We start from the raw sequence: 1,153,433 nt of genomic DNA on the forward strand, positions 1-1,153,433 counted from the left end.
TGCACATCACCTTTCGAGTCACAGACACCTTCCTGCCAAGATCAGCGCCTCCGGTGAGCGTTACAGCACCTTGGTTAATTGTATCATTGAGTGCCACTATAACTTTCCTTCCACTCCAGTATCGCTGCCGGTGTGTTCATGCAGTATAGCCACCGGCCGCCAGTCAATTAAACACCAGAAAAGAGATATAGGTGCAAGAAACACCCAGGCTTCAGAGCTCCCAATTCAGGCAGCCATCTTGAGCTTTGTGCAACAGCACCCCCTCCTGAAGCAGATTTTACCCCAGGCAGATCTAGTTTCCTAACAGGAGATAGAGCTGGCCAGAATGGTCCACGAGGACTGGGACATGCACTTGAAGATTCTCGCTGGCTCTATGCCTTAAAAACTTTCAAAACTGAGTAAGAAAACTCCCCAAATGTAATTTGACATATTGCCTCTAGAAATATTGCTCTTCTGAGTCCAATGAGTGAGAACATGGGGGATAATTGCCACCAGGTGAGCTCCTTCCAAATGAAATGCTTTACAATTTGAGTGTGAAATGCAGCATTGTGTTTTGTAAGGAACAGTAAAGACATACACAAGTGATCACAGTTCAAGGGTGTTTATTGAACCATAAATGCAGGGTGAAAAAATGCCTAACCTAATCCTAAAACCTAAAACTAAGATGGGAGCAAGCATCGACCGTCAAATGACAAATAAGACCATTGTGTCAAAATAAGATGGCCTATACTAAAAAAAACTATTGCCAATTCCTCACAACTAGTTACAGAAAGATTGTGGGATAGGATTTCAATAAAGAAAGAAGTGTTCACAAATTATAAGTCAGGATGCGATTGCCAGGGTTCTCCTTTCCGCACGTTTTGAGCCCAGGATAAAGTGGATCTCCTGAGCACAGCACACGCTTGAGCTTTCCCAGCACGAGGAGACAGTTCTGTATCAGCTATCAGGTTCTTCGATGGTTGAGTCTCTTTTCAATAAAAAGTCTCTTGTCTTTGAGGCTTGATGTATTCAACAAACAAACATAAAGTTCTGCTTCACATATACCTTTGGTGATGACTTCACTGCTGGGACCCCCTCTTCCAAAGGTAGAACCTTCACAAAATCGTATTCAACAAATAGATTAAACAATTCCCTTTTCAAGGCACTTTGGGCAACAATTTTCCAACCTGGATTCCCCTCTTTTGGGCTCAGACCCCTTTCAGGCATAAGCCTCCCCCCTACGGGCTCACTGTGGCTTGTCTTACTTTCACAAATCTTCATATCTTTTAAACAGCTCTTCAGGTTTAGCCCCTTTCTGTCAGCATCCCTCTGCCGGGTTCAATCTGGCCACCTTTTATATCACACTGTTCATGTGTTCATTTCACCAAGCGGGATTTATTTCCCTTAGCTTCTCAATCATCTGTTGGTCAAAGACTTTCAATGGTACAGATGATTTTACAAGACCCCTGTATGACCACTTTGACCTCTTTTTGCCTCTTCCCAAGGGCTTCTGGTTATGGTAGTTTCTACCATCAGGTACTCACCCAGAGTTTCCTGCTTGAGCACCCACGTGGTGCCGGCCACTTCTGTGGTTGGTTTTCCCCCTCTTTCCTCAATCGTATCTTTAACCCTTTCAAAGTTCAAATTAGCCATTGGCTACTTTTTCGTTCAACACACTTTGGTTTCCTATCGATTCTCCCCTCGGCTCACAGGGTTTGTTAACCGCTTGCCTTTCTTTATCCTTGGAGTCTGTTACGCTCACCTGGTTCCCACAGGGGTGTCGAGCGGAACTGGACAGCCACGGTCTCCACCAACGTGATGCGTAGTGCAGAGATGACTGACTGGACTGGCCCACCTAGCTTCGTCTGCTTGACCTGTAGAAGTAGTCTCCTAAAGGCGGGGAAAGGGAATTAGTCACCTGTGGATTTGAGTAATAGCCCCTCACTGGGTCCCCATTTATCACCTCTGATATTCCCGTTCACAAAGCTCACCTTATAGTTTTGAATGATCAGCTCTCCATCCTGCGAGGAACACAGGGGTGCGTTGATGGCCAGTTACTTCACTGGCTTGAGGATATTGGAAGAGTTCTAGACAAATCTTGGCTCCAAACCTCCTGGCGAAGGACCGTAAGTATATAGTTCTTAAGAGTTCAAAAATGTCTGAATAATCACTCTTGTCCAATTCCTTTGTTTATCTTGCAGCTTAGACCCAAAAGAAGATTGTCTTGTGGCAGCTGAAAGCGTTCAGGTAAGAGTCTGTGTTATCCCACACTGTCCGTTAAATGATGCCAAGGTTTAACTTGATGCTTTCTCTTTTCTTACAGGGGCGGTCTAAGAAGATTTGGCGTGCTGGTGAATAATACCTCCGGCGGTAAAATCAGGTAAGTATATGTTGGCAAGAGATTGTCCTTGTTTGTTCCCTCGGCTCACCTTGTTGTTTTCTTGTCCCCCTTAGGTGCTGGAATGCGGCAACATAATGATGTAGATAGCGCCGGATCGTAGAGATGCTGCGAGGAACGGTGAGTATGGCGCGGCACTGCTGCTGGCGATGCAACGTGTTTAAAATAAAGTCTGTTTCTGGTTCAAAGGTGCGATGAATCCGGAATCAGGTAAGAAACCCAATAATGTTCTTGTTCTAACCTTTCTTCTTCTTTCCCTTCTTTCTAGGCGCTCTGGACTCGAGGTGGGCATGGCAAGAGGCTGGATGCTGACTGCAGGCACGGTGAGTGTTACGCTGCAGGATGCAGAATAACGCGAAGCGTGTGCTGCTCTTCGGGCGTGGTTTAAATAGCCCCCAAAGTAGTCCCAGGTAAGTATTCCTCCACAACCACACCTGAGTAACAAAATAGTCCCTAGGTAAAGTAGTCCCTTCCAAGCCTCACATGGGCTTGGATCTCTTGCAGCATGGTCTGCATCAGGTAAGTTTTAACATATGAGCCTGGCGCCTATGGCGCCAGGGCTGATACCCCATATGAGCCTGGCACCATAGACACCAGGACTGTACCCATATAGCCCCTAACAGGGGTTGCTGGACTTTCTCTGGGTAACATGATGCCTGCTTCCGGGGTTGATGGACTTGGTCTGGATGCCCGGGGGTATGCATCATGACAGAGTCAAGGTTGGTACCACTGAGACCAACGGCCTTCTCTGGCTTGGTTATCAGCGAAGGAGGGTCTTGAGTACTGTAACATGCTGGCTATTATTTGTGGTCTTATAATTCCTTCTGCTGAAGTTTCACAGGACTTTGTCGGAAAGGACAAGCTTGATTCTCTCCTTGTCACCCTCGCTGTATGCGCCGTCTTTCTCCTCCTCTTGAACTGCCATGCCGAGTTAGCTTTCACGTTGTGCGGTCTGCCTTGCTCGTATTGTGCTCTTGTGCTCCACCTTTTATCTCTGTGGGGAAGTGAAAGGGCAATCGGGGGTGTGTGTGTGATTCTGGTCAATTTCCAGACTTTGCCTGACCCTTGTATTGGGACATGTCGGATAAACGGCTCTGGTGTTAGTCTGTTGTCTTTTATGTTGTGAGAAAGGGTTTTGTGTTGGGAAAGCGGGGGGGGGGGCAGTTTCTCAAATATCCTACATGGTAGGATGGGGAAAAAGTGTTGGAAGAAAGGGGATAGCGCATCTCCCCATTCAGTGTTCGACTACCACTCCCCAAGGACCCCCATCCCGGTGATTCTCACTCATTGGTCCATCCCCTGGAACTGGATCCAATAGCAATTGCTGTGTCCTGGCCACCTGGATAACAAATCTTTGGGGACTAGCTATGGAGACAACTTCAGGTTTCTCACACCCCTTCCTCCATGCGATGCAGCCACATTTGTTTCACTGGGGAACCGGGAAAGAAAATCCACATTTCCCTGTCCTTTTCCTTTTCAGTGTTCTGCAGTGAAACAATAGGGTTGTAGGTCTAGAAACATTGCATGACCCTAGGGTTGGAATCTTTGTATTGGCTAATCCAAACTGGGGGTGAATGTTCTGTAACAAGTGTGAACTTTCATCCTAATAGGTAGTGCCCAAAATGGATAATGGCCCACTTAATGGCCAGGGCCTCCAGTTCCAACACAGAGTAATTTTCTTCACGTGGGAATATATGGAATGTTCCAATCCATTGCAAACTTGGGACAAGCCAGCTTCTAACCCTGTGAGGGAGGCATTTGTCTGTAAGACAAACTCCTTAGAGAAGTCGACTACCTTTAGGATTGGGTCCTGACACAGTGTCTGCTTCAAGGTGGTATAACATATCTCATCCTCGTCATTCCAATGAAGTTTCTGGGGTTTTGCATTTTTAAGATTATCTGTCAGCCGCGCTGTTTTGTCCAAAAAGTTGGGGATAAAACTTTAGTAGTATCCTATTAACCTGAGAAAAGCTCAAATATCTCTTTTCGTCATGGGAGTTGGTGTATCTAAGATGGCTTTAACCTTCTCATGTTGTGGTTGTACATTCCCATTCCCTACGACGAAGCCAAGATATTTTATGGCTGATTGGGCCAATCAACACTTAGCTGGATTAGCAGTTAGGCACGTGTTTTTGAGGACTTTCATTATGGTATAAAGATGGAAGAGATGACCCTCCCAAGTCTTACTATAAATGACATCAATATTAGCTCCACAGAAATCAGAATAGGATTGTAGGATTCAATACATGAGGCATTAAAAAGTGGATGGTGCACCTTGTAGACCAAAAGGTAGAACTTTAAATTGTAATAGTCGTAGCGGCGTTGAAAACGCGGTCTTTTCCTTATCTGGTCCATATATGGGATCTTGCCAGTACCCCTGGTTTAATCTAGGGGAGGTAGAACGGTGGCTGCTCCGATTTTATTAATTAGGTCATCGATGTGTGGCATGGGATAGGCATTGAAGACTGATATAGCATTAACTTGATAAATCAATACAGAATCTCCAGGAACGGTCTGGTTTAGTGACCAGCATGATAGGAGAGGACCAGGGACTTGGGAATGGCTCAATAATTTTGGCTTTCAACATTTTGCTGACTTCCTCGATCACTATCTGCTTACAAGCTTTTGGGAGTCGATATGGTTTTAAGTGTACCACTTTACCTTTAGGTGTTCTAATATAGTGGTATGTACCTTTTACTCTTCCTGGTTTTTCCTAGAATACATCCAGAAAGGAAATTACTATATCTTTTAAATCTTGTTGGTGTTGCGTATATAACTCAGAAGGAATTAAATCAAAGTTATATATGTCTTTGGTAACCAGACAGGCTAGGACTTTGGCATGGGTGGCTGATGGGTTCTCCTTCCACTCCAAGAGATATAAGGGATATAATTGGATTTTCTGTTTTCTATCCAGTTGGGCTACTCTATAAGTACAGGTTCCTGTTCTTCCTACTACTTCATAAGTTCCGGACCTTTTGGAGACTAGCTTGTTCTCTGAAGTTGGTAAGAGGACCATTACTTTCTGTCCTATGGAGAATGATCCTAAATTCACTTTCTTGTCATAAGTGGACTTTGGTTGGCTCTGACCCTTTTCCATATGAGTACCAACTAAGTCTCGGAGCAACTTCCTATGTTCTCGCATTTGGGTGGCGGTTTGCGAGATGGGAATAGGATCTTCCTTTCGTTCTTCCCAGGTTTCTTTGAGCATCTTCAGGACATCTCTTGGCTCTCTTCCATAGAGTAATTCAAAGGGAGAGAAACCTGTGGAAGGTTGAGGAATTTTCCTCACTGTAAATAGTGCACATGGGATCATTCAGTCCCAGTCTTTCTTGTCCTTGTATACCAGCTTTCGGAGAATTAGTTTTAGGGTTTTATTGAATCTTTCTACCAAGCCATCGGTCGGGGGATGGTACACACAAGTTTTCAAGGTGGTAATGTGGAGTAGCTCTTTCAGTTCGGCCATAAGCTTACTCATAAAATTCAAGCCCTGGTCCATTAGTATTTCCTTGGGAAAACCGACCTTGGAGAAATATGGTAGAAGATGTTTAAGGATCTACTGGGTGATATTATTTTGCATTGGGAATGCCTTAGGATATTGGATTGCATAATCCACGATCACAAGGACATACCAATTATTGAAAAGGGGATTTCTATAATCGGCAATGGGTTCAGAGGGGCAAGTGATGGAATATGCGTACTGGTCTTTTGAAGTATTTCACATGTTTGTACGAAAGTTTTTACATCTGTGTGGATACCTGGCTAGTAACCCTTTCCACCAATATGCGTCTAGGTTTTAGATTGTCCTAAATGCTCCGGGTAAGATGGAAATGTGCAATTTCTACTACTAACTTTTGATGGCTTTTGGGTGTGACCAGTTGCGTTTTTACCATACCTTCTGGGGAGGTATCTTTACAGTAAAGCAATCCTTGTTTTAGAAAGAAAAAGGGACTCCCCTTCTTCGCAGCACACGCTGGCTATTGTTCACGATCTTATAATTCCATCTGCGCAGGTTTCACGGGCGTTGGTCGGAAAGGTCACTTCTCTCCTTGTCACCCTCGCTGTATGCACTGTCTTTCTCCTCCTCTTGAATTGCTGTGCCGAGTTAGCTCTCACTTTGTGTGGTCTGACTTACTCGGCTTGCTCTTGTGCTCCACCTTTTATCCCTGTGGGGAAGTGGAAGGGTCGTCAGGTGTGTGTGATTCATGTCAATTTATGGAAAGAATGCTGCAATGATATGATATGGCATTTGTAACGCGCCTATACACAAGTGTTTCAAGGTGCGACGAGGCAGGGGGGGGGAACAAGGGGAGACAGACAATGATCCAACTAGGCCAGGTGTCATTCAGATCGCGCAAGTGCAAGGGTAGAGGGGACTGGGAAAAAGTGCAAGGGGAAGGGAGAGGGGGAAAGTGCTGTACATGGTTAGTAGAATACAAGATAAATAATAGGGCCAGCTGGTGGCAAGTGCAAGGTAAGTGCCGGGAGAAGGGGCTGTAGGATACAGAGACAGTCCCGTAGTGCAGGTAGGCAGTTGAGGGAAGAGTGGCTGGGCCAAGGACAGAGATCGCAATCACACACTATGTGTTATATATGTGTTCTGGTATCTTATTTAAGGCTGTAGTGAGGTGCAGAGGAGTGTATCACAACCCTGACACTAGGGTGTTTTAACAAGAACAAAAAGGAGACCGTGTCCACTGTCTGTGGAACACTCACGTCCCCTGCACATTCAAAATGTTTGTCAAGACAAGTGATTGTTACTTATAAGTAGCTATGCAATTTCAATATGGTGTTGTGAAATTCACACATAAATAATTTGTAGACACATGATTTGGGGATACATTTTTAAATAATGAAATCTAAAAACATAGAATATAATAGGCTAACTGATATATTATTTTTATTTATTTAGTTGATTTAATCAAATTAATGATTTTTACAACAGATCGAAATCAAATGAAGTGAAGAATCAGAGTAGAGCTAAGGGCTGAAAGTTGAGAAGAGAAGAAAGGGGTTTTCAGAGAGATAGAATAAACTTCAGAGTCTGTGTAGTGGCGATAGTCCAGGTATTTCTTTCTCCGCTCATCAAACGTGTCCACCACGTTTCTTCTTCCCTGGTATAAGATGCAGAAAGGTGTGGTAGCAGAAATTTCTCGCCTTCGGCTCTGGTTCCGGGGCAATTTAAAAGAAGATGGCGAATGGTTTCTACGTGTGTCTCGCTTTTGCAAAAACGACACGTGTTCAAATCACTTTGTCCTCTGAGTTTTAGGATCTCATTTGTCGGCAGTAGGTTCAGACGCGCTCTCAAGAACAGGTTTCTAGCTGCTTTATTTGGGAACTTGCTCAAATAGTTCGGTACAGTATTTAATTTGTTCTGATAGGAAGGCAAGTGACTGACAGATTTTGCTTTAGAAGCAATGTTCAAGGTTTCAATCCAGTCAAGCTCACTGATTTTCCTTTTTATTTTTAGCGCGTTGCCGATAAGATCCTGCTCCGAAGAGTTTATTTCCACAAGCTTCTTTTTGCGAGCCATTTCCCAGGATTTTAGCACAGAGGGGGAAGGTGTCAATAGTTCCGTGCGTACAATAGCTAGCACATGAGGGCAGTCCGAGAGCAGCAACTTCCTGTACAGTATCATCGATTTGATTTCCACGGTCCCTTCCAACGATAGTAGGCCAAGCTCTCTTCTGATCAAGGGGGCTGATGTTGACTTAGGGAGGCCTAGAACGGTGCGCCAAAATAACCCCTCAAGCTTCAGCCACAGGTTTGTCGGTGTATGAGTGAGGGCTTCTGCAGCATAGGTGAGGGTTGGCACCACCTTCATCTTGTAAAATTTAATCAAAGGTAACAGGGAAAAACCACCGAACTTGTTGTCCAATGCCCGGCCTTGTGCAGCTAGGTTTTTTGCCTTGGTCATTAAGCTGCTTTGGAGGGTTGCATTTATACTCGAGCAGTCCAAAGCTACTCCCAAGTATATGATATTTACAACTTTTTCCAGTGCTGCCCCCTCCAAGTACCAGGCAAGTTTTTCTTTAGGACGTTTGTGTTTCTCCATTATCAAGATCCTGGTTTTGGCTGTATTTATAGTTAGATCGTTTGCTCTAATGTATGTCGCCAGATGGTCGAGCTGACGCTGGAGACCGATAGGAGTCAAGTCCATTAAGATTAAGTCATCAGCATAGAGTAGTCTCGATGTTTTCAACTTGCCCATAGTTGGTGGAAAAGAGCGGATTGATTGCTCCGAGGTTTTGAAACCGCCGAGGTAGGCGATGAAGAGTGACGGAGCCAGTGGGCAACCCTGTTTCACTCCACGGTCAACTGGAATTTCAGATGATAACCGACCAGCCTGGGTTAGTCTCACTCGCATCCTTGTTTCTTGATGTAAAGCTTGGATCGGTAGGAGGAGTTCGTCCGGGCATTTCCAGAGACTCAGTTTTCTCCATAGGCGCTGACGGTTTACTTGATCGAAGGCTTGCGCCAGATCTATGAATGCAAAAAACACTCGTGGGCCTCCTCCCAACACCTTACTTTTGAGTGCGCTGAGGAACATAATATTAGTGGTTGTACCGCTGTTTTTTGTAAATCCTGTTTGAAACGGGTCCGCACATTCGGCCTCCCTCGCCCAGTCCTGGAATGTTTGTAGTAATAGAGAACCAAACACCTTTCCAACCGTATCCAAAAGTGCGATAGGGCGATAGTTTTTTGGATCTTCTTTCCTGCCCTTCTTGAATATCGGGACTATGATAGATGTTGTCCATGAAGACGGGATTTGCCTTGCCTGTTTGCAGCGTCTGAAGATTTTACTTATCAGCCTAGCCCACTGACTTGGGTATTTCTTTAGGTCAAGGTTTGTTATTCCGTCCGGGCCGGGTGCTCGCAATGGCTTTAGTCTATGCAGGATTTTGAGAATCTCAGATTCCCTGCTCAAGTCTATCCATGCTGCCCGTTTAGTATTAAGTTCATAGGCGCTTGACGGTGCTGGTGCTTTGAACAGGTTTGAATAGAATGTTATCCAAGTTATTTCCCCGATAGGATTGGATGGTAGAATCTCGTGGGGCGACAAAAAGGATCTTAGGAGAGCCCAGAATTTGCGGGGGTGGTGGCCGCTTACAAGCTTCAGCATCGCTTCGGCATCTTGTTGGTAAAATTTGCTACGGTGGTGCTTAAGCCATGATTTGTAGGATTTCTTTTCTTGATTCAGGATTGCCTGATTTTCAAGTAAGGGAAGAGTGGCAAATTTTCTTCTAGCTTGTCTTACCGATCTCCGTTTAAGGACCAGTTCTTGACTGTATTGATGTCTAGCACAGTCGTTGTTGTGTCTGAGGCCGGCAAGTTTAGCTCTAAAAGGAACCAAGAGAGGTTGATAGTCTGGTACTTGCGGGTCACTCAAACGGTTGTCCTCATTTCCAATTGCCAGATATTTAGCTTGTATCTTTGAGATTGATGATTCTGAGAGTCTTAAACGATTTTGCTGGTTATTTAGCTCCACTTGTGCTGGCATAACTGAGTTCACTGGCCTTGTAGTCTTCCATTCCAGTACAAGCAGGTTATGGTCGCTGGCCGAGGACCTGCGTACCTCGAACGAAGTGGTCAATGCTGCCAAGAGCCTGCTTACGAAGATGTGGTCGAGGTCCGCTGAGGAGTTACCTCTTTCCCAGGTGGGCGGCCTCTCATCTCTTGGGAATAAATCCTCAGCACAGAGCAGATCACGAGATGACATCAACGACAGCCAAGCCACGCCGCGTTCACTTCTTAGAGTCGAAAAAAGAGGTGGGTCATCGGCAGAATCACGTGGTGACCAGGTAGCGTTTAAATCTCCGCAGATGATCAGCAGGGCCTCAGGACACCCTATTCGTGCTTCATCGATTGAGTCCTCAATCAGTGCTAAGAAGAATGAATCAGTCATAATCGCAGGGTTCCAATATACATTGAAAATGATTAAGGGTTGTGTTCTGGACGTTCTCTTTTCCACCTCTGCCACACTCCAGATAGCTTCTGTGATCAATAAGTGGGATGACACTCTCAAAGTGTTTTTTAAGTGTAGACCGGATCCACAGCGAATTGCAGTTATAAGGCCTGATGACGGTCTGCCAAAAGGTCCTTTAACAGCTGGAGCGAATGTCAAATCATATCCGTCTATGGAGGGGCGTTCTGTCATCCAGGTTTCTTGCAAACAGATGATATCTAAACATCCCAAGTGTAGGTCTCCTTGTTTCGTTAAATGCTGGAAACCACGTGTATTCCATGACCCCAGGGAGATATTTGGTTTACCAGTTTGTTGTGTAGAGGCGAGTGGTGCGGACAGACACGCGACAAATTGCTATTTGTTCTTGTTTATCGTCAGTGCGTTGGGCAACCATGCCCATTGTTCAGCTAGTGGAACTTGTTGTTGAGGTTCATGGGTGCCGGACTCATTGCCCTCCGGTACTTGATGTATGGTCCTTACAATTCTCAACCTGGGTCCTTGAGGGCATCTTCCTGTACCCAAAGGATCATTTAGGGCAATTCCGTCTATCTTTGTTGCCATTTTAAGACACTGGCTCTCCTCTTTGCCACTGGGATTCCAAAGAGAAGACCGGTGGGAGGCCATCTGTAAAGCTGGTTCATTGTGTGTACAAATTTGTCGGAATCCTCTCTCCTTGCCAGGTCTAGAGCACAATTGTGGTTTGTTACTTTTCGCAACTACGGTGCATGGTGTAGCTGGATTTGTTAATTCTGCAGATTTGGTGGGAGGGGTAAATAGTGCACTCTCTTCCAATTCAAACAGGTCAAAGCCCATTTTTAATAGTTGCTCCGCCGCCTCTGAGATTCTCACTTTGGCCCAGTTCGTTTGCACGTGCAGATAAGCGCATGCCATTTTTCCTTGGTGAAAAGGTTTGACCCTGGTAAGGTCATTTGATTCGATTTTCCTGAGCGAAGGTATACATTTGAGCAGTTGTAGCAGGTAGCTTCTATTTAATATCACGTAATTTCTGTTATTTGACAGCTGTTTGATTTTGAAATTTCGTTTTGATTTAGAAGCATATGCCGTTGACCCTCGTCCTTTGTTTACATCAGCTTTGGAGAGGTGCAGCTTTTGCTTGTCTTTCGTATTTGTAACTGGGGAAGGTCGATTTTCCGCAAACCATTTGTCCCGGGTGGCGTACACCCATTTAGTTACAGACGGGGAACTGGATCTTGGAGGAGAGTCGGGTCTTCTTACCCCCGGTCTTAAGCGAGGATTTTCGAAATTGGGCTCTCCCCTTTTCGCTTCTTGGAAGTTAGTATGGTGCCTTTTGGGGCTGCTGTCTTTCGACAGTCCCGCCCCCCAGCTACACTTTTTTTGAAGCTTCTTACAGCGACTTTCCAAAGTACAGAAGGGCGAGGGCTCCTTATCCATATGGCGAGAATTATTTGTTGATTCCTGATCATCAGATAGTGTATAAACACTACAGTTCAATAAGTCCTCGTCAATCACATGCTCTGATTCCTTATTTACGGGAGCACTATCTAGTTCGTTGTGCCCCGACATCAGACTTGGAGTTTCCCGTTCAGCCACTGATTTTGATGTTTCGCAATTAAGGGGGGTCTCGGACCCGCGGTTCTTTTCACCTTGGTCTTTCGCCGATTGTACTTTGTTAATGGTCGGTTGGGGGGGAAAGAACTTTATAATCGTTTGCTTTTGGGTCGTAGGATGACCTTTTGTTACAGAAGTAGCCTCCTTTACTTTCCTGTTCGGAACATGCCCCTGGTCTATGGTGATTTCATTCGGTTCATCACATATTGCTCCATTTCCCTTGGCCTTGGTGGACTGTGGCTTGGTCGGGGTCAGACTCTCACACCGGGGCACGTAACTGACAGTTGTTCTCGGTTCATCAAGTTGAGGTTGCGGACTTGGGGCCGGGGTCTGGGAACTGGCATCCACCAGGGGGCCTTTCGTTGGTTGTACTGAGGACTGACCGAACTCCTCGTCTTTGGTGCCCTTTTCCATTTTGCTGTTCAGAGCGTTGATGTAGCCTTCCAAAAAAATTAGACGGCTATTCATCATCGCTATAATGGAGGTGTGGTCTCTCATTGAGTCGTTTATTGACTCATATAGTTTACAAAAAGGAGCCATGGCCAGGCTTACAGTTGACATAATAAGTCTTAAGTCCGTTTTTTTTGGCGAGGTGTCTTTTGTGGTCTTTCCTCCATTCTCGTTTGAATGTATGGGGCTCGTTAAGCTAGGTACTGTTTGGGTGCTCCCATGCAGCTGGCCAATAGAAGGACTGGTGGTCCCATAGCTTGTTTGTGCCACCACTGCGGAGCCCTTTTCTTGCGTAAGAGGCTCGGTTGGAACTGAGACTTTCCCTTGCTTCTCTGAACCAGGCATCTCGATGGACCCCTGATCAAATTGATCCGGAGTCGAAGGTGCCGAGACACTGATTTCTATTTCATTTCCATGAGAGTAAGTGAAGGCGGGATCTTCGACACCGTTTAAATCGATGAGGGTGGTCACCGGAGATCTTAAGCGAGCCTGTTTTTGCAGAAAAGACTTGGCTATCGATGATGTGGCTGCTGAGACCATCGACCCAACCGGCGGAGGCCTGGCAAAGGGGCCCGTTGCTTCAAGGGCCGTGCCAACAGCCGATGCTGATTGGGGGTTTGAAAAGTTAGTAGCTCTCTCCGGGTCGGATGTAATCTTGGTAGATGGCATTGGCGGAGGTGGTGCAGGGAGGGAGAGCCAAAGTGCCACCTGATGTTTGCTTCTTCCACAGGTCCTGCAAAGGAGAAGCGTGGAGGTTTCAGTGAGAAGGCTGGACGCGAGTCAGGAGAGCCTCTCATAACATTTAAGGGAGCGTTTTGATCCGCTGTTACTTCTAAAATCTCTGCATCCGAAAGTTCCCCTAAGGGTAGGGCTTTCTTTTTTAGGAGATTTGCGAAGAATCTGTTGTTCACCGACAATTGTGTTGTATCATCCTTCTGCTGATTATACTGAAGGTTTGACGAAGCGCAGGAATGTCTTGAGCGCTGTGTTTGCTGGGCTTTTATCCCCAGCTTTTGGTGTGCATGTGCACATCGTTTCTTGCGGATCAGTCTTCCTCTCTTTTTTGGATGTGAGACATGTATGGGGACCTGAGCTGATTTGGTTGCCCTGTCGGCTCTCGCAGCCCTTATCAGAGGGTCGAACAATCCCATGTCGGGCGGAGCCGCTTCAATTGAAACCGCTCGTTTCGCTCCTTCCAGCACGTCCACCTCCAGAGGGCCACCAACATCTGGGGGGGAGGGTGCAGGATCGGTGCCACTGTAAGCCGGTTAGCGTCCAAACTTATCGGAACTGGTGGATCATCTACTGGCGCTGCATCTCCACTGACCTCATCGCCCGCCTGGCAACTGGGGCTACAGGCGCCTGTACGTGACAAGCACGGAGGGTCAGCGGGAGGCAGCTTGTCGCCCGCCGTCCCATCTTCACCCACCAGACCCACCAGACTCTCCTCACCTGCGACATACGGCGCTTCCTCTCCTCCGAGGGGCAACTCCGTAAATGCTTCACACGGCAGACGGTGACTGGCGGTCTCGGGGGACTTCTCCATTGACTGGGGACCGGCAGGAAGACAAACTGGTGTCCAAGCCGACGGTACAGACTCCCGGGCATCCCGGGCATCCATCTGGCGTGCTCCCAGACCCTGGTTCACTGCTGCAGACGGTCCGGGTATGATGGAAGCCAGCCTTAGCACCGAAGAGTCTGCCTCGAGATCCGAGTGAGGCTGGTTGGGCTGGTTAGGCACCTGGATCATCTTTGATTTGGCGCTCCGCAATCGAGGACCTGGGGTATCAGGTTGCAGTGGCGTTGACTCCGGGTGAGTGGCGGGGGTTGAAACTCCCGCCGATGTCAAAGTCTTTTTGGTCACCGCAGCGGCAGGCAATTGAGTCACTCGGGGAGTGCGGCTTTTCCTACTCGCAAGCCGCCCTGCCCTAGCTGCCATAGACTGCAGAGACTGCCACTCTGCGGCCGCTCCGCGGGAAAGAGGGGTTTTGAGTAAAAGTTCAACCCTCTCAGTAGTAGAAACTGGAGACAGACTCCAAAACACAGGAAACCAGCAGGAACTCGCAAGACACTGCAGAGACTGCCACTCTGCAGCCACTCCCATATATATAGATATATTCAAATTATATTTTACTGTGCATATAAATCTATGTAATTCTTTTTCAATAACTAAAACTCTGAGCTCTAAGTGTTTCGGGATTATGATCTTTACATCGGGAGCATTATTCCATGCACTTTTCGTTATCCATATTTCATTTTCAATCTTCAAACTGCGTAATCCATAGCCAGAGTGACTATAGGAACCAGACTGGACTACTGCAACACACTTCTAGCAGGCACATCAAATAAAAACTTAAACAGGCTCCAAATAGTGCAAAGTAATGCCCTCCGTGCTGCACTACTCATCCCCAAAACTGACCATATCTCATAGGCCGGAAGACCCGTACATTGGCTCCCAGTCAAGGAAATAATCAACTTTAAAATACTCACTCTCACATGCATCAATAACACAGCACCCCCTACATATATGAAACCATAACCATGAATTCCTCCTTCCGTCCCAAAAGAAGCAATCACGCTAATCAACTCCGGGTACCCACTGTAAGAATAGTCAAAGCCGGCGGCATTGGATTCCCATACACAGCACCTAAGCTTTGGAACGTTCTCCCCAACTCACTCAGAGCAAAACCCTCACTGTACTCCTTTCACAAATCCCTCAAAACTACACTATTCAATTAACCATTACACTCATTCTCCTGCACCTGCTCTCATACGCTCTGCTAAGTAATGTGGGCGGGAAAAAGAATGATATGCAAATGGATATTTCCCATCTGTGAAAGGTACAGTGAGCAAAAAACATGTGCTGCAAACTCTTATCTCAGAACAGGTTATCATGCCATGTTCTTTCTGGAGAGGAGCGCCTGCTACCTTTTTTGAAATATTTGCAAGGAACTTGGGGTTGGTCACCCTGAGTTACCTGGGGGCAACCAGACGTGGACTCCCTGCTCACTGTGCTCAGAGAGGCACAGCTTCACCTCACTGATGAGGCCCAACAAGGCTGAAACACGTATATGGGGTTGCTGTTGGTACTCTTGTTTAGAGAGGAAATGCCATGGCATTTCGGTGCTGGACTGCCCATGTGGGCGGGACAAAGAATGATATGCAAATGGATATTTCCCATCTGTGAAAGGTACAGTGAGCAAAAAGCGTGTGCTGCAAACTCTCATCTCAGAACAGGTTATCATGCCATGTTCTTTCTGGAGAGGCGCGCCTGCTACCTTTTTTTAAATATTTGCAAGAACTTGGGGTTGGTCACCCTGAGTTACCTGGGGGCAACCAGACATGGACTCCCTGCTCACTGTGCTCAGAGAGGCACAGCTTCACCTCACTGATGAGGCCCAACAAGGCTGAAACACGTGTATGGGGTTGCTGTTGGTACTCTTGTTTAGAGAGGAATTGCCATAGCATTTCAATGCTGGACTGCCCATGTGGGCGGGACAAAGAAGGATATGCAAATGGCTATTTCCCATCTGTAAAAGGTACAGTGAGCAAAATGCGGGTGCTGCAAACTCTAATCTCAGAACAGGTTATCATGTCATGTTCTTTCTGGAGAGGAGCGCCTGCTACCTTTTTTGAAATAACTGCTACGTAATGTGTCCGAAAATACCAGAATCTGTATACTTTATCCTGTAATGAAAATTGCCTGTAAACACTCTCCTTCCACTGTAACCAGATTAATGTCTTAACTGTAACAGCGCCACGATGCCCCTGGACTGATGTGCGCTTTAAATCAAATGTGAATAAATAAATAAATCTGCATAACACTGTGGGAGAAAATAATAAAATGCGTATTTACCTACTCGGCTTCAACAATGACTCTTTCTATTGAATAATACATAATGTATATGTACCCTAACTCTCATGAATGCCATCTGGACACCCCTATGTGAGGGTGGGTTAAAAGGCACTTAGCTAGGAGTGAGGAAAGGCCGGTTGCCTGTCTTTTGTGTATTCTTGACCTGTGCTAAAACGGGAGAAGTTAAAACGAAAATCAGGTTTCTGTGATGTCCAACTACTTTCAAAGGTAGCTAGCATGGTTATTTTGGTAACACCCTATCTGGAGCTACAAGCGATGTTTCAATGTGCTTTGTAAATTTCTCTTAAGTGCCCAGCATTATAACGGGGATCTGTAAATGCTGTGGTTGCTGTTCAGTGAGCCGTTTAGTGTTTTCGTTCACGCTAAGCTGCTCTGTGTATATATAAAGGGATCACTAGTCAAGCGTTCAATAGCGATAATACTGCTGACTGTCTGTAGTCAAGATCTATGCTGCTTACCATATGAAATGTAGTCTCGCAGGAGTGCGGCGCTGTGCCGCGTACAGCGTGCTGAGGTTCTCTCGCTAGTGTCAAGCCGGAAATATTCCTAGTAAAGTGCATGCGCATCTGCGCGGTGACGTAAAGATGTAAACAAGTGACATCACCGTGCGGCGACACAGGGAACCATTTGTAACGTTAAATGTCATATCGTACTCTTATTTATGGCAAATACCACCTGCAGGTAAATAATGAGTTGAGCAGGCATCTAATACGATGAAGCGTGTCCAAAAGGCACCCATGCTGTAGAGGTATCGCGAGAGCCCCGCTCTCGCGAGATCTCGCTCGCGCGATCAGCTCCGCCCCCGCGCGTTACGCGGGATGACGGGACGGAGCTGAGGACGCGGAGAGCAGCGTCTTCCCGGCTCCTCCGAGCACGGGAATATATTTACGAGTTTTGCCGCGAATTAAAGCCACGGCACCCAAACCCCTGTTGGCCACGTTTGGCCCAGTTAATCCTGGACATTATCTATGCTTCATTGATCCAGACTTGTTGGAAATAAAGTCCTGGTGAAAAATCTGCCTGGCTCCTGTCTTCCTTCAGGCACCATTATACAACATAAATTGGCGACGAGGATCACCACTAGAACCGCGCAGAGACATGCAGGGAGCCACACCGCCACCACCCTTTCTACAGACACCAGGTAGGCCTGCCATTCCTTGGCCACAATGGCAGCCCCTGTTCACGACCTACGTGGAGGCAATGGGTGGATCTGGATTTTCAGCAGTGAGACGCAGGGCCATGTTACTTAACGCCTTAGGGGTGGAAGGGCAAAGAATTTTCGAGGGCCTTACCCCGATACCAGTAGATGACGTCAATGACGATGTGTTCATGGAGGCCGTTAGAAGAATCATTAAGAGGTTCGCCAGCAAAGAGAACACTGTACTCCATAGAATAAGGTTTTACACTCGGAAACAGGAGCAGTCCGAACCCGTCGATGACTACGTCACGAAGTTAAGGGAACTAGCAGCCCTGTGTAACTTCGGTACCAACGCGGAAAACCGCATATGCGACATGCTAATCGTCCATACCAACAGTCGCAAAGTCCAGGATAAGTTCATCCTCGAAAAAGAGTTACAGTTAGAAAAGGCCGTGGAAATTGCCAGAGCGGTAGAGGAAACCGCCGGGAGAAGGAAAGAGTTTACAGGGGCCCAAGTCCCCACTGAAATACAAGCAGTTGGATTCCGTCCAAGAAAGGAAAAATCTGCACCAGACACGAGAGAGTCAAGGAACAGCAAGAGAGAACCCCTCAAGTGTCATAGGTGCTCCAGCACCAAACACCTGGCATATGACAGAGAGTGCCCAGCCAGAGACAAGGAGTGTTCAATCTGCAAACGCATAGGACACTTCTCGATAGTGTGTCGATGGAGGAACAAGAAGGTCGCGAGCCTCACCACAGACCACACAAAGGAAAGGGAATCCTCGTCAGATGAGGAGGGGAGACCCACGGTCATAATGGTGAACAGCACCCGAGCCAGGAGAGAGAAGCCTCACTGCGTCATCAGAGTCGATGGAAGAGAGACTCGGGTTATGGCAGATTCCGGGTCGGACCTCACCATCCTACCCCTTCAGACATATAAAGACATGGTGGGTAAAGAGAAAGTGGAAGTGCTCACCACACGACACAAGCCCACGGTGTTTGGCGGGGCCTCAGTCGAACTCTTAGGGTATATCAACGGAAAAGTCGAATTCAAAGGAAGGGAAACCATCACCAGAGTCTACTTCAGCCATGAAGGGCCTGCAGTATTGGGCTGGGATGATCAAGACAAGTTAAAAATCAGACTGGATCCCAGCACAGAAGATCAAGTCCTATCAGTCCATACGAGGAATGAATCTGTTGTCAAGAGCGACTACCCAACACTTTTCTCGGAGGAGCCGGGGCACATTAAAAGTTTCATTCACAAGATCGTGCTCAAAAGAAATGCCGTCCCTGTCAAGCACCGGGTGAGACCAGTACCGGCCACAGCAAGGGACACCCTGAGGCAACAGCTGGACAAAATGAAGATGGAAGGAGTGATAGAAGAGATTGAAGCGTCCGAATGGCTGAGCCCAGTCGTCTTGATAAAGAAACCCCACTCACAGGAATTAAGGGTGTGCATAGACCTGCGCAGCCTAAATTTAGAAGTCATCACGGACAACTACCCGCTCCCAAGCATAAACAAACTCATATTATTAATGAAAGAGGCCAAAATATTTTCAAAGCTTGATATGAGAAATGCATATCATCAGATACAGCTCCATGAAGAGTCGAAACCACTTACCGCATTTATCACGCCCTTTGGCACGTTTCAATTCACTAAAATGCCTTTCGGGTTGTCGTCGGCTGCGTCGGCCTTTCAGCGCATGATGGACGTCCTACTCAGGAAAGTCGAAAATGTAGTATATTTTCAGGATGACATATTGGTTTATGCAAAGGACAAGCAGACGCATGATACCACCCTCAAAGTGGTTCTCAACAAACTACAAGATGCAGGAGTGCGTTTACGTCACGAGAAATGCTCGTTTGGAGTAAAAGAAGTGGAATATCTGGGGTACAAAATTTCGGAAAAGGGGATCAGCCCGAAAGAAAACCTGATGCAAGCCATCACCAAAGCTCCTGAACCAGCCACCAAAGAAGAGGTGAGGTCTTTTCTGGGATTGGCTGAGTATTACGCGAAATTTATACCAAAGTTTTCAGAAACCACGTCACCCCTACGCGATCTACTCAAAAAGGGGACAGAATTTTCTTGGAGGGAACCTCAGAAGAGGGCGATGGACACCATAAAGCAACACATCATGAAAGCTCCATGTCTGCAACCCTTTAACCCAGAGTGGGATACGGTCATTACCACTGACGCCAGTGCATACGGATTAGGAGCAGTGCTAACGCAGAGGAGAGGTGACACCGAACATGTGGTGGCCTTCGCGTCGAAGGCACTATCAGAGGCGGAACGGAATTACTCAACGATTGAAAAGGAAATGCTAGCATGCGCATGGGCAGTCGAACATTTTAGAACATATGTGTGGGGCACAAAGTTCAAGCTGGTGACAGATCACAAGCCGCTCATCCACATGCTCAGCCCGGGAGGCACCAAAACATCCACGCCCAGGCTAGCTCGCATTGCAGCAAAACTACAAGAATACACATTCGAAATCCATCACATATCAGGATGGAAAAACTCGCAAGCCGACTGCATGTCGAGACTGCCAGAGAACAAGGAAAGGGCTACCACATTCCTACATGGGGAATGCATAGTCGCATCCATATCAGACATAAGGGCCCCAGATTACCTGGAACTCAGTGAAAGACACTGGGAAGAAGAAGACGGGAAGGACCCAATCATGGCCAAGATACGCAATTGGATCAAAGAAGGCTGGCCCAATGAGAAAATGCTGCCGGAGGGCATGAGAGCATATTGGAAGGTGCAAGATGAGTTGTCGGAAACGGAGGGAATAATCATGAAAATGGACCAGATCATCCCCCCCACAGGAATGAGGCGCACCATACTCTGCAGGGCCCACGCGGGGCACCTCGGGAACACGATGACTCGCCGCAGGGTGAGAGAAGCTTACTGGTGGCCGTCCATGGACCAGGAAATACGCGCCATGATAGAGCGCTGCCATGAATGCCTAAACAGTGACAAAAGACTTAAGGTCCGACAAGCGCCTCTCATTCCCACGGAGATACCAGAAGCGGTATGGTCCAAAGTGGGCATTGACTTCATAGGGCCCCTGGAGGCGATGGAAACGGAACATAAATATGGCATAGTGCTGGTCGACTACTTATCCAAGTGGGTCGAAGCCGAGTTTGTCCCGAACATAACCACAGAGACGGTCATAGAGGTACTCACTGAAATATTCCAAAGGGAAGGCCTCCCCAAAGAAGTCGTCACAGACAATGGTGTGCAACTAGTATCCAAAGATATGGAAGCATTTTTGAGAAAGAACCACATCAAACAAAAGAAAGCGGCCTTGTATCACCCCCAAGCAAATGGACTGGTGGAGAGGGCGAACAGGTTCATAAAAGGGGCCATCCAACTGGCAACAGCGTCAGGAATGAACCCCCTCAAAACTGCCAAAGAAGCCATAGCGGCTCAAAGGGCTTACGCCAAATGGAATTACTCAAGTATCCCCATTCAAAATGTTGAGAGGGAGGAGTGCGGCATCCACCCTCATTCCTCCATGGCTGGCGAAAGTAAGGGAAGATGAAGCAGTTGACATGACTGAAGTAGTATGGCGCATGGAGAGAAACAAGAAACGCATGAAAGCGTGGAGTGATGAAAGAAGAAGGACGAAGCAAGCGCCCAACATAAGAGAAGGGGACTGGGTCAAAATCAAACTGCCAAGAAAGGACCTAGCCACGGGATCCCGTTACAGTAGGCCCATAAAAGTAACTCACCAAGGGACCAATCACGTCCGCACGGAAGACGGGCGCTCGTGGAATTTGGAAAGGGTAGCATTATACCAGAGAAGGCAAGAAGAAGCGAGGACCCAAGAGACACCCCACTTAGAAACCGAAAGAGATAATTGGAGAAACGAGGAACAAGAAGCAGAAGGAAGCGATGGAGAAAGAGACGCAACCGTAGTGGAACGGGAAGAACCATGTGAAAGTCCTGAACCAGAGCAGCAGAGACCATGCCCTGTAATCAGTGAGAGGCCCCGAAGGGAGCACAGAAGACCGATGAGATACAATGACTATGTAGTACAGTGAACCCGCTCTGCTTTTGGGAAAAGGGAGGTGTGTAGAGGTATCGCGAGAGCCCCGCTCTCGCGAGATCTCGCTCGCGCGATCAGCTCCGCCCCCGCGCATTACGCGGGATGACGGGACGGAGCTGAGGACGCGGAGAGCAGCGTCTTCCCGGCTCCTCCGAGCACGGGAATATATTTACGAGTTTTGCCGCGAATTAAAGCCACGGCACCCAAACCCCTGTTGGCCACGTTTGGCCCAGTTAATCCTGGACATTATCTATGCTTCATTGATCCAGACTTGTTGGAAACAAAGTCCTGGTGAAAAATCTGCCTGGCTCCTGTCTTCCTTCAGGCACCATTATACAACACATGCTCACATTCTGTGTTCTTAATCGTTACATTTTGACTTGTATTTCTTGAAATTGGTAAAGTGCAATATAATTACTAAATTATCCGTCTATACAGACCGGTATATGATGTCAACAGAATTTAAACCAAACAGTCTTGCATGTGAACATTTGTGGTTCAAAACAATAGGCTATGACAGATGTTAGAAATCAAAAAACTGTCTCGTCTGCTGTTACACAGTTGAAATTCAAAGAATCCTAAGTATGAGTGTTTCAAACCTTAAATGATGTGTAAATGTTTCTGATCTTGATCTGTGGGAGGTACTATAAAAGAGAGTGGCACTATTAAATATAATATCATTCCAGGAGATGCAACGTTGTAGCTCAGCGCGTGGAATTACTGAGAGTCGAGCTTACAGAAAAGCGCTGAAATTGAAATCCTCATTCATTTCATATGATGACTCTGGCTTAAGTATTTCAATGTATATAGAAAGGGGATATCTTTGTTCTTGGTTTACTCTTTAGGAGGTCTTCCCGGGTAGTTAGACTGGCTCTGTCCCTTGCTGCTTGGATCACACCTTCCGGATATCCTCTCTCCATGTACTTCAATTTCATTTTATCAATTTTGGGTGTCAGCGTGTTAGCTTCGGATGTGATGCGTTTAGCACGCAGGAATTGGCCATAGGGGAGGTTGTCCTTCAGGAGATTAGGGTGTTAACTCAAATAGTGTAAGCTGTTGTTAACATCAATGGGTTTATGAAAGAGGCTAGTAGTAATGTTAGTATCGCTTAGTTCTAGTTCTACATTCAAGTAGTGAATTGTGGGTGTTCCCACCTCCATGGTGAATCTGTTGCGATTGTCCACAGAATTCAAGTATAGCAAAAAAAACGTGAAGTTCTTCCCTGTTGCCTCCAAATCATAAAAAAATCACCAATGTACCTTTTCCAAATAATTAATTTCCGTTTCCAGTGTTGATGATTGACTATGGATCCGGTCTCCAGATAATACATGTAGAGGTTTGTGTAGGCAGGGGCCATGACAGAACCCATGGTGGTACTGGCTGCTTGCAGATAAAACTGTTGTGAAGTACGAGGAAGTACTGTTAGAAGTACTGTTAGCTGTTTGCACATCATTCTCTGTCTGCTGTGTGCTTCGTGGCAAGTTTCTTCAATTCGAAAATCCGAAGCGATTTCGACGGGAGGAAGTCTTTTGCTGCAACACGGAAGTTGCCTGACCTGGACTTGAAAGTAACTTTACTAACTTGGGCAGGGGGGTAGTCTTAATAACGACTAACAGCTTGGATTAACTATATCCTGACTGTGTCATGCCCCCTTTGTGCCTCTCTCCCCTTACAGCTCCCGCGGGATTTGCCAAGACTCCCAAGACCCTCCTTTAACTCCGCCCCCTTGTGCCTACAAATAACGAGTGCCCTGCGCACCCGCGCGCGCACTCGTGAAATACGAGGAAGTACTGTTAGCTGTTGTCTGTGGGCGGTGCGCGGTGTACAGTGAGCGTCTTAGTCTGTGCTGTTGTATTTTAGGAACTCGTCCTATTTTTGCCCCTGGCATTGATTTTGCTTATAGAATTAGCGAGTCACCTTTGAACAGAGCCGTGTATGCGGGGCTTATACTGTGGTGTCTGTTTGAAGTATTAACTGTTCGACCCTCACTTAAACAAGTCAATGGCTAAAGTGTATACGCTAAAGTCTAACATGCCTAATATTGAGTCCCTTGTGGACAAACCTTATGATTTTCAAACTACCCCAAAGCGTATTGTGAATGGCTCTTACCCCCGCATAATTGTGCGGGGTCGCTCTTTATCCCATACTAGCGACATCAGGAAGTTTTGTGCGGATAGCTCTGCTGGTCAAGCCAATCCTAACTTATGCGAGCAAGATAAGAACCGCAAAAATAATCATAAAGGTGTATTTGGAGTCCCTGCCAGCAGTGAAAAGCTAAGCGAAAATGTTGCTGTGGTAGATTTGAGTATACCTACTTCTACCCCGGCCATATGTGTAGAGGGTTTCTGATTGCGAAAATAGTAACAAGGGTGTACCTGAAGCTTTTGCAAGTGATGAAAGAAATAATGAAAAGGGATCCGATTGCGAAAGTAGTAACAAGGGTGTACCTGAAGTTCTTACAAGTGACGAAAAAATTAATGCAAATGTTGGAGCAATAGATCTTTGTACTCCCTCTGACTCCCTTTTAGCTGCTTTTTCAGAAGAAAATCTGCTGGGGGGTTTTGCGTTGTCATCCAATAAAAAATCCACTGCTGATATTCTTGTACACTCTATTCACATCCCTCCTACGGATGTCAAATCCCCTGAAAGTTTTCCGCCAGAAGTAATTGTAGAGACTGATGAAGCGCCTATAGCGACAGTTGATTCTTCATCTGACAACGTCATAGTTCAACCGTGTGTTGAAGATGATGTTGATCAGTTGTCTCAATCCCCTGTGATATTTCCAGAATGTTCTCAAGAATCCTCTATTTTATCAATTTCCTTTACGCAACACTCCCCTCGGCGTGCTATCTCTTCTAAGGCAGTTTCCCAAAACCTGCAAAAATCCCCTCTCTCCTCTCCCAGTGAAATTGCGTTACAAGCAATGAATACGGCTTTGTTTACTTTAGCTAAGCTATATGAAACCTTAGATGCGAGGCTGATAGATCAAAATTTTCTATTGAAAGAGCTGCTAGAAAGCAAAAATGCGGTCATCTTGCCTGTTGTCTGTCCTGTAAATGAAAATACAAACACTATTTCTAGATCTGTTAGCGGGCCAATAAGTGTGGCGGAAGAAGTATCAAGAATGACCAACCCAGTGCCTTTGCTCCAAGAAGTCAGTGTGAGCAACTTGAGTGAAAAGTGAATCAAGAAAGCAAGCTCTAACTGTGTGGGTCAGGACTTGAGTGTAATTGAGACAATTGACCTGAGAGTGGGGAAAGATGAGGAAATAAAACTAGCAGGTAAAATTGCAGGTGTTAAAATTGATAAACCTGCTTTCTGTCCCGCTATAGACACAGAGACCTACAATATATTCAGTGTTACCAAAAAAGGGAAAAAACATATAAATAATCCCCAATCTGATCTAAAAAAAAACAAAGAATCAAAAGATCACAAAGACGCAAAAGAATAATAATTCTCAACAGTTTATTAAGCACATTACTTTACCTGATAAAAGTTGTCAAGAAAAAAGTGCAGCTATTGTTCGGAAGTATACCGCCATTAAGAGGAACAAAGCTACTCAACCTCCCATTAAGCTATCAGCGGCAAGCTTTTGTAAGTCTAATAACACTGTTCCGATACATGAGCCCCTTGATAATCTGGTGTCCGAAATTACCAAACAGGATTCGAGAGAGGTTTCTTCAAATTCCTTCACCATGGGGCAGCAACCTCTGATGAAGGAGCAGATGAGTTTTCCTGATAGTCAGTTATAAAAACACTCTTTTCTAACCTTAGATGAGAGATGTGAAGAGATCATGAAGTCGATGGGAATTTTCTTCTTCCGTCCCTCTGACCTTTCAAGGGCCCCAATAGATAGATCTTTTGAAGCTGCTTTTAATCAGACAGGTAGGCAGAACCCGTAAGAGCAGGGTTCAACTACTCTCCAGAGAAATAGCTATGATAAGTCAAGCATAAAAACACCATATGTGAACACGATGCCTGCACAGAACCAAAAGACCACAAAAATGATACCGAGGAACAGACATGATAAATGCAATGATCATACTCATGTAAGCTTAATCTTACAATGCAGAGGTGGGGAGTATGGCCTGTATGATTTAAATGGTTCATCTGTGCTTAACATCCTGCGTTCGATCCCAATTTTACAAGGAATTAAATCTTAGGATATGGCTCAAATAGAATTCATAGATGACCAAGATAGAGCAGTTATGAAAATATGGATGACCTCAGACATAGTCAAACACACGATCTGGCAGGCAAGGGATGATATTTTCCATCTAGGATTTCTATTGCACAATCCTTCGGCTACGCCGGCAGTGATCAATACTTTCCCCGCAAATGTAGCCAATATATTCCCTTCAAGTTCTACTAACGGTATAAATGGAACTATACGACGTAGTGACAAATCAGCTGACCCTTTAATGATAAAATGTTTCACAACAGGTGAAAATCAATCACGAATGGTAATGACTGCTGCTTTGAACAAAAGGCTAAATGAATGCTAGCTGTCTTGTAATGGGACTAGAATGAATGTCCATTTGGCCTCTTGGAAAACAAGAGGTCATGCACACCTCAGTTCATCCTCAGCTTCTATTTTTGGTATGTATGACATTGTCATGCTTCAGGAGGTTTGGTTAACTTCTTCCCCAGCCTGGGAGAACCATCAGGTGATCTTGGAACCAGCAATTAAACTTCTGAGAGGTCGTCCCAAGGCGGGCCTTCTTACAGCCGTAAAATTAGATCATAGCTGGAAGATTGAAGCATGGGCCGCCCCTAACAGCTACACCCAGATGGTCCGAATTTCCAATAAGGATCATATTATTGCCTGTATTAACTTGTATTGGAACCATTTAGAGATCTCTGACAACCGTTTTTTCAGGGACTTGAATAACTGCCTGAATATGATTGACAGAGATCCTCTGGTGAAATTCATAATTATTGCAGGTGACTTGAATATGGATTGTGTGTGCTTGAAGGGGGGAAAATTACGAGAAACTAAAGAAAAATGGAAATCACTGATGAAAGAAAGTGGTTTTAACATGATAAATGGTTCTGTTGAGGGCGATGTACCGCCAAAAGCCACATGGCAGCAAGGTAATGTTACATCAACCATTGATAATATATATACCAACTGTGAACTTTTTTCCATGGTTACCTCTTTTGAAGTGCTGTACCAAACTAAAAGTGATCATAATTTGCTCCATCTGTCCTGGCTCACCAGTCAAGACTATTCGAGAATCTGGTTGGAAATATATGCCAAATCTAGAAGTCTCTACCAATGGCAACCGCTTTAAGTGGACTTCGTCGAATCTTAGTAAATTACTGCAGGCGGTTTCATATCCGAAAGATATTATAAACCCTGACTTGCAGTTTATACAAGGGGATTATGTGAGCATGCTTCAGAATTTCAAAAAATCTGCTAGGTGTAATGTCAATGCTCAGAAATCCCACACGCATGCATATGATTAGGAAATAAGGTCTAGGAAAACAGCCCTTAGAAGAGAGATACAATATATTACTCAGCAAAATGCCACTAATAAGGCTCTTATGATATCCAAATGCAAAAACAGATATAGGAACTGGATCAAACAGCGGAAAGCAAAGATGATTTTGCAGGATGCACATACTATTTTGCATTCCATAGCATCTAAGAACTCTGCATTAATATGGGGACTGATTAAAACCTCCTATGGGGATACACAATCCATAAGACAAATTAATCCTGTTCCTGAAGAAGTTGAGTTCAATATTACACCTCTCTGTATGCTGAAACGCATATCCCTGCCCGGTTGTATCAGCTGGATTATATTGGGAAAAACGACATCGAGTATGACAGCATAGATATTGAAATGTATATTAAAAAACTGAGCACATCTAGGGCCCCTGGTCCTGATGGTCTTTCCAATATTATGCTAAAGGGAAATCCAGAGGCGTGGGCTGCCATTTTGGGTGCGATCTTTGATCAAGTAATTACTAGCAGAAGAATTCCTGCCTCTTGGCAGAAATCTATTATTGTACCCATTTATAAAAAAGGAGACAGGCTCAACCCCAAGAATTATAGACCAATTGCTCTCCTTGATGGACCTGGGAACATTTTTGCCCGCTTGATATTGAGGGACTTTAACAAATGGTCTCAGCAGGCGGGAATAAAAGATCCTTTCCAGACGGGGTTTGTAGCTGGCCTAGGCACTTCTGTAAACCTAAAAGTGCTAGATGCCATCAAACAGCACGAACTTCAGCTTAATCAAGCGGTCTTTATGGCCTTCATTGATTTTGAAACTGCTTTCGACTCTGTTTCAAGAAAATTGTTATTTAACAAGCTAGTCAATAATGCATGCCCTGAATACTTAATTCATTGGATAATCCAATTTCATTCACAAACCTCAGTACAAATTTGTTTGAATATGGACGGCTCTCTGTCAAGAGCAATCAGCACGCACAAGGGATTAAAACAGGGATGTCTTTTAGCTTCAACCTTGTTTAATTTCTTTATAGCAGATGTGGTGCAGGATTTCAGAAAGGTTTTGTCAGATGCTCTGCGGCTAGGGAAATGTGCTATCCCTTGGATGTTTTATGCAGATGACTTGGTTCTACTCTCCAAAACATCCTGGGGATTACAGAAGCTACTCGAACAATTGGGAGAATATGTTAAACGAAATGATCTGGTCATAAATGTGTCAAAAACTAAAACTTTAAAAAATGTACCCAATAGAACTTCCAGTGCTGCGCGGTTCTCGTGGTCGTTAATGGCGGCGCCATTAGAAAATGTGACGCAATATAAATATTTAGGGTTAAATGTTAATACATACAAGGCTGATTTCCCCTACTGGGAGGAACTAAAAAATAAAGCTAATACGTCAATCTCCCAGGCTTCCATTATTAAATACAAATACTGTTCTTTATCCATGAAACCTATCATCTTGTTTTACTGTCAGAAAGTAGTACCGACAATTCTTTACGGTGCTGAAACTAGATCGTGGAGAAATGAACTGGCCTGGTCAAAAATGGAAGGCAAGTTTTGGAAAAAGATCTTGAATGTTCCCAAATCTTTGCAGATATGCCTGTTGAGATATGAACTGGGATTATCTTCTCTTTACTGCATGTATATGTGGAAACTATGTAGTCTATATCGTAAATGTCTAATGACTCATCAAGACAACTCTCTTTTGCATGTCCTGTCTGTTTATATGGAAAAAAGCGATCACAAAGTAATGGCCAAATGGCGTCTGCAAGTTGAGCAATTTTTACTAATAACTGAGGTTTCTAAGGAAATGCTGACATCTAACCCATGCAGAGCGAAACAGAAGATCATAATGTGGGACTGGATTAATACTTATGAACAGTGCCAAAAGACCAAACATGCATTTACTCATAGAATAATTGTTAAAAAAATCAGAACAACTGAGAGTTATTTGTTGAAGTTCCCTGATGCTAAAGCTAGACTTTCCTTTTTAAGATTCAGAATGAATTGCTGGCATACAAGGAATATTTTGGCCAAACGGAACCTTATATCTAAGGAAGAGGACATTTGTCGATTTTGCAAAATTCCTAATATATCTGAAACCTTATTTCACTTAGTCGTGGAGTGTCCCTTGTTACTGTACATGAGAATTGAACATTTTAGGAAACACTTTTGTACCTATACACATGTATCTACTGAACTATTTTGGTATAGAATTTTCAATACTCAGCTAACTACTGTGAGAATAGCAATTTTAAATTACATGAAGGCTTTGAAGTTGAAGGAAAATATCTGTGAATCTGACTTGAATTGAGTATACGATACTAAAAGATATTGTCTCATTTTATCTTTATTTATTGCAATTATTATGTTTTAGTATGTTTTACTGTTTATATATATTTTTGGGAGTATTGTCTTAAATGTGTTAAAACAAAATTGTTATACTTTTATAGATGTGAAAATGCTGTTAATCTTGTGTTTTATATTTCTTGTTTTGTTTTGAAAAGTTGATTTTTTCAACTGTGTCAATTAAAAAAAAAAAACTGTTGTCCAAATCTGAAGAAGTTGTTGTATAGAATTATTTTTGTCAATTCCAACACAAGGAGCTTAGAGGCCTTGCAGTGTTCTTCCCTCAGATGTGCTCATTCAAGTGCTTCAAGCCCACCCTCATGGGGAATGGAACTATAAAGACGTTGGACGCCCAACGTCACTAATAGATCACCTTGCTCAAGCTCCCTCAGTTCTTGTAATGTGTTCAAGAAATGTGTCGTGTCTCTCAGCTAAGTGCTGGATATTTGTTCGATTGGTTGTAGAACTTGATCAACATATATAGCCAGGGGATCAAAGATACTGTCCGTACCTGCTACTATTGGTCTGAGGGGTGGGTTAGGGAGATGCTTCTGGTCAATTGTCTGACTTTGCCTGACTTTGCATGACCCTTGTATTGGGGTAAACGGCTCTGGTGTTAGTTACGTGGTAGGATCGGGAAAAGGTTTTGAAAGAAGGGGGATACTGTGTCTCACCTGTTGGTGTCCCATTCCCACTCCCCAAGGACCCCACGTCCAGGTGATCCTCCTTCACTGGTCCACCCCCGGGAGCTGGATCCAATAGCGATGGCCGTGTCTTTGCCACCTGCATGACAGATACCCAGGGACTAGCTAGGGAGACACCTTCAGGTTTCTCAATGTTCTCACTATAATTAGAGCCAAGTGAAGTTTGATTTATTGTAGAACACATAAGCATTTTCCTGTGCACAGTGCACAGTGACTGCTAAACTATCACCGAAAGAATGGGAATAGGATATTGTAGTGTGTTAGTGTAAATTGTATCCTATTTTTGCTGTATTCAACGTCAAGTGAAATTACATTTAAATAAGAATAGAATTGTCTGCCTTTCTATGTGCTGTGTAATATTTCCCAACACAGAGACAGCACAATCTTTTGAAACGATAGCTAAGCAAATGTAACCCCATGTTTTTACAAGTGAAGCCTGATACTGTATTTGTGAAAAAGATGTACAACTTCCACTTCCACATCTCCATGATTGCTTGGTCAATTTTGACCTGTGAAGATCTATCCATTTAAAAAGAGATATTGGGGGATGAATGGGAGCTTAGTTGAACCACTCCCTTCCACAGAGCTGGCATCCCTCTTACACATCAGCTGCAGCCTCGTCTCTTGCACTGCATTCAAACTGCTGCTTCTCATGACTCCTGCTTCTCCTCTTCCTTTTGGTGGCCTGCACCTGAAGGAGCTTTGAGTCCCGCTCAGGAGCGGGTCATCAGAACCACTAGATGGCATATTGTAGTTCTGTACCTCTGAGGCCCTCTTCCTTGTCCTAGTGCCTAATGTTTTATGGGACTTAACGTCCCTAATGTTTTTAGTTAATTTAAACTCATTTTGTTTTACTCTGCTTTACTGTTTTATCAGATATATTCTGAGGGGCTTATTTATTTATTTATTTCATTTGTAGAGCGTGCATACAGCCCAGAGGCATCGAGGCGCTCTGACAGGTACATGTTATCACAGTGGCTTTGCCATACAGTACATTAAGGTAAAAAGATCAGGATATGCACTAGAGTACAATTGGGTCAAAGGGAGCAGGAACTGGTGGAGTAACAGATTAGGAGAAGAGCTATGTTTTGAGTGCTTAAATCAACACCCAGTATGTTTTTTATGCCCTTAGTGAGGGGAGGAGGGAGTTCCATTATTTGGCTGCCGAGAAGGGGAATCTTGAGCTGCCGGCTTTGAATCTTTTTATTTTGGGTAAGATTAGGCGTTCTGTATAGGGTGTCCTAGTGGGTCTTGAAGAGTAAGCTTTGCCAACTCTTTGATAGAGGTATGTGGGGCTGTGTTTGACATGCACTTATGGGTGATGGACAGGGTTTTGAATCTGATGCGCTCCTGGATGTGTAGCTAATGTGCTTCTCTTCTTGCTTTGGAGATATGTTCTCTTTTTGCAATGTTTAGGGCTGCTCAGAGGGCATTATTTTGGATGACTTGGAGTTTGCGGATGCTACCAGAAGAAGTGCCTGCAAATAGGACATTGCAGTAACCAGTCCTTGCTCAGTCAACAGTTAGGCAACTATTTTTACAGATTAAGGGTCTGGCCGCATTTAGGACCTTGGTGGCATAGGCTGCTGATGAGGCAATGGCACTCACTTGTCAGGGCATGGTGAGTGCGGTGTCAAGGTATACCCCAAGGGTTTTTACAGCAGCTGAGACTGGGTGTTTGAGTCATCTGCATAATTACCTGTTAGTGGGATCAGGATCTGGGCGTCATCAACATAGTTGGCGTAGGCTATGCCGAGTGCGTCAAGGAATCTTGAAGAGGGGCCTGGTGAAGACGTTGTATAGAGTCAGGGAAATACAACACGCTTGTGGCGAGGCATTGCCGTTCTCAGAGAATACCCTCATGACTCTTCCTTCTAGGAAGGATGCAATTCAGGCAGTGGCAATCGGGACAAGCTGGCAGAGGTGGTGAGGTGGTGGCAAAGGATTTAGTTTGCAGATCAGGTCAAATGCAGCAGATATATCTAGGAGGGGGAGAAGTGCTGACTTTCCCTCATCCCTGATCTCGTCTAGTGGATTTTTTGGGTCGAGCAGGACTGATTCATTGTTGTGCCTGTGGGGCGGATGCCAGATTGCTGTATTCCAAGGATTTGGTTTGCCTCAAGGAACTGCTGAACTTGCAGGTAGGCTGTCCGATCGAGGATTTTTAATAGGAAGGGGACGGTTGTGATTGTTCTGTAGTTAGAGACAATAGCAGAATCTAACAAAGATTTTTTTTAGGAGAGGGAGTACCCAGGCTTCTTTCAGACTGGCTGGTACTGTGCTTATGTTGAAGGAGGCGTTTAAGAAGGCTGTGATGAATGGGGCTAGTATTTGTCCACAGTCTTTGATGAGGGAAGCTGGCAGATGTCTCCTTCGGATTTTGGAGGGTTTAATACTTTTTTACTAAGTTTAGGACTTCTGTTTCTGATAGGACTCTGAAGAAAAACATGGGGGTGGAGGGGTTTGGGGCGGGGTGGGTGTGATGATGGTGCCTATGGCTTTGTGGTCCTTGTGGTATTTAGCTTAGTGATGAAGAATTTTCTTGTTCAGGGTGTCAATTTTATTTAGCAGTACCATTTGGATGTTTGAGCACTAGGTTTCATCTTTGAGCAGGGTTAGAGGGGGGTGAGGCTGGGGATTCCAGTTGCCTAAAGATTGAAAAGATCTCTCTAGAGTCTGATTTAGCATTGCTGATTCTGGAATTGACGGAGCTGGATTTAGCAGTAATTATCGCAGATTTATAGAGTTTGGAGATTGTGGTGAAGTCGTCTTTCAGGGTGTCACAGGGATTCTAATGCCAGGTTAGTTTTGCCTGGCATTTCTTATTGCATAGTTTTAGAAGGTCGGGGGTGAACCATGAGATGGAGTGTCTTACGGCTTTGGCTTTATGAGGAACTAAGGGGGCAATGGTGTTCACTGATTTTGATAGGGTTGAGGTGTATAAGTCCACCAATGAATTGAGGTTGGTGGTGAATAGGGGCTTAAGGCATGGGGTGTCCAGCAGGGGCATGTTTTCTTTGGTGAGCTTCTGAGAACTGCCTGTGACTGCTGGCGGTAAAAGAATGGGCACTGGTTTAAGTTTTCTAGGCTGTGGGATAGAGAAGTTGATAATGTGGTGGTCTGACCTGGGGCAGGGTGTGTTGGTGCTGGTTTTGATTTCACAGTTGTGGTCAGCAATTCAGTCTAACATGAGACCATTCACCAACCGTGGGTCGGGTTGGTGATAAGTTGGTTGAAGACTTGGGTTTTAAGGGCATTCACCAGTGAGCCAGTGGTCAGTGAGGGTGCATGAGGGTCGTTGGGGTCATGAAGGTTTAAGTTCAGGTCTCTTAATAGGATCATTTTAGAGGAGGCTTTAATGTTATTCTGCAGGATGTGGAGGAGGTTTTCCTCAAAGTTTAGTGAGGGGCCGAGAGGGTGGTAGATGAGGTGGATGGTAATGGTGCATGTGGTTGAGGGTGAGAGCTTGGGAGATAGAAGGTTTATGATGTTGTCTATGGTGGTATTGATCTATCAGAAAGGGAGGGAGTCTCTAGCTATTAGGGCGACACCGCCTCTTCCGGAGGTAGGCCTATGTGAGAAACCAGAAGGTGTCTCACCCGCTAGTGCCCGGACATCTGTCATCTAATGTCAAAATCACCAACTCAATCTCAGTTTGTAGGCTATCTTCAGGAGAGAAACAAACATCCTGCCTCTACCAGACCAAAGGAAACAAAACTTATGGAATATGCAAGAGCATCTGGATACATATTTTCCTTGTTCTCTCCTTGGTCCTAAATTTAGAGGACCTTGGAAAAAACCAAGCATATCCACCTTGCATAGGGGAAGGGTATGTGGAAAAGCAGAAGGTGTCTCACCTGCTAGTCCCTGGGGATTTGTCATCCACGTGGCCAGGGCATGGCCATCGCTTTTGGATCCAGTTGCTGGGGGGGGGACTAGTGCGGGAGGATGATCTGGGTGAGGGGTTCTCGGGGAGTGGGACACCGGATGGTGAGATGTGGTATCCCTATCTTCCCTGTACCACCTTTAACCCATCCTACACAATGGGATATGTAGAAACACAACCCCCACCTCCTCCTGCATTGTGAGTCGTAGATACCAAGGGTCCTCCTGCGTAACTGAGCAAGGCGGGGAGGAGCAGAAGACACTGTGGTATCGTCCTTGACTCCAAGAACATAGAAGCGACAGAGAACAACACAGACTGTGAGTTGGGGAGACTGATGCCACACCGGTCTGTGTTGAAGTCAAGGTTGCAAGTGGCAACATTGAAACTTAGCACTGGAGCGAACATTGTTAAACACATGTAATGAAAGACGCGAGTGAAGCTAAATTGCTGGTGAATATTTGAATATTAGAAGAAAAGATATGATACCAATGAGTGGTCCGGCACTGTGAATATGCTCAGTCAAAAGTCTCTGTTAGTCATCCTGACAAAAGGAAATGAAAGCAGAAGATGGATGTAAAGTGTACATTGTGTGGAGTAAATCTAAGTGGTCCTGTGACGGTTTAAGCAAAACCCATTGCATATTCGAAAGTCTTCAATTCTGGTATCAAAATGGGATCTGAGCCCGGACGAGGGGGATCTATGGTTCGAGCTTGAATGAGGGAGACCAAGTTGTGTATATTGTAGAAAAGCGATCTGAGCTTGGACGAGGAGGATCCAAGGTCCGAGCCTGAATGAGGGAGACAAAATTGCAAACATTGTAGAAAAGGGATCTGAGCCTGGACGAGGGCCCCCCGTGGTCCGAGCCTGAAGGAGGGAGACCAGTCTTGGACTTTTATTTTGACAGACTCCACTAAGAGTGCGTTATTATTATTTGATGGTGATAGCTTGCTCCTATCTTTATATTTAGGGTTAGATAGGCATTTTACCAACCCATTGAAGTTGAATAAACACCCTTGAACTGTGATCACGTGTGTCTGTCTTCACTGTTTGCTACCATGCCTTCCTTACACCCATCATTCTGGAAAATGGTGCAACACGAGAAATGGCTAGGGATAATGCAGGGCCAGAACCCTCATGGAGCCAACTTTCATATATGGCTAGTGCATCAAGGTTCTGGTAGGTGATGAGATTGTTTATGCCCAGAGCATGGTCAGGTAGGGAGTGAGCATTGATGAGGGTGCAGGCCAACAAGGCCCCAGTGTCTGTGGTTGTGGTGCATGGGATTGTTGATGTGCATTCTGTAGGAGGAGGCTGGCATGCCGTGAAGGTGGGTAGCTGGTTTTTTGGTGAGGGGGACTTGAGATTGCTACAGTGTGGGGCAATAACAGTCTTTTCCTTTAGCGAGATGTGGGGAGCATACAGACATATGAGTTGTCAGCAGCATGAGGGTGTATTGTATTTGTACACACATGGTCTACAAAGGCAGCATTTTTACCTATTGGAATACAAGGCACAATACTAACAGCCGCAGTGCATGGTATACATTTCTTGGATGGCATGGTTCTGTCAGCAGAATAATGGCAGGCGTAATGGCAGCAGAAATACAGTCTGATATGTCTGAAGGGTAGCTGGAATCAACACGAGGATGGGGGTACTTAGCATTGTGATGATAGGATGGCTTGTTCCATGCGTGGGCTTAGGGGCCTACATATGCTTGCTGCTAGTTATAAAGTGGTAGGAAGGAGTAGCAAGGGTGGGGTAGCCATATGGTAGGGTGGAGGGCTACAGACATGGCATAATAGAGCGTCAGTCAGCATTACAGTTAGAGACACAGTTTAGGCTGGAATCAGATGGCAATGGTGCACTTTCCTTGTTGCTGCTGGAAGCTGTAGGAGAAAGCAGACTCAGTTGCAAGTCAGTGCATTCAAATGGGGTGAGGGTCACGTCATTGAATCTGGCTGTGGCTGGGTCTCTGCACATCCTGAGTCAGTGATTCCTTTTTTGTGTGTGTTCTGGGAGTGTCTGCAGCAGGGTATTGCAGAAACAAGTCCTTCGCCTGTCATTCTGGGATGTGAGTAATCGATGGGATACTTTATTCGACCACAAAAAGCAAAGAAATTAGGGAGAGTTGTAGAGGGTGGGCTGGGATGTTTGAAAGTACAGCAGCATCCATGTGGCCTCATGTGTGGCCCGTGATTAGAGTGCAGGGGTTCAGCAGTAGCCAGTAGAGGTGAGGGAGTGGTGTCTAATGTTGCGGGACAGCAGGCTTTTTGGCTGTGTAGCAGCATGGTGTTTTTTGCCGGACGGGGACCACTGGGCGAAGTGCCGTAGGTTAATTCTGCGCCCATGCACAGTCACAGAGGATGCCGGGGGATGTAGTCCCGCTTGGTGCGTGAGGCATCTGATGGGAACGTATCTTGTTGGAAGGCTGTGCGGGCATGGATGACGTCTATTGTGCAGCGTATGTCATGGTTTATGCCCTCATCTGGCCAAGTGGTGGTTTTTGAATTTGCCTAACAGCGTTAGCATGGCTTATTTCAACAGAGTCGGAGCGTAAAGGAGGGGAGGAACACTGATTATTCAGGGAGTGGTTTACATCCTGGGGTGGGCTGGTGAGGGTTCTTGCTGGCTTGAGAAAGGTGGTGGTGGCAATGGGATATTGGAATAGCAGTTGAGACATATACATTGTGGGGACAGTGCTGCAAAAAGCTTAGGCTTTCAAGGCAATATAGTGATGCTGGATAGGTATGGCTTACCTCCCTCAGTGGATATGTGGACCTGTGCCTGATGCGAAGAGAGTGCTGGTCGAGGTCTTGTGTGTTGGCCTTCTGTGGAGGCCGGCTTCACCTGCCAGCGCAGGGGGTTGGAGGGTTCAGATCGGATCACCAGCCAATCAGGGTGCTGCAGGTCCAAGGTAGCCTTTGAGCCTGGTGTCTATCGAGGTGTGGTGGTGGCAGTCTCGGAAGGGTCGAGTGGTTCTCCAGACCCAGTGCTTCTTTCAGGACAGATGCTGGTGCAGGTCTCCCTGTGAGGAAGGGGGACCTGTTTCGCAATGAGGTCTAATGAAACTGATAGTTGCTTCTTCACCTTTCAATTCGAATATAATACCGAGCAATGCTAATTAGAAGTGGTATTAGTTCCTGGATTTCTGCCTCCATGTTTATCATACAGATTTCCACATTTCATGTTTAGAGGGCATTTGGGAGGGGAAGTTACATGATAACAACAACCCCTCAAATAGCCAGGTACCAGGGAACCCTCACCCTCAGGAAATTGTGAATATTGTGGTTTCCCTGATGGAGTCCTCACATTCCCCTGATTGTCTTAGCCTCCCATGTGATCCACCTGGCTAATACCACCCCGGGGGTCAAGATCAGGTAGCAGCTGCCTCCCCTGGCCACATGGGAGGAGACTTTAGGCTAGAAATCTGTGAGGAGTCCACAGGATTCATCACACTGGCCTTTAGGGTGTGTGTGGGGTTGAAACCCGGGGCTGGGTCTCATTACCAGTTACATGATGTGTTGGGTTGCCTTCCAAGCGATGGGCCTTGGAATCTTGCCCCTATGCAGTCTTTGGTGAAAAGATGCTGGTTAGGCTTTTTGAAAGTAAACTCTTTCATGTGTGTGTATCATTGAGGCATCTGCTATAGTGTTGGACAGCGCTAAATACACTTTTCACTTTGCGTGCTAGTCTGGGTTTAGCTTTGGTTTCCATGGTGACTTGAACAAGTACAGATGGCAACACTAATCAATTGCCAAGTGGGAAGGCATCATGAACTACGACACAGACAACAAACTTAAAATTCAAACAAAAGATATGTATTAACTTAAATATCAGAATGGTTGGATGCCTAACTTTCCCTATAGTAAGGTGGGATTTCCCTACCTGAACAAAACTAAGGAAAGCCTGAGTCAAAGAGTTCAACTTAAATGTCTGTCTGTATCCAAAACCTATCCTTGCCCTGACAATTAACCAATGTGTAAGAATGTCACAGTCAAAGGAAACAATATTCAACTTAAAGTTCTGAGCTTCTTCCAGCTAACAGCTTACTTTCAGCCTCCCTTCCCCAAGTACAAGAAAGTTCCATAAAAAATCTCACACACGGATTCATGGAAATATTTGCGTGAAAAATGCAGATTTGCACGCCTTTCTGCCCGAAAATCCCCATACTTCAAACAGGGATTTTCGGGCGTAAAGGCGCGCACATCTTCGTTTTTCACGCAAATAATTCCATGAATCAGGCTGTCAAAGTGTTCCTTCTCCCAGTTAAGGGCGGCACAGTTCTGAACCAATCATTGGTGTTCCATTCCACAAGGTTCAACTAACACAATCCAAAAGGGGTCTTGAGACTCCACTCTCAAAACAACAAAGGTAGTTCTTTTAAGTCTCAGTGTTTCGTTCCCCAAGACTTCAATTCTGCCACCTATACTTATTATAGTCTTTCCAAAGGAAAAAAGTCTTAACATATTTTCTTTCTGGATCACCATGCCAGCTTGGATGTAGTGGTTTCCTTTGGCTGTGGTTCAGAGTTCTTATGGTTTACCATGCAGGGCTCTCTGGTCTAGGCATAGTTGTTGGAACACATGATCCACCCATTACAGGTCACACACCCAGGGGCCCAAGACTCCTTGAAATACACACACAGGTTTATTTGGCACTGGCTCCTGTGCAACAAGTCACCTTCACTTGGCTCTTTTTGTTGGCCTCTTGGCTTTGTGGTTATTCTTGTACTTCCTTGGCTGTTCCTCGTGGCCTTGCCACCATGTAGTGCCCCCACCACCTGCCAAGTTGTGGCCTTGCTCCTTTTGTTGGCTTCTTGGCTTTGGGGATAATCGGACACGTCATTGGCTTCTCCTTACTAGCCTTGTTAGCCTTGTGGCCCTGCAAACATGTGTTCCTCACCCCCTTGCCAAGCTGTGGCCTTGTCACACTGCATTCACTCACAAAACGTTCACTGTCTTCAATTGTGCACTTTTATTGTTCACATTTATAAAGTTTTATTCAGTTCAGGATTCAATGTGCATCTTTTTATTGAAATATTTAAGTGTCCCTTTTGGTCGGCAATCAATGAACCTTTAGTTGTTCAAAGTAAAGTTTTTCTTTAGCTCACTCTTCAATGAGCATTTGATAGTTCAAAGTCAAATTGTTCTTTAGCCCGGTATTCAATGAGCATTTAATTGTAGAAAGTCATGTTTCTCGTTAGCTCGGTGTTCAAAAACCACATTATGGTTTCTATACTGTAGACCGGAGTTCCTTTGTGGTATTGTTGGAATGCCCAGAGCCTCTCTTTCCTCCCGACACTCACCAGACTTTATGTACATTACTGGTGTGAGCCCTGCTCGCCGCCCTTGTGCATCTCTCTGCACACGGGCAGCTCCAGTGCCTCAGTTGGCACGTGGGTAGTGTCCTCTCTGCTCCTGCTTCATGGCAGCTCCTGCTACATTCTCAGGGATCTGGAAGTTCCCAGGCTTGGGGAAGTGACACGGCCCACTTGCTTTGGGTCCCACAAGTCTGCTTGGTGTCTTTCTGGCATCTCGGCTTGCTGCTCCAGTTCCACCACGGCTGCCTCTTCACATGTTGCTCCCCGTCTCGTGCTAATTCTACCCCCCTCTATCTGTTTGATTTCCATTTATAGACCTGCAGCCCCTTGACAGGCTGCAGGTGTGGCTGACTCATTAGTCCTACCGGACCAATATCAAAGTGACATTCCTGACTCTCACAACTCTTAGTAGGAATCTTCCTCATCCCATTACCAAAGTGGTGAAAGGAGGTCATCTTCAGTGCTCCTTATGGTCTCTTCTTCGTCCCAGTAATGTTAAGTGTATTATGTAGAAGATTGAGGGGAATTGGCTTATAATGGACCATAAATGTTGGGGGAGGGTTATGTTGGTTGTCATTAGGAAAAGGGGGATACCTTATATCGCCCAAGAGCACCCCACTACCAATCCTCGAGGTCCATCCACCCAGGCGCTACTCCCTCTCTTCTCTGCCCACAGGGTCCGAATCCAAATCAGATGGCTTTTCCCTGGCCACCTGCATAGAGGATGCAAGGGGAGTAAGAGCGAGACTAACCTCGGGTTTCTCACACAAGCCAGAATTCCAGTGGATTGTCATCATTACTGCTTTGGCATGTGCTGAGAACATAGGCACCAGACATTTGGTTTGAAGTGGGACCTCTTTCTTCTCATGTAGACCCAAATGCATAAAGAAAGCTAAACTTGGGTGCAGTCTGTCCCATAGGCTCTTATGTTTTTCCGCTGTTTGAAAACTTGTCACCTGAGCTACTATTAAAAGAAATGCAGAATGAGTGTGCACTGTCAGATAAACTTCCTTTCAGTGATGGTTCCAGCACTGGGTTGTTGATCTCTGACATTTGCCCCTCTCTTCTTGTTCCATCCAGACATTTAAACATCCCTTTGTTGCATACTTAAACATGCCTCTTGCAAAGGACAACCATCTGTGTTTTTGCATCCTCATACACATGCTGTTTAAATGTTGCCACTTTGACTTTAAACTGTGGGTCAAGAATTAATGCCAGTAGATACTTCCGATTACCCTTCATTGCAAACATGCATCAATTCTGTCGGAGGGTTGAGAGCTGGTTCACGGTCTGTTGCCCTGCTGCTTCATAACCATAAAGTTCATGCTCATGTTTATGTTGGATAGTTCTAATCCTAACAGAAAGAAAACTGGCTACGCCTTATTTTGGATATACTGTATAGCCTAAACTCCTGGAGGCCCTCTTCAAAAAGCAGCAGAGAAGAACAGACACTGTCCAATATTTGCCACTGTGTCAGTATTAAGTAGGCTCTCTCCGGTAGCCGGCTGTGGCTATTGCAGTAGTGGATCACTGCATTTGACTGCTCTCTTTGACGCTCGATCGTATGGATAGTTTAATTCCACTCAGCGTTGCAGTTTTCAGCTAGTTATAAGTAAGGCTGTGACATGGCTACTGCATTCCTAACATTTTGTGGCACAGTAGGAACACCTAAGTGTGTCAGATCTTCTAGGACACAGTAGCCACCTCAACCACTGGCCTTCTAGCTTATGAAGTTGATCACCACAAGTCGGAAGAGCATGGCAAAACCAGGGCCTGTGCCTAGTGTTTGCCTACAAAACCCATTTGTAACTTATTGAGAGTGAGCCAGCGAGCCACAACCCTCTTTACTTTTTCCCAGAGATCAACTCCTTTCTGTTCTGTGATGAATCCAATGGAGTCATCACGGGTTCCTCGGCGGTAACCTCCTCCCATGTGGCAAGAGGATGGCAGCCACTATCTGATCCTGAGCATGGGGGCGGCTTTATGAGGGAGGATCACATGGGAGGAGAGAGCCAACAGGGAGATTTCATGGCTTCATTGGATAAGACACAGTGGGCCTCATTACAAGTGTGGTGGTCTGGAATCAAGGGTTCCTTTAAGCTCACCGGCACCCTTGTTTCCAAACTGCCACACTACAAGCCTGCCTGCCGGGGCCGCAGCACCTGACAGATACGACCCTGCCACGCACAGCGGGCCCAGCAGGCAGAGTTGCCATGGAATCAACGTCACCCTCAGCAATGGTGCCAGTGCTTCAGAGTACCCATGGAACCTACAAAATCTGGCACCTAACTTCCCGCTTCACTGGGACTTACAATGTTCCGTTGGCACCGGGAAGTCAGCTGCCAGATTCGATGTTACAGGGTTGGCGGCAAACTGCCGGTGGCACTGGTGGATTACTGCCCACCTCCTAATGAGGCCCGGTATCCCTCTTTTCCCTGTTACCCAATATTCTAATGGCCTATTGCCATGCATAGGGAAAGTAAATAAACCTTTTCCCAGCACCCTTTAGGCCAGACTCTCAACCAAGAACTGATTAATAGAAGCTCCAAAACAACCCCTTTCAGTTCTAGTTTTCTTTTATGTAAAACTGATCTTCCACGTGAAATCATTGAGAAAAGCGCTCCAATAATTATGCATCAGAAACCATCAATGGGCTTTAATTCCCACAACCACCTAAATCCTCAGTTAATATCATTGGACTGCAATTCCCACAATCACCTAAGTTCTGAGACGAGAAGGATGATAGAATTGATACAGAGATGCAAATGTGATGAGCGTGCTAGTTGTTGGATGAAAGCACCTGTGAGCGGGACCTTTAAAAAGATGAACTGTACTATGAGAATGATCTCATGAGAAGACGTGACACCTCCAGATAAGGCAGACCAAGGCTGTAGGCATGATAATGTATGTGGAACATGGAGGAAAGAGTTGGTGTGTGGAAAATGGAGGTGCAGGCTGGTGTTGCAAAGTAAATGAGCTTGCCGGCAGAGAAGGAGAGAAACGTGGTACAACCGAGGCTTGCTGTGGAGAAACCAGAAATCGCAATAGGGTCTTGGGACACCTGGCAGCCAGGAGAAGCAGCGTTGTCCTTACTGAGAGCTGAAGAGAAACCAGGGTGTAGGAGCAAATCTGCTAGACAGCCTGGAGAGATGTCAGACCCACCCACAGTGGGTAGCAAGCGGCAAAGTTATGCCGCATAAGCGCAATCAAGCCTGAACATGCTAGCGAGAGCCAGTGAGTTTGCCAGAGCTTAGTGGGAACGCTGCATTGTTTTGGTGACCACACCAAAGAGAAATAGAACATTGTGAATTTATGGAAAGTAAAATGACAAGAGGATTTTTTATGGATCAAAATGGCAGAAGATATTGTATATTGTGAGATTATGGAACGTAAAGTTAATAAGCAGATTGTTTGAGAATTGGAAGGGCAAAGTTTTAATGCAAATGTGGGGAACGCTTAAAAGAACAGTGAAACAATTAGATGTACCAAGCCACCAAGAAAGGTATATGCTATTTGAATTTTAATAGGATCTATAAGATATGAGATGTCCTAGCAGGGGAGTATATCAGGAAGTTGTGAATACAAGAGACATCCTGGCAGGAGAGTACACCAGGCCATTGTGAATCCAAGAGTAGTCCTGGCAGGAGGGTGCACCAGTGAAGTGGAAGTGCATACATAGTCGTTGCAGGGGAGTATAGAAAGCACATTAAAACTACAAGGAGTGTCAAGCAGACACTGTTTATTAAACAAAGAAGGAATTTGTGTTTAAAAGAAGGGACGTTTGTTACAGAAGAACTTACACGTTTGAGCAGTTTTTATCCAGGAGGATTACTGTGGGCCAGGAAAGGCATAAATAACTGTTAGACCTAGAGAAACTTGTGATTCTAGTGAAGAATTCAGGGTAAGGGAATCACCCTCTGGAATAAAGGTCTTTTCAATTTTCTGAGAACATTTACGTTGAAGCTATTCTGTTTTCATTTAGGAACACATTTGCAAATATCAGGTTAGAGACAGTTCCCTTGTCACTTTATATTTAGTTTTAGTGTGAGGACAGGAGTGTACCCTTCCCCAATCTGAGTAATTTAGATATATTTTGCACTTAAGGAGTTTCCCAATTCCCTTAATAAGGCTGTAGGGCAATGTGCTTTCATTTGGAACACAAGAATCATTCACACTCCATTTGGATTTTGAATTAGACACTTCTCGGGTCTCTTTATTATCTCAATCTCAACAAAAGCAAAATACAAATTAAAAGAAAACAGGAATGCAATACATCACTGTTAGCTTTGAAACACCTCATCTCTCCCACACACTTCACTGGAAACTCCAGGTTGAAAGAGAGTCACTCGCCAATGGGAACAGGCTGAAGGAGCACATCTGCTTCTGTCAGCCCAGCTGAAGTCCAAAGAAGTTAGCGTGACTTGATTTTACTCTGTATGTCTGATGTATTTCACTCTAATGTCAACCTAGTATTTTCCCAGAGAAGTTCACTGTCAGTAAAGTTCCACAGCTGTTTGGCCGGTGCAGCCATCAAACACACTGCTCTGTAAACAACTCTTGGTATCCCAGGAGAGCTGAAAATCTTGCCTTCAGCTTCTTGTGGAATGCACAAAACAAGCAGTCTTTCCACGGCTTCAACAAATGCACATTATGCTCAGCAATGGGCTTTTATTTCAGCTTTGAGTCAAATGTTCACTTGTGGTCTCAGTTTGCATTTCACATATACTCCATATTGGAATCAAAGAAATTACATTTTTTAAATGCATTACAGCAGGATAGAATGTTTGGACACGAGAACAGCTTTTGATTTGCGACATCTTGACAAAGACATATCCTTAAAATTATTGGTTTTTGGGTACGTAATCTCTTCTTTAGAATAGGGTCAGAGAGGCATTTTCCCAACCCATTTATGTTGAATAAAAGACTGTAACCAAAAACATGACAACTTTGTGTCTGGCTTTGATTTCTGACCCCTCACAGTACCTGGTGTCAAACCCTTCGACACAAGGTGGCCTGCTGGTGAATGGCATTGGGAGGCTGTTGTCCTCAGTTTTGCAGATGAGAGGTAGAGGGGAAGATGATCCCAGTGTTGGGTGATGTTCAGTCATGAAATGGGTGCTTTGAGCACTGATCCCCAATGCCATTGTTAAGGGGGCTTTTTCTATCCTCCAAGTGGTCAAATTATGTTTCCACCACTTCCATAACATGGTAGTAGAGGTGTGGGAATGAACGTCATGTGAATTAGCACTGACTCAGAATTTCCCTGCAGGTATCCACAAGGCCATTGAGCAGCCAGTAACCAGGGTGTTCTTCAAAGGAGTAGGTCATTAAATCTATTACCCACAATACACTAAAGTTGTCATTTAGTAGAGTTTTTGTGTCTTCTGTGACATTTTGTAACATGCTAAAAATACTCAGCAGGCGGCCGCTAGGGGCTGTGGCTAAAGATTTTCATCTAAATCCAAGCTCCTATCATCTCTGATCCTCAAGATAATGTAGCATTAATGGCCTCTGTGCAGGAATGATGAGCAGAGGGTGGGGATTCGGGCCCGGTGCAGAGTCAGTAGTCCCTTCAGGAGGGACGGAAAGATGCAGCGAAGCAGTGCCTGAGACGTAGTAGCTGGTGTGACAAGAGCATTGAAGGAAGCTGGGCCAGTCTGGGGAGCAGACTGGGAAGCTAATCAGACTGGGGAGCAGATGTGAGCAGATTGCAGAGGGTCTGCCCCGGGATGTGAGACCAAAGGTTCCCACTGAGGAATGAGTGCAGACATACAGTCCTTCTGTCAGTGAGACGGGCATCCTGAGGTGAGCGGATGGTGCTGATCAGTGCTGCGTGAACTATTGGATACTATGCTGAAAGAAGTAGAAATCAGGAAAAATCCTAACCATTATTTAAAACATTTTTATTCCAGCACTCATTTCGTTGTCTTTCTTTTGTTTCTTTGGGCATTCTTCATAGTTTCCAATGTTCATACATAGCTTTCACCAGTTGAACCATATAGTAGAAAGGGTTGACAGGAGGACAGCAGTGGACTGGATCCGGTCACATTGTAACTGCAGATCCTGATGGTGGAGGGGCGAAAACCTAGCTAGCAGCAAGTAGTGTTCAAGAACCTGTGTCAGAGGCTGTGTGCAAGTTTTTGAAGAGTGAAAAACATAAGAACCTATGGGACAGACTGCAACCCAAGTCTAGCTCCTCTCCCCAAGAGCTCTTGCTGTTTCTTGAAGGGGTGTCTCCACGGTGAAAAATAAGGCAAGCAGGGACATCATTTCAGCAAAATGCCAGGGGTAGCGGAAGTGACATCACACAACCCTTGACCTCTGATGACATCATAGGAAGTGATGTCATTTGGCCCACACCCCTTGAAGTGATATCACGGGAAGCGATGGAACACAACCTTTCACCACTTGACAAAACAGGAAGTGGCATCAAATAGCATTGTTCCCAAGTACACTATGAATAATATGGTTACGATATAATATAATGTGATATACATTTCATACAAGAATGGATCGCCATATGTATCATTAATATCAGTGTGCATAGGCCCATATTACCAAATTACTGTGAATGCAAGCAGACATCCACGGCCAAGAAGCCCGAACAAGAAAGCCCGCCACTCCAGAAGCAAGAGCCACATGGCGCTGGCCACAGCCCAGGAGCTTGTATTACAAAAAAAAATATATACATATATTTTTTAGGGGTAGTAAGGGTGACCACATGGGTAGCAAAGGAGACCTCAGTGGTCGCAGTTGCCACCCATGGCAACCCCTTAATGACGTGCCTGAAGGCAAGGCCCTGGTGAAGATGCTCACGTTTGAGAGCGGTATCCCTGTTGGATATATTGCAGCAAGGCACTGGTCAGAGTTGGGAGCAGTTTATGGAGAGAGCTCTTTGTCGTTACATGTGCTGCCCTATGGAGCCTTCAGAAGGTGTGAAGAGTGGTTGTGCAGGTCTTGCAGGTAGGAACATCACCTAGTTGAGTCAGTCTGAGTTACTAGAGGTGAGCTGGAAGCTAAAAGCCTGCAACAAGTTTTCAGGAAACTGAAACTGGAGACTGAGGGACAAGACATGGTTCAGAAGGAGGTTGAAAAGAATGGACCCTCGACAGTGGTGATGGAGGATGATATATAGGGCATCCACCAGGAAATCAAAGCCCTGAGAGGGGGCATACATACCTCAATCTCTGATTTTAGGGTGAGGGGGACTCACTGGAAAGTAGGAATGAAGCTATTGAGAAGAACCAAATCAGTGGGGACCTGTTAAAGATGCGATACAATGCGAGGCTGTTGGAATTGGAGACCAGGGAGGAAGATGTACGGCTAAAAAACGAATACCTGAAAAATAGGGAGAGGGAGAATAACTTTGGGGTCCCCGGTCTCGAGGAGCAAATAGGAGAAAAAGCAGGAGATGTGGAGAGGAAGATTAAAGAGATAATTAATGTTCTCTTTCACTGAGAAAAGGGTAAAGATGTTACTTTGGGCAGTGCTCACAGAGGAGGAGGAGATAAAGTCCCCAGGTTTGTGGTGGTATGCTACCATTATTATGCAGAAAATGTCACAGTTCTGGAAAGAGTGAGATGCCATCCAGAGCTTCAATATGAAGGAGAATGGATCATTGTATTCCAGGATTTGTCAAGCTTTACACTTGCGAGATGGAGAGAATCTAGACTACTTACAACCTAGTTGAATAACAAAGATGTAAGATATAGATATTTGCCCTAATTCTTTAGGGCAAAGAGGTGGTTTATCGATTACAGCAGGCACAGAAGTGACCCAAGCCCCCCAACATCTCACAGAGGAGGTACAGCATGAGGGGAAAATTTTGCCAGGAGATGGGACAGAGAAGAAGAGGGATTCGCTAAAGGCACTACCCACATGAAAACGTGTCCTAGAAGGAAGAACGCTTTGACAGCTGGGGTGCCCGCCCCAATGAAGTGGCTTTTATTGAGGTGGCTGAGCTCCGGCAGGGGCCTTGACTTATTTGGTCTGTAGGATGTCCATTAGGCATTGTTTCTTGTGGAGGAGATTAAACACAATGATGAGTTTGTTAATGGGTAAGACATGGGATGGAGGGAGGCTTACTATAGCAGGCCATTTTTTACGTGGGCCTCTTGGTTTGGAGTGAGAATGGTTGGTTGATGGGGTAACGGGCTGGGAAGGGTGGTGGGTTGGGTGACAGTGCTGACGGCCATGGAGAGGTGGATATAGGAGGGCAATTGGACCCTGAATGTGAAAGACCTGAACTCTCCAAAAAAGTGATCCTTGGGGCTCAGGAATTTCGAAGGCTGGGTCTGGACATATTGATGTTGAAGGAAACCAGGCTACTGGCAGGGGAGGAATGGTACATCCAAAGGGCATTTATTGGGTAATCTTATCTGGCTTCAGGGTGGTGAAAAAGGGTGGAACTTCTTAACAACTGCCTACTATACTACTTTCTACCTTTAGTCCATTGCAATTCTGCTATTAGGTGTCACACTATTTTGCTTGCATGTTTCCCACTCCAGTTCTGCTTCTAGGAATCCCACTGTGATTCTAGCCACTGGCATTTGCACTGGTGTGTCCCACTGTAATATGTCTCCCATCTATCCTTCTATAATCTTACCCTGCTGTGGCTTTGCCACTATATGCCCATTGTTATTCTGTCTAAATGTGATCTTGTTCATAGATGTACGACTATTGTTTGCTCCAGTGTGATTTTGGTCCAAAGGGCCCTCACTGCAATTATTTTCTTATGTGGATTTCCCACAAAACAATGTCCCCCAGTTTTCTCATGCTACTCACTGCTGACTATGCCTTTATCGGCCTCATTACGAGGGTGGCGGTCTGGAAACAAGGGTGCCCATAACCTTTCTGGCACCCTTGTTTCTGGACCGCCACACTACAAGACTGCCTGCCGGGGGCGCCGCGGGCCCCAGTGGCCAGAGATGTCATGGAAGCACCTGCACCATTAGGAACGGTGCTGGTGCTTCCATGTCCCCATTCATGAGAGGAGTTCACAGGAATGGGGACTGAGCGAATCCCCCGCCTGACTTCCTGCTCTGTTGGGGAGTTTTAATTTCTGTGCCAATTCCCTTTAGCCTTAGAGACCCCCAGATCTTTTGCTGGACTCAGGGCTTTTTCGTTTTAACACCTGAGTGAGTGGGACCTTTTTTCTCACTCTCGCCTGTGTTTTTCTGATTAGGATTTGTGTGTTTCTTACTGTTTAATGTAGTCTGGTAAACTCCATAGGCATCTGCTTTTTGCATGGTGAAACACTGCACCTTTTGTGCAGTGCCATTTAGAAGTCGCTTGGCCTTCTCTTAATGGTTAACTACGTTTTCTTGGGTGAACTACTCTTCTCAAGAATAGTAAGATGACCCATGTCTTACTTCCCTTTTCTTTTGTGGGTCCAGCCAACACCACCCTATGTGGAGTGCTGTTAATGACTCCAATCAAGCATTCTCACTAGGTCAGTGCCTTGTCGGGGATTGCTCAAGGGAAGCCCTTATTTATATATTTTTATGTCCAGTTCGTGTACTCTGGATGACAACCCTTATATAACACCCCTCTCTTAGAACCCCCCTGACCCCACTGAGCCAAGTAGTAAGTTTGTTTTGCAAATTTAAAAGGTTTATTTGAGAATTAAACAATATATATATATATCGCACTTTTATAATAAATTAATAATTGATATCACACTTGTGAATATGAGCAGTAATCAGCAATAAGTAATCGTACAATAGCACGGTTCTGGTGACTTATGACTAGGAACAGGGGAATAAGGTATCAGAGAATGCTTTATGGTTTCAAGGAGATGCAAAGATGAATAAAAGGCAGTACAGAAATGAACTTGATATGATTTCAGCAAAAGATAATGTGATCACTTTTTCTTTGACAATTCACTCCCCCCTATGCAGTGTAAGGAGATGGAAGTAACACACACAATTCTCAGGAATACACACAAATGCAATACAAAGTTCCAGTTCCCCCCAGCGAGCTTAGAGGAAAACAGGATGATTTTAATCACAGGCAAAATCCTTTTAAATGTGGTGGCAATGAAGTGAAAAATATACTCAAATTGCTTTTAATTCCCTATAGGAGGTTCAGGGTGAGTGATAGCTACTTTAAATTAGTTCAGGATCACTTTAGCAATGCTCTATGAATGATTGTCAGGTTGCAAACGAATTTCAGCAAAGGAAAGCAAGGAGCTGCTATTTTGACACGTGAAGAAATTTGAGCCACATCGCAAATCACAGCACTTTTTCCGAGTGCGTCGAGCGTGATTACGGAGGCACTATAAGGAATAGGTTTAGTGCTCGTTGGCAAGCTTAGAATCTTAGCTTTAAGATGAAAGTTAAATTACGTTCCTAGGGCAAACGGTTCCAGGATACAGACGATTTTGTGAAGGTAGATTCTCAAAATGAAATTTTAAAGTTCAGAATGACAGATGACAGTTTTGCAGCTTTGAATCAAATGAAGGGACACAATTTTTATGATGCAGTTCTCAATAGGTTAAAATAGTTTGAATTAGATCATATTAAACAAAGAGATTGGGTTTTTTCACAGTTCTGGCTGAGTACTCACACTATAATTTTGAAAGGAATGGGCCTCTGTCCCCGATCTGGTCAGGTTTGGACTGGACTCCTGACGGTTCTGCTCAAAGCGGTCTGGTCTCTGGTTCTGGCAAAAGTTCTTGGCACTGCACGGATCTCTGGTTCTGGATACAGCTCTGCTTTCTGGTCTAGTCTGTGATTCTGGATTAAGCACTGCTTTCTGGGTACTGGCACAGGGTACTAGCCAGAATCAGACAGCTCAGCCCGGCTGTTTGAATAGTTTGGTTTGGTTGCTAGGTTTTGAAGGCCTGCTGATAGGAGTTCAGCTGTTGGGTTCTAGAGTTCTTGGAGTTTTGTTCTGGAGTCAGTCTGGATGCAAAGTCTGTAGTCTGGATGTGAAATCGTCCCCAAAATGCTCCGCAGAAAGTGAAGAGTGAATGTCCTGCCTGTCCTGCACAGTCTCCTTTTATGTGTTTTGAAAAAGTGGGTGGGCCGGCTCATTCTGCATGCCCAACCCTCTCAACTTATCATTGGCCAGTTCCTCCTCTCTCCCTTGATTGGGGGAACTGGGTTGTGAGTCAGAGTGATGAGGTAGGTTTATGGTCAGAGGATCCTCCCCTTGTCAAATTGCACACAAATCTATTTCTGATCCAAATACATATTTATCTATGTACCATTTGTCTAATATTATATGTCCAGTTAACATATTTTCTGTAGCACCAAACCATCCGATCCCTGTCTTTGTAAGATGTTGTGTCCACTTATGACAGAATTCTGCCCTTTTCATCCAGATAACGACCTCGAAACCTTTCGAGATTTTACACAAATGTGCACCAGGGATATGGGTTTCAGATGATAAAGTGTCAGATTTTTAACATGCATACATTTGGAGTAACAACCTTTTTTTCCGCTTCTATCCCCAAGAACATACCACAGAGTCCTAACACCTCTTAAAATGTGCACAGAAAAATCACAAGAATGATGATATTATTTATATAATTTTTACAAGTCCGCACTATGAATTATCCATCTCTTTTTAAAAATTATGCTCTGGCCTGGTGGGGTGTGGTTTTCCAAAGCGCATAGTGGAATTTCTGGTTTATCCACTTCCCCCAATCTCAGCTTTCTCACAGATGTAGTGCCCCTCCCCGTTTCCTTCCAAGAGGAAGCCATTTACGACCCCCCTAATTTAACATTTGCCTGGGCCAAGGATAGTGCTTTGTTTAGTTTCCTGCAGTCCCCAGGTGCTCCTCCCCTAATTCAATCAGAGATGTGTCATCTCCTTTTGGCAGGGGCAGCAGAATGCAGCCAGGCCTGGGAACACAGCTGCTGATCAGGTTTCAACTCCTGTCGGGGGTAGTTGCCGGCAGAATTCACTCTCTTCAAGCCAGGCTTCAGCCAAATGTCACTTTTGTTCCCAGTTTTCTACATTCAAACCAAACTTGCAATTTTTACACATGCAGCTAGAACACTGATTCTAAGTTCAAAACTATGACATTTAACAGTTGCAAACTATGTGACACTCAACAGTAAATCACTCATTTATTTTAAACATTTAGATTTTAGTGTCTTTCAGTCCAATTTCACTTCAGCTGCTGGCATCCACAGCTCAGCCAGTTTTGTTATAAACATTGTTTTGGGCTCTTTCTCTTTCCAGATTTTGTATGCACACAACTCTACCTTCTGCCAAATGTCTGCTGGTGTTCATTGAGATTTTTGAATATCTTGCAATTTTTAAAATAGGCATTTTTAGCTTGCACTTCAGAGAAACAGAGGTGATTTCAAGGCGCTTTTGATCCAACAGGCACTGCTATTTTTCCTTTGGCACCACACTTCACTCATGGCGCTTCTGGCCTATCACGCTCGCACTGATGGGTGGCAGGTCAGGCGACCATTTTGGCGTACGCAAACCTGCGCGGTTTTCCTGAAAACTGGCACAAATGTGGGCTTTTCCACCCTCTTGGATTTCCTAAGCCCATAGCACAAATGTTGCAGCCTAATAACTTGAACGTGGGTCAAGACACCCAACAAACCCCCCCCGCCCACTGCACTTTGATTTCGAGTTGAGGGGGAGTCGGGTGCAAAGGATGTTTTAATCCACGCGCTGGGATGTCCGCATCATCTTCTTCCAATTCCGCAGATGGCACAGTTCAGCATCTTTTCCTCCATCCGGTTGGATCGATCGGTTCTCCTCGCCTGTCCTGATGGGAGTATTGGGCGGTACCCCGGGCCCCTCGGATCTTTGCTCCTGGTCTCCGGGTCATTCTCCTTGGTCAGTCTCCATGGTTTCATCTCTCCTAGGATGATAAAGCAAAGCGGCAATACACATTCCTAGACATTTTTCCACCACTATTAATGGTGTGGTGAACACATACATTTTATACATCCGGTTACATTTTTCAGTCTTATTTAAAAAACAAGATATAACAGGAAATATTTTCATACCAGAATCATGATATTTTAGAGACTATATGCGGGATATTTTAGGGTTGGAACTGAATTACTCTGGAGCGGACCCCTCTGGGATTCCAGAGGATTCCTCCAATTGCTGCAGAGTGTGCCTGGGATGGCAACACTTTAGTTGATTTATATGGACCCACTTGTCTTCCCCTTCCACCAGACTTCCTTTGGGGATACGGATCATATAAACTACTAGGGAGATCTTGTCTATAATTTCAAACGGTCCCTTCCATGTAGGCAAAGATTTTCGCTGTTTGGGCTGGTTCCTTTGGAAATTATATAGATAGACCCAGTCTCCCACATTATATACTTTCCTGGAAGTTTTCAAATCGTAATGGGTCTTCATGCTATCAGCTGTTCTTTCTAGATTCCGCTGAGCATAGGCAAAAGCATGTTGAAGGTGTTTCCTTAAATTCTCCACATACTCATGAGTTGTGGAGACATTTATCAATGTCTGCTCTTGGGTCCTGTAGAGCAAATGCTGGGGAAGCACCATCTTGCGTCCAGTCATCAGCTCAAACTGTGACATTTTAGTTGCAGATGAAGGGGTAGATCTGATGGCAATTAGGACCAGAGGTAATCGGATATCCCAACTTGGCCCAGAATCTTCCACAAACTTTTTTAAGATGCAATATGTAGCTTCCTTTTGACCCCCAGTATCTCCCACATCTTTGTCATTACCTCGCTGGTGAAATGGCTACCTCTGTCTGACTCAATCCTTTGAGGTAGACCAAAACGGGAAAATATGTGGTTAATCATCAGGGCAGCTGCTGTTTCTGCCTTGCAGTTTGGGGCCGGGAGACATTCCACCCACTTGGTAAACAAGCATGTGACCGTCAACATGTACTTGTTTCCTCTAGATGAGTGAATCACAGGGCCTACGAAGTCGATTTGCAAATCTGACCATGGCAGTGTCATCCCCCTCTTTTGGAGAAGCGCCCGGTGTGTGAGGGATGTTGGCTCAAATTGTGCACACACAAGACACCCCTTCAAATAATGGTCGAGGTCCTGCCCCATGTGTGGCCAGTATGCAACCTCTCTTAAGATTTCCAGTGTTGTGTGAAACCCCCTATGACCGGCGGTGGCCGCATCATGGGCGTGACTTAACATCAGGCTTCGGAATGAGGTAGGAACCACCCACTGATCATGGCCAGCTTGTGATTTCCTTACCAACAAACCGTCTTGGATTTGAAACATTTTTGGACATTTCATCAACACTCTTAGGTCCTCTTTCCCAAAGTAGTCGGTATCCGTCAGGGGAAAGTTCTCAGGGTCCTCAATGTGTTGGTAAAACTTACCAATTATTGGATCCCCCTTCTGAGCCGTAATTAAATCAGCATCAGGGGTCTCCTTACTCCATTGTACAGTTGAAATATTGTTGTGAGCATTTGTCTGGGACCTAGTGATAGCAGTGACCTGGATTTCCCCCAACAGGGACTCTATTTCTATTAGATCCCCTTGGATGGCCCTGGTTTTGTCCAGCTGATCAGTTAAGTCATTTCCAGTTTTGTCTGGTCCCTCTACTTTGGAATGACCCTTGATCTTTTTCCAGTAGATGGTCATCCCATTCGAGGTGACCAGATAATCAATGTTTTGGATTAACTTCCCATGTTTCAAGGGTTTGTTATTAGCACATAACATGCCTCTGGTTTTCCAATTAACCAGGTGCTCCACGAACCCGTTCCGTACATAATCCGAATCTGTGATTATGACCAGTTCGTGGAGTTGATGTTGGACAGCAGTGAGGATGGGCTGATGCACAGCCATCAACTCTGCCACCTGACTACTTCGGGGACCAATTTTGTACCCAGCGGAGGGTTCTGGAACCTCCTTCACCCATACATTCCCTACGCCGTCCACCAGTTCTTTCTCCCCGTTGTTGTCAACATGGTAAGAGCATCCATCCACATAGACAGTGGGCATTCCCTCACACTTGTCTTCTTCAAAGACTTTGTGGGGGAATTAAGGTATGCTTTCATGTTGTCCTTGATTTTTAGACTTTCGTCCTCAAGACAGTTTTCTCGGGCACAATCATGCAAGTCAGCCAGACCTTGCGCGAGGGGACTCTTCTTGTTTTGGCCATATCTGACCTCCACAGGAAAGCCTTGCATTAACAGAATCCAGGAAGTAATTCGGGAATTACTCACATTTCCGGCCCGGATTCTGTTACTTTGGAGGTATTGCAGAAGCTGGTGTGGAGTCTCCACTATGATGTGTTCCCCCTGGATGAACGGGCTGTAATTCTTCAATGCCCACACCGTTGCCAGGAGTGCCTTCTCACAATCGTTGAATTTTTCCTCCACAGAGGATAAAGTTTTGCTCGCATAGGAGATTACTTTATTGACCTTGTCATGCTTTTGTTATAATACTGCTGTCAAGCAGGTATTAGAGAACCCTGTCTCCAGGAAGAACTCCTTGTTTCTGACAGGGTAAGCTAGGCAAGGCGCTTGTGAGAGGCTTCTTTTGAGTTGTCTTACTGCCTCGGATTGTTCTGGACCCCATTCCCACTTGACCCCCCCCCTTCAAGAGATGAATCAGGGGTCTGGTGAACTCTGCGTAGCCCTCAATGAACTTTCTGCTGTAATTAGTCAGTCCAAGGAGGCTCCTTAGTTCCCGCAGAGTTGTGGGCTCTTTTAGTTTCTGAAGTGCTTCCACTTTCTTTTCCTGGGGACAGAGACCCTGAGGAGTAATCTCATGCCCCAAGAAATTAACACGGGTTCTACACCGCCGTGCTTTCTGAAAGGAAAGTTTTGCTCCGGCGGCCCTCAACTGTGCCAGAACATAACGGATCTCTGCTATATGTTCCTCCACAGATGAACTTTTGATGAGGACATCATCTACATAAGCCAGGTTACCCCTCACACCCAGGTCGGGCATGGCCTTATGTAGGAAAATGTTGAATTCATTGCCGGAGTTGAGGTATCCGAAAGGAGTTCGGGTCCATGTGTACTGCTGGCCCCCAAAGGTAAAAGCCAGTTTGTATTGGTCCTCCCTACTGACAGGCACGGTCCAGTATCCATTGGTCAGGTCTATTGCAGTGAATACCTGTGAACCCTGGATCTGGGCCAGCCCTTGGCCAATGTAAGGAAGCGGCCATTGGGAAGAATGGACCCGTTTGTTGAGCTCCCTAAGGTCGGCGCAGAGTCTCCACTGGCCGTTTGGCTTCAATATTCCCAGCACCGGATTATTGAATGTTCTGTGTACTGGACGGATTATTCCCCGGGACTCAAGGTTCTTAATTATTTCAGTAAGGGACTCCATGGATGCGAGAGGCAAGCGATATTGCTTCACAAACAGTGGAGTCATGCCAGGGTCCCTGGGAATTGTTGTTGTGTGGATGTCGGTGCAACCACAGTCATATGAGTCTACCGCAAAGAGATCTTGGAAATCCAAGAAAACTTGTTTCAACTTTTGCTTCTGTTCCAGAGTCACGCAGGCATCAGCTAGGTTGACTCTCTCTTCCACCATCTGCCTGAAGCCTGGAAAGACTTCTGGTTTTGCTATCTCAGCGGCCTCTTCCAGCTGGGTGGAGAAGTCCCTGGTCAGAGTGCTGATTTGGATTGGAGGCTTCAGGTGGGAAAGACTGCCCTCATTGACCTGGAAAATCACCTCTTTCCCTCTAAAGTCACAAGTAACATCTTCCTTACCATAAGGGCAAGAAGTGTACACCAGGAAGTTCCCCCCATGCCGGCTAAAGATCCTGTCTGGTGTTGCATTGTCATCACTGTCACTGTCAAAACAGTCCTTGGGGATTGGTCCTAACAGTTCATTTCCTAAATCAATGGAGAAATGTCGGTCATGAACCGCCATTCCAATAATGGTGCCTGCGGCTAGAGTAATACTCTTTAAGTCGCTGTTATCCACCTCTATCGGAATGGTGTCATGTTCTATGTTGACTAATGGTGTTGGGTTTACCCCTAACCCTTGCTGTTGGAGGAAAGCATTTAAATGAATATAAGCAGATTGTGACTTCCTCTTTAATCTGAATTTCAACTGCATAAGTTAGCAATTGGGCTGACCTAAATGCTTTTTCTGGATCATCAAAGCCCATGGGATTATCCGCTAACCAGGACCAAGCTTTGAAGTTTATTAGGTCCAAACTAATGGCAAAGCGATTGAGAATGTCACTGCCTAAGTAAAAGGCTGCAGTGACGTCTCGCACGACCCAACAATTATGGACTATGCTCTTGTTGCCAATGGAGATTTTGAGCATACACCTGCTTGGCAGGAGATGTTTGGAATTGGGTGCTTCCAGGTCCATTTCCCATTTGTCTATCAGTTTGAATGTGGAAATGGTAGATCTTTTGGATTAGGCCGGAACATGACTTTGCTAATGAAGCTCTTACCGTTGTTCACACACACTCGGGCGAGAACAGAGTCCTTCCCATCATTTAACTGAACAGGGATTAACAACTGCTCTCCAATTTGCTGAATATAAGCCAGGCTCTGAGCTGATTTCACATCTTTCTGGACTATAGGAGTGGGAGTGTCTGATTGTGGATTGGTAAAGAATTTCAGAGGATTTCCTTCCAGTGTGGAATACCACCTTACACTGGAAGGAAGGTTGATTTTCAGAAATAGAGAGGACCCCCATCACCAGTCTGCTGTACTACTGCTATTACTGTCACGTCTGGAATTTGGTTGTTCTGGAAGTGAAATTCAACTTGGTCAGATTTTTGTTCAACCATGTGGCACGTGCCGTTTAAACTAACATGGTTGACACTCTGTTTTAGTTTTATTGGTCGGCTAGTCTAGGTCCAGAGGTCCCTGTTTACGCAATCTATTAGGGGTGACAACCTTCTCAGGAAGTCATTCCCTAGTAAACAAGGGGTGCCCTCTGGAGTCACTACTATGACCGGGTGTTTCACCTTGTGTTGCCCAATTTTGATGTCCAAATCTGCAGTCCCCTCGACAGGAATTTCCTCCCCGTCAAAGTTCTGCAGTTGTCCAGGAAGAGAGGTAAGAGGAATCTGGTATTTCTCCCCCCTTCCTGCATTTAGTTCATCAAAGGCCCTTTTTTCGACAGAAGAGTAGCTTGGGATCCAGTGTCCACCAGTGCCAAAATTGTACCCTGCCCCTGTACTTGTACCGGGGCATAGTATCTTCCCTCCTTCTCCTCAAGGGGGCACAGATAATGCACATTTTTGGACAACTGGTGGGCTAATTTTTTAGTTTTGGACATTGCGAGAGAAGAGATTCAGGCAGAATTCCGTGAAGAGTCTCGGGAATCTGACAGAAAAAGTTGGCAACTTGAAATGGTTTCGGGCTCCCCTGGGTCCGGTTCTGGGCCGGCCCCCCCTTTTTGGAGGCAGTCATCAGGATGGGTTTGAACCAGAGGTTTTCGGTCTTGTAGGTTCTGGGATAGAATGATGGGCGGCAATAGCTCAAACCCCACATCTACCCAGTCTGGGTTGGAATCCCTTGGGACCCATTTTTCCTTGGGAGGAGTTCCCCCATCTCTGAAGGAGAAGATCCTTTTCCCAGGATCCTCTGAGGATCCCTCTCCCTCAAATTGGAAGACCTGTACCTCCTCCACAAAATGGGTCTATTTGGATAATTTGCTTCTCCTACCTCCTCTCTGCTCCTTGGGCGGCAGACTTCCAGGTGTAGGAGATTTTGTTTCTGGTTCCTGAGTTTCCAGGGGCTGTTTACAAGTGGGGAAGGAAGCTTCCTCCAAGGCTTTATACCCCCCTTCCCCTTGTGCCTCCTCCCTGGGAACCGGTGGGTTATCGGGGTGCCGCCCCCCGTCATTGTTCTGGAGCACCAGGCCCAGAGTTTGGGGCATTCTGCGGTGGCATACTGATCTGAGGGTTCTGTTGAGCCCTCAGTATGTGACCCAGATCCCGTGCCATATTTTGGACCTGGCACTCAAGTTGGGAAACCCGCTCAGGCTGATACAGGGTTCTGTTTTCTCCCCTGGGCTGATCCCGGGAAGGGTAGCTATTCCTTCTCTGGTAGTGCCCCAGGTTGGGAAGATTTGGGTACCCCTCCACCCTTGGCCTCCCCTCTCCCGGATTAGGTTGTCTGGGCTCAGGGAATTGGGGAAAGAAGGATGGATGGTTTTGGGGCTGGAAGTTGGGTGGCTACCTGGGGAACAAGTTCTGCCCAGGATTTGGTGAATGTCTGCCCTCCTGGGGGAAGTGCGGAGGGAAGTTCCCTGGGTTGGGCGCTTGGTTGGATCCCCCCCTTGGGCCGGAGGGGTCCACACATAACCCAGGATTGGTCTGTTTCCCTTATAGCAGGGACCTACATAGTCAGGGGTGTGGGGGACCCCATTTGTGGGACTACCTCCTTGACTCCCTGTCTGTGACTGGCCCGAGGGCCTTCTGGGCTGTGAATTATTTGGTGCAGGCAGGTTTTTAGGTCCCCCCATCTCCAAATCTAAAACGGGGGCAACCTTTACCACTGCCACCTTGGCAGCAGCAGGGGTGCTGTTGGTTTTGGAGTTGTTGGCTGATTCTTATTTTCCACCGGTTTCTGCACCTCATAGATGCGGGTGGCTTGCTCAATGACCCAGTCTAAAGATCTTTTCTCATGAAAATCTCTCACAAGCTTGGTCATTATGTATTTGGGGAGAGCATGGAAAAATGTGTTGATGAATTCTCTGCTGTCCGTGCGCATCCTTCTGGTGGTCTGCGCAAAGGCACGCTTCAATTCTTGTACTAATTCTTGTGGGGCCTGATCCTCCCCACATTGCAAATTGTAGGCTGCCTTGCAAGCCTCTTGGGGATTTCTATGAACAGAAAATGTCGCCCTGTATGTGGACCATCTTGAATGGTTTTGGTCCTCCAGCCCCGCAAAGAAACTGGAGTATTCTGGGGACAATGTCCATTTGACGTACTGGATGCAGCTGCTGTCCTTCAAATGGAAGGTCTCCATCATTTGCTCAAAGAGCTCCAAGTGTTCCCACACAGAATACTTGGCGTTCTTGTGATAAGGCGTGATGACACTCCTGATTGCCTTATTCTGTTTTAAGGGGTGCCTTTTTGCCTTATTGGCCTTTTTAGTTCGGGTAACCCTGGTCCACTCATCCTCTGACTCAGAGGCACTGCTCCCAGAGGTGCCCGTCTGATCTTCCATGTTTTCCCGTATTCTGCGAGCCTGGGAATGGCTGGCAGAATGTGGGGACCTGGTCTCCTGTGTCCTGGGCCGCTCAGAGGAATCTTCAGATCCCTCCTTGCTGCCAGGATTTCATGGGTACCCCCCCCCCACTGACCTAACTGGGCAGAGGTTTTCAGGATGCGTTTAGTGGGCCTACTCTCCTGGGGTTCCACACTAAATTGCACTGTGCTTAGGTGCCCATACCCGGATGCCCGCCCATCCATTCCTGGGAGGTACTGGCCTATGAACCCCATACTTTTGGCCAGATAGTAATCTGCCCTCCCTGTGGCCCTGTGCTCATGTGCGCCAGAGGACATGGGGGTGGCAGAGTCCAAGGACTGGGAGAGATGAAGGCCTCTGGTACTAGGGCTCCTGAGGTTATGCTCAGGTGTTTCCCTTTCCCAGCGAACTTCATCTCTATCAGCCCCTGCTCCCTCTTGCAATGCAAGAGCCTGCGCTTTCAGTTCCTTAGTTAAGGCCTTACTAGACTCTATCAGTCTCTCCTGCATGGCTAACTGTTGCTGGAGCCTATCATTGTGCCGACAGAGAGCCTCATTCTCTCTCTGTGCTTCCTGGTTGGTCCTGGAGTACTGGGCCAGTCTTTGCTGCAGGAGGGTTACCTCCCGAGTCCCATCCCTACTGGCCTGCTCCTTTCTTGCCAGAGCATCTTCCACCCTCCTGGTGTGCTCTAACAAGTTCTGATTCTCTTTTTGGAGGTCACCCAGCCCCTGGAGGGTCAGGTGTTTTCCTTCAATTTTTTCTTTTAATTGGCAGACTTCCTGGCCTAAGGTGTCCCTTTCCTGACTAAGAGCCTGCATCTGTGCCGCCAGGTCATCCCTCTGCCTTTGAAAGGCACCAGCTTTCTGGCGTTCTTGATCAAACTCTGCCTGGGTATCCAGGTCTTTCAAAATCAATTTATTGCTTTCCTTTTTCTCTCTGTCTAGTCGGATTTGCAGGGTGGCTACCTGCTCTGTGCATGCCCTGTTAAAGTCTAGTTGTTGCTCCAGCTTTTTCTGGCTGTGCAGTAGGGAGTCCAAACCTTCTTGGTACTCCTTCTACAAGGCCAGAAATCTGATATCCTGGTCAGCCTTTTCCTGTTGCAGGATATCCATATCCTCCTTTATTTTACTAATGTACTGCCTACTATCATTTTCTGACTGCTGGCTCCTCTGCAGCCTCTGCTCAGAAGAGACAAGGTCAGATTGGGCCTTCTCTAATGCCATCAGTTGCCTATTTGCCAGATCCTTGCCTTCAGCACATTTGTCCTGCATGGCTCCCATATATAGATACAAATATGCCGCTATCCTGGCAATCTTATTGTGTTCATCTTTGGCCTTAGAAGCCATATATAGTTCACTCAGGGCCACATGTAAGGGACACTGATCTCTCCACATATCTGACCCAGTTGTAGTGACCTGTTGTGTGATCGCCTGCAACCATACATTTTGGTCCTGTTCAGACCATTCACCTCTCACAAACAGTTTATGTAAGAGGTGCTCCCTAGTTATCTTCATATCTACCAAGGTCGTCATTCTGGAGATTGATTTTCTCCCTGACTTACAGAAGTTTGTATTTTATTTTGCAAAACAGACTGTTTCCTTAGAGCATTCCTTTGAGGAGTGCTTTACAGCGTAACACAGCGTGGTGATCTAACCGGATATGTATCTTGTCAGCTGGCACACTGTATTAATCTGCACAAGTGATAGATCTAATCCAGAATCCCCGGCTACGAGCCCCCACTTTGTTAATGACTCCAATCAAGTATTCCCACTAGGTTAATGCCTTGTTTGGGATTGCTCAAGGGAGGCCCTTATTTATATATTTTTATGTCCAGTTCGTGTACTCTGGATGACAACCCTTATATACCACCCCTCTCTCAGAACCCCCCTAACCCCACTGAGCCATGAAGTAAGTTTGTTTTGGAAATTTAAAAGGTTTATTTGAGAATTAAACAATATATATATATATATATATATATATATATATATATATATATATATATCGCACTTTTACAATAAATTAATAATTGATATCACACTTGTGAATATGAGCAGTAATCAGCAATAGGTAATCGCACAATAGCACGGTTCTGGTGACTTATGACTAGGAACAGGGGAATAAGGTATCAGAGAATGCTTTATGGTTTCAAGGAGATGCAAAGATGAATAGAAGGCATTACAGAAATAAACTTGATATGATTTCAGCAAAAGATAATGTGATCGCTTTTTCTTTGACAATTCACTCCCCCCCTATGCAATGTAAGGAGATGGAAGTAACACACACAATTCTCAGGAATACACACAAATGCAATACAAAGTTCCAGTTCCCCCCAGCGAGCTTAGAGGAAAACAGGATGATTTTAAACACAGGCAAAATCCTTTTAAATGTGGTGGCAATGAAGTGAAAAATATACTCAAATTGCTTTTAATTCCCTATAGGAGGTTCATGGTGAGTGATAGCTACTTTAAATTAGTTCAGGATCACTTTAGCAATGCTCTATGAATGATTGTCAGGTTGCAAACGAATTTCAGCAAAGGAAAGCAAGGAGCTGCTATTTTGACACGTGAAGAAATTTGAGCCAAATCGCAAATTGCTGCACTTTTTCCGAGTGCATCGAGCATGATTACGAAGGCGTAGGAGTAGCACGTCGGTTTAGGGCTCGTTGGAAAGCTTAGAATCTTAGCTTTAAGGTGAAAGTTAAATTACGTTCCTAGGACAAACAGTTCAGGAGATACAGACAATTCTGTGAAGGTAGATTCTCGAAATGAAATTTTGAAGTTCAGAATGACAGATGACAGTTTTGCAGCTTTGAATCAAACGAAGGGACACAATTTTTATGATGCAGTCCTCAATAGGTTAAAATAGTTTGAATTAGATCATATTAAACTAAGATATTGGTTTTTTTCACAGTTCTGGCTGAGTACTCACACTATATTTTTGAAAGGAATGGGCCTCCGTCCCCAATCTGGTCAGGTTTGGACTGGACTCCTGACGGTTCTGCTCACAGCGGTCTGGTCTCTGGTTCTGGCAAAAGTTCTTGGCACTGCACGGATCTCTGGTTCTGGATACAGCTCTGCTTTCTGGTCTAGTCTGTGGTTCTGGATTCAGCACTGCTTGCTGGGTACTGGCACAGGGTACTATCCAGAATCAGACAGCTCAACCCGGCTGTTTGAATAGTTTGGTTTGGTTGCTAGGTTTTGAAGGCCTGCTGATAGGAGTTCAGCTGTTGGGTTCTAGAGTTCTTGGAGTTTTGTTCTGGAGTCAGTCTGGATGCAAAGTCTGTAGTCTGTATGTGAAATCGTCCGCCAAAATGCTCCACAGAAAGTGAAGAGTGAATGTCCTGCCTGTCCTGCACAGTCTCCTTTTATGTGCTTTGAAAAAGTGGATGGGTCGGCTCATTCTGTATGCCCAACCCTCTCAACTTATCATTGGCCAGTTCCTCCTCTCTCCCTTGATTGGGGGAACTGGGTTGTGAGTCAGAGTGATGAGGTAGGTTTATGGTCAGAGGATCCTCCCCTTGTCAAATTGCACACAAATCTATTTCTGATCCAAATACATATTTATCTATGTACCATTTTTCTAATATTATATGTCCAGTTAACATATTTTCTGTAGCACCAAACCATCCGATCCCTGTCTTTGTAAGATGTCGTGTCCGCTTATGACAGAATTCTGCCCTTTTCATCCAGATAACGACCTCTAAACCTTTTGAGATTTTACACAAATGTGCACCAGGGATATGGGTTTCAGATGATAAAGTGTCAGGTTTTTAACATGCATACATTGTGAGTAACAACCTTTTTTTCCGCTACTATCCCCAAGAACATACCACAGAGTCCTAACACCTCTTAAAATATGCACAGAAAAATCACAAGAATGATGATATTATTTATATAATTTTTACAAGTCCGCACTATGAATTATCCTTTTTTTTTTTTTTAATTATGCTCTGGCCTGGTGGGGTGTGGTTTTCCAAAGCACATGGTGGAATTTCTGGTTTATCCACTTCCCCCAAGCTCAGCTTGCTCACAGATGCAGTGCCCCTCCCCGTTTCCTTCCAAGAGGAAGCCATTTACGACCCCCCTAATTTAACATTTGCCTGGGCCAAAGACAGTGCTTTGTTTAGTTTCCTGCAGTCCCCAGGTGCTCCTCCCCTAATTCAATCAGAGAGGTGTCATCTCCTTTTGGCAGGGGCAGCAGAATGCAGCCAGGCCTGGCAACACAGCTGCTGATCAAGTTTCAACTCCTGTCGGGGGTAGTTGCCGGGCAGAATTCACTCTCTTCAAGCCAGGCTTCAGCTAAATGTCACTTTGTTCCCAGTTTTCTACATTCAAACCAAACTTGCAATTTTTACACATGCAGCTAGAACACTGATTCTAAGTTCAAAACTATGACATTTAACAGTTGCAAACTATGTGACACCCAACAGTAGGTCACTCATTTATTTTAAACATTTAGATTTTAGTGTCTTTCAGTCCAATTTCACTTCAGCTGCTCACATCCACAGCTCGGCCAGTTTTGTTATAAACATTGTTTTGGGCTCTTTCTCTTTCCAGATTTTGTATGCACACAAGTCTACCTTCTGCCAAATGTCTGCTGGTGTTCATTGAGATTTTTGAATATCTTGCAATGTTTAAAATAGGCATTTTTAGCTTGCACTTCAGAGAAACAGAGGTGATTTCAAGGTGCTTTTGATCTAACAGGCACTGCTATTTTTCCTTTGGCACCACACTTCACTCATGGCGCTTCTGTCCCATCACGCTCGCACTGATGGGTGGCAGGTCAGGCGACCATTTTGGTGTGCGCAAAACTGTGCGGTTTTCCTGGATTCTGGCGCAAATGTGGGCTTTTCTGCCCTCTTGGATTTCCTAAGCCCACAGCACAAATGTTGTAGCCTAATAACTTGAACGTGGGTCAAGACACCCAACAGTGCTGGGGGACTACATAGTAACTCCTTTATCCCACTCCTCATGCAACATTCTAACTCACTCTAGGGCTGGTGGCAGTGGTTTCTTTTTTACTACTTTGTGCCATGTATCTGCAGGCTGAATCCTCAGGTACAGTACAGCACCCAAGGGTGACAATTTTCCCATAAGGGCACCTATCTTCTTTTTTCACCGTTTCTCCTCAGTTAGTTTCTTCTGGGATTTTACTCTGTTGTTTGAATTGGGTTTGAGTCCTCTGCGCATTTTGCCTTTGGTTGCAGTGTGTCTGTAAAGACAGAAAGTGATGGAGGGTCACAAAACGTCCCTGTCCTATGTCTGTAGGTATTCCTGAGTGAGTGAGCGAGTGATTGGCTGGCTGGCTGTCCAGGAGGACAACCACCCTGCTGTGTGATTGACAGCGTAGTGCTTTATATGAATGGGAACCTGCTTAAAAAGGTCAGGGTTTTGGGATTAGAGGTAGAGCCGACCACTAGAGGACAACATCGAATGAAGAAGGCATGAAGAGATGCCAGCAGCACCCTCTTGGACCGCAAAGTGGCCGGTGAAGCCCTGCAGCTTTGCTGACCCTGTTTTCATTTTTACTGGAAAGATCTGCATCGGAAGACCTCTTCCATTGGACTAATGAGACCAACTAGACTTAAGAGAAACCTAATTTTGGCGCATCCCCCAACTTGCTGTGACTTACCTAGGCCGCAGAATCCCAATACGTGGGGATCCCTGACCATCATTGAGTGCATTATCTTCCAAAGTGCAAATCTGGCCAAAACTTTGTGCACATCCAGAGGACACTACAAAAGCAGAACATCTTCATCCAGTTTCCCCTCAACAGAATCCAGGACCGTGACATCAAGTAACATCTAACCAGAGCTGTTTGTTCTTCTTTGGTGCTGAGAAAAAGGTGGCATTACCACAAAGAGCTGCTGAAACAAGTAACATCCATTGCTGCTGAGTCCCTCTCTCGAGTGCTGCTGCTGGAGCCCGCCAGAAATCCTCCTTTTCATCACCATGACCAATGACCAGGAACATATGTATGCTGCACTGCAACAAGAAGGCATCTAGCTGGAACAAATTCTTCAGTTCACAAGTACTGTGGGGCTTGGGGCACATTTGGGGTGCTTCCTACGTTGGTGAGTGCTATTTTACCCTCTTTAGGGTTGACCTCAACTCACTTCCACTGGCCTTTTTGCTTGTGCTTCTTCAAGGTGACTGCTCTTGAGTTGCAGTGTTTTCTGTTTGAACTACTGACTATTTATGAAGCGAGCATCTGAACTTTGAACTGGCCCATTGACTTTGGCTGTCCTGGCTCCCTAGAGGCCCCCTTCTGAATCTGCTTGGCTTTGGCAGTGCTTGCTCACTTACAGGTTGTAATTGTTGAACACTATATTGCTGGTATAAAATACTGCCTGCATCCCTCTGGGAGAATCTTACTGTTTTTGTAGAATACCACTATGCTCTCATCTAACTATAACCTTTCCCTCCCTTATAACTCAATACTGCAAAGGTGATTCAAAATAAGTGTTATTGCTGTCCTCAAATGACGTCACTCAATGTGCTGGAAAATGCATAACATATGAAATAATTACTTACCTGCTTTATTGGTCTCTTTTTTAATTGAATCCTAAATTGGTATTAATATACCTATTAGTTGCTGCTTTTTAAAGAATGCTTTAAATATCTTTGTGTATATATAAAAACATATTGATACTATACTTTTAAGCGTGTACGTGTTTACTTGGATACCTGTATTTACTGATTTTATTGTACAGTTCTACAGCTCACATTACCCCTCTTAAGATAAGCCTGGCTGCTCAGTCACACTACTAACCTGTGTAGTACAGGCCTATGTTAAAAGGTGGGTTACCTAATACCAAGAGATAAGTCTTGGGTAGTGCCACACCAGTTGGACTGTATACATTCTTACCTAACACGCTGCACCGGATATGTATTGTCCTGGTGGCACTGGGAAGTTAGGCAGCAGACTCTGTGTTTCAAGGTGGGTGGCAACCTGCTGGTAGAACCGGCAGGTTACCGCCAACCTCGTAATGAGGCCCAATGTCTTTTCTGCCATTGTCCAATGTCATTTAGGACATGGATTTGCACATTGTCCACTGCTAAGGACACAATTCTGTGTCTCAATGCCTCAGGGCTTCTTTTCACAATGGCACTATCTGAGGTAACTGTTATTAGATTGTTGCCATGACCATCCCAGATGGATGTTCAAATAGCCAAGCCAAGTGTCCAGACTGCTGCTGGAACAAACACACATGATTTCATAGCAGAATATTCACTGCATATATTTTTCAGTGCAAAATGTCACATGAAATTTTGACATGAACAAAAACATATGATTGATTTGCGAAAGGGGATGGTTCCTTTGTATATGTGGGTGAGGGTGTGGGTGAATGTTAACAGGGGTTTTGTGGAGGAGTTTCTCCAGATAGCGCAACTGAAATTAATTAAAAATTCAGTACGAAATAGGCAGTAAAACACAGCTGTAAAAACACATTAAACCAAATAGATATGCTATGTTCCAGCATACAATACACATATTGTATTCTAGGTAAGCCCAGCCGGACTGAGCTTTATTGGGCTCTGTTTCTTTTTCACTAGTGGCGACCGAGCGAACGAGCGACCATGCAACTGTGCTGCAAAATTAATATATCCCAGGGGGCTGCTCTTAATTCTTGTGGCTTCTGGCTTCTCTTTGGAAGAAGTGACCATGCTGCAATCAGCAACACAGCACGTGGTGTCAAAGGTTTCCCCCCGGCTCACCTGAGTTCTCTTCTTGTGGCGTTCCGCGGAGGACTCCTTCTCCTGGCCGGACCGGGACTTGTATAAGTGCGCGCGAGTCGAGTCTGACTCCAGCGCGAGCGTTCAAGGTTCCAGGAAGTCGCTTGTTCCAGGACGTCCAGGAAGAGGATCGAAGAAAGGTAAGAGATACTGGAAACAGGGGAAAAGGGAAGAATGAATAAGGGAGTTGAAAAACACAAAAGGGGGTCCTGTCTAAGGAAATAAAATTGGTTGCAATTTTAATTATATGCAAAAGGGATTTAAAGTGTATCTGTTCCTATACTGTAGCATAATTTGTACATATCCGAAGGATAAGTGAACAAGCAAAGGAAAAGGTAGTACACGCACTCAAATAGATTAGATAGAATAGAATAGAGACTGAGAGTGGTTTTTTAATTTTTTCTCTTCTCAGTCTTTCAACAAAAACTGGATTGTAAATTCCAGTAAGCAAGGCAGACATTGCATATAAACAGTTATATAATTATTCCGCATTACCAAACAAGAATGCTGCATTGGAAACTCTTGCGGCACATGAGTAACAAGCTTAGGTGAGTAAATACCTAAAGATACCGTGTAATGACGTTTCAAAAAAAAAAAAAAAAAAAAAAAAAAGAGAAAGGTACAAATACAAGCTCAAAATATTTACACATTTATCTCAAACATATATAAACAACATGAACCATTGTTGCTCTAAGTGCAGGACCTTGGATAGGTCTAACAAAAGCCAGGCTAGAGGGTGACCAAAGTGGATCTGACACAAATCGAACCCAAAATTGTAAAAGGGGCGGGGGGACCTAGTAACCGAAGGTTGCAGGGTCCCTGGACGTTTCGGCTAAACAGTGGGTCACAGCCTTCTTCTTGGAGCCAAGGTATGGGGACCCCTTGCTCTGGACTAGAACCTGAGTGTTTTCCGGGTGACTAAATTAGTCAAAGTTCCGCTGGACACTTACAAAGAGGTAAGTGGTTAAATCCTCACATCATGTAGCTGTGGGGGGCTTATTGGGGATCCTGGAGTGTAAACAGGGCTGGGAGACCAAGCTGGGTGAGCCCCAAGATGAATCAAGTCTTATATTCACTGGAAAATGCAGCCGTGTGTGTCCGCGAGGGCAACGCGGTGCCGAGTGAAGCTTGGTCTCCCAGCCCTGTTTACACTCCAGGATCCCCAATAAGCCCCCCACAGCTACATGATGTGAGGATTTAACCACTTACCTCTTTGTAAGTGTCCAGCGGAACTTTGACTAATTTAGTCACCCGGAAAACACTCAGGTTCTAGTCCAGAGCAAGGGGTCCCCATACCTTGGCTCCAAGAAGAAGGCTGTGACCCACTGTTTAGCCGAAACGTCCAGGGACCCTGCAACCTTCGGTTACTAGGTCCCCCCGCCCCTTTTACAATTTTGGGTTCGATTTGTGTCAGATCCACTTTGGTCACCCTCTAGCCTGGCTTTTGTTAGACCTATCCAAGGTCCTGCACTTAGAGCAACAATGGTTCATGTTGTTTATATATGTTTGAGATAAATGTGTAAATATTTTGAGCTTGTATTTGTACCTTTCTCTTTTTTTTTTTTTTTTTTTTTTTTTTGAAACGTCATTACACGGTATCTTTAGGTATTTACTCACCTAAGCTTGTTACTCATGTGCCGCAAGAGTTTCCAATGCAGCATTCTTGTTTGGTAATGCGGAATAATTATATAACTGTTTATATGCAATGTCTGCCTTGCTTACTGGAATTTACAATCCAGTTTTTGTTGAAAGACTGAGAAGAGAAAAAATTAAAAAACCACTCTCAGTCTCTTTTCTATTCTATCTAATCTATTTGAGTGCGTGTACTACCTTTTCCTTTGCTTGTTCACTTATCCTTCGGATATGTACAAATTATGCTACAGTATAGGAACAGATACACTTTAAATCCCTTTTGCATATAATTAAAATTGCAACCAATTTTATTTCCTTAGACAGGACCCCCTTTTGTGTTTTTCTTCCACTGATAGCCCTTGGTCCTGTGCTATAATTCGGGGCTCTCCCTCCAGTATTCCTTTGAATAAGGGAGTTGGCCAGGAACTTGGAAGGGTAACGCCGAGCAGCACACACACGTCGAGAAACTACCTAGAGATAGCGTTGAGACGCGCGGAGGCGCGGGGCGTGGCCCATTTATAGAACGTGCCGTGTCCGACGTACAGGCTAGTACGGAACACGGCACTGGGCACGGCCATGTTGGAAGTATCAAGGAGCACACTCTCCATCTGGACCAGGACCAGGAAGACCAGAAGGGGCTATGTCCATGGTTCATGACAGCATGCCTCCTCCGAAACCCCGTCCCACCAGGCTTGCCAGGGTGTATGAGATGGAATCTTCTCAGCAATCGAGGGGTGTTTAGGTTGGATAGTGGTTCCCATGTTCTCTCGCTAGGAGGATAGCCTTTCCACTTGACCAGGTATTGAAGCCGACCCCGTTTGTACCTGGAGTCACATATTCTGGATACTTCATATTCCAGCTGATTGTCCACAATCACAGGACTGGGTCTGCCGGTTTTCCGGGTGGAGTGGATGTAGGGTTTGAGTAGAGAAGTGTGAAAAACTGGATGTATTCTCTTCCAGGAGTCTGGTAGCTTGAGCCGATAAGAAACAGGATTGATGATTTCTTTTATGGAAAATGGACCATAATATCGGGGGGCTAACTTGTTAGGGCGTAGATGCCGTGGTAATAGTTTCGAGGACAACCAGACCTGGTCACCAATAGAATAGGAGGGTGCTGGTCTTCTTTTGGAATCAGCATATCGCTTAGTGCGAATCTGGGCCTTTCCCAATTGTTCCTTGGCATCCTTGTGGATGTTGAGGAGAGTTTCAATCCAGGAATCAAGTGAAGGTACTGGAGTTGGATGTGGTAGAACTGAAGGTAACACGGAGGGATGAAAACCTTGACTGCAATAGAAGGGGCTAACGTTCATCGCTGAGTGATCTGAATTGTTATAGGCAAATTCGGCCAAGGGTATAAGGAGGGACCAATCATCCTGTACCTTGGTTGCGAAACAATGAAGATATTGCTCCAGGGTTTCATTAACACGTTCTGTGGCCCCGTTGGTCTGTGGGTGATATCCAGATGAAAGAGTGTGTTGAATCCCTAGAACACAACAGAGATATTTCCAGAATTGTGAAATATATTGCGGTCCTCGGTCCGATATGATCTTGGAAGGGAGTCCATGAAGACGGAAAATGTGTTCTAGGAAAATTCCTGCGAGCTCTGAAGAGGAAGGAAGTTTATAGAGAGGCGTGAAATGTGCCATATGAGTAAACAAGTCTATGGTTACCATGATGGTTGTGTAAACCCGGGAAGGTGGTAATTCCACAATGAAGTCTGTAGCTATACATTCCCATGGTCTTGTTGGCAGTGTAGGTTGCAATAGAAGGCCCGCCGGTCTCTTATTGTCGTGCTTATTCTGACTGCAGACAGTACAGGTCTTGATGTACTCTTGTACCTTGCATTTCATTTCCGGCCACCAAAACTGTCTTTGTATTAGACAGAGCATGTTGGTTACACCACGATGTCCAGAATGAAAAGTATCATGGCAGAGAGTTAATTATTTTATGTTGAAGTTTTGGTGTGGGAATGACCAAGGCATTGTCCTTGAATAAGTATCCTTCCTTGATTCTTAAGTTCCAGGGATTCTTCCTAGAGACGTCCTTCCAGAGGTCAGAGGACTGGGTTTTGGCTCGAATCTCTTCCAAGAGGTTGGTCGCTTGAGCTATAAAGATTGTGTTGGGAAACACTGTAGGATAGGTCCTATCTTCAGCAGTGGTCGAAGTGGGCAGGAGCGGTCGGGAGCAGTGCTCCTATACTTATTTTAATTACGTTTTTCCGTTCCTATACTTTTATTTTAAAAAGAAACCGTTCCGGAACGGTTTCTTTTTAAAATAAAAGTGTAGGAAGAAGTTGAAACTTGCACTTTTAGTGCACTGCATAGGACGTTTCCTTAAAGAGCAGGCACATGTTTTTGGGGGTTTTTATTGTGCATGTGAGGGGGAGCGGCGTTGGGGTCTGTGGCGAGCGGTGAAGGCCAGTAGGAAACATAGTTCCACTACTTCTTTTCGTACACTTCGACCACTGATCTTCAGTGGTTAAATAGTCAGGACGTCGGGACAAGGCGTCCGCAATCACGTTTTGTGATCCAGGAACATGAGTGATTTGGAATTGGTACTGGGCGAAGAAGTAGGCCCAACGCGCCTGACGACTGTTCCTGCACTCCATAGATTGGAGAATTTGTAGATTTCGATGGTCCGTACGGACCTGGACTGGATATCTAGCACCCAGGAGTAAATGTCGCCATTCTGTGAAGGCTTGGCGGATTGCCAACAACTCCTTTTCCAGGACGGAGTAATGGGTTTCGCTGGTTGTTAGGGTTCTAGAGAGGTAAGCCACTGGGTGGTCCATCTTGTCCTCAAGCACCTGTTTCAAGACTGCTCCTATGGCATGGTTGGAGGCATCCGTTACCACTATGAAAGGGCGATCTAAGTCAGGCAGAGCCAGGACGGGGGCTTGCGTGAATCTTGTCTTCAAGCGTTGAAAAGCCTTCTCTTGCGAGGAAGACCAGATGAAGGGAACATCCTTCTTCAGCAGAGCAACGATCGGTTGGACGAGCTCAGAAAAGGTAGGAATGAACTTTCGATAAAAGTTAGCAAGTCCCAAGAAAGACTGAACCTGTTTCACCGATGTAGGAGCAGGCCAGGCCAGTATGGCCTTTACCTTTGAAGGGTCCATTCCAACTCCTTCTGGGCTGAGGATGAATCCAAGGTAATGAACTGAAGTCACGTGAAAAAGACATTTCTCAGGTTTGACCAAGAGCTTGTTTTCACGCACCCATTTTAGTACCGCCATGACATGTTCTTCATGTTTCAAGGGATCCTTGGAATAAATCAAAATGTCTTCTAGATAGACAATGAAAAAAAGAAAAAGCATGTCAGAAAACACCCTATCCATGAAACGTTGAAAAACTGCAGGGGCATTAGCTAATCCAAAGGGCATGGCTAGATATTCAAAGTGACCAAAGGGCGTTCTAAAGGCGGTCTTCGATTCGTCCCCTTCCCAGATACGGATTAAGTGATAGGCACCCCGGAGGTCCAACTTCGTGAATATTACGGCGCCTCTGACAGCTTCCAGGATATCTGAAATCAGAGGCAGAGGGTACCGATCTTTGAGGGTGCATTGATTTAGACCACGGTAGTCGAGGCAGGGTCTGAGTTCCTTGGAATCCTTCTTAGGAATGAAGAACAAAGAGGCACCCGCTGGAGATTTTGAGGGTTTTATGGTGCCATTTTCCAAATTGATGTCCAGGTATTCTCGGAGGGCCTTTTTCTCAGGTTCAGAAAGGATAAACATTCTGCCAAAGGGATTTACTGCCGAGGGATCTGTCTCAATGGCACAATCTTCGGGTCTGTGAGGGGGTAAAGCCTGGACTATGGCAGTCGAAAAGACATCAGTATATCCTTGGTAGACCTCTGGGACTTGTACAATGTTGGAAACCATGAGTGAGGTTTTTTGCTCTCCTGAATGTTCAATAGCTGGTGTTAAGGAGAGATCCAGGGATAAACAGTGGGACATACAAAACTCAGAGCCCAGAAACAATGACCCTGCTGTCCAATTAATGTACGGATATATGTCTTTGAAGCCAGGGCATACCCAGAACCATTGGGTAATGGGCTGATTTGATGATGTTGAATGTAATATGCTCTTGGTGGTGGTTTATGGAGAGATGGACTTCTTTTGTCTGTAGGGTTATGGGTCCTGAAGAGAGAGGTCTCCCATCAATTGCTTCTACCGGCTGTTTAATGTTCCGTGACTCATATGGTATTTTATGCCTGATAACCCAGTCTTGATAAATGAAAATTCCCATAGCTCCACAGTCCACCAGGGCCAGTATGGGATAGGTCTTGTGCTTGGAGGGCGATAGAAAGGCCTGTAGCACCACCAGGTTATTCTGTCCAGGAGAGTTCAAGGATGTGATTGATGTGGAGCAGACATCTTTCTCCCGAAACCTCGCTCCATCTAGGGACCGGGAGCTGGCGTTTCCTGAACGCCGTGGTGGGGCTAAAGGACATTCTCTAACGAGATGCTTGTCTGAGGCACAATACATACACAGGCCGGTGTGAATTCTTCTCATCCTTTCTTGTGGAGTAATTGGCCCACGAAAGGCGCCTATTTGCATTGCTTCAGAGTCGTTATCAGGGGTTGAGACAGGATCGGATTTCACAGTCGACTCCGGAGGGGTTCGTTGAAAGGCAGTCTTAGCCTTTTTCCTTTCAGCCCTTCTTTCCTGGATACGAAAGTCTATTTGTAAGGCTAGATCAACCAAAGCCTGAAACGAACTGGGGCGAGCCACTCTGGCTAATTCATCCTTGATATCGTCATTTAGACCCCTGCGAAATAAGGTGAAACTCGCTTCAGGGCCCCAATCAGCCTCCTTTACCAGCCGTTTGAATCTGGTAACGAACGTTAGCATATCCTGGGATCCTTGCCGAAAATCAAGTAGGCATTCCTGGGCGCTGAACACTTGTTCGGAGCGGTCAAACATAGAATTGAGCGCCTGGATAAATGCATCATGATCATCCAGGAGGACGTCTCCAGAGTTCTCTAGGGGAGTGGCCCAAGATAACACATTCCCTGTAACATGGGAAATTATGAAGCCCACCTTGGCCCTGGAAGTTGAAAAATAATAGGGCTTGAATGTAAAATGCACCAAGCAGGAATCCAGAAATCCACGTAAGGATTTTGGCGAGCCATCGTATTTGTCTACCACTCCACCCAGTATCGCGCTGTCCTTATTGGCAGAGTCACGTGACAGCACTAATTGTTTCAAGGCTGCGTTCTCTGCCTTTAAGTTCTGTACCTCGGTTGTTATCTCCTGCATGCCGCGCATGAGGTCCTGGACCGCTTTCTCCGTAGCGGTATTAGTGTTGATCGTTTGGCGTCTCAATCTGTCAAAGGTTCCCCCTCCGGCTCACCTGAGTTCTCTTCTTGTGGCGTTCCGCGGAGGACTCCTTCTCCCGGCCGGACTGGGACTTGTATAGGTGCGCGCGAGTCGAGTCTGACTCCAGCGCGAGCGTTCAAGGTTCCAGGAAGTCGCTTGTTCCAGGACGTCCAGGAAGAGGATCGAAGAAAGGTAAGAGATACTGGAAACAGGGGAAAAAAGAAGAAAGAATAAGGGAGTTGGCCAGGAACTTGGAAGGGTAACGCCGAGCAGCACACACACCTAGAGATAGCGTTGAGACGCGCGGAGGCGCGGGGGCGTGGCCTATTTATAGAACGTGCCGTGTCCGACGTACAGGCTAGTACGGAACATGGCACTGGGCACGGCCATGTTGGAAGTATCAAGGAGCACACTCTCCGTCTGGACCAGGACCAGGAAGACCAGAAGGGGCTATGTCCATGGTTCATGACACATGGGGCTGTTTAATATCTTGAGCCTTGCATCTCTAACAATGCAGTGAAGCCTTTGAAGCCTGCACTACCACCATCCTGATTGGCCCCCACATTATACCTAAGGACCAAGACAGGGAGCTGGCAGGCTTTGCCAGCCTCCTGACAAAGGCCGCTGTCTGTGCCTGTCCAGGACTTGGAGGGCTCGGAGGGCCACCCAATCTTGTGCCCCGCAGCACCACACACTCCACTACCTCTCTGCGTAATGGAATAGCTAGCCAGCATGCAACCTGCTACTTGGAACTTTGATCAACCAACAATACCTGTGAGTCATGTCCTGGACATTGCTATGCCTTTTTACTTACCCACACAGCTGTTGTACCTAGTTGTGCCTATGTCATTCTGCCTTTCTATGCTAACTATATCCCTTCTCCTTAATGCATGTTTGTGCTTTTGGGCCATTCAAATCCTGGTGTGTTTTAAACAACTTTTCACCCACATTTTGCATTGCATTTCTGTGCTCCTGAGTTTATCGAATCTCAGTGCTTTTTTTTAACAAATCTTCACCCTAATTTTGCATTGCATTACTGTGCTTTTGGGCAATTCCAATCCTTGTGGGTTTTTAACAACTGTTCACCCACATTTTGCATTGCATTTCTTTTTTTTTTTAAATATTTATTTTCAACAGGCAGGATAAAGCATTACAAAGTATGATCAATCACGACAAATGGCATAAAGGAGCTACAGAAGGTTGCTCTTCCCTCCCCTCCCCCGGGTCCTAGTATTCTTCTTCCTGTCCCTGCTGGGAGTTATCGTTCCGTAAAGTTCTCCTGGCTAGTTGGGGCTTGTATGTTAGGGCTGGATACTTCTGATCAAAGTCTAGGATTGGGCCCCAAATGTTCTCAAAGCGATGTAGGTGGCCTGCCCCGGCAGCCGTCACCTTCTCTGCGATTAAGATGTCCCAGATTTTTGCCCACCAAAAAGGCATTAGCGGTCCCTCTGCAGTTTTCCAAGTGCGAGCTATTACGTTTCTGCCCGCCAGTAGGCATTGGGATAGTAGTTTGGCCATAGGGCCAGATCTAGGGTAGATCCCGGGGACTGGGGCTCCCAGGAGGATGGGTTCGGGTTCCAGGGGAAGTCGTACCTGAGTGATGTCTGTGATTGTTGCTAGGCATTGTTTCCAAAAGGTTTGGGCCCCCGGGCAGGACCACCACATATGAAAGAAAGTCCCTACTTGGCCGCATTGCCTCCAACAGTTCGGGTTGAGTGTGGGGTTCATATGGTGTAGTCTTAGGGGAAAATAATACCATTGAAGGAGGATTTTGTAGGCGCCTTCTCTGTTCGTAATGCAAGACGAAGAAGTGTGAGCCCGCGACCAAATGTCAACCCATAGCTGGTCTTCGATTGGGCGGCCTAGGTCTGCCTCCCATTGGGCCATGTACCGGGTTTTGGAGATTAAGAAGTCATTTTGGAGGCGTTTGTATAGGGTGGAGATGCTCCCTCTGGTTGGGAGGTCATTTAGGGTCAGTTCAATGGCCGTGGGGGGGCGGGTGGCGGCTTGGCGGGTCTGTGGATGGGAGCACCAGTGGCGCAGCTGAATGTACGTGAATCTGTCCTGTTCCTGCAGTTGGAAGAGTTCTTTACATCGTCTAAAGGTGCAGGGCTGCCCTCCTTCGAAAAGTTGTCCCAGGGTCTCCAGGCCTCCCGCTATCCAGGATCTGAAGTTCCTAGTGGACCAGCCAGGCGAAAAGGCCGGGTTCAGGAACACCGGTGAGGAGGGGCTGAGTCCCACTGGGGTTTTCTTTTGTTTCAGCGCTTTATCCCAGGTAGCAATAGTATGTTTGGTGGACCTCAGGAGGTTCTGCCATTGGCGGCGCTCGGAGGGATTGATATGTGGGAGAAAACGTAGCGGGAGCTGCAGTTGTGCCTGTTCGAGGTCCACCCATCTCGGGCGGTTGGTAAGTGTCTGCCATGTTCTGATGCAGGCGAGTTGGGCCGCCATCTGATATTTTTGTAGGTCTGGAACTCCAAGGCCCCCTAGTCTAGCATTGCCCAGCATCGTGGTCTTAGGGATTCTGGGTTTCCTCCCTTTCCAAATAAATCGTGACATTTTCTTTTGTAGATTTTGAAGGGCCGGTGCCGGGATTGGTACTGGAAGCGAGGAGCAGGCATACAGGAACCTTGGTAGCAAGTTCATTTTACAGGCCGTGATACGACCCATCAGTGAGATTTCTTGCGCCGCCCACCGTTTTAAGTCCGTCTCGAGGTCCGTGAACAGTGGGAGAAAGTTTGCCCGATAGACTTCTCCCGGGTCAGCTGGAATCTGGACACCCAGATAACTGATGCTCTTAGTTGTCCATTGTATCGGACATAGTGGGGCCAGAGCCTCCCGGACCTCTCGGGGAAGGGCCACCCCCATGGCAGCTGACTTCCGGAAGTTGATGGCAAAGCCGGTGACCTTTCCATAGCTCTCTATCTCAGCTAGGGCCTGGGGGAGGGAGGTGCGAGGTTCTGTGATGGTTAGTAAGACGTCGTCTGCATATAGGGCTAGTTTATGGTGTGTTGTGTTTGATTGGAAGCCCTTGATCTCCGGGTTTCACCTGATCCGTTGGGCGAATGGTTCCATGATTAATGCAAAGAGCAGTGGCGATAGCGGGCAGCCCTGTCTGGTTCCACAGGTCAGGTCAATGGGGGGAGAGAGAATGCCATTGACTCTGAGAAAAGTCTTGGGCGCAGAATAGTTAGCCAAAGTCATGGCGCAAAACTCCGGGCCAAAGCCAAAGGCCTCGAGAGTAAGCCTCATGAAGTTCCAGTCCACTTTGTCAAAGGCCTTAATTGCATCCAGGGCCAGAAGCACCAGCTCTTGGGAGTCTCGGGAGGCAAGTTCCACCAGGTTCAAAGCTCTACGAATATTATCCGCGGTAGAGCGGTGTGTGATGAAGCCACTCTGGTCGGCGTCAATTATCTCTGGCAGGATCCGGGACAGGCGGGTTGCTAGAATTTTGGAGTATATGTTGGCATCTATATTGAGCAGAGCAATCGGTCTGTAGGACGCCGGATTTTTCGGGTCGCCGCCAGGTTTGGGCAGCAAGACTGTGATTGATTCTTGCATTGACGGGGTTATAGTGCCTGTGGTTCTGAATGAGTTGAAGAGCTGTACCAGGGGTGGGAGGAGTTGGGGTTTGAAGACTTTATAGAACTTTGCCGTGTAGCCATCCGGGCCAGGGGCTCGAGACTTAAGGGATTTTATTGCCTCATCGACTTCTTCGCCGGTGATTGGGGCTTCCAGTGAGTCCCGGGCTGCGTTCTCCAGTCGGGGGAGCGCCGCCCTTTGCAAGTATTCCCTTTGTTCTTTGACGTTCCGAGGCGGGGCGGTCATTACCTGGGTCAGGTGGGTCGATGCGATTTGAAGCTTGTCGTGATCTGAATATTGAGTCTTGCCCTGCTGATCTCGTAGGCCCACGATTGTGTTATTTCTTCTTATCTTGGCAAGTTTAGCCACCAGTAGTTTGTTTGCTTTATTATTTTTGGCATAATAGAACTGTTTGGCTTTCGTCATTTGATGGGCGGTGTATTCAGCATAGTGGGCTTCAATTTTCTTTCTTGCTATTCGAAGAGCCCGCTGCGTTTTAGGGGTCCAGCCCTTCTCCTTATGGGTCTTTTCTGCCTTCTCCAGTTCTTCTTCGAGGCCCTGACGAATTTGTTGTTTGTGTCTATGATAGGCTGCCCCTTTGGCAATCGGTTCTCCCCGCACCACTGCCTTCATTGCATCCCAGGTGTTGGCTAGGGAGGTATCTCTGCTAGGGTTTTCCTTAAAAAAGTTGTCGATCGTGGTTGCGATTGCGTCTCTGAGTGGCATCTCGTTAAGGATGGGGTCATATAGGGTCCATCTGCGCCGCTGGGGATCAGGAGGTCCCTGGACTCGGATTTCCAAGGTTACCGGGGCGTGGTCGGATAGGATTCTGGAGCCTATGGTCACCTCCTCAGTGAAGGCGAAGATTTGCGGGGATATTAAAAGAAGATCTATCGTGGAGAATGTCCGGTGAACATAAGAATAGAAGGAGAAGTCTTTTTCAGATGGATGGAGCGCCCTCCATGAGTCCACCACCTCTAGAGTCCTGAATAATCGCAGGAGAGCTAAGGCTGTGGTGTAGTCTCCGGCGGAGGGTGGGTGCGATTTGTCCTTTACGGGGTCCGGGACCCCATTAAAGTCCCCACCGATCACTATCCGGCCCTCCAGAAAGGGAGAAAGAGTAGTGGTTAGTGAATCATAGAAGGGCGCTTGGCCCGAGTTCGGCGCGTATACGGAGACCAGGGAGAATAGCTGTCCCGCTAGCAGGCATTTCACTGCAATGTAACGTCCTTCCGGGCAGCTTATGGTGTCCAGAATCTGGGGACTCAGCCCCCTCCGGAACAGGATTGCTGTGCCACCTCGCTTGGAGTTGCCGGATGCGAAGAGTTGCTTTGGAAAGTCGCGAGAGTGTAGGCGGCTGAAGTCTGCCGGTAGGAGGTGAGTTTCCTGTAGCATGGCCACAGCGGCGGTATCATTCTGGAGTTTTTGTAGAATTGATTTGCGTTTAGCCGGTGAGTTCAGTCCCTTGACGTTTAGAGAGACAAACTTCCAGGTTTGCTGTTCCGGAGCGGGACCTGGGGTCGCAGCTGAGGCTTGTGGGAGGGGGGGAGCTACTGAGGAATCAGCCATTATGTCGTGGGAGATGTGACCATCTGTTATCCTGCTTCTGGGGTTTTTGCTCGGACCGCCAACGGGAAGTCCGAGATTTAACTGGGGATGGGGGACCCATTAAGGGGTTGGGCCCTCCCCTGGCCAACGGGGCCGTGTAACGGAGAATAGCCAACATGGCTGAAAGTATGAGTGAGATGCTCCAAGGACTCATAGATGGAATGTACCTTGAAGCTGGGCATGGGCCGTGGGGGGGGGCCCGCTGCATAGGGGATGGAATTTATCCGCGTTTTCAAGAGTGGTGGTCGGCTCCGCCGAGCTGGGTCATAGGGGTCGGGAGAGTCCCTTGTGGGGTCGTTCCAGGTTATCTTCTCTTCCTAAATCTCGGAACCCTCGACCATGTGTTTTGTTTGGACCTAGGGGAGGCTATGAGGTCCGAGTCAGTCGCCGCTTCGGTGGCCTGTGGGGGCGAGGAGTTAGCCGGGACCGGGTGCAGTATACTTCCAGCGTCGTCTAGATGATTGATCCTGCGTATGGTACCCTTATAGGAGAATTGCAAGGCTGTAGGAAAAAGCCATTTGTAGCGAATTTTTTGGGCTTGAAGGAAGGTGGTTAGTGGGCGAAGGGCTCGCCTTTTCTGGAGGGTCAGCGGAGATAGGTCTTGATAGATCTGAAGAGGAATCCCTTGGAAGGTGATTTCGTTCTCGGAGCGACTTATTGCTGATATGGCTTCCTTCGTTGTAAAGAAATGCACCCTGGTGATCACATCAGGAGGGCCGTCTGACTCCACTCCACGGCGGGGGTTTAGTCTGTGAGTGCGATCAAGTAGCAGTAGTGAGTCCTCCATATCTGGGAGGAGAGATTGAAAGAAGAGGCCCACGTATCCGGCAAGCTCTTGGTCTGGGACTGACATAGGAACCCCCGTGATGCGGAGGTTGTTGCGCCGGGCTCTGTTCTCCAAGTTTTCCTGCTTATACTCCAGGATTTCGCATTTGTCCTGCAAAAGCCCCACGGCGCGCTGGATCTCAGTCAGGGAGGAGGCGTGGTCCTGGGCTCGATCCTCAATCTCTCCCACTCTCTGTTCCATCTCTGAGACCCTTTTATCAGTATTCTCCAACTTGGCGGTAAGCTCAGACATACATGATCAAATTCGGTTTTAATGTCAGCCATGAACTCACGGATGTCCTCCTTAGTTGCTAACGGTCCCTTGTTGTCCAGGGATTCTCGTGAGGCGGAGGGAAGAGAGTCCAGTTTCTTTGCTTTGTCGGAAGACATTAGCATTGTTGCTATGTCTGAGGATTTGGTGGATTTCGGTTGCCTGGACATAGTGTGGCCCAGCAAGAGTGGGTCAAGGGCCACTGGCGATTCAGGCGTAATAGTGGCGATGGCTTGAGAGTGGCCTGAGTCACTCAGGGGCTGGGATGCGTGTTCCGATGTCTTGGTTGCACGCGGGAGATTTCAGTGCGAAGGGGAGGAGAGTTGCAGTGTTGTCCCGGACTCTCTGGTACCAAGTTGGGTAGAGGGGATGGCGAACGTGGGCCGGGGCGCCCCAGGAAGCAACAGGGGAACGAGCGGGAGCAGTTTAGGTGCCGGAGCACGCCAGTCCAAGGTGGGCTCTCGGAGTGGAGGGCGCGGATCCAGATCGCCAGGGGTGCCAGCAAGATTCCTGGTGATAGTGGTGGCAGTAGAGGGATTTATTTCTCAGTTAAGAGTGCAGCAGAACGTGGCGCCGCTGACCGAAACCATGAGCCAGGAGGTCCGCTTTCGCAGGGGGTGCAGAGACTGGAGGCGATGTAGTGTCGCAGTCACCCCACAGTTGGAGGGAGAGTTGATCCGTGCTGCCCCCTCGAGGACTCTCCGGTCTCAGCCCCCTCCTCTGGAGTGGAGGCGAGGGGGTGTAGCGGAGGGCGAGAACGGGGGGGACCGCCGCTGCGTGTTGAGGCGCGCCCCCGGTGCGTTTGGGGCGGATGCAGGGACCTCTCTTCCTGGGGTCGTCCGGGACAGGGGCGAAAGCAGAGAAGGCCCGGGGCCCGAGGCACCTACCTCGCCCTCCGCCGCCCGGAATATCAGCTGGATCGCCGGAGTGCGGTCTGGGTCCCTCCGGTCATGTGGGGCGGGAGGTTTCTGGGTCCAGAACAGCTCAGGAGTTCATAGGAGGAGCTCCGAGTTCCCGGGTCCCGTCCGCCATCTTGGATTACGTGGCGGAGGGGCCGCGAGGTAAAAGCGGTCCGATTATCTTCATGTCGGCAAATCTGGGTCCTAGCAGCTCAGCGGCGGGGCTCCGGACCTTCGCACGTCCCCTCACCAAGTCGGGTCCGAAAACGCTGCCTGGGAGCCTTCGAAAGCTGAGATGCAGCGGGCGTCCCACGGAGGCCATCAAGGAGGCGACTGCATAGTCCGCGCTCCAGGCCACGCCCCCCCTGCATTGCATTTTTGTGCTTTTGGTTTCTGTGCTCCTGAGTTAATCGAATCCCGGTGCTTTTTTTTAACAACTGTTCACCCTCATTTTGCATTGCATTGCTGTGCTTTTGGGCAATTCCAATTCTTTTGGTTTATTCGATGCCTGGTGTGTTTTTAACAAGTCTTCACCCCATTTTTAGTACTCAAGTGTTTCTATTGCATGTGTTTTCACGATTTCCATCTACTAGGCCACCTGGTGAGATTGTGTTTGTGCGATGCAGTCTCCCCTCTATTCCCCATCCCTAGATCTCTGCCTCCCCTATGGCACTCACCATCTCTCCTATCTAATCTAACTGTTATACTATCAACTATCCTCCCTCTTTCACGAAGTCTGGAAAGAAAAAGTTTAAGGAAGCCATCCTCACCACTGACCCAGGTCTACCAATTGCAGACACCTACGTCAGCGTAACGTCCAGACAGATTGTCACTGATATCCTCTTTTCTGTCCCCTATCCAGATCTTTGGACTCCTCATTTTATCTCTCCTCTGTCTCCTCTCACATCCTCACCCATTAATGGTGGCACTAGATGGGAAGGACTCTTGACAGACTCCTCATCATCCAGGTGTGTCATTAATATCTATCGCAATGGCACCATCATGGCTCAGGGTCCTCAACCCAAGCTCCTCCTCTTTGACGGGCACTTGCCGTCCCTCATCAAGTTCCATCCCACACCTGCTACTCCTTTTTGTTCTCTCTCTGTGCCCCCTCCTCCGACTGGTGTACCATGCCCCTGTACCCCTCATTGGAAAACCGTCAAATTCAGCGAGCTGTTGTACCTAGCCACGTGTAATGGTTGCTCTGCTGTCACTCTGCTGACATCTACCTCCTCCTTGAAAACTTTGGCCTCAATGTCCTCGCTCTTACAGAGACGTGGTTCAATGCCAGCTCAGTCACTTCTTTTGACTCCATTCTGCCTGATGGCTATACGATCATCTCCAAGCCTCACTCTAACAGTGCTGGTGTTGCCCTGATCGTCCCTGAGTGTGTCCCTGCTTCTCTTATACCCACCTAGCCATACGCCTACTTGAAGAGCCTGGTCTGCAAGATGGTCATGTCTGTGACTTCCTCCCTGTCCATTGCCACTATCTACAGGCCACCTGGCTCTATCACCCTTTTCCTCTCAGATTGGGATGATTTCTCCTTCTCTCTCCTCACATCTACTTCTAAACTCCTTCTCCTGGGTCACTTCAACATCCACCTGACTCCTCAATCATGGCATCACTCTCTTCTGTGACTTCTCCACCTCGCTCTCCCTCTCCATTCTCCCACCTGGTCCTACACACTAGGCTGGACGCACTCTCGATGTCTTGATCCACACTGATCTTTTGCTTTCTGCCCCACTGACCACCCCACTCTCCTGGTCAGACCACTCCCTCCTCTTCTCTCAAACTGGGTCCTCTCTGCCATCTGACTGCACATCCCCCAGATCTGGCAACTTCTTTCACAGACATCCGTCTGATGAAACGAGTGTCAGCGGCTGCCTTCACATCCACCTTCATCTCCCCTCTCCTCCCACTGCAGACTCTACCTCTGACTCATCTCTCAGCAATCTCCATCATTCAATCACTGACACTCTCGACATTCTTGCCCCAGTTATGTGGATCCGCCTGAAACATGCCACCAAGCATAACACCTAGTACAATTCTGAACATGCAGTCCTGAAACGCAAGTGCAGAGCTGCAGAATGGAAGTGGCAGACCCCAGGCTCACCCTCTAACAAACTGGCATGTCACCCTCTCCAAAGGCAATACTGACTCTCCATTTGTTCCAGGAAAAGGGCCCACATCCAGGCTTGGTTCTCTGGTGAATCCAACAATACGGCTGAACTCTTCAAATTCTCCATGGAACTAGCCAACCCTTCCACAGTCTGCACCTAGCCTCTTCCCTCTCAGGCCTTCTGCAGTATATTGGCCACACACTTCACTGCAAAAACTCAGAACATCCTGAGCACTCTCTCTTCCTTTTCCCCCTCACCTCTCTCCGCCCCCTTCCACCTATGCCCTCCAATCCCCCTCTGCATTTCTCTCCTCCTTCTTTCCTTTCACATCCAATGAGGTCACCAGCGATGTCTGCTCTATGAAGGTCTCCTCCAAACTGGTCTCCTCCTGTTCTTCCAGAACTATAAAGGACAATATTGGATCTCTTGACCCTTCACTTGCTGATATCTGTAATCACTATTTTGCTACTGGGTCTTTCCCCTTTTCCCTCAAGCACTCTCTTGTGCTCCCACTCCTGAAAAAACCTTCCGCCGACCCTTCATGTCTGGCTAACTACCATCCCATCTCTATCACCCCCTTCCTTGGAAAACTCTTGGAGAAGCTGGTCTTCCCCTAACTGACCCAGCACACTGAACTTGTTGGTTGCCTACACGACCCTCAATATTTATTCCTAGCATCCAGAAACACAGAAACTCCTCTCATGAACACCCGAGAAGAACTGCTTGCATCTTTTGATTCAAAATCTCCAGCAGTTCTCATTCTACTTGATCTCTCCTCTGCATTTAATGTGGTCAACCACTTCATCCTCATAAAATGGCTCCACGATACCCTTGGTATGTTGGAGCGGCACTGGACTGGTTGACCTCCTTCCTCACTGACCGTCCCTCCCAGATTATCCCAGGTTATTTCTCCTCTCCTCTCCCACCTCTATCTCCACCTGTTGCATTCCCCAGGGCTCCAACCTGCCCCTTTAACATCTATCTTGCTCATCTTGTACACGTAATTTCCACTTTCTCCCCTTACTTCAAGTGTTATGCAGATGAAACACAACTCTTCTTCAAACTTTCCTCTGATCCTCTCCTTACTTCCTCCAGCCACCTATCTGCCACCCTGTCTTGGTGTGCCTCCAATGATCCCTGCCTCAATACCAGTACCTGCATCATCCATAAGGCTTTTGGGGCCGGGGAACATGCTATCTACAACTGGCTCTCACCAAATACTCTAACTCCAGATTTTTACGGTCCTCTGGCGCCAACTTTCTGCATGTCAAATGCTTCTCTAAACAGCAAGCTGGTAGCCAATCTCTTTTCTGATTCTGGCTTTCTCTTCTGGAACAGCCTCCTACTTCCTCTCCGTCTTGAGGTGGATCTCCTCAAATTTCAGAAGCTCCTCAAGACTTTTGTTTTCACCTCCTCCTTCCCCTCTCGCTCCCTTGCTAAATCCCACAATTGCTGAGATTGGTGACCCTTATGTGTTCCTCTGGTTCCTGAACCCCTCCTCCCCCCATAGCCTTCAGCCTCCCCACTCCCAGCACTTGCCTTGGGTGCCCACTGGCCTGTGCTATCTCACAGGCCTGCACTTATTGTATTGGCAGTTGACAACTCTTAACAGTTGATCTCTGCCAGGCCCTTAACTGCTGCTTTCAACATATTCCCTAGCACTTCCCTCTATGGTACTCCCAGCACTTACCCGCCCCCCTCTAATCCCTTATCTCTCTCTGCACTTGCACATTCTGAATGCTCACAAGGCGTAGTAGGACTGCCTCTCTCTTTCATCATTGTTGTTATATCTGCCTTTCATTCCCATGCCTCCCCGCCCCCGTTACCCTGTGTGCGCTTTGAAACACAATTTAATTGATGTGTAAGTGCCTTACAAATGCACAATAAATAAAATAAATAAATATCAGTTAAGTCACCCAACATGGCAATTCAGCAGCTCTTTCAAGGGACGTCAAACATCAGAAAACTGCACCGCTCCAACCAACCTGTATATAAAGTCTAACCTAGCGAAGCCTTGTACTACAGGCACATTGAACACTCCTCTGCACATAGATACCTCAAGTGCTCTCGAAACACAAAAAAAACCCTAGAAGATGACCCAAATACAGTACTCGGGTACGTAAGTGACTTCAATCCAGCACTCCAACTAAGTCAATGCCTAGTATGGGATGCCCAATGGAAGCCCTTATTTATATATTTTTATGTCAAAGTTCTTTAAATCTGGATGATGAACCCTTATATAACGCCCCTCTCTTTGAATCTCCACGACCTCACTGAGCCAAGAAGTAGGTTTGTTTTGCAAATTAAAAGGTTTATTTGAAGAATTGAACAATATATATCACACTTTTATGAATAGAATAATATCTGAGTAGCACACTTATGAATATGTACAGTGAGCAGCAATGGGTAATATTACAATATCAACAATCTCTTTAATCAGTTAGGAGTAGGAATAGAAAGGATAAGGTAGCAGAGAATACTTTATATGATTCAAGGAAATGCAAGAAAGGGAAAATGCAACACAGAAATAAACTTGATGTGATTTCAATCAAAAGATAATATGATCACTTTTTCCCCTGTTATTACTCACTCCCCCCACTATGCAATATGAAGAGATGGAAATGAGGGCACACAGGTTTCAAGAATACAATCAATAATGCAGTTCAATCCCTGTTCCCCCAGCAAGCTTAGAGAAAACAGGTATGATTTTAAAACAGGCAAACATGCTTTTGAATGTGATTGCAATGAAAGGGAAAATATGCTAAAATTATTTTAATTCACTAAAGGAGATTCAGGATGAGTGATAGTTACATTGGATTGGTTCAGCTCAACACTAGCAATGATTCATGAATGATTATCAGATTGAAAACGAATTTCAGCAGTTGAAAACAAGAAGCAGCTATTTTGACATGTATAATGAGAAGAATTCAGGATGGACACAATATTCTATAATGCAGTTCTGGACAGGTTGAGATGGATGGAATAGAATTACTTTAAACTAAGAGATTGATTCTGTACAGTTCTAGACTGGATACTCACTCCTATGGCTTTGGCTTTGGAATGGAGTGGGCCCTGTCAAAGATCTGGTCAAGGGTTTGGCTGGAATTCTCTCTCGCCACCGGGCAGGATGAGGCACTGGGTTCTGCTCTCCGCACGGCATGGCACTCTGGTCTGCGCAGCCTCTTGGACTGGATCTGATGGGTTCAAGATACAGCTCTGCTCTCTAGGTCTGGATCTGGGTTCGAGCACAGGGTTCTTGGCTAGAATAGTAAAACAGCACAACCCGCCTGTTAATGTGAGAGCCCCTTCAAAGTATAGGGATTAGAATCAGGTTGCAAAAGATTCTGAGGCCTCTGAAAAAGGTTCAGCTTGTGGTTTAGGCCTCTCTGCTTCAAGGTTCTAGAGCATCGTTCTAGAGTTTGGTTCTGGAGTCTGGTTTCTGGATCTATGTTTGGATCTTCCTGCAGGGTGCTTCGCAAAGAAATCGATTGAGTAGTGGAAAAGTGTGTGTTATCTGTCCTCAGCAGTCTCTATGTATTTCCGAAGTGGGTGGGGAGCTGATTCTACAATGGCCAACCCTCTAAGATCTGATAGGTTAGAGGATTTCCTGTCCCCTGATTGGAGAAAGGATTAGCGTGTCATCCTGTGTCATCTTTATGGCTTGGGGAAAAACACTCCCCTTTGCCTCTGTACAGTATATCTTACTTTTCATAAAACACATATTTACAATATACACAACTTTTTAATATTACATACATTACATGACAGATTAACTAAGGTACATTTCTGTTCAACTCTCATCTTCCTTAGAGCTTGGGTTCAGAAATGACCACTTTTTGCGCTTTTTGTAGGTTTCTCAATATTATTTCTGCACCAATTTTTAGACGTGCATGCACATCCCATCTGAGCACAATTCTGTAATTTTTATGGTTCCTGGCATAAACACAGTAGCTACAATATGAATAATTCCGGGTATGGTCTCAGAACATCGCACAGAGTCCAGCTTAATCTTAAACTGTGAGCACATTTTTCATTTTACAAATCTCAAAATTTCACATTTTGGTCAGTTCAGTGCAATTTGTTATAAGCATTTTTCTAAACCATACATGTGCTGTGCTTTCTGAATCCACACAATGGTTTGTCTCTGCCCCCAAGGTTTGGGCTGGCTCAGAGGTCACATGTCTCTCCTTCCTGGCAGCAGTTTGTTGTCAGTCACACCCGAATTAGCATTTTCTATTCAGCCCAAGGATTCCTTTGTCTGTACTGAGAGCAACAGGCCAGGGTGCCACTCCCAGTTCCATTTGACACCAGCCTGTCAATCTCTTAGCCATGGGCAGGGGGAAGTTCCCTTTGTCCAGGGAGAAGGTGTGGAATTTGTTTGAACACAGAGTGGGAAACTTTTAACTCTTAACCCAATGTCTAAAAATGGTCTTATCTTATAATATAACTCACATTTGTAACACATGCTTTAAACATTTTCTTGCTTCAAGCCTTTTCAGAATATAGTTTTAAATTGTATCCACCTCTTAGGCTTCTGATAGCAAGTCTTTCTTTGGCATAGTTTGGGCTCAATGTTCAACTTTACACAAAATGGTTTTAAAAAACCAGCGTCTGGTAGAGGTGAGTAACGGTATTACACCCATTTTTGACAGGTTTCTTCCAGCAAGCAATCCTCAAAAGTGGACTTTGTTCAGATATAGATACACTTCTGTGGACCTTATATTTATGTAGATTCTTGCGGGAGAATGATGTTGACAATCCAACAAGGAGGTTGGATCTTTTTGGGTGGTTTGTGAGCGATGATTTGTGCAAATTTGACACCAAATAAAAACGGATTTTTGAAACCAGCTGAGTTTCTTTTGCAATGATTTTGCTCTGTGAGCAGCCGAACGATGGGTTTTGGCAATGGTCTCCTGTGTTACCACTGACATAGGCAAAAGTAGATGGTGGCCTATTTTTCAGGTTTTCACTGCGCACTTTCTGGTGATTTCCGGCGATCAGCATGCTTTCCGGTGGCCATTATAATGTTTCTGCTGCCAGCAATGCACAGTGATGTTGCAGGGCTTGGATTAGTGGGTTAAGACATCCCACAAGCCCCCCTCTTGCGATGACCGTTGATCTTCCATCAATGGAAATTCGCAAGACTGGGATGTCAGCCTCATTTCTCTGGATTCCACAAATGGCAAAGTTCAGCATCTTTTCCTCCATCAGGGGTGGATCGATCGGTTCTCCTTGCCAGTCCTGATGGGAGTAGTGAGCGATACTCCGGGCCGCTTGGATCTTTGCTCCCGGTCCCCGGGTCATCCTCCTTGGTCAGTCTCCATGGTTTATCCCTCTCTCTATCTCTCTCTCTCCCTCTCTCTCCTAGGATGACAAAGCAAAACACATATTTGTAGACATTTCCCAACCACTATTAATGTAGTGGGGCGGACATATACATTTTATAAATCAGTAGACATTTGCATTATTGTATTTTATAGCCTATATGTGGAATATTTTAGGGTTGGAATTTTATGGATATGGAGTGGCCCCCTCTGGGGTTCCAGAAGACTCCTCCATTTGCTGCAGAGTGTGCCTAGGATGGCAACACTTAAGCTGATTAATATGGACCCACTTATCTTCCCCTTCTGCCAACCTGCCTTTGGGGATGCAGATCTTTAGGCGACTGATGAGATCTTGTCTACAATTTCAAAAGGTTCCTTCCAGGTAGGCAGAAATGTTCGCTGTTTACCCTGGTTCCTTTGGAAATTGTATAGATAGACCCGGTCTCCAACATTGTATTCTTTCCTGGTAGTTTTTAAGTCATACTGGGTCTTCATGCTGTCGGCTGATTTTTCTAGATTTCGCTGAGCATAGACAAAAGCATGTTGAAGGTGTTTTCTTACATTTTCAACATACTCATGAGTTGTGGAGGCATTGATCAATGTCTGCTCTTGGGTTCTATAGAGCAGATGCTGGGGAAGCACCATCCTGCGTCCAGTCATCAGCTTAAACGTTGACATTTTAATTGCAAATGAAGGGGTAGATCTGATGGCCATTAGGACAAGCGGTAATCGAATATCCCAACTTGGCCCAGAATCTGCCACAACTTTTTTTAATATGCTCACAATGGTTTTGTTGTATCGTTCTCCTGCACCACTAGAGGATAGCCGGTAAGCAATATGTAGCTTCCTTTTAACCCCAAGTATCTCCCACATCTTAGTCATTACTTCGCTGGTGAAATGGCTACCTCTGTCTGACTCGATCCTTTGGGGTAGTCCAAAACGCGAAAAGATGTGGTTGATCATCAGGGGAGCTGCTGTTTCTGCCTTGCAGTTTGGGGCCGGGAGACATTCCACCCATTTAGTAAATAAGGATGTCACAGTCAACATGTACTTATTTCCCCTAGAGGAGCGAATCACGGGCCCGATGAAATCTACTTGCAAATCTGACCATGGCAGTGTCATCCCCCTCTTTTGGAGAGGCGCACGGTGTGTGAGGGATGTTGCTGGAATTGTGCACACACAAGACACCCCTTCAAGTATTGGTCGAGGTCCTGCCCCAGGTATGGCCAGTATGGAACCTCTCTTAAGATTTCAAGTGTTGTATGAAACCCGCTATGACCGGTGGTGGCCGCATCATGGGCGTGACTTAACATCAGGCTTCGGAATGAGGTAGGAACCACCCACTGATCGTGGCCAGCTAGGGATTTCCTCACCAAAAAACTGTCTTGGATTCGGAACATTTTTGGACATTTCATCAACACTCTGAGGTCCTCTTTCCCAATGTAATCGGTATCCGTCAGGGGAAAGTTCTCAGGGTCCTCAATGTGTTGATAAAACTTACCAATTATCGGATCCTCCTTCTGAGCCGTAATCAAATCAGCGTCAGGGGTCTCGTTACTCCATTGTGCAGTTGAAAGATCATTGTGAGCATTTGTCTGGGACCTAGTGATAGCAGTGACCTGGATTTCCCCCAACAGGGACTCAATCTCTATTAGATCCCCTTGTATGGCCCCAGTTTTGGCCAGCTGATCAGCTAAGTCATTTGAAGTTTTGTCTGGTCCCTCTACTTTGGAAGGACCCTTTATCCTTTTCCAGTAGATGGTCATCCCATTCGAGGTGACCAGATCATCAATATTTTGAATTAACTTCCCATGTTTGAAGGGTTTGTTATTAGCACATAACATGCCTCTGGTTTTCCAGTTAACCAGGTGTTCCACGAACCCGTTCCGTACATAATCTAAATCTGTGAATATGACCAGTTCATGGAGTTGACATTGGACAGCAGTGAGGATGGCTTGATGCACAGCCATCAACTCTGCCACTTGACTACTTCGGGGACCAATCTTGTACCCAGCGGAGGGTTCTGGGGTCTCATTCACACATGCATTCCCTACGCCGGCCACAAGTTCTTTTTCCCCGTTGTTGTCAACATGGTAAGAGCATCCATCCACATAGACAGTGGGCATTCCCTCACACTTGTCTTCTTCAAAAACTTTGTGTGGGGAAATAAGGTATGCCTCCATGTTGTCCTTGATTTTTAGACTCTCGTCCTCGAGGCAGTTTTCTCTGGCAAAATCATGCAAGTCAGCCAGACCTTGCGCGAGGGGACTGTTCTTGATTTGACCATATCTGACCTCCACAGGAAAGCCTTGCATTGACAGAATCTAGGAAGTAATTCGGGAATTACTCCCATTTCCTGCCCGGATTCTGTCACTTTGGAGATATTGCAGAGGCTGGTGTGGAGTCTACACTATGATGTGTTCCCCCTGGATGAACGGGCAATAATTCTTAAATGACCACACCGTTGCCATGAGTGCCTTCTCACAATCGTTGAATTTTTCCTCCACACAGGAAAACGTTTTACTCACATAGGAGATTACTTTATTGACCTTGTCATGCTTTTGGTATAATACTGCAGTCAAGCATGTATTAGAGAACCCTGTCTCCAAGAAGAACTCCTTGTTTCTGACAGGGTAAGCTGGGCAAGGCGCTTGTGAGAGGCTTCTTTTGAGTTGTGTTACTGCCTCGGATTGTTCTGGACCCCATTCCCACTTGACCCCCCGTTCAAAAGATGAATCAGGGGTCTGGTGATCTCTGCGTAGCCCTCAATGAACTTTCTGCTGTAATTAGTCAGTCCAAGGAGGCTCCTTAGTTCCCGCAGAGTTGTGGGGTCCTTCAGTTTCTGGAGTGCTTTCACTTTCCTTTCCTGGGGACAGAGACCCTGAGGAGTAATCTCATGCCCCAAGAAATTAACACGGGTTCTACACCACTGTGCATTCTGAAAGGAAAGTTTTGCTCTGGCCGCCCTCAACTGTGTCAGAACATAACAGATCTCTGCTATGTGTTCCTCCACAGTTGAGCTCTTGATGAGGACATCATCTACATAAGCTAGGTTACCCCTCTCACCCAGGTCGGGCATGGCCTTATGTAGAAAAATGTTGAATTCATTGCCGGAGTTGAGGTATCCGAAGGGAGTACGGGTCCATGTGTACTGCTGGCTCCCAAAGGTAAAAGCCAACTTGTATTGGTCCTCCCTACTGACAGGTACAGTCCAGTATCCATTGGTCAGGTCTATTGCAGTGAATACCTGTGACCCCTGCATCTGGGCCAGCCCTTGGTCAATGTAGGGAAGAGGCCATCGGGAAATATGGACCCATTTGTTGAGCTCCCTAAGGTCGGCGCAGAGTCTCCACTGGCCGTTTGGCTTCAATATCCCCAGCACCGGATTATTGAAGGTGCTGTGGACTGGACGGATTATCCCACAGGACTCAAGGTTCTTAATGATTTCAGTAAGGGACTCCATTGATGCGAGAGGCAAGCGATATTGCTTCACAAACACTGGAGTCATACCAGGGTCCATGGCAATTGTTGTTGTGTGGATGTCAGTGCGACCACAGTCATATGAGTCCACCGCAAAGAGATCCTGAAAATCCAAGAAAACTTGTTTCAACTTTTGCTTCTGCTCCAGAGTCTCACAGGCATCAGCTAGGTTGACTCTCTTCAACCATCTGCCTGAAGCCTGGAAAGACTTCTGGTTTAGCTATTTCAGCGGCCTCCTCCAGCTGGGTGGAGAAGTCCCTGGTCAGAGTGCTGATTTGGACTGGTGGCTTCAGGTGGGAAAGGCAGCCCTCATGGACCTGGAAAATCACCTCATCCCTTCTGAAGTCTCAAGTCACAACTTCCTTGCCATAAGGGCGGGAAGTGTACACCAGGAAGTTCCCCCCATGCCGGGTAAAGATCCTGTCTGGTGTTGTGTTGCCATCACTGTCACTGTCAAAACTGTCCTTGGGGATTGGTCCTAAAAGTTAATTTCCTAAATCAATGGAAAAATGTCGGTCATCAACTGCCATTCCAATAATGGTGCCTGCGGCTAGAGTGATACTCTTTAAGTCGCTGTTATCCACCTCTATTAGAATGGTGTCGTGTTCTATATTGATTAATGGTGTTGGGTTTACCCCCAACCCTTGTTGTTGGAGAGAAGCATTTAGATGAATATAAGCATCAGGGTTTTTCAATTTCTGTCCTCTTTTAACTTTCACTTCCAGGGAGAATTGTCAGGTCCTTTCTGGGATGGTGACTTCCTCTCCAATCTGAATTTCAACTGCATAAGGTAGTAATTGAGCTGACCTAAATGCTTTCTCTGGATCATCAAAGCCCATGGGATTATCCGCTAATCGGGACCAAGCTTTGAAGTTTATTAGGTCCAAACTAATGGCAAAGCGATTGAGAATGTCACCGTCTAAGTAAAAGGCGGTAGAGACGTCTCGCACGACCCAACATTATGGACTATGCTCTTGTTGCCAATGGAGATTTTGAGCATACACCTGCTTGGCAGGAGATGTTTGGAATTGGGGGTTTCCAGATCCATTTCCCATTTGTCTATCAGTTTGAATGTGGGAATGGCTGCATCTTTTGGGAGTTGGCGGAACATGGCTTCGCAGATGAAGCTCTTACCGTTGTTCACACACACTCGGGCGAGAACAGAGTCCTTCCCATCATTTAACTGAACAGGTATGAACAACTGCTCTCCAATTTGCTGAATATCAGCCAGGCTCTGAGCTGATTTCACATCTTTCTGGATTATAGGAGTGGGAATGTCTGATTGTGGATTGGTAAAGAATTTCAGAGTGTTTCCTTCCAGTGTGGAATACCACCTTAAATTGGAAGGAAGGTTGATTTACAGAAATAGAGAGGACCCCCCATCACCAGTCTGTTGTCCTAATGCTATTACTGTCACGTATGGAATTTGATTGTTCTGGAAGTGAAATTCTACTTGGTCAGATGTTTGTTCAACCATGTGGCATGTGCTGTTTAAACTAACATGGTTTATACTCTGTTTCTATTTTATTGGTCGGCTAGTCTGGGTCCAGAGGACCTTGTTTACACAACCTGTTAGGGGTGGCAACCTTCTCAGGAGGTCATTCCCTAGTAAACAAGGGGTGCCCTCTGGAGTCACTACTATGACCGGGTGTTTCACCTTGTGTCACCCATTTTTAATGTCCAAATCCGCAGTCCCCTCAACGGGAATTTCCTTCCCGTCAAAGTTCTGAAGTTGTCCAGGAAGAGAGGTGAGAGGAATTTAGTAATTCTCCCCCCTTCGTGAATTTAGTTCATCACAGGCCTTTTTGGACAGAAGGGTAGCTTGGGATCCAGTGTTCACCAGTGCCAAAATTGTACCCTGCCCCTGTACTTGAACCGGGACATAGTATCTTCCCTCCTTCTCCGCAAGGGGGCACAGATAATGCACATTTTGGACTACTGGTGGGCTAGTTTTTTAGTTTTGGATATACAAAGAGAAGAGATTTGGGCAGAAGTCTGTGGAGAGTCTTGGGAATCTGCAAGAAAAAGGAGGCAACTAGAGATGGGAGAAGTTTTCAGTTCCCCTGGTTCCAGTTCAGGGCCGCCCCCTCCCAGCCCCCCCGGCTCTCCTTTTTGGAGGCAGTAACCAGGATGGGTTTGAACCAGGGGATTTTCTTGCTGTTGGTTCTGGGATGGGATGATGGGCGGCGCTAGCTCAGTCTCCACATCTACCCAGTCTGAATTTGAATCTCTTGGGACCCATTTTTCTTTGGGAGGAGTTCCCCCATCTCTGAAGGAGAAGATCCTTTCTCCAGGATCCTCGGAGGATCCCTCTCCTTCAAATTGGACGATCTGTACCTCCTCCACAAAATGGGTCTGTTTGGGTCCTTTGTTTCTCCTACCCCCTCTCTGCTCCTTGGGTGGCAGACTTTTAGGGGCAGGAGATTTTGTTTCTGGTTCCTGAGTTTCCAGGGGCTATTTACAAGTGGGTAAGGAAACTTCCTCCAAGGCTTTACACCGCCCTGTTAGGCAGAATCCTGTGCAGTTCCCTTAGGGAACACTGCAAAAAGATTAAGACTACAGGAGTAAGCAGTAAACCCAATTGGTAGCAGCCTGCACCACCCAGATTTACCTGGTAGCTGTGGCTGAGCAGTCAGACCTCTCTCAAGAAGAGTAAGGCAGTATAGAGAGTATACACAACAGGGCTAAAAACACAGTAGAGCAAACAAACACTGACCAGAGCTTTGTATAAAAAGTATATAATTATTTATTTAAAACACACTTTAGGCAATATACTAGCACTCTAAATCAAAAGCAAGTTAAAACACAGTAAGGTAAAGTATACACACCTCCCTTGATAACTATCAGACAAGTCAGAGTTAAAACACCACAATTTGTTAAACAGATCTGAGCGCATAACCTGATGCCACTCCAATAGTTCAGTTAAAGGGAGAGGAAAAAGGCAGAGCATAGAAATAAAACAGGTCCCAACACTTTTATGAGTTCTCAGCAAGGGAATAAAAGGCAGTATATACTGTAGAGCCAAAGTTCATAGGCCAGGCCCACTTTAATTGGAGCAAAGCGAAATGTGCCCAGGATCACACGGTTTAACATGCACTAAAAGTCTTTGCAGAATGTTCAAAAGAGGTTGGGGAAATTCAAGAAGATAAAGTTAGAAGGTCTGGGGCCAACCCAGTTGGAAAGCCAAGGATTTAAGGGTCACCTTGGGCAAACCGAAGAAAGGGAGGCCAGGCAGGACACAGTACCTTAAAGAGAGAGGAAGCTCCAGTGGTGGCAGTTGTTCCTGGCAGTGGTTGCAGTTCATTGTTTCGACCAGGGAAAGAGAGGATCTTGTGAAGGAGGAAACGTGGAGTCGTTGCACTGCACAGGGATGAAACCAGCCGCGGAGTTCGTCGATAAAAGGTTGTTCCTTTTATTCACAATCAAAGTGGTGAAGCTTGGCTATCCAGCCGCCGGGGTTCTTGGCACGGGTGATTCGACCAAGAGATGTCTTTGGAAGGTGAAAAAGGTGAACTGGTTGGTCCCACCAGCTCAGAGGAAGAAGACTCGTCCAGCAGAAGATCTTCTCTTGTCGTTGGGAAAGTGGTGAGTTTGTTGCAGCAGGGCTCCACCGGTGGTGTCGTCGTTGCAGATGGCTCAGCTTCTTCCCTCTTCAGATTCCTAGGTCCTGTGGCGACTTCTGAAGTTCCAGTCCCAAAGGCCCTGCTTTTATGCAGAAAAACCCCCATTCAACAGCCTAGCTGTCACTCAAACATGCTAAGTGGTGAGCCGGGTGGCTCACCATTGGCCGAATCAGAACAGAGTGCGACTTGAGTTGCTAAGGCAATGCAGTCCAGGGTGCCAATTCCCTCCCCACCCATCCTGTGGAACCCAGACAGAGTGGCACCATTTGGATGGCTTCTGTGGAGAAGCCCGCCAAAAAGTGGAACAAAGGGCTCGACCTTGGTCAGAGTTACAGAGACGAACACGAACGCCATTTTAGAAAAGAGTTCTGGCAAAAAGACCCAACCGTGAATCTAATATTAAATAAATAAACCGGCGGTATCTTTAACATTGCACCAAAAAGTGGTGCGTTTAAAATCAATGGGAAAATCCCATAGAGAATATTCCGGTGGAATATTTTGCGTGGTAACCACTGCCACCAGCCAGAAACTCAACAAGGGGGGAATGGACAGTGCCCCCTTGAAAACAGACCGAGGGGCAATATAATTAACCCCTTCCAGTACTTCCACAATATGATGGTTTGTACTGGTTCTGTTCACAATTTAAGACTAGTAAAGTCAATGGTGACTTTACATGCCCTGGGAGAGAGTAGCCAGTCCCAGGGTATGGAGTCTATGTTTGGGGGGTCACTATGACACCCCTGTGTTACTGCACTGAGGGTGCTGTGTAACACATACACAAAAAAATGATACCCTATGGAGTAAAAGTCCCCATAGCCCAAAATCACACAAATAGTCAGAGACATACCTCAAATTATGTCTAAGAGTGGGAGTAAAAGAGTCTCACTCTTAGCAGGAGAAAAAAACAACCCCCAAAAATCCAGCAAAGCTGCTGGGGGATTCACTAGGTTTGAGAAATTAGCCTTTTAAGAGAATTCTCCCTAACACCCCCTTTCCCCTAAGCCTCCTCCCTGGGAACCAGTGGGTTATTGGGGTGCTGCCCCCGTTATTGTTCTGGAGAACCAGGTCCAGAGTTTGGGGCATTCTGTGCCAGCATGCTCATATGAGGGTTCTGCTGAGCCCTCAGCATGTGACCCAGATCCTGTGCCATGTTTTGGACCTGACGCTCTAACTGTGAAACCCGCTCAGGCTGATACAAGGTTCTGTTTTCTCCCCTGTGCTGATCCCGGAAAGGGTAGCTATCCCTTCTCTGGTAGTACCCCGGGTTGGGAAGATTTGGGTACCCCTCCACCCTCGGCCTCCCCTCACCCGGATTAGGTTGTCTGGGCTCAGGAAAGTGGGGAAAGAAGGATGGATGATTTTGGGGTTGGAAGTTCTGTGGGTACCTGGGGAAAAGGTTCTGCCCAGGATTTGGGGAATTTCTGCCCTCCTGCGGGGAAGTTCCCTGGGTTAGGTGCCTGGTTGGATCCCCCCCCTTGGGCTGGAGGAGTCCACACATAGCCCAGGATGGGTTGGTTTCCCTTTTAGCGGGGACCTACATAGTCAGGGGAGTGAGGGACCCCATTTGTGGGACTACCTCCTTGGCCCCCTGTCTTTGACTGGCCCGAGGACCTTCTGGGCTTGGAATTGTTCTGTGCAGGCAGGTTTTTAGGCCCCCCCATCTCCAAATCTAAAATGGGGGCAACCTTCAACTTGGCAGCAGCAGGGATGCTGGTTGATTTGGGGCTTTTGGCATTATTTTTGCTTTTTATGGGCTTCTGCACCTCATAGATTCAGGTGGCCTGTTCAATGACCCAGTCTAGTGACCTTTTCTCATGAAAATCTCTCACTAGCTGGGTCATGGTGCATTTCGGCAGCGCATGGAAAAATGTATTAAATTCTTTACTGTCCGTGTGCACCCTTTTGGTAGTCTGCGCAAAGGCACACTTCAACTCCTGCACAAATTCTTGTGGGGCCTGATCCTCCCCACATTGTAAATTGTAGGCTGCCTTGCGAGCCTCTTGGAGATTTCTATGAACAGAAAAGTGCTTTAAGATGGCCGCCCTATATGTGGACCATCTTGAATGATTTTGGTCCTCCAGCCCCGCAAAGAAACTGGAGTATTCTGGGGAGAATGTCCATTTTACCTACTGAATGCAGCTACTGCTGTCTTTCAAATGGAAGGTCTCCATCATTTGCTCAAAGAGTTCTAAGTGTTCCCACACAGAATACTCGGCGTTCTTGTGATAAGGCGTGATGACACTCCTTATTGGCTTAATCTGTTTTAAGGGGTCCTTAAGCAAGGCCCTTTTTTGCCTTATTGACCTTCTTGGTTCGGGTAACCATGGTCCATTCATCCTCTGACTCAGAAGCACTGCTCCCAGAGGTGCCCGTCTGATCTCTCAGGTTTTCCCAGATTCTGCAAGCCTGGGAATGGCTGGCAGAATGTGGGGACCTAGTCTCCTGTGTCCTGGGATGCTCAGAGGAGTCTTCTGATTCCTCCTTGCTCCCAGTCTTTGATTGGGTACCTCCCCACTGACCTAACTGGGCAGAGGTTTTCAGGATACGCCTAGTGGGCCTACTCTCCTGAGGTTCCCCACTAAATTGCACTGTACTTGGGTGCCCATACCCAGATGCCCTCCCATCCATTCCTGGGAGGGACTGGCCTATGAGTCTCATACTTCTGACTGGATAGTCATCTGCCATCCCCGTGGCCCTGGGCTCATGTGTGCCAGGGGATATGGGGGTGTCCAGGGACTGGGAGAGATGAAGGCCTTTGGTACCAGGGCTCCTGAGGTTGTGCTCAGGTGTTTTCCTTTCCCAGTGAACCTCATCTCTATCAGCCCCTGCTCCCTGTTGCCATGCAAGAGCCTGAGCCTTCTGTTCCTCAATCAAGGCCTTACTAGACTCTATCTATCAGTCTCTCTTGCATGGCTAACTGTCGCTGGAGCCTATCATTGTGCTGACAGAGAGCGTCATTCTCTCTCTGTGCTTCCTGGTCTGTCTTGGAGTACTGGGCCAGTCTTTGCTGCAGGAGGGTTACCTCCTGAGTCCCGTCCCTGTTGGCCTGCTCCTTTCTTGCCAGAGCATCTTCCACCCTCCTGGTGTGTTCTAACAAGTTTTGGTGCTCTTTTTGGAGGTCACCCAGTCCCTGGAGGGCCAGGTGATTTTCTCCCAGCTTCCCTTTTAAGTTGCAGACATCCTGGTCTAAGGTGTCCCTTTCCTGAGCAAGAGCCTGCCTCTGCACCGCCAGGTCGTCCCTCTGTCTTTGAAGGGCACCAGCTTTCTGGCGCTCTTCCTCAAATTCTTCCTGGGTGTCCAGGTCTTTCAAAAATAATTTATTGCTCTCTGCCTTCTCTCTATCCACGTGGCTTTGCAGGGTGACTACCTGCTCTGCGCATACCCTTTTGAAATCCAGTTGTTGCTCCAGCTTTTTCTGGCTCTGCAGTAGGGAGTCCAAACCTTCTTGATACTCCTTCTGCAAGGCCAGAATTCTGGTATCCTGGTCTGCCCTTTCCTATTGCAGGATACCCATGACCTCTTTAATTTTAATTAAATACTGCCTACTTTCGTTTTCTGACTCCTGGCTCCTCTGCAGCCTCTTCTCAGAAGAGTCCAGATCATATTGGGCCTTCTCTAATGCCAACAGTTGCCTACTTGCCAGATCTTGGCCTTCAGCACATTTGTCCTGTATGGCTCCCATATATAAATATAAATATGCCGCTATCCTGGCAATCTTGTTGTGCTCATCCTTGGCCTTAGGGGCCATATATAGTTCACTCAGGGCCACATGTAAGGGGCCCTGATCTCTCCAGATATCTAACCCAGTTGCAGTGACCTGTTGTGTGATCGCCTGCAACCACGCATTCCGGTCCTGCTCAGTCCACTCACCTCTCACAAATAGCTTATGTAAAAGGTGCTCTCTAGCTATCTTGATGTCTACCAATGTCGCCATTGTGGAAATTGATTTCCTTCCTGACTTACAGAAGTTTATTATTTTACTTTGCAAAACAGACCTTTCCTGAGAGCGTTTCTTTTTGAGGGGTGCTATTACAGCGTAACACAGCGTGGTAGCCCAACAGGATTTATGTATCCTATTAGTTAGCACACTGTATTAAGCTGCACAAGTGGTAGATCTAATCCAGAAGTCCCGCTACGAGCCCCCAATCTGTAAGTGACTTCAATCCAGCACTCCAACTAAGTCAATGCCTAGTATGGGATGCCCAATGGAAGCCCTTATTTACATATTTTTATGTCAAAGTTCTTTAAATCTGGATGATGAACCCTTATATAATGCCGCTCTCTTTGAATCTCCCCGACTTCACTGAGCCAAGAAGTAGGTTTGTTTTGCAAATTAAAAGGTTTATTTGAAGAATTGAACAATAGATATCACACTTTTATTATGTATAGGATAATATATGAGTAGCACACTTATGAATATGTACAGTGAGCAGCAATGGGTAATATTACAATATCAACAAACTCTTTAATCAGTTAGGAGTAGGAATAGAAAGGATAAGGTAGCAGAGAATACTTTATATGATTCAAGGAAATGCAAGGATGGGAAAATGCAACACAGAAATAAACTTGATATGATTTAAATCAAAAGATAATATGATCACTTTTTCCTATGTTATTACTCACTCCCCCTAGTATGGGATGCCCAATGGAAGCCCTTATTTACATATTGTTATGTCAAAGTTCTTTAAATCTGGATGATGAACCCTTATATAACGCCGCTCTCTTTGAATCTCCCCGACCTCACTGAGCCAAGAAGTAGGTTTGTTTTGCAAATTAAAAGTTTATTTGAAGAATTGAACAATAGATATCACACTTTTATGAATAGGATAATATATGAGTAGCACACTTATGAATATGTACAGTGAGCAGCAATGGGTAATATTACAATATCAACAAACTCTTTTATCAGTTAGGAGTAGGAATAGAAAGGATAAGGTAGCAGAGAATACTTTATATGATTCAAGGAAATGCAAGGATGGGAAAATGCAACACAGAAATAAACTTGATATGATTTAAATCAAAAGATAATATGATCACTTTTTCCCATGTTATTACTCACTCCCCCCACTATGCAATATGAAGAGATGGAAATGAGGACACACAGATTGCAAGAATACAACCAATAATGCAGTTCAATCCCAGTTCCCCCAGCAAGCTTAGAGAAAACAGGTATGATTTTAAAACAGGCAAAAATGCTTTTGAATGTGATTGGCAATGAAAGGGAAAATATGCTAAAATGATTTTAATTCACTAAAGGAGATTCAGGATACGTGATAGTTACTTTGGATTCGTTCAGGTCAACGCTAGCAATGATTCATGAATGATTATCAAATTGAAAACGAATTTCAGCAGTTGAAAACAATTTTAACATGGAGTGAAATGGAGCTAAATTGCAATTGGCGGCAACTTTTCCACATGCAGGAAAAGTGATTGCGGAGAGACTATAAGGAATTGGATCTTAGTTTAGAAATGATGGTTAAATTTTGGTTCTAGGGCGTGCGGTTCAAAAGTTACAGAGGTTTTTGTGAAGGTAGATTTTTCAGAAATAAAATCAAGATTTCAAAAATGACAGATGCGCTTTAAAGATTTACCAACAAGGATAGGCTTATACTAAGAAGCTATGAAGAAGCAAGTCACTCAAAGGGCAGCCACCAGAACAGCGGTGCCTCCGCTCTGATCTCTGTCCGTCAAAACACTTGTCCCTCTTCAGAAATATATCAGCGCAAAGATGATTATTGCTACAATTATCACAGACAATATAATGAGAAGAATTCTGGATGGACACAAGATTCTATAATGCAGTTCTGGACAGGTTGAGATGGATGGAATAGAATTACTTTAAACTAAGGGATTGATTCTGTACAGTTCTAGACTGGATACTCACTCCTATGGCTTTGGAATGGAGTGGGCCCCGTCAAAGATCTGGTCAAGGGTTTGGCTGGGATTCTCTTTCACCACTGAGCAGGATCAGACACTGGGTTCTGCTCTCCGCACAGCACTCTGGTCTGCGCGGCCTCTTGGACTGGATCTGACGGGTTCTGGATACAGCTCTGCTCTCTGGGTCTAGATCTGGGTTCTAGCACAGGGTTCTTGGCTAGAATAGCCAAACAGCACAGCCCGGCTGTTGAATGTGAGAGCCCCTTGGAAGTTTAGGGGTTAGAATCAGGTTGCAAAACATTCTGAGGCCTCTGAAAAAGGTTCAGCTTGTGGTTTAGGCCTCTCTGCTTCAAGGTTCTAGAGTATGGTTGTAGAGGTTGGTTCTGGAGTCTGGTTTCTGGATCTATGTTTGGATCTTCCTGCAGGGTGCTTCGCAAAGAAATCAATTGAGTAGTGGAAAAGTGTGTGTTATCTGTCCTCTGCAGTCTCTATTTATGTATTTCCAAAGTGGGTGGGGAGGCTGATTCTACAATGCCCAACCCTCTAAGATCTGATAGGTTAGAGGATTTCCTGTCCCCTGATTGGAGGAAGGATCAGCATGTCATCCTGTGTCATCTTTATGGCTTGGGGAAAAACACTCCCCTTTGCCTCTGTACAGTATATCTTATTTTTCATAAAACACATATTTACAATATACACAACTTGTTAATATTACATAAATTACATGACAGATTAACCAAGGTACATTTCTGTTCAACTCTCATCTTCCTAAGAGCTTCGGTTCAGAAATGACCACTTTTTGTGAGTTTGGTAGGTTTCTCAATATTATTTCTGCACCAATTTCTAGACATGCATGCACACCCCATCTGAGCACAATTCTGTACTTTTTCTGGTTCCTGGCATAAACACAAGAGCTGCAATTTGAATAATTCCGGGGTTTTGTCTCAGAACATCGCACGGGGTCCAGCTTAGTCTTAAACTGTGAGCAAATTTTTCATTTTAACAATCTCAAAGTTTCACATTTTCGTCAGTTCAGTGCAATTTGTTATAAGCATTTTTCTAAAACATACATGTGCTGTGCTTTCTGAATCCACACAATGGTTTGTCTCCGCCCCCAAGGTCTGAGCTGACTCAGAGGTCACATGTCTCTCCTTCCTGGCAGCAGTTTGTTGTCAGTCACTCCCAAATTAGCATTTTCTATTCAGCCCAAGGATTCCTTTGTCTGCACTGAGAGCAACAGGCCAGGGTGCCACTCCCAGTTCCTTTTGACACCAGCCTGTCAATCTCTTAGCCAAGGGCAGGGGGAAGTCCCCTTTGTACAGGGAGAAGGTGTGGAATTCGTTTGAGCACAGTGTGGGAAACCTTTAACTCTTAACTCAATGTCTAAAAATTGTTTTATCTTATAATATAACTCACATTTGTAACACATACATTAAACAATTTCTTGCTTCAAGCCTTTTCAGAATATATTTTTAAATTGTATCCACCTCTTAGGCTTCTGATAGCAAATCTTTCTTTGGCATAGTTTGGGCTCAATGTTCAACTTTACACAAAATGGTTTTAAAACGCCGGCTTCTGGTAGAGGTGAGTAACGGTATTACACCCATTTTTGACAGGTTTCTTCCAGCAAGCAATCCTCAAAAGTGGACTTTGTTCAGATATAGATACACTTCTGTGGACCTTATATTTATGTAGATTCTTGCGGGAGAATGATGTTGACCACCCAACAAGGAGGTTGGATCTTTTTGGGTGGTTTGTGAGCCGTGATTTGTGCAAATTTGACACCAAATAAAAACGGATATTTGAAACCAGCTCAGTTTCTTTTGCAATGATTTTGCTCTGTTACCAGCCGAATGATGGGTTTTGGCAGTGGTGTCCTGTGTTACCACTGACATAGGCAAAAGTAGATGGTGGCCTATTTTTCAGGTTTTCACTGCGCACTTTGTGGTGATTTCTGGCGATCAGCATGCTTTCCGGCGGCCATTATGATGTTTCTGCTGCCAGCAATGCACAGTGATGTTGCAGGGCTTGGATTAGTGGGTTAAGACATCCAACAGGTACCAATCAACAGAGCAGAAAACCTACCTTGCATGCATCCTCTTCTCTTACTAACCCAACTCAAATAACTGTGTATCCTCTTTGCACAGATGAATCATTTCTAATGTATGCATGGGGGGAACATTTACTCACTTCTTCAATTTGGCCCTCCACCTGCTACCATGCCAAAGTGAAATGACAGTGATTTACAATTTAATTTTGCTGGATCCACAATTTCTATTTTAACCAACACAATGACGTTAAAAAAGTGCCAATGTATCATTAAATCAGTTACAAAACAAAGACATTAATTGTAACATCTCCAGCTGATGTAATTTTAAAGACAGTGACATTACATAACTTTTATCATAAAACATTAAAAAAGAAAGAGTTGCATTGAGAGCATGTTTTAGGCTGACTGGAGAAAGCCTGCTTTGCAAACTAATTCATCTACATATTTAAGGGTATCTGCTGTCAATCAGTAAAACTCTGGAAATAATATTTCTCTCATTAGGGATTTTGACCAGCTTTTAGCACTCTTGAAGGCAAGTCAATAAAAGAGTGCACCACTTTAAAATGAGTTAAATGCTCACCTACATACTTAGGGCCTAATTCATAGAACGTGTAGAGAGGAGATAAGTGACTTTGCACTGAGAAAAAACAAACTCCAATGGGCCTAATTCACAGAGTGGTGCAAAATGTATTTTTGCAGAGCAAGGTCACTTTGCCTGGAAAAATACTCTCTGCATCTTGCTAAATGGCCCTAATTCACAAAATAAAGCGCTACGTCCGTGCTGCTTGTTGCATTTTTGTGAATTAGGCCCAGTGCAAAGCGATTTGAAATTCAGACATATGATGTCATCATAGTTGATGCAGTGGAAGCATCGCAGACGAGGTGTGATTTTTGCTTGTTGAAAACTTTACAGAATAACCCACCGTGACAACATATAACATCACACATATAATCAAACAATGATATCATGGCTGTCATGTCCCACGAGTACTACACACAGGGAATACCCTGAAACCACCATGTCTACACAATCCCTGAATTGACAGTACTCACCGGGCTTGGCCTATGTCTAGGCCATGTGGGCTATGCACATTGGGCATGCCTTGTCGGTAATGAACACAGGGCGTGGCCTTTGGCCATTTCTCTATGCACTATCTTTCCTCACTGTGTGCACAGGTGTATTATGACTTATTTCACTACTTGGCGCCTTCGGCTTTATGGTTAGTAGAATCCTTAGATACCATTAAATTAACATAAAATATAATCAGTGCTTTCATCCCGCCTCTCTAGATCTCTGAAGGACATGTGTGATCCTGTCTTCAGACTGGTATTCTCCTAAACTATGCAACTATTATTGCCCTGATCTAGACATAGTGGAATCTACGGTATTCTGCAACCATTTGCAGACGGAACCGATCCAGAATGGCGTATTCCCACAATTTGAGTCTTTTACTTGTCTGATACCATGGAAAATTTGCACTTTGTAAGGCTACACTGGGTTCCGACTTAGGTTCATCATGTCCCCACACTTCACACGAATCCTGTAATCTGTTAATGTACCACCCTGATAAATTCCAGGTCCAAACTCCAGTTCTTAATCCTTTTCGTTCTTTAGAGTCGTTCTTTCCCTCAGACCAGGCAAAGGACGTGTTCTGGGGGCGAAATGATAATAATTCCTGCAGAGCCACTAATCACCCCTTATATATAACTTCATACCTCTATAACCGTGCCTCACAAATGTGCTTTCTTCTGGACCCTTGTCCAGTTCCAGACCATGTGCATTATTTTGTCTAGTTTTTCCGGTACAGGAGTGCTCTGCCATCCATGTGCGCTTGATTCTACCCTCCTTTTGCTTGAAGCTTCTTTGTTGTTCTAACGTGTCTAACATCACTTTCTTGTTCCCAGTTTCTAGGTTTTCGGATAGAATGCAATTCTGTATGACTACCTGTGCCACTCTAAAACAGTATTTGTAATGAATATGAATTCTCCCTGTGCAATCTACACGACCTTTGCTCCAGTATGCAGGTAACAGCAGTCTGTGTTATTTGGCTGTTACAACGAAGCTTTCTAAGTCTGGGCAGTCTCACTGTCAGCTTATAATGACTTGTGTTTCCTCGGATGTTCCTTCTGTTACTTGTTTGTGTTTCTGTACATTTGATATTAGTTTTCAAGGGGGCATACATACAGAAACCACTTTCCCACACTTTTCCCACACAAAGGCTTGGTCAATGTCAACTGTACCTGGCTATGTGAATTGTAGGTTAATTTTGCAAGTTTACAACTTTAGGCCATACTCATGCAAAAAACTACATGCAATTCGTCTGTGATGCAGTAATAATAGTATTATTGCACTTTCCGCTACCGTTCCCATCCAACTCCAGCCACATACTCCACTATGATTCCTACATGCGTCCAGTTGACAGATATGGTCTACGCTCAGTGATGGCTGCTGCATAACGGGCATTGGGGCACATACTCTCCCATTGTTCACTGGCCATCACAGCTTTCGCTGTCATGCAGAGTCCATCAGCTAACAAGCACTCTGCAAGACAGAGAATTTAATTTGCATGGCGCCTGCACAGTCTTTCCCTTAGGAGGGATTTATCCAAACAAATAGTTGTATTGCCAACAAAGCAAACAAGTTATCTGAAGCCAATGAATAACCAGTCACTGGATATGTTGGGCGTCAAACCCGGTCAGGTCAAATGTATTTAGATTTTACTGGCATGTAGTTTCCTTGAGTATGCGCTGATATTCAGCACTAGCAACTGGCTCATGTTGCTGTAGCTTCATTGATGGAGATGTCTTCAAAAACCTGGAACTTCATGACCTCTGTCCTGCTCTGCTTTCCCCAACACTGTGCTGCTCTCACTTTCCCATGCTGTTTTACATTTCACGTCTCTGTGCTACTCTACCTTTCCTGCCACTGTGCTGCTCTAACTTTCCTTCCACTGTGCTGCTCTATCTTTCTCACTACTGCGCGGCTCCAACTTTTCTGCCACTGCTCTACCTTTGCCGCCACTGTACTGCTCTACCTTTTACTGCCACTGTGCTACTGCCACTTCCCCTCCACTGTGCTGCTCTACTTTTCTTACTTCTCCACTGCTCTCACTTTCCCACCTCTTTGTGGCTCTCACTGTCCCATCATGGTCCTGCTTTACCTTTCCCACCATGGTCCTGGATTACCTTTCCCACCACGGTGCTGCTCTAGCTTTCCCACCACTGTGCTGCTCTAACTTTCCCGCCACTGTGCTGCTCTCTCTTTCCCACCTCTTTGCGGTTCTCACTGTCTTGCCACAGTACTGCTTTGCCTTTTCCACCACACTCCTGCTTTACTTTCCCACCACGGTGTTGCTTTAGCTTTCCTGCCACAGTGCTGCTCTAGCTTTCCCCCACTAGCCGGTCAAGTGGCAAAGCGAGTAGAGCGCTTGCTTTGATATCCGTGCAGAGCCTGCCAACGCAGGTTCGAATCCCGGCAGGGCCAAACTCAGCCTTTCATCCTTCCGAGGTCGATAAATGAGTACCACACACCGTGGGTAATAATAAGCAGCGCTCATATACCTGAGGGTTCGTAGTGCTATATAAATGCCAAATTATTATTATTATTTATTCACTGTGCTGCTCTCACTTTCCCACCTCTTTGCGGCTCTCACTTTCCCACCTCTTTGTGGCTCTCACTGTCCTGCTACGGTCCTGCTTTACCTTTCCCACCACGGTGTTGCTTTAGCTTTCCTGACACTGTGCTGCTCTAGCTTTCCCCCCACTGTGCTGCTCCAACTTTCACGCCACTATGCTGCTCTCACTTTCCGTCCTCCGTGCGGCTCTCAGTCTCTCACCTCTGCTGATCTCCTTTCCGCACATTGTCACTGTTATCGCTTTGCCACTTCCATGCCCCATAACACCAACATGCAGTTTTCACACGCCCTCCTCCATACTATTCTCAATTTCGACTTTTGCCACTTCTGCTGCTGTCCTTTCCCCAAGTTACATGGAAGGCCAATAGCCCTCAAGTGGTCAGCACTTTGGTTCCCTGGAACCTTTTGCAACTTACACTGCACCCGTGGTGACACATTGCAGCCTCTGGAAACAGAACTGACTCCTTCGACATGCATACAAATATCCTAAAGGGTTACATTTAGACTCGTTATGCTAGATATATAAGTCTAATTATGCATTTAGAGTAACACTGAGCATCACAACGCTTAGAAACGGAGTCATTTGGTACAAAGCACTCTATAAAAAGAGGATATTCTTACTATTAAAAGAAGCTCCTAGTAAATTGAAACCAAATGTTATATAGACATAAGAACCACGAGCCCCACCACGCAAGAGTGCACTTGTATACATGTTTGCATGAATTCGAGCGTGGTGGAGACAGGGATCTTGACAGATTTAGAGAGAGAGAGGGAGAGAGGGGGAGAGGGAGGGAGAGAGAGAGAGAGAGAGAGAGAGGAAAAGGGAACATGGAAGAGAGGGAGTGTGATAGAGAGTGGAAGTGTGCTACAGAGAGAAGTTGTGTACTAGTGGGATAGTAGGACAGAGGGAGCGTGTTACTGAAAGAGAGGAAGTGTAGTAGAAAAAGAGAGGTGGTATGTAGAGAGAGAGGGAGTGTGGTAGAAAGAGTGGTAGACCGAGGTAGAGCATTTTAGAAAAAGTAAAATGTGGAAGAGAGAGCAGGACTGTGACAGGGAGAAAGAGTGGTATAGAGGGATGTGTGGTAGACAGAAGGGAAGTGTAGCAACGCCAGATAGGGGGGGTATGGCAGAGAAGGAGGATTTGGCAGAGAAAGAGTGGTAGAGGGAATGTGTTATAGAGGATATTGAGCAATTGGTGAGTGTGGAAGGGAGAAAAAAGCAGAGCGGGGAGTGTGTGCAGATAGGGCGTGTGATAGGGAGGTGAAGAGTAGTAGAGGGGCGACTATAGTGGAGAGAGGGAGATAGAGGATGGGGCAGATAGAGAATCGGCGTAGTAGAGGGTTAGAGGTGTGGTGGTAGAAGGAGAAAGGGAGTGTGGTAGACAGAGAGGGCATATGTTTGAATGAGAGGGCATGTGAGACAGAGAGAGGAGTGTGGTAGCAAGGAAAGGAAGTGCTGTAGTGGGGCAGTGTGGGGTGCAGTGGACGGAGAGAGTGGGTGCAGTAGAAGAAGATACGGTGTGTGGACGAGAGGGGTTGTGGTAGAGGGAGCTGGAGTGTGGTAGAGAGGGAGTGTGGTAGTGAGAGGGAATGTGGTAGAGAGATGAAGTATAGAAGAGATTGGTGTTTGGTAGAGAGAGTTAGAGACGACATATGATAAGAATCAGTGTTGGAGATGGGGAGTGTGGTAGAGAGTGAGTTGGGGTTCAGTACTATGGCAGCAATGGAGCGACTGTGCTAGTGAGAGAGAGAGGGATCTGGTAGAAAGGAAGAGGGGTGTGTTAGAGAGGTAGTGTGATAGAAAGAGTGGTAGAGAGAGGGATTATATTGCAGGAAGAAAGGGACCATGATGTCAAGATGAGAAGATGAGACAGAGAGAAAGGGATTGATGTACAATTGCTTCAAACATATATATATATATATATATATATATATATATATATATATATATATATATATATATATATATTCTTTGGTGAGGAAAACCAGGTAAAAACCCCAAAAATGGGCTCATTCGGAAGTAGTGAGACTCACATTTCTAGAACTGTTCAACTGGAAAGCAAAATGTAGTCTCGCTGAACATCAAATCATAACAACGGTTTAGGAGCTGAATTAATTAGCTTCATGTGGGAAAAGAAAGCAAATGCCAATGTGCAGCTGATTGCATTGAGAGGGTGTCTAGAACGGGGACAATTCCTCTGTGGAGGAAGTGATGCATCGGTTGGGTATTGTTTTTGCTTAGCATACTTTTTTCTGCAAGTCAAAATGTCAACTATGTGTAATGTTAATATATAGCGGTGCAAATGCATTTATTTACAATTACATTTAAATATGGGCAACAAGTGCGGACAGCATTTTAAATGATCTTAAAGAAATACCTTTTGCAGGGCAGTGTGGGAAAGGAAAATATCGAAAGCTGGTTTTCCTTGCTTTCCTCTGTAAACGTTATTATTGTTTTTAGTTTAAGGGTAAGTTCTCTCAGGAATGTTATTCTCCCAATGGACAGGGCATGTATTTTTTAACATATATAGATTGATCCTAAAATATTTCCAATGCATTGTACCTTAGATTTTGGCACATTTACATATGCAAAACTCACTCGTTGGAAACCGCCATCTTTTGCTGATGTTATCCGTTGATCAATCACCCTAAATTCAAGTGCCCCCGCAGCAGTAAATAATAAGACCCACCCATCAAGCTGACATCATTAGAATCTTACGCCCTTTGTAATGAGGCCAGTACTCCTCTCTATTTCCCATCTGTACACCAATTGATGCTGCTCCTGCTTGGCTTCATGGGCAGCAGGATGGAGCCCATCCTGGCTGTAAAACAAAATACAATCAGTAATTCATCTCAGCACGCTGAATGCCACTACTCATTTATCTGGTACCTGTGAAGCTAAGCAGGATCGGCCTCAGTTGATTTGCGGATGGGAGAGCGCTGGGAAATACCAAGCTTACTGATTGCTGCCCATGGATTGTGTTTAAACGTTTTAATTTAATTTGACCATGGCTGATTCCAGAGACCACTAGTTGACTGGTTAGAGCCCGGGTTTACCAGGAGCAGGGTGCAGGTTTCAGTACACGCATTAACTCATCTGTGGGAAAGTTCATTCAAAACCTTTATGATTTAAAAATGTTGGCGTGTAGTAAATACCAATCCTCATGAAGTCCTACAGCACTCCTAAACAGGGAATAACTGAAGCTTCTGCATCACTTGGAATCACGCAGACCCTTTCAATTATTGGATTTAAATTGCATGGATTAACAGTAAATCATTTTGGTAATACCGACAAACGCATGATCAAGTCTGTGTTGTTGAGGTTTGTTATGTTAGACTTTGTTGCACTTTTGTAAGATGTCCACTGATTATTTACATTGGAATATTTACATAGAATGAGCATGATTAAAGGGATCGTATGTGAGAGCAGAGCATGTTCAGAATGAATCAGAAACGAGTCAAACTCAGTGCCCAGATTCTGATGTGTATTAGCTTGCCCAGGAGAGAATTATACAAATAGAAGGGCAGACCACATGCGTTTGTCTTGCTTCATAGAAACTAACTACCACTGAGTTGTATTCTTCATGGTCTTGACGGTTAACCTCTGGCTACTTTGCTTCCAATGTTACTTGTTGGATTTCTTGGATGAATTTGAATCCATTTTTACAGCGGTTTGAGGGTACCTTTAAGGTCAGGGACGTTTCAGGGGCATATTTTGCTGGTGTGTGCCAGACCCAAATATCCTTGGGGGAACGTCAGCTCTATATAACCATTTTGGCTTTTCAGGTTAGCAGAAGAGAAGGTCTAGGGCCAAACATCTGTCTGTCGAGGCATTTCTGTTAAAATTGTGAGTCATGCACAATTCACTCCTTTTGTGGATGATGAAAAATGTGGAGTGCACACAGCTTGCCAAGATTGCATTAACAGTTCTTTTGTGCATTAGAAAGATGTGTTTTAAGTGCAGGAATACGAATAAGCAAGTACTCAGATAAAGGAAATGTTTATGATACTGATGGCCACAATGTCCTGAAATTGTGGTAAGCCATGGTAGTTTTTGCATTGCATGTGATGAGTTTTAGATCTAATTCTGCACAGCTGTATATTGTTTAGAAGGGTAGGTGTGTCAATTTAGTGCTGCCGTACCAAAAGACTCGACTCACTGTGGCACTGTGAACTTTTGTTTATTTTACCAATATTGCCCTGTCATGTTACATTGTACCAACATGGAATCTCACAGGTCCTTGTAAATCACAACAGCAAACGACACTGGACAAGTTGGAGATGGGGCTGGCCTATGTGTACCCACATCTCTGCCAGGTTGGGCCACCTCACTGAGCTACAAACGTGTTCATGAAGTTCCTCTTGCAGTCGAGTTCATTTTCAATGACCCAAGACTATCCTAAGTGGCTCAAAATCATGATAAAGGCAGAGGTGTACTTTACACATTCCATATAATACCTCACGACATTATTCTATATAAAAAGCTCATACCTCCAGTAACACAACTTTTGATCTTGCTCTTTTGGCAAATATAGGCTCATGTGAGTTCCACTTTAGAATAACAATCAGCAATAGATATTCTATTCATCCACCCAGTTTCAATAACATCTAGGCCTCCTACTGCTCCCAGAGAGTAGCTGAGTGGACATTAAAGGTGCTTATTGAACATAGCTATCTGGTCTTTGACATATTAATACACTGCCTATCTATATATATATTATTTCTGGTTTCCCTTTTACATATGATTTTTCAATGCATTTACAGTGCCTACAAACCTGGAAAATACTTGTTATTATTGAAATACTACAAAAGATTGCACATTCCTGGAAATGTTGTAGTCATGCGAGTTGGAGCCATGAACATTGAAAGTGTTGTATCTACAAAGGTCTACTTTGGCAGCCTTGAAAATGGCTTATCTGCGACAGGTTTGTGTCTTTGGTTCTCAAGGTCTGATGTTCTTCGGATTCTAGGAGGAGGCACAGGCCCTTCGGTGTTGCTGCTTTCGGGCAAGTGTTCTTCTCTTACAGTTCCAAACCTTGGCTTAGGAAACAGCGGTTGCCTGGTGACCGCATCTGCTGACTCTTGGTCAATAGCCCTTCTGGGATTTGAAAAGGCCCTGTCGCCAAAGTCTTCATCAACTTCATTTTTCCATGCCATGCTGCTGTTGAAGGGTTGTCGCTTCATCCTCTGCTCCCTGAGGATTGCTCCTGCTCTTGGTTGTAAACTGAGAGCGGAAGATGGGAATTCCACCTCAGAGTCACTGTCGCCAACTAAAAAAAAAAACACAAACGGGACGATTTCATAAGAGCAAAGCCAGCATAGCGCCCATCGCCAAATTACACCCCTTCATACAAAAAAAGAGGACCCTTTAAAACACATCCTCATATCTGCACTTACTTAACAATCAGTGAAAATGTGCTTTACAACCAAGTAATGTAAGCATATAGCTTTAAGTGAGGGGCAACCAATGACATTTTATTTGAAGTGATACAAATATAGTTTCAGGGAACTTTCACATTTTCAATAAGCATGTGCAAACCATAGGATCTTGAGAAAATAGGAACAGCATGGTTGGGGGTTCGACCCTTTAAGCGGTAGACACAATGAAATGCTCAGTCTTGCGGCTCACAGACTTCGCTACATATTGTTTTTATCTTACTATTCTAACTGTAGTTTTTTGTGCATTTCAAGTTTCTGCTGTTATGTGCCCTGGGGTTTCCTACTGGGTCACACACGGGAATTATTGAAAGCACACTTGGGTACAGTGTGTTGGCATCACTCAGTTTTGCCCGTGTGTTCACACCCTTTCTGTGCACCGTACCAAAACAATTTTTCCGGTATTAGGTGGTGGTAACAATTGGATGTAAAAATGAGGAGTTTGGCATTGTATTCACGGTAGTATGCATTATACCTTCAGAACACCACCTACAATAAATCAGACAGACGTATGAGCAGACAGGGAGGATTTCACAAATCACCTGTTTTTACAGTCACTAGCCTTCTGATAATAAAGGCCTTAACTTCCCAGAATGATCTGCTCCTCGTGGAGCAGGGGCGTAAAAGACCCATAAAATCTAGGGGGGACTGGGAACAGCTTGGGGACTTTGCTTTTATTTATTTATTGTATTTCAGTCAAAGAACTCGACTTTTCACAAAGTTAAAATTGCAGTACATATTAAATTACATATATCATCACTATAAAACAAGAGAAAAGAAGAAAACAGAAGAAAATAAAGAAAAAGAAAAGCAGTTCAGAGTATAAAATCCTTCAATTTTGCACCTCACTTCAGAAGGCTCAGTTCAAGTAAAAATGGACTTGACACTGCGATTAGCAGCCATATGGGCTGGGAGGATAGCTAAGGGACAACGCATTTGTTTTGGAAACAAGATAACGCAGAGCAACACAGGTTTGAATCCTGGCCGGTCCCACGCTTAGACACTGGTCTACGGTATTGGGCCTTTATTTATATATATATTGGATATTTAAAATACGCTTATACAACAAAAACAGTGGGCGGGAGAGGCAGGAATAGCCTGCTCCAGATACTCATTTACATCTTTCCCCCGTCACTGACATATGCAGTAGATTGTGCAGGAGCTTACCCAAATGTATGGAAATACTTGGGTCTTAATAATATTCCCCCCACGGGCCTTGTTTTTCTCTTCCACCTCAGTTGGTCTGATGATCCGTTTCACTTTTTGTGTTTCTTCAGGTCTCCCAGCGATGGACCTTTAGAGAGATCTTTTATAATACTCTCACCTGCGCTTTAAGCGCAGATGCTTTATGGAGTTTAGCCAACCCATCCTATCCTATTCCACTTGAACCCTCAATGATGGAACACTTTACAGCAGTGTACGGGCTGCAATCATACTTCAGCACCAGGGTATTCACTGGATTTACATGGATAGCAGAACAAGTGCTGTTGTGAATCTCGAGGCTCTGCTTTATTTTTTTCTGGGTCACCCAAATGGCTTATGATGGCCTCTATTAAGACTTGTCTACAACTCATTATTCAGCTGGTGGTGGGTACCAAAAATGTGATTGCATCCCTATTTTAAAATAAGCATTGGCAACGCCAACAGTTTGGGCTTTAATGTAGGCATCGAAAGGCACTTGCCAGGCACCCCCATAGTGGTATTAGGTACCCACTGATGGTAGCAGCTGCAAAATTGTGCAAGTACCTGGACATATATCAGCAGCGCTAGGCAAACGTGCAATACGTATACACAAGCAAACACTTGCTATTGCTGGTGTTTAGCAGGACTTCAGTGAAGGAAATGCATAGTGCTAATAGAGTGGCTGAAGGCAGCCCTGGATACGACATTTCTATTACACCAGTAGTATGTTCCCAGTTCCAATTAAGTTATTAACTACACAGGGCTTTGTAGTAAACATGCCTAAGTCAATGGCTTTTCTAAACCAAGACTGGCAGTTTACATGCCCTATATTGATCATTCTAGTGTTTTTTAATGGAACAGGTTATGGCGTAAAATGAGTCCACTACCCGCATGCCATCCACCAAAAAACCATGAAAGTTGCTAAAATAGCCCAAATAACATGATACTGTGTCGCAAGACAAGATGCCTTGCACCCTGGCACCAGCTCCCACTAGAGGACAGGCCAGAGGTGAATATATACCTCATTTGAGGTTAGTCCTGACTTCAGACCTAGGCTGCAGGTAGGATTGAGTAAAAAAGGGAGTTGGTGCAGGAGCAGCCAGCTGTGACTCTTCCTGGAGAGGAACCAGACAGGAGTGCAGAGGACACTGGGGCAGTGGGAGAGCGCCAAGCCCAAGCTCCCACGTGTATTATTTGTCTTCCTTCTAGACACCAGAAATTGAGAAATAATTTTACTATTTTGATTTCCTAACCTTGTGATTGTGCATTGCTTAATTGTGATTTACATTTTTAAATACAATCTGCTTGAACATGGCGCTGTGCATGTATCTTTTTCTTCACATAAGAGTAATCAAGTGCATTTAGAATAAACAACTAGCTAATGATAGAAAGGTATGGGCCTCATTACAACCCTGGCGTTGGACCATGGTGCTATTAGCACCATGGTCCATGCCGGATTCCGCCATGGTGGATGGCGGATTTACCGCCCCATTCCAAGGTTGGCGGGGCGGTAAATCCCCATTCACCATGGCCCCTTCCCCATTCCCATTTTTGGCCCATAGGGCTCAATGGGAATGGGGAAGGCGCTAATTACGGCACCGTAAATTACGGTGCCGTAATTAGCACCAAGGTCCCTTAGCGGGTTGTACTTTAACGCCTCCAAAAAGCAGGCGTTAAAGTGTGAATCTGGCGTTAAGGGTTTAACAGCGCCGCAGCCTTTTACGGCGCTGTTAACCCCTTAACGCCAGGGTTGTAATGAGGCCCTATGTGTTTTTTTGGATAAACATTGCAAATGGATCTGTATTGTTAATGGTTTAAAGAGATAACCAAGGAGACTTTCAGGATTGTGCTTTATTATGCATGTCTTTGGTCATAGCATATTTTATGTTCTATTTCAAATACAAGGAACTATTGTTACAACACCGCTTGGTTCTTGTCCCTGAGGGTGTCCATGTATCCAAGGGCAAATGTGCATCAATGGGCATAGAGCCTTGATGCGAAATGGGTGCTGGTCGTTTAGTGAGTAGTGTAGAAAATGTGTAAAATGGAGCAGATCATGATATACATATACATGTCAATGACTCTGCACTCTATTTCACATGGAGGAGCCTGTTAACAAGCAAACATGTCAACAGCACCAGAACAGCATTAAGGCATCTGGTCTGCGAATGGCAGTGTTGAGGACATTGAAAGGACAATTGCCTGTTCAGAAAGATGAGACCAGGTGACCACCACCTAACTGCATTGACACTCTCACCGCTTACCCAGACCTGCCACGATGTGCCCCCAGACGGGAGCACAACAATCACCCTAACTGATGCCCACAGTCTGACTGGAAAGAGGAGATGAGCCATCACCAGCTCTCAATCAGTAGAAGATCTCACTTCCCTCTGATCAACTCACCGTAAGGGCCTGCAAGCAGTTTCCAAAGTGGGTGCTAAAACATCCAAGATTCTTATTTTATTTGTTTAATTTTTATTGTTCATTAATAACACACTTAATACCAGCAAGTGATTTCTGACCACGGGATCAGGATTGAAACCTGTTTTGGGCCTCAATGTCTTGCTTCCAAGTGTTAGGGAGAATTCTCATAAATGTGCTAATTTCCTTCACCTTACAGAGCCCCAGAAACTTTGCTGGATTTTGAGAACTTTATTTTTTTACCTGGAAAGAGTGTTAGCCTTTTTTCCCACTCTTTCATGTATTTTGATGTGTTCTTTGTGTTCTTTGATTATGGAGTTGTAAGATAACTCCATAGGCATCTGTTCATGTGTGTTACACAGCATCCCCAGTACAGTGACACAGGGATGTCCTTTTGGACTTCTCAAATGTTTGAATACCTTCTCTGGGATAAACTACTGTTTCCTAGAGAATGTAAGGTTAAATTGACTTTACTAATCTTTTTAAGTTCCTAGACCGAGCACACACTATCTTCCTATAGGGTGTTGGAGGGGCTACCTAGTATCCCCTGTGTCTAAAAACTCATGTAGCAGTCAAATGCAACCCTTTTCTATCGAAATGGCTGGTGGCAGTGGTTTTACAACAAACTACCATGATTTTTTCCAATCGCGAACACCGATAGCTAAAAATCGTCAGAGCCATGTTTTTCGAGATGGCGACTTAAGCCCCTTTGTTTAAATGGGTCCGTTTCTTCTTTTTTCACCATTTCTTTTTGGAAAGGTCCTTCTAGTGTTTGTCTCTGTGTGCCAAACTGGGTTTGGTCCCTTTGTTTCTATGCCTTTGGTGGGCTTCAGGACTGAAGACTGCCTCTGGCGCCTGAGTGTCTGTGGTGGGCAGGAAGTGAGGGTGGTGCCCGAAACTCCCTGTGCTTCGTCTCCTAGGAGACCCAAATGCACTCTGGCATGATTGGCTGGCTGACTGTCTGTCAAGGACAGCCACCATGCTGGGTGAGTGGCAGCTGGGCTGGAATGAATGGGAGAACACTGTTTAAAAGGCGAGTCTCATGGTGTGGAAAGCAGAGTCGACCACTGGAATGAAAGAACCGAAGACGAGCTGGAAGAGGACGGCTGCTGCAACTCCTGGACTGTTGGTTTGCCCGGTGAAGCCCTGCTGCAGGTCTGCATTGCCAAGTTCATCTCGACAGAGAAGGCCCTTCAAGGACGACTTCTTCCTTTTGAGTTGGTGGGACCAATCAACTCATAAACCACCTGGATACCATTCTCGGAGCTAGTTAGGATTAACTAGGGGGAAGGACAGCAGCGTGTGTGCTTCATGACAGCTACTCGAACCGAAGTAACTAAGTAACTCCATTTTGTCAGCATTTTCCGACAATCCCATGCAGTGCAGGAGTCCCCCGACGTCCTCCCTCTTGTCCCCACGACTGAGGCTCAGGAACAATGAGATGTGCAGGAACTGCCAGGAACCAACGTCTTCAGCTGCATCTTTTGCTTCATATTAAGGTACTGTGCCAACCCGATTGAGAGAACGCCTCTCTCGCGGTGAAAGTTTGTGGAACTTTCCCAACGTGCAGGCCTAATCAGCTTGTTACCCAACATATGATTCTTTTTCGTACAAACTACTTCTGGGAACATGGGCAAAGACTTTACCATTTACTACAGGAACTGCTCTTTCCTATCCAAGACACTAGTCCATTGACTTTGGCCTAGGCCTATTGAACTGAATCAAGTCCTCTAGTGACCTAAAACTATTTGCACTGCCTAAGAAAGTATGTTTTATTTATTCTATTAACTTGTGCCTTTTTACCCCAATTGAAAGTAACTGAAACGCCATTTTGCTCCTATTTCAGGGCAGCCTAATTTACTCAGAAACATATTGGTTTGGTATTGAAGTATAATATTAAGTTGCCTCCTTCTAGTGAATGTTTTCTAAATGATTGTGTAATAAATTAATAAGTGTTTTACCAAGAAATCTTGAGTGTAAGTGTCTACTTGAACCACTGTGATTGTAAGACCTCTGTGTAACATCCTTGTACTGCTCACATTCACTCTTGAGATAAGCCTGGCTGCTGAGCTCGCTACCACAAACTGTGTAGTACAGACGTATACCAAAGGTTGGTTTTTGCTTACACCTGTAGTCCTAATTGTATGTGGTGGGCCCAGAGGCTACTGCATGCAATTCTGCCTAACACCAAGACAAACGCGTTGCACCTCAGCTATAATTCCTCCTATTTTCAGGTACTGGCCGATGAGTTCAGTGAGTCTCACTGTTTAGGTGAGGAGGGCTTTTAGGGAACTGCATACTAGCCAAAAGTGCAAAGCAGGGAGGCTAATCAGCCTGTCTATTTGCAGCATTTTGGCAGCAAGGCTGCATTGCTATAGCAATTTCTAGATGGGAATGTATTTGCAATGATGTCTCAGTGTAGCTGTAATTCCATGGCAAGCGTGACTTCCCTCAGGAAACTGACTCTGCCAACCAAGGCCATTTCACATGCAAGGGCATCTGTTCGTGAAGAAGTTGGCCCTGAGAATAGGCACATTCCTTGCCATAGCAAGAGGCATGTTGCCGGTATCGTTGTATATTCTTCATTTGTTTGACAACATTGGTTTTTCACTTTGGTATTCATGGGGTTAAAGTGTTTTGCTTTTCCTTTTTTCATATTCTGTTTGGATGATAAAACATGCAACTACCTTTGTTCAAGTTGTGTGGCCTCTCATTTCAGTAGATCATGCTGTCCAAGGGGTCAGGGGCTCATGTGGGCAAGTGACATGTGGTAAATGGTGTCCCCCAGTGATGGGGAGCCCTGTGTTCTGATGTCCATTGTCACGTGTGCTGGTTCAGTGTCTAAGCTGGTCATCCTCACCTGCCTCATCTACCAGTGGAAAGATGGTCAGGCTCCTCCTGCATGTTCTTGTACTCCGCATCCTCCGTCTGACACACCAGCATGGTGTTCCCTGGTTCATCCAGGATATGGCTGATATGTATGCCTGGCTGCCCTTTCCACTGTTTGAATGGGGTTTTTTGTCGGATGTGTCAACTGATTTTGTTCTCACTTGACTTGCACACTTTCATGATCCACTTGCTCAACATTCTTTAAATGCAAATGGAGCTGGCTTTTTAAAAAAATATATATTTTGCTTGTAGATTTAATTTGTTAACATGTTTGACTACGTTTGTTGGTCACTCTCCTCTTCGATGCTTAACTAATCTTCTTTCATTGCTTTCCATTCGTTTTGATCCTTGTATTCCCTCCTTTTACTATCTGTTTTGCAATAACACATCTCTGAGATGCACTTTTCTGAACATCAAGTCCATCTATATATGTTGCTCATGTGTGGCACATTTCTCACACATCTCACAATTGCACCCCTTTTTTGTTGATGAGATCTTGCCTCTGTCACATTTGCCATTTATTTCAACATCGTTTTCACAAATAATTTCAATGTCCTATGTGAGATGTATTTGTTTGCAGTATTGTCTGTGTATTTCGGCACCACAGCGAGATCAACAATGGTGCAAGTGCATATTTGCACAATTGCACATCTCATTAAGATGCACATGTTTTTATAATAAAGTAATACATGTTTATGTATTTCACGCCATGAAGATTTCCTCTAATATCTAAGAGAGGACACTAAATCAGGATGGGCTATAATAATACTGGACTTACATTAAAAGGTGAAATCAAGGTCCTGAGAGATCCTAATAAGGACTGACCTTGCAAATTGTCTATTAAATTAAAATTCACTTGGCCATGTCCAAGACCCACTAAAAGCCATGGAATATCCTGGTCATATTTGGTGCAAATAGATCTTTTAACAATTAAGTCAAGGGTGATTTTCTTTTACACTTCTAAATATTTTATCTTTTCATTGCTTAAAATGGTACTGCAATCTTGAGATTTGCCTTGCTTGCTTGTTTAACTTTGGTATGCGTTCTGTTTATTATTCTGACGATGGTGCAGTAATTGGTAGCTTTTATTTGGTATCTTTGACCCGAGGAGGTTGAATTGGATGATTCATGCTGCAGTCCTGACATTATTTGTGTATAATATAAATCTCAACATGTCTAACTGATTCAACACTGATTAACCAAATAGAGGCCTATAAGTCATATACGTCGGGCAACTTCAACAACTTCAAATTCTTTTCGGATAGCAAGGGACAACATGGAGTCTATGTGAATAAAGCGTCCAAATTAGAAGTTAAAAACATAGTAGCTTTGCTGATTAAACATGTTTTAAGGGTTGAGGAATTGACATCATGTCTGTGTTTGTAATTTGCTGAGATGGTGATCCCTGATAAAAGATCGGTTTGACATGGTTACTTAAAAGAAATACAAGAAGTACGAGGGTCCAAGTCCGACAATGTCACAGAGCAAAAAACAACATTGAGATAATATGATACAACACAAGATGTTTCAAAGGCCAATGTTAAGGTATTTAATAATATTATGATTCCTTCAAGGGGGCGTGGCTAGCGGCCCCGCAGAGAGGAAACTACCCGTGTGTGCTCCTGCATGATCCGCCTGTCGATCAGCTTTTCATCGTGGCATATCGATTCTTTGACCTGTTCTGGGTGTCAGAACACCCTGGGACTGCTGTTGCCATTCTGCTGATGTGTTTTTGTGTGGTGCAGTGATTCACGGCCCGCCCAAACTTATCAGAGCTCGCTGGGAAGATAGTGCCTGTCGCACAGATGAGCACTGAATAGGTCCCACCTGGGTGCTGTGGACAGTAACTAGTGTCCTCTGTTGCTGGGTGCAGGAGCGCTGCTCCATTGGGGGATGTGATCCTGCATTGCCCTTTGTGCCTGCTGGTGCAGGGTGAGGGGCTCAGTGCGGTGCTCCATTACGGAGACTGGCTCGGAGGCACCCAGCATGATGCTGGGTAGCCATTGGAGGATCAGCAGAGATGGCGCTCCGGCTGCACGTGAGGTGGAGGGTGCTGTCTTAGGCCTGCGCGGTGTTCGGAGATACTCACTGTTGATGCCCTAGCAATGAGGACCATGTGGGCGGTGGCCACTACAGCCTAGTGGGTTGCTGTAGAGGCACTTGGGTGGCCCACGGCTCGGGAGACATCCCAATAGGGAACCGGGCTCTGCTAGCGGGGTATGGCTGTGGGAGGCCCCACAGCACATTGTTGAAGCCTCCGCACCGGCAGGGTCATCATATGGCATCTTCCTGCAGGAGCTGAACAGGAGCATGGGACCGGCTATAGCTGAGTAGTAGGTCACTTTCAGTGCAATGGGTGAAGGTTTATCTATAGAGGATTGCAACCTCCTCAGGGGCTGGTGACCACAGTGGGGACCTGGGACACGGCTTGGTTGACAATCGCTGTGTGGGGAGGTGGAAGTCTCTGGGAGCTCTGTCAAAGCTTAGATGCAAGTGGTGTCCTATCTTTGATGATGGGCCCTGCTATAGACTCCTCGTGTGAGGCCCGGAGCAACACCTGGAAAACTGTTTCAGAGACCCGATAGTGCCTGGTTAGGGGTGTACCTTGCACCCCATGTCTCTGTGATCAGTGCCCGTATCCTACCTCTGCACCCATGCTGGGGAAACATAAAAAGGGACATGCCAAGCAGACCATGATGGAGGCTTATGCACGCAAGAACGTGGATGGTGGGACACCTCCCAGGGCGACCAACTGGCGACTGTGTCCTCCCCCTGGAGATCAGCATGGTGACTCTCGGATCCGGATGGCGAAAGCAGCGCTGCAGTCATTGCTCGAGCACAAGATCGACGCAGTCATAGTGGATGTAGGCCTGCTCCCGCAGGATGTACGAACATTGGCAGACAAAGTGAACAAGGCGGAAACGCAAGTCCTTGAATAAACCACAAACATCATGGAATTGCAGTTGGAGGTTCGTGAGCAGCCGAATAAAGTCAGGACCCTGGAGCATCATGAGGAATATGAGTAGGCCAGGGTCACGAAGAACACTGTCCGAATACTGGGCCTGCAGGAGGGTGTGGAAGGTGATCACCCCAAAGGGTATGTTGAGATGTTGCAGGATGTAGGCCCTGGCACACTCTCGCAGGGCTTTGCAGTGGAGTGGGTGCACATATCCCTTGCCAAGCGGCATCCTTCTGACCCCGGGGCCACTAATAGTGCGTATCCTGAATTACAAGGACAGTGAAAGAATACTTGCTTTTGGCCAGGATGGTGGGATCATTGAAAGGGCCTCCTCAAGACTCTCCATCTTTCCTTACTTTTCGCTGCAGATCCAAAGGAAAAGAGCTATGTTTAATCCCACCAAGGAGCACTTACGTAAGGCCAATTTGCAATATATGCTTATTTACCCTGCTAAACCTAAGGTGCAGCACCATGGCAAATGCTTAGATGTAGACTGATGGTTTAACTGCACAGGAATAAAATTGAGGTCGCCATGTTGCAAGCACCACACCTCACTTCAGAGCGGCAAAGTGTGCTGGTTAGGAAATGGGTGGGGACGTCCTTTGGCTCTACCTACTCTGCATAGATGAGCGTAGAATGGTGCTGGTTCACCGATACTTAGAAAACAGGGAAATATGCCTTATTTGCACCTATGCGCCCAACCATGAAGCATCTGCCTTTTTCCATTAGTTGTATCCAAGGGTGTCTCCCTAACATGCCTGTCTGTGGATATGGAACAGGGACTTCAACTGCACGCTCAGCCCTTCCATAGATCAGTCCGACACGCCAAGTGTAGAAGACAGGCCCCACCTGCCAGGACCCTGAATGCTTTATGTTTATGTTTATTGAATGTATATAGCGCTTTAAGCCAAAGCGCTTTACAATATAACAACAGGTACAAAGTGAAAAAAGCATATTTACAAACATGAACAGGTCATTAGAACAATAAGTAGAACTATTTACAAGGGGGGGAGGGTGGGGATAGGGTAGAGGACGTAGTAGTTGAAGGAAGTTACGGTGTAGGATTTGAGGTAGGGGGGAGGCAGAAGGGGAAGGGAAGGAAAGGGGGAGTGAGCTGGTGTCCTCATTGCCTTTAAGTAGTATTTGTTAGTAATTTAAGGTCAGAGGGGAAGGAAAGATGATGGGGGAAAGGAGGGGGCAAGGGTAGGAGAGGAGGGGTAGGGAAGGGAAGTCAGGGGGGGAGTGTAGAAGATGAGCTTTCAGGGAGTGGCGGAAGGATGGAGAGCGGGAGGGAGTTCCAGTGTAGGGGGGCCAAGAGTTGGAAGGAGCGGAAGCATGAGGAGGCATATGGGGCTGAGGGTACAGTGAGGAGGTAGAGGTTTGCTGAGTGGAGAGAGCGGGAGGGAGAGTAAAATGAGGAGGGAGGAAAGGTAGGAGGGTGCCAGGTCATGGAGAGATTTATAGACAAGACAGAGGAATTGAAATTTCAGTTATGAGAGGAAGGGAAGCTAGCCAAGTTGAGAGAGAGAGGAAGAAATAGAGTCTCGAGGGCCGAGGAGGCATAGAGTAGGGATAGAGGAGTGGTAGATGTATTTTAGGGGAGTTAGGTAAGAGACAGGGAGTCCAAAGAGGAGAGAGAAGCAGTAGAAGAGGCGGGAGAAAATGAGGGAGGAGATTAGGAGTTTGGAAGCATGGAATGTGAGAGAGGTGCAGATCTTGCAGATGTTATAGAGGTGGTACCGACAAGCACGAGAGGTTAGAGAGATGTGGTTGGAGAAGGAGAGAGAGGAGTTGAGGTGGAGGGTGAGATTGCGGGCATGGGAAGATAAGAGACCTTTGTTAAGAGACCTTTGGTTGTTTAGAGGTCATTGCATGGAGCCACTCTGAGATATTAACACTATTCTGCACCTCACTCCGTACACACTCGCATTGATTATGTGTTTATGGGCAGTGAGCACCTGTGTGAGATTATTGAGGCAGAGTATAGCTCAGTGGTAACGCGTTTGCCTCAGAAGAAAGACGATGCAGAGCAACACATGTTTGATCCGCACGTCTGTGCTTCGAAACCTTTGGGTATTAAGTGCATTATAAAGAACCAATTATAAAAACAATATAAGGCCTGGCTCCTTTTTGACCATGAACTGCTTCTAGTCACATGCCAAAGTACGTCTATCAGGGCTCCGATCCTCACATGGAGACTGTTAGCTGAATCACTACATGACAAGACTTTTAGGGATTACATGGGGGACATGATTTTGGTTTATTTTGAAGTAAATGTTGGTAGTGTGGACAGAGTCAGCATCCTGTGTGATGCCTTTAAGACTGTCATCAGGGGTGTGGCAATAGGGAGAATGGGGGCTGTCCAAAAAAAAAATGAATGCACGCCATCTCTGAGTCTGAACAATCAAGGCTGTAGAGCACCAAAAACGGTGGAATTGACTCCCAGACTCTGAGGTGGGCCTGCTTTCCCCCAGGTTCAGGGAGTCTATTATTGTGCCCATGCTCAAACCTAATAACCCAAGCTGGACTGTAGCTCTTATAGACCACTGTTGATGATCAACCAGGACTGTACCATTCTTAAGACCCTACTGGCGAACCAGCTGAAGACCGTTATCAGCACTCTGATGCATCCGGACCAGGCAGGTTATGTCCAAGGTTGGAGCACAGTGTGGAGCCTGCAGAGGTTGTATCACACCATTGATAGAACCACGTCCTCTGATGCATCATTGGCAGTGGCCCTGCTGGATGCAATTAAGGCCTTTGATTTGATCCGGTGGTACTGGCTGCATACCGCATTGCAGCGATTCGGCTTTGGGGCGGGCTTCAGATAGTGGGTGAAACTGGTGTATGCCAAGCCATTTGCGAGAGCCAATACTAGCAGACACATCTGTAAGAGAAGGGAGCTACAAAAAGGCATCAAGCAGGGATGCTTGATGTCCTCCTTGTTATTCATCCTTGCAATGAAATGGATCACAGTATTTCTGAGAGCTGAATATGCAGAAGCTGGCATCTGGGTGGATGGTATGGCACACGTGGTATCACTGTACGCTGACAACATGCTGCTTTAAGTACAGCACCCGGGGCTCAATTTGCAATATTTATTAGATGGCCTGGACAACTTTGAGGTGCATTACGGTTAATTGTGGCAAATCTAGCTTTTTCCCTTTTACTGGCCTGAGAGGTCAGTTCCATGATCAGCTCCCTTCTCTGGTGTTGCAGTGGTCAGTCAACACTTTCAGATACCTGGGCGGTTAGCATTTGGCATTATCCTAAGGCCTCTGACGAACAATGCAGGCAGCCCTTGATCGGATAGTAGCGTCTATTGACTTGTGGGCATGGCTCCCTCTGTCTATGACTGGCAGGGCGGCTCTCCTGAAGATGGTGGTACTCCCTTGCCTTCCTTATCACTTATTGAATGTTCCCTTTGCAGTTCCTAAGCAGTTCTTGAACCCTTTGATTTCTATTCCTCTGGGATTTTTATGGGGTGGCAGCAGGAACAGGATAGACCTAAGCACACTCCAGAAGTGTTATGAGGAAGGAGGGATCATGATACCCCACTTTGAACTTTATTACCTCACAGGGTAACTTCAATTCGTGATGGGGTGGTTTGCCGATGAACCATGCTTGATAGAATGTTCCTTCAGCCTTCAGTCCTGACCAATTTTCCTGAAGGAGGTGCTAGGGTACCGAGGACCCACTTCACCCTGGCGCGCATTTACTGTCACTGGGTAAGATGATGTGATGTAGTCTCTTGGGTGTTATGGACCCATCCCCCCATGAATACCCCTGATGTTGTTGCTTGAGGACCATTGAGGGGGGTGCAGTGCCTTCAGAGACACTGGGAAGCTAACAGGGTGGCCACTTTGGGGATTTGTCTTTGGAAGGGTTACCGGCTGGGTTTGACACACTGGTCAAACAGTCCAGCATGTCCATGGGTCGGATTCTAATGTACATACGGCTGCTGAGGATCATTGTGAAGTGGTGGCCTGAGCCTCAGCACAGTGCAGGGGGCGACCCAGTCCTGGCAGTTATGTTTTATGTGTCGGAGGGGGGCCATGTGATATCCCGACTCTATGAGTCATTCCTGAGTGCCCATTTTATGCCAAGTCTGGGGGGTAGAGTGAAGTGGGAAGCAGAGCTAGGCATGGAATTCACAGATATTGAGTGGGCACGTATACTCCTCTACACAAAAAAGGTATCCAGGAATGCTGGGTTCAAACAAATACAGTTGTATGCCATGCATAGGGCATATTTGACTCATTACAGGGTCTCACAGTTTCAGGGTGCAGAAGTGTAGGCCTGTCCAAGGTGTGCACATCAGGAGGCTGATTTCATCCACATGTTCTGGTCCAGTCCAGTGATACAGGGTTTCTGGTTAGGGGATGCGGAAAGGGTGTTCAAGGGTGGTGTGGATATACGTGCATGGCTCCCTTGGGCCTGCCTGCTGGGTTTATTCCTGCACAGGCGAGGCGCTATACACGTGGCCAAAATGAAGGCTTTAATGTGTGTACTAGCTAAGTGGAGATTCACATTGGCTTGGAAGTCTGCTGGTGGCAGAGACTGTTATGTGGCACAGGGCTGTGAATAGGGGACTGCGAGAAAGCAGCTTGGATGTGGCATCTTGGAATGCACTGGTACTGGCCATGATCGATTCTTCGGAAGACATGCCCCCAGCGGAGTAACCATTCGGTTCGGTCAGGCACTTCTAATTGAGACCAGATAGACATTGAAGGGGTGGGGGTTAGGGTATTGGGGCATAAATGTATAATTGGCTTGTGGGTGGACTTGGGACACAGAGAGGGGATGGGGCAGCGGGAGGTTTCTTTTTGCTGCGTTTTTGTATTGCTGTTTATTTGTTTTATGTTTTGTGCATGCCTGCATATGCACAATGTGAGTTTGTTTTGTATCTGCATGTGTTAAAATATAATAGAGTCAACATAATATATAATGATTCCTTCAAACAGAATGACAACTGACATGATTTGTATGTATGTAGGTATGCATTTTTATAAGGCAATACTAGCTGGGAAGCAATTAAGCACTGTAAGTTAGGGGGCACACAAAGGGGGTTACAAGTAGGTTGTGGGATAGCAGTGGAGCTGAAATGGGTAGGGACCCACGTCAGTGCATATAAGTCCCACTCGGCTAACTAATGCAAAACAGAAAAGGTGATGGCTGGAAGGTTTGGAATTAATCCTAACCTCTGGCATTCCTGTGGGCAACCCTCCAGACTACCATCACATCTTTTGTTTTGCTATAGTCACACTGAGTGGGACGGGTCTGCCCAGACTTGGGGCCCGCACCTGCTGAGCCTAGAGACCCAATGTACTCCTCACTGATGATGCCCAACAAAGCTGAAACATGTTTGGGAATTCTTGTGGTCTCGTGCAGAAGGGATGTGACCTAGCTGTTTGGGCTGGTCTGCCTCATTTGGGGTGGGACCAATCCTGTTTTGAATATGGTCTTTCTCCTTTTGAAATGGCTTGGTAGGTGAAGAACGATGGTCAGGAGGGTTGCCTAGAACAATGCCACAGGTTGAAATTAATTCTAAACCTTCCGGCCATCAAATCTTTTGTTTTGCATTTGTTACTTTTTGTGACACACTCAAAAATCTCAGCTCTGGTGGGCTGGTGCATTGAGGGAGGATAACGTTCTCTGCGTGTTGTGGGATCTACAGGCAAGGATGATGTTCCAACATGGCTAGTGAATATCTATAAAATCAGCAAAAGGTTCTGGTGTAGTGGTGCGTGGTGCTTTTCCAAATGTGCCCATTTCCTGCAACGTATGGGTCGTAGGGGGTTACCCTATCACCTTTTCCTTTTGCAAAGCATGCAAATGATGCCATCACATGGTGCAAATTGGTATCCGTATTCCCTTGCAAGACACCTTTCGATCATTTGAGGCCGTTGACAAGATGGGTTATTGCTTTTCTGATGTAAAATATCTCTACATTCCTGATTTTTTATGAAGGCGTAGACAGGCCCTTACCTTTCCACTTACTTCAGATCTGCTTGGTGTACTTTGCAGAGGATGCAGTGTGGGTATTGCTGACTGAGCGGCCAGTGCTGTTGATGTGAATCTCTGTAAAGTTGTACTACCACTAGAATGTGTTTTTCCTGGTGGTGTTTGGTAAAGAATGTCGCTGGCACATGGGGTGTGTCTGGAACTTGAACTTGACAATTGCATTGGTTCATCAATACCTTCGCCTTCTTCTTCTGTCTGGTCTTCCTTGCTTTCTGTGGTGTCATCAAAGAAGGTGTGTCTTAGTATCGATTTTGAATCAGGGAATGGAGCAAAGTCTTTGTCATGCTCTTCCTTGCCATCTGTTTCCATCAGAGGTAAAGAATGTTGAGGAATCAATCACATGTTCTTCCTCACTCCTGGATGTGTTGCAGAGCTGATGTCATATATTCTCCCTCCTTTGCCTCTGTTAACAGTTTTTCAATTGCCTCCTCCACCTCCTGCACTCCATTGTCTGGAACATGGTGTTCGTGCAACAGTTCTGCTTTCACAATTACATGTCTTACCAAATTGACTAGATTTAGTGGCATGGATGGCACAGCGATCCACTGAATATGTGTGTTTCTCCAATGCAAACAGCAGCTGCTGTAGCTGGTGAAAGATGCCCAACAGATGCATTCCTCACCCAACCCTAAACCCATCCCCAAACATCTTTGGCACTGCATTGGATTAACTGATCACTTTCCTTGATTAAATGCACATGGGTTTCCCAGTGTATTGACCTAGTAAATGCACACAATGTTCTCAGTGCTGTGGTCTTCTCCTCCACCTACTAAGTGTGCATGGGTTTCAGTGCTTTCTCCTATACCCAATGAATGTAGGGAGGTTTCCAGTGGTATGGCCTTCTCCTCTGCCTATTAATTGCAGATGGGGTTGTCAGCGATTTGGCCTTCATTAAAGCTTAGAAAATGAACAGGGGGTTCTCAGTGCATTGGCCTTCCCTTACACCTAGTGAATGTACGTGGGGTTCTCACTGCTATGACATCCTCCCTGTCTGCTAAGTTTATATTGGATTCAAAATGCTGTATAGTGCCTAATAAATGCATGGGGGATTCTCAGTGCTTTGACCTTCCTGTATGCCAGGCGAATGCAGGTGACGTTCTCAGTGATATGATCTTCTCCTCAACCTTGTACATTCACATGAGGTACTCAGTGCTTTGACATGGGACTCTCAGTGCTATGGCCTTCTCTTCTGCATACTAGGTTCATGTGTTGTACTAAGTTCCTTAGACTTTTTGTATGCCTAGTAAATGCATGTCAGTTACTCAATGCATTGGTTTTCTCCTTTGTCAACTAAATGCATGTGAGGATATCAGTGATACTCCTAGTAAAAGCACACAGGGTTCTCAGCGCTTTGACCATCTCCTTCTGAATGCATATGTGATGCACAGCTACTCACAATTCACACTTCCACCCACCCACAATTCAGGTCCCGCAAACCCACCAAATGATTAAAACCTAATTCCCTAGCTAGGCCCTCTTATTGATTTTAGTCTTCTCTAACCTAACTATCCTACAAATGCCTGCTCTAGGACTCCCAAGCTGCTCATGCCACTTCAAATGCCAACCATCAGCTGTCCCGAGTTTCTTATCTCCTGTCTTTATTTAGGCGAGGGGTCGATCCTCCTATCTCAAACCTTGGGAAACCTCTGTAAAGTCTGAAAGGGTTACACTTCTTGGATGTTCTATGGGTGTAGGTTTTGTTTTAACTGTCTTGCCCATGCCTGTTACAAAGAACCAATCAAACAAATGAATAACATATCAGCACCAACATTATATTGTTACCTATTAAATAAGATGCAACATTGTTAAAGCCAATGCACATCTGTTTTGGAGTTTCAATTTTTCTCGTATACGAATCAAAGCCTTAACAATACCAAAAGATCGTGGCATGAAAAATATATAATTAGAAGATTCTTTACCTGAGAAACACAAATTCTTCCCTTCTCCTCCTCCCGCTGCCAGCTTGGTGTGTCCTGGTAGGGACAGATATCGCGCATGGTGTGTGGTAGCCTACAGTATGTTAAGATGGACACAAAAAAGCAAGAGATGAGTTTGATTACCACATGATCAATCAATTTTGGATTCTTATATATGCCCATCAATATGTGATATACATCAGTTCTGATACATAGTTACACACGAGTCTAGCTTGATAATATGGAACAAATGGTCCTCATGACAGGTTTGGTGGTAATTGAACAGCAAAGCTGACAAATTACTGCCAAACGCCATTACAGTTACTGCCATGTGATCCAGTGTGTTTACCACAGGATTACAAGTGGTGGTAGGGTGGTGTAATTCCACATTTCTGGAGTCCATACGACTCCATGGGAAGTTTTGGCAGACTTACCCCCAGCATGGTAAATCCACCGATTGCTGACGGTAATGTGGCAGATTTACCTCTAGCTTATTAATCCCCGCCCCCATTCAAAGCAAAGCAATATGCATGGAATACACTAATACTACATGCGCTGTAGCATGCTCATATTTACAGATGATCAAACTCTTACATGCTGTCGAGTTGCCATTGTACCATCTCTTGGAAGTGGCTCTCACTCTGACTTGTGGAAGAAGTGTAGATATCCAGGACTAGATATTCTGTGACCCATAGTCCTGTATGTGCACCTTGCGCGAGAAATGCAACAAAAGCCAAGTGGTATTTTTCATGTTTGCAGTCACACGTGGGAATCAGTCTGATTAGCCACGCAATCTGTACAACTAATTTCAAACATTTTTTAGAGGTGGCCAGGCAGGGTGACAGCAGAATAGGGAGTCTAACAGTTTCTCCCAATACCAGTATATCATGAGGATGCACTGGACAATCATTCTAGCAATGTCACTGCTAAGCATGTATTTAAATATCTAAGGTAGCCAGCAATGTATTCATCTTTTAATGTTTCTTACATTTTTACTATTGGGGATGCCTGCTGCCTTGATGCTTTTGGTTATAAATAAAACTAGTAATATCCACCCCATTAGGTGAATAGCATTTGTAAGTGAATTAGTACAATATCATAGTGTCATGATCGACAGGAGGGGTCTGTCCACTCCTCTCTCATTGTTAGTGCACAGGAATGGCTTCCACGTCCCTGACGCAACTATGCCACGTCTGAACCAGATAATGAGGTTGTGCAAAGTTATTCGAGTATGAGACCTCTAGGTTGAAGGAAAAGAAAGAGGCAGACAAAAACCTCGAATCCACAGACATCAATCAATCCAAACTCACAGGAGTATTGCAGTAGAGACTAAGCATTGTGCCACAGCACAACAACAATAAAACAAAAGAATGGTGACAGTGACACGACTTCCTGCATGCCTGATCCGAACTATACCGTCAGCTCATCTCCTACTAGTTCATGAGTGTATATCTGTCATAATGTTCTGGGATCCTTCCTAGAAATCACTCTGAAGGAAAGGCAAAATCAAACAGTGCAACACACATCTTGGAATTGTAAACACAAATGCACAGTCAGGTGGCTAGTCCCAGACTCCTTTACACATTTCAACAATGACTGTGAACCTCAAGGCCAGGTTCTCTTGGTTTTTGGAAATAATCATGATTTCTGTCTTTCCTCAGTTGATTTTTAAGTTGTTGGTGTTCATCCATTCATAGATTTCTTTTAGACATTCTACTAGGGTTGAATGGTCAGCTTGTATACCTTCAAGTTTGTAGATGATTTGAGAGTCATCTGCATAGTTGTAGCACATAATGTTGTATTTTTTGAAAATCCTGATTAACAGAGTCTGGTAGATGTTGAAATTTAATGGTGATAGTGAGGATCCTTGTAGTACTCCACAGTCGGTAACTCGTGGGGTAGATTTGAAGGGTTTTACCATACAATTTCTGTTCTGTCTGCTAGGAATGATTTAATCCATAGTAGTGCCATTTCCATTATATATATATATATATATATATATATATATATATATATATATATATATATCTTTTAATTGTTTGTTTAGGGAGTCATGGCTTACTGTGTCGAAAGCTGCTGAGAGGTCGAGCAGACTCAGAGCTGAGCTTGTGTTGGAGTCTGCGTTTGTTTTTAGGTTGTCCCAGATGGATAGTAGTGCCGATTCTGTTCCTCTTGCGGGTCTGAAGCCGACTTGTGCTTGGTCTAGCAGGTGGTGTTTTTCTATGTGTTCTTGGGTTAGTTTGTATACGTACGTTTCTAGGAATTTTGCCGGGTAGGGAATGTTTGAAATCGGTCTGTAGTTGGAGAGGTCTTCCATGTCACCACTTGTGTTTTTTAGAAGTGGTTTAATGTATGTTGATTTGAGCAATCGTGGTACAGTTCCTGTTGACAGAGACAGACTGAAGATGTTTCTGTGATATTCGGATGCGTTCCTTGTGTGATGATTGATTTGTTGATGTTGGGGGTCAGGGATCCATGGGTGATCCTGCTTTCTTGCTGTGTTTTACCAGCTTGATGAATGTCTCTACTGATATTTCTGGGAAGATGTGGAGTTTATGCTGTGGCTCCTAGTCAGGTGGGGTTGGTTGGGTGTTAGGGTTTGTTGGTCTGTTTTGTATGATTTGTCAGATGTCGTTGATTTTGTTTTTTAAATGGTCTGTCAGGTTGTTTCATAGTTTCTGTGAGTGTATTGGAGTGTTGTCGCAACCTGGTGTGTTTCTCATTTTGTTTATGATGTTGAACATTTCTTTTTGTGTGTTGGTGGCATTGGTAATTCTGTCATCATAATGCCTTTCCTTTGCCTTTTGAATTTCCTTCTTATACAATCGGATTTGACTCTGGAACTGGGTTTTCTTATCTTGGTCATATTCTTTCCTCCATTCTAATTCCAACTTCTTGTTGTTCTTTTTCATGGTGCTTAGTAGTGGGGTGAACAATTTTGCCATCGCTCCTTTTCTTGAGGGGTATATGGTTTTTCCAGGGAGATGTTTTCAATTGTATCAGCATTCCATTTGTTTAATTGCTCCACTTTCCCATCTAGGTCTGCCTTCTCAAGTTCTGCTGTTGAAGGTTTGGTCATCTCCAGTTGTTCTATTAGGTTGCTCGCTTTGATGGTTTTCCAGTTTCTTTTTGTGGTGGTTCGGAGTTGAGGGTTTAGATGCTGACTTTGATTGGTAGTGTGATCACAAATGGAATGATGAGATGGCCGCTCCAAAGTATCTGTGTCAGTGGTGCAATGGTGGTAGGTTTTTTCTTGGCGTAGGTGTGTCCTGCTGGGTGTGTTGCCCCTTTGACCAGCTGTTGTAGTTTTGTGGTTGTTAGTTGCCCGATTAGTGAGTTTTGAGAGTTGGCGTGTTTTTATTCAAACCAAATGTTGAAGTCCCCCAGGATTATCAGATGCTTGTGTTGGATGCATATGTTGGTGATGGCTTCATGAAGTTGTCAACAAAGGTTCCATTGTATGTCAGTGGTCTGTAAACCAGTATGAATTTGATGTTTGTTTTTGGATTCGCTGATAGGTTCAGGACCATGGATTCACAGTTCACAATGTTTAGAGGTTTGTCTGTTTTTACTTTCAGGTGATCTTTAAAAACGATTGCAATTTCTCCTCCTTTTTTATTTTTTTGTTTAACTGAAGGCATTTGAAGTTGGTGGGGAGGCAGCTTTGGAGTGTGATTTTGTAGTTGTCATCCAGCCATGTTACTGTGATGAATAGGATGTCAAAATCGTTGTCACAAAGAAGGTTGAAGATCTCTGTTCAGTGTTTTTACATAGATCTTGCGTTTATTAAGTTTCAGTCGATTTTTAAGGTATAGTTTGGCTTGTGCTTTATTGTCCATCTTGTCTTCGGGCTGGTGTTTAGGTTTTCTTCCAAGTCGATTTCTAGTTGAGGTGTTGGTACAGTTGTGTCTGTGTTGTCGAAAAGCTCTTCTAGGTTCAGTCTTGGGTTTTTGTTTTCATCAGGTTCCTCTTCTAAATGTTGTGGCTGTTGAGGGGAAGGTCCTCTTGTTTTGGTGATATAAGGTGTTAGGGTGTCGATTATGTTCTTGTTATGACTAGCTTTGTCCGTTCTTCTTCTGCATGGTTGTGTTTAGTTGTTGGTAGTTCTTGCTTTGTACATTGGCTTGGTTTGTTCGAGTGAGTGGTTTTTTGCAAGGGATGGTGTTAGGCATAGGGATTTCTCTCTTCTCTCTGCGCTGGTTCTGTTATCATTCTTATCAATTGGAGTGTGTTCTGCAGTTTGGAGTCTTCGGTGGTGTTCAGTTGGGTTTGTTCTTTCTGCACTTTGGCTTTCCTTTGGTCCAATTCATTTTTGGGGCATTTTGAGTTATTTGGCGTTTGCGTTCTTGATAATGGGCCTCATCACGACTTAACGGTAACGCTATTAGCGCGGGCGGTTTTAGCCCTATCGCTGAACTCCCCGGCGCTAATAGCGCCGGATCACGAGTTCGGTGGTAATGTAAGTCCCCATTCCCCACTGAGCCCATTTGGGAATGCCCCATTCCCCATTGGGCTCAATGGGGAATCTTCGCACTAATACCGCCTGCGATTTCCCGCCGACGGTAATAGCACAGATTTTCGGTGGATTTCCCCCCAGTTCAGAGCTGGGGCGAAATCCGCCAAAGCCCTGATTCGGCGGACCCTTAAATCCGGCGGTAATAGCGCTACCGCCAGATTTAAGGGTTACCGCCGAAGTCGTGATGAGGCCCAATGTGTTTTATTTGTCTTTCCTTTGGGTTTCCTTGGGGTTGAAGTAGCCCTCGTGCAGTGCTTTATTTTTGGCTCCTTTTGTTATGATCGTACGGTTGTACGTGTTTTGCTGGTTGGTTTGTTCAGTTTATTGTTGCAGAGTCGGTCTTTGCACTTTTGTTAAGGCTGTCTTGTGGTTTTGGACAGGGTGGCGGGGGTTGTCCGATACAAGCTTGGACTCTGTCTGTTGGGGGTTGGTCTAGTTGGGTTATATCGCTAGGGTGATTCAGTTGCTGTCTCTAGTTTGGGGCTGTCTGGTTGGGTAGGTCTGTTAGGGTTATATTGCTAGGGTATTCCAGTGGCTGTCCCTAATGTGGTGATAATCGCTGTGCTATCCGTGAGAGGCACAGGCTACTAATTCCAGTACTAGTTTTATTCTGGCACTTTCGAAATGTGATTCAGAATAATATCCACAAATCTGTACGGGTGTTGCGGCAGCCAATATTCGCAGTACTATCCGAGATGGTTAGAAGATAGTATTCACTTGCATTCACTATTCTTATTGTGGTGTTTTCTAGATGTGATTCAGATTAACATCCACAAATCTGTATGGGTGTTGTGGCAGCCAATAATCACAGTACTATCCGAGATGGTTACAAGCTAGTACTCACTAGTATTCACTATTCTTATTGTCGTGTTTTCTAGATGTGATTTAGATTAACATCTACAAATCTGTATGGGTGCTGCGGCGGCCAATAATCACAGTAGTATCCAAGATAGGTACAAGCTAGTATTCACACTATCATCATTGAAGCCAATAATCACAGTACTATCTTGAAAAGCACAAGCAAATAATCATAGTACTTTCCTGGAGAGACACAGGCGAAGAATCAGAGTGTTATCCTAGAATGTACAAGCCAATAATCACTGTACTATGCAAGAGAGGCACAATCTAGTAATCACAGTACCATCCTAGAAGGCACAAGCCAATAATGACAGTACTATCTATTGTGGTGGTTTCTAGATGTGATTCAAATTAGTATGTGGTAATCTCTAAGGGTGTGGCACAGTTGATTAATCACAGTACTATCCTAGAAGGCACAAGCTAACAATCAGAGTACTATCCTAGAAGGCACAAGGTAATAATCACAGTACTATCCTAGAGTGCACAAGCTAATAATCACAGTACTATCCTAGAAGGCACAATGGTAATAATCACAGTACTATTCTGTTGTGGTAGTTTCTAGATGTGATTTAAGTTAGTATGTTGTAATCTCCAAGGGTGCAGCGCAGTATAATAATCACGGTACTTCCCTAAAAGGCCCAAGCTAGTAATCACGGTACTTTCCTAGAAGGCATACGCTAATAATCATTGTACTTTCCTAGAAGGCACAAGCTTATAATCATTGTACTGTCCTAAAAGGCACAAGTTAATACAGTACTATTCTATTGTGCAAGTTTCTAGATATGATTCAAGTTAGTAGGTAGTAATTTCTAACGTTGCACGCAGTCTAATAGTCACAGCACTGCCCTAGAGTACACAGGCTAATAATCATGGTACTATCCTAGAAGGCACAAGCTAATAATCACAGTACTAACCTAGAAGGCACAAGGTAATAATCACGGTACTATTCTATTGTGGTGGTTTCTAGATGTGATTTAAATTAATATGTGGTAATCTCTAAGAGTGTGGTGCAGTCAAATAATCACTGTACTTCCCTAGAAGGCACAAGCTTATAATCACGGTACTTTCCCAGAAGGCACAAGCTAATAATCACAGTACTTTCCTAGAAGGCACACTCTAATAATCACAGTACTATCCTAGAAGGTACAAGGTAATAATCAAAGAACTATTCTATTGTGGTGGTTGCTAGATGTGATTTAAGTTAGTATGTGGTAATCTCTAAGGGAACGGCACAGTCTAATAATCGTGGTACTTTCCAAGCAGGCACAAGCAAATAATCACAGTGCTTTCCTAGAAGGCACAAGCTAATAATCACAGTACTTTCCTAGAAGGCACAAGCTAATAATCACAGTACTATCCTACAAGGCACACGGTAATAATTGTGGTGGTTTCTAGATGTGATTTCAGTTAGTATGTGGTAATCTCCAAGGGTGCCGTGCAGTCTAATAATCACGGTACTTCCCTAGAAGGCACAAGCTAGTAATCACAGTACTTTTCTAGAAGGCATAAGCTAATAATCATGGTACTTTCCTAGAAGGTACAAGCTAATAATCACAGTACGATCCTAGAAGGCACAAGGTAATAATCACAGTACTATTCTATTGTGGTGGTTTCTAGATGTAATTCAAGTTAGCATGTGGTAATCTCTAAGGGTTTGGCAGTCTAATAGTCACAGCACTGTCCTAGAAGGCACAAGATAATGATTACAGTACTATTCTACTGTGGTGGTTTCTAGATGTGATTCAAATTATTATGTGGTAATCTCTAAGGGTGTGGCGCAGTCGATTAATCGATTAATCACAGTACTATCCTAGAAGGCACATGCTAATAGTCACAATACTATCGTAGAGGGCACAAGACAATGATCACAATACTATCCTAGAAGACACAAGCTAATAATCACAGTACTAACCTAGAAGTCATAAGGTAATAATCACAGTTTTATTCTATTTTGGTGGTTTCTAGATGTGTTTCAAGCTAGTATGTGGTAATCTCTAAGGGTGCGACACAGTCTAATAATCCCAGTCCTGTACTAGCAGGCAAAGCTAATAATCAGGGTACTATCCTAGAAGGCACAAGGTAATAATCACAGTACTATCCTAGAAGGCACAATGGTAATAATCACAGTACTATTCTGTTGTGTTAGTTTCTAGATGTGATTCAAGTTAGTATGTGGCAATCTCTAATGGTGCTGCATAGTCTAATAATCACAGTCCTGTACTAGCAGGCAAAGCTAATAATCAGGGTACTATCCTAGAAGTCACAAGGTAATAATCAAATTGCTATCCTAGAGTGCACAAGCTAATAATCACAGTACTATCCTAGAAGGCACAATGGTAATAATCACAGTACTATTCTGTTTTGGTGGTTTTTAGATATGATTTAAATTAGTATGTGGTAATCTCCAAGGGTGGGGCACAATCTAATAATCATGGTACTTCCCTAGAAGGCATAAGCTAATAATCATGGTACTTTCCTAGAAGGAACAAGCTAATAATCACTGTACTATCCTAGATGGCACAGGGTAATAATCACAGTACTATTCTATTGTGCTGGTTTCTAGATAAGATTCAAGTGAGTAGGTAGTCATCTCTAAAGTTGCGGCACAGTCTAATAGTCCCAGCACTGTCCTAGAATGCACAGGCTAATAATCACGGTACTATCCAAAAGGCACAAGTTAATATCACAGTACTATCCTAGAAGGCACAAGCTTATAGTCACAGTACTAGCTTACAAGGCAAAAGGTAATAATCACAGTACTATTCTATTGTGGTGATTTCTAGATGTGATTTAAGTTAGTATGTGGTAATCTCTAAGAGTGCGGTGCAGTCTAATAATCACTGTACTTCCCTAGAAGGCACAAGCTAATAATCACAGTACTTTCTTAGAAGGCACAAGGCAATAATCGCAGTACTATTCTATTGTGGTGGTTTCTAGATGTGATTTAAGTTAGTATGTGGTATTCTCACTGTGGGTGAACTGCATGGGCTATCACAACCTTGTTTCTTGTGTGTCCTGTTTCGGGTTATTGATGCAATCCTGCAGCATGTGGCAGATCACATAGGCCTACCAAGAACAGCTGACCAGGTCAATGCTACAAAAATAGTGTTCCATGCCCTTGCAGGCATGCCCAATGAGATTAGTGTATTGGACTGCACACATGTGCAGCTGGTGGCCAGGTATGCCATTGAGGCAGTGTACAGGAACCGAAAACTATACCACTCACTCAATGTGCAGATGGTGTGTGATGCCTGCCACCTCATCACCCGCTGCTGTGCCAGATTCCCGGATTCAGCCCACGATTCCATGGTGCTGCGGAACTCCATGCTGCCAGAGTGCATGGCACGTCACAGCAGAAAGCGTACCTGGCTGTTGGGTGAATGGTTGTATGTTCAACATGTCTGCAATGCAATGTCCAACACATAAATAGCATGCCTAACTTCAAGGCCTTGACTGGCGTTTGTCAAATGGCCAAACATCATGCGCATGCATAACAACATCAAAGCTGTACTGCAACATCAAATGCACTACATGTATCAGAATGCATCACACCAATCAGCCCAAAACCCAGCAAAAACACACTCAGCACAACCCACACCACCTGCAGCACAGACTAATCATTCTTTTATTATTATTATTATTTTTTTGTGACCTGAAGCACAACAATGTAGCCAGACATATCTATGGATGTCTGATATGCCCATCATTGGACTATTATATCGGAACTCAATAAGAACACACAGCAGTCTCATTTGTGTGTGTTGTAGTGAAAGTCAGAAGTCAAGGTGGATGTGAATGGACCATGGAAAAGCAACAGCAAACCACATTTCCGCTGCGCATATTGACAAGGCGTATTGGATGGTTGGCAAACATTAGGCTGTCATCGCCTTCCCCACCCATTCAATTCCTTGTATGCTACCCCTCTGTGAATACATCCACATCCATCATTTTGCCAGAATCATTGATGATGTGCAACCACTCCCATGCATCACATCATGTACATGAAAACACAAGTACACCTTCAGGCATGTACTGAATCACAATTTAATAATAAATCTTATTTTAACTCAGATAAACCTTCTTACCTGTGTCAGCTCTCCCTTCCAGGTCTGTGGCCCCTGTCAGTGTCTGTCGTGTCGGGCACGCCGGCTGTGTCAGGCCAAATACTATTTTGCATGCCCAGAAACTTGCCACCTGGTAATGGCACGCCCACATTTGCATTACATTGACATTGATGACTGCAGACATAAATCCCTAAGAGCACCCTGATTCGGCACAAAAGTGTCCATACAATGCATGGACATCCATTCCCACTGACAATGCACATATTACCATGCTCAACTATGACATATGCAACGTCTTCAGCAAAGCTTGTGAAATTTTGCATTGGTTAGTGAAGACTATACAAACTGTACCAACATGATACAGCCCCAACAATGACCTTTCCCCCATTTCTTTTTGTTCCCGTGCAGGTGATTCTGGATACCCCTTGATGCCATGGCTGATGACCCCTGTGAGGCAACCACAGAACCAGCATGAGCAGGGATACAACTGTGCTCATATCAAGACTCGTTGTAGGATTGAGCAGACATTTGTCTGTTAAAGGCAAGGTTCCTCTGCCTGAGGGGATACTTATGTACATTCCTGTGTAGGTGGGCAAGATAGTCCTAGCCTGTGCCATGTTGCACAACATGTGTAACAGTGCAACATCCCACTACGCCCCGACATGGACATGCACCCACCAGAGGCGGAGGAGGATGACAGTGATGATAAACTGCCATTTGCACATCACAGGGATGCTATGGATGGCTGTGATTTATTTGATGCACTGATTCACCACTATTTTTGATCACTTTACACAAACACCTGGCACAGGCCAGCTAATGCACTGAGCACTGCACAGTAAATGAATCACCCACTTACACTAAAAAAGCAATGTCCAGTTATGATGTCAATGCAACACCAAGTGTAACATGTATAATGGAATGATTAACAAATGTGGAACAACAATAACTGTCAAATATATCCCTCCCCACTTCCCCTCACCAACTACACCCACACGCTCCTTGCGCAACTATCCCTCCCCACTCCCCCTCACCAACTATCTCTCCCCACTCCCCCTCCCCAACTGTCTCTCCACAACTCCTGTCATGTTGTGAAAGTACTCCGTGCAGAAGTCACATACAGGGCACATGTCTGTTCAGGGCCTATTTACGTCCCTGTTTGTGTCTGCCGTGCGACTTTGTGCTGAGCTGGACTGCCGCATGGAACATTGCCTTGGGCTTCTGGGCATGGAACTAGCTGGCGTTGAACTAGTGGATGGTGTGTGGGCCTGTTCCATGGGCCTTCTGTCTAGGAATGCCTAAGGAACATAGCCATTGTCTCAGCAATTGAGGACATAACACTGCTGTCCTACCATACCCGCCTGGACATCTGTACAATGGCATTCGTACAACGGCCAAAGGTACAAGGATTTCAACGCCCACTAGCCTGGACCCACTCTGGGAGGTGCTGCTGCGCTAGGGCAGTCAAGGCATCCTGGTGTTCCTCCATGCGTCGGAGTCTGCCATCCATTTCCCTCACACTGGGGAAGGGTGGGGATTGTGGGCTCATTGGGTCCATGGGGCTGAATACTAATGGCTCATAGGTGCTGTGGTCGGTGGTCCCCCCTTTGTCCACTCCACCATTGTCTGCTATTTCCTCTGCACTGGACAGATGTTCACGTGCATGTGGCTGCTCTGCTGGTGGTGGTGGTATTGCAGCAGCTGGGGCTGACTGGATGGGTGCAGCTGGGATGACCGGTGGTGCCTGGATAGGTGCAGCTGGGGTGACCAGTGCTGCCTGAATGGATGCAGCTGGTGTGACCAGTCCTCGCTGGATGGGTGCAGGTGGGGTGACTGTTGTTATGTTATGTTATGTTATTCAGATTTATAAGGCGCCAAAGCCCATGGGCATCCAGGCGCTGAAAGACAACAGTGGTGGAGAAAGCTAAAGGAAAATCCTAATTAAACAGAAAAGTCTTTATCTGTTTGCGGAAAGGAATATGGTCCTCCGTTTTACGTATCTTGATTGGAAGCGCATTCCAGGCTTGTGCACCCTGAATAGGAAAGGCCCGTCCCAGTCCCTGAGATCTTTTAGTTCGTGGCAGTACCAACAAACAGCCCTCCCTAGATCTCAGACATCTGTTCGGATGGTAAAAATTGATCCTCTCCTTCAAATAGGAAGGGGCATTTCGGTAAAGGCATTTGTGGCACATGATAAGCAATTTAAATTGAATTCGGGCTGCCACCTGGAGCCAATGCAGCTTTCTTCTGGCAGCGCTAGTAGGTTCGGAACTTTTCATCTGGAAAATAATTCGGACCGCTGCATTTTGAATTTTCTGCAACTGTTGAATGTTTGCTTTGCTGGCTCCTCCCAGCAGTGCATTGCAATAGTCAACACGTGGCAGAATTACTGCTCTTACGAGTTTTATGCGGTTTTCCACTGATATTAGCGGGGCAACTTGTCTCAATACCTTAAGATGATAGTTGGTATTAGAGGAGATGGCTGTGACATGTGCCTCGCTGTCAAGGCTATCCTCCATATAGGTGCCCAGAGTCTTGACTTTCTGCGCAGTTTTGATTTGATTGCCTTCAATGGAAAAACAATTATATTTTTGATTCAATTTGGATCGAGCGTGTTGTGGTCCAAAAAGCATCAGCCCAGTTTTAGCGGCATTCAAACAGAGCCAGTTCACTGACATCCATTGTTTAATAACATGATATGTTGCAGTCAGAGTTTGTTGGTCAACTTCATAGCTCCCTGTTATGTCCAAAACCAGCTGAAAATCATCTGCATAATTGCAGAAGAAGATCCCCATGGTTTCCAGGTCAACACATAGTGGTAGTATATAAATATTAAACAACAAAGGTGAAAGGCATGCTCCCTGGGGGACTCCACATGTTATTGTTTGTGGCTCGGAGACACAATCACCCAGTAAACACAAGACTGGCAGCCCTCCAAGAATGATCTGAGCCAAAAGATGGCGTTGCCGGATAAGCCTCCAACAGTGGCCATCCTTTTAAGTAAGATTTTATGATCCAGCAAGTCGAAAGCTGCCGAGAGATCTAATAACATCAGCAGCCCCGACTTGCTGTTCTCCAGTTTGCCAAGCATGTATGTTTGTAAGTCTAAGAGTGCAGATTCAGTTCCATGAAAGCTCCTGAAGCCTGATTGCTTCACATGTAGCTTGCCGGTATTGAGTACGTATGATTGGAGCTGGGTGGTAGCTACCTTATCAATTAGTTTTAGGAAGAACAAAGTGTTTGTAATTGGTCTTAGGTTGGCTGCATCCAACAGATCCAGACCAGGTTTTTTCAGTAGTGGAGTGGCTGCCACACTTTTTATAGATTGAGGAATAGAACAAGTGCGGAAGGATGAGCCAACAAACCGGCAGAGGAATGGGGCGAACAATTCTCGCTGTTCCAGTATGTATTTGGACGGAAAAATTTCTCCTGGACAATTGGTGGGGTGCATATTTTTTAGTAGTTCCAAAATTTCAACTGGGTTAGGTTCAGTGAAATTGAAGGTGCCTGAGGCAGCAGATATAGAGGGGGGATCATGTGGAGGAGGAGTCAATATTTCCTGCTCAATTTTGTTTTGGGGTTTCAGCAGCTTATCTGCGAAAGCCTTCTGAACTCTGTTACAATCATCAGTAGTGGGTTTGATATCAGAGTTACAGACCAGGGGTTTCTCGCAGGTTCTGAAGAGACGGAAAAGTTCCTTAGTCTTATCTCCAGCCTGGTTTATCTGATCATCATAATAAGATTTCTTAGTCTCTATGATCAATGTCTTATATTGCTTTTCAATGAGCTTCCATGCTAGCAAATTCTCATTGGATTTATCTTTATGCCAGGTGTGTTCTGCCTGTCTTTTGTTAGCTTTGAGGTCAGCTAATATAGGAGTGAACCACTTGTGGCGATTAGGCAAATCTTTGATTGTTTTGTCTTTTAGGGGAGCGTGCTTATTCAACATCTCCAACATGACCTCATTATAGGCTTCTGTGAGCCTCTCAGGATTATCCTGTTCTTTGGTTTTATCCATGAGCGAGCCCACGTAAGTCTTTAAAATGTCAGAGGTAATTTTCTTAAAGTTATGCAATTTAACTATATGTGCAGTGGCATGCACTCTTAATGGTTTAACAGGGAGCTCCAAGCAACACGTCAAGAGATAATGATCATACCAGATGCATGGAGTAGTGGAGATAGGCCCAATTTGGACATTTCCTCCTCCTATCCAGTCCAGAGTATGTCCCTTGATATGGGTCGGCTCGGTATTACAATAGACAATATGATGGGTTTTCATCATATTCTCCAACTGTAGTGCTTTTTTATCTGTCTTATCATTTTTCCATAGGTTAAAATCACCTAGTATTACTAGTCGCGAATTAGTAGTCAGCAAGGGCATTACTAGGTTAACTAGGTCGTCATTAAAGTTACCTCCATCGCCTGGTGGACGGTAGAGTAAGACCATATTCAAGCTATAATTCGGGTTCGAGGTCAACTTGACATGGATAATATCGCAGCCCATGCAGTCTATTTTGACCTCATAGAACCCCAACTCTTTTTTACATATTAGGGCTACTCTGCCCCCCATACCATTGTCTCCGCCCCCCATACCATGGTGCTGCCTGAATTGGTGCAGCTGGGGTGACCGTGCTGCCTGGACGGATACAGCTGGGGTGCCCGGTGCTGCCTGGATGGGTGCTGCTGGAGTGACTGGTTGTGCATGGAAGGGTGCAGCTGGGGTGAGCGGTGCTGCCTGAATGGGTGCAACTGGGGTGGCAGTGGCAGTTGTGCCTGTTGAGGCTGTGGTGTCCTGGGTGGAGGTGGTGGTAATGGTCAGTGGTGTCCTCCAGCATCGACGGCTGGTGCCCCTTGAGATACCTGAGGGAGTCTGAAAGGCAGATTGTCAGTGAACAGTGTGGATTAATGAGGCAAAGATACATGCATTATCTTGGTTGTGGCTGTGCTGTGTCAGGGACATGGCAGGGTACATGGCATGGTGCACACATGCTTGTGTCATGCGTACTGTGCGGGAGGGTGTGTGATGTTTGTACATGGTAGAGTAATGCACTTGGGATACTGCTGTGGTGTACTGCCAATTGCTGGGTATGGTGATAGGGGTGGGCCCTTCACGCTGTGGGATGTTGGGGTGGGGAGGGGTGTGGTATGGATGGGGACAGCATGTGCCTGCTGCCTGTAGCAGTTAGAGGGAAAGTTGAGGATTTATGCACATCGGTCAGCCTGGCTGGGACAAGAGGGTCACTTGTTGCCTTTGTGTGTGACACTGGTCATTTGTGGGTAGAGATGGGGCTTAGCACTGATGTGACTTTGTGCCAGGGAAAACATGGTGGCCACACATACATTAAGCTGTGGCAGGGTGATGTGTGTCTGTGTGGAAGCAGAAGCATGTTCTGTTGGCAGTACAGGGTTCCTGGGCTGTGCTCTAGGTGTATTAGTGGGATGTGTCATGTTTTGGGGGCCAGGGTGTATGTGGTTTATGCACCCTGCTTGCTGGCATCTTGTGGGGGGTCATGCAGGTTTTCTTTGGTATTGTGGACTATGCAATTGATATTCATGTCATATGTCGGTACAGTGGTGGGTGCAGGATGAACAGAGAGGTTGACATTACATTGAGGTTATGTGTACTCACCTGCTTCTTCAAGTGCCCCGGCTCCAGCCTCTGCAGCACTGACTCCTTCAATGTCCTTGAGGTGTTCCACACTGCTGCACATCTCCTCCCAGGGCAGCGTGCGTATTGGGGATGCAATCCCACCATCTGTGGCCATACCCTGTCTGCGCTGGGCCGAGAGGAGGTTGCGTACCCTCAATCGCAGGTCGTCCTACCGCTTGTGGCAGTCTCGCACTGTACGGGGGGTAGTGCCGACTGCAGAGATCTTTTGGGCCACCTCCTCCCAGACGCTCTTCACTTGCCTGCGCTGGTCGATGGAGAAGAGCTCTGCAACATGCTGGACAATGGTGTCTGCTAGCATGTTCAACTCGGCCTAACTGAAGCATTGCTTACGCTTTCGGGTCTCACAGACTATTGATGTCATGGTCACAGTGGAGTTTGTGTGGTCAGTAGGGGTGGATGTCGCCTGTGGTTTCAGGATTGCAATGGATTGTGTTTTTATAATGGCCGCTGGCCGATCTCCTCTTCCCAGCAATCAATTGTTTCCGGTCACTGTATTTGCGAGACCCCTGTTACCGGTGCCGGTGAGTCCAGGACGGTGTTGTCGGATTTGGAGTCACGGGCACCAAAGACTACAGTGTTGGCATTTTTGGGGGGTTTTGATGGTGTTTCAGTGATCACGGTAATGCCGTTTCCGGCATGCCGCAATGTGTCTGCATGACAACACGTAATTATCCGGAGATTCCTGCATCACGGGTTGCCGGAAACGGTGGCACCGGCATGCTGGAAACTCGGATTACTTACCGGCATACATGTAATGAGGCCCATTGACATTATCAGAGCACTAAACTGTGCAGATTGATGTTATCAGGCCAACACACAAGGTTTTCTGTTAGAAGAGCGTAGAATACAGGGGTGGAATCTCCTGTAGTGGTAAAGGAGGCATAAAAACATATGTAAAACATTTATGCATGGTTTACCACCTCATTTTCCACTGTGGGTGATTTGCATGTACTTGATAGGCAGAGCAGGGCGTGGATGTAACAACCCACCATCTCCATCGGCTTCACCTTTCAAATTCAAGCCCATCTGCTTCAGCATCTGATTTTGATATCTGCTGAAATGCTCTGGTTTCCAATGCAAGTCGCCAGCTTTTTACATCTGTTCAAAGCTGCCTGATCCCTTAGGAACCCATGTAAAAATCCTCCTCCTGCCCCACCTCCCTGTCAGTTGGAAAAGAATGTAAATGTAACTCCCAAAACAGGATCCACTGGGCTTTTCAGTGTTACAGATACATCCTTGCCCAACATTTCCAATTTTTCGTGGAGGGAACTGCATGCACTCGCTATCAGTCCCTGCCTTGTAATCACAGGGTACTTCGAAAATTAGCTCCCAACAGGTTTAAGAAAATAATGTATTAACTCACTCGTTTTCCTAAAAGGAAGAATAGGCATTACAAGTTTCCAACTGGGCGCTATTACAGCTAAGCAGGTATGGCGGTTAAGCGGGATCCACGCAAATTGGTCACATTCTGAAAATTGACAAAACGGTTGGACTTCATGCATACCCCAACACATCTGAAACCACAGCACACCTTAAACACACTGGCACTGACTATATGGGAATCATTGATATATATATGCTAGTGTACAGTTCGATGTAACACATGCAACAGAATGGAGCAGATTTATATGACTGCACCGTTTCTAGTAGGTATTAATTTGATGTCATCATTATTTACAAATAACTTCTATATTTGTAATGGTTTTGCTCAGGATAGTCCTTGCTGAAGTCAGAATGCACTCATCGCTGCTATTATCTACACGGTACTCAAGTATGACACCACCCTAATCGTGTCAGACATGCCGAGTAAATATACACATGTATTTTTGTTTAGAAACGGGGCAGTCAGTTTCAGATCAGTGCAAATATCAATCAAATAATGTTCTCCATTTTGTAGAATGTGGCTTCCTTCTTTAGTGTTGCCCACATTTCAGCTGCATTTCATTCTCCACATATGCAGAGGGTGTCTCCTTTATGTGTTTGTTCCACCTCTTTATTTCACCATCTTCCAATAATCTTTAGCAATTTGCTATAGCACACCATGCACTTCAGAAATTTCACAATTCTACCACTCTGTTCATTGTATGCTTGAATTGTGTATTGTCCCGAACAGGAGCAATAAGTGACTTCTTAACAAAGACCTTCTTTGCTCCCCAGACATTTAAACCTCAATTGTGCATTTCAGGCAGGATTTATTTTATTTAAATGAGACAGATTCCATATCACGTATTCTGATTTGGGCCACATATAAGCTGCTTTACAGGGCTACAGCCTTGTTTATGTTACATGGAAGAATAGACCAGCAAAGCCGAATATCATAAAGACTCTTAAGGTTATAATGATTTTGGAATTACATTATTTGCAAGCACCACCTCCTAAGAAGCTAAAGGCCCTTATACAGTTGACCCTCGAGTATAATAAACATGGTTCATACGGAGCATCTGGCCTCCTATTGAAATGTCATGCTAAATTGTTCTGCATTGCCAATACAGCTGTATCAATAATGGCTTCCTATTTGAAAGCTACGAGCCAAAATAATAAAGCAGCTGCTCTTAGGTTGGTGGATAGTACTATTGTGACAGGCAAAGAGCTAATACAAACTGTCAGTAAAGGATATGATTCCCTTTACTCTCAGGAAATCAAATCCTCCCAAAAGCGCAATTGACTTCTACTTACAAGGCACTCCTCATATCACATGGCAAACCACTCCTCAATGAATTGACGGGCTTGGAGCAAGATATAATGCTTGATGGAATTGTATTTATTTATTTTGTTTTATTTATTGTGCATTAGGCTCTTATACAACAAGTAAATTGTGTTTCAAAGCACCCACATGGCATCAGGGAGGGAAACCTGGGATTCAAAATATACACTGGCGGATAAAGACGAACCTACTAGGTCTTGTGAGTAGTCATTACGTGCATGTGCAGAGAGAAAAAGAGGGGAAGAAGCAGTGAGGGGTAAGTGCTGGAGTTTCCGTGCTCGTGCGTAAGCAGCAGATGTAAGTGCCACATATAGTAAGTGCTAGTGAGCGTTGTGCTGTAATCAATGGGTAAGTGTAGGCCCACAGTGGCATAGGCCAGTGGGTGCCTAGGCAAGTGATGTGTGTAGGCAGAAGCTGAGGTGATTAGGTGTGGGAGGCAGGGCTCGAGGACAGATAGGGGCCCTGGTCACCAATCACAGGGACTGTGAGGTTAGCAGAGGAGGGGAGAAGGGAAGGAAGAAGTGAAAAGGAAAGCCTTGTCTGGCGCAAGATGAAGAGGAAGGGGGAGGTTGCCACACAAGAGGGAACCAGCTGAAGCAAGAGAAACTCTTCACACAAAGAGAGTTGGTACCACAGGAATGTAGAGGTCTAGAGGGACAATATTTAGTAATAGCAAGTTGTAGATAGCGTGGTCCCCCACCCCAGACAGCCTAGTAGATGATGCAGAGGGATTTGAATTTAATCTGTGCAGCAACCAGGAGCCGGTGAAGAGTTTTTAGGGCAGGAGAGATGCGGTCCCTGGGCTTGAGGCCAAGGATCAGTCTCGCTGCCCTATTCTGGATTAGCTGGACAGGTTGAAGGGAGGAGAAAGGTAGATTCAAAAGATGACTATTCCAATAGTTAAGCCTGGAGAAAACCAGAGCATTGGAAAACAGAGAATTCCTTTAATAAGAAAGAGTTGAAAGTTGGACTTCTATGCAATGTCCTAGATGTGAGGGAGGAAGGAGAGAGAGGAGTCAAAGATGACACCAAGGTTTCTGGCTTTGGATGAAGGAGAAGGGGGAGAGCCCATAGAGGATGGCCAGAGTAAGGGGAAGAAAGAGGGACCCCCCTTGTTTTGCATACATTAACTTTGGGTCTCACCCTAAGTTACCAGGGCGATCCAGACGTGGACCCCTTGCTCACTGTTCTTAGAGAGGTGCAGCTTCACCTCTCTGATGATGCCCAACAAGGCTGAAACATGTGTATGGGGTTGCTGTTGGTACTCTTGTTCAGTGGAGAATTGCCTAGTATTTCGGTGCTGGACTGCCCCTGGGTAGGACAAAGACTGATATGCAGGGAAATGTCTTCTCTGTGAAAGGAACAGTGAGCTAAATACTTGGTAGAGTCTCTACCAGGGGTTATTCACCCAAGAACAGGCCATTGGGTTGTGTTCATGCTGGTAGAGTGATTCCCAGATCCCTCCTTGTTTTGTCCTAATGAGAAGGATCTCAGTCTTGCTGACATTGAGGCATAGATCATTGGATCTGCACCAGGACTGGATGGAATATAGGCAGTTTGGAATGATGGGTGAAGCAAGAGGGTCAGCAGGAAGTTTGAAGAAGTGTTGGGTGTCGTCTGCGTAGCCCTGGAAGTTGGGGGAGGAGGAAATGATGTGTGCCAGCGGAGCAAGGTAAGTGTTAAAGAGCCAGGGGGAGAGGATGGAGCCCTGGGGGACACCACAGGTGGAGAAGGCGGTAGGTGAGGATAAGGTGCCCAGAATACCCAGGGACAGATGGTCAGTTAGGAAGAAGGTCAGCCAGTCCAGTGCCTGCTCTGAGAGACCCAGGGTAACAAGGAGCTGTTTTTATAAGGATGGAGTGTTTGGCCATGTCAAAGGCAGAAGTGAGATCAAGTACAATGAGCACAGCTGGAGAGTTAGAGTCCAGAGATGCTCAGAATAGCAAAGTAAAAAAGTGTAAGGTCAAGGGTTGAGACAGACTCTGTATAGATTTCATTCATACTTTCCTAGATTTACTTTCTCCAATGTTCTTGGCTCCGAGAAAAATCCACCTGGTACCTTCTTTGAAGCCATTATACATGTTATTCAAAACCTTATTTAAATGTAATTTAATGTGTTTTAGTTGGAAATACAATTTTTCATACATTATCGGTTAGCAACTCGCTGAAGCATTCATACAAATCAGACAATTCATATACATTTACTTATCACATCCATAGAAATCGATATGTTAAAAACACAACAGTGATATAAAATTGAATTAATCCGATCAGCCAATGATCACAGGCAATATCCAGTAGTTCCTCAATTGTCAGTCTAAGCCATACACACTATTTTGCAGTTTCTAGTTGAGAAACAACGTTTTTCCACATCTTATATAGTGCCGTTTTACAGAGATTGCTTTTAGCCATAAAGCAATTTCTCCAGAAGAATCTGATTTTATTTTATTCAAATCATGTACAAATTCGCCCAAAATATAAATATGTCCAATCACCATACATTGGGATAAAACATGCCTATTTGTTTCCACTCTGTCCTTATCATTGCAGATCCTACACCATCTATCCTCTTTGGGTGCACAGTCCTAGGGTCCATTACTGAAAGGGTTGGTAACTGATTAAATCAAAGTAATGATATGAATCTTCTTAAAGGTGGCGTAGGCGATATCGTCAGATATTTTTGGGTACAAAAATATCTGTCTGGCAAATTAAGTAATCACTATAAGATCTTAAGTTTACTAAATGTTCATGATTGCAAGACCTGTTCCATACTTTCATTTTACCTGTGAATTTGTTACTTAGTACCTAAATGTTTTCAACCTATTTTCAGGAACACATTTTGATTTAGCCGAGCAAATTCACTTAGGGATGGTCCTGCCAAAACCTTCATATATGAGCTCAGTAGTGTTAGTAAAGGGCAAACCAGATTTTTCAAAACTTTAATATGCAAAAGACCTTGTTGTAAATAAAGATGATCTTTTAGTGAGGCCTAACTCCAACCCTATAGCTACGATCTGCACACACTGTGGCATCCCCATGTATCTTCTCTGTATTCACCCTTCAATCCTCTTTAACAAGGCAACATTGGCCATATAGGTTGCATCTAATTGGTAAACAATTGCTTGCACAATGCTTTGTCTATACACAAAGATGACCGTTTAAAGGGTGTGACCTGCAGTTTTTCTGTGAATGCCTTACTAGTAGCAGTAAAAGCAAACAAGTATTGGTTTTTGCCTCCATCATATCTACATATTTATCATCACAATTGACAGGTATGCCCAAATATTTATAGGAAGGAGTCATCTCGATGCAGTCATATGTACAAAGGCTCTGCTTCCCCATTTTTGTTCTAGTGCCTACATACATTAGATTTATTTTATTGCAGTTGATGACTAGCATACAATATTGAAAGCATGTGGGTCTCCTCAATTTTATTCAGAAAGCATCTGATCTCTGCCAATTTCACAGGGAAATCAAACAGGTACTGGTTGAAGTGCAGGGTCGCCAGCACACCCCCCTTTTTCAACCCCTTAAAAGTGGCGATTATCCTAGATCAGGCACCCATGCTGTTCAACCTGACTTGCACCCTAGTATTCACTTGGAATTGCTTTAGAATTCTGAACAAGGCCAGCGAATGTCCCCAATTCTCTAGTGTCATCCACAGTTGCACTCTATCCATTGTGTTGAATGCAGATTTAAAATTGACATACATCAGGTATAGGGGAGGAGTATTTTTTAGTGTGCCATTTTTATCAATGTTCTCAGGAGAAGACTATTGTAGGCTGTCACACATCCGCTCTGAATATGGTCTCTTGGCCCAGTCTTTCAACACCTTCAGGACAATGCAGGCAAAGATTTTACCAGAAAGGTTGAGCATCTACAAGAAGCAATAATTTGCTGGATCACTCTTCTCATTTTTCTTGAATATTGGAATCAATATTGTCTGCTTTCATTACCTCGTGATGTAACCCTCCTCACAAACTCTTCTAAATGATGTCAGGAATCTCTCCCCCCAAATCTCTGGGTTGCTGAAAAAAGAGTGACACCTGCACAACCATCAGGGCTTGAAGCTCTGCATTTTTTTCATTTTTCTAATCTTGAGTATCATGCCATCTTTATAAACATGTATGTTGAACCTTGGGCTCGCGGATGGGGTTTCCATTTTTCCTTCTATACCTGTGCCACCATAGACCATTATTAGAAATTCAGCCCAATCACCTTCTTTTATAGGGTTGATTGCTATACCATTGGTTGGTTGATTGCTATACCAGCGTTGGACGCATTTATATTGTTTCATGTTTTCCAACGGCTCTTAGTATCACCCTTCCTAATGATGCCGAGCATGTGTTGCTAATGTGTGTTTTTCAATGAAAATTGCTATCCTTTCTGTCACTTTCTACATTTGCACTAGTCTCTTTTAATATGTACCCCATATTTTTACAAAACACATCCACAGTTTAACTTGAAAGCTGGGAATCAATTGTTTCATTATGCTTACTGCTGTAACATGGCTATCAACATTTATGTTTTGCTTGTCCACGCAGTGGGCATTTATGTTGCCACCTAATATTAAAGCTGTATCCTCCTGGCCATGGTACCAGTCAGCTATGACTCCTCCGAGCATCGCATGTAGGCCACAGTGAGTTGGCCCCTGAGGCAATTATAGACGTTGATCACCAATAGCTTGCTCCAACCATTTCTGAGAGGATCTTTTATCTCCATCTTGCTATTTGAAAACAAGAGAAGGAACAACTTTGTGTTCAAAATTACATTGCCATATTCCTAATCAATGCACAAGCAAATATTTACACCAACATTTTGGCCATAGGAATTGAACCCTTACTGCTTCAATTGGTTCATAAGGCTCACACAGGTTTTGTCAAGGGCACACTTTTGTCTGCAGATATTTGTTTAGATGCTGAGAAGGCATTTGGCAGAGTTGATTGGTCAATCTTAGGTAAGGATTTACATTGGCATGGTTTCAACAAGATATTTGTTTTCTTATATGCACTTTATATCAACAACCTAGAGCCACAGTGTTTGTGAATGGTGTATTCTGCCCCTATTTTCCTTTATGACACAGCACCAAACATGGTTTCTCCCAGTCCCCTGTTTTATTTATACTATCAATAGAACTGCTGCGCTAACATATTATGACTAATCATTTGATTAACAGGACAGGGTAATAATCTCTCCAAATCAAATTGTCTGCATATGTAGATGATATTCTAGCAATTATTACACCCTCCCTGCATTTATGGACGGAATACCACAATACTGGAGAATTTCCAGATGTAATATAAATATAGATAAGACAGATGCCAAATACAAATATGGTCTCAAATTTCAAATTGAATTTTATGTTCTCCTCTGGCAACTGGTAACTATTAAATATCTGAGCATTTGATTTACCATTGATGTACAAGATACAATACAAATGAATGCTGATGCTATTAAAACCATGGTTGAGAAACTCCTATCTAAATGGTGCCACTCCTCCTCTCTTAAAGGGGCTGAATAGACCATTGCAATGTCAATTTTCTCTGTGGTTTTATATTGTTTCATAATGTTGCCATTGGCATGTCCATCCGCCTTCTTCAATCGTAAACAGAGCAATTGACCAATTATGTTATGAAGAAAAGGAAATATCACTAAACAGATGATATTGCATTCACCTGAGGGTAGGGTAGGTTTCCCTCTTACCAGACAATACCAAGACATGTTTATGATTAAGTAGGGCCTGCGCTGGTACACAGATATAAATCATGCCCTTTCTGCCAGATGGCTTGATTTGGAAGTAGATCTGGCCACTCCATTTTGCACGCAGGACATTCCATATTTGAAGTCCATTCCATCCCTTCAGAGTATGAGCACAATCTTGAATACTTGTAAGGTCCCGCACACATGCAAATCTATATCTTCAGGATGGAAATCAGAGCGAACAGGCCCACGGCCCTCTGGCTTATCGATGACCAGGAGGTTTTTGGGGCAAGCCTATCTTTTGACATTCCTGGCTGACAATAGGGCTACTATAAACAGATCAAAAATGCTTTCACACTAGTGTGATTGTTTTTCGTCACAGCAACTGACAGCCAACATCCTGGCAAGGGAAGTTGGAGGATACTTTCAACTAATACAATGAAAACACAAGCCAATACAATACTGTAATATTGTCATCAGCAGCCAGACAAATCCCAAACCTAAAGCCTGAAATGTTATGGAATAAGGACTGTGGAGTCATCATCAAAGAGTCTCTTTGAACAATCAGGTGAACATCAGTGCCAGTCTCAAATACTAAAACCCTCTTTTTGATTTACAGTAGAGCTCTCATAACAGTCTCTAGGGTTGACATGTTTAAACCAGTTCCCTATAGCGACCTCTGCTGGTCATGTCCAGCAGAGATGGGACCTTTTAGGCACATGTTATTCGTCCACTTCATTCTACTGAGACTGCTCTCCTTGTTCTCCTTGCTCTCCTTGCTGTTACTAACTCTCTCTGCTCACCATGTCACTGTAAACTATCCTCCATTCTCATTTTATTGGATCTCACTATGGATTGTGACATGGTGGATCATCCGCTTGTTCTATCTTCTTCCTTTGGGATTGATTGGTTCCCAACTTGTTTTGCTCCTGACTGTTCCTTTTCACTCTCTTGGGCTGACAATCTTTTCTCTCTTGTTCCGCTACTTTACAGTGATCCCCAAGGTTCGGGTCTTGGGCCTCTTCTCTCTCTCTACACTTCCTTTATTACTGATATTATTAAGCCCTTTCGTTTATCCACTTCTATGTAAACAACACTCAGATTTCCACCTCTTTTTCCTCCTTTTACAATGCAATCCATGACAATATTTGTGCCTGTCTGCTGTCTGTGCAATTTTAGATGCACTCATGCTTTTTCATCTTAATCTCTTAATCAGTCCAAAACAGAAATGTCTTTCTTCCCTTCTTCCTACATTTCTTCTCTCCCTATCCTTTTTTTTCCTCCTTTTTTCTTGTATCTCTATGTCCCATACTGCTCTGGATCTTGGCGTTACATTTCATTATTCTCTTTTTTTCCACCTACCACATTTCTAGCACTTCCCATGTCTGTGCCCATGTCATTATTCTCTTTTTTTCCACCTACCACATTTCTAACACTTCCCATGTCTGTGGTTTTCAGCTCTTTAATGTTCATATGGTACACTCTGTGATTTCATTTCAAGACACTAAACTTATTATTTCTTCAATGGTTTTGTTAAGATTACATTATCCCTCTGCTCTTCTTATTGGTCTTCCCACTTACCATCTTGGTCCCTTTTGAGCTGTGTATAGCTCTTCTATGAACACTCCTTTATTCTCTCCCTGTATATCGCTATCTCTAATGTTCTATGCTCTACTAGCTGTTTTTTAAATGCACACATGGTATGGCCCCACCTTATCTTTAATCTTTGGTTTCCGTCTATGTCCTTACTCGGTCCCTTTCTTCTTACTACCCACAAACCTCTGAGTACATCATCCCGTTTTCAGTCTTTTCACCCTACTTGCACCCAAGTTCTGGAATTCCTTACCTTTAGCTGTTTATTCTTCCCCTTCTCTAGCCTCTTTTCACTCTTCCCTTAAAGCTAACCTTCATGATCTTTGGTTTTTCAAATTCATTATTTTCTATTTTATGGTACAGTTGGTTTTGCTGTTCAGCGCCTTGGTGAAAGTGCTATACAAAATCAATAAATTAAACGAAATGAAAAGAGAAACTATTCAACTTCTGTATTCTGAAAATCCATACAGTCTCTGATTTTAGGAATCTGTGACATTTCCCTACCATTTTTTATTTTTTCAGTTATGTGTGGCAGCACCAATCCTTCTGCAATAGCAATAGTCATGATCACGTCTAATTGAAAGATCTATACCCGGATCTCAGTGGTTAGCTGGTAGATTTAGGAGGCTTATATGCTTTGCATGGAAAGCTACCTCTCCAAAAAGCTCCCCTGTTCCCCACATAAGCCATGTGTTTGGAATCTGCTGGAAGGTTTTCTAAGGAATCCTACTTAGTGGTTTGAAATTATTATGACTACTGATGTAGTGTTTACAGGTATTGCTACCATTATATTACTTTCTAATATGGTGCAAACCCCGGGGTTCAAATAGCTAGCACCACCTTGTCGAGGGTGGACATAAGCTCGTTTTTTTTTTAAATGTATTGATACAGTAGAAAGGTAGAAAAAGAAAATTAACTTGTCAATATGTATGTTTACAAATTTCTTTCAAATTGACAGATGTGTTTTAGCTCTTAAATGTTATGTAACAATATAAAATTCTAGGAATGTACATATGTTTTCTCGAGAGTGAAGGAAGAGATAAGCAAAATAACAAGAAAATGGATAGACAGATCACCAAGTAAGAATAAAATTCCATTGTGTTCTTTCCATAACATGCTTCAGTTAATGAAATTATGTAAAGTAGTTGTTATCAGATACAATTAAATGACATAAGATAAAATGACATAAAATAAAATTACTGCACAACAAAATCAACATTAGGCATTTGAAAAGCTTGTATAGGGCCAAATTCAAATAATGTATAATTGTCAAAGAGCTACAGAACTAGAAGGTGACTACACTGTTGCTAAAACTGCAGTCAGAACGTTCATAGTAGCTATTCTGTAGCTATTCTTATGCCAGTGTTATTTCTAGTTAATAAAATTTGCCATGCATCATCAGTGTTTATTTCAAAAACGTAAAAGAGTTGCCTGCGAAAGGATTTAATTCTCTGAGATGTTAAAGCCGGGTACTCAGTTAGCAAATGTTTCACAGTTTCTTTATGTTCTGGCCTTTGGCAGAATCTACAAAAATTGTTTTCTTTTTTGATGATAGCACGTCTTTCTAAGATTTCTGTGGATGGGCAGAGATTCAAATTAAATCGCAATATTGCTGACCTATACTCTGTTGATGGATATTTAAGGAAATAAGACTCCACAGTGCGAAGGCGCTTGTCTGCAAATGGATTGTTTTTGAAATCTTTATCTTAATTGCATAGACTTCGTGTGTTTATTCAATCAGCCAGATACAGTTTGTCTTTAGCTCTATCAGGGTCCAACATTAAGAGTTTGATAGTAGCATCAGCGTCCGCTAAGATTTTGGTAATTTGCTCTCTTTCCAGGATCCCACGGAAAATGAGGGCTTGGAAGCACCGGCATCGTTAGTAATGGTGCCAGTGCTTCCATGACAACTGTGCCTACCAGGGCCGATGCGCCCGTCAGGTTAGACCTGCCGCACGCAATGGGGCAGGCAGGCACAGTTGTAGTCTGCCATTCCAGAAAGGGTGCCAGTACGTTGCTACCGGCACCCTTATTGCGGACCGGTAAAGTTGTAATGAGGCCCAATGTTTCCAGAGTTCTGATCCTCTCTAGGCTGGATGACCGCAACAGCCTCTTCCTCAATCTTCCTTTATCCTCGCTTCACCCCCTTCAACTAAGCCAAAATAGAAATGCAAGACTTATCCTTGGCCTAAAGCCCAGGGACTGCATAACTCCAGCCCTAAAATCTCTCTGCTGGCTCCCGGTTGCTGCTAGGATCCAGTTTAAGACCCTCTATATCATCCACAAGCCTTTCTGGGGTCTGGGACCCCGCTACTTCCAACTCTCTTCCAACATACCTCCCTAGTAGAGCCCTTCAATTTCTAGCTCCAACTCTCTGCAGATCAGATGCTTCTCTAAGCAGAGAGTGAGGGGTAGATGTCTCTCTTCTGCAGGAGCCTCCCACTGGAATGGTGTCTCTGCCCCTTTCAGGCTTGAGACGGATCTCCTTAAGTTCTGGATGCTCCTCAAGACCCTCCTTTTCTCTTTTTCCTTCCCTCTACCCCTCCCCTATTAACACCCCTGTCTGCCGCAGTGGCTGGCTACTTGGTTCCCTCTGAGTTCTACAGGCACCAGGCACCCCCTGCCCAGTCCACCCCAATCCTCGAACTTTGCAGGTGGACCCTCACCGACCTGCACCTCATGCAATCCCTGGCACTTGCCCTCCTGGCTTCCCTGTAGCACTCACCTAGACCCTGTGGCCATCTTCACCCGCCTCCACTCCCCTTTCACTTGCACACTCTCCTCTTTACCCTGCACTTTCCTTCCCACCCTAGCACTTTGCACTTCACCCTATGGGCTCTCCCCCCTCCCTTGCACTTCTTGTTACTGCACTTGCATGCTTCAGATGTGATAAAGCTGAGTAGGACCGTTATTGTTATTGTTATCTTTCTCCCTTGCCCCACCCACCATTTGTTGCATAGGCATCTTGCAAATATCCAATAAATAAGGATGGTGGAAAAATCAGAAAACTCTGACTTCTAGGTGCTAGAGTTTTAATCAGACCTGAGTAGGGTGCATGTTAGTCTAGAGTTGGTCTTAACACAGCGTGTCTGTTTTGACAGAGCCTTCTCCTGTTCATAGTGTACATGTTTTTTTCACACGTGTTGTGCTCTGCAGTTTTCCCTTTATTGGGCATACACTGTTTATCAGTATCTTGCCCTTCAAACAGCACTATTGATGAGCTCCATGCTCCTGAACATGCAACCTTGTGTTTATGAACTAGCATTGATTTTCAGTGAATCCCTGTTTCTTGAGTTTGATCTGCTTTTTAAAGTATTCCTGTTCCTAGATATTCTTTCCTACCTTTGCCTGTCTGGGGAAGGGGAGCTTTTGAACTGTGTGCTTGTTTTTCCCTCCCTAGTTCCTCTTTCTCTAGGTGGGAAGCAGGAAGTGTTTAGGTTGTTTGCTGTATTCAACTCGCCTGTGCACCCGATGGCATCTCAACATTCTATTTTGGAATGCCATTGCGTGCAGCTCTCCAGGTAACCTTTGTAATTGACAGTTGTTCTTCTTTTCCCTAGTGCTCCTGGCACACCGGCGTTTAGGGTCTTATTACTATATTTATCTTAATAAATATACTCACGTTACCGGTCTGCGTTTTCTTTTTTACCACATTTATTGACGGCTAGGAGGTAGACCCCAAATAGCAGATCCTGGACCCACTGATTGTTTGGCGGGTCGAGGTAGCCGGCTGTATCCATGGTGGCGTGGAAAGCAGCATGGTTATTGTAATGGTCGCTGGAGGCCGATATGGGAGGTGAGCACCAGTGAAGAGGTGAGTGCTGCTTATCCAAGGGTGCACTGCCTCAGAAGTATTGGTGGTCTCCAGGCTCCTGGAACATTATATCACTGTGGTGTGGAGGTTTCAGGGAGCCGGCAGCTTTCCCGGCATTGTATCAGCTGCGTGTTGTGTTATCAGCACCAGTGAACGGCACATTGGAAAAAGGAGTGATGCTGCGGCAGTAAGCTTGTCACAGGCGGTCAGGGGCTTGCGGAGCTTGCCGTGTGTCATGGTAAAATCAGCCAGCCCAGGGGCATTTGGAGTGCGGCTGGTGTGTGTGGTGAGGGCACCTTGAAGGGAAAAAAACTGACGCCCTCTGTCTGAGACCTTTGGGCATGCACACACATGGCATTTCCCAGGAGCCATTTTAAGGCCAGGAAGTGTTGGAATGCTTCATTTATACCCACGGAGGTCGACCAATTTTAGGTCAGGCACTATATCAGCAGTTAGCTCCAGGTGCAATATCTTAGAGCACCCTGGTTATAATTGACCATACTTTCACTGTATTGGGGGAAAATATAGAGGGACATATATTTGTCCACTCCATCTCTTTAAGTGGCAGTGGTTGAGCACTCCTGCCAGATGAAGATTTTCACATTCATAATTGGCTTCTTTAATGACAGTGCAGAATTTGGATCCACCTCCTAAGTTTTTGGCTTCTTTGAAGGAACCACCAATCCTGCGGGAGGACCGGAAGGACTTGTTTACATTTTATTTTGTAGCATCTGGTGGTAAAAGATTTTCTGGTGCGCGCACATTTTCAACTTTAATGTGCAACTTGGGGGTGGAGGCAACAGAATAATAAAAACATTACTGGATATACAGGATGAAGATGTAGAGGTTGGGGGGAGAGGTGATGGTCTTGGTTTGTATGGTATGGCAATGAAAAAACTAGAGGCACAGTTTGGCAAACATACATGTGGTGTTGGAGAGATATACGTTATTTTCAAGGAAACAAGGTGTGAGCGAATCTGTGGATTCATTTGTGGCTGATCTGAGGGTACTGCTGGCTTCATGTAAATTCATGGGAAGGGAGGATAAAGTACATGTAGTATCAGTTAATGATGCATACGTCAAATCCTACAATTCAGGAACAGTTGTGGCAAAGAATCCACTTTTGCAGGACGCATTGTAAATTGCAAGGGGTGTGGAGTTTACATGCATGTGCTGAAAGGAGGTCAATGCAAAGCGGGTAAAGAATCTGTACATGCCATTAGAGATAATGTGAGTGAAAAGGAACCCAGGGGAGGGGGGTATGGGTGGGGGCTAGGCGAGGATGTATGTGATATGGAAAGATAACAAAAAAGGGTTGGCTATAGATGGGGGACTGTTAGACAGGATTACATGCAGTAACCTTTGGGAACACTAAACACAATTAGAACTACAGGTGTAAGCACAATCTCGCCTTTGGTACAAGCATGTACTACACAGTTATGTGGTAGCATTGGCTGAGCAGCCAGACTTATCTCAAGAGGGATGTGAGCAGTACAAGATGTTACACAAAGGACTTGGAATCATAGTAGTTCAAACAAACACTTAACTCAAGGTTTCTTGGTAAAAGAATATACATTTATTTACCCATTTAGTTAGAAAACATTCCACTAGTAAGAAACAGCTCAATAGCACACTATAATACACTACAGTACACAACCAATAAGTTTCTGAAAAAGTTAGGCTCTCCTGAAGTGGGAGCAAAATGGCACTTCACTAACTTTCAAAAGGGGTAGAAAGTTGCAAGTTAAAATAATTAAAGCACAATTACTTGCATAGGCAGGGCAAATAGTTTCAGTTCACTACAAGAGGCAATTCCATTCAATAGGCCTGGGCCAAAGTCAATGGTTCAGTGTCTTGGATAGGATAGCACAGTTCTGGTAGTAAACGGTTAAGTCTTTGCCAATGTTCGTAGAAGTAGTTTTCCAGGAAAAGAGTTACATGTCGGTTTAGGACCTAACAGGACTCCAAAGTTGGGAAAGTTTCACAAACTTCCACCGCGGCAGAAAGGATTTCCACACCGCGTTTGCACAGTACCTTATTGATGAAGAAAAGCTGTAGCTGAGGCAGTTGTTCCTGGCAGTACCTGCAGATCTCGCTTTTCCTGAGCTTCAGTAGTGGTGACAAGAAGGAGGACGTCGGGAGTTCCTGCACTGGAAGCAGCCACAAGCTTGACTAAACATCGGTTTTAAGGTGTGAGTGCCTTAAAGTCCATAAACTGGTATCCTTCTCACTGGCTATCCAGTTTTCAACAGCACTCTGATGAAAATTCTACCAGTATGGAGACAGTGTCCAGGTGGCTTACGAGTTGGTTGTTCCCACCAGCTCAAGGGAAGAAGTCGTCCTTGAAGGGCTTCTCTGTAGAGGGAGTTTCAGGCAATTCGGACTTGCAGCAGGGCTTCACCGGGCAAACCAACGGTCCAGGATTGGACGCAGTCGTCTTCCTTCAGCTCGTTTTCGGTTCTTTCATTCCACTGGTCGACTCTGCCTTCCATGTCCCAGAGACCTGCTTTTAAACTGTTTTCTCCCATTCATTCCAGCGTAGCTGCACTCTCCCAGCAGGGTGGCTGTCCTTGCCAGACAGTCAGCTAGCCAATCACGCCAGAGTGCATTCAGGTCTCCTAGGAGACTAAGCACAGGGAGTTTCAGGCACTTCCCTCACATCCTGTCCACCCCAGACACTCAGGCACCAGAGGAGGGCTTCAGCACTGAAGCCCACCAAAGGGTATCAAACAAAGGGACAAAACCTGGTTTGGTATGCAGAGTTAAACACAAGAAGGACCTTTACTAAAAGAAACAGCAAAAAAAAGATTACCAAAGTCTGTTTTTACAGAGGGGTCTTGGGCGCCATATTGAAAAACATGGCTGACCCGATTTTTAGCTACCGGATTCGCGGTCAGGAAAAATCATGGTAGTTTGTTCTAAAACCACTGCCACCAGCCACTTCAAGAGGAAAGGATAACATTTGACTGTTCCATGAGTGTTTAGACATTGGGGATGCTAGGCAACCCCTCCAGCACTCTATATGAAGATAGTGTGTGCTGGGTCTATGAATTTAAAAAGACTAGCAAAGTCAATTTAACTTTACATGCACTGGCAGATGGTAGTCAGTCCCACAGAAGGTATTTAAACCTTGGGAAGTCTAAAAGACACCCCTGTGCCACTTCACTGAAGGTGCTGTGTGACACACAAGAGAAAGATGATGCCTATGGAGTTTGTTTAAAAACTCCATATCCACAGAACACAAAAGTAATACACACATCAAAATATATGAAAGAGTGGGAAAAAAGGCTCACACTCTTCCCAGGTAAAAATTAAATTTCCTAGAAATCCAGCAAAGTTGCTGGGGGTCTCAAAAGGTAAGGGAAATTAGCACATTCTTGAGAATTCTCCCTCCCTAACAGGGACAAACCTCTGCATCAGGGTGGGGGCAAGACACATCACAGGACACTCCCAAGGGGCAATGTACTAGGTGTGGTTTTGAGAAGCATGCTATGAAAGCTAAGGAATGTCCTGTCATGAGGGTTAAGTGCAGGAGATGCGGGAAGATGGGATATTTTGTCAGGTTGCATAAATTGACCAGCAAAGTGCTGGAGGGGGACAAAAGCATTCAGTATGTAAGGGAAGAGAAGGTGGAATGGTTGAATAAAATAATACATATTGTTGGTGAGCTAGTGGAGGATGAAGATGTGAATATGTTTCTCCAGAAGCAGAGATTATTGTGGCAGGCCGTTCTCTTAGAGCATTAGCAGATTCAGAGTCTCCTTACACTATTATTTCAGAGGAGAAGTAAAAGGAGATTTGGGGCAAGAAATTGCATATTCTACAATGTAGTGATATGCGTCCAAGAGCTTACGGTGGAGGGAGGATTGACATTTTGGGTTTTGTGTGGAGCAACATTTCTTATGGTACAAATATATATGGGCAAACATATATGTGGCATCCAAGTGTGATTGCTCACTTGGGTGGTGACATCAAGGCAAACTATGTTTGGAGTTACATTCTGCGAAGGAGTTGCAGGTGAAGAGGGCGAGAATTAATAGATCAGAGAAATTCACAAAGAATGTTGAGACTAGCTTCAAGAGTGTGTTTCAGAAGGCCATTGGGAAGTTAAGAGGGCATTGTCACAAGATCCAATTAACTGCAGATGCAATTAACTGCAGATGCTGTGCCATGTGTGAACAAGGTGCCGAATCTTCCATTGAGTGTAAGAGAGAAAGTGAGGGAGGAGTGACATGGTCTATACAAGCAGGATGTGATTGAACCTATCGAGAATAGTGAGTGGGTCTCCTATTGTTGTGACACAGCAACCTGACGGTCGGATCAGATTATGTGTGTATTTGAGAGATCTAAAACACAATATTTTGCCCAAGGTACACGAGATGCTGATAACGATGGAAGAGGCAGAATGGTATAACACTCTTGATCTTTCATCTGCTTATTGTCAGGTAGATGACCATCCTATGTCTTGCGCGTTGACAGCGTTCATTAACCCCATGGGGGCATACCAGTTCAGATGAATGCCATTTGGTTTGGCATCAGTGTCTGCCGTATTTCAGAAGATAATGGAAGATTTACTTGGCGATATTTCTGGGGTAAAATGCTTCCAGGATGATATCTTGATAGGGCCTAAAGTGAAGCTGAGCATTACGCCATAGTGTATGAGGTTTGCACAGATTGTAGAGCGCAGTTTTGACTGTCAAGCAAGGTAAATGTCAGTTCAAGGTACATCTTGTGTCATATTCTGGACATGAACTGACATGGTTGATGCAATTATGAAGGTGAAATCACCAGAAAATAAAGATGAGGTGAGGTAATTTTTGGGGCCTTATCGAGTTGTACACTAAATTTGTGCAGCACTTTGCTGTGAAAAGTGCAGCATTGTGTGAGCTATTGAAAGTGAGAACGGACTTTGTATGGGGCAGGTGGAAGAGGATGCTTTCAAAAAAATGTAGGAGGAGGTAGCCAATACACCTACGTTGTACAAATTTGATCCTGTGGTACAGACAATCATGATTATGGATGTGTGTGTACCCGGGTTGGGTGCTTTGCTCAATCAAGTTAGGACAGGGGAAGGAGTACCTGTTGCTTTTGCATCTCAGGCATTGACGGAGACTGAGTCAAAGTATTCAACTATAGACCATGAAAGTCTGGCATGTTATTGAGCCTCTGCATATTTTAAAACATATATTTAGGGCATACCTTACAGGATCAGGAGTGATCATAAGTCATTGGTTCATTTGGTTTCGACCAAGGTCTGGTTTGGCGGCATTAAAGATTGCAAGGTGGTTGGCTGCATTGCAGAGTTTGAATTTTGAGGTGGAATACATTCTGGGTCGGTTTAATTCTGTGGCTGATTGTCTGTCAAGAGCCCATATCGAGCTCAGTTTACCGGTGGATATGTAATATATGTAATGAATGGATTGTGCAGGTTGAAGGAACTGTGACAAATGTTTTCAAGAAGGAAGTTTGGTTGGAGGGTGTTAAAGAAGACCAGGAGATGAAGGTGGCAATGGATTATTTATTAATTTAATTATTTATTACATTTATTATTTGCCCAGACCCAAAGGTATCACATTCATTATACTGATCACATCATTATACTGATGGTGGGTGGATGACAGGTGAAGTAAAAGATACGTTAAACACTTAATTGTGGGGTTTGGTTAGAGGTTGATTCTGCCATCTTCTTTGTAGCAAAAGTTAACTAGATGCACTCATCGTGGACACTTTGGTAAAAGTTTAACCAAACAGAGATTACGGGCCAGTTTCTGGGGGCTGGGAAAGGATGACATGGTAGATGAGGAAGTTGGGTCGTGCATTCCCTGTAGTATGAGTAACAAATCATATAAGACTCAGAATGTGGAAATGAGCAGAGTGGATATACCTGAGAATGTGTGGGAGAAGGTGGCAATATATTTCATGGGTCCAATTTGTTTTTTGGGGCAGCAGTGAATGTTTGCCATTGTTGTTGTAGACTATGCATCGAGAAGGTTTGAGGTTGAGTTTGTGGAGAGTATCATAACTAAGTGTATGATCAAGTATCTGGAAAGGTTATTTGCAAGGAAAAGTTATCTGAAGATCATCATCTCGGATAATGGTGTCTAACTGGTTTTGCAGGAAATGTGGCAATATCTGGAGTGTCATGGAATTGAGAATCACACTGGATGGCTTTTTTTAACCCCAAGGCTAATGTTTTGGTGGAACGTACAAACGGGACAACTAAGGAGATGATCCATTTGGCTCGGGCTAATGGCATGGACAGGAGAAGTTGTGTGCTTGAAAGGATGATGGCATACTAGGATTCTCCAAATGTCTTGACAGGGGTTTCACCATTTGAAATGAAAGCAAGGGTGGAGAATGTGATCTGAAATATATCCTCATTGGCTTATGGGTATAAGAGATTATAGAGTGGAGGAGTGTGCGGCTGAGGATCATGGAGTGTGTGTAGGCAATGTAATAAGTACCGAAGGGCTGTTCACAGTATTTTGATCCCATAGAAGTGGTAAAGGTGTGCGAAAGACGTGGTGACGGGAGGCATTGGAGCATGGACCATCTCACCATTGTGAGGCATCCTGAATTGAGGAAACGAGTTTCAGTCAGGATGCAGAATAATGTGGCTGAGGATGAGCGGTGTAAGGATGAATCTTTCTTTGATGGTATGGTTCAGGAAGGTTCATGCTGGTGATGCGGGTCATGGAGTGTTTACGAGGAATGGTGTGGTGAGTGAGCATGGATCGGCTTCCGAAAAGGGGCAGAGGAATGATGAAGAAACTACAATATTGTTGCGGAGGAGAGCAGAGCAGCCGGAAAGAAATGTAGGGAAGGATCAATAGGCCGTACGAGGAGAAGGCCTGCAAAACTTGATATTTTATGGCTGCTTATGTAAGCTTTACACTCTCCTTTGGTATATGCAAGCGACATGCACATTAAAAAACACATTTGCCTTTTAGCCGCTAAAATGAAAAAGTAATGTTTGTGCAAAGTATTGTAGAGTACAGTAGTTTGAAAAAAAAGAAAAACATCAATTGAAAAGGGATGTGATGAAAGCAGGATGAGACTCCAGCACCATCCCAACAGCTTACACATACGTCTTAATAATCTAATTATTAAATAATACAATTTTAATATGAAAACGAAAAAGTATCCCAGAGCTCGCAGTTTACCCCTTCTGTTCACATTAACGAATGTCATTTCCAGTGTTTCGCTGCATAGACCTCTTTTGGACTGCACACTTTGTTTGCTTCTACTCATGCTGGATGTTCCTGTGACAATATTATTATGTCACTAGATACTGGTTGAACCTATTGGTCTGTATGAAGATAAAATACAAGCACATTTGTTGGAAATATGAATAATTGTAGCTTTTTTATTTGCTCCTTTATTTGGATACTTTTCTGTGGGAGAAAGCGATTAGATATATTCAGGATTTACAACGGACTGCTATCTCCCTTAGGAAAAATACCTGAAATGTGCACTTGGTGACCGACATTCAATCAATTTGTATAGCTTTTTACCCAATTTTCCACCAAGAGTATCCTTTGAAAGTCACCATTTTGACTCAGTTTTTTTATCAAAAAATTCTCAGGAGGAGAAGGCCCCTGCCACCCACACCCTGATGCCTCTCTTGGTTTTTTAGAACTCCCTTGCTATGTGCGGTCACTCACTCGCATTCAGAGAATAATATGTTTCTCCTGTTATGAATATGTTATGAATATGGGAAGGATTTTTTGGAGAGAAAGTAGATGCTTCATAAATTAAAAATAAAGTGGCCTTTTCAGAATGATTAATTCCAGCACATTCGATCCATAGAAGACTAATTCCAAGAATTTAACGGATGAGCTGTTTTTTATTTCTAAAAGAAGTTTGCTAAACACAATTGATGTAGTTCACTATCATTGTAATACAAAACCTTGTGGTGGTTAAATAAAACTAAGAAAGTGTGTATGCATTGTAGAGTGCAGATCATAGATCTCAAACATATGTTGCATGTAAACAATTGCTTGTGAGATGATTCAGTAAGAGTGAGTAAGTGCAACTGCATAGCACACTCTACTGTGACTAGTATTGTCTATGCTGTAGAGCCTGTGGTGAATCAACAAAAAGCCTCTGTCCTGTTAGGGCAAGGGGGGCAGTGCAACCCTTCAGGAGCTTTATGCTTCATGTTCAGTCTGGTGTACAATGGTGCACAAATAACTCTTGTAGGAAAAGAGTTTGCTTTGTCCCCTTGCAGACGACTTCCGTTTCAGAAACTGCCACGAAAACAAAAAAGAACATCTTCTGAAAAGGCAGTTTATTATTTATTTCTTGTCTACATTATCTATCAATGCTTATATGGTCATAAGTCGCTTTCTTGTTGGTCATTTGAGGAAGAGCACTGTTTTGGGGAGTTTACTGGCATTGTATTTGATCATTAAGAGCATGAATCTTAATTCAAGATGCACTGTTAATGTACAGCCCCCTACTATTTTCTTCCTTGTTTTAAGTATTCAGAGATGATGTGGTCCTCACGGTTCGGTCAGGCGGATAGCGCTGCCATAATGCAGCAGGTATTTTACCCAGATTTTCTCCTGATTTACCGATTTGAAAGTACTGTCAAGAAAAGCAACCCAGTTGGACCCTGTGTTCTTGCGCTTCTCTCTGCTTGATGAGTTGGCAATCATAAGGAACTCAGATAACAAACTTAGTAATGGGGACAGTCATGAAAAACCTGAGATCCATCATTATTAAGGACCTCTCCAGACTGCTTCTACTTTGTTGCTGTTTCAAATAGATGATGGCACTCTCTGAAGCACAAGAACCTTGATCCCATGGAGAGGCATGCGGGTTTCCCATACCACCTGGTAAACCTCCAGCTCAGTATTCCCGCAAGTGGTTCACGCAGTATGGAGAAGTGGCAAAACAACGTAAACAAAAATGATATTGTTTGAAATATATATTTTTGTAATTGTTCATTTATACAGCGCTTATATACAAGTGAAGTGCTTCAAAGCGCTTCAAGGCTTGAAGGGAGCAAGGGGATACAGTAGTCAATCTTAGGCCTTGAAGTTTCTGAATTATCTAACAAAAAAGTAACTAGTGTACTAGGCCTGACTGCCTTTCTCCTAGTGCAAGTGCATGAAATGTTTCAGGCGCAATCAAACTAGGGAAGGGAGAGAAGGGGGACAGGACAGAACTTAGGGTAAATTCAGGTCATGCAAGTGCACAGACGGAGTGCGGGGAGGGCAAGTATGCCCAGTCCAGCAGGGCCCTGGGTTAAGTGCAGAGAGGTTAGCCCTGTCATGGAACATTTGCTGAAAGTGCAGTAGTGCTGAGCACAGCGCAGAGGCCCGCAGGCAAGTGCAAAAGACTGCCGGAGGAACCTGGACCTGTGAAGCTGTTGAGGTGAACCAGGTGACCAGTCAGCAACAACTGAACAGAGTTAGGGAAGGGAATGAGGAGTGAGGCAGGAAGAAAGGGAGAGGAGGTTAGCAGGGGAGAGTTAGAGAGAAAGAACAAGAGAAGAGGAAGGTCTTGAGGAGTTTTCGGAACTTAAGGAACTACGGCTCAAGGCAGAGAGAGGCAGGGAGGCTGTTCCAGAGGGAGGCACCTGCAGAGGATAAAGATCAACTCCCAAATCTCTGCTTGGAAAAGCGGCTCACCCACAAAGAGGTGAAGAAGGATGAGCGGAAGGTTCTAGAAGGAGATTATTTAGGAAGAGAGCTTTATAGATAGTGTGGGCCCCAGCCCAAAAAAGCCTTGTGTACTATGCAGAATGTCTTGCACTTGATCCTAGCAGCCACAGGGAGCCAGTGGAGGGATTTCAGAGCCAGAAAGATGCGGAGAGAACTAGGGCTCTTGAGACGTCAAGCCTTTGGGGGAAAGTGAGAAAAGGTAGAATGCCTCTGGGGAGGTGCAGCTGGCAGTGGGACTTTTTGGAGATGTCCGAGATGTGAGAAGAGAAGGAGAGAGTGAAGTCGAAAAAGACCCCCAGATATTTTGCCTCACTTGTAGGCGGGGGTGCAGGGCCAAGGAAGGCCGGCCAGTGAGAAATTGGGAAAGTGGGAGCATGGGTCCCAATGGGGACAATCTCTGTTTTACTGGCATTGAGGCAGAGATCATTAGCAGCACACCAAGACTGAAATGTGCATAGACAGTCAGGAATGAGCGAGGAGGAGGCGGAGGGTAGCCTGAAAGAGAGCTGCATGTCATTCCCATAGCACTAAAAGTTAGAAGTGAAAGTAGAGATCCTATGGGCCAGAGGGGCCATCTAGACATTGAAGAACCAAGGGGATAGGTTAGATCCCTGTGGGACATCACAAGTAGAGAGAGTGATAGAGGAGAGAAAGGCCCCAAGTTCCATCTTGGAAGGATGGTCAGAGCGAAAGGACGCAAGCCATGCCAGGGCCAGATCAGTGATGCCAGGCTATCGCAGAGACGGAAGATCAGGATGTTGGGGTTTACCATGTCGATGGCCTAAAAGAGATCGAGAAGAATGAGGACAGGAGAGTTAGAGTCAAAATTAGAAAGCAGGTCTTCACAGGTGTTCAGAAGAGCGGTCTCTGTGCCTCTGGGTGCTCTAAAGCCAGACTGATGGTCATGGTGACAACCAACAGGTTGTGGAAAGGACCTGAAATGTCAGGCGAATCAAGTTGGATGATAAGATCCCCCAGCAGGAGGAGTTGGCAGGAGGAGGAAATGAGAGAGGAGGCCAAGGCAGCCCATTCAGAGAGGAAGAGCAGCCGATAGATGGTGGCCAGGGTAAGAGAGGAGACAGGAGAGAGAGGGAGCCTGCAGACCAGATATTCAAAGGAAGAGTAGACCTGAGTGCAAATGATAGAAACAGGGACCACTCGGTAAGGATCAGGCCAACGCCTTCTCCTGGGCTGTTAGGCCTGGGTACAGAGAGGATCTTGTAGCCTTCAGGGAGAAGTGTATCAAAACTTGTGACAGAGCTGTCCTTGAACCATGTCTCAGTAAGGGCAAGGACATTGAGATCCAGGAGTTGAAGGAGGTTGCAGATATCAGAGGAGTGCTTGACAGCAGATCGAGAGTTAAGCGTGGCAACGTGGAGCATATTGCTGTTTCTTAAAGACTTACGAGGGGGGGTACAGGGGATAGTGGTCCCCCCAGTAAGCGGTGAGAGTGTCTGAGAGATAGTAAGGTTCATTGTAAGGGGAATGCTTCCATATACTGTAGACCTGAGGAATACGAAATATCGTAGTAGAAATGTCAAGGGATATATCCTTGTTTCGATGTGCCTGTTTTTGTCACATTAAGTCCTGTAAACTGACATTGCTTTTTGTTCTTTTGTTGCTTTCAAATGCTTTTTCAACATTAAAACATTGCATTTTTGCACAATTAAAGTACAAAACAAGAAAGGTGGGTGAAACCTGAAGCAGAGTAAACATTTCTAAATTACCGGTCTTGTTCTTGATAAGCTGCGGTCTTTCCTCAAACTCTCCCTCATGCTGTGACGGCGGCGGATAAGAATTTCTTTGGCTTGCTTCTCATTTGTTCCTGTGGTCAAGTTATGCCTGTTGTATGACAGCGTCTGTAACAAAATTGGCATTGGAAACCATTAGAAAAATACGATATTGCACGTTACTGGAAGTCTGTATCACATTTATCATTAAAAGTTTTGATTTTTCAGCAATGCCTGTGAAACCAAAGTATAACATTGTGATCCTATGGATCTGACATCTTAATGTTATATTCAGACGCTTAACACCAAATAAGACATTTCTACAAGTTTACTCATTAGGACTTAATTGGTAAGAATCAAATGTTACTGGCCAAATTGAATTGGGTCTATGACAATTGGAGGAGATTTTACACAAACGAAAACAAGAATCTACAGTAGATGTATGTGTTGTTTTTCAATTCAAAGCAGAGTTTGTTTTGGATGCAAATTCTATAAAACTACAGTCGTAAATCATATAAAATCTGCATCAATTAATCTCAAATGACTGATAATTATAGTACATTATGTCATTAATCTATTCTATAAATTCCTGATTCAATTTCAAAAACCTAAAATGGAAGTTTAACACACATTTACAAATTTGCAAATGCCGGCCCACCTCCAAGGCCCATGTGTAAGGCCTCTGTCTGCTCCGTGGCGGCTGTCTGGCTGGGTCTGAGGGCCCTCAACATACAACATCCCGTGTACACGTTGACTACATTCAGTTCCAGTACCCTGGACTTATTAACTTTCCGGACCCCCAAACACTGGCTGAAGTTCACCTCCCACTTCTAACTTTCTCTGTACTGTTCTCCCTTCGTCTGACACTGTACCTCCTATTTTCCCTTCCTTCCGGAATCCAACTAACTGTCCGCACCTAGTTTGCTGCACATTTTTAACTGTGATGGCTAAATTCAAGTCTAGATGTGCCCAGCAGCTAATGTTTTCACCTGCCCATGCCTCAGTTCCTATCTGTATGCATGCACCGTTTTTTTACTGCGCATTTTTACCTGTCTTGGCTAAATTCAAGTCTAGATGTGCCCAGCAGCTAATGTTTTCACCTGCCTATGCCTCAGTTCATCGAGTGTGCCTCCTGTGCATCCACTGCCTGCCCTGTCCCGCCCCCATCTGAATCATGTCACTCTTACCTCTGTTCCCCTTCTCTTCCGATTCTCAGGCTATCCCTACCCCTCTCTTCCCTTGCCTACCTTCTCCTCTTCTCCCCCTTGCCCCACCTTAGTCAATGCTCTTACACTATCAGAATCGCTGTCTGGCCAAGTACGATAGTCCATGTTTGTTCCCTCCCCTTGCTCCCCTCATCTTTGTGATCATTGCTCTTGCACCATCAGAAATGTAGTCATGCCTAGTATGATAGTCTATAGCTTGCCCCCCCCCCCCTTTATTTGCTCCCCTCTTTGTGATCACTACTCTTGTACTATCAGAAATGTCGTCAGGCCTAGTATGCTAATCTATAGCTTGTTCCTCCGCCCCTTTTTTGCTCCCTTCTTTGTGACCATTGCACTTTTACTATCAGAAATGTCATCAGGCCTAGTACATTAGTCTATAGCTTGTTCCTCCCCTCCCCACATTTTTGCTCACCTCTTTGTGATCATTGCTCTTGTACTAACCAAAATGTTGTGAGGCCTAGTACGTTAGTCGATAGCTTGTCCCCCCCGCCCCTTGCTCCCTTCTTGAGTTCAAACTATGTTAAACACACATCCATGAGACCTTTGAGAAAGGGTTATTCTAACATGATTCTCATTCCCAAGAAACGGAAAGTCCGCGCCAGGGGCTCCAGCTTCCCCACAATGGCCGCCTCACACTGGAATGCTCTTCCCACTCACCTATGGATGATTGAGTCCCACCAAGCATTCCGCAAAGCAATGAAAACCAAGTGTTTTGTCTAATTGTTTGTCTAATTGTTATATGCTCTATTAAAACTGCTGTAATAATGATGTATTGCTCACCTGTCATATATGAAGTCACCTACTTATTGCGCCTGTACCCAAGAGACCACCTTGGTCACCTGTAACCACTTAATCAAAATTTCTTACACACTTCATGTAACAGCGCCTCGATGCCCATGGGCTGTAAGTGCGCAGCACAAATGCAAATAAATAAATAAATACATAAATAAATACATATCTGAAATGTTGTCAGGCCTAGTCCGATAGTTAATTTGCCCATTCTCAATGTCTGAAGGCTTTGAAGAATGTCATTGTATCTTCCCTTGCTCCCTTCCCTCTCTTAAAGAGCTTTGAAACATTCGCGAATAGGCGCTATACAAATAAACTATCATATCATATGTTAATATCACAAATATCTGAAACATATAAAACATTAGTCTTTACCATCTATATAGCTAAAAGTACAGCACTTGCCCACTTAATACATTAACATTGTCTAACTCATAATGTAGTACAACCTATTGACATCCAAGTGACATAATTAATAATTACATTTTGGGGGGAATCATAGCTGCGCTATAGTGCCTGTTTCCTTATATAAACTAAATTAACATATCAGGAGATATAGGTGAAACACTACTGTGCTGAAGCCCTACTTTGAAGGTGGGTATGTCTGTGTTACAACTATCCAAGTGGGTAAGTATTATCTTGCCATATTATTTAGCAAGACAACCAAATAAAGAAATAGGACAAAATATTACATGGAGCCAGACAGTACCCTTTTCTAGAAATAGGAATTATACCTGCCCTTCTCTAATTTTCACGAATTATGTGAGGTTTATTTATTCCATTGAAACCTTTTAGCAATAGACATCCAATGATGAACTCTTGTCTAAAAATATCAATCGGCAGATGGTCAGGTCCTGGTGATTTATCTGATTTTTGGGGACAACAAGTTTGCCTTACTTTCTACTTCCATGAAAGTAAAAAAGTCCTCAGTAACCTGGTTGCCAGTTCTTAGAGGCATTATAGGAATCATCCCTATAGCGATAGGAAGAGACACCTTCAACTTGGTCTTATAGCCTCTTAAAATGAATAAACCATCTACCTTGCAAAATATGTGTGTCTGGAGCTAAGTGCTCCATGAAATCCGATCGGACCATAATCTATCAAAATTCCTTCTAGTTCTTAGAATCAATGCTCTGCGTAAGCGACTTCCTCCTTTTATCCTTCACTTTCCTCTTCTTCCTACTAATCTTCTTATTATTGCCGCTATATTAGCTCAGTGTTTTAAGAAAGACACACGGTATAACGCATGGTATGACATTTTTAGTTGTTCTACACTTAACCGTGATTTAACTTTTCAGAAATTACAGGGCTTGCGGTAGCAGCCCTGTAGTTGTGGTTAAGTTGCTGAACTCATAGGAGGAGCACTTTTTGGGTGGCTTATAACCCCCCCCGGTCGAATCCTCACCAAACACTGCAGACACAGTCTATGGCCTGCTCAGTACAGTTAGACGAAGTTTGACATGTTTTTGTCAAGGGGGGTAAAGTTATAGGTGGGTAACCAAATGTGTGGAAATCCTGATAGATGCAATGGAAAAATATTTTGCTTGCGCCTACTGCCCAAACAGCTTAATGGAGTTTCACCAAATCCACACGAGGAGTGGCACCTTGGTCCTGAAAGCGTGCTTTTGTAACTTTGGTGTAACTCCATCCAGCAGTTTTTAAAAAATGGGTAAAACATTGTTAAAAATTATTTGTGATATCTCGGTCCGGTCTGCAGACTCACTTCTTGATTTGGGTCCGCTGGTGCCTCGGGACCAATCGGAGGCCGCGTGACATCCGCGTACATTGAACATGCCCATTGATTGGCTAATGAAAAGCGTGAGGTGTGTCAGATATTTTGAAAAGCTTGTCATGTTGGATCCGCGGACACCTCCGCAGAGTGCAGACTGCGCAGTGAGAAAAAAGTCTAGAAAACACATTTGGGGTTATGTGGTGGCTGAAAGAGGGCCTGGAAAGGATAGGGGAGTGGAATAAAGTTGACACCTGAAAGTGGATCGTAAGTGGCTGTTGGGTTGCTGTGGGGCTGCACGCTACGTTGGACTCTATTCATTTCATTGTGCTCCTGTGCTGCCGAGTCGGCAAGGAGAAGGACTGTTGGCAAGTTGCTGTTCGCAACACGTATATTAAGCGTCATTATCACGCTGCTCTCCCAGCCACGCCCCCACCCAAGTTCAGCCCATTTTTCATCGCAAAGCCGCTTACATAATCCACTGGGGCCGCGCACCTGCACGCGCACCTGCAAGTAGATCGTAAGTGGCTGTTGGGCTGCTGTGGGGCTGCACGCTATGTTGGACTCTATTAATTTCATCGTGCTCCTCTGCTGCCGAGTCGGCAAGGGGAAGGACTGTTGGCAAGGTGCTGTTCGCAACACCTATATTAAGGTGACTTTGCCTGTTCACTAGCAAGCCGTGTTAATTGCTGGAACTTCACTGTTTGGACTCTGTTTGAAGTGTTTGGACTCTAATGCATGACTTGAGCCTCGCTAACCTTTAAGGCTTGCTAATATCTTTTTTTCTTCTCTCTCCGTGCGTCATTTTAATGCAGCGCTGTCATTATCACGCCACACTTCCAGCCGGGCCCCACCACTGAGTCTGGGGGGGGCCAACAACGTAACCTTAGTACCAAGTGAGGACATTAAAATATTAGTTCAACAAGCCCTCACGAATCTCTTGGCAGATTCAAGTAAACTTGGTTTTCAATTTCCGCTCCATTCTAATTGGGCCTCAGAAAAGAACATGCCCCCAGGAAATACTGATATGATTGAAAGAGACTCTACAGTACCCCAACCTAAGAGCGGGACAGAAACAAAAGGGATCCCTCTGGCTCCCAGGCTTATCATTCCATTAAAACATGGGGGAGCGAGGGAGGTTCATCCTGCTCATAATTTGGAAACTATGTGTCCCCTGATAGGACAGGATGTAATGTTAAATCATTCTAGTACGTTTCTGCATAAATCTGGCGTAGAAGCACGATTTACTAGCATTTATCATCAAGAGGAAAGAGACTCTCCCGTAAGGGGCAAAAACTATGCTCAATATAAGGAATGGGAGGAGGGCCCCTGTGAGGCACGAGCAGCCGATACAGGTAATAATAATATCCATTTGCTGGGAGGAAATGCTCATTTAGATGAATTGAGCAACATAATGGAATGGAGGCCACCTCATTTACTTGACTTTCCCAGTGTCATGCTGAGTTTTATGTTCTCCCAAGGTGGTCCGGTGGCACTAAATCGTGAAAAAATGTTACCCTCTTTAGAGAGGTGCCCAGATTATCCTTGATTTCCTCAGAAGACATTAAACTGATCCACTATATGCATCCTGTCAGGTTTGATTACGTAAGGCTGTTTTTTTATTCACAAACTATTTTAGAACTTGTTATGTCGGAAATTGATGCTTTGTACTGCTATCGTTTCAATTTAGAACACTGTAATGATCGTTTCTTAAGGCTGGGGTTGCCATACAGTGGACGAGTTCAAATGTCTAATGCATACAGCAAAACAAACAAAATACGAGCGGGAGACTTCTCTGCTTCCATCATCGGAAGCCGATTTGAAGTGGCTTGCGCAGTCACTTAGAGAATCTTTGGTAAAAATTCAAGCACTTCAAGAAAAGCTATAGATCGCCTCTCCTTATTGTTTAGTATCATGGAATTCTAGAGGCAATCGTGCTCTTGAGCTACCTTCCCCTAGTGCAGCGCTCCTATATGATACTAGTATATTCTGCATTCAGGAATCTTGGGCCTTGTCCCCTCTGGTGTTGGCTGGCTTTTTCATACATCAATTACTTGCTGTCAAAAAAGCCAAAGGTAGACCGTTTGGTGGCCTGCTTATTGCTGTAAGAAATTCCCTCTTATTTAAATGTATTAAATTGTTAACGATTCACAGGGGGTGTATTGCTATGCATTTGAATTCTCTACAACCTGATTTCCTGTGTTACTTACTGATTATTAACTTGTATTGGTGCCCAGATTTGAAATTGAATGAATTTATTGAAATTATAGATGCCATCATTCAAGAGTGTCAAGAGTTATATAAAACACTCAGTATCATTGTTACAGGGGTTTTCAACGCCACAGTGGGTCCTGTGAACCTCCGGTTATACAAGGGTCAACGCACTAATCCCAAAGCGTGCTGTGCTTCTCGTAAAATATTGCAGGGTGCTATATGGTTTCGTGCCCTCTCTGATTGGGGCTTGTTCTGTGTAAATTATCTTTTGGGAATCAACAAGGACTCTAAAACATGGACAAATGGGACTGATTTCTCTACCATTGATTATGTTTTTGTCAGTTCGACTTTATACAAGATAATTTCAAAATTTTGTATAATACCCACAGACGACAGTGATCATTGTCTGCTCAAAGTAACTATTCAAATCCCCCAAGCTCCCCCTATGGGGACCTTTAGGCAATGGTTGGACTTAAACAAAGCAGGCAATAGAATTAATTGGCACAGCGACAATATTCAGAAGGTCAATAAGGTTTTTTTTCAAGATTTTGAAACCAAGGGTTTTGATAATGTCATGATGCCTGCCCCCGGGAAACCAGACCAGGCCCAGCAGCCCCGGAAGCAGGCATCACGCCTTTTGGAGCATGCCCAAAAGCCCCAGTTAGGGGCTGTTTGGGTGCAGTCTTGGCGCCTTTGGCGCCAGGCTCATAAGAACAAAGTCAGTCCTGGCGCCATAGGCGCCAGGCTCATTTATGAGAACTTACCTAAAGCAGACCATGCTGCTTACTCACCTGATGCAGACCATGCTGCATGAAGACCTAAGCCAAATGAGGCTTAGGAGGGATTATTTTAATGCAGGGACTATTTTCTTACCTGGGTTGGGCAGTGGAAGAATACTTACCTGGGACTTCTTCCAAAGCTATTTAAGCCACGCCCGGACAGCCACACGTGCTTCGCGTTATTCTGCAGTAGCAGCGTAACGCTCACCGTGCCTGCAGCAGCTTCCAGTCTTCTGCCACGCCCGTCTACACTCCGGAGCTCCTCAACCCTGCAAGGAAAACAGAAGGAAAGGTTAGAGCAAGAGTTTATTCATACTCACCTGAATCCTGCGTCTTCCCGACTTGGACCTGGAAGAAAGAATCCATTAGTCGCTCTTGCCGCGCCTCCTGCAACGCCGCGCTGAACTCACCTGTTGCCATTTTCAGCATTCCATCATGCTCCTCTTCAGTCCGCGGCCGCTCTTCATCACCTATGGACATAAAAACAATAAGGTGAGCAACAGAGAGTTATCTAAGGCAACAAAGGCAAATATTAAGACTTACTTGAGATCACCGGGGATACTCACCTAATCTCGGGTCGGCACGACCTTTTCCGCATATCCGCTGCACCCCGGCCCCTATGGGGAAACATTCCGTGACAGACTTACCCGGTTGCGGTAAACGCTTCAATCCACGGATCTTCCTCCGAATAGATGCCTGAAAAGGAAAAAGACCACAGATTAGAGCAAGCTTCCCTTTTTATTTCGAACAGCTTTTATAAACACTTACCTGCGCATCTCTGGTTGCCACGTGAACTCTTTCCAGATCCATAAGGGCAACCTAGGGGAATTGGACAGAGTGAATTCCAGACGTTTTTGAACTCTTATAACTATTACCTCTACGGAGTCAACTCTGTCTGCAACTCGCCAACTTCCCACACCAGTGAGGCAACTGGTCATCTACGCGCCCCTGCACTTGAAGCAGGATGGAGAGTTCATCTTTCCAGATTATCAGGTGAGAATCTAAAGGAGTCCCAAAGTAATTCATGGGGAGAAGGTAGGGTTAAGCTTAAACCTCACAGGTGGTTAATTCCCCTTTCTGCATTACAGAAGAGTATTCATACGAGCCACACAGACCAAGCTGGGTGGCCCGGTCCACTCCGTCATCTCCGCGCTCCGAGTATCACTGGAAGAAGTAACATCAGGCTGGTCCAGATCAACGCCCCCGTGGGCACCAGGTGAGCGTAACAGATAACAAATTGTCAATTTATACCCATGATGACTTTGAGAGTTATGTTAAGGGGGTTATTTTGGGAACGGCAGGGATTAAGAAATATAAGGTAGCATGTCACACCCATTCGCATGTTTTTAATCCAACCATGCACCAATTTAAGAAAGACAGGAATAGGGAGATTTGTCTCTTACGAAAAATGACTGTTATTTACCTGTTGAATGGTATGTTATGTAAGGCAAAAAATAAATGGAAAACTAGAGCTAGAATTTGAAGAGCTTCGCTCTATCAGAGGGATGCAGAAAATATACTGCAGGCTCTTGCCCATGTTAACACCCAGAACTTTTGGACACTTATAAATAGGAAAGATGAAGTGCAGGTTGAAGTACAAACAGCAGACATTTCTTCGGGTGTCTGGGCTGGGCATTTCGGCTCTCTGTATTGTCCTCCTGATATTAAGTTGATGGTCGAGTCAATGGAATATTCTGTTTGTTTTAACAGATATACAGAGATTGATTTCTAGCTGTTCTGCATAAAGGGCACCTGGCCCAAATGTGCTTGCAAATGCAGTCTTTAAAGGGAATCCAGATTTATGGGCACAAATTTTGTTCTTCTTATTTAAAGATATTCTATAGACCAGGGTCATTCCGAATAGCTGACACATGTCATACGTAGTCCCGATTTACAAAAAGGGCAACAGGTATGCTCTTTCCAGGTACAGACCCATCGCTTTGCTGGATGCGGATTCGAAGATTTTCCCTTCCTTAATATTGGAATACATACAGTATTGGATGGAGGAACAAAGGATCCTCTCTCCATTTCAATTTGGTTTTAGAAAGTGTGTGGGCACGGATGCAGGCGGGCTTCTGATAAACATCATGCAGCAACAGACCCAGACCCTGGGCAGCACTCCCAATTATTTGGCGTCAATAGATCTGACGTCTGCTTTTGATTCTGTGAATAGAACTACCCTTTGGGGTAAATTGTATGCATTGGGTATGCCCGCTCCTCTGCTTTTGATTCTCTATCACCTCCATGTAGAATCAAAAATATGGGTGCGATTGAGCATTGATGGATCCCTGTTTGAGGAAATCAAGGCCGGTAATGGCCTGAGACAGAGCTGCATCTTTGCTCCCACTGTTTTTAATTTGTATATTTCCGGTGTTGGTCCTTACCTGGAAGAAGCATCCTTCGCAGCACCTAAAGTAGAAGGAGCTAAGGTCGTCTGGTCGGCATATGCAGACAACATCATCTTGTATGATTATACTCCTATCGGTTTGCAGTGTCTATTGGTCTCTGTTAAGAACTATACCCAGGATAACTCTTTAGTAATTAATCAAGCCAAAACCTTTATATTACGCTTAGGTTACAGGAAAAGTCTTATTAGGTATTCATGGTTTATGGATCGTGTATAATTAACAGTGTGCCATTCCTTTAGATATCTAGGTTATCCGATTTTTGAAGCCACTAAAAATATTAATTTCCGTACCTACTTAGATAAGAAAATCAGTCCTTTGACTGCTCAGTTACAAAATATAGACAATAAATATGGGAAATGTTCCCTCTTACCATGCCTTCACATGTATAAATTAAAAACGGTTGCCCAGTTTTGTTATGGACTGGAATTCGCACCGTCTTGATGCAGGAAGGAAATTGTCAAATATGAGGCCCGACTTTTGAGATCCTTGATCTGGTGCCTTCCTAAATGTGTCCCAGCAGCCGCCATTCGTTATGGATTGGGGTTATTCTCCTTATCATGTATAATTGAGTGGTGACACATATTCCTACACAGAAAACTGGTGGTGGGTAAAGATACTAACCTATATGGAATCATCGGTAGGGGACTTTTCAAGGGTAATGCAGTATCCATTGTATTGCAGTAATTGGCAAAGGAGGCATTGGATTCTCTGGCTAAAATGGGGGTCTCACAGGAATCCCGATTATGAATCCAATGAAGGTTAAGAGTCTACTGCAGCGTTGTGACTGGAACACTACGGTCGCTGAATTTTTGGATAAGAAACTTTATTACCAATTAGTATCCAACAAAAAACTGGGTGTCATGGAACAATATTTATGTAAATTTCTGAGTAAAGTGTGGAGGCAAGCATTTATGAGGTTCAGGTTTAATGTATTGGAAACAGGTATGAGATTAAAAATTAGGTCTGTGATCTAGACACTGCTCATCGATGTAGATTTTGTAGAAATGGGGCACAGGAGGAGACTTTGGAATATATTTTAACTGAATGCATTAGTTTAAGACAAGAACGGATTAAATGCTTTATTGAGTTTGTTCCTAACGCCGAATGTGTTGATCTCAAAACTTTATGGCAGGAGATGTTGCATGGAAAGAGAGTTAAGTTCCAACTAGCAGTTCTGCATTTTCTTAAGTTTAACTGTGGACTATGATGGGACTATTGTTTGATGGGACTATTGTTTGATCAACTTTGGGAAATGAATGAACTGGCCATAATGCTGGAATTAATAGATCGAGCATTAGCAGTTTTATCATTTCTATTTATGTTTGTTATTCCTTGTGCCCTTGTTTTAATGTTTTAAGTTGTGGAACTTTTGTGCTTTTGTGCATGCTAAATTTTTATCTGAACTTTTGAGATCTATGCATTTTGTTTACTGGATGTAAATATATCTTGTTTTTGTAAAGGTTACTGTGTAATAAAAAAAAAAATAATAAAATAAAATAAAATTGACATGGAGCTGTTAGTTGGAAAAAAAGGTGAGCAGGTGCAGCCGAGTCTGCTGTCAATTTTAATGTCCGCGAACATCATTTGGAAGGAAGCGGGTTCTGGGTGTGTCTTGTTATTTAAAGGTGTATTGTACTTAATTAGTATATGGTTTAATTTTATTGTGTTGGTTGTGGCCAGTGGCCAGATTCTTGGGAGCATGGCTGATGTCATGCTCCCAAGAATCTGGCCACTGGAAACACACACTATAGTAATATGTGTATAGTAATTATAGGTACTGTACGGGGAGTATACCGTATTTGTTATATGGTGGAATGATATGAAAGAAGTATATGTGGTGTTTATGATAGTAGTACAACTGGGGATAGTTCTTCTTGATCTTTGCTCTGCCTTTGACACAGTCAACCATTCTATCCTCATTAAACGGCGACATGATACCTTCGACATCACGGACTGGGCACTGGACTTGCTGACTTATTTCCCTCACTAACTTCCCTTCCCAGCTGCAACTGGGCTTTTTCTCCTCCACCACCTCACTTTCTACTTGCAGCAACATCTAAGGCTGTATCCTATCGCTGTGGGTCTTCAATATGTATCTCGTCACTCTGGCTCACCTCATCTCCTTCTTCTCTCCTCATTTCCAGTGATATGCTGAGGGCACACAGCTTTCCTTGAAACTTCCCTCACTACTTTCTTCTCCCCGTCTTTCATCTCACCATGTCTAACCGCCATCCAGGCATTGTGTGTGGCTAACAATCCAGGCATTGCGTGTGGTTAACAATCTCTGTCTCAATGACAGTACAATGGAGATCCTTCTTATGGGACATCTGTGCCCTGTTTCCCTCTTACCCTCCCTCTTAATCTCTGTCTGCCCTGCTTGAGCCCTCTTGAGCCCCTCTACCGTCACCATCCTGTGAGGTCGAAAACCTTTGGGTCATCTTTGAGTCCTCCCTCTCCTTCACTCCTTAAATTTTGGACCTTGTCAAGAAGGCTCACTTTCAACTTCACCTCCTTACAGGAATTCTACCTTTCCTCACCTTCTCCCAGAAGCTCAACATCTCTAGAGCCTTGGTCCTGTCTAGGCTGGACTACTGCAACAGTAATTTTAACAACTTAACTTCCCCCTTTGTTCTCTATGCCCGCTTCAGCTAATCCAGAATAGGACTGGAAGACGTATACTTGGACTCAAGCCCAAGGATCATATCTCTGCTGCCCTAAAATCCCTACATTGACTCCTGGTGCTGTAGGATGAAAATCAAGATCCTCTGTATAATCCACATGGCTTTCTGTAGCCTTGGACCACAGTACCTCCACCTTTCTCTCCATAAATACTCCTCTGCTAGAGCCCTCTACCCCCCTGACTCCAATTCTCTGCTTGTCAAATCCTTCTACAAACAGAGAGTGGGAGGGAGGGGTCTTTCTTCGGCTGGTGCCCCTCTTTGGAACAGTTCCCCTGCCTTTCTCAGAGTTGAGCTGGAATTCCTTAGGTTTCGGAAACTTCTGAAAACTCTTACTCGATCCCTCTATCCCTTCCCTGCTAAGTCATAACACTGCCACTGAGACTAGCTGCCTAGTCCTTCATAAACCTCACATGTTCTAGGCCCTATATGTAGCCGACACCAATACCTCCCCCCTTCAGCACTGTCCTTGCGGGTCTACCGCCTGGGGGCTGTGCACTCCACCCTTAGGACTCCTCCGCCCCAGCAGTTAGCCAGCCACCTCCCACCTTGGCATCCCTTGGCACTTAAGTCCTGGGCTCCCATCATGCCCATCCTTACTTCCCCTTCCATTCATGCACTTCTGTTACTGCAGAATGCATTTGTGTATTTAGAGCATCACTGTGTACAATTGTTTTGTATAAGTAAGGGATATGCAGATGTAAAATATTTGTAGAACATTGTGAAGAGGCAGTTGATGAGTGTAAGTTTAATATGTTGGTAGGGTTACATGTAGAGTTTTTGGAAGTGACTGGTGGATGGTTGTTTGACTTATCGAAAGCAGGCAATGAGGGAGTGTTACAAACATAAAAGTAAAAAGGGTAGGTCCTGTGGGATGGTGTGCATGTGCCATCAGGGTCTTTCAATGATGCATGTCCTGGAAAGAGGACTTCAGAGACCACCAATAGTCTTGAAGGTCCATGGATTATGGTTCTTATTGTATGCTAGAGAACATAATTTAGGACAGAAAATTGTTTATGTACTTTTATTTTTTTCTCTAGTATACTGGAAATCCACCTGGAACTAAATCCACCTGGAACTAAAACCATACCCTAAGAAAAAACTTGGAGGCACCTCCTTCTACCACTTATCCGCAAAAACCTGGAACAACTTCCCAAAAGAGATCAGAAACACTGAAGATCACCAACACCAAAATTCAGCAAATTACTAAAAACCTGGCTCTTTAAGACCACAGACTCAACCTGAAAATCGAAACAGGAAAAAAGGATGACGGAACAGGAAAGGACACTAACATCCCTAGAAACGACAGGTAAGCTCCCAATGCCAGGCAGGTGACACAGGATAGACTTAAAACACAGGTAATACCCATTGAGACAGAGTCAACCATCCCAGCCAATCCCCTCTTCACTCTACCTCAATTGCTACCATGTACCAAAATATCAATAGGATTGCAGAGACACTGGCAATCACCACATTAGTTGAGTGGTGGACATTGGCAGGTGCACTGACAGAAAAAAGGGCCGGTAAGGAGGACAGGAGGGGTTGTGAGGGAGGCTGGTTGAGGTGGGGGCAGATGTGAAAGGGACCTCAGTGCAAGATGGGCCCAGTTCAGGACAGAGGAGATTCACGAGAGACTTTGCAAGCCCAGTGCCTCAATTCAGAATAGATTTGCCAACTAACCAATTCTACTAACAATTTCCACCTCTGCACACACCTCTCAAACTCCAAACCAAACACAACCACGAACCTACAGCATAACAAACCGCACAAACTTCACTGCACTGCAACAACAAAACAAAAACACACATAGACCTCCACAACAGTACACAACGACTACTGGCTCCAAACACCCACCGGGCTGTGGCCATCAACAGCACATCACTGCTCTCTTGCACTTTTCCTGCTTCCTCCCACTAACTGACCCCCCCTTCCTCTTTCAGAGCCACCAGTGCGCCAGGGGACCACTCCGGTGGTGATAGTACGTGGAACAAATGACCTTTAACATTAACATTAAAGGGATACTCTAGTAAAAAATTTTATTTCAAAAATAGATAGGCCACATTAAAAAAAAATACTAACATCCTCCGTTTTAAAACTTCCTATGTAAAATTTTGAGATATTTAAGCTCAAAAGCAAGCACAAGGGCGCCGCCATTTTGTGAAATGGAGGCCCTCCTGTGCTGGCTTTTGCGGCACTAATGAAGGAAAAGCCAGCCAGCTGTAGTAAACAAAGTCTACCACTGGGTGGCTTTACCTTCATTAGTGCCGGGACTCGGAGGACGCGGACCGGAGACCAGAGCAGGAAAGCTGCAGCTGAATCTCGGTAGGTGCTATTTATTTTTTTTACAAAAAATAAGCACTAGCTGCGTATTTTTTTTTAAGTTTTCCGGGCTGGAAAACTTAGAAATAAAACCGCAGCTTTAAAAACGTTGTATTTATGTTTGCAGTCGCTTTTGAAGTTTTAAAACCGCAGCGTTTTCCAACACAACCGTGTTGTGTCTGCCTGACACAACGCGGCATTGCAGAAAACAACCGCGTTGTGTCTGCCTGAATCTGCTTTTCCATTTGGAGAGCCCCAAATGGAAAAGCAGATTCAGGCAGACAACGTAGCATTTCCCATTTGGGGCTCTCGGGCTCCCCACAGGGAGCCCGAGAGCCGCAAATGGAAAAGCAGATTCAGGCAGACACAACGCGGCATTGCAGAAAACAACCGCGTTGTGTCTGCCTGAATCTGCTTTTCCATTTGGGGCTCTCGGGCTCCCCACGGGGAGCCCGAGAGCCCCAAATGGAAAAGAAGATTCAGGCAAACAACGTAGCATTTCCCATTTGGGGCTCTCGGGCTCCCCACGGGGAGCCCGAGAGCCCCAAATGGGAAATCAGCTGCAGGTAGAAACACTACGCGGCATGTAAACATAACCGCGTGTGTTTCTGCCTGCTGTGGCTTTCACTTTGGGTCTCCGGTGCTCCTGGGAGCACCGGAGACCCAAAGTGATAGCCACAGCAGGCAGAAACACACGCGGTTGTGTTGGAAAACGCTGCAGTTTTTTGTTCCAAGTCCCAGAGGAGCCTGAGAAACTTGGAACGAAAAACCGCAGCGTTTTCCAACACAAAAACGTTGTATTTATGTTTGCGGTCGCTTCAAAAGCGACCGCAAACAGAAATACAACGTTTTTAAAGCTGTGGTTTTATTTCTAAGTTTTCCGGGCTCCTCCAGCCCGGAAAACTTAGAAAGAAAACCGCAGCTAGTGCTTATTTTTTGTAAAAAAAATAAATAGCACTTACCGAGATTCAGCTGCAGCTTTCCTGCTCTGGTCTCCGGTCCGCGTCCTCCGAGTCCCGGCACTAATGAAGGGAAAGCCACCCAGCGGTAGACTTTGTTTACTACAGCTGGCTGGCTTTTCCTTCATTAGTGCCGCAAAAGCAAAAGCCAGCACAGGAGGGCCTCCATTTCACAAAATGGCGGCCCCCCTGTGCTTGCTTTTTCGAATTTTGAGCTTGAATAGCTCAAAATTTTACATAGGAAGTTTTAAAACGGAGGATGCTAGTATTTTTTTTTTAATGTGGCCTATCTATTTTTGAAATAAAATTTTTTACTAGAGTATCCCTTTAACATTAACATACAATTGTCTATTATTTCCATTAGCATAGTACACAACGCTAATGGAAATGTTGGAGAATCTCATTGAGTCTAACTACTTTACTGAAAAATGTGAAGTAGATGGAGTCTATAAGATTGTTTTGTTGTTCTATTTTAACTGTTAAATGATGGTTTCCAAAGGAACATTTTTTTGGTGTTTTTTGATTTTGCATTTTTTTCCCTTTTTTTCTTTTTGTGCAAGAGAGGCCAGGAAGTAAGGTGGGGGAGGGAAATGAGGGAATCTGCACCAACCACAAATATGGAGGGTCAGGTGGAAAGTGAAGATGTTTGGCGTGCAATAAATGTAAGGTAGGGGCAGTGTTTCTCATGGTCCTTGATTACAGCTTCAAAAGCACTTCAAAACTGTTCTCCTCTGCACAGTTGTGTGTTGCAGTAGATCCAGAGTACCAGTGTAATGGAAATATATGGATCAACAGCCGCTTTTATGGCTCACAAGGCAGCTGGTGGGATCTTGTGACCCACAGTGGTAGCCTGTGTTATGGCAGTATTCATTGAGGGAGATGAGGTAGAGGAAGACAGCCTGCAACTTCTTGAGAAAGGAACAGTATTTCTCAGAGCTTCCCAGTGATTGGATTTGGTGTGGCTGCGCATGGAGGTGGTTTCCTAGGAGCACTGCCCAGATGGTCCGGGACTGAGTACAACGTTGCACTTTTGTACTCAGTACATTTTACCTTGGTAGCCTAAGCCTTCGGTACACCTGCAACAGTGATAAAGAACCACTACACCCATGATTCTTTCGGGGTGCTGGAGGTAGGAATTTCTTGTAACTCATCTTCCTTGTCCTTTTGATTGTTTTCTGCATGATTGCGCTTTTTCCATTGTCCAGGTCCTACACTGGCAGTGGTGGTGGGGTTGTTGGTGATGGTGGCTCATGGGGAGGAGGGATGGCGATGGCTAATGCCATTTCTGAAGTTAACTAGCAGTTGTGCTAATAGTGCCCTATCCTGGATTGCAGATGGAAAACCAGTAAGAATAGGTCTAGGAGCTGTGCAAGGGTAGATGTTCTGCTTGAAACTTCTAGACTGGCTGAAAATGCAGTTTTGAACTGTTTGCGAAGCACAGACCTGTTCATGAAATGCAGACCCATTTGTGAACACGTCATCTTGCGCGCGCACATGCACAGTCACATGATGCTGTTCTGGAAGTCTCTGGTGACGTCAGATGTTTGCGAACATTGGCAAACAAAAAAATTGGTAAAAAGTTGTAGAACGTTGATAGAATTGTTTAGAATGTTACTGTGGAATGGCACAGTTTTTGGTTGAAACTTTCGAGATTGGATGAAAATGCTGATATATTGGGGGCGAGATGATATTAGGAAGTTGAAGCAAATTAGGGTGCACTGGAAAAAACCTATGAAATTCAGTGAAAAACCTTTGATAAAGTGATTTTATTGTTACAAGTAAAACTGAAAACCTCCAGAAATATCACAGTTATGGTAAGCTAAGCAACCATAACTCACACCACCACCACTGTGCTCTGCTAAGACTAACACCCAGGACATCAAAGATGACATCACAAATGCCAAAATGTTAAAGCTCCCTCGGATTTTGCACCCTCTTGACAAAATCCCACTAAATTTAGTAAAAAAAAATGTAATCTGTGTCTAAAAACGTTTTGCAAACTTTTGTGCAGATTAGTCAAACAGCACCAAATTTATAAGACTTTCAAATATTTAGGCCCCCCTCTAATTTTGCCCCCTCTTGACAAAACAGCATTAGGCTTTGCAGAACAATTCAAGGTCATGTCTAAAATGATATTGCAGAATTCATGCAGTTTCATTGGGTTGGTTACAAGCCGATAAAAACTGCTTCTCTGACCCTGTACCGACCCTTTAATGCAGAAATATGCATGGATGTCCCAGAACAGCACAGATGTTTGCAGACTTCGTAGTAGAAATAACACCTGACTTTTGGCTTTTTATGGCCGTATCCCATCCCATCCTAATCTCCCCTCACCTTCACACAGATTGTTTCATTAGTTTGACAAGTACAATGCTGTGTTTTTAATATGTTTTACGCTATGTCTGCAGACTGAGGTGTAGTTCTTGAATCCAACATGGCATCCCTTTAAAAAGTTTTGATGCACCTCATGTTTTTAATTGAAAAATCAATGGGCGCGTATCATGTCCACGAATGTCACGCTGCTCTCTGATTGGTCCAGAGGCATCTGCAGACTCCAAATCAGGAAATTAGTCCATGGACCGGACCCAGATATCACAAATAATTTGTTACCTACTTTTTGGCCATTTAAAAAAATAAATAAATACTGGACAGATTTACACCAAATCTGCAAAAATCACGCTTTTGGGACCAAGTCGCCGCTCCTTGCAAAGGTTTGGTGAAAATCCATCCAGTGGTTTGGGCTGTAGGGGAAAGCAAAACCGTTTTTTCCTTTACGTCTATGAGGATTTCCCAACATTTTGAGACCCCCCTATAACTTTGCCCCCCCTTGACAAACCTTCAGAAATCCTTCTGGGTGGGTTCATATACTCTTTTTGAAAAGTTTGGTGAGGACTCATCCGGGGGCAAAGTTATAAGCCGTCCAAAATTTGCTCTTCCTATGAGTTCAGCAACTCAACCGTAACTACACGGCCTGCAGTAGTGGCCGTGTAGTTATGGTTAAGTTGCTCAACTCATAGGAAGAGCACTTTTTTGGGTGGTTATAACTTTGCTCCCCCTGGACGAATCCTTACCAAACCTTGCAGAAAAAAGTATATGGCCCATTCTTCATTTTTTTGGCAATTTTTGTGAGTTTTCGTGAAGTTGGGGCAAAGTTATAGGGGGGGTTCCACATTTCTTTTCCATAGACATAATGGAAAAAAAATTTTGCTCAGGCCTACAGGCCAAACCTCTGGACGGATTATCACCAAATTTGCGCCAGGAGCGGCGACATGGTCCCGAAAGCGTGCTTTTGTAAATTTGGTGTAAATCTATCCAGTATTTATTTTTTAAAAACGACCAAAAAGTAGGTCCAAAAGAATTAGTTCCATCTGGGTTTGGTCTGCGTACCCATTTCCCTGTTCGGTCGGCAGACAGGCATCCAATTGGCCTAGAGGGTGCCATGATGTCCACGGACATCGGACGCGTCCTCTGATTGGATGGTGAAAAGCGTGAAGTGCGTCTGATTTTTTGAAACACCCACCAAGTTGGATTTGTGGACACATAAAAAAACACAACATTGCACTTGTCAAACTTATCAAACAATCTCTGGGGAGGTGAGAGGTGATGAGGATGGGATGGGATATGGCCATCAGAAGCAAATAAATTTACGTTTTTCATTCCCGAAATCTGCAAATGGTCCGGATGTTTGGGTACAGTCCTGTGATGTCCACGAACACTTCAGATGTTCGGGGGAATGTATGTCTATTTCTTCATTACAGGGTTGGTGAAAAGCAGCAATTGGATGGCTTATAACTTTGATGCCACTCAATGAAACTGCATTACATTTTGGAATATTTTTTCTAGTCCTGATTCTGAATGGTTTAGGAAAGTGTGGAGCTGTTTTGTCAAGAAGGGGGGGTCCCAAAATATTGTGAAGGCTTATACGTGTGATGCCATTTGACGAATCTGCACAAATGCTTGCAACACAATTTTGAATAGAGATATATATGTTGTTGTAAAGTTTGGTAGGAGTTTCTTAGGAGGGGGCTAAATTATAGGTGGGGTCTCAACATTTTTAGATTACTTATAACTTTATTGCCGTTTGACGAATGTGGACACATGTTTTCCGAACGATTATAGAACCATCTGTCAATGTTTGTGTAAAGACTGAATGTATTTTGTCAAGTGGGGCATAAGTTATATGACTATTGTATGTACATACATTTTGACACTTTTGAAAAAATAAAACATGGGCAGATTCCAAGCAAACTTGTGTAAGAAGCATTGGCAAGGACCTTAAAGCATGGTTTCGCAAATGTGCCAGTGTTTTATTTTTTGACAAGTATCATAATGTAGGTACAAAAAATAGTCATGGGCAGTGGCCAGATTGTCCGGGTCGTGGTATAAGGTCATGACCTGGACAATCTGGCTACTGGTCATGACCGCGAGGGACGGAAAATGGTGCCAAAGTGGCCATGTCCACCTGGAAACAGCTGTGTGGTAAAGTTATTCGAAAGTAGGATAGGTTTGAAAGGGAAAAAAAAATAATTTGCTTGTGGTAATATGGTCATAGGTTTCTGACTTCGCCTTCTGCTGGCTGCCATGGAAAGTGAAGAGGGGCTCTGTATGACAAAATGCTAATGGACATGTTGGAAAAACGTTTTGAGTCTATGTACTTTACTGCAAAATGTAAAATAAATGGAGTCTATAAGATTTTATTTTAGTTCTATTTTTTTACTGTGAAAGTTGCTTCCTAAAGGAAGCTTTCTTTTGTTGTTTTTATGAATAGAATGTGTGCAGGAGAGGTTAAAACGTAAGGTGAGGAGGGAAATGAGGAAAGAGGCACCAAGCGCTAATATGGAGGGGCAGGTGGACAGGGGAAGATGTTGCACATGTGTTACTTCTAAGGTAGTGGGCAGTGTTTCTCATGTGCCTTGATTACAGCTTCAAACACATGTCGTAATTGCTGCCCCCTGCAGAGTGGTGTGTTGCAGTATATAGAGAGGACTGTTGTCTTCCAAAGATATGGATCAACAGCCTCTTTTATTTCTTGCAAGGTAGCTGGTGGGATTTTGTGTCCCACAGAAGTAGGCTGTGTGTTTACAGAGTTGGTTGAGGACGATGATGTGGAGGAAGACAGCCTCCTAATTGCTAAGAAAGGAACAATCTTTCTGAGAGCATTGTGATAATTGGATTTGGTGTGGCGGCGCATGGAGGTGGTCAGGTAGTAGTACTATCCAGGTATTCCGTCACCGAGTAGAAATCTGTACCGTAATTAGCACCCTGGTCCCTTTGCGGGTTGGTTTTTAACGCCTGCTAAAAAGCAGGCGTTAAAGTACCAACCCGCAAAGGGACCTCGTAGTAAGGCGGTAAGGGTTAACGGTCACCGGTACCATTACCGGTGACCGTTAACCCTTACCGCCTTCCGTGTAATGAGGCCCATTGTTTTATTTGGGTAAGTATGAAATAAGTAAGTTGTAGGAAAATAGCACGCACTGGTAAAAACCCATGGAATTCTCTGAAAAAAACATTGTTAAAGAGACAATATGGATAAGTTGCGCTAATAAAAACCTATACAATTCACTGAAAAAACTTTGTTAAAGGGACTTTATGGTTCAGTTGCACTAATAAAAATCTATGAAATTGAATGAAGACACTTTGTTAAAGGGACGTTATGGTTAAGTTGCACTAATAAAAACCTATGAAATTCAAAGAAAAAACGTTGCTAGTTATGGTAAGCTAAGCAACCATAACTTGCACCACCACTATGCACTGCTAAGACTAACACCCAGCACATCAAAAGATGACATCACAAATGTCTTAAAATGTTGCCTCAATAGGTTTCTTTGGGGCCCACTAGCCATGGCCTCTGGTCATGGCCAGTGGCTACAGACATTGCATATTGCACCATTTGGTTCCTTAAAGTAACTCACTATCCATAGCCTTCGGCTACACCCATGCTCCTCCCACCTCACTGTAGCTGTAAAATCCCTCATTTTTTGTATTAATCTAATTTTTAACTCTTTTAAAATATATATTTTTTCTCATAACCCCGGTTATGGGAATAGCAATGTACTACAGATAACCGTGGTTATCTTTAAACTTCCGGAAATAACTGCGGTTGTCAGAAAAAAGCAGGCAAAATCCCTTACTCTTGCCTGCCCTCCTAGGCACTCAACAAGTGCCCCCATGCCATGCTCTCCCCACTCCCCTCAAGTCCTTTTTCCTCCCTATCCCTCTCCCATTCCCGCCAACACTCATCCTTTCGTGTGACACACTTTTCTTCCCAGTCGCCTTTTGTATTATTACCTGGGTTTATCCCGCCAGATAACCACTGTTATGTGAAAACGTTCATGCTCTGAACTTGGCCCCAGCCCCCCAAACTCACCAATTTCACATGGTATCCTCTTCCCCCCTTCCCCACCACTACCCTGATGCCATTTCATCCTTTTTACTCCTCCATATGGCTTTTTTTCCACTTTTCATTTTCAGCTAACCACGAAATAACCGTGGTTACACTTGAATCAAGCAAATAAAAGCCTCAGTGATGCATTGTGCGACACATATAGTTAAGCTTCCCCTTCTCTATCAAACATTTTAACAAGTACTGAACGGAATAACTCCAGACCCCTCCCGGAAATGGAGTCAATACTTTGTGTCCAAGTTGTTTCATACCAGGTTTAATTCTGTCCAGTTCAGAAATGTGTACTTCTTCTTTATAGGTGAATGAATGGGAGTAGTCTGAAAATTGTGTTATATTGCTTTCTTAATATCGTTTTCATCAAATCAAACGATATTAGCAATATATTTAAGTTGTGAGTTACATAGGTAATGCGAAAAATGAATTGCTAATAACTTTTGAAGCATGTGACGGGTTTGGCTGACTATTGCAAACAGAATTATACTCACACCCTACACAACCTCCAGACTGGACATTTTGGGAAAGATCTGCTGGAAGATTAAAAGGTTATTAAGAAAGTAAAGAAAACGCTATTTTGCCATAGAGAAAAAATCAGCTGGATATGTTCCCCAAAAATGTTTCTTTTGGACCCCATAGGTGGCCATGGCATTTAGGGCCACTAGCCAGGGCCTTCAGCCATGCCCCCTGTGTATTTTAAAACACTAAAGGGCTACTAGCCATGTCCTTCGGCCGTGTCCAATGTACATGTTCCACCAATATGTTTTTTTGGACCCACTAGGTGGCCACAGCCGAATATATGTCTTTTGGGCCCATTAGTCAGGGGCTTTGGCCCTTTCCAGTCTCCCATACATGCAATCCAGTAACCAGGACCAGCGAGGAAGGGGCCATTCCCCTCAGGCCATGTTGCCTTATAAGTAAAACAAGTTACAAGACTACTTAGAGCAACATGGCCTGAGGGCGTCAGCCCCTTCCTTGAACGGGAGGGAGTGCACAGTCCCGAATGTTGTGTGTTTTCTTCATTTTAAATATCTAATAACACACTAAGAAAACACACGCCACCTGTATTATTATGTTCAATCTGTGCTATTGTCAGTCCTTGAAACTGATGCCCTCAGAGACTGTGGTTTGCCTTTTGCAGAATTGCATTTTGGTATTTGTAGTCTCCAAGTCAAGATGGGGGGAAATAATGCCCACAACTGTACACTTTTGCCTAACATGGTTCTATAAGTATTTATATATTTGAGTGACACTATGGTGTGTGTACTTTTCAAGTTATCTTTATAAAGCAAAGTATTGTTGAAAGCCAGACATGGGGGTGATGAGGCAAAATTATGAGAGGGCAAGTAAGTCATGAGTGTTTTCCCATGATATGGCAAGAGAGTTTGCATTCCTGGACACTGGGGCAGTAAGTTGCCCCGGATACAAGATATCTGAATTATAAATAGGGCACTGCTTAGAATGTTCCTGTGTGTGCCAAATATATCTAAGAAATGTTCACTAAAATATAATCTGTACATACGTTTACAAAAACAATTAGTAGAAATAAATGGAAAGAGACACATATTGGACCCTAATTATTTACTACATTTTAATATAAACATATGTAAATACTCAATTGTTTTATTGTAAGGAACATTTCTACACGTACATCTTCTAAATGCAACATGAGAAGTGCTTTAAAAAAAGGAACAACTATGTATTAGGATATATTTCAAGATGTCCATACATGGGTATTGACACAAAAATGATTATTACTATAAATGTATAGATGTATAGAAAATAAATGACGTTTTAAAATTCAACATTTGCTTGAATGCATGTACATAGATGCACACTTCTTTCTGTGTGTCTTTTTTAGGTGATTAACATGTTAAAATTGAAATAAAACACATTCTGTTCAAAGTAAATGTAATCTTTAAATAGTATCCGCTTTTTTAATGCATTGACTTTTGTGTATGTCATAGATGAAGTCATCAGTGATATCACCGGTGATGTCATCATTGTGGTCATAGGCTGCGCAATAGGGGGTGCAAAGTTAAGGTGGCTTTAGCTGGATTTCAGGGGTTTTGTGGCATTAATGTTGCACCTTAACATCCCTGAAACAAACATTTTTCCTTGAATATATATAATTCAGTGAAAAAAGGTTGTTAAAGGGACGTTATGGTTACAAGTAAAACTAAAAAACCCTAGAAATTCACCAGTTATCACAAGCTAAACAACCGTTACTCACACCACCACTGTGCGCTGCTAAGATGAACACCCAGGACATCAAAGATTGACATCACACATGTTATCGATGACATCACTGATGACATCACATTCCAATTGAATTTTGATGAAAAGTTTCTACAATTGTTTGTGTTTACTGTGTTACTAGCAGGATGGCAGGGGTGATCCGAGACCTGTCATGACCTACTTAATGTATAAAAAAAAAATACTCATCTAAACAAAACATTGTATTGGAGTATTGTTCTTAACAAAGGAGCCTAATACTACCTACAAATGGGCAATGGGTGCAGTATGAACCGTAGAAGTACAGTATTTTTTTATCTGGTAATATTGGCCACTCAAATAATACATGCAAACCTATCAGAATGTTGACTAATATGCAGAGCCACAATGCATAGAAATGTGTGGTGCATACAAGGAAACTCCCTTAAAGAGGAAAGAAACAACATCACTCGAAAATGACAATAACATTCAAGTAGAGGGCATATGAAGTTACATCGAAATTGAGTCCAGGTAGAACCAACACTTCATCAATGTGGATGAATCCAGTAACTAAGGTAACAAACAAAGCCATATTCTGGATAAACTGGTTCGCTGCTGGTATCAGGAAAATCAAAGTTTTATTTGTAGGAGTAAGATGAAAGAACATTCAGAGAGCTGAAAATAGAACACAACTTTGCTGACTGCAAGTATGGAGAATATAGGAGTCTGAAAAGGGCAGTGAATATGCCGACATTAGACAATTCAGAATTAATAAATGATATTAAGAAAATAGGCAGTAACGAAAACATGGCATCTAAGATGTACAACATGTTAAGCGGGTTCTCAGAAGGGAATAAAAATATCCTGGATACATGGACGGCGTGCCTGAAGGAAGAAATGACGCAAAATAGATGGGAAGAGTGTGTGAAAACATCAAAATGATGTCTTTAAACATTGGGGAGAGGGCACGTCAAGTTAAGATCCTGAACAAAGTGTTTTGGACACTGGTCCGAATGCATAAACAAGGTTTAATTATGACAGACATTTGTTGGGGTTGTGGTCATGCTCAAGGAACAATGGAACACATATTCTGGGAGTGTCACAAGGTGAGAGATTTTTGGAGTGGAGTTGCCTGTTTGATGAACAGAGTTCTGAAGGAGAATCTGGATTTCGACTTTGAAACACTGATCTTGGGAGATGCCATGATACTGGAGGACTTGAATCACCATCAAATAACTTGGGTTTTAAAAGGGGGCTTTAGTGGCAAAAAAACTAATTTTGCAAAACTGAAAGTCAACACGTTTTTGACATGGGACTCTTGGATGGAAGAAATGTACACTACTTGTAACATTGAAAAGGTGCTTTTATCTATACAAAAGAAAGAGTCACTGTTTCAAAGAATTTGGGGGGCCTGCTTGTGTTTGGACCTGGACTGAACATGTGCCTCTCCGAGAAGTTTGCCGCTAAGATAAGTAATTATTTCTGATATTCCATATTTGTGTAAATTGGTCATGTAAGATTAGATATTCTTTGAGTATTGATATTTGATTAATGTGAATTTGAACATTGAATATTATTATACCTTGTTTTTTTTCTTCTTTTTTTTTCTCTCTTCCTACCTTCCTTCGATGTGGGATGTGGTCATTATATCGCAATTCATTTTTATGGGTGGGTCTAAAGTACATATAGGGCCTCATTCCGAGTATGGAGGTAATCATGGCCCTATTTGCACCATGACTACCTCCCATACCGGTACCAAGTCAGACCTGGTTCAATGGGGACTTACCGGTCCATTCCGACCTTGGAGGGACTTGTAAATCCCCATTGAAAAAAATTCCCCATTCCCATTTCAGCCCCCATAGGGCTCAATGGGAATGGGGAAGTAGCTAATAACGGTAGTGTTATTAGCTCTCTGGTCCCTTAGCGGATCCCGCTAAGGGCGCTGGTAAAACCAGGCTCCCGCTAAGGGCACGTGGTAAAACCAGGCTCCCATTGCGGGACCCGCTAAGGGACCTCGGAATAGGGCGCAAAGGGATTACCGGCACCAATGTCCTTAACGGTGCCCGGTATCCCTTTGCGCCCTCCTCGGAATGAGGCCCATAGTGTTTTAACATTGGGGAATTTTAGGTATAAATGTGTAAGTTATTGTTTTTAAACTGTTTGTTGGAAATTTTGAATAACATGGTTTAAAAAAAAACATTAGAATTGATCATCATGTACACAAATTAATTGTGTGTTTGTAGTCTGCTTATTGCCCCATGTATGTGCACCATGAGCTGAGGCCAAACCGTAAAGAAAGTAGTTTAACAACATACGACAAGGTTAACATCTAGATATATAGCACCTGGCCTACTGTTACGCTCACATGGTCTCTACGGGGACGCTGGGGCACGGTTGGAGTCCTCCCTGGACTTGGCTCCCCTGGATCCGGGTTTACCCCCAGCTGCTGTATTGTGGACTACTCTGGTCGCTGACAATGCCTTGGGAGAAAGTAAGAGGCAGTGAGAATGCTGCAGTTGAATTGCGGTCCCCCTTTAACACCATGTGCCAGAATGAGATGAGCATGCGTTTTCCCATAAGATATCATCTGTTGTTTTGTAAAGGTGAGCTCTCCGTCCTGCTTCTCTCCAGCAGGGGCGCTGTAGGTAGACCCAGTTGCTTCACTGGTTTGTATGTGTGATGGCCCAGACCGGCTGCAACCAATCCTCTTTGGAGGTACGTTTTCGTAACAATGATTATTGTCCGTCTGCTTTTGTAAAGACTTTTCCAATGATTATTGTCCGTAGCTCTTATAATGTCTTTTCTTTCCCCAATAGGTGTGAAGATGGCCACGCTGCATTGCAGTGTTAGAAGCAAGTCCACACAGTGCCAGAAGGGAATGGAGCAAACCCCACTAGAAGGTAGGTTGGGTTTCAAGGTGGTGCGCAAGGTGTAGGTGTTGCGCTGCCAAGCGTTAAATGTTTATGCAGTTTCTAACATTGTGCGTTCCTTTTCTCTTGCAGGGATGGCCTGGTATCGGATGATGGAGAGCGGCTATCCAAGAACCTATCAGCGGCTGCTAGATGGAAGATCCGAGAGGATGCTGGATGAGAAGAAGACTCCCATGTAGTTGGACGCTCGGACAGGTGAGGAAGAGATACGCTGCAGGCGATGGATTTGCAGAGACAGGTAAGATGCGCGGTGTAGATGCTGAGTTGAGGTTAGCTGCGCTTCGAGTGATGGTATGGCTGGATTCAGGTAAGATACTTGCTGTAGATGCTGAGTTGAAGTTAGCTGCACTTTGAGCAATGGTATGGCTGGATTCAGGTAAGATGCACGCTGAAGATGCAGAGCTGGAATCAGGTAAGAGCTTCAGGGGCCGGTAAGCGTTACGCTGCAGAAAGCAAACCAACACAAAGCCTCTACACACGGGTGGGGCTGGCTTAAATAGCCTGGCCCTAGCCACTCCCCTTTAGCTCCGCCTTGTGGCCCCACCTCACCACTCCCATAGACTTCTGCATGTGCCTTCCCATGTTTCCTAATGGCCACACTCGGCCTGGATGCACGTGCTTTGGACACAAAGTGTGCAGGACACACTTTCTTATGAGCCTGGCACCAAAGGCGCCAGGACAGGGTCCATTTGGACCCTTTGGGGGATGGAAGCAACGTCCCTTGTTTAGTGGCCATGACACCTACATATCTCTGCGAACAAAAACAAGTAGCCCAGATATGTGATGTCATCAGTGATATCATCAATTGCATTTGTGTTGTCATCTTTGATGACCTTGGTGTTAGTCTTAGCAGTGCACGTTGGTGGTGCGAGTTATGGTTGCTTAGCTTACCATAACTGGCGAATTTCAAGGGTTTTTTGGCTTTACTTGTAACCATAACATCCTTTAACAATGTTTTTTCACTGAATTTCATAGGTTTTTATTAGTGCAACTTAACCATAACTTCCCTTTAACAAGTTTTTTTCACTGAATTTCATAGGTTTTACCATTGAACCCTGATTTACTAGCACTTTCTAATATTATACTCACCCCTAACATACCAGCATATCCAGCCAATCTGGAGGTTTCAATTGAAAACGGTGCCATTCCCAACACCCTAGCAACATTCTAAACACTTCTATCAACTTTGTTCAACTTTTTACACTGTTTTTTCTTTGCCGACCTTCGCAGATGTGTGACGTCATTGCAAACTTACCAAACAGCGTCACATGACCCTATGTGCATGCACTGTGGAAGACGTGTTTATGAATGGGTCAGTGCTTTGTGAACAACCTGAAACTGCATTTCCACTCGATCTAGGAAGTTTCAACCTGAAAGTTTACCCTTCCACAGCTCCTAGACCCATCCTTACTAATTTTCCATCTGCAATCCAGGAGAAAGCACCTGCTTGGAAGACTATTAGCAGACCTGCTATTTAACTTCAACAATGGCATCCACCATGTCCATCCCACCTGCCCAAGAGCCACCACCACCACCCGCTGGAGGGGCTAGACAAGGAAAAGGCACAATGATCCACAGGAGGATGAAGAGCACCAGGAAGATGAGATAGAGGAAATGCCTACCCCCAGCACCCATAGAGAATCCTCAGAGTCATGGTACTTTAAGAAGTATGAGGGTACCAAAGGAACGGGCTACCCATGTCGAATGCATTAAGTGTGGAATCATACTCAATTGCAGACAGTGTGTGCAGTACTCTTTTGGTACCATATCCGTGCGCCGCCACACCCAGGTGCTCCAAGAAAAGCTGTTCCTTTCTTAGGAAATAGTAGTCTGTCTTTCTCTACCTCATCTTCCTCAACCGCTACTGCCACCACACCGGCTACTCCTGTGGGGCAGAAGAACCCACCAGCTACATTGTAAGCCATAAAAGAGGCTGCTGATCCATATCTTTCTAAGACATAAGTACTCTGTATGTACTGCAACACACACCGCTCTGGAGAGGGGAGCAGTTTCAAAGTGCTTTCGAGGATGTAATCAAAGAGCATGAGAAACACTGCCTCCTACCTTAGATTTAAAGCATGCCTAACATCTTCCCCTGTTCACCTACCCCTTTGTATTTTTAATGTATAATTTATAATTGGTTATTCATAACAAGCTTGATATCCATAGGTTTCTAAGCGCGAACCCGGGAATCAAATCTGTGTTGCTCTGCGTCGTCTTGCTTCCAAGGCAGGCTTGTTGCCCCTGAGCTATCCTCCCAAGACTTTGTGGTTGTGCCCCTTCCCTCATTTCCCCCACCTTACTTCCTCACCTCTCCTGAAAAAAAAATAAAGTCGTTAGACTCAATAAGATTCTCCAATATTCCCATTGGCATTTTCATCTATGCTAAGAGATCTGATGGCCAATTGTATACTAGAGAAAAAGAAAAAACGACAAACAATTTTCTGTCACAAATACTTTTCTGTAGCATACAGAAAGAACCATAATCCATCGACCTTCATAACTATCAGTGGTCTCCGCCGTCCCCATTGCAATCCAGGCATCATTAAAAGACCTGGATGGTACATGCAAACCTTTACACAGCACAGCCATTCTACCCTTTTTACGTTTATGTTTTTAATACTCCCTCATTACCTTCTTTCAAACAGTCACACATCCATCCACCAATCACTTCAAAGAGGTCTACATGTAACCCTATCAACATATTAAACTTCCACACAGCAACTGACACTTAACAATGTTCCGGAAATATCTTATATCTGTATTTCCCTTACTCATACATAACAATTGTACATAGTACCGCTTTAAATGCACATATGCATTGTGCAGTGACAGAAGTGCATGAATGGAAGGGGGGGTAGGCAGGGGCAAGCACTGATGGGAACCCGGGAGGGAAGTGCAAAGTAGTGCCAAAGTGTCACACCACTAGGTGCTGGGCACACGACTGCCAAGGGTGGCATGCACAACTGCCAAATAGTAAGGTTGCAAGGGCAATGCAGGGGTTCTAGTGTGGACTAGGTATACAGCATGGAACCTGTGAAGTTCATAAGATAGCAAGGTAGCAGTCTCAGTGGCAGAAGTGTAAGTTAGCAGGGAAGAGACAGAAGGAAAGAGGAAAAGAAGAACACAGTTTTAAGAACTTTCCAGAATTTAACAAAGTCCAGTTGAAGTCTGAGAGGAGCATGGAGGCTGTTCCAAAGAGAGGCACCAGCCCGAAGAGAGAAACCTGCCTCACACTCTCTGTTTGGAGAAGCGCTTCACAAGCAGAGAAAGTTGAAGTTGAAGCTAGTGTAATGTAAGACCCCAAAAACCTTGTTATTGATACAGAGGGTCTTCAATTTCATCCTTACAGAGCCAATGTAGAGGTTTTTAGGCTCCACAGATATTGGCCCTGTGCTTGGGGCAGAGAAATAGGAGATCAAATGAGGCAGAGCAGCAAGATAGATATTGAAGAGCCACAACAACGGAATGAAACCCTGGTGGATGCTAGAGGTAGAGAGTGAGGGGTGGAAAACAACGGCTTAGTTCCCGCTGGAAAGAGAGGTTAGTGAGGGAACTCATCAGCCAGTCCAGTGCCCGGTCCATAATGCCAAAGGTATCATGTAGCCATTTAATAAGGATAGAAAGGTTAACCATGTCAAAGGTGGCAGAGAGATCGAAGTGCACTATCCTCAATTGTATTACCATCATAAATTACATATACACTTCAATGAAATCATTCCACCATATTACAAATACAATATGCTCCCTGTAATATAGTACCTATTATAACTATACACATATTACTATTGTGTATGTGCCAGGGCCAGATTCTTGGGGCATGGCTTACTGCCATAACCCCAAGAATCTGGCCACTGGCTACAACCCCCACAACATAATTAATATAACAAGTATATGCAATATACCTTCAAATAACAGGACTCAACAAGATTACCCCCAAGATGAGGTAGAAGAAGCTGGGCTGCCAAGGTTGAATGAATTGAGTGGAAATCCGTACTCCGTTGCAGACAACCTAGGCCGTACCCTTTTATGACAACCTCCTTGCGACACCACAGGTGCTGTTAGAAAGGCTATTCCTTTCTCAGGGATGAGTAGGTTATGTTCCTCTACCCACTCCTATCACCACACAGTCTACTGCTTTGGGGAAGAGGATCCCTCCGGCTGCCTCGCATGCCATGCAGAACACTGTTCACCCTTACCTTTTCGAAAGTCACAAAACTCTGTTTGTACTGTGACACACCACTCTGCAGGGGAGAGCAGTTTTAGAGTGCTTTCAAGGCCACGGTCAAGAAGCAAGAGAAACACTGCCACCAGCCTTAGATTTAAGGCACACTCAACATCTTCCTCTGTCCACCTACCCATCCATATCTGAGGTTGGTGCCCCTTCCCTCCCCACCTTACCTCCCCACCTCTCCTACAAAAAAAACAAAATCCCCAAAAAATATAAATGCCAGAAAGACAAAAAAGGTTCCTTTAGGACCCACCTTTTACAGTTATAATATAGAACAAAAAAACAATCACAGGACCTTTTGCAGTCTGTATAGTCCACAGACAGTATGAAACTACAGTTTTGTAAAATTCTAGGAGTGGGGTGGGGGAATTAAAATCAATCAACTTGTTTTTCATTAAAAAATGGTGGCTCTTAAAAGAACCGTTTTTTGGGGGAGGTTTATGTACTGCATGAACTTAATTTTTTTGGCTAACTTTTACAAAATTACTTTTTTTTCTGTTTTTGTTTTTTATTTCTAACAACTACAAAAAAATACTTCACAACATATTTCATGAGTTCACAAAATAAATGTCAGTGCATTGTGGATATTCAAAAGAAAAATGTGATTTCTGACATCAATCAAATGCTTTGCATCTCCTCGAAAAATATTTACATCATCCAACTTGATATTTGTCAAAAGATGCCATTCCTAAACCAAACATAAAAGCACACACACCTTTATTGACATGCTGTCTAGCTTCTTCCATTTCAGAGCAAAACATGTTTGAACTCCATATTTGAAATTCATGGATTTCAGAAAAAATATCTTTGCATCTGGAAACAGTTCCATTAGGCTTTTGAACATATCCTTCAAGGCAAACTGCAAAGACCATGCAGTCACATAGCCCAAACTGCTGTCTCCACAATGCACAATAATAATTTCTGGACATTTAAAGTGAGCCATACTCTCACAGAATGGTAATGAAGTTGCCTACTTTAATCCACAATCTGCATACCACAAAACCTCCACTTCTTCCAATCAAATAGTTGCAGAGATGCCACGAGATTCAGTATAAACCTTCAATGAATGGATCCAAGACTCTCCCACCATCCACACACTCTGCTTCTTCAAAGCCATAGCCACATCTATCTTCACCACACACAACAAAGAAAAGACTTGCTATCCGGTACTCTGTACACTTCAACTCCTCCTCCACAAGCACAAGACCTGATTGGCTAGTCCCCCAAGGGTATCTTTCCATGCCAGACATCCTTAAAAGACCCAAATTGCACGTGCAGGTCCGCTGACACCATAGCACCTGTACACCTTTTTTTACCTATAAAAACAGCTCCATATCAATGTTATTCCAACCCCCCGCCCCTTCCAGGCTCTCTCTTGTCCACCAAATAACCCAAAATGTTTTTTCCAGACTTTTTTTCACTGCGCTGTCCACAGTCACTGGTGATGTCCGTGGACTCGACAGCACCTGCACACCCTTTTCTCACCTATAAAAATAGCTTCATATTAACTTTATTCCACTCCCGCACCTTTTCCAAGCACTCTTTCAGCCACCAAATGACCCCAAATGAGTTTTCCACACATCTTCCTCAGTGCGCTTTCAATGGACACCGGCGCCTGTCTGCAGACCCAACATGGCAACCGTTTCGGAAAATATTACACACCTCACATTTTTCACCATCCAATCAGCGGGCACGTACTACGTCTGCAGACCTCATGTCGCCCCCTGATTGGCCCAGACGTGTCCATGGACCCTAAATCAGAAAGTGAGTCCACGGACCAGACCCAGATATCACAATTTTTTTTTAACTTACTTTATGCCAATTTTTTTTAATAAAACTACTGGATGGATTTACACCAAATGTACAAGAGCACACTTTCGGAACCAAGCGCTGCTCCTAGCATAAATCTCGTGAAAGTCCATGCAGCGGTTTGGTCCCGAAAGCTGTAGGCCATGCCCCCAAGAATCTGGCCACTGGTAACACATAGTATAGTAATATGTGTATAGTAATTATAGGTACTGTAGGTGGAGTAAACAGTATTTGTCATATGGTTGAATGATATATTGTAACTGGGACAAACCCTGCTTAGCTTCAAAGCTAGGAAAGGGTCAGCCCCCTCAGGCCATGTTGCCCAATAATTGAGCCCACCTTACTAGACCACTTAGAGAAACATGGCCTAAGGGGAATGGATCCTTCCTCGCTTTCAAACTAAGCAGGTTCAGTCCCGGTTACTGCATGGATGGGAGGCAGTCCACAGGCCCGAATGCAGTGTTTTTTCCTAATTTAAAATATCTCATAACACACAGCATCCACATTATTCTTTTTAAACCATGCTAGTGTCAGTCCTGGAAGGTTTTGCACTTATAGACCATTGTTCTACCTTTTGCTGAATTGCTTTCTGGTATTTGTAGTCTTCCAGTCAAGATGGGGGTAATAATGCCACAATTGTACATTTATTGGCTAGTTCTATAAGGAGTTATATATTTGAGTGACACTATGGTATGTGTAATGTTCAAGTTATCTTTATCAGTCACAGATTTGTATTTCGGCGAAGAACCATAAACGTTTACAAACAATACATCACATGATATGATATGTCATTTATAATGTGCCTATACACAAGTGTTTCAAAGCGTGACAAGGAAAGGGAGGGGGACAGAGGGAGGACAAAGACATCGATCTTACTTGGCCAAGTGACATTGAGATCGAGCAGGGGAGAGGGGAGGGGCAGAAGTGCCAGAGGAGTGGGAGTGGGGCAATGCTGTCCATAGGATCAAATAAATAACAAGTAGTGTGGCCAGCAGGTGGCAAGGGTAAGTGCATACTGCGGCTGTACAATAAGTGCAGTTAAGGGGACTGTAGGGTTGCAGATACAGACCCAACTGCAAGGGTTGCCAGGAGGCAGTGTGGGTGTGCAACTGGGAGGGCAGGGTCCTGGGCCCGAAATCAGAGTGTAGCCATGTGACCAGTGCAGTATCAGACAGGAGATCATCAGGGAAGAATAAGAGACAAGGCAGAAGCAAAGAGGATAGTCTTGATGTGCTTCCGGAACTGCCGGAGATGACTCTCCTCAAGTTTCAGAGAGGCTGTTCCAGAGGGAGGCCCCAGCCGAAGACAGAGATCTACCACCAACTCGTTGCTTGGAGAAGCGACTGACCCTGAGGGAGTTGGAGGTGGATGAGCGAAGGGCTCGAGTAGGAAGGTATTTCCGAAGAGAGAGTTAGAGGTATTGAGGACCCAGGCCCCAGAAGGCCTTGTGGACAATGCAAAGGGTCTTGAACTTGATACTTGCAGTCACTGGGAGCCAATGAAGAGATTTCAGTGCTGGCAAGATTCGATCCCTGGGCTTGAGGGCAAGGACAAGTCTTGCAGTCTTCTTCTGGATGAGTTGCAGGGGGCGGAGAGTAGAAGCAGGCAGATTTAGAAAGATGCTGTTGCAGTAGTCCAGCCTAGAGAGCTCTAGAGACAGTGAGCTTCTGGGGGAAGGAGAGGAAAGGAAGAATACCTCTGAGGAGGTGTAGTTGGTAGCTTGACTTCTTAGAGATGTCAGAGATGTGAGGAGAAAAGGAGAGTGTGGAGTCGAAGATGACCCAGAGTTTCTTGGCCTCACAGGTGGGAGCAGAAAGAGGGTCAAGGCGGGCCGGCCAGAGGGTGACATGAACAGAGGGTGCAGGTGTGCTGATGAGGAGGATCTCCATCTTACTGGCATTGAGTCCGATATCATTGATAGCACACCACTCCTGGATAGCAGACAGACAGTCAGAGATGAGAGAGGGAGAAGAGGTGGCAGAGGGGGGGCCTGAAAATGAGCTGAGTGTCATCCGCATAGCACTGAAAGTTGGAGCAGAGAGTGGCAATGCATTGGGTAAGAGGTGCCATGTATTGGTTGAAAAGCCAGGGATAGAGGTTTGACCCCTGGGGCACACCACAGGTAGAGAGTGAGATAGAGGATAGGAAGGACCCAAGTTGGACCTGGGTGGGTCATTCAGAGAGGAAAGAGCTCAGCCAGGCCAGGGCCAGATCGGTGATAGCCAGGTTATAACGGAGACGGTTGAGCAGGATGGCATGGTTGACAATGTCAAAGGCAGAAGAGAGATTGAGAAAGATGAGGACAGAGGGGGGATTAGAATCAAGGTTATAGAGCAGGACTTCACGGATGTTCAGGAGAGGAGTTTCCATTCTTATGGCTGCTCTGAAGCCAGACTGATGGTCATGGAGACAACCAACAGAATCAGTGTGAACATTAAGCTGGGAGATAGTCAGCCTTTCCATAAGTTTGCCCAGGAAAGGAGTGATGGAGATCAGGTGGTAGTTAGCCGGGCAGGAGGGGTCGGCTGAGGGTTTCTTGGGAAGAGGGAGCCCAAGAGAGTGCTTCAAGGGGGAAGGCTCCAGTGGTGAAGGAATGATTGCAGAAGTCGGCCAAGGCAGGAGCAAGGGTGTCATTGTGCTCCTTCATGGTTTTGGAAGAACAGGGAAGAACCTGTTTTGACGAGATTTCCACAGATCAGACTTGTCTAGAAACCTCGTCAGGGGAGAACAGAGGAAATTAAGAGAAAGAGGGAGGATAGGTGGCCACAGGGGGGCCAGAGCTAGAGAAGAGAGTAGAGGGAGGAGGAGGAGAGGACAAGCAGTTGGACAGGATTTCCTGGTTTTTAGAGATGAATACATAAATACAAATATGTACACCCCAATAAGTTTCACAATTTCTCAATCAGATTCACAAGGTAGGGCAACATTGGGTTGGAAGGGCTCAATCATCCCTCTTCGATGGCCATGTTTGGCCTAATGCAACTCAGAATAGGACATGGTAAAGATTCTACAGTTCTAATGGACAGTACACCTTACAGTTCTAGGCCTTAAGGCTTCACTCAAAGGCCTGTTCCCTAACAAAACAGCATTTGCTCCAGAAAGCATAGGCCGGATAGGCTTGCTTTCACAAGCCCAGAGATTGGGTTCAATTGTGGAGTTTGACAGGGGTCGGCATCTCTTGGTGAAGTTCAATAGGTCCTCAGCCAGAACGTAGTCTATCAAATCAGTTCTGATCTAGTCATGTGCATCTGTGCCCTGACTGTGGATCCTAATACATCATGTAAAGTTCTCCCTTGTGATGAAAAAACAGTCCCTCACCACCCAAATCCAGTATATGCACTTATTTGCATCACAGGGTTCATGGTGCTTAGAGGTCAGCTTGGGGACCTCTTGAAGATACAGTGACCTCCCTGCCCGTGACACCATGGGTCTTCTCTTATTGCCAGATGACATGTGGGCCGTACGACCCCCGCGGATGTGACCCTTCCAGATGGAACATTTGCCCCAAGTGGCCTTGCTGTCACAAGGCTCAAGGAATGCATCTGCGGCAAAGGGAGGAGGAAGCAGCAAGCATTCATACCAAGAGCGGGGCCCTTTAGATCTAACATTGGCAATCCATCGATCCCTGCCGATTTGGTGCTGAGTAGAGTATATGTTCTAGAGTCATTGATCGGGTCATTGCCAACCTGAATGGCACCAATGCCATTTGGGCCTGTTTCAGGTGCAGACAGACCAGCTTTCTCTATTTTGTTTTGGACCCTTCCCACTTGACACTGGACAATCGCTTGCCTCTCTTTACACGTGCCCCTGCTCCTATCAACCAGTTCAATTACATGGAAAATTAGTTGTTTTAGGGACACAATTTCATCCAGCACCAAACTGCATTGGCAGACGCTGGTTCTTGACTCCCCTGTCCCCACTGAAGGATTTGATGTAAGATAAGTCACTTACTCACATGGAGTGGGAGAACTCAGTTGACTTTTTTCAGGCACATAGACTCCAAATAACCCCGGCGATAGGGCATATGCCTCAATTTCTGCCATTCCCTCTTCCTCAATCATGAGGGTTTCGTCTGCAGGTGTCACATTGGGACATAGGTTTATCTTGTCTGGGCTTGTGGGACAGATGGACTTGTAAGGAGCAGGCTTCTTTAAGTGCAGAGTGTTCCCCTCGGTTAGTTTTAATGTGTTACAGGGAGCAATCTTGTTACCATTGATCTCCCGCTAAGAGTGTCTCAGGGCCTGGACATATGGAACTGTAGAGGCCACAGACATGGTGCAGCTGCTGATAATAGGGACCCCAAGGTCAGGGTCACAAACCCCCACCTTGCGGAGCAACCGTACACTTCAGCAGTGGCACTATTCCCCCTGTTCCTGGGACTTCAATGGTTGTGCATAAAAGTCTGTTATTTTCATGATTGGTGAGGCCAATAGTGTCTTGAGTAGCAGTTTCCTCACCCCCCCCCCACGGATCAAAACTGATGGGGGTGCTGCATGGGCCCAGGAAGATGTTAATTTCACTGATAAAGGAAAAACACTATCGACGTGTCTAGCGGGTTCTGTGGGGTTAGCTATGGGGTTAGCTAACAAAAAATCTGCCACTGCAATTTTGCTCTTTACTGAGAGAATAATCCTTTTTAATTTGGTTGCCGGCTCTGACACAGGATTTGCTTGCATGACCGTGTTTCCATGTTCCTCATGGGCTTCATGATCCTCAGGGAGTGTGAGGACCTCAGGCAGCAACATAACCATTGGAATCACTAGGTTTAGAATTGGTTGCAAATTAGAGTTAAACACTGCGCACAGCTGCTGTAATCTGCTGGAAACTGGTAGGAGTAAAGGTGTATCGTTGCAGAATAGCAAAGTTAGCATGGCATTAGCTCTTACCTGGGCTCTGGTTTCTGATCACCCTCGCTCTTTTCCCAGCTCCACAATTTCAGTGATGGTACCTGCACACATCGAGGCCCTTGTTGAAATGTCCTTGCCAAAAAATCTACTCGCAGTCATCGGGTCCAGTTCCAGAGCACCCGTGTGCCGCATCGGCAGAACGCGAACACCCAGGTAGGCACAAACACCTGCACCCTTGACCCCCATGGGCTTCACCCTTGCTGGGGTCTCTGAAACTTTATCCTGGAGGGGATGGAGCCACGGGCAGCAGCAGCAGTAAATGAAGACAGACTGGACACGAGGCACCCAGGCATGCGCAAACATCTGCACTCTTGACCCCTGTTAGCTTCACCCTCGTGGGGGTCTCTGCAGACTTTATACTGGAGGGGGCATGGGCAAGTGAGGGCAGACTGCACACCAGGCACCAAGGCAGGCGCAAACACCCAAACCCTTGACCCATGCAGGCTTTTCTTTATAAAGCAGAGTATTGTTGAAAGCCAGACATTGGGGTGAGGAGGGAAAATTATGAGAGAGAAAGAGGGCAAGTAAGTATTTGCCCACAATGTGGCAAGAGAGTTTGCAATCCTGGACACTGGTGCAGTTATTTTGCCCTAATTGTGGCTGCTTTTCAGGGCACAAGTAAAGGACACATATGGGTGGACAGCGTAACTTTTCGCTGGAGGGCAGACGCAACCTCGTGTTTTCTTTTAGGTTGTCAAGCTTGCTCAAGTATTTGGCTAACAGGATTTTACTCAGGTTGTCATGTTCCCAGTGCAGACGCTTACTGACAAGACCAGAAGCACTTGTTTTGTATTGGGATTTAGTTATTGTCAGGATACCTCAGCCCGCTTTACGCACATCTAAGCCATTCTCAGCTGATCGGGATGCTACAAGCTCACACCCATTATTCACCCCTACACACTCAGCTTACGTCTTCCAGAAGTCCCGCAGAAGGGAAGCTCCTCCTCCGTTTTGGTCTGCTTCCTGGTTTCCAACGCGGTCACTGGCTTGGAGGTTTGCGTTGCGTTCCAGCTGGGGGTTGCCAGGGAAATGCTGGAATGCAGGATTCCAAAACAGGAAGTCTCAGAGGCGTGTGTTGCAGCATAACATCTCACTGATTCTTTAAAACACAGCATACAGCCTTACGCACTCGCTTCTGAATACTTGTTCCAAGCATTGTGCATTTTGTTTGTTCTTTGGATTTCCTGGTTTATCGACCTTGTGCTTGCCTTCTTGACCTCCCTTTACCTCAACCCCTCATCTTGTTCATGATTTTCTGTACCTGAACTCTACCTTGTTACTTCGGACTGCCTCAGCTCATTCTCTCGAACCGGACCTCGCCTCATATTTCTGCTGACCTCGGCTTCATTGCCCGGATTGTTTCTGCCGGCCATTTTGTCATTGACGCTTCTCGCTGGTTACCGACCTTGGCTACGTTCCACGGACTTCCTGCATAACGTTCTGCTCCAGGCGCTGCCCCCACGTAGGTGACCTTGCTTTGCTACAGATTGGCTTGGTATATCATCACAGACTTGAGAACCATGTACCCGGCATTAATTGCTACTTTCCCTGAACTTCTCTGCCTTGCATCTCTCATCTTAAAGCTGTCTTCACATCTTCGGACCTTTCCAAAATCTGCAATCACCAGTGTTTATTTCTTCAGCATTACCATCACCAAATGGACATTTCAACTCTTCACCGTCACCTGAATGAACTAGAGGCACGATCCACAGAAGTAGGCATACGTGTGCCGTCGGGTACAGATCGATTTTGGATTGTGTTTGAACTTGGATAGAGAGGTACGCGTGCCGTCGGGAATAGGGTTCTGCTGGAATTGTCTTGGGACCTGAGGAACTCGTTTGAAGCACTCTAGTGCTTCAATTCAGAAGCCTTTAAAATGGACACAACTGACCCCCTGGTAGCTCTAGCCCAGTTAGTCACTGATCTAATGACCGACATGGTAGCTGCTTATGCAGTCACATAGTGGCAGATCACAGAATTACAGTCAGGCAGGCAGGCCTCGACTGCACCACCCATGTCCACGGCACTGTTTGCCGGCCCAAGTTCATGGGCATCTAGGCAGGACTCAGGAACTATGTACATGGCAGCTCTATTTCCGCTTGCTCTGCCTGAACGGTTCTCTGGGAATCCTAAAACGCACCTTCATCAATCAATGCCGTCTGCACTTTTTGTGTAGGCCCGCTTCCTTCCCCAATTTCACGACTAAGGCAGCTTTTGTCTTGTCGTATTTGGGAGGAACGGCCATGATTTGGGCTAATCCATTGTTAGAGCAAAACAGCCATTTGTTGTATGACTGCAATGCTTTTATTACGGCCTTAGGAAGAGTGTTTGACACTCACTATAGAACACAGACAACAGATCATGAGCTACTGAATTTGCAACAGTGGAAGGCATCTTTGCTTTCTTACGTGGCTAGGTTTCATCAGTTGGTCTCCGAGACTGGCTGGCCTGAACAGAAAAGGGCGGCCCTGTTTTACAAAGGTCTATCCGAAGACATTTTGTCCACGGTTCCCGTGGTTCCCACGGTCTTTTCAGAATTATTGGATCTCATTCGACAAATAGATGCTCGTAAAACCGAAAGAAAAGGTGAACATAAGGGAACACCACCACATCCTCTGGCGGTTTCACCACCTTCTGCACGGAACGGGGAACACATGCAGATCAGGGATTTACGTTGTCCCTTATCACCTGATGAACAGGAACTAAGAAAAAAGAACAAGCTATGTTTCTATTGCAGCTCAGTGGAACATTTCCTGCGTTCTTGCCCAAAGAAACCTGTAAAAAAGCTGGGAAATGCCAAAGCCCAGCAATGAATGGCGTCCAGTTGCCGGGCTCTTCACCTCTTGAATCCTGTCTCTCAAGACTCTTTGTTATCGTTGTTGTGTTCTCCACCCCTATGGGGAATGAATGGACAGCACATGCTATTTTGGATTCAGGTGCCCCGGGTAACTACATTGACTCTACGTTTGCCAATGACAATGGCATCCAGTTGGTTCCTAAGCCTTGTCCAGAATTAGTCAATGCGGTTGATGGTAATACCCTGCTCTCGGGTCTGGGCACAGAACAGACCATTGACATGCTTATGACTATGATCGGGCATCATTCTGAATCCAGACCTTTGTCTGAGTTTTTCTTGGTACGCTGTTCTATTAATTGAGCTATCATTTACCCTTGGGATTTTTTTTCTGTTTAAAGGGGAACTTCTGACTGCCTCAATCCTATATTGTCATCTTACCTGACTTATCCCTTGAGGTGAGCCTCTATCCTTGTTTCTCGCATTAGCCAACCTGTTATGTAATGTTGATGCACTAATCTGTGGCATTGCTTGCAGTCTGTGGTGTTCCAGTTGTGTCCCTCCACATCTTTCCATTAATAGACTGCTCTGCTGTACTATTGTAGTAGGCAAAGTGGTACATTATTAGGAAGAATTCATCATCTTCATGACTAGATCAAGTTTCTGGGATCCGGTCAAAACCCAGACGTTCCGGAGGGTGTTCTGTCTGTTATCCAGGGAATATTTCACAACAGATTTCTGGTTTAAAAGGTGAGCACTTTTTATACTTTGCCAGCATATTTATTGGAACAATTCCTCTCTCAGGTTATTTTTCTGGTGTTCATGCTATTTTGTCTTGCCCACTTTTGTCTAAGGAGTAGGTCTATTGAACTACATTTGTATATTTCACTTTAAGATATATGTTACTGTGCATATATTCATGAGTGCCAGCTTTTGATTTTCGCTATGGAGGCAAAAGTACCTGGGCATATGTTATTCTTAACGCTAGTTATTTTCTTTCCTTTTACATGCTGCTTAAATGCAGCTAGTTGTGCGATGTATCAAAACAGTTACCAAGAAACCAGTCATAAAACAAGGGGTTTGTAGTACGCTGATTGACCAAAGTGTGTGGTCCATGGCAATAAAATGAAAATGGTAAAATGGGGAAAGGTATGCAGAGAATGTCATTGTATAAACTACAAAGGGAGCTAACCACACTCCTGAGGAAATATAGGGAGATACAGTCCTCTGTGATGAGATTCCCAGGCCCAAAATATCATTACTTTTATATGCACTTTCGTCTTAACTTACTAGGCTCCCTACAAAGGTGGTGTCCCATAAGAGGTATCCCTTTGCAAGAAAGAAATTGTCGACTTTGTAAAAAGCCGGGGAGGCAGAAACACTAAAACATTGGCAAATTGGCTGTAGTGCAACACTAGGGCCAAGGAAAATTTGATTGGGAAAGTTCATAAGGAGATTAGAGGATTTTAACAGTGAAGTCATGCAGACTAGGCTCTTGTGTGGATATGCTATCTCAATGACCATTACTTTAGTGATTATTTTAATAGTGATACAGATAAAGCTGGAGGAAAACGTTTTTCTTGATTAGTTTACCACAATGAAGTAGGGAAGGGAGTAATTTTTCGTGTAAGTAGAAAATGTAATCTTGGGGGTCAGAAAGGCAGGCCCAGATGGGTATATAGTGTATGGTATTATAATGTTTGTTTTATAATGTTGTGTCTGAAGTAATTTATTGACATTTGTAATGAACTACGAGTTTTGAAGTATATGATTAAACTATAAATAAAAGAAAATAGGCTGAGGCATGACGGATATATGCCACTTCAGCATTGTATAGCCAGTTACTTCCACACTATGCTAATTATAGCTGCATGTCATGTATTGTCATTATATGAAAAGTTGATCCCCTTTGTTGCCAGTTGCTGTGAAAATACAGTATCCAAAATCAAATAGATGCATGTCAGTTCCAGTGCACAGGAGCATTAATGCTTTATTTAATGATAAGGTATTTATATAGTGTGTTCACCAAAGTGCTGTACATAGCACATAGTTACATATGATTATCATCCCAACCGAAGTTGGTGCTCATTTATCAACCTCAGAAGAATTAAAGGCCGAGTTGGCCTTGCCAGAATTTGAACCTGCGACCTGCATATCACACTCAGATTGCAGCAGCGAGCGTTCAACCTGCTGACCTATCTTACTGCTGTGAGGTTAAAAATGCAATGCCACTATAAAAAACATGTCAAAACTGGCTGCACAATGTAGGCCAGACACCTAATAACATGTATCGTGTTTACTGTAGCCTTCATGATGCACAGTAAAAAATGCCATGCCACAGTAAGACATACCTAGACTGGCAGCACCCAAATGCCAATCTAACCATGTAATAACTCTTATCATGCTTACTTTATCATAGATGCCCAGAAGCATATACAATGCTGCAGCATGGACTGGCTGCATTGAAACGCCCATCTAGCCAGGTAATTACACTGATCATGAATGCTTTATCAGAGATGCCCAGTACAACATGTAAAGCCACAGTAAGAAATGGCCAGTATAGCTGCAGCACCATGCTAGTCTAAACAGGTGAAAATACTTATGATTCTTACTTCATTATAGATGCCCAAAAAAATATGCCATGACACAGTAAGAAATGGCTAGACTGGCTGCATCCAAATGCCAGTCTAGACAAGTAATAACACTTATCATGCTTGCTTCATTATATATGCCCTGTAAAAATGTCATGCCCCAGTACAAAATGACTAGACTGGCTGCACCGAAATGCCAGTATGGACAGATAATAACACGTATTATGTTTCCTTTATCATAGATGACCTGTAAAAATGTCATCAAAACATATAAGAGGAATCCCAGTACACACTTAAAAAACACCATGTTTAGAGTGTCTGTTCTATCTGATCCGGGATAGGATAGACATTGAATAATGAGAAAATAGAACATTGAATGACAGGTCTGGTGAGAAGCTAATACAATTCAATATCAAAAAACCAAAACAATTTTAATAAATTAGAACATGGATAAAACAAGTATTACATCAACATACATATAAATCAACAATACAGATGCAAATACTCTTGCTGATATTTCATAACATAGGAATATACCAATATGAAGCCTATGAAGGGCTAAAGTTCAAGTATTGAGTTCAGAATAAGAAGATGCACAGTGGTAAATCACTGTGTGGACAAGTAAATATATGAACAAACCATGCTTGTTTGGAGACTCTGTTGGATACATAGAGTCTCGACATGTTTCAGTTCTTAGGTGTCACATATACAGAATTTCTTCGGGAGAGAGGAGTTCACATCGAATTCCTATCCAGCAAACGGCTTAAGTGTGGACAAAGGACACAACCTTGAAAAGGTTCTTGTTGGGGCGTACAACTCTTGACGTGGGTTGTAGAAGGATAAATAAATATTCCTTCAGCGTGGCTGTAGTAGTGGCTCAGGTTCAAAACGGAGCAGGGGAAAAATCCTGCTGAGACCACATTGGATTGGTTCGCAAAATCTGCGTGGAGTCACCTGAGGTAATCAGGAAGTAATCCCCAAAGGAAAACGGCTTGTGTCGTCACTGTAACCTGAAGTAGAAAAAGCTGCATGAACAGGTATTGGATCCTGTTGAAAAGTTACTGTTCAGGAACACCCAGAAGGGGTCTGGCCAAGAGACTGCAAGGCATCAGGTCTCCATATATTGGAGATAAGGTCTTGAAGGATCTCAAGTATTGTGCACCAATAGGAGCAGGCAGGCCTCTCTGGCTCCCATGCTCGCAAGCTGTCATGTGCACAGCAGGGGAGCCAGACCCTTCCATCTCCTGTGGGGCTAGGGGTTCTTTTTGAAGTCGTTCTGACTTCAAAAAGAAATTCCTGTAACAGAAGAAAGTTTCGGGATGAAGTCAGAGTAACTTCAAAAGTAATTAATGTAAAGAGCTTTCGTTTGAGAGCCCTCTTTACTTTTGGTTTCTCTCTGCCTCTGCAACCCTTAACCAGGGCTCAAAGAGGCAGAGCCAGGGCTCACACAGGAGTTGCCAGGGGTCACAGTTGTGACCGTTGGCAACCCCCAATTGATGTCCCTGGATTGCAGTTGTGTCCCATATTTCAATTGCTGGTCCATTGCCACTCTTCCTGGCATAAACATTTTGCCAATGCAAATATAGGGGATGGGCATTGGGCACATGGGCATGGGCTTTTTGAACCTCTTCTACGCATCTACAGTTTGCACACAAGCAGCACATTTTGCACAGACATTGTGCAAGTCATCTCACAAAGTTGGTTCCATACCCTTGTTTGGAATTAGCCACAATGTGCTGTGAGGGGTCAGCAATGAGAGGTGGATACACAGTTGAATTGTTCTCAATATTCCACATCTTTAGTAAAATAAAAGAGGTTTGGAAAAAGGCCTATCTTGCACTAACCATTGGAGAATGCCCCTACCTATGAATACAAAACTAAAATAAGTTGACCTTGTGTCCAAAATGTCTCTAACCCTCACAATAACATGCAAAAGCAAAAGGTGCAATACATTTTCAATCATTACTTCAATAAAGTTGTGCAAATACTATATATATATACAGTTTCAACAAAACAACCCTTGGCTCTAGGATTAACGTTCCATTAAGAGTAATGCATCTATCTTGTTCCTGAGTATTTTCCTTAAGATGACAAGACAATTGTTCTATTTACAATGTGGATTGAAATATATTGAAAGACAATATTTTATACTGTTTAGGATGGCCAAAGTAAAAATATTGAGTTTTATCAAAGGCTTCAACAAAACCTTGGAATTCCTGGTATACTCCCTGCCAGGAACTCCTTCAATGAAATATGCAATATTAACAAAGACTTAATAGAACAAAAACAAATGTTCATCAAAACAAAGAATTTCCTGGTTTACTGTCCTGCCAGGAATGCCCTCCTTTTAGCTTACACAGGTCACACGGTGTACTCTCCTGCCAGCTATCTTTTCCTTAAGAAGGTTCAACCAAGAACCCTGCATATCCTGGTTTACTCACAGATCCACTAGTGTACTCTCCTGCCAGGTATCTCTCTCAAAAAAGGTTCACTACCTGATGTTCTTATCAAGCCTCTCAGCAAATTCACAATTCTCATACATGTTCCCACAATTGCACATATTCAGTGGTACAACTGACTTTAGATATCTCTTTCACCAATTGTCCCCCATACTGACATTCCTTATATGAGGGTTTGCTCAAGCTTGTCCTTTCAACCTCTTTTAAAATGTCTCTTGGCTCTTGACAATGCTTATTCCAGATTTCCCCAACTGACTTCTCATGTCAGGAGAATTGTATAATTTCGGCCTCTCTGTTTTTCTTACATTGTCTTTTGGCTTATTGCAATGCAGGCTCCAGGTTTCCCCCAACTGAAATCTCCTATCAGGAGAAATGCCCTGTGTTTTCCCTCTTGTTCGCTCTTTCACTCTATTTGGTCAGTAGTCAAACTGTTCAGTTAAGTGTCCAAGTAACTGTCAGAACACCCTGGTGTCACCACTATCAAAAGGCCAACTCACAGGTTTCTCCTAGCGTCTCTGACTTGTGGTGCACTGTAGTGGCAGAGTGTGTGGTGCACTGTAGTGGCAGAGTTTAAGCCCTCTGCTGTCTTCATGTCCCTCGCCAATATGGTTGCGGCTTTCTAGCTTGGCAGCGTTGTGAATAACCTGCCTGCAGTTGCTGATACCTTTGCTGCCCTTTTCTGGAGCCCGTTAACCTCTGTCGGGTCTCCCGCCACTGTGGTATATTGGGGTGACAAATGGCAGTTCAGGAGAACCTCTATCATTCAGCCTGGTGCACTCCCACACGCCTGCCTCTCTCTGCGGCTCTGCTTCCTGCTCCATGCACTCTGCAGCCTGATCAGGCTTCTCCTTCACTGTTTTCTTCTCCTTCCCCTGTCCACAGGTGTTTCCCTGATGTAAATGTCCTGCACAGTTGAATGAATGGACAACAACGAGACCACCCATTACAAATGGCATTACTTTAAATCCTCATTAAATCTTTACCAGTCTTATTCATCCCAGTACTTAAAACATTCTGGGAATTGAAGTCCAAAGGATTACCATAGTGTTTTAAGTTCTGTTGTTGCATATTTTTATCTGCATACCAATTATTATCAACATTAGACATCAAAGGCGTTTTAAAGGGGTTAGGTTCATGTGAAGGATGAATAAAGTTCCGCTTAATGTGAGAAACCAGAGGTTGTCTCAATGTCTAGTCCCAGGGCCAGGGAGTCTCTTTCTCAGGTGGCCTAGGTCATGGCCATCACCTTTGGATCCAGACCTTGGGGGTGCACTAGTGCGGGAGGATAACCTGGGTGAGGAGTCCTCGGGAGTGGGGATGAGATACCCAATGGTGAGACGCGGTATCCCTTCCTTTTCAATACCTTTACCCCATCCTATTTTTTAGGATATTATGATTTTCCAACTCCCTCCCCCTTCCTGCACAAACAATGAGCCGAGGAAGAGGAGGTCTGAGCAAAGATAGACTAACACTCAAACAATACACCAGACATGTCCGATTAGTATAGTCAGGCAGAGTCAGGAGATTGACCACAATTGAATACACCTGATACCTATTGACTTTCCCCACATGGATACAAGGTGGATACCAGGAGCACTGGGACACACTCTAAGCATGGAAAATCACAAGAAGAAGCAGTTCTTCCGGGGCAGCAGCGAAGCAGGTGGAGCAGGATGCCAGGCCAAGAAGCAGAATCAGGGAGTGGAGAGACCTTGGGCGTCCCAGCGAATGATCGTTACCTCCAAAGAATCTTGAAGGCTGCACCCTGATGAAAGAGAATGGTGAATCCTGCATTGTGTGTGAAAGATACCAGCAGCACCCCCCTGGCGAGAGACAGAGTTGGGGAGGTGAAGCAGCAGTTGTGGTATCAACCTTGGCTCCTTGATCAAAGATGCAAGCACAGAAACCAGCACAGCCAGTGAGTTAAAGAAAGCTGTGAAAGGTTGTGTGGAAGATAAAATTTGCAAGCAGCAACAGTGTATCACGAGAATTAATGTTATGCGTATACTGTGAAGACGCAAGTGAAATTAAAATGTGATTAAGCCACTAAAGTATTGCTGAAATGTGAGACATGGAGAGATAACAGAGTCCTCCAACATAGCGAAAATGCCCAATTGAAGGTCTCTGTTTATATGTGCCTAGTGGTGCAAGAGAAAAGTGAAAAGCCAAGAAACCCATGAATGACAAATGTATCTGGCATAAGTGGGAAAATGAATATGGAAAGTGAACTGTAATCGAAGTGGTCACGCTGAGGTATTCCTATAAACCCTTGCACATTTGAAAGTCTTCGACGAGAAAAGCAAAGTGCAAGCAATTGTGATTTGGAGAGTCCAAGCCTGACCGAGGGAGAACAGTAGTAAACTGTGAGCAATTGTGATTCGGAAGTTCTGAGCCCGACACAGGGAGACCTGTAACGAACTGTGAGAAAGTGTGACTGGAAGGTCTGAGCCCGATAGAGGGAGACCTACATGAACTATAAAGTATGAAGTTTGTGAACTATGAATCCTGGAAGAAAGGAACTTTGTTGAATGAACCCAAGTCATTTAGCAAATAAGAGACTTTGTGAGAACAAGAGACGTTTTTCCATGGAAGGCCCTGCATCCTTCAGCTGCATCATTGTGCCTAAACCCAGGATGTGTTCTAAAAATGTGGGGAAAGGAGTTTTGCTCAGTTACCTTGACATATTGTTTTGAACACTGCTTTTTCCTTTACATATACATCTTTCCCTATACAGATTTATTGTAGTAAAGTGAGGGCTTTTCTTTTTAGTGTAGGCCATTTTGTTTTGACTGACAAATGACTAGCACTGTTTTTATTTACTTTGATGGTCGAGAGTACTCCCATCTTTAGCTATAGGGCAAGAGAGGAGTTTTTCAAACGCTGTTCAAGTTACAATAAAGGTTTTTGAACTTGCCAATCTTGTGTCTGTGTCTACTTGTGATACCATGCCTCCCTTACATTAAGATGTTTGACAGCAGTAGGTTATAAGCCCTCACAATGAACGGGTTCTGCATAATGACAATGGGCCATTAGAAACTCTGGGATTAGTGGGTCATCTTAACTTTCAAGGGAAGAATGCTGCATTTCCCCTACCAGAGTCATCACCTTCCCCTGATACCTACCCCCCCTCTACCATCAGAATACCACCCCCAGGGTCAGGATCAGGTTGCAGCTGCCTTCCCCTGGTAACATGGGAAGAGACTTTAGGCTGGGGATCAGCAATGATTTGGCGGGATTCATCACAGTGCATATACAAACTTCACTTTGTTGTGAGCCACCTAGCAAATAACAATCTATTTATTGGAGCCTGTGTTCTTTCACATTGCTTTTAGTTAATCAAAAACATTGCTCATAAATTGTGTGACAAGAGACAAATAACTGAAACAAAGCGGAGATGAGCAGCTCTGGAATGAAACATGGAACATACATTTTGACACAGCTGTAATCTCTCCAAAGTACACTACGATGTTGCTGATTGTTTTGGTTTCATAGATGTATGCCGCTCATGCTGTGTGGTATTATAATGGTTGGAGCCTTGAGCAAAATATATATAATATTTTTGAATCCAGAGGTCAGCAGAAGTTGACCATTATAAAATGTACATCTCCACTTAGTGTAAGTTATTTCTCTCTTGTCATGAACTTGTAGATATGCCCTTGTGACTTGTTAATGTATATTTCAAAAAAAGGTAGCAGGTGCTCCTCTCCAGAAAGAAAATGGCATGATAACCTGTTCTGAGATGAGAGTTTGCAGCACACGCTTTTTGCTCACTGTACCTTTCACAGATGGGAAATATCCATTTGCATATCAGTCTTTGTCCCGCCCACATAGGCAGTCCAGCACCGAAATGCTATGGCAATTTCTCTCTGAACAAGAGTACCAAAAACAACCCCATACACGTGTTTCAGCCTTGTTGGGCCTCATTAGTGAGGTGAAGCTTTGTCTCTCTGAGCACAGTGAGCAGGGAGTCCACGTCTGGTTGCCCCCAGGTAACTCAGGGTGGCCAAACCCAAGTTCCTTTCAAATATTTCAAAAAAAGGTAGCAGAAGCTCCTCTCCAGAAAGAACATGGCATGATAACCTTTTCTGAGATGAGAGTTTGCAGCACACGCTTTTTGCTCACTGTACCTTTCACAGATGGGAAATAGCCATTTGCATATCAGTCTTTGTCCCGCCCACATAGGCAGTCCAGCACCGAAATGCTATGGCAATTCCTCTCTGAACAAGACTACCAAAAGCAACCCCATAAACGTGTTTCAGCCTTGTTGGGCCTCATTAGTGAGGTGAAGCTTTGTCTTTCTGAGCACAGTGAGCAGGGAGTCCACGTCTGGTTGCCCCCATGTAACTCAGGGTGACCAACCCCAAGTTCCTTTCAAATATTTCAAAAAAAGGTAGCAGGCGCTCCTCTCCAGAAAGAACATGGCATGATAACCTGTTCTGAGATGAGTGTTTGCAGCACACGCTTTTTGCTCACTGTACTTTTCACAGATGGGAAATATCCATTTGCATATCAGTCTTTGGGGGTCATTACGACCCAGGCGCTAATTGCGCCAACTTTACCAGCACACACTTTTTTCTCACTGTAGCTTTCACAGATGGGAAATATCCATTTGCATATCAGTCTTTGTCCCGCCCACATAGGCAGTCCAGCACTGAAATGCTATGGCAATTCCACTCTGAACAAGAGTACCAAAAGCAACCCCATACACGTGTTTCAGCCTTGTTGGGCCTCATCAGTGAGGTGAAGCTTTGGGCCTCATTACGAGGTATCCCAGTAAGGTAAAGACGATGCTGGTATGTAAATACCGGCATTGTCCATTGTGCCGTAGCATTCCGACCCGCAAACCCTTTATTAGCGGCACACTAAACAACGGTGCCGCTAATAGCGGCATAGGCGCGTACACACGCCCCTTCAGGGAGCAAATACCGGCATGCCGGTAATAGGGGGAAATTCCAACCCACGCATACATGCAAATACCGGCATCGCGAAGCCGGTAATCACGGGCAGCACAATGCCGGCCATACAGGCATCGCGGACCACCCGCAAACAGCAAGCAGGATACAAGGCAGCTGCCACAGGTGCACACAATCACCACAGGTGGAACCAATGGAGGCTGTGCTAGTATAAACTGAGCACACCCACACACCACAACCCCCCCCCCCAGGTGTAGGCAATGTAGCGTGGCCCAGTACAAAAGGAGCACACCTACACACCACACCCCTTCCTACACCAAAATGCTACCGCTAGCAGTTGCAATCATGGTGCTGGAGGACATGCCTATACTGCTACAACTACAGCAACAACAGAAACAACCACAACAACCACAGCAGCAAGAACAGGCAGCACAGAGGAGACGCAGGAGGAGAAGCAGGGTGAGACAGGCCCAGCAATTACCACCAGGGCAGCCACCACTGCCTCGCAGGCAGCCACCAATCCCTCACACCAGACCCAGCCCATTCAACCTAACCGCTGAGCAGATCCACACCCTGTACCGGCTGGACCGTGACACCATCACCACCATAGTGGACATGATACAGAACGACAATACCAGCCACATAGAAATACGCACTGCCATCCCCCCACTACTAAAGGTGGTATCCGTGCTACACTTCCTGGCCACAGGCACCTACCAACACACAGTGGGCCAGCTGCATGGCATTTCACAACCACTATTTTCATGCATGCTGAACCAAGTGATGGATGCCCTCCTGAAGCATGCAAGCACCCATATATCCCTACCACGGACTGACCAGGAGATAGCCAAAACCAAAGTAGGCTTCCATGCACTGGCAGGCATGCCCAATTGTGTTGGTACCATCGACTGCACCCATGTAGAATTGGTAGTCCCCCATGCCATAGAGGCTGTGTACCGCAATCGCAAGCAATACCACTCCATCAATGTGCAAATGGTATGTGACTCCAGCAAGATCATCACCCATTGCTGCGCCCGATTTCCTGGATCCACACACGATGCCATGGTACTGCGCAACTCCACGCTATCCCGTCACATGGAGCGACATGCTGGACCACGTGCCTGGCTGCTCGGTGAGTTGCACAACAGGCCCATGGCCATGCCGTGGGGTACAGATGTGTGCGGATGCAGAAGGGGGGGTAGCCTACTGCACCAGGATGGGAAAGGGGGGGTAAAAGGTCACCAGGGAGCCAATAGCCAGTGAGTGGAGAATGCATGCAGAGCTAAACACTCCTCACCTGAACCAGCCAAACGGAACAGGACACATCACTGGGCCACATATCACAAATAATGCATATGGATGATAATAAGTAAGAGGCACAACCAGGGCACCATGCTGTTGGCAAGCAATGCATGACTGAATAGGATGCCAACTGTGCCAATGCGGCTAGTGTGACCATGCATAGCAAACAATATCCTGCATGAATTAGAGACTAAACATTGTCGCAATACCACAGCACATCTGCCTCAGCATGCAGGAATACTCCCTGCATTATCTAGTTAATCCCATCCAGTGTACCACACCTCATTACAGTATACATTGCATCTAGGTGATTATTTTCTACACGTACAGGGACATGTGCATGCCCACACCAAGTAGGTGGCAGTTCAGAGTGACACACACCGATTTGTTTCTTCTTGCAGGTGATGGAGGATATCCCTTGAGGGCTTGGATCCTTACCCCTCTGTGGAACCCGCAGAACAGTCATGAAGAGGAGTACAGTCGTGTGCACACTTGCACACGTGTTGTCACTGAGCAGGCCTTTGGCCTGCTGAAGGCGGGGTTCTGCTGCCTAAGCAGGTCTGGTGGGGCACTCCTATATAGGCCTGAGAAGGTTGCAAAGATCACCATGGCCTGTGTCATGCTGCACAACATGTGCGTCCGAAGGAATGTATCACTGCCACCTGACATTGACATGCATGGGCCGGGTGAGGATGAAGGGGATGGAGACGGAGGCGAAGGAGCCTCCCTGCCAGTACGTGATGCACGGGATGGCCATAACTGTTTGCCAAGCACTAATTGACGAATACTTTTGAAATGCATGGACAAAATGTGTGTAATGTGTCTACAACACACTGACTGAATGTGGACATGCACAGTTTTTTGTTTAGAATTGCACCACTGTACACCAACAATAAATGAACATGTACAAAATTAACAATGTCCAACCAATGATTTGCTAGCACACAACAGTGTATTTTCAGCAGACGTGATATGGTGAACATAATCCCCTCACAACACGCAGTAAACTCCCTCACCCACCCCACAAACCCCGGAAAATACCCCTTTAAACTCCCTCATCCACCCCACAAACCCCAGAAAATACCCCTCTAAACTCCCTCACCCACCCCCCAGATCCCAAATCTCCCCATATGTGCAACAAACAGTGCTCCCTTCACCAATGTAGTTCTTCTAAATGTCATTGCCTGTACTGTGATTTCTTGGCAATTTTTGGGTCTGGGGGTGCCATGGCCGAGCGCTGTGCGCTCCTCCGCGTGAACCACACGGCTCGATTGCGCCGAGGTGGAAGGGGTTGTGGTAGTGGAGGTGTCAATTGTCATTCCTATGGCTGGCCCAAGGTGTGGCCGCTGCATTTGCGGGAGATTTGCAAGAAGGGCCTGTGTGAGTGACCCCATGCACTCCCTGAAGGCACACATAGATGCCTCCACAGCAGCAGTATTGGCTGCAATGGCCGTGGCAATGGCCTCATGGCCTCATTCCCAACATCAACCTGTTGCCGCATGAGTTGCAGCATGGACTCTTGGCGGCCCTCTACCCTTGCCAGGCGAGCCTCGAAAGAGTTGCCGGCCACAGGTGTACTGGTGGCTGGCTGGGTGGTGGCTGGCAGGGTGGTGGCTGGAAGGGTGGTGGCTGGAAGGGTGGTGGAAGGCACCTGCATGGGGCCCTCGTCCAGGGCACTGTCCTCCTCAAAGATGGCAATGTCTGATTCTCCTAGGTCCGAGTCATGGAGGCACGGATCGTCCAGGCTCTCAGACTCCGCAGGGGGTTGGGGGCTGGCAATGGGGCTTGGGGTGGGTGTTGCAGACATGATTCCAGCCTCATCATCCACCTCTGTGGACACAACGTCCGTGGTTGTGGGTGCCTGCTGCTGTTCTGTGGCTGCAGGTGTCCCCTGCAGGGTTACTGCCTTGCGTGGCACACTGGCTGTTGCTGCAGGCATTTTCTTGGGCTGGGGGGTGGCAGTGGCCCTGGTCCCTTTGCTTGCACTGGATGTACTTGCACCCCTGTCCTGTGTTCCACCTTCCTCATCGGTGCCTGGGCGATAGAAGAGATGCAGGTCATCAGTGATGTTGTCAAATGGCAGCTATGATGTATTGCAGTGTGATATGTTCACACATTCAGGCATCATTTAATTTCTGGGGTGTGGCAATTGGTGTCCTGAGAGGACATGTGGCCAATCAATGCATGGCTGGTGGCATAGCATTGGTTTGGTGTCTGTGTGGTGGGTTCCATGGGCATGGTTGGGTCATGGTCCACCTCTGTTGGCATTGGGATTGTCACTCAGCATGTGTGTGGGGCAGGGTGTGGCACTCATTCTTCAATGGATATGTTGATGTAGCCTTGGGACATGCATTACCTTGCCTAGTCTCACTTCCACATCACTTGTGCCACATCATGGTTTAGTTTACGTGGATGTGATGGTTCACTCACCTTCCTCTGTGGTAGATGCAGCGCCAACCTCCTGGTCTCCTATTCCCTCAATTGATTCCGGGACAATTAATGCACTTGCGGTCTCCTCCCATGCGTCAACTTCACAGGGGAGTGTGGGCCACCGCCTGTCGCCATTGCGGCCCTCCTGTTCTCTGCCAGGATCTTCCTCACCCGGAGGCCGAGGTCGTCCCAGCACTTCCGGCAGTCACGCACACTCCTTGGGGTGCTCCCCACTGCCGACACCCTCTGTGTGACCTCCTGCCAGACCTCTTTTTTTTGTGTTTGGGCCGCATGCTTGAGCTCTGTGCTCCTGATTGTATCTGCATGCTGTTCGAGGGTGTTGGCAAGCATGGTGAGTTCTGTATCAGAAAAACGTTGCTTTCTCTTCCTTTGGGAGGATTTCCTGGCGGCCTTCGACATCCTGCTTCTGTTATGGCACACAACAACACGAGAGTAGTGGTGGTTATGGAGGATGGCAATGGATTGTGTTTTTAAAGATGGCCGCCGGCCCATTTCCCGTTCCTGCGCAATGATGTAATTTCAGGGTCCTTTTTTTTGCGAACACGGTAATACTGGCACAGTATTGTGCAAAATTCGGTGCAGATTGGTGAAACGATGTGGAATTGAATAAGGAGCAACACTTCGCCAAGCCACAAACCCACAAACAAATGTTGACATTTGCTGAAATTTTGTGAAAGGTTGGGGTGTCCCCATGTCATGTAGCCAGCAGTAATGTCCAGAGGGTTCTAACAAGTGACTGTGCACACTGTGGTGCAGTTTGGGAAACAGTGTGGAATTGTATAGGAAACATACGCAAAGCCACAAACCCAGATGTACATTTTCACTTTTGCTTAAATCTGGGGAAAGGGGTGGGGTGTCCAGATGTCATGGTGCAAGTAATGTCTGGAGGGTCCTAACAGGTGACTGTGCAAAATGTGGTGCAGATTGGTGAAACAGTGTGGAATTATATAGGGAGCATACGCAAAGCCACACACCCAGAGACTTTTGCTAAAATCCAGGGAAAGGGGTGGGGTGTCCAAATGACATGTAGTCAGTAATGTCCAGAGGGTCCTAACAGGTGACTGTGCCAAATGTGGTGCAGATTGGTGAAATGGTGTGGAATGGTATAGGGAACATACTATTTGCCACAATGCCACAAACCCACACATTTTCACTTTTATTACACGGTCCGCAGTAGCAGCCGTGTAGTTATGGTTAAGTTGCTAAACTTATAGGAAGAGCACTTTTCGGCTGGACGGATTTGCACCAAATTTGTGGCAGGAGTGGGGGCTTGGGTCAGAAAGTGTGCTTTTGTGTGTTTGGTGGAAATATTTGACCAGTACCTTTGTTACAAAGGACTGAAATGTACGTCTAAAACAATGAGTGATATTTGGGTCTGCTCTGCAGACCCATTTCCCTGTTCGCTCCGCGGACAGAAGTGTCATTGGCTTGCGGTGCAGCATGCTGTCGGAGAACTTTGGACACGGCCAATGGTTGGCTGGAGGGAAGCGTGCTCTGCAGGAACATTTTTTGGCAAACGCTGCCATGGTGTATCGAAGGACAGTGCACCGGCGGAAGGGTCTGCAAAATATATTGGGCCTCATTCCGAGTATGGCGGTAAGGGATAGCGGCCACCGCTAACGAGAGCGGTGGCGGTAATCCCTTACCGCCATACTCCGAGTTCCCTTAGCGCCATGGTGCTTTTAACACCTGCTTTTAGCAGGCGTTAAATACCATGGCGCTAAGGGACCTTGATGTTAATTACGCCACCGTAATTTACGGTGGCGTAATTGACGCCTTCCCCACTCCCATTATGCCCTATGGGGCAAGAATGGGAATGGGGAAGGGTAAATGGGGATTGGGGAATTACCGCCCCGCCAACCTTGGAATGGGGCGGTAATTCCGCAAACCACCAAGGCGCTGCCGGTCCGGGTACGGCGTCAACCAAGGCGTTAATAGCGCCATTGGTTAGCGCCGTACTCGGAATGAGGCCCATTGTATGCCATGTGTTGGCGACAAGAAGGGACGGAAAGGGTGGGGGAGTGAGAAGTGGTTCATGTGACATATGTAAATAAGTTGAAGAAAACGGAGAAGTGTCTGCCTTATTCGTGCGTATTGCGCCAATTCGCGGGTACCTAGACAGGCGTCTACTTTGTGTGGTGATTGGAGGCAGCTGTCATAACCGCCCGTTAGCTTCTCCCGCGACTTGTTTGCAGCAACCTTTTTCCGTGGTGAGTGGTGGCAGGTGATTTTCAGAAGGGGGGCGAATTGCACATGACATAGGTTGGGTGGGACCGTGGGTGGCTTTGCTCTGCGGATGGATAGCGGTAGTTAGGCACATGGTGGCATGCATGGTTGCATGAAGTTGCGGTGGGTCTGTTGAAGGATTAGACTATTGGGTGCATAGCAGAAGGCCATAGGCCATAGGGCATGCACTCAAGAGCCTAGAGCTTCAGCACACCCACCGCAGCAATGCATGTCTGACTCTGCATCCGGTAGAGGGTGGCGCTTGCATAGTGTGGTGTAAGCACATTGGTTGGAGTAGGGCCAATGTTGCGAACAGTATGTGGGTAGGTTGGCAGTGACACAATACTTTGTGAATGGAAGTGGGTACGGCCGTAGTATGTGAATGAAAGTGCACAGGGGTGCAGGAGACAGTGTTTTTATTGTACCTTAACTGTTGCAATGTTTTCCTGCATAGCTCCATGGCGGTGCACACGTTGGGTAGGAGTGCTGGGGGTAGTGCTGTGTACCTGGTTTGTTGTAGTTGGTGACATGGTGACATGCATGGTGGCATTACGTTGCGATGGGTGTGTACAAGGCCTAGACTATTGGGTGCATGGTCGAAGGCTATGCACTCAAGAGCCTAGGGCTTGAGCACAACCACAGCAGTAATGCAATTTTGACTTTGCATCAGTTAGAGGGTGGTGACTTGTACAGAATGGGTGTGGAGCATATTTTTGATGCAATAAAGCAGCAGAAGTGAGCTGCCAGGTGTGTATGTTTGGTTCCGCAGGTCAGGTGACTGTTAGAAATGGTAACATTTTCCATGTGTGGTTGGAGATGGAGCAGTTAAAAGTGTATCACGACTCTCACCCAAAACCCCCTCTGGCAAACCCATTGGCCAGGTGAAGTCAGGACTCGGGCCTCTAGAGCCTGGCATCCTCTTCAAAAGCCCTCATGGGGCCAGTCCTGGTGCCTATGGCGCCAGGCTCATACACCATGAAAAACAATGTCCTTGGGAACTACTTTATTGTATTGTCAGCCAACATGGAGGCATCCACATAGCTTGGTTCCTAAGAACCAAGCTATGTAGTCTAGTGTTTTGGGTGTGGTAGTCTAGGGACTACATTACCTGGACGATTTTGTTGGGGCTATTTAAACCACACCCGAGCAAGACAACACGCTTTGTGTTACTTTGCAGCTTGCAACGTGACGCTCACTGTGTCCAGCTATTCCCTCGAACCTCGGAGCAGCAGAACCTGCAAGGAGACAAAAGGAACATCATTAGCAGCAGCATCTTACCTGCAGTCTTCATCTTTAAACATTCACAGCTACTGAGAACAGATTCCTCGAATCTACACGCCTCCCAGACAGAACGACCTGAAAGAGGAAGATAGAGGCAACATTAAAGAAAGCAGTAGAGACATTTACAAATTACGAACTGCTCAAAAGGCTTACCTGGCTGGTCGCCTCTCGGCTGGCACCACTCTGGACATTCCACTCGCGCTGAAGAACACCACGACCTACAAGGAAGGAAAACACAGGTTAGCAAAGGCAAGACTTTGCAGCGCTGCACATAGCGCTTACTTACTGTATCATAGCGCTCTTAATGTGCCATCATTTACCAGCGGGGCTCAACCAAGCCAGTTTGCCACGCTGAAGCTCCGCATACCTAAGGGAGAAAAAGGAGACATTTTGAACAAAGAAAGGCATGCAGGATAGCAACAAAACTAAAGAACAGTATTAAGACCTACCTGAACAATATCATACGGGCCGGCGACAGTGAAGAAACTGGACCACACTCGCCCATGAAAGACAACGCACCCCTGCAAAGAAGGCAGGACGGAGAGCATGCCTAATTCTACCACAAGGTGAGGAGAGGGTGCCAGAGGGACTGAAATCATATGGGGTGGAGGGAGAATACTTACCCCAGTCGGTCAGTCTTGAACACAGTCCTCCTGTATTTTCAGGCAGAACCTTCCCTGCAGACCACATCAGGGCAAAGCTGAGAAGCATACCAGTGAGTAACCGGCTGGGTGGCGTCCCTGTGGATACCAGGTGAGCGTAACAAAGTGACAAAGTGTGGGGCTGCAGGGCAGCTTATATGTGCTTGGATAGTGTGCTGTGTGCAGATTGCTTGAAGTATGGCCAATGTTGTGAACACAATACTTTCTGAGTGGAAGTGGGTAAGACAATAGTATGTGAATGAAAGGGCGTGGTGTGCCAGAGACAGTGTAATGTTTGTAAATTATGGTAACGGTTGCATTTAACACTGTGCATATCCATTGCAGTGTGGAGGTTGGGTAGGAGTGCTGGTGCCAGTTCGTGAATGGGTGTTTTATGGTGTGGGGGAGTTGGGTAGAAGTGCTGCTAGGTATGTTACATTTGTGCATAATGCATAATATTAGGTGCCCACATGGTTGCATGCATGGATCCATAGTGTTGTGGTGGGTGTGGAAAGGGCTGCACTGTTGTGTGCATGGCCAAATGTGTGCAGGTGTGCCTCAGGATCTTTGTGGATGCTGCAATCATGCATTCTTTAGCAGAAGTTTCTGGTGGAAGGGCTTTGGAATCAAACGGAACGTGTACTGAGAGTGTTTAACAGTAAATATGGAGTGGTGTACAGAAATGATAGTGTGCAATGCAGAGGTTTTGAATGCGATTGCTGAATGCGTGTTTGAAAATTTGAGAGCACCCTATGGGGGAGTGCTGCAAAAATGCCTATGCAAAGGGAATAAGTACTGTGTGTGCTTTACTGGGCTGTGCCCCTCAGTGTACATGGGAAAGCACACGTGCCACATTCTGCCATTGTGGACATGATGGACATGGAAATGGAATTGTGGGAATTAGGCAATTAGGTGTTTAGGGTGTGATTGACAGGAAGGGGCGGTACCATTTTGTCCCAATACTGTGTCATGAGGTTGGTGGAGATGGAGAGACGCACAGTGTTTATTGTTGTTGATACCTTTGTGCGCCATCTGCACAGGTGTTGTGTGCAAAGAGGCGTTGTTGGTAATTTTGGGTTGGAAGGAGTGGACGCTTTCTGGGGCTGTCAGGGTGACTGCAGTTTCGGCAGGATGGTTTGCTTTTGCAGATATGTGGCGTCCGTCACGAATGTTGACTTTGTCGTGGTGCACTATGGAAATTTACATTCGGGTTCCATGTTGTGTGGATGTTTAATCCGTCACTTGAAGAGGTTGCTGAACGCAGTGATGCAGATTTTTCCTACTGCCAAGATTTTCTCATGCATAACACCAAGAGGAGTATGGGCCCATGTCAGTGTAATTTATCCCCAACCAGAGGTCGTAATGTGTACTATGAACAGAATTATGCATGAATTTATGCAGACTGCTGGCATGTTCTCCACCCACTATGAGATCACAAAATATGCAGTGGTTCTGCAGAAATGGCATTTATTTGAGCGCCATTGGCAATGCCGTTTCATTTTACACTGTGTAAGAAGCACCAGAATGTGATAAAAATGTGAGGAGAGGCATACAGAACCGCATATACAGAGAAAAAACAAAAAAGGTTGTTTGCACACACGTCAAAAAAAAAGGAAAAAAAAACTTTATACATCTATGATGGAAGGCCCAATCCCCTACCCAGCTTTATATTGCTTACCCCGCCACCCCTGACCCTTCCCTCAGTATCACGAAAAGGTAGCGGATTCCACGGTACTTTCAGGATTACATGTGCCACATTCTGGGTGGCCATGTGCATGTATGCCGATGGAGAAATCGTGCATACTTTTACTAAACCTTGTAGTGGACGTGCTTTGGAATGGCTTGACACTTGTACAGTAAATGTGTAACCGTACATTTGAAGTGTTGTATAGGAGTCACAGTGTTGGTAGATGGCGGCTTCGATGCAATTGGTGGATACGTGTGTGCCTTTTTACACGTAACCCAATGAGGTTGTCGTGCAGAGAAGATAGTGCAAAAGGAAGAAGGACTGCTCCAGCTTTACAGGGGTGTGGGTGGCCCTCGCGGTACTTTGGGAGACGCATGTACCAGAATCTGCCCTTCTCACCATGTTGCCCAATTAACATGGCACTGTGGGGATTAGCCAATCAGGTACTGTGGGTGTGGCTAAGAGGAAGGGTGGGGAAACTGCTGTACATTATTCTCTGCATACTGAGGGTGGCTGACATGGCGAAATGCATTTTGTTGACTGTAGGAGATCCATTTGTCATAGATCTGCACAACTATGCCCTGGAAAGACACTTTGAAGGCAAATTTGGTTTGGAAGGAGTGGACGCATTGTGGAACGATGTGTATGAGTGCAATTTCGCCGATATACATGCATTTTGCGAAGACCTAGCCACTTTTGCAGCAGTAGATGTTATCGTCATCCACTACGGTGGCATGCATATGGGTTACCTGGCTTGCTTAGATTTGTCCCGTAGACTGAGGAGATTGCTGGATGTCGTAAAAACACTTTTTCCCACCACCAAGGTCCTTTTCTCATCCATAATACTACAACGAGCATGGACCACTGGTCATGGATGTTGTTCCGAGTCAGACGCAGGAAGGGGTCTCATCAACAGAAGCATGGATACTTTTTTTTCCGCTTGTGGAATGTTCTTCTGCAACAGTGATCTCATTAGTTGTGGAAATGCAGAGTTCTTCCATGAAAATGGCATTTTGTTATCACCCTTGGCAATGTAGTTTTGTTTGCCTGTCTACATGATGCGGTGAAGAGTTTACTGTACTAATGTAAGCACAAGACACACAAAAGCAAATAAAAACCGACTAAAAAGGTGTTTCTGTAGAAGCATAAAAAAAGGCTCTTTTAAGAGCAGCCCCTTACCACGAACTCCCCCTACCCTGGTTGCAAGTTATTCCCCCATGCCCGCACGCAGCAAGAAAGCCACATCCGGGGATTTTGTGGGTGGCGGTATTGGAAATGGGACTGTGGGGATTGTCCAATCAGGTGCTTAGGGTATGCAGCAATAGGATGAAAGACTCCTGCTTCACTCGGGCCCGGCCCTCACCATACCTGGGGAACCACACATGCCACATTCGGCGCTTCTCACCATGCTGACCTATGGAAATGGGACTGTAGGGATTGTCCTATCAGGTGCTCAGGGTGTGCGTCACAGGAAAGCACACCAATAGGAAGAAGGACTCCTCCTGCTTCACAGGGGTGTGACCCTTGCGCCAATTGGGGAAAGGCACGTGCCACATTCTGCGCTTCTCACCATGGTGGCCAATGGAAATGGGAATATGGCCTTTGGCCAATCAGGTGCTCAGAGTGTACATCACAGGGAAGGGTGGCAATAATTTCTTCCATTACTTTGTGTAGTGCGGCTGGCAAACATGGCAGGAGGCACAGTGTTTGTCATGGGTGATGCCTGTGTGGAAGATCTGGTCGTGTATGCCCTCCAAGAAGGCTTTTTTGGCAATTTTGGTTTGGAGGGATTGGAGGCTTTGTGGCAGCGTGTAGAAGCATGCTGTTTCAGTGGAGTGCTTGTAGAATGTCAATGCATGGCCACTTCCGGACCTGTAAATGTTGTGGTCGTGCACTTTGGAGCCTTCTTTTTGGGTTCTATCCCTTGTTCCTGTGTGTACCATCAATTGAAGAAGATGGTGAAAGCAGTGCAGCACATGTTTCCCACTGACAAGGTGCTTTTCTTATGTATACCCCTGAGAATAGTGTGGAACTATTCCAATGATTCCTGTCACCAGCCAGATGTCGGAAGGGGTCTCATCAACAGAAGCATGTGTGACTTCTTGAGTGCTGCTGGGATGTTCTCCTGTGAGAATGACAACATTTGTTCATGATATATACACCTTTTTAAAGGAAATGGCATGTCTATGTTGAATGGTGGCAATGACATTTTCTTTCACAATCTGCAGGCTGCAGTGAAGACCCTATTGTAAGAATATGAGCTGATGTAGAAAACACAGAAATACTTATAAAACAGCACAAAAAGGTGTTTCTATGGAAGCACCTTTAAAAAATAAAAATAAAACACAAAAAAGGTTCTTTTAAGAGTTCCAACAACTAACAACGTCCCCTGCACTGGCTGAAAGTTATTCCCCCACTCCAGCATGTGCACAGCAGGAAAAGTCTGCGAATATCACGATGGCTGCAGGGTGGCAAGTGTTAGATATGCCCCTTTTGGAGATGATGGCCATAGAAATGGGCCTGTAGAGGCTACGTGATTGGTCAACAAGGTATCTGGGTGTGGTGTGTACACACAGACTGTGGTACACAGTGTATTTGTGAACAGAAATGCAGAGGGTGCAGATATGGATGTGAGGTTAAGGAGCCACATTGATTGAAAGTCATTGGAAAACACTGTGCAGTGGCTGCTCATTTTGGAATCTATCATGTGGAGTTGTAGTGCTATGGAGTACCTACAATGAAGTGACTGATTTTGGTTTGTCTGTGTGACACTTTGGTGGCACGCAATGATGCTGACATTATTGTTGTTCATTGTGGAGGGAAAATTGCACAGCATGTTAAACACATTTCAGTGCCGTTTGTGATGAAGGCGGAACTTGCCCAGGTCAATCATTTGTTTCTAATCTTTTGCATAACTTTCTATCGTGTTAGGCAGACACTGATGTGGCTGCATCATTTTTATTTTTGGTACGCAAATGAAGAAAGCGCGGTACACTGCGAAGAAGTGTATTTGTGCCTTTGTACAACATGTGCCATGGCGTACTTCACACATGGGAAAATGAGGTTCCACAGCACAAAAAGATTTCCCCAGCTATGACATTCATCTTACTATGCCTGCCATCCCTATTTCTGCACACCCCATACAAATTGCCTTGGTGCCCTTCTTGAATGTAGTGAAAAATGTTGTAGTACGTGTTGTGCACTGACACTCTCAAAACTCTGTGAAACACATAAAGAAACCACTTTCTACAGCAACTCTCTTTCCAACCGATTGAACTGCTGTGTTTTGCACATTGCCACTCTTCCCACCCTGCATCCGTTCATTGGCAATCCATCTCTGAAAGGTGCTTTTTTTATTTCCCTTTTTTCTTTCCCAGTTCATTTCCATTTATTATGGTCTACTGACACACGCCACAGAAGGAACGGCAGAAAAGGCCCAGTACAGAAGGGGCAGCACCTACATGGATACCATAGGGGACGTGTCGAGAGAAGGAATTATTGGATGGCACTCACCTACATAGGTGACAGTCACTGTTATGCTCCCGGCCGCACCCTTCCCACGCACTTCCAAGTACCTTCCCTCTGAAGAGTAGCGCTTTGCAGTACATGTAGCGTGGCATATGGTTTGCAAGGATGTTTTGGAGCTCCGCTGCCCTACAGGAGTGCCACTTTTGTTGCCCAAAGCAGATGTGGCAAATGCTGTACATGAAATTAGCCTACCTAACTGTTAAAAGGGCAGTAGACTACCCACAGGTCCCTTGTGCTTTCATTCCAGTTGTCGTTACATGCCCTACAAACACTTAATGCTACGCCATTAGTCTTAGGAGTAGCATTCACAGAGATGCATACATTCTGGAATACAAGAATGTTTACAACAATGCGAAACACAGCTTCTTACGTGGAGGACGAAGGCATTTATTCTGTGCGACCCATGCAGGTAGAGTACTTTTCCAAGTACCACTAAGATTGTTTGCGCTCTGCATATTGCACTGTTTGATTAATTGACTTTACATGCACTAGTATGTGCATGACCAAGCTACACCAGCTTTGCCATTTTGCAGACTGACTACAAACTGTTCCACCTGCAGATACATGTTTTCTTCAACTGTAAGACCCGCAGTCAACCTCTTGACACTTTCCGTTACACTGCTCAGTGCAGGCATGATGTGTCATGTGATCAATCAAATGAATACGAGATTTAACACACTCACGTTACACTGTAGGTTGCTGTTCCGTGTTTTCCAGTGGGCATCATACAGTGAGGCGTGCTTTAGCCACGCATTGGTAGGTTTGCAGAGCCAGCCACGTAGTCGGCAGGAGTACTTGAAATGCGTTAGCCTACTGTATGAATTCGTAGGGCTGGCAACAGTGGCATTGCTACCAGCACACAGTGGAGGACGTATGCATGGGTAAAGCTGTGGAGCGGATACACGTGTGCTTCCACAACTACTTAAAAGTGCATTAGAAGATGCAGACATGCAGACACTAATGGAATCCTACGGTTAGTTGCAGTTTGATTGCACATACACCGACCAGGTGCAGTCTCCCTAGTAAACGTCTATATTGTTCATCTGTAGTCATCTTGGCCGGTACTGTGCGGCACGGATTCACCATGCAATGTTAACACAAAAAGAGAAACTACTGAAACACTCACCAACATTTAATATGCACATCTGTCATTGCTAACATACACCAACACTATTCGGAAAAGAAAGGCGTAGCGCAAATGGATACATACACCACAAAACTTTGCCTTTCCACACACTTATCGTGAGGGCAGCCAAGGAATCAGTAACAAAACCATTGTTAACGGGACATTATGGTTCTGTTACAGTACCAAACCGCTATCATGTTTACAGAAAACACTATGCTAAAGCAATGTTCTGGTTACAGTGCCCTACTAAAAACCTATTTAATTCACTAACAAACACATTGATAAGGGACGTTATGGTGACATTTCACTAAAAAAAACCTATGGAATTCAATAGCAAAACGTTGTTACAGGGATGTTATGGTTACAGGTAAAACCGGCAAAAAAAAGAATTGACAGTTATGGTCAGCTAAGCAACTATAACTCGCGCCACCAGTGTGCACTACAAGGACTAATACCCATGACAACAAATATGCCATCACAAATCTCATTGATTACATCACTGATGACATCACATGTGCATTTAATTTTCTTGGAAAGCCTCCATAAGGGATTGTTATTGTAATGATGGCAGACAACTATCAAAGATCAATGCAAAAACTATCACGGGATAAATAGTTCATTGCGCAATGCATTGCTATACACACCATTGTATTAGATACTTGCTTGCACTACAAGAACCAACTCATGTGGTCACATAGCAATTGTCTGCACCATGCCCCATAGAAGTGTAATCTAGAAAATCTTCCTATGTTACATAGTGAAATCATGAATGATTTCGTTTTAGAGTTTCAGTTACTGTGAATCATGTAAGAGGTAGCTACCATTGCCTTAATAACTACATAATTGCACTACTGCACAGAAAACAGAAAGACACCACAATACATATAAACATGAGCATATAAAGGGAAATTACTGTAGGCAAACAAGGAGCAGTATTACCAGAAAGTGTTCATAACATAACTGATTACCTTCATGCACAGAAATGATTGCTCGGTTTTATGCTTTCTTCTTCCCCTATATGTATATGTCTCAAATGATGTGAGTGACCCCTGAGGAAAGTAGTGCAAGAACATATGAGAAGGGTGCCGTACACAAAGATAGAACCTTTTCAATTGTTACTTTCTGACTGGTAGTGAAGAAAAGCACCTGGCCTACTTATGTCGGTGAACAAAAAAGGGGCAGCCACACATGTGATCTCATCAGTGATGTCATTAATGAGATTTGTGATGGCATATTTGATGTCATTGGTGTTAGTCCTTGTAGTGCACACTGGTGGCGCAAATTATGGTTGCTTAGCTTACCATACCTGGGGAATTTCAGGGTTTTTTCGGTTTTACCTGTAACCATAATGTCCCTGTAACAATGATTTGCCATAGAAATTCATAGGTTTTTGCTAGTGCAAGTTAACCATAAGGTCCCTTTAAAAATGTTTTTGTTATTGATATATATATATATATATATATATATATATATATATATATATATATATATATATATATATATATATATATATCTATCTATCTATGGTGGAATATATTAATTTTCTGGAATTCTTTTTATGGGAAAATTACTCTAATTAAATACTCCACCCAGGACAACAATCTTGCCCTGCAATCTTGGTGAAGAAACAGGCCGTTTTCATCAGAATATTTCATTTTATTGTAAATAATTAATCAAGGAATTGAAGGTGGACAACCAAATTACAATGTCAAGATACCCACAATCTTTCAATGAAATCAGAAAGGAAAATACAACCTGCCTGCAGGTGTCTTACTAATGCTTTCTTTCCAATACACATACAAATCCATACATAGAACAACACATATGAATTACTATTCTAGACAATAAACATATGCTTATATTATATTTGTAGAAGAAAATTGACACCGATTGAACAAAAAATGTGAACAGTTAATTGTAAACAAACCAATTCACTATTCACTTAGTTTTCTCTGAAATCATTGACAAGCATTGACCTACAGAAAGCGCCCCTTTTGGACTTCCTGGTCCTTGTCTCAACGGGGCTTGCACTCCCTGGTACTCCCAACATGGCCGTCCGGCGTGAAACACCTTCCTCGTTGGATATAGCATGTTCTATTAATAGACCACGCCCTCTGCGGCTCCGCGCATCTCAATGCTATTGCGAAGTAGCGACCAGACGTGTGCTCCGTAGCTCGCGGTATTGCTTCCCTGATTCTGTCCCTACTAACTCCATTCCTAGTCCCTCTCCTTTCTTTCTTACTTCCTGGACTTGTGTGCTGAGTAGTGCACTTTCTTCATTTCCCGGATTCCTGGATCGTTGCATCCCGGAACTTTGAACGCACGCTGGAGCCGGAAGAGACTCATGCAGCCTTATTCAAGACCCGATCCGTCCGCAGGAAGGCATCGACCAAAAAATCCAGCATTGATATCATAGAAACATATTTACTATAACATATGGTTCACTGCAGTTTGGGCTACTTAAAATCTAAATGTTGGACATTAGAGGTGAATAGCTATTGGATCCTTGCTTATCTTGTGTAATGTTGCATTTTTTTGATATAATGGCAAAGGTGTGGATTTGTTTTTTTTACGTTTCAGTTTAGTTTGGAATGGCGAGAAAGCAATTCCTAATTATCTCACTATTTACAATGAAGCAGGTTCACCTTCACAAACCCCCAGTCAGGGGAGTTGCTAGGTCTGGAAAAGACCCGGGGCTAAGCTGATGTTGGAACTGTTGGGACTGGGGGCTAGATAGTCTTTTGGCTGTAGCTCCTGAGATTCTATCAGGGGCTACAACCAAAAGATCAGGGGCTATAGCCCTCTTAGCCCCCCCCCTAGCAACGCCCCTGCCCCCAGTTACATGTGGGAAATATGTGATTGATATTATTGACAATGACAGACACAAATCAAAGGACCTGTCATTCCAATATTCAATTTGGGATATCTAAGGTCACCAGAGATCCACAATAGCTGGATAATAGCCTTATTATAGTGATGCTACCTGTTGTTTCAATGTTCGTTTTTATTTACAAAGCATATACACTATATACCCCCTTTGAATGATATGGCTTGGAACAGGCTTCCTGAAAATGCATTTAATTGCTATCTTGGATTTAAATAATTCCTGAAATATTTGTCTAAATACTCGATCATTTTCATCACTTTTGTTAGGGAGAGGGTGCTCTGAATCTTAGCTAGTCCTCCACATTTCAACATGGATAAAAGATTGATCCCAGTAGTGAGCAAACGTTTGAGACTCATGTGTGAGACTCAGGCTGAATCTAGTAGATGCCAGTATTGTGAATGCACAGAACAGATACCAGAAAAAATGAAGGTTTTGAATTTGTCATTGCATAACATGATGTTATCATTTTGCACCACTAAAACACAATTATGGGCTGAGTTGCACTGAACACCATGAGACTAACACACACTAAGTTATACTAATATACCCAAACCACTAATATCCCCTACTAATATTCAGAGCCGATGATTTTTATATAATTCCAGTGCAGATTGATAAACTCAATGTGCAAGGCATTTGTGCTGTGCTAAGTTAATTGGAATTGCAAGAAAAATAAGCAGGACATGTTGGATCCGTTTTGCTGCCTTCATGTGGCTTGAAGTGATCTCATTGTTAAGTTCACAAAATTGGAATGCAGTGCAGGAGAAATGTAACTCTCTCATCTGTTTTGCTGCCATTCCAAACAGCTCAGAATAATCATGTTCTTGAGGTTGGTTGATTAAAAGGGAGGTATTCTGATGGAGAATGTCATGTAAATAAAATGTAAATGTGGGCAGTCTCAGGGAGAGGGCTTAATAGCACTGCAATTGTAGGCTGTCTCTCTTGGGCTGGTGCAGGTGTCTCAGAAGAGTCTTGCAGTTTCTGGCACTCTTAATGTCTGGCTGACGCTGAGGGTGTGTGACAAGTGCTGACAGGCAGGCTGGGGGAAAAGACTTTGTGGACTCCTTCCAAACTCAGAGGAGAATAGAAGCAGATGAAGGGAACCTACCGTGCTGGCATTATCCTGATAGACAGTGGTCACAGGCAGTCCGGGAGCGCACATAATTAAGCTTCATTCTTAACTTTCTTTATTGTCATTTTCTTTACATACCAAAAACATACATTAAGATCAACCTCAAAAAACTTTGTAAATGTACCTTTCCTCCCCCCTCCCTCCCTCTCCTCCATGACACATAGATTAGCAGTGGTTGCAGTCTTCACAAGGCCCATATTTGTATATTTGATCGGGACAGATCAGCCCGGTTACGATCTGAGTTGGGCCAGGACGGCCTAAGATCGTGGATAAGAGTTCTTAGTTAGATTTTTGACATACACCGTCCCCTAGTTCTGCTTCCACTGTGATAACTCTCCTGACGATCGGGTTGTACTCATGGTGTGCCTTCCACATCTGGCGATGTATTGCGTGCCCAATTTGCATTAAACTGTCGGAATGGAGGCCAGTAACATAACGGGTGACTGCTGCCCGGCATCATTTGAGTGTATCTGGTTTCCCTTTGTTCACATGTGTGCATGTACTCCACCCATCTCGCAAACCCCGGTGCCAAGCGCTACCCCCATGTGGTGGCTATGAGGTGCCGTGCTGTTGCTGAGGCTATTCCCAGTAGTTTCCTCTCCCCTCTAGAGCCTCCTACAACCAGGGATAAAAGCCATACTGCAGGTGTAAATTCCCACTTCGTTGTCAACATTTCCATCATAGCCTCCTCCACTCTCTCCCACAAGGGACGTATTTGTGGGCAGGACCAGGTTACGTGGTAAAAATCTGCAGCGTCCGCTTTGCATTTCTTACACCCAGATGATCTGTCGGGGTGTTTTCTACTTAATTTATCAGGGGAATAATAAACCTGATGGAGGAATTTATAGAGTGTCAGCTTAAATCTGCTATTCATTTATAATTTACGAGTTTGCATGCATATGACTTTCCAATGTTCGTCGCTTATCACCTCTCCCAGGTCATTTTCCCAGGTGACTCTAAACCTTAAATTTGGCATCCACCTCTTATTCCTAACCAGTTTGTATATGGAGGAAACCAGTTTCTGAGACGACAATGATTTAATCAGGTGCTGTAGCACCGGGTGGGCTTGTGGCATTCTGGAGAATTTGGGCCATTTGGTATGGAGAGTTTCCCTAAATATGTAGTACATAAACAGTATCAGTGCTGTCCAATTCCCTCTCAAACTCAGCGTTTCCCAGGTGATAAAGTTCCCCTCGTGTACCAGGTCTCCCAGTGTCTGAACCCCCAGTCCTTGAAAGTGGATCTGGAATGACCTGTCAGATATGAGTGGTATTCTGTGTATATTATAGATTGGGAGGTCTGGGGAGTAGGTTATCTCTGTACCCGTCAGTTGTGCAATGCGGCCCCAGGCTCTGTACGTCACCATTGTGGGTTGGAACTCTTTCCTGGGTTTCTGTTGTCGGGTGCCCCACAGTGAACCTACTATGTTGTCTGGGGGTGCCTTCTACCTGGCCAGTATGGAGTGTGTGTAGTCTGGAGTGTGGGGTCTCCATCCTGCTATATATTATACCTGTGCTGTTAAATAGTATAGGTGCAAGTCCGGGTATTCCAGTCAGCCCAATTCGAATGGTAGTACCAGCGTATTATAGGATATCCTAGCATGTTTCCCCGCCCATGCAAGCCTCACCATTAGGCTTTTTATTTGTGGCCAAAAGTTTTGAGGGGGCCAAATAGGTACATTATTAAAAATATAGAGCAGTTTGGGGAGGACTATCATTTTGGCTAACAAGATGCGTGCTGCTTGTCACAGGGGGAGATGTATCCATGATTCTACTTTGTGATCTATTATCTCTAGTGTCTTGGAATAATTGTTGTAGTAGAGGTCCCCCTCATTCGTGGTCACCATCAACCCCAGATATCGGATTCACCGGCGGCACCATCGAAACTCCTGTCCGACGTTGGCTTGGGTCATAGTTAGGGTCAGTGGCAGTATTTCGGATTTACTCCAGTTAATTTGGAGCCCCGACAGTTCACCAAATTTTCTAATTTCTAGCATTAATGGGGGGAGGTTCAGTTTTGGGTGTTTCACATATAGCAAGATACCATCGCATATAAGGATATGATATTGAGCTGTTTCTGTAGACGTACTCCCTGGTGGGCATGCAGTTCCCTAACATGGCATGCCAGTGGTTCCATCACTAAAGCAAACGATATCGGGGAGAAGGGGCAGCCCTGGCGCGTCCCCCTCAATGGGTGTATGTATTCCAATGCAATACCATTTGTGTATACCGCCACCCTTGGGGCTGTGTACAACAGTCTAATCCACTGTATAAATGTCAACCCTAAGCCCGAGCAATGCAGCACTTTGAAAAGAAAGGGCCATTCCATGGAATCGAAAGCCCTTTCGGCATATAATGTCGCTATCGCTATGGTGGTCTCCAGAACTATATTGTGCATGAGCTCGAACACTCGTCGCAAATTGTGTTGTGTGGATGGATTGGGTATGAACCCCGCCTGGTCAGGGAGGACCAATGCTTCCATGTGGGCGAGCAGTCTCTCCACTAGTATTTTTGCAAGGATTTTATTATCAATGTTGATCAAAGATAGCGGTCTATATGACATGCATTTCTGGGGGTCCTTCTCGGGTTTAAGCAATACTGTCATGAGTGCCGTTCCAGTGGATTCTGGGAGTGTGCCGGTCACGAGTGAATTATCATACATGTTTCATAGCGCAGGGAGTAGGATATCAACATATGCATTGTAGAATTCGGCAGTTATTCCGTCGGTGCCCGGTGCTTTGCCATTTGGTAAGGCCTGGATCACCTTACGGATCTCCTCATCCTTTATTGGTTTGTTCAGTTCCGGATCTAGCCACCCTAAAGCTACTTCATCTAGATATCCCATCACATCATGGTGACCTGCAGTGATGCGGGTAGAGTACAGCTGATCATAGTACCCTCGAAACACTGAGTTGAGTCAGGCCAGGTCTCGGGTGAGTTGCCCTGTGGAGTCCTCTATCGCAACTATAGAGGCTAATTGTCTTTCTTGTTTTATGGCCCAGGCTAATGTTCTGATCGGCCGATCCCCCACCCCATACCTGCCGGATGCTATTGGGTGGCCCTTGAACCGATCTTCTCTATTTGTTAGTTGACAAAGTTCTTCTCTTTGTTTTTTCATGGAGTCCCGTTTTTCCTTTGAGTTCTGGGATTCTTGATTCTCTAAGCCCCTGATAGATTCCTCCAGTTTACACATAGAACCCTGCAATGCTTTTAGCACCCCTCCCTCCTTCGAGATGCAGCTGCCCCTCACGTCCACCTTAAAGGTCTCCCAAACGATGCCTGGGCTCGCACCATCATTCCACGTGATAATGACCATTAAACACAACGAAGGCACAGACTCTAAACAAGACAAGCAGCACAAAATAAATGCTGCTCTATCGTGCATGGACATCTGTGACTACTTTTAACTACTGAGAAGACAGAGAACATATTGAAACAAAGGCACTTGGAGAATGTTCACCGTTCAGAAATCACAATGCCATAAATATAGAAAAGGAGTGAACAAAGGAACAACTTTGTATGCTTACACATGTGCCATCTGCATCTGTCTCTACTTATAGTTTTTGCTCTAAGTGACACAAAGGCCAACACCTAAAAATAGCTATGCAGCACAGGGAGGCAGGGAATAAAAGCACAACAAACCCAATACTCTCACAAAAATGTTCTATTTGCAAAGCGCTGCAATCATTTTTGAGATTGCTGAAAAAATGTCCATGAATTATGCTTTCAAATAGGGTGTTAGAAGAGATGCTGATTGTATATAAATATGCATAATTAATCAGCAGCATGGAGTTGTGGTAGTGTAGTCGTGATAGATTAGTTCTGAACTTTATGGAGGGCGTACGCGAATAGTCAATCACTGCACCTCATCGATCTCAGTAAAAAAGACTTAAATGGTGCAGCAGGATCTGAAAGGCCAAGGGAATGGGCGTCCTCTTTTAAAATCCTGGGTGAAATGAAAGGAAGGAGGTTGGCCTGCCAATTATCGGTCTATTAAACATTGCCATGCTGTGGAACAATCACGTCATCAGGTATAATGGGCCCGCAGGAACAGCTTTTCTTCTCCAGCAGCTGCAGCTCCATTTCACAGTGTTCCCAGATGAGGCCTTTGGTTGGTGGATTGTAACCTGTGTAGTGGCACAATGGGCCTTTCATCATTTGAGAACGAGGAAGGAAGCCTGCAATGATGCAGGCCGCTTCAGCACAGGCATGTGAGTTGCAGCGCAGTTTGTGCAATTATAAAAGTTTTGTCAGTTCTGTGTGGTTTACGTGATTGAGGGATGCACATAAAGTGAAGGGGTGCAAATACCCATAGCCAGGCACATAATGTTTTTTGTTCAGTGATAAATATTGTTCGTTCAGCACTGGTATACACTTTCAGCTGTTTTAAATTACTTCGGTAGCTTGGAAGCTTTTGGTAGGGGTTTAAAACTTTGGGGCAGTTATGCATACCATGGTAGATAAAGCACATAATGAGTTGGATTTGACAGCTGATGTGGTCTGTGTGCAAATTACTGTGCCGGGATCAAGACTTGTGGTGTCAACCGCTACCCGCTCTTTCCACTGTATTTAACAGCAGCCTGGAGCAGACGCAGGGCGGACTGGGATAAGATTGCCCTTGTTCGTGGGACTGTATTGTATTGCTGTTGAAATACCTTTTTGCTGCCATAATAGAGAGCGTTTTAAAATTGTATTCAGAATAGAATAACATTGCAATTGCCTCTTATTTTGTCTTCCGATCTTCCTGACTGAAAAGTCTTTCTTTTAAAATTACTGCCCCTTCACTGTATTTAAGAGCAGCCTGGAGTGTACTCTGCCAGCAGGTGTGCTGAGAGCACGCAAAAATGGCGCGCGAAAGGCAACCACATCTGTGTGCGTTTGGGCCATGGGCTCAAGCACTTTGCCAAAATGCTGATCATATTAATTCTTTCTATAACATTCCCTAGACAAGGGCTTGACACATTATACTCATTTGGAGCTCCTTAATCTGACCCCACTGGGCTGTTGTATTCCAGCTCGAGTTCAGAGAGAGAACCAGGTCTGTCTGACTGAATTGACTAATCCTTCATTGAAAAACAATGCAAGGATGAGGACCCTAGTGGGAAGAAGTATGGAGAATGGAGGGAAGACTGCTACTGTGACAAACCTCATGGGACTGCTAATAAATGACAAATCAGCTGGGGCACATCACTATGACATCTATAATGTGCTCGATAAAATGGCTCCCGACTTTTTGTGTTGAACTGAGACTTGGTTCTCAGCCAGCTCTGATTGTGACCTGTGCCAAATGATGGCAGATTCATATGCGATGCTATGCTGCGATAGGCATCCCCCCGGTCAGGGATTAGGGGATGGCCTAGCAATGGTCTAACACACTTCCCTTAAATGCTTACGTGTGGCAGAGTGTTTTTGTGGATACCAGAGTCTGCACCCGAGTCTGTCTCTTCTTTCTATTCCCTCCATGTGGTGTTACCCTTTAAAATCCCCTGTCCTAGTGGAGCGGGCGGAGGGGCAGAGTGATTCAGTGGATACCAGAGTCTGTGAGTCTGTCTCTTCTTTCTAGTAACTCCATGTGGGTGTTACCCTTTAAAAATCCTAGTCCTAGCGGAGTGTGAGGAGTGTCGCAGAGTGTTTCTGTGGATACCAGAGTCTGCGCTTGAGTCTGTCTCTTCTGTCTATTCCCTCCAGGTGGGTGTTACCCTTTAAAAACCCCAGTCATAGCAGAGCGGGCTGAGTGTGGCAGATTGTTTTTGTGGATACCAGAGTCTGAACCTGAGCCTGCCTCTTCTTTCTATTCCCCCCAGGTGGGTGTTGCCTTTTAAAAACCCCAGTCCTAGCGGAACGGGCAGAGTGTGGCAGAGTGTTTTTGTGGATACCAGAGTATGCTCCTGAGTCTGTCTCTTCTTTTTATTCCCTACAGGTGAGTATTACCCTTTAAAAAACCCAGTCCTAGCAGAGCCAGCAGAGTGTGGCAGAGTGTTTTTGTGGGTACCAGAGTATGCACCTGAGTCTGTCTCTTCTTTCTATTCCCTACAGGTGGGTGTTATAAAAAACCCAGTCCTAGCGGAGTGGGCAGAGTGTGGCGGAGTGTTTTGTGGATACCAGAGTATGCACTGGAGTCTGTCTCTTCTTTCTATTAACTCCAGGTGGGTGTTACCCTTTAAAAACCCTAGTCCTAGCAGAGCAGGCAAAGTGAGGCAGAATGTTTTTATGGATACCATAGTATGCACCTGACTCTGTCTCTTCTTTCTATTCCCTCCAGGTGGGTGTTAGCCTTTAAAATCCCCAGTCCTAGTGGAGCAGGCAGAGTGTGGCAGAGTGTTTCTGTGGATACCAGAGTCTGCGAGTCTGTCTCTTCTTTCTATTAACTCCAGGTGGGTGTTACCATTTAAAAACCCTAGTCCTAGCGGAGCGTGAGGAGTGTGGCAGAGTGTTTTTGTGGATACCAGAGTATGCACCAGAGTCTGCCTCTTCTTTCTATTCCCCCCAGGTGGGTTTTACCCTTTAAAAACCCCAGTCTTAGCGGAGCGGGCAGAGTGTGGCAGATTGTTTTTGTGGATACCAGAGTCTGGACCTGAGTCTGTCTCTTCTTTCTATTCCCTCCAGGTGGCTGTTATCTTTTAAAAACCCCAGTCCTAGCGGAGCAGGCAGAGTGTTTTTGTGGATACCAGAGTCTTCATCTGAGTCTGTCTCTTCTTTCTATTAACTCCAGGTGGGTGTTACCCTTTAAAATCCCTAGTCCTAGCGGAGCAGGCAATGTGAGGCAGAGTGTTTTTATGGATACCATAGTATGCACCTGAGTCTGTCTCTTCTTTCTATTCACTCCAGGTGGGTGTTGCCTTTTAACAACCCCAGTCCTAGCAGAGCGGGCCGTGTTTTTGTGGATACCAGAGTCTGCACCTGAGTGTGTCTCTTCTTTCTATTCTCTCGAGGTGGGTGTTACCCTTTAAAAACCCCAGTCCTAGCGGAGCAGAAAAGTGTGGCACAGTGTTTCTGTGGAAAACACAGTCTGCACCTGAGTCTGTCTCTTCTTTCCATTCCCTCCAGGTGCGTTTTACCCTTTAAAAACCCCAGTCCTAGCAGAGCGGATGGAGTGTGGCACAGTGTTTTTGTGGATACCAGAGTCGGCACCTAAGTCTGTCTCCTCTTTCCATTGCCTCCAGGTGAGTGTTACCCTTTAAAAACCCAAATCATAGCGAAGCGGGAGGAGTGTGGCAGTGTTTTTTTGTGGATACCAGAGTCTGCAGCTGAGTCTGTCTCTTCTTTCTATTCCCTCCAGGTGGGTGTTATCCTTTTAAAAAAACCTGTCCTAGCGGAGCAGGCGGAGTGTGGCAGAGTGTTTTTGTGGATACCAGAGTCTGCACCTGAGTCTGTCTCTTCGTTCTATTCCCTCCAGTTGGGAATTACCCTTTAAAAAAGCCAGTCCTAGCAGAGTTGGCGGAGTGTGGCAGAGTGTTTTTGTGTTTCTGTGGGTTGTAGGAGTGATCTACAATGCATGCTGTAAGACAAACTTCCCTGTCAACACCCTGCTCTAAGAAGCGATTTTACAAGTTGAACCGGATGCCAACTGACACCTCTATTTGTAGGTAACAATTGATTATGGAGCTGTTTTCTGCTTAGCGGGGGAGGCCTTTTCATGTTCTGTGTTCTTAGTGTTCTCAGCTCTGTTAAGCACTTCTGTAGTTTCTACTCACTCTTGTGTTTTTCTTGTGTTTCATCCAGAAAATATGGGAGTGGTCTGGTAACCTTATAGCCCCCCCCTCATAATCTCTGTAGAGCGTGAGCAGTGTCGATTGTTGGACAGCCAGGGTACATACAGTAACTCTACCTGTGATGCTACTCGACAGTACTCAGTTGGGTGAGTTGCTTTTCTGTAGATTTCACATATTAATTGTCCTTAAGGAGTTAAATTCACAAGCGCACAAGTTCCCTGTGTGAGGGATTGTGTCCGCTGTGTAGCTGTTTAGCATTATAGTTGTAACATACCCCTCCTTTGCACCCTCTGCCATTCCTGTGCGGCTTGTCAGTTCAGTGCACAACGTGTGGCTTGAGTTGAAGTGATATAGTTCACAGCTGCACTTGCGATTTGTAATTGCTACGGAGGCGGTGGTGGCTGTGTGAGAGACCGTGTTTGCTGCTCCTGCTGCCGTTCCTGTGTAGCTTGTCAGTTCAGTAAAGCGCACGACGTGTGGCTTGAGTGGAAGTCGTATAGTCTACAACTGCACTTGAACCGGGGGTTCCATGTGATTTGATCGCGGGATATTTTTTCAGGGTTTTTTTACCACAAATTATTTCACGAAAACCCATTTTTTTATTATTTTTTGGGGGGGCTCCATAAATTGCTTTATATATGCCCAAACACTCACACCCCATACATATAATTTTGTAAGCCCCCTAAAAAATGAGATGGTTTTTTTTTGTAAAAAAATTAATGGTAAAAAACCCACAAAAAAAACATCCCGCGATGAAACAATGTTGTACTGAGCCGGGGAGGTGGGGGTTGCTGGGTGTGTCCAGTTAAGTCGCTTTTGGTCGTTCGGATACTTGTATTTGGTATTTAGCACACTAATCAGTATACCAGTATTGTCCTGTTTAGATGAGAAAACCCTATAAGAAAAAGGTGTGTTTAGCCTATCGTGAATAAGCCACTAGGTGACCCAGTAGTAGTGGTTGTAGGTAATTTCAGTAATTATGGCAGACTGATACACCCCACCACATACTTGAATTTGATGTTGCTGTAGATTTAAGTATTTGGAGTGTAGCTTGTCCCTTAAATTGTGTTGTATTGTTGCTGCTTCTTACATGTGAATATTATTCGGACCTATAGATAGACATTTATTAGACTATTAGAAGTCTCTACCTATGGGTGAGATGAAGTGTGAAGTGAGCCTGCACAAGGTACTAAGTGGAAGGCGGATATGCCTTCCCGAAATTATCAGCAACGCTAAGACATCCGGAATAGCATGTAAACAGTTGACAGAATACTTTCCTAAAAAAACATGTCCTAATAGGCAATTTGAAAGCATGGCTGTAAAACAATTAGTAGTTGACTTAACTTTTGAATTAGGATGTGTAAGCTCAAAGTGTATAGACAATGGCCCTCATTACGACCCTGGCGGAAAGTAACTGACCTGACCGCCATAGCGTAAATAGCGTTTCCGCCATTGCACGATGGAGTAAAGTGCGGCTAATTCTGACCCATCGGGCACGAGCATTACGCCATGGCGGAAGTGCAAAGTCCGCGATGGCGGAAATGTCCCCAAAACGCCCCTCACCGCCGTCGTACGGCGCCCTAGGTGCAATTCCGCCACCCATCATAGCGGTCACCGTAATGAGCGGTAATCGCAAAATACGGTGACCGTAAATATACGGAAATGGAAGTAAAAACATGGGCCCGGAACGGGAAACAGCACGCCGTACACCTATAAAATCAGAATCCCAACACAACCATTAAAAATTCGACCCTGAGACACATCCCAACCCGTTAGCCACCCTAGTTAAAACAATCAAAATGGGAAAAGTTGCTAAAAAAGCGTGCGACCGCAAGCGGCAGGTCCACTTCTCCCATGAGGAACTCACCGTGCTCACAGAGACCCTCCAGGAGAATGCTGCCGTCGTCTTCTCGACGCAAATGACAGGACGGCACTTGCGAACAAGAAGGCCATATGGGCCCTGGTGGCACAGCGGGTAAGTGCGGTGGGGACCGCACCCCGCAACCCACAGCAATGCAGAAAGCGATGGGACGACTTGCGGATACGCGTACGGAGCATACTATCAGCCAACCGTAACATTGCCACAGCTACCGGGGGAGGATCGGAATCACCCATCAAGTTGACCCCCTGGGAAGAAATCTGTGCCTCCACCATTGGAATGGAGAGTATAGAGGGAGTCGGAGGGATGGAGAAAGGAGTGCAGACATCCGAAGAATCAGGTAGGTGGGCCAAATAAAACAATGCTAAATCCACAATGTCCAATCATGTGAAGTACCATGTGTCCACATAGTGCAACAGAAACACATGTCCAGGAGAACGTCCACATACATTGGCCTGATAGCGCACTTTAAAAGTCACATTAAATACATAAATAATTAAAAATCCTAAAAACACCCTCTACACGTGCAGCATGCACACCCTAACTGCAGGCTGCAAAACAACTGCATCCTCAATCCACACAAAAATGAAACCACCTCCAAGGCCCTGACCCAAATCACCCTCAGGTACCACCCCAATGCATGTGATACATTGCCATTCCAATTTCCACAGACCCATAAATAACGCTCGCCCTCCTTTACTCCACCACAGGGTCCGATTCAAACGACGAGCTTCAGGACACCCCTACCAGCACACCTGCAAAGAGGGCCAAGACCAACGGCCAAAGACCTTCCACCTCAGCTGCACGGATCAAGACACGGCAGCAGCACAAATCAAGTGGCAGCACACAGGAGGGGACTTCAACAGGCACCCCAGCAGCCAGCATGCCCACAACAGCAGCACCACAGGTCCCCCCAATGGATGCCACAGAAGGCACTGCTTCTGGTGGCAGCAGCACCATAGGTGACACTGCATTAATGCCAGCATGCTCCGACACAGAAAACGGTGCTGTCGATGTAGGACCCATCCATGACCTGTCTCAATCCCCCTGTTTGTTTCATCCCGTACACCATGAGGATACCACGCAGGGGCACCCACAAGACGACGACTGGCCATCCCCCACAAGCCCTGTGGCAAGGCAACATGAGGTGATCAGCCCCTCTGTGACACCACCGCAAATGGGCATGGCCCAGCAGAGGCAACAGTCCCTCGACCAGGTGATCGTGCAACAGCAGCAACTGGCCACGCTCCTCAAGGAGCATGCTGATGAATGTGGGGGTTCTAAGGCAGCCATAGAAACATCTACTGAGACACTTAGGGCACAAATGGAGTGAAGTACAGAGACACTAAGGGTACAAATGGAGAGAAGTACAGAGACACTAAGGGTACAAATGGAGAGAAGTACAGAGACACTAAGGGTACAAATGGAGAGAAGCACCGAGAGCCTGAGGGGGGAACTGCATGCGACGTCCAAAGACGTATGTGGTGAACTTGCCGCTGTGCGCCGTGTGCTCACTGAGCTCTCACAAACCCTTAGGGACATGCATGGAAGTGAGCAGGCAGAGACATCATCCGTTGCAAGTTCCGTCCAGGGCAGCCCCCAACGTAGATCTGGGAGGAACCTGCGCTCCACAGGCAGGGGTGCCCCTGATACCCGGAGAGGGGGCTTGCAATAGCGTCTGCCCACTGACAATGAGCATCTTTGGACACTGGTGTTCGGGGGGGAGGTAGGAGGGTGGAGAGGGGGTGTTGGGCTTTCTTGGGTGGCGGGTCGATGGAGTGTGTAATATAATTTCACATATGCTATAAACATTTCATAATCATCCAATGAGATGTGTGGACATTGATCTTTGTGTACGAGGCCTTTATAGGCGTACAGTCCACATTGTGCATGTTCCAGACACACACAGTGCCACAAGTCCCGTGTCCATGTATCAGCCACCAGGCGTGAGTGCTAGAAGCATGAATCTATGATATTCTGACGAATTTCACGGGCCTCCTGTGCCTCGCGGACTCCTTGAGGTGCTGCCACATCCCCACCCTCATCATGACCATCTTCAGGTGCTTGCAGTTCTGCGTCAGGGGGCATGGGCACATTAATACGTACGCAGATGTTGTGTAGCATGACACATGCCATGACCATCTTTGCAACCTTCTCATGGCGGTACAGGAGTGCCCCGCCAGACCTGCTGAGGCAGCGGAAACGAGCCTTCAGTAGGCCGAATGCCTGTTCTATGACTCCACGGGTACGTGAGTGGGCATGGTTGTAGTCCTCCTCATGCTGGTTCTGTGGGTTCCGGAGTGGTGTAAGGAGCCATCTCTTCAGTGGATACCCGGCATCACCTGTATGTGGACAATAAAGGATGTTTGTGGAATGACATTGCTACGTACGCATCCCCCCCCCCTTCCTGCCAGGTCATTGCCGCATCACATACCCCACATTATCATGCATGAAATGAGACTCACCGAGTAGCCAGGATCTGTTCCCTGCATGTCGCTCCATGTAGCGTGGTATTGTAGAGTTCCTCAAGACCATAGAATCATGGGTTGATCCAGGAAATCGGGCACAACAATGTGTAAAGATCCTGTTGGAGTCACACACCATTTGTACATTAAGAGAATGATATTGTTTCCGGTTGCGGTACTGGACCTCCATGGCATGTGGGACAACCAATTCCACATGGGTGCAGTCGATGGCACCAATGCAACCCGGTATGCCGGCAAGTGCATGGAATCCCACTTTTGTGTTTGTAATCTCCTGCTCCGAGCGTGGTAAAGAGATGTAGTCGTCTGCGTGCTTCAGGAGGGCATCGAGCACTTGCAATAGTGTCCGTGACAACAGTGGCTGTGAAATGCCATGCAACTGTCCGACTGTGTACTGGTAGGTGCCTGTGGCCAGGAAGTGGAGTACAGACACCACCTTCAGTAGGGGTGGGATGGCGGTTGGGCTATCTATCATGCTGACAAGGTCAGCGTGTGTCATGTTCACAATGGCGGTTATGGTGTCCCGGTCCAAACGGTAGAGGGTGTGGATCTGCTCAGCAGTGAGGTTGAACGGATGAGCTCGGAGGCGTGAGATTGCGGGCTGCCTGCGTGGTGGTAGTGGCTGTGCTGGTGGGCCTTGCTGGCCCTGCCTTGCCCTCCTCCTCCTCCTGCGTCTCCTCTGTGCGGCCGGTTGTTATAGTAGTTGGTGTTCGTCTTCTTCTTGAAGTTGGAGTACTTGCAGTGCTATCAGGTCCCCCAGGGCCAACATCGCTAGTCCTGCCGGTAGCATTTTGGAGTGGGTGTGGTTGTGGGAGGGGGTTGGGTGTGCAATTTATGTGTTTTCAGGCTGTATAGCCTCCACCTGTGGTGATTCATTCCACCTGTGCCAGCTGCAATCCCCTTTGGGCGAGCACGTCCTGCATACAACGCTGCAATTTGACGCATGGCATCTTGCTATTACAATCATGTATTTAATCCCAATGGCAGTGAAATATTGGTTTATATGTTCATTCTGCTATGGTCCCATTGTTTCACATACTATCTTTGCAGTCGCGAACAAACTTGTGAAGGGTCAGTGGAATGTAGTACTCGATTAATGGTGGACCCTCATGCAGCACTGTACCGAGGTTCACCGACGGGCGGGGCGTCCCATTTGTGAGTGAAGCCAGTTGCCATTTTCACACACTGCCGCACTACATGGATGAATTTGTGATTTCAAGCGGTCACAGATGCCTTTTCGACGTGATGTTGCAAATGAGGAATTCGAAGGACAGCGCTTTCGGTTTTCAGCTAGCGGCGAGGAGACGCCCACAGGTCTGACTGCAAATATAACATTCTATTGTTTAATGTCCTTGGGACAGGGGCCATGGCGAGAATGCAATGATTGATATGAATAGTATGGGATGCGCAATAGCGTAGTGGACGATAAGGCAGGACGTTCCCAAATACATGTTACTTCACAACACTAGAATTCCGGGCTGGAGCACAGTGGATTTTGCAGACTGCAATACGCACAGACTGAATGGAAATTTCAAATGTTATGTGAGTAAATAATCAGGCGTTTTTATACCGGGATGAGGGAATGATGTATGGATGCATGGACAGATGATTTAATTGAGAGTTTGCCATGTACATGGCTTTTTGGAATCTATCCCCTTCCCCTGCGCTATGTGATGCAGAGCTGCCATAGTGGGACCATCGTCTATCTGCCCTTGTTGAACCCTCCCTGTCTCGACGCGCCTTCAAACACTTGTGTCTATGCACGTTACTAATCCCATCTAATGGATTCTGTTTTAACAGACGCATGCACACAAACACTCGTTTGTAATAGTGTTTTCACCTCGATTTATATAGTTATGATTCGCAAGTGATTTTTGGGTGGAAATAATCCTTTTGAGTGGGCTAGCATGCATATGGCTGTAGATTTAGTGTGATCATTGAAGTGAGTAATACAAATGAAGTTCTGATGCCCATACTATTCTTTTTCATTTCATTTGGGTGACAGGTATCTCCTCCCCTTTTGCCGCTGCCATCTGTATGCCACTCCTGCAGATGGCTTTTACTCCCGACACCTGCTGCTTCGAGTTAATCAGTGGAGCACCATTACGATCTTATGGGACGATCGCCAATGGGCCACATGCCCTTATGCAGTACTAGTGGCTAGGAGCAACATATCAACCTTTCAGCTGGACTAGTGCCTACCTAATGGGACGGCCCTGCGGTTCTAGGCGCTTCCATGTTGCCTTTTTGAACGTGAATGTAGCCCCTGTGTACCATGAAGGAACAGGGCGTCATACAAGAAGAAGCTGGTCATTTATTGCGGATGCAGCCCACAGTAATGAAAAATATTTTGGAGTTTATGACCTAATAGCTGTATGGGCTTGGTGAATTTGATGTGCATTAAAATTTTATTCTGATATTAACCGTGTAGCGTTATTCTTTGCAAGTAATGTAGCATATTCCTATTTGTGGAGCGATGTATTGTGAGAAGATCTGCATTGGGTTCCGGCTTCTGAGTATAGTTGCGTGGTACTGTACTGTCCGCGTTTGCCTACGAAGCCCAGTAAGGTCAGGGATAGGGGCTGCCATTATGACTGTTTTAATGATGTCATGCTCAGGGGCGGGGGATTAGCTTTTGTGTAACAGATGCCGGTCAGCCGGGTGGATTGGTGGAATGATGTGATTATCAGAAAATGGCTGGTCACAGGTGCCTGTGTTTGCGTGCGTTTCTTGGAGGGAGACTGAGGTCATGTCCATTGGAATAGCTTCTGTATTCGTGCCATCTGTGCCCTGCAGCTCCCATTGGCCCCTCTTGAGATGAGCCTGGCTGCTCAGTCACTCTGCCAACTTGTGTGGTACATGCTTATGCTGATGGTTGGTTTGTTTACTGGCAAGAGTACAGGGCTGGTGCAGTCTCCCTCAGGATACTGCTTTGAATGTTGCCTTACACTGGTGTCAAGCGATGGGGGCCTGTTGTTGTTTTGTCTCATATTTCAGTTCATATTGCTGTACTTGAACCTTCACATGCCTGTGCTGCATCAGTACGGCAATGGTGACATGCCAAATATGGATGGCCACTCACAAGGCACTTGGAGCCCCTACATTCATTTGTTCGTTGGCATGCATGGGTGACTTGTACATTTCACTGGTTATATTGTGTAACTTCATTGCACCTACGAGGAGTTGTGCAATGTGGGCAGGGAGTGGTGTACAGGCACTCAGTAGGGCCATTTACGGTTGGTTCACAATGCCGTAATTCTCACCATGGCGGAATGGTACTTTCCGCCATGCTTGATGGCGTTAAGTAAATGTCCGCTAGGGTCAGAATTCGCGTACCGTTGCGCCATGGTGGTAATTACGGTTTTGCATGGCGCGCATGCGCGTACTTGGTGCAGTTAGCGTTGGCGTTCACTACGGTGTCGCTAATGGCATCGTACTTTACGGTGACGGGTCATAATCGCACCGAGCGGTATTCGATGGCGGTATTACATTTCCGCCATCGTTTTTCGATTTCCGCCAGGGTCGTAATGAGGGCCAATGTAATGTTTGGCACTAATAAGCTTTGGCAGAATGAGCTGAGTGACCATTATAAGCCCCCAGGAAGTGTGAATGGCTAACAGTAATACATCCATTAGATGGGTAACCAGTAGTATAGATCCCTCTGCAGATGGTAGCAAACATAAAGTACAGGCATTGGTACATGAAACAAGAGAGAGTACCTCTCACCCCACCATAGATAGCCAAGATCTGCTTAGTTGTGATCGTGAGGAATTAGACGTAGAATACCTGGGCACCATAATGGATTAATAGGAATGTCCGCTCATAAGGGCTCGCCCTCTGCAAATATGGACCCTAGTGTAATCCCTAGTGTCATGCCTGTATGTCAAGCTAGCCAATTTGACATACACAGTGATACAATGTTTGGAACCTCGGTGTTTGGCTTTGCAGGTAATACTGTGAAAAATGAGCCAGTTACAACCGAGGCAATTTCTGACCCTAATAATGGAACAGATGAAAGGTTTAATGATACAAGCATGTCGTCTGATGTTATGTTTAATGCGTTCAAAAATCCGTTGAAAACATTAATTACCAAATGTGAATGTTTAGAGCGTAAAATGGACATTCAAACATTACTAATGCACAAAAATCTGAACCTGATTCGTAAGAATGTTTGCAACCGTGGTACATGCATATCCCCCCGTAGATCTCGAGGTCTAACTGCACTTGAATTGGGACTGCACTTGAATTGGATATGGTGCTAGAGGTAGATCCAGCAGGCCTGAATGCACCTGAAAAAAGTGGTATGCCTCACACAGCAAAAAAAGGGAAAAAAGTCCAATCATCTGTAAAAAGTAAGCAAACATCAGTAAAACAAGCCTTTATGTATAGTAATAAGGTTAAACTACGAAAGAATATAAAAAACATCAAGAATGTGACAAATATGTTGAACAATCCGATTGAGGGTACACAAATGGGTGGAATATAACCCACGGAAGCGTCTGTCTTAAATACTTACAGACAGAATTGTGTAAATCCAGCTTTGTCAGATGAACAACAGGAAATTATAAGTCTGTCAACTGATAAAGCACTTGTGTTACCCTCTGGTAATCTTTCAGAAAAGGACAATCGGGACAATTTGCTAGCCCAGTCCAAGACTCAGAGCACACTAATAGATCAATGGGCCTTAAAAATATAAAACCTCTGCAAACACACTGCTAGGACACAATGGCAAGGTACCAGAAAATAGCTCTCAAGTAAAAGCCTTACAAACGACACAAGTGTGGCAAGAGGTTGACCAGAGGCCATTAAACAGAGCTGCAGTCCTGTGTACGCTGCATTTGATAGTCCCGCTAAGAACCATATCCACACGCGACAAAAAGATTGTCGATCAAGTTGAAGTAGTAAATGAGTATATTACTAATGTTTGTTTTTTCTCAGAAACCACTTTAGGATACGTCATGTAAGTACGGAGTTGACTTGCTAAAATTGGGATATTCATGTAAAGTGGTGTCAATACCGACTTCAAAACTTTGCCCCCTGCAGCATCTGCATAGCTCTCCACAAGTAACTAACTCATGGGTTTGTAGTTCCTGTGGCAGTAGTTTGGGAGGATGGTATGGGAAAGGACATAAGTAGTAGTATTAGTAAGAAAGTAATAGATACCACCAAACCAGTAGTAAATATGAATGGGAAAAATGGGCTAGATGATGGAAACAGAAAGAGCATAAGCAGTAGGAAGAAAGTAACAGATACTGCCGAACCAGTAGTAAATATAAATGGAAAAAATGGATTAGTAAGCCATGCATCATCCAACATTGGGTATTGGCAGTGGCTCCCCTTAGCTTTTAAATCAAATTTTATGTCAGAGCATCAATGATGTCAATCTTCTACTGACTTGGAACATCAGGGGACGTGCACATTATTTTGATGATGAGGGTTTAGTGTCTGTATTAGATCAATTAGTAATTGTAGCACTTCAGGAGACCTGGTGCACCAATAATATCCAATTTTATGGGCACTGTACAATCCAGACACCAGCAGAGAAGGGGACAAAAGGGAGACCTAAATGATATCAGTAAGATCCCCTTGAGTAACAACCATGATAGGAGACTCGACTTCTTATGTATTGACTGCAATATTGTCCTGCCAACAGGTAGAGATAATATTAGTAAATATGAAAGCAACAAAAGTAAATATAAGAGCTGTAGAACATATTCTTATTCTATATGGGCATAAATATCCAGTCTGGATAATGGGTGACTTAAATGCAAAAATGTGTGCAATTGGAAGTGCCTGTGAGCAACCAAACAAGTATAAATCATCACCTGTTACCATGGGGGGGAAACAAATAAACAAGGCAAGCTGTGGGGTAAGATTATGTTATCACATGTGCTAACTATGTTGAATGGGAGTACTATGAGCGATGCGAAAATGGCATCCACGCATGTCGATGGACGCTCAGCCTCCACAATCGACTATGTAATTGTAAATACTAGTGGTATTACGCACATGGTTGATATGGGCATTGTAAGTAGAGACGAGAGTGATCACCTCCAACTCTGTGTTCTCCTTGATCTTCATGAAGTAGCAATGTAGCCCTCAATTATGACTAGAATGGACAGATCTATTTAAATGAGGGACATAATCGCATCCTGTGGCATACGACTAACCTAGATAAGGCAACCACGTTGGCTACTCAATTATTACCAGTGTTTATATCAGAGAGTCAGACCGCTAGTAATAGTAGTAATAATGGTAATATTTCCAAGTTTTGTGAGATGGTGGCAGCCATTAGTGTTAATGTGCAGGAGAAAAGAACTTATACATTTACTCTAGAAAAATCTAATAAAAGGTAAGGCAGAGCAAAGTCTGGTACCTGGGGACAATGCCTTGAGGATCAGCTATCCAAAAGATCCTGTTGAATGTATTCCAGCTGGTGTTTTCCAGCTAGAACCCATGAATGATGACATGGTCGCCAGGGCTTTGAATCTACTTAAGTTATCATCCCCTCTTGACCCTGTTCCCCTGCATATTTCGAAAGCATTTCTGTTGAAAGCTATATCTCTGTTTACAGTGGCTTTGCAGTACTCATTTTTTTTCAGGGGAGATTCCAGATCCCTGAAGTATGCACTGGTTACCCCTCTTTTAAAAAAACACATGTTGACCCCACTCTGGTTGATAACTACCCGCCTATATCCTTGTTGCTTGTGTTAATGAAGTTTAAAGGAGCAGGCAGAGTCGAGCTGAGTCTTGGGAGCTGTGGAGAGTGTGTGGAGTGTTGTTCATTTATTTCCGTTCATTGAGGTGGAGCTGCCTCACAAATACCCTGACTCACCGCGGAGGGGTCATGGAGTCGAGCTGAGTCTTGGGGGCTGTGGAGAATGTGTGGAGTGTTTCATATGTTTCCATTCATTGAGGCAGAGCTGACTCTCAAATACCCTAACTCACAGCGGAGCGGTCACAGATTCTAAATGAGTCTTGGGGGCTCTAGAGAACGTGTGGGGTGTTTCATTTGTTTCCATTCATTGAGGCAGAGATGACTCTCAAATACCCTGACCCACCGTGCAGCGGTCGCGGAGTCGAACTGAGTCTTGGGAGCTGTGGAGTGTTTCATATATTTCCATTCATTGAGGCAGAGCTGACTCTCAAATACCCTAACTCACAGCGGAGCGGTCGCTGAGTCTTTGGCGTCTTGGATCTCCTGGAGCCTTGCGAGCTCTACACAAGGACTTTTTGGGAGAAAATCGAATCACCGGCCTCGTAAGTAAAACATGGAACCCGGATCCAAGTCATTGATGTCCAGGAGAGAGGAGAGCAAACCCATTCAACAACCTCTGACATGATCTCAGAGGTGGCGTGGGAATTCAGAAACCAAACAGGTGCGCCAAGCATGTCAAGTAAGTCACCCGCTAACTATATCATGCTAAGCCGCAGCAAAGTCATGTGATATTGACAGTAAGAAAAGTCTGAGAGACTGTGAGAGTGCAACTTTGTTTTCTCATGCTCAGTGCGCATAGTGTGGCTGCTCAGTCTCTGGATCTCGTGTTGGAGCAGCCGAAATGAGCAATGCTGACGGCTGCAAAAGTTCAAGCGATAGTAGTGTTGATGCTGCCAATGTTGCTAAGAACGTTATTGATAATGGTATGGAGACCAGGCTGGCCCCTTTGTCAGACCTCTTGTCAGACCACTTGCCTTCCAACTCTGTCATGGTACCCTAATTATGAGTGCTTGCATGGCAGGTTCACAGAGTTGTACGCCATGCGCCCAGTAAAGACCGGGACTTGGCCAGTGTTGTCGACAGCAGCTCTAAAGAAAACAGACCCAATACTCTTTCAGTGAGAGTGAGTCCGCAGTTGCCTTTAGGCTCTGGCCCTGATGCAACGAGAAAAGAAGAGCTGACTAACTTGGGAAACGATCCCAAAGTATCAATGGTTCAGAACTTGTCCCTTGTGAATATTATCAGAAATTCACTTGGTCGTGCCACAGATGAATGTTGTATGGCTGAAATTTATGACGGGTAAGACGGTTTTGAAAATGATATGTTCCAATCACCTGGCATTCAGAGAGAAGACTCAAACAGTGACCCAAAAAAGGACACGACTGAGGGCTTGTTGTTAAATGCCTCAGTCCCAACAACGAATGTGCTGCCTGTTATAATTGACCTGAACGAGGAAGCTCAAGTATATGAGGGTGAGGCTTTTGTGAATAAACACTTACTGTACACATGCAACGAAGTAGATTGTGGGAGCGTAGGAATGAATAAAAGAAGAAATTCCATAGAAGTAGTCAACAAACCTCTATATGATCTAACACAAATAAACCCTGTCATAAACAATAAAAACAGAGAAGTGTATCTGGAAAAGAGAAACCTAGAATGTCAAAGGGCCCTTGCATTCCAGTAATGCCCCCAAGCCCCCAATGAACAAGTGGAAAAGTGGGGCTCTAAAGCAAAGAAGAATTGAAAAGAGTTCCTCGCCCAAGGTCTGTTGTTCTCGTCAGAGAAACATAAAAATTGTAAAACAAATTGGGAAATCAAGACAGGTTGCACAGCAAGGCTAAACTTCTGACACTGTTAAAATAGCCAATAAAGAAGTGAGTGGAATAGAACACGTTCGGAATTTGTCATCCTCGGAAGATTCATCTACAGACTCGTCCTTTGTGGAATGTGAATTTCCAAAAATAAGGCATTGTTTTGCAAAAACATGCAAAATAATGGAGGGGGTTGATCCTGAAGTAGGAGATATTGTCAAGAATGTAATCCAAGAGTTACAACCAAGTTTGGTGTCAGCAATGACTATAACCATCTCCCCATTCTTAAAAATGTATGAACATCTAAATGGGAATGTTAAGGGTTTAACCTCTGATCTCCCTCATGAACTAAACGTTGATTAACAATGAATGTGACAATACCTTCATCAAAAATAAGACCAATGAAGACATAAAAAGAATTGATATCTCACTTAACGCTTTGGCAGAAGAAAAGCATAACAATAGTGAAGATTAAAAACGACTTGCGGAGGTTGCCAAAGAGGCACTTGGACTGTTGAAATATAAACAACAGAGTACATCATGTGAGTTGGTGCAATCAATTAAAGATGGTAAACAATGCATCCATTTGGAAACTTATCAAAACAAGCGAAATGGACTTAATAAAGACACCAGCCATAAATGTCTTCTTGAAGAAGGCTCAGGAGGCGTAGGAGCTCCCAGAGTTGCCAGCCCGGAACTTGCTAACATTAAATCAAATGATTTACGGGCACGACAAGAATAGAACATGGTTTTGGAGACACCTCAAGAAACACCTTCTTAAGCTCCCTGCCAGAGCAAAAGCCCTATGGACTTGGACCCTCAAAATCCTTCTACCTCAGCGGGTGGTGAGGGCTTAATTGGCAACCCCGATGTGGTGATGTGTGATGGTGCTAACTCTAATGAAAGTAAAGATGATATATTTGCTCAAATACCAACAAGAAGACAGTAAATAAACCGCTTCAAACAAAAAAGTACAAAAATCAAATTAAAAGGAAGACCCGCATCTCCAACAACTCAAGACACGCTTTCGATATTATAGATCGCAAAATCCTTTGGACCAAAATGAAAAAGTGGAATTGTCCATTAAGTCTGCTCTTAGCCATCAAAGAATTGCATACCAACACCGAAGTTTGAATCAGGCTTGATCGAGTGGGAACTCTTTCAACTGCGATAAGGACGTTATGTAAAGCAGTGGTGCCCACTACCTTCAATCATAATTAATCTATTTCTGTCTGACATTGGTGACACCATCCAAGCTATTCCAACATTCGCATGCGAGCTGGATCCTTTACACGGATGATTTAATTCTGCTCGATGTGACGCCTATAGGACTTCAACAAAAATGATACACCCTTGAAGAATATGTTAACATCAATGGATTGTGTATTAACATCAACAAATCAGAAATTCTGACATTTCAAGATCTAAGGTAAAAAGGAACACGTAACACAAAATTCCAATGGCATTTTGGAAAAGAGACTTTGAAAATTGTCCAACACACTAGATATCTGGGGAATGACGATCAGCTCAAGCCTGAATGATGCACCTTGGATCGAAAATGTCAAAATTAAGTGTCATCAATTAGCAATTCAAGCAGCTGTGCTAAATAAGAAATATGGCAAATTCACGTTAAAGTCAGTGATTGATTTTTTTAAGCAAAAAGCTGTCCCTGCGTTAATCTATGGAGCTGAGTGTGCTCTGGACTGCTCATTTGCATTGTGGTCCACACTAGAAAACATCTTCTGGTCAAAAGCCCTATTGCTACCAAAGGGAACACCTACGGCGTGCATTTGGTATGAACCAGGTCTCCTTTCAAATGTGTGAATCTGTTGGAATATGCTTACTCTCTATCAAAAGATGTCCTTGGGGATGGTGTCACCACAATTCAAAGTTCTTCAACATCCAAATAGTGGATCTAAACAAAGTAAGATGACGATGTGGGCGGCCCACTGCAAGGAAATACTGGAAAATCTTCACATTGACATACATGTTCTAAGAATTAATCCAAACTTAGCCAAAAAAACATTTATGGCTTCAAGATTGGACAGCAATAGGAGAACACAGATTGAAACATAAGATCATGCAGCATACACCATGCGAATCAAAAGCACTGAACATAACGCAAACATACTTGGTGAAGTTCCCTGATCAGCATCGCAGATTACTGTTCATGAAATGTCACCTTAATTTGTTCAAGACCAAGGAGACCTTAAGTCTATGGGCAAATTATGCTAACATAAAAAGTACTTGTAGGCTTTGTCATCAACAAGATGAAACTTTGAAGCATCTCACACTGTTTTGCATGGCCCTTCAATCAGAAACAACTTAACACATGGGGCTCTTATTTGCAGAGAGGTGGTCGTTAACTGCTGAGGATTGGTGGCAAGTGCTGTTTGATGAATCTGAGAGAAAATTAACAATTGCTTTTACATTTTTTCTGGAGGACATGGTAAAACAATTAACCGAAGGAAATTTCAGCAACTAATCTCACCCAGTGTTAAGCTAAAAATTACCATATGTATGCTTCTGCCTTCACTCTGGATCTTTATTCTCCTTGTTTTAATTTTCTTTGTTATATATTTTCCTTTCCTTTTTTTAATTGTTTTTGACTTTTTCTTTTATTTTTGTCTCATGTTTTTTTATGGTCTTTTGAAAAATGACGTTTGATATGATACTTTTTTAAGATTGTTTTGATGACATTATTGATATTTTAAAGGTTTGTAACAAACCATATAAAATAAAAAATTAAAAAAGGAGCAGGTGATTACTCCACTTTTTCCAAATTTGTTGAAGCTAATGATTGTCTGCAACCATTTCAGTTAGGTTTTAGGCCCCAAAAGGACACAGAATCAGTTATAATCTCACTCCTGGATGATCTCTCACTTTCGTCAGGAGCATGGAAGGGTCGGAGGGCTGATTCTCCTTGACCTTTCTGCGGCCTTCGATACAGTGTATCATGGCATTTTGCTGGCCCGTCTGAAGCAGGTGGGGATCACAGGGGCACCACTGGCATGGTTTACATAATTTCTTGCTGACTGCACACAAACTGTGGCTTTTCAGGCCTGACACTCTGCTCACTCTACTCTTCCCTGCAGTGTCCCCAAGGGGTCCGCTTTATCACCTCTTTTGTTTAACTTGTACTTACCTCCACTGGCAGCCCCTATTGCAGAGTCCGAATTCTTATTCTACACGTATGCCGATGACACACAGTTGGTGTTTCAGCTGGATTCCCTTCGACCTAGCCCCCTGCTAAACTGAGAAACTGTGTCTCCATTATAAGCAGATGGATGTCCTCCAACTGGTTAAAGCTCAATGAGAAAAACACTGAATTGCCAGTGTTCGGTCATCAGACAGCTAATAGCCTGTGGTGTTCTCAGTATTGGCCTGAATCTCTTGGCCTGTGCCTGATGCCTAGCACATCCGTGAAAACCCTTGGGATGAGGCTTTTGGCTAACGGCTCATGCAAAGCCCAGATTGCAGCTGTCTGTGGTACTAGTTTTGGCAAACTTAAAGTTATGAGAAAGATTCTGCCACTGCTCCCTGCCGATAGCCAGACCAAAGTAGTCACTTCAGCAATAATGGGATCATTGGACTATTGCAATGGAGTTTATCTAGATCAACCAAAATACTTGTTACAGCTGCTGCAAGTACTGCAAAATTCAGTAATCAGGCGGGTCCTGAATGCTCTAGACTGACCCGTTCTGCCGGTCTGCTGCGCCCGCTCCATTGGTTACCAGTGAAGGCCTGAGTAGAGTAGAGTTTAAGATTCTGTGTGTGACTAATCAGGCTCTTGATGACACTGGGACCAGGTACTTGAAAAGCAAGGATGAAGGCTACCACCCCACTACATGTCTTTGGTCATCCTTGCTGAGCTCCTTAGAATACTGAGGCATCAGCAAACCCGGTAGTTGTGAAGTATATTATTAAAAATGTGTTAACATTTTAACTATAAACACAAAAAAAGGCTGAGGCACTGCCGTAGATATGCCACTTCAGCATTGTATGGACAGTGATTTCCATATTATAATTATAATAATTATAATTATAGCTGCATGTCGGCTATTGTCATTATTTGAAAAGAAGATCCCCTACATTGCCGGTTGCTAAGATAAAACAGTATCCAAAAATCCAATGGATGCAACTCAATTTCAGAGCACAGGAGCATTAATGCTTTAATGATAATGATTTGTTATTTATATAGTGCTTTGGCCAGAGCACTGTACATAGTTTATATTTACATACAATTATCATCCCAACCAAAGTTGGTACTCATTTGTCAACCTCGGAAGAATGCAAGGCTGAATAGGCCTTGCCAACATTTGATTCTGGGACCTGCAGATCACACACTGATTTTAGCAGCATGTGCTCAACCTGCTGAGCTATATTACCATTGTGCTATTAAAAAGGCAATGCCACCATAAGAAAGCATGTCAAAACTGGCTGCACAATGTAGGCCATGCACGTAATAACATGTATCGTGTTTATTGTAGCCTTGGCAATCTAACCACGTAATAACACGTATCGTGCTTATGTTTTCATAGCTGCCCAGAAAAATATCAAATGCCACAGTAAGGATTGGCTGCACCAAAATGCCAGTCTAGCCAGGTAATAACACTTATCATGATTGCTTTATCAAAGATGGGCAGTAACAAATGTCAAGCCAGAGTAAGAAATGGCTAATCTGGCTGCAGCAAAATGCTAGTCTAGACATGTAATAAGAAGTATTATTCTTACTTAATTATACATGCCCAGAAAATTATGCCATGACCCAGTAAGAAATGGCTAGACTGGCTGCCCCCAAATGTCAGTCTAGACAGGCAATTAGACTTATCATTCTTACTTTATTAGAGATTCCCTGTACAAATGTCATGCCACATTAAGAGAGAACCATGCTAACTGTACCCAAATGCGAGTCTAGACACTAATAACACATAGTATGCCTGATTTATCATGGGTGCCCATTACGTGATACCAATGCCCCCACCTGCGCCACCCTCTTGACACATGCCCTATCCCTCCAACCCTCCTCTTCCATCCCCAAACTCAGCCCCTTGGCCCGGTCTTACCTCCACGTTCCTCTTCCTTGTCACAGTACTTATGTATGAGGCAAGGTGCTTCATAGGCAAGAACTGAGATGCGGAAAAGTAGGGCTAGGAGTAATGAAGATTAAAAGTAAGTAATCTTGATATTGAACACAAGCACACCGTTCACATCCTCATTTATACTGTCCACATCCACCATTCACACACACTCCCAGCCACCCATCATGCACTCACTCACACACATTACATAATATACACACACACACACACATATTTGCAAAACAACACCATTTCTTGCCTTTTCCCAACCATTGTTGCTCCGGCGAGGAACTCCTCTGCAGGCAGGCTTATCTCCCATGGTACATGCATACAAGGAACCAGCTATGGTTCCTGTCTTGCGCAGAGTAGGGGAGACAACACCTTCTTCCATGTCCTGTGCGGGTGTGGGGTAGAGGTTTCTATTTGAAGTCAGTCTAACTTATAGCTATATATAGGAATAGCTGCTTCCTCGTGCTTTTGGCCTTGCTCAAAGTGTGCTCTAATGCTTTGTCTTTTATCCTTGTGGGGAAGGGAAAGGGCCATCAGGTGTGTGTAGTTATCAGCAAAAAGTGGGAGTAGAGTCTCTAAATATCCTAGAGGGTAGGATGAGGAAAAGGTGTCAAAGGGAGTGGGGTACCGCATCTCACCCTTCGGTGTCCCACTTCCACTTCCCAAAGACCCCACATCCAGGTGATCCTCCCACACTGGTGCACCCCCAGGAACTGGATCCATTAGCGATGGCCTGGTCCTGGCCACCTGGATGACAGATCTCCGGGGACTAGCAGGTGAGACACCATCAGGTTTCTCACATACCTGTCCTCCATGTGATGATGCCACATCTGTTTCACAGGGGAACCGAGAAAGGAAATCTAGATTCCCCTGGTCTTTTCCTTTTCGGTGTTCCACAGTGAAACAGTAGGGTTGCAGGTGTAGAAACCATTGCATGACACGAGGATTGGAGTTTTTGCATTGGCTAATCCAAACTAGGGGAGAATGGTGTGTGACTCATGTGAATTTCCTTCCTCAGGAGGTAGTATCTAAGGTGGATTATGACCGACTTGATGGCCAGAGCCTCCAATTCCAACACAAAGTATTTTTTTTCACGTGGGAAAAGCTCGCAACTTGTAAACAAGATGGGATGTTCTAACCCATCACAAAAATGAGATAGGACTGCTCCTAACCCTGTAAGAGAGGCATCTGTTTGCAATATGAAATCTTTAGGGAAATCTACTACCTTTAGGATTGGGTTCTGGCACAGGGTTTGTTACAAGGTGTTATAGCATATATCATCCTCGTCAGCCAAATGAAGTTTCTGGGGTTCAGCGTTCTTAAGTTTATCTGTCAGCCTAGCTGTTTTGTCCGAAAGGTTTGGGATAAACCTATGGTAATATCCTAGTAACCCTAGAAAGGCTCTATGATCCATTTTGGTTTTGGTGGTTGGTGTATCTAAGACAGCTTTCACTTTCTCATGTTGAGGTTGTACGTTCCCATTTCCTACAAAGAAGCTGAGGTATTTTATGGCTGATTGGGCCAGTCTACATTTAGATGGATTAGCAGTCAGGCTGGGTTCCCTGAGAACTTTCATAATAGTATACAAATGGAAGAGATGGTCCTCCCAGGTTTTACTATACATGACAATATCATCAATATAAGGTTCATAGAAATCGGAATAAGGCTGCAAGATTTTATCCATGAGGCGTTGGAAAGTAGCTTGAGCGTCATGTAAGCCGAAAGGGAGGACTTTGAATTGAAACAGTCGTAGGGCATTCAAAATGTTGTCTTTTCTTTATCTGGCCCTTATACTGGGACTTGCCAGTACCCTTTTGTTAAGTCTAGGGTGGATAGAAAGGTGGCGGATCCAAGTTTATCAATTAGGTCATTCATGCGTGGCATGGGATAGGCATGGAATTCGGAGATTGTATTGACTTGATGGAAATCTATGGAAAACCTCCAGGAGTGGTCAGGTTTAGTGACTAATATGATAGGGGAGGACCATGGGTTTGAAGAAGGCTCAAAAATATTGGCTTTCAACATTTTGTTTACTTCCTCCACCACTATCCCTTTACGGGCTTCCGGGAGTCTATAGGCTTCATATGAACCACATTTCCCTTAGGTGTTCTAATAAATTGGTAGGTGCATTTTAGTCATCCTGGTATTTATGAAAATACAATGGGAAATGAGGTAACTACATCTTTTAGATCTTCTTGCTGTTGATTGGATAGCTCTGCAGGAATGAATACAAATCTGTCTTTTCTCTATGGAACCAAACAGGAGAATACTTTGGCATGGGTGGCTGATGGTTTCTCTTTCCACTCCTTTGGGATTTTAACTTGATATAAATGAACTTTTTGTTTCCTGTCCATTTGGGCTACTTTATATGTACAGGTCCCTGTTTGTTCTAATATTTTGTAGGGCCCATGCCACTTAGAGAAAAGCTTGTTTTCTGACGTGGGTAAGAGGACCAATACTTTCTGTCCTATGGAAAACAATCTTAGGCTCACTTTCTTGCCATAAGTGGATTTTTGTTGGCTCTGGGCCTTTTCCATATGAGTACAGACTAGATCTCGAACAAGTGTCACATGCTCTCGCATTTTAGTAGCGGTTTGTGAGATGGGAATGGGGTTCTCCTCTTGTTCTTCCCAGGTTTCCCGGAGCATGTCCAGGACATCTTTGTGCTCTGTGCCATCAAGCAGTTCAAAAGGAAAGAATCCTGTCGAGGCCTGAGGGATTTTCCTTACTGCAAATAATCCCCAAGGGATCATTCGGTCTCAGTCTTTCCTGTCCTTATCTACCAACTGTTCGTAGGATTAATTTCAGAGCTTTATTGAATCTTTCTGCCTTGCCCAAAGTGTGCTCTCTTGTTCTGCCTTTTATCACTGTGGGGAAGGAAAAGGGCCGTCAGGTATGTGTAGCTATCAGCAATTGCCTAACTCTACCTGACTCTTGTGTTGGGACATGTCAGATAAATGGCTCTGCTGTTTGTCTGTTGTCTTTCGCGGTGTGAGAAAGTGTTTCTGTAGCAAAAGTGGTGGGTAGAGTTTCTAACTATCCTACAGTGTAGGATGGATAAAAGGTGTGATAAGGAAGGGTTTACCACATCTCACCCTTTGGTGTCCCACTTCCACTCCCGCACTGGTCCACCCCCAGGAACTGATCAAATAGCAATCGCTGTGTCCTGGCCACCTGATGACAGATCTTCGAGGACTAGCGGGTGAGACACCTTCAGGTGTCTCATAATACCTAATGTAATCTGTTTCTCAATTTTAATTAATGTCAGACCAGAGGGACACTTTTCATAATGCAGTGACAAATCTTCACCCCCCCACCCCCCCAACCAAGAATAATAGCAACCACATTTCCATTTCAGGACCCTAGCCATGTTTAGTATCCATAATCGGTAAACACAAATGTAAAAATGTATCTGCTGCCACCATAGGCACATCTAAAATTAACCAGAAATCTCAAGTGTTAAATACTGGGATGATACAAAAGTATCCCCACTGCAATATATTGTAAGAATCTGCGTGCACTGTTAAAAAGTTACCAAAAAAGGTAAAAGGACAAAAGTGAAACATAGTTTCTCAGTACTAATAGTATGAAGGACAGATTAGTTTCCCCATGACAAAATGAGCAACAGGCACGAGGGGAAATGAGGGGGGAGGGAGCTAAAGGCTTCAGTTCCATGTAAAAAGTCAGGACAGGTGCAAAAACAAAAGCAAGCTTGGGGGTTCATAGAACTTGGAAGGAAAGTTTCCTTAAGAGATATCCTTACTAACAGCTACTAATACCCAAAGCATGATGTATATAAGACCTCAAGTTCTCCCCTTAGGTTAAAATATTCCCAAGTGTTTCTGCCAAATCCAGAAAAAGCAGATAGGCACCCAGCACCTGGCTACTTCTCACCTGCACCGATGAACACCACAGGTTTTGCATCTGCCTCTCCTGCTACTCCAACAGCCGGCCTCCCTCTTTTCTTACAAAGCCATGCTCAGGGAGGTCAGCACTATTTGCGGAGGAAGCTATATAAGATCACTTTTCATTACATTAATTATGTGTTCGCGCTTTTATATATTGCCCTTAAATGTAAGCCCTGCAGTACACTATTCATTCACTTTGAAAGAAAAAGGTAATGCATACCTTATCCATCCAATCAACTCTAATTGGATCAGAAAATATCAGACAATTACCAGGGGTAATTTCATATCCTCTACATTTTATTTATTGTGGACCATTTTCTTTTTATGCTGCTCATCATTTAAGCCCTGCAGTTCACTACTGATCAGTCTGTTCAGTTTTACAGTAGGTGTTTTATCAGGTATATGAAGAGCATCAACAAAACCATTACACAAATCCAACGGTATACTCGCTGACATAAAAAGTAAGTGACGCTGATTAAAAGTATCATCTTGGCCCGGTGGACTATAAATAACTTCATGAACTATCCGGCTGTAGTACTGACATGTTGACCCGAGATGGCAACAATAGAAACATCTGAAATTTCTGACAGGTTGTTGAAGACCGTTTCCACAAAATCGTAACTATCTAAATATCACTGCAACCGCCCCCGTCCCCGTCCCCTTTCTGACCAACTCAATTAATTGGATGAGTCCATACTCCTTTGTCAGAAACTCATCAAATATAGGCAGAGATGTGGTCAAAAAACAAGCTTCTGCAATGGAAATAGCATCCAACAAGATATCAGTTATATAATTCTTAATGTCAAATGCATGCACACTAGCTGACGGAGCATTGCATACATTTGCTACTATACATTTTTTGTGTGGTAGTTTCTTCTCAATTTCTATACCCAGTACTCGGTACTGGTGATGAAAATTGCATATCAACTGGTGAAAACCCCCAAAATATAAAATAGCATTCTAAAAGAGTTTAACTATTTTCCTTACTCATATTTCAATGGTGACCTTAAAGAACCCCCTTTATATAGATATCCTGGTTAAGAGATGTTAGTGATGCAGAAGAAAAAGTGAATAGCCTGTGGTACATTCATGTTAACCTCAATTTCAGCCAACCGGCTGCACCATGATGGTGGGTAAATCAGACTGCCTTGCAGCAAGATGGCAAAGGATAAGGAGAAAGTTCTTCAGGTGGTAAAGAACACAATGCGTGCCACTAACACATATTCGGGTGTAGATGGTTCATTAGTTGCATTTTAGAATTGTTGATTTGAGCACTGTTCATAAGCAGAAAGTCTTGTCACATTTTACCATTAGGTGACCTTCAATTTGAGCCAATCGGGTTCACCAAGCCAGCAAGTTAGGTTGGCTGGCAGGAAACAAAATGACAGGGAATATCAAGCAATGCCAAAACTTGTGACCACTCGGAAGGTAATGCTTGTTATTTGGGATATCATTTTGGAAGATATTAACTCTCAGCTCAATTAGGTGATAAATCGACATTATTATTGTTATGTGTGCTTATTGGTTAAAAACAAACCTTATACACAATTCATATAATGTATTAAAATATTGTTATAATATTTAAATAGAAATACCATATAATCATAAAGTACATAAAATCTCTCACTAAAATTATTAAAAGTCATTAATTAACACACAGGCATTTTTCCAAATAAAATATGCTGCCACCGTAATCACAACTGGTTCTGCCCCCAACAAGGTGCTCCAAAACTGATCTCCTTCTCTACTCGTTTCCCAGGTAATAAAATGAGCATACCCTTTTACATAAAAAGGAGACATAACAGGACACTGTGTTAAGATATGGCGCGCCGACTCAATAGCCCGGTTGCATATTCGGCACATTCTTTCCTCCCTGGGCAATTTCAGCCATCTACCTGTATGTTCCAAAGTGGGTAGGATGTTCATACAAAAGGTAAGTAATAAATCTTCCGATGGAGGTATAATAACATTTCTATAAATAGGTACATGGGACATTCCTGCCAAAACCCTGTGTGCTATATGCAACATATAGTGGCAAGGAGGACAATCGATCCACGTTGTTACAATAATCAAAGAGTTGCGCCTTCTTCTTTAGAACATAGCCCCAATTAGGGAGGATTGTTAATTCATCAAGGGAGAGATTCAAGTCAGTGATTTGACTAGTCATATCCTTACGTAATTGCAGGAGGAACACATTCTTACTAACAGGTGTATTTGCTTCTGATAGATAATAAAGAAGACTATTGGGCTGTTCAATAGCATGTTGTATAGTAATATACATGAGACTATGCTGCGTAAGCCAGCGTGAGTTTAACAGTTGTGCACCCAATTCACACCAGAGAGCCTCCACAGGAACTGACTGGGGAACCCCCAGAATAGATCTGAGTATCTTCCCTTCCAATCTCTTCACCCAATTTATAAGATGGCCCGGGAATTCAGCTAGCCCATACAAAATTCCAGGGATGATACTTTTCTAATAGAGAGCGGTCAGCGCAACAAGATCATTACCTTCCATAAGGCGAATACATTGTTTTTAAAAGAAACCATTTCTTTAAAACCTTACAGCAGATATGGTGATTATAAAATTCCAAAGTGGGAGAATTACATAGGGGAAAACCCAAATATATGTATTGGTTGACCACCTGCATACGAGTCCCATTAATAAAACGCTGTTCTACTGGACCGCGCACCAACTACCAATATTTTTGTTTTGCAGCCATTAATAGTTTGGTTATTATTATAGGCAAATTTGATTACAGCATTAATCGATCGCTGCACCCCTATGGGTGTGCGACCCAGCAGAACAGTGTCGGCATAACCAAGCCAGGACACCGCCTGCGAACCTATTTTAGGGGGGAAAATTATGAACCATTTGGATAGATGGGCCTTTATCACTTACATAGAGATTGTAGAGAATGGGAGCCAGTACGCACCCTTGTCAAATTTCAACATTTACTAATATGTCAGTGGAGGTATGCCCCGCCTGATTAAGTCAAAACCTTACCAAATGAGTAGAATGCAAAGAAATAATAAAGTGCAATATTACTTGATCAATACCCCATTGATGCATTTTATTCCATCGATAATATGAGATGAGTCTTTTTTCCCTTGGTAATTTTTACCTGATTGTAACTGCGAATGACACCCAAGTCAAAAATCCCAAATGTGGAATACAAAATAGTCGCTGAAGTCCACCTGTTTTGAGTAGTCTGGCTGTGGACTGGGAAAAATATCACTAACAACATTGGTAAACAAATTGAGTTTTCAGGAAAACCGTACTCTCTGGGCTGCCTAAGGGAAACTCTGGAATGGAGGTCATAGGAGAGCACCTGCTCGATGCTAGATAACCAGTTTGTGTCTGGCAGGGAGTGCAAAAGAGGAGGCTAAGTCGAGTGGTCATTGAACTGCAGATAGCTGGCTGAACACCTTTGGCAATAGGTCAAGAAAGTGACACCACACAGAAGCGAACAAATGGCAAACAAGGAACCACTTTGCTGGAGAGAAAGAACACCTAAAGAATGTGTAATGAAACTCTGTCATACCACAGATTCAAATAGAGAAACAAATGTAATCAGGACTGGGCGGTCAACAAACAAACTGTGATGCTGGAAAAGCATTGGAGGGACAGGGCCTCCCTGTCCTTGTCCTGTAGTCCTTTTTGATATGTGTTAAGTATTGTTTTCTGCCCAGGAATCCATGTGGGACCCCTGGCAGTGCAGCTCTTCCTATTGTTGGTTTGATGTACAGACCCTTGGGATACCCTTATGGCACCCATGGGTGGGGGTACGTACAACCCTGTGCCCCTAGTGTATGTTTTGGGTGCCTGTCTGTGGCACACAGAGCAGGGTATGGGCTGGTGGCAGCTCCATGCTGAATTTGACAGGTGCTCTGAGTATCCTTCATATTGGGGATACCCAGGCCGTGCCAGTGGAATCAGTTGATTCCCAATAGGTAACAAGATGGCCCCTGTGGCCTCTTGCTTTCTATTACCTGTTACCTTGTTTTTCCCAAAGTCCTGGGAAGCCCTGCCTCTGTCCCTTCCCCCTGACTGTTTTTTGGTGGAAGTTCCATATATGGTATTGTGGGGAAGTCCAGGCCAGACTGGCTGGAGCCTTCCCAGTGATTGTATGTTGTGGGTACACCATGTGGGTGGGACCTGGGTGAATAGAGTGGTAGACCAATATGCACTTCTTGTTATGGGCGTCTAGTTTCTGTTATGTGACACACAGACTGAGACAGCCCTGCACAACACTGGTATGAATGCAGTGTGTAGTGCTGAATGGCTGGGTACTTGTCCCAATACACATTCCTTGTTGTGAGTGTCTGAGAGGGAGGATAATTGCCTGAATACCCTGTGAGCCTGATTGGCTGCCTGCCTGCTGAATGCCCTTCTGAGTGATTGGTTACCTGAGTGTGACCCAGCAGAGTGAATGAGAGTCCAAACAGTATATCTGGGGGGCTCTCACTGCTAGAAATTGTTCAGAAGCTGAAGTCAAAACTGATGCTTGATCTCGACCTCCGAGCCCAAAGAAGAAGGTTAACCGTTGTTATCTTCACCGCAATCTGAAAGCCACGATGATGCCAAGACTGATCCGAGAGAGGACCTGGCTAGGAGACCTCTCCCAGAGCTATGAGGGTCCACTGTGCACCGCTAACCTTTGCAGAAGCTCTGTGGAAGTCAGACTCTCAACAGGTTGCTGACGGGAGATGGGGACTGCCGCGGAGAACGCAGAGAAGCACCGGACATTCCGTACACCGTCATTTGCCAGGGTTTGCAGGTTTGCTATAATACGCAGGAGGCCCGTAGAAGCTGTATTGCCCAGAAGTGGGGACCTCTTGACCCTAGCCACCGACGACCGGAGCCGCAAAGTGCCATTGATTAAAACATTTGAATCCAAGGACACTCTCGCCGCACCGACGACCACTTTGTCCCGCCGGAGATAGTCAGGGCCGCCGACACGCTGCTGAGTATCCGCTGGTGGGTTTTCTGCCACCCGAAGACCGCATCGACGCCGGACAACTCAACGCCCTTGCTGGGCCAAAGTTCTTCATTTACTCTTTGCGGTAACGAATCTTCGACATTAAGGTGCCCCGCACGCCTCGTCTTTGCAGGACGTCCATGACCGATCGTCGACGAGCACTGCCAGGGCCGAAGCTGCTGCCTCAATGCCGTTGTTCACCATTTCTTCGATGATCTCGATGATCCAATGCACATGCCTGAAAGGGAGCCGCTCAAGAAGGATCCGTCGACGACCCGATGTTGAATTCTGCTATTCCAGGTACATTGGGGTTGTAGAACTATTTAGAAGGAAACAAGACTCTTGTGAACAATACATGGACTGGGCTTGTATGATATCTTTATTCATAGGTTGCCCAGGTGGGGGGGATCTCCACACAGAGCTGTGTCTAGTGGTAAGGGCCAGTATTCTGCCTATTGTTCTAATCAACTGCTTTTCCTCCTATGTCTATTGTTGGTTCTCTTTATTACTTGATTTGTGTGACAATTAAACTAAGTACAGTTGATGCACTTTAATGAAATATAATAGTAATTGTGGTACCACGTAGAAATGTGTATATATTTGCCATTGTAGATTAACTGAGCACAAAGTGAGTTATTGTGTATGTAACCTTAAACCTTAATTATATATAGACTGTGTTCTCACTAATACAGTGTGTGGACATTCCTTTGTGGGTGCTTGGGGACTACACTGTACATAAGAACCAGCCTGCATCTCCTCCTGAGAGCTTAGCCTTGGTTGCTTGACCACAGTTACCAAATAGAGAACCTTGGCTGGGGTCCTCTGTGCCTCTCCTCTATCATATAGAGAGCAGGAGTGCAGACACCCCCTCCAGTCTTTACACAAACACTAAGAGCATATTGAAAAAACATGAAGCAAAGAGATTTAGAGGGTCTCCCAAATGTTAAATAAGTGAAGCTTAGTTATGGGAGAAAGAAGTACAGAGCATTCTCACCTAGCCAAGCTCAAGTAAAAGTTAAACACAATTTAAGCAAATGGAGGAAAGAACAAAGACCTTGATTTCAAGAAGCACAGCTGATCAGCTAGATTAATCCGGCCTGAGGCACCTTGCCAAACCACTGGCGTAACAGAGGCCACCACATCACCCGCGGTGCGGGGGGCCCCGCAACGACATGGCATGGGAGGGAGCCCCACATGTAGTAAAAAAAAAAATTAAAAAAAATATATAGTTTTTAATTTTCTTTTTAAATATTTCTTTTTGAATTCACTCTGCCTTTATAAAGAAATAATTTCTGTAACAGAAATAATTTCTTTATGAAGGCAGAGTGAATACAAAAAGAAACTTTCTTTTTGAAGTGCAGGGCCTGTCCCCACCCTATGACATGAAGACCCTAGGCTGGAAACCTCCATGTGATGGGGTGGGGAAGCCCTATGACTTAAAAAAATAAATAGTTTATCTTTTAAGTCACTCTGCCTTCATAAAGAAATTATTTCCATTACGGTTCTGTCCTTAACAGAAACAATTTCTTTATGACGTTAGAGTGACTTCAAAAAGAAACAATTTATTTTTGAAGTATTATGACTTCCCATGATGTGTGTGTGTATGGTGAACGAGTGCACACAAATTTATGCGTGGCTGGGTATGCGTGTGTGCGTGTATGGTGAAAGGATGAACACTTAAATGTAAGGGTAGCTGCCTGGGTGTGCCTGTATGGTAAAATGGTGCACACTTAAATGTATAGTTGACTGTCCCTGTGAATGTATGGTGAAAGGGTGCACACTTAAATGTATAGGTGGGTGCCTATGTGAGTGTATGGTGAAAGGGTGCACAGAAATGTATGGGTGGCTGGGTGTGCATGTACGGTGAATGGATGCACACTTAAATGTACGGGTGGCTGCCTGGGTGTGCCTGTTTGGTGAAAGGGTGCACACTTAAATGTAGGGATGGCTGGGTGTGCGTGTGTATATATGGTGAATGTTGTGTGTGCTTGTGTTCAGGGGTGCAACAAAACCTACATTTCCGGGGGGCTAACCCTTCAAATGTTGGGAGAGGCGGCTAACTTCACGTGTGGTGGGGAGGAGCAAACTTATTTGTGTGGGGGCATCTAACTACTTTATGCATTTTAATGAGACTATTCTAGTGCAGCTTCAATGTTACAAGCAGTTAACTCGCTCCTTTAAGTCTGAAAGCACCCACTTATGGACTGCTGTGTGAGTGACTGGTCTCCTGTTCCCTCTCTACCCTTCCAATCACTCCCCTGGCATGCAAGTACTAAACCCACATCACAATTTCAATTGGCTAAAAAATTTGGTATTTGAATGCAGATACTAACAGTGAGATGCTGTACATTAGTGATTGCTGGACCGGGCCCTTGTTAACAGTGAAACACAGGTGCCGTTTAACATCTGTGTACTTTTCTTTCCAGCAAATGCTCTGTAGGTCAGCAAGGTCAATTCAACATAACCCACAATGTCATGGGGGGAGTGCCGAAGCCCAGGCAACTGAATGGTTTTGCACCACTACTTATGTTTAATGCAATGATTACTTATTGGTAATCTTTATTACTCCTAGCCCTATTCTTCCTCATCCCAGTACTTGTGTATGAGGCATTAGTTGTGAATGAGGCACTATGCCCTTCTGCACTATGCTTCATACACAGTACTGGTTGAGGTAGATGTACATGAAGGCAATGCCTGGCTTAGCTACCTGTCATCATCATTACTCCTAATCCCACTCTTCCTCATCCCAGTACTTACCCATGAGGCAAGGAGCCTCATATGTAAGCACTGGGACAAGGAAGAGGGACATGGAGGTCATCCGGGCCAATGAGCTGATTTTGGAGATTGGGGTAGGGGATGGGAGGGGAAAGTGGGTGGGATTGTGCAATTAATCATAATGGTCTTCCATGTCCATGCTAAGCAGGCAAGATATGTGGTAATAGTGACCAGAGAGGCATTTTGGTGCAGCCAGTCTAATCATTCCTCAATTTGGTGTGACTTTTTTGTAGCTGGGCATTTCTGATAAAGCAGTCCTGCTAAGTGTAATTACCTGGCTAGACTGGCATTTGGGTTCTGCCAGTGTAGCAGTTTCTTACTGTGGCACTGTATATTTTTCTGGGCATCTGTGATAAAATTATATGATATGATAAGTCATATATAACGTGCCTGTACACAAGTTTTTTACGGAAGGAAAACAGAGCGAGGACAAGACAAATGATCTTACTAAGCCTTGTGTCATTCAGATTGTGCAAGTGCGATAACGAGAAGTGTAAGGGGAAAGGGAGGGGGGAAGTGAGAGGGGAGGGGAAAAGAGGGCAGCAATGCTCTGAGTAAGTGCAGCCAGGGCAGCGTGGCTTGAGGTAGTGCAAGGAGAACAAGGGACTGTATGGTCACAGTTACAGCCCCTAACTGCCTGGTAGGCCCGTAGGCAGTGCAAGGGTGACTGATCAAGAAAGAGCCTGGACTCAGTGAGACTGAGGGTAGCCAAGCAACCAGTTGGTACAGCAGACAGGTAGGTCAGCAGGGGAGGGAGAGAGAGAATGCAGAGGAGAAGAAGAACATTTTGAGCTGCTTCCTGAACTTCAGGTGGTCCGGCTCAAGTTTGGGAGGGGCAGGGAGGCCATTCCAGAGGGAGGCACCTTCAGATGAGAGAGGTCTACCCCCAACTCTGCCTGGAGAAGCATCTAAGCCTTAGGGCTCCAGAAGGAAGGTATTTTGGAAGAGAGCATTGTATGTAGTGTGGATCCCAGACCCAAAAAGCCTTGTGCACAATGCAAAGGGTCTTGAACTTTATCCTTGCAGTCACTGGGAGCCAATGGAGAGATTTCATGGCTGGAGAGAAATGGTCCCTTGGCTTGAGGCCAAGGATTAGTCTTGCAGTCCTGATCTGGATTAGTTGCAGAGGCCATAGAGTAGAGGAAGGCAGATTGAGAAAGTGGCTGTTGCAGTAGTCCAGCCTAGAGAGAACCAGGGCTCTAAAGACAGTGACCTTCTGGGGAAAAGTGAGAAAGGGAAGAGTCCCTTTGAGGAGGTGCAGCTGGTAGTGGGACTTCTTGGCGACATCCAAGATGTGAGGAGAGAAAGAGAGTGGAGTTAAAGATAACACCAGGAATGAGCGAGAGAGGAGAGTGGGTTGAGGGGAGCCTGAAAGAAAGCTGAGTGTCACCCGCATAACAATGAAAGTTAGAGAAGAAGGCAGAGATCAGGTGGACCAAAGGGGACGAGTAGAGGTTGAAAAATTAGGGTGAGAGGATAGAGCTCTGTGGAACGCCACAGGTTGAGAAAGGTGTTGGAGTGAAAGGGACCAAGTTGGACCTGGGAGGGGCGGTCCAGGAGGAAGGAGGTCAGCCGCTGCAGGGCCTGATCCATGATGCCCAAGTTCTCTCACAGAGTCGATTCATCAAGATGGCGTGGTTGACCGTGTCTAAAGCAGAGGAAAGTTCAAGGAGGATGAGGACAGAAGGAATGCTGCAATCAAGGTTGGCGATCAGATCTTCACAGGTGTTCAGGAGAGCAGTGTCCGTGCCTCTGGCAGCTCTTAAGCCAAACTGATGGTCAATGACACAACCAACAGATTCAGTGTGGAGAGTAAGCTGGGAGATGGCCAGCTTTTCCAAGAGTTTGAGAAAGGGGAAGTTCCAGTGGGAAAGTTCCAGTGGCCAAAGAATGATTACCAGAATTGGCCAAGGCTGGAGCAAGGGTGTCAATGTGGTCCATGATGGTTCTGGAGGCGCGGGTAAGCACCTGTTTCAACAATGCTTCCATAGATGGGACTTGTCTAGAAACCTTGTCAGGTGTTGGAGAGAAAGAGGAGAAAGGAGGAGGAAAGGGAGAGATGACCAAAGGGAGGCCGAGAGAGAAAGGGGGAGAGGAAGAGGAGATAGTGGACAGGGTGTCCTGTGTTTTAGTGGAGAAGCGAGAGGCCATAGCCGTAGAGAGGGCCTGTTGAGGGAACAGGAGAGGTAGAGACCGCAAAAGGATTGACCAGTTCCTTGCATGTTTTAAAGAGTTTGGCTATGTTGTTGGAGGCAGCAGAGACGCACGCTTGAATGTGGGCTCTCTTCTTGATTAGTCTTATTGCTTCGACTGGCATTTTGGTGCATCCAATCTAGGTATGTCTAAATGTGGCCTGGCCTGCTTTACTGTAATGTTATGATGTTTCTACATTGGTCTACATTGTGCAGCCAGTTGGACATGTTTTCATTGTGGCAGAGCATTTTTAATAGCAAAGCATTCATGTTCATGTGCACTGTTAGTGACTTGCAAGTATTGGATTGGAGTTACCCTACAAAACAATAGCAAACACTGGCTTTTTAGCCAATTTTTCTCAGAAAGTGTGCTGTATATTGTGACCTGGAGAGATTTGGTGGCCACAATTTAAACAACAGATGCAGCAACTGAGGGAAGTGAGTCGGGAACGGAACAGGTACAGACTCTCGGATCTTAATTTGATTGCCACGCAAGGCTTATATTAGGCCAAAGGGAGTGGGGGTTGGGGGGGGTTACAGGGTGAAAAGTGACATGAAACTGTACATACTAAAAGGTTGTTATGATGAGCATTGTCTACTATGTTGTACGACGAAATGTTACAGAAATCTTAATACATTTCTTTTTTTTAAAAACACATATTTATATCTTTCTCCTTGAGCAATGTGCGGCATACTCCTTCAGCAGCACGTTCGTGCATATTGCGCAAGCGTGGTAATCTAGGCCGGCCCAGTGTGTGGCGCGACCTGTGATTTGTTGCCTAGTTGGGGGGGGCCCTCAGCATGGCTCGCAGGAGGGGGGCCAGATCTTGTGTTATGCCACTGTGCCAAACCCTAATGTAGTGAACACAAAAGTGAGCACAGCAAGTCCTCTTTTTTGTACAAGGGGCTTTTTTTAGATGAGGACGTAATAGATCATATATAAACACTTTCCAAAGAAGCTACCCATTGGTTGCACGTATAGCTAGAGAAGCCATCATTGAAACAAAGGTGATGATACCATCTTTCTAATCAAATATAAAGAATGGTAAGTCAAAATGTACAGACTTAATTTATTGCCAAATGAGAATAAAAGACGTACACAACTATGTCATTAAATAATACAATTAAAAAAATAGGTAAAAAAATGACAAAAACAACATGAATCCTGTTTAGCGTCTAACAACCTCATTGTTTTCTTGGTTAGATCACAATTCTTGAACCAATTTTAGAATGAGGGTTTCTTTCATATATATGTCTTTTATGACCCAGGATTTCTAGGTGGATGATAGAATTATTAGCGTATAATTTCAAAATAGTATATGTACCTGGTAAGGAAAATGTTGTAGCGGATTGCCTGTCCAGGCTACCTGTGGAGTGTAAAGATTCAGGTGTAGATGGCATAAGTATTTCAGAAATTGAATATGAGGCCATTGGTAAAGATGAATGGGAAAGAGCTGATGTAGAAGATGTGGTGCTGACACAGGTGAAAACATGGACCAAGACTGGGTGGCCTCACAGAAATTTTGTTGAAAAGAAATTTGACAGATACTATGGCATAAAAGATGAATTGAATATCTCTGAAGATGGTTTCAAACTCAGGAAAGGTAGTAAAGTTATTCCCCCTGACAACATTAGGTCTCGGTTAGTGGACTTAGCCCATCAAGGGCATTTAGGTATGGGTGGCACCAAGAGACATCTCTGTCAATTCATTTGGTGGCCAGGAGTCGACAGTGAGGTTGAGAGGTGTATCAAGAACTGTAGGGAGTGTGAAAGAAGTGATAAGAACAAAGTAGTAAGGGAAACACCCATAACTCCAGTAAGTGTACCTAATGAGCCTTGGAAAAAGTTGCGGTAGACTTGGTGGGGCCTTTACAAAATTTGGGTGATGGCTTTAAATACTTGATTGTCCTTGTTGAATACCACTCAAAGTGGATTGAATGGAAGGCAATTCGGGAAGCCACTACTTCTGAAATGATATTGTTTTTGAAGAGGTATTTCATAGGGAGGGTTTCCCCACAGAACTGGTTTCAGATAATGGCGTTCAGTTCTGTTCTGACAAAATGTTGGCCTTTTTCAAGAAGTATTGTATAAAACATTACAGAACAGCTCTATAGCACCCTAGGGCCAATGGCCTGGTAGAGAGGGCAAACAGATTCATGAAAGGTGGTCTACAACTGGCCATGGCATCGGGTCTAAACCGGCAAAAAGTTCTAAGAGAAATGATTTGGAATTATTGCACTACTCCGCATACGGTCACTAAAATTTGTCCTTTCATGTCGCTCAAAGGTAGGCAGCCAGGCACCAACCTCTGCCCAGGTTGGTTAGATATGGCAAGGAGTGTCAATGTTGATAGTGAAAATATCATGACACTCATTAGAGAAGCGCAACATGAATATAAAGAAAGGTTTGATGTAGAAAAAAAACCCAGAAATGTAGACTGGAGAGAGGGAGACTTGGTACTGGTCAGACATCCCAGATTGACTCCCAAATGCCTGGAAAGTAAATTCATTGGTCCAAAGAAGATAGCCGTGGTGAGAGGCAATGTGGTTATCATGGAGGGTGGAGAATGTTGGTCCATGAGTAAACTGGTAAAATGTAATCAGAATGGTGAAGCAGAGAACCAGGAAGCATATGACAACAATACTGATGATGAGTGTTTGAGTGGAACAAGTTTGAGCAGTAGTGTGTCAAAAGATAACAATATGGATGCAAATTTAGAAAGGACAAGAAACAAACCTATCTGGTTGAAAGACTATTATTTGGAGTAACTTCTTCCACAATTGTAAAGGAGGAGATGTGTTGGGTTTGTTTATCTTATCATACATTACTTATGTATTAGATATATACATACATTGTCAGAATGTTAGGCATGTTCTCATTCCTTAGTTCCATTAACATGTTTTATTTGCGTTGGACTTAGTTAACATTATGATGTCACGTTCTTTCTTAGAGTGTTTATCTTTGCTATGTGTTCCAAGTTGGTCAGTTACAGTCTGCCTGAGAAGGCAGAGCCTGCTGTCGCTGAGCTCTCTTCCAATAAATACTGAAACCACACTTGAGTGTTTGGGAAGCCTTTAATCCTCACAATCACCTAAAATTGGTTCAAGAATTGTGATCTAACCAAGAAAACAATGAGGTTGTTAGATGCTGAATAGGATTCATGTTGTTTAGGTCATTTTTTAACCTATTATTTATTGTATAATTTAATGACGTAGTTGTGTATGTCTTTTATACTCATTTGGCATTAAATTAAGTACATTTTGACTGACCCATTATCATTCTTTATATTTGATTAGAAAGATGGTATCATCACCTTTGTGTCAACGATGGCTTCTTTGGCTATACATGCAACATTTGGGCAATGTAGCATTGACAAGCAGTATGTGTCAGGAAAGGAGAGAGAGAGATGGAGAGAGAGAGAGATAGAGAGAGAGAGACTGACTTGATTGAGGACCCAAAGCACTGCATACAGACAGGCCAAAAGTTTCACATTGCCATGTAAGCCTGGGTGGACACATTTGGCCAAACCCTGAATCAACTATTTGGCTGAACTTTTAAGAGGTTCGGTGACAGATTCGGGTTAAGCTCATGAAATTTCACACCGATTACATGTTGCATTTGGGTGAAGTGGTAAGACCACTTCTTGCCAGCAAATATTTAATGCAATAAAGAATAACGTGAATGGAATAGGTAATATTCTTTCCTGCCACCGATACTCAAAGAAATCAAAGTGCCTTGAACAAACACAAATTAAATCTTTGTTTTCAGGCGACAAAAATGGTAATCTTAAAATGCGTTAGTGCCAAAATCACCAAAAGTGATGCAAACACACATTGTGCAGAATATGCATGTTTTATTTGTATTTATTTGAGAAATGCGCAATTCACCTTATTCACAGGGATGCCATGTGCATTTCCAGGGGAATGGGCTACAGCCCAAATGATACATTGGCCACCCACCCCTTGCATATATGTTAGTGTCTAGTGTAGGTGTGTGCCAAAACTTCGGCTTTCAGTAGCTATTCAGCTGAAATCCAACTAAAAATAGAACAATCGGCTTTGGGCAAATAGTTCTGCATTATATCACTGAAAGCGGAGTACATGTTAAGGCATGGGGACACATGCTGCTGTGTACAGCTCATACTTAAAACTAGAAGAGTATCAACGTGAAACAAACATGAGGCAATTGCATTGCAGAGTCTAAACAAACCCTGCCTGGCAGAAATATGGTGATTCATTGCTTCTGTGATGAAGAGAAAGAGAGGCTGGAAGGAGTAAATGTTTGAGGCCCTGTGCAGGCAGGTGGGCTAAGAGAAGAGGAAGGCTAACAAAAGATTATTTTGAGCCCTTCGTCGCATTCACTGTAAAGTACACATTAAGTGCATTTGCCCATTGTAGTTAAAATACAAAAAGGCGAAATACAGAAAACATACGCATCCGACTTCTGTTATAGAGGACATTGGAAAGTTTCTCATTTAACTGATTCCTTTCCCAATTTATTTGTATATACACTTTTATGGAACTATTTGAGCTTTTTTCAATATAGCTAAAGTGTTCTCCTTGGAGATAATGGAACAGGTGTTCATGCACGCTTAACAGCTGGCTCCTTTAACTCCCCCTATAGCTTATACCCCGAAAGGTATACGGCACACTCAGAATAACAAGTATACGGCCTGCACTCTCATTGTTGTCTCGCTGTACAAGTTTTTTAAGAGACACAGACATGCTGGGCTTAAGTGAAAGGCAAGTTGGGCTGGAAAAATATCAGCAGCATTACAATGAACTGGCATTTGACTGATCCTGCTAATGTCCGACCTGACTTTCAGAAGGTTCAGACTGTCAGAATTACACCCGTTTTTATAGTATGGAAAAAAAGTAAAGTACATTGTGTATGCTACAAGAGAATAATAAGCAACCTCAAAATACCTGGAATTGATGTTAAAGAATGTCCTCCTTATAAAAAGATATGTGATATGTGTACCAATGATGTGTACCTCATGTAGATTGCATGCACTGCATTGTATGAGATAGCTGGTAACATAGCTTATGGAATGAACATGCCTGCTGCACAAACTTGTATGCAACCTGAAAGACACCGTTCTACACCCCAAAAGGCTGATCTGGGGCATCATTATATGCTTGGTGGTATCGGTAGACATGAGTATTTATAGAATACCATAATTCTACCTCCTGCTGGAGGATAGTGTCAAACGTATATATACCTACAAAGTTATTCCAATGCAATACTGTGGGAAGTGGATACCTATAGATGTTCAACCTTAAAATCCACCTTTTCTTTTACCTCTGCTCCAGCCTACAAAATCTACATCTTTTGAGGTTGGTGCAGAGGTAAACAAGGTGGATTTTAAAGCTGACAATCTAGCTTGTTATAGGTAGTTATCTATTTCCCTATAATTGCACCGCTGTACTCCGAGGAACCAGCCTGTTGGGCAGGAAAGTGTGATAGTGTTATATCTTAAGGTCTAAAAATGTCCTTTAATCAAACAAGTCTGTCTGTTGAAAAGGAGCGTCCCGCAGTTTAAGAACTTTTTGTCGAACAAGTGTACATGCATGAGAAGAGTCTCAAAGACAAAGGAGTGCCTTTTGTCAAACCACACTGCAAGCTGTGAAAGAGTCCCACTAAGAACGTTCTATTGCCAAACCAGATTGCACAATGGGAAAGAGTCCTGAACTTCAAGAATTCTTTTGTATGAAACAAAACTGCATGCTGGGAAAGATAGTCTCAAAGTGCATAATCCTTTCTTTGTCAGGCAATGCGGCACACTGGTAAAGGAACCCAACTCTCGTGACGTTCCTCGTTCATAGGCCATTGTCCTAACCATTTGACAGTCTAGCACCAAAGATGTAAAATCCATAGAAGTGGGGAAAAGTTGTAAGTAGTCGCCACCATGTACTTAGCTCAAAAGATTGCATTTGAGCAGCATGGTTTCTGTCTCGCACCACACCATGAGAGAGTGGTGAGGTGCCGATCAGTGACGGAAACAAAAAACATCTTCCAAAGACCACTTGCTGAGACAGCAAGCCTTGTATTGAGTCAAAGGGTGCATCCTGTTCCGGAAGATATCTCAAAGGTCAATAATAAGTACAGTATTCTACCGCTGTGATTCCATTTATCAAAAAGGGGCATTTTGGGGACATTCTGTAATGTTACCATGCATTCACGCTTCAAATTCGTAGAGAAAAAACAATTGGCCAGCTGTCCCTACTGTAGATGTTCTAAATGTATGTATGTATTATTGATGTTATTTATAGCTTACTGGCTGGTTGTAGGTCATTTGGTAGAAAACCAAATTATCGAATGCCATTTGATCGAGAGTCAAATGGTCAAAAAAATTGTCGGTTTTTATTTTTTTTTTTATGGGGGGTTCCCCCAACCCCCCTTTTTCTATATATATATATATTTTTTTTACCAAACAAAACTAAAAAAACATATAAATAAATAAATGAAAAAATTCGACCATTTCTTTTTCGACCATTTGACTTTCGATCAAATGGTTATTCGATCTTTTATTTTCGACCATTTGACCGGACAGCTTACTGGCTAGCACCACTTACAACGTTTGTGACATTTGTGACCCAAAATAATGCATTTGCATTAAATCCAGTAAAATGTGGCTATATTAGTACATTTCGGATGCTTAGAGGGTGCTTTAAACAATAAACAAACTGCCGGTTATAAAAACATAATAATGACAAGCAAAAGTAGTCCTCTTCTTACTCGCTGTCGGATCTGATAGAGATTTCGGGTTAGCAAATCTCGCATTTCATCCAACTCATGAGGCGAACCTGGCTTCACGTTTTCTTCTGGGAAGTTCCTGTTGAGAGATAAACACACATTTATAGGAAAAGAAGAAAATCATGTTATTTGTAAAAATATATATATTGAAAAAACAAGGTCTGGCGAAGATGAGTACTGCTAACAAGTAAACGTGCTTCATATTATTTTAGAAGCATCCTTGAAAATATTTTTCATTATGTATTTGCCTCTGTATTTATGGAATGGTAGATTTAATTAACAGAACGGATTCACTAAAGAATCTGTCCTCTAAAAATAGCAGAGAGCATGCACTTGAGGCCAGATTCTATCAAATGTGCAGGCCACCGTGTGCACAAAGCAAAACTTAACACTCAACACGAACCAGATGTCTCGGGAGGATAGCTCAGGTACAACACACTCGTCTTGGAAGCATGACGACACGGAGCAACACAGGTTCGATCCCCCGGTCCGTGCTTAGAAGTGCGTTATAAATATCATATCATATCCTAACCAGATTCCCCACCCAATCAATCCCCACGAAATCCGGATCTTCACTAAGACAAGAGGTGAAGGATAAATGCCCTTCAATGCTGCTTACTAATTGGACGGTCAACAACTCGCTCCATCACGCACCAAGGATAACCACCCTCAGTTTCGACATGCCACCAGCAAATCACATGTCATGAACCGGATGCCCCATCATATGCCCCTCGAAACCAGGAGCTGCAGGTATCCAAATGACAAGAACAATGCCGGTATGCCTCAATACTGATTATTCAACCAGGATGCCATCCGCAGACATACCCTTGAAAACACAAACTAACTGAGACTAAACTAATCCCGAGCACATCTCGTTCTCCACCTTAAACGCTGTACCTTATCCGGCCTAAACAAACTAAGGAGGGCCCCAACCATTCATATAGTACTCTGCCACAGATGCGAAACTATTCACACTGACCATCATCCCACCACCACCCGGCACTTATCCAGGCATGCTGGCCGATTCTCACCAGTATGCAAGGACCTGTGACACTCACCACTTGGGCCTCCCCTACGGAAATCCAAACCCACACCCAACCCAAATAGCATAGCCGTTACTTCTGATTTACAGAAATCAGCGCCTACGATTTCACATGTTGGCATTCCCGCTACACCCTCCCACTATGTTTGGAGAAGCAAGTGCCAGGAGGTTGCCAACATGGAAGATTGGGCACTGTACTAGAACAAGTTACATTACATCACATTGCATTTCATGGGGTCTGATTGTCATAGCAAATGCTACGCTGACCACCCCACTTGCAAACGATAGAGCCCTTTCTGAGTGGCTAACCCTAAAGTATAACATTCTCCCAGCAACCACACTGGTGCTTGGCGACCATTCCCCTATGGCGGGCCTTTCAAGGCAGACTTACAAGCCGTGAATCAGCATTCCCATCCCTCTCGGAGTGACTTGAAGCAAAATTGAAAGGTGATGGGGAAAGGTTTTGATAATATGATTTAAATGATTGCTCGGTGACATGATACTTAGTGATTGTGATTATTCAGAGGATGTTTGAGTAGATATGATAGACAGCATTCCAGGTTAGACAATAGGTGCACGGATCACATAGCCCTGTCCCGAGGGAAGCTGTCAGAATTCTGACAATTTCAGTCAAAGAAAGTCAGAAAATCGAGATGCCAGAAACATCTCATCAGAGCGAGTCAGGTGTTTTGGTCAGAAGTGCTGTCAGCTCGGCGGAAGGGACTGAATGACCACAGATTTGGCCAAGTGGTTTCTATCTGCCTCTCAGCTTTTACTGCTCTCTCTAGCCTAGGGCACAGTTTTTAATAATGTGAACCCTCAGAGGGCTCTCCTTGGTTTGAAAGCCAGGCTAATAGTTTCTTCTCAGGAGTGAAACAAGAGCAGGCTGTTAGGTAGTGCTCAGCGTCACCAGACAGTCTGAGATTTACCACGTTTCACTTTCATCCCTGTGTACTGTGATGCTAAACGGGATCCCGAGGAAAAATGAAGAGGGGGGCTGCTGGAAGTGAGGTATCTTGACAGTGTTCCACAGCCCGTTGATGGTTATCAAATAGGCCTATAATCAGGGCATTTGGAGATAAGGGGCCCTGTTACAAGTTGGCAGGTGCGGTAACAACATGCCATAATAAAATGCTGGTAATAACGTTTACCGTTGGGGCATCTAATTTACCTCCACCTAAGAGATAGAGGTAAGTCAGATGCCTTACAGGCAAGAATCACCGGACATTAACAGTGCCGGGAATACTGGCAAATCTCCCGTGGAGTCCAATGGGACTTAATGGAATGAGGATTTTCAACTGTTGCCACCACTTGTAAAGTGGCAGAATCCCTTGCATTTTTTTCTTTAATGTAAAAGTAATGTCCTAATGGAACTACCAACCTTTCCTAATATGTTCAATTAGTTGGGGGGAATTTGACAGTGCGGCGACTGCTGCTTTCCTGGATACCTTGGCCATTGGCTGCAAAAGGATTTCCAGGGGCATTGCGAATGTGCCTGGTGGATGCACTTATTCAGCTCCATCTTTGGTGTCCGTCCACTCCCTCCCCTCCTCTGCTCCAAACCCTGATGATTCCTCAGTCCTACACCAGTCACAGGTACTTCCACTAGCCCATCCCCCCCTCCTATGACCATGGCTGCTGACACAGGGGACCCAGGCTGTGAGGGAGCGGGTGAAGAAAAACTGGCTAGCCCCCCGTTAAGCCCCTGGAGTGAGCCCATGCCGGATACTCCCTTTGAGGGCTAGCTCTTTAATACACCTTTGCCCCCTCTGGGTTCCTAAACCCCACATAAAGGGAGATAATCGCCTGCAGGCTTTATCCTCCACTATATCAGCCAACTTGCCAACTTGCTTTTGTCAAAACTTGCTTTCTGAATTGGCTGTGATTAAAAATCTGCTATTGACCCTTATTAAGAGGGTGTTGGGGGCTAGAGGGATGGTAGGTGGGGATTTGTTAGGGGATGGGTCTGAGGGGCCGAACTTAGCCGGTGCCAAAGGGCCAAACCTTTCTTCTCCTTGTCCCCCCCCCCCTCTGTCCCCACGGTTTTGATTTCCCCACCCATGAAGAGCCACACAGCGGTGGTCCAACATCCAGCATTACTCCCTCTGAGGGAGCCCACAGGGAGCCCAGCTGTGGGGGGTGAGTTTCTACCACTGCGAAACCCTGTTGTGATGGTCGAGGGCAGGGTGCATTCAATGGGGCAGGCGGCCAATGTATTAAGCCCCAGCCACAGGAGGTCCTTGTCCAGGCATCATCTATGTGAAGGACGCGGTAGCAATACAGTGTTCCTTCATGGAGTTCCTAAACTTTCCCCTGTTTCAAGAGAGCCAAGGGATGCCCTCTTGAATAAATGCCTTCACTGGATGCGGAATGTGGGGGACTGTGGGTTTGTGTCCAGGGGCTCTCTGCTAAAATGCACTAGGCTTTTTTCATGCCATGCCAAATCGGACACTGTCAAATTGGTTCTAAGGGACTCTTATATGGTTAGGGATGTTATGGAAAAATGCAACCGTCATTGGCGGACGAGACAAAGTAGGATTACGGTCAGCTCCACTTTTGATTCTGGACACATGTTTCCTCTGAGTGTCACCACTGGCAATCAACCCCTGTCAGGGGCAAATCTTATCCCATTGGGCCAAAGGCACGATGGGTTCGATAAGAGACATGGGGGAGGTGGTTGTTGACCATGGGTGAAAAGCTTTGTCTGGTGGCATTTTCTTGTTTTTCCTGTTCTGATGGCTATGTTGTAATTTTGCACAAGAAATGTATTTTTATGATGTACTTTGATGGCCTTTTGGCCAAATAAAGTTGTTGGATTTAATACTGTCTGACACAAGAGGACATTTAATTCATTTTCAAAAATCAATTGGCCTAGATGTTTTCACAAATGCCAAAGACTTAGGTCATCACTCTTGGCCAGATTCATGTTATTGCACTTAACAGGAGAGGAGTATTGCCAATTTAATGAGGAAGAGGTACAAGGACTATGGTGAGGTCTGATGAAGAGGAAGACATATAGAGATAGAGACTAGGAAAAGGGACTATGAAGAGGCTGAGGGTTTAGGAAGAGGGACTAGAAAATGGATTAGGATGAGGATGACGATTAGGATGTGGAAGAGGGAGGAAGATGAAGAGAGACGAGGATGAGAAATAGGGACTAGAATGAGGGAGAGAATGGGGTTATGGTGAGAAGTGGGAGTGTGACTCGGAAGAGGGACTGGGAAGGTGAGAAAGTGGAAGAAGGACTATTCTGAAGGAAAACATGTATGATTAATTGCTCAAAAAATTTCACTTGAAATTGTTCAATACCTATTAGGCCTTCTTTATTTAGTGTTATGTAGTTGGATGAGGACAGGGAATCAGGGTGGGGGAGAGGGACTAGATTGAGATAATAGGGACTAGGATTAGGAAGAGGAAAAAGGACTAAAATGGGGAGGAGAGACTATGATGGGGAGGAGAGACTATGATCTGGACTAGGATGAGGAAGAGGAACTACTAGGAAGAGGGACAGAAATGTGGCAATAGGGTGAGGGAGAGGGACTGGGACAAGGGAGAAAAGGAGGGACTAGGATGAGGAAACATAAATTGGGCTAGGATAAGAAGAAGAGGAAGGCAGGAATAGAAGGAAGAAGGCAAATGAAGAATGAACATAGATGAGGAAGATGTATTAGGGATCTATGTGATCACTGAGACCACACATAATTGCTATGGCCGAAAATGCTGACTTTTTTTATTAAACCTTCTTTGCAACACATAGATATGCGGGGGGAGACCCCCCGCAGTCCCCCATATGACTATAAAATCCCATACCCCCCCACATACATATGTGGTGTAAGGGGGGTATAAAACAAAAAGTCAACATTTTCGGCTGTTGCAATTCTCAGGTTGACATTTATGTACGATTCCTGTATTAGAATGAGGAAGAGGGACAAGGGTCAGTGCAAGGGACACAGACGAGGGAATAGGGTGAGGAAGGGGAATAAGGATAAGGGAAAGGAAGAGAGACTAGGTCAAGGATGAAGAAGAGGAAAAGGGTATAGGTTGAGTAACATAAAGAAGGATAGGATTAAAAATGAGAGGGTCCAGGACTGTGATTAGGACTCCATGAATGAGAGGGCTCTGATGTTTTCTGCTTTCCCCGTGCCTGCAATGAGACATCCCAGGAGAAACATACATTGTGATTGGCAGGAAGCACATGCCAATCGCATTGATAATTTGCATGCCAACCAGACTCTTTTCCTCAACACTCTTGCCCTTCTCTCTCATCTAAGATAGCACTGTTTTGGCCACAAGGAGAAGTTGAAGCATGAAGGTATGGATCAAAACCTAAAGGAGGACCCGCCAGCAACAGATTTGAAACAGAAATACAACACCTCTGCCCCATTAAATGAACATTTTTTAAAGAAACACCATCCAAATGCCAGTGGTAGCGGAAGTGACATCACACTACCCTTGACTTCTGAAGACCTCAAAGGAAGTGATGTTATTTGACCCTGCCCCCAAGTGACATCACAGGAAGTGATGGCACGCAACCTTTCACCCCTTGACAAAACAGACAGTGGCATCACATAGCATTGTTCCTCAGTACACTAAGAAAATATGGTTACAATATCAGCAAGATATTTTAGTTGTTTGACCTCCAAATGGGATGGTGCCATGTTCCCCTGCCCCAATGGACCTTGACAAATAGCCACAGGTACTGGTTGCAGCAAAAGAAAAAAAAATGTTTTTTTTTTTTTGGCCAGGGTTAGCAAGGGAGACAGCATAGGTCACGACCCCCAAATGACATTCCTGCATGAACCCTATTGGATAACCCTACTTCAAATTCACCTGATATAGTGAGGTCCCTTTGGCATCCGCTTTCCTTCTAAAAATGAACAAATTAAGGAAGCGTCTAGGCCGGATGACATATTCCTCGTTTTATATCACCGTCACACCATTTCAAAATAAATTACATGAAGAATTCACTAAGACTGTCTTTTCAATTAATACGTAATGCTTTCAAATAGGCATGCAATAACATAATGATAACCATAAGAACGTAAGACAGGCCTAAATGTTTAGTCTGTTCCACATTTCTAGTATGAATATGTAGACCTTGGATACTGTTTATTTATACCTCTTGCTCTTGCTGCGTAGTCAGTGTACTAAATAAGAAATAACGGTGCGTCCTCACCCATATGCTTCATTCTGCTCAGATCTATGTAAGAGGCATGTATTGATGTAGTGATTTCCACTCTAAGATACCTTTAACTTAGAGGGATTTTCTGTAATGTCTGCTTCTAGCTGCCTATGCACGCATCTATGGTCACATAATAATACCTCCTTCCAAAACAAAGCAACTACTTTCATCTACTATTATACAGATTCAGTCACAATCAAACAAGAATCTCACCCCTATGTAGCAAACGATTTCAGAATAATTCTTCAAATTATCAACCTTTACATGCTTACACCAAAATATGGATTTGTTTATTTTAGTGTTCTACACCAGCTGTGCAATTGCCAATCTGCTCCAGAGTAGATCCCATTTGATTTCCATAGACATTTTGGTGTAAACACTGCAATCTTCACCCACAGCTTCCATTAATACAGGTACGTTAGTGTGAGGAATTGTCATTTCACAAGGGTGCAAAGGCCTGGATTTTTTCTTGTTTTTATGAATACATAAAATGATGCCGTGGTTCCTTCTCCAAAGAGGAAATCTGCTAAGCAGATCCTGCTTTGGCGATACTCCATAAAAAATGCATACTGCATTTATGCCCCGCTGCATCAGTAGCCTGATCCGCAGCACTCGGTCTGCTCGTGGCATAGAGCAGGTTCCAAGGTCACAAGTTGCCCACTCAACATCAGAGTCACTGCAGCACCTGGGTGACATTTAAGCTATGCCCCCTGTACCCAAAGTACATGATCATAGATACCGCATGCCGGTGGCATGGTACTATCTAAAAACAACTGCGCCTGTGTTAAGGGACAATTCATGTTGCTATTTATGATCATGGCTGCCACATCCCAATTGATATCCCACATGTGTCAGCTCCTGTAAGTCAGCTCTGCTGTGGAAGGGACTATGCATTCGGGTTTCATGTGCCGATAGTGCCTGCAACAGGACAGGAACCCAGGGGATGCAGCCTCTATTTGATTCTCTTTGTGAGGGCTTGTATCCCCCTGCCCCAGAGACAGCTGCACAGCATACAGCTGTCCTGGGCACAGGTATCAAAGAAACACCCTCATTCAGGAGGAGGAGCGTCACACCAGGGTGCTGCATGTCTAAATGTCTTTGTCATCCTTTGAAGGCAAGGGAAGTGGGTAGGAGTAGGAGTAGGATAGGCAGGAGTGCTCTGGACACTAGAAGAATCCTTCCACCATCTTGTTTCTCGCTTTCCTGTCTCCTCCATTTCCTCTGGAGAAAAACACTTTGGGTGTGACATTAAGAGGGCAAAGCCCACTCCAGCCAGGAGCAGGGATTGGTCCCAAAAAGCAGGCTAGCTTTAGACTAATCACATGGGGACTTGTGCCCTTAAATGAAGGGGTTTTGCACCCCCTCAGAAGATTCTCCTATGTTCATTGAGTTTCATTTAAGGTCAAAGAGATGTTCTGAAGGTTTTCAGTTAGATTTCCTTTGGGACAGTTGTACTGTGCAAAGCCCTCCACAGGAGGTGAAGAAGGTGTCATCCAAGACAGAAAGAGGATCTGTCCGCTAACCACTCCAAGGGAACATTGGGAGTGACCAGTGCAGTGGACCAGGACCAAACATTCTGCAATGGATCTTTTGTGCTGAAGAGCAGACCCTGAACTGGAGCATCCTGTTCTCAAGTCCTTTGCTAGGGCCTCACAGCAACAGGAGGGTCAGACCAGCCAAAGTACCCTGTTCTCTTGCACTGGTTGCTCCATGTTCCCCACATCCTGAACAATAGGGAAGGCGCTGGTGCTGGTGTCTGTATTCACCCAACCAGCCGAACTATTGCACTGCATCTCAACTAGCTTGACACTTCATTGTGTCCTAGCGAAGTAAGTTACCTGCTAGGCATGAAGTGCCTGCCCAATGCTGGAACCTGAACAAGATCTCTGGAGGGTAACCCGATGACTCTAATCGGGGGTCATAACCATGGTTCGGCTCAGCTAGCCTGAGAACTGCTGCCTCATTGACTGTACATCGATGCGCCCTTGATCACCACTTCAACCACCGTCGCCTGCCAACTAGAACCACTGAAGCATCACTCACCAACCTCTTCCAGCAACCAAAGCCTGACTCAGCCTGGCCAACTGTGAAACATTCTTGGAACTGCCCTGACCTGCATCACTTGAACCTCCCCATTCAACTGCATATAGCACCTGCTCGATGCCCGCTTGGTGTCAGGGCCTCCACAATCCTACATGCCTGACTGAGCCTGATGAGATTGCATCAAAATTCAAACCCAGATGGGATGCATCGGCCCATCAAGGACTGAATTGGGGTCATGTGACACTGAATTGCCCCCACGGTCCACTTGGGCCCTTGAGACGTTTTGGTCATGATCGCTCCTGCTTTTAACACTATATCATTTGTATGGGAGTATCTTACCTATCACCACTGGAACTACACTCAGAGCAATACTTTCTCCCATTTCTTGCATCTCTGGTGTTATTTTCTTTGGGGTGGGTTTTAAATTACAAGCATTCTCAAGCATTCTCACACTTGAAGCCATGACCTATTTTACTGGTGAGGACACTTGTTTGTTTATTTACTGTAATTGTTATGTCCCATTTATCCGTCTCAGCTGAGGGGTTGCCTGGGAGATATTGGGCGCTGGATGGGGGACAACTGGCTGAATCTGAATGGTGACAAGACAAAAATTCTGGTGGTGCTTCTTCCCCTTCGGTATCTCCTTGGTTCAGCTTCATTCCTGGCCCCCACACCAGGTCCTCTTCCTACTCCTGTCTCTGTGGTTAAGGCTCTGGGTGAAAAGATTGCCTCCTCTCTTTCAATGGAGGCTCACATCAGATCTGAGCCACTTCCATCTCAAATTCTTCTGGAAGGTTTTGCCCTTTCTTCCTGAAGCATTACATTCCCCAGTGGTGGCAGCTCGGGTGCTGAGCAGAAGTTACTATTGTAACCTTGCTCAGCCTAAATATCTGCCACACCACCTTTAACTCCTACAGAATGTGACCGCCAGGTTTGCCACTAGCATTCCCTTTGGGTGTCATATCTCCCCAGTGCTTCGCCAGCTCCATTGGCTTACTGTGGAGAGTCGGGTGGCCTTCAAATCTCTTTGTATTGTGCATTGAGCTTTTTATAGGATGGATGTAGAGTACCTGCAGTTGAAACGTTCACGGTATGTTCGGTGGGTGTCTTAGATGCCAAGACAAGTGTTTGCTTCAAGTCCCTCGCTTTATGTTAGCGAGAACTGGTGGCTGTGCTTTTTTGGTTGCGGCTGCAAATGTATGAAATTCAGTTTCCGTTCTTGTTAAGATCTGTAACTAATCATTTGGAGTTTAGACAGGCATTAAACACGTTGGGCCTCATTACGACCCTGGCGGAGGACCATGGCGCTAAGCTGCCAACTCCGCCATGGTGGTTGGCGGATTTACCGCCCCATCCCGACCTTGGCGGGGCGGTAAATCCCCAATCCCCATTTTACCCTTCCCCATTCCCATTCTTGCCCCATAGGGCATAATGGGAGTGGGGAAGGCGTTAATTACGCCACCGTAAATTACGGTGGCGTAATTAACTCCATGGTCCCTTACCGCCATGGATTTTACCGCCTGCAAAAAGCAGGCGTTAAAATCGCCATGGCGGTAAGGGACCTCGTAGTCAGGTGGAAGGGGTCGGCGCTGTTAGCGCCGGCGTAAACCCCTTTCCGCCAGGGTCGTAATGAGGCCCGTTGTGTTTTAGCTTACTTTGGCTTATGCTGTAGCCTTGCTGGTTGGTCCTGCTTAGCGCCAAGATGCATCTGGTGATAGTGCGCTATATAAGTATGATTAACATAACATAACCTTCTAGTGGGGACAAAAGTACAACCCTACTAGAAGTCCTCAATAAGATAAGAGAGCACTATTTTCATGTTTGATCATATTGGGGTTTACTTTACTATTTTCTACTCTTCTCTTCAGTGTTTCAGGGTTATATGAAAGTATTCAATCAAAGTGTTAAAGTATGGCAATAGCAGTGCACACACACGCACACATAAAACACCACGTACACAACATCGTTCATCAATAAAGGAATGGGCACTTTCACCTGTTAAATGGCAGACCTATTGCCTTTGCAAGTGACTGCGGGTACATGTTATCCATCTCCAGTCTCATTTGTGGATCTCGAGAAGGGAGGTTGCACAACTTAAACGCACTTTCATCACAACGTTTCATGTCTTTCCCAGATGTATGTCTCATGAGGATAACATCGATTTGGCAGGAATTCTATGGTCCACGATGGGCCATGTGAAAAGTGTCTCAATGGACCATCTGTAAGAACTAACAACAGCACTAATGGAGAACTATCTATCTGTAATTAGCCAAATCAAGTTTACTTTACCAGTTCCAACATGGTTGTTATTTTGGATTTCTGTTGATATTTTGAATTTTGGAAACTATAAGGCAACTGCTCGTTCACATCCCAGCCGCCACCCACCTACCGAAAGAGACTGCTACCCACCTAGAAACATAATGCTAGTTTCAGATACAAGCACTGTAAATGACCAATCGTTGATATTAATATTCGTGTGAAAAATATACATTTTCTGTGATGCCGTTTTTGCGTTTTTTGGACAGCTTTGAAAACTTCACGCTCACCTGGCAAAGCACATGGTGTCTAGTCAAATGGTCGACAGCCAAATGGTCGAATTTTTGTTTAATTTATATATATACTTTTTAGGTTTTCGTTTAGGGAAAAAAAGGGTTTTTTAGCAAAAAAAAGGGAGTAAGGGGGGACCCCCCCCCAAAAAAAGTGAAAAAACAAACAAACAAAAAATTCGACCATTTGACCTGTCGACCTTTTGGTGTCGACCATTTCCCTTGTCGACCATTTTGATTCGACCAAATGACCTACAACCATATGGAAACAAGCAAAATATAATTAAGACAAAACCTTCAGAGATTCTGCGGGATGAGGTTCTGTCATTGAAGCATAGGTGTATTGTTTAGCAGCTTGCAGTGCGTGCAGCCACCCACCAGGAAAGGTCTTTGGGCGTCCCCACTCTTATACCTGCCAAGCCTTCATAAGGGTGTCCAAGTATGCCCAAGCATCGAGTGACACAAGCCCTCACACTGAGCAAACTTAGCACAGCACACCATGTCTCTATATACCCATCACTTTTGTGGTTATAGTTTGTCTCACTATGTGAGGAAGGGTATGCCCAGGTGTGGGTCCCTTGCTCGCTGTGCCATAGGGAACCAAGCTGCACCTCACTGAGGAGGTCCAACAAGGCTGAAACATGTCTGGGGCTGCTTGTGTTTCCGTGCAGAGGGGACCTGGTCTAGTAGTTCGGGCTGGGCTGCTATCATTGGTGGCAGTACCTGACTGATCTGCATATGGCTGGGCCCCTTTTGCAAAGGTGCAGACAGGCTACAAAACGGTGGTGTGGAAGGTTACCCAGAGCAATGCTAGTAGGTCAGATTCATTCAAAACCTTCCACCATCACTTTTGTGGTTCTAATTTACTTAGCTCTTCAAATAATTCCAGAAGGGCCCGGAGGGATTCAAGGTAAACTTTGACACAGTACTTACACAAGGGACGACAAGGACGGGTCCCTGCTGATTCCCGTCTCCGCCATTTCAATGGCTTGCTTTATTTCCAGCTTCTTATACAGTGAGACGATGCTTGACTTTGGTTGATTCTCCCGAATTAGAAGTTTACGAATGTACTTATTATCAAACTTTTTGAACCTGTGGGTGTAATGGGAAAAAAGCGATTAGGCTTGGTCAGGATAACAATGAGATGGCCAAGGTGGCTCACAGTCTTGGCTCCAGCCTACCGTGAGAGACAGCTGGTTATTTATATAGAAAATGTGCTATGAAACAAGTGGATGAAGCAGCACTTTGTGCTTTGGGGTTAAAATTAGCACTGCGATAATACACAGATAAATAATGAAACAAAAGTACATAAAGCTTCCTACCAAAACATCAACAATGAAGTCATAGCAAAATAAAATGTGGGGGAAATCCTAATTGGCCAGTGGGCTTTCTCTTGCCCCAGTACACTGGAAGGCTCTGTTTGTACCTAAGGACTGGAGGCACAGAGCACTGAATCTCCATGAGGGCCTTGTGAACACCCTGTCTCTCTCTCATCAGATGCAAAAGCTGCGCCCTTTGCAGTGAGAAAGGCAATCGGTCCCTACGTGTAGCCCCAGGATTGTTTTCGTACTTAGCAGCTGCAGTCATGCTTTGCATTACTAAACGCTTGAAGCCGAAAACTTGCAGCATGAGAGCTCCCTGTGTCGTTGCACAAGTAGATAACTTAAGACTTGCAGACCCCTCCCCCACTGATGTAGGAGGTATGTCTCTAGAGAGGCCAGCGAAGTGCGAACTTAGAGCTGTATTTGATTAAATGTGCATATGTCTCTCCACAGCCACTGGGTCCTACTGTGCATGTTGTTAAAACACACTGGTTTTAAAAGTAGCATGACTAGAGCAACATGCCTTTCTTATACTGTCCTTTCACTGAGGCCTTGTGTGACAGCACTAGTCTGGCCTCTGGGCCCTTAGCAGTCATATGCATACAAGTTCGAAAACTGAGATCCATGTTTTAAAGTACTATTTCTCTGTGGCAGTACAATACAGATTTTTCTTTTCAGAATGTTCCTGTAATTCTGTATGAAAAGAACGAACATGGAATTAAATTAACACACAGTTGACTTTAAAACTTAGTTTGTTTTTGTTATAAGGTGGAGCATGTAGTATGAGATCTAGCTAATCAGGGGAGATGTGCAGTAGGTAGATGCACCTCTTTTGAGGTGCCCTGCCAGGGAAAGCTTAAGTTCTCTCTATATATATATCTCTTCTGGGGAAATCAGGATGGGCCATTACAACTTACTGCAGAGTGATGGAGTCCTTTGTTCAAGAATACGGTAGCCTTGGGGCATATAGTGCCTAGCAGAAATAGCTCCCCATGGGGGAGGGGACTGCCAGACGGCTACACTTTACAGTTAAGGGGATGTAGAATTCCTCTAAGGGGTATCTCTGCTCAGTGACTTGAGTCCCCTCCATCTTGGATTAGGGGTCTGACAATTACCTTGGCCCCCCCAAGCGAAGGAAATGACATCACAGTGTGGAAAATGAGAGCGGGCACCATTCATGCACCAGTTAGGACTGGCCACTGTTCTGATCTCCACTGTCCATGGAGAAAGTCTAACAAATCAATGCTGGGGCCTACTTGCTTGGTAACGGTTTGGAGTTTGGTCTGCAAGCAACTTTGTCAGATGTCTGCCGGCCTGGAGACTGCCTGCTTGCCTGCAGATTGTTTGCCAGAGTTGGAGAAGATACATTTTAAATCATTTTACTATGGGACCAGGTGCAAAACAAAATGACTGGGGGCCGACCTGTGTTGATGGGCACATTTTGCCAAGAACTTTCGTGAGGTTGCTGTAGAATCCAGGACAAGTCAATAACACCTAGAGGACTCAGAGAAAGTAGGACAGAACGAGTGCATACCAAGAATTGAAGGGATGTAGATATTTTCTGGACACTTATCCAACTGACGGTTGTGTCATTCATTGACTTTACCATGGTCAGCTGCTAAACGCTGATGAAAAAGAAGCAACAGAGAATTGACCCAAAGACGCTGCCACTTCCAGGGAAAGACTCAACTTCCTTTGGCACCCTAATGATTTTGAATGATGACCAATTTTTTTATTGCCAAGAGAAGTGTTGACTACGAGGATTCCATAAGTGTTTCTAAGGCAGTGGAACCCTGGTCAATTTATTGGGGTAGAGTGGATTTCAACACCTGGTGATAATTTCCCATTCCTTAATGGGAAGCACATTAGAGTGTAGCCTGCAACTTTCTCTCCAAAGGATCACATGTGCGAATATTCTTCTGTGCACAGTCTAAAATAATCAAATCACACAGAATTCTATCCAGAGCAAATATCCGTGGATCCCATAGAGTTGGGTTGGTTATCTTGCAATTCAGTGGTGGACCCATGGCCTAACGGGGAAGAACATAAAATAGCACATAGCTGTTTCCTGAATTCAGCTGTGATTTTGTCTTTTAAAAAGGTCATTGCTCAGCACAAAACAGTCACGTTAATACATCTAATGTAAATTTTAAGATATTTGTGTGGGACAGCATTGGAGACATCTTGTTGTGACAAAAGAAAAACTAGAACAGAAAGTGATGACTGCTTGTCTCCCCATTTCCTTGTTTGTGGATAATTCAATATGTTGAGGTTTGTTATTTGTTTGCCCAAAGAATATTTCCATCTCCTTATTGAAATGTTATGTTTAGTAAGTATGCTTAGCATGGTGTGCGCAAATGTATAGAAAGGGCTAAATGCTTCCCGCTACTGGCCGAGCTTTGAGATTTATCGTGCACCTCGGCCACAAAATTAATCAGGTTAATCATTATATGAGATCTTCCTTTACTTCAAAGTAACTATTAAGTGATTCACATAGCACGTGTCTAATAGTGGAAAGTAACATATGACAAGTAGCATACTTACTTATCCCTCCAGTAGTTGTGACCCCAGTGCCCACATACATCTTCAATTCCAGCCTTTAGATGATCCAAGAACTAAGTAGAAAGATGTAGAAACATTCATGAAACATACTGATTTAGGTCTGCTAATTGTGTTGAAAAGAATTAAAAAATAGCAGCAATATTTTGTCCTGTAGCTATTATATGATTCCCAATGGAGCAGTAAAAAGCACATTCAAACAAATGGATCCATTTGTGAGCACACGCTTTAATGATAATAAAGGCAAGATGGTGACCAAATAGGAGCCCTCATGAAAATCCTCTGGAACCCTCCAGCTTACTCCTGTTTCCCCCCTCCAGCTGCCCCTCGCCCCTCACACCAGCTTTGGCATCCCCTCAGGTAATCACTTTCGGGTTACCTCGAGCCATCATATGTACTCAAATGAAGCAGTAAGAACAGGATGTATCAAAGAAATGTCTTCATTTCTGATCTCACATTTTAATGATAAGCAAGGCAAGATAGAGTTGTAGAGTGTAGATAAAGCTTTCATATGAAACTTCTCACAGCAGGGACTAAGCAGCACACTTCCTAACACCCTCCATACCCCTCTGCCCTCCACCTCATTCTTCTACTTCAATCACTCTTCTCAACTCACTCCAACTCTGGCATTACTTCCAGTAATCCCTTGCAGGTTACCTTGAGCCCTCTGAAGGAGCAGAGGTATCCCCCAAAGGCCAGATCGTTGCGCAGCTTCTTCAACATTAAAAATGACAGAAACTGTCAGAGCATCTCATCCATCCAACTTTTATGGTATGGCCATTCTTTCAGCCTTTACAGAGACCTAAGACCAGAGTTCTGACTCACCGAACTTTGGAGAGTCATGGAGTCTTCGCCCACAGCTGCATCCTGCCTGATGTGTATATCCCCACAGGGGTGGAGCAGACATGGCTTGAGCCCCTTCTCGATCCTCATGAAATGAGAAGACCCCATCTCACCTCTAGATTGTCACTGCCACCAAGGGAAGTGTGCCACTTGTGTGAATAAGATTTGATGTGGTGACTCCCTTTCTCCCCACTGGAGGTGTTTGTCACTGAAACCAGAAAGTGATTATGAACTGTCATTAGACCTGTTCAGTTCTCATAGGCCCCAGCTTAAGTTCGAAAACTCTTTTCCCCCACCAAAAAAATACAACTATTCACTACAATCTGCCCTCCCTAGGTTGGCTGTTTGCATGATATTTACCCACAATAAATACACAATACATAGCCCATTCTTTCCACAAGAATCGGCAACCAGGAACACCTGTTGAATAATCCTCTTGAACAACCTTGATGCTGTGAAATCCTTCACTAGAAACTTGGTATCATTGTTACTGAAAACACAAATTTACATTGTTGAAAAAAAATCTACTGTGAAGGGTTTCATATGAAAGTCATTACATTCTACAAATTTTAGTGAACTTTCACAAGCACTTACTGAACTTTGCCTAAGGGAAAGGCCATATTACAGACCGACCTATAGCTCTGTGAAGATCACTGCACATTTAATTTCTGAAACCCTCATCAATTTACCGGAAATGTACCCATCCTTTGTTCTCATTTTTGCACCTCTTTACTTGGGTTTGTACACAATAATCCTTGTTTGCTACAGTGTGTTTTTGTTGGCATCCATCTCGGTGAAAAATGGTGTAAGAAGTTGGATAAAGAGGAACCAGCCCAAGGGACCCGGACAAGATTTCATCTCCCCCTTTAAAGGTCATCCTCACCTCCAGCAAAACGAATCTCAGACACCAAGATTCCCCAGGGGCACCAGTTGTTTATCTACACAGCACTGGAGATATAGTGCAGCTAGTTGGGAGGGGACATCTCTGGTTCTCTGACTCAAACATTAAAGTAGCTTGAGAAACATATGGTAGGATTGGTCTAAAGTCAGGACTGCAAGCAAACAATTATAAAGAAATCAGCACAAGTGTGGTAACAAAAGAGTTTAGAAGAGTGGTTCTAGAGTTTGAAATCAAAAACTTCACTGGCCCCTATCCAGTGAGTCAGCAGGATGCCATTGCACAGTTGATATGCAGGCTAATTTACATACCCAAACTGGAAGTGTCAAGGAGCTATCACCTGCCAATTCAGGAACAGGCAGGTTTGTGCTGACCCTTAGTAGGATAGAGGATCCACTTCTGCCACCTGAAAACTATCTCCCACATGGTAATGGTGCTAGCATACATAAGCTAATGTATCCGTTCTTTACATGGAGTGGAATTCATGCAGAAACAACAAAATACAAGAAAAAGAGCAGCAGACCGTGTACCTAGATAGAATAATGTATGATCCATTAAACCCCCATCCATTAAAGTGAGAATATATATATGTACAGTTTAAGAAGCAAACATTCCATTGACAGAACCAAACTGGAAAGGACTAACTATGTCAGGAAATATTTATGCAATCAAGGAACAAACAGAAGCTTTATGATTCTTATTTAAAAAGTAAGATAGCAAATATCCCAGAAGAAGTGTAGTTGTTCCAAACACTTGCTGGTCAAAGGACATTGGGAGGATCACAATTTTAGTATGAAGGTGTCAAGGATGGCACTGTGTCAAGAGTGACACAGGGCACCTTGGTAGGTTTTGGGTGGCTGTGCTGATGTAAAGTGACAGATAAGCACACACAGCAGTAAGCTCGACAAGAAAGAAGAATAGGCAACAGTACCTGTGAACAAAAAGGGGCAGGGATTACAAAGGTACAAACAAACTGGATTCCCTCTTGGGGTGTATGCAGAAATGGGAAAGAGTGTTCCACGGACCTTTGGAAACTCCAGCCTTCTGCACAGATTGCTATAACAGGGGCCCACTCTGTATGCTCATGGCTGGGAACAACAGCAGTGGGTGTCTGTACCTGAACCGTAAGGCACGAACAAGGTAACAGTACTTCACAAGACTGAAGCCTGTACGGGTCCAGCAGGAACCAAACAATGACACGAAGAACAACATTGAAAACGCGACAAGGGAAGGGGCAGAGGTTGCCTGCCCGAAACCAACAGTCACGCTCTGTACAAAGGATTTACATAAGACACAAGTGAAGACAAGAACAGACATATCCAGGGAAAAGGAAGTCAAAGAGAACAACGATAAGAACAGAATCCGGAAGAAAGGAAGGGCAGAAACCTAGTATCTAACTGTAGGGAATGCTGACCAGAAACTGTACATGGAATAGTAGCACAGTAACTCAAGACTGGAAAGACAAGAGAAAGCTAGCAGAAGGACATTAATGAAACCGAATAACTGAAATGGATAACCTAAGGAGAGGGCAGAAGACTCAAGGAAGAGAAGGACAGGGATCAAGAACAGGGGGTTGCAAACAAGGAAGAGCACAAGGGAGCAGTAGCCAGGAAACAGGGGGGCTGCAAACAAGGAAGCAGGGCTGCAGTAACGGATGCCACAAGGTACAGGCAAACTGCAGTGGACTACAGAGGACTGTAGTGGGCTGCAAGGCAGGGAGTCCAGAGGAGCAGGTCAACAAGGAGCGAGCTCACAGGAGCAGGGCAGTGAGGCAGGGAGCCCAGAGGAGTAGGGCAGCAAGGAGTGAGCCCAAAGGAGTAGGGCAGCAAGGCAGGGAGCCCAGAGGACCAGGGCTGAAGCGGGATAATACGGCAACAGGAACAGAATAAAAATGGTGGCTCAAGACGAAAAGGGGCTAGGAGAACTCTTGTTGCAAGAGAGTGAGCTCCTGCAGGCAGCGGCTTAAATACAGCCCTGCCCTGTACTGAGGCAGGCTAATTGGCAGCACCTGGAGCAGCACACCTGAAAGTAATCTGCCTCTTCCCTCTCTGGTCCTGAGAAGGTGGAAGCAGTACTGATCGCTAGGGCTTCTGGGGATTGTGGTTCCAATACTGATGAATGGGAATAGCCAGGAATTGATAAATGTAGCAAGGTGCATTATGGTACATGTAGTTAGCGGAATTAAATAAGGAAGTACCAAAGTCGTGCAAATTGAAATTAAGGACCACAGTGCGAATAGGGGTTGTTCAAAGAGTATTCTGAAGATAAACGAGTTCCAAATAGTCCATGATGGTTGCCAATGTGTGCGCCAGTGGCACAGGCATGACAGAAGGAGAGTGTGAGAATAACAAGCATTAAGTGATTAAGATTTATTTTATTAATAACAGTACACACCATTAACAGTTCAGGGCTTTCCCATATATACTTGGATACATGATAAATGACCTTTAACAATAGATACCGAGGTGCCATTTCCTAAAAAAAAGGTGCTGCCCTACCTAATGCTCTCTAATGTAACATGATTGATTGCACAGGAAACACAAACATTGTGTTCTTTGTGATTACACCAAAGATATTTTTGAAAAGTGTAAAGAAGGATGGGACCCCTAAGATAATACAGCCGTGAATGCCTCCTATTTTGCACAAAAAAGCACGGCATGCATGACACTCATTCGGGAGTTGGTTCACCCGAGTCTGAGAGAGGCCAAAGAAAAAGAAAAGAATCAGAGTGTAAGACCCAACTACTGAAGTGCAAGGTGGGGATAAAGGTTGGTTCCTCCTTCCCATTTCAGAGAATAAACTACTAGCTTATTGGCACAGACCCTACCATTTTACCAATGTAATGAGTTGCCTGCATTTAAGTATACAGCGATTTCACCAGAGGAAACCCTCACAAATAATCCATATAGATTAAGGAGGAGGAAGAAGCCTCTGTGGTGATGTTACCTAAGAACATTGAAGACAGAAGAGATAACTTTAAAGAAATGTGTGTCCCACTCATAGATTTCTGGACTTTCGGATGAACCTGATACATTTGGCTCTCCTTGTGTTTTGGGTATTTGTGCATTTGTAAAGGGGCGAGACTTGTTGGGAGCTCCATCTGCATGAAGGTGGCACACCTAATGGAAGCCTGTCTGTGCCATGGCAGAAACACAAAAGTGCTAATGGCAAGCTCTCTGGGTACTCATATTCCTAGCTATATCAGGTGATAGCTTACCTTTAGGACCCTTCTCGTTCTCACCACCAATTTATTAGTTTGCACCACTGGAGGGGTACACCCCCTTTTGGCGCAGCCGTTTCGCCGCGGGCCAGTTCGGCGTGGCCAGTTGGCCGCAGCGGCCAGTTCGCGCGCCCATTTCGGCGCGGGAGCCTTTCTGGCGCCGCCGATTTGGCGCGAGGGACGTTTGGACGTGGCTGACATTGCAGCCACATCTAAGCTCCCTCACGCCAAATTTAAAAGCATAATTATTTTCAAATGCAGCACGTTGACAGGAACTGTGCCTGACAACCTGTTGCATTTGAAAATAATTTGGGGTCAAGTGACTGGCGTGAAGTGTAGTATTTTTTATTGTGATTTTCCCAAATGCTTTATTATTATTATTTTTTTTTATTAGACTGTTCAATTATGCGAGTTAAATATGCAACTTTTGCTGCCGCAGGCACAAGGCCAGTTTGATCTTGTGGTTAAGTTCCAAGCCTCACAATCTTGCAGGCCATGGTTCCTGGCTGGGATAAAGCTTTTAATTTTATTCTATTTGAAAAAAAAATAATGTGATATTTTGCAAATAGAATAAAATTAAAAGCTTTAGACCAGCCACGAACCATGGCCTGCAAGATTGTGAGGCTTGGAACTTATCCACAAGACCAAACTGGCCTTCTGCCTGTGCTGCAAAAGTTACATATTTAACCCCCATGATTGAACAGTCTAATAAAAAAAAAATAATAATAAAGTATTTGGGCAATTCACAATTAAAAAGAACCCTCTGCCCACTACCACCCTTCTCCTCCCACCACCTGCCCACTACCACCTCCCACCACCTGTCAGCTACCACCTCTCCTCCACCCCCTGCCCACTACCACCTCCCACCACCTGCCAGCTACCACCTCGCTCCTCCACCCCTGCCCACTACCATCTCCCCCCTCCCACCACCTGCCCACTACTACCTCCCCCCTCCCACCACCTGCCAGCTACCACCTCGCTCCTCCACCCCCTACCCCCTGCCCACTACCACCTGCCCCCTCCCACCACCTGCCAACTACCACCTCCCCCCTCCTACCCTGTTCCCACTACCACTTCCCCCCTCCCACCACCTGCCAGCTACCACCTCTAAACCCCTGCCAGCTCCCACCTCTCTCCTCCACCCTCTGCGCACTACCGCCTCCCACCACCTGCCAGCTACCACCTCCAAGCTACCACCTCGAAGGTAGTGGTCTTGCGTTAAGTTCTCTACCCCAGAGTTTTGCAGGCCATGGTTTGTGGATAAACAGAACCTTTCGTTAATTCCCCCTTTTAAATAAAAATAATGTGATATTTTGCAAATAGAATAAAATTAAAAGCTTTAGCCCAGCCACGCACCATGGCCTGCAAGATTGTGAGGCTTTGAACTTAACCACAAGACCAAACTGGCCTTGTGCCTGTGCAGCAAAACATTTATATTTAAGTCCCATGATTGAACAATTGATACAGAAAAAAAAATAAGAAAGTATTCGGGCAATTCACAATAAAAAATACTCTAAAGCATGTGCTTCAAAATAAATACTGTAAAAAAATACTGTAACCCCCTCCCCGCGCCAAAACATCATTTGTGCAAATCACATAAATAAATACTATAACCCCCACCCCACGCCAAAACATCCCCACGGCCAAACGTCGTAGCGCCGAATCGGCCCGCGCCGAACTGGCCGCGCCTAATCGTCCTGCTCCGGCACTGGAGCCCCCCTCCATCCTGCCTCTTTGCTTCGGTGCATTGCCAATTCTTTTTTTTTTGTTGCGAGTCATCCCCTTTTCGTCACAAACACTTTCAGTGGCTTTGTCCCCCTTTCTCACTATGACAACATCTATACCCTCCCTATTAATGCCCAGTCCATCCCTAAACATACCCCTGAAGTAATGACTTGCTCTCAGACCATGACCCGGACATCTTTTGTATTACAGAAAAAAGAATCTCGGACACATTTGTCCCTGAAATAGTCCCTTCCGTTCCTCATAGCTACAACATTTTACACCATGACCTTATGTGTTGATGTGGAGGACAAATTGCAATTCTTTAGATGAAATCTTCTTTTCTTACCTTTCTTTCTTTCTTTCTTTCTTTCTTTCTTTCTTTCTTTCTTTCTTTCTTTCTTTCTTTCTTTCTTTCTTTCTTTCTTTCTTTCTTTCTTTCTTTCTCCACTACCGCTAAATGTGAATCAATTAAGGTTACCTTTTCCTCACAATGTGATTCCATTGTGGCTTACTGCTTGGTCATTGTCAGCCTGTACACAATAAGTTAGTCCCCATCTCTTTTACAGACTCGTTGACATCAACCATTCTTGCCTTGCCTAATCCTATTGTCTTAGGCAAGTCAAGATGTATGGGCTGATTACCATTCCTACTGGCACCATAGCTGTGATTTATAATTTGGAAACATTATGTCAATTGGACCTAGACTAGCTCATGTCATCAGTCATACCATTGATCTTATCTTGGTCAGTACCAGATTGGTTTTCCCTTGCTGTCCGCTAGTTTTTCCCTGGGCTGACCACTTGCCTGTCCCATTTCTATTCCTGCTTATATTAAAATTATCTTCCTCTACCATGATCTGCATTTGATCTAAAATGTAAAATGATATGCTCTTGGTGGAATACTTGTGAAAGTGACTTCTTATAAACCGTCATATTTATTTAATTATTGTGCATTGGTTAGGTGCTTACTCAACAAGTAAACTGTGTTTCAAATATCATTCAATATCATTCATATTGGCGCGATATCATATTTTAAAATATTTAAATATTTGGCACTCCTTGCTGAACTGGGATAGGGAGTAATGATCATACTTGCACCAGGCTAAATCATGATATGTACAACTTAGCTCTTATAGTTGCAAAAATAGGTCACCTGACATCATGGGAATATGCAGTGTTTCAAATGATTTGGTTGCAAACAATAGATATATTGGGGATAATATATTAAACTAAACAATCTTTTTAATCTAACGTTGTTTTAGCACTCTTTTTCTGCATCTGCACCTAACTATTGTCTTCTTTGCTTGGTTGCAGTCTCCTTGGGAATGCATATTTGAGAGAGTGGAAATGGAGGTAGTGTCAGACGTAGTTGCTTAGGTATTCTGGGCCTAGATTCCAAAAAATCTTGTCAATGTGAATCAGGAATTTCAGTCTAATTCTTGTCGTGACTGTAAATCAGCAGAGTGATTTCCAAGCTGATGATATATGGTAACATGTCTTTATAGCACAGATAAGATTGGCTGCTCTGTTCAAGGTCAGTCGAACCTGATATATCTGGTATTGTGGGAGCCCAGACACAGAATATCGTGATAATGAAGTTTACTTTGGTATACAATCTTGATGAGTCACACTTTGTAGTCTAATTGTATTTGCATGTTTTCAGCATAGAGATGGAAGCACTACACATAGACCTTTAAAAACTGAGCTAGAGCTGGATGATCTGGCATTACAATTGCTTAATGATTGCAAGTGAAGTCATCTCATCAAGGTTATATATGAAGAATATAGATTTGAGGGCACTGTATTATGGTAATTTGAAAACTGATCAATCGTATCCATCTGGGTATGTTACGGTGACACCCACTTGCATTTTCGAGGTCTCTGCTTTGGTCTATGTCTGTCCGGGATTGGTGTGTTAAAAGTCACTGATTAGCTTGGTGAGAACCACGTTTCTATGAAACTAAGGAAGTCTAGGTTGCGAAAGCTGATTATGCTGTCATTGTGTATGGCAATTCTATTTTATGATGCGGAAAACTTGTTAGGATTAAAGTGCCATAGAATTGTGGTCCTTTTCTCTTGGTTGGTTCAGACAAGCAGGATCAGCTGATGGTCAAAACTATAGGTGTTTCTATGGGACTGTTTGAGTTGCTGGGCTTCCAACTATGTTCAATAATCTTGGATACTCAAGTAACTTTTTCTGTACAATATCTATTTGCCATAGACGTGGCACTTTTAGAATATTGGATAGATTGATTATCCCTAGTTGTATAATATGAAGGCTCGTGTCTCCGTTGAGTGGTGCTTTGTGTCCTGTGATTGGGTCTATTGGTTAGGATATGAATTGTTTTGGTATTAGTTTCCCTATCTAAATAGGGGAATCTTGCTAGGGATAATGGAGTAAAGCCTATGGTAATGATTAAAAAGTATGGTCAAAGAGCTTGAGTATCTTGGGACCTGCTTGGATGAAATTCATTCAATTTAAATAGATGTATACAGTAGTTTTGGTGGACTTTTATCCGAGGTAATTGGCCAGGATTCATTAGCTTAGTTCCTTTGTAGTGGATGTTAAACTTCTGCAATTAGTCTGTTTTAAGGGTTGTTTTCCAAGTCGTATACTGTTTGGAAAAGACCAATATATCTGTGGTCTAGACACTTGATTTCACATTTAGGAAAGTGACAGCAAGGGTGGTTTTCACAATGATTTCTAAAACGTATTTTTCTTAGATAGGCATTACATGGATTTCCATGGACTATGTAATCTCAAAGCAGCCTCATTTTCAAATAAAGATATTAGAAATATTGATCTATGGTCATATAATGTTTTGATATCAAATGTTTTCTAAAGCAAAACTCAGAGGCATCTTTTAATTATTTATGTATTCATTTCTTTTATTTAATATATTTCTTCCATGTCTGAATGTCACCAAAAGGTCCCTTGGAAGTGCTTTGGGTTCACAGTGTCAAGGATCAAGACCAACATGAGATCTCACTTCTGTGAAATTGTGTCCATCATCACTAGTGGTAGAATAACCACTTGGTTTGGAAATACAGGTTCTGGTTACTGAATATGGTAGGTTGGCCTGGTCACTTTTTCAAGACAGTGATTCTATTAGCGGCTTGTTATTAGCGAAGGGTTCCTCAAAAGTAAGGTGTTCAGGGCTTTCTTCACACTAAAAGCCTTGCGGGTGTCCTCAGCGCTGGGTAAAATGTGTACTCTCTTATTTTAAAAGTAATATTGAATAGGGCACGAATGTTAGCTCATAAGAGAACTAAGCTATCGATTATTGAGGCTATGTTATGAAGCAATTATACTTCACCCATCACCATAGTAGTGGTCTTACAGCACCTAAGCTACGTAGCTAAATTCTCAAAGTTAAGAAAATTACTTGCCACTGTTCCAGAAACAATATAAGGACATAATGTCTCACAAGAGGGTCCAAAGTTCTAGCAATGTCGTAATCAAGTGAACTGCTGCTAATATAATTGAAGACCCATGGGCCTGTTGGAGCAGCAATATATGTAGGCATTTTGAGAAAATTATGCCCCTCTTTAAATACTTTAACAAATAGTAAATATAAAGCAGGGTCCATGTAAGTTTCGAAGGAATATTTGTCATATGACAGAGTCATGATACTCAAGGCAAAGTTATTGCATACATCAGAGCACCTCACTGCAGAGTCTTTTGAATGTGTCTGAGAAATAGACATTCGGTTTCCCTTTTTCACCAGCTGTCTCCTCAACAAAGCACTGAGACAATGCTTTTGGTTATGGTGGTGAGCTCACTATCTCCCAGAATAACGCTGATGCACATGCTCTCTCTCTCTTCCAAACTGTACGTGGAGCAGAACTCGGTGGGGGACATTCTGTGCCCCCAGAGGCACTGGGGAGAACATCATGAATATTGAGGATCCATCAGGCCTCCCTTGACAGTGTTTCAAAAGCATCCATGCAGGTAGGATAGGACCCACAGTCTCCTGGGGAAAAGGACATAGTGCTCCAGATAGATGCAAAAAAGGAGAGGACATTATAAAGAAAGGGACCCACATAAGCCAGACATTACCTTTAATTTCATTCATTGTATGACAGCGTATGGCCCTCATCGATTGGATGCAATGTTTGATTAAAAAAAATATTATGTGTTCATTTAGAGATAGTGCATGAATTACAGTCGAATATGTGGGAAATGTGCGGTAATGATAAGACAGAGCATGAGATTGTGGTGAGCAGCACTAAGTCGCCTCCCTACTGTCCACTTGCATCAAACGAACCGAGGTGAAGCATATGTTTGACAATGGGAGCTAATTTGCACCCAAAGAGCTGTTTTTGTATGATTCTGATCACATCAAATTAAGTTGATATGCATCACTGGGAAACGGAATCATATTCCATAGAAATAGAAGTAATCTCATTGCAATTTAGTTTTCATTATAAATCTTTCTTCTTGTCAGCTAATTTTGCCAATGGTATAAAGAATGCAGCAATCTGTAGCTAAGATCTGAAACATATTACATAGTACCTCATCTAAAGACGAGAATGTCATTTGTTACAAATTCTGAGATGGAAATTAAATTATCCTTTCTCCACCTCCAACTTGACCTATTTCATTGTATGGGAACATTGGAGAAATGTGTGTTTTTATGAGTGATGTCACACACGGATGGAACAGAATACATAGCTGCATGTGCATTGCACCAAAATGAGTGTCCGTGAATGTACTCATCATAGTAGCAAATCCATAATTTGACTTCTTCAAAATACTAAGTTACAAATGCATTGCTAAGGAAAAATTAAGGAATTTTTCAATTTCGCAGAATCTTTTCTCTTATTACTAATGGCAGTGGTGTAGCAATGCCTTTGTGCCTTTTGTCTCAGTAACATTCCTAATGACTCATATTGAAAATAGATGTAGGTCCAGGACTCCAGATTGTAAGTGGGGTATTGTATTCCTAAATTGTGAGTAAAATGATTCTTTATGGAGTAATCAAACGAATTCTCAATCCAAACAATGGTAGTTCTTAGCCCAGCAAAAATTCATGTTAACTGCAAAACAAATGTATGTGGGTCTTGGATACTTTTCTGCACCTGTTAGACAATGACTGCTGCTGAGAGGGTGGACACAGTGAGCAGGATCTGATATGTCAATTGTTTCCTGTTTCGTGTTCGTAGTATTTTTGCTTCCTATTTCTTTGCTGCAGGGAAGATTTGTCAGTTTTGGAGAGCAAATGTGGCTGGTACGCCTTTTATTTGTTGTGTGCACGTGTTGGTGATTGTGTATTCATAGTGAAACAAAATTATTAAAAGGTCATTATACTTGCAATGGAAAACATCAAAACAAAAACAAATAGCCAGGATTGTTTGCTAAACATGTCATCCACAAAAATGGTAATTGGCCATAGCCTATGTCCTACTCTAGCACCCATCAAACCACCCAATAGACCCCCTGACTATGTCCTGTGGCTCTGCTGGGGGTTATTCCAACTCACTTTGTGATATACCCACTGGAAATAGCCTTTGGCCATCTAGGCTAGAGCATACACCCACTGAAGTGGACACTAACCATGTCAGGTGGCTATGGGCAGAGCTGAATTTGTCAGGTGTATGAATTTGGCCATACTCTGCACTCCCACAAGTAACCTGAAGTGACCACTGACGAACTGAGGTTATGCAAGTTGCCTTTTTCCCCTCCCAATCGGCTTCAAGCATGAAGCCATGGCCCCCATAGCTCAAGGAGTGGACAGTGGCCTTGGCCTGAGACCATGAGTAGTGGCCCCTATACCTCCAGCAATGGACACATCCTTTAGCCAATCCCCAGGCCCTCCCAAACACTAGAAATTGGCAACTGAGCATGCCCTGCAGTCAGGACCAGTTGACACATTTGGACTTTGTCTTTGGGTCACTAGTGTTCTACAGGCCACCACTCTGCTTCATTTTTAACACCCGCGGTTTGAGACTTGTATGTTGCCTGAAGACCAAGAGGTGGCCGAAATCTTTTAGTATAATGCAAACCCAACAGAGGCCCCACAGACCCCTGAGGCTAAATTACCTATTTTATAAAACAAATTAGGGAATATTGTACCCCTCTATGTATTCCACTTGCCCTCCCTTTGGTAGGGGCAACACCAAAAGAACAGGATCCATCTGGGCACTGCATTAATTCAGGCCCCAATGGCGACCCATTGAATATTGTTTAACCCCTACCCACCAACCAGATCTGGCCTTGTTTGCAGAGCTAATTTGATTATCCATTACTTTCTTTGTGAACACATGTGCAGAGTTACCCAGAAGAGGGATTGCAGTCCAGGATCTAATTAGAAAATGGCTGTCAAAAAGGTTGTATGTGGGTCAGCATATTTTTCCAGGTGAACCAAGATAGCTCGTATTGGTTTTTCTGGCCGCTTTCAGGCATAATATTACTTGCACGACACCACAAAACAATTGTGAGTCAAAAGGCCCTCATAGAGGATTGATGCATATCTGTCCAGTGGTTCAGGGAGTTGGTGAGCGAAAAATTCACCTTTGTAGAATGAATGGGAAACATACATTTTGAGACACCCTATCATCCCACGCCCCCTTCGATTAAGCCATACAAAACATTTGATAATTCAGGTCTATAAGCCTTTGGGAACATTTTGTGAAGATACGTTGAATTGTGTACTCTTCCTGAGTGGAGTTCAACTTAACATTTCTACAGAGCTGCTGTAGCTGACTCTGTAATTCGCTTGTACTGATAGTGGCCAGGGGGGTTCATCCATCTCATCCATTATGGGCGAGGGGGCTCTGACTCACCAGAACTCTTTCCCATTATGGAGGAGCTGTGCCAGCCCAGAGCACTCCCTGCAACCGAGGGAACGTTCCTGGGCTGGCTCAAGTGTCAAACAGTTGACAGTTCTGTTTCTCTGATGTACATGCTCAATGAGCCATGCAAGGCCATGAGCGTTTTGCTTCCCCACCCTTGGATAGCCCATTGTGAATGCTGGCTGGGGAAATGCATGTTTGCATTGGGGGAGGGAGTGCACTGCACCTCCTTGCACATGCAAACTGAACAGGGCGCTGCACCATCGGCGCTCTGGCCTCTGCGCTCTGGCAATGCTTCCTGGTCCCTGTTCAGGTTGTGCAGGAACTAGAGGCTCTCTGGAGGCCATGGCTGAGCTGAATCCGGACCAGAGCGTCATGCAGGTAAGATTTTTATATTTTTTTAAATAATGTATTATAATGTCAATTTGTGTGTGAATGAGTTAGTGTACGGATGGGCGACTGAATTAGTGAGTCAAACCTCTGTGAGAATGTGTTGTGTGAATGTGTATGTATGTTTGTGATGGGCCGGAGAGCGTATGGGGGCATGTCACAATGCAGTTTTTAATGGGTATCTTCCACAGGATGCACCGTAAAAAAATCATCAACCTGTCTTTCCATATAACCGACTGTTTAGCAAAGAAATGAATGAGCAAGCCGATGCTGTGTGAGTGTATGTTTAAATGAGCGACTGAATGAATGATGTATGGATGCTTTCTGAATCTAGTGCTGTGTGAATGTGTGCTTAAATGAGCGACTGAATGAATGATGTACGGATGCTTTCTGAATCTAATGCTGTGTGAATGTGTGCTTAAATGAGCGACTGAATGAATGATGTATGGATGCTTTCTGAATCTAATGCTGTGTGAATGTGTGCTTAAATGAGCGACTGAATGAATGATGTATGGATGCTTTCTGAATCTAATGCTGTGTGAATGTGTGCTTAAATCAGCAACTTTTGCTGTGTGAATACTGATTGAAATTATTGCTGCATGATGGTGTGTTTAAATGAGCAAGTGAATGTTGTGGTAATGCTGTGCGAATGTGTTTAAATGAACCATTGAATTCTGTGTGAATGCTGTTTGAAATCAATGCTGTATGTATGCTGTTAGAATGCGTCAATGTGTGTTTGAAAAAGCAAGTAAATGCTGTTTGAAATGAATGCTGTGTTCATGTGTTTTTGAATGAGTGAGTAAATGTCGGTGTGCTTGTGTTGGGTTTATTCAAGCCCGGGAGGTGGGTAGAGGAAAAGGAGAGATGTTCTAATGGCCATCTGTGATACTGTATCATAGATGCTTAGTAAAAACAATGTCATGCCACAGTAGGAAATGGATAGACTGATTGCATCAACATGCGTTCTAGCCACGTTATAACACTTATTATGCTTGCTTTAACAGCGATTTGCAATGTCATCTTTGATGCCCTGGGCGTTACTCTTGGCAGGGCATTGCAGTGGCACGAGTTGTAGTTGCATAGCTTACCATAACTGGCAACTTTCTTTGTTTTTTTTATTTTACCTTGCAACCATAATGTCCCTTTAACAATTTTTTTTCAATGAATTTCATAGGTTTTTATTAGTGCAAATTTGATGTAATTTCCTTTTAACAAAATATTTTCAGTGAATTTCATGGGTTTTGTATTAGTGCAACGTAACCATAACGTCCCTTTAACAATGTTTTTTCAGTGAATTTCATAGTTTTAATTTAAGCAATGAGCAATGAGCCCCGGGATGAGGGGGCATTATCACTTCAGGTAAAGCCCCCGGACCCATAGTTAGAGCCAAAGTGACAGGGGCTCTAATAGATTATTTTGGGAAGTTGTGAAACTCTGCCAAAAAAGAAAGCTGTCATGGAACGAGGAGAATGCCCTTCTCCCATTGCATGGTAGCCATTCGCACCATTGCAGGGACTTGCCGGGAACACTTCTGTTCCTGGTGCAGGCAGGGGACCAGGAAGCACAGGGTAAGTGGGGTGGTAGTGGCAGGGGGCTAATATGTTTAAAGGGTGGGGGTGGGAGGAAGACGACACAGGGCACAGGGAAGCACTTACCTGAGCACCCGGCGGGGGGAGATGTCGGCCTCCAGCAATGAGGAGGCTTGGAGTGACGGGATTACCGTACAGTAATGCCCCCGCTCTGAGCCTCCTCATCGGCTGGAAGGACTAGGCATGTCCCTGCCAGGTCATAATAGTGCAAATTAACCATAACTTCACTGAATAGATTCATGCATCTTTGTTAATGTTATTCATTCAACATTTCTTCCTTTAATCGGGGCATTGTTCTTCATTTGAAAGGATAAGAAAAGTGAATTGAAATCAAAAACTATCTACACACAACCTACCCGATTGTGAATTTCTTCGCTGACAGCTGCCTGTTTTTGGTTTGCCCTTTTTACATCCAGGAACTCCACTAGTGGACGAATCGTAATTCCCTGTAGAAAACAGAAAGGTTATAATTAACATGGTAGGATTTTCTATACATGTTTATGTTTTGAGGAAAATAGATATATGTATGGCATGTAAGGTAAATTGCTGATGAAAGGATTTTTGCCACCCTCGGTGGAACTTCCTTTTGCTGCCCTGCCTTGAGGCCTCTTTTCCACGCTCATTACCAGACTCAGCACACAGCCATTGTGTCGTGTACTGCAGAAGACTTTGCTCAGTCTCGAAAGGTGTAGGTCTGAACCATTGGGTTCGTACATTTAAAGCACTGGGGCCCCGTCTGGAAATATCATGGTACATCTTCAACTGTGGTGGAGCATCGAGTCTTGGAGACTCATCAACAGTGAAAGCATCGCCCCAGCTAAGCACGCCGAGTAACCTTAACCAGCATATCTAATGCTTCCAACACATACTGGGCATTCCTGTCATTGCAGGGGCCAGGGGCACAAACGTATTTTGAAATTAATACAAAATGGAAAATGGGGCAGAGAAGAGACCACTTTTGGAATGCGGTTAGACTTAAAGAGCTCCAGTTTGGAAAGTCTACATCAATACATATCATTGCATGTGTGTTCAAAATGTAAAGTCATATATATATATATGTATATATACATATATATATATTTTATTAAGTGCATTTGGTCACATTGACCATTACACAAAAAAATTAAACCATATTATCACCTTACAGAATATAAAAAAAGAGTAACACATAGTAAACAGTTCTCTCATAAAATGCAGATAGTACGTGTGTGCACTTCAGATAGTGAATACACTAACGACTTCAATTAATCTCTTATACATTACAATAAAACATTGAAGGGCTGCAGATCATCAATTATACAGTTTATTGTTAAAATTAATTCACTGTGATTTCAATAATATACCCATAACATTGGTCGATCTCTTGTTTTGTGTTGATTATAGATACATGCTTCTGCTGGTCCTGATATCTACTGCAGGTTACCCACGTACTGTATGCAATCTTTTTTTCACCAACAACCATAAATGATATGCTGCTGCCGTCACTACCATTGAGTCTGCCCCATACAGGGAACTCCAGAACTGGTTAGATGAGTAATATACAGGGAACTCCAGAACTGGTTAGATGAGTAATATACAGGGAACTCCAGAACTGGTTAGATGAGTAATATACAGGGAACTCCAGAACTGGTTAGATGAGTAATATACAGGGAACTCCAGAACTGGTTAGATGAGTAATATACAGGGAACTCCAGAACTGGTTAGATGAGTAATATACAGGGAACTCCAGAACTGGTTAGATGAGTAATAGCGTATTTCGTGGTAGCAGTTTTCGTATGCTCCGACAAGTGGTTTACACTGCGGGAGCAGATGCTGTGATGTTTCTACTGCTTGTTCACAGAGGGTGACACAAGCACTTATCCCTGTCAATACCCTGCCACGCCCCCTTATTTGCATATACCAGCATTATTTCCAGTTGTAAGCTATGTATAAAGCGTACAAGTGCAGGCATGTTTAATTTTATTAGGTATTCCCTTGGCAGCGTCTATGCTCATTCCCTGGGTCGAGTACTGGGCATATTTCCGCGTGTTGGATAAATGTTGAATGGACTGTATACGGTCATAATCCCTCGATTTCCTTTCGAAATCTGGGCCAAATACTTCACCCATTGTACCTGGCAGTCCGTTCATTCCATTGTTCACACAGTGTTTCAGCACTCGTCTTTGCATGTCCCTGTGTCTTGTGCTGTGCATGCAGCTAAGACTGTGTTGTTTCATAGACTTAGTAGGCTTTCTTTCTCTTGGCAATTAAAGTGTATTTTTGCCCATAGTTTGCAAAATGCCATCTTCCATAATGTCCGGACAGGCGTTAAGCCTAACTCTAATCGTATGGCTTCCACAGGTACATGAGAATATGATACAGCTGCTGTCTAACATTGCCAGGATTCTGTAGTTGGTGAGGTATTTACGCGTTCCTTTCTTGTATAATGGTGCGACTATCGACTCCAAGCATATAGAAAGAAAGCACCCTGTCTCACACACATGTAAAAACAGGCCCCTCAAGAGTACCGCCCAATTTTCTGGGTCCTTCTTTAATATTTAATTGCTGAACTCATCAGGCCCAATGGCCCTAGAGGATTTTCACTTGATAATTAGTGAGGCTATATTAGCCTGGCTTAGGTGTGACCACAGTAAGGATCCTATCTTGGATTCATCGTGCAAGCATGTCTGGCGAGTAATTTTGGCCAAACACATGTTCTTGATATGGGCTGCCCGTTTACCTTCAGAGACACCACACACCTCCAGGCTCACCTTTGAAGCTCTAAAAGTGCGCAAGAGAAACCAGAACTTTTTAGTGTCCTTCGTCCGGAGTAGGTTTACTATGACTCTCCAATTAGATGAATGTGCACTGTATGTGCTTGCGCAGCCAGTCCTTGTATTTATTTTTTATTGTTACTTTTAATTTCTTTTTCCCGGTGTATGATATATATTTACTTCTATTTCGCAAATTCTCAGAGTTCCACTGTTTCTTTCTTTTGGCTATCTCTGTATCAAACAATAATCCAGTGCTTCCCCTTTGTGTTCCCCTCCGTATTTGTTTTTGAACATTTATGGCATATCCATTTAAGAAATGGTTCTATTCCCAAACATGCTGCTTAAGTCAATCTGGGCTCGTCATGATATCAAATCTTAACCTGGAGTTGAATTTATCAATGTTATATATAGACCATCAAAGTCTATTTCCGTGTAAATTTAGAATGGGATTTTCTCGCAGGCTTGCCCGTTACCCATGTGAAGGAAGCTGACATTTTATACTTTGGACAGCATGATTGCTCCTCTCAATGGGGCTGTTCAACATAGCAGAGTTTACAAAAATAAAGTCCATGCAACTACTGTATACACCATACAACCAGGTCTGGATCAGTTCCCCGCTGCTCAGTGTGACCATATGCTGGTCAAACTCTAAAAGATCTTCCCGCTAGGCCTGTCCATTAAGCAGTACTGCCTGACTTTTACAAGGACCTTAGCTGGATTTGTCCGAATATGTACATTCTACATTAAAGTCGCAGGTTAGAATCACACCTGCATGGGGGTGTTCATTACACCAGTTCGTCAGCGCTTCTTTAACTGTAGACCTTAGAGGCTTTATGAGGGGATCACTAGAGGGATCATACAGCATAACTAGCAGCATTAAACCAAAGGCAAACACGGTCTTCCTTAATGTGGCACAGATCATATTATTGTCTCCAGGTACGTCACATAATTCAATTAACTACGGCTAGGGCTGACTTAAAAATCACACTGTACCCATCCAAGTCAAATGGAGTACTCAACCAGGTTTCCTGCTAGAGGAATACCTGGGCACCTGTTATCATCTCTAAACCGCAATTGTTACTAAGAAAGGAATTGTATCCCCTGGTATTCCAGGAGATCATCTTAAAAGGGGTCAGTTCGTTAGAAAGAGACAATTCCTTAGGAAGGCTTTGGCGATGGCCACCAACCCGTGACCAGCAACTCTCCATCCTTTGCACATGCAGCTTGTAGCCCACTCCTGCAAATTGGCCATATAAGATGTTTGTGGCTCCTGTTCCCTAGTATTTGTTATTCCTCATCAATGGGCAGAACACTGCAAGCTCGAATCCCAAATCTCTAAAGTATTGTGCATATCTAAGGATATGTTCCACTACTATTGGTGAAGTAAATAACACAATTACCCACTTTGCAACACTAGATAAGTGTGGAAGTTCTAGTGTAGTAATGTCTTTTGAGGCAATGGTGCATGGTTTGGGAATATTGTGCAGTAGTTCTAGTAGCCAACATCTGTTAAGATAGGGACTCCATGCCATCGGCGACAGTTCCACTAATTTTATGTATCTAGTGTTGGAATAACGTGAGGGTTATTTGCGGGGTTCTCTGATTTGTTGGTCTTTATAGTGCTTCCACCCATGATAGCCAAGTTCCAGCAGTTTTGCTAGCTGCTTCAAGCGTTTGGGATCTTCTGCCATCATCTATTGGCAGGCAGCCATTTGGGTTTGCGTAAGTTACTCGTCTCCTGGTTTGTTTACAGGTCTTAGCTTTAGCTACTGTGGCAGGTGCTCCTAGTTCAGCGGCTGTATCCCCATTTCTATTGATAATGGTAGTTGACTCGGTGGGACTAGCACTGGGGACCACCCATTTGTCCATAGCTCCCTGCATCATCACCCTCCTTATCTCGCCATTTCACATCTAGTTTGTGACAATATGCTTGACCCCTTAATTGATGAGAGTGTTAAGGTCGGCTTAGGCACACCTTGCTTGAGGCATATTCTCTTGGATTTGGCTACCAGCAGTTTACTCCTATATATTTTCTTCTTTGTTAGTTGTTTTATGAGACCTGGGGATGGCAGAGTATTTAGCATTGACTGTTCGACACACAATGCCATGGTATCCTGTTCCTCAGTATCAGACATCACTCTGACTGTATCCACCCTATTACCCTCTTTCTCATTGGTTTGTGTGGGATCCAGATTTATTGTCGCAGAGTACGGGGGTAGGGGAAGGCGTGCTGGTGCCAAGTATTCTGAGCCAGGCGTGGCAGTTACAGGGATTTGCTGTGGTTTTTGGAAAGTTCCTAGCTTAGTAAACAAACAAGACTTTCCCAAAAAGTTGGTGTGTTGTGCTCCATTGAACTTCTTTGTTTCATTGTGGTTGGTAATGCTCAATGCTGTGGTTACTTCCAGTTCTTTTCCCATGCATTCTTTTACTCGTGTGTGATCCTTGGCAATATTTGAGCACAGACGAAACAAGGCATTCATTTTTGCTTCAATATTTAGAATTTCATCAAGTAGGCACCCTTTCCACAGGGGTTGATTTTTCCCTGGTAATCTGGCTTGTATAGTGGGCTGTCACAGTCAGAATCAGAATCACTAGAAGTGAATTCAGAAGACTTAATCAACTTTTCCAAATCAGGTGTGTCTGAGAGTGTAGTTCCTAGTACATTGTCGTGGTTGCCTTTGCCAATGCCCATTGAGGTTCTGCGTAATTTAATGCAGTGGTTCAATAATGAGCTGTTATTGTCATTGGTGAAGGAACTTGGTGAGAGGTTTATCAAACTGGGATGTGTGCCGCCTGTAGCTCCTTCTATCTACATTGTTGATAGATTCCCTTGAGGAACTTGTCTCTCCAGGCACGCTAGGTCCAAATATGTTGTTATTTTCGGTTGTGTGGCATCTTGTAGACCCAGTCAATTTATTTTCCCTTTCTTTGGGCATGGGGGGGGCATGCCGGGTCTGGTTTTCGATTTGTCAGGTTGCGCAGTTGTTTACTTTTCCACTGTGTGTTGCTGCGCAGCCCATGGGAGTGTTGCTTTTGTTTAGGCATTCTAAGGGTTGAGAATGAGGCTTGCTTTTTCAAGATGGAAAGGTGGTTCATAAATCCGTAACACTTAGAGAGGGTGAGAGGTATGTGTAGACAGAAGCTCCGGCCAGTATCCTGTACAAAATTGAATCAATACAGTGTAATGTTGTATGTCCCACCCAATGTCTGTTTTCCAAGCAGCGTACCCTTTTTTTTCTTGACACTGCTCGCTGCATTCCAGGTCAGAGTGGCTCAGGATGCAGCTCCAATGTTAATGCTGCGTTGCTGCTGCTGGTTTCACGATGCACCATCAACTTTGGGCCCCCTTATTGGGTATATGCACATCCTATGATGTCAACCAAGCATGCACTCATGTGCAACCATCACCTGGCTAAACACTGCCTGTTTCTCACCTAATTGGGATGTGCCGGTTGTTTTTTGGGATGACTCTGTCTCAACACTCAAAAAACCCAATGTAATCAGAATACAAATGTCGTTGGTATACTATATTGTTTTTTGACATCACACATGGTCCAATGCACGAAAATATAGTCTCCAATCAGTCATAAAAAATGTATGCACTTCGTGTTGTGGCGGGCCAGCATGTCGAACCAATACAGACCTATGTAGAAAAAACTTTTGTATGCAAGTAATATGTCCGTGTGCAACTGTGCTCCATTTATTATTTCAGTTGCTCCCAACCACATGCTTTTATGACCAAACGTATCTTTATGTTGAATCATCACCCGTGCATCCCTTTTTAGCACTCACTGGACCACATGTCCCATGATCACCCGGGCCCAGTGTAGTCCGTGCTTCCTAGGGCGGCTTTGTCACTCTCACCCCCCTGCGCATCCCTGATCGGGTGACCCCGACACATCACATGGCTTATGGGGATTGGCTGAGGCACATGCCTCCCAGTTTGACCCCACATCCCCATTGGCTCCCCCTCACCGAAGGGCTTGCTCTTTACTAGGGATCACAACCCAAGCCTCACAGCAACCATTCCATGCTGTGGAACCCACGGTGACACCTGCACCCCCTGGCTTGCGGTAAGTTTTATCCTGTGGACCTTTGCCCACACATGTTTTGTCCCCAGCAGCATGTGTTCCGAAATGCATGCACCACGCAGCTCCTCGAGGCATGCGTATGTGTAATTAGCCTTTCTGTCTCCTCCAGTATTTTACCTGTAGGCACGTTCATTATTTTCAATCTGTGACAATACTCCATCACTTAGTCCACCCTCTGTAAACCACCACACAGAGAAAAAACCATTCAGTTGCCAGTCACACCACTGTGTATTAGGCACAGCACCATTAGCTTCTCTCACAATACCCGCACCACACGGAGCTCCATCAACGACAACCATTCGTAACCAGGCACTGTCAAGACCATCCAGCTGGGTGATCTCACATTTCATGATTCTAGGGGCACCCCCAACTGGCACTTTCAGCCCACTGAGATGTCGCTCCATGACATACATCACGTCGAGCCAAGACACCTTTTACAACTATGAGCACCTACCACCGAGTCCGATCGTTTAATCAGCAACTGGAACCGTCACCCAAGATTTTACCAATGTGTCGGACCGCAATGATACCTTATGGTCCGCATTTTCTTTTTGATTTAGGACCCACACAGGCCCTTTTTTCAGCCCCCGGATCGTGAGACAAATCCAGCCATCAGGAACCCATGGCCAACTCGAAGTGCGTTTCGCACCCACAATCCAGTAACCAATTAAGGATTGTCTACAGCACCCCACTGCTACTGCAGCAGCAGGTAAGCTGTATATTGATACACCATGTTATGTATCATCATGGCACCACTAAGCTATTATTTATTAATTCATGAAATTATTCAACAACTTCCCGAGATCCTTACAGCCTCTATCTCACCCACAGATATTACGGTCAGCACCACATCCGGTGTCAATCCTGATAAAGGCCAACACACCGACAGGCTTCAATCAAGCCCTGCATGGCCGAAACACTCCCGTGTCGATCCCCTGTGACACAACTGAAAAAAAAAACCTTTGTGTATGTTTTGTAGATATTGTTGTGTACACCTTGTGTTAACTACGCCCTGGACTACTTTCCGTCCCTGGTGCACGTCGTTCAACTGTAGGTCTATCCTACCATCATATGTGATTGTGCCCTTATGTGGAGTCTGTACCTCTACATTATAGAGGTTGATACTTAGCTTGAATTTCCACTGTATATAATCACACCTGTCCGTTGTCACTCACTTTCGTGCTTATCGAAAGTTCTGTAAAATAATTGAGAATTCACCCAAAAATTCTGTGTTTCTTGAAATAAATGTATATGTTCAGAACTATGCAGCCGCTTATAGGATCTTTCATCCTGATTTTTTTTATATTTACATGTGTAGCCACCTGGGTATATCAGAACCCCGCCAGGCGCCCTAATATTTACTTGGTTTCCTCAGTGTACCCCTGTCCCAGTGTCCTGCCGGCCCTGGAGACCCTGGAGACACGAGACACACTGCTACACACCGCGTGGCTCCGCGCTGTGATTTTGTTTGAATGTCCTGACTCCAAAGTGACTGAAAGGGAAGAGAGCCTCCCGCAGCACCCTCAGCACCAGACACACTGGTATACACCGAAAAGAGGCGTCAGAGGCATTTGTTTGCATCTCTGCACAACAGCAAATAATGTGCTGCTCACAGAGGTGGACTGGCCAAAATGGAACTCTGGGGATTTCACAGTGGGCCTCTACCTTATGTGCCTCTTACTTGTCATTACTCTGCTTTTCTGCTCTTTTGCCCTCTCTGCTCGTCACATATTGGTCGTATGGTGTAATATAGGGGGCTCCTTTGTAAAACATTTCCAGGGCCTCTTTCAATTACTAGTCCACCCCTGGCTGCTCACCATACGCAATGCTTTTGCGCCACACAACACCTTAAACAAGGACACATATTCCAGGACTCTGGGCCCATGAAATCAACGTAATATTAAATACATCTCTGGCAGTGTTTTGCCATGGTGGCAAGATATCACTGACAAGAAGAAGCACCGAAAGCTTAAGGGAAAGCAAGTACCGTTCATTTGAGGCTAAAGATTCCTATCGGGGGGATGTCTGGATGCCCTGTCCTCTCTCCCCAGGGGAGATGTCTAAATAGGTCTGATATTCTGCACCATACACGTTTGCATACAATAGGCCCAAATGTTTCTGGTATCTCAAAACAGACGTAGCTGCAATGAAACAGCAGCATCAATTGCCTCTCCCCATACATTGTTGACGTTTTAAGCTTTTCACCCTAGGCACGACTGCCTATATTAAGCCTTACACCTGATATGTGACTGTGTGCATTAGAACTTTCATGCGAGTTACAGCTGCGTGGTGCAGACTTTCCACCTTAGACCTGTGAGCATGCATTAGGTCTTCCCCCTCAGACATGGATGCACTCACTAATCTTTACACAGCAGACATTGCTTGATGCAAGCAGGCTTACAGCTCAGAAATAGCTGCATGGGTCGGGCATTGCACTACTGACAGGGCTACTTGTTCTCAGAATCCGCCATAGAAAACTGCTGCATAGACACACTTTTCAATCCCAGACCGTACAGTAAGCATTGAGTTTAGCCGCCAAGAAATGGTCCACGGTTGAAATCTTGCATTTCCAACGAGATTTCAAGAAACATGTCTTCCACCTGAGGTATGACTGCATGGTTTTTGCCTTCCATCCCAGAGATGGCTGCATCCACTAGGCATTCCATGCCTGCTGGATGTCACAGACACAATGGCCGTCATTACAACCTCGGCGCTAAACCATGGCGCTATTAGCACCATGGTTGGTGCCGGTGTTGTAACGAGTCCGCCATGGTGGAATGGGGAAATACCGCCCCATTCCAAGGTTGGCGGGGCGGTATTTCCCCAATTCACCATGGCCCTTCCCCATTCCCATTTTCGCCCATAGGGCTCAATGGAACTGGGGAAGGCGCTAAGTACGGTACCGCAAATTGCGGTACCGTAATTAGCACCGAGGTCCCTTTGCTGCCCCCTACTTTAACGGCTGGTAAAACCAGCCGTTAAGGTCGGGTCCCGCAAAGGGACCTGGCAATCAGACATTAAGGGTTTAATGGCGCCGACACCTTTTACGGCGCCGTTAAACCCTTAACGCCAAGGTCGTAATGACCCCCAATACATTCAACCCCAGACATTGCTGCATGCACACATTCTCACTTACATCTCAAACATGCTACTCATACTGGCCATCATACTAGACCATGTAGTTCAGGCTTCCATATAGGAGAGGGCTGCATGCACTAAAACCTACATCCCAAACATGGCTTCATGTTTCAGGCCTTCTTCCACCAATATGGCAGAATGGCTTTGGCCTTTCACACAGACATCACTTGAAGAACAAAGTGCTAGTGGCCTTGCCACACATGACATACCAGAAGAGGGTAGCATGCTAACCCTCCCTCTTAGAACACATGTAACAGGCATAGGGTGTAAACACTAGTCAGCCTGACCACGCAGACTCTTTACCATGTTCTGACATTTAAAAATCTTCGTTTAATATTCTTACATTATTTTAATCAAACATTAAATGAAAAACAGATTAACAACACTACTGAAATACAAAAGACACACTTATAGATGTACAGGAAAAAGTGCAAGTGTTGCTCAAATGTATTCCAGACCTGGCTCCATGTTTCAGGCCAGCTTCCACCAATATGGCTGCATGGCTTAGGCTATTCACGCAGGCATTACTTGAAGAACATTGTGCTAAGGTCTCAACAGAGCTCTTATGTGTTTACCATCTTAATAAGTTGTGCCTGGCGTTCTCTGTTGGCAAGACCTACTTACTTAAGCCAACATGTTATTCAGATTCTGCTGGGTTGTGACCACGAGCTTCAGAAATTGAAACAAAAAACAACAGTAAGTGGATTTTAACCATGGTTAAAATGTGCTTTTACATGAGAGTGTATCTGTATAGTGGGAGTAGCAGAGGTATCTCCTGTATTTCTCAAGATCTGAACACACTCTGTGTGACCCTGGGCAGCCTAGTGGTCATCAGCAATAAGAGCCGCTTAACAACACTGCTCGAAGGAACACAGTGTGGTCCCGGCTTAAATCCACTTATGAGAGTGAGCCACAAAGAAAAATGATACAAAGCAACACATGTATGAATCTTCAAATCTCTTGGAACCCCTGATTGAACTGTTCCTGCTGAGATATCCCTCACATCTGACCTTAGTAATGGTTATTGATACCGAACAAATCATCAACACCTTGAAATTGTGAAATCTACTAGAGCTGGTGGGCCAGATGAATTGCCAATACCATTCTTGAAATGAATCATACATTTTGGATGGAAAGAATTCATTTGATATACTATTTCTACTACTCTCTTAATCAAACACCAGCACGTTTGAAGTGGAAGATTATGAATCTCGCCAGTACATTGTGGGATATGAGAAATTGAAAAAGCTGTAGATTAATAGCACTACACGATTCAGTAGAAACGTATTTCTCAAAACATCTCCAAGGCTACCTTTCAGAGTGGGCCTACTCAAATAGTGTGATGCCAATCCATCAATCTGGCTTGAAGAAAGAGGCACCCACTGCTGATAATGGAAAATGTATTGTTCATTAATCATCCTATATATACAAAATAAGTACGTTACTCCCAATTGTGCATTGCTAGACCTTTCGAATGTATTTGATAAAGTTGATAAACAAACACTTTAGAAAAACTAGAAAATTAGGGCATTCCTTATTATCACTACTAACAGAATTGCACACTAACAGAGCACTAGTGTCAACCTATCTCGTCAGGGTGGCTTAGCATAAAGAAAAACTTGTAACATACAATGGACTGAAAATGAGCTATCTATTGGCTTTATTGCTATACAGCATATGTACCACCGACTTAGGTGAAGCATTACATAATGGTTCACAATCTAATCCACAGAATATTGTCGAAGAGAAAATATGATGTGTATCTTTTGTGGAGGATACCGTTACCATGAATCGGAGTTCTACGGTACTGCAATGAGATCTGAATTATGCTCTTGGGCTCTTAGTGCTCAACATTACACAGACTCTATTATGATCTTCAATGGAAGAAGCAAAACATGATGTTTAGATGGAAAATGTATAGTAAAATAATTGAGGCTGCAAGTAGCTATAAATATCTTTCAATCACCTTCGATAACCACTTAAAATTAATATCATATAAGAATGCTGTACAATCTGCAAGCCTGTTAGTTTTAAGGAACATACTGACATGTGAGATCTTTATTACAACATCATGGACATTTTCAACTGAACTGTACAAAATTAAACTGGCTCTAACATTATGACAGCTTTGCAGTTTGATGGTATTACTTAATAATTAATTGATTAGACCGTATATTATTGAAGAGAATGTTTCAAATAAGCAAATGGACCATGGGTTTAAGGAATACAATTAAAAATATGTGTTACTAGGATTACTCTGAAGATGACTGAAACAGCTATGTTTTTATTGTGGGCGACCATGTCCAGCTAAACAAGGAATTTCACAGACAATCCTATTTGTGGATCTAAAAATCAAGATAAATTAGATTAAATGTCTGATTGGCATGGCACGGATCTGATTATGCAGAGTTTGATAATATGAAACTGGGTTCTAGAGTCCTCCTGAGCACATTGAGCAAGGAGTTATATCATAGTGTTTACAGCACAAAATAATCATATCACAATTTAAATATTATTCACCATGAATTGAACTATCCTCAGAGATACGTTTGGAAAATATCAAACAAATGAGACTTTTTTTCAAATTGTTTCTCAACCTCCAAAGTATATAGGAGCAAGAGGAGGTGTGTTTTTGGTCTTTGCATTTTAATTGTACTTGCAGATTGTGTAATTCTCAATGTACAATCATTAACCCATGTCGGCCTTTAATGTTCAGAAATTAAAGATGTAAGTGAAATGTCTCATCTAAGCTTGAACCAGAAGATGGATCTTTTTGTACTGTATTTCTTTATAAGAATTGCTTAAATAGTTTTTAAAACAACAGAGGTACAGTAGCACGTGTTCCATGGTGGCATTAGTTAGAGTAAACTGTAAGGTTTTAAAGGAGTTGCAGAAATGATGAATGTCAGAATGGCTTTAAGACGTCTTTATAGTATATAAAAAGCTGATCTCATTTTACTAGCTTTCAGGAAAATCCTGGATCTCAGAATAAAAAGGATAAAACATTCAGTCACACATCCAGCAAGCCATTTCCCGAGGTATGATTGGATGTTTAGTGACGTGTTAATATGCCATTATTAATTATCACCCTTATTAAAAATAACTTAATAAAATGTTGTAATCATGCGTAAGGAAAGTATGAATTAATATTAACTGTATGGTTTTAGAAGCCTGTTTTTATCACACATGCATATTTTGAATAAACAAATACAAATACAAAATATCTTATCCTTCTTTTATAGGACTGAACTTCTCCTGCCCCAAACCTCAACATGCCATGTTAAAAACCCAGGAAAATTACAGAACCCCTCGTTTCTCTAGGCAGACATAGACCAACCTACTTTCATAGAAAGCCTCACGCTTCGCTGGCTCCATAACTACTCAGACTGTGTAAGCAACCATCACTAGCACACCCCTATCAACCAATCTCATCTGGCCGAGCACCACAAACCCACACCTCCAGCACCAGCTTGAGGCAATCATATTAACAGGCTGATGTGCTGAGACACAAAATAAGCTCTCCTGGGAGCATATTCCCCTTTTATAAAATACCTCAAAACATGCCAGATCATCTATTCCTGGTTCAGACTATTCAGACTCGTTTGGCTGTTCCCTAATACTTGCTTTTCCGGACTCAAAATTCCAAACAAAGTGGAAACTATACAATAATACAATAATAAACCTTCCATTACAGACCCCCACACGAAACATGAATTCGGCATTCTGGTGCAGGATTTTCTTCTCCACCTCAATGCATTCTGAGAGATATCTTCTTCCTCCTTTACGTCATCAATAAAGCCTCAAAACCTTAACTGTACATGAAACAACATTTCCTCTTTGCTTTTCTCCTGTAACTGGATGGAAACCAGGCAGAGTAACAACCCCAGGGAGTAGCAACTTTAACATCCTCCACACAGCCACATGGCCCTGGCTGTGTGACAGTTTTGCCCTGCAAGCAAGGAACAGTGTCAGGGGATGAGCCTGAGGTATGCTGCATTCTGCAAGGCTGTGAAAAGAGCATCAAGTGGGGCATAAGAAAGGGGCAAGGGATGCACCCCAGGCATGATTCCACTAGGAAATATGCTCACTTGTGGCACAAAAAGTTGTACCATGTGCACAATCTCTCTGCCTCCACAGAGGCCACTAGCAAACAACTCTCTTTAGCAGTGGTGAGGAGGGAGCGATTCCTAGCACATCCTAGTTCTGGGCTCAGCATAGTGGTGACAGAGCATGCCATGCCCAAATACACACACCCAACTAGCCTGTACAATCAGTGCCAGTGACACAGGCACATTTGGCCAGTAGCAGGCTTCTGCTGCTGGTGCCATCTGAACAAGCATTTGGGGGCAATGTGCCACCATCAGCGGTAATCTTTTGTCAGGTCCCCCTGTAGTACATAATGAGGCATAGAGGGACTTAATGCCTTTATTGGAGGCAAATCCATTAGCAGGGGGGAGCTGGGCCACATAGTGATGGATGGTAGCCTGGGAAAGCATATGGAGACCTACCACCCTACCCTATTGTAGGGTATTGTGTGTGGGGGAAGGAACAAGGCTATCATGGGGATGACCTGATCTCACAGTGACACTACCCACCTATGAGAGTAACAGAGAGCTGGAGAAACTTTAGGAAATGCTCTATGGGATAGCTTGAGAACCGTATTCGGTGCCTGTGCCCTGTGAGAGCACAAGGAACTTAGTGGATAGCTGTACACTTTGGAAGAGCTCTAGAACATTGGGAAGGCTGCACTCTGTGAAAGAGCATGAGAACCTTAGTGGACAGTTGTGCCCTGCAAGAGAGCCCAACATTCCTAGTGGCTGCCTGCACCCAGAATGAAAGTGCCTGAGCACCTAAATGGGTTGCTGCAACTTGTGAAAAACCAGAGTTCCTTAGTGGGTAGCTGTGCATGCAAAAGAAACACCTGCTTCCACCTTGAATTACTCTGGCACCCCTCTTGGGTGTTAGTGGAAAGAAAGGCCAACCAGTGTGCTATGATGGTCATGTGGTCAACGTTCTGCCCACTGGTCTGCATGTCCATTCATAAATAAACCTTATGCACCATATACGGCTGTAGTACCCATGCTACTGTAGCCATAGCCCCATTACACAATTCTGGTACTACTTTGTGAGAGAAAAAAGTCTGGCCAGGAAATTCCCAGTGGTGGTTGAATTTTCCCATAAGGCAAAGAACTCGTAGTTTACTGGTCCGGTAACTACGTTATGGGCAAGCTTAACGGTACCATAGTTACCGGACCTGTAAACTTGTAAGGAGGCCCAATATGTGAATTGTATATTAAGGAATGGTACTAGAAGTACCCTTAGGAGAAGGCAGTCATTCTCCTAAAGTAAGTTCTTTTTTTAGTGGTAGGGTCAGTTAGGGTGGTTATGGACAGCGGACATATTTCTTTGGGCATTCACGACTGACAAACAAGCACCTTAGTTGGTAATATAAATAGGAACCACCCATAGACATAGGGAAAGTTAGGCCTTATATTATTTTAATAAAGTATTGTAGATCATGTCCTCTGAGAGTCTGTGCCCTTCTTCTGAATTGCCACAAAGCCAAAGGGAGTAGAAAAAGAGACCAAACGTTCCTGACCTCACAAACAAAAACAATATGTATAAAATCAAGATGGGTCTGTAAAATCTTGAAAATAATTAAAACATTTAATGTACAAAAAATTTAAAAAGCTACAGTTCTTCCTCATCCAAAATCAATACATAGATCAGTAACTAACTGTGCAATCCTGACACTCTATATGATGTTTCCTCTCTCTCACTGTGAAGAATCACCACCTTGTAACGGTTTAGAAGCCCTGGCATTTTTTATTTGTATCACTTGATAAAATTATGCAGGTAATCCTGGCAATCTGATTTCCCTTCCATAAGCTACATGCCAAAAGCTCAGAGTGCACTTGTGCCCTGATGCATTAGTAGCATGATTTGCTTTGCTTGCTATCCAGTGGCACAGAGCAGGTTCAGAGGTGACAGGTGCCCATTTGACAACAGCAGTGGCTGCTAAGTCTCTCAAGTGCAGGAGCTGCATTTAAGATATGCACCTCTTTGCCAAAACTATGAGGATCCAGACCTGGTAGCAGAGTAATATTTAAATATAAGCTATTCTTGGGTTATAGTATGGTGGATGGTATTTCTCATAATTATTACAGTCACAGCAATTTGATATCATACATGTGTCAGCCCTGTGAGCCCATCTAAGCTCTGAAAGTATTATGTGCATTCCCCCAAAAGTGGCTGCCCTTGCCACGGCTGGCAGGACTGTAGCTTTGAGGATTGCCTCTCTTTGTTCCTTTGTGAGGGCAGGTAACACAGGCCCCAGAGAGACAGCCACTCCACAGGAAGCAGCCCAGGTAATAGGAATCAAAGGGCACACACGTTCACAGCGGAGTAGCCTCATACCAGGGTGCTGCATATCTAAAGGCCTTTGACTCTCTTGAGAAGGTAAGGGGGCAGGGTTAGTGCACACAGAGAGAGCTCTTTATAGGTGGAGGAAGGGTCCAACATTTTGTTTTTCTCTGCCTCTATCATTACTTCCTGTCCCCTCCACTTCCTGTAGCACAAAGCACTTTGGGTTTGATGCCAGAAGGTAGAGTCTTCTTATTTCAAGAACAGGGATTGGACCCTTTACTCCTTAAGTGCCAAGGATGCTCTATCTCATCCTTGACATTACCTCTGTGTTGCCAAGGACGAGACAGCTCATCCTTTTAGGCACAAAACTTAAATCCAACCCCCGGGTAATGTGAGGGGGAGGTCCCTCCTCATGGCGCAGGGGTTGGATTACCTTCAGTTTCACGTCAGCGTGCGCAATGAACAGCAACATGAAACTGAAAGTAAATTCACAGCAGCAGCCATTTTGAGCTGCCATGATGAAGGGAAAAGGTGAGTGCCTTTCTTCCTCTCCCTCGATCTCTGGCTTTTTTGAAGCATTGCTGGGTTCGAGTAAGGCGCAGAGTGCTCGATCCGTGCTCAGCAATGCTGCTGGACCACCAGGGATTTTTCCATGAAAGGGGGGTGGCCCTCTCCCACCCACCCTAAGTGGATGGGGGGAATCCCTTGTAGCGCTCCCTGGGGGCAGATTTCTGGCCATAGGAAGGGGCATCTGACCCCAGGGAGGGCTGAATGAGATGCCCCCAATCCATTTGGGATGGGCGGGAGAGGGCCACCAATCGATGGGGCAGTGGATTTGGGCACCCTGGGGCAGTTTGGCACACTAATGTGTCCATCAGCGCCAAGGGAAGTTGGGTAAAGAAAAAATAAAATTAAAAATGGTAGGCTGCATTTTAGGGGGGCTGAGGGGCACCACCAGGGAATTTTGTAATGGGAAGGGGGGTGGCCTCTCCCCATACCCAAAATGGAGGGGGGTCCATGTCATGCAGCCCTCCCTTGGAGCAGATATCAGCTCCTACGAAGGGGCATCTGACCCCAGGGAGGGCTACATGAGATGCCCCCCCCTTATCTGCCCCCAGGGAGGGCTGGGCTGCCTGATATCCCCCCATCCATTTGGGGTGGGGGGAGAGGGCCACCCCTCTTTGCATTACAACATTTCCTGATGGTTTTGGGTGCCCCTCAGCCCCCCTAAAATGCATCCTACCATTTTCCATTTTTGTTTGTGTTTACCCAACTTACCTTGGCACAGATGGGCACATTAGTACCAGGGTGCCCAAAACCCACTGCACCATCCATTGCGGGGCCTGTCCCACATGTTGTGGTGGCCCTCTCCCCCCACCCCAAATGGATGGGGGGCACCCCATGCAGCCCTTCCTAGGAGCGCCAGGGAGGGATTAGCATTTTAGTTTAGGTAGGTAAACCCCTCACTGAGATAGAGAAAGTTAGGTTTTCGCTTTATTCTTTTGCTGAATAAAAGTCTAAGCAACCACAATGCCAACTGTGGGCCAGTTTCCTCCTTCTGCACCCTTAAACATGCCTCTATAAGAAATGGCTAGACTGGCTGGACTAAAATGCCAGTCTAGTATTTTGATAACACTTAACATGATTGCTTTAACACAGAAGCCTGACAGAAAAATATAAATGCCACGGTAATACATTGCTAGATTGTTAAGAAAATGCCAGTCTAGCCACATAATAACTCTTAATTGTAAAAATTGTAAAAAATGCTCATGTCACAGTAAGAAATAGCTAGACTGGCTGCAACAAAATGGCAGTCGAGTTATGTGATAAAACAAATAATCTTCACTTCACTGGAGGATGCACAAGTCTCAGAGAAGGTTACAAACCTATTGCATCTATTGTTCCCACTTGTCTGTTTCTGTTCAGCATAAAAGCCCTCGCTCATAAATGGATAGGTTTTCTCTTCTCTATAATTATCCAGATCATGGTTTAATTTATGTGTCTTCGTATCTAGAGTTATATGTCTGAATTTTGCAATTTCTTCTTCCAATTTCTCCAATATTTTCTTGGCCACCTGGATTGTTTGGTTCTCCCGAAACAGTTTTTCTCGTTCAACCAGCTGTTCTCCCTGAACCTTGCACTCTTCCTCTGCAGTTTCTATTATAAGAATTAGCCAATTCCGGCTGCACTTATTAGCAGATCTATTTGATTACTACGCAGCCCGAAATTGTGAACCCGAAAACCTCGAATTCTAAAATCGTGCTCTGCAGTGATGACGTTGGTCACTGTACCCAGCATCCAACATCACCGTCCTTCTTCTCCCTCAACATCACTTACATTTTTGGCAGCACACAGAGAAGTGTGCCACCAACTCTCCTGTACCCCTGTGACCAACGTGGGACAGAGCTGGCACCGCAGGGTCCTTTCTTCCATTTCGGCATGTTCAGCATTATGGACTTTTTTGTACAAGCCGACTGCACAGTGAAAGCGCATTCTGCTTTTTTTCAGCCATTTTCAGGCAATAACCTCATTACTACCCCACTGAAATTGCTTTTGAATTTGGGATTATCAATAAAGACACGGGTCCTTTTTTCTAACATGTAGTCCCTCTGGGATAATACCAGCCTTCAGGCATTCAAAATAAACATTACGTGCATCTCAGTTTTTCTAAGCTTCTTCTTCTTTTGATTGATGATCTGAAGATCATTTTATGAGCCACTCAATATATTAGAACCTTGCTTAATCTGAAAAAAACGGGAAAGAACCCATCAATCTCTGGTAGTGCTCCTCTGCAAAAGATACAATGTTAACATAGGCTTTCAATTGAGATTGACTTATTCTAAGAGTACCCACAACCATGGTCTGTACTCAACACAATTAATATTCAGGGGTGAACGTGCACAAGAAATAAGAAAGAGGTGAGCACTATTTTATGACGAATTTAGCTAAGAAGTCAGTTTTAAACCAGAACTGATGATGGGTGTTCAGCACATTTCTTTCATAGGGAAAAGCGTCCACTAGGAGCAACGAATTGGGCACGATTGAAGTGGGTGTCCATAAAGTGTTGGGAGGTAAAACACAGTTGTTTGTTGTGCACTATTAATTTGTCATAATATGTTCAAATATACCTTGTCTTGTCATGCCTAGAAACACTTGCATAGAGGCGCGTTATAAATGCCATATCATATAATATAATATCATATTTATATACATTGTATGACAAGCCACATTGTAAGGCAACATATGTACTAGGGTTTGTCCTTATATGAAGGAGGTGACAAATAACAAGTTGAAACTCTGATGAGTGAGGGGCAACAGATACATAACAATATGTTGTCTATCTTATTCCTGTGTCCATAAAATTGTGGGGGTCATATGGAGTACTTGTTTGAAGTGAGGGTGGTCTTCCATATGTGTCCATATTGTTGATGTCTAAACAAGAGACGATGTGTATGTATTATGTTTAGAATATATATATTTATAAATAACAATATAACTAATAAAGAGGAGTATATTTGTTATAATTAAACTGGTGAGGTATTGAGATCCATACTGTAGGACATCTATCTGGCAAATCCCCCTGATCATATTTTGAGCTCAATACAAGTGCCATCTCCAGAGTTTTGCGAAGGAGGGTGACAAACACCAGTCCGTGTGCATCTCTTCAAGTGAGTGGATGAGAGACTTGCCTTTGTGTAATATCTGGAAGGAGGAGTGGGAGGTGCTGGGACTCCCTGAAGGCAGCTTGTGGTGGGGACACACATGTCTGCTTTGCCGGGCTTGAGAAGCAGAGTTTGGGGGAGTTTGGTGACACACCAGTCAATGTCCATCTCTTGAAGTGAGTAGACAAGACACATACCATCAGGTCACAAATGGAGGATTAGGCGGGTTTGGGAAATCCAGAAGGAGGCTTGTAGGAGAGGCACTGTTGCCTTATTTTAATGGGAAGGAGCAGCAGCGATTCAGGGAGGTGGGTGATATGCTAGTTAATGTTGATCTCTTGAAGAGAGTTGACACCTCCCTTGTGTCATGAGGTGACACATGGGAGGAGGACTGGAAGTACCCAGGAAATCCTGAAGGCTGTTTGTGGGAGAATAATACTCATCTGATTTTTCAGGAATGAAGGAGCAGAAATTGGGGGAGGCTGGTGACACCCACCAGTATGTGTCCTTCTTTTGAGGTGAGTGGGTGAGACACATGCTATTGGGTGACACATGGGATGAGGGATGGGTAGATACAGAAAACCCTGAGGGCAGCCTGTGGGAGTGGCACACTCATCTGATTTTGTTGGGCGAGAGCAGCAGTGTCTCTGGGAGGCAGTGACAATCAGTCTTTTTCTGTTTTATGAAATGAGTGGGTGAGACATGTGACATTGGTTGACACATGGGAGGAGGATTGAGAGGCACAGGAAGAACCAAGGGGCAGCATGTGGGAGAGGAACTCCCACAAGCTCTAAGCGAGCAGCCGATGCTCAGGAAGGCAGTGACACACATTTGGACACATGGGGCCTAATTACAAGTATGGTGGTTAGGCAACAACGGCACCGGTATCACTACCGGCACCGTTACTACCATACCGCCATTCTAGGAGTTCTGCTTGTGGGTGCTCTTGCAGCCACCAGGATTGCCTGGTGGCTGTACCGTCACCCGTGAGCAGAACATGACGGTAACACTGGCAATGGTACCGTTGCTACGACCCTCCCATTCCCATTCGGCCCTATAGGGCCGAATGGTGATGGGGAGTCCCTCATTACCGGCACCCACGAATGGGCAATTACTGGGTCTGCCAAACTCGGCACGACCCGGTAATTGCCCTTTCACGGGTGCCAGATTTTTTCGCAAGTTTGGAGGTAGCCTGCCTGTATTACAGGCATGGCTAACTCCAAACTCGTAATGAGGCCCATAGTCTCTTGTGACATCTTGTATTAGTCTCTACATTTCCCAGAGGGTGAACTTGAGCATTCTTTCTTCACTTGGATTCCCTTTTGCTTGTCTCTTATCAGTAGAAAGTTCAATTTGCCCTTTTGAAGGGATGTGATCATTAATGGTGTTCACTCTTATAATAGTTCTAACTCTCTTGATTCCCTTGATTCTGTATCTGGGATATAGGCATAGACTCAGGACCATGTCTTTCTTTCTCTTCAGTGCGATATAGCTCATGCTCAGTATAACAAGTTAATTTCCCCTTTTCCGAGGGTGCTTTCATCCACTGGATTTCTTTCTCATTAACCAGTTAATCATCAACCTGTTCTCTTGCTTCACAACCTTTATATATACTGGGCTGGTTCCCCCTTTCCCAGGGTATCTTCATCCAATGGCTTTCTTTCTTATTTCCCGGATTTTCATTAACCTTTTCTTTTGGTTAACAGTCTTTATATATATATTTGACTTCAATTTTAAGTTTGTTTCACATTTGCTGCTGTGACGAATTAACTGTGAGGTATAATGATTTCCTTGAGTTATCCTGCACTTTCTGTCATGGCAGAAGGAGAATGTATGTGGAAGGCTTGCTTCTTGGGGACTCTGTTTCCTCTCCTGGGAACATAGGTATCATTCCCGCTCTGGCGTTTGGCTCCTCACTCTCTCACATGTTCTCACTGTGTCTCGGTGTTCATCTGCATGTCTGGACACCCTGTGACCTTTGGTTGATGGTTATGTCGGCAGCATTCTGTGGACTACCAATCCACCACAGATTCCTTTCTGTGGTCTCACCACCACATGTGATTGGGTTCCTGCCCAGCCGGTTCCTTGATTATGGTTCACAACAACTTTGGTGTCCATTGGAGCACTTGCAACTGAGTTTGTAACTTGCAGGTTTTCACTGGTTCCCGTCATCACCAGTTTCTATGCATCTTGGGACCTCCCCTGCTTGCGACTATGATCCTCTCTCTCCCTTTGTGCCTCTCTCTTGTCTTGGGATTCCCCCACTTTCCAGATTTTTATCCCTGCTCGTTATGCATGCACTATCTTTAACATACTGCTCCCAGTGAAGTGAGCATTCTAATCAGAGAACGGTATCCTTTAGGAGTTTCTTTGTTCCACAATTGATAGATCATATTTTCTGATGCTTTAATACATTCCATGTAGGCCATGGTGTATCCATCTGGAGGGAATCCCTAAGGGGAACGGGAGTCCTGGTCCCCAAAGGGGGAGTATCTCCGGATGAGGTCCCACTTGCCTGTACCCCTAGGAAAGGTATTGTGGAGCGAGCGCTCCTCCCTAGCCTCACAGGAGGGGGCTATCCCTTGGAGAGAAGAGACAAATTCCATGGATTCATCACATACCCTTCCCCTTATCTCTGCGGCTTCCCTTTCGGGTATCAAAAGGAAAGTGGCTCAGGAAATCGACATTACACTGTTCTGTCCTTTTTTGATGTTCCACTGAAAAACTGAAAGGTTGTGAGTTTATTAATCACCTCATTATTCTGGCATGGTGTCTTTTCACAAACTCATCCAGGTCAGGTCTCTTATCAATATACATTTTCAGCCAGGTAAGTCATATAGTAAGTGGGTAAGTGACCATTTGATGGTTAAGTTTTCCATTTCCATAGTGGCATAGGACTGTTTCTGGGGAAAAGGTGGTGGCTTATATATAATGCTGGGTGTTCAATTCCCTCATATTCTTGAGAGAGCACAGCTCCAAGTCCAACCTTAATGTCTGGCATCTTAAGGACGGCTCGCTCCAAATAATGTTGCTGAGGCCTTTGATATTTTCCTTTTCCAGATCAGTTTCTGTGGGTGTGTATTTTTTAGCTTATTTACTAGGTTGGCGGTGATAATCAAATAGTTTGGGATGAATCTTCAATAGTAACCTCCCAACTCCAAAAAGGCCCATAGTTGCCACTTTGCCTTGGGTGTAGGTGCTTGTAGGACTGCCTTCACCTTTTCAGTTTGTGGCTGAATGCAGCCGTTCCCCACAAAGAAGCCTAGGTACTTTACAGGGCCCAGATGGCATTTACTTGGGTTTGCTCTGAGACCGGCTTTTCTCAGGGCCTGGGAGAATTTATAGATGTGGTGAAGATGTTCCGGCCAACTTCCACAATATCATCTAGGTAAGCACCACAGAAAGAAGAATAAGGTTTCACTATTCTGTCCAATAAAAGTTGAAACATGGCGAGGGCTTGAGGAGGCTAAAAGGCAAAACCTTGAATTGAAAGATACCCTGTGGGGTTGAGAGGGCTGTTTTTAGTCTGTCATTGGCGGTTCATATATATTTTGCTGAACTTAATTTCTCGATGAGCTCATTGATTTTTGGGATTGGATAATTATTGAATAAGGATATTGAGTTCACTTTCCTGAAGTCAATACAAAAATGCCAATACTAATCAGGCTTTGCAACCAAAACTATAGGGGAACAACAGAAACGTTCATATGGTTAAATTATATCTACCTTGAGCATGCGATCCATTTCCTGTTCAATCACTTTTTTTTGGGCCCCAGGTGTTCTGTATGGTTTAAGATTTAGTCTTCCATGCTAGTGTTCTAATATAATGGTTTGTCTGAGAATGTCTCAGGAAACTGGTCTAACAGATCTTGAATGTCAGCCTGTTGTGAGGGGGACAGCTCTGGGAAGATTAAGGTAATTCCCTTGCTGGAATCAATAAGTAAGGCAGCCATGGTAACAGTTGTTTTCTCAATTGGGTCTATTTTCCACTCCTTAAGTAGATTAACCTGATTGACCTGAATTTTCAGAAATCAGTCTGGTTGTGCCATGAGATAGTTTAGTGGGACTTTCTGTTCTAAGATTTTATTGGGGCCATACCAGAGGGAATTACAAAATGTTCTGAGGTTGGCAAGAGGACCAATATGGATAGACGCATGACTGTGTATTTCTTTCTTTTCCGTACTATGTTGTTCATGCTCAGGATAGCAAGTTATTTTCCCAGAGTGCTATCATCCACTGTCACTCTCATTAACCAGTTTTTCATCAACCTGTTCTTATTGATTCAGAACCTTTATATATGCGCCCTTTCAAAGGGTATCTCCATCAACTGGCTTTCTTTCTTTTTGGCCAGCTTTTCATGAACCTTTTCTTTTAGTTAACAATCTATTTTGTATTTATGTTAAGTTGCTTAACTCATAGAAAGAGAATTTTTTGCATGGCTTATAACTTTGCCCACCAACCTTTGAAAAAAGTATATGGCCCGCTCGAAATGATTCTGCGAAGTTTGGTAAAGTTTTGTTCAGAGGGGACAAAATTATAGTGGGGGCCCACAATATGTGGAAATCCTCATTGCTCGTGCATACAGCCCAAACCTCTGGATGGATTTTCACCAAATTTGCACTAGGAGCGGCGGCTTGGTACTGAATTTGCGTGCTTTTGTAAATTTGGTGTAAATCCATCCAGTATTTTTTTTTTAAATGGCCAAAACGTAGGTAAAAAATAATTAGTGAAATCTGGGTCTGGTTCGTAGACTCACTTCCTGATTTGTACGCGCCCACTGATTGGATGCTCAAAAGCCATGTTGGATCCGCGGACATCCACTGGTGTTGTAAGGAAGGCATTGTATCAACAGTAAGACAGGCACAAGTGACTACAGTTCACGTGTATTTATTGAACTTCAAAAAGGGTTTGTAAAATGCCTATCAAATCCTAAATCTAAAGATGGGAGGAAGCTATGAACATCAAATAATAATGACACAGTTATAGTCGTATCCTGTCAAAATAAAAGGGCCTATACTAATAAACCTATTTCCAATCCTTACCTCTAAATACAATTAGTGTGTGGGAAACAATGTTATGCAAAAGAAAGACGTGTTCAAGAAATGAAATGTTAGGATATTCGGACCGTTGGCCTCCGTTCACCATGTTTTCAGCATGAGACAAGGCGATACACTTAGGCTTAGCACAGTCTCTGGCTTCTCTAGCACAAGGGTGCAGTTCAAACATTAGCATCAGAGCCTTCAGTGTCCAAGTCTCTTTGACTTTCAAATTCTCTTCTTTCTGAGAGCCTGATGTGCCAAACAAACAATAAGTTATTTTCCTCTTAGGAATTCACACATGCTCTATTTCTCAGGTGATTCACTATTCACCTTGGATCCCCATCAGCCGGGCTCAGATCCCCTTAAACACAATGCTCGTAGGATTTCCACGTATCCAATTTCTCAGGGAAAAGATCCATTTTAACACAATATTCAATCAGTCTGATCTCTCTCATTCAGGCTCGTACCAACTTTATCTACTTTGTCATCAACTTTCTTGGCAGTATCAACATCGAAGATGTTTCATTATGCACAGGATTTTGCTTGACCCATTGCAGGACCACTTCGATTCACATCCTTTGCCACTCGTTCGCTTTTGCCACATCTATGTTGGATACGTTACAGAGAACTTTGAATGAGCAGACAAGCTGCCAGACCACTCTGCCAAAGATATTGTATCTTGGTTTCAAAGTTCAAGCACTCATCTGTTGTTCAGTTTTACTTGTGTTGGTTATCACATGCGTTTGTTACACTGTTTGCTTCAGTGCTCATCATACAATGATGCTGCTTGCAACCTTGGCTTCAACACAGACCAGTCTGGCATTGGTTTCCCCAACCCACCAGCTGTGGTGATTTCACTGGTGCTACTTTGTTGTAGGAGACAAGGAAAGTACCACGGTAGCATACGATTGTCCCCAATTTGATTATTAATGTGAGAGGGCCCCGGGTACCTCTGACACACAACGCAGGATTCTTCATCAAGGATTTCTGGTTTTACGCTTTCTATTCTCGAGGTTTCGTGAAAGTAATGGTTCCTTGTTGAAAAGGTCAAGGGAACTTCCTTGCTTGTGATCCCCTTCGGTTTCAACGTCTTTCTACTCGTGTTAAACTGCCATCTTGGAACTGCTATTTCCTTGTGTGTTTTGCTTTGCTCCGAGTGTGCTCCTGTGCTCCACTTTTTTCCATGTTGGGAAGTGTAATGGGAGTCAGGTGTGCATAATGGTCAGTATCTGCCTGACCCTGCCTGACCATTGTATTGGGACATGTCAGGTATAAGGTTTGGGTGTTAGTCTGTTTTCTCACATAGCGATCTGTCCATAGGAAAGTGTTCATGCTGTGAAGTGGGAGGTGGAGTTCCTAAGTATCCTACTTGGTAGGATGAGGTAAATTTGTTAAAGGCAAAGGGAACCGTGCCTCTCCATCACATGTTCCACTCCCACTCTGCAAAAAACCCTCACCCAGGTGATTCTCCCGCACTGGTCCATCCCAGGAACTGGATCCAAAAGCGATGGCTGTGTCCTGTCTACCTGGCTGATAGATCCCTGGGGACTAGTGGGTGAGGCACCTTTTGGTTTTTCACAGTGTCCGTGGATAGCATGGATAGCGCAGTGGGGAAGAATTCTGGAAAACACATTTGGGGTTATTAGGTGGCTGAAAGAGGTGTTGTAAAGGGTGGGGAGTGGAATATAGTTGAATTGGAGCTGTTATTATAGATAAGAAAAGGGTTTCTGTGTGCTGCCGAGTCTGGGGACATAGCTGCTGACCGTGGACCCGGGGTAAGAGGAAGTCTTGGAAACACATTTGTCGTTATTTGATGGCTGAAGGAGAGTTTAGAAAGGGTGGGGGGAGTGCAATAAAGTTGACATGGAGCTGTTTTTATAGGTGAAAAAAAGTGTGCAGGTGCTGCCAAGCCCACAGTCACTTGTAGTGTCCGTGGACATCAATTAGATTGCAAGGAGTTCAGAGCGAGTTTTGTTATTTGAAGGTGTATTGTACATACTTGTTATATGGTTTAATTCTATGTGGTGTTTGTGACCACTGGCCACACACACTATAGTAATATGTATATTCATTATAGGTAAAGAATGGGGCCTACAGAGTATTTATAATATGTTGGAATTATATCCTTGTAGTGTATATGGGATTTATGATTGTAGTACAATTGAGGATAGTGCTTATGGAATATGTCTTTGTTTATACTTGTTAATTGAAGTTGTATTGTGCTTACTTGTTATATGGTTTAATGCTATTGTGGTGGTTGTGGCCAGTTCGGCCGTGCCCCAAAGAATCTGGCCACTGGCCGCAAACCATATAGTAATATATGTATAGTTATTATAGGTACTTTAGGGGGAGTATACTATATGTGTAATATGGTGGAATAATATAACTGAAGTGTATATGGTATTTATGATCGGTATACACGCATTTCGCCGACCTATATTTGGTTGTGGAACTTTTCATCGCCGACCCTTTCATCGCCAACACTTTTATTTGAAAACATTTTTTTAGGGGGGGGTGTTTGTGCGGGTTGGGGAATGATTATTTATGCAAGTGGGGGTATGGGGGGGCACAGCCCCCCCATAAATAAATTAAAAAAATAAATGTTGGCGATGAAAGGGTCGCGATGAAAAGTACCACGACCAAAAATAGGTCGGCGAAATCACGTAGAACCTAATGATCATAGTACGATTGAGGATAGTTCTCCTTGATCTCTCCTCCGCCGTTGACACAGTCAACCATTCTATCCATATGAAGCAGTTAAATGATACCCTAAGATTTATGGACTGGGCACTTGACTGGCTGACCTGTTTTCTACACTAGCCACCCTTCCCAGCTGCAACTGGGCTGTTTCTACTGCATCACCTCATTATTTACCTTTTTCCCTCCTACCCGTTGGCCACCCTCCTTTGTCCCTTTACCCTCACCATCCTGTGAGGCCAAACACATTGTGGTCTTCTGTGACTCCTCTCTCTCCTTCACTCCTGACATCTTGGACCTTGTTATGAATGCCCTCGTTCAGCTTCATCTCCTTATAGGCATTCTACCTTTGATCACCTTCCCTCAGAGACTCAACATCTGAAGAGCCCCGGTCCTGTCTAGGCCGGACTACTGCAACATTCTCTTTGTCAACCTCCCCCTTCATTCCCTACTGCCCCTTAATAAAAAAAATAGGGCTCCAGGACGTATCATTGTCCCCTAAACTCTCTATACTGACTCCTGGTGACAACAAGTATGACATTGAAGACCCTCTATATCATCGTCAAGGCTTTCTGGATTCTGGGACAACGTTATCTCCAACTTTCTCTCCCTAAATACCCCCCTGCTCGAGCCCTCCACTCCTCTAAGTCCAATTCTCTGCTTGTCGAATGCTTTTCCAAAGAGAGAGTGGGAGGCAGGTCTCTTTCTTCGGCTGGTGTTTCTCTTTGGAACAGCCTCCCTGCTCCTCTCAGACTTGAGCCGGACATCATGAAGTTCCATAAATATCTCAAAACTCTGCTTTTCTCTTCCTCTTTTTCTCTGTCCCTTTCCTGCTATCTCATACCACTGCAACCGAGACTGGTGGCCTGGTCCTTCATAAAAATCACACGTTCCACGCCCTATACCTAATCCGCATCACCCTCCCCTTCAGCACAGACCCTCCAGCCTTACGGTCTCATGGCTGTGCACCCCACCCTTGGACTCCTCTGCCCCAGCACTTAGCCAGTGGCCTCATACCTTGGCATCTCTTGGGACTTCCCTTCTGGACTCCCATCAGCACTTGCCCATCCCTACTCCCCCCTTCTATTCATGCACCTCTCTAAATGCACAAATCATATGTGCATGTATAGCAGCAGTGTGTACAATGTGTTTGCGTAAGTAAATAAATGCAGCTAGAAAATATTTCTAGAACATTGTTAAGGGGCAGTTGGTGTGTGGAAGTTTAATATGTGGATAGGGTTACATATAAATTTCTTGGAAGTGATTGGTGGATGGATGCGTGACTGCTTGAAAACAGGCAATGAAGGAGTGTTACAAACATAAAAGTAAAAAGGGTCAAAAGGTTGTTCTGTACGATGGTGTGCACGTTCCATCCAGGTCTTTTCCTGGCCTGAAAAGGGGACTGCAGCGTCTGTGGATAGTCTTCAAGGTCCATTGATTATGGTCTTTATTGTATGCTAGACAAAAGTATTTGTGATGGAAAATTGTTTGTCCTTTTTTTTCTTTTTCTGTAGCATACACTTATCCATTACTTCCATAAGCATAGTACAAAATGCTAATGGAAATGTTGGAGAATCGTATTGAGTCTAACTACTTTATTGAAAAATGTAAAGCTGATGGAACCTATAAGATTATTTTTTGTTCTATTTTTTTACTTTTAAAGTTGGCTCCAAAAGGAACCTTTTTTGTTGTTTTTGTATTTTGTTCTACTTTTTTCCAGGAGAGACCAGGAAGTAAGTTGGGGTAGGAGAATGAGGCACGGGTCACCAAACAGAGATATGGAGGGCAGGTGTACAGGGGAAGATGTTGGGTGAGTGCTAAATCTAAGGTAGGGACATTGTTCCTCATGCTCCTTGAGTACAGCCTCACAAGCACATTGAAACTGCTCCCCCCTGCAGAGTGTGCATTTAGTATATACAGAGTAGGGATGTAACGGTATAACAGTATACCGTTAAAGATACCGTGAACCACTTAATTGAAAAATAATAACCCTCACATTGTTTATACTGGTATACCGTTTATACCATAAAGTGTGCTTTTTAATCTAATTTGTAAAGGCTGTAGTAAGCAAGTGCTGCGCTGTCTTGGTCTTGCACTGTTGGATCTGCCCTCTGCAAAGTAGTTTCAGTTGGAACAGTTTTTAATGACATTCCATAAACCACACGTGCCTGACACAAAATCAATATGTTAGCAATAGGAAGAATTAATACAGTGCCAAGAAGGAAAAGGGTTTACTTTGGGTTGGCGGCTTTGGGGTTTATATATTTATAATGGATAATGTTTGCTAAACATATGACAATGGGGGATTTCCCTGGCTCTATCATTGAATTTACATATAAATCACACTGCGAAATTCACTAATCTCTGTGGGTATTCCCTGCTGCCATACCAAAAGGTAACATGTCCATGATTACTGAACACTTTTTTGGCCCGCAAGTAAATTAAAGGCTGTAACATAAAGAGAGAGAGTGTGTGTGTGTGTGTGTGTGTGCGCACAAGCGTATACTACCATCAGCCTCCATTGTTCTGTGGCCTGCAGGTTATCAAGATGGCAACATGTTCATCTTCACCAGTAGCCAGTGGGGGGGGCTAAAAGCCTAAATGACCACTTAAGAAAAGCTATTCAGTTTGCTTTGCCAGTCGCAGCAGGGCTCCCCACCCCCCCTCCTCCTCTCCACACGTGTGTTTGTGTTTGGTGGAAGCAAGGGGTGGCATTTCAGTGGAAAGTATGTTGAAAAGCCCAATTCTGGTCTTGGCTGCCTGGTTTTGTTTGTGTTGATAAATCTGACAATTTATGACCTTTTAGAAAATATTTGTTAAGATTAGTTAACTCCACCTGCTATACCGCGATAACCATGATATACCGTCATTTGGCAAGAAGGTTATCGTCATAAAACTAATACCGTGACACCCCTAGTACTGTTGTCTTGGAAAGATATGGATCAACAGCCTCTTGTATGGTTTGCAAGGTAGCTTGTGTGATATTTTTCCCATGGGAGTAGCCTGTGTGGTGGCAGTATTGGTTGAGAAAGATGAGGTAGAGGAAGACAGCCTACTACTTTCTGATCAATGAACAGCCTTTCTGAAAGCATACCGGTGGCTGCATTTGGTGTGGTGGTGCATGGAGGTAGTCCCGTAGACTGCCCAGGTTGTCTGCACAGTGTGCATTTCACCTTGGTACCCTTAACCTTCGGTACACCCCTAATTGTGATAAAGAACCGCCACACCCATGATTCTCTCTGGATGCTGGAGGTAGGCATTTCCTCTAGCTCATCTTCCTGGTTCTCTTGATTATTTTGTGCATCATTTCACTTTTTATCATTGTCCAGACCCTACACATGGGGGTGGTTGTGGTGTTGGTTTGGAGAATCCTGGGGAGGAGGGATGGCCAAGGCTGATGCCAGTTTTCAAAGTTAAATAGCATTTGTGCTAATATTCTTGCAAGCATGTGCTTTCCTCTGGATTGCAGATGGAAGATCTATAATAATAGGTCTAGGAGCTGTGCAAGGGTATGTTTTCAGCTTGAAACTTCCTAGATCAGCTGAAAATGCAGTTTTGAACTGTTCCTGAAGCGCAGACCCCTTCACGAACAGGTCATGACATTGCACACGTTGTCACGTGACACTGTTCGGAGAGTCTGCCATGACGTCAGACGTTCGCAAATGTCGGCAGACAAAAAACAGTGCAAAAGGTTACCAAAAGTTTATAGAAGTGTTAGAAAATGTTGCTAGGAGGTGGATAATGGCACAGTTTTCACTTGAATCTTTATAGATTGGCCCAAAATGCTGCTATATTGGGGGTAGGTATGATATTAGGAAGATGTAGCAAATTACGGTGCACTGGTAAAAACCCATGAAATTGAATGAAAAAAACGTTGTTAAAGAGACGTTATGGTCAAATTGCACTAATAAAAACCTATGAAATTCAAAGAAAACACTTTGTTGAAGGGATTTTATGGTTACAAGTAAAACTGAAAAAAAAATGTGCCAGTTATGATAGGATAAGCAACCATAACTCACGCCACCGCTGTGCACTGCTAACACTAACACCCAAGACATCAAAGATTTCATCACAAACGTCATTGATAACATCACTGATGACATCACATATATGGGTCACTTGATTTTGTTGACTGACTTATAGGCCAGGCGGTTTTGTTTACTGACAGTCAGAACATGACATTGAAAAGGTGCTATATATGTACACATTAATCTTCTTGTATGTTCTTAAAGTACTTTCCTTAGGGATTTGTCTCAGCTCATGGTGCACATATATTGAGCAATAAGTAGGCTTCAAATACACAATTCATGTGTATACATGATGATCAACTTTAATGTTGTTGACATTTTCTGATGCTCTTTCATTTATGCTTACTTCACTTTCCCTTATGTGCACCTGATTTGTATACATTGTTGTTCATCATATGTATTGTTTGTACTAAATCAATTATGTAATACGTTTTCAATTATTACTATTTATTCTATGTTTAACATTACTAAAAAAAACCTTTTAAAGTACATTCATTATTTTAGGATCCAAAGTGCTGCAACCATTAACTATGTGTATGTATGATTAGGTTCCTGTATTAAGAACAACACCCCAATATAATATTTGTTTTAGAAGAGTACATTGTTTAATACATGAAGTACTTCATCATAGGTCTCCTAATCACCCTTGACATATTCCTACAAGCATTGCAAACACAACCTCTTGTAGAACATTTTATCACAATTAATTTAATATGTGTTGTCATCAGTGATGTGGTCAATGATATTTGTGATGTCATATTTGATGTCTTTGGTGTTAGTGTTAGCAGTGCACCGTGGTGGGTCGAGCTATGCTTAGCTTACCATAACTGGCAAATTTCTGGGGGTTTTCCGTTTTACTTCCCTTTAACAACATTTTTACACTGAATTTCGTAGGATTTAATTAGTGCAACTTATTTATAATGTCCCTTTAACAACGTTTTTTCACTGAATATATATGTTTGTCTTCTGTTTAAAGTTAATTTCACAATTTTTACTGTGATGAGTTAACTGTGAGGTATAATGATTCCCATGATTCCTCTGCACTTCCTGTTCTGCCTGCTACCTTCCTTCTAGAGGGAGAATGTATTTGGAAGGCTTCCTTCTTGAGGACTCAGTTTCCTCTACTGGAACTATGGTATCATCCCCTCTCTGGCGTTCGGATCCTCGCTCTCTCGCATCTTCTCACAGTGTCACAGTGTTTGGCTGCACATCCGGACACCTGTGACCTTTGTTTGCCGTTGATATCGCCAACGTTCTGTGAATGGCCCGCCCACCCTGGATTCATTTCTGTGGTCGAGCCACTAGCTTCGGTTGTGCTCCTGCAGCACAGGAAGTTCCTTTGGTTTATGGGTTCGTGGAAACTCTGGCATCCCATGGAGCGCTTGCATGCAAGTTCATAAGTCGTGTTTTTTCTGGTTCTTGTTGTCACCAGTTGCTATGCAGCTTAAGGCCTCTGCCGGCTTGCGTATATATGATCCTCTCTCCCTCGTCGTGCCTCTCTATCATCTTGGCCTCCCCCACTTCTCGGATTTCTCTCACTGCTCGTTCTGAAAATGACTCTCTTTAACATACTTGTCCAAGTAAAGTGGGCGTTCTTATTTATTTATTCATTAAATAGTTATAATGTGCCTATACAGCAAATGGTGTGTCCAGGTGCCAAACAAGGGAGATGATCTTTTCTTCTTAGATAATGGTATCCTTTAGGAGTTTCTTCATCCCAGTGTTGACAGTTCATATTTTATGATGCTTCAAAACATCCCTGTATGCCATTGTGTTTCCAGCTGGAGAACGTTCCTCACAGGAGTCCTCTCACAAAACATGTTGAGGACTTGAATAGTTTTGTCTCCATGTTTGATTGAATTAAAAAAAAAAATATTAGATTAACAAATTTAAAAACTTTATTTAGTACATATTTTGGATACATATTTGGAATTATTAGTGTACTTGAGAAATTAAGCTTTGTTTGAACCATCTTAACTCTCTGGATCCCAAGGAAGTGTTTCAGTCTTAATATTATAAAATCCCAGGTTGCATAAGTGAGTTACAAGCGTGCTCTCATAACATGGCATGAACACAATAAATCGTAGATGAAAAGCTTTGTGCACCCTATCCCAGCTTTCTGCATACATTGGGTCTAGTCAGTAAGCGAGTGTATTCTTACAGTGGCAATACTATTCACGGCTGGCATAAGAACGTAGAATTGGCACGCTAAAAATATATTTTCACATCCAGCATCAAAATGTTTCACACTTGCAATACTTGCATATATTTGGCCATGGGTAATATGACAATTCGTTGCATGCTGCACCTGTGTTTGTTGGCGAGCTGGAATCTATTCTAGTTACCTGGCACACTCGTTCTCTCTTTCCCCACCGTCAATCTCTCTTTCTCTCCTTGCATCGACGCTCTTCTACTTCTCGTTTTCTTCCCACACCCTCACCCTCTCTTCCTGCACCCTCACTCACTCTCTTTGTATGCACCGTCTCTGTCTCTCTCTGTCTCTCTCTTTCTCCTAGCACCCTCACTCTCTCCTTGCACAGGATCTATCTTTGCACACTCTCTCTCACAACCTAACATCCTCACACCCTTACTCTCTCTCTCTTCATGCACTGTGTTCTCTTCTAGCACTTTCAGTCTCTGTCTTGTCACACCCTCAATCTAGATCTGGATTGCCAAGGAAAAGGCTCCAGAGGACTGAAGAACATTTATATAAATCCAATGCAGAAAAGGGAGACAGGAGAACATAATGACATTGATAGGCTGATCATTCACTTATTTGAATTCTTTAGGTAGAAAGAAATAGACACTTAGCATAGCAGAGGCTGATTCACACAACCACCCTCTCTCTATGGTGTGCACTTGCTTTGTGTGGCTTGACGCTCCCCTGCTTTGCTGTGATATTTGCTCCTAGGCTGCTTTTCTGCTGGACTCCTGGCACAGCAGGCCTCTTGGCTCACAACCTCTCTCAAGAGGACTAGACGTTTCAAACGTGTAGACTGCCAAGATCTGGCATGTTCCGCGCTCATTCTGTGTCTAATTGTCAGGAGGTCCCCATTGCTTTTGAAAGTAGCCAAGGCTATACAGCCATATCCATCTGCAGCCATGCCCTATCAACTTGCCTACTGCAAGTTTCTTCTCCCCAGCCTGCAAGAGAGTATGCTTGTTTGGTGTCATAGGGTGGCATTGAGTACACGACAGAGTAAGGGTAACTAGTTGGCATGCAGTTTTTCATTAGTGGAAAATGAATATAACTGAAAACATTCTTTCATACGTGAGCTAGTCAAAGGAACTTGATTGTGTAGCCTCTCTTGCAGTTTTACTTTATTTGGGTTTATCTGGCAAGCAGTGCTTGATTTGTAAATAAATGAGTGCCAGGCCCCAAATATGTGTTATCACACCTGTGCCCCATTGTGGTGGCAGTTTCCCGCTCACTGATACCATCACCGGCTATTGGGGGTGATGTGTGTTCTGCCAATGGCAGATGTGTTATGTACGAATGCAGTAAAGTGGTAGAAAAATGCAAACACACATTTCTCAACTGTTGAACTTGTCTGTCAAACACCTGAGCAAGATCTTCATCTAAAGGTTGGCACTGAGCACAGGCATTCATCCTTGGCAGTGGCCTTTTAGCTGGCCTTGCACTTCTGATGGTGCTGTTGAGTGGAAACAATCATGCTTCTGTCCTATGTGTCCCAGGTACCCCTTTGCCTCTCTAATGGCACTGGTAACCATGCAACCCTGATTGAAGTCATGTTCCAGTGTGTGTTTAAGCCATTGATGTACACCATGCTGGCTGCATGCCAGCAGAAAAAGGGAATGCACTCAGCTTAACTATGCCCTACACATGCGGTTCAGTGTCCCACAACCCGCGGCTATGCAACAAAACCAACATCGTGCTAAAACGGGTATATACATATGCATGCCAACCTGCCTGCTAAACTAGTGAGCTGCAGTTGGTACCCAGGCTGCAGCCCACACTACTTGGCAGGGCCACCAACCCTGCTGTAGCAGTGCTGCCAGCTTTTATAGTGGCAGAGTTGCACCACTGTCATGTAGGCTGACTAGAATACTGTACTGGTATGGCCAGAACAACCGCCCAGTACTGTCACCTTATGGCTCATTGTTATTCATGGAACTGGATGAACAGCACAGCAATGCCAGCATGGCTCACACTGTTGCTGCTTGTTGTGTGGCTAAAACTGACTGACAGTTAAACAAATATTGTTTCCAAAACACCACATCGCAATTGAACTGAGTCTGAGACAATAAGTGGCAGTATTCTGAAATAAGTCCCAGATGTGAGCCCTGGCAAACACCCCCACATCATTTTGAGCAGTACTGTCAATTACTGCCTGCATAAGGCTCATGGAATGTTCTGTCATAGCTCTGTGACATTGAATAGTAGAAACAATATGCTTGGATAGTCCACAATGAGGTGTGGTTACATTTAAATCTAGCCTCATCGCTATCATCCACGTCAATTAATTGGAAATATGCCTTTTGATGGATCTATGCATTCTACCTTCACAAAAAACAGAATGCTGTCATTCAGAGTCAGTGTTTTCATGGCATCAGAAAAGGATGTCCACTGTAGTTCAGATAGAAACATCCTGTTTTTGCCAACAGACCCTCATTGTATTTTACATATAGACACTGAACCGCTCCGGTGCAACCCTCTGCATGAGACAAGCACGCTTCCAGAAGTGTTCAGATCTCGTTGGGCATTATCTGTGTGGTGTTCATGGAATCTGCACATACAGCAGACAAGGGATCAGTGAATGGGCAAATCAGAGGAGAGCCAAACATGATGACGTTATTTTGCTAACATAGTGAGAGAACTAGAACTAGTTCTACTAGTTTGGGACACTTTGCTAATTTCGGTTTCATTGACTGCATAGTACTGGAAACAGAAATGTTTTACCAGAAGCCTTATAAGAGTAGATTGACATGCAGATGACCTTTGCTTCCAGTCACAATCTCTTCATAAACCCCCAAGTCTCACCTGCAGCCTAATGATTCTGCATCAGGCCTATGGGTCTCCTTTGGCCGAAAATTCCCTTAGATAAACCCTGCAATACATTGCAGTCTTCCATATCACCCAATTTACCGCCAGGCAGTGGGTGGAGGGAGCTGGATTCTCCTTGGTGGTCTATAACATCAATAATACCGGGTATAGAGTAGCTTTAGTTCATATGTCTTAAAGCAGCTGCAAACAATGTTGCCTAAAGCATCTCCGAATCCCATTGCCAGAAAAGGAAATGAATGCAGGTAATGTACAAACCAAGTTAGTTCAGGGAACAAAACAGACGAAGTACTCTATATTGGCATTTCAGTAGCTAACTTAAGAATGGCATCTACACACAGTTCTTGAGTGCTTGTGTTGAAGGTTATGACAGTGCTTAATCCATGACATTTAACTTTAGGCACACATTACATTCACAAAATATGATTAAACAGGCCCACACCTGAATGAAGACAGTGAAAAAGATCACCACAATGGCAGCAGTTATGAAGAGCTTCTTTCTTGGAAATGACGAAGCAGGAAGGAGGAAGACAAGCGAAAAGCATATGGCTCCTCGAAGTCCGCCATAGGCGATAATAAACTGGTCCTTAAAGGTGAGTGGTATTGTCCGGAAGTGGTTAATGATCTGGGTCAATACAAATACACCTAGGAGACAAAAGTGCTCTACGTTAGATTCCTGGGAACTTTTTCTGAGAACTTAATCTCATGTTTTGTTCTGAAAAAAAGGCCACATTCACACAAACTCACATTTATCTTTGCATACTACGTCATGTGTAATTAATACCCACTTTATGACTGGTCGCTTGATACACAATCATTCACTATCATTTTCGACCTGCGCCTGATTACATGGAGTAAATGTAATTTGAAAGTTGTCCTTACATTATTGCCATATGTTTCTTTTAATAACCCAATGTATGCCTCACACAGCTGAAGAAAAGAGATTTGACAGGTCGTGGAATGTAATGAATGTCCTCAAAACTCTTCAGTTCCTTCACATAGATCCTGTGACAGTGTAACATTTTGGAGCACTTCTCATGCCCTCTGTACTACGGACATCCAAACTGGTCATACGGGAAACACTTTGGAAAGTGTTGTAGTACTGAAACATTTACTTGGAATCGCTCGTTAACATAAATAAAAGTGATTAAACCAACACATGAATAAAATATAAATAAGTCAAAACGTAGAATGATTATACAGTTCATAAACGTCTTAAAAATCAGACTTCTAAGAATTCATAAGCTTCATGAATACAAGTTAAATCATCACAATTCAACAGGAGTAACATAGCCTCAGTACAAGTCCTAATACAAATAAAGTAGGGCCCCACCCATTTCCTTCTCAAGTCATGGAAAAAAAAAATAATACAAAATGGGCACTATCTTCTTCTACACCAAGGCCACGACAACGTTTGCTGTTAGAACACAGCCATTTTGACTGAGCCCTAAGAGGAAGTACATTTAAGCTAATTATTAATATGGGCTGACTACACTTAGGCAATTTGATCTCTCTTACATTTCCTTTGAATCCAGACTAAGCACGTCGTTTTGAATAATACTTCTAAGAAGATAAATGATTTGTGTGTAAACTCGCGGCCTGATTTTCTATCTCTATGCATAAACTTAAGTTGCTTGGATATGTACATGTCAGATAAAACTGATGTCTCAGAAGAGCCCCTTTTACATAAGTCTGCTGCCTTCAGAGTTCAATGTAAATTATGAGTGTGTGTGCTCATGTGTGAACGTGTGGACGTGCCACATTTGCATTATATCAACCCTGCACATTTCGTGAGCAGTCCCTGGAAACTTCGATTTTTGAAGGTGTGCTTTGGGCCAGATTCAGACATAAAAATGTCTCTATTTTCCTGTGCCCGTCACACACATACGCACAAACACAAAGTTGTGGAAACACTTGCTTTCTCTGACTACGTTTAATCACAAAAGTGATTTGCCCTTATACGACATTCACCTTGTGTGTCAGCTCAGCAACAGAATGTGTGGCGTGATAGTGGTTGTCACAGATCAAAGGGCTTCCTAATCCACAAAGGGGTGTGCATTGACCAATGCATCTCTTTATTCTGTGCCTACCCCTCCGCCCCCGGTCGGAAGTCAGATTCAGGGGAAAATGCAATGATCCCACAGGTCTTTTCATCTACTTGCACCTGTACACAACATTCAAACACCCACCATGTTCTGAAAAGGACGTTGACCTTTAAAGCAGGATTACACAGTCCACAGTCTATATCAGGTCACCAGGGGAATTGTCCATCATGAGCAAAGGTGGACCAACCCACCAGTATCCTCACTCATTATGGAGGAGCTGTGGATAAACTGTCAAAGGGGAACATGGTTTTCCTCTGACACACATCATGATTTCAGATTTTCTGTGGTTGAGGAGGTGGTTAGCCGTCATCGAGTGGTCAATCTCTGTGAGGTATGAAGTGAGGTCGGGGGAGGATTTAAAGGGGTCCTTTGGGATTTTGAATATGATTTGGGTATCATCTGCTGGGATCTGTTGGAGAGGAAGGAGGAAATCCACTATAATGCTGCATCCCTGATGCCAAGGGAGTGGAGTCTGCCTGTCAGGGAGCAGTGGTCGATGGTGTCAAAAGCCACTGAGTGGTTGAGAAGGAAGAGTGCAGCACAACCTTCTGAATATTAGGTTCTTTTGAGATCATCCCAGATGGAGACTAGGCACGATTCATGCAGGTCTGAAGCCCGAATGGGTGGGTTTGAGGAGGAGGTTAGGTTCAGTGAAAAGGCATAGTTGGGTGTAGGTTGTTTGGTCGAATAGTTTGGCAAGGAAATAGTTATTTGAGATAGGTAGAAGGGGATCAAGGGAGTTGTTTCTAGCAGGGTTTTGATGTGGAATGTATTGAGTACTGCTGGGAATGTGCCCCTGAATTGAGGGATGTGTTAATGATTGACCTTGCAATGCTGCTGGCACAGGTTGAGGAAAGGATATATTTTAGAAGAGATGGAGGGCAGGGATCTCGAGGAGATCCTAAAGGATGGTTGCTAGCTAGTAGCTTAAAGAATTCAGGAAGGGAGATGGGAGAAACGGAAGAGAAGAGTTGGTGGGTGCAGGTGCATCTGAGAGCACGGACATCGGTACAAGGGGGCGGGAGCAACGCTAATTTAGAGATGATGTTGAGGTTTCTTTCCACAGCTATGTTATGGAAGTGGACAGAGTGTTTGGGTGTGAGATAGGCAGGAGGAATCTATGATATACGGGTGATTGGTTGCATGGGTGAATGAGTGAGTGAATGCTGTGTGAAAGAACAAATTAATGCTGTGTGAAAGAATGAGTGAATGCTGTGTGAATGTTTATTTCAATGAGCAAGTAACGAGTAAGTGAATGATATTTGATATAAACGCTGTGCAAATGAGTGAGTGAATGCTGTTTGAATGCTGATTGAAATGAATGCTGTGTGGATGAGCAAGTGAATACTGTGTGAAAGTCTGCTTGAACGAGAGAGTGAACGAGTGAGTGAATGAATGCTCTGTGGTTGCTCTTTGAAATTAATACTGTTTGAATGCTGCCTGAATGTGTGTTTGAATGAGCAAAATAATGAGTGAGTGAATGCTGTTTGAATACTTTGTGAATGAGCAAGTGAATGCTTCATGAATGTGTGATTAAATGAGCGAGTACTCATTTTGGGTTTGTGCTGGCATGGACATCTGATTTGGGCATGGGGAAAGATTTGTTACTGGACATCTGTGATAAAGCAAACATGATAAGTGTGGCTAAAATGGCCTTTTGGTGCAGCCATTCTAGCTATTTCTTGCTGTGGCATTCCATTTTTTCATCATAGATGCCCAGCAGAAAATGTCATGCCAAAGTAAGAAATGGCTAGACTGACTAGACCAAAAGGCCAGTCTACCCATAGAACAACACTTATCAAAATACTAACCATTTAAAAAAAAATAACTCCTTCACAAGATTGCTCAAGCTATCCTATTCTATGATCAGTGGTAAAAGGAGACCATTTTGTGGTAGAAATAAAGCTTCTTTTGTGTCTGACCATGCTTTAGGTGTTTCTGAAAGACTCTCTCTTATTCACATTGTCCAGCCATGCTCATTCCCATTTTGAATGTGAATATTGGGTGTAAGTAGAGGTCCACCTTGCCCATCCCATCTAGAATGCACACATGTATTTTAACCTCTATAGGTGCAATGCAAGGATCAGAGTGGCAATTGTCTTCCATTCTCACTTTTGTGAATTAGATTGTCAGAAAAAGAATGCAATTTCAGATGAGCCACATGCAATTACATTTATGTAATTTCAATGGCATAGCAAAATGCTAAATTATGCAGTGTTTCCTCAATAGTTAAATCATCAACAATTATATGTATGAATATTTCTGAAATTAAAATTCCCTCCTAATTTTCAATGAACGCAAAAAAACACCTTTTGCTGAGGTTCTTGTGATCTGTTTGTGATGGACATTATCTCATTTATTATTCTGTTTCTTGAAATGTAACTACATTCCTATTCCATTTTAACACAATGCATACATTTCTGAATATATATATTTTTTTCAATAAGGAGTGTGGTCCCTAGTATTTTTGTTTATTTATAGGCAAACTTACCATTTACAACAGACCTTCATCAGCTTATTTACAGCTATGATCAAATGAGCATTTGTGTGAAATGAAAAACAATTCAATCACTGGTCATTTTTAGGATATATACACTGGTCCTTGCATTCAAAGGTGAATGTCCATGACCCACAGCTAGAATACAGGTTTTACTGTGAGCATTCCCTGGGTCACTCTGTGGTAATGATGATTGAGCAGTTGGGTACAACAATTAGAAGTGGAGCAGTGTGGTTTCAAGATACAATGTCAAATTAAAATCATTGAATAAGGAATTGTCTACCAAGTGATGTTAATAAAATAGCACTTCATTTTCTTTAAAAGTGAAAGGTGTGCAGGTTACAGGAGTACACACTGTTTAGAAAGAATCTTTTAAACATTTAGGACACAACCCTTTTTGATAGGGTCACAACTAAAGTCCACAATAAATTGTGTCTTTCAGGTATGACGTTGGCCTAATAGCACTTCAAAAGGTATTAAGAGTCCTATATCCCCTGACATGGGAATTAGTATCTCGTAATCGTAACTTGGAGAGACAGACTTGCTACTGATTGTCTGAGCATGATATTGATCTTGATGTTGCAGTATTCACAATCTTAAGTAGAGGTCCAAGGTCATAAATGGTACAGGGGTTGCACATTATCTGAATACCTTTACAGAGGGCTCTAGAAACCATGTAACTAGGAATCCTCATGGCTTCTTAGCCAATAGCCTTCCATAACCAAGACCAAAATAAGGTTGGTGTTACTCACCGAGCGGACGGTGTGCGTGATCCCAACCTGGATCGAGATGTAGGATGAGCCGTAGACGTCTCCGAAAACCCAGTTCCCCTGATTTCAAGAATCAGGCTTCCTCTTCGAGAGGGGCTCTTTTTCACGATGTACCACTCTGCTATTTATGTTAGAACAGACAGAGTAATCTATAATGCAAACGAGCGGGATTGAGTGCACCGCCAGACCAATGCTGCAAGAGATACAGAAAATGTTTTGAGTATTATGCCTAACTTGTTTCGTTTTAATTAATTCTATTAAACACAATAGAACTGCCTGTACCTGAGATAGTGTCTGTGAGTAGACCTGAGAGGAAATCCTGGACCAGTTTCAATAATGAGAACAAAATCCAAATGGTTGATGAAAACGACAGGGAAAAAATAATAAATGGGAAGGTTAGTATAGGGAGGACAACCCGAACGGCACGAGAGACACACTAGGGCCGGGTTGGTGCATGTTCTGGAAAGCGTCCGTACTTGCACTTCAGTAGAAAAAACAAACAGTCTCTCAGTATGCAAACACAGTTAATCAGGTAGTTGGAGCAAAGGAAGTCCTTGATAAGCAGCACTGGTAAGAATGGTCTTATAGTCCAAATAGATGATTCAGATAGAACAGGAAGAAAGGACCAAGCAACGTCACGCTGAAGCGGATCTCAGTAGATCGTAGAGCTGGAAACTCCAGATGGAAAACAAGGGCTTTTTTGCAAACGTAATATGAATGAAAACTGGAGTTCAGTTTTTGAGCGGAAGTGAAGAACCGCAGAGCCCGTAGAAACTGAAGGTTGAGCGGGGAGGCTCCTGCGGTTTAACGGCAGTAAAGGAAAACTACCGTGGCAACAAGTCCTTAGGCTAATAAAGATAAGCAGAATCAGAGTACAAAGCCGAGGTCTGGTAATGAGAGTTCAGAGTCAAAGGTTCACGGAGGGTAATCCGAGGAAGGCAAATAGTGCCGTAGGCAGGCTACGAAAAGGCACGTAGTAACGTACAATTAGCAGCAACGAAGTTCCCGCGGCTGAAGGCTTTAAGGAACAAGGGGGCGTGGCTTCTGTGTAAGCTAAGCATGTCCGATCAGCTGACTAGCACGTTTACGTGACCAGAACAGTTTCCAAGGCAACTTGTAATGATGTCAAAACGGAGTCCATGGTTGGGAAGGTCTTCGTAAGAACGCTCTTTGCTGTTGTAGTGTAACAGCTCTTTGCTGCCGTAGTGTAACAGCATCCGCCTCCAAAAACGCCGGAAACCCCCGGGCGGCATGGAATTCCCGCAAGAGATCGGGGCAATGCAGATTGGACAAAGGCTCCCAAGTACGATCCTCAGGTCCAAACCCCTTCCAGTCCACTAAATAAAGAGCAGCACCCCTAGAGATCCTACAGTCAAGGATGCGGGAGACCTCATACTCCTCCTCCCCATCCACCATGATAGGCACAAGGTGTGCAGGCATCCGAGTGGACAGAATGAATGACTTTATAAGTGAAACATGAAACACAGGGTGAATATGCCAACTCCTTGGGAGATCCAATTTAACCGCGACAAGATTGATCACAGAAGAAACGCGGAAAGGACCAACAAAGCGTGGCAGCAAGGAACGCCTACCCGCAATACGCAAGTTGCGGGAGGACAACCAGACCTTCATACCAGTCCGATAGTCCGGTGCCGGTAGCCGGCAGGCATCCGCTGCCCTTTTTGCATGCTCCTGAGCCCGAAGTAGATGGCAACGTACATCCCGATGTACTTGGTCTAGGTCTCTTACGCATGCCAACGCAGCAGGAGAGACCTCAGGTAAGGGAAGAGTCACTGTTAAAGACCTCAGGTATAATGCAAAAAAGGGGTATACCCCCGTAGAAGAATGTAAGGAATTGTTATATGCGAATACCGCTTGAGGCAGGGCTGTATACCAAGTCTGTTGGAACGGGAGACAAAGACAGCGCAAATACTGTTCAATAGTGGAATTAAGTCTTTCAGTTTGGCCATCTGTTTGAGGATGATAGGATGAAGAATACCTGTCATTGATACCTAAAGAGGTAGTAAGCGCCCTCCAGAATCTTGAGGTGATATCTGAAGACATTAGCCATAAACAGTCTGGCCAAACAGGAAGCAGAAGGCAACCCCAAACAAGGTACAAAAATGGTGTATTTTGTGAGGTAATCCACAACTACCCATATGGTATCATGTCCCTGAACTTCTGGCAATTCCACAATAAAGTCCATCGATACCATATGCCAGGGTTTATGAGCAATAGGCCCACTGGTTTGGACCTGGCGGATTTACACTGGGCAAATATAGCACAAGAAGCGATGTAATCTTGCACATCACAAGCCATGTTAGGCCACCAAGACCATCGCCGTAGAGATTCCAGTGTTTTCTTTTGACCTGGATGTGCAGCAACCACAGAATCATGTGCCCACTGGAGCGCCAATAAACGAGTCTGACCGGGAGGTATGAAAATACGCCCTTGATTGATGGGCAGACCTTGAGACAAATCCATATTGAGTTCCTGGACCTCTTTTGGATGTTCAATCGCCCATTGCTCAATGATATTACGCAAGGAGGGCTGTACCATGCAGCCACAAACAACCTTGTTTGGGAGAAGCATAGGAGGCTCCGTCTTGGATGGGTCACCCTCCAAATGAAGACGTTATAGCGCGTCAGCTGATACCTGGGCCTTGGCAGGACGATAGGTTATATGGAATTGGTATTGCGAAAAGAACAAATGCCATCTTGCCTGTCTAGCTGTGAGACACTTCATAGATTTGAAAGCCAAAAGACTTCTGTGATCGGAATACACAGTGACTGGATGACGTGCTCCAAGCAAATGATGTCGCCACTCAGCGAAGGCATCCCTGATCTCCAGCAGTTCCCGTTCCGTGATGGAGTAGTTCTTTTCGTATGTTGTTAATTTGCGAGAAAAAAAGGCTACGGGATGCATTTCCCCAGTCTGTGGACATTTTTGGGACAAGACTGCTCCTATAGCGGTCCCTGAGGCGTCAGCTTCCACATAAAAAGGAAGATCAGGATCATGATGTTTAAGGACAGGTGCAGAGACGAAAGCTGATTTTAATTGGTCGAAAGCCTGTTGTGCCGCAGGTGACCAATCGTAGGGCATTTTAACACTGGTAAGTGAGGTAAGAGGAACTGAAAGAGCAGAAAATCCATGAATAAACCATCTATAAAAGTTGGCGAAACCCAAGAAAGATTGGAGGGATTTAACTGTCTTGGGTGCTGGCCATTCAAGTATGGCCTTTACTTTGGATTTGCTCATACACACCCCTTGGTTGGTGAGATCGTAACCCAGGAATTCTACCTCAGAAGCGTGGAATATGCATTTTTCAGCTTTCACGAATAGATGATTCTCTCTTAAACGTTGGAGTACAGTTTTTACGTGTTGAATGTGTTCAGTAAGGGTTTGTGAATAAATCAATATGTCGTCTAAATATATGACAACATACTGGTCTGAGATATCATGAAACAAGTCATTCATGAAAGCCTGAAAAGTGGCCGGGGCATTACAAAGCCCGAAGGGCATCACTAAGTATTCATACAACCCATACCGTGTCTTGAATGAAGTCTTCCACTCGTCCCCTTCTCTCATGCGCACCAGATTGTATGCTCCTCTGAGGTCCAACTTAGTGAAAATCTGAGAAGACCCCAATTGATCGAGAAGAACAGAAATCAATGGAAGTGGATATTGATTTTTTATGGTAACTGCATTCAGGGCTCTGTAATCAATGCAGGGACAAGATCTCCTTCTTTTTTAGGTACAAAGAAGAGTGGGGACACCGCCGGTGATTTAGATGGTCTAATACCCCCATAGCAAGTGCTTTATCGAGATATTCCTTTAGCACAGCATCCTCCTTTAGGGTAAGAGAATACACCCTTCCCACAGGAATCTTTGTCCCGGGCATGAAGTCTATGGGGCAGTCGTAGATCCTATGGGGTGGTAGGGTTTCAGCCATGCCCTTGTCAAACACATCTGGGAAGTCAACATAATCTGTAGAAACAGATGGTGAGGCGACTAGAAATTGCTCCGATGTGCAGGGAAGAAGATGCAAGAGCATTAATAGGAGTATTCTGAATAATACCATTTAAGGGCGTGCACTGAAGGTTACACACAGTAGAAGGGAACTGTATCTGGTCTGTGTCCCAGTCGATAACAGGGTTGTGGAAATGAAGCCATGGAATACCCAGAATGACCCTATAAACTGGAGCCTTAATGACGTCAAATGTAATGGTCTCAGTATGTCTTTCCTGGGTGCACATGACCATGGGCACCGTCTGATGGGTGACCATTCCAGAAACAAGGATTGAACTGTCTACAGAATTAACTGTTTCAGGTTGTTTCTTGAGAATCAAAGGAATCCCTGCAACTGAGACGAAACCATGGTCAATGTAGTTGCCGTGGCTCCTGAATCAATAACTGTCTGGGCCTCAATGTATGGTCCAGGAGTCACAGAAAATGTGACAGGAAGATGAATGAGTTGAGACGATCCAAGGCAAGGTGAGTCCTGATTTGGACCTCCCGACATAGGGACTCTGTCTACTGTCGGGATTTGGCGTTTCCCGCCTTTCTTTTGGGTTTCTTTGGACACTGGTAAAAGATGGTCAGAGGCACCACAGTACATACACAGATTGTGGGACCTACAATATTCCTGTTGAGCTGGCGTTAAAGGACTTTTAACAGCACCTATTTGCATAGGTTCAGGGAGAGGCAGAGGTGCCGAGACGGCTTCTGAGGCCGGTAGCACAGGTGTGGCCTTCTTTTCTCCACGTATTTCTGCCTTTCAGGTGTCCATTTGTAGCACCAAGTCGAGCAACTCCCCAAAAGCTCTAGGTACCACAGGAACAGTGGACAAAATATCCTTAAGTTCCTCCAAAAGTCCTTGATCAAACACTGCCACTTTTTTCACCTCGGGCCACTCGGTTTCCGCCGCCAGCTGGTTAAACTGGGCCAGATAAACCAACAAGGAAGAATTGCCTTGTTGATGTTTGAGTAGCTCTAAATCCGTGGCTTGGGTAGTGTATCTGGTATCAAACACCTTGCTCATCATGGTAAGAAGAGCATCGCAATTGTATAGTACATGACTATTGGACTCAAGCAGGGGATTGGCCCAGGCTGCGGCAGTACCACCTAAATGAGAAAGAACAAAAGCCGCTTTGGTGGTGGAAGTGGTAAAGGAGGTAGGACGGCATAGGAAATGCAATTTGCACTGATTAATGAACGTCCTGTATTGTTTGGGATCTCCCAAAAACCTTTCCGGAGGAGCCAATGGAAACTGGGTAGTAAGCAACACAGGAGCGCTTTCTTGAATGGGTGCTGGAAAACCAGACCCAGAGGCCATAGCACCAGTGCCTGCCTGTTCTGCTGGAGTAGTGACGAGAGACTGAATTGCGTCAATGCGTTGGCGCAATGCTTCTTGTGCACTTGTCAGGTCAGTCCGGAGATCAGTAACCATCTGCACAATTTGGTTTAAAGCATCGGTAGTCTCAGTCGACATCTTTCTAGGCTGCTAATTCTGTTACTCACCGAGCCGGAAGGTGTGGGTGACCCCAACCTGGATCGAGATGTAGGATGAGCCGTAGACGTCTCCGAAAAACCCAGTTCCCCTGATTTCAAGAATCAGGCTTCCTCTTCGAGAGGGGCTCTTTTTCACGATGTACCACTCTGCTATTTATGTAAGAACAGACAGAGTAATCTATAATGCAAAAGAGTGGGATTGAGCACACCGCCAGACCAATGCTGCAAGAGATACAGAAAATGTTTTGAGTATTATGCCTAACTTGTTTCTTTTTAATTAATTCTAAAACTGCCTGTACCTGAGATAGTGTATGTGAGTAGACCTGAGAGGACATCCTGGACCAGTTTCAATAATGAGACAAATATCCAAATGGTTGATGAAAACGACAGGGAAAAAATGATAAATGGGAAGGTTAGTATAGGGAGGACAACCCCGAACGGCACGAGGGATGCACTAGGGCCGGGTTGGTGCATGTTCTGGAAAGCATTCGTAAATGCACTTCAGTAGAAAGAACAAACAGTCTCTCAGTATGCGAACAGAGTTAATCAGGTAGTTTGAGCAAAGTAAGTCCTTGTTAAGCAGCACTGGTAAGAATGGTCTTATAGTCCAAATAGATGATTCAGATAGAACAGGAAGAAAGGACCAAGCAACGTCACGCTGAAGCGGATCTCAGTAGATCGTAGAGCTGGAAACTCCAGATGGAAAACAAGGGCGTTTCTGCAAACGTAATATGAATGAAAACTGGAGTTCAGTTTTTGAGCGGAAGTGAAGAACCGCAGAGCCCGTAGAAACTGAAGGTTGAGTGGGGAGGCTCCTGCGGTTTAATGGCAGTAAAGGAAAACTACTGTGGCAACAAGTCCTTAGGGTAATCCAGATAAGCAGAATCAGAGTACAAAGCCGAGGTCTGGTTACGGGAGTTCAGAGTCAAAGGTTCACGGAGGGTAATCCGAGGAAGGCAAATAGTGCCGTAGGCGGCTACGAAAAGGCACGTAGTAACGTACAATTAGCAGCAACGAAGTTTCCGCGGCTGAAGGCTTTAAGGAACAAGGGGCCGTGGCTTCCGTGTATGCGAAACACGTCCGATCAGCTGACTAGCATGTTTACGTGACCTGAACAGTTTCCAAGCCAACTTGTAACGATGCCAAAACGGAGTCCATGGTTGGGAAGGTCTTCGTAAGAAAGCTCTTTGCTGCCGTAGTGTAACAGCTCTTTGCTGCCGTAGTGTAACAGTTGGAGATCAGTGGAGGTGGTTCCTGGTCTTTGTTGGTGCAGATATGCCCCTTGAGGTGCATGCAACCTCATCTGTTAAATACACACAGAGAAGGTGCTTGATAAGAGTGGAGATGAACTGCTGAGGCTGGGGAGCGGTGTTGCCTTTCCAGAGGTAGGGTCACAGTTCTAGCCCTTACAATTTTTTCACAGCTCTTAGTTTGGGGGTCACTTTTTTGCACTGACATGCCTCAGGCTTTGTTCGGTACGATTACTACTGTTGTCTGGTGCTCCCGTCTCTTTGTCCAAGTACTGTGCAGGGATGAACAGCAAAGCTTTCACTGGTGAACTCAGTTTTAGGAAAGATTGATCTTTCGGCAACTTTCCCTCCATCTTCTATGCCCCCCACAAACCTCATGCATTTGTTTTAGAACCTTTCTTGACTTTTTACAGGGATGTGAAATCTTCAGCATCACTCGTCTGGCCTTTTGCTCATTTTGTTATGGGGACAGTGATCAGTCCTTCAGACTATCAATACTGAGAAACTATGTTTTCCTTTTGTCTTTTTACCTTTTTACCTTTTTGATACGCTTTTGACAGTGCACACAGCATCTTACAATGCAGTGCAGTGGAGATACCTTTGTATCACCCTAGTCTTTTTCACTTGGGGGATTTTTGATTACTTTTATATGTGCCGAAAGACAAGCTTTGGCCACATTGTTTTTGGGCCTTCTTCCTGCCTTCTCAGTTCAGGAAATCCCATATAAGGTCATGTACTTGCCCAGGAAAGCTGCTGCTTTTGCAGGCTATTGATGCCTTGTGTTTGTTTGGCGAGGAAGGGGTGAGACTGTGTAGCTTCACTCCACATCCATGGTGCCTGAGAGTCTGATGGTGGGACATGAGTAAAACCCACAGTGTTACCTCACTTGACCACTGCTGGCTGTTTGAATGGTGCAGATCCTTACCATTGGTGGGCGTGGACCTGCTTACAGCCAGGTTTTAGGATAAGAAGAGGACTCCTGCAGCCGTTGGAGCCAAGTATACTATCGAGATGATCAGCCGACTGAAGATCCGTGGATGATTCCCAGCATCCTTTTCTTTGATTGGCCCAGTTAAACCCTGCTGGATTACGTGATCTGCAAAAGGCCAGAGTGGTGTTTCATCCCTTGGACTGATTTGAAATTTCGAATTTGATTTGGTACCAACCCGTCTCAGTGCTTTCTTGATGATCTTGTCATCAATGGTGAGAAAACCTACCTCCCACAACCTGCAACCGACCCACCTACTCATCTGGGAAAATCAGATTAAGGGAGGTAAGTATTTGCAAGGCATTCACCTGCTATGGTTCTCCTTAGAGTAAACCTCAGAATAAACTTTGGTTATTTCATTTCATTGCTTTTTGATCATCAGATCTGAAAGATTTTATCTAAAAGATAGGATTATAATTGTACCTACCTGTAACTTTGTTGATTATCTTCTGGACCATTTCACCACCACAAGAACACTTCCTACACCAGCTCTTTTTTCCAAATAAGACACTTTTTGTCTCTTGGGCACAAGGTCCCGTACATCATAGGGATTGTATTTATAAAGTGAGGGTATCATTCCTGTGAACTGCTTTCACTTTACTTCATCACTAGTTGCCTTCTGTTTGTTGTCTAAGTTATTGATTTCATTTCTAAGACTCTAAAGGTGACTGTATATATGTGTTTCATAATTGAGTATTGTGCAATATTACTACCTGCTTGCTTTATTTCCTATTGTTTGTTTTTGGGCCTAGAATAAATATATCATTTTTATATATCTGTCTAAATTGAATTATGATGTGCTTCACTGAGTGGACCCTTGACCCCACTCCTACACTTCTCAGAAAAGCCTTGCCACTCTCCATGTTGACCTTATTGAGTTTGGCTAACCTCCCAGAGTTCCCCTGTTCACTATAACTAGGGTGGCCTCCTAAAACCTGTCCACCAGGCCACATTCTGGAAATCTAACTTAACCCTCAGACACGGACTGTGCCTCTCTGTCAGATCACTCTTGGCAAGCTGCTGGCAGACAGAGCATTGGCACAGTTCTATTTGGATTGCCGTCCTCTTCTTTCTTTGATTTGTCCCCAAGCTCAGAATTCAACCTTTCCCATGCATCTTTCCATGGTTTCACTCTGATGTGGACTTTTGCACATACACCTTTAGAGAATTCAAGTATCCAACCAGATCTTCTATTGGCTCCGCTGCCTTCACAATGTATTTCAACACACATGTCCAATTCACTCTGGAACGAACAATGGAGAGGTGGTGGAATGAGCACTGGATTTCCTATGGAGGCTCTTGGCTGGGATACTGCCAATTTGCAACAGACAATGGCCCACCTTGCAATTTTAGTGTGAGCTTTGTGAAGACAGAATATATTTAGCATAGCATGCTTTTTTACATTCATGTAAAACTATTATGTCTCCAAACATTTTTTATAATTGTGAGATTATGGGATTATGGGATTATATGGGTTAGTTTGCTCTCAAAGGCAATCTCAATGTGCTTTCCAATTAACTACATAGTTTGCTTAGCTCATTCCACTTATATGTGAAGGCTACTTCATACCGTTTGCATCAGCTAAAACATACAGTTCTATGCATTTCTGTTCTAATGGGTCTTTTATTCAGAGGTATAGCCGTGCCCTAAATAGAGACATCAGTTACATCTTGTTTATTTATTTATTAATTATTTATTCAATATACATATAACCAAATCGTCTTTGTATATCGATTACAGACAACATATATGTAAACACAAATTATATAGAGTTTTCCAAAAATCAACATTAACAATTACATGTTTAATATTCAATACATTCCCTATTACTAAAAGTTAAGACAAGGATATAAATAACATTTTAATACTATTTTAAAAACAACTTATTTGTGTCATCTGTTCAATCTAAAATCCCCTTAGATAGGTCATTTAAAATTGCTCTACATTTAACGTGGAATTTTACGGTAAAATATATATAACAGTTAAATCATTTTCTTCCATAAATCTGGACCATACAAATGATCTATCATTGCAGTCAATAGCATTGCCATATACTTTCAAATGGTTAGATCTGATCTTGTTTAGACATGCACAATCAGCCAATATGTGTTCAAATGTTTCTAGAACATTATCACCACATAGTGGGCATATGCGGTCAGATCTATCAATACCGATTTTTGAACCTCTACACTCCAGCACTTCACAAATGTTAAATGTAAGTAACAAGTTTTGTCTGATGCCACCACTGTTAGGGTAGGCAGAGATATATTTCAGTTTAGAGGCCTGGAGCATTCTGTGTTGGATATATGGTCCACTATTTACATTTGTTGATAATCGAATCAGATTATTCTCAGTACTACATGTGTTAAGCTTCTGCTTGAGCCAACATTTGCGCGATCTAGAATGTTGGCCACTATTTGTCGGTCTTTACCCTTCTAACCACTTTTTATGAATACTGAATACCTTTGAAGTCCCTGTGTTTTCATATCGGTCTAAATTGGTAAAGGCCGGGAGATAGCTACCCATAATGGTTTCATTCTCCAGGCATAGCAGTCTTTCATAACACATGGTCACTCTATATGTAAAATGTGAGAAGCTACACTTCATGTCTAATTCTAATGGTATATATTCAATAGGAAGTGTGTGTGGCATTCTAAACAATTTCCATAGTAGTTTTGCATCAAATTTAGTTATTTCGTCACACAGCGTGTGACCGCACACTTCAATCCCATACATCATGACTGATACAATCTTAGTATTATATAAGAGTATAATCGTCTTGAGTGAGCAAAAGCACTAATGGTATTTGGTATTTTTGTGTATTTGTTTTTTGTTTCCTTCAATGTGCGTGCCATTTAAGCTGTTCATCAACAGCCACGCCTAGATATTTATAATGCCTTACCAGTCCCATGGCTTGATCATCAATCTTCCATACAATTGTGTTACTTTTTTTCTTATTGCCATTGAACCATGATCTTACTTTTTGAGATATTTACACGTAGGCCATTGTTTTTAGCATATGTACCCAATGCATCTAACATGTTCTGCAGACCCTTGGGGGTATGATCTAGGAGGAGTAATTCATTTGCATTGCCAAGCCAGACAATTATTTCTGTCCCTACATTAACAGGATAGTGGGCTATATTATCAAGGGCAATACCTAGTACAGGTTAAAAAGGATTGCTGCCACTATACATCCCTGCTTCACCCCTCTACTTGTACTGATTTTCTCAGACAGGCCATCTTGTCCATCGAGTTGTACTTTTATACGTGTGTTTTTCGAGTAAAGGCATATTCATCTTTAATTTCATCTTGGGGGATCTGCCATCCAGCAAATTACCTCCACAGTCTATTCCGCATAACTGTATCAAAATCAACACTAAAATCAATGTATGCACCATAAACAGCGGGATATGAGTCATTTTAGAGTTGGCTCTGAAAACCAGTCTGGTTTGGGGGGAGGATATTGTTATCCTTAATCCACTGGTGCATTTCTATCAAAAACACCTTCACAAATATCTTCCCTGGTATGTCCAACATTGCCAACATTCGATAGTTCGAGGGATATAACCATGAGTCCTTCTTATGCACCGGGAGAATGTGACTCTCCCTCCAGGACTACAGGCAGGGAACCACATTCACCAATATGCACAAATAGGAGACTCAGTGCTCAGGCCCACATATCTGGTGAGATATTTTATAGACTATTACAGGTACCGTCTGGACCAGCTGCACGTGAGTTATGAAGCCTCTCTATTATCTTAGCTACTTCACTTACTGAGACGTTACATACCCTTTTGTCTATTGACAAGGCTAGCTCCTCATCTTTCGGTGTATGTGCACCCAGAGTTGCCTCAATATGGGTGCACCCATCTTTCTCCAGGACACTATTAATTGGCAAATCTCTCTTAAATGTACTTCTTAATACTGTCCATATACCATTATGGTTTCCACTAATAGCGTAGTTTGCTAGTTGTTACCATACTCCACCTAGCAATGTCTTCGATGAAGTCTCAGCCATCTGCGATGCTCAGCTTTGACCCGTCATATCTCTGCAGTGGTTTCCTCATGAGTCTGCAAGCCCTTCACTCGACTATGACCTTCCACAATAGTTATACACAGTTGTTCTTTTGCTGCTGCAGTGCATTCTTCATAGCGTTGTCCCTTTTTATGTTTTTATGTCCGTTGTTCCATCTTTCTTGTGTGCTCTTATAATTTCTTTTCTATTTTCTAGCTTCCTTGATACCTTGATACCTGTTGTGAGCTTCAGAAAATCTGCCAGTATGTTTGGGCCACTATTCCCACGGTTCTCATCATGTTGCTCTATAAAAACAGGTAGCAACCTCCTGTGCCTTATTTAGATTTTTTGCATTCCACTGGATGCGGTTCTGGCCATTGTTAACAATGATGACTCCATTCATCCCGCAAGAGTTAGATACACCATTTGGCAGTGTATATGTTATTAAAGTGCATAGTGGCCTATGGTCGCTTTCATCTCTAGTTTTGATTGTCATATCTTCTACCAGTGCTAGTGCTGTCATGTTTGCAAACACATAGTCAATTGCACATTCACTACTCCCGTTCACCCATGTACATGCATTGTGGTCCTCGCCTGGACACAATCCATTTAACCTAGTAAATCTGTGAGCATATAACATGTTAGCCCATGCTTTCCCTTGTCTGTTTGGCTTTTTTAGGTTTAATCGGTGCAGGTGCTATGTTAGCACAATCTAAATTATTTGATTCTATATTTGCATTGAAGTCACCAACTATCCAAACTGGTTAATGACGGTTAATCGTATTTAGAATCTTCTTCACAGTCGTAACATTAAGTTTAGTTGTTATAGCATTAGGTGGATCATATATGTTCACGAGAAACATCTTTGTATGGTTGCTAGCCATTTTTTTATCACCTGTACATTTGTAGATGACCCTGTGACTTTGTTTAGACTCAAGGGGTTACGGATCATAACTAATAGTCCCTGGTTGCTAGGATTTGTAAGGTATTCCTACCCTCAATATGGCATGTCTCTGTCATACAAGTTTCTTGTAGAGCTATAATACTGAAAAGATTGATAGATTTTAATAGACCCTCCTCAACCGTAAAGTTTGAAAAACATCTTGTATTTCAAGAACATATGATGTTACTGTCATCGAGAGATCAATGAGAAATGAGTTTTGAAGAAGGTGGGCAGCCATTGCCAATAGCCCTCACATATGTTACCTTTGTCATCTCTGGCATCGTCTACACTTGGTTTTCTATTAATGTTCTGATAGTTTGGTCTTGGGTCAATTTCTGAACTCAAATTACTGGATTCTTTACTATTACCATTGAGGTAACACCTTGTTACTGCAACTTCTGATTGACCATCTCTATCAGCTCAAATCCAATCAGTGGCTAGTAGCTCATCAACGTAATTCTGGGTGTATACTAGACATCTTTCACTCCCTGCTGTGGGTATGGATTGATATCTATCTAAGAGTCCCTATAGAGCAACATAACGTGAGGTCTAATGAGTTAAATACCAATGTATAGACTAAGAAAATTAAGGAAAGGTCCAACTATGTTCAAACACAAGGAACATATCCGTACAAAAAGGAGTTATAGCTTTCGAGAACAACCCACTAGTTACCAAGAAATTCCTATAGCTCGACCATAGAGTGTGGTTTAGCGACACCTCTTACAGTGCAAGTGAGGACAGTACAGGAACAAGTGATGAAGGATGGGCATTAACAAGTGCAAGGCGGGGCGATAAACAAATCCCCAATATAAGCAAGGTAGCAATTCACAATGAAACAGACATATGACAATCAGTCTTTATTTAGGCCTTTGCTTAGGAACCAATACAGAAAGGGAGGGTAACCCACTACAATATGGTCTATACTGTGGAAAGGTTACTGGTGAGGAACTTGTCTGAATACACACCATGAAACACAGAACTAACAATGCTTGAAAAAGCCTTGGTTTTGCATCAACCAACGCACATGATGCATTTGCATTGTGTACTGAATTTCGGGCTTTTAACTGCAAACTCTGTTTGAACTAGCTCTTTGAAGAGAATTAAGTGAATGTTAGTAACAGTAACAGTAAAAGCACAATAGGTGTAAGAAGCCAATTCAGCTTATTTGCTACATCAGAATCAAGAACATTTGAATCATTGGTTTAGATAGATTATAACTATAGAAGGCTTGCAAACCTGACATGTCTTCAATACGTTGGATGGATACCAAAGAGCTAGCAAATCACTTGGATAGAACAGAACTCTGTTTAGAGCAGCTGACATACAGGGTTCGATGGTCATCAATATTACATTGATAAATGGGCCATGCAACTACACAATCAGACATATAACAACAGCCTGAAGAACGATACATCAGAAACTTTGAGGAGATGATGGAAAACATGCCACAGAAGCATACCCAGAAGAGTATTTATCCAAGTAGGAGTGAAATTACTTGACTTCACATCCTGTCCAAAGTAAAACAACAAAACAAAAACAGGCACTGATTTCAAGCCACTCAGTTGTATGAGAAATGAAATGTCTCTTGGTACCTTGTTCTCAATTTTAACATTTCTTCCTAAAAAATGTAATTCACCAAATGATGTCCTTTCTAAAGGACACCACTAAGATGATCAATGTCATTTGGATCCTGCATCACTGTGCTGATGCATCTGCCAGCAATAGTAAATCTGGAACATTGGAAGGTTTATAGAAATACGGGTCACTCATTTACATGTCCCAATTGTTCTCATCCTGTAGTGCATGTAAATCACATTTACCGAAATCTATCTAAACTAAACATGAAATGGTTTAACATACCTATTGTTTTTTTATATTTTTTTATTGTGTCTGGTTTAAATTATACCTTTACAAATAATTATAAACAAGAATACAAAAAACAGGTTAATACTGCAAACATATATATAAATAGACATCCGGAACAAAACATTTACAAGTGCATATATAACATACGAATTAACAATCCATCAGAAAAATATTTTTTTTTCCATGTAAAATCTTTAACAAAAGAAACCGAAATCAACATTGTCATTAAAAGTAATGCATCTTACTAAATTAACACACCAGAATTAATGTCTAGAAGGTTATGCTCATTAGTCTTTATAGCTAATTAAGGCTTTTAATAAAGCCTCGGATAATCGTAAGCCTTCATGTACATTCTGGATGTTTAGGCATCTTTTCCACATAGTGTCCTCACTACAGCCTAATCAATATTTAAGAAAGGGTGCCATATATAGAGAGCTGCATGCAGTTAATGCTGCACATTCTAGAACCAAATGCTTGATTGTTTCCAAGTCAGAATTACAGAGCCTTCAGCGACTCTCAACTTTGTGATTAAGCTTCTCCTGAGCAAGATCTCCTTGTTCGGGAGCAAATTCCTACATAGCATACGTAACAACCCCCTATGGTAGCGATTAGGGAATTGACTAAGCAGAGTGGATAAAGATCCTCAACATTTGTGCTCATGCGATAATTGTAACATGGAATCATAACAATGGAAAGCATCAATTGTTGTTGCCCAATCAAAATCAAACAGAGCCCTTTTGGTCTTTATTGGGTTGTTAATTAAGGTCTCTAAATCCAAACCAGTTCTTAGAAGGATAGCTTCACATCCCCTCCTAAACAGAGCCTAGTAGGTAGCGTTTCCATGGGGCTTGTTGCTGTTAATAGTCGCACCAAGGGTCTGATAAGAGAAGCGGGAATGGGTAAGGCTAATTTTGAAAATAACATCAGTAGCCGCCACTCGACCCGGGTCCTTAAAAAGTGACCCCGAGTTCAAACCTGATCACTGCCAAGGGCACAGCATTCGGTATACCCAGGATCTTTCTACACAACCTCTACTCATTCCTATCCATTACTTTGTATATTGTGTCAATAATAAGTTCAAAGCCATATATTACTTCAGGGATTATTTTTCCTTCATAAAACATGAGGGCAGGCTTAATGGAGAATCTGCCAAATTTACGATCTGACACTGAAGCTGGGATGCTTTTTGCAAGAGAATATCCATACTGGTTTTTAAACCTTTATGGGCCCAAAAATAAAACCCCAGGTATACAACACTAAGGCTATTTCTGATGTTTACACCTTCAACCTCCCAAGAGGTATTACTACTCTTCAACCTTTTCCTTGAAAATGATAACATTTTAGTTTTCCTTGGATTAATAATTAGCCCATTATCCCTGGCATACCCTTCAACAGTCTCTGTAGGCAAACCCTAGCATGATCAAAGATCAAAACGTTATCGTATAGGCCAGCCATGCAATCTTCGACTTGTTGACCTTAGGAGAAATGAGGCCCCCCTTCACCCAAACAATCAGCAACGTCAGACATATACTGACTGAAGAGCCAGGAGGCCAACACGCAACCTTGCCTGAGCCCACGGTGCGAGGAAATTCTCCTTTTAAGATCACCTTTTTGATTTAGCCGTATCTGTATTCCACAATTTTCATAGACCCCATTTACAAGCCTCAGTAGTCCTGCAGTGTCACGACCACAACCCTTGGCCGGAACGACCGAACTAGATGGGCTGCATCTAGTACCCCCACAAGGCCTCAGGGGCCTTAACATTCGCTCCCAGACTCACTTGGAGTCAGTCCTGGCGCCTTTGGCGCCAGGCTCATGTGATAAAGTAATCTGGGCCCATAGGGCATTGCGCAACAACATGGAAGCTTCCACATGGCTCAGTTCCTGAACTGAACCATGCGGTCTAGCATTTTGGGTGTGGCAGGCCCAGCGATACCTGGGATACCTGCAGGCTACATAAGCCAAGCCCAGACTCCAGCACACGCTTCGTGTTGCTCTGCCTGCGGCAGCGTCACGTTCACCGCGGTCAGCTAGCATCTTTATCCACACGCCGGCCCTGATCGCCTGCGAGAACAAAAGGAGACATCATTAGAGTTCGCTTACCTCCTGGGAGAAGCCTCAGCATTCCGCTCCAGGATCCTGAACAGACAACATCTCTGCGGATCTCGTCCATCAGAAAGCCGCTACTCTAGAAAGGAAAAGACAGAGAAAAGCAACTTAGTAAGCGTTTACTTGGACATTCAGAAAACATATCTTACCTGCATTGAGGGGAAGGCCCGGGCCCGAATCCAGAGTACCAGCAAGTGGTCCACTCTTTTCTACTTACCGCTCTTCATCAGCTCGGCACACGCATTGCGGACAGCATTGCTACTTGAAGAAAGACAAAAAAGGTTAGCACAAAGAAGCACACAGCGCCACGCTTCGCACTAATTTACCATCTTGTGTACAAACCTGTGCGACATCATAAGAACAGCATCCACACCTGCAATATAAGGAAGAGAGAGAAGGGAACAATTACAAAACAAGAACAGCATCCACACCTACCATTTAAGGAAAGGAGAGAAGGGACAATTACAAAACAAGAACGCATGCAAAAGACGGACTTACCTGAACAAACAGAGTCGCAGCTGGCCTGGACCCGTAGTGTTGCCCCAATGAAGTAACTAGGCAGCGACAACTAACCCAACACGCCCCTGCTCGGAGAGGCAGGATGGAGAATGCTCCAAATCAAGAAACAAGGGGAGAAAAGCGCAAAGGGGTTTCTAAGGTCCGGAAGGGAGGCAGGCCTGGGCCACCAGAGACAATTAAGCTTAGTTTTACTCCTGTATTTCAGACCTGGTCTTCAGCCATATGAGGGTCAAAGGAGAAAGGTCCAAGAGTGTGGCAGTCCAGACTGGGTGATGCCCCCGTTGATACCAGGTGAGCGTTACATGCAGGCATGCCCCATCCAGCCAATTTGCCCATTACTGGGTCCAATCGACACAGTCGAAAGCGGCTGATAGATCGACTGAGGCCATATAGGGGCAGCCCTCGGGCATCTGCCAATCCACTTCTTTGATACATTTAACCGCCAGCCCATTAATGTTGGTGGTATGCCCCTTACGGAAACCCGTCTGCAGTTTATTTAAACAATGAGCAGACAATGACCATTGTTCCAGATGAATCAAGATGAATGCCGAAAAAATCTTGCAATCTGCGTCATTTAGGGAAATTGGTTGATTGTTTTTAGGATTGAACCTACTACCACATTTAAAGATCGGGACCACATGCACAGTGCTCCATGAGGTAGGTGTAACACCCGTGTGGATGATATTACCAAATTGTAAATACAACACATTAGCACAATTGAATTGATCAGCCTTAAAGGTGTTGTTGGTTAATCCATTTGGGCCAGAAGGGAGTGGATAGTTGTAATGTCCAAATCCGGCTGCCATGGATGATTAGATGTAGAAAGGTTGAAGCCTGGATTTTCCCCAATATTACTATTGGGAGTCCCAAAGAAGTTTCAAAAAAAGAAATCCAATCTGACTCTGGGATGGGATTTAGTTGAGTAATGACAACATTGGGATCCTGGCCACTAATTAGTGACCAGAAGGTCACTATAACTGCATGGACAATATTCACATTAAAAAAAATCTGAAGTCATTACATTCCATATTGACCCTGAAGGGACATCAATAGAAAATGTTGAAACAAGCTAGCAGGTGAGCTAGTAATAACACCAGAGAGGCACTATTAGTATCTACCAAGAATGATGATGAACAAAAGACCTGGTATGCATTGCCACTTTCTTCAGACTACTGTTTCAACTAAAGAACATTATACAACAACACTGGAAAGTATACAATACCAGGTATCCTCCAGTTGCACCTCCTTTGCTTGTATACAAGAGAAAACACATTTCAATAAACAGATCAGTAGGAATGACATGTGGCTCAAGACTGGGTGGACCAAAGAAAAAGTAGCACACCCTTGGGTCTACTACCAGGAACGGACACCTCCCCTGCGGGTCATGAACAACATGCCCTCAAACAACAAAAATACAAAGGCCAACTTTTTAACAAGACCAACAATACAAACGAAACACACGAAATGTATCACCCAAATGATTACATATTTCCTGTATTTCATATCTTGTGCGTATTCCATATCTTGTGTGGTTATTGTAATGTGGAATCCCCAGGCTGCGTCCCTTAACTGACTTTCTAGAAGAGACCCAGTTGAGAGCAGAGCGGGTGGAAGAAGGAGGAAGGTGGTGGCCATTGTCAGATTCATAAAAAATTGTCACAAAAGTCAATTTACGTGAAGTCTTCATTTGTGCATTGTCTGAAGCCAGAATGCAATATTGCCATATTAGATGTCCCTTCAGCAAAGAGGCAAAACTATCAGGAACATTAAAACTGATTGCCAGAACAAAAAAGTTTCATTAGAAACCATATACAGGCTACCCCACTTGTGACGCACATCTTTGAGAAAGAATGTAGAGCAGAGGACCCTTGGTATCAAATGAAATAGATGGCCAAAGTGGGACTTTGGACTAAAACGGAATACCCAAGAATGATGGCTTATTTTCAACACAGAACCAAATCAGAAGGCTAAATGAAGATATTGAGGTTGAATAACATTGAGTTAGTGTGCTTAATTGTCACACATATTTACAAGCAATGTAGATGTATCGACGAAGAACAGTGATAGATGACGTAGTTCAGGAAGTGTGAATAACATATTCTGCACATTGTAGCAACACACAATCAGTGGGTATATACATAGAAGCATCCAAAACAGGATATATACTAAAGTAATTCACACTAAAGTAAATTTAACTACAACATCCATCTAGATTTGATTGCTCACTGCCAGCAGTACACTCTTTAAAGGTGCCACAAGCAATGCAGTCATGATGGGTAGCAGAAGGTTAAATCCTGCAGTGCATTCAAAATGAAGACAGATCCACTGGATACAATAATGTCACACATAACATGATGTCATCACTACCAGACACAAACCAGGAAGATAAACCCACAGGGACTTACCTTGGATAGGACACTGAGTTTTTAAAAACATGTACAAGACCAGATACCAGTGTGAAGTACAATTCTTCCTTCTATTGGCAAGTTTATAAGAATACTTAGGCAGCTTAGATCCCATACCATGCAGTCTCTGAACCAGGATTATATAATTTCCCTTAATGTTCTTAAAATAAAACTTCTGTCTGTAGAATCTAGGATGCTACTACCCTTACTACTCAGAGGGTGAACAGTGGTAGCGTAGTTAATAATTCAATACATACCAGGTTGTGAGAGAGAACCCTCTCCCATGTACCCTAATATGTTGATGAACCCCATCAAGTCCTCACCAGCTTCCAAATTAAAAATATGCTGCTTCACCTATATTTTTCCAATCAGTATTCTGGTACATTCAATAAATATAAATAGCAGATCAATTCCAGCCTTGGACTCAAATTAAGCATGTTATGGGCCCAGCTTCCTTCCCTTTTTCATTTCAGATTTGACTACACATAGTCAGATCCTCCAATATCCCTCTGGTTGACAGCTGCTTACTTCACTCATAACTTGGCTGATTTCCCCACTAGGCTTGAACTATATTTTCCCCTGAGGAACATCCATGCCCACCGGCAGGATTGAAACATGTTGGGTTATTGATCATAGCATTGAAAATCCTCAGTTCCTTGAGATGTTTCATTGTTTAATATACAGTCGTACACTTCTGAATATAAGCGTGAGATAACTTTTTTAATTTAGATTCTTGGTACCGTCTTTTATCTAAAATAAACTGGCATCATTCTGCACATTGTGTTGGTATGAACAAGAACAGGAAAGGTCCAAAATAAAATGTATAGAGATAACACAAACAACTACATCAGTAATATTAAAAAAACATTACGCCAGACAAACATTATATAACAAACTATGTTTTCCTGCTTCAAGAAGGTATGAGATCTATGGATGGGAGAAAGCATTTAGATCGAGTACCAACTAATCATGCCAAGAAAGACAAGATGCTGAAATAGACCAAAGTGCTTAGCTATGCAGGGACACAGCCTGCCATACTCTGCCCCCTTCTTAAGTTGTGATGTGCTAACCTGATGCTATTTAATTTCTATATTAACTTCATGATGAGAAATTAAAACTAACATGCATAATAGGAGTATGTTACAATCAATAATTCACTGAAGCTAAGCCTCAAATTTGTACGAAAGTAACAAGTGTCCATTAGAAAGACACTACTGCATTTATGTGGTATGAAGAAAGAGTAGCACATATTAGAAGGGTGGGCTCCAGAATTCATACCCCTATATAAATCAGGATAGAGCACTAAAGTACTGTATTATTCTTTCTTTAAGTCTCACTAGGCACAGAAAACAGAAGCCATTCGGAGAGTATTGGTTTTTTGTCCCAATCCATTTTCTATCCTCAGGACTTTGCAACTACTACCTTACCATAGTTGTAGTAGGGGCTGTAGTGAGTGTTTATGAGGAGTTGATAAACCATGCTGCTTCAACTGTAACACTTTTGGACTACTGATACTAATGAATTACACCGATTTTTTACAAGCTCAATAATCACACAGAAAGGAACTCTCTGTCATCTACTAAAAAACCCTAACTTTCAAAAATGTTCTGTTGCGTTTCGCTAACTTCAGAATGTAAACATACCCAGTCCTGATTGCAGGGTCTTCCTCTAGGTTTATACTATTGTAGTAAATGCAAACCTTGAGACCATGCGTTCAATGATTCTCCTAATTTCCAATTTGAGAACTCAAAGTTTGTTTGTGAAAAAAAGGTGGTGAGGATTCCTGTGCTTGGCCAGACTGGTGTTGTGTGTGGTAATGAAGTGTGTTGGGATGAGATAATGGGTATACCTCCGTATGACCCGGATAACATTGTTAAAAGCAATAGCATGGGCCTGTGTCTTTTCGATACATGGTAATCAACAAGTCTCATTATCCATACGTATTATAGGTTTGAAAGCCCATGTCCATTCATGTGAACATGTGTTTCACTCTTCAGAGCTTTCTTGGGCTTTACCATGGGATTGATAATATAACAGTGTATAAATTAGTAACAGTAAAGTGAATAATTATAATATCATAACAGCAACAAGAAATCTGTCAAGAAGAATGCATTAAAGATATCACATGTCTGAGACTATCAGCAGCGTACACCATGCCTGATGTTGTGAAAGGTTTTTGCATTGCATTTTAGAGGACCTTTACAGGAACTTACTTTCAAAGGTCTGAAAGGGCACCCTATGACTAGCCTTATTATTGGCTTGAAACATTACTTAAAAATTACGAATTAAAGCTGACAGACACATGTCCACATTGTGTAGCTGCCCTCAAAGAAATACCAATGAATACGGGTACCAACATGTTATTATTTATAAATATCTATGATTCATCAGTTCAAGAGTTTTTAATAGAAATATGGCATCAGATAAAAAAAGGTTTTAGAAGATTGGAAATAGATGTATCCCTTTATCTCCCATTTTAGTTATGGGTGAACTGAATACAACATGCCGAGTTTTCATACAAGAGTCACGGTGTAGATTTGGGCACTGGATTTGCCATTCAGCAGCTTGTTTATTTCAAGATAAACATTTTGCACAGGGGATATTTTCATTAGCGAATCTGGGTAACTTGGACTTGAACAGGTTGGATGGTGGAGTCTCTGGTCTTGTAACAGGAACATTTACAAGACTGGATGGCCAACATGAATCAACATTGGAATATTTATTTTAGGAATATATTCAGTTTGTTGATTGTAGCACATCACAACAGTGATTGCAGACCACTTGTTTAACTTGAAATCCTAATATACAAACAGACCCAAACCGATATATTGGTGGAAGCTACAGAAATTAAAATCTCTAAAAAAGTCACTTGGTAAAACGAGAACATCAGGGTCATTTCTTTATACCTAAGGGCAAATTAGCTTATGGATGGAGTAATGTGGAATATAGTGTAGTAAGGTTGTAGAATGACACAACTGATACAAGAATAGTATACCTTTATCTCTTGGTAAGTACGCAAAGATTTAGACAAGAGGCCTTTTACCTTTAAGAAAAAGTCTACAAATACTAATGAAAAACCGAGTGAAATTGTGTCAGGGATGGGACAATACAAGGGTGGAGAGTACAAGCCCATCCAATATCTACAATGAGGCTTCCACAAAATCATGACGTGTCCGTTGATCTTAATGTGTCATTGTCTCTGCAGGGACACACTAACCTACATAATAATGTCCAAGAAGGAGGCCAACAGAAACATTGAACCTACTGTAGTATGAGCAAGTCCTTAGTCTCCTGGCTAACTCTTTACTTAAAAATAAAGTTCTATAACGTTGGCCAACAAAAGAGTTTCAAACCTATTCTACAGATGTCCAATTCTACTCTACAAAATATCAGACAAAACATTATCGTGAGAAGGTTCTACTCATCAGGGATTACTCATAGATAAACCTTTTGTTTGTCTTCTGGTTTTCATAATTCACCATTCCTCCTTGCTTTCAGAATTCACAAGTAGGCCTTTCCTCAGGTTCTTATCTTTCTGCTTGTCCTCTCAGACATCTTCAGCACTTTACGCTGCAGTGTTGGGCCTCTCCCCAACCTCCTGTTCTTCATATCACCAGAAAGGTCTCTCCCAAACCTCTTCACTCTTGGCATTCAGGATGGGTCTCTCCCAGACCTCTTCACTTTTAGGTGTAATACTTCCCTTTTAGGCCTTTCCTCAGGCCACATATTATCTTGGTTGTCCTGCCAGGGTTCTTCAGCACCTCTTGCTGCACTGTTTGGTGTCTCTCCAATCTCGGGTTCTCCATGTCACCAGACAGGACTCTCATGGACCTCCTGATTTTCAAATGTAAGCATAGGTATTTATCAGACTTCAGGATTTTCAGCTTTGATCATATGGGTATCTTTCAGATTTCTTGATTCTCAAGATTCAGGATAGGTCTCTCTCAGACTTCTTGATTATCAGAATTCAACTAATAAGCTTCTTGATTAACATCATGCTTTAGGATAGGCCTCTCTCAGACCTCTAAGTTTTCACAACCATGCATCAGGGTCTGAGTTGAAATGATGTCTCTCATAAAAGTGGCCACCTTCTATCAAGTGGTGGTGTCCAGGTCTTGGCAGGGAGGGTCAACGTGCACATTCTTCTCCCGATTCCAAGTGGGGGCATCAGCACCCATATGTTTAATCCAGACCCAGGATTTGACTGGCACATAAAATTGTCTCGGGCAAAAATGAAGAGGTGGCCCAAAGTTGCAAATGGCAGTTCATTTCTTTTGTGACAGAGTGTTTGAATCGTACTCAAGGGGGAGTTTTTTGTTAACATGTCAGGTACATTTTGCATTCAACAACACTGTTCAAAACTACTAGCCACTTAATGAAGTAACACTTTAAATTGGCCCACATTGGCCAAAAAGTGGCCTGCTTTGACCCAACAAATCTGGGCCACACTAGCATTTTCACTTTTGGTTCGGGCACTGCCCTATTGCCCTATAGGCCAGTCCAAGCCTGTCCAGAACTCTAATAGTGGTTTGGCAATGTGTAGGTGTTTTTGTCGTTGTCTGTGAACTTGAGTGTGTTGTATTGCATGTTCTGTTTGCGCTGTTTTCATGGTTCTTCTCAATTGTTCCATAACCACGTGATAGGTCACTTTGTTGGATTGTTCAATCATTGCAGTGACCTCCCCTGTCAGTGCCAGAGCTTTGTAGGTGCAGCTGATGTCATCACCATCTTGGATTTCCTATTGTGGCTGCTCACTGCTTCATGGCATTCAACGTCTCCCCCTGCTCTGACGTTGCTCAGCTTCAGTGTCGGAGTTAACTGTTGTGTTGATGTTTTCTCTGCCCTATGTGTAAGTGTGGGAAATGATTTCCTCATGGTTCATGGTCTCTGCGGGTTTGCAAACTGAGAGAGTCTTTCATTGAACTTCTCTGGTCATGTCCACGGACCACTTTCACAGAGTCTGGAGGGGATTTGAAAATTGTTGTCCCTGTTGCTAGTTGATGTCCTTGATGCACTGTTAGCGCATTTGAGAGTCTGCTCTGAGCCTGCGGGATCCCGCTGCATCCACCATCTGTGAAGCACATCTGGGTACAGTTGGATCATCCCAGTCCCTTGGAGCTCAGCCTATTCCCTTATAATTACGTCGCAGATTAGTGTTTGCATCTGACATATGGGACACAATATTGGAACCTGCACCAGAAGGGTGAAGAAGAGAATGCCCAACATTCCATCATCTATGGAAAATATGTGAGATCTGCAGTACAGTTGCAACGAGGTTTAAATCATAATAATTCTAACCCTAAACAGCATATTACACCCTCCTCAAAGCTACAGTAATTGAAGGCAGCCTGAAAGTTTCAGTTATCTGCAACCTACGATATGTGAAATTAAACTGCAACCAACGAATAACGTGCATGATGTGTATGTCCACTTACCTACACACTTAGCTTTACATTTTAGCAATTTGTTACATTGGTGTTTTGATATCATAGTTCCGTGGCAATTGTATGGACACGGATGTGTGCAGAGTAGCCCTTTTGCTTGCACAATTATTTGCGCGCTCATTTAGCTGCAGATAACAGCACAATGGTGTGAAAGTGCAAATAAACATCTGCTTTGATTGCCACAGAAAAACAACACACATTAAATCAGCCCATGCTTAAATGCATCACGGAGGATGATGATTGGCTCGCTTGACATAGCACGTCCTTTGTTTAGCTGCGTAATAAAGCAAGGCCATTGCTGACACAATCGGTCTTTGTTTACTCCTGTGTGTGGGTGGGATGTGATTGTGCTGTAGTATATGTTAGGTGAATCACTTGCAGCAGCTTGCAGGCAAGGTCGCTGTCTTTTATTTTGAGTGTATTATTGATTGGAGTGCATTGTTGCTGAGATGAAAGACTACTGAGTTTGCTGTGCCAAAGGAGGAATCGCTGATTGTTTGCTTTTGGAATCAAAAGCTAGTATCTAAAGAATTATCCAGGCGTTGCATTATTGCAGTTGAGTTTTAACCTATGATTTTAAGATCACACCTGTTAGTAGTTTTATGGAATTACAGAATTCGTCCTAGGGCTAGCAGTAGCAGTAACAGACCAATAAAACCATAATTGCACTGCATAGACAATCAATACAATGAACATCCATTAAACATCCATGCAAATGTTCAATTCATAGACTACGTCACAATCATTAAAACAACTAAGCAATTAAAACCTACCAAGAAACATTAATTAATCAATATGATTAAAAGAGCATATTCAAATGTTACAATTGAACACAGAGTAATCCCTTTTAAACACACAGCCCCACACAGCGTATTCAAGCTACACTAACAAATAACCGACCCAACTCTAGAGGAGGTGGTGTCGCCATTACTCACAAATGCAGTCTTACTATGAATTAGCTAACAACATCAATGTACCCTCTTGCGAACTACTCTCTGTCAAAGTTCCCATTACAAATACCCAAACCCTCAACATTCATGTGATCTATCGCCCTCCAGGCCCAATAGGCACATTTGATGAGGATCTTAATACGATCCTATCCACCAACCTTAAAAACTCCACTCAGGTACTCACCCTTGGAGACTTTAACATGGGCTTCAACAACCCTGAAGACCAACTTGCCCTCACCACGCTCAATACCCTCACCGAATTAGGATTTACCCAAAGAAGTATGAAACCTACCCATGACAAAGGTAGAATGCTCGATTGAGTGGCTGACTATAATTGTCTAGCTAACATTACGGACATCTCACCACTGGTATCGTTCTCGCTTTCCACCACCAGACCTCCACCCATGCCGATCAGCAGGGCTCCACCCACACTCACGAGAAACAAAAAGAGTATCACTGTGGAGAGACTCATCCCAAACTTACTCCCCACACTCAACACACTCCCGGACAACTTGGACCCTGAGACTCTGGTCGAGGAATACAATAAAATTATGTCCATCTCCACGGGCCTAATCGCTCCTCTCAAACTCAGAACAAGCAAGCCTAAAATGCATCTGGATGAATGGTACACACCATTCCTTAAACACCTAAGACAGCAAAAAAGAAACTGTGAGGCTACTTGGAAAAAAGTCCCAACAGCAGCCAATAAAATCAAACTCACTAAACTAGCGGCCCTATACAAAAAAGAAATCATCCTAGCAAAACATACCTCCTTCGACTCCCGTATCTCACAAGCCAAATCAAACATGAAGGAACTCTTTTCTATCCTCAAAGAAGTAGAAACTCCCATAGCACCACTAGATACCTGCATCAAAAACAAGAATTGGTTTACAGAAATCCAAAATGCCCTAGCCAATAAAATTGCTACTCTACAAAACAAAATCTCCGGCAAAAAAGCCTCCTTGATTAACCCCTACGTGTCCAAACTACCTGAAAAGCAGACCTCAAGGGAACCTACCCGTTTCAACTTCACCAAAGTGACTATACTTGAGTTGAAAAAATCATACTATCTCTGAAACCGTCTACAGCCAGGGAGACTTGTGCCCGGCACAGCTTATTAAAGATGCTGCCCGCAACCTCTCCCCATTCATTACAAAGTTAATTAACGCCTCCTTTTCTACCGGATCCGTCCCAACCAATCTAAAACAATCCTGGGTATTACCCCTACTAAAAAAACCTACACTTGACCCAGCCACTCCCACTAACTACAGACCCATAACGACAGTACCATTCTTGCTAAAAATCCTGCACAAAGTCGCCTATGTACAAATACAGAAGCACTTGGAAGAACATTGCCTGCTAGGAGCCAGACAATCTGGCTTCCGTCCCCAACGTGGGACTGAGACGGCCCTTATCCACCTTTAAACACAGATCGATTTGCTCAGAGATAATGGCCAAGCTGCCTTACTCCTCCTCCTCGACCTCTCTGCAGCATTTGACCTGGTTGACCACTCTGTCCTATGCACACACCTACACACTTCTGCCCACTTCTCCACCGAGGCCATCACATGGATTAGATAATTCCTTAACGGCAGAACCATGAGGGTTTTCTCGCCTACAGATGCAGCAGACCCCATACCTATTACCTGTGGCATACCACAGGGATCCTGTGTCTCCCCCACACTGTACAATATATTTACCAAGCCCCTTTTCGATGATCTGGATCATCTCTGTATCACCTACACTAACTATGCAGATGATACCCAGATCCTCCTTTCAGTTTCTGGAGATTATGAGAAGGATTTGGCCTTGGTGAATAGAGTGTACATCATCATCCAGGCATGTATGGCCACACATGGACTATGGCTGTATGATAATAAAACTGAACTCATCACCTTGGGTACTACTGCCAGCCTAAAGAAACTAAGCCCTGCCTACTCATCTTTCATGATTATGGCAACACCATCAGGGTGGGACACGAGGTCAAAACACTGGGCTTCTACCTGGACTCCAATCTCTCCTTCAATAGACAGGTCAACTCACTAGCCTCCTCTACAGCCTACATTTGCAAACTGATCCGCGCAGCCAAACCTTTTCTATCCGACACCAGTTGCTTGACCCTTGCCAGAGCCCTTATACTGTCTCGCCTGGACTACTGCACCGCTCTTTATCTTCAAAAGCTACCATTAGCAAATTACAAATTCTCAAGAATAACACTCTTAGAGTGGCTCTGGGCATCTCTAGAAGAGATCATATTACAGTACACAGCCAACAGAACAACTGGATCCCCATCAAAGATAACATTTCCTTAAAAACTGTTTCACTCACCCACAAGTCCCTCAATAACGCCGCTCCTATTTACCTGATTGATAGATTTCATAGACAGACTTCTCTGAGACCCACAAGATCAGCCTACAGAGACTGCCTCTCTGTCAGCAAATACAAACGTTGCACTATAGGAGGTAATAGCTTCCCAGTGAAAGCGGCTAAACTGTGGAACTCCTTACCACCAACTCTCAGAATGGACATACCCTACCAAAACTTTCGTTCCAAGATTATTTCCTGGCTGAAGACGTAAGTCTGCTTAACACACCGAGCCCTAAATCCGGTATCTCCCTTGCTTGGACATATTGCACTCACTTGTGTTAACCTGTATATATGTATATTTTCCTGCTACTATTATTACTGTGTATGTGTCTGTATATATCGTTATTGATGTAATTAAGCTTCGCAAATTCTTGTAACTGCTGTGCCCTGTTACCCTAGGGTATTCTGGCGCATTACAAATAAACAAACAAACAAACAAACAAACAAACAAACAAATCTCTTGCATTATTTTGTTTTAAACTCCCGACCCACTATGACTTTTGTGTGTAAGATGTATTTTTAAAAAACTCCCTTGCATCCCGAATGATAAGACAATACCAATTTGGTAAAGGTTGGAAATAATGACATTGGGGAACATCAGGAGTTTGGCAGTAATGTGGCGGTAAATCCACCGAATTACCCCCCAAATCAGGTACTGTTACTGCCACAGCAGTGAAAGTCCCCATTTTTGGAGTCCATACAAGCGGTAAGACTGTTGCATTATTTCTCATGATATCTGAGGTCAAAGTAGAGATCTGCTTCCAGCAAAATGCAGGTGCTAGATCTTGTAATTAGACCCCAAATCTCATCGGAGTATGGCAGATGCTTAATGCAGTGGTAAAGTCACAGTAATGGAATTACTCTCACTTTACTGTCATTATCACACAGCCGTACACGTAATGAGACCTGTAGTTAAGTAGTCCCAGACCCAGCCAAAACAGTTAGCTGGACATGGGAACATTTTCCATTCACATCAGCCTAAGTCTGTAGATTCTGCAGGAGAAATTTGCCATCATTTTCCTCCTCGCTGTTTAATAATGAAATTGCCCTGTAAAAGTGTGGATCAAATCCGCGCTTGAGACAGGAATCTGGCAGAACTCCCAGTGGGCAAAAGTATTATGTTTTGCACCATGTTATACAACCAATACGTGTTGATCTTGCAGAAGCAACATCAAACGTTCCCTGGGGCGCGTCCATTTTTATCTTTCTGGGACTTTATGCTAGAAAAAAAATCTTTCTGCAGAAAATGTTGGAAAACATGTACTGCAAATTGGCTGTATATGACAGATTCACTTCAAAATGTTTTTTTTTCTTTCTATATTCTATTTATATGGCAATTGCTGCTATACTCATTGGGCATATTATTGAAGAGGGCAATTTTATGGGAGTAACTTGTAACCCCAATTCCCCCCCCCAATTGATGTGATGTCATCTTGGAGATTTCTACATTAAACAATTATGATTTGTCTTAAACTTCATGCTCCTCGCATGTGGTCATGTTAGTAATCAGTTCATTATATTGCTCGCACTAAGGTGAGTCAAATGATGCTAGCCTGATTTTGGCATGGCATGTGATGTGCTTGTGACAGACTTTTGGTTTTCTACTCTATGGTACTTTCACACAAAAATCCTATTCCCATCTCAGAATAACAGCAAAGGTGGTACATATATGCTAGTTCATATGAACCACTAATCTCTGACATCTCTGCACAAAATTATCTATATTTGTCTAATTTGCATAATTAAACAAATATCAACTAATAAAGGTTTCGATTCAGCTGAAAGAGTTTTCCCCCGAACAATTTATTTTAAAAATGGTCAGTTGTTACGGCATTCCTATCACAAGATATTTAAGAACATTTGATCTATATGTATAATGTAAGAAGGCAGTTATTTTCCTCTCCATGTAATATGTTAGGCAAAATATTAATGGAATGTCCAAGTTTCTTGCATGAATTCTTCTCAGGATTAGAGTTGGGACATTTTTGAACTTGAGAAACCTGGTTGTCATGGATTCTTTTTCACAAGGTTCTTTGAAGTACAGTTGCCTGCAAAAATGCTAGACTACCTATCTGAGTAAGTGTAAATGTCATCCTTCTGGAAGGACAAGGCTGATGAGAATGTCAGATTACTTTTTTTATGTATTTATTTGTGATATAATTTGTTACAAACTTTACACAAAATAACAAATACACGTTTAAAACAATACATACGTTGATATAATACAATAAGCTTAAACATTAAAACAGAACCATCAATAACTTACAGCACCAACGCATGTTCCAAATGCTCCTAATTCAATTTCTGATTACATAGTGAGAAGACCATGACAGGCCATTTTGAGAATAACCCTATATGTTAGGTTATACTTGCACTCAGTGACAAATGAAGGTTATTAATGAGTATCATTTGTTTTACTTGCAATGCCTGGTTTCTGAAAACAGACAGAACATTTGGTCCTTTGTTGATTCAGGAGTTTCATAACGTTTATAGTCTAGTTTCAAAGGGCTCAGTTTCTCTTCTTTTGGGAAATCCATCCCCCAGCCCTGTAGCAGTTGGGGGAGGCATGACATTTTTTTTTCCAGGCAAAAGTTTTAGTTTCAGTCACAAATGCAGACTTTAAAGTCATTGGGCCTCATTACGGGCCCAGCGGTAACCGTGACGGTGCTACCGGACCCGTAATGATTTACTGACACCTGACTTCCCGGTAACACTGGGGGATTACAACCCCGGTGGTCTGGAAAGTCAGACGCCGGTAAATTGTAAGTCCCTATGGGAATGGGGACCACAGAAGCAACGGCACCATTGTTAACGGTGCCAGTGCTTCCGTGATGGCTTGCCTACCATGGCTGCTGTGCCCAGCAGGGTCAGACCTGTCGGGCACAGCGGCTCACGCAGTCAAATCTGTTGTGAGCTGTTCCGGAAACAACAGTGCCAGTAAGCTTACCAGCACTGTTGTTTCCAAACCGGCATACTTATAATGAGTCCCATTGTCTTTTCCATATTTCCACATTGTAATTGTCACTTTAAAGAGGGGCAAGGTTAAAACATTTTTGTCAGGGATTTAAACTTAAAATTTTATTGTATAATGCTGATTCACAGTCCTGTAAAGAAGAAAACAGAAAAATAATCTAGGCCTTACTTCATACTCTTCTATAACATTTTTTACTTTTCCATCCCTGATTCATTATTGTGCATTTAATAACAGGTTGCTGTATACTTTACGGTAACTGGCAAGATTTATTTTGGGCCTTGACAGTTACTTTGGAAGTATTGTCTTGCTGTAGATGGGCTATTAACTTCACAATATTTCCTTTTCAAATGCTTTGCTCAAGATGTAGTTCACATGTTTTTAAACCAAACATTTTTATCTGCTATCTTGTATACATTTCACTACAGTATAAAGTACAGCGTCCCAACATCCTACAATATACCATACTATACAACACTTACAAATCCTAATGAAATTCCCTTTCTCTGTTGGTGCGCTTTCCCACTGGTGTGGTAGTAGATGCAAGACCACCTAAGGTAAATTCATTCAGTGACAAGCCAGTGCTGGATTTTTGTAATGGGATACCCAGTGCCAAAACACTACGACAGCCTGCTACTTAGATCTGAACAGATTCATTTAGGCAATGTATAGAAGGTACAGCAGCTGAAGCTCATGGGTTGCAATGCTTAAAGAATAACTGTAGCTTTGTCTTCCAAATAGGGTCCTTTAAATGTGATAGAATTGGGGATGGCAATGTAGAGATCTGCATAAAAGCCTGCAGTTTCATTGTTACACCTCGTACCATCTTAAGTACAGCTATCAACACCTGGTGCCTTAATCAGGGCCTATTTTCCTCACAGGCAGACAGAAATTATCCAGTTAAGGAGGTGCTAAGAACCTGTAGGAAGTCAAAAGCAGTACGACCGCTTCCATATTCATATCATTACAGCTTCCTTTCAGACCAGCATCCCAACCCAAAGTTTAAATCGGAAGGTTCAATGAGATATACCTTACGAGATAAAGCATGCACAATACTGCAGAATATACAGAGGGATTTGTACACATTGACCCATGGACACTATAATATGTGTCAATATCTTTCCACATATGCAAGACGTATTGCCACTGCTAGCATGTCTGCCTATGTTATTGTTTATGCTGTTGGCAGATCACGTTTTGATGTTATGAGTGCTATTGTTAAAAAAACAGCACACAAAATAATGATCAAATTCAAAAGGTATTGGCATAGGTCACAGTTCATCCCAGATTCCCTTGTTACTCACCACCATTCTCATCAGCCTTGTCCTTCCAGAAGGATGACATTTACGCTTACTCAGATAGGTAGTCTAGCATTTTTGCTAGCATTGGCATTCTTGCCATTTCACTACCAATGCCATGACTAGGAAGCCCAGAGAATCAAGTATTAATATATTAATATATGTCACCATAAACTCTGCTTTAACAAAGTGTGCAAATGAGCAATGTGGTTTCCATCTTTCCGGTTCTGTCAAATACATGGATAGGCAATCTCCGAAGTTGACACCTTAAGAAAAATGTAATGTGATAGTTGCTGTGAGCCAAATGAATGCCCAAAAATGTAAATTATACATATGATTCAACCTAATACTGTGTTCTCTGTGTAAAATATAAAGAAGTGCAACCAACATTGTATTAAAAGAGAATGTTTATTTTAGTTCTGTAATTCTGTAATAAAAACAATTTTTTAAAAACAAAGACAATTACAAAAAAGTGTTGGCAGAGGTTCTATTCAAGCGCAGATCTCAAGACTGTTCTACATTGTAGAGGTCAGTGCTGTAACCACTTTGTAACCAAATGTGTGAAGCCCGTAGAAGCATGGTTGAGTATTAACATATCCTGATATTGTAGAGGCAGTCCCAAGCACGACCCGCACTCCAGCCGTCCATTTTGAAGTACCAGGAACGTTCACGCCGAAATAGGTTACGTATGACGAGCAAATAAACCAGCAGAGAGCCGCAGTTGGGCTCTGTCCAGTACCTATCAGAAGAGCAGCACCTGTTGAAGTACCGCCACCCAGGAAAACCTGGACAGTAAGGTACCCATTGAGAAAGCCATATTGACAAATGAAACAGAATGAAGATTGTCAGAACGCAGTCCGTGAAGAAGCTAAAAAGATACTGAAGGAAGATGAATGGTGACGTCACAAGAACCCAGACTGACTCGCATATAGAAGATATGACGACCTGTGAATGATGAAAAGAGACAAAACACCATGGATAAGTGAAATCATGAGTTTAAGGTGAAATAACAATGTGAAATGCCAGAATCTTATGCCATGAGCACGATGAAGATATTCAGTTAGTTTAAACGTGTACATATGTATGGAACCGCAAGAAGCAAAGAATTGCGAGGCTTGCTTATGTTTAGTAGTAAAATAGATTTAGTGCCACCTATACATATCTACGTCAAAAGGAGCACTGTATATAAGTATACTTCCACTATGCACAGGAGCAGAATCAACCAAAGGTTACTAAAGGTCTCAAGAGGAGAGCTCTGCAGCAACCCAAACCGAGAATTAAAGACAGAAAGAAACTCAGACAAGGGCAAATCGTGCCAAGAAGCCAAGCTTGTATCGGCTGAAATAGACCAACAGTTGATACAATTTATGAAAGAAGAACAGGGTATCCTGTTCAGAAAGGTTAAGATAAGCCACGGGATGCAGATGGATGGCAGAATTAAATCAAATACTCACTTTGCCTGAAGAATAAGACGATTTCACGGTGTCAGACTCACGTGACCAGCCAAGCGAGAAGGGATGAAACTTTCACACCCACGCATGGCCTCGTGCCATGCAAAGATATCTTAATTTTCCAGATGAAGAAGCAGTCTCGAGGCCAACCACAAAGAAATAATTGACACATGACCATTGAGGTGATGATTGATTGTAGCAATAATTGGAGGGAAAGCTGGGTGTACAGACGAGCTCCCTGCACCTGGTCAGCTATTCTGCATGCTGCTAAGCAAGTGGAAAAGTATGAGTGGGGTTGTTGCCAACCCAATCATAGTGGACCAAGTAATCAAGGGTCCTATATTTAGTAGAACCAATGAGACGTCGTACTTTTAGTGACATTTACAGTAGCCATTTTGAAAGTAGGGCTTAGATGCCCCACCTGACAGTGTTTATCCAATCCCCTCACTCCGTTACCATATACAGATATAGTACCTATATTAAAGTTACCTTCCTAGAATCAGTAGAATTGCATGCAACATTTTAAGCCTTACACATCAGTGATGATGAGTTTTTAGTATAAATTATGGGTTTTTTATGAAGTTTGTTGGAGTTGTTGAAGCGAGAAGGAAGATTGAGCGATTGCTGATATTCATGAACTCCCCGTTTTTTGTACTTGTCATTGAACGGACACCCTTTGCCAAACTATTGAGTTGTCATTATTGATTTGATGCAAGAGCATTAATCTGCATCCCCATCCATCTCACAGATGCTGCTGCCCCATCATAAAGTGCTATTGGGAAATCCCCAGCTCTATGGGCCAGTTGGGGACCTAGTGCACACTTGCTAGCAGGGAGAGGATGCTTTATCGACTATCGATTAATTAAGACACCCATTGGCCGTTGACATAAGTAACTCTAGGTCCTCGCAATATCACAATTCCTTTGGCATCCGGGTAAGTAGACAGAGAAGCTGCCCATAGATAGTGGTTAGACTAAAGTTTAAAACCTGCAGATTGAGGCCTGAAGGAACCTTCTCTCACAAACTCCTTCCCACTTCTATGAGCGGCCGATCGAGCGAAAAGCAGGAGAGGTGGTAACGAAGGCAGTTATCCCGAGTATACAGAGAGGAAGAACATGCAAACGGTGAGTGAAAAAGACTAAATGCTTTGGCAAAAAGTTGCGTGCCTTAGATCAAGTAAGAGAAGGTAATGGAGGGAGGTGGGATAAAATAACATCAGAGTAAGAGTAGAATGTACACATATATAAGGGGAAAGAAATAATGAGTCGAGGGTGACCGAGCCATAGATAGAGGATACCAGGAGGATACCCGAGCAGAGAGAGGATACGCCCAGATAACTGCGCTTTAATATAGCGCTAGAAGAAGCCTGCATTCAAAGTCCTGAAAAGAGCGGGTGCATTAGGAGACCAGAATCAATGAAAGAGGAGATCTGAAAGGGATGGGCTTACATTCCATGTCGGAATAGCAATCGGGGCCGGAGATTTCTGTAGCCGGCCGGAGTCTGTCTAGTCTGTCACATCTGTCATGTATTTTTTTCCCTCTGATGTCATAAAGTAAGAACATTTTTGGGAGCAATTAACATGAAAATTGTGCGATTGTATAGTCAGGATGTTGCATGATATGAATTGATGGTTGTTGTTTGGAAAGGTAAATAGAATGTTTTGTGAAAAAATGGGATTGGAGTTTGCGACGATTGGTGCTTGCGCATATTGTTGGTTTTGTTTGAGAAACGTAAAAGTATAACAAAGTGTTATATGAGGAGAAGGTGAACAGATTTAGGCATGGAAGATGTTACACCATTAAAACATTTGTGCAAACAGATGCCAAAACATGCACCTAAGCTGAAAAAGTACAGTGCATAATGGGTTGAAGGAACCACCCACAAAATGTTTATGTCATGGCCCCAGGGCGGATCGCTATCTAAAACAGTCCTGCAACACATGACGACATATTTGCACGCCACATACACTGTCAAAAAGTCAGATAAACGGCTTGCGAGTTTAGAGCTTTGGAAGATGTACCAAGAGGATAAGGAGGAGGAGCTGCCGTTAGACTGGATACTTAACCAATGCCCAGAGGGGGTGAAACATCTTCCGTGCCACCCGCCCCATCTGAAACAAAAATCGAAGCAGGTAAAGACGAAGGATTATACCCATTGAGGGAACTTAAAGCAGCCATGGGATATAGCAACCCGGCATACCAGTCAGCTATGCAAAGTAGTGACGAAAACCCAGACAAAGCTAGAGATATCACCTCCAAAGTCCCAATGGACAAGGAGAGACGCGAGAAAGAAAGAGGAGACCAGGCACAAGAAAGTACATTTCTAGACACCAATAGAGAGGGCAAAAGATGGAAGGGAGATGAGGACAGAACTGATGAGATTGCATTCACACAGAACAAATGGATGGGAGGTCAGATTCTATTGAAACTCGATGGTAAAGACATTGTGGATGTGAGACAAAAGGGAGAACAAGACGATTCAAAAAGGAAAGAGAAGGAAAAGGAAAAAGGATTTAGAGACGAAAGGAAAAAAGATAGACAAAGACGAGAGCAGTTGTATCGTGAGGAGCAAGAAAGGAAACGTGATCATAAACCAAGAACACCTAACGATCAGAGTAGGCAGGAAAAACAAAGAATAGAGGAAGAAGAACAGAAAATCCAGGAAAAGAGAATAAAGAGACGAAGGGATGAGGAAATATGAAGGGCAAATGAACATAGAGATGCGAAGGAACAGGAAGAAGATAGGGTCAGAGAGGAAGCGAGGAAGCACAGAGAGTTTGATAACGACATAGAACGCAAGCAAAGACAGAGAGCACGGGATCTTGAATATCTAGAGAGAGAGGTTAAAAAACCTGATCCATTAGTAGAATGGGAAGACATCGTAGAATTCTTTCCTGAGTATGATTCAGTACCAGGCACATCCAGGGCAAATATCCAAGATGACTTCGACACCAGAAGCATCAAAGAAATGATTGATAGAATATTTGATGAAATGGGGCTAGAACAAGTACCTCAAGGGAAAGGAGAGGACGAGTGTCTGGAGAGCACTCAGTTGTACGACACTGAGGACACCTCCCGAAGTAGCTGAAATAGAGAGCTTTCCCTAGATAGGTTGATGCTAAATAGACACGAGGAAGATGAAAGAAGTTGCACGAGTTGGTCACAGACAATATCAGATGCAGAAAGAGAGGAATATGAGGAAAAGGAAAAAGAGAGAAGACACGAAAGACGCTTCTCTGGAGGAAAAAGGAATAAGATTGTTAGATTCTAACGAGTCTGTACCTAAGGCATCAGAGTAAGCCACACAGTCAGACTGACCCAAAGGAGGATCTTACTGTCAGACAGGGGTGTCTCCACCGCCCTATGTGAGCCGACTAAGGACATTGCCAGGTAGAATTAGGTGATGCAGGACTATTACCCCTGCAGTGGATACGAAAATGATGAAAGAGGAAAAGGAGTGCCAAGTGTTACAATTCCTGTTGCTCGAAAAAGGAGGAACAAGGACACAGTATATACCATGCCCACACGTGGATAGAGAAAAACTGAAAAATAAGCTTCCGATGTTAACATCGGGAGCCGGAAATGGATACATGAGTTAGAAAAAATAACGGGAGGGAACACATTAGTTATAGGGGATATCAAGGGTCTTTTAATCGCCATACTTGGTGATAGAGCTGACGATGGTTGGACACGTGCATGTTATCCTGGCGTGGCTACAGTTAATAATGTGCATGATGGAGCTCCATTTAACAATTGAAGAGCTGCGGTATGGAAAGCATTACGATTGCTATACCCAGACACTTCTGACATGGGAGCCATAATGACACGAAAAATGAAGGAGTAAGAGGAACTTTTGCTTTACATTCAGAATTTCCAAGATGCCTCAGTGTTGGAAATTTAGGAATCTTGGGGGAAATCTATACCCATGTTTTACCAAATATTATGCCAAGGGCTGCTAGATCAGGTGCAGAAGCAGCTCAAGAGGTTGGTAGGAATCGAGGCCAAACCGTGGTCTGAAATACAGTTGACCACAGCTCACTATTGCAGATTGCTGTTGGAGAAGCATCGCAAAAAAGAGGGTGCATGAAAAGCTGAAGAGGCAAAATTAGTGCAGAAGAAATCGTCAAAGTATGCCATTGAAGGGGTAATGATAACTAGCACCGACGGATCGAAGATACAGCAGGTAAATAATCAACAGCAGATTAATCAGAGCAGTAATGGATTCTACCCTGGGGGAGAGGCTTTTGAGGAAGAGGGTGGCAGAGTAATCAGAGAGGTTTCCAAGGTAATCAGGGAGGTTTTCAAAACATGTAAAATGGCAATCAGGATGTGTCCAATGGGCAAATAATCAGACCACAGCCAATATGTTGGACGTGTGGGATGTCAGGTCATCTAGCTTGCACATGCAGAAGTCAAGGCATGGTGCAAAACGATCAAGGAACAAGAGTAGGGATGGTGAATCCACCTGCATTTTTACAGCAGAGTGGAAATGGAGATGCACAAAATCACACGGTGCAGCAGCAAGCGCTGGGAGCACAACAAAACTTGCAACCTCAGAATATGACACATTTTCCACAAGGACAGTCTCAACAGTCGCCTATGCAACTGTCACAGACAACAAGTGCAGGACAGTTACTGAATTCTTGAATGAGAAATATCACTGGTGATGGAGGAAATCCATTCACTCAGCATGGGACAAAGTTATGTATGGATTAGAACAGTTCACTGGGAAACCTGATGTGTTCTATCCTATCAGTGAGACCGAACCCTCCCGAGGAACCAAGGGTAGATGTCGTTATAGGGGATAAAGAATATTCCTTCTTAGTTGACATGGGTGCAACACGCTCGTGTATACGTGAAGGCAAGTTTTCGGTGTCCGGTGATGCCATAAATACTCAGGGCTTCACAGGAGCAACAAGTTATGTTCCTTTTACAAATGAACTTCCAGTCTCTATAGGAGAATGTGACATGAATGTGCCACTGCTATATTCAAGGCAAACCCCAGTAAATATATTGGGACGAGACCTAATGTCGAAGTTAAACATGACAATCTTATTCACGGAGAAGGGCATAGTATGTTCAACTCCAGGAATGCATTATTTGAACATTTGCAAAATGATTAGAGCATACTCAAACATCTATGAGAGCTGTCCCATTGGAACCAGAAATATTTGCGTTTTGAGTGTGTGTATTAATGGCAGGGCTACCAGGCCTTGCAGACAAAATCATGAGGACCCCCGATGAGTTTCTATTCAGACCAAGAATACCTATGCATGAGGAAAAAGGACAAGTATTTCCCTTGACAATACACACAGCCATAGTGCGAGGGAAAATGCCATTGATCGATGGTTGTGATGATGAAGGCAGACAATGGTGCACAGTAATCGCCATTGAGGAAGGGTACAGATTGACTAACGCCACTGATGATGATATGTTTGACGAACAAACAGGTGTAGAGGAAACAACAGTTGAGGTAAAACTCATTTCTGGGTGAGAATGATCAAAAGAGAGGTGCCCCTGAGATTGATGCTGGCAATAAACCGTCCTGAATATTTTAATGACGACATGGCCCAGGTGCCTGTCTCAGTGTGGGCCACAGGCCCCTATGACGTAGGCTTACTGAAAGGAGTCAGAGAAGTGAGGATTAAATTGAAACCAGGAGCAATTCTACCCAAGGCACGACAATATCCAATGTCTCGGGAAGCAGATGAGGGGATTTTCAAGACAATTTCTGCCATGATGGAGCAGGGAATTTTGTTGACGTCAGAGTCATCATGCAATACCGCAGTGTACCCTATCAAAAAATCAAAGGGAGGGTCGTGGAGACTAATTCAAGATGTACGCCTTATAAATTATATTATAGAGGCCGAGTTCCCTCTAGTCCCTAACCCATCCACAATCCTATGTAATATACCCGTTGAGGCAAAATATTTCATGGTGATTGACTTGAAAAATGCATTTTTCTCAATCCCATTGCACAAGACTCACAAGATTTGACGTCATTCACATTCAGACAGATGCGTCTTCGATTTTCAACAGAGTCCTGCAGATGGACTTGAGCACTATTGCATTAGAGAGTGTTGTCTTGCAATATGTGGATGACATCTTAATTTGCAGCACAGCAGAGGAGACGTGCAGACACGATTCTATTCAGCTATTGACTATATTGGCTGAGAAGGGAAATAAAGTTGACAAGGAGAAGTTACAATATTGTCAACAAGAAGTGCTTTACATAGGCCAGCTGATCACATGAGGGGAAAAGGTTACCCCTAAAAGGGCTGAAGCCATATTGAACACAGCCAAGCAACACACAATAAAACAGATGCAGAGTTTTCTAGGCCTTTGCAATTATGTCAGGGCATGGGTCTTTGACTACAGCTGGTATACCAAGCCCTTGTTACAGGCCCTCAAGAAAGCACAGGTGACGAAAGAAAAAATTGAATGGACTAAGACCATGGAAGAATGGTTTGGTGAACTCAAGAAAGCTATTTGTACTGCACCCGTTTTAGGAATTCCCAATCATGCAGAGGAATTATGCCTCTTTTCACACACGAATGGCAGTGTTATGACGGCAGTACTCACACAAAGAACCACATTGGGGTACAAGCCCCTTGCATACTACAGTGGGAATCTAGACCCAGTAACATGCGAACAAAGTTAAGCTGCTGCAGCGCTCGCCATTGAGAAGGCTACAACCATTGTGATGGGATGCTCAATGACGTTATTCGTCTAGCATGCATTATTTGCCATTCTAGAGAAACCGAAAGGCACATTGACATATCAGAGAGCTTCTGCTTATGAAGTGATCATATCAAATCCATCAATTAAGTTAAATCGATGTAAGATAGTGAACCCAGCTATGTTCATAGCAGAGCCAGTCATTGACAGAGTGCCAATCCATGACTGCGCAAACTATGAAGAATTCTATGATGAGATTCCCAGAGTGAAAGAGAATGCATTGGCAGAAGGAGAAATTGTCTTCGTTGACGGTTCCTCGAGAATCGATCAAAATGATGGGCAAAGATATACAGGCACTGCTGTGGTGAAGTACACAGCAAATGGAGAATTTCAAGTACTCATTAGTGCACGATTCCCATCTCATTATTCAGCACAAGCTGCAGAGTTATTGGCGGTGATACTCACACTCGAGAATCACGCAGACCAGGAAGTGACAGTGTACAGTGACTCTGCCTATGTGAGGTTGACAGTGCACGCAGGCCTAGCACGCTGGAAAAGGATGGGCTACCTCGGAGCGGACGGCACAACAGTGCACCACGCAGCCTTATTGGAGCGGTCGTGAAATGCGCAGCCCACACGAAAGGGACAGATTTTATCTCATGTGGAAATGAAGCAGCAGAAACGGAAGCCAAGCGTATGGCAACCAAAGACAAAGCAATAATGAATGTGGAAATAACTGATCTGCATTAGAAGATGATTGTTGTACGAAGTGAACATGAGGGTTATAGTAACATGGGGCAAACCCAGTTAATGGAACTCTAAGGGGAGGAACCACAAGAGGAGAAGAACCTCTGGAAGCAGCAAGGGTGTTCTTTAAACCCCTCTGAAGGCTTGTGGTGACCAGACAGCACTGGTAAACCGGTGATGCCTATAGCCCTTTTAAAAATCGCATTGGAACAATTGCATTATCCAGTGCACATGACAAAAGAGAATCTAGCAGCACTGATCGCTGAAGACTGGTTTATAACGAACTTAGCTGAGCACGTTGTTTTTTTTATGTTGAACTTTATAATCTGCCGACAGTTCACGGCTGGGCATACACTAAGTGTAATTAGAGGAGTCATCCCAAGGCCCAATCGATATGCTTCAAGTATGTAACGGGTACAGGTATCTAATTGTTGTGTTGTGTCCATTCTCTAGATGGATAGTTCCAGGTCCATGTACACATCCAGACTCTACCTGTGCTGCAACATTTCTAGTAAGAGAAGTATTTCCCATGTGGGGAGTATGTGAGGTCATGAGGTCAGATAATGGGCCTCACTTTGTTAATGCAGTCTTTGAACAGATTAGCTTGCTGCTTGGTATAAAGCACAAGTTCTCGTTGGCGTATCATCTGCAAGGTAATGGGATTTTTTGAGAAGCTCAACAGCTTGTTAAGGGAAAGGATAGCCAAGTTGAAGCTTATTCTAAAGAAGGGATGGTTACACTGCCTTCCATTGGCACTGTATGCACTCAGAAACCAGCCTGGTTCTGACCATCATCATACGCCGCACGAAAAAGCAACAGGCAGAAGCATGCACACTCCATTGACACCCCGAAATAGAGCTAGATGTGATGCTCAGCCAACAGGGGAAATTTTAGGATCACAGATGCAAAATGACTTGAATTGCATGACATCCTGTCTTACTGTAATTTCAGGACAGCTCCAGCGACGACAGAAAGGGTGCAGGGCAGCACAGAACACAGAAGGAGATACAACAGACCCAATTCAATGTTTACATCTACCACCAATTTTCCCTGGAGACATGGTCCTGGTGAGGAACCACACGAGAATAAGTGGGACGAGCCAAGGTTCAACGGACCCTTTACAGTGGAAGACGTCACTCCCTCTGCAGTCAAGCTACAAGGAAGAAGAGCTTGGCTATTCCTGGGTGATATCAAGCCATACAACGGAGAAGCCCCCTGCCCGCACCCCAATGCGTAGAGAATACAGACTACGGGGAAGAACCTCAGCACGTGCAGGTGAGATCCATGACGAGGAAGAAGGACGCACGACCAGCACAGCAAAGACAAATAACTTTTGTGCAAGGCTGTGGCTTAATTTTGGACATTTCCTCTGAGCAAAAAAAGGGACAAGGACATAAGAATGGACACTCTGTGTATTCTAGTTGCAGGGTGAAGAAGACAATTTCATGCATAAGCCACACCATAGGTTATTAACTTTGAACTTTGGACTGAGGCACACTGAAGCCTTGATAAGAAAAGGATATGCCAAATTTCGAACGAGTACACACAAATTGGTAGAAAATACAGTATCCAGACTCTTTACAACCAAGAGCCTTGTTTGGACTCACTTATGGTGTCCCCCAGCAGCGACATCACTAAAGACGTCTTAATTTACTTAGAGCTAGTATTGAGATCATACCCGTTGTTTGTGGGAAGGAACACTAACATAGCTGAATTTCTTCAAGACCCTGAAAACGAAAAGACAATAAGGAGGCTGCTCACTGTGATCGCCAAGCAGTTCCTCCTGCTTCCGAAGTACAGAGAGGAAAAAATAAATGTCCCAAGCAGAAGAAGAAGCGAATAGTCTTGTCAGCGTGCTATTCTTTCGCTTAATTGAAGATTGTCTAGATCTTGCTGGGAGAGACACTGACGTCTTGACAATATTTCAAGATCCAGCAAACACAGAACATTTGAGTATAATCCTGAACGGAATCATAATTCAGGTTGCTCTTCACGCTCATCGAAATCACAGAAGCTACTCATCATAATTGCCGAACAGTTCCTTTCACAGCAAGGACAAGACAAATGTCCCTGTCACTAGAAGATAGCAGACTAGCGAGCAACGTCTTCTTTTGCCTGATTGAGGACTTTCCAGGCCTTGTGGGGAGTCCTGCCGGTGTTGATGTCCTCACTTTCATCAGAGACCCAGCTAATTCTACACAGATGAGCATGTTCCTGCATGGCATTGTGATGCAAATTGAACTTTCTAATCATCATCAGAATTTCCAGAGAAGACTGTAAACTTTCCGCCGAGGGACAGATCGAGAAAGTGTTGCCAGAGAGTTCACTCTTGTTTATACTGGCAAGGACACGACATGTCTTCTGGAGTGAAACAGATTAGAGGAATCGATTGGGAACATGTGTATTTTGAACACACACAGTAAAAAAGACTTGCTGAACTTATTGTCTTAGTTGAAATGTTTCGTATACAGAAAAGAGAACTGTATCCAGAGACAATAGACAATCCATTGTCCAAGCCAAGGACAATTGTTCCAGTACTTGCAACCGACAAGCAGAGACTGCAGATATCCAGAGATATTATTGCCTATAATGTATTAAAAGTTAGTCTTCTTTCCTTAGATGATAGAGTTGGGCAACCAAAGCAGCAGCATTGTCATCCCTAAGGAGGAGAGAAACTCTTATTGTTCGAGAACTAAGTGTTGTCGACTAAACTATAGAAGTATAATGTACCTATGCATTCTACTCTTCGTTATTTTACTGTCACTGATGATTCGAACTGCTTTTATTTTTGGTGCACAAAGTGTTTCGATTCCAGTGCACCCACCTAATGATGTACGCATGACACCCACGAAGGAACCCAGACCCTTTATAGTGATTCCAGTCCCTAGAAGGTCTGACAAAGGAGTGAGTGAACTTGAAATGGATGTGATTAGCAATGTAGTCCTTTGATTGGGTAGTTTTGTTGAGGTCAACCCCTTAGGCCTGCGCCCTTTTTTACTCGTACGGCAAGCGTGTCGCGTCTGTGTGAGGAGTTTTTCAGAGTACCCAATACCCCTACCTCTGAGGTTTTAGACAAGTGGCTATGGTTTCACACTGTGACTGCGCCACATATTAGTCGTAGATAGGATTTGTAAGGTAATAGGCCATCAAAAATGATCAGCAAAAGCCAGTTAGGTATTTGAAAAACTCCCATAGGAGGCCATTTTTATTTGTTAATACGTGTTTCGGCTCATACCTAGCCCTTCTCAAAACAGGGCATATATCAGTGTCGTAGTTACATCACTACAGGGCATATTTCAATGTCTTAGTTTACATCATTCTGATTACTTCAAGTACTCAACGTAAATCGTACTGGTACAGTTTGTATACAAGTCCCTGGGTTAGAATCCCACCTGCAGTATGCAGTGACCCCTTTCCTCCGCGTCGGCCGAGCGAGTCAGTAAAACGTTTATACTAGTGATGTAACTAAGACACTGATATATGCCCTGTTTTGAGAAAGGCTCAGTATGAGCCGAAACGCATGTTAACAAATAAAAAGGGCCTCCTACAGGAGTTTTTCAAATATGGAACCGGCTTCTGCTGATCATTCTTGATGGCCTATTACCTGACAAATCCTATCTACGACTAATATGTGGCTCAGTCACAGTGTGAAACCATAGCCACGTTATTAGCAATGACACACATGTAGTAACAAGAAGTTGAAAAGCCGTAGACAGGGTCGGCAGAGTAAGAATGAGAAAAGGTTACTGACAACCACACACATGTAAACGATGAGTGCACATACACCAGGTCTTGTGTCAATAGCTACAGAACCACAATCCAAAGAAAGGGCGAAGGATAGACAACCAACGATTAGAAGCTCTACTACACGTGAAGTTGAAAGACAAATGGAAAAAGCTGAACTTTTAACGAACCAAAAGGAGTTGGAGAAGAAATCAACAGAGACAGCATTGATAAGCACCCCTGACCCAGCACTGAATGGGGCAAGTGCAAGCCCAGCAAAATTCTCACATGCAGAGATGATAGCAGAATCATTTTGGCTGTTCATAGCCACAGAGAGGAAAAGACAAGAGCACAAGGAAAGAATTACCAGACTTTCTTCTACCCAAATGGTACAGATGAAGGGACCTGAACCATGGATGGAAGTACCTGAGAATCCTCCAGTGAGAAGAAGTTAAATGTAGGCTATTAAAGATGTGATGATAGCAAACTACATGAAAACCCTGAGAGTCTGAAGAAGCATACAAGGAGATGATAAATAACTAAATGACTACCTGGACAGCACAGCACACTTGGGGAATAACATCTGGTACCAACATATGAAAGAAGTTGGAAGACAAATTCAGAGGAGGAATGCTTTGTTTATGCACTCCTACCTTACAGCATGGGGAAATCAAAGATCTTGTAGCTGTAGAAATAGATGTGCAGACAGCGCATTGTGTCCATCACACATAGCAATGTGTGATACTAGAGGCCAATTCATGGGAAGTGATGCCTCATTGAAATGGGCAACTGAAGCAACAGATCCAAATAAAGACAATTATGTCCAGGACATAAAGACAAGAAACAATGGAAAAACAAAACATACTGTGATCAGATATGAGAAGTTAAAGGAGCAGAGATCAGAAGAGAGGCAAATCAAAAACTAAACGTTCAAGGAAAAACTCCAGAAGAAGCTCGGAAGTGGAAGAACAGAGGGCAAATGCAAATTTGGGGAACAGTGCTTTCACCAGACAGATGAGAGAAAGGAGTGGTGATCTGCAGTGCATGGATGTTCTTCGGTCACTATGAGCCCACCATTATTATAGTGCAAAATGGATATAAGACATTATGGCAAAAACTTGCTAAAATGTTCACATGGACCCTTACAGATAGTGCCATTGACGAGCCCAAAATTCTGCTTCAGGAATAATGGCACAAGGAAAATGGGGGAGGATCAAAAATGTGGATGAGTTTTTGATGCCCTAGGAATGGTACATGGTACTGCAGTGATCATGGATCGTTATTGGGCATGTGGATCCAAAGCATATATCAGGCTGCCGAGAAACTGGGGAGGTATGTGCACAATAGTGAATGTCCATGTTCCAGCATTGGTGATTCCAAAAAGTTATCTGAATATTGACAGCTTCCCGAAAGCAGATGCTTACCTGAGGAAGAAGAGATCTGTGGAACTAATGAATCGAATGAAGAGAGTGAATTACTTTTCTGCTAAATCAGAAGAAGCATTTCATGCAATCCTGTATGAACACAGACTGTCCAGCCTCACCTCATCAGTGTTCACGACAATTTTTATGCCAAGAGTTCAGGTTGGAGCAAATACTAAATGGTTGCAGATAACCAGAAGGGAGTTACTGCAAACCATCAACATGACCATAAGGGATTCAACACAATCAAAGAAGAGTTAAGGGAAATCCGACTAATGACTCTCCAGAAAAGATATGTCCTTGACATGATCACAGCTATTGGTGGAGGGTTTGTGCAAAAATCGGAGAATCATGTCGCACATTTATACCATCTCATGACAAAGAAAATGGAACTTTAACAGAGGCCATAGGTATGCTGACAAAACTACAGAATCAAATGATCGATGAAACTGACGAAGTGGACGATGACAGTTGGTTTGGATCACTATTCTCATGGGTTCCACAGTGGATGGCAGATGCATTCAAATTCCTAGGAGCCCTGCTAGTAATGATAATGCTCGGATTCTGTGTTATGAAGATAATAATCTCTCAGTGCCAGAAAACTGTGAAAAAGGCCATAGAGATGAAGATCATGTCGAACCAGGATGGAAACACAAGGACCTGACTGATGAAGAAATAAGGGACTTTGTACCTTCTGCTGCATTTATGCAGCAGAAGGTACAAAATTTCGATATCCCAGGAAACATAGAAATGATGTGGGAAAATGGATCTATTTTAGAGCAATTGGACAATGTCAACTAATGACTTGGAACAAAGATGAGCACGTGAGAACAGCAGGAAGCTTGAAGGGAGTCATAAAGATATGGACCCCAAAGATGCATTTCTTCAAACCTCTATGCGTGGATCCGGAGGAGGAAGTAAAGGTAGATCCAGAGGATGAAGTAAACATGGATACCAAGGAAGAAGTGAAAGTGGTCGATGAATCGCCCAGAGGGGGGAGTGTAGAAGAGGTCCCAAGCTCGTCCCGCACTCCAGCCATCCATTTTAAAGTACCAGGACCGTTCACGCCAAAATATGTGACGTATGATGAGCAGAGCCGCAGTGGGGCTCTGTCCAGTACCTATCAGAAGAACAGCACCCGTTGAAGTACCACCACCCAAGCAAACCTGGACAGTAAGGTACCCATCGAGAAAGCCATATCGACAAATGAAACAGAATGAAGATTGTCAGAATGCAGTCCCTGAAGAAGCTAAAAAGATACTAAAGGAAGACGAATGGTGATGTCACAAGAACCCGGACTGACTCACATATAGAAGATATGACGACCTGCAAATGATGAAAAGAGTCGAAACACCATGGATAAGTGACATCATGAGTTTTAGGTGAAATAACAATGTCAAATGCCAGAATCTTATGCCATGAGCATGATGAAGATATTCAGTTAGTTTAAATGTGTACATGAGCATGGAACCGCAAGAAGCAAATAATTGTGAGGCTTGCTTATGCCTAGTAGTAAAATAGATTGGGGCAAGTGCCACCTATTCATATCTACCTCAAAAGGAGCACTGTATATATGTATATTTCCACTATGCACAAGAGCAGAATCAACCAAATGTTACTAAAGGTCTCAAGAGGAGAGCTCTGCAGCAACCCAAACCGAGATTTAAAGACAGAAAGAAACTCAGACGAGGGCAAATCATGCCAAGAGGCCAAGGTCGTATCGGCTGAAATAGACCAACAGTCGATACAATTTATGAAAGAAGAACAGGTTATCCTGTTCAGAAAGGTCAAGATAAGCCACAGGAGGCATATGGCTGTCAGAATTAAATCAAATAGTCAAATTGCATGAAGAATAAGACGATTTCACAGTGTCGGACTCACGTGACCAACCATGCGAGTAGGGATGAAACTTTCACACCCACGCATGGCCTCGTGCCATGCACACATATCTTAATTTTTCAGACCAAGAAGCAGTCTTGAGGCCAACCACAAAGAAATAATTCACACATGACCACTGAGGAGATGATTGATTGTAGCAATAATTGGAGGGAAAGCTGGGGGTGCAGACAAGCTCCCTGCACCTGGCATGCTATTCTACATGCTGCTAAGCAAGAGGAAAAGTATGAGTGGGGTTGTTGCCAACCCAATCATAGTGGACCAAGTAATCAAGGGTCCTATAGTTAGTAGAGCCAATGATACATCTTACTTTAGTGACATTTACAGTAGCCATTTTGAAGGTAGGGCTTAGAATCCCCATCTGACAGTGTTTATCCAATCCCCTCACTCCATTACCATATACAGATATAGTATCTATATTAAAGTTACCTTCCTAGAACCAGTAGAATTACATGCAACATTTTAAGCATTACATGTCGGTGATGACGAGTTTTTAGTATAAATGATGGGTTTTTTGTGAAGTTCGTTGGAGTTGTTGAAGCGAAAAGGAAGATTGAGCGATTGCTGATATTCATGAACTCCATGTTTTTTGTACTTGTCATTAAACGGACTCCCTTTGCCAAACTATTGAGTTGTCATTATTGATTTGATGCGAGAGTATTAATCTGCATCCCCATCCATCTCACGGGTGCTGCTGCCTCATCTTAAAGTGCTATTGGAATAACCCCAGCTCTTTTGGGGACCTAGTGCACAATAGGTTACAATGCACATGGCTATGGCAAAACCTTATGCGTAATTTATTTATTATTTTTATTTTATTTCACATTTATTTCAAGCACCAAAGCCCTCAGGCATTTAGGCATTAGTTACAGAAAGTGCATGAAACATTTGTGGAGTGCAAGAAAGAGCATATGGTTACAGACATACAATGGTGTGTATACACAGCCTTGAAAAGCCTCACCTCATGTTACGGGCGACTACATCAGGCAGCATAAGAGTCAAATAGGTATGATTACATGGACTGGAAAAGCCTCACCTCGTGTTGCGGGGGCTACATCAGGCAGCATATGAGTCAAATAGGTGTGATTACACAGACTGGCAAAGTCTCACCTCATGTTAAGGGGGGCTACATCAGGCAGCATATGAGTCAAATAGGTGTGATTACATGGACTGGCAAAGCTACACCTCATGTTACTGGCTACATCAGGCAGCATATGAGTCAAATAGCTTTAATTACACAGACTGGCTAAGCCTCACCTCATGTTATGGGCGGGTACATCAGGCAGCATATTGGTCAAATAGGTGTGATTACATGGACTGACAAAGCCTCACCTCAGGTTACGGGGCTACATCAGGCAGCATATGAGTCAAACAGGTGTGATTACACAGACTGACAAAGCCTCATGTTACGGGGACTACATCAGGCAGCATAAGAATCAAATGGGTATGATTACATGGACTGGCAAAGCCTCACCTCATGTTGTGGGGGGCTACATCAGGCAGCATATGAGTCAAATAGGTGTGATTACACAGACTGGCAAAGCCTCACCTCATGTTACGGGAGAGGCACATCAGGGTGCATATGAGTCAAATAGGTTTGACTACATGGACTGGTAAATCCTCACCTCATGTTAAGGGGGGGCTACATCAGGCAGCACATGAGTCAAATAGGTGTGATTACATGGACTGGCAAAGCCTCACCTCATGTTATGGGGCTAAATCAGGCAGCATATGAGTCAAATAGGTGTGATCACACAGACTGGCAAAGCCTCACCTCATATTACTGGGGGCTACATCAGGCAGCATATGAGTCAAATAAATGTGATTACATGGGCTGGCAAAGCCTCACCTAATGTTATGGGGATGCATCAGGCAGCATATGAGTCAAATAGATTTGATTACATGGACTGGCAAAGCCTCATGTTACAGGGCTACATTAGGCAGCATAACAGTCAAATAGGTATGATTACACGGACTGGCAAAGCCTCACCTCATGTTGGAGGGGCTACATCAGGCAGTATATGAGTGAAATAGGTGTGATTACAGAGACTGGCAAAGCCTCACCTCATGTTACGGGGGCTACATCAGGCAGCATATGAATGAAATAAGTGTGATTACATGGACTGACAAAGCCTCACCTCATGTTATGGGACTACATCAGGCAGCATATGAGTCAAATAGGTGTGATTACATGGACTGGCAAAGCCTCACCTCATGTTACGGGGCTACATCAGGCAACATATGAGTCAAATAGGTGTGAATACATGCACTGGCAAAGCCTTGTGTTATGGGGGCTTCATCAGGCAACATATGAGTCCAATAGGTATGATTACACAGATTGGCAAAGCCTTGCCTCATGTTAAGGGGGGTCATCAGGCAGCATATGAGTCAAATAGGTTTCATTACACAGACTGGCAAAGTCTCACCACATGTTACGAGGGCTACATCAGGCAGCATATGAGTCAAATGGGTGTGGTTACATGGACTGGCAAAGCCTCACCTCATGTTACGGGGCTACATCAGGCAGCATATGAGTCAAATAGGTGTGATTACATGGACTGGCAAAGCCTCACGTTATGGGGGCTTCATAAGGCAGCATATGAGTCAAATAGATATGATTACACAGATTGGCAAAGCCTTGCCTCATGTTAAGGGGGGGCTACATCAGGCAGCATATGAGTCAAATAGGTTTCATTACACGTACTGGAAAAGCCTCACCTCGTGTTATGGGGCTACATCAGGCAGCATGTGAGTCAAATAGGTGTGATTACACGCACTGGCAAAGCCTCATGTTACGGGGCCTTCATCAGGCAGCATATGAGTCAAATATGTATGATTACATAGACTGGCAAAGCCTCACCTCATGTTACAGGGGGCTACATCAGACAGCATATAAGTAAAATAGGTTTTGATTACACAGACTGGCAAAGCCTCACCTCATCTTACGGGGGCTACGTCAGGCAGCACACGAGTCAAATAGGTGTTATTACATGGACTGGCAAAGCCTCACCTCATGTTATGGGGGCTAGATCAGGCAGCATATGAGTCAAACAGGTGTGATTACATGGACTGGCAAAGCCTCACCTTATGTTACGGGGGCTAGATCAGGTGCATTTGAGTCAAATAGGTGTGATTGCATGGACTGGCAAAGCCTCACCTCATGTTACGGGGTCTACATCAGGCAGCATATGAGCCAAATAGGTGTGATTGCATGGACTGGCAAAGCCTCATGTTACGGGGGGCTACATCAGGCAGCATAAGAGTCAAATAGGTATGATTACATGGACTGGCAAAGCCTCACCTCATGTTTCAGGGGGCTACATCAGGCAGCATATGAGTCAAATAGGTGTGATTACACAGACTGGCAAAGCCTCACCTCATGTTACAGGGGGCTACATCAGGCAGTATATGAGTCAAATAGGTGTGATTACACAGACTGGCAAAGCCTCACCTCATGTTACGGGGGCTAGATCAGGCAGCATATGAGTCAAACAGGTGTGATTACATGGACTGGCAAAGCCTCACCTTATGTTACGGGGGCTAGATCAGGTGCATTTGAGTCAGATATGTGTAAAAACATGGACTGGCAAAGTCTCACCACATGTTACGAGGGCTACATCAGGCAGCATATGAGTCAAATGGGTGTGGTTACATGGACTGGCAAAGCCTCACCTCATGTTACGGGGCTACATCAGGCAGCATATGAGTCAAATAGGTGTGATTGCATGGACTGGCAAAGCCTCACGTTATGGGGGCTTCATCAGGCAGCATATGAGTCAAATAGATATGATTACACAGATTGGCAAAGCCTTGCCTCATGTTAAGGGGGGCTACATCAGGCAGCATATGAGTCAAATAGGTTTCATTACACGTACTGGAAAAGCCTCACCTCGTGTTATGGGGCTACATCAGGCAGCATGTGAGTCAAATAGGTGTGATTACACGCACTGGCAAAGCCTCATGTTACGGGGCCTTCATCAGGCAGCATATGAGTCAAATATGTATGATTACATAGACTGGCAAAGCCTCACCTCATGTTACAGGGGGCTACATCAGACAGCATATAAGTAAAATAGGTTTTGATTACACAGACTGGCAAAGCCTCACCTCATCTTACGGGGGCTACGTCAGGCAGCACACGAGTCAAATAGGTGTTATTACATGGACTGGCAAAGCCTCACCTCATGTTATGGGGGCTAGATCAGGCAGCATATGAGTCAAACAGGTGTGATTACATGGACTGGCAAAGCCTCACCTTATGTTACGGGGGCTAGATCAGGTGCATTTGAGTCAAATAGGTGTGATTGCATGGACTGGCAAAGCCTCACCTCATGTTACGGGGTCTACATCAGGCAGCATATGAGCCAAATAGGTGTGATTGCATGGACTGGCAAAGCCTCATGTTACGGGGGGCTACATCAGGCAGCATAAGAGTCAAATAGGTATGATTACATGGAATGGCAAAGCCTCACCTCATGTTTCAGGGGGCTACATCAGGCAGCATATGAGTCAAATAGGTGTGATTACACAGACTGGCAAAGCCTCACCTCATGTTACAGGGGGCTACATCAGGCAGTATATGAGTCAAATAGGTGTGATTACACAGACTGGCAAAGCCTCACCTCATGTTACGGGGGCTAGATCAGGCAGCATATGAGTCAAACAGGTGTGATTACATGGACTGGCAAAGCCTCACCTTATGTTACGGGGGCTAGATCAGGTGCATTTGAGTCAGATATGTGTAAAAACATGGACTGGCAAAGCCTCACCTCATGTTACGGGGTCTACATCAGGCAGCATATGAGCCAAATAGGTGTGATTGCATGTACTGGCAAAGCCTCATGTTACGGGGGGCTACATCAGGCAGCATAAGAGTCAAATAGGTATGATTACATGGACTGGCAAAGCCTCACCTCATGTTTCAGGGGGCTACATCAGGCAGCATATGAGTCAAATAGATGTGATTACACAGACTGGCAAAGCCTCAACTCATGTTACAGGGGGCTACATCAGGCAGTATATGAGTCAAATAGGTGTGATTACACAGACTGGCAAAGCCTCACCTCATGTTACGGGGTGCTATAACAGGTCGCATGCGGAAAGGTCTCATCCACATGAATGGCACGTAAAGGTACCCTAAGCACAAAAACAAAAATGCTTGCACAGATCAAAGAGCACCTAGATTAAATGTTTTACACAAGGCACTCTAATAGACAAAAAAACATAAATGCTTGCACAGATTAAAGAGCACCTAAATTCGATTTCTAACACAAGGCTCTAAGGCATGCATAACACGGTGGTGATATGGGCAGTAGTGGACAGCTAGCTAGCAAATGACAAAGGGGAGGAAGATTGCAACAGTAATAAAGACAGAGATAATGTCCAGGCAGGGTGGATGGAACGTTGTGCATTATGGCTGCTTACCAATGCGAGTGGGAGATCATATGGAAACATGAGTTTTGAAAAATTCTGTAAAAGTTAGTGCAGGGAGATGCTCCTTCATATTCTGACAGGCTCAGACATGAGCCTTACAAAAGGGCCTTGGGCAGGGGGCTGGCTATCGCCTGCCGGCTTCCTGGCATTTGCCAGAAATTGATGTAGGCAGCCAATCTGAACCAAGGCTGTGCAGGCACTCCATTGCTCGACTCGATTGTGTGGTGGCCATTTTAGAAAGGAGTTTGCCCCAAATGCTGGTAAGAGCCCAACAGTGCTTGGTGCAGTGCCACATTAATAATGTTTATGCCGGATTTTGCACATTGGATGTAGATTGCACACCCATTGGCACAAATTACATGTGCAGAACGCTTGCTGCCAAGCTTCAAGAGTAAATGCTCTGTAAGCGACCCAAGCCCAACAGGGTTTACCCGATGTGTGTGGGGGTCAGTCCTTTTTCCAGGGAGCCTCGTGGAAATGGAGCTCGAGGCAAAGAGCTTGTGTCATGTGGGAGAGGGTCTGGAAGTGGTTCCAGCCCCTGCATAAGCAGCACAATTTCTGTCTAGTGCCACATTGTGGTACAGATAGTTTCTCTGTAGGCATATCAAAGATGGGAACAAAACATTTTCATCAGCAAAAGGTCACTTGTCAAGGTAATGGGCCTCATTCATGGCAAAAGGTGCATAGTGCATCCGTCAATATTAGAAATGACAATGAAAAGTACTGTATGTAATCCTGCTGGATATTTGTATTAATGTATATCCCTGGCAACTGAAAAGCAACCTAAATCTTCTTTGAAGAAACTCTCAAATATCCTACCTCATTGTCTTTTCATATTTCCTCCCTCTCTATTGTGTGTTGAAGTGATATGCTCTGCATGCAGCACATTACAAAACTTCCATAAATACATATCATAAATAAATATAAATATTTGATGTGCCCAACGTCAAAATGTACTGCTTGCTACAGATAAGAACAGCCTTGTTTGACACTCTCTTTTGTTGCACCTTTCATACAATTTGTAATACAATACTAATTCAATAACAAATGCCATCTTTTGTTTGAAAAAGCAGTTGTGAATTCTGAGAAACATTGTTCTCCTGCCTAGTATAACTATTACTATAGTTGACTGTTTATATTGTTGCAAGGTTTAATGAATCAAGACTGCATTACCCCACAGCTTAAATTCAACTTCAAAAGCAATTTCTAATTTGCCTGACATATGTTTGTGTCTAGGGCAGTGGTTCCTGTCCCTTAAAGCCAAATGTATACACCTTTATTGCTATTTTAATACTTGAAAAATAAATTGAGTTAGTGGCTGTTTTGTTATGTTATGTTGTCTTTTACCGTGACCATTACCATTGCCATGGTCTCCTGGAGCGCATGTGGCTCTGCAAAAAAGAGGGCGGGGTGGGTTAGTGAGGGAAGAGTGATACAATGGTTCAGAACCAGGACAAACTGGCATCCGTGTGTGTTGATTCGCTGATGAGTTGATTGCTTGCACTGTCATGTTGTATCCGTAAGGGTAAGGTCCACTGCATGAGTTGTTTGTTGTATGCTAATGTTAGTTATGTTGGGTGTATGTTTGTGTGTAGTGTGGCTAGCCCATAGGCATCTATAGTACTTGGGAGGTATGTTGGAGGGGATCAGGAGCAGGTTGGTTAGAACATTGGCTACTCTCAAAGTTCTTCCTAGTGTGTCATCCGAGTTCATCCAGCTGCGACACAATGATACGCTGCAATTATTTCAAGTGCAATACACTGGTCACACCCACAACCCCTCCAAGCTGAAAACACTGATTCCTCTAAGTGAAATACGTTAGCTGCTCCAACAAGCCCCTCTGTGTGCATCAAGGATTACTAGACACACATGTGTGCTTCTGAGAGCAGCAAGATTAAACAGCTAATGTGACGCATGGCTACTCTTCACAATTCTTCCGAAATGTGACGCAAGGCTACTCTTCACAGCTCTTTCAAAATGTGACGCATGGCTAATCTTCACAGTTCTTATAAATGTGACACAAGGCTAATCTTTGTGATGTTATTCCTCTACCATTAATGAAAATAAACTTTTCATGAATGAAGATGTGTCAACGTGTTTTAGTTCCCATCTTGCTTTGTTAGCTGACTTGCTTAGAGATCAAACAACAAATCACAGGCCATATTGCGTTGTAAAAATGTCATTATTTATAGGGACATAAACCATGCAGTGAAGGGATGAATCTGATTCATTGGGCAACTGCTTTACACCACTGAATTGCACTATATGTCAAACAAATCTGTCAGAAAAAAAGTTCTCCTCTAATGTGATGCAGAGATTAATTTGCGCTAATGTGGCATTGTGTTGTTAGTATTAGATCAATGGTAAGATGCACTCAGTTGTAATCGTCACATCTAATAGAAAAAAGTGAATGATTCACTATATTGTATCATTACAAGTTACAGCCAAAAGTTGTTGCACACAGGGAAAAGGTGCACTGTATAAAACATTATTACAGAGTTGAAACACTCAAGTAACAATAGCAATATCAGATATTGCATACAATTCCTATATGTGACTGTAAAAATCCGGCTTTAGGAAAAAGTCAAGGGGGGTCATTACGAGTTTGGAGGTAGCCAAGGCGCTATTAGCGCCATGGCTACCTCCAAACCCAGGTCCGGGTCTGGTCTGGTTGAATGGGGACTTACCGGGACATTCCAACCTATGCGGACCCAGTAAATCCCCATTCAGTAACCCATTCCCCATTCCAATTTGAGCCCCCATAGGGCTCAATGGGAATGGGGAAGGCACTAATAACGGGCCCGCAAATTGCGTGCCCGTTATTAGCTCCAAGGTCCCTTAACGGGTCTGCAGAGAACGGGTGCTCAGACCAGCCGTTCTTACTGGGAACCGCTAAGGGACCTCGGAATAGGGCGGTAAGGGTTTACCGGCACCGGCTTCCTTAACGGTGCCGGTAAACCCTTACGGCCCAACTCGTAATGACCCCCAATGACCCAACGAAAGGCACAGTTGCCATCAAATAGCACCCGGTTGTAATTCATTGGGATCATTGTTATTATATTATATGACGACTCTTTAAACATCAATGTGTCAAGTAACATGGAAACCACAAAAAGCTCTTAAAATCAATATTTAACAAATGTTCACCTAATACACAGCCACAGTAGCATCTACAAAATGTTTGACACTGTAACAGAACTTTCACCATGATGCACTCTTTTTGCATCACAGAGCTGCTGATTGAAAACACGACACCCCACACTCCCCCATCATGTACTGCAAAGGTGTTAGTTGGTTCTGGCAGAAAAAGCAAAGCTCTTACTATTGAGAATAACTATACAACTATTGCCGTCATTGACATGCACTGGCTGGTGGACTTCTGTGTGTGAGCGCTTGAATCCTTTATAACACAAAGTTTCATCTGAATTAGAACGCACACTTGTCAACCCCTGTGGCTTACACTGCAGGCATTGAATATGCACTTTAACACCTGCCTATTGGCGTTTTCTCATTGAAGTCAATGGTTGCATTGTAGCATAAAGAGGGTGAGCTTTCTGTAAGGGAACATGTATATAACATGCAAAGAATTCACAGCACTCAAGGTATTTCGGGATCAGCAATGCTTACCTAGTGCACGCCAGATCAGGCAGAAAAGCAGGGTGAAGCACACAAAGGCCCAGTTCCACTCATGGTTTTTACCAACTGTGGACACGCCCATGAAGATGAAAATCAGGGTCTCACTGACGCTGCTCAGCATCTTCATGAAGTACTTGATGGTTGTGTAGGATTTCTGAGACACGTTCTCTTCTACATATTTGTTCATGGTCATAGCACAACTTGTTATCCTGGTGGGGAAAGCAAAGTTATGTTTTAGCTCTAACATGACAAAGGCAACAATGACATTCTTTATCTAATAAAAATAGTACATATGTGAATAAATTCCATTTTAGATGCACACAATGTTGTTATTGGTATGTTGCTATCTACTATGTACACACATTTGATGAATGATAGCAACATGTGAAGTTATTACACAGCAAGATGTAATTTAGAAACTGTTGTCACGGGTGCTACACACTTGCTCATACTTGAGTTATGGATTGGTGAAATAGCATTGCTGCGGTATAGAAAGTCCCATCCCAACACTCAGGAAGGAGGATGTGTATTTTTAAATTTCAATACCTTGTTAACCCAACTGCTGAGTCGTCACCTGAGGAAATATCAGAGACATAAAAAACAACTGTACCCCATGTTAGGGAGAATTCTCATTTCTGTGCTAATTCCCTTCAAAATTCGAGACCCTCAACACTTTTGCTGGACTTTAGGACTTTTTCATTTTAACCCTGGAGTGAGTGGGGCCTTTTTCTCACTCTCTCATGTGTTTTTACCTAATTTGGATTATGTGCTTCCTCTGTTTTTGGAGTCTGACAAACTCCAAAGGCATCTGCATTTTATATGGTGGCACATAGCACCTTCAGTGCAGTGTCACAGAGAAATCCTTTTGATGTCTCATAAGGTTTAGATACCTTTTCTTGTGTGAACTACTGTTCCCAAGAATAATAAAGTGAAATTGACTTAACTTACCTTTACTCTGTGTAGGTCCGCCACACACCACCTTATGTGGAGCGCTGGGGGGAGTTACCTAGTAGCCACTTATACAACATTCTCATGTAAGATTTTGATGTTACCCTCACTACTTTAAATGGCTGGTGGCAGTGGTTTAATGTTCCTACATTGTGCTTTTCTACCGCAGGATTTACCCTTAGCTGCAGTATAGCACCCATGGGTGACCATTTTGCTAAAATGGCTCCAGTCTTCTTTTTTTGCCATTTTCTGTTTGTGAGGTCTTGCTTGGGTTTTACTCTGTGCATTGAGCCAGGTTTATGCCCTTTGTTCATTTTGCCTTTGGCGGGCTACAGCCCTGAAGCCCACCTCTGGCTCCATTGTGTCTGGAAAGGCAGGATGCGAGGGAGGTTCACAAAACTCCCCTGTCCTTTGTCTCTAGGTATGCCGGAATGCAACCAGTCCTGATTGACTGGCTGGATTTCCTTTCAGGACAGCCACCCTGCTGTGTGTTTGACAGCCTGGGCTGTGCATGAATGGGAGAGACCTGCTTAAAAGGCAAGGGTTTTGCGATTAGAGGGAGAGTCGACCACTAGGAAGAAACCCTGAACGAAGCTTGCTGCATCGTCCTGGACCTTTGAATTGGCCATTGAATCCCTGCTGATGTGCTGAAACTCCTTTTTCAATTCGACAGAGAAGTTATGGAAGGGACAACTTCTTCCCTTGGCTTAGTGGGACCAACTAACTCCACTGTACCATCTTTCCTGACTGGCTGTACTTCTTTGCTGCTGCAAGCACAGCGTTCCAAGGTTCGAGAAATCCATAGTTGAGTGCAACATCTGAAATCCCACCAAAACCTCCTAAGGACCCTCCAGAAGCAGTATGACCAGAGCTCAAGTCCCCTCACCAGAGTGCAGGACCCAAGGAATGAAGCAAGTCCAATCAGTATCCGAGATCCGCAGCGGTGCTGTTAACTAAGTTATGAAACCGCAAAGTGCTGCTGAACTCAAAACAGCCCATAGCTGGCTATGACATCCAAACTACTGCCAAAGGAGCCCTCCAGAGGTCTTCCCTCTTCTCCCCACGACTGAGGCTGAGGACCACAGGGTCTGCAACGGTGTAACAGGACAAAATCCAGCTGGACCACTCTTCTTCAAACCAGAGGTACTGTTTAGACTTTGGGCACTTACCTCATTGTCTTTTTAGCTGTGCTCTTCTCAGTTGGGAATTGCATTGTCTTCCCTTTAGAGTTGATTCCAACTCTCCTTCCACAGGCTTAACAGCTTGTGACCCTACAAGTTATTTTATTTGAACTAAATCTCAAACTTTGTGCAAGACTTTGATTCTAAGAAGTGCCTCAGGTCCGTAGACTATTTCCAATTGACTTTGGCTGTCCTGGCTCCCTGCAGAATCTTCTTGCCCATTGACTTTGACATTGCGTCCCTCATAAGTGGTAACTTGTTTTAGACTGTTATTGCTGGGAAGGGCTTGTCTACATTTCATTGGAAGATTTAAGTGTCCTCACATATACTGAGAACCTGTTTAGCCTTTTTCTTCCTTAATCCTTTCCTGTTTGCAACCTCAGAATCTGCAAAGTATACCTAGTGTGATATATAAATGCCATTACTGTCCTTGTGAGTGAAGTCACCTCGGGGTGTAGGAATTGTGTAAGAAGCATATCCTCCAAAGATTATCCACTAACTTGTCTTGATTCTGAAATGTATTGTTAAAATATATTTACATTGTTACATGATTTGCCTTTTTAAAGAATGCATACTTAAAAATTGATAGTTAAATAAATAAATAACTATTTAAAACTGAAACCTTGAGTGTAAGTGTTACTTAGTTACTTGTATTGGTGAATTTCAATGCTACAGCTCTACGGCTCACATTTACCCCTCTTGTGATAGGCCTGGCTGCTTAGTCACACTGCCAGCGTGCTTAGTACAGACATATACCAAAAGGTGGGTTACCTAATACCAAGTAGATAAGTATTATGCAGTCTCACACAGTGTGCCCACATCAATTATTACCTAACACCCATTGAGGGACTGCAAGTACTTCATGGTGAAGGCACAGCATGTACCCCTTTTCCCGTTTGAGTCTGTTCAAGCAGCTGGCTATATGGGTTCCACGGCTTGCTGTCAGCATTTGTATTTTCATAAAGGCGTATTCTTGAGGTGAAGAGGGGTGAGAGGGGTGAATCAATGTATGTGCACTGGTATCCTACAGATGGTATCCTACAGATGCAATATACTTTAAAGGGTTTATAGTTGGACACAGAAGAAAAGAGAGGAGAGAGGGAAGACCGCACTCTTCGCGGATCGGATGGCAGAATCCAAAAAGAAATAAAAGCGCAGCTCACATGAGGAAGGTCATAACAAAATGTAATGAAACAAACACAAAAGCGTGTAAAAAACACGGCTGGGAAAGCAGCAGAAACAGAGGCAGGACGACTGTAGGCTCAACTGAGCGCTTGGTCACATCAATATATATATATATGTAAATACATTTAAAATAAACACATGTTCAAATAGCCAGACCAGATATTCATCTTTAATTCATAAATCCCCTTACGGTACATTGGGTGTATATTATATTGTGAGTATGCACACAATAGGTTCAAAACCAACGTGCAAAGTCCCCTCCTGACTCAGAAGCTCTTCCCCGGTACCAACTACTTTGGTCCTCTATGGTGCTTCCTGTCCTTCAACTAATGAGATGAACTGAGTCACATAGACTTACCATCTTCTTTGGAACCAGAGCATCTTGTGACAGTGGTCGGAAATTGCTGAAGATCCCAATACAGTCTCGGGAGAATAGCTCAGCGGCAACGTGCTCGCCTTGGAAACAAGACGAGACGGAGCAACATAAGTTCGATCCCCGCGTCCACGCTTAGAAACCTCTGGGTATTAAGCACGTTATAAATAATCTATCATATCATCATATCATAACACTTGACACACCCTCTGAAAGTCTCGGGGGTAGTTCGTAGGCAAAATCCTACTCATCACATTAGCCATATCTCTACAATTGGGTACTTTTCTTACAAATGTGGACCACGAAGCATCCGAACTGGTATTGCATTCAGTCAATCAAGACATCACCCATCTCTTCCACTACTTCCTATGAGAGTCTAAGCCCTGGGTAAGTGAATACAGATTTTACGGTAAATCTGAGGTACTCTAGCACTCTATATGAAACATGCTATTTTAAAACTTCTTTAACTTATGCGATTGAAAGTTCCTGACAGGGTGAAGACAATCAAAAGTTTCACTGTGGGACATGGCACTTTCGAAACACACAATTCACCAATGCCTTCATTACTTGCTCTGATATATAAAGTATAGTTTCATATATGTACATATGAACACACCTTTTATTTAAAGTAATAATCTTACCCTGTATCCTACATTTGATCACTTGACCATAGCTACCACTAGGTCAAGCAAGTAAAGACTATAGACAGCATACATGTCTACATTTAGGAGGGGTCGCCTAGACCCTACAAAGAGAGATGGGAGAATCCTTCATTACAAATACAAAACATACCCGACTATCTGTTGATGCATGCACGCATAATCAGAGTTATGGAACTTCCATTCAAAGCACAAGCAATGGGAGGGGGCCACGGTGCTTGTGCTCTCGTGCAGAAGGGATGTGACCTAGCAGTTCGGGCTGGACTGCCCCTTTTGGGGTGGGACCAAGCCTGATTTGCATATGGTCTTTCCCCTTCTGTAATGGCTTGGCAGGCGAAGAATGATGGTCTGGAGGGTTGCCCCCGAGCAATGCCAGTGGTTAAGATTCAGTCTAAACCTTCCAGCCATCACCTCTTTGTTTTTGCTGAGGGGGCCACAGTGACCAGCCCAGAAAGAGACGACTTCTCTGTAGGACACAAAAAAGCTATTTTCAAACCAATATACTTGGACATTTCTGACAGTTTATAACCATCATTCCTTATAGAGATTTTATTGTTATTTCCTTCCCTGGTAAAGGTATACTATTCATGTTACCCTATCCTATATTTTATTAAAATAATATAGCATAACGCATAACATAATATACTTTAACTTAACATAATGGTATATGTGAACCTGAATTATGGCTTTCCTTCACATTTGCCCATGGGATGGTGGTGACAGGCTATCCAAAACGTCTTAAAGACACCTGCATATCCAGAAATACTGGTGTTGATGCATGTGGCACGCATTGCCATGAAATGCCCGTGCACTGATGTCACTTGCCATGCATCATTGTCACATGCCCCACTGCACCTTCGTTTGCCATGCATTGCCTTCCTGTGCAAATATACTCACACGGTATGGCTTACTAAAGTCATTTGCTAAGCATTAAAATCATATTCCCAGGTACTCACATCTTTTCAAAAGTAGTGTCAATGGTACGAACACCATTTGGGATGTTTTGACATAAAACACCCAGGAACCCACAAGAATGACCATTAATTTCCATCCAAAGCCCAAGTTATCTCAACATTTTCCACATCTACCATCAAATGCCGAGGTTTTGACACCCTTTGACATGCAATTGCATTTCATTACAACCATTGTCCTCACCCAGAGTTTATTTTATTAGTACATTTATACACAGCGCGCCGAACCCATGGGCATGTAGGTGCCAGTTGCAAAGTGGTAAGGGAGATGTAAAGGGGGGATGAAAGAGATGAGGGCAAGATCATTGAAAGCTGAAAAGGTAAGTCTTGAGATGCTTTCTGAAGGCGGTGCAAGATGGTTCATCCCGCAAGTGGGGTGGTGGCTCATTCCAGAGTGTGGGAGCCCGGATTGGGAAGAAGGATCCCCCTCCCCGATATTATCCGGTGGAACCTAGGTGTGAATAGGCAGTGTTTGTCGACTGATCTTATAGGCCTTGCATAGGAATGCTTTTTCTTCTCAGCCAGTTATTGCAGTGCGTCATTCAGAAGACATTGGTGGGTGATGGACAGGATCGTAAAGTTGATTCTGTCCTTGACCGGAACCCTGTGCTTAGCTTTTCTCCCCTTTGAAACGTGGCACCGTTTGACCATGTCAAGTGCCACCCTAAGGGCGTTGTTTTGAATTGTTTTGAATTTGTGCAGATTCTTTCAGCAGTGCCGGATTATAAAGAGTTGCAGTAGTCAGGGTTTTGACCCTAGGAGGGCCTGGCAACTTCGAAGTGGTTCTTGGCAGAGAGGAAGGATTTGCTGGTGTTAATGAGCTTAGTGACGCAGCCAGATGAGGAGGCCATGTGGTGGACCTGGCAAGTTAAAATAATTCCAGAGGAATTACTGCCTAACCCCTTTAATCTTGATATTGGTATCACTAATATTCATATTTGTCAGGTTCTGCCATTAAATGCCTAGATACTTAGATCACATTCCAAACTTTGCCCTGATACAAAGACTTTTTGCTAGGTATTGTCATAAAATGCTTTGTTAATCGCAACACGTGTAAAAGTTGAGCGGATTTGATAGAAATCCATTGTTTTAATGTTAGCGGGAATATCTATGCTGACTTGGCAGCTCATTTTAAACATGAGCGCAAATTGCCCGAACGTTTAAACTTATGTGCAAACAGGTCCATCCATGCAATGTTCATCATTTGCGCGGTGGAGTGAAAACGAGAAGTGTAAAGAGGCAGTGAAAGTGCCTTTACGCCCTCGCTTTTGCTCTCCGCAGTGCAAATCGAGTAAACGCTACTTGCCATGCGCACATGCATGGCGCTTACAATGATTTCCTATGCAATCGCCTTGTTTTTTGCTGGTGTAAAAAGCAGGCGGATTTCGTAGGAAATCATTGGTTTTACACCAGCAGGAAAATCTCACGCTGGCGTAAAAGCAAATTGTCGTGAAAGCGGATGACAAAGGGGAGGTGGAAATGTAACTCCTATTCAACCTCCACCCTGTGCCTTAAAAAACAAGGAAAATGCCCTGGGGCTTGAATTGTGGCGTAAATATAGGCGTAATATCTGTCTTTTGGGACTTTATTCACACTCCAGGGACTTCAAAAATGAGCTGGTGTTTTAAGGCACAGCAGGGATACAGTGGACAAAGTGTGTTCATTTAGATCCCCCACTCTGAATGTAAAAGTCACAGGAATCATCATATGGCAAGTGGGTGGTAACTGCCAGGCTACCTAAAACAATATTCATAAATGAAAGTGGTATATCGGTGAAGAAAATAGAGTTAAGGTATTTCCATACTTGTTGCCAAAACTTAAGGGTATAGGCTCTATGATCTCAATGATCTCTTTATTTGTTTGGCTATGAAGAGTATAACTGCCAATTGGAAAGATTCTCGTTCCCTGTGTATAAGAAGCTGGTGGAACAATATATGTCTCACGCAAAAGATGGAAATGTGCATGGCAAACAATCTTAATTCTATACCCAAGTTTAATGCTAAATGGTCATTTTTCATTCGCTATCTGAATCACTTTAATGTAACTACGCACGGAATGTGACATCCTCAAATATCTCATACTCCTTTGATGCTCCCAAGATCTTTACATGTGAATATTGATCCCATCACTCAACTGAATATTTACTGTAATATATGCCAATGTGCCTCTCTTCATTAATATCTACCCCCCCTCTTTTTCCCCCCTCCCTCACATCTCGTGTTTGTCAAATGTCAGTCTTGTGTTTGTCTTCCCCCACTTAAGACATCATAATGCAGAAATCGTTCTAAACTAAGTTTAGCACAACACGGTGCTATGGTTGTTTCGCGTATGTTTTCAATTGTATTGAAAAGTTGTTCTTCAAATGCTTAACTCCTAATTATACACAGAGTACTCAATTAACTGCTTTCTCGGAACACTTTCTTTTACCATTGTTTAACCTATACTATTGTAAAGGTTTCACTGCATTATGTTTATGAAGTTATGACTTTATGATTGTATACTACATACCTTAATAAAAAAAAAAATTATCAAAATAAAAAAAAAAAAAGTCACAGGAATCCTTTGGATCGGGAAAAAAAAAACCTTTTTCTATGCGGTGACTGGAAGATGACCGAATTTCTCTTCTGAATATAATGTGTAATTTAATGTAAATGTGTAAGGAAATCATCTTGCTGTGGCCATTTCACTGTCCTCAAATGCTATATTCTTTTCCATACAGTACATACTGTTTGACACTTTCCCGCTCTAATAAATGTTCGCTGTAATGCACGTAACTGCACTTGGGAGCTATATATGTGCTACACGAATAAAATAAGAGTACACATCGCCTGTGTACTTGCTGGGGGGGGGGGGGTATTATTGAGTCTCTGCAGAAGAGGGACAAGAAATATGAGACCCCTCTTTGGTGAAACGCCACTATTAAGGAAAAGAAGAGGACCGTGACGGAATTGGGAAACACATGCAGCGCGCTGCGTTCCTCTCTCACTTCTGTAAATTGGCTCTCAAAGATTCACATCCAAAATACTGTATGCCTCTGCATATCAAGGTGAGCCAACACACAGTACAATTTTGAATCTTAGGAGAGAACACTGCGACCTAAGAGCCAGAACTAAACAAATAAATCCTGGTATCCAGTTCGTAGTCGCGACTTCTTAGGTGCTTTATATCAGAGGGGGAAACAAAAGTAAATGGTTATGTTATGTTTTAATAATGAACCCCAAGTAAAATACTCGCGTGTGTCCTATATTTCTAAAATCCCATTGCATTACTGGGAAGAACTATGCTTCTACAGTTCTGAAAGTCCATGCCCTCACTTTCACACACAAAGATACCGGAAACCAGTGCCAGATTACCCATTAGGCCAAGTCGGTACCAGCCTATGGGCCCCCTCCTTTTAGGGGCCACGCAACCACAGATCAAAATAAAGCGGTGCAGAAAATTAAAAGCGTATTAGGAGATAATTTGCGAGGGGGGCCCCATCATTTCGACTGCCTAGGGGCTCAAAAGGGTTTAATCTGGCACTGCTGAAAAGCCATGCTTTTCCCATTCATTAATGAAATCCGAATTTCCACCCCGCTGATTCACGGTGTGAGTGAACATGCCGAAAAAAGGCGTCACCACAGAGGACCTTTCACTACCTCGGTTGCCAGAACCATTAATGATTTAGAGTTCCTATTCCGCACAAAAGAATGTGTTTATGGTGGGAAAACGGACTTTTAAACTAAACCTTCTACCAGTCTCTGTAGAGAAGTGAAGGGAGGGTAGTTTATCAGTATTCGGTAGCTACTGCTGGAGGTAAGGCTTGCCAAACTGGTCAAACGGGCACTGATGTGCAAAAGATTGTGCCGCAATGTGTGGCACTCCTATGGATCTTTCACAATGAATTGTAACTTTGCCTAATAAAGTCGTGTGACAGATGGAGAAAAACAAGAAAACAAAACATCAGGTAACAAGAGTCAATGAGACAAACACAGCACATGTGTCTGAACATGGCTGCTAGAGAGCTTTGGCTCGGGCCATCCTTGCAGCCCACGCATCCATAGGGCACGGCAGTTTGGGCAAAGTTCAGAATCCAATCTGATTAGGAACACTTGGTTTCAGGTGCAGTTGCGATTACAAAGAAAATCTGGTTCAACCGGATTTTAATTAGCAGAAACCTCTGAAGGAGCTTGTTGTTTGCCAAAGCTGAAAAGCAACGCTCTCCATGTGTGAGTTAAGTCAGAGGTTGCAGGAATTCTCACGCTGACAACATACTGTAGAAAGGAGCATCCCAGGTGACAATGAAATACTATCTAAGGACATTTTTGACAATAACGCTCCCTGACTCCTCCAGAAAAATGAATTCTACCTCAAAAGGAAAGAACATTGAACACATTACACTATACGTTCTGTTATGGTACCTTGTGTTCACATTGCTAAAAACGGTTCTGTTTGTTAGGTAAGAATTAGTGCAGTCCAACTGGTGTGGGACTACACAAGACTTATCTCTTGGCAATAGGTAACCCGCCTTTTAATAAAGGCCTGTACTACACACGTTGGCAGTGTGACTGAGACGCCGAGCTTATCTTAAGAGGGGTAATGTGAGCTGTAGAACTGTGCAATGAAACAAGAAAACCCAGGTATCCAAGTATACACTTACACACATGGAGTTATAATACATTAATTATTTATTTATACAAAAAAGATATTTAAAGATTTCTTTTGATTGCAGTAATTAGCTGTAACATTAATTCTCAGTTGGGATTCAAATCAACAAGTGAACAACAAGGCAGGTGAGTACTCGTTCATATGTTACACATGTTCCAGCACCCAGAGGTGATGTCATTTGAGATCTCTACAGCATTTATATAGCATCACCTTTGGAATATTGAGTTTTCAAGGAAGGGAAGGTTAGGGTTAGCTTAGAAAAGACTGATATGTTATAAGAATAGTTAGATTCTCCCAAAGGGATGCAGGCAGTCAATCATCTCAGCATTAAACTTTTCATTAAAACTTGTGAGGGAACAACCACGGCCAAAGCCCATAGGTTCAGGAGGTGGCCTTTAGGGAGCCGGGCCCACCAATGTCAATGGACAAAGTCAAAGTTCTGATGCTCTTCTTCATAGAAATGTTTTCTTAGATAGTCAGTGTTCAAAAGAGAAAGCACAGCAACGCAAGATGAGTCACCTTTGGAAAGCACAAGCTGCAAGGCCAATGCAGGTAAGTTGAGGTCAAATTAGTCTGGCGTTAAATCGCACTCCCAAAGATAGGAAGCACCTCCAATGGCAAAAGGATAACATACCCCAAGCCCCACAGTACCTTCAAAGTGAAGAAGTTTTCCAGCTGGTTGCTTTTATGATGCAATGCAGTACACCCTTGTTCCTGGTCCTGGTGATGAAAGGGAAGATGTCTGGTGGGCTCCTGTGGCCTCACTCGAGAGAGGGACTTGGCAGCAATGTATTTCTGTTGATTCAGTGGCTCTTTGTGGTTTTGGTGCCTTTTTCTCAGCGCCAATGAAGAACGTATAGCTCCGGTTAGGAATTCCTTGATCCCTCAGTCCTGGACTCTGGTGAAGGGACTTTGAATGCAGATTTCTTGCTTCTGTAGGGTCCTCTGGATGCCCACAACCACTGCCATCAGCCATTCAAGTGAATAGGTGTAACCAAATGTTACATGAGGATTGGGTTAAAGGAATTACTAGGTAACCCCCAGGCACTCCTCATAGGGCGGTATGTGCTGGACCCGTAAAGTAAAGGTAAGTAAGACAGGGGTCATTTTATTATTCTTGGGAACAGTAGTTCACCCAGAAAAATGTAGTTATACATTAGGAGGACTTCTTAGTGGCACTGCACAAAAGGTGCTGTGTGTCACACTGCAAAAGCAGATGCCTATAGAGTTTACCATACTCCATAAAACAGCGAGGAACATAGAAGATCATAGTCAGAAAAACACATGAGTGAGTGAAAAAAAGGTCTAACTCACTCAGGAGTAAAAAGTTAAAAGCACTGAGTCAGCAAAAGAGCTCGGGGTCTCTGAGGTTAAAGTGAATTGGCACAGAAATGAAAATGTCCCCCTAACATTGTGCATTTGACATGAGTCTACCTCTGCCACCTTTACCTTTAATGTACATTCTTGGAAAGTAGATCTGACTGCCATGTGCGAGCTTTGATGAGGATGCCATGATAAATGAGCTGTAACAACTAGAGGTGGGGATCCAGTTACTAGGTGGAGATGGACCAGAGCCGAACCAAGGGATCCGGCTTGTACCTAACAGCCAAACATGAGCTGAGCCAGCTTTCCAACCATCCCAAAAAACAGACCATACACCTGCTGTTCTACCCCCCTGCCGCCCACAATACAGGACCCACCAATGGCAACCTGTCTTCCCACCCTCCCACACAAGACCATGCGTGGCACTTTGCCTCTACACACCTACCACAAAAGTCACACATGATTGCCAGCCTCCTGTGCCCCAAACACATATCTGGCATCCTAATTTTGGCTTATACAGCACAGCGATATTTCTTTGACATGGGTCACATGTTTCAGATAAGTAGTGAAGTTAGCATTTGAGCACAGTCTTCTATTTAGACCCTTAACCACATATTTTGTCGGATCTAGCTGATACAAATATCAGGCATTGCCACATAATGCAATCCACGGGGGGGATGCCAGTCTGGTCCATTTTATTTTTCTCTCCATTCTGTGACTTTTGGTCTTTGAATCCAAATGTGCTACTCAGGACTATAAGTCCCATGGTGCAAAGTATAAACAATGACTAGACTAAATGATCCCACATGAAATGTGTAATTTTGACATGTTTGCAAACTTCCTAATATATGGCTATTAAGATATACAACAATACTCTGTTTTATAGTGTAGAGGAGCAGCTGTGTGCATATGCAGGAGATCCCGCCCCCCTACCTCCCCTGTATTGGAGACATGAGATTGTGCCGTGCCTAACACCGGCTATAATACCAATACTGCAGCGAGTGTTTGAAAGAAGATACCCATTGAGACAACCTTACCAAATGTACCCTCAACGTGATGATAACCTACAGGAGGAAAAAACTGAAGGAGTATGAAAACTCTAAATGGGTGAATTGATGACATCATAAAGAAGTGTGCGTGCTGTCTCAAGATAAAACAGTATGATAAGGTATGAGTACTAGAGGACAAATTATGATGCAAGAGGTCAAATGAAGTATCGATGTGGACAAGAAGAAACTACACAATGCACAAGATGTTGAAGAAATCAGAAGTTCAATGCATGGCAAGGATGTCTGGCCTGGAGTGAAGACTGAAGCAAATAAGGTTATCCATCTATTCTGGAAAGGAGCGAGCATTCAGAGGATGACTCTTCACTTGTTAAGGTGCAAGGAAGAACACCAAGGATGCCATGTTTTAATTCATTTAGAGCATTTAGAAACCTGCAAAATGGACCAGATAGTGGTCACGTGAGCCAAGGATGGAAATAGAGTTCAAACTTGGAGTCCCAGTGACGATAGTGAGTGCCCAAAGATGAGAATACTCTATAAGGCCAAGTACAAAGACAATTTCATGACAGACGGCAAGGGCGATGAGAGATCCTGGGCTAATTGGGTGGTGGGGTTGTTTCATGCCCTATCTCCTTGCAACTTGGTCTGGCTTACATGCTGCTAAATGAACCACATTTTCCAGACATGGCACAGCATGCCAACCAATTGTATTAATCCATATAACAAAGGTCCTTATAGTTTGAAGACCAATGAGAAACTGTGTACCTAATGTTTCTGAGATTACATGTTTATAAGGGTAGGCATACATTGTCCACCTGATAACGAACAGCCAATAACAATCCTAGTCCCTATAGAAAAGTATACTTATATGTCTCCCTTAACCAATCCCGACCCTTGATAGGTTTTTCACTATTGCCACGTACTATGACATCACTCTGACGTATTTTTCATACAAAAACCATATTCTGTGTAGAGATCATTGAGAGAGTGAGCGTACGTCCGTTGATGTTCATTGTAACCTCCCTGTTTTAGATCATTTTTAATAAAACAGTACTTTACCATCTTCCTGAGTTGGTTCTGTTATTTGGACTCAGAATTACTGTGTTGTAATCCCATACAATCCATATGCACGTCCCTAAGGGCCATTTGCTCAATAGAGAGATGACTTGAAATGTATACACATATATTATAAACCAACGAGACAAATATGTAAATCCATAGCTTTTATTTTATCCAGCTTGAGTGAACACTGCAGGAGCCAGAATGCAGACTAATGGCAGCCAAAATATCTTCTTGGTTTTGGAACTGTACTTTCAAAATGTAAAGACAAAGAGCAACGGAAAAACCCAACTTTGAGTCAAGGTTGGTTGATTTTAGTCATTGTTTGACACAGGTCTGATCACGTAGCTCAAGTGATGTGAACACAATGTGGGATTCCACAAGAAAGCAAACTCCTTGTTTGCGTTAAAACCCACAGATGATATGAAAATTAACGAGACAGTTTAACAAGGACGAGGACGTTTTGTCAGTCACTTTAATTATGTTTGAATAAGGCACAGAGTAGCTCTGTTGGGGTGAAGAGCATTGAGGTACAAATGTTCCAGTCCAGTTCCTATCATCCAAAATTTATACTTGGCTCTGTTGGCTGACCCCATGACCTGGTCTGCCATATACAGAGCTTCCTGCTGAAATCATGGCTGGCGAGACGGGCGAGAGGTACTTCGCTGCCCCTGCTCGGCGTAATGCCTTGTGGGAATACTGACTTCAAAGGCAGCAACAAAAGTTTCAAGACACCCACATGTGAAGGTTTGTACCACGGCAGACCATAAATCAAGCAGCAGTCAACCTCCACCCCAGACCCCCCATGGCAACAAAATGAAGTGTAAGAGAATATGAAGGTATCAAGTTGCATTGCGGTTGCTCGTACAATGAGTACGGTAGTGTGGTAAAAAAAGTGGTTGCATGGAATTAATGTTGCATTTACTGCAACACCATCATATTAGTTGTGTGCTAATGTGGAGGAGATACCTTAGCACTTTTAGTGGTAAAACTAAAGAAAGAACTTTGGAAGAATTACCACCCATGGGAATTTTTCCAAAATCCCCACAGAGCCCTTTGGACCCTTGATATGTGGATAGATCTTGCCATCCTGCAACTTGCAATTATGTGGATTTTGCACAATGACAAATGGCGGTAATTATAATAATAAAGGTCACAAACTGTATCGCTTTCCAACATTCCTGAGCAATACATCTCTTCCTTTTAGGCAACCAAACAGCCAAAGTTTGGAAAATGAATTCCACCAAGGTGAATCCTATTTTGTATTGTTATAGGTTAGTGAACTATGGTGATTCGGTGTAAGATTTAAAGCAAGTAGACCTGTTTCAATTCAGCAAGGAACTCGGCAGGGAATCGTTGCCATTGCCATGCCTATGTTTAACCGTTCTCACAAAGACGAATGTTAGCCATATCCCTAATTTCCACCATGCCAACTGCTCACACTCGCAGAACTCTTCAGTAAGATATTAAGAAACGACGTTGACACACGTCTCTGAGAAACAAAAGCGCTGCTAGCAAAATTAATGCAACATTCGTCAACAGAAACAGAAATAGGTCAGATTGCTTAGTAATACAAATAAATATTGTATCTAAATTCTTCCCTGATTTTTAAAACTCTGGAAAGCAAAATCTCAAATGTCACAGCAAACGTTTATAAACAAATTGAACAATGGACGCTGGGCTCTGTACATTAGGCTCTATTACTGGAGCACAGAACTCCCATTCCCATACTGACAACAATTGACAGATTCCCACAAAGCTTACCTGGAAGTACTTCCTCTTCTTGAAAAAATCATCCACGCACATTTAACTCATGTTTGAATTCAGTGATATCAAATTTGTTTAAAAGAAGGCAGTGGACAAAATTCCGGTACATTTAACTTGCAAAGCGAAACGTTTTTTTTATATCACAATTACTCCCATAATTAAGTCTACGTAAATAACCTTTACAGCCAACATGCTTTTAGAAACCCCCTTTCCGGCATAAGAAATGATTTTGTATTGTACTGAGTGGGTAATTTATCTTTTTCAATGCTCATCTTAGCTATATAGATGTTCAGTAAAAAAAAAAACTTTATTAAAGGGACGTTATGGTTAAGTTGCGCTACTAAAAACCTATGAAATTCACTAAAAACACTTTGTTAATGGGACGTTATGGTTCGAAGTAAAACCAAAAAACCCTTGAAATTCGCCAGTTATGGTAAGCTAAGCAACCATAACTCGTGCCACCACCGTGCACTGCTAAGACTAACACCCAGAACATCAAAGATGACATCACAAATGCCATTGATGACATCACTGATGACATCACATGTCTGGCTCCCCCTTTTTTCCTTTACTGACAAATGTAGGCTACATGGTTTTCTTCAGTAACAGGAATTAAAAATTGAAAAGGTGAATTCCATAGGTTTTTAGTAGCGCAACTTAACCATAACGTCCCTTTAACAAAGTTTTTGTTACTAAAGTTCATCGGTTTCTTGTAGTGGCAACTAACATGTGACTTCATTGCACACCTTGCGGAGAATGCCACATGACCATATGCTGGCGCACATCACTGTGACATGCCAAGAATCCGTACACACTTAACAATAAGATCTATGCCTCGTGGACAGTCTGGAAATACATTTTTTACTGATGTAGGAACTTCCACCTTCAACATTTCCCTCGCACAGCTCCAACACCTATTCGTAGTCAGCCATTAACAATGTAGCACACAGTACATACTTTTAGCAAAAGTACTATTTATCTGAAAATGACATGAGCTAAGGCCATCCCTCCTCCCCAAGAAACAGCACCACTGCTGTAATGAAGGAGCATGAGAAACACTGCCCCTACCTTACAAATCACACACACACAACATTTTCCCCCGTCCAGCTACCCCCCCATATTACTGTTTGGTGCCTCTTTGCTCATTTCTGTCTGCAACTTTCCTTCTTAGCTGCCCTTCCAAAAAAAAAGCCATCCGTAAACAAAGTAAATGTTCCTTTAAGAACCACCTTTTACAGTTTAAAAAAAAATATATTTTTTAAATCACATACACTCCATCTACTTTATATTTCTCAGTAATGGACATAGACGCAATAAGATTGTTCAACATTTCTATTTGCAGTTTGTGTTATGCTAATGGGAATATTGTAGCGTTTGACTTCCTTTCCAGGGACTGGAACGGTGAATAAAGGGCCAGCAGGCCAAGTTATCAGGCCAATGGAAGCGAGAGTCCATAATGCGATCTCTGGATCATTACCCCCGGGGATGAATGCCATTAACAATCTAGATTTGCAAAGCAGTAACGTGTGCTACTAAAAAAGAGGATTTGTCGTTCTAACCTGGCACACCTGGACGTAGCACGTTACATTTTTAAATAATAAACTGTTTTTTAAAAGAAAACATCAACATTTTAGAATTTGTAAAAGTACTTTTATTTCACAATAAACGGTCCGAGACCATCAGACTATTCCCATTTTCAATCAAATAGTATCTTTGTTTCTTCGGTCGTCATTGAAAATGTTCATCGTGAGGCACACGTTGTTCTTTTCGCATACACAAAGTATTCGTTTTCGATAAAGCAACCGCTTCGGTCGCACAGTGATTTCCAAGACGTCAGCATGAACTTTGGCCTACACCACCATAAAAGATGTTATCTTACTCCTAATGGCCACTGCAGCGTATGGACATATGGGTCCTGCCCGATCGTCTCACAAAACAGTGACGGTTAGGCAGCCGGTCACGAGTACGTGCATCTGGCGTGCAAAGAAGCCATCACTTGGCATCCGGAATCCATGGCAATCACAGTAAGGCAGAATGTAGCTGTTGGGAAAACGTAACAGAAAATACGAATCAATATCCAATCTATACCAAACAATTTCAAAAAAGACAAAAAGAACATGGACACTGATACACACATCGGTGTGGTCATACATGACATTTTAGAGAAATATTAGCGTTGAACATGGGTGAATCTAGTGATAGCCTACAAACGCAGAGAATCAACACCCTCCATAACAAAACAAAAAAAAGGACAACTACACAGAAAGATACTACTTCAGTTACATTGCCAAAATTAAGGTTCAGGTAATAAAAACATTAAATCTTGTGATTTCAAAAAAGACAAAAACAATGTGGAAACAAATCTTTGTGGTCATACATAAGAAAATATTAACGTTCAACATGGGTGAATCTAGTGATAGTCTACAAACGCAGAGAATCTGCACTCTCCATAAGTAAAAAAAAATGAAAACAACACAGAAAGATAGTACTTCAGTTACAATGCCAAAAGTAATGTTCAGGTAATCAAAAATTAAATCTCGTGATTTCAAAAAAGACAAAAAGAACGCGGAAACTGATACACAAATCGGTGTGGTCATACATGACATTTTAAAGAAATATTAGTATTGAACATGGGTGAATCTAGTGATAGCCTACAAACGCCGAGAATCTGCACTCTCCATAAGTAAAAAAAAAAATGACAACTACACAGACAGATAGTACTTCAGTTACATTGACAAAATTATTCTTCTGGTAATAAAAAATTAAAAATAGTCCCAGTGTAGAGTCGTCAGAAGTAAACTTACACGATATTTACCACCTCCATTGTCTTGGTTAAACAGAGACAGCAATGTACTTGCACCAAAGAATATTCTTGAACTGATATTACATGTGTCTTACAAACGTTTTGAATACATAACCTTATCAAATTGTATTTTGTGCAAACTTTCACTCCCTGCATTCTTACTGAATTTTCCCTTTCGCTCAAGGTCAAAAAACAGTTGACCCGTATGGGTTCAGTCGGATGCGTGGGCCTACTGAGCTCGCAACCAAAAAAGCAAAGCAAGTGACCTTCACTCAGAATGAAAATACATTCTGACTTTGCAACAACATATCTGAATGCATTCATGAGAACTGCTACTCCCATACACGTGCAGACCCGCTGTTTCCATCAAACAGTGCAGGTGGCTGCCTCAGATTTCAAACTCTAGGACGCCAGTCTGACTGCAATATTATTTTAAATACATTGTAACACAGACGCAGTATATCTTCGCCTGTACTTAATGGACACTATATTGAGCAGCAACTTCCAATTTACCGTATGACTTTGGTGACAAGAAAACACCACTTTTTGACTTACTGCTGCCACATCCCATCCCAGCCTCATTAACCCTCACCTTCCGAAACAGTATTTCATAAGTTTAACAAGTGCAATGGTGTGTTGTTTTATATGTGTTAGCGGCGATGTCCGTGTACAACAAAACACGAATGAAAGATGGCGGCCGCAGCGAAAGAATCTGACGCACTTCACGCCGTTCAACATCCAATCAGTGAACGCGTCACATGTCCGTGGACATGACGCTACAGATTAGCCAATCGGTATCTTATCTGCGGAGCAAACAGGCAAGTGTGTCCGCGGAGTGGACATAGATATCACTAATTGTTTGAGACATACTTTTTGGTCTCATTCAGTCTATGGGAAAAAAAGACGTTTTGGGATCCTCCCTTATAATTCCCCCCCTCCCACCACCCAGGACCAAACATCACCAAACTTTTGCAAAGTTTGGTGTGGATTCGTCCAGGGGGAGCGGAGTTATAAGCCGCACAGAAATTGCTCTTTCTATGGAAACAGCAACTTAACCATAGCTACATGGCCACTACCGTGGCCGTGTAATGAGCTCAAATTGCTAATATTTTAATATTTAGATATATTCAAGAGCGGTGCTATATTAAGAAATTAACAGGCACATACCCAAATTCAATGTCCCAGCCAATTGCTTTGGATGTTCTACTATAAAATAACTAATAAAAGGTTGAGCTACTACTCTGATGTTTTGATATAACATAAAACCAACAAAACAGTTCCGATAAAGAATTCATTGGAACAGACAATGTCTGAAAACACTGCACAAATCTTATGGCAGAAGCTGCAGGAACTATCCCATTAGTCATTTCCTGATGTGAGATATAGAGAACATCAGCCTTTTACAAGCAATCATCTGGTATTATTCGCCAAAACAGTGGCACGATTCTCTAATACAATAGGAGATAAATGTCAGAGACGCCAATTCACAAAGGATGAAGATTTACACGTTTACAAATTAGATCTATAATAGGGACATATACACAAAGCAATCTCTTAGGTTATATGTGCAATGATAACACAGTATTTGCAGTTTATAATTATTGGCCAATCAGTACAAACATTGTTCATTTTTAGAGGAAAATAATACTATTTGTGTTTTATTTATTTATTTATGAGCATTTATAAAGCGCACAGCAGCCCTTAGGCATCGTGGCGCTGTTACAGTGATACTTGCTGGTTACAGGGAAAAAAGGTATGCTTAGTGGTTACATAGGCAGCAGGAAAATACTTGGTTACATGCTTAGCTTAGTGGTTAAAAGGAAAACATATGCTTAGTGGTTACATGGGAGACAGAAAAAGTTAATTACATGCTTAGCTTAGTGGTTACATGGAAGCAGCAAAGAGGACTTAGTTACATGTTTTGCTTGGTAAGCAGAAGCAGCTAGTGGTTTTGAGTGTTTTGCGACAGATGGAGAGGGAGGGTTCCGCTCTGAGTTCTCTGGGTAGTGCATTCCATAATTTGGGAGCTATGTGGGGGAAGCCTAAACCTCCGGCGTTGGCTCTTTTGATGTGTGGGACTTGCAGTTGGTTGGCATGGTGGCTTCTTTTGGGGCGGGTAGAGATGACTCTGTTGATGGTGCTGTGTGACTTATGCATTTGTGCGTGATGGTTAGGTTTTTGAAATTAATCTGTTCCTTGACGGGTAGCCAATGAGCAGCTCGTCTGGCTTGAGTGATGTGTACTCTCTTGGGAATGCTGAGTGCTGCACGGAGCGCGTTTGTTCTGCACTATTTGGAGTCTTGTTAGGGAGAATTCTCTGTTTAGACTGAATTTCCTAACCTAGTGAGTCCCCCAGCGGCTTTGCTGGATTTCTGGAGTTTGTTTTTTCCATCCTGCCAAGAGTGAGACTTTTTTTCTCCCACTCTTGGACATGAATGTGGTTAATTCCTTTGAATGTCAATGTGTTCTATGGGCTATGGGGTCTTTTACTCCATAGGGTCTCATATGTTTTGCTATGTGTGTTACACCGCACCCTCCGTGCCGTAACACTGGGGTGTCCTAGAGGACCCCCACCATAGACTCCATACCCTGGGACTGACTACTGTCTCCCAGGGCATGTAAAGTCACCATTGGCTTTACTAGACCTAAATTTACTAACAGAACTAGTACAAACCATCCTATTGTGGACGTACTGGTAGGGGTAATTCGATTACCCCTGGGTCTGTTGTTCGAGGGGGCACGGTCCCGTCCCCCCTCGTCGAGTTTTGGCTGGTGGCAGCGGAAACTACTTGTTATATTCGACCCCGAATATAATTCTATGGGATTCTTCCCATTGTTGGAGGCTAATACTTTTTCCCGTTAGTCTCTAACATACCGCCGGTTTATTTGTCTTAAATAAATCTATCGGTTGGTATTTTCTGCCAGAACTCAGTTTTTAAAATGGTGTCTGTGTTCGTCTCTGTAACTCCGAACCAAAGGTTGAGCCCTTTGTTCCACTTTTGGTGGGCTTCTGCATAGAAGCCCTCCAAAGTGGTGCCATTCTGTCTGGGTACCACAGGGGGTATGGGAGGGGGTTTCGGCACCCTGGACTGAGTTGCCTTGCCAACTCAAGTCGCACTCTGGTGTGATTGGCCCAAGTGGTGAGCCACCCTGCTCACCACTTAGCATGTGTTGATTGACAGCTAGGCTGAATGAATGGGGGTTTTCTGCATAAAAGCAGGGCTTTTGGGACTGGATCTTCAGAAGTCGCCACAGGACCTAAGAATCCGACGAGGGTAAAGCTGAGCCGACCTGCAATGACGACACCTCTGGTGGAGCCCTGCTGAACCGACTCACCACTTCCCAACGACAGAGGAGATCTCCCGGCCGGAGAGTCTTCTTCCCCTGACAGGTGGGAACAACCAGTCCCCTTTGCTTTTTCTTCGCTTCCAGGACGTAATGGTCGAATTGCTCGTGCTGAGCACCCCGGCAACCGTATAGCCACTAACCACTGTACCGCAACCAAAAGGTGGTGCCTTGTGACGGAGCACTCCGCGGCTGGTCTCTTCCCTGGTGGTGAAACGATCTTCATCTTTCCTTCGACGACGAGAGCATCTCATCTCTTGGCAAAGCCCCGACTTGCATCCACCACCAGGAACAACTGCCCCCGCCGGAGCTGTTTCTCCACATACAAGGTACCGTGTCCGCCTGGCTTCCCTTGTGACGGTTAGCGCAAGGTGTCTTAATCCTTGCCTCTCCATTGGGTCGCCTCCAAGCCTTCTTAACTTTCTGTTCTGAACTGGTCCAATCTTTCTGTGACAATTTGCGACAAAGACTCGAAGTGCATTTCCACTGTGATACTTTTTGGGACATATCGCCTTGCCTCTCTCCGAGTGGGCCTGGCCTCTGAACTTTGTGATCTACAGTAGACCCTGCCTTACTTGCCTTGCATTTGTTTCGTAAAAGTGTTGGTACCGAGTTGGTTTCATACCCTGCCTTTTCTCTCCCGATCTAACAATATTAGAGTGCCATCTAGGTTAAAGCATTCACCTCTGTCTGCAAATAAGTGGTGCCGTTGAACCTAGACTTGTCGAACTATTGTTAGGGGATTGATTTACTTATAGTAATTGTAATTGAAGTTGTTTGCCGTATTAGTGCCAGCGTGTTTTTCATAGATGTGTTTTTATAAATAAATAACTATATATCTTTTCACCCAAGCTCTGTTCCGTGTCTGCTTGTTCTACCGTGTAAATTGCCATATTTTGTACACTCCACATACTGCCTAACTTTTCTTGAGAGAAGTCTGACTGCTCAGCCACAGCTACCAGGTGAATCTGTGTGGTGCAGACGGCTACCAAGTGGGTTTACTGCCAAACACCTGTAGGCCTAAATCTTTTGCAGTGGACCCAGAGGGAACTGCACAGGTTTCCGCTTAACAAGCCTGTTAAGATTTTTGGCTGAGGTGTCTGCAAGGAGGGCATTACAGTAATCCAGTTTAGCTCCAATAGTGGCGCGGGCGATGGATAGGCAGTTTTGGGGGGTTAGAAAAGGTTTAATGGCATTTATGAGTTAGGTGCTGTGGGCCAAAGCTAAAGCAATGGAGAGGGTCGAGAGATGGTCATAGAGAGGGTCGAGTCAAGGTAGACTCCAAGGGTTTTTACAGAGGTGGAAATGGGGATGTTGGTGTTGTCGATGGTAAAGTTGTCATACTTGAGTTTAGGCAGAACTTCTTTGGGACCAAGGAGTATGATCTCGGTTCTGTCCCCATTTAAGCAGAGACCATTGATTGCCATTCAAATTTGGATAGTGGTGTAGATTTGGAGGAGGGCTGCTGCATCTTGGTCATAGTCACCAAAGAGGGCGAGCAGTACTTGTGTGTCATCAGCATAGTTCATGTATGCTATGCCGAGCGAGTCCAGTCTGTCAAAAAATGGCTTTGTAAATAGGTTGTAGAGGGTGGGTGCAGTGCATGATCCTTGGGGCACTCCACAATGAATGATGTCAGGGGCTGCATTGGCCTGGTCGGAGTAGACCTTCATGGCTCTACATTCTAGGAAGGAGGTTATCCATGAGGTTGCTTCTTTTGAGAAGTGGCCTGCTTTGGAGAGGTGGGAGTTCAGGATGTTGTGATCTACATATTCATAAAGTATATACAAGTATACATATGTTTGAAGAGAGATTCGAAATATGGAGAGGCTAGTTCAATCAGACACACCTTTCTTGGATGAGGGCATTTAGATGCTTTTTAATGATGGAAAACTGTCTTGTTAAGAAACAAAATGTTATCAGACATGGGAGAGGCGGAATCTGCACTCAAACAGAAGCAATAATAGATTCAAATCTCTTTGGTTCCACTTTGTCAAGGAATACATTATATTTGGTGCCTATGAGGTCTGGAGGACCGGCCATTAGAGAGTAGTTTGCAGTATATTCGTGACCAAAAGGAAATGCTGCAGAGAGGTGTCACATGTCTGAGACTGAGTGTTACACCAATTATATCAGAGGCCAGAAAACTATGAATTGGGTTGAGTGTATAGCTTTTCTATTACGTGTCATACCATTTTATCAATTTCAGGGAAATTATACAGTATTAAACATTCCGACTAATCTCTTGGTTCAAGTACTTGCCTCACAAATAGACCATGTGCACATAAAGACTGTTGTTACACATAATTTCATTGCATCTACAAAACATTGTGTCTGAAACATTGATAGTTTTCTTCTTTCCAGAGCCACTATCCAGCACTTTCTCCACATGTGTTTGAACTGCTGTTCGATAATAAATAATATCAGTCTTTAATATGAGATAAGAAGGGTGTTTGTGGGGCCAAGTAATAATATTGTTATTGAAAAAGGGTCTTCTAGATTGTGTTGAAAGATTGCAAAGAAATAAAAAAATAAACTTGGAGGTAGGTGGGCCTGAGTGACCGTTGGAGCAATACTCACTATGAAGCTGAGCAATTTGAGAGATGGCAACATGGGGGATAGGCATCTTGAGACATTTAGGAAAATCCAACCAAGTACTCTGTGTCCTTGCATAAAGCTCCTCACTGCAGACAAAGGGTGCATCTAAATCTGCACCTCTGATCCAAACCCATGATAATGATGATGATCTGTTAGTCTGTCAGAAGCTTAATCTCTAATTCTCTAATGATAAGCCATATATCAGTTTTGGTATGGTAACTGATAGTTCACACAATTTTTAAAGTCACATTCACATGCCAACACTCTGATCCTAGGGCAGCTATGGGCAAGTTATGTGGATTTTAGTCAACTGCATGTCTGTGATTAGCCAGCAAGACAATGGCCAGGAAGACAGAGTCTCCTTTGATTCTTTGTGAGTTTGGGTAATACCTCACCAGCCCAGACATCTCCCATCAGGAGCCCCCTGTGAACCAAGCTTCAACGTGGCACAGCCATCACAAAGAGTCCAGTCTCAACCCAGGGAATTGCATAAAAAGAGTGATTAAAGCTACAGGCTTAGTAAGGTGGTGGGATAGGACAGTCAGACAGATCAGAAGTGCTAGAGGAAGGGTTCCTCCATTTTGGTTTTCTGTGGACTTCTCTTTACTTCAGGTCTCCTGAAATTCCTGCAGAAGCAAACCTTTTAGGGTGTGATGCAAGAAAGCAAATGTCACCTGTAACCTTTACAGGAATTGGACCACTTAAAGTAGGCTTGCTTTTACCAAATCCCATGCAGCCTTTTGCCTTCATAAGGACGGGGCCTCCCACTTCTTTCTTGATTCATCTTAGACTTCTACGGACAGAAGTATTTGTTGGGACTCTGTTAGGAGAGCAGAACTTTCCCGAGGGAAAGACAGCTGTACTCCCTACTTATGACCAGGGAACATTGGGATCTGCCATTGGACCAAGACCTACAATCTCTACCAGGTGTACTGGTACAGAGGCACATCACTGGAGGTGAAGAACTCCTGTTGGTGCCTGCTAGGCTCCATGAGTGAAGAAGAAATTGCCCCTGAACCCCCGGAATGAGACATACAGCACCAGAAGGTGCCAAGCAATTGGATTCCTGCACCTGGTATGTTGAGCTATCAATGAACCCAAATAGATCATGTTCAAATGCCTTCGAACCACCTGGACCCACTGTGCTGCCTCTGGCTCTTCTTTGAACCTCAAACCACTGTGTTGCTGCTTCGAACACGTTTGTCACCTCATCTTGACAGGTGAGCATGTCACCTGCTCCAGCTTCAGCAAAGGATTATGAACTATAACATCTCAAACAGTGCCTTGCATCTTCATCATCGGCACAAGCTTGACCGTTGTACTGACCCTGGTGGCCTCATCGACCCGCATCACTCAGTCACTGCACCGAACCTCAAGGAGCATCATCTCAAACCAGACTCAAGTCTGGCTCCCTACTTGGATCACCTTGACACACTACATCCAAACCTGTTTGACCTGCATGCACAGTGCCGAGAGGCCTGATTCAACACTGTGCTATTGGTACTTAGGTTGCTACAGTTATGACATTGCGACCCCTCCTAAAAGCATAGCCTGCCCTAGCCAACTTTACCACAAAAGACAAGAGAGGTATATCTCTTTTCTGTGCTTGTTTTACCTTTTTAATTGGGGTTGGGATTACTGTTGGCTTGGAGTAATGCGAGAGCTGAGTAGGCCTTTTAACCACTATTTATCCTTTTAATACAGCATGGCAGTAGTCATTACATCACAGGTCTACAGGTGTACAGGATAGATGTGCTTAGCATGCTTATCTACAGGGAAAGATAATGTCAAGGCTTGAATTGGCAAGTCTTTACATATAGACATTTAAATGCAATGGTGCATTATTGCAGTACCTCACTAAAAGTCTTCTATGCTCATACGAGGCCATATGGGTCCAACTTCTGTACTGGGATAGTCACAAACACGGGTTACAGCCAACTCATGACTGCTCAGTCTCCACACCATGATCCTAATGGTGACACATGCATGGTGACTATGTGAAGCACACACCACTGGCTTCTGGTTAAAGCAAATCTTTGGCATGCCTGATCTCTTGTTGTTCTGTTTCATCTGAGAGCAGTTTTGGTGAGAGCATAACTATCAGATCTTTGGGTGACAGATTACCTCATATGTGTTTGCTAGACGTGTGCACGTGCTCTAAAATGCATGGCTTTTGGTGCCAGGGACTCTACTGGTTATTGCTCACTAGCCCCATGTTAACTCAGTTTCAGCTCTTGGAGGTGATGTGGAGTCTACACCAAAGTGGAAATACAAAATAGTCCTGGCAGATATCAGAGCTGATGAGAGAGCATGGAGGGCAATCCGATTTGTTTGCATACTTTGCAGATTTTCCAGTCTGTCAGAGACACATGCAGCAGAGCTTCTCTGGCATCAAGGGTGGTGGGCCAGGTGATACCTGATACCTGTATACGTGCAATATCTGTTTGTGCCCTCACAGACAGAACCCTGTGTTGCATTCTTAATTTATAAATCTGTAGTTCTTCACTAACTAGATTATCTAGCAGAAACAATACATATTTATGGAGTGTCAATTCTCAATCAGAGCACAGAACTCTTAAGATATACCATTCCTCGTCTTAAACATGCCCTCTTTCTGCACAAGCTATTTCAGTTGTGGTCCCTCGCATATCCTTACACTTTCTGCTGTTCTTGCTGTTCTCTATTCCTTTTTACCTGACTTTCATAATACATATGTTTCTTGCTTGGTTCCTTTTGTATTTATATAACTGTAGCAATATGGCTTGTTCTGTTGTAGTAACATTGTACATTTTACATTTGTGAATATTTTATTGCACCGTGTTTTGTAACGTTTGGATAAGTTTAATAAATAAATAACTGTGGGGTGTTGTAAATGCCAAAAAAATCCTCTGTGCTAGCAGAGAGATTAACCAAAGGGAACAGCAGGGGAGGATGCCTCTCTTGTAACATCCCTCCTTGCTGGTACCATTAAGATGAAGGAGAAGAACACTAGTCATAGCTTCAGAAAGGAAGTTATGAAGTCCACGGTCAGGAGATCTCAGCAAGTCTTGCAACTTCTTCAACAAGGCTTCTTTACTCCTTCAGATAGGCACTTTATTCCACATATTGAAAATCCCATTCCGCTGATTCTCCATATATATGGGGATGAGGATAGCTGTTGGAGTTGCAATGCACATTCTATTGGCTACATCCATTTAAACTGTTCTGTTGCTACTCAATTATGGTAATCATCACATCCAGCTTTTGGATGATTTTTCTCAGAGACACACATCAGATCCCCAGTCACACTACCTAGTACTGGTTTGGACTTTCCTTTTTGAAATCATAGGTGAGCCATGGTGACATGGTCACATATTTGTCCAATGCACAAACCTTGAATGAGCAATGTCTGACCACAGGACACATGACTAGATGTTGGAAAGGGATGGTCCAGAAGATAATCATAAGAATTAAAGATGTGCTATTCTGCATGCATTGGATTAGAGACCCCCATCAGCAAGGACGCCCTTCAAAGATTCCCAGGTTAATTGACTAACCTGGTAAGCTCAGGAGTACATTTGTGGGATGTTCACATGACATGCTAAGGCACATGTACCAATGTCGAGCTCTGTGATCAGATCATAACATAATAAGTAATACGTCATACGAAAGGCAAAAATACTCTTAAAACAGAACAGGGATGCTGACACAAAGTAACTTGTAACCTTACATTGCAGCAGACTTGAAAAATATTATTTGCAATTTAAAATGATTAAAATTACAATACAATGGGCCTCATTACGACCCTGGCGGTAATCGCCCGTCATTACCGCCATGGCGTAATGAGCGTTTACGCCGTGGGACGATGGCGTAAAGAGCGCCACATCACGACCCATCGCGCACGAGCATTACGCCATGGCGGTAATGCAATTAACGCCATGGCGGAAAAGGCCCCTACCGGCATCGCTAAGCGAGCAAGGTGCCCTTCCGCCAGCGTAAGTAGCGGCCACCGTAATTTACGGCCACCGTAATTAGCGGCGGCCGTAAAAGGCCAAACCGGAAATAGCGTCATCGTGCCGGAACGGGAAGCAGCCCGTCGGCCATCTTTAAAAACACAATCCATCGCCATCCTACCAAACAACACCAGACCCAACCCTGACACCTGTCCCAACCAAACACCCACCCATCCAAGTGCCCGAAAATGCCAAAATCCGTGAAAAAGGCATGTGACCGCCAGCGCCAGGAGCGATTCAGCCGGGAGGAACTCTGCATGCTAGCGGAGACCCTGCAGGACAACGCAGGTGTTGTTTTCTCCCCTGAAATGACCAGGACAGCAATCGGGAAGAAGAAGGCCATCTGGGCCCTGGTGGCTGAGCGCGTCAGCGCGGTGGGGACCGTACCCCGCACCCCACAGCAGTGCCGGAAGCGCTGGGATGACCTGCGCATACGGGTCAGAGCCGTCATCTCGGCAAACCGCAACCTTGCCCAGGGAACCGGTGGAGGGTCGGAATCCCCCCTGAAACTCCAACCGTGGGAGGAGATCTGTGCTACCACCATCGGCATGGAATCCATCGAAGGCGTTGGAGGGATGGAAAGGGGAGCCCCGACATCAGGCGATGAAGGTAGGTGCCTCATACAAGACATGCCATAGTCACAGCAGTCCAATCATGTGTAGCACAAGGTTGCCCTAGAGTGTAAATGCAACACAAATCAATACTGCCCATAGCCACATGCGAGCACCACCCTGCATACACTGCTGGCACCCGCATACCTGCATCCACATACCACACCAAAAGGAGACAACCTGCATGGCACTGCCTGAAATCTGCCTCATCCACTGGCCAAAATAATGTCAACCATTGTCATTCAAAAGTCCGTAGACCCATCAATAACGCCCTCCCACCTTTGCTCCACCACAGGCACAGAATCACACCCAGAGGACCAGGACACACCTGCGCCGAAGAGAGCGAAGTCCAACAACAACCTCCCTGCACCCTCAACCTCAGCTGCAGTGAGGCAGACCCCACGACAAGCAGGTCCCACTGCAGGCATACCGGAGGTCCCACCGGCAAGCACCCCTGTTGGCAGCAGGCCAGCAGCAGCTGCTCCACCTCCACCGACATTGCCTGCCACAGAAGGCAGGGGGTCAGCGGCCAGCAGCAACATCGGGGAGACAGCTGCAACAGCTGCATGTTCTGACTCGGACATGGAGCAGGAGGTCAGAAGCCCCACTGACCAACTACATTCCCCCTGTTTCTCAGACGCCAGCCCCCATGAGGGCGACACACAGGGGCACACTGAGGCAGAGGAGTGGCCTTCCACCCCATGCCCTGTCCACACTCCACAGGAGGGGACCAGCCCCTCCATCACTCCACCTGCACTGGCCATGGGCCAGCACGGCCAGCCGTCCCTCGAGGACATCACTCAACGGCAGCATCAACTGTCCGCAATGCTGGATGAGCATGCCGCGGAATGTGTGGGGGCTAGGTTTAGCATTGAACAGGCCACGGAGACACTAAGGGCGGAAGTGGCGCAGAGCACTGCCACCCTGAGGGATGCCATGCAGGCCATGTCCAGGGATATCTGTGCCGAACTTGCGGGCTTGCGTCATGCGGTCACTGACCTCACCCACACAGTACAGGAGCTGCATGCACAGGGGCAGCCAGGGACATCCTCCACTGCCAGTTCTGCGCAGAGCAGCCCTGTGCGCCGTTCCGGACGCAACCTGCGCTCCACAGCCAGGGGTGCCCCGGGGGCCGGGAGAGGGGGCTTGTGACGGCCTGTGGACACTGTCACAGGCATCTGTTGACAGCTACATGGGGTGTGTTGGGGTGTGCAGGGGGGAGGTGGGAGGTGGGAGGGGGTGTGTTGGGGTGTGCAGGGGGGAGGTGGGAGGTGGGAGGGGGTGTGTTGGGGTGTGCAGGGGGGAGGTGGGAGGTGGGAGGGGGTGTGTTGGGGTGTGCAGGGGGGAGGTGGGAGGTGGGAGGGGGTGTGTTGGGGTGTGCAGGGGGGAGGTGGGAGGTGGGAGGGGGTGTGTTGGGGTGTGCAGGGGGGAGGTGGGAGGGGGTGTGACACGACAGTTCATAGTTCCAATACACTTTTTTCTTTCAAAAAAAGAAATGTGTGGACATTTTCATTGCGTATGTGTGCTTTATTGGTGTACAGTCCACAGTGTGCATGTCCCAGAGACACACAGTGCCCCAAGTGCAGTCTCCATGCGGTAAACACCAGCCGTGTGTGCTAGAAGCAGTGGTCGATGATACTTTGGCGCATGGCACGCCCCTCCTGTGCATCGCCTCCTCCATGTGGTGGCGCCCCATCTGCACACTCCTCATCCTCATCGTCAGGTGGTTGCAGTTCTGCGTCAGGGGGCAGGGGCACATTCCGTCTGACGCACATATTGTGCAGCATGACACATGCCATGACGATCTTTGCCACCTTCTCATGGCCATACAGGAGTGCCCCATCAGACCTGCTGAGGCTTCGGAACAGTGCCTTCAGGAGGCCGAATGTCTGCTCTATGACCACACGAGTACGTGTATATGCACGGTTGAAGTCCTCCTCGTGCTGGTTCTGCGGGTTCCGGACTGGCGTGAGGAGCCACCTCTTCAGGGGATAGGCTGCATCACCTGTATGTAGGCGAGAATGTATGTGTCAGTCATGTTGTCTGATCAGGAACATGATGTTCCACCATGGCTGGCATGGAACTGTTACCTTGGCTCACTTCTACATGCACTAATTGATTCACACTATGCAACCAGTATATGCTCATTGCTGCCATGGCCTGTTTTGCATGCCATCACCCTATGTATGCAGAGGGGTTTTGTGCATTGTGAGTGCCCTTCCTCTGTATCCGTTCTCTGTGTTACTCACAGCCAGGTGGAGTATGCATCATCCCCCCCCCTTTCTGCCAGGTGGAGTATGCATCTTCCCCCCCCCTTTCTGCCAGGTGGAGTATGCATCATCCCCCGCCCCTTTCTGCCAGGTGGAGTATGCATCTTCCCCCCCCCTTTCTGCCAGGTGGAGTATGCATCATCCCCCCCCCCTTTCTGCCAGGTGGAGTATGCTCTGGTACGTCATTCCCATGCCCACTTCCATGACATTGCACTCACCGAGTAGCCAGGATCTTGGGCCTGCATGTCGCTCCATGTAGCGTGGTATTGTGGAGTTCCTCAGGACCAGTGAATCATGGGTTGATCCGGGGAATCGGGCACAACAATGTGTGATGATCTTGTTGGAGTCACAGACCATTTGCACGTTGATAGAGTGGAACTGTTTCCGGTTGCGGTACGGTACCTCCATGGCACGTGGAACCACCAATTCCACATGGGTGCAGTCGATGGCACCAATGCAACCGGGTATGCTGGCTAGTGCATGGAAACCCACTTTGGTGTTTGCAATCTCCTGGGCAGTCCGTGGTAATGAGATGTGGTCGTCTGTGTGCTTGAGGAGGGCATCGAGCACTTGGATGAGTGTTCGTGAGAATAATGGTTGTGAAATGCCATGCAGGTGCCCCACTGTGTGCTGGTAGGTGCCTGTGGCCAGGAAGTGGAGTACAGCCACTACCTTCAGTAGGGGGGGGATGGCGGTTGGACTTTCTATCATGCTGACGATGTCGTCGTGTGTCATGTCTACGATGGCGGTGATGGTGTCCCGGTCCAAACGGTACAGGGTGTGGATCTGCTCAGCAGTGAGGTTGTTTGGATTGGCTCTGATGCGTGGGATTGGGGGCTGCCTGCGTGGTGGCACTGGCTGTGCTTGGGGCTTGCTGGGCCTGCCTTGCCCTCCTTCTCCTCCTGCGTCTCCTCTGTGCTGCCTGTTGTTGTTGTTGTTGCTGTTGTAGTAGCACATGCATTGCTATCAGGTCCTCCAGCCCCAACATTGCTAGTCGTATTGGCATCATTGTGGAGTGTGACTGGGTGTGGGTAGGGGTGGGGTGTGCTCTTTTTGTACTCCCCTGAGTCTGTATTGCCTTCACCTGTGCTGTTTCTGTGCACCTGTGGCAGCTGCATTCACTTGAATTGGCCCTTTACGGTTGGTTCGCGATGGCGTTATTTGCACCATGGCGGTAAGGTACTTAGCGGCCTCGGTGATGGCGTTAGGTGCATGTCCGCTTGGGTCGGCATTTGCGTACCTTTCCGCCATGGCGCTAAGTACGGTGTGGGCGGTCGAGTGCGCGCACCCTTAGCGCAGTTAGCGGCAGCGTTAACTACGATGCCGCTATTGGCATCGTAGTTTACGGTCAGGAGTCATGATCGGACCTGGCGGAAAACGATGGCGGTAACCATTTACCGCCATCGTTTTTCACTTACCGCCAGGGTCGTAATGAGGCCCAATATCTATAATGATAAACAAAGCAATCACCGAAAGTAAATGAAATAGTTGTTGTGGAGAATTGTTTCATTATGAGTCCTGGTGGCATTGAAAAATATAAATTGACAAGAAAAATTCTTAGAATACTTCAGAGGCTTGAGGAGATTATATTCAGTGGCTGTAACTGAGTGTGTCATATTTTGTGTGCAATATCATGCTATGCTTCACGCTGCCGCTTTGTGCCTGTTTCTTTTATCCACCTCCACTTATGAAGGTCAACTTTGACTCTTGTATGCAAATTCACTTCCTCATGGCAGTAACATTAATTTTGAAGCCCCCTCCAACCCATCCTGGTCTTTAGAAAATGCCATTGGCGGTAATGGCAGGGACTCCCCACACTATGGAAACTGAAACTGAGGTTATCTTGATGTGGAGACAGTGGCAGCTGATGGACTTGGTGTAGGTACAGACAGGTCCTAGGAAATTGACAGAATGCTTTAGGGCTCAAGGCTGTTGTCTCAAAAGAAAACACTGGAAGATGGAGAGGAATCATTGAAATAGACTGAAAGGGGGCAAGTAAATAAAAAGGCTGGAATGGCAAGGACAGAGTGGGTCATAGGAACAAGCATAGAGGGAAACATAGTAGTAGAATATAGTCAATCTACGACTGATAGGAATAGTGGCAAAGCGTTGGACTGAGGAAGAGTTTAAGACACAGAGTTCTGGGCCCTGAATTCCTATAAATATTCTAGCTAGACTGGGCGAGAGGCAAAGTCTTGATTCTGCTGTCAGAAATTCAGCAGCCAGGATGTCCACACCATGCATGCATGGAAGGAGGACAGCTGTCCCAGATGACTTTGCAAGCTGAGCAACATGGCAGAAGCCCTAGGCAGGTTCGATGAGGCTGGATCAGTGGAGTACCTGCAACATGTTAAGTGGACAAAATAGCCCCAGTTTCGGTATAGCCACCAACATGTTAGGAGAGGGATCAGTGAGGGGGTATTCAGCAGTTCATAGCACTCTGCCTTCAATTAGGGAAGGTCAGGATGGGCAGCTTGAATAGAAACAGAAGGAAGAAGTGTTGGACCCGCAAGGTACAAGAAACTGTGATACTAGTTCCAAATTTCTCCCACAGCTTGCATGCCCCTTGCAGTTGAATACCTTTGCCGAATCCAAGAACTGCATATCTTCCTTATCTCATAGTGAGGAATTACCATCTGGCAAGGGTGTACAATCTGTGTCTTTTTTAATTGTTTTAATAAATAAAAATGATGTGGGCAATTCCATCTCAGAAAAGGTGGCCTGCTAACCAGACATCCCTTTCATTAAGCTCAATGTGAAAAGCACAGTGACACTTGTATCCTTCTGCATCAGCCTCCTGGTCTGCATTCATTGCTCTCCAGTGGCACAGAGCAGGTTTAAAGGTCACAGATTACCTCTTGTCACTGTAGTGGAGAAGATGCTTATATAATCTGCACCTCTATTCTGAAAATACATAATTATGTTGAATTATCTTAGTGGTGGCAGTTTAATCTTTAAACCTAAGCCATACCTGAGTTGGGGTATGGTGGCTGCTAATTCCCATAATTACTAACACCACATCTGATCAGTATCATACATTTGCCAGCACTGTGACCCAGGCCAGGCTATGTGTATTCTCCCCAGACTGGCTGTCTCTGCTGAAACTATATATCCAAATATCCAGTGGGTGCTGCCTCCATGTTGATCCTGTTACATGTCAGGTAACACCATTCCACCATTCCCCAGCAGGACAGCCCTCAACAGGAGCTGTCCTGTGAACCGTACCAACAGGACTAGCCTCACAACCAGGTGTTGAATACCAAAGGACCTTCGATTATATGTTTCTGAGTAGGGAGCTGGGTTAGTGTGTTCAGACAGAGCTCAGAACAGTTGGGAAAGGTTTCCACCCTCTTGGTTTTCTCTGTTCCTCTCCTTCCTTCTGTTCTGCCTCCAACAGTTCCTTTAGCACAAACCACACTGGTTATGAGGCAACCGAGCAAATACCACTTGTAATAAAACTGGCATTGGAACTCTTAAAGTATGGATTGCTTTCCTCCAATCCCATGTGGCCTTGTGCCTGTAAAGGCGGGTGGACCAGCAAGAAGAAATCATTTGGACATCTTTTGGGAGAGCAGTCTTTTCCAAAGCCCTCTACCAGTGAGGTGATGATTGAGTGTTCCAAGCAGAGGCATGCTTTGCTCCCTACCCACTCCCTGGGAATTTTGGTATGGACCTGCTGCTGAAACAAAACCTAACTCTCATCAAGCAATACTGTACCCAGGACCACACTGGAGCTGAAGGACCCCTGCAAGTGTTTTTCCAGCCTCCCTCATGTTCAGTGTCATGGTCATGAAGTCAGGGGCACAGACATGCAGGGATCGCATGCACAGGAGACCTGGGTGGACACTGTCTTGGCACCTTTGGTGCCAGGCTCATGAACAAAAGTAAACAAGAACATCCATTTAACACCAAAAAGCTGTATTATGGACATAACACTTCAGATGCATTAACCTTGAACATTCCATCCATTAAGCAGGATGCATTAACCTTGAACATTCTATCCATTATGCAGCCCCAAGTGTATTCTTGGGTGTGGCTGCTAATGGATTGCCTTTGCACGTGCTCACTCTCTAGGAGTGGCAGGGTGTGACTGGTAAGCCGGCCCTAATGGGTGTGCCCAGGATCTCAGATATATAAGCTGCCCCGATCCTCAAGACAGACGCTTCGCGTTATTCTGCACTTGCAAACAGCGTAAAGCTCATCATTGCCTGAGGTCAGACTTACCTTTGAAGATCCTGCTTCCTGGATATCCTGCTTCCTGCCAGCATACTTACCAACTGGGGGAAGCTTTTCTTACCTGCACATCTCTTCAGTGAACCAAGTATTCATCTTTACACTTTCTGGAATGCCGAAATCTTCATCTTGGCACCGCAGCACGACACGCTCCATCGTCGACAGCAGCGCCTGCAAGGAAAAACAGAAGACAAGGTTAGACATTGAAAAAAAACAGTCAGTTTAAGGTTGCACTTCGCCATACTTCGCGCTTTTCCTTAAACCATCACTTACTTGCTGTCGAACATCACGGTAGCATCCATCTTCCATCGGGCCACATCTCAGCTGCATTGAGGCCACATTTCCATCTAAGGGAAGAAAACATAAGAGAGACATTATTGCAGGCATAAATAGGAGCAACATATAAAGACATTTAACAGAATGAAGAGCATCAAAAGAGCTCAAGAAAGACTTAACAATCATAATGAGAAGCATAGTTGCAGCTGGACTGGACTAATCCTTATCAGGGATCAGTGAAGGAACTAAATCCCATTTGACGCACCCCTGCCAGAAGTAGCAGGACGGAGAGCTTATCTTTCATAATTCACAGATGAGCTTTATGGGCCGGCGTATGCTCACAGAAACCGTACTTTGGGGTGAAGGGTTTGAGAGGTACAACAATCACAGATTGACGCACTCACACACTCTTATCTCCATGCAGGAGCAGTATCACCACATACCACTACTCACAGCTTTTCTACTGAGGGAGAGGCCTGAAGTGGGTGATTCAAGTTCAGGGGCTGCAACCATGCCCCAACGCCTCAGCAGAGACCAGGTGAGTGTAACAGAATGCAAAGACTCTAATACTCTCTGCCTGGGTGTTATGGAAACTTCAAAAACAGAATAGGTAGCCCTCTTACTAGGGGAATTACGGGCTGAAGTACTTGCTTCAAGACAGGAAACCAATGCATTACAGAGGGATCTTATTGTAACTCGAGAAAGAACTGACGAATTGGCAAGACAAAGGCTACAAGCACAATCAGGAGAGGTTCCACTGCCTGGAGTGACCCATTCTTCTAATTCTTCCACACCACAACAATCAACAAAGATTCAAGTGGTTCTTCCAGGAGCAGTGCCTCTAGCACCTCCCGAACATTTCATCGGCCACCCAAACAAGTTCGCTGTATTTATGAACCAATGTCGCCTCCATTTCTTGTGCAGACCCGGAGCCTTTCCTAATGACCAAGCCAAAGTGGTGTTTTTACTCTCGTATTTATGAGGTAGTGTGGCGGACTGGTCTATACCTTTGGTAAATCAAGATGACCCTTTACTCCAGAACTTTGGGAATTTCCAACATGAGATGGAGAAATTGTTTGCCTGTCATACTCAAGGACAAGTTCTGGACAATGAGTTATTGCCACTCAGACAAGGCAGTCAAGATCTATTAACCTATATTGCAAACTTCAATCATCTCATAGCCCAGACCAACTGGCCAGAAGAGAAGAAGACTACACTCTTTTACCGAGGGTTACGTGGAGAACTTAAGGATGTGTTGGCGCAAGTGGTGAATCCCCCTGAGAGGTGCGCGGACTACATAGACCTGACGGTGCAACTCAATAATAGGTTGCAGAATCAGAAAATGGATCGAGCTAGATCAGAGGGGCGGTCAGTTTACGTACACCTTGTGAGAATCAAACAAAACCACATGAACAGTCATAGCCAATGCAAATTTGTGGATTACGAAGTCCCCTTACCAAAGCAGAAAGGGAAAAAAGAAGACAACAACAGCTTTGCTTATATTGTGGACAAGCAGGTAATTTCCTCTGTGACTGCCTGGTAAAAGCACCAAAGAAAATGGTTGGGGCAATGGACAAAACTGATGAAGAAGAAGAACAGAACTCGGGAAACGCCAATGCCCAGCAAGTGTAGGGGTCCGCTTGTCGAGCATGAAAAAGGAATCTGTACAGACCTCACATCTAGTCCTTTCAGTGATTTTGGTGAATCACAAGCAACCATCATAAATACATGCCTTAGAGGCATATATTGATTGTGGAGCTGTGTGTAACTACATTGACCAAGATTTGGCTCTCCGAATAGGCCTTCCTCTCCGACAGAAGCAGAAATCGGAAAACGTCACTGCTGTGGATGGTTCTCAGCTATCAGGATGTCTTCAAAAAAGAGCAAGCCAACATTCTGCCCCCGCACAGACCCTACGATTGTCAAATAGATCTTGTACGTGGAGTCCAGATCCCTTGCAGCCGAATTTACGCTCTGACAGAACAGGAAAATCAGCACCTTAGAACTTACCTGGATCAGTACCTGGCGAACAGTTTCATTCGCCCATCCAAGTCACCTGCCTGCTCGCCCTTATTCTTCGTGCCTAAAATGGAGGGGGACTTAAGAACTTGCATCGACTATAGAGCCGTCAATCAGATTACAGTAAAAAATCGATATTCTTTACCACTTATACCAGAGCTCCTGGATCAAGTAAGACATGCTCACATCTACACAAAACTGGATTTAAGAAGAGCATACCATCTTGTAAGGGTAAAAGAAGGAGATGAGTGGAAAATGGCCTTCCGCACGAAGTACGGCCTCTTTGAATACCAGTTCATGCCCTTTGAGCTATGCAATGCCCCCGCAGCGTTCCAATTCTTTATGAATGATGTACTCTGTGAACTACTGGATGTTTGCGCTCTTGTTTACATTGACAACATTCTTATCTACTCAAATTCCATGGAAGTACATGTAGGCCATGTCAGGGCAGTCTTAGAGAAGCATCAACAACACCTATTGTAAACCAAGTTGGAAAAATGTTTTTTCCATGTAACCAAGGTTGAGTTTCTCGGTTTCATGCTCACACCACAAGGCGTACATGTGGATACACGAAAGGTGGATGCAATCCTCCACTGGCCCTCACCAACATCCACGAAAGGAGTGCAGAGCGTGCATGGAATTACCAACTTTTACCGTCGGTTTATACCTGGGTTTTCACAAATTGCACAGCCAATTACCTCCTTGTTAAAGAAAAATCAAAAGTTCCATTGGTCGACAGAAGCTGAAGAAGCCTTCCAGAAGTTGAAACTAGCATTCACTATAGCACCAGTCCTTCGACACCCACAACCATATCTACCTTAAAAAGTTGAGACAGATGCTTCAAAAATAGCCATGGGAGCAGTATTGTCACAATGAGACCCTGAAACAGGACAACTACACTCTGTCGCATTCTGATCCTGAAAATGTTCAGCCCCCGAGTTGAACTACGCAATCACAGATAAGGAATTATTGGCGATTAAAGCAGCATTCAAGGCCTGGAGACATTACCTTCTTGGGGCGAGACATACGGTCACTGTCGTCACAGACCACCGTAACTTGCAATACTTGAAAACCGCCACAGCAGAATCTTTGCGTCAACTTCGTTGGGCTCTCTTTTTCACAGAATACGATTTTAGTATCACTTATAGACCTGGAGTACGCAATGGTAAGCAGACACTCTATTATGCCTGAGTGAAGAAAAAGAGGCTTTTACTGCATCCAACCCCGTGGCCATAATTCCTGAGGAAAGGATTCAAACCAGAATAGCTGTCACCACATGTGTGGATGACCAAAGAACCAGTTTGCAATCCCCGATGGATCAATCAACACAACAGGAATTGCTGTTAAAAGGTGACCAGTACACCATCGAACACAATCTACCTTATTTCCAATGACGATTATATGTCCAAGACCAAGAACTGCAAAAGCAAATCATCACAAATTACCACGATTCATTAGTGGAAGGACACACAGGAATAGCCAAAACTCAAGCTGAGGTAAAACAAAACTACTGGTGGCCAACCTGGCAAAAAGACATCGCCCAATTTATTGAAACCTGCGGTGTCTGTGCGCAACACAAGTCTCAGAAACAAAACCCGCTGGCTTACTACATCTCTTAACAGTACCGCCAGCACCTTGGCATACCCTGTCAATGGACTTCATCACGGATCTTCCACCCTGCAATGGATACAACACCATATTAGTCGTAGTGGATTTTATTCTCCAAAATGGCCTATTTCATCCCTCTCAAGGGACTCCCTCCGAACTGCGTCAACTCTCGCTTCTGTGTTCCTAGAGCAAATTGTTCGATTGCATGGATTCCATCAATATTAGTATTTGATTACGGAACTCAATTTGTTTCTGCCTTTTGGAGAAAGTGTTGTACGATTGCCAAAATCGATCTCCGGTTGTCCACAAGCAATCCCCCTCAAACTGATGGGCAAACTGAACAAACTAACCAAACTTTAGAGCAGTATCTTAGGTGTATGTTGCAACAGTCCGAGGATTATTGGAAAAATATACTCTGGATAGATGAGTATGCATACAACTGAGTTCACACAAGCACAGGGCAAACTCCAGTCTACACTGTGCATGGAAGACATTCGAGGACATCAGTATTTGATCCACCCGATACCCTGGAAATGCCAGCCATAAAAAACTTCCATAAAACCATCACTCAGGTTCTTAAGGAGGTGACAGAGCATCTGACCAAGGCTAAGGAAAGACAAAAACTGTTTGCTGATCGATATCGGAAGGAAGCTCCCGCCTACCAGATTGGAGAAAAGGTGTGGTTAGCATCCAAACATATTCCCCTGAAGGGGCCAAGAGCTTTCCTCCCAAGATTCCTGGGTCCCTATACTGCAAAGTCCATAATCAATCCTGTCGCCATTTTAAGATATCTTCTTTCACTGTCCTCTCTGGTCTATACTGTGTGTGAGTAAAGACAGTTTACCTTGTTCACACTCTTTCGAAATTCCTTTCTGTTTCTTTAATGGTTTTGACTGAATTTAACTATAATGGAATCCACTCTAATGTACTTATTGAGTGTGATTTCTGTCTTCCACAGTGGAACAATTGTTAAAACCATATGAGTCCGGGACATGTCTACCGGCCCACTGTTTAATTTCTTATGTCCTAGAATGCGTTGCTTCTGCCTTTTAACGCATTGATAGGGAGTTGGTATTCATGCTGCTCCATTGGGGGCGTTTCCATGGTTACACCAGTGCACTTTTTAGTTTTTATAACATATAACATGTCCTGTATTTAGGTTTATTTAACATACACTAGAGCTCCCACTTGGGAGGTTTCCCACTGTGGCCATAGTACTCAGCACGTATATTCATTTAACCTAGATTATACGTAAAATAATTTATCTGGGGTCCTTTGACAACTAACATAATTAGAATTCTCTATGAGACTCATCCCGAACATACTGTCCAATCTTACAATGTGGATTATTGCTTGTTGTAATCCAACAGCATGCTCTTTTCCGTTGTGCAATACACTTTCCACAATGGCGCTCATTTTAACACCAGCATTTCAGCTATGGTGCACCTGAAGATTTTACTTAGTCCTTTTTTTATCTTCCCCACACACACACTCGGTTGTGGATGGGCTGGTGTCTGTGTAGATCGTTGCCAGGGAGACGCTGAGACCCTCCACAGTCCACACGAGCATCTTATCCCCCCGATCGGGAGGCGCTCGTATTTTAGTTACATTGAGCAACAGAAGCGGCTTCTGCTTTCACACGCGATCGTATAGCTTCATTGAAACTACTTGGCAGAGGTAAATACAACAGGATATCAATGGCGCCTTACCTATTTCAAACTACGATCCATTAGATCCCCTCTTTCCACTGGGGAGCATTCTGAATTGTTTGCTTTTTTCATGTTTACAGCCGAGCACTTTAGATTTTGGTTCCCGAGGATATTTTGGGACATATGAATATTTCCGGGCAAGCAGTGCATCCGCACGTGTAACTCCCGTTTTAACTTGCAGATTGTAAGGTAAGCGAGAGCTCTACATATGCTTCCATTGTTTTTTCACGCCCGTTATGCACTTATGGACCTAATTCATTTCTGCTCATCTCTATTCATAAGGGACTGTTGTCCCTTTATTTCTTTGTTGTTAGCGTTTTCTGTGAACAAACTTTAAATATAATAATTGTTTTTGACCAATTACATGTGTAATGAATATCCAAACTCTTAGAACCGCTTTATTTATGTCTCTTGTATAGGCATCTTGCACGCCTGAGACGAGGGTTTTCTCCACCGCCTGGCGGGTAGAACTGAGAAACACGAGTTCACCAAACTTTGAGGGTTTTCTTACGCCTCACCTCCACTATACTTAAGGTGTGCCGCAACTCTACTTTTTTGGCACACACTCCTTGGAGATGTTTCTCACAGATGGGTAATCACCTCTATTCCTTTGATTATTTCCTGATATAGAACATGGATTTGTTCCTGGTGCACTGGCCACAGTGGGTACCCCTTATTGGGGAGTAACGTTTATGAATACCTCAGATAGTTACATTTGAACTACTCCAGTTAGGATATACCTATATATGTGAATTCGATGTGGGTTCAATAAGGACCACTATGTTTAGCACTTTACATGCGTATATTATGTTTGTTTAAATGTTGTTTTTCATGTCTGTTTAGGTTTTGCAGTCCAAACCCAATAGGCTCAAGAAGAAGGGATGAATATCCCGAAACGCGCCAGCCACGAATTGTACAAATGGACTATCATTGTTTACTGTTTTCATGTTTTTTTGTAGACAGTCATTTTGGCTTTTTCACTTCAAATCTGTATGGTGAATTTACTGTGACATTAATTAAAAACCTCCCCCTGATTTTGGGTTTTTTTACAAAATCACTGAGTGTTCAGTCTTACTACTAACTTGATCAGAATATTATTAATTAACTACAACAAATGCATTTAAAATTGCTGAACCATCAATTGATGGACTTATGATAGAGTGCAGGGGACGGGAGGGTTCCTAATTTTGGATCCTCGTCTTTTGTTTCTACAAACTCACAGCCCTCTCACGGCTTGGACCTAAACAACTCACAACATTTAAACCTGGCTTCACCCGCTTGCACAAGAATAAGAAGCTTGGTTCAATGCTGTTGAACTGTAAATAACTGAATAAGGTATTGTTGGAAAGCCTCAGGCCCTCGGACCACTTGTTCGGGACCCTAGACACTGGCTAATCCCCCTTTGCACCTTCTTCCTACAAGACAGATCCTTTTTGAACTTCTTGTTGCATTTCTGGCCTGTTTCATCTTCCTGCTCAGTATCCAGAGTGCTGCATAACTACATCCTGTATTACTCTGTCTTCCTTTACAGTGGTGTTTTTTTGATAGTTATGTATGCAAGTGTCTTGCGCAATTCAAGTATATATTTTTGTAGAACTGTGGTTGGACATTCTATTATTTTGGAACTGTGTACTATTGCTGTTTGGGTTGCTGCTGGCTTACATTCACACCCCTTCTGAGAGTATAGCCTTCCCTCAGGCCACATTACCACAAAAGCAGATGTATATCTCTTAGCTGGCCCAGTTTTACCTTTAAGATTGGGATCACTGTTGGTTTGTAGAAGTGTGGGGGCAGAGTACACAGGTTAGCCACTACTCATTCTAGTACCCCTGCAGAGCAGAAGTAATTTCTTAACACCTGTATTCCAGTTCTCCTGATATCAATGTTTGATCTGGCCAAGGTTTGACATAAGTCTACATAGCTATTAAACAGAGACACATAGAAAACAGGACATATGTACCATGATGCTGAACACTGAAGACGAAAGATCACAGATGAAAGGGATTGAATAATCCAAAATTGGCTCAAATATTGGGAAGCAAGTATTTTCGGCATATTGTGTAGAGATAGATTCTACAAGCATAGCCACATCTTTCACCTACTTGATAACCTGGATTTAATGTTCGCTTTCTATAAGCATGTTTCTTTTGCTGTTCCTTGATAATAATGAGGACTAGGCTTGCCAATGGATGGCCGTTGTTGTAAGGGCGAAGAATGGGTTTCACTGATAACAATTTTTGGATTTGACCATAACATCATTACAGCAGACAGGACTGAAGCCTGTATCAGAATGTATTTATTTATTTATTTATGTATTTGTTTGTTTGTTTGTTTGTTTGTTTGTTTGTTTGTTTATTTATTTATAAGGAAGGAGATAGATTCTATATTTGCATAAATTATCTCATCAACATAATACAAGGATCACTGTTCTTCCGGCACACTCAGTCCTGAAAAAATAGACTGTATGCATTAATACATCAAAAAACTTCGTAGAATATGTTTATTCAAGACTAAATATGATAATAAAACACATATTGACCCAGACTAAAAAACACAGTGAGTAGAAAAATGAATACATAAAAAGTTCATCTAAAACAACCTCACACAATTCAAAAGACACAAATGACATTCCACTACAACATTCAGCATTCTAAATGTGTCATAAAACAATTCCCAACATGTTTCAGTTCTTCAGAATCAACAATGGGTGAACCTTCTTCAGGGGAACACATTAAAATTGTAGACTGCTTCAACACTGTGTTAAGGGGGTCTTTTCAAACATCCCAATATGGATGCCAATGTACCTACAATACAAACAACACAAGGGATCCTTGAAATCTGAGGTGAGTGCCACAATACTCAATACACAATCCAACACAACAGTGATAACAACCAATGTGTCAAGATTAAAGGATTGGTCCACAAATTGACCAACCCTCGCCCAGTTCCACCAATGAACCAAAAATTACCTTCAATAGGAATTTGATGAATGGCGTTTTCTTAATAGGCATTTGCCAAATGTTCCAATAACTGGATACATGTAATTCTTCACATAGGCGCAATAAGTTACATCAGTATTCTTTGGGAGCACCTGCAGATACAAACAAACCGCATACCAGACTCAATATAAAGAAGAAAAGTCCTTTCATAGTATACCATGCTGGACGTCAACTAACTGATTTCCATATTTACCTTCCATTTTTTTTAGAAGAGTGTACCCCAACTTGGGTGCACTGGTCATTACCACCCCACCATCTACATTCAGTAACCTCGCTCAAAAAGGGCGACCAGTATGAACTTGCACCTGGAACCAAAAAGCCAAATATTACCGCATGGATGATCTGGCCCATGCTCGTGGCTTACTACAACATCACAAATGGCATGCAACAGTGTTGAATGCCGTGATCTTATCCATGCAAATCGAACATGTGCCAAATTGCGTGATGGCCGTTGTGTCACCCAAAACTATGGTGATAAAGTAACATCTAAACCCAAATTGATCACCACCCAAGTGGGTATATCTAAACCACGTAAGTCACCCAGGGTGGAGCTTGATGAAGGCCTGGAACCTCCGTTCACCCGTGACCAGTACTAAGGTAGTAGGAATCTCACCTTACAGACACAAACAAGCGGCATAACAATTCACACGTCGGGGACTGGAATCACTTGATCGACAGCAAAATAGGACTAAGTGTCTAATGTAGGCCTCATCATTGGCACTGCAGAAGGACTCAAAAGATCAGTTGAAAAGCTATACACACAAGTGGGACAACAGCTATCATGCGGGCCTGCGGCCATCTTCAAACTGGTACAGCATGACTCAATCTACACAAGGGGGCTCTGTGGGAGCGTAATAGGAATGTATTTGATGTCTCTCTCCCACCAATACTCAGCCCACTCCAACATTTCCCATATCCAAACATAATTTTAAACCCAACTCTCTGGTCCCCTACCTGGCTGAAGTCAGATCCTGCATCTAAGCCCTCTCTCCCACCAGCATCCTCTTTCAAACAGACATTATAACAACTTCAACTTAGCTCTGAACTAACAGTTCAAGAAACACGGCACTCCACACCGTGTGCCTCAGCAGCAACACTATTTTACCTCTGCGATAGACCAGCTTAATACTGATTTGTGGCTTCCACTTCTCTCCAATTCGTATTGCTTAGTATAGAGAAGTTCTTCCTTGAACTCATGTCTACATGGGACACTGCCAGGTACAACTACTTCACTGATCACATGTCCGTTTTATCTGTTAAAAACTCCCCTGTACACTTCAATCAACGTTGGCTCCTCCCTGTCCTTACTCTGTCACCTTGTCCCTCTCAGCTAATTATCTGCTCTCTACTGTCTTCTAAAATCTCTCACATACATGATATCCTATACAATCATCTTTCCCTACCATCTCCATCCTCCTTCTCCTCCTTCACTCAATTCCCTTTTAATCTTTCTCCCCAGTGTCAACTACAAAATTGTTTGCATCCTTTGGACATTCAACTATGTGTGCTATTGTCATTAGGTCCACATGGTTCAAGAAATTACCACACATTAAGCGCTCTTAAACCAGCTTTATTTATGGGTTTTTAAATTATAGGAAACTCTTGAAGAAAAAAGAAAAAAAAACAAAGTCAAACACCATCAAGTGGTATGCCAATTAATCATTTGCTTGGAAATCTTTTGTAAGAGAACTTTCTGCAGGATTCCCAGTCGGCATGTGCTACTTCTTCCGCGGCTACCTTTGCACAGACTGCATTTTGAATAAAAAAGTAAACACGGGGAAGTGGTCACGAGGGTGTCCACAGTGAAAGAGCACAGTATTATCCCTAAAAAAGCAGGAGTCATAGGGAACACCATTAATGCAGTCGCGTACAATAGAGACTTTCCTGTGCATTCCATAAAGGCAGTTGCGGGAAGACGGAAAATCTTTCTTTCTTTCTTAAAAAGGCTGGTGGCGGGCTGGTGCTGGGGGGAGAGGCGAAGCTGGGGGAGGGCAAGCAAGAGAACACGGATGGAACATGGTCTCTGGGAACATGGACAGAGGGGCGTGTGGGGAGTAGTAAGGGTGTGTGCAGTGTCAAATTGCACTGGAAAGTGTTCTGCAGAAACATGATCGCAGTCCTGTACACTCTAAGGTCTTGCACTCTGTAAATGCTATTATTTCTCACTTAATCATCAAGGGGACATCATTAGCATCTGTGAATCCTGCAACCTTCCTTACTGTTATTGTGACTACTTTGGACAGCAAAAATATGCTATAGAATTACATTGAGTGTAAAATATGGCAGATTTCCAAAAATCGCACACAAACTCACGTTACTAGTTTTGGTTCACTTACACTGGCTGCTGATGTAACAAGCTAGTACATTCAATTCCCCTAACAGGCCTCTTAGCGGTTGCCACAGTTTAGGCCCCAATATGTAAGCAGGCAATTGTCACGCTGCATTCCTTGGAGTAATTTACGAATAAACAAAGAAAACCTCCTGTCTGTCCCTAGGATCTGATGCAAGACCTGGAGAGGGAGGGCTTTTACTGTTCAGGCTTCCACTCTAGGGAACTCCAGACCTCAAATCTCTGTGAGATGCAGATGATCATCTTATGGTCCACAAATGATTACAACTTCTCCAAGTGTTTTATGATCATGGTTTACAGGAATACTGCAGCGATGCAAGAGTAATAATTAACGGTGTGAGTGAGCGGTGCGGAGAGCAATGTTCCCCACGCTTGGTTTGATCATAGGTGATGGTTTAGGTTCTGCATGCGCTGTCTAATGACAAATCCCTCTCTGCAGGGTTGGAAGTAACGTATAGAGAATGTGAGAACAGCCTCACATCTATTTCTGCATTTTAGAAATAGATGAATTCCGTGTGCTGGCAATTTGATTAATTTTGTCCGCCGTGAAATTGGTCATCGTTTCCATCATGAGTCATCTTGTCATTACTAATGAATTGTAAGACATAAGGCAATGTTGTTTTGAATTAGGTGAAGGGTGGTGAATCAAACAAGTTAAATAGACACAGTCCTTACTTGTTTCATACCTAAAATGGCGCATCTCCAGGACTTTAAAATTGGAAGGGACTACAATATAAAGATGAAAAAATAAATAGATAATAAAATCCTTGCATTCGTGAATAATACATGGTGCCATGAAATAGCAACCAAGACTGCAAATCAGGTTTCCAGTTGTCTCCAGTGCCATTCTTACTGGGAGCAGGGGGGGCTCTAAAACAGTTGCAGAGAGAAGGACAGGATGTATATGATATCATATGGCATTTATAACGAGTGTTTAAAGGCGCGACAATTGAATAAAGACCATACAGAGGTATAACGAAAGAGCAAGTGGGATGCAAGGAAAAACAGTTACCTGCTATCTTCATGACCCAGGACTCGCTTTGTATCCAGAATCAGAGTGTCTCTATCATGGCAGTGGAAGTTGGGAATATAAATACAGAGTGGAGCAATGGAAATGTGAGCCTATATGTTCCCAATGTATTTAACATCATTCCCTTAAGGTGATGTGGCTTATCCTCCAAGGCAAGGAGGGATCTCAGATTGTGGGCATTAGCTCATGATATCAGCCCATCAGTGGTCAAGGTGCACGAAAGGAAGTAGTGGAACTATGTTTCCCCACTGGCCTGCCCCAGCTCCCCACAAGCCCCATCACTACCACTCCCACGTGCAATCCAACCCCCCTCTGCTGTATAATGGAACTTACAGTGCAGTGCACGGAAGTGAAAGTTTAAACTTCTTCCTACACTCTTATTTTAAAACGAAGCAATTCCGGAACAGTTTCTGTAAAAGTATAGGAATGGTATAAACTTAATAAAAAAATGTAGAGGAGCAACGATGCCAACCACTCCTGCCCAATTCGAACACTGCAGCACTCTTAATGTACCTCTTGATGACTGGAACTCCACCCTCTTCACTCAAAGCTCTGCCCTTTAGTTGACCTGGTTCATGCCACAAGTCTCCTCTCTTACCCCACTTCCTCTCATCCCCTTGACTTCTCCCCTTACCTTAGTTCTGCCTCTTCCAGCCGCCCAGCTTGCCCACTCACCCTGCTGGCCCATCTCGTTACACCTTCTCCAATGGCCACCATGAAAAGGGAGAAGGGACTAGGAGTAGGAACCATCTCTTTTTCCATTGCAGCGATTGTTTTTTAAATCTGGCTTTTTTTTAAAAGCATGCCATGTTATAAAATCGCTATAAAATCGCCTAAATGGGGGGCTTCAATGCCTGGTTATGGTGCCAGTGCAAAGGTTAAGGCCCTTGAATCGCTCTGACCTTTAGCATGTGCCCTGCTGTGAAGCCTCCCACCTCAGAAAATATTGCTAAAGTGAAGCACTTTAATCTAATATATCAGGAAGAATCCTGATAAAGATGATTAAATAATGCCCAACGACGGAGGCATACATGTAGGTGAAATATGCAGTGTTTTGTAGAACTAAACATATCAGTGCTGGAAAGAGGATTGTCCCATCAGTGCGGTTGAGAAAAAGTAAGACTGAGTGTTAAGCGCAGTGAGATGGTCAGAGGAGATAAAGGTCAACGAGTAAGAGCAAGAACTGACCCCACAACTGGCATAGAAGCAGAGGAAGGCAGCAATGTGTAATTCAGTAGGACTCAGCAAATGAGAATGGATGGTGAACAAAATTGCTCTGGAGATGCGCGGAATGAGCACATTATTTCAGGGCAGAGAATGCCACACCTAACAATGTGAAGATGCAATAGGAAACAGTAGCATTGCATGATGAGACCAAGATTGGGGGATACTTGCGTGAATGCTGACAATTGAAAGATCTCATTACCTGCCAGGGGTCAATAGGATGCTTGATACTGATTACAAGAGATTTCCCAATGGTGGGAGATCTACAATTGCAAGATCTGGGCCCACAGATTAAAGGGTAGTGTTGCCAGTGTCCGCATTGTGAAGTGCTGGTCAAGCACAGGCGACAATTGAACGTAACAGGTGGATCACAGGAAAGATTGGTCTGCTGCATCACTCCCTTCCTGTGTTTGTAGCATCTATGTTCCATGTTCCTATCCTGTAGTCTTCTGCTTGTTCATTTTCTAGCCTACAACAGTCTAAGGTCTGGGTACTTCTACCTGGTGTACCATACTCCAGAGGAAAACCTATGTGCTCAGAAACCACTACTGTAGTAATTTCTCACAGCATAAAAAAATATTAGCAGAACATAACATAACATTGGTACATTTGGGTGATATGATATGGCATTTATAACATGCCTATAAACAAGTGTTGCAAGGCGTGACGAGGCAAGGGAGGGGAACAAAAAGGAGGACAGACAACGATCATACTAGGCCAGCTGTCATACAGATCGCGCAAGTGCGTTGGAGAGGGCAGGGACAGTGCGGTACATGGGAAAAGATAACAATAAGTAAGTAATGGCCAGCAAGTGGCAAGTGCATGGGTAAGTGCAGACACCAAGTGTCAGGGGCTGGTAGGGGGACTGTAGGGATACAGAAACCGTCCCCAAGTGCGGGGGTTGCCAGGTGGGCAGTGCAGGTATGTGACGCTGGCGGGGGAGGGACCTGGGCCCGAGATCAGAGGGTGTCCAGGTAGCCAGTGCAGTTCCGGTTACAGCCAGGTGGTCAGCAGAGGCGAGGAGGAGAAAAAGCAGAAGCAAAGAGAAAGGTTTTGAGGTGCTTCCGGAACCGGAGATGGTTCTCCTCAAGTATAAGGGAGACAGGGAGGCTGTTTCGGAGGGAGGCACCAGCTGAAGAAAAAGATCTACCATCAACTTGTTGCTTGGAGAAGCGACTGACCCTGACGGAGATGGAGGCGGGTGAGCGAAGAGCTTGTGTAGGAAGGTATTTAGGAACAGAGAGTTGGAGGTATTGAGGACCCAGGCCACAGAAGGCCTTGTGGATGATGCAGAGGGTTTTGAACTTAATCCTCGCAGCCACTGGGAACCAGTGCAGAGATTTCAGTCCTGGAGAGATACGATCCCTGGGCTTGAGGCCAAGGACAAGTCTCACAGTCCTGTTCTGGATATATTGCAGAGGGCAGAGAGTAGGAGCAGGCAGATTTAAAAAGAGGCTGTTGCAATAGTCCAGCCTAGAGAGAACCAGGGCTCTGGAGACAGTGAGCTTCTGGGGGAAGGAGAGGAAAGGAAGAATGCCTCTGAGGAGGTGCAGCTGGTAGTGTGACTTCTTAGAGACGTCAGAGATGTGAGGAGAGAAGGAGAGTGTGGAGTCAAAGTTGATCCTGAGGTTTTTAGCCTTGCAGGTGAGAGCAGGAAGAGGGCCAAGAGAGGCCGGCCAGAGAGCTACAGGAAAGGAGAGAGGCCGAGGCCAATAGGTATGTGCTGACTGCACACCGCATGTGGATATGCTATAAAGGGTAAATAAGTCCTAAGGAAATTCCATTCTTCACACATAACAATATAGGGATCCTCTACATTAGTAGGGAACTCGGGAGTAATCTACACAGCAACAGAAAGGTTCCAAATGTCATCTACAAATTCAAGAGAGACTATTCCAAGACTTTGGGCCTCATTACGACTGTTGCGGTAAGGCAACAATGGTGCTGGTAGTGCTACCGGCGCCGTTATTGCCATACCACAACATTACGAGTTTGCTTGGGGTGCTGCTCTGGACGCCTAGTCAGATCGGGTGTGCAGAGTGGCACCCGCGAGTTTACCAGGATGGTAGCAATGGTACCTTTATGAACGGTACTGCTGCTACCGTCCTCCCCATTCCCATTGAGCACTATGGGGGCTCAAATGGGAATGGGGACGTACCGGCTCTGGGTCCCGCAAAAGGGAATTACTGGGCCCTCCAAGATCGGAATGGCCCGGTATGTCCCCTTTTGCAGGACCCAGAGCCGGACTTGGGTTTGGGGGTAGCCATGCCCTAACAAGGGCATGGCTACCTCCAAACTCGAATGATGCCCATTATCTAACAAAACATTCGTTCACATTACTAAATAGTATATGTTGATTCTTTAAACAGTGATTTTAAGAGAGGGTTAATTAACTTGTTTTCAACTCTATGAATTATTTTCTGTAAACCAATGCTTTGTACAATCAAAGTCTTTGAATAGTCTTGTGTGTCTTTATATCTTCCAGATGGAACCTTTAAGTTGTTGTTTTGAAGTTCCACTCTTTGGCATGGAAACACATGTTGACTGCTGGAGTGCCATATATTTGCTGGGATTAAAAGTGTTTGATATGCAATGCAGCTCTTGTTTGAAAATAACATTGCATGTTTTTTCAATTAATGGAAAATGAACAACTAACTACTACGAAAGTGATGACAGCTATTGCAAATGCAAACATTTCCATCATCATTTTACACTGTAAGGGAACACAACCTTGGCAAATTTAGATATGCTGAGCATAGCAGTTATCATGTGATTGTCATAAATGAAACATGCTAAGCAACATACAGGTTAATGACTCCTGTGCCTAAATGTCCTTTATCAAAATTGGCTGGTCTTGTGAGTCGCAAACATTCATTCTGAATCTACACAACACAAACATTGAGTTTATTGCCCAATTACACTGCTTCTGAGCGCACAGCAAACTTGTGCATAAGTGGAACTCCCCATAGGAAGAGCATTATTGAGATTCTAATAACTTTGTCACCGTTTGAGGAGATTACACAAAAGAGTTAAAAAAATTATCCACACATGAAATCTGCTGAAAACTTTAGTGATGTTTCCTCGAGGAGGAGGGGGAGAGGGACTAGGTAGCCTGGATTCTCAAGAGGAGTGTTTCACAATACCCAGTCCATGGGCCTCATCAGGAGGTTGGCGGTATTCTGGTGCTAATTCTGCTGGGATACCGTCAACGCAATTAGCGTTACTGCTACTTGGTCCGGCACAATTTGCACCGGATCCCGAGTATCAGCAAAGCTGTAATTCCTCATTTATTAGTGCCAGCTCAAATTGCGCCACCGCTTATAGCACCAAAAATGCCCTTCTAGAAGGACTTCTAGCTCGAAGGAGAGGGTTTACAGAGATTTGAGAAAAGGGAGCAATGAGGCTGTTTTTTGCGTCACGTGACTGTTTCAGCATTGCTGTATTTATCGTTTCTGTACTGTCAACAGTACAATTTCACCTTCATTATGTTTTGATCCTCTGCTGAAAATATTCAAGGAGAAAATAATTATTTCTCCCACTGGACAGCTTATTTTGTACTTTGATATCATCCTCCTCCATTCGGGGACGTCATTTCACCAAAATGCCAGGGGTAGCAGAAGTGACATCACAGGACCTTTGACCTCTGATTACCTCACAGGAAGTAATGTCATTTGACCCGGACCGGTAATGACATCACAGAAAGTGATGGAACAAGACGTTTCACCCCTTGACAAAAGCGGCATCACATTGCAAGTACACTACAAAAAATATGGTAATAATAGCACTATAATGTCATATACATTTCATACAAGAATGGATCACCATATGTAGCCTCAATATCAGTGTGTATAGGCCCAAATTACTAAATTACTGTGAATGCAAGCAGACGTCCAAGGCCAAACGATAATGATGTGTTATTATATAGCACTTACGCTCAAGCACTTTATATAGAAAAATATGCATACAATAACACCCAACCTATGTTGGTACACATTTATCGACCTCAGAAGGATGAAAGGCTGAGTTGAGGTTTTTAAGAACAGACTAAATCAGGGACTCACCCCCTGATGTATGCCTGAAATAAACCTTTAATGAGTCTAGCAATTATTGTATAGAATTTCTGAAAGACAAATTATTTGTTATTCCTATTCTTTCTTATTTAGGATCACTGCTCGAAGTGTGACACTTGTGGCACCCCAGGTTTTTCTTAAGAGACTGAACAAGAAAGCCACCCACTCCAAAAATAAAGAGACACATGGTACAGGCCACAGTCCAGGAGCTTACATTTTTGTTTAGGGGTAGCAAGGGAGACCACAGGGATAGAAAGGGAGACCTCAGGCAGCAACTCCCAAATGACGTCCCGGCCTCCATTTGCTCCCACAGGCAGTGATCCATGTAGCCTGTGACGGCTGCTCCCATGGAACAGTAAAAGTGTCATACGGTATGGATATTTTCCATAATTAAAAAAATGATGCAGAAAAGCATTTGTGAATTCAAGTGTGTATGGCTTTCCAATACAATCAAAAACAAGTCAAGGAGCTATTGTCTAACATTTTCATTATATTTGCACTTAGGTAAGATACGACTGTATTTGTTATAGTGTCCTGCAGCATTTCATTGGGGGTATTTCAGAGCGGTGTTCCCAGGGAGGTTAGTTTTACATGCCTATTGACATTGCTGTGCCGAAAACAGGAAGGCCATGACAAGGTGTTCTCAGTGAATGCTGGATCTCCACTGCAACACGCCAAAGGTGCCTAGTTTCACAATACCGGGCAGCTTCTGCGGTGACTGGCTCCAACTGGATTGTCGAACCGAAACAGCATTTAACAATGCCCGATGAAGGGTGAGTTTCACTGCCGACCTTTCGTTTATGGATTCACTTTTGTTGTTAAAAGGAAACGAGACTGTTGTGAAGGGCGAAGAGATGTCTGTTTTACCAATAGACCGCTATGAGCAATGGAGTAAAGTTATTGAAAAAAAAATGTTGGTGAGGGACAAGACATCCAAAGTAAAGAGGCCCCTGCCAAATGAAGGGGGCAAGATGGTGTGCCACAAAAGTTGGGGGTGACAAACACCCTTCTTCCCCCTAAAATTAAATGAATTTTTTCTTACCACCTTTGTCTTTGTGCTGAACAACCCAGCCTCTTTTTCTGCATAGGTACTGGTGAAGACTTTAGAGATACACCTGTTTATTTTTTTTTAAATTCATGACACAACTGTTAATGTTTCATTATAGGTAATGTTCCTTTTGTCATATTTCGATGTGTGTCAGGATATCATAGCAGTATCACAACGTAAATATTTCATAATAGAATCTATCTATCTTTGAGCCTATTTTCCTATCTATCGATCTACCTACTAAGCCATCTATCTACATATTCACTGACAAAACCTTGCTCAGATTTAACACAAAAAAACCTTTGAAATTCAGCGGATGTGGGCCGTCGTGACCAGCTTAACTCGGCACGCTCCCGTTGATGTCCCCATAATGCCATTCTGTACGTCATTGTGAATCCCTTCTTATATAATATGCATGTGCTCATGGGCTTTGCAACAGGAACGTGCTGAGTGAAGCTGCCCATGACTTGCCAAATCCCCTGAATTTCATAGGTTTTCTGGTGTTAAATCGGCGCAACTTAACTGAAACTTAACTAAGGTTTTCTCAGTGCATTTCAAGGGTTTACTTATAAAATAGTGTTTTATAGGCCACTAGCCATTGCTTTTGGCCATGTCCGGTGTACATGTTCTACAATATGTTTTGTTTGAACCCAATAGGTGGCCACAGCCTTTGGCAATGACCACTATACATGTCTTTCGAAGCCCAGAACCAGGGCCTTCTGCTCTGGCCAGTGAGCACCACCTTTGTCCTTGCCCACTTTATATTTTAAAACACTACTGGGCCACTAGCCATGGCTATGGCCAGTTGCCAAGGCCTTTGGCTGTGCCCACTGTACATGTTCTCCCAATATGTTTATTTTGGGCACTATCGACCCAAACCAGTGAGCATGGCTTTTGGCCATACCCACTGTATATTGTAACACACTGTCGGGCCACTAGCCATAGCCTTCGGCCGTGGCCACTGTACATGTTCTCTCAATATGTTTCTTTTAGACCCACTAGGTGACCATGGGTGACTAGACATGTCTTTGGGGCCGACTAGCCTGGGTCTTCGGCCCTGGCCAGTGAGCATCGTCTTCGGCCATGCCCACTGTATATTTTAAAACACTACTTCAAACATGACCATTGTCCTTGGCCTCTTAACATGTCATCCCAATAGCTTATTTCTGGTCCCACTAGCCAATGCCTTTGGCCATGGACAGTGCCCACAGCCTTCAGCCGTGGCCGCTCTACATATTGTCATAATATATTTCCTAAACGGGCCGGCTAGCCATGGACTTCAGCCATGGCCACACCACTAGGTTTTTTTTGGGCACACTAGCCATGGCCTTCGGCAATGGCCTTAGGCCGTGTCCACTTTCCATATTTCACCATTTGGTTCCTTAAAGTAACCTAGTACCCATATCCTTTGGCCACATCCATTACCCCCACCTCAAAGTAGCTGTAAAATTCCTCTTTTCTTGTAGTAATCTCATGTTTTGTAGCTCTCATTTAAAAAAAAAAAAGTTTTTTTTCCCGTACCCGTGTTTATACTTGCAATGTATTACAAATAACATTGCTTATCCGTGAATGCCTGCAAATAAGTGCTGTTGTTTTCGTGCAACGCACTTTCATTCCCCTTCCTGTTTTTTACAATATGCTTGTTTGTGACATTACACAGTACGAGTGTTCTGCACATTTAAAAAATGAAGACATTCATTTTTTTCCATTTAATACTTCAATATGGCTGATGCAATTATCAACATTTTGATTTTAAAGCACAAACAACTCCATAGTAATGTGTATTTTTTCCAAAATTCTGGAAAATTAAACAAGCCAAACATTTCTCCTTGGTGATCTCAATAATAAGAAAATGTGAACATATGTTGATTTCAACATCTTATAACTTTTGATTGAGTGCTTAACTTCTTACCAAATGCTTAATCAGCTATGTAAGGTGCAACAGCTGGACACATTTGGTGAAGAGCTATTAGTAGGTTCAAATGTTAAATAGGAAAATATGTTTTCGATTTTAACTTGGAAAATGTGATTTAGCCTTCATTATGGAGTTGAGATATGTATTGTACACCTTTGAATACTCCTTTCTCTCCTATCCATCTGCACTGTGCCCATTTCCTGTTCCTCCCAAATCTCAGACCCAATGGTTACATTCTCAAATTGCTAACTATCTACTTTAAGGTACCAGCTCCTCAGAGTGCCTGGATTGCTGTAAACCTTGCCTATGTAGATATTTCTGATTGAAACACCATGTATTTGCAATACATACAATAAACTAACACACTAAGTATATGCATGCCTCTGGCATTTGTTATCAGCTATTAATGAAATAACAATTCCAGAGTTGTTTGCAGTCATGAGGCAATGTCGGTAACTAATTGTGCAAACCACATGCCATCGTTGTGTCGCTAATCCTAGGGAGGAGAGATTCCAATTGACCCTCTTGCATACCATACATGCATGAGACATTTGTTCTCAGTGACTATGGAGGAGAACTACCCAGAGTTGATGTTTTCACCAGAGATGTCAAACCTGTGTGTGTGGTAAATAAAAGACATCAGAACTGCATTCAGAACCACTTTATGCCACAAATCATTGTCTCTGGGGAATAGGTTTAGATCATATCTACTGACGCAAAAGGTGAAACAGCACAGAGAATAGCAGACAGGCATATTGGATAATCCTGGTCTCCTCCACCAGCCACATCCAGTAATGAACCTGTGAAGATGATGATGATGATGAGCAAGATGAAGGTTATGCCAGTTTTGGGTACAAGCGGCAACACACATTTTTGGAAACCACTGTTACTGAGCAGTAGGCAGAGGACCATTCCTCACATACAAAGATGGGCAGGCGAGATAGAGCTCCTCCTCCACCTGTATGCTGTGTCTTTCAAACAGATCTGAAAGTGCACAATGTCAGCATTATACAGCACCAATACTGCAGTCTTCAATATCAAAAATCAAACGTGTGGAATTTCTTCAGCCAGGACAAAAAACAGTCTGCCAGTCGAAAGCATGGTACAACCTGTGGGTGCCAAAATGGTGTGGTCCCATAATATCGGGCACCATGCACAGCACTCTAATGAACTCAAAACTCAGCTACCAGTAGTATCAACAGCAGCTACCAAAATGCCAGTGGCCTACAATTATATGCTTATGAAATCACTTCAGAAAACATTGCTGCTGTGATATCATATGGGATGTGGAGGCCCAACCAGACGTGCACAGTGGTGCATAGTCCATTCAGGCTTGTGTATGAGGTCAGTGTGAAGGAGGCATTTCAGTGTAGACATTTTTTTGATTGCTCAATGTTAACCTGGTGGTAATGTTGTCTAACCCTTTAAGTGCGAAGGGCATGTATATTTTTCCTGAATTTCCATAAGGAAACATTGTAGGCTCCGCCCACTCCTGCACTTAGGTTAAAGAGCAAGGACTTTCGTCCCTTCCTGTGGTTCAGGAGAGATGGAACCTTTATGATGGGCAGTATGTTAGTTCAGAGTATGCGTGACTAGCAAGAGATGGCCTCTTTGATGTGTTTTCCATTTTTCACACCTTACATTCTAGCCTATCAAAGTTGTGGCTTCTGGTTCTGTAGAGGTCTACAGAGATGCTGAGTTTTTCATTTAAATACGATCGAACTTTGCTATTGCCCTCAATGTGGTGCAGGTCTTCAGAGGAAGAGGTACATAGGTACACCTTCCTTCTCATTGACACACTGATAGCACCTCTTGTCCTGCTTGCCCTTCCTCTCCCCTGGATCCCCCATTCCTTCTCTCTCTGTATTATTCACTTTGTATGCAAACTGGCCCATTGATTGGTAGCTAGATCTGTACTATGTTAATTTCATACATACAAACAAATATTATATGTGCATACACACACATGTTTTGTGGGAGACTTGCTTTCTGATGGCTTGTGAAAATAGTTAATAACTGCTTGGAAATGCTCAGTCACCATTAGATTTCACAAAAGGTTGTGCGACAGATGCAGAATGTGAAGCTTTCTAAAATGGGGCAATAATTAGATTAAATGAGGGCCAAAGATTTCCAATTCGGCATGCTGACTAGTGGGCACAGCATTAACTAGATGGATGTCACCGCACACTGTGTAAACTTCCGTTTCCCTTGCAGCCAAGATTATCATTGTACATGCACGGCTTTGATGTCAAAGGCCACAGAGGAGCTGACATATGAGAGAAAGTGGAGGAGGTGTTGGTAAAGTGGCTTAACCCCCATCAGCAAAAGCTGGGCCTTGCTGCAATGCCAATAGTCCTAATATCCTTGATTTGTTTGTTTGTTTGTTTGTTTGTTTTTTTGTTTGTTGTATTTATTTATAATGCGCACCTGACCCAAGGGTATCTGGGCGCTTGTGTGACAAGTAATAGTTACATGGCACGTATACATACACATAGACATTTTTATCCAAAATAGATGCAAGTTATCCCTTATCCAGTAGGGATATAATTACCAGTCACAGTATATATGTAATATATGAGGGAGATAGAGTTTCTAAGGTCGTCTGGCAGGAAATTACACTTATGTAAATTTGAATGAGTCAATATACACAATATACAGGGAAGATCTGTCGTAAACGATTAGGTCAAGGCAGTGGTAGCAGTAGACTTAAGAGAGGACTGTAAAGTTTAAGTTTTATTGAGTATCCATGTAATAACGTGTTTTCTAAATTTGTCAAATGCTTGGATACTTTCAATGTTTTGTGGGAGTGTGTTCCAGAGCTGAGCGGCTAGTACCGGGAAACTGGCACCGCCAGCTCTTTTTAAGTTGTATCTGGGCACCACAGACATGGTGTGTTGGAAGATCTGGTGAATCTGTTGGCCACTTTCCAAGTGAATTTGTCTGTGAAATGGGGGGGGGGCTTGATGGTTGAGAGCCTTGTGAGTGAGAAAAATATTATACAAAGTGGGTGAGAGGCATGACCCTTTTGGGACTCCACAAGTGATAGGAATGGGATCAGCAGCCGCCGAGGGAAAGAACACGCGCATAGTTCTATTCGCAAGGAAAGATTGGATCCAATTAACTGCAGACCTAGAGAAATGAGCTGCTGATGATAGGTGATCAAATAGTATTTTATGGTCTACCAGATCAAAAGCAGCTGAGAGGTCTAGGAGAAGTAGGATAGCCACTTTGCCTTTGTCTTTCAGGTCGTCGATCTGGCATTTGAGATCAACAAGGGCAGTTTCTGTTCCGTGGTGCGGTCTGAAGCCACATTGACGGGTTCTAAGTAGTTTGTTGCATTCTAGATAGTCTTGAATTTGCAAGTAAGCAATTCTGTCCAAGATTTTCAATAGAAAGGGAACTGTCGTGATCGGTCTATAGTTGGTCAGTATAGTCGGGCCTAAGGTCTGTTTCTACAGTAATGGGAGAACCTAGGACTGTTTCACGTTACTTTGGACAGAGTTATTGGAGAAGGAGGAGTTTATGAATTTTGTGACAAATGGGGCTAGATCTCTGGCCACGTCTTTTATAATCTGAGCCGGCAGCTGTCACCTTTACAATTAGTTGCTTTAAGAGATGCAATAATTTTTTGAACTTCAGGTATGGAGACCTTATTAAATTTGAAACCTGAGTCAATGTGCGCAGTTGAGGGTGGTGTTGGAGTATTAGTTGTAAGTTGTGTCCTTTATTTGGCTATTTTAGTCTGGAGCCCGATAATTTTGTTTGATAGGGCATTTTGTATGCTAGTGCAGCATGGTTTATCCTTAATGCATGTATCTGCCGGGGGGTTAGGGTTCTCTAATATTCTTAGGATGATAAATAGTTATTTGGTACTGGAGCCTGCTTGACTTATTCTGTTATTGAAGGTTTCTTTTTGTGTCTGGATTATCTTTCTTTTGTAGGTAGCAGCAATAATGTCAAGGTTAGTTTTATTTTCAGGGTTGGGTGTTGATTTCCAGAGTGTTTCTAATGTTCTCTTTTGTGTACAGAGTATTTTTAGTTCTGGGGTAAACCAGGAGTTCAGATGGGCTAGAGGTTTACTTTTGCACAATTTTAATGGGGCAATGGCGTCGATGGCTTTGGACATAGTCTCATTGTATATGTCGATCATCAAGTTCGGGTCATCGGTGGCAGGCAGGGCATTGAGTATGGGGACTACCAGAGGTACTAAGGTCTCCGCTGTGATATTTTGTTTGTTTCTTGTGAGACAAGAAGGTGCAATAGTAGGCTTTATCTTTTCCAGGTAATTCACGTTTATTTCTAGGGTGATGAGGTGGTGGTCTGACCATACTAGAGGAGTAGAGTCTATTAGTGTGATGTTACAATTGAGAACCTCTACCCAATCAAGTATCCTGCCTTTCTCATGGGTAGGATTGGTGCTGATTTGGGTATAGCCTTGTTCTGTTAGTGAGGTAGCTAGAGAGATGCCGTGTGGGTCACTAGTGTCATTGTAGCCAAGGTTGAAATCCCCTAGAATAATATTCTGCATAGAATATTGGTGGTATCTGCTGCTAGGGATGTGATGTCTGCTTCAAAGGACCCCGGGGCCTGGGGGCCTGTAGATAATGTGGATAGTGATAATATTATTGGGCAAAGTTAGGAACTTGACTGATAGGAGTTCACATGAGTTGAGTGGGGGGGTGGCTAGTCTTATATAGAGGGCGGATTTGAATATGTTGGCTATTCCACCTCCTCGAGCGCTCGGTCGATGTGCTCTAAGGATGGAGTAGTTGTCCGGGACAGCTAAGGCAATGGACGGGCCTGCTGCGTCGTGCAACCAGGTTTCTGTCACCGCTAGGAAATCAAGATTGTTATTGACGATGATGTTGGCAATTTCTGTTGCGTGAGCAACAAGGGACCTGACATTCAGTAACACTCCTTTAGTGAGCTGCATATGTGTACCTTTTGGGGATTGGCTAGGTCTAGTATTGCCAACATTATTAGTGAAGAAGTTGTGAATTTTGTTTTTTTGTCTCGGTTTGTTAATGGTAGATTCAGTGCAGGCTGTGTGAGTGGTCTTATGACTGTATTTAGTTAGTAAGTGACTACTGGATGGTAATCTGCTACCTAGTCTATTATTTCACTTAGTAATTTTGGGGGAGGTGGTGGCTTAGGCTGATGGCGTTGGGGTCGTCTTGTAGACAATGGGAGATGAGGATGTGCCTTTCAGTATTGATGTATACTGTTTGGTGCTGGGTGTAGTGACAGGATAACGAGTGGGTATGGTGTGTAAGGGGAATGGTGGTAGTGAGGGGAAGAATGGGGTGGGGCAGGGGATAGGGTGGTGGCACTGACATCCCAATCTGCCTAAGCCTTCTTCAATCTTGATGAAGTGTCCTTTAGTGCAAGGGATAAAATGGGGTACTATACAGAAGGGGAACATAATTAAAGTTAGCAGTACCTGCATAATGTGTCTGTGGTTGGCTATCTTTGGAATAGTTCCTGTTACGAGATAGCTGTCATGTAATGAAGAGCCTCATTGGGATTAATCACATTTAAAGGATAGGCTAATACAACGGAATAGTTGCAGCATAGGATTCGGTCATTAATTTCAGGGTAGGCAAATGCAACTGAATAACAAATTACCCAAACTTCAAATCAAGTAGCATGCTAAGGTAAGTTAGTAGTCAAGGCAGATGGCAACTAAAAAAAGAGTACACGCGCATAAATAGATTGGTATAGCATACATGTTAACAGTTTGTGAGCAAGCGCAATATAGACTAGACAGCGGCAAAGCGCCAGATACTAAATGGGTAGGCTAGTATATCATGCTGTGATAAAGGAGTGGTGCCATTCTAATTGGCAAGACCATGAATGTTCCTCACTTAGCACATCACCTTATGGAGACACATGCTATCAACAATTGCCGGTCTGTGACAGAAATGATGCCTTTGCCCAGAAGATACTCTCACATGTCGGCCAGGACTTCTTTGCATGAAAGAAAGGTGCTGTGGCATTTGCAATTGTGCCAAAAGCTGCCAGTGTACAATTTAAAGTCAGCAATTGCTTTCCACTGGAATTTCATTTAGCAAATATTGTACTAGCTAAATGAACAATGCAATGCCATTACCAATCTTCGGGAACAGTCACATTTCAGCAACAGTAATACTTTCCAAAGGACAGAGACAGATGTGTTCAGGTGTCTATTTTGTGTTACAGACCTTTCCAGTGGCCATCAAACAAGTTATCCATTGCACTGCATAATTGTGTGAGGAAATCACACTGCTGTGCAGTACTTGGTAGAACTGAGCATGTCCAACATGATAAGGTCCAGTAATTGTTTGGCACAGAGGATGCAGCACAGCAGGTGTGAAATGTTTTCTAAAATCGGTGTGGAGATTGTGTAGCCACAGAAAGGTAGCAATGAAAACCTTCTGTGTGTCATTTTGTCAACCTATGTTTCAAAGTTAAAATGGTCACTTTTCACACGCCTATGGCAGAAAAGAGCTCATGGAACCCAGACTCAGCAGCACGAGACACAGTTCAAATATGTCAAGATGCCCTGATGTGAAACTTTCAAAACAGATTATTTGAAACACTGTGGCAGAGAGAACTTACAACAACCCTGGTGCTCATAACATCAACAGACATGTCAAAGCATGGTCTTCTTCAACTTCACATTGTACTTTCCTTTTGTCACCTGCACCATTTGAGCCTTTTTCTGTGAACACCACTGATAGATTATTATTTTTTTATTATTATATGCTGGAGAGACTGTGGGACATACTCCTTTCTGAGTCAGGAATCCTCTTTGGGGACATAATCAGTATGTTCATCAGTTCAGATGGTGAATGATAATCTTCTTGATGCTTCACGTATCAGTGGGGATTAACAACCCCTTTGGTATTTGATTAGTGAGCTGTCTGCTTGGCCAACAACACTATAGTAGTTATGGATTCCCTAAGCTGCCTGATACCAGTGTACAGCCTGAGTATGTCTTTAGTGCTGCCAGGGATGTTCTCCCTAGCCCCAGGGGAAGTCTCTCAGTGCCCCTTCTCAGAAAATTGTCATTCATGAAGATAACATGCTCCACATTGTACCAAACCATCACAAGAAACCTAGCCATAGTCGCCGCACTAGCTATGCAGTTCCGGAGATGAAACAGTATTATCCACTTCAAGAGTCACACAGAGAAGTGGACAGGGGTAGCTTTAGCTGTATTATGAGTGTGGTTATGAATGGATGGCTCTAGTTACTGGCTGGTGGTATGTATCTTAAACAGCTAGGATTACAGCTTTCGCTGCGATTATTCATGAGTGCTGCTATTTTGGAACTGCAGCAGTGCAGAGAGGAGCGCCATCTTTACACAGGACAGAGTGCAACCTTGAGAAGCTTTCAGGTTTTCCCTGCTAAATAATTGATGCAGCCTTGAGAATTTCTGAGAATTCTACGGCTACACACGAGCAGCAAACATGATCATTATGAAGGTTTTTGCATTCGACTTGAGAGCCAAACCCCACAAAAACGGTGGCCAGGTTTTCCCTCCCACAAGAAATGGCACATTCCATATTTTTGTTAATTCTCCACACAAGAGCTTAAATTATGGATTGTATGGAGGTCTCTCTGTTGGACAGGAGCTGCAAATATGATAGTTGTTTGGGCTTTCCTTGTACATTAGAGACACCGACATGCTATATTTCTGTGTTCCCTGCTAGTAAGAGTCACAAACATGAGGATCATTTAGTTTCTTTCTACTACACACGAGCAGCCAACATGAGTAGTTCTAGTGCTGCAGAGGCAATGAAAACATGTTTGGGCTCTCCCTGCCACATGAGAGCCTCAAACATTACATTTTGTTCAGGTTCTTAGTTCTCACCAATATTTTCCAGATCTTCCAAATGGACGATAGATAGAACCACACATTTTTCTATGGGTCTCCCAGCTATGCAATCGGGGCAATGGCAAATTCTTCCTGGGACCTCCAAAATACACGGCATCTGCTGACTTCACACATTTTAATGGGAGATGTTGGGATAATGGACATAGAGATGGGCATCCATCTTGGGCTGCACTGCCTTCTGTTCTCATTAGCTGTCATGCATGGCAATCACACTTGTTGCTCTTGTGTGGAGGCACATCTGCCCTTTCCACCACAGGAGCGTGGTGGGTGAGATAACGTCCCTGCCGACCACTCAAATCTGCAAACTGTCTCCTTCTCAAGATCCCCAATTTCAGTCGCCTCTCGGTGGGGGGCAAGAGCTTCCCAGTCGTGGCCACCAAGCTATGGAACAACTGCCCACTGGTCCTCAGAAAGGAACCCGCCTCCTGGACCTTTCACAAAAATCTAAAGACTTGACTGTTCACCTAATACAGCACCTTTTTCAGACTCGAAGCTCGTCCTGATACAAAGAAACCCTGAAGCCTACTGTCCACCCCAAGTGGCACCCCTCCAGACTCGACCCCCTGTCTTTCTCTGCTCATCTTCTATACCGCCTAGATACCCAAGGGTTTTGTATGCTGCAATAAATGCAAAAATAAATAAATAACACAAGCCTGATAGCTGCAGCCAATGCCTGTGCCTTCTCCTTGGACAACGTCAAGTACTGCTAGACTGAGAAACAGACTGAGAAAGAGCACATCACAGACAGTGATGCTGCGGTTACCTGTCCTTGGGCCCACCTAGCATAATTCACAAAAATGGAACAACCACCATGAGCGTGGTCTGCCTCCTCCTCCTGGCCCTCTTCCACCTGCCCACATTGCCCTCACATTCATCTTACTGCCCTGCACCCACCTCCCTGTCTTCATCCTCTTGGTGCCCCACCTGCTCCTGCCCATCATCTGCCTCATAATGTTCCCCCTTCTACTCCGTTTCTGGCTTCTCATTTACTACCTCCTTTTGCCCCTTTGTCTCCCTTCATGCAAACCTCTCCTTGTTTTCCGCCTCCTGCCGACCCTCCTCCCCCAGATTGAAATCTGCCTTCTCATGTTACTGTCCCTGCCCCATATGCACAGGTTTGTGGTCCTCTTCCTGCACATCCATCTCCTCCTCTGCCAGCCCCACATCCACCTTCCCATATTCCCCATTAATTCTCTTGCGCCCCCATCAATCTCATTCCCTTCGTGATCTTACTGTCCATATCTGTTACTCCTCTGCCACAAAGGCTCTTGAGTTGCAGCACTAACCTCCTCCTGCCCTACAGCCATCATCACCTCCACCAGAAACCAAACCTAACCACTGCAGTTGTCAACTTATACAGCAGTTAATGATCAGCCCCAGTGACTCTTTCAACTCTTCTGTCTTCCCATGCGGATACTGGCCATATGATATGATATATGATATGATATGATATGATATGATATGGCATTTGTAACGTGCCTATACACAAGTGTTTCAAGGCGCGACGAGGCAGGGAGGGGGGAAACAAGGGGAGGACAGACAACGATCCTACTAGGCCAGGTGTCATTCAGATCGCGCAAGTGCAGGGGTAGGGGGAAGGGAGAAGTGCAGTACAAGAAAAGGGCCAGCTGGTGGCAAGTGCAGGGTAAGTGCAGACAAGTGCTGGGAAGGGGGGGCTGTAGGGATACAGAGACAGTCCCGCAGTGCAGGGGTTGCCAGGGAGGCAGTGCAAGTGGAGAGTGGCTGGGCCCAGGACCGAGGTCGGTGAGAGTGGCCCAGTTGCAGATTCAGTGCCGTTTCAGTGAAGAAATTAGCAGGGGAGAGGGAGAGAGAAAGCAGAAACATATACTTCAATATCTACAAATGACATGTTAGCCTCCATATTGAAAGGGTTGCCCATTATCTACTATCACATCTGTCCCAGTACTCCCACTTCCTATTCCTCTGAATATGAAAGTCTCACAAACAGATCCAGTATGACAATTGTTCTTAGTTTACTTCATAAAGTGTGTTATAAATTGTATCACATAGGTTTTTCTTTTTCTTTGTTTCTTTGTTGTAGGAGAGCATGGAAATATGTTTCAGAAGGTTTTTCACAAAAGGTGTCAAAGAGATGTTCTTGTTTCTTTTCTGTGTTGGATGGTGTGGGGTAGGTTAACGATAAGGCCATGCATTTAAAAAAAAGCTAGACAAAAGATGTCACATTTCTTTCTACAGAGGCTTTCTGAAAGGGTTTCAAAAAAGGGGAGTGGAAATGTAAAGGACTTTGAAAAACCAGCACTATTTAAATTAAAATGTGACAAACAGTAAAGCTAATGTCTGAAAAACAATTAACAGGAATTAAAACCGATAACACCCAAACTCTCCTGCTCTCCCCAGCATGAGCCACTACTGCTCTTCCTCTAACAGCCACTGAGAAATAGGAAGTGAGGTGGCACTTCTATATGGCCACTAAACCACTCTAGATATTCTAGAGATGTGATTGGTAGTTTGAATCAGCCAGTGAGTATGAGCACGATATGAAAGTGGCAGCAAGTCACAAGAGAATGTGTGGCTCAACCAAACCCTGAATATTTAGGTTTAAAGTTCTGAAAGGGGCTGGGTTCATTCAGCATCAATTTAAATTAGCAGACCTTTGAGAACATTTATGATGGCTCAGGCAATAAGGAACAAGACATTCTGGGAATTCATCTCTGTTAGCTGGCCTGGGCTGTTCTATTTCTTTGCCATCCAGCCCTCCATCGGCTTCTCCCACAAACCACCTTTTTTTCTTATCTGATCATTACCGCCACACCCTCTACTGGCCATGAGAGCCCCTCCTTGTTTTAAGAGGGTCAATTCCTCCTCCTAGTACACCTACCTCTGTTAAGGAATATCCTTCCAGTTTGTCTCTGCCTTTCGCTTCTGCTGGGGTTGCCCCCTTGGCAATGCAACACACGACCTGTTTCTTTTTCCAGAATATGCTGCTGCTTTTGGGAGTAAACCATCACCTTTGGGGGGCATTGTTGACCTTTAATTGATTTTAGCCCCCCATAACATCACTCCCTTCACAGTAACTTTTTACTCTGAACGTTCTAAAGCACACTAAAGTTATTAAGGCAGACAAACAACTTCCACTTGTGTCACCTAAAGTCAATACTTAAGAAATATGCAGAAACACAGCTCTCAAATCATGTTCTGTATGTCCTGGTTTTAATGCATTTCAATTTGCATTCCTCTGTACATTTTGAATGTAGGACTATGGGCCTCACTACACGGAAGGCGGTAACCATGGCGCTATTAGCGCTATGGTTGCCGCCGGTATTTTACTGAGTCTGCCATGGTGAATGGTGAAATTACCGCCCCATTCCAAGGTGTGCGAGCGCAGTAATTCCCCATTCACCATGGCACTTCCCCATTCCCATTTTTGCCCCCATAGGGCTCAATGGGAATGGGGAAGGTGGTAATTATGGTACCGCAAATTGCGGTACCATAATTGCCTCCAAGGTCCCTTTGCGGGTCCCGTCCTTAACGGCTGGTAAAACCAGCCATTAAGGTAGGGACCCGCGAAGGGACCTCGTAGTAAGGCGTTAAGGGATTACCGGTACCCTTACCGGTACCAGTCATCCCTTACCGCCATCCATGTTATGAGGCCCTATAAGTTCCAGAATTCATTTTGACAGGAACTCAAAAGCCGGTAGTGGCTGATTATGTCATGAGTGAAAATGGAACAATCAAGATAATTGTAAATTGTCTTGTGGATTATGATGTCTAAACGATCCAGGCACATCCCAAAAGAGACTGTGTGACAACACATATTCACCTACCTCTAGTCATTCATCTTTAAAACATGGCAAGCCGGCCATGCACCTGTTCGGCCAACCAGTCAGTGCTTGATTTATTCTTTGATTTCTAGAATTTGTCGGATTTCATTTTCCATTATACCTTCAGGACTACAACTTCCATAGTGCAAAAATATTTTTTAAAAACACAACACGATGGCTACCCCAGCCTGAAATGAGATAGGTTGGACCTCTGCACCAACATACAACCTCTGGTTTTGCATAACACGCTTAACACTTGTGGTTTCACAACAAATATTAACCCTATTTTGTATATCAAACACAAAGCATCACACCCATGTCACTATTACATTTTTTTTTTTAAATGTTATTGTGTTATGACATGATATTTTATTTATATCGCTTATCTACTCATATTTATATTTCAATATTTATAAGCTTATAACTCTTTAATTACTCGAAAATAAAGTGTGCAGTGACTGACCAAGGGAACACGGTGCTTGTTTGCTATACCCTTTGCTTTGAATGGACAAGCATTTCATGTGAGTTAACACTGAAGTTCTCCATTCACTCCTGACGTGAGTTGAGAAGATAGCTACATTATCAAACCTCTTTTCTTTGTCAAAGTACCTCATTAGTGATCCTACTTGAACCCCTACATCACTCTTCCCCCTCCCAGTATTGAATAGTAATCTTACCTATGTGCGCACACATCCTTCTTCCTTGTCCAAGTACTAAATAGTAATCTTACCTTTACCATCACATCTCTCTTCCTCTTCAAAGTCCCCACTAACTCACCTAATTTTTCCTCATCACAGTTCCCCACTACCGTCACATCACTATTCCTCGTCACAGTACCCCACTACCAACATGTCACTCTTCCTCATCAAAATAGCCCACTACTGCAAACTCACTATTCCTCATCAGTGCCCAATTACCACCACCCCACTCTTCCTCATCAAAGTTCCCCACTACACCACAACACTCGTCCTCATCATATTTCCCCACTTTCACCACATCCCTCTTCCTCATCACAGTGTCCCACTGTTCCTCGTCATAGTCCCCAAGTGCAACCACAACACTCTTCCACTTCACATGGTAATCTTACCTTTACCTCCACATGCCTCTTCGTCAACATGGTCCACAACTAACCCACCTTATTTTCCCTCATCACAGCTCCCCACTACCACCAAGTCACTCTTCTTCATCACAGTGCCCCTCTACTACAAAGTCACTCATTTTTTAAATGTTTTTATTTTTATTAATATAGTGGGCCTCATTACGACTTTGGAGGTAGCCATGGGGCTATTAGCGCCATGGCTGCCTCCAAAATCGTGTCCGGGTCCGATCTGGTGGAGTGGGGACTTACCGGGACTTTCCGCCCTAGGCGGACCCGGTAAGTCCCCATTCCAAATGCCATTCCCCATTCCCATTTGAGACCCCATAGGGCGCAATGGGAATGGGGAAGGCGCTAATTATGGGCCTGCTAATGGCAGACGCATAATTAGCACCCTGGTCCCCTAACGGGACCCGTAAGGGGCATGTGGTCTGACCACACGTCCCTTGCGGTTCCCGCTAAGGGCCCTCAGAATTGGTCGGTAAGGGATTACCGGCACTGGTCTCCTTACCGGTGCCCGGTATCCCTTACCGCCCACCTCCGAATGAGGCCCAGTTTCAGCACAAGAGCCACAAGGGCATAAGGGCACTAGCATTATACATCAAAAAACAAATACCACAATGCCATGCAGAAAACAATATCGACTCAGGTCGAAGGTCTCAGGGAAACACGTGAGATTGTTAATGAAAGAGATATATTTTTAAATTCCACTTGAATGTGCCAAAGACTCTATACATCTCAAGTCTGGTGACAAGGTGTTCCATAACACAGGTACAGCAGCAAAATATGCTGTGTGGAAAAGCGAGAGTAGCTAGAAGCATTATACTTGTCAGAAGCGGACATTGTTTTTGTGCTCTGTGTTTCTGTTGTGGCTTGACGAGCGAGCGGACTGAGCATACAGCTTGTGACGCTGCAAGGTCCTTTCCTTGAGGTTTGCAGCTCCAGTTGAAAGGAGCCCAGAGAGTGAAAGCAGTGCGGAGGCAGTGGGGTGCTCACCATCGATCACACAACACGCAAGATGGTCCATTAGCACCAGTAATGATGTTCCCGTATCTTCACCAGTACTGGTAACCCATGGCATTCAAATTGTAGTGTGTGTGCGAGGTGAGACTCCTGCTCTGGGAAGGGTGTACACTGAGATGGTGAGGTCGGACCTGTGTACAAATGGAAGCTGCACAGTCATCTAATTGACCGTGCATTTTGGTGGCACAGTGAATGCTCAATGATTAGGCTGCTCTTTAATAGCTTTATTAGCTTCCTTATTACTTGTAGTTTGTACTTTTCTGGGTCACATACAGTTACATATAGTTCCACCATTACGGCGTGCTGTGTTAATTGGAGTTGACCCAAGTGCCTGTTCCTGCGCTTCTCGCGCCTTGATTGTATTTATTTGTTCCACCCCTGACTGTATAGTTGGGATAGTTGGAGTTTGCCTCTGTGTGTGAAATTGATTGAATTAGAGCAACACTGTGCGGCCAAAGGAAACATGCTGGATTTATGGGCCACTTAACTTCAATGTTTTTGCTCAGACTACCGCATTTAACGTTTTAACTGTACTCCGGAACTTGGAGGAAGTGAGGGAGAAATTGAGAACATGGTTTTGCACAGTTCTGCAGTCAGTTTTACCCCGTTCTTCTGTTTGCCCCGAGGACTCCAGTATCTTGCTGCTTCGCTTATTCGCTCTGCACTCACTTGCGTTGGCCTGTCTGGGAGCTCAGTGCTCAGCTGGCTTCAGTTTCCCCTGCTTCCTGTAAAACCTCCCTGGCAGCACAAGTGTGCGCAAGTGAACTGGAGGCTTTCAGCCCTTCAAGATGAGTAGTAATACCCTGGAGATAGATGGGGGATGCAGATTTTAATCAAACATCAATAATTCAGATGGCACAAGTAGCTTGGCAAAAGTTTGACTGTTTTAATGCAAGTATTTAGAACAGGGAGTACAACGAACCGCAGGAATCACTTGATACTCTAACTCTCAATCATTTCATAAAAAAGCTGGGTTCTTAAACCCATAATCAGTCATAGCTGACTAGTTGACCTGCGGCATCACCAACATCATCTTATGTGGCAAACTACTAAAACCTATCGGGAAGCAGGATTGGTTCTAAGTGAATAACAAAATATAGGTGTTTTATCTGTATGGAGTAACAGAGAAATAATTGGATATTTAACATCATGTGGGGCAACTAAGTCCTCCCTTCAAAATGGCCACTATGAACCTCACTAAATGTACGACGTCCCACTGGCTACACAAACTATAGAACCCCCAACTATGTGGCCCCCTACAATTGGTTGGCTTTAACCCCTGTCAGTAACTTTCCACCTACGTGAGTGTCATGATCTCTGCTTCAAAAAGGTCAGGGTTTTCCCAACTCCCTTGGAAGCAGATCCATAACCCAGGTTCCGAGTGCCAACCAGTCCCAATTGGGACCTTTTGGACCCAGTCCTGGCGCCAGTGGCATCAGGCTCATAAATATGCCCAGTCCCAGCGCTGGAAGCGCCGGGCTCATAATGCTTGGGTGGACTACCTTCAGCAGACCATGTTGCTTACTTGCCTGCCAGTTGAGCCTCTGATCCTCTTCTGTTTGGAACTACTTTTCCTGTTGGGTGGGGCTGGAGCCACTCCCTAGATTCAGAACACTGGAACTCTTCTGGAAGGCAGGAACTCTTTTCTTACCAGGAACTCTTTTCTTACTTAGGCGTGGCTGTGGAAGGAGACACCTAAGCACTACAGGAGGCTATTTAAACCACACCCGGTGGATGAATCTTGCTTTGCGTTATTCTGCAACCTCTGCAGCAGAACGCTCATCGTGTCTTCTGCATCTGGTCCTGGGCCTAAGGAAAAAGGCTTACCATCCTGAATCCAGTCTTCAGCAACACCTATAAAGACAAGAAAGAACAGGTTAGCATTCCGGCATCTGAAAGGCAAAGGCTTACCATCCTGAATCCAGTCTTCAGCAACACCTATAAAGACAAGAAAGAACAGGTTAGCATTCCGGCATCTGAAAGGCAAAGGCTTACCTACTCTTCGGCGCTGCATCCCGCATCTGAAAGACAAAACAAGGTGCGTTTAAAGACATTGGGGAACTTTAATACTCACGTGCCATGACTCCTTTCCACATCTAATCCAGTGGGTATTCCGGCACCCTGCAGCCGCTCCGAACTCGTGCCTGCAAAATAAAAAGACAGTTAGAGCGCATAGTGAAGCAGGCAACAATCGCTTACTTACGTGCTTCCAGGCGCTTCTATTCATCACACGGGCTCCATCTTCAACTCACTTCAGCCCGTCATCCGCCATCGCCGGAACCCTGCAAAACAAGAGACATCATTACTAAAGATTTTAAAGACATTTGAATGACTCGAAACTTACCGTTCGTGCAGTAAACGACGGACAGCAGTCCTCTGAAGTCAAGAGGCCTGCGCTACCTATCCAGTGAAGAAACTGGTTACAGCACCCTGCCCCGAGGCAGATGGAGAGCTCGGCATTCACTTACCTAAGGTGAGAGCGTTAACCTTTGGGGGTCTACAGGAGAGGAGAAGAGGAAAGAGATAGGGACACCCCAATAACCCCAGTTCATTAACCCCATATTTTCTATCTGCAGACATCTTACTCTACACGTCAGGCATACAGTGCACAGAGGTCCAGCCCAAAGAGCCAACCGGGTGCTACACATCACCTTTGAAGATACGGTAGTCGCCCAGTCAAGACCGGCGCCTCTGCGAGAATCAGGTGAGCGTTACAGAACGCAAAGCCTACCGCAAAACTCTCGCCCAGGCGCTATGGAAACCTCGGATACTGACCCCCTAGCCCGGTTACTTGGGGAACTAAGGGCAGAAGTGCATGCAGCTCGTCAGGAAACGAATGCTCTAAGAAGGGAACTAATTATTTCCAAGGAGAGAACAGACAATCTTGCTAGACAAGTGCTACAGTCACAAGCCGGACAGACCCCGTTACCCGCATCAGGGGCAAATCTTCCTTCAACATCCTCTATGAATCCAGTGCAGATCAACCTACCTGGGAATGTACCTCTGGCTCCGCCCGAACGATTTTCTGGTGACCCAAAGAGGTTTGCAGTATTTATCAATCAGTGCCGGTTGCACTTCTTATGCTGGCCAGCAGCCTTTCCAACTGATCAAGCAAAAGTAGCTTTTGTACTTTCGTACCTTAGTGGCAATGCGGCAGACTGGTCGATCCCTCTAGTTAATCAAGATGATCCGGTTCTCCATGATTTTCAAGCCTTTCAGCTTAGTATGGAAAAACTGTTCGCAAGACATTCACAGGGGCAGGCTTTGGACAATGAGCTTCTTTCATTGCGACAGGGTAATCAAGACCTTTTGGCTTATATTGCATCTTTCAATAGGCTAATAGTGGAAACTCAATGGCCTGAGGACAAAAGGATTACGCTGTTTTATAGAGGTCTACGTGGAGAGCTCAAAGACGTTTTAGCCCAAGTAGTGAATCCCCCACAAGACTGTTCGGATTATATAGACTTGGTCGTTCAAATAGATCACAGGCTGCAGAACAGGAAGGCCGATCGTTCCAAGTTTGATGCTCGAGTATTTTCCAAACCGCCAACTCCTTCCAAAGGAGTAGACTCCGGGGAACCCATGCAAATAGGGGGTCTGAAAGGTCCTCTAACACAAAGGGAGCGGGAAAGGAGGAAACAGTTGCAATTATGCCTATATTGCGGAAACTCAGGGCACTTTCTTCGAGACTGTCTGGTGAAACCTGCCAAGAAGGCAGTAGGAGCTGCAGTTACCAAAGTTACAAACTCTGAGCAGGGAAACGACCTCGCCCGACAAGAATAGAGGTCCTCTTGCCGAGCGTGAAAACCAGTTCCGTGACCTCGCATTTCGTGATACCTATGGTCCTCATTAGCCCTGATAATCCGGATCGATTACATGCAATTGAAGCTTACGTCGACAGCGGTGCCATCGGCAATTATGTGGATCATGAAATGGTTTTGAGGATGAATCTAACTCTTTGTCCCAAGGCTGTAAAGGACGTCATTACTACGGTGGATGGTACGGAGATAGCCTCCGGGCCAGTAACGCATACCACTCAAGAGGTGACGCTAGTAAGTCAAGATGGACACCATGAGAAGATCGTGTTCGATGTGATCAAGGCCCCTCAGTTTCAGATTATTCTAGGAATACCTTGGTTAGAGAAACACAATCCTCTGATCGATTGGCGAGCAAGAACGGTCCAGTTTCCAGAATGTGTCTCTACTTGTCACCCTCCACCTGGTGTTGCACTGGCCGCAATTTCTTCAGAGACTCCCCAGTTACCTCCCGAATACCTAGAATACCAAGATGTTTTCCGGAAGGATCAGGCTAACTCTCTACCTCCTCATAGGTCTTATGACTGCCAGATAGACCTGATACCTGGATCTACTCCTCCTTGTAGTAGAATTTATGCCCTCACCGAGCCTGAGAACCTTCACCTTCGACAATACCTGGATCAATACCTGGCAAATGGGTTTATTCGTCCTTCCAAGTCCCCTGCTTCTTCAGCTTTGTTCTTCGTTCCAAAAAAGGAAGGAGACCTTAGAACTTGTATCGATTATCGCTCCCTGAACCTGATCACCGTTAAGAATAGATATCCGTTACCTTTGATCCCTGAACTCCTGGACCAAGTCAGAAAAGCATGCATATATACAAAGCTGGATCTTAGAGGAGCTTACCACTTGGTACGAGTAAAAGAGGGCGATGAATGGAAGACGGCCTTCCGCACCAAGTATGGGCTATTTGAATATCAGGTCATGCCCTTCGGACTTTGCAATGCCCCGGCCGCCTTTCAATATTTTATGAACGATGTCCTCAGAGAGCTCATAGATGTATGTGTTGTTGTTTACATTGACGACATCCTCGTTTATTCTTCATCAGAATCTGAACATCGGAAACACGTGAAAATGGTCCTCGAAAGATTGCGTCAACACAAACTTTTCGCTAAGTTGGAAAAATGTGTTTTCAACGTGACTGAAGTTGAATTCTTGGGATTCATATTATCACCTGGCGGAGTGCGTATGGATTCAAAGAAGGTCGATGCAGTTCTCAAATGGCCATCACCATCCTCCGTAAAAGGTGTGCAAAGCATGTTAGGCTTCGCTAACTTTTACCGCAGGTTTATCCCCGAATTCTCTCGAATAGTCCAGCCCATCACTGCCTTGTTAAAGAAAAACAAACGTTTTGAATGGTCTACCGAGACGGAACAAGCTTTCCAGGATTTGAAGACTAAATTTATCTCTGCACCAATCTTAAAACACCCTCGCCCCGAACTCCCCTACATCGTGGAAACTGATGCTTCAAGCCTTGCCATGGGGGCAGTTCTATCACAAAAGGACCCGGTAACCAATCAGTTGCATCCCGTGGCATTTTGGTCCCGCAAATTCTCGCCTCCTGAAATCAATTACACGATTACTGACAAGGAACTTCTGGCTATCAAGTCTGCCTTTAAGGCTTGGCGGCATTATCTGCTGGGGGCCCGACACACCGTTACTGTGATTACGGATCACCGAAACCTGCAATATTTGAAGACCGCAAAAGCCCAATCCTCTAGACAACTCCGTTGGGCATTATTCTTTGCCGAGTTTGACTTCATAATTACCTATCGACCTGGTACAAAGAACGGTAAAGCCGATGCCCTTTCTCGGATGGGAGTGGAAGAACACTTGGTCAACCCTAAACCTGTACCAATCATTCCCGAACAAAGAATTCTGGGTGTAATCGCCACAGAATCCATAGAGGAAGTTAAGGATAAAGCCAGGCAACTTGTAACTCCAGCAGACATACAGAATTGGCATCTGCAGGGAAAGGACTTTGCAGTAAAGGACAACTTATTGTATTTCCAAGAACGATTATACCTACCCAGCACAGATTTACAGAAAAAAGTAATCTCTTGTTATCACGACTCTTTAATGGAAGGTCATCCCGGTATAGCCAAGACCTCAGAAAAGATCAAGCGCTACTTCTGGTGGCCGTCTTGGAAAAAAGATATCAGAGACTTTATAATGTCCTGTGGAGTATGCGCCCAAAACAAGAGTCAAAAGGAAAGACCAGCAGGCCTCTTACGCCCTATTGACATCCCACCTCGCCCTTGGCATACGCTTTCTATGGACTTCATCACCGATCTACCTCCATGCTCCGGATACAATACGATTCTAGTAATCGTGGACTTATTCTCCAAGATGGCGCATTTCATTCCGCTCAAAGGCTTGCCAACAGCAGCAACTCTGGCCCGAGAATTTCTCGAAAACATCGTCCGACTGCACGGTTTTCCTTCGGTTCTAATTTCGGATCGATGTAGTCAATTTATTTCTCATTTTTGGCGAAGTTGCTGTCGGTCGGCTCAAATTGATGTGAGACTATCGACCAGTCACCACCCTCAGACCGACGGACAAACCGAGAGGACCAATCAAACTCTGGAACAGTATTTACGCTGCATGCTGCAACAAACTGAAAAAACTTGGAAAGATATCCTTTGGATAGCCGAGTATGCCTACAATAACTCTGTCCATTCGGGAACTGGGAAAACCCCGTTTTTTCTTTTGTACGGCAGTCACCCTCGAACCTCGGAGTTGGATCCCCTCCAAGATCTTGAAACACCAGCAGTAGACTACCTGCATTCTACAATCACCCAAGCCTTTAAGGAAGCTGTTTCTCACCTTCAAAGGGCTAAAGAACAATACAAGAAAGGAGCAGATCAACATCGGAAGGAAGCCCCTCACTATCAAGTAGGGGATCAAGTCTGGTTATCCACCAAATATCTACCTCTAAAAGGGCCACGCACATTCAACCCAAGATACCTTGGTCCCTATTCCATCACTACCATAGTAAACCCAGTAGCGGTCAAGTTGGACTTGCCCCCGCACATGAAGATACATCCGGTCTTCCACGTCTCTCTATTAAAACCCGTGCAACCTCAAACCCGACTAACCAAATCTCCAAAACCTATCCTAGTGGATGGAGAACTCAAGTTTGAAGTCAAAAGCATTCTGGACTCCAAGATCTCCAAATCTAAACTATTCTACCTAATTGACTGGAAAGGCTACGGCCCCCAAGAGAGATCCTGGGAACCTGCTGAATATGTCCACGCTCCTCGCCTAATCAAAAGATTTCACCGAACATTTCCTGACAAGCCAAAACCCCCGGAGAAGCCCGGTTTGGGAGGGGCCTTGAGGGGGGGTACTGTCATGATCTCTGCTTCCAAAAGGTCAGGGTTTTCCCAACTCCCTTGGAAGCAGATCCATAACCCAGGTTCCGAGTGCCAACCAGTCCCAATTGGGACCTTTTGGACCCAGTCCTGGCGCCAGTGGCATCAGGCTCATAAATATGCCCAGTCCCAGCGCTGGAAGCGCCGGGCTCATAATGCTTGGGTGGACTTACCTTCAGCAGACCATGCTGCTTACTTGCCTGCTAGTTGAGCCTCTGATCCTCTTCTGTTTGGAACTACTTTTCCTGTTGGGTGGGGCTGGAGCCACTCCCTAGATTCAGAACACTGGAACTCTTCTGGAAGGCAGGAACTCTTTTCTTACCAGGAACTCTTTTCTTACTTAGGCGTGGCTGTGGAAGGAGACACCTAAGCACTACAGGAGGCTATTTAAACCACACCCGGTGGATGAATCTTGCTTTGCGTTATTCTGCAACCTCTGCAGCAGAACGCTCATCGTGTCTTCTGCATCTGGTCCTGGGCCTAAGGAAAAAGGCTTACCATCCTGAATCCAGTCTTCAGCAACACCTATAAAGACAAGAAAGAACAGGTTAGCATTCCGGCATCTGAAAGGCAAAGGCTTACCATCCTGAATCCAGTCTTCAGCAACACCTATAAAGACAAGAAAGAACAGGTTAGCATTCCGGCATCTGAAAGGCAAAGGCTTACCTACTCTTCGGCGCTGCATCCCGCATCTGAAAGACAAAACAAGGTGCGTTTAAAGACATTGGGGAACTTTAATACTCACGTGCCATGACTCCTTTCCACATCTAATCCAGTGGGTATTCCGGCACCCTGCAGCCGCTCCGAACTCGTGCCTGCAAAATAAAAAGACAGTTAGAGCGCATAGTGAAGCAGGCAACAATCGCTTACTTACGTGCTTCCAGGCGCTTCTATTCATCACACGGGCTCCATCTTCAACTCACTTCAGCCCGTCATCCGCCATCGCCGGAACCCTGCAAAACAAGAGACATCATTACTAAAGATTTTAAAGACATTTGAATGACTCGAAACTTACCGTTCGTGCAGTAAACGACGGACAGCAGTCCTCTGAAGTCAAGAGGCCTGCGCTACCTATCCAGTGAAGAAACTGGTTACAGCACCCTGCCCCGAGGCAGATGGAGAGCTCGGCATTCACTTACCTAAGGTGAGAGCGTTAACCTTTGGGGGTCTACAGGAGAGGAGAAGAGGAAAGAGATAGGGACACCCCAATAACCCCAGTTCATTAACCCCATATTTTCTATCTGCAGACATCTTACTCTACATGTCAGGCATACAGTGCACAGAGGTCCAGCCCAAAGAGCCAACCGGGTGCTACACATCACCTTTGAAGATACGGTAGTCGCCCAGTCAAGACCGGCGCCTCTGCGAGAATCAGGTGCGCGTTACAGTGAGCAGCACGCAGACTGAACAACCAGGTGCAGGTGAGCTTGTCTTGATACCAGCTTCCCACCAATTAAAAATACAATCCATCATCACCTCAATGGTTCAGTGTCAAATAACACTTTGAAGTTGGCTTTGAATCTGTACTGTTCTCTGGGACTTTTTAAGGAGTATGGGTACTTTCTGGTTTCCGTGCGTAGGTGTGATCTTCTCATCCGTCCAACTTTCTTCCATCGCGTGACTGGACACCACAAATTGTGCCTTTCTGTGTATTTGATTTTATTCTTCAATAATCCTCTGACGACTTTTGCTCTGCTTGACCTTCTTGAACAAGAGTTTCTGTTCTTTCACGTTAATTGTATCCAGTGTCAGCAAATTCCAGTTCTGATAAGACCTTGGCTTCTGTGGCTCAGCCAACTCCTTGCTGAAATGTATTCTGTTTAATTCAATTGCTTTTGTAACTGCAACACTGAATTGAGGCCTTCCTCATTGCTCAAGACTGCTTTATACGTAGTGGAAACATTCATTCTTTATTTAATCCATATGTAACTTTGAGGTATATATGTGTATGTTGGCGCTTGCCACGGTCTAACTTATTTTAAAGCATTTGGCTAGCTTCATGATTGCTTTGTTGCTCGCGTTTCATTGCATCTGTATACGTTTAAACTTGCTAAGTATCTTCATCATGTTTGTGGCATAAGTTTCTTTATCTTGATCCCAAGATGTCACTTATCCTTGGTATTTCTTCGTTCTTTATAAATCGTCTGCCTCTCTGGTCTGGTTATCTTTTTATCTGGAGGTGATTCAGCTTTGTATGATGTCACCATTCATCCTGGTCTTTCAGTTTCTTTGCTTCATCAGGAATCTTGTTCAAACGGCCATCATATTGTCTTGGATGTAAGCATGGTTTCCTCAATGGGTACTTCACCTTCCATATTCGCTTAGGTATAGGTATTCTTATGGGTACTGCACAGAGACCTCTCTCTTCTCTTTGCTGGTTTGCTAGTTCAGTATACGTCACACATTTTGGTTCATCTGTTTCAGGTAATGCTGGCTGGGCAGGTGGAGTGGGGGTACTTGGCTCCTCCTCTACACAAGTGAGGGAGAAAGTGAGAACACAATTTTGCAGTTTGTCGAGTGCCCCCCACCCCCTTTTTTGACAGGCTTTTTCTCACGATCTGAACTTTTTACTCTTCACTCTGGTACCGCTTTTCATCCCGCTTCACCATTTAGAAGATTAACTCTATGGCTGTTACCATAGATGGATCACCCACCATGGGGAGCGGGGAGGTTCTGAGGTCTCTGAGGTATCCCCTGATGCTAGCATAACGAAGCATCCTGAAAACCTGAAATGCTCTGACTATCCAGCAAAGAACACCCACTGCATAAAGCGGGTTTGCCCCAACATACGCTGAAACTCCCCAAAAATATTTCAGAGGCATCAAAAATGACTACCTACTTTCCTTTGTGCAACAACTGAAAATGAATTGTCCACCAGGGCACTCACCGAGGATTTAATAGTGGAACATTCAGTCGCCTTGCAGTGTTTGGGTTCCATGACTGTTGAAAAAGTCATTATAGCCCTCACCTTTGAACCGCATGCCTGGGATATTCTGTCTGAATCCATTGCAGCACCTTCTCCAGTCACAGTTACTGCTTCATGCAGAACCACAGATGTTGGCTTGCCCATACTGACTCTGCCCTCATCGGAGGAAGTGTCAGTTTGTGTATGCCGCATGCCTGGGATATTCTGTCTGAATCCATTGCAGCACCTTCTCCAGTCACAGTTACAGCTTCATGCAGAACCACAGATGTTGGCTTGCCCATACTGACTCTGCCCTCATCGGAGGAAGTGTCAGTTTGTGTATGCCCCAGGGGGGACATGGTGTGCTCGGAACAAGTACACACTGTAAGCAGCCCTTCTGAGGACCTAAAGTCCCTGGTGAACTATGTTTCCACTTTCTGTCTGAGGTGTTGCTCAATGTCTCCCCTCATCCATCCCCTGCCTGACCCTGCCTGCATCCTTGCTGAGCTACATCTTGTCTCTGCAGGCAGAGAAAATAGCATTCTCACTGCTGCTTCCAATTCCTTCTCTTGTACGAGTCCTGCCGACGACCGAAGTAGTTCTGCAACGTTGTTTATGCTTTGGAATCCGCGCTCTCTGATCTTTCCAGCAAATCCAATGTGATGAACACCAGACTGAAAGTACAGACACAACACATCTTAAAAATCCTAACCACTGTGAAAAGCCTGACTTCCACCTGGGCCAAGCATGAGTGTAACTGGGCATAGCTGCAGTTGTTTTGTTCTCGGCCTCTCACCGCTCCAATGGAGGCCACCCCTATCTCGAGGCTGTTGCCCTCAGTTGAGCTGCCCATTATGTCAGAACCTGCCGCTGGCAGTCTTCCCATAGTTCTGTGGTTATCGGTGTGAATCCAGGGCATAATCCTTCTTGCCAAAAGAAACAACTGGCTTGGGAGAACCAGCAATGAGTCTGTGAATGAACCTTTAACAGAAAAAAAGAAAAATACATGTTACACTCACCAAGAGTGTGCCGCCTGGAGGGATTTTCAGGGGCGGAGGGTACAGTAATTTCTGCCTCTTTTATTAAACCGCTTGTGCCCTCAAATACACCATTGTCAGTTGCTGAGAAAAGTACCCCCTTATCCAACTGCATGGTGCTTGCTGGTGCTAGTCTGGATTTACTGCTGCCTGACCCTAATCCGGTTGCTCAATTCTCCAAAACCAGCCAAAATAGGGGAGCAATCAAGGACATTACTACCAACACTAGCTGAGCCATCAAGGCTGCCTCTACAAATGTGAAATCTGTTTTCTCTGCCTTAGCCAAACCCTCCTCGGATTTTGTGTGTGCTACTATGAAAACGCCAGCCAAGGTAGTGGCCCTTGTCCCGTCTTCTATTGAGGGGGGTCTGACCACTTTGGCTGTAACAGCAGCCCCCCTGTCTTCTGTAACATCGGCCCCTCTGGCTTCTGTTAGCGGGGGGTTGCCTCCAATTAGTTTGCACCCTCTTCCGGCGGGGTCGAGGGCGACCTCTCAAAATCAGAGGCTGAGTATCATTAAATCCAAGGCTTTATTGTTTCAGTGTGTATTTGGTGAGGACAAGGAACACTTCCTAAATCGATCACTGCTACTTGACTTGTTCCACTGCATTATCCCTCTCTGCTTCATAGAGAGTGACGACATCAGGACGATCGACCTTTGTGACAATTGCCCCAAAGCAACAGTCATGTTCCACTTTTTCTCGCCCTTAACTTTGGATTATGTTCTTGAGCATGTAGCTTCATTCAATCGGCACTGATATGAATGTGTGCCTATCAACTGTGAATATGGGAAAAGATTTTACCCTGTGGAATTGAGGGCCGGCTTCTTGCCCCTCTGCCACCCGTCCACCTCTGTGCACACCTTACCTGCTGGGGTGGAGGCTGGGGTGGTACGGGTGGAGGAGGAGTGTAATTGGGCATGGCTGACCAGGTTAGCAGCTTTGAGGGGGGTTCCATCATTTTAGTTCCTGCTATATTCGCTGCTGTGCAGTTTATTAATACTTGGAATACTTGTGGACATGTACATCTTTTTGAACAGGGTGGGCTTTTGGACGAATTGGAGTGTTTCTCATTAGTGGCCCTCCAGAAAACCTGGTTGATCGATTCTGTCATGGTGGATGGGTGGCAATTTGTGCACAAACTGGCTGTGAAAGGTCCCCGTGTGCGGCCCAAAGGAGGCCTCTTAGTGGGTGCCCGAAACATCTATAAATAGGTTGAAATTCAAACTTGCAGTCCCAATGTTTTACTGGCCATGGTCACAGCCCCGCCAGGGGTGGATCGTAGGGAAATTGTCATTATTAAAATCTATGACCCACCTTACAGACTGCCACATAGTTCTGTTTCGTCTGAGTTGGACACTATTCTGAGCAATGTTACTTCCCACTTAGCGTGTATGTTTGGGGTAACCAGGAACAAGTGCGATGTGGCCAAGGTGAAAGAAAATACGTCTAATTTCTTGACAGCTGCAGCCTTTGGAACTATAGGTTACCCCTACCTAGAGTGGCAGTAACAATGTTAGATGTGTTCCATGTACATGTGCTGTTATAGACTAATTATAATGAAACAAAACAGATCTCTATGATCACAGTGTTTATTCCAAGGTCTGTACTGTAGATACCTGCCGACACGTGTTTCGACCACATTTTTTCAAGGCACAGTAGCTGATCTGTAATGCACATAATTTATAAAAACACATTGATATTCATTCATGTCAATGCCCATTTTGAAAAAAAAATCCTTTGTAAAAATACATTGTGTAAGCCAATAAGAGCACATTACATGCCATTAAAAAATTAAAACATCAAGGTTACTCAACAAGCACTGGCACCTTCTTGGGCTGGACTCAGACTTGCAACTATATATTACCAATCAACCGAAAATGATCTTTACTAAGACCTTAACCTTAAAGGATAAACTGAGTCCCTCTTTTCTTAAACCTATACCCAACCCTAGGATTGATACCAATTGGCTGAGAAGCACACTAACTGGTTTTCACAAATGTGGTAATTGCAATTTCTATCAGTTTACCTTGTCACCTACAAGTCATTTGTGTGTCACAGTGGTCTCAAAACTGGGATTCATGACTTTATTAATTGCAAATCAAAGTTCATAGTTTATGCAATTGTATGTGCCTGTGACAAAGTATACATTGGGAGCACCATCCGTGAGTTACGAATCCGGTTACGAGAGCTTCTATCTAACATCATCAGTCACAATCCTAAATTGCCCTTTGCAGACCACTGGCAAACTAACCATCAATGGGCCAACAAAAAAGATATCCGTTTTGTGGGACTACAACAAGCGCGAGCACACATAAGAGGGGGTGACCGTCAACTTCATCTTAGGCAACTAGAATCAGGCATAATATGCATGCTTAGGTGCACTAAACTCGTTTTAAACAGCGAGCATGAACTCAATGTTTTCTTATGACTCTATTCCAATATTGTCTCTAAGGTTTCTCGTGATATGACCATTACCATTGATATGTTAATACTATACTATTGATTTTGTTACACATGTAGACCAATTCATCACCAAATGCTGCTCGGAAATATATTCCTTAAATGTGCCATTATTAATATTCATGCTGCTCTTCACTATGGCCAGTCTTTAGAATATAAACTCACAATTATCACAACTTTAATGAGTAAAAGGCCTAAATGATTGGTGTTATCAGGAATTGCAGCCAAGTCTCAAGAACAGTTTCGGATGTAGATAACATCTGAACGTAATTCATATGAGTATCATAGTAGGGTCACTCACGTTACAATACATTATCAACCTTCACCAAGTTGACCATCTGAATTCTTATCTGCCATAACACCCAGGCATGAAGTTGTGTCACCATTTTTTGCAACACGGAACATTAAAAATAGAGAACATTCATTTTTAATGCCTGTGACTGACCGATCGTGTCAGCACTTCATATATTCCCAATGAGTGCAGCTCTGCTGAAATGAGTGTGGCTTTAGCAACTGACTGTGAGAAATCATTGAGCATTTTTTGTCATCCATTATGGAAGCTCAAATACACTTGCCAGCGTTATACCACAGAACGTGTAACTAGAACACAATACGTTAACCAGCAATGTATGACATTTTACGGACACTGACGCTTTAATTAAACTGTGAGAGCAGATGGAATCCCTTGACGCATGTTAATGTAACACGTGATCAGGCCATTGAGCATTGAGCATTTTGCAACATTTATTATGGATGCTTAAGCTAGCATTATAGTACAGAACGTGTAATTAGTATACATCACGTTAATTAGCAAGGTACGACTTTTAACCAACATTGGCGCTGAGAGAGTAGATGGAATTCCCTGACGTAAAATTACGTAACACGTGATCGGGTTTTTATCACCGGACCAACCCGTGATTATGGGCCTCATTACGACCCTGGCGGAATGGGTTAACGGGTGCCGCAAATGGATGCAAGCCCGTTAAACCCATTCCGCCTCATTACGAGGTCCCCTCATGAGACCCGGTAAGGACGCCTGGTAAAACCAGGCGTCCTTACAGGGGCCCGCGAGGGGACCTGGGAGCTAACAACGGGCCGGTCACAATTGGCCTGTTGTTAGCTTCCTGCACCCATTGCCATTGAGCCTTATGGGGGCTTGAATGGGAATGGGGAAGGTCCGGGCCCGGGTTCCCTGTAGGGGGAATCATGCCGCGTATGTACGAGTGCTTCATTATTGTGATCCCCTGTTCATTAGTTAACTTAACGATCATCAAGTAAGCTAACATGCACACCGTGCACTTTCCTATGATTCAGGTAACACTAACTGAATTAGAAATATTGTATCACCCAATCAAACCAAGCAAGACCAATTATAATACCAGAGTGAGTATTATAGTAGTTAACATGATTTATGCACAGGGATTTTTATATTCCAAGCATGATTTTAGTCTGTTACGAATTCACATACTCCAAAGATGCACTGCGGAATGTAGTCTGTTCTATACACACTGCATGCATGAGCACAATGCACAGAACAACGTGGCAATCTATATATATTTTACTGTACTAAATCTCAATCCATGCACAGCTAATGAACTGTTGTGTCTGGGTGATGTCTAGGGCATATGACTAATTACCAGAAATCCAACAATACTTACTTACTGCATGTAATCACGGCCGCCCCAACCCAGGGGTTAGGATGAGTACAATTTCAAAACATCTCACATCCAAATCAAAAGTTCCACTGGGCTCTCACAGCGCCACTCAAATAGTCAAAGACTTCATATTAACAATCAGATGTTGGCTGCTATTTCTTTGTGGGATTAGAAGTTGGCCCTTAATTTCTTTGGGTCCAATGCATGCAACCATGACCGCATTAACTTCAAGTGTTAGGATGGGCATACGTTTAAACAATATCTATCTAAACTAAGCGGTTTATGGGGTTTTCACAGCGTTACCTGACTTGTAAAATGACTTGCCATCATCAACTAAAAGTCGGCCTTAAACATTTTGGGGGCCTTTTGTCATGATCAACCACAACATCGGGTAAGAAGGAGTGAATTTAAGGCAACTTTGCAACATTTTTTATTTATTGCTCACAATGTCCTAACACCCTTATTATGATTTTTTCTTGTTTTTCCTTGTGTTATCTCCCTGATGATTTAGCTAAACTATGCATTAATTAATTGAAGAAATATATTTAGATTTGATGTTTAGTTCAGGTCTTGAAATTAGATAGGTACCTTGCAACTGAAAATTACCTCCACAAATTGTATTCTGTCCACCTAGACCCTATATTAACTGGTGTCTAACTCAGCCAGAAAAAGTATGTTATAAGTACCTGCAACCGTATGTCGTTCTGAACATATCACAAGTGTCGTAAATCTCCCCCGTCTCACCTGTGATCGGGATCTCCCTTGTTCGGCCGCAGGACTCTTCCTGTGGATCGTTTGGGTCTTGAATAGGCTCGCCCGAGCCTCGTCAGGTTGCAGGACGCGTTCAGAGTTCCGGGAAGTTCGAGGTTCCAGGGTATCCAGGATAGCGATGAATGAGTAAGTAGGGGGGAAAATCCAGGAACAGGATAAAAGGCAAGGAAGGAAGTAAGAGGATCAAAGGAAACTAAGTAGAGAGTAAGCACACGTCGGGTCACTACCGAGGATAGCGTTGAGATGCGCGGACCCGCAGGGGCGTGACCAATTTATAGTACGTGCCACGACGTGAAAGCTAGTGCGTAGCACGTAGCTTGGTACGGCCATGTTGGGAGGAACAAGGAGTACAAGCCCTTCGTGACAATGACCATGAGGTCCAGAAGGGGCAATTTCGCCGGGTCATGACAACAAGTCAAAGTAACGATTTTACTAGCAGTTTGGATGAGAACATGTTTGAATATTATATATTGGCTCTTACATCTATTTAATTGTGTTTTATCTTGTTTTATCTCCCTCTCCCGTCCTTTCCCATCACACGTATCTCTGCTTGTTCTCCCTTGTCTTCCCATGACCACTTGACGATTTCATTTTGTAATGGCATGTAATGTGGTCTATTGGCTTATTTGCTTATGCAATGTATCTTTACAAATGATTATTATGTTTTCAAAACGGAAATTGACATGAATGAATATCAATGTGTTTTATCAATTATGTGCATTATAGATCAGATACTGTGCCTTGAAAAAGACTGATGTGGTCGAAACATGTGTCGGCAGGCATCTACAGTATTGACCTTGGAATAAACACTCCGATCATAGAGCTCTGATTCATTTCATTATAATGACTCTATGACAGCGCATGCACATGGAACACATCTAAAATGTTTATTCCCCATATAGCCTGCATTGTTTGCAGTGACTTCAACTCCTACATTCCAGCCTCTACAAACCGTTCTAAGCAGGATACACCTTATTTGTCTTCCCCTGTCGATGACAGTCTGCTTGTCCATACCTGTAGCAGAGGTTTGGAATGGGCGACCATCCTCTATTCTCATGGATTTGCAATGATTAACGGTGCCACCCGCTTGGATGATCCTCCTAATTTCACCCGTTTTGGCCCTAATTCTAGCAGTATTTTGGACTATGGCTTTCGGTCCTACAGAGCAGGGTTGATGGTCCACTTGGAGATCCATCCACGGCTCAAGAGTGATCATTCCTATCTTGACATTTTGCGGAACCACCGCTGGCTCCTATGCCTAGAGGCAATCTACGTTAAGTATTCTTATGAGCGTCACTGGATGCTTTTATCAGCCGTTCCGATCATGAGATCTTTGATGGTGATGGCCTCAGTCCTTCGAAGTTATTTGTGACTTTGGTGAAGTGGTTGGCTCCTTGGTTGATCATGTTTTCAGAAAGAACACCTGTTGGAGAAACAGATCTACTACTCTCCGAGGTATCCACCGGTATCATTACAGTAGCATAGTAGTCTCTAAGAGGAGGGACTTGCGCAGGGTGCTGTGTAGCATTGCAAAAACTCAACTTGAGCCTAGTATCATGTGCTATGACTAAACAAAGGCAAGCGCGCATAGCAGAAATGGCTAAAGTTATATCGATATACTCAGGAGTGCTCCCGCTGGCGGGGTATGATGGAGGGCACTTTGTATAATGATGGTTGCAAATTTTGGGAGATGGTAAATGGTGACCTTCGTGATCGTGATCTTCAGGGTACCCCTAAATGTGCATGGCTTGAACATGTGGAGAAAACCCCGGGTGGATCATTGGAAAGTCAAAATGGGGAGTCATTGGTGCCAGCCAGATGTTATTACTGTACTAATTCAGCAAACATCTTAAGGATTATTACCAGCTTCAATCATTTGCATGCTCCTGGCCCTGATGGCATCTGTAGCAAAGTGGTTAAGAACAATGCAAGCACCTAGGCCGTGGCACTGGATTGCCTCTTTAGGAGCATTGATGAGTCTCAACGTATTCCTCGTTCTTGGAGAGACAGTATCATAGTGCCTATTTGGAAGAAGGGTGATTGATATCTCCCTAGTAACTACCGGCTTCTGGCGATGCTCGACATATCTTCTAAGACCTCCACTTGGCTGCTTCTCGATGACTTGCGTCTCTGGGCCATTGAGGCTAACCTCATCCCACTTAATCAAACAGGGTTCCAACATGGCTCTAGCAGGTCGACTGATTGCCTTGCACTGCATGCTGTAATCCAACAGGCATGGTCGACCCGCCAGTGCCCTGTATATGCTGCTTCCCTCAATTATAGTGCCACCTTCAACACTGTAAATGGGGATAAACTTTGGGGGAAATTGTCAGCTTGGAATGTTCCAGCAGGGCTCTTGTCCATGATAATCCAGCTTCATATGGACACTCGGGTCAAGTTCCAACTGGATCAAAGTGGGTCTTTCTGTACCCGGATTCCGAAGACACAGGGCCTGAAACAGGGCTGTAATCTTTCCCATTGCTTGTTCATCCTATACCTTTCAGATATGGGGCGCCCTGGCTAATTCCAACTCAACACCTCCCAAAGTGGGCGATTTTCCCTTACAGTGGCTCGGCTATGCCGATTATATCATCCTTTTAGACCTAACCCCACCGGGATTGCAGGCATCACTTCTCTTCCTAAAGAGGTTCTCTAACGGCCAGGAACTTACTGGTTAACGTTAAAAAAAACAAGATTCTGGCCCTGGGGGTTTCCATTTGTTGGTCCTATCCACGTTTTAAAATGGCCATCAAAAAGGTGGTTCAAGCACACTTTTGTGAACTCTACATTGAACAGCTGCTATCAAAACAAAATACCCGTTCGTTCATTGAGTACATCTTGGCCAGAACTAACACCCCGAAGTACCCCGAAGTACATTGAGCAATTCATGGGCAATTCACTGTAATGGGACTATTTGAAGCTAAAAACTAACTCCAGCAAAACCTTGGAGGTAACAGGGGCATGGGATCATATCCCTAGGCCTGTAGGGCTCTGCAGGTTGTGTGGTAGTGGAAGCTTGGAAACGGCTCAGCAATTGATGCTTCAGTGCAAGTCGATTTAAGCCCAACAAGCAGTGGCCAGGTTAGCTGCTGGTTTAGATCAGTCCATTTCCGAAATGGCACTCTGTGATCTTTTTATGGGGGTGGGCATGAGCCATGTTTTGTGTTTTTTACCATTTTATGGAAAAAAGGTAGCTTTTGCTTTGGCTACCCATGGCTAGTAGGCCAGAAAACTTGTTTAACTTTATTTTATTTCTAAATTGCCATCTCCTTACCCATAGCTCTCAACTCACACGCTTTTGGCGGGTGTCACCCGCCTTGTAAAGGGCTGACTCACCCGCCAAGCCTCCTGCACGCCCATTCATTTCAATGGGCGTCTCACCCGCCAAAAACAAAATCGGGTGATTTCACCCGCCTTTGCAACAGAAATGGTTGAGACCTATGCCTTACCCTTTTCATGTGTTTTTCCCTTCTTTTCTTTTGTTCTCATGTGTTAAAAAGTTGTTTGCAATAACTTCTGTATAACATGGTAAATACTCACCATGACCAGTTTTGTTCTAGGAACCCAGAGTGCATTCGAGTAATTAGATTTTAAAGTCCTTCATCTCAGAAGCTTAACCAAGCTCCCTGAAAGGTGAAAGGGACTTGTGCCCAGAAGACACTTATGTGTGATTTTTAAGATTTGATGTACAATCCTAGCTTCTATAGGAAGGCAGTGTAACTCCTTCCTAGCCTGGGATACCTGATCCTGCATGCACGGACCCTCCACGGCCCTAACAGCACTGTTCTGGATCCCTTGAATCCTGGCACAATCTTTTTTCACTAATGCACAAGAGAAAGCCATTACAGTAATCCAGTTTAGAACCTACGATAACACTAGCCACCATCATACAGGTCTTTTTGGTCAAGAACGGGCATATTTGGGTCAGCAGTTTGATGTACTACACAGACAATGAGACATGGCTATTCACCTGCGCTTTCACTGTCATGATTTGATCCAGGTACACCCCAATGTTTTGAGTTTGGGTAGCATAGCATGCCTACAGCCAGAGGTGGAGAAATGCTGAATTTAAGGCCCTAGCTTGCACAGTCTCCCAACTGTACCCATGATCATGATCTCTGTTTTCTCGTCGTTCAATGCTAGCAAATTCTACACCATCCAGACGTGGGACACAGAGTACACCCAATTAACTTCCTCCAAATCTTTATCATACGTCCCGGACAGGGGTATCAGACATTGGGTATCATCTGCATAGCTAGTAAAAATTATTTCCCTATCCTCAAGAGATGACTTGAACAGAGGCAAGGTAAAGATATTATATAGGTTGGGGGACAAACATGACCCTGCGGGACTCCAAATTGAATCTCCACTGGTTCTGCTGTTGCTGCCTGAATACAAACTCTCGCCTGACGATTTACCAAAAAAAACCTGGCCCACTCTGAAATGGAAAATGCAGCAATGTTTTGCAGTCTCTTAATCAGGATGGAATGATCCACTAAGCTGAATGCAACAAAGAAGTCTAAGACCATCAGTAATACCTACTGACCCTTGTCCATGTATCACAGAATATTAGATTTTAAATCCAACAAGCAGGTTTCTGTCAAGTGAACAGGTCTAAAGCCTCATTGCCTACTGCTTAAGATGCTATTGCAATTTAGATGTTCCAAAACTTGCAGACAGGCGACCCGATCCAGAATTGTATGCAAAAATGGGACATTAGTTAACAATCTATATTTGGTGGGTTTCAAGAGGTCTAATCGGGCTTCGTTAGTAAAGGAGTCATCCATGAACGCTTCGTACAGTCGAATCTTTACTCTCAGTAAAAGTGAGTTTAACAAAATTAGTAATAGTGAGATTCCTATTCAATTTATTAAATAGGCCTTCTTGAATGAAAGTACACCATTGGTGTTCCTTCATTATATTGGTAATCTCTCTGGAGGCAGAATTTTCAGGATCTTGAAGAGCTCTTGTACATCTGATCAAGCATTCCCAATCCCAGTAATATAGTCAGATATTTTCACCTTGGATTGCAAATGTATAATCCATAGCCAGATTTTGTCAATTTTTTTTAAACATTTCCTTTTAGCTATTTTAAGCTCATATAGCTCATTAGTATACCATGTATTGATTTATTTGCATGTCAGGGAGCACAATTTCGGTGGAGCTACTGCTTCCACTGCCTCAGAGAGTGTATCCTGATATATCATGGCTAGATCCTTTGCAGATGCAATGTTGATTATATCTTGTACAAGCGGCGAGACAAAGGGTGCAGTGGCTCCATGGTTTCAGTTGTGATTATAATACATTTCTAGATAACTTACAGAGCCTACTAAATTTTGACTTTTTTATAAAGTGTGATGCCAGTAGGTCAAAAACCACCAAACAGTGGTCAGACCAAGAGCAAGGCGACACAGTGGGCGGGCTAATTTGGATGTTAATTGTCTCAACCCAGTCCAATAGGTGTCCTTTAATATGACTTGCTTTATGTACATTATGCTTGACACACAAATACTTAAGCAAGGATTCAAGCAGTGCCGCAGCCAAATCAGAAGTGTCACATAACCACAGATTAAAATTACCCATCAGCAAAAATGTTGATGCTGGTTTTAATAGGAGCTGTAACATGTTAACAAATTGATCTGTGAAATCTGGCATTGCAGTAGGTGGTCTGTACACCAAGATGGAACTAACTGTAGTATTTGAGTCAGTCAGTAGCTTAATATAAATCACTTCACAGTTAGACGGTACCTAGATATCAACCTCAGCTCTTTTTAAGGCAGAATTACACATAAAAGCTACACCACCCTCGACAGTCCCCCACTGCCACCACACCACTTGTCCTCATCACAGTAGCCCACTGACACCACATCACTCTTCCTTGAAACAGTACCCCACTACCACCACCTCAATTCACCTCATCACAGTACCCCACTACAGCCAGCTCACTCTTTCTCATCACAGTCCCCAACTATCCCCACATCCCCCTTCTTCATCACAGTACCTCACTGCCACCAAATCACTCTTGACCGTCACAGTCTGCCACTGCCACCACCTCACTCTTCCTCGTCACAGTCCCCCACTTGGACCATCTCACTAATCACTAATCCTCATCAGAGTACCCCACTATCAGCAACTCACTCTTCCTCTTCATAGTCCCCCACTACCAGCACATCACACTTCTTCATCATAGTACACAATGGTAATATCACATTTACATCCACATGGCTCTTCCTTGTCATAGTCCCCCACTACCCCACCTCATTTTCCCATGGCACATTCCCCCACTGCCACCATGTCACTAATCTTCATTACAGTCCCCCATTAACACAACCTCACTCTTCCTTGTCACAGTCCCCAACTACCACCAGCTCACTCTTCCTCATCACAGTACCCCACTATGAAGTCCCACTTCCTCATCACAGTACCTCACTACCACCAAATCATTCTTCTTTGTCATAGTACCCCAATACCACCAACTAATTATTACTCACCATAGTACTACACCACATCACTCTTCCTCATCACAGTCCCTCATTACCACAACCTCAGCTTCATTGTCACAATCCCCCACTACCACCATGTCACTCTTCCTTGCCAAAATATCCCACTACTACTAACTCACTATTCCTCATAGGTCCCCAATTACAACCACCCTATGCTTCCTCATCAAAGTTCTCCACTATCACCACATCCCTATTCTTCATCACAGTAACTCATTACCACCAAATCAATCTTCCTCATAACTGTACCCCACTATCACCAATTCACTTTTCCTTCTTACAGTACCATACTACAACCATGTCACACTTCCTCATCACAGGACACAATGATAATCTTGCCTGTACCCCCACATGCCTCTTTCTCTCATAGTCCCCCACTACCCCACCTCATTTTCCCTCATCACAGTCCCCCACTACCACCATATCACTCTTACTTATCACAGTAACCCACTACCACCAACTCAATTTTCCTCATCACTGTACCCCATTATCACCAACTCACGTTTCCTCCTCACAGTACTACACTACAACCATCTCACTCTTCCTCATCACAGTACACAATGGTAATCATACCTGTACCCCACATGCCTCTTTCTCTCATAGTCCCCCACTACCTCACCTCATTTTCCCTCATCACAGTCCCCCACTACCACCATATCACTATTTGTCATCACAGTCCCCCACTACCACCATATCACTCTTCCTCATCACAGTACTTCACTACCACCATGTCACTCTTCCTTGTCACAGTCATCCGCTACCACCATGTCACACTTCCTCATCAGTCCCCCACTACCACCACATCACTCTTCCTCATCACAGTACGCCACTAACACCACATCACTCTTCCTCATCACAGTCTGCCACTACCACCAAATCATTATTTCTCGTCACAGTCCCCCACTTCAGCCATCTCACTCATCCTCATCACAGTACCCCACTATCACCACCTCACCCGTCCTCTTCATAGTCACCACTACCACCACATCACTCTTCCTCATCACAGTACATAATGGTAATCTTACCTTTACCCCCACATGCCTCTTCCTTGTTATAGTCCCACACTACCCCACCTAATATTCCTTCTTCGTCACAGTCCCCCACTACCACAATCTCACTCTTCCTCATCGCAGTACCCCAATACTGCCAACTATTACTCATCATAGTACCACACTACCATCACCTCACTCTTCCTCATCACTGTCCTCAACTATCACCATCTCATTCTTCCTCATCAAAGTCCCCCACTTCCACCACCTCACTCTTCCTCATCACAGTCCTGTAATACCATCACCTAACTCTTCCTTATCACAGTCCTCCAATACAACCACATCATTCTTCCTTGTTAGAGTGCCCCAGAACCACCACAGCATTTATCCTCGTTACAGTACCCACTTCCACCAACTCATTCATCCTCATCACAGTACCCCAATGCCACCAACAAAGTATTGCTCATCATATTATCACACTAGCACCACCTCACTCTTCCTCAGCACAGTCACCCACTGCATTTACAGATATTGGGAGGAATGGCATAACACAACCTTTGAAATTTAGTGAAAAAACTTTAGTTGAAGCACTATTAAGGTGGAGCAATCTGATGCAATTAAACCCTTCAAATTCAGTGGAAAAAAAAACTTGAATAGAAGTGACATTAAGATGCTGACTGAAAGCAACAAAACCCCTAAAATTCAGCAGGTGTTGCAAGCTACTGACTGGCCTTTGGCATAGACCTGGGTATCTCATCCATTAGGATCAGAGCCTTGTGTAATAGATCGCAAGCTAGATCTGTTTACAGTCAACAAGTGTGAGATGTGCACAGTGTAATTGCTAACATTTTTGCACAGCCATTTTATTTTATTTGTTTTGATTCATAAAGAACCTTTACAAAATATATCAACAATAAAACAACGCCATTGCAGAACTCATCATTAAAACTTCAATTAATTTACCTATTTACAGATCTTACTTTGATGCATTTAAAATATACTCAAATCCATATCCTGTGAATTCATATACTCCTAAAATCCATGACAAATTCATGATACAGTTCATAGTAATAAAAGTTCACATAAAGTATCTATTAAAATACATGTTAAAATTGTCCAGAATTCATTTACTCTGTGCATTGACCCTTTAGTATCCTGGCTTATTTATCTGTCACTTAACTAGTTCCCACAGTATCAGAAACTACTGAATGTAAAAGGCCAATGGGTTTGCCAAGTCATACCTTTGTAGTTTCTAATGCTACTTTTTTAAACATACTAAAATCACTTTCCAACTTGAATATAAGTACATGTGCACAGGTTCCAAGTCTGTGTTTAAACAGTTGCACCAAAATGCATCCATTTTAATAGCGTCATAATTTCACACAAACTGGCCCAACTTTGTCAAATACGTGACCCCCTTCTTGGACACAATGTCAATATATGTCTTGGCGTTTTCTTATGCTCCTTTAACCTGCACATACAACAGGCTTCCTGTTCTGCATTTAGCCCCACTTGTGCACCCTGCAAAGCCAGCAGTCACAGCTGGCTTTTCCACAATTTCAATATGAAATTCCAAACCGCTGGACTAAGGCACTTAAAAAGTGAGTGTTTGGTCTTAAAATAACAATGAGCAATGCCCTGAAAATATTTACAATTATGTCGTTTTTGCACGTGTTTGTAGTTTTCCAGCCAATCCCACTGTTCACCTTTTTTTTATATAGGGCCTTCAGGATTTTTGTATTTGCAGTGTGATGAAGTCACATTAACGATTACCCGACGTTTTGGGTTAGATAAGGTCTGGAGGACACACATTTCAACCCGCAGTGTGACATGCTACCTAGAAGTGGTATACAGAATATTCCAGAGTTCCCTCCTCAGTTCATAGACCAACATAGTTCCTGTCATTATGAGATGATAGTGGCCAAAGGCTCCAGCCCAGGCAACAGCTCCTGGGGAAATACAACTTCTTTTCAATTTCCCAAGTAGATTTCGCCCTCAGTGGTATTTCATGCACACCAAGCACGATCAATCTAGATTCACACCCAACCGTGCCTTCTATTGCAGATTCTGATGTTCCTGCTCGTGAGTGCAGCCTCTTCTCCCAGACTGGCACGCTACTGCAGAGAGGATGTGCTTACCTCCATATCGAGCAATGCCCACCATGCAGCACTGATCTAGAGAGGAGACATGGCAGAGAGGTGCATATCCTTAGTGTAGACATTTTCCTTCCATCTGACTTCAAAATGATGGATGGTAATACCAAGACTTGGATGCAACCACTACACAATGTGTTCTTATTACCAAGAGCTAAAAATGTAGCTGTTGAACCTGATAAGCTTAGCAGTTAGCAAAAAAAACATGAAAAGTAATGCATAACAAGTGGGAATAGCCAATCATGCCGTGGGAAGAGAAGACCTGACAATTACCCTAGACAGAAGGAAAAATTACTTGCTAGTAAGAAAGTGGCAAGAAGCATCAGGGTTCTATAACTTTAGTAGGAGTATTTCTCAGATGTGGGCAGGGTGCTGTATCCCTAGACCTGGGAATGGAAAAGACAAAGACATCTTGCTAGTTGAAAGAGTGCCAACAAGCAAGCAGTGGCTATACCACTGAGACTGAGAATGAATCAGGAAGCATTCTGGGTTCTAAATCCCCAAAACTGTCTAATTGTTTAGGGAACACCGGGACAATCAGTAATCCCATAGATAGGTCCTTGAGACCATTTGAGTTAAGTCATTCTGACACCTGTATGATAGTAATTCTTGTTTTCCAAGCATGATGTTCCTAGAACCAATAGACATTATCACGCCACACACTGACAAAGTATATGAAGGTGTTTAGCTTCAAATATGACTCATATGTTTTCTGTAGCCATGCCAGAGTGGGTAAAGGGTTAAGGCAGGTTCTACAGTACTTATCCTCTTACAAAACCCATATTGTATATCTGTCATGATGTTATTTTTCTCCACCCTCGTCAAAATCCTTTTGTAGATGATTTTGCCAAATAGCTCTGCAGAGGAGTCTTGCAGTGATATGAGTCTATAAGATGGTGTTGTTGACATTATGGGCCTCATTACGAGTCCGGCGGTAACCGAGGCAGTAAAACCGCCTGGTTACCGCCAGACTCGTATAACCATTCCGCCTCTGTGATTCCTGGAATTACCGAAGAATTTCAACCCAGGTTTTCTGGGAATCACGGAGGCGGAATGGTGTAAATCCCCATTCCCATTGAGTCCTGTGGGACTCAATGGGAATGGGGATCATGGAAACACCGGCAACATCTCGTAATGCTGCTGGTGTTTCCTCGTCCGCATGCAGGCGGGCGGGGTTAAACACACCAGGTCAAACCTGGTGGGAATATCACCTCCCGCCTGCAGGAGTTGGGATCAGGCGGTCCGAAAACAACAGTGGTGGCGGGTTTAACGCCACCGTTATTTCCGGACCGCCTGACCTGTAATGAGGCCCTATATCCTTTCATAAATGGGTACAATGACTGTTAATTTCCAGCATATTGATGTAACCCCCCTATATCAAATATAGTAAATGTATTCATTAATAGAGAGTCCCATACAAAGGGGATCGACCTGAGTAATTACTAGCTTTCCGATTTCCCACTCGTTCTGTTCGTTTGGCATAGGACTACGCATGGGTGCCAGGGACTTGGGTGTACCCAGAAGAAGATCTGCAGATGCCCTTTTTGGCCAAGTCCTAATTACTTTAGACTTCACTGCTGGGTTCAGATAGGGAGTTTCCCATTCATCTTCCATAATCATACTACGTGTACTGCTTTCTGTTTCCCATTGATTATTCATTCAGTCTTATCAAATAAAATGTGTGAATTGCAAATCCTTGTGCCTGGCAGTTGCTTATACTATGGTATAAGTCCAGTATAAACTTGTTCCATCCACTTAACTGTACGCGCTGTGATGAGGAAGATGGCAAGGTGGTAAAGTATAATCGCTTGCCAAAAATTATTGTTACTCTGACTCTAAGGACCTCATTACAAGGTTGGCGCTAAAAAATAGCAATTAGCGGCATGCCGGTATGAACGTGTCCGTGTTGCACTGCCCCTGTAATGAACGGTTGGTTACGAGTCTGTGTGCCTGCGCGTACCAGCATGCTGGTAACGGAAGCACCGCCATGCCTGTAAGGACCTTGCCGCCCCCGATAGCGGCATCATTGAATGCGCAGAGACCACCACTGGTATCGCTGGATCCGTTAAGAGCGGCACTGTTGACACCGGCACTGGTAATACAGGCACCGGAATTAACGTCATTGCGCCGGAACGGGAACTGCGCCGGCGGCCATCTTTGAAAACACAATCCATTTCCATCCACTGCAGACAGGACCTGTTTCAGAAAACCCACTACCCTACCTGCTAGAACATCTCAAAGGCAACCAGAAAATGTACCACTCGCCAGCGAAAACCCAGGTTCAGCAATGATGAACTTAACATGCTCACTGATACACTCGTCGAGCATGCCAACGTTGTATTTTGCGCTGACCTGCACTGTTCAGTGTAAATAAGGAAAATAAATAAATTTCAGGAAGGTATCTGCCATGGGGACAACCCCACACAGTGTGAAGGACTGTCGCAAGAGATGGGATGACCCGCAGCTGCGAGTGAGAAACATCTTGCCTACCAACCGCAGCCAGGGCAGGCCACTGGTGGTGGACCTGACTCACCCATGAAGTTGGCAAGGTGGGAGGAGACGTGAAGCACCGTCATGGATATGGAGGCAATCGATGGAGTTGGCCATGCGGAGATGGGAGTCCCATCATCGGACGATGACGGTGCGTGACCCCTTATGCAATGCAGAAGTCACCACACACACCTGATATCCCAAGTACAAAGATGTACCCCAAATGGGAAGTAGATGAGAGCAAATAATGGTACCTCAGCCCCACCTAATCACATCCCTAAACCAAACACCACATCCCGGCCACAAAAACGCACAAGCAAACCCAAAGCCACAAACAAAATGATCACACAATTGCACACAAAAACAACATATGCATGCACATACACACACATCCCTGTTGAGATGCTGGCATCACCTCCGTCCCATAAAAATGTATGCTGCATGCCTCTCCACCACCAAATACACACTTGACACACAACCAAACAGCAGATGGCACACAGCCCTTGAGCCATGGCTACAGCACTCAAGCCACGACACACCTGTAGGCCATCCAACAGACACCATGGACATCATGGCAGCACCAGAAGGATGCCAATACAACCTCCCAATCTTGCAAGCACCATATGTGCCCTTCAAACATGCACACAACGATGCACATGACCCAAATTGTACCAACATCGTTGCATGCAGGATGTAAGTTCTCTCATGACTGATGCCCTGCCTCCCCAACCCACACAGGCACGAATCCAGACAGCGATGCTGAACACGCCACATCAACAGGAAAGACACCTGAACGCATGGGCAGGGGTGAGGATGACACCAACAGCTCATCAACTCCTAGGCCTGCAACGCGTAAGACAGACACACCAAAATCACACACCAGTGCTATGGCGGACACATTTGTGCCATCAAGGCACACTTGCAAAAAGATGCAGTGGCCAGAAATGTCGCACCAATGAGGAAACTGGCCCCCCAGCAGATACCACTTGCTGAGGATGAACCAACCACAGTGCTCAGTGATGTCGAGGGTACGCATTCAACGGCCACAAGTTCCGTGGGCGAGGTGGCAGCCTCAGCACAACATAGTGCTGAGGAGGATGATGGGCCTGAAGATGAAAACACTGAAGGACCTGGCATTTGGCAGATGGCAAACACACCCCAAGCATGCAGAACACACCACAGTGCTCCCCTGGGGAGGAGATGGCAGAACATGGCTTAAGCCGCGTGATGAGCATATCACCACCTCCCGTACAACCTCCCGTACAACCATCTGGAAGCACATGCATACAGGACATTGAGAGGCGGCTGAGCCGCATGGAGCCGAGACAGCAAGACATGCATGACATGGTCAAAGAGCACTTGGCCAAAGGGGAGGCCACACACAAGGCTAACAGGGAGAACACACAGGCAATCATCCGTGCAGTGAACCGTGTGGTGAGGCAGGTACATTAGGGCATCTTAGCCTTGACGCAGTCTGTCGACCGTATGGCTGGCAAAATGGCGCAACAACGTCCTGCCCCGGCCGACCCAAAACCACCATTGTTGAGCACAACACCTGCAAACTCGACGCAGACGAGCCCTGTGTGCAGGTCCCTGCGTAGTGTGCGTTGTCCGAGCTATAAACCCCACCATCCAAAAGGGGGCAACAATAAGTCTGTAACATCATGCGGGTTGAGAGTTAATTCATGTACACTGTACCATTTCATTAACACACCTGCTGTGTGAAAAGAATTACCTGACTGGACATTGCTTCTTGAGTGTTTGTCAATTTATTGTTCGACAGTGACCAGTGCCCAGAGTCCTCCAATCCCAATGCCCAGTGTTACACATTACCGGCACCTTCTGTGACCCAGTGCATCAAAAATATTGTGAGATCAATGATTGGTGTACAGTATGTCCCTCACGCCAAAGCGACGTGGCCGTTGTGCAGCATCTTCTTTATCATCATCATCATCTTCACCCGGTGGTGTCTGGTCCATGTCAGGTGGAAGAGGTACGTTTCGCACAATTCACATGTTTTGCAGCATGGCACATACCAATACAGTCTTGCCCACCTTCTCGGGCCATACATGAGTTCCCCAACTGACCTGCTGAGGCAGCAAAACCGTGCCTTCAACAGGCCAAATGTCTGCTCTATCACCACGCAAGTGCATGTATGTGCACAATTGTAGTCCTCTTCATGCTGGTTCAGTGGATGCCTGACAGGGGTGAGGAGCCACAGCTTCAGGGGATAGCCAGCATCACCTGCATGGGAGCAAAATTAAGTGTGAATGTGAGTATTTATGCCATTCCATGTGTGCACTGCCTGTACATTGTTCATGTTTATATGCACTACATTTCCAATGACAGCTATTGCCATCACATCTGCGCAATTATCAGGCCTGTGTACTAATCGGCAAGCCATGGTGGGGGGCATGGGTGACATACACAAGTTAGGGACCTTGACATCAGATACATCACTCACCCAGATGAAGTGTACTCACATGTGAGGGGTGTGTGGCAGGGAATGAAACCAAATACATGTTGAGCACTCTACGATGCATTTGGCTGATGTCCAACATGATACAGGTGGGTTTGACTCTCATGCTTTCAAATTATTGATGATGCCATGCACATGTTCCTCAACACTTTCACCCATGTAACCATGGCATGATGAGAATGGTGGTAAGGTCCGCCAGTGTAGGTATACGTCCCTTTCATGATGCAGGGTGTCAACTGGCATGCTGGTATTTAGGTACTGTGAATTGTTCCTGCACCAATCACACTCATGTTGGTGATGTTCACTACTTTATGGAATCTATTTTCAGCATCCTTGCAACATGGGATTCTTGAGTTTGCCCTCATCTGCACATCATGCCATGGTATTATGCGGTGTTCCTGTTGGGGTGGTGCAGTGGATATATATATATATATATATATATATATATATATATATATATATATATATATATATATATATATATATATATATATGCCCTTTGGATTCTGATTTCATTCTGAATGGATGACATAGTTTGTATTTCAGTTCAGTTCACATTCATTTATTTTTCGTTCTCATGGTTTGTTTGCAGTTGGTAGATTTCTGTTTTTCATCTTATATATATATATATATATATATATAATAAATATATAAAAAAAAGAATAAAACAAAAGGAAACCTAACCCTAAATAACTATTTACAATGGCAGCGGGCTAGTCCTACGGCTCAGCGTTCTTCCCAAGAGTCTTGGCCAGGGCATCATCGAACTCTATGGCCCGGAGGCGGGACTGCGCTCTATTCTCGAGGCTTCGCTTAGGTGCCGCCGTACTGTCCGCCAACTCCTTGCTAGTCTCCATGAGAAACTCTGCCCGCCTCAAGGCTCGCCGGATGGGTTCTCTGTCCTGACCATGTTGAGCTGTGCCCTCTCTGCCCGCTGCCGCTCAGCACCTATTCGCTGGCCCAACTGCTGCCACACGGAAGACACACTTTGTCCAGTGTCTTCCTGCCTTTCATTTGATGCCTGGCCCGTGATGTAGTCAGCCCCTAGTCATGACGCCTCCCACATTGAGCCTGCTTCTGCCTTGATGCCATCTGCCTGTGCCATCACGACTGCCTCCGGGAAGATGGCAATACCCGGGGCCATCGTGCACATGCCCTGCTTGATGGTGCATGCACAACCTCCATTGCCAGGGGTCCAGTTGCTTGGGTGACCCCCCTTTGCTGGACCTCCGACTGTGGTAGGGATGGGATCTCCACCAGCCTGGCCATGGTGGTTTGGGAAGGTCCAAAGGGGGCCCTGGTGGCATGTGGGCCGGAAGACGGCATGTAGTATGACTGGCACATAGTGTGTAAGAGCAGGAGAGGGTCCCAAGAGCACCCAGCACATGGTGGAAACCCCCAACAATGAACACTCCTAACCAGTTCGTGTTGGCACACACCTGTTTGTGATGATGTGCGTGGTCCCCCCAGGAAGCACGCACATCATCACGAATCGCACGTGTGCACAACGCAATACCGATTAGGACGGGCTCAACCCTGTCACGGATCGCCACATCCGCAGGTAGAGGAGTGTCAGTTGATGTGGAACTCCCCCTACCTGCGGACAGGCCTGGGACGGAGCATCCCTGCCGGTGCATGGTGATGTAGTCTCAGTATCAGGGACCGGATTAGGCACAGGCCCCTCCGCAGTGACCTGTGCTGCCTCCTGCCCCTGCCCCTGGACTGCACCACTTGCACCAGAGGAATGACCTCCACAAGGACCCATGTGTGGGTCTAATGTGGCCTTCTCCTCCTCACCCACCACCGACCTGGATGCCTCCACACCGTCTTCCGCTCTGTACAGCCCCTTTGGGGGCCCACCTGCCCGTACCGCTGCCGAGGAGCCCACTTCCAACCTCTGCCTCTTGGGAATCCCCTCGGCAGTCCCAGCCATGGACACAGCACCAGTCTCCTCGCTCCCGGAAGATGACATGTCCTGGGTGGGTGACCGGGACATGCATCCTCGCCTGGTGGAGGCATCCCCGCCACTCTGCTCCACAGCGCTGTCTCCGCCCTCTTCCTCAGTCGCCGCTGTAGATAGGGAGAGATTGAATACAAGCATCAGGGTACTGAACAATAGTCTGGTAGACACAAAGCAATTGCACATGAATGGCACTGTCAAACATCACTTCGATCATCACCCTCCACAACACACGGGTCAGTGCAAGCAACACACATACACAAACAAGCATGGCACGTGCAACATACATTTGCATTCATGTCCAAGGCACTGTTGGAACATCCAATGGGGGGCTGAACATCACATGCATCATGGGACAAGCTGATCACATGCACATACACCACCGGACAGTCATGCATCTGGCCATGTAACATGATGGTCATGTTTCATGCATCCATGGAGTTTCCCAGTCACACACACACTACTCAGACACATGCACGTGTACACCATGCATGAACATGACGGTGACATCAGCATCCATGTCTCACACCTCAAACATGGCCAAGTCCAGACACAGGCATGCAAACATGTGTGTGTCGTCACATGCTGGTCCACATCATGCATTGCAACACAGACACCATTGACATGGAACAGGCTTCATTGGACTCACATGCAGCACTGTCATGCCCCTGCACACAGACATACATACATGGGGCATGCTAGCCATGAGGCCAATGTGCACATTGCTGCCACACCTCAAAATGCAGTACGCTGGACAAGTACACATGGACACTTACCACTCGACTCCAGATGGGTCTGCAATTCGAGGACCTGGTAGTGAAGCGCTGGGTGTGTGAACTCCAGGACCCACATATGGATGTTGGTCAACTGGTCCCGGCGCCCCACTTCTCCACGGACATGTTGGTAGTCGCGGGATGCCACCCCCTCCACATTGATGGCATCCATGATGTCCAACCAGATCCTCCTCTGTCCTTCCTTGTCGAGGTGCGATGTTGTTGAGAAGAGGGCATCATAATGCCCCAGGACTTGGTCCACCAGGATGCCAACTTCATTTTCAGTGAAGCTGACTGCCCTCTGCCTGTCTGCCGGGGGCTTGCCACTGGCCTCGGATGGTGTTTGGTCCGACATGGCAACCCCCGAGGCAGGTGTGGGTGGACAACTGGGTCCTGGGGCTGGGCTGTGGAGCGATGGTACTCCAGTCGGGAGTCTTCTGGGTCAGCAGAGGTGGTCTCAGGAACAGGATCCCTGGGAATGTCTTCTGTGCAGGGACCAAATAGCAGGGCACATTCGCAGCAGTCAGGCTGGCAGCAGCAGATGGCTCATAGGAGGGTGCTCGGTGCTTTGGGGGGCAGGTAAATGGCCTTCTGGGCAGGACCGTGGTCTTCCGTGAGTTGTCGCTTGGCCAGCTTGATGCAGAGTGAGTCTGCACGTGAAAAAAAAGCATGTGAGCATTTGTGGGTGTTGCATTCAGCAGGGGTTAAAGGTCAGCGCGGGTAAGCAGTTTGCTGTACGTACTTTTCATCGAGACTGACCGCATGTGTTTCTTCTTCTTGTGGGTTCACACGCGATTACTTCACAGCGCTTAACGTTTGTACTTCTTGTTTTGGTGTGGGCGTTTCCTATGTGCACACGTGCCTGTGTTTTTCTTTTCCACGGAAGGCAGACGGTGAGTCACGCGCAATTATTTTTCCCACTGTGGTTGTCCCTGTGTGTCGCGCACCCATTTTCAAGGTCAGAGTAGCCTGCGTGTTCCACGCGTACATATTTTTTGTGTCCCTGGGTGCCACAGTGTACTGCAGGAGGTTTATTCCACACATGTGGGCTACCGGGGGTTGTGTGAATGTTTATTATTATTTTTGGGGTGCCTGCATGACCCATCTTTTCTCACCAGGGATCACAGACAGCCTTGCAGGAGCACAGGGGTGCATCTAACATCATGTACCCTGCCCCCTTCACCCCAATTGCCTAGGGCAATTGTTGTGTGCACCTCTCATTGTCAATATACCATCTGTGCTATGGTTAGGAGGCCACCAAAAGGGAAGGGCGGCAAAGCTGGGTGACTTCCCAGGGCTGGGCGTGTAGGGCACATGGCCAGGGTGGCCAGGGAGTCCAGGGTGTCTAGGGAAGCTGCGATAGGGGAGGTGGCCAGGGTCTTCCACCGGGGCAGATTGTCCAGCAACTTGCTGGGACATGCCACCACCCCAACTAGCTCAGGGAGATGCTGCTGCTGTCATCCAAGGAGCACATCTGGCCCCACTTCCACTGTCATCTGCTGGCACGGGCCACCAGGTGGGGGAAGCTGCAGGTGCAGCTGTGGCAACCACCACCCAGGCTCGGGGTCAGCCAGCACAGGCTGCCTTGGCACAGGACAGATTTTCAGATGAGGAAGGCCAAGCCACGTGTGTCCAAGGTAGCTGTGACTAAGGGTCGTGTGTCTGGTGAAGTGTTGACATCTGCTGCCCCAAGCAGCCAGGTGGTGGGAGCTGCATGGGCAGATGCAGCCAACACCATCCCGGCAGTGAGTCTGCCAGCCAGGACTATGTCAGTCACAGCCATTGGCACTGAGGCAGTGTGCAGTGGTGTCCTAGCAACAGCACCCAGCAGCCAATCACACAATCCAGGCCTTCCGCCCTCATGCCAATTCTTACTCCCTTTGGCCAGTCCACCATCGCCACTGCCCCTACTGACCAGAATGGCATTTGCCTCCCAGGGTCCTTACAACCAGCCAAGAGGAGGAAGTGTGCTTCTGCGCAAGAGGCTGCTGCCCCAGACACGGCACAGGCCTCTCGTACGGCAAAGAAGAAGCCTTTCAACAAACAGGAACTGGACTTCCCTGTGGACCACGTGTCGGCACACGTCCACAATATGCTGGTGGGCTCAGGTTGCCATACTACACCTGCCCAGCGTCAGGTACACTGGCAGTTCATTGCGGATCATGTCAGTGCCATTGGATATCAGAGGCGTAGAGCGCAGGATTGCTACAAGCGTTGGACTGACCTCCGACGCTGTGCAAAACTGGAAGTGGGCCACCACCAGAGGAGGATGAACTCACTCCGGACAAGGAAATCGCTGCCGAGTTCATCGATCAGGGACAGATCCAGGGAGTGGGAGAGATGCTGGATTATGATGCAATGCCCGGTGAGTCTTGATGTGTGTGTGTCCAGCCCATGTGTGTTTTGCTTGTGTGATGTGTTGTGATTGACTGCCAGTTCAGGCTATGTATCATTGTGTGCCATGTGTGACACATGCAATGCTTGACTGATGCATGCTTGTCGTGATGCAGTCTGCATGTAGGCCATGTGTTGCACACAGGGGCAGTCCTCATCAGTACACATGCACCATACTTACATGCAAGTCACTCGTCAGCCTCTCATGTCCATGTTCAAGCTCACTGACATGTTAGCATATAGCCTGTGGTGTAGTTCCACTGAACACTTGCCTGTGTCGTCACATGACTGACGGCTATGTGAGGTCACCCTGCAAGCTGCTCCTCCTCACGAGCATGCTTCCTTGCCTCTCCACCATCCTGCAGCTCACTGTCTCCATGGTACTGGCGGTTTCCGTGTTGGACTAATACAATGGCCTGTTCCCCTTTCCTGTGTACATGCACACTTTCCTGTGCAACCCTGCTATACCTGTACTGTGGGATACATCCTTTGTCCTTGATGCAGGGTGTCTCACTTGGACCGTGCAGATGGCACAGACTAAGAGTGCACATGAGTGTTCATTCATGGACCATTGCATTCCCTGCAAGCCCCTTTGGGTCCGTGGCTGGCTACTCATTGAACCACATCTCCAGTATTTTATCCGTCTCATGCTATTTGGTCATCCATGTCATGCTCACTCAGGGTCACTTCATCATCATGCACATGTATATGTTGTCCTTGTCGGTGTCGGGCACAGGCCTCCCTCTGTTACAGCCACTCTGCCTCCAGGCAAGTGGTGTTGTGGCTTCTGCCTGCGTAGATGCACTTGTGATGGTTACTCATGTGTCCTGCTTTCTGTCCCCCTGTCATCTGCTGTAGTCTCAGTTGTCTCAGATGATGCAATTGACACCTGCAAACACTGTCTGCAACTTCACAGTACTGTGGTCTGTCATTCAGAGCCATGCACTGGCTCCCTGCCATTTCCCGGGGGGGAGGAGGGGATGCATCCCTACAACCCAGTGACAACATTTTGCACATGATGACTGCACGTGCCCTTAGCAGTCATGTCACAATATTGACATCACTACATTTCTGGTTCTGTTGATAGTTGAGGACGTACACATGTGCTGCACTGCACCCACACACTTCTGAGCCATGTTTCACCCTTCAACATGCCTATTCACTTGTGTGTTGTCAAAGTGACCTGCCATGTATGTCATCCATGTCGGCGAAGCACCAACAACCAACAATTCTACCCCCTGTCCAACAATCGGACTCAATGAAGAAACCACCGCTGATCCTCATCCTAGCACCAGCACAGCAGAAACACCAAGACTAATCAGCCCTGTTATCAACCTATTGGACCACTTCAATGAAGAAGCAGCCGTTGCCGTTCTTCATCCTGCCGACATCAACGCGGAAACAGCACGAGAAGACAATTACAAATTTGAGCAACAGATAACCTCAAAACAAAATCTCAGCCAGAAAATCCACTGTAACCTAATAAACGCTAGGTCAATGTCCAAACATTCAACTGAAATATACGACCTCCTGTCAGAAGGAGGCATAGACATCCTATTTGTAACTGAAACATGGCTAGACGTCAACTACAAGATCACCCTCAACAACTGCCTGCCTGAAAACTTCAAATGCATCCAAACAAACAGAAAATCCAAAGGGGGGGGGCTAGCGATCATCCACAAGGAACAACTGGCCATCAAAATGGAAGATGTACTAAACATCGAGAAATGTGAATCCTTAATACTACGACTTTCAGTAAATCCCAAAAAAACCTGAAATTCATCCTGATATACAGACCACCAACCTCCGATGCAACGTTCATAGACGCTTTCACTGAAGCAATCACCATCCTAGCCATCAAATACAACCATCTGATCATCCTCAGAGATTTCAACATCTGGTTCGATGAAGAAACCACAACTACACAAAAATCCTTAACCGCCCAACTAGCAGCCATGAACCTACAACAACTAGTCAAAGGAGCAACCCACTCAGCAGGGCACACACTTGACGCAATCTTTGCCAACAAGGATCTCATCACCACGGCACCCCCAATTCAAATACTTTGGAGCGACTACCTCATCATTCCATTCATAATCACAACGGCCACTGCAACAAAAAAGCAACAAGAAAAACAACCCATCATGATGAAAAGAAATTGGAGAACCATAAAAAATCCAACCTAACCAAGCTCCTAGAACTCAACAAACCACAAGCATCAACCATGGAAGAAGCAGACCTAGACAAAAAAGTTGCCCTACTTCATACCTGGATTGCAACAACCCTAGATAACATCGCCAAAGAAAAGCCCTTCACCCCATCACGTAAGAAAACCACAGCAAAATGATTTACCCCGCTACTCAATGCCATGAAAAGAAAAAAACAAAAACTAGAATCTGAATGAAGGACCAGCAACACCACTGCAAACAAATTGAAATTCCTACAACAGATCCGCTCATATAAAAAGGAAATACAAAAAGCGAAGAGGAAACATTATGACAACCGAATCTTCAGAGCACCAAACGCTCAAAAAGAACTATTCAAAATCATAAACGAAATAAAAAACCCACCGGGCTGCAATAACACACCATTTCCATCGATGAAACTCTGCGAGGACCTCGGAGACCACTTCAAAAACAAAATAACTTCCATCCAACACACAATACAAAACAGACCAAGCGAGCGCAGCTCAAACCCCACCGACACCGACGAAGAACACTCAAAACAAGCTCCCAGAATTATTAGTTGAGGATTTCGTCAAACTGGTAAACCAAAGCAACAATTCAGGCTCTCCTGAAGTCCCTTGCCCCCCGGACATATACAAAACAATTCTCAAACAAGGAACCCCCATGGAATACCACAGAAACCTTCTCAACCTCTCAATCTCAACAGGTAAAGTACCACAGGCCTTCAAAACAGCCTACATCAAGCCGCTTCTCAAAGACACAAGAGGAAACGTAGAGGACTTCTCCAACTACAGACCCATCTCCAACATACCCTACATAGCCAAACTGCTAGAAACGTACGTCTACCAAATAACCCAAGAATTCATAGACGAGCATTGCCTACTAAAACAGGCACAAGTTGGTTTCAGACCCATGAGAGGAACAGAATCAGCTCTCCTTTCAATATGGGACGACCTAAAAACAAATGCAGATTCAGACAACAGTACCGCCCTGATTCTCCTTGATCTGTCTGCAGCCTTCGACACTGTCAACCACGCTATCCTCATAAAGAGATTAGAAGGACTAGGGATAACAGACACTGCCCTACTATGGATCAAATCCTTCCTAACAAACAGAACAGAAACAGTATGGATGAAACCTTCTAAATCCAAACCCAGAGACTCCACGTGCAGAGTACCACAAGGATCATCCTTATCACCACTTCTATTCAACATCTACATGTACTTATTAATCAAACTCATCAAAAAACACAGCCTCACATGCTACAACTACACCGACAATTCTCAAATAATCTTCAACATACAAGATACCCGGGAAGAAAACACCACACTAGAGAATTGCCTTTGCAACATATTCAACTGGATGAACCTCAACCATCTCAAAATCAACCCATGCAAAACAGAGATAATGATTGTTTCAAAAAAAGGAGGAGACATCAACTACATCCCCTGGCCAAGAGAGCTCGGCACCACACCAGAACCATCATCAACTGTAAAAAACCTAGGGGTCCTGATGGATAACAACCTCACTCTAAAGCCACAAGTAAACTCGGTAATCAAGAAATGTTTCTTCCTCCTGCGAGCAGCAAACAAGGATCTTACCCTTCCTGTTGTTCGCCAACAAAACACTTACCATCATTGCTCTGATCATGTCCAGAGTAGACTATGCCAATAGCCTATACCTGGGCATGTCCGAACGACTTCTAAAAAAACTGCAACACATACAAAATGCAGCAGCCAGACTCCTCCTCAAGCTACCCAGAAGAGAACACATCACACTCGCGCTAAAAATACTACACTGGTTACCACTAAAACAGCGAATAAAGTTCAAGTCCATGTGCATCACACACAGAGCAATACACAAACAAGGCACACAATTCCTAAGCGACAAACTACGCCTACATCAACCGACAAGAACACTAAGATCAATCACCGACATACGCCTGGAACCAAAACCCTACAACAGAAAAAAACTCGGAGGATCCTCTTTTTCTCACCAGGCACCCAAAACCTGGAACGACCTACCGAAGAATATACGGAACACAACAAACCACCTAGCATTCAGGAAACTCCTCAAATCATGACAGCGTAACCACAACGGAGACACACTAGAATGCGCAGACATTAAAACAACGATGAAAATAACTCCAATCTCGGCCTCTCTCAAATTGGACAAACACTCAAACCAAAGAACCAACCACTCACAGAGCATAAGATATCATGGAAAATAGCCACTAAAGGAAGGCTCCAGAGACTGATCACATAGCTAGACCCAGATGAAAGCCCTCAAGTGACACACCCACTCGTACGTCCCGGACGGACCATATCCAGACCGGCAGACGCATTTAGATAGAATTGTGAATATTAGCATGGCCACACTTCGATGGAGTTGTGGATATTGGCCTGTGTCGCATCTGGATGGAACTTTGAATGTTGGCATGCCTGCACTTGGATAGATTTGCAAATATTAGCCTGTGTCACATCTAGATAGGACTCTGAATATTAGCATGCCCGCACCTACGCTAAACGTGAAGACTAGCACAGGCCACACTTAGAATTGTGGACAATTGGCCTGTGTCACATCTAGATAGGATTGATTGAAGGATAACATGCCCGCGCCTAGATGAAACTTGAATGTTAGCAGGTGCCAAACTTAGAATTGTGAACACCAGCCTGCGTCGCATCCAGATTAAGTTATGAATGTTAGCATGCCCACACCTAGACAGATTTCTAAACACTAGCCTGTGCCGCACCTAGAAAATGTGAACATGTGAAGGCCAACAAGTGCCACACTTAGACAAAACTGTGAATGTCAGCATGCTAAAGGTCATGTAACCCACTAACCAATATAAGCTCAAACTCTGCATACTTATCTCACTCAAAAAACTCACACAACCATCTCTCGCACAACAAGCCGCACGCACTTCACAACACTGCAACAACACATAAGCCGGAGCAACAGCACACGCGGACTGACACCGATCCAATACCCGCATCAAAGCTCAGCACCCGGTGTACACCGAGTTGAAGCTGCCAACAGAACATCACTCCTCTCACTATCCTACTCCCTCTTCACCCTACTAACCAATCCCCCCTTATCATTTACAGATCCGCCAGAGCAACTGGGGACCAATTCCGTTGGTGATGGTGTGCGGTACAAATACCTTTAACATTTAACATTTTAACATGTATGTATTCATTTGCCTCCCTTCATTGTATTTCAAAGCACTTGCGTTGTTGCATCCTGTGACACATGTGCTTTTATTGATATTTTTGTTCTAGTGGTGCATGTTGATATGCATTTTGCTTGTGTCATGGACACTTCTATTTCACTTACTGCTGTGGCTATTTGGGAATTGTGCCATGACTATGCTATGTGCCATCTCTTTGTTGGCATCTGGACATTTTGGCTAAGATATATGCCTGCCAGAAGGTTGTGCGTGATGCAGTTGATATGCTACATGCAGTATATGTGTGGGTTTCGCATTTGACACGCATCCATGTCTGCTTTCAGGGTCCCCTTCCATTTCATTGACACTGCATGCATGCCAGAGTTTGCCTCATGTGTTGGCCTTCAATATTGTGTTGTCTATGTGTGCGGTATGTGCTGCTGACATGTGTTCTCATGTTTCTTTTGTTGTTGTAACAGGTGATGATGCACCAGAAGCAGTGGAGGAGGAGGAGATGGTAGACAGGGTGGAGGGTTCAGGTCACCAACCATGCACCAGTGATGGTCGTGGGGTGGTAGGCCACGAACATCCCTCAGTGCTCCAGGGCATACTGTCCAGGCCTGCCACTGGGACCGGCTCTGAGGATCTCTCTTACTCTGATGTTGAATTGGATGCTCATGAATCCATGCCGTCGACGGTTGGTGATTCTGCAATGGTTTCTGTTCTGTCCGCCACACCTGCAGTGGGGGTAGACCCCTCAAGGGGCCAGTCAGTGTTGGAATGGCAGCCTGTGGTCGTTGCGGGTGCAGAGTCACACACCACACCAGTTGCTCCTGTTCCTGGGGCAGCAGATTGACGGAGGAATGCAGTCCTGCAGCTACAGGCTGTGCTGACACAGCAAGGACCAGGTCTCCTTGGACCCAACAGGCATGGTGCCCATTAACACGGTGGCCGTGTGCCACCAGGGAACACTGGGTGGGACAATGCCATGTATGCCATAGCACAGCAACAGGGGGGAGCAATTGAGATGTTGGCTCAAGGCATGGAATGTGTGGGTGATTCCATTCTCCCCCCTGATAGGCGGGTGGAGCTCCAGCAGCAGGCAACGCAGTCCACGTGGCGTTAGCTCAGGCTGGGCACGGCGGCGTCCAACAGGATCCGCCGGGCTGAACTGGTGGCTCTGCGCTCTGCCATTGCTGCTGATGCACAGGCCCACTGGGAAGCCCTGAGGGAAGATAACACCTCCTTCAGAACTACTCTGGCTGCTCTCATCAAGGGCCCAGAGACATGGGCAGAACAGAGGATGGAACAGCTGGAAAGCACCCTCTCAGCTGAACAACATGCAAGCCGGGAGGAGGTCCATCTGACACGTGTGGCCTTCCTGGCAGAACTCTGTGTAACACATGCATCCTTGCAGGAGGAACTCTGTGTTACACCTGAGGTGGTACATGGGGACCTCCGTGCCATATTCATGCAGAATCAGGCTCACCAGGCCCGCCTGCTTGCTGCTGTGGAGGGGCTTGCTGCATCTATGCGTGGTCAGGCACCTGTGCCACATGCACCTCCTGATGTACAACCAGGGGTTGACAAAGACGACAACCTATCTTTCACTCAGGTCTGGCCTTGAAGACCATGAGCCCATGGAGGAATTTTTTTTTAGTCTCAACATTGACACATTTGGGTGTTGAGGTGCACCTTGCACCTCCCCCTTCCTGGGTCCCCCCGATCCCCCATGGCCATTTTTATTTTTTGATATTGTGGATTTATGTTGCAGTGTGGTGCTATATGGCATCCGATGGCATCCACTGTGTGTTCCGGTTGGGCCCATACAGGCTTGTTTCGTGTTTGTGTTTGTGGCTTGGCACCTGGACACATATGCCACTCCTGGTTCCCCTTTCCATGGGCTCGCAAGGATGGCACCGTGGGACAGTAACTTACACAGATGCATTGGACTTCTGTCATATCTGTGGCCTGTCTGAAATCCAACTTGTGTATACACCCCTAGTGGGGATTCATGATGGTTTCTCCAGTGCATGGTTGGACTGCTTTTTGGTGATTATATTGTTGACTGTGCATGATTTCATGTTGCTAATTCATGTTTTGCCTTGGCTGCATACATTGTTGATGCACTTCATGCTGTATGCGGTCCCATGCCACCTTTAGCTGTCGAGGCCACTCTCATGATGGTAGGGGGATGTGTGGTAGTAATGTCACATTGAGGCACTTGTGCTATGGTGTTTACTCACTGTGTGACATTGTCACTTTTGGGTCCTGTGTTCATGATGTGTTTTACTGGTAAATTGATAGTCCTGTGTTTGCTTTGCTTATGATGTGTCACAGGATCAGCAATATGTTTCTGTTGCAGATGTATCCACAACAGAGTGGTTCACATGGTAAACGTATGCTACACTGTGTGTTCATGCATTTCTCATGCTAACATTCATTGATTCACCCTGTAAACATACCCCCACAATACACACAAGACACCCTCACCCCACCACAACAATCACCGACACACTACTTGCCTTCTGAGACATGCTGTGTCCCTGCTGCACATGTTCATATTTACTTTCATGATCGTGAATTGGCAATGTTTTCCCCTTTGTTTTTTTATTCAGCTGCAGGGGTTTCCAGGCCGCTGACACCACTCACTGTACTGTGTGGTGTAGTGAGTGGGGTGTTGTGGGGCATTACCCTGCAGCACCAACATTTTCTTTTCTTTTTGGGGTTCCCTGAAATGCATGCCACCAAAGGTTTGAGGTTTTGGTGTTCAGACATTTGGTGGCATGCATTTACATACTTTTAGTTTAGGTTGGATAGTTTTTCTCACTCTTTTCTTCAGAGTCCGTGTCTGAGGGGATTGTCTGTGGCCTGTTTCCATTTGTAACAGTGTGCTTTGTGACAGCTGTGTCATGTGTGTTGATATTTTTAATGTGGTTTTCACATTGCATGCAATGGCATGGTGTGTGGGGTGGGTGACATGGGGTTGAGGGAGGTTTAGGTGACATACCAGCATTTGGATGTGCTATTTTGCATGGGGGTGGAATCTGTAGCTTGCATGTGTGCCTTTAGCTCACACAGGATTGTGTTTGTTTAAGTGGCTAGGGATGCACACAATGCTGCAATTCCAAGGACACATTCTCATGGTGTTAAGGTTGTGACAGTTGACTGTCCCTTTGTCATCATCGATTTCCAGCGTGAATGTGCCAGGCCTGTGTGCACTCCGCAGGGGGGGGTTTAGGTGAAAAATGTAGCCACAAGCTGGGTATGGGCTGCCTCACCACGTGTCCTTTCCCCTCCCATGCGCAGCAGCTGTGAGTGTGGTTGGGGATGTGGGGGCACCACCATGACCACTGGTAAGCCCCGCCAGGTTGCAGCATTGTGCAGGACACATGCTGTCACAATGATCCTGCACACTACTGGGGCGCATAAAGTAGCTGCCCACCAGAGCGGTCAAGGGAGCGGAAATGTGACTTGAGCACTCCGAATGTTTGCTCCACTATGCCCCGGGTTGCAATATTGGCTGTGTTGTATCTCACCTGGGGTGGTGTGGTGGGGTTCGTATTGGCATCATCATGTGGGTGCTCAGAGGGTAGGCACTGTCCCCTGGGCAGGTGATAATGGTTGTCATTATTTCGGTTTGTCTATCTGTCTGTGTGTGACATGCATGCATGTACACAGGCATTTGTACTCACCAATGAGCCATGTGTTGCCATGCCTCCCAGCTTCCAGGTCTCGGTGTAGGGCTGACATTCTGAATATGAAACTGTCATGGGTGGACCCGGGATAGTTTGCATAGACAGAGGTGAGGATTCCCTTGCCATTGCATACAACCTGCATGTTGATGGAATGCCAGTACTTGCGGTTGTGATAGATGTGCTCAGTGGCCCTAGGTGAACGTAGGGCCACATGGGTGCAATCAATGGCACCCAGCACTTTGGGGAAGTGTGCCACCCCATAAAAGTCCTGGACCAGGGCCTGCCTTTCTGCAGGTGTTCTGGGCATGTATATGTGCCTGCAGACCGTGGGGCGTGTAATCATGATTGTCAACATCTGGTGTAGGCAGCGTGACTGCGTGGCCTGTGAGATGCTCCCAACTATGGCAGTTGTCCGCTGAAATGACCCATTGGCCAAAAAATACAGCACATTGAGCACCATTCCCAAGGGGCTCAGTGCTTTCGAGCACAAGCTGGGTGATGTGAGGTCATCCTCCCACTCAGTGACCAGGTCTAGGCATCCCAAAAAGGCTGGTCCTGGGTAGGAAAATGCGGGGTCTGGCTATCCTCCTTCTCCTGCGGTGTCCCACGATCACTGCTGCGAGGAATGGGACATTCATCATAGCTGTATATGCTTGATTGTTGTTTGTGTGCACTTTTATGCTGCGTCGGGTCGCTTCCACCTGCTTTCGCGTGGCAGACGTGATTCCGTCTTTGCGCGTCTTTTGGCGTGCGCAGGTTTGCCCTGTTCTATTCCATGAATATGTGTTGTTAGCACGCGTGTGGGTGTGCAAGGGTTTCACTGCTGTACTTCCACCGTTATGCCCACATTTTCGCGTGTTGTTCCCCATTTCACGAGCTCCGCCCCCTTTATATGTGTATGCGCTGGAGGTTGTGCGCCTTCACTGGGCGATTTGCGCACAGCTTTCAGGATGTCGCAGTGACGTGTGCACCATGCACAGATTCAGCGCAAGTCCAAAGTAAGCCACGCACAGTGCCTTCCATGAACCGGTAAACGGGCGCACACGTTTTTCGTACGCGTGCGCTGCGTTTCTCACGCTTGCCTGGAGATTTTAGAGCACAATAATTCCATGAATTACCCCACATGTTTTTTTCTCCTACAGTTGTGCAGTTGCCAATGAATACCTAGCAAAGTGTTCATATAAGGGTTTATTACACATATTGGGCCTCATTACGACCCAGGCGGTAAGGGGTTAACGGAGCCGTAAAAGGTGGCGGCGCCGTTAACCCCTTACCGCCTAATTACGAGGTCCCTTTGCGGGTCCCTACCTTAACGGCTGGTTTATACCAGGATTGGAGGATTGGATCTTGTAGGTGTTTACGGTACTGCAATTTGCGGTACCGTAATTACCGCCTTCTCCATTTCCATTGAGCCCTATGGGGGCAAAAATGGGAATGGGAAAGGGCCAATGGTGAATTGGGAATTACCGCCCGCCAACCATGGAATGGGGCGGTAATTCCACCATTCACCATGGCGAAATCGGTAAAATACCGGTGGCAACCATGGCGCTACTGGGTCGTAATGACCCCCATTGACACTGTTAGTGGTATAGTTCAACTAAAAAAAAATAGCAAAAGAACATCTGAATTAGCTTCCCAGTGGATTCAGCAACACGTTTTTGTTGAAAATCACAATAATTGTTTCTTTTTATTCTTCCTAACTTGTCTGTTTGCAATCGAAATGTTTTCGTGTTGGCAGGTTACTGAGTTTGAAGTTGTTACCAGGGAAACACCTGAATCACACTATGCACGCTCTTTATGTGAGCATCATTCCGTGACAAAAAAGAAAAAGCCATCGCTGTTCATCGCAGAAAAGCAAGCGCCATTAAAGTTGAAATAACATCGCTGTATTACCTTAAGTGATAAAGCGTTTCTGCGTCATGCATGTGCTAAAGAAAATGCATTGATTGTTTTTAGCACAAGTGTACGTTTGTGAGGGAGGGGCAAGTGATAGTATACTAACACAGTTGGGTATGGACCATTTCGCTCCTATTGATCTTGTTTTACCTTATTGTACGTCATTACGGTTGAGTGGTGGTAGACATACTATTTGTTATATGACCCACAAGGAATTATGAGTCCATGTTAGGATCAAAGTAGGACACCAAGATATTGGGCCTGATTTACAAAGTGTTTTTCAATGACATGTTTGCATTGAAAAACACGTCTGTAAATCAGGCTCTTTGTATTGTTTCATTGTAGAAGTGCCACCTTTCGCATGAAAATGTAGTGTCAACGAGTGAATGTCACATGAACTACATTATAGCGGATTCTGATGATTTCTTTAAAAAGGTAAGTGCATCAATGAACATACAATTGGGGTATATATTGACAAGGGTGTACATTCAGTGATCTCCTCTATGACTTCTTTAGAATATTTATTGTGCTATGCAGAGAGTTGTGTTAACTTAATGCTTGTGATTGTTGTCTTCTGTCCCATCAGTGTAGGCATGGTATTGCGAATTATGTGTGGGAATAAAATGTTAATATTTCAGATATATTTTCTTGTTGTGAAAGGATTAGGCATCTTGGAAGTATCCCTTGAATGATGTGTTATCATACAGACCCTTCAGTCTCATCAATATAAACTGTAAAATGTTCTCCCACATAATCCTCCAAGAATGGAACTGGTTAGATGAAAATGCAATAATACATTGATCAGAAGGAGGATATAGATCAGGTCACTCTATGGTCGATCAGGTCTTCATTATATAGCATCTGTCAAATAAATATTCATTGGGCAAGAAAATGTCCCTCTATACATCTTTTCTGGATGTTTACTCAGCCTTTGACCTGATAGTCGGGGAGAGGCTCTGGTATGGTATGGTATTGTTTATTTATAAAGTGCGTATACACAGGAAAATGTTTCAAAACACTCAATGAGGGTGGGAACATGGGGAAGAACAACAGTCACTCAGAGCCCTTAAAATTCTCAGACATCTGCACAGGCAGAGTCAGTGTGTAAAATACATTTAACCCTTTGAGATACAGCGAATAGGCCTTACAGAGATTCTGCAGTTTCACAAGTGCAATTAAGTGTGTGAATACAAGGGAGAAAAGACAGACGATCATCAGGCACGGTGCCTATGGATCGTGCAAGTACACAGACGGTTACAGGGAGGGGGCGCCCCAAGAACACCCAGTCGGTGGAGACTGGGGTAAGTGCAGAAAGAGTTACTCTCCTAGCTTATTTCTCAAGTACAGAGAGTGGGGGTGTGGTGTGGGGCCCTGAGGCAAGTGCGAAAGAGGACTGGTGGGGGTGCCAGGGACCAGTGGGACTCTGAGGTGCACCAGGTGGCCAGTCAGCAAGTTGTAAGGAGGAGGGAGAGAGGGAGAAGAGCAGAGAACTAGGTTAGCCGGGTAGAGAGAGGGAGAAGCAAGAGTAGAAGAGGAAGGTCTTGAGGAGTTTCCGGAACTTAAGAAGATCAAGGTCAAGACAGAAGTCGGCAGGGAGACTGTTCCAGAGGGAGGCACCTGCTGAGGATAAGGATCTCCCTCCAAATCTCTGCTTGGAGAACAGGCTCACTCGGTTGGAGGTGGATGACCAGAGGGCTCGAGAGGGACAGCATTTGGGTAGGCAGCGTTGCAGGTAGGTAGCTCCCAGGCCCCATAAAGCCTTGTGAACAATGCATAGGGTCTTGAACTTGATCCTTGCAGCCACGGGAAGCCAGTGGAGGGTTTTTAGCATCAGGGAGATGCAGTCCCTGGGCTTGAGGCCAAGGAAAAGTCTCACGGTTCTGTTCTGGATGAGCTGCAGAGGACACAAGACAGAAGAATGGAGGTTGTGGAGAGGCTGTTGAAGTAGTCTAGCCTAGAGAGAACCAGGACTCTGTAGACAATAAGCCAATGTGAGAGGACAATGAGAAAGTGGAGTCGAAACTGAACCCAAGCTTTCTTGACTCGCAAGTGGTTGCTGGCGCAGGGCCAGAGTGAAAGTGGAAAGTGGGAGCAGGGGTCCCAATGCGAATGATCTCAGTCTTACTGACGTTGAGACGGAGGTTGTTTGCAGCACACAATGACTGAATAGCGGACAGACATTCAGATATGAGCGAGGAGGAGAAGGCGGCTTAGGGTAGCCTGAAAGACAGTTGCATGTCATCTGCGTAGCACTGGAAGCCGATCAGATAGCACACAGAGTAGAGTGCTTGCTTTGATATCCATGCAGAGCATGCCATCGATGGTTTGAATCCCGGCAGGGCCAAACTCAGCCTTTCATCGTTCTGAGGTCGATAAATGAGCACCGCACACTGTGGGTAATAAAAAAGCATCACACAGATGTCTGAGGGTTCATAGCGCTATATAAATCAAAATTATTCTTATTATAAGTTAGAGTTGAAAGTGGCAATCACACGTGCCAGGACAGCCATATAGACATTGAAGAACCAGGGGGATAGGTTATATCCCTGGGGAACACCACAGGTTGAGTGAGCTATAGTCAAGATAAAGGCTCAGAGTTCCAACTGGGATGGATGGTTGGAGAGAAAAGAAGTTAACCACGCCAGAGCCTCACCTGTGATTCCCAGGGTGTCACAGAGACGTGCAATCAGGATGTTGTGTTTAACCATGTGAAAGGCAGAGGAGAGGTCAGTCTTACAGGCGTTGAGGCAGAGGTTGTTTGCAGCACACCATGACTGAATAGCGGACAGACATTCAGATATGAGTGAGGAGGAGGAGGCGGCTGAGGTCAGCCTGAAAGACAGTTGCATGTCATCCAGGTAGCACTGGAAACCGATCAGATAGCACACTGAGTAGAGTCCTTGCTTTGACATCTGTGCAGAGCATGCCAACACAGGTTTGAATCCCGGCAGGGCCAAACTCAGCCTTTCATCCTTCCGAGGTCGATAAATGAGCACTGCACACTGGGGGTAATAAAAAAGCATCACACAGATGTCTGAGGGTTCGTAGCGCTATATGAATCAAAATTATTATTATTATAAGTTAGAGGTAAAAGTGACAATCACACATGCCAGGACAGCCATATAGACAATGAAGAACCAGGGGGATAGGTTATATCCCTGGGGAACACCACAGGTTGAGAGAGCTATAGTCGAGAGAAAGGCAAAGAGTTCCAACTGGGATGGGTGGTTGGAGAGAAAGGAGGTTAACCACGCCAGAGCCTGACCTATGATTCCCAGGGTGTCACGGAGACAAGCAATCAGGATGTTGTGTTTAACCATGTGAAAGGCAGAGGAGAGGTCAAGGAGAATGAGGACAAAGGGAGTGTTAGTGTCAAGATTTTAGAGCAGGTATTCACTGGTGAAGCTGGATGGAGCTTCTCTGGATGAAGCTGTCATGTATTGGAAAAGACTAACATCTGCTCAGCATCATTAGGGCTCTATTACTGAGGGCTTCAGTACAGGTCATGTTTGGAACTCAGGGTCAACTAACTCAGAAAATTCACAACGAGTAAAGGGTTCAAGCAGGGTTGTCAGCATGCCCCGGTTATCTTCTGCCTGTACATCAATGATATGCCCCAAGACATTCCTAGCATCAAAAGGAAGACTGTGTCAATTTTGTTCTATGCAGATGCCTCAATACTTCTAGCAAGGACATCTTACACTTTGAGAACCCAACTACAGTCAGTATCAGCTTATTGTAACCTAAACCATCTAAGACTGAATAAGTACAAGTGAGAACTTATGATTCCCAACTCCTAAAATGGCAAAACAAATCCATATTTAAGTTGGACGGTGAATCTATTGAGGTAGTGGAACCTTTCTTGTACCTGGTTATACTCATTGGCCCAAATCTCTCCTGGAAAGCCCAAGAAGAGTTAGCAACAAGAAAGGCATCAATAGCAGGAAGATCCATCATTAACTTTGTGCGCACGCATAGGGATAGCTTTGCCGCCGAAATAAAGACAGTCAATCGAGGAAAGGTGGGAGGCACTGTAGCCTATGGTGCAGATTTAGGGGGCCTAGATAAGTCAGTCACCCGAGTTGTAATATGCAAATGTCACTTCTGGAAACAACTTCTATATTTACCAAAAACTTTCCACCTGCTGTTCTCCATGCAAACGTTGGATTCTAGAAACAACAGAGAAGGTTTACAGATTACCCAGCCAGGTATGCTGTCAAAATGGCGATCTCACTGTCAAGGGAGCTGGTAAATCTGGCATGGCAAGAACATTTCTCCCAATCTTACATCTCCCCCTACAGGAAACAGCTGACAAGGGAGCTCACATAGGTAGGCCTGGGATGCGTGCTGGATCATCTGAACCTTATGTATCCTTATTATGCATAAAGGTCTGGGATCCCCACTAATGAGAACAAACATGGCCATATATCCTGTTCTATGGGAAGGTGCCCACTCAGGGGGGTCTACAACCATGTTTTAGCTCACTGTACCTTTCATAGATGAGGTATAACCAATTACATATCAATCTGGTACCAACCACTTGGGCAGTCCAGATCAGAAATAATAGGCCATTCTCCTCTGAACAAGAATACCAACGGCAACCCCAGAAATGTGTTCCAACCTTGTTGAGCCTCATCAGTGAGGTGGATCTGTGCCTCTCAAAGCACTAAGAGCAAGGGGTCCATGTCTGGATTATCCTGGGCAATTTAGGGTGAAATCCCAAGTCCCTAAAAATACAAAAAAAGGTCTGGGAGCCCCTCTAACATGAACATACATTGTCAAATAACCTGTTCTATAGGAAGGTGCCCACTCAGGAGGGTCTACAACTACGTTTTAGCTCACTGTACCTTTCACAGAGGAGGAATATCCATTTGCATATCAGTCTGGTCCCACCCACTTGGGCAGTCCATCCCGGAAATGCTAGCCAATTCTCCTCTGAACAAGAGTATCACGAGCAACCCCAGACATGTGTTTCAATCTCATTGGGCCTCATTACTGAGGTGGAGCTGTGCCTCTCTAAGCAAAGAGAGCACGGGGTCTATGTCTGGATTACCCTGGGTAACTCAAGGTAAAAGCCCAAGTCCCTAAAAATACACAAAACGGCCTGGAAGCCCATCTACCGAGAACAAACATGGTCAAATAACCTGTACTATGTGAAGGTGCCCACTCAGGAGGGTCTACAACCACGTTTTAGCTCACTGTACCTTGCTTGGATTCTTAAAAGAATTTGTTGTCTAAATTTAAAGCAGCCCAAAAGTAAAGAACAAGGACGGCTGATGAGGCAGAGTTGCCATGTTTAGCCCATGTGGATTGGGCAGATGTAGCTGTGGTGGGTGAAGCCCACCGACCATATCTGTCAAGTCTTGCAAACCCACATATTAGACGCGTCTTTGCCCTCGTTCGGGCTGACGTTCTACCTCTAGCTCTTACTGTCAAAAAGCAGAATGACATATTGAGCCCAAAATGCAAAATGCGTGATGATGAGGAGGAAGACCTGCCACACTTTGTGCTCATATGCCCAGTCTACGAACCCATACGCTTGTACCACCTTACCCCTGTGTTAATGAGACAAGGTCCCTCAGAAAACTTTAACGCTGCTATGTCATTTCTTTTGGGGGATTTTGACCAAGACATCATAAAATCAACTGCAATTTTTATTTATGGCGCCTCGCATCAGAGAACGAATAGGGTCAGTAGTCTCTGTGCGTAGTGCACATGGGTTTTATGGCTCCTGGGGCTGCAAGTAAGGAGCTAAATTATTGATATTCCTTTTTTCCTCCCTGTTGTCCCCCGACATCAATTAGTGACCTTCACAAAAGGATAAGTCTGTGATCGGTTTATATAGGTTTAAGAGTTTGTATTCTCTGATGTGTTAAGTATTTGATCCAGGTCTCTTTTGGCTGTTGGTATTAATTATGAAATCATATATATGTTTTAGGCGTGTGGTTTTAATAGTAACTGGTTTAAAATGATGTGCGTTTTTTGATCTTGTAGATTTTACTGTCAGGAAAGGCCTAAACAGCCAAAAGTTTAAATAAAGTTAATCAATCAATCTCTTGGCAATGTGTCAGTGGCACCCACCAAGACATTTTATTTGGTTTTTGTAATTGAAGTAAAGATTTAATCAAGGCCAGAGACATTGATATGTCAGACATGTTGACTTGAAAATCCCTTGGAATATACGTTGCAGAACCCGGAGAATCACTGTGAAGTTGGATTTCGTACTATTAGGCAACGCAAATTGGCTGTTAATTTCATATGTTAAACCATTAGATAGGAGTAATTGAGAATTGATTATAGATTTATGATCATATATTGTCATATATTGTTCCCCTTCTGTCAGCACCCAACCCTATTACGCTAGAGTCTAAGCAAGTTGATGTTGCTATGAAAAGTGGTGGAGAGTGCCAGAAGACAGGCCTATAACCATTCTGCCAGGAGGAGTTGGAGCACCAGCGTGCTATGCTCCTTATTACATTTTACTGGCACTCAATGGCAACTATTCACCTTCTAAATTGTTACCCAAGCAGCCTTCTCTGTATTTCACAGGAAATGGGCTCCTGTTAAATACATTTTAAAGAGACCTTGGTCTAATTTGTTTGTGGTTATGATAATGTGGCTTGCTTCTCATGGTACAGCGCATTCCCTTTCATGTTATAATCTCATATTTCATTTGGCAGCCCAGGGTATACTTTAGAGATACACCAATGCTTTTTTAGTAAATAATGAACATTTTCCGTTCCAAAAGTCTATATGGCCCTTATTACGAGTTTACCGCAACGGCGGGTTACGGGCAAACTTGTCTTACTATTACCGCACCCGGTATCCCGGTGTTACTGGGATGTTACGGGTGCTGGCAGCAGGCGTAAGTTCCCATTCCATGGAGTCCAACAGCACTCCATGGAATGGGCTTTCCCCTATCACGGGCACCTGTAGTCACGGTGCCATTGATTGGAGCATTTCTTTGCCAGCAGGGGCTTGGACTCCCAGCAGATCTGGTCTGACGTTCGTTCACTGCCCCTACCGGGAAACTCAGAGTTTTCCGGATCCGGTATTATCAGCCATTTTACCATTATTTTTACTGGACCGGCACATTCCTAATGACGGCGATATGTGTGGTATTTGTGCTTGTTTTCAAACACAGAAATACTCTGATATTCTGAAATGAAACGTTAGAAAAAGCAAGGTACATTACTGGCTCTATAACTGCAGTTGGATGCTGCTGATTATTTTTTTATGTATTATAGTTGGTTTACAGTGATAATTTCGACAACAAAAATGTCGAAAGTCAAAATATCGAAAAAAAAATGTCGAAAAAAAAAATGTCGACTTTTTTTTTCAATGCATTTTTTTTTTAAATGGGGGGGTTCCCCCCCAACCCCCCTTTTTTATTTTTTTTTAATTTTTTCCTTTTTTTTAACTCCCGAACCCCTAAAATAAATATATAATTAAAAAAAACGAAAGTCGACATTTTTTTTTCGACATTTTTTTTTCGACATTTTTGTCTGTCGACATTTTTTTTTCGAAATTATGACCACCCACCATTATAGTTATGAGTAGTAGTAGTAGCAGCAGCAGTAGTTACAGTAGTAGTGTCTTACCCTCTACTACTGATCCTGAACAGGTTTCTGCGTACACTACTAGGCATCCCACATTCATCAAGTGCGCACATCCTACATAAGGAACTGGGTGTACTATATTATGTGATGTCTTGGCTGTCCAATGGGGTGAGCTGTGTAATAGATTCCCTGGCCGAGTGATGTCCAGGAGAACTTGGAGGTCCTGGGAATTATATTATGGTTCAACACTCCCCTGTCTATCCCAGATAATGGTGGACAATTGATTAAGCACTCACAGTAACTGCAGCGAATGGATGGAGCTACACAAATCCTCGGTCAAAGTAGACCTGGCAGTTGCACCGATATGTGGGCCTCTGGAATATTTGATTATCTTATGAAATGTCAGACAGAAGAATCTTCTGTCCTTACTAACTGGTCATTGAAGAAAAGAAGAACCCTAATGAAATGAAATGCCACCGCGGTATGTGTTATCTTGATACCCTCAACCATGTAGCGATAAGCATTATACGAACAACGTTTCATTCGCCCAGTCCTAAGAGAGATGGGTTTAGTTAGCATACACTGTCCGTGTTGCGCTTATTAATGATATAGTCCATTTGTACTTGCTACGTTGTGGGGGGAACTTTTGAATCTCACGTGGTATATCTACATATTTAGCACATGAGACAAGAAGCAGATACAGGTATATGACCATAATTACATGTTGCAATGCTATTTATTCTTGATATTTTCCTTAAACATGAACTGGAAACGATTTCATTTATGTTGATGATAAAAAAAAATTGTATGAGATTTTATTGATCTACTTGTTCAGTGATGTGCACATTTGTATGGATTATGCTCATCGGAAGTACGCTTTATTTGATTTAGACAGAAATATTGTGACATGCTAAAGGAAAAAAAAAGATTATTATGCAAACGACTTATATAGTTGATACTATAAATGTAATTGAATAATGCTTCTTATATTGATATCAGCAGTTACATTATTAGTCTTATTATTAATATTATTCTCATTATTATTGTTATTATTAGTGGTATCACATTATAATAATATAGGAATTGATGATTATGCAAAAAGTTGAAGGCTCAATTTTTGTAAGTATGTGCATCCTTTCTAAGCTTTGAAACAACAGAAGAAAACAGTTAATAAAAATGTTCAGGCCATTTAAAATGGATGAAAAAAAATTGCAATTTTATATAGTCGAGATATTCCTGATTAAGGTACTTCATTCATTTGTATTTGCTGGTCTGTTAACACCCTGTCCTTCTGTGGAACTAATCTTGAATTTCTGTGGTGCAGAAATCCCTTGGCCATGCCTGGTCTTTAATGCAGCCAAGTTCCAATAACAAAAGTAATGATTTCGTGCACATCTTATCATAGTGTGCACAGCGTTCTACTGGCGGGCAGATCAGGCCTATAACACAGTCAGTCAGCATGTGAGAAACAAGAGACCCAAAGCAGCTAGAGACCATTTCAGAGTCCGGCTAATGGCAGATTAAGAAGCTACTTTATTTAGAAGCAGCACCGAAATAGGACCCGGGCAAACCTTTAGCCCATTGCTGTTCTTGGACGGGCAACACTTCCCCTTTTGAAGTTCACGTCCCTGCTGTTAGCGGCAAAGTCACGGCAATGACTTTGCTTCCTGCAAACAACGACTCTGTGTTTTAAATGGAGTTGGCATCAAACCAATCAGATACTGCGTAATATTATTATTACAGTAGCACAAATCTACAGCCTTCTAGGTTGAACACACCTCACATTAGGTTATCAATAGGCCCCGCGGTGCAATATTCTGCTATGAATTCAGAAACTGGGATTACTGCATATGAAAGGGATAACAGAAACCAGCTCTGATAAGAGTTTTTCTCAGAAGCAATTAATCACTCATGAATGAGTAAGCAAAGCAATAGGTCATTATATATGCACATCGTTGCGGAAAATGCATGGACCATGGGCAAGTTATCACTGAAATGAAATCACACAATTGCATTGAAATCTGTTTTTTATATTGATACATTTGTACGGCTGGGTAAAATGGAATCGCGTGCACTCCTAATGTACAAATGAGAACATTCCCACAACCCGTCTATCTTGTTTTACCATTCAAAGAGTCAGCACAGTGTAAGTTCATTTGTTCTTTAGATATAATATGATATGATATGGTAGTTTATTTCTATAGCGCCTATGCACACGTGTTTCAAAGCGCTTCAAGGCAAGGGAGGGAACAAGGGAAAATACAATGACAATCTTACAGGCCACGAACAACACAAATGTGAAATTAACTATCGTACTCGCCCTGGCGACATTAAGGAAATGGGAAACAGGCGACTACCATACTAGGCCTGACGACATTTCTGGTAACAAGAGGTTAGGGAGAGGGGAGGAGAAAGGAGGGAGAGGAACAAAACAAGCGACTAGCTTAGTAGGCTTGATGACATTTCAGATAGTGCTGGATGGGGGGGGGGAATACAAACAATTGTTGCTATTGTACTAGTTCCAAGGACAGTAAGGGCCGGTGACATCTTTACTAGATGCCAATTCGAAATGCGGACCCATATTTCATAAAGATTGTTATCGGCACTTCAAATCCCTCACTCTCTAAGGTATAACTAACAGGTCTGCATTCTCTTTCTCTATAATTCCTGTTGCACAACGTTTCCTCATCCACACGCCTCCCTTCACCCACACTCCTCATTCGCCCACAGGGGTGCTCACTCAACCGAGTCGCTGCAACCGGTCCTTTCTTCTCAGGGACACGTTCATGCTGCCCAGAATTTTTGCCAACAGCTCTATGCATGCTGGGACCGTTTGGCCCACGATCATAATGGAAAAAGCCCACAAGTGAGAGTTTCCAAAACACTGCTCATACAAACCCAAAACCGGATTAAAGTGCTAATGTTGACTTGGTGCCAGTTAGAAACTCTAATCACTGGAAAGGTGAAGCGTTCTTAGATGGTTTAGGTTAGAATAAGCTGATACTGTCATGATCTCTGCTTCCAAAAGGTCAGGGTTTTCCCAACTCCCTTGGAAGCAGATCCATAACCCAGGTTCCGAGTGCCAACCAGTCCCAATTGGGACCTTTTGGACCCAGTCCTGGCGCCAGTGGCACCAGGCTCATAAATATGCCCAGTCCCAGCGCTGGAAGCGCCGGGCTCATAATGCTTGGGTGGACTTACCTGCAGCAGACCATGCTGCTTACTTGCCTGCCAGTTGAGCCTCTGATCCTCTTCTGTTTGGAACTACTTTTCCTGTTGGGTGGGGCAGGAGCCACTCCCTAGATTCAGAACACTGGAACTCTTCTGGAAAGCAGGAACTCTTTTCTTACCTAGGCGTGGCTGTGGAAGGAGACACCTAAGCACTACAGGAGGCTATTTAAACCACACCCGATGGATGAATCTTGCTTTGCGTTATTCTGCATCCTCTGCAGCAGAACGCTCATCGTGTCTTCTGCATCTGATCCTGGGCCTAAGGAAAAAGGCTTACCATCCTGAATCCAGTCTTCAGCAACACCTATAAAGACAAGATAGAACAGGTTAGCATTACGGTCTTCAGTGACAGCTCTTCACTTACCTGGTCCATCGGCTGTCACCAACGCCTCGCGCTGCATTCCGGCATCTGAAAGACAAAGGCTTACCTACTCTTCGTGCGCTCCGGAGGTCTTCACACTGCATTCCGGCATCTGAAAGACAAAAGCTTACCAACTCTTCGCACGCTCCGGAGGCCTTCGGCGCTGCATCCCGCATCTGAAAGACAAAACAAGGTGCGTTTAAAGACATTGGGGAACTTTAATACTCACGTGCCATTACTCCTTTCCACATGTAACCCAGTGGGTATTCCGGCACCCTGCAGCCGCTCCGAACTTGTACCTGCAAAATAAAAAGACAGAGCGCATCGTGAAGCAGGCAACAAGCGCTTACTTACGTGCTTCCAGGCGCTTCTATTCATCACACGGGCTCCATCTTCAACTCACTTCAGCCCGTCATCCGCCATCGCCGGAACCCTGCAAAACAAGAAACATCATTACTAAAGACTTTAAAGACATTAGAATTACTCGAAACTTACCGTTCGTGCAGTAAACGACGGACAGCAGTCCTTTGAAGTCAAGAGGCCTGCTCCCCTTATCCAGTGAAGAAACTGGTTACAGCACCCTGCCCCGAGGCAGATGGAGAGCACGGCGTTCACTTACCTAAGGTGAGAGCGTTAACCTTTGGGGTTCTACAGGAGAAGAGAAAGGGAAGAAGAGAGAGACATTCAATAACCCAGTTCCTTAGTCCCATATTTTCTATCTGCAGACATCTTACCCTTCGAGTCAGACATACAGTGCACAGAGGTCCAGCCCAAAGAGCCAGCCGTGTGTTACACATCACCTTTGAAGATACGGTATACGCCCAGTCAAGACCGGCGCCTCTACGGGAATCAGGTGAGCGTTACAGAACGCAAAGACTACCACAAAACTCCCGTCCAGGCGCTATGGAAACCTCAGATACCGACCAGCCAGCCCAGTTACTTGGGGAACTAAGGGCAGAAGTGCATGCAGCCCGTCAGGAAGCGAACGCTCTAAGAAGGGAACTGATTATTTCCAAGGAGCGAACAGATGATCTCGCTAGACAATTGCTACAGTCACAAGCCGGACAGACCCCGTTACCCGCATCTGGGGGAAATCTTCCATCTACATCCTCTATGAATCCAGTGCAGATCAACCTACCTGGGAATGTACCTCTGGCTCCGCCCGAACGATTTTCTGGTGACCCAAAGAGGTTTGCAGTATTTATCAATCAGTGCCGGTTGCATTTCTTATGCCGGCCAGCAGCCTTTCCAACTGATCAAGCTAAAGTAGCTTTCGTGCTTTCGTACCTTAGTGGCAATGCGGCAGACTGGTCGATCCCTCTAGTAAATCAAGATGATCCGGTCCTCCATGATTTTCAAGCTTTTCAGCTCAGTATGGAAAAACTGTTCGCAAGACATTCACAGGGGCAGGCCTTGGACAATGAGCTTCTTTCGTTGCGACAAGGTAATCAAGACCTTTTGGCTTATATTGCGTCTTTCAACAGACTGATAGTGGAAACTCAATGGCCTGAGGACAAAAGGATTACGCTGTTTTATAGAGGTCTACGTGGAGAGCTCAAAGATGTGTTAGCCCAAGTAGTGAATCCCCCACAAGATTGTTCGGACTATATAGACTTAGTCGTTCAAATAGATCACAGACTGCAGAACAGGAAGGCCGATCGTTCCAAGTTTGATGCTCGAGTATTTTCCAAACCGCCAACTCCTTCCAAAGGAGTAGACTCCGGGGAACCCATGCAAATAGGGGGTCTGAAAGGTCCTCTAACACAAAAGGAGCGGGAAAGGAGAAAACAGTTGCAATTATGCCTCTATTGCGGAAACTCAGGGCACTTTCTTCGAGACTGTCCGGTGATACCTGGCAAGAAGGCAGTAGGAGCTGCAGTAACCAAAGTTACAAACTCTGAGCAGGGAAACAACCTCGCCCGACAAGAATAGAGGTCCTCTTGCCGAGCGTGAAAACCAGTTCCGTGACCTCGCATTTCGTGATACCTATGGTCCTCATTAGCCCTGATAATCCGGATCGATTACATGCAATTGAAGCTTACGTCGACAGCGGTGCCATAGGCAATTATGTGGATCATGAAATGGTTTTGAGGATGAATCTAACTCTTTGTCCCAAGGCTGTAAAGGATGTCATTACTACGGTGGATGGTACGGAGATAGCCTCCGGGCCAGTAACGCATACCACTCAAGAGGTGACGCTAGTAAGTCAAGATGGACACCATGAGAAGATCGTGTCCGATGTGATCAAGGCCCCTCAGTTTCAGATTATTCTAGGAATACCTTGGTTAGAGAAACACAATCCTCTGATCGATTGGCGAGCAAGAACGGTCCAGTTTCCAGAATGTGTCTCTACTTGTCACCCTCCACCTGGTGTTGCACTGGCAGCAATTTCTTCAGAGACTCCCCAGTTACCTCCCGAATACCTAGAATACAAAGATGTTTTCTGGAAGGATCAGGCTAACTCTCTACCTCCTCATAGGTCTTATGACTGCCAGATAGACCTGATACCTGGATCTACTCCTCCTTGTAGTAGAATTTATGCCCTCACCGAGCCTGAGAACCTTCACCTTCGACAATACCTGGATCAATACCTGGCAAATGGGTTTATTCGTCCTTCCAAGTCCCCTGCTTCTTCAGCTTTGTTCTTCGTTCCAAAAAAGGAAGGAGACCTTAGAACTTGTATAGATTATCGCTCCCTGAACCAGATCACCGTTAAGAATAGATATCCGTTACCTTTGATCCCTGAACTCCTGGACCAAGTCAGAAAAGCATGCATATATACAAAGCTGGATCTTAGAGGAGCTTACCACTTGGTACGAGTAAAAGAGGGCGATGAATGGAAGACGGCCTTCCGCACCAAGTATGGGCTATTTGAATATCAGGTCATGCCCTTCGGACTTTGCAATGCCCCGGCCGCCTTTCAATATTTTATGAACGATGTCCTCAGAGAGCTCATAGATGTGTGTGTTGTTGTTTACATTGACGACATCCTCGTTTATTCTTCATCGGAATCTGAACATCGGAAACACGTGAAAATGGTCCTCGAAAGATTGCGTCAACACAAACTTTTCGCTAAGTTGGAAAAATGTGTTTTCAACGTGACTGAAGTTGAATTCTTGGGATTCATATTATCACCTGGCGGAGTGCGTATGGATTCAAAGAAGGTCGATGCAGTTCTCAAATGGCCATCACCATCCTCCGTAAAAGGTGTGCAAAGCATGTTAGGCTTCGCTAACTTTTACCGCAGGTTTATCCCCGAATTCTCTCGAATAGTCCAGCCCATCACTGCCTTGTTAAAGAAAAACAAACGTTTTGAATGGTCTACCGAGGCGGAACAAGCTTTCCAGGATTTGAAGACTAAATTTATCTCTGCACCAATCTTAAAACACCCTCGCCCCGAACTCCCCTACATCGTGGAAACTGATGCTTCAAGCCTTGCCATGGGGGCAGTTCTATCACAAAAGGACCCGGTAACCAATCAGTTGCATCCCGTGGCATTTTGGTCCTGCAAATTCTCGCCTCCTGAAATCAATTACACGATTACTGACAAGGAACTTCTGGCTTTCAAGTCTGCCTTTAAGGCTTGGCGGCATTATCTGCTGGGGGCCCGACACACCGTTACTGTGATTACGGATCACCGAAACCTGCAATATTTGAAAACTGCAAAAGCCCAATCCTCTAGACAACTCCGTTGGGCATTATTCTTTGCCGAGTTTGACTTCATAATTACCTATCGACCTGGTACAAAGAACGGTAAAGCTGATGCCCTTTCTCGGATGGGAGTGGAAGAAAACTTGATCAACCCTAAACCTGTACCAATCATTCCCGAACAAAGAATTCTGGGTGTAATCGCCACAGAATCCATAGAGGAAGTTAAGGATGAAGCCAGGCAACTTGTAACTCCAGCAGACATACAGAATTGGCATCTGCAGGGAAAGGACTTTGCAGTAAAGGACAACTTATTGTATTTCCAAGAACGATTATACCTACCCAGCACAGATTTACAGAAAAAAGTAATCTCTTGTTATCACGATTCTTTAATGGAAGGACATCCCGGTATGGCCAAGACCTCAGAAAAGATCAAGCGCTACTTCTGGTGGCCGTCTTGGAAAAAAGATATCAGAGACTTTATAATGTCCTGTGGAGTATGCGCCCAAAACAAGAGTCAAAAGGAAAGACCAGCAGGCCTCTTACGCCCTATTGACATCCCACCTCGCCCTTGGCATACGCTTTCTATGGACTTCATCACCGATCTACCTCCATGCTCCGGATACAATACGATTCTAGTAATCGTGGACTTATTCTCCAAGATGGCGCATTTCATTCCGCTCAAAGGCTTGCCAACAGCAGCAACTCTGGCCCGAGAATTTCTCGAAAACATCGTCCGGCTGCACGGTTTTCCTTCGGTTCTAATTTCGGATCGAGGTAGTCAATTTATTTCTCATTTTTGGCGAAGTTGCTGTCGGTCGGCTCAAATTGATGTGAGACTATCGACCAGTCACCACCCTCAGACCGACGGACAAACCGAGAGGACCAATCAAACTCTGGAACAGTATTTACGCTGCATGCTGCAACAAACTGAAAAAACTTGGAAAGACATCCTTTGGATAGCCGAATATGCCTACAATAACTCTGTCCATTCGGGAACTGGGAAGACCCCGTTTTTTCTTTTGTACGGCAGTCACCCTCGAACCTCGGAGTTGGATCCCCTCCAAGATCTTGAAACACCAGCAGTAGACTACCTGCATTCTACAATCACCCAAGCCTTTAAGGAAGCTGTTTCTCACCTTCAAAGGGCTAAAGAACAATACAAGAAAGGAGCAGATCAACATCGGAAGGAAGCCCCTCAATATCAAGTAGGGGATCAAGTCTGGTTATCCACCAAATATCTACCTCTAAAAGGGCCACGCACATTCAACCCAAGATACCTTGGTCCCTATTCCATCACTACCATAGTAAACCCAGTAGCGGTCAAGTTGGACTTGCCCCCGCACATGAAGATACATCCGGTCTTCCAGGTCTCTCTATTAAAACCCATGCAACCTCAAACCCGACTAACTAAATCTCCAAAACCTATCCTAGTTGATGGAGAACTCGAGTTTGAAGTCAAAAGCATTCTGGACTCCAAGATCTCCAAATCTAAACTATTTTACCTAATTGACTGGAAAGGCTACGGCCCCCAAGAGAGATCCTGGGAACCTGCTGAATATGTCCACGCTCCTCGCCTAATCAAAAGATTTCACCGAACATTTCCTGACAAGCCAAAACCCCCGGAGAAGCCCGGTTTGGGAGGGGCCTTGAGGGGGGGTACTGTCATGATCTCTGCTTCCAAAAGGTCAGGGTTTTCCCAACTCCCTTGGAAGCAGATCCATAACCCAGGTTCCGAGTGCCAACCAGTCCCAATTGGGACCTTTTGGACCCAGTCCTGGCGCCAGTGGCACCAGGCTCATAAATATGCCCAGTCCCAGCGCTGGAAGCGCCGGGCTCATAATGCTTGGGTGGACTTACCTGCAGCAGACCATGCTGCTTACTTGCCTGCCAGTTGAGCCTCTGATCCTCTTCTGTTTGGAACTACTTTTCCAGTTGGGTGGGGCAGGAGCCACTCCCTAGATTCAGAACACTGGAACACTTCTGGAAAGCAGGAACTCTTTTCTTACCTAGGCGTGGCTGTGGAAGGAGACACCTAAGCACTACAGGAGGCTATTTAAACCACACCCGATGGATGAATCTTGCTTTGCGTTATTCTGCATCCTCTGCAGCAGAACGCTCATCATGTCTTCTGCATCTGATCCTGGGCCTAAGGAAAAAGGCTTACCATCCTGAATCCAGTCTTCAGCAACACCTATAAAGACAAGAAAGAACAGGTTAGCATTACGGTCTTCAGTGACAGCTCTTCACTTACCTGGTCCATCGGCTGTCACCAACGCCTCGCGCTGCATTCCGGCATCTGAAAGACAAAGGCTTACCTACTCTTCGTGCGCTCCGGAGGTCTTCACACTGCATTCCGGCATCTGAAAGACAAAAGCTTACCAACTCTTTGCACGCTCCGGAGGCCTTCGGCGCTGCATCCCGCATCTGAAAGACAAAACAAGGTGCGTTTAAAGACATTGGGGAACTTTAATACTCACGTGCCATTACTCCTTTCCACATCTAACCCAGTGGGTATTCCGGCACCCTGCAGCCGCTCCGAACTTGTACCTGCAAAATAAAAAGACAGTTAGAGCGCATCGTGAAGCAGGCAACAAGCGCTTACTTACGTGCTTCCAGGCGCTTCTATTCATCACACGGGCTCCATCTTCAACTCACTTCAGCCCGTCATCCGCCATCGCCGGAACCCTGCAAAACAAGAAACATCATTACTAAAGACTTTAAAGACATTAGAATTACTCGAAACTTACCGTTCGTGCAGTAAACGACGGACAGCAGTCCTCTGAAGTCAAGAGGCCTGCTCCCCTTATCCAGTGAAGAAACTGGTTACAGCACCCTGCCCCGAGGCAGATGGAGAGCACGGCGTTCACTTACCTAAGGTGAGAGCGTTAACCTTTGGGGTTCTACAGGAGAAGAGAAAGGGAAGAAGAGAGAGACATTCAATAACCCAGTTCCTTAATCCCATATTTTCTATCTGCAGACATCTTACCCTTCGAGTCAGACATACAGTGCACAGAGGTCCAGCCCAAAGAGCCAGCCATGTGTTACACATCACCTTTGAAGATACGGTATACGCCCAGTCAAGACCGGCGCCTCTACGGGAATCAGGTGAGCGTTACAGATACTGCCGGCAGTTGGGACTCTCAAAGCGTTAGGCATCCTAGCAAGAGGGACCAAGTCCTGTGCATAGAGCAACATTGATACAGCCTTCCCTATGATGCTAGGTATGAAACTTTCAGATGTGATTTCCTCTCGCCATCAGATACCACAGCAAAGGGGATGACCACACTGGTCATACTTGTGCATTGAGGCATTACTGTGTTTTAGGCAAACCTACTTGCCAGGTAGAAATATCAGTAAGTGCTTGTTCTGGTGCTACCACTGAACATTAAAATATATTGACTAAATGCATTTGTATTTGTTTATTTATTGTATAGTGTGCAAAGCCCCTAGGCATCTCGACGCTTAACTTAGGACCGTTTACAATAAGTGCCAAGGGTGGTTGCAGAGGAGGCATACATGAGGGAAAGGGTAAGGGATAATAGTCTGAGAGGGCTACATAAAAAATCAGTACAGGGTATATGCAACAATGGGACATTCGCCTCTTATAGGGAACTACATTGGATGCATAGGTCAAATCAAGTAATAGGTATGGGACATTTGCGTCTTATAGGAAACTACATTAGATACGTAAGTCAAATCAAGTAATAGGTATATGCAACAATGGGACATTTGCCACTTATAGGGAACTACATTGGGTTCATAGGTCAAATCAGGTGATAGGTATATGCAACAATAGGACATTCGCCTCTTATAGGCAACTACATTGGGTACATAGGTGAAATCAGGTGATAGGTATATGCAATAATGGGACATTCACCTCTTATAGGAACTAATTTAGTTCACCTCTTATAGGGAACTAATTTAGTTCACCTCTTATAGGGAACTAAATTCGATACATAAGTCAAATCAGGTAATAGGTATATGCAACAATGGGATATTCACCTCTTACAGGGAACAACATTACATACATTGGTCAATTCAAGTAATAGGTAAATGCAGTAAAGGGGCATTTTGTCTCTTACAGGGACTACTGCACGTGCATGATTGGTCAAATCAACTGGAGGTTATTTGTGAAGATAGGATGATACGAGTTTTGCAACTAGTGTATGCAGTCATGGAATGTATGGGTCGGAGATGGTTCTTTAGAAAACATACTCAGAGATGCAGTAATCAGATCGTTAATTAATTAGTTAACCTGGGCGTGGAGTAGCAGAGTAGCGTGATCCGGAGCAGACGTAGGGGAGCAGAATATGCAAGTAGGTGAGAGACGATGTGTCGAGTCATTGTATTAGAGATTATGGTCTGCGAAGCGGGAGGGACATGCAGAAATAGTAGGAGTGGAGTACTCATAGTTTAAAAGTTTAGGCAGATTAGACGAGACTGTATTGAACTGTATATTGTGTGAATGTGTGCACTGATGTGTTTGTCCCAGCATGCAGCTATTTTCCCTTGTTAGGGCACACCTATGATGGATTTGCCACAGCATGCCAGCAATTTCCCCTATAGCAACATAGCTGTGATGGATTTGCCCCAACAGATAAGCAATTGCCCATGCAAGAATATGCAATGTGTTTCATTAAAGGGATAGTCCAGTAAAAAAAAAATATATAAATAGATAGGCAACATTAAAAATTCTAGCACTTTTTTTTTAAAACTTCCTATGTAAAATTTTGAGCTATTCAAGCTCAAAATTCGCAAAAGCAAGCACATGGGTGCATCCATTTTGTGAAATAGATGCCCGCCTGTGCTGGCTATTGCTTTTGCGGCACTAATGAAGGAAAAGCCAGCCAGCTGTAGTAAACAAAAGCTACCGCTGGGTGGCTTTTCCTTCATTGGTGCTGTACGAGGAGGACGGGGACCGGAGACCAGAGCAGGAAAGCTGCAGCTGAATCTCGGTAAGTGCTATTTATTTTTAAAAAAAATAAGCACTAGCTGCGTTTTTTTTTCTAAGTTTTCCGGGCTGGAGGAGCCCGGAAAACTTAGAAATAAAACCGCAGCTTTAAAAACGTTGTATTTATGTTTGCGGTCGCCGTAAAAGGCTGCGGCGCCGTTAAACCCTTGACGCCCGATTCACACTTTAACGCCTGCTTTTTGCAGGCGTTAAAGTCAAACCCGCTAAGGGACCTTGGTGCTAATTACGGCACCGTAATTTACGGTGCCGTAATTAGCGCCTTCCCCATTCCCATTGTGCCCTATGGGCCAAACATGGGAATGGGGAAGGGGCCATGGTGAATCGGGAATTACCGCCCCACCAACCTTGTAATGGGGCGGTAATTCCGCCATCCACCATGGCGGAATCCGGCATGGACCATGGTGCTAATAGCACCATGGTCCAACGCCAGGGTCGTAATGAGGCCCTGTATGTTTGAAGCATAAATAACTGTAAAGGTAATACTTTTTTATTTTTCAATTGTTTTCTCTCAAACACAAAGAGAAAAAAAGAAAAATATGTTTTTATATGAAAGAAAGTTGAGAGAGCTCTGTAAAAGCACTGTAAGACAAACAATGGGCCTCATTACAACCCTGGCGTTAAGGGGTTAACAGTGCCGTAAAAGGCTGCAGCGCCGTTAAACCCTTAACGCCCGATTCACACTTTAATGCCTGCTTTTTGCAGGCGTTAAAGTCCAACCCGCTAAGGGACTGTCAAGGGTTTTGACCCATGTTGAACCAATAGACTGGGTAGATGTGGGGATGAGCTGTCGCCGCCCATCATTCCATCCCAGAGTCCAGGAGAACTGCGCAGTTGTGCGCACACCAAAATAATCTTTCTCTGAATGCAAGCTCAAAATGCCCATTTCAAACATTGCGAGATATCCAAAAATCTCACTGAACACCAGCAGACATGTGGCAGAATGAATTCTTGCGTGCACACTAAATCTGGAAAGATGAAGAGCCCAAAACAATGTTTATAACAAAACTGGCTGAGCTGTGGATGTCAGCAGCTTAATTGAAATTGGATTTAAAACCATTAAAATCGAAATGTTTAAATTAAATGAGTGACCTACATTTGAGTGTCACATAGTTTGCAACTCTTAAATGTCATGGTTTTGAACTTAGAATCAGCATTCTAGCTGCATGTGTAAAAATTGTAAGTTTGATTTAAACTGAGAACAAACAGGACATTTAGCTGAAGCTTGGCTTAAAGAAATTGAATTCTGCCTGACAACTACCCCCGACAGGAGTTGAACTGGCTCAACAACTCTTTCCAGGCCTGGCTGCATCCTGCTGCCCCCACCAAAAGGAGATCCCACCTCTCTGTTTGAATTAAGGGAGGGGTACCTGCAGACTGCAGGAAATTGAACAAAGCCCTGTCCTGGACTCAGGCAAATGTTATATTGGGGGGGGGGTCGTAAATGGCTTCCTCTTGGGAGAAACTGGGAGGGGCAGTGCCTGTGAGAGCAAACTGAGCTTGGGGGAAGTGGACAAACCAGAAACTCCACCATGTGCTTGGGGGAAACCACACCCCTTTGGGCCAGAGCATAATTTAAAAAAAAGATGGATAATTCATAGTACAGACTTGTCAGAATTATATAAGTAATATCATTATTCTTGTGATTTTTCTGTGCACGTTTAAGAGGTGTTAGGACCCTGTGGTGTATTCTGGGGGGTTGCTAGCAAAAAATAGGGTCTTACTCCAAATGTCTGCATGTTAAAAATCTGACACTTCATCAATTAATGTCCATACTCCTTGCGCAGATTTGTGTAATTTTTGGTAAATGTCTGATATTGGTAAACCGACCAAAAAGCGCAAAATGTTGTCATTTCTGAATCCCAGCTCGCAGGAACATGGGGCTTGAACAGAGACCTGTCTTAATTCATCTGTACTATGTACATGTAATGTCAACCACTTGTGTATCTGGGAAATATGTATTTGAATCAAATATAGATTTGTGGGCAAATTGACCAGGGGGAGGATCCTCTGACACATAAACAGACCTCATCATGATGACAATCCATTTCCTTCCCCCAATCATGGGAGAGGGGAGAATTGGGCCAATGACAAGTAGAGAGGGGGCAGGCTCAGTTATGCCACGCACACACCCACTTTCTAAACACATAAAAGCAGACAGTGCAGGACAGGTGGGGACATTCACTTTCCACTTTCTTGCGGGACGCTTTGCCGGGAGACTTCAGACTTCACATCCAGAGATCCAGACTTCAAATCCATCAATCTCCAGAACCTGTAGCAGAAATTAACTCCAGAATTTGTAGCAGAGAGGCCTGAATCCACAAGCTGAATTCTCTTCAGCAGGCCTCAAAACCAACCAAACTATTCAACAGCCGGGCGAGCTGTTTGAATGTTTTGCCAAGAACTTTTGCAAGAACCTGTAGCAGTATCCAGAAAGCAGTGCTGTATCCGGAACCAGAGAGAACCACAAACCAGACCGTTGTGAGCAGAACCGGTGCTTGACAGACCCAGAGAGCAGAGCTGACCCAGATTGCCGGGACTTCAGAACCACCCGCCGGAAGTCCCGTCCAACCTGACCAGACCTTGACGGCTTATTTCAAAAATATAGTGTGAGTACTCACTGTGCCAAAACCAATCTCTTAGTTTAAAATAATCTAATCCAAACTATTTTAGCCTATTAGAACTGCCTCCTAGAATCGTGTCATTCTGTCATCTTTAAAACTGAAAACTGTCATCTGTCATTCTGAGCTTTAAAATTTCAAATCCGAAAAACTACCTTGACTAAATCGGCCGTATCTCCGGAACCGTCTGTGCTAGGAGCGAGTTTTAACTGTCATCTTAAAGCTAAGATTCTAGGCTTTCCAACGAACCTACTCCTTATAGGGCCTCCGTGATTACGCTCGACGCACGCGATTAAATTTGCCGCGATTTGACATTTTGCACAATTTCAGCCACGTGTAAAAATCAGCAGCTCCTTGCTTTCCTTTGCCAAAATTCGTTTTAACCTGCTACTTACTCATAGAGCATTGCTAAAGTGAGCCTGAACTAATATAAACTAGATATCACCCACCCTGAACCCCCTATAGGGAATTAAAAGCCTTTTTAGCATATTTTTCACTTAATTGCAACCACATCAAAGTATCTTGCCTGTGTTAAAACTCATACGTGTTTTCCTCTAAGCTTGCTAGGGGGGAACTGAATTATATTTGATTGCATTCCTGAGAACTGTGTGTCTTCTTTCCATCTCCTTATATTGCATAAAGGGGGGGAGTGAATTGTCAAGGAAAAGTGATAACATTGTCTTTTGTTGAAGCCATATCAAGTTATTTTCTGTACTGCATTTCATTCATCATTGCGTTTCCTTGAACCATATAAAGCATTCTTTCCCACCTCATTTTTCTGTTCCTATTCATAAGTAACCAAGAACTGTGCTACTGTAGGATTACCTCTTGCTGATTACTGCTCATATTCACAAGTGTACTATCCATTAGCAATTTATTTATAGAAGTGTGATATATATATATATATATATATATATATATATATATATATATATGTATATATATATATATATATATATATGTATATATATATATATATATATATATATATATATATATATATATATATATATATATAGTTTAATTTTTCAAAAAAACCTTTTAAATTTGCAAAACAAGCCTACTTCTTGGCTCAGTGGGGTCAAGGGGGATTCTAAGAGAGGGATGTTATACAAGGGTTCATCATCCAGATTATAACTTGCCATAAAAATACATAAATAAGGGCTTCCCTTGGGCATCCCAGACAAGGCACTGACTTAGTGGGATTGCTTGATTGGAGTCACTTACAGGACCTTGGTGCTAATTACGGCACCGTAATTTATGGTGCCGTAATTAGCGCCTTCCCCATTCCCATTGTGCCCTATGGGCCAAAAATGGGAATGGGGAAGGGGCCATGGTGAATGGGGAATTACCGCCCCACCAACCTTGTAATGGGGCGGTAATTCCGCCATCCACCATGGCGGAATCCAGCATGGACCATGGTGCTAATAGCACCATGGTCCAACGCCAGGGTCGTAATGAGGCCCAATCAATTTAACCTTGTAAACAGAATCTACAAAAATGTACATATATTTTCTTAAAGATGAATAAAATACATTTTTTTTTTTACAAATATTGTGTGGTAAGAAGCAAAGGTTGTCTATGATTAAATGGAAGATATTTATACCTGAATCAGTGATACTCATGGGGCCTCATTACAACCCTGGCGTTGGACCATGGTGCTATTAGCACCTTTTACGGCGCCGTTAACCCCTTAACGCCAGGGTTGTAATGAGGCCCATTGAATGTTAAGACTGTTACCAATCAGTCAAAAAGTGCGAACTTGAAACGGCCAAAGACCACCCAAATACCTTATCTGTACCAAAGGTTTTTGATAGGGAGGGAGTGGTGGGGTTCATATTTAAAAATCCTCCCCAGTCTCCACACATGTTTTTGAATTTCCACCTGTGTGTCCCAGTCGCGGTGCAAGACAACATAGAAGGGGTATTAAAGCTGATTTCCAATTGAGAGGCTCCTCTCTCATTAGCTTCTAAAGGTGTCTAGCTGATTCATTCCTATATGCCTGATTTTTTATTTGATGCTGTATGCAAGAATAATACATTCAGAACCATTTTACTATAGAAATCAGAAAGCAACGCCTCTGTCACTAAATATAAATTCTATCAGGTTTATATTCTGAAGACATAGATGTACATGGTAATCATAGCCACACAACTCTTAATATCCATCTATCTAATCCACTCCATAATACTCACATGGATATATTCAACGGAAATAATTCAATTTAATTGAAGTTTCTCTGAATGTTTCCTGAATCCTAAGCAGATGTTTATAGGCCACACCTCAGAGAAACATCCTTTCTTTAATCAATGATTCAAATATATCTTTGGGACTAATGTTGAAGAGACACTAGTGGATAGAGGTAGGGTTCAATTCTTGCTCTGTTATAGGACCAAAAGTTAAAATTTTGCCCCTCATATCCGAAATCCTTGTGTCAATAGAAATCTGACTGCAACTTTACAAGCTAATTTCACTCAAAGGTGATGGCGGCTATTCACATTAGTTTGACATTATGCTTAGTGAATTACGAAAAACAGGACAACTGCTGAATATGCAGTGTGTGGTGTTCCAGGGAAGAAGTGCAGACAAGCGCTGTTAATACTATCAACTCTCCCACATAGAATAATATAAACTGCCAATTATGTTACTTTACCACTAAAAGAACTACCGATAGAATGATGCTTACAAACCCCCCTCTGTAAGTCTTTCCTCACTCCCTGTTCATTCCCCTTTTTTTCTTTGTTTGTGTACACTGCTCACTCTCCTTTTCAGCATCAGGAGCAACAGCAACAATTAAAAAATGCAAGAATGCTCACCGAACAGCAAAAATTTCAGCAGCAATACGTAAATAATGTGGGACTGCTCACACTCATTACAACGCTAACCAGGAAAGCATTAATGGGCTTATGTCAATTCTATCGAGATTTTCAGATTTGATGCCGCCCAAAGATGTCCAGTATCTTAAAAGCATTATTGAATCCTCGCTGTGGAGACCTTTGAAAATGGCTGCTGCACTATCAGTGCTTCAGGCACCCCCTGGTAGCCCTCCCACAGTCCCAATCCGATTGGATGCCATCCGAAAATATTCACCTAGGTCCCAGGAGCTGGCCGAAGAAACAGGCCCCCTGCAAAGGCCCACAGATAAGGCCAGTTTTGAGCTTCCCTGTCTGGCCCTTTCCAGCTGCTGGAATCCACCCAATTGCCAATTTAGGCCAAATGTATACCTCAATTTATAGCCGCAAATATTTTGTTAATCTATACATCCCCTCCCCTCTACGCACTCACAAGTGCATCCGCTCAACCACCAGTCTTTCACAAAAATGCAATCCAGCTCCAAACTAGGAACTACTCTCTCCCTCACCAAAGAAACCATTTTATTAGCCCCTACAATCAGACTCAGTCAAGCCTCTATGACCCAACCATGACAGACATTAATGCCTCCCTGCGCGAACTAGCCAATAAAACGTAGGCATACCCCTGCAAATTCAGGACAGAAATGAAGGTTTATGCTCACGTAGCATTACCCACACCTTCACCTTGCGCTCATCAACCCAACAGAGACTCACATGGCAATAATCTAACACTAGCCTCTGCTCGCCAGTGCCCCATGATCGTTGCAACCACCTACAGCACCATGCAAACGCCCATAGTGCCTACAACCAGCAGACTGTGTGTGCACATCCAAATTTGCACAAACACTCCCCTGCCATCCTAACACTAAAGTGTCTAATTATATGACTCCTTCAGTTTGACCTATTGTGCCTGATTGCCCTTGCATCTCAATTGCTAGTACCATGCCTAATTGTATGATTCTTGCAGTTTTACCAATTGTGCCTGATTGGCCCTGCATAACAATCCACGTAATGGTGCCTGACTCACCTAACACCCCCCAAATAACAACCCTGCATCCACTAACTTGCACACACCCCTACCGCTAAGAGGAGCATTGATCAACGCCAGATCGCTAACAGCTAAGGCTCTCGACATCAGCGACCTAATAACTAGTATCAGACGTATGATATGATATGATATGATATGATATTTTATTTGTATCACGCTCGTACACAGGTGTTTCAGGACCCACCCTCTCACTCGCCATCCCGGATAACTACACCATCCTTAGAAAGGACAGACAAGATACTAAAGTGGGATGAGTAGCTATTATAGCAAAAAACTCTCTGTCCCTCAAAGCAACAGGCAGCCAAACCTTGGAATTTATGACAATCAAATTGTCTCTATCCCCGATACCACATTAACCCTACATCTAATCTACAGACCACCAGGCCTCACACTCTCATTTGAGGAGGATATCTCACAACTCCTTTTAACGGACGTCAAGCCTTCCTCCAGAATTGTGCTTCTTGGCTACTTCTTGGCGGCTTAAAGCTTGGTTCGCCCCATACCTCAAATCCCTCCTCTCAACCAAGTGATCAGCTGAGACTGCCTGAAAAAAATAAATCATTCACTACCCAATAGAGACCTATCCAAAACATACAAACAAGCCATACTCCTAGCCAAAAGCTCTACTAACAATGACAGCATTGCTAGAAATCAATTCAGACACCTGAGAGCTATTTGCTCCATTGCTAGAATTAGAATCTCCAGTAGTCCCCCCGCCCCCCAGCTATTTGCTCCAAAGACCTCTTCTGGTGCTCTAACATTCAAAATGCTTTGCTAACCAAAATCGCAGGGCTGTAATTAAACATTCAAGATAAAAAAATAAAGTATTCTCCTCTAAAGCCTTACCTGTCACAATACCGACAGCACCAGCCTCTCACTGCCAGCACTTTGAGTTTAACCCTGTCATTGAATAGGAAGTAATCAACCTCATCAAAGGTCTAAAACCATCCAGCTGTCAAGGAGATATTTGCTCATCCCAAGTCATTAAAGATTGCACAACAGAATTGGCGCCTTTCATCTCTTCGTTCATCAACACTTTGTTTGCCGCCGGCATAGTGCCCTCTAATCTAAAAGATGCCTCGGTACTACCCTGCCTCATAAAACCAACACTGGATCCTAACGCACCCACTAACTACCACCTAATCATGACTGTTCTGTTTTTTCAGAAAATTCTGGCCAGAGCAGCCTTTTTACAAATTCCAAAACATCTGGAATCGAACAACCTTCTTTGGGCAATCCGGGTTTTGCCCTAGCCACTGCACCGAATATTCTCTCATAGACCTAAAGATTTAAATAGACAAACTCAAAGACAATGGCAAACTTGCCCTCCTCATCCTTCTAGAGAACTCTCAGCTGCATTTGACCTGGTAGATCACAACATTCTCTACCAGCACCTCTCCTCCGCAGGCCACCTCTCTAAGAAAGCTACAACTTGGATTACATCTTTTTTATCAAACAGGTCGATGAGAGTGTTCTCAACTCCAGCCCCTGTCACCTGTGGAGTCCCTCAAGGCTCATGCGTCTCCCCAATGCTATATAATATTTTCACTAAACCACTTTTCAACCTCCTTGACACCCTGGGTGTCTCCTACACTAACTATGCAGATGATACTCAAATCCTCCTACCCCTTTCAGGCTCCTACTGCACCGACTACAAAACACTGGGCATGGTCTACCAAACCATCCAGGCTTGGATGGCTTTAGACTCATGGTGCCTGAATGATGACAAGACTGAGCGGCTCCTCATTGGATGGCAACCTCTCTTGAATAAACTAGATAGAGCATACAAGTCCTTTATTACTGACAGACACACCATCCCTATCTCTAAAGAAGTCAAAACTCTTGGGGTGTACCTTGACTCCTCACTATCCTTAACTAAACAGCATCAGCATATTACACCAAACAGATCAACGCTAGTAGACCTTTCCTCTCCATGGAAAACTGTGTCATAATTGCTAGAGCTCTCATAATCTCCAAATTAGACTACAAATCATACAGAACAATACCCTCACAGCAGCCTTTAACATTCCCAAAAAAGAACACATATCACTAGTCAGAAGAAATGTTCATTGGCTACCGGATCACAAGCATATTCTTTTCAAAACTGTCACCATTACGCACAAATGCCTCTCTCATTCTGCGGCCAAATACCTGTCAAAAACATTCTCAAAACCACAATCAGTTAGACCAATCTGATCCACTCCCACCTCCTGTCTATACCGAGATTCAGATTGCAGAGAGCTGGGGACTGTGGCATCCCGGTGGTGGCAGCTAAGCACTGGAACGCACTACCTCTGACTTTAAGAGCGGAACCATCATATTGAACTTTCTGCAAATGCTTCAAAACCTGGCTCGGTTGGTGTGTTGGCTTGAGCAGCTGTTTTACCCTCATGTGGGTAGTGTGTGCTTGGGTGTGGCAGAACCAAAGCCCTGGTGTGGCAGGCTGGGGAATATGGGAGTGTTGTTCATTTTGGACTGTGTGTCATCCTGGTGTGGATTGTTGTTGTTTGGTTTGTTTCTGAGTGGTGGAGTTGGATGAGTGTTGGGTTAGTTCTTGGTTCTTTTAGGGAAGGAGGTGTGTTGTGTCCTGCTGGGTACTGCTTATGGAATGCTTGATGGAATGTAGATTGTGAGTGCGTGGGAGTTCTGTGAGTGACTGTTGGTGGGGGACTTCAGCATGGGACTAGAGCTGTTAAGATGCATTCCCCTCTGTTCCTGTCTTTATCTTAATGTGCAACTGAAGATTAAAGTAGAGACTTTCCTTTTGTACTTACCCTCTCCGCCTGGTCTCTGAGTCAGAGTCTCTGTTGCGAATGCTTTAGCTACTGAGTGAAAACATGGAGTGCAATCTAAATGAATTAATAATCTACATTTCTAGCTGTACTTCTCTTCTGCCCATCCTGCATTGCTTCTTTTTTCACCAGCAGCATCCCTCACATACACTCCCAAAGCACAAGACACTTTCTTAACCAAAGTAGCAAGCGAAAAAGTGAGGGTCTGCTGCCTGGTGGAGATCCCATGTCTAAACAGAAATAGAAGAATACGTTTCGATAACAGGACATGCTGTATAATGTCCCTCCCTGCTCTCTGACAGCTACAGTTGAGGTTTGTCTCCGATTCTGGTCTCCAGCGTTCTCTCTCTATCCGCCAGGCCAGTAGAAAGTTGTGCATTGTCACAAACGCCTGGATTTTATTGGATATTGTAGGGTTCCCCATCCAATGGTTGGTGAAAAGAGTCACTTTAGATCCTTAGATTGCACCACCTGTGAGTTGGTCATTGGTTCCACTGCCATTTTCAGATCCAGGTCTGATCACCAATAATTATCCAGTATGGATAAGATAACGATATCTTTCACTCATCAGAGAACTTGAAAACACAAGGTTAGGATTCATCTCATGCAGAGTTAGCTTCTTTTACCAAACAGGCCACACAGCCTCCCATGCCTACAGAAGAACAGATATTCAGGTGATTTATGGGTGTACTTTGGTTGAGATACTCTAAGGAACTACGAAAATCCCCTTACATAACACTTCTGATGACGTTTAAGCAATGGCTTCTAAGAATAAGCCCAAAAATAATACCATAACTTATTGCTGATAGAAGCATAATTTGAATACCCTTATCCCAAACATGAGCACCATATCTAGAGAAATCACATAGAAAACTATGTACTTTTGTTGGTTTTGGGTTATTGTCAAAGTGCTCAGATCTGAAAAAGTAAAGCTGGGGTGTGTACACTTTGATAACAATTCCAGCTCAACTAATTTCATAGCCCATTGGTACTTCTGCTTTCCATATCCAAAAGGTACATGTTTGATCTTTTACGTTCAAAGCCAGCCCATAGTTATTAAAGTAGTATTTAACTTTACAAAGTTTCTTTTGAAGGCCTTTTGATTTTAGGACAAACAAATTAAATAGATACATTAGCGCCTGCAGTTTTGCTTCATCTGTGTCAATGATCAATTTGTCAAAAGCCTTCAGAATTATTTAAACACCTTTTGGTGTAAGGAGAAACCTATACCAGACACATAATGTGCACAGGGAGGCTTTGTGATTTCACTCTTTTTTCCACAGATGGAATTCAATATGTGTTGTTTGCACACCAAATGTGTATGATCCAGGAATGTATTAACAATGGCCAGTTGATTCAAATGTTAACACAGTTTATTTCCAGCAAATGTTAAAGGACTGTACACTTCTGGGCAGGTACTAATATTTAGGCTATTCTCGTTCTTGCATACTTATTAATCATTGCATTCAGTTGTCACCCGCAAAGCACAATTGGTTACGATACCTGCCTTCTCCATATAGGGGAATTGTTGAGTGTGGTGTCACTTATGTAGTGCATTAGTGACTGGTACTGTCTACTTTCAACATTTGTTTTACTCTAACAGAGGTCCATGTTATCAAGGAAAATGGATGGTACCAACAATGAATTCCTTTATTTAGGAAAGTGGCATTGTAATTTAGGAACAGTGCATTGCTATCGTTTCACTGGGAAAGAGAGCTGCCTTGTCTATTTTATAATTATTGAGTACATGCCCATGATGTATATGGATTAAAATGTCCTACTTCAGATCTCCCGAAATCCATAGAACCTTTTCTGGTGGAAAGGGCATTTTTATTGACAGGACATTTATTTCCAACATACACTGGATGAGACCTTGGCCCAGTGTTGAGGGACGCTCAACACTCTCCTTTTACACTAGCTCACAAAATCTACAGCATCTTCTAGAAAGTGCTCGCTATTTTCAGAGATCATCTAGAGCCATTGGAAAAGCAGTAGTGACCAGCACTAGAGCATATACAATTGTTTTTTAAAAAAATGTTTAGTTTTATGAATGTTATTTAGGTATAAATTATAACATTTAACATTGTACACACTTAGCGAATAAACAAATTAAAACACACTCTAAATAAAGACCAAAAAATGACACACCAAAAATAATACATGTGATAGAATAATTCATTAAAACCGCCTCATATACTTGGTATAGTTAAACATTCTAAAAATTCAAATTAATTTCTCAAACATTAATTTCATAAGTGAACTAGTGCATTGTTTCCACGCTTACATTTTCATATCACTGGATTATTACAAATTCTTAATAGTTTAACATTGGAGTATGACAATATCCTCTGATAATCAGTTTGAAGTACTTCAAATGAATTTCTTAAACATTGATTTCATAAGTGAATTTAGTGCATTATTTCCACATTAGAACGTTCATACCACCTAATTGTTACAACATATTAATACATGTAACATTGGTGTACAACTATTTGTTCTTATAGTCAGTATAAAGATTAAGAGAATTAACAAACCCTGTCACAGCCAGGACCCGGGAAGTAGTTTGTCCTGAAAGACATGCTTGCGACATCCCTTCACTCTCATCCCATTTTAGAAGGTAGCCAAATCGCTTAAAATAGTTCATACGTAAACCCATGACTGCAGGACACATTGGTGTTAGGTGCCTCCGGGTCTCTTTCTGGTCCCTTTCCTCACAGAATCTGCAAGACATTCGATCTGGTGGTTGCACACCATATTTACCCTGAACTTCTCTTGTAACTATTAGGTCCACTTTTGAATCTTAAGAACTCTCTCCTAACACATTTGTCAGGGTAAACAGCCAAGTATGGGGTCAGAGTCCCCAAGTTCTTGTAATCTAGCATTAGGTGCTGCAATGAGACATAATTATGCATAGAGTCCATAGTGCAGGCCCAATCAAAGCAGGATAACATTGTCTTCACTTGTCCAGGATTTCGGACCAGCTCATCCACACCCAAACTCAGGGAATCTAGCAAAGAAGAGCAATACAAAATGTTTCCCTAATAAATGTATTGCCACCCCTTCCACCTGATTTTTTAAATCGATGAAGAGGGAAACTTTTATGGGAACTAAAATGTTATTAAAGAATGATAAAAACCTCCATTGCGCTCTACACTTTAGTGACTGTAGTCCCAATACAAACCTTAAAGCAACAATGGGAATGGAGCCTGGCATTCGAAGAAGAGGACGCCAGAAAAAACCCTCCAAGTGTGCAAGCCAATCCACAATCCAAGGTGGATAAAGTTCAGTCCCATAGAGCAGTTTTGGTTGAATATTTCCCTTGTCACATTTTATAACAGGAAGCAGGGAACATTTCTCAAACCTGTGGTCTATTCTACTCATTTGGTTATATAAATTGGTGGTACAAGTTAACAGCCAATCCTTAACTTGGGATTTATATTCCTTTAATGCCACATGAAAGCCAAGGTAAATAAATTGGTTGACCTTTTCTAGGCTTTCAGGTTCCAATTTCTAGTTAAATGAGTTTGCAGCAAGATTTGTTTTTCTTGCTAGTCATTGATTCTGAACCAGTGACTATTTCAGGATGTCACATTTTACTGTAATTTCACCTCTCATGTGTCCTGCTTCATGTGCCTACTGCGGTGCTTCAGACTGCAGTTATGATACAGCGGCTTTTACTGATTTCCCAAGTCATGAATCTCCCCCTTTAAAATCTCTCAAATGTACCTCATGCCAGGGCTACCTCACCCCTTTCTGGAGAAGGATAACCCATGAGGGAAAATAAAGATATTGGGAGGCACAGCTACTAGTTTAAGGATGTGTGGGGTATACTGATTAAATAATGCATAAGTATTGCATTATTTGGCTTTAGCTAACCATGTAAATTGGCATCCTTTCACTTTTGAGTGTTCCTTTTTTTGATTGATCTCCTTTTTTTTGTTGGTGTTTCCAAATGTGTATGGTACATTTTGCGAATATCAGTGCACATTGGAAACCTCTAGTCAAATGGATTAGGTAAAATCACATTGCACTAATCCATTCATCCAGTAGCAAACTGCTGCCTCTCTTATGTTAGTCACTGAGTGAAGGTCATACCTTAGCCCCCTTTATTGGACCAGAAGTGTAGAGGAATTAAGCATTGTGAAATACTATTCACTGGGTTGGCACTGAATGATATCATGATTGGGTGATATCCTGGTTTTTCTTTCACTTTCCAAGGTTGTGAAAAATATCCTGACCCAGAGAATAACCCCAACAAATGGTAATAGGATGGTTGCCAACCACACTATATTGGCCACAAAGATGTATGAGTATGGTTCAATTGCCCTTATGTCTAACCTTAAATACATTCTCTCCAAATCGTTTTTTAATTGTCAACACGTATTTCGGAGTCACTGTAAGTATTTACTGTTTAACTCAAATGCAGCACCACATATCAGAAACCCCTATTGTTCTTGATTTCAGTAAATCATCCCATTGCTGCTTGATTGGGTTCTAGTAATCTATTTTATGTTCTGTGTATGCCTTTGTAGAAAATCACACTTTTTCTGAGCCATTCTACAATTATTGTTCAACTTCAATTTGTATGCTTATTCTCTGCATTACACCGGATTTCGTTTCACTTTTCTAATAGACATATCTTCGGTTATCACCTTGCTGACCACCGCTTCCTCAGAAACTACAAGAGCTCTTCAAAATATATTATTATAGCCGTAATTGTCTTCTCAGATAACCTTTATTAAGTTGCTTACTCTCAATGCTTTAATGGTAAGAGTCATTATCTATTAGTCAACAACTCAAGCTTGCCCTGAGTCATAAATACAATTAGTTGTTCTTCATAACTCTTATGTCTGCATAGCATGTTAAATACTTCAAAATAGGCAAAAGCAAAAAAAAGAGTCAATTGACCATGAACTTGTGGAGGGCCCATGCTAGATATTGTATCTGGTAGCCTAGTATTCAGTTGAACAATAAACTTCATGAAATGTTGACCACTGGCATCCGTCCGCTGGTATATCTGAAACACATTCTCAATTCCTTTCACTTTCCTGACAGTCTCCAATAGACAATCCTACAGTTTTGAGTAAAACACCCATTGTGGTAGCTGATTAGCACCCTTTTTGAATTATATAAGTAAAGTTAACAGGCCACCCCTGTACAAAGGTAGATCATTTTCTTTAGCAGGTTATGTGTAAACTTTAGTAACTACCATGAATGATTCATCAGCTCCAATCACATTTTCTCAATACCCAGCAAGCCAGTTCCAATAGTGTGACCCACCAATAGATTTAGATGAAGACGGATTCTAATCCTAAATAACAGGCCCATTGTGAATCATAATCTCTTAGCACTCCATGACATCTTAGAGAATAATTGGAAATCTGAGAAGGACAATTCAAATGTGCCTAGTCCTCATGGAGACAAATGATGATAGGAACAAAGAAAATTCATCCAGTCCCCATAATTCAGCTTAAATAACCACCTAGTGATATTCCATCAGAGCAATCAAATTCGTACTGGTCAATGAAAGGCCTGTACATACGAAATGAGCTGGGTGAAAGACTGAAATGCAACTAAGAAAAAAGACACAAAATATGGACATAAATTAGAGTCCACAAGTACATCAATCGAAAATGTCCAGCCTTTCCCAATAGACGATGTTCTGGTATGGGGCGCTGTGGAGGATGTATCGCCAAGATGGAAAAAACTAATAAACCCCTGGCACATATGAAAAGGTTGCTCACAAACACACATTACAATTCATTACCATCCATCACAGGCTATTTAACTACCCAAGGACGTGATTTTGGTAAAAATGTGTTCCATATAAGGCACCTGTAAACATACTTGCTTAGTAACATTAGTAACATTAGTTAAAACTAGTGTAGTAACTTATAAAATGGTCCCACTGTGGAAAGAAATAGAGGTCCATTATGGCCTAAACAACTGGCCCATACTCAAATCATGGGCTGGCCCTTTGGCAATTGCCCTATTAGCCTACAGGGCAGTCCAAGTCTGATAAACAATTTACAGGAACTGGGGCCGCCCCAAATCCCTCCCTGCCTCTTATCTGTGACAGGGCTGATTTTCTATTTTCAAATAGAGTGGCCTACTTCAAGAAAGAATGAAGATAACACACAAGTAGTGTACCAATGAATTAAATGCACAACATAAACATTTTAGTTAGAAATAAGTGCTAGTGGATGCTAAAGACTGCATTTGAAGCCACAGTGATAGGTAATCCTATTCATTTAATTTAAGTATGTGTGCAGTTATTAGTTTAGTGATTTTTCCCATTAATTGTCTACACAGGAATGTCAACAAAGATAATCAGTGGACAATAACTTCTTAGATTGGAAAAAAAATAGAACAACAAGAATGTAACAGCAACTGCATTTTTGTTCCTGAGGAAGACTAAACATTGGTTGTTGAGGTGCCAACACGTAGCTACTAAACATTTTAAGGCTTTGTCGACCATATGAATAACTTGACATTGTGATTAACTTTGAGCATGATCATTGAACTTTGTGATTGAACATAATCATGTTTTCTAAATATGTCCATAGGTCTATGATTCTATGAATTTGTGTATGAAGTTTGTACTACATTTTTTATGTTATGATATTGCTCAACAGTTTATATGTTTAATGTGTCAACTATTTATTAATTTGTGGGTTTTGTGTACATGTTTTTATTTACGTTAACTAAAATGACTCCAAGATAATACATACATTATGTATTCAAATGACAGACAGATTGAAACATTGTAAACAATATTGCAGAACACATTTCTAATTGACACTTCTTAGAAAAATTATAAAATGAGAATTTTTTCAATTGACTTAGCTTATTTTTGATTGTCCAAATGATGTCATTAGTAGACCCTTTGTTATATAACAAAGCATAATATTTTAAGATGCAAATAGTATTTGCACTTATTCAAACCAGGGCAGCACTTTGGTATTATTATTTATTCCCAAGTCTTAGGTTTCAGTACGGGTTCCTTACATGTAAAGAATGCATACATTTCGTGAAAAAACAAAACAAGAAAAAAAACATTTAAATTATGTTGGCTTCTCATAATACCAGGGATTCACAAGAGGAAGGCAAGGCTGCTTATCAACACTACATAGTTGGCCAATATTTTCGGTTTCTTGAAATATTTGACATAGTAATTGCCAGAAATACACAAGCATTTTGGGATTATTTTACTTGATGATATACTTTGGAAGGTATTAAAACATAATTACCAAAATTGGGTTTCCCTACAAATAGGGTAATACGAATCTATGCCATAAATGTAGCCACAGATGTTGTTTCTAATGATGCAAACCCACCAGTTTCCATTGTGTACCCATCAGTTTATTAAAATTGTCTTAGTAATTTATAGTCTCTTCAAAAATAAATATATTCCTTTAGGTTAAATATATGTAGGGTCATTATTAAAACGTCCTGATTATAGCCTACAAATCAAATGAGATTGCTCAATAAATTGAACATTAAAAATAAATACATAAATAAACAAGGTCCAGTTCCTACTTACGCCATGATGCCAGAAAGGTGGAACATTTCAGCCGTCAGGTAGGACAGGTAACTGTACAGGAACACAAAAAGAGGCTCAATCACGCGGATGTTGCGGGTAAAGCGTGTTGTGAAGGCTGCCACGAATCCTAGAAGGATGCCGATCAAAACCCCTCCAATCCCCACCAGGAAAAAGTTCAGAATTCCTGAAAAAATGTCAATGTTTTCAATTGTGCGCATCTGGCAAAAGGACTTGAACAAATTGTACAGCACCTGCCAAAAGAAAATAAAGTCTAATTTAATAAACAGTTTAGAACCATTTACATTTATATTGATGTTTGTTTCTATTACTGTGGACATGCCACATAATATACCACTACATAATTTAAACAGGTAGGCAATAATTATGAGCCAGGGAGGAGGAAGGGAAAGTCAATACGCTCAGGGCATCCTATTAGATGGCAGGCTTCCTGATCTCGCTTTACAGAAACATTGAACTGGTGGTGCATGTGTACTGTTCTGGTGTAGGCCTTACCCCCTGCAGAGAAAAAACACTTTCTCATTACCTCCATGTCCCTCTTTCATGTCCCAATACCTACGTGTCACCCACCTCTCTCACAGAGACCCTTACTTCAATTTAACTGTTGTTTACATGAATGCTCCAACCCTCCCCTCTGACTATAATGTTCCCACGAATCCATGATGCCACAGTTCTACATTTTCCTGCTGGTAGCAGAGACCTTTGATGGTGGCACACCACATTCTATTCTATTCATCCCCCCAGTGTTGGGTTTGGAGGGGCACTGTGCAGAGTCCCATGTTGGCTACTCCTTCCATCCAGGCTTTGGGGCATGACGCCAAGTGGAAGGGATTGCTCTCTGGGATCCTCCTGGGTGAGGGTCTGCAGAGTGATTCAAATAGTTGTGTACAATTGGCAGTGCAGGACTTAAGCAAATGCAGATTATGGCAACGATGTTGCATCAACGAGGGGAATGTCATTTGGCCAGAGGGGCATGTGTGATTGGCTGGGGTGGAGGTAACCATAGGGCCACATCCACCATGTTTAAAAAAATAGACTCTGCAATGTTGGCGGGTTCTTAAGTATAACAAAGAAAACCTTGTGCAGGCTGGTTTTTGTACCTGTAGTTAGCACATCATAGAGCTTCCCCACCTCACAGTAAGTGCACTTTGAAATCTGGTCTACCTCTGCTCCCAGAGTTAAAGGATGGAGAGACCCAGAAAAGTTGGTGATCCCTAAATCTATGGTCAAACTGTGCCCCCTGTCAGAAGAAGATACGTCTCTTCTGAAACCCCCCAGAGGATTACATTCTTCTCAGCCTAGTGGGCAAATCTTACATGGCACCAGAAGAGGCCATCTGTGATAGCACAGATAAGAAGAGTGGACCAGGTCCTAAAGAAAGCGAATTGGGTAGTTCATTCAGCTCTTCAGGCTCTTCATCTTACTATGTGGAAGCCCTGAGGGGGGGGGCTTAAAAAGCTGTCCAAGGCTTTATATAATCATACTCCAGTGCTACAGGACATCAAGTCGCAGGTCAAGTTATGTTTTTCTTGTATCTCACCTAGGATGATGGCAAGGTGCCTGTGATGTCTATGGGGTCTTTGGTTGCTGGATAAAGACTGTTACATATTAAGGATTGGCAAACAGATTCTCACCAGAAGGCTACCATGATGTAGATCCCTTTTGTGGGCAGATGCTTTTCTGTGAAACGTTGGAGGACAAGGTTCAGAAAATATTCAAGGCAGATAAACATACATGGTAGAAGCCCAGGAAGTAAGAGAAAAAGTCCAATAAATTGACATACAAGACTAAGCAGTCTTTTTCCCTGACAAGGCATTGTGGCATGGGAGGGAAACAGAAAAGGCAACAGAAGACAGAATGGAGTTGGCTTTCCAGAAGACTTGGTTGTCCTGACCCCAGACCTGTGGGTGGGGCTTCAACATTTCCACAAGCAGAGGATCAAGATATCTGCGGACAGCTGTGTCAACAGGGTGATCAAGTGGAAGATTTGCATTGAACTCAACTCCAGCCAGCTCCATCAGGGATCATTCCCATGGCAGTACCCAGAGAACGACAGAGACAGAAGGCAATGTTACAAGCATTTCAAATCCTTCTTCAGAAGACAGCTATTTAAGGGTCCCCAGAAACCAAATGGGCAAGCAATACTACTCCAAAGCCTTCAAGGTGCCAAAGCCATTGGGGAAGCTCAGGCCCATATTGAACTTTAAAAGATGGAACCACTTCACTGTCACACATCACTTCAAGTGGAGTGCTTCCAGAGGATAGTTACCCTAATCCAGGAGGGGGGATTATTTACCATCTCAGGATCTGAGGAATGCCTATTTTTATATCCCAAAAGGGAAACATATTTTCAGTTCAAGCCCCTTCTACTTTGACGAAAGTCAGCCATGAGGGTTTTCAACTCTTAAAGCCTGTGGTGGCTTGGATTTATCAACAAGTCATATATATATGTCTCCCTATCTGGAGACTAGGCTTTTCAGGGCATCATCACAGATTCAGTTACAGCAGAATGTTGTACAGATGCTTAGCATTATGGAGTCAGCGGGCTTCCTGATAAACTGGGAAAAATTCCAGCTATCCCCATCTCAGGATCTTTATTTTATAGGATAATGGTTTCCCACATCAGAGAGGAAGGTGATCCTACCAGAGAGCAGAGCAGCCAACCTGCAAGCAACACTAACTGTGCTTCTTTCCAGGTATTTGGCTCAAACAAGGATCTTTCCCCAGTCTCTGGGGCACATGGTCTCCTGTATTTTTCTGGTGTCCTGGGCTGCCCTTCAGGAGAGATCAATCTTGTACTATTTGCAAAAGAACTGGAGCAAAGACTCTCAGAATTTTGACACTTTTGTCCCAGTATTAGATGCTCTGGGAACCGTTCTGAACTGGTGGTTTCAAGATAATAATCCTTTAAGGAGATTTCTTTTCACGATGCCCTTGCTGACCATTGTTACTACCAATGCCAGCGGATTGGGTTGGGGTGGTAGTTTAAGGGCAGAGGCATCAGGAGAGCTGGTTGGAGCACAAAGGCATAGCTACTCCAACCTGAGAGAACTGGCAGCAGCCCTTCGAACCCTAAAGTCCTTTTCTCCATTTCTTCAAGGAAGGTCAGTAACTCTAAATAGAGACACATTGACAGCCCTGCCAAATACAAAATAACGGGGGTGGTAACCAATTCCAGACATCTGCAGTACCTGTCAATGGAATGTGGCTCATGGGTTGAGTTGATTCTATTGTCTATCACGACAGGCTATATCTGGGGTAATGGGGCATGGACAATCTGGGGACAGATTTTTTAAGCAGACAAATACCTTTTGCCTGAGGGACACATCCCCCAAAAACATGCATCTTGGTTTGAAAGAGATTGGTGTCTCCAGGGCTGGATCTCTTTGCTTCCGCCAAAATTACCATGACCATGAAATTATGTGGCAATGGATGTGATGGCCATTCACTGGCCAGAGGGGTTAGTGAATGCCTTCTCACTTCTTAAATTGCTCCCGAACATAGTTTGGAGGTTCTCGGATTCAGCAGCAAAAGTCATTCTGATAGCTCCCATTTGGCCTCACAGATCCTGGTTTCCACTGCTTGTGAACATAGATATTTCCAAGGGATTTCCTCTTTTGGATTCTCTGCATCCTGCCCCATGGTTCTGGGAGGGTGTTATCTAAGGAACCGGTCTTTCGGGCAGGAGGGCTGGACATTGAGAGGCACAGATGTTGGCAATAAGCTATTTCAAATGACATCGCTAGAAACATCCAAAAGGACAACAGGCCCTCCACTCTGAACAAATATGATAGGCACGAAAAAAAAACTCAAGAGTTGATGTATGCAGAAATATATTCTTGCCTTGGCATGCAGTATCCCTGAAATAGTTCAGTTTTTGCAACATGGGTTTAACTTCAGGTTCAGTGGGCGGCAAACAGAACCTTCTGGAAGTCTTGGGAAAAAACAGGGGATGTGAATCTTTTCCCTCTTCAGACGAGTGGCAGCATACAGAGCCTCTTCTTGAGTTCTCCCACTAGTTCCGAGGGCCTTGCAATATACCAGTTTGAGGCTATTGAGGACACGTCCTTAAAGTGTATGAAACACAAGGCAGTTGTTCCAGTTTCCATGACTCTGCTAGGCATCTTGCTGAGATTGGGGCATTGGTGTGCAATGATCCATATCTGATCATTCAAGATGAAGATGTGTTTCCTTCTTCCCCAAAGTAATGTCCACATTTCATGTCTCATGAAATCATGCTTCCCTCCTTTTTTTTCTGAATCTGCATGGAGTAATTTAGATGTAAGGAGAGCAGTAGTGATGTCTGCAGTACACACCATCAGTAGACAATAGTATAGCACTCCCAAGGTACGGGGGCTAGGGGGCATGAACAAAAACACAAGTAAAAATGGAAGAAGGGCTCCTGTGAGAGAGGTGAGTCACCTCACACGTACGTACTGTGACATATCTGAATGCAATTTGGCGTAGTTGCCTAAAGGTCTTTATTTGGCTTGATAAGTAAATATAAAAAATATAAAAAATGTAAAGTGATTGCTAAATGTCTTTTGGTATGCTTGGATAGGGAGGTTTCATTACAGTAGAATTTATTGAATTCCAATTCGATGAATTCTTTTAGCTGAATTTGGCCGCAAATATATGTAGGGCGTGGGTAAAGTTAATAATTAAATTGCAGTTATCAAGCCAAATAAACACCTTTAGGCGGCTATACCAAATTGCATTCATATATATCAGTAAGAAATTTCAGCACACCAGTGCATTATTCCCGTATAACAGCACAATCCCAAACCGTTTGCATAACATCATGAAAATGATGCATCCCTACCAGGGACAACATGTGTGGTTTTTCCCATAGACGCAATGGGAACAGATTTCGCTCACATCTGCAGCCCAAACCGCTGGACAGATTTTCACCAGATCTGAGGCCAGAGTGGTGATTTGATCCCAAAAGCGTGCTTTTGCAAATTTGGAGTAAATCAGTCCGGTAGTGTTTTTTAAAATGACCAAAAAGAAGGTAGAAAGAAATCGTGGTATCTGGGTTTGGTCAGCGGACTAATTTCCCTCCGATTGGTCCAGAGGCTGATGTGAGGTGTGCGGACATCGGAGGCGCCCGTTGATTGGATGGTGAAAAGCGTGAGGTGCGACAGATTTTAGGAAACGCCCACCTTGTTGGATTCATGGACAGTGCCTGTTTTCAGCGAACATTGCATTGAAAACATATTAAAAAAGATAAAATCGCACTTGTCAAACTTATTAAACAATCTCTCGGCAGGTGAATGCTGATGAGGATGGGATGGGATATGGCTTCAAAAAGCCACAAAAAATTGATGTCCGCGAACAGTCCGGGACAGTCCTCTAATGTCTGTGAACATATTAGATGTTCGGGGGCATCTATGCGTATTTGTGCATTACAGGGTTGGTGAAAAGCAGTTGCATTGAGTGGCGCCAAATGAATTGTGTGTTTGAGGCCTGCTCATTTCCCCATGTATGTGCACCATGAGCTGAGACCAAACTCTAAGGAAAGTACTTAAAGAACATATGGCAAGGTTAACATGTAGATATATAGAATCTTTTTAAATTGTATTATTCTGACTGCCACTGAACAAAACCACCTGGCCTATTTATGTCAAGGAACAAAAACAAGTGGCCCAGATATTTGATTTCATCAGTGATGTCATCAATGACATTTGTGATGTCATCTTTGATGTCCTGGGTGTTAGTCTTAGCAGTGAACGGTGGTGGCGCGAGTTATGGTTGCTTAGCTTACCATAAATGGTGAATTTCAGGGGGTTTTCGGTTTTACTTGGAACCATAACGTCTGTTTAACAAAGTTTTTTCTTTGAATTTCATCGGTTTTTATTATTCCAACTTAACCATAACGTCCCTTTAACAAAGTTTTTTCAGTAAATTTCAAAGGTTTTTATTAGTGCAATGTAACCATAACGTCCCTTTAACAAAGTTTTTTCATTGAATTTCATAGGTTTTTACCAGTGCATGCTATTTCCCTACAACTTACTTATATCATACTTACCCAATATAGCAAAACTTGTGTCCAATTTCCAAAATTTCACCTTAAAACTCTGCCATTTCCCACCATCTGGAATCATTTTTAACACGTTTATACACTTCTTGCAACTATTTCAACTAGTTTTGCATCCGTAGACGTCTACGTACATCTGACTTCATAGCGGACATTCCGGACAGTGCCACATGAGCATACGCTGGCGCGCGGCATGATGACGTGTCTGAGAAACCATCCGCACTTCACAATAAGATCTCTGCTTGGCGGACAGTTTAGAACTGCATTTCCTACTGATCTACAAACTTCCAACTTCAAAATTTCCCTTGCATAGCTTCAACACCTATTCCTACTCATTATCCATTAACAATCTAGTACACAGTACATACTTTTAGGAAAACTGCTATTTATCTTAAAATGCCATCCCTCCTCCCCAAGAGCCACCACCACTGCTGTAATCAAGGAGCATGAGAAACAGTACCCCCTAACTTAGAAATAACACACGTGCAACATTTTCCCTTGTCCACCTACCCCTCCATATTAGTGTTTGGTTGCTCTTCCCTCATTTGCCTCCCCACCTTTCGTTCTCAGCTCTCCTGCCAATATAAATACATCCAAAAACAACATATTCCTTTAGGAACCACCTTTCACAGTTAAAAAATAGAACTAAAAAAAATGTATAGACTCCAACTACTTTATATTTCGGTGGATACTGGCCCAAAAGCCCAAGTTATCAGCCCAAGCAAAGCAAGGGTGGATAACGAGGTCTCTGGACCATTATCCCCCCATTCCAGCCCCTGAAATGGGGGATAAAGGCCATTAGCACCCTAGGTTCCCAAAGCGGGAACCCGGGGTGCTAAAAAATAGGATTTTTCTTCCAACACCGGGACGCCTGCGGCGTCCCGGTGTAGGAAGAAAAATCCTTTTACAGGATGGCCACAATGGAAAGGGAAGGTGAGGGTTCAATACAGGGCCCCTCTTCGCTTTCTATAGCAGCCTCCAGAACGCAAAAAGAGAACCCTATGACCATATTACCACAAGCACATTTTTCTCCGCTTTGAAATCTATCCTAATTTCAAATAACTTTACCACAAAGCCAGTCCCAGGTGGACATGGCCACTTTAATTCTATGTTTTGTCCCTTGTGGTCATGGCCAGTAGCCAGATTGTCCGGATCATGATCTTATTCCATGACCCAGACAATCTAGCCACTGCCCATGGCCACAGGCTACCCCTCAGTCACTAAAGGTATACTGCTATTTTTTGTAGCTACATTATGACACTTGTCAAATAATAAAACACTGGCACATTCGCAAAACCATGCTTGTAGGTCCTTGCCAATGCTCCTTACTCAGGTTTGCTGGAAATCCACCCATGTTTTATTTTATCAAAAGTATCAAATGTATGCACATACAATCGTTATATAACCTAGCCCCCACTTGACAAAATCCATTCAGACTTTACGAAAACATCTAAATCTAGATCTATAATCTTTTTGCAAACCTTTGTGTAGATTTGTCAAATGGCACCACATTCATAAGCCTTTACAATATTTTGGGACCTCCACTCTAATGTTGCTACCTCTTGACAGAATCCCACCAAACTTCACAAAAACATGTATATCTTGATCTATTATCAGTTTTCCAAATGAAGTGTATATTTGTCAAATGGCACCTCATTTATAAGCCTTTACATTATTTTGGGACCCCCCTCTAATTTTGCCCCCTCTTCACAAAATCCTACCAAACTTCGGAAAACCATTCACATCTAAATGTATTATCTGTTCCCCAAATTAAGTGAGGATTCGTCAAATGGCACCTCATTTATAAGCCTTTATGTTATTTTGGGACCCCCTCTAATTTTGCCCCCTAATGACAGACTCCCACCATACTTTGCATACTCACTCAGAATCAGCCCAGGAATATACATGCAAAATGTCATGCAGTTCCATTAAGTGGCGCCAAAGTTATAAGCCATCCAAGAACTGCATTTCACCAACCCTGTAATGCTGAGGTGTTTGCGAACTTTCACAGGACTGTTCGCAGACTTTCGTGGCAAAAAACACCCATTTTTGTTTGCTTCTTGCAGCCATATCCCATCCCATCCTCATCACCCCTCACCTCCCCAGAGATTATTTGATAAATTTGACAAGTGGAATGCTGTGTTTTTCATATGTTTTTACCGCGATGTCTGCAGACATCGGCCACTGTCCGCGAATCCAAGATGGTGGGCGTTTCCAAAAATCTGACGCACTTCACGCTCCTCACCATCCAATCACGAACACGTTGCATGTCCGCGGACATGACGCAAGCCGATTAGCCAATCAGGACACTATCTGCATACCGAACAGTGAAGTGTGTCCGCGGACTGGACATAGATATCACTAATTTTTTGTGACCTACTTTTTGGTAATTTTTTTAAAAAACTATTGGATGGATTTTCACCAAATTTACAAAAGCACGCTTTCGGGACCAAGCCGCTTCTCCTGCGTGAGCAAAGTTTTTTCCCAATTCAGTCTATGGGAAAAAAAGAAATTTTGGGACCCCCCCTATGACTTTGCCCCCCCGGACCAAACCCCACCAAAAAAGTTCAGAGTGGGCCATATACTTTATCTGCAAAGTTTGGTGAGGATTCGTCCAGGGAGAGCGAAGTTATAAGCCGCTCAAAAAGTGCTCTTCCTATGGGATTAGCAACGTAACCATAACTACACGGCCACTAGTGTGGCCGTGTAATTCAAGGAAACAACTTCTGTTGCAGGGATGTTGAGGTGAGAATTTAACACAACAAAACCCCTGCAAATTCTGCTTCAGCCACCTTTACTTTGAGCCCCTGTTGCGCAGCCTATGACCACAATGATGACATCCCATATGACATCTCTGACGACATCAGTGGTGACATCACTGATGGCATCACTGATTAGATCACTGGAGACAATGCTAATAGCACCATACATGACATCAATGATTATTTAAGTAATGTATCAACTATAAGATCACTCTAGGTATTTCTTCATATGTGATATTAGCATTTTAGAATAGTTCATAGCAATTGTTTAAAACAGGAAACAGCTACACATGCATCATATCACTACTTGTGAAGCTTTCCATTGTAGTACTTTGATAAAAGATATCTGAATTATAAATAGTACATTGCTTAGAATGTTCCTGTTTGTGCCAAATATATTTAAGACATGTTCACTATAATATAATCTGTATATACATTTACGAAACAATTAGTCGAAATAAATTGAAAGAGACACATGTTGAACCCTAATTATTTACTATGTTTTAAAATAAACATATGTAAATACTCAATTGTTTTATTGTAAGCAAAATCTGTATGTGTTTCATTTTCTGAAAGACATGAGAAGTGTTTTAAAACAAGAAATAACTATGTATTAGGATATATTTTAAGATTTCCATACATGCGTATTGAAAAAAAGGGAATATATGCCTATAAAAGAAATGAAGTTTTATTTATTTATTTATTGGTAATTTTTTATGTGCCTATACATAAGTGATTTGAGGCGCAGCAAAGCAAGATGGGTGTGGACAGGAAGGAGGAAAGAAGCAATCCTAATATGCCATGCAACATTAAGATTGTTCAAGTGCGGTAGTGAGAAGTGCAAGGGGGCGGGAGGTTGGAAGTGCAGGAGCTGGGTAGAAGGGCACATGAGAACTAGAGTGACAGGGAAGCCATGTGGACAGGGACAGGGCCCAGGGGGAAGAAGAGAAGGAAGGGAGGCATCCACATCTAAGTGCCAAGTAAAGGGGCTGGATCAGAGGCGTAACACAAGATCTGGGGGCCCCCCTGCAAGCCATGCTGAGGGGGCCCCACCAACTCGACAACAAATCACAAATCGCATCACACTCTGGGCCGGCCTAGCTTACCACACTTGCGCAATACACACAAATGTGTTGCTGAAGGGGTATGCCACACACTGCACTAGGAGAAAGATATAAATAAGTGTTTTAATGCAATATACAGCACACTTTCTGAGAAAAATTGGCTAGAAAGCCACAGTGTTTGCTATTGTTGTGTAGGGTAACACCAATCCAATACATGCAAGTCACCAACAGTGCACATGAACATGAATGCTTTGCTATTAAAAATTCCATGCCACAATGAAAACATGTCCAACTGGCTGCACAATGTAGACCAGTGCAGACACATAATAACATTACAGTAAAGCATGCCAGGCTGCATTAAGACATACCTAGACTGGTTGCACCAAAATGCCAGTCGAAGCAATGAGACTCATCAAGAAGAGAGCACACCTTCATGCCTGCATCTCTGCGGCCTCTAACAATGCAGCCAAACTCTTCAAAATATGCAAGGAACTGGACAATCCTGTTGCAGTTTCTACCACTTCTGTTCCCTCAACAGGCCTTCTGTACTTTGGCCTCTCGCTTCTCTGCTAAAACTCAGGACATCCTGTCCACTATCTCCTCTTCCTCTACCTCTTCCTCTCTCTGCCCCCTTTGGCCATCTCTCCCTCTCCCCTTCCTTTCTCCTCTTTCTCTCTAATACCTGACAAGGTTTCTAGACAAGTCCCATCTATGGAAGTGTTGTTGAAAAAGGTGCTTGCCTGCTCCTCCAGAACCATCAAGCACCACATTGACACACTTGATCAAGCCTTAGCCGATTTCTGTAATCATTATTTTGCCACTGGAACTGCTCTCCCAAACTCTTGGAAAAGATGGCCAACTCAGCACAGTTGTCAAACGAGCAGGAGATAGAATGTCCTCTTTTTTTGTTAGGGGCTTGTAGGAAGAGGACTCAATAATATGTCAAACAAACAGGGTCCACAATAAGCTACCTATTGATGTCGCAATTGGCTGAAGATTAGGTTTCATATGAGGGAGGGCCAAACAACTATCATCTTATCCAACACCTATTAAGACGGTAGGATCGGGATTACAAAAATATATCAAAATTTATTTTTAACACATGATAAAAACCGGACAAAAAAATGCCCACTCAGTAAAAATAACTCAACAACAAATGACACAGAAACAAAAACACAAGAGCTGATATTTGTACCACAAAAATGCTTTTTCAGTTCTTTAAACAGTGATGTTAGTAGTTTGTGGGTGACTTGACAAATATTTCTTTACAGATAAAGTCCCCATTCAAAAAGTGTCGACAGTAACAAGTCTGTTTCCAGCCTTAATGCAGTTAACCCAATAGCATGGATGTCAAAATTGATAACAGATGTATGTTTATCCCATTAAGCCTTTCATTAGGACACTTACAATCCAAAGTGAGAGAATGTTTTGGGTGTCACTTTGATGGTCTTTTGACACTTACAACCAGCATTTCTACAAGAAACCATCAAAAAAGAATTTACCGACCAAATTACACAGGCAAACGATTTGCACACTACCATACAATAGTGAAAGTCTAAATTCTAGAAAGCCAAAAAGATCAAATCTTAGTACACATCAGCATGCTTATTTTTATAACCAGACATCAGTGGGGCGTCATTATTAACCCTATTAACATCAGTATTGTATCGCGTTATTTAATTTCATTTATGAACAAAGCATTTGGGACCTGTTGTCCAATCATTTACACAGTGCCCATGAGGGGAAAAAAAGAGGCAGGCACAAGGAAAGGGAAGGGGAAACAAGGAAGGGAAGGGAACGACAAAAGAAGGGTTTTTAGTGACTTAGCAATTACATCACCAGTTCCCAACACCATCTCTATTGTGTGGAGGCTGACAGAGTTAATGTGTACCTCTAAATAATTTCCATAGTAGTCCATAATGGATCTTCTATTTTCAGAACCACAGACTGATGCCACCCGGTGATGTGTTATCTTCTACACTGTCAGCTGTAGAGAACAGAACCAAGCGTAACTTTTAATCATTTCACCTAGATTTGATTACCTCAAAATAGCTGTGTGTGTAAATAATTGAAGTGCCTACCTCGGCAAAAGGCAAACATGTGTAGACTACATGTTATTATTTGAAGCCGCACCCCTGTGGGACTCCAGTCCTTATATTTGAGCCAAGGATTCACGTAAGCGGTTTTAAAGCCGCATCAACTTGAAAAAGTCTCGCGATCTTGCAAGAAATCTGTGAGAGCGGGACAAGGTCATGTTAGTAGAGACCGTGATTGAAATCCATAAGGGATTATTAGTTTAGCGTGTATGTACACACGTGGGCAGAACTTACTTGAAAATCTGAAGAGAGGACACAGCGTGTTGGTGTCCATTTCGCGGCTTCCCCAATGAACTCCACAGCGTTTGCCTGCTCCGGTCACATGAGCCGGTGCATAAAGACTTGGTCATGTGACTATGTGATGAACAACTTGGACGTAACTCGTAATTGAGAAGAAACAGAGCCGTCATCGCAGCCGTGGCCATCCTACAACCCCTGTGGGGAGGCACGGAAATTGGTCCGCATTTTCTGCTGCATTATTCACAAAGGGAAGGCACGCAAAATCAAACCTGGACTGCCTGGTCACCCAATATATGGGAGAAAAGCCGAATAATGCTCAGAAATGAGGGAAAACGCACACGGGCCACCAACCTGGTGGCTTAAATATGCCATGCCAGGTGTATGGAACCTATGTATAAGGCATGGCTGGGCAAAATAGAACATTTTTTAAAGGTTTGGGGCGACAGGTGCCAAAGACACTCAGAGCTCGCACAAACATGTATCAAAGTCAAAGAACCATCAGAGGACAAAACGGGCAACAATCATTGGAGCAGCCATATGTCCATAAGTGGGATGACTGCAGTAAGGGACAGAAAAATGAGTCCACCTTGAATGGTGATTTACCGCAGGTGTATAAACTGGAAAAAGGAGAAGCTGCACAAAGGGCGATTATTTTCACGGAAATAGATTCCATTCAATATAAAGGTTTAAACCCTGATTCACTGAGTCAAGATTGTAAATCTATTTCTGTTCTTGTCTACGAAGCTTTAAATCTCTGTCGCCACTGCAAGGGTGTGGGCTCAAAGTTTGCAAGACACACCAGAACAGATCGTCATGAGTGTGTTTCATTTTTTTGTAGTGTTCTACCAAAGGTTTATCTGCTGTACCATTTTTTATACAAGAGAGATGTTCTCCTATTCTCGTGCGGATAGCTCTTTTAGTTTTACCAATATACCAGAGACAACATGGGCAGATGATACAATAAATCACCCATTTTGTGGCACAATTAGTGAAGGATTTTAGCTGCCAGATCTTGCCCTTAAGGTCAATAGATTTTACATTTTTTTGTGAATTTGCACATTAGGCACTTGCCACATTTGAAGTGACCTATGACCGGTGGGAGGTGCCATAGTGTGGGTTGTGCGGCCGTCATATCACATTGGTGCTGGTATCTGTGGACTAATTTGTCTCCAAGATTTTGCAATCTTTTTAACGCAAAACGAGGAGGAAGAATATTGAAGGATTCAGTGTTAATCGTCTTCCAGTTTTTTAATATTGATTTTCTTAAATCATTACTAATTGGGGTAAATGATGAGACACATGTGATTTTGCCTAATGCAGTTTTGGTTTGTTTTTCCAGACAATCTATTCTTTGCAGAATTTTTGCGCTGGGTAGCCTCTAGCCTTCAAGTTCTGTTTTAAAGACTCGCTATGTAGTTCATAGTCTTGTTTCTCTGTGCAATTGCGCCTGATGCGCAAAAACTGGCCAAAAGGCAGATTCTTTCTTAATGCTTGGGGATGCCAACTGTTAAAATATAAGAGAGTGTTTTTTTGTGTCGGCTTCTTGAAGAGGCTTGTGCCAATACAATTATTCGGCATACGATAAATCAGGGGATCCAAAAAGGCAATTCTTTCTTTATGCGATTTGTAAGTGAAGTTAATGGTTGACTCCTGATTGTTCAACCATATGTTGAAAGAGTTAAGATCTTCATTGGTGCCTCCCCAAATCATAAAAATATCATCAATATAACGATACCAGGCCTGGATGTTCTTCAAAAATGGATTGATGGCAGCATATAGATGGTTGTTCTCAAAAAAATCCATGTATAGATTGGCCAAATCGGGGGCGAATGTCGCCCCCATACTTGTACCATGTAGTTGTTGGAAATTAATCTTGTTGTATATGAAGACATTTTTTGTGAGGGCCAAATGAATACATTCGGCTATAAAAGCCGAAGGTGGATTTTTTTGCTCTCTGGTTTCTAACAGTTCAAGCATAACAGTGATGCATTTCATTTGGGGGATGTTAGTATATAAAGATACTACATCAAGGGTAACAAAAATGTCCTGAGTGTCCATAGTCAATGAGTCCAAGATTTTAATCATGGATGTTGAATCTTGCATGAACGACTTCATTTTCTTTACAAAAGGTCTCAGAAAAACATCTGCATATACTGACAAAGGCTCTAGTAATGAGCCAATTGCTGACACAATAGGGTGTCCTGGTGGTGTAATTGAATTTTTATGTATCTTGGGGAGGCAATAGAATGCTGGTGTCACTGGTTGTCTATTGATCAAACAGAGTTTTTCTTCATCATTGATCCATCCCTCTTCTTGTGCATGTGTCATGAGGCTTATTATTTCTTCCATGATTTTAGTAGTCAGATCAGAGAGAATTTGTTTATAAACATTCCAGTCGAACAATTGTTTTTCGACCTCTGTTTTATACAAATTAGAATCCCATAGGACAATGCCTCCACCTTTATCTGCTAGTTTTATAACGAAGGGGTGGTTGTTCTCTATATTTTTTAGGGCCAAGCGTTCCGCTTTAGAAAGATTGTCTTTGTATCTGTTCTTGTTGGCGCATAGGAATTTCATGTCTCTCAAAATTTTGTTTTCAAATGCCAACATTTCTGGGGAAACCATAGATTGTGTAGGTACAAAGCTCGAGGGAGGTTTTTTTCCCAAATAATTCTCCTCCGTAATTTTTGGATCCTCTTTATCATGGAAGAAATATTTTAGCCTAATTAAGTGAAAAAAGTTTTGTATCTCAATTTCCGTCTGAAAAACATCCGCCTTACATACTGGAGCAAAAGACAAACCTTTAGAAAGGACAGTTTCCTCAATTGGTGATAGCACATACGTACTTAAATTGAAAATGGGATTTACTGTAGTTACCAAGGTTGAGCGGGGATCCATTGTCGGGTCCTCATTGGAAGATTGCCCCACTGTTTGTTTTTTCCGCGGTTCCCTGGCCGTTGAAAAAACTGTCCCCTTTGTGAGGGGTTGTTCCCACTGGTGTTGGGAGGGGTGGTGTCAGAATCGCTACTATTGGACGAATTAGAGAAAGTGACTAGCTTTTTGTTCCTTGGAGGTCTGGAATTGGGCTGCCCTTTCCAGCTTAATTGGTTGCTATTGTACTGTTGAAAAAAGCCTGGGACAAAGTATGGATATGTGGTTTCTTCTTTATAGTTTGAGATATCTTTTTTTAACTTCCAATTGTTTGATGTATTTTTGTAATCCCGACCCTATCGTCTTAATATGTGTTGGATAAGATGATAGTTGTTTTGCCCTCCCTCATGTGAAACCTAATCTTCAGCCAATTGCGACATCAATAGGTAAAAGATGGCCAACTGCCAGCTTACTCTCCACACTGAATCTGTTGGTTGTCTCGATGAACATCAGTCTGGCTTAAGAGCTGCCAGAGGCACGAAAACTGCTCTCCTAAACACCTCTGAAGATCTGATCTCTAACCTTGATTCCAGCATTCCATTCTGTCCTCATCCTCCTGGAACTTTCCTCTGCTTTCAACACGGTCAACCAAGCCATCCTGATCAATTGACTACGTCAGAACCTGGGCATCCTGGAGTGGCTGACCTCCTTCCTCTTGGACCGCCCCTCCAAGGTCCAACTTGGTCCCTTTCACTCCGCTACCTCTCTCTACATGTGGCGTTCTCCAGGGCTCTATCCTCCCACCTTGGTGTTTCAACCTCTACTTGGCCCCTTTGGCCCACCTGATCTCTACCTTCTCCTCTAACTTAAAGTGTTATGCGGATGACACACAGCTTTCGTTCAGGCTCCCCTCAGCCTACTCCCCTCTCTCACTCATTCCTGGTGTCATCTTCAACTCCACCCTCTCTTTCTCTCCTCACATCTCAGACGTCACCAAGAAGTCCCACTACCAGCTGCTCCTCCTCGTCCCTTTATTGCTTTCCCCCAGAAGCTCACTGTCTCCAGAGCTCTGGTTCTCTCTAAACTGGACTACTGCAACAGCCACTTTCTCAATCTGCCTTCCTCTACTCTCTGCCCTGTGCAACTAATCCAGAACAGGACTGCAAGACTTATCCTTGGCCTCAAGCCCAGGGACCGCATCTCTCCAGCCATGAAATCTCTCCACTGGCTCTCGGTGGCTGCAAGGATCAAGTTCAAGACCCTTTGCATTGTCCAGAAGGCTTTCTGGGGCTGGGATCTGCACTACATCCAACGCTACATCTACCTTCCTTCTCGAGCCCGAAGGGTTAGATGCTTCTCCAGGCAGAGCGTGGGGCATAGATCCTTCTCCCTTGCAGGTGCCTCCCCCTGGAATGGCCTCCCTGCCCCTCCCAAACTTGAACCGGACCACCTGAAGTTCCAGAAGCAGCTCAAAATGTTCCTCTTCTCCTCTGCCTACCTGACCTACCTGTCCGCTGTACCAACTGGTTGCTTGGCTACCCTCAGTCTCACTGAGTCCAGGCTCTTTCTTGATCAGTCATCCTTGCACTGCCCACGGGCCTACCACGCAGTTAGGGGCTGTATGTGTAACCCTACGGTCCCTTGTTCTCCTTGCACTAGCCAGAGCTGCGCTGCCCTGGCTGCACTTACTCATAGAATTGCTGCCCTGTTTTTCCCTCCCATCTCCCTTGCACTTCCCCCTCCCTTTCCCCTTGCACTTCTCGTTCTCTCACTTGGACAATCTGATTGACACAAGGCTTAGCAAGATCATTTGTCTTGTTCTCCCTCTGTTTTCCTTCCCTTGTCTTGTCGTGCCTAAAAACACTTGTGTACAGGTGCGTTATATATGACTTATCATATCATATTATATCATTTTATCACAGATGCCCAGAAAAATATACAGTGCCACAGTAAGAAACGGCTATATTGGCAGAACCCAAATGCCAGTCTAGCCAGGTAATTACACTTAGCAGGACTGCTTTATCAGAAATGCCCAGTTAAAAAAAAGTCAGACCAAACTGAGGAATGACTAGACTGGCTGCACCAAAATGCCTCTCTAGCCACTAATACCACATATCATGCCTGCTTAGCATGGACATGGATGACCATTAGGATTTATTGCACAACCCCACTCCCCACACATCCCTTCCCACTCCCATTCCATACCTCAACCTCCAAAGTCAGCTAATTGGCCCAGAATTACCTCCATGTCCCTCTTCCTTGTCCCAGTGCTTACGTATGAGGCTCCTTGCCTCACTGGTAAGTACTGGGATGAGGAAGAGTGGGACTAGGAGTAATGAAGATTACATGTAGCTAGGTCAGGCATTACCTTCATGTACCTCTACCTTAACCCAGTACTTGTGTATGAGGCATAGTGCCTCATACACAAGTACTGCCAAGTAATGGAATGAGGAAGAATAGGGCTAGGTGTAATTAATATTACCAATAAGTAATCCAGGCAGTAAACACAAGTAGTTGTGCAACACCATTGAGCTGACTGGGCTTCAGCACCCCCCCCCACAAAAATTGTGGGCTATGTTGACTTGACCTGGCTGACCTACAGAGCAGTTGCTAGACACAAAAGGACACAGATGTTAAACGGCACCTGGGTTTCGCTGTTAACAAGGGCCCGCCCCAGCAATTACTATTTCACTGTTAGTACCTGCATTCAAATGCCTAATTTTTTAAGCAATTGAAATTGTGATGTGGGTTTAGTACTTGCATGCAAGGGGAGTGATTGGAAGGGTAGAGAGGGAACAGGAGACCAGTCATTCTCACAGCAGTCCATAAGTGGGTGCTTTCAGACTTAAAGGAGAGAGTGAACTGCTTGTAACATTGAATCAGCACTAGCATAGTCTCATTAAAATGCATAAAGAAGTTAGATGCCCCCACACAAATAAGTGTGCTCCTCCCTACCACACGTGAAGTTAGCACCTCTCCCAACATTTGAAATGTTAGCCCCCCTGAAATGTAGGTTTTGTTGCGCCCCTGAACACAAGCACACACACCATTCACCATACATACACACACGCACACCCAGTCATCCATATATTTCAGAGTGCACTCTTTCACCATACAGGCGCACACCCCCAGGCACCTACCCATACATTTAAGTGTGCAACCTTTCACCATACACTCACACAGGCAGCCACCTACACATTTAAGTGTGCACCCTTTCACCATACCCTCACACAGACAGTCACCTACACATTTAAGTGTGGACACTTTCACCATACAGGCACACCTAGGCAGCCACCCATACTTTAGGTGTGCATCCTTTCACCGTTCACACACAAACGCATACCCAGCCACCCATACATTTGTGTGCACTCTTTCACCATACACTCACACACGCACACATCATGTGGTTGAGGGGTGCTATAATACTTCAAAAATAAATTGTTTCTTTTTGTAGTCACCCTGACTTCATAAAGAAATTATTTCCGTTAAGGACTGAACCATAGCGGAAATAATTTCTTTATGAAGGCAGAGTGACTTCAAAAATAAACTATTTATTTTTTAAGTCATAGGGCTTCTCTCACCCCATGGCATGGAGGCCTCCAGCCCAGGGTCTTCATGTCATGGTTTCTTTTTGTATTCACTCTGCCTTCATAAAGAAATTATTTCTGTTACAGAAATCATTGCTTTATAAATGCAGAGTGAATTCAAATAGAAAATGGTGAAATAAATATTGCAAAAAAATGTTGAAAAAAAAATCTTTTTTTTTACTGTAAGTGGGGCCCCCTCCCATAACATGTGTTTGTGGGGCCCCCCGCACCGCGGGGGCTGCAGGGGCCCCTGTTACCCAGTGGGCTGGATGGCTATAAGTGTGCAAGCCAATCAGCTAAGTGTAGGCAGGGGCTTGGAGGGCAAGTGCAGGATATGGGTTGGGAGGAGCATGTACTTGTGAATAAGTGCGGAGGTAGACTGGGCAGGGGAGTGCCTGGCGCCCTGTAAGACTCTGAAGGAACCAGGCCATCAGTTTCAGGCAGAGACGACATTAGCAGAGGAGGAGAATGGTTGGAAAGAAGAGAAAAGTAAGGTCTTGAGGAGCTTCCTGAACATAAGGCCATCCGGCTCAAGTCTGAGAGGGACGGGAAGGCCATTCTAGAAGGAGGCACCTACGGAAGAGAGAGATCTATCCCCACTCTCTGCTTGGAAAAACTTCTGATTTGCATAGAGTTAGAACCAGACGAGCAAAGGGTCTCTAGTGGGGAGGTAGTGAGAGAGAGTTGGATATAGCATGGTCCCATTCCCCAGAAAGCCTTGTGGAATATGCAGGAGGACTGGAATGTGATCCAAACAGCAACTATGAGCCAGTGGAAAGAGTTAAGGGCTGGAGAGATGCGGTTCCTGAGCTTGAGGCCAAGGATAAGTCTTGCAGTCCTATTCTGGATTAGTTGAAGCGGGGTGAAGGGAAGGGTGAAGGTGAAGGGAATAGTTAGGAAGATTGAGGAACTGTTGCAGTAGTCCAGCCGCCTGGAGAGAACCAGAGCTATGGAGACATTGAGTTTCTGGGGGAAGGTGAGGAAGGCGAGAATGCCTCTGAGGAGGTGTAGCTATATATGAACCTTCTTGGTCAGGTCCACGAATGAGGAGAGAAGGAGAGGAAAAAATCCAAGATGACGCCAAAGTTTTTTGCTTTACATGAGGGTGAGGGGATGGGGCCCAATGAGGGTGGCCTGAGTGTGTGAGAGTAAAAGAGAGCAGGGGTCCCAATGAGAAGGATCTCAATCTTACTGGCATTAAGGCAGAGATCGTTAGTAGTGCACCATGCCTGAATAGCAGGCAATCAGTCAGGAATGAGTGAGGAAGAAGAGAAGGAAGAGGAGGGTAACTTGAAAGAAAGGTGTGTGTCATCAGCATAACAATGAAAGTTAGGAGAAAAGGTGGAGATCAAAAATTCATAATTTGCTTTAAAACATATAAATAGATTTATATTTCTTTCTGTATTGCTTTTGTAAGTGAGTAACATTTTCAAATTAAACTAAACCACATACTGTACAAAGTAAAAGTAATCTTTAAATAGTATCCAATTTTTTATTACATTGATTTTTGTGTATGTCATAGATGATGTCATTAGTGATGTCACCAGTGACGTGATCTGTGATGTCATCATTGTGATCATAGGCTGCGCAACAGGGGGCACACATTTAAGGTGGCTTTAGCTAAATTTCAGGGGTTTTGTTGTGTTAAGTTATCACCTTAACGACCCTGTAAGTGAAGTTTTTTCCTTGAATTTCAAGGGTTTTGATATTCCATCGATTGTTTTCCGCACATGGCCAGTGCCTACAGCCTGTGCCTGTGCCCACTGTATATTTTAGAGCACTACCACAACACTAGCCATGGCCTTCATCCATGTCCGGGTGAGCATGGCCATTCAATATTTTAAAACACTTGCAACCCATCACTCAAAGATGCTCATCAATCACAAACAAATTTGTACCTGTTTTGACAGCAGTACTGTTATGTATAAAATATTGCAGGTATTGAGAACTCACAATGTTTTGAAGCAATGCGCAGTGAGATTACATTATTTGCAGAGGATCACATACTTCGGTTAAGCAGCATGCTACGAGCCCCTTGTTTTATGGCTGGTCGCTTGATGACTGTTGTGATACATTGCATGGTCCCAACTAACCACATTCAAGTAGCACGGAAAAGGGAAAAAAATGACCGGCTGCAATAATAACATATGCCCAGGTACTTTTGCCCCCATAGCAAAAATCAAAAACAGGTACCCATGAATATACACACAGTAACTGAACATATATCTTAAAGTGAAATATACAAATGTATTCCTATTGACCTTCCCCTTACAAGACGTGTTGCAGCGTTCATTCTGCTGTGCCCTTGTGACTTGTGCTCTGTAATAGGCCATTGGGTCTGACTGTATTTGGTTTTCCTGTTAGGTGAGCAATGCTCAGGTGTTGCCTGTGTGTCTGCAAGACCAAATATGTGCCATGGTTGGTTGAAATCTAAGGTGCCTTTTTGGGTTACTCTTCATGCTCGCTGCTCGCGCACAACCTGCCCTTTGTCCCTCCCCGTACTTCCCCCCAACTAGAAGCACCTGTAGCCCCAACTGTGCACCAACTGGGCGCTTAACCTGGAACCATAACATTATAAAAGGTAGCAGGGAGCTTACGCCATCTGCTGATGAGTTTCCGTCTTGCCATGGCGACCGCTAGTGTGTGGTCTCCTTAGTCTGCGATGTTCGAAATAGCGGAGTCTTTACAACAGTCTTCATCTGGTCCCTTCTCTTACTGCGCTGTTTTGTGACAGTGCAGGGTGGTCGTAGCCCCTTGGGTTTTGTTGTGGCGGGGGGCCTGCCGTGTCTGCCTCTGAGATTCTCTTGGGGAACTTCGGTGTTCGGGCGTGTTTAGAATTCTGGTTTCCAACCAGTCCCAAGCTTCTTTTGGTGAATGGAACAAATGAGTGGTGCCTTCGTGGTGCACTTTGAGTAGTGCTGGGAAGAACAGGGTGTATTTCATTGAGAGGGATTTAAGTTTCTTCTTTACTGAGTCGAAGGATTGCCATGCTTTTTGGACCTCCCTGGTATAGTCTGGGTAGAAGCCGACCCAATGGCCGTTGTATGTAATGGGCCCGCTGGCTCGGGCCATCTGTAGGATTGTATCTCTATCCTGGAAGTTCATGAGCTTGCTTGGCTATTATTGTACATGGCTGTGCACAAGGCGTGGGCCCTCCGGTTGGAACTCTGTGAGCAGGTTCAATGGAGAAGAAGTTAGAGAATTTTTTGGGTGCTAATGCGTCTGCCAGTCAGTCTTCCAGGAAGAGCTCAACACTGGGGCCCTCTTACTTTTTGGGGAATTCCAAGGATCTGTATATTGTTCCTCGTTGCGCGTCCTTAGCTGTTACCAGCTCTGTTTTCAAGCTGTGTTACTTTCTGGGATATGGTGGCGAGTTGCTTACTCATACTTTCCATGGTGTCTTCCATGTTTGAGATTCTCTGCTCTGTTTCCCCCACCCTCGAGGACAGGGTATGGAGGTCCTGCCGTAGAAAGGACACCTCCGCAGCTAGGCCCCTTATTTTCCCTTCAAGGGATGTCCGCGACTCCTTGATTGCATTCATGACATCTTTTAGCAAGATGTTGAGTTCATCTTCTCCTGTCCCTTCTTTTTCAGGAGTTGTGATTGGAGGCCCTGGAGGGGTCTGACAGTGTAAAGGTCTATCTTGCTCTGAAGGGTCTGCTTTTTAACTTTATCTTTTCCCATTGCATTGCTGTGCTCAATGTATGATGTGGCGCTAATAAGTTGTAGTATTCCTCTGTGGCAGAGGTGGTCCCATAGGGTTAGTCTGTGTGGGCTTTGGTTGCTCGGGTGTTCTGCTCTGCGTGGTTTCACATGTCCTGCATTTGTTGTGGGCAGGGGAGGGGGCAGGGTGTTTTGCCCCTGGTTTGCTTCTTGTATGATCTTGCTTAGTGCCTGGGAGTACCCCAGCTCTTCTCTGTTTGTGGGTCTCCTGCTGGGTGTCACTGTGCGGCTTTGTGCAAGGGGGGGCAGCGCTGGTTATATCACCCTCGTGGGGACGGTCAGCAGCATGTGGAGGTAGGCCCAGGCTCCTGGGTGGAAAGCTGCGCTGCTTCCACTCACTGCAGAGAGCCGAGCGTTATATGCTGCCAGTGATAGTCAAATTGCCCTGTTCTTAGGTCTGCTCCGTGCCCCCCATGCAACGTTGTGCTCTACCTTGTGATTGCCGCTCTGGTCATATCTTGTAATGCCACGCAGTGACAGGCTCTTCGATCCGGTTTGTCTTTGTCTTCGTGTGTAGGAGCTTTTTCTTGATGCTTTGTGTGCTGCTTGCCTCCGGAATATATGCGCCACCTGGCAGAACCTGCTGGTGGGGGAGCGTGTGCTGTATCCGGCCTTGGGCTGGTAGATGTCTGAGTTTGCCTGGCCTCATGGTGTGTCTGCTGTGGGTGCCGACGCTTCTTGTGAAGCGTTGTCCAGGACGGCGTTGTGGGCGCTGGTGGAAGTTCTATCTTCTGTCACCAGTGCGGTGCGTTGGTAGGAGTTGTGCCCCTTGACATCCGATTCAGATGTGTGGGCCGCAGCTGTAGTTCACGCTGCTGCGCAGGCAAGATGGCACTGGGAGCTCCTGGGGGACTCACCCCTCTGTGTTCGCTTCTCATCTGCCTCGGCGCGAGGCGGGTGTGCACACAATTCGAGGAGCATGGCCCTTCTGCTCCAAATGGCCGCGGGGATCACTGTGCCCCAGGGTGGCGAGGGCGGGAGGGAGATAGTTTCCTTTGCTGCTGGCGGGTTATAGCCTCTGGGCTCCCGTGGCTTCGGCACCTGTTGGGTCTAAGTTCGGCTCCGCGGCTCCGATTTTTGTCAGGGTTGGGGCTATTTGTGCCCCGGGTGCTCCGCCTCCGAATCGTGCCGTTCCTTATTGGAAACAGGTACTAGGGACCAGGGGTTGCCAGGATATTTTCTGCGGTCGCCGTGAGCGGGTTTTACTAGGTCGTCATGCGCGGCTGGCGCATGTGCCCATGTTGTTTGGGAGATTGTCCAAACAGTTTAACAGTTTGGGCTATGCGGTTTGGCAAATATTGTCTATGGAAAAATGAATGGGAAGTAGGCCGCAACTTTGGAAAAAAATATGTTTGTCTTATAATAACTTTTTCATTTTTTAGCGAATCTTTATGAAACTTTGCAGTCCAGATTGGAGGGTGGGGGTGGGGGCTGGAGTCCCTAAAGGCGTCCATAATTTCTCCCAAAACCGTTACTCGAATCAAAGGTTATTAACAATGGAATTGTATGAGGCTCCAACGGGAGGCCGACGCATCTTGACAATAGGGCGGCTATTGCCAAACCATAATATATATGTATATATCTGTGTGTGTGGGGGGTGCGTGTGTGTGTGCGTTTTGTGGAAATATTCAGAGCAAGATGGAAATGGAAGTGAGATATGCAAAAATGATCCTGCTGCATGGCCTGAATGGAAGAGTGTGAATGTGTAAGTGCACTGGCTGTATCACAATGAAACTACAGCCAAACTATCCACAAAGCATTGTCAGAACATTCAGAATTTAACAAGGATATCACAAGCATGAACAGTGCTGTCAGATATTCATCCCACAGGGTGTGAATAAAGGAAAGGTAGTGGTTCCCAGACAAGGAAGTGCAGAGTGGACTTTTTGGTATAGGCAGATGAGCCATATCCCAGGATGTTGTAAAAAGGTTATTAATATGGTGTATAGAGTGAGCATGGAATGTGTGAGGGAGATGCAGAATGTGGGCACCGAGTGGGGCATTGAGGGAAACTGTAGGCTTAATTTACAAAGCATTATTCAATGGGATTGTGTCATTGTAAAACGCTTTTTAAAATCAGGCCCTTACGTTTGCAGGTGGTTCTAAGCCATAAAAGCAGTAAGTGCCAAGTGGTTCTCTCCATACACAAAACAAACTATAGTGTTACTCCCTGGCAGGATGTGTTCCTAGGAATAACGTTGATGGTACCTTACAATGCAGTCCACAAACGCATCAGGCTGCTTCCCTTCAATTCAGGCCAAGGTTATTTACCCTGCAGTGCAGGGGTTTTCCATGCAAAGTGAAACAAACTTAAAGCTTGTCTATGATACTTCCTTTAATAGTCAGAAGACGTCTGCCTGTTGGTAAAATATGTGCTAAGGTTCATTTTTATTTTGAAAAGCGCGCATGGACATGGTTTTCAAGAGATGTCCTTTCATGATAGGATATCTCTGAATGAAGAATAGTTGGGAGATATTTTTTTTTTAATTTCGAGGAAGTTTTCGTTTTATGTATTCGTACATTATCAGGTGTCCCTTCAATAAGTATTGCTGATTTCAGCTATTAACTATGAACAGCTTGACGTCATTTGAGCTAGACGATGCGTATATTTCAAGAAAGATATACATAATGTTTATGCTGACGGCTTAATTCTGCAAATGTGAATATTATTGGCGTTTAGTGTTAAACAACGAGCAAAGTCTGTGTGCTATCTACTAAACTGGATTTGCTCGTTGCTACCATGATAAATAGATTCCTGGCATATAGATTCAAGCTATTCCTTCAATCAATCGTTAGCATTAAGTAAGATAATACTTTCTTTCTCATGCGTGGGAGGGGATACGTGACAGTATAATAATATACCAGACCTCCATATCACTTCATGCAGTGCATACAGCTACATGAAGCACGGACCCATAACTTGACACAACTCCTGATTAGCAAATAAAAGGCATTTTTTACAGATATATCAGCACTTGGAAAGGTGCAGCTCATTTGACATAGCAGCAGGTGCAGCAACATTTTGAAAAATGTGCTTCCTCTGTGTGCCTCTGCTCAGACTGACAAGGTGTCTACTGCTCTTCATCTGTGTTAGCATGCTTGGGTCAGCACACATTGGTCAAGGAACTAGAGGCTAACATGGAGGAGTGCGTTTTGTAACTGTGTTACACTTTGGGTATTCTTTGGGGGGTTGCTGTGCATGAGCACCATACGCAAAGACCCTTAGCGCCAATATGCAGACTTTGTTCGTACATGGCATGGACTGGACAGCAGAGATTGCCTCAATTTCACGGCACACATGCAAATGAGAAAGCTCCCTGTCTGAAATGAGATCCGGACATTTTTCAGACACACATTGAATATTTCAGTATCAGCCAAATGCGATCTTCAGGTCCCATCTCTGTATCCTAATGGTCTTCCTCTCCTTCCTTTAGAATGTCATGAGGTGTTCCCATAGACCAGCTGGAAGAATTAATACACTGCGGGAGTTAGGGGCATTTACCTTGCAGCAAACAAGGCCCAGAGTGGAAGCGTGTGTATTTCCTGGTATCCTCTGATACCGATGCAGTAGAGTAGTTGAAAGTCTGATTAAAACCCTCCACTAGCGCATCACTCTGGAGGTGGCAGATAGAGGTGCATAGGATCTACAGTTTTAATAGTTTCTTGAGCCGCAGCATGTCTCAGAGCCCTATCCAGGTGAATTAGGGTAGGAAGTGGTTTTACTTGACAAGGAGAAGGCTTCAGAGGACCGAGAGGTATAATCAAAAGTAACAGTGATGTAATGGTATCCTGCTTGTCATTTCTGGAATAAGCTTCTTCAATAAAGGGCAAAGGTCGGAGAGGCTCTCACAACATACTTTTATCTGGAGGCTTTCTGGAAAACAGGTCTGTCTAGGAAACGTTTTTGGATTAACTGCTGGACACTTTCCAAACAAAAACTGCTAAGTACTGTGACAAATCCAATCAAGTTGGAGGGGAACCACCCTCTGTGAGGCTAGGAAGGCAGGCCTGCTCTGCAAGACCCTCCCTATAGATCTGGGCAAGCTGGACCTCACTGGGAGTGACTCTGAACTCTGAACAGTGGTGGTTCTCTACCACGCGATCTAAACAATGGGCATTTTTCCCAGACCCAACTAGTGCTCAAACACTAAGTGCCGATTCACAGAACGTTTTCCTATGGGATTGCGACATTATACAACTCTTCTGTGAATCAAGCCCTGAGAGGAACAGCGTCTTGGCAGTGTAGCAGTTAGAATTGTTGGAGGTAAGTATGGAATACATTGAGATTGTGTGTTGTTGGTGTGAGTTAGGGAGGACATTGTGTTGATATTGAAAACTAGGTTGATCAGTCTCAGCCTTGATTTGAGGTAGAGGCAATGACAATCATTTTCGACTTTTTCATTAATGATTTTTGCATTTTAAATGTGTTGTGTATAGTGATGATAATAACAACAATGTTTCTTTATTACAAGTTTCTCATAATGAAAAGGTTTATTTTTTACATGAGAGTGTCAGAAGCATTCATTATGTATTTGAACATGAACTTACAGAGTGTGGCATCTATCTAAATGCATTGTGTATTGATGTGTTAAATATGGTTCATGTCTTTGATCCACATATGAAGGGTTACTGGATGGTGTGAGCAATGGACTACCAATACAAACATATGTGACACTAGTCAACCATTCCTGTGCTGATGAATGAGATGCAGCCACCCACTGCAAGGGGTTGATTGCCTGTTCTCATTACCGATGCACAGCATCATGTATATGCATTTCCCTACCCTGCTCCTACCACAACTCATGCTGGGGGTCCACTGGGGCTGTAAGCAAGGCTCTGGAGGTGGGGTGATAAACATCACGTCAGGTGTAGGGAGGGTGGGGTTTAGTTGGATTGGGGTAGTTGGAGTAGGCAAGTGGGAGCAGTTAACGGAATGTGAAGAAGGGAGAAGGTGGACCGGAGTGGGATAGCCTGAGGGCAGGCATGCATGGACTTGCGTTGGACAGGGCAGGGGAAAGCAGGCATGGGGCAAGTTGGTGGCAAGGTGGTGATAGTTAGGCATGGGTAAGGTAGGGGATTGGCAGGTGTGTACTTGGATGGGGCAGGGTGTGTGTAGGCAGGAGGGAGTTAGGGTGTTTTAACAGCAAGTGTGGGGTTGGTGGGGTGGGCAGTTTTTGGGTAATGTGGACATAGGCAGGCATAAAACAGGTTGAGGTTGGAATAGCCAATCATAGACTTGGGTGAGGCAAGCAATGCGCAGGGTGAAAGGAATGGGATAGTGAACTATAGGCTTGGGATACAGTAGTGGTTGGCAGGTGTGGGATATGTGAGTGTGGAAATAAGCAATTGTGGGATAAGGAGCCTAGCTTGTGTGTGGTAGGCATGGGGTTGGGGGTTAGGAACGCATTGTGAATGTTGAGGTGGGGATAGGAAGGCATGAAGGAGGGTCAAAATAGGCAGGCCACTGTTAGGGTGAAAGTTGACAGTTTTTGGACAGGGTCAGCATGGTTTGGGTTTTGTTGGGGATCAGCAGGTGTTGGGTATATTGGGGCTTGATCAGAAGGGGTAGTGTGGCATAGGTTGGGTGTAGGTACACATGTAGCAGGATGGAGCTAGTCAGGCATGGGCTGGACATCAGAAAACATGGGTTAGTGTGGGGTTGTAGTTGTGGGATATGCTTGTAGAGGGGTTTGTATAGGAAGGGATTGTGCATGGTGGGTGTGGGGAAATGTGGTATAGAGTAGGAGAAGGCAGGCATATCATATGGTGGGTTGCATTCAGGTAGGCATGAAATATGTTTGGTCTGTGGTAGACAGGAGTAGGGTGGGTTGGATTTCGGCAGATGTGGGGTAATGTGGAATAGGGTACGGGTGGGAAGGCAGGGGGTGGGGTTGGGTAAGCAGGCATTGGGTGGGGTTGGTGCATGCGTGTTATAGAGTGGGAGTAGGCAGACATGACGGAGACATGGATAAGGGTTTGGGTAGGAATGCATGGGATCGGGCCACATTGCACTTTGATCTATAGCTGAATCCTTATTTACCCTTTCAGTCTTCACACAACCTTTCCGGGTGACCACATTAAACACAACCATTCAAAAATGTTGCCTGATACCTAGATTAATATACTGTGCAATTGCCATATGTGTACCTTAGCATTCTTCTAAGCACACAACATTCTAGATCCAGTGAGCAAGGCCTCTGAGAGCCCTATTCGTGTGATACTGCACTAGGTTCTATCTATTTTCTCTGTGGCCTTGTTCCCCTCTTGTACTCAAGCTTAGGAGCGCAGTGCTGCGTTTCTGCGACTAAGTTGCATAGGAATATGTTGCACTGAAGTTTCTGTAAAACATACAAACATCTACATAACCTAATACATCTTTAAGTAGCAAAGCTGGTGATCAGTCCCAAACGGTTTGCATTTGTTATTGATCAATGGCCTTCCACGGTTTGCATATAAAGTTCACATCCCCTGCTCCATATACAGATAACCCTTTGTATAGCCATTTAAATCATTGCTATGTGCTCCTGGCATTCCTCTAAATTGTGCGAAGACATGAAAACATCATTGCACTATAAACTATACAGAAACTATAACATTTTTTTTAATGAACATATCAACACTGTAAACACTAATGTACATGCTGCTCTGGAGAAGACTGAATGCACATTGTTACTGAAAAAGGGCAAATATGAATTCGAACTATGTGTACAAATGCAGTGTCACAAAGCAAGTTCATATTTAAAATCCAAGTGGGCATTTAAGGTGCATTAACAGAGTAGTTAAAAGGCATAGAGGGGTGCTTACATTCAGGTGCATGTTAAGGTCGCATTTTTGAGGGAGACATATTTAGAAAACTCTGTAATTATGAAGCTGAGATGGTGATGTCAGCAGTATTAGTCCTCTTTTTCCTCCTCTGCCAGAGGGGTAGAGCTTTGGATTGCTCCTGAAGTGTGGTTAATTCTTGGAAAACACAGTATAAATTATCCCATCTGCTATGCAGGGCTCTAAAGTACTGTGGATGGATGCAGGGTGTTCCTGTTAAATTCGTATTCGCACCCAGGGAAGGGCGCTCAGTCAATCAGGTTTTACAGCCATCCTCGGCCCTGTCCTGACTGGCGCCATATTGATATTAGGGGGGGCAACGGGGAATCTCTCCCTGTTGCCTCACCACGCCCACACCCTCACCCGACTCCCCACCAATGGCATTAGAACCCCACACTATCCTGCTAGACCAGAGCTTTTTGCTCTGGTCCCTGCACTCCACCGGCTTGTGACCGCCATGATAAAGGGAAATAGCAGTCATCCTTTTAGCGCAGAGCCCATCTCCTGAGAAAAAAAATAATTAACAATTTGATCCCCGGGCAAACCCCAGAGTGAGAATAGCTATCTCGCCCCAGCTGGAGGATGACATTTACCAGTGACGGCCTGCAGCCCTTACCGAGGCACTCGATCCGCTCGGCCCCGCCTAGGCTCGAGCTGGTGGGCAGTTACTGCCCATATACACGGCCGGCTGGGGCGTGATTACTACATTCTCCTAAAATTGATGAAAATCAATATTTCTCACACCTGGCAACATTCTTGTTTGAAAATACTGATTATCTTAGTCTTTGTCCATGGGGTTATCATTGCATTTTAGACACCATAATGGACACTTCCAGGAAACGTGGCTGCCCACTAGATGTATCATCCCAGACACTACTCAATGTGCTGTATTTTAAAGAATATGTGTCTGGAATAACATGTATACAACATTGGCTTACCAGATTGGTACCAGATACATCGGACAATCTCCACGATTGATATGGTGTTTACTAACGCATCACAGTTATCCAGAGTGACGCATTTGGATTAGTTGGACTGCTCCTTATCCGATCATTCCCCTCTGATAATTAGTTCAAGTATTGGTAGGCGTTTGGCAGCATTTGCAAGTGAAACATAAAGTTGTTTTCTGACCCCCCCATTTGCATAGAAGGGACAACATAAGATTAGTAATTTTTCTCTAAGGATGTCCATTTCGTCTCCTCCAGAGCAGGCAATCTTTAAGGTGGACATTAGGGTTTTTATGATATCCATGTATTTTTGGGAGGGTCAAAACACAATACTGAAAAATATGAGCAAGCAGGAAGAGAAATTAAAACTACTGGACACGCACATTTAATAGAGCAACAACTGGTTGAGATGTGCGCCTCCACATGTAGGACATTAGTGATGCTGGCGGACTACGAGTATGAAGAATATACTAAAAGATTTTATGAAGGTGCCGATAAACCTGGGAGGCTGTTAGCTCAACTGATCAGTTCAGTACAGGCAGCTAGCCTATTGCGTGTGATGAGGCTAAGAGGCGTACTGTCAATATTGATCCTATTCAGATAAATGATGAGTCTTGAGAATACTAGGGCATGTTGTACACTCAGCAGAACAGGATGTGTAAGGGCCGAAAATGTGATGTTCTAGGAGCAATAAATCTACCCCAGTATTCTGATGATGATAGGATCAGTTTGTTACGCCCTTGCATCTGAATGAGCCTTCTTCTGAAGTTACGACGCCCTTTCATCGCGAGATGTTTTTTCAAGGGGTTTTTTGCCGCAAATTGTTTGCCGAAAAAACTCATCAGATTTTTTTGGGGGGGGGGTTAGAAAAATATATAAGATTGGGTTTGGGTGTTCGGAAATATATAACAAATTAAAGGGGGGGATATAAAAATGAGATGAGTTTTTTCATTAAAAAATCTACAGTAAAAAACCCTGCAAAAAACATCCTGCAATGAAATAACATGGAACCCCTGGGCCATACAGAATCTAACTACAGCAGTAACCTTGGACTCAAGCGGCTCCCAGGTGAGTTTTATGTTGTGTTTGAGGAGGATTTGTATGCTCATCTTCACGCTGGTTTGGAGGAGGCGTTGCTGGTTGGCACACTTCTAACATTGATAAGAGGAGCCCTGATTATACTGTTGCTAAAGCCTTACAAGTCAAACAGCGTCTGTGGCTTGTACTGGCCATTTTCCCACATTTACACAGATGTTAAGTTATTTGGCAAACTTCTGGCATGTAGAATGTGGAGTGTGGTTGGCAAATTAGTTGCAGAAGACCAGACTTACTTTTTCCCTGGAAGGAGAACTGTTTTAAATGTGCAGAGGTACTTTTTTTAAAATTAATCAATGGGCCTCATTATGACCCAGGCGGAAAACCATGCTGCTAATAGCACCATGATCCATGCCGGTAATTTACCGACTCCGCTCTGGAGAAAGGGGGAATTACCACCCCATTACAAGGTTGGCAGGGTGGTAATTCCACCTTCCTCCATGGCCCTTCCCCATTCCCATTTTTGCCCCATAGGGCTCAATGGAAATGGGGAAGGCGCTAAGTACGGTACCGCAAATTGCGGCACCGTAATTAGTTCCAGAGTCCCTTTTCGGGTCCCTACTTTAATGGCTGGTGCATACCAGCCGTTAAGGTGGGGTCCCACGAAGGGACCTCGTAATCAGGCGCTAATGGGTTGACGGCGCCGCAGCCATTTACGGCGCCGTTAACCCATTAGCGCCAGGGTCGTAATGAGGCCCAATGTGTCTAATGTGAATCGAGGGAACATGCCATTGCCAATGTAGATGCAGAAAATGCCTTCAACTGTATCAACTGGGAATCTATTCACCTAACGTTGAAACGGTTTGCGTTTGGTCTTCCATTTTTGAAAATGTCGATGGATTTATATAATAGGTTGAGCGCCAAGGCCAGGACTAATGTTTGAGTCTCTAGTTCTTTCATGATTGTCAGAGGAAATAGGCAAGGGTGTCCTTAATCACCCCGGCTTTTGAGTTCATGGTGGGACCCCTTGGCTGCATGCTAATATCCACTTTGGCTGGTAGGGGTTTCTCATTTCCAGGATGTAATTCTGTTGTGTCACTGTGCACTGACAATAGGTTGTGGTATACAGAGGATGCATTAGATACAATCCCAGAGATGCTCAAAGTGGTTGAAGAGTTTGGTCTAGTATAAGGGCTTCAGATAAATTGATGAAAGTCAACACTTTATCATTTACATGGTTGCCTTATGGAAGGGTTAGCCAAATTACCCTTGCAGGGGTCCATAGAGGCTGTTATATACTTAGGTGTGAAAATGCATAACGATTTTGCTTGCATTCATTATGAACATTTAGGCACATTGGGGGTCATTATAAGGATGGCACCCGGCAATGGGGATGTCCCGGAGCATTCCAGCCCCGCCGGAGCTGGTAATTCCACTTTGCCGGGTGCCACTAAAAATGAGTCCCCATTCTCATTTGGGTCCCATAGGACTCAATGGGAATGGGGAGGCTGGTAGCACCGGCACTGTTAATAACCGTGTAGATCTGCTCGCGGGTGCCGTTCCGCCCAGCAGGTCAGACCTGCAGGGCTGAAAGGCACCCGCGAGCAGAACTCGTAGTTTGCCTGTCCGATAACAACAGTACCGGCAAGCTTACCAGTACCATAGTTACCGGATTGGCAACCTTGTAACGAGGCCCATTGTTTTGATAATTACTCTAGGTATATCATGTTTTAGTTGTTGCCATGGCTACCCCTGATGTTGATAAGAAAAGATTTGGTGGTGAAAATGGTGTTTCTGCTTAGATTGTTGTACCTTTTTTCAGGTGATTGACACTTTTGTGCCTCTGTCGTACATTAAAGATTTGGATTGGCTTGCTTCAGCTGTTTTGAAGGCTTTTTACCCCCCATATTGCATTAAGGATACTAAAAACTGCTCTATGCCATTGGAGGCCCGGGGTGCACCAGATTCCTTGGGATATGATCGTATATCCCAGCTACAACATGTTGGTGCTGGTTGGGATGTTGCTTAGCTCGCTTTGTCCACGAAAACGATTTGCAACATTGGACTACCAGACCCGTTTTGAAATGTTCTCTGGGTGTCATGTGCCACTCTTTTGACTCCAGTGAGATCCCCTATGCAAGTCAAGAGTACTCTGACATCTTGCAAGCGGAAAGCTTGCATATTTGCAGCAGAGAGCCCAGCATAGGGTGAGTGCATAGTCTGTGGCCTTTTACCCATGTCCGGCAGATTAGCATGGATTAGTCGCGGATGTGGTACCGTATGCTTCTACACAAGGATGGCAAATTGTTGTCGTTAGAAGATTTTTGTATGGAAAAAGGGGCACAATAGGGGCAATTGTGTATATTATGCAGCAGGGACATGGTCAGGTTTTCCTGGCATGGCGTCAGAACACGATGTGGTGGCTGCACTTGAATGATTAACTGGGGGAGGCACTAATATCGACATCATATCAGGCGATGGCTCTAAAGGCTAATATTGTGAACTTAAAAGTGGCCAGCAGGAAAATAATTTGGGCGAAAGTTTGCAAGACGCTCAGTGGGCACATATATGTCAATATATTAAAGAAGTATCAATGAATGCTCATTTTAAATGGATGTAATTTAAATGCTGCACAGAGCCTATTTACCTCTTTTAATAGTAAAGAATGTTGTCCCTGGAATGATGCACTGGTGTGCTGGAACACCTTACTGACATATCTGAATGCAATATGGCGCAGTCTCCGAAAGTGTGTTTATCTGGCTAATGAAATGAACTAATGAACAATTTTATTAAGGATGGTCACAAAAAACATTTCAAATCTTTGAGTAGACTACATATGGTATATGCGAAGTGGGTGACTGTTAATGAAAAGAGCTGGTTACTCTTAAAACAAGTTAAGATAAAAAAAAACTATTACAAGGAGTAATATATGGCCATGCTAAGGAACGTGATATGATTACCTTGGCCACAAAATCTACAAGTGGCTTATTTTTAGAACATTGGTCTTTAGTTTCTGCAAAACCAAAATACTTGTATGCTTTCCCTACTGCTGCCATTGTAAGACAGTATTTTATGTTCAAATTCAATCGTTGTGACACAATGGAGATCCTAGGTGCCAAATTGGGGATAGAGAAAAACATAAGGTTCTGTAGACTATGTGGTATGGAACAGATTGAAACTGCCAAACATTTGTTATGTTATTGTGAGAGTCTTGTTAACCTTCGTGTAAAGTATTCTTTACGTTACAAGAATTCCAGTCTAATAGAGGATATAGAAACTATTTGGAAAAGACTGCTGGAAGGGAATGACATGAATCTGATATATCACATGATGACATTTTATGAATTCATTTTAATAATTTTAAAGGATCTATCAGAGGATATTTTTGTATGTAAATTTTAACAATTGAAGAACGTGTGATATTGTGTTTTTAATCTATGTTTGTATATGTAAAGCCATTTGTGGCTTTGTACATATTATAAATAAATAAATAAATAAATATTAACAAGATAACTGATTGCTAAATGTTTGTCTTTGTGCCTGAAACTGATAAAAAGACAAATAGTTCAGCATTGGAAGGGTTCCACTGTTCCTCCTTTCAGATTATGCTTGAAAGAATGTGTTGAGTGGGCTACTGCCGTTAATGTTATAAGTAGATCCAGGCACAGACAGGTTGGGGATAATAGCCATTTTGGGGTGCATTCCTCGCATCTGTTGGTTACCCATCCAACTTTGTTCCACCGTGAAATATAGTGTGGTTACTCTTGGCTCATGTGAATTGCCATTGTCCTGTGCCCCTGATATAACAGTGGGTGTAGGCAGTATGTTCTGTAATAATAGCTGAGTATTACATGTCAGGTGGGCACTCTGGGCTTGTACTGTTGTGCTGTACTATGTTGCAAAAGTGGTACTGCTAGGCAACTTGGGGGCACTTATCATTATAGTGGGTGCTGGGTGGGTCAGGTGTTGGGTATTTACCATGGATTTTGTACTGATGCATTATGTCTTAAGTAGTTTATTGTACAATATCAATAAAGATATCTTAAAAAAATAAAGAGTGAAACTTTGGTGCATGTATTTGCAGCAATGCAATGGAACCTGTGAAATGGAAGCATTCTAAACCATGCTTCCTATGCCCTTTTAAACCCCGCCCCCTAAAACAGGTTTACCACAAACAGAAAATGCATATTTTTTAATTCATTAGGTCTTGCTAAGATATCTGTTGTGTTGATGTATAACTGTTAGATACAGTGATCACAGCCCTGCCATCTTCAGTTGTTAAACTCTCACTGTTCCTGATTTAAAAACCCCATTCAAAAACGCTTTGTAAATCAGGCCCAACATGTTTTTCCCCCTCACTTTGCCTTTTACAGTGTGAGGAAAACCTGTGTGACCTTGAATGCTCCTGCATAATTTGATCTCATCTTACTTTCACTTAGTGCAATAACATGTATCAGATTCCACACTTTTGTCCCCTTTTGAAACTGGGTTAACATGACAAAAAATAAGTTTGCACATTTTTTAATTTTGATTCAAGTCCTTTCCTTTGAGTTACTACTAAACGATAACCCCTACACAAATTCGATTTGGAAAATATGGTTGACTCTTGCTCTAATAAATACATTTTGCCATTTGAAGTTGAACTTTAAGTGTCAGGTCTATTTTCTAATAATGGAGCAAGTTTTCTTCTCATATACACAGTCTTCTCCACATAAATGTATGGAATTATTTCTCTAACAAACTGGAGTTTCATTTAGAGTAGCCTAGGCCGAGACGTTTTTTACGGATAACAGGAGGTCATAGCTTTGTGAACATTTTATCAGGTACCTGACACACAACTAAATCTTCTCCCACCAAGGGGTGCATGTAGGAACGTTAAACAGGACGATTCTGTACAGTATACAAATGTCTGTGACTTAAGGAAGCTAATGGGAGAGATACATGAAGAACAGGTTTGAAGTGGCTCGCCTTACACTGCACAGCAGAAAGTTGCTAGAAACTTATAAGGTTTTGAGACGAAATAAAGAATATATGTGTATGTATTATAGAGCGGTAGTTGCAGCGCTATATTGAAGGCGAGTCGGACTCCCATAGGAACCACAAAAAATTCTACTGCTAATAACCTTTGATTTGAGCGACGGATTTGGCCCAAAGTTTTGAAGTCAATTAGGGACGCGCGGGACCCCCAGACTGAACATTTTCGTAAAGAATCATTAAAAAATAAAAAAAGTTATTCAGAAAACAAACAAAAAACAATCAAAGTTGTGGTCCAGTTTCTATTCATTTTCCCACAGACAAAAAAGGTAAAGTATTGCCGGGCTACACAGCCGAAACCGTTGGTCGAAATTTGGACCAGGTCGAAAGTAACTTGGGCACAAAGCATTTACTGTTGGCCTTTTTGTGGTTTGGGGTTATTCTGTGAAGTCATATTTAAAATATTTAATGGAGAAGGGGGTGCCCCTTATACAAAATAGATGGCTACATTATGGGTAATTTGTCAGAACTGGATGTTTTTAGAAATGAAACAGCCACCATCTTTTTTATCTCAATGCAAGAGACAGCCGCGGCTACAGCTGAGGGTATCTGAAAATGAAATGCAGGAAAAAGGCATTTTGCAGGACACAAAACATGCAAATGTGATTAGGTTAGAGGTGAGGGGGTAGAGGACACCAAGTAAAATTTGGAAGCTAGAGGGGGTCTAGGGACTGAGTTTGCAATGCAAAACATTTTTTAGCCTCGGCTATTGCAGCAAATAGCTGACATTTCAAAGGAAATTGACTCACAGAAACAGCGTGTTTTGTGCGGGGAATGGGAGAGGGCAGGGGAGGTGAGGAGGCCATCATGGGGATGTGGGGGGCACTCACAGAGGATGGGGACACTTGGTGAGGGCCTGGCGGGGCACAGAGCTATTTTTCCCCTACAATCATTTTTCCCAACAACTGCAGTTATTCAAGACTACAGATTGCCAAGGGTTCGGTACCCGAGGTTATAGTTTAAAAAATACAACAAAAAGATATTCTTACATCTATAGTGACGTTGGGTGTGAAAAATCACTGGCCATGGCCAAAGGCACGGTAGGCACTTGGGCATTGAATCCATGCAGTAACCGAGTTTGACTCTGCCTAGTTGTGAGGAAGCTGCCGGCTACCTCATGGTATGTTCCAAATAAATTAGAACAAGTTACCTTAGAGCAGTGCTTCATATAACAGCATTCATATTCAGTTATTTCCCCTTTTGTACACAGGTTACTGAGGTTAAAGGTGTATCAAGTACTTCCACTAATGAGGATCAAAAAAATAAAAAATATGTGTACAACTGTAAGTAATTGTGGTTCATAATGTATGTTCTTTAGGTAATTATATTTTCTTTTTATACAGACTGAAAAGTGCATATTATGACATAATCACTGTGCACATATTAGTGCAGACATGGCTAGTGTCTGTACCACTGCACATATTCTGTATCCCACTTTTGTACATTCACTGAACATCCCCCCATCCTTATGACCCCGACCATGCAGTATACTCACTGCCATTTCATTCCCTCCATTCTTATCTAACCTTTATTGTGAAGGGGGCAGCCCCGCCCCACCCCTAAGTGCTTTAAAGTAAGGTGAGATGCATTCGAGGCACTGTTATGAGCCAGGAGGGATTGTGGACAGTGAGAGGGACGCCTTCCCATCCAGCAGAACCCCACATTGATATAACCTATTATAATGTATCTACATGGTGTGGCACAAGGCGTGGGTGGCATCAGCATTTTGCGTAGATATTAGTAATCCTAGGTAGAAGTGAAATCTTGCTTAGTAAATGCGGCATTACATGCACTAGGCTCAAATTCACGAGGGCACAGAAATATCCAGTCAAGCCCCAGCACCCATGAGGACAGTTTGCACCCCCACACACACCAAACCGTCTATTCATTGATCTTAAATTTTTTGCAAAGATGTGCTTTTTAATCCAAGAGGAATGTGTGCTACAAGGCCAGAATCAGGAGAGCGACACCTGGTGTACATGTAATCTCACACTGACCAAAGCATGACCCAGTTATTCCCGAGTGACGACGAGTTATAGCCCATATAACTGATTGGACCCTAAGATCCCAGAATTCCATGGAACCAGGTGCCCTCTAACCCCCAACCCCAAAGTAACAAGTCCTGAAATGTTCAAAGAGGATGGACAGGGTATATCATTGAAGTGACAGTAATGTGATTGGTATTGCAAGGTTCTGGGAGGGATAAGTAGTTCAAAATGAGGGTGGAGACCTTGGAGTCGGTTGGGGCGGAGGGAGTGAGTGAAATGTGTGTGAAGGTTAGAGTGCCCCGGAACCTCCTTTGTGTACATTTTAAGGCCTGCCAAGTGCACAGTAGGAGTGATAAAACAAGCTGTATAGTAGGAGTATAATTAATTTGCTGTCTGTACTTCAAAGTGAGAAGATGAGCCCCACAGCACCCACGTGATGGAAGATGGACAGACTGGGATGGGACCAATAAACTGACATCCCATATGGATAAATGTGGTGTATAGGGCCATCCAATCAGCCACGCAGGGTTTTACTTTATGTATTGCATCATATATGACAATGTTTTGCTTTATAAGATTCTGCTTGTACTACTTTTCAGAAGAACGTTCTTAGCAGCAGAGTTCTTTGCTGTTGCTCTCATCTGCATGTGAGAATACACTTGTTATCCTTACATGATCGACTTGGGCCTTTCTTCCCTTGCATGTTGTATTCTCACTGGTGTGAGTGTTCACGGGTGTGCCTTGAATTGGGCCCCCTCTCGTGATCCCTGAGCCCCACGTACCTGCATTGGCTTCCACGCTGCTTCTCCAGAAGGAGCCACACCGACCTACAGCGACTGGCCCTGAAGAAACAAGTGTTCCGAGTGGTTTAACAGGCGCCAAGTCCTCTCTGCTCTTTGAAGTGGCCGCAGCTCAGAGGAGAGTGCAGACCGGTGTTGGAATCCCGTGACGGAGGAGTTTGGGTGAGCATGCACATGTGAGTAGATTCTTGTAAGAGATAACAAGTAGGGGACAGATGAATGGGGAAGTGTGAAAGGTGGGAGTACGTGGAGAACGAGGTCATGATGAGACATGTTGAGGATTATTTGTTGGTAAATTTGTATTATTGATTGAGTGGTTCGGTAGGGTATTATAAGGTAAGGCATTATGAGGTAAGGCAAAGGCAAGGCAGGGATACCCTCGTCGGAAGGGGAGGGAAGGTGGTACCACAAGGTAGTATAATATTTAAAGGAGGTATATGGAAATAAAAAGTAGTGGTCTTGTATAAGTAGTTGGCCTGGAACAGTTAGTGGTTGTTAGTTTAGATTGTTGGTTTAATTTATGATGGTTGTGTTTCTTGGGTGAAAAACCAGCTCTAGAAGGGGCAGTAATTGTGTGCGTCGTGGTGTGGTATGGTGCTGCCTGATTCTCGGCAGCGGTGTGTGTGCATATGGAAGGGTGAGAGAGAAGGGTCATCATCCACAAAATACATTCAACCTCTGACCAAACTTATCTTCTCCCACGGCTGCCTTTGCTATTCTTTTGCTGACGACACCCAAATCCTGGTCCGTCTTGATCTTTTCATCCATGAATCAGTGGTCAGTTTTATGTCTGTCTGGAGGCCATAGGGGAATGGATCTGCAACAACTAGCTCAAGTTGAACGGTGAAAAGACTGAGGTGTTGGTGGTGGACTCCCCTTCGGCATCTTCTTTCTGGACTCCAAATTTCTGGCCTTCTTCTTTTGGTCCTTTTCTTGAACCCATCTCCATCATTAAAGGACTGGGAGTCAAACTCCCCCCCCCCCTCCATGGATCCACACATCAGCACACTTTGCCAGCGGGGCAATTTTCAATTTAAACTTCTTTGGCGTGTCCTTCCTTTTATCCCTGCTCACCTCCATGCACTGGTAGTCTCTGCTTTTGTCACTTCTACGATCGACTACTGTAATTCCCAATTTCTCGCCCAGCCTGCTTAGATCATTCAAAGTCTCCAGGTTCTCCAGAATTCTGCTGTGCACCTGGCTACCTCTAATCCTTGCTGGGCCCACATCTCTCCCATTCTTAGGAAACTGCATTGCCTCCCGGTAGCCCAACATATTCAATTTAAAGCCCTTTGTCTCATTCCTCAGGATTGTTATGGCCAAGGAGCCGAATATATTCAAGCTAAATTTCAGCTGTATGTTCCAGACCAGGCTTTGCAATCTGCCAATGCCTGTTTAATTTCCATCCCTGTAGTGAAGTACAGTCGTATCGGGGGCTGCTCCTACTTAGTGGTGCCTGGTAGTCTCTGGAACTCTCTGCTACATCCTCCCAGAGCCACAGTCAGCCAATTGGCCTTTCATAGGGCCTTGACGACTTATCTCTTTTAACTTTCATCTGTTTAACTACCTGGTGAGGAGCACCAAGATGCCTTCGGGTGAATGTCGCACTGTATAGGTGTCCTACAATGCAATACAATACAATACAATAAAAAATAACCCCAAAAATATTTTCCACACTTCTTTTCCCCACAGGGCTGTCCGCGGACAAAGGCTGTGATCTGCCCATCCAATATGGCCAACATTTCAAAAATTATAACAGACGTCACGTTTTCAAATATCCAGTCAGCATGCGCCTCTCTGCAAAGTTTAGTGACCATTCGTTGAATGGTGCCAAAGTTATCTGCTGCCAAAAAGTACTCTTTCTAAAACTGATGCAGAGGAGGAAAATGAAGAATACGAAGAATAGGTAGAGGAAGTGCCTACCTCTAGCGCCTGGATACAGTCATGGGTGTGGCAGTTCTTTAAGATGGTAGGGGGTCCCAAAGGCTCTGGCTTCCCATGTTGAATGCATTGAGTGTGGGGTCATAATCAGTCACAGACAACATAGGCAGTAATCTTTCCGGATAACTTCCATTGACCGCCCCACCAACTCCTATCACTGAGGTGCTCTGAAAAAATGTGCTTGTTTCTAATGGAAAAGCAGGTTAATGTCCTCTAACCCATCTTCCTCAACTACTCATGCAACCACACAGCATACTCCTGTGGGGGAGAGGATGCCGCCAGCTGCCTCGCAGGCCATATAGGAGACTGTCAGTCCTTACCTTTCGAGAGTCATAGTTCTTTGCATGTACTGCGACACACTGCTCTACAGGGCAGAGCAGTTTTAAAGTACTTTCGAGAGTTCAGTCAAGGAGCACAAGAAACACTGCCCATACATTTAAGGCCAGCCCAACACCCCTGTCTAACTGCCCCTCCATATCTATGGTTGATGCCTCTTCACTCCCCTCCACCGCCTAACCCCCTCGCCTGTCCTTTCTCAGTTTAAAAATAGAACAACACAAAATTAATACACAGGACTTTTTGCAGCCTTTATGGTCTGCGGACAGTACGATAGTCCACGGACACCTTGAAAATTCCTCCAGGAATGGGGTGGGGGAATTAAAATAATTTTTATAGTTTTCATTCAAAAATGGTGGCTCTTAAAAGAACCTTTTTCTGCATTGTTTTGGGGGTTTATATACTGTACTAACAAATGTTCTACAGAACTTAGTTCTTTTTTTCTGCTTCCACAAAAAAATCTTCTAATTCTTTTTAAATACTTCATGACATATCTCACGAGTTCACAAAAATAGTTTAAGTGCATTTTGGATATTGAAAAGAAAAATCTGATTTCCAACATCAGTCAAATTCACTCCCTCTCCTCGAAAATTATTTACATCATCCAACCTGATATTTTCATTGTGAAAAGATTACATTCCTAAAGCATGTAAAAAAAGTACCACCACTCCATTCACAAGCTATCTACCATCTTCCATCTGAGTACAAAACAAATTTAGACATCTCTATACTTGTCCTCAAATGATTTGAGAAAAAAAAACAATCTATGCAGCTGGAAACAGTTCCATTAGGCTTCTCAAGAGCTATCCTTCAGAGCAACCTGCAAAAATCCTGGAGTCACATAGCCCAAACTGTTGCATCCACAATGCACACAAATAAAATCTGGATGTTTAAAGTGAGCCATCCTCTCACAGAATGATAATAAGGTTACCCAGTTTAACCTACAATCTGCATACCACAAAACGTCCACTTTGTCCAATCCAATAGTAGCAGATATGCCACGAGATTCAGTATAAACCCTTAATGAATGAATCCAAGAATCTCCCACCATCCACACACTCTGCTTCTTCACAGCGATAGCCATAGCCATATTCAATACACACAACAAAGAAAACACTTCCTACCGTGTACTCCTGCACACTTCAACTCCTCCTCCAAACCCACAAAACCTGATTGGCTAATCCTGCTTAAAAGACCTAGATGGCACGTGCGGGTCCAAGGGCTACCACAGTGTCCACGGACTCGGCAGCACCTTCAATATTCACCTATAAAAACAGCTCCCTATCAACTTTATTCCACTCCACCAATCTTTTGAAGCTTTTTTTCCATCACTAAATGACCCCAAATATAATTTCCAATTTTTTCTCTTATTGCGCTGTCCTCAAACAGTAGAAGTGACTGCAGACTTGGCGACACCTGCACACCTTTTTTTCAACTACAAAAACAGCTCCCTATCAACTTTTTTTCTGCTCCTCCTCCCTTTCCAGGCCCTCTATCAGCCACAAAATAACCCCAAATGTGTTTTCCATGCCACGCTATCCGTGTACACCGGCAGCTGTCTGCGGATCCAATATGGCAACTGTTTCAAAACATATGACACACCTCACGTTTTGAGCATCCAATCAGCATGTGTGTTTGATATCTGTGGACATCATGCTGCGCTCCGATTGTTCCAGACGTGTCTGCGGAATCAGAATCAGGAAATGAGTCCTTGGACCGGACCATATATCGCTGTTTTTTTTTACTTACTTTTTAGCCGTTTTTAAAAAATGAGTGGACAGATTTACACCAGATTTACAAAAGAACGCTTTCAGGACTAAGCCACCGCTCCTGCCTCAAATTTGGTGAAAATCCGCCCAGCGGTTTGGGCTGTAGGCGCAGGCAAAACACATTTTCCATTACGTCTATGAGGATTTCCAAACATTTTGGGACCCCCATATAAATTTGCCCCCCGTGGACCAAACTGCACCAATCTTTGCAGAATCATTCTGAGATGGCCCTTTACTTTTTTTCCAAAGTTTGGTGAGGATTTGTCTAGGGGGGAAAAGTTATAAGCCACCCCAAAAGTTCTTTTTTTATGAGTTGAGCAACTTAATCATAACTACAGGGCTGCTACCACAGGCCCTGTAATATATCTCATTAGAAGTTAGTGTTTGGAAGGGCTGGAATCCATGGCAACCTTCTCAAATTAAGTGGTCTTCGAAAGGAGACAAATTTTCTGAATTTGAAGTCAGTTAAGATGTAGATGCCTCAAGTAGGGTTCGGGACAGTCACAATTTCCATTAAAGAATCTCATGAAACCTCTCCTTGAAACTCATGTAGGGTGTTTCCAAACGTGTTTGACACAGTCTTGAAACACAATCATGGTTGAGGATAGGCTAAGGATATGTATTTTTATGTCAGGACTGTCTAAGGTATCAAATCCTTTTTTCTCAAATATTTAAACACTAAACCATGTGTTGTATTAACATGGTGTGAAAATGGGAATATGCTATCAACAAAGCTCCACTTGCTTTTAGTAGGGCAACTCCAGCTGATGTAGAATGATGCTGGTATGTTGCACCCGGCCCCCATCCTGCAGAATCAACATTGATGCTGTTCTTCGTGTGCAGTGTAATCTGGTCATGCAGTGTAACATGTAGTGTTATAACATAACCTACATCACGACAAGCCCCTTTTCCCCCTATTTTCGATGTCCCTAAAAGCATACTATACCGCCCCAATCTTCCCATAGTGACACATAGCAATTAATATACACTGCCCATAATCAAGCTTGTATCCATACAGAATGTGTTGCATTACCCGGCAGGGTCGACACTCAGTGTTATGTCCAAGATGGTGTGATGTGCAAAGTGATGTATCGTGCTGAGCATCAGATTGCATATGCTTGTGCATGCTTCGTGATCTCATGGTAGCGTGGACGTTTGAACACGTGACTTAAAATTATGATCACTGTACACTCCTTCATGAAATGTATTCTTCTGCTTGTAACCTGATTGAGCAGAACATGAAACAACATATAGAAACTAACATCACAGGCCGGCTTAAAAGGGGAAGAGCAAATGTGTGTGTGGGTGACTGTATGGGTTGAGTTCTGATTTGTGCCTGATGAAAGCTTTATCTCCAATTCTACAGCCTGGACGTCCCCTCGGCTACCAACATCTTTGACTACTAAAGCCACACGGACATGTTAAGAATGTATTTTTATGAATAGGCAGAATAAATATTGTAACATTGAAAGGGGCTCATTGACTGATAGTGTTTATACTGGGAAAAAATGCATTCACTAGAATGGTAACAGGGTTTTTTTTGTCCCTTAAATTCATGGACTTACGCCATTTAAATGCAAAGAGACGTTCATGGCGGCAAGCAGGGAATTTTAGAGGCCAATGATGCTCAACACTTGCCAACACTCAAAATGCGGTGCGGCTGACAGTGTGGGGGAGGCTGTCTGATTCCACAAACATTGTGTGACTCTCCACTGCTCTCCAGCATTAGCGTTGCCAGATGTTGCTCTTTTGCACCCCTGCCCGCACACAAGAAAGAGCCTACAGGAAAAACACCTTTCAAATAAGAATTAAGAAAAGAGCACTGGTGTAAGGCGGTAGGGCAACTGGATTACTGTCCAGAAGTGATTATGCATTAGTACATCAATGACATTCTGTGTGGGGTTCAGCTTGAAGGCCTGGAGTAATACCTTTCGGGCAGCCAGCGCATTGGAGAGCATGTCACAGAGGTATAGGCCAAAATAAGGACAAGAGGTCGGGGCAGTTACTTATACATTTCTATCATGCAGTAGTTGTTGTTATCTCCTTTTTTTGTGGTAAGCACTTGCGTTTTGTTTTGTGTTTGATAGTAACATTAGGAGGCCATTATTGCTTACTGTGTTCACATGAAATGACCAAAGATAATTAGACTCATAATGCATTTGGTGGAGACATGAAATCCCAGCGCCCAGTAGTATATAACTACCCTGGAGCCACTGCCAAGCAATCCATTATGCTTCAGTTAGACAAATTGGAATATCTGTGTTAGAGCGAACATGATTGATTTTGATTTTATTGATTGGTATGTTTTATGGAGTCAGTGCTGAGAGAAATTAGCATTTCAATACATAAAAAATTTAATGCAAAAGACAATGAATATATAGCATCGACGAACATCCATGGAAAGGAGAATGGGAAAACAGAATACAAATGGAATATCAAATAAGTGTGTCCATAGATCAGAATTGGATTTCAATTCATCCAGACATATGCATAATATCATCCTTGACAGAGAGTCTGGATCGAGAAAATATGTATGAGCCATTGCCCACCCCAAACACTGCCACCTAAAGCACACTAGCCTGTCAGAGTGCTATCAGAATAGCAAAGCAAAACCACAAAACAGAATCGAGCTGAAAAAAAGTGATGGCCGTGATATTTGGGTATTTCCAGCTGAAAAATATTCATAACATCTCAGTGCAGGATTCCCTAGCTGCCTGGCCTGCACTTGGTGTAGGCTGCAGTACCAAGCACTATAGGGCAATTCCTTTGGTTCCCGGGACATCGGCTCCTACTTAGATGCTGCCATTTACTACTGTGACCGATACATCATCCACCCTGTCACCCAGCACGGCATCTATCCTTGAAATAGCTCAGTTTGGAAGAAACCAGAATGTAGAAATAACACCACTACCATTTTGAGCCATCGACTCCATGGAGATCTGTGAATGTCTATTCAAATGCTTCACAATAGCCCTTTACTCCGATTTCCAATACTCTTTTCTTTCCTCCAGCAGCCACTCCCGCCATTATAGATGGCAAGCCACAGCCAGTCCCAGTGCCATAGCATCCATAACTAGACTGATATCATTGGCCACATGATGAATGAGTCAGTGTCCAACCATAATCATGGAACGACTCGGGGAGGGAAAACAGACAGCAGATGAGTGCTAGCTTATCCCACTCCCCCAGCTTGCAAATCTGGAGAAATATATGTTTGGATTATTGATCGCATGCCATTGAAACCTGCACTTTCAATGAAGACATATACATGAAAACACAACTATTTCAGAGAGTTGAAATAACTCAATATGTTTCTATGGGCCTGGAAGGTACAGCTGGACAGTGTTTACATCGAAAGAGAGAGAAGGACTCTTAAATGTAATCCCCTGAAAATCCAATGAAGGCCTTCAAAGACAGATGTCGTCAGATTGAAGAGGTTACTGTATTGATGCTTTGACCATGAAAGACACTAGGATCCAGTGAGCTGGATCTGTGTTGCCATCTGAGAAAAGAGGAAGCATCCTTAGCCCAATCCTCAGCAAAGCCGGTGAAGGCCTATACATGCATATGCCAGCAAACAATGTAACACAGTGGGAAGACTGTGGAAGGAATTTATGGTTTTGATGTACAGGTATGAGTCTGTTGGCCCACCCCTAACTTTGTTGCATCAGCTATGTAATGAGGTATTCCCCAGGTGGTGCCTAAAGAGGACTGCTTATAGTATCTTTTCAGCACTGAAATAGCCATGCGAAAAATTCAGTCTGGTGAAGTCAGGAGCAGGAGAAATGTGAACTGAGAGAGGGTACACACGGGCGAATTGGGTAACTCATTTTGAAAAGCCCTTTCATACCGTGCAAGTGGTCAAAAGAGCACATAGTTCTTTACTACATGGGGATTTATATGTTATATGATCTGTGTTTGGAATAGAACTTGCATTAGTTACATAATGGATATATCACCTTCTGCTAGTTAACTACTTTGGACAGTGGACATCAGATATTGGACATTGATATCGAGAGTTTTCCTGATTCTTGAATTTCTGTTTGCCTGGAATCCATCCATATTGGTAACTGTGCAAATGTTCTGTGAAGCCAGTTCTATATGAACTTGTATTGTTCGACTGCTACACTATAAAAGGAATAAAGCTCTTTCTTCTACCTGGGAACCATTGTAGCATCTGGTAATAGAGATGACTTGACACTAGGTGAATCTTGACTGTGCCTAATTGTGCTAATTGGTGTCTAAATCCATTGGAATGTGGAACCCGTAGCACTGTTTAGTCACACTACCACTATCTGTGCTCAAAGAAGCTTTATTCTAGCTTAGAAAAAACATCTGGATTGTTTCTCTTATTTGCTCAGGTTTTGGGTGACTGGGAGCTTGTCAAGAGCTTAGAGCTCAAAGAAGAGTTTTAGTGAAGTTATTTTTTTACTCTGCCTTAAGTCATCTTCTTTGAGCACTTGGTTGACAGTGGGTTCATCCGTGTGTTAGTGATCAAGATCAGCTGTTGATTCTGCAAAACCTATGGTTAACCGTCTGAATTTTGGAGTTGCAGATTCTTGATGGTGTCTGCCAATGACATTTTTGTGGGCTCAAATTAATTGTGTTTTGGTTTATACCAGATTTCCAAGATGTACAATTGAATTCGAATGATGTTTTAAAAAAAGTTGTAATAGTGCATTACACATTTTTATTTTGTGCTTTTTTGTTTTCTGATTCAGGATTTATTTCCTTTCACTAAGGGGTCCGTTTGTGGTCTTTAATTTTGCGCAGATAATGTTGAAGCCTAAAGCTACAAACCCATCACCCTTTTCGTGAAAGAATGAAAGCAAATCTGGAAATAGTTCTGACCCCCTGGTTACCATAGATTTGTCCTTAACAGGAACAGAGGAACATATTCATTCAATAAAGTTCACAGACAATTGAAGAACTGACTAAGTAAAACTGAATGATGTTTGTTCTGGTGTTGCAGTCAAAGTCAAATTTATATCTAAAAAGTATCTAAAATTCCCACTATGACTCAGGGTTCCTGTGATTGGGGCCCAATGTTCAGTAGAGGGGAACATGGTACAGCACAAGGTGTGTCATTATTGCTATTAGAGGGTAAATCCTTGGCTAAGAGGAAAGGATGAGTTAAACCAATTGGTTATGGCAGAAAAAGCCAGACAATGAATTGTGGCAGTTTTGTTACCTAAGGCCATGACTTGACTAATAAAAAACACAATAACCATAGAGGTGGGGATGTAAGAATTGCTGTACTAGTATTATCAGCCGGTTCAATGGATGTAAGCTTGCAGTAAGATCTGGTCCATTTGCCTTCCTTGGTCACTTCTGATACTAAGACTAAGACCAAGATTGCAGATTTTTTTAATTCAATGAATATTACTGTAATAACCCTTTGTTCGTTGAGCAGTTCAAGAGAATGCTGATCACATTATCCTCTTTGGTGTTAAACCTGCAGAATCTGTAAACAGTACTTAATCACTGTATTAGTATGCATAATAAGGGCAGTTTTATCAGGGATATCCACAGTAGCCAGATGATGGGATCTACAGGTCAATGAGTGCAGAAATCTCAAATGCAAACCAATTAAATCCGGTTAATAGAGACATGGGGTACATGTCCCTAAACAATTTAAACTCAGATAACCTGAGGTCCTCTAAACCGTTATCAATCCCTATCATGAATTTGACTGGAAAAACAAATAAGAGGTATAAAAACCTCTGAAAGCTGTATCTGTTAAACCTTTTATTAAATGCTAGCATCTGGACCAGAGTCGATTTAATGTTCTAACAGTCTGTACACCATGGCCTCATTATGAATTTGGTGGACATTCAGCGGTAAATCCTCAGAGTTACTGCCAAACTTGAGACCATTGCTGCCACTTGGTCCTGCAGATTTAATGTGGAATTACAAGTGGTGGCGGGGAAGAGTACTACATGGGTAATTTAGTGGAATTTCTGTGTGGTTTTATCACAGCCGAAGCAAATATAACTGAAAGGCCCACTTGAAAAATGACCTGCCAGCCTTCAAAAACTGTCACACTGAAAATGGGCCTATTAATGTAGACTGTGTATGTTCTGCAAGTAACACAAGGAAGAGCTGTGATAAAATGGAAAGGATATGTGACTGGCCAAGTATTGAAAATCAAAAGGCTTATCTGTCATGTGGGATGTTTTTACCCATGCATCCGAGCCCTACCTCAAAAACTGTGCAGTACTGGCATTGAAAACATCATGATGGCCAGAGATTCCCAGAAAATGCCCAGGGAAGTGCATGAAGAATAGGCTGCCACCCATTTTGCCGATGTCATGGGCACAGAAGGGCACAGCCTAAAACCCCATTGGACTACCCACACAGTAGCCTGAAACCATTGGGAATGGCAATGCTGATTGCCAAAAGCAACCTAGAATTGTGGGGAATTCATTTTCTTAAATCCCAAAAATGGGTGCATTACCAGTACTCACCACTATCAGAAAGCCAGCGTTTTAAAACAACACCAGACTTTTTTTTTTGTGTAAAACTGAATAAATGAACCCAAAGCAGGCCAAAGAAAGACTTACTGAGGGGTGGATACAATGTCAAGTTATATTCTGAAGTGACTTGAAGGTTTATAACAAGACTGGCTGAGCTGTGGATTTCAGCAGTTTAAGTAAATTTGGACTGAAAGACACTAAAAATCTAAATGTTTAAAAGAAATGAGTGACCTACTTTTGAGTGTCACATAGGTTGCAATTGTTTAAATGTCATAGTTTTAAACTTAGAATCAGCATTCTAGCTTCATATGTAAAAATGGTTAGTTTTATTTGAATGCAGAAAACTGGGTAACTAAAAGTGACATTAGCTGGGGCCTGGCTTAAGGAACTGAATTCTGCCCACCAGCTACCCCCGACAGGAGTTGAGACTTGCACAACTGCTGTGTTCCCAGGCCTAGCTGCCTTTTGCTGTTCCCACCAAAAGGGATATGACACTTCTCTGATTGAATTACCAAGGGACTGCTAGAGACTAAACATAGGACCCAGGCAGAGGGTTTATTGAAGTGGCCATAAATGGCTTCCTCTTGAACAATGGGCCTTCCAGGGCCCAGGCAAATGTTTTATTATGGGGGCCGTAAAAGTGGCTTCCTCCTGGAAGGAAAGGGGAGGTGCACTGCCTGTGAGAGCAAGCTGGCTTGGCAGAACTGGAAAAACCAGAAATTCAACCTTGTGCTGGGGGGAAACCACACCCCTTTGGAGCCAGAATATGGTTTTAGAAAAAGATGAATAACTCATAGTACGGACTTGTCATAATTATTTAAATGATACCATAATTCTTGTGATTTTTCTGCCCACATTTTAAGAGGTTTTTAGAACCGGTGGCATGATCTGGGGGCAAACTAGCAGTTAAGAGGGTATTATTTAAAATGTCTGCATGTGAAAAGTCTGATACTTCATCAAGTAATGTCCATACTCCTTGAGCACATGTGTATAAATTTGGGGTGATGTCCGATATTACGTAACCAGTTAAAAAGTGCAAAATGTTGCCATTTCTCAATGCAAGCTCTCAGGAAGAGCAGATTTGGACAGGGTGTACCTCCTGTGATATGTGATGGGTGCATGTCATTTTAAACAAATGTGTACCTGTGCAAATATGTCTTTTGGGTCAAAATATAGATTGTGTGTAATTTGACAGGGGTGGGTTCTCTGTACCATAAACAGACCTCATCATGTTGACACTTCATTTCATTCCCCCAATCAAGGGGAAGAGGATGAAGTGGCCAATGACAAGTGGAGAGGGGTAGGGCCTAGGAAGCTAGCCTTTCCACCCATTTTCAAAACACATAAAAACAGACAGTCAGGACAGATAGAGACATTCTATTCCATCTGCTGCGGGACGCTCTGCCGGGAAAATCCATACTTTACCTCCATCAACCTCCAGAGAGCCAACATAGAGACTTCAATCTATCCACCTTCAGAGACCAAGACTTAACTTCAGAATTTGTAGCAGAGAGGTCAACTACAAGCCAAATCCCTCTTTAGCAGGCCTCAAATCATTGCCATTATCACAACCAGGCGAGCTGTTTGAATTCTTTGCAAGAACTCTTGCCATTTGCCAGAGAGCAGTGTTGTATCCAGAGAGAGACCAGCTGAACCGGAGACCGCTGTATCCGGACCCACAGACCTGATCAGAACCAGAGACCCAGACCAGACCAGCAGAGTAGAGCTGACCCAGACCGCTGTTCGCAGAACCAGAGAGCTGACCCAGACGCTGTGCGCAGAGACCGTCCGTGGCGAGTGAAGAAAACCTGACCAGATCCGTGGCGAGGCCCATTCTATTTCTAAATATATTGTGAGTACCTAGCAGAACTGTGCAGAACCAATCTCTTAGTTAAAATAATATAATTCAATCTATTTTAATCTAACCAGAACTGTCTCCTAACTGTCGCCTGTCATTTGCAAAGCTGTCACCTGTCATTTCTAGTTGCTAGCTGTAACTTGTCACTTTGAACTTTTAAAATTTCAAATCTGAAAAATGACCTTTACCATATCGCTCATATCTCTGTGACCGTTTGTCTTAGAGACGTGCAGTAACTTTCCTCTGAAAGCTGGGAATCTTGGCTTTTCAACGAACATATAACCACATTCCTACTCCCTATACATTTGCCGCAATTGCGAAAAACGCACTCGCAAATTTGCCACGATTTGCAAATTTCTCCACGTGTGAAAACAGCAGCTTCCTTGCTTTCATTTGCCAAAAATTCGTTTAACCTGCCAATCATTCCTAGAACATTGCTAAAGTAAGCCTGAACTAATTTAAACCAACTAATCCTCAACCTGAACCTCCAGAGGGAATTAGAATCATTTTAGCACATTTTCCAATATATCGCTATCACATATAAAAGCATTTTGGGCCTGTGTTTCAAACTTCTGTAGTCTAAGCTTGCTGGGGTGAACTGAATTACATTTGATTGCATTTCTGAGAACTGTGTGCTTTCCTTCCATTTCCTTGCATTGCATAAAGGGGCGGGGGGATTGCCAGAGAAAAGTGATTACATTGTTTTGTTGAAATCATATTGAGTATTTTCTGTATTGTTTGTTTGTTTGTTTGTTTGTTTGTTTGCATTTTCATTCAACATTACATCCATCTGAACTTATATAAAGCATTCTCTACCACCTTATTCTTCTGTTCCTATTCACAAGTGTGCTAGTGCCAGACTATCCATTATTGATTACTGCTCAGATTAAGTGTGATATCCAAGTATTAATTTATCATAAAGTGTGATATATATATATATTGTTTAAATTCTCCAATAAACCTTTTAACTTGCAAAACAGAACTACTTCTTGGCTCAGTGGGGTCAGGGGGATTCCAAGAGAGGGGTGTTATATAGGGGTAGTCATCCAGAACGCATGAACTGGACATAAAGATATATCAATAAGGGTTTCCATTCAGTATTCCAGACTAGGCATTGACTTAGCTGTAGTGTTGAATTGAATCCTCTTACACTGGTGCTTCCATCATGGCTTTGCCTACCATGGCCACTGTGCCCGGCAGGGTCAGACCTGTTGGGCACAGTGGCTCCGGCAGGCAAACCCGTAGTTTGCCAGTCTGGTACAATTGCACCGTTAAGCTTACCGGCACTGTTGTTTCTGGACAAGCAAACTTAGAATGAGGCCCAATATCTTTTATTGAGAGAGGAATAGTGTGTTCCACTCCAGGGATACATTATATGAATGTAAGAGAGTTTATATTAGCATTTGCAGGCCAAAAGACATAATGAGGAGTTCCATTAAACCGAGAAGTATTTTTATATGGAGTAACTGTTTTGTTTATGCGGTTACCCAGAATGGTAGGTAAAATACTAAGGATACCTGAAGAATTTGTATTCAGGCTATAAATATCTGTGGATGATGAAGAAGCACTAGTTATTTCACTAGAACTAGAAGCCAAAGTGGTCAGAGAAGAAAGAGTGGTTGTCCATGGGACAGATGATGAGGGAAGAGGATGGAGAGCAATAATAGCTCTTGGTGTAGGCTATGATATTGATTAACATATTTGATACATGAACAGTTTAGTGATGATTATTCAGATGATGAATTAGTATTTTTCATAAGTCTCACTTATTGGATTAAAGTAGAGAATAGAGAAATACCACAGAGAATGCCATTGGTAGAAAAGAAAACATTATTTTTCCAAGAATATTTTGAAAAGATGCAAAGCATTTTATGGACTAGTAGTCCATATGACGTGGACTTATTGAAGGGAGCACGAACAGTTAAAATTAAGCTCAAACCTGGAACAATTTTACCATGAGCAAAGCCGTATCCTATGTCCAGAGAAGCAGATGGCGGTATATTCGTTGCCATTTCCACTTTAAAACTACAGGGAATATTGGTGCCATCAGAAAACCTATTTAACACAGCTGTGTAACCAGTGAAGAAATCAACAGGGAGGACATGGAGATTTATTCAGGCTCCCTGCTCCTAAGTAATAAAGTCAAAGCAGAGTTTCCTTTGTTTCCAAATCCAGCTATGATATTATATAATATTCCAGCTACAGCCAAGTATCTTAGTGTTATAGAGTTAACACTTTTTTCTCAATACCCTTCCATAAAGACTCACAGGATTAGACTTAATAATCAGGATAAAAATCAGTGCTGGAAACACAGAAGATGTCCTTAAGGGTACTGTGAGTCCCCTTGATCTTTAATAGGCTCTGCCAGATGGATCTGGGTAATGTACAACTCGAGAGTGCAATAATTCAGTATTTAGATGATATACTCGTGTGCAGCGAGACAGAAGAAAGGTGCAGACAAGACTCAGTCCAACTAATGACCATACTATCAGACAAAAGATACAAACTAGACAAAGAAAAGTTACAATAATGTCAGGAAGAGGTCCTGTATATAGGACATCTCATATCTCAAGAAGGGAGAAAAGTGACACTTGAGATAACAGAAGCAATCATGAAGACTTCTAAACAAGAAACAGTGAGGGAAGTGGAACCATTTTTAAGCCTATATAATTATTGCAGAGCCTGGGGTTAGTAAGATAACATGGACAGATAAGATGACTAAAGGATTTGAAGAGTTAAAAACAGCAATTTGTTCAGCCGCTGTGTTAGGGATTCCAGACTATAATGAAGGTTTGTATTTATTCTCACATTCAAATGGAGAGTTAATGACAGCAGTTCTCACGTAAAAGACAACATTGGGACATGGACATAAGCAATTAGCTTACTGCAGTGGGATTTTAGACCCAGTAATGAAAGGACACTATCCTTGCAAACAGGCGTTAGCTGCTGCTGTCTTTGCTTTTGAAAAAGCTGCAAATATTACCAAGGGATGCTGAATGACGCTATTTGTCGAGCATTCCTTATTTGCCATTTTAGAGAAACCCAAAAGTACATTGACTATGCAAAGAGCATCAGGATATGAGGTAATTATTTCGAACCCAGCAATCAAAATTGTTAGATGTAGAGGACGGAATCCAGCTAAATTTATAGCAGAACCAGTAGGAAAAGAGGACTATGTTTATGATTGCAGAATGTATACTGAATTGTATGATGATATTCCCCATGTTAGAGAAAAGGCTCTAGAAGAGGGAGAAAGTCTCTTAATTTCCGGTTCTTCGAAAATGTATCAAACAACACGAGAAAGACATATGGGAACGGCAATAGTAAATCTAAATAGGAGTGGTACATTTGATCTAGTGACCAGTGCAAGACTGCCTTTACATTGTTCAGCAGAGGCTACAGAATTAATGGTACTCATTGCCACACTCCAGAGATATGAGGATGAGGAAGTGACAGTGTACCCTGACTCCGCCTATGTGACATAAACGGTACATGCAGGATTGTCATGCTGGAAACAGAGGGATGTCTCCGTGCAGATGACACACTAATTCAACATGCGTCTTTATTGGATAAACTCATTAAGGCACTAAAGCTCCCATTGGCTATAACTGTGGTGAAGTGTGCAGTCCATACTAAAAGGGCAGACATGATTTCTCGAGGTAAAGAAGCTGCAGATGTTGAAACCAAAAGGGCAGCATATTTCCCAAACATTTCTGATTTTGAAATAGAAAGTGTTAAGCAAATGTCAGAGCAATTTATGATAAAGGAATGTTTTCAATATGTTATACATTGTACAGTTAATTGAATTACAAGGTCAAGCCCCACAGGAAAAACAAGATTTATGAAGAGACAGGGTGCTCTTTATCCCCCACTGAGGATCTAGGGAGACAAGATAGCACTGGAAAGCCAGCTATGCCTCTCACATTATTCAAGGTGGCACTGGAGCAGCTTCACTACCCCGCGCACATGACTAAAGAGAATCTTGCTGCCATGATCGCAGAAGATTGGTTCTCCCAAAATGTATTAGAACAGATGACACAGTTTATTATGAATTACATAGTTTGCCAGGCATTTACAGCATGACACACTTTAAGAACTGTGAAAGAAGCAATCCCCAAACCCAATGGTCCTTTTGAGCATCGACATATATTATGTGGATATGGTGCAAACATGTAATAGATATAGGTATATCTTAGTGGTAGTATGACCCTTTTCTGGATGGATTGAGGCAGGTTCATGTACAAACCCCAATGCCACATATGCTGCTAAATTACTTGTGCATGAGGTATTCCCTAGATGGGGTGTGTGTGAAGTCCTGCGGTCTGACAATGGGCCACATTTTGTAAATGAGCTATTTGAACAGGTCACCTTTTAATTAGGCATCAAACACAAGTTCTCATCTACCTATCACTCACAGGCGAATAGTATTTGTGAAAGTTTAAACTGACTTCTTAAAGAAAGGATAGCAAAGATTAAGATCACCTTAAAGAAGGGATGGCTACCTGGCCTACCCCTTGCCTTATATGCAATCAGAAATCAGCCTGGCTAAAATCACCACCTGACTCCCCAAGGGTTGGTGACTGGATGCCGAATCAGAGTACCTATTGCTCCTCCCACTCGAATAGGAACTGATGCCCACAGTGTAGCAAAAAACTTTAGGTGATGAGATGCATGATTATTTGACAAATATGATGGCTAGTATTTATTTCAACAGATCAAAAACTGGAGGGAGCGGTCAAAGAAGATTGAAGAAGACAGCCAATCAATTGATCCCAGTGATTTGCTAAAACAGCCTTATTTTGTACCCATGGGGCCAGGTGCTAATAAGGAGCTTTGTCCGCACTTGGAATAGGCCCTGCTTTGAAGGCCCATACCTAGTAGAGGGGGTCACTCCTTCTGCTGTAGAACTACAAGGAAGAAGAGCCTGGCTACATCTGCATGGCATAAAGCCGTACAAAGGAAAAATGCTGACCTGACCTGCATCTAATCACATTGAAGCAAGAGAAGAAAATCCACTGATGATGATGATGAGATCAGCTACCAAGAACCAAAAACATAGAGACTCATCGAAATAAGGACACTTTGAGCCTCATGACAAGCTTGCCAGTCCAGAAACAAGGATGCAGGTAAGCTCAACAGCACGCTTTGTCCTTGTTTCCGGACTGGCAAACTATGAGTTTGCCTGCCGGGGCCTCTGCGCCCAATGTTTCTGATCCTGCCGGGCACAGCGGCCTCTATGGGACTCTATATGAATGGGGACTTACATTTTACTGATGCCCGATTTCCTGGGGCGCCAGACTTGTTATCTGCCTGTGGCACCAGGAAGTCAGACGGTGGTTACTGCCGGTCTTGTAACGAGGCTCTTTGACTTTCGAAGGAATTCTAAAAGCAAAGGAGAAAAAGGACGAATACCCTATGAAAAACAGTTCCAGAACTATTTTAGATAGGTAAAAGGAACAATGTATTGATGAACTAGATATAACTAGATATAAAGAAGAAAAGCACATAGTACTTTTATATTATGGCAATAACGTTGCACACATTCTATTATGTTGTCTTCACTTAGATATTGCAGTCTTACTCAGCACTAGTAAGACAACACGTTGACATTATTACATTTTTGTGGAAATCTTAAAAACAGCCCTATTTTTTTCAGCATCATCACTGCGATCATTTCGCAGTTTCTGATATAAAAAGTGTGATTTATAAAAGGTAACAGAAAAGGTAAATGTTGAATTAAAAGAATGGGAAGTAGTATTTTCCCTGATCTTTCTGGACAAATTATTCAATTTAAGAGAGATGCTGGAGAAGATGATGAAGACATAAATACATATCTTGATAATTCAGTCCACTTAAAGAATAATGTGTGGTATCACCACATGAACTAGGTAGGGAGGAGAATATCAGATGAACGCTGCTACATCTGTTCTGTCATCCCTTATGCCATGAGCACAGCCAGAACATTTATTGCAAAGAAATACCAATACATGATGCAAGGTGTCTCAACAATCTAGCAGCGTGCACAACAAGAGGACAGTTTGAGGGAAAATAAGCAAGCCTCCGATGGAGGTTGAGAAAGACATTCCCATATGAAGATGAATATATACAAATGCAGCAAATGGAAAAGGACCCAGGGTGGATTGGTCGGATGTTTATGTATTCCCTTAGTGGTATGACTGGAGACCAGATAAGGCTTGTCGTGAAAAAGAGGCTAGGATGTGCAGATGCATGGGAGACTACAGGATTACCAGGATGCTGGGAAAGACATCAGCTATTAATATATGGACAAGTAGCAACCAGCACAGGATAAGACAATGGGATTCTGGCCTGTAGTGCACACTTTTTGATGACAGCACCAGTACAGAGAGTACAAGTGGTGAATGCCAAAAGCCTGGACAGATGGGCCAAGTATGCAAAACCACTAACATGGGTTAAGGACCAAGCTGGACCTGTATCCATACTACAAATGAAGAATGCCACATTGTGCTTCAGAAACAAAGGACCAACTACATTGGGAAAAATCAAAGATTGTAAATAGATAATTGATATCCCAGGAAGGAGTGGAGCAACTGCCATACTGATGGACCACTGTTGGGCCTGTGGATCCAGAGCTTACATGCAGCTGCCTGACCATTGGTGATTAATATGCCGAGCATCTAAAAGGAAGTCCTCTGCCATCCTCAGGAACAATGTTTTACTACCCAAAGGATCATAAGAACTATGTGGGACGTTGGGTATTCTGTCAACCAACTGGAGAGCGTTGCCACATGACTTGGAGTGTGGATGAACATATAAAGAATGCAGATGTGTTGAGGGGGGGTGACAAAGATATGGATTCTGAAGAAACAAAAGTGTGGAGAAATAATTTAGAAGATTGAGGAGGAGGAGGTGGTTGAGGACTCAACCATAGGGGGGAATGTAGAGCGGCAGATGTACACATCATTACTAGTGCCCACCTCTCACTTCTGTCACACTGGAATAGCAGGAAGAGAGCACTGTGTGTGACTCCAGATATTATCCCTATACCGTATCGAAGATATGAGAGATGTTATGCACAACCATATCAAATGACCATTGCACTAACTTAGTGGAAGGTTGTCTACATAGACTATTGGACATAGAAGAGCCATAAGAGAAATCAGACCAGAGAAAAGTGATGTCATAAAGAGAAGACACAAGGACGCACTGAAACGATTTGCAAATACCTGATGAATGATGATGTAATTGAAGTAATAAGAGAAACATATATACAGAGAAAATAAATCATATTCATTAAGGAGATAAGTGAGAAGAGGATCAATGAATGTACACACACAGAAATGCAAGGTAGATAAGACATACAGAAGCTTGCTGCAGACAAAAACGTAACGCAATTAGAGGGGGCATGAAGAAAAAGATTGATGTCGGACTTGTGTTGAGAATGACCAAACTACCACAGCGAAGGATCAAGGCTGCAGAGCTGAAAGTTGCTGGAAAAACATATTTATGCAAAGAACAAAGAATGTCTATTGGCCTGGGATCAAGGATGCAACATCAAGGTATAATTGCAAGGCACAAGGAGAGTCAAAGAGGATAGGCTATGTATGCATGACATATTTCACTTAGATTAAGTAAAGAAGAAAACATTTGCAAGTGCCAAGCATTGAACAATTAAAGACACATAAAGCATATGTGAGATGGAACAACCAAGTCTCCAGAGGCCAAGAGGAGTAATAACACCCAGTATAATTGCATTAAATAGCATCAGATAAAAGGTTGAAATGGACAAAACCGTGTCCCCCTCATACGTGATTCAAGATTTGAGAAAAAGCCATATTCATTAGGCTCTAAATGAAGATAGTGATGTACCTACACTCCCTTTAAAGTCCCAGACAAGAGAACAGTCAGCAAGGTCAACTACAGTGAAGAAGCATTGGCTTGGGGCTTGACTGATGGGAGATGGCCGGCTAATTGACCAAGTGTGTAGTAGTCTGGTGTTTCTATCCGCACCTGGGTTTCGTTTTGCTCACATGCTGCTAATGAGCCGAAAATCTAAGGTTGGGAGAGAATGCCAACCAATCATAAGGGCCTATGTAGTAGTGTACTAAACAATGTTGCAGAAGCTAATCTGTTGCTGTTATTGTGCTATTAATCTGCATTATACGTATTTAGAGGTAGTTTGAGGCGTGCTTACCAGTTAAGAAGCAGCCAATTATTTTACTAATACCTAAAAGAAATGCTTCCAACTCTCATCAACCCCTTCTGACCCCCCTCCAATCGCTCTCTCTCTCTCTCTCTCTCTCTCTCTCTCTCTCTCTCTCTCTCTCTCTCTCTCTGTCTCCTCCTCTCTGATGATATCATGGTAACACCTTCTCCTTTGACTTCTGATCTTGCCCCACTTCTTGTCTTCTCTCACTCTCTGATACAACAACCTCCTCCTTTACCCTCTAAGCTCTCATCACCTCCCCTGGCTCTCCACTGCTGTCGTCTATCCAACATTCTCCTGTCCAGCCTCTATTATTTCCATCTCTCTCCAGTGTCCATCATCCTCCAAACATGAGCGGAATGGTTCTACAGTCACTGGAAAACTGGGGATGCATGCTCTTATGCTGTGATCACCCTCCCCCTATTTCGAAATTACAGTACGGGCCACAAGATCTCTAATTGGGAAAGAGCTGGGATGAGTTGTTCCCCCTGAGTGCACATGAGACTGCTTACGGCTCAAGGGGATGGACCAAACCTATATCTGTTCTGTGTGCAATCTTGAAAGATAATTTCCTTCTCCGAACCACCCATGTGCTTCCTGTGCTCAGCGGAAGGCTTTAGTATGTCCAGTAAGCAAACTAAAGGATAAGCTTCCTGAACACTTAATTTGTTAATTTTACATTGTGGATCTGGAAAAAGTGAAAAATGGTATCCTATGATTGAGAAACCTGTGCCTATGAACAATGATTCAATAACTGTATTAAGCACACTGAATGCTCTACATTTGGGGAAGTAGGGAACTGCGGCCTGTGCTAAACCCTGTGGCCCCACAAACTTAGCAGGATGTCTTCCTTGATGTTCTGGATGAAGTGTTAGCTGAATTAAGACACTTGCTACCATAGCGGAGTAAATAGAAATCCCTTCTCTTAAAGTGCAAACTGCCTATTTCTCTGTTTGGGTCTGCTCACAAGGCGGTATGAGCTTGCTCCGTTAGGGTTGGGATGCCCTCCAAAGTTTTACAAGGAGTACAAAGGGGTTTGAGCAGGGCCATGACTTTTAGGGCTGAAGAAGTGGGGAGAGACCAGACCCTCAAAACTGTCTGTTTTGCAGCACTTTGATTGTCACCTGCCATGTGATGGGATCCTGGTGATCCTCCTCATATTGCCCCTTGGCACAACATTCATAGGTTTGTGGTGGCACCTGCCCCTTTGAATCACTATCTTAGTGATACCTGTAAGGATATTTGGCGTGTTACAGCACAGAGTACAGCACTACTGCACAGGTAGCAAACAGCACAGAGTACAGCACTACTGCACAGGTAGCAATTTTTTTTGCAGCACCACCACAAGGGTGCGGTGCATTGCTATATGTGTTACCAGATTAACAAGGAAAGACAGGCTATTCAGTCAAAAACGATTTTAACATATAAGATGCAGATCTATTTTTACAGTTAAAAGCACACGTGCACATTCAAAAATGCACACTATTTTTCACCTGAAATGCCTATGGTGCGAGAGACACATTTGAAAATAATAACTAACATTACTCATAACTAACCTGACTAATGAAACTAAAGTTAACATAATCCACTAATAAAAATGTGTCTCCACTGCAGAATTAGGCCTATTCTGAAAGTGAACTTTTAAACGCACATCCATTTTTTTTCTCTGCTGCCCTGTCCACATAATTACAGGAAGCAAAAGAGCTCGAAAGAACAGGAAATCAGTTGGTTACAAAGTATTACTATAAAAATGAGCCATTGTGTAGAGAAGGAGGAGATGGCATGATTGATTCTGATTGGAGCAGCGTCATAGCAAGTATCATGCTAGAGGGAGTGATCAGAGTTTTGGTGGGGGGAGTTTGAGGAGAGAGAAGGGAGTCAAGATTTGGCAGAGCTGGGAGAAGGACCTATTTTTTCCTGGTTGGAGCATTCCTATCTGCAAAAGCTGAGAATTCCAGGCAATGACCCCGGTTTGAGAAGGAAAGGCACTCCTTTTCACTGGGGTTAATCTTCAAGGGAGCCACATTCAGAAAGAGAACAGCTGAAGAAAACTCTGAACAGATAAGGTAATTACATAAGTGTGGGAGCTGAGTGTGTACGAGAATATTCAGTCAGAGTAGGAAAAGAGATTCCGGTGCCTTAATCACAGGTTAATGTTGCAAATTGTGTTCTGTTCTCTGCCACTCTTTTTTCAGTGTATCACAGACAATGCTGTTACTGTGCTATTTTATTTATTTCTGTAAAGAGTGAGATCGTGTTTTAATGCAACTTTTATAATACAGAAAAATATTTGAAAGCAGACGGGTGGAGTATTTATATTTACCAATACAGTGCTGATGATGAGGGGAGATTTTTAAACAATGCAATTGTCATTTTAAGACACATGTGTGCATGATCATATTCAGTATGGACAGTTGAGAGTGATTGTTTGTAGCATAGCTCGTTGGAGGTACATGAGCCAACGGGAAGAGGGACTCTCTGAACATAGTTCCCTACCGTATATAAGGTAGTGGAAATTACCACAAAATCACCACATATAGCTCTCTGTCGTAAATATGTCAGTGAGATCGCCCATGGTGGCACACTAACACTAACACTGAAAATGTGGTTTTCCTAAAATGTAGGTCTGAGGTCTCCCTAGTGATTACACGGAAAATCTAAGCAAAGATAATGGATTCTGGACATTGGGGCCACAAATAAAACAAGGGAATTATTCTCACCAAAATACCACCAACCACGCATACCAACCACGCATACCAACCACGCATACCAAATATGCATGTCTGGGTGCTGAAATAATGCATGTCCACTGTATTATTGTTGCACATGGCCAAATCTGAATACAAGGAGTGATTATTGCTAAGTTATTTTTCGGCGGTAATAAAATACTGTCAGGCCCCAAATCTCCACAAAATACCCTACATATTTATGGTGCGTTGCAGGCCGGGAAAGTGATCATAGAGTACCTACTGGGCGTGGCAAGCGTGTCTCACACTGCCATTTGCACATTAAAGGGAACCCATTTTATAATAACAGTGTGCCACTAAAAACGAATTTCAGAATGTCACAAAGGGAAACCACATTCTCAGATCTAGTGCAATATTTAGAGGCAAAGTTGTTTGCACATGGGAATTGGTCGTCAAATAGCACGTTAGAATGGAGTAACCGCATTCAGGGTGAGGTGCAGAAAGAAAAACTAGACAATATTTTTGCAGAAGGCAGCATAATTCAGGTCTGCCTTACAAGATTATTGAATGCAGCCGATAAAAGTGCAGAGAAAGACTGTTTAATACGGCTATGCGGCAAAATATGGTTTATTTTAAACAAGTCCCTGCGAATGCAAGAGAATGATACTCAGCTAATTAACAGGTTAAAGACTGAATTAGAGGGGGCAAGTAAAAATCAGGAAATGTTGAGAGCAGAATTGGATGTATGCCAAAAAGACATGCAATTAAAATGCAGAGACTTTGATACTCAGTTATCCAAAAGCAAGAAACAATTTGAAGATAGTGAGCAAGAATTGGCACACTTAAAAGCCTTAGTGGATCACATTAGGCAGGATAAAGATGAGGTTGTTTCAGAAATGCAGATTTTACAAAAATAACATTGTGAAAAAGAAGGTGATCTCCAGAGCGCAGAACAAGAAATGATTAAAATGATTCAAGAAAGAGACAAGAGAAATAAAGAGTTCAATGAATGCCAAATGCAAATGTGCGACATGCAGGAGGTGATTAATAAAATGAATGGTGAAAACAACTATTTGCAAGATGAAGCCAACAGACTCCTTAAAATGTGTAAGGACTTAGAAAAGCAAATGTGCATTCCCAGGTCCCAGGAGAGGCGGCAGGGTACCACATTCAATGGAGTGGAGGTGAATTCTAGCTCTGCCCAAAGAGCTAGTGCTCCAGTGACTGGGCGGGTGACTGAACTTGGTTGCAGCGCCCTTGGGGGATTTGATACTCCCATTGGGGGCAGCCACCAATCTCATACACCTGAAAACAGGATTGAATCACAAAATAATGCAATTCCATGCATTGCAACAAGTAGCCCCATAAAAATAATGAAATCCATTAAAGCCCTGATCAAACCATTTAAAAAGGGAGGTGAATGCTGCATTGAGGATCACTTAGAAGTGGTGCATGACATTTTTAAAGCACTCCAGATACCTAAGGAACAGTACAGACAATATTTTCATTTAACTTTAGATGCCCCAAAGGCCAGCATCATAAGGGGATTAAATGAACAGCAGAATATGACATGGCTGGAGTTTGAAAAATAAATTAGGCGTCATTTTTCTCCTTTTCAGTCATTGCAGGAGGCAAAGAAAGTCCCGTACACAATTACTGCTGGACCTAATATATCCCCTCGCCAATTTTTACAAGACTTAAAAAGAGCATTTTCTCACTTTGATGTATCTTTTGACTCAAATTCCAATGAGTTTAAAACTGCATACTTCTATGGGCTACAGAAAGACATCATATCCCAATTGGTCCGTGAATTTGACCGTGACAAGTCCCTTGAATGGATTGTACATCAAAGCACAAAACTATATGAGGTACTCTATTGTCAGGGTAGAGAAAGTGATAAAATGAAAGATAATAGACCTAAATCTAAAGAACCCTCAGCCACAGTAATGGAAATCAGGTCAGCCAAAATGTCCCTTGAGTCTGCTCAAAGCCAAGGTAAAAATAATGTGACACCTGAACAAAGGGGTAATCAACAAAGATCGCCATTTCCTGTACCAATGTTCCAATCACATGATCCTAGTAATAGAGAGAGCTACATCAGCCCTAGGTATTTAGGGGACAGACCCTGGGTAGGATACCGGCCTGATATGGCAGGTATGAACAATAACCAGAGACAAAATCAAGATCAAAGAAATGATGGTCCCTACCAGTCATTGGGGACACAGAGCAGATTTGATCCCAGCACCATGATATATGGTAATCAGGATAGGCCCCGATATGTGGATCGATTTACTGATAATGGAAATCAGCATAGGGGCCAGTACCCACAATCTGAGAGACAGGGCATGAGGCAAAACGTGAACTACAGTCCACGCCAGTACAATGATTCCCCACCAGGGGACTATAATCAAAGGATGGGTGCAACCCGCTCCCCTCCACAAATGAATCAAGAGTTCAGAAACCATCCCAACCGACATCAATCACCTGAGAGGTATCAGAATAGATCCAATCAGGGGGAAAACAACCAATATCGACCTAGGCCACAGAAAGAGGATCCTAGAGAGATGGAAAGGTTCCAGTGCCTTGAGGCCCAAGTGAAAATGTTAGCTGAGCAAATAGGAAAGCTCTATACAGCGCAAAAACAACCTTCCAAAGAGGGGGCTGATGGCCATAGCAATGACCGGGGGGCTTCCGAAAAGTGACTAAGTACTCATGATAACTGCAGTGCCAAAATGACAGATTGCTCTGATATAATTTTGCATAACGACTCTGAGATGCCTAATGGATTAAAAATGAAAGTACCAGTAAATGAAATTGTGACAGAAAGTGCAAATACTTCTAAAAAAGAGGTACGGTTTAACTTAGAGCTAAATAAAACAGTAAAGATTTGCACAAATGAAAAAGAAACATTAGGAATTCCAAAAGAACAAAGGAACAGATTTAAGAAAAATGACTCATGCATGGGGAATACCAGTGAACAGGGAGTAAGTGGGGATGCTATAGCTCCTTCCCTGGGCAAGCAAAACAATGACCAAACACAGACAGAAAAAGAAAATACTCAAAATAAGGGTACAAGTCAATCACCTGAAGAATTCTTTGAGCCACATATTTTTGAAGAGGCTGAAAGGGCTGGTATCACACTAAATGATCACAAATGCACAGAATTAAAAAATGACAAATTGCTGAATGATGTTGTTACACATGTTCAGTTGGAGGATTGTAATGTGGTCTCTGATGTTACCCAGATGGATGGGCGAAAGGTGGCCACACTCCAGAAAACCTCTGATCATGGAGAAATGAATAAAATCTCTCGCGCAGAAATGGGTAAAAAGGAGGGAAAAATGTCTTTCCATTTACCAATGTGCTTAGCCAAAAGTGAAAAAGACCTGAGAAAGGTGAGCCCTGAAATCAGTAAGAATTCACATTTCTTATGTGTATTAGAGGAAGTTGAGGACAGATATTATGCACCCATCACTGTAGAAGAAAAATGCCACACCTTTGCTATGATTGACACTGGCGCACAGGCCACAATTATGTCCAAGGAGCTGGTAAAGAGTATCAATGAAGGGAGACCTCCACAGAGTCAGATCACAGTGAAGGAAAATCAAGGCCCAGTGCATAACTTTAATGGGGAGGAGGTGCCCATCATAGGTGTAACTGAGGTTGACATAAAAATAGGAAAGCACCGAATGAAACAAGAGGTATTGATCACATCTATTTGTGAAATTCCATTTCTGATGGGGACAGATTGCCTGAAAAGATTGTCTCCTCTCATAGATGGGGTGAATGGAGTGCTGTGGTCCTTAACCAAAAAACCATTGAGGTCTAAGAAACTAAAATCACAAAACAGCAATATAAATGAAGGTCACACCGTTGCCAAAACAAATGATGCTGTGGAGGTATATCTCCAGAATAGCTGCATACCTAGTGTCACTGTCATATTAATGTGTCAAGATGAAATGCAGAGCGACAATGAAAAACTACCTGTACAAATATACTTGGACCCAAGGAAAAATTGGCAGACTGCCATAGATGAGCACACATTACGTTTTTATCTAAAAGAGAAAACGTGCAAACAGAATATTGCTCCTAAAACAGATTCAGAAAAACACATTACCACTCTGGCAGAAATACACATGGAAGATGAGCAACCATGGGTTCATGTTGGTATAAATGACTATTTTAAAACAATAAAAGCCACTTTAGCGCTTGAACATGAAAGGAGTTTCATTAATGAGAAATTGTTGCAAAAAATAATGGAAAGGGAAGAAATCCCGAGATTTAGGATTAAAAACCAATATGTTTCTGGCTTGGACAGTCCAGACTTTGAAAACCGAATTGCAGGCAGATGCATGCTTAAAATTAGCATTGGGCAGAAAACAATTTACCATAATGTATGGATAGTGAGTGGAGCACAAAATGAATTTTACATGGGAAATGACATCATGCACAGAATGTGTATGGTGTTAGAGTTCCTTAATCAAAAAATATGGTCACGCCTAGGTGGTCCGGCACCTGAATTTGAAGACAAAAGAAGGGCTTATCATTGTGCACAACTGGTTCCTTATGCAATTGAATTACAAATGAGGAAAAATACTATTATTCTTGCATTTACAAAACAGTTTGCAATAACACTGAAATGCAAAAATGGACAGCAGATGAAAGGCTCTGATGCATTTGTATGCCTGAATGAATCCATAAAACAGCAAGGCCTGGATTATCAATACATTCCATTGGTAGACATTGGTGAGGGATCTGTAAAAATCATGGTAAATAATAAAGGTTGTCAGGATATTCATTTAGAGGAAAACTCCCCATTAGGAATGGCCATACAAAAATCGCATTATACGGTGATTGGGAATATTCCTGAAAAATATGTAGATGCCAAGGGCGAGTTGCCTGAACACCTGGACTCTCAGCCCAAAGGAATATTTAAAATTCATTCTGTGTATCCTTATGATTCAAATGAGACAGTGTGCTGCCATCAAGAGGATTGCATAATATTTAATTTAAATGAAAATGAAACAGAAAATCAACCCATTGAAGTGGAAGCTGATATGCCAAAATATTTAAAAGTGGCAGCTTTACAAAAAGACACAGCCACACAGTTAGAAGAAAGCACCGAGATTCCCTTACCAGAAGATTTTCCAGAATTTTCCAAAATGGTAGAAGAGCAGATCTCCTTAGCGGATGCATGTGAAAGCAATGAAGAGAGGGACAATCTGAGGGAGATATTTATGAAGTTTAAGGATGTATTTGCAAAAGATGCTTATGATTGTGGTTTAACTGATTTACATGTGGCCACACTACCAGAAGGGTGTAGCAGAAACCCAGTGTTTGTACGCCAGTATAGACTACCGCTGGCATGTTTAGAATCATTGGCAGAGATTATTAAAAATTTGGAATCACGGGGAATCATCAGGCCCATTCATAGCACATCCAATACACCTATTTTAGGTGTATTGAAGCCAAATGGTCAATGGCGGCTGTGTGCAGACTTGAGAGAGTTAAATAAAAGAGTACCAATATCTAGATGGCCACTGCCATTCATTGATCAGGGCCTAGCTCAGGTACATGGTTCAAATGTATTTACCACATTAGATCTCACCTCTGGATATTGGTGCGTGCCATTGGCAGAGGAGATACAACATTTATTTTCTTTTACATTTGACAGGACTCAATATGCCTGGCTTAGAGCTCCGTTCGGGTACATCAATAGTGGGAGTGAATTTAGCATATTTTTAAGAAAGGCCATGCCGGATGCAGCGGAAAGAGGAACAATAGTTTATGTGGACGATGTTCTGATAAAAAATGAAAGCCTGGAAAGCCATTTTGATGAAATAAGACATGTACTTGGCCAATTGCAGAAAGCAGGCACCAAAGTATCTTTGCAAAAAGCACAATGGTGCAAGAAAAAAGTGAACTTTCTAGGGCATGAAGTGACTGACATGGGCTAAATCCACAAAAGAAGAAAATAGAGGCCATACAAAGATTAAAAGATCCTAAAAATGTGAAAGGAGTAAAAAGTTTATTAGGGATGACAGGCTATAACAGAAAGTTCATTGAAAATTATGCAGAAATCACTCAACCATTGACTAAACTGCTTAAACTGAATACTCCCTGGAAATGGGAAAAAGGGCAGTCTGATGCAGTGGCTAAATTAAAGGAATGTCTTGTAAAGGCACCATGTTTAGCATACACCATAAAGGACAGGGATTTCTTTATAGAAATAGGTTTTTCTGAACATTGTATGTCAGCAGTGTTATCACAAAAACACGATTTGAATCACAAAACCATTGCATATGCAAGTAAGGCATTTTCCCAAGTTGAAATGAAATTTAATGAATGTGAAAAGGCCCTATTAACCACTGTGTGGGCGCTACAACATTTCCGCCCCATTGTTCAGGGAGAAAAGGTAATTATTGAAACAAATCATCAACCTTTGCAATTTTTAGAGAGTAAAAGAATTAGATCAGGTAATCTAGCGCAATCCAGAATCACTTCATGGACGCTGGCATTACAAGGTTTTCCCGTAGAAGTGAGATATGGACAAAATAAAAAGAACCCAATTGCTCAAGTGTTAGCTGACTTACATGACTGTGCAGCTGAACAAATACCAAATGAAATGGAAGTAGAAACTAGTTTACAGGAATTTGAACAATCACCACACAACGCTTTTGATGAAAAAACATGCAAGGATTTGCCAACTGTATATGTGGATGGTTGTGCTTTTCACATTGAAAATGACAGTAATAAACAGTTAGTGGCAGGAATAGGAAATGTCTGGTTGAAATGTGAAGGTGTCCCCAGTATAGGGATGAGGATTGGAGATAGGAGCAGTCAGGTGGCGGAATTGGCAGCCATTTATAAAGCAATTGCTACTGCAGTTGATAAAAAGTTCAGTGAAATTGTCCTGGTGACTGATTCTGACTATGCACGGAATAGCTTTGTGGAGTATTTGCCTGGTTGGAAAGCAAGAGGCATGGTTACATATAACAAAAAGCCACTTAAGCATGGAAAAATGATACAAGCCATAGACAAATTGGTGTCAGAGAATGAGTTAACAATATACTGGAGAAAAATTCGTGGGCATTTAAAAACACCAGGAGAGGATAAGGAGGGAAATGATAAGGCAGACCACCTGGCTAAGATTGGGGCTGTGATGGGAGAATTGCTACCTATTGATTATTTAATGGGTGAAATACAAATTGATGCAGTCACACGTTCTAAAGCACCAAAGGAGGTAGATCAACCGGTGGTGCAGTGGAGTCATGACACGCCAGACCAAGATTTGATTGAGGCACAAAAGAATGATCAAATTTTGGGAATCTATTATAATCATTTGATAGACCCCGAACAAAATCCTTTAACAGAAAATGATTGTATGGGAAAAGAAGAGTTGAGGGTGCTATTAAAGAACAAAACACGAATTAGATTACAGGATGGACTCATGATTAGAGAGTCCATAACAGGACAAATACAGTGGGTAGTACCCCTTTCATTCAGAGGACTAATGCTACACCATGCACATGATGCCATAACTGCAGGACATAGAGGTTCACAAAAAACATTAGAAATACTAAAAGATTATGCTTACTGGCCACATATGTCCCAAGATGTGGAATTATATACTAGAGGATGTCTAGTATGCGCCCAATTTAAACCTGCTTCACCAATGCATAGAGCACCATTGATGAAAAGAGGCCTAACTCTCCCATGGTCAGATTTGCAAATAGACTATGTAGGTCCTTTAAAAAGTTCGAGCAGGGGACGCCGTTATATTTTGAGTGTGGTATGTTTGATGTCGAAGTGGATTGAATGCATTCCTGCACCAGATTGTAGTGCGCAAACGGCAGCCACATTGCTGGTGAACCATGTGTTCTCAAGGTTTGGGTTGCCACAAAGAATTGAGTCAGACAGAGGAAGTCATTTCACAAGTACTCTAATGAGTAAGGTATGGCAAATACTAGGTGTGAAAAGGAAACTACATATCGCATATCGGGCGGCGTCTTCAGGTACAGTTGAAAGAAGCAATAGGTCTGTTGTGGATATTTTAAAGAAATTTGTGGCAGAAGCAGGTTCCAGCTGGGATTTACGTTTACCGTTGGTTTTGATGGCAATCAGGTCGACTCCTGCCAAAGCAACAGGTGTTAGCCCCCATGAGGTCTTAACAGGTAGGAAAATGGTGTTACCACAACACCTACTATACAGAACACATGAGCAAACCCTTGTGAGTGCATCCACAGTTCATGAATATATTGATGAACTGAGGAGGCATTTGCAACATGCATTTGCTTTTGTGCAGAGAAATCTGGAAAGAGCTGCTGACAGTGCAAAATCGTATTATGATAAAAAGACATCAGTAAAGGAATACAGTGTAGGGGATCAGGTATACAAGTTTCATTTTGGAAAAAGTAAACAGAAAAATTTTAAATTTCTAGCAGCCTGGCAGGGGCCATTTCGAATTATAGATAAGGTCTCTCCTGTAGTTTATAAAATTTTGAAAAATGAAGGTGAAACAGCAATAGAGCAGTTTGTCCATGTAAATCAAATCAAACCATGCCATCCCAGACATGAGATCAGGCAGCTTGAGCATGTAGAAACAGATAAAGTCCCTTGAACACAAAAAGAGAAAATAAATGGGTACAATCAGGAGGCAGTGACAAAGGAGTTAAAAAGTTGATTGTTATGATGGCACATAAACACTGTAGTATATGTAAAAATATATGATATAAAATAAATAAATAAATAAATAAATGCACATATAACGGAAGCTCATGGTTGGTGTGCAGAGAGAAAATGTATTAAATATTGAATGCTGTTTATGTGTGCTTGTTTTCTTTTAACTTGTGTTTAATTTCAGAAAAAAAAAAAAAAAATGAAATATTTTTACCAAGCATGTTTTATTTTTGGCAAAAGGGTGAAGTTAGTATTGTGCTATGTACTTAATTTGTTTATTTTCTATTTGATTTAGAAAATTAACATTATTTGGTCGGAGGTTCCGGGATCAGAGGCCACGGGAGACGATGGAGTCCTGGAGTCCCCTGGATGAAGACCAAAAGATGCCTGCCTCCAGGTGGAGGTGAAGACAAGATAACCAGAATGCTAAAAAAGATGACTCCTATGGATCTAAGATTGCCAAGATGAAAGTGTACTCGAATGAACCAAATAACATCGCGGGTCGGGACATATCAGAGGCAGACAAGAGTGCTGACATATGGAGTTCCACGTATTTATTATTTTAATTATTTATTTTAATTTGTTATATTAATTATTTGTTTTGGTTAGTTGTTTTATTTCATTGTTTTTAATTGACTTGAAAAATCTAAACTTAGAGTAATGCCACTTCCACTGAGAAAGCAAATGTAGAACATTTTGTAAACTAATGAACTCAGATGAATACTGTATTGATTGCAACTTTTTCATTGATGCACATGAATATTCATTTTATTGGATTGATATATTGTGAAAAGAAGAAAAAGAACAAATTGTTTTTAGGAATTGGCTTGGATCGTAGCCAGATTCTAAAAACAAAAGGAGGGTATGTAAGGATATTTGGCGTGTTACAGCACAGAGTACAGCACTACTGCACAGGTAGCAAACAGCACAGAGTACAGCACTACTGCACAGGTAGCAATTTTTTTTGCAGCACCACCACAATGGTGCGGTGCATTGCTATATGTGTTACCAGATTAACAAGGAAAGACAGGCTATTCAGTCAAAAACGATTTTAACATATAAGATGCAAATCTATTTTTACAGTTAAAAGCACACATGCACATTCAAAAATGCACACTATTTTTCACCTGAAATGCCTATGGTGCGAGAGACACATTTGAAAATAATAACTAACATTACTCATAACTAACCTGACTAATGAAACTAAAGTTAACATAATCCACTAATAAAAATGTGTCTCCACTGCAGAATTAGGCCTATTCTGAAAGTGAACTTTTAAACGCACATCCATTTTTTTTCTCTGCTGCCCTGTCCACATAATTACAGGAAGCAAAAGAGCTCGAAAGAACAGGAAATCAGTTGGTTACAAAGTATTACTATAAAAATGAGCCATTGTGTAGAGAAGGAGGAGATGGCATGATTGATTCTGATTGGAGCAGCCTCATAGCAAGTATCATGCTAGAGGGAGTGATCAGAGTTTTGGTGGGGGGAGTTTGAGGAGAGAGAAGGGAGTCAAGATTTGGCAGAGCTGGGAGAAGGACCTATTTTTTCCTGGTTGGAGCATTCCTATCTGCAAAAGCTGAGAATTCCAGGCAATGACCCCGGTTTGAGAAGGAAAGGCGCTCCTTTTCACTGGGGTTAATCTTCAAGGGAGCCACATTCAGAAAGAGAACAGCTGAAGAAAACTCTGAACAGATAAGGTAATTACATAAGTGTGGGAGCTTAGTGTATACGAGAATATTCAGTCAGAGTAGGAAAAGAGATTCCGGTGCCTTAATCACAGGTTAATGTTGCAAATTGTGTTCTCTTCTCCGCCACTCTTTTTTCAGTGTATCACAGACAATGCTGTTACTGTGCTATTTTATTTATTTCTGTAAAGGTGAGATCGTGTTTAAATGCAACTTTTATAATACAGAAAAATATTTGAAAGCAGACGGGTGGTGTATTTATATTTACCAATACAGTGCTGATGATGAGGGGAGATTTTTAAACAATGCAATTGTCATTTTAAGACAGATGTGTGCATGATCATATTCAGTATGGACAGTTGAGAGTGATTGTTTGTAGCATAGCTCGTTGGAGGTACATGAGCCAACGGGAAGAGGGACTCTCTGAACATAGTTCCCTACCGTATATAAGGTAGTGGAAATTACCACAAAATTACCACATATAGCTCTCTGTCGTAAATAAGTCAGTGAGATCGCCCATGGTGGCACACTAACACTAACACTGAAAATGTGGTATTCCTAAAATGTAGGTCTGAGGTCTCTCTAGTGATTACACGAAAAATCTAAGCAAAGATAAGGGATTCTGGACATTGGGGCCACAAATAAAACAAGGGAATTATGCTCACCAAAATACCACCAACCACGCGTACCAACCACGCATACCAACCGCGCATACCAAATATGCATGTCTGGGTGCTGAAATAATGCATGTCCACTGTATTATTGTTGCACATGGCCAAATCTGAATACAAGGAGTGATTATTGCTAAGTTATTTTTCGGCGGTAATAAAATACCGTCAGGCCCCAAATCTCCACAAAATACCCTACATACCCAGTACCAGGCAGAGGAATTCATCACATTACTGCGCCTTTACACTGGCTAATCTCTATTGAGGTCTTTAGGGAAGGCTCTGCTTCAGAGGTTGCATTATCTTTAAGTATAACAAAATTCCAAGGTTACTCCATCCCCCTTGGAGGTGGTTTTAGCCAATTCATTGGATCCTTGTCACAGATGCCCCGGTCTCCCCTTCTGGTCTTGTGGGGTTATATCTTTGAGTCTAATGGTCTCTCCCATGGATCTACCAACCAGCTCCTGAATCCATCATCTCTGTCAATGCTGGATGGCTTTTGGAGAGGGGTCTCTAACTCCCTTGTGTATCCCTCATGATCAATTACCCAGTCCCTGAACTCATCAACCTCACTCCCTCCCAGGCTGCTAGGGTCGGAGGGTGGGCTTTCTGATGGCTCCTACCACAGATCCAGCTCCTTAACATCAACCTAACATCTTGGGATGGCTTTGAAGGATGGGGGTCATCCTTGAAGGTGTCATGGTTCCTCTCCATTTCACATACAGCCCAACCCTCCTGTTCTGCAACCTTCCCTCAAGACTTCCTGGAAAATGAGAGGAAGTTATTTTTCTGTGAGTTATTTTCTCACTGGCAGTTATACAGGGTGTCTGCTTCTTCAAGTGAGAGATCTCTTCTGCCATATTCTTCTTGGGTCAATCTGGCACAGGATGCTTTGTGTGCATCAGGTGAGGGTTTAGGACTTTACATCTAATAAATGGAGTTGCGGGGGGCTCTCCCTCCAGTAAATGACATTGGATTTCTGGCTGCGAGAGAATCCTTGTGTTCCTTCATCACAGGGCCCCTGCTAGCTGCAATAGTGATGGAGCCGACTGTAGGGTGTCTCACTGGTTCAGAAGGCGGTGGTAGAGAGATCTGCCTTAATTTAATTTGCTGGCTGGTTGTTTGCTCCCTGGTTTTTTCCACATCTAGTTCCCTCTCCCTCTCTGAAATGGGTTAAGCATCCCAGCAACTCTTCCAGATTTCTGGTGCCCTCCCTCTCTTCAGTGATGGGCAGTGTTCTTTCTAGCAGAAAGCCTTGAGCAACAACTCTTAGCATACCCTTGAGTTCAGACCTCGCAAGTGAATCTGGCAGTGGTTTAAAAAAGGACTTTATCTCCTGGGAACTGTCTGGTTCTTGGGCTCTCTCTGTGTATCTCTCTCTGACCTGTGATTCTTCCCTGGCTGAGACCAAGGGTGAATATGGAGTTAAGCGCCCATGTACCCGGACCAGAACTGGATGGGTCTCTTTGTTAGGCAATCACCAAGAGAGTGAGTGCTGCCTGGTTGTCGTCTGGGCACAGGACACTGTTAAATAATACACTCTTGTCTGGACCTGCCGTGTAAGGAGCCTTTGCAGTCTCTTAGCAGCCTGTTGGAACTCCACATCTCACTCTGGCCTCCACCAGAGGCCTTTCAAATTCCATTCCACCATCCTTATAGGGGAAAACATCAGGAAGTGCGACACTCAAGGACTACTGCTGTCTCAGTTGGGAAGATGGTGAGTTCTCACTGGCCTTCAAATTATCACAAGGGCTTTGGATAGGATCAGGGCGTTTAGGGCTGACCAGTCCTAATGTGCTGGTGGCAGGGGGAGAAACCAGGCCTCCAAGAATTGACTTTTAGGAGGAATTGTGATTGTACCCTGACATGTAACGGGGACAAAGGTAAGGTAACCAGAGGGTCCTCCCCGTAATGATCCCAGGCCCAACATTCACTAGCTGACAAAGTCTTAACTATGGTGGTCCCCAAAACCACACAGGGGGTTTCATCACAGGAAAGATGAGCAGTGGATAGCTACACATTTAGGAAGAGGATTTTTATGCAAGACAGTTGCAGGAGTTTAGTGGACTATAAAATAAATCTGCACACACATTACTTTCAATATCCCCTTATAAAGATGTTTTATTAAAACACAGCAGAGCAAATTAATAATAATAATTCAAAGAGCATTTTTGGGCCAGAATTGCTTACTACAGTCAACTGAAATGACCCAAGACTTCAAGTATCATGATTCCTTTAGTGGATACATGAATGCCCAGTCTGTGGTGTACTAGGGTGGGGAGATATGCAGTCACTAGCTACACCTGATACCCTGTAAACTCTATACTCAGTCACACACTACTACTAAACCGTAGTGATCCCAATCATGAAGTTGAAACAGGCACAGACTGAAATGTATAACTATTTCACTGTATGCAGCAGCACATGCCAAGTGCAGGCTTTATCTTTGGGAGGGGTTTGAGCTAAAAATAGTAGTGGCCTAAACAACATGACTTCCATTGGCCAAAATATAAGAATGTCCAATCAAGTTTCAATGAAAATATAGATGTTTAATTGAGCAATAAAATGCAAATAGCTAACGAGAACACACTAGCAAAAGCACCCCTGTATGAAAACACAAAGAATGCAGACTTTTCTTGAAGGCCACACTTAGCAGATGAGCAAGAAGTTCAGGCCCTCACTTGGTACAGTGCTAGTGTTAAAAAATGTGTCTTAGATGAAAAAGGTAGAGAAGTGTGGCTTAAAAGTTGCAATGGTCCCAAATGTGGACAGGGGGAAGGGGAATTTTAACAGTAAACCAATTCTTCAACTTGGTTATTCAAAAGCATTGAACAAGGTCTTTATGTATCGAATCAGGGGTCTGGTGCATTTGGCACTGGGCTGGGGTTGAGTCATGGAGCAGCAGTGAAAGGTTCCCATAATGTGGTGCTGCTCAACAAGGGCATCAGCTTGTGGATTGAAGACACTGGGAATAACAGGGTGGTGTCAGGTTTGCAGTTTTAGAAAAATCAGTTACCTGAGGGATATAGAAGTGGAGACTTGCCTTTAGTGGCGAGTTGGATCTGCTGGCTCAACACAGCATTGGGGCACTGCAGAGGCATTGGCTAGGAGCTTGAAGAAGCTGGTAACCATACAGATGGCAGTGTTGAGTTGGGGGATGATAGACGACTCAGTGGGACTCATATGTAAGACAGTGGAGTTTCGGCATCAGCGTCACGTGAACGCAGAGATTCAGAGGCAGTTGGACATTGAAGTCAAGGATGACTCAGGTGGTTCCGGTGCAGCAGCCTGGATGGCATAGGAGGTGCCCAAACCAGCATTGAGGTGGTTCAGATATATTGGGAAGGTAGGGGTCATATTCTTGTTTCTGTGGTTGCTGGGAGCCCCAATACGTTGGCTCCAGGACAAGGTGATTCCTTTCATTCAGACCTCCTGCTTCCGGGAGTTGGCTTCACCTTCAGCGATTAGGGTCCTGGTTCCAGTGCAACCAGTAATGAGGCCTTGTTCCAGCAGCAACCAACTCAATGTTCCCTGGGGATGGTTAGGGGACAGAGATCACCTATGCCTTTGACGCCTTTTGTCTTCACCTCCCTGGCAGAGGACAGTTGGATAGACTTTATCCACAAAGAAGGCGAAGATGTAGTCTTCTTGCTCTTCAAATGTACAAAAATGAATCAACAAATGAACTGGTGTCCCTCTCCTCTTACATGCAAACTTTTACAAGAGCTTGGTCCAAATCAAGCATGCACTAGGTGATCCAATATCTCTTTTTCTAACTGGTGCCATTAGCCTTATAACATTGTATACGAGGATCTTGCTCTTAGAAAATGAGGAAAAAGGATGAGTGCCCGAACAGAAATCAAAATGGTGGATCTTTTCTCCAGGCCGTCCTTCCCCCTATGGCTACTCTAACTTTATCTCTTGCCATTCCTGCTGGCTTCAAATGATCAGCACCCTGGTGTGAGGCTGGCTTTGCTATGTCAGTACTGCCTCTAGAGTCCTCCTCTGAGGGGACCTCCTGGGGAAGGTCTCTATGCCCTGGAGGAAAGTTTCACCCTTCCTGCAGGAACATCAATGGGGTAGTATTCTGGCTATTGTTCCACATAGCAGTTTTAGAGACAGTCACCAAAACACCAATATGCATCAGTCCTGTCATAGCTGGTCCTGCTCACATAGAATATTTTTGGAGCACATGGAGCCCTCAGCTGCCTACTGATGCCACCAACTGAAAATCACCCAGTAATTTGTGATTACTGCCTATTTGGGACACAGATGCACGCAAATGCATCCAAAGTGCATGGTTTTTTGTTTTTTTAAATCTGCAACTTTGATTATATAACTGGTGCCCCTGGAGCTCTGAAGCTACTCTGACCTTTAAAATTGGCTGCCAACATTTCTTTCCTGCATTCTTTTTCACTGCGGGCAGCCTGAAGCCTGCCCTCCTCACCTGATTGGTTGCCGACCTGCCCTTTGTCCAACCTGAAGAGCCGGCAGGTGGTTAGCCGGCCCAGCCCAGGTCCTACCCTGTCAGGCCCTTTCCGGCACTGGAAGGTACCCCCCATGCTAATGCACCTCTGATACACCCATCACAGAATAAAAATACAGGTTCCTGCACCCAAGGTCATCGCCAATGTGCCACAACCTTGCCACGGTAAGCGCACTGGATCACCTGCCTTGGGCGTTAACTCTCCACCTGACTGCCCACTGACTCATGCTTCTGTTGGCTCACAGCCACACTGCTAACGGTATCCTCCTCCAACTTGCAACTGGTTACTAACTGTACATCTCTTCGTTACCTTCCGCTGCTACCTACTCTGCATAAACCTTTTAATACTTCAGTGGCGCTCTTTCCCTAAGTCAAATCTAGGTGTGATTTTTAAATTGTCGCTACCCCCACATTTTTGCGTTTTTAGTGCTTTTGTGAAAATTCAAATCTAGGTGTGTTTTTTTAAATACCCACTACCCCGGCTGCTAGGTCACCTGGTGAGCTGTCTTGTGCCTGTGTAGTATCTACTCCTGTCCAATCCCCCTCTCTACCTCCCTCTATAGCTCTCTCCATCTCTCCTATCTACTCTAACTGCTATGCTATCATATATCCACCTCTCTCACTAAGACTGGAAGAAAAAAGTTCAAAAAAGATCGCCATGTCCAGACAAATTGTCACTGATTTCCTATTTTCTGTCCCCTCTCCTGACCTATGGACTATGCATCTCTTTTCCACACTCTCCCCCTCCTCTTCCTCACCCATTAATGGGGACACTAGATGGGAAGTTCTCTTGGCTGGCTTCTCATCCTCAAGGCGCATCATTATTGTCTGTCATAATGGCACTATCATGGCCCAGAGTCTTCAACCCAATCTCCTCCTCATTGAACAGCGCCTTCCATCTCCCATCAACTTCCTTCCTGCTCTTGCTACTCCTCCTTCCTCTCTCTCAGCACCTCCTTCACCACCTGTGACGGGTGTACTACCCCCATGTAGCCGCCTTTTCCCCTCCTCAGAAAAACTTTAAGGGTGATGACCAGGTTCACTTGGCCACATTTAATGTGCATTCTGCTATCAAACACCCAGCCCTACTCCTCCTTTGAAAGCCTGGTCTGCAAGCTTGGCATCTCTGCACTTCCTCATTCACCATTGCTACTATCTACATGCCCTCAGGCCCCATCGCCTCTTTTCTTTCAGAATGAGCTGATTTGTCCTCCTCTCTCCTGAACTCCATCTCCAATCTCCTTCTTCTGGGTTACTTCAACATCCACTTAGACTCCTCACTCACGGCATATGACCTCTCTATTCCCCACTCTGGCCCTACCCACTTAGCTGGACACACTTTTGATGACTTCATCCATTCTTATCTCTTCCTCGCTAACCCTCTCTCCACCCTGCTATACTGGTCTGACCACACTCTCCTTTCCTCCCACCTGTGACCTCTCGGCTCTCTGAGCAAACCTCCCCCAGCTCTGCCAGCCTATTTTGCGGACATCCGTCCAATGAAGAGAGTGTCAGTTGCTGATTTCACTTCCACCATAATCTCTTCCCCTCCTCCAACCTCTGACTTGACTATTGACTCTACTCTCAACAATCTAACTATCACTCATACTCTTGATATTCTTGCCCCTGTCATGAGGATCCCCCTGAAACCTGCCTCTGAGCATAACACTTGGTATGACTCTGATCTAGCAACCCTGAAATGCAAGTGCAGAGCTGCTGAACGGAAGTGGCAGACCTCAAGCTCATCCTCCGATAAACTAACCAGTCTCCTTCTCCAAAGGCAATATCATCTCTCCATTCACTCCAAGAAGAGGGTTCACATCCAGGCCCATGTCTCTGGAGCTTCTAATAACACAGCTGAACTCTTTAAAATCTGCAAGGAACTAGCAAATCCATTTGCAGCCTCTAGCCACCCAATTCACTGCAAAAACTCAGGACATCCTGGGTTCTCTCTCATTCAAATCATTCCCACTACTGTCCCCAATCCCCCTGCTGCCTTTGGCCCCTCCTCCTCCCTCATCCACTCTTTCTTCCTTTTCCTATCACACCGCATGAGGTCTCTAGAGTTGGACGCTCAATGAAGGTCTCTTCCAAACAGCTCTCCCCCTGTTCTAGAACTATTAAGGGGAATATTGACTCCTTTGACCCAACATTCGTGGACTTCTGCAATCACTCTCTTGCCACTGGGTCTTTCCCCTCTTCCCTCAAGCACTCTCTTGAGCACCCCCCTCCTGAAATAACCTTTGGCCAACCCCTCATGTATGGTTAACTACTGCCCATCACTTTCACTCCCTTCCTTGGAAGATAAGTTGGCCTTCCCCCAACTGACCCAGCATACTGAGCTTGTTGGCATCCTGCACAACCATCAATGGATTCTGAGCATCCAGAGGCACAGAAACTGCTCTCCTGAACACCCATGATAAACTGCTCTCATATCTTGACTCCAACCCACCTGCTGTTCTCATTCTACTCAATCTCTCCTCTGCTTTCGACACGGTTAACCACTCCATCCTCATAAAATGGCTCCATGATACCCTTGGTATCTTGGAGCGGGCACTGGACTGGCTGACCTCCTTCCTCATTGACCACCCTCCCATGTTATCCTGGGTTCTTTCTCCTCACCCACCTCTATCTCCATCTGCAGTCATCCCCAGGACGCTATCCTCTCACACTGGCTCTTTAACATCTATCTTACTCCTCTTGCTCACCTCATCTCAACTTTTTCACCACACTTCCAGTGTTATGCAGATGACACTCAACTCTTATTCAGACTACCCTCGGCATCTCTTCTGATCTCTGTCATTCCTGACTGCCTATCCACTATCCAGTCTTGGTGTACCTCCAATGACCCTTGTCTCAATGCCAGCAAGACTGAGATTCTTCCTAACATGACTTGTGTTCTCTATTTTCTCCCTTCACTCTGGCCACCTTCAATGGGCTCTCCCCACTCTCCTTCCTCTGAGACCAGCAACCTGGGAGTTATCTTTGACTTCTCTCTCTCTTTCATTTCTCACATATTGGATCTTGCAAAGAAGGTCCATTTAAAACTCTACCTCCTCAGGGTCATCTTCCCTTTCCTCACTTTCCCCCAGAAGCTCAATGTCACCAGAGCTCTGGTACTCTCCAGGCTGGACTACTGCAACAGCCTCTTCCTTAATCTACTTCCCTCTTCTATCCGCCCCCTCCATCTAATCCAGAACAGGGCTGCAAGACTTATCCTTGGCCTTAAGCCCATGGACCGTATCTCTCCAGACTCAGAATCCCTCCACTGGCTCCGAGTTCCTGCAAGGATCAAATTTAATCCCTCTTCATCATCCATAAGGCTGTCTGGGGCCAGGGACCACACTATCTGCAAATTGCTCTCACCAAATACTGTCCTTCCAGATACCGCTGATCCTCTGGCTCCAACTCTCTGCGTGTCTAGCGCTTCTCTAAGCAGAGAGTGGGTGCCCACTCCATCTCCTCAGCTGGCTCCTTCTCTGGACCAGCCTCCCCCTTTCTCTCGGTCTTGAGCTGGATCTGCTCAAGTTCCGCAAACACCTCAAGACGTTGCTCTTTTCCTCCTCCTTCCCTTTCTCCCTCCCAGGCTAAAACCCCACAGTGGATGCGATTGGTGGCCTGGGTCCTTATGTGTCCTTCTGGGTCCTGGCCTTCTGTCCTATCGCCCGCAGCATCCACCCTCCCCCTGCTCTTGCCTTCGGGCACCACATGGCCTTTTCTGCCTCACAGGCCTGCACTTATTGGATGGGTTGGTGACCCTCCTCCACCTACTGGTCACTGCCTGGAACTCACATGTTTCCTCTGCAACATGCACATGCACTTACATGTTGTCTTGCAACTATTGCCCTGGCACTTCACACATCTGTGAATTATCTAGCACATACCGGTTTCCCCTGTCCCTTCTCTCTCTCTGAACTTGTATGATCCAAATGTTCACAAGGCCTAGTAGGACCGTTTTTTCTGTATTTTTCATATTCATTGTCCTGCTGTTTTCCTTGTTCCCTTCCCTTTTCCCTGTGGGTGCTTTGAAACATACATTTTCTTTTTGTATAAGCGCCTTAAAAATTCCCAATACATAAATAAATAGCTGCAATGGTGTGCTATCAAATTACTGTGGTTGTATAATTGTGTGCCCTTAGCAGTCACCATGCCACACCAAGGCATAATTTATATTTAAAGATGTACGCGCCACCAAACTGACTAAGGCACACACATATAATTTAGATCAGTGGTGTGGACAATTAAAAAAACACTTCAACCAGCAGGGATTGTGTGTCCCTGCATCTGTCAGGAGTTCACATGTGACCTTTGAACCTGCTCTGTGCTACTGTGCTACTGCGGAGCTAGGGCTGAACATAACAGGGGACTGGTTAAAGCAAAATCACACGTGTGCTTTATCATTCGGAATGGAACAGCCAATGAAAGTGGAGCCTGATAAGCAGGCTCCCTTTCAGATACAGAATTAGCCACATCATTGTATTTTAATAAAAATCCAGAGATGTCAAACTCTCGCCACATGGCATTCTGTCACAGGGACTCAATTTATCAATGTGAAACGCTCTTTTCTACTGATTCCATCCTGAAAATAAAGATGGGCAAAACACCACAGAGTGACCAAAGAGTACTGAACTAAGGAAATGTACACACGTTTACTACTCATGAACGTGTGTAGTACAAGCCAGCTACAAGCATTGCTTGTCTAGGAGAGGCATGGGCATATTCAAAATATTTGATTGCCAATTAATGATGACTATTTTTCAGACTCGGTTGGTGTCCCTCGGACAACATGGCCTGCTCAAATATGTTGGCCAGCCTTTGAGTACGTGTTTATTGGTGATGACACGGCTTCATTAGCTAGATTTAAAAACAAAATAAAGTTGACAACAGTGATGTGGATTAAACTCGGGAAAGACAATTTTGATTATTTATTTTAAGTTCTACTATTATTTTTGACCTTGTGGAGCAGGTGCATTAAAATGCATGCCTTTCAGTGTGTCTTTATTTAACAGCTGAAACAAAAATTGAAATAAAACTTGAAGAAAAGCACTGGTATTGAGGTTTTAACCAAACACTCTCGGCTACTCACTTACTCCTAGGCGAGTGTTCTATATTATCCACCAATGCTCCGGCTATGTTGCTCACAAGATCACGTATGTGTCTAAGAACAGTGTGCTGCATGCATTGTGAACAGGCCATGCCTCCGCAGGCCCTTTGACCTCTTTTAAATGACAAGGAGGCACCTAGTGTGAAAAGACAGAGACAATCTTGCTTAACTTTGTAACGGGGATACTTATGACCATAAATGGTCAAATGTATTGAGGAAATTGTAGTTTTGGTTAATAACAAGAGCAATATGTCCAAATCTTAATTTTCAGTAAAGGAGTAGCTTTATCTGCACTGTTGCAAGCCATGCCAAAGGACAATCGCACCCAACCTAAGACTCTCATAGGTGCTGCCTGCACCTCAAATGATGCTTGAGACTTCACCTTCTCGAGCGCTGCTCATGAGGCAAGAGACTCTTTTCACCTCCTAAAAGCTACAAAGGAATGATTTTCCTGTTCTAGATCTCCATAAGATCCATTTTAAAGCTTGTCTTTACCCCAGTTATATAGATGTATCTGGCTGTTTTATTCTGCGTTGTATTCTTTAGCAGTGTTGTGTTGCCCCATTATGTGCGTACGTAGGTGCGCTTTGTACAATCAATGGCAACACTTCTGGCCAGGGTTCTTAAACGCAAAGGGTTCGATTCGTCTGTCAAGCCTCCAAAAGTCGAAAAGTCCTAGACGGGGAAAAATGCTTGCTGACTATTTCTCAAATACTTAGTGGGTCATTTTGTTTAAAATGGTATTTGCATGCCAGGTACCACCAACGCTAACACTTACTTTTTTGATGGACCCCTGCAAGTGAATTGGAGTGAGAGGAAAATGAAAGTGAAAAGGCAACGCTTCAATTTTCCACTCCGCTTACTATAAAATGACCCTCTTGTAATGTTTAACAGTTTTCAGGAAACAATGGGCATTTCACGCCTAAAAGCCATTAATCTTTTCTCTAAGCAGTGAGTAAACTGCTTTGAAAATGTTCACTGTTTATTTAGCGACTTTGTACCTTTTGTATGCTTGGGTAATGCTCAATAAATACTAAAATAAGGCATTTTGGAAGCATTTAGCTTGCTAAAGTAATGCTGAATAAATGTCTTATATTTTGATCAGGGAACATTTATCATATCCATTTGCAAAGCCAGATAGACTACATTCTTTCAGGTCTTTGCTGTGTTTGCCATTGAAGGGAATTCCCAGTGCTTCCACTGCATAATATCTGCTGGTTACAAACCTCCCTGCCTGTGCTACACCCTTATTCTTATTTTAACTTGTAGGGCCCTTGTCTAACATACAAGCTCCGGAAACCAGCTACCTCTAATGTCCATACCCATGAAGCTATGCTTGCATTAGATATTGATGATCACAAAAAGGAAAGCACAGAAAGCACCCAGGCCTCAGCAGCATTGTGAAAGGTCATTGCAACAGTTTCATTCTTTTGCAAAAAGAAAAATCTGTAAGCAAACCCATTCTCGTATGAAATAATCCAAAGAGTAGTGCACTATAATGTATGCTTGTATTATATGCCACTGCTCAAAGCTGTCATATAAAATGTGCCTCGCCATGAAACTTGAACACACAAGTAAATGCTAACATTGACATGCATGCCACTGGCTCAATCGTTATGGAACATCGAATTAAACTGTCCTAAACCACATGTCAAATTCTTCTTTTGATCTTAGAATCACTTAGTACAAGAAGCTAAAAGACAGACAGAAAAGAAAACGGATATTTTTGTAAAAACAAGTCAAATGGAATAACTCTGTCAAGCCCTGAGGACTATAGCTTGATAGTTAATTGACCTCTTATCTTCCAGCCATGAGGACAAAGCGATCACCACAGCAGACACTACTTGGCTTTGAAGGATGATTCACAGTGCAGTGCATCCTTTGGATCTTGGCCAAATAATACACCAGGAGCTTTTGGGGGGTTGCAACCATGGGAGAGTTGATGTAGGACATGGAACTATTCAACATTAAAAGTTAAACATATTTATGAAGAGGAGACTTGTGATAGTGGGCAAACAGGATATTCTAAGACTGCATATCCCATTATGAAAAGGGACACATAAAACTGTTCAGGCGATTTTCTTCTTTTGTGGGTGTAGGAGTCCTCCTCAACCACACCTACTATTCCCATCAGCCCATCCTGCAAATGAGATACAGCTCTCCTACAATCTCCTGGGCACTAACAGAGCTATCAGAGGAGAAGGTTCAATAAACATGTAGAGGATCAGTTACATGCCTCTGCAGGAAATCACGCCCCCTACCTAATATATGTTGGAGGTCTGAGATTGTGCTATGTTTGACACCAACAGTTGTGCAATACCGCAGCGGGTATCCACTGAGGAAACCCTATCGAATGTATCCTCGAAGAGATGGTAATCTGAGGGAGGAACTCTCTGAAGGAATATGAAAAGAAGCGAAGAGAAGAAGCTAGTGACATCACAAGAGACAAGCGTGACACCCAGAGAATATTGGCTCAAGAGATTGAATGGATCTTACCGAAACTGATGAGGAAGTTAAGAAGTGAGTAAACTTTCATATGCGAAAAGAAGATTACACGTGTGTGAAGCGCTGCAGAAAGTCAACCATTCAATAATTGTACAGATGCTGAAACGCAAGCAGTCATCATAGAAGCTGGCTATATGTAGTGATTAGACTGCAGGCGAAGCCGCCATTGAATAGGAGCTGGACATCAGTGTCATACATTTAGTAAGCCCGGACCCATGGAGAGGAAAGGCCGAGAATTGTGTGGCAGCAAGAATAAGCTGAGATAATCAAAGCGCCTGGCAATGCTGTCTTGCCTGGTATCAAAACCGAAGCAGCCATGGTCTGTTATCTATTCTTGAAAGCAGTGAATCTGTGAAGGATGAATCATCCCTTGTTAAGGTGCAAAGAAAGAAAACCAAAAGTGCCAAGTTATATTGTTTGTTTATTATTTATTATTATTATTTGTTTGTTTATTATTTGTAATGCGCCGAAATACCCTAGGGTAACGGCGCAGCAGATTCAGGAATTTGCGAAACTTAGTTACAGACAATAAAATATGTACAAGGCATAAACACAATAATAATGAAAGTAAGCAGGAATATATACATATATACAGTTAACAGTTGTGTATCCAATATGTCCAAGTGACAAGTGGGAGATGCAGAAACCTGGCTCAGTATGTTTAGACAGTGGCTGTCTTCAGCCAAGACATCATCTTGGAACAGAAGTTTTGGTAGGATAAGTCTACTCTAAGAGTGGGTGGTAGGGAGTTCCACAGTTTAGCCGCTTTCACTGGGAAGCTATTACCTCCTATGGTAGTTAAAAACCTACCCTCAAAGGGACCCAGGGAGCTAATTACGGTACCGCAATTTGCGGTACCGTAATTAGCGCTTTCCCCATTCCCATTGAGCCCTATGGGCCAAAAATGGGAATGGGCAAGGGCAATGGTGGAAGGGGGAATTACCGCCCCACCAACCTTGGAATGGGTCGGTGATTCCCCTTTCCGCCAAGATAATAGCGCCATGGTTCTCCGCCATCCGTGTAATGAGGCTCTTTGTCTGTAATGGGGGTCTAATTGTTCTGCTGGCTATGTGCTGTAATGTGGTCTCTTCTTGAGATGCCCAAGGCCACTCTGAGTGCGTTGTTCTGGAGTGTTTGTAACTTGCTAGTAGTGGCTTTGGAGGACCCAAGATAAAGGGCGTTGCAGTAGTCTAAACGGGATAGTATGAGGGCTCTTGCCAGGGTAAGGCAACTGGTGTCGGATAGAAAAGGTTTGGCTGTACGGATCAATTTACACGTGTAAGCCGTGGAGGAGGCTAGTGAGTTCACCTGTCTGTTAAAGGTGAAATTGGAGTCCAGGTAGAATATTAATTTAAGACATTTAAATGTTGCAAAATGGACCAAACTGTGGTCTCCTGTGACGTGAGCCAAGTATGGAAATAGAGCTAGGAGTCCTAGAACAACGTTAGTAGAGCCTGCACTACCATATATTCCCACAGACAAGGATACTTTGCAAGGCCAAGTTCAAAGACAATCTTATTGGCATAAGGCATGGGTGATGAGAGATGTTGGGCTAATTGGGTGGGGAGGTAAAGTGAAGTCCATCTCTTGGTACCTGGGTTTGAGCTTATGTGCTAAGTGAATAGAATGTTCCAGACATGGCACAGTGTGAAAACCAATTATACAGGGCCATATAACTAAGGGCCTTATAGTGTGAAGAGCAATGATAAACTGTGTACTTAGTAGTGTTAACGATGACATGTTTCTAGAGGTAGGCATAAGTTGTCCACCTGACAGTGGGCAGCCAATCACAATCCTAGTCCCCATACAATGTATACTTAGATGTGTCCCTTAAGCCTATCACAGCCGTTGATAGGTTTTATATTATTTTCTACATCATATGACATCACTTCTGATGTATTTTTTTGCATATAAGGATGTTTTTATGAGAAAATTGTCGAGCGCCTGAGCAAACTTCAATTAATATCTGTCGTAATCTCCCTGTTTTATTTAATTGTTAATAGAACAGCACATTTGCCATCTTCATGACTTTGGTCGAATATTTGGACTCAGAATTACTGTGCAATACCATCCATTTCATGCGTGTTACTAAAGGGCCATGTGCTCAATCAGGTGCTTGCATGCTGGGCAGAATCAGTTGCTGTAATTTCATTTGCCCCTGTTAACTCCTCAGTCTATAATTTATAAAGGGTAACAGGGCCGCAAGCCCTACATGCAACATTTCTCCTTTCTGAAAACGGACAAAAGCACATTTTGAATTTTGCAGATATTTGTTTGACAGTAGTGCATTCTAAGCTTGTGCATCATGTAATTTACATCTATTTCTGTCAATCAAAGGCACAAAAAATCTTTGTATTAGGTAAGGTTTTCAATATGTATCTATGAAGCATTACACATTCATCGAGGGATATTTTACATGTGGATTCAAATGTAATACAAATATTTCTACTTAAAGCAAAAAATGCAATAAGTGCTCTTTGGAATTAAAGTATTTTTATAGTTTTGCATTGCAGAAGTCTGTCTTGGCCTACTGCCCACCAAGGTTTGTAAAAACAAATTAGCGCTTCAGAAAAAAAAACATTTCTGTATGCCTAGTTAAACTCCAGTATTGCGGACAATTGGGCATCCTCCTTCATTAGCCGGAAGATCGCAGGGCTTCCTGTCGAGAGCGGCCGATTGAAATAAACTTGCAAGAAGAACCAAGACTTTTGGCAGTTCCTTCTTTGACGAAATTCCCGCCCTGTTGCCATGGGCGGATCGAAGGAGGAGTCGATACCGAAGGCATTGAGTCGATTAACTGTGAGTAGACTAAGGGGAATGGCAAATAAAGGCAATGGGATTGTGATAATTTTTTGTGTAACAGTAAATATTGTGAAGAGAAAAGGTAGCGCCCAGGAGTCCAAATTCCAGGGAGTTTCAGAAGGAGACGTCTCAAATCCCAACGGGGGTAGAGCAGAAACATATAACGCTAATCAGGATACGTAAGGTGACGTCTGAAGCCCTGTATAAGGTACAAAATAAAGGTGAGAGAGATAAGGTGATCACATGTTTGTAAATGTGTAATGTCGACAAGTCTCAATGTTGTTTTTTGAGTAGAAATATCAAAGAGCGATAAAAGGTGTGAACAAATTGAAAAAGTTGATGAGTAACAGTGATTAAGGCTTAGTGAAGTGATTGGCGCCAATCAAGAATATAGATATAGCCAATTAAAGAAATAGATATGTATCAAATAAGAAAATAGGTAAACTGTTGAAATTAGAGGCTTGAGCAGTGATTGATGGTGCATGGTCATATTTGTTGTTTTAAACATTGAAAGGTGCTAATTTAAGCAAAAGTATGAAGGTTATTTAACACTCTACTAAGTATTGACAGTCAAGTGAGACTTGTCATTATGGGAGAAACTCCTCTCATGCTCTTATGCAAGACATTACCAAAGCACATGCCCAAGCTCAAACAATATAGTGAGGAATGGGTGAAAGGGACAGCAGATAAAATGTTCATGCCGTGGCCACAAGGGGGATCATTGTCAAAAGCGGTATTGCAACACATCAGCACATACTTGCACACTGCATACATGGGGAAGAAATTAGAGAAAAGATTAGCGATTCTAGAGCTCTGGAAGATGTACCAAGAAAAAAGAGTAGAGCCACCACCTGAAGAGTGGATGCTTAGTCAGCGCAAGGAGGTAGGTGTTGAGCCCTCAGCTCCCCTTACCTCACCCAAAGCAAAAGGTGCTTGTACGGAAGAAATAGGGTTATGACCTTCTAAAAGAGTTGAAAGCGGCGACGGGGTATAGTAATCTGATATACGAACCCCTGTTTACAGTAGTGAATATAACCCAGAGGAGAATAAGAGAAAAGAAGAGATCTATAAGAAGTCAAAGAAGAAAGGAGTGAACTGTCGAATCTGTTGACAGAAATAGACATGAAGATTAAGAGATGGAAAGGAGAGAAGAATAAAGCTGATGTGATAGCGCTTGTGCAGAACCAATGGATGGGAGGACAGATATTATTTAAAAAAGATGGAAAAAGTATCGAGGAAGTTAGGCAAAGAGTAGATAAGGATGAACAAGAAAGAAAAAACAGGGAATGAGAGAAAAGATTGAAAGAGGATGAGCAGAAAAGGAAGAGCATGGAGAGACAAGAACGGATTTATCAGGAAGAGCAAGAGAAAAAAGAAGAACAGACAGATAAAGAAAGTATGATAATAGACAGACAGCAATAGAAGAGTGGGATAGAAGGGAAGGAAGATAGAAAAGGAGGTAGTGGAACGATTAAGGGACAAACGATTACAGAGACGAATGGAAGAAGAGGAAAGGAGGGAAGGAATAAGGAGAGGTGAAGATCGAATGCAAGATGAAGAAAAAATTAGACGGGATGCAAGAAAGCAAAGAGAAATAGACAAAGAAATGGAACAGAAAAGGAGACAACAAGGTCTTAATACCAGTTTCATTCATAAGGAACCAATAGGGCCAAGCCCAGAAATATGATGGGATAGAATAGAAGAGTATCATCCAATAAAGGAAGCAATACCAAAGACATCTAGAGTAGTATTGGAAGAAGAAAGATTTGATACAGCAAGCATTTGAGAAAGGATCAACATGGTCTATCAACACTTAAAGGAAGGTAGCGAGTATGGGATTCAAGGGAAGGGTAATCAAGCCCTAGCATTTCAATTATGAAGTGAAGAAGAAAATCTGTTCAGTCACAGACATAGAGCATTGTCTTTAAGTAGATTGAATTTGGATAAGGGTGAAGGGAGTGATAGTCACACTAGTTGGGGAATAGACATGTCAGACAACAAAAGAGAGTCCAGTCTTGGGCTAGAAGGAGGGAGCATGTGCGCCCCTCAAGGAAGTCTGAAAATTGGTAAAGAAGTGAGATGGTCGGATCTGGAACAGCGTAAAGATAGGACGCCAGATCCCATAGCATATCCGGAGCATCCCCGAGGGCAATCGTATAGTGAGAAGGGAGAGTCGCTGCCATATGTGAGCAGGATAAGGTTGTTACCCATGAGGAGACAGACAGGGATGTTCGTCCCTACCATGAATAGACCAATGATGGGATCTGACTTTGGGAGGGGGTTCACTCAGTTTCCCTTATTGGAAAAAGGGGGAGCAATACCACAGTATATCCCATGGCCAAAGATGGGCAAAGATCATTTAAGGTGAAAGCTCCCGAGATTGACTTTGGGCGCTGGGAAATGGATATACGAATTCCCAAAAAATGACAAGAGGAAACACATTTGACATAGGTGACAAACAATTTCTTGGGGAGAGGGCTAATGACATATGGAAAAGAGCAGGATATTCAAGTGTGACAGCACAGAATACAGCTCATGATGGAGTGCTGTTTAATAATTGTAGAGCAGATGTTTGGAGGGCTCTCAGGGTACAGTCCCCCAACACATCAGATATGGGTGCAATTATGACACGAAAGATGAAGATGAAGGAAGATGAAGACCCTATTGCTTACATTTAGGATATTCCGGAGAAATGGCAGTTTGAAACTCGCGAGCCGTGGGTAAAGACAGTGGCATTATTTTACCACATTTTATGCCAGGGGTTGCCCAAGCCGGTACAGAGGCAGATGAAAAAACAAGTGGGAATGGAAGCAAAGCCATTGGCTGAGATACTGCTGACGACAGTACATCATTATTTTTTTGGTTTTTACAAGAAAAAAATTAGAAGAAAAATGACAATAGGAAAAACGAGGAAACCAAGTTATTTCAGAGAAAATTGTCTAAATTTGCCACAGAACTGCGTTATTGACAAGCGGAGAAGGATTCGGAATGCAGGAAGCAATGGGTGCATCGCAGGCGAGTAATCTGCCCCTGATGTATCAAGGTGGATATGGGTTTGTGCCACGAGACAGAGGTACAGGGTATAGAGAAAGAGAAGGTGGATTTCAAAATAATTAAGGTGGGTTTCAAGGTACGCAGAAAGAGAACCAGGGTGCTGAAGGAGGATATACAGAAGGAGGGCTTGTCAGACGGGCACCACCAATATGTTGCACTTGTGGGATGACAGGGCACATTGCACGCATATGTGGAAGCAAAGGGAATGTACACAATGGTCAATTTGCAAGAGGGGGGACCGCTTATCCCAACATATAGCACATAGACTAGAGAGGGCTTTGCCCAGGATCACACATTTTATCAGACACAAGCACCGCGAGTACAGAAGGTACAGCATCAAGAACAAGTGCAAATGAATCCACCAGAAGGGCAGTCACAACGAGCCCCATGCATACACGGCAGGATGAGAACACAGGGCAAGTACTGGCACCCAGAATAAGAGGTGTGACTGTGGTAGGAGGAAATCGTTTTACAGAGACGGGGATGGGTCTGTACCCACAATAGGGCAGCTCACAGGGTGACTTGATGTGTTCAGTACTATCTGTGACACCATACCCCCAAGGGGAATCAAGTGTCGATCTGATGATATGAGGCAAATCTTTTTCTTTTCTTGCAGACACTGGAGCAACTCGTTCGTGTATACAGGATTGAAAATGTCCAATGCCAGGAATTGCTATGAATGCTCAAGGTTTCTCTGGAGCTATGAGTCGAGTCCCTTTTACCAATGAATTACCAGTCTCTGTTGGAGAATGTAACATGTCTGTTGCTTTGTTATATTCATGACAGACACCGGTCAACATTTTGGGAAGAGATTTAATGACAAAACTAAACATGACAATTTAATTCACTGATCAAGGAATAGTATGCTCCACTCCAGGAATACACTATTTAAATGTGGGAGAATTTATACTGGTGTTCACAGGGCAAGTGGCTCTGCGTGGCATTCCAGTAGATCCAGGGATTTTTTTATATGGAGTGAGCATTTTACTGACATGACTACCTGGCTTGGTGGGAAAAATTGTGAGGATACCTGATGAGTTCTTGTTTAGACCACAAATACCTATGGACAAAGAGGGGGGCGAGACTATCCCTATAGATTTGGAAATAGCCATAGTACGAAGGGAAATGGCAATGTTCAAAAGAGTAGATGATGAGAGTAGACAATGGAGAACAGTAATAGCTCTCGAGGAAGGGTACAGATTGACTGACATATCTGATGGCGACATGTTCGGGGAAGACTGAACAGACAATGAAGTGGTGTTCTTCATGAGCATCACAGACTGGATAAGGATAGAAAATAGGGAAGTCCCACAATGAACGGCAATAATGCAACAACGCACACTATTTTTTCAGGAAGACTTTGAAAAAATGGCAAGCATCCTTTGGACCTCAGGCCCTTATGACGTAGATTTATTAAAGGGAATATAAGAGGTTAAAATAAAGCTTAAGCCTGGAGTGATTTTACCTCGAGGAAAACAGTACCCCATGTCTCGAGAAGCTAATGAAAGTATATTTCAGACCATTTCAGCACTGATGAAACGCTGGATTCTGGTGCCATCAGAATCATCATACAATACCACAGTGTATCCTATTAAAAAATCTAAAGGAGGATCGTGGAGATGTATACAAGATATGAGACTGATTAACCAGATTGTAGATGCAGAGTTTTTAGTTCCTAATCCAGCGACGATACTGTGCAGTATCCTGTTGGAAGCTTGATATTTCACAGTGATCGTATTGAAGAATGCATTCTTCTTAATCCTGTTGCACAAGGTCTCACAAGACCTGACTTCTTTTACATTCCGCCAAACTCGACTAAAACATACCAGGCTGCCTCAAGGGTACTGTGTATACCCTCAATCTTAAATAGAGTTTTACAGATGGATGTAGGCAATATTGATCTCAAAAGTGCAGTGATACAGTGCATAGATGACATTTTAATTTGCAGCACCACAGAAGATGAGTTCAGACAAGGATCTATTCAGTTAATGACCATTCTAGCAGACAAGGGATATAAGGTAGACAAGGAGAAGTTACAATATTGTTAAGAAGTAGTGTTATACATAGGTCAGTTGTTTTTTACATGAAAGAAAGAAAGTGACACCTGGGAGAGCCGAGGCAATTATGAAGACAACAAAACCAAATACAGTGAAACAAATGCAATAGTATTTGGGGTTATGCAACTATGTAGAGCCTGGGTGTTGCATTACAGTACGTACACAAGGCCACGTCTGCAAGCTTTAAAGAAGGCACAAGTAGGGAAAATAAAAATAGAAGGGACTGAAGAGATGGAGCAAGGGTTTGAGGAATTGAAAAAAGCAACTTGCACAGCCCCTGTTTTATGAATTCTCAATATGCTGAGGAATTCTATTTGTTTTCACAGACAAACAGGACATTAATGACAGCATATAATAGTGGGATTCTAGACCCAGATATGATAGGACACTTTCCTTGCAAATAATCTTTGGGTTGCTGCCACATTCACAATTGAGAAGTCTACAAGTATTGTCATGGGCTGCTCCATGACTCTCTTTGTAGACCATGCTCTATTTGCCATTTTAGAGAATCCCAAGGGACATTAACATCCCAAAGAGCTTCAGCTTATGAGGTAATGATTTCTAACCCAACGTTTAAGATTGTAAGATGTAAAATAGTGAATCCTGCCATGTTTATAGCTGAGCCAATAAAAGAAGGTGATCATGTGCATTGCTGGGCTAATTATGTTGAATTTTATTGCAATATACCTCATGTGAAGGAAAATGCTTTAGCAGGATGGAAATTCTGTTTATTGACTTTTCTTCAAAAATTGATCAGACTAGTGGGGAAATGCATCTGTGCGGACGGCACTCCAGTGCAACATGTATCCTTACTGGATAGGCTTATTAAGGCACAAAAACTCCTACTGGCCATAGCAGTCATTAAATGCACAGCGCATACTAAGCAAACAGATGTTATCTCTTGCAGGAACAAAGCCGCAGATGAAGAAGCCAAAAGGGTTGTATTGTCCCAGACATTTCGAATTTTGATACTGAGGATATTAAAGAAAAAGTAGTCATAACCATGTTAGTGCAAGAAGGGTTTAATACATTGTCAATAACCCAACTAATGGAGATTCAAGGGTGTGCACCACAGGACGAGCAGGAATTGCGGAAACAAAGGGGGTGTTCCGCGTCCCCCACAGAAGCATTATGGTGACAAGACAGCACTGGAAATCCTCCGATGCCAGTAGCATTATTAAAGGTCACGCTTGAACAGCTGCATTTCACTGTGCATGTAACTAGGGAGAGACTTGCTGCTACAATTGCAGAAGACTGGTTCATTCCTAAATTGTTGGCGCACATTGCACTTTTTATGGTAAACCGCATTATGTGTCAGAAGTTTACTGCTGGGCATACACTGAGGACAATTAGGGGGGTAATCCTCGACCGAATGGTCAGTTTCAACATTTGCATATTGACTATGTCAATATGCTGCTAGTATGCAATGGATATACGTATATATTGGTGGTGGTGTGTCCCGTTTCTAGGTGAATCAAGGCAGGTCCATGTACACACTCTGATGCCAGTTGCACAGCAAAGGTTTTCCCAAGATGGGGTGTGTGTGAAGTGCTGAGATCCTATAATGGGCCCCATTTTGTTAATGCTATTTGAACAGATAGCACTTCAATTGAGTATAAAGCACACATTTTCTTCAGCTTATCACCCGCAAGTGAACAGGATATGTGAGAGACTCAAATAAAATTAAAGAAAGGATTGCCAAAATTAGATTGGCTTTGAAGAAGGGATGAGTGTATTCCCTACCCCTAGCCTTATATGCACTTCGGAATCAGCCAGGATCAGACTACCACCTCACCCCTCATGAACTAGTGACCGGGCGTCGAATGAGAATTCCCCTTACTCCTCCATCTAGAAGTAAAAGTGATGCCCAGAGTGTATCTAAAACTTTAGGTGATGAAATGCACGACTATTTGACATGTATGACGTCTAGCATTTATTTAATTTCATATCAAATCTACCGTAAGGGGGTTGGTCTCAGAACACAGAAGAAGACCATTCAACAACCAACCCAGTTGAACTATTATCGGCACCTGAGTTATGTGTTGGAGCCCTGGTTCTCATTAAGAATTTTACTAGAAGGTGGCATTAACCACGTTTTAATGGTCCTTTTTGTGTTGACAATATAACCCATTCAGCTGTGAAGGTCCAAAGGAGTCAAGCTTGGCTTCACCTGAGTGACCTAAAGGCCTATAAAGTCGGGACCCGCCCTCCCGGGACCCGCCCTCCCGGGACCCGCCCTCCCAACATTGTTGATCCAGAAGCAAGAAAAGAAGAAGAATTTCAGCATTTGTAGACTCGATTGATGACGAAGAAGAAGGATGATAAAGCAGCCAGCATTTAATACAGATTTTGTATTGGACTAGAATTAAGTGGACACTCCTTATAGCTATTGTAGCAGAGAGTGCAGTCTGTGAGGCTAGCAACTTTTTAAGTTACATGTTTTTCAAGGTGACAGTGGAAAATCACCAGTCTAACCACAAGGCTGCAGCTGTTTCTATTTTGACTTATTTTAGCGCGATTTGTGAATATCTCTAGGTTGCGCATCCACACAATTTCTTGGGTCACCTTTTCCACAATATTCATTTACGTGCAGAGATTTCTAGGAATTTTGAAATGAACCTTTAGAGATACATTGAAGCATCAGAGTTATACCCAAATGTCAGTTCTTGATTAGAAATTGGAAACAAGATCAGTGTCCAGATTCATTTCTTGGAGAACACCTGTTCTGAGAGGTTAAACATATGGTACTTACTGATAGTGACATCCACCGACTTGTGCTTGCTGTCTTTGTGTTTATACTTCGAGCTGACCCTGCTCTTGTGAGAAGAGACTTTGATAGTCATACTTTCTTACAGGATCCTAAAAATTGTCCAGCGATAAGAAGGCTTCTTATTGTAATTATCGAGCAGACTTTTACAATTGCAAGTATAAGCAAATTGATGATTGTATGAAAAACAATTAAAGAAGAAAATGGCATGGTTATAGGCGAACAACAAGTGCAATGAGTAGTAGGATGGCATGAGAGATGTCTACCTATGTCCTTATGTGTCATGCACCCGTTATACCGACTCCTCTGGGACCGCGGGCGGAGGATCCACTATTGAATGGTTCCACCATGCAACATCATGCTCATAGCAGCGGTCTAGTCTTTTCTACCCAGGCGGCCACAGGGGATTTACCCCTCCCACTCATAGCAGTCGTTGCGTTGCAACTGCTAGTGATCTCTGCTTTCCCCTGTTTTTGCCTGCGCTCTAAGTTTGCCTCTTTGGCCTTATGGCTGGTTTTCCTTTGTTCTCTTCGCCCTTAGGTGAGTTGCCATTTTTCTTCCTGTTTTCTCCTCTCTGACTGGTCTCACGCGCCCTCTTGCCAAGGTGTGGTCTCTCCCTTCCATCGGCATTCAAGTGCCACCAGCTCTCCCGGTTTCTGCTTTGTCTTCTCTCTCTCTCTTTTCCGCTTTCATCTCCCTTAGCTTCTCTATAGGTGCCCTCCACTCCGGTGTGCTCTACACCGTTCTGCTCCACTCCGCTGTGCTCTACTAACTACTGGTGAGTGACACAGTTCCTTCTGTTGTCCTTCTCTGTGAGCCCCGGTGGTTAGCAGCTTTTGTCCATCCAAAATCCTTTTTGTTTACTTTTTGATACTTTTCCATACTTCACCTTGGAGTTACCTTCTTCCAACACTGCTGTAGGGGACACGGATATCAACCACCTTACCTATTGTGGCTTTTTCCCCATGTTGGGTGCTGCAGGACAGGGGCCACTGGTCTACTAGTTTCTTTACAGAACACTGTGGTGTCGTCCTGCGGCAGACCTCATCTTCACGAGAAAAAGATACTGCACAAAAGCAGAGAAAAGAAAAATAAACCCTATGAGGAGCATCTCAATGGCTGAGGTGAGGAGTTACTTTTGAGTCCTGTGTCCGACAGTGACCTTGACATTATGCATAATATATACCTGTACAATTACTTTCTTTGTCTTTCTGTTCCTCATCTTTCAGAGTTTTGATCGTGTTAGTACTTCCACAGAGGCAGAGGTCCCTATGGTTCTTCCCACTGTGGGAACTTCTTTTGGCATACTTCATGAATGGTACAAGGCTTCTAAATGATACAAGAGAGATGCAGAGGAAGATAATGAGTGGTTAAATGCATATCTAGATAATGCAGCACACTTGGGGAATAACATGTGAAACCAATACATGCGAAAAGTGGGAGAGAGAACATCCGAGGAGAATTGCTACGTCTGCTCTCTCATCCCCTTTGCCATAATTACAGTGTACACTTTCATTGCCAGAGAAGTCCCAGAACACGATGCAAGGTGCCTCAGTCATCTAGCAGCATGTATGACCAGAGGACAATTTAAGGGAAGTTGGGCCACTCTATCGAAATGGTCATTTCCATACCAGGATGGTTATATCAAGACCACACAGATGGAAAAGGAACCTGGATGGAAGTACAAGATGCTTGTGCATCCTGCAGCAGGAGAGGACGAGGTGGTCATTGAACAGATGAAGAAAATGAACTGTTCTGATGTGACAGACATAGCTGAATCACCTGGATATTGGGAGCAAACTCAAGTCCTAGTCTAGTGTTGAGTGAAGTCCAAGAAGGGATGGTAAGAAGGATTGATGTCCTGTGCAGCTCATCTACTGAAGCCATCATATGTACAGGAGGTGCAAAGAGTGAACGATGGGTGTTTAAAGTCATGGGCTAAACACGCCAAACTACTGATGTGGGTAGTAGAGGAATCATGCCCATTGGTTGTAATCCCATTGGCTAATGCGGAATTGTGCTTCTGAAGACATAGGAAGAATCATGTGGGAGATAACAAGGGAGGAAGAACTACAGTTGTATTATATTGTGTACAGATTTATAAAGCGCAGCAAAGACCTGGCAGCATCAAGGTGCTAAGCAGAGAGGATAAGGTTGCAATAGGCATTAGAATAGCAGTGTTTTAAGCTGCTTTCTAAAGGAAACAAAGACAGGGATTCCTCACATCTGGGGGGGGAGACAGTTTGAGGGTGATGGAGCAAGTACAGAAAAAAGATTTGTCTCCAGCCCATGCCAGCCGATAGCAGGGGATGACCAACAGGGACTGAATTACTGAACGCAGAGTTCTCTTTGGTTGGTAAAGTGAAGAAATTCAGTTCCAGCCTGATGAACAGCGATGAACGATACATAGAATCTTAAAATTCACTCGGCTATGGACAGGGATCCAGTAGAGGCGATGAACAAGATCATCAGAATGCAACATTCTAAGGGCATTTAGGGCCAGCCTGGCTGCTGCATTTTGGAGGATCTGAAGCCGATGTAGTAGAGCCTAAGTTTGGCCAAGATAGATTCCATTGCAATAATCGATTGATCCCAGGATGGAAGTAGTCATAATTTTTGACCTGGAATCATTTGGGAGAAAGGAAAGGACCTTTTCAGAAATTTAAGTTTGACAAAACCTGTTTGACAAACTGAAGAAATGTGTGCTTCTCTAGAGTCAGAGGCCATGATTTGTATACCTAGGCTCTTAACTGAGGTAGAGGATTCAGGACAGGGACCCAGGGATGATGGCCAATATTCAAAGGTCCAGCACAGTCCACCAGAGACAGGGCCAACCACCAGAACCCCAGTTTTCTCTCCATTTAGCCTAAGCCAATTATTGATCATCCAGATCCCAACTGCTGATAGACAATCTTTCAGCTTTTGGGGAGGATCTTCCTTGGGAACATTTATGTGAAAGACAATCTGGGTATCATCTACATAAGTAAAAGAAATGTTCACCATATCTCAAAATGAGTTTGACCAGCGCCACCATATACAAATTGAAAAGCAATGGGGAGAGAGCAGAGCCCTGAAGGACTCAGAAGTCAAACACAATGGGGGGTGTAGTAAAAGGGGGCAAGGATACTGTCTGTGTCTGATTAGAGAGGAAGGAAGAAAACCATTTAAGAGGGATACCCAAAATTCCTACATCAGAGAGACACTGGAGAAGTATACAATGATCAACCGTATCAAAGGCCGCAGAGAGGTAGAGAAGAATAAGAGCACCAACCTCTCTGCGTTCCTGCAACATTGCGATGACATCATGAAGGGCAACCATGACAGAATCAGTACCCATGCCAGGACGGAAGCCAGCCTGAAGTGGGTGAAGAATGTGATTAGTCTCAAAATAGGCTGAGAGCTGAGGAGTGACAATAGACTCAAGCAGTTTCATCATAGCCGGAAGAAGAGAGATGGGGCGGTAATTTTCAGCCGCTACAGGGTCAAGATGAGGTTTTTTCAACAAGGGTGAAATCATGGTGTGTTTAAGAGAACTGGAAATAAAACCAGTAGTGCAGAAGTATTCAAGGATGGGAGAAAGGAAAGCCGTCCTACTGGATCGATATCAGGCTTGTGGGTCTAGAGCCTACATGAAGTTGCCCAAGGATTGGGGTGGAGTATGCTCCTTGGTGCTCATCCATCTTCCAGCATTAGTGATTCATCAGAGTGACCTGAACATTGCAGAATTTTCAAACGCAGATGCCCAATTGAGAAAAAGAAGATCATTTGAATTTCTCAATCGGACCAGAAGAGAGAATTACTTCTCAGCCAAGTCAATAGAAGCATATGACTCCATTCTGTATGAACACATTTTGTTCAGCAAGACTGCCTCAATATTTACCACTATATTCATGCCTGGGATCCAAACAATGGCCAACACCAAGTGGCTGCATATTAGGAGATGGGAGCTCCTGCAGACAATCAATACCACCATAAAGGGATTCAATGCTATCAAGGAAGAGCTGAGGGCCATACAACTAATGACCCTGCAGATCAGATATGTCCTTGACATGATCACAACGATGGAAGGAGGAGTTTGCGCCAAAATCGGGCCTTCATGTTTCACATTCATACTTTCTCGTGATGACGAGAATGGGTCTTTTACAGAGGCCATAACACTGTTAACAAACCTGCATAATAAAATGGAAGATGAGATGAGACAGAGGACATTGCAGATGACAGTTGGTTTGCCTCCATATTCTCATGGATTCCACAGTGGTTGGCAAACATATAAAGGATTCTTGGAGCAATACTGGTGATGGTGATGTATGGATGTATGGATTCTGTGTGATCAGGATAGTGAACGTCCAATGCAAGAAAACAGCTAAGAAGGCATTAGGAATGAAGAACATGATTGATGTCAAATGTGGGTTTGGACCAAAGAAATTGATGGATAAAGATATCAGAAAATATATAGTGACCAGTATCGGAGCACCTGAAGGAACAAAGTTCCTGTATCCATAGAATCATAAGAAGTACGTAGGATTATGGGCCTATTGTAACCCGACTGGACAATGCAACTACAGGACCTGGAGTGTAGATGAGCATGTTAAATCAGCCGGCACCCTGAGAGGGGTGATGAGTATCTGGACTCCGAAGAAGAACTGCTTGAAGAGAAAATATCAAGATGTGGAGACAATTGAGGAGGTGGTCGTAGACTCACCCAGAGGAGGGAGGAGCAGTTACATGCCTCTGCAGCAAATCCCACCTCCCTACCTCCTATATGCTGGAGGCCTGAGATTGTGCCATGCTTGACACCAACAGTTGTGCCAATACCGCAGCGGATATTCAAAAGGAGGGATCCACCGTATCAAATGTATCCCCGAAGAGACGATAGTCTGAGCGAGTAACTCCCTGAAGGAATATGAAAACGAGTGAAGAGAAGAAGCTAGTGATGTCCCAAGAGACATGCGTGACACCTCGAGAATACTGGCTGAAGAGAATGCATGGGTCATACATAAACTGATGACGAAGTTAAGAATAGAGTAAACTTTTCTATGTGAAAAGAAGATTGCAAGTGTGTGAACTGCTGCAGAAAGTCAACCGTTCAATAATTCTACAGATGCTGAAATGCAAGTAGACTAAGTCATCATAGAAGCTGGCTGTATGTAGTGATTAGACTGCAGGTGAAGCCGTCATCGCAAATGAAATAGACATCAGCGTCATGAAAATAGTTAGCCCGTACCCATGGAGAGTAAAGGATGAGAATTATGTCACAGCAAGAATAAGCTGCAATCATGGAAGCGCATGGCAAGTCTGTCTGGCCTGGTATCAAAACTTAAGCAGTCAAGGTGAGTTATCTATTCTTGAAAGCAGTGAATGTGCAAAGGATGAATCCTCCCTTGTTAAGCTGCAAAGAAGGAACACCAAGAGTGCCAAATTGTATTCATTTAAGACATTTAAATGCTGCAAAATTGACCAAATCGTGGTCTCCTGTCACGTGAGCCAAGGATGGAAATAGAGTTGAGCTTGGAGTCCTAGAACAACCATAGTGAGAGCCTGCACTTCCATATATTCCCACAGACAAGGATACTTTGCAAGGCCAAGTTCAAAGACAATCTTCATGGCAGAAGGCATGGGTGATGAGAGATGTTGGGCTAATTGGATGGGGAGGTAAAGTCAAGTCCACCTCCTGGCACCTGGGTTTGAGCTTACCTGCTGCAAAGTGAACCGAATGTTCCAGACATGGCACGAGCATGCCAACCAATTGTAGAGGGTTGTATAACAAAGGGCCTTATAGCGTGAAGACCAATGATAAACTGTGCACTTAATAGTGTTAAAGATTAAATGTTTTTAGAGGTAGGCATACATTGTCCACCTAATAGTGGGCAGCCAATCACAATCCTAGTCCTATGCAATGTATACTTAGATGTTCAGCTTAAGCCTATCACAGCCTTTGATAGGTTTTCTATTATTGCATCACTTCTGACATATATTTTGCATATACAGATGTTTTATGAAAAAATCATCGAATACTGAGTGAACGTCCATTGATGTCCATTGCAACCTTCCTGTTTTAGATATTTGTTAATAAAACAGTACCTTTACCATCTTCCTGACTTTGTTCGATTATTTGGACTCAGAATTACTCTGCAATCCTATCCATTGCATGCACGTTACTAAAGGGCCATATACTCAATCAGGTGCTTGCGTGCTGGGCAGAATCAGTTGCTGTTATTCAAATTGCCCCTGTTTACTCCTCAGTCTATAATGTATAAAGGTTAACATCGTCACAAGCCATACATGCAACATTTCTACTTTCTGAAAATTCACGAAAGCACATTTTGAATTTGCAGTTAATTGTTGCCAGTTGATAATTCTAAGGTTGTGGATCATGTAATATCCATCTATTTCTCTTAAACAAAGGCACAAAAGATTTGTTGTAACCTGAATTAGGTATCGTTTTCAATATGTATCTATGAAGCATTACACATTCATCTAGGGATATTTTACATTTGGATTCAAATCTAATACACATATACAATAAGTGCTCTTTGGAATGAAAGCATTTTTATAGTTTTGTGTTGCAGAAGTCTGTCTTGGCCTACTGCGCACCAAGGTTTGGAAGATAAAATAAGCGCTTCAGAAGAAAAAATAACAATTCTGTATGCCTTGTGGGTGATTTTTGAAGTGTAAACTGCATGCTTGTGTATGTACATATGTGCACTGCAATCCCAGACAATTTTCATGCTTTGTACTACATTGTGAAAAAGCACATTTTAAACCTTGCAGATCCTGTTTGACTAGCTTGTTTTGCACTTTGTAGTGCAAAGAAAAGGAAATGCTTCCTATCTTTTGTGCATGGAAGGAGGCCCTTATAGTGTATTGTCATCCAGGCAAGGGCGCTCAGCCAATCAGGTGGCTGGAGCAGCAGACGAGAATACAAAGACTATGCCCACTCTTTCCAGCCACCCGAGGTCCTTCCCCGAGTGGTGCAATCTTTTTATTTTTTATTGTGGGGAGGCTCTCCCTGTTGCCTCCCGACTCCCCAAAAGAAATCAAACCCTATCCCCACCCTACTACCCTCCCCACTTACCTGCTGTACCAGATCCTTGTGCTATGGTCATAGCGCTCCTCCTGCTCCCGGCTGATAGGAAAGATTTCATGATTGTATGTAATTTTCCCTCCATGTGTCAACCCCCAAACTTTTTCCTGCTGTTTTACACCCTGATTTAGACTTTGGCAGAGAAGCGCAGCCTTCCGCCGCACTCCTCTGGGCTTTCGCTCAATTCTTATGGGGAAACTGACATGCCCTTAAGACAGTCATTACTGGGAGACTTCGTTTCCCTTAGTCCTTTTCACATGTTGCAGCTTTTGTGCAACATGAAACAAGAGTGCACTGTAACTTACTTTACCGCGCTCTTGGGTCTCTAGTCATTCGAAGGGCCCTAGAAACTCTCGCTGGACTTATTATGAACTGTGCAAGTGTATCACGGACAGGACTGGTGGTAGCTATCCTTTCTCTTGTGTTTTGAACCCTTTTTTGCCGTGTTATCCGTGCTTACCACGTTTGGCACAAATAGGTGTCCTGGCTCCCAAAATGGCCATGCCACGAGGTTCTTTGTCCTGTCCGCTGACCGTCTTGCCCCTTCAGTTTACCCAGGTCGAGCCGACCCTGGTCAGTCCGTATTTGCTCATGCAATTTCCTGCGAACCCCAAAGCTTTTACGGGCTTCTGCATGCCTTGTATGTGTGCCTCCAGGATGTGGGCTGGGATGTCTCTTCCCAATACACATCCTGGGTGCCAGAGAGTCTGGAGTGTCCTGAATGCCTGGGACCACCATGGTCCATGATAGGTCCACGTATGGTGTGACTGTTTGTGAGCATATCTCCCATTGGGTCCTCTCTGTTTTGGCGCAAAGGGAACTTTGGATAAGAGGAGACTGAAAACACCACTACCATGTCGATCTCCTGAGTTCACACCGAACAAGGGATAAGGAGCCAAGTATCCTGCCACAAGAAGCTGAGTCGAGGAACCGCTGGTGACCCGCTGAAGGTTTGGCTCCCTGAACTGCTGTCGTCCTGCAAGACCCCTCTGCGTCTGATCGTCCGAGAAGGTCTGCGAAGGTGCTTCGACCCATTGGAATAGTGGGATCAACTATTCCCGGCACCTTCATCAAACCCTGCAAGTAAGCCTCTTCGGAAGTGTCCCTGGGCCAACCAGTGGGCTGACCAGCTTACGTTTTGGGGAAGCCCTCGAAACTTGGTCTACTGCTTGCTCTGCTTGCACAGCACCCTCACTCCGAATTTTGTACACTTGGCATTCCCAGGTCTGAAGTGAGACGAGTGCCCCCAGACCAGAGTAAACGCAGTTGCCGTGTTGCCCTGCTGAGGTAACAACCTGTGAACGTCCGCTGTATTTGGGACACCCTCGACCCTGCATCTTGCTACACAGAATCTACACGGTGTCGAGACGTCCTGATCATCGCAGCTGAACCTGCCAGCAAGGTGAACTGAACTGGAGAAGTCTGGGTCTGCCTGCGTCGGGGACCGGTGAGTAGTCCATACCCCAACCGGCGGCCCCTCGTGCAGGAGCCCGTTTCTTTTCTACCGCTGTTGTGAAATAGCGACTCTATCCCGCACTCTCACCCTGCCTCTGCCCACGAGTGGAGGCCTTGCTTGAGTAGTGGGGACTTGTTCTGCATCGCTTCATTTACTTTCCTGAACTGCCTGAAACCCTTTGAAGTGACCCTACTTTATTCATTGGCACCAGCGCGTGCAGGTACATTTGAGCATAAGGCTCCTCTCTTCGTAGGGCTCAGACTTCCTCCTAGTTAGGTGTATTTCTGATGTTGAACTGGGTCTAATGATTACTTGCACTTCTTGTTTTCCTCCCCATCTAGGTGGTCTACATATTACGTGCTCCTAACTCCTTAGACCCCTTGGTCTTGTACATATATTGTATTGATTGTGATGTGTTGGTATACTTTAGTATTATTGTAATTCTTTGCTATGGTTGATGTAACAAAAGCCTTGTAATAAGTGTGTCTATATTTTGAATAAAACACCTGTATGGAGTAATTTGTAAGTGTCCTTGCTTTGTGTGCTCATTGAGGTCTTTCCGTCACCCTCACCCCTCTTGCGACTTAGTCTTGCCTGCCGCCATTGCTACCCTGATTGGTCTGGCTTGTCTAGAGGTTACCCTGTTCCAAGAAACTAGGCTGGATTTCTGAACCTCTGCCCCTCCAGGTCAGAGTTCTGAAATCCATCTTAACAAATTGGTGTACAGCGGTGGGATAGGACGGAAGGTATCCAGTGTTGCGCACGAGTGAAGGCATTTCAAGTTATTCCTACCAGGACACATAGTGAATTGTCGTAGTATAACTTTGTAAAGACCATAGTCGTCTCTAACAGTATGGAAACAAGTACCTTGTTAACTTTAAATGCTTCTAAATCTGAAACATTGAAAAAGATGTGTGCTGAGAGAGGTGACTCCTCTCAAGGCACCAAAATGTAAATGATCCAAAGAATCATGGCGTGACAAGAAGCTCAGTTTAGCGCTATAGCTTCAGAGGACAGTGCAGAAGGAGGTGGGGCTGCTCTCACTTGTAGAACTGACAGTTTTTCCCATGCACTGGTCCACAGCGACCATGAGGATAGGGAGGATGAAATGTCCAATGTTTCCTCTGCCAGTGCTGATGGGGAGGCCATACTTGAATTCAAGAAGCAAGAACTGCTGTTTAGGCAGAAGGAGCTTGATTTCAATGTGGCCAAACTAAAAATCGAACAGGCAGAAAAACAGAAAGACAGGGATCACCACTTGGAACTGGCCAAGCTTCAAGTTGCCAATGGATCCAAGGGTTCTGGACATGGGTCTGGGGCCTCCTCTCATCCAAGGTTTCCAAAGTGTGCATGAGGAAAAGAATCACATTATGGACTGGCTGAATACATTTGAGTATGCATGTGAACTTCAACAAGTTGACAATGCTGATAAAATTGCCTGGTTACTTAGCAGACTGCTCCATTCTGCCTGCAGTGCCATTATGGAAATGTTGAAGGCTGAGAGAGCAGATTTTGCAATGTTGAAGCAGACTCTCATTTTAAATTTTGGAAAGACCCCTGCCCAATACTTAAAAAGATTCAGAGAGTATAAGAAAAAAGAAGGTGGTACTTGGGTATCTTATGTAACTGAATCCTTAAAAAACTTGTCTGGCTGGGTCGAAGGTTATAAGGTTTCTACCTTTGAAGGTATGATAAGTCTTGTCATGCTGGCACATATATTTGCATCTTCTTCCCCTGAGCTTAAGCAGCATTTGGCAGATTGAAAGGAGATAGATCCTAAGAAGCATGCCATTGCCGCCGATTTATGGGTGTCACATCGAGTGTCCCACAAGGACAAGACTCATCCTGGTAAGCAGGAGGAAGGGAAAAAGTCCAAAGATAAGGAGGGTGGGGAAACTGATGAATCTTCTTCCCAAAAGGGCCACAAAAAGAAAAATAAGGGTAAGACACAAGAGAACTCATAGGGTAGTGGAGGTCAGCCTCCGAAACCGAACTCTGGTTATAATAAGCCTCCCTATGTAAACAGACCCAATGGATCTTGTTTTGCTTGTGGAGCAACTGGCCACATGAAGGGGGACCCCAGATGTAAGGACAAAACCTTGGGGGTCCACTCTGCTAATCTGGCCTTCTCCTCCTACGAGGAAGAAGAGATTACCGGAGCATCCTTCTCCTCCAACTCCTTCCCCAGTGGGATAGAAGCTGAGGTAGTTTTAGTTTTCCTGGGTTCCTGGGAGCCTAAGGTTGCAGAGGCTTATGCTAGGATTCCAGATAGCACCAAGCACTACTTTAAAGACAGTGTGCTGATCAATGGAGTAGATACTCCAACTCTTACTGATAGTGGGTGCAGTCGAACTGTAGTGGATTCTACCTTGGTAGACCCAGAGGAAGTTGCCAGAGCTACTTTGATGCCCACTAAGTTGGCTGACGGCCCACCTCTCATGTTCCCAGTAATACCTGTAAATCTTACTATCAATGGTACAGCAGTCAGGGTTCCAGTGAGCATTCAGAGGAGTGTCCAGGAAAGGTCTTGTTGGGCAATGATCTCAGAGCTTTAGGGCTTGTGGGAGATACTTCTGAGAGACCCTGCACAAGGTCTCAAACGAGGGCAGAATTGGCCAAGACCAATGCCCTGCCCCATCCAAAGGGGAAACCCAAGGATAAAGGAGTCAGAAAACCAAAAAGAGGGAAAGAAAATATTCCCCCTAACTCGCCTACCACTGCAGTGGAGGTAGTTGGTCAATCACCCGGACCTGACGAGGAGGTGGTGATGCCTGAAGTATTTGACCCCAATGACCATCCTGAACTAAACGATTTGTTAGTAGAAGGTGGTCCTGACAGGGAAGAATTCAGTAAAGGCCAACGTGAGTGCCCATCTCTGGAAGGCCTGAGGCGACAGGCCTGCTCCCAGCTTGAGGGTGAACCTCCTGGGAAGCATCGGATTTATTGGGAAGGTGGACTCCTGTATAGTGAGCCCACAGAGTCTACAGAAGGAGACGATAGGAGGTTGGTGGTTCCCCTTGCTGTAAGACCCTTCCTCCTGCAGCTGGCGTATGAAGTGCCCCTTGCTGGTCATCTTGGTATTAAGAGGACCAATTAAAGGTTATCCATGCACTTCTACTGGCCCAAGATGGGGGTGCAAGTAGAAAGTCACTGCAGGAGTTGTGCCTCCTGCCAGTTATCTGGTAAGAGTGGTTCAACAATCCAAGCTCCATTGGTACCACTCCCAGTTGTGGGAGTACCATTCGAGAGGGTAGGGATCGACATAGTTGGTCCCCTTGACCCCCAAACATCCTCAGGCAATAGGTTTATCCTGGTATTGGTCGGCCATGCCACCAGATATCCTGAGGCCATCCCATTGAAAACTGTGACTGCCAAGTCAGTTGCAAAAGCTTTACTTGGCATCTTTACTAGGGTTGGCTTCCATAAAGAAGTTGTGTCTGACAGAGGCAGCAACTTTATGTCGAAGTATATGCAGTCTATGTGGAAAGGATGTGTGGTCACCTGCAAGTTTTATTCCACATACCACCCCCAGACCAATGGTCTGGTGGAACGGTTTAACAGGACCTTAAACACTATGATTGGGGCTCTGGAAGAGCCTCAGAGAAGAAAATGGGATCTTCTTTTATCATGCTTACTGTTTGCCTACTGAGAGGTACCACAGGAGGGTGTTGGCTTCAGCCCCTTGTAACTTCTGTTTGGTCACCCTGTGCAGGGACCCTTAGCAATAGTAAAGGAGGAATGGGAGATGCCCACTCCCCCTATTACTACCAACGTAGTAGACCATTTGTTAGGACTCAGAAAAAGGATGGTGCTCCCGATGGGTCTGGCTAGTGATAAGTTGAAGGCAGGACAAGCCCTGGTGAAACATTGGTATGACCAGAAAGCTTCCTCATCAACTTCACACCTGATCAGCAAGTCCTGATCATGAGTCCCATAAGACCTAGAGCTTTACAGGATAAATGGTCAGGCCCTTACACAGTGGTGGAGCCCCTGGGTGAGGTCAACTATTTAGTGGACCTCGGAAGGCCTGGACAGGCTCCAAAAGTGTTCCACGTAAATAGGCTGAAGTCTTTCATCCCAAGAGTTGAAATCGCAGCACTGCTATTGGCTTCAGATGTTGAGGAAGAAGAGTCTGAACCTCTCCCTGTCCTGTTTCAAAGCAGTCCTTCAGATAGCTCCTTTGAGGGAGTCCGAGTGGCCCCTCACCTGACTTCTGATCAGCAGGCTGAGGTGAAGAGTTTGTTTAGGCAATTTTCCCCCCTGTTTTCACAGTCCCCTGATTTGACACCTTGGTGCAAACATAACATAGACACAGGAGACAGTGTACCTACCAAAAGTAGGGGATACAAAATGTCAGACAAAGTACGGTCTTACATTAAGACAGAGGTAAACAAAATGTTAGATCTTGGGGTGATTGAACCCTCTAGTAGTCCTTGGTCCAGCCCTGTGGTTTTGGTTCCAAAAGCAGGTACTTCTGAATTGAGGTTCTGTGCGTGGATTACAGGGCTCTGAATGCTGTCACCAAGACAGATGCACACCCCTTGCCTCGAAACAGATGAGCTGGTGGATACCTTGGGTGCCTCCAAGTACCTCAGCACGTTTGACCTCACTGAAGGCTATTGGCAAATAGCCCTCGCAGAACATGCCAAGGAGAAGACAGCGTTCTCAAATCCAGAAGGTCTTTACCAGTTCAGGGTAATGCTTTTTGGGTTGAAGAATGCACCTGCCACTTTCCAGAGGCTTGTGAATCATGTGTTGAATGGGTTGGAAGAATTCTGTCTTGCATATCTGGATGACATGGCAGTTTTCAGTGCCACCTGGGAAGAACATGTGAAACACCTTGGGATTGTGTTACAGGCTATTCAGAAAGCCCACTTGACCATAAAGGCCAGTAAATGCCAGATTGGACAAGGCTCAGTGGTTTACCTTGGACATGAAGTAGGTGGAGGGAGGATACAGCCTCTACCCAGTAAGGTACAAGCAGTACAAGACTGGCCTGCCCACACTACACAGACCCAATTGAGAGTCTTCTTAGGACTCTCGGGGTATTACAGAAATTTCATGGCAGACTATGGCACCATAGCTGCCCCTCGGACTGCTCTCACCACTCCGAAGAAACCCAAGAAGGTAACTTGGACTGAAGAGTGTGAGAAGGCTTTCAATGGCTTAAAAGACTCCTTGTGCCAGGCCCCTGTCCTCAGGGCCCCTGATTACCAAAGACCTTTTATTGTGCAGACAGATGCCTCTGACACTGGGATAGGAGCTGTACTATCACAGGTAGATGAGAAGGGTAAGGAACACCCTATTGGTTTCATTAGTCGCCAGCTTAAGGACAGAGAGCTCAGATGGTCCACAGTAGAGAAAGAATGTTTCTCTGTTGTGTGGACTCTACTGAAGCTGAGGCCCTACCTTTATGGGACCCACTTCACTGTGCAAACTGACCATAAGCCCTTAAAGTGGCTGATGAACATGAAGGGAGAGAATCCAAAGGTGCTTAGGTGGTCCATAAGTCTACAAGGCTTTGAGTTCACTATTGAGCATAGGCCAGGTGTCCAACATAGCAATGCTGATGGGTTGTCCAGAATGTTTTAACCGAACTGAACAAGAAACTCATCCAGGGGTGGATTAGTTCCCCCTGTCCTTAGTCTGGGAGAGGCGAGTGTTAGGAAAGATTTCATGATTGTATGTAATTTTCCCTCTATGTGTTAACCCCCAAACATTTTGCTGCTGTTTTTCACCCTGATCTTGACTTTGCCAGAGAAGCACAGCCTTCCGCCGCACTCCTCTGGGCTTTTTCTCAATTCTTATGAGGAAACTGACATGCCCTTAAAGGATAGTTCCGGGACTTTTTTTTTATTGTCCCTACGGGTCGGCCATGTGTTTGTAAGCATAAATCGGTAGATCGTAGGAAACTTTCCTATGGACCTTACCCGACTTTTCGCCCATTATCGCACTCGAAATCAGCCTCCATTTTGTGATAATCCTATCATTCCGCCGCATCGACCTGGCTCACCTGCCTTTGCGGCACTAAATCAAATCCCCCGCCCCTGAGCCTGACATCAGCAGACGCGTACTGCCCATTTCAAGCACGTCTCGTGTCAACAATCGCTGCGCCTCAGCTATTGACGTGTTGCCATGGAAATGGCAGGACGCCTCTTTCCCCAATAAGTATAAACAGACCGTTTCACAACATACAGCAGCAGATTTTCGATTCCATTCCTCTCTCTGTGTTACTTTGAGTATTCTGTGACTCGTTTCAGTGCTCTGGTCAGCTACCTTCGCCGCTTGTAGCCCGTGTGAACACCTGTACCATCTCTGTAAATTATTTTACTATCTTTACCGCACAATGGCCACAATAATGCCGTATATGTACGAGCCCGAGTACACCGAGGAGGAACTACTGGAAAGGCAAGCACGCGAAAACGATGGGGATTCGGACGGCAGTTGGGAGGACCAGTCAACGGATGAAGAGCCTGGACCATGTCGCATGGACGGCGTCTCCACCTGGTGCACGTGCAATCGGTGCGAGCTAATGCCAACTGAGGAGGAGAACTGCTGCTGCCGTGAAAATTCCTGGTGCTTGGCCTACATTTCGGAAAGCGAGCAAAGTCAGCAGGAAGGCGAGCAAAGTCCGCAATGCATCACCGAGCTGCCAGAGTTCAGGGAAGCCTGCCTCTCACGGACAGTGTTGAGGATGATGATGGTGCTTATGCACGAACTTCGTGGCACTGTTCGTCCGCGTAATCCGAGTAACGAGTAAGTATACTCTGTTTGTGATGTCAGTGATGCCACCACTATTTCATGGTCGTCTCCCACATATAAAATTACATTTACATATCATTCGAACGCATGTAAATTGGTTCCATATAGTGCATTTTCTAGATATAATTTTTTTCTAAGAAAAATGACATGTGTTACCTGAATCGACATTGATAAGAAAGTTTGGTCAGTTTAATACAGTTTGCATCTTTTTTTTTCACAGGTGGTACAGGCTGGTGGCCTATCGTTGCTTCACTTGGTGGCTTCACGGGAGGCTCGGACACCGCGTTCGGAGAGTAATACCTGCCTGTGCGGTACTTGCCATTAGACAACATTTCCCCAGTGACAGTGGACAATACCGCGGATTTTCCCTCGATGTGCTGCAACCTCAACTTTACAATGTGTAATGTTTATTATTTATGTTTAATTAAAATCTAAAATAAAGCCCAACATATATTTTAACAATGGTTGTTTTGATTTTTTAAATGAATCTAGTGTATATTCTCCTGGGAGGGTGAGGTATTTATAAACTCACCCCCCTGCCTTCCATGTAGTAGATCCTGCAGCCATCCTCTTACATTCAGTTAGATGGCCTCTCCTTGGTGAGGCCCTGCGGCAAACGGGTCTTGTCTGCACGACCACCGCCCCGATCCACCCCCCGCCCTATCAAAGGCAGTTCGCACCGGGGTACTTGCGCTGCTGGCAAGTGGAGCTGTCAGGGAGCGATAAAGGCCAAGAGGTGCCAAAGACCATGTACACTTCAAAGTGGTCTATAGAGCATGGGTTGTTGTTCCCATGTCTACCTCCAGACCCCGTGTCTCCTGCCAAGCATCCCCCCTCACGCTGGACGGCCCCCTGCAATCCACATAAGTGTGTCTCCATTCACGAGTCTTCCTGTGTCTTGTCTGCACGACCACCGCCCCGATCCACCCCCCGCCCTATCAAAGGCAGTTCGCACTGGGGTACTTGCGCTGCTGGCAAGTGGAGTTGTCAGGGAGCGATAAAGGCCAAGAGGTGCCAAAGACCATGTACACTTCAAAGTGGTCTATAGAGCATGGGTTGTTGTTCCCATGTCTACCTCCAGACCCCGTGTCTCCTGCCAAGCATCCCCCCTCACGCTGGACGGCCCCCTGCAATCCACATAAGTGTGTCTCCATTCACGAGTCTTCCTGTGTCTTGTCTGCACGACCACCGCCCCGATCCACCCCCCGCCCTATCAAAGGCAGTTCGCACCGGGGTACTTGCGCTGCTGGCAAGTGGAGCTGTCAGGGAGCGATAAAGGCCAAGAGGTGCCAAAGACCATGTACACTTCAAAGTGGTCTATAGAGCATGGGTTGTTGTTCCCATGTCTACCTCCAGACCCCGTGTCTCCTGCCAAGCATCCCCCCTCACGCTGGACGGCCCCCTGCAATCCACATAAGTGTGTCTCCATTCACGAGTCTTCCTGTGTCTTGTCTGCACGACCACCGCCCCGATCCACCCCCCGCCTTATCAAAGGCAGTTCGCACCGGGGTACTTGCGCTGCTGGCAAGTGGAGCTGTCAGGGAGCGATAAAGGCCAAGAGGTGCCAAAGACCATGTACACTTCAAAGTGGTCTATAGAGCATGGGTTGTTGTTCCCATGTCTACCTCCAGACCCCGTGTCTCCTGCCAAGCATCCCCCCTCACGCTGGACGGCCCCCTGCAATCCACATAAGTGTGTCTCCATTCACGAGTCTTCCTGTGTCTTGTCTGCACGACCACCGCCCCGATCCACCCCCGCCTTATCAAAGGCAGTTCGCACCGGGGTACTTGCGCTGCTGGCAAGTGGAGCTGTCAGGGAGCGATAAAGGCCAAGAGGTGCCAAAGACCATGTACACTTCAAAGTTGTCTATAGAGCATGGGTTTGTTGTTCCCATGTCTACCTCCAGACCCCGTGTCTCCTGCCAAGCATCCCCCCTCACGCTGGAAGGCCCCCTGCAGACCGCATAATGCCACGACATATACACGTCATTCATTCACAAACACACCCCTGTTTCGAATTCTTTATAACCCACTTCATATTTCTAATGAGAACTTCTTTGCGCTTTGCTAGTCAACCCGTGAAGGTGCTGGTTATCTGCTCTTCGTCTCTGTGAACTTCCGTGACCACTTTGAGCAAACTCGTCAGTTTGCAACCTGTGAACTGCTCCCTGTTCTACGACAAGAAACTACTCTGATCCCTGCATCTAACTGTTTGTTCGTCAAGGTAAGTCCATGTACCATAATCATTTTGCGTCCAATTTTTTAATTTATATCTATTTGCTAGTAGTCATCAAATTGCATCCATGTTTTCTTTTCGTTCACGACAGTACATGCAAGGAACTAGTCACATGTTCTGAATTTAGTCAAATTACTTTTTCTATTTTTTGAAAGTTATTGAAATACTTATCCGCATGTGAATAACGTGTATAGTTCCAAGAACCAAAACGGACCTTGCATTGAACCTTTTATGTGTCATTTAATGTTTTAACACATTGGTATTCATAGAGAATTGTTGATCTTTACTTTTCAGAACTTTCCATAATGCCTGCCTGTTCCATTGGCGGTTGCCCTTCGAAGACCCATAACAAATCTGAAGGTACTATAATGCATGTTTTCCCTAAGACAATAGATCAGATAAGAGAATGGGTCCGATATTGCGGATATCCAGCCTCTGAGATAGAAAGTAGAGTCCTAGAAGTCTTTGCGGACAAGAGGGGTGATCAATACCGCATCTGCAGCAGGCACTTTAGCCCAGACATGTACTCCACATCATTGCTAATAAAGAAGAAAACACCGCGAGCGAGGCGAAAATTGCTCTCAACCGCTATTCCCACTCTATTCGTCCACATCCCTCCACTGGTGAGTCAAGTTTACGTATTTATCTCTCGGCATTGCGGTAGTGTGTAGCATTAGCTAACAATAATTTCCCCATTTATGTATCCACTCAATATGAAGGCGGAAGATTCTCCATCCGTGTCGTTATTGCAGTCATCAGCCACTTCAAGCGCCTATCGGGTAATCTTACTTAGCTATTCTGACACTGACTTGTTTTAGGCATGTAAATCAATAGTTTTAATTGATCGTGTAATTATTTTACCTAATGGTACACCACAGTACTCGTCCTCTAGTCTTTGTTTTCAGTTATAATTATTGTTATCCAAAATAATGCAAGTACTGTCTTTCAGGGAGATGCTGAGGAGTCCAACGCATTGACGACAACCGTAGATGTCACTCAGATGCTCGAGGTACGTTTCCGGACAGTTCCATCGATGGAGATCATCAGATCTTGCATTCTTGTAGCGTGATTGTTACACACAATGTTTCTTTCGTTTTTAGCCATTGGTATGTCCTTCTGTCGTCGCCCTCCTATGTGTCTTCTTTTTTCAATATTGTGTTCATTACTAATGAAAGTCCTATGTTTCAGGGAGTCGATGGAGCATTAGTCCAAGAAGAAGGGGGAGTATGCAGTTACGGGTCGGCGCAACAGCTTGCAGAAGTGTGCACCGCAGTTACAGCGTCCCTTGATGTTCTTATGCATTTCGAGGTATGGATACTGACAGATCAATCATGCGAGATCAAATGACGTGATTACATCCGCTATACTTCCTTCTTTATTAACGCAAGTACTATGTTTCAGGGAGCTGACGGAGCTTCTTCAACAAGAACATCACCCCTAGTAGTTGATGCAGATCTCTGGGTGGTGACACTTCCAACGATGGAGCAAATCGAATCATATTTAGATATCCATTATTTATTTTAGACAACTGATCATTTGTGCAGGTCTATTTAGATGAGCCGTTGACGCCTGCAGAAAGTTTATGTTCTTTTAAACAAAATAGAAAACCATACTAATGCAATTACTGTGTTTCAGGGAGTTGCTGAAGCGTCATCTTCAATAATATCATCAATGGAAGTCTATGCGGAGCCCGAGGTATGGATCTTGACAGTTCAATCTAACTAGATCAACAATGCGTGAACTATTGTCGTTTGAATGTTCTACACAATGCGTTCATTCGTGTTTTGCTATTGAGATGTACGTATGGGTATTGGTCCCCAAGTACATTTTGTGTTTTCAATATTATTATACATACTAATGAAAGTTCTATGTTTCAGGGAGTCGATGGAGCCTCAGTGAGTGATGGATGTGCTTATCATGAAAATATAGTCGTTGCAGCGCGAGAGGAAGTGGAGACATGCACACACAAGTCGGAGCAACAGCGTCCAGATGTTGAAGTTCGAGGAAAGAAAGTTTCAAAGAAAAGAAAGCAAAAGAAGGTTAGTGTCCTGTTCACTATATTATGTTGTCTTTCACTGTCAATAGTTCAATACTGTAAGTTGTGTTTAAACTGAACATCCCTTTTCTAATCTGTCCTCTAGTTGCGAGTGGGTGTAAGAACTAGATCTACACAGACAGTGAAGCGAACGAGAGATGTTGCTTGTCAAACCTTTTGGCAGGGACTTGAGACTGGAGATGCATCGTGCCAATGGGAAGAATATGAAGTGATTGACAACGGAGCTATACCACCACCAGCCATTGATAGTGAATGTCCTCCTGGTAGTTTGGATGCAGTCGGAGATCAATTCACAGAATCCACACCCGCAAAAAATAAGAGCGCGCGAAAGTTGAAGACATTGTTTTTTTCTCCCATCTCCGGACAAGGAACAGATGTTGCAATGGAAGAGAATGAAGTGGACGACAATGAAACACCATCAATATCACTCAGCATAGCGGAAGACGATATCAGAGATTGTACCTTTCATGCGAGTGACATGTCCTCAACGTTACAGGCCGAACCAGCTGGGATGCAGAGTGACAGTATAAGGAAAGAGGCCAAATTCATTGTATTCGATAGCTGTTTGATGGATATTATTATGATGATGAAATGTGGACATTGGGTTGGTGGGGAAGTATGTGGGGAGCCATTGATTATTGTGACTCGTGCAATTCGAGGCACTAACCTTAAAATACATGCCACCTGTACACAATATCATCCGTTCGCATGGTCTGCACAACCCATGCTGGGGCAACTGCCAGCAGGCAATCTACTTTGTGCAGCGGCCGCACTTTTTAGTGGTTCAAGTTTTAAAAAGTTACAGTATTTCTTTCAGTTTGTGGGAATCCATTTCATTGCGAAAAGTCAGTTCTACAAATACCAAACCGATTATCTATTTCCAGCCATCAGCGAAGCTTGGAGAATGGAAAAAATGTCAATGGAAAGTACATTCGCGGGCAAACGCTTCAGGCTAGCCAGTGATGGACAGTGCGACAGCCCAGGATTTTCAGCCAAGTACTGCACCTACCACTTTCAGGACATGGAAAGTAAGAAAATTGTGAGTTCGGTGGTCGTGCAGGTGTCACAAAGTACATCCTCAGTGGCCATGGAGAAAGTTGGCTTTGTAGCATCATTGCAAGAACTACAATCGCGGGGAATGGTGATCGACCTGATAGCCACGGACAGACACGTTTCAATTGCCAAGACAATGAGAGAAGAGTACAAAAATATAAATCACCAATTTGACGTATGGCATCTTGCAAAAACAATCAATAAAAAATTGTCGGCTGCAGGAAAAAAAAAAGATATGCAAGGTATTTCACAGTGGTCCAAGTCAATCAGCAACCATCTTTGGTGGAGCTCAAAAACATGTGAAGGGTCGTTGGAAATTCTACTGGAAAAATGGCGGTCAGTAATGTTGCACTGTAGCAACGTACATCGATGGTCGACAAATGAGCATTTCCACAAATGTGAACATGGCCATTTGTCCACAGAGGAGGCACGGAAGAAGAAGTGGTTGATTCCTTCATCACTCACTCACAAGGCCATTGAAAAGATTGTATTTGATAAAACTATAACAAGAGATTTGAGGGGACTCACGGAATTCTGCCACACAGGAGATTTGGAGGTGTTCCACAATATGTGCCTAAAGTACAGGCCCAAAAGATTGCATTTTGGCATGGAAGGCATAATAAATCGGACTCTTCTAGCGGTCTGGGCACATAACCATAATGTTGGCCGTCAACAAAGTAGGACGACCGGAACTTTAGGGACGCTTCGCTACAATAAGGCCTTCACTAAAAGAAGTAAACAATGGGTGATCAAACCAGTGTTTGAGGATATGCAATATGAGTTTATTGAGAGACTTATCGTAGATGTCCTCGATAGGCACATACATGGAGTGGTGAACGAACCTATGCAGGGGACAACTGCATTGCCACCCAACATTGCCTCTGTTCCATGTCCACCTAAAGCAGAGCTCATTGAGAAATACACATCACGGTTTAAATGATTGTAATTTGATTGTCTGTTCTCTCGAGTCTCCTCATGTTGCAGGCCCATTGCAATTAAACCAAACAGTAATATAAATCATTTTTACAAAAATTATAGAATGTTTCCGTATTACAAACACATGGCCGACCCATAGGGATAATAAAAAAAAGGCACGCAGACAAGATGCCCTTACACTAACTGCAGCTAACTAGAAATGTGTGCTCGCTCAAAGTGAAGGTCAGCTGCTTTGATGTTTTGCTCGGGTGGCGGAACGGCCCACGACCCAATATAAGGTTCTATTGTGATTTGACCTTGACAGGCCGGGACCATCCTGAAAGACTAAGAAAAGATAATGAATAAAATTTCAGAAACGAAACGATGAGCCACGTTCATTAGAAGAAGTAACGTCGGCAAAGAAGGAGTGGTGTTTCGGGTCTGCCCTACACAGAGACACAATGGAAAATGCAAATATAATGTAAGTAACTTTTGATGAGTTTATATCGCAATTTCATTACTATACAGTGGCTTTAAAGACGGGTTCAGTTGTACTTGTTTGTTCTATGTGGCATATTGTTTTCTACCGCACACTATCTTGAGAAGAAACATCTGCTTTTACTGAAGCACCTCAAAACCTTCCTCTTTGCTTCTGCTTTCTCTCTCCCTCTCCCCTGCTACAACTGGTCCACTGTCTGCGACCTCGGTCCTGGGCCCTTCCACTCTCCACCTGCACTGCCTCCCTGTCAACCCCTGCACTGGGGGACTGTCTCAGTATCCTACAGCCCCCCCTTCCCAGCACTTGTTCTGCACTTACCTTGCACTTGCCACCAGCTGGCCCTATTTATTTATTATTTTATGCTACTTACCTTGTACTCCACTCCCCCCCCCTCCATGCCTCGCCACGCCTTTAAACACTTGTGTACACCCAGTAGCGCTGTCCTCGCTATGAAATGAATAATTTTAATAAGGATCTGATGGTGAGACTAATTTCATTTTTTATGTTTTTAGGTACATCATTCACTACTGTCTGTGTCACGAGTACCAGACAGCGGCGGACGGCTTCTACAGCCGCCAGTTGCTTCTCCGCGTGAACAACGTTACCACCCTGACCATTTTATGGGACGATCGCCAAGTACAAGTATGCCCTTACGCGGTACTAACGGTTAGATGCAACATACCTACCGTTGTGGTGGCCTAGTGCCTCGTTGTTGGAACAGCCATGCGATTATCAGTGCGACCGAAGAGCTTATTTTTATTGTAAACCAACACCCTGTGTACTGCACACGAACATCGCTTCCCTCAAGACGAACTAATTTGGATCGAGAGCAAAGAAAAATGCAAATCGCTGAATATTCTCTAAACATTTGATGTCCAATAAACGTACTTTGCCAAATGTACAATCTTGCCGTTTGCTTTTAAACCACGGTTTCACATTCCGAATTGTGGTGCTGTATTGTGAGATGCTCTAAGACCCTGTGTACAGCAAAGGACCATCACGTTCCTCAATACGAACTTTTTGGAACATGAGCAAATAAAAATGCAAATCGCTGAATATTCTCTAAACATTTGATGTCAAATAAATGTACTTTACCACATTTACAATCTTGCGGTTTGATTTCAAAGTACAGTTTCATATTCCGAATTGTGGTGCGCTGTATTGTGAGCTGATCTGTGTTGATTTCCGGGGTCTGTGTGGAGTCGCGTAGAAGACGCCTGGGCGCGTTTGCCTACGCAGCTCAGTCACGTCACGGATAGAGGCGGGGAATATGAATGTTTTGATAAAGTCTGTTTCAGGGGCGGGGGATTTGATTTAGTGCCGCAAAGGCAGGTGAGCCAGGTCGATGCGGCGGAATGATAGGATTATCACAAAATGGAGGCTGATTTCGAGTGCGATAATGGGCGAAAAGTCGGGTAAGGTCCATAGGAAAGTTTCCTACGATCTACCGATTTATGCTTACAAACACATGGCCGACCCGTAGGGACAATAAAAAAAAAGTCCCGGAACTATCCTTTAAGACAGTCATTACTGGGAGAATTTGTTTCCCTTAGTCCTTTCCTCATGTTGCAGCTTTTGTGCAACATGAAACACTGTAACTTACTTTACCACGCTATTGGGTCTCTAGTCATTCGAAAGGCCCTAGAAACTCTTGCTGGACTTATTAGGACTGTGCAAGTGTGCCATGGACAGGACTGGTGGCAGCTATCGTTTCTCTTGTGTTTTCAACCCTTTTTTGACATGTTATCCCACTTACCGCGTTTGGGACGAATGGGTGGCCTGGATCCCAAAATGGCCATGCCACGAGGTTCTTTGTCCTGTCCGCTGACCGTCTTGCCCCTTCACCTTCCACAGGTCGAGCCAACCCAGGTCAGTCCGTATTTGGTCATGCACTTTCCTGCGAAACCGAAAGCTTTTGCAGGCTTCTGCATGCCTTGTGTGTGTGCCTCCAGGATGTGGGCCGGGATGTCTGTTCCCGATCCCAATACACATCCTGGGTGCCAGAGAGTCTGGAGTGACCTGAATGCCTGGGACCACTGTGGTCCGTGATAGGTCCACGTATGGTGTGAGTGTTTGTGAGCAGATCTCCCATTGGGTCCTCTCCGTTTTGGCGCGAAGGGAACTTTGGATAAGAGGAGGCTGAAAACACCACTACCATGTCAATCTCCTGAGTTTGCACCAAACAAGGGATAAGGAGCCAAGTATCCTGCAACAAGAAGCTGAGTCGAGGAGCCGCTGGTGACCCGCTGAAGGTTTGACACCCTGATCTGCTGTCGTCCTGCGAGACCCCTCTGTGTCTGATCGTCCTAGAAGGTCTGCGAAGGCACTTCGATCCATTGGAATAGTGGGATCAACTATTCCCGGCACCTTCATCAAACCCTGCAAGTAAGCCTCTTCAGAAGTGTCCCTGGGCCAACCAGTGGGCTGACAAGCTTACGCAGGACGCTTTGCTCTGTCAGCGCCACTGTTTTGGGGAAGCCCTCGAAACTTGGTCTACTGCTTGCTCTGCATCCATGGCACCCTCACACTGAATTTCGTACACTTGGCATTCTCCAGGTCTGAAGTGAGACGAGTGCGCCCGGACCAGAGTAAACGTGGTTGCCGTGTTGCCCTGCTGCGGTAATAACCTGTGCACGTCCGCTGTATTTGGGACACCCTCGACCCTGCATCCTGCTACACAGAATCTACACGGTGTCGAGACGTCCTGATCATCGCAGCTGAACCTGCCAGCAACGTGAACTCAACTGGAGAAGTCTGGGTCTGCCTGCGTCGGGGACCGGTGAGTAGTCCATGCCCCAACCGGTGGCCCCTCGCGCAGGAGCCTGTTTCTTTTCTACCGCTGTTGCGAAACAGCAACTCTATCCCGCACTCTCACCCTGCCTCTGCCCATGAGTGGAGGCCTTGCTTCAGTAGTGGGGACTTGTTCTGCATCGCTTCATTTATCTTCCTGAACTGCCTGAGACCCTTTGAAGCGACCCTACTTTATTCATTGGCACCAGCGCGTGCAGGTACCTTTGAGCATAAGGATCCTCTCTTTGTTGGGCTCGGACTTCCTCCTAGTTAGGTGTATTTGTGATGTCGAACTGGGTCTAATGATTACTTGCATTGCCTGTTTTCCTCCCCATCTAGGTGGTCTACATATTACGTGCTCCTAACTCCTTAGACCCCTCGGTCTTGTACATATATTGTATTGATTGTGATGTGTTGGTTTACTTTAGTATTATTGTGATTCTTTGCTATGTTCGATGTTACAAAGGCCTAGTAAGAAATGTGTCTATATTTTTAATATAACACATGTCTGGAGTAATTTGTAAGTGTCCTTGCTTTGTGTGCTCATTGAGGTTTTTCCGTCACCCTCACCCCTCTTGAGACTTAGTCTTGATTGCCGCCATCGCTACCCTGATTGGTCTGGCTTGTCCAGAGGTTACCCTGTTCCAAGAAACTAGGCTGGCCTTCTGAACCTCTGCCCCTCCAGGTCAGAGTTCAGAAATCCATCTTAACACTGGCCACCGCTATAGTCCCTTTTCCACTGGAGGTGGCCCTCTTGTTTATTTTTTCTCTGGAGATTGGCGTCGCGCAAACCCCAGGGTGCGAACAGCAATCACATCGCAGCAGGGAGGTATACAGGCTGGTAACGACCCACAGCTCTCACCGAGGCCCTCGTGGCTGGCCATTACCTGTCATGTATGCCTCCCTTCTGAGGTGTGATTGCTACATTCTTTTGGAATCTGTCTGCTTTTAGAAGTGCTAAAAGCAGGCAGCTTCCTTAAGAATGCAATGGTTTTTCGCCAGCATAAAAAAAGGACTGCTGGCAAACAATTTGATTTTGGTAGATGAAGCAGGAATAAAGGTTGGATACAGTAATCCCGTTTCATGAACCCAAACTGCCTGTCAATACAAACGAACAGCCCATCCTTCGCCCCTAGGAGTTTAAGAAAGTGGTGTTCATTAAAGAGTAATACATTTACCATGGTTTTAAAAGTTTGCGTGTGTTACTGTTTGAAGTTTTACAAAGCTGCCGTAGTGGGGAGAGGTTTTGCAGGGCCTCGCTGTGTTAAAGCAAGTTTCTTGGTTTATGAATGGAATATAGCAATCGTGAACTCTTGACCTGAAGATAAAGTCTGCATGGAGCTTGTTAGGAATGATTCAATATGGTCACCTAAGAAAGTTGGATTACCAACTCTGTACAAGGAAATTATTTTTGTATTTTTGAAAATGTTTCCAGTAAATGAAGTGAAGAGATCGGAATATTAAATTGTATTTTCCCATGTCTCTCTTAATAATGTGTTCTGTACTTGCGCTACAATTTTTTTCCGCCTTGCCAAGTGCACATATGCAATAAGATCATCGGAACTGCAGGTCACTAGCTCCAATTTCCATATTCAGGAAGCGCAGCATCACTATCGGAAACACCTGAGAACCTCCTCCCCGGTTATGTTTGTATACAAAGTTGTATAATTTAATATATAGCACAGACCTTGCCAGCTTGTCTCTTGGAAGCAAGTAGACGCAGAGCCACAGAGCTTGCATCCTGGGTCCACGCTTAGAAACCTCCTTGGTATTATGTGCATTATGAAAAAAAAAAACTATTATAATAATAATATAATAATGTTAACTATTTCAATTCATAGAAAAAATATGAGTTTTCAGCAATTTCCTAAAGTGAAGTAGTGATTTTGCTGTGCGAATATGGGTCAGTAAAGTTTTCCGAAAAGTCGGATCAGCGATGGAAAATGCCTGTTTTTGGTTTAGAATTTCTTTGCTATTCCAATGTCTTGCTCCAATTCATCGTTATTTCTAGAATGTTCAGGGTGGCAAAGGCCAAGTGCCTTAAAAGTTAGGCACCTTAATTTAAAAATAACCCCAGAGTGCAAAGGAAGCCAATGTCAGAACTTCAGGATGGGTGTAACTGGATCAAATATCCCAGCACCTACTGTTGGGGGGCGGTCCTGAGCCCCCAGGGCGTGCCCGTAAGCCCCCACCCGAAAGGACACACACACACAGCCTTTCGGTTCGGGCTTCCCGGTCGCTCTGCTCGTGGCCGGGAACGCCCCTTTATTTATACTCTGGGCGGCGGCGTGCAACGTCACGCCGCCGCGTAAGCCCGTCATTACGGGCAACGCCACACTCCTCCTTTTTCGGGAGGAACCACAACAACTGCACTTTTAACTATAATAACTCTTAACACACAGCTACACTACAAACCACCACTGCACACCCAACACCCCTTTATTGTCAACCACCCGGATCCCTTCATCACAGTTTACTGGCTAAGTGTCCAAGTACATACTCGCTGAGGTAAGCAGGTTTCCCTCGCCCAGCCCTCTGGGGGTACCTCCTGCCTACCTCTGGCCCGTGATGTCCCTCAGCCGCGGCTCCCCGGATTGGGGAGTCTGGGACATCCTCCAGAAGATCTCCATCATCGGGGTCCTCTGGTGGGTCAGGTTCAGGCAGCGTTTCAATCAGTGGATCACCCAGTTTCTTGAAGAAACTCACATTCCGGGTGACGACAGATCGCCCATACGAGGCCGTCACCATGGATCCCTTGACCGCCACAACATCCAAGGGCTCGGGTTCATAGGGGAGTGAGAGTTTTCCATGGGGGTGTCGGTTTTGGACTAGAACTTCGTCTCCCGGCTCAAGCCGTTGAGGCCGGAGACCCCTTCACAGGTTTTCCTGGTCAATTCTCACTCGCCTTTCCATTTCAACCCGCTGGTTATCAATCACTCCAGGCTCTTTCTCCACAGCCTCGGGTAGCAGGCCCCGGGGGCATCTCTTGAACAGCGCTTCTGCGGGAGTCACTCCAGTTGAGGCATGTGGGGTGGTGCGATACACCCGCAGGAATTGGTACAGGGCCCGTTGTAGGGGCTGACCCTGTCCCTGGGCGATTCGGAATGTCTTGTTAAGAGTCCGCATGAGTCTCTCCGCATCGCCATTGGCTCGGGGCCACAGTGGTGACACCTTCCTGTACTGCACCCCGCAGCTCTCCATGAGCTCGGAGAACCGCTCACTTTGGAAAGGAGCCCCATTCGCTGAGCACAGAGTGTGGGGAAACCCGTGGGCTGCAAAGATCTTCTCCACCGCCACCACCACATGCTCAAACGCCACGGATTCGATGAACTCCACCTCTGGATATCTAGAGTACTCATCGACAATTGCCAGGAAGTGGGTGCCCACCGACGTCGATCCAAAGTCCGTGTGGACGACCTCCCAAGGCCGTGTGCCTCGGGGCATCGCTTCTATTGCCGGCTCCCGTTGCAGAGGAGAGGCTGCCTGACACCACACGCATGCCGCTACAAAGTCATCAACCCTCTTCTCTAGTTCAGGAAACCAGACCTTCAACCGGAGCCGCGCCTTGGTCTTGGCTGTGCCTTGATGTCCATGGTGGGCCAAAGTGATGACCTCCTTCACTTTTGACAGGGGGACGACAATCCGGTCACCCCGGAGCAGCAGACCCACTTCGAAAACGACAACTCGTCTTTCACTTTCCACAGCTGTTCAAGTGTTGTTCTGGCCTCTTGAGTCCGCCCGGCCACAGCCTCGAGGACGGACTTCCAGGAGCAGTGTTGCATGGAGTGCCTCAGTATTTGAAAGCATTCGTCTTGGGCCGCCGCGGCCTCCAGCTCCGCCAGTGGCATCGCGTTTGGTGTGGCCGCCTCCACCACCATCCGTACATGGCTGTCAGCCTCTTCTTCGCAGATATCATGCCCCTCTCCCCCGCACACCCCCGGGTGGCGGGAGAGGTAGTCCGCCGCATTGTTTGCCCCGGGCCTGTATACCAAGGTAACGGAGTACTCAAGGAGGGCGAGCATCCATCTCTCAATCCTGACCGGGGGCTTTGACGATGACCCTACCAGGATTGGAAGCAACGGTTTGTGATCGGTTACCACCGTCACCGGACGACCCAAGACATAGTGTCGAAAATGTCTGCAGCCCCACAGCACCGCCAGGGCCTCCTGCTCGATCTGGGAGTACCTCTGCTCAGTCTCTGAGAGTGCCTTGCTGGCATATGCCACAGGGCGAACTCCCCCGTTGCGGTCCACCTGAGTTAGCACGGCCCCCAGGCCAAAAGGGCTTGCATCAACAACAATCTCTGATTCCAGGGCGGGGTCGCAGAATGCCATGGTGTCTTCCGTCGTGAGGGCAGCTTTAATGTCCTCAAAAGCGGCCTGCTCAAGTGGGCCCCAGTGCCACGTTGACTCCTTCTTCGTTAGGGCCCGGAGTGGTTCCGATCTTGAGGCAAGGTTTTGGATGAAACGCCCACAGTAGGTCACCATCCCCAGAAAACTCCTCACATCAGACACCGATTCGGGAGGTTGTGCCGATTTGATGTCCTGGACCTTTCTTGGATCGGGCGATACCCCTCCCTCCTTGAACACAAAGCCGAAGAATTCAATGGACGTGCGCATGAACTCGCATTTTTCCTTATGAAGGGTAAGGCCCAGTGACTGGAGCCATTCCAGGGTCTTTCCCAGCCTCCTCATATGGGCCACCTCTGTTTACGCAAATACCAGAATGTCATCGCTGATGTTGAGGACGCCCTCGAGGTCTGCCAGGGCACCCCTAATAATGTTCTGGAACACCTCGGCGGCAGATGACACTCCAAAACTCAACCTCTTATATCGGTACAATCCCCGGTGGGTGGTAAACGTTGTTATGTACCTGGACTCGGGGTGGAGAACGACCTGGTGGTAACTTGCTCGGAGATCCAGTTTTGAAAAGAACCGAGCCCCTTGTACTTCCGCAATTATGTCGTCGATCGTGGGTGTGAGATGCCGCTCCCTCTTTATTGCCTTGTTAGGGAGCCTCATGTCGACACAGATGCGGACAGAATCAGGTTGCTTAGGTTTTCTGGCCACCATGATCGGAGACACCCAGGGGGTCGGGCCCTCCACCTTTTCGATGATGTCCAGGTTTACCAAACTGTCCAGCTCCTTGTCCACCTGCTCTCTTAGATGAAACGGTACCCTACGGTGTTTCAGGGCAATAGGTTGGACCGACTCATCAATGTGAAGCCGAACCGGTTCACCGGTCATCTGTCCGATCCCACTGAAGAGTGCTGCGTACTTGTTTATGAGATCATTGATGTCTTCCATGTAGACAGAATAGGCGAAACTGACAATCCCCAAGGCCTCGGCAGCGGCACAGCTGAGCAGGGTGTTGTCACTCACAGGAGTTACATAGAAGCGAGCCTTGATCTGTGAGCCGTCATGTTCAACACTGGCTATAAAGGCACCATCCAGTGATATCGGTTCCAGCCCTCCAAATGCAAATATGCGAGCCTTCGGTGTGTCCAGACATGGGAGGGGTTCAAGCGTGTCATAATGTCCTCTGGCCATTACATTGACGGAGGCCCCCGTATCCACGAGCACCAGGACTGGGGAGTGATTGACCTCCACCACACATCTGGGCTGCCTCCGGCTCTTTCTTTTCAGGATTTCCATGCTCGAGACGAAAAAGATGTTCTCCTCGTCCTCCTCCTCAGCACCCTCCACCTGGGGATCCACTTTGCCCTGATCTACCTGGGCCACATTCGGCGGCGGGTTCTGGCGTGGACTCCACGTCCGTGCCTGGCCTCTCGGCACCATCACCAGCAGGGCTGCACGGCATACCCTTGAAAAGTGATCGGCCAGTCCACATCTGCCACAGGTCTTTCCCACCGCCGGACATTCTGTCGGGTGAGGAAGGTCGTACCCGCATTTCTGGCACGACTCCCCAGCTCTGCCTGCCCTGTCGCGGGGTCCTCCACCAGGACGTCTCATGCCTCTGCCACCTCGCCACACGACGCACACCTCCTCCGATCTCACTGACCGGGATCCTGCCTCCATCTTATTGGCCCGAGCCTCCGCCACCTCATGGCAATGGCCGAGCTCCAGTATGCGGGGCAGAGTGATGCCTGGCTCTCTCAGGACCTGCCTCCTGAGTTTGCCGGAGGAGCATGCCTGGATTAACATTGTGCGCATCATGTCTTCCTCATCCGTCCACGCACATCCTAGGGAGAGGCGGCGCAAACGACCATAGAAGGTGTCCAGCGTCTCATCATCCTTCTGTTTGGCCGACAGCATAACAAATCTCTCATAGTCCACATTAGCAAGGGGGAGGAAATGTGCAAGGAGTGCCGCCTTGGCCGCATCATAGGAGGCATTGGCAGGTGTGAGGGATTCAAATATTTCCTGGACTGCAGGCCCTGCGGAGTACAGCATGGTGGCCACTCTGCTGTCATCGTCCGTCACCTGAGAGGCCCTGAAATACATATCAAGGCGACTCATCCATCTCCTCCACCGGGGGCCCATGCTCGAAGGTGGCCCTGATGCGTCAAATTCCGGAATGGGCTGCAGAGCAGCGCGGGCCGCAGGTGCTCTTGCCTGAGCCATGATGGGGGGGTCCAGGTTGGGCAGCTGGCAGCACTGCTGGAGGTCCTTGCAGGGGCAACTGTGGAGCCGGTATCGGCTGTTGCATTGGAATTACTGGAGGCTGCCCAGCTTGTTGAGGGATCGGCGCAGCCCCTGCCCCGTCATCCGAATCTTCAGAGTCAAACATAGGTCTGAGCGCACAGGCACCCCCACCAGTTGTCCTGGAGGCCGCAACTCAGCCACCCTTCACCATCCACAGTGTGAGTGTCTATAACAGTCAAATCCGATACCAGGTACACACTGCGAGCCTGACAGCTCACCTGGGACGGGCACCAGCTCCAAGGACCAGGAACCAGGCGTGCTGGTGTGAATGTCTCTCAATCACAGCCTTCTCCGATGATGAAGAGGACAAAGAAGATACTACAGCCACTTGATGATGAAGGGGATGAAGAAAAATACTGTCTCCGTCCGCTGGCATCCACCAATGTAAAGGTGTTCCAAAAATTAAGCCATAAGCATGGAGTAGGCTAAGCAGGTCCAGCCATGTTAACCCTTCTCCTGGCTTTCACACGACGTAGTAGCACCAAAACTACATGAAAATCCACAATCCAACCATGGGTGTGCAGATCATGCTGCCTGCAAGCAGAATTTCCAAAAATTTGGCCCGGATTCACTTCCCCCTCCAAACTGGAGCTCGGAGAACATCCGCGGCCTACCAGACAAAATGGCCGCCGGCCGCGTGTACGAGCCACAGCCACGCCATAAGACGGAGCATCCAGGCGCTCCGTTCATGCAGAAAAAAATTCGGAAGCCTGCACCGCCGGGCCCGGGCATCCGCACTCGCTCGTCGCCACTGTTGGGGGGCGGTCCTGAGCCCCAACTGCGTGCCCGTAAGCCCCCACCCGAAAGGACACACACACAGCCTTTCGGTTCGGGCTTCCCGGTCGCTCTGCTCGCGGCCGGGAACGCCCCTTTATTTATACTCTGGGCGCGGCGTGCAACGTCACGCCGCCGCGTAAGCCCGTCATTACGGGCAACGCCACACCTACGATCAATTTAGCTGCAATGTAGAAAGCTATTTTTAGGGGCTTTGGGATCGAGTCACGAACCACAATTAGTAATTAGTAGCATGTTGCCTCTCTCCACATGTGGTGAATCCAAGGACTGAACAAGGGAACAGAAACAACTAGGAGGAAGAAACTGCTTCTTTTTACAAAGCAATGGCAAAAGATATTAGTAGATCTTTTTTTGTTGATAGCAGCTTTAAAAACAGCTTTGGATCCAAAAGGATGGGTCAAGGGCAACTTAGATAAGAGGAACATATTTTCATGGCAATATTATATTGTTTTATTTTAAGCAGTCTAATTATTGTCGTGCATGCTGTGAATTGACTCATAAACAATGAAGGTAAAGCAAGGTTTTAAAAACTCTTGAGAATGGTATGCACTTGTCTTTAGGCAAACGAAACTGGTTCAGCCACGTGCTGATCAGGCCGTCAGAATGTCAGTGCTAAGAAGTAATAGCCAGGACAGGAAGCACCTGGGGGCCACGGCGACAGCCGTGTTTGTAAGATGACATGAGCTTGCTTTGGAGAAATGTGAGCGTCAAGGTTCTTCAGGCCTTACCTCAGTCTGTCACGTGACGTGGACGTTTCCAGCGCATGTTTGAGCCGAGAATAGGCAAGCCTTTCCCATTTGAAGGAGGTCGTCGGTAGTTCAAATGGCTATACATCAATAATTAACTTGCATCGTTATTTCTTTCTTTCTTAATATATAGTCCACCTTACAGACACGTTCCATGTTTTAGACATAACCACCCGTGGTTGATGGTTGTTTCTGATGTACATTTGAAGAAGAGAGCACCGAACTGACTTAAAAAGCAACAGTGAACCACAGTTTATTTTTCAATTTAACATCGTTTCTGTTAACACTGCTCAGAATAGAGTTTTTCGGTAATCATTGCTCTATTTTGCTTGGCTACCTATTGGTGGAAACCTACTAAGAAAGAATTGTTAGTCCTGGGGGCCGATACGACTGAGCACTTTAAAAACCGCTCATTGTTCATTCTGAGAGCATTCCGTTTGCTGCGTCTGTGAGTTCCCATTAAGAAGACAATGAAAGCACCTGCTTCTGTTTGGAATATGCCCGCGGGCCCTTGCTGTCATTGGCGTGGGATGAAAGGAATGCGGGAAATGGCACAAAACAAACTAGCACATAACTGCACTGTTCAGGAGTTCCCGGCCAGTCTCTTCCAGAGTAACTCAAGGAGAACATTTCAAAATTCAGTACATTGGTACATTCGAAATCCTAGCAACAGTTAGAAGCAGGGGTATGCTGGACTGGAAATGTCCATGGAATGTTGATGAATGTGAATTCTACTGTATTAATCAGAAACAGAAAACCGGTTCGGTTTTTTACAGCCCCCAGAGACCTGAGCATCTTCATTATTGGACGCCTGAGTTCAGAAACCAGGGCATAGTTTGTATAATTTGGCAGCTGTGTGTGTGCTTTACTCTTGCTTCTGCTATGTCTCCCTTGCATTGCCCTCAGCTCACAATCGTATTCCTCACTTATGAGGTTCTCGGTCCTAAGAAGATCCCTCATCAAGATGTCATAAACCACCCCCGAGCAAGTGCTCACAGCCCCTTCAGGTCCCTCCCCTTCCAGTGGTAATAAGGGGTTCTCACACTACCCCGCCTTCTGTTTATTCCTTTCTTATACAGGAACACACATGGCCTTCATGTGCCCGTCCAGTCAAGTGCAGTGGATGTATGACATCTTCTTGGTTATCCCCGGGAGGTCAGGAAGTATAGTCATAAGTTTATGCTCTCTGCCACTATCGGCTGTGAGGTTCTTCCTCGGCCCATAGACGGCATACTGGGGAGGCGGGGCCCCAGTGCTATGCTGGGAAGGACACCTCGTTTGCCAGACTGGCATTCTTCACAACAATTTAAGCAACCGGGCAAGTGAAGCACTGCATGCCATTGGAGATATTGTGGTGTGATCTGTGGAAATCCTCATTGTTTGCTGAACACTGTTAATGGGTTACATTTTTGCTGTGAACTATGGCCAAAAGTTCTCATGTAAATCCTGCCATAGTGTGTATTATTATTCCTCACCATCTCTCAAAAGCATGAAAGAGTTGCCAAGGTCTAGCAGCCCCCATTGCTCTAAAAATAGGGATGTGAGCCCAGTTTTGCAGGGCTGGTGTACTCTTGAGAAATCTACAGAAAATTGCAAGTTATCGCCTTCCCATCGCCTGCCTAAACTAACTCAGCCCTAACAGAGGCCCTGCATCTCAGGTACCAATGATCTAGAGCATTAGGAAGGCGATAACCAGAGCATAGGGACAGCGGCAGATTTGAGGCAAAGGGCCCAGTGGACAAACATTACAGAGGGCCCAGGTGGGTGGGTCATGGAGGTTGAGCCTAGTGTGGGTGGAGTTGCACAACGATGAACTTTAGGGACACATGATTTTTTTTTGTTTTAAGTTGTGTTTTTTAACAGTTTTCTGTGTTTTGGGGTCTGACTCTAACTAGAGACAGCTGGGCCTCCTCGACAGCTTTTGCTGTCAATGGTGGTAATATTGAATGATGAAGCCTGAAGCTAATGTTGGAAATGATACGGTTCAGGACAATGGGCAATGGGGAGGGACGTTACAGGAGGTGCTATCACAGGATAATTCCTATAGCATGCAGAACCATTTTGTGCATTTCCCTAGTGTTCTTAGCCCACACAGGTATTGCAAGTTGGCAGCTAAACAAGCCCAGATGAAACCCACGGTTGGGAAAAAGTGCTGGGTTTGTCTGTAGGGTGGCCAACCATTCAGCATCTTGCGGAAGTGTCACAATTTCATGGGACGTTTCCAGTGTCTCACACGCAGCCAGCTTGGCACAGGAATCAGGCCAGGCATTTCTCCTCTGAAGCAGGATCAGCTGTCCAAAGTCTTCCCAGCTCACTCTTTTCGTGTGACAGTTAAAAGTGCAAGGATGCACAGTGCCTTTCCCATTGCTCAACCATCATGCCTGGGTTCAGCTTTGTGTCAACCTCATTTCAATAAACTGATTAGAGGTTAATGACCCATACACAGGGGTGCCTGGGTAAGGACTGTTGTCACTTAGAAGGTACAATTAGGTGGCTGATAATAAAGGGAATGGGATTATAACGCTGCATGCTGTGTAAAATAATGGATCAAGCAGATGACCTCATATTGAATTCTCTTTCACTGTGAATACCTTTTTTAAGACCAAATGATATTGTTTTTAGGCCCACATTCCTTTGCAGGCTGCTGCTGCAATCTTGCATTCAGGCTGGTGAAAGTAAAGCTGTGCATGTCCATTTTCTTGTCCTATTTGTCTATCAAATATGTATAATGTCAGTTTTGTTTCTTTGGTGATTTGTGTACTTTTGAAGGCATTGATAGGAAAAATAATTATTTTGTTTTTGGAAACCCAGCCTTAAAAAATATGTGTGACCTATCACTGAGAAAATATGTAGTCAAGTGCTTAAATCACACAGCCTTGATCCAAACACTGATATCACCACTTTAACAAAATGTGTGATCCTAGGCAAATCATTTAATCTCACTATACCTGATCAGCTCACTTTGGGTGTCGCTAGAAGAGATTTGGTTTGCAATTTTTGCTAGGAAGAAAAACCCTCATGGTATACTAAGCTGTTGAGTTGTTGCATATTAATAATAGTGAATATTTATATATTGCACAGCACATTATTTTCTAGGCTTACACGTGAAAACATTTGTAATGGCTGTACCAATGGAGTCCTAGAGTACTGAAGACTTATGCCACTGGTTTTAATGTCATTTACTGTGATGTTGCTTCTGATCATGTCAATCCATATCATGAAAATTAGGGTACTGCATATCATTTGCTGGAACGGTCCGAAAGAAAAATTAGAACATATCAGTGCCTTGTATGCCTAATAGTCCCACAGTGTTGTGATTTTGTTGTTCGGTGTATGTGTTCAGGAGCCTCAGGGAAGGTGAGGGCCCAAGCAGGAGTCCCTATTTCAGCTACTACATAACAACCTATGATAGGGAGACCCAGAAAGAAATCACCCCACCAAAATTCAAGTCAAAGCGCTGTACAGTACGACACAGAACCAGTGTTGTCTGAACATGGGATGTTGGGTGAATCTGATTAAAATCTGGCAGGACATTCATGACTGACAGCAGTTGTGGCCCCAAAGGGACGCACATGACCGAAAGGTCGACACACCCATGAAGAAGACATATGCAGGACCGGATCTGGCGCCATGTGCTGGGATTTAACAAGTCTGCACTTCCCAAGCCATTCTGAAATGTGTGTAAAAAGAATTAAGGAACATACACTGGACAAACAGTGAGGATGTTTTGCAATAATATCACAAAGAAATATCACATTAAAGAAAGAGTTGGAGTTAAATCAGGGAGACCGTGTAAAAAATGTTTGAGAATACAAGAAGGTTCTGTAAGCCACTTGTTGGCTGAGAAGATTTGTTGCTGATAAGAAGATGTTTTGTATCTCTTACTTTGTTCTTACATGAACGCATACAAGATGCAACGCCTGACATGATTATCTTGACGTAGAGTCAACGCCTCAGGTAGCAGTTTCCAGTGCCTGCTGTGTGACTGGGCGAAAAAGGGTCAAAGCAGAGAAATGTTTGGGCAAGAACTTCACCATACTGAATTAAATAAAAGAAGTGTAAGTGCTAGTGCCAGCTGCCTGAACTTTGCGTGAAAATGCTAATAGGCATATGGTACTATAGGAACTTTTCAAGATCTTTTATTTTGAAGTAGTGTATGGACAGAAAGAATCACATGACATAAAGCAATTTAAGGAAATCGCACAAAGGTCCTATCAGTCAGTTGGGATGAGAGATGACAGAAAGTAAAATAAAAAAGATAACATCAAGTGCATCATATTTCCAATTAGCCAAAAGAAGCGTGAACATGTTGAACCAAGTCCATACACGTTAAGAATTCATGACAAGAAATCACAATATTGGCCCTCATTACGACCCTGGCGGAAATCGCGGTGCTAAATGCACCGCGGAGCACGGCGGAAAGCTGCCGATAGCGCCATGGGGGTTGGTGGATTTTCCGCCCCATGCCGACCTTGGCGGGGCGGTAAATCCCCATCCCCCATTTTACCCTTCCCCATTCCCATTTTTGCCCCATAGGGTATAATGGGAGTGGGGAAGGCGTTAATTACGCCACCGTAAAATACGGTGGCGTAATTAACAACAAGGTCCCATAGCGCCATGGATTTCTCCGCCCGGAAAAACCAGGCGGAAAACGCTCCATGGCGCTACGGGAACTCGTAGTAGGGCGGACGGGTCCGCCGCGAATAACGCTGGCGTAAACCCACTCCGCCAGGGTCGTAATGAGGGCCATTGTCATTTCAATCATTCCAATCCATGTTAAAGTCACCTTAAAGAAATTGCTCAAATGAGAAATTTTGAGTACAAAACGCCGCCAAATGCTCGAGCAATGCCTGCAATAAACACAATTAAAGCAAACATCATAGGTGAAAGAAATGTAAAAAAGAATGAGTTCAAATGTCACAAAATAGTATAACAAAACAATGAAATGATGACAATAACAGCAGGAAGTGCTTTAGTTTGAGCTATTAGGTGGTGCTGAAATCGCTATCTTAAAGCTGAAATTATTGTCATTAAAATAAGAGCTTTAACATAAGAGCTGCAAGTATGGGCTTTGAATGAGAGTCTGTAATGCTTTTCCAATGGAGATGCTAATCCCTATGGCTAATCCCACACATTCCTGGCCATCTCGGAACTCTTTGAGCTCTTTCATCTCTTCCACAGAGGCAGCCATCTTGGATGACTAAACCTAAAGAAGTTCTCTGGAAGGAAATCGAAACTGACAGCCATCTTTGAATAGGAAAGATACCCTGCATCTTCCAAATAAAATGATACATTGAGTCATGTGAGTAAAATCTTTTTTTAATATAGCTAAAGTAATTTACAATACTTTGGACAGCAGTAATTATTTCTGTCTTTTCTGCGTTTCATTTCCTTGTTTTCTTAATATGGCTAGGGCTGTAGCTCATCCTTTTAAAAACAGGTTTAATATGTATCAATGTCTTACAACGCAAAATCGTCAATGTTGTGATACATGTCATCTAGTGCTCAAACCCTTACTGGCTCAATGATTGCCTCTATTAGCTGAGAAGGTTCATGCAGACGCTTGCTTCGCATGGTCCTGCAATCCAACTGGTTGTGCTCGCCTTCACACATGAATTGTCTTGTACACCCCATCTCTATTTTTCTTCTTCTACGTATTCCCTTTCTGTTGTTTTCCTCCTCTGCTGATTTTAAACCAACTGTAAAGTGTTAAAATAAGAAACTTGCAATAAGACATGAAACCCTACAGTGCTCACATCGGAGAGCATCTCAGGGTCTTTAGCCTTGAGATCCTCGCTGACGTGAGCACGGTCCTCTGTGTGTTCTTGGGATTTTGCTCACATTCAGGATTTCTAGCTCCCTGCTGCTGGTATGCGCCACGTTGCAGACAGCAGGGAGCTAGAAATCCGAAGTGTGAGCAAAATCCTGTGACCACACAGAAGACAGTGTTCACATGAGCAATGTCCTCTATCTGTTCACAAGAGTTTGTTCACACTTCAGATTTGTAGCTCCCCGCTGCTGGCAAAGTGGCGCATGCTGGCAGCAGGGAGCTAGATATCTGACGTGCAAGCAAAATCCTGCAAACACAGAGGACAGTGCTCATGAATTCTGAGCACGGTTATCTGTGTGTTCGTGGGATTTTGTACACAAATCACATTGTAAACTGAAATGACAAATATGTAAATACTTATGTGAACCAAACATAGTATGACAGTAACTTTGTTTTCCATATTTGGAATGCAAGAATACAAGTATATGAATGCAAAATGATGTCAGCCTAAACAAATGTTCTGTGCATTATGCAGCTTTTCAGTCAAGTCATAAAGATACACAAAAACAAAACTGTGGCAATGCTGTCTGTTGGTAAACATTATGGGCCTGATTTGAACAATTGTTTTTCAATAGAACATCAGGTTCAATGCTTACATAATAAATTAAACTTCTTGTAGAAGTGCCTTCTTATCGCTTGGGAACTTTCATTTAAACATTTCACCTGCTTGAGAAATGGCAAGCAAGCATTTCTTTTGGTTTAGGGCAATTTCGAACTTGCTGCGTGGCTCCCCTTTTCTCAGCTAGCGAGTCTGTTGGCTAGGGCAGCTTTTCACCTGTTCTGAAGTGAAAAGACCACATAACAGAGATGCAAGGTGTGTCTGGTGAGTGTTGCAGGTAGGGCAAGGCAGCCCCCGGGACATGTTTGCAAGTTGTGCTTGATTTCGTGTATCATTGATTAGCTACCTCCTTGATTGAAACAAAATCGAGGACAATGCCAGTACCACTCCAGAGAGCCCAGCCCCTGCAAGTCGTCTCAGCAGGACTGCATGATAAATGGTGTCAAGGGTGGCTGACAAATCAAACAGAATAACTGCCCCTGTGCCACCTGTGTCATGCAGTCAAGCAAGATCGTGCAGCACAGAGACCAGGTCTCCTTCCATACCGTGGCCCCGCCAGAACCCAAATTGAGAAGAGTGAAATTAAAGGATATCTCCAGAAAAGAGAACAGAAAAGAGCAAACAAGAGACGCAGTTTCATTAAAAAAGGTAGAAAGGAGATGGGACAATAGTTAGTCAACCTCACGTAATTAAGAGAAAGTCATTTTCAGTAAGGGAAACACTAAAGAATGCTTAAGTGAAATAGGAATGAAGCCAGTTTTAAATGAGTCTTTAACAGCTCTAGCTACCAGCAGGGCGATTCGACCGATCACCTCTTTCATAACCCATAACAGGACTGTATTCATCGGGGAGGCAGATTTCATTCTTCCCATGTCCAGCACAATATCATCAAGAGGGTATATTGTTAGAGTGGTTCCTTTAGTTTATTTTGATAGTCACAGAACTCCTCTTTAGGTTAGGCAAAGTGAGGTGTTTTATCAAAATGTTTTGAGTTAATAAAATGGCATCTTGTGAAAACCTTTACCAAGCTCTCTGCCTCACATTTCTGACCCCTCACAGCAGTAAGGTTAAGAAAGCCAAACTGCTCAAGAGCCACCATGATTTTGAGGAAGATAGAGTGATGGGGAATTCCCAGTGGTGGAGTACTGATCTGTAGCCTCAAGCTCAGGTGGCCCTTTCTCTGGGGGGCAGGAACGTGGATGAGGAGAGCGACAGTGATAGTTCTTCTTCTCAACATTAGTACCAGAAAATGTTGTGTCCCTAAATTCCCAAGTGACTCAAAGTTTGCATGCATCCATTAGGTCCGATGCTTCTGCATGTTACCAAGCTTCCATTTGGTTTCAGGTGAGCATCACTGGAGATTATGCAGCACACAGGAAGCTCCTTCTAGAGGAAAGCAGGGTGGCTACAGCTGAGAAGAAGGAAATGGAAGCAGCCGCTCTAGCAGAGTGAAGGCAGAAGGCTGAAGAACAGGAACATAGGGTTTATGTGATGCTCGAACCGCATGGAGCACACATTCAAATCTGACTCAATGCCAATTCACCACATTTGAACATGATTTAACAGAATTCACAACTGTCTGAAATCTGGTTTGAGACCGTTGAACCGTCTAACATTGACATCAGGTACCTGTTCCACTAGCCCACTTTTTGGGGCCCTGCAGACTGTTTATATCTATTTTGCACCTTTTTTTAACAAGATCTATCCTTTTGAACACATTGTTCAATGTATCACTTATTTCCTCCCTGACAAAGTACTTATAGATGTTTGCTCTTCATCTTCCGTCTTCTTTTACAGGGGTGGAATTTTGATAGTGTTTTTAATATTTCTATAATTTTTTAAAAAAATTAAATTATATATTTTTATAGAAGCTTGGTTGGACATTCTTTTGGTTTTTGAACAGTTGTACTGTTGCTATTTGGGTTGCTACTGGCTCATATTCACACCCCTTCTAACGGTATTGTTGGGTGTCCTGACCCACGTTTGAGCTATCATGCTGCAACATTTGGTGCTATGGGCTTAGAAAATCCAAGATGGCCAAAAAGCCCACATGTGCGCCAGAATCCAGGAGAACCACGCAGTTTGTGCGCACACCAAAATGGCGGCCTAACTTGCCACCCACCAGTGCGAGCAGGATGGGCCGGGGTGCCATGAGTGAAATGTGTGCCAAAGGAAAAACCGCACTTAAAATTACCTTTGGTTTCTCTGAATGCCAGCTCAAAATGCCTATTTTCAAACATTGCAACACATCCAAAAATCTCACTGAACACCAGCGGACATCTGGCAGAATGAAGTATGTGTGCATACTAGATCTGGGAAGTTGAAGAGCCCCAAAACATTGTTCATAACAAGACTAGCTGAGCTCTGCAGGTCTGCAGCAGCCTAACTGAAACTGGATTTAAAACTACCAAAAATCGAAAATGTTTAAATTAACTGAGTGACCTACTTTTGAGTGTCACATAGTTTGTAACTGTTAAAATGTTATAGTTTTGAACTTAGAATCAGCATTCTAGCTGCATATGTAAAAATTGTCTTGACTTAAACTGGGGAACAAAAAGTGACATTTTACCTGAAACCTGGCTTAAGGAAACTGGAATTCTGCCAGACAGCTACCCCCGACAGGAGAATCTCAGCTTTTCAACAAGCTTAGAACCGACGTGCTACTACTTATACATTTGCCGTAATCACGATTCACGCACTTGCGAATTTTACCGCGATTTGCGATTTGGTTAAAAATCCACCCACGTGTAACCATCAGCAGTCATCTCTTTCCTTGCTAAAAATTCGTTTGCCTCTTAATCACCATCTCTGAATCATTGCTAAAGTGAGCCTGAACTCATATTAACTAGATACCACTCACCCTGAACCTCCTGAAGGGAATTAAAAGTATTTTCAGCATATTTCTCGCTGAATTGCCACCATATTCAAAGCATTTTGCCTGTGTTTCAAAACTCCTATTGTTGTATAAGCTTGCTGGGGTGAACTGAATTACATTTGATTGCATTTCTAAGAACTGTGTGCTCTCCTTTCCATTTCCTTACATTGCATAAGGGGGGGGAGTGGATTGCCAGAGAAAAGTGATTACATTGTTTTGTTGAAATCATATTGAGTATTTTCTGTATTGCATTTTCATTCAACATTGCATCCATCTGAAACTAGATAAAGCATTCTCTACCACCTTATTCTTCTGTTCCTATTCCCAAGCGTGCTACCTCATCCTTTATACTACTCCTGGGTAATCAAATCAGTTTATTAGTAGAACATTACCCATTGTTGTTAACTGCTCATGTTCTGAAGTGTGATATTAATTATTAATTTATTATGAAGTGTGATATATATATATTGTTTACATTCTCAAATAAACCGTTTAAACTTGCAAAACAGAACTACTTCTTGGCTCAGTGGGGTCAGGGGGGTTCCAAGAGAGGGGTGTTATATAGGGGTAGTCATCCAGAACTCATGAACTGGACATAAAGATATATCAATAAGGGTTTCCATTCAGTATTCCAGACTAAGCATTGACTTAGCTGTAGTGCTGGATTGAATCCTCTTACAGTATAGCCTGCCCTCGACCCACGTTATTAAAAAAGGCAAAGTAAGTATACAGGCTGTGCCTGTTTTACCTTTATGATTGGGATCACTGTTGGTTTGTAGACGTGTTGGGGTTGAGTGGAAGGTTTTGCCACTGGTCACCCTTGTACTCCGGCAGGGCAGAAGTAATTTTGTTACACCTATGTGTTCATGTTTTTAATTATACAAAAACGACAGATACATGATGCCGTAAACCGAAATGCAGCATCGTGATTTCCAACATCTTATAAAAATGTTTTCAAATAATCCAAAGGTTTTCATGGAACCAAACATTTGAGTTTGTGTTCCTTTTACAATTGGTCAAATAAGAATACCTGTCTTAGAAATGACATTCATATTAATCAACTGACTCCACAATTGTGTCATCGGTATTGCCTGAAATGTATCTAGACTAATGTCCTTGGAAGTAAATCTTTTCCGGGAAAAATATTTGTCCTTCGAAAACAATAAATAAAAAAGTTCAGAGAGCAGGCATCAGAGATCCTTGCTGACATTTGAAATCACAACATCTCGCTTTTCACAGTTAAACTTTGCTGATGTTATACTTTCCTGCTCATGATATGTTCTACATTAAGTGTGAAATTCCATTAGCAACAATCATTTTCCATGTGTGCATTGGCAGCAATGATGCTTTCAGAAAATGCCCATCAAATTGCGCAGCAGCCAAATGCTTGCCTCTGTGGTTTAAAACATTAAGAAGAGTTTTTGAAGTTTTGGCTGAAAGGTAGCACAACTGCCTGTTCACAAAATAATCTGGCAATGTGAGCTTTCGACTTCCTGTAAGAATACAGTGATTTGAAAAGTAGTGCCTGCAACCAACCCCTTTGCATGCATCCGACCATAGATACTCACACACCAGAAAGAAAATATTCTGGTGTGCGAGTATCCATTTGTTTCTCTTGATTTCCTTTCAAGTCTGCACGAAGGCGACATTTGTGGATGAGCCTTCTCTTGCATAGCCTTAAAACTCTGGAACACCATCCCGAGAGAAATACAAACTATAGAAGACCATCCAAAATTCAGAAAACTTCTAAAAACTGGGCTCTTCAGCTCTGAGCAGGATAAAAATGACTGAACAATATCCACATGCCTTAAAAGCAAACACACACACACACACACACACACACACCTCCCCCCCCCCCAAGTGAAAACTGGGGATGGAGATGTATCACCCTTAATCGGACATACAGGGGTGTGAAATTGCTTACACAAAAAGGAATGCATCTGGTCACCAAAAAAACATGCAGCTCACAGACTGAACGCAGGGCACAGGGAACACAGCTCTCCTGGACGAACTTGTGGGGGTGGTAATTGCTACACACTAGAATGAATGAGAGGGATATGATATGATAGGTTATTTATAACACACTTAATACCCAGAGGTTTCTATAAACACAGACCCGGGGATAGAACCTGTGGTGCTCCGTGTCGTCTTGCTTTAAAGGCAAGCATGTTGCCCCTGAGCTATCCTCCCGAGACGAGGGATATGGGTTGCATTTAGTCAGAACATTGGGAGTATGAAATGTATTGCCTCTATTTAACAGTACTAAAAACTCACCCTTCGGTATACACTTTCTCAAACTCTGAACTAAACACAACAGTACCTCTATAGCACTAAAAACTGCATGCACTTCACAACACCATGACAACGAAACAAAGCAGACATAATCTCATCCAACACTACAGATTCCAACAGAGCACCAAGAGACCACCCAGGTGGCAACAGTACAAAGTATAAGACCCATTATCATAGCATAACCTAACATTCTATCTTGCTGTTTTCTATACCTATTTGGCTCTGCCTGGAGCCACGAGAAGCAAATAGTGTGCCTGTGAAGAATACCTCATTGTCTTACACCAAACATTTATTTTGCTAAGTGACTTCAATTCAGCACTCCAACTAAGTCAATGCCTAGTCTGGGATGCCCAAGGGAAGCCCTTATTTATATATTTTTATGACAAGTTCATAGATCAGGATGATAAACCCTTGTGTAACGCCCCTCTCTTTGAATCCCCCTGACCTCACTGAGCCAAGAAGTAGGTTTGTTTTGCAAATTAAAAGATTTATTTGAAAAATTAAACAATATATATATATTGCACGTTTATGAATAAATTAATATTTGATAGCACACTTATGAATATAATGTTGATCAACAATGGGTAATGTTACAATTGCACACTCTTTTCAATCAGTGAGGAGTTAGTATAGAAAGGATAAGGTAGCAGAGAAAACTTTCATGGTTTCAAGGAAAAGCAATGATGGAAAGAATGCAGCACAGAAATAAACTGATATGGTTTCAACAAGAGATAATATGATCACTTTTTCTTTTGACAATTCACTCCCCCCCTATGCAATATAAGGAGATGGAAGGGGAGCACACAGTTTTCAGGAATACAATCAAATGCAATACAAATTCCAGTTCCCCCCTAGCAAGCTTACAGCAACCGGTATGCTTTAAAACAGGCAGAAATACTTTTAAATGTGATTTGCAATGAAGTGAAAAATAGGCTAAAAATGTTAATTCCCTATAGGAGATTCAGGGTAGGTGACAGCTACTTTGAATTAGTTCAGGTCAACACTAGCAATTAATCAGGAATGATTATCAGATTGAAAACAAATTTCAGCAGTTGCAAGCAAAAGACAGCTATTTTTGACAGGTGGAGAAATTGAGTCAAATTGCAATTCGCGGCACTTTTTCGGAGTGCGTCGATCGCCATTACGCTAACACTATAAGGAGCTTGTTGGAAAGCTCAGGTTCTTAGCTTTAAAATAAAAGTTAAATCTCGCTTCTTGGACTTGCGGTTCAAAAGATACAGATGATTTAGTGGAGGTAGATTCTCAGAAATAAAGTAAGATTCAAATGACAAATGACACTTTCACAGATTTGAAATCACAGAATGGACACACGATTTCTATGGAGTTCTAAATAGGTTGAAATGGATGAGGTGAGATTATTTTAGACTAGGAGATTGGTTCTGCACAGTTCTGGCTGGATACTCACACTATAAATTTGAAATAGGCCGTCAAGATCTGGTCAACAGGTTTAGACTGGACTTCTAGCGCGTGGTTCTGAAGTCACAGCTATCTGGGTCAGCTCTGCTCTGCTGGTCTGGATCTCTGGTTCTGGCAAAAGTTCTTGGCACTGCACAGTGGTCTGGTCTGGTCTGGTCTGCGGTTCTGGATACAGCTCTGCTTTCTGGGTCTGGTTCTAGCCAGAATTAAACAGCTCGTCCGGCTGTTGAATAGTTTGGTTAGGTGGCTGGATTCTGAGGCCTGCTGAGAAGGATTCAGCTTTTGGTTCAGGCCTCTCTGCTTCAAGTTCTGGAGTCTATCTGGAGTCTATGGTCCTTCTGGATATTGTCTGGTCTGGCAAAGTGCTGCGCAAGAAAGTGGAAAGAGCAGTCCTTACCTGGGTCTCAGTGGCTCTTTTTATGTCTTTTGAAAGTGGGTGAGAAGGCTAACTTTCTATGCCCAACCCTCTAAGGATCCTGATAGGCTAGAGGATTCTCTGTCCTTTAACTGGATAACTGAGTTGTAAGTCAGAGTGATGCTACCCTTTTACAATCTATTGAAGAAACGCCCCTTTGGTTTTACTTAGAAAATGAATTTTTCATAACAAACAGGTTTCCCAGGCACACACGTGGTTCATAATACATATATGTGCGTAGAATGGATGAGTAAATTGAGCTACTGAACGCGTAGAGCATGAAGCAGTCAGGAGTGCATGCCTGAGGCAGTCAAAGTGCATGCATGAGGCAGACAAGAGGACATGCGTGGTGCGGCAAGTGGACAGTCGTGTGGCGGAAAATAGCACATGCTCGGAGCAGGGCGGACCAGAGTATATTGAACCAGACTGGAGTGCATAGAATGGATAGGTGTCCACGGTACAGACTGGAATGCAGAAAATTGCGTGACGTATATAGTATGGTTTAGAATGCAAAGAACTTTTGAAAAGAGCATATAACTCATCATATCACACCACTATGCTTACTCTCTCCTTTACATCACCACTCAACTAGAACACAGAGATACTATGACACCATTCGGTATATCTGTTCTCATACCAACATCCGCCGCTCACTCCACATCATTATAAGTTGACAATGCTGGTCTCACACCCCCCACAGCTAGGCGTTCTCCTCAGACCTAACGCAGCCGCAGCCGTTCTGGATAAAACCTGCCTGAACTAACACATTCTCCTGACCTCTCAACCACCACACCTACCGCTAAGAAGCAGCTTCTACACGGATATCGCACGAGCTGTACACATACCTGGTGCACACATGCACCTTTGACTCTCTCTACTCTCTCTACTGATCTGAACTGCGGTTCCCAAGGGCATTCAACCTACCAGCGCCTTCAGACCATGCCAATGGTATATAAGGCGCTATATAAATGCAAAATAACATAACATAACATAACATACACATCATAGCTGAATTAAGACAGGTCTCTGTTCAAGCCCCATGTTCCTGTGAGCTTGGGTTCAGAAACGACCACATTTTGCGCTTTTAGTGGGTTTTGCCCTGGTCGGTTCGGCATCAAATCTTCCCCGGAGGTACACCCCCTCTCTGGGCACATTACAATATTTTTTTAATTTTCTGAGATAACCACAGTGTCTGTAATATTTATAATCGCGAGGTTCGGTCTCAGAACATCAGTTGAGCTTAGCTTAGTCTCAAATTGTGGATACATTTTTCATATTAAGAATCTCCAAATCGTACATTTCTGTCAGCTTTTTACAATATTTTATAAGAAATTTAATAAAACATATATTTGCTGGGCTCTCTGAATCCACAATGTTTTGTCTCCGCCCCTAGCTGGCTGAGTCAGATGTCACATGGCCTGTCTCTCCCAAAGCAGTTGTTGTTGACAGTTCACACCTAAAATCAGCATACCCCATTCAGCTGAAGGCATCCTTTGTCTGGTTTTTCTTGCTAGCAGGGCATCAGTCCAGGGTGCCACTCTCCATTTGATTAACAGAACCTTGTGATATCCTGCCTTCTGATGTGGAGTTCTGAGGTGTGACAGCTTCCCATGGACAGAGGCCTCTTGAACTTTTAATTAAATCAGACTGCCTTCTGGTATAGGGCCTGGGAACAGTAGGTGTGAAGAATTCTCATTGACCAGCAAGGCTTTGACGTCCCAGCTGACTCAGGTTCCTTTTCAGCTCCTGAAATACAGGTCTCCTTTCAGAGTTTAGATCGCTAGCGCTGGTCAGTGTCAAACACCAGTACTGCACCCATTTTTTGGCAGTTGTCTTGAATTAATACATTTCAAAAAGGGGATTTTACATGAGGGCATATGATCCTTGCTAACATTGTATTGATGTAGATTCTGCAGTAGAGTACTGTAGAACACCCAACCAGAAGTTGGATTTTTGTTTGTTGGTTTTGTGCCCATGATTTTAGCAATTTTTGACATCAATTAAAACAGATTTTGAACAGCACCATATTCCTTTGCACTGATTTCGCTTTGTGTGTAGCCAAAGGATAGGGTCTGGCAATGGTCTCCTGTATTAACTATCTTGCAATGTTTGAAAAATGCATTTTGAGCTTGCATTCAGAGAAGCAAAGGTGATTTCAAAGCGCTTTTTGAGCTAACAGGCACTGCTGTTTTTCCTTTTGCACCACGCTTCACTCATGGCATTCCGGCCCATCATGCTCGCACTGGTGGGTGGCAGGTCAGGTGACCATTTTTGTGTGCGCAAAAACTGCGCAGTTTTCCTGGATTCTGGCGCAAATGTGGGCTTTTCGGCCATCTTGAATTTTCTAAGCCCACAGCACCAAATGTTGCAGAATAATAACTCGAACAGGGTCAATACACCTGACACTTTCTCCTATCCTGATCCAGGAGAAACAAGCTTTGTGTCTGTGAAGTGACCCTAATGTCTCCCACCACCCATTCACATCTCCTATCATTACCCAGGAGAAAGGAGCTGTATATCTCTGGAGTTTTCCTGTTCCTAATTATTTGGCCTCACTGAGAGCCAGATGACATTTGACATCAAAATAAATGACTGTGGAAATGTACCTCGACTTCATTTTCCTAATTGCCTTTTTTATTTCATAGGAGAATCTCCAATGACCTACTACCATCTCTCTAACCAATCATTTCCCTCCCCTCAACACCCCCTACCACTCAATATATGTATTTACCATCCAAGAGGAAAACAACATCCAAGTCAATTACCACACAGTGATTTCTATCTATCTATCTATCTATCTATCTATCTATCTATCTATCTATCTATCTATCTATCTATCTATCTATCTATCTATCTATCCATCCACCTATCTATCTATCCACCTATCTATCTGCCTGTTCTTGTCTATAGCGCCTCTAACACATAGGCCTCAGGGCACTCACAAGAAAGAAAAATAGAAACAAGAGAGAGGAGACATAGTCATCAGAAAAGGGAGCAATCCAAACAGTAGAAGGTAAAAGATACAGTGGATCAATTAACCAAGCTCTTCATCAAAAAGGAACGTCTTTAGCTGTTTTTTGAAGAGAGTAGTCTAATCACTTTCAGCAAGATGTTTAGGAAGTGAGTTCCATAAGGTTGGGGACCAGAAATTGAAACTGGCTCCCCCAATTTTCCTCAGGCGAGCAAGTGGTTGGCTCAGCCTAACGATGTTGTTAGAGCGTAAAGTATGTCTGATGGGATTCCTGGTGATCCTAGTTTTTAGGTAAGCAGGGACCTCATTATTGAGGCACTTGAAAACTGTAACTAGGCCCTTTGCCAAATTGGTAGCCAATGTAAGCTCCTGCAAGCTTGGGTCACATGTGCTTGGTACTTCAAGCCACAAACGGCGCATACATTCTGAGCACTCTGGAGTTTTTTTCAATGAAACAGCAGTGCACGGTAAGGACTGCTGGAGGAGTCAGCTATCTATGTATGATAGACCACTGGGCTGAATACCATTAGTATGTTGGAGGAGTGAGCGTCACTGAGCATCTCATGCCTGTGGGTCATTTAGAGTGTTCTTTAATGAACGAATCCCTAATGGTTATTAAGGAACTTGAATGATAGCAAATAAATATCAATAACTAGACCCATGTTGCAATATCTACGCACTAATCTACCAGTCATTTCTAAATACTTCAAAGTTCTCTGGTGGCCAGTGCTCACCAATTCTATTCACAGTGATTGGCAAACAGAGATGCTCTACTATGTGCAAGAATGTCTCTCCCTTAAAATCAAAGAATAATATGCATTTGGATTAAAGAATGAAGAAGGGAGATGTATAAAATAACACACGTTTCCTGGGGAAAATACCCCCTCATAATGTGGAAGAGTTCTGCATTTTTAAGAGTGTCAATTACATTATGATTCATTTGCACTTATGAATACATCTCTCATGTTGGTAACTGGATGCTGCTTGTGATTAAGCGGCTGGTATCGCACCTGCTAGGTGATACATAGACCCAGCTGTGAAAACAGAGGCGTTAAACCTCCTGCAGATAACTTAAATACGGAATTTAGATAATGCCACTTTCATCACCGACAGCTCTTGTTTACCACAGGGATGATTGGATTTTATTTCGTTGTGGCTAGCCAGACTCTTTATTCATGTAGACCTCCTTGGACGATGGCCTTTGTTACAATGCAATCATTTGAACACAGTTGTTCTGGTTTACTTTCAGTTTAACAAATACATGTGCATATCTACATTGCAGAGTGAGCCCTTATATATGTTGTGATGAAGACTCTGAAACTAAGTTTAAATTATGAGTGGCACACAATCTAAGTATGTATACCTTTTATTGGTATAGATTCCCCCTCTGTCCCCCTGTGGCTACCATCTGGTGAGGAAGTACGTGGGACCTTAAAAGCTGAGGCATTGTACCAGCTCGGCATTATATTTTAGGGTAGTGCAGTGATAGGGAGAATAACTTGGTGTCTGGGTGCATTTAAAACTGGAGTAGCATGATGCCAAACCGCTCTTTCTAAATCAGTTTGGAAAAAGTGGTTCGTTTATTTCTGCAACAATAGACAGCCCTTGCATAGTGACATGGAGTCGCTGTGAATGTTCAAAAACAATATTTCAGAAGATGTCATGCAGCTAGTAACACGATCCCTATTTCGATTCAGCCATGAAGAGTACACAGGCCATATTCCCTGAAGAACAGATCACCCTCTACTATTTACAATACAGCAAGATTTGCGACGCACAAGTCCCAATTGCACATTTTATAGCAACGCGTGTGTACAGGCGCGTTACAAATGCCATATCGTATCCTTAGTTGAAGTTACACACACTTTACATGGGGAAATGGAAACATATTTTCTACAGCTGAGGCTTTTGAAGCTGCGGATGGATGGCTCTTTATCAAATATGGCAAGCAAATGGCCGTCACATAATTGATGAGTCATGTCAAATTTGGCATGCATCTATGCAAGGGTTCAAAATATATATTTTCACTGTTTTCGAATGGAAATCTCTAAATGAAAAATGTATTTAATTTGTCTCGAAAGTGCCTCAACCGCTTTTTAAGATTTTTGGGAGACATGCGCACTTTGCTGTTGCACATTCTTTAACAATGTTGAAACCCACATAAGTCAACATCGAGATGTTAACTCGTTAAAAAATGAATGATTGTGCATCTAAATTCTTGAAATGCACTGCCTCATGGCATTTGGCTATTGGTAACGTGCATTGTGATATAAAAGCATACAAACATGCACAACTCATTTTAAAACCGGACATTCTACCTCAGCAGCAACAAATGCACGTACTTTCGCATTGTACAGCAGTAGGACCCTCTACTGTACATTTATTTGTGATGTGTAATGAGAAATGCCAAAACAATAGAACGCATCCGAAATCGCATCAAAGAATAGGACATTCTGTCGCAAGACAAATGCTCCCAGCCTCATTTTGTAGAAAATCATAACTCTTCTAGTGTGTGTCTATTGTTAGTGTGTGATGTACAATAGTAACATATAGATTGATATACCCAAAGATAGATAGCTAGAGAGGGCCAAAGAAGGCTAGAGGGACCCCAAGAAAGAAAGAGAGCTAAATAAATAGAGATAGGGAGGTAACTAGATATCACCAGAAACCAAAGAACTGCCAAGCTGGAAACAAATTGCGTGCGAGAGTGAAAAATCAGGAAACAGGTGTCTCCCTTCTACTCACCCAGTCTCTGGAAGAATTTACCAATGCATATAAGACTGGCTCCCTCCAGCCTACACTTCAAGAAAGACATAAAGTCCCTACTCTCCAAAGAACATCTCGCCAATCGCTAAACTCTCCACTCAGCCCTTTTATTTGCCACCCCAGTGCTCCTTATTGCCTACTCCTGCTACCAACCTCAGCCTCTCTACTTCCCCTGCTCCCTACTTGTAATCCCCTTGGTTTATCCCCTATGTACAGTGCTCTGCTGATAGCCAGTTATGTTCTCACGGTCTACACCCCACGCATACATACACACACACTTTTGTAAAAACACACATAAACACAGACATGTATAGATAGAGAGATCCAGAGACAGATAAATAGATAGATAGATAGATAGATAGATAGATAGATAGATAGATAGAGAATAGATAGATAGATAGATAGATAGATAGATAGATAGATAGATAGATAGATAGATAGATAGATTGATAGACTGTCAGATGGGTATCTCCACCATCATGCACATCACCAGCCACACATTCTCACCATCAGCTCACACAAAAATATGAAACACCAACCACACATACACACTTTAAACCTATGCCAGCATATGCACCCTTGGCCACCATACCCACACAAACACCCTCTGCCACGATCTGCACCACATGCCACCTTCCATGCAGTGCCAAAACATGCTTTATTCCACTCAATTTTTGTCACCACATGCACCTTCCAGCAACTTCCACTCCATCAGACTATGCCACCATATGCACCTTCCGCTACCATCCATCCCAGCCTATGCCACCAACTGCACCACAAGCCACCCTCTACATAGATCCACAACATCCCACATTCAACTTCAAACAGACACTCCACCATTATCCATAACATCATCCTCCAGCAACACATGCACCTAAAACTAGATCTACACCCCATCAGCCTATACCATTGAATGCACCCTATGACACCAGCCACACACACAATGCCATTTAACATTATTTGTCACTGTCCACACCCTCTGCTATAATCCACACCCATCCACGACAACAATGTAATTTGCCACACTTGTCAATATCCAGAAAACCAATAGCCTTTTCCACAATCCTCACCCTCTACCTTTATCCTCTTGCCCCATGCCACTCAATACCCTCGACCACAATCCACTAATATGCACCTGTGCTGTAGCCTAAAACAAACAATAGGAATCAGTGAAAACATTTTTTTTTTAAAGTTAAGGTTGCTCTCTATGAAAAGTAAAAACTGCAAACATAGGAAATAACTAAGTTATGGTTGCTAGAAGACATCAACATATAACATACATATTCATAAAATAGTATTTTGCAACACAAATGAAATCTTTAATCTACCATACCACTACTTAAAAAAACATACTTTCAATATAAACTACTTAACATCAAAAGTATACCACATTTCAGGTAAGTGCTGTGCAGTAGTAGTGCAGTTTGAGTTAGGGTTTAATTATGATTATTTTATTTTATTTAAATTTGTGTTCAGCACTGGCCCTACCCAGAGGATCTCGGAGTGCATTACACGGTTCATAGGTTGGACAGAAATTACAAAATGTTTTAGGATAGGATATGAAGATTAGGATAGACAAGTGGTATCGGAGGATCTGAAGGGGCTGGATTATGTGTGGGGAAACAGGTGTATTGTGAGGCTCTTTTGGAAAATGGTAATGGATTGTGCAGGTGCAAAGTGAAACTGGGTGCCCCCTGGGTCAATGCTTTTTTTTGTATGCCTGCTAGTTTTCAGAGAGGAATGTGTAGAAGATGTAGGCTCAATTGCTTGATATTTTTGTAGGGGACAGATTTGAGTTTGTCATGAAGGGCAGATGGAGTTTTTAGGTTTATGGCTTTGAATACAATGAAGAGTCCTTTGAAGGACATGATCTGTGGTATAGGGAGCTTGTGGAGACCCGGGCAAGGGCTTAGGTGATGTGTGACTGCTTAGGTACTTGAAGGATGAGTCTGACAGCAGAATTTTGTATGGCTTGCAGTGGGGCAAGTGTTCTGTTGGGGAGTCCAGTGAGGAGAGCATTGCTGTATTCCAGCTTTGACAAAGCCAGTGCTTGGACTGCGGTGCAGAAGTCATAATTTTGCTGCTGTTAAATATAGAGTTTGCACATTTATATTTTGTATGCCAATTTGAGAAGGTTTTCAATCGAAATGATGTAGTTTCTTAACTTCAGTTTTCAACGGTGCAACCTTGTGAAATGTAAGTATTAATTATTGAACATTTGTTAGGCGCCTATACAACAAGATAGTGTTTCCAGGTGCAACAAGGCAAAGTGGTGAAGGAACAAGGGGAGTGAATAATAATGGCAAAAAAGACAGTAAAAAAAATAATTGTGGTCCTACTAAGCCTTGTGACATTTGGACGTGTGGAAAGTAAAACTAAAAAATCATCCCCCAAAAAATTGTGAAAGTTGAGTGAACTCACCACAGTAACTGCATCGTTCAGCAAAGATTCTCCAAAGACGAGGATGTAAAGCTGCTCATTCACATGGATATTTTCAAACACAGCCAGGACTGCCACCGGGTCCACTGCGGAGATCAAGCTACCAAACAGGAGACTCTGCAGCAGTGTAATGTCAGTCAAACCAAATGCCTCAATTTGGCAAATCGCAAAGAGCGAAATGCCAATGCCGATGGAATTCCAGAGAGTGCCCACCACAGCGTACCAGAATATAGTGCCAATGTTATCGAAGAAAGGCCGCGTGGGCATGAAGTATCCTGCATCGAGGACAATGGGTGGAAGCAGGTACAAAAAAAACACATCTGTCTTCATGGCTGGTGGCGACTTTTCATTTACTCCAAACATGATCCCTCCAAGCAGCAATCCAACCAGAATTAAAAGACAGCTTTCTGGCACTATTGAAGGCAACCTGTGATAGAGATGGAAGCCTAAAGAGGACACATTTAACAGGTTAAAATAGCAGGACAGCATATAGTATGCAAAATACACTGCAGAAAGATGTTATTGGGAGAAGAGAACAAGGGGCCATGTTAAGCACAATGTTACCAGCACTCAAACCAACAATCATTTGAGATATGGACTGATTAAAGCAGATAACATACATATCAGTACTCGAAGTAAAACAATATTTTTCATTCAAATGTTACCATAAAAAGTAAAGAAGCCAAAGAAAATGAAAGGGATAGATAAACTGGGGGTTTGGAGAGAGAGAAAGAGGGTGCAAGATAGGGAGAGAGAGAGAAAGGAGAACAAATAATAACAGCCCTGAAAAAGAAAATGCCACCCATTTTTATTGTTACAATGTATGCCAAAACACAACTTTTTGTGCTTATTTTTAAGGGCTTCCCAGTGCACCTTTGACTTTTTGTCAAATTGAATTTCCTTGCAAAGGTCATTTTTTTCCCGTTGAAAAGTTACAGCAGTTGCATGGCTATCATACTAGCAAAAACACGTAGAGGTTTAAAGAAATATGCTTTGGTGTTTTTAAACAGCCTGTTTCTCCATATGAGTTGCAAGGATGTGTTAAATAGATAAACCAGATGTAAAATGCTTCGGTTGGTTGGCCCTTTCACCTATGCCATCCAGAACATATGTTAGCACTGATCCTTAATGTATTCGGCCAGTGGGTAGCAGTGAGCGTCTTCTCAAACATCTTCAAAATACCAAATGAACAACAGCAATAGTGTACACAGGCAGGCCTAGCGTTACAAAATGGCAAGGATATTTCAGATCAAATGCCCCCTTCAACCACAGGAGTAATTTTCACCCAAATTATAGTCCGAGAGTAAGTGAGTGACCATAGTAAGAGTTCCGAGCTTTTCTCAGTGGGATTATAGGGGGCAAACTCCCAGAGGAATGTCTGAAGAATTTCAACAAAGGGTGCCTTTTATGAGATATTTGACCAAATTATGTTTTGAAAGCCCTCACTGCGAGTTAATGAAATAATGCAATAGGTGGGACCGAGAAGCTTTATTCACTCGCTACTGCTACGGCGCGGCGCGGCGTGTTCCATTATAAAAGAACGGTATGATGTACAGAACCAATGAATCCATTGTGCACTCACATTGTATAATAACTCTCTTCAAGGATCCAATGTCAGGCAAACTAATAACCATTTCAAATTGTGTTTAAAGTCTGCGGCACTGTTCTTTCTTTAGTGAGTATTCCATTAGTGTTTAGCGGAAGTTAATACCCGGTTACTATTTCTACGGTTCTCCTTACCATTTCCTAGCCTTTACCATCATTGCTCTAAATAATGTCTGCTCTAAACTGAGGTATTTGTGTTTTCCCTTTTTCTATCCCCGTCCCTTGGCAATTATTATATCCGAGACACTGCTTCCTTTCTCTGCTTCTCCCCAAGTTCTCATAGGTTTGTAGACTGCCTGTCTGCACAAGTGAAAGTCCTGGCTACCGTGCGCTACCAATAAAAGATAACATTGGCAATCACAAAATATCTCAAAATAGATTCATCTTGCAACATAGTATATTGTTTCGCTTCACATTAGTGGTGTTTCAGCCAACACATAAAATAATGTGAACAACAATTGGCAAAAACATGGCCATGATAACAATGAAAAACAATTGTCATTAAAAGCACACAAACAGGTGGTGGGCGGGGAGGGGGAGCAGGGAAAACAAGCGAGAGATTCTAAGTAAGCATTATTGATAGAAAGAACTTTGACTACTTATCACATATGTATGGCAATGACGTCAAAAAAAAACAAAATTAAAATAAAGATGCTGAGCCATCATCAACAGCAGATTGGATTACTGTAATTCTCTCCTCATGGGCACCTCTGGCAAATATTTTGTTCAGTTCCAACTTTGGCTAAACAAAGACTTCAGAGCATCCCTGGGCCTAAGACGCTCAGACCACATTTCAACAACCATGCGTGACGTCCACTGGCTTGCATTGAATTAAAAACATAGGCTGTCGCACACCACTGTGTCTACAAAGAGGCTGCCCATTACCTCAACAACCGCATCATCCCTAAACCTTATGTGTGCCCTCTATGATCCTCCTGCATCTCTGTCCTGTTCACTCCCAGATTCATAAGTAAAAGAGCAAGTGGTGTACGTTTCTGAGTCACAGCACCCTCGCTCTGGAATTCTCCCGCCCAACATCAGGAATGAGCGTTCCAAACGGACATTCAGAAAACTTATGAAAACTTAGTTGTTCAACAAATATGACTAACATCAATGCAACCCTGTCTGTAAGATTTCTTCCTGCCTTCTCTTCAAACGTTGTAATAACCGAGGGTTTGGGAGTTACATAAATGCAATAAATAAATAAATAAATCATGTACAGAGGTCAAACTACTGAGCATCCAGCTATTAAAACCCAATTACACACCTAGTGCCCAATACGTGAAGCACTCAGTAAAAAACAATGGGGCTCATTACGGGTCTGGCGGTAACAGTGCCGGTTGCCGCCAGACCCATAAATATTTACCAGCACCTAACGTAATGCTGCCACCGGGGGATTACTACCCCGGCAGCACGGAAAGTCAGATGCCAGTAAATTGTAGGACTCTATGGGAGTGGGGACCACAGAAGCACCGGCACCGTTTTAAACACTCTCAATGTCACCGAGACACCACTTTTAATGCAACCCAAGCAAGTCCACTATTGCAGCCATCATAATGTCTCTTGGGTCATCAAAACATAAACTTGAACCTGAAGTCAAACAATGGGCTACTGTCCTACTTAATGAGGAAACATCCTCAATTAAGGGCTCGTTGATTTTCAGAATGTTGGCTAAAACCAACACCAAGGGGCTTGCTTTAGGTGGTAAAGTCAATCTGGTCTTTGGAGATGTAAAAACATCTGAGTGTTGGATGCTAGTTTTCCCTGGAAGTTCCACCATAAGTTGTCATCCTTTTACTAATTCGAAACATTTATCATGACATTAGGATCGCTGTAATTCGTATAATGGTGTTCAGGGTGTTTCACCAAGAACCTGTTTTTGACAAACGTATTTTAGCTCTTGCATAAGCATGTGTGAGGCATTTTTCTAAGGGTTGACATATTGTTGAAATGGTTTCAGCCCTCAGGTTATTGTTCTGATAAACAAGCAGTGATTCTTTCATGTGCAGTACTTCTATTGTAATATGTTAGCCTGTCCAAGCAAGGCTATGGATTACACCTTAAACAGATCTTGCTCAATCCTGAATGGGTCATCACCAAAACAAATTGCGCAGTGTTGCTTGAAATGCATGATTTCATGTCTCACTTAATAACAGAGAGTCAACAACAGGTTGTGAGTGTAGGGCAGAAAATATAGGATTGTACTTCACCTCACTCACGCCTTCCTTATCTGGTGGGCAAGGCAAGGATGTTTTAGCCCCAGGGTTGCCCTTGGGGGACCCGACATTGCTGGTGCATCCATTATGCAGACCATGTCCTATGAGGGGATTTGAAATCTCGGGAGAATATGCTGCAGAAATACTGGAAACCTCTTCAATTATTTGTTAGGATTTATATTAGAAGAAGATTTATGACACAATTAACCACTAAAGTTAAGCTTAGATTGCTCCGAAGTAGATTTGTATATGTATTAGTACCAGCCGTGTTAATTCTGTTTACTTTTTCTCCCCCATACCATCCTTCCTGTACAAGTGATTTTACCAGGAAGTAGTAACACTTTTATTTTATTAATGGGCAGATTAGATTCTTTGGGTGGGGGTTGTTCTGTCTCTTTATGGCAGCTAATTACTTTTTCCCAGTTGAAGTATTAAGGTTGGTCAACCATATCAGTAATATCTTATCAAATATAAGGTTTCCAGTTTGCAAATGCTAGAATGCCTTAACCAGAAGCAAACCGTAAATTAAACTATCTACCAGAGGAGATCACTATACTAAAATAATTGAACTCACTCAAACTGCTCTGGATGCGAGTGCCAGTTTCGGACTAAGTGATATTGAAAAATCTGTCATTTTTCAAGCCTGCCTGAGGCACTGGTTACCTGAAATAATGAGCAAAGAGCAACTCCAGCATAAAGTGTCAAATGCAAGTGTAAACTCAATTACTATGTCAACTGAATCAGGCTGTAAGCCTCACACAAGGAACCCCGTCACCTATACACTGAAAAGGTCAAGTAAATGAGAAAAGGCTCATCAGGTTGTAAGTGTCCCTTGTGGTGCCCGGTCACCTAAACAAAAATGCAAGCTGCAACTTAATTGTAAAGTGAAAGAAATTGTAGGCTCAAATGGTATATCAAATGTGTTGGTCTCCAAGCCTTGCTCAGACAAGTCCATTGATGCCCCTGGTCACCTGAAGTAAAGTGCAAGATTCAACCTGAATTTGAAGTGCAAATGCACGCGTGGATTCAAGTTGTATATCAGATGTGTTGGGCACCACGCCTTTCTCAAAGCCCATGGTTGCGCAGGTGTAAAAGGTTTGAGCTCTAGGCTCTGCTCGAAATCACTGGTCCCTAAACTGCACAGTCTAGATTGCACGCATAGGATACAGGATACACTGCATACGATGCATGTACAAATGCAAATTAGGCACAATGTTCAATGGAATGATACAATTTGGAGCATTTGGCCAGCAGATGACACTCTTACACTGCAGAATAGAAATTTATTTAGGGCTATTAGTCTCCAAGGACGAGGCCCTTATCAGGCTAAACAACGTTCAAGTTTGTCCCAATTCGTCCAAATGTACTCAATTCAATCCAGTCCAGTCCGTTTGCAAAATCAAAATGTGCTAAGCAGCGGACATGTATGATGTAGCTGGTGCTCATGCATGATAGCCACTTTAAATTACATGACTTGCACAAGCCACTCATATCAGTGAAATATGATCAGATTAAACAAAGACCAACAAAATCAGGTCTCTTGGCTCAGAGTCATATCTCTGGTTCCATGTGCCAGACTCAGTCCCAAATAATTCATTGCGAGCTCCGCACTGCAGGCAATAAATAGCAATAAAATGACCCAGTCAAACATGGTGCATGCGCACAGATCTCGGTCTCAATCACACAAGCTTAATATGCCTGTCATAGATTCCTCCTCAAGTGGCTTGATCCTGGACATCCGCCAGTAATACTAGGATCCAAAAATGTCACCAGCAATTGCAGGTGGGGGCTAGATACAGTAAGTGGGGTGAAGCAACAAAGGAATCAAGTACCGTGGCAGGTGCCAGCCCAACGCGTCCCGAACTTCCCGAATTACCTATCACTACTGCTATGCATGATGATCCGCTGCCAGCAGTTTTCTGTCCATGCTCAGCCTCCTTTACTCCAGAAGTCCACACACAACACGTGCCAAAGCTGCCTCTCACTGTTTTTCCATGACCGCTCTCTTTCAATTATGTCCTTCTGTTCCTCCCTATGTGGGGACCCGGGTGGGGGCTGATGAGAACATGGCCGCGTTCCGCGGTGCTGGGCTGAAACGTTACCTGCTGACAGTGTTGGCGGCTGCAGCCAAGTTCCTTCTCACTATAAAAGTCACAATACATACATAGTTTCATACATGAACTTCATTCATAGCTTAACCCACCAATGTCCTTCGTCAGAGTACTGATCGCCTGTTTGTCCTCTGAAAAGTGAAATCAGAGAGTCATAAACAGGGGTTGCCTGATGGTGGTCGGTCAAAAAACCGAAAACAAAATATCGAATCACCAAAATCCCGAATCCAAAATCTCGAAAAAAAAAATCTCGAATTATTTATTTATTTATTTATATGTATTTGTGGGTTCAGGTAAGTATAAAAAAAGGGTAAAATAAAAAAAAAAGGGGGTTTGGGGGGGAACCCCCCCATTTCGAGATAAAAATGTATTAAAAAAAAATTTGAGATTTTGAATTCGAGATTTTTGTTTTCGAGATTTTGTAATTCGTTTTTTGACTATAAACCTGCCTGATATCATTAAGACAAGCTATGGGGTCATATGCTTTAATTGTGGTGTTTTTACCCAGTCTTTGCAAGTTCTCTGTAATGTGGAAAACAATGTTGCTTTCATTTGACTGTACATACATGATTCGCATGTACATTGGATGATGTGAATTAGAATTATTGTTTTAAATTGCACTTTCTTCTTCAGTTCTGAGAAACTGCACATTGGCAGTGTAGGGATGTGGGGTCAAGCTTTTGCCAGGAGACATTATTGTCTATTGTTTTTTAAATGTCCTGACAATGTGAGCATTAACAACAAGAAACCTACTTGAAAAAAATATACTATCACGCAGCACAATTTACAACCACCATGTGTAATAATGTGCTGAGCAATTTAGCAGCATAAAAGTTAAATAAGACCTAAAACTAATTTAACACAGCTTTCTTTATCTGTGAAACCCATCACATTTTATGTAATTTGCCTTCTGGCTGTTTGCACAAACTATGCACGACGGTGGCAAGAAGGCATGCGATGTGCATGCACTCCACATAATATTTGTTTAATCTAACAAAAGGGTAAGAGAATCCGCTATAATAGAAGTAATACGAGAACAATACGGGCCTGATTCACAAAGCGTTTTTCCATGGGATCAGACACTAAGGGCCTCATTATAAGTTTCGCGGAACGGGTTAACGGGCTACGCTAATGGAGGCGGACCCGTTTAACCAGTCTCGCAAAATTACAAAGTCCCCTAGCGGGACCCGGAAAGGACGCCTGGTAAAACCAGGCGCTCTTACGTCAAAACTAGGTGTCAAAACCAGACGTCCTTACCGGGAAGAGGGAGCCACCAACGGGCCGGTCGTAATTGGCCCGTTGTTAGCTCCCTCTCCAATTCCAATTGAGCCGTATGGGGGCTCATATATGGGAATGGGGAAGGTCCGGGCCCGGGTTCCCAGAGGGAGGAATTACCGGGCCCTCCAAACTCAGAATGGTCCGGTAATTCCTCATTCTGGGAAACCGGTTTGGCGGCAGCCATGGAGCTATCCGCCAAACTTGTAATGAGGCCCTAAGTGTGTTGATTTAGCTGGCCAATACCTCTTGCTATGATCAGCAGCCCTTAAAAAGCTTACTTCATGGGCTAATACTTAAGAGGTTAGATTCAGAATTCATATTCCATTATGTCTATGCTATTTTATAAAAGGATTAATGTGGAACACATTTTCTGTGATTGTATTGTTTGATCAACCTGTGAATGCTTGCATCCCATCACACAACTAAGGAACCCTGGTACAAAAACCTTTACAGCATGAAAGATTGTCTAGAAATAAACACTTTTTGCTCAGTTACATAGCAACAGTATTGTCTCTTGTATGGGTATTCGTGAGGCTTTTGCCCAATATCTGCCAGACACTATCTTCGGATGCCCAGGTACTTTCTGTTTCTCTTCCCTACATAATACTTTGCCCAGTTCCCACTGAAGCTCCATGCTAGGTGATGAACTTATTAGGATCACCAGGCACCATAATGCCTCTGCACAGGCAAAATGTTCTCACTTTATATATTGTATTACCTATGTGAGGGATCAGAAATGAAAGCCAGACACAAAGTTGTCATATTTTCAAGATCAGACATTTTTATTAAACAATATCGGTTGGGAAAATGCCTCTCCAGCCCTATTTAAAAGAGGAACTTCCCTACATAGAAACTAAAGCTAAAGGCCTTTCGGTGTTAGGATGTCAATTATTAAAGAAAGCCGACCTTGTGCCCAAAAACTCACTTTTCTGACTCTCACACTACAAACAATACAATAACAGGTGCAAGGAAATGTATCTTGAAGTTGGCAAAATGTGGTTAAAACCAAAACTTTAAGGATGACTCCAATGAAAATGTTCTCCAAGGAAAAGACCTTTGGAGCCAGTGATGGGGCCTCTTCCCCTGGATTCTTAGACAGGGTGGCAAAATGTCTCTTTAACACAATAGTTCCCTTGTGTCTTCACTGGACTTTTCTTTTTGGTTTTCATATTCTCTGGTATGCTTCCCTGCCAGGAATCTAGATACAATTTCTTCCACCTGGTGTAATCGCCTGCCAAGTCATTTCTTCAAGGTTTTCATATTCCATGGTATACTTCCCTGCCAGGAATCTAGATACAGTTTCATCTGCTTGATGCACTTGCCTGCCAGGACTTCCTTTATGTTTCACAGTCCTTTGATTAGCATAGTTCTTTGGTTTTTACCATATCAGCACATACCGTGAGGTACTTGGTACATCTTCCTTTAGTAACTTTTACATCTCACGTATCTATACTTAATTGGGGGTTGCCTACATACTTTGCCTTGTCTGCATTCAAACATTCTTCTTATTGGGTGTTTAATTTCTACTTTGTCTTCTCAGCATTCAAACAAACTTGACCTTTGTACTTTGCATTGTCTGCATTTAAATTAACTTTGTGTATTTCCTGCATTAGCAATCTCATACCATTCAAACACTTGTTGGCGCGCTTGTCGGAAATGCCCCGAATTCACCAGCTGCTTTGGGCAGACTCACTAGTTCCTTCCAGCATCTCTGATGCTGCTGGCACCTGTGTGGTGTGGCTCCTTCACCCGCTCTTCCAGTTCTTCACTGCTCTGCAGTCACATGCCGGATTTCCTTCTTGGCCCAGGCTGGAGAATGCTGTCACATCGAGGGGCCAGACCTCCAGGAGCTCCTGTGTGGCTTCCAATGTGTGGCTCAGATATTTAAACACGTGTGTGAACGTTTCAAATGTCTGCCCACTTGTCTTTCCCAGCTCTCTGAAGCTCTTGAGATACTGTTCTGGGTCTTACAGAACTTCCTGAAAAGGACAGCCTTTATGCTCCCATATACAGGCCTTTCCTCAGGAGTTAACTGAAGAATTGTATTGGTCCCGTGGGTCAGTAAGCGACTCATCAGGGCTGCACACCACAGTACCTCCTCCACCTCCTTAAGCAGAAAAGCCAGCTCGAGCACTTCAAACCAATCAAAAATATCCTTTCCCACTTCATAAGCATGCACTAAATCTTTGGGAATGTGGCACCGAGGCTTATACCGGGCACCTTGGTTTGAGCCACTACTGCTGCCTTCGCTAGAGGTCGATAGGTTGATCTCCTTCTTCTCTTCAAGTGATATGATATGTGGCATTCATAATGCGTCTGTACACAAGTGTTTCTAGGTGCGACAAAACATGGTGGGGGAAACAAAGGGAGGACAAAATAACAATCTTACTAGGCCTTGTGTCATTCAGATTGTGCAAGTGTGTGGAAGAGGGAAGGGGAGAAATGCCAGGGGGGAGGGGAAAGGGGAAAAGCAGTTACCTCACAAGTTCAGCCAGCGGTTGGCTCATAAGTGCAGAGAAAAGGGACCGTAGGGTTGCACATTCAGACCCTTAAGTGCTGGGGAGCCCAGATGCAGTGTGAGGGCAACTTGACATGCAGGATCCTGGTCACGAGTTTAGAGGGTGACCAGTGCACAGAGCAGTCAGGTGCATCAGCAGGGGAGAGGAAGAGAGAAAGCAGAAGATAAAAGGAAGGTCTTTAGTTGCTTCCGGAACCTGAGGTGGTTCTGCTCAAGTTTGAGAGAGGCAGGGAGGCTGTTGCAGAGGGAGGCCCCAGCCGAGGAGATAGATCTGCCCCCAACTCCCTGCTAGGAGAAGTGTCTGACCCTCAGTGAGTTTATTTACTTATTTATGTACTTACTTATGTATTTATAAAGCGCACCTAGCCCTCAGGCATCTGTGCACATAGCTTTAACAGTATAGTATGACAGCTTATAATATATGACAACAGTTATAGTATTTACATATGCTGGGGTTAGATGCCCAGAAACTGTTTACACAGGCATGTAAGTTACAGTAGCAGTAGAATAATACAGATATTTACAGTTGCATGTAGTGTCTAGCCGGTGTGTGCATTGTTCTCAATGGAGTGACTATGAGATCTATGCCTCTTTCATCCTTCTTTCAAAAGGAGCCAGGATTTAGTGTTTTTCCTGAATTGGTTGTAGGAAGGTTCCTTCCTTAATGTAACGGGTAGTGTGTTCCACAACTTGGCGGCCAGCACCGGGAAACTGTTACCACGGCTTTCTGCGGTTTGAACCTTGGCAGTGGGATTGTGCAGATCTGGTGGGGGCGTGTTGTGTTTATGGTGAGGTTATCAGCCAATTATCTTGGTGCTGAATTCTCAAGGCACTTATGTGTGAGTGATAGTGTTTTATTGGCCATTGGGTATTTTTTCCGATATTCGAAATTTGGTGGGATCTGGAGATATTTAGTGCTGCACGCACGTTAATTTGGATCACTTGCAGCTTGCTCAGATTACGTTGACTTGTGCCTAAATAAAGTGCGTTGCAATAATCAATTTTGGAGACTACTAGCGCTCTGGCAATGGAGGTACAGTTGGTTGCAGAAAGAAATGGCCTGCAAGCGTTGATTAATTTACAGGTGTAAGCTGAGGAAGGAGAGATGGCGTTGATTGGTCTAGACAATTTGAGCAAAGAGTCGAGGTAGATGCCTATGGTTTTAACGTCCTTGGCTACAGAGATATTGTTCCCATCAATGTTGAATGCTGAGTAATGTTTTCCAAGTTTGTTGAGTCTGGATTGGGAGCCTAGGAGCAGTAATTCAGTCTTGTCATCGTTAAGGCAAAGTCTGTGCTCAGACATCCAAGCTTGGATGAAGGAATATATTTCGTTAAGTACAGTTGTGTCTTTGGTATAGTCTCCAGTTAATGTAATTAGTATCTGGGTATCATCTGCGTAATTTGTGTAGATGACACCCAGTTGGTCAAGGTGGTCAAACAATGGTTTGGTAAACACACAGTATAGCTTTGGTGACACGCAAGATCCATGTGGAACTCTGCATATGACTGGCGCTGGGTTGGCTGTGGCTGTTGGTGCAAAGACCCTCATTGATCTGTTGTTTAAGAAGGATTTGATCCATGCATTGGCTTCTCAGGAAAAGTGGGCTGCTGATTATAGGCGGTTGCAGATCGAACGCAGCTGAGAGGTCCAGTAGTAGTGGGAGGGCAAGTTTACCATTGTCTTTGATGGAATCCATTTGTGTCTTGAGGTCAATCAGGGCGGTTTCTGTGCCGTGTTTAGGGCGGAAGCCTGATTGCTTGAGTCCTCGTAGATTTTTGTTTTCCAAGTGTTTCTGGATGTGCAGATAAGCTGCCCTATCCAGAATTTATAAGAGAAATGGTAATGTGGGGATGTGCCTGTAGTTCATTGGTATGTCAGGGTCTAGTGTGGGTTTCTTCAGGAGAGGAGGAACCCATGAGTCTTTTAAATTAGTTGGAACTATGCTGGATTAGAATGATGAGTTAATTAAGGTGGCGATAAAGGGGGCCAATTGCTTCACTGCTTCTTTGATGATTGGAGCAGGGCAGGTATCACCTTGGCATCTGGATGGTTTAAGTTTTGATATTTTATCTTCAACCTTTTTGATGGTTAGAGGTGAGAAGTGGAAAAGCGAGTTGTTGTCATTTTGTTTGCTTGGGGTGTGGATAAGGCTTTATCTGTAAGTAGAGTGTATTTGTTTTGCTCTATTTTAGATTGTAGCATTGCGTTGGTGGTGGATAAGTGGAGAGCTTGAGAAGGAAGATGTTTTGAAAGAGAACATTGGATGTAGAGCAGGCACAGGCCCCAGAAAGCCTTGTGGATGATGCAGAGGGTCTTGTAGTTGATCCTTGCAGTCGCAGTGAGCCAGTGAAGAGATTTCAGAGTGGGAGAGATACGATCCCTGGGATTGAGGCAAAGGACATGTCTCGCAGTCTTGTTCTGGATAAGTTGTAAATGTCGGAGAGTAGAGGCAAGAAGATTTAGAAAGAGGCTGCAGTAATAGTCCAGCCTAGCCTGGTGACAGTGAGCCTCTGGGGGAAATTGAGAAAAGGAAGAATACCTCTGAAGAGGTGCAGCTGATAGTTTGACTTTTTAGAGACATCAGTGATGTGAGGAGAGAAGAAGAGGGTGAAGTCGAAGATGACACCAAAGTTGTAAGCCTCACAGGAAGGAGCAGGAAAAGGACTCAGAGTGGGCAGCAGGAGAGGGAGATGAAAGGAGGGAGCGGGTCTCCCAATGATGAGGATCTCAGTCTTACTGGCATTAAGGCAGTGATCATTGGCAGCACACCATTCCCGAATTGTGGCCAGACAGTCTGGTATGAGAGAAGAAGCAGGGGTGGCTGAGGGGGGCCTGAAAGAGAGCTGAGTGTCATTCAAATACCATTCAAAATTGGAGCGGAAAGTAGCGATGCGGCGGGCAGGAGATGCCAGGTAGTGGTTGAAGAGCCAGGGAGAGAGGTTAGACCCCTGGGGAACACCACAAGTAGAGAGAGAGATAGAAGAGAGGAAATACCCTAGTTGGACCTGAGAGTGCCAGTCGGTGAGAACAGAGGTCAACCAGGCCAGGGCCTGACCAACCAGTGCCAGCCTGTGCAGTTCTATGGTGGCCCTGTCCTGCTCTATGGCAACATTGTCCCACTGTTTTTGCCCCTACAGAGCTAGTCTCATCTCCTCCAACAGGAGCTTTCTACCAGCTACATACATAACAGCCGGAACGATTATTGGGCCACATAAAGGCTGTGCTGGGGCCTGCGACCTGCGGGATGCTGCACTAGCCCCTGACCACTCTGACACTCTAGAGTATTGAAAAACTGCAATTGCCTCCAAGATGGATGCTTGGTGAGAAACACAACTCATGCTGTCTTCCTCATCCTCTTCCACTACCCTTCTGTGTGCAAGGCTCCAACTGGATCCAACCATCTGCCACCAATGTGACAAATCAACTTCTGGGATGTCAGTGGGCCAGGGGTGAATATTGGTTTCCAAACCATTAATCAGCCCCACACCTCTAATACATAAGAAAGGATCAAATTGGAATGACAAGCAAATTATAAACCTCCTTGTCCAATTGTGGTAATGTGGATGGAATGGCAGGCTTACCTTACGAACGATTGTGGATCGTTGGTTAAATGCAAAACAGCGAAAAAACTATTATTAACCAATGATAAAAGGGACTATCCAGTAAAGGTTGTATCAAAAAGATCTACTTTATTTATATCACAACAGACAGTCTCACAACATTACGAAATACAACCCACCCTGTTAAGGAATGCAGAGGACAGACAGTTTAAAAGAAGGAAACAGGATGCACTCTGGATACTGACAGGAGGTTAGTTAGTATGGTTAATAACCACACCAATGTGTTAAAGTTTTTGAGCCTTAACTCAAAGGGCATAATGGGTCTCAAAATATCTCTTGGGGCCTTCTGGGAAAGACCAGAGGTATCGAACCACAATGTACCTTGCGCTGTAGATGTTCTTGGTGCTCAATGGGGTTGAGTCGGCTTCAGGGTGCTTTGCAAGCTTCTGTGACAGAGTTCGAGAAGGGAGACTCTTCGGGTATCAGGCAGAACCACGGTTCGGCTAGCGAAGCTGGATGAATGACTGCAGGCTGTCCTACATGGTGGCTCTGGGACAGGAATCGTTGTCTCATTGCTGAGCAGCAGTTCTGAAGCACTGGTTAGATGTCTTGGGTTTCTTTCAGTGACTCTGGCTTGACAACAATTAACATTGCAGTCAGTTGTGGATCGAGGAACTCAACTGCTCGGAAATGTCCTTTAAAGCTGACGTCGATAGTTGCTTGTTGAGAAACATCTCTCAGCTTCTTTAATGGGCTTGTGTCATCCTTTAAGGTGAATGGTCCAAATCTGAGGAGTGTGTTGCACCAGCTGCCTTGTCCTAGGTTGTAGGTTCAGAGACCTTCTGGTGCTTCCTATCCAGGAAGCTTGCTTCAGACCATAGAAGGGCACCCTGTGTGCTAGCTGAATACCAGTTCTGGAGCTGCCGGAGGGTCCTCTGAGTTCTGTATCCCTTCTGTTCCGTGGGAGATGTTTAGGGGAGGGATCTTGTGTCACTCTTTGGATATCCAGGCCTTCCTTCACTGGTGGAAGATGCGAGGCAGACTATCCCTTGAGCCAGGATCCAAGAATGAGTTCTTCTTCTGTTTCTTGTGAAGCCTTGAGATTATCTGCCAAAATAGGGTTCTCAGCCCTCTTTTAAAGTAAGTGGGCCACAGTTTTTGGTGTAGGCTAAGAGTACCTTAATGAACCAATCCTGGGATCCCTACCAACAATCTTCTGTATGTGTGAGGTCGTAACCAGAGTGCTTTGGGTAAGGTAAGGGGGTTTAAACAGCAACAAGGTGTGCTCCAGAAATAAAATGGTGGAAACCTTCTCTCAGCCAAATGATCTCTGGCCACACTCCCTTCTGATACTAAGTCCCACCCATCTTCCTGTATGTTGTTGATCAAAATGTCTCTCTGGGTAATGGTCCTCACTATGTGGTCCCTGGTAAGGCAGCAGGTTTCCCTTTGAGCTGCTGCAAGAACAGACTCTCTGGCTCCTGCAAACCACATTCTTGTACCTTATGAATGGGGTCTCCATAGTGGGGTGGCTTACTGTAAACAGTAGTCCCAGATATGACAGCTCACTGTCATTGATACTGAGGGTGGGAGCTGGCATCGGGTTGACATAGTTACATATGAAAGGTTGTGGGTTTCTTGTCTCCTTTGTTAACCTTTGCACCCAGGCCGCATGTGGGCCTGTTTGAAGTGCCCTCTATTGGTATGCTAATCACAGCCACCAGCTGTAGGGCCTAAAACAAGATCAGGAGTGGATCCATGGACCCTTTGTTATTTAATCAGGCTGGCTATGTCTGGGGAAGGTTGGCCCACCCACTTACTGAAGATAACATGGTGCACAACAGGATGTGCTCGCCCAGAGTACAAGGGTTTATGCATTTTTCATGGTGTGAGCATGGGAACATTTGTGTGGATTAGGCCCTCAAATTTTCCTGGCGTTGGTCTATCATCATGCCATTTAATTACCAATTTCAAAAAGCCCAGACAAGTGCACGCCCAACATGCGGATGGTGAATTTCTCACAGACTGTATAATATGTGGTTTCACATTGAATTATAATTGTGCAATCATGACAGAATAGATTGTGCTCATTTCATAAAATGAGAATGATCAATGAACAATGTTTTACATGTTTTTATTCTTTCCTACATCCCAAGTGCGTGTTCAATCTTAACAAAGAAGATTGGGCCTTGTACAGTAAAATTACATTACAAACTGTATTTCAAAACAGCACAAAGGGAATGTGCTTAGGACTAGCACAGCATAACATAGATCTTAGACATTTGCAAAATAGACAGAAATTCGACTGCAATGCACATGGGTACAGGAAGAAATACTGCATTGCGTAATTTATTTAGAAGTAAGGCCAGTCATGCCTCAAAGGGCTTCATGCCAAACTGCCCTCGGCTACTGTAAATATTGTCCATCTTTAATCAAGCATTAGCACCCTGTGGGGGGGAGCCAGTCAATAAGGATGCTAGGAACGCAGGCTGAAACTGACAAAATAGCCCATGTTCCAAGCTGCCTGATGGCCAGTTCCCCCACCTGCCATCTTCCCCCCACTCTACGCACCGTTTCTTTCAAGCCCCCTCCCCACTTACTTAATTCTGTCAGTGGCCTTGGTGAATCCTGCCAATGCAGCTGCTGCTCCTTCTACTCTGCTCTGTGAGGCAACCATGAACATGAAAGAGTGACTCCTTATGGAGCCCCGCTTCCCCAATCCATGGCAGCCACCTTAGTACAGTATTTTCTTTCCATGAACGGGATGCCACGAGGCGACTGGTTCATGAGAGGAAAATACTTTAAATTGGCCCCGTTCCAGCCCATGAAATGGGTGCTAATAGCGTTAAGTCACCTTTCCATGGGCTTTACTGGGTGGTATCGTCCGAGGGCCAATACCACCTGGTACAGCCCATGGAACAAGGACTTAACGCTTAATAATCATACAGTTCAACTTGCAACTTTTTCAACACACACTGGACACAATCGCCCAAGACAGCTGAACTTTTAACCAGTCACGTCTACGCACAGTAACTGAGAAAGAAAATCCAGAGATGAAGGGTATGCATCTAAAAGAAGATTCTGGGAAAGGAAGGACAACACTGTTTTTTTTTATGCTTGGCGGGGTAAAGGCTCAGAGCTCATGTGTTGTGTGCAATGTGGGAGCAGCTAATTACAGCCCAGCAGGTCAAGGCCTAGGTGGGAGTTTGAGCCTGCGGTTTTGGTGTGATATAATTAATCATTTTTTGTTACAAAGACAGTGAACATGACATTTCGTTTTTTCTTTTTCTGGTTCCAAAGTAAAAGAAGTTGTGTTTGTATCTGAATTAGAAGTAATTAAATTGGTATTTTTCCTGGGTCCTAAGTAAAATAGATTCTGTTCGTTTTTTTTTAATAGGAAGTCGAGTAATTGGATTGATGTTTTTTTTTTAACCTGAGTGCAACGGAAAACAGTTTGAATTCAGTTTTTTTAATAGGAAGTCGAGTAATTGGATTGATGTTTTACCTGAGTAAAACGGAAAACAGTTTGAATTCAGTTTTGAATAAGAAATCATTGAATTTATACTTTTTCTGGATCAATAGTAATTGAGGTAGCATATTTGAGAAATGCAAAATGTGTTTGTATATGTGTTGTGTTAAGCAGCTTACTTTAGGATTGGCTCTGTCATTTAAATTCAGTGGTTTGGACCAGAGATTAACTCATTTGAAAAACCAAGAACAACGTCACATAGACCATAGCACAATCTAGCCTCTACATTTAATGTACTGATGCAAATAGATTTTGAAACATTTTTTGATTAGAAGTAATTATGCGGCTGGGTGCAGTTATATTTTTAGAACTATTGAACAGCAAGAATAGAACACTGCTTTTGAAACTCGTTATTTTTATGATTTTATTGAACCTAGATGAAACAAGAAAAATGGTTTGAAATAGATCAAAACAATTAGAATACCAAGCAGTTGAATTATTGTTTTGCATTTCTCAAATGAATGCTGATTTTAGTGATGTTATGCAGGGTTAGGATCATGTTTCAGAGTAACAAAGCATTGCTGAATGGTTTAATGAATTACGATTTTTAAAAATACTCAAATATATGTGCGTGATGTTTAGTTGAACCCCAAGGGTGTCATACATACTTTATTAATATATATTTTACATACTTTAAAATATAAACCAAATTTGTGATTTCTGAAGTTTTCTGAGTCCAGTGGCTGACAAAAGATTTAAATGAGTAAATTTCCTTGTCATCAATAAGGTGCTACTGGAAAAGTGCTCATAACATTGTACAACACATAGGGCCTCATTACACGGTAGGTGGTAAGGGTTTACCGGTACCGGTATTTTACTGGTACCGGTAAACCCTTACCGCCTTACTACGAGGTCCCTTTGCGGGTTGGTACATTAACGCCTGCTTTTAGCAGGTGTTAAAAAAAGAACCCGCAAAGGGACCGGGGTGTTAATTACGGTACCGCAATTTGCGGTACCGTAATTAGCTCCTTCCCCATTCCCATAGAGCCCTATGGGGCAAAAATGGGAATGGGGAAGGGCAATGGAGGAAGGAGGAATTACCGCCTTCCCAACCTTGGAATAGGGCGGTAATTCCTCTTTCCTTCAAGGCGGTACCGGTAAATTACTGGCATGAACCATGGCGCTAATAGCGCCATGGTTTACCGCCTACCGGCTAATGAGGCCCATAGACTTATTAAACACACAGAGTCCCTATCGACCAAGGAGTGACTAGGTGCATGATATACCTAATGCATGCTTTGATGTAACTTATCAATGACTCATTTCTATTTTGGTAAGGCCTGCAAAATTTGTGATGAACCTTTAATGTAATATCTCTCAAGCCACAGGCTTTAGAAAGGTTACAAATGTTAACTGCCAAAAAAGCCCTAGGTAAAATGAGTTATCGTATCTTCGCCCCAAGAGAAATCCCTTTCTTCCAGCAGGAGGGTGGAACGTAACCTGGATGAAAATGCATGTCAACCTTAAAACTATAGAGATTACCAGGAGCCAATACGCAGCTAACAAACAACCAATAGGAAGTCGTTCAATTGGGTTCTCCTTCCACAAAACCAAAATTGAATTGAAAGATTATCACAGGGAACATCCCTAAAAAACACATTATTCAATTCACCTGTTTGGCTACTCCCCTCACCTAACCGACTGACTTCTAAAATCTCAAACAGTCCCACACAGAAAGCCACCATAGGCCTGGCCGAATACCACATGAAATTTATTGAGTTATTGATAGGTTCTCTTTTACTCCAATTACCCCCACCCACGCCTACATCAGCAGGTACATTGCCCAAGGCGCCTTTAGCATCTAAGTTATTGGGTTCTCCCTTATAAATAGCATATGCCCAAGGGTCTCTGCCGAACCCAAAGAAGAAGTCTGGTTCACAAGACCCATCTGACCTGCACCAATCAACACTACAGGTTGTACATTTGCCTCTCCTGCTGTTCCAGTAACAAACTCCCTCCTTTCCCACAGAGCCACACATAGCAAGTGGCAAAAAAAGGTCACTATACAAGACCACTTTACTTACCCACTTCACGTAAGGGGCTTGGATCATACCCCAAATGCTGCCTTAAATGCCATTATTATGCCATAATATATTTTGATTTAGTCACCAGGAGCCAGATTACAGAAGCTTTGTACTGGTGTAAATGCAAAGTTTGCACGGTATTAGCACTAGCGCAAAGTTTCCCCGATTTGTAAAAAACAATGGGACACATTAGAATACTATTGCACCATGGCAAGTGCAGAAAAATTGCCCTCAGGCAAAAATGTTCACTGCATTATTGCAACAGGGGAAAGTGTGCCCTAGTGCTAATACTAAATGGTATTAGCACTAGGGCAAACGTTGCCCTGGTGAATAAACGCATTGATTTATTTTTATTTCTTGCACTGGGGCAATTTTTGCCCTGGTGCTTATACCCTGCCAAACTGCACTTGTCATGGTGCAATAAAGTTCTAATGTGTCCCATTGTTTTTAAAAATAGGGCAAACTTTGCCCTAGTGCTAATATCGTGCAAACTTTGCACTTGCACCAGTGTAAATTTCGTTAATCTGGCCCTATATGTATTGAAATATACATATGCAGGTGCTGCCATAGAAAGAAGACCTGACTAAGTGATATCATCATTTGCCAATTGCAGACTCAAGTACAGAGAGCTGGCTTCCTTGCATCTATCTATCAACCTTATCCCAGCTACGTGTACTGTCAGCAGTCCTGCAGCTGCCTGTCTGTTCCACAGCCTTAATGGAAGCTGAAAAGGGCTGTGACTTGTATTAGATAAATCAAAGGGCCAATCCCACACAAATGATGATAATAACCATTTCCATAGTGCACACCCAAGACAATAGTCTCTTCTCACATCACACCTGCAAACCTGTACAGTGTGCGTTCTGTGAGCCCACTGAGTCATATTTTCTTTCAATTCTGTACCTTCCAATCTTGCATTTTTCCAAGTTAAAAAAAAAACTATAAGTCTCAGAGTGCAAATAAAAGAAGGCCTGAATGGGCTGCATGCAGATGCCATTAAGCACATTTACTACTCTGCATCAGTACAAAGAGAAACTCGCATGAGAACAACAGCACACGTTGCAGTGCACTTTATTTTAGAAGGAATAAGATAAGTAATAATAATCTTGACAGAAGAAATACCCTTTTTGCATTATATGGTTCTTGAAAGAGAAGCCCACAATATGGGTTGTGAAAGTTTCCATTCCAAATGGTTACTTTATTTGCTACAGATGAACAACATCCAATGTCTTTCTGTCCCTCATCCTATCCATCTCACTTATATTTTCCTCTGGCATCAATAGTTTTGGCTCATTATGTGCCATGTTTCCAGGCATATGTGCCAAAAGTAAATAAAGGTACCGATGGCCACACATCAAGCAAAATCATGACAAAACAGGCAATCCACACTGGAAACATAAAAATGAAGTGCTGTTATATGGGCATCTTACAAACCAAACATTTGTTGAATTGGAGTGCTTTAAAAGTTTAACTAACATCTAGAAGTTTTCAGGTAGCTAGGGCACATCGGATGCCAATTGCAACATTTTAATTTGATCTGAAAATATATTTTTTTATGTCATATGATACTATTTGTTTTACATAATGACCACCACATCCACATTCCAATTAACTCAAATGAAACCACTAAATAGTAATTTGCTATGTATCAAAGATGTATTTGATGGTCACTGTCTGCATCTATTCTAAAGGGTTCCATGTAATAATGTCCCCGCAAAAATGTAGCTGTTTTTTGTGCAGACATTATATTGAACATGCGGGGGACAGCCCACAACTCCCAAAAATATATATATATATTTTTACAAGGGGAGCACAGGGCCATCCCTGCAACCCGTCCCCATACATAATGTCACCATATATAATGTCACCAATGGCTTTTCCCATCAACATTATGTATGGGGACATTATCACCTGATACCTTGTAAACTGACTCCCTTTGATGGCACAGGCAAAATTCTGAGATTGAGGTCAAAATAGTTCAGCTAAAATAGAGAAGTTTGCAAAATAGCTAAAACCCATGCACTCTTTATCTCCTTCTAAAAAAGTATTTGATGGTGTTCGGAATGTAATGTCCAGTGACTGCCATATGATCGTTGTCACAATGTATTGTTCAAAAACACAGCCCACACATGTTTTGACCCAAGCAATGTCCTCATCAGGGCTGAATACATATGATATAACAATTGTATATCCCCATAATGTTATATACCAATACCAACATCACAATGAACACCAACCACCCATAGCCTTCAGCGATCTCCACTCAATGATTCATAATTCTACATTTTTATATGAACTGATCTTTGACAGTTTTTCATCTTGAAGATCATGTCCAAAACTCATCAGCAATCCCAGCATGCCCACTTATATTGTGATACTGACAAATATAGAATGTCCAAACCTCGATTTTTTTAATTGAAATCTGATTAAGTGAAGTTTAAAGCATGGTTTCCAGGAGCAATTTGAAATAGACAGACCTACAACTCCCTAAATTGAAGTTATGGATGATCAAAGCCATAGTCTCCTCAACATTAGCACTGCCGCAATTCCTGATAATGTTTCTAGGTTCTGTGCACTTTCAAGGGGGGAATATACTGTGTGGGAGTGACGGGCCGTTTGGGCCCCCCCTCGTACATTCTGCACTATGTGGACCACTTGCTCACGTACTAGCGGGTGACGCCTCCATTGCCCTTATGCTGACAGTAACATAGGTGAGGCTATAGTGGGATACACTTGGCTCCCATTTTGTGTGCCCTCGACTCCATCTTTTGACTAGGCCTCATTCCGATACTACGAAAAGGCTTCTCTCTCTTCTGCAGCAGCGCGCACAGCGCACTCATGGCCCCCACCTTTCCATCAATTGTCTGAAAGCCTTGCAAATCCCTTTCTCACGGATGTGCCTGTGCCAGGGATAATTGAAACAAATAGTAAAATGTATCATCTCTTCCTCTGTGATCACTGTCCTTTGTGTGAACCGGCTCAAACCATGACTTGTAACTCATCCATCTCCACAAACCTGCTCCTACCCTCTTGCCCCCACTGTTGGAAAATGACTGCCAATGTAACCCTGTGCCCTTCTAAGATATTCTCTTGATGTACCAGACGTGTGACCATGCTGTGCAGCCCACCCTAGAGTGCCCCCACTAAATCCAAAACCTCTGTCGCAGTATATTGTGTCCTAAAACTAACATTTGTCAATTATACTCCCCACTCGTCTTGATATGTTAAGAACCACCCAGTCACCCAGGTTGTCACAAAGGGCAAGACCCCCAAACCATGTATCTCATAAAAGTCTCAATGAAAAAAGATATAATCGCGTGAATTAAATTTATAGGTTTGCAAAGATTTACTCAAAGGTATATTAATGATTGTCATTTATTATATGTCTAGTGGTAGTTTCTCATGCCAGCTTAGTTAGTGTCAACTCTATCTCGCCGTGACCTAACCTTCACCCCTCCTGGACACAGGCAGCTGGACCTCGTGACGCTCACCCTCCCGCCAACTGGGCAGCCTATCCGGAAGAAGCAGCGCCTACAGCAATATATGTAACATCATTCCCCAACCAATCTTGTGCTAATGTAGTACCCTATGTTAATGATGTCATCAATGATGCTATTTGGCTTTATAATGTACGTGCATTGTTTGCCAGAGTGCTCTCGAGGCAGCAGAGTTCTCGGTATGGCAACTTTATATAAAGACTTATTAATCTTGCAACCTGTTCACCTAGTCTCATTCCCTACTGGTATATTTTATACTTTATAAGCTTGTATTGTTAAGTCATTGAGTGAGCCTTCATGGATGATCAAAGCCATAGTCTCCCCAACATTAGCACTGCCACAATTCCTGATAATGTTGATATGTTCTGTGCACTTTCAAGGGGGGGAATATACTTTCTAAGCATTGGGGGAAGTAATTCATTCAAAAATGTGTTGCCAATATCTGAATCTTTTCATTCATAGTTCAGTGGTCAGAGACAATGGAGAAAGAAATACATTGGGCCTCATTAGGAGTTTGAAGGTAGCCATGTCGTTCTTACAGGCATGGCTACCCCCAAACCGAGTACCGGTCCGGGTTCCAAAAACAGGGAATTACTGGGCCATTCTGACTATTGCGGGCCTGGTAATTACCTTTTCTCGGCACCTGGACCTGGTACATCCCCATTCCCATTCGAGCCCCATAGGGCTCAATGGGAATGGGAAGGATGCTAACAACTCACCCGTTAATGACGGGTCCGTTGTTAGCATTCTGGTCTGCTCGTGGGTGCCGGAATGCACGTCTGGCCAGACCACACGTGCAGTCCAGTACCCGCGAGCAGACCTCGTAATGAGGCGGTAGAGTGATAACAGCGCCGGCAGCTCTACTGGTGCCGTTATCACTCTACCTCCTGGTCGTAATGAGGCCCATTGTATTGAGGCCCAAAAGAGGTTTCTGGAGTAGCCTCCCTTCTTCAGAGGCAATAGATACACATCACAACAAACTTAAATGCAAAAGAAACAACATGGAAGTATTCCTTAGTCTGTTACTATTGCCACCTCCCCTCTCTGGATTCCTGCAAATCTTATCAGTACATGGACACATCACACTACACCATCACACAATCAATTCCTGCATCGCTGCAAGCGATTATAACTGCTTGGCCTTGCAACTATGGCTCAGAGTGAAACATGTTTGCATTCTTAGAGGGTGCCGAGAAGCACCTTTTAGACCTCAACATTTAAATATGTGTATCAACATGTGTGCTGCGTCCTTTCAAATATTCCAATTTGTCCCAGACAGTAGAATGAAAAGGGCCATGTCAAGGGTATGTAAATTACAGAGTTTACAGGTGCTCTTTTTTACATTTGAAAACACTGAATTGTAGTTAAAGAAACATATTTTTTTCAAAATATGAATAATGGGAAAAATATAATAAGGCATACCAGGTATCTGAAGTGGAGCATTATGATGTAAGATTGTGTGTTCGCTAACATGCATAATGAAAATCATATCCTATCGTCATATGTTGTCGTTATGGAAATGTGGATTTAAATGAAATTCTCAAGCCTCTAAACACATGTGCAATGCCTTCATTACACTGTATGTGCAAGTTTATATATAGCTAGAGCAACCCACGTAAATGAATACATGAAAAAATTACAAAATCCCCTTCTTCTTACAGACAGATTGCACTCTCTCTATAAAGGATGTGTTTTTACTATAGGTTTTGAATAAGAATTCCAATATTCATTAATGAATTACTGTTAAAAGCAAGCTCCTGTTTTCCTCTGGACTGTGATTTCTTTGAAACGCAAACACAAGTAAGTGATGCTCTCTGCAAACTTTATGAAATATTACCACATGCAATGGCACCTTTAGTGTCACACTTGTGTTGCTTTCCACCCAAATAAATAGCTTACCAGTTGTAAAATAAGAACATCTCAGAAACTGTAAATTGGTCATTAGATGTATATTTTGTGAAATATAAAAGCAGTGTAAACATTAATTTCAAAGGTCTGAACTACTGGAGGCTTTTCCTAAGAAACGGTAGAGCAGGCTTTTCTTGAGCTTTGCTAATGTAGACCCATTATAAGACCTCAGGGTCTCAATTTCTCCATTGTGTTATCTTTTAGTAGAATACGTGTGATTGATTGCCATTTCAGTGTGAACTCCCCAGCTTTTTAAATTTATATGGAATAATAAAATGATGTGGTGTATTCCATGTCTGAAAGGGTAATCTTCTGAACAGATTCCACTTTCACAAGCTCTACGCCAAAAGCATAATGTGTATCTCTGCCCTGCTGTATCAGTATCTTAATTTGCAGTGACTGCTCTTCCAGTGGCACAAAGCAGCTTCAGAGGCCACAGCTGCCATTTGGGACAGCAGAGTTTAGACTGTTAAATGACAGGACAGGAAAGGAACCCGGAGGGCCGTGCCTCTACTTTGATCTTTTAGTGAGGGCAGGTAACACCCTGCGCCATAGACAATGCACAGCAGGTAGCCGTCCAAGGCAGAGCGAAGATCGGTCCCCTACCCACTCCCAGGACACATCACGAGTGACCCTTGCTGTGGACCAGAAACTACCACTCTGCAACAGAATCTCCTAACGTTGGGAGAGCAGACACTGAAAGGGAAACATCCTGTCCTCAAGCCCCACTGAGTGGGCATCACAGCAACCAGAAGCTCTCTGTTCTAACACACTCTTTTCTCTGTGAACCGATTGCTCTGTGGCCTGTGAACATGTACATTTGAAGGGAGTCAAGGCAGATCGGATACAGGTCAGTAATGATATAGGAGGGCAGAGAGCAGAGGTTATGGAGTTGGGCTACATTGCAGGTTAGAGGTCTGGGGGTTCAAGAAAGGGGAATGGGGGGCAGGCACCTCATTGAAGGAAGGAGGGGTGTTGCGTGGTGAGGCATGATGAGGAGGACCTGTACAGAGTGGGTGCACGTCAACTTGTAGCATAACCATCTTACCAATGGTCACTGGATGCTGATTTTAATTTTAATTTGTAATTGTTATTTTATAACACGCTTAGCACGGACCCAGGATTTGAACCTCTGTTGCTCTGCATGGTCTTGCTTCCAAGACCAGCACATTGCTCCTGTGCTCTCCTCCATTAATGCTGATATGGATGGATTGGTACAGGAACAAGAAGCCGCAATACCTGGGCCCTATAATCTCAAAAACTCAATGGAAATCAATGCATGAAGATATTGGATTTAACTAAAGTGGACCTCAATCTACAGGTTTTGCTGGATGTTAACATATTTTGGTCACCCCTTAAAATGTGTACATTGGAACCGCCTGAAATATATTTTTCTGGATCTACAGATTCTACTTGGAACATAAGCTCTGGATGTGCTCAAGGTTAGCTGTGCTTTAACACAAAGTTCCTCACAATATTGAAATAACTCAACTTTCCCAAAGATGCACTGCTAATCATTTTGAAACACCTTAAAGGCTAGAAGAATGTATCACTCTTCTCAAAGATAATGAAGGTACAGAGCACTGTTTTATGTTAAAATCCAAAAGGAAACCATTGATAGATGCTTACATGTACAGTGCTAGATGCCAATTCTGGAATAGTCATGATTAAAGTAAAAAATTAAAAAAAAACACAGAGGGTGCCCTTCTTTTTTTTTTATTTGGTTTAGATGTAAAAACAGCCTTTCATATTTACAAACAAATCAAAAAACATCACAATCATCATATATATACAATTTACATTCAATTTACAAGAACTTTTTAACACAAAAAAATCACCTATTTAAAATATTAAACTATCAAAATGTTTTTAAACCAGATCGTTTGACACAACTCTTTCGATTGTTTCACTTAACACTATCTTCAGGAAATGTACTCATTCACCTTCATAAAGGACCTATTTAGTATTTTGTTTTACTTTTTCCACTTCAACATTGTGATTCCATACATATATTTCATTAATTGCACATTTCCCAAAATACAGTTGTCTTTACAGTCTTTCAGATTTATAATGTCTCCACAAACAAAAGTATAGCTATGTTCAATTTAGCCCGTTGACTATGGTACAATTTATCCTGGAGAACCTCATGATCTATAATATACTGATCCTCAAACAAATGTTTGAAGAATTCACATCTCTTCTCAATTAGTGCAGGACAGACGGCAATTAGATGTTTTAGGGTTTCAGACTGTAATGATTCCTTACAAAATCTTCAATCCCCATTCAACTGATTCAACGTCATTTTACGCATAAGGCGAACTTCATTTGAGAGACAAATATTCAATCTTATTCTCAAGTAGCCAAGTCTATTTTTTGGATTTGGAAATTTGACTAAGTATTGCTCCATTTTGTGTAATTTCTTAATAGCATATGATTGGGATTTAAATATCCTTAGTTTTGCACATTCATTTCTGGTCTTAATACAGTCAAGCAACCATAGTTTCTTTTTTGCTCTTTAAGTATTATTTGTTAAGAGCTCCTCGTCAATATCAACTTCAACCATTACTGACTGTATCCACTTTCGCCATTTGAGGATTTTGTTATTATCTGAATTTAACATACATTTTTCCATCATAAACATCACACCATTCCTTTCAGTGACCATAAGATACTTGCGATATAAGCATAACACTTTCCATAGATAGACCGCATACAGAGACACCAATCCCAATTCTTGTCTTAACAGGCATATTGATACTGTCACAGGTAAGCCGCAAATGGATTTCCAAAATGTACCTTCCATTTTGACCCATGTCATCTTGCTCATAACGTCTCTTGTTTCAGTAGCATAAGTCAAAATGGGGACAACCTTTTGTTTATAAAAAATCACCGCTGGCATCAAGGAAAACTTACCATATTTAGCCTGTATGATTTTTGTTTGATGTATCCCAGTTGACAATTTCTGATTCAAAACTCTAAAAACGGTTTATCACCTAAGGCATTACTAAATTGAAGGCCTAGATATGTGTACTTAGAAACTATTTCAATTTCTGCATCCTGAATGACCCATCAAGACTTTTGCTGAGAACCATTTTTCTTCTGACCTAATATCATAGCTTTGCATTTTGCTTGGTTTATTGCCAAGAAATTCGCCTTTGCATATTTATTTAAGGCTGCCAGTAGGTTATGCAAACCCCCTGGGGTTTTAGTCAGCAACACTAGGTCGTCGGCATAGAACAACCAAGGGATGGGATGATCCGCTAATCGTGGGGCATCTGCTTTACAGTTCATGAACTCTTGACGCACCGCGGCCACAAAGAAGTTGAAAAGAGTACTAGCCAAGATGCAGCCCTGTTTAAGTCCTCTTAATGTTGAAATTGGATCTGACAACGTTCCATCAGAGGCTAGCCTAATTTGTACAGTTGTTTTTGAGTGCAATTCCTTTATCCAGAATATCAAATATTCTGGGCAATTTGCCTCCAACAGTTTCTTAATCAACAATTTCCTGCACACCGAATCAAGCGCAGCATGGAAATCAATAAAGGCAAGGTAAATTATTTGACCTTTTCGTTGTTCTTGGCTTTTAATGATTTCCAGGATGTGTAAATTAATAGCTGTTCCCATCCCTGGCTTAAAGCCTGTTTGATTTGGGTCCCTCATTTCTGCACCATTCAGCCATTCATTCAGGTCTCTTAGCAATAATCGAGCAAATAATTTGCTAGGTATATCTAGCAGTGATATTGGTCTATTATTTGCCGGATTTTCATTGTCCCCTTTTTTGTAGATTGGTATAGTAATCGATTTTCTCCAAGACGATGGTATACAACGAGTACTCACTATTTTCATGAAAATACATAAGACGATGTTGGCCCAAGCCATGGGATGTTGTTTGATCATGAAATTAGATAAACCATCTGGAACTGGGGCACAAGAGGTTGATCATTTTGAAATTTGGAACAGTATATCATCCAGGTCAAAAATCAGATCCTTTGCTTCTCTGCCCTTATTTGATGTATAGACCTCCTCTAAGCTGGTATCCGCATACAGGGACTTATAGAAGGAGGCCCATACTTCTTGAGGTATGGGATTCAACTGATGGATTGTTTGTACTTTGGACTGCCAAGAGTTCAACAGTGTCCAGATCTTGGCTGAGTTCTTAGATTTTTATTTATCTAGCATATTTGCTGCATCTTGTTGATATAACAGAGCATGTTTAGATTTCAACCAATTTTTATACTTACATTTCAAAGATTTAAGTATAGTGCCTCTGTCAAGATGGTTCAGAAGCATGACCTGCCTTCTGTCTTTTCGGTATTGTGCTTTACGCAATGAAACATCAGAATCATATGAATGCAGAGTCTTGTTGCTGCTTATCTTGGAATTATCTCTGTTCACAGCAATAATCTGCAATTCCTCCACATATGAATGAGCAGTTAAATTACTCCCATTCACTCTGTCACTCTCACTCCTTTACAGATTACATTTTAACATATATAATGACTGAGGAGACCACTTGAATCTATTTAACGCAGAATTCAGAGTCAGATTTGTAGCCAAAGATGTTTAATGTTGTTTCTCATGAAAAGACTAAGGACCAATGCATGGTTTGTATGTCATGGTCGCTTATTTGTTGGGGTAGAATAGAAAACTCTGTTATGTTTTTAAACAGAAGCCTATCAACAAATGTATAGCCAATCATGGCAGTTTGAAAACCATAATGCCAGTTGTTGTGTTGTGGAATATCTCCTGGTTTAGCACCATTCCGCTTGAATAGTTGACTTTCATTCATTATAAAGTTCCATCTCAAAGCTGCTACAGATAAGCTTTTACCTTTTTGATTATGACAAGTTATGTTCAGATCACCAGTGATGATTGTATAGCCACAGGTCGGGTCTAAAAGGGTCATGTTAAAAAGGACCTCTAAAGTCGCAAATAATTCATCATCTGATATTGCTGCATGGTTCCAATATATATTTATTAATCCTATGATTTTGCAATCAATGTTTTTTCTCACCAATTGAAAAAAACTATTGGGGGAGGACCAAGGCTCTAGATGAATATTTGGAGATATTGTTATGGCTACCATAAAACCAGCCATAGGTCTCCCCTTGACAGGCACAATAGTCGGAACTAAGGCTATAATATGATTGTCCCATACCGGGCCAATGGCCAACCATATTTCCTGGATGCCAGTACGTCAAATTTTCCCAGAGTGCAATCTTTAGTTTTCGTCAAATGTTTAAAACCTCTCGTATTCCGTGAGGCTAAGGAGAGGGAAACTGACTGCTGTACTAGTTAATTTTTACAAGGTCTCATTTCTTTGTCATCATATCGACTTTCAGTTTCATTTGTTGAGCTTGGTTGTCTTCAAATTACTGTTGGATTTAGACTGATATTGATTCCTGAGCATGGTCATTTGAGGTGGATCCGCTGCAGAGTTGTTTAACAGCTGAAACCCCAGTTCATACAGATCCATTCTAGCCTGCCATAATGCATTTTTAACAAAGCCAGATTTCATCCACAATTTTACCACTGATAAGTCAGTTTGATGCAAAAACTCTTAAGGTCAAAGGAATGGAATGGATGCGAGCGGCACTGCAAAATTAGATGGTGAGTTAACCCAGGTTTCAGGGGAGTTCGCTGGGCTCCTCTTGGAGCAGAGTTCATTTCCAAATCTCTTTGAGGAAGCGATTTATTTGTATAGGCCACAGAGGGAAGTTGGGCAGAATCATTTCTCTCAAATGAGTTCACTATGTTGGGTTTGTTTACCATGGAAACAATTCTCTGTACTGATTTCTCAATTTCCTCTTTCCATTCCTTCATTATTAGAGTGTCTACACAATTGGCAATTTTGCAGGTGCTGCAGGCAAAGGTTCATTAGAGACTTCGATTCTTGAGGGTTCACTGTATTTAAAGTCAAGGACTCCATAGGCTCAGTATCATTCTCTAGAGGTACTACAAGAGAAGATACCTGATTGATATCAGGGTCTTTATTCTGATCACTCAGAACAAGGCTATCTAGAGGTTCATAAACCAAAGACGCTATTTTGGCCAATTTGGATTGATTTGCTTTCAACAACAGCACATCGCGATATTTATTAGAAATGGCTTTCCGCGCCAATGAAGTGACTGACGTGGGTTTTGATAGCGCCTGAATGAACTGTCTAGTTCCTGAAATATTAGAGTTAGGAATAGATTTAACATTTTTAGATTTTTTCGTGGCCTACATTATCGGTGTTTGTGCAGTCTTATTTTTTTTATCAAATATGAGGTACATAGCACCTTTATTGCACGGCTCCGTTTCCTCTACAATTACAGCATCCTGACTTTGTAGTCCATTTCCGCTAGTGGAAGTAGACAGAGTTTCCATATTCTTCGTTTTAGCCTTCTTTTTTTTAGAACATTGCTGGCCAGGTACACATTTTTCCACCAAATCTTTTTTCGCCTAATCTACGGGGATGCATACACCCTTTGTGATCCCCAACACTTTCTCAATTACCTTCTCAACACACCCATCGTTGTTTTCAGTAATTTTTTTCTTGTTTGCAACCTGTTGTAAAACTAGTTGTTGGTTCTGTGAACAGTCGATTAATAATACATCAGATTCATCGTTTTGCATTTCCCCCTGTTTCTCAATAACTCTTTTCTTCACATTTAACTCATCATCCCCTTGATTACTGCAACATATACAGGCAGGGTTAACATTGTTTTGATTCTGTAGCAATTTTAATAATAACATATGTTGCTCATGGATTTTGGTATCTAAAGAATCATACGATCTGGTTAGCGAAAATAACGCTGCATTCATTGTTTGGAGAGAAGTTTCAACACCTATGACAAAAGTTCCTTGCCTTCCCAAGGAACTTTTGTCAATTTTGTTTACTCAGCGTATATTGGTTACGGCGAGGAGTTGGATGCGTAAAGGAGCAAGACAAAACCGATGACTCATTTGACGATGCGGAGAACATCATGGGCGATTTAGATAGGTCATGAGTGCTCAGACCATTCTCACCCTCTTGGTTAATTATCTTGCAGGTACTATGGGAACTCACATCACAACTATCACTATTGCTATTATTATTGGTATTGGGCTTATCCTTGAGTGATGTTACTTTTAACAGCGCTAAGTCAGGAGACTCACTTTCACCCACACTCTCTACCTGCTTAAATAACACTGAATCCAACGTTAAATTTGGAGGGTTTCCGGTGTGTGCTACTTCATTCATCCCTCCTCTTATACCCAATTGTTCTTTAATGAGTTCCAATGCATCAGCAGCAATTAAAGAGTCAGACGGGGTATTTATTAGCTCAACTACCCCCCCCATTCTGCATCTGTTTGTCAGAGTGCTCACTACATACCCCATTAGTAGAATGGTTTAATTGGAGCATCTCCATGCCCCCCCTCTTTTTAGCTCCAAACTCGCAACATTTTCGTATGTCAGCAAGATGCGCGCAGGAGCGTATATTTGAGGCAGATTTACACATGAGTACCAACTGAATGGTGAGCAAGGAAAATGTTGGGGTCTGGATTGCCGCTGCGACACAAGCTTTTATTTTATTTTGGGCAGGCATTCCTGTTTTTAACGTGAGCACCATCTTGCAAACACAAGAGATAGGTGTTTTTGAATAACAAAATCACCAAACAACCACAAGCGGCAGTTTGAGTCAGCTGACAACGAGTCTCAATAACATTTTGGGCCACACAATATAAATTTCAAGCATACATGAATCAGGAGTAGATTTTTAACACTGCAGTGGACACCCATTGATTGTCTGCAATATCCCCTTATATGGCGGGAATAATACGGAAAAATGAAAAGCACATCACCTTGTGATATTCCACATGTAAGCTTAAACAGTTTCCACAGATTTGCCCACGAGGCAAGTTATACATGCAAGATAACGAACATATCACCTCAGAACACTAACACCGAGACAGCGAACAGCAAACAGCGTACTTTCTCGTACTTCCGTGTGCGCGAGAGGGTGTGCTGCAGACGCTGTTTTTGAGAAAGAGGTGGGCGGAGTCAAAGGCAGGATTCAAAACACAGGCCTAATCAAATGAAGGCTGCAATTAAGTAAGAAGGGGAGGTTAGCACGTACAGTGAGGATTTAAGGTGACAGTGAACGTCATTACTCAAAGTCAGTTTCAAAGTCAGTTTCAATATTTACTTCTCTGTGTTAGGTCAGGCAACATCAGTGTGCCCGAGAAGGACGTCCGCTGATTTATAGGCTCACTGCGCGGCAATGGGATCGTTGCGGGCTGAAGGCTGAGAGTTGCAAATTCGAGTCAGCGAGTGTGGGATGTATTTACCCATGCATCCGAGCCCTACCTCAAAACTGTGCAGTACTGACATGAAAACATCATGATGGCCAGAGCTTCCCAGAAAATGCACAGGGAAATGCAGGAAGAATAGGCTGCCACCCATTTTTGCCGATGTTATGGGCACAGAAGGACGCTGCCTAAAACCACCATTGGACTACCCGCACAGTAGTCTGAAACCATTGGGAATGGCAATGCTGATTGCCAAATGCAACCTAGAATTGTGGGGAATTCATTTCTTAAATCCCAAAAATGGGTGCAGTACCAGTACTCACCACTATCCAAAAGCCGGCGTTTTAAACCACTCTGTTTCTCTGAAGGCAAGCCAAAGTGCCTATTTCAAACATTGCAATATGTGCAAAATATTTACTGAACACCAGCAGACATTTGGCAGAATGGAGTGTTGTGTGCCTACAAAATCTGGGAAATGAAGATCATAAGACAAGGTTTATAACAAGACTGGCTGAGCTGTGGATCGCAGCAGTTTAAGTTGCACTGGATTTAAAGACACTAAAATCGAAAATGTTTAAATTGACTGAGTGACCTACTTTTGAGTATCACATAGGTTGCAATTGTTTAAATGTCATAGTTTTAAACTTAGAATCAGCCTTCTAGCTGCATATGTGAAAATGTTTAGTTTTATTTGAATGCAGGAACTGGGGAACAAAAAGTGACATTTTATCTGAAACCTGGCTTAAGGAACTGAATTCTGCCTGGCAACTACCCCCATCAGAAGGGAAACTTGAGTCACAGCTGTGTTCCCAGGCCAACCTTCCTTTTGCTGCCCACACTAAGGATATGCCATCTATCTGATAATTGAATTATCTGTGCTCTGTAGGAGAGTGAACAAAGCCCTCTTCACTCAGGCAAAGGTTTTTATTACGCAGTCGTAAAATGTAGCTTCCTCTTGGCAGGAGCTGGGAGGGGCACTGCCTGTGAGAGCAAGCTGTCTTGGCAGAACTGGATTAACCAGAAATTCAACCTTGTGCTGAGGGTAAACCACACCCCTTTGGAGCCAGAACATAACTTTAAAAAGATGAATAACTCATAGAGCGGACATGTGAAAATTTTATAAAGGACACCATAATTCTTGTGATTTTTCTGCCCACATTTTAAGAGGTTTTTCGACCCGGTGGCATGTTCAGGGGGGTTTTAGCGGAAAAGTGGATATAACTCTAAATGTATGCATGTTAAAAATCTGAAACTTCATCAGTTAATGTCCCTACTCCCTGCGCACATGTATGTAAAGTTGGGTCAATGTCAGAAATTGAAAAATCAGTTAAAAAGTGAAATATGTGCCATTTCTGAATGCAAGCTCCCAGGAAGAGCAGAGTTTGAACAGGGGATACCTCCTGTAATGCATGATGGGTGCATCTGATTTTAAAACAATATGTACCTCTGCAAATATGTATTTGTTTCAAATCTAGATTTGTGTGTAAGTTGACAGGAGGAGTGGACTTTCTGCAGGCTGTAAAATGACATCACTCTGACTCACAGTTCATTCCCCAATCAAATGATAAATGGAAGTTTGACCAATTAGAAGCTGAGAGAGAGGTAGGGTCAGTGATGCTAGAACACACCCACATTCTAAACACATAAAAGCAGACAGACAGGACAGATAGAGACCTTCCAAATCCATCTGCAGCGGGACGCTCTGCCGGAAAAATCCATACTTACCTCCATCAACCTCCAGAAAGCCAAACTAGAGACTTCAATCTATCCAGAACTAGAGACCAGACCAGAGGGAGAAAGCAGTGCTGTACCCAGAGAGACCCAGACCAGCAGAGAGAGTGACCAGAGCCCAGTCTAAAACCCTGACCAGATCCGTGATGAGGCCCATTTAATTCAAGAATATAGTGTGAGTACCCAGCAGAACTGTGTAGAACCAATCTCTTAGTTTAAATTCATCTAATTCAATCTATTTAACCTAAGTAGAACTGCCTCCTAGCTGTCACCTGTCATTTCTAGTTGCAAGCTGCACTTGTCATTTTGAGCTTTTGAAATTTGCAAACCCAAAAACGACCTTTATTAAATCGCTCATATCTCCGCGACCGTTTGGGCTAGAGACTTGCAGTAACTTTCCTCTGATAGCTTAGAGTCGTAGCTTTGAATCGCACCAAGAACCGCATTCCTACCCCTTATAGTTGTACCGCAATCGCGGAACACGCATCCGCGAATTTTACCGCGATTTGCAATTTCTTCACATGTAAAAACTGCTGCTGTTTGCTTTCCATTTGCCAGAAATTCGTTAACCTGCTAACTATCCCTGCCTCATTGCTAGTGTGAGCCTGGACTAATATTAACTAGATACCACTCACCCTGAACCTCTGAAAGGGAATTAAAAGCGTTTCCAGCATAGTTCTCATTCATTGCCAGCACATATCAAAGCAATTTGGGCCTGTGATTTCAAAACTCCTACCTGTTTTCTGTTGTCTAAGCTTGCTGGATTGAACTGATTACATTGATTGCATTTCTGAGAACTGTGTGCTTTCCTCCCATTTCCTTGCATTGCATAAAGAGGGGGGGAGTGAATAGCCAGAGAAAAGTGATTACATTGTTTGGTTGAAATCATATTGCGTATTTTCTGTACTGCATTCATTGAATATTGCATCCACCTGAGCTTACATAAAGCATCCTCTACCACATTATACTTTTGTTCCTATTTACCAGTGTGCTACCTTATCCATTTCATGTCAACTCCTTATTGATTATAGAGAAGCGTGTTAGTGCCAGATTCTCCGTTGTTAATCTTTATCATATCAGATTAAGTGTGCTAGTCAATTATTAATTTATTATAAAGTGTGATATATACATCTCTTGTTTAAATTATCAAATAAACCTTTTAACTTGCAAAACAGAACTACTTCTTGGCTCAGTGGGGTCAGGGGGATTCCAAGAGAGGGGTGTTATATAGGGGTAGTCATCCAGAACGCATGAACTGGACCTAAAGATATATCAATAAGGGTTTTCATTCAGTATTATAGACTAGGCGTTGACTTAGCTGTAGTGTTGAATTGAATCCTCTTACAAATTGGGGGCTCGAGCCGGACGTTTGGGTTAGATTTACCATTTGTGCAGCTTAATACAGTGTGCTGACGGGATACATACATCCGGTCGGATCACCACGCTGCATTACGCTGTGAAGCATTCCTCAAAAGGGACACTCCAAGAAAAGTTCTGTTCTGCAAAACTAAAATACTAACTTCTGTAAGTCAGGACAGAGACCAATCTCTAGAATGACGACCTTGGTAGATATGAAAATAGCCAGAGAGCACTTCTTATACAAACTATTTGTGAGAGGTGAATGGACTCACCAGGACCAAACAATCTGGTTGCAGGCCATCACGCAACAGGTCACTGAAACAGGGTCAGATATATATAGAGATCAGGGTCCATTACACATGGCCCTGAGTGAACTATATATGGCTCCTAAGGCCAAAGATGAGCACTACAAGATTGTTAGGATAGCGGCATATTTATATTTATACATGGGAGCCATACAGGATAAATGTGCTGAAGGCCATGATCTGGCAAAAGGCAACAGATGGCGTTAGAGAAGGCCCAATCTGATCTGGACTCTTCTGAGCAAAGGCTGCACAGAAGCCAGGAGTCAGAAAATGAGACCAGACAGTACATCACTAAAATAAAGGAGGATATGGATGTGCTGCAAAAGGAAAAGTCAGAACAGGATACCAGATTTCTGGCCTTGCAGAAGGAACACCAAGAAGGTTTGGACTCCCTACTGCAAAGCCAGAAAAAGCTGCAGCAACAGCTAGACTTCAATAGGGCATGTGCTGAGCAGGTAGTCACCCTGCAAGGCCACCTAGATAGAGTGAAGGAGGAGAGCAATAAACTGATTCTGAAAGACCTGGATACCCAGGCAGAGTTTGATCAGGAGCGCCAGAAAGCTGGTGCCTTCCAAAGGCAAAGGGACGACCTGGCGGCACAAATGCAGGCTCTTAGTCAGGAAAGAGACGCCTTAGGCCAGGAAGTCTGCCATTTAAAAAGAAAAATGGAAGAAAATCACCTGGCCCACCAGGGGCTGGGTGATCTCCAAAAAGAAAACCAGAACTTGGTAGAGCACACCAGAAGGGTGGAAGATGCTCTAGCAAGAAAGGAGCAGGCCAATAGGGACATTGCCCAGGAGGTAAACCTCCTGCAGCAAAGACTGGCCCAGTTCTCCAGGACCAACCAGGAAGCACAGAGGGAGAATGAGGCCCTCTGTCAACACAATGATAGGCTCCAGCAACAGGTAGCGATGCAGGAGAAACTGATAGAGTCGAGTAAGGCCTTAACAGAGGAACTGAAAGCACAAATGCAGGCTCTTGCATTGCAACAGGGAGCAGGGGCGGATAGAGATGAGGTCCGCTGGGAAAGAGAGATTCCTGACCATAACCGCAGGAGCCCTAACACCAGGGGCCTTCATTTTCCCCAGTCCCTGGACTCTACCACCCCCATGTCCCCTGGTGCACATGAGCACAGGGCCGCAGGGATGGCAGATCACTATCCAGCTAAGAGTATGGGGCTCATAGGCCAGTACCACTCAGGAATGGAGGGGTGGGCATCCGGGTATGGGCACCCAAGTACAGTACAGTTCAATGGGGAACCCCAGGAGAGTAGGCCCATTAAGGGCATCCTGAAAACCTCTGCCCAGTTAGGTCAGTGGAGGGGGTACCCATCAAATCCTGGCAGCAAGGAGGAATCTGAAGACTCCTCTGAACTGCGCAGGACACAGGAGACCAGGTCCCCACATTCTGCCAGCCATTCCCAGGCTCGCAGAATCCGGGAAAACCTGGAAGAACAGACGGGAACCTCTGGGAGCAGTGCCTCTGAGTCCGAGGAAGAATGGACAAGGGTTACCCGAACCAAAAAGGCCAATAAGGCAAAAAGGGCCTTGCTTAAGGACCCCTTAAAGCAGATTAAGGCGATCAGGAGCATCATCACGCCTTACCATAAGAACGCTAAGTATTCTGTTTGGGAGCACTTAGAGTTGTTTGAACAAATGATGGAGACTTTCCATTTGAAGGACAGCCAAAGCTGTATTCAATATGTAAAGTGGACATTCTCCCCGGAATACTCCAGTTTCTTTGCGGGGCTGGAGGACCAAAATCATTTAAGATGGTCCACATATAAGGCGGCCATCCTGAAACATTTTTCTGTTCACAGAAATCCTCAAGAGGCTCGCAAGGCGGCCTACAATTTGCAATGCGGGGAGGATCAGGCCCCACGAGAATTTGTGCAGGAGTTAAAGCGTGCTTTTGCGCAAACCACCAGAAGGGTGCGCACAGATAGTAGAGAGTTTGTCAATACATTTTTCCATGCCTTGCCCAAATATATAATGACCCAGCTCGTGAGAGATTTTCATGAGAAAAGATCTTTAGACTGGGTCATTGAACAGGCTACCCGGATCTATGAGGTGCAGAAGCCCGTAGAAAATAAAAGCAATGCCCAGAAAAACCCCAAAGCCAACAGCACCCCTGCTGCTGTCAAGGTGGCAGAGGTAAAGGTCACCCCCGTTTTGGATCTGGAGATGGGGGGGCCTAAAAACCTACCTGCACCTAATAATGCTAGGCCCAGAAGGTCCTCGGGCCAGTCACAGACAGGGAGCCAAGGAGGCAGCCCCACAAATGGGGTCCCTCACCCTCCTGATTATGTAAGTCCCCGTTACAAGGGAAATCGACCCATCCTGGGTTATGTGTGGACTCCTCCAGCCCAAGGGGGGGGATCCAGACAAGCACCTAACCCAGGGAACTTCCCTCCAAACTTCCCACAGGAGGGCAGAAATTTACCAAACCCTGGGCAGAACTTTTTCCCCAGATATCCACCCGACTTCCAGCCCCAAAACCATCCATCCTTCTTTCCCCAATTCCCTGAGCCCAGACCACTGAATCCGGGAGAGGGGAGGCCAAGGGTGGAGGGGTACCCAAATCTTCCCAACCCGGGGTATTACCAGAGGAGGGACAGCTACCCTTCCCGGGATCAGCCCAGGGGAGAAAACAGGGCCCCGTATCAGCCTGAGCGGGTTTCCCAGTTAGAGCGCCAGGTTCAAAACATGGCGCGGGATCTGGGTCACATACTGAGGGCTCAGCAGAACCCTCAGATCGGCATGCCGGCGCAGAACGCACCCAACTCTGGACCTGGTGCCCCAGAACAATGACGGGGGCAGCACCCCGATAACTCACCGGTTCCCAGGGAGGAGGCACAAGGGGAAGGATGGTGTAAAGCCTTGGAGGAAGCTTCCTTCCTCACTTGTAAACAGCCCCTGGAAACCCAGGAACCGGAAACAAAATCCCTTGCCCCTGAAAGTCTGCCTCCTAAGGAGCAGAGGGGGGGTAGGAGAAACAAAAGACCCAAACAGACTCAGTTTGAGGAGGAAGTACAGATCTTCCAATTTGAGGGAGAGGGATCCTCAGAGGATCCTGGGAAAAGGATCTTCTCCTTCAGAGAGGGGGGAACTCCTTCCAAAGAAAAATGGGTCCCTAGGGATGCAAATCCAGACTGGGGAGATGTGGAGACTGAGCTACCGCCGCCCACCATCTCATCCCAGAACCAACAGCAAGAAAATCCCCTGGTTCAAACCCATCCTGGTGACTGCCTCCAAAAAGGGGGGGGCGGCCCAGAACCGGAGCCAGGGGAACCCACAATGGCTCTGATCTCCAGTTGCCAAATTTTTCTTTCAGATTCCCAAGGCTCTCCACAGAATTCTGCCCAAATCTCTTCGCTAGCAATGTCCAAAACCAGAAAGTTAGCCCACCAGTTGTCCAAAAATGTACATTATCTGTGCCCCCTTGAGGAGAAGGAGGGAAGATATTATGCCCCGGTACAAGTACAGGGGCAGGGTACAATTTTGGCACTGGTGGACACTGGATCTCAAGCTACCCTTCTGTCCAGAAGGGCCTTTGATGAACTGAATGCAGGAAGGGGAGAGAATTACCAAATTCCTCTCACCTCTCTTCCTGGACAACTGCAGAACTTTGACGGGAAGGAAATTCCCGTCGAGGGGACGGCAGATTTGGACATTAAAATTGGGCGACATAAGTTGAAACACCCGGTCATAGTTGTGACCCCAGAGGGCACCCCTTGTTTACTAGGGAATGACCTCCTGAGAAGGTTGTCACCCCTAATTGATTGCGTAAACAAGGTCCTCTGGACCCAGACTAGCCGACCCATAAAATTAAAACAGAGTGTCAACCATGTTAGTTTAAACGGCACCTGCCACATGGTTGAACAAAAATCTGACCAAGTAGAATTTCACTTCCAGAACAACCAGATTCCAGACGTGACAGTAATAGCAGTAGGACAACAGACTAGTGATGGGGGGTCCTCTCTATTTCTGAAAATCAACCTTCCTTCCAGTCTAAAGTGGTACTCCACGCTGGAAGGAAACACTCTGAAATTCTATACCAATCCACAATCTGAAACTCCCACTCCTATAGTCCAGAAAGATGCGAAATCAGCTCAGAGCCTGGCTGATATTCAGCAAATTGAAGAGCAGTTGTTCATCCCTGTTCAGTTAAATGATGGGAAGGACTCTGTTCTCGCTCGAGTGTGTGTGAACAACGGTAAGAGCTTCATCAGCGAAGCCATGTTCCGCCAACTCCCAAAAGATCCAGCCATTCCCACCTTCAAACTGATAGACAAATGGGAGATGGACCTGGAAGCACCTAATTCCAAACATCTCCTGCCAAGCAGGTGTATGCTCAAAATCTCCATTGGCAACAAGAGCATTGTCCATAATTGTTGGGTCGTGCGAGACGTCCCTGCCGCCTTTTACTTAGGCAGTGACATTCTCAATCGCTTTGCCATTAGTTTGGACCTAATAAACTTCAAAGCTTGGTCCCGATTAGCGGATAATCCCATGGGCTTTGATGATCCAGAAAAAGCATTTAGGTCAGCTCAATTGCTACCTTATGCAGTTGAAATTCAGGTTAAAGAGGAAGTCACCATCCCAGAAAGGACCCGACAATTCTCCCTGGAAGTGAAAGTTAAAAGGGGACAAGAGTTGAAAAACCCTGATGCTTACATACATCTAAATGCTTCTCTCCAACAGCAAGGGTTGGGGGTAAACCCAACTCCATTAGTCAACATAGAACATGACACCATTCTAATAGAGGTGGATAACAGCGACTTAAAGAGTATTACTCTAGCCGCAGGCACCATTATTGGAATGGCGGTTGATGACCGACATTTCTCCATTGATCTTGTAAATGAACTGTTAGGACCAATCCCCAAGGACTGTTTTGACAGTGACAGTGAGGACAATACAACACCAGACAGGATTTTTACCCGGCATGGGGGGAACTTCCTGGTGTACACTTCCTGCCCCTATGGTAAGGAAGATGTGACTTGTGACTTCAGAAGGGATGAGGTGATTTTCCAGGTCCATGAGGGCTGCCTTTCCCACCTGAAGCCTCCAGTCCAAATCAGCACTCTGACCAGGGACTTCTCCACCCAGCTGGAGGAGGCCACGGAAATAGCCAAACCAGAAGTCTTTCCAGGCTTCAGGCAGATGGTGGAAGAAAGAGTCAACCTAGCTGATGCCTGTGTGACTCTGGAACAAAAGCAAAAGTTGAAACAAGTTTTCTTGGATTTCCAAGATCTCTTTGCGGTAGACTCATATGACTGTGGTCGCACCGACATCCACACCACAACAATCCCCACGGACCCTGGCATGACTCCTGTGTTTGTGAAGCAATATCGCTTGCCTCTCGCATCAATGGAGTCCCTTACTGAAATAATTAAGAACCTTGAGTCCCGGGGAATAATCCGTCCAGTCCACAGCACCTTCAATAATCCGGTGCTGGGGATATTGAAGCCAAACGGCCAGTGGAGACTCTGCGCCGACCTCAGGGAGCTCAACAAACGGGTCCATACTTCCCGATGGCCTCTGCCCTACATTGACCAAGGGCTGGCCCAGATCCAGGGGTCACAGGTATTCACTGCAATAGACCTGACCAATGGATACTGGACCGTGCCTGTCAGCAGGGAGGACCAATACAAACTGGCTTTTACCTTCGGGGGCCAGCAGTACACCTGGACCCGGACTCCCTTCGGATACCTCAACTCCGGCAATGAATTCAACATTTTTCTACACAAGGCCATGCCCGACTTGGGTGCAAGGGGTAACCTGGCTTATGTAGATGATGTCCTCATCAAAAGCTCAACTGTTGAGGAACACATAGCGGAGATCCGTTATGTTCTGACACAGTTGAGGGCCGCCGGAGCAAAACTTTCCTTTCAGAAAGCACAGTGGTGTAAAACCCGTGTTAACTTCTTGGGGCATGAGATTACTCCTCAGGGTCTTTGTCCCCAGGAAAAGAAAGTGGAAGCACTTCAGAAACTGAAAGACCCCACAACTCTGCGGGAACTAAGGAGCCTCCTTGGACTGACTAATTACAGCAGAAAGTTCATTGAGGGCTACGCAGATATCACCAGACCCCTGATTCATCTCCTGAAGGGGGGGGTCAAGTGGGAATGGGGTCCAGAACAAACCGAGGCAGTAAAACAACTCAAAAGAAGCCTCTCACAAGCGCCTTGCCTAGCTTACCCGGTCAGAAACAAGGAGTTCTTCCTGGAGACAGGGTTCTCTAATACGTACTTGACGGCAGTATTATATCAAAAGCATGACAAGGTCAATAAAGTAATCTCCTATGCGAGCAAAACTTTATCCTCTGTGGAGGAAAAATTCAACGATTGTGAGAAGGCACTCCTGGCAACGGTGTGGGCATTGAAGAATTACCGCCCGTTTATCCAGGGGGAACACATCATAGTGGAGACTCCACACCAGCCTCTGCAATATCTCCAAAGTGACAGCATCCGGGCCGGAAATGTGAGTAATTCCCGAATTACTTCCTGGATTCTGTCAATGCAAGGCTTTCCTGTGGAGGTCAGATATGGCCAAAACAAGAAGAGTCCCCTCGCGCAAGGTCTGGCTGACTTGCATGATTGTGCCAGAGAAAACTGTCTCGAGGACGAAAGTCTAAAAATAAAGGACAACATGGAGGCATACCTTAATTCCCCACACAAAGTCTTTGAAGAAGACAAGTGTGAGGGAATGCCCACTGTCTATGTGGATGGATGCTCTTACCATGTTGACAACAACGGGGAGAAAGAACTGGTGGCCGGCGTAGGGAATGCATGGGTGAAGGAGTCCCCAGAACCCTCCGCTGGATACAAAATTGGTCCCCGAAGTAGTCAGGTGGCAGAATTGATGGCTGTGCATCAGGCCATCCTCACTGCTGTCCAGCATCAACTCCACGAACTGGTCATAATCACAGATTCGGATTATGTACGGAACGGGTTCGTGGAGCACCTGGTTAATTGGAAAACCAGAGGCATGTTATGTGCTAACAACAAACCCTTGAAACATGGGAAGTTGATCCAAAACATTGATGATCTGGTAACATCGAATGGGATGACCATCTACTGGAAAAAGATCAAGGGTCATTCCAAAGTAGAGGGACCAGACAAAACTGGAAATGACTTAGCTGATCAGCTGGCCAAAACCGGGGCCATCCAAGGGGATCTAATTGAGATTGAGTCCCTGTTGGGGGAAATCCAGGTCACTGCTATCACTAGGTCCCAGACAAATGCTCACAACGACCTTTCAATTGCACAATGGAGTAAGGAGACCCCTGATGCTGATTTGATTACCGCTCAGAAGGGGGATCCAATTATCGGTAAATTTTACCAGCACCTTGAGGACCCTGAGAACTTTCCCCTGACGGATACCAATTACATTGGGAAAGAGGACCTAAGAGTGTTGATGAAATGTCCAAAAATGTTCCGGATCCAAGACGGTTTGCTGGTAAGGAAATCCAAAGCTGGCCACGATCAGTGGGTGGTTCCTACCTCATTCCGAAGCCTGATGTTAAGTCACGCCCATGATGCGGCCACCGCCGGTCATAGGGGGTTTCACACAACACTGGAAATCTTAAGAGAGGTTGCATACTGGCCACACATGGGCCAGGACCTCAACCAATATTTGAAGGGTTGTCTTGTGTGTGCACAATTTCAGCCATCATCCCTCACGCACCGCGCGCCTCTCCAAAAGAGGGGGATGACCCTGCCATGGTCAGATTTACAAATCGACTTTGTAGGCCCTGTGATTCGCTCGGCTAGGGGGAATAAGTACATGTTGACTGTGACATGCTTGTTTACCAAGTGGGTGGAATGTCTCCCAGCCCCAAATTGCAAGGCAGAAACTGCAGCTGCCTTGATGATTAACCACATCTTTTCCCGTTTTGGTCTACCTCAAAGGATTGAGTCAGACAGAGGTAGCCACTTCACCAGTGAAGTAATGACAAAGATGTGGGAGATACTGGGGGTCAAAAGGAAGTTGCATATTGCTTATAGACCAGCTTCTTCTGGGGCAGTAGAGAGATATAACCGAACCATTGTGAGCATATTAAAGAAGTTTGTGGCAGATTCTGGGCCAAGTTGGGATATCCGATTACCTCTGGTCCTAATGGCTATCAGATCTACCCCTTCATCTGCAACCAAAATGTCACCATTTGAGTTGATGACTGGGCGCAAGATGGTGCTTCCTCAGCATTTGCTCTATAGGACCCAAGAGCAGACACTGATAAATGCCTCCACTACTCATGAGTATGTAGAGAATTTAAGGAAACACCTCCAACATGCTTTTGCTTATGCTCAGCGGAATCTAGAAAGATCAGCTGATAGCATGAAGACCCACTATGACCTGAAAACTTCCAGGAAGGAATATCAGGTGGGAGACCGGGTCTATCTATACAACTTCCAAAGGAACCAGGCCAAGCAGCGCAAATTTTTGCCTACATGGAAGGGACCCTTTGAGATCGTCGATAAGATCTCCCCTGTGGCCTACAAGATCCGCATCCCCAAAGGCGGTTCGGCAGAGGGGGAAGACAAGTGGGTACACATAAACCAGTTGAAGTGTTGCCATCCCAGGCACACTCTGCAACAACTGGAGGAATCCTCTGGAATCCTAGCGGGTACTGTATCAGACTAATTCAGTTCCAATCATAAAACGTACCACATCTAGTCTCTAACATACTGTGATTTGTATGAAACTGTCTCTTAGTCATACTGTTTTTCAAAATAAGAATGTAATGTTTCGTTATGATGAAATGCATATGCTGTCCCACCATCTCAACAGTGGTGGAAAAACGTCTATGAGTAGGTATTGCCGCTCTTCCTTTGTCGTCCTAGGAGAAAGAAGACCTTGAGACTGGCCAAGGAGGACGATCCGGAGACCGGGAACGAAGATCCAATGGGCCCAGTGGACCGCCCAATACTCCCATCAGGACCGGCGAGGAGAACCAATCGATCCGACCGGATGGAGGAAAAGATGCTGAGCTGTGCCATCTATTGGAAGAAGATGAGGAAACATCCCAGATCTTGCGAGTCCCATCAGTGAAACCGAATGGCCATCGCAAGAGGGGGGCTTGTGGGATGTATTTACCCATGCATCCGAGCCCTACCTCAAAACTGTGCAGTACTGACATGAAAACATCATGATGGCCAGAGCTTCCCAGAAAATGCACAGGGAAATGCAGGAAGAATAGGCTGCCACCCATTTTTGCCGATGTTATGGGCACAGAAGGACGCTGCCTAAAACCACCATTGGACTACCCGCACAGTAGTCTGAAACCATTGGGAATGGCAATGCTGATTGCCAAATGCAACCTAGAATTGTGGGGAATTCATTTCTTAAATCCCAAAAATGGGTGCAGTACCAGTACTCACCACTATCCAAAAGCCGGCGTTTTAAACCACTCTGTTTCTCTGAAGGCAAGCCAAAGTGCCTATTTCAAACATTGCAATATGTGCAAAATATTTACTGAACACCAGCAGACATTTGGCAGAATGGAGTGTTGTGTGCCTACAAAATCTGGGAAATGAAGATCATAAGACAAGGTTTATAACAAGACTGGCTGAGCTGTGGATCGCAGCAGTTTAAGTTGCACTGGATTTAAAGACACTAAAATCGAAAATGTTTAAATTGACTGAGTGACCTACTATTGAGTATCACATAGGTTGCAATTGTTTAAATGTCATAGTTTTAAACTTAGAATCAGCCTTCTAGCTGCATATGTGAAAATGTTTAGTTTTATTTGAATGCAGGAACTGGGGAACAAAAAGTGACATTTTATCTGAAACCTGGCTTAAGGAACTGAATTCTGCCTGGCAACTACCCCCATCAGAAGGGAAACTTGAGTCACAGCTGTGTTCCCAGGCCAACCTTCCTTTTGCTGCCCACACTAAGGATATGCCATCTATCTGATAATTGAATTATCTGTGCTCTGTAGGAGAGTGAACAAAGCCCTCTTCACTCAGGCAAAGGTTTTTATTACGCAATCGTAAAATGTAGCTTCCTCTTGGCAGGAGCTGGGAGGGGCACTGCCTGTGAGAGCAAGCTGGCTTGGCAGAACTGGATTAACCAGAAATTCAACCTTGTGCTGAGGGTAAACCACACCCCTTTGGAGCCAGAACATAACTTTAAAAAGATGAATAACTCATAGAGCGGACATGTGAAAATTTTATAAAGGACACCATAATTCTTGTGATTTTTCTGCCCACATTTTAAGAGGTTTTTCGACCCGGTGGCATGTTCAGGGGGGTTTTAGCGGAAAAGTGGATATAACTCTAAATGTATGCATGTTAAAAATCTGAAACTTCATCAGTTAATGTCCCTACTCCCTGCGCACATGTATGTAAAGTTGGGTCAATGTCAGAAATTGAAAAATCAGTTAAAAAGTGAAATATGTGCCATTTCTGAATGCAAGCTCCCAGGAAGAGCAGAGTTTGAACAGGGGATACCTCCTGTAATGCATGATGGGTGCATCTGATTTTAAAACAATATGTACCTCTGCAAATATGTATTTGTTTCAAATCTAGATTTGTGTGTAAGTTGACAGGAGGAGTGGACTTTCTGCAGGCTGTAAAATGACATCACTCTGACTCACAGTTCATTCCCCAATCAAATGATAAATGGAAGTTTGACCAATTAGAAGCTGAGAGAGAGGTAGGGTCAGTGATGCTAGAACACACCCACATTCTAAACACATAAAAGCAGACAGACAGGACAGATAGAGACCTTCCAAATCCATCTGCAGCGGGACGCTCTGCCGGAAAAATCCATACTTACCTCCATCAACCTCCAGAAAGCCAAACTAGAGACTTCAATCTATCCAGAACTAGAGACCAGACCAGAGGGAGAAAGCAGTGCTGTACCCAGAGAGACCCAGACCAGCAGAGAGAGTGACCAGAGCCCAGTCTAAAACCCTGACCAGATCCGTGATGAGGCCCATTTAATTCAAGAATATAGTGTGAGTACCCAGCAGAACTGTGTAGAACCAATCTCTTAGTTTAAATTCATCTAATTCAATCTATTTAACCTAAGTAGAACTGCCTCCTAGCTGTCACCTGTCATTTCTAGTTGCAAGCTGCACTTGTCATTTTGAGCTTTTGAAATTTGCAAACCCAAAAACGACCTTTATTAAATCGCTCATATCTCCGCGACCGTTTGGGCTAGAGACTTGCAGTAACTTTCCTCTGATAGCTTAGAGTTGTAGCTTTGAATCGCACCAAGAACCGCATTCCTACCCCTTATAGTTGTACCGCAATCGCGGAACACGCATCCGCGAATTTTACCGCGATTTGCAATTTCTTCACATGTAAAAACTGCTGCTGTTTGCTTTCCATTTGCCAGAAATTCGTTAACCTGCTAACTATCCCTGCCTCATTGCTAGTGTGAGCCTGGACTAATATTAACTAGATACCACTCACCCTGAACCTCTGAAAGGGAATTAAAAGCGTTTCCAGCATAGTTCTCATTCATTGCCAGCACATATCAAAGCAATTTGGGCCTGTGATTTCAAAACTCCTACCTGTTTTCTGTTGTCTAAGCTTGCTGGATTGAACTGATTACATTGATTGCATTTCTGAGAACTGTGTGCTTTCCTCCCATTTCCTTGCATTGCATAAAGAGGGGGGGAGTGAATAGCCAGAGAAAAGTGATTACATTGTTTGGTTGAAATCATATTGCGTATTTTCTGTACTGCATTCATTGAATATTGCATCCACCTGAGCTTACATAAAGCATCCTCTACCACATTATACTTTTGTTCCTATTTACCAGTGTGCTACCTTATCCATTTCATGTCAACTCCTTATTGATTATAGAGAAGCGTGTTAGTGCCAGATTCTCCGTTGTTAATCTTTATCATATCAGATTAAGTGTGCTAGTCAATTATTAATTTATTATAAAGTGTGATATATACATCTCTTGTTTAAATTATCAAATAAACCTTTTAACTTGCAAAACAGAACTACTTCTTGGCTCAGTGGGGTCAGGGGGATTCCAAGAGAGGGGTGTTATATAGGGGTAGTCATCCAGAACGCATGAACTGGACCTAAAGATATATCAGTAAGGGTTTTCATTCAGTATTATAGACTAGGCGTTGACTTAGCTGTAGTGTTGAATTGAATCCTCTTACACGAGTAACTTCAGAAGAGTCTTTTCCAGCAAACAGCGTACTTTCTCGTACTTCCAAGTGCGCACGCGGGTGCGCTGCAAACGCTGTTTTTGAGAAAGAGGTGGGCGGGGTCAAGGGCAGGATTCAAAACACAGGCCCAATCAAATGAAGGTACTCTCTGTTAGGTCAGGCAACATCCTTGTGCCCGCGAAGGTTTTTTTCAGCAAACAGCATACTTTCTCGTACTTCCGTGTGCACTTCTTTTTCTGTGTTTGATTCTGAAAAATGCACTTGTCCCCTTATTCACAAAGGTGACCATTAGTGTGGGGAGAATGAGCTCAACGCTGCTGCATGATTGGCTCCCAGCACACAGTCGTCCTTGGAGCGCATTTCACAGTGATGGTGCCCGAAGAAGAACAACATGCTTGTTTGAGAGACAGAAATGCACGTGGGACAACAACGTGTCATACCGTTACTGTCACACTTCAGTGAGATGCATTGTGCTTTGGTTTTCTATGCATTTCGCAAAACTTCCTATTTCTGAATTTAGAATGAGCTTTGAAATGTGCAGAAATGCCACTTTCCTCCTCCTGCTTTGCACAATTGTACACGGGGCAACGGGCATCAAACCATTTGCTTCTTAAAAGTGCAACAACAAAAAACAAGTGCACATCCAATGCCTTTGTGAAAACAGCGTATGGTTAAACATTTTGCGAATAGGGACCTTAATGTGTTGTCAACGATTGACAGAGTTAAGTTCTCAAGGAGAAAGTCTGCTGATACTTAATAAATGGTGTCCGTTGCTGAATATTCTGTTTAAACTATGAGCACTTTTTTGTGTGCATTTGTTTTATGTTTTGACGTTCTATAACTCCCTCTTGTATACTAGTATGCCTTCTACTGCTATAAAGTAAAATACCTTTATTTAAGTTACAGTACCTTATCATGGGAATTCAAGGGATAATGGAAAGTCGTTGTGGGACTATAAGAGAACTTTGAAGTGGTTACCCTGCTACTATGTCAAACCTTTTAATGTAATAGTCTTTAAATGGACAATTGCTCATTTCGAATAATTAAATAAAAATTAATAAAGGTCATGCTCAGGGAATTCAGTGGTTGACCTTTAATAATTGTGCAATCTACAATGTCAGTTTCTGATTCAACTCAGATGTTCATCCATAAAAAGGCAATATATTGAATATCAACAAACTGGATGAAAACACTAGCATTTATTGCAGCACTTAAAAGCGGGAGGAAATCATCACGAGGCACTATAAAACATGTGCCATTGCTATAACCCTCTGCTGGAGTGTTTGCACAAATCACATCTCTATCAAATTAGGCAACAATACTGTTAGTACTAATGGAGGCACTGACCCCTATTGGAACTAACATTTTCCATGGTGGGCATCATGGGATCATGGGAGGTCCAGCCTATCCTCTAGCAGACATGATTGAGCCAGAAAGGTCCCTAAGATTGCTCGATATTGAAGAAGGCAACTCCAGCTCTATTCCCATACAAATTATAAATGGGCACAAACACCCCCTCACCAGCTAAAAATGAATCAGTATGAAGATATTATCAATATGTACCCACTGATTTTAAGATGGAATGTTCCTACAATAAACAGACCAATGCATATAGATTGTTCTTACTTCACTGTAGAACAGAAAACTGTACTTATTAAAATATTTCTTTTTTCAAATGCTCATGAACAAAGAAAGGCAAAAAACCGCCAGACATCTCATCTTCTCTATGACATCAAGAAGGTCAGAAGACCTTTGATAGCACACAGAATGAAAAGTCCTACCTAGATCTTTCCCCCACACCCTCAAGCATTCTGGTTGTACTCAGAAAACCCAGGTCCCAGGCAAGCTTGTAAAGTGAGCATACAAGCACACAGAAGAGGAATAAAGGAATAGGTTTACACCATCAAATGTGGCTATTGAATAGCAACTCCCACTGTATTCCCAGGTATTCAAACCATTTGCAACCTGCCGCCATCTAATGGTCTAGTAGTAGCATTATTTTGAGGCGTTGACATATGAGGACCCTATGAGACATTCTGCAGGCTGCAGCACCACTGTACTCCAAATTGTGCAAATGTGTGGCAGGCTATGGTAATACATGGCTGATGGGATAACTAAGGGGGTAATGTATTTGTCTTGGAAGCAAGACAAGGCAGACAGTCACGTGTTTGAATCCTGAGCAGCTGGTCTCTACCATGAACCGTGATATAAAACATCAATTTACTGATTTTAATGCTTGAAAAAAGCATAAGTGGATGGACATATGATAAACATATGTAAGGTAAATACATCCTATGCCAATGCCACCATCTTATTGAGCATATGGCCCTTGGAACGTGCACATGTTACTGGATAGGATTACACCAGAATAATTCTGAGTCCAAATATATTAGCAATTATCTAAAACAGAGAGTTCTCAACTGACCGAAGCTCATTCTCATCAATGTCCAAAAAAATACAATTATATTCTTCTTTATGTGTAAGAATGATGTAATGCAACGTGTCAATAGTGAAAAGCCTATCAAGGGTTGGAATTGGTTAATGGACGCCTCTCGATATACAATCATATAGGAGCTAGGTCTGTATTGGCTACATAGTGTTTCATTGGTTTCTCAAGCTATAAGGTCCTTCGCTGTATGGACTAATACAATTGGTTTGGTACACTTGTGTCATGTCTGGAATATTTGGTTCAATTAGCATACCACCCAATGAGCCTAACATCACTCATCCTCCATGTTGTCTGCCATGAAATTCTCTTTGTACTTGCCTTGCAGAGTATTCTTGTCCTGAGAATGCAAAGGGAGTGAGGGAGCACGCTATTGTGCCTGGAACTGCAAGTTCAAGCCCTACGTGACAAGAGACAGTGATTATGTTTTTTTTTTTTTTTTAGCATTTTTAAAGCACTCACACAGCCCACGGGCATCGGGGCGCTGTTACAGGAATTGTTTTTTTATAGCGTAATTGTTTCTTTTGTCTTAGTTGCGTTATTTATAACTCGCTTAAACACGTATCGGTTTCTAAGCGCGGACCCGGGGATCAAACCTGTGTTGCTTCGTGTCGTTTTGCTTCCAAGGCGCACACGTTGCCGCTGAGCTATCCTCCCGGGACGAGTATGTTCATACTGCAAGCTTTTAAATGCTTTAAATGAATTAGGACTTGGCCTCTTTTGTGTTTTTTCTTGCACCTTAACGTGAGAGGATTAATCTTCCGCACACATGCTCCTCTACAGCGCAGATAGCTGACCTCGACTTTTCAGTTCTTGACTTCAGGCCAGACAGCTGCCCAATGCAGCTCCAACAACCTGCTATTCTACTGTGATACAGACTTTCATTCTTTCTTCATGATTCTTTGGCTTATTATTTCATGATACCGATGTCCAGTTTCTGTACAATGGTGGTTCTGCCTGCATTCTATTCACTACTTATAGCTAGCCTATAGGATGACTTGATCTAGTTTGCGTTTCATCGTATGTACATTCTTTTTACTTATGATTTCTGCCGCACATTTTACTGTGTAATATTCTTCTTTTACACTTTAAGGTCCTCTAGATTCTTTACTTTGTCACTTCTCCTCTAGGACCCATTCATTGTCTTCATTCGGTATTTCAGGATGTTGTGCACACTTTCCCATGACATCATCAGGTAGTTTTCTTTGCTCTTTCTCATGTTCCTTCATGGAGTTCCTCCAGCAGGTTGTCATCAACTTGTGGATACATTTGATCTGGTCGTCTTAATGGATACGGTCTTCCTTATACTAGCTGTGATATTGGTACAATAACTGGTGTTAGACAGGGTACTGTCTCATATACAGGTGAGGTAGGGGGGTAAGATCTCTTGTGGATGTGTACATCTGCTCCTCTACATTATGTTAATCACAGCCTTAAAGGCTTGAATTATGTGAAGATACTGCACCTGAGAGTGACATTTGGACAAACATTCTTTTTGTGCAGCCATAAAATCTGTTCTTTTATTATATATAGCCATATTTTTAGTGCTAAATTCTCTCTGTGATAAAACCGACACAGCTGCATCAGGCACTATCTATCATTCCACCATTAGCGTTATCTGCGTCATTCGCTGCCGCTCAATGCGTGTGTGTGTGTGTATGTGTGTACACATGCCCTGTCCACAATGCACGCAGCTGTCCTAGGATGAGCAGGCCCAGATGCTCGCACATAAGAATCATTGTCAGCGTGCTTGGGGTCCTGAGGTTAGGACACTCACCTGGGAAGAGAGCAGCTGCATAGGTTGATAATTGAGAAGAAGAAGAAGATTCTCCCCATCAAGGATTTCCTGTCATTTTATATTAATGCTTTTTATGTCTCCTCGCAAACTATTAAAAATAGTAGTTCTTTGCACAACATGAAGAGATCTTCATAGATCTACAGAGTAAAGTGCTTGAGGTACAGTGCAGTTTATAGTAGGCAAACAAGGAGTTTTATTTAGGTGTGTGGCATGGCCGGTAACAGCCCACCAGCCTGAGCACCACACAGGGTTTGAGTGGGAGAGGAGGGAGAAGTACAGTCAGCTAGACATCGAGAGGGAAGATAATGGATTGATTAATAGAGTAGAAAGATTTTCAATAGAGACAACAAACTAGGTACAACTATAGGTTTAGACTGTTGATGACATGCCAACTCCTCCTGAGACTACCAATACAATGTATGAATCGGTGTGTCAGGTTTAAGAAACTGATTTCTAGTAAATGTTCACATACAAGCTACATTTAATATGTAGTGTTGTGCTTTAATGGAACCCTTAGTGTACATCACATTAAGTGGCTGTACTAGGAAGAGAATTTCTATCATAAACGTTCCTTTCTTTTTGAAGTCTTATGTGTGCTATTATATTGTCATGTTCACCTTAAGGGCGTGTGTTAACACCTTGAAGGGAAGCCAACACTGCCTACTTGGAATGCAACATCAATGAATCTTGACGGTTGCTGTGAAGTAAGGGGGGCGTCTAAAAAGCAGCATCAGGTCATGCTGTTGGGCGGCAATGGGTTGCAAGTGGTGAGATAAAAAATCAAAGGGTTGTTTTTGGCAGAGTTACTGTACTGGAGCCAGTAGAAGCAGCCTCTATCAGCATGCAGTTGATGCCTTCCAGAAAAATACATGCCAATATGCCCCATTGCAATTGCAGCTTCGCACCCAGGGAAGGAATGATAGAAGGAAAGAAAGAGGGAAAGATAATAATGCAAATCCATCTAATTGTGGTTAGAAAGCAAACACTTGTTCATGCCCCACCGGGGTTACATCCAGTGGCTCCGAGTCAGTAGCCAGAATACAGTTCAAGGAGCAGTGCTTGCTTTGTAAACCAACTTTTGCTTTTGAGCTAGGCGTTGCCCCTGTCACCTTGCATGCAAATAAGCCATACAGAGCACAAGTTCACTGGGAGGTCTCTTGCCACTGTGACCAACTGACAGAGAGAGTGAAGAAGGACTAGCAGGCACCGGAAAAGAGATGGGTTTTAAGGTGGTGGCGGAAAGATAGATGATGAGAAAGAGAATAATGGTGGAATGGAATCTTGATTCATTCTTGGTCAGCAAGCACAGAAAAAGATTGCCTGCCACTTAGAGAGCAGTGGAATTTAGGCACCTGAAAAAGCGGAACCTGAGCGGGGTGGATTCTTCTTGTGATAAAAGGAGAAGTGCCTTGTGAATTGTAGAATGTTGTGTAAGGGGGCAGGATTAGATTAGCCACAGAGAGTTCAGACCAGCTGGGGGGAGGGTCCAACATCTTGATTTTCTCCTCCTCTGTCTTTCCTTTCTCTTCCACTTCCTGTAGCACAAAGTGATTTGGATTGGATATAAGAAGGCAAAGTCCACTTGCTCCAAGAATAGGGATTGTACCCCTAAAGCAGCCTAGCTTTAGTCCAATCAGTATTTAAAAGAAGGGGTCTCCCACTCCTTCTTGGATTCACTTTTATAAAAAACACTTAAGGAGGAATTCATTGGACCTTTGTTGGGAGAGTTGCTCTCTCCAAAATCCTCTGCCAGTGAGTTGAAAACTAAATGCCATAGGCAGAGGCAACCTCTGTCTCTAACCAGGGATCATTGTTGGTGAACTACTGTTGGGACACGAACAACCTCTCTGCCAGCCCCAGTGGTTCCCACAACCTCACTGTGCTGATGGACAACTGTGGTCATGGGCCATCCCCTCTTGTGTGTGGGAGCAGGAGATAAAGGGCTGAAACATATCCCCAGGTCCCCTAATTGGGACTCACACCAACTGAGAGTCAGGGAGTCCAGATTCCCTGTGTTTTCACCATCAAACCAATTAAGCGCGTTCATTCAACTGCATCAAACTATCATGACACTCCAGGGGTATTTGAGCACATGATCATAGGACCGGGTTATTTTTGTTAGTGTTGATGCTTCATTGATTTTATTGTAGAGCTTGTTATGGGGGGTGGGAAGTGGGTGTTTACAGTTGGGTAGTTAGGGGGAGGTTTAGGATTTTTGCTTTGTCGTATGAGGCTATGCAGAATCATAAGTGCAAGGCTATCCCATGCTAACAATTGGAGTAGATCATTGAGGCGGGTGTGCTCTTCTCTATCAATGGTGAGATGTCAAGTAACGTAAATATTGCCACATGGAATGTTAGAGATCTGGGCAATAAAGTTGAATGGGCAAGAATAGGAGCCTTTTTGAAAAGGAATGGGATTCAGGTGGCGCTTTTACAGGACATGCACCTTTTCTAAACAAAAGTAGATAACTTATGGGGCAAATGTGGTTACTGTACGTGTGTCCCATTACTCATCGTATGGAAGGCAATCCCTATTTGTATAGCTGGAGATGTCCCTAAGCAAATTGATTAGAAAAAGGGGGACTCCGGAGGCAGGACAGTGGTGCTGTTAGGTCAGTTAGGCAGTAAGGGAATAAGCCTAATTAATTCAAACTTGTCCAATGAAGATAACACCTATTTTCGAGACATGCTGAAATAAGCAGGAGTGCAGGCATGACCTTTATGTTTGGTGTTGCAATTTTAATTGTTTACTGGATCCAATACCGATAGAGCGGACATAAAATGCCCCCTTCAAAAGCAATCCCATGTAACCTTGAACTGCTGGATGTCTGACGTATACCTTTTTGAATTGTACAGGTTATGTCAAGGGAATAAAAGGGTATTCCTTTTATTCTCATCCTCACAACTCCTATTCAAAACTGGATTGCAATTTTGTAGGGAGGGAACACTTTTACTTATTCACGTGCTTAGAATACTCTCTGATCATTCCCTCTGCTAACTACCCAGAAATAGGAAACTCGCAGGTATAATATTCCAACTTGGAGATTACGGGATGTGGCATTCTGGAGTATCTTGTCGAAAGAAATATCCTCCTTTTTTAACATAATATTAATTCAACTGAAGATGTGGGACTGATCTGCGAGGCTTTTTAAAGTGATGACTAGAGGGTATGCATGGGCAGCACATTTGGGGTAATGGCAACCCTACACAAAACATTATAGGAGACATAACATAATATTAAAATGTTAGAGGGGCAACTGGCAATGGGAAGCCCCTGCAGAACTGACATGTCCAGACATTTGAGCAAATATGAAGACACTCAAGAGGTACCGAACCAATCTGGGTATAATTAATGCACATCCTGAATCCATGGGGAAGGTGATAAGGCTGGCAAATTATGTGCATGGTTAATAATGATGGAGAACCCCGATCTGCCACTGTTCAGAACTATGATAATGCAGTCCTTTTTACTTCTTCACAAAAGGGCATTAATGCAGCATTTCAAAATATTACAGAACCCTTTATTCAATTCGGTATAATTAACGAGCAATAGAGGCCTACTACGTGTCGGAACAAGCCAGACTGTGCCATCTGTCCATGGCTTCTAGGGATATGCTTGACATATCCATAGAAGTAGTTACCATTCTAAATGGCAACAGTTCCCTGAGGTAGGGCAAAACACTGAATTGCAATGGGCCCCAGGTCAAATTTTATAAAAACTTTGCAGACAGTACAAAACCTTAACTGAAATTGGTTTATGCTTTCACCTTAAGAATAGTTATTCTTCCAGAACCCACATGGAAAGCAATCATTATTGTCTTTATGAAATCACAGAAAGACCCAAGATAATGTGAACCATACTATGCTATTTCTTTAATTAAGGTGGACATGAAAATACTGGGAAGTTCATGGCCACAAGGTTATTGAAAATAGCTCCTGAATTGGGTCATCCTTGTCAATGCAGTTTTGTGGGTGGTGGGGGGCAGAAATACCTCTATGAATATTGGTAAGCTACATTAAAGATAGGACCAAAGACTCAATGGAAGAATTGGCAATTATGTCACTGGATGTGGTCAAGGCCTTTGTCTCATTAGATTGGAATTGGCTATTTAAAATGGTGGATAATTATGGGCAGGGGTTGAACATAATCAAATGGATATGTATGTTATATACCAAGCCCTTGGCTAGAGTGAGAATGGGAAAGTCGATCTCTCCCAGGTGGACCTTTGAAAAGGGCACCAGGCAGAGTTGCTTGGTGTCCCCAATCTTGTTTGCTTTGGCGTTGGAACCTCTGGCATTATTTTAGGAGTTATATCTCTGACATAGATAAACTGATTGACGGACAGACACATACAATATCTCTATGTGCAGATGATGCATTGCTATATGTTTTTAACCCACTTTACAAAATGCTGATAATACTGGAGCTGCTGGATAATTTTGGCATATTCACCGGATTTCTGATTCACTGGGATAAAGCCATCATTTTCCCTCTGGCTAGCTTAAGAAGTACATTTAATGGTGTGTTTCAAACTAGCGAGTGAATTGGGTTAATGAATCCTTCAAATACGAGGGAATTCAGATTTTCCACTAAATATAGGAAACACTCGTATACAACACGCAAAGGGATCTGACAGGTATTGGAGATGCTATTAACTTTTGGAAAACACTGCCTCTCTCGTTAATGGGGAGGATAGAGCTATGTAAAATGGTTTGTCTTCCCAGATTAATATATTTGTTTGCTAATATCCCCCACATGATTAGGCGTATCTTCTTTAATATGTTGAACTACAAAATAACAGAACTGCTTTGGGCGAATGGCAGGCGAAGCGTAGCATCATCAACGTTACGTAGGCCTTATCAGAAGGGCAGGCTGACCCTTCCAGATTATAAGTTGTATTTTTTAGCAGCCCAGCTACAGTATGCAACACGTTGGAAGGTCAAGCTTGATGGGGAAGTTTAGCAGTTCTTTAGGGAATTCCTGAAATTCAGGCATAGTATTGAATTACTATAGAGTAATGTGGGCCAAAGGGGGAACATGTGTATAGTTTGCATTCTGCAACTGGCATGGAGGAAGACACTGTCAAAGGTTCAAATATGTGAGGCATATTGTCCAGATTTGCCCTTCAGCATCAAATGGCATTAGCCTAAGAATATTTTAAAATATGGGTATGTCCCCTCGGAGGCAGGAAAATTGCACATTGCTGGGTAATTTGTTCATGGATGATTCCCTTCTTCCATTCGCAAATTGGACAGAAGGATATGACATGCCGAAGGGTCCATTTTTGAATTATGCAAGGGTGGTTAGGAGAAAAGCCGGACTATGGGAAAGCATATGGGATGCGTCAGAACCTACTCTGTTGTTGTTGTTGTTGTTGTTGTTGACACTCTTCTCTATAGGCACTGAAAAAGGGGCAGTATCACAAATCTATAACAGCTGTTAAGCGTGAAGTCCCTACATCTTGAATGCCCTAGATGCTGCCACAACTCCACTGACTTTTGACATAAGGCATGGGCGTGCCCACTGATAAAGGTGTACTGGAGGGCTATGGTGAATAGAATACATGTGTTATTGCATGGCTCCTACACTTCAAATCACAGTTTCTGCTGCTTTTGGCTAAGAGGTGGATTGCTTTAAACACAAGAAATTGGGAATTGTCCTTGGGTGCAGCAATGGAATGGGACATTGAACTAGAAACTAACAATAGGATCCATGCTGCTGTAGTTTTTTTGGTTGCAAGTTATCTTTGGAAGATGATTTAGATATTAAGTGTATGCTAGATATTAAGTGATATTAAGAGGTATAAATCAATTGGAGGTGTGTACAGGCAGCGCCAATCTCAAGAAGGCTGGTGTCTGGAAAGGATGTTCCCTGGGTTGTCGTAGGGGGAATCCAAATATGTTTCTGGAGATTGGTGCTGCCTGTATACACATCCAATTGATTTATAACTCTTCACTTGCAAAACCTCTGGGAGCACGTGTTTTGCCACGCCAGTACAAGAGGCTGTTTTCCCTGCCTTACCCTTTCATGTCGGTGCTGTGACGTTGAGGCTAACTTTGGCTTGTTTCCCTACATGCTCTGCCCCGTTAATCTGGGGTCCCATTGTTCCTTGCCCTGAGGAAGGCCATTTTTTGATTTCACTGCCCAGCAGGCGGCACAATTGCCGAAACATGGTTTCAGATGTCTATTTCAAAAAAATGTATTCATTTAAGAAAAACAATTTTGTTACTGACACATACATGTAGACAAACCTGTTTAGAATCGATCAGCCAATTCAAAAATTAGAATATTGGCTGTCCAGAAGCACCCTGAGGAGGTGTTTAAACAATTTTCTAGGTTGTGTTTTTTCTAGGTTGTGGTCAGACCACACGTCCTTTACGGTTCCCGCTAAGGGACCTCAGAATTGGCCGGTAAGGGATTACCGGCACCAGTCCCTTACCTCCCACCTTGGAATGAGGCCTACTGTCACCTTTTAATATATACTTACAGGATGATTTATTTGTCTGAGCACAGTTCTGAACAAGCTGTTCTTCAATTCCAGCCATGACGAGGGAAACATTTGAAGCCATCTTCAGTTTTCCTTCAACCTGTTCTTGTCAGGGCAGTTAATGGCATTTCTATGGACACAAAGCTCCTTTTACCGATATGTTTGTTTCCATACAGGTGCTGGGTTGCACATAGCCCAACTCTAACTGTGATGCAATGGTCCGTTGTACAATAAGGAGATATAATTGCAATGCAGTACAGGAAAGTAAGAGGAGTAAGTACTGGGAAAACAACCCTATCCACAACTATTATTCCAAATAGCAAAATACCCCTGACCAAGGCAGTGCTCTGCCAGGAAAGAGCTGCATATCTGTGGTTGTGACTCTTTCTGCTAAACATTGAATTTATTTCTGAAACTTTGACTTACAGTTAGTATAAGATTGACAGGTTGTGCTCAAAGGGGAGGACCATATGTTTCACATGTGGCAGGTTAAACATGCATTACATGTATTATTGGACGTATGCTCACATTAACTGATATTAAATTACCATTCATGTGGCTCCTTCCCAAACCCCTTCAAGGGTTTTGCTAGTTCCAACTATGGCAGGGCCAGTATTGATACTGTGAAATCTAGAAGGTTGGCTTTTGAATGGGAGTTGGAAGTATTACTAGAGTGAGGAAAGGGAAAACTGGTTTGGCAGCTTGGTTCCTGTTACACTTCGCCTAACCTTCTCTGTCCCTTCATCGAGGGACTTTTTCAGGGATAATCCCTTTGTGTTTTCAATCTCACCAGGCCTGCATAGTCAGCTCTTCACATGTTTTTTTAACTGCCTACACCCTACAATCTCTGATGGGTTCCAGGAGCTCACAGCGCTGTTGCAGTTCCTAATCTTTAGTCATACTATCAACCCCCAAGCTTCATTGGTGCTTCAGGGGCTCAGTGGACTCCAAGGACTTTGGCCTGATGCTAGCAGAAATGTGCTTAGCCCTCCTCTGCTTTCCAGCATTGGAGAATACAGTATTTGCTAAGAGTGGGCACTCATTGGGATAAGCCACTTATGAACATCCAACTGTGTGAGGAATTAGACCATCCACATGGGGAGTGTGCACTCGCTTGCCCTTTTTTGAAGTTTTGTAATTAAAAATGAATGATGGGAGATCAACCTCAGAAAATGTGTGGGGCTATTCCACACACATGTTCCTCTGCTCACTGCACAACAAACCCATAGTCAAATGTACTCCGGGGGGACACAGCCTACAGGCACAGTCCTCCCTGTCATGTTCTTCTGGCATGTGACAGCCACGGGTACATGAAAGCATCTCAAGAAGGGGGAATTCACCATCCTCCTCTGGCCATGGCCAGCCTAATTAAAATATCAAAGGCTCCATGGATCTGCCTCTCTTTTGTCTAAATCTGCTGGTGGCAGTGCATACTGATAAGAGCTAATTGGAACAGGTCTCTGACAGACTTGGTTGCAGAGCAGACAAAGGGGAGGCAATACTAACACCTCTTGGGTATGCAATGGGTCAACTTGAACCTAGCTCCCATCCCTTTGTCTGAAAGGCACTGAATGGCATGTCTGGGCCCATTATTTAATGCAGGAAACCGATGCAGAGAGGACCCTTTTCAGAGGGAAGAAGTATGTGATTTAAGGGAGACGGGAAGTCTGCTCTCATCACAAACTTCAAGGGAGACCTGCACTTTGATCAAGAGTCACAGACAGAGGGGTTAGATAACCAGAGAAACACTTTGATCTACAAAAGACATCAAGATGGGGGGACTTAGGAATACATGTTGTAAGCCCTTAACTTTCCTGTTGCAGAGTACTCTGGTCCTAACCTCACACATAACAGAAGATTGTTGGTGGGGACCCAGGATTAGTTCCTTAAGGTAGGCTTAGCCTGCATCAATCACTGGGGCCCATTTGGCTTTAAAAAAGGGCTGCGCCGCTCACTTAGCAGATCATCTGACGACTTTGAAAGGAGTAAGAAGAAGGACTCATTTGGACCCTGGCTGAAGGTACAGTCTGCCTTATTGCTTCTGCCAGTGAAAGAAGGCCAGGATTTCCATGAGATAACCAATATCCCTCCTCTAAACATCTCCCAGGGAACAGAGGGAGATACCAGACTCAGAGGACCCATCCATCAGCTCCAGAACCAGTACCCAGCCAGCACACAGCATGCCCTGCTAGGTTCTGCCAGCAAGCTTCCTAGGTGGGAAGTGCCAGAGAGTCTCTGAATAAAGGACAAGACCGTTGCCTGCAAACGCTGTCCTCACCTTTGGGCCGTCCACCTTAAAGGACGATACGAGCCCTGCGAAGAAGCTACGAAGAGTGCCACAACAAGCATCAATCAGCATCTATCTTTTAAGGACATTTTCGAGACAGTCGATCCCTCGAAACCGCAATGGGCTGCACCACTAAGTGTTGTCACGCTCCAGTCATGAAAGACCTCTGAGATGACTCGACCAGCTTTCGAGACATGCCAACCAGCACAGAGACAGCGATTCTTGACCCTGAGCCGCTGTGTAACTGTGTCTGCAACTGTCCATCCAGCCTCGCTTGCCGAACTGCTTGCTGCCTGATACCTGCAGCTGTCTCCTGTCCTGAACTCTGTTGGAGGGGCTGCAAAGCATCCTGGAACCGACTCAATGCTGTCCAGCCTCAAAATCATCTCAAGCACCAGGTATATTGTGGTTCTGTCCCCCTGCTCCTTCTCCGGAGGACCCTAGTGACATTTACAACCCCTTTCTCCCTTGGTGCTGGAACCAAATAAACTTGAACTGGTAAGACTGATTGCTTTACCAACTAGTCTCCTGTCAGTATCCAGAGTGCATCCCTTTCCTTCATGAAACTGTCTGACCTCTGTGTTCCTTTACAGGGTGGGTTTTATTTTGTATTGTGCTAGAACTGTCTTTTGTAATAATAATAATAATAAAGTAGATATTTATGCAACCTTGACTGTACAGTATCTTTTATCATTGGGTGATAATTGTATTTTCACTGTGTTTCAACTAACCAACGATCCACAACCTTATGGAGATAAGCCTGACGTTCCCTCCACGTTACCAAAATTGGACAAGGAGGTTTATAATTTACTTGTGTTTCCAATCTGTTCACATCCCTTCTGGTGTACTGGATGTGCGAGGGTGATTGATGGTTTAGAAACGATATTCATCCATGGACCACTGGTGCCCCGGAGGTTTATTCGTCACAAACTGCATATCAGTGACAGAAACATGCAAAATGGCAGGCAACACATTTTCTTACTGGCCTCAGCCACCTTGCAGCCTGCTTTCAAGTTTCTCTTAGGTCACTGAAAAGAAAGAAAGGACACCAACAAAGTATTATCTGTGTTAAGCCTGCCCATCATTTGTAGGTGGCGCAGCTATTCGGTATTGGCAGACTGCAGCCCCTTTTTTGTGAGTTACCTGACATTCTACACTGTCGTGATGTTTTCAGTTTGCAACAGCTGCAAGGTAGTGAAGGGTTCGGATTTGCTCCTGAGGAGAGTAACTGATCATTTGAGGGGAGGAAGGTTAAGATGAACCCAGAGTTTAAATTCCCTTTACGTGATTTATCAGATCTTACTGTTTCGTGTCAATCTTACTCTGGTCTCAGTTATAATATAATCTGCCTCTTGAGAAAGTGTCCAGCTTTTTCCTGGAGTTTACTTCAACTGTACTATGAATACTTTCTAATGATAGTGCATAACTGAAAATGCCTTTACAGGATATCATTCTTTCACCTTTGTGTTTGGCAGTTTGCACCGTATATTACTCATTGCATTTCAGTAAGTAATAGATGCTACATTTGTATAGCTTAAATTGTGGGTCATTTATATAAATCCTGAACGGCCAGCTCCTTGAAGCCCTGACTTATTTATGTATTTGAATGTAACGCACAGAGGCCCCGAGGCATCGTGGCACTAATATCCACTTACACAGGCTTTAGAGAAAACAGAGACATGAGAACAGTGTTGAGAGGGTACGTGAACCATGATGTTTCAAACATTCACCAGTCCCAAATGTCAGGCATAGTTTTTGGGAGGTACAATTTTAGTCTGGCAGTTAATTGAGCACTGACCCTGAAACACATATCATTGATCCATAATAGTGTAAGGGCAACAATAGTGTCCAGGCACCCTGCAGAGCCATACATGAAGTAATGCTGAAGAAAGAAGTGTAGACTGTCCCATCTTGTACACACTCATGTCAGTTAGAAAATGGTACCCTTCATAGCTGTGCTAACTTTGAAGTGTGAAAGCAATCTCCTCTGATCCCTGCGAAAGACAGTGTGGGCAACAGCCTAGGAGGTAGTGTCTTTGTCACACAGCCTTTGCCACAGCCTCCCCGAGGTTTGGTGCCTAAAAGGGTACTCATTTGGGGAAAACTGCTGCATCTATGCAAGAGTCATACATCCAGCTTTGGGTTGCAACCTCTTCAGTTCCCACCTAGAGCATTTTTACATACGTTAAACATGTTCACTCAAATCAGCCCTTCAGCTAATTCCACGAAAGAGCCTTCATCAGCCACAGTCTGCAGTTATGGTGCGGATGTGTGAAGTTTGCTCCATATCGGCCCTTACTGCAAAGGTACCCTTCTTCAGTGGGCACAACTTCGATGGCTACTCGAGTACGCTTCCTGAGGCCTATCCCAGCCCCTACACTCTGTGCGACTGAAGACACCAGTACTACAATGTAGAAATGTTGCACTGTTGTATGAGAAACTTTCTTTCCCTCAACTGAAAAGATCTGATAGCGCATTTCCTAGTTTGGGAAAAAAGGTTTCAGGTTATTCATAAAGGGGCGAGAATGTGCAAATCCGTTATGCCTACAGTCTGACTCTTTGTAATCACAAAGCAGGGTTGCACACTACAAGGCCTGGAGGAATAGTTTCCATATTTAACAAAAGCATGTCCTGAGTTTACAAATGGGGTGTGCTTTCCATGCAACGAAAAGCCAAGTATGTTATGTGGAACACTCAGGGTGAAGCACAATGAATAGAAGCGTCATGTATGAGTCCTCTGTTCTTTTTTTTCTGTGGACAGCAGCAGAGTAAACCAGTGTTATCCCAGATGCAGTTGTATCCCATTCGCTGGGACAGAAATGCATGTATCTTGTGTTGAACATTTTATCATGTCAATCCCTTATATGTCAAAGTGGACGCCCAGCCCCACGTATGGGTGTTAGGTGGCTATAAAACATTAGTCTTGGATATGAAAGTCAATGCTATTGTATACCTTTCAAAATATTGCATTGGTAAGAAAATACTAATACAAAGATTACAGACAACACAATAAACCCTAGTGAACACCCCCCTAGAAATGCTCAGGTCCCCGTTTTGAATGTACTGCAAAAAGCTTCTCTTTGAATTGCTCCTATTCACTTTCCAATGTACCTTTTCCTGAGACCCGTTGTATGGTTGATTTTTTATATAATTCAAACTTAGATCTAAAGCAATGCTGTGGTCGGGAAGAACACAGGGATCATATCTCTCCAGCACTGAAATCTCTGCATTGGCTCCCAGTGGCTGCAAGGATTAAGTTCAAGACCCTCTGCATTGTCCACAAGGCCTTCTGGGGCCTGGGTCCTCAATACCTCCAACTCTCTCTTCGCAAATTCTTCGCAAATACCTTCATACTCGAGCTCTTCGCTCCTCCGCCTCCTGGGTCAGTCGCTTCTCCAAGCAAAGAGTTGATGGTTAATCTCTTTCTTTGGCTGAGGCCTCCCTGCCTCTCTGAAACTTGAGGAGAACCATCTCCGGTTCTGGAAGCATCTCAAGACCGTCCTCTTTGCTTCTGCCTTCTCTCTTCCTCTCCCCTGCCAAACTCCTGGCTGATACTGCACTGGTCACCTGAATACCCTCTGGTTCAAGTCCAGTTCCCTTCCCGCCCAGTTGCACATCCGCACTGCCTCCCAGAAACCCTTGCACTTGGGTCTGCATCTGTAACCCTACAGTCCCTCACCTGCACTTTTGGACACCTGTTGTCTGCACTTACCCTTGCACCTGCCACCTGCGGGCCACACTTCTTGTTATTATTTTGATCCCATGAACAGCACTGCACCCCTCCCCTTTCCCCTGGCACTTTCCCCCTCCCCCCTAGCCTGCACTTGCACAATCTCAATGTCACTTGGCCTAGTAAGATTGTTGTCTCTGTCCTCCCTCTGCTCCCCCTTCCTCACCTCATCACGCCTTGAAACACTTGTGTATAGGCACGTTACAAATGCCATATCATATCATATAGGGCTAGAAGCATGGGAAGAACAGGGGGAGGCTGCTGTGCAAACGGTGCTAGCTGGGGTAAACAGGTCACATTGTCTTCCTTGAAAGGCACGGTCTTCAGCTCCTTGGTGAAGGGCAGAAGAGATGATGCTAATCCGATGTGCTTTGGTTTCTTATTCAAGAGTCTAACTACCTAGAAGAAGAAGGCCTATTTCCTACTTGCGCCTATCAGGGCCCGATTCTCGGCTAGGTGCTAGTTACCGAAAATGTCAGTTTATGGTCTACAACATTTTTGGCAATTAACACCTATTCTGATGGTGTTGGATTTCGCAGAGAGAGTACACAATGCACCAATTCAGGAACCTGTGTGCCTGTTGCCAGTACTGGCTGGAAACCAACATGGCAACCGACAGTTCCTCAAACCTGTCATTTGCATGTGGATTCTGGTGTCACTGCTCTACATTAACAACAGTGTTAAATTAATAATAATAATTTAGCATTTATATAGCGCTATGAACCCTTGGGTATCTGAGCGCTGCTTTATTACTCACGGTGTGTGGTGCTCATTTATCGACCTCGGAAGGATGAAAGGTTGTTTGGCACTGCTGGGATTCGAACCTGTGACAGCAGGCTCTGTACAGATGTCAAAGCACGTGCTCTATGTGCTCTACTCGCTTGCTATTGGACCAAGCTAAATTGTTGGGTAAATAACGCTACCTTCTCAGGTGGTGGTCCATCTATTGCACTTTGTCTATTGTGGCAGAGTATGACCAGGGAACAAAGGAAAGGCCACCCACCTCCCTCTCGAGGCAAAACGAACAACTGCAGATGCCACCTGCATCCAGGAAAGGACTCCCCCTCCCACATCCAAAATACTTATAACTGGTTGGTAACAGTCCAAAGAATGTATCGAAATTTGTCAAATCTTAATATAAATATACACTTACAAATATGTACTTATCTGAAATTTTCTGGTGCCAGCAAGAGTTGTTGTCAGCAACACTTTAGTAAAATTGTGAATTTCATGCAATTCAATGAAAATTCTGCCGAAACCCAGCAATCTGCCCATTAATCCCAAAAACAGGCAGAATCCAGGTGGTTTGTGACACAGCAGTATTGTGCTCTGTGCTGACGCCCAGGACCCCCTGAGAATAAGAGTGGTATCTGGACGTCAAGAAAAGGCGAGTTGTTTACCACGCTCGCTGCACCTTATGCAAAATCAGGCCCTTAGATTCTAGTCTAGTGACTTTGTGGCTTCTAATGTTGTGGAGCCATGTACAGATGGGGAATTGATCCCCCTAATAAGATGGAACTTTGTTTATCATTGCATTTTGTGTGATGGCCGTTTTTGAAGGTGATGGGGGCGTGTTGGGATAACGCGTGTATCTCTCTGAGAGTAGGTTCCAAAGTGGTCGTACCTCATCAGTCTTGTGATGAAATGGGCTGTGGCAGGCTGGGCAGCTTTCAATGATGTGGTCGGGAAGGAGGGGTGACTCTGTAAAGGACAGAGTTGCCGCTTTACCTATAACACATTTGGCAGTTAATGTTATTTTTGATGAAAGTAGTATCTCTGCTTACTCATGCTCAATAGTACTTTTTATTGGGAGCGGGGTATTTAATATAAACAACAATGAGCACCCTTTATCTTATTTGCTCACTCAACTTTATATCGGGTCAAAGCCATAAAGGTTATCACATCACAAATTATAATCGTTTCAGACACACCAAAACAAACATTGTCACAAATCAGTAGCAAAGAAACACAAGTGTCCAAGGGACCAGAACCATGCTAAGCTAATACACAGATGGACCCTTCAGGTATTGCCATAAAACCTGTTAGTACCCAATGGTAGGGCTGAATGCATGATTTAGCCAAAATCCGGCCGTTCGAAAAATCTGAATGACCGAAAAGTTCAACCAAATCACTAATTCAGTTCAGGGGGCTGCGGGGTTGTGTCCCCCGCACCATTGCTAACTATATCGTGAATATTGTGAGTGGGGGTGTCCCCCGCAGCCACCCCAACAAAAAAAATAAAAAACAAAAAAAAGGGCTGAGGGGGTGTCCACTGCACCCTTGCTCACTATATTGTGAGCGAGGGTTGCTGGGGAAAACTCCGCCACTGTCCAAAAAAAAGAAAAGAAAAGGAAAGCACTCTGCGGCGGCGGTTCCCGATCATGGAAGTGAAAGGGAACAGGCGTTGCAGGACCCAGCGAGTTGGAAGAAAGGTAAGTAGGGGGTGGGGATGTGGGTGTTTTGGGTGTGTGGTAGGGGGGTGGGTGGGGGTGTGGCTAGGGTTGTGGGTGGGGGAATAGCTACGGTGTGGGTGGGGGCATAGCTACGGTGTGGGTAGGGGTATAGCTAGGAGTGTGGGCCAAGTCAGAAATGTTCAGGGGAGAAAAGACCAAAGGTTATTTTCAAAAAAATTATCTTTGGTCTTTTCTCCCTCGAACATTCCTACCTCGCAGTTTCAACCCCAATCCGTCTGTGATATGGCCTATGTTGTTAGTGTTGAATGCCCATATATGTTGGTATAGTGCTGCTGTATGTAGAGGGAACTTGTTAAGATGGATTTCTGAACTCTGGCCTGGTGGGGAGGGGTTCAGAAGGCCAGCCTTGTTTCTTGGAACAGGGTAACCTTTTGGACAAGCCAGTCTAATCATGTTAGCATTGGTAGTGGTCAAGTCCAGGTGTCAGAAGGGGTGAGGGTGATTGCAAGTCCACAATGAGCAAACACAGCAAACAACACCACAAAATACTGTCAGTTAGGTGTATATATCGAAAATACATATACATTTATCAAAGGCCTTTTAACTCAAAAACAAGATGAAACTAAGCAATATTACCAAAACTAGCACAACACTATACTAGGAAACATATATACAGTAACTATTAGTCTAAAGTAATATTCAACTAGTAGAGACACACAACCTGCAACAGAAAGGAGTCATACAGTGCAAATATACTTTGGGCAGTCCCTCAACAACTCAAACACTAACTAATAGGTGGTCCAGTCTCTATGAAGTGTGGAGCCTTGTACTCAAAAGTTAATTCAGTGCCGGAGCACTCGTTTGTGCAGATAAGTACAAAACCGATCTCTTCAAGGGGCTGTAGTGGCCCAGGAAGGCGGGTGAGGTGATGATGAATAACGTTCCATTATTCAAGGAGGGTCTCCACAAGAGGGCAAAGCAATTTCCAGGAATTGGATGGTACCACAGGCTACCTTACACTGGAGAGTGGCCCTTGGGGGACACTTTTGCGTAAAAGTCTATGGATGCGTCAGAGGCCACCAGTAAGGGTTGCAAGTACTTACCGACCATCGACGCAGTCCAGACCATACTTCGCCTGTCTAGTCCGGTTCGCTAGCAGGTCAGAATCCCACAGTTTCGTGTCTCTCTGGCTTTCAGGGACTGCATTCTGGGACCATGTCCGTGGTGGGACAGTGGCGATTTCTCCACTTCTGGTGAAGGGATCGGGCCATTTCCACTGCAGCTCATTTTAGGGTACATGGGGGCACAGTAGCAAGGCACCCATTAAGTTTGGCACCACCGCGGGGTGACATGGGAACCGCGTAGGTTTGGGTTCAGGCAGACTCTCCTAATTTCAGACCTAGGAATGCTAGGTGTACGAAACTCATCAGGAGACTGCCTTCTACCAAGAGCTCATGGTTCCAAAAAGCTCATGTCGAAACTCGAGACGGCGGCAGTCCAAGACAAAGGTCCTGTACAAGCTGGTCAGTTCACTGGGCAGTCTAGGAACACTTCCGAAGGGGCTCGTTTGCAGATTAAGCAGGAAGTGCCAAGAGTAGTTAGTCCCACTACTCTAACGGATCAACTCACCCTTGCAGGCCTTCTATGGTTGGTGAGAAACATGGTCTCCAATGGTACAACCGTGGGGTCAGGGTGCCAAACCTTCCAGCGGGTCACCAGCGGTTCCACAGATCTGCTTCTTCGGTTCAGGATACTTGGCCTCTTTACTGATTTTGGTGTGAACTCAAAGATCAACCTGGAATAGATTTAGAGTGCCTTCTCTTATCCAAAATCAATTTTGCGCAAAAATGAAGAGAAACCAATAGGAGATCTGCTCACATTCAACCATCCCAGACGTGGGCCAATAATAGACCATGGTGGACCCAGTCATTCCAGCACACCGGACATCCTGGCAGCCAGGATGTGTAGTAGCACTGGACAGCTCCAGCCCACATTCTGGGCGCACACATTCAAGACATGCAGAAGCCCGCAAAAGCTACGGTTTGTGTGGGGGTCTGCATGACCAAATAAGGAATTTCCCAGGTCTGCACGACCTGGGGAAGGTAAAGGAACAAAATGGCCAAAGGACAGAATAAAGAACTTCGTAGAATGGTCATTTTAGGCACTGTCCTGGGCCAAACGCAGTAAACACGGTTTCCACCATAGAAAAGAGTAAACAATGTTTCACATCTAACTGCTGCCACCAGCTCTCCCCTGGACACACTTGTGCATTCACCAAAAATTCTTTGAGGGTTTATAGGGCCTTCAAAATGAAAAAGAGTTCCCAGCACACTGTACTGGAATGTAGATTGTGCACTTGTAAAATGTTGCACAAAGTGAAAGATTAAGGGAAACAAAGTCTCCCAGTACTGACAGTCTGAAGGGTATGTTAGTTTCCCCATAACAAAATGAGAAAAAGCCCAGCGTAGTACAGCAGAAGGCTGGGCTCCACTGGTAAAAGTCAGGCTAGGATGGACAGACAAAAACAAAACACTCAGGGGTTCACAACTGGAGGGAAAATGACCCATAAATGAAAATCTTTCCTAACAGGAACTTTATGGAAAGTGTTTATTGAGTGAAACTGCTACTGTTGACAGGGTGGTAAAGAGGTTGTTGAAGAATCTTTTGGGACCCCTAGCCTTCCATCCTTTATTATCATAAGGATAATGTGCTACCTGCTTGTCCATCCACCAAGTATATTTTTAAGGTACTGTTGCCCAAAAAGCTGTGCAACCAAAATGTAAAAGTTATAAGTCAGCAAGACATTTCTCTGACATGTTTTCTATAAAGTTTGCCCCGTTTGAAAAGTGCATGCTGTGGGTATTTTTAGTAATCTGATTTAAATATTGTTTTAAAGAAATGCATGCTAGGATGCAGCACAGTCGACCCTCAAAGATGTCCACCGTGTCTGTGTTTGTAGTGGCATACTTACCACTTGTGGGCTTTCAATAAGTACTCGGTCTGCCCCAATCATGCCGCTGCCACGGAGTGACAGGGGGGTGGCAGAGTTTGATCAGTGAAGAGCCTACCAGTTGATCTTTCATTTACCACAACATGCACTCAGCCCTAACAGTTCTGGTGAAGTTCAGGGGAACTAAACAACAGGGCAGCCCAATAATGGACAGAAACAAATTGAAATATATCTTTTACTCTCTCCCGCTCTGTCCTCAAAATGGAATCCAAAAAGAAGCATTTAGGAGTGTTTAATATGTAATATCTCTGAATGAAACACAGGCTCGTTTAATGGGGCTGAACACAAAATAATCAGTTAAGAGGATAAAAGTGTCATTAAGTGGCACTGATTGAAAAAAAACAACTTTATGTTAAATCGATACGGTTTGGGTTGATTACTGCAAATCTTTATGGTCCTTGGAGAATTGGTCACAATTTATTTTTGATAAGTACATTTTGTTGCATATATATGCGGGGGAAACCCCTACATCCTCCCCCCTATGCCATTTACATAGATTATGCCCCTTTACCCACCACCCACATATAATTGCTGCACAATTAGCGAAAAATGTGCAACCATTTGTCCAACAACCAAACTGGAGGCACAATAATCAACCGATTTGTTACTGCTTGTAATTTCTTAAAGCTGTGATTCGTCGCACATTAAAGTGGGCCTAGATATCCTCAGTCAAGGATCGTAATGCGATGTTCACGAAAACCCCCTCCTCTTTTCTCTGTGTGTCGCATTGTGCACACTCTACTGATTTTACGAGGATCACACGGGGGGAGGAGGGGGTGTGGGGGTGTTGCGTGGAGTCGGAAGAGTTCTTCAGAGTCGCTGAACGACACGAGGGTTGACTGCACATGGAGTTTTCGCAGTGCTGAATATACAAGCCCAGTGCTGTTTGAACAGGCAGTTTTTCAGCAGCCCAGCTCATGAACATGACAAAGATGCGTTGAGGCTGTTTTGCACCTGCTCTTGCCAGCCTAAACACTGGCCTGATTGCAAATGCATGGCCAATCTCTATCAGTTCAAAATGGGGCACATTCAGCAAACAGCCTCAAAAGTGAGGAGTGATGCTGTGTAAGAATCAGACGTGCCTAGGTTGTGTTATGTTACAAAGACACCATCTTAGTGATCTTATGGTGCCGTAGAAAAAGGTGCATGGTCCCAAATCTCAAAGACATCAATTTCCAAAGGCCAATTGGGGTAGGTGAAACTGTGCACTCTTGTCCACAATCAACGGGCACATTCTTGATAATTCTCAAAGAATCTCATAGGCGGCAAGAACAATTGGCACCTAACACACTTGGCACGTGCAAATGGGCCTAATTCCAAAAGAAACAAACAAGTGAGCCGTTGCAGTCCCTGGACATTCAATTTGCATGGAAAGACACCAATTAAGAAACATGTTTGGCCATTGTTTTACCTGAAAGTTAAACAAACGGCCATATTGAGTTTGTCAAATGTATATAGGAAGGAACTTCCACAATGCACAAAATGCTTTGATGTTGTCCATCCCAGGACAGCTATTTCCCTGACGAAGCATCGGCAGTACGAAATGCATTGGCTTGTGGTTCTCTCCTCCTGGGAAGCAATTTCTGTTCATGTGTGTGCATTAAAAGCTGCCTTATGAGATATTAGAAGATCACTATGGACATGTTTTGTAAACAATGACGACAGGAACGATGATGATATAAATTGCAGGGACAAAGTTCGCACACATCCCCCAGTGCCACATGAACTTCCTCAGAGTGTGGGTTACCTGAAATAAGTGTCACCGTGTAGGGGAGGGGAACTACTTTTGTGGGGAAAGAGGCTGTTGTTCCTGCTGCTTTGTCCAGATGGTACAACTGAATGCCACCGGGTTGGAACAAGGGCACAATTCCACCAGATCAGGTTTTTTGTCTTCTTTTTTGAAGTTCAGGTTACACTATTTGTGGGTGACGGTGTGCCTCTCATTTTAGCTGCTATGCCACTGACACTCCTTCAGCGCCACCCATTTTGCATTTGCCAAGTGCAGAGTGCAGATGCATTTAGTTTCTAATTACAGGTGGTCGGAAATATCCTTATTTTCTGTCTTGTGGCACAGTACGTGGCAGCTTCAGTCTGCCCCTATTAGTGCAAACCTATGATACATTTAATTCACATCTTTCAGACTGCAAATGCAAAGGAGCCCAGGGATATTGTCACTCACCTATTTTGGCCAAAGATGCCAGAAGTATCCACAGGGTGATCTCAAAGGGGATCTGCACATGCGGGTAATCCAAAGTGAATACTGGCAGCCTCAGCTCTTCCCCGTGGGAACTTGTGGTCACCATATTTCGGCTGACACTTTCGGGGACAGTGCTGGCCCCCATGCCCAAGGAACTGAGGGCAGCATCCGAGGCCGCCGCGGTGTGCTGGAGTAGCACCCCCCATCCTATCCAGGCGGCCAGTAAGAGACTGAGCTGGGAATACGAAGGCATGTCCATGGGCAACCTTCACACCTGGGGACCACTCTTTAGAAAGGCAGACGCGTCTTCTCTGGATGCATTGCGTCCCGGCAAGTCAAGAAGAGATAACGTAACCAGGCGAATAGCTCACTACGGAAGGTAACCTGATAACCGCCTCTTCCATCAGCTGAGTGAGTGACTTCCTGCCGGCTGTATCGGAATTGTTGAAATCTACTTGAACAGGTGCAGCGGCAACACCTCCTCGGACAGAATCTGACAAAAAAAAAAAAGCAGCACTGTGAAGAAAAGGCTGTGCAGGGCGAACGCCCTCTGGAGACCCTGCGCGACTGGCAAGTGTTCGAGGCGAAGCAAAGCGGCAACAGGCGGCTGAAGGTCAGCGCTTGCCCAGTCCGCAGGAAGCGAAGCGGTCGAGAAACGAGCTGAGCGCCGAGGCGTGCCCCGGCACTCCAGGGACCTTTCCTGACCCTGCAGTCTGAATCGTGAGGCAGAGAGGGCGAGCTCACTGGACGCGTACAGAGGAGATGGGACTTGTAGTAAGCACTGGGCATTCAACGCGCTACAGGTGCTTCTTGTTCAGTTCGAGAATAAATAGGCGAGGTTTTGGTAGAGCAATTTCTGAAGGTTTGCATTGCCAATTACTGGCCAGAGAAAAGGATTTCAGCGAATGCCCGCATGCATTTCTCAGCCTGCTCGGCGCTCTTCAGCTCGCCTCGCCTTCTGAGCCAGCATTTCAGAAACCTGACACTCTGTCACTGAGGGCTATTTCAGGTGTGGCCGTGGCATGGTGACGTGCCTAATGTATAATGAATCACAGAGGGAGGAGCGGCAGCACTCACGCTGCAGGAAGAGTTTTAGAAAAATAAACGTGTTCGCTGTGAGTTGCATGCCATGCCGAGAGACTTACAGTACCTTTTAAAAAAAATGCTTGGCACAGGCACGCAGCATTACAGCCGAGAAACCTATTCAACCCATACTTAAAAGAGAGAGAGAGGGGAATGAACAGCTTCTGCTGCTGAGTTTTCCCACTCAGGAGAGGAGGCTGCAAAACACATCCTGGGGATCGCCGAGAGCAGTGCCCGTTCGAAAATGGGCAACCACAAGTCGTGCATAACACATGCTCTTTGCTAGATGTTCCAAAACGAACACGGATTGGCAATGCCAATGGGAATGGCTTTGTAAATGTGGATGTTAAGTTTGTAAAACCCCTAGAGGGGACATAAGGCTTAGCATCTGCATTCGCAACGCCAGAGAGATGGGCTTTGCCAAGGCACATTATTGTAGATTTTCCATTTGGCAAATGCTGCTGTTGTTCCACCTCATATTGGCACCACTCACTGAGGCGCCAGCCAATAAATTGACAATGGTCATGAGTGAAAACTGGCCACATGTCTCCGGTTGGTCCGGGCCAGTTCCATAGGCTCGCACTTCCCCTCGCCCCACTTGTCACAGAATCCTGCACACTGAACAGCACATTCCCACTTTTCAACAGCCCGCGTATCTGTTTGGCACCCACTCGAATGCCTTGCTCTTCATCCTAAACACCCGTGCCTCAGCAATAGAAATAGTGAAGAGACTAGCTCCCTGAAGCTGGCCATCTTTCTTTGCAGTTTTTTTTAAATTACTGGGCTTGCAGTAGCTGCCCTGTAGTTATGGTTAAGTTGCTCAACTCATAGAGAGAGCACTTTTTGGGTGGCTTATAACGTTGCCCAACTTTTTAGACACATCCTCATCAAATGTTGCAGACATAGTATATGGCCACCTCGGAGTGATTCTGCAAAGTTTGGTGCAGTTTCGTCAACGGGAGGCAAAGTTATAGGAGGATTCCAACATTTTTAAAATCCTCATAGACACAATGGGAAAAAAAGTGCTCGTACCGAATGTGTACTTTTGTAAATTTGGTGTAAATCTGTCCAGTAGTTTTTTTTTTTTTAATGGCAAAAAAGGAGGTAAAAAAAAGTGATATCTGGGTCTGGTCCGCCAACTCATTTCCTGATTCGGAGTCCCCCGGACACCTCTGGACCAATCATAGGGTAGCCTAGTGTCCGCGGACACCAAAGATGCATGCTGATTGGTTGTTTGAAAACGTGAGCTGCGTCAGATTTTTTGAAACGGTCCCCATGTTGGATCAGCGGACAGCAAAGTCAGCAAAAATTCTGGAAAACATATTTAGAGTTAGTTAGTTTGTTTTGGCGAAAAAGGGTCTGAAAAGTGTGTGGCAGTGGAAAAAAGTTTATAGGGAGCTATTGTTAGAGGTGAATAAAAGTATTGGAAGTGCTGCCGGGTCTGGGAACACCGCAGTAGTCCGTGTACCCCCACGTGTCATCAGGGCTTTGTAAGGATCTCTGGCATGGAGGACATTGGGGGAATAGTGGATCAGGTGTTGTGGGTCTGGATGAGGAGGCGAAGTGTACAGGAGTACAGGGTAGGAAGTGTTTACTTTGTTTTGTGTAGTGAAGATGGCGATGACAATGGCAGAGTGTGTGGATGGTGGGAGATTCTTGGATCCATTGATTAATGGTTTATACTGAATCTTGTGGCATCTCTGCTACTATTGAATGGGGCGAAATGGAAGTTTTGTGGTATGAAGATTGTGGCTTAAACTGGGTAACTTTATTACCATTCTGTGAGAGTATGGCTCACTTTAAACGTCCAGAAATTATTATTGGACATTGTGGAGGCAACAGTTTGGGCTGTGTGACTGCAGGATCTTTGCTGCTCGCCATGAAGGATATGTTTAGAAGCCTAACAAAACTGTTTCCAGCTGCTAAAATGATTTTTTAACAAACTAAATGATATTGCTACTAGGCATTGGTATTTTTGAACACTAAGCGACAACTAGCAATAAGCTTTGGTGCTGGCCAGTGACCACTGTCTTTGACATGGCCAATCCATGGTTAAATGTTATTAAGGTAATCAAAGTTTTCATTAGCTAACTTATAAATGATGTTATGCCTAATTCCATTATTGATGCAATCAGTTATATACAATGTAATTAGCGTTATCACCATTGATGGCATCGGTGACGTGATTTGTCATGGCACTAGTGTTCTCATTCAACATGTAATAAGTGATATCAACAGTGGTGAGATCTGTGATCTCATCATTGTGGTCATAATCTGCCCAACAGGGGGCGTGAAGTTAAGGTGGCATTAGCTGAATTTCCAAGGTTTTGTTGCATTGAGTTCTTTCATTAACATCCCTGCAACTAAAGGTGTTCCTTGAATTTCAAAGGTTTTGTTATTCTATACAAAATTAACATTAATAATACGGACAGTTCAGCTAATCAAAACACTGTATTCTGTCTAGAAAGTAAAATAAAAAGCAATTCGACAATATCATTCCCCCCAAAGAAACCTATTGTTACAAAAAATGAGTTTGCATATGTACTTAACTTTTTAAAGTATTTACATGTATATGTTGTGTTCATGAATTGTTATTAAAGTGTTATATTAATTGCCACATTATTTTAAAATAAATATTTCCATATTTATGTAGCTATATATATATATATATATATATATATATTTTTTTTTTTTTTTAAAGCTTTTATTGCCAAGTCTACCAAGGATACATGTGCAGCTACATACTGCAACGACTGGGGGAGGGGGTAACCTGCATGTGTGAAATGAGCCAATAAAACATTGACATCCTGCAATGTGGCTATGCATCTTTGCGTCTAATACGCCAGCCAATGATATCACCCACTGCGGTAACGCGCATACACATTATACGCGTCAACAAACAATCCAATCACACATTGAGAAGTATTGGCGCGAGTACGCCCATGCCGTTTGACGTACCCCGCGCGTAGGAAATAAGCCAATGGGACGTTGAACTCCTGTAATGTGGCTACACCTCTTCGCACATAATGCATCAGCCAATCATAACATGCGTTGCGGCTCTGTGCCTCCATGTGACTTTTATACAAGTCAACAAACTATCCAATCACACATTGCGCTGTATCAACGCGGATACGTCCATGCCGTTTGATGACATCTGCACATATGAGACTGTCCAATCAGATGGCACGGCAGTCTGTAGCTGCGAATAATCACCACGCCCACAAAAAATAACGTTACATTAATCATTGCTTTCTGTACTTGCTAGTGAAAGGATTTCTGAGTAACTGCAAGCACTTTTGGCATTTTACCCCTTAAACTCTTTATCCTTTATACCCAGATTTCCCTAAAAACAATTTTCCTTTGTCTTGTAATTTGTTTCATTTGTCTATGTTTTGTATTACTTTTTTGTTTTCTTTTTTTTAACTTTTTCATTTTTTGCAGCATTGTCTTTTTCATGTTTTCATTTTTATTCTTTTATATTTTCCTCCCCGGTTGGACATTCCAAGATGTCTGACCACGACAGTAGGAGCAGTGAGGATGATGTCATCATTTGGGTCTGCAATCCTTCACCACCAAGGAAGAAGCACACAGGAATGGAAAAAACTGCAGTTTGTGAAGGAACAATGCTTCAGAAAAGAGGCGGAGGAGGTATTGTGCACCTTCTGCAATAAGACGCTATGCCGTGGGCCTTTCCGATTTCCTGTCTCAAAGTCTAGTAACATCGATAATGATCAACCATCTGGTGCGAGTCCACAGGGGCGATGTCAAGGAGGAATATCATAAAGCCCATGAACATCACAAAAGAAAAATGCATGGGACCTGTTTCGTGCATAAACAAAGATCAGCACCACCTGTAGAACCTCCATCCACCCGTGCATCAACAACGCCAACTGGAAATAGAGGTACTACATCAGCAGTGGTGGGCGCTACATTGACTCCTCTATTACTGACACCCAACCTTTCTAGGATGCAAATCATGTGTAAAGGATGCTGCGAATGGGTAGTCAAATGAGATGCCACAATTGAGCAATGGCTGAAGCTAATCGCTGAACATCAGATTACCTGTCATCCTTAGTATTTTTTTCAGTGGCAATTTTGTCCCCCTTTTTTTCTAAAAAATGAAAAACTAAATAAATATTAAAAAAAATATGTTGGATTTTATTTTAATTCCCTTTGTTATATGTTTCATCCTGATGTATTTTCCTCCCCTATTCCATCCCTCTTTCCAACCCCCAAAAGGGCCCTTTTAAGGACCACCTTTTATGTTACAAAAATAGATAAATTAAACACAGACTGCAAAAATATATTACAATATCTATTGTATTTATTTGATGCACATTCAGTACTCAAAATTCCCAATTGTTGCCTGTAGCCAGGGTTAACAAAGGCCTTTAGCTGCGAATAAAAGCAGTCTAGTCGTTGCTCACCTTAGCCGCGCATAAAAAATCTCACTATTCATTGGCAAATACCGTATCTACGACTAGAAATAATATTAATTAAAAAAAAAATTCTTTCTATGTGCACATTACATTACACATATATATTTATCAAAAATATTACCAAATACTTTATATGTGCTTGCCTCTTTCTTCCATATTCGAATTCTGAAAAAAGAAAATGCACTTAATATTAATGGTAAAGGCCATTTATACAGCACACTATCACCACAGGAGTGAACCTATGGCATTCATCAAAACAAAATAAACACAATTATTTATGTTTTTTTTTCTTCTTGTAATGATAATAAACTAATACCGATAGTATTCAAAGTACACAACCATTACCAACTTGTGTTCATTTATCATGCTACAGAGGGAAAATCTTCTTGTTGGAAGAAATACAACTCTGTTCTGTTATTTTAAATATTTAACATTTAACTCAATGTGAACTAGTTTTTGCATTCGCAAATTCGAAAAAGAATTGCCTACAGTATCCATAGTTCATACATAAATAATAGGGTAAATCATAGAATTTCGCACAAAAGTGGCGCACGCGGCTGGCGCACAGTGTCCCCGTCCGATACACTGCGCCAGCCGCGTGCGAAAAAATCCATTTCATTGCACAGCGTATTCATGGATTTTAGCCTCCAAAACCAGCCGTGGCGCAGAGTGGCGCAGCGACCCTGTACTACACGTGAATTGGCCGTGTGGGTCCTCCCAGGTGTTCCCTCTACACCCTCCACGGCCCCTGCAGGCAGCCCACACCACCTGGGGCATGCCCCCAGCCAACCCACATGTCACCTTGCACCACTGATCAACAACGCATGTCTCCCAGCACCCTCACCCCACAGCACTGTGGGGCACCTGCCAGCAGGCCCCCACACATGGCCAACTCATGTCCCCCTGCACCCCCACCCCCCAGCACTGTGGTGCACCCTCCACCAGGCCCCCACTCATGTCTCCCAGCACCCCCACCCCCCGCAGTGCAGGGCACCCTCCACCAGGCCCCACTCATGTCCAACTCATGTCCCCATGCACCCCCACTCCCCCCAGCATCCCGGGGCACCCTCCACCAGGCCCCCACTCCTGTCTCCCTGCACCCCCCCGGCATCCGGGGGCACCCTTCACCAGGCCCCCACTCCTGTCCACCATCCCTCCAGCCCCAGCAGTGCGATTCGCCTGGGTATGTGTATTTCAGGGGTGCGCGTGTAGTCTGACACGCAAATTCATCAGGGTACGTGTATTATGGGTCCGCGTGAACTTCCACACGCGATATCAGCAGGGTACGTGTATTACGGGGTTTGCGGGAAGTTCCACATGCGATTGCCCTGGGTACGTGTATTTCGGGGTTGCTTGGGAAGTGCCACACACGATTGCCCTGGGTACGTGTATTTCAGGGTGCACGGGAAGTTCCACACGCGATTGCCCTGGGTACGTGTATTTCGGGGTGCGCAGGAAGTTCCACACGCAACTGCCCTGTGTACATGTATTTCGGGAGGCGCGGGAAGTTCCACACACGATTTCAGCAGGGTACGTGTATTCCAAGGTGCGTGGGAAATTCCACACGCGATTGTCCGTGGTGCGTGTATTTCTGGTTGCGCGTGAAGTTTCACACGCGATTTCAGTAGGGTACATGTATTCCAAGGTACGCAGGAAGTTCCACACGCGATTGTCCGTGGTGCGTGTATTTCTGGTTGTGTGAAGTTTCACACGCTATTTCAGCAGGGTACGTGTATTCCAAGGTGCGTGGGAAATTCCACACGCGAATCCAGCAGCCTACGTGTATTCTGGGGGTGCCGTGGAGTCTTACACGTGAATCGGCCGTGTGGGTCCTCCCAGCTGTTCACTCTACACCCTCCACGGCCCCTTCAGGCGGCCCACACCACAGGGGACTACCCTGCACATGTCCCGCAGGCAGCCCATCCACCATGGCCATGCCCCCCAGCCAACCCACATGTCACCTTGCACCACTGCCCACCAAACCATGTCTCCCAGCACCCCCACCCCCCAGCACTGTGGGGCACCCTCCACCAGGCCCCCACTAATGTCCAACTCATGTCCCCCTGCAACCCCACCCCCAGGCACTGTGGGGCACCCTCCACCAGGCCCCCACTCATGTCCAACTCATGTCCCCCTGCACCCCCACCCCCCAGCACTATGGGACCTCCACCAGGCCCCACTCATGTCCAACTCATGTCCCCCTGCACCCCCACCCCCCAGCACTGTGGGGCAACCTCCACCAGGCCCCCACTCATGTCCCCCTGCACCCCCACCCCCCAGCACTGTGGGGCACCTTCCACCAGGCCCCCACTCATGTCCAACTCATGTCCCCCTGCACCTCCACCCCCCAGCACTGTGGGGCACCCTCCACCAGGCCCCCACTCATGTCCAACTCATGACCCCCTGCACCCCACCCCCCAGCACTGTGGGGCACCCTCCACCAGGCCCCCACTCATGTCCAACTCATGTCCCCCTGCACCCCCACCCCCAGCACTGTGGGGCACCCTCCACCAGGCCCCACTCATGTCCCCCTGCACCCCCACCCCCCTGCATCTGGGGGCACCCTCCACCAGGCCCCACTCATGTCCCCCTGCACCCCCACCCCCCAGCATTGTGGGGCACCCTCCACCAGGCCCCAACTCATGTCCCCCTGCACCCCAATCCCCCTGCATCCGGAGCACCCTCCACCAGGCCCCACTCATGTCCAACTCATGTCCCCCTGCGCCCCCACCCCCCAGCACTGTGGGGCACCCTCCACCAGGCCCCCACTCATGTCCAACTCATGTCCCCCTGCACCCCCACCCCCCAGCACTGTGGGGCACCATCCACCAGGCCCCACTCATGTCCAACCCATGTCCCCCTGCACCCCCACACCCCTGCATCCGGGGGCACCCTCCACCAGGCCCCACTCATGTCCAACTCATGTCCCCATGCACCCCCACCCCCCAGCATCCAGGGGCACCCTCCACCAGGCCCCCACTCCTGTCCCCCTGCACCCCACCCCAGCACTGTAGGGCACCCTCCACCAGGCCCCCACTCCTGTCTTCCTGCACCCCCACCCCCTGCATCCAGGGGCACCCTCCACCAGGCCCCCACTCCCGTCCCCCTGCACCCCCACCCCCAGCACTGTAGGGCACCCTCCACCAGGCCCCCACTCATGTCCAACTCATGTCCCCCTGCACCCCCAACCCCCAGCACTGTGGGGCACCCTCCACCAGGCCCCCACTCATGTCCAACTCATGTCCCCTGCACCCCCACACCCCAGCACTGTGGGGCACCCTCCACCAGGCCCCACTCATGTCCAACTCATGTTCCCCTGCACCCCCACCCCCCTGCATCCAGGGGCACCCTCCACCAGGCCCCACTCATGTCCAACTCATGTCCCCCTGCACCCCCACCCCCAGCACTGTGGGGCACCCTCCACCAGGCCCCCACTCATGTCCAAATCATGTCCCCCTGCACCCCCACCCCCCAGCACTGTGGGGCACCCTCCACCAGGCCCCACTCATGTCCAACTCATGTCCCCCTGCACCCCCACCCCCCAGCATCCAGGGGCACCCTCCACCAGACACCCACACATGTCTCCCAGCACCGCCACCCCCCAGCAGTCAGGGGCACCTGCCAGCAGGCCCCCACACATGTCCCCCAGCCAACACGTCATCACAATCTAGATCCCTGGCCCTTATGGGCAGCCTCCACATGCCAAACACCCACCCAAGTATTGCATCCACCCACTTAGAAATGCCAATTACATGATACAACCCCAATGGCAAGTATGTAAATGAAGACATGTCCCTCACATACACACAATGGGTGTCAGTGAATGTCAAAACCCATATGATGACATGCATGGAACCAATGAGATGATACTACACATTGAAGTATGATGAAAAAAATGTATTAAAAGCAACATAAATGGAATCAAAAATAAACAAACGAAAATGGGATTTAAAAAGAAAAAGCAGCATGTCCGTAAAATAATTTAAAACCACAAATCATAATCCAAAGGAAAGGTGTCCAAAGTCACAGTTCACAAAAGTAAATCCAATGGAAAATTAAAACCAAAAACCATTGCTCCATGGGTAAAATCAAAATGTAAAAAAAAATTCCCAACAGTCAACTATATACAGATAAACAATCCAGGGTCCATGATCCCAACAGAAGAAATGAAACCTATCTAATAACACTACCTAATAAAAAAAACTATATACAAAAATGTGGTCCATTGTCCAAAAGGTCCAAAAAATATAAGAAAGCAAAGGAAACCTAACACTAACTACAGAACTATTTACAAGGGCAGCGGGCTAGTCTGACGGCTCACTTCGGGATGTTCCAGGCCAGGGCATCATCGAACTCCTGCTCAATGTCCCGGAGGCGGTCCTCCTCCATGGCCCGAGGGTCCGCAGGGCCGACGACATGTTCACCTCCAACTCCCTGCGGATTGCCTCGAGGCATTCAGCCCACCTCAGGGCCCTCTGCATGGAGTTCTCCGCCCTGACCATCGTGAGCCGTGCCTCTTCCGCCCGCTGCCGCTCCACATCTATGGCGTGGCCCAACCGTTGCCACACGGAAGACACTTCCCGTCCTGGGTCCTCCTGCCCTCCGGCCGATGCCTGCCCCTCCGATGTCGAAGGCCCCGAGCCATCATGGCTCCCACCTCGTTGCTGCTGCTGCTGTGCCTGTGCCCGTGCCCTGGCTCCTGCTGCCTGCACATCCTCCACCAGCTGGGGTGCAGTCGTTGATGCGGCCACCCCTGCTGGACGTCCGACTCCCGACTGTGGCAGGGATGCCTCCGCCACCAGCCTGGCCGCACCGTCAGAGGCAGCTCCACAGGGCACCAGGTGACAAATGGGTGGGAAGATGGCACGGAGGATGACTGGCGCATAGGGTGTTCAGTTGAGGAGGGGGTCGGAGCAAGCTGCAGCAAACTGAGGAATCCGGCCTGGGTGACCTGTCCCAGTAGGCCGACACGGTCAACGAGCCATTCGAGATGACGTGCAGTCTCCTCATGAAAAGACTGCAGGTCACCTTGCATGGCCCGTTGACGCAATGCCACACCAGTCAGGACAGGCTCAACCCGTACCTGGATAGCCACGTCCGCAGGCAGAGGAAGGCCAGTTGTTGTGAGCTCATCCCCTGCCTGAAAACGGGTCTGGACGTAGGCATCCCTGCTGGTGCAAGATGATGCGGTGACAGGATCAGGGACAGGATTGCACACAGGCGCCTCCATGGCAGCCTGTGCTGCCTCCTGTGCCTGGTCCTGCACTGCACCACTAGCACCAGTGGAATCCCCACCTCCAGACCCCGTCTCTGTCGCTTGCACAGCCTCCTCCTCCACCAAACCCCCCACCAACCTGGATGACTCCGTGCCATCTTCCCCCATTGGGCCCTGTGGGGTCCCAGCTGCCCCTTCTGCTGCCAAGGATCCAACTCCGACCTCCACCTCTTGGACCTCCCCCCTGCAGCTGCGGCCTGGGATGCGGCACCGGACTCCTCACTCCCCGACGAGATCACAACCTGGGAGGGGAGCTGGGCCTTGCGTCTCCGCTTGGCGGTGCGATCCCCGCCGCTGTGCTCCACAGCACCTTTTCCGCCCTCTTCATCAGTTGACGCTGCAGACAGGGAGAAATAAAGCACAGGCATCAGGGCACTGTACAATGGACAAATACACACATGACAGTTGTACATGAGTGGCATTGGCAAACCTCAGACATGGCATCACAATCGCCAACACACATGTCATTTCAACTCGCACACATGAGCCATACCACAGCCATATCGCAACAGCCAGCACCATCCATAGACATGCAACAGCATGAGCAGGCAAAGGTGAGCCAGACATCACATGCAACACAGGGAGTGCACTACACATGCACACACACCACCACACTTGCATGCATGTGTACACCTCTGCCAACTGTCGCAGTGTTCAGATTGGCATCCATGTCACATCTGCCAATCAGGCTTCCACATCCCGCTGTCACATGCATCCATGTTGCATCACTGTTGCACCCTTGTCAAATACACACACATGCACATGTACACAGTGCTGATATATGCAGCTGAAAACAACATCCATGTGTGACATCACGAACATGCCTACTTACATACACATTCATCCAAACATGTGTGCCCACACATCTGCATTTGGCATGCAAGCCTACACACACAAGCACCATCCATGTCTCACAAATGACAGCCCTCACATGTGTTAGCCTCATGGCCCTGTACACCCCCCCCATACCTTGGCCCCATAAAAACACATGTGCAACCTGCACACTACTGGCACATCACCACACGCACAGCTCACAATCATGATGCATGTACACTTACCACTCGATTCCAGACGGGTCTGCCTCTCAAGGACCTGGACATGGAGCGCTGGGGATATGCGTTCCAGGACTCTCATCTGATCGTCCGACAAGCGGCCCCTGCGCCCCTTAGCATCCGCTGCCTTCAAGAGGCGCCGGGCCTTGTTGAGGGTCCTGGAACTGAAGTCCTCCCAGCGCTTGTTGACATGATGGAATAGTCGGACTGCCACCCCATCCGCGTTGATGGCAGTCACGATGTCCGTCCAGATCCGAGTCCGTCCTTCCTTGTCGGCGCGCAAACTTCCAAAGAGGGCATCATACTGCCCAGGACTTGCTCCACCAGGACACCAACTTCGGTGGCAGTGAAGCTGGTGCCCCTCTGCCTCTCTGGCCGGGGGTTGTCAGTGGTGCCAGATGTTGCAGTGCCCGACATGACAACCCCAGAGGCAGTAGTGGGTGGGCATCTGGGTCCTGGGGCTGGTCTGTGGAGCGATGGAATCCCAGGCAGGAGTCTTTGGTTCCAGCAGGGGTGGTCACAGCAACAGCACCCCTGGCTGATGTGCAGGCAGCAAATGGCAGGGCACGTGGGCAGCGGGCAATCAGGCAGCAGCAGATGGCAGGTGGGAGCGTGCTCGGGGCTCTGGGGGGCAGTAATTCGGCCTTCTGGGCAGGAACGTGGTCTTCCGTGTGCTTACGCATGGCCAGCTCGATACGGAGTGATTTGGCACGTGAAAATCCAGCACGTCTGCGTGTAATTCGAGGAAAGGGCCTTAGCGCGTAAGCGCAACAGCACACGTACACAAATTCATTGGCCCAAAGGCCACCAGCGTTTATGCGCGTCTGTGATTTGCATGCGCGGGCGTTTCCCTGTACACGGGTGCATGTTACACGTCCAATGAGTGCACGTCAGCTCATGTAATTGCAGGATGGGGCCTTAGCGCGTACACGCGGAACTGACGCTGGACGTGTGGGCATGTTTAAAAGGTACGTGTAGAACGCCATTTCCTTGTACGTGCTTTCCGTGGAGAGCGAGTGGGTGAAATCTGTACTTCTTGTCAGTTCACATGCGATTTTTCACGTGTTATTTCCTGGCAGGCGGTGAGTCGTGCACGTATTTGACATCTGTTCTTGCCCGGTGTGTTGCCTACCCCTTCAGAGGTCAGTCTAGGCTGCGTGTGACATGCATACATTCATTTTTGTGTTTCTGGGTTTCACAGCATAGTGCAGGTTTATTTTTCCACGCATGTGGTCTAGGAGGGGTTGCGTGCACATTATCTCCCTTTTTCGGGGTGCCTGTGCATTGTGTGACCCGTCATCTTCCCCCAGGGGTCACATACAGCCTTGCTAGAGCACTAGGGTACAAATTCCATCTAGTACCCTACCCCTTTGACCCCCAATTGCCCAGGACAATAGTTTACTGCAGCTCCCATACGCACAACAACATCAGTGCCATGGTTGGGAGGCGAGCACGCGGTAAGGATGGCAAAGGTGGGTGAGCCACAAGAGGTGGCCATGGTGGATTTGGTAGGGGACGTGGCCGGGACTTGCAGGGTGCCCCCAGCCCCCATGTGTGGGTGACCAGTCCGGGACACCCATGCCCCCCCCGGTTGAGGGTAACGTGGCTGACACCATCCCTGCTCAGCCCTTGTTGGACCAGCCCATTGTGGCACCAGACTTGGCACAGGGTGACTCCATGGCTGACTTCCAGGTCAGCAGGTCTAGGCCACATGTGGCGGTGCACGTTGGTGTCTCCAGCCCACGTGGATCAGGGACAGCTATGTCATCTGCTGCCCTGAGTAGGCAGGGTGGGGAGGCTGCAGGGGCAGCTGCGCCTCCATCCACCCCAGCTCTGAGTCTCCCAGCCAGGACATTGTCGGTACTAGTCCATCCTGCTGACGTTCCCCCTGACTACATCACACTTCAGCTAATGCCTGCACCAAGTCCCATGGTGAGTGTTCATTCCCACACTCCTAGTCCACAGTCCACCGGGGCTCCTGCCCCTAGTGTCCAGAGCGGCGTAGGACACTCAGTATCATCACCACCTTCCAAGCGGAAGAGGAAGAGTGCTTGTCCAGTACAGGCTGATGCCCCAGACACGGCTACACAGTCCGGCCCACCAAGGAAGCCCAGCTTCAATCAGGCTGAACTTGATGCACTTGTGGAGTATGTGTCCGCACATGACAGCGAAATGGTGATTACTGCAGGATGCAAGACCACACCTGCACAACGTCAGGCACACTGGCAGACCATCGCGGAACTCATAAGTGCCCTTGGATTCGTGAGGTGCACAGCTAATGATTGCTACAAGCGTTGGAATGACCTGAAGCGCAGGGCAAAGAAAAAGCTGGCCTCAAGTCATGCCGCAACTCTAGTGACTGGAGGTGGGTCTCCAGCAGAGGACATAGAACTCACTCCACATGAGTATGTTGCTGGGACCTACGTCACGGAGGAACAGATCCAAGGCGTGGGAGACCTGCCAGATTACGAGGCATTGTCCGGTGAGTGCACATGCATGTGTGTGTCATCCATGTGCATGGTGTGTGTGTGAGTGCTTCTGATTGAGTGCCAGGTGAGGGGGTGTGTGCCTGAGTGGTTTGGGTCACCCATGTGCTTCATCAAATACATTCTGCGCAACAGGATTTGGGTGTTGCAGTATCCCTTCTGGCAACAGTAGACATTCAGCCCAACCTCACGCCAGTTGCCCTTGAAGTGTTATCTTGCCACAACATAGTTGCATATTATTCTGTGTTCATTCAGGCGATTGTCTGCATTCCACCACTTTCACTAGGCATTTCTCAGTCCTATTGTCACATGTATGACATGGCTAGGGTACATGCCATCTGTGTGATGGCATGTGTCATGTATGTGTACTGGACATGCCAATCACAGGCCAATGTGTGATGGCACTGCTAGCCAGCATGCATCAAATGTGTTGGTCTTCCATCTTGGTGTCATCAATGTGTGCCATTTGCCTCCCCTTCACACGCAGTGACAGTGCATGCATGGGAGGGTTATAGTCATGTGGGACATGTGTAAATGAAGTACTGTTTCTGTTGCCTTTCAGCACTAATTGTGTGCCATGGTGCTAATGCCTGTTCCCATTTCTTTTCTTTCATGTCTTTGCAGGGGATAACGCACTTGATACTGCTGGGGTTGTGGAGATGGTGCAGACCCAGGAGGGGTCTCAGGCCCGACCGGGCACCAGTGAGGGACGTGGTGTGGTGGTGGGTGAGAACTCACACTTGCTGCAGACCATCATCTCAAGGGGTGTTTCTGGGTGCACCTCCCCCAAGCTCTATTCAGGTGTCGATTCGGATGATGAGACCTACGTGCCGTCGCAGGTAAGTGTTTCTGGGAGGGATTCTGTAATGTCCAACCCACCGGCACCAGGGGTAGAACCCTCAATGGGGATGTCAGTGTTGGTAGGTCCGCCTTTGGTGGTTACGGATGCAGGGTCACACTCCGCTACATCTGATCCTGTTCCTGGGCCAGCAGATCAGAGGGGGAATGCAGTCCTGCAGCCTCAGGCAGTGCCGGCACAGCAAGGCGCAGTTCGCCTTTCCCCAGACAGGTGTGGTGCCCGCCGACGCGGTGGCCATACGCCACCTGGCAATACTGCATGGGAGCAATCCATATACGGTACGGCAAACCAACAGGCAGCATCAACTGAGATGATGGCTCAGGCCATGGATAGGTGGCCACTTCCATTGTCCCCCAAGAACGGCTGATTGAACAACTACAGCAGGCAACAGACTCCATTAGCCAGTCACACAGGGAGGACATGTTGGGGTCCAACAGAGACAGGCGGGTGGCACTGGAGACTCTGCGGGAAGCCATTTCTATTGAGTCCCAGGGCCACAGGGAAGCCCTGAGGGTGGAACTCCATCAGCTCAGGGTAACTCTGGTTGAGCTTGAGGCTTCAGCTAACAAGAGGACAGAACAGCAGCTGGAGCGACTCACACGTACGCTCTCAGCTGAGATGCAGGCAACTAGGGAGGAGGTCCGGGCATCCCGTGAGTTGTTGCATGGGGACCTCCACACAATTATCCTCCAGAACCAGACCTTCCACACCCGCATGCTTGCAGCCATGGAGGACCAGACTAGGGCTTTGCGTGGGCTGCCTCCCATAGTGCCACCACCTCCTGATGCAGCTGCAGAGGGTGAGGAGAGCGACAGCAGCGATTCTCCCACAATAGGGTAGCCGTGCAGGCCATGAGCCCATGGAGGTGTTTTTTTCCGCAAGATCCACACAGGTGGGTTTTGGTGTGCACCCTGTCCTCGGACCTCCTGAGTGACCTCCCCCACCCTCCCCGGGCCCATTCATGGCCATTTTTGATTTTTGAATTTTGATTTTTGTTTTTGGATTTTGGATTTTTGGACAGTGTGTTGCCTTGTGTGGCTCCCGTGGGCATACGCTGTATTGTGGCTGGGCGCATGCAGGCTTGTCCTGAATTTGGGTCAGATGCTTGGGTTTGTGTGACACACACTGCTCCTGCTTCCCGTTTCCATGGGCTTTCAAAGGGTGTGCCCAAGTGACATTGACTTACACAGTGACGTTGGACTCCCATTGGATGTTTGGGCGGTCTGTAGTCAATACTGTGTATACATTCCTAGTTCATATTGTTGTTGTATTGTACACTGCATGGTGTATTGATATGTGCCTCTGCATCCATCTCATCCTCCTAATTTGCAGGTCCATTTGTCATGTCTTCACAAGGCGGTCTACTTTGGAAATTTAGTCCATGTTGTAAGCAGTGCACCTACACTTTTGCGTGGCGCTAACACTGTACAGTTGGAAGTGTTCGAAGTGCCGGCATTATCAGGTAGTGAGGCTACCAATTTTTTAAGTCCGTATTGTCATGTTTATGGTAGGTTGGAGGTTGTGTAGGTGATTAGTATTATTGGTAAGTATTTGGTAATGTGTGTTGTTGGTCCTGCATTACTGTGAGCATTTCATGTGTGTCCACTTTCCATTAGGGACACTGTAGTTTGTGACACTTGGGTCATGTTGTGGGGATTAATTTGTTTGCTCTCACATAGCATGACATGCCATGGTGTGTTGTGTGGCTGTGCCGGGGAGGGGTTGGGTGACATGGCACTGTTCTCATGTTGTATTTTGCAAGTGGGTATTCATTTTTGCTGCATGGAAGTGTGTCTTTTGATGACACTGCATTGGTGGTGTTTGTGTAGGTAGGGATGCACACATTGTGACACTTCCAGATGAACAATCTCAGGCTGCTATGGTTCTGACAGTTGACTGTCCCTTAATTTATCAGAATTGTCAGATTGAGTCATCATTGATTGTCAGATGGTATGTGCCAGGGCTGTGTGCGCTCCACAGGTGTGTGATTTCTATGTGACATAATTAGCCACCAACTGCGTACGGGCTGCCTCACCCTGTGCCCTTTCCCCTCCCATGCGCAGCGGGCGTGCATGTGGTTGGGGATGTGAGGGCACCACCATGTCCACAGCCAGGCCCCGGCGTGTTGTAACATTGTGCAGGACACGTGCTGCCACTATGATCCTGCACACTACTGGGGGAGCGAATAACAGCTTCCCGCCAGAACGGTCAAGGGAGCGAAAGCGTGACTTGAGCACTCCGAATGTGCGATCCACTATGCCCCGTGTTGCAATATGGGCTGTGTTGTATCTTACCTCTGGAGGCGTGATGGGGTTCCGAATTGGCGTCATCAGGTGGGTGCTCAGAGGGTAGGCACTGTCCCCTGGGGAGGTGGTGATGGGGATCATTAGTGGGGTATTGACATTACTCTGTATCTGTCATGCATGTGTGTGCTGTGGCATTTATACTCACCAAGCAGCCATGCATCGCCATGCCGCCCAGCTTTCATGTCACGGTTTAGGGTTGACATCCTGTAAATGAAGCTGTCGTGGGTGGACCCTGGATAGTTGGCATATACTGAGGTGATGATTCCCTTGGAATCAAATACTACCTGGACGTTGATGGAATGCCAGTGCCTGCGGTTTCTATAGATGTGCTCAGATGCCCTGGGGGGACGTAGAGCCACATGGGTGCAATCAATGGCACCTAGTACTTTTGGGAATTGTGCCACCCTGTAGAAATCCTGGCTGACAGCCTGCCTTTCTGCAGGTGTTCTGGGCAGGTATATGTGCCTGCGGACTGATGGGCGTGCAGTGATGATGGCCAACACCTGGTGTAGGCACCGTGACTACGTGGCCTGTGACACCCCCCCACTATGGCACTTCTCCGCTGAAATGATCCGGTAGCCAAGAAGTGCAGTACATTGAGGACCTTCTCCAGGGGGCTGAGTGCTTGGGAGCACAGGGTGGGTGATGTGAGGTCATCCTCCCACTCACTGACCAGGTCGAGTATTAAGTGTGGTGGAAACCTGTACCTCCCATACACCTGGTCATCAGGCATACCAAATAGGCTGGTTCTGGGTGTGAAGATTCTGGCCCTGACTATCCTTCTCCTCCTCCTGCGGTATCCCACGGCCACTGCTGCTAGGAACGGTATATTCATCCTGGCGTCTGAGCTTGTTTGTTGTTTGCGCACTCTTTTATGCTGCACGAGACGTGCGCCTGCTTCATGCTGGCGTATGTGTTTCCGGATTGGACCTTTTTTTTTGCGCGTTGTAGGTGACCGTGTAAATCTTCCCGCCCACCCCAGGAATACACGTAACACGCTCTCCCAGGCCCAGTCGCGAGTAAATATTCCCGCCCACCCCTGAAATACACATACCCTGCAAATTTGCGTGTGAAACTTCCCGCGCACCCTGAAATACACGTACCCAGGGCAATCGCGTATGGAACTTCCCGCGAACCCCGTAATACACGTACCCTGCTGGTATCGCGTGTGGAAGTTCACGCGGACCCATAATACACGTACCCTGATGAAATTGCGTGTAAGACTACCCGCACATCCCTGGAATACACGTACCCTGGCAAATCGCACTGCTGGGGGGTGGGTGGGTGGGAGACATGAGTTGGACATGAATGGGGGCCTGGTGGAGGGTGCCCTACAGTGCTGGGGGGTGGGAGTGAAGGGGGACATGAGTTGGACATGAGTGGGGCTGGTGGAGGGTGTGCCTGGATGCAGGGGGGTGGGGGTGCAGGGGGACATGAGTTGGACATGAGTGGGGCCTGGTGGAGGGTGCCCCTGGATGCAGGGGGGTGGGGGTGCAGGGGGACATGAGTTGGACATGAGTGGGGGCCTGGTGGAGGGTGCCCTTGACTGCTGGTGGGTGGGGTGCAGGGGGACATGAGTGGGGGCCTGGTGGAGGGTGCCCCTGGATGCAGGGGGTGGGAGTGCAGGGGGACATGAGTTGGACATGAGTGGGGGCCTGGTGGAGGGTGCCCCTGGATGCAGGGGGGTGGGGGTGCAGGGGGACATGAGTTGGACATGAGTGGGGCCTGGTGGAGGGTGCCCCTGGATGCAGGGGGTTGGGGGTGCAGGGGGATATGAGTTGGACAGGAGTGGGGGCCTGGTGGAGGGTGCCCTACAGTGCTGGGGGGTGGGGTGCAGGGGGACATGAGTTGGACATGAGTGGGGGCCTGGTGGGGGTGCCCCTGGATGCTGGGGGTTGGGGGTGCTGGGAGACATGAGTGGGGGCCTTGTGGAGGGTGCCCCTGGATGCAGGGGGGTGGGGGTGCAGGGGGACAGGAGTGGGGGCCTGGTGGAGGGTGCCCTACAGTGCTGGGGGGTGTGGGTGCAGGGGGACAGGAGTGGGGGCCTGGTGGAGGGTGCCCTGCACTGCTGGGGGGTGGGGGTGCAGGGAGACAGGAGTGGGGGCCTGGTGGAGGGTGCCCTACAGTGCTGGGGGGTGGGGTGCAGGGGGACATGGTTGGACATGAGTGGGGGCCTGGTGGAGGGTGCCCCTGGATGCTGGGGGGTGGGGGTGCTGGGAGACATGAGTGGGGGCCTGGTGGAGGGTGCCCTACAGTGCTGGGGGGTGGGGGTGCAGGGGGATAGGAGTGGGGGCCTGGTGGAGGGTGCCCTGCACTTCTGGGGGGTGGGGGTGCAGGGAGACAGGAGTGGGGGCATGGTGGAGGGTGCCCCTGGATGCAGGGGGGTGAGGGTGCAGGGGGACAGGAGTGGGGGCCTGGTGGAGGCTGCCCTACAGTGCTGGGGGGTGTGGGTGCTGGGAGACAGGAGTGGGGGCCTGGTGGAGGGTGCCCTACAGTGCTGGGGGTGGGGGTACAGGGGGACATGAGTTGGACATGTGTGGGGGCCTGGTGGAGGGTGCCCCTGGATGGTGGGGGTGCTGGGAGACATGAGTGGGGGCCTGGTGGAGGGTGCCCCACAGTGCTGGGGGGTGGGGGTGCAGGGGGACAGGAGTGGGGGCCTGGTGGAGGGTGCCCTGCACTTCTGGGGGGTGGGGGTACAGGGAGACAGGAGTGGGGGCATGGTGGAGGGTGCCCCTGGATGCAGGGGGGTGGGGGTGCAGGGGGACAGGAGTGGGGGCCTGGTGGAGGGTGCCCTACAGTGCTGGGGGGTGTGGGTGCTGGGAGACAGGAGTGGGGGCCTGGTGGAGGGTCCCCTGCACTGCTGGGGGTGGGGGTGCAGGGAGACAGGAGTGAGGGCATGATGGAGGGTGCCCCTGGATGCAGGGGGGTGGGGGTGCAGGGGGACAGGAGTGGGGGCCTGGTGGAAGGTGCCCTACAGTGCTGGGGGGTGTGGGTGCTGGGAGACAGGAGTGGGGGCCTGGTGGAGGGTGTCCTACAGTGCTGGGGGGTGGGGGGTGCAGGGGGACATGAGTTGGACATGAGTGGGGGCCTGGTGGGGGTCCCCTGGATGCGGGGGGGTGGGGGTGCTGGGAACATGAGTGGGGGCCTGGTGGAGGGTGCCCTACAGTGCTGGGGGGTGGGGGTGCAGGGGGACAGGAGTGGGGGCCTGGTGGAGGGTGCCCTGCACTGCTGGGGGGTGGGGGTGCAGGGAGACAAGAGTGGGGGCATGGTGGAGGGTACTCCTGGATGCAGGGGATGGGGGTGCAGGGGGACAGGAGTGGGGGCCTGGTGACGGGTGCCCTACAGTGCTGCGGGGTGTTGGTGCTGGGAGACAGGAGTGGGGGCCTGGTGGAGGGTGCCCTACAGTGCTGGGGGGTTGGGGTGCAGGGGGACAGGAGTGGGGGCCTGGTGGAGGGTGCCCTGCACTGCTGGGGGGTGGGGGTGCAGGGAGACAGGAGTGGGGGCCTGGTGGAGGGTGCCCTACAGTGCTGGGGGGTGGTGGTGTAGGGGGACATGAGTTGGACATGAGTGGGGGCCTGGTGGAGGGTGCCCCTGGATGCTGGGAGACATGAGTGGGGGCCTGGTGGAGGGTGCCCTACAGTGCTGGGGGGTGGGGGTGCAGGGGACAGGAGTGGGGGCCTGGTGGAGGGTGCCCTACAGTGCTGGGGGGTGGTGGTGTAGGGGGACATGAGTTGGACATGAGTGGGGGCCTGGTGGAGGGTGCCCCTGGATGCTGGGAGACATGAGTAGGGGCATTGTGGAGGGTGCCCCCGGATGCAGGGGGGTGGGGGTGCAGGGGGACAGGAGTGGGGGCCTGGTGGAGGGTGCCCTACAGTGCTGGGGGGTGTGTGTGCTGGGAGACAGGAGTGGGGGCCTGGTGGAGGGTGTCCTACAGTGCTGGAGGGGTGGGGGTGCAGGGGGACATGAGTTGGACATGAGTGAGGGCCTGGTGGAGGTTGCCCCTGGATGCTGGGGGGTGGGGGTGCTGGGAGGCATGAGTGGGGGCCTGGTGGAGGGTGCCCTACAGTGCTGGGGGGTGGGAGTGCAGGGGGACAGGAATGGGGGCCTGGTGGAGGGTGCCCTGCACTGCTGGGGGGTGCGGGTGCAGGGAGACAGGAGTGGGGGCATGGTGGAGGGTGCCCCTGGATGCAGGGGGTGAGGGTGCAGGGGGACAGGAGTGGGGGCCTGGTGGAGGGTGCCCTACAGTGCTGGGGGGTGTGGGTGCTGGGAGACAGGAGTGGGGGCCTGGTGGAGGGTGCCCCTGGTTGCAGGGGGGTGGGGGTGCAGGGGGACATGAGTGGGGGCCTGGTGGAGGGTGCCCCTGGATGCTGGGGGGTGGGGGTGCTGGGAGACTTGGTGCAAGGTGACATGTGGGTTGGCTGGGGGGCATGGCCATGGTGGATGTGCTGCCTGCGGGACATGTGCAGGGGTGCAGGGTAGTCCCCTGTGGTGTGGGCTGCCTGCAGGGACCATGGAGGGTGTAGAGGGAACAGCTGGGAGGACCCACATGGCCAATTCACGTGTGGGACTCCCCGGCACCCCCAAAATACACCAAAGCTGCTGGATTCGCGTGTGGAATTTCCCGCACACCCGGAGTACACGTACCCTGCTGAAATTGCGTGTGGAACTTCACGCGCACACCGAAATACATGTACCCTGCAAATTCGCGTTTGAAACTTCCCGCGCACCCCGAAATACACATAGCCAGGGCAATCGGGTGTGGAACTTCCCGCGAACCCCGTAATACACGTACCCTGCTGATATCGCGTGTGGAGGTTCACGCGGACCCATAATACACGTACCCTGATGAAATCGCGTGTAAGACTACCCGCGCACCCCTGGAATACATGTACCCAGGCAAATCGCACTGCTGGGGGGTGGTGGGGGGTGGGAGGCATGAGTGGGGGCCTGGTGGAGGGTGCCCCACAGTGCTAGGTGTGGGGGTGCAGGGAGACAGGAGTTGGGGCCTGGTGGACGGTGCCCTGCACTGCTGGGGGGTGGGGATGCAGGGAGACAGGAGTGGGGGCATGGTGGAGGGTGCCCCTGGATGCAGTGGGGTGGGGTTGCAGGGGGACAGGAGTGGGGGCCTGGTGGAGGGTGCCCTACAGTGCTGGGGGGTGTGGGTGCTGGGAGACAGGAGTGGGGGCCTGGTGGAGGGTGCCCCACAGTGCTGGGGGTGGGGGTGCAGGGAGACAGGAGTGGGGCCTGGTGGAGGGTGCCCTACAGTGCTGGGGGGTGGGGGTGCAGGGGGACATGAGTTGGACATGAGTGGGGGCCTGGTGGAGGGTGCCCCTGACTGCTGGTGGGTGGGGGTGCAGGGGGACAGGATTGGGGGCCTGGTGGAGGGTGCTCTGCACTGCTGGGAGGTAGGGGTGCTGGGAGACATGCGTTGGGGGGCAGTAGCGCAAGGTAACATGTGGGTTGGCTCGGGGGCATGGCCATGGTGGATGGGCTGCCTGCAGGACATGTCCAGGGGTGCAGGGTAGTCCCCTGTGGTGTGGGCCGCCTGCAGGGGCCGTGGAGGGTGTAGAGGGTGTAGAGGGAACAGCTGGGAGGACCCACACGGCCAATTCACGTGTGGGACTCCCCGGCACCCCCGAAATACACGTAGGCTGCTGGAATCGCGTGTGGAATTTCCCGCGCACCCAGAGTACACGTACCCGGCTGAAATTGCATATGGAACTTCACGCGCACACCGAAATACACGTACCCTGCAAATTTGCGTGTAAAACTTCGCGCGCACCCCGGAATACACGTGCCCAGGCCAATCGCGTGTGGAACTTCCCGCGAACCCCGCACACAATATTTTTCACACAGCGGTTGTCCGTGTTTGTCGGTACCCCTTTGCACCTCATTTGTCCTAGAGGGCCACAGTATGGATCATTCATCATAGCTGTATATGGGTGCTTTTTGTTAGCGCACATTTTGGCGCACATTTATTTCAGGCACAGGGACGCTACCACCAGCTTTCTTGTGGCGTACTGGTTTGGCCCTGTACAAGTCTTTGACTGTGCGCTGGTTTGCCCTATTCAATTCCATGAATACGAGTTGTAGGCGAGCGTGTGGGCATACCGCGCACTTGCCTCCTGTACTTCCCCCGTGACGCCCATATTTTCACGCGTTGTTCCCCATTCCGAGTGTTACGCCCCGTGTTCCGCCTACTTTTGTAATGTGCGCCGTGCTATGTGCGATTTCGCAGCGGCTGTGGCGCACGCCGTTGGATGGCCTGTGCGCCGGCGTGCACCGCGCACTTTTTCAGCGCACATCCAATATTTTTCTCACGCACGGCCTTCCATGAATCGATGTGCGCTGGTTTCCCTGCGATTTTCGCAGTTGCACTGCGATTTTCGCACTTTTACTGCGAATCGCACGTTTTGTCACCTCTGCACCGGAATTTTCGGCGCACATTAATTCCATGAATTGGCCTTTAAATGTATTTCACTACAAAGCACAGATGTTACAATACTTTACAAACATTACTTCATGCTACATGATGACTAATTTACAGATTACTTTAGGCAACCTTCACCAGTTAACCAGGACATATAACATACCTATTTCTTCAGTATTTCAAAGAAATAAATGAAGACATGCAAACACTAATATGAGTATTGATCTTTTTAAACCATAGTCATACCTATGTTATAAATAATAGGTAGACAATAAAAACAGCTGTGAATAAACATATTAAACTACACTAATAACGTAACAAATGTCATTGCCATACTTATTATAAAATCTGTCTGCGTCCTTTGTTTGGCCGCCTGCACACATGAGAAGTTCATAATGACATTTCATATTATACACGTCATATTTAAAAAAAACATAAAAATTCAAATTATTATATAAACTTCTGTTGGCACTGATACTGCTACACAGTGTGGAATACCCTTTTTTCTATATCAAATGTATTCTAAATTATATCTACATTGCCATTTCATAACGTATACATCCTTTTTCTGGCCACATACAAACCTTAGAAGCTAATCACAATTATCTTAAACCTACCATACAAAATGAAAGAACATTAATGTTTTAAAGACTGAATAGGTTGTCTGACTTTTCTAAAAACTCCACAATGCATATAAAACATATTTATACATTAAACAATCTAACCTTTTCAGTGAGTTATTTTGATTTTCTATTTTAATTGCACTGTATGTTTTTGTATCTACAACCTACTGTTTACTTGTTTCATATGTAAACAGTCGTGAGCTTCTACACTCCCTCACACTCAAAATAATGTACATGGAACCATTTATGTAAACTCACACGTATAGGGAACACTTCTACATATTAAAATATACAGTGTTTTACACAATAAAACAGAAGTGGAAGATTGCAGAATACTATTTTCTCTCCTACATTATGTAATCGTCACAAAATTACCTCTACATTTCTACATTTCTACATTTTTGAAAAACATCCTAGTAGCAATCCATGTCCTACTTTACATTTACATAAAACCGTTATTACCCTATTTTTCCATTTCAAACTTTTATTTTGCATGTTTATATTCACAAAGAATATTAGACATATATTTTAAAACGCTACTTCTACCAACATCAAGTTGGCAATCTAGCTTAGTGTGTAACTATAGAGTCATTACAAGCAAGCCAATGTACTTTTGTACGCACCCATGTAGTGAAATGTCCAGATTCAATGGATGCACCCTAATTAAAAATAATTGCACACATTTTTAAAGTTCTCTTACTAACAGAAACTTGACTATTTACAAAATTCGTTATTGACGTGTTAATTTTCTTACCATCTACACTGTATCTTTGAAAAATAATCAATACATACTTATTTAAAACTAGATTTCACAGTGTTGATTGTAAATTACAGCCACTGTCACAGCATTGCATGTCATAGAATGCTTTAGTTACAAGATCAGAACATTTTATACTTTTGTGATCAGGCAGCTGCAGATACACAAATCGTTTGCAGAGATCATGAGTAGAATAACCTTTCTTACATTTTGGACACATATGATTCCACTCATAACTAATTCCTACATACCTATCTGCATTAACAGTTTTCTTCACTAATAACTCAGAAGCAGCCATTACAAATTCTTCACTATCTTCCTATGTATTTAGAAAAAAATGTTGATTTCCACTAGCAACCAATAACAAACAATGAAACTGACACAAACCCATTTTTACCACACCTAGCATCATTCATAGCCGCGGCTATTCGACGTGGCTACAGATCTTGATTTGTATCCGTGGCTACACACAAAGTTTTCTGCAAACCCAAAATCAAACTAAATTGGCAATCAAACCTTCAAATCGAATAAGTGAACAACCAAGTACATAAAATAACACACACACATTAAATTCTGTACTGTATCATACACATGAACATATGGTTATTGCACAGAAAATGTATATTTATAGACATGACCTTAAATACTTGCTGTTCCAGCCGCATCAAATGAAAAGCAGAATAGTATTGACACGCCTACGCACGTGTGTTTTATAGACACAGCTATACAAGAGCCCTCCTAGACGTTTGCTGATAACTGCAGCTATTTGCAAAAACTATGAATTCAAAATTACATTTCCACTCCACCAAACTGCAAAAACTGTCCTCAACATGCCTACCAGCCCCCTCCACTCCTCATAGTCCTCCTCCACTCCCCTAGTCTCTTACAATCCCCCAAAACACTCAATCCATACAAGATGCCAACCACCCAGTACTCCTAATGTGCTAAAGTTCTGCACTCAGTGTACCCCCAAAACAGCCCTTTTAAGGACGACTCATACATAAATACACAAATACAATAAATAACAAAAAAGTGTTTTATTATAACTGTGTCTACAGTTCATTTGACTTTTATCATAACCACAGTTACAGAAAGTCAGTTTACAAGGGACTAGCTATACGTTTTATACTACAATCCAACTTAAATGATTGATACACAACAACACTACTCATGTACTTAGGTAAAGTAACTGAACAATTTGAAACCATAGAAAAATACATAACAGTAAACTAGATCAGCAAACATTGCACACCCACACAATATAATACCATAAGTGAGAATACACAACCTAAAATACATTATATGGCACATCTAAAACTAGACTACAATGGCTCCTTTTTATATATAAATTGTCTAACTATTTTCTTCTACCTTTCTCCAAAGGTCTCTCATGCTCAAAAGTCTGAAAACGCACATCCAACATAAAAAAAGACTCTCTAATACCTACCAGGTCACTGAACATGGCCATTGACCATGGCCAGTGATTTTTCACCCTTAACGTTACTATACCTAAACAAAGTACTTTATAAGAAATCTAAAACACTGACACCACAAATTATATAGCGGTGGATACCGAACTACACATACCCTTGGCTATCTGTATTTCTTGGTAGCCTCAGATATAGCCGTCAATATCGGCAAAACGGCAGATAAAAAAATGCTTTCTTGCCCCATATGGACCTTATCAAGTTCCCCACCATCTGTGCCAACTCCCTACACTCCCCAGATGGCCTCATCACCTCCCCTGACCTCTCCCGTTACCCCCACAACACACGCTGCTTCTGTGACACAGTTTGCTATGAGATGCCGGCTATTCGCAGATAGGCTGAGACTACGGACAGCTTTGTGTTGCAAACTCAGTCCCTGTACCCCCTCCAACTCCCACATTTCACTCAGTGCCTGCTAGCCATCCCCCACCTCTAACCTGATGGCATTTGTATGTTTCCTGACCTGCAAATAGCTTTTTTACTGTGTTTCATTTTCCCATAACCTCGACTATAGACGCAAATATCTCTTGCATCGAAAGAAAAACAAGATGGCGGTGGTTTCATTTCTGAAAACCATGATCCTGCAGTGCACCATGGGAGATATAACTATCATTTTTGGGGAAAGGGGCACCCTCTTCTCCATCAAATTTTTAAATAACTACAGCATGGAAAAACCCAAAACCATGCATGGATCGCAAGTCATCGCTTTGTGCCCAAGTTGTTTCAGACCTGGTCCAAATCCATACAGCGGTTTGAGCTGTGCGCTTTGGAAAAAATAGACTTGTTTTTTCTATAGGAAAATGAATGGGAAGTAGTATGCACTTTTGGCGGAAAAAATATGTGGACGCTTAATAACTTTTTTCATTTTTTGATGAATATTTACAAAACCTTGAAGTCTGGGGGGGTCCGCAGACTTTTAATCACTTTCAAAATGTTCAGCCCAATCCTTTTAACTATAGTAGGATGGCAACCATATATATATATATATATATATATATATATATATATATATATATATATATATATATATATATATATATATATATATATTTATATATATATATATATATATTTATATATTTATTTAGGTATGCAAATTGGCTCAAATGCAAACCTTTTTCTCCAGGAAAGTGTCATTGTCTAAAGGGGCAGTGCTACTTTATATATAGCTTAATCGACCCAAGACAGACATTAGCAAGGCCGCCAGGACAACTAAATGCCTGGTTTCACCCTTCTTAGTGATCATCGGTGCAGTATGGTCCTGAAAGCCTTGTGCTTGGAGCATTTGGCCATGTTTTCCCAACACCAAGAAAGTTTTGATGGCTTTAAAAAGGTTTGAAACAAACCCTTTCACCTGAAATGTGAAAATAGAAAAGTCAATTTGAGCCAATTTATACATTCCACAATGCCACATAGTAGCCCTTGCTGGAAGTTTATCTCCAGTTCTGAGAGACAACAGCAAGGCATGTTTGCCCACAATGCCTTGCTGTTGTGGCTCATTTATAGTCCTTGACCCTGGCCATTGACCACAGCCTGTGGCCATGCCCACTGTATATTTTAAAACACTACTGGACAGTAGTCATGGCCTTTGGCCATGGTCAATGGTCATGGCCTTCAACCCTGTCCACTGTACATATTCCCCTATATGTTTCTTTTGGACCCACTAGGTGGTCACAGCTTTCGGCTCTGGCCACTATATATGTTTTACAGGCCCACTAGCCAGGACCTTCAGCCCCTCAGCCTTCGGGCATGCCCACTGTACATGTTCCGCAACATGTTTATTTTGGACCCAGTAGGTAAGGCTCTGGCACTGTACATGTCCTTTGGGCCCACTAGCCAGTGAACACAGCATTCATGCTCACTGGTCAGGAACATATTGCAACCCTTGACATGTGTCCCCATTAGGTTAACCCATAACTCACTGCAGCTGTAAAATTCATTTTTTTTAAAAAATGAATCTCATTTTTTTAACTCTCTTTCACGGGACCACGCATTTCCTAGATGTACATTCAGGTGCCAGGAGAAGCAAACACTATATCTAATTTGAGGCCAAAGCATTGCTGTTGTTGGTGATCTGGGGCGGAAGTCCCAGGCGTCTGTGCGATTTAGGCAAGGCGATTGTAGAATAAGATGTTATGCGGGAGCTAGGAGAATGGAGGGGGGCACACATAGAACTTGGACTGTAAAGGAAATATAGTGAATTATGGTATTAGTATCACATGTATAAAGAAATTCAATTTTTAGAAGTTAGACGCCATCTTGAAATTGAGGCCTAGTGCCATAGCTATGCCAATGCACTTGCATCCCACCACAAGTGTTAGAAGTGTGTGCTTGCGTTTTCGGCTCACAACCCCGGCAGCCCTGCAGAAGGTTAATTTCCTGAAGACACACAGTTCTTTATTGTGTCTTTTAATTAGTGCATGTAACACAGAAGGAATGTGTCCTGCAAGGCCAAGAGAGGGCCAGAAGGGATCTTTGAAGAGCAATCCCACGAGAAGGGCCGTGAGGGCTTTAGGCCTTCACAAGTCCATACCTCTAAGTTATAGTGACCTGGGACCTCCCAGCTTGAGACACAAACATTTGAGTGCACTGACTAGTCCAAGACCCCAGGCAATAAAAGTGTAAAGTGGACAATTGATCTGGAATATCAGAGAGAAAAGATGGGCTGCCCCCACTGTCGGTTCACGTGATTTGTGCTGCAAGGTGCCTAGGGAGAAGGTACCAAATTTAGACTGAGGGAAAGAAAGTTGTGGAGGCGCCAGCATATCTGGGAAAGGAGCGGGGGTTCACGTAGTTCAAAGAAGTTATCATGACCTCAAAAGTAGCCGCCTCACTCATGTCCTTGGTAACAGGTGCACCGTAGAGCTATAAAATAATGAATTGTGTAACCAAATTGCCAATGAGAGCCTTTGTACTTGATGACGGAAGAAGAGGACCCCCACCTGTCATGTATATTACGAGTTAAGCTCTCTGCACACACATGGACAGAGCTTTTCGCAACTATGTCCAGAGTCACTATAAGTTGCCTGTTAGCAAGTCCAAAGAGCCACGAGCATCCAAACATCGGGTTGTGTGAAGCCTGGCAGTCTGTGATCTTTTGTTTGGACACTCAGCACATTGCTATACAAGTAACACACAAAGTAAACATCTGTGAACGACTGCCACATAGCGATGTTAAGGTGAATGATAGCAAGTTTCCGGAGCACTGCAGCAATAAATGCAAAAGAAGCCCTTCCTGCCATGCCAGCCTTGTATTTATTCCCATCACCCTAGTTATAATCAAACAACTGTGCAAATGGAAGAGCATTTTCAGACGAAATAAGGACCAAAGCATAAGAATTAAGGGTAGTTCTAAGCACATGGATCTCAGCAGCAGCCATTTAACCTGCTAAGTTACCGTGATGGTGCTGTACCTATTGACTCAATCCTCAACTTTTAAACAATTCAAAATCAAATGTGACACACGCTGAGCTCAACAAGAGTAGCTCAAATGGCTGAGCTACTTTAACAGATTTGTGCCATATTGACATTTCAGCTGAAACCAAGGCAAAGGCCCCTTGCTTAGTTTATTTTGCAGACACATGGATTACTCATTGTTTTAAAAAACATTGCAGATGTACAGGTATGGTTTTGTGAAAGCATTTCCATCCTGGTCTAACTTGCAGACAGATGTGCACACAAACACGTAATTCACATAATTAGTATTTCTTCCCCAAAATCATTCTCTTTCTAAACTGCCAATGTTCATATTCATTCACACATTCATTTAGTCATTTGTATGGTGCTTTTCCCCATAATTATGGTTGAACACCCTCAGAGGGACCAGAATCCAAATTTGGGACAGGTTGGGAGGTGTTATTATGTGTGTGTGTGCAATTGAAGCCAGTAAAGTTATGTGAGGGTGGCCAAAACCCTGCTAATCTCACATGTCTGAATGGCATGTGGATGGACACAATGTAGGTAAACTGTGGCTTGTATTTAAGTAGATACAGAATTACGTGAGAAGCCACAGCTCAAATTTGTATTATTGGATGTAGCCTTATTCTAATGTAAGAGGTGTTGTGCAGTAGTGTTTGTGTTATATGTGAGTGAAGGGTGCGTGGAGTGAGCCTGTGCCATCCGCTAAGTTAGGAAGGCACAATGTGGAAGTCATTGTGGTTCCTGATAGTGGGCGGGTATTGCATATGGGTGCAATACCTGCCCACTATCAGGAACCTTATCATGTTCAAGTTACTGAAATACCTTCTTCTGTCCTCCATATGGAGTTGACGGCACCCAAGGCGAGATTTGAGGTGGCAGAGCACAGAAGATGAAGGAGAGACGAGGCAGATAGCAGAGAATGGTATATGTGAGAGGCAATGTATATGGAGGTGACTGCTGAATGAAGCTAGTTTGTGAGTGGTAGGGGAGTAGGTGGAGGAAAGAGGGGGATCCAGATGTGGGAGGAAACAACCACGTTTTGAGGGCTTTCCTAAAGGCCAGGTGATCCTCTATGAGTTGTAGTATGCTGGAGGTCCAGAATATGAGTGCAAGGATGGAGAAACAGGCACCTCCTAGGGGATTACCAGGAGGTGTGCAGAGCCTGATCTGAGTATTGGGGTAGGGTGGTAGTGTGTGTTCTTGTTTTAGAGGAATTCAGGTCCTTTCTTGTGGATGGCACAGTGGGCATTGCACCTGGCCTTGAAAGAGGCACATTGGCTGATAGAAGTCAGTGAAGTATCATGAGTGTGGGGGAGATCTGTTCCCTGGGGCACTGTGCTGCACAGTTCTGGATCCATTGGAGCTTTCTGAGTTGATATTCAGGCACTCGTAGGTGGAGGGAATTAGAGTAGTCTAGGTACAAGAGAATGATGGCCAAGATTGCAGAGACTCTATAGGGGTAGGAGAGGTATGGAAATATTTGCTTGAGGATGAGGAGATGTAAGGTTCATGAGCTGGAGACGAAATGATGTGACATGAGCAGATAAAGTCCGAAATTAAAGTGTGTCTGAGGTTTTTATCTGAGGGGTAAGCTGTGGGCATGGATCTTAATGAAGGTGGCCAAGGTATAGGTTGGGGAAAGAGAGCTGTTTTGCCCCAGATTAGGATTCTGTTTTTTTCAAGGTTCGGGAACCAGCATTGTTGGTCATCCAGAGGTCAATGTTTGGAAGGCAAGATGCCGGGTCTGAGTGAGGTGGGGAGTTGGCAATCTTGAGGGTGATCTGAGTGTCATCAGCATAGTTGTAACAGGTGAGATGTGGGAGAAGATGAGCGTTGGGAGGGGAAAAAGGTAGAGGTTGAAGAGGAGAGCGGAGAGGGATGCTGCCTGCGGGCCTCTGTGGGGTCCTAGGCGGGGGCAGAGGAGAAAGGATGGCTAAATGTGATTTGGGAGTGGTCAGAGAAGAAAGAGGAGATCCATCTGAGGGCAGAGTCTGTGATGCCTAGGTCAAAGAGTCTCTTTGTGAGGATCAAGTGGTTGATCATGTCAAAGGCCGCTGAGAGGTTGAGGAAGATGAGTGCAGCACAGCCCTCGGAGTCTGCTGTTTCTTTTCAGGCCATCCCATATAGCGACAAGGGAGAATTCAGTTCCATGGCGGGGGTCTGAAGCTAGACTGGGCAGGGTTCAGAAGGCGGTGGGATTTGGTAAAGAGACTGGGCTGAGAGTATGCTGTGCAATCTGGGTATGAAAAGATTCTTAGGGAGGGGTTTGTAATTAGAGGGGAGGAGGTGGTCTAGAGAGAGCCTTTTGAGTAGTGATTTGATGTGAAAGGTTTTGTAAGCTGCAGGGAAGATCCCAGTTGTTAGTGAGTGGTTTATTATAGATCTGGGTGGGTGGCTGCACATTGTGAGTCCAGAATGTTTTTGAGTAGGGCCAGGGTGGGCAAGAGTCTCCCAGGGATCCTGAGGGGTGGCTATTGGAGAGAAGTCTTCAGAATTCCGGAATAGAGATTGCAGAGCAGGATATGAAGAGGGGGGTTTGTGTTGGGGGCAGGGTAGGGTGTCAGTCAGTGATGGGGTGGAAGAGGGCGGAAGAGGGTGATAGTTTTGTGTGGATGGCAATGTTCCTTTCAATAGCTATGTGCAAGCAATGGTCAGAAAGGGTGTTGCAGAGTGCTTTGGAAATGGGGGAGAGAGGAAGAGTCGAGGGGATCTTGAACACTGAGATGATCTTGTGGAGTTCTTTACAGGGGTTGCTTGCATGGGCATTGTGGGAGATGCAGAAGGCATGTTTGGTTTTCCTAATTTCTAATCTGTAGGCTCGTGTATTTCTAGCATGAGTGAATTTTTTTTTGGCAGAAGGGTTGGCCTGCCAATGGCGTTCAAGGTGATAGTTTAGGGTTGAAAGGGATTTGAGGGGAGGGCTGAACCACCTGCAAGAAGGACCTGTGTGGTGGGATGGGGATTTTGCGGGGGTTCAGAGAGTCATTGGTCAAAATGGTCTGGAGAGGGGTTTCCTCCTTGGATGGGAGATTATGAAGGAAGGAGAGTGGGGAGGTTGATTAACCTAGGCAGATGAGTCCCTTGTTCCAGAGTGGGATCCTGGGGGAGTCAGCAGGGGGGGAGTCATGGAGGGATGAAGGGCACAGGAATCAGAACTGAGAAAAAGATAGCAGAGTGATCAGTTCAGATGAGCGGGAGGGTGAGGAGGGATGAGATCAGGTGGGATGAGCTGAACATCACATCTAATGTGTGAACTGCAATGTGTGTGGGGCCTGGGTAATATCGAGGGATTCCAGGTTGTCAAGAAGATAACAGGTCATGGGGCTGGAGGGGGGGGTCGAACCAGATATTTAGATAAACAAAGACAATAAGCAAGGGATGAACAATCTAGATAGCCGCTAAAGAGTCATTCAGAGCATCTACGAAGGTTCTGCTATAGACCTGGTGTCATGAACCATCGGACTCGCCCCTTCTGGGCCTCCTGGTCCCTGACACGTCGGGGCTTACGCTCTGTTATACTACCAACATGGCCACAAACACAGAACTCTGCCTACCAGCCTTCACGTCCAATGCAGCACGTTCTATAAAGTAGCCACACCCCTGCGGCCCCGCACGTCTCAACACTACTGTTAGCTGTGGCTAGACGTGCGCTCCGTAATTCACCTTTGCGGTACTCTGTTGTTTCCTGGTTCCCAGACCTTCTGCTTTCCTACTATTCTCACTCCTTCTTATTCAGCCGTCTCCCGGATTCCGAGTACCCGCCTCTGAGTGCTCCTTTCCCCTTTTCTGGACTTCCTGGAGTTTCCTAGCGATCCAGGACTTGAAGCTGAACGAACACTGGAAGCCAAAGACGGCTGAGCAGGCTTGTACAAGACACGAACCATACGAATGAAAACTCCTCCTAAGGATTCCATCGAGCAGCGAAAACAGGTGAGAAAAGGGAAAACCTGTGACAGATTGAGACGCCACCTGACCGAAGTCGATACAAACATGGAGGCGGCCATTCAAGATCTTATGCGCGGCATGCAAGAACTAACGACCGAGGTACAAAACCTAAAGGCAGAGAATGCCGTGTTAAAACAATTAGTCTTATCCCGCGTCTCTGCCACGAAGGAGAGCGTACTATTGGGCGGCATTGTAGACAAATACGATGGGTCAGCAAAAAACCTTTGTGGATTCCTTGATTCCTGTTGGTCCACTTTACTTTTAAGACCTATTATTTCTCTACTCCCAGGGCTAAGGTGGGCTTTATTATTTCGCACCTTTCCGGAATGCATTAACCTGGGCCACCCCATTAGTCAATGCCAAAGATGCCCTCCTGGATGATTATGACGGATTCATTCAAGCTCTCAAGACCATGTTTGACCGCCCAGAACAGGTCTATAGTACTCAGGAACGTCTACTCGATTTCCAGCAGGGCTCCCAAGACATGCTCACGTATGTAACATGATTCAAGCAATTGGCTAAAGAAGCAGACTGGTCCTCTGAGCTTACTTCACTCTCTTTCGAAGAGGGCTAAATGAAGACATCAAGGATGAACTAGCCAGGGTGGCACGTCCAAGTTCATACCAGGCCCTTATGGCTCTCGCTCTACAGATTGATTTTCGCATCCAGGAAAGGAAGGCAGAGAAAAAGAAGACCAAGTTACCCTTCCGGAAGAACCCCATAGAGACTTCCTCGAAATCCAAAGGTGGTTCTGTCCCTACTAACGAATCCGAACCCATGCAACTAGGGGCCTTCTGTGGACCCATATCCCCCCAAGAAAGGTTACGAAGGATCCATACCGGCTTATGCATGTATTGCGCCTCGGACAAACATTTAGTGAGAGAGTGTCCTATAGCCCCTCCACGGCGTTCAGGAAAAGCCAGCTCCAGATCCTAGATGGAGCACAGTTTCAGGAGAGAGATGTTGGCTCCACTTCTATACCATCCTTGAAGTCTCCTGGACAAAAAAATTTGGTAATTTTACAGGCCTTTCTATCGCCATCCAAGAAGGAAACCTATCCCATTCTGGCATTAGTGGACTGTGGGGCTATGGGAATATTCATAGATCAAGAATGGGTCCTTAAACACCATATTCCTTACGAATCACAGAATATCATGCAACTTGTAGAAGCAATTGATGGGAGACCTCTTTCTTCAGGACCTATAACTCTTCAGACCAAGGAAATTGAGCTTGCAATAAACCACCATCGAGAGAAGATAAAGTTTGATATCATAAAGTCTGCCCATTACCCAATGATTTTGGGAATGCCATGGCTACAAAAACACAATCTATACATCAATTGGGCAGCAGGTTCCTTGTTCCTGGGTTCTGAGCATTGTATGTCTCATTGCCTACTCCTGGATCCTGCCTCGACACCATCGGAAGGGCATTTAGCAGACCTTCATGCTCCACTTACGGTCTCAACCATCATCCGGGTTCCTAAAATCTATCAGGAATACTCTGATGTGTTTTCTTCTGCTATTGTTCAAGCCTTACCTCCTCATAGACCTGAAGATTGTGCTATTGACACTGAACCTTCAGCTGTGATTCCCTTCGGAAGGATGTTCATCTTATCCGAACATGAGAAAAAGGCCCTCCGTGAGTACCTAGATACTAACCTTGAAAATGGCACCATACGACCATCCAAATCTCCAGCCGGGGCTTCTCTGTTTTTTGTTCCAAAGAAAGACAACAATGAGCTTAGACCTTGTCTTGATTATCGAGGTCTAAATCAGTGCACCCTTAAGGATCGCTGTCCGTTGCCCTTGATCTCAGATATCCTGGAGGCAGTAAGAGGAGCCATAATATTCACCAAGTTTGATCTCAGAGGTGCCTACCATCTGATCCGTATTAGAGAAGGTGACAAATGGAAGACAGCCTTTAGAACACCCTTTGGTCATTATGAATACTTGGTCATGCCCTTTGGGCTCGCTAATGCCCCGGCGGTCTTCCAACGCTTCATGGATCGGGTGTTTTTGGATATGCTATTTCTCTTCGTCATCGTGCATCTGGACGACATCTTAATATTCTCTAAGGACCCTCTCAAGCATGAAGAACATGTTAAGACAGTGTTACAACGGCTGCGTGAACACAAGCTCCTGGCAAAACCCGAGAAGTGCCTTTTTCATGTCTCTACTGTTCACTATCTAGGATTTGTCCTTAGCCCAGAAGGTATTGGAATGGATCAATCCAAAGTAAAGGCCATACTATCCTGGCCAAGTCTGACCACCGTGAAACAGATCCAGTCTTTCCTGGGCTTAGCTAATTTCTATAGGATATTCATACCTTCTTTTTCTGAAATAGTCTGACCGATTATTGCCTTGTTGAAGAAAGACGATCCCTATCATTGGACAAAAGCTCAGGAGGAAGCCTTCCAACGGTTGAAATCTTCAAGTATTACAAGCCCTGGAATGTAGGAATAGCCGTCAAGCCCGATACCAGTTCCAGATTCATCATGTTCCTGCAACACAGAATATAATTGCTGACACCCTATCGCAACGTCCTGATTACGAACCCCCTGAAGACCGGACATTTCCTAAGATGTTTCCCCATACGATATTTGTAGCTCAAGCAATTAGCCGCTTGGAAGAAGTTTACATGCAATCCCAGTCCTCTGAGCTCTGGAGAGATATTTCTAAGAAGAATTAATGGAATCTGAGAACCAAGGATGGATATTTGTTCAAGGATAATGCTCTAGTCATTCCCACACAAAAACTATAACAAAGGATAATAAACCTCTGCCACGATACCCTTCACTCCAGACATCGTGGCATTACCAATACACTCCATCTAGTACAAAGGCAATTTTGGTGGCCCAGAATGAAAACTGACGTACAACTGTACGTACAAGCCTGTTCTGTCTGTAGTCAAAACAAACATGATAACAATAGACCGGCGGGTCTCCTACTGCAGCCTACACTGCCAACAAGGCCCAGGGGATATACGACTATCATAGTCACCATTGACTTGTTCACCCATATGGCCCATTTCACCCCCCTGTATAAACTGCCATCTTCATCAGAACTTGCTGGAATCTTCCTGGAACACATTTTCCGACTTCATGGACTCCCTTCCAAGATCATATCAGACAGAGGGCCTCAATACATTTCTCAGTTTTGGAAACACCTTTGCCGGATACTAGGGATTCAACGTGCCCTCTCCTCAGGCTATCATCCCCAAACCAACAGAGCTACTGAATGTGTGAATCAGACCTTAGAACAGTATCTTCGTTGCTTTACTACCAAGATCCAGGACGATTGGTCCCTTTTAATACCTGTGGCTGAATTCGCCTACAATAATTCGGATCACTCAGCTATTAAGACCAGCCCTTTTTTCTGTAGCCAGGGATTCCACCCTTCGGTTCTGTCCTCCCACATCCTACACCAGTTCCTACAGTCGATTCCTGGATTGAAACACTCATCAATGTACAAAGAGAAGACAAAGAACAGTTAGATAGGGCCAGGACTCAGACCAAGCATTATGCAGATTCAAAGAGAAGACCTACGCACTAGGAGATAAAGTATGGCTATCCTCGAAACTGCTGCCCCAGCATCTACAGCCAAATAAACTGGCTCCCTGGTATTATGGGCCTTTTCCTATAAAAGAAATCATCAACCCAGTGGCCTTTGGCTCAAATTACCAGACTCCTGGAAGAAAATCCACCCAGTTTTTCATACATCTCTAATGAAACCATACATCCAGACCTCTCGGTCTAACCTCAGGCCTACTCCCGTACTTGTCAATGACCAACTGGAATATGAAGTCTTCAGAATATGTGACTCCAGATATAAACGTGGTCAGCTCCAGTACCTGGTGGAATGGAAAGGGTATCCTCCCAGTGAACGCACTTGGGAACCCATCTCAAACTTAAATACCCACAGGTTACTGAGATGGTTCCATCTCATACACCCAAGCAAACCCGGCGGGACGGGTTTTCAGAGGAGGCATGCTGTCATGAACCATCGGACTCGCCCCTTCTGGGCCTCCTGGTCCCTGACACGTCGGGGCTTACGCTCTGTTATAATACTAACATGTCCGCAAGCACAGAATGCTGCCTACCAGCCTTCACATCCAATGCAGCACGTTCTATAAATTAGCCACATCCCCGCGGCCCCGCGCGTCTCAACGCTACTGTTAGCTGTGGCTAGACGTGCGCTCCGTAGTTCGCCTTCGCGGAACTCTGTTGTTTCCTGGTTCCCAGACCTTCTGCTTTCCTACTATTCTCACTCCTTCTTATTCAGCCTTCTCCCGGATTCCGAGTACCCACCTCTGAGTGCTCCTTTCCCCTTTCCTGGACTTCCTGGAGTTTCCTAGCAATCCCACACTTGAAGCTGAACGAACACTGGAAGCCGAAGACGGCCGAGCGGGCTTGTACAAGACCCGAACCATACGAAAGAAAACTCCTCCTAAGGATTCCATAAAGCAACAAAAACAGGTGAGAAAAGGGGAAACCTGTGACACCTGGGGCCTGTAAAGGAGGAGGAAACTGAGGGAGAAAGTGGTGGACAGTTGGAATTTGACTAGCAGGGATTTGCAGGGTGGTTTCTCGACATGTAAGGGTATGAGGTGAGGTTTTTGGAGGATAGATATTCCTCCTGCTTTGCTGGCTCTGTTGTGGGTGATCAAGGAGTAGCCTGGGGGGGAAGGCTGCATGTGCAGAGGGTATGAAGTCCTCAGAGAAAAAGGTTTCAGTGATGAAAAGGATGTCTGGGTTTTCGTTGGAGAGTAGGTTAAAAATCATGTGCTTGTTTCTGTTGACTGATCTGACGTTGATGAGGATGCAAGACAGGGGGTGAGAGGGCAAAGTCCTGAGTAGGGGGATGGCTTATGGAGGGAGATTCTACACGTAGGGAAGGGGTAAAATGGGTGGTGTAAGAGAAGGGAGAGGGTGCAAAAATGGAGTATGGGAGAGGTCCAAGATGGGAGAGCATGGATGATTGCCAACTAGTGGGAGTGTGGGGAAGAGCGGGAAGAAATGGAGTTACCAGGGGAGAGGAAGAGAGTTTGGACAGGGTTGTGCATAAGGGGGAGGGGAGAGTAGTGCAGCACATGGTGGAAAATGGGGTTGTGGTGGCAGGTGGAGGAGTGAGGCGGATGGCAGCTGTGACTAGAGGGTCTTCTGTGCTTGAGCCAAGGTGAGGATACCAAAGGTATGTGGGTGAGGGTGAGAGGGTCTGCAGAGTACAGAGTATTGACCAAGGCTGTGCAGGCTGCACTTAAGGAAGAAAAGTTTGGGTGCCTGGAAGGAGGGGTTTGGGCCAGGAGAAAGGGGGGGATGTTGAAGGTGCATTGGGGGAAAGTGAAGGGTGAGGGGCAGCAAAGGAGGGTTTTCTGGGGTGAGGGGAAGAGGATAGACAGGGTTGGGCACGGGGGTTAGGGTTATAGGAGAGAAAGAAGAAATGGGGTTGAGGTGGTAGAGTGGGCAAAGGTTGCGGTGTCAGGAGTGGGCTTTGGATGGATGATTTTCCATTCCTGGGCTGACAGGGGGTGCCAGAGGTGTGTGGGTGAGTGTGGGAGGGTCTGCTGAGTGGGAGGTTTTAGCCAAGGCTCAGCTGGCTGTGCTTAGTGAAGTCAAAGTCGAGTTTCAGACAGGAGGGTGTTGGGTGGGGACAAAGGGGAGGCAATGTGGAGTGGGTGGGGTAGGACAAAGGGACATGAAGGTGAGGGGTGGGCAAGTGTAGTCACAAGGGGGCAGAAGAGGGGTTGGGCAGGGTTGGAATAGTGCAGAAAGAAGTAGGTGTAAAAGGGGTTTCAGGAAGGAAGGTGGTGAATGAAGGGGGTCTTTCAGTGGGAGAGAGGAAGGGGACTATCTGAGGTGCCTTGGTGGGGTGGTGCTGGAAGGAGAGAAGGTGGCTGAGGTGGAGATGTGGACTTCTTGTTCCTGATGCTCCATAGAGCTCGCTGGCCTTGGAATTGTTTGGCATGATGGCGGAATTGGCTCAGAGTGGAAGGGGTGACTAGATTCAAAAGGAGAGCAGGGCATAAATTGCGTAGACAGATTTAATGTTTACAAAAATTAGAAGGATGCCTAGAATTAAGAGGGGACCAGGGCCTAAAATGCATAGACAGACATAAGGCCTCATTCCGAGTTTGCAGGTCCAGAAATAAGAGTGCCAGTAGCAACTTACTGGCACCTTTTCCAGACCGACGAACTACAACTCTGCCTGCCAGGGCCATTGTGCCCAAAAGGTCTGACATGCCAGGCGCAATGACCCCAGAAAGCAGAGTTGTCATGTTAGCACTGGCTGGATTAGGAACGGTGCCGGTGCTTCCGAGTTCCCATTCTTGTGGAATCCTATGAGACTCAACGGGAATGGGGACTAACATTTTCTGCCGCTGACTTCCAGGGCCGCCAGCACTTGTCCCGTTGGCACCGGGAAGTCATATGGCAGAAATGGTGTTAAAGGGTTTGTGGCAACCCCGTAATGAGGTCCATAGAGTGAACAATTTTAGAAAGACACTTTATGCAAAAGAAGGCTACCCTACACAATTAGACTTAATGCAAACATATGGCTACGTAACACAACTGGGCTAAATGCAAAGTATGGCTAACTAACGCAGTTGGGCCAACATGTAAGAAATGGCTAGCCTAAACAATTAGACTAACTGCAAAATATGGCTACCTTACATAATTAGGCTCAATGCAAGAATCAGGCTATCTTACACAATTGGGCTAAATGCACAATATGGCTAACTAGCGCAGATGGGCTGAAATGTGAGAAATGGCTACCTTAAACAATGAGGCTAACTGCAAGAATAAGGCTATCTTACACAATTAGGCTAAATGCAAGAATAAGGCTATCTTACACAATTGGGCTAAATGCAAAATATGGCTAACTAACGCAAATGGGCTGAAATGTGAGAAATCGCTACCCTAATCAATTAAGCCAACTGCAAAATATGGCTGACTAACACACTTAGGATAAATGCAAACATATGGCTACCTTCCAAGATTAGGCTAAATGCAAGAATAAGTCTTTCTTGCACAAATGGGCTGAGTGCAAATTATGGCTAATGTGAGGGGTTCGAAATGGGAGGTGGAAATCTTTGTAAGAGTTTTCAACTTTTGCCATTTTATTACACACAAATGTTGGATAAACGCCTCACTATCCCCAGCCTGACGAGGCTTTCCATGCCTAACAAAACCTAAAGGAAATATTGTAACAAAAGCTTATCTGTCCCTCACACTTGTACAACCAATAAAGGAAAAAGGAAATATATGGCAATTCATTTCAGCAATGGTGTTTAACATAACATTGGGCCTCATTACAAGGTCGATGGTAAGGGGTTAATGGCAATGGTAAGGGTGCCATTGCCGTTAACCCCTTACCACCGCATTGTGAGGTCCCTTATCGGGTCCCGCTATGGGTGTCTGGTTTTACCAGGCGCCCTTAGCGGGAGCTGCTAAGGGACCAGGGAGCTAATAATGGGCCCACTATTAGCCGGCCCGTTATTAGCTCCATCCCCATTCCCATTGAGCCCTTTGGGGGCTTGAATGGTAATGGGAATGGTTCTCAGAATGGGGACTTACCGGGTCCTCCAAGGTTGGAATGACCCGGTAAATCCCTATTCCGAGGACCTGGACCCGGAAGGCGGTAAGGAGGTAGCCATGGTGCTAACAGCACCATGGCTACCTCCAACCTCGTAATGGGGCCCATTGACTTCACAATGTGTTGAATGTTTCTTCTCATAATATGGGTGAATTTCCCTTCCCCAGATATGGACAAGGGTTTTCTCGACAGTTCAAAATAAACAAGGAAATCTACTTTGACACAGTTCCAAAACAGTTCTGAAAGATTGGTTCTTGATTACATTACGTTCTGTTACTTCAAGTGTTGAAAGGAATAACACACTCCCACTCTTCCTTGAATAAGAACTGTCTCACATTAATCTACTCAAGATAACGAACCACAAATGTCTTTACCAGGAATATTTGTCACAATCTTAGTTTCTGAAAAAAAACACAAGGTAGTCCAACTCCTCCTAGAGGAAGAACTGGTTTCAACTCTGTATTCATTAGACGAATGACAACAACCGTCTTTGTCATGATGGGCGGTCACAACTTTAGTTTCAAACGAATTGTAACTATTCCCCCACCAAGATTTCACAATTCTTCTGCAACTGTCACAATATGGTATGAGCTGTATCTATTAGAACCACAGTTCGGCACTTGCAACAACTACTACCCGGTTTCTTTCTCTGCCAGGCCCTCTTAGGCAACACCCTATTTCCATACAGGTTTACTCGCCTGCCTGTCTACTTCTTCATCAAACAATACAGACGAGTGCTTCAGTGGTAACTTCCAACTTAGAGAATAGCTACACATTCACAAGACTGCCTCATGCTCAACCTTTAAACCAGATTTGGGGAAACCAGGAATCACATGCATACTTTTTGGGACTCCTGTGCAATTATGCTCCTCTCCCTCTGGATAACCTTCTCCAGAAGGGCAGCCGGTTTGCCACCTTTCTTTCCCCTCTGCATCAACAACAAAATGATTACCGAAAGATAGTCTCACTTAGGTTCTGTCTTGGCTTTGTCAATGCAGGTTTCTATCACCTGACGATCTGTGGTTCATTGCACATAAGCAGCACATCTTATAACCATTAAGCCTCCCAATGTTCCCCTCTTGCCTTGATCATTGTGTGGTATATTGGCATTGCTGGTTGATAATACACTCTTGGCTTGGGTTTTGTGTGTGAGCTGTTAGATCTCCTTAGGTTTCCCCAAAGGGTTTTTGGGCTTCCCAAAGTCTATGCTTATTTGCACATTCTCTTTGCTTGAACAGGTATAACCTTTGTTGGTTTTGTATAGTTTGGTATTCAAAGATACAGTTACTATTTCCTTCACTCAATCGTGAGTGAAGCTGCCTGCCGTGAACATGGGGACAGCGTTGGAATGTTCCGGAGTCGCTTACAAGTTGTGAACTCACTGGGTATGTCGCTTGATCACGCTCTGTTTGGCGTTTGCAGGTCTTTGCAACTTGTGGCTCCTTGTGGTCAGCTGGAAAGCCTCCTCCAGTCCTCCTCCACTCACGCCGCCGAAAAAGGGAGCTTCTTCCTTTCTGGAGAGGGTCAGGTGCAACCCAACCACTTTAAAACTCTGAAGAGGTCAAACTTCCCTCACTACTGCTGCTTTCCGCTGCGCAAACTCGGCACAACAAATGTTTATCGGGCAAGCATCTCTTCCTTATGCTTCTCGGCGCAACACCTCTGCAACAGGGAGAGTTCAAGGCGAAGGGCCTCATTAGGACCCTGGCGGAATTGGTTTAACGGCACCGGTAAAGGTGCCGGAGCCGTTATACCCATTCTGCCCTATTACGAGGTCCCCTTGTGTGACCCGCTCTGGACGTCTGGTCAGACCAGACATCCTTTGCAGGTCCCGTGAGGGGACCAGGGAGCTAACAACGGGCCTGTTATTAACGGGCCCGTTGTTAGCTTCCTCCCCATTCCCATTGAGCTCTTTGGGGGCTCAAATGGGAATGGGGATGGGTAAATTGAATGAGGAATTACTGGGTCCTCCAAGGTTGGAATGGCACAGTAATTCCTCATTCAAGGAACCCGGACCCGAATTTAGAGGCAGCCATGCCCTTAATAAGGGTATGGCTACCTTCAAACTCGTAATGAGGCCCAAAGACTTTCTCAGGACCCAGCACCGCTTCAGGCGTTTCAGTGGTCCCGGCATCTTCTTTCGCCTCAGACTTCCCTATTAGCTGTAGCAACGGCCCACGCTGCTTCTTCCTCTTCCATTGCTCTGCTTCTCTCGCTCTACTCCTCCTTAATGCCTGCACCTGAGGGGGCTTTTTAAGCATCTCAGTCATCTTCAGGTGCAGTCATCTACATTAATTAGTTGACCATTCCCACAGTAATATTCCTCTGCATCGCTCTTCATTGTCCCACTAGTGAGGGAATTATGGGACTTGAAGTCCCTGGCAGCCAGGTTAATTATTCTTACTCTTTCTGCTTTGTTGATTTGTCTTTTACTTCCTACAACATTCATTAAAGACATATCATGCAATTCAGTGACCATTCTTGTTTGAAAAGAAAAATAATGTTTTCTAAGCTTTTGGTGATTCTTACCTACAGGCTTCTTTCCATTACCCCCTTTTGAGTGAAGGAAGCATTGATCCCTAGCGCCTTGAGAATGGGGTTTGCTCATTTTTATACCACAGGAACTTTGACTGATTTTACCGACATTTGGATGTTTAACAAGTGGAACAGTTAGATTATTGTGGCAACAAGCAATGAGGTTTTTTGACATTTCTATTAATACTTCCTTAGGGCAAAATAAATGCTGTATTTCATCCTATTGATTTCTCTCACCTCCCTGAGCCTTTTCTCCACCCAGGTAATCCTCCCGCAGAGCAACGCCCCCAAGGTCAGGATCAGGAAGGGTCTGCCTTTCCCTGGTCACCTGGTAGGAGACTTTAGGCAGGGATTTGGTGAGGCATCCATAAGATTCATCACACTAACTAGTGCAGATTGGCTGGAATGTAAGAAATGGCTACCCTAAACAATTAGGCTAAGTGAAAAATATGCCTGACTAACACAGTTAGGGTATCTGCAAAATATGGCTGCCTTAAACAATTATGCTAAATGCAAGAATAAGTCTATCTTACACAATTGGGCTAAATGCAAAATATGGCTAACTGGAGCAGATGGGCCGACGTAAAATATGACTACCCTACACACTTAGGCTAAATGTCAAATAAGGCTGACTAACATCATTAGGCTAAATACATGTAGGTATATGTTATTGGGTAGTAAGAGTGGTGGGGTTTTACTGGAGTACAGTAATGGCTGCCCTCCCAACCCACACTACACTTACCTTATCAGTTGCTGTAGGTTGTCTGTGTCAGGCATCCCAAGCAAACACAGGCAAACATGGAGTTGAGCTGCATGGTAGAGCAGTGCCCTTTGCTTTGTGGCTCTTAGCTGAGGGCTGTTCGGTAAGGGGCTGCCCTGGGGGTCATTCTAAATGGGTCTCTTGACCCAATTAGAACTTGGTGGTCAGAATCGCAGGAGAGAGGCTGTGTAAAAGCAGTAATTGGTTCAGGAGGAGAGCGGGGAACGGGACAGAGCATGCACGGAGAACTAACATGGATTTAAACCAAAACGCAAAAGAAAAGTGGTTGCAGACACTAAAAGACCCTAGCTTATCTCCAAGCACAGGAAAGCAAAGTTACTCGGGATGAGTCAGAGGGGCCTAGACCCTCACAGTTGTTACAGCTCATCTCTTGGCCCAGTCAGAGGCCAATTTGTAGGATGGGAGGCTGGGGAAAAGCAGGAAGCAGGCCGGGAGGGGAATGGGAAATGGGACAGCGCATGCACAGAGTGCTAAAATAGATTTAAACAAAAAGCCAATCAAAGGGAGTCACAAGCACTAAAAGACGCAAGCATACCTCCAAGCATGGCAAAGCAAAGTGGCTGTGGACGAGACCGAGTGACCTAGACCCTTGTAGTTGTTATGGCTCATCTCTTGATCCAATCAGAGGTCGGTGGGTTGGACGGGAGGCGGGAGGCTAGGCAAAAGCACGAAGCAGTCCGGTGAGGAAAGTGGGGAAGTGGGTAAGGGAAATGAGTGAGTGCTGAGCCCTAAAAATTGATTTAAACCAAAAAGCCAAACAAAGGGTGGGCCGTAGGCACTAAAGGGCCCTAGTTTACCTCCAAGCATGCCAAAGCAGAGTGGCTAGGGATGAGACTGGGGGGCCGAGACCTTGGCAGTTAAAAGCAAGAAATGTAATTGACGACATGGGGCCTCATTACACGGATGGCGGTAAGGATTTACGGGTACCGGTAAAATGCCGGTAAATCCTTACCGCCTTACTACGAGTTCCCTTTGCGGGTTGGGGGATTTAACGCCTGCTTTTTGCAGGCGTTAAAAACCAACCCGCAAAGGGACCCAGGGAGCTAATTACGGTACCGTAATTAGCGCCTTCCCCATTCACATTGAGCCCTATGGGGCAAAAATGGGAATGGGGAAGGGCAATGGTGGAAGGGGGAATTACCGCCTGCCAACCTTGGAATGGGGCGATAATTCCCCTTTCCGCCAAGGCGGTGCCGGTATTTTACTGGCATGAACCATGGCGCTAATAGCGCCATGGTTCTCCGCCATCCGTGTAATGAGGCCCATGGTCTCACTAAATTATGATTACTTTTATAACTGCAATTAGATTATCTCTAGCATTGTAGTAAACAACTGATGTTGTTTTAGTAAGTAGATATTTAGTAAACACTAAAATACAAAAAGCTAAGTTAATAAATGTTAGTTTGGTCCATTTTTTACAGTAAATAAAATGTCAAATGTAAAGAAGTCCCACCCAAAGTCCAGCACTGCATAATTTAAAAACAAAACTTGGTATGAGCAACTGTGAGCCAATATTTACACCCCGCCACTTCTAAAGTTCACCAGCCGTCACTGCATTCACATAGAATCATATTTCCATCTACGATTTATAAGCACATTGGGTTAAACCTGGTTGCTCAGCGCTAGGATCTCAAGAAATGTTGGGCTGACCTCTGCTTGGGTGGGGGCTCACCACAGTCTCTAACTAGAAGATTTTAAGTCACACTCGATACCATGCGCAGGTCATAGTTCATTTGTAACTAATATCTGTATTTAATGGTATTCCTTTGAGCTGAATACATTATTAAAACATAAAATCAAGAGGGTACCTGTAATGTGTGTTTAATTAGCCATACAGACCATATTCTAGCGTGGTTCTGTAATATCATGACCTGTTTTATAGTTCAGTTCTCAGTTCAACAAAAGTACCTCTTGTCATTTTATTGGATTTGTTCATCCATTCTCTTCTCTACCTATTCTGTATCCTGGCACTCATACAAGTACAATGCAAATATTGTGTCCTAAAAATCATGGAGTACAATGAAGATGCTGTCTGTGTGCAGTTTAGGTACTCGTCATCCTAATGCTTCCAAAAAGTGTTTTCTTTGAATTTGCCTGTATGCCAGGATTTTATACTCATTCGCCCACACTCCAACACGTGTTTCGACCCAATATAACTCTTTTTCAAAGCCAGCATACCAACAGTAAGAACATGCCATCCCCTCATAGGCGCACCACTGGAGGCACACATTTTAATTCCCTTAGCTCCATGGCTCATTCTCCTTGTCTGTGCTCCTGTGGTGCTTCAAGCCTGATGTCATCATTGCATGTCCCAGGTAGACTACACTGAAGGCAGGTGTTCCAACAAGACCCGCTTGCGCATACATTTGCTTTCACACATGGGGCCTCATTCTATCTTTGCAGGTATCCTGGCGGTAGAGCTGCCAGGATACCAGCAAATGAGTTAGTGTTTCCGGGACACCCGGTCTGGTGGCATTGCCGCTGGATTACAGGTGCCAGAGTGACGGTGTATATCCCCATTCATGAAGTCTCGTGGGACTTCATGAGGGGATTTTCCATCATAACCGGCACTGACTATGTTGGTGCTGGTAATGAGGGCTTTTTTGCTAATACATCACCCAGGTACCCCAGAGCAAACACGTAGTTCGCCAGTGAGGTAAAGTGCCGGTGTCCATGAATACCAGCACTTTTTTACTGTACCACCCAACGTAGAATGAGGCCCACGGTGCCTTGCCTGTGACAGCCGGTCCCTGCTAAGGCCTGCAGGAGACATCAGCCATGTTCTGCTACCCTGCTTCATGAACGTCTGCTGGCTGGCATCTTTCCAATAGCCCCACCAGTGTCACATGACTTGGATTTTGAAGTGAAAGAAAAACACATAATGTGACGATGACTGCTGCATAATGAGGATCCTCTTGGGGGAAAGTCTGCATAGAAACTTGGAAGAAGGGAGCGCCAGAGCCAATACATCTTTCAGGACGTTCTGTTGTGAAGTAAGGGATACCCCTAATGTGTAAGGAATGTGACAGTGGAGTTGAGTTAGGTAATAATTAATATACAAAGGTGTGAGACACTTAAATATGAATCCCAAAGAAAACATGGCAATGGTAACACAAGTGGCAACACCCAACTCTCCATAAAGATTTCACAAACACACTGAATCATTAGGGAACATACCTCTGGGAAAGCTGTAACCAAAAACTCACAAGTATATAAAGTAGCCACCACTGCAAAAAGGGTTAAGTAGCTGGTGCACACATACCTTTGCATCTCCTCCGTTGTTATTATTCCATTGTGTTCTAGATGAAAATCTTGAAATATAAACATGGACCAATCCACGGACAAAATCTCAATAGACTGGGAAAACACATAACAAGTACAAGACACAGAACCTCAACAGGCGTCTTTGTACAAAGAGTTCGACCCACAGAAAGACAAACTGTCATCCCATTACATTCTGAGTGCTTACCTTCAGTCTATGTTCTAACATGATGATAGATAACTCTTTCATGTCATCATCATCATTCTTCTCTTAACCCTCACCATTTCTAATGCACTTCACTATAGTGGCAGGAGTCTTTCCTGATTGCCTGCTCTTGTACCACATCCAGCATCTGCATATTACTGTGGCACATGATCCTTTGACAGTCGTCCTCACCTCATCTTGATGCTGCTTTGAACATTTTAGAACACTTGTGTTTCTCAGGATGCTACAACTCAGGATGTCCTTTTTCCATGTTTACAGGCATGAGGCTAGTATTCCACATCAGACGCATGTTGTGCTACATTTTTCTGCAGCACATCCTTGCACGCACCACTAATGCTGACAATGGCTGGGCATGCCATCACCCATGGCTTTCAGAGTAGCAGCAGTCTCCTGCATTGCTGTTCTTCCTCTCAATGTTTGGAACAAGGTGTGGTACCATTTCCACACACCAACCTTGTCTTTTACTCACTCCAGTTTTCAGTGTGCCCAGCTACCATGCCAATAGAATTTGGCTACAGATGCTTAGGTTGATAATCCATGGACAGACATCACATTCTCTGGGGCACAAATGTCAGAGAACACAGGCATTCAAGGAAACAAATATGTAGCAATTCCAGACTAGGCTTGCTTCACAGAACTCCTTGTCAAGGATGGTAAAAGTCATAGGTGGATGACACAAACTCATATCGAATAGGCGGGTGGCCTCTCAGAGAGTTGACAACTTCACTAAACACCCAGATACTTCAGAGCACTTCACAAGTGTTATAACAAAGCAGTTGTGTCCCAAGACATTCTCTGGAGCCAGAGGGGAGAATAGGAAAGTTATGTTTTAGTCTTCTGTTAAAGCGAAGGGGAAGTCCAGAGTTAAGTACTCCAGGTGCTGCAAACAACCCACATCTCAGCTATCCCTTAGCCAGCTCCTTTTTTTGACTGCCACTCTTAGAACACCCATTACATTTCTCTTGAACCTTACATTCATAGAAGCATTCTTAAACCCACACCCACTTTCACAGCAGCCTCACCAGAAACATAGGAGACACATCACAACCCTTAGTTCATTCCTGAGAACGCAGATCACTACTAAGAATGTACACAGATCTCTGTCAATCTTCTCAGAATTGTATGCCCCGAAGAGCCTGTAACTTTTTTTTCACGTAGGCGCTTCTAACCAATGGCCTGTGGACACAAAAGGGCGAACCTAAAGGATGTGATTAACAAATACTTTGTTTAGCGCACTGTACAAGTTAAGACCAAAATAATAAACCATGAGTCTTTTAACTAAAGCATAATTGCGAGGATTCTGATTCTCCACGTCGTGGGCACTGAATCAAGAAAACCTAAACAGAATGGAGCTATCTACGAAGTTAACGATTGCCCAAATAGAAGGTTCTCCCAGTTCTCTATAGTTCAGGCTCTGGGCCTCTTATGGCAGGATAATAAACTGTATAATTACAGTGACAGGTTTAAGTGTTTCTGACACCCTTTATTCTCTAGTCTCTTTAGGTCGCTTCCCCATAGGTCTCCCTCTTAGGTTTAAATTCTTAGCACAGTCGTCTTCTCTAGTCTTCACAGGGGTCGCTCTCTCTGCTTGGTTCTTAGTCCCAGGTTCAAAGGGTTCTGGCAACTTTCCTCTCTGGTCTTTCATGAAAGGAAGCCTGATCCTTAGCTCTGGTCTGGAGCTTGTTGGCATACTGTAAAGAACGGTTGTGAGGGCCTGCCTTCCTACAAGGATCAGAGGCACAGGAAGACAGGGGACTGCCATATTGTTTAATCCTCTAATCTCATCCCTCTCTTTCAGTGTTCTAGTTCTTCTGCCGCCTGCTCTGGTCCCTCTTTCTCACTTGGAATCTCACTTCCAGCCTTATTGCTAAAAAGACTCTGTACTAGGCCATTCTCTCCTTCCATCTATGTTTCACCTGCCCATCTCAATGGCTTTCCACAAACTTGTTCTTCTACTCCTAGTAGGTATACCCCTTGAGGTATCAGGGTCTGTAAACCTTCCCTTAATCACTCCAGATTTTCCACCTCTCATCCGAAGTAAAGCTTTCATCCTTCTTATTGAACATATTCCACTCCTGCACACTCCCCCATATTCCCCTCTCCTTGACCTCCTTGATGTCCCTTAGATTTTGTCTTTCACTTCTTTGTACCATCTCCTCCTTCAGTGCCTTAATGTACCTCCACATTTCTCCATTTTTTCTCTCTGTCACCTCCTTCTCCCCCTTCTGAAATGTCTCCCCTCCTCCCTCCTCCTCTTTGAACAACCTTTCCAGCAACGTCTTGCCTGATTCCTCTGTATCATTTGAATCCCTTGCTCTCCTGTCCTGGTCTGATAACTGTTTGTATCTATAATGCTTCCACCGAAGCACACCTCCCGATGTCCCCATTTGCCAAATCCTGCCCACAGAAACTCTCTTTGGTGGTCATAACCGGTGTAGGTCATTTTGTTGACTACCTTCCTGATCACAATCCCTTTGCTCATGTGGCCTTTCACACTGCATATCTCACTTCCTCCCAGCATCTTCTCAACTGTTTGCTCAATTGGGGGCTACACCCCACTGCTTCTACACCAATACCAAAAACTCCCAATGCCTCATAACTGCACACCTCTCCCATGAATTCACTCTTCCAAACCCACCCCCCATTATCTCAATACCTGTTCATTCTCACTGCTCTGTGCCCCACTTCATACTTTTGGGCATTAAATGGATATAGAAAGCTGACAACAATTATGCCAACCCTGTGTTTGCTGCATAGGCCAGTCGATGGTCTGTGAGTTTGGTTACCCATGTTCAGTGAAGATGGATTTCTTGTATATATTTTTGCTGGACATGGGTAAAACCAACTCTTCTCAGCCCTCTCAATCTCTCCTGACCTAGCCCCCTGGAACTCTTTCCCCCAGCCTCTGTGTCTGTCTCCCCACTGTCCTCTGGATTTTTACCCTCTCAGCATGTTTGGTTTTCTGATTGGAGCCCTCTGGATATTCCTACTCTCAGTGCTCTGGATATGCCTCCTTCCAGTCTACAGGATCTTCCTTTTCCAAGACCACTGGTAACTATCATACCTACCGTCTAGGCCTTTCAATCCTCAGCCTCTGGTTCTTCATCCTCCCAACCCTCTAGATCTCCCAATTCCCTACCCCGGGTCTCTTTTTCTCCAGTCTCCTGAGGTCCCCTGCCGGCTTTTGTCTCCTTTTTTCTCAATACTCAATAACAATAACATCCTGTCTCCTTCTCTTCCCAAGCTCCAGGGGTTCTCATCAGTATTATGTCTCCAGCTCCTCCAGTTCCTGCTAACATCTGCAACTGGCTGTAAATAAGTTCCTCCTCCATCCATACCAGACCTCTGCCATAGGCCTGCCATTTATATGAATTTCAGCCCATTTAAAAGCATGTCTCTGGCGTAAGGAGTCTTAGGTATGTTTCCTTAGGTATGTAAGAGATTTTGTCATATTGGGGTAAATTCGGGATTTGGCAGTATTTTCTTACCATAATAATATTGGTGGTAATTTGGTGGTAAACTAGCCTTACATTTAGAGTGGTTTTGGTATCACTCTATTTTAGTGACCATATCTTGTTAGCTTGTATTGGCGGTAATTTTATTGGTATCTTACCTTGCGGAATTTTCAGAACTATCTTATTACTTTGGTACTGTGGTGAGCATGTTTTTTTTTAATGCCATCATAAAACAAAACTTTCCTTTCTATTAGAATACCTTCTAGTTGCCTGTAGAGAGTACCAGACTTAGAACACTTCAGAGAACCTAATGAGTTTATTCAAGGTACCACCTATATTTTGTGGCTGATATTACTGGTTCATGTACATCTAGTAATCTATGTGCCGGATTAGGCACCCCTTCCCATCAGCATGCAAGGAAGGAATCACTCATTACATTGCACACAACTTTCTACTTTGTAGATGTCTATTACAACTGCACTTGTATAAACATCACTTTTGCACCTCATATACAAATGATTCACAGATGCATGAATGACACCAAATCTCAGTTTTTTGTAAATATTTTATCTGCACTTTGTGTTACAAAACAGTTACAAACCACAGAATCTTACGACATGATATTTACAGCATCACCCGCAAGACATAAGAGAATAAAACAGAAACAAGCAGGTATTTTGCAAACTTGAATTTATGTTATTACACTTTGAATATAGAAAGAGAAACATAAACATACAATTATTTCTAACCTCTCTGCACTGCCAATGGATTCTAGCAACAGACACGCACCATACTTTATTTCTTTCCTCACTTGGCACCAATGTTACCAAGGCCAGTGATCTGAGATCCCCGCACAACCTCGCTGTCTTTTGCAGTCCCAGTCTCAGCGCGAAACTCCTCCCTATATGTGTGGGGAGCTGCCAGCTGAAATGCCCGTAGCTGGCACTCAACACACATGGAGTTCCACAGATATGGCACCGTCCATCTCCTGAACCCAGCGCTAACTGCCAACTCCCTCTTTTTCATTCATTAGCAAAACTCTCATTCAGCCCCCTGTTGCCGTGGCTTGTCTGCCTACAATCACTACCAATCAGAGTACAAAGAATGTGCCCTGTACCAGCCTTCATTTTCATTACAATGAAGACTTCATGTCGAGAGTAACTGTTTCCTTTTGCTTCCTGCATCTTACATACTTCTGTCCTCCACAAGCTGAAGAAAATGCTAGTGTGCATTTCCTCATGGAAAAATGAATTTTAAACAGTGCATCCAAAACATGTACTGTACCTCATTGTGCATAGGTCAGAGGTCATTTGGAGTGTGGCCACTGTTCGCCCTTCCATCAACAATTCTCCAATTGAATATGTGTATAAACATCACCCGATAAGTAGTCATTTTCTAATTTTGGAAATTTGTGGGTATTTGTCATGATGCCAATCTTTTTAACTTCCTCAAAAATCTTTGCCTCAAAGAACTCTTCAGGTGAACAATCTGTACCCTCCTTTTTAGTACTTATTCTTCCTCCTTGTATTTTATTAGCATCTTGATTGTCTAGGGAGAGCGTTTTAACATCCACACTTACACCCTGATCAATTATTTTATCCATGCATGAGTTGTCGTTCTTAAATCTGTCTCTTGGTCTTTTGGAATTTAATGTTTTTCTCGTATTCCTTTTTCATTTGTGCAAATTTCCAACGTTTGATTTAACTCCAGGTTAAACCAAACCTCTTTTTTAGATGTATTTGCAATTTCTGCCTCATGTTCATTTGCCAGTATTTTTGTTTTTAAATCATTAGGCTTCTCAGAGTCATTATGCAAAACAGGATCCGGTCTGTATTTTTATCATTGTAGGTGTCATGAATATTTAATCATTTATTATCGGAAGCCACCAGGTCGCTCCTATGGACTTTCGCTCCCTCCTTTGATGACTGTTTTTGAGCCGTACAGAGCTTTCCTATTTGTTCAGCCAACATTTTTACTTGGGCTTTGAGACACTGGAATCTTTTCATCTCTCTAGAATCTTCTCTTTGCGGCCTATGCCGATATTGGTTATTCTTGCCCTGGTTAAATCTATTCTGGTATCTCTCGGGAGAATAATTCCTATTTGAGTTGTTTCTGAACTCTTGATTCATATGGGGCGGGGAGCAGGGTTTACCCATTCTTTGGCTATAATCCCCTGGTGGTGATGATTGATTGTATTGATGTGGAGCATAGTTCATATTCTGCCTCATGTCCTGTCTCTCATTTTGTGAGTATTGTCCCCTATGCTGATTCCCATTTTCAGTAAATCAATCCACATACCAGGGTCTGTCCTGGTTGCTATATATCATGGTGTTAGGGTCAAATCTGCTCTGTGTCCCCAATGTCTGGTAGGGAGCATTACTTCTTTGATACTGAATTTGTCTCTGATTATTGTTCATACCTGACATAACAGGCCGATATCCTGCCCGGGGCCTGTCTCCTAAGTACCTAGGGCTAATGTAGCTCTCCCTATCACTAGGATCATGTGACTGAAACATCGGTGCAGAGGGTGGCAACCTCTGTGGAATACCCCTCTGTTCGGGTGTCACATTATTTTTGCCTGGACTTTGAGCGGACTCAAGTGACATTTTGGCTGACCTAATCTCTATTACTGTTGCTGAGGATTCTTTAGATTTTGATCTGGTATCTTTCATTTTATCACTCTCTCTACCCTGACAGTATAGCACTTCATATAGTTTTGTACTTTGGGGCACAATACACTCAAGGGTCTTTTCACGATCAAATTTGCGGACTAACTGTGATATAATGACTTTCTGCAACCCATATAAATAAGCAGTTTTAAACTCATTGGAATTGGGATCAAAAGATACATCAAAACGAGAAAAAGCTCTTTTTAAGTCTTGCAAGAATTGGCGAGGGGACATATTTGGCCCAGCTGTAATCGTGTATGCAATTTTTTTTGCATCCTGTAATGACTGGAATGGAGAAAAATGATGTCTAATCTCTTTTTCAAACTCTGCCCATGTCATGTTCTGCTGTTCAATTAATCCTTTGATGATGCTCGCCGTGGGATCGTCCAGAGTTAAGTCAAAGTATTGTCTATATTGTTCCTTAGGTATATGGAGGGCTTTAAATATATTGTGCACCGCTTCGCAGTGGTCCTCTATACAGCACTCCCCTCCTTTTTTCAATGGTTTGATCAGAGCCTTGATTGATGTCATGATATTGATAGGACCACTTGGCGCTGTGTTTGGGATTGCACTACTTTGAGATTCAACCCTTATTTCAGTCATATGGGATTGGTGGCGGCCCCCAATGGGTATGTCAAACCCCGCAAAGGAGCTGCAACCAAGCTCAGACACTAGCACATCCACTGGGGCACTATCTCCCCATGTAGAAATTGAATTCACCTCAATTCCATTGAATGCAGTGCTCTGTTGTGTGTCCTGGGACCTGGCAGTGCCTATTTGCTGTTCCAAATCCTTGCACTTTTTAAGGAGTCTATCTGCCTCCTTACACAAGTAATTGTTTTCATCACTCGTCTTATTAATCACAGGGACTTGCGGGCAGAATGGCGCATAAATCCCATTTTTTTCAGCGCAAATAATCCATGAATTACCCCTTTGTCTCTCTTGTCTCTTTCTTGAAACATTTTACCTAGCTCTTGTTCAGCATTCTGAGGCTCACCTTCTTTCTCAAAATTTTCTTTTTGTAAAATTTGCATTTCCAAAATAACTTAATCTTTATATTGTCTAATATGACCTACCAATATTTCAAGTGTTTTAATTCTTGCTCGCTATCCTCAAACTGTTTCTTCCTTTGGGACAATTGAGTGTTGAGTTCTTTACACTTTGATTGCATGTCCTTTTGACATACCTCCAGTTCTGCTCTTAACATTTCCTCCTGTTCACTAGCTCCATCTAATTCAACTTTTAGTCTGCTAATCAGCTTGGCATCATTTTCTTGCACTCGCAGGGATCTATTTAAAATGAACCATGTGTTGGCACATAGCCGTATCAGACAATCTTTCTCTGCATGCTTATCAGCAGCGTTTAATAATCTCAGAAGACAGACCTGAATTATGCTACCTTCTTCAAAAATGGTGTCCAATGGCTCTTTCTGAACCTCTCCATGGATACGGTAATGCCACTCTGTGGCGTCATTTGATGACCACGTTCCATGTGCATATAATTTTGCCTCCAGATATTGCACCAACTCTGGGAATGAGGCCGCCATTTGAGATATTCTGAGATTCACTTCCGGTATCACACTGCTCTTACAAAATGAATTCCCTTTAATGCACGTATGGTAGTGTTAGACACACCTGCCAAGGCCAGTAGATGTTCTACAGTCTATTTTCCCGGCCAACGCACAAGTATTATTATGTAAGAACATGTATGGGATTTTATTGTCAGCATATAATGTATAGTAGAGAAACACAGCCAGGCCCAGTTTGAAACTGCAGGCATTCAGAGCACACATAAAAAAATGAAAAACAAAAAACAGTGTGCTGCTAGGTTAAAATAATGAGGTGCACAATTTATATTGGATGCTTCATGTGTGAGTACTACATTAGAATACATAACTGATTAACATTACTAACATTACTAAAGTACTAATTTCAACTTCTCTAACATGATAATGCAGTCTTCTATGCACAATGAGGTACAGTACATGTTTTGGGTGCATTGTTTAAAATTAATTTTTCCATGAGGAAATGCACACTAGCGTTTTCTTCAGCTTGTGGAGGACAGAAGTATGTAAGATGCAGGAAGCAAAAGGAAACAGTCACTCTGGACATGAGGTCTTCATTGTATTGAAAACGAAGGCTGGCACAGGGCACATTCTTTTTAATCTGATTGGTAGGGATTGTAGGCAGACAAGCCGCGGCAACAGCGGGCTGAATGAGAGTTTTGCTAATGAATGAAAAAGAGGGAGTTGGCAGTTTGCTCTGGCTCCAGGAGACGGACGGTGAGGAAAAGAAAATGTATGGTACGTGTGTGTTGCTAGAATCCATTGGCAGTGCAGAGAGCTTAGAAATAATTGTATGTTTATTATTCTCTTTCTATATTCAAAGTGTAATAACATAAATTCATGTTTGCAAAATACCTGCTTGTTTCTGTTTTGTTCTCTTATATCTTGCAGGTGATGCTGTAAATATCATGTGGTAAGATACTGTGGTTTGTAACTGTTTTGTAACACAAAGTGCAGATAAAAAAGAAAACTGAGATGTTGGTGTCATTCATGCATCTGTGAATCATTTATATATGAGGCACAAAAGTGAGGTTTATACAAGTGCAGTAGTGTATTCACCGATTTATCATTGTAGCTAAAATAGCAAACAAGAGAATGTCAGTAATAAACATCTAGTAGAAAGTTGTGTGCAATGTAATGAGTGATTCCTTCCTTGCATGCTGATGGGAAGGGGTGCCTAATCCGGCACATAGTTTATTGGATGTACATAAGCCAACAATATCAGCCACACACTATAGGTGGTACCTTGAATAAACTCATTTGGTTCTCTGAAGTGTTCTAAGTCTGGGGCTCTCTACAGGTTACTAGAAGGCATTCTTATAGAAAAGGAAAGGTGTGTTTTATGATGGGGTTATAGTATAAAAAAAAACATGCTCACCACTATACCACAGGAATAAGATAATTCTGAAAATACCGCAAGGTAAGATACCACTAAAATTACCACCAATACAAGCTAACAAGATATGGTCACTAAAATAGAGTGATACCAAACCCACTCTAAATGTAAGGCTAGTTTACCGCCAAATTACTGCCAATATTTTTACGGTAAGAAAATACTGCCAAATCTCGAATTTACCCCAATAAGACAAAATCTCTTACAGGTAGCTGGTTGGAGATTGGCTATGGACTCCACCTCTAGGTACGGTTTACAACCCTGATATGGGACTTGAGGCTGGCTCATCTCTCCCTTTGAATGGTCTTCCCTCCACATGCCACCTCATGGCACTGCATTCCAACCTCTCTCTATGGTAAGGGAACTTAGGTGTGTCAGGTAGCTGATGTAATGATAGCTGTTTGAGCTCCTCTCTGATGTGAGATTTGGAGGTGGCTAGTCCTTCCACAGGATTGTCTTCATTCTGTCTGGCTTTCACACCCTGTCCCTAACCTCGGGTGGACTCACTTGGCATAGCTTTTCTTAACTATATGACAGTGGGGGCCTTGTGGTAGAAAAGTGAGAAGCCCTTGCCTTCCAATTTAGCTTGGTGGGGTAGTGAGGTAATACAGCAAATGCTGCCCTACTTCATCTGGCTTGTGACAGTTCCATTTCCAAGCCCTCTTGGCAACCCCAATATCCACTAGCAATTTAAGGCAGGGAACTTTGTCACAACACTTAAATGGAATAAGGTTTGCAGTTTGTGCAATACAAATAACATTTTATTCATTTCTCCATGGATCCATAGGGGACTCCTAAATGTGGAATAACTGAAGGGTCCAAATGACTCAGAATCATAAGAGACCTTCAAGTTTCTGCATGCTAACTAAATGTGGTTATTGTAATTCCATTGGTCATATTACTAGAGGTAATACTGCTGAAATTGTAATCTCAACCATAGACTGTGAATGCTCTAGTACTATTGTGTTGCATCTAAACACCACAGCTGAATGTCACATCTTTAAATAAACTGCTTTCTAGACTGATTTTAACCACCCTTCAATTGGGGGATTATGTCAAAAATGGGGGTTTCACACCCTGTAACTTTGTTACAAACACTCCTCCACCTGCCTCACCTTCACCCCCACTGGTGGTTTGTTTACCCTCTTTAAATTCTCACTCCCTTCCCTGCCACAAACATTATACCCCCCCACCTCCTCCTACACCCACACAGACACTTGCCTGCTCCCGGTGGTTAGGACTTCCCTCTTCTGGTCCTTTGATAGGAAGATCCTGTCAGCCCCTGCATGCACGTGTGTGCAGCGTGGAGCGTGAGTCAATGGACAAAAGATCGCAGGCAAAAGACCTGATACCAGGGCTACATGGGAAGGTGTGGCAAATGAATGGAAAAATTATGAAGCTGAAATGTTTCCAATGCATTTTAATCCATTCGCTAATCCCCTTTCCACCATGTTGGATGAAGTCCACTTCCTTTCCCTTGAGATGATAGTTATGGCACCCCAGGGTGCCAGATTCCCCCACCGATGGTGTGAAGTTTGGCCTATGGGAGACATTTTCCTTCACAGAGGAGTGATAGGTCCAGTAGTGCTAAGATAAAGGATAGTTTACAGTGGTGCGCAGAAGTCTCAAAGTTAGAAACGTGGGTGAGGGATGATTCATTAAGATGCTTACAGGAAAATCCAAATTGCAGAGGGTCCCAGAAGACCTGAAATTACATTTTGGTAGAAATGATATTAAATATGAGATGTTTGAGGATTTTAGAGTAGTGAGTGAGGAGAGCTACATGCATATAGTTGGCAGGATTGTTGGGGTCAGCTGAGGAGGAGTGATAAGAGCAGGTGAGCGGGCCATCACCTTGAGCATCTGTGTGGCAAATGGTTCTGTGTGGGTGCTGGAGGGGTTGGCATTAATTATGATAGGTGCCAATTCACCAGGAGAAGTTTGGGAAAGCAGCATAAGAACAAAGTAGAAAACAACATTTGTTGGGGGAGAAAGAAACAGGTGGAGGGAGGGAGGTGAGAGGTTCACAAACAAATTCAATTTTAGACAAAAAGTGATGAGCAAAGTAATTCACGGATTGGGAAGAGGCAATACCACAAGGCTAAGAGGAGGCAGCATGGCTTGGAGTCTCGAGGAGGATAGTTTGTTGGTGTGAGCTTGAAGACTACTACTGAGATTGCTGGACTAGGTGGATTTGGTCAGGTGAAAAAGAAGATGGCATTCTTGTAGACGGGGAGAAGTGAGGAGGCATGGTGCGTGTAGGGGGCATTGCGTGTCTTTTTTGAGCGGTCATATCTGAAGGCTGACCCAGGGTTCGGGTGAACAGTAGATGGGGTAAATGACCAAGAGGGATAGTAGTTATAAAAGGGAGAGTGAAGAGCTGGGTAATATGCAAGAAGGCATTTTCAATAGTTGGGGACTGCAGTGGAAAAAAAGATGAGGGAGGACTTGACTTCAGCTGGGTAGGGGTCATCGGGTCAAGTATGCATTTGCATTTTGATGTGGTGAAGATGGGAGGGGGATAGAGTAGAGGGGCAAATGTTGATGATGAAGTGGGGGTGGAGTGGTTAGACAGGGAATTGTCAATAATGAAGTTAGATATGGGTATGAGGCGAAGAAGAAGACACGGTCAAGAGATTTTCCTTGAGAGTGAGTGGAGAGATGAGGTAAAAAGGTTGACCAAGAGAGGGAAGGTGCTTTCAAATTGGTTCTGTGGGAGACATTTTGGGTAGGTCAAAGTTAGCCATGAGTTCTATTGGGGCCTAAAGAAACCTTGTTTCTCTCAGGCTTCAATCAGGTCTCTCTACGACCTGGGATTTTCTCAATGATATTCTCTGAAGTGACATGATTCTCTGAAGTCTCTCAGGCCTTCCCATAACAATTACATTTCTAAATGATCCCCTCAGGGTTTGTCCCAGGGACCTCCAGGACCTGAAAAATCTGTAAGTGTCCTAGAGATTATTTTAGGTTCCTCTGAGATCATTCCACAATCGTTGACTCTGTAAGTCTCTAGTCCTGCTACATGCTTGGATTCTCTCAGGCCTCTCCTCAACCTTGGAGTCACTCAATTATTCTGTCAGCTATTACCCAGCTCTCCCAACTTTGGGTTTCCTCAAGTATCTCTAAATGTTTTTCTCAGGTCTTCCTGTGACCTAGATTATCTAAGGTTCCTCGCAGAGTTTTTTCAGGACTCTCCAGGACCTGGCATTCCCTGAAGTTCCTCTCAGGTTTCTTCATGACTTTGTATTCTCTTAGGGTTCCCTCAGGTCACTCAATGACCTTAGATTCTCTCAGGGGTCTCTCATGTTTCTCCACAAGCTTGGATTCTCTCAAGTTCCTCTCAGGTCTCTCCATGACCATGGATTTGCTGGTCCCTCCACAACCAATGGCTCTCTCAGTGATTCTCCTAGTCTCTTTGCAGGTCTTCCTGGATTATTTCAAAGATCTTTCAGCACAGCATTCTTGACAGAAATATGTATTTCTCCTCTCTCGTTCAGGGTCCTTGCCAGAGACAATATTTTCACCCTCCTATCAGAGTTACCTATCCATCATTTTCAAAGAAGAGCCTCACCCTCTTGCATTTACTCGGGTATCACATTTTATGAGTGGGACATCTCCCTAGGCCTTTTCCTCCTTCCAAAACCATCTCTTCTGGTAAGACCTCTAGGATACCCTTCCTGGATTAACTATTGCACATTCAATGCAACATGCACTACGTTTTCCCAAGTAGTAATCGCCTCTGTACCCAGAGAACGAATGAAAGTTTATCTGCTTCCACCTAGTGTTCCTTCTCTGTCAGCCAGTTCCCCTTACCTTTAGAATGCAGCACCAGTGATTTGTTGTCTACACTTGTCCTGATTGGTTCCTCCAGTGTATGGTTTGTTTTACATAACCTGATTGTTTTGCTTTCTGATAAGGTGCCGGTGCATCCGGCTTCCCCATTCCCATTGAGACCGTATTGGGCTCAATGAGAATGGGAAGAATTTTTTGCGGCGCCCAGGAATGGGTAAATACCGGGTCCGGCAAGGCCGTAATGACCCGGTAATTGGCCATTTCTAGGCACCTGAAAAAATAAAATACGGGTGGCAGCCGTGCCTCTATGGCTACCGCCAGCCTCGTAATGAGGCCCTATATCTCAATCACGTCTATTGGTTGATAACACATCACAGAGTATGATCCTTCCTTTACCCTATTGAGTTAGAGCGATACACTTCATTGCACTTTAGTACTAGAACACCGATATTTGTTAATAAATAGGCGCAAGCGAATCAAATCTACATTATGTCTCACATAAAATAATATATAATTATCGACATCCTCATGAATACTTATGTTGTTGATTAATATGTTTGCCGATACATACCGTTTTTTGCTCCTGAAGAAGGGCAGTGGCCCGAAACGAGTTGAGCTGACCTAAAGCAATATACTGTATTTGAAATGTATAGCGCTGTGTTTTCTTTTTTTTTTTCAAATACAAATGATTATTTTGTGCAAATTTGTTCTGGACTAGTGTTTTTTTCTGTACTATTGGTCTTTAACTTGGAACTTTTTAAATAATTTTTTAACAACTGACTGTTATACAGTATACAGGTGGGCAGGGGACGCAAGTGTCTGAGACATTAAGACAGTTTTCTCTTTTCATGTCATATGGATTTTGTGTCAAGACTGTCTCTACCTCCTCTGCACCCAGAGAAGTTTGTTATTCGCATATATTGAATATGTTTCGAACTACGTAAAGACATTGGAGTGCACCTATGCATTAGGATTTTGGTAAAGCAAGAGGCAGGACGGTTGCCTCAGCAGCAACCAGACAAACTCCACTTACTATTTCACAAAACATGGAGTCCCTGACAGGAAAATATCTGCTTTCCCATCAGGAGAGTCTCCCACGGCAAACATCTATTTAAATCAACGGCAGCTACACCCACACCACACAGACTGCAGGAGAAACCATTTGACAACGTTGAACTTTATAACACACGCTAACCTAATAAGTACAGCTGTACAGACTCAAAGAAAATTAAGTCCTACAGCTAGAACCGGGGTGTCAAGGCAAGAGCACCATCAGAGAAGATTGCAGTTTCACACAATAAAGAAATACAAAATGATTGCTGACTGATTGGACTTCACTCCAACACTTAGTAGTACCATGGAGCGCATTTGTCTGTGAACATGAGAAGACAGGACATCTGCTCTTTCAACTCATTCAGAAAAAAAGGAATTTATTCCCAGCCCAATATGAAAGCTAGGAGACAAGTTAAAGCGAGTTTTGGAGAGCAAAGTTGGTGAGTTCTAATATTGGAGAGTTGGAGAACTGCTAGTAAGAAGGCAATAAATTCAGGTGGGGATTATCAGAGGAGAAAAGAGGAAGCAGGCTTTAAAACCTGAAAAGTGGAGGAAGGTGGAGCGACAGATAAAGCCTGGAAAGTATAGGAAGGGGGAGTGAAAGACAAAATCCAGAAAGTGGAGGAAGGTGAAGTGAAGAGGAAATCTGATGAGTGGAAAAAAGTGGTCTGAAAGAGGAAACCACACGTTGGAGCAAGGTGGAGTGAAAGCTAAGATGAGGACATTGGAGGAAGGTGGAGTAAAAGGAGAAGCCTTGAGAATGTAAGTACGTGTAAGAGTAGAACACCAACGAGGAGGAGAGGAGGACAAGCAGGGCAGTGTACCCCAAGATCAGATAAAGGTGAGTGGGGCACCTTGTCCACAGAGAAGAGAAATAGTATTTGGCCCATGAATAACAGGCAAAGGCTTTTTTTGTTTTATTAAAAAATGTATTTTTTGTGCGAAGCACTTTTACAAATTTAGACAATTAATTACATCCATTTTATACATTACATAACATTGTTCAACAATAAATGAACCGTAAAATAGTATACAATTTCATACAAAAGTAAATAGAATTGCCAAATTCAAACTATCTACAACTCATACACTCCGATACCCAAAATACATACATTTCTGAGTACAAAAGAAAAAGAAGACCATAAAACTAGTATAAACTACTTATCTAGGAGAATGCTTTCCATTCCCTTCAATTCTATTACTATGACATTTACCAACTTTACAGTTGCTAAAATAGTTGTGTTGTTTGTTCCCCACATGCAGTTCAACCATATACAATTTCTGGCAAAAATTGTATTTGCTTGTGTGAATTCTTTCACAGTTCTACATCATACATTTTCAAAATAAGAACAGAAGAGAAAAAAATGTTTTAATGATTCTTGTGTAACCTTGCAAAATCTACAAATGTCTTCAGGAGGATCGACTTCACTCCTAAAGTCTGCATTTTTGGGTGGATCATGTCTAGTCTAAATAGCATGAAAGTCCTTCGCACCTCATTATTAGGACAAAGGATCAAATACGACATGCGTGGTATTTGTGTGTGTAAGAATTTTGAGTACTCAGCGAAGGAGGAGTAATAATGAAGCCTATCCACACATTCTGCCCAATCATTTTGGAAGAGCTTTTTTTAACCTTATTCATGTACATTTGGAGATCACAGGCAGACATATTGATCTTTTGTAATATACTATCCATTCTCTCTTTATATAAAGCAACAGATATTGGATTGTTAAAAGCAAGCATCTTATTGAATTCTTTAAAAATTGAATTCCTGGGAGGAAACAGCATTTTTAATCATTTATGAGGAGACACCACTTATAACGTGCCGAAAGTGAATTCAGGCCCAGTTCATGCCTCAACAATGTGTTTGCAAGGTATGCCGGCACCCTCAAAGTAAATTTCCAAATAGAGCCCTGAATTTGATCAAGGAGAGGAATCAGATCCCTTAGATAGAGCTCCACGCCATATAATAGAATGGCTTCTACTTTTTTGCCGTACAATTTGAAAAGAGGCAAAAGAGAAAAGCTTCAAAATGTATGAAATAATTTCATTTGTCCTTTCAAAGGTAACACTTTCGCCATGAGTAGTTCCTTCACTCTTTTAAAGGAAATGTTATTAGCCAACGTGAAACCCAAATGTGCTAGATTTTTCAAGATGGATATGGGCATGAAGTCAATCGACCAGGTAAAGTGACGCATTTTTTTTATGTTGCAAAAGATAATGATGTTGGATTTTTGCGGATTAACCGTGAGGTTATGTTCATGACAGTACAGTAGGAAGCTTTTGAGTTTCATTTGAAGTCCAGATTGGGTTCTATCAAAGAGGAGAACATCATCGGCATATGCTGGCCAAGAAAGATTCAGCGATCCTAGCCGGGCTGCAAAGGATTTCTCTTTGATCCAGATGTTATCTAGGTCAGCCATATAAAGGTTAAATAATATGGCTGGCAAATTATAGCCTATCCAGCTGGGAATAGCTTCAGTCAAGGTATCTTCACGGTTAATTTGTACTTTGAGATTGGTGTTAAAGTGTAGCATGGGCACCAAAGTGATCAGGTATGGGGGAAAATTTGCCTTGAGCATTTTCTGCCACAAAATGTCTCTGATAACGCTGTCAAAAGCAGCTTTTAGGTCTCAAGATGCTACGAAAATTGGACTTTTATCTGGAAGATTGGCAGACGGTATCAGATGCGCCAATATACACGCATTGAGAGGGGTGCCCATAGCTTTTCGGAATCCTACCTGCGCTTTACTTAGGCACTCAATATTGCAAATGAAGCCTTCTACCTCTTGTAAGATAAGGGCTGCAAATAATTTAGCTGCAACATCTATGAGGGCTATGGGTCTAAAATTGTTGGGATTGTTTATAGGTCCTTTTTTATGTAAAGGAATAATTATGGAAGTGAGCCATGATGGAGGAATCATTTTAGATTGAAACATGTTTTGAAATATATCAAGAAAGATAGTACACCAAAAGCGAGGGTCATCTTTGATGACACATGGAGGCAAACCATCAGGCCCTGGACATTTAGAGCCTTTTAATTTATGAATTACCACCAAGATGTCAGAAATCCCCCAAGGACAGATATTAGGAATTCTGTGGTAATCAGATGGCTTTTCAGATGTCAAAAACGTTGCAGGCATCGCAAATTTATTAAGAAAGAATGAAGTCCACATTGGGCAGATTCAAGATCAAAATTCTGAAATTTATCTGTGGATCTGATGTGTTTCCAAATATCTTTCATTTTCGTTTGCATAACAGTCTGACAAGTTCCTGATTACGTTTCAGAACAATTGAAGCACGGGTTATGCGCATATCATTCTTATGTGTTAGCATATTTTTTTTTTTTTTTGTAAACAGATATGAATTTATATTGGTGGCCAAGATGGACTTCCTTGCTCTTTTTAGCTCATGATTTTTTTTGTTTAATAATAGCCAACTTCTGTGAAAATGGTAATGAGTATTTTTTAAGGGAATCTTGCTCTTTTGGGGATGAGGCCATTGTATGTAAATGACTCGCAATGATCTTCATGTTCCACTTTAGAATACATTCAACATCAACAGAAGTAGCAGTATTACTCTTCCAAAGGTCCCTATTACCAATTTTCTGCATGTAGAATTATTCCAGTTGATCGAAAGCCTAGGTCTCTCGACCTGAATTAGAGAAAGACAAGAATCCTGTTGCATATGTTTGAGCTGCCCTATTATAGATGTTACAATCATTAAGTGGTCTCCCAAGTGTGGCTCTACGGTAATAACAGGGGAAAGAACCCCTGATACAATCTTGGATGAAAATATGTAATCAATCCATGAAAAGGATTTCCCTCGCTTCCGCGTAAAACACTCATGTTTGACGTCGGGTTGACTCAAATGAACATCCCAACGTTTTAGGAAGTTCCTCCACACATTTCCTTTTTTTATGGCCAAGTGCGAATGGTTCAATGTGTGCATTTTGGTGTTACTATCAAACCTAAAAGAGGCATTGAAATCACCCCCTAGCAAGACTTCAGCGTGTGGAGTTAATTTAAAGGCTTCCAGAAAGACACTATCTAAGGCTTCACACGCTAGCTGAACTGGCAAAAGGGAGGGATTCCAATATAGAGAAACTAAAAACAAGTTCATGCCATGAGGTGAGTCGAGTTCTAGATCAACAAGCAGGTATAATTCAGATTCATAAATATGATTGATGGTAAATTTCAGATTGTTATTAATAAATATGGCTAAACCACCTGCAGGTCTACCTCCAGCACCTCTAATTGCGTGGTGAAAAAAACACAAAGACCTGTCGGAATGCATGTTCACCAGAGACATGGTTTCTTGTAATAAAAAAATGTGAGGAAGTGAGTCCAAATTTGCCTTCGACATCTATTTCTTTAAATGATTGAAACCACAACAATTCCAGGAGGTGATCTTAAGGTCATGCAACTATGAGGCAGTTTGTTGAGAAGTCATAGCCATTGCTGCTTTTATGAGAGGTTCTAACCATGTGAGGCTGTTTAAGGCCGTTGTGAGGGAGGCTAGTTGTTCCATCATATTTTTGAATGGTCTTTGTTTACAGAAGCATGCTGCCATTTGTGTTCAACAACTGTGACAGGAGGGGTTGATATTCGAGAAAAGCCATGGCATCTTCTATAGTAGCAAAGACTTGCATATCAAGACCAAGCATTGTTAGATACATTTTATGTTCCCACAATAACTTTGCAATAATTGGAGAAAACATCCTTGTGAACATTCAGTTATTATTTTCATTAGGAAGGCGTACCCATTCAACGTCATTTGTGACAAGGTTGAGAAGAGAGGTTATTTTAAACAGAGCATTCATTAGGAATGAACAATTAATACGCACCATTTCATTGATGTTTGGATCACTCTTCCACCCAATTATGTTTTTCATTTCAGTGGGAATAGTGGTGAAAGATGGTAGCGCGGTGTCATTGGAGGCTATAGGGTAACACACGTCCCCGCTATCCACATTTTTTTCCTCCACTATCGACTCGTTTTTACACATCTTAAATCTTAAGGGATCCATATTCCCATCTACAACTGTTAAGCAACCTTTTGCAGGTTCACTGTGCTCAATTGGGGCTACTTGGCAAGTCCTAAAGCAATAGGACAAATCAGAGGGCGCACAGGGGGCGCCATGTCAACATGATGTGCAAGCTCAATAATGCTCAAATCTACATTAGATTTCAGGGAGCAAGTTCCGGGCCTACCACATACAGTTTCGGGGCATGTCTGAACATACATAGAGATTTTTGGACACATTTCTTCACATAGGGGTTTGATTGCCTTTAGATCCTCATTTATTGATACAGAACGCTTTTTTTCGTTAGTCGAGCCCCCTACTGCGTGCTTTTCCACTTTCACGTGTTTGTCAGTATTCTTCATCGTGATGTCAGAAAGGTACTCAGTCATATTTGCTTGTGTCATGTTTGGATCCTTATGGCTTGGAGCCCCCAGCGAAGAAATGTTTGCTCTCAATGCCTTAGTGCCCTCCACATTTATATAGTCATAAGGATAATTATTTGAGGCTACAGTCTACTCTATACCCGTGCATTTCTTAGTGAGAGAACTATGTGCAGTTCTCTCTTGCTTTCTTCATCTAATTGGCTTAGATTCAAGACTTGTTCATCAGTGGTTGAGCTGGAAATCTGTTTTTCTTTACTTTTCTGATTCTTACTCATCACTGATTGGTCCATATTTTTATACTTGGGCATTATCTCCATACTGCTCCCTCCCCTTTTAGCTATGTGACTTCTTTTTAAGGCTTTCTGGTGGTTTTTCTAGCTCTTCTAGAGATGTGGTAGAAGCTTTCTATAGTAGAGGTTTCAATTTGTTGGTCTTTAGGTAGTGCCTGTAGCTCTTTTGTATGTTCTATAATGTCAAAAAGTACTGATGGACTATCTGGAGAGTCAATGTGTGGGTCCATCTTAGTGTCTGCATTATCAAGGGGCAGAAATGAGTCGCTTTGACATATCTTTGGGTGCATTTTAAACAAAATTTGTTCAACCTGCCGCAAATGATCATGTTGTTCTTTAGCAACTTCAAGATAATCAATAGATTCACAAGTTGGACTTTTCTTGTGAGGATTTTCTTGTGTCTGCATAATTTGGGCAAATGTTGTGGGCTTTCCATGTAAGCGTAAAGGGTCATCTAACGTTTGTGTACATTTATGACTCTTTGTTGAAGTATTATCGACTTTTTGAAGCTCATTGTTTACAATCTGAGCTGCTCTTTCAGGACAATCTACATGAAATTTGTGACAGGCCTCCTGATCCAGCTTATTTCTTCTACTTTTGATAGTTTCTCAGTGTTGGCGACAATACTGTTTTTTTTAATCTCTTTTAGTAATAGATGTGACAATTTGTGCCCCCGGTCTAGGAGATTCAGAATTCTTGTAATGACTGGGAAATCCTGTATTTCCTTTTCTAGGTGCTCCTAATAATTTTCTTCTGGCGCTACGGGATTGTCAGGTGAATTCGAAAAATTGAATGATGGAACCGAAGTATTTATGGTACCAGGAGCAGAGTTAAAGGAGAGAGGTTTTGTTCCTTTCTTGAACTCTGCGGTAGGAGAGCTAGTTGAATGATAGGTGGCTTTAGGAACAAATTGCGCTTCATTTTGGGCAACACTTGGTGCCCATTTCTTGCATGCTCTTTTATATTGGACTGATGAAAATGAACAAGTTCATGATAATTCCCAACTGTCGATACTGGAGTGGAAGGACCTAATGAAGGGCATATGCGTTTGTCAAGATCTGCCATAATTACGGGGACCAGCATTGAAATGTCTGCGAGTGGTGTAAACTTCTTTTCATGTTTCTCCACCACAACGCTCTGATCAATCTTTACACTTAGATTTGCAGCAAACGGGTCATTCGTAATATCCTCATTTGCTACTTTTAAAAAACAAAGTGCATTCTTCTCTGCTATATTAGCATCCTTTTTTATGTTGGCACCCTTATCTATGGATGAAGCGGTTTCCTCTAGCGGATTGGACATGGAAAGGAAGGAACACTTTCCATTTAAAGAAACCCCGGAAATGATTTTTTTTTAAGGGGGCTATGTCTTCACTGAAGTTTCTTTTACTTTCTTTCCATTCCGAAGAATTGTCTCCATGATACACAACTATCTCAACCTGGAAGTTAAAGAATGACACTGTATTAAAACTGCTTTATTTTTCGAGGGCTAAGATATACAAAATAAACAATTGTGATGAGCCTGACTCTCCTATATTTTACAGAACAGAAAATGTATACTAAGCGTTACCTTTTCTGACAAACAAACAATGTCCGGGTCCTTCCTCCCGCCTCTTGCTGCACAGCCAAACAGCTCAAAAGCTACTTGCCATGCTACTTTCGATGCACGCACGCGAAGCGCGAGCACCACAACATTTGTAATTGATCACACGCACAGGGAGGCGGGCTAGAGGCAGGCAGGAGGCGGAGCAAAGCTGAAATGAGGAAGGAGACTCAAATTAGCATATAAACGAAATGGCAGAGTTCACTAACATTGCAGCACAAGTCCACTATTCTAAGTAGAAAATAAGGAAGGTCCTTATGAAATATCTCAAGTGAGCTAAGTTAAACTGAGTTCACTGCAATAAACACCAGCAAAAAGAGTTTCTTTAAGAAGGTTAGTCTTTTCTCTTTTCAATGCTGTGGATAGTCCATGTTATGGAGTACTCCGTGATTCCTCTTACCGATGCAGCTTAACAGCCAGCCCGTGTAGAGTCCACAACAGTCCTTAGATAGACACTGTGCTGGGGAGCTCCAAAATCCTGGGTTCAGCAGGGCAGCACTTGCAGCTCAACAGTTACTTGCCATGCTACTTTCAATGCGCGCGTGCGATGCGCAAGCACCACAACTTTTGTAATTGATGGCACGCACAGGGAGGCAGGCTAGAGGCGGGCAGGAGGCGGAGCAAAGCGACGCAGCTTAACGGCCAGCCCGTGTAGAGCCCTCAACAGTCCTTAAATAGACACTGTGCTGGGGAGCTCCAAAATCCTGGGTTCAGCAGGGCAGCGTGGCAGCACTTGCAGCTCAACAGCTCCTTGCCATGCTACTTTCGATGGAAAGGCTATGGCAAGTGAACCTTCATGCAACATAAAGGCAGCAGCGCTGCTAAAGTGAAAGCAGGGAAAGAAAAGGCTATATACCCGTGATAAGGCTGAGCAGAGATATGCGAGAGATATACAAGTTAGAAGTTACTACCAAAGAGTAAGTGGGGAGAAAAAAGGTTGAAACTTTAGCTAAAGAAAATTACAGGAAATGATAGAAGGGAAAGGATGAGGCCCTGACCAAGGAAAAGTCGAATAATGAAAAGGTAGAGCCCTTTGGCAAGTAAAAGGAGGGGCAAGCCAGAATAGTGGCATCGGTACCTACCTAGGGAGAAGACAATGCAACAGGGAGGCCTGTGCCTTAACTCAATAGAGAAAAGAGGAACCATGTCGAAACTTTTACACTTTAAAACTCACATAAACTGTCAATTATCTGGACAAAGGAAATAAGTCACCTCAAACTAGAATTCCTTTTATGTGTACTTTCAAATGGCTAAGAGTATGAATGTTGACAAAAGAACATTGGTTCAATTATCCAATGCCTTGTGGTGAGAGTGAGTGGTGGTGTACTGTTGGTGGAGTGATGAGGGGCTAAGGGATGGTATAGAGAGTATGCCATCAGGTATAGCCACTTTTATCTTCTAAGGAGCACTGACACTTTAAGGGACTCTGAAAATATGTGTCAGAGAGCAGTACTGTCCCTTTATGAAAATGTCCATGAGACTGAGTAGGTCAGATCACTTCCATGGGGTATGAGTCAATTTGCACACAGGTAATGTAATGGGAAAGAGCAGGTGTTTTCCCCAGGAGAGCATCAGTGGGAGATAAATGATGCAAATCTGAGTATCAGAAACAAAATGCAGGGGTAAAGTCAGTCAAATGCAGAGAAAACGCATATGCTCAATCCAAGATGGTGGATGGACTTCATATAAGCTTGTTCTATGGAACACAGCAGCCCCATGTTCTCCTTGCCACCCTAGTAGTAGGTATTACAAGGTCGACACACTATCAATTACAGCCAGGGAAGAATTGGGTGGGTGACTTCTGGGGAGGGATTTAACAACTGTAACTTGGCGGATGAAGTTCTTGAAACTGTGATCCAGCAGACAGTAGAGATCAGTCAGGCCCAGAGAACTATCATCCCACGTTCCGCACACTAAGCCTGCACATGTGAAATCTCTTAAGCTGGAGACTGGCTGAAAGGCTGGGGCAATAACTTGTATATGGGAGGGTTTGTGGCAGAGAAGAGGTGTGGGAGTTAGGAGGAAGAGCATATGGCTTGAGGGGAAACCCAGGAAGTTTATGTGAGAAGGAGATAGGAGTTTGGAAAGAAAAAGATACAGAGTGAAGGGACAGACACAGAGGACAGGAGAGAGAGAGAAAGGGAGAGTGAGAGAATGAGAGGGAGAGAGCGAGAGAGAGAGAGAGAGGGAGAGAGAGATTGAGTGAGAGAAAGAGAGAGAGAGAGAGAGACAGAGACAGACCAAACAGACTGAAGAGGGACATAGAAGGCTACAGAGAGATCACAGAGGACTGTGAGGAGGAAGGCCTGGGGGGCTGGGAAGAGAAAGTGTCATGTCCTCAATCTTGCCCTCCTCCCGACACTTACCCGGCACCATCCGTTCCCATACACACCACCTACACCAACGGGGAAGACACGGCAGGCGGGATGTCAGAGGGGGCAGAACCACCTCCTTCCGCCCATTTCCGTGTTGGCGCTTGCCCTGGCGCCTCATCCATGCCCGACGGCTCCGGGGTCGTCGGCTCCAGCTCCCTCGCACGGGAGAACCCGATTGCGTCTCTCTCAGACGATCACGTGAATAGTCACTGGTTCGTCGTCTGTAGCTGACGACGGTGTCCACATTGGACAAACACCAATCACTGATGGCGTCCGGCCTCACGTGACGCTCCTGTGCGGTCACGTGCCCTGTCACGTGATCTACCTTTCCTTCAAAAGGAGCCGAGAGGAAATACTCAGCGCTTCACAGCTGTTTCTACAGAGACCTGTTCAGCATTACCTTTTTTCGTCTAGCTACAGTTTGGAACTCGACCGCGGAACGTTACTTGGACTTGTCTTGGATTTCCCTTTGGATTCAACGTATCTTCTGGACCCTTGGAACTCTTGACCCCCCTTTCTGGCCCTGGAATTGCTCTGGATTACCCTTTTGTTTTGACGAACTACGAACCACACAATTCCTGTCTATCACGCTTTGCCTCATGAGTCAATTGGGGTTCACCACCTGGACCTTGGATTGACTTGCTATCTGGTCACGCTCTGGCTGCAGGTGTGAGTTGGAGCAACTGCAGTATATCCCAGCCTGCTGTTGGTCTTCCCTTGTTGTCTATTCAGGTTTCCCACCGATTCTATCATCCCCAGGGTAAGCTTTGTCATTTTTTCCTTGTCTGCTTGCACTGCCATTCTTGTTCAAAGTATACCTGATTCTAACCTTTGCCTTACAGCACTCAGGGGTCCTTCCGGTGTTCCTGGTATCTGACTGACGACACCACTCATCACCTGTGGCCTCAAAGATTGCTAGGGCAGTATATTTTTCCTGCCCGAGCGGTACTTGGGGACGGAGGTAGTTTATAGCTGCACGACCATCAAGGCGGATCATCAAGATCAGAACAGACTGTGAAGCCTCTTGGTCGTCCAGCTATGGACACCTCAGCCGGGGACCCCGTGACGGCTTTAATGCAGGCAGTGACAGCACTCAGGGCCGACATGGCAACCGCTACTGCAACCCTACGCGCTGACATGACCGCTGCCACCACCGCATTACACCACCGCCTCGACACGGTACTAAGTGCACGCCATCCCTTACCCGCAGAAGCTGAGTTTGATGAAGCCATTCCTCCCCAAAACCCTCCTCCTGTCATACCCCCTTCCTCCCCGGCCGCCCCTGTGGTGATCCAAAACCCTTTTCCTTTGGCTGCTCCCGAAAGATACCAGGGCGACCCAAAGAAATACCGCACTTTCATCAATCACTGTAAACTTCATTTCATGTGTCGTCCTCATGCTTTTCCCGATTCCGTATCAAAAGCAGCCTTTCTTCTCTCCCATCTATCCGGGGTAGCCGCCACATAGGCCAATCCGTTGCTGGAAAACAACCACCCTGCCTTGTACAATTTTGAGTTACTGACCCAAGAGATGGCAAAAGTATTCGACACCCGGCACAAAGCACAGTCTAGAGACATGGAACTCCTGGATCTCACGCAGGGTCGGTCAACCCTCATAGAGTACATCACCAGGTTCAATCAGTTGTCTGCCGAGACCTACTGGCCAGAAAATAAAAAGGCTGTGGTGTATTACCGGGGTTTATCCGGGGTCATGAAAGATGCCTTATCTGTAGTGCCTACGCTTCCCACAGTATATGCTGATTTGGTGGACTTAACGTTACAAGTCGATGCCAGACAATCGGAGCGACGGGGGGAAAGTTCATCCTCGTTCCCACTCCCATCCACGGCCAATGCTACTCCCGAACCCATGCAGATAGGCGGGATCCGCAGCCCTATCTCACATGTCGAACGAGAGCGCAGGAGAACGGAAAATGCCTGTTTTTACTGTGGTCTCAACGGGCATTTTGTAAAAGAGTGTCCTCGCCGCCCAAAAAACAGAAACCCGGGTTTTCAGAAGGCTCGCCCCTAAGATCAGAGGTGGGAGCGAGTACTATTTGGAATACCTCTGAACCTACTTTCGGTCCTGTGCGACCCATTATAGTTCAGGCCTTTCTGTCAATAGTGATAGACTCAGGTGCTACAGGCTGCTTCATCGACATAGCCTTGGCCGGTTCACTGGACCTGCCTTTGGTCATGAAGAAATGTCCCGAACCGGTCCAGGCGGTGGATGGTACTTCTCTTGCCTCTGGTCCGATCCGGCAACAGACAGCTCCATTAGAGCTGATCATTCAGGAAAACCACAAAGAGACAATCTCATTTGATCTCATTGCCAGCCCTCAGTTTGGGGTAATATTGGGCATTCCTTGGCTAAGGTTACACAATCCCCTCATCAACTGGGGGACGGGTCAGGTTTCATTTGAATCCGAAACATGTCAACACTACTGCCTACTGGCAACGCCTCAGTTCTCCAGTCCCGCGGGAATCCTGGGTAGCGTCATATCCTTGGCTATAGGGGACAGCACTGACCACCATGATATGCACACAGTAGGGGCTGTCACGGGTGGGATACCTGCGGTTTACCACGATTTCCAGGCGGTATTCGACAAAAGGTCTGCAGAGGGCCTACCTCCGCATCGACCTTAGGACTGTCCTATCGACCTGATTCCTGGCGCATCTATTCCGAAGGGTCGTATCTACTCCCTGACTCAGGTGGAAGAACGGATCTTGCAGGAGTATATCCAACAGGCTTTACGGCTAGGTCATATTCGTCCATCGACCTCTCCGGCTGCAAGCCCTATATTCTTCGTTCCGAAGAAAGAAGGGGACCTCCGTCCCTGTGTCGATTATAGGCGCTTGAATGCCGTCACAGTGAAGAACCGCTACCCCATACCTCTGATCACTCCGTTGCTGGACAAACTCACCCATGCTACGATATACACCAAACTCGACCTCCGCGGGGCATACAATCTTATTCGCATGCGTGAAGGTGATGAATGGAAAACGGCCTTCTGCTCACGACAAGGCCTATTCGAGTACACTGTCATGCCTTTTGGTCTATGTAATGCCCCGGCTACCTTCCAGCACTTCATGGACGACGTTTTCAACGATATCTTGAACACTTATGTAGTTGTTTACCTAGACGGCATACTGGTTTTCTCTGCCTCCCTTGATGAACACAAAACACATGTCAGGGAAGTATTGTTGCGACTACAAAACAACGCCCTTTACGCCAAGCCCGAGAAATGTTCGTTCCATACCGATCAAGTCGAATTCCTGGGGTTCCATATCACGCCCAAGGGGCTATCCATGAATCAAACCAAGGTTTGGGCGATCGATGAATGGCCGATTCCGACCAATCTCAAGCAGCTGCAGTCATTCCTAGGATTTGCGAACTTTTATCGGAGATTCATATCAGGGTTTTCTTCGGTTGCGGCTCCACTCAGTGCACTCACTAGCCCTTCTGTCCCCTATGTATGGTCCACGGCTCAGCAATCTGCTTTCGATACACTGAAAACCCTGTTCACCACCACTCCGGTATTACAGCACCCTGACCCCGACCTTCCGTATATTCTCGAAGCAGATGCCTCTTCCTATGCATTAGGTGCGGTGTTATCCCAGTCCTGTCCTACCACCAACCGTTTGCATCCAGTAGCATTCCACTCCCGCAAGTTCACGACTACCGAACTACACTACACAGTTACAGAAAAGGAACTGCTGGCTATTAAGGATGCACTACAGGTCTGGAGACACCACCTTCTAGGTGCCAAATATCAAACCATAGTGTTTTCTGATCATAAAAATCTCCAGGACCTTGCTTCCTTGAAATGCACAAACAGTCGCCAGGTTAGGTGGCATCTTTTCTTTGCCGCGTATGATTTTGTGGTCAAACACAGGCCCGGTGTTGGACACGGTAAAGCCGATGCCCTGTCCTGTTCACCTGGGGGTGAGACCCTTCCCTCTTTTCCGGACACCCTGTTGGGAAAAAATCATGTAGTCTGTTTATGCACGCCGACTCCCTCCTTGTTGTCAACTATCCGCCAATGGGCCTCTCAGTACCCGCAGTCACTGGCGGAATGGGACCTGGTCATGCAAGATGGGCTGCCTTTCATACATGGGGGAAAACTCCTTCTACCCACAAGTGAAACCCGGAATCAAGCGCTGACCTGGTCCCACGATGCTGCCATCAACGGTCACCCCGGACAACTTCGCACCTTAGACCTCCTTAAGCGTTGGTGCTGGTGGCCTACGATGAAGCGTGACATACAAGACTATGTCAATACCTGTGCGGTGTGTGCCCAGGGCAAATCGCGCAGGGGTCGGCCCTTGGGTCTTCTCCTTCCTCTCCCGATACCTCCACGACCTTGGCATACGATCTCCATGGACTTGGTCACTGATCTCCCCCGCACTCATGGGTTTGACACTATTTGGGTCATAGTTGACTCATATACCAAGTTTGCACGTTTTATACCCTGTAAGGGAATACCTTCAGCCCCTGCTTTGGCCAAGCATTTCTTCAAGCATGTATTTTGTCTCTTTGGATTGCCCCATGTGTTGGTCTCTGATCGTGGTCCCCAATTCACCTCCCGCTTTTGGCGGGCCCTAACCGCTCTGCTGGGCATAGATGCCCGATTTTCCTCTTCGTATCACCCGGAGAGTGATGGACAGACCTAAAGGGTCAACCAAAAGTTGGAGCAGTATCTGCGCTGCCTGACGCTGCAATACCAGGACACATGGCTCAATCTGCTACAACTCGCAGTGTTTGCCTACAACAATGCTCTGCACTCGGCTACTGGGTACTCACCTTTCTTTGCACTCTACGGTCAGCATCCTCGTACCCTCCCCATTCCAGACTTTTCTTCTTCCAACACCCCCGCCGCATCGGCTTGTGTCCGAGACATCGTATCTGTCCATGCTCATACCTTGGTCCATCTACGTGAAGCACAGGCTTCCATGAAAGCGGCTGCTGACAAAAAAAGTCCTGTTCCGCCAGTTTACGGGGTGGGGGATAGGGTTTGGATGTCCACTCGCCATCTACATATTCCTGGCTGCTGCAAACTGTTGCCTCGTTTTGTGTGTCCTTACAGAGTGGTCAAGGTTCTGAACCCGGTGGCGTTGCGTCTGGCGGTGCCCTCCGCCTGGCGGATCCATCCGGTTTTCCACGTTTCTCTCCTTAAACCTTGCCTTGGCCCTACCCGCTTGGTGTCTCATCCTGCTCCCGTCTCTGTCTCTTCTCCCGATGTATTTGAGGTCCGGGCTATTTTGGGTTCTCGTGTCCATAGGGGTGTCCTGCAGTACTTGGTGGACTGGTTGGGTTATGACCCTGAGGATCTATCGTGGGTTGCTTCCCAGGATGTTCATGCCCCCCGTTTGTTGGCCCGTTTTCATCATGACAACCCTTCGAGCCCACGCGGTCGTGGGACTTTGGGGGGGGGCTCTGTCACGTCCTCAATCTTGCCCTCCGACCGACACTTACACTTATAGCTGCACGACCATCAAGGCGGATCACCATCCGTTCCCATACCCACCACCTACACCAACGGGGAAGACACGGCAGGCGGGATGTCAGAGGGGGCAGAACCACCTCCTTCCGCCCATTTACGTGTTGGCACTTGCCCTGGCACCTCCTCCATGCCCGACGGCTTCGGGGTTGTCGGCTCCAGCTCCCTCGCATGGGAGAACCCGATCGCGTCTCGCTCAGACGATCACGTGACTAGTCACAGGCTCGTCGTCTGTAGCCGACGCCGGTGTCCACATTGGACAAACACCAATCACTGATGGCGTCCGGCCTCACGTGACGCTCCTGTGCGGTCACGTGCCCTGTCACGTGATCTACCTTTCCTTCAAAAGGAGCCGAGAGGAAATACTCAGCGCTTCACAGCTGTTTCTACAGAGACCTGTTCAGCATTACCTTTTTTCGTCTAGCTACAGTTTGGAACTCGACCGCGGAACGTTACTTGGACTTGTCTTGGATTTCCCTTTGGATTCAACGTATCTTCTGGACCCTTGGAACTCTTGACCCCCCTTTCTGGCCCTGGAATTGCTCTGGATTACCCTTTTGTTTTGACGAACTACGAACCACACAATTCCTGTCTATCACGCTTTGCCTCCTGAGTCATTTGGGGTTCACCACCTGGACCTTGGATTGACTTGCTATCTGGTCACGCTCTGGCTGCAGGTGTGAGTTGGAGGAACTGCAGTATATCCCAGCCTGCTGTTGGTCTTCCCTTGTTGTCTATTCCGGTTTCCCACCGATTCTATCATCCCCAGGGTAAGCTTTGTCATTTTTTCCTTGTCTGCTTGCACTGCCATTCTTGTTCAAAGTATACCTGATTCTAACCTTTGCCTTACAGCACTCAGGGGTCCTTCCGGTGTTCCTGGTATCTGACTGACAACACCACTCATCACCTGTGGCGTCAAAGATTGCTAGGGCAGTATATTTTTCCTGCCCAAGCGGTACTTGGGGACGGAGGTAGTTTATAGCTGCACGACCATCAAGGCGGATCATCAAGATCAGAACAGAAAGACCCATGGGTTTTGAGAAAGAGAGAGAGAAAGAGACCCAAAAGGCTGGAGAGAAAGTGATCTGGGCATCTAGGAAGAGAGAGACCCTCTGATGATTTATAAGCAGCTATTAAGGGTGGAATTCAAGGAAGAATTATCCGACAAAGAGGTGCACAAGAAAGTAGAAAGAGCTAGAGGAAAGAGATGAGTTGGTGGAAGTGTTTTTGAAAGAAGTGGAAAAGAGTGGTGAAACATGTAGAAAGTGAGGAAGGAGGTGACAAAGAGAAATACATGAGAAACATGGTAGAAAATTAAACAGAAGGAGGCGATGTAACAAGGAATTGACAAGAGGAAGTGGTGGAATATCACAGTGGTAACAGAGTTGGTGGTAGAAGGAAGCAATTATTCAAAATAGAGGAGTATAATCAAGAGTAAAGGATGAAGCAGTAGGGAGAAGTGTTGAAATGAAGTGATACATTGTTAGGGGGAAGAGGGAGAATTTATACCAGAAAAGAGGTGTGTGTTAAGTACGAAAGGGTGTTTGACACTAAGAGATGCAGGGGTCCAACTAGGAGCAGTGGACAAACAAGCTAGGGTAGGATTTCTAGGAGGCAAGAGAAATCAGGTAGGAATGCTGTAGAACCAGGTCATGAGAGAAGGCGGGGACAGAGTTTGGAAGAGGACTAGTGGGAACCCTGATTAGATTCTAGGGCACCCTCCTGTCTTCTTATTATCTTTGGTATTTACTGGAGGGCAGTTCCAGTGCAACGCCATCTACAGATCCTAATAACATATACCAGTCTAGAGTTGAGACATGGGAAGAGGCTCCTCACCCTAAAAAAACATAACGAGGTTTGTGGGTCCCCTTCAACTTGGGTTTATGGAGAAGATGTATACGTTTTGTTCCAGAGCTTTTGTATTACTGTGAGAGGCACTAAATTCATAGAACCTTTCTTTGGACAGTGTTGTTCTCCATTTGAGAGTTTACTTTTTTTCTTCAGGAACTGAGCTCATCCTAGTGAATCGCCATCATGTCCACTTTCGTTTCTTTTAATCCCCCCGCCCACGTTTATCATGTTGTCATAATTTGGTCACAGACCCTAATACATCTTTTGTCAATCACATCGTTAGGCTGGTCCATTTGAGTGTCGATCCATTTCAACGTGGTGACATCTCCCCACGTGGTGACATCTCCTCAAAGGGTTAATTGAATTATTGGTACATCACTGTCGGGCACGAGGGTTAAAATGTTCTTCTTTTAAAAAGATACTTTGTTTATCTTTCTCTTTAAAAGCAGATAGACACAAAATGTAAACATTAACCTATTCCCAAAAATGTTGTTTAGAGTGCACATAAGCCTTGAGGCTAGTGCTTAAGGTGTGCTTGAAACAGAACGTGCCCTAATGCAATTAATTCGGTTTACATCTGTTTCACTGTAGACCAAATAGTAACAGTAGGGTGCTCTTTAACTTGAGAAGACAAACAAAAAGCACATTAATCTCATTTACATGTCACACAGACTGTCACAGACAGCTCACATAGCCTGGTAGGTCAGCCCGGACTGGTTCCATATTAAGAACAATCCCTTTCCTGTCTGGCCATTCCATTTAATTGCCACAGAGGCCCATCCCAGGACACGGTTGGCCAGATGAACTACCTGTTTTGGAGCAGGGACGTCATTTAGGTGTATCCAGGGGTCGCAATGGTGATCCCTGAGGTCTCCCTTGCTACCCCTGTGGTCTCCCATGCTATCCCTAAAAAGAAAAACACATTTTTTTTTAACAAATTGAAGCTCCTGCATTGTGTCCAATGCCATGTGGCTTTTTATTTCTAGAGTGGCTAGCTTTCTTGTTCAGGCTTCTTAAAAAAAACAAAAAACTGCGGGTTCCACAAGTGTAACACTTTGAACAGCGACCCTAAATAAGAAAGAATAGTAAAAACAAATAATTGGTCTTTCTGGAATTCTATACAATAATTGCTAGATTCATTAAAGGTTTATTTCAGGCACACTTCAGGGGGTGAGTCACTAACTTAGTCCGTTCTTAAACACCTCAAATTCACAATGCAGACAAAATCCTACAAAAAGCATTTAGAGTAGAATAAGCATCCATTTTGGACTCAATGAGTGACACGCAAAACGCGCTCGTCCTATGATTCAGTTAAAAAAGTCCCAAATATTACTCTGTGTATGAATATATATAGAACACCTAGATGTTTGCACAACAATTATTTATTATTGATTTCTCAAAGTGTCAGCCGACACGTGTTTCGACAAATGCTGTCGTCTTCAAGGCTGACATTAAGATGATAATAAAAAGTGTGACACAGTATTAGCAAAACATTGATAACATGTTCACATAGAGAAACAAACAAAAGGTCACATTATTATGAAAAATTATGGAGTCACATAAATTAAGTCACATGGCCTCTGGCCTACTCGACGGCCGTTCCCCGCGCTCGCTTCTTTTCCCCAGCTGAGCGTGGAGAGCGGTCGCCGGTGGCCTGAGGGGATCAGCAGGCCTGGGAAGCCCTGCCTGGGCCTCCGTGAGTGTGTTTTATTTATTTATTTATTTTTTAAAAAAAAGTTGAATTGTTCCTCGCGCTCCTAGCGCGGTGTTTGTGCCTGCTCCTGCTCCCCCTTCCCACTTCCTGGTCTTCCTCTCCCTCCCCGCCTCCCTGCCCGCCCACCCCCCCCTCTGATTTGCTGTGTGCCTGCCTCCCCTCTGGCCTACTCGACGGCCGTTCCCCGCGCTCGCTTCTTTTCCCCAGCTGAGCGTGGAGAGCGGTCGCCGGTGGCCTGAGGGGATCAGCAGGCCTGGGAAGCCCTGCCTGGGCCTCCGTGAGTGTGTTTTTTTTTTGTTTTTTTTTAAAAAAAGAAAAGTTGAATTGTTCCTCGCGCTCCTAGCGCGGTGTTTGTGCCTGCTCCCCCCTCCCACTTCCTGGTCTTCCTCTCCCTCCCCGCCTCCCTGCCAGCCCACCCCCCCCTCTGATTGGCTGTGTGCCTGCCTCCCCTCTGGCCTACTCGACGGCCGTTCCCCGCGCTCGCTTCTTTTCCCCAGCTGAGTGTGGAGAGCGGTCGCCGGTGGCCTGAGGGGATCAGCAGGCCTGGGAAGCCCTGCCTGGGCCTCCGTGAGTGTGTTTTGTTTTTTTTTTAAAAAAAAAAAAGTTGAATTGTTCCTCGCGCTCCTAGCGTGGTGTTTGTGCCTGCTCCTGTTCCCCCCTCCCACTTCCTGGTCTTCCTCTCCCTCCCCGCCTCCCTGCCCGGCCAACCCCCCCCCCCCCTCTCCCTCTGCCTATAACCTCCCCCCTCCTGGGCAGCCCTCTGCCCGGCAGCCCCCGCGGCTAAGGGCCCCAGGCCAAGGGCGACTCCTACAGTGCGGCTCCCTGTGTGTCTGCAGGTGTCCGCAGGGGGCCAGTTCCACCTGTTCTCCGTTCCCCGGCCCACCCCTCCTACTCCTGGTTACATCCGCATGGGGCCTTGCCTCACTGTATTCACAGTTGTGGTTTACTAGGGTGCTTTTTCTCCCCTCGCAGGATTCTCAATCTTAGGTGGCCCGGTACCTAATACGCATTACTGTTTTTGCTCTGATTTGTGGTATACTAGGGTGCTTTTTCTCCCCTCGCAGGATTCTCAATCTTAGGTTGCCCGGTACCTAATACGCATTACTGTTTTGCTCGCTCTAATTGTGGTAACTTGTGCTTGCCGCTCACTTCCTGTCTGCGTGCTCTCGTTTCGTCTTTCTCCCCCCCCTCCCTCCCTCCTACTCCATGGTGCTCTCCGTCTCGCCTATCTTCTCTAACTGCTTCTCCATTGACTATCCTGCTCTCCTCACTAAATCTGGTAGGAAAAAGTTTAAAAAGGACATCCTGGTCTCCAACCCAGGCCTCCCTATCGCTGACACCTACACTAATGCCTGCTCTAAGGAAACTCTCACTGACATCCTCTTTTTCGTGCCTTCGCCTGACCTATGGACCCTTCATATGGTCTCTGTGCTCTCTCCTTTCTCCTCCTGTCCCATTAATGGTGGCACCCGTTGGGATGTCCTCTTGGCCCCCTTCCGCTCCTCTAAGGCCATCATTAATGTCTACGCTAATGGGACCGTCTTGGTCCAAGGCCCTCAGGCCAACCTTCACCTCTTCGATAGACGCTTCCCACACCTCATCAACTTCCTCTCCTCTCCTGCTGTCCCCCCTCCTCTATCCTTGGCTACCTTGCCTCTACCCTCCCTCCCTGCCCCCTCTCGTGCTCCTTCTTCACCTCCTTCTTCAATACCTCCGCAGGGCGTACCTCTGATCTGTACCCCTCCCCGGAAGTTCTTCAAGGATGGCAGCCTTCTCCACATTGCCACACTAAACACTCGCTCTGCCATCAAGCACTCCTCCAATATCTGTCACCTTCTTGAGGAACTGGACCTCGACGTCCTTTGTCTCACTGAGACATGGTTCACAGCCAGCTCTGCCACCAGCTTTGACACACTCCTACCTGATGGTTACAAGATCCTCTCCGTGCCCAGGCCCAACCGTGCAGGGGGTGGTGTTGCCCTTATCTTCCCTGAGTGGATTCCTGCCACTGTCACTCCTACGCAGACCTACTCCTCTTTTGAATGCCTTGTCTGCCGACTCTCTCTCTCTCCTAGCCATTCCCTTACCGTGGCTACTATCTATCAGCCACCTGGTCAAATTTCCTCCTTCCTCTCTGAGTGGGCTGACCTCTCCTCCGCACTCCTGTCCTCAACCACTCAACTCCTCTTTCTTGGCGACTTTAACATCCACCTTGATGCCTCCAGTCCCCCCACTGGTCTCTTTCGTGACCTCTGCGACTCTCTCTCACTCTCTATTCTCCCATCTGGGCCTACTCACTCTGCTGGGCACACTCTTGATGCTCTGATCTCTTCTGACCTTCCCCTCTCCGTCCCTCTCTCCACTCCTCTCTCCTGGAGTGATCACTTTCTCCTATCCTCCCACCTCACCCTGCCTACCCCACAGGCAAAGCCACCCTCTTCACTGCCACCCACCTTCTCGGTCATCCGACCCATGAAGCGTGTGTCAGTTGAGGCTTTTGCTGCTACCTTCTCGCCTTCCCCTGCCCCTTCGGCTGACTCCCACCCTGACACAGCCCTCTCCATGCTCCACTCTGCTATATCTGTTACTCTTGATATCCTTGCCCCCGTCATGAGAATACGCCTGAAGCCCAAAGCCAAATGTAACTCCTGGTATGACTTGGATCTCGCCACCCTAAAACGCAAGTGCAGGGTTGCAGAGAGGAAATGGCGTGCTTCATGTTCATCCTCTGACAAACTGGCCTGCCGCCTGCTCCAAAGGCAGTACCGGCTCTCCGTTCTCACCAAGAAGAGAGCCCTTATCCAAGCCCGCATATCTGCGGCATCAAACAACTCTGCAGAACTCTTTAAAATATGCAAGGAGCTGGCCAACCCTGTTGCAGTCTCTACCTCTCCTGTCCCCTCCCAGGCCCTCTGCACTGCACTGGCCTCTCACTTCATCTCTAAAACTCAGGACATCCTGTCCTCGCTCTCCTCCTTTCACCTCCCTCCCTCCCTACCCGACCCTTCCTCTGGCCCTTCTGCGGTCACCCCTCCTCCCTCTTTCTCTGCCTTTCCACCTTTCTCTGCTGATGAGGTTTCCAGACAAGTCCGATCTATGAAAGTCTCGTCTAAACAGGTTCACCCCTGTTCCTCCAAAACTATCAAGGACCACATCGACTCCCTGGCTCCTGCCCTGGCTGACTTTTGCAACCACTCCTTCGCCTCTGGAGTCTTCCCTTCCCCCCTCAAGCACTCCCTTGTGCACCCTTTTCTCAAGAAACCCTCTTCCGACCCCTCCTGCCCGGCTAACTATCGCCCTATCTCCATCACTCCCTTCCTGGGCAAGCTCCTGGAGAAACTGGCCATCTCCCAGCTTAACCTCCATGCTGAATCTGTTGGTAGTCTTCATGACCATCAATCTGGCTTCAGAGCTGCCAGAAGCACGGAAACTGCTCTCCTGAACATCCGTGAAGACCTGCTCTTGAACCTCGATTCCAACACTCCGTGTGCTCTCATTCTGCTCGATCTCTCCTCTGCCTTTGACACTGTCAACCATGCCATCCTGCTCAACCGTCTCCGGGAAAACCTGGGTATCACTGGTCAGGCTCTGGCGTGGTTGACCTCTTTCCTTTCAAATCGACCCTCCCAGGTCCAACTGGGGTCCTTCCTCTCCGACATCTTTTTCTCCACCTGTGGTGTCGCCCAGGGATCTAATCTCTCTCCCTGGCTGTTCAACCAGTATCTGGCACTCCTTGCCCACCGCATCGCCGCTCTCTGCCCTAATTTCCAGTGCTATGCGGACGATACCCAACTCATCTTCAGGCTACCCTCAGCCTCCCCCTCTCCTTCCCTCATCTCTGACTGTCTGTCTGCTATCCAAGAATGGTGTGCCGCCAATGACCTCTGCCTTAATGCCAGTAAGACTGAGATCCTACTCATCGGTACTCCCACTCCCTCCTTCCCTGTAGCTCTCTGGCCTGCCTCCCTTGGCCCCCTCCCTGCTCCTACCTGCAAGGCAAAAAACCTTGGGGTCATCTTCGACTCCACACTCTCCTTCTCTCCTCATATTTCTGACGTCGCCAAGAGGTCACACTACCAGCTGCACCTCCTCAGAGGTATTCTTCCCTTCCTCTCCTTCCCCCAGAAGCTCATTGTCTCCCGAGCCCTGGTTCTATCGAAGCTGGACTACTGTAACAGCCTCTATCTTAATCTGCCTGCCTCCACTCTCCGCCCTCTGCAACTCATCCAGAACAGAACTGCGAGACTTGTCCTTGGCCTCAAGCCCAGGGACCGTATCTCTCCAGGACTGAAATCTCTACACTGGCTCCCAGTGGCTGCGAGGATAAAGTTCAAAACCCTCTGCATTGTCCACAAGGCCTTTTGGGGCCTGGGTCCTAAATACCTTCAACTCTCTCTTCCCAAATATCTTCCTTCCCGAGCCCTTCGCTCATCCGCCTCCAATTCCCTCAGGGTTAGCCGCTTCTCGAAGCAACGAGCTGGGGGTAGATCTCTCTCCGCGGCAGGGGCCTCCCTCTGGAACAGCCTTCCTGCCTCCCTGAAACTTGAGGAGAACCATCTCCGGTTCCGGAAGCACCTCAAAACCTTCCTCTTTGCTTCTGCTTTCTCTCTCCCTCTCCACTGCTGAACAGCTAATTTAATTCCTCACTGAAACTGCACTGATCCTGGACCACTCTAAACGGCCTCGGCCCTGGGCCCTGCCACTCTCCACTTGCACTGATGCCCTGGAACCCCTTTGCACGGCGGGACTGTCTCTGTATCCCTACAGCCCCCCCCCTCCCCCAGCACTTGTTCTGCACTTACCTCACACTTGCCACCAGCTGGCCCTATTTATTTATTTATTACGTTACGCCACTTACCTTGTACTGCACTTCCCCCCCTCCCCTTCCCCTTGCACTTTTCCCCCTCCCCCACCCCTGCACTTGCGCGATCTGAATGACATCTGGCCTAGTAAGATCGTTGTCTGTCTCCCCTTGTCCCCCCCTCCGTGCCTCGTCGCGCCTTGAAACACATGTGTATAGGCGCGTTACAAATACCATATCATATCATATCATATCATGCCCATGTTGTGGCGAATTGTATTGGAGACACAGGGGAAGGCCAGGAAGAAACAGAAAAGGGGACTTGTTATACTTGTAATAACAATGTAAAATGATTTAACATTCGCTAATTTAAACAGGATGTGTCTCAGGCATTGGGTGTGCACGAACAGGGACACCAACCCATACCATACGTCCCCAGAGTAAAGCGAGTTAATCGGTGCATAATTTAGTGTGGATAATAGACCATTGAACTGTGTGTCATGTTTAGTACATAATGTGCTAGTTGGCAAATTAATATTAATTAAATGGTTACTAAAATGCAGCCTAGGTCAGAAGTTGTTGTTGTCATAGATAGAAACCCAGAATTGGTGCCTATATAATGTGATTCAGTGTCATACTATTAATTTGGACTTCATCTCACCTATCTTCTTAGAATTCAATATTTATGAACTGAGTTGAGAAGTCAATTCCTAGGAAAGTGTTATCCCACGGTAGATGTACCTTTGTTATGGAAGTATAACTATGAATCAGACAGTGAGAAATCGCTGTTCGAAATGGCAGATGTATAACACCATAGTTTCGGACTATATATTGTGCACATTTCATACTAGAATGGATCAACATATGTTGATCCATTCTAGTATGAAATGTGTATCATGTTACAGTGATATTGTAACCATATTTTTCATAGTGTACTTAGAAAAAAATGCCATGTGATGCCACTTCCTGTTTTGTCAAGGGGTAAACTGTCATGTTCCTTTGCTTCACGTGATGTCACTTCGCCGTGGAGTCAAATGACATCACTTCCTTTGATGTCATCAGGGTCAAGGGAAATGCGATGTCACTTCCAGTACCCCTGGAATTTTGGTTAAATGACATCCCTGTTTTGGACCCTCAATTGTTTCTATTCCAGAGCTTCTGTGCTCTTGCCATGATGTAGAAAGCCATATCTGGGCCACTGTTTTCTTAATATCCCATGTCCTTGATTAACAGCTCTATATTGACGCTTTGTCTGCAGGGGTTGGCCCTAGGTATGTATACCTGCTGGTGACTTTTCAGACCAAGTCCATGAGCCATATGAAATGTATCACTAAGGGGTAACTTGCCCTTCACATGTAGCAAGTTTTTCACTCTGAAGGTTGATTCCAGGACAAGTCTAAGGACCTCATTACGAATTTGGCAGTATTCCGGCGGTAACTCCGCCATGGAGGGATTAGAGTTACTGCCATGTATTGTCATGGAATTTCTGCTACATTACAACCTGGCAGTCATGCACACACACCAATGGCGGTAACAGTAATTTGGCTCAGCTGAGTTACTCCCGAACAACCCCTTGTATGACCTAATCCACCAAACACTGCCGAAATTACCGTTACCGCCATGGCAGTCAGCAGAATTTCCACTGGTAGTAATTCAGCCGGTGCAAATTTGGCATCCCAATAAAAGGAAGCACCACAGCAGCAATTTTGGAAATCACAACCCATCGAATATCTCAAGGTAGGAATGCCATCCAGACACCCAGCTAAGGCCAAACATGTCATGGGGAAAAGTAAAAGGCAGGGTGCCCAATATGAGGGAGTGGAAGCTCAAATTCACAGAGCAGGAGCTCACAATGTTGGCAGAGCAAGTGGTTTCCCACTCTGAGGAGCTGTATGATGCATCCCACAGGAAGACCAGCCAACAGCGCAAAACCAATATATGGATGGAAATCAAGGACAAGGTATTGGCTTTAGGACACATCCAATGTGAGGTTCAGTACATGAACAAGATATGGAATGCCCTCAAGGCAGAGTAAGGAGCCTCATCTCCATCCACCGCCGGGAGAGAGCTACCACTGGAGGTGGCTCAGTGAATCCTTACAACTGACACCATTGGAGGAGGTGGTCAGTGGAGAAGGTCAGAGAGATACTGCACATGGTCGGGATTGAGGGTGTGGGCACGGCAGAGCTAGGAGCCAGCAGTCAGTGACACATCCACTTATAAATGAACAATCCTGCAGGCATACACACACATCAACACTGCCATGCAAGCAACGTGACCCCCCAACAAGCAATCGCCATCCATGTGAGGCACCAGGCCACAATGACAGCAACCAGTGGCCCCAGGGCCCCTCCTGACATGACACCCATGCACAGTCAACATTGCCACCATGAAACCATGCAACTTGTCCCTGCCAATGGATGCACAACTGTTGATAATTGTGTCACAGCCACTAGCCCCTCGGCTACTATGGCCCATGTACAGATACATTGAGGAATACACATCTGACAACATGGCCACCTGACCCATGCACAACCAAATGCACTGCACCCACCTGACTTCACCACTGGATGCCTGTCACTAACAGACCTGACACACCACTGGACAGGACAGCCTGTACTGTAGTCAAACACATCCCAGAGATGCACCACCAAATCAAGCTGGCCAAACCACACCTGGCTGTCCAGAAGCAATGTATGCCATGTACACAGTGGCTGACACATGATGCCAGCCCCCGCAGGAGGCCCAACACACAGTGATGACAAAGAACAAGTGACAGTGAATGTTGATTTGACAAGCACCTCATCACCAATGTATTAATGCACATCTCAATTTGTCTCAACAGGAACGTAATACACCCAGAAAGGAAACTAGGAGGCTGGCCCCTCCAAGAAACGAGCCACCAACCACTGCCAGCAAGCAGCCAGGCCAAGGCAGTTCAGGAAGTGGGAGTGTGTCACCAAAGAAGAGGCACCAGGCCATCAGGCCACCAACAGCCACTCTGGCCACCGAGGAAAACATGCCCACAGGGCCACCACAGACCTCAAGCGTGCAATCTGTGCCACCATAGACAAGCCAGGACACAACCACATCTGGTCCGTCTGTGGATGCACAAGTGGATCAGAGTGTGGAGGACAGCCTGCAATTAGAGCAGGCCAATGCAGGTATGGGTGTCGAGGAGTATGAGGGTGCCTCTCCTGCATCCAGCCACCTAAATTCCCCCATCTGCTGGTCTGACAGCACAACGACTAGAGCGCTCTCGTTGACATCTGTGCAGAGCCGGCTAATGCAGGTTCAAATCCTGGCTGGGCCAAACTCAGCCTTTCATCGTCCAGAGGTCGATAAATGAGCACCACACACCGTGGGTAATAATAATCAGTGCTCAGATGCCTGAGGGTTTGTTGCGCTATATAAATGCTAAAAAATCTGTAATTTTCACCTGAGTCCTCCCTCCTGTGCAGTCTCTACCCACTGCACAAACCAACATCCCAGCATGATTCCCACCATGCCCTGCACTATGCAGGGTACTCATCTGACAAGCAGGCCAGGAAACCTTGTCAACGGCAGCATGAAGAACATATTCAATGCCAATCACCACGGCCAGTGCCTGCCCCCACACTCCAGGCTATCTGGCACCATCTGGACTGCATGGAACAGAGACAGGCGGATATGCACGCTATTGCTCAGGAACACTTGGGGCATGCTGAGGCCATGCGTGACTGCATCCAAGGAGCATCAAGATGGTTGTCTAAGTCAATTGACTGTCTGCAGGAGCACAGTGACCTGCAATGCCAGCCTGTGCCTCACAAGCCAGGAGCGGGAGCTGGCCGAACAAATGTCCTCATCACATGAGACCGTGGCCAGAGCAATACATCTCAGCATGAACCATCTACGGGTGAGCGTGCAGGGGAGCTCACAGACCGCTACCCCTACTGAGGAGTCATTTTGAAAGCACTCCTCCCAGGTGCTCACAATGGCGTACCTCAAATTCTGCTAGGCCTGCAGACAAGGGGGACAAGTGCAGGGGTTAAAGGGAGCAGTTCTTGGCCATTGGGATGGTGGTGGGGGTTGGAAGTTGGTGATGGGGGTGGGGGATATAAGTTGGTCATGGGAGTGGGGGTGAGGGGTGGGAGTGGTCTTAGGGATGGGGTGGGGGTCGGAGTTGGGGATGGAGTCACCTTGTTGCCATTCATAAACACACTTGAATCTTTATCAGTTTGACGGTTTTCATAAGGTGCAATATTGACTTATGTATTCATTGCATTTATGGGTGTCCTTCTTCTAGAGTAAGAAATAATTATCCAGAAGCTCATGGCGGACCATCCAGCCTTCCCTTGCTTCCCTATGTATGGGCTGTCGTGTCCTGTTCCCTCCTCCCGCCTCTTCCTCATCAGAGCTAAGGGTGTCATTGTCCTCATCTGCGGGCATTTCAACATTCCTGCGTATGAACATGTTGTGAAACATGGTGAAGACCACTAAGATTTTCTGTACCTTTTTGGGGGTGTACATCAGTGCACCACCTGTGTGATGTAGGCACCGGAACCTGGATTTCAGAAGGCCAAATGTCTGCTCAATACATGCTCTTGTTCTCCTCTTTGCCTCATTACAGGCTATCTCCTATGGTGTAGCAGGGTTTCAAACAGGGGTGAATAGCAATGCCAACTGTGGGTATCCAGCATCACCTGCAAAACAGGAAAGAACTGTGTGAGACATGGCTTTGTGAGGGCCGTGGAACAAGTCAATGGTTCTGACGTGTGTGTCCCTATGTGCATGACTCAGTGGATGGGCACGGTGCACCTTGTGTTCATCAGGATTCACAGGACATGGGCTACATGGCTCTGTTGCAGTGATACATGTTGTGGGAGTCAGACGTCATGTGGTGTCTGTCACTGCTGTGACACTGGAAATGCACTGGTCAACTATGGTGTGGTAGTATGCCATGTAGGATACGTGGCAATGCTTACCTGGGTTGTACATTGTCCTAATTATGTGGTGCTGCCTAGCATGGCTGGATGCCCTTTGTCATCACATGTTTCATGTCTGTGTCCTGGGGTGGGTCGTTCAGGGTGCCTGGCCTATTCTGTGAATTGTTGTTGTTGCATTATGGGACTAGTGGTTCATTCACTTTGCTACTGCTTACATGCCCAGGTGTGTGGCAGTGCTTCTGGCAGTCAGGTCTGGGTGCTACTTACCCACAAGCCAGGTATGGTGTCCTCTGTGCCTCTCCATGTACGCAGGGAGGGTGCTGTTGCGTAGGATTAGTGAATCATGTGACGCCCCAGGATATCGGGCACAGCAGTGAATGATGGTGAGGTCTGCATCGCAGGTCATCTGAACATTCCTCGAGTGATATTATTTCCGGTTGTGGTATGCATGTTTTGTTGGCTGGGGTAGAACCAGCGCCACTTGGGTGCAATCCAAGGCTGCAATGGTGTTGGGGAAATGGGCAATGATGTAGAACCTTGCCATGGCTGCATGCACCTGTGCCTGGGTGATAGGCATGGAGGTGTGCAGATGTGGTGGACCATTAGGGCTTCCAGGACTTGGTCCAGCATCTTGGAGAATGTGAGTTGGGACATGCCATGCAGTTTCCCTACTGTGTGCTGGAAGGCACCTGTGCCACAGAAATGTAGGACTGCCACCAACTTCAACGGGGGCGGGGGGCTGCCCTGATGGAAATGGCACTCTACAGTTGTGCCTTTGTCAGTGTGAGCAAGTCGGCAACGGTTGCATGGTTCAGCCTAAATAAGGTGACTAATTGGCTGTCTGTGAGTGTCCATGGGGATGGTCGGACACGTAGTATGGTTTCCCTCTGCAGAATTTGTCTCCTATGCCTTGGTTGCACCTGTCTCCTTCCCTGCTGTGGTCCAGCATGCTGTTCAAGCTCGATGTAGAGTAGCAGGTTGTGGAGCCAAGAATCTACGTCAGCCTGTTGCTGCGATGTGTGTTGGGGGTGGGGGTGGATCTTTTATACTCCACCAGAGTTGATCAGGTGCTCCTGGGCCTTCATTTGTGACACCTGTATGCATTTACCTCCATCTTTTCTGTGTAGGTAGTTGTGCTGTGTTTTTAGAGGGATTACCTCCAATGTTTGGAGGTAATTCTGTAATGTGTTAGTGCTATTTGGTGGAAAGTCTGTCGGCGGATTAGCCCTGGCGCTGTTTCCACTGATTTTTTTGTGGATTTACCGCTGGATCTATTTCAGCCAGAGGTAATTCCGCCAATAGAATTACTGTCAATTTTTGGGACACTCATAATTTGGTGTAGTGGTCAAGTTGGCGGTAACATAGTTATTCCCAATTTTACCACTTACAGCCAAACTCGTAATGAGGCTCTAAATCTTTTATAGCTGCAAAGATGCTATGACCTTCATATGAACAGTGCATGAGGATGCAATGAGAGGACTGCTATGCCACTTGCATCGAAATACCCTGTACTAAGGGGTCCCTGAAAAGTGGCTAAAGCAACAAAATAATACCAATGATTCCACGCATTTCAGAGTGCATGCATGTTGCCTTGGTGCCCTTAAGATGCTGGTCCAATATTTAGTATCTACTTTCACTTCAAATTGACCACTTTTTATGTTGCCACAAAATGTCCTTAGTGTTGGGAGTTATTTGTCGTGCAGGTTTGATAAGACATAGCCAGGTGGTCATGAGAACATAAGTGGTACTAAGTTGTATTGAAAACAGAAACAACTCTGTGACTCTGCGCCAATTAATTTTGCTGACTTAGTTGTATTTTATTTAGTTAAAAAGCCCTGGACAACACATGTTTCGGCTCAGCAGAGCCTTTCTCAAATCTGGGCTAATTGAACAGACTCTTTTTGTTGATCAATAACATTATATCTCATTTCTGCAATATATCAAACAATCCCCCATTGCGTGGTTCCCCCACATATACCAATTAGTCAAACAAATATATACATTGCTCATTACATTTCATAAATTTGCATGAGTAAATTAGACGGAAATTGAGGATGGGTAATGGGGAGGATTGTATTGGTGATGAGACAAAACAATTTTGTAATTTAGATGTTAATTAGCAAGTAAGAACGGGAAGGTGGGTAAACGGAGAGTGAAACAAACGGAAACAAAGAAAAGTAAATTAAAAAAAAATGGAGAGAGAGAAAAATACAACATTGTTAGCAATAATTGCCAAATACTGACTCTGTAAGTTAGGCATATGATCACTTCAGTGGAGGGTTACTTACCTAGAATTTCAAAATATGTTCACCCAATGTGATGGTTGAGTTTATTTATATTGGGTTAAATCCCAAACTTCCTTCCTGCTAATTGTATATGAGAAAATAGGTTAAGCCCTTCTTCTCATGTAGAAAGGAAACAATATATATCTATCTTGTAATGCGTTAATAGTCTGCCATAGTTTCCATGGTCACTAGTTTTAGTTTCATGATCGTGTACACATAATTATCACTCACAGTTGAGACTTGGTAATACCTATCCACTACTTCTATGTATGTATTATTTATATGCATCATTTTTTTGCCTGCATAAGTCCGGACAGCCTTAATTAAAAAAGCTTTCATGGTAGAATGGTGTTCCTCTGCTCAATTGGTTTGCCAATACTAACGCGTTGCTTTGGCAACCGGGAATTCTCATTCGGAACTGACTGAAGTTCCTATTATTGTGAGCGCCCAGTCACGTATAAATTATTAATTTAAATACATCAGCTGTTTCCCAAATAATACCCACAATTGCTAGCTTATTAATGTTGTCTAGAATAGAGTCTTATTGTCTCTATAGGGAAAGCGCGTTTGCTTACCTTATCGCTCCTTAATCACTCGCGTTGGCTCGAGGTACGTTGTTTGTACGCTGTCGCCATCTTGGAAACGCTTGTTATAAATGTTTCCATGGCGTCACAGTGTCCTCTCCACCATCTTGTTAACTCTGTTGTTGTAGCATTGCTATAGCAACCATGAGTTTTCAGATTGTAAAACTGTCATATTAACTAGTACATACATATTGGAAATACAAGATATATTAATACGTACATGATTTCGATTTTTTGTTTTTTGTGTCCCTCACATAATTGGTATCTTAATTTTACATGGATATTATGTAAATCATTGTAAATATTAAATTTACTACAATCCAATTGTACTATCGGAATTGTACTCAATAGGTCAGTGTGAATCAAAGATTAATGCTTACCTCGCGATTCTCCAATAAGCTATACAAGTTCCTCCTCTTAACCCCTAGTGCATCACGGTTGTATAGACAGACGTATTACTATCACTGCCATTATTGCCTTTGAATTCATATTAAGCATAATCTGATCCTCCTAAAACACTCAATTAATGTCCATATCTCTATTATGCAAATGAATGAAACACTTTCAGTTGTTAGATTAATAAACACCCATTTACACAGTCAATTGTCATATTGTAGATGTAATCTAACAAATATATGGCTATCCATTCATGTCCCACACTCAAAGAAACGATGCCATGTCATTATCTGTGTTTAGACCTGTTAATTTAGTATCAAAATAACAAATAAGTCTTGCTTCTGCTTCCCGTAATGCTCTTATCCTATCCCTGCCCCTTTTGGACAAGGTAACATGCTGAAGTCCAATGAATTTGATCTTGGACTTGTCATCCATTTGGTGTAAGCCCTGCCAATGCACTGCCAAAGGCAATGTGGGACCTTGACTCCCTATTTTGGTAAGATGCTCTCAAATTCTTGTTCTGAGTTCTCTTTTTGTACTACCAATATAAATGTTGTGGCACACAGCAAATGCTGTACACAACATACTTCGTCCTGCAGTTTATTGCTTGTTTGATTCTAACTGATTTCTCATTCTGATCCTTAAATTATTTTGTTCCATCACTGCTGAACTTGCACATAGAGCAATACCCATATTTCCTGAATACCATATCTACTTTCGTGAGCCAGTTTTGCAACCTGGGTTCTTTGATGTCTGGTAGTAATGACGGAGTGATTTGAGTGTATTTGCTCTTTTGTAAATCAACAATGGTTTGTCACCTACACATTTGTTTATATGCTCTCCCAACTTGAGTAAATACCAATGTTTCTGTAACGCCTTTTGAATTTTTCTATAGTCTTTGTTAAATTGTGTGATAAACCTCACTTCTGCTGGTTCTGAATCCGGTAGTCTGATTTTCTTCTTCAAAGTATCTTCCTGTTTGAAGTTTTTTGTTTTTTCAAAAGCCTTCTTTACACTGGACATTGGGTATCCTCTATTTATGAAGCAAGTTTTCAATAGTTTACACCCCTGTTCAAAACTCTTCTCTTCTTGGCAGTTGCGCCTTGCTCATATGTACTCGCCCAATGGTATGTTCCTAATGGTGGCTCTCTTATGACAAATTGTGGCATGTAACAGTGAATTTACCTCTGTGGGTTTTCTAAATGTCCATGTTTCGAGGTGATGGTTAATGACACTGATTGTGAGATCTAGAAAATGAATTTGTCTGGTGTTACAATCTCCTGTGAATTCAATTTCAAAGTGGTTATGATTCAATCTGTTGGTGAATTCTAAGAAGAGTTCTTTAGGTCCTTCCCAAATCGGTAAAATATTGTCAATATATCTTTTCTACAATTTAATTCTGGTGCCATAGTCTGGGTCTTGGTACACAACCTCTTCTTCCAATATGCCCATGAATAGATTAGCTAATGCAGGGGCAAATTTGGTCCCCATGGCGACCCCTTTCCTTTGTTGGTATATCTTATTGTCGAATGTAAACATGTTGGAATCCAGTGTTAATTGTAACATTTCTTTTAGCATTTGTATCTGTTGGGAAAATGAGGCAGAGTCGTTTCTGAAAGTGTGGTCTATTGTTGCTATTTCCCATTTGTGTTGAATTGAAGTGTATAATGCTTTTACGTCCAAAGTGGCCAGGGTGAAGAAATCTTGCCATTTGAATGTGCGTAATAGCCGTATCACCGAAGTAGAGTCCTGTAAGTTAGATGTTAGGAGATTCGCCCTTGGCTTGAGTATTTCATCCAAGTATTCTGATAGGTTCTCTGTCACCCACCAGATCCCACTTAGGATGGGGCGACCTTCAGGTATAGTATCAAAGCATTTACGGATTTTAGGTAAGAAATACATTGTCGGTGTTAACGGATCATTGATAAGTAAAAATTCCCTTTCCTCATCTGTGATCAGTCCTCTTTTGTGCCATGTTATTACAGATTCTCTAATCTGTGTAAAAATGCCTTGTGTAGCAGTTGAACTCAAACTGGCATAAAATCAGGGGGTGCTCAGATGGTTGGTTTGCCATGCTCAGGTACTAAGTTGTGTTTGCAGCATGCCTGCCATATCTCGGAAATAAAAAAGGGCTGTCTGAGATGTAGAAGCATAACCTTAAGAGAAAGCAAAGACGAGTTTTTTCTGTTTCATTAGAGCTACTAAGTAATGAGTGCGATGACAGACCTGTTTAAACAACTGATAAATATAACTCATGTGGTTCAGTTCTTATTAGAAAGCAGACAATAAAATACACAGGTGAGAGATCTGATTTGATTGTGACATGAATGAAACAAGAGGGTGTGACAGTGGCCTGAGAAGTTCCACAGATGGCAAAGAGAAGACACACAGGAAAAATGGTTTGAGAACGCCAAAGACAACAGCAAGATGAGATGATAAGTCTCTAACTCAGGATGCTGTACCTCCATGGTCCAATACATTGAGAAAAAAAAGGATAGCACAGTCACAAGTATGCTCCGATATGAGTGGATGATGATGTGAACACAGTGGCAAGTTTTACCAAAAGCTAGTAATAAGTCTAGGCCAATAAGAATAACAAAGTTAAAGTTGGCCGTTTTACGTTTAAAATGGCCAGGTGAAGCGGGAAAGGTGCTGAGAGGAAAGAATAGGGTTGGCATTAAGAGTGAAAATGGCATGTTCAAGTGTCTTAGTAATGATAGGAGGAAGAGAGCCGAGGAAAGCATAAACCAGGGAGACAGGATCACGGGTGTCTATCAAGAAAGGGTTCAATAGCCGTGAAAGTCTGTTACATCCCTGAATACCACGTGACTGACAGTTTTTCTCTGAAAAGGCTTTGTCTAAACTGAATCAATCTTTACACTGTGATATTAGTCCACTAGCTGAGATAGTTTAGAATTATAGATGGGTAGCTAGCATCTAAGGGGATATAATGACATCTGATTGCCAATGAGAGCAAAGCTCAAACTGTCTATGATGTTACTCAGAGGTGGATTACCATGCCCGGCTCCAGCCGGGCTGCCAGTAGGGCCAGGCCCCCCCAAGACCACACCATGGCCCCCCCTAGAAAGGAGGCCTTGAATGTGGGACCCGAGGTAGTGGGGCATTGTGGTGTGGGGGGTCATTTGCACTAAATGTGGAGCAAACGTCAGAGTGATGGTTTCATGTAATAAAGTCGCCATAATAAATCCTGTGTTAAAAAATGCTGAATTATTTTCATTTTATTTTGCCTTTTTTCACATATATATGCAGAGAAGACTCCCTGCGCCCCCACCCAACATTCCTCATAACATAAATACTTACCATTACACAGCCCCCACATAAATAAGTGCATTAAAAAAATATATTAATTTTCTACCGTAGGATAATCTCTGCGACTTTATTTCTGGATACCAGAGATACCAGAGAGATTAGAATTCTGAGGGGCTGCACTGCAGTAGAAAGGGCCAGGATTTGTTTGCTTGCCCTGGACAATGATATATGCCCCAGAGTCATGGGGGCACACATGACCCTAGAGATGAAGGGCCATTCACACCTCTACGTGCAGTAGCACACTTAATCAAGCACACATACTTAAGCAGGACTACAACTATTTTCTCAAACGTTAAATACCAAAGTTGGTTTCTGTAATTTAAAGTATGTTTACTTTTTGTGGGACTAAAGCGCTTTTTCACACCATGCTTAATAAAATGCTTAACGATATCAGACAATAAATGACACATGATGTTGCTTGCACACAGATATCTATTGACTGGGGCCTGTACGGGTGTGGAAGAAGGAAGCTGACACAAGATGACATAGTAGTGGTTATTTGTGCATAAAAAGGCCTTCACTACCCCTATCTTCTAAGAGGGGTTTCCCTGCATCAAAGCTAATACTAAAGGGTCCATCAGAATGGTCAGTCATATCAAACTTCACCATCCTGTGTCATAACCTAATTCTATCCCTCACACTAAAACTAAAGGATAATTAACAGAAAGTTCCTTCTCCAGCTAAATGTCTTCCTTCTCCTGATGCTTGGATAGCGTTTTAAAATAATGTTCTCTTGCGACAAGAATGTCAGTGTGAATGAACTCCCTTCCCTTGGTTTGAGGGCTTCACACAGCCTTTATAAAATGTCCAAGTCCAGGAGAATGGCTCCTTTCTCTTAGTATAGGTCAATAGAGTTTCATTTAAAGCCTGGGGGAACGACTCCCTTCCCCTGGAGTCTCTAGAAAAGCTTCCAGTTCAGGACTAGGAGAATGACTCCCTTCTCCTGTATTTCTTGGCACAAGCAAGGTCAGGGGAATGACTCCCTGGCATCTTTACAGTTTGTCCAGAGAGCTTTAGCTCCTTCCCCAGGGGAATACCTCCCTTCTCCTGGTGTTAGCAAGTTTGTTCTCACAATGTTCAGCTTGATGTACACTTTGCTACTCTGTGTTGGTGTTAGCAAAGTCCCAAATCCTTCTTTGTTGATCACTGGGCTTAGTATCAGCACTGTGGTGAGGAGGTTCTCCTTGCTTGCTCAAGTTCACCTTTGTTGGGGTCCGAGACCTTTCTCTGGGGGTCAGTGGGCTTATTACTGCCACTGCAACTGGGAAGTTATCCCCGGATGCTTGGTTTCCAATAGTTGGGGTCCCTGAACCGTCTCTGGTGGTCAGTCGGCTTATTGTCTCCACTACACTGAGGAAGCTGTCTGTGGATGCTTGTTTTACAATCTTTTGGGTCTCTGACCCATCTCTGGTGGTCACTGGACTTTTTGTTGCCACCGTGATGATGGAACTCTCTTTGGCTTGGTTTGTACCAATTAGAGTCTGCAATCCATTTCTGGTGGTCAGTGGGCTTATTGTCACCACTGCAACAAGGAAGCTCTCCTCGGATGCTTGGTTGTATACTGGTTGGGGTATTTGACCTGTCTCTAGTGGTCAGTGGGTTTATTGTCACCACTGTGATGAGGAAACCTTCCTCAGATGCTGCATATACAAGTGTTAGGGCCTTGGCCCTTCTACCTTCCACCCTGTGACCTCTCTGGGTCTTTCACATCTCTTATTACCTTCTGAGGGATTTTGACATACCACTGGGACTTCCTTGGACTGGGGATCTTCTCTTCAATGCACGGGACATCTCTCTCCATTTCCACAGCCGACAGTGCTTGAAACTCCCGCTGGGTTCTGCACCCGTTGCTTCTCTCGGCTGGGTTTGACAACAAGGTAAGTCCTTCTTCCATTTTTATAGGAGTTTTCATCATTGGAGAATTACAAGTCTTTTGTCTGTTTTACTGTGGCGATCTCTATGCCTCCTCAGTCTTAGTACTACTGGACCTTAACAAGTTACAATATAGCATCTGAGCACAGCAAGGCATATCTGGTGGTCTACTGGTATGTTGGATGATCTGGCTATTAAGGGAATAAGTGGTTGTGGCCCAGAATATACGTCCTCATCCCCAAGAGCAGGGCCCTCCCCTGGAAGGCCCTCCCTCATGTTATCACCCCTAGGGGGAAGATTTGTTAGTGCCACACCACACTAACCTTACAGGGAAGGGCTCCCCATGTGGAGAATTGACGTTATTCAAAGATTCATCACAGGGCCCTTACAAATTACATTGAAAATATATATTCTGCTGCATTAACAACTTAAGTATAAGTGAAAAAATAAGGTTGGTGGTACCAAAAATGTAATTCTGGAGGGGAGAGTAGTAAAATCAAAAAGTGATAGACGCAAGGATTTCAATGAAACATTACCACTATCATTGCTCTGCACAACATTCCATGCCATAATTCTTTAGTATGTCTGTGCCATTACAGAAGGGGGCAATCCATTAGCAAATGACTCTTGGTTCTGCCACCAAAAGGTGCAGTTCAGTCTCAATTGCTAAACCATATACCCTCTGCACTGGAACACAAGCAACCACAGGCATTTTTAGGCCTTGTGGTTTGGCAGTCTAGCAGTTTGGGCACATCTGCTCACATTAGTGGCAGTGCTAAGGCTGATTTGCAGACAATGGTATGGAAGGCTGACCAGAGCAATGCCAGTAGTTATGATTGATTCGAAACTTACATCCATCCTTTTTTAGTTTTGCCTACTAGGTGTAAACCAGAACCTTTGCAGTGGAACACAGCTAGGATTGAGACATAATGTGAGGAGAAACACACAACCTCCAAGCTTGTTTGGTCATTTATCCACCAAATGACTAGACTTTGCTATGTGAATTTCTGTGGCATTACTACCAACTACCTGCCCCTCACCACTAAAACGTACGCTTTGGGAATTGATTGAGCAAGCTTGATCACAAAGTAACACCAATCTTTGCACTGTATAGGACCTGGCAGTGTAATATCTAAGCATTCTTTTGAGTGTTTAATTACTTAAGTGCCTCTGTAAATAAGCTACTGGTGTGATACGAATCTCTTGATGTGTCTTCAGCCAATTGATTTTAGAGCCAATATATGTGTCAAAGCCTCTATTCCTTGCGCAGGAGTCCTCTCTAAAACAAGAAATCACAAATCCAGCAATCAGGATACAAGGCAACTGCCACAGGTGCACACAATCCCCACAGGTGGAGTCAATGGAGGCTGGCCCAGTATAAAATGAGCACACCCACACACCACACCCCTTCCAACACCAAAATGCTACCACTAACTGTTGCAATCATGGCGCTGGAGGACATGCCCATACTGCTACAACTACATCAACAACAGCAACAACAACTACAGCAGCAACAACAGGCAGCACAGAGGAGATGCAGGAAGAGAAGGAGGGTGAGACAGGCCCAGCAATTACCACCAACGCAGGCAGCAGTGCCTCGTTGGCAACCACCAATCCTTTGCACCAGACCCAGCCCTTTTAACCTAACCCCTGAGCAGATCCACACCCTGTACCGGTTGGACTGTGACACCATCACCACCATAGTGGACATGATACAAAATGACATTGCCAGCCTCATTGAAATATGCACTGCCATCCCCCCGCTACTAAAGGTGGCGTCTGTGCTACACTTCCTGGCCACAAGCACCTACCAACACACAGTGGGCCAGCTGCATGGCATTTCACAGCCACTATTTTCACGCATGTTGAACCAAGTGCTGGATGCCCTCCTGAAGCATGCAAGCAGCCACATATCCCTACCACAGACTGCCCAGGAGATAGTCAACACCAAAGTAGGCTTCCATGCACTGGCAGGCATGCCCAATTGTGTCGGTGCACTCAACTGCACCCATGTGGAATTGGTAGTCCCCCATGCCATAGAGGCAGTGTACCGCAATCGCAAGCAATACCACTCCATCAATGTGCAAATGGTACGTGACTCCAGCAAGAACATCACACATTGCTGTGCCCGATATCCCGGATCAACACATGATGCCATGGTACTGCGTAACTCCACGCTATACTGTAACATGGAGCGACATGCTGGACCACGTGCCTGGCTGCTTGGTGAGGTGCACAACTGTCCCATGGCAGTGCTTTTGGGTACTGATGTGTGGGGATGCATAAGGGGGGGGGGCATAGTGCACCTGGGTGGGGAAGGGGGGATACTGCACCTGGGTGGGAAAGGGGGGGAATACTGCACCTGGGTGGCAATTGCCGGTGATTGGAGAATGCATGCAGAGCTAAACACTCCTGACCTGAACCAGTCAAACGGTACATGACACTTCACTGGGCCACATATTGCAAATAATGCATATCGATGACAACAAGTAAGAGGCACAACCAGGCCACCATGGTGATGGCAAGCAATGCATGAATGAACAGGATGGCAACTGTGGCAATGTGGTCAGTGTGACCATGCATAGTAAAAAATGAACAGCATGAATTGGAGGCTAAACATTGTTGCACTACCACAGCACATCTGCCTCAGCATGCATGATTACACCCTGCATCATCTATTGAACACCATCCAGACTACCACACCTCATGACAGTATAGATTGCATCTAGGTAACATTTTTGCATGCATACAGGGACATGTACATGCCCACACCAAATAGCTGCCGCCATGACTGTGCTCCTGAAGGTGGCAGTTCTGAGTGACACACACCTATTTGTATCTGCTTGCAGGTGATAGAGGATATCCCTTGAGGCTGTGGCTACTCACCCCGGTGCGGAACCCTCAGAACAGCCATGAGGAGGATTACAATCGTATGCACACCCGTACCGTGTTGTGATTGAGTAGACCTTTGGTCTGTTGAAGGCGCGGGTCCGCTGCCTCTGCAGGTCTGGTGGGGCACTCCTATATATGCCTGAGAAGGTGGCAAAGATCACCATGGCATGTGTCATGCTGTACAACATGTGCGTCTGGAGAAATGTACCACTGCCACTTGACATTGACATGCATGGCCCGGGTGAGGATGATGAGGATGGAGACGGAGGTGAAGTAGCCCCCCTGCCAGTACTTGATGCACGGGATGGCCATGCTGTACGCCAAGCACTAATTCACAAATACTTCTGAAACACAGGGACTATGAAAGACGTGTCAGTCAGACACTTGGCCAATGTGGACATGCACACAGGGAATGTTGGGGGTTGGGCACTGAACACCGTAACACATTAAACAGATGCACACAAAATTAACAATGTCCAGCCATGGATTCTTCTAATCAAAACATGTGTATTATTTACAACAGCAAAAATGTGCCCACTCCCCCGTCCCAAACGCCCCCAACAAACTCCCAGACCCCCCAACAAACTCCCAGACCCCCCCAACAAACTCCCAGTCCCCCCAACAAACTCCCAGACCCCCCAACAAACACCAACACCCCCAATAGACTCCACAAGATGCACCCCTTCACCCCCAACCTTGTGTCCCACTACCATTGTCCCCCCACACTACTTCCGGGACTTCTTCCTGTCCAGAGGCAGCATTTCAGTGTGCCTTGCACTCCTACGTGTGTGGTGCACTGGGCTGGTGGGGACAGATGAAGCTGGTGTGGAGGTAGTAGGTGAGTAGCTGGCAGGTTCCACACCTCCTGCAAGCTGTGGCCGCTACATATGAAGCAGCAATGAAGTCAGCACCTGTGTAACCGCCCCCAGGCAATCCCTCATTAGCCGAGCCGATGCATTGACAGCGACTGTGTTGGCTTCGATGGCCACTGTGGTCCACCTGGTTTCCTCCCGTCTGCTATGTACTGGCAGAGTAGGTCTAACATGGCCTCCTGTTGGGCCTCCACCATCGACAATCGTGTCTCCAGGGTTCTGGAGGGGGCTGGAGTGGTGGGTTGTGCAGTCACGTGGACGGCATTTTCGGGACTGTACTCCTCAGAGGTGGGTAGTTCACAGTCACGGAGGCAGGGATCAGCTTCACTGCAGGTGGGTGACTGCAGGTGTTGGGGCGAGGGGGTGGCCACGGGGCTCGGGGTGGCCGGGCATGTCACCTCGGTGTCTCCCTCAGGCTCCACACTGGCATCAAGTTCTTTCCCAGTGGAGGCGGGTGCTTCCAGGGACTCCCCTTGGACAGGTGTGGGTGTGGCCTGCTTGCCTCCAGCGGAGGTGGTTGCCCTCTTCTTAGGGTGTGAGGTGGATGCCCTTGCGGTTGTCGCCTGGGTTGCTTCTTCCTCATCAGTGCCTGGGGGGGGTAGAAGAGATGCAGGGCATCAGGGATGGTGTGACATGGCAGAGGCATAAGATGGTGCTGTTCATTATTCATTTGATCATGCATTCACGTTTTACAGGTGTGTCATGCAGGGTATTCAGAGGGGGCATGTTGGCATTCACTGCATGGCAGGTGACATGCTGTTGATTTTGGGTTTGTGTGATGTATCACATGGGCAAGGTCCAGGTGTGTTGGCTGTGTGTTGGTTATGGGATTGGCACTCAGCATGCATTTCAGTGTGGCAGCGTTTGGCCCGCCATCTGGACTTGCATATGGTCATGTGGGTGTTGGGACATGCATTGCCTTGCCTAGACTCTCTACCACTTCACTTGTGCTACGTCATGGTCACCCCTACAGGGATCTGCAGGGTCACTCACTTCCTTCCGCGGTTGATGCCGCACCCATCTCCATCTTGCATAATCCCTCGATGGACTCAGGACTGATGAATCTGCTAGCCGTCTTCTCCCAGGGCATCAATTTGGCAGGGGGTGGGTACCCCCGCGTGTGGTTATGGCCTCCCTCCGATTGCTGGCCATGATATTGCGTACCCTCAACCGGAGGTCATCCCACCACTTCCTGCAGTCCCTCACACTGCGCGTGGTTGTACCTACGGCTGAGTGCAGCTAGAGTGTCCACTAACATGGTGAGCTCTGCGTCTGAGTAACGCTGTTTCCGCAGCCGGGGGGTGGTCTTCCTGGTAGCCTTTGACATTCTCTATGGATTTCCACTGTGCTCTCAGAGTATCGACTGGTGGTTAGGGAGGATGGCAATGGATTGTGTTTTTAAAGATGGCAGCCGGCCCATTTCCAGTTCCTGCGCAATGACGTTATTTCCGGGTCCGGTTTTGCAAACCCGGTATTAGCATAGTGGTATTACCCGGCTGGTATTTAGGGGTTGCTCCTAGGCGGTACCGGCGGGTCCGGCGATGACGCTATCGGGGGGTTGGAGGTCCTATGGCGGCATGCTGGTATTTCCATTACCGGCATGGGGGATTGCACGTGCTCGCGCACTCATAATCACCCGCTATTAGCGGGTTCATACCAGCATGGACCCGCTCTTACCGGCATGCCGGTAATGGACCCGTTTTTACCGGGCTACTCGTAATGAGGCCCCTGGTGTTGATTTTTGGTGTTGGTGGGTTTGGAGGTGTGTGGGAATGGTGGTCAGGGGGACATGACCTGATTGAAGGTGACTAGGGGGTGAAAGGGAAGGAGAAGTGGTTATAATAGAAACGGGGGGAGCAGATGGCAAGGAAAGGTAGGTAGATTGATGATGCAAGATTATTGTCCCTGGTTCTCTTTTGCTCAATACTGTTTTTCATAGAGCTCAGCAAATGTATTTTCCGGATCTGGAAAGGCATTGTATTTCTTGATCACAGATCTGGGAAATCTGTATTAATGCTAGGACTTTGTTTAGGGTATGCATACACTCGCACCCAGTAGAAAATGGACCCCCTGATCACAAACCTGGCCCACCCAGATGAAAATTCCTGGAGCCGGGCTTACAGCCCATAGTTGAAAGCTGCCATTTAGAACTATATAGGTGTGCACCCCAGCACCCCTTTCCACCCTGCCTGCTGTCTCCATGGATAAACATTGTAAGGGCATGAGAGGGTAGGCAAGAGTAAATATATAACACATACACAATACCACGGTTAAAAGGAAGAAAAATACCTGGAGGAGAAAATGCCAGGTCCCACTGATGTGATGTCATGTCAGTTGATTGTCAGTTCATAATCCTATTCCATTGCAACACATGAGAAAGATGCAACATTCCAAAAGGGAAATAGTTGCAAATTGTTTCCTACGGAAGCCATGGAAAACAGCTTAATCAGGTCTAAGTCCTGATAACATTGAACTGTTGGGGAATCTCACATGATGAACCATGTTAATAGAAATCTACTTAGATTCATAGGGTAGAGTTAAAAAAAAAACTGAGCATATAGAATGGTTTGAAACAGGCATGCCTTCTTTAACAACTAATATCCCTCTTGAATGGTTTCATATTAGAATATTACCTATACAATTTGGTGAAAAGCAGCATCCAATCCAGAGTTACAATAATTCTTCTTGACCCTTCCTCTGCCTTTGACATGGAAAACCACAACATCCTGATTGCACATCTGCATGACACCCTGGGGAATCATAGGCCAGGCTGTGGCGTGGTTAACCTCCTTCCTTTCTGACCACTGATACCTGGTGGAACTTGGGTCCTTTCTCTCTACTATCACTCGTTTCCCAGGGTTTTAACCTATACCTCTGGTTCTTCAATATCTACATGGCTGCCCTTGCACGCGTGATTGCCACTTTCATCTCTAGCTTCCAGTGTTATGCGGATGACACGCAACTCTCCTTCAGGCTACCCTCAGCCCCACCTCCTCTACCTCATTCATATCTGACTGTCTGTCTGCAATTCAGTCATGGTGTGCTGTAAACAACCTCTGCATCAACACACACCAGTAAGACTGATATGGTTTGCATTGAGACTCCTGCTCCCACTTCCCCACTCTCACTCTTGCCGGCCTCCCTTGGACCTGCGCCTGCACCCACCTGCGAGGCAAAAACCTGAGAGTGGGGTCATCGTCGACTACACTCTCTCCTTCTCCACTCACATTTCAGACATTTCTATAAAGTCCAACTACCAGCTACATCTCCTCAGAGGTACTCTTCCTTTTCTCACCTTCCCCCACTGGCTCACTGTCTCTGACTACTGCAACAGCCCTTTCTCAACCTCCCTGCTTCTGCTCTGCACCCTCTGCAACTTATCCAGAACAGAAACACAAGTCCACAACCGAATCTCTCCGGAGCTGAAATCCCTCCACTGCCTTCCCGTGGCTGCAAAGACCAAGTTTAAGACCTTCTGCATTATCCACAAGGCTTTCTGGGTCCTGGGACATACCGAAGTGCAACAATGCCTACCTAAATACTGTCCTTCCCGATCCCTCGGCTAATCTATCTCCAACCTTCTGCTGGTGAGCCGGTTCTCCAAACTGAGATTTGGAGGGAGATCTTGACATGCTGCAGGGGCCTTCCTCTGGAATTTACTCCCTGCCGCACTCCGTCTTGAGCCTGATCTCCTTAAAAGCTGGAAACTCCTTAAGACAGTCCTCTTCTTCTCTTCCTTTTCTCTCACTCTACCCTGCTAAACTTTCTCTCTGCTCTATCCCTCTCTTCCTCCTTTTCTGCACAGCCTTTTGACTGGCCGCCTGGTGTACCTCAGAGTCTCACAGGTCCCTGGCACCCTTGTCAGTCCTCTCGTTTTAGGCAGAATCATGTGCAGTACCCTTTGGGAACACTGCACACAATTAAGACTACAAGTGTCAGTACAATTTCACCTTTGGTACAAGCCTGCACTACACATTTATGTGGTAGCAGTGGCTGAGCAGCCAGACGTATCTCAAGAGTAAACTGAGCAGTAGAACAAGTTACACAAAGGACCGACAATTACAATAATTCAAACACTTACTCAAGGTTTCTTGGTAAAAGAATATACATTTATTTACACAGTCAGTTTGAAAACATTACACTAGCAAAAGCAGCTCAATATCACACACTAATAAACCACAAATACACAACCGGTAAGTAAATGAACAAGTTCAGCTCCCCTGAAGTGGGAGCAAAATGGCACTTCAGATACTTTCAAAAGGGGTAACAAGAAGAGGTTATAAGAAAAGACAGAACAAATACTTGCATAGGCAGGGCAAGGGGTTTCAGTGAACTACAACCAGCAATTCAGTTCATAGGCCTGGGCCAAAGTCAATGGTTCAGAATCTTTGTATAAGACAGGACAGTTCTGGTAGTAAACGGTTAAGTCTTTGCCACAGAGGTTAGAAGAATTTGGCTAGGAGAAAAGTTTGATGAATGTTTAGGGAAGGACAAGCCTTCCAAGTTGAGAAGGTTTCCACAAACTTTCGCAATGGCTGAAAAGATTTCCGGACCGCGTTTGCACAGTACCTTTGAATTGAAGAAGAGCTGTAGCTGAGGCAGTTGTTCCTGGCAGTTCGAGCAGATCTCGTTGTTCCTGAGCTTCAGTCATGGGGACAAGAAGGAGGACGTCAGGAGGTTCCTGCACTGCCCAGGGATGAGGCCAAAAGCTTAGCAAAATGTTGGTTTAAGGTGTGAGTGCCTTAAGGTCCATGAGCTGGTTTCCTTCCCTCTGGCTATCCGGTTTTCAACAGCACTCTGATGAAAATACGACCAGGTGGGGACGGAGTCCAGGTGGCTTGCGAGTTGGTTGTTCCCACCAAACTCAAGGGAAGAAGTTAACCTTGAAGGGCTTCTCTGTCGATGGAGTTTCAGGCAATTCGGACCTGCAGCAGGGCTTCACCGGTTGTCCAGGAGTTGCAACAGTCCTCTTCCTTCAGCTCGTCTTCGGTTCTTTCGTTCCAGTGGTTGACTTTGCTTTCCAAGACCCAGAGACCTCCTTTTAAACAGTTTTTCCCCATTCATTCCAGCCTGGCTGTCACTCACACAGCAGGGTGGCTGTCCTTGCTGGCCAGCAAGCTGGCCAATCATGCCAGAGTTCATTCAGGTCTCCTAGGAGACTAAGCACAGGGAGTTTCGGGCACCTCCCTCACATCCTGTCCACCACAGACACCCTGGCACAAGAGGAGGGCTTCAGCCTTGACGCTCGCCAAAGGCCAACAAAGGGACCAAACCTGGTTTGGCACACAGAGACAAACACAAGAAGGACCTTTCCTAAAAGAAATGGCAAAAAAAGTCAACCAGAGTCTGTTTTTACAGATAGGCCTTGGGCGCCATATTGAAAAATATGGCTGACCCGGTTGTTATTTACTGTTGTTCACGGTTGGGAAAAATCATGGTAGTTTGATCTAAACCACAGCCACCAGCCATTTAAAGTAGGAAAGGGTAACATTTTACTGTTACATGAGTTTATGACTCAGGACAAGCTAGGCTACCCCTCCAGCACTCTATAGGAAGATAGTGTGTGCTGGGTCAGTAACTTTAAAGAGTCTAGTAAAGTCAATTTAACTTTACATGCTCTGGGAGACAGTAATCAGTCCCTGTGTTCAATGGTAAAATCAAACCTTTGCAGGCTGATTGACCATCTCAGTAATTTAGGGTTTTCCCCTTTCATTTGCATCAACCATCTCAAGGGTTGGTGGTCAGTCTGAATCACAAAAGTAGATCCATACAAGTATGGTCTAAACTTCTTCAGTGACCACACAATCGCAAAACATTCTCTTTCAATGGTTACCCACCTTGTCTCAGGTTTCTTCAGCTTCCTGCTGATGAAGCAAATGGGGTGCTTCCTACCTTTCCCATCCAGCTGACTCAGAACTGCACCTATACCTGTATTTGAAGCATCTGTCTGCACAATGAAGGTTTGGTTGTTGTCAGGAGCTCTTAGGACTGGAGCTTGACAAATGGCTTTCTCTAGGTCTTCAAATGCTTGAGTACACTCCTCATTCCACTGGGAGAGGAGACCACATTCAAGTGAGAAGCTATGGTCCCATAGTTCTCTATGAAGTTCCTATAGTAACCAGTGCGGCCTAGGAAGGATCTCACTTGGGTTTGAGTAGTAGGGGTGGCCCAGTTTTGTACAGCGTGTACTTTGCTACGCAATGGCCTGATTTCACCTCCTCCTACCTCATGTCCAAGGTAGACCGCTTTACTCTGACCAACTTGACATTTACTAGCCTCTATGGTCAGATGGGCCTGATCAAGATCCTGCAAAATATATCCTAAGTGGTCAACATGTTCTTTCCAAGTAGGGCTGAACACTGCAATTTCATCCAAGTATGCAATGCAGAAGTCCTCATCCAATTCAGAACCTGGTTAACAATCCTATGGAATGTAGCAGGTGCATTCTTTATTCCAAAAGGCATTACCTTAAACTGGTAGAGGCCTTCTGGGGTTGAGAATTGAGTTTTCTCCTTGGCATGGTCTGTCATTTCTATTTGCCAATAGCCTGAAGTGAGATCAAATGAACTGAGGTACTTGGCTGAACCAAGTTTTACCACCAGTTCATCTGTTCTTAGTAAAGGGTGGGCATCAGTCTTGGTGACTGCGTTAAGGGCTCTATAGTCCACACAGAATCTCAACTCCTTGGATCCTGCCTTTGGTCCTAGAACAACTGGACTAGAACATGGACTGGTAGAGGGCTCTATTACACCGAGATCAAGCATCTTGTTGACCTCCTCCTTTATGTGGGACCTTACATGATCTGACAACTGTAACTGTGTGCTTTTAAAAGGTAGACAATCACACGTTTGAATATCATGCTGGCCCCAAGGGGTCAAGCCTGGTGCTAGTGAAAACAGGGAGGCAAACTGATTTAATAGAAGCTTGCACTCCTCCTGTTGTTCAGGTGTCAAGTTAGAAGAGAGATTAACTCCTTCCATTTTCTCATCTAATGGCTGGCCTTTGAGTAGGACGGGTAAAGGTTCACTCTCCTCCTCCTCATGAGCTGAAGCTAGAAGCAAAACTACCACTTCTGGTCTTGAGACATAAGCTTTGAGACAGTTGGTGTGAAAGACTCTGGGAGCCTCCTTAGGATTGCCTAAGTCCACCATATTGTCGACCTCTCCAAGTTTACCCACAACCTTGAAGGGTCCTATCCATCTGTAAGGCCCTCTGCCTTGTAGGTACCATAACTAGAACTAGCTCGTCTTGAGAAAACGCAACCATGTTGGCCTTCTGGTCATGCCAATGCTTCACCAGAGCCTGACCTGCTTTCAAGTTTTCTGATGCTTCTGTCATCACGTGTGACATTCTCCTCCGGAGACCTATCACATAGTCAGTGACTCTCACTGGCTTGGAGGAAGGAGCACTCTCCAACCCCTCCTTAATTAGGGCCAAGGGGCCTCTAACTGGATGCCCATAAAGAAGTTCAAAGGGACTAAATCCAACTCCCTTCTGAGGGACTTTTCTATAAGCAAATAGAAGGCATGGCAGTAGAAGGTCCCACTTTCTTCTAAGGGGTTCCTCTAAAGCACCTATAATGCTCTTCATTGTACGGTTGAACCTCTCTACTGACCCATTTGTTTGAGGTTGGTAGGCAGTTGAGAACTTGTAAGGTACTCCACAGTTTTTCCACATGGCCTGCATGCAGTGGGACATAGAATTGGATCCCCTGTCAGAGATAACTTCCTTAGGAAAACCTACTCTGGTAGAAATTCCAAGTAGGGCCTTAGCCACAGCCTGAGCTGTAACAGTTCTCATAGGCATGGCTTCAGGAAACCTAGTAGCATGGTATACTGCAACCAGGATAAACCTGTTTACTGAAGATGTTGGAGGGTCTAAGGGACCAACAATGTTGATTCCTACCCTCTCAAAAGGGACTCCCACCACTGGGAGAGGCATCAAGGGTGCCACATACTTGACTCAACTCTTGGCAGAGGTTTGGCAAGTGTGACAGCTCCTAGAGAACCAATCTACACCAGACCCCAATTTAGGCCAGTAAAAATATAAAGAGAGCCTTTCCTTGGTCTTCTTAAAACTTAAGTGACCAGCCAAAGGTATCTCATGGGCTAACTGTAGGAACTGGTGTCTGCTTTCAAGAGGCACTACAAGTCTTCTGTAGTCCCCTGGGATAGACTCAGTTGTTTCACTGTATAAGAGGCCATCTTCCGAGTACCACCTATGCTTCCCTGGCTCTTGCCCATCCAGCTGAGAAGCTGCCTGTTGGCGAAGACCTTCAAGAGTGGGACACTCTCTTTGACCTCTGCTGAAGTCTGCCCTACAGGGTCCACCTTCTGCCAGTAAAGACTCCAGCTCAGGATGGTCTGCAGGATCCAGATCTCCAACAGGAGCAAGGTCCTCTTCCACCCCTGATTCCTCAGCAGCTGATTCAACCCTGCAACCCTGCAACCCTGTTGTTCAACACACTCAGCCTCAGCTGGTGGAGGAGTCACAGGTGTGACCTGGGACAGTCCTCTCAGGGATGTCCTTTTTGGTAGCACAGGAGTGCTGGCTGGTTTCTTCCTGGAGGTTTAAGGTTTCCCCTTCTAATCTTTCTTCTTGGAAAATGCAGTCAGTAAGTCCTGTGGACTGGGAGTTATAGTTTCCTCTATAATCTCTTCTTGAGAGCCCCCCAAGATACTCTCTCTGGCATTCCTAATCTGCAACTGTTTTCTTTTGCTGGGAGGTCTGGGGGTGCATGATGCAACTGCAAGAGTTTTTAAGACATTCCCCAACAGGACACTCCCAGGTACTTCACTCTGCTCACTTACAGGCATCTTGACAGTCATGCCATTGCACTGGATGAGAGCTGGTAACTGTGGAAGCATTTAGACACAGCCTCCAGCAAGCTTGGTTAGGAATTTGGGTGCCTTAGCAACATCCTCTTCCTTGCAAAATGATTCATCAACTACAATTATGCTGGTTCCAGTGTCTCTGATGGCAGGGGTCGACTGACCATTCACAAGAACACTGTCTTTGTAATACTTGTTAGTATTGTCTGGAATAACGTTATACAGCTCTAAGTTCTGTTGTTCCCACACACCCAGGGATACTAAAGAAACACTGTCTGAGACTTTCATGGGTTCCTCAGCCAGTAAGTGAAAGTTTCCACTTGCCATTGGTACTTCAGCCTCTGGGGAGAAGGCTAAGGAGACAGTGTGGAGCCCTGAAGGTTTACCCTTACATCTGGGATCCTCTTTCACATGGTCAGTTGACCCACAAGCATAGCATTTTCCAAATGTCTTTATGAATGGGGGTTTGTTCTGACCTCCTTCTGGTTTGGCACCAGGAGGTACACTAGCCTGATTCGGTTTCCCTTGAGGCTTACCCTGTTATGTTTGGGGCCCTCTTTTGGAGTGGAAGTATTAGAATGCTCTTTGGTATCTTTCTTGTGCTGCTTCCCCTCATCTTTCTTCAGAGTTACCCCAGAATCCTTGTGAGTAGCCCTATTGGGAACCCACAAGTCAGCAGACCTTGCTAACTTCTTTGGATCAATTTCCTTAGAGTCAGCGAAGTGCCCTATCAGGTCAGGAGAGCAGGGATCATAACTAGATTCTAACATAAACAGATTCATCATACCTTCATAAGTGTTAACTCTGTAACCCTTAACCCATCAATCTAAGTTTTTCAAACATTCAGTCACCCCGGTAGCCCAAGGGTACCATCATGCTTTTTGAGGGTTCTAAACCTCTTAATATTACCACATCAGTTGCAACAAGGGGTAGCCTAGATAAAAGCCAAGGAGTCAACTGATTCCATGTAATGTCTTGAATTCTATGGTTATATTCAAAAGCAGCCAACCAATCAAAAATTTCAAGCTTAACCTCATACATACTGCATTTTTGGGCACAAGGCCTCTTAGGACTGGAATCCCTAGTGGACTCTGGGAGAGAACCAGTTTCAAGAGACAACATTTTCATTTCAAGTGCATGATTCAACTCCATTTCTCTGAGTTTAAGTTCTTGGTATTTGCTTTCAGATTGAGCTTGGATTCTTTTAAACTCTAACTCCAGTCTCATTTTTTTAAAGTGAAAAATTCAGGACTTAAGGTTGCACCGGATGGGGTCCCTGTGGGCAAAGGTTGAGGCCTATGAGCAGATAAAGGTTAGACATGGACTTCATTATGAGACTCTTCTGCCTCATCTAACTCATCCACAATATTAGAGCTGGGCTCTGAAATATTATCACCCTCATCAACATTATCCACATTTCCTGCAGGGGTGGGGGTTTCAGACTTTGGTATTCTAACAACTTTTCTATTAATTCAACCTTTTTGCCTTTTACAGTGAGATTCCTAACTTTACACATATCTCTCAATTGATCAACTGTCAAAGTGACTAGAGTCTCCCGTCTGTAGCTTTCCATATCAGTCATGATAAAACAATTGCTTCTCTAGTGTTGCTTAGGCTTGTGAGGGTTATTTGAGCAAAGGTAAGAGTAGCACTCTAAATGTAACAAGTATACTTTATCCTCACCGCCATACACCAGTGTTAGGCAGAATCATGTGCAGGACCCTTTGGGAACACTACACACAATTAAGACTACATGTGTAAGTACAATTTCACCTTTGGTACAAGTCTGTACTACACAGTAAAGTGGTAGCGATGGCTGAGCAGCCAGACTTTTCTCAAGAGTAAAGTGAGCAGTAGAACAAGTTACACAAAGGACCAACAATTACAGTGATTCAAACAAACATTTAATCAAGGTTTCTTGGTCAACAAATATACATTTATTTACACAGTCAGTTTGAAAACATTACACTAGCAAAAGCAGCTCAATATCACACACTAATAAACCACAAATACACAACCGGTAAGTAAATGAACAAGTTCAGCTCCCCTGAAGTGGGAGCAAAATGGCACTTCAGATACTTTCAAAAGGGGTAACAAGAAGAGGTTATAAGAAAAGACAGAACAAATACTTGCATAGGCAGGGCAAGGGGTTTCAGTGAACTACAACCAGCAATTCAGTTCATAGGCCTGGGCCAAAGTCAATGGTTCAGAATCTTTGTATAAGACAGGACAGTTCTGGTAGTAAACGGTTAAGTCTTTGCCACAGAGGTTAGAAGAATTTGGCTAGGAGAAAAGTTTGATGAATGTTTAGGGAAGGACAAGCCTTCCAAGTTGAGAAGGTTTCCACAAACTTTCGCAATGGCTGAAAAGATTTCCGGACCGCGTTTGCACAGTACCTTTGAATTGAAGAAGAGCTGTAGCTGAGGCAGTTGTTCCTGGCAGTTCGAGCAGATCTCATTGTTCCTGAGCTTCAGTCATGGGGACAAGAAGGAGGACGTCAGGAGGTTCCTGCACTGCCCAGGGATGAGGCCAAAAGCTTAGCAAAATGTTGGTTTAAGGTGTGAGTGCCTTAAGGTCCATGAGCTGGTTTCCTTCCCTCTGGCTATCCGGTTTTCAACAGCACTCTGATGAAAATACGACCAGGTGGGGACGGAGTCCAGGTGGCTTGCGAGTTGGTTGTTCCCACCAAACTCAAGGGAAGAAGTTAACCTTGAAGGGCTTCTCTGTCGATGGAGTTTCAGGCAATTCGGACCTGCAGCAGGGCTTCACCGGTTGTCCAGGAGTTGCAACAGTCCTCTTCCTTCAGCTCGTCTTCGGTTCTTTCGTTCCAGTGGTTGACTTTGCTTTCCAAGACCCAGAGACCTCCTTTTAAACAGTTTTTCCCCATTCATTCCAGCCTGGCTGTCACTCACACAGCAGGGTGGCTGTCCTTGCTGGACAGCAAGCTGGCCAATCATGCCAGAGTTCATTCAGGTCTCCTAGGAGACTAAGCACAGGGAGTTTCGGGCACCTCCCTCACATCCTGTCCACCCCAGACACCCTGGCACAAGAGGAGGGCTTCAGCCTTGACGCCCGCCAAAGGCCAACAAAGGGACCAAACCTGGTTTGGCACACAGAGACAAACACAAGAAGGACCTTTCCTAAAAGAAATGGCAAAAAAAGTCAACCAGAGTCTGTTTTTACAGATAGGCCTTGGGCGCCATATTGAAAAATATGGCTGACCCGGTTGTTATTTACTGTTGTTCACGGCTGGGAAAAATCATGGTAGTTTGATCTAAACCACAGCCACCAGCCATTTAAAGTAGGAAAGGGTAACATTTTACTGTTACATGAGTTTATGACTCAGGGCAAGCTAGGCTACCCCTCCAGCACTCTATAGGAAGATAGTGTGTGCTGGGTCAGTAACTTTAAAGAGTCTAGTAAAGTCAATTTAACTTTACATGCTCTGGGAGACAGTAATCAGTCCCTGTGTTCAATGGTAAAATCAAACCTTTGCAGGCTGATTGACCATCTCAGTAATTTAGGGTTTTCCCCTTTCATTTGCATCAACCATCTCAAGGGTTGGTGGTCAGTCTGAATCACAAAAGTAGATCCATACAAGTATGGTCTAAACTTCTTCAGTGACCACACAATCGCAAAACATTCTCTTTCAATGGTTACCCACCTTGTCTCAGGTTTCTTCAGCTTCCTGCTGATGAAGCAAATGGGGTGCTTCCTACCTTTCTCATCCAGCTGACTCAGAACTGCACCTATACCTGTATTTGAAGCATCTGTCTGCACAATGAAGGTTTGGTTGTTGTCAGGAGCTCTTAGGACTGGAGCTTGACAAATGGCTTTCTCTAGGTCTTCAAATGCTTGAGTACACTCCTCATTCCACTGGGAGAGGAGACCACATTCAAGTGAGAAGCTATGGTCCCATAGTTCTCTATGAAGTTCCTATAGTAACCAGTGCGGCCTAGGAAGGATCTCACTTGGGTTTGAGTAGTAGGGGTGGCCCAGTTTTGTACAGCGTGTACTTTGCTACGCAATGGCCTGATTTCACCTCCTCCTACCTCATGTCCAAGGTAGACCGCTTTACTCTGACCAACTTGACATTTACTAGCCTCTATGGTCAGATGGGCCTGATCAAGATCCTGCAAAATATATCCTAAGTGGTCAACATGTTCTTTCCAAGTAGGGCTGAACACTGCAATTTCATCCAAGTATGCAATGCAGAAGTCCTTATCCAATTCAGAACCTGGTTAACAATCCTATGGAATGTAGCAGGTGCATTCTTTATTCCAAAAGGCATTACCTTAAACTGGTAGAGGCCTTCTGGGGTTGAGAATTGAGTTTTCTCCTTGGCATGGTCTGTCATTTCTATTTGCCAATAGCCTGAAGTGAGATCAAATGAACTGAGGTACTTGGCTGAACCAAGTTTTACCACCAGTTCATCTGTTCTTAGTAAAGGGTGGGCATCAGTCTTGGTGACTGCGTTAAGGGCTCTATAGTCCACACAGAATCTCAACTCCTTGGATCCTGCCTTTGGTCCTAGAACAACTGGACTAGAACATGGACTGGTAGAGGGCTCTATTACACCGAGATCAAGCATCTTGTTGACCTCCTCCTTTATGTGGGACCTTACATGATCTGACAACTGTAACTGTGTGCTTTTAAAAGGTAGACAATCACACGTTTGAATATCATGCTGGCCCCAAGGGGTCAAGCCTGGTGCTAGTGAAAACAGGGAGGCAAACTGATTTAATAGAAGCTTGCACTCCTCCTGTTGTTCAGGTGTCAAGTTAGAAGAGAGATTAACTCCTTCCATTTTCTCATCTAATGGCTGGCCTTTGAGTAGGACGGGTAAAGGTTCACTCTCCTCCTCCTCATGAGCTGAAGCTAGAAGCAAAACTACCACTTCTGGTCTTGAGACATAAGCTTTGAGACAGTTGGTGTGAAAGACTCTGGGAGCCTCCTTAGGATTGCCTAAGTCCACCATATTGTTGACCTCTCCAAGTTTACCCACAACCTTGAAGGGTCCTATCCATCTGTAAGGCCCTCTGCCTTGTAGGTACCATAACTAGAACTAGCTCGTCTTGAGAAAACGCAACCATGTTGGCCTTCTGGTCATGCCAATGCTTCACCAGAGCCTGACCTGCTTTCAAGTTTTCTGATGCTTCTGTCATCACGTGTGACATTCTCCTCCGGAGACCTATCACATAGTCAGTGACTCTCACTGGCTTGGAGGAAGGAGCACTCTCCAACCCCTCCTTAATTAGGGCCAAGGGGCCTCTAACTGGATGCCCATAAAGAAGTTCAAAGGGACTAAATCCAACTCCCTTCTGAGGGACTTTTCTATAAGCAAATAGAAGGCATGGCAGTAGAAGGTCCCACTTTCTTCTAAGGGGTTCCTCTAAAGCACCTATAATGCTCTTCATTGTACGGTTGAACCTCTCTACTGACCCATTTGTTTGAGGTTGGTAGGCAGTTGAGAACTTGTAAGGTACTCCACAGTTTTTCCACATGGCCTGCATGCAGTGGGACATAGAATTGGATCCCCTGTCAGAGATAACTTCCTTAGGAAAACCTACTCTGGTAGAAATTCCAAGTAGGGCCTTAGCCACAGCCTGAGCTGTAACAGTTCTCATAGGCATGGCTTCAGGAAACCTAGTAGCATGGTATACTGCAACCAGGATAAACCTGTTTACTGAAGATGTTGGAGGGTCTAAGGGACCAACAATGTTGATTCCTACCCTCTCAAAAGGGACTCCCACCACTGGGAGAGGCATCAAGGGTGCCACATACTTGACTCAACTCTTGGCAGAGGTTTGGCAAGTGTGACAGCTCCTACAGAACCAATCTACACCAGACCCCAATTTAGGCCAGTAAAAATATAAAGAGAGCCTTTCCTTGGTCTTCTTAAAACTTAAGTGACCAGCCAAAGGTATCTCATGGGCTAACTGTAGGAACTGGTGTCTGCTTTCAAGAGGCACTACAAGTCTTCTGTAGTCCCCTGGGATAGACTCAGTTGTTTCACTGTATAAGAGGCCATCTTCCGAGTACCACCTATGCTTCCCTGGCTCTTGCCCATCCAGCTGAGAAGCTGCCTGTTGGCGAAGACCTTCAAGAGTGGGACACTCTCTTTGACCTCTGCTGAAGTCTGCCCTACAGGGTCCACCTTCTGCCAGTAAAGACTCCAGCTCAGGATGGTCTGCAGGATCCAGATCTCCAACAGGAGCAAGGTCCTCTTCCACCCCTGATTCCTCAGCAGCTGATTCAACCCTGCAAGGTTGTTCAACACACTCAGCCTCAGCTGGTGGAGGAGTCACAGGTGTGACCTGGGACAGTCCTCTCAGGGATGTCCTTTTTGGTAGCACAGGAGTGCTGGCTGGTTTCTTCCTGGAGGTTTAAGGTTTCCCCTTCTAATCTTTCTTCTTGGAAAATGCAGTCAGTAAGTCCTGTGGACTGGGAGTTATAGTTTCCTCTATAATCTCTTCTTGAGAGCCCCCCAAGATACTCTCTCTGGCATTCCTAATCTGCAACTGTTTTCTTTTGCTGGGAGGTCTGGGGGTGCATGATGCAACTGCAAGAGTTTTTAAGACATTCCCCAACAGGACACTCCCAGGTACTTCACTCTGCTCACTTACAGGCATCTTGACAGTCATGTCATTGCACTGGATGAGAGCTGGTAACTGTGGAAGCATTTAGACACAGCCTCCAGCAAGCTTGGTTAGGAATTTGGGTGCCTTAGCAACATCCTCTTCCTTGCAAAATGATTCATCAACTACAATTATGCTGGTTCCAGTGTCTCTGATGGCAGGGGTCGACTGACCATTCACAAGAACACTGTCTTTGTAATACTTGTTAGTATTGTCTGGAATAACGTTATACAGCTCTAAGTTCTGTTGTTCCCACACACCCAGGGATACTAAAGAAACACTGTCTGAGACTTTCATGGGTTCCTCAGCCAGTAAGTGAAAGTTTCCACTTGCCATTGGTACTTCAGCCTCTGGGGAGAAGGCTAAGGAGACAGTGTGGAGCCCTGAAGGTTTACCCTTACATCTGGGATCCTCTTTCACATGGTCAGTTGACCCACAAGCATAGCATTTTCCAAATGTCTTTATGAATGGGGGTTTGTTCTGACCTCCTTCTGGTTTGGCACCAGGAGGTACACTAGCCTGATTCGGTTTCCCTTGAGGCTTACCCTGTTATGTTTGGGGCCCTCTTTTGGAGTGGAAGTATTAGAATGCTCTTTGGTATCTTTCTTGTGCTGCTTCCCCTCATCTTTCTTCAGAGTTACCCCAGAATCCTTGTGAGTAGCCCTATTGGGAACCCACAAGTCAGCAGACCTTGCTAACTTCTTTGGATCAATTTCCTTAGAGTCAGCGAAGTGCCCTATCAGGTCAGGAGAGCAGGGATCATAACTAGATTCTAACATAAACAGATTCATCATACCTTCATAAGTGTTAACTCTGTAACCCTTAACCCATCAATCTAAGTTTTTCAAACATTCAGTCACCCCGGTAGCCCAAGGGTACCATCATGCTTTTTGAGGGTTCTAAACCTCTTAATATTACCACATCAGTTGCAACAAGGGGTAGCCTAGATAAAAGCCAAGGAGTCAACTGATTCCATGTAATGTCTTGAATTCTATGGTTATATTCAAAAGCAGCCAACCAATCAAAAATTTCAAGCTTAACCTCATACATACTGCATTTTTGGGCACAAGGCCTCTTAGGACTGGAATCCCTAGTGGACTCTGGGAGAGAACCAGTTTCAAGAGACAACATTTTCATTTCAAGTGCATGATTCAACTCCATTTCTCTGAGTTTAAGTTCTTGGTATTTGCTTTCAGATTGAGCTTGGATTCTTTTAAACTCTAACTCCAGTCTCATTTTTTTAAAGTGAAAAATTCAGGACTTAAGGTTGTACCTGATGGGGTCCCTGTGGGCAAAGGTTGAGGCCTATGAGCAGATAAAGGTTAGACATGGACTTCATTGTGAGACTCTTCTGCCTCATCTAACTCATCCACAATATTAGAGCTGGGCTCTGAAATATTATCACCCTCATCAACATTATCCACATTTCCTGCAGGGGTGGGGGTTTCAGACTTTGGTATTCTAACAACTTTTCTATTAATTCAACCTTTTTGCCTTTTACAGTGAGATTCCTAACTTTACACATATCTCTCAATTGATCAACTGTCAAAGTGACTAGAGTCTCCCGTCTGTAGCTTTCCATATCAGTCATGATAAAACAATTGCTTCTCTAGTGTTGCTTAGGCTTGTGAGGGTTATTTGAGCAAAGGTAAGAGTAGCACTCTAAATGTAACAAGTATACTTTATCCTCACCGCCATACACCAGTGTTAGGCAGAATCATGTGCAGGACCCTTTGGGAACACTACACACAATTAAGACTACATGTGTAAGTACAATTTCACCTTTGGTACAAGTCTGTACTACACAGTAAAGTGGTAGCGATGGCTGAGTAGCCAGACTTTTCTCAAGAGTAAAGTGAGCAGTAGAACAAGTTACACAAAGGACCAACAATTACAGTGATTCAAACAAACATTTAATCAAGGTTTCTTGGTCAACAAATATACATTTATTTACACAGTCAGTTTGAAAACATTACACTAGCAAAAGCAGCTCAATATCACACACTAATAAACCACAAATACACAACCGGTAAGTAAATGAACAAGTTCAGCTCCACTGAAGTGGGAGTAAAATGGCACTTCAGATACTTTCAAAAGGGGTAAAAAGACAAGTTTATAAGAAAAGACTGCACAAATAATTTCATAGGCAGGGCAAAGGGTTTCAGTGAACTACAACCAGCAATTCAGTTCATAGGCCTGGACCAAAGTCAATGGCTCAGAGACTTTGCATAGGATAGCACAGTTCTGGTAGTAAATGGTTAAGTCTTTGCCACAGAATTTAGAAGAATTTGGCTAGGCGAAAATGTTGACGAATGTTTAGGGAAGGACAAGCCTTCGAAGTTGAGAAAGTTTCCACGAACTTTCGCAATGGGCGAAAAGATTTCCGGATTGCGTTTGCACAGTACCTTTGTATTGAAGAAGAGCTGTAGCTTGGGCAGTTGTTCCTGGCAGTTCGAGCAAATCTCACTGTTCCTGAGCTTCAGTCATGGAGGCAAGAAGGAGGACGTTGGGAGGTTCCTGCACTGCCCAGGGATGAGGCCAAAAGCTTAGCAAAACGTCCGTGTAAGGTGTGAGTGCCTTAAAGTCCACAAGCTGGTTTCCTTCCCTCTGGCTATGCGGTTTTCAACAGCACTCTGATGAAAATTCGACCAGATGGGGATGGTGTCCAGTTGACTTGCGAGTTGGTTGTTCACACCAAACTCAAGGGAAGAATTTAACCTTGAAGGGCTTCTCTGTCGATGGAGTTTCAGGCAATTCACACCTGCAGCAGGGCTTCACCGGTCATCCAGGAGTTGCAGCAGTCCTCTTCCTTCAGTTCGTCTTCGGTTCTTTCGTTCCAGTGGTCAACTCTGCTTTCCAAGTCCCAGAGACCTGCTTTTAAACAGTTTTCCACCATTCTTTCTAGCCTGGCTGTCACTCACACAGCAGGGTGGCTGTCCTTGCCAGACAGCCATCCGGCCAATCACACCAGAGTGTATTCAGGTCTCCTAGGAGACTAAGCACAGGGAGTTTTGGGCACCTCCCTCACATCCTGTCCACCCCAGACACCCTCGCGCCTGAGGAGGGCTTCAGCACTGAAGCCTGCCAAAGGCCAACAAACAAAGGGACCAAACCTGGTTTGGCACGCAGAGACAAACACAAGAAGGACCTTTCCTAAAAGTAATGGTGAAAAATTTGACCAGAGTCTGTTTTTACAGATATGTCTTGGGCGCCATATTGAAAAACATGGCTGACCCGATTTTTAGCTACTGTTGCTCGCGGTCGGGAAAAATGTTAGTTTGATCTGAACCACTGTCACCAACCATTTAAAGTAGGAAAGGGTAACATTTTACTGTTACATGAGTGTTTGACTCGGTGAAAGCTAGGCTACCCCTCCAGCACTCTATAGGAAGATAGTGTGTGCTGGGTCAGTAAATGTAAAGAAACTAGTAAAGTCAATTTAACTTTACATGCTCTGGGAGACAGTATTCAGTCCCAGAGAAGGTATTTAAAGCTTGGGAAGTCTGAAAGACAACCCTGTGCCACTGCACTGAAGGTGCTGTGTGACACAGAGAAAAAGATGATGCCCATGGAGTTGTTTTACAACGCCATAACCAAAGAACACAAAAGTAAAACATATATCAAAATACATAGAAGAGTGGGAAAAAAAGGCTCACAATCTTTACAGGTAAAAAAATAAAATCCTAGAAATCCAGCAAATTTGCTGGGGTTCTCAAAAGCTAAGGGAAATTAGCACATTTTGAGACTTCCCCCTAACATCTCGCACTTGCCTTCATGGCTGCACTTTCCTCATTGTTACCGTACTTGGTCAATGACCCTTGAGCGTGGCATCTCCCAGCTTCTTATTGACTAGGAGCACTTGCTCCCTACCAACCACCCACTCCCCCCAACACGTGTCCCTCCCACCCCCTCCACCACTCCTGCACCTCTCTGTGCACTTGTTCAATCTGAATGCACCATGTCTTGAAGATCGTCTATCTGTTTTTCCCTTGTCTCCCTTCCTTGCATGGTGGCACCTCAATGCACTTGGAAATACTGCAGAATCGTCATCAGACCTATTAGCTGTCATCTACACTGTTAATTGTATTATATGCACCTGTCCCGTGCACCCAATCTACCTGCACAGAATTGTATTATTCAGAAATTCAAGGGCTCTGAATGACTGTTGTTTTTTTTCCCTTTGTTCCCACCCTCCTTCAGCGCTTTGAAACACTTGCATTGTGTATAGGCACTGTACAAATAAACAATACCATACCATGCCTACCATATACTTAAACATAAAAGGCCATGGCTACAGGCAACACTAGGAGTTATGTGCTGGAAGACTGCATATTGAGGCAACATTCTTTCAAAAGCTATTAGCACCCGTCGGTCGTGATATGTTTGAGGTTTTCCCCCATTTTAGCCAATAAGCGGGTCAAGGAAAGAAAAAAAAACATTTGGTGTGGGCCTAATAGCCATGGCAGGTGGCTGTATATGGGAAGGCCATTGTCTGTTTTACAGAAGGGCACAGCATTAATTTGGAAGATGTTGGATCACGCGGTTAAGTGGTTAAGTTTCAGCAGAGGGCGGCAGATGAGGAGAGCTTCTTTTAAGGGTTATGAGGCCCTGGAGAAAGGGAGCGGCAATGCAGAAACTGCAGGAGACACCCATAGTGGATTGTAACATACTGAACGATGACATGGTACATGATGCACAGCTGCGCCACCAGTTGTTGCGGTGAGTGCCTGCACTCTGTATTGGCTGTCAGGATGGTAATGTTTTTCTACTGGTGCTAATTCTAGCTATAACCCCAAAGGTTCTTCAACACTAAATTCTCTAGAATTGTACTGCAAAATGAGTTAATTAATAGTGCTATATTTTAACATAAAACATGAATTTTGGTAATGGATATACAACAATGAGTGGCTGTAGTTGTAAAGGATCTAGAAATAAACTTTGTTCGAGTATGATAGACTGACAGTTGTTGTTCCTGCATTAGCATGGGAGATGTCTGATGGTATCCAAAGGCACATTTGTAATCATTTGGTGACTGAAGGCTTGACATAGAAGAGGAGGTTTGGTTCAAGTAAGTGTAAACCCACACAAGTGACAAGGTAACAGTGTTTTCAATTAAGTAGTTGCTTAAAATGCTTTTTTTATGTCATATGGTTAATCAAGTCAATCTTTCACACTTTCACATAAAACACAATTAATATAAAACAAAACTTATAAAAGAATTACAACTCAATAGCACACTAAATATAACAGATCATTACTAAAGTGCCAATATAACTACACACAGTGTGTTCAAAGAACCTACAATTCATACCAATTTTTACCAAAAAAACGAATACAATCAATGATTGTTAGAAATGAATGAAGCCACAAATAGAAAACCTTGATAACTAATCAAATGAGACTTAACAACGATAAACAGTATGAATAGGGCTAACTAAAAACCTTCATTAGGATCTAAGCTTTACCAATTTGATCGTAGTTAAACATGTTAAAACTTCGAATGTTAAAGGACTTTCATGTCAGCATTTAATCTATTCCAAAATTGTTCGGTATTCAACCATTCTTTCTTGTCAACAAATCTACAAAATGATTGCACTGTTTTATCCTGTAAAGCTGAACCCTTCCTCGTAATATGCTTTAATTATTGTACCCTGTCTATACCTACACAGAAATCACAATCCCTGTTCATGTCCTTGTTGCTAAAGCCTACTGCCAAGACCTCATTTGTTTGCAACAGGTTTAACCTGAATATTGGAAAATCATTGCACCAGAAGGCATTATGAAATCTACTAAAGTATCTTGGTAGCAGTCCCTCATGCGTATACACTCTAGTAAGACAACAGTGCATTGTATAACTCCGCATTTTCTCAATAGTGCAAATCTAATCCACTTCAAATATTTGTATTTATATTTATTGAGTTTTATATAGCGCTTTTAACCAAAGCACATTACAGAGAACAATATGCAATACATAAAAAAGCAATGTAAAACGATGTTCATAATCAGTCAGTAACAAAGAACAAGTTTCCGTGAAAAATGTACAAAGGACAGTTAGTAATTCATAAAATAAGCTGTGTAGATCAATGCTCTGAATCAGCCGTTAACGATCAAACAGACGACTGAAGTAGGTGGATTTTTAAAAAAGAGCGGAAGGAGGAATAGGAAGTAATGGAACGAAGATAGAGAGGGAGAAGGTCCCAGTGAAGAGGAGCAAGAAGTTGGAAGTATCGAAAACAGGATTGTGCACAAGGGGCGTGTGGGACAGTAAGTCGAAAGTGATTAGCAGAGTGAAGAGAGCAAGAGGGAGAATATAAGGAGAGGAGAGATGCAAGATAGGTAGGGGCAAGACCATAGAGAGATTTGAAGACTAGACAAAGGAAGTTGTACTTGAGTTGAGAGTGAAAAGAGAGCCATCCCAGTGAGATAAGGGACAAACATTTTGAGTCCCGATGGGAAAGAAGACAGAGAGAACAGGTGGAAGAATGATAGATTGATTTAAGAGGAGCTAGACGTGAGGAAGGAAGACCAAAGAAGAGAACAGAGCAATAGAAAAGTCAAGAGAAGATTAAAGAAGAAACTAGAAGTTTTGTGGTGTGGAAGTAAGAAAAGGGTGATTTTTCCGTATATTGTAAAGCATGAATCGACAGGCATGGGAAGTAAGAGAGATGTGGTGAGCAAAGGAAAGATTAGTGTCAAAGTAGAGACCAAGATTGCGGGCAGAAGGGGAGATGGGAGGGAGGAAAGAAACTAGAAGGAAGTGGAGATGGAGGTGGGAGGAAATTAGTGGGAAGAAATAGAACTTCTGTTTTCCCAGTGTTCAGGGTAAGAAAGTGGGTGGTCATCCAGGATTTAATGGCAGTAAGGCAGGATGAGAGTTTGAGATGGATGTCAGGGGTGAGGGATGAGAAGCTAAGAAAAAGATGAGTGTCGTCAGCGTAGAAGTGGCGTAGAAGTTTGTGTTTATGTATTTATTTATTTATATATTGGGTATTTATAATGCACCTATACAGCCAAATGGTGTTTCAATGCACTTCAGGACAAGGGAGGGGGAGATACAGGGAGAAAGACAACAGACAATAATGTTCCTACTAGGTCTTGAAACATTCAGAATGTGCAAGTGCCGTAACAAGAATGCAGTGAAAGGGAGGGGAGGAAGGAAGAGGAGGGTGAGGGGGGCAGAGAAGAAGACAACAGAAACATTCCTACTAGGTCGTGAGACAATTCAGAGCATTTAAGCACTCTAACAGCAAAGAGGGGGGCTGGGAAGAGTAGAATGGGATGAACAGGGAAGAAGACATATAAAAATGTTCATACTAGGCTGTGAGACAATTCGTAGTGTGCAACAGTAGTAATGAAATTAGGGGAGAAGGAGAAGTGTAGGATGGGGAGGAAGGGTAATGCTGAGGGTGAGGGAGGAAAGGAAGCATAAAGTGCAGTGAACAGGTTAATTTGCACTTTGAGGAAAGGGTGCACAAGGGAGTGCTTGAGGAGAAGTGGCAAGGAGCACAATTGCATGGAGTGATTGCAGAGTCCACCAAGGCTGGAGCGACAGAGGCATGTTGTCCTTGATGTTCAGGAGCAGCATGGGAACACCTGTTGGATGAGATTCTCACAGAGAAGGGCCACTCAGATACCTCACCAGGTGAAGTGGGAGAGAAGGAGGGAAGGGCAGGGGGAGGCCATGGGAGGCCTAAGAGCAGGTGCGGGAGAAGCACAAAGCAACTTCAACACGACCGAAGAGCAACCACCTACAATCAAGTGTCCAAGATGAAGGGAAATTATGACTTTCAACATATAGCAGAAAAGTAAAAACACCTAGCTGTGAATTTGCTGGAAAGGGGGTAAAAACCTACATTTCAATATATAGCAGAAAAGTAAAATCCAGAAAGTTTTAAAGATTTAATAGGGCAGTTGATGCTCCATGCTCCCATGGCCATTATCACACTTAGCTCAATGAACATTGAGTGGCCTGGAGGGCAAAGCAATTTTCCATTCAATAAAAACAACACCTGAGCGAGACCAACCCCAACTCGTATCTAATAGAGGACACAAGTATTACTAATGGAAATTAAATAACCTTTTCAAAATACAGCCTTCTAAATACACCCAGTTCATATAATAAACCTGGTTTTCTATTTCCAAACCATATAATAAAGAGGGCACCACTGTACCCTTGACAAGTTCAATTACAGGCTTAATAGAAGACCTACAGTATTTTTGATGTATTTTCAGCATTTGAAAGGAGAATTGGTCCGACTTATTTTTTGACCTGGAAAGCATCATCCTCTTATTTGGGAAGTAATACATTTCAACCCCCGGATACGTGACCACTCTAGATGGTGCCACACCAGATTCCCCTAATCTCCATGGGAATACATAGAGTTAAGTCAAATTTCTGATAAAGCGAATAATTTTCAATTTCTTTGGGCTAATAACCAAGTCATTTGATATGGGATAGTCCATGGTTGCATTAAAGAGAAGCTGCAGTCCCAGTTGGGTCTGATCCACTAGGACATGTGAGGGTTCAGAAAAGTGAGGCGTACAACTATGTGAAGAGTTTTCCAAATTCACCATTTTAAATAATCAAAAGAGTTGTATAAATGCCTCACTGTCCGTACCCTAACAAGGATTTCCTGCCTAAAGTAACTAATGGCAACATCCTAACAAAGGATATCTGTCCCTCACACTTATGCATTCAACAAAGCAATAAGGAAATACATGGCAGTTCAACAAAACAAAATAAAATCACAGTTGAACCTGTAAAGTAACCACAGTCCTGGCTTATGGATTGGTAACAAAGTTTGAACTCAGTTATTTGTAACTTCCACTAGACAATAGCAAGTTCAAATACTTTGAATTAGAGTGTTTGTTCTCTTCTTCGCATAAAATGAACCTCAAAATAATCTTCTTCACAATGTTACTCACATTGGGACTCATTACGAGTCACCCGGTATGGAAATAACGGTGGCGGTAAACCCGCCACCACCGTTGTTTCCATACTGGGTGATCTCGAGTCCTGCAGGCGGAGGTGTCATTAGTGCCAGGATGACCTAGCGGGTTTAACACTGCCCACCTGCAGGCTGACATAGAAACACCGGCACCATCCCGAGATGGTGCCGATGTTTCCATGGTCCCCATTCCCATTGAGTCCTATGCGACTCAATGGGAATGGGGATTTACCGAATTCCGCCTCCGGAATTCCCGGGTCACTGGGGTTGTAATGCCCTGGTAATTCCGGAAATCATGGAAGCGGAATGGTAATAGAAGTCCGGTGGTAACCGAGCCGGAAAAACCAGCAGGTTACCGCCGGACTCGTAATGAGGCCCATTGTCTTTGTCAGGATGATTTTGGCCCCAACTGAAGGCTGTCAAGAAATATAACTCCTCTACAGCAGGATTATACTATTATTCCTTTAGCACCATACATGATATACCATTGTGTATCAGGACAGCAGTTCAATACTTTGTCAACTACTACCTGGCCTGTTCCCATTCCAGGCCTACTGTTTCAAAGGTTTGCCAACCAGATATACTCCTGTGCCCAAACAGCTCTTAAAAAATAGAACTTGATTCAATTGTAACCTTTAACTTGAACTTTGCAACAACTTCACAATTCCTCTTCAAATGATGCTTCTCTGCCTCTGAATAACCTTCTTCAGAAAGACAGCTTCTTTGCTACTATTGTTTCCCTACTGCACCAGAAACCAAATACTGACAAGAATACAGATTTGTTTGGATTCTTTCTTGGCTTTGGCAATGTGAGTTTATAATAGCTGTTGTTATATAGTTAATCAAACATGAATAACAGACTTCACATCCCTGGGGTCTTCTATTACTCCACTTTTGTCTTTGGCAATACCTTTTGGACTTATATTGCTTAAGTATTAGATTCTCTTGGCTTGGAAAGTAGTCGTGGACAATAACTTTAAACACTGTGGCCTCCCCGGATTATTGGACATTCCATAAACTCACATGCCAAGTTTACAGTCACTTATTTTTTTAATAGGCCACTTTTGTTGCTTTTTAATAATTCAATATTCAAAATTATTGTTAACACTTCTCTCACTCATACACAAATGAAACAGTTTGCCTGCACCATGTGAGTGGTATCAGAGCATCCCTGAGACACTTTCATAGTGCAAACTCACCTCTGATCCTCTCAGCGGTTGCAGGTATTCCGCTGCTCCTGCTCCCAGCAACCCGGCGAACACTCTCTCTTGCGCCGCCTTCAACCCATGCCACTTGTTGCAGGAGCCTTCCTGGCTCCTGATATTTCCTGGTGCATGCCAGTCACTGAAGAAAACCTCCCTTGCTGCTTTCACCTTCTGCTGTTCAGCCTTTACAGAATGAGCTTTCAAAGGGGAAGAGAGACAGGTCCGAATTTGATGCAGATTCTTTTATCCGTGTTTAAGGCAATTTCATATATGTATATAGAGTCACTTCAAGGACACAAAATGGGTACACTTTTACATTCTCTTCATGAGTTATGCATTCACTACATGACGGCTTTTGTGCACCTATTTTGTCATATAGCTTGTCAGTCTGAATTTTTATTTCACTTTCATACACGAGTTGTCCATTCACTGCAATGTATCCTTCATTATATCTTTATATTCTCAAATGTGCCTCCACACTTGTTTCCCCGTCTTATATTATCAGGTGGTTCTTCAGGAGGGCTTTAACTCAAATGTATTCCGACTTCAACCTATAATTACATGGAAATGTGTGTATTAATACCTTTTGGAATTTTAAGGATGGCTATACTTTTAGAGATCTGTATATTTAACTTTTATAATTTGGAACATATTTCACATTCTTTAATTTTGATACTTGATCATATCTTCTGGGGTGTGACCCATTCTTACCTTGAGAAGTTTATTTGTTGAATTTTCAAATCATCTTATCTTTAAAAAAATGTTTTTATTTCCTTTTGTACTTGATAACTATCATATAATTATTCTCTAGTTGACATGTGGTGCTGTCTCCTTACTTGAACCGATGTAATGCTTTATTTGCAACCGTGTAATGATCTTCTTTCTGGAAAGAGGGGAGGAGGAGGAAATAGATGTAAAGCCATGCTTGTCTCTCTCTCCATTTTATATTATTGCTTAATGTTACATTTGGAGTGCTTTGTCAGCAGAGAATAATAATATGATTATCCTCTTCTTCGCCTAGGTATAGATTGTAAAACAAAATTCAATTTACAATGGTGGTCATAGAAATGCCATTAGCATGGAAAAAGTACACATTTCTAGGATTAAGGATGTCATTGTCACAGTAGAACATCCCAGCTGCACACAAAAATTCAAACATTCTTCTGTTAATTAGATACCTTCTGACCTCTGGCTGAAGACAAATTACATTCAGATAATCCGATATTCTTCTTGGAGGTATACATGTAAAAATGACTGTGGCAGTGGGGAAAATCTTCTTCAATGCTTTGAGCAACTTCTTGAGTTGACGCAGCAAACGTGCACAAGGCATGTTACCCAAATGCAATTCTGGGCCGCTTTGTGTAATTCAGACCTCTGTGGATTCCCACGGGTGTCCTCTTTTCAGAAATGCATGGAGTTCCCTGTTTTCCTTGGTGGCTTTGTCACCCTAGACCTAAAACTGTAGGTTGTACGCATGAGCAAATTTCCTGCAAATCTGCTTAGCCGAAAAGCTTTGGGTTACCCGTGTTTTAGGCTTTTCCCTTTGCGTCCAGGTAGGTGCACCCACACATGTGAGGTACCGTCTATGTTGGGACACCTATGAGGATGAGGGAAGGCAGGTCATGTGGTGTTGGCAGCGTGTTTCAGTGGGTGAGCAGAGTGCAATGTGCAGAAATTGTGTTTTTTTTGCCACATTTAGTTCTTTGACGGAGGTTCTGGATAATACATTCTGGGCCAATTCGTGCAAGTCAGACCTCTATGGATTCCCACGGGTGTCCTTATTTCAGAAATGCATGGGGTTCCCTATTTTCCTTGGTGGCGTTGACAACCTAGGCCCAAATCTGTAAGTTGTCTGCATGAGAAGAATTCCTGCAAATCTGCTGTCCCGAAAGACTTGGTGTTACCCATGTTTTAGGCTTTTCCCTTTGCGCCCAGGTAGGTGCACCCACACATGTGGGGTACTGTTTACATAGGGACACCTGTGGGAATGCGGGAAGGTAGGCCATGTGGTGTTGGTGGTGTGTTTCGGAGGGTGAGCAGAGTGGAATGTACGAAAATTGCATATTTTATGCCACATTTTGGACTTTGCCAGGGGTTCTGGGTAATACATTCTGGGCTGATTCGTGCAAGTCAGACCTCTGTGGATTCCCACACGTGTTCTCTTTTCGGAAATGCATGGGGTTTCCTGTTTTCCAAATCTGTAAGTTGTCCGCATGAGCGAAATTCCAGAAAATCTGCTGTGCCGAAAGGCTTAGGGTTACCTGTATTTTTGGCTTTTCCCTTTGTGCCCAGGTAGGTGCACCCATACATGTGAGATACCCTTTTCATCAGGACACCTCTGGGAATGCAGGAAGGTAGGCCATGTGGTGTTGGCTGTGTGTTTCGGTGGGTGAGCAGTGTCCAGTGTGCGAAAATTGAGGTTTTGTTTTTTCCACATTTCGGACTTTTACGGGGGTTCTGGGTAATAAATTCTAGGCTGATTCGCGCAAGTCAGACCTCTGGATTCCCACAGGTATCCTATTTTTGGAAGTTCATAGGGTTCCCTGTTTTCCTTGGTGGCTTTGACACCCGAGGACGAAATCTGTAGTTTGTCTGCATGAGCAAAATTCCTGAAAATCTGCTGTGCCGAAATGCTTGGAGTTACCTGTGTTTTAGACTTTTCCCTTAGCGCCCATGTAGGTGCACCCACACATGTGAAGTACCATTTTTGTCGGGACACTTGTGGTAAAGTGGTAAGGTAGGCCATGCGGTGTGTTTCGGAGGGTGAGTAGAGTGCAATGTACAAAAATTGCATATTTTTTGCCAGGTTTCGGAATTTGCCTGTGGTTCTGGGTAATAAATTGGGGGCCGATTCACGCAGGTAAGACCTCTGTGGATTCCCACAGGTGTCCTATTTTCGGAAAGGCATGGGGTTTCATGTTTTCAAAATCTGTAGGTTGTCCGAATGAGCAAACATTTCTGAAAATCTGCTGTGCCGAAAGGCTTGGGGTTACCCGGATTTAGGATTTTCCCTTTGCACCCAGGTTGGTGCACCCACACAGGCGAGGTACTGTTTTCATCAGGTCACCTGTGGCAATGCGGGAAGGTCGGCCATGTGGTGTTGATGAAGTGTTTCGGTGGGTGAGCAGAGGGCAATATGCAAAAACTTTGTTTTTCGCCACATTTCAGACTTTGCATGGGGTTCTGGATAATATATTCTTGGCTGATTCACGCAAGTTAGACCTATTTGGATTTCCATGGGTGTCCTCTTTTCGGAAATGCATAGGGTTCCCTGTTTTCCTTGGTGGCTTCGACACCCTAGGCCCAAATCTGTAGGTTGTCCGCATGAGCAAAATTCTTGCAAATCATCTGTGCCGAATGGCTTGGGGTTACCCGTGTTTTAGGCTTTTCCCTTTGCACCCAGGTAGGTGCACCCACACACTGGGCATACACTGCACACAGTTAGGGGTGTTATTCTGAGACCTAATGGCCCTTTTCAGCATTTGTATATCGACTATATTGACATGATAGAAGTATGTAATGGATATAGATACCTGATCGTAGTAGTGTGTCCCTTTTCAAGGTGGATTGAAGCAGGTCCCTGTACACACCCAGATACCAAATGTGCAGCAAAATTCTTAGTGCAGGAAGGATTTCCTAGATGGGGAGGATGTGAAGTAATGAGGTCAGACAATGGCCCACATTTTGTGAATCAAACATTTGAACAGATCAGCTTGTTGCTTGGTATAAAGCACACGTTTTCTTCAGTTTATCATCCACAATGAAATTGGATCTGTGAGAGGCTCAATGCCCTGCTTAATAAATGAATAGCCAAATTGAAGCTTACCTTGAAGAAATGCTGGTTGCATTGCCTGCCACTGTCATTATATGCTTTAAGGAAGCAACCGGGTTCTGACCACCATCTCACGCTCCACGAGATAGTGATGGGGAGATGAATGAGGACACCCGTAATGCCTCCATCCAGAGTTAGAAGTGATGCTCAGCCAACTGCAGATTTATTAGGAATGGAATTGCGTGACTATTTGAACTGTATGACTTCAAATATCTCTGTCATTTCAGGGCAGCTGCAGCGACAAGGGTGTAGGACAGCACAGAACAAAAAAGGAGATGCTTCAACAAGTGAATCTCAAGAATTACATGTTCCCCAACTATTCCCCGGAGATGCAGTCCTAGTCCTCAATCATACAAGGAAGAAGTAGGACGAACCCCGTTTCAACGGTCCGTTCATCGTGGAGGACGTCATACTGTCTGCTGTCAAAGTGCAGGGCAGGCACCCTTGGACATTCCTATGCAATGTTAAGATTTTTGCTGGAGAAACCCTTCTGCCCACTCCCCTACAGGAAGCAAGTACATGCATCGGGGGAAGAACTGCAGCATGTGCAGACAAGGTCTTTGACAAGGAAGAAGGTGTTACGCTCACCTGGCTCCCACAGAGGCGTCGATCGGAACTGGACAGCTGCGGTCTTCACCAATGTGACACGTAGGGCCGAGATGACGGACTGGACTGGCCCACCTAGCTTCGTTTGCTTGGCCTGTAGGAATATTCTTCTGCAAATGGAGAAAGGGAATTAACCACCCGTGGAGTTGAGCGTAAATCCCCCACCCCCGCTGTTCTCCCCACAGATCACCTTTGATGTCCCCTCTTATAGTCTCCCTGATGGTTTGAAAAGATGAGCTCTCCATCCTGCATTGAGCGCAGGGGCGCGTTGATAACCAGTTGCTTCACTGGCTCGAAGGAATTGGTGAGTTTCAGAACAATATTGACTCCGAGATTCCCGGCAAGACGCTGTAAGTACAAAGTTCGTAAGAGTTCAAATGCCTGACTTTCACTCTTGTCCGATTCCTTGCAGGTTGCAGCTTGACCCTAATGAAGAGTTCCTCGTGGCAACCGGTAGTATTCTGGTAAGGATTTGTATTTTCTAACACAGTTCGATAAAATAATGTCAATATGTAACCTGTTGCTTTCTCCCTTATTCAGGCGCTGAGAGAAATTATGAATTGTCGGGGAATAATACCTCCGGCGGTAAAATCAGGTAAGTCTATTGTGGTGAGGAGGGTTCCATTTGTTAGTCCCTTTGTTTCACCTTGCTGTCCTTTTGTTTCCCTGTAGGGGCCGGGGTTCGGCGAAGATGCAGTGGAAGGTGCGCCGACCCATGAAGAGTAATAGTACCCCCGGTAGTAAAATCAGGTAAGTCTATGGGGGGGGTAACTAATATTCCTCTGTGTATTCCCTTGGCTCACCTTGCTGCTCTTGTCTTCTCCTTAGGTTCCGCAGTGCGGCGAGAACATGCAGGAGAATGCGGTGGAATGTGAAGATGCTGCAAAGGCCGGTGAGTTCAGCACGGCGCTGCAGCAGGCGAGGCGACGCGCATAAAATAACTTCTTTCTTCCAACTCGAAGGCGCGATGGATCGGGAATTCATGTAAGGATCAAAGGTATTGCTCTTGTTCTAACCTTTTCTCCTTCTTTCTCCCTTTTTCTAGGAGCTCCAAACTCGAGGTGGGGGTGGCAGAAGGCTGGATGCAGACTTGCAGGCACGGTGAGATTTACGCTGCTGGATGCCGAATAACACGAAGCCTGTGCTGCTCTTCGGGCATGGTTTAAATAGCCTCCAAAGTAATCCCAGGTAAGTATTCCTCCCCAGCCCCGCCCGAGTAAAAAAATAGTCCCTAAGTAAAGTAGTCCCTTCCAAGCCTCTTTTGGCTTGGAGCTCTTGCAGCATGGTCTGCATCAGGTAAGTGTGCAGCATGGTCTGCATCAGGTAAGTTTTAATCTATGAGCCTGGCGCCTATGGCACCAGGGCTGACTCTCTGTATGAGCCTGGTGCCATAGGCGCCAGGACTGGACCCAAATAGACCCTAGCAGGGGTTGTTGGGCTTGCTTAGGATAACTTAATGCCTGCTTCCGGGGTTGCTGGACTTGGTCTGGGTCCCCGGGGGTAGGCATCATGACAGAAGGATGCAGATGCTGTTCAGTAAAGGAAAGAACATTTTATTGGACTGTGGCTTCGTTCGGGACACTCTTTTAGCATCTCTGAAAGTGTTAAGGGGAGCTGATGTGAACACTCTGCGCCGTCATTTCAGGGTGAAAGAAAAATTGTTTGTTCTTAAAGCCACAGGAGCTTGTCAAATATTGCACTGAGGCATGCTTAAGCCTTGATAAGAAGAGGATTACGCCAGATTCTGATTGTGGTTACAACAATTGGAAACAGGTGCAGTACCCAGATTCATTTAACACTAAGTTCCTCTTTGGATCTACCTATGGTGTTACCCAGTGATGACCTTTCTCAGAGTGTTCTTACTCATTTCAAGTTGATGTTCCTCTCTTTCCCTTCACTGGTGGGCAGAACTAATTGCATTCCTGCTTTCTTGCAAAATCCTAAGAACGGCCAAGTTATAAGAAGATTGCTTATAGTTATCACTGAACAAATTTTGCAATTGCTTTAGTACAGCGTGGAGACCACAAATGCCCGTACCAACTGATGCAGCTCACATACTAGTCAGTGTGGTGTTCTTTCGTCTGATTGAGGAACATGCACAACTTGTTGGAAGGTACACTGATGTGCTAACTTTTCTAAGGGATCCTAGAAACACTGCATGTTTGAATGTGATTTTGGAAGGCATTATAATCCAAGAGAGCATATATTCTGAGCAAAATCACAGATTGGTGTGAGTCTTTCCTTTGAGGGACTGATCGAGAGGTTGCTGATAAAAAATCTTGTTCATGCTGAAATAAATTCAACATGTCGTCTGGGCTGAAGCAGACTCGAGGCATTGACTGGGAGCTGATCCTTGTTGGTGAGCTCATTTATACTTACTAAGGTCGTTTTTTCAGACTGGAGAGGCATTTACATTGCGGCTGGTGAAAAATTGGTTCCAGAAATACAGTAAACGGATTTGTTTTTATCATCCAGTAAGCTGATAGCTGATTGAGGACGAATTGCTGAGTCAAGACAGCAGCTTCCAGGGCAGTTCACAATGATGATGCATTAAAGTTTGAGTTTGTCCTTCCTTAGGCAACAAAGATGGGCAGCATACATAGTAGTATAATCATGCCTAACACACAGAGACATCCACGGTGTCGACGAAGCAGATACTGTAAAGTAACTTACCTTTGTATGATTGACACTTGCATTGTGTTCATAATCGTACTGCTTTTACTGACTGTACGCACAGCATTCTATGTTGGTGCAAATGGAGCTAAGACTCCTGTACCTGCTCCTAGGCAGAAGGAAAATGTAAACATGGCAACTACTAGGAAGCCCAGACCCTATGTAGTCATTCCTGTCCCAAAGAAAGATGACAAATTGCTTAAACCTGAGCTAAGTGCCATTACTAATAATCCAAATACAAAAGTTGTCATAGAAATTATTTTTGGACATCAGAGACAAGCTTGGTAATACAGGCAAGACAAAGGGTTGTTTGAGGGTCGACTTACACCAGTAATGCATGCAAATACACCTGGTCCTGTATTAAATGACTCAAATAGAATCCCCAAAAGAAAATAACACATGGAGATTATGTGAGACATTTTTATGCCTAAAGGGTATGTTGAGAGGATCATACTTGCTGAAACTTCTCCTATACAGGGAGCACTGATGAATGTTCCTGTAATAAGGACAGCTGGAAGAGGCTATGCTGTTAAACTTCATGATTTGCTTATAGAAGCTCACATGAAAAGAATGAGGCCTAAAAGAAGCACACGGGAAGATAATTATGAATTAAATGATTTCCTGGACAACACGGCACACTTGGGAAATAAATATTGTATCAACATATGAAGGAAGTTGGGAGAAGACTTCGAAGGAGGAATGCTTTATATGTGCACATACTGCCATACAGTATGGGGAAGTTGAAAATCTTAATAGCTGTTGAAATAGATGTCTTAACTATGCATAGTGCATTTAGCATTCTGTAGCACAAGAGGACAATTAATGGGCTGAAAAGCCTCTCTCAAATGGGCAACTGAATGGACAGATCCAGATGAAGATGACTATATTCAAGTTACCTAAAGACTGGGAGGGATATTCTCATTGGTGAATGTCCATGTTCCAGCATTAGTGATTCTAAAGAGTGATCTGAATATTGACAGTTTTCCAAAAGCAGATGTTCACTAGAGGAAGAAGAGATCTGTGGAGCTGATAAAGAGAATGAAGAGAGAGAACTATGTCTCAGCCATATCAATAGAAGCTTTTGACTTTCTCCCGTATGAGCGCAGACTGTTTAGCCAGACTTCTTCAGTGTTCACGTTGATCTTTATGCCAAGAATCCAGGTTGGAGCAAACACAAAATGGTTACAGATAACAGGTGGGAATTGCTGCAGACAATCAACACTACAATAAAGGGGTTCAATGCAATCAGAGAAGAGATGAACGCCATAAGACTGATGACTCTCCAGAATAGATACGTCTTGGACATGATCACAGCTATGGATGGAGGTGTTTGCGCAAAAATTGGAGAATCATGTTGCACATTCATACCTTCTCATGATGATGAAAATGGAAACTTGAAAGAGGCCATAGATATGCTGACGAAACTTCATGGCCAAATGATAGACAAAGTGGAAGACATTGCTGATGATAGCTGGTTCGGATCGCTATTTTCTTGGGTTCCACATTGGATAGCAAACATGTTCAAGTTTCATGGTGCCCCGATAGTGTTGGTGTTGCTTGGATTCTGTGTGATCAAGATAATAATCTCACAGTGCAAGAAGACAGCAAAGAAAGCCATAGGGATGAAGATCATGATCGATGTTGAGCAAGGATGGAAAGCCACAGACCTGACAGATGAAGAAATCAGAGACTTTGTGAAGGCCAGTATTCATGTACCTGAGGGAACCAAGTTCCCCTATCCAACAAACCACAAACATTATTTGTGAAGATGGATCTATTGCAATCCAAGTGGACAATGCATGCTCACAACATGGAGTAAGGATGAGCATGTAAAATCAGCAGGATGCCTGAAAGGAGTCATAAAGGTATGGGTCCCTAAAAAGCTATTTTTCAGAAGAGGGTGCCTAGATGTATAGGATGATGAGAAAGTGGTTGATGAATTGCCCAGAGGGGGCGGTGTAGAGGAGGAGCCAAGCACCTCTACTCCAACCACCCTGCCCATTTTACATGTCAGTTGGAAACCAGAGTATGAGACATACAGAGAGCAATCGAACAGACAAAGAGCAGAGTATGGACTATGCACAGTAACAGTGAAAGTACCAATACCTAAGATTATCTGGGAGGCAAGGTACCCATTGAGCAAACCATACCTATATACAAGAAACTATGATGGCTATTTGAATGACATTCCTGAAGAAGTAGAGCAAATGAAGGGCATAGATGAATGGTGACGTCACACAGAATTGAGCTGACGTCCATAGAAGAGATGCAGAGACTAGAGAATGCAGATATTCTATAGGGCATCAAGAAAGTATAAAGGATAAGTGACATCTTGGTATCAAGATGAAGAAGCTTATGCCACAGAAACAGATGAAGATATTAAGCTAGTTTACATGGGTACGGATGCAAAAGAAACACAAGCAGATGAAGTAATCTTGAGGCTGGCTTTATAGTGAATAGATTGCAGCAAGTGCCTATATATCTATCTATATATCTATCTATATATATATATATAGATAGATATATAGATATATATAGATATATACGCATATGGATTAGTAATATGGATATGCATATGGATTAGTAAAGGATGGATGTTTCCAATATGGAGTGCTGGACAGTAGCAAGAAGGCCTCATTTCAGTGTGTCGCAGTTAAAAAGCAAATTGAATCACAGAATGAATCTCAGCAGAAGGAGTTTGATGAGCCAAAGAAGCCAAGTTGTTATCAAACTGGAATGAGCTGACATTGGATACAATTCCTGTGAAGGAACAGGAACTCCTGTCCAGAAGGCTTGATCAAAACAAAACAGTCAGAGGACTATTAGAAAATAATATTAAATACATGAAAAGGCACAATTCCATGGTCTCCAGTCACATGGAACGATGAAGTTGGAAGAATGAGGTGGTCACACCTACGCATGAGGGCAGCGTGTGCCCACACGCCTTCAAATTTCTTAGAGCGCAGTACAAACTCAAGGCCAGGCTTCAAAGCCCTAATTGACACTGGACCATTGAGGTGATGATGAATTGATTTGCTAGTTGGTGGGAAGCTAGTGTTAAGATGAGCTCATCTACACCTGGATGTTCAGCCTGCTTGCTGCTAGACATAGGTGGGAAAGTACTGACGGGGGTTAGAAGCCAACCAATTTTAGAGGGCCATGTAATCAAGGGTCCTATAGTTTGTGTAGCCAATGGGACATCATGTATTTAGTGACGTTCATAGTGGCCATTTGAAGGGGATGATTTAGTTTCCCCACCTAATGTTAAGTACCCTATCACTTTCCTTCACTGTTCTATACTGCTATGGAACTTATACTTAGATACTGACTTAGAGCCTATCACTTCCCTCAATAGTTTTTTGTAGTTTTCCACGTAGTATGACGATGGTAATGATGCAGGTCAACACGTCACTGATGATGATTTTCCCTAATATAACCTCAGTTTTTGTAAGATTCATTGAGTGAGAGGATCGAGCGAGTGCTGATGTTCGTCGTACTCCCCGTTTTAGATAGTTAATATTAAAACAGATTTACTTTTGCCAAACTACCTGAGTCATTTTGATTATTGACGTATGAATAAAATCTGCATCTTCATCCATCTCAAGGCTACTCATCAAAGGGGCTCTGATATCCAGTTCACTACTCTATGGCCTTCTCAACTATGCATTTTCACCTCTCGACCAAGTCCTCAAAATTGCTGTCCATACACTCTTCAACCATTCCCACTTCACTCCCACCTTCCTAGCTCATTGTCAGTTAGGTGGTTACCAATGAAATAGAGGACAAAGTAAAAAGTAATTTTCATCTTCATATCTATACACGGACTTGCCCCACCCTACCTACTGGCCCATCTAACTCCCTGCTCTCCACATTGATCCGTTCAATCATCCTCCACTGAAGACTTTGCCATCTCTAGTGCCCCTTGTGATCCCTTTAATTTCCACTCTCTTCCTCTTCTCACTCCCTAACTCTGGAGTGTATCCCACTACTCCCTCTCTATCTTTATTTAAATCCAACCTCCTAGCTCTTTTCCTTTGTAACAAAACACTTGCATAGCATTCTACACCACCACATATCCCTGTTCTACCCCTCCCACCCCCCACCTCTCTACAACAAACCCACACCACTTATATCTCAACCCTTCAACCTAAAACGTAGCACTTCCTTCACTATCCCGTTCTTATATCATGCTCAACAGTCCTTGTGCCTGGTTCATGTTTCTACCTTCCCTGCATCATCTGGTATTATATCCACATTATCTCACCCAATGTTAGGGACACTAGTCCTCCATTCTATAAATCAATGTTAAGACATTTTGAAAGCATTGTTGTTCCTAAGTAAATTGTTTTCTCTGTAATTTTCATTAAATAAATAAATAAATTAAAAAAGAAATACTAGGCCTGTGATTGCCATCTTTGGAGCGGTATGTGTATGTAGCATAAGTTGGTAGGAGAACTTAGATGGGAGTTTGTTAGTCAGAGAAAGGGGAGAGTAGGGCTTACATGGCAACACAACCTGCAAACCTGCAGCCCCACCACTGGCTTTTTGCAGACAGGTATCATTTCACTACCTCACATTGACACTGTTGATCTCTCCCTCTCCCACTCTCAAAAAGATACATTGCATCACATGTGCAACAAAACAAGAATCTGCAGGTTGACAGATTAAGGGAAGGGGCAGTCTGAGATCTCTACTCAACTACCATAAGTAGGTGCTAAGGATTATGGGAGACAAGAACCTTTGGTTCAGTGAAAGGGTTACTTGAAATTTGAAGGCTGCAGTCACCTATTTTGTCCTCCCTAAAATGATGTTCGGCAGGTTGAGAAATGATTCAAACTTCACTCTAACATGCTTGTGTGTTGTGCTCATTGGTCTCCTGGGAATTCTGCCCTTGAAGAGTAGGGGACCTCTTGGGTAGGAAAAGAAAGCATTTCTCAGGGGTTTTTCTAAGAAGAAGCCAGAATCTCTGTGTGTTCCTCCCAGGGTCTACCCTCTCCTGGGACCAGGCTTGTCTTTGACTTTGAAAAAGGAACTGACAGATATGGTTCAAAGATATTTCATCCTAACCTGCACCTCATGAGAGAGGGCACTTACCGTAGCAAAAGTTTACTGTCCTAATACGGTCCAAAATGAGTACCTGAGGTCTTTCCTGCCTACCCTTTATTCTGTGGCAGAAGCCCCATGCAGGTGATGAGAGATTTGAAAAGTGTGTTTAATAACCGGGAGGATAACTTGAGATCTGATAGGTGAGGGAAGGCTCAAATGGCTAAGGATGTAAGGGATGCATTTAGCAAAATAAGGCTGTGAGATGTCTGGAGAATGGTTCACCCTAGAGTACAAGCTTTTATGTGTTACTCTCATGTTTATGATTCATAGTCCATGTTTGACCATGCTCTGATTTTGGATGGATTGTCCCTTGAGGAGACAATCCAAGGGACAATCCAGCTAACACCATATAGCCATGTGGTATTAATAGATGTGGGAAACACGTTGCAGGTAGAAATATACTTGAACCCAATACTAAGCTCCCTGGGGACCCCGTTGGATATTGGAAAATTGCAGCAAATACCTGTTGAAATTCTGTCATGGTCTAATTAGCGATACGGCTGGCCATTGTACAGAAATGGCAATCCATTGAATACCCACATATCTTAGACTGGCACGCCAACCTCTCTTGAGATTCTCTGGAATGAAAAACTCTGCGATCTGGTCTCCATTTTTAAACCATGTTAGAATCCAGAACTGGAATGCCACATGTCCAACTAGATTGAGAGCTCTTGGGTTTCTTGTCATCTGAGCTTGGGGTGACCGAAGTATGGGTTAATTGTCGAGGAAACAAGTAAACGCAAACAAGCAAACGTATATACTGATGTGAGCACCTTCTTGTATGAGATCATGAAATATCCAGAGAATATACAAGAAATCCCAAAACAATCAGAAAAACACTAGCCTACAATGTGATATGTTATGTTGAGGCAGGAGAAATAAGGTTAGGAGGGACAAGGGAACACATTTTTCACACAGGCATGAATTCATGTTTATACATTGCTGGAATTAAAAGTATGTTACAGTTGTGGGCAACTGTTGGACAATGTTATGTGTTGCGGCTTGGAAAAAAGTCAGTAAAAAGATTTCATACATGATGGGGAAGAAAGCTACAATTATACTCTTTTCTTAACATATTTCTATAGAGGTTTATAGATATGTAAAGTTGGCTTGTTGTTATTTGTCTATACCGAGAGTAGAGTAGGACCTCTCCTTCTGGCTTCCACCGACTCCAGAATTGGCTCTGTCCCCCCTGCTAAGCATAAGAAAACTGGGACCTGCGCCCTGTGTGAAGCCTAAGCCAAAAGCCGAGGCAGTCCATGGTAGTCTGTGAAGGGTTGCATGAGTTTGTGGCTTTGGAGAATAAATTAATATGTCTCACCTGCTATTTTATGTCTTCTCAACAATTTCTCCATCCCCCTGTAGCCTCAAAGAAGCTGTGTCCTTGCTGGCCCTCCTAAGTCTGGGATCTCGGCTGATTTTTTCGCGTGCTGGCCAGTGGGGCTATTTGCATGTATATTTGTATGGTTTATAGACAGAAAGAGGAAACAGCTACAGTCCTACTTCATGGTTAAAATCTTGAATTACAAATGTTTTGTACACAGTGGTGGCGGGGGTTATGTACTGAGACAGCCCTTCAAGCCAGTCAGTCATGCCCCACTGTTCCTTCCTTCTTTTAATTGATACTCACATTTTAAAAGAGGACATCTAAAGTCAAATCAGTAACACAAATTCCACCTGACGAGTGTTAGAAAAAAAGTGGCACGGTTAACTGCACCAATAACAGAGGTCAACATTTGAATACATTAAATTTGGTGTTTGCTTGATTTGAACCCACCTGCTTCTGACATGCAGCCAAATGCATCTAAGGGGACACAATGCCTGGCCTTTTCAAAAACACTTTAAATTAAATTGCTATTTATCAAATCTATAACTAACTCCAAATTGTCTAAAATCGCAGATTGAAAGGAAAGATTGTTTGATTAAAATCAAACAGCTTCCCGAAGGTCACCTAATCAAATAGGGGAATGCAATGATGTCTTCCCTGCTGAGATGCATATTACTACGGCCTCTACTAAAGAAGGCGCAGAAGATAGGGAGCAGCCCGTCTCAACTACCTTATCACCTAACGTGCAAAAACCTAGCAAGCAACTGAAAAAGAACATTATCTGTTCCATTAGCTGAAGGTGTTGAGATCTCCAACCATTATGTTCCTTTACTCACCATGGCAAACCAAGATCCTATGTACTCATTGAAGGCTTTGTGCCCTGGGCCAGTGGACCGAGCCACTAATAATATAGATATAAACTTATACCAGACAGAGAACTGGGGGGGGATGGTATTCATGATGTAAAATCTGGTCATAACAACAGGAACTGCTCTAACTGTTCTTTGTTGTTGGGTGGGATTAAAAGGTTAAATAAGGTTGTGACAGACCTAAAGAATTATCTTACTATCGTCAAAGAAAACCTCCTAACTTCCTTATTGTAATTATCTAATCACAGCTCACAATCTTCAAAGGTCGATAAAACCCTCCACTAAAACCAAATCTTTCACCAAAATGTCAAAAAGAAAAAATGTGATCCGACATGATCCAGTTCTAAGGGTGATTGACAATCATGTCCAAAACCACCCCTATACAAATAGGCTTCTTGACACGCATATGGGTAAGATGTCTAAAGGACAGGGAATTACACCTAACATGCCACATATCATACAGAGAGAGGGATCCCTGCACGCTGTAGACCAATTGCCAACAAATTATAGGATTCCTACCCCGCTATACATTTCTGACTTGAAAGGTAGAACAGTATACATGGTCAATGTCACAAGGGTAGAAAAAGATAAATGGGAGAGAAATTAAAGCTTAATAAATAAACGCATTTACTGGATACATCAACAGACGCACTGCCACACAAATATGAGAGAAGATATTACCAGTGTTTGTTGCCACCACGCTAGAGGGGCAGAAGTTCATGAGCATATTGAGATCACTATTCAAAACACAGACCTTGCAATTGGCCTTATATCAATATAAGTTTCCACCCCTCAATCTAAAAATGACAATACGTTGCAGATTACCAGATGATTCCAATAATCACCATTCCAATTCTGATAATCACTCACCAGTCACTAATAAGGCAAGCCCATATAACCCTAATAACTGACATCCCCCCCATGCCAATCACCTTCTCCTAACATTAGTAATCTCATGCAAGTTAGAGAACATCCCTTGAATTTGAGTTTGATATCATGGAATATCACAGATTTACAAAAGCATTTGGTTGATACTAGGTTGACTTTATTAGATCTTTTTTTCTAAAATGATTTCAAGACAAATGAGCTTGTGACCCCATACATCTGGAGAGATACACATGTTTTTCACTATCATCAGTTTGCACATCTCGGGTGATTAGTCGACCAAGTAGGGGGTTATGTATATGGGTGACTGTTAAATTCAATTCTTGTATAAAATGTATTGACACAGGCTCACCAGACATTCAAAGGTTAGATGTGGAGATCCTAGGAAGATATTGTCATGATCTCTGCTTCCAAAAGATCAGGACTTGCCCGACTCCCTTGGAAGCAGACCCATAACCCCGGTTCCGAGTGCCAGCCAGTCCCAATTGGGACCTTTTGGACCCTGTCCTGGCGCCAGTGGCACCAGGCTCATAAAGATGCCCAGTCCCAGCGCTGGAAGCGCCGGGCTCATAATGCTTGGGTGGACTTACCTGCAGCAGACCATGCTGCTTACTTACCTGCCAGTTGAACCCCTGATCCTCTTCTGTTTGGGACTACTTTTCCTGTTGGGTGGGGCAGGAGCCACTCCCTAGGTTCAGAACACTGGAACTCTTCTGGAAAGCAGGAACTCTTTTCTTACCTAGGCGTGGCTGTGGAAGGAGACACCTAAGCACTGCAGGAGGCTATTTAAACCACACCCGATGGATGAATCTTGCTTTGTGTTATTCTGCATTCTCTGCAGCAGAACGCTCATCGTGTCTTCTGCTTCTGATCCTGGGCCTAAGGGAACAAAAGCTTACCATCCTGGAATCCAGTCTTCAGCAGCACCTGTAAAGACAAAGAAAGAACAGGTTAGCACTACGGTCTTCAGTGGCAGCGCATCTCTTACCTGGTCCATCGGCTGTCACCAACGCCTCGCGCTGCATTCTGGCATCTGAAAGACAAAGGCTTACCTACTGTTCGCATGCTCCGGAGGTCTTTGCACTGCATTCCGGAATCTGAAAGACAAAAGCTTACCAGCTCTTCGCACGCTCCGGAGGCCTTCGGCGCTGCATCCCGCATCTGAAAGACAAAAGAAGGTGCGTTTAAAGACATTGGGCAACTTTATTACTCACGTGCCATTACTCCTTCCCACGCCGAATCCAGTGGGTATTCCAGCACCCTTCAGCTTCTCTAAAGCTCCGAACTTGTACCTGCAAGATAAAAGGGACAGTTAGTGCGCATCGTGAAGCAGGCTACAAGCGCTTACTTACGTGCTTCCAGGCGCTTCTATTCCTCACGCGGGTTCGATCCTCAACTCTCATCAGCCCGCCATCCGCCATCGCCGGAACCCTGCAAAACAAGAGATATCATTACAAAAGACTTTTTTTAAGAAATTTGAAGTGCCCAGAACTTACCGTTCGTGCAGTTAACGACGGACAGCAGTCCTCTGAGGTCAAGAGGCCTGCACCCTTATCCAGTGAAGAAACTGGTTGCGGCACCCTGCCCCGAGGCAGATGGAGAGCTCGGCGTTCACTCACCTAAGGTGAGGGCGTTAACCTTTGGGGTTCTACAGGAGAAGAGAAATGGAAGAGGAGAGAGGCACCCAATAACCCCAGTTCATTAATCCCATATTTTCTATCTGCAGACATCTTACTCTTCGAGTCAGACATACAGTGCACAGAGGTCCAGCCCAAAGAGCCAACCGTGTGTTACACATCACCTTTGAAGATACGGCATTCACCCAGTCAAGACCGGCGCCTCTGCGGGAATCAGGTGAGCGTTACAGAACAAAAAGCCTACCGCAAAACTCCCACCCAGGCGCTATGGAAACCTCGGATACCGACCAGCTGGCCCAGTTACTTGGGGAACTAAGAGCAGAAGTGCATGCAGCCCTTCAGGAAACGAATGCTCTAAGAAGGGAACTGATTATTTCCAAGGAGCGAACAGTCGATCTCGCTAGACAATTGCTACAGTCACAAGCCGGACAAACTCCGTTACCCGCATCAGGGGCAAATCTTCCTTCAACATCCTCTACGAACCCAGTGTAGATCAACCTACCTGGGAATGTACCTCTGGCTCCGCCCGAATGATTTTCTGGTGACCCAAAGAGGTTTGCAGTATTTATTAATCAGTGCCGGTTGCACTTCTTATGCTGGCCAGCAGCCTTTCCAACTGATCAAGCTAAGGTAGCTTTCGTACCTTAGTGGCAATGCGGCAGACTGGACGATCCCTCTAGTTAATCAAGATGATCCGGTTCTCCATGATTTTCAAGCTTTTCAGCTCAGTATGGAAAAACTGTTTGCAAGGCATTCACAGGGGCAGGCCTTGGACAATGAGCTCCTTTCATTGCGACAAGGTAATCAAGACCTTTTGGCTTATATTGCGTCTTTCAACAGACTGATAGTGGAAACTCGATGGCCTGAGAACAAAAGGATTACGCTGTTTTATAGAGGTCTACGTGGAGAGCTCAAAGATGTGTTAGCCCAAGTAGTGAATCCCCCGCAAGACTGTTCGGACTATATTGACTTAGTCGTTCAAATTGACCACTGACTGCAGAACAGGAAGGCCGATCGTTCCAAGTTTGATGCTCGAGTATTTTCCAAACCACCAACTCCTACCAAAGGAGTAGACTCCGGGGAACCCATGCAAATAGGGGGCCTGAAAGGACCACTAACACAAAAGGAGCGGGAAAGGAGAAAACAGCTGCAATTATGCCTCTATTGCGGAAACTCGGGGCACTTTCTTCGAGCCTGTCCGGTGAAACCAGCCAAGAAGGCAGTAGGAGCTGCAGTTACCAGGGTCACAAACTCTGAGCAGGGAAACAACCTCACCCGACAAGAATAGAGGTCCTCTTGCCGAGCGTTAAAACCAGTTCCGTGACCTCGCATTTCGTGATACCTTTGGTCCTCATTAGCCCTGAACATCCGGATCGATTACATGCGATTGAAGCTTACGTCGACAGCGGTGCCATCGGCAATTATGTGGATCATGAAATGGTTTTGAGGATGAATCTGACTCTTTGTCCAAAGGCTGTGAAGGACGTCATTACTACGGTGGATGGTACGGAGATAGCCTCCGGACCAGTAACGCATACCACCCAAGAAGTGACGCTAGTAAGTCATGATGGACACCATGAGAAGATCGTGTTCGATGTGATCAAGGCCCCTCAGTTCCAGATTATTCTAGGAATTCCTTGGTTAGAGAAGCACAATCCTCAGATCGATTGGCTAGCAAGAACGGTTCAGTTTCCAGAATGTGTCTCTACTTGTCACCCTCGACCTGGTGTTGCACTCGCAGCAATTTCCTCGGAGGCTCCCCAGTTACCTCCTGAATACCTAGAATTCCAAGATGTTTTCCGGAAGGATCAGGCTAACTCTCTACCTCCTCATAGGTCTCATAGGTCTTATGACTGCCAGATAGACCTGATACCTGGATCTACTCCTCCTTGTAGTAGAATTTATGCCCTCACCGAGCCTGAGAATCTTCACCTCTGACAATACCTGGATCAATACCTAGCAAATGGGTTTATTCGTCCTTCCAAGTCCCCTGCTTCCTCAGCTTTGTTCTTCGTTCCAAAAAAAGAAGGGGACCTTAGAACTTGTATAGATTATCGCGCCCTGAACCAGATCACCGTTAAGAATAGATATCCGTTACTTTTGATCCCTGAACTCCTGGACCAAGTCAGAAAAGCATGCATATATACAAAGCTGGATCTTAGAGGAGCCTACCACTTGGTACGAGTGAAAGAGGGCGATGAATGGAAGACGGCCTTCCGCACCAAGTATGGGCTATTTGAATATCAGGTCATGCCCTTCGGACTTTGCAATGCCCCGGCCGCCTTTCAATATTTTATGAACGATGTCCTCCGAGAGCTCGTAGATGTGTGTGTTGTTGTTTACATTGATGACTTCATCGGAAACTGAACATCGGAAACACGTGAAAATGGTCCTCGAGAGATTGCGTCAACACAAACTTTTCGCTAAGTTGGAAAAATGTGTTTTGAACGTGACTGAAGTTGAATTCTTGGGATTCATATTATCACCTAGCGGAGTGCGTATGGATTCAAAGAAGGTCGATGCAATTCTCAAATGGCCATCGCCATCCTCCGTAAAAGGTGTTCAAAGCATGTTAGGCTTCGCTAACTTTTACCGCAGGTCTATCCCCGAATTCTCTCGAATAGTCCAGCCCATCACCGCCTTGTTAAAGAAAAACAAACGTTTTGAATGGTCTACCGAGGCGGAACAAGCTTTCCAGAATTTGAAGACTAGATTTATCTCTGCACCGATCTTAAAACATCCTCGCCCAGAACTCCCCTACATCGTTGAAACTGATGCTTCGAGCCTTGCCATGGGGGCAGTTCTATCACAAAAGGACCCAGTAACCAATCAGTTGCATCCCGTGGCATTTTGGTCCCGCAAATTCTCGCCTCCTGAAATCAATTACACTATTACTGATAAGGAACTTCTAGCTATCAAGTCCGCCTTTAAGGCTTGGCGGCATTATCTTCTGGGGGCCCGACACACCGTTACTGTGATTACAGATCACCGAAACCTGCAATATTTGAAAACCGCAAAAGCTCAATCCTCTAGGCAACTCCGTTGGGCACTATTCTTTGCCGAGTTTGACTTCATAATTACCTATCGACCTGGTACAAAAAACGGTAAAGCTGATGCCCTTTCTCGGATGGGAGTGGAAGAACATTTGTCCAATCCTAAACCTGTACCTATCATTCCCGAACAAATAATTCGAGGTGTAATCGCTACACAATCCATAGAGGAAGTTAAGGATAAAGCCAGGCTACTGGTAACTCCAGCAGACATACAGAATTGGCATCTGCAGGGAAAGGACTTTACGGTGAAGGACAACCTATTATATTTCCAAGAACGGTTATACCTGCCCAGCACAGATTTACAGAAAAAGGTAATCTCTTGTTATCACGATTCTTTAATGGAAGGACATCCCGGTATGACCAAGACCTCGGAAAAGATCAAGCGCTACTTCTGGTGGCCGTCTTGGAAAAAAGATATCAGAGACTTTATAATGTCCTGTGGAGTATGCGCCCAAAACAAGAGTCAAAAGGAAAAACCAGCCGGCCTCTTACGCCCTATTGACATCCCGCCTCGCCCTTGGCATACGCTTTCTATGGACTTCATCACCGATCTACCTCCATGCTCCGGATACAATACGATCCTAGTAATCGTGGACCTATTCTCCAAGATGGCGCATTTCATTCCACTCAAAGGCTTACCAACAGCAGCAACTCTGGCCCGAGAATTTCTCGAAAACATCGTCCGACTGCACGGTTTTCCTTCAGTTCTAATTTCGGATCGAGGTAGTCAATTTATTTCTCATTTTTGGCGAAGTTGCTGTCGGTCGGCTCAAATTGATGTGAGACTTTCGACCAGCCACCACCCTCAAACCGACGGACAAACCGAGAAGACCAATCAAACTCTGGAACAGTATTTGCGCTGCATGCTACAACAAACTGAAAAAACTTGGAAAGATATCCTTTGGATAGCCGAATATGCCTACAATAACTCTGTCCACTCGGGAACTGGGAAAACCCCGTTTTTTCTTTTATACGGTAGTCACCCTCGAACCTCGGAGTTGGATCCACTCCAAGATCTTGGAACACCAGCAGTAGACCACCTGCATTCTACAATCACCCAAGCCTTTAAGGAAGCCGTTTCTCACCTTCAAAGGGCTAAAGAACAATACAAGAAAGGAGCAGACCAACATCGGAAGGAAGCCCCCCAATATCAAGTAGGAGATCAAGTCTGGTTATCCACCAAATATCTACCTCTAAAAGGACCGCGCACATTCAACCCAAGATACCTTGGTCCCTATTCCATCACTACCATAGTAAATCCAGTAGCGGTCAAGTTGGACTTGCCCCCTCACATGAAGATACATCCGGTCTTCCACGTCTCTCTATTAAAACCCGTGCAACCTCAAACCCGACTAACTACATCTCCAAAACCTATTCTAGTTGATGGAGAACTCGAGTTTGAAGTCAAAAGCATCCTGGATTCCAAGATCTCCAAATCTAAACTATTTTACCTGATTGACTGGAAAGGCTATGGTCCCCAAGAAAGATCCTGGGAACCTGCAGAATATGTCCACGCGCCTCGTCTAATCAAAAGATTTCATCGAACATTTCCTAACAAGCCCAAACCCCCGGAGAAGCCCGGTTTGGGAGGGGCCTTGAGGGGGGGTGCTGTCATGATCTCTGCTTCCAAAAGATCAGGACTTGCCCGACTCCCTTGGAAGCAGACCCATAACCCCGGTTCCGAGTGCCAGCCAGTCCCAATTGGGACCTTTTGGACCCTGTCCTGGCGCCAGTGGCACCAGGCTCATAAAGATGCCCAGTCCCAGCGCTGGAAGCGCCGGGCTCATAATGCTTGGGTGGACTTACCTGCAGCAGACCATGCTGCTTACTTACCTGCCAGTTGAACCCCTGATCCTCTTCTGTTTGGGACTACTTTTCCTGTTGGGTGGGGCAGGAGCCACTCCCTAGGTTCAGAACACTGGAACTCTTCTGGAAAGCAGGAACTCTTTTCTTACCTAGGCGTGGCTGTGGAAGGAGACACCTAAGCACTACAGGAGGCTATTTAAACCACACCCGATGGATCAATCTTGCTTTGTGTTATTCTGCATTCTCTGCAGCAAAACGCTCATCGTGTCTTCTGCTTCTGATCCTGGGCCTAAGGGAACAAAGGCTTACCATCCTGGAATCCAGTCTTCAGCAGCACCTGTAAAGACAAAGAAATAACAGGTTAGCACTACGGTCTTCAGTGGCAGCGCATCTCTTACCTGGTCCATCGGCTGTCACCAACGCCTCGCGCTGCATTCTGGCATCTGAAAGACAAAGGCTTACCTACTGTTCGCATGCTCCGGAGGTCTTTGCACTGCATTCCAGAATCTGAAAGACAAAAGCTTACCAGCTCTTCGCACGCTCCGGAGGCCTTCGGCGCTGCATCCCGCATCTGAAAGACAAAAGAAGGTGCGTTTAAAGACATTGGGCAACTTTATTACTCACGTGCCATTACTCCTTCCCACGCCGAATCCAGTGGGTATTCCAGCACCCTTCAGCTTCTCTAAAGCTCCGAACTTGTACCTGCAAGATAAAAGGGACAGTTAGTGCGCATCGTGAAGCAGGCTACAAGCGCTTACTTACGTGCTTCCAGGCGCTTCTATTCCTCACGCGGGTTCGATCCTCAACTCTCATCAGCCCGCCATCCGCCATCGCCGGAACCCTGCAAAACAAGAGATATCATTACAAAAGACTTTTAAGACATTTGAAGTGCCCAGAACTTACCGTTCGTGCAGTTAACGACGGACAGCAGTCCTCTGAGGTCAAGAGGCCTGCACCCTTATCCAGTGAAGAAACTGGTTACGGCACCCTGCCCCGAGGCAGATGGAGAGCTCGGCGTTCACTTACCTAAGGTGAGGGCGTTAACCTTTGGGGTTCTACAGGAGAAGAGAAATGGAAGAGGAGAGAGGCACCTAATAACCCCAGTTCATTAATCCCATATTTTCTATCTGCAGACATCTTACTCTTCGAGTCAGACATACAGTGCACAGAGGTCCAGCCCAAAGAGCCAACCGTGTGTTACACATCACCTTTGATGATACGGCATTCACCCAGTCAAGACCGGCGCCTCTGCGGGAATCAGGTGAGCGTTACAGATATGATATGATATGTTATTTATAACGCACTTAATACCCAGATGTTTCTAAGCGTGGACCCAGGAATCGAACCTGTGGTGCTCTGTGTCGTCTTGCTTCTAAGGCAAGCACTTTGTCCCTGAACTATCCTCCGGACACAACACTCCTCATATTTAATATCTATAACAGACCTTATTGTCCAAACGGTTTGAAAACTCTTCAGAATTTGAAATATCTAATAACCAATTTGACACCTAATGTAATGGGAAAAAAATATATATATTGTTAATAATTGGCGATTTAAATTTAAAATATGAACCTTGAGTGAAATTAGACCTTATTTATGCTATGGAATATTCCATCATTGACTACTCGGGAAATCAAAAAATCCAATAAATATGTCCTGCATAGGTCTAGCGAGTGCAACAGAAGACTAGTGGGTGACTCACCCCTGAAACTTACCTATTACAATGCTTGGACATTGAGTCAGATTGACGATGCTGCAATCGATTAATGAAATTGGAAAATGGTGAAGACGTTTGAAGTTTGTGAAAGAGGCGAAAGTAATCACTACACTCTAATCATGACACTATTCATAAATATGATAACTCATTAACAAATGGAATGGAGACAGGTCCTACGCTTCTCGGATAACACTTGGCCTCTGTGATGGAATGATTGTGGTCTGAAAAAAATCTGTACCAATAATATATGGAAATTTGATCAGCCCTTTGAAAATATTTCCAGTATGTCACAGATTGATCCTAATATAATTTAGCACTTACATAAAAAAGTCACTACCACAATTGCCCTCTTTTTCACCAAGTCACCAAGGGCAACATCTATCCTACAATTGAAGAGGCAGACTTGGTTTGATAAAGATTGTAAGGCCAAGAAAAATAAATTGGTTGATGCACTCAAAACCTGAAATTGTAAAGATAACAGTATATAGAGGGCAGAATAGAAGAGCATGTTAAAAGATGAAAGCTTAAGAAATCAAAGGATAACTGGGAAGAGTTGTATTTGATTTTAATTTCCTATGATTCGAAGGCTTTTGGGGAAAAAAATACATAAAGGTACATCACGGAAGGATCACTCATTATCCTTACATATATCTGAGGATAATTGGTTTAATCATTATACTATGCTCTGCAAAGAGGACCGAGAGCCCTTTGAAGGACTCCATTCACAAGGATGTGAATGTTTTCCTGAAAATGCATAACTGCCTGCCTTTAGAACTATGTCTTTCTGAGGTCATGGTTGCCATAAAATCCCAGATAAAAGGCAAATCCCATGGCCCTGACCGTATCCCGGTCAATCTTTATAAAGACTGACCAAATTGTTTGGGGACCTATTTTCTCAGCTTTTTAATGTCAATATTAACATGGACAAAGTCTGTATTTCATGGATATTGGCTGAGATCATTCCAATCTAAAAGTAGGGGGGAAAAGACATACCTGGGAATTATAGATCAATCTCACTGCTGTACGCCAACAGTAAACTATATGGCAAACCTCTTCTTCTTAGGCTGGAGGATTGGCTAACCAACAAATCAGCTATTAGCCATTTTCAAGAGGGATTTAACAAAGGGATGAGCACCCTGGATCAAGTTTTTAAAGTTATTATAGTCATGAACAAATATATCTACATCAAGGGTGGCTCTTTATTTCTATAATTCAACAACCTGAAAGCCGCCTTTGATGGGATACTGAGAGCAGCCCTCTGGAGAGAACTGATAAGGATGAATGTTCCACTATCCCCACTGAAAGCCATCAAAGAGCTGTATGACGCGTGTTAGATGGGGTACAGAGGTGCACGCAACCCATCACTGTGTGAAACGGTGTGAGGCAAAGGTGCACTCTCGTCCCGTTCTTGTTCAATTTTTTTTTTTAATGGGCTTCTAGACCACCTGCCAGCACATGCATCAGATGTCCCAACATTTGGGGATGAGAATAAAATCCCACTGTTAATGTTCACAGACAATGTCGTCCTTATCTCCTGCACCCTTACGGTCTAACTAAGCTGAAAGAGCATTGTGTTAACTATGGTGAACATACAGGACTAACAATAAACACTGAAAAGACTAAACTAATGAGGCATGGGAAAAACCTAAGATCACATTCACAAATGGCCCTTCATATAGGGAACACCCAAATTGAGGGCATCCATTTCTTTTACTACCTTGGTGTTAGAATAGGGTGGAATATGCAATGGGAAAAACACACTAACAAAGCAAATCCAATTCTTGAAAAGAGGGGGAACACTATACTGTCTTTCACAAAAACTTTGGTAACAATATGATTCCCCCGAATGTTAAAATGTATCAAGACCTCGTCCTTTGGGCAGTGTTTTACAATGCAGAACTTTGGGGAAATCGCAACATCTCTTCATTGGAAACAACTGAACACACATTCCTGAAAAGTTAACTGCAGCACCCCTTTGCATACTGAATTTACCATTGCACTTTGAATTGGGTCTCCCTTTCATCATATATGACATCCATTTGTAAATGCTACTTTACTGGACACGTATATGGGCTGGGAATCCACTTTTGTCCAAATATAAGGAAGCTATGATATATCCACTGGGTTACTCACAAGCTAAATCCCTCCATGGTTCAAGCAAATAAAGAACCATCTATATCAGCTGCACCTGGAAGAATATAGGCTGAATCCTGCCTCGATGACCTCAAATTGTAGACAAACTGTATTCGATGCCCACGTTGAATGGTCCATGGGGAAGAACATCAGTAACTGCCTGGTGCTTTCTACTGGCTATATGTACCTTAATATCAAATCGGACAGTTCTATGGAAACGTACCTACCCGTTATTAATGCCCCTATTCAAAGGTCAATATATGCAAGATTTCAGCTGGGTGCTTTACCAATAGCCTCTTTCAGGTTGGGCTGGGCCAAGGACAGGCTGGATTGTTGTCCATTTTGCCAGACTATGAAATAAAGCATCCAGCATTTCCTCTTTTTTATTCTCCTGATATAATAGGGCGTGAGAGAGGAATTTGAACTTATATCTACATAATAGAGGTATGCAATCCCTAAATGCTGCGGAATTGTTATGCAAAAGGTCTGAAGACACAGATGTTATCTTTGCTGTCTCTACTTATTTGACACGGGTATGGTGGTTTAGAATTAGCCCTCCCGCTATACCTTAAACCAGCCCATTCCAAGTAATTAAGAGATAATGGTCTCTACATCTGATCGTACCACCAAATTCTAAAACAGTGGCCGTCATTACTAGTACTGCGAAAAACGTGCTGGAAAAACCGGCAGGTAGCCGCCGGACCCGTAATGATTTACCAGCGCTTTACTTGCTGTTATAACCGGGGCTCTAGGCCGTCGGTAAGTCAGGTGCTGATAAAATGTTGATCCCCTTTCCCGTGGAGGCATATGGAACTCCACAGGAGTGGCAACCACGAAAGCACCGGCACTGTTGTTAATACGGTGCTGGTGCTTCCGTGAAAGTCTGCTATCGGGTGCCGTTCCCCCCGCCAGGGTCAGACCTGGTGAGCGGAACGGCACTCGCCAGCAGACTCGTAGTTTGCCGGTCTGGAAACAACGGTGCTGGTAAGCTTACCGGCACCGTTGTTTCCAGACCAGCAAACTTATAATGAGGGCCATTGTATATTATACTGCTACCCATCAAGGTAGATGTCTAGCATGGCTACTTACCACCGTTTATGAAATATTGACAATGTGCAAAGTAAATGCACTGACACTGTCCTCCCCATGTATATCGGCATGCATATCGGCATGCATATCCGCATGACTCTGATGGAAAGGGAATAGGAGATTATTTTAATTATTACCTAATCAACACATAACTGCATGGAATATATGTTAGTGTGTATTGTACTTTCATGGTTATTTACTAATCAAAACCAGTTTATGTTGATGGAGATTTGTCGTCTACTCCTCAAGCATTCTCTTTAAAACAGACCAGTCTGGAAATCCACGCATTGATCACATTTCTACCAACTAGACCCGAGAAAAGCTGAGGTCAATGCCCTAAATGGAAGACTGGCCTCAATTCCACGCTTCGCCATATAATTAAAGTGTGTAAACCTGGGCAAATTAGTTAATCATTCTGTGCCTTATGTGTGGCACTTCTAAGGTGAACTACATAAGCCCTGTCCTTTTGCCAAATAGACGATGATATGATATTTAAACAGAATGACTATGTTGTGATTTATTTTTATCTAGATCTGCCCAAATGACATGAAATTAATATGCTGATGCTAAGTTGCAACTGCTGCATTTTTTCCTACACAATACACATGTTGACATGAGTGTTTGGTTGTGAACATCAGACATCTCAGGGTTTTGATTTTTCAATTTAGGTAGGTCTGCAAATTAGAAGGCAGAAGACAGAGGGGGCACGCTTTAGTAATGGCGCTGGATGTCTGCAGTCCATTTGAGGACTAGATAGTGGTACATACATGGGCCCGTGTGGGTGACAGAAGACCTCCATGGAAGAGGTCTTTGCTTTTATTGTTTTCACACCCAGATCTGGAAGTCGAGAAACAGGTGGTAATTCCTTATCCTTCAGAGCACTGGAGCACCAGTGGCCATTAAAAAGCTTGGCTTTTGTTTAAAACGAAGTCAAAGGGGTAAGAGCAATTGGGAGCAGTTCTCATATTCAGACTTCACTCAGGCCATAAGGAGGGCAGTAGCCCCGGGCTTCTCAGGAGCCTTCAGTACCTCATCTTCCCCTCACACACTGTTTGTAGAGAACTGTACCCTACAATGGCCCTTCACAGGGAGATGACCTCTTCTAAGCAGATTGAAAAATGCCTAGGCCAAGTCTGAAGGGCTCTGGCAGGATCCACTGTGGTAGCATCCTCTTAGAGCAGGGGTACCTCAGATCCTCTGGTTTTGGCAAGCTGATCCCTCTCTCTCTCTACATCCTTCCACCTTTCTCCAGAGTGGTTACAAACCATTTCTCTAGTCTACTTCAAGTAAGGACCAATGTCCCGCTACTGGGAGGCAGCCATTTGGTGAAGTGACTAATCAGGTAAGTAAAGCAAGGTTTAAAATGGTGTCTGTGCTTTCTTTACACAGGTTGCTTTGTTAACAAATGGTAACATGAGTGATGGATTGTTAGGCAGAATTATATGCAGTACCCTTTCTGAAACCACACACAATTAAGACTACAAGTGACAGTACAAATTCACCTTTGGTACAAGCCTGTACTACACAGTAAAAGTGGTAGCGATGGCTGAGCAGCCAGACTTATCTCAAGAGCAAGTGAGCAGTATCAATAGTAACACAAAGGACAGAAATTACTATGATTCAAACAAACACTGACTCAAGGTTTCTGAGTAAAAGAATATACATCAGTTGTATACCATTTCACTAAAGTAAAACAGTTAAAAAATCACACTCTTAATACACCACACCACTCCCAATAGATTCCAGACAAGTTAAGCTCACAAATGAAGTGGGAGCAACATGGCACTTCAGCAATTTAAAAGGGAGAGAAAGACAAAGTTAGGCAGAAATTGAGCAGCACCAACAGGTAAGTAAGCTAGGCAATCTAGAAAAAGGAACTACACTGATGGAATCAAATCAAAAAAGTTTAGGGCCAAAGTCAATAGGACAAAGGTCTTTTGCTTAAGATCACACAGTTCAGGGTAGTTTGTGGTTAAGTCTTTGCCAAGAGTTCCGGACGAAGTTGGTTGGCAGAAAAGTAAGTTTAAAGAGAAGAGAAGGACAAGCCCTCAGATTGGCGAAAGGTTTCACACACCTTCACCATGGCTGAACCAAACGAACAACCGGATTTGCACAGTACCTTTAAATGGAGAAGAAGCTGGAGCTGAGGCGGACGATCCTGGCAGTTCCTGCAAGTTCATGGTTCCTGAAGCGACTGTCGGGCTGACATGAAGTAGGAAGACTGGAGGGTCCTGCACTGCCCAGGGAAGAAACCAGCATCAGAGCAAAGCAACAAATAAAAGGTTCGCTCCTTAAAACCCAAGCCGGGTCCAACCTTCCTGGCTATCCGGCCCACTGTAGCTCTTTACAGCGAATTCGACCAGAGGAGGGAGTCCTGGCTTGCAGTTTGGGTGAACTGGTTGGTCCCACCAGCTCAGGGGAAGAAGATTCCTGGAGGATCTTTACTGTCGTTGGAGTTTGAATATTCAGACCGGCAGCATGGCTTCACCGGGCGGTGCAGTCGTTGTAGGGGTCCTCTTCTGTGAGCTCCTCATCGGTTCTTTCGTTCTAGTGGCGACTCTGCCTTTCCAGACCCAGAGACCAGCTTTTTATGCAGTTTTCCCCCATTCACACTGCCTGGCTATCAATCACTCAGCAGGGTGGCTGTCCCGCCGGGACAGTCACCACAGCCAATCATTTCAGAGTGCGACATGGGTCTCCAAGTAGACCCTGAGCACGGAGTTCTAAACCCCTCCCTCACATCCTGTCCCCCACAGACATACAGGCGCCTAAGGAGGGCTTCTGCATAGAAGCCCGTGAAAAGACGGTGAGCAAAGGAATCAACCTGGGTTTGGCACGCAGAGTAAAACACGAGAAATACTTTTACAAAAAGAAATGGCGAATAAACCTAGCCGGAACCGAAATAAAAGATATATGGTCTAGCGGGTTTAAGTTTGAGGCTACCAAGATAGCCTAAAACAATACCAAGGTTATTTAAGATAACCACGGTAGGAAAAATAGGGTAGTTACCACTGCCACCAGCCAAGTCTTGATGAAAAGGGAGCAAAACAATGCTCTAAGAACAGACAAACAAGAGATAAGTATTAACCCTTTCCAGTACTCCATGTAAGATGGTTTGTACTGGGTCTGTGGATTTAAAAGAGACTAGTAAAGTCAATGGCAACTTTACATGTTCTGGGAGACAGTAGTCAGTCCCAGAAAAAGGAGTGTGAGTTGGGAAGTCTAAAAGACAACCCTGTGCCACTGCACTGAAGGTGCTGTGTAACACACAGTAAAAAGATGATGCCTGTGGAGTAGGTGAGGCTCCACAGTCTATGAACACAAACATCTTAAACACACACAGCAAAATACATGTAATAGTGGGAAAAAAAGGCTCACACTCTTACTAGGTGACAAAAATAAATCCTAGAAATCCAGCAAAGCTGCTGAGGCACTCAGTAGGTAAGGGAAATTAGCCGTTCTGGAGAATTCTCCTAACCTGGATTATAGTTAGAACACAACTACAGGTACATTTCACTGTAAAACAGCATGGTATATTTTTTCTTTACACTTTCCATTTCTCAGTTTATTTTTCATAATACTAAAAAGTATTACAGTTAGGCTTGTGTCTGTGGATATTTTATATTACACAATATAGTGCTGACATTTTATTTATTTTATTCTCATGCTGTGAGGCAAACAGAGATGTCTAAATATTATATGGGGTTAAAAATATCACCTGTGAAAGGCATGACATTATTTGTGTTTGTCAGCCTTTCTCTAAGGTCAAAAACAAACTTAAGCAAAGTTCCCAGGAGAGGCCTCGATCTCCAGCCACCTTATCAGCCAACTATATGGCTATGGGTCCCTCCACACATGACAAGTCACGATTCTCAGCAGCTGATGCATGTAGTTCAAGTCTATTGCATATGTTGGTAATATTTCGAAGTTGCTTCCTAATATTTCAAGTCAATTGGGTCTCATTACAAATTCAGTAGTATGGTAAATATCGGTCGTAGAATGTCAGTAAGAGAATTACTGCCACTTTCCTAAAGCACTGAAATCGGTGTTTCAAAATAAAGTGGAGGATTTGCCTCCAGAGTATAGCTGGAGGCAAGTCTTCCACGTTTACCTCCAAATATCAGTGGATTAAATGCAGCCAATTTACCTCCCGTGGTAATTCTGCAAAAATCCCCATGAGTAATGTGGACTCCAAAAATAAGGAATTACAGTGCAGTTACCACACTTGTAATTCCAAAGTAGGTTCACAGGGCCGATAAAAGTTAACAGTAATCGAGTTTGGCAGTAATTCAGTTAAAATTCTACACAATGATCGAAAAAATTGTAATGAGGTCCAACGTGTTTTGACAACCCGGAATCACACATTCTCGCCCTTTGACCCATTGCACATGAATAGCCCCGACGATTGCATAATAAATATTTCACTAGGTTTACACTGTTTCGAATGCAAACAAGTCACACAGAAGATATTGTAAAGAAAGTGCTGCTTTATTTTGCAGCACATTCTGAGAAACCTGCTCTTTACTGAGGATCATTGTATCAATAAATGCTAGATTAATTAAAGTGTGCCCACTGCACAAATGGCCATTTTGCTGTTTCCACTACAGGTCTTATCAAAGAAGGGAATGCCAGCCCCTTTCTACAATACTGAATAGACTCCAGCTACATTATTTGGTGCTCATTCATAATGGGACCTTTCCATATTTGCATGTTGGTGCGGCCCATGCAAGTCGACGTGGCATGCTCGTGCATATACACACACACACTCATTCTCTCTCTCTGTAGACAATCAGGGTCCTGCTGTGGCCCTACCCTTGTTGGTGCAGTTACAGGTGGCACTTTTAGGGAGAATTCTCAAAATGTGCTAATTTCCCTTATCTTTTGAGACCCCCAGCAACTTTGCTGGATTTCTAGGATTTGATTTTTTTACCTGGGAAGAGTGTGAGGCTTTTTTCCCACTCTTCCATGTATTTTGAGATGTGTTTTACTTTTCTGTTCTTTGGTTATGGAGCTGTATAACAACTCATAGGCATCATCTTTTTCTGTGTGTCACACAGCACCTTCAGTGCAGTGGTACAGGGATGTCTTTCAGACTTCCCAAGGTTTAAATACCTTGTCTGGGACTGACTACTGTGAGCCAGAGCATGTAAAGTTAAATTGACTTTACTAGTCTCTTTAAATTTACAGACCCAGCACACACCATATTCCTATAGAGTGCTGGAGTGGTTGCCTAGCATCCCCTGAGTTAAAACACTCATGTAACAGTCAAATGTTACTCTTTCCTACTTTAAATGGCTGGTGGCAGTGGTTTAGATCAAACTACCATGATTATTCCCGACCGCGAACAACGGTAGCTAAAAATCGGGTCACCCATTTTTTCAATATGGCGCGCAAGACCTATCTGTAAAAACAGACTCTGGTCGACTTTTTTCAACATTTCTTTTAGGAAAGGTCCTTCTTGTGTTTGTCTCTGCGCGCCAATCCAGGTATGGTCCCTTTGTTCGTTGGCCTTTGGTGGGCTTCAGTGCTGAAGCCCTCCTCTGGTACCACAGTGTCTGGGGTGGACAGGATGTGAGGGAGGTGCTCAATATTCCCGGTGCTAAGTCACCTAGGAGACCTGAATGCACTCTGGTGTGACTGGCCAGCTGGCTGTCCGGCAAGGACAGCCACCCTGCTGGGTGAGTGACATCCAGTTTGGAATGAAGGGGGGAAAACTGTTTAAAACCAGGTCTCTGGGACTTGGAAAGCAAAGTCGACCACTGGAACGAAAGAACCGAAGACGAGCTGAAGGAAGAGGACTGCTGCAACTCCTGGACAACCAGAGAAGCCCTGCTGCAGGTCCGAATCGCCTGAAACTCCATAGACAGTGAAGCGCTGCGAGGTTAATTTCTTCCCTTGAGTTTGGTGGGAACAACCAACTCGTAAGCTACCTGGACACCGTCCCCTTGTGGTCGAATTTTCTGCAGAGTGCTGTGGAAAACCGGATAGCCAGTGGGAAGGATACCAGTTTGGGGTCTTTAAGGCACTCACACCTTAAACCAACGTTTTGCTAAGCTTGTGGCCTCATCCCTGTGCAGTGCAGCAGCCTCCCAACATCCTCCTTCTTGTCCCCACGACTGAAGCTCAGGAACAGTGAAATCTGCTCAAACTGCCTGGAACAACTGCCTCAGCTACAGTTCTTCTTCAAAAGTACTGTGCCAACATGGTCCGGAAATCTTTTTGGCCATTGTGAAAGTTTGTGGAACTTTCCCAACTTTGAAGGCTTGTCCTTCCCTAAACATTCGTCTAACTTTTCACCTAGCCAAATTCTTCTAAACTCAGTGGCAGTGGTTTACTACCAGAACTGTGCTATCCTATATAAAGACTCTGAACCATTGACTTTGAGCCAGGCCTATGAACTGAATTGCTGGCCTTTGCCCTTTGACCTGCCTATGAAAGTATTTGTGCTGTTGATTCTTATAACCTTGTCTTTTTACCCCTTTTTAAAGTATCTGAAGTGCCATTTTCCTCCCACTTCAGGGGAGCTAAACTTGTTCAGTAACTTATTGTTTTTGTATTTGTAGTGTATTAGTATATGATATTGAGCTGCTCTTGCTAGTGTAATGTTTTCAAACTGACTTTGTAAATAAATGTATATTATTTTACCAAGAAACCTTGAGTAAGTGTTTGTTTGAACCACTGTATTTGTTGGTCCTTTGTGTAAATTGTTCTACTGCTCACTCAACTCTTGAGATATGTCTGGCTGCTCAGCCACTGCTACCACATAACTGTGTAGTGCAGGCTTGTACCAAAGGTGAAATTGTACTGACACTTGTAGTCTTAATTGCATGTAGTGTTCCCAAAGGGTACTGCATGCGATTCTGCCTAACACTGGTGTACATTGGTGAGGATAAAGTATACTTGTTATATTTAGAGTACTGCTCTTGCCTTTCTTCAAATAACCCTCACAAAGCCAAGCAACACTAGAGAAGCATCGTGACTGATATGGAAAGCTACAGACAGGAGACCCTAGTCACTTTAACAGCTGATTAATTGAGAGATATGTGTAAAGCTAGGAATCTCACTGTAAAAGGCAAAAAGGATGAATTGATAGAAAAGTTGTTAGAATACCAAAGTCTGAGGAGCGGGTCTAAAACCCCCACCCCTGCAGCAAATGTGGAAAATGTTGATGAGGATGATAATATTTCAGAGCCCAGCTCTAATGTTATGGATGAGGTAGAGGAGCCCCAGAATGTAGGCCCTGTCTTACCTCTCCCTGCTCATAGGCCTCAACCTTTGACCACATGGACCCCACCAGGTCCAACAATAAGTCCTGAATTTGTCTCTTTAAAAAAATGAGACTGGAGTTAGAATTTAAAAGAATCCAAGCTCAATCTGAAAGTAAACACCAAGAACTTAAGCTCAGCGAAATGAAGTTGAATCATGCACTTGAAATTAAAAAGTTTTCTCTTGAAACTGGTTCACTCCCAGAGTCCTCTAGGTTTTCCAGTCCTAAGAGGCCTTGAATGCCCAAAGATGCAGTACGTATGTATGAGGTTCAGCATGATATTTTGGATTGGCTGGCTGCTTTTGAATATAACCATGGGATTCAAGACATTACAGGGAATCAGCTGATTACTTGGCTTTTTTCTAGGCTGCCCCCTGTTGCAACTGATGTGGTAATGGAGTTGGGGATATAGACAGAAAGGAGTGTGAAACTGTGAAGCTAGCTTTGATAGCTAGATTTGGGAAGACCCCTTCTCAGTATCTTAAGAGGTTTAGAACCCTCAAAAATCATGATGGTAAGCCTTGGGCTACCTGGGTGACTGAAAATTTGAAAAACGTGGACGGGTTAAGGGTTATAGAGTTAACACTTATGAAGGTATGAGAAATCTGTTTATGTTGGAATCTATTTATGATGCTTCTCTCCTGAGCTGAGACAGCACTTGGCTGACTCTAAGGAAATTGATCCAAAGAACTTAGCCGGGCTGCTGAATTGTGGGTTTCCAACAGGGCTACTTACAAGGATGATTCTGGGGTAACTCAGAAGAAGGATGAGGGGAAGAAGCACAAGAAAGATACCAAAGAGAATTCTAATACCTCCACTCTAAAAGAGGGCCCCAAACATAACAAGGATAAGCCACAAGGGAAACCGAATCAGGCTAGTGTACCTCCTAGTGCCAAACCAGGAGGTCAGAACAAACCCCAATTCATAAAGACATTTGGTAAATGTTATGCTTGTGGGTCAACTGGCCATGTGAAAGGGGATCCCAGATGTAAGGGTAAACCTTAGGGGGTCCACACTGTCTCCTGAGCCCTCTCCCCAGAGGATGAAGTATCAATTGCAAGTGGAAACTTTCACTTACTGGCTGAGGAACCCATGAAAGTCTCAGCCAGTGTTTCTTTATTATCCCTGGGTCTGTGGGAACAGCAGAACTTGGATGTCTACAATTCCATTTCAGACAATATAAAAGAGTATTACAAAGACAGTGTTCTTGTGAATGGTCAGGAGACCCCTGCCATCAGAGACACTGGAGCCAGCATAACTGTAGTTGATGAATCATTTTTCAAGGTAGAGGATGTTGCTAAGGCACCCACATTCCTAACTAAACTTGCTGGAGGCCCTGTCCAAATTATTCCACAGTTACCAGCTCTCATCCAGTGCAATGACATGGCTGTCAAGATACCTGTATGTGTGCGGAGTGAAGTACCTGGGAGAGTCCTGTTGGGGAATTACTTGAACACTCTTGGAGTTGTATCAAGCACCCCAGGCCTCCCAGCAAAAGGAAACAGGAGCAGACTAGGCAGGCCAGAGAGAGTAACTTAAAAGGCTCCAAGAGGAGATTATAGAAGAAGATGTAAGTCCCAGTCCACAGGACTTACTGACTGCAATTTCTAAAAAAGAAGGAGGAAAAGGAGAAACCTATAACCTCCAGGAAGATACCAGACAGCACTCCTATTCTACCAACAAGGGCATCCCCGAGAGGACTGTCCAAAGTCACACCTGTGACTCCTCCACCAGGCTAGGCTGAGTGTGTGGGTTGAATCAGCTGCTGCGGAATCAGAGCTGGAAGAGGACCTTGCTCCTGTTGAAGATCTGGATCCTGCAGACCATCCTGAGCTGCAGTCTTTACTGGCAGGAGGTGGACCCTGTAGGGCAGACTTCAGCAGAGGTCAAAAAGAGTGTCCTACTCTTGAAGGACTTTGCCAACAGGTAGCTTTCCAGCTGGATGGGCAGTAGCCAGGGAAGCATAGGTTGTACTGGGAAGATGTCCTCTTCTACAGTGAACCAACTGAGTCTATCCCAGGGGACTACACGAAGACTTGTAGTACCTCTTGAAAGCAGACTCCAGTTCCTACAGTTAGCCCATGAGATACCTTTGGCTGGTCACTTCAGTTTTAAGAAGTCCAAGGAAAGGCTCTCTTTATATTTCTACTGGCCTAAGTTGTTATCTGATGTAGATAAGTACTGTAGGAGCTGCCACACTTGTCGAACCTCTGTAAAGAGTGGAGCCAAGAATGTGGCACCCTTGGTGCCTCTCCCAGTGGTAGGAGTCCCTTTTGAGAGGGTAGGAATTGACATTGTTTGTCCCTTACACCCTCCATCATCTTCAGGCAACAGGGTTATCCTGGTTGTTGTAGACCATGCTACTGGGTATCCTGAAGACATACCTATGAGAACTGTTACAGCTCAGGCTGTGGCTAAGGACCTACTTGATATTTTTACCAGGGTAGGTTTTCCTAAGGAAGTTATCTCTGACAGGACATCCAATGTTATACTACATGCAGGCCATGTGGAAAAACTGTGGAGTAACTTACAAGTTCTCAACTGCCTACCATCCTCAGGATTGGTAGAGAAGTTCAACCATACAATGAAGAGCATGATAGGTGCTTTAGAGGAACCCCTTAGAAGAAAGTGGGACCTTCTACTGCCATGCCTTCTGTTTGCTTATGGAGAAGTCCCTTAGGAGGCATAGTCCCTTTGAACATCTTTATGGGCATCCAGTTAAAGGCCCCTTGGCCCTAATTAAGGAGGGGTTCAAGAGTGCTCCTTCCCCCAAGCCAGTGAGAGTCACTGACTATGTGATAGGTCACTGGAGGAGAATGTCACACATGGTGGCAGAAGCATCAGATAACTTGAAAGCAGGTCAGGCTCTGGTGAAGCATTGGCATGACCAGAAGGCCAACATGGTTGAAGTTTCTCAAGACCTGCTAGTTCTAGTTATGGTACCTACAAGTCAGAGGGCCTTACAGGACAAATGGATAGGACCCTTCAAGGTTGTGGGTAAGCTTGGAGAGGTCAACTATTTGGTGGATTTAGGCAATCCTAAGGAGGCTCCCAGAGTCTTTCACACCAACCGTCTAAAACCTTATGTCTCAAGACCAGAAGTGGGAGCTTTGCTTTGTCGGGGTGATTTCCGGGGGGTCGGCAGGGCCGTCTGCAGACCTGCGGGGTAGGTGTTGCCCCAACTCTTCTTGCACCCCAAAGGAGTATGAGCACACAGAAGAGCAAAGAGTTAGTGTTGTTTATTGCACAAAACAGACAGGGACAGGTTCTCGGAGCATAGGTAACCAAGGAACATCTCAGCAGTGATGGGGTTGCAAGCCCTTTTTCTAATCGGATGATGCTACTACGTGAGTCACCTGGGAAAACTAGCCCCTAAACCTAACGCTACTTTCGGTTGGTTCCCCGGGGGGTAGGGTCAGTATAGGAGAAAATATTACGCTTGGGTCGTCCCTAAAAATGGCTACATAGAAAGTGTTACATGAAGAAAGTTAGTGATTGGTTTAATTATAGTGTTTTCAGTGGTTAGCCCCTAGTATTCTGATTGGTTCATCTGCGAGCCCCCAAGCCTGGGACCATCATCGTTCCCAGCTCGTGATGTAACTGGTGTTGGCAACAATGTATGACTATGTGTCAGTGGCAGACAATGGACAGGCCTTTCTTCTGGCTGTTGGGTGCTCCTTTCCCATCGCCACCAGTTTCCAACTTGTAACTTCATTGTTGCAGTCTGGGTCCTATGTGTGAGACCCCAGAGCTTCTCTGGTCCATGTAGCTTGGCATCGTATCAGGTCAGCCTGGTCATGTGTTGAGAGACCGTGACTGAAGCAGAATTACGAGGATTTGATTTGTATTTCGGCTCCGAGGAGTGTTTAGCAGTGGCAGGTGTAGCCTTGGTGCTGAGAGCGCGGCGTATAGATTGAAACTTCGTGACCTTTGCTGTGGGGCTCCCGTCTGGGTTTGTTCTGCATGATCAGCACCTTGCAGCTCCGTCTGAGCTGCTCTGGGCCTGGGGACTCTGGTTTGCAGCCTACCTTGGACTGGTGTATAGGGGGTGGCATACAGTTCATAACATGGGGGTCACAAGGTGACACTTGGGTCCTTATATATTAGTCCATCTACAGGGTGACATGTTCAGGGTTTTTAGTAGCAAAAGCATCTGCAAGCATATTCATGAGCTCTTGTGGCGTCTTGCGTTTCTGCGGTGCAGTAGTTAGCCTATGTGAAAAAATAATAATGATGCATGAGTGTGAATGTGAGCGGTCCTCTATGTCATAGCACTGAATATGTTCTTTGTGTGGGTTGGTGTGTGTCTGATCCAGGTGCTTGGTGGCACGTGTGTTATTGTCTGTTGGCATGTCATCTTTAACGATGGCGATACTGGTGGGTGACGTCTAATTGAGTTGGTCCATATGGTCGGTCTCAGCTCCACCCGAGGTCCCACCACGAGCTTTGGATGATGTGCAGCTGGCCTGGGTGTGCGAGTCGTGGCCACGATGGATCTTGACATCCGGGGCAGCAGTCAGAGAGCTGAACTCATCCCACGGTGGGTGCTTAGGTCGTGACGTCATAGGCCATGGTCTGGACGGGAATCATGGGAAGGGATCATCCCATTTTCCCTCTTCTGTCCCCCCTCTGGTCGACTTGTCAACCACAAAATTATCCACTCTTTTATCTCCTCTTACTCACCATACTTTTGTTAATCCTGCCAGGTGTCTGTATCGGTCCACGTGATCTTCTGTGAAAGCAAAAAGAAGATATTGAGTCTGAGTACCCCAAAGGAAATACACCAAATGAGGGTTACAAAGAAAGATACACAGATCTTTATTCAAAGTAACCGAACAATTTTCAAAGAAACAGAGTATCGGATAGCTATCAGGCCCTCAGTTCACCAGAGCGAATACCAGCACGTTCGGTGTGGGAATTGAGTGGGGCTGTACATCAGAATAGTCGTGCCTTTTATTCAGTATGTTATCTGATGTTCAACCCACTTGCTGGTTAACCATTTCCATGGGGTAGAGGTTCATGGCGAGTTTGTGCCCTAATTTATGCAGCTATACATTTAGAGGTTATCCTTAACATATTTGCAAACAAGTTACAATAGCAACAGTGTGTCTTCGGATTTCGCATTGATCTTTCACATATATCTTAAACAATATGGTCAAACAAGTCTTCACATAAAATGCTCGAACAGTATTGTACATGATATATGTTCATGGATTAGTCTCGTTGGTACAGGTAATCCTTTATACACAGGTCAACGAAGGACGAAGGACAAGGTCTCAGTACATGACCCTAACATTTGGCCTGCAGGCAGTTTACATATTAACTCGTACACAGAAGTCAAGACGGCCATGTTGCATTCGGAATGACACTGTTCACCATCTTAGAACACAGGGTGACTTTAGAGAGAGAATCTAAAATGGCAGATGAACCTAAAATGGCAGCTTACACAGATCTAAGGTCAGGGCCTTGCAACGCGTATTTCCTCGCAGAGCGACTTGGCCCAGGCCAATATATATACGATCTAGAGGGTATAATACGATTTCCCATTTGACAAACCCTCATTTTGGCCTATGCCAAGCGCTAAACTACTTCTAATCACTTTACGAACAATTCCATGTCTCAATGTCCACACACTCTGAATCACCATCGTAGACATCGCCATTAGATTGGTTACCAGAATTTCTTTCAGAACATATTCATTGGAGTTTTTGTCTGGGGCATATACCTTGCGTCCTAACGTCACCATCGCCTGTGCGCAACATCCCCGTAGCATTGAACATATACCACCAGGTAGACACTGTATACGGCAACAAAGGAACAACAGAATTCCCAAAATTATCAGCAAGTCCGAAAGTGTTTTCCAAACCCAAGATCGCAAGAAGTCCCAGAACCAAGCGCTAAGATCCCAGTTTCCCTCGGAACAGAAGTTGCACTTCTGAACTTAGGACATGCACATTTTGTATTGCCTTGAAGATAGTTGGGGAGGAATCTGGCACGAAAACGCAGCAAGCAGACCCCACTAATTTACATACCCCTCCACGTTCAGCCAGGATGACATCTAATGCCATCCGGTTCTGAAGTGCTACTAACCTTATTGCTTTCTGTTCTAGAGTCATTTTATAGAGTATGTTAGTGATCCGGTTGATAGTTCTCTCCAGTACTCTCGCTAGTCTCCTGATATCCTCTGAGTTCATCATTTGTCCCCAAAATGGCACAAAGGATTTCACTCTGCCCCCCAGAACTTGTGCTGGAGTGTCACCATTCTCGTCCCGCCGTGGACGAGACTTTGAAACCTCTACAGTGCTGGCTATTAATACCCCGGGTAACAGGATCCCTAAATAACAAGTTCCCTGCCAATCCCTGGGTAACCATGGAAATGCTTCATTACCGCAAACAAAGTAGACAGGTTCGCCTACATATAAAGGTCTGTCTTCCCCAGTCAAATTCGCAACGTTGGCGCAACCTTTAAAATCAACCATTGACTGAGTACCATTCCTCTGTATTCAGAAAGAAACTCAATCAGGGCTATGGTTAACAGTGTAAGAAGGAAGCGTGGCATCCTTATTGCCAATAGGAGCCATTTTAAAAGAAATCAAAGATTGGAAAGGACGAGTCAGTCTATCAGAAGGCCTAATAGAAGCAACGTTGAGCTTACTCCTATTTTCAAAAAGCGAACATCCCAAGGGAGTCAAAACACGTTTTTCAAACTGATTCAAATTAGTCCCATTATAGTTCCCTGAGATGCTATCGTTTCAGCGACCAAAGAATAGTGCTCTAAGAGAAGCATAACATGCAGTTGTCAAAGGTAAGGGATGAATATACCAACCCACCCCCTTATCCCCATGTTGCAGTAAATGCGAGCAAACCCAACAGTTGGACTTATTAAAGATGGCATGTGTAGCATTCATGATAAGTAATAGCGCACTATTGTGATATCTCTGTCTATGCTGAGAATCCCTAGGAGATAGGGTGTGCAGATGCACAAAAGGAGTAGAAACAGTAGGTACATTTTCAGTCGGTAACACATTCTCGAGCGGATGTACTTCCTCTAGATACCAGAAGCCTAAAACAATGACTATTATAAAACCAATTAACATTATCAACAAACAGCAATACATTTTTGGGGCTCATGTTGCAGACTGTCCTTTTTCGCAGCTGGTCACACATTCACTTATCAGTCCTGTACGAGCAGTAGCGGTGGCAGGCATTGTAATCTTCAAACAAACATGCCAATGTTTTTAGCTGGGGACCTCCAGGCCGAGCGTCTTCTTAGTCCTTCCACAAACCCTAGCCAAAAGAATCCCCGTGTAGAAAATAGATTGGGCCAAAAAGGCAAGCCCTTGATGATTTTCCTTGATCGCACAGCCGAACCGTGCAGTAGGTCTATTTCCTAGGTCGCAGATCCTACCTCGTGCTTCCTGGTACTGAGTGATCTGAGAGCAACGTGTCGTCACTTCCTGTTGGAAGCGACGTATCAAGAACTAGAGAGGATGCAAGATCTGGAATAACAGCTTCCAAAAAAAAAACTGATGGAGAGTGAGAGTGTGGAGGCAAAATAGCTGTTTCCCCAGGCCCCACGGGCTCAGGGAGAGTCTCTGATGCACTCTCAATGCTGTTTACTGCTTTGGGCTCGTTGATTGCAGTGCTGATGAGGGGTTCTGTTTCTTCTGTATCGTATGGCACTAGTTGTGGAATCTTCTTGGTGTGGGTTGCATGGATCCATTTTTTCCGGCCGGGCACCCGCACCACCGTCTGCGTGACCAGCAGGACTTGGAATGGGCCCTACCACCGAGGTGCAAGGCAAGAGGATCGCTCAAGATGCTTTTGTGAGAACCCAGTCATTGGGCTGTATGCTGTGACCAGGGCCCTCGTATCGTGCAGGTAAAGCCTCTCGCACCTGGTGATAAATCAAATACAAGTTTTTAGTCAACTGGCTACAGTAATCTGAAAGAAGTCCATTTTCCACATTTCGCAGTGAATGATTTTTTGGAAGGTTCCAGATATTAGCAGGCCTCCCCATAACCACCTCAAAGGGAGAGAGCCCAGTCTTAGTTTGAGGGGTCCTACGCATGGATAACAACACGATCAGTAAGGCGTCCGGCCATTTTAATTTGGTGCCGGCACACCTCTTACCGAGCTTGTTTTTGATGATGCCGTTGTGTCTTTCTACTAGTCCGGCGCTCTGAGCGTGTCTGGTTGAATACAACCGTTTATCGATCTTTAATCCCGCGCATATCTGCAGAATTACAGCAGCGATAAAATGTGGACCATTTTCCGACCAGATGACTCTTGGTAGCCCGAACCTAGGGAAATAATCTTTTAATGTAGTCTTTGCAGTAGTCATGGCTGTAGCATCTTTAACAGGAAACGCCTCAACCCATGTGCTAAAAGCACAAATCACAACTAACACATTTCAAGTTATTACAACGTTCCATTTCAATAAAAAAAAAAGTGTATAACCTCGAAGGGGACAGGAGGTGGACCAAAACTTCCCCTGGGAGTTGATGTTCCCTTTCCCACATTATGCTGTAAACAGATCATGCAGTTTTGGACAAAACGTTCAGCTACCTTAGAGATTTTGTCATTTACCCATACATTTTCCAACATTTTCGTAATCTTGCGGGCACATATATGTGTAGGACCATGTGCCATAACAACCATCATCATAATGTATGCATCAGGAAGTAGCCATTTTCCTTCAACTCTGTCCACCCAACACCCATCATCATCAAGTTTCCCCAAGCCCTCAGCCCACTTTATAGACTCTTCCAATGTGGCATCGGCTTGGAAATCCTAAAGAGAGATATGTCTAAAGAGAGTTCGGTGGCAGTCTGTTTAGCTATCTGATCAGCAAAAGCATTCCCTTTTCCTATATCATCTACAATCTTTTGATGCGCTGCGCATTTTACAATAGCTAATTGAGTAGGGAGTGCAAGCGCTGAGGGTAACCGTGCTATCAAGGAGCCATGCTGAATGTGCCCTGTGAAGTTAAGAACCCTCTTTCTGACGAAAGTCTCCCAAAGTTTTGAACCACCCCAAAGGCATACTGACTGTCAGTACATATATTCACAGTAAGCCCTTCGGAAAGTTCACAAGCTCGGGTCAATGCTATAATCTCTGCAGCCTGCGTGGAGTTATGCGTGATTCTCTTGGTTTCCACGGCCGTACTCAACGTAGTGATTGCATAAGCAGCTGTGGATTGTTACACTCACCCGGTATCCACAGGGACGCCACCCAGCCGGGTTAGTCGCTGGTATGCTTCTCAGCTTTGCCCTGATGTGGTCTGCGGGGAAGGTTCTGCCTTGTGGTAGAATTAGGCGTGCTCTCCATCCTGCCTTCTTTGCAGGAGTGCGTTGTCTTCATGGGCTAGTGCGGTCCAGTTACTTCACTGACGCCAGCCCGTTTGATATTGTTCAGGTAGGTCTTATTGCTGTTCTTTAGTTTTGTTGCTATCCTGCATGCCTTTCTTTGTTTCAAATGCCTCTTTTTTCTCCCTTAGGTATGCCGAGCTTCAGCGCGGCGAACTGGCTTGGTTGAGCCCCTCTGGTAAATGATGGCGCATTAAGAGCGCTATGATGCGGTAAGTAAGCGATATGCGCAGCGCTGCGAAGTCTTGCCTTTGCTAACTTGTGTCTTCCTTCCTTGTAGGTTGCGGTGTTCTTCAGCGTGAGTGGAATGTCCGGAGTGGTGCCAGCTGAGAGGCAACCAGCCAGGTAAGCCTTTTGAGCAGTTCGTAATTTGTAAATGTCTCTACTGCTTTCTTTAATGTTGCCTCTATCTTCCTCTTTCAGGTCGTTCTGTCCGGGAGGCGTGCAGATTCGAGGAAGCTGTTCTCGGTAGCTGTGAGTGTTTAAAGATGAAGACTGCAGATAAGATGCTGCTGCTAATGATGTTCCTTTTGTCTCCTTGCAGATTCTGCTTCTCCGAGGTTTGAGGGAATAGCTGGAGACGGTGAGCGTCACGTTGCAAGCTGCAAAATAACGCGAAGTGTGTTGTCTTGCTCGGGTGTGGTTTAAATAGCCCCAACAAAATAGTCCAGGTAAAGTAGTCACTAGGCTACCACACCCAAAACACTAGACCGCATAGCTTGGTTCTAAGGAACCAAGCTATGTGGATGCCTCCATGTTGGCTGACAATACAGTAGGTCCCAAGCACATTGTTTTTCATGGTGTATGAGCCTGGCTCCATAGGCGCCTGGATTGGCCCCATAAGGGCTTTTAAAGAGGATGCCAGGCTCTAGAGGCCCGAGTCCTGACTCCACCTGGCCAATGGGTTTGCCATAGGGGGTTTTGGGTGAGGGTCGTGACAGCACTCCCCCCTAAGGCCCCTCCCATGGTGTTCCTTCTGTCTGGCCCAGGTTTGGTAGGGAAGTTCCGATGGAATTTCCTGATGAGATGCGGTGCGTGGATATTCTCACTGGGCTCCCAGGATCTATCTTGTGTTCCAAATCTTTTTCAATCAACGAGATAATATAGCTTGGTCCTAGAGTATTTAGAGTCCAAGATATCTTTGACTTCGAATTCTGGTTCTCCGTCAACAAGTATGGGCTTAGGTGGTGTCCCAATCCGTGTGCCGGGTTGCAATCCGTGTTGCATTGGTTTCAGGAGGGACACATGGAATACCGGGTGGATGTGTAGATTAGGTGGTAAATCCAGGTTCACTGCTGCTGGGTTGATAATTGCCTTAATGGTTTAGGGTCCTAAGAATATGGGATGAAAGGTCCGGGTTCCCTTGATGGGTACGAATTTAGCAGCTAACCACAATTTGTCTCCTACTGGATAATCAGGGTCCTTTTTCCGGTGTTGGTCGGCAAATCTCTTTTGTTTTTCTTTGGCATGAATAAGGTGTTCCTTTGCCCTTTTGAGAGCCTGAGTAATGGTTGTGTGTAGAGTCTTTACCGCTGGCATTTCCAAGCTGGCTGGAAGGTCTAGTTCAGAGGTACGCGGATGTCTGCCATAAAGGGTATAGAAGGGCATTTGTCCTGTGCTTGAATACAAAGAATTGTTATATGCATATTCGGCTATCCATAGTAGGTCTTTCCAATTCCTTTGTTCGTGGTGCAGCATGCACCGTAAATATTGCTTGAGTGTCTGATTGGTTCTCTCGGTTTGGCCGTCGGTTTGGGGATGGTGACTGGTAGATAGCCGAACGTCGATCTATGCCATTGCACAACATTTTTCACAGAAGTTTGAAACAAACTGGCTGCCTCGATCAGAGGCCATATCCGAAGGGAAGCCATGTAGCTTAACCACGCCCTCCAGGAACACTTTTGCTAAAGTGGCTGCGTCTGAGAGGCCTTTGAGAGGAATAGAATGGGCCATCTTCGAGAATAAGTCCAAAACTACAAGGATGGTGTTGAATCCTGGCTTGGAGGTAGATCACTGATGAAGTCAAGGGAAATAGTGTGCCATGGAGCTGTAGGAATGTCCAATGGTTGTAGGAGACCAGATGGTTTTTGTTTCTGTGATTTTTTTTATGTGCAGACACCGCAGGACTGAATATACTGAATGATGTCCTTACGCCAGGTAGGCCACCAAAAGTTCTCTTTCACCTTAGCTAGGGTTTTGGTGATCCCAGGATGCCCTTCGATCAGTGAATCATGATAGTTTGAAACAATATGCTATTGTAATTCCTTCTTGGGGACATATAGGCGATACCTAAAAAAGGGTAGATGGTCCTTGATGGTATATTGTTCTCCTTGAGTTTGCCATGCGAGGTAGGCATCAGGATTCATTGTCCGTTGTATTTCTTTTCGTAGTTCTGCTTGTGTTAAGGCTGTCGTGATACCCAAGAGTTTGTCTTCAGGTATAATAGGTACTGGGTCTGGAGTTCTATATACTATTTCATCTATGCCAATGCAAGATAAGGCATCCGCCTTTCCGTTTCTGACTCCTGGTCGAAATGTGATTACATAATCATATTCGGCGAAGAAAAGGGCCCACCGTAATTGGTGCGAGGACTGGGCCTTGACTGTTTTGAGATATTGCAGGTTTCGGTGGTCTGTGATGACTGTAATGGTGTGTCTGGCCCCCAGAAGTTAGTGCCTCCAGGCTTTAAAGGCAGATTTGATAGCCAGGAGTTTCTTTTCCGTGATGGCATAATTAATCTCTGGAGGTGAGAACTTTTTCGACAAGAAGGCCACAAGATGCAGTGAAAGGACAGCCCCCATTGTGAGACTGGACGCATCAGTTTCAACGACATAAGGGAGGTCTGGACGAGGATGTCGCAGGATTGGAGCAGAGGTAAACCTTCGTTTAAGTTCCTGAAAGGCTTCTTCTGCTTCTTCGGTCCAAGCAAACTTTTTATTGTTTTTTCGTAATAGTACTGTGATTGGGTGCACAACCTGAGAGAGGTCTGGGATGAACCGGCGGTAGAAGTTCGCAAAGCCCAGCATGCTTTGTACCCCTTTTAGAGACGTTGGTGAAGGCCATTTCAGAATGGCATCTACCTTGTGCACGTCCATTCTGATGCCTCCTGGAGTAAGGATAAAACCAAGAAATTCTACTTCGGTGATGTGAAAAAAGCATTTTTCATGTTTTGCAAACAAGCAATGTTGATGGAGCTTGGTGAGGACTGAACAAACGTGCCTGACATGATCTTGTTCCGAGGCTGAGTATACTAAGATGTCGTCTAAGTACACTAAGGCGCGCACATCAATTAACTCCCTTAAGACGTCATTCATGAAATATTGGAATGTCGCAGGAGCGTTGCATAACCTGAGGGGCATGACTTGATATTCAAACAAGCCGTACTTAGTACGGAAGGCGGTTTTCCATTCATCTCCTTTTCTGACTAGGACCAGGTGGTACGCTCCTCGAAGGTCCAATTTGGTATAAATCTGGGCATCTTTAACTTGGTCTAACATCTCAGGGATAAGTGGCAAGGGGTAGCGGTTCTTCACTGTGATCTGGTTCAATGCGTGGTAGTCAATACAGGTTCTCAAGTCTCCTTCCTTTTTCGGTACGAAGAACAAAGGACTGGCTGTGGGGGACTTCGAAGGATGGATTTATCCGTTTGCAAGGTACTGGTCTAAATAGGATTTCAAATGAAGCTTTTCTGGTTCTGTTAGAGCGTAGAGCCTGCCGCAAGGGATTTGTGCAACAGGAACAAGGTTGATCTGACAGTCATAGGGCCTGTGCGGCAGCAATGTATTGGCTTGGTCCTTTCGGAAAACATCCTGGAAATCATGGTATTCACTTGGCAAGGTATTAGTTGCTCCCAAGGTTGATACTGTCGCCCCGGGAGTCATGGGGATACAGACGTTGGGTTTCTCCTATTGGTAATAGCAGGCAGGGGAGTAGTCACCAAGGAAGGTTAATTTTCGTGCCCGCCAGTCTACCAAAGGGTTGTGAGCAACCAACCATGGCATCCCTAGCATTAGCCTGAAGTGAGGTGCTTTGATGAGATGGAAGGAAATAGACTCCCGATGTCCGTCCTGGCACAGCAAGGTTACCCTTGCTGTGCACTGGGTTACTGGTCCGGATAAGAGATTTCTGTCCCATCCACGATGGTTACCTTGTCCATAGTTGAATGAGAACACAAAGGAAGCCCCATCTCTGCTGCCAGTTCTTGATCAATATAATTTCCAACTGCTCCGCTATCGATGTATGCTTCAACGCCATGCATTCTTGATGACTGTTGATGGTTAATTAAGATCACTGGTATTGCAAAGTGCGAGGTCATTAACTCTTTTTTCTCACTCAACAAACTGACCTCTACGTTTGTCGAGCTTGGTAGTTTTCCGATTCCTTAGCTTCATCCTTCTCTGTGGCCCGACTGTTCTTCTTGGGGGTTTTACTGGACAGTCCTTCAGGAAATGTCCTGGTTTCCCACAATACAAACAAAGCTGTTGTTATCTTCTTTTATCCCACTCTTGTTTTGTTAATGGAGGCCGCATCCTTCCAATCTGCATCGGTTCTACAGCATTTTCAGGTACACAGGGTGCGTTTTCCCTTGGTCGAACATACACGGTCCGAGGGTCTGTTTTAGACCGGTCTGCCTTTCGGTCCTGCAACCGGTGGTAGCTGCACGACCAAATTTATGAATTCTGCACAGTCTCTGGGTGGATCAACCACCTGGGCTAAGACGTCCTTTAATTCGCCTCATAAGCCTCGATGGAATAACGTGGTTCTTTTGATTTCTGGCCACCTAGCTTCGGCAACTAGTCTGTTGAAGGTAGCAATGTACGTTAACAATTCCTGATTCCCCTGTCGGAGGGACAGGAGTTCATTGTCTACTGCTTGTTCCTGGGTATGGCGAGCAAAAAGTTTTTCCATTTCTCTCTGGAACCCCCCAAAAGTCATGTAATAGAGGATCATCATGGGTTACCAACGGCACCAACCAATCTGCTGCACTTCCACTCAGGTATGATAAGACAAAAGCTACCCGAGTTTGGTCGTTTGTAAATGCTCCAGGCCTACAAAGAAAACGAAGGCGGCACTGGTTGATGAATGCCGCATACTTCCGTGGGTCGCCTGAGAACCTTTCTGGTGGTGCCAGGGGCACTGTTCCAGGTAACGTGATCTGTACCGGAGTGGGTGGTATGGCAGGGTTTTGCATCGTTGGATTGTAGAGGCATCGGTCCTGCCTGTGATTGCAAGTATTGCCTGCTAATCTCTTCAGTGCGTTCTTTGGTCACTATTAGGTCTCTCCGGATGGCATTAGTCTCTTGTCAGGCAGAATGACCCTCAGCACAAAGCTCTCCTAGTAAATGGGCCAATTGGTCCATTTCTGATGTCTCCATGGTGCTCAGGTGGATTTGTTAAGGTAGGCTTCGCGTTCTGTTACGCTCACCTGGTATCCACAGGGACGCCACCCAGCCGGGCTACTCGCTGGTATGCTTCTCAGCTTTGCCCTGATGTGGTCTGCGGGGAAGGTTCTGCCTAGTGGTAGAATTAGGCGTGCTCTCTGTCCTGCCTTCTTTGCAGGGGCGCGTTGTCTTTCATGGGTGAGTGCGGTCCAGTTACCTCACTGACACTGGCCCGTTTGATATTGTTCAGGTAGGTCTTATTGCTGTTCTTTAGTTTTCTTGCTATGCTGCATGCCTTTCTTTGTTTAAAATGTCTCTTTTTTCTCCCTTAGGTATGCAGAGCTTCAGCGCGGTGAACTGGTTTAGTTGAGCCCCGCTGGTAAATGATGGCGCATTAAGATCGCTGTGATGCGGTAAGTAAGCGCTATGCGCAGCGCTGCGAAGTCTTGCCTTTGCTAACCTGTGTCTTCCTTCCTTGTAGGTCGCGGTGTTCTTCAGTGCGAGTGGAATGTCCAGAGTGGTGCCAGCCGAGAGTCGACCAGCCAGGTAAGCCTTTTGAGCAGTTCGTAATTTGTAAATGTCTCTACTGCTTTCTTTAATGTTGCCTCTATCTTCCTCTTTCAGGTCATTCTGTCCGGGAGGCCTGCAGATTCGAGGAAGCTGTTCTCGGTAGCAGCGAGTGTTTAAAGATGAAGACTGCAGGTAAGATGCTGCTCCTAATGATGTTCCTTTTGTCTCCTTGCAGGTTCTGCTTCTCCGAGGTTTGAGGGAATAGCTGGACACGGTGAGCTTCACGTTGCAAGCTGCAAAGTAACGCAAATCGTGTTGTCTTGCTCGGATGTGGTTTAAATAGCCCCAACCAAATAGTCCAGGTAAAGTAGTCCCTAGGCTACCACACCCAAAACACTAGACTGCATAGCTTGGTTCTTAAAGACCAAGCTATGTGGATGCCTCCATGTTGGCTGACAATACAATAAAGTAGTTCCCAAGCACATTGTTTTTCATGGTGTATGAGCCTTGCGCCATAGGCGCCAGCACTGGCCCCATGAGGGCTTTTGAAGAGGATGCCAGGCTCTAGAGGCCCGAGTCCTGACTCCATCTGGCCAATGGGTTTGCCAGAGGGGGGTTTGGGCGAGTGTCGTGACATGGATGTACCATCCGGAAGTTTGAAGCAGGAACCATCATAAAAAACAGCTCCGCTTGCGGATTGTTCAAAGGAGTATCTTTTAGATCAATTCTACCCTTTGTCTCTTGTTCGGTCGTATAAAGACAGTCATGTGACTCTTCGTCACTGCAAGCAGTACCTTGCGGGAAAGGTAAGAGTTCAGCCGGATTAAGAACACAACACCTCTTAATTTGTATGTGTGGTGCAAACAAGATCAGTTCATATCTTGTCAACCATGCGGAAGTGAGGTGTTGCATTTGAGTTCTGTTCAGTAGAACATCTACAGAGTGAGGTACCATCAGGGTTAAAGCATGGCCTCGGACCATACCCTCACTCTGTTTTACTGACGCAGCAGCAGCAGTGACATCTCCCAAACATTTTGGCAAAGCGCATGCTACAGGATCAAGGGCGAAAGAAAAGTAACCGCATGGCCTACTCTTCCCTCCATGTTCCTGCATTAACACAGCCAAAGCGCATCCATCACATTCATGCACAAACAACACAAAGGCCTTTTTATAACTTGGTGTGCCCAAAACCGGTGCCAAGCATAATGCAGTCTTGAGCAAATCAAATGCACGCTGGTGCTCCATGTTCCACGGCAATGGTGAAGAAATGCCCTTCTTCGTCAGAGCCAATATTGGCTTAATCGTTAACGAGAAATTGGGGATCCACTGCCATTCCTATGAAGGCTCTAACTTCTTTCTGCATATTTGGGACAGACATGCTAGAAATAAGTTTTATTCGTTCAGGCGTCAATCTTCTTCCCTCCTTTGACAGGAGATAGCCTAAATAGGCGACCCCCTGGCAACAATATTGACATTTATTAAGCAAAGCTTTATATCCATGTTTAGCAAGGTGAATAAGCAACAACACATTGCCCTCCGTAAAAAAAAAATTCTGAGTCGGCAGCTAAAAGCAAGTCATCAACATATTGAAGCAGTGTACAAGTAAAGGGCATCTCAAGGGTATCAAGTTGTTCTTTCAGAGCCCTACTGTAGATGCTAGGACTTTCCATGTAACCCTGTGGTGCACGGGTAAATGTGAAGGAGCGTCCCCCTAAGGTGAACGCGAACAAATCTCTACTGTCCTTGTGTATAGAAATACTAAAGAAAGCATTCTTTAGATCCACAACACTAAAATGAGTAGCTGAGGCCGGAATCATAGTCAGTATCTTTGTCACATCAGGCACAATTGGAAATTGTGGAGCGACGATCTTATTGATGGCACGTAAATCAATTATGAAATGAAAAGGAATTGCATTATCAACTTTTTTGTACAAGGACAAAATCGGACTATTGCATAAACTACCTGCAATTTCCTTAATCACCCCTCGATGTACAAAATCAGAGACGATGCATTTCAAAGCTTGCTCACCATCAGCTGAAATCTTATACTGCGGAATGTGCGGCAGCTTCACTCCATGTTTCAAAACAATCCGAACAGGCTCAATTTGTAAAACGGCGACATCATTATCATCCACTACCCATAAACATTCCGGAACAGCACTAAATTCCGGTGGCAAAGGTCTAGTCAAGAATTGGGAGACAGAAAGTTGCTGCGGCGAAATCATCAAACGCACTCCGTCAGCAGAACAATGAATTACCGCATTTAATTCCTTCAACAGATTCAACCCCAGCACATTCTCTCCACAATTCGAAGTCAAAAGGAATGGACAATGGTCTGTAAATGGACCCAAAGAAATAGGTACCGGCAAAAAAAACAGACAGACAACTGGTGTGCCAGAAAACCCTACAGAAACATTGGTTTGCCCTGACAGTGGAATGTTTGGAACCCGAGAATGAACAATGGAACACTTCTGTGCCCCTGTATCTATCAAGAATAGATGTTTCCTATTTCCCACTAACATTTCAACGTAGGGACCTTTCTGATTAACGGGAATAGGCGTAGGTTCCAAACGCTGCTTCGGGCAATCCTAACGAAACAGAATATTGTCAAAAGGAAGTTCTTCAGAGAGGTAAGCGGCAGAAGGATGGTCAAATATGTTTTTAGTATCCACACTTGGTGCCTGATTATCCTGTAAAAAAGGTTGCTGTGAATCTTGTGAAAACTGACCTCTACCAGGGCCCCCTACACTCGGGCGACCTATGGGTCATCTACCCATATTTCCAAATGTGTTATTTGACCTCTGTCGAAAGACAAGGCATTGTGCACGCCAATGACCCTCTTGCCTACAATAGGCACACTGGTTAATGTTTACAGGACCCAAGGGCACATTTCCTTGTGGAACATATTGACCTCTAAACTGTGAATTACCGACTCTAGGGCCTCTAACAATTTGCTGTAATAATACTTTGGTTTTCAAATCACCTTTTCTCTTTTCGACTCTTTCCTTTTCTTTATTGACTCGATTATCATAGTACTGAGCCATGTGCAGTACTTCTGATTGAGACTTTGCTTGCCAAGCACTCTCAGAAGACATCATTTGTGACTGGATGTCTGGCAACAATCCACACACAAATTTGTCTATAAATAATCTTTTCCCAGACTATGTGCTTAAATCTTGTCCACTGAAATCCGAGAATACTTGTTCGAACCGATTAAAGAACTCAGTAGCACCCTCAGACTTCCCTTGGACACAGGCGGTAAGCTTGTCCCAAATAATTCTCTTTTCGGGAATTATAGGTTTTAATTTCGTAACGATTCCGTCAGGCAAAGTTGGTATCACCTGAGGAGGTCTTTCGCCAGCTGGCCTTTCTCCATCGAGTCTAATTATGTTAGCCCATGTATCTCCTAACCCTGGTACGTCATCTATAGTCCTAACCTGTTTCCACAAATCTACGGGCAGGAGTATGGGAAATAACAAATCAATATCACTTAAAGTGAATATTGAGGATTGCAAAACAGACTCTATTTCTTTATAGAATTATGTTGGGTTTTTCCTAATGCCGGGAATAGATTGTCTAATGGTTTTCACTTCCTGTCTTGAGAACGGGACGTGAACGAACTGAGACACATAATGTGCAGGTATTTCCACAGCAGCTGTACCTGCTACAACATTAGCGGGGATCTCAACTTTTGGGACAAGTGTTGGAGGAACCTCTCTCATAGGCAACTGAGAAGGAGGCAACTCCGAGCGCTTACTAAGCAACAGAGCCAAATCGAGCGCTAAAGCAGCCGAAGAAGTGTCAAGTGAGAAAGCTCTCTTGTAAATACTTAATAACTCTGCAGGACAACTAATCTTTCTTTTTACACACTTATCCTGTAGGTATTCTACCATTACCTGTATCACTTTCCTCTACATTTGTGGCGTATACTGACTATACGTGTCATATACTTCAACTGGAGTTATCAACGAGTCTGAGATCCATCTAATCGTATCCTTCATGCAAATTCGCATTTCCTCAGATATCAATTTGCGACAGGGAAGGAACCGTTTCTGTACATACATACTATCTTCATCTTCATCCTCATTCTGTAATCTTTCCAACTCCTTTCTATACTCAAATACCCTCTCAACATGCTCTTGTAATTTCTCCATAGTGTCTCTAGAGAACGCTAAGGTGTTCAGATCCCTCAATCCTTGTGGGAGATCTGTATTGTTTAATCTGTCCCACATTACACACACATGGATACCTAATCCTTCAATGAAAACATTTTTCTCAGGACAATTGTCCATATTAGAAAGTGTGGAAAAAACATTAGCTTGATCATCCCTCTCCATACAATGCTTAGCCCATGCAATCAATTCATGTTTCTTCTCTGGAGGTACAGTATTACGAGTGACAACCCTCGATCCCGCTCCCTGATCTACTACAAGTTGTGGAGGACCACTTGGAAGATGGAGAGTAGGCATGTTCAACGGAGGTGTAGTCACTGGTACAACAGGAAAGAGCGGAGGAGCAGGTGGAGGAGCAGGCGGAGGAGCAGCAACAAAAGGAGGAGTAACGACTGGAGGAATAGGAACGACAGGAGCAGGAGGAGGAATAACAGCAGGAAGAGGCAAAGTAGCAGGGAGAGGAACATACGGAGGTGGCGCAGTGGCACCAGGTTCATTTAACAATTTATCGATACGTTCGTCGGAAACATGAAAGTCTTTAGAAGGATAGATTTTCTGGATACCAAGTGAGGAAGCTCTATCCATATTCCTAGTCGACTCAGACTGTTTATCTTGGTCATATAACAATGCTTTTTTCGGCATTTGTCTTATGACGACACGCATGTTTTTCTCTACTCTTAAGCTGCTGTAAAGCTTCTTTCTTCCAATTTTATAATACGTCAAATGCTGCAGGTCTAGCCTTTTTCTTCAATAATATAGATTCTAAGTATTCAATACGAAGAATTTCAAAACTACCATTGATTGGCCACTGAAGTCTAGTTTGTCTGTGCCAAATATCATTAAACACTATACTACCAATGCCATGCTTACAGTACATAGTACAAGGCAGCAAACCCTCCTGTGGTGCCGGATGGCTAAATACCAAAGATTGTCTGCCACTCCGGAATAATGTCCTAAAGCAGGCAGACAATTTCCCAGGCATATCAGGATACTGGTGTTACCTGGTCAATAATTGTACTTGCAAATGCAATGCTCCAAAACAAATTATCAGGATACTTAAGAATAGGGTCACAACTCACCTGATCAAGCCTAAGGAGGTCTGATTGGATTTCAAAGTTTTTCTAACGAGTTTTACCTCGTGTTTGGTGATTTTGGCAAATCTGCCCACCTCGATAAGTGGACCCTCGTCAAGATGCTGACTGGGACCGCATGCTCACCATCCAGGGATCAGGCGATGCAGCGCTGTTGAGGTGTCGCATCTCATTCAGAAAGGGGCCCCTTTTTTCTTTACACCGTCCAATCCCAATCCGATAGCAGCATCGACCTTCGACGAGCTGGCATCAACCTTGAGGGTCCCTATTCGGGCACCATCTGTGAAAGCAAAAAGAAGATATCAAGGCTGAGTACCCCAAAGGAAATACACCAAACGCGGGTTACAAAGAAAGATACACAGATCTTTACTCAAAGTAACTGAACAATTTTCAAAGAAACAGAGTATCAGATAGCTATCAGGGCCTCAGTTCACCACAGCGAATACCAGCACGTTCGGTGTGGGAAGTGAGTGGGGCTGTACATCAGAATAGTCGTGCCTTTTATTCAGTATGTTATTCGATGTTCAATCCACTTGCTGGTTAACCATTTCCATGGGCTAGAGGTTCATGCCGAGTTTGTGCCCTAATTTATGCAGCCATACATTTAGGGGTTATCCTTAACATATTCACAAACAAGTTACAATAGCAACAGTGTGTCTTTGGATTTCACATTGATCTTTCACATATATCTTAAAGAATATAGTCAAACAAGTGTTCACATAAAATGCTCGAACAGTATTGTACACGATATATGTTCATCGATTAGTCTCGTTGGTACAGGTAATCCTTTATACACAGGTCAACGAAGGACAAGGTCTCAGTACATGACCCTAACATTTGGCCTGCAGGCAGTTTACATATTAAATCGTACACAGAGGTCAAGAGAGCCATGTTGCTTTCGGAATGACACTGTCCACCATCTTAGAAAACACAGGGTGACTTTAGAGAGAGAATCTAAAATGGCAGATGAACCTAAAATGGCGGCTTACACAGATCTAAGGTCAGGACCTTGCAACGCGGATTTCCTCGCAGAGCGACTTGGCCTAGGCCAATATATATACAAACACGATCTAGAGGGTATAATACGATTTCCCGTTTGACAAAAAGACCAGTACATGTATACGCATCCGCCACCGGGCTTGCAATAAACCCATTTTCCAACATAGCTCTTCGGGTTTTGTGGATTCTCAACTTTTATCGATGGCAGGTACAAGTCTGCTTCCACTATCTGTTGCCGCATCCTCTCGCTTTCCTTTATTATTATATCTGTGTGCTTGTCATCTTCAGCGGGCATTTGCACGTGCTTGCCTATCATTTCCTCAGCAGTACGCTTTGACCTCGCCATCCATAACTTTATCCCCATCAGTGAAGCCATTCCTAGGATCATGCATCCTGCCACAACCTTGAGGCCATCCGACAGCCATGATGGCATCCATGACCAGGGTATGAAAACCAGCTACCATCCTTCTTCACCCCATTTGCTTCCTCTTCCATTTTGGCATGCATCTTGGCCAGCTCTGATACTGCTGCAGATAAAGTGTTGTTGTCCTTGTCGTTTGCAGGGATGAACATGCAACAGGAACTTCCAATTTTTGCACAAACACCTCCTTTCATTGCTGTCAGAAGGTCTAGCACATACCTGTTCTGTAGGGCCACCATCCTTATTGCTCTCAGTTCTTCTTTAATCACGTTAGATCTGTTAACGGTGGAGTTAATTGTCATCATTAGCTCCCATCTTGTTATCTGTAGCCATTTTGCATTTGCATACGCCTGCACTCCCGGATGTATCAAAGAGGAAAAGAACATTGCCGCTCTGCTGAATATTCTGTTTTCATGTTGGAATCTCACTCAGTGCTGTTTCTGACCTTCCCCACAGGTAATTTCCACTCAGTAGTTCTCCTTGTCTTTTTACTCTGGATACTTTATTCTCTGTAGTAATGTCACTCCTTGCAGCGCTTCCTGCTTTATCCAGGGACCTTCTCTTCTGTTTGTTTCCTTCGTCCATTTTAGGGAAATTCTCCAGGTTGATGTGTTTTTGTGGTACTACCAGGGAAGGTACGTTGACGTGCACCATGGTACATACCCCATTACATGATTGTGATAGGCTGTTATAAGCTTTTTTTTTGCAGGCCCAATAGTGGTCCATCAGTACGGCTGTTACTGCTCCCCCCTCCGGAATCTTTATTGTTCTTTTACATCCTTTGTTTACTCCAACATCAACCTCACCATCATGCTGGTAACATAGTGTAGGTGCTGCAACTGGTATTATCGTTATTGGTTCCTCTTCTTTGTCCAACCAATTTAGCAGCGCTGCACTTGCTGTCCATTCCTTGTAGAATTTGTTGTTTTCCTCTTATACTGTCATCACTGATGATTTTGCCAATGTCACTATCTTGCTCCCTACTACTCCATCCACCCATCGTTCTTCGCATATACTTTTCCATATACTAATATCAGTGGTCTCTCCCAGCACCCTGGTTCACCTCCACCCTCTCTTGCATTCCATTTGAATGGCAGGTAATTCAGTGTGACCTCTTTTGTGTTTCCTTTGTCGGGTCTGTCGTTTATGTATTGAAGTCCTTCAGTTAGCTGCCCATTATTGTCATACATTGGTAGTGTCTTGATGAAGTTATCTTCGTAGGGGTATGTTGACCTTGACTTCCATCTTATTGTTGCCTGTTTACCTTGAAATTGCCCTCGTGTTTGAAATAATGCTACATATAAAAGGCATTCTGCTGTTGCTGCTGGTCCTTCACTAGCCACAAATGTTCTTGAGGTGCTCATGGCGTATGGGATCAACAAGCACACATAGCAGTTGTCCTTTGTCGTGTCCTTACCAATTTTGAACATGTGTTTATACCACATGTTGTTGGAGACCTGTGCGGATTCTGTAAAATCTGTGTCCACCCCATGTACATCTTTAGAAACACTACGTTTACCTCTTTTTACGTTGGGTCCCGTGTTACTTGTACCACCTGACACAGTTCTCCTTGCAGCCGTGGTAGCGGAAATGTTAGTAGTGGGAGTTGCAGTCACATAAAAAGCATAGTAGGCCTGCCGGACAGCGGCAGTTATCAGACCAGTGGTGAAAAATATCCCCATCTTTTTTACAGTTGCTATTACCACTGGCATTTTATCACACTTGTGCTGCAAACCTGCAGCTACTTTACTTTAGATGATATAGGTGCCCACCTGAAAATCTCTAAAAAGTTGCATTATTACTGTTAGTGTTTGTTATTCAAGCCCTGCGTATCAAGTGGTCGTTCAATGCCCAGGAGAAAAGCTCCTCCCACGCCTTCCTTTTCATCCTATCTCTCAAGGCAGGTAATGCTGCGTGGAGGTGTGGAAACAAACATAATATTAGCATGAGAAACGCATTATAATAGATGCGTATTCTCCTGGGCCTTAAGTACTTTGGTCTTTTTATAATGTATACAAATTGGTGTGACATCGTCTGTGGGTAGCATTTGTCCCTCGGCAGTGGCGTATGTTCTTTGTTAGATATTTGCATACAACAATAACGATGTGCAATACCTGCATGTGCGAGACAAAAGAGAAGAGAGCATGCACGTGTTTACACAGTGTGGTGTATATTACAGATCTTTTCGATAATGTTCTTCTTTTGCTGTTGGCGGGTGCTTTTTAGTCAAGTTTATTTTTCCAGTTTCTATTGCCAGTTTCTTAATGATAATAATTGTATTGTTCTGGTGTGGGGGCGTATTTGGTTTGCAACCTCGTAACCATGGGGTGTCTATGGGTGGTTGTCGTTTGAGTCTTTTGGGGTATCTGGTGCTTGTGCTGTGTCGTTGTTGTTAGTTGTTATTGCAGAAGCGTTGGCCCTGTTGCTGTAGGGATGGGGGCAGGTCTATGCTTTGTGGGACTTGATGTTGTGAATGTGTGTCCAGATGTCCTTATCAGGCAATTTGACAGGCCTAAGGGCCACTTTCTGGACTGTGTGGGGCCCTGTAAATCTAGGGGCCTTCTTTAACTGTCCATTGTCCAGTCAGCTCCTGTTCCTCGTTGGTTGCTGTTTCCCGTTGGTTATTCTCTGACCCGCCCTGAGTCTGTTGAATCTGTTGAGAGATAAAAGTGGCACTAATAACCAGGGAAGAGACATGCTCATGCATTTCTTCACCAAAAACAATACTTGTTGCATGACAATCACGCATTGCCCTTGATGGTAGTGTCAGTCTAGAAAAATGGATACCTCTACTTTGTGACCGCAAACGTATATTGGGGGCCGTGGGCCAACCGTCTCATGCACGATATGACAGAATATAGGTTTTCGAGTTTGCCAATGAACGGCCATTTTGATGTAACAAGAATCGCCATTTTGTTTTCTAACCATTGCTCATTGCTTTCTGTTCCTATTGCTTCACAGTATATTTTCCGCTTACACTGCTCGACTGTAAAACATTGTTGTCTGTACGTAAAAAGGACAAGGCCGCAGGACCCAGAGGATAACAGGAGTTTGTTGAAACACAAACGTAGGCAGCGCCAGGAAGAATGCCCGGCTCCCTCCCGAATGTAGCCTTGAAGCAGAGCTGCAGGGCATTTAATAATTTCGCAGCTGCCAGCCAGTCTCGTTATATGGTAGAATATGTTAGAATAATATAGCTAAAGGCTTGAATTATGCTTTTCTTACGGCCCCCCTTTGCTGAGCCCGCTAGAGCGTGTCAGCTCCCAGGACACGAATTGCACCTAATAGATAGGAAGGTCCGGAATGCAACTCTTCCCCCCGTATGTAGCTCGCTTCCAAGAACAGAAGCGCTGTGTTCTATTCAACAACTGAAAGATGCCTCCGCACTCACAAATTGCAAAATGTTACTAGAATAGATGTTTGAAGGTGTCTTAGTTGTCGGAGGTGTCCATCATCACACAAGTTCAAAGAAACCCAATAAAAGGGGGGTGTTAAACATGTCATAGCTGATTGTTTGATATGCATTTTGTATATATGTAACTGATGTACGTAACCCACACTCTTGCGTCCCTTGAGGTCTAGAGATACACGTTGCGGGGTGTGAGACTGAGTTGGCCAACTGAGACTTTTGCTTTGCAATAAACCCTAGCTTTGGGAATACAACCTCGTGTCTGGCGTATCTATCATGTGTGGTGACTCGCCTTGTTTCCATAGACGTTAGGGACCCCTAGGGGCCCCTTTCAGTAGTGTGAGGGGAAGGTACATTTGGCGTCCGGTCACCACCTCATGTGGTGTGAGGTGGTGGTCTGAACCTGGTTTGTTCCTAAATTCAAACAAAGCCAGAGGAAGTCAATAGAGCCAGCTCTTTTTGGTTTTTTGTTGGGTTTTTGTATCACTTCTTTCAGGAGGCCATTGAGGCGTTCACAGACGCCATTGGCTTGTGGGTGATATGCACAGGCAAACTTATGCTTGATCCCCAGAAGTGCAGTTACCTGCTGAAATAATTCATTGGCAAAGTGGGGACTGTTGTCTGACCTCAATACTTCGTAAACCCCCACCTCGTGAAGCTCTCCCTTACTAAAAATGTAGCTGCTTTAAATGCATCTGCATGAGCGCACGGGCCGGCCTCAATCCACCTAGAAAATGGGCACACTACTACAATCATGTATCTGTATACTTGACATACGTTGATCATGTCGGCATAGTCAATGTGTAGGTGCAAAAAGGCTCCTTCAGGGAGGGTTATTGTACCTTTGATCACTTTCAGCGTGTGCAGCATGTGACCGGTCGTAAATTGTTGACATGTGAGGCAATTGTTAATGAAATTTGCAACGTGTGAGTTTAGCTCGAGGCAGAACCATGATTCTTTTATTCGTGCTGCAATTACTTCTTTCCCTGTATGAGTGGGGTGATGTAGTTGGGCCAGTGCTGATTTTAGTAGGGCCAGGGGCATCACACATTTTCCTGTATTACTCGGTCACCATAGTGCATCCTCTTTTAACCCACAGTTCCTTTTCTGCCATTGGAGCTGCCGTCTGCAGTTCCATAATCTGTGTCTCTGGTATGTGTGTGTACCCATCCTTCATTATCATCTGTCCTACTCTCCCCTTATCTTTTTGTTTTTCTTGGAGGTCCCATGTCTCGCCAAAGTGCACAGCATATTTTGCATGTGCATCTCTGGTTTCATTACCTCTTGATATTGGATCTTCCCTATTCGTGTGGGCCTGACACTTCACCAAGGCTACTTCTGCATGGTATGCTATTACTTCTATTAATTCACTCAGGAGGAGAGCATGTTGCACTGGACTACCATCTGCTCTCCTAAATCCTCTTCTGAGCCAGTTTATTAATCCTGAATTTACTGTTGAGGTGACATATGCACTATCAGAATATATTGTTACTCTTTTCCCGTTGCTTTCTTGGGGTAATCTAACACATTTGACCAGAACGTATGTCCAATCCTCCCTCAATCGTACTACAACTGCTCCAGTCCTGCTCACACCATAACTTTGTCGATGACCCACCAATGTATAACACCTCACCCCCCTCTAGGGCATTTTCTTCTACTTTTCTAGTGGATGAGAAAAAATCAATTGCACATTTACAGTCAGTGCACATATTCTCCTTCGGCCACTTCCTCTGCTATGAACTGCGCTGGAGTGACATTGCTACATCTTACTATTTTCAATTCAGATCTAGAGAGAATAATCTAATACCCTGTTGCTCTCTGGGTAGTTAATGTGGATTTTGTTTTTTTTTTTATATCTCAAAGAGGGCATGTTCCACATATAGTGTGGTGGAGCACCCCATAGTAATAGATAATGATTTTTCTACTGCAAAAGCTTCTCCAGCCAAGGGTTGCTCACACAGGAAATGTCCCATCATTACTGGATCCAAATGGCCGCTGTAAAATGCTATTGGTTTGTGTCCCAGGCTTGTCTTTTGTGTTAGCACTGCCTTCATTACTGCACCATCGCAATGTGAGAATATGTAGAACTCATTATCATAGTTAGGGGTACCCAGAACTGGTGCCATTGAAATTATCTCTTTTAGTTCCTTAAATGCATAAGTCATTTCTCTTGTCCATCCCAACTTCCTTGCCCCCCTTTGTGCCTCTTTGAGAGCCTCTAATAGGGGTCCTATGTATGTGCTGTAGTCAAAAACCCATGCTCTGCAATAGTTGCATAGGCCAAGAAATTGCAGTAGTTCCCTTATCGTTTGTGGTGGTGGTGTGTTCTTTATTGCTTGTGCCTTTTGTGGTGCAATGTTCCTTTCCTTTTATGAAATGATCTGCCCTATGTATACTACTTTCTCCTGACAGTACTGCAGTTTTTCCTTGTCAACCTTGTATCCTTTCTCAGCCAGCACTGTGAGCATCTTTACAGAGTCCCTCCTGCACTTTTGCTCAGTGGTGCTGCAGATGATATCATCCACATATTGCAGCACCGTGCTCTCCAGGTCGATGTTCCCTAGGTCCATTTGTATTACGCTGTTAAAGATGGATGGTGACTCACAGTATCCTTGGGGTAGCCTAGTGTGTTTCCATTTTATGTTGCGGTATGGGAAATTTGTTAAATCTTGTGAGTCAGGGTGCAGTGGTATTAAGAAGAATGCATTTTTGAGGTCGATCACAGTGAACCATGACTCCTCTGCTGTTATTATGCACAGTATCGTGGCTGGGTTAGCTGCTGTCGGGTACTCTGTCTCCACAATGTGGTTAAGAGGTCTTAAATCTTGTATGAAATACCAAGACCCTCCCTTCGCCTTGCACACTGGGTATACCGCAGTGTTGCATGGTGATTCTGATGGTACCAATATTCCTCTTTCAACTAGGGCACTTATCGTTTCATAAATCCCTTCATCAGCTTCTTTGGACAGTGGGTACTGCTTCACCATGGGCAGCGTTGCTCCCTTTTTAGCTTTAATTTCACCCCTCAATGTGATTTATGCATCCCACATCATATGGACTAGTAGTCCATAGAGAGGCGGGTACAGCTGCTAAGTCTTCCTTGTACATGTCTGATTGTGTGGGGACGGGTGTCTCCAGTGCCATTGCCATTTTCTGTGCTGCCTCCTTGTACGTCACTCTCAACCAAACATAGACGTTCATCTGGAGCACCATCTCCCCATCTCCTACTTCATCTGAGAACAGTTCCTCGTCTGACACCTGTGTCAGCCTGCATCCTTCAGCCAATGCTATTACTGCCCTGCACACCTTCCCTTCCGCGTCCTGGGTGTGAACAGCAATGTAGTCTTTGGTTGCCACAATACTCTCAATATCCACTGATATTATTGCCCCTTCTTCCTCACTAGTGGATGTTTCTGGTCTGAAAAGTTATGATGCCGGTCTCCTCTACACCTTACCCTCAATTCCCGGTAGCCATGCTATTGCCTTGTCTGTTCCGTATTAGAAGATGTCCCTGTCCACTGGTTCTGCCCTTGCCACTGTCTTGCCACAATAAGCCTGAAGTATGTGTCGTGCGGTGAGCATGTGTATGCCTGGTGTTGAGCATACTATTCCCTTGTCAGTGAAGGATATAGTCATGTTCAATCTGCTCATGGTGTCTCTCCCTAGCATATTTACTAATGATGATTGTTTTGAGGATAGCAGTGGCAGAAATAGGTTGTGATCTCCAACAGATAAGGAGATGTTATCAGTAAAAGGAACCATCCCTCGAACTCCAGAGAATCTTTGAGTGTGCATGGCATCGCCTGACAAGTTGAACTTCCCTTCCATAATACAGGATCTAGTTGCTGCTCTGTCAACCCCGGGAGGATAGCTCAGCGGCAGCGTGCGCGTCTTGGAAGCAAGACGACACGAAGCAACACAGGTTCGATCCCCGGGTCTGCGCTTAGAAACCTCTGGGTGTTTAAGCGCGTTATAAATACGCAACTAAGACAAAAAAAACACAATAACACAAATAAGAAAAACAAACAATTCCTGTAACAGCGCCACGATGCCTGCGGGCTGTGTGAGCGCTTTATAAATGTAAACAATAAAAATAAATAAATAAATAACTAGGAAAGAAAATGTTTTGTCACCTATCGTCACCTGTATGTGTGGTTCCTCCGCAGGGTTAGGTGTTACTGACAGGATGGGACACAACAAGGACGTCTGTGGGCTGTCCTATGGGGGGTACAATGATTGACCGTTCCATGTATATTGGTTGTGACCCAGTATCGTTACCTTCCCCATTTGCGCCTGTGGTATTGGCATGTCCGTAGGTGGTTGTGCAGTTACTTGTATTTGTGTGAGATGTTGCACCGTTTGGATGTGTTGTTGTTGCATGTGTGTTTTGCCAATTTGTTGTAGTTGTGATTGTTGGTAGTAGTGTTGTCCCCCGTTGTGACCCTGTTGCCCTTGATCTCTCCATCCTGCTTGTGTTGTCCTTGCCCAGCATGTGTGTGATACGTGTACTACTAGTCCACAAGTCCAGCAAATTGTTGGCTCTCATGCTTGCCATGGATATCCTCCAGTGTTGTCTAAATACCCTTGCTGTCCGTATTGGTTAAACCCTCGTAACCCTCCTCCTGACTGGTATATCGCTGGACCAAATGCCCTCCCTCTTGTTAACCCACCCCTCCCTCTGTAGTTGGTTGTGTAGCCATTCCCCATTGATGTCCATCCACCTCCCATTGGCGGTGGGTATATGTGTTGGGCTGTGCATGGGGGTGGTGGTAGCAATTGCTGTGTTGTAATTGGTACTTGCTGTGACAGTGTTGCTGGTGGTTGTGTCGGTGGGGCGGGGTTTTTATCAGTGCACCTTCCATGGCATATTTTGACAATTTCTTCTGAACCAGTTTTGCTTCTTCTGCCTTCCTATCTTCTTTTGTCTGTTTCATCTTTTCTTGCCATAACCTACAATGATGTACGATCATCAGCTGTGTTTCTGGCCATGCTTTTGCTTCCATTCCTACCAATTTTTTCAACTGCCTCTGTACTAGTTCTGGAAGCCCCTGTATCAGCATGTGGTAAAATATTGCTAAAGTTTGGTTCAATAGCTCCCACGTTTCCAGGCACCACTGCTCCTGAATTTCCTGAATATAATTAATAGGGTCCTCATTCTCACGCATTTTGTTTGACGTTATTGCCCCTATGTCTAAGGTGTCTGGATATTGTACCCTCAGCGCTTGCAATAGTGCTTGTCAGCAATTTGCAAATGGTGCCCAGTCATGTGAAGTGTCACTGATGGTCACCCCTGAGAATCCCGCCCTCTTCCAAATGTCATCTGCTGCATCACCCAATATTTGTATTTGTTTGTATTTGTTTATTACTTGTATCGCACACTGAACCCTGGGGTAACCGGGCGCTTGAAAATATAGGTTACAGGCATAGACAGGCATACAGATAATGAACAACAAGTGGGAACCTGGTTACAGCTGGGTCAGGATATGAGATGCGCAGGTGAAAGTGCAATAGTGGAACCTGGTTACAGCTGGGTCGAAGCAGGAGAAGCAGCAAGCCTCTTACAGAGAAGGATTGTTGCTTAGCCAGTTTTTTATACCAGCTTTGAAGGTGAGGAAGGAAGATTCCTGTTTGAGGGTGGTGGGGATAGCGTTCCAGCATTTGCCGCTTGGACTGGGAAGCTGGCTCCTCCTGCTGAAATTAATAACCCCTTGACATCTTCAACTGCTAACTTGTGCCCTGCAGTTAGCTTCCCCATTTCATATATCCATTTTCCCGCCCCTCTGCTCAAAGATGGTAGTCTGTATTGAATATTCTCTTTGTCTGCATGCTTCCATGGGACATGATATGATATGATATCTCATTTATAACGCGCCTATGCACAAGTGTTTCGAGGCGCGACAAGGCAAGGGAGGGGGAACAACGGGAAGACAGACAACAATCTTACTAGGCCAGGTGTCATTCAGATTGTGCAAGTGCATGGGAGGGGGAAAGGGAAAAGTGCCTGCGAGAAGGGAGTGGGGAAAGTGCAGTATAAGGGATATTAGAAAAAAATAAGATAATAAAGAGCCATATTGTGGCCTTGCCCCTCCCTCCTAATAATGACATGTGTGTGTATTCTCTTATCTCCTCTGGCGTGCGTCGATGTGGTGATGTGTGTGTGTGCTCACTCTCCTCTTCCATGCCAGAACATTCTTCAATAAATTCAGTAAGGTGTTGTGCAAGCCTTGTGTCCCCTATGCCCTTATGACCTCTCCGTTGACCCGCATGGTCCTTGTTGTGTGTGGTGGCTGGTCCCTGCATTCTGCATCCTGGGAGGTCTCTAAGCCGGTTGACATATGGCGTGTGCTTGGCTGATGGCGTCATTGGTCGTCGTGTCCCTTCCCTTTGTGATCTTTTGCCCTCCTGTCCTGTCTTTTCTTCTTCATGTGTCCTGCACCCCCATGATGACCTTCAGCCTGTGCGTGTGATGTATAGTATACTTAGCCCTTCTCCACTCCCATTACTCTGTCCTCCGCAAGATCCCTCCTCCTCCTCACAACAAAAGCCGTCTGAGAATGTCAATTTTGTGCATGGGTGTGTTCCTCCTACTGTTACAGTTTCCAAATCTATATCTGTGTACTCACCTGTCCCCTCCGTGTCTCCCCGTACTTGTGGTATTGCTACCTCTTCACTAATACATGCATTGATGTTACTCCTAGATGCTTGGCTGGTTCCTCTTAGCCCTTGATTGCTCCTTTTGTCTCCTTCATTCTCTAACTCTGTTCTCGCCCTGCGGAGTTCGTACATTATCGCGTCACTTACCTCTCCTAGCACCCTTGCGTCTCTGTCCTTATTGTTCCATGTCCCGCCATTGCCAACATACTCTCTATTATTCTCCCTTCCTCGTACTTTCGTGCACTCTCTGATATAATCTTCTTCTTCCATAGTGTCATCTCCTTATCGTTCTCTTCCCGTTCTTCTTCTTTCTCCTGATCTCCCATTGCTCCATACGTTCTATTCTTTCTGCAACCCCCCTTATGCGATCCTCTTCCCTTTTCTTTCTCTCTTCCTCTTGCTGTTTTAATTCCGCTTGCGCTTCCCTTCCTACTCGCATCTTCACTTTCCTCTCCCACTCCTTTTGCTTGAGTTGTCTAATCAATACGCTTTGTGCCTCCCTCAGCTCTGCTAGTTTCGCCTCCAAAACCGCCTCGTCTTCCTTCATCATGTTTCCCTCTTCCCTGGTACTTACCTCGCTCCCCTTCTGAGTGTATCCTACCTCCTCCTTATCTACCTTCTTTATCACCTCCTCATATTCTCCTGTTACAGTCCCCCGAAGCTTCAATAACACCTGTGCTGCTATCCATTCGTCAGTTCCTATACTCGACAAATCTATTTGGTTCTTTTTATGCTACCAGAGCTCACCTGTGCCTGTTTGGTGTCTACTGTACTCCCTGTACAGAGCCCCTTTTGGTAGTGGTCTTCTGGCACGTATGGTGGTGGGCTGTATGCAGGGTTTGAGTATCCGTCAGCAGCTGTTAATTGCGGTTGTGTTGCTTCTCTTAATTCCCTCATTGGATATAAACCTTCTGTTTCTTTCTTCACCTCTTTAATTGGGGGCGTCTCTCCCTCACTCTCCTTTTTTATTTCTGCAATGGGGTATGATCCTTCTGCCTCTTCCTCGCTCTCCTCAGCACTGGGAGGAGCTTGGGCACGCTGCACCCGTCCCCCTCACTCACCTCCTCCTTCTTTACCTCCTGAATGCTCAACATCCCCGGTGTATACCCCAGAAACATTCTCCAGAGGTCAAAAACATCTAGGATGCCTGCTAACTTCCTCCCCTTGTAGGTGTTGTGTAGGTACGCTAGCAATTAATGTTGAGTTGTCATGTAAAAGCTGCTGTTGGAAGGCCACGGTATCCTAATCTTTTCATCTGTCCCTTGAGTCCATTCAACACTGTACTTTACTATTTTATCTCTGTTCGGTATTAGTGTCGCGCAGATGTGCTGGAGTGGTGTTGTTTATGTGCTAGTCCTATATCCTGCCCCTATCCCATAATACACAGACATTTTGAAACTTGCAAATTTTGTTTACTGCCGTTACCTGCCCTGTAATTTGGGGACTTCTGACTTTCTGCTGCAAGGAAAAGCAATGTTGTTATTGCAGTACTTTCGTACTGGCCACCATCGCTCTCCTGTTTTTCACAACACTATCGCCCCTTTGACACCCCTCCTTTCGGTGCTAAGGCCCCCTTCGACCCATGGTGCAAAAGGCCCCCTGCGTCCTGGCGCACAGCACAGCGTGCTTTTGAGCAACCCCACCTTCTCAGGGCAGCCGCTACTCGGCGTGCCTGCGGTATTCTTCTAACCCCTCCACCTTTATTTCTGTCCCCACTGCCTGCGCAGTGTATGCCCATCTCTTCCTCCTCCTACTGATTGCACCGCTGCTCAGTGTGACCCCTTTGGTTGAGGACATGCCGGTGTGCTCCGTGTGTGGCCGCCTGTCTGTTACGCTCATCTGGTATCCACGGGGGTGCCACAGGATACTGGATGGAGGTCTAAGCACTATCCCGGACCCCTCTCTGCTTGGTTATGTGCCAGATGTTGTGTAGCGCCTATAATAGGAGAATGGAGGGTTAAGATACTGTTTCTGTGATGGGTGTACTCACTCCTCCCTCTGGTCCAAATCCCCTCCCTTGGGGTTATTGCTCACCTTAGGTTATTGTGCGTAGAACTCTCCGTCCTGCGTTTCGGTGCAGGGGTGCATGGTTGGTGCGGGCGTTCCGTGGACCAAGTTGCTTCAATGGTCCATGTGCCCTTATGTCGAGTCCAGACCGGCTGTGACTCCGAATCTGCTTGCTGTCTTCCAAGTGAGTTATAATGTCTTTTCCGTCTTTATTCTGTCTCTTTCTTTCCTCCGTTTTCTCTGTCTTCTCGGCATCTTGCTCCACTACACTGTTCCCTAACAATGTCTCTTTTTGTTTTCACAGGGATGGTTGCAATTTTGGAGTTGCCGCCCAATGGCAACGACCATGGCGAGTTATTGATGCGCGGAGCGCTGCACTGTTTATTGGTGTTAATTGCTAACCTCTGTTCTCTTCTCTTCTTTGTACAGGTTGCGGTGATGTTCCACAGTGATAAGCAATCGAAGCGCTGCTTGTCCAGGTAAGTGCATTGCTAATGCAGACTTTGTTCCTTCTCCCTTGCAGGTTGCAGTGAAACCCAGAGATGGGCGAGGTAAGAGAAGCGCAGGATGGATTGGAGACCGGTTACTTCACAGGTAAATGTTCTTGCTTGCTAATGCTGTTCTTTTTCTTCCAGGTTATTAATGGAATCAATGTATAACTATGGGCCTCATTCCGAGTTGGGCGGTAAGGGTTAACGGTCACCGCTAAGGAGACCGGTGCCATTAATCCCTTACCACCCAATTCCGAGGTCCCTTAGTGGGAGCCGCAAAGGACGTGTGGTCTGACCACATGTCCTTTGCGGGTCCCACTAAGGGACCAGGGTGCTAATAACGGGCCCGCAAATTAGCGTGGCTGGTTGAATGGGGACCGCACAGGTTGGAATGTCCCGGTAAGTCCCCATTCAACCAGAGCGGGCCCGGACCAAGTTTTGGAGGTAGCCATGGCGCTAATAGCGCTAATGAGGCCCCATGTGTCAGTGGCAGACAATGGACAGATCTTACTACTGGCTGTTGAGTGCTCCCTTCCCTTCGCCACCTGTGTCCAACTTGTAACTTCGTTGTTGCAGTCTGGGTCCCAGACGTGAGACCCCAGAGCTTCTCTGGTCCTTGGAGCTTGGCATCGTATCAGGTCAGCCTGGTCATGTGTTGAGAGACCGTGGCTGAAGCAGAATTACGGGGATTTGATTTGAATTTCGGCTCCAAGGAGTGTTTAGCAGTGGCAGGTGTAGCCTTGGCGCTGAGAGCGCGGCGTGTAGATTGCAACTTCATGGCCTTGGCTGTGGGGCTCCCATCAGGGTTTGTTCTGTGTGATCATCACCTTGCAGCTCCGTCTGAGCTGATCTGGGGCTGGGGACTCTGGTTTGCGGCCTACCTTGGCCTAGTATATGGGTGGTGGCATACAGTCCATAACACGGGGATCGCGAGGTGCGACTTGGGTCTTTATATATTAGTCCATCTACAGGGTGACATGTTCAGGGTTTTTAGTAGCAAAAGTGTCTGCAAGCATATACACAAGCTCTTGTGGCGTCTTGCGTTTCTGCGGTGCAGTAGTTCGCCTATGTGAAAAAATAACAACGATGCATGAGTGTGAGTGTGAGCGGTCCTCTACGTCATAGCACTGAATATGTTCTTTGTGTGTGTTGGTGTGTGTCTTATCCAGGTGCTTGGTGGCACGTGTGTTCTTGTCTGTTGGCTATGTGGGTGACATCTAATCGAGCACTTGCGGCCTCCTTCCAGCCAGACAGCGTTCCTCACCGCGTGCGGCTGGAGTGTTTTAGCTGCTCCGCAAGGACTAATTCCAGTAATCACGCCAGATGCTGATGAAGAATTTCAACGCTTCCATCCCAGCTCACCAACCACCCAGTGAACTTTCACTTGCCACCCTACAGAATAACGCTGTACACTACGACTACTGCCTTGGGCCTGCCTACTTTTCAGCAGGACCCATTTGAGTACCTTCATTGCCCAGCCCTTTGCCCTTTGGTGATTGAAGACCGAGTCTTGGGGATCACAGCACCGGCAGGGTCGCCCCTACGGAGCCCTGATGAAGGCGGGCGCTACCTTACTGCATTTCCGCCGAAACGTGTCAATCCGTAAATAACCACATGCAATTGTTCCTGTTTGAATCAGACCCTGTTCACTCAGTCTCTGCCACGTTGGCTATCAAGATGTCTTATTCTCCATAGGACCCTGGAAACACATATTGTTGTAAAGTATTATCTGACTAAGAAACTTTCCATTAATAAGGACACCCTTATGAAATTGGGCGATGATATAGCATTCCTCGCCTTTTACTTTTTGACCTTGGGATTTATTCACAAAGGACCTGTGTGTCCACATGAACTGGTACACTACGATGTAAGAATGAAAATAACCTTTGTTCAAGATTAATCTGCATATTGTTAATACAGCATTTTTTGTTCACTTTGTTGTAAATACTGCACTTCTCTCCTTTTTTTGAGTTATATTGATGGTATCATACGCTGTCTTTACCTTTTGTTTTTGTATGTTGCATTTTTTCAACACTTTGTTTCAAGTTCTATGTACTGAATATCTGCCTGTATGATTAGCAAATAAAACTCTTGTTTGCTATTCTCTGGTTTGTTTTAGCTCAGTGAGAGGTTAATATACCTTTGACCTCAGGTTTGGATCTACCACTTTACGGACCAACCTACACGCTAATTTATGGACAGGACCATAATCCTGTACCAGCAAAGCACCATAGCCTTGAGCTTTGTCCACTAGGAAGGGTACAAACTTGTTTGTTTACACGTCTAATTGAGTTGGTCCATATGGTTGGTCTCAGCTCCACCCGAGGTCCCACCATGTGCTTTGCATGACGCGCAGCTGGTCTGGGTGTGCGGGGCGTGGCCACAGTGGATCTTGACATCTGGGGCAGCAGTCAGAGGGCTGAACACATCCCGCGGTGGATGCTTAGATTGTGACCTCATAAGCCATGGTCAGGACGGGAATTCGCGGAACGGATCATCCCATTTTCCCTCTTCAGCTTCTAGCTTTAGCCCAAGAGGAGGAGGAGAGTGAACCTCTACCTGACCTACTCAGAAACCAGCCTTTAGATGAGAACATAGAAGGAGTTAATCTCTCTTCTAATTTCACACCTGAACAGGAGGAGTGCAAGTTTCTGTTAAATCAGTTTGCCTCCATGTTTTCACTATCATCAGGCTTGACCCCTTGGGGCCAGCATGATATTCTCACTAGTGACTGTTTACCTGTTAAAAGCAGAGGTTACAGGTTGTCAGATCATGTAAGATCCCACATAAAGGAGGAGGCCAACAAGATGCGTAATCTCAGGGTAATAGAGCCCTCTACCAGTCCATGGTCTAGTCTAGTTGTTCTAGTACCAAAGGCAGGATCGAAGGAGTTGGGATTCTGTGTGGACTATAGAGCTCTTAATGCAGTCACCAAGACTGGTGCCCACACTTTAGCAAGGAAAGATGAACTGGTGGAAAAACTTGGTTCAACCAAGTACCTCAGTATATTTTATCTCACTTCAGGCTATTGGCAAATACTGCATTCTCAAACCCAGTAGGCCTCTACCAGTTTAAGGTAATACCTTTTGGACTAAAGAATTCACCTGCTACATTCCAAAGGATGGTTAACCAGGTTATGAATGGGATGGAGGACATGTGCATGGCATACTTGGATGACATTGCAGTGTTCAGCCCTACTTGGAAAGAACATGTTGACCACTTAGAATATGTTTTGCAGGCTCTTGAGCAGGCCCATTTGACCATAAAGGCTAGTAAATGTCAAAGTGGTCAGAGTAAATTGGTCTACCTTGGACATGAGGTAGGAGGAGGTGAAATCAGGCCATTGCCTAGCAAAGTACACGATGTACAAAACTAGGCCACCCCTACTACTCAAACCCAAGTGAGAGCCTACCCAGGCCTCACTGGTCACTATAGGAACTTCATAGAGAACTGTGGGACCATAGCTTCTACCTTGAATGTGATCTCCTCTCCCAAATTCCCTAAAACGGTTAGGTGGGATGCGGAGTGCACTCAAGCATTTGAAGGCCTAAAGAAAGCCCTTTGTCAATCTCCAGCCTTAAGAGTTCCTGACTACAACCAAACCTTAATTGTGTAGACAGATGCTTCAAATACAGGTATAAGTGCAGTTCTGAGTCAGTTGGAGAGAAAGGTAGGGAGCATTGTGTATAGTATTGAAACTACTGACGATAACCTTGAATAACAACTTTTTCAGAGTTGAACATTGTTTCTTCATACAGATATCCGGCCCCTCGATGGCTGCCTCTATGGCACCAAGTTACGCAAACATTTACATGGCCTACTCGGAGGAGACTAAAATATTATCTAATCCCCAATGGAAAAACAAGTTACCATTCTTTGTGAGATACATTGACAACCTCTTCGGGATATGGGGAGGGTCAGAAACAGAACTAAAGGAATTCTTCCAATACATGGATACCTTGCCAACCAGAATTAAATTCACTCATAAGTACAGCAGGTCTAAACTTGAATTCCTGGATGTTTTAGGGTACTTGAAGGAAGGCAAATTGGAAACAACTATCTTCACCAAATCTACAGACAGGAACAGCATATTGCTGGCATCTAGCTTTCACCCAAAGAAAACAATTGAAAGCATTCCACTAAGCCAGTTACTAAGATATAGAAGAATAGTCTCTGAGAGCACTGAGTTCGAAATCAAATCAATTGACCTCACTAAGAAGTTGTAAGCAAGTGGTTATGACGCAGAAAAAGTGACATCACAGGCAGAAAAGGTCAGACACATCTTGAGGGAAGAAGCCTTATAACCAAGTACTAAACAACCTAACATAGACGTAGGGCCTCATTAGGACCCTGGCGCTCCCGTAATGAATGGTTTCGGTACGGTATCGGCACCGTTCATTACGGGATGCCCTATTACGAGGCCTGCTAGCGGGTCAGGATGCTAACAATGGGCGAGTCATTAACGGGCTTGTTGTTAGCATCCTCCCCATTCCCAATGAGCCTTAAGGGGCTCAAATGGGAACGGGGATTGATTTTTACTGGGTCCAAGAAAAGGGCAATTACTGGGTCCACCAAGGTCAGCATAACCCGGTTATTGCCCTTTTCTTGGACCCGGTAAAAAATAATTACCGGCAGCAGCCATGCCCTTAATAAGGGCACAGCTTCCGCCAGGGTCCTAATGAGGCCCTTAATCTTTGTAACTACATACTCCCAACAGAGCAACCAGATAAAAAAAATAATCAAGAAGAATTGGAAAATGTTGACTATGGATCCAGTGTTAACGAAGCTCTTTCCAAACCCTCCATTATTTGCATATAACAAGAGCAGATCAATACATGACTTTTTAATTAAATCAGACATTAGCCATAAAAGAAGTACTTCAACTGAGAAATACAAGGGCGCAATGCCCTACAAAATTGTAATTGTTGCCACAATATCATCAAAGGCAACTACGTAACCCATCCACATAAAGGACTACATATTCCACTCAAACACACCTCCACATGTGACACAATTAATGTGATTTATGGGATCAAATGTCCATGTGAATTATTCTATGTGGGTCTAACAGGAAGGAAAGTTAAAATCAGATGGGGAGAACATAAATCGAATATCCGACAGTCATAACTGACGTCCCAAGTAGCAATTCACTTCAATGAACAGAAGCACTCAATTGCACAAATTAAATTTATTATCTTGGAACATGTAACCCTTCCGAAACGTGGTGGTAATCTGACCAAACTCTAACAAGAAAGAGAACTTTACTGGATAGACCAACTCGACTCTGTGCACCCGAGAGGGATGAATCTCGACTGGGACGTAACTTGTTATCTGTAAGTTGTAAATATGTCAAATCTTGTTTTGAATTTGGACACCTACACCATCTGTTTTAAGAATGACATTTGTTAAAAAAATTGTGTATAAATATTACTACGTTTTGTTTCCATATGAATACTTACTGTATTTACCATTATGTAATGTTGCGGCACAGCAAATTGTATATATCTCCAGCCTATGAAACCATGTCTTTAACAGAACGCATAGACATAATTATCCTCATTAGAACGTTCCCATAATGCTTTGCGAGCATATAAGTGTCTATTGACAGTAATCATCTTTACGTGTATGTACACACACAGTTAGGCACTCTATTATTACAATATTGAATTGATGTGTTATTTATCACATATACAAAGATGATGGAATTTGTTTCATATAAATGGCTGAACATGATATTGCACACTCATCCAAAATGATGGACGTTCTAATCAACACACAGTTACTGCACCAGACGATTAATTAGCATTTGTTAATGGCCGCCGAGCAACACGGCAAGACGCAATAGCTTTCTGCAGACCCTGGAACTGCGATCCTAGGAGAGGCAGTCGGAGAACCGAAACGAGTGAAACCCGTTCCGAGTTGTTCATGTACTTTTAGCACTGGATGTTATTACATGAGTTAGAAAAATTTGCCAGTCAATGCCTGCTTTCAAACGCGGCGAGACATCCAAACTGTGAGCGAGCATATATCGGTACTAAACACTACCGGTAAACCCATTAGGAGATATTTAGGACTTTTGAACACCAGTGGCCTCAAGTAGTACACAACAGAATTTGTATTTACTGCTTTAGATCTAGTCTGCACTAGCGTAACCCGCCAGTTGACCATAACTTGCAACTCGTGAAAGACTGAGAAACTCGTAGGATATTACATTAAGAACAGCCTATCTAGCGCAGCAGTCGCTTAGAGGTAAGAAGAACTTTTTGGGCTCTATTGACTTTCGTAGGAGTTTTTACATATGGATTTTAAGCATCGCTCTTATTCAAACCAGATACAGATCAGTGAAGAGATTAGCAGACATCAAAGGTCGACAACACATGAGAACATACTCTAATGAAATAGACAATTTAACTATGATATATCTACAATGAGGCCAGGTATGTAGTCTTTTAGCAATATATGATTAGGTTGGAAAATAGTCACCAACGGTATAAATACTAAAGGGATACTATTTAAATTCTACTTTTAGCTAATTTCCACCTGAGGGGACGTGTTTGCTGTACATACAAATTATAGAGCATCCAGCTTCTCTTAAGATCAGACCACCTCACAGTTCAAGGTGAGTCGAACTTTAGAACACCCATATTTTACTTGCTTTTACTTACTTATAAATGGTCTCGTGGTGGGACACTGCGCTATCAATGCAACTTGTCCCACACAACACCATGTTTTAGGCTGCTTAACCAACTTAGTAATCAGAGTGTTTTTAAATTTTAGATTCACACACTGACAATTGAAGGGCAGACGTCAGGAGACAAGCCCATAGTCAGGTTAGTGCAGAGACAGTATATTCCTTCTTTCAGTTCAAAAGAGAATTATGCAGCAATAATGAAAATAATTATTGATTACCTTTCTGCTTACACTTACAGAACTTAAACACTTCCAGATATCTTTACCTGAAGGAGAGCGTAGAGCGCTCAAAATGTGTAGTAAATTGATAGGAAGATCCACAAATTACCTATCAAGATATCAGGACACATTATCTGATAATTAGATAATCAAACATATTTGAATTATATACAAGTTAATTATGTGAATGACTGAATTGTTCAGATACAAATGTCATGAAATGTGATTGAGTACTTATCATGTATTTCAATGGAAAAGTATTGCATTAAGAGGCTGTAACTCTAAACTTTAACCACTTTGAATATATTTTGTTTGGAAAAAGGTTTTTTCTTTGTAAAATGTACATATATATATATATATATATATATATTATAAATACTTTTGAATATCAAGAAGTAAATCGAATTGAATGCTTGACATAACCTGAGGGTTATTGTGAGTGCCTCTCTTTGTACCTCATTCAACCATGAAGTACCTATCCCCTGCTCAAGGTAGGGAGCACCCCATTTGCTTCATCAGCAGGAAGCTGAAGGAACCTGAGACAAGGTGGGCAACCATTGAAAGAGAATGTTTTGCTATTGTGTGGTCACTGAAGAAGTTTAGACCATACTTGTATGGATCTACTTTTGTGATTCAGACTGACCACCAAACCTTGAGATGGTTGATGCAAATGAAAGGGAAAAACCCTAAACTGCTGAGATGGTCAATCAGCATGCAAGGGTTCAATTTTACCATTGAACACAGGTCTGGGTGTCACCACCAAAATGCTGATGGTCTCTCCAGGATGTTTGACCGACTGGAGTAAGGAGATTCATCAGGAGTGGATTAAATCCTCCTGTCTCTTAGTCTGGGGTGGGGGCGAGTGTTAGGGAGAATTCTCAAAATGTGCTAATTTCCCTCACCTTTCTAGACCCCCAGCAACTTTGCTGGATTTCTAGGATTTTATTTTTTTAGCTGGGAAGAGTGTGAGGCCTTTTTCCCTCTCTTCCATGTATTTTGAGATGTGTTTTACTTATGTGTTCTTTGGTTATGGAGGTTTAAAACAACTCCATATGCATCATTTTTTTCTGTGTGTCACACAGCACCTTCAGTGCAGTGGCAAATGGATGTCTTTTAGAATTCCCAAGGTTTATATACCTTCTCTGGGACTGACTACTTTCTCCCAGAGCATGTAAAGTTAAATTGACTTTACTAGTCTCTTTAGATATGCAGACCCAGCACACACTATCTTCCTATGGAGTGCTGGACGGGTTATCTAGCTTCCCCTGAGTCAAATCACTCGAGTGCTGGAGGGGTTGTCTAGCTTCCCCTGAGTCAAATCACTCATGTAACAGCCAAATGTTACCCTTTCCTACTTTAAATGGCTGGTGGCAGTGGTTTAGATCAAACTACTATGATTTTTCTTGATCGCGAACAACGGTAGCTAAAAATCGGGTCAGCCATGTTTTTCAATATGGGGCTCAAGACCTATCTGTAAAAACAGACTCTGGTCAACTTTTTTCACTGTTTCTTTTAGAAAAGGTACTTTGTGTGTTTAACTCTGCGCACCAAACCAGGTTTGGTCCCTTTGTTTGTTAGCCAAGGAGTGTGTCCTGCACCCCATGACGACCTTCAGCCTGTGCGTGTGATGTATAGTATACTTAGCCCTTCTTCACTCCCATCACTCTGTCCTCCGCAAGATCCCTCCTCCTCACAACAAAAGCCGTCTGAGAATGTCAATTTTGTGCATGGGTGTGTTCCTCCTACTGTTACAGTTTCCAAATCTATATCTGTGTACTCACCTGTCCCCTCCGTGTCTCCCCGTACTTGTGGTATTGCTACCTCTTCACTAATACATGCATTGATCTTACTCCTAGATGGTTGGCTGATTCCTCTTAGCCCTTGATTGCTCCTTTTGTCTCCTTCATTTTCTAACTCTGTTCTCGCCCTGCGGAGTTCGTACATTATCGCGTCACTTACCTCTCCTAGCACCCTTGCGTCTCTGTCCTTATTGTTCCATGTCCCGCCATTGCCAATATACTCTCTATTATTCTCCCTTCCTCGTACTTTCGTGCACACTCTGATATAATCTTCTTCTTCCATAGTGTCATCTCCTTATCGATCTCTTCCCGTTCTTCTTCTTTTCTCCTGATCTCCCATTGCTCCATACGTTCTATTCTTTCTGCAACCCCCCTTATGCGATCCTCTTCCCTTTTCTTTCTCTCTTCCTCTTGCTGTTTTAATTCCGCTCATGCTTCCCTTCCTACTCGCATCTTCACCTTCCTCTCCCACTCCTTTTGCTTGAGTTGTCTAATCAATACGCTTTGTGCCTCCATCAGCTCTGCTAGTTTCGCCTCCAAAACCGCCTCGTCTTCCTTCATCATGTTTCCCTCTTCCCTGGTACTTACCTAGCTCCCCTTCTGAGTGTATCCTACCTCCTCCTTATCTACCCTCTTTATCACCTCCTCATATTCTCCTGTTACAGTCCCCCGAAGCTTCAATAACACCTGTGCTGCTATCCATTCGTCTGTTCCTATACTCGACAAATCTATTTGGTTCTTTTTATGCTACCAGAGCTCACCTGTGCCTGTTTGGTGTCTACTGTACTCCCTGTACAGAGCCCCTTTTGGTAGTGATCTTCTGGCACGTATGGTGGTGGGCTGTATGCAGGATTTGAGTATCCCTCAGCAGCTGTTAATTGCGGTTGTGTTGCTTCTCTTAATTCCCTCATTGGATATAAACCTTCTGTTTCTTTCTTCACCTCTTTAATTGGGGGCGTCTCTCCCTCACTCTCCTTTTTTATTTCTGCAATGGGGTATGATCCTTCTGCCTCTTCCTCCCTCTCCTCAGCACTGGGTGGAGCTTGGGCACGCTGCACCCGTGCCCCTCACTCACCTCCTCCTTCTTTACCTCCTGCCTGCTCAACATCCCTGGTGTATACCCCAGAAACATTCTCCAGAGGTCAAAAACATCTAGGATGCCTGCTAACTTCCTCCCCTTGTAGGGATTGTGTAGGTACGCTAGCAATTAATGTTGAGTTGTCATGTAAAAGCTGCTGTTGGACGGCCACGGTATCCTAATCTTTTCATCTGTCCCTTGAGTCCATTCAACACTGTACTTTACTATTTTATCTCTGTTCGGTATTAGTGTTGCGCAGATGTGCTGGAGTGGTGTTGTTTATGTGCTAGTCCTATATCCTGCCCCTATCCCATAATACACAGACATTTTGAAACTTGCAAATTTTGTTTACTGCCGTTACCTGGCCCTGTAATTTGGGGACTTCCGACTTTCTGCTGCAAGGAAAAGCAATGTAGTTATTGCAGTACTTTCGTACTGGCCACCATCGCTCTCCTGTTATTCACAACACTATCGCCCCCTTGACACCCCTCCTTTCAGTGCTAAGGCCCCCTTCGACCCATGGTGCAAGAGGCCCCCTGCGTCCTGGCGCACAGCACGGCATGCTTTTGAGCAACCCAACTTCTCGGGGCAGCCGCTACTCGGCGTGCCTGCGGTATTCTTCTAACCCCTCCACCTTTCTTTCTGTCCCCACTGCCTGCGCAGTGTATGCCCATCTCTTCCTCCTCCTACTGATTGCACTGCTGCTCAGTGTGACCCCTTTGGTTGAGGACATGCCGGCGTGCTCCGTGCGTGGCCGCCTGTCTGTTACGCTCATCTGGTATCCACGGGGGTGCCACAGGATACTGGATGGAGGTCTAAGCACTATCCCGGACCCCTCTCTGCTTGGTTATGTGCCAGATGTTGTGTAGCGCCTATAATAGGAGAATGGAGGGTTAAGATACTGTTTCTGTGATGGGTGTACTCACTCCTCCCTCTGGTCCAAATCCCCTCCCTTGGGGTTATTGCTCACCTTAGGTTATTGTGCGTAGAACTCTCCGTCCTGCGTTTCGGTGCAGGGGTGCATGGCTGGTGCGGGCGTTCCGTGGACCAAGTTGCTTCAATGGTCCATGTGCCCTTATGTCGAGTCCAGACCGGCTGTGACTCTGAATCTGCTTGCTGTCTTCCAAGTGAGTTATAATGTCTTTTCCGTCTTTATTCTGTCTCTTTCTTTCCCTCCGTTTTCTCTGTCGTCTCGGCATCTTGCTCCACTACGCTGTTCCCTAACAATGTCTCTTTTTGTTTTCACAGGGATGGTTGCAATTTCGGAGTTGCCGCCCAATGGCAACGACCATGGCGAGTTATTGATGCGCGGAGCGCTGCACTGTTTATTGGTGTTAATTGATAACCTCTGTTCTCTTCTCTTCTTTGTACAGGTTGCGGTGATGTTCCACAGTGATGAGCAATCGAAGCGCTGCTTGTCCAGGTAAGTGCATTGTTAATGCAGACTTTGTTCCTTCTCCCTTGCAGGTTGCAGCGAAACCCAGAGATGGGCGAGGTAAGGGCCAGTGCTGATTTTAGTAGGGCCAGCGGCATCACACATTTTCCTGTATTACTCGGTCACCATAGTGCTTCTGTGGGGGACATGGTGCATCCTCTTTTAAACCACAGTTCCTTTTCTGCCATTGGAGCTGCCGTCTGCAGTTCCATAATCTGTGTCTCTGGTATGTGTGTGTACCCATCCTTCATTATCATCTGTCCTACTCTCCCCTTATCTTTTTGTTTTTCTTGCAGGTCCCATGTCTCGCCAAAGTGCACAGCATATTTTGCATGTGCATCTCTGGTTTCATTACCTCTTGATATTGGATCTTCCCTATTCGTGTGGGCCTGACACTTCACCAAGGCTACTTCTGCATGGTATGCTATTACTTCTATTAATTCACTCAGGAGGAGAGCATGTTGCACTGGACTACCATCTGCTCTCCTAAATCCTCTTCTGAGCCAGTTTATTAATCCTGAATTTACTGTTGAGGTGACATATGCACTATCAGAATATATTGTTACTCTTTTCCCGTTGCTTTCTTGGGGTAATCTAACACATTTGACCAGAACGTATGTCCAAACCTCCCTCAATCGTACTACAACTGCTCCAGTCCTGCTCACACCATAACTTTGTCGATGACCCACCAATGTATAACACCTCACCCCCCTCTAGGGCATTTTCTTCTACTTTTCTAGTGGATGAGAAAAAATCAATTGCACATTTACAGTCAGTGCACATATTCTCCTTCGGCCACTTCCTCTGCTATGAACTGCGCTGGAGTGACATTGCTACATCTTACTATTTTCAATTCAGATCTAGAGAGAATAATCTAATACCCTGTTGCTCTCTGGGTAGTTAATGTGGATTTTGTTTTTTTTTATATCTCAAAGAGGGCATGTTCCACGTATAGTGTGGTGGAGCACCCCATAGTAATAGATAATGATTTTTCTACTGCAAAAGCTGCTCCAGCCAAGGGTTGTTCACACAGGAAATGTCCCATCATTACTGGATCCAAATGGCCGGTGTAAAATGCTATTGGTTTGTGTCCCAGGCTTGTCTTTTGTGTTAGCACTGCCTTCATTACTGCACCATCGCAATGTGAGAATATGTAGAACTCATTATCATAGTTAGGGGTACCGAGAACTGGTGCCATTGAAATTATCTCTTTTAGTTCCTTAAATGCATAAGTCATTTCTCTTGTCCATCCCAACTTCCTTGCCCCCCTTTGTGCCTCTTTGAGAGCCTCTAATAGGGGTCCTATGTATGTGCTGTAGTCAAAAACCCATGCTCTGCAATAGTTGCATAGGCCAAGAAATTGCAGTAGTTCCCTTATCGTTTGTGGTGGTGGTGTGTTCTTTATTGCTTGTGCCTTTTGTGGTGCAATGTTCCTTTCCTTTTATGAAATGATCTGCCCTATGTATACTACTTTCTCCTGACAGTACTGCAGTTTTTCCTTGTCAACCTTGTATCCTTTCTCAGCCAGCACTGTGAGCATCTTTACAGAGTCCCTCCTGCACTTTTCCTCAGTGGTGCTGCAGATGATATCATCCACATATTGCAGCACCGTGCTCTCCAGGTCGATGTTCCCTAGGTCCATTTGTATTACGCTGTTAAAGATGGATGGTGACTCACAGTATCCTTGGGGTAGCCTAGTGTGTTTCCATTTTATGTTGCGGTATGGGAAATTTGTTAAATCTTGTGAGTCTGGGTGCAGTGGTATTGAGAAGAATGCATTTTTGAGGTCGATCACAGTGAACCATGACTCCTCTGCTGTTATTATGCACAGTATCGTGGCTGGGTTAGCTGCTGTCGGGTACTCTGTCTCCACAATGTGGTTAAGAGGTCTTAAATCTTGTATGAAATACCAAGACCCTCCCTTCGCCTTGCACACTGGGTATACCGCAGTGTTGCATGGTGATTCTGATGGTACCAATATTCCTCTTTCAACTAGGGCACTTATCGTTTCATAAATCCCTTCATCAGCTTTTTTGGACAGTGGGTACTGCTTCACCATGGGCAGCATTGCTCCCTTTTTAGCTTTAATTTCACCCCTCAATGTGATTTATGCATCCCACATCATATGGACTAGTAGTCCATAGAGAGGCGGGTACAGCTGCTAAGTCTTCCTTGTACATGTCTGATTGTGTGGGGACGGGTGTCTCCAGTGCCATTGCCATTTTCTGTGCTGCCTCCTTGTACGTCACTCTCAACCAAACATAGACGTTCATCTGGAGCACCATCTCCCCATCTCCTACTTCATCTGAGAACAGTTCCTCGTCTGACACCTGTGTCAGCCTGCATCCTTCAGCCAATGCTATTACTGCCCTCCACACCTTCCCTTCCGCGTCCTGGGTGTGAACAGCAATGTAGTCTTTGGTTGCCACAATACTCTCAATATCCACTGATATTATTGCCCCTTCTTCCTCACTAGTGGGTGTTTCTGGTCTGAAAAGTTATGATGCCGGTCTCCTCTACACCTTACCCTCAATTCCCGGTAGCCATGCTATTGCCTTGTCTGTTCCGTATTAGAAGATGTCCCTGTCCACTGGTTCTGCCCTTGCCACTGTCTTGCCACAATAAGCCTGAAGTATGTGTTGTGCGGTGAGCATGTGTATGCCTGGTGTTGAGCATACTATTCCCTTGTCAGTGAAGGATATAGTCATGTTCAATCTGCTCATGGTGTCTCTCCCTAGCATATTTACTAATGATGATTGTTTTGAGGATAGCAGTGGCAGAAATAGGTTGTGATCTCCAACAGATAAGGAGATGTTATCAGTAAAAGGAACCAGCCCTCGAACTCCAGAGAATCTTTGAGTGTGCATGGCATCGCCTGACAAGTTGAACTTCCCTTCCATAATATAGGATCTAGTTTCTGCTCTGTCAACCCCGGGAGGATAGCTCAGCGGCAGCGTGCGCGTCTTGGAAGCAAGACGACACGAAGCAACACAGGTTCGATCCCCGGGTCTGCGCTTAGAAACCTCTGGGTGTTTAAGCGCGTTATAAATACGCAACTAAGACAAAAAAAACACAATAACACAAATAAGAAAAACAAACAATTCCTGTAACAGCGCCACGATGCCTGCGGGCTGTGTGAGCGCTTTATAAATGTAAACAATAAAAATAAATAACTAGGAAAGAAAATGTTTTGTCACCTATCGTCACCTGTATGTGTGGTTCCTCCGCAGGGTTAGGTGTTACTGACAGGATGGGACACAACAAGGACGTCTGTGGGCTGTCCTATGGAGGGTACAATGATTGACCGTTCCATGTATATTGGTTGTGACCCAGTATCGTTACCTTCCCCATTTGCGCCTGTGGTATTGGCATGTCCGTAGGTGGTTGTGCAGTTACTTGTATTTGTGTGAGATGTTGCACCGTTTGGATGTGTTGTTGTTGCATGTGTGTTTTGCCAATTTGTTGTAGTTGTGATTGTTGGTAGTAGTTTTGTCCCCCGTTGTGACCCTGTTGCCCTTGATCTCTCCATCCTGCTTGTGTTGTCCTTGCCCAGCATGTGTGTGATACGTGTACTACTAGTCCACAAGTCCAGCAAATTGTTGGCTCTCATGCTTGCCATGGATATCCTCCAGTGTTGTCTAAATACCCTTGCTGTCCGTATTGGTTAAACCCTCGTAACCCTCCTCCTGACTGGTATATCGCTGGACCAAATGCCCTCCCTCTTGTTAACCCACCCCTCCCTCTGTAGTTGGTTGTGTAGCCATTCCCCATTGATGTCCATCCACCTCCCATTGGCGGTGGGTATATGTGTTGGGCTGTGCATGGGGGTGGTGGTAGCAATTGCTGTGTTGTAATTGGTACTTGCTGTGACAGTGTTGCTGGTGGTTGTGTCGGTGGGGCGGGGTTTTTATCAGTGCACCTTCCATGGCATATTTTGACAATTTCTTCTGAACCAGTTTTGCTTCTTCTGCCTTCCTATCTTCTTTTGTCTGTTTCATCTTTTCTTGCCATAACCTACAATGATGTACGATCATCAGCTGTGTTTCTGGCCATGCTTTTGCTTCCATTCCTACCAATTTTTTCAACTGCCTCTGTACTAGTTCTGGAAGCCCCTGTATCAGCATGTGGTAAAATATTGCTAAAGTTTGGTCCAATAGCTCCCACGTTTCCAGGCACCACTGCTCCTGAATTTCCTGAATATAATTAATAGGGTCCTCATTCTCACGCATTTTGTTTGACGTTATTGCCCCTATGTCTAAGGTGTCTGGATATTGTACCCTCAGCGCTTGCAATAGTGCTTGTCAGCAATTTGCAAATAGTGCCCAGTCATGTGAAGTGTCACTGATGGTCACCCCTGAGAATTCCGCCCTCTTCCAAATGTCATCTGCTGCATCACCCAATATTTGTATTTGTTTGTATTTGTTTATTACTTGTATCGCACACTGAACCCTGGGGTAACCGGGCGCTTGAAAATATAGGTTACAGGCATAGACAGGCATACAGATAATGAACAACAAGTGGGAACCTGGTTACAGCTGGGTCAGGATATGAGATGCGCAGGTGAAAGTGCAATAGTGGAACCTGGTTACAGCTGGGTCGAAGCAGGAGAAGCAGCAAGCCTCTTACAGAGAAGGATTGTTGCTTAGCCAGTTTTTTATACCAGCTTTGAAGGTGAGGAAGGAAGATTCCTGTTTGAGGGTGGTGGGGATAGCGTTCCAGCATTTGCCGCTTGGACTGGGAAGCTGGCTCCTCCTGCTGAAATTAATAACCCCTTGACATCTTCAACTGCTAACTTGTGCCCTGCAGTTAGCTTCCCCATTTCATATATCCATTTTCCCGCCCCTCTGCTCAAAGATGGTAGTCTGTATTGAATATTCTCTTTGTCTGCATGCTTCCATGGGACATGATATGATATGATATCTCATTTATAACGCGCCTATGCACAAGTGTTTCGAGGCGCGACAAGGCAAGGGAGGGGGACAACGGGAAGACAGACAACAATCTTACTAGGCCAGGTGTCATTCAGATTGTGCAAGTGCATGGGAGGGGGAAAGGGAAAAGTGCCTGGGAGAAGGGAGTGGGGAAAGTGCAGTACAAGGGATAGTAGAAAAAAATAAGATAATAAAGAGCCATATTGTGGCCTTGCCCCTCCCTCCTAATAATGACATGCGTGTGTATTCTCTTATCTCCTCTGGCGTGCGTCGATGTGGTGATGTGTGTGTGTGCTCACTCTCCTCTTCCATGCCAGAACATTCTTCAATAAATTCAGTAAGGTGTTGTGCAAGCCTTGTGTCCCCTATGCCCTTATGACCTCTCCGTTGACCCGCCTGGTCCTTGTGTGTGGTGGCTGGTCCCTGCATTCTGCATCCTGGGAGGTCTCTAAGCCTGTTGACATATGGCGTGTGCTTGGCTGGTGGCGTCATTGGTCGTCGTGTCCCTTCCCTTTGTGATCTTTTGCCCTCCTGTCCTGTCTTTTCTTCTTCATGTGTCCTGCACCCCCATGATGACCTTCAGCCTGTGCGTGTGATGTATAGTATACTTAGCCCTTCTCCACTCCCATTACTCTGTCCTCCGCAAGATCCCTCCTCCTCCTCCTCCTCACAACAAAAGCCGTCTGAGAATGTCAATTTTGTGCATGGGTGTGTTCCTCCTACTGTTACAGTTTCCAAATCTATATCTGTGTACTCACCTGTCCCCTCCGTGTCTCCCCGTACTTGTGGTATTGCTACCTCTTCACTAATACATGCATTGATGTTACTCCTAGATGCTTGGCTGGTTCCTCTTAGCCCTTGATTGCTCCTTTTGTCTCCTTCATTCTCTAACTCTGTTCTCGCCCTGCGGAGTTCGTACATTATCGCGTCACTTACCTCTCCTAGCACCCTTGCGTCTCTGTCCTTATTGTTCCATGTCCCGCCATTGCCAATATACTCTCTATTATTCTCCCTTCCTCGTACTTTCGTGCACACTCTGATATAATCTTCTTCTTCCATAGTGTCATCTCCTTATCGATCTCTTCCCGTTCTTCTTCTTTTCTCCTGATCTCCCATTGCTCCATACGTTCTATTCTTTCTGCAACCCCCCTTATGCGATCCTCTTCCCTTTTCTTTCTCTCTTCCTCTTGCTGTTTTAATTCCGCTCATGCTTCCCTTCCTACTCGCATCTTCACCTTCCTCTCCCACTCCTTTTGCTTGAGTTGTCTAATCAATACGCTTTGTGCCTCCGTCAGCTCTGCTAGTTTCGCCTCCAAAACCGCCTCGTCTTCCTTCATCATGTTTCCCTCTTCCCTGGTACTTACCTAGCTCCCCTTCTGAGTGTATCCTACCTCCTCCTTATCTACCTTCTTTATCACCTCCTCATATTCTCCTGTTACAGTCCCCCGAAGCTTCAATAACACCTGTGCTGCTATCCATTCGTCTGTTCCTATACTCGACAAATCTATTTGGTTCTTTTTATGCTACCAGAGCTCACCTGTGCCTGTTTGGTGTCTACTGTACTCCCTGTACAGAGCCCCTTTTGGTAGTGATCTTCTGGCACGTATGGTGGTGGGCTGTATGCAGGGTTTGAGTATCCCTCAGCAGCTGTTAATTGCGGTTGTGTTGCTTCTCTTAATTCCCTCATTGGATATAAACCTTCTGTTTCTTTCTTCACCTCTTTAATTGGGGGCGTCTCTCCCTCACTCTCCTTTTTTATTTCTGCAATGGGGTATGATCCTTCTGCCTCTTCCTCGCTCTCCTCAGCACTGGGTGGAGCTTGGGCACGCTGCACCCGTGCCCCTCACTCACCTCCTCCTTCTTTACCTCCTGCCTGCTCAACATCCCTGGGGTATACCCCAGAAACATTCTCCAGAGGTCAAAAACATCTAGGATGCCTGCTAACTTCCTCCCCTTGTAGGGGTTGTGTAGGTACGCTAGCAATTAATGTTGAGTTGTCATGTAAAAGCTGCTGTTGGACGGCCACGGTATCCTAATCTTTTCATCTGTCCCTTGAGTCCATTCAACACTGTACTTTACTATTTTATCTCTGTTCGGTATTAGTGTTGCGCAGATGTGCTGGAGTGGTGTTGTTTATGTGCTAGTCCTATATCCTGCCCCTATCCCATAATACACAGACATTTTGAAACTTGCAAATTTTGTTTACTGCCGTTACCTGGCCCTGTAATTTGGGGACTTCCGACTTTCTGCTGCAAGGAAAAGCAATGTAGTTATTGCAGTACTTTCGTACTGGCCACCATCGCTCTCCTATTATTCACAACACTATCGCCCCCTTGACACCCCTCCTTTCAGTGCTAAGGCCACCTTCGACCCATGGTGCAAGAGGCCCCCTGCGTCCTGGCGCACAGCACGGCATGCTTTTGAGCAACCCCACCTTCTCGGGGCAGCCGCTACTCGGCGTGCCTGCGGTATTCTTCTAACCCCTCCACCTTTCTTTCTGTCCCCACTGCCTGCGCAGTGTATGCCCATCTCTTCCTCCTCCTACTGATTGCACCGCTGCTCAGTGTGACCCCTTTGGTTGAGGACATGCCGGCGTGCTCCGTGCGTGGCCGCCTGTCTGTTACGCTCATCTGGTATCCACGGGGGTGCCACAGGATACTGGATGGAGGTCTAAGCACTATCCCGGACCCCTCTCTGCTTGGTTATGTGCCAGATGTTGTGTAGCGCCTATAATAGGAGAATGGAGGGTTAAGATACTGTTTCTGTGATGGGTGTACTCACTCCTCCCTCTGGTCCAAATCCCCTCCCTTGGGGTTATTGCTCACCTTAGGTTATTGTGCGTAGAACTCTCCGTCCTGCGTTTCGGTGCAGGGGTGCATGGTTGGTGCGGGCGTTCCGTGGACCAAGTTGCTTCAATGGTCCATGTGCCCTTATGTCGAGTCCAGACCGGCTGTGACTCTGAATCTGCTTGCTGTCTTCCAAGTGAGTTATAATGTCTTTTCCGTCTTTATTCTGTCTCTTTCTTTCCCTCCGTTTTCTCTGTCTTCTCGGCATCTTGCTCCACTACGCTGTTCCCTAACAATGTCTCTTTTTGTTTTCACAGGGATGGTTGCAATTTCGGAGTTGCCGCCCAATGGCAACGACCATGGCGAGTTATTGATGCGCGGAGCGCTGCACTGTTTATTGGTGTTAATTGATAACCTCTGTTCTCTTCTCTTCTTTGTACAGGTTGCGGTGATGTTCCACAGTGATGAGCAATCGAAGCGCTGCTTGTCCAGGTAAGTGCATTGTTAATGCAGACTTTGTTCCTTCTCCCTTGCAGGTTGCAGCGAAACCCAGAGATGGGCGAGGTAAGAGAAGCGCAGGATGGATTGGAGACCGGTTACTTCAAAGGTAAATGTTCTTGCTTGCTAATGCTGTTCTTTTTCTTCCAGGTTATTAATGGAATCAATGTATAACTATGGGCCTCATTCCGAGTTGGGCAGTAAGGGTTAACGGTCACCGGTAAGGAGACCAGTGCCATTAAACCCTTACCACCCAATTCCGAGGTCCCTTAGCGGGAGCCGCAAAGGACATGTGGTCTGACCACATGTCTTTTGCGGGTTCCACTAAGGGACCAGGGCGCTAATAACGGGCCCGCAAATTAGCGTGGTTGGTTGAATGGGGACTTACCTGGTCCGCACAGGTTGGAATGTCCCGGTAAGTCCCCATTCAACCAGAGCGGACCCGGACCAGGTTTTGGAGGCAGCCATGGCGCTAAGAGCGCAAATGAGGCCCTATGTGTCAGTGGCAGACAATGGACAGATCTTACTACTGGCTGTTGGGTGCTCCCTTCCCATCGCCACCTGTGTCCAACTTGTAACTTCGTTGTTGCAGTCTGGGTCCCAGACGTGAGACCCCACAGCTTCTCTGGTCCTTGGAGCTTGGCATCGTATCAGGTCAGCCTGGTCACGTGTTGAGAGACTGTGGCTGAAGCAGAATTACGGGGATTTGATTTGAATTTCGGCTCCAAGGAGTGTTTAGCAGTGGCAGGTGTAGCCTTGGTGCTGAGAGCGCGGCGTGTAGATTGCAACTTCATGGCCTTGGCTGTGGGGCTCCCATCAGGGTTTGTTCTGCGTGATCAGCACCTTGCAGCTCCGTCTGAGCTGATCTGGGGCTGGGGACTCTGGTTTGTGGCCTACCTTGGCCTAGTATATGGGTGGTGGCATACAGTCCATAACACGGGGATCGCGAGGTGCGACTTGGGTCCTTATATTAGTCCATCTACAGGGTGACATGTTCAGGGTTTTTAGTAGCAAAAGTGTCTTCAAGCATATACACAAGCTCTTGTGGCGTCTTGCGTTTCTGCGGTGCAGTAGTTCGCCTATGTGAAAAAATAACAACGATGCATGAGTGTGAGTGTGAGCGGTCCTCTACGTCATAGCAATGAATATGTTCTTCGTGTGTGTTGGTGTGTGTCTTATCCAGGTGCTTGGTGGCATGTGTGTTCTTGTCTGTTGGCTATGTGGGTGACATCTAATCGAGCACTTGCGGCCTCCTTCCAGCCAGACAGCGTTCCTCACCGTGCGCGGCTGGAGTGTTTGAGCCGCTCCGCAAGGACTAATTCCAGTAATCACACCAGATGCTGATGAAGAATTTCAACGCTTCCATCCCAGCTCACCAACCACCCAGTGAACTTTCACTTGCCACCCTACAGAATAACGCTGTACACTACGACTACTGCCTTGGGCCCGCCTACTTTTCAGCAGGACCCATTTGAGTACCTTCATTGCCCAGCCCTTTGCCCTTTGGTGATTGAAGACCGAGTCTTGGGGATCACAGCACCGGCAGGGTCGCCCCTACGGAGCCCTGATGAAGGCAGGCGCTACCTTACTGCATTTCCGCCGAAACGTGTCAATCCGGAAATAACCACATGCAATTGTTCCTGTTTGAATCAGACCCTGTTCACTCAGTCTCTGCCACGTTGGCTATCAAGATATCTTATTCTCCATAGGACCCTGGAAACCCATATTGTTGTAAAGTATTATCTGACTAAGAAACTTTCCATTAATAAAGACACCCTTATGAAATTGGGCGATGATATAGCCTTCCTCGCCTTTTACTTTTTGACCTTGGGATTTATTCACAAAGGACCTGTGTGTCCACATGAACTGGTACACTACGATGTAAGAATGAAAATAACCTTTGTTCAAGATTAATCTGTATATTGTTAATACAGCATTTTTTGTTCACTTTGTTGTAAATACTGCACTTCTCTCCTTTTTTTTGAGTTATATTGATGGTATCATACGTTGTCTTTACCTTTTGTTTTTGTATGTTGCATTTTTTCAACACTTTGTTTCAAGTTTCATGTACTGAATATCTGCCTGTATGATTAGCAAATAAAACTCTTGTTTGCTATTCTCTGGTTTGTTTTAACTCAGTGAGAGGTTAATATACCTTTGACCTCAGGTTTGGATCTACCACTTTACGGACCAACCTACACACTAATTTATGGACAGGACCATAATCCTGTACCAGCAAAGCACCATAGCCTTGAGCTTTGTCCGCTAGGAAGGGTACAAACATTTTTGTTTACACGTCTAATCGAGTTGGTCCATATGGTTGGTCTCAGCTCCACCCGAGGTCCCACCATGTGCTTTGGATGACGCGCAGCTGGTCTGGATATGCGGGGCATGGCCACAGTGGATCTTGACATCTGGGGCAGCAGTCAGAGGGCTGAACTCATCCCGCGGTGGATGCTTAGATTGTGACCTCATAAGCCATGGTCTGGACGGGAATTCGTGGAACGGATCATCCCATTTTCCCTCTTCAGCTTCTAGCTTTAGCCCAAGAGGAGGAGGAGAGTGAACCTCTACCTGACCTACTCAGAGACCAGCCTTTAGATGAGAACATAGAAGGAGTTAATATCTCTTCTAATTTCACACCTGAACAGGAGGAGTGCAAGTTTCTGTTAAATCAGTTTGCCTCCATGTTTTCACTATCATCAGGCTTGACCCCTTGGGGCCAGCATGATATTCTCACTAGTGACTGTTTACCTGTTAAAAGCAGAGGTTACAGGTTGTCAGATCATGTAAGATCCCACATAAAGGAGGAGGCCAATGAGATGCGTAATCTCAGGGTAATAGAGCCCTCTACCAGTCCATGGTCTAGTCTAGTTGTTCTAGTACCAAAGGCAGGATCGAAGGAGTTGGGATTCTGTGTGGACTATAGAGCTCTTAATGCAGTCACCAAGACTGGTGCCCACCCTTTACCAAGGAAAGATGAACTGGTGGAAAAACTTGGTTCAACCAAGTACCTCAGTATATTTGATCTCACTTCAGGCTATTGGCAAATACTGCATTCTCAACCCCAGCAGGCCTCTACCAGTTTAAGGTAATACCTTTTGGACTAAAGAATTCACCTGCTACATTCCAAAGGATGGTTAACCAGGTTCTGAATGGGATGGAGGACATGTGCATGGCATACTTGGATGACATTGCAGTGTTCAGCCCTACTTGGAAAGAACATGTTGACCACTTAGAATATGTTTTGCAGGCTCTTGAGCAGGCCCATCTGACCATAAAGGCTAGTAAATATCAAAGTGGTCAGAGTAAATTGGTCTATCTTGGACATGAGGTAGGAGGAGGTGAAATCAGGCCATTGCCTAGCAAAGTACACGATGTACAAAACTAGGCCACCCCTACTACTCAAACCCAAATGAGAGCCTACCCAGGCCTCAATGGTCACTATAGGAACTTCATAGAGAACTGTGGGACCATAGCTTCTACCTCAAATGTGATCTCCTCTCCCAAATTCCCTAAAACGGTTAGGTGGGATGCGGAGTGCACTCAAGCATTTGAAGGCCTAAAGAAAGCCCTTTGTCAATCTCCAGCCTTAAGAGTTCCTGACTACAACCAAATATTAATTGTGTAGACAGATGCTTCAAATACAGGTATAGGTGCAGTTCTGAGTCAGTTGGAGAGAAAGGTAGGGAGCATTGTGTATAGTATTGAAACTACTGACGATAACCTTGAATAACAACTTTTTCAGATTTGAACATTGTTTCTTCATACAGATATCCGGCCCCTCGATGGCTGCCGCTATGGCACCAAGTTACGCAAACATTTACATGGCCTACTCGGAGGAGACTAAAATATTATCTAATCCCCAATGGAAAAACAAGTTACCATTCTTTGTGAGATACATTGACAACCTCTTCGGATATGGAGAGGGTCAGAAACAGAACTAAAGGAATTCTTCCAATACATGGCTACCTTGCCAACCAGAATTAAATTCACTCATAAGTACAGCAGGTCTAAACTTGAATTCCTGATGTTTTAGTGTACTTGAAGGGAGGCAAATTGGAAACAACTATCTTCACCAAATCTACAGACAGGAACAGCATATTGCTGGCATCTAGCTTTCACCCAAAGAAAACAATTGAAAGCATTCCACTAAGCCAGTTACTAAGATATAGAAGAATAGTCTCTGAGAGCACTGAGTTCGAAATCAAATCAATTGACCTCACTAAGAAGTTGTAAGCAAGTGGTTATGACGCAGAAACAGTGTGATCACAGGCAGAAAAGGTCAGACACATCTTGAGAGAAGAAGCCTTATAACCAAGTACTAAACAACCTAACATAGTCGTAGGGCCTCATTAGGACCCTGGCGCTCCCGTAATGAATGGTACCGGTACGGTATCGGCACCGTTCATTACGGGATGCGCTATTACGAGGCATGCTAGCGGGTCAGGATGCTAACAACGGGCCAGTCATTAACAGGCTTGTTGTTAGCATCCTCCCCATTCCCAATGAGCCTTAAGGGGCTCAAATAGGAACAGGGATTAATTTTTACTGGGTCCAAGAAAAGGGCAATTACTGGGTACGCCAAGGTCAACATAACCAGGTTATTGCCCTTTTCTTGTACCCGGTAAAAAATCATTACCGGCAGCAGCCATGCCCTTAATAAGGGCACAGCTTCCGCCAGGGTCCTAATGAGGCCCTTAATCTTTGTAACTACATACTCCCAACAGAGCAACCAGATAAAGAAAATAATCAAGAAGAATTGGAAAATGTTGACTATGGATCCAGTGTTAACGAAGCTCTTTCCAAACCCTCCATTATTTGCATATAACAAGAGCAGATCAATACATGACTTTTTAATTAAATCAGACATTAGCCATAAAAGAAGTACTTCAACTGAGAAATACAAGGGCGCAATGCCCTTCAAAATTGTAATTGTTTCCACAATATCATCAAAGGCAACTACGTAACTCATCCACATAAAGGACTACATATTCCACTCAAACACACCTCCACATGTGACACAATTAATGTGATTTATGGGATCAAATGTCCATGTGAATTATTCTATGTGGGTCTAACAGGAAGGAAAGTTAAAATCAGATGGGGAGAACATAAATCGAATATCCAACAGTCATAACTTACGTCTCCAGTAGCAATTCACTTCAATGAACAGAAGCACTCAACTGCACAAATTAAATTTATTATCTTGGAACATGTAACCCTTCCGAAACGTGGGGGTTATCTGACCAAACTCTTACAACAAAGAGAACTTTACTGGATAGACCAACTCGACTCTGTGCACCCGAGAGGGATGAATCTCGACTGGGACGTAACTTGTTATCTGTAAGTAGTAAATATGTCAAATGTTGTTTTGAATTTGGACACCTACACCATCTGTCTTAAGAATGACATTTATTAAAAAAATTGTGTATAAATATTACTACGTTTTGTTTCAATATGAATACTTACTGTATTTACCATTATGTAATGTTGCGGCACAGCAAATTGTATATATCTCCAGCCTATGAAACCATGTCTTTAACAGAACACATAGACATAATTATCCTCATTAGAACGTTCCCATAATGCTTTGTGAGCATATAAGTGTCTATTGACAGTAATCATCTTTACGTGTATGTACACACACAGTTAGGCACTCTATTATTACAATATTGAATTGATGTGTTATTTATCACATATACAAAGATGATGGAATTTGTTTCATATAAATGGCTGAACATGATATTGCACACTCATCCAAAATGATGGACGTTCTCGTCAACACACAGTTACTGCACCAGACGATTAATTAGCATTTGCTAATGGCCGCCGAGCAACACGGCAAGACGCAATAGCTTTCTGTAGAGCCTGGAACTGCGATCCTAGAAGAGGCAGTCGGAGAACCGAAACGAGTGAAACCCGTTCCGAGTTGTTCATGTACTTTTAGCACTGGATGTTATTACATGAGTTAGAAAAATTCGCCAGTCAATGCCTGCTTTCAAACGCGGCGAGACATCCAAACTGTGAGCGAGCATATATCGGTACTAAACACTACCGGTAAGCCCATTAGGAGATATTTAGGACTTTTGAACACCAGTGGCCTCAAGTAGTACACAACAGAATTTGTATTTACTGCTTTAGATCTAGTCTGCACTAGCGTAACCCGCCAGTTGACCATAACTTGCAACTCGTGAAAGACTGAGAAACTCGTAGGATATTACATTAAGAACAGCCTATCTAGCGCAGCAGTCGCTTAGAGGTAAGAAGAACTTTTTGGGCTCTATTGACTTTCGTAGGAGTTTTTACATATGGATTTTAAGCATCGCTCTTATTCACACCAGATACAGATCAGTGAAGAGATTAGCAGACATCAAAGGTCGACAACACATGAGAACATACTCTAATGAAATAGACAATTTAACTATGATATATCTACAATGAGGCCAGGTATGTAGTCTTTTAGCAATATATGATTAGGTTGGAAAATAGTCACCAACGGTATAAATACTAAAGGGATACTATTTAAATTCTACTTTCAGCTAATTTCCACCTGAGGGGACGTGTTTGCTGTACATACAAATTATAGAGCGTCCAGCTTCTCTTAAGATCAGACCACCTCACAGTTCAAGGTGAGTCGAACTTTAGAACACCCATATTATACTTGCTTTTACTTACTTATAAATGGTCTCGTGGTGGGACACTGCGCTATCAATGCAACTTGTCCCAAACGACACCATGTTTAAGGCTGCTTAACCAACTTAGTAATCAGTGTTTTTAAATTTTAGATTCACACACTGACAATTGAAGGGCAGATGTCAGGAGACAAGCCCATAGTCAGGTTAGTGCAGAGACAGTATATTCCTTCTTTCAGTTCAAAAGAGAATTATGCAGCAATAATGAAAATAATTATTGATTACCTTTCTGCTTACACTTACAGAACTTAAACACTTCCAGATATCTTTACCTGAAGGAGAGCGTAGAGCGCTCAAAATGTGTAGTAAATTGATAGGAAGATCCACAAATTACCTATCAAGATATCAGGACACATTATCTGATAATTAGATAATCAAACATATTTTAATTATATACAAGTTAATTATGTGAATGACTGAATTGTTCAGATACAAATATCATGAAATGTGTTTGAGTACTTATCATGTATTTCAATGGAAAAGTATTGCATTAAGAGGCTGTAACTCTAAACTTTAACCACTTTGAATATATTTTGTTTGGAAAAAGGTTTTTTCTTTGTAAAATGTACATATATATATATATATATATATATATTATAAATACTTTTGAATATCAAGAAGTAAATCAAATTGAATGCTTGACATAACCTGAGGGTTATTGTGAGTGCCTCTCTTTGTACCTCATTCAACCATGAAGTACCTATCCCCTGCTCAAGGTAGGGAGCACCCCATTTGCTTCATCAGCAGGAAGCTGAAGGAACCTGAGACAAGGTGGGCAACCATTGAAAGAGAATGTTTTGCTATTGTGTGGTCACTGAAGAAGTTTAGACCATACTTGTATGGATCTACTTTTGTGATTCAGACTGACCACCAAACCTTGAGATGGTTGATGCAAATGAAAGGGGAAACCCCTAAACTGCTGAGATGGTCAATCAGCATGCAAGGGTTCAATTTTACCATTGGACACAGGTCTGGGTGTCACCACCAAAATGCTGATGGTCTCTCCAGGATGTTTGACCGACTGGAGTAAGGAGATTCATCAGGAGTGGATTAAATCCTCCTGTCTCTTAGTCTGGGGGGGGGGGGGGGCGAGTGTTAGGGAGAATTCTCAAAATGTGCTAATTTCCCTCACCTTTCTAGACCCCCAGCAACTTTGCTGGATTTCTAGGATTTTATTTTTTTAGCTGGGAAGAGTGTGAGGCCTTTTTCCCTCTCTTCCATGTATTTTGAGATGTGTTTTACTTATGTGTTCTTTGGTTATGGAGGTTTAAAACAACTCCATATGCATCATTTTTTTCTGTGTGTCACACAGCACCTTCAGTGCAGTGGCAAATGGATGTCTTTCTTTTAGAATTCCCAAGGTTTATATACCTTCTCTGGGACTGACTACTTTCTCCCAGAGCATGTAAAGTTAAATTGACTTTACTAGTCTCTTTAGATATGCAGACCCAGCACACACTATCTTCCTATAGAATGCTGGACGGGTTATCTAGCTTCCCCTGAGTCAAATCACTCGAGTGCTGGAGGGGTTGTCTAGCTTCCCCTGAGTCAAATCACTCATGTAACAGCCAAATGTTACCCTTTCCTACTTTAAATGGCTGGTGGCAGTGGTTTAGATCAAACTACTATGATTTTTCCCGACCGCGAACAACGGTAGCTAAAAACCGGGTCAGCCTTGTTTTTCAATATGGGGCCCAAGACCTATCTGTAAAAACAGACTCTGGTCGACTTTTTTTCACCATTTCTTTTAGGAAAGGTCCTTCTTGTATTTGTCTCTACGTGCCAAACCAGGTTTGGTCCCTTTGTTCATTGGCCTTTGGCAGGCAGGCTTCAGTGCTGAAGCCCTCCTCTGGCGCCAGGGTGTCTGGGGTGGACATGATGTGAGCGAGGTGCCCGAAACTCCCTGTGCGTAGTCCCCTAGGAGACCTGAATATACCCTGGCATGATTGGCTGGCTGGATGTCTGGCAAGTACAGCCACCCTGCTGTGTGAGTGACAGCCAGGCTGGAATGAATGGGGGAAAACTGTTTAAAAGCAGGTGTCTGGGACTTGGAAAGCAGAGTCGACCACTGGAACAAAAGAACCAAAGACTCCCTAATGGAAGAGGAATGTTGCAACTCCTGGATGACCGGTAAAGCCCTGCTGCAGGTCTGAAATGCCTGAAACTTAGTCGGCAGAGAAGCCCTTCAAGGTTAACTTCTTCCCTTGAGTTTGGTGGGAACAACCAACTCGTCAGTCGCCTGGACACCGTCCCTCTTGGTCGAATTTTCTGCAGAGTGCTGTGGAAAACCAGATAGCCAGTGTGAAGGATACCAGTTTGTGGTCTTTAAGGCACTCACACCTTAAACCAACGTTTTGCTAAGCTTGTGTCCTCACAACTGAAGCTCAGGAAGAGCGAAATCTGCTCAAACTGCCAGGAACAACTGCCTCAGCTACAGCTCTTCTTCAATTCAAAGGTACTGTGCAAACGTGGTCCGGAAACCTTTTCGGCCATTGCAAATGTTTGTGGAACTTTCCCAACTTCGAAGGCTTGTCCTTCCCTAAACATTCATCTAACTTTTTCACCTAGCCAAATTCTTCTAAAATCTGTGGCAAAGCCTTAACCGTTTAGTACCAGAACTGTACTATCCTATACAAAGACTCTGAACCATTGACTTTGACCCAGGCCTATGAACTGAATTGCTGGTTGTAGTTTACTGAAACCCTTTTTCCCTGCCTATGAAAGTATTTGTGCTGTTGATTCTTATAATCTTGTCTTTTTACCCCTTTTTAAAGTATCTAAAGTGCCATTTTGCTCACACTTCAGGGCAGCTGAACTTGTTCAGTAACGTATTGGTTGTGTATTTGTAGTGTATTAGTATGTGATATTGAGCTGCTCTTGCTTGTGTAATGTTTTCAAACTGACTGTGTAAATAAATGTATATTCTTTTACCAAGAAACCTTGAGTAAGTGTTTGTTTGAACCACTCAATTTGTTGGTCCTGTGCAGGGCTTTAAGTGGGCCGGGGCCTGCCGGGGCCGGGCCCCGGCAGTCTCCAAAAAGTGGGACTGAGCCGGGGCCCTGCCGGGGCCCCCCCTTCCACTGCACGCAACATTGGCGGGATGCATTATCCCGTCGCGGCGGCAGCCGCGACGGGAGATGCGCCTGCCATGAAGTCAGGCATCTGACAGAAGTGGCAGCCAACCACAGCGATGCTGTGCCTGGCTGCCACTTCTGTAAGTCATAGTAACTGCCTCTGGTGACCTCTCGCGCGAGGGGTCACCAGAGGCAGTTACTGTCCCTTTGTTTCCCCAGGTCGCCGAGGCGTCTTAAACCCTCGGCGAACCTGGGGATTCCTCGACATTTTTCGAGGTTTATGAAAGATGGCTTGAAAAGTACACAATTCAAGCCATCTTTTATAAATCTTTGCCGACGGACAATTTTGTCCGTAGTCAAAGTTTTATAAAAGATGGCATGAATTGTGTACTTTCAAAGCCATCTTTTATAAAACCGAAATGTTTAAAAAAAAAATGGCCTGAAAAGTAGGCAAACCGTAAGGTATGCACACACACATATATATGCATGTTATAATATCTGTGTGCGTACCTTACTATGGTTTGTGTACTTTGCAAGCCATCTTTTCTAAACATAGAAATAAATATTTCTATGTTTAGAAAAGATGGCTTGCAAAGTACACAAACCAAGTAAGGAAATAAATATTTCTATGTTTAGAAAAGATGGCTTGCAAAGTACACAAACCATAGTAAGGTACGCACACAGATATATAACATGCATATATATGTGTGTGCATACCTTACGATTTGCGTACGTTTTAGGCCACGCCCCCCCACAAGCCACGCCCCCAAATGAGGGCCCCCCCTCAATTTCTTACCCCACTTAAAGCCCTGGTCCTGTGTGTAACTTGTTCTACTGCTCACTCAACTCTTGAGGCAAGTCTGGCTGCTCAGCCACTGCTACCAGATAATTGTGCAGTACAGGCTTGTACCAAAGGTGAAATTGTACTGACACTTCTAGTCTTAATTGCATGTAGTGTTCCCAAAGGGTACTGCATGTGATTCTGCTTAACAGGAACCCCGACCTTGGGTACTGGTTCCCTTTCGATTCGCTCTTATTTAGGTTCTCCACACTATACATACATGTGAAGGCTAGACATGTGCTGCACCAGAGAACTGAGTGCGCGCCGGAATTAGCTAGCTGAATTGTTTGTCAACAATAGCGCAAAACCCCCAGGCTGCGTCTGGAGCAGGCTGTCTATGCTTCTCCAATTGAACCCCAAGGATTGACTTGATAACCAGTGTCACATACAGGGGCGGACTGGGTACCAAAAGAGGCACTAGGAATAATGTTCAATGTGGCCCCATATTACACAAGTTCAGCAAGCCCAACTCATTTCTTATGAGACAAAATGTGAAAATAAAATAGGTTACCACACAAAAAAGGCCCAGAGTGCAGAGACCCACCGGGTTATCTCCAGAGTTCCCTATAGGCCAGTCCACCCCTGGTCATATCTTATCAAAAGTAACTTAGAGCACACTCTTTTGTACCAAGTTCCTTTGTCTATCAAATGTGGAATCTACCCTTGTGTTGGCTGGAATAGGATATTCTTTTGACAAAACATTGATGTGACTCATAAAGGCATATGATGTGTTTGGTTGCACAGGAAGAAAGCACAATGGTGCTCTTTCATGGCTCTGTATTATTGAATACGTGTGCAGGTTTCTCTACGCTCTCGGTAGAGAGCACATCATATTATTGGCCAAGTGCCTGCGTATGTACCTGTGAAGGACGACCTTCTGTGGCATGCCCTGGGTTATGAAAGCTATGAATAAGAACAGATGTGTAATATTGCCCTCTTTTGGCGTACAACGGAATCACACTTTGATGGAGACACTTGAAGAATTGTTGGCTGGCTTTTAACATTGCAAGGATAATAAAAATCGTAGTACACCGGCAGAAAACATGACATAATAAATTAAAGAGCGTCCTTTAGCATGGTTGTTTCCTCTTGGGTTACATTAAAAGAAATATAATCTTCTGGTCCCCTGCACCGATAATCCACTTTAATCATTAACCAATGTTTCACTATAGTTAACAGCCAAGAGACCACATTTATCTATCTTCATCCAAAGCTTTGGCATGGGCCATGAACTCGAGAGGGAAAACAGACTCATGAAATCACGTCTAAATAAAGTATGCACAATTAAAGACAGGAGTACACGTGAATATGTCCTGTGTCCTAATCAAATGACGGGTTCTTTTCTTTAAAAAGGCTTGCGTTTGTTTAAAACTACAAAACATGATAGACATTCTAAGGTTCAGTGTTTCAAGTAGAATTACATTGTCCTCATGCTCAATACATACACAAACGCACATGCTATGATGGGACAGATAGAGAGCATTTTGTTCGCATTTACAAAAAAAAGCATGTAGATTACATTTTCTGTAAATTCGGTCAATGTCAAACTTTCTTTTACTGTAGTGCAACCTCAAATGAGTACATTCAGTAATATAAAGAGTAATTAATGCAGTGCTTCGAAAAACGTGATATGGTCTATTAGAACTTGATATCGTTAGTATACTGATGATGATAATATTAATAGAATAATAATCACAATTATTATTATTATTATTATTATTATTATTATTATTATTATTATTATTATTCATGCTGATCAGAAAAATCGTGCACAAGGAGACATACACACATTAATGTTTATAATCATAAAAGTGTCTCTCAGCATATGTGTAACTAGTATTTAGACATTAATTACCTAGATTATCTTTGAACATCGAAAAGGGACTTTATTTGGGTTTTACTGCCGTGTAGGTTTGCAGAAACATCCAAGAATGTGCACAGCAGGCAGATCAGTCATTTCCAGAGAGATATGGCATGTGCTTTGTGATTCCTACATGATTTACCAATGCCAAAGATGCCCGCCATACCATTGCAAGGCCTGAGATCCAAGAAGGGAATCCGTAGGTCCATAGCTTTTCCACTATAGTTTTGAGTGCCCCAGGTTTTTCCTGCTTTTTTTCTGGGTTTTGTTTAGCTGTAAGATTAGGAGTGGACAGAGCAGGCTCTCAACCTGGTTGCTTTGGAGGAGTTTGTTTACATGTTGGAGACACTCAAGTGCGTACACACATTCATGCATGCATACACATGCCGTTTAAAGGATGCCAGCTTGACTTCAAGCTGCGACTCAAGATAAGATGTCACTGAGTACTCCCTTCATCCCAGCAGTCAGTGGACCCTGTTGGAAGGTTGAGATCATATTCCTAGGAAGCTGCCCTGTTTCTGCATTTAGGCCATTCAAGTTCATGGTAATATGGTGTATGTGTTATTGTTGCAATTCCTACACCACTGCTTGCTGAGTGATGTTGCATACTGCTAACCTACTGAGTGATCTCTTCAAAAGGACACAGCAAAGAACAAACATTACCCAACATTCCGGTGTTATGTAGACAATGGCTCTTATTATGAGTTTGGTGGCATTGTGGCAATACATACAGTGAAATACTGACAAACGGATTTATTTACCACTGGACTGGAAGTGGCAATTAGCGGTGTCAGTCCTCATTTTTTTGCAGTCCATAGGACTTCATGGGGATTTCGGTAGAATTACCACCAGGGGTAATTCTGACAATTTTACAATTTTTCAGGTGGTAAGGTGGCAGATTTCCCTGCAGCAGTTTGCTGGAGGAAAATCCTCCACCTCACTGCCAGTATGGTGTTAATGTGGTAATGAGACGGTAATGGAATTACTGCCCCTGTTACCATCGTTATTTACCGCACCGCCATACTCGTAATAATGCCCATTGTCCACTTGCCAGCTCTGGCCATTGCTGTAGTCATTTACTGCATCTCACTGCACTTGCAGACACACCATAGCATTTGGGAGGTTGAAATGCACTGTATTCGGTTATTAGCTGATTGTAAAGGAGCCAGAGGTGTGACTGCAACTTTCCGAACATATTCCAGGCCCTGGAGGAGTGGAAAATACGGGTGCTCTCTTCTGGCCCACACTTACCATCTCATCTAGTGTTGAGTCCTGGATTATGAAGCTTGTCACCACAAGATGAAGGACATGTGGAAATCAGGGCATGTGCATGGCTTTTGTCAAACCTCAGGGAAGCCACACCAGTAGATCCATTGTCAGCTTCCACAAAACCTACTTGTAAAGCATGAGAGATTTCCAACGTGCTAAAAACTCCTTAACTTTACTAGAATCAAATATGTGACCTGCTGCCCAGCCCTTCAATACACAAGCTGACCTACTGGTGAATGCCATTTGATTGTTTCGGTCGTGGGATTTGCTCATAAAACTCATGGGAGAAGTTGACATCTGGTGATGGGCTTGAGATCTATATTATAGGATGGCGCATCTTTTCTAACATTCTTAATTGTCTTCTGTTTCAGATGGGAAGAATTCTTAGGAATCACCTCTCCATCCTCATCTGTGGATTGGTCTCTTTATTTCAGAGCAAATGTGTTATCTTTACCCATTGCCTTAGCTGTTGGTAAAAGCTCAACTTCTATCTCTTTATCCTTCATCTGTGACCTGCTGCATCGACACAGGCTTTGCATGCACTATTGCATTTCCTTCCCAGGCCCCAGATTCGTTTGAGAACGATGCCCCTGTGTTTTGCATAGGAAGAGGAATGTGGCTACTAATTGACTGACATGGGAGGCATAGAATCCCAGGTTTTTTAATGGCTTCTCAAATGCATATAGCTGCCAATGTGGCAGGTGAATAATGCTGAACAGATACATTCTTTGTCCGACCTCCATGCCGACCCCTACCAAGTTGGGCTGCGGCAGCAGATTCAGACATGTGAATTTAGTTTAGCACTTCTCTTCTATAAAAAAAAATATCAGTGCTTCTGCCTTTGCATCTTCCTGCTTAGTGGAAATGGGGAACTAAATAATTCTCCAAATAAATGCACTTGAGGTTTACAATTATGTGCCATTCTCCTTCTCCTAGTAATTGTACATGTGTTCTCAGTGCTTTGCCCTTCTATTACACCCAACATTTGCTCACAGGGATTTCAGTACCAGACCTATCACAACACCCACAATTCACTCCCGCAAGAAACACAAAAATCATATGGACCCAAAAGAAATTCCAACCAAATTCCCGATCGCTAACAAGACCCTATTGCCAATGTAATTCTACTCTAATCTACACTATCTACACTATCCTAGCTACAATCCCCTTCCATAATATGTCTGAGCTTCTCCTGCCGCTTCACATGCAACACACACTTTCACAGTGTTTTGCCCTTCTCCTCTGCCTAGCACATGCATGTAGGATTCTCAGTGCTTTGACCTTGTCTGCCATCTACTAAATGCATGTGGGGTTGTCAGTGCTTTGCCCACCTCCTCTGCCTATTGAGGCAGATGGGGTTCTCAGTGCTTTGGTCTTCTTCTGTGTCGGCTTTGCATTGGCTTGCCCTTCTCCTCTTACTTAATGCACCCAGGATTTGCAATGCTTTCCTCTTCTTCGTTGCCTTCTAATGGGTGGCAGGTTTGTCAGTTCTTTGATCTTTTTCTCTACCAACTAAATACACTTGGTATTCTCAGGGATTGTGTGTCCTCCCATGCCCAAAAAAATACATATGAGGTCCAAATGTTTCGGCCTTCTCCTCTGCCTACTCAAGTCATGCAGGGTTCTCAGTGCTTTGCCCTTCTTCTCTGCTTACTAAATGCACTTGGGGTTCTCAGGAATTTGCTCTTCTCCCATGCAGATGGGCTTCTATGTGGTTTGCCCTTCTCCTCTGCTTACTAAATGCACTTGGGGTTCTAAGGAATTTGCTCTTCTCCCATGCAGATGGGGTTCTATGTGCTTTGGTCTTGTCTTCCATCTAATAAGTGCATATGGGTTTATTCGTGTTTTGCCCGTCTCCTCTGCCTACTCAAGGCACATGGGGTTCTCAATGCTTTGGCCTTCTTCTATACGGGGCTTGCAGTGCTTTTCCCTTCTCCTTTTACTTAATGCACACAGAGTTATCAATACTTTCCTCTGTTTATTTGCCTTATAACAGGAGTTGGGTTTGTCAGTTCATTGACCTTTATCTCCACCAACTAAATAGACTTGGTATTCTCAGGGATTTCGAGTTCTCCTGTACCTAAAAAAATGCCTATGAGGTCTCACTGCTTTTGCCTTCTCCCTTGCCTCCCAAAGACATGCAGGGTTTTCAGTGCTTTGCACTTCTTCTCTGCTTACTAAATGCACTTGCACTTCTGAGGGATGTGCCCTTCTCCTCTGCCTACTAAAAGCACTTGTGTTTTTCAATGCTTGTACTTAACCTATGCCTTGTATATGCACAGTGGCTTGACTTGTTCGAACCCTTGTAATATGAAAAAGTGTGACTTTTGTGTGAATCGTCCCACCCATGCTAACTACATTACTCCTCAATATATTATACAATCATTTATTTAAATCAAATCAATCAAATCTTGTATATCGGAACATAATAATGTAATCAAACTGTGACAAATTTAACATACAAACATAATTTCTAAATATTAGTCTTCCAAAATAGCGTTTTAAACATTTCATCATATTGACAGAGCACCATTTAAAATGAATTTATCATCTTTCAATTAATCATCTAAGAAATTCCATACAATATTATACAATATAAACATTCCATAATACAATGGCATCAAATTAATTTTAATATTTCTAATTCTAAATCCTAATTTCTCAGTAAATTATATAACAGGGCACACTTTTTAGAGTGCAGCTCTAAAGCAGTACGCACAATTTTTCCAACTGACCAACATACTGTTGTTCTCTCAACAATCATAAAATAAAATACGCTGATCGACATTGTCTGAAGCCCAAAATGTGTAGTATAGGGATTACACATATTTTTCTTACATGTTTACAGAATGTGGAAAAAAAAGAATGATAAAAAGTTTGACTCATGATAATGATTTATGAGACCTAGGCCCTCTTTACGAGTTTTCCGGAACAATGCTGGTATTTAGAGACTGCCAATAGTACCATTACTAGTACTCCAAATGCTGGAATAACCGGCATATTCCAGCTATGTAGGCACGCGCCTACCAGAAACCGTACTATCGTCATGCTGGAATTACCAGCAAATACCAAAGATTGCTAGTGTTTCTGGCAGAAATGTGCAAGAAACAATGTTACCGGCATTCAGTCTGCCTGAATCTCTGGTGCCGGTAATTGCGAAGCTGGAATTTCCAGTGCTGGAATTACCGGCACTGGAAATAGCATCATCGCTCCTGTGGCCATTTTGAAAAACATAATCCTCTTAAAATCAGCCACTTCCTGCTGCAATGCTAGTCGCGTTTTATGGAGCCAGAGTTTACTCGCCGACAATGTAGTTGCTAATGCTGATGCACTATTTGGGCCAGGCAATCTGACAACAACCCAAATGAGGAAGACGGCTATATGTCAGGAGGTGACTGAAAAGGTTACTGTAGTAGGGTTTGTCCCACGCATGCACGCCCCGTGACTGCCACAAGCAGTGGGACAACTTGTGGCTGGTGGTCCGCATTCTGGCCACCCATCGGAGGGAATCTGCAGCCATAGCAGGTGGGACGGTGGCACCCATGACCCTCATGCCCTGGGAGGAGATGGAGGGAATCAGGGGAGTCAGGGCAGCCATGGCCAGCGCCGGGACCCAGGGCGATGGTGGTAAGTACAACAAACCCCATTTAAATGCCAATTATGTGTCGAAATAAATGCTTCTCCAGGCAAGGAAACATGGAACAGGTCTAACACTTGTCAGTCACAGCAAATGGGCCAATCACACACACACATGCCAGGGGTTGAAGGCAAATGTAGCCATACACAAGCACTGTAGCCAAGATGCATTAACCCACACATGGATACATGATGAGCACCCATGTGTGCCAAGGGAGAACAGGACATGAAATATAGGCCCACCACACACACAAGTCACCTTGGCAGACCAACAGTCAATGTGCACCCACCCCCCACATGTAGAAGCACACATTGGAGCAAACAGACCAAGCAAAAAGCATGACAAGACCAGGACACACATAATGTAGCATGAAGGCAATGCAAGCCATAGGTGTGACTCCCCAAAGACTTATTACATTCTCATCTTACCACAACAGTCACATCCTCTGACAGTGACATGGCTGGTATCTCATCAGGATGAGCATGTGCAAATGGGAAGGTCGCACCACCACCAACACCACTTCCTGCAGCCAGACCACCTCCTCTAGCCCATCCACCTCCTGCAGCCCGAGAAGCTCCTGCAGCCCAACCAACTCCTGGAGCCCAACCACCACCACCTGTCACAATGGCTGCACAGCCACAACCACCACTGCCAGCTGCCAGACAATGACACCCATCTCCAGTGGCCCCACCGTCCCTCCTTTGCCCTATACATCACCAATGCCACACCAGCCACTGCCCTATCGTGGCAGGTACAGTGAGGAGGTGGAGAAGGATGAGTATGATGAGGATGAGCACAACCCCTACCCGACAACATGGTTTACCCCAGCCACTCTGCACAGCCCCGCTCCACCACCCATTCGCAACATCCAGGACATGGATGCACAAATATGTGCCATGGAGGACCGGCATGGGCCAATGGCCAGATGGCTCAGCAACAGATGCATTAATTTTGGCTCCTGTGGGAATGCATGAAAGCCAGCAGCTGCAGGAGTGTATGGGCCCTGGAACGTACCACTGCTACCCTCGTAATGTACACCCAAAGGTTCTTTGAGAGGAATGAGGGGGTGCCAGCAATGGCTGAGTCCATCTCCCACACCATTCATGTCACACTGGAGCGCTTGTGGGCCCTGGGTGTGACCCGCCCTCAGCCATGACCAGGACCACCCTAGGGAGCTTGATGCAGGGCAGACCAAGGTGCCACTCCCAGCGGCTAACAACCATACCTGGGCCATCCAAGGCCCCGTGGACAGGAGGCCTAAAAAGGATCACTTTTGTGTTTGACACTGGGACTTTTGCATGTTTGGGGTGTGTGGGGAGGAGGATGGGGTGTGTGGTAGAGGGTGTGTGGGGAGCTGGAGGAGTGTGTGGGGAGGTGGATGGTGGTGTGTGAGGAAAGGGTATGTGTGGAGGAGGTGGTGGGTGGGGGCAGGGTGTGTCCGGATTTCGAGGGGAGCACAGGGTGTTGTAGTTTGAATTTATTTTTCAATAGACACTAGTTTTATCTTGAAACAGTCAGGTGACATTCCTTATTTTGGTTCAAGTATTTATTGTGTTTGTACATCCTATGCAGTAATGTACAAGGGGAGTGCAGAATGAAAGGGGTACTCAGAAAAAGTCATCAATGAGCTCTTGATAGGCCATGTCCCCTTTACTGGCCTCCATGCGCATGTGCTTGGGCCTTGTTGTTTCTACATCATCATCATCATCAGCATTATCCTCTGGCGGAGGAATGTCCAGATCTGGGGACAGGAGTATGTTGGGTCTGAAACAGATGTTATACAACATTTCACAGGCCAGGATTATCTGCCCTACCTTCTTTAGCCTGTACATGAGTGCCCCCCCAGACCAGTCTGGGCATCTGAAATGTGCCTGCAAGAGCCCGAAGGTCCACTCGATGGTCACCCCTGTCCTCATATGCGCCTTCTTGTATGCCATTCCCTCCTGCATCTGGGTATCCCTCAGAGGGGTCATCAGCCACGAAAGCAGCGGGTATCCAGAGTCACCTGCAAGGGGTAAGGACACAGGTTAGCAGTATCTTGCTTGTGGCAGAACTGTGTAAATGTGCCATGTCTTACACTTAGCCTGTCTGTGTTAGCCACATCATGCATCTGTAGAAATCTAAGGTTTGTGGAAAATATGGCCCTAAGAGAGGTTGTGAGTGCGCACCCCTTAGCTAGATAGTACCCTGTTGTTAGTAATTTAGGTGTGTAAACGGCTGCAGCCGTGTGGTTAGGCTGGTGATTTTCCACTATCACCTACAGAGAGAATATGTCATTAGGGTTGCTAACCTCACAGACTGCGCTCATACATTCAAAAAGTACAAGTAAGTTGTATTGCTTGTTAGAATAATAATAAGAGACAATATAAACTATTATAAAAAAGAAAAAAAATATTGTATTGAAGTACAAAGAGAAATATACAGTTGTATTGGTCTCCACTTATACGGTCAAACTATGTCATGCCGACACGTGTTTCAACCTAACTAGGCCGTCTTCAGGGCGTAATGACAATTAAAAAGTTAGCATATCCAGCATTTTTGTAGCATTTGTTATCAGCTTGATTGAACTAGGCCGTCTTCAGGGCGTAATGACAATTAAAAAGTTAGCATATCCAGCATTTTTGTAGCATTTGTTATCAGCTTGATTGTATGGTGAGCTATTGATAAGGCTGGGAGATCCTATTTCTGGTTGAGTTCCGAAATCCTCATGACCAGTTCAGTTCGATTGAATTGTGTTTCAACAGATTTTCTGAGAGAGCTTTTAGCTTGCGCTTACATGTATTGTGCCATCATTGGGCAGCTTCAAAGTAGTCTCGCCGTAATCGGCACAGTTGCGTTGCACGGACTGGTGTCAGGCGCCATCGAGCAGTTACTACTGCATCGGCCAAAAGCTCATCATGAATCTGGTCTAATAGTATAGCTGAGTCTTATGCTCCCTTCTGCCCCCTGAGACAGGAACTGTGTTTTATCTGTATCATGCTGGGTTCTGCTCCCTGAGACAAATTGTTGGGGGCAGGAAATATATCACACCAAGGTGTGATTTGTTCAGGGGTGGGAAGTGTGTCACACTTGAATGGATGTTTCGGGGTAGGAAATGTATTGCCACTAACTGACCATGGTGAGGACTCACCAGTCTGTATATGCGCCCTCATAGTCTGAACTGAACACAGCCATGCCTCTACCGCACCACTGACAGCACACACAGCACAACACCTGCAATGAGAACAAACCATACACAATCATGCATCCATACCACATGATGACTACCAAGCACAGAAGGCCCCAATGTTCAGCTACCGGTTCAGCGACACTGAAGCTGTCAACAGCATATCAAAGCCCTCTTGCTGTTCTCCCTCCTAATCCCATAAACAATCGGCCCCAACACTACTTACATTGCAGACCCACCATAGTGCCAAGATTCTACACAAGTGGCAACAGTGTGGGGTACAAAACCTATTGATGTTGACATTGGCATTTACATGTGTAAGATGCTCGACAGTGGTTGCGCCAGTGACTTTCAAAATCTCAACTGTCTGTCTGTGCATGCATGCTGCATGCCTCACCAGGACTTACATCTCATCACCCTAGGTGGCACAGTCTACTGATTCACTTGCTTTGGAGGGGTGGTGGTGGTGTTGCATTCTGGTACCTGTAGTGCATTGCATGTGGATGTACTTTTGGGCTTGTAATTGCCTGGTCAGTGACTGCTACATTACCAGTCATTTGCTACTCCTTTGTGTTGGGGCCTGACAATTGAAGTGTGTGTGGTTGGTCCTGCATATGCAGGGTGTTTGCCAGACATGTATTTGTTGGATCTGCCCCCCATTGCCTGTGACCCCTGCTGAAATGTAGGTGTAAATGTACATGTACTCACCCAACATCCAGGTCCTTTGTCCTCCATGACGTGCCATGTAAGCTGGCAGGGTCACAAGACCATGGAGTTGTGGCTTGATCCGGCGAACTGGGCACAGCAGTGCGTGATGGTCAGGTCGACATCACAGGTCAACTGGACATTTTGTGAATTGTACTGATTCCTGTAGACCTCCTCTGAGTTGTGGGGAGGCACCAGCTCTACGTGCGTGCAGTCCAATGCTGCCAACACATTGGACATGCCTGCAATTGCATAGAAGCAGGCTTTGGTGTCATTTACATGTACTTGGATGGTTGGGAGAGCTATGTCCTGGCCCACATTGTGCAGGAGTTCCTCCAGTATCTACACCATCACTCTAGAAGGCTGCAAAATGCCATGTAGCTGGCTCACAGAGTGCTGGAATGTGCCAGTGCCCAGGAAGTTCAAGACCGACACCAGCTTCAACAGCAACGGTATGGCTGCCCTGATGCTGATCCTGCTCCAGTGTCATCCTGGATGAGGGCCAGGAGGTCATGAATGGTCCCCCTGTCAAGGTGGTACAGGGTGTGTATCTGGCTGTCTGTGATGGTCCAAGGTGTGGCCCTAGTGCAAGGGATCACTGTACACCTCTGCCTTGCCACCTGCACGTCCTGCATCCATATCCTCCTCCTTCTGCCCCTGACCTCCTGTTGCCAGTGCTGCTGCTCCAGCACCATCAGCTGCAAATCAGAATGCAGAGCCTCCAACTCCATGGCAGCAACAATGAGTAGCAGCATGGTTGTGTTGGAAAGTGTTCATGGGGTGCTTGGGGCCCTTTAGTACTGTTCCTGTGTGTTGGGTGCACCTGTGTGGATTGGGTGCATCTGTGGTTCTGTTTCCTCTATCTGGGTCCATTTACCAGTAGCTCTGAGGTGGTGGTGTCTCTGGCATGGATTTGCTGTAAAACCAGCAAATATCTGGCTTTATTACCGGCAAGTATATGCTCATAATGTGCTGTAATAACGTTCTGCCAGTATTACTGGCACATGTTTCTACCATTGCCGGTATTTGCATTGCCTGTGTTACCAGTGCCTGCAATTCTGGATGGGAGCAAATGACACCAGGAATCTAGAGAGCTTTTCATTTGCTATTTTTCCATAAAACGAAATTGATAGATTACTGATTGTTTATATGAATAATTGTTTACTATGCCACCAGCTAAAGATTCAGATAAGCTTAATATAGTTGGTAGAAAAAGCATTCTGATGGAACTATCTTAAATATGACAATTATAGTTAAATAATTCACTTTCATAGCCATGAGGATTGCGACTGCAGCAAAAATATTGTCAAGAATATAAAAGATGGGGGGGCGTGGTCTGGCGCCAAGAAAGATGGCGCCTAAACGTTAGCTCTGTCTCTACCTCACTTAAGTAAGGCATTTTTTTCAATTCTCCTTTGCTTTTCGCTCTTACTTTGTCTATCGGAGCCATCTGAATGAACACGGCGTGGGCTTCTGAGGACCCGACTTCGCTCAGCGAGACTTTAATGCGAGGCACAGCATGGAAATACTTGAGCACCTGTAGCTCTCCAACACACCACTTCTCATGAGGTAACTTTTAGGTGCTTCCTGCTGTGACGTGCTGGCCGCGGACTACGCAGCTCCACCCTATATTCAAAGCCTTCGCCTGCTTTCACTCAAAGCGAGTAAATTTAATTGTTAGTTTAACATTGCCGCTGACTCTATTTTTCTAATACTGATACAACGTTCATAAGTACATGTTATTAATACCACTGGTATTCTGCTGCGGCAGGAACATCATATAGTGCTACAGACCTAAAACTTTCAACTTTTTACAGCCAATAATTACATCCTCAGCAACTGAATACCTTATTTTAAAGGTGAAGCAATACTAATATTTGAATAATTGTTAAATATTATTCTGTTACTTACATAACAATTATCAAAGATTGAATGATCTGATCCCCTCCTCCTCACTGGTCTACAGTCTCAAAGATTCTGCTGTCTGCTTTAGTACAACACAGAATAACTCTTTTGCCTGGCTCAGCTCTACACAAATGATCTCTTAGCAGTGGCTCAATAACCGCCCAGGTCAGAGTTCAATATTGTCTAAATTCAACTACTATGTGATTATACCAATCTAGTTATATCAACAATTATAATGCTCTGATCATAATAAACACCAGCCACTTCAAGTTTTGGTGGAGAGGGGTTAAATGAAAAGAGCAGAAGAGGAAAAAAGAAAACTCTATGGACCACATCCATTAACAATTTCCACTCTGCCCTTTCCCCACATGCTGTATTAATATTTGGCTGGCTATTGATTATTGGTTCATTGGAGTTTTGGGTTGATTGTGCAGCCTTAGAACACAGGCTAAATGGCTTCGTATAAAAATAACCAAAATAAAATTGCCTATGTCAAAGGACTCCACGCTTTCTGGTGCCAATCTAAATAGGCCCAAAAGTGACTTGCCACCCCCGCTCAACATTTATGACCCTGCCTTTGAGACAATTCTATCTGATATTAGAGCACTGCAGCCTTTTATTGAGCAATGAACATACCCTACTATACCACAAACCCATCCAAAAAGAAATATAGGGTAGATGAGAAGCCCTTTATTGAGACCACAAATCAAAAGCTACAACAATTAGACGATAGATGGAAGGGCTTTGAAGAGCATATGGAAGAAGTGGAGAGACGGGTTGGTATTGCGGAAGACATATCTCCCAGGGTAGTCATGTTGGAAAAATCTATAAAAGAGCTCCAAAATCACAACGAAGATTTGGAAAATAGAAGCAGACGTAACAAGCTTCAAATTTCTGGCCTGCCCGAGGGTTGTAAGGGATCAGATCCAATTTCTTTCTTACATAAACTGTTGCCGGCCATTCCTCATTTACCCTTAGACACCAATTTCAACATACAGAGAGCTCATCATGTAGGACAACGGAATGCTTCGGCTTCTTCTCATCCTTCTCCTAGAACTCTTATCTTTTATCTACTGGAATTACGCAACTCCAACTCATTAGGACATCAGTCAAGGAAATAAAATCTCTAATCTTGCAAGGAAGCAAACTATACATTGCAAAGGATGTGCCAAAGAATACCGCTCTATAAATTAATTTTGTGCTTTTCATCCTATATTGAAGCAACTCAACATCCAATATGGTTTATATCATCCATGCTCTTTCAAGGTGACACACAATGGCCGCTCGGCCATGTTCGATGATCCGGCTGATTTAAGGGTCTTTATACGTTCAATCAAAACTGAGAATATGGATACAACAGCTACGCTGGATCCCTCGACCTCTGTTGGAACTTGAGTATACCTCTTTTTGTTTCTTTCTTCTTTTCTTCAGGTTTAATCTTGAATAACTTTGTCCTAACATTCTTTGAATCCTCATTTAATGCTGTATCTACTTTGTAATCTCATATCATGGTGAGACGGTAGCTGGTGTGGTGCCCCTCTTTCACTGTGTGCTGTCTTTTTCCTTTTGACAGCCCAGTAGGTGTCCCCGGCTGCTGTTACATTTTTTCTCTTCTTTTTTTATCCATCTCCTGTCCCGATCCTTTTTTTATGTCTTGGCTGTACCCCCTGATGTATTGTATTAATATGTTTTTTTTCCGGCCTTCCTCAGTATAGATTGATTAATATTGGGTCTCCCCTCCCTTCCCAATATTCATCATGTGTTTCCCTCTCGTTTCTCTTCATTAGCCTTGACGTGTCTAACTGTCTTTACATTTTGTGTGGAATGGTTGCTTTCATGAAATATTTCAGTTACAAGTACATATCTGCTCATACCTTATTATGGTTTCATATTCATAATAGAACACTTTCCTATTACATAAATTACATTTAAGTGTGTTACTTAAAACATTAAGGGCTGTAACAACCCCATCAAAAGGTGCAAGATTCTTTCTCATTTGAATAAACTGAGACCTTCTATACCATGTTTACAGGAAACACATCTATCTACTAAGGAGGTTATGAAGCTTAAATCCTGATGAGCTAAGGAGGTTGTGGCTAGCCCAGTGGTTGCTAAAAAGAATGGTGCTGACATTTTGCTAAGTAAAAATCTATCATTTAAAATTCTGGATAGAGGTGTGGAAACTGAAGGACGCTGGGTATGGTTCAAGCTTCAGATTGACTCTATACAAGTGTCTATCCTCAACATATATGGACCTACTCAACCTGATCCCCAGTTCTGGACTTCTGTCAAAAAATGATTCTCAAAAATAACTTCAATATTCTAATTATGTGTAGTGATATAAATCAGGTGCTTGACCCGTTCTGAGATAGGAAATCCAGTTGTGTATTTAAATCCTCTAAATCTCATAAAGCCTTTACATGTTGTCTTTCTGAAAAGGCCTTATTGACTTGTGGAGACTCTCGCACCCTAAACAGCTTGACTACACCATTCATTCACTTCCCCATAACACATTATCCCGTCTGGACTAGATCTTTATTTCCAAAACTCTCACTGGTACCATCGTTGACTCAACCATCTCCAATATTATAATCCCCGATCACGCCCCTGTTTGTACCTCCTTTATGTTGGATGATATAAGTAAGCCCTCTCCTCATTGGAAATATAATAATTACCTATTTACAGGATCAACAATTCATCTCCTCTGTCCAATCCTTTTTTAAACTGTTCTATGATGAAAATCATGATGCAGATACCTCAGTGGTAAATAATTGGGATGCATTTAAGGGTGCCCTTAGGTGTCATATTATGGCAAACTCGGCTAGGAAAAAGAATACGTAAAAAACATCTTGATGACCTGTATTCTAAACTTTGATCTACTGAGCAACAATATTAGCTCAACTCGAACTCCACTAACCTCCATCGTGTCATGGCATTACGATGCCAAATTAACAGCAAATTTACTAATCTAGCAGCTGGTAATATACTTAAATATAAATCAAACTTCCAATAAGGATGGTAAGGCTCTTGCCTCATATTTGAAGACCAGGATGGAGAAGTTCTATGTCTCTCAGATAAAAGATGCCTCTGGTACTACACACAATCATCCTAAGGAAATCCTGAATTGCTTTAAAATATTCTATGAAATTTTGTATACCCCTGATACTCCTATCCCCACTGAAAACATCCAGTCTTTCCTCAACAAAATCAATAGATCCTCATATCCACAGATTGATCTCTCCCATTTAGATGATGATATCACACTCTCTGACATTATACATGCCATTAAGGGTTTAGGAAGTAGCAAAGCTCCTGGTCCGGATGGACTCTCGGCTAAAGTTTATAACGCTCTAGCACTGTCCCTAGCTCCCAAACTTAAATCACTATTCTCTCACTTTGTTCAGAATAAATCCTTCTCTGGTTCATTTTCTGAAGCCCTTCTCGTCTTATTCCCTAAGCCAGATAAAGATCCCACATGCCCTAGTAATTAACATCCAATATACCTTATTAATGTAGAATGTAAAATCTTTGCCACCATTCTCGCCAACAAAATAGAATCTTCCCTCCCAGCCTTTATTAAATTGGACCAAGTGGGTTATGTAAAAGGTTGCAACATTTGCTCTAATGCTAGACTATTTCTAGATGCTATTCATATTGTATCTAAAGACAAAAAAGATAGACAAGGATCTGCAGCTATCGGCTTCGACGCAGAAAAGGCTTTTGATTGTGTTAGTTGGGACTTCATGTTTCAATTTCTCAACTGGCGTGGATTTGGAGAAAAATGTATTTCTCACATCAAACATCTCTATTCTTGCCCCAAATCCTCTGTCTGTGTTAATGGTCAATCCACCCCCATCGTCTCTTTACTAAGAGGTGCACGACAAGGTTGTCCCCTTTCCCCCATCTTATACATCCTCTTGTATGAAGCTTTACTGGAGCTCATTAGATTGAATAAAAGCATACCAGGAATCCCAGGAAGGTCAACACATTTTAAAATTGCAGCTCCTGCTGATGATGTTCTCATTTTTATTAAAAACCCCAGGCTCCATTTACCCCATCGGCTTGACACGGTCCACCAATTCAGTCTAGTTTCTGGGTATAAACTCAATAATGAAAAATTAAAAATTCTACCTCTTAACGACTTCTGTCTTAAACATGAATTTGATTCCTTTGGCCTTAAATGGTGTAATGATTCTATTAAATGCTTAGGTATCAGCTTTGCCCCCACAGTACATGATACTATTAAATTGAGTATGCGCAGCTTGCTGGACAAACTTAAAGATCTTACTTTCAAATGGTCTCCTCTTTATCTTTCCTGTTGGGGTTCGACTTGATACAATAAAAATGATGCTTTCCCCCATTATCCTATAATATCTACACCTTCTCCCACTTATACTTCCTCTTTCTTTTTTTAAACCCATCTATTCTATCTTACTTAACTTCCTATGGGGTCCCGGTAAATGTAAAAGGATTGCGGTGGCTAAACTCAAAGTTTCGTACGAAATGGGAGGGGTCAGATTCCTAAATTTTAAACTTTATCACTCTGCTTTTCTGATAAAACAATCCCTATGTTGGTTTAATTCATCCTTTATATCAGACACTCCCTCGTGGTTTAGACTAGAGAAAACGATAATATACCCATACGATCCTACAGATCTTGTTTATTTGTTTAACCACACCTCTATGGCCCTTTCTGATCCAGTCAAGGCCTCTGTTGCAGCTCTTAAGATTTTCCGTTTACCTAATAATAGTGTTTTAAACAAAAATCTATCTCCTCTACTTTGGAATAACAAAATTATTCTTATAAATAACAGAACTCTACACACTGTAAATTCTGGATTAAAAAAGGTATAAGATGTATCCAACAAATCATAAATGGTTCAAATATCCTATCATTTCAGCAATTGAGACACTTATACTCTATCCCTAATTCTGATTTTAATTTCTATAACAATTTGGTTAACCCTTGCCTTGATGCTCTGCATCATTTTTCCAGTAATGTCCTCTCGCCAGACATCCTCAGATTATGGCAGATCACCACCTCCTAAAATATTTTTGCCTCAAAAATCTATAAAGCCATTAACATTAAAACGGTTGCACAGCCAGTACGTCTGTTATGGGAAAGGGATTTTGGCCTTGCCCTAGATGATTTTACATGGTCCTCTATATTTTCCAAACTTAAACATATCTCAGTATCAGCCAACGTAACACAACACTTTCTTTTTTTATACATAGAGTGTTTTTTATGCCTGTCAAACTGTCCAAGTCTAAGAATTACTCAACTGATAAATGTTGGACCTGTGGGTATGCTCCGGCTTCATCTGAACATGTTTTTTAATTGTCAAGATGTCTTCACATTTTGGCAACATGTCTGGAAATATCTCAAACGGATCTTCAAGATTGATGTTCCATTAGCCTTCTTGAATATTGTTTTGGGAAGTCTTGCTATTCAATGTCAGGACATGCAAGCATTGAAGAAACTATATGATTTAATCACTATTATTGCTTTGAAACTCATAACTGACAATTGGAAAAATGCACAACTTCTCTTTATTAGAGGTTGGTGGAATAATATCTGTCACACTGAAAGAATAGAACAATGTATGACCAACTCACAAGACTCTATCTTCAAGTACAGTGCAAAATGGTCGTTCTTCATCTGTTATCTAGATTGTTTTAATGCCTCCTCACGTGGTCCATAAACATATGCTTTCTCATCCTGTTAGTCAACCATATTTGCATATTGTAAATGTATTCTTGCAATATTCTACCAACTTTGTTGTTAATTACAATTCCCCCCTACCCTTTGCCCCTTGGCATATTTCTCTCATGTCTGTCTCCCTTGTTTGTCTCCCCCTGTCAATGTAGGAATATACTTGGGTTGTATATAGTAGATATTACTGTATGAGCTATTGGTTAATTTTTGACATGTTCTCCATACAGGTGGTTTTTGAACTCTTAATATTTATGTTAAATAATATCAATTTACCTTATGTTAACTACATTTATATCAGTCATTTTAAATTTCTGCTTTTCATGTATCTTGTTAAAATCTAATCAATATTATTAAACACAAAAAAAAAATATAAAAGATGGATATTTGTGTCAAAGTACGTTTTCTATTTTAGATTTCCCTGTCGGGTAACAAAGAGACTATTGACTTGTTTGGTGAGGGGAAAATTAACTTCTGACAGTGAGCAAACTTGGCCCACAGTAGTTGCATGATTTAGAGGTATGAAGAATTCATTAATTTTAGTTACAACCATTATGTTCAAGACCAGAGGTTCAAGCCAAGAGTTTAGATTTTGCTGTTGGTGGTGTCCAGCTAGTCTAGAAAATAAATTATGCTAATCTGGTTTTAAGTAGATACAGATACTGAGAGGTGTGTAGGTGCTGTGACGGTGAGAAACCCTTCTGACACATCCTCTTCACCTCTGGGGTAGAGGAGCATATGGCCACCATCAAATATTTGAGACAAAACAACTAGAGGGGTCAATGCATAAATTGCCCTTGCAGAGGTTATTATCAGAGGTGCAGGGGGGGCTAACCTCAGAAATCAAAGTGCCTGGTGTTATTCACTCCCCACATCAACACAATTGCAAGCTTTCCAAGAACTTGGAACACCATAAAAGCAGACACACACGTTTTAGACACAATAGGTTTCAGGTAAGAACGACTTTCCTTGCCCCAATAAATCCTGTTTGCTGAAAAAAGCAGCTGCAACAGCATTAGGAGAAAACAAGCCATATTCTGCAGAAGACTGCTATCAGAATAAACCCAGAGTGGAAATAAATCAAGACATGAGTTCAAGGAACAAAAGAGAACATGCACAGTTCCATTATGGATCTAAGGGTTTTAAGTATGCAAAAAACAAGATCATCTTTCAAAATGGTGACCTCACAGTCTATGAGCAATTCAAAAAGCAAACTCCCTGAGTGCTTTGGACGAGCCAAATTAATCTTTGCATGTGCATCTCATGAGAAATGCATTTATGGTTCAAGTTTCTAAACTATCACTCCCAATTGATGATGTTGCCTTTCAGTATTACAGTAGCTCCAATGGTGTTAACAAAATATTTAGCACCATTTGCGGCACATTATTGAATGATTGAAACCCATTTCTAGTCACACTTGGACAGCTATTTGTTTCATTCTTTATGCTAAGCGGGGGTCATGTTAGCAGAACGGTCTTACAATAGTCAATCCACATACAGGTTCAGACTTTTTGTGGGTTATATGTCTTGCCCGCTCTCCTTCCTCTAATTCTTTGGAATAATTTCATGGACTCCATTCGCCCTCTGTCACCACCTGATTCTTTAAATGTCTGCCCTACCCACCCCTCAAAACACACCACATCCCGGCACTTGCAAAGTGATAATTCCCAGGATCACTCCACATGTCGACAGACTTGCCCTTGGGCATGAGCACTTGTGCTGTCTGCAATGGGCAACTCTGGGGCAATTTTCGTTGTTTCTTTTTTTTTTGGCCAATACTCTTCCTAACATTTAATGGTCGAAAACCCTACGACCTCCATGTTTTCATATTTTACTCTACCCTTAAGCTTTTTGGTAGGACACTCCTTGTGCCATTAAAACCACAGACACATCCTACTTGCGCCACTCTTCCTGTTCCTGCTTGCCTCTTTAAAAAATATAGCTGCACAACTAAGTATTGTGGTAACCGTGCTATGTTGATGTGAGAAGGTGCTGAGGAGATTATGTGAAGCAATATTCACTGTCTTTACGATCTAAGTTTGTCCATAAACCTACCAAAATCATCACTCAATCCCTCATTGAATATTGAGCCTAATATCTTTTGCTGATTTCTTAGTTCCTATGGAAAGAAAACAGAGTGAGATTCACAGTTTGCAAAGGCGTGTTAGGATTAATCTTTTAATGCATTCCTCTGATTACTTTTTGCATGCTTCGCATGAGGCCAACTGACATTGAGACCAAAGGCTCAGAACGAATAGGCAGGTGAATTGAGGTATGACATTGTGGCCCCATAGTCTACATCTATCATTATAGGTGCCTTTTCAGGTATTGCCCCATCAGATAACTTGAATTAAGGAAGCAGTGATTATAGCAATGTGCCACATGTTGAGGGGCATACTGGGCTGTTAATGGCCCCCCAGCCTGAACCTAGGCAGGCCTGAGTGAAGCAAGGGTCTTGGCGTAGGAACAGAGATATTACCGGCCTGGTACCACCCCAAAAATGAGTATATAGCAGTTCGCAACCCGGGGCTTTGTTGGCAGTGCAAATAATGTTTTCCCCCCAAGAAAGACACTATCTGCACGTATTACGCCAGCCCAATCTCCCTTGGAAAAAAACAAGATGGCAGCTGCCATAGTTTAGTTTAGTTTAGTTTAGTTTCTTATTTGATAATGCGCTCCAAACCCAGGGGTAGCCGGGCGCTGCAGTCACAAGAATACTTAAGCTTAGGTTACATACAGAAGATACATACAGAAGATTCATTACAAGGGTTATTAACATATTTACAATACATATATACAAGAGAAACAAGATGTGGGTACCACATCACAAATAGTCCGGTTTCAGAAGTATCAAGGTAATTACATGCAATGATCCGGGCCTAGAGCAGGGGATCAGTTTGTTGGTCGTCATTGGTCCAGTGCCAGCTTTTCACATTACATCTGAATCTAGAGTAGGGTAGATTAGCTCTCAATGCAGTAGGGAGTGCATTCCAGGCACGGGCAGCTCTAACAGGGAAGCTTGCTCCACCGACTTTTGTTATTCTGAATCTGGCAGTTTCAAGTAGGAAGTGTTTAGAAGCTCTAGTGTGGTGACTAGAGGATTTTCTGGCCTGTCTAGCCGAGATGTATGGGGGCGCAGTATTGTTCAGTCCTTTATGGGTGAGAGATAGCGTCTTGAGAACAACTTTGTCACTAATTTTTAACCAATGATGGCCTTTCCTGATGTTGGATATGTGCGCTCTGCGGGGTATGTCCAAAGCTTCTCTAAGAGCATTATTCTGCAGTATTTGCATTTTGTTTATGACAGTTTTACTGGCGCCCGCATATAGGGTGTTTCAGTAGTCCAATGTAGACATTACTAGGGCGTTGGCTAGTGTGATACAATTGGTTTTGGAGAGGTAGTGTCTGCAGGCCCTGATTAATTTGCAAGTGTAAGCTGTGGAGGGAGCCAAGGAGTTGACTTGTTTTTTGAGAGATAATGTGGAGTCGAGGTAAAAACCTAGTGTTTTTACCTCAGTTGCACTTTAATTATATTGCCATCTATGTTGAAGGCGAGATAATTAGGGCTGAGTTTTTTGAGGTTAGAGTCGATACCCAGGATCAGTATCTCTGTTTTGTCATCATTCAGGCAGAGGCCGTGGCAGGCCATCCATGCCTGAATGAGGAGGGAAATCTTGTTTACTAGAGCTGTGTCTTCGACAAAATTGCCAGATAGTGGTATGAGGATCTGCGTATCGTCTGCATAATTAGTATAAGTTACCCCCAGTCTGTCAAATTTGTCGAAGAGTGGCTTAGTGAAGATGTTGTACATTGTGGGGGAGACACATGAACCTTGTGGGACGCCACAGGTGATTTGTATTGGGTCCGCTGAAGCTAAGGGGGAGAACACTCTCATAGTACGGTTGGCTAGGAAGGATTGTACCCAGGCTACAGCTTTGCTTGAGAAATAGGCGGCAGACGCTAGGTGGTTGCATAACACTGCATGGTCCACCAGGTCAAAGACCTCCGATAAGTCAAGGAGGAGGAACATAGCTGTTTTACCTTTATGCTTCAACTCGTCGATTTGTGTCTTAAGGTCAATTAAGGCCATTTCAGTACCATGTAATGGTCTGAATCCAGATTGGCGTGATCCTAGTAGTTGGTTTGTCTCCAGATGGTTTTGGATCTGGAGGTAGGCTACTCTGTCAATGGTTTTAAAGAGAAATGGGACCGTGGTAATGGGCCTATAATTGGTAGGGATAGCTGGGTCGAGGGTCTGTTTTTTAAGGAGAGGCAGTACCCAAGATTCTTTGAGGTTTGTGGGTACAGTGCTGGATCTAAAGGAGGCATTGATTAATTTAGAGATGAAGGTTGCTAAGTCTCTAGCTGCGTCCTTAATAACTTGTGCTGGGCAGCTGTCACCTTGGCAGTTAGATGGTTTCAGGGATGATATCACCTTTTCAGTTTCCAATATGGATATGTTGGTAAATCTGAATGGTTTGCAGTTGCTTTGTGTAACTGTTCTAGGTGTATCTGTTAAATGGGTAGTAAGGGTTCCAGTGGAACTCAAGGATGCTTTCTTCTTTGCAATTTTGGATTAGAGGGTTGTGATTTTATTAGCTAGGGCATTTTGGATACTGGTGCACCATTGTTTGTCCTTGGGGACATTGTCGGTGGGAGCAATCAGGTTTTCCATTTCCCGGAGGATGGAAAAGAGTTCTTTGGAGTTAGAGTTAGCTTTACTAATTCTCTCATTAAATGTGTCTTTTTTGGTTTGGATTCTTTCCTTCTTATATTTTGTAGCAAGGTTGTCGAGTAGAGTTTTATTCTCAACTGAAGTTGTATGCCTCCAGATAGCTTGGAGTTTACGTTTTTTGGATTCGCAGTTCTTTGAGGTGAGGGGTAAACCATGAGTTGAGATGAGATTCTCGTTTGCTTTTATATAGTTTGATAGGGGCAATTATGTCCAAGGCTTTGGACATAGTGTTGTTAAATGTCTCAGCTAGCGTATTAGGGTCAGAGTTAATAACCCTAGCAGTGAGAGCTGGTAGGAGGAGTGGGAGTAGTTTTTCAGCGGTAATTTCTTTTTTACTTCTGGTTGGCATAGGTGGTACTATTTCCGGATTATCTAATTTAGGAGGCTCTATAGTGGATGAGAAGCAGATGAGGTGGTGGTCGGTCCAGGTTTGAGGTAAAATATTAGAGATGGTAGTAGCACAGTTTCGTTTGGCTATCCAGTCTAATGTACGTCCTTTTATATGTGTAGGGGCTAAAACCTTTTTGGGTAAGGCCATGATCGACTAAGATTGATTGGATGGAGTGGGCCTGTTTGTCCTCATCGTCATTGAATCCCAAGTTAAAGTCACCTAGTAATAGGAGCTGGGTGGAATCTTCTATAGTAAATAGAAAAGAGAGCAAGTTCCTTTTCTATTTCTATAGTGGCCTGAGATGGGAAGGAGTGGCGGACCCAGGAGGTACACCAGGTAAATGGTGTGAGGGGCAGCTGGGGGATGACATGTGTCAGGGGGGAGAAGAAGGGTCTCGTAAGTGGGGGACAAGGTAAAAGGCACATAAAAAAATGATGGCACCCATGGAAGGTTCTCAGGTGGCTGGTAGAACACAGTGGGACACTGGCAGTTCCAGCCCGTGTTTCTAGCCACCTGATTGGCTGAGCACCCTTCCCTGAGTGTGACTACAGAAGAGCTCATTTATGTCAGTTCAAAATTCAGGGTTTGTCCACATCAGGGATCAGATTTGCATATCAGAATCCTGCATGTGAGTGAAGTTTGATGGGCACTCAAAGCTTTCTACTGATGATTCTGGGTAAAATATTGGAAAACCAGGTACACCATAAAGTGTGGTATATTATATATTATATTATAAACAGGCATGGATAAGTTCCTTGCAACCACTTCCGATGTGGGAATACAAACTTCACTTTCAGATCTCAGAAGTCGATCTTCCTGGAAAGTACAATCTTACCAGAACTATGCTAATCAGCAACTTATAAAATGGCACACATTTTGAGTTGGGCTCTCAGAAACTCAAGTTAGTGTTCCTGAGATGGGTTTATTAAATGTATGTATTGGTTTCCAACGATGGTAAAAATTTCATTTCTTTTCATCCATGTTCCACAATCCAGATTCCCTTAGAAAAGCTCTTCAATTAACTGGTCAGCTCAGTTTCTTTATGTATTTATGTATTCCCTCCTATTTAGTTCATGTAACATGAGATGTAGAAAGGAGTCAAATATACCTTACTGCTCACATGGAGAGTAGACCAACATAGTACACCATTTCCCCTGGTCTCTAGAGGCAAATATCAGTTCCAGTTTCTTCTCAGTCAGCTCCAAAGAGAAGAACAAGAATCTAAAGCACAGTGCTGCTCACTCAGCAATCACTCAGTCAAGCAAAACAGCTCATCAGTCTGTTGGGGAGGGAAGGTCTTTACCTCCCCCTCGACATTCCCGCATGAAATGGATATTGTATCTATCCAATGGTGGGAGACGTCCCCTTGTTTGTTTATCTGTATTAATGATTATTAACAACAAGCAAGACGGTAAACAGAGCCATATGGTGAAACATACAGACTCCATTTTGTGCCACCTGAAAGCCATCTTTTGCTAGGCCACACAATGATCTCTAAAAGCCATCTCTCCCTGTGTTCCGCTCTGTGCACAGCAAGCCCAGCCACCCCCTCCACGTCCAGGCAGCTCTGCGCAAACCCATTTCTCATGGAAACTCAGCCATGTATTGTTGCAAATAATCAGTATCCTTCTTCTTCCTATGAGCTCACTGCCCTCAGTGTGACCCGAGCAAAGTATGGCCTGTGTACCCATCCATATCCACAAACCTGCTTGCGTTCCCTCAACCCCCCCACCTTTAGAAGTTACAGCTTTCAAAGCCCCTGCCCGCATTCTCCACCTCTTTGATCCAGATAAACATCTAACCCCATGTAGTGACCAAACTGAGCGCCCCCCACAGTCTTAATTCCCCCACGCTGTATATCCGCTGTGGAAACAACACATGTCGATTTATATCATGAGGCATCAGGCAGATCAAAAACCCCCAAGATGGACACCTGGCTTGGGGTACTGTGGTTTATGGGACCTTGGCTGTAAAGGGAAGATTAACCATATACTTGTCAAAAGTGAACTTCTTAGCACCCCCATTAATGTCAGCTTTTATGATGATCGTTTGTCTCATGCCTCTAGTTCCTGTTCTCTCAGATAGTTTAAGTAGTGCTGTTGCATCTTGTGAGTCCGACCTTCACCCCGTGGAGACAAGCCCAGCTGACCCACGTGCAACCCGCTGAACCTTCAAGCTACCAACCAATCCTGTTTGGCCAGCTTATATACTCACATAATGTATCTATATGTTTCGCCTGTCAAATTGTAGTATTATGCACCTATAGTGGAGCATCAGAAGTCACTTTAACAGACCTTATAATGTGCTGCCTGTGTAATGTTTAGCAGAACGCTCTCATGGCAGCAGAGTTCTCTGCATGCGCAACTTTATCTTATATACAACTTTGTTCAATTTGCAATCCATCTCCCGGTCTTATTACCTAATGGGGTGGGTCCTTTATTTGGTTTTATTTGGTATTGTGTTGGGGCCAGGTCGCTTTTAAGTGGTGACCAGTCCGACGTGATTATTTCTTGACGTCCTGTACTGCAGCTTGATCCGGGGCTTCCCCAGAAGGGCCATAGTCACCTACGGCTGACCAGAATTTACGAAAAGCATACACTCCCGAGCAGGTTTTGTGGGTCTTGGCTTTGCGACTATCCCACTGCTTGCCGGAGCCGGACCCACCACGGGGAGACCTGCACTTGTGGATAGACCGCAAACGGATGCTCTCGAAATACCACAGACACGTGAGTATTGATTGCAGGAAGAATTAAAGGTGGGAATTTTAAAAAGGCATGGAGCAGATTTGTTAAAGGAGGAAGCATTATGGGTTGGGCTGGATGCAAGTGAATAGAGTGATTGTTGAACATAAAGGGGTTGTTTGTTCTTTCATGGTCATTAGGTTTTTGATAAAGAAGCTGATGAAGTAAGAGGAGATAGGGAAACCTATCTCTGAAAGGGGGTGGAAGGTGGGGCCGTGTAGCACTGTACCGACCAGTGCTGGAAACATAAGTGAGGAAAAGGATAAAAGTAGGAGCCTCGTATATTTAGGAGGCTTGGGAAAATAGCAGTAATTGTTCTTTCTAGTATCTATAATATTTTGGAGGAAGGCCCAGGAGGGGCGGAGGTGATGTCCATGTTGAGTGTGAACGGGGGGAAGTAAACGTTTAACTGAACAAGGGCTTGGGGTATAAGGGACTGTTTAAAGGTTTTATGTTCCTTGTTCAGTGTTGTTGGTATATTTGTTGGTCTGTCATGTCCAAATTTTAACTGGTCAAATGTTATGTATCTGTTATATGTCAATCATGGCAATGTATAAGTAATTGACTCAAGTATAGAAGATTAGAGGCTAAAGGGGTCAGCACACACATACACACATACTGAGGGAGGCAAAAGGTATATAGCAGCATTATGGGTGGGGATACGCCACTCTCGCATATTTGTAAGCACCTCCCACTCTATAGTGGCAAAATAAAGAAATATCATGGGCAGTGGGTGAGAGAAATTAAAGGGGATGGACCACCCCGGGTCTGGCCAGAAGGGGGGTCCTTTGATAAATTGGTACTAGATCATGTGGCAACATACTGGCTAAGTACAAAGGGAAGCAGCTACAAAATAGGCCAGAAGTGTTGGATTTGTGGAGGATGTTTGATGAAATGCCCCCTACAAATGGTAAAGAGAAGAGGCGGGAGAGAGGGACAAAGGAGGGGCAGAACGAAAGAAATGATCCACTCCTTACAAGGCCCGCTGAGGGGTATTGTGATCCAATGTGTTTGCCACAACCAAGCGCATCAGCCACCCCAATAACTGCACCACCTCCCCCATATGTTCCAGCTTATTCCAATGGTGCCCCTGATTTAGAAATATTAATGACAAATAATCAGGCAGAGTTAGCCCGATTGCGGACATGATGCGAAACAACATTGCCACCACAGCTGGGAGGACAGCCACGGTTGCAGCCTCCATTACAAAGTACCACTGTATTACCAGAGGAGAAATGGAAATCCTGGGATTTACTTTTCCGAATAAACAGCACACCAATTAAAACAGCATGGGTGGATCGAAAAGGAGAAACAGTAAGTGTGGACAATGACACGGTAGCATCGGAAAGGTAAGAGGAATGCTCGAGTGACTTTGACGAGTCAGACGAGGGGGCAGAGGGATGAATACAGCAGATACAGTGAGCAACACCACAAGTACCAGAAGCAGGAGAAGAAGTGTGGGAAGGAAGGCTTTGCAACAGACTAGGGTGAACGGTGATAGCAAAAAAGAAAGGAACAAAGGTAAGTAAAGGAATGGTTAGGTCAAAATTGCAAATGCCTCTCATCCACAAGGGAGCAGGATGTCCCTATCATGTCCCTTGGGCATTAATGGACAAAAGAAACTTATTAAAAGCAATCCTGCCACTTTCAGGGGGGGCGGGAAAATGGATATATGCATTTGAGAAAAATACGGCAGGGGTCCCCTTGGCCATAGGAGATAGCAAAAGCCTCCTAGTATCCGCAGTGGGCAATTAGGCAGATGGAGTGCGGGTGAAGGCGGGGTTCCCGGCAGTATTGATGGGCAATGATCGATATGATGGGGCATCTTTTAACAATATAAGGGCACAAGTGTGGGATGCACTGCAAAGGACCTTACCCGATACCCCAAATAAATGTATACTCCATTATGCAATGCACTATGGAGGATGAGGAAGAGGCTCTGCAGTTCTTTCTCTGGATGCAGGATATGTGGCGGGCGGAGATGGGTACAGCGTGGGACCTGTTCTATATCATTATCAAAAAAGGCTTCCCAAAGGAAGTACAGAAAACCCTTGATAAAATTGCTGAGATAGAAGCCAAAGAATGGCCAGAGCATTATAGTACACCGCTGAAGAAGGAATAAAGAAAGGGAAAAAGATATAGCCCAAAGAAGATTAGCAGACAAAGAGAAGCTGGCACAGAGTAAGTTAGTGAAGGTTGCGGTGTTAACCGCAGGACTGCCCGCTGAACAGCAGGGAGAAGAGGGGGAGGGAACAGTAGTGTTACAGGATAGAATGGTAGCTACATGGACAAACAATGGTCAGGAGCAAAGGGGTGGAGAAAAGCAGTTTGCAGGACCTCAGTGGTAAGGAAGGCCCGCAAGTGGAAGAGGTGGGTATTGAGGGCAGCGCGGAGGAGGATATGGAGGGCACAGATTTAGGGAGGAGGACAAGGGGCATGTTGGCCAAGTGGAAGATGGGGCCACATTGTGAGGGAATGTTGTGTCTGCCCTACGGCAAACTACCAAAATGATCAGAGATACAGCAATGGATACCAATATGGACACCCACATCCAGACAGCCCCTATTTATTGCCTATGGGAGGTTATGGACAGGATGAACAGCAGGGCAGCACACACCTGCAAGGACACAACATACCTAGAAAACAACCACAAAATATGCAGACACACCTCACTTGCCAAAATCAATTTCTTTTCTCATGACACTCTACAGTGCCCCAGTATCTACCCCTGGATGGTGAACAATTTGGAATTGCCTTCCTAAGTACAGGCCATCCCCACTCAACTTTAAACTCACAAGCCAGCTAGGCAACCCCATACGTTGCTATCCCCGTCAAGGTCAGTGGACATTGTGGAATTGTGTTCCTCAGAACAAATCATATACCCCTTTTAATTATCTATGCACTTTGTGTTAATAATTTTGCGGCACGCTTGCATGTAGGTAGTTACACTGATTAGACCACCACTAAACAACACCACTTCCACCCATCTTACGGTCCCCTCTGCTTTTTGCAGGGGATCATCGCCTTGGCTCCAGAAGAAGGCTTGTCTACGACATTTGCCGAAACGTCTGTGAACATCAGCATAACCTTCTGTTGTTGCTGATTGGTTCGACCCTGCTTGGGGGGTTTGATTTATAGTCTAGACGTCGACTTACTACAAGGTCACCTCACAGCCTGGCTCGAACAGACTCTCCTAAGGTCTAATAAGGAGAAGAATCCCTTTGAGAGAAAAAAGCAATGTTGCCCACTCCTTAAGCACTAGGTGTAGAATTGTATGCACCGAAAAGACTCAACTATCTGGGACTATTTCTCCATCTCTGACACTTTTACTCGCAGTGTTCATAAGAAATTGCAATCTTGCATGAAGTAATGCATCTGTTCTATAATTCTCTTTTGCTTCTCGTCCACTCCATGTGGGAACAATTAACACTGTTGTGATTCCATTGCCACATGTACACTGAGCATGAAGCAATGCTGATATGTGGTTGGCTTGAATTTTCATGTATTTAAGTAACTCAACCCTGCATGTAAAAAAATCTACAGTCTATTGGAATCTTACTGATATATGTATCCCTCTGTGTATTATGAGATAATTTGTTTCTTGTTACATGAACCCCCTTGGATTCTGATGTACATTCATGCATAGAATGTTTTTAATTTTGTTGTTTGTTCTTAATAATGAATGTGTCCACCACCAGTAAAACAAAACTGTAACTCACTTTAAGTCTGTGCACTACATTTTTGACACAGCACTGCACAACCGGTCAGTAACTGATATGCTGCCAGTGTGCTGTTCTTGTAATTCAATTTGCACTATGAATCAATGTGCAACCAAATAGTATCCCCACAGACAGGACCCTCTTTTGTTTATAGCCTTTGCCAGCCCACTGTCCTGTTCCTGTTCTGGGCTCTCCCTCCTGTGTCCTCTGGTTGTCGTCTGCAGCACAGACACATGCACATGCCTGCAGCATAGCAATGCCATACCTGACACACCACACAAATATGAAAAAGGCATAAATCACACTGCACGCAGGCCACAACAGAAATGCATGTCACATAGCAAACGGCCACCTCAACATGAGTGACCCTGACCCTGACCCCCAACATGAGAAGCCTGCATGATCCACCCATATAGCAAGCAACTTCATTATCAAAACTCCACTGCCATCTAATGTGTAGATGAGTAATAATACTAATGTTTGCATGATGCTTGTCAAACCATCACTCATGCCGTCCCTCTCTTCATCCCCCACAGGCTTAGACCCTGACAGCGAGGACTGGCACTCATCGCCACGGGCGAATACACCCCAGAAGACGCCCAGGGATGAAGGCAACATGCCTTCCACTTCCAAAGCCCCACACAAGCCACGACATGCACCAAAGACCAAACCAGCCCTGGATGCCACGGTACTGGTGCCACCAAGGCCCATCACCACAGTACCTACAGCAACTGTGGCACCTGCAGAGGAGACAGTTAAAGGGCCACAATCTCCAGAGGACAGCACTGTTGGCGATGCGGCAGCCACAGCACCCCTCACAGATGACGACGTACAGGGACAGGTTTTTGTGCCTGTTGAGGACAACTCCTCCGACCTACCTGTACACCAAGTCCGCCTCATCCCCCAGCTCACACCCATACGACGACACCACACCGGAGCAGTCTGAGGGTGAGTCCATATAAGGGAGCATGAGTCCCATAGAGGACCCAAATGCAGTTGCCCATGTAACATATGCACCCTCCACCTCCACTGGTGTACCGGCGGGGGTGTAGCAGGCAGGACACGCTGCGCAGCGGCAGGAGGAACTCACTGCCCTGGTGAGACAGTTTGTCACAGACAGTGCCCAAGCAAGGCAGGAGGGGCGCGACAACACTGCCTCCCTGAGGGAGATCATCGTGGAAAGCACAAATAGATTGTGTGAGGAGGTGTCTGCCCTGAGGCAGGTCCTCACCCGCATTGCTGATTCAATGGAGGCTGAGCGTCAAGCCTCCAGAATGGAGCAGACGGCCACCCCATTTTCCTCAAGCTCCGTGCAAACCAGCCCCCTATGCAGGTCGGCGCGTACCCTGTGCCGCTGGGACATGCCGCCACCTAGTGCAGGGAGTTGCAGGATGTAGACGGGGCAGCCTGATGAAGGCAATAGACAATTTGCTTGGACACCATGTGTGGGGGAGTTGTGGAGGAGGGGAAGGGGGATGAGGGTGTGTGGGGTGGAGGGTTTCAGCACTTTAATATTTTTTGGACAGTTAAATACACCCGTTGTGTGAAAAATAAAAATCTTCAGTGGACATTCCTTATTGCATATGTGTCATTTATTGAAATACAGTGCATATTGTACATGTACTCCACCACCCAGTGCCCTCTGTCTGACTTTCATGTCAGCCTCTGCACCCATGTGTGTCAGAAATATTATACAATCACTGACTGACGCACAGCATGTCCCTCCTGTGCATTGGCATCGTGTTGATGTGCACTCACATCTTCGTCATCCCCTTCATCATCACCAGGTGGTTGCAGTTCAATGTCAGGGGGCATTCCGTCCAGATATACATGTTGTGCAACATGACACATGCCATGATGATCTTGGCCACCTTCTCATGGCTGTAGTGGAGTCCCCCACCCAACTGGCTAAAGCAGCAAAACCGTGCCTTCAACAGGCCAAAGGTCTGCTCGATGACCACACGGGTACGGGTATGGGAACAATTGTAGTCCTCCTCATGCCTGCTCTGTGGGTTTCAGACAGGGGTGGGGAGCTACGGCTTCAAGGGATAGCCACTATCACCTTTTGTATAATAAATCTCTTGAGGAGGCCATGGTAGGGATATGTAGTCCCTTGTGTGCTTCAGGAGGACATCCAGGACTTGGTTCAGCATTCGAGAAAATAGGGCTGTGATATGCCGTGCATGTGTCCCACTGTGTGCTGGTAGTTGCCTGTGGTAAGGAAGTGGAGCACCAACACTACCTTGAATAGAGGGGGGATGGTGGTGCGTATTTCAATGAGGCTGACAATGTCATTGTGTATCATGTCCACAATATTGGTGATAGTGTCCCGGTTCAGATGGTACAGGGTGTGGCTCTGCTCAGGGGTTAAGATGAAAGGACTGGCTCTGATGCGAGGGATTGGGGGCTGCCTGTGTGGTACCACTGTGGGGCATGCTGGGCCTATCTCACCCTCCTTCTCCTCCTGCATCTCCTCTGTGGTGCCTGCTGTTGTTGTTGCTGGTGTAGCAATGCAAACATGTCCTTCAGCCACAGTATTGCTACTACTAGTGGAATCATTTTGACATGGGAAGGGGTGTGATGTGTGGGTGTGCCCTTTTGTGCTGGCCCAGACTCCATTGCCTCCACCTGTGCTGATTGTGTGCACCTGTGGCAGTTGGGAACACTGCACATAGAATTTTACGGTTGGTTCACGATGCTGGTATTACCGGCATGCGGTATCCCCTATTAGCACCTTCATGATGCCGGTATTTGCATGTCTTCCTGACTTGTGATGTCCTCCCATTAGCGGCATGCCGGTATTGCCGGCCTGATGGGCCACGTGCCTGCGCCTTTGCCACTATTAGAGGCACCGTTATTAGCGGTGCCTAATACCGGGGTCTTAGGTCGGAATAGCCTGGAGCGGTATGTGATGCCGGTAATCCGTTACCGGCATCGTTTTTCCATTACCTCCACCCTCATAATCACCCCCGATATACCTTATCAAGGGAGGCGGAGGAAGGAATAAAAGACACAATACATGCACTGCTTCAACAGGCCATCATTGTCCCCTCCACTTCCCCACGCAATACTGCAATTTATCTGATTAAAAAAGAAAAAAAAGGGGTCATGGAGGATGGTGGAGTACCTCTGCCCACTTAATAATATTGTCCAAAAAGAGTTCCCCCTTGTCTCAAACCCAGCACCCATTTTGTGTAGCATCCCGAAAAAAAGGCAACACACTTTACCATGGTTGATTTGAAGAATGCCTTCTTCTCAGTGCCCCATCGATCCAGTCTCACAATACTTGACAGCATTCACCATAGAGGGGAAAAGTTATGAGCCATGCAGATTGCCCCAGGGGTACTGCGAAAGACTGAGTATTTTTAACAGAATATTGTATGAAGACCTCGGCAATATTGCTGTCCAAGGCACGATCATCCAGTACGCTGATGACTTACTGATACGTAGTGAAGGAGAAGCAATATACAGTAAAGATTCTGCTGAATTGCTTACCTTATTAACCTGCAAGGGGTATAAAGTGGACAGAAATAAACTTCAATACTGTTTACAGAAGTATTGTATCTGGGACAACTAATATCAAAAGATGGTAAAAGAATAATACCAGACAGGGCTGCCACAGTGCATGCTACAGCCAGACCCCTCACGGTGAAGGACATGCAGAAATTCCTTGGCATTTGCAACTATTGCCGAGCATGGATTTTAGATTATGTTGCATACACAAGGCCCTTGTTGCATGGGCTGAAAGAGGCCCAAAAGGAACACAAAGCAATAACATGGACCCTTGAAATGCACACTGCCTTTAACACGTTAAAGGAAATGATTTCCACAGTGCCCATCCTTGCAACACCTGAACATGGATTGTCCCGCTGGAGAAGAAGGGGGTTCAGGAGGGCTGACGGGTCACCAGTTCAGCATGCAGAATTGTTAAATGAACTGATTGAGGCATTTGCAGAAAGTGGTGGCATTGGTAAAATGCCAAGCCCACACAAACAACAGTGACAAAATATCACTGGGAAACGCAGCTTAAAAAGCACCATCTTTTACAAAATCCTTGCCTGCAGAATGCGTTCAGAAAAGTAGACAAGAGGAAGAAAAGGAGGACAGGTATAATGCTTTGCCTATAGCACAAATAATAGAACTACAAAAGAAAGCTCCACCCGCAGAACAGGACCTATGGTTAAAAATGGGTTGCACACATTCACCAACAGATCTCCTATGGAGTCAGGATACAACAGGGAAAGTAGTAATGCCCGTAGAGCTGTTACAACTAGCATTCCAACAATTGCATTTTGCCCACCCACACCACAAAACAGCACATACCTGCAGACATCCAGGAAGACTGGTTCATTCCAAACCTCCACGAACACTTTATTAAAATGACCATTGAATGTATCACATGCCAAACATACAATTCAGGAATGACACTCTGAAATTTACGAGGAACACTACCCTGCTACTTAGTAGTGGTGGTGTAAGTGATTTCAACCCGGCACTCCACCTAAGTCAATGCCTAGCGTGCGATGCACAGCTGGAACCCTTAATTATATATTTGTGTCTATAAATTATTTTATTTCTGAATGATGTACCCTTATATCATGCCCCTCTCTTTGAATCCCCCAGGTCTCACTGAACCAGGAAGCAGGCTGTTTTGCAAAGTTAAAAGATTTATTTCATGAATTTGAACAATATATATATCACACTGTTTAATATTTATACAATGATCACCATTGGGGTGATGTTACAATCAACAATCTCTTTAATCAGAAGGAGTATGGATAGGAAAAATAATGCAGCATAGAATAAAACTTTGTGTGGGTTCAGTCAAATTCAATGTCACTCTTTCCCCCTGCACACTACTCAGTCCCCCCAATATGCCAGATAAAGAGATGGAAGGTGAGAACACAGGTTTCAGGAATAAACACTCAACAAATACAGTTTCAATCCCAATTCCCCTCAGAAACCTCAGAGAGAAACAGGAATGATTTCAAACAGGTCAAATACTTTTTTAATGTGGCTTTGAATTTATGGGAAAAAACACTCAAAAATGGATTTAATTCACTTAATTGAATTCAAAACTAGTGGGAGCTGCGTTGTATCATTTCAGATAAACACTAGCAATGATGATTGAATAACTAGCAGGTTGAAAACCGAATTCTGGGCTCGGATGCAAAGAACAGCTGTTTTACATGTGATGAAATTGAGCCAAATGAAAACTTTGCGGCAAACTTTTCTGCCTGTGAGAAATGCGATTGCGGGAAAACTAGAAGGAAAGCTGAGGATGTTAGCTTCAATTTGACACTTAAATTCCGTTTCTAGCATACACCAACGGAAGTTAAGAAGGTTTTAGTAGAGGTCGGTTTTTCTCAGCAAGAGTCAAGATTTTCAAATGAAAGATGCGCTTTTGAATTACAACAAACATATTTTCTTTACACTAAGGAGTCTATGAAGCCACAAGCTACACGAAAGCACAGCCACCAATCCAGCGACATCTCCGGATGGTTTCTAGCTGCCGAGACGCTTTTCTTTCTTCAGCAAATATATTAGCGCAAAGATGATATTAACACTACTATTATCAGATGACTATAGGTATGAGAGAAGGATTCAGGAAAACAAGAGATTTTCTACAATGCAGTTCAGGATATGGTGGAATGGGTTGGATAAGCTTACTTAAGGATAAGATACTGACTATGGACAATTCTATGCTATAGATACTCACAACTACTGTTTGGAAAGGGCCCGTCAAGGATCTGGTCATAGGTTTCTGGACTGGAATTCTGCTAGCTGACCGGACAGGATTCAGGGCTCGGGTTCTGCACTCAGCACGGCACTCTGGACACTGCACGGCCTCTAGACTGGATCTGATGGGTTGGTTCTGGGTTGCAGCTATCTGGTTACAGCTCTGCTCTACTGGTTTGGATCTCTATTTCTAGCAAAGGTTCTTAGCAAGAAAGCAGAAACAGCACAGCTGGCTGTTCTTTTTGTTGTGCCCCTTGGAGGTCTGGGGGTAAAATCAGGTTTCAAGATTTTAAAGGCCAAGCTGAGAAGGGTTCAGCTTTGAAATGGGTATTCTGCTTTCAGAATTCTGGAGTCTTGGATATGGGTTTCTCCTGCAGAACACTTCGCCAGTAATCAGTTGATGGGTGAATCTGTGTGTCTCTATGTCCTAAGCTGTCCCTATTTATGTATTTCCCTAAGGGGTGGGTAGGCTGAATAATGCTGGGCACACCCTCTAGGAATCCTATTGGTTAGGGTCTGTCCTCTCTCCTGATTTGAGAAGGAACTCTGGTGCCATGATGATGCAGTATTTTACAATCCAGGGAGTACTCCCCTTTGTTTCTGTACAATAAAGCTATGTTTCACATAAAGCATATGTACAATATAACCAACTTGCTAGCAATGCATATTTAAATCACAGATTTAGTGGAGCAAGTATCCGTCCGAGTTCCATCTCGGTGAGAGCTTTAGTTCAGATTTGACCGTTTTTTACACTTTAGGCTGGGTACCCAATGTCAGGTTTGTCCACATTTTTCTACATATATGCGCATGACATCTGGGCATAATCCTGTGAAGTTTCATATTTCTAGCATCATCACAACTGCTACAAAACTACAATTTTGGTAGTCCTGTCTCTGAACATAGCACAGAGTTCAGAGTAGTTTCAAACTGTGAGCAGATTGTTCATGTTAAAAACCTATATTTTACAGATTTTTACAAATTTTGCACAGTTCTCTGTGAGTCTTTTTCAAAAAGATATTTTCTTGTGGGTTAAGATACACAGATCTGTCTGGTCCCGCCCCTATGGTCTTGCTGGGCCAAGAGCAATCCAGGCCTCTCTGCCCGCTGGCAGTTAGTTTCTGTTGACACTTGAATTCGCATTCCCTTTCAGTCCAGGAAGTCTATTGTCTCTCCCCAGAGAAGCAGATCAAAATCTCCTCCTCCTTTATTTAGCATCTAACTGAGAGTTCCTGGGCAGAGAGCAAAAGGAAGGCACCTTTGTTTGGGGCAAACTGTGTAATGTGCTTTGAAGTCCTCTGGCTGGTATCAGTTCACTTTAAAACACTTTGTTTAAAATTGTCTTTGCTAAATTATTTTACAGTTTCAACAAGTATACACACAGATCTCTAATTCCAGTTTTTTTTTAAAACATAGAGATTAAATAGTGGCAACCTATATTGCTTTTGATGGCAAGTCACTTATTTTCCACAATTTGATCTTAACGTACAAGTTTTAAGCTAAAAGTGTAAGTAAATGGAAGCTTTGATACAGGCAGGCGGCGGTACTGCGCCCATATTCTGACAGATTTTTCCCAAGCAAGCCCTTTTTTTAATGTGGACATTCTTATGATGAAATATGCTTCTCCTGATATTGTGCTTATGGGGATTCCTTAAATAAGGTGATGGTTAACACCCAACAAGGATGTTGGATCTTTTCTGATGTTTGGGGAACCATTATTTTGCAATTTCAACAGCCAAGGAAAATGGATTTTAGAGCACTTCTGGGTTTTCCTGTCAATGCAGCACTGCCTTTTCAGGTAGTTCCATTTCACTCTGTGGGCAGCCCAATGACAGGTTTTGGCAGTGTGGACTCCTGTTCTACCACTGACACAGGCAAAGTAGGTTGGCAGCCTATTTTTTCCAGTTTCCCTGCACACTTCTCAGAGATTTTTAGCGTGCATAGGGCTTTTTGGCGGCCATTCTCTTGTTTCTGGTGAAAGCAGCCCACAGTGATGTCGCAGGGCAGAGCCTAGTGGGTCAATGCATCCCACAGTGGTCTGCCCCTTTTCACGGTGGGTGGAAGCAGGACCATGTGCACACACAGATGCAAAATGCGTGCCAACATTTTTGGTAAGAGAGGTGTTCCCGCGATGGGGAATGTGTGATGTCATCTGCTACGACAATGTAAAACACATTTTGTTAATGACCTATTCAAAGAGGTCACAACACTATTGGGAATAAATCATAACATGTGTTTGAATTACCATCCGCAAGCGAATGGAAATGTAGAAAAAATAAATGGCCACCACAAGAGCAGACTATCCAAATTATGTCATACCCTTAAAAATAATTGGGTATATTGCTTACCTTTGGCCCTATTCCGATTACATACCCAGCCTAGTAAAGACCACCACTCGTCCCCCCACGAGATAGTGACAGGGAAACTCATGCAAACACCCCTGTCACCAGTAAGAAGAGTATCGATGCCCACAAAACAGCAACAATATTAGGTGAAGAATTTAAAGATTATCTGACACAGCTCACAGGAGCATTAAGTAGCTCCAGAATCAGTAGGACAAGGGGAGCATGAAGTAGCAGTTCCTTAAAATGACATACTGAGTAAGGAAGTAGCGACTATTAAGGTACTGAAATGACACGCACGGGGGTCTTAAGAATATACAATAATGGAGGGACTCACATACATATATATATATATATATATATATATATATATATATATATATATATATATATATATATATATATATATATATATGTAATTAAAGAGAAAGAAAAGGAAAAAAGAAAACTATACTGAAAATATATGTTATGTTAATGAAAATCTCTCTATCTCTCTCTCTAGCTCTAAGTAAAGTATTCAAAAAAGTATGAGTGTTTTACAACTAAAGATATACTTAACCTATTGAATCCCACTCTGTAGGAGCAACAATGGCTGAGACAAGGGCTCTGAAAACAGCCAGAAGAGAGGTAGATAGCAGTAGGGACAGTGTTAGTGCCACTAGGGCATACTCCTATGAATGTGGCCTTTATTTTATGCCCATTGTTTTTTCTGTTTTATTACTATGTTTAGGTCTATATTGGAGCGTGTATTTTATCATTGGGAATGTAAAAGAAAGAGGGCTAGTGGGAAAACTGATGCAAGAAGGGACTAAGATAATATGGGATGGGGTAAAATTGATATGGGCCCATAATACCTCTGTAAATTGAACCACATTGCATAAGAACCATACAATGAAAGCACCACAACCTGGGTTACTCGTAATGAATACCAGTGAAAATATAATATACGCACATGATGATTATCTGCCAACCTCACTAGCGTTTGCCATACATCATACTCACTCGCAAACAACCTCGGATACTACCTCAAATGTCGAGCTCATGTATACCCTATCTCCGGTTACCACACCAAATACTCCTCCAAAAGCAGTATGGGCAATTTAATAATGATCAGAATGAAATGTTGAACACAGGTATTTTTCCCAAGTATTATCAAGATGCCAGATATGCATATAATGACCTAGGTGGAATAGGAGAAGGAAAGGTGTACTACAACAACACAAAAATGACGAATATCATGGGTTGGGACTAGATACAGAAGAAGACCCCCATCATCCCGAGCAGTCTGACAAGTGGTATTCAGATATGAGAGCCACAGGGAGACACGCCACCAATGAAAGCTGTTATTTGTGTTCACTGATCCCCCATGCATCAGGAACACCTACGGTTTTAGTACCACAAGAAACTCCAATAGTGGAAGCCCAGTATCTCCTTTATCTCGCACTGTGTAGAATTCAAAGTACCTTCCAGGCACACACAGTGAAACTACAATTACTTCCCCCTTATAGGCTGAAGCACTACTTGAGCAGACGGATGAAAGACTGAAATGGATGGAAGATACATGTGCCAGAACATGGTCCAAACAGATCACGAAGCTTACTTTGGTCACGGCTCTTGAAAAATCGATCAATATACAGCATGATGAAACATTCAAACTTTGCTTTCGCAGAGAAGGAAAGGTGCACCTGGGATTGGACAGACATTGCAACAGAACACTTGTCATCCCTGAAATGCGAAAAGGAACTGCTGCCTTGATGAACAATTATTGTATGTGTGGCAACCACGCATACTTCCACCTCCCGCAATCATGCAGGGGCGATTGTGCTCTGGCATTGCTGTGCTCTGCCATGATGGTGATTCCTGAGAACCATATCCAGGGGAGAGCGTGCCGGCCAGACTATCATTGGCACCCCAGTCGACAGGCGAAGAACCCCTCATCTATAATGCACTATCAGAAAATAAGCTGCAGGATAAAGTATTGCGCAGGAAGAGAGCATCCTATTACCTCTCTAAAGACTCTTCCAACCTTCTGGTGCAAATTCCAGACCAGTACAAGTTGTTTAACTCAGCAGACACATTTTTGTCCTCACTTATACCAAGTATCCAAACTTGAGCAAATATCAAATGGTTGCAGATCATCAGGTGGGAGCTGATTCAATTGGGCAATGACACTGAGGAAGGGTTCAACGTCATCAAGGTAGAATTTAGGGCTCTGCGGTTAATGACAATGCAAAACTGCTACGTCTTGGACCTTCTCCCAGCAATGGAAGGCAGTGTTTGCCAAAAATTTAGAAGCACATGTTGCACTTTCACACCTTCTTCAGATGCTGACAACGGAACGCTATCACATGTAATTGCTGCAATACACAACCTCGAGTAAGAATGAAGAAGGAAGGTGGTGTCCAGCCCAGTGACTGGTTCGACACAGTGTTTGACTGGGTACCATCATGGTTCGGGACTGCAATGAAGCTATTGGTTCCTGTCATCGTCTTTCTGTTATTCATCTTCTGTGTGCATCAGGTAGGGGTTCAATGTTGTGCTAAAGCAATCCCTACTAGTTAAGTGATGATGGTGACAGGGGGCAACCCAAACAAGATGCCTCATGAAACTAAGTGCAAACCGGTCAGAGTAGAGACCCCAAATGTCGTATGGTAGTCATATATAATAAAGAAAATGTAGTAGACAACCTATATCACACCACCATTGAAGAATCCCAAGACTTAGAAAACTATAAGGAAGTGTGGGTTGACCTGGCTGGTGACGGGGGTTGTATTTATATGACGTGTACTCCAGAAGAATATGCATGGAGGGGTGAGAATTTATGAAGTGTGTGCCATGCATGGATGCCAATAAAAGGTAGTCCAGCATGGGATGAAGCAGTACAAAGGGCGAGGAACGCAGGTGTACTGGGCAGGGAAATGTGTTACTTTAGGAGCAACGAAAGGGGGGAATGTTGGGGAGGGAAGGTCTTGTTCCCCACCTCGACATTCTGGCATGAAATGGATCTTGTGTCTATCCAATGGTGGGCGACGTCCCCTCGTTTGTTTATCTGTATTTATGATTATTAGCAACAGGAAAGACAGTAAACAGAGCAATTTGGTGAAAAATACAGACTCCATTTTATGCCACCTGAACACCATCTTTTGCTAGGCCACACAATGAGATCTAAAACCCATCTCTCCCTGGGTCCAGCGCTGTGCACAGCGAGCCCAGCCTCCCCCTCCACTTCCTGGCAGCAATGAGCAGACCCATTTGTCACAGAAACTCAGCCATGTATTGTTGTAAATAATCAATAACCTTCTTCTTCCTATGAGCTCACTGCCCTGCGTGTGACCGGAGCAAACTGTGGCCTGTGTGCCCATCTGTCTCCACAAACATGCTTGTGTTCCTTCAACCCCCACCTTTAGACGTTACAGTTTACAGAGCTCCTGCTCGCATTCTCAAACTCTTTGATCCATATAAACATCCAACCCCATGTAGTGACACAACTGAGCGGCCCCTACAGTCTTAATTTCCCCACACCATTTATCCGGTGTAGAAACGCATGTCAATTTATATCATGAGGCATCAGGTAGATCAAAAACCCCCATTATGGACACCTGGCTTGGGGTACCTTGGTATATGGATTCTTGGGTGTAAAGGGTAGATTAACCATATACTTGTCAAAAGTGAACTTCTCAGCACCCCCATGAATGTCAGCTTTTATGATGATTGTTTGTCTCATGCCTCTAGTTCCCGTTCTCTCAGATATATTAGTTAGTGCTGTTGCATCTTGTGAGGCCGACCTTCACCCAATGGAGACGATCCCAGCTGACCCACGTGCCACCCGCTGAACCTTCAAGCTACCAAACAAATCCTGTTTGGCTGGCTCGTATATTCACATAGTGTATCTATATGTTTTGCCTATCAAATTGAAGTATTATGCACCTATAGTGGAGCGTCAGAAGTGACGCTTACAGACCTTATAATTAGCTGCCTGTGTAATGTTTAGCAGAGCGCTCTCAGGGCAGCAGCGTTTTCTGCATGCACAACTTTATCTTATATAAAACTTTGTTCAACTTGCAATCCATCTCCTGGTCTCATTCCCCAATGGGGTGTTTCCTTTATTTGGCTTATTTGGTATCGTGTTGGGGCCAGGTCGATTTCAAGTTTCACAAGTTGGACAACACTTTGTGGACCAAGACTTTATAGGCACATTTTTTTCTGGCCAGAGTGATTTTCTTATTTCAACATATGGAAGGAAGTGGGGTATGTTTGACAGTAGCTGTATCCCTTGCATTATTCATTATATCCACTATCAGTCTCACAATATATTGTTACATTATCTGATGTTAACTAGACTTCTTCATTCTTCAATTTCAAGGTACAGAAACAACCAAGTAATCATTATCTGTTCCCAATTCCAGTGGTAAATCATTTCCTTAGGTTTTGCTCCATACTATCCTTTTGTTGCCATTAAATGTGGTGTTGCAAACATGAATGGGTCTAGGCTTTGGGCCTCTACATTCCTGTGATGTAAAATATTTATCATGGTAGGTAGCTTGTGTCTTCCCTATAACACTAACTAAAGATGTTCAGGGATCCTAACTATGTCCTCATGGGAGACATTTCTGATATTTCACTGAGGCAAATTGGATTTGAAGACAAATCAAGATGTTGGCCCTTAGTTTTTTCTAGGGTGCTTCAACACTAGCTGATTGAGCATTTCATATTTTGGATGCTAATAAAATGCTGAACCAATTTATGTACAGAAATATTTTTTTCAGACTTTGTGACAACATCATATTATCCTCTTCATCACCAGACTAGGAGTTGGGGCATATTTGCAGCTAACGATGGCTGGCCTGCCTGGTCATCATGGCCAGTGTGACAAGCTTCTTGGGGAAAGTATGTGGGAGATGCTGCAGCGATCCTCACCATCACTGGGCCCATGACCTGACTTGACTGATGTTATGTCCATCCCTTGAAGAGCCTGTCATCATTGTACTATCTGGACAGTATGTCCTTGTCTGCATGTAGGTGGAGAAAGGAGGGGAGCATAACGCCAGCCTTGCCATGGAAAGCAACCCTGGATATCAGGGACCTATTGAAACTTACAGAATCTAAAGAACCTGATGTTAGAGACACCCAAAGAATACCAGACAAGATGTTCAAAAATGCCATACAGCTCAATACTGTAGTTGTTAGGATTGCCCTAGAGCTGAGCAGGATACTGAGTGGGCTCCTGCAAAAGAAGGAGAAAGGGTGAATTCAATCCTCTCTCACGTAGAAAGATGTAGGGTGACCTGAACTCTTCTTGTTCTTGGTCTGATCTAGATGCAGGTTGCCCAGGTTCCTTTACCCCAAAATTCACCCTGTTCATTGGTCTTTTCAGCCAGCAATAGAGTTGACATAGCTTGCTAATGAGGTGTCCTCATGCAGAACTTGCTGACCCCAATTCCTACCGTCTCCTTCTTTTAATGAACGGCCTAGGGCCAATTGGGTTATCCGTAAACTGCTTAGGTTGCCTTTCTGGTGACATGGCATTACCACAGAACAATTGCAGTGCAGCGCTTTACCACTCTGCAATAGCATCAGGGAAGCTTCAAGCAAGACGACAGGAAGATGTCAGGAGGGGTGTGTGCAGGGGCATGCAGGCAGTGGGAATGCAGTGTGGCAGTATGGGGAGGAAAGAAGTAGTGAAGAGTTTGTATGCCAAGGCGTGGGGAGTTGAATAAGCTGCAGGTAAACCAATCGGAGGATTAACAGTGCGGAGCTCCCCTAAGAGAGTGGAAAAAGTTGCACAAGGAGAGGGGTTGAGGATTGAGAAGAAGAGGGAAAGAGAGACCCACTCCTTCAATGCAACAAGAAGAGATGGTAAGGAAAATGTGGGTTGCGAGCAGCGAGGGAATGGCTGCATAGCAGAGACAGCCAGTGTAAAGTTCGCCACTGGAAAGACATGGATCCATGGATCTGACTCGCCTCCTGATCTCGTTCCTTGTCATCTGAGTGTCCTGTGCCAACTGCCCTATCTTCCCCTGTTATCATTTCCTGAGTCCCCCTATGTGCAGTTCCATTCGTATTACTCAGACAGTCACACGCAGTGACAGAAATGTAACACACTTGATCTAGGTATAGCTACACCTCTATATCACGTGCATCTATTTCTAGCGGGTTTCAAAGATCGGTTATATATATTGCATATTTTACACTTAGGACATCTGCAATTAACTCTAACACTCTGCAGAGGCTGCACTGGCCACCACACACGTCTCAAGAACCTAGCACTTGCATGCAACATCACGTACATAACTCACTCCAGCATAGTCCTACATCCAGAGGATGCCAACAATCACACGTACTCAAGCTGGACTCTTTTGGGTGACTATCGTCTGCCCCAAAACCGCAGGGCTTGTTCACCTCACGGCTGACCGATCTAGCCACAACTGCAAGCATGCATAGGTATTCATAGCCATACTAGTATCTACTAGTCATAAGATAAAGACACTATGCATTCAAGCTGCCAGATCCCTGAGCTGTGCAGTCAATCAATCAATCCTGCATTCGACTATGCAGTCATCAAGGCGCACCTTACATCACACAATAGAATAGATGCAATTCTCCAATGGCTCCAGCTGTGCAGCAACTGTACTTTTGGCCAAGGATACAGCATTGCAATGTCACGCAATCGGTGTGTTATGCCAACCACGTTTAACATGGCCACCAAAACATGGAAATGCAGAGTGGACAAGCGCCAGGTGTTTGTGTGCCTGCAAGTGATTCACTTCAGGATCTAGATCTAGACACTCCTCCTCACTTAACCGTTCCATTACCTACTCAAAAACACATGCACATAATGGCTCACTCACTCAACCTGCTCACGTTCTCACTAATATGTCATACTATTTGCATTATGTACTGGAACTTCCTGCTTGTGCACTTCCTTAACTCTCATCTCTGATGCACGGGTTTATAATGATGTAAAAGTAATGAACAACAAACTAGAGAGGAAATATCCCACCGGCCATCAGGCAATCGTCGTTCACATCATCCACAATGAGAACAGGTGTAGTAAACTCCGTATGACACACACGCGCTGTGCATGTACACTCTTATAACAAGAACAGACCTATGCAGTGACACTCATGTGCCACATTAGCTCCACCGAGAGTTACACCTCTCAATAACATGCAACTATCTCTATTTGGTTTGGATAATCTTTCACGGTGTCTGCATTCTTAGCATTAGATAATCAGCAATTACCGCCTGCTCTCTGCAGCTGTTACCACCACGCAGGCCTTCGCTGCAACATTGCATACAGCACTAAGTATAAGGCCCTCTGGCATTACTGTTTCCGAGCGCAACCTGCAGATACACCTGCATCAAAATAAATGCATTAACCCTGGACTTTCTGACGTTGATATCGCCTCCGCCACAAAGGGCGGTGTGAGGAGCTCCATACTAGAGCCCTGCCCATTCTGCACTGCTCACCAGAGGCACTATTCACCCACACGACCTACCTCAGTACAATCTAACAACAAGGAGGAAGAGAGAGTGACAGCACATTGAGAGAGAGGGAGACAGTGAATAGAGAGCGTGAGTGACAGCACAGAGGCAGAGAGAGTGACAGTGCACAGAGAAAAAAGAGAGTGCAAAGAGAATGATAGAATAAGTGTGGAGAGGTAGAGCTAGCAGAGGGAGAGAGAGAGAAAGAGAGAGAGACAGTGACAGTGGAGAGAGAGAGACAGTGACAGCGCACAGAGAGTGACAGTGCACAGAGAGAAAGAGAGCGAGTGCAAAAAGAGAGACTGAATTAGTGCATAGAGGTAGAGCTAGCAGAGAGAGAGGGAGAGAGAGAGAGAGAAAGAAAGAGAGGCAGTGACAGTGGACAGAGAGAGACGGTGACATCGCACAGAGAGTGACAGTGCACAGAGAGAAAGAGAGCGAGTGCAAAAAGAGAGACAGAATTAGTGCATAAAGGTAGAGCCAGCAGAGAGAGAGAGAGAGAGAGAGAGAGAGAGAGAGAGAGAGATAGAGAGACAGTGGAGAGAGAGAGTCACAGTGGAGAGAGAGACAGTGACAGCACACAGAGGGAGAGAAAGAGAGTGCACAGAGTGTGACAGTAGAGCAGTAGAGAGAGAGAGTGACAGCACACGGAGAGAGAGAATGACAGCGCATGGTGAGAGATAGTGAAAGCCCATGCAGACAGCAAAAGAGTTATACCACAAGGACAGAGAGAGAGAGTTCCATCACAGTCTCCCCACTATACATTGATCTCTGGTGCATTGAATGGCTGGTTAGACTTCATATCTGCCTGTCAATTCAAGTGATATGAGACTGAAGGAGGAACAGTGCAACAATAACGTAATTCTAGGTGACAGCGCTGGGGGCACGCAGAGGAGTCTGACATTATACCATTTGGTCCTGAAATCATGAAACCTGCCCCATTATTTGGGGATAACTTTTCATAAAGTGTGAATTTAATCATGTACAACAACTCTAATGCATGTAGTGAGATTAAATATTTTGACCAGGATCACATTTTACTTTGGCACAATTGTCTACTTTTGGCTTCCAAGGCCTAAAATAATATTGGGCCTCATTGGTAAAAGGCTGTGGCACCGTTAACCACTTAGCGCCTTACTACGAGGTCCCTTTGTGGGACCCGGCCTGAACGGCTGGTCTGGACCAGCCGTTAAAGTAGGGACCCGCAAAGGGACCTCGCAGGCAATTACGGTCCGCAATTTGCGGTACCGTAATTGCCGCCTTCCCCATTCCCATTGAGCCCTATGGGGCAAAAATGGGAATGGGGAAGGGCCATGGGGAAATGGGGAAATACCGCCCCGCCAACCTTGGAATGGGTTGGTATTTCCCCATTTCCCTATGCCGGACTCGTTACAACACCGGCACCAACCATGGTGCTAATAGTGCCATGGTTTAGCGCCAGTGTTGTAATGAGGGCCATTTTCTTAATAGAATTGACTTGCGATGACCAGAGATATAATCCCCAATAAACATGTTAAACTTAAAGAATAATGCTGGCTGTATTCCTCATAGCCCAAACAAGTCTATGGGCCTCATTACAACTCCGGTGGTAGCTGTGCCGGTAAAACCAGCAGGCTGCCACTGGAGTTGTGATTTTTTCCGGTGCCCGGCTCCATGGAAACACCAGGTGATTACGACCCCGGTGTTCCTGGAAGTCAGACGCAGAAAAAATGTAAATCCCCATTCCCAGTTGAGTCCCATAGGACTCAATGGGAATGGGGATCACGGAAGCACTGGCACCGTTAACAACGGTGCCGGTGCTTCCCGGAAAGGCTGCGGTCGGGACAGCCGCTGCCCACAGTCTCGGAGTGTGCCGATCCAGTAACAATATGTAGGCTTACCGGCACCGTTGTTACCGGACCGGCATGCTCGTAACGAGGCCCTACAAGTCCCGGCCCCACTAGGGAAGCCCAGCTTTATTTTTTAAAGCAACACAGATGCAACTGCATCAAATAAATGAGCATGTTACAATATAATCATTAATGTCTTCTAAGGGGACAGCTGTGTGAGGCCATATCACAAGGGAGGGTAGGAATGAAACTCTACCAATGTAGCTCTCAGAAGGAGAGACGTGGCGAGCTTCCACTCTCTCTGGCGGTCCCTTTGCAGTCTGCCGCTTCGCATCTCACATGTAGTCTCGCGATGCCTGGCGGTGGCGAGGGTTTGCGAGGCCATGGCTGTACTCTCCCCCATACAGGAATTGATTCAGGTTTGTTGGAATGGCGTATCGTGTACCCATGCCAATCCCCTTGAAGTAGCATTGACCGATCTTACCTGCGTTCAACCAGTTAGAAAAGGTCTAATACAGCAGGTTCTGCTGGACTGCATGCCTACACACCATATGCGATGTTGCTTCCTCTCATCTAAGCAGCTGCCCTGGCATTGGTGTGTGCCCCACACTTCCACATGCCTCTACCCGAGGGTAGTGGCGTGTCGAGACCTACTGGAGCAAAACATACTCAGACATACACTGCAATGTTACCCTAGGCCAACCCTTGAGCCTGTTTGAGTAAGGTTTCATCACAGCCTTTTGCCGCCTTCCTCGCCCCCCAGAGCCGACTACCCAAGCGTATCAGCATTGCCATATTATGAACTTCTCCACCCTTACAACTGGCTTCTTTGATAACTGCATCCCTTACTGGCGACTGCACCGCCAAGCCATTACACCAACGCCACCTCCCCTCAGTGCTAGTAGTTGCATACGTGCTCAATTGCCACTCGTAGGCCTGGACTGTTTAATTCAAGCGCACAACTTTACCTCTTAACCAAGCCTACATCCTGTACAGCTAGAACACTCCAACAACTTAACATACTATAGCTACCAGCGTCGACCCTTCCAGCCACAGATCACCCAACTAACTCTCTCCATTCCTGCCACAAAGAACACTGGCGGTAATATTACGCCGCCCAAGCCTTTAATACGTGGTGTGCTGAGGGTCACGTTTTTCTAACTTTATATATAAAGCAATCAGTAACAAACGTGTTTACCTCATTTTACCATTAGGTTTTATTTATTTATTAAGTCCTGAAAGTGTTGTCCTTTGAACGGCATTCTGGTAACTGTAGTGTTCCATACAAGATGAGGGGAAATGACGCTACTATTGTACTCTTTAGCTGAACACCTTTCTAAACAGACAAACACAATGGAGGAATGCTTGTTATGATGTATGCTTAGCAAGTCACCCCTATGAAAAGTAGAGGTGAGCCAATGAGTCAGGATGATCTGCCAATGATGTGGAAAGGGAGGCAGGCGTTTGCATGCTAACTTATTTTGACAGGATTAATCGTCTGTAGCCTGTTCATTAAAAACGCCAATGGGAATGGGGATTATTACCAGCACCCGGCAATGGGGAAACACAGGGTTCGCCAGGGCTGTAATGCCCCTGTATTTCCCCATTGCCAGGCCTCGGAATAATTCACAAGTTCGGCGGCAGCCTGCCGGTTTTACCGGTAAGGCTACCGCCGAACTTGTAAAAAGGCCTATTTAGCAGCTACAGTGGATGATAGAAAGCCCACTGTTCCAAACCTGTGCTGCTCGGGTGCACCTAAGATTGCATGCTCAATAAACATGTTGAAAACAATCTGTTTACAACGCTTTTCACATCTACCTATAGTGATGTTGCAGCCCAGATGCCAGTCACGACCTTCAACATTGCCACGTCATCCTCACTTCACTTGAAACACAGTGAACGGAATGCACGCTTAAAGCGATGCCGCGTCCGTTTGTGAAAGGAAGCCGCTTCAGATGGAGGGCCGTGGCTTAGAACCTATGGAAATGCGGCAAGATGTTGATTTGACGCACCATCATTTACCACCGGCCCGGCCACATTCAACAAGGAGGAGGCATACGATAACCCGTGCATCCGTCCATTTTGGACCCATTACTTAGCAATAACTCATACCTCCTTTTCCCCCCCAGAAAAGCGTAACATGAGCCTTGCTTACTTTTTTGGCATAAAAGGCCGCAGATTTATTTTCCACAGATCATAAAACACACTGCACACATTAGTGGAAATACTTTGGAAGATGCGGCGACTGCTCCGTGTCCGAAACCTGCTTCCCCCTTGCTTTCCAAAAGTCCATCATAGGCCCAACTCTCCCAACCTTTTGTGCCTGAGCCTCGCCTGCCCCTGCAGGTCACCGTGGGCGGGGAGAGTGCCGTTTCCTTGGGGGAAGCTGAGCCCTTGTTGTTCCCCCCAGACGCCCCTGCCGTGTTAGGCTCCCAAGGGGCGCTGAGTCTGGAAAGGGCGAAGACCCTTCCCGCTTTCTCGTGGCTCATCCGCAGTCTGGCTCTTGTGTTTGGTTGCCCAAACACCGCCACACCGCCTGTCGTCCTGCGACGTTGACGACCAGGCCTCCTGCTTGTCCCCGTTTGTAGGGTGGGTGGGTGGAAAACGAATTCCTCGGTGGCAGGCGGGTCCCACTGCCAGGGGTGAATGAGTTCTGCAGTGGGGACCCACCTGCTTTAAAGGGGGTAACTCCTCCCTTTTCCATTGTCCCGCTTTCGCGGGGTTTCTCCCCCTTTTGCCGCGCAGATTTCTTCGCGGGCTTTCCTGATTTTGCCGCGCTTTGCCTCCCTTCCTCTGTGGAGGGGGGAGGGCGCTTTCGGAAGAGGACACTGCCCGGGTTATCGGGTGACTCCTCCATTTTGGGTTTCCTCGTCGACACCGGGCATAACCCGTGCATCCGTCCATTTTGGACCCATTACTTAGCAATAACTCATACCTCCTTTACCCCCCCCAAAAAAGCGTAACATGAGCCTTGCTTAGTTTTTTGGCATAAAAGGCCGCAGATTTATTTTCCACAGATCATAAAACACACTGCACACATTAGTGGAAATACTTTGGAAGATGTGGCGACTGCTCCGTGTCCGAAACCTGCTTCCCCCTTGCTTTCCAAAAGTCCATCATAGGCCCAACTCTCCCAACCTTTTGTGCCTGAGCTTAGCCTGCCCCTGCAGGTCACCGTGGGCGGGGAGAGTGCCGTTTCCTTGGGGGAAGCTGAGCCCTTGTTGTTCCCCCCAGACACCCCTGCCGTGTTAGGCTTCCAAGGGGCGCTGGGTCTGGAAAGGGCGAAGACCCTTCCCGCTTTCTCGTGGCTCATCCGGAGTCTGTCTCTTGTGTTTGGTTGCCCAAACACCGCCACGCCACAAGTGGGTTACCGCCCACTGTGGCTCCCCCCTGCCTCCTTGCTTATAAGTCTAATAAATGAGAGCAAATGTTCCAGAAAAACAAATCCAACCCTAGTGGGGATAAATGCACCCCATCCTTCAGGAAATATTCGGGAGATTTTAAATTGATCAAGCCGTGCCTGATCTGGCCAAAGCCCCTGCCCCTGCAGAACCTGGCCATAGCGCCGTTCAACTTTCTTCTGGACCGCTCTACGGCTGCATGATTATCAGCCCCCCGCCATTCCTGCCTCGGGATTATCTCGGACCAGATGATTTCAGTGTCCCCCAATTGACCTACCAGCTCCTGTAAGGAGGACATCATCGCCCGCATCAGCGTCCCTCTCCCTATGGTTGTCAGATCGTTCCCCCCCAGGTGTACGATCAGCGAATCTGGTCTCTGCTGTTTCCCCAGCAGCCTCCGCACCTGCCCCTGAAGCTGAGCCCACTTCATGTCTGGTACCCCATGCCACTCCACTCGGAATCTGCCGTCCGTCATTTCCTCCTGTTCAGCCGACCAGCTCGCCCCTGCCCTTGACACAAACGAGTGTCCTACCACCCAGACCGTCCGTTTTTCTTTCGGGGCTGCTGGGAGGGAGAGAGGGTGACATGTCACGGTTATATTTTCTCGGGCCTGATATATCTCTTAAAACACCCCGACTTCCATCTGCCAATCTGTTTGATCGTCCCTTCTCCCATACCCATCACCGCTGCAGAGGTGGCCGCCCCAATCCTAAATGAGTGTGTCCCAAAGATGCCCTTGGTCTCCCCAATTCCCTCCAGAGATATTTCCATTACCCGTCTGAATTGAAAGCGGCTTAATGCCGACCCCTCGTGATGGATAAGCAGAGGCGATTCTTCTCTTGATGGAGGCCTCACCTTTAGGAACTCTGCCACCGCCCTGACCGGGCAAATAGGATTGCCCACTATGGCTTGGAGGGTTACTGTGCACCCTCTGCCTCCTTGGTCTGTTTTCGACCACCTCACCCACACTGTCAGCTGTGGACCTAAGACCTTGACATCCTTCACCCTCAAAAACCCGTTCCCTTTAGCCTCCTTGTTCTCGGGCACTAATTCACTAATTCTGAAAGCCCCAAAAAACGCAAGCGTGAATGCTGCTTTGAACTGGGCCACCTCGAAGCCCCCCCAACACACCTCCTGCAAATGTGCCACGATTCTTTGGAGTTTGACCAGTCTATGGGTCTCCTATCATCACTCTTGGGTGCCCCTTGTTTGGCCCACCCCTTCATGGCCGTCGCTATGTAGTGCTCCTTGGTGGGATCCGGTTTACCCTCGAGTTTGAAGTGGTGAGCGATGGCCGCCAAGTGGTACATCATCCAGGCCCTGGACTTCCCCTCGTGCCAACCCCAACCCACAAAGCCTCATTACCGGTTGCTCCCCCTCACTGCCTGCTAGCACCTCCTGCTTGAATTTCGAATGGTGCTCCCAGCATGCCTTTTATCTATTTGTGGTACCTGGAGCCAGCGCCGTCTGGATCAGTGCGCTCAGATTGCCCCAATCATGTCCCACCACTGTGCCTTGAAAGTGGCCATCGTCTCGTCTGCTCCCGGGCAGCTCCCTCGAAATTTTTCCAACTGCAAATGAGAGAGAGCATCAGCGGCTGTGTTCTGCACCCCTGGAATGTGCCTAGCTCGCACCTCAATGTTGAGTTGCAGCATGCATTTGTTGAGCACCCTTAACAACCGCAAAACCCTGGTGTTGCTAGCGAAACCCTGATTAATGACCTGGACTACCGCCAAGTTGTCGGACCATAGCACGATTTTGCTGTCTTTCAGTTGTTCCCCCCATAATCTGAATGCAACCACAATGGGAAAGAGTTCCAACAGCGTGATGTCTTTGGTGACCCCTGCCCGGTGCCATTCCTCCGGCCAGGCCATGCCGCACCATTTGGTGCCCAGGATTGCCCCGAATCCCAGCGCCCCGGATGAGTCTGTGAACAGCCTGTACCTGCCCACTCTGTCCCTCTTCCTTCGCCACATCCGTACCCCGTTAAAATGGTCCAAAAACTCGTCCCACATGCTAAGGTCTTCCTGAACCTCCAACCCCAACCTTACGTGTTGATTTGCATGTTGTAACCCCACTGTTTTTAGCTCAACATTCCTCGCAAACACTCTGCCCACTGGGATGACCTTCCCTGCGAAGTTGAGATTGCCGGCCAAGACCTGGAGTTCCTTCAAAGTGGCCTTTTTCTTCCCCCTTAGCCCTTTGATGATCTCCTTCAGTTTATGCACCTTTTCCTGGGGGAGCCTGGACTCCCCTTTTACAGTATCAATTTCGATTCCCAGGAATGTTAGGCAAGTCACAGGACCCACTGTCTTGTCCCTTGCAAGTGGGACCCCCATTACCTCCATCAATCTCTGGAATGTGCCCATGAGAGCCCCACACTCATCGGACCCCTTTTTCCCCACAAACAGGAAATCATCCAGATAATGTACCACTGTCCCCTTCCTGCACTCGTGCTTGACTGTGAACTCTAGAAAGGTGCTAAATGCCTCAAAATACACACAAGAAATGGCACAACCCATCGGTAGACATTTATCAAAATAGTACATGTCCTGAACTTTGAACCCAAATAAATGTTGGCTGTCTTCGTGGATTGGTAGTAACCGGAATGCAGACTCAATATCTGCCTTCCCCAAGACGGCTCCTTTTCCTGCCTTTCTTATCACCTCCACTGCATCTTCAAAGGAGGAATACTGTACTTTGCACAGTTCCTCATTGATCCCATCGTTGACTGAGTCTCCCTCAGGAAAAGAGAGGTGGTGAATCAGCCGGTACTGCCCTTCCTCCTTTTTAGGAACCAGCCCTAAAGGGGAAACTACCAGGTCCTCCAGCGGGGTTTTAAGGAAAGTGCCTGCCACCATACCCAACCTGCTTTCCTTGGCGACTTTGGCTGCCACCAGCTCTGGCATTGCTAATGCTGACCTGAGGTTTACTGCCTCCGCTCCTTTCTTTACTCCTGTACATGGTATCTTAAACCCCCATCTGAATCCTTCCCATAAAAGTCTAGCATGGAGTCATAGCTTGCAGTTTGACCGGAGTCGGCAGTCCCTTTTTAATGACATTTTTACCCAAAAGCAGTTTTGGTCTAAACATACCGTTAGCCTCCTCACTCCCTCTTGACTTTCTCTTTTGGTTTGGGGCTGCTTTTAAGCTTCCCCTCGCTGGCTGAGGAGTTGTGTTCCCTGGCCCTCCCCCCTCGGGGGTGTTTGAATCAGCATGTCTTCCCAAAGGGGCAGCCTTCTTCAGAATTGACCCTCCAGCATTCCGCTTGCTCCCCCTGGTAGCTGGTTCTACTGGTCCAGGAGGAGTGCCCGCGAAAGGACGCCCTCCCCCGTTTGGCGTATCCGCCCCTCCCCCTCCGAACTTGGGGTTTCTCGCCAAGGGATTTCTCTCCCCCCGCCCCAGGCTGGATCAGTTTATCTAAGAAACCGCCCACATCCATTTCATTCCATGAAAAAGCTGGCCACACTTGCATTTTTAAGCGAAACGCATGGTCATATTGCAACCAGCCATCCCCCCATGCTTTAAATCTAGGTCATGGATATATTGCTCATATGCTAACATTGATGATGCATCTTGCGGGTACTTTTCAATCATAATTGATGTGTAAACCTTAAATGCCTTCAGCCAATTGTGTATGGATGCCTCTGTTTTTGGTTGCTCCTTATCCCTCTTCTCTTTCTCCTTCTCTGACAACTCTTTCAACCCGTTCCCAGAGGTTCCATCCCTACAAAATCCAGAATCTCAATAAATTCCTTTCTCTACACCCTCTCCTTCATAGTCAATGGGATATGCCATGACAAAGAGTTCACTGCCACCCTTACTGGTCCAAACCCTGGCATTGTCCTCCCATACCGCGTCATCATGGGTCCCCACATCCCTTCTAGGCCTCCATTGCCACTACGACCCGGGATTGGACCTGCCCCGGCCACCCCTTGGCCCCACCAGGCCGGCGCCTGTCCGGCCCCTGTCGCAGGCCCTCCCCCCTGCGTTATCCCTGCCCCCGTAAGGCCTTGCCCCCACCAAGCTGGTGCTTGTGCCGCTCCTGTCAATGCCCCTTCCCCTTGGGCTGCAGCTAAACTGTGCCCCCCAACGAGGTTAGGACTGCTCCCCGCCGTGGTTTGTGGACCTTGTGGCCCCTGCCCCTGGCCATTCTGACCTAAAAAATTCACATTGTGCATAGCAGTGGCCCCGTGGCCCTGCTGCGCCACCCCACTTGCAACCGGAGAGCTCAACCAGGCCCCGGACCACTGATTCGCCCCCAATGGCCCCCCATTAACAAGGTTCGCCCCCCCCTGGCAATCCATTGATGCTCTGGCTCCCTGCCTGGAATCCCCCTGCCCCCAGGCCCCCTGGTCCCCATGCACCCCTTGGCTGTTGCCCCATTGCTGTGCCAGTGCCCACATGATTAAATGCATTCACATTTCCGCTTAGTACCTGCCCCGCACCCCAGTTACCCCATGCCTGCATACATTGTGTTAGCATACCTTTTACCGCCTCCAGGGATGCTGGCCCCTCTTCCCTTGCAGCCACCGGTATGGTCGCAGGCATGCTGGGTGGACCTGGCTCTCCTGGTGGCGCCACAGGTGCAGGTGCCGGTATGGCCACAACCTGGGGTGCGGGGCAGGTACTAAGCGGAAATGTGAATGCATTTAATCATGTGGGCACCGTCCCTTGTTTTTTGCCCCCATGTTCCTGGGCTTCCTTGTTGCCTGTTCCTTGCTCGCCTTGGCGCGCTGCATCTGAATCCTCCTCTTCTTTCCGGCCGGCTCCTCTTCTTCCTCGACCTGTTCCTCTTCCTCCAGCTCTTGCACCTCATCGCTGTCTGGGAAAAGCACCGGGGAGTTAGGACCTTGGCTTGTGCTTGCTTGTCCTTCCCCTTCCTACTGCGCTGCCAAGACCTCCATCCAATTGGGCCCATGTTTTGCAGCAGCTTGTTTGGCCATGTTTATGAAAGCTGCAAGGTCCATTCTCCCTGCTTTCCGGGGTACACTGTTTGCTGTGATTCCCCTTCCCCTTGGCAGTCGCTCGTCCTCCTTGCTGGCCACCTGCCCCCGTTCGCCTTCCAGAGCGGGATCGTGCCCTGGCCTCTCTCTGCTTCCTACCGGCTCAGCCCTGTGCACGGGCCGTTTCGCCTCAGCGTTGATTGTTTTTTGACGAATGGGGTGAGTCGACCTGCCCAGCCCGTCGTGTCGTGGCCTGCCGAGTGCACCTGGCTTTTCCCAACAGGGTGAGTCGACCTGCCCAGCCCGTTGTTTCGAGGCCTGCCGGGTGCCTTTTGCCGTGGGCGGGACCCGCTCGTTCGCCGAGCTGAGGCTTCTAACAGGGAGCTCCGACCTGCCCAACCCGTGTGCCGGCCCGCTTTTGAAGCCACCGTGAGCTTCCCTGTGAGCGGCCGCGGCTTCCTTCTTCTGCCGCCGCTGTGCCCCGGTTCGCTGTTCCCCCGCCGATCACCTCTCTCCGCTGCCGCCACTTTATTCTGCGGTTCCTCCTCTGCAGCTGGGCTTTCCCTCTGCGTCGCTGCCGTCAGCTGGGCTCTCCCTCTGCGTCGCTGCCGTCAGCTGGGCTCTCCCTCCGCGTCGCTGTGGTCCGCTGGGCTCTCCCTCCGCGTCGCTGCGGTCAGCTGGGCTCTCCCTCAGCGTCGCTGCCGCCGGCTTCTTCTTCCAGGCTTTTTCCCCGCACCGCCGTCTCCGCCGCACTTTCCCTTGGTCGGCGCGGTCTGCTTCCGCTGCTGGGCTCCACGAAGTCCTCCCGTACGCCGACGTCAACAGGCTGAAGAAACAAATTCCTCGGTGGCAGGCGGGTCCCATTGCCAGGGGTGAATGAGTTCTGCAGTGGGGACCCACCTGCTTTAAAGGGGGTAACTCCTCCCTTTTCCATTGTCCCGCTTTCGCAGGGTTTCTCCCCCTTTTGCCGCGCAGATTTCTTCGCGGGCTTTCCTGATTTTGCCGCGCTTTGCCTCCCTTCCTCTGTGGAGGGGGGAGGGCGCTTTCGGAAGAGGACACTGCCCGTGTTATCGGGGTGCCTTCTCCATTTTGGGATTCCTCGTCGACACCGGGCATCTTTCGCTGAATTGACCGCGAGGGTATTCATCGCACCAAAGGCTTTTTGCGAATAACAATACAGTAGAGTAGAATGGGTTACTGCAGCCCTGTAATACTAGCAGACCCTGCACGGCAATGTAGGGCGCTGGGTCCACACGTGCAGCTGAGAAATTATACACCAGCCAAGAAGTGGCGCAGGAAGGAAGATATCCCGCATAAGTCCTGTCAGAGGCCTAGGAAGGATCACTACGCCCCTGCAGGAAGAAATCAAGAGCTGTCCAAAGGGACCCCTGATTGGCGGAATCATTGTAAAGCATTTATTGGGGCTCACTACAAGTTTGCCGGCCCTGTAACCACGGTACCGGTAAGCTTGCTGGTACCGTTGTTCCCGGACCGACAAACTCCGAGTTCTGTTCGCAGGTGCCTTACTGCCCTCCAGGACTGACCTGGTGGGCGGAACGGCACCCGCAAGCAGACCATGTTGGAAGCACCGGCACCATTCATGGATGGTGCCGGTGCATCCGGCCTCTCCATTCCCATTGAGCCCAATAGGGCTCAAATAGGAATAGGGATTATTACCAGCACCCGGCAACGGGGAAATACAGGGTCCGCCAGGGCTGTAATGCCCCGGTATTTCCCCATTGCCAGGAGCCAGAATAATTCACAAGTTTGGCGGGAGCCTGCCGGTTTTACCGGAATGGCTACCCCCAAACTTGTAATGAGGTCCATTGTTTTAAAAGGCCCAAGGACACAGAAAATAACACTTTTTAATGTGGCATCTCATGTCTGAGCAGTCCCAGTTATATGTCAACCAGATATCCTGCTAATGAACACTCATGTTGTGTTAGCAATGTTTTGCGACAGTGGTGGCTTTAGCACGACCTTATGAGCCAAAACCAAAAACGACAAGCTTTCATCACCATGCTCAACACCCAGCCAACCCCACCTTATACCACTTCATAAAGTACCTTAGAGTAGTCTGTCAGCTACCTGAGCTGCGCTGTGACTGCATTTTCAGCTAAGGAGCCAGCACTGCAAAGTCCTACCAATCACACCTGTGCAATGTGCAAAACACATGATGGACCTCCTCTCAGCCAATCAGGATGTTCAGAGTATAGTTAATAACTATCATTAGTACCCAGCGCGCTGATGCCACAGGAAAGACTGAATGTGGATATGCTCAATTGCGAGCCATACCACAGTGTAATCCTGTGTACGCATTTGCGTGCATCGCGCGCTGGTTCTGAAAGCCTCCTCACTCACCTACCCATGCATTACTACGGATCAACTTGGCCCAAAATGGCGCCGTGTTGATCTTTAGTAATAAAGCAGCATGCGCGTTCTAGTCTTCGTAGAACTAACGCGTACTGCAGCAGCTGCTTTTTCAAACGGCAAAACAAATGCCACTTGAAAAGTATAACAACACCATTAGTATCCCAGGGCTAAAAACCCAGGAAAACTAATGGCAATAAGCCCCTCGCTGGCAGTCTATTACCGCCTAATGGTGATGCCCCCAGAGCCTCTGTTAAGGCCCTCATGTATGACTATGGTCTATGGCCCCAGAGGGCATTACCTTAGGCAGTAATTGCCCGCCGGCTCGGGGCTTATTGCCACAATATTGATTGTATTCTGACCATTCTCACTTCAAAAGCAGATAGGGAAACAACAACGCAATTTACGGACAAGGTATGGTTCAACAAGGCAACAAACCCACTATGGAGGGACCTTAATTTTACTGCAACGGGATTGATAGCACTAAATCAATCAAGCAACACACTTTACTCTGCAGTAGCCATTAATGTGTTTAAATTGCATTAAAGAGAAAGCTAAAGCATGAGGGAAACGGATGCACTTTTAGAGAAACTTTACTTTTGCTTTACACCCACTGCATGGTCATGTTCCGCCTTTTCCAGTTTAACCAAGTATGCAATGAACTGAGGCACCTTCCCGCCTGTGCTCCACAGAGCCCTCGGCACTGGCCAGGGCGTGAAAATACATTGTTTGGCCAGTTTACTATTACTGAATATTATTCCACCACAGATGGACTAAGAATTGGCTAGCAGCTCCACAGTTGCACGTGCAATGCATTTCAATGGACTTTGTTTGAGTTTCTGTTCATGAGCAATCGCATATGGCGTAGATAGGCCTCCAGCATATCAAGAGGTGTCACTGAGTCAATACATGGGATTTTTCCTGCACTACCAAAAGAATCCGTTTGAAACCAAGTTATCTTTACTGATTGGATAACCAAACATAGGCGGAACAGAGAAAGGGCCCGAATGGACTAAGGCCTGTTGTGTTCAGTGTGTGCAAATGCGTGTTTATTCTTTGTGAGCCATTAACATTTTCTTGAGCTCATGCAGAGCATGGAAGTCTTTTTTTTGCATAAACGAATTTTGCGATATAAACCAATGGTTACAAAAGGTGAATAGCTGGCTTCAAAATCTGTTTGCCATCTTCTGAAGTTTTAGCTCACATCATTTGCATGCTGTGACTTGCATCTGTTTCTCTATTGTAAAGTATGGAACCGTCGGACCTAAACTACTATTGGTTAAAGGGCAGGGATGGGTATTGGTTGTCTGGGGCAAACAGTAACTCTGAAGCTGCTTCCGGCCCACAAAAGGCACACATACTTTTAAAGTGTAGCAGTAGTTTTTGAATAGGAGAGGATAATTAATGTACACTACTCAATTGAGTACATTCATTATCCTATCAGATTCCCACTGCACTATGGCCTTGATTACAAGTTTGGTGGTGCAGTAAAAAATGTTGTGGTAGTTTCACATTTCTTACGTTAATGGAATTAACTCAATTTTTACCACATTCCTGAACTATACCTTCAGCAAAATCCTGGAAGTAAATCCTCCACTTTACCTCCAAAAATCATCAGATTTACCACACTTTATTGCAGCTCACAGTAAATCCACTAAAAATCCCCTTGGGGTCCTACCAACTTCAAAAATGGGGATTAACACCACCCTCCTAGCACTCATAGGGCCTCATTACACGGAAGGCGGAGGACCAAGGTGCTATTAGCACCTTGGTCCATGTCGGTAAGATATCGGCACCGCCTTGGTGGAAAGGGGAATTACCGCCCCATTCCAAGGTTGGCGGGGCGGTAATTCCCCCTTCCACCACTGCCCTTCCCCATTCCCATTTTTGCCCCATAGGGCATAATGGGAATGGGGAAGGTGCTAATTATGGCACCGCAATTTTGAGGTGCCGTAACTAGCACCAAGGTCCCTTAGCGGGTTGTTTTTTAACGCCTGCAAAAAGCAGGCGTTAAAGCACCAACCCGCTAAGGGACCTCGTAGTAAGGCGGTAATGGTTAACGGTCACCGTTAACCATTACCGCCTTCCGTGTAATGAGGCCCATAATCCCATGGTAAGCACTGGGGCAGAGTGGTGGTGACACTAAACATGTTTCGCAGTAAATCAGTGGATTTACGTCAGATTTACATCCAAACGTATAATGGTGCTAGTATGATGATCCAAGGAGGAAACAGTCACTCATACATTGCATCCACAAGTGGGCGTCAACGGTGAGAGCACAAGGCTAACCCAAATAAGACTCTCCCACACAGCGATCTTCATCCAACAACAACAAAAGACATATATTTTATACAGAGTTAGTCATACAGTACATTACCCTTGAACATCCTTGGGTACCTTCTTGTGGCTCTCTCTGGGTTCTGGTCCACCACATGGTCTTGTGTGCATTTGCTTCTTCTGGAGTGTTGTCTTCACTTGATGGTGACAGAGAATTCTCCTATACTGCTGTCCATTGTTTCTAATCCAGTCAAGGATTCCTCGTGTTGTCTTACTGCCATGTCTCCATCATCATCTTCTTAACCTATATCACTTTTCCTGTTTTCTCTAAGTGTTTTTATGTCACCATTGTCTTGTGGTTTCTTAAACCAGTGTTCCTTCCTTGTGATCTCTTATTGTCCATCACTAGCTGCTAACATGGGCCATTTGGTCACCATTAAAATACATGGGGACACTTTGTAAGGCTTCCGTATTTTGTGCGAAGGGTGGTGGTTTCGCACTAACACAGTTTCGCCGACTACCATATTCATGTTGCATCTTTTGCTTTTGTTCAGATTGGTTTAAACTAGACAAGACCATTCTTCTGTGTCATCTACCTGTGGGATTGGTCCGAAGCTGTGATTAGGTGCCCCAAATCTCACTCTACTCTCCCAAAATACCCGAGCTGCAGACACATGCATGGTGGAATACGGAGTTGTGTGGCATGCATCCCCCAATGTGCAGAGTGCCTTTTCGAATAGTTCTTATTGTTTCATTGCAATAAAGAACACTTTATTAAAGGTGTGCCTCACCCGCTCTATGTCATGCCCGTTAGCTTTGGGCCAGCAGAGAGTTATGCATTTGTAAACATTGCCCCTAGTATCACGGAACTGTTTGAAATCTACTCCTTGGAATAGTGGCATATTGCTTGAATGGCTACACTGGCCAAGAGAGAAGACATTAAACTCGGCCTCTGAATAACTTGAGTACTTACAGGATATCAAGCCACAACTCAATTGTTGACCTGCTACATCCTATCACTCCCTAGTGTGGATCCAATCAGGGTTTGTCCATTTTTAACAGCAGTGAGTGGCATTGCTCCACATACATGCCATGACTTCACTCTCCACTTTCTGCTCCTACCCCGGAAACCATACATTCTCCCAGAGGCAGGCTTACATCTTCACTGATCCTTTGTGACCATGACCCACTTGAGCAATTGAGTTGATTGATCTGTCAGTGCTGATGGAATAACCCCCCTGCAACAGTACACCTTCACATGACACCAACAGTTCCTGATAGACCCTCTGTAAGGTTTGCACAATTGTCTTCTCTTTGTCCGTATGATGGGCCATTTGAGTTAGGAACTTTTTTAATGGCTTTGTTGTCATGAGGTCCTTTATGAGTTAGAGTTACATGAGTTACATGTATTTTCCTTTTCCTTTACGTAATCTCTTCCAGGGACATGGAGAAGGGCACTGGTTCCTGTGGGATGAATTGAACATGCTCTTCAGCCCAATATTCCTTTGTGCCCACTGTGCTTAAGAGTTCAAACTGGATCCCAACATGCTAGTCCACCACACTATCAGCTGCTGCAAAGTATGTCAATGATAACCCTTATTTTTGCAGCTGCAGAAGCCAACATTCTTTCCTTGCTGGAGGTCAGTGATCGACAGCAGGCCTTATGGGGATTAGTAGCTTGTGGTCAAACACCACTTGGATGTGACAGCCATTCACTTACAAGTGGACATGTTTAAAAACCCATAAATGGCAATAGCCTCCTTCTCTATTTGGGAGTAACTCTGTTCTACCTGTGTCAGGGCCCTGCTTGCTTGGACCATTTGAAGCTAATTCTTATTCATATCAGTTGTTACCAATACAACCACACGTGTGTTGGGCTGGCATCCTCCACCACTTCCATCTTTGGAGCAGGATTGAAACATGCCACTGTGGGTCTTCCATGAACTTGTTTGATATTGACAAAAGCCTTTTTTTCTGATGTAGTTCAGCCATTTTAGAGTATTCCTTTGCCAAGTATCTGGGGGGGCTCAGTAAGGACAGCCAGATCAGAAATACATCTGTCACAAAATGTCACCATGCCAAGTAAAGTGCACATCTCACATGGGGTGTTACTAAGGTGCTGTTGAATGCCATCAATTTCATGGGGTCAGTGGAGACTTTCAGAGCCCTGAAAAACATATCCAAAATATTTAGCTGGCTCTGTGGGAAGGCGCATTTGCTTCTGTTGAGTGTTTGGCCAATGAGCCGCATTTCTGTAAAACAGCTGCTAAAGTAACAGATGTTCCTTCACAGAATAAATTAGGACATCATCACTGACATTGAGTACTCAATGGGACCAGCGAACACCCCTTGAATTGTGTGCTAAACCAACTCAGTCAGCAAAGAGACCTCAACGTTCAACCTCTTCTAGGGAGGTAGACCCACATGCAGAGAATGTTTTGTAACAATTCGTGATTCCATGTGAACTGGTGGTAGCCTGTGTTGAAGCCAACATTAGAAAATAAAAGTTAGCATCATGCAGATTGGCCTGAATGACATCAATGCTGAAGGCTTGGCTGATGATCCCGTCTTATTGTCTCCTTGGGTATGCGCATGTCCACACATTTGCACACAGCATCAAGCTGCTTGGGATCTGCGGCAACAACATTTGGGTACACCCATGGGGTTTGGCTTACCACCGTCTCTTTGTTGCCCTCAAATTTAAACTTGACTAATTCCACCTCCACTCTTCTTTTGCAAGTGGAGAGGTATGAGGTGACACTGAGGTGACAAAGACTGGTCTATCTGGAGACAGACCTCCTGGTTTTCAGACAGTCAGCGCCCTCAAGGCTTTATACTCAGTCAGTGGAACCTGCACTTCTGTCTCATAGACACAAAATGCAAAATAATCAAGCCCTGAGGCTTCGGACATATCACAGCTATAATGATAATGATGTGTTATTTATATAGCGCCTTTATCCAAAGCGCTTTACAGAGCACATATTTACATGCAATATCACCCATCCGAAATTGGTACTCATATAACTATATTTCCCAGTGCTGTCAGATGGTATACATTGCCACTACTTTCAACCTGCTCACATCAAATTGCAGTTAATTGTACCATTAAAATGATTAGAAAGTGTATTCTTCTTAACTTTAAAGAATTACAAAATTGTTGGTGCTGCTCTTAGACCTATGCATTGTCAGTGTTTTACCAATATTCTATTAAATATAGCCACCCCTGTTCATACACCTTGCATTAGCAATGTTTTATTCTGATGCTATTAACAAATGTAGCAGGTTTCTCTCTATACAATGCTATACTATTTTATAAGCACTGTTATCAGATTACATGTAGTGCCTACATAGTACACATGGTCCCACCAAGTTTCACTTACCAGTATGGTAAAAATGTTTTGCAATTGCTTTGCCCTTACTTGTCAATAAGGGACAAGTAAAAAATGGCGCCCTGTTGATCTTTAGTAATAAAGCAGTATGCCCGTTCTAGTCTTCGTAGAACTAACGCGTACTGCAGCAGCTGCTTTTTCAAACGAATGGCAGGGATCCTAATTCACCTATGCATTTTTTTCTAATTTCCACTAAAATGCTGCATTCATGTTCAACTATTTCCCCTTTTCTACGCAGGTTAAATGTTTATTTGCTTTCACTTGTCCTAAACTTTCACTGTATCTCCTCTATGGAGTAACTCCAGCTGTCTGCAAGCAAAAAGACATGGCAAATAGTACTATGCCACTGAAAATAGAAATATTTAAATTCTTTCAGGAAGGAAGGTACATCTCCCACCGTGATTCAATTGCGACGTATATAGCACAAAACATTGCACTATTTTAGATCTGGTTTGAGAAGCAGTAGGGTAGGTTGGAGGTCGAGGAAGGCACAGTGTTGGAGATGGATGGTTCAGAGGTTGTCGTGGTAGTTGCTGGTGCAGGTGTTGACTCATGCAGAGCTGCTGGCGGTAGTTTGAAGAAGTAGCAATGAGACAAAGTAAAAGAGTTGTTTCACAAATTGTATGGGTTTTTTCAATCCACCTTGTTTTTTCCCCAACGACCCAATTATTCTTATATGTGAAGACAAGAACAGCGTACTATGCACAAATGTTGTCTGAATGATATTTGACGTAGCCAGATTCTATAGTCCTTTTTCAGCAACTTAATTTTCTCAGGTCGGTTTTCTGGCAACAATGCTTTTCTTTTAGTAAGGCTTCTTATAGCATTCCTCAATAATCGTTTATTATGGGCAATGGCTGCATCATACAGTATCTTTTATGGTGGGACATGACAGCTATTGACTGGGTTATGAAACTGTAGCTCGGAACTAGTTTGTTTCTACGAATTCTACAAAATTATTTTGAGTCCTCGAAACAGATTCATGCTGTGGGCCCCCAGAATCATGACTTACATGGGAATTTAATTGGTTAGAGTTCCTATTATTCCATATAATATGGTTCTCTTTTGAATTCACAGCATAGTAAATTGTTCACAAATAATCGGCTATGCCCTGCCCACTTTCTATGTGCTGGTCCTCAGAGGAGTATGAGTAGTTGTCGGGGAAGCTCAATGTTCAATTTCCTTGTTAGAGGGCTTTGGTCTTGGCTTCCCTAGGTAAAGTGCACTTTGTCCAGGGGTTTGTGTGCCCCTGTTAATTCCCTTGTGGTTTAGGAGCTCTGCCTGTGGCTGCAGGTATTTCTGGGTGCTGCTGCAGGGAAAACTTCGGCTTCTCCTGCCACATCGGTTCTTCGCTGATGGGCCTCTCCCTCCTCTGGTCTCCGGCGGAGGGTATTCTTGTCAGGTCTTGTTTGCAAAGTGTTGCGGATAGCACGTGACATTGGAAAGCTGCTGATTCCTCACCGTTGCTTCCATTTGTTCATCTCCTAAAATCAGAGCAAGTCTGGCAAGCATTTTGCTTTAGAGGCATGATGCGAGACAAAACAGTACTGCACATGTATAATTTGGCCCAAGGGGGGATAGGAATTGGGGCCCTCTCAACTGCCACCGTTCTGCTCTTGGGTAGGACCGGCCCTGTCTTTCTCCCTGGCAGGGATGTCATTTCACCAAAATGCCAGGGGTAGTGGAAGTGACATCACATGACCCTTGACCCCTGATGTCATCACAGAAAGTGATGTCATTTGACCCCAACCCCCTCTCCAAAGTGATATCGCAGGAAGCGATGGAACACAACCTTTCACCCATTGACAAAACAGGAAGTGACATCACATACCATTGTTCACTATGAAAAATATGGTTACGATATCATTATAATGTGATGTACATTTCATACAAGAATGCAATGCCATATGTATCGTTAAGATCAGTGTGTATAGGCACATATTACCAAATTACTGTGAATGCAAACAGACGTCCATGACTAAATGATAATGATGTGTTATTATATACCCCTTACGCTTAAGCGCTTTATATAGAAAAAATATACATCCAATATCACCCAACCTGTGTTGGTACTCATTTATCGACCTCAGAAGGATGAAAGGCTGAGTTGAGGCGTTTAAGAACAGACTAAAACAGTGACTCACCCCCAGAAGTGTGCCTGAAATAAGCCTTTAATGAGTCTAGCAATTACTGTATAGCATTCCATAAAGACACATTTTTGTCATTCCTATTCTTTCTTATTTAGGGTCAGTGCTGAAAGTTTTAGACTTGTGGCACTCCTGTTCTTATTTTTCTTATTTTTTTAGAGGGGCCTGAACATAAAAGCCAGCCATTCCAAAAGTAAAGAGCCACATGGTGCTGGCGAGAGCCCAGGAGCTTGCATTACAACAAAAACATTTTTTTTTTTCAGAGGTCACAAGGGAGACCACAGCGGTTGCAAGGGAGACATCAGGTATTGCAATTGCGACCTCTGGAGACCCCTAAATGACGTCCCTGCTCCCTGGTATGCCTCCCACCCTCAACTGGGAGGGGTTCCCATCCCTTCTTAACAAGACCCGGGTACTGTTCTTGTCACAACATGCAGGGATCTTCTTCTGCTTACTTGTGTGCTCACAGTCATGGGATAAACTTACCATCAGCTTACCTCCTGTCTCCAGTGTGGTGTGTGAGCAGAAGAACCCCATTACTTCATATTGCTTTTTTGCGATGTGATAAAGAGATCTTGAAAAAAAAAGTTTACATGCTGAGGACAATAACTCGTGAGCACTGAGATTTGACAGCCTTGGAATTAAATCTGTCTTTCCCAGTTTTCATCTTTGGCTACTTATGCTTATTGCGTATGGAAGAAGAAGGAGCACTGGTAAAGGATAATGGAATGTTGGATATCAGTGCAGTGAGGAAACAGAGCCCTTCCAAAGCCACATTTTTTTTTAGGCACATCCCATTTGCCTTACTATAACTCTTCAGACAGACGATGGATTACCTTTGCTGTAGCTAGATGCATGTTGATTTCTTTTTTGAACATGTTTTAAAGTATAATTCTAAAAACCGTGTAAACAAATTAGAATGATGGATAGTGTAGAATAAAATGAACACTTTATGTTATTGGTGTTCTTTATGGAGCTCTTTTGAAGTTGTAAGAGGTTGTTAGGAAGGTGGAAGTTTGGTTTGGTGATGGTAAAGGGGTTTATTTTTTAGTTATGATTGGTGATGAGCATATTCCTTTCTGGTCTTCCTTCAGGGGCCTAATCTGCCTTTTATACTGCTGAGAGTATATAAAATGTATATCAATTGCACTCTGTGTAGAATTGATTGTGGCTACCTAAAGTTCTTATAAGTCTACACCAAACCACAAAGTGCTATATAAATTAAAAGCAATAATGCAATAACTGTGCAGAATCTAGTTCCAGTGTTCCAGAGGTCCATATAAGTACAACTGTAACTAATTGTGTTTCATAAAGTATGTTGTCTAATTATGCAGTACATATTATGACATAATCAGTGTACACATGTTACTGTAGACACGGCTAGTATCTGTACTTCTGTGCATATACTGTATCTCACCTTCTGTACATTCACCCAACATCCCCATCCTTACTACCCAAACCACACACCATACTCAATCCCTCTTTATTCTCTCTCATGTTACCTAACCCTTATTCTCGCCATTTACTCAACCTACTTACGTCTTTTCTACTTCCATTGTACCCCCACCATGTTTTTCTCTATCCATACACTCTACCTAAACTTTATCTAACCTTATTCAGCCTACCCCCACCCTTACTACCCTGGTATTACTTTTAGTAATACCAGGGTAGTAAGCCCTATCAGTTGTACCATGATGCTCAGCAAGAAATCACCTAGTCATATCACCTGAACAATATATTTTGCTGATCTAGTGAAAAACAGATACTAGGAACAGTATAAACCTATAACTCTGTTATTCTAAGGGAGTTGGAACTAGGGGTGCAATATTCAATTACAGTTGCTTTTCAGTTCACGGGAAGCAATCATTCATAATTTAATTTAGGATAACACAGTTATACTCAAGGTAAGTAAACCCTTTTGATATAATGCTCAATTACAGTTGCTTTTCAGTTCACAGAGTAAGGGAAGCAATAATAACATATTTTAGGATAACATAGTTATAATCAACGTAAGTAAAACCTATACTCTTTTTACAGGAGTTATAAGCAACTTAAAGGCAGGTATACACCTAATACTCTTTTTGTGTCTCTCTACAACAGACCAGGGAAAGCAAAACCCAGTGGTATAGTTTATGAATGACTCATAGTTATTCTAGGTAGGTAAAACCTAATGCAGACTTATTCTGGACAGGCTAACAGCAGTCAGGGGAAGCAAGACCCAGTTGGGACATGGAAACACTAGTTTTCTGAAAGAAATAGTTAAGTGAAACCAACAGCATTATTCTTGGCCAAGAGGCACAGCCAATTCACAGGGGAGTAAACTAACCTTATATCTGATTTTCAGAATGGCAGCACATTTCTAAGGTAATATGTTTTGTAACTGTTCACTCTCAGAGTTACAGTTAGCAGTTAGAAACCAACTCTCTTACAAGTAAGTCACGTTTAAACACTTAGCTACTAATTCACAGAAGGTGTTTATAGTGGCGAAATCCCATGGGAAAACGTTCTGTGAATCAGGCCTAAACCCTATTTTCTAGGCAAAAGGCCCAATCCTTTGAAATTCTTTCTCTTATTCTTGGAGCATGAGTGTTCTCAGTGGCAGACGTGGGGTCACTAGGGTCTAGTGTCCATCAGGCAGTGTCGAGAAAGATTCTTAAGTAGCAAACGTCAGAGTTCCTAAGGAAGACTGTTCAAACAGGTGGGTATTTTACTTTAAAGTTAGTTGAGGGTCCAGGGGCTTCACAGAAGACACGCTAGGAGGATTCCAGCAGGAGACTAGGTGCACTGGACGAGAGGACTCCCAAATTAAGCTATTCTTGTTCATATAGCTATGCATTGGCAATGTTATATTTTGATGCTCTTATAAATGGCTATCTCTAAAATGTAGCCTGTTTCTCTATATATAAAGCTACACTGTTTTACAAGCACTGCTATCAGATTACATGTAATGCCAACATACTACACCTGCTCTCATCATGTTTACTTACCAGTATTGTAGAAATGTTTTGCAATTGCCTTTTCCTTACTTGTAAGGTACAAATGGTAGGGCTCCTAATTCACTCATGCATTTGTTTAACTTTGCAAACAATGCTGCTAAAAATGCAACTTATTTTTTTTCAGAAAATATGTTGCCTAATTATATATATTTTCTTTTTTACAGATAGAGAAGCGCACATTATGAAATAAATCCTGTGCAGATATGACTGTGTCCATGGCTCGGACAATCCAATTGTGGTATATTGTGTGTAGGATTTTATTTACTACAACACTGGGTGCCAGTGGAATGGCATCAGGTAGAATTCAGGCATCTCAAGGAGAAGTTGTGGCTTCGATGTTGGTTGGACGTGGTGATGGATGAGGTGTAGATACTTGCTGAGGTAATGAACACGGACCCAGCGTCCTCAGCTTGTGGTGATCATGGGCCTTCCTGTTTGCATTTTCAACACTATTCTAGTGGACCTGTTGTAGATGATTGATAAGGAGAGATGTGCCCAAACGTTGTGATGGAACATTTGCGTTGTGATGGAACAGTTGAAGGACCAAGTCGTTTTAATGCAAATTCAGACACAATAACTGTGGACTTATTACTGTGGCCATGGGTAGTGTTTCTACCTTTGTGACTGTGTTGTATCCCACTTTCTCTATGTTTACTCAACCTACCACCTCTTCTCTACTGCAACCTCCCACCATACTCCCCACTGTTTATCTTTACCCAGTTTATCTAACACAGAGTTTCCCAACCCACTCATTAGACTGACACATTTACTGACACTTTTACTACCATTATTGTACCCCTGCCATCTCTTCCATTATCAACATACCATATCCACACCCTGTATACCCCTATCGAATCTATCCCTGCCTGGACAGGTTTTCTTTCCTCTAGGCCTCTTCTACGGTGGGGGCGGATTTGGAACTAAAACTCTATCGTCCTCAAACTACTTCTGTCAGACATAATGTTAAAAGTATGACGGGGAGGAAAATATAAAACATAGCCTACCTTCTCTACATCCACAGAACCTACCCCCACCCTCTCTACCCCAACCACCATGTTAGGCAGAATCCTGTGCAGTTCCCTTGGCGAACTCTGAAAAAAGATTAAGACTACAGGAGTAAGCCGTAAACCCAATTGGTAGCAGTCTGCACCACACAGATTTACCTGGTAGCTGTGGCTGAGCAGTCAGACCTCTCTCAAGAAGAGTAAGGCAGTATATAGAGTATACAAAATAGGGCCAAAAACACAGTGGAACAAGCAAAAACTGACCAGAGCTTGGTATCAAAAGTATTTAATTATTTATTTAACACACACTTTAGAAAATACACTAGCACTATAAGTCAAAGCAAGTTCTAAACACAATCAGGAAAGTATGTACACCTCCTTTAGCAATTACTAGACAAGTCTAAGCTAAAACACCACTTTTTGTCAAAGCTGAGGTGAGCGCATAACTTTATTAAAAATTAAACAGTTCCCAACACTTTTCTAAGTTCAAAGCAAGTCAGTGAAGACAGTATACACTGTAGAGCCAAAGTTCATAGGCCAAGCTGTCATGAACTTCAGGTCACACCCCTTTTGGACCTTCTGGTCCTTGTCTCAACGGGGCTTACATTCTGTACTACTTCCAACACGGCCGTCCAGAGCTGAAGGCCTTGCTCGCTCCATGCGCTGAACGCGGCGTGATCTATTTATAGAGCACGCCTTCCACGGCTCCATGCGTCTCAATGCTATTGCAGAGTAGCCTCAGACGTGTGTTCGTAGCTCGCGGTATTGTTTCCTTTGTCCCAGTGCTATTTCCCGCTCCTGACCCTTTCCCCCTTCCTGATTCCGAGCATTACTAGCTTTTCCCAGACTTCTGGATTCCTGGACTCCGTGTTCCCGGAAGTAAACGTAACCTGGAACCAGACAAGACTCGAGCAGCACTGTTCAAGACCAGGAGCGTTCGCAAGAAGGCAGCGATCGAAGACACCGGCAAACACCAGACCCAGGTGAGAAGGGGGGAACTCCTTGACAGTTTGAGACGCCACCCGATTGAACCTAAAAACGAGATGGAAGCTGCCGTGCAGGACTTAATGCGACGCATGCAAGAATTATCAACCGAGGTCCAAAATCTTAAGGTGGAAAACGCCGCACTCAAACAATTGGTCTTATCCCGGGATTCTGCTACAAAGGAGAGTGCCCTGTTGGGCGGTATTGTTGACAAGTATGATGGTTCGGCAAAAACACTTTGCGGATTCCTGGATTCATGCCTGGTCCACTTTACCTTTAAGCCTTATTATTTCTCGACTCCTAGGGCAAAGGTGGGTTTCATCATATCCCACCTTTCCGGCAACGCCTTAACTTGGGAAACACCCCTTGTTAACTCCGGCGATGCCCTCCTAGATGACTATGATGGGTTCATACAGGCCCTTAAAGGCATGTTTGACCGTCCAGAGCAGGTCTATACTGCCCAAGAATGCTTGCTGGATTTTCAACAGGGCTCCCAAGATATGCTCACTTATGTGACCAGATTTAAACAATTGGCTAAGGAAGCAGACTGGTCCTCTGAGGCTAGTTTTACCCTGTTCAGGAGAGGCCTGAGCGATGAGATCAAGGATGAACTGGCCAGGGTGGCTCGACCAAATTCATTCCAAGCACTAATGGACCTGGCCTTGCAAATAGACTTTCGCATCCAGGAAAGGAAGGCTGAAAAGAAGAAATCCAGGGGAAACCCACTCAAGACGTCCTTTGAGAGCACAGCCAGAACGGACGCAAACCCAAGCCCAGCCCCAGAACCAGAACCCATGCAAATTGGAGACTTTCGTGGACCCATATCACCTCAAGAAAGGTTGAGAAGGATTCATGTGGGTTTGTGTATGTATTGTGCTTCAGACAAACATTTGGTCAGGGAATGTCCTCTGGCACCTCCTCGGCATTCGGAAAACGCCAGCTCCCGATCTTAAATGGAGCAGAGATTCGGGAGAGAGATGTTTGCTCCACATCAATTCCATCCTTGAACTCTCCTGGACAAAACAAACTGGTCGTTCTCCAGGCATTTCTTTCACCCTCAAAGAGTAAGATCTGCCCCATTCTGGCCTTGGTTGACTGTGGAGCTATGGGAATCTTTATAGATCAGGAATGGGTTGTCAGTCATCAAATCCCATATAAGGCATGAAGCACCATGCAGCCTGTGGAAGCCATCGATGGAAGACCCCTCAGTTCAGAGCCCATAAGCCTACAGCCCAAGGAAATCCAGCTCTCAATAAACCACCATCAAGAGCTAATCAGATTCGATATCATTAAGTCTGCCCACTACCCCATGGTATTGGGTATGCCCTGGTTACAAAAACACAATCCGTATATAAACTGGACAGCAGGATCACTATTCCTAGGCTCGGAGTTTTGTATGTCTCATTGTCTATCCCTGGAACTTCCTTTAACACCCCCTGAGGTACCACCTAAGGAGCAAGACACTCCAATCATGGTTTCCAATATAATACAGGTTCCGGAGGCCTACCAAGGATTCGCCGATGACTTTTCAACTGCCATAGTCCAGGCCTTACCTCCACACAGACCAGAAGACTGCGCAATTGAAACAGAACCCTCGGCAGTGATCCCTTTCGATAGGATGTTTATCCTTTCCGAACCTGAGAAAAATGCCCTCAAAGAATATCTGGATACAAACCTTGAAAACGGTTCCGTAAGACCTTCAAAGACACCAGCAGGTGCATCATTGTTCTTTGTTCCTAAGAAAGACACCCAGGAACTTAGACCTTGCCTCGATTATCGTGGCCTAAATCAATGCACTCTTAAGGACCGCTATCCACTACCCTTAATATCGGATATCCTGGAAGCCGTGAGAGGTGCAGTAATATTCACTAAATTGGATCTCAGGGGTGCCTACCATTTGATCTGTATCCGGGAAGGAGACGAGTGGAAGACTGCCTTTAGAACACCCTTTGGCCACTACGAGTACCTGGTCATGCCCTTTGGACTAGCCAACGCCCCAGCAGTATTCCAACGTTTTATGGATAGGGTGTTCTCTGACATGTTGTTTCTCTTCGTCATTGTCTATCTGGACGACATATTGATTTTTTCCAAGGACCCTCTGAAGCATGAAGGACATGTAAAGGCAGTTCTACAAAGACTCCGGGAACATCACCTCTTAGCCAAGCCTGAAAAATGTTTATTTCACGTTACCTCTGTGCACTATCTGGGATTTATCCTTAGTCCAGAGGGGATTGGCATGGATCCTTCAAAAGTAAAGGCCATTCTAGCATGGCCTACTCCCACGTTCGTGAAACAAATCCATTCCTTCCTAGGACTAGCCAATTTCTACTGAAAGTTCATAGCCACCTTTTCCGAGATTGTACAACCTATAGTGGCTCTGCTAAAGAAGGATACCCCTTTTGTCTGGTCAACATTACAAGAAACTGCATTCCAGCGTTTGAAGACCGAGTTTACACAAGCTCCTATTTTGGCTCAACCCGATACAAGTCGACCCTTTTTAGTGGAAACGGATGCCTCTAATTACACTATAGGAGCAGTGTTGAAGCAGAAAATGGAGGACGACTTGGAACACCCCGTTGCTTATCTTTCAAGAACCTTAACTCCGAGTGAAACACACTACTCCGTCCTGGAGAAGGAACTGTTAGCCATTCGCCAAGCCTTCACTGAATGGCGACACCTACTTCTGGGAGCCAGACATCCTGTCCAAGTCTGTACTGATCATCAAAACCTTCAGATTCTACAGTCACTGGAGTGCAGGAACAGTCGTCAGGCACGTTGGGACTACTTTTTTGCCCAGTATCAGTTCCACATTACTCATGTTCCTGGATCACAGAACCTGATCGCTGACGCCTTGTCTTGCCGTCCTGACTACGTGACCACTGAAGATAAGGCATATCCTAAAATGTTTTCTCCCACGATCTTCGTAGCCTAAGCAGTTAAACTCCTGGAAGAAGTCCGATCGCAAACCCAATCCTCGGAAATATGGAAGGACATTTCAAGAAGAAACCAGTGGAAATTAAGAGCCAAGGAAGGCTACTTATTCAAGGACAATGCTCTGCTCATTCCTACACGGAAGTTATAGCAGAAAATAATAAACCTTTGTCATGACACACTCCATTCCGGGCACCAAGGTATCACCAACACCCTTCGTCTTATACAGATACAGTTCTGGTGGCCTAAATTGAAGTCTGACGTACAGCAATACATCCAGGCTTGTATGACCTGTGCCCAAAATAAACATGATAACAAAAGACCGGCAGGTCTTCCTCTGCAGCACACTCTACCCTCTAAACCATGGGAAATCATCGCTACAGACTTCATAGTGGAGTTACCACCTTCCCGAGGATATACTACCATCATGGTCACCATAGATTTGTTTACCCATATGGCCCATTTTACGCCACTGATGAAACTATCCTCCTCTTCAGAGCTAGCTGGAATATTTCTGGAACACATATTCCGACTACATGGGCTTCCTTCCAAGATCATATCTGACCGGGGTCCCCAATACATTTCACAATTCTGGAAACACCTCTGTCGGGTTCTAGGAATCCAACGTGCCCTCTCTTCAGGATATCACCCCCAAACCAATGGAGCCACAGAATGTGCAAATCAGACCCTGGAACAATATCTCTGATGTTTCGCCACCAAGGTCCAGGATGACTGGTCTCTCCTGATACCCGTTGCGGAATTCGCTTACAACAACTCCGAACACTCAGCGCTACAGACCAGCCCTTTTTATTGTAGTCAGGGGTTCCATCCATTCGTTTTTACCCTCAGTTCTTCCTTACCCTACACCAGTACCTACTGTTGACTCCTGGATAGAAACTCTTATCAACATTCACCAGGAGTCTAAAGAACACTTAGAGAAAGCCAGATTACAGACCAAGAGGTATGCGGATTCCAAGAGAAGACCAGGTCCTTCCTATACAGTCTGTGACCAAGTGTGGTTGTCATCAAAACTACTCCCCCGACAATTGCGGCCAAACAAGCTGGCTTCCCGCTACTATGGTCCATTTTCCATCAAGGAGATTATCAATCCAGTCTCATATCGAATCAAGCTACCTGACTCCTGGAAAAGAATTCATCCAGTTTTTCACACATCCCTATTGAAGCCCTACATCCAATCCTCTCGAAAATCCAGTAGACCTCCTCCTCTACTGGTTGACAACCAAATGGAATATGAGGTGTCCCGGATTTGTGACTCCAGGTATAAGCGGGGCCATCTTCAATACATAGTGGAGTAGAAAGAATATCCTCCTAGCGAAAGGACCTGGGAACCTGTTTCAAATATCAAGGCTCCTCGGTTGCTCAGAAGATTTCACCTAATACAACCGGGCAAACCTGGAGGAAAAGGCCTTCGGAGGAGGCATGCTGTCATGAACTTCAGATCACGCCCCTTTTGGACCTCCTGGTCCTTGTCTCAATGGGGCTTACATTCCGTACTACTTCCAACATGGCCGTCCAGAGCTGAAGCCCTTGCTCGCTCCATGCGCTGAACGCGGCGTGATCTATTTATAGACCACGCCTTCCGCGGCTCCGCGCGTCTCAATGCTATTGCAGAGTAGCCTCAGACGTGTGTTCGTAGCTTGCGGTATTGTTTCCTTTGTCCCAGTGCTATTACCCGCTCCTGACCCTTTCCCCCTTCCTGATTCCGAGCATTACTAGCTTTTCCCAGACTCCCAGATTCCTGGACTCCGCGTTCCCGGAACTAAACACAAGCTGGAACCAGACGAGACTCGAGCAGCACTGTTCAAGACCAGGAGCATTCGCAAGAAGGCAGCGATCGAAGACACCGGCAAACACCGGACCCAGGTGAGAAGGGGGGAACTCCTTGACATAAGCCCACTTTAAATGGAGCAAAGCAAAATGTGCCCAGGATCACACAGTTTAAAATGCACTAAAAGTCTTTGCAAAAGGTTCAAAAGAGGTTGGGGTGGTTCAAGAAGTAAAGTTAGAAGGTCTGGGGCCAAACCCAATTGGAAACCAAGGATTTAAGGGTCACCTTTAGCAATCCGAAGAAAGGGAGGCCAGGCAGAACACATTACCTTGAAGAGAGAGGAATCTCCAGCGGTGGCAGTTATTCCTGGCAGTGGTTGCAGTTTTTTGTTTCGACCAGGGGAAGAGAGGATCTCGTAGAGGAGGAAACTTGGAGTTGATGCACTGCACAGGGATGAAACCAGCCGCGGAGTTCGTCAGTTAAAAGGTGCATTCCTTTTATTTGCGGTCAAAGTGGTGAAGCTTGGCTATCCGGCCGCCAGAATGCTTGGCACGGCGATTCGACCAAGAGACGTCTTTGGATGGTGAAAGGGGAGAACTGGTTGATCCCACCAGCTCAAAGGAAGAAGACTCGTCCAGCAGAAGATCTTCTCTTGTCGTTGGGAAAGTGGTGAGTTTGTTGCAGCAGGGCTCCACCGGTCGTGTCGTCGTTGCAGATGGCTGAGCTTCTTCCCTCTTTGGATTTCTTAGGTCCTGTGGCGACTTCTGAAGTTCCAGTCCCAAATGCCCTGCTTTTATGCAGAAAAAACCCCATTCAACAGCCTAGCTGTCACTCAAACATGCTAAGTGGTGAGCCGAGTGGCTCACCACTGGGCCAATCAGAATAGAGTGTGACTTGAGTTGCTAAGGCAACGCAGTCCAGGGTGCCAATTCCCCTCCCCGCACATCCTGTGGAACCCAGACAGAGTGGGACCATTTTGAGGGCTTCTGTGGAGAAGCCCGCCAAAAAGTGGAACAAAGGGCCCGAACTTGGTTGGAGTTACAGAGACGGACACGAGTGCCATTTTAGAAAAGAGTTCTGGCAAAAAGACCCAACCGTTGATTTAATATTAAATAAATAAATCGGCGGTATCTTTAACATTGCACCAAAAAGTGGTGCGTTTAAAATCAATGGGAAAAATCCCATAGGAAATATTCCGGTGGAATATTTTGCGTGGTAACCACTGCCACCAGCCAGAAACTCAACAAGGGGGGACTGGACAGTGCCCCCTTGAAAACAGACCCAGTGGCAATCGAATTAACCCCTTACAGTACTTCCACAATATGATGGTTTGTACTGGTTCTGTTCACAATTTTGGACTAGTAAAGTCAATGGTGACTTTACATGCCCTGGGAGACAGTAGTCAGTCCCAGGGTATGGAGTCTATGTTTGGGGGTCACTATGAGACCCCTGTGTTACTGCACTGAGGGTGCTGTGTAACACATACACAAAAACAGATGATACCCTATGGATTAAAAGACCCCATAGCCCATAAGCACACAAAAAGTCAAAGACATACCTCAAATCATGCTTAAGAGTGGGAGGAAAAGAGTCTCACTCTTAGCAGGAGAAAAAAAAATCCAGCAAAGCTGCTCGGGGACTCACTAGGTTTGGGAAATTAGCCTTATAAGAGAATTCTCCCTTACACACCACCATACTCCCGTCTCTTTAGCCATAGCCATGTTACCTAATCCTGATTATCCCTACCCACTGATAATACTGAACCTTTTCTAACACCATTGTACCTTTAATGTCTCTTGTCTCTTCATACTGCTTACCCACACTCTTTCTAACCCTATCCAGACTACCCCCACAGCCTTGAACCCTGCCCACCCATCTTACTACTGTTTAATGTATTTAACCTATTTTTGGGAATGTGGTCCTTCGCAAAGAGCAAGAAAACTAATAGCACCTCAGAACACACTGAGATGACAACCTGGTCACTCCAAGTGAGGACATAATCCTCTTCAATTAAGTGTCATGGCATGTAAAGATACTTGGTGTAAATATCCTTTCACAATTATATAGTACATTATTTTTCACTCAGAAACTGTAAATGTATAACATGGATTTTCTTGTATCGGTTTTTTCAATCCATCTTGGAGTTGTTCCCAATGACACAACAATTATTATATGTGAAGACAACAACAGTGTACTATGCACACATGATGTATCAAAGACAGTGCACACAATGTACTACTTATGAGGGTCGCATTAATAACATGTATGTGTACAAGGGTAACTAATTGTTTTTCATAATGTATGTTCTCTAATTATCTCTCTCTCTCTCTCTCTCTCTCTCTCTCTCTCTCTCTCTCTCTCTCTATATATATATATATATATATATATATATATATATATATATACACACATTACATGGCCCGTGGTAACAGCCGTGTAGTTATGGTTATGTTGCTAAACCCATAGTAAGACCACTTTTTCGGTGGATTATAACTTCGCTCCCCGTGGACGAATCTTCACCAAACTTTGCCAAAATAAGTATATGGGCCCGCTGAATTTCTTTGTAATGTTGGGTGAGGTTTCGTGGAGGATGCCATAGTTATACGGGGGTCCCATTTTGTGTGTTATAAAAATAATTATGCGTCAGTTTATGCAGATTGCTGGAATTTTCTCCACCCACTATGAGATCATGAGGTCGCAAAATATGCAGTGGTTGCATAGAAATAGCATTTATTTGAGCGCCATTGGCAATTCCGTTTTCTTTCACATTGTGAAAGCAGCATTGACCAGAATGCTGTAGCAATGTGAGGACGGTCAAACAGAAACAAATCTAAAGAGAAAATACAAAAAAAAATTGCTCGCACACACGTAAAGAAAACAAAAAAAAACACTTTCTACTAATATGCTGGAAAACTGAATCCCCTGCCCAGTTTCATATTGTTTACCACCCACCCCCCCCACCTTCACTATCCCAAAAAGGTAGTGGATTATGCGGTACTTTCAGGATGTACGTGCCACTTCCTGGGTGGCTATGTGGATGTATGCAGATGGAGGAATTGTGCATACTTTCATTGAACTTTGTAGTGGACGTGCCCTGGAATGGCACAACATTTGTACTGTAAATGTGTAACGGTACATTTCAAGTGTTTTACAGCAGTGACAGTGTTCGATGATGGTGGCTTTAATGTGATTGGTGGATGCGTGTGTGCCTCTTTACCAGTAAAATAATGCAGTAGACTGCAGAGAAGATAGGGCAAAGGGAAGAAGGACTGTTCCAGTTTTACAGGAGTGCGGCCCATGCGCTACTTTGGGAGGCGTACGTGCCAAAATGTGCCCTTTACACCACCTTGCCCAATTGCCATGGCAGTGTGGGGATTAGCCAATCAGGCGGTGTGGGTGTGGTTAACATGAAGGGGAGGTAAAATGGTTGCACATTATACTTTGCATAGTGAGGGCGGCTGACATGGCGAAACATATTGGGCCTCATCACGAGTTTGGCGGTAATGTGGTGGTTTTCCCGTCAAACGTAAATAGCGCTAACGCAAAGCCCCCCAGCGGATAATCCACCAAATCACGAGTTTTCGTGCATGCACACCGAGACATGGCGTTAGCGCAAATAGCGCGCAACGGGTAGAACCCTTAAATCCGGCGCAACGTGCGCTACAGCCATATCGCACTATTAGTGCGCGGGAAGCGAGTCACCGGCGGAACGGGAAACAAAGTGGCGGCCATCTTGGAAATCACAATCCGTCGGATATCACAGCCCCTGGAAGCCATCCACCACATCTAACACCAAAACATGTCACAGGAGCGCACTAGGGGCAAGACTGCCCTGGACAGGGTGAGAAAGCCCAAATTCAGCGACCAGGAGCTGGCTGAACTGGTGGAGGAGGCCGAGACACATCATGAGGAGCTGCAGCAGCACGAAACCAGTGGCCAGCGTAGAGCACAGATTTGGCGCAACATCAGCCAAGGGGTCACTGCTGTGGGGCGCGTGCCCTGGGATGGGGAGGATTGCCGCAAGCGCCTCAACAACCTGCGTGTGCGAGCATCCTCTCACAGCACAGGAGTGCAAGCAGGGGCACTGGAGGAGGGCCACCACCACCCGCACCCAAACTCACACCTTGGGAGGAGAAGATGAGTGCCCTGATTGACATTGGCACCATCGAGGGAATTGGTGGAGCGGAGGCAGGCACTGGCATCGATCCAACTGCAGGTGAGTCCCACCCCGAATGCATGCAACTGAAAGTACCACACATGCAGACCCTGAGTGAATGAATGTGAAGAAATGTGTGTGAGGAACTGCAGACACCCATAAGTGAGCCCTACATCCATTGAGCCATAGTGCTGCCTAGACGACCCTGCACATGCAATGCATCAATGTTAGGAGCAGTGGGTAGACATCCATAGCCATGGGACAGCTACGTAGAGTTTGAGTGTGCAGGAATACACTCCCAAGACCCTGAGTGCAGTGCACCCCAACCACGAATGCAATCTAGTCACACAAAAATTCCCATGCAGTGTACCTCCATACTCACTCACACCAAGCACCACATGGGGACTGAACAAAATGCAAGTTGAATGCATGATTGATACTGTCATCAATCCCACTTGTTAGCATGAACTGCATGACACTAATGTAGGTAGCCTTGAACTCAAACCACACCCTATGTGCCCCACAGGCACACGGCAAACCCAACGGGATGAAGATGATGGGGAGGAGGCTACACCATCATGGTGCCCAAGGCAGCGAGCCTCCACCAGCACCACCACCCCACAAAGAGGCTGCACGGAAGGGAGACGACGCACGCCACCCCCCACTTCACCACAACGCAGCCCTACCAGAACGCAGCAGCACCCACATGCCCGCAGGGAGTCCACAGCCAACTCGCCCCATGTCACCAGGCATAGCCCCGATGCAGAGGGACTGACCTGTGGATCGGAGCCTGGCGTGGGAGTGACACCTCCACGTGCGCATCATGCAGGAGGACTGCATTCACCCGGAAGCAGTGATCCAGAAGGGATGGTCATACCACATGGAACCCCAAGGCCAGGCACACAGCAAGCACAAAGCCGACATGTGCATGTTCGTCGTGTCCGCACACCACAGCCAGACAAGGACACGCTATCATATGGCAGCCCTGAAGACAGGCACTCAGATCCTGGCAGCCCAATCCAAGCCGGCGACATGTCCCCATGCAGCCCCCCCCCCAACAGCACACAAGTGGCAGGCTGGCACCTGCCACACCAGGGGTGCCCTTCATCACAGGGGCAGCAGTGATGGGCCGACTGGACGTGATTGAGGCTAAACATGCCAACGTAGAATCAATGGCCAAGGTGGACAGCCGGCACATCAAGGCTATCAGTGCATCCATACGCTATGGAATGAAGTATATAGTGTGTGACAATGCGCTCATACGCAGAGTTGTAGAGCAATGTACCGCTGCCCTGACAGGGTATGAACAAAGGGTAAGGGAGTTGTGCGAGGCAGTGTCAGCACTTGCTGAGCAGACAAGGGAGGGAAACAACCTCATCCGACAGCACATGCAGGCAACCCGGTCAGTCCCTTCAACTTCAACCACACCCACGGAGGGATCCCTTGAGCCATCTCCTAGGCGCCGGTCTATGCGCCACCTGAGGTCACACACACCAGAGGGGCCCGGACAAGGAAAGCGCCCACAACCATCCTAGTCGTACATGGCATCGTTGTGGGTGGCCTGATAAGAAACATGCACCTATCTGCACTGTTGTGGGGAGTTCACTGGGGAGAGGGGGGATTGTGTGCTGGGTGTTCAATGGGGGGAGGGCGGATTGTGTGCTGGGTGTTCAATGGAGGAGGTGGGATTGTGTGCTGGGTGTTCAATGGGGGGGATTGTGTGCTGGGTGTTCAATGGGGGAGGGGGGATTGTGTGCTGGGTGTTCACTGGGGGGAGGGGGGATTGTGTGCTGGGTGTTCATTGGGGGAGGGGGGATTGTGTGCTGGGTGTTCACTCGGGGGAGGGCGGTTTGTTGCACTGAGAATAAATCACGTTTCAAAAATCACAAAGCATGGACAGTAGTGATTGTGAAAAGGTGCTATTTAATGTTGAAGTGACATTTGTTCAATTTAGCCATCACCCGTGTTAAAGAAATACATCAATCAATCCCTGTCTGGACAACCTCCCTCCCTCAGCCCAACCCTTTGTGCACGTGCAACACCTTCAGGCATGTCATCACCCTCACTCCCATCCTCACGTGGCTGCACATAAGCATCAGGGGGCAGTGGCACATTTCTGCGACAGCAGATGTTGTGCAGCATGGCACATGTCAGTACAATTTTGCCAACTTTTTCTGGTGCATATATCAATGTCCCTCCCGTGCGTTTGAGGCACCGGAAGCGTGCCTTCAGCAGTCCAAATGCCCTCTCCACGCAGATCTGGGTACGAGCATGGGCAAGATTGTATGCCCGCTCCGCCGCCGTGTGTGGATGACGCACAGGGGTCATGTTCCACGTGTACTGGGGATATCCAGAATCACCTGCAGGGGAGAGAAAGCCGGTATGTGCACAAGGTAAGTTCACTGGGTGTACAGAGCTCAGTCATCAGTGTCATTTTGCCATACTTGTCATTGGGTCAACAACATTGTGGAGTGTGCTGTGGTATGAGCAGCATTGAATCAATGAGGTACTCTCAACTTGGTACGCCTCTGTTTCAGAATGTAACTGTACTCATTCACTTTTCACTGGGTAAGGGCTGCCTCATATGTCATTGCCATTCCCTTTGGCTGCAGTGCATTTGCTGGTTTTCACTATTCTGTACTGTTCTCCATGCATTTCCTTGGCCATTCTGGGGACTGGGTTTGTGGGATGTACATTGCCATTACTCAGTCTGCTTATGTGTGGTGCATATGTGGATGTGGTGACTTATGTGTTACATTTGCATGACTGTTGGGTGGGCAGGGTGGGATGACTGTATTGTGTCAGTGTTGGGAGCCATAGTGCTACTCACACAGGAGGCTTTATGGTGGTAGGCCTTCCATATGTCACTGTGCTGCCACATGTCTTTTACATCCTGAATGGGTGTGTTCTGCTGTGTTGGACATGTCCGAGGTTTCTCGTGCAAGGTGCTTGATTTGGAATGCTGCAGTAATGGTGCTGCCTATTGAGATTCATGGATTTCATTGTGTGTGACCAGCCTCATCAGTTGTGGATTAACATGCATTATGGTATACATTTCTACTCACCTAGCAACCATGTGTTTTGCCCTCAGTGCCTTTCCATGTACGCTGGCAGAGTACTGTTGCGCAGGACCATGGAGCCGTGGCTGGATCCTGGGTAGCGGGCACAGCACCGGGCACAGCACTGGCTGAAGGTGAGGTCAGGGCCACATGTCATCTGCACATTAAGGGAATGGTACTGTTTCCGGTTTCTGTAGGCTGCCTCATGTGCATGGGGTGGTACGGGTTCTACATGTGTGCAGTCCAGGGCTGCTATTACATTCGGGACTTGGGCAATGGCATGGAATTGACCCTTCAGCTGGTTCACCTGTGACTGTTTGGCTGGCAATGCAATGTGTACATTCACATGATTCAACAGTGCATCCAGCACCTGTCCCAGCATGGCACTGAATGTGGACTGGGCCATTCCATGCATCATGGCAACGGTTTGTTGGTAGCTGCCAGTCCGAAGGAATTGTAGCACAGACACGAGCTTCACTAGCGGAGTTACTGCTCTGCTGATGGCTATGTGGCTGCCGATGTCAGCCTGGATTGTGTCCAGCAACTGGATGATGGTTGCCCTGTCCAGCCGATATTCAGTCACCAACTGGCCATCAGTCAGGGCGAAGGGTGTTGGCCTGACCCTGGGGATGGCTGGCCGCCTTACTGGTGCTGCTCTCCCCATCCTTCTCCTCATCCCCACCACCCCTTGCGCTCCCAGGGCCCTGGCCTGGTTGGCTGGCCTCTGTAGCTCTGTGGAAGTCCACATCAAGGCTCCCGGCTCCAAATGGCAGCATGGTGTTGGGGAGGGTGTGTTGTGCATGGGTGGGTCCTTTGTACGCCTCTGAATTGCATTGGTTTCACCTGGGCCCTTATTGCTGTCTCCTACCTGCTCCTACTGGTGTAATGGTGTTGGGGAGGGTGTGTTGTGCATGGGTGGGTCCTTTGTAGGCCTCTGAATTGCATTGGTTTCACCAGGGCCCTTATTGCTGTCTCCTCCCTGCTCCTACTGGTGTTATGGTGTTGGGGAGGGTGTGTTGTGCATGGGTGGGTCCTTTGTAGGCCGCTGAATTGCATTGTTTTCACCTGGGCCCTTATTGCTGTGGCCTGTGTTCTTTTACCTCCAGCTTTTTGCTGGGGGTATTTTCGGCGGATTATCCGCCGCTTTTCTGGCGCTAATTGCGCCTACGCTGGACTCATGATTACAAATGTTTTAGCGTGAATGGTTTCCGGCGCTTTTACAGCCAACCCTTGTACAGTCGGCTGCACTTGCGCCGGCTGTAATGGTGCCGGCGGTATTTGGACTCTTGATCTGACGGACCCTTAAAAAATCAGCGCTGATAGCGTTACTGCTGATTTTAAGGGTTACCGCCAAACTCGTGATGAGGCCCATTGTATTGACTGTAGGTGATCCCTTTGCAATAGATATGCACAACTATGCCCTGCAAACTTTGACAGCAATTTTGGTTTGGAAGGAGTAGACGTATTGTCGAACGCTGTGTATGAGTGCCATTTTGTCAATATGCATGCACTTTGCAAAGACCTCGACGCGTTTCCAGTAGTAGATGTTATCGTAATTCATTAGAGCGGCATACATATGGGTTACCTGCCTTGCTTACATTTGTTCCATAGACTGAGGAGGTTGCTGGATGTCGTGAGGATGCTTTTTCCCACCGTCAAGGTGCTTTTCTCATCTATAATACCGCAAAGAGTATGGCCTACTGCTCATGGATGTTGTTCCGAGCCAAACGAAGGAAGGTGTCTCATCAACAGAAGCATGTGTACTTTTTTGTCCGCTCGTGGAATGTTCTTCTGCAACAATGTCCTTATTACTTGTGGAAATGCTGAGTTTTTTCAAGAAAATTGCATTTTGTTGTCATCCATTGGCAATGCAGTTTAGTTTGCTTGTCTACAGGATGCGGTGAACAATTTACTGAACTAATGTGCGTAGAAGAAAATGCAAAAGCTACTAAAAACAAATAAAAACGGCGTTTTTGTAGAAGGATCTACACAAAAAAAAACAGACTCTTTTAAGAGTCGCCCCTTACTATGAACTCCCCCTACCCTGGTTGCAAGTTTTTACCCCATGACCGCATGCAGCGCAAAAGTCACTTGTGGGGATTTTGCAGGTGGCAGCTACAACAATTGAACTGTGGGGATTGTCCAAAGAGTTGCTTAGGATGAGCGTCACTGCAGCACTGGGGACTGGCCCTCGATGTACTTGGGGACCCGCACGTGCCACATTCGATGCTCCTCACCATGCTGGTCCATGGAACTGGGACTGTAGTAATTGTTCCATCATGTGCTGCTCATGGTGTGCGTCAGAGGAAAGTGCTCCAATAGGAAGAAGGACTCCTCTGGCTTTACCTGGCGCAGCCCTGGCGGTACTTGGAGAAAGGCACGTGCCACATTCTGTGTTTGTGAGCATGCTGGCCAATAGACATGGGACTATGCCCTTTGGCCAATCAGATGGTCAGGGTCTACCTTACAGAAAAGAGCACCAATAGGGAGAATGAGTCCTCCTGCTTCACCGGGGAATCTCCCTCGCGGTGATTGGGGAAAGGCACATGCCACATTTCGCCCTTCTCACCATGTTGGCCAATAGAAATGGGACTATGGACTTTGGCCAATCAGGTGCTCTGGGTGTGCATCCCAGGAAAGGGAGGCATTCAGTTTTCCATAACTTTGTGCACAGCGGCTGGAAAACATGGCAAGATGCACAGTTTTCATCGTGGCTGATTTCTTTGTGTATGCCCTCCAAGAAGACTTGTCTAGTAATTTAGGTTTGGAGGGAGTGGATGTTTTGTGGAGTGGTGTGGAATCATGCTGTTTCGGTTGACTGCTTCTAGAGTGTCGATGCGTGGCCTCTTTGGCAACTGTACATGTTGTGATCGTGCACTTTGGAGGCTTCTTTTTGTGTTGTGTGTTCAGCCAACTGAAGATTTTGATGAAAGCAGTGCAGCACATTTTTCCTACTGCTAAGGTGCTTTTCTCATGTATACTGCCGAGAATCACGTGGCATTATTCCAATGCTTCCTGTCGCCAGCCAGAGGCCGGAAGGGGTCTCATCAAAAGAAACATGTGTGACTTCTTGAGTGCTTCTGTGATGTTCTCCTGTGAGAATGAGAACATTGGTTCCCGATACAAACACCTTTTCAAGGCAAATGGCATCTCTTTGTCGGTCAGTGACAATGAAATTTTTGTTCACAATCTACAGACTGCACTGAAGACCCTACTGTAAGAATGTGAGCTGAAGGTGAAAACACACATTCACAAATTAAAACCCCAAAAATCCATTCTAGGGAAGCACCTTTAAAATGTTTTAAATAAAAACTAAAAACAAAAAAAAAAGGTTCTTTTAAGAGCCACCACAACCAACAGGATGCGCTCCCCTGGTAGAAAGTTATTCCCCCACTATCCCGCACGTGCAGCACTAATAGTCCGCAAATATCACAATAGTTACAGGGCGGCACGTGGTACATACGCCACTTTTGCAGATGACGTCCATAGAAATGGGTCTGCAGAGGCTACGGGATTGGGCAATAAAGTTTGTGGGTGTGTACGGACCGACAATGCTATATTGTGTATTTGTTCACAGAAATGCAGAGGGTGCCGTTATGGCTGTGTGTTTCATGAGGTACAGCATGCGGATTTTAGGGTATGCCGACATACATTCAGTGAAAGTGAATGCAAAACACTGTGCACTCGCTACTCATTTACGAATCTATGATGTGCATGTGTAGTGTTATGGACTAGGTACAATGAAGTGCCTGATTTTTGTTTGTGTGTGTGATATGCAATCATGATGATATTATTGCTGTTCATTGTGCAGGGAACATTGCAAAGCATGTTACACAGGTTTTAGTGCCATTTCAGATGAAGGAGCCACTTGCCCAGTTCATGCGTTTCTATCCGATCTCTTACATAACTTTCTATCGCAGTATGCAGCTACTGATGTGGCAGCGTCATTTTCTATTTGGTCCGTCAATGGAGACAGCACGGTATATTGCAAAGAAGTGTATTTGTGCATTTCTTTGTCATGTGCCAATGGCATACTTCGCCCATGGCATTCTGACATTTCACAGCACAAATACTTTTCCCTAGCTACAATGTTCATCTTACTGTGCCTGCTATCTCAATTTCTGTACACCCCACTTAAATTGCCTTGGTGCCTTTCTTACAAGTAGTGATATTTTCTTGTACTAAGTGTTTCGCTGTGACTCTCTTGAAAACGCTCTGCAACACGTCAAAAAATCTCTTTGTACAGCACACTCCTTTCTAACCAACTGAACTACAGTGTTCTCCACAATTCCACGCCTCTCACTCTGCATGCGTGCATTGGCAATTCTGTTGTTCCTCTGTGAAAGGTGCTTTCTTTTTTTACCTTTTTTCGTTCCCCATTGCATCTTTATTTATTATCGCGTTCTCACACACACCACAGAAGGAAAGCCAGGAAAGGTCCAGTACAGAAGGGGCAGCACCTGCCTAGATACCATAGGGGACGTTCCGGGAGATGAAATTGGGTGGCCCTCACCGATACAGGCGGCACTCATTGTATTTTTTTTTTTTTTTTTAACTTCTTTTTATTGGTTTTACAACATAATGCAGTACCTTCCCTGTGTACAGTAGCTCATTGCACTACATGTACATTACAATGTCCTTTGCCGGGTAAGGGACTGTAGTGCAGCATATGCTTTGGAAAGGTTGTATTGCAGCTCTGCTGCCCTACAGGAGTGCCCTCTTGTTGCCCGCAGCAGATGTGGCAAATGCTGTACATGAAAGTATCCAACGTCATTGTGTGAAATGCGGTAGCCGGCCCACTGCTCCTTTGTTCTTTAATTTGAGTTGTTGTCACAAGAAGTACAAACACTTTATGCCACGCCATTACTATTGGTGGTACCATTCACAGATATACATACATTGTGGAATACAAGAATGTTTACAACAACGCCAACCACAGCTTCTTTATGTATACCACAAAACCATTTATTCTGTGCAACCCATGCACATACATCACTTTTCCAACCACCAGTAAGATTGTTTGCTCTCTGCATATTTTGCTGTTTCCTTACTTGCCTTTACATGCACTAGTATGTGTGTGAGGAAGGTGCACCAGCTTTGCAATTTTGCAGCTTTACTACAAACTGTGCCACTTGCAGTTACAAGTTTTCTTCAACTGTGCAACCTGCACGCGACCTGTTCATACTTTCTGTCACACTGCTGAGTGCACACACAACGTATCAGTTTCACAGGTCATGGAAAGGGAAACAGCAGATAAATCAAAGTAATGCCACATTTAAAACACCCACATCACAGTGCAGGTTGCTGTTCTTTGTTTACCAGTGGCCGTTATACAGTTAGGAGTACTTTAGCCACAAATTACTAAGTTTGCAGAGCCACCCACAAAGTCAAAAGCAATACTTTAAATGGGGTAGCCTACTGCATGAATACGTAGGGCTGGCGACAGGGGCGGTGTTATCAGCATACAGTGCATGACCTATGCATGGGTCTAGGTGTGGAACGTAAACATGTGCGCTTCCACAACTACTTAAAAGTGCATTTGAAGATGCGGACATGCGGTCACTAATGGAGTCCTACGGATATTTGGTGTGTAATTCCTTACGTCAACCAGGTGAAGTCTATATATGTTACTAAAACCTTTTCCCTTTACTGAAAGAGCTACCCTAAAGGAACATTATGCTTAAAGTGCCCTACTAAAAACCTATGAAATTTACCAACAAAAAGGTTGTTACAGGAACGTTATGGTTACAGTTAAAAACGAAAAAAAAAATGTGACTGTTATGGTAATCTAAGCAACCATAACTCGTGCCACCAGTGTGCATTGCAAGGACTAACACCCATGACATAAAAGATGCATTCACAAATCTCATTCATGACATCACTGATGACATCACATGTGTGGCTCCCTCTGTTTTCTTGACTACCATAAGTAGGGCAGGTGCTTTGGTCGGGCCTGTTGTTTGCATCCTGGTCTCCTCGTAATGAGGCGCTAGGGGGTTAACGGGGCACGCAGCACTACCAGCGCTGTTAGCCCCCTACCTCCTTCGTTGTAATGAGGCCTTTAGACTATGAAAAATATATAGTAAAATACTTTATATATTACCCAGGAATCTGAAAGTATCAAGGATTTCTTTTGCAGTGTTAATGGGCAAGAAATGTCAAAGATGCGTGGTTAACTACAATGTCAAAAGTAGTTCCAGTAGAAAAGTTGCTACTGGTATGTGCTAATCTTAGAGTGTATTTAGAGCACCAACATCGTATGTTGGACCAAAATGAGGATGTGGATGATGCAGTTGAATTTTCATTGTGGCACGTTGAGGTATGCTAAAGGCTACTGAACCGCTTTCGGAGGGGCCAAGGTGGCTCCTGGTAATCTTGCTAGTTGGGTTTTTCTACGGTTCAAGTGGGTGATAATCCGGGTTTGCATTAAAGAGTTAACTTTGCAGTGGAGTGCAAACTGCTACCATCCTGCTTGGGTCTTCTTGGTGAGGTGATTTTCGAATGCGATGTCACAGTTCCTGATAAAGCTGAGAGATTTTACACATGGTGAGAGTTGCAGCGTTAATCCATCAAGCATCATGTCAGACAAACAATTTGGTTGATCTCCTATAAGAATCATTTTTTTTTTCAAATTGAACTTCAGTTGGGCACTAAATATCCACTCTTGAATGAAGCATACACAGTGCTTGAGGTGATGAATAGCATGATCAATACACACACAGAATTGTATATACAATTTATTGCACTTCAACATGAATTTTGTGCCCCTTTATTGTTGATAATTATTTTTTTAATTTCCGCAAATAATTTACCAGTGCCCATTAGCGTCAACTTGATTATTGTGTCACTTCTGAAACAACAAATTTGCACTATTTCTGTTTTTTAAACACACTGACATGGTTTTTGGAATCTTAAAGGACTTCTTCTCTGAGCAAAATATCTTGAATTTGGCTAAATCAAAATTGCCGAATTGTGCACAGCCCTTACCACTCTAACCATTTATACCAAACGTGTAACCCCACTGTAGACAGCCAAATCCTGAAAATAATGAACCACTGGACGCCTTCTTGAACCATTTCAATATAGATATGAGGTCACATTGTCAAGTCTGAATTAAAATGATAGAAGAAATGAAAGGCCACAGAACTGCTGTGAACACAAAATACATGCTTTCTCTTTCAGTTGGAGGAGAAAGCTAAAAGGCTTTGCTACCAATCGGGCCATTTTTGTCAAAAGACTAGATTTGTTGCGTACCTTGCTAAGCTGTTGTCGACGCAGAAAAAAATAAATACACAAGAGAAAGACCACAACTTGATGCAAAGAATCATAAGATTTGCTCATACAGCTCAGTAAATATCCACGAAGGTCACCAAAGCAAACAAAAAACGTGCTGAAATGCTCAAATAGTCTATCGCTGATTCAGCAAACCTACAGATGTGGGTTGGCAAGGAGGAGAGGAAACTTGTCTCTATTCATATTACCCTGGAAAGAGACATACATTGCCTACCTGACCCAATAGTCCACCTCAGTTCACTCCAAGAAGGTGAATGGATAAGTGCTACGAGTGGTCATCAACAACATGTAGAGGAATGCAGGATCTCAAGGGAAGGAGCAAAATGCAAAGGCCCCGCCCCACCCCTAACCTAACACATTGGCTCCAGAAATCGTTTCCAGTCCTGCATACATTTGCAAGGTTTGCTCTCAGAAAATTAGCAATTAACATCTCTTAACGCCCAGAAAGAATCTGGCCTCTAAGAGATTACTGTGACTCATACCATCATGTACGATTTTACCTCAGCCAACCATGGGCTGAAACAGAGGGTCTTTCAAGAAGACTAGCTTTGGTCATATTGGACTGTCTGACTTCCCAACCCCACTGACCTGAATCCTGTTTCCTGCCCCTTGTTTGCAGATATACAGAGATGATGCAGCTGTATATTATTGTGTGTGGTTCAGCAGAGAATTACCTCTATCAGAGTCAGTCATATCTGTTCTTAATTTGGCCCTAGTTGAACTAAATTACAGAGTTCATTATTTGATATATGATATATAAATTTTGCAAAGTTAGTTGAATGGTATTTGTATTAGTAGTAGTAATAGTAGTAACAACTGTTTATTTCAGTTTGACAACTATAAATATTAACATAAGACTTGAATAGCAAATTCATAATGCATATAGATAAACACAGCAATAATAAGAGGAATCAGATAAAACACATATACATGCTAAAAAAATATACATTTCTCACAGAGGTAACTGATACTAATAAACGTGGAATTTATTAGAGCCCGACTCACAGTGCAGGGTTGTACAAACACCGCTTCTTTTTGTTAATTGTGCCATATAAGGATGATGTAGGAATCCCTCCTCCCCCCTTGTCAGCTCCTGCTCCGTTAGCATTCAAAAGGTCGGGCAGCACTTTATGAAAACTATATTTTCTAAAATGTGGCTTTATAGATGAATCCTGTATTTACTTGTAAGATTTGCAGAACAAAATGAGACACATCGGTGTATCAATGTCTCCCACAACACACCCACAGAGATAATCTCAGACATCCCTCATTTTGCCAGTCTCCAGCCTGTTGGGTGTGGTTGGAAATAGGCCTTAGTGATCCATCTCCTATCTTGTGGATGGTGTATATACATATAAGGTAGTCTTCTGAACATGGATTGCATTTGATTATGGGATAATTATGTATGGTTATTAGTTCTTTGGCATTCTTCAAAGGCTTGTGCTTGATATTACTTTTGACATCACTTAGTATGGGATTACACACCTCTGGTGACATCTAGACCCTACCAGAGTCCATCAACAGGATTGTTTTCAAACTACATTATCTCATTTTGGCATTATATACAAATGTTGTCAGCACCAGGTCAGAATATCTGCAAATGGAAAGCCAAAGCAAGGTGTGTGGCACTTTAATAGACTTTGTGATATAATGAAGACACAGTTTCATATATACTGACTCCTTAGTGGTGGCCATCGGAACAATCAGCAGTTTCTTTAGGAAACCCAATTCAATTGTTTGTATATGTGATACCTCCTGGTAACCATAAATGCCAGCCTCGTAACGAGCCCAGTTGCCAAATTGGTCCCTGAATACTTCCATAACTGGCTTGATGCTACCTCTGCCTTCCCTGCAAAAACGACTGACAATATTATTGTTGGTATGATTTAGCCAAATTGTAGGGATTCCAAATGGTTTTTCCATTTCAAATTATCACAAATACACATTTCAAGTGGCATATCATTTTACAGTAATATACTACCAGACAGATTAATCATCATTTGATGTTGTTGAATTGTGGCCAGCCACATAACAGCGGATCTTGCTACAGTGATAGTAAGATGGTGATTGGCAATAAAATGCATGGATACCCTCATGTGTCCTGGCCAGAAGGACCGTGTTGTCTGTGTACAGAGCAATTGGAGTGGGTCTCATAACTATGTAGGGTATGCCAGTGGAAACCTTCATCAGAACTGTCTCAACATCATTGTTATACATTGAGTACAATAGAGGTGCCAGGATGCAGCCCTGCCGCAGATACTTTGTTGTATACAAACTCTCTGTAGTTTGCCCCTCAATGCCATATTCAACACAAGAGCTTAATCCAGAATACAGTGGTACTACGATCTTCAGCAAGCCAGGGCCCAACCGCTTCTTATGTACAATTTCCACAGTAGTTACTTAGCTATACTGTCAGATGAAAAGACTAATCCCAGTCTGAACTCTTTAATATGACCATATTGGCCTTTCATTATGGTAAGTTTCCGACATTGTTCCACTGTACCCATGTGACATATAAATCCAAATTGAGCATGCAATACTTGGAGAGGTACCTATTTTCTAGCTTCCCTAAGATAATTTCCCCAAAGGGTTTATTAAAGCAATCTATATGTGCAATGGGCAATAGCAATTAGGGGAGTTTACATCACCTTTTTCAAAAATCGGCACAATGGATTCTGGGGACCATGTGGACGGCATTTTCCTTGTAACACAAATCTACTTGAATAGATTGGCAACAGGGGAGCCCATACATCTAAATTCTGCAAAAATATATACAACAGTACACAATCAGGTTACAGTATTGCTCCACACTTTAGGAGACTGCGCCACACTTGAATACTGCTAGTGAGGTAAAGTATCTTTATTGTATTGCCCTTTGAGGATAACACTTGTTTTGACACACAAGTGTCTTTTTCAAATCAGGGCTAGTAACGTAACTATATTCCAAGTCTAGTTTCGCAATTAGTTGGAGCAAAAGCAGTCACGGGTTGAATCCCTCTTGCACCATGTACACAATTTACTGCCGTCTGAGAGAAAACGGTTTTACCTCACTAGCATTATTCAAGTGTGACGCAGTCTCCTAAAGTGTGGAGCAATACTGTAAACTGTTTTCACAAGGGGTTGGGGTCAAAAGTCCCCCTTTTTTCTGCCCCACACCGGCTGCAACATTTTTTCAATTCTAAGGAAAACCAGGCACATGGAAAATTTTACAGTTGGTATAATACTCCTTCCCCCGATCGTGGCAGTACACAATCAGGGTTCTGGTACTTGCCATATCTAAATTAACCTATCACTTTAACTATAAGTAGGAGACAGGGAAAAGGTCTATTTGCTAAAGTTTTACTTGGCCGGGAAACTCTCCTCTGTTGGTTCATGACAGGAAGGATCTGCCCCATTAACTTGAGCAATACGATGCCTGCTTGGTATTTCTGGTTAAGCTCTCATATTGGTCCGGCTTCATTGCCTGTCTAATCAGTTCCCAGAAAGTCTTGGAATTATTACAAAAGACAGCTATTTCCACCTTGTGTCAGAATTTTCAATTAGAAGCACCCTTTGCCTGCCTAGCAACTCCCTCATAAAGTGCAGGTGCAATTGAAATTCCTTCTCTTGGAGAATGAACTGATTTGAGAATAAGCTGAAGATATTGTTTAACTACTTTGCAATCTTTAGAAAACCAGCCACTGGGTGATATTCTATGTTTTCTGCTCTTGCCCCTCAAGGGTAAATCTAGAGTTAAATACATTCCCCACTTTTTTTTTAATTCTGCCATAATATCACCAGTAGGGATTGTGCACTCCAGACAGCCCAATATAGAATCAATGGTGGGTTTAATTAATGTATCGACTAAGAGGGCCAAGTTCACATCAGTAAGGCATATCATTGTCCTGCTGGAAGATGGTTTCAATGAGAAGCTACCGTCTGAGGGCTTCCTGGTATTTGACAGTTTTTCCCAATATATGGACAAGCCATTTGGAAAATGATCACTTTTGTGCATATGTATTACCTGAAAAAAAATCACGAATCTAGTTCATTGAATGGTATCATTTGTCCTTCCACAATTTGGCTAGCTAGTATACAAGCCTTGAGTCATTCCCACATAATATACTTTTTACCATCCACTCAATTATAGAGAATTTTTGACAAATGGGTGCCAATAGATAAGGCTAATAGATCCTGAATAGCTTTCAGATAAAGCTGACTATAACCAGTGCCTTTGTGAAGTACTTTCTACTATGAAATGCGAATTGTAGGGATTCTTTTTTTAGTAAGGTTTGCTGTTCCAATCAAAACCATTGATGGAGTTGGGCATTAGAGATATGTAGCCAAAAATGTACTTCTATTGATGTACATTTGTGGCAATAGGACTTCAGAATTAGAAATCCAAATCTACCTTTGAGCTTTGGGTTTGCTTGTTAGGTTGTTTCCAGAGGGTACTGCACATATTTTATTCACCAATTTGTCCATGAAACATTAGCAGAAATCAGCACTATGTGAAAATGAACAAAACTTAATAATGAAACTAAGATTTAGGAAAAGAAAATGGAGAAAATGAATTGCTTCAAATTCTTCAATCAGTTAATATTTGAAGAATAAAACATTTTGTGAGAAACTATATAATCCTCTGTTTAGAAATTAATTTACTTGAAACATTACAATGCAGCCAAGCTTTAATTGCAGTCTGGAAATAATTCAGCATAAGGAACTCCCATAGCAATTAATCATTATTTTTGGAGCGTATATTTTTAATGTAGTCATATTTTTTTTATGGAAGTCTAGTGGATTCACATAGACAACCGAATTATTTTTTATATAGCAATATCTTATATTAGTTTAGCAATATTTGATGTAAATACAGTTTAGTATATCAGAGTGGGTTCCTTTATTGATAATAACGATTTATGGATTACCCACCAGATAAAAGAAAAGTCAATTCCTAAGATAAAATCATATTAAAAAAAGGTTCACTTAGTGATCAAAAAAGAGCAAACAACAAGGAAATACTTATTTTTTGTGACACAATACTTAAGAACAGTTGTATTCTCACTAGGATTCGTCATAAGGGATTCTACATAATTTGTTATGTGATGTGAGAAACAATGTCATAATGTTTTCTTTAGTTTGAGAGCTTCAAAAATATATCACTTACTACTTGCATTCTTTGTAATCACATAGCACATGGAAACAAATTATTTAATTAACACTTTGAACTTCGGCAAACTGGATAGCCTTTAAGTCTACTGTAGACAACGGTTATATCATCCTTTGTATTTTAAACAAATAGACTCACTTGTGACCTCCATTTTATACATATTATGTAACCAGAACATTACCAAAACTCTCAGTAACTGGAGACGAACATTTCAGAAGTTGAAAAAACCCTGTGTTCACTGGCATACATTACACTTTTTCAGTTGCAGTACAAGTGAACAATGGAGCAGATTATCGGGTATCACGAACAAGTAAAGTAAAAGTATCAAACTTCCCATATTACTGAGTACAACATTAATTGAAAAATCAGACAGTTCTAAAGCTATCCTTAACTAATCTGGGTGTCAATGCAAATTCGTCTCCTCAATTGACCTGGCATCCATAAAACGTGTACCGTGCTGTATCTGTTTACATTGTTTGCATTGTATGGCAACGCCTGGATATGAAAAGAATAAGACACCTTAAAATATTGCTCACATTAGGCTTTCACAGAGCTTCGTCTTGCCTCTCAAACTATATACATAGAGTATAATTGTTAAGTGTACGTGTACACACTGCGCACAGGTACTAAAACATATAATTCTGTATTATGACCCTATAAACTTTAGAAAACTATGATGGCTGTAGAGGTCTGCTCCTGAGTCGAATCCAATCAAAAAGAAGTTATTGATGGTAACTCTGAATTACCCTTCAGTTAAACCTAGGGAGGCCTATGTAATTCACAAAGAAGTTACAATGAGTAACTGTGACTCATTTCTAAATTGCTCTAAGTCAGGAATATGTAAGAGTTACTCATAGTGGAATATGTGTGCATAATGTAGCGCTCTAAAGGTGTCTGTCAGATGTACGTCCGAGCACCACATAGCAACATCTTTGTAATTTGGCCCCTGCTTGTTTGTCATGGTGTGCAGGATTACAAAACAATCATGCACAGATACATTATATAGATATCCAGGCACCAACTGAGAGCTGCTACCTGTCATGGTGTGCAGAGTCAGGCAGAGTGAGGAATACTCTGTTATTTATTGTTGAGATTGTCGAGTGCCTACCCTTTGGGTCATCACATGCTCCTCATTAAGGGGCCGATTCATGGAACAAATGTGCGCTGAAAATCTTTGCGCAAGCTGGCGCAAGCGTGAAAAAGCAAGTGCACGGGCACGCGTGCGATTCAAGGAAGGGCCTGCGCATGTTTTCCCCTGGATGTGCGCCAAATCCGTGCATGGCGCACACAGGCGCAAACGTCATTGCAACATCCCAAAAGCCGTGCACGATGCGCACAGGGAAAGCACACAATGTCTGCGCACACACCAAAAAGGGGGCGGGACACAGGGCGTAACACGCGGAATGGGGAACAACGTGTGAAAAAGAAGGTGTAACTGGGGAAGTACTGCAGGGAAATACATGGAATGCCCACACGCACGCGAACAACACATATTCATGGAATCGAATACGGGAAACCCGCGCATGCTAAAAGACGCACACAGGCGTCAACACGTCTGCCACACAAAGGCAGGTGGAAGTGTCTCCGTGCACAGTTTAAAAGTGAGCACAAACAACAAACACGTATATACAAATACGATGAATATCCCATTTGTCGCAGCACTGATCGTGGGACACTGCAGGAGGAGGAGAATAGCCAGGGCATGCATTTTTTCCTCCCGGACTAGCCTTTTTGGGATGCCTGATGACCAGGTCTATGGCAGGTATAGGTTTCCACCTTGTATCATCCTAGACCTGGTCAGGGAGTGGGAAGATGACCTTATATCCCCCACCCTGTGCTCCCAAGCATTGAACCCCTTGGAGAAGGTGCTCAATGTCCTGCATTTTTTGGCCACTGGGTATTTCAGCTGACAACTGCCATAGTGGGGAGGGGGTCTCACAGGCCACACAGTCACGCTGCTTACACCAGGTGTTGGCAATCATGACTGTGCGCCCCTCAGTCCGCAGGCACATATACATGCCCAGAACACCCGCAGAAAGGCAGGCCGTGGTCCAGGACTTTTACAGGGTGGCACACTTCCCCAAAGTGCTCGGTGCCATAGATTGCACCCATGTGGCCATACGTCCACCTAGGGCCACTGAGCACATCTATCAAAACTGCAAGCCCTGGCATTCCATCAACGTGCAATGTAAAGGGAATCTTCACCTCTGTCTATGCAAACTACCCTGACTCCACCCATGACAGTTTCATATACAGAATGTCTGCCCTAAGCCGGGTCCTGGAAGCTGGGCAGCATGGCGACACATGGCTCCTAGGTGAGTACAAATGCCTGCGCACATGCATGCATGTCACACACAGACAAATACACACACCCTAATAATCACAACCATGACAGTGCCTACCCTCTGAGCAACCACATGATGACACCAATCCGGAACCCCACCACACCAACCCAGGTAAAATACAATGCTGCCCATGTTGCAACCAGGGGCATAGTGGAGCGCACATTCAGAGTGCTCAAGTCACACTTCCACTCCCTTGACCGCTCTGGCAGGCAGCTACTATATGCTCCCCCAGTAGTGTACAGGATCATTGTGGCAGCATATGTCCTGCACAATGTTGCAACACGGCAGGGTGTACCGGTGGACATGGTGGTGCCCACACATCCCCAACCACAGGCACATGCGATGCTCATGGGAGGGGATAGGGCATGTGGCGAGGCAGCCCGGACCCAGTTTTTGGCCACATTTTTCACCTAAACTCCCACCCCTGCGGAGTGAAGACAGGCCTGGCACATATCAGGTGACAATCGATGATGACAAAGAGACAGTCAACTGTCACAACATTACCACCCTGAGAATGTTGCCATGGAAGTGCTACATTGTGTGCATCCCTAGCTACTTAAACCTAACCAATCCTGTGTGACCAAAAGGAACACATGCAAGGTGTGTATCATCCCCCCACCCCCCCGCAAAACAGGCCATGACAATCCCTGGTATGTCACCCAAACCCTCCCAACCCACATCATCCTTGTCTACCACACCATGACATGGCATGCAATAGCAAAAGCCCAACACATGACCAATAAGATACGAAGTGACATGTGATAAACGGAAAGTGGCTTGAGACAATGACGCCTGACATGGAATCAGATGAAATGACTGACCAACAACCTCCCACACATACCAAGTCATACACAAATGCTTTCCACCAGTCGTAGCATGAACATAACACTGAATGCCTGTTCACATGCACATTGGGCAAGGCAAAATCCCTACTCCCTAACCCGTGTGCTGTGTGTGTCTTCTGCAACACATTGCTCAGCACACAGCACAGTGAGCAGCCATTGTGTTGCAGATACACCTTGAACATCACATGAAAAGGACTAATTAAATAAATAACCAATTGACACATGTACAGGATCCCCAAATGATCATAGATCATGCGCTGCAGGGACACAGGGGGCCCCAGAAGGCAATCTGTGTGCACCTGTGGCCATGGAAGGGTGGTTGTACATGTGGTGGATCATTGTGCAACTGTGTGTGTCAGTAGGGACATGCACTCAATACATTCATGTGAAATCAAGTGACCCTCAGTGTCCTGTACACCTCACATGTGAACATTGCCCATGTGTACACCCCAGCATGTGAAACCACACCAATCCACTGACACCTGAAAAGTAAACACAACACATGAACAGGCATTGACCAGCAGAACACATCATGTACATAGTACCCCACAATTACAATGTCAGAGTACCCAAAACACTTTAACCCAAGCCAACTGTCCAACAACAAAAGGCCATCGCTCATTTACACCTCACCATGACCTACTGAGCAACTGTGTCTGGGGTATGTAGCGTTCTTCCTTCAAGTCTACCTGGCCACAGGATCACCCTACCCCTTGGTCTCCATGTTCCACCTTGCGTGTAAATAGGGGCCAGCCCCCTCAGAGGCCACCTTGACTGGTAAAAATCCCAAATCGCAGAGAACTCCAAGGAGCCAAACCCACAAACCAGGGAAAAAGCCTGTAGGCACCAAAAGACCCTGGAAGAGTCTCCAGTAGATGACTTGAAGTAGCAGAAAATGTCCAAGCACATGTCCAAGCACAATGATAGAACAACCAAGGTAGCACATTTCAACAATGCTCCAACTGGACGGGTACGATGTTCGGTACATAATATACAATGATGATGCAACAACTGATGGGTAGTGTCACAGCTCCGGTGTCCAGGCGCAGGAGTGGCACGAACCAACCACCCCCTCTGTGGTCTGGGCGCCTGCAAGGTCAAACTTCCACAGGCCTCTGAGACCCCGGCGGGGAAGGAGGGTGAGGGATATGTTGTTCGGGCAGGCATTGGTATTCAGGATAACCGGAAAGAGGGGCAGGAGAGTGGAGTAGGATTGTCAAGGGAAAGTAGGCAAAATACAAAAAACAACTATTGACAATAACACATACTCAATCAGACAAAACATGTTCATCATCCACATTGTACCAAATGAGTCAAATGCAAGCCAAAGAGAGACTTATCTCTGAGGTGAGTGCTGGCCTCCTGCCTGCACACTCTCAGGTCCGGTAACAGGAGCAGTTAAATGCTGCAAAGAGAGTGTGAGTTACTAATCTGTGTGTGTTTACAACACACACACACAACACCATTCATGCCCCAAAGTAAGTGACTCCTCCACAAACACTCTTGTCTGCTGCTTTGTACCCATACGTTAGCTTGCCCCCGTGATGGTTCATACACTGTCAATGCAGTAAGGCAGGCGCATGTGGGCGCGCGGTAAATGGAAGACCAATGTGTCAAGAATCACACATCATACAATGGTCCCTGGGTGAGCAGTTAGATGCGTATAGCAAGGTGTGACTTCAGTACAAGTTGTGTTCTGGCAGCCGCAGATTTCAATACTTAGTGCACCTGTCAATTTCACATGGCAATGATATGCACTGCACACGAGTCTGTGCCTCGCCGGGTGTCCCTGTGCTCTGTATAAGTATCTGGCTAGGAACGCTACTGTGATAATAACTCTGCTTCTATGGAGCAGGGGGGACCGGAGGATATGTGCAACAGCTCCTGTGTGTGCCCCTGACAACTTGGAAAGAAACTTGCCATTTGTCCCCCAACGCATCTTAGTTCTACTGTGCGCTTCAACAACAATATCTGTCTAAGCTCCCCATCAGTGGCGCTACTTAGCATGCATGTGCAAGTGGCCTAGTGGAAGGTTGGCTGCGGTGTGGCCCCCTTGTGCTGCTCACCTTGCTTGGAGCTCCTGGGAACATGTCTGCTTCTGTTGGACGTCTGTGCACAACCCCTGTGCCACTGCTTGTGCACATATGCGCATGTCTGCCCCACCAAACATGGCCAGCTGTCTGTAGTACTATGCCCCATGTCTGCCTGCAAAGGTGGTCTGGAGGCTCATCCTCCTGCAGAAAGGGCACAAAACATATAATTAACGCTGGAAAGGTCCCTGTGTGTGTCTCTTCATGCTGGTTGTGACTGGGCCGTGTCAGAGACCTAGATCAGAATTCCTCCCACCATCAGTATGACTTTGACAGGCAAAGGGTGCCAGCCACTGTCTACAGCATGAAGTGCATCAAACACATGTACAGCAAAGAAAAGACACATACATCGCAATGTATATCAATCAATGGACATATCAATCATGAACTCACCCAAATCTAATACAGACATGCCGTGGTTAAAACCCCCACAATCCCCACTAGGGGTGTTAACACAAGTAGTACAGCAGTAGACAGGCCACAGATATGACAGTCCAAAGCCCTTGTGTAAATGACTGTAACACTGAACCATCCTTGCGAACCCATGGATAAGGGAAGCAGGAGTGGCCTATGTGAGTCAGGACCCCAAGCTGCAAACACATACACGAGACAAGCTTGAAGGGCCCAGATGGAACAGACAGTGGATGCTTTTAAAAGCCACAAAGCACCACACCATCACATGAATGCACAATAGACAAGCAATTTTAAACTATGTTAACTAATTAAACTAACTATACAAAACCTACATTACCTAATTAAACTAATTATCAAAAACAATTTTAACTAACTAAACTAAAATGAAAAATCTAAAATGGCCGGAGGGGGGAAGTACAGGGTGCACCTCAACACCCACATACGATGATGTTGAGACAAAAGAAAAAAAACCTCCATGGGCTCAACGCCTGCACAGCCCGACCTGTGTGGGAGATATCTCGTTGTCCGAGTCAGCCTCTTCCTGAAAAGATAGACTTGGCACAGGAGCCTGACCACGCCTAGGCACAGCTTGCCCCTCGTCAGCAGCAAGTCTGCTGGACGGGTGAGCCTGGTTCATTGTGGCGATGATACGTAGGTCAGCACGCAGAACCTCCCGTGATACACGTGCTTCCTCTTGCAAGGTAACATGTGTAACACAGAGTTCTTCCTGCGTGGCCTGGCTGGACAACTGATGCACCTCCCGGCAAGCAGGTAGCTCAGCCGAGATGGTACGCTCAAGCTGTGCAAACCTCTCCTCTGACCGCTCCCTCTGGGACATCAAGAGCACACCCAGAGTGGATCTGAGGGAATCATACTCAACCCTCAGGGCCTCCATGTGTGCCTCTGTGTGAGCAGCAATTGCTTGATGCAAAGACACCATTTCAGCCCGGTGTACCCTGTCTGAGGCCGCCATGCCCAGCCTGAGCGGCGGGCTGAGGGCTGTGCCGCCCGCTGCTGGGGTTCCACCTGCCTAGCAGGGGATAGCACGGATTGGGCAACCGCTCCATGTTCTCAGCGATGTTATCAATTGCTGCCCACTGGTGTTCTGAACTGGCAACCACGGCTTGCTCCCACTCAGTATACCCCAGTGGCACGTGGTCACTGTGTTGCTGAGCTTCACACATGCGGGGCCCAAGGCGCCGACGTCCTTGTTGTGTTGGCAATGCCCGCGGCTGCAGGACTACATTCCCCCATTGACATGATGCCCCAGGAACATCAGCAACTGGTGTGGAGGGTGACCCTGCTTCTGGATCCACCAAAGGTGGAGGTCCCACCACCGTCTGGCCCCTCAGTGCAGATGTCACGGACAGTTGAGCGTCCACATCAGAATCACTCACCCCTGACAAATGGACCAGATGCACATCCAACTCGACATTGTCGTCAGAGTGATCATCTGGGCTTGACTCATTGCCAGCCACAGACAAGATGGTCTGTAACACATGTGAGTTCTCGTGGTCTACCACCCCACAACCCCCACTTGTGCCGGGTTGCTGGTGTGATAGCAAACCTGTATCTGGCATGACAACACCATCCTCTGGCTCCATTGTGTCATCATCTGGAAAGTGGAGAAAAATTCACATTAGTACACATGTCAGAAGCACATAACACACATAGACATCACAGAGACAGCCAACACATGAAGCAGACATGTCACACACAAATGTGAATCTGGCATGCATGCCCGGTCACTTTGACATAGCATCAGGGAGTAGGCATATAGAACGGTGTAACACGGCTCTGAAGTGGGTTGATGCAGTGCAGAACATGTGTACGTTATCCACTATCTACATGAACAAGTACATCATGATGTGTATCAATTAACTTGAAGGCAGTGCAAGGGCAAGTTCAGGCATCACGTGCAATGTGTATGCAATGTGTTACATGGCTACAAGCAAACACCCCTAAGTGAAAATGCAGGGATGCATTGCATGGCAGCGAAAGGGCGACCAGAGACATGTGTATTGACAGACAGTGGTGGCTAGCATCAATTGCATCATCTGAGTCCCTGGATTTGGACCCTGGATTTGTTCTTTGTATATAGTTCAAGACTTCATTTCTCATCATTCTTTCTTTTGTTCACCATGGAGCAATGGGTTATTCTTATCTTTTTTCTTTGGATTTGGTTTGCTGGACGGACACTTTGGACCCATTTTCATTTGGATTTATTTGGATTCTGCTTTCATATTTTTGATTTCATTTTTGAAACATGTGGCATTTTCTTTATTATTTCAATTATTGTGTGATGTGATTTAATCCCCTTGCTTTTGTGTTCAATACATTTTTGTTTCATACTTCAATGTGTGGTATTCTCTCATTGGTTTCATGCATGTCACGATGTGGGTTTTCTCATTCACTTGCACCCATTGTGTGTGTGTGATGGACATGTGTTGATGTGCATACTTGCCATTTGGGTTGTATCATGAAATGGGCATTTCTATGTGGGGTGGATGGAATACTTGGTTGGGTGTTTGGACAGGGCTGGCGTAGGGTGTGATTTGGGTGACAATAAGGGCCATGATTGTGGATCGTGATGACGCGTTGGGGGACATGAGGCGTTGCCTGCTGGCAGGTGCCCATCAATGCTGGGTGGGTGGGGCTGCAGGGGGACATGAGTCGGGGCCTACTGGCAGGTGCCGTCAATGCTGGGTGGGGTGGAGGTGCAGTGGGACATGAGTCGGGGCCTGCGGCAGGTGCCCATCAATGCTGTGGGGGTGGGGGTGCAGGGGGACATGAGTCGGGGCCTGCTGGCAGGTGCCCGTCAATGCTGTGGGGTGTGCAGGGGGATATGAGTCAGGGCTCACTAATGCATGGTGCCATGTGGACTGGCTGCAGGCATGCCCAGGGTATATGGACTGCCTGCGGGGCATGGCCAGGGTTGCAGGGTAGTCCCCTGTGGTGTGGGCTGCCTGCAGGGCCTGGGGAGGGGGGAGGGCACACCTGGGAGGACCCACACTTTCACTTTGCGCGTGGTACTCCCCGCGCTCCCGAGGAATACATGTACCCCGCTCGCCAAGCGAAATCACGTGTTAAACTCCCTGCGCACCCCTCAGAATATACGTACCCCTCTCGTGCTAGTGAAATCGCGTGTAAAACTCCCTGTGCACTCCTCAGAATACATGTACCCCTCTCGTGATAGCAAAATCACGTGTAACACTCCCCACGCACCCCTCAGAATACACGTACTCCACTAGCGATAGCGAAATCACGTGTAAAACTTCCTGCACACCCCTCAGAATACACGTACCCCGCTCGGCCAGTGAAATCACATGTAAAACTCCACACTCACCTCTTGGAATACACGCATGCAGCCCATCCACCCTCAACATTCCCCGTAGGCAGCCCATCACCCCAGTGCATGCCCCACAGGCTGCCCACACCACAGCGTGGTGTTTTCTGAGGGGTGCGCGGGGAGTTTTACACGCGTTTTCGTGGTTGGGGGCTGTTTGCTTGTCCACTGGCCTGTGCACCATGTAGAGGATTTGTGCACCGTTCAGGGCGAATGGGGCGGGCTTGGGGGCGTAACTGGCGCTGCTGCAGGGTCGCTGCACCACTCTGCGCCACGGCTGGTTATGGATGTTGAAATCCATGAATAGGCTGTGCGCTGAAATGGGTTTTGTCGCACGCAGCTGGCACAGACTGCCGCACGCGGACACTGTGCACCAGCCGCATGCACCACTTGTGCTCCGAATTCTATGAATTACCCCCTAAGTGGCACGTGCAGGGTTTCTAGGTGCACTACCATCAATGTGATTTTTCCTTGTCTTACACCAGATCACCTAGGTACAACTTTGAGAGGTGATTGCATTGGATACCTGCATCTTCTCCCTCTCAGGAGGGACCATGCTCCAAGGTTCCTCAAGAATCCACTTAAACCCTCCCAAAATCTCCACCAGAGAGGGGAGTATGCATCATAATCCACACATAGTGATGTCAAAATGTTTCGAATTCCTAGGTCGTGACTTCTCTGGCACATGGTTTTTAATTTTTTAATTGGCACATGCACCCCACGTTACAGGAATCTTTTTGGCGCTTGCACACTTATTTGGGGACAGGTGGATGTCGGCAACTACACTGTAAGTACCTACTAGACAAGGATTGTGCTCTGTTTTTCCCACATACTCTGACAGACGGTAGACTTATAAAAAGAATATGTGTGCAGGGTCAAAAATATTGGAGCAAAATATCTGTCAAAGCGGCAATTCCATGCAGGGTACCATGGAGAGAACATGTGGGTGAGGTCATGGCTATATTTGGCACCCCATGCGTCGGTGCAGAGGAGTTCCTAAAGGCCATCACTGACAATGCAAAAGCTAAGAAAATGTGTACAGGTCTGGTGGAACATTAGGTCAACAAAAGGGGAAATGTTGGCTATATGGTGCTGTTCTGGAGTGTTGCCTAATGAACCACACGGCACTATGAGGGTGTAGAGGCTGGTGCCTACTATGTCGTCGAGACTAGCGCCTGAAGGTCATTTTGCCAACAGTATAACCGAATGGTGGCTGAGTGAAATGTACTATTTCTGGAATAAACAACATAAATACAAGACTTATGACAGCAAGAAAGGTGGTGCAAAAATATTGATGGTGGAGGTAGGCAATGCATTAAGAGTAAAGGATCCTAAAATGGTTTTAAACGACATACCAGTTTGTATAGTCCATACCCGGGTTATTAAGGTCAGGCATGAATATGTGCAGTTGTAAGAGTCGCCAGGAGGATCATGAGCAGAGTTGTCAAAGAAATGTTAAAATGAGGGTTGTTAGTGAGGTAATTAAGTCTGAGAATGGCGATGAAGATGCATTTTTTTTAAAACAACATGGATTGAAAGCATAAGTGTGGTATTCGAATTCCCTTTGTCTACGAGAACATGTAGCTCACCAAGTGAGATTTGGGGGCTCATAGCTAGCACTGGCATTGGGGTAGACACCAAAATTGAGTTAGATATTGTCACCCAGAAAGTGTGAGTCAGTTAATAGCAACGTTTAGACACTATGTTTTAATGTGATTAGCGTTAATTTACTTTCTGCATCAGAGGACCATTGTCGTATTTCATGTGTTTAGTACATGCAGTGTTAAGTCTTTGCGTATCATTATATATTCATTGTATTACGAGTATTATTGTTATGATTTTATAGCACATTATAGGACATATCTAGCTCAGGAGCAACTCTACAGATGAAAGAGAAATGTGCTTAAAGTATCATAGTACAGTATACGAATGGGACGAGAACACAACAATGGTAATCTAGATTACACAAAGGTGTAACAGGAAGAGCTTGGCCTTACATTCTTTCCTAAATGAATACACAATTGGAGCAGTCCACGATGGGGTTCCAGAGAATTGTACAATAGCATTAGCAGGTTTGTTTCCATAATTTCTCTAGCAAGCCAGTCTAGTTTCCAATCTGCTGATGGTCTTGCTATGTGATGGCCCAATGCCACCCAATGTTTTCTTTCTTTGTCCATCAGGTAAAACAGCATACTAAAAGTGTAGTGGAACTTAAGATGGCTAGTTGGTGTGCTCTCCTGTGGGGAAGGGGCAATGGTGGTATTATTCCTAAGAAACGTGTTTTACTTTCCTATTTGTTCACTAAAGCTATGCCACGCTGTTTCATCTGATGACACATGGACTGATAGGGCCTGATTGAGGGTTTGGAGGTATGACATCTATTAACACTTCCAAAGTCATTTCTATACCACATGCCGGTATTAGTGGGTGTCCTGGTATGTCCACATAACAAGTCATGCAGAGCTTTCCATTCTTCCTCAGTTTGGAATCTCATAGGACTGCACGAGGTCTGGTCATTACCACGTGTGATAATTAACACATCTAGTAATTAGTGCATGTGATAATGCATGTTTGTGGAGGTATTTACCTCCATACAAAAGAACAAAGAGAAAAAGATTATGGTAACAAAACTCAGGTTTAGTCAGAGTGGTAAAGCAACCAGTAAAAATAATTTTCAGGTGTTGTAACACTACTGCCGGACTCGTAATCACGCTTAGCCATTATGATCTCTGATTGGCTGGTTATTTATTTCAAGTCAGGACTAACGTTCTTATGAAGAGTCACAGAACCGAACTGAGCAGACCTCCCACTAGAGACATTCAGCTCTCTGCATCCCCCTTTGCCAGTTTTATTGTCTATAAGAAGAATGTTGTATTGCAAAGTTGCAATGAGTTATGTGGGTTAAATAAGCATTATTGCAATATGCTTTTAGTCAGTATTTCTGAGAACTAGATAGGCTCTAGTTGCCATTGAGATTAGTAATGTCAGTTGACAAGTGATGCACCCTTTTCCCCAAAAAACAAGATACTTGGTCTCAGTAAGTGACCTCTGGTTAATTTAATTACTTGTCTCGTTTTGCTAATGGTCCTAACTTGAAAGTATTGGCATCTCCCCATTCGCTGTGCACTGTTGTACTAGAGGGAACCCCTAAATGCACAGGCACTAAGTTTTGCAAGATATTAGTGCACAGTGACATATGATGATTTGGTCAGGGCTAAAGCATATGAATTATCCCATAAGCTTCAATGTCACAGCATTTCTAGTGAAGTGGTATGACCACCCTCCTCCAACAAGGGAAAACTGATGGGAGCTTATTTCCAACCTCAACTTCTCCAATGCTCTTTGTGTATTGCCCTTGTGTTTTGCTTTTAAAACAGAGAAAACAGAGCTAGCCAATATGGGATTAAGGCTTGAATAAGAAATTACCCTTCTAACTTGATAGCTGAAGGGTTATGCCTGTGCTTTGTGATTATATCCCTGCAGTCAGCAGTCAGGTAGCATGCATTTTGTGGCCTCTTCATTACCAAGGGCAATTTCATTATTTTACGTTAATTGTGACAAGACTTTTAAAACCAATCTGGTTCATTATATTTTTGGTTGCTTTAGTTTACCTTTTTTCAAGATTGCCACTGGAAATCACAGACAGACACCACATTAGTTCCCAAGATGTAGGTCTTGTATTAAGTAACGACAAAAGAATAAGAGATCCCATGGCATCAGGAAAAAGACATTACTCAAAAATACTCCAGACAAATGTTGTCATGGTCCGAATATACCAAGATAAACCACTGATTCCGGGGTGCAGACATCGTTTCTCACTGAGGGTTTCCCCTTACAGTTTTCTTTAGGTGTGGGTCACAAAACAGAGTTTAGGGAACTCAATTCAAGGGTAAACCCAGTAGATTAAATGATTGTCCTTATCAATGATTCAGCGGTCTGCTTCCAGTATCTCGTTCTTTAAAGTTGAAGAGGAAGGCCGAAATCTACTTCTGCCCCCTGACACATGTTTGTTTGTTTGTTTATTTATTTGTAATGCACGCCAGACCCAAGGATATCAGGGCGCAAAAGAGCAGGAAGAAACATGAATACTTTAAGCTTGTAGTTAAACAGATTACAGAGGACATGTACATGGATTTACAGGAGAAATACAATACAGATTATGTGCAGGTAGATACATACAAAATATGGTACAGGTGTATACTTACAAAATATACAAGGTTAGAATTCAACCTATAATGAGCAATACAATATCTATGTACACTTAGATCAAATGGGTGATGTCATGAATCATAGAGGCGGAAGGTCAGAGGATTGATTATTGGTCTTTATCTCTAAGCCATTTAATGGTGTTATGTCTGAAGTTCAAAAATTGTGATCAGCCATTAAGGAAAGGGGGAGGGAGTTCCATAATTGTGCTGCTTTGATCGGGAAACCACTTGCACCAGCTTTTGTCAATTTAAACCTAGCTACGACTAGACAATTTGTATTCGCAGTCCTGGTGGGACGGTAAGTAGTTTTTCTATTAATTCTCTCCACAAGGTAGCGGGGTGCAGCATTGTTCAAACATTTGTGGGTTAGCGAAGCGGTTTTGAGCAGGATTTAGTCACTGGTGGACAGCCATTTGTTTTGTCTTCTGGATTCTGAGATATGCTCTTTCCTGCTAATGCCCTGTGCCGTTCTTAGCGCATTTTTCTGGAGGATTTGGATCCTATTAACAGTGTGCTTATTGGCTCCTAAATAGAAGGAATTGCAGTAGTCCAATTTCTACAAGATTACTGCATGGGCCAGTTTAGTAAGGTTTTCCGGCTCTGATCAGCTTTGCATGTGTATGCAGAGGCTGAGTCCATAGTGTTGACCTGTTTAGCAAATGTGAGGGTAGAATCTAGGTAGAAACCTTGCCTTTTTACCTCTTTAGCCACTTTGATGAGGTTACCATCGGTGTTAAAAGAAATATATTTGTGACCGAGTTTATTGAGGCTAGATGTAGTTCCCAGAATGAGGAGCTCAGTTTTGTTGTCATTCAGGCATAGTCTGTGGGCAGTCATCCATGCCTGGATGATGAGGTACATTTTATTTACTAAGGCCATATCCTTATCATAATCCCTGGTAAGTGGTATAAGAATCTTGGTGTCATCTGCATAGTTTGTGTCGGAGACACCAAGAAGGTCCAGATCATTGAATAGGGGCTTCGTAAATATAATATACATTGTGGGTGAGACACAAGAGCCCTGCGGCACACTACTTGTAATGGGAATAGGGTCTGCCGCTGCTGATTGCGAGAAGACCCTCATCGTCCGATTGCTCAAGAAGTATTGGATACATGATATGGCATCCTGTGAGAAGTGAGCAGCTGAGTCAAGATGATTACATAAGACTTTATGGTCTACCAAATCAAAGGCGGCTGAAAGATCCAGGAGAAGAAGCAAAGCTGTGATTCCTCTGTCCTTAAGTGTGTCGATTTGGGTTTTGAGATCAATCAACAGTTTAAGTGCCATGTTGTGGCCTGAAACCAGATTGACAGATTCCCAAGTGCTGATTGGACTCCAGATACTCCTATATCTGGAGGTATGCCACTCAGTCTAAAATTGTAAGTAAGAAATACACTGTCGTGATGGGCCTATAGTTGGTAGGGATAGATGGATCAAGGGATAGTTTTTTGAGTATGGGAAGGACCAAAGATTCCTTTAAATTCTTGGGGATGGTGCCAGATGAGAAGGATGGATTGATAAGCTTGGTATAAAAGGTGCAAGGTCTCTCAAGGCCCCTTTGATAATTTGGGCTGGGCACATGTCTCCCTGCCAGTTTGAGGGCTTAAGGGATAGGATGATTTTTTCCACTTCTACGGTTGAGATGCTTGCAAAACTGAACCGTTGGGCTGGTTTAGTGGAATGTATGAAAGTGCTGGCAGGTGTATCTGAGTTGCTTAAGTTGGCTTTTTTGTTGGCAATGTTATTCTGAAGAAGGGAGATTTTGTTGGTTAACGCATTCTATATATTAGTGCACCATAGTTTGTCCTTAACACAGATGTCTGCTACGGGTACAGGGACTTCCAGTTCTTTTAAGATCACAAATAGTTCCTTTGTACTTGAGTTTGCTTGGAGAATCCTGCTGTTATAGGTTTCTTGTTTGGTATGTAATATTTCTTTCTTGTATAGCACCAAGATGTTGATATGGTTAGTTTTGTTTTCGGTGGAAGGTAGGTGTCTCCAAATGCCTTCACATTTCACTTCAAGTGGGCTCTGAGTTTACTTTTCCACATTTTTAGTGGGTCAATAAAGTCTAGTGCTTTAGTCAAGGTATTGTTGTATTTCTCTCATAGAGTGGTGAGGTCATTGGAGACTGGCAGTGAGTTAAGGAATGGTAGTATTAACAGAGCCAAAACAGGGGGTACCAACAAACTACCTTTTGATATCCTCACCGGAGGTCACACACCTGGGTCTCACACCAAATCCATGTATTCACAGACCATCAATCTTTTAACAAATATAAAGAGATGGCAGGCTCCATTTTAGCAAAAAAATAACTCATATATTTATTATATTTTCTAATAAAACAGACCATTTGGTCACATTTGCAAAACTCATTGTACATAAAAAACACAAACAAAAGAGACAATTGATCTATAATTTGAATCTTGTGTTGCATTCACATAATGCTTAATAATCAACAATAGTGATGTTAGTAACACATGGGTGACTTACAATTAGCCTGATCTTATTTTGCTAAACAATCCCCAATATGTTTGTGTCGACGTGCACAAATCCGTTTCCAGCTTTAATGTTTTGATCCCATATCGACTTATCCTTATTTTTGGGTTGATTGGTCGTGTATGTAAGGCTTTCTTCAGGACACAGTATTCATAAGTACAGAATGTCACACAATCAAATGTGTAATGTCTCGAGGTATCTATTTCCACTCAATTAGTTGCGACTTCAAAGCGCCTTCAATGGGCCGTTATAGTTTTGTCCTTCAATGATTCAACCGCAATGATTCAATTTGCCAGTCTCTACGTTGACGCAGCACAATTTCTCCTACGATCACTCGTTTAGTTGCGACTTCAAAACGCCTTCAATGTGCTGTTATAGTTTTATCCTCTGAGGCTAAATGAAAGCAACGCCGGGGTGGAAACGAGCTACAAATTGCAATCACAAGGGTCGGGCGGCGATTAATACCTGCTCCCCAGATCGTAGGAGAAATTATGCTGCGGTAACGCAGAGACCGGCAAACTGAACTACTGCTGTCTAATCATTGAAGGATAAAAACTATAATGGCACATTGAAGGCATTTTGAAGTCGCAACTAAACGAGTGATCATAGGAGAAATTGTGCTGCGTCAATGTAGAGACCGGCAAATTGAATCATTGCGGTTAAATCATTGAAGGACAAAACTATAACGGCCCATTGAAGGTGCTTTGAGGTCGCAACTAAATGAGTGAAAATAGATACCTCGAGACATTACACATTTGATTGTGTGGCATTCTTTACTTATGAATACTGTGTCCTGAAGAAAGCCTTACATACACGACCAATCAACACAAAAATAAGGATAAGTCGGTATGGGATCAAAACATTAAGGCTGGAAACGGATTTGTGCACGTCGACAAAAAGATATTGGGGATTGTTTAGCAAAATAAGATCAGGCTAATTCTAAGTCACCCATGTGTTACTAACGTCACCATTGTTGATTATTAAACATTATGTGAATGCAACACAAGATTCAAATTATAGATCAATTGTCTCTTTTATATGTGTTTTTTATGTACAATGAGTTTTGCAAATGTGACCAAATGGTCTGTTTTATTAGAAAATATAATAAATATACGAGTTATTTTTTGCTAAAATTGAGCCTGCCATCTCTTTATATTTGTTAAAAGATTGATGGTCTGTGAATACATGGATTTGGTGTGAGACCCAGGTGTGTGACCTCCGGTGAGGATATCAAAAGGTAGTTTGTTGGTACCCCCTGTTTTGGCTCTCTCTGTACCTAGTCCTTTTCCAACAAGCCCCTATTGTAAAAAAAAAAAGAGGACTCATGCTGTAAAAGCGTGCTCATTGTTTTGTATAAGTGGTAGTATTAACAGTAGGAGCTTGTCTGCTGTTATATTCTTTTTATTCCTTGTGAGGATAGGGGGAGCTACTAAGTTGTTTTTGGCGGTGGGGATTTTTTACTGCGAGCGGAAATAATAAGAGATAGTGGTCTGTCCAAGTCTGTGGCGTTATGGTGGTGATTGAGGCATTACAGTTGAGTTCTGCCAATCTAGTGTTCTACCTTTGTTGTGAGTGGGCAGAGTCACTTTTTGGGTGAAGACAAGTTCTGTAAGCACATTGGCGATTGCTGTAGCATGCTGGTCATTAGAGTAATTAAATCCCAGATTGAGATCCCCCAGTAGGAGTATTTGAGAGGTAATTTTCATATTATTGTATAGGAAGGTGGATATGTCCTCCTCTAAAGCACCAATAGGGCCTGGAGGTCTCTAGATGAGATTAATATTTAGCATTTGTGAGTCAGAGATATGCAGTTTAACCATCAGTTATTTGCATGATTTAATGTCCGGTGAGGGGGCTAGTCTCATATTTAGGTTGTATTTAGCTATGAGAGCTATATCTCCTCCTCGTGAGTCCACCCTGTCTGCTCTGAGTATGGTATAGTTATCTGGGACTACGAGCACAAGGGCATGGCCTGCTGCTGCATTTCGTTAGGACTCTGTTGTGGCAAGACAGTCATATTCTTCACCCTGGATTATGTCAGCTATCTCGATAGCATATGCCACTAGGGATCGGGTGTTGATTAAGGCACCCTTGAGGTGTGGGGCGCTACTGATAGGCCGAGGGTTCGTTGGTTTACCCTTACTAGCTTTTTTAGTTAGGATCGATGTAGGGTGTTCACTCTGAAGTTGTTTATTATCGGTGAGACCCCTGGGCTTTGGTGAAGGTGAGGTAATAGAGGCAATATCTTTGTTCTTAACAGCGTGTTTGTTAGGTGGGCATTCTTTCATCTGGCGTATGTTGAACGTGGTTCTGGCAGGAAGTTCGTAGAGTTTACTCTATCTGGAGCAGAGTCTAGTAATCCCTTGTCATCTATCTTAATGATAGATGACAAGGGATGTTGGTTATAGATAGTTCCTGGGTCAGATCAGGCGGGGTGGGTAGTTGTTGTTCCAAGTTAGCGGAGAAGTAGTGGCTGGTTGGGGGTTTAGTTTCTACCGTAGAGGAGAAAATACTGCCCCTCGTAGGCCCCATGGTGATTGCCGGAGTGTGGCAGGATGGGGTTGTCTTAATATAGTCTACAATCCTTGTCAGTTGTCTTAATGCCAGTAGGGCACACAAAAGGAATAGTTGTAAGACAGTGATTGCATGCATAGTGCACTTCAGGTAGGCTTCTATATGGTATTCCTGGGCAGTAATTTAGTACTATACCAAATCAAAGTAACATGTCAGTAGTTGTCCTCCATAGGGTGAGTACAGTAGGGTCCCCAAGATTGCAAATATTCACCATTTTTCAAAAATTAAAATATTCGAAATTACAAATATTTATAGGCATGAACGGCAGGTAAACAATGCATTTCACAAACTTGCAAATATATATAGTCAGATTGTGACAGTGGCAAAAATTCCTAACATGTTACTTATATGGCAGTGTGCTTGGCTGCCCTCGGATTGCATATGGAGCGAGAAAAAGGTAATAGGGTACTGGTCCTGCCAGCAATTCTATTCAATAAAAGTTGGACACTGTCCCATGCGTGGTAGTACAGTATACTTTAGGGGTCCATGTATTCATTAAGTGAGAATTAGCAAGGGCATGACCACTACGATACCGGTTTTCAAAGGCAATGGTTATTGGGAAGTGGTGGGCGCACAGGATCAATCAAACGATCTGAGTACATTTGTATATTAGTTGAAATCTATGCTAGCTGGTATAGAGTAAATGCTAGCTAAGGAAGTGTGGCATTAGTGAGGCTAGGCAGTGACCTAGTAGACGCTAGGCATCTGTGTAGACATTCAACAAAAGTGCTATGCATTCATAACCATTCCACATGTAAGGCGCAAATAATAATGCAGGAGTGAGCTTGATAGTGAGCTGTGGCAGAGGTAGGCTGGAGGATCGCAGGCATATATGATGGGAATGTTGGGCTCCGAAAATGCAATTATAAGAGCAAGTCGAAGTTAGACAATCAAGCGCAGTACAACAATAGAGATACACTATTGTGGTCTATGCACTCGGTTGTCCTTAGTTGGAGCGAGGCGTGACTCAGGCAGAAGACAGAAAAGTGTGGGCGATGGTTGGCACGGGCTAGGTGACTTTTAGTGGGATAATGTGCAGGGTCTAACCTGCAGGTGAGGTAGGGATGAAGAGTCTGAGTTCTGGCGGGAGGTTTCATGTACTAGGGTGATAAGTGGAACAGTATACAATAGCTTAGGAGGTAGGAGGCTTACAACGGCGAACAGGGCCTTCTTTAGAGGGCCTTACTCGGCAGGGCCGGCGTTTCCGATTGCCAGCGGCCTCCATTGGTTAAAGAGGATGCTCGTTGCTAGGCAACGCGGCCTCCGGAAGGGCTGGGACATGCCCTGGCCATTTTGAATGCAGCGGATTCTTGGGAATTCAGGTAGGCAATCAGCAGTGATGGTGCATCTGGTGCCCCACAAGAGGTGCAATTGGCAGAAAAGACTTACAACTGTAGTCAGTGGCTGTTGCAAATGTAGCACGGAGCACGCACCGATCACAGGGAGTCAGGGGACACAGTTCTCCCTCTCAGATGGTGTGGGAGCAGGCACCTCCTGCAGGGGGAGAGGGTTCCAACCCTCTCCACAGCAGATGAGGAAAACAAATGGGCAGCTCACAGGGTAAACAGGGCTTTCTTCAGAGGGCCTTCTCGGCAGGGCCGGCTTTTCCGTCTGCCGGTGGCCTCTATTTGTTAAAGAGGATGCTTGTTGATAGGCAATGTGGCCTCCGGAAGGGCTGAGACATGCACCAGCCATTTTGAAGGCAGGCGATTGAGATAGTGCAGGGATTCCCAAGAATTCAGGTAGGAAATCAGCAGTGATGGTGCATCTGATGCCCCACAAGATGGGCAATTGGCAGAAAAGTGTTACCACTGTAGTGAGTGGCTCTTGCAAATGTAGCACGTAGCACATGAACAGAAAGAAGAGCAGGAAGAATAATAAGCACACTCACCATTTTGCACTAGTCCCCAGTTCGCCCATGGGTGAAAAATATGCTGACAGATGCCCACTTCACCAACGCTGCAACCTAAAGTAACACACACCTCTCCCATAGTGGATGAAGAGCTTCAAGGTGCTAGCAGAGACACTTCAATTGCCAGTATTGACTAAAAGTGCTACACTAGCCTCAATGCAGCAATACCACCATGCAGAATCTAGAAAACACAAGAATTCCTGTTTAAAGGGTTGCAGATGCTTACATGAATTAACCCTATAGGGAAGCAAAGGTATTTGGACCACCTAGCAGTGCTATAACTCATTAATTCATGCAGTATAACATGCCACAGTGGAAGTCATGACTGGCTTAGGAACATTACAGCAAAGAACACGTGTCTTAGCAGCTTTGGGATTCTTGCGAGCCACAGGAATGCACCCTGCAAACCCCCAGCTCAAGCCAAGGTCATGTAACAAGATAAAATTCCTTCCTTGAGCGGCAGTGAACTGAAGCGCAGACAGCCTTAATAATTCTTATAAAATACAGCTAATTCCACAGCAAGCTAAGGACCTGTCTTGAGAACGAAAGACAATTTTGCCAGGGCCAGACATGATTTGCAACAACAGTGTAACAATGAGCGCTTGAAAGCAAGCACACTCGAACACAGTTTTGATTCACACATAGTTATGACACAGAAGAGACAGCTACTTTTACCTGGGGAACACACACATTTCGAGCTGGGAGCAGATTTTGTCTCAGGCTTCGAGACCTCAGCTCTAGCCATTCACCACTCGAGGCCCCAGGGATGGGGAGCTTTGAACACTGAAACAATGAGAAAACATTCACAATGCAACATTTTCGAATTAGGTAATGGGGGAAAACAGCCAAGCCAGCCCTCTGACAACATAGGATCAATTAAAATGATTTTTATATGGGAGCTGTATGTGGCCAGAAACTCTGCACCCAGTCAGGGTGAGACATTTCCTGGGAAATGATCCAAGCCATGATGTCAGCAGGGCACTGTGTCTTCGAAAAAGAGCTTGCAGCCAGGCTCTGGTGAGAGTGTGTCTGGCCTTTTCTCTGTGCACATATCCCTGTGTGTGTTTTCTGGCCAGAAATAAACTACCGTTTTTTAACTTGCTGATTGGACTGCTGCTGCATTCCTTTTGGCAAGAAGAGAGGTGTTGGGCCTCCATGAGTTCTGGATTCAGGGACCCTCAGTGGCCCTAACCCTACCTGGGGGTTCACTGCTACCCAACAAGTTGGTGTCCTCTGTGAGGCACTTGCTGAGATGAGGGCACTGCCTGCGCAAGCTCTGCATTAAACTGGCCCCTGTGCTGCCGACCCAAAGAAGCTGTGGGACCCTTGCATGCGCCTCAAGACCACCGGAAAAATGAATACCTGGAGACAGGACCGGGAGCCACTTGTAAACATCCCACTTGAATGCAGATGAGGGCCCTGTAGGAGAAGGGTGCCGGCAAAGCACCTTTACAGGGGTCCGGTAGCTGAGCAAGTGTCCGAACAGTGCAGGAATGTAAGTACGAGTCCAAACAACCATCAACATGGGCTTTGAGGGAGGGTATGAACCTTCTGGGGTAACAGTGGGCACATGTTTAAATATTACAAGTAATGTTCATTAATATGTTGTAAAACTGTTAAGTTGTATTATCTGAATAGGGACTAGAGCAGAGGTAGAAGTAATACTTTCTATGTTAGGCTACATTCAGGTTTAGAAGGCTTGGATGGTGAAAATGTGTAACGAAGAAGAGGTATTCCTGTGAGTAGGGCATTGTAGTCCGGATCATGGATGATGTATTCCCATAGTGATTGGTTAGCTGGAGCTATCCTATATTGCGGACGGTGTTTGGCTGGTTAAGGCTCCCCGGAGAGAGGCGATTCATTCGTTCGGCGACACAATGGGTGCAGTTAAACACAAGAGAATAAGGAGATTACTCCACCCTGTGGAGTGGGAAGACACCTGTGCGGTTTTGTTTTTGGATATTTTTTTTTGGTGGGGTTTGTGTGGGACTGGAAGAACAGGGTATTGTTCTGTGTATGCGCATTTGTACTGTGATTTTAGTTTGGTGACGTCACCCTTAAGTTGGTACATAGGACACAGAGTTTTGATGGTGAGGAGCTAGTGGTGTGGATTTGGGAGAGGCAAAAGAGGTGACCCAGAGGCGGTGTGCTCAAGGCACATACACAAGATTGTGGGGGTGTACCGGAGAAGGCAATGGTTTAGTGAAGATGGGCTGTGCGTGGAGTACACTGGCTAAGGTGCAGAGACAAGAAGGCTCATAGAAACTGAAAAGTGCTAAATTATCTTCTAACTTTTGTTCCCTGAACAGCAGATTATCAAAATGTTCAACTTGAGGTGGGGTAAAAGTGGTACAAAATGCCTTTAGGGAATATTGGGGAAATGACTGCCCTCCAACTGTTAAGTACAATGCTGCCATCCTACAAGGATAGACTAGCCAATTATAGTGTAGAATTCCCCAAAGTTACAGAGGGCACATTAATAAGACCATGGCCCCACATAAGCAGCTTCTCCAGGGTCATGCAGAAATCCCTGCTTACACACATACAGGGCAATTACAAAGGAAAGAGGCTGAACAGGTGCCTGGCTATAGTTGAACTGTGGTGGATGGGGGAAGGGGAAGTGGTGTGGCGTCAGTGGATGCTGGACCAGCACAGGGTGATGGAAGAGATGGTCTCACCCTGCTGCACCTCCACCTGGCCCCCAAGTGTAATATATGATGACACGATGAGCGAGGAATATATCGCATGGGAGAACTGAATGCAGCAGAAGGACATTCAAATCTCACATACAAACCACCACCATACACTAAAGAGAACAAACAGGAAGGTGCAGAACAACCCACTAGCAGCACAGGAGCAGGCAAGGAATGGCTGCAGAGCATGAAAGAAGAGTTTGAAGGCATAGGTACAGAGGAATGGATAGCAGTGCAAGTTCTTTTAAAAATTAAGGGGAGGTGGAAGGTGTGATCACAGCAATAGAGACTTGGGAGAAGGAGCACCAAATGTTTGACCGGCCAGAACAAATGGAGGAAGAAGAGCACAGGGAGAGGGACCGGGAAATGAAAGTACAGAGTGAGGAGAGGGGTAAAAAGAGAGTGGAGGAACTGGAAAGGCAAGACCGGGAATGGAGGAGGAAGGACGAGAGGAAGCTCATAGGAAAGGGGCATGAAGAAGGGATGGAAAGGGAACTGAAGGAAAGGAAGAGGGTAGAGACGGAGTTGAGAGAGAAGAGGGAAAGGGATCTAGAGGAGGAAGAGAGGAGAAGAGAGATAGCAGAGCAAGAAAGACGCAAGCTAGCAGAAAGGGAACAGCCAAAATTACAACTAAAAAGACTGCCATGTGAATGGGCACAGAAGCAGGAGGATGAGCAGGCCATAAAAGCGGTCAGTGAGCGGGTTGCACTGGAATGGGAAAGAAGAGATGGGAAGAGAGAAGGACAGAATCAGACAGCACAGGTAGACACGAAAGAGATTTGGTAGCGACTGGTGCAGCATGTAAGAGGTTATGGAATGGAGGCAGTAAGTATAGCCTGGTAGACATTGGCCTTGTGTATTGTAGATTGTGGCAGGAGAAGGTTAAACAAAAGGCAGAGAAGAGAAAGGCAGATGAGGCCAGGTTTGTGCAAAATAAATTATTAAGGCATACAATGGAAGGGGCAGAAAAAAAACCAACCCCAAATCACAAGCACCAGCACCACAACAGCAGTATTAACAACCACCACAATACGCACCGCCCATGACAAACCTTTTCTTTTCACGTTGACAGGTCATGCATCAGGGAAGAGACATTTGTGACATCATGAGCAGAATGAACATGACCACTTCATACACAGACAAAGCCATAATTTTCTCAACACCAGGCATATATATGTTGAATGCAAGACAGATAGTTGAGACATATAGGTGAAGCATAATATAGAGGGGGTGCCTAATGATAGTGCTTTGCAAGACAGTAAACTTAGCTACATTCTTTGCAGACATCCTTCAGCAAGGAGACTGAGCTCACGAATATGCAAATAACGGAGCAATTCAATGAGACACGCAAGGTGGAGGAAGATGCACTTGAGAGGGAGGCATGCTTTACATTGACGGTTCACCACCCATTGATCAGACTGATGGGGTCAAGAGGACAGAAACTACTTTAGTGCCACTGAGGAAAGGTGGGACAAGTGAAGAGGTTGTGAGTGCACGATTGCCATCTCATTATTAAAAACACAGAGCAAAACAAGTCGCTCTCACACTGGCACTAGAATACATCGTAGACAACTGAAGGAGAGACACATTGCCTTGAGAGGAGTGAGGAACATGGTGATGGGAGGATGGTACAACAATCCACCAGAGAAACACATCATGGAATTGCAGAGAGCTGCACCAAAGGAGGGGAGAGAGAACTCTGGGTAAAGAGAGGATGATCCATGTCCCCAACAGATGCTTTCTGGTGACAGAATAACACAGGGAAAGTAGCCATGCCACTAGCACTTTTGAACACTGCAACGGCACAAATACGTTAGCCAACATACACAGGGAAAGAGGTAATTGCTGCACAAATTAGAGAACCATGGTTCTATCCAGAATTTGAACGAAAATGTAGCAGGTTTCCCTAGTACCTGTCCAGCGTGCCAGCAGTTGATTGCTGAGCACACCCTGAGAGTTGTGAGAGGAGTAATACAAAAACTTAAAGGTCCATTTCTACATCTTTATCTAAATTAAGTGCATATGATCCAAATGTGTTAAGGATACAGCTACAGGATAGTGGTTGTCTGACCATTTTCAAGGTAGATTTTGAATTGTGCAACAAGTTAGGGTCTGACCACCATTCAACACCCACTAGGTGGTGACAGGACAGTGCATTCATCTACTTTTGGCTCCTCCCACTAGGACACTCAAAGATTGTGAGAGTAGCGCAGAGATGTTAGGTCAGGAAATTGAAAAATATGTCAATTCTCAGGCCTAAAGCGTGTCTTTTTAATCTCTCACCAAATACAAAGGACCCAGGACAGGCCGGAAGACAAACGACAACTAAATTCCAATAACTAAGGACTAGAGACTACACCCAAAACTTTAGTGCAAGTGGGACATTTTGCTCTCCTTACAGACTTTGTTAGATGCTTAAGATGTCAAGCCCTAAAAAGCGGTGGGCACCTTTGCAACGAGGGAGCAACAATCAACAAGGCCAACGCAACAGATTTCAATGAACTACAAGCGCTCAAAACATTCCTAAGTTATGGAAACCTGGCCATCCATGGTCTAACGCTCCCAAGCAGCTAGAATAGAGACAGACACCCCCGTGTGCAAAGTATGCTGAAACACATTTTACGTCACTTAACACTTTATCAGACGCAGGTCGTGAAGCAGAAAATAATATGCTGTGCACTCAACAGCTGTAACACTGTTTTGTTCGCTCTTTCTCTTCGTTGCACATGCAGGTTGTTGCGTATGTAGGCTGTTAGAATTGTGTAGGGAATTTCCTTGATTTTACCTCCCATTAATCACCCTGAATCCTTTCCCACTTAATTTGTCCACTCTATCAGAAAACCCAGGCGCTTTCGAACATGATTCCCTAAAGTATATTTCCTTGCTTTCATTGAACACCTAGCCCAAACTTTTCCCCAACTTGAATGCAGTGCAAACCCCATTCTACACACATTGAGAAACCTTCAACAAGGAAGGTATTGGGGGAGGTTTTATTTTTGCCCCTATTGTTTAGTTTGTAGAGCTTTGGGGTACTAACAAGTACTAACCTATTAACGCCTTTCTTGCGATTGTCAGGTGGGCAACTTTATCACCTCATCAGCTGCAAAGATCCAGCAGCATAAGTGGTTATTGGCAAGATAAAAGGATTCTTATAATTGTGACGAGACTGTTAATGATCAGTGGAAAATGGGAGTGGTCCTTTAAAGATTATATGTAATGGTGAGCATTACCGCTGTGCCCCCTACTAACACTTACCTGACCCAAGCAGGAAGGCCTACCATGTCAGAGGGCAGGGAAGTCACTGCTGCCAAGGTAAGGAGAGGTAAGCACACTGTTAATGCAGACATTCAGGGTGTAAACAGACACCTCACAAACGCAGCACGGGTAACCAACAACATGTGGAATACACACATGAACAAAATTGGTAGGGACACCAAGGGGAAAGCTGTCCTGTCTGCTCTTTAATCCCGTATGCCCTGAGTGCCTCGGGAAATTCATTGCAACTGAAATACCAGCAGAAAAAGCATGACGCTGATGTATCTTGCAATGTTCCAAATGCGAGGAAGATGCCAAGACAGCAACATTAAGATGGATGTCAAAAGGGTCATTCCTCTAGGAAAGACAATTACATCAAGTCATTGGGCCTCATTACAGGTTTGGAGGTAGCCATGCCCTTGATAAGGGCATGGCTACCCCCAAACTCAGGTCCGGGTCCCGCAAAAGGGGATTTACCGGGCAATTCCGACCTTGGAGGGCCCAATAATTCCCATTCGCGGGACCCTGACCTGGTACATCCCGATTCCCAATTGAGCCCCCATAGGGCTCAATTAGAATGGGGGGATGGTAGCAGCGGTACTGTTAATAACGGTACCGCTGCTACCATCCTGGTCTGCTCGCGGGTGCCGCTCTGCATGCCTGGTCTGACCAGGCATCCAGAAAGGCACCCGCAAGCAAACTCGGAATGTTGCAGCGAGGTAACAATGGCACCGGTAGCATTACTGCCGTCCTAATGAGGCCCATTATCCATGATGAACACCTACTGGCAGCTCAATGGAGGACTACAGTGTGTAACAAAGGGGCCAGAGACAGAAGAAACAAAGACTATCCTAACCGACATGCCCATGGACAAGAATAAAGGAGAGAGGAGGAGAAAACAGGTGCTGAGAAAGACCACAGATATTGATGAATGGACATGTTTACACTAATGATGGCTGCGAAGATCAAGTGGTAGGAAGCAAACAGTGACCCTAGCCAATGCACCAGTGAGCAAGATGCAAGAAGAAAATGACAAGTGCCTAAAGGAGTGGGACAGGAGTATGAAGTTAGTGATTTGAGTGGAGAATGAAGATGGACCTATGTCAATAATTCCCCTGAAGACACTGGCCTTATGTTACCAACACAACAGCGATGAAGAAGTAGGCGAAAATGTAGGATGCAAGACAGTTCAGATAATACCAGCAATGAGAGCAGGAACAGCAGTGCTCATGGACCACTATTGGGCGTGTGGATCTAAGGTTTATGAGAAACTGCCACCGAATTGGTACATATCAACATGCCTTTCTCAGTGGTGCCCAAGGAAGACGTGACGCTCGAACGACTTCCCCAAGATGGAAAACAACAGGAGGAAGAAGAGATCACTGAATATAGCGCCAACAGCCCAAACAAAGGAAGAAGAGAAACAGACAGATGAGTGAAAAGAGGGGGGAAATACTTCTAAAGCAAACCAGAAGCAACATTGGATGAAGTACCAGCACACCACAGAATGTTCAGCAGAACAATGATGTTCTTTGCATCACTAACACCGGGAATACAGACATACACCAATGCCAAATGGTTACTAATAACAAGCTGGGAGTAAATGGTAACCACAAATCCCACAGGAAATGCGTTCAGCGCCATAAAAGAAGAGCTCCGAGCACTAAGGTTGGTGGCGCTCCAGATTAGCATGTGAAGATGGAGGACGAAGCACGAGGAACGGAGAAGGACAAGAGCTGGCTAGTGTATCCATGGTCATGGATGCCATCTTGACTGGCTGATGGATTGAAGCACTAGTACTAAGAGCAGCATCACTGTGCAAGATCAAGATACGCATTTCAAGATGCCAGAAAACAGCAGAAGAATCGATCAAAATGCAAATACTGATGGATGTGAGCATAGGAGGAACAATGGATGAACGAGACAGACTTAGGGAGAAGATAGCAATGTGTGACCTGGCTCCAGCAGTAATAAAGTTTGGGCAATCCCTGTGATCCAAGGAAGTATGAAGGGAAGTGAGCATGGTGCAACACAGAAGGAGCATATGCCTACATGTGCTGGTCCTTGACAATCATGTGAACCATCATGGACACCTCAGAGGAGTGACAGAGATATGCCAACCAAAAGAAGATGAATGTTGTTTGGTGGTGTGGCCGACAAGTCGACCAGAGGTCATGTAACAAGATAATATTCCTTCTTTGAGCGGCCTTAATAATTCTTATAAAATACAGCTAATTCCACAGCAAGCCAAGGACCTGTCTTGAGAACGAAAGACAATTTTGCCAGGGCCAGACATGATTCAACAACAATGTAAAAAGGAACACCTGCATGCTGCATTTGCATTTGAAAGCAAGCACACTTGAACACAGTGTTGATTTACACATAGTTATGACACAGAAGAGACAGCTACTTGTACGTGGGGAACACACACACATATCGAACTGGGAGCAGATTTTGTCTCAGTGTTGGAGACCTCAGCTCTAGCCAATTATCATTCGAGGCCCCAGGGGTAGGGAGCTTTCAACACTGAACCGATGAGAAAACATTCACAATGCAACATTTTAGAATTAGGTAATGGGGAAATCAGCCAAGCCAGCCCTCTGACAATGTAGGACCAATAAAAATTATTTCTATATGGGAGCTGTATGTGGCCAGTCAACCTGCACTTGGAACTGACCCAAACCATGATGTCAGCAGGTCCCTGTGTCTTTTGAATAAAAGCTTGCAGCCTGGCTCTGGTGAGAACGTGTCTGGACTTTACTCTGTGCACAGATCCCTGTGTGTGTTTTCTGGGCAGAAATAAACCACCGTTTTTGAACTTGCTGCTTGCTTGGACTCCTGCTGCATTCCTTTTGACAAGACGGGAGGTGTTGGGGCTCCCATGAGTTCTGGATTCAGGGACCACCAGTAGCCCTAACCCTACTTGGGGGTGCACTCCTACCCAACAAAGTTGCAAATAAACTCGGTTTCAGGATAAGTTCTAAGGTATCTGTTAAAGCAGAACATGCATATAGCTACTGTGTCCAGCCCTAGTGTTTAGTAGCAATTCCTGCAACTCACCTGGCTGTTCCTACCCTCCTTAGTCCCCAGCACAGTCTCATACATCCTTCCACTGTGGGCACCTCCCCTAAAACCCTGGATGTATTCCAAAACCAGACCCTGTTGTTTGGGCCCCATTCTTGGCCTCCATCTGTCTTTTCTACAACCCATATTCCAATGTCCTAGGTTTTCCTTTTGTTCTTCTACTACCTCAAACAATAACTCTCCAGTCTCCTCCTCCAGATGTCCTGGGTCTTCCCTCTGTCCCTCCAATATCACATTAAATAAGTCTCCCATTGGAGGAGATTGGAAAGCATTAAACGGATGATTCAGGTTACTGCTTCACAATCTCCTCCAACAAAACTGCCCCCTCCTCTTTCTTTATTTTCTCAACTTCCTCCTTTTGATTTTGGTCAGTCTTTTCTAAGGCCTCACCACTTTAAGTTCCTCAACCTGATGCATTCACAAGACTATGCTCCTTGAGTCTCCTCCTCCATTCTCATCTACTCTTCATCCGGTTGCCCCTGTCTTGCAATGTGTCAGTCTCTGCTACTTCCCCTATTTCCACATCTATCTATCAAGTGCCATTCCACCAACTCATCAGGTCCTGAAACTCCCCTCTACCTTTAGTTCCAACTCTGCCCCCTGGTCTTCCTTGACCTCCTATGTTAACTCTCCACACTCTACATGGAGGTCTCTTAGCCCTTCCTGCTGGGCCTTCCCGACCTCTTCCAAAACACCTCAATATCATCCAACATTTCTTTGGGCCAACAACTCTACAACCACTTGCTTCTGATGTTTTCTATCTTCCTCCAACTCTTGATTCTGCTCTTTCCAGCATCACAAAATAACCTTCAAATGTTCTACAGCCTCCTCTAGCAATTTCCTAGTCTTTAACTTCTGAAGTTTACCAACTTCCTTTAATAGCTCTCTGACCTCCTTCCGATTTTTTTGCAACCCCCTCCAAACCCTTTCTTTTTTTCTCCTTCTGATGTTTCCAACATCCTTCAATAACTCTAACACCTATTGATTCTGATATCTCTTAACCTCCTCCCATATATTTCTAGTAGTTGTCTTTTAATGCTTCCAAATCCTCCTCCAAGAACTCTCCAACTATCTCAATCTGATGTTTGCTAAATTTCTCCGATCTTGGCAAGTCTTTTCTAGGACCTTCGCTCTTTCTAGCTCCTCACACAACTGCCTCCACCAAACAATACTCTTCCAGTCTGCACCTCCAATTCCTGCTCCCTGTTCTCCCTCTTCTCATGAGCTCCATCACAACATCATCTGTCCTCTATTCCAACAACCCACAAACTGACATGCGTAATTTGGCTTTTTGTAGTATCTCGGTCCCTCGCCTGGTTTGGCTCTCTGGACATTGTCTTGTACCTGAATCCAATAAATGATTGTTTGTGAACCCACACAGGACAAGACACCTCACAGCAACCAAAGGGGTTGCTTTGACAGGATTTATGTGACTGCATTCACTTCTTCCAACTAGGGAGGAACGCAGATGAATTTCCTCAGGGACACGGTTGCATGACTCTGTTTCTCTAGTCTGTACTCTAAAGGGGTTCAGGCCACACAATGGTACAATAGGTATTTGGGTAACTTGTGCAGGTTGGTCACGAAACAGAGGATTTTAGGGATGCCTAGTTTTTGTGCAAGTCCCCTGAGTAGCAAGCAGCCACAGTGTGAGGTCCCAGTATTCCTTCTCCGGAGCCACCATCCTGGAGTACAGGGGGATTCTCGGCTACTAAGGCTCATTCACTGGTGGCACTCAATGCCAAGCAATGGACCTCATCACCCCATTTGTACATGGAACCAACGTATGCACATCCTTACCTTGCTAAGGGTTTTGCATATTCTACAGTAGGCATTTATTTATTGAATGTGTTTCTTTGACTGACTTACATTCCGAAACGTTCCGAAAATGTGTACGTAGTGAAGACACATTATCCACAGAGTTTTTCTGGCATTGAAATTTACATCTAGTCTTAAATTGATTGTAATTTGATGTTTATGATTGTTAATTATGTACTGCTTTTTTTCTTTGCGTGAAAAAGTTTGTTTTAAACTATTGCACATAAATAAATAAATACATATTCTACAGTGTGTAGCATATTTTGACTTCTAAGGTCGTTCTCTTTTTCCTCTTCAGTTTTTACACTTCTGAATATTCTGTAGGTGTCTCTTTATTGAAAACCTTGCTGCTGTTTGGATCCCTCTTTAATTGCTTAAATTGAATGTTTCAGTTATGAAGCTGTAGGATAAGGACCCTCCACTGATAGGGAGACGTCATCATCCTGTCCAATACTGCCTCTGTGCCCTTGGAAGGGGTTTGCAGTTTTACATAGGAAAAATAATTGAGCCCTCAATAAGGATTGCTCTGCTTTTGATAGTACTCTATGAAACAATGAAATTCCATGATTTTAGGTGCTTTTAATTAATTAATTAAGTAATTAATGTGTGTGGCGCCCAAACCCGTGGGTATCACAGCACTTGTACCAGGAGAAAATAGAAACAAGCCACTGCTGCAGTAGCAAAACAATGTTATGGTGGTGTCATTGGGGCCACAGAACCCACACAGGGTAAGAGATCCCACAGCACCCAAAGGGGTTGCTCCACAGGATTTATGTGACTGCCAACTTTAGAGAGACGCAGATGAATTCGCTCAGGGACACAGTGTTCTGTACACCTCCTTCACCTGTTCTGCCCCATTTAAGAGGTCCTAATTATAATGCACACATACCGTTATTTGTTGTGAATTATAATTAATGAGCTACTTCACATTTTTTACCTGCTGTGACTGTTGTACTCTTAACTTGTATTGTACTGAACAATGCCTGAAATCATTATGCCAGAGATGATCATTAAGCTGAGAGAGTTTTTAGGCTTTGGGTATTCCATCAATGGCTCACCACCCTCAGTATTTCCTTTCTGTGGGCATTCATCTATTACAGCTCCAGCGGGAAAGTGATCCCATAGTAGAAGATAAGGAGGCATGTGCTGTAGTGCTCTATAATATAGCAGGTGGGGTATATGTGGAGTGTTGCACTGTGTACGATAGGAGGAGGGAGGACCACACATTCCAAACATCCTTACTTGGGTGCGTAGGCAATAATTTTATCAGCCTATATACTGCTAGTTTCCTAGATTCTGACTGCCTCCATCTTAAAACTCAACAATAACATTCCTATAGATGAGAGTTCATATTCATTACTTATTTGGTCTTCTTTTAGGCACCTGGGTGAAATCATTGTCTCCCTGATCAAGGAAGAGGGCATGGACACTGGAACCCAGCTCAGAGCTCTACTGTTCTCTTGTCACAGGATTACAATTTAGAACTCGTCATCTTTCATGGTCAGTGAGTTCTTGCTGCAAATGATGTATTGTGATGAGACTTCGATTTCTTTCTGATATGTGCTCTTTACATACAGTATATGGAGGGTAGGTTTTTGTGAAAGTAGTAGAGACTTAGTGAAGTAAGGGCAATGATATGAAATGGGTCTGTAACATAATGTGTAATAAAGCAGTTCTACATTCTGAGCAGGTTTTCTATGCATTTTGCGTGCGTGCAGATCTGGTGCTTTTCTGTTACGTTCTAAGACGTCACCCATGTTTCAACACATTAACAAGGACAGTTGTTGAAAGAAAAGCAGTGGCTCAAAACAGGCATGTTCTTTGAGGACATGTTCTTGTGAGAAGATATATCTATTGTACTTGTAGATTGTAATATCATGGTGGTTAAGAAGCTAGTGTACCTCTAAAGTAAATAATTCCCAAACCGTCCAGTGAAAGTCGATGTCTTCAATGGAATCTATGAGAATATCCCAGGGCTGTGTTATATCCGTCTCACGTCCTGCATGCGCAGTGACGTTAGGCGATATAAAGGGCCTGTCCTGATGGATGGCAGGCAGTTCAGGGCACAATCTGAAACTGGTGTGACGCTTGTTTCTGTGCCTCCACGACAGCGCACCAGAAGGCCCATCAATGTGGCCCACTTCGAATCCCTCTAACCACTGGCAGCACCGGCAGGAGAGACATTACACTGGCGACGAGTACACGAAACAACACACACATGCAGTAACTAACATACGATTTTCAGCACAACACAATCCCGATGATCTAATTTCTGGAAACACAGTGTGGACACCCGCCCCGCACGTGGTGAAGGAACAAGCATTGACTGCCACAAACCACACAACATAAAGGCTCTGGAGAGGATTAAGTACTGCAGAACCAGAGACAAGCACCTGGACTCTGGAAATACATGTGAGGAGGAGCCCATTGCCAATCAGCACTGGGTCTCTCTACGCCAAGGCCCAGCATGTCAGCAAGGATAGCTGCATCACTAACACCGCCAGCACTGTCCCCTCGACATCATGAGGGTACCACGGCTGCACTGGAGCCTTTCGACCCCTACACGGATCCATCATCAGTGGGGCTCTGCTGGATGCTGGATGCAGTGGATCCAAAAGTTTGAAATGGCCATGGACTGCAAGGACATAACAACACCCAGAAAAATGAGATCAAACCTCCTGCTTAACATGGGCGATGGCGTGCTGCATTTTTCAACTCCTTAGTTATCGATGAGGGTGCAGACATATACCAACTAGCCAAGGACGCCCTCATATCACATTTCATGCTGCAATTGAATCCAGACTATGAAACGTTCAATTTCTGCACCATACTGCAAATGGAGGACGAGACATTTGATGCCTACCACATAAGGCTAAGACAACTAGCACTATCATGCAAATTTGACAACGTGAACAAAGAAATAAGGCACCAAATCTTCAATAGAATGTGCTCGGAGAAACTGTGCAGAATGGTGTTCTCTGAAAATGGCATCACCCTACCCAGGATCCTCAAAAATGGACGCCAGAGGGAGCTGTTGCACGCGAGAGCAGCACAAATGGGAACCACACTACAGAAACTTCAACTGGCGGCGACAACAGCAGCAATAGCACAAATCTCCAACCGTTAAGTACCGAGGGATGACTACAGTGAAACACACAACTCACCACGTGGCAACAAAGAATCCCAGGGGTCGAAAGAGTGTGGATGGTGCGAAGGAGCACGTCATGGAATAAGAACATGCCCAGCACAAAGAACCACGTGTGGAGCAGGTGGCCGGAAGGGCCATTGCACACGCATCTGCAGATCCTCAGGGGAGCCTCAATGCACACAACCACAACTGCAACAGGCTAAACCTTTCTCAAAGAAGAAGAAACAAGCGGATACACGTTGAGTAGCAACAGAAGAAAACTTGTCAACAGACGAATCCGGGGACGACAATGGAGAGGCAGCAACGGCTGTGGGGACTGGGAAAACAGGAGGAGGAGCAAAATCCACCTGGTCTCAGCACTAGATCATGAAAATGCTGAGCTGAAGAAGAAAAGTAGAAGACCCTAATGTCTCGTAAACATACAGGGTCAACCACCATGTTCCAGACACTTTGTCCCCAACCAGAACTCAAGACATCAGAAACACTCCTATTTGCCTATGGCAGCAAGATGCCACTCCCGGTAGAGGGACAGTTCAGAACCGAACTGAGCAGAGGTGAGATCACAATCAAATCAAAGATCAACATTGTCAACTCTGGCATCAAATGCCTACTCAGCGGCACTGCCAAGATGCATCAGGAGCGACAATGCACCACCATTCCAGGGGATGGAACTGAAAAAGTACATGAACAATCTACATATCAGACATCACCACATCACGCCAAGGTGGACGCAGGCACATGGGGATGTGGCATGATTCATGAGGACCATCAGTAAAGTGTTGCGCATACCCAGATCCCAAAACAGCTCCAGGAAAGTGGATCTGTACTGATTCTTACAAAACTAAAGAGTGACGCCCCATAGATCCACGAACGTGACCCCAGCAGACCTCATGTATGGGACCATGGTAAACTCAACCATACCACTTCACCCTAGCAGAGGGGTGGAGGTTCTCGACAGCGACCATATCCAAAGAAAAAGAGTCACAGCAAACAGTCATATGAGCGACAGGAGACACGCAAGAAGATGCAACACGTGGTTGGAGATCACGTATTGGTATTGTTAAACCCCACTAAGTCCAAGCTGGAAACACCCTATGACTATGTACCCTGGTCAGTGATCCGAACTGAAGGAACGATAGTGATGGTGGCGCAAGGACAGCAGACAATTGCCAGTAACGTATCCTGGATGAAGAGGGTTCCCCAGCAGATGTGGACAGACAGGGAGAGACAATCGCATGAAAATGATGAGCACTCACAGCATACTTTGGGCCACAGATGCAAATATGATGTGACACAGAGTGGTGTGACAGAGGAGCCGCAAGAAGATGAGGAGGCATATCCAGAAGAAGGTGGTGAGCTGGAGGGGGTAGATAACCCACAGACATTGACCCGTCAGCGGCCCTGTAGGTACAGCCTAAGGGCAGACCCAAAGGCCCCAGAGAGACTAAGAGACTATGAGTGGTGAGAGAAAAAGCAAAGAGCATGCACCTAGATTGGCACAGGGGAGTCTCAGATGTATTTCGATTACTTTTACATATTTCTGTTCAGTTTGTTTGTTGGGGAAAAGTTGGAAAAAAGGAGGAATGTTGTATCTGCCTCACGTCCCACATGCACGTTGGCGTGAGGCACAATAAAGGTCCCACCTGGCCGGAAAGCAGGCAGTTCGGGGCGCGATCTGAAACTGGTGTGATGAGTGTTCTGTGTCACTCATGCTGTGCACCAGAAGGCCCGTAGATGCGACCCACTTCGATCTCTATCCCTGCCGCACCGGCAGGAGAGACATCACAGGCTGATTGTTCTCTTTGAGTGCATAATGGACACAGCCTTCTTTGAGAAGCAAATTGTGGGTTGCTGGCCCCTCCTGTGAAAACGCGTTAAACCCATGACACCCAAAAAACAAAGAATTATACAGGACAATAATACAAAATATTCCTCAGCTGCGGTTTTTATAAACTATTTTTGGGTATGAACTCAGCCTTTGGGCATAAACCAACATAGTGTGGGTGCACGTCAAGTGATATTTGGAGAGGGGTTAAAAACCTATGAACAAGGCAGAGCTAATCGATAACATGAACACATTTTGGGTTGAATTACCCATATTCAAAGGTCCTTGTAGTGTTTTAGTGATCACTGAAAGGAATGGGGCAGTGTCTAAAATGTAATGTGTGTAGTTTGTGTGTATTATTTTTTCTTTTCCAAAATCTTTTATTGGCATTTTCCAACAATAACATTCCCTCTGATACTCTTCCCCCCTTCCAGCCCCTCCTGATCCAGGCAGAGGTCCTTTAGGAGAGCGACTCGATTTGACAGCGGGATTGCGGGTAGCGAATATCTCTTCGGCGACGGTCCTTCTTTAAAGTTGACAGGATGAGTCCTTCTAAATCTGGCTTCACCTGGGCGGTCAATTATTCCCAGGATGCTCCTGCTCCCATGCTGATTGTGCACCTTCCCTTAGGTATTTTAGTAGACTTGACCAGTCCAAGCTAAACCTTTTGTGGTCCCACTGGATGGAGTAGGTGAGCCACTCCATGGCCACAATGTTCCAAGTCTTTGCGATCCATTCATGGTCCAGTGGAGGGTCCCTGGACTTCCATTTGCGTGCCAGTACTAAAGCCGCCACCATCATCATTATCGCATAGAGCTTTAAGGCTGGCTTTGACTTAAGTTGCTCTAAATCAAGGCCAATCATTGCAAGGGCCCTGTTCCCCATAGTTTTTACCTTTAGGACCTGCTCAATTGCTTCCTGTACCCCCGCCCAAAACTGATCTATCTTGGGGCATTCCTACCAGATGTGGCTCCATGTTCCCTCCCTACTGCATTCCGTCCAGCGTCTTGGGGAGGTGCCCCATACATATTGTGAAGTCTAGTTGGTGTCAGGATCCACTGGAACATTAGTTTTAACCAAATTTCACGAATCTGGAGGGATCTTGTCAGTTTAGGGATGTATTCTCAGAGCTTCGCCCACTCAGTTCCATCTATTGTGCACCCTGTTGAGTTGTCCCCTCTTTTTATGTATAACCTCAGGGGAGGGTCTTCATCCAGCTTTATGTGTTTGTATATCTTTGCTACCACTCAGCTGTCCCCTGGGTCACTATTAAGGTACTTTTTGAATGGGGTTAGTTGGTGAACCCCTGCCTGTTTTATGGATGGATGGAGTAGCCAGTGCCTCAACTGGACGTAGGAGTACCTTTCCTTTTCCCCCAGAGTAAAGTCAGATTTGCATTGGTCGAATTGTTTAATGTGGTCCCCCTCGAACATATCTCTAATCTTGAGGCAGTGCCCCTGTTGCCAGGCCTCAAATGTGTGTGTTTTGTGGCCCAGAGTGAATTAAGGGTTATCAAAGAGTGGAGTGTACGGCAAAGGGAAGGTAGGCCCTCCTGACCGCTTCATCCCATGCGTCTCCCACTGCTGAAGTGATGGGGCTGCTATACATCTGTGGGGGTCTATCATAATATTCCCTCCAGACCCCCCCGGTGACTGCTCTGTCCATGGGTCTCCAGATCTTTTCCCTGTCGTCCTTTTTCCAGTCCCTGACCACCCTCATGTGGTCTGCGATGTAGTAGGCCCTGAAGTCCGGTTCCCCCGCTCCCTCCCGGGTGGGCGGTGTGTGCATTAGTTTTGTGGTCATCCTCTGATATTTATTAGTCCACACAAATTTAGTGGTTACTCTTTGTAGGGCTCGGAATTAAGCCCCCAGAATGTGGATTGGGAGCGCTGTGAAGTGGTATGGTAGTTGAGGAAGTACCACCATTTTTAATGCATTTTTGCGTCCCAACCATGTAATCGTTAATCGCCCCCAGTCTAGCCTTTGAGATTTAAGCTTCTCCAAGAGGGGTGGGTACTTTGCTTGATATAGCCTCCCCAGTGATTTAGTCAGTTTTATCCCCAGGTACGTTATGGTGTGCTCCACCCATCTATAGGGGAGGAGACATTGAGCTCCTGCTCGAGTGCTTTCTTGAGGGTGAGGTTGAGAACTTCAGAATTGTCTGAATTTATTTTTAACCCAGTGACCTCCCTAAACATATTACGTTCACTCTCTATGGCTCTGTTGGAAGTCTCTGGATGGGACACTGTGAAAAGCATATCATCGGCAAATGCCACAATTTTGTGCATGTCCCTGCCAAAAGGCACTACCTTTATCCCCTCATTTGTGCGCACCACTGCCCGGAAGGGTTCAAGATGTAGGGCAAACAACATTGGGGACAGTAGGCACCCCTGCTTCGTAACTCGGGTTACTGCTACAGATTACGACACTAGCCCATTGATGGAGAGGCGAAGCATCGGGTGCCTTTAGTTGGCTCCTACTCTGTTTAGGAATTTGGGTCAAAAGCCCATCTTCATCATCAGTCGCAAATAGGAATCCCCACACTACCCGTTCGAAGGTTTTTTCAGCATCGATCGCTCAGAGGGAGGGTCAGGATTCCTCTCTTTAGGGACTTTTCGATCAGGTGGCCAATTCTCCTGACATTGTCCCCATTCTGGCTTTTCCTGATGAAGCCTGATTCGTCAGCCCTAATTAACTTGGGAAGGATGTGATCTATGCTAGTCACCAGGATTTTCATGTGGATCTTTGCCTCCACATTTATTAATGCAATGGGATGGTAGGAGCTGCACTCAGTGGGGTCCTTGCCTTTTTTCAGAATAAGGATCACTTTCGCCTCCTCCATGGCACTGGAGATGGCCCTGTCCTTACCAATCGCGCCTTGAAACACTTGTGTATAGGCGCGTTACAAATGCCATATCATATCATATCATATCATAATCAGGTTGCATAGGTCTGCGAGAAAGGGAATAAGTTGTTTTTTATGCGTTTTATAGAACTCTGCAACTAAGCCATCTGGGCCAGGGGCTTTATGGATAGGTAGGGACTGTATTGCTGCCCAGACTTCATCTCTAGTTACATACCCTTCCAGGAATTCCTTCTCCTCTGCCGTTAGGGTCGGTAGGTCTGTCCTATTTAGGTATTATAGCTGGGTCATCGGAAATGGGTTTTCTGAGGTGTACGGGTCAGTATAGAACTGAACAAACTCCCTCTCTCTCTCTTTATTGCAGGTGCTAGTTCTCCCACTGTTACTTTTATTTTCAGGATTGTTTTCATCCGTCTCCTCCCTACTCAGCTGTCTGGCCAAGAGATGGTCGTACTTGTTCGCTCCGATGTAATACTTTTGTTTAAGGCATAGTATGTTGCGTTCTGCTGCCCTCCTCTGTATTAGGTCTAGAAGCCCTTGTGTGGACCTGTATTCCCTTTTAATCCGTGGAGTCTGCACTAATCCCATCCTGGCCAGTATATCTTTTAGTTTGTCTTCTAGCCTAATCTCCTCCAGCCTCCATTCCCTGTCCCTTCTGGCTTTAATCGCTATAATTTTGCCTCTGATCATTGCCTTGAACGCGCCCCATCTGACCTGCGGAGCCATGTCCCTGACCCTGTTTGTGTCAAAGAAAGCCTCAATTTCCTCAGCCACTTCCCGGACTATCGTTTCATCTTTAAAGAGCGGCAGTGGGTATGGCCACCTTCACAGGCCGGATGAGGATCGAGTCCTTTTTAGTATAAGGATCATTAAAGCATGATCAGAGAGTGCAATGGCACCCAGCCCAATGCTCCTGACTCCTCCCAGCAGCGACCTGAAGACCCAGCTCGAATCGATTCTCTAATGTGATCGGTGTGCACGCGAGTAAAAGGTATAGCCTTCCTTGTCACCTTCAAGTTCCCTCCACATGTCTACTAGCGCCAGATCACACACCTTTCCCTTGAGGCATTCTGAGGGGTGCCCCTGTGTACCTGGGGATGTGCTACTTCTGTCTTTGGTGGGGTCCCAGGTCATGTTAAAGTCCCCAGTTAGTATGATGGGAGTTTTTGCAAAGTGTTCGAGGGTGATCAGGGCTTACCTGTGTTGGGCGCGTATAATTTTGCCACAGTGTACCTCTATCCCCTCCCTTCCAGCGCCACCACTAAGTACTT

General features: G+C 44.6%; 1 protein-coding gene across 1 annotated transcript; it reads right to left on the reverse strand.

Annotated features, from left to right (window-relative positions):
* Positions 1-111,421: 111,421 nt before the first annotated feature.
* LOC138526326 (sodium/hydrogen exchanger 2-like) lies at positions 111,422-791,744 on the reverse strand. Its single transcript, XM_069636927.1, has 12 exons — positions 790,755-791,744; positions 718,320-718,783; positions 567,611-567,861; positions 415,251-415,468; positions 352,706-352,908; positions 315,823-315,912; positions 299,993-300,063; positions 297,060-297,218; positions 285,296-285,392; positions 170,402-170,533; positions 130,087-130,177; positions 111,422-112,526 (listed from the first exon to the last, which is right to left on the reverse strand). Exons 1-12 carry the CDS (start codon positions 791,029-791,031, stop codon positions 112,144-112,146), a joined length of 2,436 nt encoding a protein of 811 aa, XP_069493028.1. The 5' UTR covers positions 791,032-791,744; the 3' UTR covers positions 111,422-112,143.
* Between the last annotated feature and the right edge of the window lie 361,689 nt (positions 791,745-1,153,433).

Source organism: Ambystoma mexicanum, chromosome 7p (genome assembly GCF_040938575.1).
Source record: "Ambystoma mexicanum isolate Mex_15411 chromosome 7p, UKY_AmexF1_1, whole genome shotgun sequence".
Lineage (NCBI taxonomy): Eukaryota > Metazoa > Chordata > Amphibia > Caudata > Ambystomatidae > Ambystoma > Ambystoma mexicanum.

Bases quoted from the DNA above. Each gene is read 5' to 3' on its own strand.
- LOC138526326 (XM_069636927.1), bottom strand. From the start codon at position 791,031: ATGGACATGCCTTCGTATTCCCAGCTCAGTCTCTTACTGGCCGCCTGG. The intron at 130,178-170,401 runs GTAATTTAGAAA...AACATACTGTAG, and splicing joins GCTTATCAAGAACAAGACCG to GCTACCACACACCATGCGCG. The intron at 112,527-130,086 runs GTAAAGAATCTT...TTTTTTTTTTAG, and splicing joins GAAGAATTTGTGTTTCTCAG to TTGGCGACAGTGACTCTGAG.